The sequence below is a fragment of the Homalodisca vitripennis genome, chromosome 4 (assembly GCF_021130785.1).
Source record: "Homalodisca vitripennis isolate AUS2020 chromosome 4, UT_GWSS_2.1, whole genome shotgun sequence".
NCBI classification, from domain to species: Eukaryota; Metazoa; Arthropoda; class Insecta; order Hemiptera; family Cicadellidae; genus Homalodisca; species Homalodisca vitripennis.
Genome location: NC_060210.1, coordinates 109,481,328 through 110,634,760, shown reverse-complemented (window position 1 = coordinate 110,634,760; position 1,153,433 = coordinate 109,481,328). Strand labels below are relative to the sequence as shown.

The 1,153,433-nt window shown below is 33.0% G+C and overlaps 3 protein-coding genes across 5 annotated transcripts in view; 2 read left to right on the top strand and 1 right to left on the bottom strand.

Annotated features, from left to right (window-relative positions):
• Positions 1-573,018: 573,018 nt before the first annotated feature.
• LOC124359950 (coiled-coil domain-containing protein AGAP005037) lies at positions 573,019-1,133,588 on the bottom strand. Its single transcript, XM_046813142.1, is given in 26 exon segments — positions 573,019-575,986; positions 575,988-576,614; positions 609,862-609,952; positions 612,766-612,849; positions 614,625-614,723; positions 615,759-615,866; positions 616,026-616,148; positions 618,372-618,525; positions 619,269-619,352; positions 623,534-623,596; positions 625,879-625,968; positions 628,054-628,101; positions 630,202-630,252; positions 639,041-639,177; positions 640,857-640,961; positions 641,560-641,719; positions 643,169-643,304; positions 751,311-751,491; positions 760,497-760,695; positions 770,648-770,725; positions 772,708-772,879; positions 779,847-779,873; positions 782,369-782,496; positions 847,645-847,710; positions 1,048,598-1,051,032; positions 1,133,323-1,133,588. Coding segments are annotated over 25 exon segments (5,571 nt in total). The 5' UTR covers positions 1,051,008-1,051,032; positions 1,133,323-1,133,588; the 3' UTR covers positions 573,019-575,836.
• LOC124359951 lies at positions 710,538-742,286 on the top strand. Of its 3 annotated transcripts, none has more exons than XM_046813144.1 (5): positions 710,538-710,693; positions 733,072-733,297; positions 737,483-737,588; positions 738,893-739,107; positions 740,349-742,286. In XM_046813144.1, exons 1-5 carry the CDS (start codon positions 710,689-710,691, stop codon positions 741,387-741,389), a joined length of 1,593 nt encoding a protein of 530 aa, XP_046669100.1. In that variant the 5' UTR covers positions 710,538-710,688; the 3' UTR covers positions 741,390-742,286. The 3 variants fall into 3 exon arrangements, with proteins under 3 accessions (XP_046669100.1, XP_046669101.1, XP_046669099.1); XM_046813145.1 differs by lacking the exon at positions 710,538-710,693 and adding an exon at positions 729,363-729,550; XM_046813143.1 differs by lacking the exon at positions 710,538-710,693 and having other exon boundaries at positions 732,900-733,297.
• A 12,725-nt stretch (positions 1,133,589-1,146,313) lies between the features above and the next one.
• The window catches only part of LOC124359949 (prostamide/prostaglandin F synthase-like), a 16,712-nt gene continuing 9,592 nt past the window's right edge, over positions 1,146,314-1,153,433 (top strand). Inside the window, exons 1-2 of the mRNA XM_046813141.1 lie at positions 1,146,314-1,146,552; positions 1,151,723-1,151,927. Coding sequence (XP_046669097.1) covers positions 1,146,493-1,146,552; positions 1,151,723-1,151,927 — 265 coding nt within the window. The 5' untranslated portion in view covers positions 1,146,314-1,146,492. The remainder of the gene's footprint in view (positions 1,146,553-1,151,722; positions 1,151,928-1,153,433) is intronic.

Here is a 1,153,433-nt window from a genome sequence, read left to right as displayed (position 1 = left end):
TGTTTATTTCAGTTACAAATTTAAAACTTTTGTGTTATAACTACTGCTAGACATACGGATGTTTAACCAAATTGTCCGCTCTCTGGACCACCCAGCGAAGCATGAGTATCGTTTTATGGAATAAAAACTAATCCACTAAAATGTAAATATTATTCAAGCATAGTTCGAGAGCTTCTGCCTCCCGAAATGTATTATGTATAACTGTTATGCATGAACGCTAAAATAAGACTCATCTGTTCTAATACTATCATAGGGCTCCATTTTCTAGTGATTGCGTAAGTTCTTTTACTAAGAAAGGAAAAAACGGACGAATTCTTCCACATGCATAACAAAGTTCAAATGTTACTGAACTCAATCGAATATCATGGAATATTGTTCAGAAATTTGAGCGTTATACAGAATATGACGCCCATTCAATAAAAATATTTCAATGTATTATATATCTACAAATATTATATTCTTGCTTCTTTCTGAAAACAAAAGAAATCCCCACGTCAGGAAACGTTTAATACTATGTGACGTCAACAAAAGAATACCTGGACCGTAAAGGATTAGAATGTCAATTTTTTAAACCTGATACATGTCTTAAATAGGTCTATAGAACTCAATACATCAAGTTTTTGGTGAATCCCGGAGCTAATTCATGATATTCTTCTTACATGTAACTACTTTCTAGGCTTCGTACTAAAGGAAGAAGGAAGTCTACAACAGTTTTTAAAATACTGAACCCTACTAATTCACTACACATAATTTATGTGACATTCAGATTGTTTTATTTTTATCATGTAAATGTTAGAGTATAGTATCACAGGAATTTACTTACAAGAATAGGGATTCTTCATCAAACCGGAAATTTAATTTTTAACAGTAGTAGTATATAATGATGTGTTTACAAGATAGATAGTCCTTTCATTCCGTCTTCTATTTAATAATGTATAGCCCAAATAGTGTCAAAATTAGTCCTATTGTTTAAGGTAAACCCTGATTGAAGAACAAGCGAAAGATCAGTTAGGTCACCATTCTTATCTATAAAAACAGTAATAGCATTACGTGAAAATTAGTAAGGAATGAAGGAAAACTAATCAAGGTATTAGATTAGGTTAGAAAATATCACTTCAGTCAAAGTATTTCAAGGATGATTTTTCGTACCGTATTTAATCAGTGACGGTATCTTTCGTAATCAAATTTTCATCACAATTCACACAGTTTAACAGAATATTTTCGAAATTACAAACATAATCTATTTCTCAATTGTTTTGGCTATTACAATGCAGAAATACTTTTTTCAAATGTTAAAAATTTCATATTTCCTAAAAATTAACTGCTAAATCAAACAATGCATACGATACATACTCTCTACGTCACAAATAATAGCTATATTACTTTAACAGTAAACAATTCTTGATAATTACATTTTAGACCGTTGAGATATTTAGACACAAACAGGCATACCAACCACGACCATGCATATTAACTCCCCCATCAACTGTTCACGTGGTCGCCCTATATCTTTGTAAATGGCGCTCATTAACATTTTACTGGAGTACTAAATTATTTTATGTAAACATCGTGTATAGGTTATCCATTTCAGCAAATGTATGTAACATTACCACGTATTTTTAACTTAGATTTAATTTATAATTTAATAATTAAAATTAGTATATTTTATAACACAAGCCTTGTCATGCATTGTCTAGCCTTATAGTTTACAGTTTCCTTAATCGGGGATGGTAGGATTTTACCTTCATATACTTTCTTTCAAATTACTTATTACGCCTTATGATACAATATTCTGAAGAATTCAATCGTATAAGACATTTAATGCCTACATTTTCTTTATAAAATTTGGTTGTATATATTACGTTAGTATATATTTTCTGGATCGTGGCACAAAGTAAACTCTAAAATGGTACCAGATATAGTGTACGTATAAAGCGAATTTAAACAGTCGGAAATTTATTCGTTATAACCAAATTACTTGATGCAGACATCTATATAAAGAATTGTCCTAAGATACTTATCAATGTCTAGCAAAAACCAAGTACCTTCATATTGCTTCCTAGAGGCACACGAATAATTTACTTAGAGATTCGAGCAAAGACTAAAACCTGAGAATATTGCAACTGAGATCCAATGCATGAGAAAAACGTGCACAGTTTCTGATGCGCTGAAAGGTGTGTTTGTTTCAACTGCAGTTGCCCAAAACTTTGAGCTTCGAGCTGCCCTCGAAATACATGACATTAATTGTTTAACTGAATCCGAGGATGTTTAAGCAGTAATTGAGAAGGAGGTAGGCGCAACCGCGGGGAAGTCAGGGTAAGCTTATCTAGACCAAATTCTTGAACAGCTTGGTGACTGCGCTCCCTGCCGTCTTGTAGGTACTGGTTGTATCAGGATTGGTCGGGAGTTCTGCCGAGTGTTATCCCGTGTTCTTAGATGTTTTCAGGGTTTTTGAGTCGGTTACTATCAAGTTACTTAAAAAGACCCTGACCGAATACATGATGGTATGTGTCTGCAGTGTGGAAGTATAGATCACTTATAAAGAAGGAATGAAAATCCGATTCACATTGTTTTATCTGCAAGGAGTATAATGTGAGGTCTGCTGATATCAAGCATATTCCCGGGGCATATTCAAAAACTGAAAAAGATACGATGATGCACATTCTACAAGTAAATCTTCACAGAAGTCAAGTAGCTGATGGTGTTTTAGATCAAACGAATTTGGTAAAAATCATAGACCCTCTTATCATCAGCGAGCAGTATCGAAACAAGAATGATCCAGCTTGGTTTCCGCATGAACTCGGAACGGCAGCCATCTAGGCTCCAGATATAAGAGGTGAGTTACTTGTCGATAGGCATGGTACTAGCAGGAGATCTGTTTGGGTAAGGTGTGTGGATTTTACTTTGGTCACCTGCTACTGCACTCCCAACGAGAGTATACTAGAATTCCTAGACTTCTTGACATGGTTCCTAGGTTGGTCCACTGGAAGTACAGGACTTGCTGTGATCAACGAGTGAAGGGTATCTGAGGGGGTGTTTTTAGTGGGTATACTTTCAGGAAATCACTTGTCGCACAATAAGTGTAATGCCATTTTCATTTTTCAAGAATGCACGTTACCTCACTACATTTAAGACTTAATTGGAAATATATCTGTAGCATATATAAAAACATTAAAGACATTAAAAATCAACATGAACTATTTTACAAAACAATAAGTGTCCAATTCGTTTTATTTAATAATCCAGACGTCATATAATTTAGAAAATCACGTGAAAAAGGAAGTACCTCTGTATCTCCAACGTGGTGTAGAGTTTTATCTTATTTAATTTCTCTTAGAGCCCGACTTCGCAATTACGAAGATAGCTGGTTCCATAGATTGTTTCATAACTTCTTTGTTCACCACTTTCTTTCTTTTCTGACTTGTACAGTATTATTATCATAATAATAGTGTTCTTATGTTATCTTATTTATTACATCTATTAAGCGCACTTTAGTTGGAAAAAATGTCGTATTTATTACAAGATCAAATTTATGCATTTCATCTGAATAAAAATATACCAAAATGCGTTCATTCATCTGACGAGTAATTTGTTTGGTTTATTATAGACTTAATATATATACTGATTTCGTGTATTATTTCGAGAGTAATATTAAGAAAATGGTCTCATTTTAGGCTCCTTTCTTGGACTGAAAATCTTCTTGGCAGACACTTTTAGTATACATTAATGTTAAAAGTAGCATACTTTCATCCCTTGTAAAACGAGATTTATTTGTATGAAGTATTTAAGCCAAAAATAATGAAAAAATAATTTTATCCGAATTAAATAGTTATTAAATACTGGGCCATTTTGATCAGACCTCAATCAACGTTATTGCAATTTAGCCATAAATAAAGTGAATTAAATGGGTAATCCAATAGTACCAAGTATTGAAAAGCTTAAAAATTTATATTCAAGAATATTTTATCTTGGATAATAAAGGATTGCATTTTTGTACATAGGCAATGATTTTTTCTATTGTCAAAGTCGTCCCATAAACGTTTTATTTGAAAGACTAATGTAAAGTTTTAACGGCCAACCTAGATATGTTTTTTTTTTTTTTTAATTTCATTGTTTCACTAGTCTCCACAGTGCATAAAGTGCAGTGTTGTCTTCATATTGTAATTTATACATATTTGTATTTTTTACGTAATATCCAGACAAAGAAAAGCGTGAAGAACTATAAATAGAATAGGGAAATGTCTTTGCAAGAATACATTTTCAGTCTAGGTAATTACATGTGCGCTCATCAACGTAACTGCAACATCCAACACAATTATAACCAATCATAACTATTTCTGAAGAGATTAACCAGGATTTATAGAGGTTAAACTACCTTTAAATCTACAAATAATAATGTGCAGTTCATAACACTACAAATAACTATATTTTAGATGCTGAATCATCAGCTTAGTCAAAATTAGTTAAACTAGATTTAAAATGTTTTTTATTGGGTTTTCACCATATCAGACAAGTCCTATATATTTTATACTAATTGTAATCTCTCTACATCAGAGTCAAACTTTGTATTCGTTGTCATTTGTCATAACAATTTTAACAATGTAGCAATAAATCGAAATATTGTAACATGATATATATCCTCCTTTGGGAGAATTGTGTCTGTTCTGAACCAACAAAGAACAAATTTCCGAATGTAATGTGGTCATCTCGAGCCATTTTGAGGAGTTTTATTTCAGTTCAGGAACTTCCTTTGACTGGATACTCTTAGATGATGGAATCTCTGAGAAGCCAAAATCTTCCATAATAGGTAACTAACCCAACAACTCATAAAAGCCTTTTAGAATACGATGGGTGTCCGAGGAACGTGAAAACTGGAAGCTATAATTCTTGGAGCTCTTAAAAGCCTGAATCACAAGTCAGTAATTCTCAGAGATATTCCACGGTATTAGGTATCCGGAGATTAGCATGCCGCAAACTGTACAACTGTACAATCTCTACAATGCCTTTAAAAATGTTTACGATTTCTAGTTCTCAAACTTAATACTATTTTTTAGGCTCTATTGGTGTGGTAAGTGGTGTATAATCATCTCCAATATATTAATAAATTACAATAATATCCATAACGGTATTGGAGAGCTGTAAGTACATATATGGCAATAGATAACATACCCTTTTATACTGAAGTTCATTACGTGGATTTATTAGTTGCATAAATCTTCATGTTTTCACATTCATACCGCGCAGTACTTGGAGTGCAGTCGTTTTCACAGATATCTCTGACCTATTACATCCACCTGAGAGCTGCTCAATTTCCGGTTACTAGATTTATTGCAGTTGCCTTTGCTTGTTTCCTTAGTACTTCTACAACACCCTGTCTACGTTAAAGTTATATTATACGGTTTGGTAATTAAAAACAATTTCTTTGTTGCTTTAAACAATGTACACATTGTATGGCAAAATTCAAGTTTGATATGTTTAATTTAACTAAAATCCAGCTGAAAGCATTGAATACCTCTGAAAATCCAAATATATAATAAAATTACATATAACAATACCAATAATTATTACCTATATTCTAAAACAATTTTTATTTAAAACAAAATAAACTTTATTCTTCTTCAGGGGAACAAAATACTGCAGTTACATGTAAAAGTATTACCCTTAAATTAACCTGAATTTCTTTAAACTTTAACGTTTTGTAAGGAGTTGAAGAATAAGTTATCTTTTAACTAAGTCATATATACAGAAATAAACATATACCTGTTTATCATAAAATAAGCTTACAACACAAATTAATACATGGTTTTAGGGAATGGTGACCAAAAACTAGGTTCCATAGTAATTGAACGCTATACGTCAATTTCATGTTATACTGTATTTGTGTACCGTGCTTCTTGTTATCTACTATTTTCAGCGCTATATGCTCCCGATAGTTTATGAGTGTTCTGTGGGCGAAAGAGATTACTACAGCACCAAAAAACTTCCTGTGCCATAGCCTTCACTGCCTCATGGATAACCATTGCGTCCATTACGAGACCGTGGCATGTTAACTCTATTAACGACAATTAATTTTGAAAGTAATTACGTTATTACTTGTTTGATAGTAGCCTAGATTACGTGAGCAGTTGAAATATAATTCATTTTTAATTGGTCATCGTATTTTTTTCTATTAAGATTATGTTTTATTTTTACTCAAGAAATACTATTTTTAAGTGATCGGAAGTTACCACATAGTATGGAAGTATATAGTACGTACATACGTAAATATTAAGATATGGTTAGGTTGAATTTAACTTTTAAACTTATGTTTGATTTTTTACACTATTAATTCATTATGTACACATTTGTTTTAATCCACACCGGTAACGAGATTTTGTCCTTCTGAAAAAAGCAATAGAAGGTTTTAGGAGATGAAAATGCCGAATAATAAACTTTAAAATTTGCAAGGTGGTATCAAGTAATGTTTAGAAGAATATTGTGTCGGGTTCTTATCCTAGCTAGTAGTAATAACCGGAGGCGTTCGTGATCAAACAATCTATAATTTAATTTTTTAGTGACAGGTACTACCTCAACTACCTCAAGGGATGGTTTTCGTACGTCACCAACAAACAGTACTGATGGCCGGAGGCTCTTGTGTAGACTGATATGAACTTTTATTCTTAGAATTTCTAAATTAACAAATTTCCGTGATTTCGGCATTATTGTTATTTTCCATATGCAAATATGGAGGAACGTCTGACGTCAGCAGCAACCAATACGAGGTTGACTCATGACTATAACAAGACCAAGTGACGCCTGTAGAACAATGAAATATTACTCCGCGCGAGAAGTCATTCCAATTGTAATGTTTTATAACTTCGTCATTTGTCATTTACATCCTTTGTTTGGTCCTTGAGGTTGATAGTATTAGGGTAATAAAGTGAAACTCGTATTCGCCTATCCGGCCGTTAACTTCACAATTACCTAAATTTATATTTTTTTATTATTTTTTAATATCTCTACTTCGTAACTAAATTTATAGGTCGGGAGTATTACTTAATAAATAAAAAAATTCACTCAATCCAAAATTGACCTTTTAAATAACTCCTATAATGTACTGTTTTTATTTTTTCCTGAAATTTATTGTTATTTTTACTGTTTTATATATTTAACAGTTCATAACTGTTTAAACGAAAAGAAACTAAATTAACGATACATAACATTTACAAACCGCTAAAATATCTACAGCTTTCATTCAATCTAGGATATATATACTAGAACTTTCGACAAGTAATCGTTGTCCACACAGTATATTAATGATTTACAAGGCGTGATATTCATAATTTAACATACCTAGTCCCTAACGTAGCTCATACGCAGAAATGCTCGTTTCCCAACACACCTAACTGAGGGTGTCTGGCTACAAAGTTCATCACTACTCTTGTGATTTCCTCTGGGATCGTCTTAGCCGCCAAACCAAAACACATCAAACCGTGATTACAAGTGTATTTAAGCGATGTTATGTTCTTAAGGTAAATCAATTCTAGTCGGTGGTGTCTAAATCCATACATTTCTAACACACACTAATTACAATAACCATTTGTTGGCATTAACTAATAATTAAAACTTATTATGAAAATAATAACTATTGTCTCATTGCAAAATTTCGAATAAAATTATTCCTCATCAGTTCTCATTTCACAAAGAGCAGCAGATATCCTTAAACTCGTTTTCATGGTAACACAATGTAAAAGTTAAGTTTAGCTCCAATTCACCTTCTGTTTAGTGCACCGTCTAAATTCTGACACAACCTCAATCTGAGTCCACATACATGTGAAGAAATCCAGCATGAGAGACGCAATAGAGTACCTTTACAATACTACTTAGTACTTGTCATTATTTCGGTATTCTTGAACGCACCACTCGTATATGTAGAAAACCTATCATACGAGTATCACACTGACAGTTGGTGGCTGTATTCCTTGAGCAGCAGCCCTAGTGGTCTCTTCTTAAATGGCTTTACGCATCATTACAAATTACTGTGCAAACGGGTCACTTTAGTCACTTGATGTGGCTTTCAATCAAGGCAGAAGATCTTCCTTAATTTCTAGAGTTTGCATCAATTCTTTCAGCGACAGATTGGTCATAGTCAGGGCTAAATATATAGCCGTTGTGCGGTCTCTCAAAATTTCTTGTGGTGGCTGAACTGTGATGTTCAAACGGTGGGAGATTTAACTTCCTTATATATATATATATATATATATATATATATATATATATATATATATATATATATATTTCTTGTGTGCGTGTGAATGGGGCTGAACTCCTCCTAAACGGGTGGACCGATTTTAATGAAACTTTTTGTGTGTCTTCAGGTGGATCCAAGAATGGTTTAGATTCACAATTCGGTCCAATTTAAATAGTTTATTTAATTAATTTTTTAATAATAAATTGTTGATGTTGGAGTATTTTACATTGGATTCCGCCAGACTGCGCTACGACACGTAATACAAAGCGAACTGTTACTTAACAGCTGTTAATACTTTCAGCTGAAGTTCATCAAAGAGGCATAAACATTAATTGTTTACATTTAAAATTTAGAAAAATGTTTTGTGTTAAGTGCTTGATCAATAGTGTAATGTAGATTGCAAAGATGAAGTTTCACCAATTGTTCTATGTAAACATTATAATATTACAACACAGCCATAATGTTTTTCTATTTTAATTCCAGGTTGTCCCGACAGTTTGTGCTGCTATCAAATTTGTGTGTTGTTTTGTAACATCGTGTAATTTTTGTGCTAAGTGCTAATTGTAATAGTACATTAATAGAGATTGAAGATATTTGAAGTGCATAAAAAACTATAGTTATTTATTGAAGTTATTGAACTCATTTTGCAAATTTAATGAAGTGAGTATATTGGTCTCATAACCTCAAATAACCTAAGTAGCATACAAATCAAAAGGTTGTGTTTCTATATGTGAATAACTACTGTTAACAGATTAGATAATCAAGTTTTAAACTAATTGGATTTAAAATAATTTGTTGTAATTTAAATTTTTAATCTGCAGTCAAAATTGGTCACATAAGTTCAAATTGAGTAGCATACAAATCACATGTCTGAATAACTATTGTTAATAGTGTAGGAACTGGTTTTAAATTAAATTCTGTTGGCCAGTTCCGATACTAGGCTATACTGTAATTTTAAATAACTAATTTTATAACGTATATTTTTTCAATTTAATACTTAATTTATCATAATGCCATTGAATGTACAATATTTTTTGTTAATCCTTCAGGAGTATACACAAACAAATTAGATGGTTTTCCGAATTATTGATATTTTTGAATAGCCTATCTACACTACTATCTGAATTAGATTATAGTTATGTAAAGGCTGAAGTATAATAAGCGGCCACCATCACAGTCGAATTATTTATATTTTTGATTACCCTATCTAAAGTACCGACATTTTTATCAAAACAGCCCAGATTGTTACAGATTAATCTAAGTTATATATATTTCTTGTGTTCGTGTGTATGTGACTGAACTCCTCCTAAACGATTGGACTGATTTTGACGAAATTGTTTGTGTGAGATGAAGGGGATTCGAGAATGGTTTAGATTCACAATTTGGTCAAATTTAAATAGTTTATTTATTTAAATTTTTAATTATCAATTATTGTTGATGTTGTAGTTTTTTATATTGGATCCGGCAGATTGCGCTACGACACATAATACAAATTGAACCGATACCTAACAGCTGTTAAAACTTTTAGCTGAACTCCATCAAAAAGGCAGACACGTTTGTTTACATTTATTTTATTAAATATTATTGTAAAGTGCTTGATCAGTAGCGTAATGCAGATTGCAAAGACGAAGATATTATCTAATTTTAAATTTATATTGCGCCAATGATAAATAAACCATTTAATGAAATGGAAATACAATTTATACGCAATTATAAAAACTACCTTATTGTGCAAAGCTATGAATGTTTGCACATTCGGTAATCGAATCTGGTTAGCTCCTTTGACAATAATGTAGTTAAAGGCAAATGGGGATAACAAGCTCTTGCCCTTATACTAGAAGCATACATCTTATACATATTTCTTGATCGGTAGAAATATCAAAATCACTTTAGCACTAAACATTAATATAAGTTGGATTCTGAAACCAACATATGAGACCATTTCTTTGGTCAGTGCAAGGTCATAATTCAATTGTAGAACCGTAAATAGATTAGACCGGGAGTGAATTTAAACGACCGGAACCTTAGAATTTTTGTATCTTTATTTCCAGATTTGGCCCTGCTGTTACCAATTGGGATGACTTAATATAAGTGCTCACCAGGCTACCTGCTACAGCCTTTAAGAGGAAGCATAAGTTAATAGAAACTGTTTTAAAGGCTGTATAACTAGAGTCTTGTTATGTTTGTGTTATGTTGTAAGGTGTCATGCAACCTTAACGACTCCTTTTACTTTCAAGGACTAATATAAAAACATATTACTAAATGTGTGTAATTTTAAAAATGAGTCGTACTTCTATTGATAGTTTTATGAAATCGTATAATTCTTATGTTGAGTATTTTAAACTTTTATAAGAGTAAAATATTTTTAATGCAAATTATTTCTTAGAAAACAAAATGTTACTACAAAATCTATGTGTGCGTGTATGTGTGTGTGAATAATTAAAAGATAAAAACTACTCGCCCAACAGAGTCTCAAACCAGGATCTCTCACTTGACGGGTGAGAATAATATAGTTACAATAAAGAGCCCTCTCATTTCATAATTTCATAATTTATTTTTATTTGAGTGTTCTGCTCAAAAAGAGTTTAAATTAAGTAATGTTATGTAATAAACTATTACTGATTAGTGCCCTTATTATTATTTCAAAGTAAAATATTATTCGAATGTATTAAAGTATGCGTATAAAGAAATCCTCTGGATATTCTCTGGAATAAATTATTACGGAACTGTTTTGCTGAATGATATTAATACAGCTTTATCGGCCAAATGGCAGTGACTACAATTTTAATTAAATATTGACTGAACCTTCCTCCATAATATTCAGCTTAATTAACGCCCCTATATTTGCTCATTTATCGAGTTATCTTGATATGTTTACATATAAGGATATATTCAATAACATAATTGAAACGACAGTGACATTTTAGATGATAGTTTTAAATGTTCGAGTGATTCAATAATAGAGATGATAATTGTATTTAAAGAAATACCTTTGTAGGAATATACAAATATAGTTTGTAGTATTGTACGCTGATTCGTGTGTGCTATTTGAAAATGTAACTGACCTGCCAAATTAACCTTCATACATTTGAAAATACTATATTTATATTTCATACTGAATATTACTGGCTGAGAGTTACCGAAGCCTTCACAGGAGGAGCTTGAAAAGTTTCATTTATGTCTGAGTACCCGTTTGTCTCTCCACACGATAAAAATATATTTATAGACATGCAAATTTGCATGAAACCTCATTCGCATCACGTTCAAACATGATATAATAAAGTTGTGTATATAGGAATTGTATTTATTACAAATTATTACATTGAACTTATGCATAACCACGATGCAGACAATAAAAGCTCTAAATAAATAATTTTGGGAACATATTGAGTACAGTTATAACGTTACATAATAACTTATGTACTATAGGTTTGAGCGATAGATGTGCGATTTCAGCAAAACATTATTACACGATCTGTCGAATGGCGTACTTCTTCCTAGTGTATTCTGAACAATTATTACAGTGATTACAATTTTTACAATACACCTTTGAAATTTTAGAGTGGATAATTTCCGAGATTAATCTTAATCACAAAACGTTTTACAAGTACTTTGGACTTCTTACATAATATGATCCCATTCGTAGAATTCTTTTTTACAATGTAGATAAAACAATATATATATATATATATATATTTATTTATTTATATATATATATATATTATATTTATTTATATATATATATATATATATCATATTTATTTATTTATGTATTTATATATTAAATAATTAATGTATCTTACAAAGAACGTATATTTGTGCAAGCATACGTAAAATAATTTGTACCATTTTCTGAGTGATTATCACATTCTGAGTGATTAGTACATGATGGTCCCTGAAGAAGCTGAATTATGTGTTGTATTTAAATGTATAAGGCGATTCAGTCCTTATAAGAATTGTTCTTAGACGATAAGGCCTCATAACTACATATGTGACACATATGATAACAAACGTAGTAAGAAATTTATATAAGAAAAGTACTAAAAATAGTATTCACTGATAAATCGAGGAAAGCTAAGGTTAAATGAATTACTTTTATTATAGATTATGATTGATGACTTATGTATTTGCATGAGTAGGAACACTTACGAGAATGTTCGGAAGGATTCGGAACAGTACCCGTAAATGTTAATACCCGTACGTAAGTACCCGTATTAATAATACACAAATTAATGACTCTCAAATTTATGGATGGACACATAATATATTCAAACATTTACAACTAAAGTTTTAGTGTGAAATTACATGTTTTTACATATAAATACAATACTTTTTAATTGTTTACAAACCATTATTAAGTTTCTTTCTCTGGAATCGTAAAATACTGACACTTTTTTATGATTTTGTCAAATATTGCTTCTGAAACAAAACTCTCCTTCCCTTCTTGTGTGTACCCTCGTTTTTTAAAATAAGAATTTGTAGATGTAATATAGATAATGCATATTATATGAAAGTGGTGTTACTTGGAAGCATATCACCAACATGCTGTATCTGCCATAAAATATACCACAGTATCTCCTGCTTGTCGTAAAAGGTGACACAATAAGGAGTGAGAGATCATTCTCTTAATACTCTCACCTTTATCAAGGTCAAGTTTCCTTGTGGTGTTTGGCTTGATCCTCGCCTCTGTATCTCTGAAAAATTAATTTGATTTGACTCTTAGAACGGGATCTGCCTATAGCCGGGAGTCCGAGCAACTCGAGGCCAGGTGCTGCGAGATTCTGTGTCCTATCAGTAAACAATATTTTGCTAAAGCACTATAACTGTCTCTTTGTCCAAGATCCGTAGAGTTGATAAGCTTTTAGATTCTGCGAACTATAAGGAATCGGGAACTTCCAGTATACGGAAGCTAGCTGCCTATGGCGATAGAAGCCGATCTTGCAAATAACAGGCGCTCACTGCAACTGAAAGCTCCCTGAGAACCTGGCAGACGCCGGGAACTCCCAGAGGCCAAGCTAGCACAAAAACATAACCAAACTAAAGGCGAGTAATCCAAGTTGTCGGAAGTTCCAAGAGACCTGGACATGCTACAGGCATGGAGCTCCCGAAGAGCTAGACATGCCAGAGGACAGCAGCTCCCTGAGGCCTAAAGAAGAAAAGACCATAAACTACGAAATCAAAGAGATAATTAAGGGTAGGATTTGCCGTAGACAGATATCTTCCTGCTAAAAGTACCCTGGAATGAGGCTACCGATAACGTAACCTACCAGATATCAAGCACTGCCAGAGCTACCGGAAGTCATAGGCTACTCAAAGTTCAAAGCAACAAAAAGCTGGGAGCTAACAGAGGTTACGAGATCCTTAAGATCAGAAGCACCCATAAGCTGGCAATCCATGGAGGGGTATGCCAAAACGGAACATGCAAGTACCAAGAACACAAAGAGGTCTGATACCTTATTACCCTTTTAAGTTTACATAACACTTTTAAATTATTCCAAATTATTTACTTACAATTAGGGGAGCTGATGGAAATACTCCGTAGACTTTTAAATAATATAGTCTTATCTAAAAATATTTAGAATTTTTATTCAATCGGAGTGATTTTAGTCTGAATAAATCCAAATAACAGTTAGTGGCAAAGACACTCTAAACAACTTCTTTGTATTATTTTCAGAGAAAACTATATTACAAAACATAGTTTAATCTAGGTGATGAGGTATCCAGATTCTCATATGTGCACAATTTGTCTCCACTAAGCGAGTTTTTTTACACATAATGTAGCTGTAGTGGGAAGGGTTGATTCAATGTGAATGTTAAGTTTAGCTACAGTTCATCTTTTTAATGCAGAGTCTAGAACCTGACATTGTCAGAGACTTGGATCATGACTAGAATTGTGTGACGAGAGTACACCTCAATACAATCTATTTTGTATTCTAGACGTCTCTGATGTTGAAACGATGCCAATTGTTCGTTTTGAGCTTCTTCTTAATCTATATCTATTCAAACTAACATGACTCCCTATTCCACAAGTCAAGTCTGAGAATGCATCATATTTCAGACGCTGCACTGAGAGGAAGTTGAACTGGAGCTAAACTCAAAATTTATAAGGTAGACTCAGTTATTACGTTGGAAATATAATTAATTTTAACCACAAATAATCGTACACGTTTAAAAATGATTTAAGAGTCGCTATACTATGTGGTTTATTTTGTAACGTTTTAGTAATACTGCATGGTTTTTAAAGGTAGGCTAGTAAAACTAACCACAATCTGAGCCAGTCTATTCATATTCCCAACTGGGCAAGGACACATCAAACCCATTTTGTTTGTCATAGGGGAAATTATTTAAACTATAAGAACATATCCTTGCCGAAAACATGATGTTTTTGCATAGAACGACATTGTTAAGTTACTTAATTTTTAGTGAGTTAAACTTCATTTACGCTTAATTTTAAATAACATAGTAGAGCATTATTATTCATAATCTAATATAATATGCATGGAAGTATCATATATTATAATGATGAGTTTAAAAGTTATATTTTTGCTCCAACTCATATTTACATCCTATGAAATCAAAATTTATATACAACAATGCAGTGTACTTCTTTACTTTTAAGAAACAATTTTATAAGAAATAATTTACCTTTGAGGGTTGGCTCTGTTACATAAATGTTTTTCAGTTTTATTTTTTTATGAAAATTAATGTACACAAACACTTTATTTGCCACGTAAAAAATATGCTACGGTATATTTTTTTAATTAAATTGATTTCGATTGGAATTTCAGAACTGGGTGCTGAAATTCAATACATTGTAACAAGTAAAACAATAAGCAATTTGAATATAATTAGGTTAGTTATAATTAGGTTATGTCTAGCAATAACCAAAAACTTAATATGTTTAATTAAATTAAATAATAAAAGAACTACTTCATTATTTTTCCCTATCTACTGAAATTAAATCTTCGTAACATTTCATTTTTCTGAGATAAAATAAATATAATTATACTAAATACTTTAAGTACTCGTATAATTTCTATAGCTAGCCATTTTAAATTTTATTAGGTGTATTCAATGACTGTGTTGTCGTAGATTATTCGTATTGTATTTTATTTACATGTAAAAGAACAACACACTTGTACCATCTGTACTGAGTGAAGAAATATTAGAGATAGAGAACCATCAGTGAGTCCCAGTTAGTTTGATATTTTGGCCTAATTAGAGAGGTGATAACCATTAAACGTTGTGTGACCCAATCACAGTAATTGCCTGTAACAAATGTAATTACTTCTCTGAGAATAGACTGACACTGCCAAAGTGTTGGCTAGCAATTATTGGCCAATCACTGACTACGTAGCTGCTACAGTGAGCCAACAATTGGATACTAGTATCTCCAGTTTATTTAAACACAAAACATTTGTTCTTTTCATAGAAACTAGTACCACACAGTAATATGTTATTGTATTACAAGGTGTCACAACTAGATGTTTTTAATCATTAAAAAATTGATTTAAATATTTATCTCGTATACTGATCTAAAAAGAACTCAAAATTGTTATAGAAGTTGCTTTCTGAATCAAAGGAACGTTTTTGTAACTTTTATGTTTTATCCCATTATGCTCATGTGACTATTAATAAATTATTACGCTAAGTTAAAACCCGTTACATGCAAACTTTATACTATTAATAATTTGAATTTATGTATCCATATAAAAATGTATTGTTTAGTAAACTATCTAATGAACATACAAGGAGCTAGATCACAAAATTTGTACATTACGCTATACTAGATTAAAATTTGTTATATTTTATTCAAATTATTTGTTTTTATGCTTATGTGTTTCATTTGATAAGCGAGAGTAAAGCCTATCCCCACAAGACCTGGAAAATTCGTCTATATCTGTCTGTTTGTTTATTTCCGTCATGTCTCTTGAAAAAAGTCTATACAATCAAAGCTTTAGACTTTCTTTTAGAAAAAAAGCATATGCATGTGACATAGTAAAAGGGTCGTTTACTAAGTACTTAGAAAATCCTAGAGATGGTGATGTTGTACAAAAAATAAATAATTTCCTTTAAGCAGTACTTGTAACTTGTCAGCTGTGAAATTGTCAACTGTACCCATCAAATAGTATATTGAAGAAAGCAACTTTAAGTTCACAAATTTATACAAATGAGTTTAGAGCAGTGATTTAACACTTGTATTTGAAAGGATTGACGTCGAAAGAAATCAAACCTGAGTTGGATAAAGTTCATGGCACATCTGCTGATGTGTTTTCAACAATTTACAATTCATTTAATGAGTTTAAACATGGCCGTACGTCCACAAAAGATGAATGCAGACCCAAACGCCCTGTAGACGTGTCTACCCCCGAAAAGATTGACAAAATCCACGATATTATTTCTTATTATCAACGTATAAATGAACACGAAATAGTTGAGGTTCTGACTTCAATTTTGCAAAGAAAGGCTGTAAAAAAATTGCCGTGTTTACCCACAGTGGAGAATAAACGCAATCGTGTAGTCGACTCTGAGGCTGTTTTGGCCTTTTAAGTCGCAATCATGATGAGATTGTACCTAATGAGCGAAACACATGGGTTTGGAATATCTCAGGTCGTAGTAATAAATGGTCGATTTTCAAATTTTACTTATAAGTTTAATTGGCGCAAATATAACTCACAAGCACCACTTCTAGATGTTAAAATTGAATGATGTCTTTCCAGAAATATTTCAAGAAATAAATTAGCGGATACCCAAAAAATGCCTAGTTTTGGAGCTTCCAAAATTGTACTGTTTAGATACCTTAAAAATTGGAAAAACCCCTTTGCAAAATGTATACACTTGAAATGGGTGTTTTTATACAAAAAATACGTAAGCTGTTTGCTGAGTTTTTAAATATAAATTTCCAATTTTAAATTTTAATCATGAACTCCTAATAACATAATTATGGAAAAATTGTGAAGTTCCTGATGATGGAATTATTGATTTCGAAAAGCCTTGCAATAATAAAATAAATATTGGAAATTTTGTATTTATTTACCAGTGATAGTAAATTAAAACTTTTTCCAATGATCCGTTATTCTCCATTCACACAATGGTTTAAGCAATTATGATTTTTTATGTTTGTATCATTGGTAAGAAGATATTTTGCTTGATGATTAGTGGTCTTAGTTGTTGCATTCAAACTTTGAGGAAGATAATTAAAGAAAAGTACAAATAAGAGGGCCCCAAGGCACTCCATGTTTTATAATTAAGATATCCGAATAAAAATTACGTCCATTTTGCTCTTTTTCAACTTAATACATGTGAACTTGCAAGTATTAATTCAGAAAGTAAAAAATTATACCTCGAAAACCATAATTTTCTACCTTATTAAGGAGAAATTTAGGATAAAATAAATCAAATACTTTGCTAAGGTTTACAAAACAAGTATGTAGAGTGATCAATAGAGTTAAGGGCAGATATAATATGCTTATACATCAAAGCTAATGCAGACGCTGTATTTAGATTAGCCCTAAATCCAAACTGACGAGAGGACAGAAGCTTATATTTTTCCAATTATATATGCTTACTAAACAGCATTATTTTCTTAAAAATTATTAAAATTGTTGGTGTGATGGATTTTGGTTTGAATTAATTTGTATTAGAATAATGTTTATCTTCGTCAACGAGAATTGCTTTTGTTACTTTTAATTCAATCAGTTGTTGAATTAAAAAACAACTGTTCGGATTTGACATATTTCTGATATGAATTATTTATAATTAGGGAGAACTTAGCATGAAATATGTATTTTTTATTACTGATTTTTCATGAAATTTGGCGATTCTGCATTTTCAGGAATATTTATGTATTGGTTGGAAAAGTACTATCCAAATTTATGTTCTGTGACTTTAATTCTAAAATGAATGTGAACTGGAGCTAAACTCTACATTCAAATTGAATCAACCCTTTCTAGCTATGCTATGTGTTGAAAACTAGATTGCTCCACCATGCTTATAGATCGTGTCAGAAACATCGTAGTCCACTTAATTTTGGACCTAATGAGACAATGACACTTGTCCACACACTGCACCTATTTATAGTGTCTCCGATGTTGAAACGATGTAATGTTTCATTTTTAGCTTCTTCATCTTCGACATTGTTTAGATCTCTTTAGACGAACAAGAATACGGATTCCAGGTGTAATGTCTGAGACAACGTCTGACAACAGACCCTGCAATAAAATTAAGATGAACTGTAGCTAAACTTAACATTGAGGGGCAATATACTATTATTTTGATTATCTTTTGGTGTCTGCATTGTTGTACGGTAAGCGGTTACGTGATCTGAGCTTGAATATTTATGTACTAACTCGCATTATGTTGTACTCTATTAGCCAGAATTATTAGTCAGACACGATAGTAATCTACTGTGAAATAATCTTCACAATGCTTTAAATATGACTAAAATATGATATTTTAAGATCTATGCTATTCAATATAGAATTGTAAACACAGGGAAGCGTAGGATAGTTTGAACAATGTTATCAACTAATAAATTCATACTTTATGTCTCATCGCTTCACCTGCATGGTATATAGGGTGAATCTACCTCCAACACTATAATAACTAAGGAATATGACGTTAATATGTTGACACTATTAAAGCTAAAGAACATGGTGTTAACAATTTAACTACATACATTGTATATAGAAGCAATGTATGTACCTCACACGAACCTGTTGACTTTAATGTACACAACATAGCTATAGTGTGTGATGATGACACATTATCTCCCGAGCAGAGTAGCGTAAATCCTGTACCTTACATGAACATTTTATGTCCTCTTGTGGCGAACGTTAAACATTTATTATTAATAAACTATTACTATTAGATTACAGAACGATACACTTTAACAACTAAGCGGAGATAGCAAAAGTAACTTTTTGAGAACATGTTATAAGTCGACACTGAAAAGAGGCGCAATGTTCAATGTTGTAACGGACGGCTCTAGTAACCTCTTAAGTTAAGAGCAACGTGTTATATGTCGAAACTGCAGAGAGGTGTAGTGTCTAACACAGTAAGTTACGACGGACCGCAGTAGTAACCTCTTAAGTTAAGAACAACGTGTTATATGTCGAAACTGCAGAGAGGTGTAGAGTCTAAAGTTACGACGGACCGCACTAGTAACCTCTTAAGTTAAGAGTAACGTGTTATATGTCGAAACTGCAGAGAGGTTTAGTGTCTAAAGTTACTACGGACCGCACTAGTAACCTCTTAAGTTAAGAACAACGTGTTATATGTCGAAACTGCAGAGAGGTGTAGTGTCTAACACAGTAAGTTACGACGGACCGCAGTAGTAACCTCTTAAGTTAAGAACAACGTGTTATATGTCGGAACTGCAGAGAGGTGTAGTGTCCTAAGTTACTACGGACCGCACTAGTAACCTCTTAAGTTAAGAACAACGTGTTATATGTCGAAACTGCAGAGAGGTGTAGAGTCTAAAGTTACGACGGACCGCACTAGTAACCTCTTAAGTTAAGAGTAACGTGTTATATGTCGAAACTGCAGAGAGGTGTAGTGTCTAACACAGTAAGTTACGACGGACCGCAGTAGTAACCTCTTAAGTTAAGAACAACTTGTTATATGTCGAAACTGCAGAGAGGTGTAGTGTCTAACACAGTAAGTTACGACGGACCGCAGTAGTAACCTCTTAAGTTAAGAGCAACGTGTTATATGTCGAAACTGCAGAGAGGTGTAGTGTCTAACACAGTAAGTTACGACGGACCGCACTAGTAACCTCTTAAGTTAAGAGTAACGTGTTATATGTCGAAACTGCAGAGAGGTGTAGTGTCTAACACAGTAAGTTACGACGGACCGCAGTAGTAACCTCTTAAGTTAAGAACAACGTGTTATATGTCGTCACTGCAGAGAGGTGTAGTTTCTAAAGTTACGACGAACCGCACTAGTAACCTCTTAAGAGCAACGTGGTATATGTATCTAAATATGATTTTACACCACGTATTATAATTTCATTTGCACTCCTACTTATCACTATACATTTTTCCATCACATTTTTAAAGTCAAAAGGCACATTAACAGTTTATTTAAACTTTAAAGGGGAACAGTAGGTAAGTAGCGAGAGTGGATATAAAATAACGCTTCGTTAGACTGGAGCCAGAGGGCCATGTTTGTTTTCCATTAAAAGCAACTAACTTGATTTTAGTCTTGCATTGACTAGCTTTGACTGGAATAATTAATGCTTTTCAACTCAGGGTAAATGTTGGGCTGCTGTGCCCTGACACGTAAATGAGCGTTGCTTATATGTCTCCAGGACAGTATTTCATTTATTTTCCTCTCGATTCTGATACCGAAATACATAAACATATGTTTTATAATTATAGTATTTAAGTATAAATCTCATCTTATGTGGTGTATATGCATAATGTACTACCTAAACATATGTACAGGTTGAGACCTTTTGACGAAGAAGTCGCTTATGGAAATAGGAGATATTAATGTGGTGTCCTTAACTTAAGGTAACGTGTCTTTTACTATTTCAACAATAGATAATAAGTTGTGTGTATTACAATTTGTCACAATTTGAAAGGGAAACTTTTTAATTCTAACTATATAAGTTTTAGACTTCCTGAAATGTTTGAAATGTCTGTCCTGAAATTAGTACTTGAGAAAGTAATATTTACCAGCGCTATACATATTACATTGAGAATTATTTGAATACACTTGGTTTTCTAAATCATATTTATTATTTAAACTTGTTCATATCATGAATTATTATAGCCCTTTACAAATAGAAACCATAACAACTGGAGAAACGATGTAGGTTATGGAAAGTCTGCATAATCTTATACTGCACAAGCACAATGCCTTTGATGTCATGCTAGTGAATCGTAATTATTCGTTATTAAATTTCGTTGATGCTTTAAAAACATTTACTAAAAGAAAATGTTTATTATCAATTTTCATAAGAAAATATATGTAGAAAACAATATGATGTCTAAAATAAAGTGTTTGAAAACAGGGAATTTTAAGGGAAGTGGTATTTAAAATTCCTTATTACTAAAATTATAACGGAACATGTAAATGTAAAGAGTTATTTAAACGATGCGGACTTCTCTCCTTGAAAGACTTTCCAGCTATCTAGAATATTATAAACTCGTTATGTACGTCATGTTGTAGAATTATGCTTCTTGCATCCTTCCTCTAGCGGCATAAAAAGAATTAATCAATACATTTAATGCATGTCCTAATAACCTCAGAACTGTCTTAAAACAACTGTTTATAATCCATAAGAGAATTTGTATCCTGAGTGTTTAGGATATATATACACACATACATACATATATATAAACACCGTCAATGTTTTCTATTGCTTTCAAGAGGTTAATATAAACATAACCATCGCGGTAAATTTTGTTATTCAATTGATTTTTGTGTAGCAATGTCATTTTTTCCGTTTAATTTATCAGTACCAAGATAGCAAAAGTTTAATATTAGGCTGGTAATATTTTTTTTACTGTTATGTATTACCGTTTAGTGGTAGCTGAATTGCATAGTAAGTTACGTAAATCTTCCGAGCATTGTTCATTTATCAGAGAGACCATTATATGTAGGAATCAAGATTTTTATCTGTCTTCCAAGCTCTATAAAATGGGAATGCGTTTTTAATATTTTAGGAATAAATTGAGAGAGTATGTTTCAATGAATCCAGTATACTCATTTGATGATTTTTTCAATAAAAAAGGCCCACTGTCACATTGACTGTCTTCTTATAATATCCTTCTATTAATTTCATCACTTATATACAACACTTATGCAAATTGTGTATAATTATAATTTATACATGTATATTTTATATTTTGTATCTGTCGCAATTCATACTGTACATCTTATCTTTAATGAATAAATTTATTGATTAAATGATTGGTTGATGACGGTCCGAGTAGCGAATAATATCGTCACTGCCCTTCCCCCCTCAACTAACGTTACAACAATGGTTTAGTTCCCGGAAGAGCTGTAACAACTATTTGTAATGACACGAAAAGGACAGGCTATTAGTACAGTTCCATAGCTTCTTGGTACAGAGCGGGGTGAGATATCTTACGTAATCACAGATCTAGCAAGAACGGTCATTGTGGACAGACAGCTGTTACCAGTTCTCGTCATTAGTCTAACTGTAACCACCAGCAATATTATTTGTTTACATGCACTCCATTATTTTCAATGCTGTTATACAAATAAACTAATTAGAGTCTTAATTACATTCAGTGGTAATTTCAATGTATCGGTTTGAGAATATTTTACTTAAAACCAAAAATAAATAATGCATTTAGGATATTAATATTATAAATGTTCAATAAAGAGTTAAAATAAAATGAACAATTTTACAAATTCAAGTAAAATTGCGTTTTTATAATAATTAATCATGTTATTAGAAATTTCTAAGAAGATTATTTTAAGTTACAATAATCGAGAATATATTTTGATATTCCCTTCCGGCTGACAAAGGAGAATACAGTCAGCCAACTGGGAGAGCCAGATTCCATGGTTGGACATGTACCTTTATAGAGCTCATTCTTGTATATGTAGAAATGAAGTACACAGTTTTACGGCTAAGATTAATTGTTTCACGAAATATCACGCATGCTACATGATTCATTTACGTGTTTCTTCAATAAGTTGGGTTTTTACGCCCGTGTTAAAATAATAAATGTCTACATACAAAGTCCCCAAAATATGATGTTTTATACGTTTGAGTACTTGGGCTATATGTGGGCAATATTTCACACGATAAAATGTCATATAGCTGTACTCAGTACTCAGGCAAACGGATTGACAAATAGAAATTAGTTGCTCATCCCTACAAGTAAAAGACTTCGATAACGCTCAGTCAATAAACATAGACTAGTAAAATGTAGAAAAAGAATTTAAATAAAGCATATGAAAGAAATCATATCTCACTTCTGAATTTGCTGCTTGATAGAAAGAAAATCCCAAAAATCTAAATAAGATTCGTGGGACGATATAATAAGGATTAGGAACATCCGGTATTAAAGTAGTGCGGTTATTAACTATATTAATTTAAAAAAAAACACAATTTTTCTTTATTAAGAGATTACATTCTTCAATAAGATTTTGCGGATTATAGTGTCAGATTATATAACAGATAATTATTTAAAGTTTTTACAGGAGTAACAGTTTTTCAAAATGGTAACAAATTTATGCAAAATTATTTCTACTGTTAAAATTTTATGATATTTGTATTTTTATTAAGAAATTAAATTGGGCTATTGCTAAGAAGATGCGAACAGTCTAGTAATAATATGCGATAGTAATAGTTCTTGTAACAAAAATGTCAGTGGATTTCAATATTTGACATAAAAAATATATTTTCCTCTGTGTTTAGATAAGTACAATAATGTATTTTCTGTATATACAGTGTATATTTACAGTATATACTACTTAGATATGGAAATTAAACATGTTCCTTCAAAACATTTGCTGCTTTAAAAACTTGTATTGTTATAGTTATGAAAGCTAACAGTGAGGTGAAGGAAATCGCTCCTAATTTTAAATAATCAATGTCTGATTTATACCACTTATTGAAATAGGTATGAGTTTCCACAGATGAATGCAATAAGACTCTGATATTAAGGAAATTTAAATTGTTGATCAAGACAACGGTTCATTAGAACCTTCAAGGATGACTCAAATTTGGCAAATATTACACTCACGAGTGAGGGTGCAGTTTTTTAGAAACGTTCTATAGGCTAAGGCGTAGGTGCGACACCAGTGGCCTTTTTGGCTTTGCTGAGGGTCAGCTGTTGTGAGTGCGAAACACTTCATACAGGGTAAATAAGTGCATGTTTTATTTAATATCGCGACACGTTGCCTTATAAAATAAAACAGACGATACAAATCAAGTTGGTGAGAGAATTTTGTTAGATAGTGAGAAACCTTACGCAATGATTTATGCACAACCATATTCTGTGTATGCAGAACTGCTTTCAATTATTCTCATGCTAACACTAATTATTCTCATAATAAATGTATACATAACGTAATCAATAATTACCTCAGGAGTTCAAAATCACTCCACTTCCATTTATGGTTAGATAGGAGTTACAAGTATATATTGTTCGCTATTCACCTCGTATTAAAGTGCTTTACGATGAGATGTCGCAACCTAATGATTGAGTATCCATTCATGTATTACCCCACGTTTTCAACATGCAGTTCACTAAGCACAAGAAGTCTACTTAACACCTGAATTGTTATATAGCTATCATTCCACACTTACGAAGGTCATCTGTTTAACAGACCATATCAAGGTTCATGGGTATCCTGTATTAAACCTTTATCTACTTGACTAGCATCATATGTGTGCTTGTATCCCTGAACATTATTTGATTTTATTGATGTAAAAACTTCTACAGTGAGGTTGTAGCTACTTTTAATACAAAGAGTGTCAGTATCTTCATGTCGTGTATAGAGCTGTCACAAAATGGAAACGCAAATAAAAAAAATAAAAAACGAGACTGTTCTTAGATGAATTTATTATTTCCAGAACAATTTTAACAAAAGAAAATAAACTGCTCTCAAAACGCAACATATGAAATATTTATTTAAGTGATATATGTAATGTTCTATACCAGTGATAGACAAACATATAAAAAGGATTTTGAAGAAATGATAATTTTATTTATTTCAGTGTATTATTTAAAAATGTATAAATATGAATATATTTATGTTAATAACGAATATTTTGAATAAACACTATTCGATAAATAGTATTTAATTAAGCTTTAGATTAGATATATATCATATATTTTTAAATTGATTGCATTATTAAATATAATATTTTTTATAACAAAATTACGTTTAATGTACAAATAGTAATACTAATCTTACTCTTAAAATTGTCTCTAAGGTACTTTTATAAGCGACTGATATCCAGGGTATCTCTTATTTTATGAATAATTCATTATAAAATGTTAGAGCTTTATAAATTAGAATTCGGTTTATATGAAGAACAAAATTCGGTAAAATGAGAACAATCTTATCATAGTGTCGCCATTATTTTCATTATGATTTAATTAACTCCTTGTGTTGTTTCTTTTTTAATTTACAAAAATAATATCATAAAATATTAATTATATATATATATATATATATATATATATATATATATATGTATATGAAATCTTTTGTAGAGGTTAATTAAATAATCAACATCGGAAAATATGTTCTATCTTCCATATGTACTTCTGAACCTTCGGATAATCTAATTTGAGCCAAGATCAAACAATGGCGATGTAAATATCAGCTATGCATAAAGTTATTGCTGATGTTTCACGAACCAATAGTCTATTACAACTGCAACCCAAAGTTTGTCTTAAATCGCTTTTGAGTCAGATGCATACCATTATTAACTTTTGATATTCAGAAAGAAGCAGGGTCTTGTTCCAAGACAAGCTCAAAATTGTACGAAAGTTAGACGCAGCAGAGTCGGAAATACCAAACTTCATATTCTCTCTTTAGTTATGCAATATTTTGTAATGCAGTTGAACTTTATTACGATTTTCGTCTTAATTTTACTTCACGAACTTGTAAGCAGTATTCTCGACAGCGAACTAAACTCTATTATTTAGTCCGCTATACATGTCGACCAAAATGTGGCACATTATACCATTTTGTATCAGGGGCTCTTTTGCAATACAGAGATTTACAGAAACACATTCCAGCCAACGCCAAACTAATAAGTAAGCAGAATCAAAAGTACTGACTTTAACTAAATCTACTTTGTTGACGTAGATATTGTAACACATGCTAAAGATATATGTAAAGAGGACTTTAGTTGTCGTGTATTTATTACTTAGTAGCATTAATGAGCCGTATACTCCATTTAAAAATTATGAAATATTCTCAAGAGGCATAAAGATAAGTTTTTAGATATCATGAGTTATAAGAGGATTTTGACCTTTTAAATTTTAATATTAATGTAAAACGTATTACAATTTATTATACAACATAATGATACCTATAGTTTTTTTTCGCTCAAAGAATAAAGCTGACCATTCACTATAACAGTTTTTAAAGTAATTGGAGAATGTATCATCTGTCTATGTATCCTAATATATATATATACTTTCATTAAATTGTATAAGTGGCAATAGCCTAATTTAATTTCAATAAACATTGAATCACAAAAAGTATATTTGATAATTTAGCATGCCTGAAGTCCTGACTAATGGATTGTTGGAAACTCACAGCAAAATGTATAGCTTTTGAGGATGAAAAAATAACAAATATTATGTTTATTAAAATTATGTTTGCAGTAGTTTATTATATATCGCAACAACAGTTACTTTGCCCGCAACTCAATTGTAACAAACATTTTTCATTCGGTTATTGTGTTATAATAATCATCTGTTTCGTCATATATTCTCTTCTAAATTATTGAAGAGATACACAAAACATTTTTACACTTTCACTTGCTGTTTCTTGTTTAGAGTAATGATGATGCTTGTTTATTCATGTCGCTGTTGTCTAGTAACAAGAAAGAGTTGTATATTCAGTTGCTGTAGTTTATATTTTACAAGGATAAACCGTTCTTAGGTGCTTTTTTTAAACTTCCTGCGTAGTTTTACCTATGAGGTTCATTTTGTGTAATCTGATGTACATATAAAATATAATTGAACAGGGCTGGTAGATTAACAATTCAATTGCATCAGAAGCAAGTTTTCGCATTTTCATGTCTGTTAAAAGAACGTTCTGTCCAGAAACTAATTCCATACATTATGGTTTTTGTCCAACGTATATTTTTATGCATCTAATATTACTCTAATTTATTTTAATGTGTTTTATAAAACTTTATATTCGCAATGTGTCACTGACATTTATTCGTCAAATTTACTTTAAGGGTTGATTTATTTCAAGTCGTAATAAAAACACCATTATACGCTCCAATTTGAGTTAGAATTATTCGGAAATCTATACACACAGCTTTACACTTGGAACAGTGTACTAAGTAGACTAAGGATCATAAGACTAGGATTAAAGGAATTGGACCACAATTTTAGTTAAAGCAATAGTTTACAAATCATGACTGCCTTCTTTGCAAAACAAAAAATTCATGTAATTTTAAAGCAAAATGCATGAATAGAATTTTTTTATTATTTAATTGTAATATATTTGCATTTAGCCTCTTCGCCTTCTTTCCTAAACAATATATAGACAGGCCCTTCACTAGAACCCTGATTTTATACAATCACCTATACAATTATATTTTTGAGAGACATTTTCTGTCCATATCGATGAACTAGTTCATTCTCTTAAAACTATTTACACATCCTATCTAGGAAGAAATTAATTTTATTTTTAATGCCTTAGTTTTACTTTAAGTTTCTCCATTGTACCCTTCTTCCAATGAAGGTACCGATAAACTGCCACCATTCAATGCAAAAAATGATAAAACCAAGAAAGAATATTGTTAATACAAGCTCTACTAAAAAAATATTGTTAAGAATATCTGCCAAACTATTGTATATGCATGTATTTATTGGCTAATATATATTAAATAAATTAAGAGATTGTATGGACAAGGATTTGTTATCTAATACCAGTTAAACATATCGCTATCATTTAATGAACTAGTTTTCAAATTTTAAAGAACATTTTCATTTTTTACAAAACTTTTAAACGATAGTATAGTAGTGAAATATTTAGCCTTTCATCTATAGCTTTTTACTATTTACTCATGTTTACTATAGAATGTATAGTGAGTGAATTTCGTCCTTTTTAAAATAGAGAGAAATTTAAATATACAAAAATAATTTTCAACCTAATAACAGTTTATACTTAAACACTATTAATATCTAATAAAACACTATATATATTAATAACACTAAAACATAATTATTTTCTACAATTATTTTTCATACTATTCTGCATCGCAGATATCGTAAATATTTTTGGAACTTTAGATCATTTGTTTTCATCTAAACAAGATATATTTTATAAAACGTTCTACTATATATAATACCAGAAATTTATAACCTAATAAACCATTGGACTCCAGGTAAAAGTTTACAGTGCGATAAATTGTGTCCAACTCCACATTAGATGTTGCCCAGAGATCAGGATGCTAAAACTTATAGTGGTTTTCATTTAATAGTATAACTTAATACACCATTCTCGTTTTGTTTATATTTAGGATATTTTATCATAATATAAGTTTAGATTGTCTAATAAGACTCATATAAATAAGAGAATGTTAAAGGTTTATATATATTTTAAATATATATATCATGAAATTAGCAATGTTTCTTGTATTTTTTTTAATAGTCTTTTTTTATCTTAAAGATTGCTTTATTCCAAAAATGGACTTACTTGTGCTGTGTCATATTTGATCTTTTTTCTAGTAATAGTCCAATTATTAATACTTTAAATTATATTTTTCTACCAACGTCTATTGAGACTAAAACACTTACAGTATTTTTCATAGCAAAATAGTGGTGGTACATTCACTCGAGTTTTATTGGACTCTCGTTCCATAAAACTAAATTTTTAATTACTTTTCAGCTTTCTTTTTTTAACACATCGCATTTATTAGAGCTTATATATAAATCAGTTAGTAATTTATCAGTTACTAATAATATTTGTCGATGTTAGTTGAACGGGCACGTTATCACTAACGTTCGAAGAATAAAATAACCACATTATTGAACCCCTCGAATGTCGGCCTTGTTAAAAATAGTAATAAAAGCAAAACAAAATATTGGCCTGTAAAATGTTGCATTAGGTTAGTTAATTTCATTAGCGTTTATTACTAATGAAATAAGATTCAATTAATAATTATACCTTTTCGTGTAAATATACATGTAAACTAATAGGTTGAATTTACTCGAACACGTACTGTGTGCGTGAAAACTAGAAATATAAGTCTCACAGCTAGTGAAGTACTTGTGGTCTACCCGCAATGTTGCTGACTTATTGTTGTTCTTCATCATTACCTGTAACAAATAACCGTTACTAGATATTTTTATATGCCTCTGATATGTTTGCTAAATATAAAACCAAGCAAACAGTTTTACAAATCTTGGTATACTAAAAATATAAAAGGGAAATTTACTAACCTAAGTATAACCAAATAATGAAATCATTTCTTACGTCATTTATATATATATATCATAAATTGTGTGTGTGGGGGGGGGGCTAAAAAGTACTAATGTTGAATAACTTTTAATATGAAATAATTTATCAATAACAATTATACAATGTATTTTTATTTCTGATTCCGTTAAATATTATAGCGTATTATTTTGTCAGTTAGGCAACTAAACAAAAAAATGAGGTGTTTGGGGATGATTTTCCATAGGCTGTTTCGTATTCTATTCCTAGAGAAGACGCACCGTAGTCTTATTAAATTGCGGAGCATTAGAAAAGTCTATTACTATGGTAACTGTCAGTTTGTAAGTTTCTCTACTGTCAGGCTTTTTACAGGTTTTTCATAAAGTACTAATTACAAATATTGCATAGCTTGTAAAATACAATTTGTTACATAGTAATTGTTTACACATATTTACGACTTTGATTTTTCGATAAAACCAACCAATTTTATCAACCTAAATTCGAGTAGCCTACTTCTACCTCCCAGTTCAGCACAAATCTGCAATAAGAGTAGTTGGCTAGAAGTCTACCTGTTTTAACAAATAAATAAGTAGTTGATACAGTTTTAAAAAGAAACGTTAAGTAACGGAGCGACGTTTAAAATAGCTCTTAATTTGACAGGTGAAGCGAAGCTCGTCATTTGTTGCTATAAAACTATTTATCCTAAACAGTATTTATAAATATAAACGTACTAATCCCAAAAAGCTAACTTAAAATTTTATACCAGTTTAATATATAGAAATGAAAAAATTATATATATACCTGATAAATTAACACTTTTAAATTAAAAGTTATTTTATGGTTTACACTGATGAAACATTACACTTCCTTAGTTTATATAAAACACCAGTAAATACTCCCAATACAATAATAACTAATATAACATAATAACGGTTATACAAATAAAAGTTCAGAAAAAATCAAAGTAAGAGAGTAATAGAAAATAGAATCCTGTATTAACCTTTAATCGTTCTTTCGTATTAATCAACAAAAGATAAAAGGTTTTATTTTATCTATATTTTTCTTTTCGGATATAACTAATCCATGTTTTTTTTAACTTGAATGTTATAAATGAAATATATTATTTAATAACATGCGGTGGCATCATGATTAGTTAAATTAACTAAACTTTTGCTCTATTTCACCCGAATATACTGAATGCTCGTGTCAATATCATTACAACAAATATTTAATAAGCTGTTTGACAGTCCTTATGCTAATAGTCGTGAATACAACCAATCAATATCTAGATGCGGTTCACTGCACCTTGTTTGGTTCATTGGTCCTGTACGGTACCGGCATTACAATATTATAATTTCCGTTATAATAATTTACGTTACTAGCCGCCTTTTTATGGTGTTTTTCGTTACCTTTATAGTATGTAACAACTTTTTCTATAATATTATTTGTAAAACTCATATTTAATATATGGCATTCTGAAAAAGGATAGTAATATTCCTTTAGTAATAAATATTTAATTCTAGGCTACAAATTGTGTGTAGTGTAATATTTTAAATATATAAATATAGTTCATTACATATAACGATGGTCAAGTACCGGCTCCTGTAAAAACATCCTGATTTTTTCCCCCCAAATCGACAATATGAATCTTCATCAACTTCTAACCCATTTTTTTAGTGTAGCGTAAAGGAAAATGTCCATTCTTAAATATCTAAAAGGCAATATTATTATAATATTAAAGGAAGCATTTAGTTTAGTACTTCTTTGAATATGTTACCCTGTAATGTAACTAATACTTAGGAATTTGTATCCTGGTTTGAGTTTGGATGCGTATTATTTGAGAAGAGACATATCCCATAACTCTATGAGAAAACATAAGGTCATGATAAAGCAATACGTTTAACACTGCTAGGGATATAAGACTACCAATGGTACACCTACTTGAGTTTCTTAAAAAAATAAAGCAGCAAAATATTGTTTTCGTAATACTGATATGTTTATTGACTAAGCCTATGATTGTTGTAATAGAAAATGATCTCAACATATGACAAGAATTGGTTTAAACAACCAAATAAATTACGCACACATATTTAATGTTTAGGTAATTTATTTTTGGTTGGTTGGGTAATAATGTTACCACAAACTTTCTCAAAGGAATGCATCTGACACCAATAATTTGTTTCAATATTACTACAACGTCATTTCTTGAAAAAAAAAAAATACTTGTACGTGGCGTCAGAAGTACAATAGTTCCAATCTGAACATAAATCGTTAAAATGATTTTAGAACAATCCCTAGCAATCCTAGAACTGAATTTAAGAAGGACATTTTCTGTGCTTTTCTTGCTTATAAAAGAAGTATTATTATCACGGCATTGTAAAAGAGTCGTGAAATAAGTCCAGTGAAATTTAAATCTTTTTTTTGTATTACTTTAAGGAATACTGTTGTTTTGAATAAAATTACAATTGATATTTTAATGTAATAGAGAAGGTTTAGTTCATGATAATGTATTAAGCGTTATACTTAGAAGTTATTTTAAGAGTGATTCAGGTATAAACACTTTCATATAAGAAATTTATGTAAATGTTTGAAATTTCGACTGATATAAAACTATGGGCAGTGGCTCGAGTAAGTTTGATTGGAAACTAAGTGATTAGGAATTGTTTACCTAAGATTCAGGTGGGAAAATATTCTTGAATTTGAGCTAAAATTAACATGATTGTTCAGGTTAGGTGAAAAGTTTGAGGATTCCGTGCTTCCAATCTTGAGTCTAATATTTGTTTGTATTTGTAAAAACAGAGTCTGAACATAATAATGCAGTTAATCATCATACAGCGATATAAACATGCTCATAATAAAACAATAGTGTATGTTGCTCAATAGGCTTTACTGAGGTTGCATGCAAATTTTCATGTCTGTTGCTAATTATATTAGAATAATGTGTTACTAAGTCATATGTTAAAGTTAAATTTGCATAAACTCTGTTTGCACACTCAATTTATTTATTCAGTGATTATACCGTTGTTATTATGTTTACCCAATACACCAATGTAAAACGTTTTGGTAAGGATCAACCTAATCCCATAGAGGGACGTTTGAACCATCAAACTCGATGCTGTCTACATAGAAATGAACCTTTATCCACGATTTCAAGCCCATAGGTTGGTTCGTGTAGCTATTATGATAAAATATTATGAAAAATATTTCAACGATTCTTAGCCAGTAAAATTACATACATACTTATAAACTAAGAATTTAATATTAACTACATATTTGACCATGATAAATCATTATCCAAGTATATGTATTAAATAAAGGATCAACACGTGTTTTCTCTCCTAATAAACCAGAATTCATTGAAAAGAGTGAATATGTGTGGAAGTGTAAGAAACCGTCCTATGAGAAAAGTTTTATTTTTAATGCCTATTTTCTCAGGTAAATTAAATATATAAATACAAATGATTTAGGTGACAGCACATTTTATTTCTTTTCATCAAATTCTTTTAGGTCGGTGTTATAGATCTGATCATTTATTTAAATCTGAAGAAAATCATATCTATTCTTGTATACGTTAGAAATAAATTTAGATAGTATCCCCTTTAATTATGATAAAAAAATAAATACTTTGTTATAATTTAATTACTTGTATTATTTCTAAAGTTACTCGTATAATATTTTAATAAATATATTTTATAACAGTGTTGCTATAGTAGATTATTCATATAGTATTTTACTACCAATATTGAAAGGCAAAACTACTACGATTTGTACTAATAGGGCAACTAACTCGGTTTTAGTCTTGCATTGATTAGATTTGATTGAAATAATTAATCCTTTTCAACTAAGGATTAATTTTTGCTGCAGTCTTTTGACGGGTAAATAGTAGGTAACTAGCGAGAGTGGATATAAAATAACGCTTCGTTAGAGATGAGCCGGAGGGCCATGTTTGTTTTCCATTAGGAGCAACTAACTCTATTTTAGTCTTACATTAATTAGCTTTGACTGGAATAATTAACCCTTTCAGCTCAGAGTAAGTGATGGCTGCTGTTTCTTTACATATAAATTAACGTAGCTGATACGTCAAAAGTACAATATTTCCTTAATTTTATTTCATATTCATGTCAATAACACATTGTATGTTTACGTAAGAGGCCTTTTGAAGAAAACGCCGGGAATGTAGTGCTGTATGTTTGGAGTGGTTTCACAGATTTACAGTAATTCGTAATTTACAAAATTAGTCTGTTGAGTAGAACATTTTTACATATAAAAGGTGAGATCATAAAATTCCAACTTACGAAATTTTACGATAATTGGCAGGTTAGCAGCGAGTAATATTTTGGCTGCTTCTTTGTTTACATTACTTTATATCTTATTCTCTTTAATAAAAACAGAGTGTCCTTAGATCACAATTTATTCTGCAAACAAAATCTAATAAGACCTAATATTACAAATTTATAGAGTCACAATTACGCTTCGGATCCATATTCCCTGTATATGAGTTTTATTGATTTCAGAAACTTATTGCAACTCAGACTATTTCTTTGTCATGGAAAAATAAAAAGTTGATTACAGCCTATAGCAAATTTTAAGTTCTTAAATAAATTGTGTATGAATAACTGTAGCGAAAGGCTAGGTCATAATAGCAGTCACTGATATTGATGCTAGTTAATCTCGTGGATTGCTGACAGATACTCAACAACATTTACAGTTGGTTAACAATAAATACTTTCCACTACCTGTGTTCGTGAAATATATATCTTACGAAAAATATGGCAAAGTAGTATTTAAACGTGGAGAAATCTAAGGAAAGTAACATTTTGAAGTTCTCTTTGTTAAGCTAATAAAGAAAGAAGTTAATGTAAAGGGCAGCACTTAAGTTATTAAAATGATGCGGACTTCTCTCCTTCAAAGGATGTCAAGCTATCAAGAATTTTATACAACCTGTTAAAGAATTGAGCTTTTTACACGTTCCTCTTAGTGGTGTCATAAAAATTAAAATATTACACTTAATAAACGTTTTTTAAAGCTCCGTAATTTCTTCTAATTACTGTTAATAATTACTCAGAGTTGCTGCATCCTGAGTTTTTAGTCTAATCTGTATTTAACCACTAATTATATTTAAATAAAATAAAAAACATTCCAAAACTATCGAATAACGACTTAGTTATTCTCTAAACACGATTAGTAATAAAATGTCACATAGGTGTCACATTTAAGTTGATTTCATAAACACTCGAATCTTAGATTAACACTTCTTAAAACCATATTTGGCATGTACTTACTGTGTTTTTGATAATTTTCCTAGGTTACGTTGTTGCTTTATATTTCAAAGTGCTTTTTTTACATCTGTCCTAATTTTTACTTCGTCTTTTGCGCAACGTACACTAAAAAAGTTACTACCGTTAAGTACTTGTATGTGTATGCACATAAAAATGGTTTTGTTTTACCACATGATTTTATTATTTCAATACAATGATTATCCGAATTATAAACATTTTTGAGGTTTTAAATTTCAAAGCATTTGATCACAATTGAACTATATTTGGAATTCTAGAGTAGTATAAAACAAATATTTGATATCTAAGTTTTCCTATACCAAATATTCTGGCTGCCATATATAATTAATATTAGTATTCTGTATATAAACATTTTAGCCTCTAAATTCCCTAAGTATAATGTTATTGAGCATACAAATATAGTGCCCCGGCTCATGTTAAACTTGGTAGGATTATTTAACTCTTATAAGCATTGAACATGTTTTTCTACAACCATATTGTATTTTATTGTTTCGATGTATTACATATTTCTTCAACTGCATTGCTTTCCCAATTACTTATTTCCTCCTATAGCAGTACATATATATGCTCAGCGAAGCATAAAAAACTTGGCGATGCATTAATCATATTCAAAGGGTATCACGATGTGGCTTTTAAACAAAAAATTACCTCAGGGTATTCGTTCTTACAAGATTGTTTTCCTACAAATTATTGTTTTCTCCATCCTATGTACTTTATATTTGTAATGTAAAGATTTATAATTGAAAAATAACAGCTCATTTTTATATAAGATGCCAATGTAATTTAATATTAATAATTAATTATCGTACACTGCAATTTTCTTGATATATAAATAACTGATGTGTTTGATTATAACTTTCAACGGGGAAAAAGACTTGATTTATTCTATAATTTAGGCTAATTATATTTCTCTATAGTGCATTATGTTTTATTAAATTGGCTACCTGACCAATTCAAATTTGAGAGTTTTGTTTTGAACACTCAGCGACAGTTCATTTACCGCCAGTTAACTAATAATAGTACTTATGTGATTAAATAAAAAATAATGGCTACTGATAAAATTAGCAAGATGCGGGATTATAAAAATATTGAAATATATTCTAACTGGCAAATTAAATAAACAATTGCGACTGTGTCTGAATTTGAAAGAATAGAAACAAATCTACCTCGGTTTGGCTTAGTATAAAGAGAAGTTAAATTGTCTTAACTTTACTGCGAGTTGTCGCATTGCACCCTTAAGTAATGTTTTCGTTTCCTCTATCCAGTTACTTGAAAAGAAACTTTACTGAAGATCAATATTAAAAAGTTCAGTAAATTTAGGGAGCGAGTAAAGCTAATGTGACTATATTTTATTAATAATTAGTTTAATCCACTTAAAAAAGAAAAATATCCCCATATTTTAGTAACCAATAATTCAATTCAACCAATTTGATTTTATTATATTTCATAAGCAAATATTTTTTAAGGAGCCCAAAAGATAAATCCAATTCTGCATTCAAATTTCAAACCTCGATTTAAAATGTTCGAAATTAATTTTAAATGTTCAAAAGCCTATTTAAGGTGCATCTTTAAGTACATTTTCACACAGCAAATAGTCTATAATTCAATCACAAGTAAATTCAATGATGTAACTATTCACTATTAAAATATACTTTTTACACCTTTTAAGAAACTCTAAAATATGAGGAAACGTTTGAAGTACTTTTATTAATTTAAAAATAATTCCAAAGTAGGCATCATACTAATAAGGACAGAGGTAATTTGTTTTTCCATAGTTAATCTAAATTAATCCGCTCCCTAAGGCTAATATCTACATCTAAAATAACATAATGACAATTTGAATGAACCACGATCTCTTGACCAAACTATTTTAAACTTAAAGATTGCTACCTCATACCAGATTTCTAGAATAATAAAGACTGATTTTAGTTCCATTTATTTTCTACGTTTTATTTTCTACGATTTTTATTGTACAATTCCATTAATGCAACACCATGTTAGAAACGTCAAAAACCCCTATAAGTGAACAAAATATTCTCTTCCTTTTCTAGCGTGATTAATGTTCTCTCCAGTCAGTTAAATTCAGTCACATACATTTTGGTATGAGATCCAGAATTAAAAAAATACACAGAGTTGCTCAAAAAAGAAATAAGTTTTTTAATAACTATAGATACATTGCTACCGGTCTATCTCGCTTATATATAGTAACAATCAGGATCGTATTTACCACAAACATATTATCTAAAGATTCACATATTCGTTAATGAAGCAAATGAAAATAACAATGGTAATCAAGAGAAAATAAACTACGAAAACTCAGAATGACCCTAATATATGAACACAACATAACATAGCTTTAATATATTATTGCTTTAATATACAGGGGTGCTGAAAAGTCCCGGGACGGTCTAATAACTTTTGAACTAATCAGCAGGTAAGGTTATTACCTTCCTTATCTGGTAGGTAATCAGCTGGAGCAAACTAGACCAAAAAGACAACAATGAAATTGCAGCTGACAGATACAGTTGTTTTATCAACTCAGTCACTTAGAAGTCTTCAAGCCCTAATTTTGCAAGTAGTTTCAGTAGTGCTAGTTTATTTTGCTATGGCGCTTTCCGAGAGAGAAAGAATAACTTTATTAATGATGCGCGGGTTTGGTGACCGTATTAGATCATGTGATGAGGTAAGGCATCTGTTTAATGATACTTTTCCCAGATAAGGAAGGTAATAACCTTACCTGCTGATAAGGAATTACCAGATAAACAATGCGATATCAGCGTTCTACAATCGATTGGGATATTGTCAGCAAACTGAAGGCAAACACTTTGAACATTTGTTATAACTGTTTTGGTAAGTGATTTGAAGTAAAAGAAGTAAAATAAAAGATTAAGTGTCTCAGTTTTCTCTAACAACCAGAATGTTTGCATTTGAAAAATTCTGTATTTTATAATCTTTGAGTGTCCGCCATTTTGTAATGCGTCAACTTTTTTACGTCAGATTTTCGCCAAAATGTTTCAATTAAAAAGAGCTTTAATTTTATGTACGACTCGACCTATGCTTCTATTTAAGAATTTTCACCAACCCCTAGCGGGACGTCCCCCATAATCAGGATATCATGGTGAAATACATAAAATAATAGTTTTATATGAGCAAAAGCTTAATGTAAATTTTGATTCTTATATTGTAATTAGTTCAAAAGTTATTAGACCGTCCCGGGACTTTTCAGTACCCCTGTATATTTAAGTTATATATCGCTAATATCCACCCTTGCGTACGTAGTTACATCACAAACTATGTCTCAATCACATTCAGGTCTTTCTGCAGTCGTGAATGGTCAGTATCACCATGTTGATCGTGGTCAATGATATTACTCAACTTATTTATTTTCTGTACAGTTTAACTTTACTCCGTTTGGTTCACAAGCACTGAGATGTCACATATTTAATATTAGGCTAATATCTTTGGTCAGATGATTTTTGGTGTTGACTGTGATGTTTAATGGGTTTAATTGTGTGATGTTACTGTGGGAAGATCACACGATGTATACATCGATTATTATTCTATTTAAAATAGCCAGGTAGCTGATGAACGGCTCTGGCACAAACAATATAACCTACTCTCCCCACAAATAGTATAGTTCCCGTAAGTGTAACTATCAGTAACACAACGTATCAGTAACACTTCTTGTTCAAGTAACACAAAACGGAGAGGCTTGTGGTACCGGTTCTTAGTAGAGGAGTGGCGTGACTTATCTTACGTAATCACACATCTAGCAAGAACGGTCATTGTGGACATTGTGGACTTAAGCATAACTGTTTGCAGGATATAGCGAGAATAAAATAGAGCCACGCACTAGAAATGTTGCATGAAGTTTCACTTCAGCATCGGCAAGCTTGATAATGTAATATACCAATTAGGTATATAGATATGTAAATAGAATATACATTATGCAAAACACACACGCACATATTTTATATTATTGTAATAATTTTGAATTATTCCATGCTTTATACATAAAACAAATCAGAAAACTCATCAGTTTGTGTCAGTAATGTATGATATTGCCAAAGGAATATCGAGATCTTGGCGGATGTGAATTCCTATTTTACAAATCGGTTACATCTCTAAAGAGAATCTAGAGATTTCCATATATCAAGTCCTGTGGGAATATATAGACTGATTCGGGATACCTATGTATTGCTTTGAGTACGAGCTCTCTCTTAGGCTTTCAGGTTTTGTAAAAATCTCTTGGACTACAGCAGTTTTCAAAATAATGTACTACAACTCTTCCCTATTTCATTTAATATTTCATTGTATATTTTCTTATTTTAAGTAAATGATATTATGTAATTACATGAGCCTTCAGATTGTTTTGATTTTATACAGTCATCATGGAATTGGCTAACATTAAATCCAGTGTTATAATGTATACCATATATAATATGTAAAATGTGGATAATATTTAATGGATCTCACTGATTCTTTAAGAAGGTGACGTTAAAATAAAGCTGGAGCTATTTGCACCAACATCACCATTTTAAACTCATAACGAACATTTTAAGATTACTTATTACCGTAGATTTGTTAAAACCCCACGAAAAGATAAACGTTTTTCTGTACTGAAGTGTTCTCTCATTACATCCAAATATAGAAAATGGTGAAGTGTAGGAACCAATTAAGTATAAGTGTAGTAGTCTTATACATATAGCCCAACGTGAATTCATTTCATTTTCAATAAACATTTAGTCTAGTTCAGAGAACCCCAAAAATCCGTAATGTCTCCCTTTCTTATTTACAGTATAAAAACAGTAAGTAATGCCATTACGTGAAATAAATAGAGAAGGAAACCTATATTGTATAGGATCACGAAACGTCCATTGAGTCTCATTTTCCAGGGTCGTGTTTTGTATCATACTTTATCACTGAAGGTTCTCATCGTGTTTTGTCTTTTGTAAGAAATTTACAAAATTTAGGCATATTACTGTTACTATTTTTAAAGATAACTTGAGCTTTCAAAAACTTTTAAAGTTATTTGACTTTTAATCATATAACAACGCACTTTAAAACAGCATTATTAATTTCAGTTATATACACTGGATATATACATTTATTAAACGATGGAACAGTATATGTTAAAACAGATGCTTTTGAATTAAATTTAATTCTGTATTGTTTTGAGGATCAGGCAATAATTATGTGATATAACAAACATTTTCTTTTCCCCTAACTGCTTACAAATGCACTTTGTTGCTATTAATGATTTATGAGAATCATAGATGCGTATAGGGTTATATTCTGTAGGTATTAACAAACATACCAGTCTCGACCCTACATATCAACTTCTCTCGCCAGCTGTTTCACAGCATATTTCAATAACACGTGGTCGTCCTATATCTTAGTTAATGGCGCCCATTACCATTTGTCTGCGGTACTCAATGAAAATAAACCGTACATTAAATACAAATGTATGTAACATAAACATGTATTTTTAATTTAAAAGTATTTACTTGTGCTAAAGGATGTTATAAGAGAAGAAATTAAAAGTTTCACAATTTTACTATACATAAAACTAAATAAAGAGGATATAAATAAATAAAGTTTGATAAATACACAGATATACATATATTTAGCGTAGATAACAAATATTTATACTCGACCTAAACATGTATTTTAATAACTTTTTCTTTATTTTTAGTTCCTTTTTTACTAACTAATATAATGTGATTCCTTTTTAAATCAATCATTTCATATTCTTTAACATTTTGTTATCATTTAATATTATCATTATATTATTGTGTTTTCGTCAATAAAAAACTATCCAGAATAATACGATAACCCTATATTTTATTATATTTATTTACTGCTTATTTATTGAGCATAATGACTCTATTACTCAATGGGAAAACGTAATTCCTGTCTCTCTGTTAGTCTGTTTACATAATATCTTGAAAGTTCAGGCCATTAACCTGTAATCTTTAAAATAATTTTGAATCTTTAATTTTCATATAGGAAACACACAATTTAGATGATAGTCCATTTTACTAAGATTTCAAATGAGCATTAGCAAACCGTTTGACATTGGTCTTATGAATAAGCATGATGGCAACGAAAACATTGAAGGATAAAACAATTAATAAACAAACTATGTACAAACGCGATATTATATGGTATGTTATGGTATATTATAATGGCATTATATAATACTATATAGAGTTTAAAGATATGACATACGAAGATGTGTATCCTAATCATCCCAACACATCCACGTGTTGGAGATATTGTGTAGACTTTTATTAATTAATCGATGCTTTTAAACCAAACTTATGTGCTTAATTTAAACTTTTCATTTGCAAGATATCTAAAAAAATTATGTATATATACTTAATTTTTACAAAAAACTGGCTTTTACTACGCTGTATGTACACGCATTGGATTTGGTGCAGCATCCAAGACCATACCTATTAATTTAAATCAATATCAAACAAGATGAGACACCTAAATAATAAAATAGAGAACAATGGTGAGTACTCGTCTTTTAAAAGATATGAATGAAAAGATTTTAATATTTAATAGTATTTTTTACTGTTCACGGTTCACTTTCATTCATTATGCTCAATAAAAATAGGCGCAACGCAACGGAGATCCAGACTAAAAGTATTTAAGTTATCTCCGAAATGTAGGTTTCTAGGATCAATGTTAAACGTAGTTACCACCCGAAATTTTTTTATCTTTAAACAGTCACTGTTGGTACCAGTGGATCAACAAAATTCTTGTTGTCACCCAGCAATGCTCGGAAGAGAAAATGTGTCACGTGAACTTTTACTGCGTAGAATGTATGAGTATACGGCGTATCACGTAACATGTTAAAATGTAATTTGGTAGCAGTCAGTTTTTACAAAGACAGAGTTATTTACACAGACAGATAGATATACAAACAGAAATAAAATTTGTCTAGTCTCTCGAGCAACAGGTTTTGCTAACGGTTAGCCGATAAAGTATAAGGCTGATAAAAACTTGTGAAATCGGTTGCACTATTTTTGAACCGTACTGGCATGATCTTATCTTAGAAATATAACTTTTTCTACAATCTTTATTTATTTGTTTCCTTATAACGTCTGTATATAACCAAGTAATAAAGTGTAACAGTATGATGCATTAAATTTATTGTATTATTGTATATTATTATATTATTTAATCAATAGAAAATTAAATTGTGCTTAGTAAATCAATTAAACGACTGAAATACAATTATAACTAACCAATACAGAATTTAGATACGAACATCTGAACCAGTTAAAAGCTTAAATGAGTTGCTTCACTGCCATTTAAAATCGCCTAACAAGTTTTTGATTGTTATTAGGACTGGTCGTTCGTTATAAGGTTCCACTGCTGCATTAATCTAACCAATGTTGCCAGATCGTGCATGTTAATATTACGTCCAGTCGCTTGGATAGCGCAGCGCTCTTAGGTACAGTCTGTTCACATCTAATCCGCGCTACACTTAACCGGACAATTTATGAAACACACTGACTCTGTTTAATATATTCGTTTAGTGCAATTATGATAGTTTCTTTGCACGTTGTTTAACTTGTGCATAATGTAACATATAATGGTGATTTGCATACAATAATAGTACTTTAATACATGACATTCCCAATAGTTGAACACCTTAAAGATGACAATGGGAAGAGCCTCTCACTAAAACTTCAACACAATCAAATAACATTTTATTATTTAGAACTATCAATATATTGCTTCAAAACGATAAGAGATGTCTTTTCAGTTGAACTATTATTTATTAAGAAATATCATATAAGTTATATAATAAACTTTTTAATGATTTTACATTTGTAGGAAATTGCATATTCCTTTAGAGAGCGGGAAGGCTTGTTAATAACAAAGTTATTACGATGATTTTTATGTTTGCTTTATTTGGTTTTCTCATGCTCACAAACCTCATTTAAGATTTATTTCTCTTCAGTGCTCTTATTTCTTTTAAAAGAAACTTATTCTAATGCTGAGGCATCTCATATGTTGATTGTATTTTCAAAACGCTGCACAAAAGAGAATATAATTCACGCATAATTCACCGAAGATTAGAATCGGTATAGAGAAAGTAAATCTTGATTTTAGAGCATCCTGCAAATACGAATCTTGTGTTTTGTTTTTAACGATTCTTCGCGTTGTTGTATGACCACTGCTAAAAGCAGCACCTAATTTTCTAGGTTTGGCTTAATAGTAGCTAAATGATAGGCAGCTCACTAGTTCACAGCAGGCCTGCGTTGGGGGAAGTTACTACGATTAAGAGGTGAAAACTATACACAATCCAAAACATTTACCTTTAACCTTAAGTATATATTTCAATTTTTTAATGACTCGGGAAATTTAAAACTTTAAAATTAATTATAAATTCTGAATTATATCGTGAATTTGGACTCTATCTAGTAATTAAAGATATAAATACAATTTTTAAAAACATCCCTGTTTTTAAAAACTGATGATAAATTTGATATACAAAATTTTTGTATTTACGTAAGAGAGAAGATGAAATACAAACAAAGTTAGGAATAGAATGACGTAGTGAAAACTCGCTTCTGCTTGCATTTCAAATTGGCTACATTCCGATGATCTCTGCGTAGTCCACACAGTTAGTTGCGATGTATTGTTTAGCAAAGTAACCTCTTTGAGAAAATGAAATTCATATACTCAAAAGGTCAGTATTATCCAAAAGTTATTTACGAGCAACATTTTATTGCAATTAGTTTCCTTTGATTAGTAAGAATAGAGAACAGCAAATGTCTTTTCATTTATAAAAGCTATAGCCATACCATGTAATTTATGGAATATAAAAATATAACAGTAATAATACATAGATTAATGGAACTTCATGGAAGAATAAAGTTTTAGAATACATTGTGATTACAGCGCGTAAAGAAAAAATGAGATAAAGCTGATTCAATACCCAACTTATTAATTATTGTACCTTCTGTAACTTACAGTAAACTGCATGGTGTATTATAACCATGCCCTAGGCTTTTCATTTCAACGTTATACGTGAAATAACGAATTTAACATAGGATCTATGTCCTAAATCGTACAATTACAGTCATATTAAGATATCGTATTATATACTGTCAATGAAATTATCAAAATACATGTATTTCTTAATTAACCTGCTTAAAAACTCACTCAAAGGACAAAATAAACTTAAATAAAACAAAGAAAACGTTAAAATATAAAGTAAGGATGCCCATAATTTGATTTATTAAAATGGTTAAAAATAATAAGATAAAGAGTTATGTATCTTTTTAGAAATTCTTCTTTAAGCAGATTAAAATATGAAAGCAAAGGGTACAAGTCATATAGTTATACACAACGGTACCATTTACGTATTGGTCACAGAAAAGCTGCACAAAAGACGTTCCTTGGGGAAAACGGCGCAGGTGCAACTTTTATATTGTAAGATTTGATTAAGCTCCATATAGAGCCCGAAGGGACCGAAACAGGATGGAATAATGTGGTTTGGGCGAGTTTTATAACATCTGCTGTATGTCATCTTGAATATACTTGCTTGAAATATTTTGCTTAGACATAATTAAATAAATCATTTTGAGAATATATACATAATTTGTATTATAAGTATTATGCGTTACATATTATATATATTATATTTATATTAAAAATCCGAATTTTTGTGAAGATGTTTGATACTCACTCACTCAAACCGGAGTAGAGAGATTTGGATGAATTAGAAACTATCGGTTAATAGTGTTAGTAAATTGGGAAATTTTGGGAAGTTAATGTCTCTCTGATAATTTATCACAACGAATGTATAACCAAGGATATTTCTAAAACTTTTTGACCTACAATAAGGGGATTTAGCACTAAAGTAGGTCTTTTGAAATGTAAGGCACAGCCGGAAATTAGTTTTTCCCTCTACCTATTATACTTGAAATGGAATACAAGTGCTGAAGGAAAATGGAATAGGCTTCTCAGTCCAACGTATGTATGTATATTTTGTTCTTAAGACTATATTGCAAAAAAATCGCTCATTTAAGAGTAAAATAAACTAATTATTTGCTTTGAAGTGTTCTTCAAAATTAGGAGAGACGTGAGATTCTACATAGGCAAAATAATATTGAAAATTTCCTTCAGTCTAAAGGGTCTTTATCATTTTGCAACAAATATTGCATTTAATTAGAACTATATTTATAGAAGGAATGCCATTCCTGATTTATAAATTACAAATATTTGTCGAAACTTACAATATTATTGATATAAATGCCGATGGCAAATTGCTGTTCTTGAGTCTTGAATACTCGAAATATAAACACTTGTTATGATATGTCTGTTTTGTATTAAATTTACACAGCCAAAGTATGTATATATTGCTTGTTGGGGAAAAAAGAAAATTTAAATTTTGTGTTATAACCGAATATTAATAATGCAAACAAGAAGTGTTAATACAAGTACAAAACTCGAAATCTAGCTTAACCTCGGATCCTCTTATCCATAATTGAATAATAAATGTGTACCTTGATTTATTCCTATTTAAAAAAAATAAGGCTCCTTCGTATTGCATCATAAGTGATTTAACTTCTACCTCAGAGTTAGTAGAGGGAAAATCCATAAGTAGAGGGAAACTCATGAATTTACATAACTCATATTCTTGTGTAAAGTCCTATATGAATGCAAGTTATACTTCAATCTGATGTACAACTTTACCAAGGCAATTTTATATCAATTATTTTTATAGACTTGGAGAACGTTGGAGCAAACTAAAAATACGATCCCAATTGCCAAAAAAAATAGTCAAAAATATTTCTAGTAACAAATCCGTTATAAATTTGTATAAACATTAACATTTTCCTACTAGTAAAAAAATGTTTTTTTATGTTCACGTTTCTAAGCTGTTAAACATATTATGATTTTTACGAATATCTGTATATACCAATTAACTTAATTTCTTCAGATAGTATAAATATTTTGACTTTAATGAATAAATACAACATATTGGTAAGCACGTTAAGTTATTCTGATTAAAGGTTAAACCACACACCATGAAATCATGCTCCTTTTAGTTGATGAATAAAGCAGTGTAGTGAGATTCAGCATCAGAAAACAGTCGCGCTTGTGCCTATCCCTATTTCTCTCGCACCCAGTCTTGCTATCTTCACTTCCTCACATGTCCACGGTCCGCGCCAGTATACCTCTACCATCAGAGTTAGTACCATCAACTTCTGCAGAGAGTGCGCTACTATCTTCTCATCTTCAACTTATAATTAATAATAGTTCATCTTTGTAGAAGCGTTGTATTTCTTTTTGGCTCCGTTTTCAAATAGTCTGTAAAATAACGAAGTGATATATTCTTATTTTGAAGAAATAAACAAATGAGAAAACTTTTGATATAAAAAAGAGAAGCGGTTTTGATGTTATTGAAGATGTTTTCTCGGTATGTGATGAAAGGATGGCTACCGTTTCTGTTATCTAATGTAATTATTATAATTACATAATGTTATATGAAAAATGAAACGGGGAGACTAACTAGAATCGTTTGGGTATTAAGTACATAAAATTCCAAAAATACACTTGTAATCACGGCTTGATGTGTTGTGGAGTGGTGGGTAAGACCCCCAGAGGAAATCACAAGAGTGGTGGTGAACTGGCAGTGCTTGTATCTTTGTAGAGAAACACCCGCTGTTAGGTGAGTTGGGAAATGAGGATTTCTGTAGAAATTCTCTATTGAGGTTTTAACTGAGTGATACTACGTTATAAAAGTAACATATCTTAATTGTGGATCAGGAATTATTTCCTGTCTAATGCTCTGGTAAGTTGTTAAGGCTCAGTAAATACATGTGTCCGTCATGTATTTTAACACAGCTGAATATAGTTTTGTTATATTATATAAGTAAAGTATATGTACGTAGTTTTGTCAGGCAGTAGAATATTTAAATGAAAAAAATTATTAAAACATTTCAGTAACGGTATTACACAACTTTTATAACAAGGAAATGTGTAATGAAATTAATTCAATCATTTACGTTGTGTTATTTGCCCTATTCACAGCGTTTATGTTCATTTTATTAATAGCATAAACACAATATACACTCATTAATCAAGTATTTATAAAGAAGATAACTAATTCTTTACGTACAAAAGCTTGCAGCGATGCAGTGAACATTTTAAATGGTGTAATTTACAAATTACACAAGTTTAGTTTAAGGTTGCTTGTAGCTTTATGTAAAGTTTCTTTGTGTGGTAAATCTTTTGGCTCTCCGTATTTTGTTACTTTCCCCATAGACTACAGATCTCAACGCGTAAAACAAATCCAGCTGATTAGGATAGATTAACTTGAAAGGGACAAACACTAATAATAATACAAGAATACAATAACACAAGATTACAGAAAGGATGTACATTAACACTGACTAGAAACTTAATGTTAGTAATTTTAGTCAGCTACTTTTAATACTTTTCAAAGAATTTTCGGATGTTAGTAACTTGTAGTTTGTATTTTGTGCTAGTATTTTGTACTTAGTTTAAATAGCTCAACCAATGTTGAGGTTCGGGTAAGGTGCAACCCATAATCGTGCAAGGGTAGGAACGAGATGGATTCTTTTTATACACAATGTAAACCAAAACAAAAGTACATACATAAAAAATCTATCTTGGCTGAGAATTTTACGAAAAACGGGAGTTTTTTAACAATGGGTCAGTTGATCAGTATAAACTTAATTTTTTTCATTTAGGCATGATAAAGTTGCAAAAAATAATAAAGCTGGTCTTGATTAGTTTTTAACCAACGCTTTACTATTGAGAAGTCAAAAACATCATTATCATCATTGCTTACTATCTATTGTGTGTATCTATTTGTTTCTTATGCTATATGTGAAACCAGTAGTTCTGTAGAACTAAATTCATTTGTAAATTAATCAATAAATCCATTTCTTTACCTTCAAATCGAGTAGTATTGACGGTGAGACAAGCTTTACTGTTACCATTGTTATTTAAATGTCTTAGGTTTCAAAACCATCGGCATTATGATTCCATGAACACACAACACATTTTTCTGTTTGTGCATTGCCATTGTTTGTGTTCTGCTCGTTTTCACAAGTCACTGCGTATTACGTCACTAATAACAGTATTACATACATAGTCCTCAACTTCAGCAAAAACATCATCATGAGATTGCAATATCTTCTCATTATTTTCAGCAATAATACCCACTGATACCATACAAAGGTTCACATATTTTATCAGAATGTACATTATTCTGTTTACTGAAGCTCATAGTCAAGCAGTAAAAATGCGGAAAAAAGTGAGATAGCAATAAAAACTTTCCATATTGCTGAACAGAACCACACAACAAACAGACTGGTAGTTACTGCACATGACAGTGTGCGCACTTCCCGCCAATATTGCTACGGATGTTTGGTGCCAACAACAAACAGACGGGTAGCTACTGCACATGACAGTGTGCGCACTTCCCGCCAATATTGCTACGGATGTTTGGTGCCAACAACAAACAGACGGGTAGCTACTGCACATGACAGTCAGAAGTCAGAAATCCTTCATTCGGTAATGTATAATATAATGACATGCAAAGATAATCCAGACACCAGAAATGGCGTGTGTGGGCATTATAACTACTCAGTAATTAAACTAATTTTCATTCTATGTGCTTACTTCCATATTAGTATTCCAGTACTCTATTTTACATCTATCACTAAAATATATAGAGAAATAGTTTATAAATAAATACTTTATAAACAGCAATAACAATAAATTGAATATTACACCTAAATAACAATAAATAGAATCTTACATCTAAAAAACAATAACAATAAAGAAAACATAACAGTGACAAAGCCTGACGAATTCATTATGCAAAAATAATGTTATAATTAATAAATAAATAGAAAACAAGAATATTACCACTAGAGCACACAACAGCTCTTATGCCTATCACACAGTCAAGACCATGTACCGATTTTTCCCCAGCGTTACTTTCTGTTTGGAAGCAGAAATACTTTTGGCTAAACTTTACTAAACTTAGAATTCCATAATTAATTAAGCAACAAAAATACACAATAAATTATATATAACAACTATGAATAAACTATAAAAACGTAAAACAAATATAAACTCTGAATAACATAACAACAATTTAAACTCTGACAGAACATAACAACAATATAAACTCTGACAGAACATAACAACAATATAAACTCTGACAGAACATAACAACAATATAAACTCTGACAGAACATAACAACAATATAAACTCTGAAAGAACATAACAACAATATAAACTATGCCATTAATGAACAATAAAATGCAATAGCAACTTAATTCATTACTCTAAAAAATATTTCAGCAATAAAAAACAATTCATAATCTCTTTATTGCGTGTTTGACAATATGTAACATTGTATTGCAATAGTCAAATGCATCATAAAATATATCCTAACTACACATTCACTCACAGTCATACTTACATCTCAGCATTCTCACGACACAATCACACAGACTTCGGATCCATGATTTTCAATCATCCCAACGGCTCGTCATGAATTCATCAATCGAGTAAAACGCTTTAGACACCAACAGGCGTCTGAGACGAGTTTTAAATTGATTGAGGTTGTTGGAGTTTTTGATATCCTCAGGGAGCTTGTTGATTAGTCTGACACCCACCTGCTGAGGGAGGTGTTGCGATAATGCCAGTCTGCATTGATGAGTTCGCAAGTGGTCCCTGCCTCTAGTTTCATATTGGTGAACGTTCCTGCCACTTATCAAGGCACATCTCGATCTGCAGTACACGATCACCTCAAAAGCGTAAAGGCAGGGCAATGTCATCAATCCCAGCTCCCCGAAAGATGCCCTGCACGACTCTCTATAATTCAGTTTTAAAATTATCCTAACTGCTTTTTTTGGAGCCTGAAAACCCGCTCCATTTTGTTTTTGGCACATCCACCCCAGAGTCTTAATCCATACACAAGATGTGGATGGATTAGGCCGTAATAGGCCGTTTTTAGAACCTCTAGGGTACAGATCTTTGCTAGGTGCCGTAGGGCAAATATGCCTTTGGTAACTCAGATGCTATCAACATGATCATTCCAGGTCAGTCCTCTGTCAAGGAACATCCCCAGAAACTTTGTGGAATCTGTATCCTCTAAAAGGGCATCATCCGCAAAGACAGAAGGTCGCATCGCATGATCATGCTGACGAAGACAAAAATTTATGACACTTGATTTTGACTGGTTTGTTGTCAAGTTCAATTCTGTGAAATAGTGAATGCATGCGTTCAATCCCACAAAAGATTTGATTTCCAGGTCTTGTTTTGAATTGCTTTTGAAACAGAGAGTCGTGTCGTCAGCATATTGAACCAGTGCCCCAAGTTGGATTACTGAGTTCAATCTACAGACATAAATCAGGAAAAGGAGAGGTCCAAGGATAGATCCCTGAGGGACACCATGAGCCATTTTTATTTTGCTGGAAACGACGCTCGAGATCATCACACGCTGATCTCGATCTTTTAGATAAGACGTGAGCCATAAGTGTGGGAGACCCCGGACGCCACATTTTTCTAACTGTTGCAGCAGTGTCCCGTGATGCACACAGTCAAAGGCTTTGGAAAGATCGAGGAATATGCTTAGCACATGTTCACGACTTTCCAGTCCATCGACAACATTGTCCAGAAGGCTGTTCACCGCGTCAATTGTGGATTTGTTTTTTTGGAACCAAATCGTTCTGGATTCAGAATTTTGTTTTTTTCTAGAAAGCTTTCCAGTCTTTCATAGAATAATTTTTCAAAAATTTTACTGAACACAGGAAGAATTGAGATTGGACGATAGTTGCTTGCGAGGCAAGGATCGTCTTTTTTTAAATCGGAATGACTTTGGCAGTCTTTAAAGAAGATGGAAAATTTCCAGTTTCAAATGATAAATTGATCAATTTTGTGAGCGGTCTCAAAATGTGCTTATAGCAACGTTTGAGTAGCCATACTGACATCCCATTGGCGTCACTGGTTTTTTTGTGTTCAGCCTCTGTATGACATATTTGCTACCTCCCCCTCCCACACAGGGGCCAAGGCCATGGATGCAACCGGATCACTGACTTCTCTTCCGTGTGACTGAGATTCTTTAAATGACGAGTTCATTGTAGCCATGGTAGAGAAGTATTTATTGAATTGGTTAGCCACTTGAAATTGATCTTCGTAAATTTTGTTCTCAATTTTGATTGCAATCGGTTGGGAAGACTTTTTTGAGTTTATATCTCGAGAAAGGTTGTTAATAATTTTCCAAGCAGTTTTTGAGAAATTTTCACAATTACCTAAGGCTCTATTGATGTCATACGCTTTGGCGGCTCGTATGACTTTTCTATAGATCCTGCGGTATGTTCTAAAGAAAGTTTTGAAATCTTCGTTTTGGGTTCGAATAAAAATGTTGTGGTAGAATTTAAGCTTGTCTCGAGATATAAGAATTCCTTTAGTCAACCAGCCATTTTTCAGTGGGTTTTGATTTTGTTTAGTTTTTTTAAACGGACAAGCAACATCCAAATAGTAATTGAAACTATTACTGAAAGCTTGAAACTTGTCCTCAACATTCTCAAACTCATTTAAAAATGCCCAAGACTCGCGCTCCAGCAATTTATTCAGTCGGCAAATGTTTTGAAAATTGACAGATCTTGCAATTTTATATTTTGGGTTTTGATTTTCCAGCTTGCATCCATGAACCAGGACCTCCTGCGCAAAGTGGGCAGGGATAGCAGTGTTTAAAACAGAGACCGTGGTGCCATGAATGTTGGTGATCACATTGTCTATGGCTGTGCTCGTCGTAGCGGTCACCCGTGTTTTTGAATTCACAGACCAATTTAGGTTGAAGGAGTTCAGAATATCGCGCAGCCGCTGGGTGGGGGGGTCGGTGAGGTCCATTACATTAATGTTGAGGTCGCCGATTATGAGAAACTTCATTGAGTTTGAAAAAATAAAATTCATGAGCTGTTCTAGTTTTTCGAAAAAGGAGTTAATACAGCCATTGGGGGATCTGTACATCCCAATGACTGTTATTTTACCGAAATAATTGGAATTGATTTTGATGCCATCGGCTTCAAAATCCATGTCAGCACTGCAGTTAATTTTGAAAGGTTCAAATTTGGAAAATTCTTTCAAAAAGATTTCCACACCACCCCCTTTGAAGCTTGTTCGACAGAAATATGTTGCCAAAAAATAATTTGGAATTTTGAAAAGGTGGATTGTTTCAGGGGGAAATCCGTGCTCAGAGACTATAAACACATCTGGTGTTTGCTCTTCGCACATTAAAGCCAATTCATCAATTTTGTTTGTTGCAATCTGAGCGTTTTGGTGAACCAATTTAATCTTTTGGGTTGAATTTAAATTTTGAGTTTTTTGAGGTTTTTGAAAATTTTGATTTTGGTAATTTTTTTGCTGCAAGACTGGATCCGAAGTCATGCCTAGGTCTGCTTCGTACAGTGTGACATTGTCAAGTTTTTTGAAGCCGGAGAGCGTCCCTTTTGCACATCACTGCCTAACGTGGGCGATCCCCTAGCTGCTTCCGCGTAGGTGATGTGCTGATGGTTCAGTCTCTGTTGAGGGGCGAGTGGTTTTAGCACTATTTGGTTTTAACAAGATATTAGACTGTAATATTAACAAATAAATTACGTAGCAACAATAGTACACAATCAAGAATTATATTACATAAATAAATAAACAGTGTGCGCACTTCCCGCCAATATTGCTGCGGATGTTTGGTGCCAACAACAAACAGACGGGTAGCTACTGCACATGACAGTGTGCGCACTTCCCGCCAATATTGCTGCGGATATTTCGTGCCAACAACAAACAGACTGGTAGTTACTGCACATGACAGTGTGCGCACTTCCCGCCAATATTGCTGCGGATGTTTGGTGCCAACAACAAACAGACGGGTAGCTACTGCACATGACAGTGTGCGCACTTCCCGCCAATATTGCTGCGGATATTTCGTGCCAACAACAAACAGACTGGTAGTTACTGCACATGACAGTGTGCGCACTTCCCGCCAATATTGCTGCGGATGTTTGGTGCCAACAACAAACAGACGGGTAGCTACTGCACATAACAGTGTGCGCACTTCCCGCCAATATTGCTGCGGATATTTCGTGCCAACAACAAACAGACGGGCAGCTACTGCACATGACAGTGTGCGCACTTCCCGCCAATATTTCTGCGGATGTTTGGTGCCAGCAACATACAGACAGGTAACTACTGCATATGACAGTCAAATCGAATCAAATCAAATCGTTTAATTGCAGTTGACAATATACATTGCACAGCAAACGTCAATTTTCATGTCTAAATTTTTTCCATTCATCCCACATCAGGGCCACATTTAACCTCACAACATTCAAACATTCACTCCCCATTCATTCCATGCCAATTACGCCCACTTTCGGCGCTGGAGTCAGTTTCCTCATCGCGTGGTCTCCCAGTTGAATGCCAGAAACTCATCAACACTGTAGAAAGCGTTTGACGCCAGGCAGAGTTTGATACGAGTTTTTAACACCTTGGGCGTTGAGGCATTTTTAATTTTGTTTGGCAATCTGTTTCTAAAATGAACACCTGCCTGCGAAGGCAAATGTTCATAAACCACCGTTGTGTGCATTCCCGAACGGTAGTTATCTCTGCCTCTTGTCTTATATTCATGTATGTCTCGTCCTCTGGTTAAGGCACATTTAGACAAACAATATAAGGTTGTTTCTAAGATGTAGAGACATGGCAAAGTTAATAGTTTTTAAACGGTGTCCTGTACGACTCTCTGAAGTTTAAATTAGCGATAATGCGAATAGCTTTTTTTTGTAATTTGAAAACTCTCATAAAATGGTTGTTTGCACAGGCTCCCCACAAAACGATTCCATACGAAAGGTGGGGATAAATTAGCCCGTAGTACGCCGTAATCAGTACCTGACTTGGACAGTATTTTGCCAAAGATCTTAAGATATAAACTCCTGAGGATAATTTGGCACAAACATAATCAATGTGATTTTTCCATGTCGACCCTCGATCAAGGTGTATTCCAAGGAACTTTGAAGAATAGACTTCTTCCAATAATGTATCTGCAACCATAACAGCAGGACCTCTTTCAATATCTATAAAGCGCATTGAAAAGTTTAGGAAATTTTATTTTGATGAGTTTATTTGAAAATTGAGGCTACTGAAATGTTGGACACAATTGTTAAGGTCAACAATGGTCTGTATTTCTAAATTTGGTTTTGTACCTCCTCTAAAACAGAGAGTCGTGTCATCTGCGTACTGCACAAGCTTTCCATGCAGTAGTGAAGATTCAATGGCATTAACATATATCAGGAAAAGAATTGGACTGAGTATTGATCCCTGGGGAACTCCATATCTCAGTGTAGTAGGTTTTGAAATTTGATTCGAAATTTGGACGACCTGTGTTCTATGGTTTAGGAATGAACTAATCCAAAAAAGTGGCACGCCTCGAATGCCGTGGAATTCTAATTTTTCAAGCAGTGTTTTGTGGTCAATACAGTCAAATGCTTTTGAAAGGTCAATAAATACACTTAATGTGTGATTATGATCTTCAATTCCCTCTAGAACCATATCGACAAGATTCACTATAGCGTCAATTGTCGACTTTCCCTTTCTGAAACCAAATTGGTCGTCTGAAAGTTGGTTGTGTTTGTTTAAAAAATTTAGCATTCTTGACAAAAAAGTTTTTCGAATATTTTGCTCAATACAGGCAAAATAGAGACAGGCCGATAGTTATTTACTGAATTGGGGTTAACTTTCTTATGAATTGGATGCACTTTTGCCAATTTTAGGACAGAGGGAAAGACTCCTGTTAGAAACGATAGATTAACTAATTTGGTCAGTGGCTTCACTATATGCTTTGAGCATGTTTTTATGAACCACATTGACATAAAATTAATGTCATTAGACTTTTTGTTTAGAAGTTGTTGAATTATTTTATTAATCTCTTCCTCAAACACAGGAGCCAGCACCAATGAGGTTGCACTTCCAGCAACAGTGTGCGCACTTCCCGCCAATATGTTTCGTGCCAACAACAAACAGACGGGTAGCTACTCCACATGACAGTGTGCGCACTTCCCGCCAATATTGCTGCGGATGTTTCGTGCCAACAACAAACAGACTGGTAGTTACTGTACATGACAGTGTGCGCACTTCCTGCCAATATTGCTGCGGTTGTTTCGCGCCAACAACAAACAGACGTATGATACTCTACTAGCAGTAGAAAACAGCCGCGTAAGAAAGCACGGCGCGGCGCCCGGACCAAAGCTGGGCTGTGAGCACCAATCGTTGTACTGAATCAGTTGTAACGGTTCGTGAGTCGTGCTGCACCAAAACTTTTCAAATAACAATCTTTCGTTCCCTCGCACTAATCGTCCTCATGAAAAAGAATTGTTCATTTAAAAAATTATGGTTGCCTGTAAAGTCGGTTTTACGGGCGAAGATTTTACGTGACAACGTCTTTTTCTCGGTAGAATATTTATTGATATGAATATTATTAAATTGCACAATAGGAACAAGGAATTGAATGAAAATAAGAATTGCACAAATTTTAACTATAGAAATATATTTTGTTTACTAAAACATTGTACATAATTTGAAATTAATTAAAATTTGTTATTGTAAATGGTAAAGTTGAATAAAAAATTTACTAAAATTGGAATTTGAAATTCTTGCTAAACACAGTTAAATTCTAACTCCGCGCGTGGTGATTGGTCGGTTTAGCTCGTTTGTTTGGTCGCACTGTTATGACAGGTTAGAGGTTATAATTTGTTATTTTAAATGTTTGACTACCAATACGCGCTGTTTCTTCTCAATCGACTGAATTACGATTGATTGCAGAGTGATTTAAACTAATAATTTACTTAACACTATCAACATTTGTCAATAGTATGACATAACCTATAAACTCAGTTTCTCAACTTTTGTTTCAATCTAACAATTAATCAATCAATCATAGTTTACGATAATGAAATATCAGTGTACAATTATTTACCTTTATTGTTGTAGTTGTTGTAAATGACGAATCTAAGCACTCCACATTTTCACGAATAAACATAGTTATCTGCTTTATCCCGTGCGGCGGACCCACAGTTATCTGCTTTATCCCGTGCGGATCCCGTGCGGCGGACCCACTGAACGGGCATCGTAACGTTACCGGGCGTTACACTTTTTCATGAGTGACTCCGAGCCGCAACCTAATGACGTTGTCACGTCAAAAAACTAAACCTTATTCAATCTAAACATGAAAGACATACCGGTACGTTTTTACTCATTCGCACATAGTATGTAAATGACTTATCGCTAGGTGGTAACTATTTTCTCGATAAAATTCGTAATTTTCAAAACTGATTTTTTAAAGATGAATAACACCCAACCATATTGTTATCAGCAAAGCTGGACTAGGATTTATGGATTTAGACTAACTAAGTATGGATCAAGATAGAGCAAGTATAATCTATCAATTAAAGAAATAAGCAACGACACATATCAGTTCCCATATCAGGTCAAAATCACACCACAGTTTGTCAATTTTTAGATTAAAAGTTAAAAAATTTAGAAAATTGACAATTAAAGATAGGCTTCAATTTATCAGATTTTATTAAACCAAATTATATAACAAAGGAGCCAAAATTCCTCCAGTTTTATTGTCAATGTTGAAGTTTTTATGTATGGATCATGTTAGTATTACGAAAATCAAGTACTATTAACTGAAATTCGGTAACTGCATTATTATAAAAAAGTTGTATCTGAATTCAGAAGATTTATAGAATAATATTCTTTGCAAAAAATAATTCTTTATGTATGTATTGTTATCCGCTGACTTTCTTGTTATCATTAATAGTGGCATAGACTGGTTATAACGCCCTGCATGACTGAATAGTTTGAATAAACAGGCTACTTTTATAAACTTGTTCGATAAACCTATTATGTGCTATCAATCATACATATCGATATGCTTAAATAAAAATTATTACTACAGTATAACTTAATTTAAACAACATCTTATAGATTTATATAAACCACTATTTCTTATATATTGTTTTCTAAAAGGCTCGTTTGCTGTGATGAGTACACAGATATATATATATATATATATATATATATATATATATATATATATATATTTATATTTATATATATATATATTTATATATATATTTATATATATATATATTTATATATATATATATATATATATATATATATATTCATAGGATCAACTTAAAAATAATCACGTAACCTCTATTTTCTGGAATCGTAAGGAACCAGCAATTTGTTATGCTTGTGTTACATGCTGCTTCCGACACAACCCTCTTCCTTCCTTTCCTGTTTATTACTTCCTTATTTTGTAATAGTACTTCATATTTATTACGTATATGGATACGTTATAGCAGGCCTAAGTTATATTCCAGGTTAAAAAGTAACGTTTATTATGATATTTATTAATTTATATATATAAAATAATACATTTGGAACATTACAAATATGATAGCTTTTCTGTACTACTTGTGTTTGGATTATATTGTTCTGAAATGTATTTGTTTAAGTACGTCTGTACATATAAAGTAAATATGTATTAATATATTCCCTTGTGATTTTAAATTGTATTTAATTACAGTTCACAAGCAATAAACATTAACTAGTTGCCTAAATAAATGTCATCAAGAAGAACTCGCGAAGCTGCAAATATTTTATTTCTGCCTTTCTGCCTGTCTATATGTCCGCACAAGATCTCAAAAATAAACTGACCTATAGTCTTGAAATTTTGCATAAAACTTTTATAAGTATACATTTATATAAAGGGTACATTGAATTTGATAATGGTGCATTTCAGTACACGGAATTTGGCTGAGCTTTACAATGTATTTTTTCGTAGGTCTTATGGGTAACCATGATGGCAAACGAAAGAATACCAGAATATTTTTTTTTTTACTGAGTACAATAATAAATAGATATTGTGTCATAGTATATATTTCAAATTGGACCAAATCTTTGAATTATATTACCACTTACCACTATTTCATCTCACCTCCTACCTCCTGTTTATTGAAGAAATAGTTACTCGCCAATAAAGAATCAGCAGAAAGTCTTTGCTAATTACAAAGTTTTCATTTGATAAAAGGTAAACTTTACAAACGCATTCTATGCACTTTGTTTTGTTTTATTTCATTTCATATATACCAAGCTTTCGCCTCTTTGTTCATTTAACTTGTCCTTGACCTAACATTTAAACTCTATTATCTTACAATAATTATTGGTAAAATGTGAGTTTGTTAGAGTAACATGTAGTCATGCAAACAATCACTTTAAGACGCATGTTATAGAGACACTAAACTTCCAGTAAAGAACACAGCTTATAAGTAAATAACCCTGTGCAATGTGGACCAGAACACGGAAGAGCCTCGCAGTTAAGAGATACAACTACCACTATTTGTAATACATACTGTTATTTAAAATATAAATTAATATATTTAAATACAATTTTATATGTGCAACGGAATGATAAATAACTGTTTTTATATTTTTTATTGCAAGTGTCTTTGAGTATTAATACAAGCAAATGCATTTATCTTTTTTATACAACGTTTCATGTTTCGTAAAACTTGTCATAACTAACTATAAACAATGCGGCATCATTGAGTAAAGGGTCTATTAATGATACTGAACAGCCTAGGGTTTTAATTAGTCAAGGAACTATTAATTCATTTACAACAAAGTAACTAATAACAATGTCCCGCAAGTGAGTTGTTAGGATAGTACTGATTGATTAATTAGAAATGTTTTTGTTTTCAGAAAACCGATGAAAATGCAAATGAAGAGAAAATGAATGATGAATAATGATACTCAATACTTAAATAAAACTTAGACATAACAGTTAATGAACTGTAAATACATTCAAAGCGAACATACTTCTTCTGGCACATAGCTGTGTACTTGCCTAACCTAGTTTCTCTCACTAATTTTGGGATAAGTTTGTTTACTTTTATAATACTTTAATGTTTGGTCACATCATATACATATTTATACGATATATATATATATATATATATATATATATATATATATATATATATATAATGCATTTGATAACCAAGTTGATGCTTTTTGGTTGTGGAAAGTTTCAGATGTATCCATTAAAGGAACACACGGTTCTGAGGATGAATGGCAGTGGTATTTCCATGATTAGACTAAATTAAATTGTATATGTTTTGGATAAATTGACAAAAATTAATAACTTTATGGTTGCGTATGTCCAATCATATTTATCATACCGTCTTTAAAGCCTATCTATCACTCAGTAAGCTAACATAATTTTGTTTACCGGGGTTTAAGTTTGAATATTAATAACTGTAACCTTAACATTATAAATGTATTAATTTTCTCGTGTTGTAAAACTTATCAAAATAAAATATAAGATGATTCATATGAAGAACAAAGTTAATTGTCATATTTGTAAATAGCAGCAGTTAAAATTTTGAAAGTCATATCAAATGATTTCAATGAGGTTTATAGTTTAAAGATAACAATGGTAATCTCTTTAAAACATGTACACACGGTGTTCTGAAAAGGGTGTCAAAAACTTCTGTAGCTGATATTACTCATCATTACTAATACAAATTTCACATAGACGTAAGTCGAGAAAGGTGTCGTTATGTGCACTTTTTACATTTTTAATTAAAAAACTAATATCTCTAGAACTGTTGAAGCCATAGATACACAACTTTGCACATAGGTAACAGCAAAGAGGAAAATTACAAATGGTATGATTTTCTTCAATATTAACAAAATGGCGCTTGTTGAAATGTTTTCAGTCAAATAACAAAAGAAAAACCAGTATGTATTTCACGAAAATTACTAGATACCAAATATGTTTAAATTTTTATAACAATTCCAACGTTACCTTACACAACGAATCTGTCACCGCATACATGACACAAGCGACAATGATTACTTTAAAGGTACGCTTGCACAAGCTCGAATTAAATGTTAGAAAGTTTCTTATCCTACATAAACTGATGAATCGACATCCATTACCTTTAAACATTTCAATTAGTCTTTTGGTTTACACAAATAATCCTACCAGTCTATATCTTATTAAATCAATATTGATCTTTATGAAAGAGATACAGGTAATTGGCGTGTTCATGTGTGTACGTAAATATCTTAAAATCCTACATGAATAATAGATGATGATAATAATACAAAAGTAGTTATAATTTACATTTTCATTTCACCAATTCTGTTTTTAAATACAATACTTCATTTATACATATATTTACCTTGCTATGGACAGGTTTGGGACGAAGTGTTATTTTAAACAAAATAAGTAATATTTTTACACAAACAATTATTTTACTTCATGAAACTGAGCCCATAATATAATGTCCTAAAATACTCACATTTTCTGTAATTAATGTCTTTCTACGTTTTCAAATATTTACTAAACACTAAAACAATAAATAAGGAACAATAATAATGTATACATTCCATTTTAAAATGTGTATTTCGGAAGGTAAATAAACACATCAACACAGTTCTACCTCCAAGTTTTCGCACTGGGGCCACAAAAAGAAGAGAAATGGCCGGGCTAGCAACTGCAATTCATTAGTCACATAAAGTACGAATGTACAGTTGGCTAACGTGTGGAAAATACAGTGAGAGTTTTTTTTTTTTTTTTTTTTTGACGTGACAACGTCTTAAATTAGGTTGCGGCTCGGAGTCACTCATGAAAAAGTGTAACGCCCGGTAACGTTACGATGCCCGTCCAGTGGGTCCGCCGCACGGGATCCGCACGGGATAAAGCAGATAACTGTGGGTCCGCCGCACGGGATAAAGCAGATAACTATGTTTATTCGTGAAAATGTGGAGTGCTTAGATTCGTCATTTACAACAACTACAACAATAAAGGTAAATAATTGTACACTGATATTTCATTATCGTAAACTATGATTGATTGATTAATTGTTAGATTGACACAAAAGTTGAGAAACTGAGTTTATAGGTTATGTCATACTATTGACAAATGTTGATAGTGTTAAGTAAATTATTAGTTTAAATCACTCTGCAATCAATCGTAATTCAGTCGATTGAGAAGAAACAGCGCGTATTGGTAGTCAAACATTTAAAATAACAAATTATAACCTCTAACCTGTCATAACAGTGCGACCAAACAAACGAGCTAAACCGACCAATCACCACGCGCGGAGTTAGAATTTAACTGTGTTTAGCAAGAATTTCAAATTCCAATTTTAGTAAATGTTTTATTCAACTTTACCATTTACAATAACAAATTTTAATTAATTTCAAATTATGTACAATGTTTTAGTAAACAAAATATATTTCTATAGTTAAAATTTGTGCAATTCTTATTTTCATTCAATTCCTTGTTCCTATTGTGCAATTTAATAATATTCATATCAATAAATATTCTACCGAGAAAAAGACGTTGTCACGTAAAATCTTCGCCCGTAAAACCGACTTTACAGTCAACCATATTTTTTTTCATTTCATTTCAATATGAGACATATCATTGCAGGCATGGGTTATGAGAAATAAACTTTTGATTAATTCAATTAGGCCTGATATTGATTACTTAAATTACAGTGAGCATGAGTATAGAAGATTAGTTTCTTAAGAAACATTATTGTTACACTTATTGGTGGAAAATTATCATTATTTATTAATAAAAAAAACTAATTGGCCAGACTTTTACGTTTATTATACGTTTCATACTTTGAAACCAGTGGGTAGTAACGAAGGCCTATACCGAGTGTGAGGATGTGTATCTACTGAGGTTACTGAATGTCTAGGTTATATATTTCAAATTAATTTCTGTAACCCGTCTATTTGTCTCTCTATCCGCACGAAAGTAAATATGTACATATAAAGTAAATATGTATTAATATATTCCCTTGTGATTTTAAATTGTATTTAATTACAGTTCACAAGCAATAAACATTAACTAGTTGCCTAAATATATGTCATCAAGACGAACTCGCGAAGCTGCAAATATTTTATTTCTGCCTTTCTGCCTGTCTATATGTCCGCACAAGATCTCAAAAATAAACTGACCTATAGTCTTGAAATTGTATATGGTTCTTCATTTCTATATTAAGAACACTGAGTCGATGGCAATGCATGTCACTCCATGGAATTGGGTGAGCGTTAACGAATATCTTTACATTACACTTATGGGTAACCATGACGGCAACGAGAAAATAGTTAGGTAAGTTAGGTAAATAAATTTGTAAATGAACTCAATAAACTAATAAGAGTTTCTAACATGTTATATATTAATACAGGAAGCCTAATTATCCCCACTACAAAATAATTTTATAATGACTTGTAGTGCAGACTTTCATTATCTATACATTTACATGAAAACCGATTTAATGAACAGAATGTCAATGTATAATTTAGCAAGATACTAGTTTAAGGAGAAATAGTTCATATGTATACTTTATATTTGGACACAAACTTTATTTCTACAAGGTATTTTGGTGCATAGGTATTTTTTACCCTATATTAAGTTGTAAGATGCGTTATTTTCGTGCCATCTTCTTTGTTATGATTGTCTCTCATCAGACTACAGAACTTCTCAAGAATTAAATGAGATCTCTAGAATTAAATTAGGGATAGTCTTAAAAATCTTTTTATAGCGAGGTCTGTTACCGCACCTTTTGTGTGAAAGTTAAGGTATTGTAAGTTATAAAAACGTCTTAACAGGAAGATGAGCTTCAACTGTAAATACCGTTGGTGATAATAATTCTATATTATTTCAAAAAATATATTTTATATTACAAGTGTTGTACTGATTAAAAAGGACTAATACTATTCAAATGGCTACTCAAATAGAACATCTATAATCTATTATATAAAAGGAAATGTTCTGACTGACTAACCGATTCATAAACGGCACCTAGAAGTTATAAATGAGATAAGCATGAAATTTGGTGCATAGGTATTTTTTACCCTATATTAAGAAAATATACTTGTCTACTCTAAGGGCTCCGCGACTCATAATACTCCATGGATGATGAAAACTATTTAAGGAGTTCCGATGTTTTATTGTAATAATAAAAGTTATGTTCCTGTAATCAGCTGATTGATCATAAAGTTATGAGAAATGAGTCTATTTCAGTACTCGATACACAAATATCGGATACATAGTGATATAAAGATATCGACGGTTCTCAATTTTTAGATGTTGTGGCTCTTTTTTCCCATACCGTTATAAATATTTTGAAATCATTTTATTATGGGATAAGTAAAAAGTCACAAGAAAGCTTTAAAATAGATTTAAATGTGACTACTTTTTTATTCTGTAATCAATGAAGTCTTTACAATACCAGAAATATCTTTAAGAACGAAGAACAAAAGAAGCCCGTATTCCAATTAAATACCATATTACCGACTTTTTATGACTTTATTATTTACAGTTCCAGTCTATTACATAAAAAAGTCTACATTTATTTGATTAACGTATCCTGAAGTTGAAATTGGTTTTTGGTTAAATAATTGTTAAATACACGACGTAAATATAATATCTACACCAAAAATTTAAACGTACATTCGTAAAAGTCCATATGAGCTGTGAATCTTATAACCTAATAAATTTTCCACTTACATTTGGCAAGGGGCAGCCGAAAATTACAAAATACTGACTAGAAAAATAGAAAATTATCCATCTGTCTGTTAAAGATATCCAATTAAAAATTGCGTGGGCTGTTTAAATATACAGAGTTGGTATTAAATTTTTAATATATAATATAGTTTGCAAAGCTATTTGCGTTAGCACTGCTGTATAAAGTACTGTTGTGTAAACCTAGCGTATAAAATGAAGTAGATACTCTCAGTATCGAAATAATATATATTGGCTTGATGTTGTTAACTCTCATAGTCTGATTAGCATAACCACTTCACCGGGGCTTTGATCTTCCATTACGGATTGATAACACTAGCACCAGACAAACAGATTTAGCTTCGCCAGCGTCTAGCCAGTACTGTAACGGATAATTCAATCTCTTATTTTATTTCCTATGTTTTTATCAATGAACATATTGAATAAACTATATAAATTTGAATCCATTACGTCTTGTTAGACTGTCTAATTCTCAAGGAGTATTATTATTAAACCTACATGTTATTAAAGTTTTACCCTGGATTTTGACTATAAGTGGCAATAAAATCATAATATTTGAATTGTGTCATAAGATGTGTTACGATAAAATATATAAATCTTGGGTGTTACATGTCACCGGAAGTCCAGTGTTTCAAAAGAAAGTTTCCTTTCTTTGTTAACATATTTTTCTTATTAGAAGCATACAAACATAATATCTTATTAGAAGCAATGTATCAGAAAGTACCGCTATAATGTATCATGATGTTCATTTCATATGATTAATGTGTATTGTAAGTCGCAACGAAATAGTTGCTTAATAATCGAATAATAAGATACAATTATTAAAGTAATGTGTCTTAATATGAGTTATACTGATATAAGTGATACATCGGGGCTTTCATGCGGGATATATGATTAGTAAATATCATTGTAAAAGGTCAATTGTAAATGATAAATCATGAGCTGCAAGTTGTATAGAATACATAACATGATGATTATTGAATTGAGTAAGTGCAAAAAGCGCAAATAAATTTCACTCATCAAGATTCCTTGTTAAGTAGGCTCAAACTATATCCTTTCCTTCACACAGCTAATAGATTTAATACAATCCTCTGTAGGCTATGTTAAACACTAGAGTAAGAGAGAGAGAGAGAGAGTTAGAGAAGTGTGTGATAGCCAAGTCAGAGTCAAGATCAAGTCAAGTGCTCCTCGTCTGACAAGTTGTGCACTCCAACATTATTTTTCAAAGGGATTTTACTGAGAACAATTTTTGGGCACAGATCATTTAGAGGCACGAGTGGTCAAATATATCAAGTTTCAAAGATAACCTGTAAATTGTATGAATTAGGAAATATGTAATACATACATCCCCTTCTATTATAATGAATAGGAACGTGATATAGGAATAATAATATTTTACTTAATGGCAAATAAGATTTTTATTTTATACACATATTAATTTGGTATATATATATATATATATATATATATATATATATATATATATATACACCAAATGAGCATGAGGAATAAAGACATAATTTAATATCCATAAAGATAATTGAAAACATTCAATGTACATTTTAAAATTAAAACTCTACATTGTTGACTTTAATTGAACTTCATTAATAAACAATGTTCCTCTAACAATATTAGTACCAAAATTAATTAATCCTCACATAATTTTATTTCGATCATATAATTTATTACTTCAACCTCATCAAATATCATACAACTTATAATTATAAAACAAGAGGCGTTTTCTACGTAAACTTCCAAAGAGGAAACGTTTTCATTTATTTAAATTACACAAGAAAGATGGAAACATACGAACAAAATAAATTAGAGACAGGTGACAAATCTGACCAAGATGTACTTATCAAAAGTTTATCGCGATGGAGAGCTTAAGCCAAAGTATCAGATTCCTGGAAATCAATGTTCAAGGTGTGTCATTTAATCTGCATGCTGCAAAGAAGTTTGCGGACTTTCATTTAATCTTAGTAACAGCCAAACTTTAAAAATAATACAAAATAATACCTGTATGTTCTGTCTGTCTGGCAATCAATGCCCTGGTAGTATAGTACCGCTTTATTATTCATCAGGTTTGAAGTCAACAATGTTTGCAACTCTAGTAACATTAGAGGATAGCGTTAAATTGTCACATGTAACCAATAAACATAAACAAAAAAGGGCTATAATATTTATTTATATTTCACGTATAGGTCCGGTTGGACAGTGCGAAATACATTTCACGATTAGCAATATTTCCATAATTCGCCTTCCTTAGTGCACACAATTGTTCTATCTTTTTTACGAATTGTATTGTATGTATAAGTAATGGCCATATGTTTTTGTGTGTGTGTGTGTGTGTGTGTGTGTGTGTGTGTGTGTGTGTGTTTGTGTGTGTATGTGTTCAATTCAAGTTCAAAATCACTTTATTCATGGAAATATGTTTGTGCGGGTGTGTGTAAATCGTTAATATGTACAACTATTTAGAATTCAAAAATTGAACTGTTTAAATTTAAAATTACGTTTTGCCGCCTCTTTACTGAGTGAAAACAAATACCGTGAGTAGGTCTGCGCTGTATGGCTTCTGTCACAGTCTACGTGTTAAAATAAACTTATATTTGAATTCTGAGTAAACTATCTGATAAAGTAGTACTAAATGATTACACTATTCTACTATATCATTACTACGAGCATTAAAGTACGCCAATGATCATTACTAGAACTCATACTCAGCTGCCGCCATTACTAGTATTATCTTTTGGGATTGTATCCGCTAGTCATCTTACTATCCTATGTTGTATTATTTTTCACTATTACTTGTAATGTTATGATGTGTGTTTGCATAAATTATTCTACTATCCCATTACTATGACCAGTAAATTAAGCGAACTCTTCTCATCAGGATTCGTGCTCATCTACTGTCATTGCAAGCGAACTCTTCTCATCAGGACTCGTGCTCATCTACTGTCATTGCAAGCGAACTCTTCTCATCAGGACTCGTGCTCATCTACTGTCATTGCAAGCGAACTCTCCTCATCAGGACTCGTGCTCATCTACTGTCATTGCAAGCGAACTCTCCTCATAAGGACTCGTGCGCATCTACTGTCGTTGCAAGCGAACTCTTCTCATCAGGACTCGTGCTCATCTACTGTCATTGCAAGCGAACTCTCCTTATCAGGACTCGTGCTCATCTACTGTCATTGCAAGCGAACTCTTCTCATCAGGACTCGTGCTCATCTACTGTCATTACTAGTATCATCTTATGTTATTGTCGCCACTACTCCGCTTGCCCATTCACTCTATGTTTTATTATTTGTCACCAGGACTTACAATGTTATAATGTCTGGTAATGATACATTTTATCTTTTATTACACATATAACCCAAATATTTATAATAAGAATATAATAAATAAAGTAATTAATATTTCGTCAATAATTCAATCAGAGAAGTACCCAAATGAGTACAACTAACAATCTGGTTAATCGGCTTAGTTCTAAAAACATATCAGAACCGTTTATGTATAATTTTTTAGTATCAACATATAATAACAAATACGAACAAAACTATTTTTTTATTCAATGAATGTAATAAATAATGATTGAATTTTGCTGAGATCTCAAAGCAGATAGAGATAATTGTATTATGACATGATCTAAAAAAGTCCTATCATTCATTTATTATTATGTAAAACTACTACAGGAATTTAGAATTTCAATTATAAAAAGTCTATTTGGTCATGTCTGAGAGTTTGAATATTGCATGTTTTATTTTTTTCTTTAAATAGATCAAAAGCTGTCAACAATTTATATTTAAGTTTGACTATTAAAGGTTAATTTTAAACTTGATTTTTATTTATATTACTTGTAAACCTTTGTGTTTCAAATATCTTTTGCTCTTTATAACTAGTACAGATTAATTAGTCAAGGTGCTTTCATCGTAGAGTTGCAAATTTGAAAAAGTCGTTCATTGTCGTTTGTAAGTTAAATTGTGTTTTTCACATATTTCAATGAGAGTGAGTTAAGTATTAAAATATTTTTCTCCAGAAATCTTGTACAGACAATCACCTACCAAGTTTTTTACGCTTTCTCCATAAGGGTAAGTAAACTGAACCTCTTTTGAGTTAATAAACAACAACAACAAAACTGATATTTGTGCTTATTGGCTGGAATGCGAAATTGCCGATTTTAATTCGACTGTTTTTCGTGACTTTTATGTGTGTGGAACAATTGAGAGTGACTATTGGATTACCTAGCTGTATCCAAAAATGGTGGGTATTTCTGTTGCTCTTCCTAGTCCTGTTGAGATCCTAGTCCTACTGTTCATGTAGGCTCTAAATCCATCGTATGTAAAAGCCAAATTAGAATTCAAGCACTAAACATTTTTTTAATTTTTATATGACGTGTAAATTGACGCTGATATTTTAAATACATTAGACTACGATTTTCCTGGAAAGCTATGTATAAAAGTATTACTTTATAAATAAGTGTAGCATTGTAAATTTTTCAAATATTGTAACAAAGTCGATAAGCGAGGTTTCATTCTCTGAGCTGGCATACGAATATTTCACACAGAATCACAAAGGAAGGCGATAGGTGTAGTCATCATTTCGCTTATCGAATGACAGTTATACTCAATAAAGGTTCCGCAGTGTGGTTTGTGACAACCTTTAGTATCAAATTATAACTACTGTAAGTCATAAGTTTACCGATTCTAATCAGACTCAACCAAAAGTTCTGTTTGCACAATGTCGCTATTGAAATTTATCACGTGTTTTCTCCTCTTATATTCTGTTAGAAAAGATATAGTAGGTCACGTTATTTTTATTGAACATCCGATCGCGTTTCAGTTCTATGCACTGTATAAAGAGAATTTCTCTAAAAAGTAGAAAATATTAAATATTTAAATATCATCGTCACACAGTATTTTCAATTTCAAGTGATCGCGAAGATGTTTATTTCGCTAAATACCAAATTAGTCAAATTGTTAAATAGTTAAGGTTGATATTACGATATAAATGTTGGACACATTACTTCCAAATGTGATTTTTATGTTACTATGAATATACGGTAGCATCAAAAAAGTACAAATAACATGAAATATAAAAGGAATCTATTAGCACGATGTGCACCGGTACCCACTTTAAAGATGCCTGGTTAATACACACGGACATGACAATGTATATGAGTATATGTAAGTGCTGACTAACTACGAGCAGCCCCTGCAGCTTAGTAGTCTTATTATTCAGCCTACTGCAGTTCGTCGGCTGGATAAAAAACCTCTAATGCGTCCAATATATCAGGTCCAAACGCGCCAATAACTTGACGTTCTCAGATGACCGAATTTCATACCAAGCGATCACGCACTAAAGGGAGGCATCTAGTTTAATAACAGTATTGTGCTTTCCACTTAGAGTATCAGATGTCACACACCACTCACAAAACTTCATTTGCCATCAGAGAACCAATAAAACATAGATATCTTTTACTGGTCATGTTAGGATTATGATATATATTTCATCAAACTCAACAACTACTCCTGTACAATGAGCAAATGATCATCTGGATAAAGCCTCAATCAGCTCGTCACAAGTATGATTAAATGCTGTTTGACCAACCAAGGCTATATCACGTGAGTAATTCTTCGAAACAAATGAAACATGCTCGGTTCTATTCAATCAAAATATCACTTTTATATTGCCATGCATTTTGCCTTCGGAAGGCAGGAAAATTTAAACATGAATGAGCCATAAACTTCAGTTCTACTCATAATCAATGTCTATGACTTTATAGATAACTATGACTTCGCAGCATAACTCATATTAATGCTAAGTAATTTCCCACTCTTACTTTACGGTATTGTATAAATACATCTCAAACCTGCCACTTTTGAGTTGATTTAACTTTTTCTAACAATTTTTGACATTATTTATGAGAACACTGATACGTTAGTAATAGAAAGTGCTTAAAAGTTCAAAAATACGTTTTATTAATCAGTGTGCAGCTAAAAAAAACTCTATTACATTCTCACAATATTACTTTGTAAGATTATAGTTCAAAATTAATGGTAGAGCCATAAAAACTTCAATGCTGGAATATATTAAATTAATTCTTCATACGTGTTAAACAAACGTATTATAAGACACCTGATAATAAAAAAGAGCAAGACTGAATGAAATAGCAACAATATATGTTTGAACCACATATTTGTCTGTAATAATTCTTATGGAATCGCGCAGCAAGGACAACTCAAACTTATGTAACAGAATGGGATTGTTCGTCTAGAAACAAATCATCTTCTACCTCAGTTACATGCCGTTTCGCTTCATTTTTTTAGACATTATTTTAACAAAACAGTATCTTAATAAATAATAATTTATTACTGATCACTGTTTCATTTTATAATTGAAAAAATATTTTACAATGAGAGAATTTATAATCTACTTATGAAGATTTTAATTTATGAAAGTAATATTGTATTAATGAATCGGAGGAGATCTTTTTGACCTCAATGAATAATATCAAGAAAACTTTCAATTGTGTGAATTCTTGTTAAAAATATTTCAAATTTAAGATTAATGAAATTCTAACTTCACCGCCAAAAGTAATTATAATGTTTTCTAGAATTATCCTCACATTTATTCTTATTTACAAGTATTCTGCTACTATCATTATAGTGTATAGTTTTACTCTACTTCATGAATAATTTGATTTTACTTAATTTATAAGCAAAATATTTCAAAATATAATAATTATTATTTCTATAACTAAATAACGTATTATTTAATAATTTGTTATTAATACAATTTTACTATTTTTAGGACTTAGGATGGGTGTCTTTTATTAATAAGTAGATTATATCTTGTCATCAGCTTTTGAGATGTTGCAAAAAGAACCGGTACAGCAAAGGCTTGATTTAGAATAAAACTCCTATCATCAAGTAATAAGAGCAGACTTGCCAAAGGACAACATTTCAATATTATTGCCTACCGTCTGACAATCTACTCAATATTAAAAACGCCTTTTTATTTTTCTTATTACATTAAATCCATATAATTTAAAAATTAAAACCAATGTAGAAAATTTGTTGAACACTCGTTTAAAATAAATTTACCTGAAGTTGAAATTAGAAGTTATTGTGAAATTCAGCCAAAAGAGGTAATATTCTTTCATTCATACAACCGCTTCAATTCCAGTCATATAAAGCTGTTCTTCTTATTCTATGTCTTCCATCTTCTTAGTTCTTTGCTGCTACTCTGGCCAAATCCTCCGTTTTTTATCGTCTTATATTGCGCTTTTATTTGATCTAGCGCCTTTAGCTCAAGTACACAGTTTGCACCAGCGTCCGTAAAGAGTTCTACAAAAACCTTTACCCTACCTAAGGAACCAGATTTTTAAGTTACGAGTATGGAATCCCAAAATCCTATTTTGATTATTGTAAGTGTACCTATTTGTTAGTTGTATGGCATTGGACAATATGAGGGATTGATTTACTTATAATTAAATTGTAAAAAATAGCAATAGTACAATATTATATGATTGTTTCTATATTAGTAAAATTATGTATAAGGTAAACTTTCAACAATAGGCAACGTGTGATTCACGCTATTACAATAAGATTTATTGATGTATTTTGCTATCACTGGTATAAATGAATAAATATGTTCAAATATAACTATCGTTTTTGTGTAAGGTCGTCTTTCGGAATCAATGATTCCATCACCAAGCACTTCACTAAGTATAAAATGTTTACATTTTTCTAAATAATATATATTATAATAACATATGGTAACAGATTTAGATATATGATTCGCCAGTATAAAATATTTAAACAGAGTTACATTTTAATTTTCTTATAAATTGATATGAGAGTAGAATTAAATTTTGAATTAGTCCGTCTTCATTATTGATAAGTTTTACTTGATTTGTGTTAGTGTAAAATGTTTCCCAAGCATTTAAGTGTATTGTGTTAGTAACTTCTTTCAATAATCGTAATTTTGTATTGGAGATGGTGTATCCAGATTGAATAAAGTGATTCAAAATAGCAGAGTTTTCATTTCTTCCATATTTCATATGGGCAAAGTGTTCTTTGAATCCTGTCTGAGTGTTCCTTTTTGTATGGCCAGTCGTTGCATTTAATTTCATAAATTCCTGATTTGTTTTCGAATGTGGTTTTGTCCTTGGGACTTCCTAATATTTGTGATAATTTTTTGTTAGTTTTATAAGTGACATTTGTTTTTACGTTTTTTAAAACATTTCTGTAGTAGATTTGAAATGTTACTGTATGTTGTTCAGATGAATTCTTGTTTATTATCTAGAAGGCGTAGTAATGTTGTTCTAGATTTTCTTACTTTTCATTTGATTGAAATTCATTGGCTTAAATTTAAATTAGATAAAGTTAATTACGTACTTTACATTTGAGACAATTTAAAGAAAATCAGTTTATGTCATTTATCTAAATTGTATAGAATTAAAAAAAGAAGTACTATCAAATTATATAAATCTTTAATATTACTTAATATACGTAATTAAAAAATTTAATTATAAATCTGGTGTGAAATTTTTAAATGAACGACAAAAATTATTACTGTATTTGCACTTTTATCTGCAGTTTTTAATCAGTAAAGGTACGCCTTAGCTTCTTTTCTTCTTTTATGTTTTGACTTTTTCGTCTCTTTCTCGGCAAAACGCCTAATTTCATTTGCTACCAGAGTGTTCGCCAATGTAAGCATCGACACTAATAAACACATAACATGTGGGCTATTTACATTAATTGTTTCTGCAGTTAATCAAACGTAGAGGACAATGATACATACAACGGGTTGAGAGTTAGCGCCTCGTTCACCAACGATCGGTTATGATTAATGGATCTCAACTCGCTGCAGATTGTTGAAGTGAAGCGACAAATTGATGGAACAGTGAATAGGAACACTGAAACTAGTGTCGGTCATAGTTTGAATAGTTTACATCCGGTGCATTGATCAGTCTGTATAGCGTAGCCGATTATTCATTACCAGAACTGTATCAGTATGTTGCATTCGTTCTTTATTGAAAAAGTGTACAATACTACTATAAATATAATTAGAATAAATTATCTTTTATTCTTACTTGACTGCTTAGTAAATACAAATGCAAAGGGAAGTATGTCGTCCAGTTAAAAATAATGTTAAATTTGTTATATTTCGTACCCTATATTTAAAAACCAGTGTAGCCAAAAAAACCAAACTTCTTTACATATTTAATATTACAGGTAAATCAATACACATTTTCCAATTTAAATTTGATTTACTTTTGAAGTTACCTGATGATGGAATCATTGATTCTGAAAGGCCTCGCAAGGATAAAATTAATATTGGAAAATGTTTATTCATTTACAAGTGATATTAAATTAATTATTTTCCAATGCTCCAAGATTATTCATTCCTGACACGTTGTCATATCTCTATAACGATTTGGGTTATCGGTCCCAAAAAACTTGCATACACTTGAAGGATTAAATTGTAATCAACTCTCTGTGTCGGTATAAAGGTATTTTTATGGTTAAAATAATTCTCAAAGTTTTATTGTGCACCTCTTGCTAAACTCAAACTGTGGTATTTTTTCCAGTTCCCATTATGTTTATTTTATTGTATAAAATTCAAATGGAACTTGCTACAAAGTGAGTTTTTATTAATGTCTAAAATTACTCACATTAGTTACAAAGAGTTCAAATCTGCACTATTACAAAGGTAAAAATAATCCTTTGTTCAAACAGAAAAACCGGTTTGCAGTCTTACTAAAATCTAAGTTGCTACAAACGATTTCAGCGATGGGTTAGTTGGGGATAGGTCTTGGAGGACGGATGCCTGTGTACTAAATTCTTAAAGAGACCTTTATTATATAATTTTGTTTTATTTTAAATGTAATAGTTTATTTGACATAAGTACTGTACAATTATATTAGGGTTAATTGCAATACAGGACCTTATAGCCTTAAATTAGCCCTTTTGTATATATGATACAATTAAAGTAATTTGAATTTGAATTTTGAATTTGAAAAAACAAGTATTGTACTTAGAAATTGTCTTTCTTCTAACAGTCTGATGTTTCTTTGCAAGACGGTTGAGAAACGTCCTAGCAGTGACTTATTATTTGTAAAAACAAATGTTTAAAATACGTGTTTTCAATCTTGCACTTTTATAAGCTTGTACATATTCTTTCGGACAACACAACACATAGCTGTTACTATTAGTTGGGAAAAGTAATCAATCCTAATCGAAATGTGGCTTGTTTGTTCGTTTCTTGTATTAATATATTAAGTCACCTTAATGTCTTTAATACAACGTTAATTGCTTTAGTTATCCATTGGAACTAAAATTAATACTAATGTAAGAATTATTTTGATTTTTAAATGTATGTTTAAATCATTAACCCTGCATGTACAATCGGTTGTATGGTATTTCTATCACACTAGCTTTAATATTTACAACTGATTTACAAAGAAAAAGTTTCTGTATGCATCCCTGCTGAATTACTAATTATAACGGCTTCTCAGTCAGTGAATTTCCCTTTCATAAACATTCTTAGTTTATTAGGATCAGAAAGTTAGAATAAATGTCTTATTATCAATTGTTACTTTCAATTGTCCATTGCCTTAGGTTGTTGATATGTTACTTTTATCAGAAAACTATAAATGGATAACATGAACAAAAAAAGAAATATATAAATGAACAACAATGTTAATAAAATAGTTTTAAATAAGTGACAATGCAAAAAAAACTAAGAATGAATACCAAGTAACAAAGATCCATAAACACCAACAAAGTAAAAAAAATAAAAATAAAACATTTCACAATACAAACTACCATCCTTAACAATAACGAGTGAAAAACACATACAAAACAAATGCCAAATATAATAATAAATAAATAAATAACAACTGCACAACGCATATAAATAAATAAATACGAACAACTACAATTATGGCAAAAGTAACAACTACATAGCGCTATGAATGAAATAATTATTTCCTAAAAAAAAAAGAAAAACATATTTATGCCATGCCCACATCACTCTACAACTCATCAACACACATACAACACTCATTATAAAAGTTTTCCTGAAACCATGTTTATTCACCCGTCATACGTTGGCCCATACAAGAAAACACACCTCGTATGTATCCTAGAATCTCAGGCCACTACAGGAGCAAATACAGCTACTTTGAAGAGTACGAGAACAAGATATTTATAGAAAAACTGTTTTCAACAATACATAATATTTATTTGTCTTGAAGTACCAAAATCTTGCAGCACATTTTATATCAGTTGAAGGTGTAAACAGCATAAATAATGTTTTTTTTTAAAGTACGTGTGTAGTTGTTTATCACATACAGCAACATTACAAAGCCCACCTCTGAGTTGCAACAAACATTTGTCATTCTGATGTTTTGTTGTTATACTCATCTGTTTCCTCACTCTACTCCCTTCTGAATTATTGAAGAGATAAATCAAACATTTTGTAAATTTCCACTCGACAATTGAATTTAGCTGTTGTCTTCCGTGACTGAGGACACTTCATTTGCTCTTTCTTGTTTTGAGTGATGTCGGTGATTGTTTATTCATGTCACTGTTGTCGAGAAACATGGAACGAGCTGTTATTTAGTTACCGTTGTTTATTTTGTTTCCATGGATGAAATTACAAGTTTACAATTGTATCGCTTGTTGAAATATATTTTGCTTGTTAAAATTCCTAAATATATAGTTACATTTATAAAATAAAGTTAAAAATGGGTACGGTATGAGATTTAATAATCAAACAGTATTGAAGAGGACAGAATACGTTCACCGTATATTTCTACAAGGTATAGAAAATTAAGTTGCCTAACTTTTAAATATAATTGTATACCTCAGTATAGCTTCAGATAATTTAAACGTACGGACTTTAAATTTCAACATGACAAAGGCTAAAAACAGCTCATGTTAAGTAGCAGCAATTGATCTCTAAAATAGTCCTTTACTGGAATCCCTCTTTGATGTTTATGACCTCTTAAACGCACGTTTTCAAATGTTCCATCTTGGGGAAATCTTTCTTTAGACCGCTGAATTACACTTATTAACCATTATGACCATCATCTAACGTTGCGTCGTCCATACTAATAAAGGCAATTGATAATAATTATTTTGTCATAGTTAATTTTATCATTTCCATATAAAAAGTTTATTTCGTTCTGTTCTTGTAAACTATGTACAAGTTTAACTGTTATAAAAGTATTTGGAAATCACAAACCACATTTTCAATTACCTTTCATCTTTTGCTACCGAGATTTTATAAACGAACAGTTTGGTTGCAATCGATTAGAATTCATGTTTACTACAATTTAAAATACGTTTTATAATGTAAATTGGCTGATAATGATCCAACGTTTGCATACTCCTCATGGTTTAATATTACCGATTTTTCTAAACATTATGTAAATACAAACTTGATAATTACCTCAACATTATAAAAAAATACTTCGTGTAGCTCTACGAAGCCCATTTCCAAACTTTGAATGTTCACTAACTCGAAACATTAAGAAATATAACAAAATAACTTTGTATTGTGTCTACGAGAGAAAATAATCTTGTTGCAATTTTACAAGGCCCTATTTGAACGGCCATCATTTTGAAATTCGTATTAGTCGAAAACTAAGAACACATCCAAGACATGTATAATAAAAATCTCCGTATCAATATTCTTTATCTATTGAAATAATTATGGTAATTGCCATGTTCGCCATTATCTCCACAATATGTATTTTAGTTTACATTTTGTATAGCTGCTATATTAAAACACATAAGACTAAACATTAATGTATCTTTCTTTAAAATTATTGTAACACGTTTTTTTTTGCTTTGCTCCTCAACAGCTGTAATAAAATTCCAATAATTATTGTTACCTACTGGGATATAAACATTCTTTAAAAATTTTGAACTGCTGCCATCTTGAAACTTAGCTAATAAAGTATTAAGTATTAATGTTTCTTAACTTGTTTTTTTTATGTATCATAGTTGTGTTAATTCTCCGCAAACACAAACGGCAGGAAACGTATCCAGGCTAATGTATCACTCTGTGCTAAGTTTAAACTAAATCAATTTAAGTTTTGTTGCTTATGTAGTACGCACAAGCTCACAATAATGTACTGTACATGTAACCTCAAACTTTCGGATTATGTTAGTTTTGGGTTCCATGACCCATGATCTCAGAAAATGGAACAAATATTCAGCATTTACAGTACTGAGGGTAGATCCAATGAGAGAGATGATTATGAAATCTACCTAAAAATGTACAAATGTTTGTAAAAGGAATCAGTATTAATTTATTGAAACTAAAGTACATTTCATAAACAGTTACATGAAAAATTACTCTTGCCAAAGAGTTTTGGAGTAAATAAAAATTGTGATTAATCGGCAAATTATATTTTAGATTCAGAAATATTGTATTAGAATATGAAATGCGCTTTAGTTACATTTCTGATAAAGTAATCAAACACTTTTCTATGATTGCGTAACTGTTCTTAAAATAATTTTAGATATACAAAGTGTTCAATTTTATCTAGAGTAGTGAGTACATAAACTAAGTGTAAACCTAATAAAGGAAATTTGAGTTCCAGTGGGAACGCGTCAGCTGCTTGTTTGTGCTCCTAATTGCCACAAACAATAACTTTGACTGCTTGCTACAGTTTTCCAATTCTCACCATCTTATTGTTTTGGTCAAACAACCCAACAATGGTCATGATTAAGTCAGTATCTAAGAGCTTAACGTTTAACGTTGTTCATTTTGTTTGACATAAGAACAAGTAGTTCAGTTAGCATTGTAAAATTGCGTTTTTGTATTTGTTAAGTATTGTTCCTATCATAATCCATGATTTCACTTGTAGTTTTTTTTTTATTTATGACACTAAAGAGAACAAGATGTAGACAAGAAGTAATTAAAAACTTTGATTTCAATTGAAAAAGATTCATAAACGTTGTACCAACTTCTTACTATTTCTCAATAGTGTTATTACAATTAATTCACATTTTAATGTTAAGAAGTTTAACTTTAAAAGAAAATTAATAATGTATATTAAACAAGCTCTTTCATTCATATTATAGTAAGTTCGTTTAAAGCTTATTTTTGACGATGAAAGTAGTGTGAGGGAAGCAGGATGTTCTGGACTTTTTCCGTCTTTCAGTAATGCATGAAATTAAAATGACAAATTAATTTTAGTAACGTTTTGCTCATTAGTAAAAGATTTTTATTGATACGTGCATTACTATTATAATCATTATGTCACGAAACGATGACAAATTTCTGAAAATAATACTGCTTCCTTCATCATAGTAAAGTTTTAAGTGTTAGTAAGTGTTAGTTTTTAATATTGGTATTTAATCGTAATATAATACTATGAATTGTTATAAACACTTGTTGTATCATCTTAAATAATTCTAAAATAGTTTTTAATTAGGAACATGTATTTTTAACTTTCTATTAACACGAAATAAAATCCACACAAGTAAATAAGGATTATTGAATCAAAATATATGTACAGTACCCTCATTTCGTACAGAATCTTGGAGGGATTTCCTATGTATATATATCTGGTAAATATAAACAAACGGCAGTGAGACAAAAAAAAACGAGTGCTCAATGTATCTCCACAAAATAGCCCATAGAAACAAATTTCCAAGGTCAATTTAAGTAGTGAAATTATCGGTAAACCAATAGAAAATATAGGAAAAGGAAGATTTAGTCATGAGGAAAAAAAGAAAGAGATTTTTCACATATTTTAATTATTATTTGTAGATTGTTTGTAAATTTACATTAATTACGTTTTATAAACAGGTTTTAAATATATCTTACGAAACCAGTTGTAGTGTTTGGGATTTTTTAGTAGTTACATTATTTTTTCAATATCCAGAAAATAAATGACAACCAACTATCTCTATTATGTGCAATCAGTAGAGCCCTTTTCAAATCAGAATACAATGATACGTTAATATAAATGAACACGATTCTCCGCAAGTGAATACGGGTTTTCAATGATTATTTTACACTGTTATCAATGACATAGAGGTACGAATAATATTATGCCTACAAAGTGCCCGTTAGAACACATTTATACGAAACAATGTTATAATGTAATAAGCACCATAATATACTGCATTATACATAGTTGCAGATGTTATAAATAAAATTGCCGTTTGAAGGTAGATATTTTATGTGGCCATAGAGACTGGTGTAAAGCATAAATACGCAACATGAATTAGAAACGTTATTTACTTACATATAAACGTTATTAAATATTTGTTTACTACATCACAAATATAGTTGATTACAGAAATGCTGTAACTTCTAACCTAATCATTAAGGAAAGATACTTGGGTAATGCGATTAAGTTGTGAAGAGAGTTTTTTTAGTTCCATAATATCTGCAACAGGGTTTCTAGGAAGTCTATCAGAGACTACATAAACACAAAATATATCACTTGTATGAGTAAATGTCCGTTTAAAACGTCCTATAAAATGAAATAGATTACTGGATATATATATATATATATATATATATATATATATATATATATATATATATATAAGTTTCACAAGCCTGCATTTAAAAAAATGAATAATTGATGCAATTAGAAACACTTATTAAATTTATGAAATATTTTACCAATAATACAAGTTTTTAGGTAAATTTCATATCTAAGAGCTCCTAAAGGCCGAAAACTACCAAATTCTACGAATCACCTAAAGCTGGGAAATCCCAGAGTAAGAGACCTAGGAGAGCCAAGGAACACCTAGATCGCAGCACCTACCAGAGTTCGACCACACCAGAGGGTTGAAGATACTACAAGGACGGAGCCTGGCCTAAGGCTGGGAGTTGAAGATGCCGGGAGCTTCTACTACTTCATTACTATAAATTATTATGTATTGGCTCATTTCTGTCACATCTGTATTTTAAACACAACAAAACTATTGATATAGTTAATAAAAGTACTGAACTAGTTTTTTAATAACGATCCAAAAGTGTTACGAGAATATGACTTTATAGTCACTTTGAACTTTGGTTACATAACTATATATTTGAAGCATTTATGTCCGTAACTAAAAACCATTCCACTAACAACTAATAATTTAACATGTTATTTAATATTTCGTCCATTAAACTGTTTAATTTTCCGGCCGCGCAGTTTCAAACTTTCAACCGTTTCCTTCCGGCCTTCCGGATTTCAGAGGGGTATATCCCACCAAAACTATTTTATTCTAACTTTTATGTAACTTCATATTAAAGGTGATGCCACTTTTTCAAAACTTTGTGGTAGCTCTGAGAGTTGCAATTAATGTTATTTATCAAAACTAAAGTAAAATCCCTACTTTACTATTGTATATTTGTCTCAATAAAGTTATATTCTTAGTAATGAATATACCAATTATAATTTCCTTCTACAAATTTACACTTATTTTAAATCATTCCAAATTATTTACTGGCATTTGCGGAGAATGTATAGAAACGCAACTGCGTTATGGATCAATATGTTTTAGTTTTTTTTATTCGAACGGTGGTTTTAGCGCACTTCAGATTTGTCAAAATGTATTTAGTATTATTATAGATTCGATTAGCAGTAATAATTGATTAATGCACGAGTAAAGTAAATAAAAATACATTTTATTTCTCATCGTTTCGAACTTCACAGTCTAAGGTCAATAAATACGTATAGATAAAATGTAAAATAAAAACTTAAAACTAGACAAAAATAAACTTAAAATTACAAGAAACTAAATTAACAAGTGTATTTATACGACAAGATAATCAGCAACATATACATCTCGTCACTTTGCATTCCTGAAAAATTATGCTTCATCCTGTAACATGATTCTTTTAATTAAGTGTGACATCAGAAATATTGTTCAATTTTACTTGAACAATTTACTTAAATCTAAAAAGATCTGAAATTGACGTCGTACTATAAATAATTTCTTTCAAAAGCATTTTCAAGAATATTGCTATGAATAATATATTACCTTAATATAACGAGTACCATTTACACACAAAATGCAAAATGTATTTAGTTTCTTAGCAACTATGACATAGCCAATTATTGTGAACGGTGCTATTTGCAATGGATACAGGATATTTTGTTATTGTTATATGGCACAGATTTATACGTTTCTAAGGTTAAAATCCATCCTCTATGTCAGATTACAAAAATCTTTATGAAATTAAGCAAGCACATATAAAAGAAAGACAAATTCGGCACCAAAATATATTGTATGTAACACAACTAAAGCACATACCGGATAGTCCAGAGTTGTAAAAGAAACACATATCATAAGACAGCACTACACATGCGCACTGCAGAAAACACGCAGTACGCAATACAGAAAGTTAGAGACTGCAAATATTTAGAACGCCAAAAATGAAAGAATTTCTTACGTATTTGCATGTAACTAAAAGCTCAATAAAAATATCTAAAATCGGAATTACTTGTGTGTTATTAGACGAGTACTAGACTTACAGTGAAAGTTTTGAATGACCGTTTACGTAGATACATACTTACGGGCAATTGGGACATCTAACTGTTACGTAGACGACTTAACTAAATGGTTACTTTGTTGTAAAAGTCCCAATTTCTCAGCAATGTTCAGAATAATAAAGACATTTTTATACACAAAGCTGGAAATATAGGTGACACGATCACGTGACGTAATATCACAATTTCTCATTTCCTTTCTTGCGGCATTACTCTTCGACCAAGTTCTGTTGTATCATATTTTAAATTTACCAATCTTAAAGAGAATTTAAGATTTATAATTCAGCTATGAGAAAATATAGATGCAAGTTCATACCAGGTATAATACATGAAATTTTAAAGATTTTTAGTATTAATAAAACGAATTCGTAAATAATAGATTTGAATAATGCTTAAGGATTATTTAAATATTTTATCAACTAACTATAACTTATAAATAATTAAATACATCAAGTTGAACTAAATGGTGATATTCATAAGGCAAGCTGTAATTGTTAATATCAATATTTTTGCCAGTTTTTTTTTATAATCATATTCAAGTAGTACAAGTTTAGATTAATGAGTTAATAATCAAGCTCAATTTAGTTTTAAGTCAAATAATGTTTTTTTTTATTTTTTTACACTTGAAATGTTTGTTAAAATCTGTAATACAAAATTATATGAAAGATAAGGTATTTACCATGTTTGTATATAATTAGTACTTGAAGAGTCGTAAAGAACGCATAACCGCAATGATTAAATTATTTGGTTGGCTATGGTAGGCCGCCAAATGCGGCGCTTTCCGTGGCAGATTGCCAAGTCAGGCTGGCCAACCTCACGAACATGTCAGCCATGATGTTTGTATAACTGATCTAACATCTATCAATAAATCCTCAAAGATTACATTATGTTTCTCCATTGAACACTTTTTCAATTGAAAACTACTATTAAACTGGCACCACTAAATGCAAGCAGGTGGTAAAAACGAGAAAGGATTTTATATTGGTCATTGGCTATATTTTCCAAACAAATCGCTGCAATAAATATTGAATAAAGTACAGAATGTGCCTGAATTTAACTGCTGAAAATAATTTTTAAAAACTGAATGGGATTACATATATTAAAATTGTTTAGCTTTTATACGTATCACTATAATTTAAAAAACTATTTTTAAAAAACGATTTATTTATCACAAAAATAACTAATCGTATAATAGTAAACTTTATATGATATACTCATGCTCAAGTATTCTCGATACATGCCAACAAATGATTCAATACGTGATTACTTATTCCAAATAAGTAAGAACCATAAAAAACACCACGTTATTGCATTTTTATAAAACTATTTAATATAATCAAATTTTTCTATAGGAGAATATAACCATACATTTCCTTAAACAAATAAATTTTCTCTATACAAATATTAATACCTATGCATAATTCCGCGCCAAAAGTTAATCCCAATATTCTGTATCTTAATGGTATTATTAAAAGTTTGAGAACATCTATTAATGTAATTTCGTCTGAGCAAAATAGAGATTATATCCAACGTTATATTAGAAGTGCAGACATCTATAATCTAATAAATCTCTGGACCCCAGGTAACGATTTTAAGATACGTTACATTGTTTTCTGCACCGCTCTAAATTTTTCCCGGAGAGCAGAAGGCTAAAACTTATGGTGGATTTGATTTAACAGTGAAAAGTAATGTGATGTAATACAAAAATCTCTTTTTAAAATGTATGAGATATTTTACAATTGAATAGTTTACATTTTGGTAGCACTACGTATAGCTATGTGAGGAAGGAGATTTATTAAATGTATATATAACAGTCAAAAGGAAATAATCTACGTATGTCCTTTTTCTTAGAAATAGTATATTTAACAATTTTAAAATTGGTTTGTACCAAACACCGGCCCTGTCTTCTCGAGTAAAATGTGTTGTAAATATTTTAAATACCTATCCTTTTTCTAGTTACAGACCAATTCTTTAAATTAGGTTTACAACATAACGTAAACTAGTGTACGGTTTTTTTTCTAGCCCATTCAAAGTGTTTTGGAGCCTTCGTGTTACAGCCTACATTTTCATTATTTTACTCCTTTCTATTCCTTAACATGCCATACTTATTATAAAGTTCACAGTTTATAAATAAGCCGGATTATATTTAAATCAGTTACTAAATACATTTCACAGCTTAAACAGGCGTAGTATGCTTTTCGGTGTTTGCTGAATAAACCCAGTTGCCATGAACATTCATAATGTTGCCATGTATTTTCTATGAATAAAACACTCTCTTTACTCAAATACAAGAAAATTGGTTCTGTTTATAATGGTAAGTATATGTAAAACCAAAATCAAGTTGGACTAAGTGAAATTATTTCATTACGTATTATCACTTATTACATTATTTGTTTGAAGTTTGTTTTTGCCGATGGAAGGACTCTGAAGGAATCACGAATTTCTGGACATTTGTCATCGTTTAGTCCCGCGCGCGCGCGTGTCTGTGTGTTTGTTTGTTTAAATAACAAAAATATTTTTTTAAGTAATGATAGTATATAAAAATAGATCCATATGCAATTTTTTTCCATACATTTGTTGACGGTATAAAATATTCCAATTGGAATTCTCATTCACTAGAAGATAAAATAAATGATTTAAATAGACTGATATTGCAGGAATTTTATATTAGGTGCATATAAAAAATTCTATTTTTAACTAAACTGCAATATTCCTTTGATATTGACTGGCTGAGCATTAATGAAGCCTATCAGTTTGCAACCTGTCAAAGTCCTTTATATATCAGTCTTTTCACAGGATAACTTGAGATAAATTTTTACTATAGACTTAATTTTTTTTTAAAGACGAGATCGAGTTAGATAGTAGTATGAGATGTCCCTTTATGGGATGTCCTTAGTTCTATTTGTATCAAAGCATGTTAAGCGGTACATGACACCGTACACAGAACATCACAGACACATGTATTTAAGGTTGTTTCTAGATAAAATAATGAACTATCGTTATTAAAATAATTAGTTTATTTTAACTTTTTTCTTCGACTTACTAGTTCAGAACAAATCTGAAATAAAAAATTTTCACTACAATTCTGGTTATTTTATACTGCTATAAATAAATTTGATCCGTTTAAGCAAAATATGGGAATTGCTCATGTGAATTATCATTACAGTAGATATTGGGTAAGCTATTTGGCGGTCGCTATGCTGACGGTCGTGGATACAACCAATCACTATCTCTATGTTGTTCACCGCACTTAGTATGGTTCGTAGGTTCTGTACGGGACTGACATGTCAACAATAACTGTCGATACAATTTTCTTGTTTTTATTACGAAATATTTAACATTCAGGTTTGCAGGTGCGTTGCTATTATGTGTGAATTTAAAAAAGTCAATTTTATAGCTTAAAGAATGGTGATAATTAATGAGACCACACTTGGCAGGTTTCATCACGTCACGTGAATACATGGTAGCATAAGAGAAAGCTTCTCTCTTACAAAGTGGAATACTTTGGTATCCATTTTGGAGAGGGATTAAAATTACGTTAAGTTGACGTTGAATTGTTGAAATTATTTATGTTCGAATTTATCAGCAGATTAGTAAATAGACGTTGATTAACCGGAAAAGCTCTTCATATAATCATGTCGTAGTCTGTACATCTGTCCGTCCGTGTAATAGCTCTTGTTAGAAAGGTCATGAGACCTGGTACGTGGAAAAAAACCCATTTATTTTGAAATTATAAGGCAGTCCGTCTTTCTGTATGTCCGATAACTCTTGATAAAAAAGTCCTAGTTTAACTTTAAGCTTGGTACATTGGTTTGTCTTTGTCTCTTGCTACATTAACAAGTCAAAGGGTAACCTGTGCGTCGGTCTGCTAATCTGTCCGTCTTTTCAAAAATGTTTCATTACGTTATGTCAGTTACTTAGGTGTAGGAAACTAGGCTGCTCCACCGTGCTTAGAGATCGTGTCTATCACATCGTAATGCAGTCAATGTTGCACCTGATTAGACAATGAGAATACCTTTGTACTTATATTACATGTATCTTCTGTTAAAGGTGTGTTTGATGTCGAAACGATGTAACCTGTTCATTTTAAGATTCTTCGTCGCCACCATCCTTGGAGCTCTTAGACAAACATGACTCCAGATTTCAGGAGTCAATTCTGTTGCAGCGTTAGATCCCAGACGCTGCAGTAAGAGGAAGTAGAATTGGAGCTTAACTCAACTTTAATATTGAATCAACGTTTCCCACAATAGCTAATTTATATTATAGTTACTATCAAAAATGTGTTAGGTATAATTAGGTTAGGTTAAGTTTAGCTATAACAATGAATTAATTTGTTTGAAATTAAGTAAGATATACTCCTTATTTTTCGACGCTTTAATGAAGTTGAATTGTTTGTAATTCTAAATTGTTCTAAAGTAAATTAAATCTTCTCAATTGATTTTAATATTATTATTCGTATTTATTTGACAGTTATTCATGTAACACACACATAAATACAAACACACAAAGTTATTTATAACTTTTTATTAGATTCCTTAATCTAAATATTTATGATTATATTTGAATAAAAGTTAGTAAAATAGAATAAAACACTATTTTTTTAAACAATTTGAAATTTTTATTAAACATAAAAATGAAAGAAAATTAAACAACTTGATGATAAGTTATCTCACTTGGGCTGTGATATGTATACAAGAGACATATTATATAACTATTATTTCACTATGTTTTGCTACCTATCGTTGAGCTGCAATCTGGGTACGGTACCTCACATGAACCTCATGTAACCTCTTGTTTCGTAATAAATCACTTAGTTAAATTTTGTTTTACAAAATTATAGCATACATGAAATTTATATTTTGAATTGAAATTACCAAATATTTGTTTCAGTCTAACCATGTTGAGGATGTATATATGAAACATACAAAATTGTAACGTTAAACTGAGATTTTGGTGCTCAGTGTTCTTTAGATTTAGCCGAATTATCACATCACGTTAATTTCAGTTTTCAGTCGTACGTGCGATAACAATAGGGATGAAATGTTTCTCTACACAATTTACAGTAAAATAGTGCAAACACAACTTATTTATATTGAATGGACACATTAGGTATATTAGTGAGAGTGGATATAAAACAACGCTTCGTTAGACTGGAGCCGGAGGGCCATGTTTGTTTTCCATTAGGAGCAACTAACTCGATTAGTCTTGCACTGACTAGATTTGAGTGGAATAATGAATGCTTCTCAACTCAGGATAGTTGTTGGGCTGCTGTTTCTTGGCATGTATATGAACGTTGCTGATACATCAAGTACAATATTTCTTTCGTTTTTCTTTGAATACTGTTGCAGACAATATTTGAATTTCATTTTATTTTGACTATATGTGTAATTTTTAACTTAACATGTGTATACGTAAGTGGGTTTTTCACGAAGACGTTACAAATACAGTGCTAGTGGTATACCAAAATGGTGAAAGTTCCCAACTTCATTGAAATAGACAGGTTAGTACTTTAATGAATTATATATCACTAGTAAATATAATTAACTATATATATATATATCGTTTATTTCTTCTTTGATTACATTTTATTTCTTATATAATTTTCATGAATACAACCTTATTTAGATCATAATTTATTCTGCGAAAAGAAACAATATACCGCAAACATTACAAATCTAGAAGTCCCAGAATTAAGTTTCAGATATAGAATTCTATTGTATCTGACCACTAAGGCTATATCATTGTCATGAACAGCAACTTGTAATCGACAGTCCCTTAGAACAAAAAAACCAAATAATCTAGGTTATATGTAGTTTTTTTAAGTATGGCTAGGTAATTTGAGCCTGGATAATCCTACACCAATGCAATTTAAATCGATTTGATGCTAGTCATACTATTAGATTGCAAATTTAAACTTGTAAATAAATTTCATTAATATTTCAAAATTGAGTAAATACATAAAATATTCAATACCACCGTTTACGAAACATTTATCTAGAAAGCATGGTTTCTATTGAAAGCATTTAACTACGGAGAAATGTTAGAAAAGTAGTGCTTTAAAATCCTCTTTGATGAATTGATAACGGAAGATGTAAGTATAAATGGTAACTTTTCGTGTTTACAACGATGAGGACTTTATCCCTTCAAAGGAATCCTTGTAAAAAACCTTACACAAAGTGTTAGCCGTCTACGTCATGTTGTAAACAATTTTCGCCTTTCCTGTTGGTGGTGTACATTTTCATTGAATACATTTAATTAAAATCCCAAGACGATTCTGAAAAAAATTACTATTAGGTCCAGTATATATAAACCTATTTAATTACTACTTATCTCATAGTTAAAAACTAAAAACCACGAATAAAAAGTTGTGTTTTTGTAAGGCACCTTTATGTAGGAGTTTTTGTAATTGTAGATCAGTGAGGCGTAGCCAGGAGGAATTTTCGAAATAAGTCTATACAGCAACCAGGGGCCCTGATATGTCCAGGTAAAATTTCGGTACATATCACGCCAACGCCAAGAAGATTTTACGTTATTGAGTCCACATAGACAAAGATAATAAGATTTTTATGTAACAAGTTGAAGTTAGAGAAAACTAGAAGAATCACTGTAGATTTTTCTAATGGTTGGACTACTTCCAGAACCCTCGTTCAGAAAACTACTGACCAATAAAACAATCAAATATAACTCAAACCAATAAATAATATAACAAAGATAGATAGGGATATCTTCTAGTAATTAACATTTATCACAGGAGTGTTCAGTATGTAGTTTAAAAGGGATCATGACTTTGATTTTCCCAGTTCTCCAGTGGAAAATTAATGGGAAGTCGTCGATAACAGCTGGTACAGACATAAGACTTAGTTATATATGTATTACATTTTAAGAAAACACTGCAGTTGTAATAAACAAAACATAAACAAAAACGTTTCTAATATTTCCCTATCTGTATTTAATAATAAAGTGTACATAACTGTAATACTCACGTAAATCTTAATAGGTTTTATAAAAATAAATGAAAAAATCAACGTTACTATTTTGGGGCCAATTGGACTGAAGAGGCGGAGACACTAAACATTTTATCGAACAACTTTCCTAAAAATAACAGATTTAAGTACCTTTGAAAGTCAGGGACTAATAATATTTTTATCCCATAATACTGAACTTCATTAAATAAAGTGAAAATTGCTCATGCACATGTAAAAATGTCGTATGATTTTGCAAAGAAATTTAATTATTCTTTGATTTTCTTTTTGCCAACATCAAACTCGATGTTGACTGTATAGAAACGAAGATTTATGTAAATTATTGACTATGTACGCCTGTTCTTTCTCGAGATATCGTGAGAATAAACAAACATACGTAAATGAAATATTTCCAGCTTTTCAAATGATGGGCTTCACTTAGGCTCAGCCAATTAAACACAGTCTCGACGTATTGACACAAATCAATCAAACTTAACTGCGATTAATTTCATTATATTTTAAGGTAGTTTATATATTTTGCGTTCTTGCCTTTTTGTATTGATGTATAGATTCAATTTAAGTCTGGTGTAAAAGTTACGTGTAATGGATTTATTAAATCGTAACACTTTACTAATAGGTTTAACAAGCATCATCGTTTTGCAGGGGGAAATTATTATAAAACTGCTCTGAAATTTTAATCGATTAATATTAAAATATTCTATTAAATTACTAAGATATTTATTTGAAATATGTCTAAAAGTACATATATGAAGTTTTAGAGGTCATGAGTCTTCATAAGTGGGAACTTTACAAAGGTCAAAAAATATAGGAGTGCCTGGTAGAACAAGATATAATGATTGGGTAATACTTTCCATTTTAAGAACAACATTTGATGACATTTGTTGAATAATAATTTTTTTTGGATAGTTGAGTAGCAATCTATTATTGTGCATACACTGGTAATGTGGTGTCCAATTTGATTCACCAGAGTAGTTACATAGTGCATGGTTGCGCAATAATTGCTGGCTCACACTTCGGCAGCGTCCGTCTGTTCTCAGAGAAGCAATTAAATCTGTTACAGGCAATTATCGTGAAGGCACCACACAACATTGAATGCGTATATCTTTTCTAACTAGGTTAAAATATAACAAAACCTAGGATTACTGATGGTTATATAAATATTCCTTGGCTCAATACAGGTGGTAGAAGTGTGTTGCTCTTTCACTTGCTAATAAAATATAAAACGCATAACCAAGTACAAATACACGCTATAAACGACATTTATTGATATAAATGACATAAATAGTTATTGATACTATTGATATCTATTATTAAGAGAATATATGGTTATTACTAAATTACTCAAATATGTATCACGTTGCCTGATGCCGAAGCTGGAATAAACGTAAATTACGTTTCTTATGTTACAAGAAACAAAAAAAACATCATTATATATCGATATTACGTTATTGTACCGCAAATTAAAAACTTTCTAACACTCGGCTTTAAAATCCATACATTTATAAATATTTTACAAGCTGTAATTACATGCATGAGGGGATCTTACGAGACTCAGTAATGAGCGTGTGACACTCTGGAGGCACGTACTGGAGAGATGAGATGAATAGTGATGAGACTGATACAAACCTTACAGTTTGGGGATCCCTCACTCGTCAAATTACTCCCTATGATTTGGTTGTCCAATAATATAACAGTTCACCAGACACGTATCGAATAACCATACACGAAGAATAGCAATGTTTGTGTATACATTGTACGCATATCTTATTAATATTAAAAATTAAAAAAATTCCAAAGAATTATGTTGGTTGGTAGAATATTTTTATGTCAGGAGAGTATTGGCATCAATTTTGCCTATTGAAGAAGATAATTTTCTACCCAAACATCGACATATATTAGCGGTGGAAGTTGATGCTTTTTACCGAAGTCAGGTTTTTTAGTCAACTTATTTATTTTATAATATGTGTATACATATATATAGAACAAATGATTAATAGCATTAACAATAAAAAAGTAGACTTAAAAGGCGTACTTTGGCTTATCTTAACACTAACCTGAAAAACATTCTTCTAGTATAGCATAAATTGGAAACTAATGAAACTTAAAATTTTGGAAATAAAAATAAGTAAGTTTATGCTCTATAAAGACAAACGGTATAATACTAGAAACATTATTAACTCACCTAATTCTTTCACTTGAATTATAACGATGAAATTTCTATAGTTAGAGGAGAAATTAACAATAAAACTAAGTATGCCTTCTGGCTCATCCGGAAAAATGATTTTAAATGTAGTCATCAAACTAAAGATGCATTGTTAGTTTATATGTTTAACTTGTACAACGCTGATGGAAAATAGTTCTTAATATGCTCATATTATCCTCGTTATAGTTAAAGTTAAATAATGCCTTCGTTTATAAAGCAGAGTTTGAGCTCAGAATCCCTGTTACTTGATCTGGGGACCAACGGTTATAGGTGACTTGAAAACCTCCACCAATGTCCGGGCAGGTACAGGCAGGCAGCTTTTAAGAACATTATCGCTCAGTGATCACCCATCCAAACAGCAGCCACGTTCGAAATCGATCGATTCGGTTATCTTGTGAAAACCACCATGTGTTAGGTTATTCTTCAAACTAAATCAAATGATCAAAAGGTTCACCTTCCTTTTTAATTCAAAGATTGCAGTTCGTAAGAAGTAATGGCAAACTCGGGGATTTATCAATACGTTCACGTGAACTTCATGGGTTGTGTTTGTGATCCTTTCCATTAATATTTCAAGAGGGCTATTCCACTGGTTGATGAATGATTACATGCTCTAAAATTGCCCCTAGTCATTATATTATTCTAAAACCATACATATTATTTGCATTTTATATTAATTTGAAATGTAATCCATTATTTCCATACTATGTTAACCACTTATTGTCCTAACTGACAGACTGTACTAAATGTATTTATTTATAGAAGAAGAATACACCATAAAGATACTCAAAGTGTTCAACAGGCCTGGAGGGACACTAAAAAAATGTTCTTTTGATAACCGAAATGTAATACTCCTGTTATCAATAATTTCACGAAACTCAATATTTTCAATCCAAAAGCAATATATTATCTGATGAAGAGGTTTCTAAAACGCCTCATATGTTATCCCACACAAAATATTCATATTTTGAAAGTTAACTATTGATTTTAATTCAAATAACATGACGTAATGAATGAAGCTTACAAAGTTTTGATTGTGGCGTTAGGTTCTAATAATAAAGACCTTTATTATTATGTCCATAATCACGTAGGCTTACATTTATCATTTCCATGACACCCACCATGGCCCGTTCCTTTTAGGTAGGTGTGAGATTTTTATGGCAATAAAAGAGTAGTTAAGAAAGCGGTATAACGTTTTAAATAGATTTTAGGTGTTGAATGTTATGGCTTAAAAATTATAAAGGTATTTTGACATTTTACTCATCCCGTAGAGGCAGAGTTACAGACACAACACATACGACCCACCATTATAACTTTCCACCCAACTGTTTCACAGCATATTTCAACAGCACGTGGTCGCCCTATATCTTAGTTAATGGTGCCCATTAACATTTGGCCGCTGCACTCCGTTATTGTATTAAAACATGGCGTATTGAATATACATTTTCATCAAAATTTATGATACCTAAACATATATTATTGAATTGACTACTTGTTTGGCGGCCAGGGATGTAGGCTTATGTTTTGCGCTGGTAAAAACTTGTTTCGTGGTACGGAACGTTACTCATCACGCATGTTCGCTCTGTAGCCGCTAGGGTCGGGACTATCGTGGCTTATTTTGATGTCAGTTCGTTTAACTGTTTAGTGGCTAAGAAGGCGTGCCAGTGAGAAGTTACTGTCACTCCTTATTAAAGTAACTATTCCACATGCTTTGAAAGTAAAATGGCAGCTTATCGAAACATAAAAAGCCATTAGATAAACATCTGATCTGAACTAACAAAGTGAATGTAAATATAAAACCTGTTTATATAAATAAGGGAAATATAAACCATAATAACGTACGGAATTTTATATATGATAAGTAAAAGAAAAAAACACTTCTATAATCTAATAGTGTTTTACAATGATTTGTTTTTTTTTACTGTTCTATCAGTTTACTTATATTATTATTGAGGGAAATATTTTTTCCAAAACAATGGATTGTCTTGATCTAATCGAACTTTTTTACCGTAGTACTTAAGGTAACTTTTACCGTTCGTAAGAAAGTAACTCATTTTTCATTTCTCCAGTATAAAATATTACTACGTTGCAGCAAACATTTTACAGTTCAATTAAAAAAAAACTGATAGTTTTTATGTGATTAATCTAATAATTGTCCGTAACTAAATAGCTAAGATTAATTTTTAAGGGTGTACCTACATTAATTTCAGTGGCTCATCCCGGATGATACATTGTAAACTAAAGTTCCATAATGATGCAAGAACATGAAGAGGTGACTGCTTCTATATGTATAAGTAGTGAAGACTAAAGTATACGATTTTTATATAAAAATATCCTATGTTTGTTGTTTAATGTTTATTATTGACGATGGATACTTTGAAAGATACTATGAGTATAGACATTTGCCATCGTATATGTTACAAAACGTATGACACTAAGTTTTGAGGAGTAAAATATACTTTTTTCGTCAGGTGTAAGGCACTTAACACATAACTTGTGTCCACGTATTATGTTGACTCGAAAGGAGTGTTTGTATGATTAATCTTATGACGAAATAGAAAAAAATTATGGTTGCCTGTAAAGTCGGTTTTACGGGCGAAGATTTTACGTGACAACGTCTTTTTCTCGGTAGAATATTTATTGATATGAATATTATTAAATTGCACAATAGGAACAAGGAATTGAATGAAAATAAGAATTGCACAAATTTTAACTATAGAAATATATTTTGTTCACTAAAACATTGTACATAATTTGAAATTAATTAAAATTTGTTATTGTAAATGGTAAAGTTGAATAAAACATTTACTAAAATTGTAATTTGAAATTCTTGCTAAACACAGTTAAATTCTAACTCCGCGCGTGGTGATTGGTCGGTTTAGTTCGTTTGTTTGGTCGCACTGTTATGACAGGTTAGAGGTTATAATTTGTTATTTTAAATGTTTGACTAGCAATACGCGCTGTTTCTTCTCAATCGACTGAATTACGATTGATTGCAGAGTGATTTAAACTAATAATTTATTTAACACTATCAACATTTTGTCAATAGTATGACATAACCTATAAACTCAGTTTCTCAACTTTTGTGTCAATCTAACAATTAATCAATCAATCATAGTTTACGATAATGAAATATCAGTGTACAATTATTTACCTTTATTGTTGTAGTTGTTGTAAATGACGAATCTAAGCACTCCACATTTTCACGAATAAACATAGTTATCTGCTTTATCCCGTGCGGCGGACCCACAGTTATCTGCTTTATCCCATGCGGATCCCGTGCGGCGGACCCACTGGACGGGCATCGTAACGTTACCGGGCGTTACACTTTTTTATGAGTGACTCCGAGCCGCAACCTAATTTAAGACGTTGTCACGTCAAAAGCAATAATTCGTCTTTATTTATAAAGGTCCTTTCTTATTTGCAAATGCATCGCCAATTTTATACATAATAGTGAGTAATGCCTGCATTATAGGCTCTATACGTTAGTGTTAGGATAGGAAATGCCGATCTTTTCAAGTATATACACATAATAATAATAATAATATTAATAATAATACACTAATAGAGTGATAAAGTAACAACATGTAATAAGAAAACCTCTGTTATACATTGTTAACATATACAATAAATGTACATAAATAAATGTACATTTGCGTATCTTGGTAACATGAATTAGATAATAATATGCGTATCGTGTGATAATTGAATATCAGATATTGAACTTTAATAAGTGCTTATTCAAATCTTCCACCTAAGATTCTGAATATTTTAAGTCATCTTTGAAATTAATTAATGCAACGTTTATTACAGCTTTTCCAGCCAACTGGCTGCAATTAAAAGTTTAATTAATACCGATTGACTTTCTCACCACAATATTAATCTTATTATCTCTCATTTATTTAGTAACCAAAATGTATTTTAATAAAACAACAAATAATCCGGTTTGTATAGTATTATTTGAAAAAGAAGTACAATATTTATTAATAATTCGTAAAGGCGAATAACACCTGCGCATTGTCTCAATGGGAAAACTTGAATGTAAATTATAGCTTTCATATTTATAAAATTGTTGGTTATCATTATAGTTTTGGAGACGCTGAACTGTGCTTTTGAACTAATGTATCAATTACAGCGCCAAATAACCCAAAATATTAACAATATTTTTCAGTTCATGAATTCTCAATTTATTGCCTTAAGTAAATTATTGTAGTAATGTAAAGTAGAGTTCAAAGAAAATAATATATTTGGGTATAACAACCATGGAATAATGATTTTAAATGCTCAAAAATTAAGATGGGAAATAACATTTTTAAACTGGTTAAGAATCACTTACTTAATGAAAGATTGAAGCAGTATTGCTTAAAATTTAGAAACATTGCAGAAACAAATAAAGAAACAAAAGAAGAATTTTCATAGAAAAAATGTAATATCTGCAACGGTATTATAAAGCCACATGAAAAGTGCTAAACGAAATAACTGGTCAAACTAGACATTGTAAACAAGAAGTAATTCTAGGAAATAATGACATACCAATTGTTGATTTCTTATGTGTAGCAAACTGTTTTAAAGATTTTTTTAAAATATAGTCAATAATTTAGATTTACATAATATTTAACCTCAACACTTAGATATCTTGAAAAAACTAAATATACTTTGCAACTTTCCTCAGTTCAACTAGTGCATTCATTAATGCACTAGTTGAATCAGTTTTAGAAAAATATAAATATAAGTTTCTGGTGAATTTATTTTATATTAATCCAGTTCCACCTGAGGAACTGGCAAGTGTAATTAAATCGTTAACAAATAACACAGGACGTGAATTAGATGGTATCAGTTCATTCTTGTTAAAAGATATCTCTCCTAAAACTATTGATTTCCTGTTATAAAAAATACATATACTTTTTCCAGTTTTGCAATAAAATTTTAAAAATGTATTTGTAATACCAGTAATACAAATATTGTGTCTAGAATGAAAAGCAGTACTTATCATCCGATTTCTAATTGGATGTCTTTCTATGTCGAAGTACACATTTTAAAATTTTTTAAAGAGGCAACGTCCAACATGAGTGCACATTCCAGATCTAAAAATTGCCACCTCAGAGTATTTATAACAAAATTTCCAAAAAGACGATTGATATAAAAACCCCTTAAACTCCATTCCTAGCGTTACAATAGTTCAGTCTGTGGTTTACGCAACTGTATTAACATTTTTTAAGAGTAGCAAGTGATTAATTTTAAAATAAATAACATGAGGCAGAGACTTAAGGGTGAATGTTTTTTTTTTCTAGAATACAATAGGAAACTGTTTATCACACAAGAAAAGATATTGAACTTGTTGTAGATATCTTCAGAAAATTAAATATACTATATAACAACTTTCCTCAGCCTCAATCAATTTATTGACATATATTGATAAACGTTATTGGCTTACGTATGTTCCATTCATTGTTTAATATTAAACAAAAAGCAACTTTATACATTTATTAGAATCGCAAAAATAAGAAATACATCCAGCGCCAAATATTTCCACTAGAAAGTATAGGAGGACATCAAATTTGTTTATTACTTGAAGGTAGTGAAACATATTTGTGCATGTCTGCCAAAAACTTAAAATAATGTAAGAAAAAATTGCTGCAACGTATCTTTTGACTTATTTATATATGACGTAAATATATATATATATATATATATATATATATATATATACACGAATTTAAATACAAATAAACAAATATTATTAGTTAACAAACTAATATTAGAAATACACAGCAGGTCATTTTATCTAGCCTATATTACATGCGTACATTGTCGGTAAAGCATGCCGATATCGGCCAGACATGCATATAACTAATATAACTTATCCTAATGTTGTTATAAATCGTTACAATACATAGATAAATATAAGATGAAATAAATAAATATAATGATAAATAGATAGAGCAATAATAAAGCAACAATTAAAACATTTAGCAAGTCTAACATACAATAAATAAAAACAATATGCGCAATAGATACTTCTTTCTTGCATTGGTATCCTAAGCGCCCAGGGATCTCACCACAAATACAAACGTTCACCTATGTTCTATAAACACCAGCCAAGAGCAGCCGCGCGAAGGTTTGTATTTCTCTATCTTCTTCTCTTTAGCCACCGTAACCGACTGCCAGCCGTCCTCGTACGGATTTTTGACGTAAACGATACATACGATCTACATATCTGGCAGCTGGCAACATACTCTGAACATCCGCGTCGAGTAGCAGTTCCTGGAACAGCACCCTTTTGTCCAGCCACATCTCCATCGGGTGTCCATGATTTTCCGACACCAGCATGTCCAGAATTCACAAAGTGCCTTCGTGTATTGGTGGACATCAATGAAAAACAGAGACAAAACACATGGCCAGTTGTCTCGTCATAGTCTAGTGGCAACGCGTTCGTCATCGCCCGCAGAGAAATCTCCAGTCGGTTAAGCTGGTGAAGCCACCTGCTCGGAACGTGTAATTGTAGCTGGGGCACGTCTTCACGAGCTACCCTGAAAACAACAAAGTTAAGAGGCTGACTGGCAGTGGTGGTTGTATGTCTAAAATAACCTAACATCCGACTAAACTGATTGACTTTCTTTTACAACTTTTCTGCAAAAAACTGCAACCCTTTTCTTTTATTTCTTTTTTTTTACTCCCAAGCAAATATAGTTCTTCCTTGGATGAAGCAACACCTCATGAATCACGTTTATAATTTCTGGAAACTTTCTAGTAGGAGATTTTGGCAAACAAACACGATTTTAAGCACGTGTCGACTGCTTAATAATAAAGCTACAATCTAATGAACGATAGCTTGACTTCCTGCAATTAAGTTGTAGGTGAATTAATCCCCAAGTGTGCTGTGTACTACTTTATGGAAAGAGAATAACGCGAAGAAAAAGCAAAACTTAGGCTAGTATTTATAAAAGACTTGGTATTACAGGCCAATTAGATCCTTTAGCAGCATATCTATATTTACGAGTGATTAATGTTTATTGCTAAAATTTGATACGCTATTGAATTTTAGAGGACAAATAGCTGGAATGATAAACAGGAACACTAAACCCCACGTAAAACACAGTTTAGATAGTTACATCCGGTCCCTTGATAAGTCTCTAGAGAGTGACCGTGTCCAATACGTCATCCCTGGCACTATTTTAGAGAGTGTATGCCCCTATAGGAATGAATGAGTGTGTTTTACATTGTGTTTCAACATTCTCGCCAAGTGTATTATCAAAGGTAATTCCAGCTTAGTTAAGTTCTATTGGAATTCAACATTGGCTTCAAATTCTAAAGCTGCCCGTATGGAAATTGGAAATCGGAAGTTCCAATTGGAAATTGCTTAGTACAATAGCATTCAATATTTTATATAAATTGATGTGCTTAGAGTAACTATCAGGTTACACGAAATAGTAAAGAAAACTGCATCTTCCTGTACTTGATAGTTTTAGATATTTATAACTTGAGGGAGCGGTTTGTAGAGATGTAGACTGTCCAAATATTTAGAATGTACGTTAATTTCAGTACAAACTTTTTGTACGAAGAAGGATAGATTTATACAGTTGCAATATTTTATTGTGGTGGCATGTGTCAGATAGAGCAGACCTGACGTGAAACTAGCCCTCGGGGAGTAATACTTTTCAGAATTGCAGTGCTGTTCTATATCAATCAGTTCTTCCCCTTGACTGAAGTGTTAGTGTATAAAACATATGTTCTAGTGATTATTTTCATGTACATCGCAAAATACCAATGTACTACGTCATTTTCTGTTAACCTACTTGAAGTAGAATGCAAACAATGTAAAGCTACGCCGCGCAGAACCCTTGGTTTATAAATTCTTGTTGATTTTCCACGAACCATTCGTACGTAACAAATATATGCATATTATATTATAATGCTCTCCTTAAATATGCTTATTAATAATATCTGATAGTCAAAACAAGACTACGTCTGTTCCTAGACAGGTTTAGGAGGGTATAAAACATTAAAAAGTATGCATTTCACAATTCTCCCTCTTTATATATGTAGAAATATATTATATTATTCATACAATAAGCCTGTGTAACTCTACATTTCAATTTTTTTGTAATATTTGCATATTTTAGCCGAAATGAATTTTTTTATTAAATGTACTAAAACTAAAACTGAATATTTTCACCAATTCCTATATTTGAATTCTATTTTAAGATTAAGGTCTATCAGTTTTGTAATCCACTCAAAAATCGAGACTACGTTTCATCACTCATGTCCGACGTGCAAGGAGAAAAAACGTAGGTTTATAACACATTGTTATATGAACTAAATACTCCTGTCATTAGAATTATGAACGTTATTCTCAGACAACAATATTTCAATTTCGTCAGCAATTAACAGATTTAACAAATATGTTTACTTCCATCTGTTTATAAAAATTTCAAATTGTTCAAACCCACATATGGCTTATAAGTTATTTTTGATGAAATTACTAATGATTTTGTTTTGTATTAAATGCATTCTACCGAAATATTTCCTTGTAACGTGTTCTGCGTTAGTATTCTTAATTTATAAAAGCAATAAAACCTCTATACCGAATATCACAGAGTAAACGTAACAAACTATTTAATGTTTAATTTAAACAAGTCATTCTCATAACGTAAACTTCCAATCAGTGAGGAAGAAGTCAAGTTTTTGCCGTTATTTCAAACAATACCGTAGCCAACTACCGGACATCATGTGGTTCCTCAGCAATCGACCTGGTTGTAAAGTAACTATCTATGTTAATCACTAAACCATTATTATTATTTTTTTTTGTAACAGAGGGCCAGGTTTCCTAGGCCTGGTAGATGCCTCTCAGCCATCCGGCTTATTGTGCACCCTCTCCCAGGTTTAAGCTGTATCAAATCTCAGGCCTTTACAAAACCATGAGATCTTCTGAACAATGCTTTCCTGTTCCAACCCCTTTTCCGTATGCACAAGAACACCTAGGGATCGTGAGCGTTTGCTCTGTAATGCCGGACATTCAAATATGACGTACTTGGCTGTTTCGTCAGCCTCGCCACACTTCCTGCACAGTGTTTTCTGAACTGGAATACCTATTCTGTTCAGGTGACTTCGGAATATCCAATGACCTGTAATAAAACCAGTCACTTTTCGAATCTCCGTTCTACTCATTCTAAGGGCATCTGCTGCAATGTTCCTTGATGGTCCCTTGAGCATCCGCTTTGCTTGTACATTCCCCTCAGTATTTCTCCACTGTTGTAGGTGTTTGTTAACCATCCACTTGGTAACTGATCTACGTGCTAAGTTATATGAGACCCCACACGTTGGTTCAGGACCAGTAAGAGGACTGTTGGTTCCCAAGTTAGCGCAATTGTCTGCCCCTTCATTACCTGAATAAACCATTATGGTGGAGCATATACATAACTGCCATTACCCATGACGCAATGCAATAAATTTGATGCTTTAAATGATTAATCGAATTTCAATCTCTCATATATGATGCAATGGCATGTTTATAACTCATTTTATATTATGGATAGCGTAGACTATTGTAAACTACATAAATATGTTGATATTTCATTGGGTTTTACAAATTCTATATTTTATGCTATAACAGACTTAAAAACGACAGGGTGTGTTTATGGTGGGAGGCATCTCAATCTACACGTTCCATACTGTTCTACCACTCCAGGATAAGATTTATTACCATCCGGACTCCTGGATAGTCCAGGACGCGAGAGCCAATCTATATTGTATAAGCACAAATCCTAGTGACTCTTGAAATCAATAGACACATTTCCGCCAAGAAAGAAGTCCATCTCAGCCACACTAGTATAGGTGAAGGTTTAAATGGGCCGGTATTAAAAGGGTTAATAATAAGAAACATTAACTTATTCATCAAAGTTTCTTAGATTTATATAAATAAAAGTGACCGTCGTCGTCAGACAAATACATTATAATTACACCCACGTTAGTCAACTAGAACAAGTTCTTGAAGTATAATTAGCTGGCGTTGGTTTGATATATTGTACTCATTACATATACTAAATTCAGTACGTATTTAACAATATCAACGATTTTTAAAACGTCCTCTACTCTAAATACAGATCTCTCTTTACATATCAGAACCAGGGACAGAGTATGCAAGGCAACTGAGGCGTCCGAAAGAAAAAGAAAATTGTATAATTTATTTTTTATATGTGCTGGAATAATGATGAAAAATACCATTTTTAGGCTTAGTTATCAAATATGTACCAAACAAAGTATCAAAGGTTTAGATATTTAAATGTATATAATAACTATAAATAAAAACCGAAATTATAAAAATAAAAGATACATCCTTTTTTAGCAAATAATAATCCATTTCATTGGGCACGTGACAAGCAAATAATACTAAACTCATTAGTAATAATTTTAAAGTTGCCTAAGCTATTTAATTAGTACTAACGTAATTAAATAACATTCGTGGAAATTGAAGTTCTTTGCTTGAAAATTGCTGAATGACATGTAGATATTTTGACAGCAATGCGAGTTGTAATATAATAACACGTCTGTTTTCCAGTTTTTTAAACATTGAGTCAAAATACAAAATGACAGATCTGCATAAAGTTATTCAATAAGCGGCTCGCAGGAATGAGACAGCAATATTTGCTTAATGTTGACTTTTGTAGGGAAAACTATGATGGTAAAAACAGAAAATTGTCAAAAACATTTTGTTCTTAATACCCTCCTAGATTTTGATTTCATCTTCTCTCGCAATCTCCAACACGAGGGCATATACATGGCGCAGTTTTCATTTGGATTTGGGAATTCCTTTTTACAGAGATTTTTCTACCATAGGTTTTTAATTGTACACCTACTAGGTTTTCGCTCGTATAAGAAATGAGGCTTAAAAATCTCCATTGCTTACCAAAAAATATTTGAAATAGAAATTGTGTCAAAAGATATATTTCAGATTGGAACCAGTCTCTGAATTATATTAGCACACTTTTATTTCACCTCCTGTTGAGATAAGAGTTACTCAGCAATAGAAGGAAATTGCAGAGTGAGCAGAAAGTGTTTGGTAATTACAAAGTTGTCAACCGACAGAAGATAAATAAGTTGCAACTTTTCAAGCTGTGTCGCGCTTGATGTACTTTGTTTTATTTTACTTCCTTTGATATAGATCAAGCTTTTGGCCCTTTATTCATTTAACCTGCCCTTGACCTAACGTTGAAAATCCATTTTCTTTAAATATTTACCGTATAAACGTGAGACTGTTAAGGCTGCATTTGGTCATTCAAATAGTCTCTTTATGACACATTTTATAGTCAATAAACTTGCAATTAAGTATGCAGTTTGTACCAACATATCCTTGTGCACCTATGGACCAGAATACTAAATAGCCTCGCATTGTCGTGATAAAGTTAAGTAATACTAACATCACTCCTTGAGGTATTATTATTGAAATTGTATTATTACGTCTATTTATATATATATATATATATATATATATATAGACGTAACAATACATATATATATATACGTGTGTGTGTGTGTGTGTGTGTGTGTGTGTGTGTGTGTGTGTTGTGTGTGTGTGTGTGTGTGTGTGTGTGTGTGTGTGTATTTCATCGTTCAGTGATAAAAAAAAACAGTAATGTAGTTTCGAGATCTTCATTTTTATCTCTTCCTCGGGTGAATATAGAATTTTACACATAACTACAGTATAGGTACTAGTGTGCCAAATCCATGCCCACAAACTCTAAAATATGCACTAAATAAAAACAAATCACATAACTAATTCTCAAAAGTGAACTATAAAATACAGGTGATAATAAATGTGCACTCACTGACGAACCACAGAGAACTGACCATAGGCAATAGGAAATGAGGATTTTCATGGCATAAATAAGATAACGGCCGCAAAAATTAACTTCAGAAACAAACTTCAATCAAGGAAGTATCTGATTGCTAAAAATTGTATAACTAACTATAAATAATTTACACTATCCTTTAAAGGGTTGATAGTTAACACTAAATAACTTATGGTTTCGTGAACCAATTTACTAATTCACACAAAAATCTTCATGTTCTGCAGATCAGAAGTTACGATATTACTGTTGTAATATACACTATTCTTAAGCCACATAAAGTGTGTCATTCATTATAACTCATACAAATGTAGATAAAGTATGGTCCTTTCAATAACATAAATAGATCATCAGTAAAAAGTATCTGCCTCCTGGTAACCCGTGCAAATTTAGATGAAGAGAAGTTTAATGATGGATAATAAAGATAAAGAATAGATCAGTAAAGTTTAAACCTTTAAGTTTAAGAACTATAAATCAAATCAAAACGAACATACTTCCTCTGGCACTGAGCCATATTTCTGCCGAGCTATACAAGTTTTACCAGTTGCGGCAGTGTCGGTTTCCTAATAATTCAATCACTGTAGCGTGTATTTGCAGGATGCCTCACTGTTTCAGGCTCAGCTTTTGTTCTTGCTGTGCAGTATTTCATTGCTGGCTGTTTAAAACACAAAGCTTCATTAAGTGAGATTTAAGTTACGATTAATTTCGTTTCAAACACATCCAAAAGTTACTGTACCGTTACTTAGTTGATTTTATACTAAACATATGTTCGCAAACTTCTTCCTCGTTACTGGTTGATAAAAGTTACATCCGATGTTCTTGGATCTAAATTCTTGGCTGATTAGTAACCTAATTGGGACGCGTATTACATTTTTCTCTCGTGAACTTTGTACTCCCGTTTCTGCTACCGAGCAGCACCTCATGAGCTTTGTCCGTAAGCAAATGTATAGTTTCGTATTATAAATTTGCCCTTTCATTGAATTTCAGCCCCTAAAACATCTAAATTTGAATGTAAAGTAAAGTTGTAAATAATAAAGTAACTTACCTTGGTTGATATTTTATTTGAAAGATTAATATAGATAATATCACGGTGATGTCCTTCTGACGACAGCACGGTGTGATGAATCTTAAGTTGTCTCGATAAATGGTTAATACCGTCGTGAGTTTAACTTCGAGTATCTTTGATTTTAACTATGAGTACAACTCCGAGTGCTTCAAGCACTCATGTTTTATACTTTTAGACTACTAATCTTCACTTTTTCCGATTACAGCAGCAATGTCGAGTCAAGATGCTGACACCCTCGCTTTTGAGTCGACATCAACGTGAAAGAAAGTAAGTTTTTAAGTTTTTTCTAATTGTAAAGTTCGTATGCCAAATTCCTATTAGAACATAGGCCAACCCCCATATCATTTAGTTCAGTATAAATCCATTTGGTAGAAACGTGTCATTGCATTTTTGTTATGTTTAACATCTAGAAATAATGGTTTTATGTTTATTTGCCATAGTTAAACATATACGTAAACTTTTCAAATCAAGTATTCATTACTACGACCTCAGCGGTATCCAACCCCATTTGCTTCTTCCATTCCGGTATATTATAATTGTATTTTAGATAATATGTTTTTATAATCGCTTTAGAAACAATGTAATAACTAACAAAAGATTAAAGATCTTTATTACCAACATGAACAATAGTGAAAAATAAGCTTTCTGTCAATACATCTGTTCTCACTATGACAAATTCAACCATTTAATGCAGAATTTTAATTGGGAAGTTAGTGCATTGTTAAAGCTAAGTTTTATGGATTTATGATTATAAGCTGTACAATAAAACAACGAATAATAGTATGGTAAAAAGTTTACATTTTTTAAATTGCAGATAAAAATGTATTGTTTGATTGCACTTTCGAAAATAACATGGAGACAATTACACTACTGTTATAACTGTATTACAAGCTGTTAAGCAGGTAATCAAATATCAGTAAATTCATAACATGCATATTTATTTATAAGAATATTTAAACACAAGAACAGAGACAGAAAAGTGTTTTCATGCGTATATTACACTGAATTATCTTTTTGTCAAAATGGCCTAAATAAAAATATTAAATATTTGTTTTGTAAACTTAAACGTTGTTAAGCCGTTAATTAAAATATCAGGGTAGCCTGTCATACTAATACATAACAGTGACATAATGCCAATAACAATTATTTATAGTCTGACTACTGGCACAAAGTTCATAGTTCGTTACTCCACCAGTTTTATGCTCTAAGAGTCCATAGCGGATCAATGTCCGATAACCATAACCGATTAATTTCAAGGTATGAGGAGTACGCTACACAACTTGTACCGTGGCGGGCGGGTTCCCTGAGGTTTCCAGCAAAATTTCAATTATATAACTCATTTTATTCTTGAATTGTCTTGTGAACGTAAAACCTTACAGAAAAGAAAGTTTTACACTTTCCTGTAAACAAACGAAAAATTGTGTCAGCTTGCTGAGTGATAGGCTTTATGACGACCAGCCAAATTCATAAATTCATTGTTTGACACCAAAATAGAAATCTTTCTTGACAATTTAATAATAAAGTTTCAAACGAAATTTATAGTGTACAGAATCGTTCTCGTAACACTTGCCACATTATACATTCACATTTATATACATTAAGTTAGCTGTTATAGCGGATTTCAAATAATAAAAGTTCTGACGAGCTATAGATGTTACTACAAGTGTGCTAAAATAATCTTCACCAACTTTAAATATTGATTTTCCATTTTTTACGGTGTACAATTTCCACATGTCATTAACTCGTATGATGGTACTAAATTTTAAGTTAATTACAAATATTGGAATTTAGATATTAATTCTAACAGTTAATGTATAACGTAGCTGTGGTTGGAAGCGTTGATTCAATTTGAATTTAGAGTTTGAATCCAGGTCACCTTCCTTTCATTGCAGCGTCTGGTAAAGACCTTATGTATAGAAAACTCGATTGCTCCACGAGATTGTGTCAGAAATATCGTAGTGCACTATTGTGCACCTGATGAGACAATGAGAGTCCACCTCACCTATTTATAGATTTCTCTGATATCGAACCGATGTAAAGGTTCGTTTTGAGCTTCTCTTTTAGTCTCATCAGACGAAAATGACTCTTGATTCCAGGAGTGAAGTCTGGGATACGATCACAAACCAGACTCTGTCATAAAATAAGGTGAACTGGACCCAACGTCAATATTGAGTTGTTTCAAACTACTTCATGACTTCATAAATATAATTTATTTTATAACAATTTTCTTATATATTTATTACGGAGAGTTACTGGTGAGTCCATGAGAGGACACAAATTTAAAAGGCTGACTGTTAGTATTGGTTCTATGTGTAGACTAACCTAACCTGTGGCTAAACTGATTGACTTCTATTCTTGTAACAATTCTCCCCTTTGATTTTTCGACATTTTTGATTAGTGCTTCCTTGACCGAAGGAAAACTTGTGAATTATTCTAGTTTCATAAAGAGATTTTGGCAAAAGAACACGATTTTAAGGAGGAATTGTTGAGTCCTTAATAGTAAAGGTACAGTCCAATGAAAGATAGCTTGACCACCTTCAATTAAGTTGTAGGTGAATTTGTCCCAAAGTATGCTGTGTAATACTTTATTGAAAGAGAAAGACTCAAATAAAGAGCAAATTTATTAAAGTTCAGCTATTAAAAGCCATACGATCCTTCGGCTGCATTTCTGTATCAAATAAGTATTAACTTTTATTGCAGGGATTTTATCCACTTTGACCGTTAGAGTACAAATAGCTGAATTACTAAACAGAAACACTAAAACACGCGTCAGTCACAGTTTGGTTAGTTGTATCTGATCCATTTATCGGTCAATGGAGAGTGGCTTATGTCCAATACATCACCCCTGGAACTACTTTATAGTTTATAATCCCTATAGGAATGATTGTGTTTATTTTACTGTAAAATACATTTAAACAGACGACAAATGTTTGATCTAAAGTATTTCCATTGAGATAATAATATATTGAAATTTTATAAGATTGAAGTTAAGGTTAGTGTCTTCTAATGAGAATTCCCAATAATAAGAAGAGGTTTCGTTAAAAAGGTTTTACAGATTTAGAGCATGTCCGTAGTAAGATGAAAAATATTTAAAACTCATTTTTCATTGACTTCTTGGTTGAAAGGTAAAATAATATTGGCCCTATATTCTAAAAATTGGAAATATATTCCTTTTATAACGTTTGATATTTTCCGTGGATTATAAAGTAGAGTAAATATATAAAGTACTAAGAGAGAGTTGTAAAGAGTAAGTTGTAAGATGTTGTTAGAGTAACTATGAGGTTACACGAACCAGTACAGAAAACTTCCTTTATTTTATATTTGATTAATCGCTTTAGGAAGCGGTTTCTAGAGATGTGGTATATGTCAAAGTTTAGATATTATGGTAAACTACAGTCCTAAGTTGTTGTATGAAGAGGTATATATACAGAGAGTTATAATATTTTATTGTGGTGGCATGTGTCAGATAAAGCCAGTGGATGTAACACCTAACGTGTATCTGGTCCTTGGGGATTAATACTATTCATTTTTACAATGCTATTCTAAATCAATCAGTTCATCGCCTTAGATGTATTGTTAGCGTATAAAACAAAGTTACATATTTTGTATATTATTTTTTAAATCAACGCCAAACATTCCCACTCTTCAACTTCATTTTCTGTTAACCTTCATTAAATTTCTACACAGTCCCAATCACTCGTTAATAACTTCTTGTTGATGTTCCACGAACCAAACGTCCGATACAAACACATCCATATATTATATTGCTCTCCTCGCATATGTTTTGTATATACATATATATTATAAACCTATTCAGCTCTACCTTTCAGGTTTTTGTCTAATAAATTCATATCACATCCAAAACAAAACTCGCTCTTAAAAATGTATTAAAATTAAAACTAGATATTTCGAACAATTCATATATTTTAATTCTATTTCAAGATTGAAGTGTATCATCAGTCTTGTATTCCGCTTCAAAAATCTTTTTGTGTAATAGAAAATGTTAGTTGATAAAGAACCGTGAGTACTTTTTCATCACTCTTGTCTGAAGGAGAAACAACATAGATTTATAAAACTATTTTATATGCACAATATCCTCCTGGCACTGGATTGTGACTGTTATCCTATCATTTATTCTAAGCCAAAAATATCACAATTTTGTCAGCACTTCTCCAATTCAAACAAGTATGTGTACTTACATTGTTTTAGTGTAAAAATTTCAAAATTGTCAAATTTTAAAATCACTTATAAGTTTGTGATGACAAAATAGCTAATTATATTGTTTTGTATAAAATGAAATCTAACGAAATATTGTAGGCACTAACTCCGCCTCCTACAAAAATATTTTCCATTTAATATTTATTTGTAACTAGTTCACAGTTAATGTCCTTAAGAAATAATCCATATAAACTTCAAATCACATAAAAAACAAGTACGCTAAAGATTTGTTCTTCAATTTGAACACATCATTTCCATTAGGTAAACTACCATAAAGTAGAAAAGAAGGTACCACAATGGCATCGTGATATTGTAATGTTTCCTTGTTTCACAGAGAACTTTATGATTCCAGAAGTTAAGCTTAGTCTCTCTACCTCATTCTGTTGAACTGCACGTTAACAAATTATGTTGAGTCTAACAGTGGTGTTATCCAGAACTCGAGTATTTACTGTTAAAAGTTTCCTAACATCACTGAAGGCGATGGGCGATTAGAGGAAATTTATATCTCAACAAGTTATTTGTGCCGTTGCTACAGGGCAGGTAATTGTTATCACAAAAAGCTTCGTACAAGTGGGCCTTTATAACGTCTTTTGTATTAAATTAAAGTTACATGTCTCCTGGAATTATTAATTATACTTAAAACAACTGTCTAACAATAGCAGCATTACATAAGTGCTTTTAAACTAGTGGTACTATTATATATACTAGTATATTATTTTACATGCTTCTTTTATCAATTTGGAACTATTATATTAGTATCATTAAATTAGTAGTATTACATTAGTAGCTTTAAATTAGTACTATTATATTAGTAGCATTAAATTGTTACCATTATATTAGTAGCATTGATTTAGTAGTGTTACATTTGGAGTATTAAACTAGTAATATTATCAAATCTTAGTACCATTAATAATTATTGAAATAAAATTATATATTTGTATAAATATACAACTATACACACAATTTTACATGAAAAATCTCAAAGGTAACACAACTTATTTCCTATCTTTAATACTATAAAAAGATACTATTAAGATATTTGTAAGGAGGACGTTCAGTTATCGACATCAATCAAAAACAATTAGCGTCCGTTGGCTTGTAATACTGTGTGATTACAACACTCACTTGTTTCCTCGTGTTACACTCTTACAAATTATTGATATAATAGCAAATATTTTGTACTTTACGTTCCGTGATTGAATTTGTGTTCGTTTACTTAGCGGTATAAATTACTGTTATCGCGCGTTAATAAGATTAAAATTTAAGACGGTTAAAGGTGTTTACTTTGTTTTTGTTATTAGCTATTATAAAAATTTACTTTATGAATAAAACTGTTACATATTACCTAAACTTATATTTGTTACATATTACCAAAACCTACAACCACATATTCTACTGTAGTTATGAATACATATGAAGACGTTTAGGGACTTCAACTAATCATTTGGTGAATCCATTTAGTATCGATGTTAATTTTTAGGAGAATGTGCGGATTTTTAATTAGATATTCGTCAGGCAAGACTAAAAACTTAGTTGTACTGGTGAACTGAAATATTTCTTAGCAAACAGGAGGTAAATGATAGTAGTATGTAAAACTCCATGTAGGTGCTCTTTCCTATGTTTCAAACGCTTCTTGGATGAATCCTGCTACAAAGTTGAAATATTTCCTAAGTTACCGTTCTGTATTCCTATTCGTTACCTTCTGAACTGCCTATTATCTTACTTATTATCTTACTCCCTATTATAATTCTGTATTAACTTAAGAAGCTCACTACAGCAACTCTGTATCGAATGGTGATTTGAAAAGTTACAATTTAGTACTCAACTCTCTTTCATTGCTCCAGAAGGATTCGTAATTGGCTTTAACAGGGATGAAACCCGAACTGATACTCTGATCAAGTATAGGTTCCCTAGCATTTGTGAAGTAGATTATATTCATCGGAAGAAAACTACATCTCAGCAACTCTTTCATTGTTGCTCCATATCATGTTGCAAAGAGTTTTATCATTATCTGGAATACTAATGTAGACTATGACTTTCCATAACAATTCTAAGGTAATTTATAATAAGTTGAAAAATCTCCAACTCCGCAGTAAATCCGGTTACGTTACTCCAGCGTGGATGTTTTATTAGAGACACCACTCAAACCAATCTTACTTTGTTACTTCAGGAGGGTTCTCAAATATTACCTCTAATAGGGACGTTATTCCAAAGGCAAAAGTTGTACTTCCTAGAAATTTTGAAGCAAAATTGATTTTTTAAGAAAACCTCTTGTCTAAATATTGCTTTATCTTTTCCATATAGGGTTTTTAGGTAAAACTTCCAGTCATTTTCTGGCTACGTACTTGTCAATCCAAAAAAAGGACTTACATAATAAGATTTGAATGTACACTATTTATTAAGAAATATCTACACTTAATAATGTCTTCGTCTAGAATACCAGATACATCACAATTTTTTGTGGCAATATTTCACTGGGAACACGTTGTTATACATTTCTCATATTAGCCCATGTGCCTTAATCTGTAAAATTGGTGAAAACGGAGGGAGAATTCGCATCTAATTTGAAGATACGAATTATGTGACACGTAAGACCCGGAATGGAATGAGTTGTCATTCAATATATCATGAGTCACTGCGAGAAACATGAGGTGCTGGTATTTTATTGAAGAGAATATTGTTACAATAAATGGAAGTAAATGTCTTCTTCTTAGCCTCAAAAAAGGCGGAAACGTAAGACTGGTATAGTTGAACACAGTAAAATTAAATGATTGCTTTCATCAACTCATTTCTTTTCCCCTCTTTTTCCATTTACTGATCATTAAAAATAGTGCTGTGAAATAGCACTTGAAGTCCACCTGTGACATTACAATAACTAAATACTATAAAGGTAATCTTTCAATTTTTATTGAGTCAAAGACAAATTAGTAAATTAAGTTTGGGCTTTGCTTTATTAATATTGGTAATTTTGCATAATATGTTTCCTTCTTTCAAATGTTATTACATGTTTACGCTGAAGAATACTACCTTTGGATATAAGGAAATTAAATTTAATCAATTATTATGGCTTAAATTGATCTGTACCAGCGTTACAGTAAACATTAAATTCTTAAATTGTAATATTGATTGAGTCCTTTCAGTACAACCCAAAAACGAATAATAAAAAATCGGACGTTCTACAAATATTTTCTTTCAAAACAATATCTTCAAACATATTGTAAGAATAACCAGGTATTGTTGCAAAATGTACTTCAGATAATCGTTAACAGGGTGATATAAGTTTTACCCCTGATCTCACCTGGTAAAATAAGGCATCCTTTCCTTAGCACTTTTCTTTCATCCCTTGAGTTATTATACTATAAACACCATATACTATATATGCATGCATTCTAGGGGATAGGGGAGTTTTAAAATCTTTAAATCTTGAACAAACTGAAAGGACCTAAAACTTAAATTGTTCCTTTAAATAAGTCACTAATGGTGTTTTAGTACATATGTTCATTTCAATAAAATATTTTGCCTTTTAAGAATAAAGCGTTATTTTAAAAACGCTACATTCAGTAGTACTTATTACCTAAATCTAAAACAAAACAAAATAGCTTTTTATGTTACAATTTATACTTGAAGATAAATAATCAAACCACCAAAGTTCAACATCCGCGCTTTCGCACGGAAGGCCATAAAAGCATAGAAATGGACGGAATACAACTAAAACTCATAGCCACATACAGTACGACTGTGCAGTTTGCTAACGTGGGAAAAAATACAATGAGAATTTTTTATCGGTTAATACCAGTGAGGATACTGAATAAGTTACTTACCTATCAAAATTATGTATAATAAGATATAAGTAATTTATAAACGTGTAATAACGTAAAACGCTTTCTTTTAACATTTACATATTTAAACATTTAATATTCATGATTTGCTTTTTAATGTAAATCTTTTAGTAGCAGTCATATTATTTGTATAGAAACAATATTTCTCTTTGACAAGCAAAAGTCTACATTTATTTTATAAACTTATACTAATGTAGAGCAGGTTACTTAAAACAACGCTACGTAACTGTACAATACGCAGTAAACAGAAATATAACAAAATAGAAAATTATCTGCAATTCAACAGATGGACGTCCAAAAGTTATAGTTCACCGCGAAACTGCGAATGGAATCCTATTCATCTATATCAGAGTACATTTCGTAAAGTGAAAGGATATTTGCTGTAGGAGCGTTGTATACACCTTGTGTAAAACCAGAGCTACAAAATGAAGCAGGTTTTCTCAGTGTGTTAATCTATATATTGGCACAATATTGTTAGTCTCATAGCTTGCTTAGCATAACCGGAGCATAACAGGTTGATAACACCAACACCGGACAAACATATTTAGTTTCTCTAGAGTGTACCTAATAATGTTACAAATAATTTTATCTATATTTTATTTCATAATGTATTAATACATTACATATATAATGTATATATATATATATAAAACATATAAATATATATGTGTGTGTGTGTGTGTGTGTGTGCGTGCGCGCGCGCGTGTGTCTTCTTCAAGACAAGATGTCGTGTAAGCATTTAAGAATTTAATCTACATACTCACAAATATATAAAAAGTCTGTTATTTACTGGCAATTTCAATGTATTAAAGAAAACTTTGTTTATTCAACTTTTTAAAGACATTTGAGAAAGTAATCTCCTGTTTACTTTTCCTAAGAGATGTAATTAATTAGTATTGAAATGAAAATAAACTAATCAAACATTTATGTTAAGAGATTTTGTAAATTATGCGAGAGAGAAGAGTCAAGTGCTCCGCGTTTGACAAATTGCACACTCCAAATTGCCTTTCAAAGGCGTTTACTGAGAAGACTTTTAGGCCGAACACTATTTTTAAAACGTAAGTTGAACAAGTTTAAGGAAATTTTTATGACATTTGTCGTAGATGAGAGACCTCTGAGGGTAAGTAAAGATTCAAATTAAACGTACATTTTATTTATGCATTTGTTTATACGCACTTACGCGCGCGCGCACGCGCACGCACACACACATACACGCACACGCACAAAGGTACTCTTGCACAAGCCAGAAGCGCCATATTATCACAGCTGAAAGGTATCAGTTGTTTTTTTGCTCCTGCCTAATGCAAGCGTGCTCGCTTATGCAATGACGGATTTCATTAGACAATAAATTTTAAATCACCGTCCATTTAAAACCAGAAGTCATTTGCGCAGATTTTGAAGTAGTGGATTATCAGGATGGGTAGAGGGGCTTGAGGCTACCTTGTGTTGTATTTTATGGAACAGGTATCAATAGGAAGGTTGGGTTATGTCGGTCTAAAACATTGTAACTTTTGAGGAACAAAGACTTGCATCGGACCATTCTTCAAATGAGCATGCGGAGAATGGATTTCTCAGGATTTGGCTTGCCAACACTCTTGGACACTGAAGTTGATTACTCACTCTAACTATTAGTGTGACATACGACAATTCAATATGAAATAAAGTACGATAAATTAAATAAAACCCATTAATCGATTTCGCCACCTTTCTAGACTGTTAACAGCTAGAGATGTGCCTCTCTTTGATGAATATTATATTACCCAGCTGTATGTTAATACCTAAGTTGCTGTACCCAGTTAAGGTCCTACTGGACAGATATAAACCAGCAAGAAGTGAACCCCCCTGGAGTTAGTACTTGCAAATTTCGTATTACAAAATTGGCATTATTTGGATACTATGAATAATCTCAATGATGGAATACCGGACATTAAGCCACTCTCTACGGGATGATAAATGCACTGAAAATAACTATCAAAACTGTGGCCGGCTTTTATTGATCCTATTTACTGTTATAAACAATTTGTCAATGTACTCTAACAAAGCGTAAAAAACCATACAGAGTGAGTACTTTATTTATATGTGATTTATGAACTACATAATTCATCGATTCATCACAATTGTTTGGTAAATGTGAAGACATTTTGTAACTTATTTAAATTACTTTTTAATTTCCTGCGTATTTTAATTTAACCTGGATAAAATTCATTGCTATGCTTTTGAATTTATATTGACGATGAAATTTATATCACGTATAGGCTTTAAAAATACGATAAAAAAATATAATATTCTATAGTTTACTGTTAACTGTTCTTGTAATATGTTCCTATTTGGATACACAGCATGTACTAAATATAATACCTTAACATGAGATATTGCAGCATCTTCCAATTTCACGTGTAATATGTAGAAATGGTTCTCTGTGTTGCCTTTATTTTACTACAAGACAATGTATTCGAAGATAAGAATAAGTATTATTGACATATTTTTTTTAATAATTCCCTCTAATCAAGTCTCTCTTGACCCCTGAGTTCATTATTTTCCTTAAAGCAAGTTTTTTTACAAAAGTGAGCATTAGACAAAACTGTAAAATAATATAAAAAATCTTAAACAGATATATAAAATATAAAACACCACTAAAATTTTAATTGTTTTATAAAAGTGTTTTAGTAAAAAATATTGCTTTATAAAAGATTATAGCATTGATAATTTTCAATTGTTGCAGCAAAGCCGATAAGCGAGGTTTCCTACTACGAGCTGAAATACGAATATTTTACAAAATGAAATCACAAAGGAAGGTGAAAGGTCTTGTCATATCGCTTATCGAATGACATTTATACTCAATAACGGTTCCACAGTGTGGTTTGTGACAACTTTTAGTGTCAAATCATCGCAAGCCGTAACTACTATAACTCATAACTTTACCGATTCTAATCAAACTCAACGTAAAGTCATGTTTACAGCTCGTGGCTATTGAAATTTATCAGGTAATTTCCCCTCTTACATTATATTACAGAAGATATAGTAGGCCACTTTCTCTTTCAGCAATGTGTGAATTATTTCTATAACCCCCTTATCCCCCTTTAGATAATGTAAAACTCGTTATATTCGTAGTGTATTTGTTTTGGAAAAAACGACACCCTTTGTACCAAGTATCCTTCCAAGACGTCAGTGACTTTTTTTAAATGATTGCAGTATCCCATTCATGGATACCGAGTAAACCCTTATGGGAGCCTCCACAGAATACTAACGTTATCGTGCTGTAACGTTTGAAAATCTCATGTGTGAAACGAGGAGAAACCCCATGTCTGTGAATTGGCATCAATCATATCATGCTTCTATCCTTTTCAAATGTTTCTCTTTTTTAATATTTAAATTTTTAACTGAGCCGGGATTCATTGTACAATTTCTCCATTTCCATAATTGTTCTCCAAATCCGGATGTAACTTTATTATTTCGTTTTATGTTTTTTTTTTTTTAATTTTGCTTATTTATTATCAACTTTAAAGATATAAAAATTCAGTAAAAATAAAAACAACATTTTCTTTTCACTGCAATGTAAAAAACTTTTAAAATATGAAACACTGGCTAAATTAGAGCACTGTCAAATTTCTATTATAAATAAAAATCCTTTACATCTAACGTAGAATATGATGCCAAAGAACAATAATATTACAAACGTTGCAACAATATTTATATAGTAAGGCATTACAATACTTGGAACCCTTAAAACTAGACTAATTTGTTTTTCTTAACTTTTTAAGGGTACAATCTACCTAAAAACATTTGTGTCTTTAATTAATATGTACATTATATAAAATACATATCATACTTTAACGATTGATATTTTTTAATTGCATTTGTAATTTCACACATTTAAGAAGGTATATCGTTATAGTTTAAATAATATTAAACCTAAGTGTGATAGCCCACTTTTGAACAATAGACACCTTGGTTTAATGTACCGAAATTAGGTTCCTGAGTGCAAAACCATATTAAGCTGAAACGTCAGATAATATGGTCATTTGTGCATTTGTATTATTATAACTAGCTGTTGCCCGTGGCCTCGCACGCAATCTTTAGATCCGAAGTTCTCATATTACTTAGTAAAAGCAATTATGATGTAATATGATGGGAGTCCTATAAGAATTTTAAAACGTAAGTAGGCATACATAAGGTAGATATTATTTAAGTTCATGGTAAATAGTATCAGAGTTTACCTAATTATTATATCATATTTGGTACATGTAGGAGCATTTCTGGTTCTAATTAATTATATTCATAACGTCACAGCTGAATCTGCCTTGTCATCCCGATCAAGAAAACACAAATCTCGGATCACACAGGTCTCGGAAACTTACTTCGGTCAAAAAGCGTATATTTCCAGTCCTTTTCATATATTTCAGGTCTAAGATATTTCCAGTACGATAGTTTGTAGAGTTTAAATTATTACATGACCTGAAATTTTATTGAAATTGTTCTAAACCTTTAATTAAAATATATTACTGTATTACCAGATAGATAAACCTATGCCTATTTTATCATCTAGTATAGGAAATACCATAGAGAGGGCTGCGGAGAGCGAGTATCATGTATTATTATGTATGCATTTAATGCAATTTCAATGTTTTAAATAAATTATTTAATATTTCATTCAATTTTTGTATTATTCATAGTTTATTTAATTTAACTGCGCGTGCTGCAATACGAGCATATGAATCTTTTGATGCATTTTGGAAAAAATCTATCAACAAACGACCAGAAGCAGAGTGCAAAAAATTAGAAACTTTTATTTAGGAATAAAATTTAAGATCAGGAAATTAAACTTAGGGATAATCACAGTGTGCCCTTGAAATGGGTTATTATATAATAAAAATCCTTTTAACTCTATTTAACCGTATATAGTAAGAGTGTCACGCCACTGAGTTTATTTACGATCAAGACGGATTATTTAAATGTGGATACATGATATGTGTGTAAAGATTAACCTTTATTATGTTATCTAGTTTAACTCTTTACTTGGCATTATGTAATAGGGAATCACGTCACCGAGTTTAGTCACAGTCACGATTAAGTAAGCAAATGGATACATTATATGTGTATAAGTGTTAACCAGTTATTGTGATATGTACTTTACTTTTATTATTAAACACATAACTTGTGGGGTATTTACGTGGACGTTACTTTATTTCATCAAACATAGAGGACAGTGATACAACGCGTTGAGAGTTAGCGCCTCGTTCACCAACGATCGGTTATGATTAACGGATTTCAACTCGCTGCAGATTGTTGAAGTGAAACGACAAATTGATGGAACAGTGAATAGGAACACTGAAACTAGTGTCGGTCATAGTTTGAATAGTTTACATCCGTTGCATTGATCAGTCTCTCTCTAGTGGATGGTGTCCGATAATTTATTATCAGACCTGTATTACTTTGTTACATGTATTCTCCATTAGTAAAATTTAATGATACTACCATAAGTATACATTGAATAGGATTAATTTTATTTTTAATAATCATCTTCAAAATAAAAATGAATCGCAAAATGTGTTGGTATGCGCATAACTCAACAACGCCTGGCCCAATTCGGTTTTTTTTTTTTTTTGTAAAAATGTTCATTGAAATCCGAGGAAGGTTTTTATGAAGTCAAAGTTAAGAGAAGTTGCCTGAAATATTTTGGAATTCAGTAAAAATTATTTTTTACGTTTCGTAATTCAAATTAAACTGGCAATAAACAGCTGTTAATAGCTATAGTTCGACAAACTTCCTGAAACATCTGTTTATATTTAAATTTTATCAATAATAACTAAACAGTGCTTGATAGGTAGTGTAATGCAGATAGTAAATAAAATATTAATATGTAAATTTTAATCCAGATTGCGCCAGTGACGAATTAAAATCATCTAATGCTAATGCATTAAATACTGTTATAAAACTAATCTTAATGAACAAAGTTATGAATGTTTTCACATAATTTACTTTAAACTGGTGGGTGTCTTTGACATTATATTAAATTTTAAAAATGGCTTATGGAAAATCGTAGAAATGAATACTAACATACCTCAACGATTCATTCTTTCCAAAAAACAAGTGTAACGCAAAACTTTATTGGCGATTATTTTGGAATGTTGCATAACCTTAATGAGGATTTCCCCCTTATACCGAAAGTACATAAGAAGTAGGTAGGACCTCCCTCTAGGTCATAATAGGCTTTTCAGTTCTACTTATGTGTGTATTTTCTTCATCAGGACAAGGCAAACTCAAGTATGTTAACACAACTTTGACCAAAATAGATTTCCGAGAATTAGATAATCAAACGTATATAGTATTTTGATCGAGGCAATATAGCAAGCTAAACTATGTCATAGTAGGTAAATGAATTTTAACGGTCTTAAGTAGGCACTTTTTAACCGTAGTAGGCATCTCGATTCTACGTAAGTATATATATATTTTTTTTCTTCGTCAGAAAAACAAGGCAAACTCTACAAACTATGGTACTGGAAATATCTTAGACCTGAAATATATGAAAAGGACTGGAAATATACGCTTTTTGACCGAAGTAAGTTTCCGAGACCTGTGTGATCCGAGATTTGTGTTTTCTTGATCGGGATGACAAGGCAGATTCAGCTGTGACGTTATGAATATAATTAATTAGAACCAGAAATGCTCCTACATGTACCAAATATGATATAATAATTAGGTAAACTCTGATACTATTTACCATGAACTTAAATAATATCTACCTTATGTATGCCTACTTACGTTTTAAAATTCTTATAGGACTCCCATCATATTACATCATAATTGCTTTTACTAAGTAATATGAGAACTTCGGATCTAAAGATTGCGTGCGAGGCCACGGGCAACAGCTAGTTATAATAATACAAATGCACAAATGACCATATTATCTGACGTTTCAGCTTAATATGGTTTTGTACTCAGGAACCTAATTTCGGTACATTAAACCAAGGTGTCTATTGTTCAAAAGTGGGCTATCACACTTAGGTTTAATATTATTTAAACTATAACGATATACCTTCTTAAATGTGTGAAATTACAAATGCAATTAAAAAATATCAATCGTTAAAGTATGATATGTATTTTATATAATGTACATATTAATTAAAGACACAAATTTTTTTAGGTAGATTGTACTCTTAAAAAGTTAAGAAAAACAAATTAGTCTAGTTTTAAGGGTTCCAAGTATTGTAATGCCTTACTATATAAATATTGTTGCAACGTTTGTAATATTATTGTTCTTTGGCATCATATTCTACGTTAGATGTAAAGGATTTTTATTTATAATACAAATTTGACAGTGCTCTAATTTAGCCAGTGTTTCATATTTTAAAATTTTTTTACATTGCAGTGAAAAGAAAATGTTGTTTTTATTTTTACTGAATTTTTATATCTTTAAAGTTGATAATAAATAAGCAAAATTAAAAAAAAAAAACATAAAACGAAATAATAAAGTTACATCCGGATTTGGAGAACAATTATGGAAATGGAGAAATTGTACAATGAATCCCGGCTCAGTTAAAAATTTAAATATTAAAAAAGAGAAACATTTGAAAAGGATAGAAGCATGATATGATTGATGCCAATTCACAGACATGGGGTTTCTCCTCGTTTCACACATGAGCTTTTCAAACGTTACAGCACGATAACGTTAGTATTCTGTGGAGGCTCCCATAAGGGTTTACTCGGTATCCATGAATGGGATACTGCAATCATTTAAAAAAAGTCACTGGCGTCTTGGAAGGATACTTGGTACAAAGGGTGTCGTTTTTCCAAAACAAATACACTACGAATATAACGAGTTTTACATTATCTAAAGGGGGATAAGGGGGTTATAGAAATAATTCACACATTGCTGAAAGAGAAAGTGGCCTACTATATCTTCTGTAATATAATGTAAGAGGGGAAATTACCTGATAAATTTTAATAGCCACGAGCTGTAAACATGACTTTACGTTGAGTTTGATTAGAATCGGTAAAGTTATGAGTTATAGTAGTTACGGCTTGCGATGATTTGACACTAAAAGTTGTCACAAACCACACTGTGGAACCGTTATTGAGTATAAATGTCATTCGATAAGCGATATAACAAGACCTTTCACCTTCCTTTGTGATTTTATTTTGTAAAATATTCGTATGTCAGCTCGTAGTAGGAAACCTCGCTTATCGGCTTTGCTGCAACAATTGAAAATTATCAATGCTATAATCTTTTATAAAGCAATATTTTTTACTAAAACACTTTTATAAAACAATTAAAATTTTAGTGGTGTTTTATATTTTATATATCTGTTTAAGATTTTTTATATTATTTTACAGTTTTGTCTAATGCTCACTTTTGTAAAAAAACTTGCTTTAAGGAAAATAATGAACTCAGGGGTCAAGAGAGACTTGATTAGAGGGAATTATTAAAAAAAATATGTCAATAATACTTATTCTTATCTTCGAATACATTGTCTTGTAGTAAAATAAAGGCAACACAGAGAACCATTTCTACATATTACACGTGAAATTGGAAGATGCTGCAATATCTCATGTTAAGGTATTATATTTAGTACATGCTGTGTATCCAATAGGAACATATTACAAGAACAGTTAACAGTAAACTATAGAATATTATATTTTTTTATCGTATTGTTAAAGCCTATACGTGATATAAATTTCATCGTCAATATAAATTCAAAAGCATAGCAATGAATTTTATCCAGGTTAAATTAAAATACGCAGGAAATTAAAAAGTAATTTAAATAAGTTACAAAATGTCTTCACATTTACCAAACAATTGTGATGAATCGATGAATTATGTAGTTCATAAATCACATATAAATAAAGTACTCACTCTGTATGGTTTTTTACGCTTTGTTAGAGTACATTGACAAATTGTTATAACAGTAAATAGGATCAATAAAAGCCGGCCACAGTTTTGATAGTTATTTTCAGTGCATTTATCATCCCGTAGAGAGTGGCTTAATGTCCGGTATTCCATCATTGAGATTATTCATAGTAACCAAATAATGCCAATTTTGTAATACGAAATTTGCAAGTACTAACTCCAGGGGGGTTCACTTCTTGCTGGTTTATATCTGTCTAGTAGGACCTTAACTGGGTACAGCAACTTAGGTATTAACATACAGCTGGGTAATATAATATTCATCAAAGAGAGGCACATCTCTAGCTGTTAACAGTCTAGAAAGGTGGCGAAATCGATTAATGGGTTTTATTTAATTTATCGTACTTTATTTCATATTGAATTGTCGTATGTCACACTAATAGTTAGAGTGAGTAATCAACTTCAGTGTCCAAGAGTGTTGGCAAGCCAAATCCTGAGAAATCCATTCTCCGCATGCTCATTTGAAGAATGGTCCGATGCAAGTCTTCGTTCCTCAAAAGTTACAATGTTTTAGACCGACATAACCCAACCTTCCTATTGATACCTGTTCCATAAAATACAACACAAGGTAGCCTCAAGCCCCTCTACCCATCCTGATAATCCACTACTTCAAAATCTGCGCAAATGACTTCTGGTTTTAAATGGACGGTGATTTAAAATTTATTGTCTAATGAAATCCGTCATTGCATAAGCGAGCACGCTTGCATTAGGCAGGAGCAAAAAACAACTGATACCTTTCAGCTGTGATAATATGGCGCTTCTGGCTTGTGCAAGAGTACCTTTGTGCGTGTGCGTGTATGTGTGTGTGCGTGCGCGTGCGCGCGCGCGTAAGTGCGTATAAACAAATGCATAAATAAAATGTACGTTTAATTTGAATCTTTACTTACCCTCAGAGGTCTCTCATCTACGACAAATGTCATAAAAATTTCCTTAAACTTGTTCAACTTACGTTTTAAAAATAGTGTTCGGCCTAAAAGTCTTCTCAGTAGATTAAATTCTTAAATGCTTACACGACATCTTGTCTTGAAGAAGACACAAGCGCGCGCGCACGCACACGCACACACGCACACACACACACACACACACACACACACACACACACACACACACACACACACACACACACACACACATCTAGATGACATCTCTAGTGGAGGTTGAACAATATCAGGAGTTCTTGAATAGTATGTTGGAGGAAGGTAGAGGAATTGCTACCTTCTAGTTCGGGTACCGTCAAGGTTCAAAAACTATTCAATAAATACTGTGGGAAGATTCTCACGTACAACAATCCCTGAGATATGCCGGATATTCTCCCGTCCAAAAAATTATTACCAATAACACCCTTTATTAAGTATGTTATAAAAATATAACAGTAGGGAATTTTCCATTTCCTCATATTTATTTGATTGCAATAAAACTTTAGAACACAAATTAAGTAGATATATTCCCTATTTACAACATTATTATTCACTATCACCATACGTTGTTTATTCCAGAAAACACACCTCGTGTGTATGCCAGAATATAAGAACTTTACAGGATCAAGTTAGCTTATCGTTCTACTCTTGAGAGGACCAGAACAGGATAAATACCAAACAAAAAGTGCTTATACAGGTGAAACGCCTACAAGATTTCGTACAAATACGGCGGTAACTGCTAGTACATAATATTTATTGGATTACAAGTAGGTATTCATATTGGAGAAAATGCCATCACAATTGAAGATGCATAAAGCATAAATAGTGTTTTTATTAGGAGTGCGTGCAAAGTTGTTTATCACATACCGCAACAACAACAATTACAGAGCTCGTAACTCAGTTGCAACAATTTGTCATTCAGTTGTTTTGTTGTTATGCTCATGTGTTTCCTCACTCTACTCTCTTCTGAATTATTGAACAGATAAATCAAACATTTTGAACAGATCCATTCGACAATTGAGGTTAGTTGTTGTCTTCCGTAAATGAGGACACTTTATTTACTTCATGTGCTCTTTCTCGTTTTTAGTAATGTCGGTGGTTGTTATTTATGTCACTGTTATTCAGCTGTTAGTAGTTTAGTAGTTAGTAGTGTATATTTCACTTAGCTATACGGGTTTTTAGCTATTATCTAAAAGTTTGTGGTCTTGAACCTACGATACTTATGTTTTGTATTAATATCCACGTACAAAATAGTATTGAATAGTATCTGACACAATTAATAGAATATACATCACAATAAATACATCTATAGGAAATTTTTCATTTCATTTCTTCTAGATTTATAACAAATTGATAACCCTACAAACCCCCGTATCGTTTGTATAAATATTTGTTCTTTCATACAATGCCTAAAGATATAATTAAATTTATACAATTAAGTTCAAAGTGGGCACGGTATTGTGGAGAATATGATGCAATCACCGTATATATTGGTGAATGCACCCTTTTTCTCCCTATACTGTTAAGTTATTAAAACCCATTCCGTAGCCATTTTGCATCCACGTAATTATAACCTTAGAAATGTTATCAAAACCAAAAATATTTCAACATCTACTGTTTGTACGCAAGACAATATTATGCTCAAGAGGCTTTGCGGAAATTACTACTTTTGTTATACATCGATTCATTCTTCAGATACTGCCATGACTAATCACATAGAGTGACATGGAAATGGTAAAATTTCGAAATAAATAAAAACAGATAAATTTATATAACAGGCTAAAGGCCCCAAGAGTATGTAACTAAGTTGTCCCAAACAATCAACCATGTCACATGTTGAATTTTTATTACTGCCTCATATAGGATTGTACTTATTTTGCTTACAATACTGTTTGTTCTAAGAGTGCTCTTTGCAATCACGTCTACACACACACGCGCACATATACGAGTATATTTGTATAAATTATATATATATATATATATATACATATAATATAAGGCTTCATATATATATATACATATAATATATATATATAGACATATAATTGTAAATTCTTACGTTTGAAGTACAAGTTAATTTACGTTCCTTAAGTTTAAGAATTATAATATCTGTAATTCTTAGTACCGGTACTTTAAACATAAGGATTTTACATTTTGACGTCAGAAAGCCTAGAAACAGCTCGCGATAAACAGCACCAAATGGTCTCTCAAATAGTCCTTTCCTGGAAACCCTCTTTGATGTTTATAGCCCCTTAAGTACACGTGTTGACATGTTCCCTCTGAGGGGGAAATTTGACCTTACACCGCAGAATTAGACTTTCTAACAACTTATGACCATCGTCTAATGTCGCGTCGTCCATACTAATAAAGGCATTCGAAGATAATAATAATTTGGTAAAATTACTATTATCATTTACATATAAAAGAACAATGAGTATATTTGGTCCTGTTCTTGTTATCTTCTTTCAAGTTTTACTATTAAACAAATATTGGGCTATCATAAGCCTCAACTTGATTAACTTATAATGCTTATTAGGCTACCTAGTTGGACTTTAGTTGGTAACAACCAGAAATTATGTTTGTAACAATTTGGATTTGTTATAACACACACACACACATACACACACACACACACACACACACACACACACACACACACACACACACACACACATACATACACACACACATATATATATATATATATATATATATATATATATATATTATTAGGTTGAACTATATTCTGTCGATGTTGACTATGTGCAAAGGTTCAAATGTGGAGTACTGAAATCCAACACAACGATATTCCTGGACGAGGTATTTATATACGATTAAATATAGTCCACGTATATATATATATATATATATATATATATATATATATATATATATATATATATCACTACAATACACCTTAGAGCCAACTCATTCTTTGCGTATCATTGAGCAGCGGTTTTCTCCGGATGTTCAACAATGCTGCTTAAAATTATTATAATTTTAACGGAAGGTCAGATTAACACTAAGGCATTCGTCCTTCTATAAAATATCACGTCTTAAGACACAACCTTAATTACTGACCATCTCATGAATTCAAACCATACATGTAAAATCCTGAAATCAATACGAATTTGAAAAAATTATGGCATTTTTTAAAGTTTATGAGAGATACTGAGGGGTTGCTTACCATTCCTTATGCATATTGCCGCTATTATTATTAAAAAGGGTAGCCTTTCAGATTTATTCACATGTCTTTTTCTAAAAAGTAGGTAAGAATATTATTATACTATGGATTACTATAGTTCCAGAATTTATATGATATATCTTAGAGAAGCCGTTTGGTTTGAAGAAAACCCCTTATCAACTCTACATGTCACAGTTTTCTTAAACGCTATTCTTTTAAGTGGCAGATTTTAACACCATTTTCGGTATAAGTGGAGTGATATCCGTTAGAAGTATTGGTCTGTCTAAACCACGATACCAAATTCCCTCAAACTGTCTCCGCACTATCTTCGTTATCAAGGATTTTATCGTGGTCAACATTTAGGGCAGTATTAATTTCGTGAATTCATTCAACCTCAGAAGGTTAAAATTAATTTACAGGTGCACATCCCGTGTACTTAGGTACAATCTCACATGGCTGAATCTTCCTTTTACGTTCATAAAAACCAAAGCAAAATGATTTGTTTTACTGCAATACCCTATATGTATAAACATAATTAACTGATCGTTAATAAAGCATATCACTCGAGAGGTGTATACATTTTTTACGGCTTTTTTCAAGATATCCCTAAAATAAACTGATCAATATAATTGAAATTAATGATAAGTGCTAGAAGATTTATTTCTATATAATATATTTTCTATATATAAGTTTCTTTAAGGTCGATGATGGTTTGTATGCCAATCAATGAGATGTGGCTAAGCGTTAACGTTTTTCATTTCGTGTTTGGATAACCATTTGAGACAATTGCAGAATAAATACATTTGTAATCAAAGGGATACTGTCATGCCATTTTATCATATGTCATAGTAACATATACAGCCTAATTAAATGAAAATAGACTTGAAATTTTAGATTTACCTTGTTAATGGACACGTGGTAAGGCGGAATCCTATATTGTTTCATTATAAGACCGTGTCTATTAAGTTAAGGTTTTCTATTTACAAATACAGATAAAAAATCAAATTTTTTGGCTATGAACGGTTAAAGATGTAGACATAGAATCATCATCAGTAGGAATCACCACGGTAAATAATAGAATAAAGAGTAAATCACGTATATATGCTGATTCCGATATTAAATATTTTTTTTAAATAAACATTATGTTATAACAATATTTATTCTTGTTGTTTGACTAAAATATCTTCTTTAATAATCAGAGGAGTTATTAGTAGTGCTATGCTGTCGAGTAAAGCCTAGTACTAAATTATATATCAATTTTGAATTAGAAAATTCTAAATTTATTTGTTTAAAACTTTCAGAACTGCGATTATATTAAAACAGTACAAATGGAATAAAAAAGTTGTGAACAACATATACACAACTTTTGACTTGTTTAAAGATTTAATGATATATACATATACATACATTAATATACAACTTTATGAATATAAGTACGCCGTAAAAATGTAACGTAATTTAAAAAAAGTTCCTTATTCTATATTTATCAGACGCAAAGTAAAAACAATTTGCACTCCAAACTAAAGTTCAGAATGTAATAGATACATTTGATCTGATCAGAAATAGACAATATTGCCACAAAATTACCAACACTGGTATATCTACTTACGATAACGAGCAATATTAGTCGTAATAATGTATATTGCCATGCAATGTCGAAGTATAAATTGTTCATTTCAATACAAATTAGCTCAATTTACTAATTTGAAGTACATGAAGTAGTACGTACTTAGTGTATTGTACGTTGGTGTGTATTGGTTCAAATTATATCATTATTGGAGATAGTTTATAGTACTTTTATTTACGCAGAGGATACACTTAGAATACAATTATGTTCATTGCATACGGTAGTGAATAACCTACTTCAAAGAACATATTGTTATCTAATTCCACTCTTACAAAAATGTATAACCTAATACCTCGTACAGTATATAATGTTTAGCCATCATAATTTCATCAAGGTTCAATAGAATGAGCCAACTAAAAAGACTGTAAAGCTAATAAATAAACGGTATTTCCCTCATTTCCTTTGCAGATTTTTAAAGTGGCTAAAATAAATAAACCAATGCAACAGAATACCGAAAGACCTAACAGAACGTTACGAATGCGTGATTGTGGAATAGGCGGACAACAAGAATAGCCAAAGGACCGGACAGGTCCGGTTGTTGTTGTTTGGTAACAGACAGACGGACGGGTAAGCTACCATTTGATCTTTTTTGGTTGCAATAAAGTTCTTCCTTGGATGAAGAGAACGCTATGTACCTAGTTTCAAGTCTCACGGCTGTTTCTTTAAAGAGCTATCGTACATGTATAGATAAACAGACTATAGGAGGCACTGCCTTTGGCTCAAAAATAAATAGGGACTTTTCTCAAACCAAGAAGAAAGAATATATAATACCAAATTTCAAATTTAATACCTTTCTATCCAGAACTATTAGACAAACGGACAGATGTACGGACAACGGCACGGTTTTAATAACGCCGTTATTCAACGTTTATTTGCTAATCTGCTGATAAAGTACAATATTAATGAATGATTTTCCAAAAGCGCAAGTGGGAAAAAACTTACCAAAATGGCCTCGTAAGGACACGAAAAGTTAACAAAAACTGTATTGGTGATGATAAAGCTATAAAGCATGTGCCTAGTAACGTAAAATATATAGGCAATATAATATTGTAATGACGGCACCATACAGGACCAGTGAACTAGACTCAGTGCGGTGACCCGAATCGAGATGGTGATATTCACGACTATCAACATATGGTCCGTCCAACAGCCTACCCATTAACTGCTGTGATGATATTTTACAAGAGAAATTTATGTTTGTTTGGTTGAGATAGAGCAAACTTATAAGGAAAACTATTAAACAGCCGAACTTCTAGCAAATCATTTTTATTTCAGGATTTCGTGAACATAGTACATCAAGGTCTTAAAATTTTAGTTTAGGTAATTGCTTTAATATTAGAGAGTTCATAATTTTACCCAAACCCAAATTTTAAAAAAACGTGCTTTGAAACCCGATCTTGTCTATGTAGATGAGAAGGTTCACTTGTAGGCCTATAGTTCAAATTGATTTCAGGTTATCCTCCTGTAGAAAGACTGACAGTTGGAAAACTGATGACTTTTAAACTATATGAAATTATATTAGTCTATTTTAATTGTCGTGCAAGCTAAAATCGTTCTTAAAAATTAGAAAACTAGCGTTAACAATTATGAAAGTACATAAAAACCTGTACCTTAGATAACAAATATTAATCTCTTTATACCCTCTTGTTTATATAAACTATGTTTCAGCTATAAATCCATGCACGTACTGTACTTGATTAAACATGTATTGCTATAATTTGTTTAGTAAATACAAATTGTATTGTCAATATCTGTCTTATATTTTAAAATTCATTCATTCACTGGTGCCAGTTTATCAATAGTTTTCAGTGAAGGAAGAGTTCAACGGAGAAACATAAATTGAACCTTGAGGTTTTATTGAGTGAAGTTAGAGCAGTTATACTAACATCATGGCTGACATGTTTGTGAGGTTGGCCAGACCGACTCGGCAATCTGCCACGGAAAGCGACACTTTTGGCTGCCTGCCACACATGGTTGACGTAAGCGGAATTATGTGCTTTAGAACTCGTCAATTACAAATTTTGCAAATGTGTGGTAAATATCCTATTAAACGTGTGTGTTACTGATTTTATCCAAAATTTGAAATAATATAAATAGTATTATAAATTATAATAAAACTCTATTTGATTTAAAATTCCCTAACCTACAACTACATTACTTATGGTAAAATATTATTTTAATAATCGTGGCTGACGAAAAGTCATGGTTATTTAGCACTTTTAACTTGTGTTATGTATAATGCTATCTCGTTCAACTATTATATCTTTTATATAAGTGTAAAAAAATAACTTCTACTCATCAGAATAATTCTAAATATCTTAAAAACAGAAAAGACTTTACTTGTTATGGACTTGCACTTAAATTTAGTTCATAACTTAGTACTAAAACTAAATTCTCTTTAATCTTTCTAAAAAAATATGATACAAATATCTAGGGCGAGGAGTAATGTCGCAAGAGAGTAAATGAGAAATTGTGATATTACGTCACACTATAGTCTTTTACTTCATACGAATTGTTCATTATAACTCTTTAACTATTTCACAAAAGTGTATTTTAAATACTCCCTATTTATGTTCTATTAATGCCTGAAACAGTGTTACTTATTACTTTGTAAAATTCCTGCGGGCTAAAGAAGAAGGTGCATTAAATCTTCTAAAAAACCCACTTATCTAATATATTATTGATCAGTTTTACAAGGAAACATTTATGTAAGTAAGCTTCATTATAATTCTGAAAATTGCTGAGTTATTGGAACCAACACTATAATCTTTATAATAAAGGTTTCATAAACGCACCTATTAAACTTCCCAAATGTACGTAATTATTATAGTTTAAACTCAGTGTTTTACTCACACAGTAAGTCTCTTAATAGTTTGATAATACACAACTAATTTTAGTTTTAGACACCTTTAATTTACATCAGACCCCTTTCGTTATTAATAAGTTGTGGAAATTTTAATTTTTGGCATCCTAAACATTTACAGTATCTCACTGTCTCTGTTTTGTGCTGTGTATGTAATATATGTAATCTTATGATACGCGTTTATTTTATAACGGTGGTCCCTGAGGTATTTGCTTTAACTTTTCTACATAAAATGTTTTTTATAAAATGTGGCTTGTGTTATATGTGCGGTTTATTTTATGCAGAAAGTACATGTAGGACAAAATATATTATTTCTAGCTTACGTATATTATTATATTAGTTACGTATATTAAATTGCCAAATACTATTTGAAGGCGCTAAATATTTATGTATATTTTTCTTTAAAATATATTTCTAGTTGAACTCAAAGCTTGAGTGGTAGACAACGTTATATGAAAGTACATGTACTTCTACAGTGGCTAAAACATAAACTGTTAGATATTTTCTTGATCGTTGCAACAAGGTAAACTCTACATCGGCGTTGGAAATATAGTTTACTTGAACCAGGTCATACACGAGCATAGCTTAGAAATGAGTGTGGAACGCGGGAAACAGCTAGTTTGTTATAAAACTGAGCAATATGTTCTTATTTTACATTTATTATACAAACGACATCTTGTGGTATCACACGCACAGAATGACATACATTTTTAAGAATTCAAAGTTTGACTAAATGTATGTGTCGTCGATTATCCAATCATATAATGACATTTATTGATATAGTTTGTTATAATCTTCAGTTTATTTTGTGTAGTTTAAAGTTCTATTTTACATGTTATTTCTTCGTATTATTGACCTAATTTATACTGAAAATCAGCCTATAAACTGAGAAACGATCGTAAAAGGCATTTTTATTTATTATATTGTAATATAAAAATAGTTACAATATTTTGAAATTAAAATTTTGAACATTAAAATTGTTATTCTACTATTGTTACTGACCGACTAACAATTTTTAAATACATTTTCACAAATTTTATGAGCGCTGAAACCATAGCACTGGTTGAGTAAATAAGACTAAAATATTTTGATCCATAAGTTCCCGGCAATAGTTAGTAAATAACTTGTATTGATTTCAAATAATTGAGCATTTTTTTAAGGAAACTAAAACTACGAAAGAAATAAATATTACCAAAAGGATTAATTACGAAACTTACAAATTTATGGAGAATAATATTCATTTATTTTTTCATAAAAGTAGGACATTTATTTTAGTTTTGATAAATAAGTTCAATGGCAACTCTCTTAGCTATCTCAAACTTGTGAAAAAATCACCTTTATTGTGAGTTTACATAAAAGCTTGAATGAAATAATTTTGGTGTGGTATGCTCCTCTTATATCCGGCGGAACGGAAGGAAACGGTTGAAAGTTTGAAACTGCGTGGCAGGAAAATTAAACAGTTTAATGGTAATGTTAGCGTATGTACCTTTTTTAATAACTGTTTTCGCTTTGGTCTTTGCATTAATTTTAAATATGCAAACGTTCAAACATCAAATAACATGTTAACAGCTGTTTTATAAAAATTAAATATTTTAACATAAACAGCCCTTTATATCAGAGAATAATCAATATATCCAAATGAAATATTGTGTGTTTATGCAAGCAGAATGGATAAAAATTGTAGGAACATGTAGTAAAACATTATAATAGACAAATATACAAGCAAGCTTAAAGTGCTCCAACTATCTGTGTCATAGAGTCATCAAAGTAAATTGTTAAAATTTTAAATGATCCACATAATATTTTAGGAGAAAATGGGTCATTCACGTACTCAAAGTAACAGGGACAAGAAATGACCTACTCAATACAAATCTTACATTGTTGTCAAGATAACTAATCAATCCTTGTAATAGGACAATTTAAAGAGCTAATTACTGATACTAGTTTATATCCGTTTTATATCGTTAGTTAATTTTTATAATGTCCACAGAGTCTTGTAACTCTTAACGTTTATTGGTGGAGGAGTACACCATTATGATTATACAGTAAATGAAATTTAAAAGCTGGTCTGTGAAATTACTCCATCGTATTATTGAATGTAGATTAGTCACAAGGTATAAAAACTTGTTTTGAAAATTATGAAAATGATATATTTCGTGTTAATTTTGCTTCTTTTAAAGTTCATAGGTAAGCTTATTGGAGATAACAATAAAATAAAAAGCCCTTTGCACAAGTTAATTACTTTTTAAAATATCGCTATATTTGGTTAAAGATTGTCTCTAATGTTTGTATTAAAGGTTTTGTGACGTATTACTTTAATCAGATTTGTATATAAATAAATATATTTGTGTAATTCATATTACAATGTATATGCTTTGCCCTAGTCTCTAAGGCCACACAAAATGCCTTCCTATAAATGGTCATTATATTTTGTAACATCTAAATTTAGGTATAATTGTATCATGGTGTTCAAAACATGGGAACTTTTCATCTGATAAATGTTTTTTAAAAGGGACTAGTAACGTCTCTCTCTCTCTTCCTTTCTTTGTTATGGCAACACAATTGCACCACTGAGATTGAAATGGCCTATTGTTCCTATCCATGGGCGATTGCGTATAGACACGTTGACCACTCTGTGGTCATATACCAGTTTATAGTCCCATTGTTGTTCATTTATATTTACCTGTTATATCTACAAATGAAAGTTGTACAAGGTTTTCTACGTCATCATTATGGTACTTTATATATTTTTGGATTTAGTGATCCCTATTTACTTGTATGTAATTTTCTTAACTTTTTTAAGATGATGGAAAAAGTGTGTATGCCAATACATAATAATACAATATGTTTGAATACAATACTGTTTAAATGTCAAATATATGAAAACCAAGAATAAAAACATATAAAAAATAATGTCTAAATAATACTTTGAATTATTCTACAAAAGAAACAGATTTTGTCCTGAAATTTTCCTCGTTCAGTGATACGACAAATACTAATGCATGTATCGATAAAAGTGTGTTTTAACTATCTATAACATTATTAGTAAAATTATATTGAACTTTTGAATGTCTTGTATTGCTGAACGATGGCAAAGTCCAGAAAAAATACTGTTTCCCTCACAATCCTTTTATCATCGAAAACCAAGTATACAATAATTTAAAAATAACTTATTTTTATACTCAATATTGATTTTGGTGCAAAATAAAACCTTGAAGGTCAATTAATTTTAGTTATGTTATTCGAAATCAGTAAAAAGAAGTTGATCCAACGTTAATAATTTAATGAATCAATTTCAGTGGTACTTCAAAGTTTTAATTTCTTTATTATTATTATTTTCAATAATTAAAAAACTGGTTAGTCATGGATTATATAATGGAGAAAATCCTCACCAAATACAAACACACAATTTCATAAAACTAACTAAACAAGTCGTTTTTCTGTCAAACAAAATAAATAACGTTATTAATTAAGGTCTTAGATACCGACTTAAAAACCTAATTTGAGAAAAACAATAGGCTGATATATATAAGGAAACTGTAGGAACAGTCAAAGTTATTGTTTGTGGCAATTAGGAACACAAACAATCAGATGGCGCGTTCCCATTGAAACTCGAATTTCCTTTATTAATTTTACACTTAGTTTATATACTCATCACCAATCTAGATTAAATTTAAGAACACGATCTAAACTCAAGATTATTTTGGGAAGTTTTACAGCTTCATCTAAAAGCTGTTGATTAGTTTTATCAGAAAATATGTAGTCGAAGTGCTTTGAGTAGCCTAATACAAACTCAGAATTAGAGATTTATTTTACGATTAATCAAAGCTTTAATTTACACCAATCCTCTTTAGTAAACAATTGTTCGTGCAATTTTTTATGAAATGTACTTGACTCCCGATAAATTACTAATCACTGCTTTTACAAAGACTTTTTTAGGTAGATTTCGTAATCATCTCTGTCATTGGTACTGCCCTTTTGACGGTATGTACTGAATATTTGTTCCCATTTTGTGAGATCATGGATTAAAGAAACTAAAACTAGCATAATCCAAAAGTTAGATTTTAGATACATGTAAGATATGTACGGTCTTGTGCCTCTAATGTGGGGATACTAGATAGCTAACGTAAATTTAACAGATTCGGTTTAAAGTTAGCAATGGCTAATACGTACATCTGGATAAATTCAATTGCCTGTTTGTTAAAATTGTTTAACATAACTGTGACTCAATTTTAGATATGTAAAATAGTTTAAGAGTATTTTATACTTACAAATTTATTGATAAGGTATCAGGATAGCATCCATTATAAGCTTTTAAAGAATGGTTATATCTCAGTAGATCCATAAGAATTTTACATGAAAATACTATTATATTGTGTAAATAATGGTGAAAATACAAATTACTGCAATAGTTACTGTAATAACGGATTTTAAATAAACACCCATGTATATATATATATATATATATATATATATATATATATATATATATATTCGAAGCGTTTGAATAATGTGACAATTTGCATTGGTGCCCGATTTCTCACTCCAACATAGACCCAAATGACTGTATTTGCTAAGACTTCGATATGTTGATCGCTCAATGTTTGAATTAGGACATCCATCAAAGGACGACGAAAACAAGTGTTTTGGAATTTTCAGACAATTAACAAAGTTTGTATATACATCGACTTTAGTACCTCATAATTTTTGTAAATAATTGTTGTAGAAGCGTTGGAAATGTATACAACATTAAATTATTATGAGTCATTATATATATATATATATATACTTTTGCAAGTACTTTTTGCGATTAAATAATTATTGAATCTTATATATATATATAAGATTCAATAATATAATATAAGATTCAATATATATATATATATATATATATATATATATATATATATATATATATACTTTTGTGTTTAAGATTGGTTTCGACTAACATATTTTTTAGATTTGACGGTCTTCTAAAGATGACCCTAGGTGGTTTTATATATATATATATATATATATATATATATATATATATATATATTTCAAGACCACCTAGGGTCATCTTTAGAAGACCGTCAAATCTTAAAAATATGTTAGTCGAAACCAATCTTAAACACAAAAGTCGAGAGAAAATTTTTTACGCTCGTAAACCCTGTCAAAAACCACACTGTGGGACGTGCAAAATTATGTCCTCTAGTCCAAATGTTAGCAGTAACATAACCAATAAAACGTATCCAATTAAAGGATCTATTGATTGTAATTCAAGTAATATAATATATCAGCTAAATTTTAATTTTTGTAATAAACAATATATTGGCCAAACCTCTAACCCTCTTCGTATCAGAATGACAGGTCACCGTTACAGTATTGTTCATGGGATGACTAGTTCCCTCGCTGTACATTCCAGGGAACATAATCAGGACAAAATTGAAAACTGTTATAAATTGAAAGGCATCGATAATGTTCCATTGCATACCAATGAAAATATAAATAGGTTTAATTTGAAAAGGAGTGAAACTGCTCATCAACTTGTTTTAAAATCCAAATTTCCTTTAGGTTTGAACATTCGTTAATTTCTAAAATTAACTCTTTGGTATTTCTGATGAAACATCAGCTGTGAGGTATTTTGCCATGTTTATTATTCTATTTCAGTTCTTTTTCTTGTTTATATTTAGTTAGATAAATATTATTTATTTTGTAAATATTTATACACTATTTATTGTTATCTGAATAAGTATGCTAAAGACATACGAAAATTCATAAGTAGTTTACCAATATTTAGTTTTTTATTTTTATTTTGCATGAAGAGAATACATATTGATATATATATATATATATATATATATATATATATATATATATATATATATATATATATGTATATATAAATGATATAGCTCAGTGTTCTTAAAATTTAACAGAATGTGTCTAAATTTAATGTTTACATTACTTTTGTTTAACACGAGTTTCAGTCATACTTGTTCTCTCTATATATATACTCTTTTTAGAGTTAAAAGTATAAACAAACTTTATTTTAATTAAATTGAAACAGTGGGTGAATTAGTGACAGTGGGTATAAAACAACACTCTGTTCGACTGGAGTCGGAGAGCGATGTTTGTTTAGAATTACTAACAACTAACTCGATTTTAGTCTTGCATTGACTAGCTTTGACTGGAATAATTAATCCTTTTTAACTTAGAGTAAATGTTGGTCTTTTGTTTCCTGACATGTAAATAAACGTCACTGATATATTTATACGACAGTTTCTTCTTTATTTTTTAAAGTATTGTTACAGTTAGTATATAAGAGTATAGTGTTATCAATAAGTAGTATATTTTAAATCTATTAATATGTATATCAATCACATTTAGTCAACATGTGTAATTTTTAACTTAAAGTATGTGTACTTCCAGAAAAATAACACTATTTCTATTATGGTTCTAAGCTTTTTTTATCATTATGCAGGAAAAGATTATAAACAAAACTTTTCTGAAAGTTTAGAAAGTTAAACCAATTCATATTTGTTAATTATCTATCAAAAGATTAAGACATTTCAATCAAAATTTGCCGAAAATATCCAGAAAGATCCTAAATTATGAACTCTTTAGAAGTGGGGACTTTAAAATAAAAGTAAAAAGCATTTAGTGGTAAATAAATGAATGAGAGTAAAATATAGAATAAGATACTATGGTCTTGTATCACTTTGGTTATGAGTAAACTGGAAATATAGATATCCAATTTAACTCATTACAGCAATTGCATAGTCAATGACTGACCAACAACAGCTGGCCCTCTTAGGCAGCCTCCGTCTATTCTCAGAGAAGCATTTAAATTTGTGGTGATTGAGAGGCAATTAAAGTTATTGCGTCATACCACGTTCAATGGTTATCACCTTTCTAATCACGATAAAATTATAAACTGGCTAGGACACACTGAAAGTCCTCTAAATAGTTATTCATCCAGTGCTTATGGTAAATGTGTGTATTTCTTTCACTCCATAATAAAATTTTTTAACCGAATAATCTATCACAAAAGCGCAATTACAGAATATATTTATTACCCTGTTATATCACTAACTGTAGAATCTATACTAGTAATATTGATAATTATTCTCACACTATATATAATTAAATAATTAAAAATAATAATACACCTTATATAATATTTTTTAGAACTTAGAAGTGCATGTAAATCCAATAAAAATATCGATATCCCATTGTTGATTGTCAATGCTAATTTAAAATACCGTCGTCACGCATACAAGGAGTGTTCAAATGTTCGTTATAATATATTTGTATTGCAAAAACTCTCTTCTATTGTTCACATTGATATACTATTTAGACGCATATTTCCCCCATATCCCACAAAGTCCCCACTTATGAAGAGTTATTTATTCTAGAACCTTCTGGATTGATAGAACAAATTCGATTTTAATATCTTATTCTTCTGATGAATCATTTAGATCTCAATGGAATCCACATATGATTTATCATATAAATGGAAAGTTGAAGTATTATAGAATAAAATTAAAGTAATATGTATGAAATTATATTATTTTTCATTACAAATCTTTTGCTGCATATTATATAAACATTCTTGATATATATTTAACAGATATTCATAGCTTATAACATTGGAGTTAACAAATAATGACTATAAAAACATTATTTTATGCATTTTACAATAATTGCTTTCCGCGATAACGGAATAGTAATAAATGTAGTCTTGAATAAAGCTAAAGTACTCGCCAATCGTTCTGAATGGATAACTTAGCAAAGAGAAACTCAGCAGAAATGAGCTGTGTTATTTCAGTCAGAAACAATAAGACTCTTTGCCTTTTATTGTACCTTCAGTTTAATTAACGGACATTTATGATTTCAAAAAGATACACAGACTTTCAATGTCGAATTTAAAATGTGTACCATTTATTAGTGTGTAAATTAACTTATGATTATAATAATAAAAGTTGTTTTAGTTTATATTATTTTTATATTTAATTGAATTTCAATTTTTTTAGAATAAATGTTGTTATAAATAAGCTGCCTTGAAATAAAATATAATTTAATCGGATATTATTAGATTATGATAAATATTTATTTTTTTCAAATTAAATATTTTTTATCTATGACTATATTAGAACATAGTAGTCATAGTAAAACGACTAAAAGTTTTATTAATGGCCGTTGGCTGACAAATAATTGTCATTTACGTTGTGATGTTTTAGGAAGCAATATTTTCCACACAAATAAAACACATCTTGTAAAACACAAACAAGTTGTAAATTGTCAATTAATTATATTTCGATATCATGCAACGAATTATAACCCGTATATTTTGTTATAGTATGTTTATAAAAATTCATACCAATTTTAATGATTTACCACATTTAAAATCTATATATTTATTAGTATTATGAAGTTGCAGTTACATTAGATCGGGATCTGACAAGGCTCTGATTGATGAACGTGTAACATTCCTGAGGGACGTACTGGAGAGATGAGATGAATAGTAATGAGACTGATACAATCCTTACAGTTTGGGGATCCCTCACTCGTCAACACACTCGCTGCGATTCGGTTGTTCAATTGTTTGAAACCACGAGTAACCATTGATTTTATAAAACTTTTATAAAATTTAGCTCTCTTAAACGGTGGCGTCATTTTACAAACCAAGGCGACAGAATTCTTGACTCAATGTTGTATCTGCAGTTTGAAAAAGGATGAATGAATAAAAAACTCGTAAAGAATGAATCAATACAATGTTAACTACTCTAACTTGAAGAAGAAACGAGGTAAGACTAACACGCGCCTAAAAAATAATTTTAATTATTATAAAATATATTTTTAAACACAACAAAAATGTATGTCTTTATTAAAGGGCTAATTTTTAATACATAAATATTAATTTTACTTATGGAAAAGACGCGCGAGCTGCTCCGTGATAATGTCTCACATATCAAAATAATATGTTTTAGTCTTTCTTATATTATACATAATTATTACAGGAGGTGAAAAGAGAATATTTTACTATACGTGTGTGTGGGGGGGGGGAGAAGTTAAACGAGATCCTTTATATATTTTAAATATACACATTTTTATTTAGTTTTTTAATAACACCAACCCTCGTATTCCTAAGTGTATAACATCTGCTCGACAGTGAACTGACCGTCCCAGCACTCAACTGGACTCTTGCATTGTGCACTGTGAATAATATTTCAGTAGAATCCCAACTGAACTCAAATCATGGAAAATTTTCTATTCTTTTTTAGTGCAACTAGGAACAACACATGCGGTTTGATGTAAAGTATATGTGGTGTTATTATTTATCGACCACTAGCGTATTGTTCGCTGACGATTAATGGTAAATCGTTATATACAGTACAACCGATTTAGTTACTTTTCTATTACATTTTATAAAGGATAACTCTAGTATAAAGTTACAAACAAATACACGATAAAAGATAGTTATAAAACATTGAGTATTTCAATAATATATAGTTTAAAGCATGTTGATAAATCATTTAACTTTTCCTAATCACATAAATACTTATAGGTGTCCTTGATTTTGTAACGAGGTAAATGTTTCCTTTTCAGCTTCATCGTCATCGACTGCCATTTGAACTCCGCAGACTAACATGACTCCAGATTCCAGGAGTCGAGACTGAGATAGCGTCAGACACCAGACGCTGTAATAAAGGAAGGAGAACTGGATACCTTTATACATACATACTGAATAAAATTACATACGTAACGTTTATTTATAATACGTGTTATAAAAAAATGTGTCACTAACAATTAAAAATTCCACCATTTTGTACGGCAAGAGTTCAAAGAAAATTATTTTCAAGAATACTAAACTTGGCACGTAACGATAAGAGGCCTTTATATCACATCTACCCGTGCTTAAGTGTTGTTTCAAGGGGAAATGCAGTTTATTACTCATTTTGCTTGTATAAGTATGCCAATGAGCTGATTTTTAATTTTCTTTAAATATTACACAGCGGATTGTATGTTATAGTGATTTAACAGCTTACTCTAGATAGATAATATTTTTCCTCTCACTTAAATCTTTTCAGCCACGGAGGTATTATCCTAGTCTAGATTAACGTACAGTTGTGTCAGTTTCTAACCCTTACTCCTTGGACTATTCATATAAAGAACTGAATGGATCTTGACCTAATTATGCCCTTTAAATTTCTTAGAAAAATATTCTGTTGTATTTCATTTACACTGGAAAAATGTTTCTTTGTTTATATTTTGAATCCTCAAAACATTCCGTAAAGTGATCACATGGTTTGAAAGATTAGAAACTCTGAAAACATAGCGTAACAACCACACATTCATTTATGTATTTACTTAAATAGATCAAGTATATTCTTAGAACGGTTCATAGAGGTTAAAGCCGAGGTACGATATTTTTTGAACAAAACTATGGAAAACCGACAACAATATACTCTTTTCTCCGATCGTTTTATTCGTTAGTATTTCCTTTTACCATTGCTCCAAAAAACATAATTCTTCCACAATGTACAAAATGATTACAAGTCCATTGGAATTTGTGTTGATTTGAATGTGCAAGAGTTTTTTTATTAATGGTTTATCATGATTACTCAGGTGTAGCAAATCGTATAAAAACTTATTATAGCACTAAAAGTAATACATTTTATAATTGGTTGAGAGTTACCGTTCCATCAAGGCCTAGCAAATTATATATAACAATACCATCACATACCTACTTTGGGAGGAAGGAGTATGTGGAATGTCATGGAAATCTTTAATGCAGGTCTAGGTAAAATATGCATACCATTTTAAAGGCCTTTATTATCAAATTTAATTACACGAAAAACTTCATAAGTTTGATTCATAAAAATTGCGAAATTCTAAACAAGATCAATATTGTACTTTTAAACAGTCACCATTCAATTCTAGGATAAATGTTTATAAGTAAATCAGAAAATATAATGTTAAATAGAATGTTCAAATCTTTCCAGATGTTTAGCCACTCCGATAGGCAATATCGAATTCGATGTTAGTGCACGTCCCTCTGTGAGATATGGCTACACATCATTACAGCCTAACTGTTTACAGTATAATTCCTAGGAGAAATAAAACCGCATGCTTGTAATCGTGCATAGACCTCTCTCTCTATATAAGTGATATTAAAATCGATAGTGATACATATCCATCCATGGGATTAAACTGAGCGTTATAGAGGCGACAAGTGGTCTGGGGTACGCACATATTTTATTTTGTAGTAGGATATTATTTATTAATATGTGTGTATATAATTATACATACAATATAATTAAACAAATAAATATATATTTGAAATTGTTATACCATTTCCAAAGGTACTTTTCCAATGAAATACGTCAACGCGTAAGCTACTACGGTAAACCCAGGATCAACAAACAACTGATCTCTCAACTGTGACATGTTCAACGCTCCCGACTTGTGCAAGCGTATCTTTACAGTGCTCTTGATCGTTCCTTATGCGGTGACGCATTTCTTTGAAAACAGTATTGGTGGAATTTTAATAAAAGTATTCCAATATTTAATGTCAGTAAATGTTTTTATAACGATACTAGTTTTTTGTTAGTTGACATTTAAACTATTCTACAGACACCATTTTGGTAATATTAAAGAAAAAGTTCAATGTATTTTAATGTCCTTCTTATTAATTACAATCTATTTGCCAACTTTGGTTTCTTTAAGTTAAAAAGTTTTAAGGATGATAAGTCTTTAATTAAAAATGGCGGCTAGCGGTTGAACGAGACATTTCTCAACTTATGTTTATATGAAATATTTTGTTTCAAATGATGAGTACTATAAGCCACAGAAGTTTGTGACACCCTTTTGTGAACACCCTGTATAAATAATTTTAAATAACATTGAATAGCATAAAGTACTTGCTCCGCCGGGGTTAGAACCCAAGTCTCTCACTTACTGGGTGAGCATGTTACCACTACACTACAGAACACATTTTAAGAATCAATTTCTGATGTGACCATTTATGTTACATATGTAATTAAAGAAGCAAACTAACATATGATCAGAATACAAATAACTATCAAACGACTTTCAACTTTTATAAAATTTGTATAAGGGCACTAGCATGATTTAATTTTCAGTAACACTGAATCGCAGGCTCACAACAAATTCAATATACTATTGAAAATTAAATTAGGTTATTGCCACTTATACGAATGTTATAAATAAATAAATATATATATATATATATATATATATATATATATATATATATATATATATATATATACATGCGGTGTGTGCGTGCGTGCGTGCGTGTGTGTGTGTGTGTGTGTGTGTGTGTGTGTGTGTGTGTGTGTGTGTGTGTGTGTGTGTGTGTGTGTGTGTGTGTGTGTGTGTGTGTGTGTGTGTGTGTGTGTGTGTGTGTGTGTGTGTGTGTAATTTGTAATGTGTATCATGGAAGTTGTGTCATCACACGCTAAAATCTGTTGCCAGCTGATTCAGATATACAGTTTGTGCGCTATCTAGACTGAATAGAGTGTCTGGATGAGAGTGATAACTTAAAATCTCGCTATTTGATATTGATAGAATTAATAATTATGTGTATACCGGTGAGTTTTAAGTGTGTTAAGTTAAGAAATATTTCGTAAAAATGAAATCACAAAAGTAGCTCAAATGAAATGGATAATTAATGGATCATTTGTAATGCACCCTACGTTGTTAGTTTGGAATTTTACAACTATTTTCATATCTATTAAACTCACTATTAATTATTATAATTGCATTATTATTACTATTTTATTATTATTATGGTATTATTATTATTATTATTAATTAATGCTAATATTAATTGATAATTAATAATAGCATTATTATTAATTATTATTATTATTATTACATTAAAAATTAAATACATATACAGCAGTACCATAATTTGATTTCAATATAATAGATTGTATCACAAAAAGTACCCTTTCCTACCTATGCTACCACTACACCACAGAGCCCTTACTTTATGACATACATATACATATATTTCAATTGAAAACACATTTTTTTCTATACAAACATACCAAGATTATGCTTTTAGTTTTCATTTATATGATGCTCTGAACCAAATCCATAAGAATATTCACGCGTTATTAGACTCAATAATGTATGACATCAAACTAGGCATATCAACGCTGTAGAAAATTTGAATGCCAATGAGAAAAATCGGCTATATCTCTGAAGGCATTCTAGAGATTTTCATGTATAAAGTCCTCTGGAAACCTTAGGACTGATTCGGGATAATACTTTGCTTTACAAGCCCTTCTTAGATTGTATAGATTTTAAAATCTCTTGTATTACAACAGTTTTTTAAATAAAGCACAGTCTCTTCATTATTTCTTTACGTCATCATTTCGGTGATTTCTTACTTCATGAGGCTAACCTTTTTGTAATTAACTTTTTTAGGTTTCAGATGGTTTTACTTTACCCAGTTATTGCGGTAGTCGCTAACATTAAATCCAGTATTATCATGTGTGTGTGTGTGTGTGTGTGTGTGTGTGTGTGTGTGTGTGTGTGTGTGTGTGTGTGTGTGTGTGTGTGTGTGTGTGTGTGTGTGTGTGTCAGCTATTCATTCAGGTAATCAAAACAAGGAAACAACTAGACGAAACATATATGTTTTTTTTACTTTGCTTTCTATCTGTCAGAACATTTTTGCAAAATATGTTTTTATCTTTTAATGGTTTAAGGAAGAGTACATTTGTTTACAATTTCGTACACGTGTTAGTAATTAGTTACAATATACGTACAAAACAATAAAGTTTTCCATTTTACACTAAAAAAATGCGGAGGTTCTAAATGTGTGATGTAACATTTTGTGAAAACTTTTTTCTAAATACAATTACATTAGTTACACAGACAACTTTTACTTGAAAAGAAACAATCATATGAAGTCTTAATTCAATTGACATCATTGTGTAACGAATAAAGCTCAGAAAGTTCCGTTTGTGAAATTAGGTTTAATAACAGACCTCTAATATGATATGCATGTTAACGTAGGCTCCCATTTATAATTTCCACACCATCCGCCACGGACCACTCCATTGAAGTAGGCGTGAGATTGTTATGCCCATAAACATTAGTTAAGATAGCCATATAACATTTTGCAAAGTTTTTAGATGTCGTATGCTATGATTTAAAAATATGAAGGGGTTGGCGATATTTTATTCACCCTCCATAAGCAGAACAACAGTCATAACACTTTCTACCCACCATATTAACTTCCCTCCTAACTGTTTCACAGCATATTTCAACAACACGTGGTTGCACTATATCTTAGTTAATGGCGCCCATTAGCATGTGCCCGATACACTCCATTATTGAAGGAAAACATCACGTATTGAATATACATTGTAGTACAATACAGTATGTATTAGATAAATATCTTTCCAAGTACACCTACATAACTTATTTTAAATACTGAATTTTCTTGTTTCAAATTCCTTTTGAAGTAACTAATGTTTTTTCTCATACAATACGACTTTTGTGCCTTTCTAAATTTCTTATAATATTAAACGATCATACTATTTTTATGAAGGTCTTAGTTTAAGATTTACGATTTGGAGAATTTCCGTCCTGTGCCTATGGAACTGATCAGAACCTTCTGATAATCCTATGTCATACCCTACACATGTTTTGCTTATTAACTGTGCAGTGGTTGATTTTGTTACTCAGGATGAAAGATTTTATTTCTGGCCATCTGTTTTTCTACACGATATCTTAAGAAGTTGGTACTTGTGATAGCCCAACGGAGACGTTCTGAAATTCGGTTCTGATCAAATTTCACCTTTCATTAAGAATGTTGAAGTTTAATATTTGGTAAGGTGTGACTATGTGAAATTATAATTTTCAATTGAACAATTGCAAACATTCAGTTGTAGAGTGAGTAAAGGATTTTGTCTAATATTCCGTTTTAAAACTGATAGCAACCTAGATGTATAGGTATAATAAAACTAATACATCAACCTATCAAACTATAAATGCTATCGAAATGTCATCAGTGAGCCGCGTGTTTGACGAGGACAGCAAAATACATCGCTACGCTATCTGTCAGTATTTCGATAAAGCATCGGTTCGCATCACCTCGTCATCAACTACCGGCTACCAACTTGCTTATCACTGAAGCCTGTCACCTCAGCTGCTATCTGAACGACGCCACCCAACTCCTCCCCAGTGAGGATAACATCTCTTATTTTGAATAGTAAATTGTATTGTCGTGATGAAAAGCTCCTGTTACTTAATTATATAGTAAAGCTGCAGAGATACATAAAGGTCTGTATTTCGTATAACTTAGTTAAAGTACAAATATATATTGATATCGTTTCAGCCTCCATTCGTAGCGTTTATATTCATTTGTTGCTATCGTACACGTAATATATTTGTTTATTAATCGAAATGATATTATTTATCATAGTACTTTGGAAGGAGATAACCAATTCTTCATTACTCAAGGATGAATTTTACTACTTAGCAGTAAACATGTTAAAAATTAATTTGGTAAATCTTAAGCTCAGCGACTAACGCTCCAATCGCCGTAATTTTTTGCATACTAATACAGGTTAACGTAATTTCACTGAAAACAATAGTCCCGATTATCGCTAACATATAAAAACCAGTTTTTTCGGCAGTAAAATGTTGGCAATACAAAACACATAAATAACGAGATTTTCGACTATCAAACTAAAAACAATGGCCGACCATGGTCGTTTTGATGAGTTGACAGTAGTCACGTGACAAACAGGAAAGTTTCCGATTGGCCGGGCGGGTCACGTGATCTATAGGACGGCTTCGATTGACCGCCAGACGTAAACAAACAAACCCACATGGACAAGGAATAATTATTGAAGTTATTGACATGGCGTGTGATGGTTCTTGTCACACGCTAAAAAGACCCTAGCTTGCGTATTCAAAACTCAGATAACGCGATGCTTGCCCGCTGCGCAGCGCTTTGCGCTGCTTGCTCTTTTAGAAAAAAAAATTAACTCGAGCTTGCAAAGTCCAAGCCCAGATCACGCCATGACTGCTTACACACACAAAACTCAGACAGAACTAACGCAGGTTTCATTACAAGCAAAAGGTAACCGGCGCGCGTTTTATCACTGATAAGATAAGACGAGTTTATACTAGAAGTAGTACCTGGACTACTGCCCTACGAACTAATAAGACCAAAAAAACGAATAAATGCAACGTCAGTCAGGTTTTTTCTAATTTTATTTTTTCCGACATTTTTTTTTGGGGGGGGAGTAAACGGCTACCGCGATAATCGGGATTATTTTTTTCGGTGAAATTACGTTAACCTGTGTTAGTATGCAAAAAATTACGGCGATTAGAGCGGTAGTCGCTGAGCTTAAGATTTACCATTAATTTTAATAATCAACCCGATTTTATTTAAGGTTGCTGGTAGATGTATCTAAAATTAGTTTTCTGCTCAATCTTGTGGTTGTCCGTTTTTTATTCTATTCCCACAGACCATGGTCTGAATGCGGAATATAATCCAGAGAATTGAAGTGGATCAACACGAAATGAACAGTAGCCTATTGATGAAAAGTGCATAGGTCAAAGAGAAGATGTACATAGATGTAATTGAAACTTAATCAAGTCAAGATTACCACATAAACAGATTATTTTCTAAGGATTGAAGTTTGGGTAAGGTGCTGGCCCATAATATTAAATTACAGGAAAAGGTAGATACCATGTTTATGTAAAATACCAAAAACCAAAGTATATGGTTTTGTATAATAGGATCCAAAAATTGTCATTTTAAGTTTGTTATTTACGATGGATAGTTTTAAAGAACGATAGTAGTTTGGACATTTGATATTGCTATATGTTACAAAATTTATAAAATACGTTTCGAGGATTGATATATATCGTCTTACTCAGGTGTACAATATTTAACTTGTATTAAACTTGATTACTTTCACTCAAAAAGGAAGTTCATATGATTAAACTTATGACGAAGTATAAAATCCAGTAATTGTAAATATATTCATAAATTTCTTTTCAAATTTGCAAATACATCGCTTGCTGTATTCAGCATAGTGAACAATGCATGTATTGTATATAAGTTAGTTTATGAATGGATAAATGCAACATTCAATACTATACCTCAATATAAAACCTGCGCTATCAGATAGAAGGAAACAAATGTCTATCTTTTCAAATCAATACTAATAATAACAGTACTAATAAAGTGGTAGTGAACAAATAAAACATTACAGAATGTAATAAAAAACTCTGTTACAATGTTAAACTTTAATTTTAGTAAAATATTTACACTAAAACACTAAAACTTTTCATAACAGTTTTTATAAAGAATTTTCAAAGGCTGTCTAATAAATGTAGTTTAATATCTTAGGACCATTGATTAGAAATTATTATGGTTATCGTGTGATATTTGAGTATCAAATATTGAACTTAATAAAAAATGTGAATATTTTAATTACTTTTTTCTAATGTTTGAAATCCATCATAATTAACTGTTTACTAAGAGCTTATTAAAGCTTTTGCAGCAGAGTGGTTGTAATTAATTGTTTAATTGATACGTATTTTGTTTCTTTCCTCAATATTCAGCTTAATTAAATCTTATCACTCTTTCATTTATTTAAGAACCAAAATATGTTATAGTATAACTAGAAATATTTCTTTACAAGTACTATTATTTTTAAAAGAATTAAATCCTATTTATGTATATTTTGCGAAGGCAAATAACACCTAACCATTGTGTAGTTTGAAAATCTACGTAAGAATTATCGCCTTTCTACGTACAAAATTTAGTTTATCTTTATATTTTCGTGAACAGTACAAAATTAAATATTTCATTTATTTATTACTAGCACGTTTGAAAATCTCTCCGGGCTACGCCCCACTGGTCTATAAATTAATGAAACATCCCGTCTCGGCCCCTAGAGTTGTGAAATAATATTAAATAAAATAGCATTTTTAATATAATTAAAACTGAGCATTTTCTAATAATGATAGGAATAAACATTTTAAAGCCGTTATAGGTTTCAGCAATTAGATAAGTACTCATCTACCTTAAAAAAGTTTTCTAAAATATAAGATAGATAATATTTGATTCCGAAGACTCCCTTTGAAGCAGTCGGCAAGAAACTACACTAGATGTAAGTTCGCTGGACTGTGCCTTTCAAGTAATGTACCAATTCCATCTCTAAACGTATTAAAAGATCTTTTTAGTTTTCAAAGAAGCAAACGCATAGTTTCATTGGTAATGTAGTTTAAACTGTACATTTTTATCAAATACTTAGTATTTGATCTAAAAGGCAATGTTACTATCCGACATTTATTATAAATTTAAAGACTGATATAAAACTCATCTTAATTCACTTTTAATAGAAGTCGGCTTCTCTGATCTGTGTTATATATTTGCTTGATCAGGTAACAAGGCAAAATCAGCTACGGAATAAAAATACTAAAATCTAAGTAAATTGCAATGGCCATAACTAAAAAAATTACGTATCTGCTTGATCCTGACAACAAGACAAACTTAACATTGGAGTCGAATATACAACTCACTCGAATCAGCAGTGGTGCCACACGTGCATTATCTACTAAATTGAGTGCAAAGTTACGGGTAACTACTTGCAGAGCAGATATAAGAGACGATGTAGTCTAACTTATACTTTACATTTAAAGCCTGTTAAGAAACATAAATTAGTTGTCTTTTAATATAATTTAGCTTCTTAGAGCTCTGTATTATATATTTATTAGTTGGAGAAGAGGCAAACTCAGCTACGGAACAAAAGTACTAATATCAATGTAAATTACAATCACCGTAAATATAATCTTGTTAACATACTTTTCTTGATAGTGGGAAGAAGCCAAAACTACACTTTTGCTTCAGAAATAAAATTCACTCAAAGGGAGGATTGATTCGCTCATAAAGGTGCAAAGCCTGCGAACTTGCGTTCGAAGCCGCGGATAACTTCTAGTTAACTATAAGGTAAACGTATAATTAACCAAGTAATTTTTTATAAAAATGTGAAGAATTGTAAATAAAAATATTAATGTTAACGACCTAAATTTAGTAGATACTACGAGTAAACATTTCCTACATATTTATTTTTAAAGGGTTCTATTACTGTGCAAAATATATAATAATAGCGTTAACTTGCAAGCAATTACGTAATCTCTATATTTTTGGTATCGGAAGATAGCGGCAGTTTGTTATGCTTCCGCCACATGCTGCTTCCGACAGAACCCTCTTCCTTCCCTTCCTGTTTTTTACTTCCTTATTCACAAATAGTAATTCTCATTTATTACATATAAATTATAGTAGCCAAAATAATACTTTAATATAAATTTATGTTTACAAAGATATGAATATTTTTATGTTTAGCCAATTTGATTAAATACAGCACAAATATACATATTACGTATGTTTGCACTATATTGTTATATAAATTTATTTACATATATACAAATATGTTGTATATTTTCGTATTGTTGTTCTGTAATGATGAGTAATATTTGTATTGGTTTTTTTGGAAATTTTAGTGATATGGATACAATATCTAACCTTTATTGCGAATGCTTATTTCAAACTAGCTTTCGATCATGATTATTGCCTTCCCAAAATAGTAAAAAACTATACATAACTGAACGAAAAATAACATTTAATTATTCAAGTCAAATTTATAAACTTCAAGAATTAGTCCGAAACTAGATTATGGCCATCTATTTTAAAAAGGAAATAACAGATTGTGTTCAATTAAATATTATCATTGGACCAGTTAACATCATCAAACTAAGCCTATAACAAATTTTGTTAAACAGATTATTTCCTAGAACTACTTATAACATCAACAACAAAATAGGGAGATGTGTTTCTTTAGAAGGCACCTCAATCTGTATACTCCATAATGTCTTGATGGTCCAGGATAACACAATCAACATACCAATGGTACGCACCAATCAACATACTAGCTTACCATCCGTACTCCTGGATATTCCAAGACGCGAGAGCTAATCTGTATTGTATAAACAAATACACACAACATATACAATTTCTCTTAAAATCGATAGAGAAAATTTCCTCCATGATAGAACTCGATCTTAGCCACACTGATTTTGGCGGAGGTTGAAATTTGGGAGTATTAAAAGGGTTAAAAAATACAAAACGTTACCTTTTTCTCAAACTATATTTTTCTTAGCTTGTTACAAATAAACCCGACCGTCATCGTCAGACCAATAAATTATAGTTATATCATGGTCAGACAGTTATGTAGTGTACGGATAATATAGATACCTAGCGATAGTTAGCTTAATTACTCATTACGTTTACTAAGTACGTATTTACCTACATGGACACTTTCAATGAACTTTTACAGAACGTTTTCGACTACATAAAAAGATCTCCCTTAATTTATCAGAAACAGGGAGCCCAAGTGAGCAAGACAACTGAAACAATCGAAAGAAAGAGATAACTTTTTATTATTTAATTCAAAATGTGCTGGAATAGCGATGAAAAATACATTTTCAGGCATTTTATGAAAGGTATGTTAATTAGGGTTTGGTTACCCTTTAGTTATACAATATGTACCAAACCCTAAGTCTATTTTCTTTTAATTAATATGTATTAATAATTATAAACATAAACACCAATATTAATAAGTAAAATAAAATATATATCTTTTCTTTCGGTAAATTATATATGTCAGTGGACGCGTAGCTTGCAAATAAAGCTAAATTTTCCATTACTAATAATTAAAATCTGCCTAATCTACTTAATTAGTTCTTAGGTAATTAAATTTGTGTTATTCAACTTTCTCGCCTATATCAACGTCTTGCTTAAACAATTCTGAACCACATGTTACGTACCTTGACAACAATATACGTTATAATATAGAATAGCCTATTTTCCAGTTTGTAAAACATGGTGTCAAATTATAAAAATTGCCATACTTCAACAGCAACATTTCCTTAGTGTTGCCACCTGTAGAATATTGATGGCGCACTTTAGATTTGGATTTGGCAAGATCCATTTTACGGAAATTTGTTCCCTATAGGTTTTATACTTGCACCTCACAGATTTTTCGTGAACTTTGTTTGCTAGGGACACAAGTGAGGCCAGAGAAAAGCTTCGTCGTATATATAAAGCATATATTTAAAGCATAAATTGTATCATAAGAGATATTTTAGATTGGCACCAAGCCCTGAAATATAATGACAGAGTTTCATTTAACCTACTGTTGAGAGAAAAAAAGAGTTACTCGGTAATAAAAGGAAATTGCAGAGTCGGCAGAAAGTGTTTGATAATTACAAAGTTGTCGACCGATAGAAGATGAATAAGTTGAAACTCTTCAAGCTGTGTCGCACTTGATGTACTTTGTTTTATTTTACTTCCTTTAATATAGCTTGATTTTTCAGCCCTTTCTTCATATAACCTGCCCTTGATCTAACATTGAAACTCCATCTTCAGGCATTAAGTCAATAAACTTTCAATAAGGAATATATATGAAATGAAATAAAATATGCCTTTATTCAAGATGCGGAGTTAGGGCTATTTAGCCCTCTCTACCACTCAACCTCACATAATATATATATATATTATATATATATATATATATATATATATATATATATATATATATATATATGTGTGTGTGTGTGTGTGTGTGTGTGTGTGTGTGTGTGTGTGTGTGTGTGTGTGTGTGTGTGTGTGTGTGTGTTTGTGTGTATATATATATGTATATATATATATATATATATATACATATTTACATTAAATATCCTTAAAACTATGAGAAATTCCAATTTAAATTTAACCAAAATATATACTACTATGTAATAATTAAAAATCAAATTTATCAGCTTAATATATAGAAAAATTTCAAAAAAAGATAAATTAAAACTTAAATTAACAATTTACTTTTTGTTATTGCTACATTCATTCTCTCAAACACACACAGCCTGACCACAAGCACGCCACGAATACCGCCACCCGTCACCCCCACAGACCGCCCAGCAACAGGTCCCTGACCCCCGCCCCAAAACGAGCTCGACCTTCTATAATACGGATATCATCAGGAAGAGAGTTCCAGAGGCGACATGCCTGAACAGTGAACGACCTACTACAGGCGCGACGTCGGATTACCCCTCACTTGGCTGTCGTGTGGCCCAGTTGAAACTTACAAGGAACTTGTCTGAGGGGAGTACTACGATGTCCAGGTAGTCTGGTGGGATTTATCCAGCCATTTATTTCCAGGATGGAGTCCAGGGTTAATAAAAATATAGCAAATGAAACAGGCATTGAATTATTCGGTAAAGTACTAGGAAGATACTAGTGAAGCAAAACCTGACTATCCGTTTTTGGTGTTTGCAACGCATAATGGATGATCAAAGCTCCGGTGCAATGGTTACATTAGGGCAGCCCAATAACCCCTGATGGTCGTGAATTTAGCCCTATATATCCAATATTAAGTTAAAACGTTCATCCTGACTTTTTTAATCGGTTTCGTTCGATATTTATATAATTTAACTTATTAAAACACCGTCTAGGGTATATAGTGATTAATTTCCCAAATAGCAAAATTTTATGGAATCACTTTTATCGTACATAAGACTAACAATACTTTTGGTTTGTTCAAATTATGTCGTTTACGTTCGTCTGAAGAACAGCTTAAACATTAACTGATTATCACAGATCAAAGCAGTGCCTGGTAGCCTAGGGTTAAACTACTTGGGAAACGCAAAACATTATTTTTTGGGCTAAATTTCAAGTGTCATGATATTACATATCGTTTAAAGTACATTGCATCAAGTATTTTTCACAATATATAATATATATATATATATATATATATATATATATATATATATATATATATATATATATATATATATATTTCGGTATTAATCATAAATAAGTCAATAGGAATTTAAAAGTATAAAATTACATTATAATTATAATGATAATAAAGTTAAACAAACCACGAAGTAAAGGGCTTGACAAAAAGTTATCGACTAAAAGAGATTGGAGTGTGGTACTCTGCACTCAGCTGCATTATACAACCGAGAAGCACGGAAGGTAAGCACACATCCGGGGTTGATAACCACGTAGCACGGAGCGACGGCGGGCAGGGTTCTCGCAAAATCACATCATGATTACCACTTCACCACTATGTAGCCAAGCTTGAATGATTTATTCTGACCTCTATATGATGGTTTAGCACAGGTGTTTCCGTGCTATCAGGTCAATCCTAGAGTCGTGTTCAAGGACGAACGACCGCCAGTAGTGTTATTTTACAATCACAACGTGGAGAGTGTCTCATGTGTTGTTTAGTCTACCTGTAACTATCTAGTCTTAGTATGTACATTATATTACAAAAACACATTTACACTCAATATGTAAGTTACTACTGATATTGATCAGAGTCTAACAAAAAACTTAAATGTAATTTAAATAAAAATTGCAGTGGACATGAGATAAATCATACTTTAATTAAGAAATATGATTATGAAACTGGAATGTTACGTGCAGAACTGTATAGATGATACCTATGACATACACGATACATAAAATACTGATCCATGAGCCAACTTTTAATGATAATGTTCTATTGCCCATTGAACGATTGTCAAAAGAAACAGCCGATGAGGATTATAGATATAACACTACAGATTGAAGTTATTTTATATAATATAAAACTTACTTTGTTAATATTTTGTACATTAAAATGACCGTTTTTTCATATTATTAAGTAACTTGAAACTTTAAACAAATCTAAATTATTAATTTGATGTAAGTTTTTACATTACGTATTTTTCCTTTTAAATAGAAATATTTTTCTCTGACTTGCTTATTTAATTTTTAAATAACAAAGGATAACACTTTTTCAAGATTAAAACATGTATTATTGCACTTGAAATATTTTAGACATAAAGTAAAGTAAAAGAGCCGAAAGTACACGCTTTTTGATCGAAGTTGGTTTTTGTTGTTACATATTTATTTAGGAGGGCACAATGCAAACTCAACTATGGTACTAAACATAAATGAGACGAAAATTGAACAGGCGGAATTTGACAATTTTGGATCAAATTATGTTTTTGATAGTTATATGTATATATTCTTACATACAATAAAACGATAAAAAAGAACCAGTTAAAATTGCATTTAACAATTTCAATTACTTAACCGTGGATATTGAAATATTATGTACCTGATATATCTATTGCTGTTTGAAAAATAACATAGGGCTCCATCACACTACATTATAAATGTTTCACTAAGAACGTTACGCCCTTCGATTTTGAAAATTACATGTAAGACAGCGAGGAAAGGAAGAAAAGAGCTAAAACTCTATTCGGAATCTCTTATAATTTCAAATTTTAATGATAAAACGTATGTATCTCAACACAATTAAACTCATTAGACAGCTGTTGACACTAATAAACCTTTTATGTGTTTCAGCTGAACTTCATAAAAGAGTTTAAAACGTTTCTTAACATTTAAATCTTATAAGATATTAAGTACACAGTGCATGATCGTTAGTGGAATGCAGATAAGTGAGCAAAATTGGACTATAATCTTTATTCCAGATTGCTATCAGAGACATTATTTGTGTTTAACTTTATGTTTGTTTAAAGGTTCCTTTTCCCGTTTCATGTTTACGTAACCAAACCTTAAGTTGATGTACTCAGTTTTAATTCTTATAGAAAGAGTATTATTAGTTAAGTTGAGATAATCTTCTTAAAAGTGAGTAAATAAACACGTTTAATCGATACTATAAAATAAAAATAATAAGAAAACCTGGAAAATAAGGAATTTTATGACTAAAATTAAAGATTATCACAGTCTTTTTCAAAAACCGTAAGTTACATACAAAATAAGGTATATATTTTAGAAAATATATAAAATGAAAAGAACTTTTTATAAAAGAAAGCTTAAGATTTTATTAATTTCATTTTAACATTTTATTTTCAAAGTACATGATTTTTTTTCTTCAATGCATGGAAAACGCTTTGATCTTATTATAAATTGAAAAAAAATATAAAAAGAAATAAATACACACAACTTACTAATACTTGTGCTTTTTTGTATAATACTACTTTAAAAAACTAATGTGTGTGTGTGTGTGTGTGTGTGTGTGGGGGGGTTCCTTTATCTCAGAAAGTATATAAGGAAGCGCTCTCAAATACCACATAATTAGGATACGTTACCATAAGGTTTCAAAAAGAACTATGTTCATTGCCATTACAGAAATAAAACTATTTTTGTTCCATCTTTCTAAATTTGTATTTTTATTAATAAAGTTTATCGCTACATCTTTCTAAAACTGGTAGTGAATATATATGTATCTAATGTATATATGTGTATATATATATATACATGCATACATATAGCTATTTCTAGAACAAGTGGTCAAGATTTAATTTTCCTATCTTCAGTAGTCCCTAAGGAAAATGTTACATGAAATGTATAAATTTAAAATGTAGCTCTTACGGGCAGTTTTTTCAACCGTTGAATAATCTCACTCAAATTCAATTACTAAGCGAAGTTGTAACAAACTTATTGTTATGTAAATAATTCATAAGGATTAAAAGTGAGGTGTATGTAATTGATTTTATTAATAATGATGAAATTAATGATAACAATTAGTTTTAGGCACATGCCAGGATTGCATGTCATATGGGACTTATATTTTATACGAGTATAAAAGACAAATTATGAAGGTTTATTGAACCTAAAAACAACGATAGTTACATAATTTATTGATTCAGAATGACGAGACTTGCTTTTCCTGAAGCAGTGGTAAAGGATAACTAAGATAGAAATTTCCTCTGCATTGCATGAGCGGTATCAGTAGGAGTGTTTTTGCTTAGTAAATTCGGAGTTCTGGAAGACGCAGCGACTGTTGCAGCCATGTCCTATAGGCGTGTTGATTTGTCGTAGTAAAGGTCAATGTGACAGAGCAGAGAGATAGAGCTTTATTTTAATGGTCATGAATGTTCTCCTTGAAATAAATTGTTACTTTGCAGTTTCCTGTTGGCATTGTGGAATCGTCTGCAAGATATTTAACCTAATTATTATTTTTAGCTTTAGTTTTACTTTTTGTGGAGTAGTGGATTAGGATACAGAGCAATAATTGTGCAGAGATTTGTCCTAATTATTATTATTGACTTCAGTGGTAAGTGTTCTGGAGTAGCAAAGTAGGATGCGATGCAACGAACTAGAAGAGTTTTTTAGTGGTTATTATTGACTCCTGCGATACAACTGAGTCTAATTTCAAAGAAGCATGTTTACAAGTAAGGTTCAATATGCGAATACTCTTTGGTTTGTTTGCAGTAAGGTTATCATTGTATAAAGTTATTAAGTTATGCCACAACATCTAAACAATAACAGAATCGGCTTTTCAAACCTGTTTCTATGTATTTTTTTATGTAATGTTGAGCAGTGTATTTAAGTATCAAGCTATTTTTGGCCAGATTTTTAACTTAAATGAAATATAGAATTTGCTAAACCTACTCTCGAAATACAAATTTATTTAGTTTATAATACTTTATCCATAGCATAAAATGAGTTTTCATAAAAATTATAAACATTCCATATGTATGGTAGGTTGATATACGTTGAACCATTAACAGGATCAAATTTATGGCATTGCATTATGGGTGGTAGCAATCATGAAAATGCTATAGCATAATGGTTTAGTGATTAAAATGAATAGTTACTTTATCACCAGGATCATTGCTGAGCCGTTGATTAGCTTAGATATCGTATGAAATATTAGAAAAACATTAGTTTATTTATACTTATTGGAGATTTATCTAATGTAAATGACTTCTTCAAATTAAACATTAAATAATGTCTTTGTTTTAGTATGTGTTCAATGGTGTACAAAATGGCCGTAATTGATGAAAACAATTATATTGTTTTCATCAATTATGGCCATTACCTCTAAACATATTACAAACAAATATTTTGGTAGAATGCATTTTATGACAATTCAATACCATTTATTTGGCCATTCGTGAAACTTATGAGCGATTTGTAGATTCAAATAATTTGAAAGTTTTACAGTAAACCAGTGAGGGAACACATATTTGTTTAAATCAAATAATTGCGATATTTTTGATTGAGAATAAATTATAGGATAACGGTCATAATCAGAAACAGCGGGAGTAGTAAATATAACACTGCGTTATAAATTTGTCTTTTCTCCTTTTATGTCGTCATTATTCTTCATCAACAACAAATGATTCGGATAGAAATTACTAAATATATAATACTAAATAATCTTTGGAGCAAAATACAAGACTGATACAGCTCAATCTTGAAACGAATTTTAAACAGAGAAATGGTTCGAAATACCCAGTTTTAATTGTTACATAACTTTTTTAATAACGTTTCAGTTGGCTGCGATAACAAAATATAAGGCTAAAATCTGAAAGGTTTTAATATAATAAAAACATAACAATTTCAACCCTAATCGGGGTTATTAATATGTAATATACGTTTACATATATTATTAACGCATATGTAATGCTTCATAAACGCTTGAACTTCTCTCGAAGCTCCTTTGCTTACTTTTTACTATAAAATATTAATCATGATAAGCATATGGGAAGAGATCATTATAATATATGGATGTGTTTTTAACAGATGTTTTGTTCGTGGAACATCAACAAGAAGTTAATAACGAGGGATTGTTCAAAGTGAAGCTTTACATTGTTGGTATTCTATTTCAAGTAGGATAACAAAATATTGATTAATAAATTATTTTCTGCTATAGAACTGATTGATTTAGAATACTCGTAGTACTGCAATATTGAAGAGTATTACTCCCCGAGGACCAGTTCCATGGTAGGTTTACGACACAATCACTGAGTCTATCTGAGAGATGCCACCACAATAAAATATTGTAACTGTTTAAATCTACCCTTTTCCTACAAAAACTTAAGACGACTGCAATTTAACATTCATTCTAAATCGTTGTGTAATGTATATGGAAACTACTCTCTCACGTTATAAAGCTCTACAACTATAAAATAAAGAAAGATGCAGTTTTGTATACTCTTTCGTCTAACCTAATAGTTACTCAAACCACATAAATCCATATAAAATAGTGGATTTTATTAAACGAAACTATTTCAAATTTGACGCTAATGCTGAAATTCGAGAACCTTGAGCCAAGCAGTCATCGTAGACCGGGGTTCAAATAGTTTTAACTTGTACTACGGGCACCTGCAAAAGCCAAAATCCTTTTAGTAAAAAAACTTTCCTAATTTTTGGAATTTGAAGGCTATAACCCTTACCACGATCGTGTAAACTTCAATTTAGCTCAATGAAAATAATTTAGATCAAACACTTGTGGAAAATAATTTGCCATAGTGTTGTGTTTTATACTACAGTAAAACACACCCATTCATTCATATAGTGGTTTTAAACTCTAAATAACTGCCAACCAAGATGTATTGGACACTCAATAGGGATTGATCAAAGGACCGGACATAACAGTCCAAACTGTGACTGACGTAGGGTTTAGTGTTCCTGTTTATTATTCCAGCATTAAAAATCTGTAGTGGATCAAATCCATGCAATAGACTTTAATTGCTATATATATGCAGCTGAAGAATGTTATGGCCAGTATTAGCAGGACTTTTACGAGTATAAATTCTAAATTCCCTTTTTCTTCGTGGCCTTTTCTTTCTGTAAAGTAGTACACATCACATTTAGGGTTAAATGCACCTACAATGTAGTTGAAGGCAGTCAATCTATCTTTTATAGACTATAGCTTTTTTATTAGGACACGTCATTTAAATTGTGTACGGTTGTCGAAAACTCTTACTAGAAACTATAAGCGTGATTCTTAAGGACTGGCTTCGTCCTAGGAAGAGCTTTTTGACTTTGGAGTAAACAGGTCAAAGGGCAGAAAAGTTACAATAAAATAAGTCAACCAGATTTGTCACAAGTTAGGTTACTTTAGACATACAACCACTACCACCATTCAGCCTCTTAACTGTATGTCCTTCTCATAAATACCGGGACAGAAACGTTCATGAATTAAAATGACCTTTGTCGTAAAGTAAATCATATTTAAATACCTAATATGTAGTTGGGAAGTCGGTTGAAATAATCCAAATATGAAGTAAACGGTAGAATTAATTTGTAAATACTAGGTTTTGTAATTAACTTAATAATCAAGTGAATTTATGCCTAGAGAGAAGTAAGATATATATTTTGAGAATAAAAGCGAACTCGAGAAAATTTTAAACTTTTAATTGAAGCTCTGAATTCACAGCAAACAAACATGGGCGATTATTTGTGGCACCATATTAATTGAATCAGCTTACGTCGACAAATCGAGCAACTGGTAATATTTTAGTTGTCCATTTGCCTGACTGATTATCTGTATTTTTGTCTCTTTCCACGATCCCTCGAGATAAACTGACCTATAACATTCAAATCTTCCATAATTTTTAATTTTTATACAATCACGCCTGAGTTTGATGACTGAACTTGTCAATTTCTGAGATTTGTCTAAGTATAAGTGAATATCTTTACACGTCTTACGGGTACCCACAATGGCAACGGTAAAGGAATAGGATAAATAAATTTGCAAAGAAACTGAGAATTATCATATGAGATTTTAACATGTGGAATATGTAAACACAGCGTAAAAAAATTAGCAGAAAGCCAATGTTAAAAGTTTGTGATAAGATTTTACTTCAGCATACTATTGTGTTGTATCCATAAATAACCAGAACTGTTATTATTTAACAGCTACCTTAAAGTAAAAAAATGTGAATTTGGGAAAGATATTTCGAGAAATTTATCATCTGTATACATTAAATTTTGCATGAAACTTCATTTCTACGTTAATTTCAAGAGTTCTATGATGATGCATGTCCAACAATGAATTGGTGTCAGCATCATTGAAGCCTATAATAACTCAGTATACTGACTCAGTTTCTCTTTTGTCAGCCTGGTGATATAACACTTTCCTTTCTGTAAGATTACTTGTCCACAGGCTATCTCTAGAATTAAAAGAGCTATAGATTTGAAATTTAGCAAGTAACATCAGTGAACCCAGTAACTTACCCTTCATAATCTGAAAGTAACCGGTTGTGATTATCTGGGGTTGATACTCTATATACTACTAAAGCACATTAACTAACTGCTGTAGTAACGAACAGAAACAATAAACATTGCGTTCTCTGGATTGCATTTTGAACAGTTACTTCTGGACAGTAGTCAGTCTGCACATCATCTTTAGTGGCATTGTGTCACTGGTCGTGTATTTTATTTTAATCTTATATCATCTATAAGACAATGATACTCTGATATAATTTATTATTATATTAACTTATATCAGATAAGATATCAACTAGAAAGTTTTGAGAAGGAACTGACCCAAGGTATTTTGAATTACTATATTATAATTAGGTACAATATTACCAAACATCCATTATGTTAAATCAGTCCAGTAGATATATTTTTACGTATTTAACTAATTTCAAAGTGTTACGTAACGGGCAAAAATATTTCAGCAATTAATTTATGCCATTCAGACTTAAAGATCATATGTGTCTGAAAGTGAATGATCCGTAATGGAATTCCCGATTAGTGAAGCTTTGTTTCATGAATAGCCAGCCATTGAAATATAGGGCAGCAAGAACAAAAGCTAAGCCCAAAACAGTGAGGCATCCTGCAAATACACACTACAGTGATTGAATTATTAGGAAACCGACACTGCTCCAACTGGTAAATCTTGTATAGCTCGGCAGATACGTTGCTGAGTGCCAGAGGAAGTGTGTTCGCTTGTGGTAGATTTATAGTTTTTTTTTTTTAATTTAAAGGTTTAAACTTCACTGATCTATTCAGTTACATTATCCGTTATTAAATCTTATCTTCATCTACATTTGCTCCGGTTATCAGGGGGCTTTATCAGGACTTTTAACTAATGACCTATTCATATTATAACAGACTATACATAATCTAAATTAGTATAATTTATCAGGAAGTAGACACTTTTAAATGATGATCTGTTCATATTATAACAGGACTATACATAATCTAAATGTGTATGAGTTATCAGGAAGCAGTCACTTTTAACTAATTACCTATTCATACTATAACAGGACTATACATAATCTAAATTTATCAGGAAGTAGACACTTTATACTGATGAACCGTGTATATTATAACAGGAATATAGCAACTCCTTATCTGCAGAGCATGCAACACATATGTTTTGTAAAGAATTAATACATTAGTTGACGAAAACCACAGGTAATTCAATATGAATAAAAGAACCTTTACTATTAAATTGGTTATAGATCGTAAGTTTTTAGGAAACAGATAAATATTTGTATGATTAAAGTTTATTTTTAAGTTCTTTTTTGCCGCCACCACGTTTCTCCCGTGACGATAGCTATTTACTATTGGCATCTGGTCAGTTTTGTGTGGTTCTTTTGTGATTGTAAACTTATTGTGACCTTTATTCTGTAGTTAAGTTCTAATAAATAGTGTTTTCTTTTATTTTTGTTACGTGCTTATTTTAGTTTTATAGTTACAAGCCGCGTTCTTTATTCCAAGTTTATTGAATATAACATGCGTCTTAAAATGACTACAAAGAACTTTAAAAAACTCAAGTTTGACCAATAAATGTTTGAAGAAATGGAGTTTCAATGTTATGTCAAGGGCAGGTTATATGAACAAAGGGATAAAAGCTTGAGCTTCAAATCAAGTAAAATAAAAGAAAGTACATAATGTGCGTCACAGCTTAAAAGTTACAAATGTTATCTTCTGTTGGATGACAATGTTGTAATTATCAAACACTTTCTGTCGACTTGAAAATTTCCTTTATGGCTGAGTAACTCTTTCTTCTCCCAACAGTAGTTGAAATTAAACCGTACTGATTATTAAAAGCTATATTTCCAACTGAAATATCTTATGACACGATTTCTATTTTAAATGTATTACTTTTTGGTATACGACGGAGCTTTGTTCTGGTATTAATTGTTTCATTAGCAAATGCATTTCTAGAAAAAAGTAGTAAGGTGCACATCTGAAACCTGTGGAAGACTGTGTAAACAGTGAAGACTCTGTAAAAGTGATCTTGTCGAATCCAAATATAAACCGTGCCATCGATATGCATTCATATAGGAGTCAATGGGAGTAGTTGAACCCAAAATTGACAAGGATATTAAAATAAAACACTTTTACGATTTTCAGTTTTTTTCCCCATTATAGCTTTCACTACTTGTGGCAACACAATGCAAATGTTCTGTTGAACTTCGGCGTACCGTTTGTTTTAAGACTACAGGCAAATTTGTAATTTTGTTATTTTGCGCCATGTAATAAATATTTTTATTTGAACCTACCTTTTTTCAAGGTACTTAAAAAGTGATTTAAATATGTTTAAGCAAATAATTAAATAGGCACAAAAGTTTGAGTTTGGAAAACGGAATTATTCATAATTTAATAAAGATGACCAATGCTTTATTAACAAATTACCGGCCTGCCTCAATTATGCCTCAAAGTGTTATAGAACAAATCTAATAAAGTAAGTATTAATTCAAACATATTAGGCAGCAATAAAATGTTTACTAACGAAAATTTATCATTTTTGGAGGCGACGCACCCACTGACATGGATCAACATTTGTAAACAGATGTACCAATGAAATAATGTTCGTATTGGTAAATACCTAATAAATAGTACAGTACTGAGTAAGTATGTTAAATCACGATCAGCTAACTATAATCTCAGCACATTATTTATTTGTCAACAAATTTACCAATGAAATAATATTCGTATTGGTAAATATCTAATAAATAGTACAGTACTGAATAAGTATGTTAAATTACGATCAGCTAACTATAATTTCAGCACATTATTTATTTGTCTGAAGATGACGCTCGATTGCATTAATATCAACTAAAAAAATATAGCTCGAGAAAAAAATTTTACTATTTTTAACCATTTTAATACCGTCCCATTTCAAGCTTCACCAAGAACAGTGTGGCTGAGATTTATTTCTATCTGAGCCAAAATGTCTCTATCGATTTCAACAGACACTAGGTTGTGTGCTTATACAATTCAGATTGGCTCTCGGGTTCTGGACTATGCCGGAGTAGGGATGGTAGTATGTTGATTGTGCGTAAATCTTATTCTGAACCATTAGAACAGTATGGAGAGTGTACATTGAGATGCCTCCCACAATCCCTCTTTTTATGGATGCTATAAGTGATTTCAGGGAATATTCTGTTTAACAAAACTTGTTATAGTCCTAGTTTAATTATGTTCACCGCTTGAGTGAGAGTATTTAAATCATCAGGACGTGTTGTTTTTCAAATTCCTGTTGTCCTAGAAAGATAAATTTGCAGACACACTTTTTGTGTCATGTAAATAGGAAAAGAAGCATCATAAATATAATACCACCCATATTGGTTTCCACGAGGTTACAACACCAAGAATCTATTTCTAACCAACCATTGAAGCTAAAATACGTTTGTTTACTCTTAGAAGCACTAGGAATGATTTTCTAGTATTTTGATTTTAAAATTCCTATTGCCCTAGGAAGGTGAAATTCAACACGTCGAAAATAATAGCTTTCTGATTAAAGTTCACTTTTCAAACTAACATGTATATAGTTGCATGTATATAGTTTGTTAATAGGACAATAATGCGAACACTACAATAGCACCGGGAAGAAGATTACGATAATCGAACAGACACTTTTTGACTAAATTAGGCTTCAGAGACTGAGTATTTTTTTACTGTAACAAAAAAGGCAAACTCTATGGCGTGTAAAATATAAATAATTTTTAAATTGCTTATTTTGGAGCATAAAGTGTAAAATAAGAGCCAATGTTAATTTTCATTGGGTTTTGGACAATTTATCAATGAACACTGAAATAATACGTACCTTAAACATGCCTACTTCTCATTAAAAATTATCATGTAGCTCCATCGTATTAGATTATAAGGACTGCGATTACTACGATGGACTTCGTATATCCTGATTTTCGTCCGAACGTTTTAAATTATAACATTGTCGGAAGTTTCAAATATTATGGGAATTTGCCAAGATATTTGGTTGTTTTGAATATAATATAAAAAATGTTTACTTCTCTCATTTTAAGACGCTAAAACATTGTCCTTAAAATAAAACCTAATGTTCAATTATTGGGGAGAATATTATAGGGAGACTGCAATATATTCCAGTGCCCATCACTTATTTCCAGGCATGTTTACTTAATAATTTTAGGAATGACATTTCTTTGATACACCAGTTATTCAATATAACATCGCGTGCAACGTTTCCAGTAACTGCCATTTGTTTATAGAGCCAGTTTTTACGAAAGTATGCAAACAAAAATCATCTTTATTTGTACACCGTTTTTAAACTGTATTAAACAATATTTTATCTGGATATCAAGGTAAAAAATATTGCTTTTAGCAGAGCGTAGTATTGTTAATTTCTAAATATTACAGCAAATTCAAAAAGCGAGGTTTCATTCTCTGAGCTGACACACGAATATTTCACAGAGAAATCACAAAGGAAGGCGATAGGTGTAGTCATCATTTCGCTTATCGAATGACAGTTATATAAACTCAATAACGGTTCCACAGTGTGGTTTGTGACAACCTTTAGTGTCAAATCATCTCAAATCATAACTACTGTAACTCATAACTTTAGCGATTCTAATCAAACTTTCTGTTTGCACAATATGGCTATTGAAATTTATCACGTGCTTTATGCTCTAACATTCTGTTGCAGATAATATAGTAGGTCACGTTGTTTTAATTGAACACTACTCTTGCTTCAGTTCTATGAACTTTATAAAGAGGATTCTTCCAACAAACAGCCAATATTAAATATCTCAAAATATTGTGGTTCCAGCTCAATCGGAAGAAGTAAGTAGTTTTTTTAACAGCTAAAATACTGCCAGTTTGTTTTTAACGAATTTGTATGTACTACAATTCTCACAAACTGTTCAATATAAAAATATCTTTATGCAAACAGTTTAAGAGTATTATAGAATAATTTTAGTTTTTCTCACCCTCGCATATCTCTGTAGCTTCATAAACAAAGGCGTTGAGATGTTGTTTTCTTTGAATCCTAAACATTTAGTCGATTTATTGCATTATACGTTTTATATAATCCTAATAGTTAGCTGTAATAGCGGCTATCTTGATGTTAACATCAAAATATCAGTGGTAAAATCAAAACACTTTTAATCGTTGGATTGGCAAATATTTTTATTTTAAAAATATTATTAAAACGTATCAATGCCGTTTAACTTTTGGGTATTTGTATTTCTTATTCAGAAAAGACAGATGAATATTTATTTTAGATGCTTATATATAATACCCTTAAAATGAGACATTTTCCATGAGACTAAGTCCATTAATAACGTTTGAGGTTTAACATTGTTCTTATGTAGTAAAACAGAAGGTCATTTTACTAGAGCCTACTCTAAGTGCAGGAACGTTATACTGTCTTGGTGAATATTTGTCTCAACGCCATAAATATTTAGGAGAGTTAATAGATCATCGTCACAGAGTATTTTACCAATCGTCACCAACACACATAATACTAGAGCCTTTAATAAAGCAATACGGAACAAATTAATTACATAAACATTTTTTCATAAATATTCCTTCTGGCTCAGTTGGAAGAAAATTAGATTTATCATAAGGCTATCTACTTCAATATGCATTATTGGTTTATAAACTTAACCATGTGGTCAGAAGGTGATGGATGGGATATTGGCAGCTAAAGGTGGAGCATATTATTCCGCACTAGTTTCTTCTTAACTTGCTTGTATCCAAAAAATTAGTCGACTTCTGGAATGATTTTACTTTCATCAGGTTTATTCCCATAGTAAAAGATTATATCCCCGGTTAAGATAAAAATCCGGTAAACTTAACATTTTATGATCCATTCCGCCTGGTATTCTTATTACCGTAATTGACTCAACTCCCTCAAGAAAAGAAACGCCTGTTATTTTAACCCCGGGTAACCTTGCCCTTTCTCGGAATATATCACACATGAAATAAAACTCCCTGACTATCTTATTCGACCGATAAGGATTATGTAATTCAGGTATTCCAGACACCTTTAATTGTAAACCCTCTGTGGTACTGACTTACTTAGTGTATACAATGTGAAATCCACTACTTGATATACTAGAAACTTTAAATTTGCAAAATTCAAGCTTAGTATGTGTACACACGAGAGAACACCTGAAAGCTGTTAATTTCTTCTGATTTATTAAGAAATGAGGTAAATTTGTTTCCCTACATAAAAAAAACATGGGAATAAGTTAAGTTTCAACGTAGGTACCACAGCGAGGAATACAATTTATCCTTTACACATTTCTTTCAAGTCAGTTGGAATGTTGGTGATAACTTCTTAAATCATGTTTTCGAATTCCTTCAATATGCGAGGTTTGGATTTGTATATAACCTACATGACGTATGCCCAAAAAACAAAAATTACATGGCGTAAGAGCTAGACCTCGCAGAAACCGTTCGTGCGGTTCACGCAGTCCCAGCAAACGCCCAGGAAATGTTTAAGCCAAGCACTTGCGAACAATTATTGCGCACCATCTTGTATAAAAATAAGGTAATCAATGTTTTCCCATTATGATATCGTAGGCCACTCATAGTCTCGAAGCGTCTGAAGAAAGCGATCGGCATTCATGGTATCACGCAGAAAATATGGACCAATGAGCTTTGTTACAGTCATTCCACACCACACGGTCACCTTGGTGTGAGATTGCAACTTTTCAACCATTTTTTCGGGAATGGTATCATGTGATGTACGGTAAAGGCAGAATGTACTGTATGTACTGTAAAAACCACCATAACATAAACATGGCTGTGGAATATCTACTCCAAAAATATTTATCCAACAGATGTGACCAATATTTGTACCAACGATTAATTCCCTGTATTCCATTCTTCGCTCACAGTCTTAAAATTTCAAGTCTAGTATATAATGAGGATTACATGAATGAAAAATTGATTCCTTATGCATCACCATACATACTGTATGCCTTATTAGTCCACTTTCACGAGCTTCCTGAATGCACGATGAAATGAACACTATTAAGTGATGGAGTAAGTTAATCAATTTTACGTTTGATTCATTATAAAATAAATTAGCAGTTGATCGATTTATTCAAATCAGTATTTTACAATATATCTTAGTCTTGCAAAGATTGTTTGGTATTGGAGTTTTTAAGTGTGTTGAAGTCCACATAGCTACTAATAGCAGATTATGAATTTGTTTTGTAAATTTATACAGCTTTTAAATTAGAGCTTAAGTAAACTAACCAGAAATATTCCATAACTAAGGAAAGTCTGCAGAAGCGGAGTAGATCCAGACGATAACATATTTCGGACATTTACGTCAATAATAATATAAATAATCCGATCGAACAGTTACAAAACTAATCATTACAAAACACCACTAGATTAGGGCAGCGTTTTGTAATTCACATTATCATACATTATTTTGTATGTTATTGTGGTTTATAGTTCCCTTTTAAGAGCCCCTAAAAACTTTTCATTAATGTCAACTTTTGTTAGTTCAGATCAGATGTTAATATAACGGTTTGTTTACGTCTCAGTAAAATTTTCATTCTACTTTGAAAGCATGTGAAAAAAATAAACATACGTGACACAAAATGACAATTTTTTTTCCATGTGTACAAACATACATCCATAGGCCGCCAAAATAATTAGTCACTTCAATAAGGAGTCACAGTAACCTCTCACTAGCACGCCTGGATAGCTACTATGGAGAAAAGCCATTCCTGACATGAATATGGCGGTATTTCCACCTCTAGTGGCTACAGAGCCAAACAGCGTGACGTTATATTCTGTGACGTGAAACGAAAAAATTTACCCCGTGCAAAACATACATCCATAGCCCACTAAAAGAAGTAATCGCTTCAAAAACGATCAACACCTACCATTTTCTTGTCACAGGAATTAATTCTACCTAACTAGGATAATATAATGTTAAATTAAAACATTGTCAAATTAGAGTTGGTGTTATTAATAAAAACATGTATAGGCTACATCTAATATAAAAAATTATTCCATAAAACGCTAATAATACTTTAGTAAAGTTGCAGTAACATTTATATCGCATTACTCAAATACCCATAAAACTAGTATTACTGTTTTGATTAACTACTATACAATCGTTAAGATATAAAAAAACTTTAATTATTGATATATTAAATACCTATTTCTGGATGCGTTTTTGTATTTGTTAAAAATATTACTTATAAAATAAATAAAATTTGACATATTTATTAAAATGTATCTTACTAATTTAAATAATACAAACCTTAATATTACAGACGACGATAGTAATTTAAATGTATTAAGTTGGAAAGCTCATATCCGCTCTGCACAAACTTATTGGTGTTGTTGCACGAGCTGTTGTTAATACAACCCAAAGTTTATCCTGAACCGCCTTTGAGTCAGATGCATACTATTATTAAGTTTTGTATATTAAGAAATAATCTTTGTACAAACTAAAGTTCTAAATTTTTAAAAGGGAAGGAAAATCTGTCACAGCAGAGACAGAAATATCGAATTAGACCATTGTTCGTGTTTTAGTTCAGGTATATTTTGTAATTCTATTCAATTTAATTACGATTTTTGTCTTATTATACTTCAGTAACGTGAAATACCTCGATAGATATTTGATATTTGCTTGACAGTTGGTAACCTATATTATGTAATGATCGATGTTATTTCATTTAGTTTGGTATACATGATAGCAAATTATATATTTGTTTGCAGGAGAATTTGTTTTGTGAGATTGCAGCAGATTTCAATACAATAAAACTAACAGGTAAACAAAATCAACATTAAAATGTCATTTGAGTATTGAGTACGAAGCCTACTTTGTTCACGTAGATATTGTACCAAGTCTACATGCCACAGAAATATGTGAGGAGGATTACACATTTTTATTTTATATTAAGTAACATTTATGGCTCATTTCAACACAATGGAATATTATAAAAAGGTATATAAATATAAGTTTTTAAGATTTCTGAAGGTATAAGACGATTTAAGCGAATATGTCTTTGATATTTTTCACGTAAATAGACAGACACATTTATTTTGGGTTTATTTATCTCCGTTTATTTACTGATGATAACCGGTTCTAGGTCAGAATTACTTTTTAATGTGTTTTTTACATACATTCTTAGTATATTATGACCATAATCTAAGAAAAAATCTATTGATATAAATTATTACTTTCAATTGTCCATCCATTTATGTTGTTGAAATGTTGATTCTCGTTGTACAGACAGTTAACATCAGTTTCAGTTTTTGTACTATAGCGAAAAATATTTAAAATCTTGTTCATCCTCCGATAACATCAATCATCAGTAATGCAAATGAATTCAGATCAATTTCTTTAAGCATAAACGTAAGAATTAAATTTTGAACATATGTTTCATAACTTATTATTTTTCAGCGGACATTGAAAACTGATTGATATACTGTCAAATATATACTGTATATAGAAAGCAAAAAATTTTAGTTTTGCAATCAGTTTTGAACTCTTTATAGTATTATATAAGAATACCAAAAGCATAGTCTTTAGGAAAAGTCAACTAACAAACTTTATAAGATTAATAAATACAAGTTAATTATTTGAATTTTTTAATAGGCAGTTTAAAGTATGCGATTATATGATATGGATAATTCTGTAAACCGTTTGCTTATTTTTATATTTATTTTTTGAAAGAACCTATAAAATAATCAAAAGCCATTGGTGTGTTTTTGTTCGGCGTAACCATTTTATAAAATTTTGACCACCAAATTTGAGTTTAATACACCTAATACATTCTAAATTTCTACAAAAAGGTCTCGAGCCAAAATTTTTTTTAAATTATTTATTATTATTAGAAGCTAAAATACTCCTGGCGTGGAACCGTATAAGTCGGCAGAGTGCAAGTTTTCAACTATTTTTATCATACTTTTCCTGAGACCAAACTGTCGTGATCGCTATACATTGTTCTATCCTGAAACAACGCAATTCATAGGTATGCCTGAATCTCAGAATCTTGCAGGATTGGAGAGCACAAGAAATATATACTTATTGTAAAAATTGTATTCAACAATATGTAATATTTATTAGCTTTAAATTACTAATCTTGCAGCAAAGGTGCATTTGAAGTTGTAAAATTCATAAGTAGTGTTTTTATTAAAGGCTCGTTTGTAGTTGTTTGTCACGTATAGCAACAACAATTACAGAGCCCGCAACTGAGTTACAACAAACATTCGTCATTCTATTGTTTTGTTGTTATATTCATCTGTTTCCTCACGTTGCTCTCTTTTGAATCATTGAAGAGATAAATCAAACATATTATACAGTTGTTGTCTTCAATACTGAGGACACTTCATTTGCTTACATTCATGTCACTGTTGTTGATTAACTCAAATTAATGTAGTTAATATTTTACATGCCCATTTGGAATGCATTGACAACAATCCAAATTTACAATCAAATCGGGTGTTAAAATATTGGTTGTTTGATAAAATTTCTAAATATATAAGTTATATTGATACTATTAAGTTCAAAATGGTTACAGCATGAGCTTCAACAACATAACAGTATTGAATAAGAAAAAGATGTATTCATCATATTTGCTTACAGGGTATTAACACGCCAGGTAATAATTTGCTAAACAGGCTTCGGTAATTTAATGCAAAAGTTGGGAGGGAATTGCATGGAGGGTAATGCAAAATCATAAAATTGTATTTTGTATAAAAACGATAAACGGAGTATCACAGAAGCCAAAAAAATTTTAACGGCAGTCGTACCAATCAACTTTCAAACGTTAAAATGTTAAAACAGTGTCAAATAGGGTTGTATTAATTTTTAATTCGAAACTTTTTGTTCGTTGTCATCGTAGTTATGCATATTAATAAACATTTTTCATGACGTACTACTAAACTCGACGGATTAAAATGCATAGTCATGGAAATGTTTGTTATATATGTATGTAACTTAACCTTCATATAACATTTTCAATCTATAGGTTGGTTCGTTCATGAGATGTCGTAAGGATAAACAAACAAAAATAAATAACTTTTCTAGCTCCTCGGGTAATAGGCTTTGCTAACGTTCGATCATTATCAGTTACGTTAAATCCTCCGGAAACTTCAGAAACTTTAAATGTATGAACTTCTACAACTCAAAGCATAGAAACACAGCTTCTGTTAAATTAGTGGAAATGATCTCTCAAATAGTCCTTTCCTAGAAACCCCCTTTAATGTTATCGTCTCATTACTACACGTGTCCTGACGTTCGCTTTTGAAGCAATGGTCCCCTTACCACTCAATGAGTCTTTGTTAGCATGTCCATTATCCACCTTCGTTACCCGTACTAATAGTGGGATTTATCAAAAATATGTTTGGAAAAATTAATTTTATAATTTTCATGTAAAAGATCAATGAGTTTATTCAGTATTATTCTTGTTAAAGGTGTAAAAGTTTAAGTGTTACAAAAGTATTTGGAAATCACAAGAAATATTTTCAATTATAATCTTGATGTCACCCAGTTTCTATAAACCTATAAACGAGGACTTGGTTTAGTTGCAATTAGCTAGAGTTTATGTTTGTTACAATTTGAATTTAGTTATATAGCGTATATACACCCATAATGTTTATATACTTCTCAAAATCTTTTAAAAGCTCTATATACAATATTTTATACAACCGTAAACACAAACTTGTAGTAGTTTTATTAAAATTCCAAAGTTAAAAAGTTTTATTTCTTTAAGATTGGCTAACGATCACATCTAAAATATATTTCTCTTGCAAATTTATTTTGATTCACCTAAAATTAGGATAGTTGCTATTGTCCACAATGTTAGTCTATTCTAATCTAAATTTTTTATGATTGGTATATTAAAACAGGCGAGACCAAACATTGTTATAAACTGCACCTATAAAAACTTATCATAGTCGAGTGTAACATTCCTAACAAGACAGCCTGAGGAATCTTGACACTTCTTATTCAATGAGACTGAATAATGAACTTATCCATCTTTATGTATTACTACTCTGTGCTAATTTTAGACTGAAAAAAGAATTCGTTAGTAGTATAGTATTTACTATCCCACATCAATTCCTTAAGCCCATGTAAACTGTACATATATACTAACACATATACGGATTACGGTAGTGTTTGGTTCTATCAAACACAATCTGGGGAAACGAGAAGAATCTTCAGCACATACCTTCATGAAGGTGTTTTAATAGCAAAATTGTTTATGAAATCTTACTGAAAATGTATCAGTGTTTAATTCTTGTATTAGAAGTCAAGTACATTTCAAAAACAGTTACATGAAAAAGTAACCTTCCCAAGGAGTCTTAGGATAAATAAAATTATTAATAAATACTCAAATTAAATCTCTAATCCTGAGTTGGTATATAACAATTGAATGCACATGGATTACATTTCACGTAAACAAATCAACAGTTCAAAATAATCTTGGGTATAGAAAGTGGGTATGAATTGTATCTAGATTGGGGATGAGTACATAAACTAAGTGTAAAAGCAATGAAGGAAATTCGACTTTCAGTGAGAATGCGACAGCTGCTTGTTTGTGCTCTTTATTGCCACAAACAATAACTTAGACTGTTTGCTACAGTTTTACAATTCTCATCATCCTATTGATTTGCTTAAACAACGCAACATTGGTCATATCAGTGTCAAATAGCTTAAATCTTAACGATGCTCACTTTGTTTTACAGAATAACAAGAATAAGTTGTTCAGATAGTTTTAGAAAATTGCGTTGTAATATTTGGTACGGTTTGTTCCTGCTACAATCCAATACTACCCAGCTTTACAACTTTTCTACATAGAAGAGACCTAGATGAGACCAAGAAGAAATCCAAATTTTAAGTACAATTGAAATAGATCCATAAGCTACAAAATAAAAAGAATACCGTGTTATTTAAAATAAAACTAAATCACTTTAAATTAATACAAAATAAAACCAAATATATCCTTCGAAATTATTGCAAACCTTGTTTAAACTGTTTTAAACAATGAAAGAAATGTGAAGGAAACAGTTTCCATCGTTCCAACAACAAAAAAACTACAAGAAATTAAAAAGTTCTAATTATTTTTAGTATTGTTTTATTTCATTACTAAACAATTTGTATTGATTCATGCAATACTATTTTAGTTCTCATATCACTGAACGATGCCAAATTTTCTTTCCGAAACATCACATTTCCTTCCTTCACTCAGTTCAAAGTGCCCACTAGACATAAATTTTAAATATTAATTTACTCTTGGTGATTTGAGATAGTTGGTCATATTTAACCAGCATTGTGTGTTAAAACACAATGTAATCATATTTATTGCCATAAACACTTCAAAAAATTGATAATAGATTTTAATTAGGAAAATATATTTCAAGTTATGTTTATACTTTAGGGAAACTCGACACAAGTAAATAAGGATGACCAAACCCAAACTATGTACAGTACCGTAGCTATGTTTAAAACACATGAATTCTTTACGTAAATATGACTAATAAATAGAAATAAACAGCAATGAGACTAAAAGCTTGTGAATTACTACAGATTTCTCAACGCGTTTCCATTCAACAACCATAAGAATAACATTACTTTTTTTTTTCAGGAAGTGCAATCCACAGTATAGCTAAAAATACAGAAAAAGGCAGATTTTTTCATAACAAAAAAAGAAACTGGATGGAGTTTCACATACTTTAAGTAGTGTCTTTAGATTGTTTGATAATTTACACAAGTTATTTTATACAAACATCTTTAAGGTGTAGCTTAGAAAAAGCGCTTATAGTGTTTTTAGATTTATCATAATTTACAACTATTTTTATTTCCAGGAAATAAATCTCTTATTTATACGTATAGTATAGGTTTCTGCAAATTACAATTAAATAATATATTAACATATATGGACGTGGTACTCCGCATTAATATTTGGTTTGGTCAATGATTATTTGACACCGGTCGACAGATTTCCAATGACAGATGTCACTGACAATAACATATAGCCAGGAATAATATCATATCCACAAAGTTTTACTATACATGAATACAAGCGAGGTTTCTATGTATAACTGTACACCATAATATAATACATTTTTAAGTTGTTTACATTGCCATAGAGACTGGTGCAAATTATACAATTTTAGTAGATTAAATAGATTCTTTATATACAGTCATTAACTTGATCAAGTAACTTTTTAGTTTAATGTTATTTACAATGCTCTTTCCTAGTAAGTCCAGATTAAACTAACTAAACAAAAAAGTACCTATTTCCTAATTTTTTAAAGTAATGTTTAAACCTTATGACGAATCTACCTTGACACGACCAAATGGTTTTAATATTATGGTTTTTACAGAAAAGCTTGCATCGCGGTATAATATGATGGAATAATCTCACAAACGTGATTTTAAATTTTATATACTTTATAACCTTAATGGTGTGTTCCTTTACTGGCAAAAGAATACGATGCAGAAATTAAGGATATTTTAAAATGTATACAAAACTATGGTTAAAAACTAGTATCAGTAATTAACAGTATAAAACGTCTATAAAACAAAATACAGTATTGCAGATATATCAATGTGACCAGCCTTAATTAAATGAAATACATAATAGGCACAATCGTTTCCAATATCACATTTCTTAAATTCCCTGAAGTCGGGAACTGAGAGAGCCTGGGACACACGAGAGCCAAGTAACACCTAGAAGGCAGGACCTCCCAGAGAGTTAGAGCTGCAAGGACTGGATCTGCCTGAGCTGCAAGAGGCCATAATGTTAAAGAGGCTGAAAACCCCTTGCTTTCAGGAAGGACCTAAGGACAGGATCTTCGAGATGCCGGTTCTTACTAAGGACCTGCCAAAGCCCTAATCTGTCAGACTGCTAGACGTAGAGAATTGCCAGTAGCTAGGAACTCCCAATGGACAGGAGTTTCGAGAGTCTGAGAGCAACCAATGTTCGAGAGCAAGTGGCCAGAATATACTACTATTCACTCCCTGAGGCCAGGACTTGTCAAATGCTTCGAGCTCTCAAAGGTCCTGATACAAAAATCCAGAGATAGTTAGAGGCAGAGGCAGGGGCTTGACAGAGGCAATACGCTGTTACAAACCGGAAAAACCAGAAACTCTCTGAGGCTAGGGGCTGTCAGAGTCAGAGCCCCCAAAGCTCAAGGGCAAGGAATATCCAGAAGCCGGGAACTTATAGAGACTCGTAGCTACTAAAGGCCTGATACTCTCTGCGTCTGGATTCTGTAGAATTCATGAGTTGTTAGACGCTGCGAGCTATTAGGGGTCGAGATCTGTCAGTAGCCGGAAGCTTTATAAGTCGAAACCTTGCATACACCTGGTGCTTACTGCGATTCAAAGCTCTTAGAGGCCCTGGCAAAGGCCACGAACTGGCAGAGGCCAGAAGCTAACATAAAAACAGGACTATACTATATGCTAAGATATACAAATTAAATTATATACCAGTGAAACAAATAATCTTAAATATATTTTCTTAAATATTATATTATAATTTTAAAACTATAGGATACATGTCGATGTTTCATGTCCGGATGCAGGCACAATTGAGATTGGTATCGGGTTGTAACAATAGAGCTATTAAGTTCAGTTAATACACCTCTAGTAACAAATAAATATGAATGCATGTTGTATTTGACAATACAAATCCCGATGCGACCAAACTGCGCGCTGATTGTGTAAGTAGAAATGTATCGTGGAAATACGTTAAAAGCTGTGAGAGAGTATAGAGGTCGGTGTCCTGTGGCTAAATCCTTTCAGAAATCATTGAGAGCGATCTTTCATAGGTTAATGCCACAATTTACTAGTACGGAATTCTGACTTATTTTAAAGACATCAATTTGTTAAACAATTAGGTTTATAACATGACATATTCTTATGGCAATTATTAAAACATTGTGGAACAAAATTTAACTACTTTATTTTAATTTACTAAAGATCGAATTGAAATCATTCTTCAAAGACAAATTCATATAAAACATCACAATATATTTTAAAGATTCATAATATTTAAATCGAATTCAAAGAATTGTATCAATTTAAATCAAGTTAGAGGAACATTGTATCAACTGGGGTTGCACTTGTTCCTAAAAGAAGGAACAGGAATGTTCAAAAGTGAACAGTTTCATAAAACTTTGGATATAATCTTATAGGAAATATCTTTTGATGTAATTAAAATTTATAAAATTTCAAAGGAAATCATTAGTTTATATTTCTTTTGCACCTCTTAAATATACGCATTATTTTGATTTATTGAGCAGAAGGAATATTTTATGTGACTTGAAAGTTTTGTTTTGTTATTAAGTGGAATTTGAGACATTTAAAGAATTTAATTTATTTAAATTAGGCTTAAACTATGTAACAGTTATTTAGTTTATTTTAAAAATAAACCTTAAAGTTATTTTATAAATGGATTGGTGTATTTTCCGGTAGCCAAGAATAAATTAAGTAAAATTAAGTGAAAAAATGGAAAGTAAACTTAAATGTAAAAAATATCATTTAGCTTGTAATGCATCAATGAAACTAATTAAACAGTACTTGTTCAAATATCGAAGGGACCCAACTAAGACAGGGGAACTAAATTCCATGTGTTGCCAGAGGGCGGAACAGGTCAGAGGTTAGGAGCTCCTGAAGTCCGGGGCATGCCTTGGGGCAGGTGCTGCAAGAGGCCTAAAGCTTAAAGAGACCTAGAAACATAAATTCAGATATTAGAGAGCAGAATTCGACCTAGGTAGAGACCTCAATGCTGTTTCCTGCTCTCGGAAGCACCCTGAGTCCAGGAACTGCGAGAGCTCTATCCTGCCAGACGATGGAAGCTTCCAGGCATTGGGAACTTCGATAAGAAGCTACCAGAGACCAGGACATGCCGAATTTCAGGAGCTCTAAAAAGTTGGACTTGAAGAAAAATCATGAGCACACGATGTCACGTGCTGCCAAAGGCGGGGAGCACCTACAGGCCAGGAGCTGCCACAGTCCGTAAACCGCTGGAGGTGGGGAGTACCACAGGCTAGTAAGTTCCTAATGCTAGGAGCCGACTGGAGATGGGGACTGCCATATTTCAGGAAATCCCTGTAAGATGCCGGTTCCTTTCAGATATTTTTACCCCACTGCTTCCAGAGATTTAAAATTGCTAGAGCCATTAGGTTCTCACTCATTTACAGCTGTCCATCCTTACAAAATTCATCATCCATCAGATATCCTGAATTTAATTGTATAGCAGACGGAATATATGTCGCGTAGTTACAACTAAACCGACAAGCTACTAAAGATGGGATATAAAAATTTAAGTTTCTAACATTTAAACAGTTGAAAAAAGTGTATAAGAACGAGTAACTCTTATAATAACTATACTACTACTATTATGCTACTACTTCTTGTTTATAAAGTAATTATGTATATTTCTATCAAACCTGCATATGAAAAACCAATAAACTTGTAATCGAAACTCCAAGTTCACTTTAAACTATTTCTAAATGTAATGACCGTTTAATTTGTATACACGATATTATCCTAACTCCGGTACTCATAGCCGATACTCTTACTTGGCGAGACAATATTGTGTAACTATTTCACCACAGACCTCAGTCGCCTCGCTACTGACTAGCAATTACCGTTTTATTAACTATGTCAAATATCCTATGAGTATTTGATCTTTCGATGTATTTTGGTTACATAACTATATAAATATTACGTTCTTATATTTGTAATAACCGACCGTTTCAATAACAACAACAACTTATAATTTAACATGTTATTGAATGTTTAGACATATTTATATTTCAAATTAATAATAATACCAAGCAACACCTTCAAAACAAGATATATAATGCTAACATTACCATGTAACTGTTTAATTTCGCGGCCACGCAGTTTCAAACTTTAAACCATTTCCGTCCGTCCTTCCGGATTTAAGAGAGGATAAAACCCACAAAAATTATTTCACCTGAACTTTTGTGTAATCTCACAATAACGGTGATGAATGCTAATTTCCTCACAGGCTTCAGATATCCCTGAGAGTTTAAATTGGAGTATTTTTTTAACAGTACAATAAATTACCTACTCCTTTAAAAATAAATACATATTTTCCTTTATAGCAATATATCTTTCGTAAAACAATTTGCTTATTATAGTTTGATTCAACAAGTTTACTTTTATTTTCAGTTATTCCAAACTATTTACTGACAATCGCGGCGAACTAATGGAATGGATGGGATCTAGGCGGCTGCCAAGATTAATTATTACAATCCTGAATTTACACATGCGCGCTCGTACAAACATAACTATATTTCACTCACGCTAAGCCAATAAATTATGTTAGTTCATAAAGAGTTCATGAAACACCTACTGTTGTATACATTGTTAGGAAAATAAAGGGATTGCTCAGCTATGAGGAGTTAGATTAACCAAAATACAGAGGATGTTCATGAGTAAATAAATCTTAGCATTCTGAGGTTGCATGAATTCACGATATTAATACTGCCTCTATTAATATCCTAGTTAAAAGTTGCGGTGCCATACTAAACTTGAGTTGCTTCTTATAGAAAAAAACATGCCCTCTGACTTTAATATAACGAAGCATTATTTTGTATCCACTGTCGCTATGACACCTATTTTTTTCTTAACGTAGGGGGAATGCATTTGCGCACGGAGTGTGGGACTCCCTTGCGGACTACCCACTAAACCCCCTACGGGCCACGGAGGGCCCAGGCCGGAACCCTTTCGGAGCCAGGCATCCGTCTTCACGCTTCTGATGAAGGATCGCATGTACATGAGTGGTGACTGCATTCCAGGCGTCCTTACTCTGCAGCATTATCTCCACAATGGTCTCTGCCGAAACATCGCCAACTGTGGTGGCGAGCGTTCGCCTGGCCTCGGTGAAGCACCCGCAAGCGAAGAAGGTGTGATGAACATCATCGTCTTCCTCCGGGCAGTAAGCACACCGAGGTGACCTGACTTTTCCCATCCTGTAGAGGTACTTCCTAAAGTAACCATGCCCCGTCAGGAACTGACACAGGTAGAAATCTATCTCCCCGGGGCCACGATCTACCCAGGATTGAAGCTCTTGAATGAGACGGAAGGTCCAGCGACCGTCTGATCCTTCCGTCCACCTCCGCTGCCAAACCTGCAGAGTCTCCACCCTGGCAGCAGCAAAGCATCCTCTCTACCCCGCTCGGCAGCCTCCCGGAAGACGGTCTGTCTCTCAATGGCCAGCAGATCTATAGGAATCACCCCAGCCACGACCGCCACGGCTGAACCGGAAACGGTGCGATAGGCGCAGGCGACCTTAAGTGCCGCTCTTCTCTGTACCGATAACAGTTTTTGACTGTATCGCCTTATCCTCATGACACCCGCCCAAACCTCTGCGCCATACAGAATGGTTGAGTTTACAGTAGAGGCATCTCGTACTTGACCTAGGGTTTCCTACGTTAGCCATCAGCCTGCCGAGAGACATAACCACCTTAGAGGCTTTGTCACACACCGCCTGAATGTGCTCCCAATACCGAAGACGGCAGTGCAGGTACTTCACCGCAGTCCTTGTACGAACCTCGACACCCCCCACATTCATAGAGATCAGAGTGGTGATTCTCCGTCGAGTGAGCATAACGATTTCGGTCTTGGCGACCGCCAGCTCAAGTCCATGGCTCGTCATCCAGGCATTAACCCGAATCATGACCTGATTAAGGAGTAACCGTGCCAAGTCCGGAGTCCTCGCCGTGATGACTGCAGCCACGTGATCAGCATAAACCACGAGGAAGACGTCGTGGGGCATCTTGAGGCGAAGCAAACCATCGTATGAAACATTCCATAGCTCTGGGCCGAGAATAGACCCTTGAGCCGCACCGGCAGTGACCTCTTTCGTTTTCCTTCCGTATTTGGTTTCATACAACAGACGACGGTTTTTCAGGTAGTCCTGCACAACGACCAGGAGATAGTCGGGCACGCTGAAGTCCCGCTGCAACGCCTCTAGCATGTCCTCCCACCGAGCAGAGTTAAACGCGTTCTTTACGTCAAGGGTGACCAACAGCACAATCGGCCGAGCCTGGTGACAAGCTGTTTCGGCTTTCTGGACGGCACTGATCACCTCTGTAATGGCGTTCAGAGTTGAGTGTCACTTTCGAAAGCCGTGCTGCCGGGGAGAGAGATCTCCGGCGGCTTCGATGGACGACTGCAATCTCGGTTTCAGCAACCTTTCATAGAGCTTCCCCGCGGTGTCAAGCATACAAAGTGGCCTGTATGCCGACGGGGAGTTCGGGTCCCCTTTGCCTTTGCTGATTAGCGCCAACCTATCAACCTTCCAGCTCGACGGGAACACACCCGCTACCAAACATGCATTAAACATATTCAGTAGCAAGAGCAGATAACTCGCCAACACAACCTTCAAAACATCAGCTGGAATGCCATTAGGTCCTGGAGCCTTCTTGTTGTACATGGTAGACACCGCCGCTACAAGCTCCTGCTCCGTAAAAATGGGAACGTCTGGAACCGGTATCGCTACTCTCTCCTCCCGCCTAACAGGGTGACTTAGGAAGAGAGCTTCCACGATCGCCTAAATCACTCCGGCAGGCATTTCTGTGCTGTTCCCTACTCCTCCGAGCTTTTTTCTCACAAAGTTTTGTATCCTCTTCCCCAAGCGTCCGAGTCCACCTCCTGGCAGAGCTCACGCCAGCATCGCGCCTTGCTCAGACGAATTGCTGCACTTAGAGCTTTCTTAGCAGCCTTATGCTCTGCCGACCTAATTATAGCTTCAGGCCGGTTTAGAGCTCGCTGCGCTCTACGTATACACATTAGTGCAGTTCTCCTGAGCTCGCCGATTTCTTCCGTCCACCAGAAGGCATGGTGACGGCCCCGGTAGGGTCGTTTCCGAGGCATTGATAAATTGCAAGCGTGTTCTATCAGTTTCATGGAAGAGTCGATATAACCTTAACCTCAGCTGTTACAGTGGACTCGGGAAACCCCGGAACACCAGCCTCGATACTACGATCTAGGTGCTCGACGAGTTTTCCTCTGTCCAGCTTAGCCAGATTCCAGCCAAGAATGTTTCTGGTATTCGCTCGCCGCGGCAGCCGATTATCGATAAGACGGAAAGCGATGAACTCGTGGTCACTAGCAGTGTAGACGTCCATCACTCGCCATTCCGCTACTAAAGGGAACAAATCGGCCGATACCATCGTAATATCTGGTATTGACTCATCGAGAATGCTTCGGAAGGTCGGCCTTGTTCCTCTATTCACGACTTCCAAATCGAGTCTCGAGACCATCTCCAAAATATGTCTTCCCCTCACGTTAGTCACGGGCATACCCCATTCGACCGCACGGGCGTTGAAGGCACCCGCCACTATAACACGCCCAGGGACGTTTCGGAGACTGTCTTCCAGCGCTTTCAACGTTTCCATATACTCTCACGCGGAGTAATTGGGGGAGAGGTACACACTGTAAATGGTAACGCTGTTCAACTTAACCCAGGCATAACCGTCACCGGAACCATGACTCAGTACACGGACCCTACGACTGTCTGAGATCCAAACAGCCACAGTGCCGAGTCCATCGTAAAACCAAGATGAGCTGGTTTTGGTTCGGACGGACTGACGATCACTATCTGGGCTTTGGTCTCACAGGCCAGCTGTTCAAGGATTGCGTCCGCAGCGTGACATCTCTGCAGATTGGCCTGGATAAACCGGATCATTCTCGTGGCTTAGCACGGGCCTTCCTGTCGTCCAAGAAGGAGCCCCATTCCAGACGTAATAAGGAGCCCCCGTGCAAACCGCCGCCTTGTGTTCGGCGCTGCCGCATTTCCAGCAGTTACTGCTCCTATCGGGTCCGGAACAGTTCCTCTGGTGTGACCGTAGCCGAGACAGCGGAAACATCTGTCCACCTCCACACGGCCCCCAATCCGGCAGACGACCCACCCGACCTTGATCTTCCCCTTTCGGAGTACTGTCAAGGAGTCACTCTCGAACAGCCCAACCACCGCCTTCCTCTGTTCTTGCCGGCTAGGCTTGAAGAGGGAAACCCTAATTTCGCCACCAAGAACAGGAAACTCCCTGCTTAGGGCGTCCGAGATGTCGGCTTCGGTGGCCAAGGCGTCCAGATCTAGGATCTCTAGCCTTGCCTTAGGAACAATGGAGCGAACATCGCCCCTGTCACCCACCGCCTTCTGTATCGCCTCCAGGAGTTTCCTTCTGTTGTCGCATTTTGCGAGTTCCAGTAATACTCCTCCAGTGACAGTCTTCCTTATGTGGCGTACCACGGTGCTCGACTCTTCGGGGGTAACTCCAGCCCTCATTACACCAAGAATCTCGGCGTATGACTTGCCAGCTTTAGGCTTGACAATCACCACCTGCCTCCCAGGCCTGGAACGCGGGAGTTTCTCCGGCTTCTTTACTTGTGGGGGAGTAGGTGGAGGTAGGTCTTCCCTCTTCCCGCTCTTATCTACGGCCTTCGCTTTTCTTTTTTGAGACTGCCGGGCGAAACTCGATCTCTTCTGTCGCGTCGACAGAAGCAGGCTCTCCGGAGTCTCTTTGACGCTTTTCCTACCTTGGATGTTCAGGGGGACTTCCGGCCGTTCGTTTCCCAGCCGTGGTAGAGGCTGCTGCCACCATAGATGGTGATGGGGCCTGGGTCTCTTTTTCGCGGCTTTCTCTCTGCAGTCTCTCCATCGATATCTTACAGACCTGCCAAAATGTATCGATCAGATCTAGAAACGACTCCAGAGAGATCATGCTGTTCCTGAATGTCGTGTTTAGGCTCGTCTGTCTCGACGTAGCTGCTCGCATATCGAGAAGAACGTCTGTCATCCTCTTTACCTCCGTGAAGATGGTGTCCGCAGCATACCCCATGTTCTTCCCATCGGGGGAAACCAAGGGAAAAGACATTGCCTGACTTCTGACTGGTGTCGCCTCATACTGAAACTTATCAGAGACAACCGGTGTACCCGTCTCTTGTGAGGTACAGGAAGCCATGGCCTGCAGAGATGCCGAAGGCGGAGTCTCGCTATGAGGTCGCGAAGGACGGGACCTCAACACACGACTGCTCTTAGCTAAAGGGTCTGCATTAGACGAAGGAAGAGGGGGGAATTCCTTCCTCAACATGTCTGTATCGTTGTCGATGGGTTTTTGCGATTCCATACTTTAAGTTTACCAGCGCATCGTGCGACAAGGGCGGCCCGGAAAAAATCGGGAACGGGTGTACCCTCGAGGACTGAGCCTCTACCCCAGTTCCCTGAGGCCCGACCTCCGTACTCCCAGCACCGGGGGCCGACCGCAGCAATGCAGAATCCGACCTCTGCATCCATGGCGCACTTCCTGACTAAGGCCCGAAGGGGCTGGCTCCTGGCGTCACACCAGAGAATACACCATCGGCAGTGCAAAGCACACATCAGTCCCGTCCCTGCGTCAATTCAGGGACACTCCCCGGGTTCTCCGGTATGCGCCTGTCGAAAAGAAGGAGGAAGTGACACCAACGTGGGGTCAAAGAACAGAAGAGGTGGGCGAGATTTGCCCAGAAAAGATAAAAGATGTCGAGCTAAGATCCGAAAGACAGAAGAAAGACCTTAGCTCTAGAAGGACTGTGAGGAGAGTCTCCCAGCTAGGCTCAGGTAGCCCCGGGGTCGCCAGCCTCCCAGAAGTAAGGAGAGGCCTCCCGTGTAGTGGAAAGCCGACTACCCCTGAGGATCGCTATGACATCTACTGTCATACAGTACGCTATGACACCCTACTGTTTATGCAATTCAAATGAATAGTGCATGTATTTTTTTTTACTTAAGTGTATAGAAACTTACTAGAGAATAAGTATAACTGAAATTGTGTCTAGTTAATGTGATGCAAACGTGACGTAAAGATGCATTCAGTTAAATTCAAAGCCCACACAAATGACTCATTATTATGTTACAAGTGTATGTTCCATTTATACACCTCCACTCTATATCAAAGATGTAATATTCGAAATTAAAATCTGCAAATTCCATCCATGAATGCAACAGTTTTAAACAATGACATTTAATTGTGTTATATAACGTTTTATTTTATTTCCGAATAATTAGGTACTACAAAATCTTGCTCATAAATGTTCTTTATTTATTATGATACGAGAGGTTACCTGTGGTTCATGTGATGTTCATGTGTCGAGCCTCCCCGCTATGTAGTTAAATACATTCATCATATAAATATCTGCTGACAATAAAATGAAGACCTTTTTAATTTGAAGCTTATCACTAAAGAAGTTGCAAAATTTCATTTCTGGCTGTCTGCCCGCCTGTCTTTCTGTATAATATTTGCCTGTCTATCAGTCCATACGATATCTCGAAAACTAAATGATCTAGAAACTTGAAATTTTGCATGAATCATTATTTATGTACACGCAACACAGAGTTCGATGATGGTGTTTGTTACTTCTTGGAGTTTTGCTGAGCGTTAGCGAATATTTTTACATCGATATAATGGCTATCCATGATGGGGATGAAACAATGGCAGAGTAAATAAATTTGTAATCAAACTGAGTACAATCATATGGAGATTTTATCATTGAAATTTATATTTTGGAAAGATATCATAAGAAATATTTCATTTACAGTCTTACAATTTTACCGGAAACTTCTTTTCCACGTAGGCAAAAAGCAATTCTGTGATGGTGCATGTCCAACTATGGTATTTTTCTGAGCGTAATTTATCATTATCACTTGTCAAGCTATCATAACTTCCATGCACTTTTACACAATCTGCCATAGCATGTAAACATTTTTTCTATATGACGGTCTTTCCTGTATATCTTGCCATAGGACATCTCGAGAATGAAATGAGCTAAAGACTAAAAATTGTCTATCCATCATCAGCGAAGCCGTTCTGGTACTTTTTTATTACATTAATTAGACTTTGAGGCAATGTTTCTCTTTTTTAGAATGTTAAATCTAAAAGATTAAATTACTCTTTTAGTTCCTCTTAGTTTAAAATATTTACAAGTTAACCTGCCTTTCCATCAATGTTGACTTTTTATCCTGCTTCGCTTTCACTATACAAAGGATCAAATTGGAAGTAATAAAATCAAACACAAAAATATTCTTTGACTAGGATTTCTTGAAGTCGCGTGATTAAATAAAGTCTACGTACTCTCTTACAATATACCTCAGTCAACTCATTCTTCGCATAACTCCAAGCAGTGACTTCCTGTTGTTCGCCCAAGCTGTTTCGAATTCTTAGACATCAACAGAAGCTCAGTACAAAACTAAAGCTACTTTGAGTGTCATTTATTGCATTCGCTCTTAAAATAAATCCAATTTCTTGTCAAAAATATCATAAATCTAAATATAGCACCTTATTTACTGGCCATATCAGGAACTCAACTCGTACTCGCTAGGATTTGGGTTCCGAAATCAGGAAAAACTTAAGAAATTGTGGCATTTTCTCAAGCTTTATGACAGGTATTGCGAAGCAGCTTACCCCTCCTTAGGCTCATATTTCCACCACTACTACTTCAGTAGCCTTTCGGATGCCCCCGTTTTCCATCGTGCCTTTTGTTAAGAAGTTGGGAGGATTATTTCACAGTGGAATACTATCGTTCAAGCATGTTTTCTTAAAGAAGTCGTTGGGTTTTAGGAAAAATCTTATCTCATGTTGCGTTTGACTTTATTACAAAAGTTGTTTAAGCCTTTCAAAATAGGTAATAGCAACTGTTTGAAGTGCTATAGATATCCTTTAGAAGTCCTTTAATGTGGTTAAATATGGCATTCTATTATAAAATATTAAAATACTTGGAATAGGTGTAGCTTTTGGTTGGCTAAATTACTTTCTCCTAGATTTTTTCTAGCCAATTTATCGAAATAATAAGAAGTACTACCTTTTGTGAAAAATAGTTTTTTCGTAATTAGACTTAAATTGCTATAACGGTGAAGACGGGTGTGCTACAGGGATTGGCCCTTGGTACACCCATTTTCTTATTATTTATCATTTATATATCCACCAGTGTAAGTAATGGTAACGTATATTTGTTTACAAATGTTAATTTATTTTCATTATTGATGCATATTGCATATGCAAGTGGGACAAAATTGCAAGTAAATCTAAAAAAAAATATAGATTTCCTATGGTTGATTGTAAATGCTAATTTAAAATACCATCGCCAAGTACAAAATCATGTTTCAAATCATTGTTGTGCTGTACTTTTATTGCATACTCTTCTTTTTTAACGGAGATATACTATTTTGACGCATATTAACAATTTATATACCTACATATAATCTACAATATGCTATGTGGGAAGTTGAAGTTTTAAGAATAATATTAAAGTATTTCGTATGAAACTTGATTATTCTTCAAAACTAATCTTTATCTGCATTTTAGATACAAAGTTTTAGAAAAATATATTTAACAGATAGTAAGCCTTAACACATTGGAGTTCATAAACAATGATTTTATAAAAATTGTTTATGTGTACAGTAATTGTATTGAAAAATACAGGACGGAAATAAATTTAGTCTTGAATAAAGCTAAAGCATTCACCAATCGTTCTGGATGAATAACTGGCAAAGAGAAACTCGGCAGAAATGATCTGTGTTATTTCAGTCAGAAACAATAAGACTGTTTGTCTTTTTCATACCTTCACTTTAATTAACGAACATTAAAGATTTCACAAAGATACAGAGTGGGCATTTAAAACAATGTTCAATACTTATTGGTGTCTAATCATCTAATCTTAAAAGATTATTTTATTTTTATATTTTATAAAAATTTCAAATTTTATACAAAAAAATACTTTTATACTAAAAAAATTCAGCCTTCTATTCATATATAGTCTAATAAGATATTACTAAGCTATGGTAATAATTATTATTAGCAGATTAAAGGGTTCTTATTGAAGACAATTAAAAGATTAAACGTTAGCTGAGGCCGAGGGAATAACTTCACCCTCATCTACGTAACATCATTGACATGTATGATATTTTAGGAAGCAAAGAAACGTTTGATAAATTTATTGTGTAGTATATTTAAAACTTTCGCACACTTAGCTTAAAATAGTGTCATAATGGTGGAATTTTAGTAATTTATAAGCAAGATTTTTTAAATCCAGAATAAATGAAAATATCTTGAAAATGTTTTCAAGATACATGACACGTAGCTTGTAAAAAGACACATTTTACAGAAGTTTAAAATTTTCAATCAATACTATTTTGATTTTATGCAACGAATTATAAAACATAGACTTTGTTATCGTATGTTTCCAAATTCATTCGAGTTTGACTGATTGACCACATTTAAAATCAATATATTTATTAGTGTCTTACAATCTGCAATTACACGAGAGCGGAATCTGACAAGACTCTATACGATGAGCTTGTGACACTCCTAAGGGACGTACTGGAGAGATGATATGAATAGTGAAGAGCCTGATACAAACCTTACAGTTTGGGGATCCCTCACTCATCAAAACACTCGCTGCGAGTTGGTTGTCCAATAATGTAGCAGTTCACCAAAAAACACACTTCTCTAAAGGACAGTAATTTTGTATATGAGTTGCATGGATGCAATCCGTATCTCCTACAAATGTTATAATACGAACATTTCAGAAGAATGATGTTTTTAAGTGTTTAGGAGATATTTAGCTCCATTGTTGTTCTCTAAACAAAATGTTTTAAATCTATCCTTTATATTGGAGTAGATTTGCTCCGGAAGCAGACGCCCTTTTTAAATATATATATTTTATATTTACAAAGCTATTTGAAAATTTTATAAATTTGAAATTTTGACAATGAACCAATGTTAGTATACATATTTGCTTAAATCATATAATTTTCTGAAGAAGTTGTAATATTTATGGTTGAATATAAATGATAGGATAACGTTCATAATCAAGTGACAGGAGGATGTAGTGATTATATCACTGTGTTATAAAGCTGCCTTATTCATTTTACACGTCGGACAAGAGTGATGAAAAGGTACTTGCGATTCTTTATAAACTACAGATGGTAAGGCTAGAAATATTAGAATTGCACTGAACAATCTTTGGAGCGGAATAAAAGACTGATATACAGTCTATCAGTCTTTGTAATGATATTTTAAGGGAATGGTTACGATAAACCCCAGGAAATATATTAGAAGACGGCAAAGATTTAACATGAGGTTGATTACAAAAGAAACACAAAATATATGAACTGGGAACATAACAAAGATATGATAAGGGAGGATTAGAAAGAAAATAACTACGAAAAAAATATACAAAAAAGATGGCAAATATGCGTTATAGTAATAATTACGAAGAAAATACTAAGGTTCTACCTACCTAATATATAGGTAGAAAGTGACAAAGATATGTCATGGGAGTGACAAGTAAGAAACAATTGAAAAATTATATAAAGAGGAGGTAGCAAATGCATGTTATGAGGAGGGTCACGACGAAATAACTATAAGTTATATCAGGAGGTGGCAAGGGTTTTTTGGGAATGCTTACGAAGGAAACACTAAAAATATAAACGGTGAAGATGACAACGAAATGTTACGGGACGGGTTACATAGATATCCGGCAGAGGTATGTTATGGGAGTAATTACAAAGATAAAACAGATATATGTAAAGAAGAGATAGTGATGGTATTTTATGGGGGCGGTTACGAAGAAACAAAAAGAAGTATATATGTGGAAGAATGCAAATATATGTTATAGGAGGGGTTATGAACTATAAAGTATATACAAAGAAGAGGACCAAGATATATTATTGCAGTGTTTACGAAGATAAAACAAGGAAATATATACGAAGGAGATGGTAATAATATTAAATGGGAATGGTTACGAAGAAAAAGTTATGAAACATATATGGAGAATATAAAAACGATATATTATGGGAATGATTAAGAAGAATAAATACTAGTATGATAATATATTTACATATAAGATATACAAATAATGTTTTAAGAGGGGTTACAAACAAAAAAGTCAGAAATATTTTAAATGGTGGCAGAGATACGTTATGGGTTTGCTTATAAAAAACAAAAATATATACGGATAATATGGCAAAGATATGTTACGAGATAGGTTATAAAGAGAGAGAAAAATAAATACGTATATATAAGATAGCAACAACATTGTATGAGAGTGGTTACGAAAATAACACTAAGAGGTATATAAGAAGAAGAAGACAATAACATGTCATGGGGTAGGTAAAAAAGATGTCATAGGTAAATAGAAGATGGCAACTATTTTTAATAGGAGAGGTACTAAGCAAACACTAAGAGATATATACGGAGAATAATATCAAATATATATAATGGGAATAATTAAGAAAACTGGAATAATTACATAGAAGATGGGAATGATATTTTATGGGAGTGGATTTGAAGAAATCACTTAAAGGTATACGGAGAAGAAGCCATGCATACATTATGCAGTAGGTTATAAAGAAGAAAAACTAGAAATAAATATAGAGAAGATAACAATGATAATTTATAGGAGCGGTTATAAAGAAAGAACTAAGAGGAATATACAGAGAAGAAGGCGAAGACATGTTATTGGAGTGTTTAAGAAGAACGAACCACGAAATATTTACGAAGGGGATAGCAATGACATTAAATTGGAGTAATTATAAAGAAATATCTATGAATTATATACAGAGAATATGATACGTTATGGGAGGATTCAGAAGAAGAAATACTAGATAATATGTACATATAAGACATAAACTTTTAAATATTTTATGTGATGGTAAATGTATGTTATTTGGTTGGTTACAAAGAATAAAAACAGAAATAAGTACAGAGAAAATGTAAATGGTATTTTATGGTTGTGGATACAACAAATCACTAAGAGGTATATACAGGGAAGGAAGTAAAGATACGTTAAGTGTTTGGTTACAAAGAAACAAACCTAAATACGAGGCCTGTATATAAAGTAATGAGACTGGTTCAATAATAACATTTATTTACAATATATTTATATATGAACAGTATTTCCTTCATATTAGTTCCCTTGGGAAACCTCACATCACTTCATTCGGTCTTCTCCTACTTCTGATAGCAATGCTTGATGCATGAAACCGGAACGCCCCTCAGCATTTCGGTTACATGTTTTTTGTTGTTCCAGAATGATGTCCTTTATAGTGGATTTTTAGTTCAGGGAACAACAAAAGGTCTTAAGGACGTAAGTGAGGAGAACAGGTTGGTTTAAGAACTATCGAATTGTTTTCTGGTTAAAACTCAGTAATTGATATTGCAGTATAACAAGGCGCATTACCATGATGCTACATCCAGTTGTTCTTGATTGCTAGTATCACACGCATGGCAGCCTTTCATGGATTTTACGACAAACGTAATGATTTACAGTTTGTCCTGCAGGCAAAAACTCTTTATGGACAGTGCCATTGGAAACAAAGAAAAATATCAACGTGGTGTCGACTTTGAATCTGCTCATTCTTGCACTTTTCGGACTTGGTGAATTAGAAGTGTGCCATTCATTACTCTGAAGTGTTGTTTCTGGATCAAGAATCCAGAATCAAATCTGGATCAAATTCAAGATGTGTCACCGTTGATAACGTGTTTCATAAAATCAGCATCTCTCAATTTGTCCCAAAAGATCTTTACTATATTCCAATCCGTTGTATTTTTGTTGAACAGTGTGATATTTTGGAACCAGTTTGTGTAAAAACCTCTTCTCACTTTTAATTCAAAATGTCGTATTCTTCAAATCAAGCTGTTCTGAAATCATTCTTGTAGTCAATCGTCCATTATTTTGCACCAAATATCTGACTTCTCTAACGCTCTAGTGATAAAGGTCTTCTTTAGGAAAGGTCACCCTAAACCCATTCTTGTCCAACTCAAAATTATTTATACCTTCTTAAACTAAGTCCAACTGTTGTCAAATATTTAAACCCATACTTCGTTTTGAGATTGTTTTGCCTTTTAATACCTAACAAATGAGAGATCAACTGAGTGGTGCTTAAAAGTGACAGTTTTTAGTTGTCCCAAAAGTTACTTATTCCTATGTTGTAAGTAGTTTATTCTGGCTTATAAAATTTTCAATTGGCAGTCATTTTTTACTGGGTTAAGGTAGAGAGACCTCTAGTTTGCATTGTTTGTTTTTTTATCACGGGCTTGAAAATGGCAGGTTACTTGATGGGGCTTTACATTTAAAATTTTTGAGCTGCCCCCAAAATCCCCCATTTTGGGTTTGTGAATGAAGCAGTAAAAGTACCTCATAATACGAGGTATAACATAAACGTGTGGCGAGTTTATTTTTTCTCGTGTGAGCCGTTACAATATTAGTCGGGGGTCTCCAACCTTTTTATTAACCCTGTATAAGTATGAGATATATAAGGAGAAGATAACAAAGATATTTTATTGAAATTTTTACGAGGAAACAACCACGAAATATATACGAAGAATATGGCAACGATTTTGAATAGGAGTAGATACGAAGAAATATCTGAGAAACATATACGGGGAATATGACAATGATATGTTATGGGAGTGACTGAAAAGAATAAATACTAGGTAATACTTACATGAAAGAAACGTAAACGTTTGTTTTAAGAGGAGATACGAACAAAAATCTAATACATATTTCAGACTATTACAAAGATATGTAATGGGTTTGCTTACTAAACAAAAACAAAAATATATACAGAGAAGATTGTTAAGATATGTTATGTAGTTGGTTACAAAGAATAAAAACACAAATAAGTACAGATATAACGGCAATCATATTTTATGGGAGTAGTTACGAAGAAAACACAAAGAGGTTCATACGGAGAAAGAGGCAAAGATACATTATGGGAATAGTTACAAAGAAAACCCACAAAATATATACGAAGGAGATAGCAATGATATTGAATGGGAGTGGTTATGATAAAAAAGTATGAATTATATAAGGAGAAGACGACGAAGATATGTTACGGGAGTGATTAGAAAGACAAAAGTAGGGAATATATGTTATCAAGAGAATTACGTATAAAAACCCAGGAAAAATATCAGAAGACGACAAGGATATAGTGTGGGTATGCTTACGAGGAAAAAAAAACAAAGATTTATACGGAGTAGGTGGCAAACATATATTATTGGGTTGGTCGCATAAAAAATAATAGACATAAGTACAGATAAGATGGAAAAGACATTTTATGAGAGACATTTTAGGATACGAATAAAATACTGAGCAGTATATAAGAAGAAGATTACAAAAATATTTTATGGGAGTTGTTACGAAGAAAATACTAAGAGGTATATACGGAGAAGGCAAAGATATATTATGGGAGTAGTTACGAAAAAACCACAACATGTAGACAATATATACATAGAAGGTAGCAAATATATGCTATGAAGGGAGTTATGAAGAAAAGGCTAGGAAATATATAAGACGGTGGCAAGGATTTTCATGGAAATATTTAAGAATAAATACTAAAAATATACACCGGGAAGGTGACAACGAAATGTTATCGTACGGGTTACAAATAAATAACTAGGGAATATATACCGAGAAAATGTCAAAGGTATGTTATGGAAGTAACTACAATAAAATATGTGTAATGAAGAGATGGAAATGATAATTTATGTGGGTGGTTACGAAGAAGTACTAAGAATTATATATGGAAAAGAAGGCAAATATACCTGTATGCTATGGGAGGGGATTCTAAGAACTAACTAGGACATATTTTGGAAGATAGCAAAGATTTATTATGGCAGTGTAGTTGGTAAAGATGTGTAATAAGTGGGTTACAAAGATAAATAAAATACACATATACGAAGAAAATGTGTTATGCGAGTGGTTACGTAGAAAAAAAACTATTAAATCTATACGGAGCAGATAGCAAATATATGTTATGGAAATAATTAAGAAACGAAATTAAGAAATTAATTCGGAGAATATGGAAAATTATTTGACAAATAGAGAGAAAATATGACTAGAGTTTGCCTCAAATAATTTAAAAGAAAACTGCAATATAAAATAGGCTATTGAAAATAAGATTTTAAATCGTGGCTTCTAAAAAGTTAGAGGTAGAGAAAAAACAGGCTGAACTATAAGAACCTTTTAATAAATATAATATTAGATTGAAGTTCAGATGGATAGAGTACGATAAACCTTTATATAATTTCAATGTATTAGTAAATTATTTACTTCATTGAATTGATGGACTAGAAAGTTGAATGTTATGGTAGTGAGGTATCTTATGACGGTGTAAGAATGATAAGGAATAAAACAATGAAATAGGGAATTTTTTTATTTATTTTAAAATCTATATATATAAAAATGAATGTTTGTATGTTTGTCCTTTATGGAATCGTGAACTATTGGACCGATCATGATGAAAATTTGTACGTATATGTATTTTTCCACGGAGAAGGTTTATAAGCTATGCCCATCCCTTTCCCGATTCAGGATTCCGCCCCACTGGTTACAGAAATACCCATAAGAAATGCATTGCAGCAAACATATGTTAACGTCTTTTCAAATTTTTTATCAGCTGTTCTTTGTAAACATATATTACACTTATAGTTTTAAAGCATAGAGTAAGCTTAAGAGAAACGACAAATTTTGTTTAAACTGTTTTTGCAATCACTGTTAAACATAGACTTTACTATCCAGATAATACAATTCAAATTTGACGTAAAAATTCACCTTTAACTGCAATATTTATTTAATATAAACCATGCTCATGCTTGATCAGAAGAGTAATGCAGATATCATAATTACTATCTTACGTTGGCTACAAATATAAAGAATGTTATAAAATCAACCTTAGTTGTTTTTTTTGACAGAAGTATGGTTCTCAAAACTCCGTGTGTACATATTCTCTCGATCGAGACAACAAAGCAAGCTCAATCGTGGCATCGGAGATATAACTAATTTAATCTAAAATTTATTATAGTAAAAAAAAAAATTTACTAAGTAATATAAGGACTTCGGTTCTTAAGATTTGCGTGCGAAGCCGTGGGTAACAGCTAGATAGAGGCAGGAATATGGTACATACCTTCATAATACGCCCAAGAGGCTCACGATGGAACGACTATCAATTATCTCAGCAATGTTTAGAATGTGATAGAAAAAGAATAAGTGAATATAGTGTACTGTTTTCAACGGGAAATTGCGTGCGAAGCCGCGGGCAACTTTTGCAAAAAATTATTGAAATGCGCAGCAAAGCGCGCCGGGCCCGCTAGTGTTATATATGAGCGAAAATAACTTGAAGAAATCACTATATGTAAAGACGACAGTAATTATTAAGTTATATGAGGCGGAAACAGGAGGTATCCTAGGATATGGACATATTGTTTATAAACACTATAATGAGAAGTAGAGAAAGGGAGAGGTCTAAAACAGGCCTAATACGAAAATTAATATATAAGTTGGAAAGGGACTTTGTATACGGTGCGGTAAAAAGAATATTTCCGGCCACACAGAGGTAATAGATTGTCAACACAGCATTTAGACGGATGGAATAGTTATAGGACTTGTTGAAACAAAACAGAAATGGTATTTAAGGAAGATGTTGTTAAAATAATCAGGTGTAGTAGATGTTCCGAAATTATTTTTTTACGTAGTAACGTAAAAGGTTATAAAAATATAAAATGAACATATGAGTGGTTTAATACAAAACGTTTAATTTGATGTACAATTGAAAGGAAGTTTTATAAAATAATCTTAGGGTTGTTGCAGGAAGTTTTTTTAGATCGTTGAACATAGAGAATAACCCGAAATATACTAGTAAAAACCTATGAGAAGACTGATTGGCGGTTAAAGATAAATGTTATCTGGAAGTAGGAACACATTATACATGGATTTATTTTGGAGATTAAATACGATGACATTGAATAAGATGTAGAGAGGATTTTTAATTGGTGTGGTAAAGATTAGACAAGAAAAATCCTGAAATGTATTTATAGGATTTTGGAAAATTATTTAAATGATGCAATCAAAAAAATTATATAAGGTGAATAAAAAATGTTCAATACATGCACGCGGACCTATAAAAACTAAAAATGAATGTTTAAATTAAATACCGATGGCTATAATTGAAACTGATGGCTTAAAAAATACAGAAAAAATTTCAGTATAAGAATAACAATACTACCTGGAGTGAAGAAAACAAACTCGTTTTGAAGATTTTTGTAGAATAGAATTTGAATTTGAAATGGGGTTTGCAGTTTAGTGAGGATCTTCTGTCAGATACTAGACGTAGGTTCTTGGCGCCATCCAATCTGAAATACAAAAACCGTGTAGCATAAAATCTTAAACTGTAACTCCTCTTCTCAAGAAAAGGTTTGTTCCAATCTATATGTCATATTCTATATAATGCGGAAACGATTACCGTCCCAAAAAGAGATAGGGGAGATACATGTAAATCATATAATTTATCGCTAAGAACGGTTGATAGAAACGCTGAAACAAGTTCAAACTTGTTACGCAAGTTTAAATATCGTTGGCCATCTTGGTACGCCATTTTGATTGAATTTGGAGGCCGTTTAAAAGTTATCAACCTATAAAAGGTATTCTTAAATATACTCGTATGCCAGCTTTACTAAACATTATATAATAAATATTTTTTAATACTTTGAAAGGTTTTCAAGATATTTAAAATATGTAAATACCATAAAAATTAATTAATAATAATAATTTGTCACAAAAAACTAAAAATTTTCCCATGCTCAACCGGAAATACTATTTACAGTTACTGTCTATAACCCATGGCCTATTCAGTTTACTACGATTACTCAGGTGCTGTTAAACAAACATACTTATTCACCATTCAGTGATTACATAGTAAACGCAATGTATTACTGATATCAGCTTCTGAGAAGGTATAGAGAAAGTATTTTTATAAGTTAGCAACTAATTCCTAATTTTTTTTTTAAAAACTTCTAAAAGAAAACTTATTTTAATTAATGACTGAAATTAGATTTTACGTTATATGCCAACGATCTAAAAAGACCAAACATATAACAAAAATATATTAATGCTCATTCTTAAGATATTGAACGTTTGTCTCCTATCTGAAACTGAAGAAACTACCGGCTACAAAAATCATAAATTTAAAAATAATTAGGTTTCTGGTAAAACTGAATTTCTTTCTGGACACGGTTTTATTTTAAGCCAGTTAAAATAGATTTTTAGGAGAGACTAATCCTCATTAAAGCCTCTTTCTTCCCATCCTCATGTGCCAGTGGCTTCTGCTAGGATCTTTATCAAACAAAATATGTGGGAGAGTCGATACAGTACAAGGTCAATGATACTAACAAAACTTTACCAAATCACTCGAGAAAATGTAGGAGTATACGGACTATTTGCAAGCTTAAACTTTTGATTACACTGATCAAATAACGTAAATAACGGTTTTCTAATTCACCTTACTTCTCCCAGAAAATAATAAACAAGGAAGTGAATCCTATTATAAAACCAGGTTTTCTTAGTTCTTAGATTTAAGCAGTCTTTATCTTAACTACAATCTAACATTTTCGGTTCGTTAACTAAAATATTACTTAAGATTGTTTTTAGAACGGGCGAATGGATCATGTTCTAATAAGTGTGGCTAAATGACATAACTAGTGTGAAAGAGCTGTTCGTAAATATTGCTATTTCTGTGAGCGAAATTGAATAAATGGATTGAGATCATCTGCACTATTGAAGATCCCAGACCTCAGGGTGTGCAGTACCTCTGAACAACACCGAACGACCCTAAATTATTATGAGAGCAATGGTAGAGGAAACGTTAATTGCCTGTTGGTATGTGGTATTGGAATAACTATGGAATCGTACAGATGTGATGATATCACGAATGAGTTCAAAGTGCCTGCCCGTATGCTGGGTAAGTACCTGTAAGCATTACCCAGTTATGCAAAGGATCCCAGATCTAAGATCAATGATCTCTGACGATGATACGAATATTATGATTATTTATGTGAACGCCACTCTAGAGGTCTTGAAGAACCTCAACGACGAGCTGGGCTGCATGGATGTTAGAGAATATCCCCTAGAATATACCCGCTCTCCTTCACTTGCGGTCCTACCATAACTATAGACGCAGGGTACACAAATTTTCACTAATAGCAGTGATAGAAAACTGCCTAGTTTTGAGCATGACTCTAATGTGTGTGTTTATGTAAACGTTGGACAAGAATTGCCGTTTAGTAGCAAAGCTCCAGACGTCGTTGCAATAAGGTGACGAATATAACTTAAGTAATTGGGGACCACGGAAGATACAATCGCTGGTAAACCATAGACTCGTACACCAGGAGCATAGTGTCGTGAGTAGGCTAGCCTAACAAGAAATAGGCTGGAGAAAAGGGAGTGTAAATTAACACCTAGGAATCAATTACAATAAATTGGGCAATATTTGGAAGATCGTGTCGCACATTAGAAGATGAGTGATGGAGGACGCCCTGCATAGGTCATTAAGATGACAGGACTGTCACAAAAAAGAACAAAATTGTGAAATTTGGGTAGTGTACGTGTGAGAGCGTACTGAATGGAACTGTGGGCGAATTAAGTTTGACATATTGGTTTAAATTAGTTGTAATGTTAAACATTTTGATTTAGAATTGCGATATTCTCATGTGTATATTACAAGTAAAGGCTGGTGATGGAAGATGTTCTCTTTATTCCATATTAATTTGAAAAGTATAGATTTTTTGATGGAAAAATTGAAACAATAATAATTTTTATTTCAATAGTGTTGTTGCATTTGATATCAACAGGGAGGTATGGCAAATTTTCACCCTAAATATTCTATCCTGTCGGCTCCTCAAGACTGGAGTGTTGTCTAATAAGCGAACCCAATAAAAATAATTTGCTTAAGAAACTAATTTCACGAATGGTAACGAGAAAGTCGATGTTCAATCTTAATAAGAATCAGTGATTTACAATTTGCGACAATCAGGGGGCTAGTGTCAGTAGATCCAACAAATCGTACAGTAAAAGCAACTACAGAAAACAAAATGTGATTGCAATACAATGAAGATGTGTGATGTGTATTACCATCAAAACATGCACTCCTTATAGTGGTTGGTTGTTTTGTGGCAACCTATTTTACCTAACTTATGCGTGTCTCAATGTTTTGGTATTATTTATATTTTAAGTAGGTTTTAGTTTATTATTATGTGTAGGTGTACATATATATTAGTATTAGTATTTATACACTTTGTAACGGAGTACAAGTCCTATTTTTCACAGATTTACGCGCACACACTCAATACTTCTTATCAGCAATGCACAGACGGCATCCGTTGTAAGGTCTATATTATTTACTACACTTAAATGAATCGTACTTATGTATTGTTTTTACTTATCGTTTTGAAGAAGGCTCCAGCCAAACCGACACAACCTATGACGCGGGTCCAATGTCCAGCTTACACCTTGTGGTACCATAGAGGGGCATCTTCTCTTGTATTTATGATTAGCATCTTCTTTTTAGTATATTACGCTTCAGAGACCCACTACAATATGGAACATATTTTACTAATATCAAATCGCTGTTTTCAAGGAAACGAGTTAATTCTATTGTTAATAAAAATGTTATTTTTACAAATTAAATATTCATAAAGTCATAATAATTGTAATTCTAAGTGTTGTGTGCTTTCTTAATGTTTTAATGCGATCGGTATGAATGTAATCCTTAAAAAGTTGCCTGTATGTCAAGAAATAAATACTCCTTTAACATATTTTTTTCAAAATTGGTAAACTTGTGATTCTTGGTAAACACCTACGAGTTTACCTGTAGGCACGGATCAGTATAGAACTGTACTTGAATCTGCTTAACAGTGCAATACATCTTGTGGTTTCCTGTATTCAAATTATGTGTATAAGTATAAACAATTTCTGTAACCATTATTAAACGCAACAGGAAAGAATAACTCGTGGTTGAGAGAATTCAAAGAGCTAGATTCGAGAGTAAAGGAATCCTTAGGCAGCTGTTGAAAACACTATTTAAAAAACCTAAATAATGAAGATTTTCTTTTATTCCAGATTAATTTGAAAAGTATAGATGTTTTCATGGAAAAAAAGAAACAATGATAATTTTTACTTTACTAGTGTTGTTGCATTTGATATCCCCAGGAAGGTATGGCAAATCTTCACCCTAAATTTTATAGAAAGACGGTTTTCAGACTATAACATTCTACAATAAAAAAGGCCTTTACAAATTTGTTTTGCATTTAAAAATGCAAAGACAGAAACTGACCGAAACGAGCAACGTTTGTGTTTACGAGTGACGTTCTTAATATAAAAAAAATATTTTGGTTACTTGGACTCAACGTTCACGTATGTTGAAAACCATATTGTGTCCATGTGCCCATTATACAATTTGAGAGGCAGATTCTCTTTTTAGCCCTATCTGCCGTCCTCATGTCGTTCAAGATTTTGAAACCGCCCGGTTAAGAATGAAAGTTAAAATGATAATTTGATTACTATAATTACAATATACTAAAATTCTATACCAAAAACGGTACACTTGAACCTACCGTGTATAAAAACAGTCTAAATAGGACCGCAAGTTTTCCAGTTAAGAATATACTAATTACATTTTGGTTTTAAAAGCGCCATACACTGATAGCTTTCTTCGTTTCTCGCCAAAAATTTACTGATTGCAGTTATTTTGTTTTATGTATCTAAACAAGTAAACATAATTATAACTTTCGTAATTTCATCTCTAATTGTCAGGTTATAGTTAACGTTCAACTCGGGTGTCTATAGGTAAACGTTCTGATCCGTTAGCAGCCTCATGTATCCTATACTCAGTGTTATTTGACGTCACTGTGGCGTAAAAACGTGTGAAAACTTCTAGTTTATTTATAAGCAATTTTATATTGTAAACTTATTTTTAATGTATCCAACGCTAACTTTGATTGGGCTGTTTTATAGATACTTCAATAATGGTACTGATAAAATCTGAATAGCATTATACGTTAATATACTTATCTGTTAATATGCATGTACAATGTATGTATACGATAAAATATCTATTTTGTTAAACGTATAAACTTGTGCATCGAACTTTTGCGTTTCCAACAAGCACAAATTAATAACCCAATAATTTAATATTTTTGAATATTATTGTCATACTGGGGTAACAAAAAAGTCAATTTACCTTCCTAAACTAGTATAGAACTCCATTCCAAATATTAAATAGTCATATTTGGGCGAAAAACACTCGATTTATCAATAGACTTTGGAATAGTACAATTTAAATGCATGATGATGAATAAAATGGCGAGGTAGGCAGTTTTTTTATATATAAAAGGCTATTTAATTATACTCTTTATTTCAACCCAATCCGTAATTTTATTATTGTACACAACTTTAAACTTCATAGTAAAAATTAAACATTAGGTTAAATATATCATAATATATTAAGCTTTTAACAATATCATACACTTATCATATGTTTCTTGACTTATGGCTTTTTTAAGTTGAAGCATCACAGATAACGTGCAGTGGTCGGGATAAAAATCACTAACACGCTCAACGACATACGTGTGATATAAATAAAACTAGTAAAAGCTAGGTTAGATCGATCTAATTTCAGCAAAATTATAAACATTTGAATACAAATTTTCTGTGGACTCTATTGGTGTTAATATATGAAATCACTGATAATACCAAGATCCATGTTACTGCTGCGGATGAACAAGGCAGTGTATTAAAAAGTAATGTATATATAAAATATATCATTTAGTAATTCATGAAAATATTTTAGTTTATTGACTTTCATTACACTAAAAGCTATTACAGGATAATAAAAACTACAAATTAAGATTACGCGCAGCTGCTACTTAGTTGTTTAATACTAAACAGACGTATCTTACGACACACAAGACCTCGTCTACGTACAGTTCTGTACTGAAATACGGCTTAATTTCAATGTTGATAGTAAATTAACTTATAAATTAATTGTTCACACATCTCCACTGATAAATTCTTCTAATATCCAGTTATTTTGGGTAATCTTTTAACTTTTGTATGTTTTACTATTGAAATTATTAACATTTTTTTTATTACATATTTATCTGTCCATCTGTAAGATGTGTCAGTAGAAAAGTCTTAGAGACTTAAAACTACATATTATATTCTCGTATGAACCTGTTGGTCCAAGGAATAACGCTATTGATTTTGCAGCTAAAAAATCAAAAGGCAGTCTGTCTATCCTTCTATCAGTGTATGCAATGACTCTTAAAAGAAAGAACCTTGAAAATTTTAAACTTGGTGCATAGATTCTTTTTGATAAAAGGAAAATTCCTAATGGTTTGGTCTGTCAGTTAGATAACTCCGTTGGTATGGGTCCTTCGACACTGTGTTATATCAGTTTTTTCCCTCATTTAATAAATAAGGTATTAATACGCTACACCAAGCGTTTCGTAACTCGCTTCACCGAGGTTCATTGTTACACCTTTAGTCTATACCTCATTTATTAATGACATACCATCATAAGGATAGAAATATATCTCAATCTCCAGGCAAATAAGAGATATAATGTGGGCCTATTGAGGGATAGGCTTTAACGCTCATCAAAATTCCACGGTAGGGTATGTATTATTATATAACACATTTTTTTGTCTATGTAGAAATGAAGTATCATGCCAAGTTTAAAAGATGTAAATAATATCTTCCAATAAATATATTGCCACATGATATATTCACATTTTATGGAATAAACTGATTCATGTCAATGATTAAATAACAAAAGTCTACTAACCAACTCACAGTAAAATTATTTTGGACGTATTTTGATGATTATGCTAAATCTGTTAATATGATACACTTTTAAATCTCTAATTAATACCCAGAATTCATTATAACCCTAATTATTTTGTTATCTTCTGATTACCTCTAGGATCAATGTAAATAATGTAGGATAATTATGAGACAAATCACATTCACGATAACTAGACTCAGTGTCTCTCAAAGAGTTTTCGATATATCGTGCGGACGGACAGACAGAAATAACATTTTTACCTGCTCTACAAATGGCAAACGCACAGCCAAGAAATATATTATTAGACTAAAAGTTAAATATAGTGGCTGACATTCTAAAATAAGCTTGCCATACTTTACAAGGATATCAAGTAGAAAATTATATTAAAACTAATGTAGTGTAGTGGAACAATGATAATTATAAATATTATACGTGATTATTATTTTCAGACTATTTAATATAAGGTTCTGTTGTAAAACGTGTTTCAGTGAATAAAGCAGCGTAGTAGCTAAAGTAGTATTCACCACATTATAACAGATGAGGCTCACCTCAAGAAATGAACTTCAGCATGATGACGTCAGCAATAGTAGTAATGGAGTGTGACGTATCTGATCGTACCTGTCCTTACAGGAGGCCATGCAACTTCAATCCAGCTGAGATCCATTAATAGCTCGGGCAACTAGCTGTATCGTTGATTATAAAAGGGGATTTATACTTTGACTAGTAAAATCAGTCTTGCGATTGATTGGTGTAGTTCTCTGTATTGTGTTAGATTATGTATTCATAGTAACATTGAATTTATTTGATTGTTGTACTTACCTACAAGTAAAAGATGTATTGTAATATAAATATCAAGAAGTTGAAAATGGTTAACATTTGTTACCCAAAAGCGTACCTGGATGCTCCGAAATAAACAAATTATGTGCATTACTTGAAAACGTATAAAACAAATATTATTGTTTATTGTATAAAGTCAACCTAATAATTAGAAAAAACTTCATAGTTTACTGAGCCATCATCTGTTACAGCGCTCTATGTTGGTAAAAACGCACCAAAAAAGAAAGTATTTAGGGAAGTATTTCCTCTAATGTGCTTTAGTTTAAGCTAATTAATAACTACACCTTGTTATTTTAGTAATTCGTTGTTTTATAAATTATTAATTCCAAATCAGTATAAATACAATAACTATGTAATATTTAATCGATAACCTAGTTAAAGTTCTCAGAACATTTTAATAAACAACCTTTCTCGTGGACAATCATCGCATTTCTTTTCATCATGTTGTATTAACTATTTATGTGCTATTATTAAGTAAAATTTAAATTTAATATTTCCAAACTCGAAATCTATTTTCCCTCTCCACCGATTTATAGTGCAGTGAAACGCAACAAAGAAAAAATGTGATTCACACCGTGTCATTTCCTGTCCTCTTTGTTAAAAAAATTAACTACTTTACCATTTCCTGAATTATCACTCCCCTTCTAGCTACCACCTAGGACGGTTGAAGGAGATAGAGTTAGCTGATTTTGGTTACAGTTTTTAATATTTCATTTCCATTTTCTTAAACTTAAATAACATTTTTTCTCAGCCTAACCCACAGTTGTTTATTAAGCATCAAGCTTCTCCTGTGGTACAGATGACACTAGTTTTGTACTTGACGACATCCTTCATTTTGACCTCTAAATAGAAAATACATTGATTTTTTGTCAATGCCTTTAATATCAGGAACTTTAAAATGTTAATGAACTGTAAGTACTTCATTTAGATCAATTTTAAATATTCTAACAATTGGGTTTATAATTTAATTGACTTTTAATGGTTATTAATAAATAAATCTCTTATTCAATATTTTATTGAGCTAGTACGATCAACCTCTCTCGGGAACTCCTGCTTTACCGAAATATAATCAAATACATTTCACAACTACATGGATTTTCACCCTGGTATTGCTTAATCTCAATTGTTTTATTAAACACCTTTAATTATTTTAATGTTTGTTATTCATGTCTCAATTTTCCCCTTTATTAAATCCTCTATCTTGTTTGTTAACTACACTCATTGTTATATTATTAGGGACCTAATTGGACGTAAAACTTCAAAAGTACGTTAATTAAACAAAAGTATGTATATCCCATAAATCAACACGTATTTATTAATCACTGTTTAACTTATTTAGAATGCAAAAACTTGAAATACAAATGGGATCAAATTTTCATTACACTGTCATCTTGCCCTTTGTATTGTGCATTTTGGTGTAATAAATTAACCTAGCAGTTAGTTATTCGCGGCTTCGCATGCAATTTAGTTGGTATGCACGTTTATGAGCGCTTCTGGTTCCACTAAATTATATTTCCGGTGCCAATGTTCAGTTTGCCAGTTTGTTAACTACGACCGACTCCAACTCACTGTATCACTGTCCTTTACGTATATACCCTACATGTCATGTGTTTAACTTACATTGGCTAAGTGGCAGCAAGGCGTGGTTGCAGAGAAAGAGTGAGGAAAGTATGAAAAATAAAAGCAAAACTGGAACTATAATTTACTGTTTCAAACTGTGATAAAGGGATGAAGCCAAGGGCATTTTTGTCGGACATATAAGGATTTCGTACCACGGTTATAGTTTACTGTTATTAATATGCAAGTTTTAACTTATTCTAAATTACTTCTTATTTGTAATTTGTTTTAAAATTGGATAAATTACATGAAGGGGAGTCTAAATTGAAAAAAAAATATTTTTTTTTTTAATGTTGGGTTTTTTATTGAATATTAAACTTTGAAATTTCCTCTTTCCAATGATATATAACACTTTGTAATACATAAATCATAAAGCCAAGAAAAAAATCAATAAAATAAGGCCTGCAACTCAGTTTTAGTAAAAAAGCTCCTTGGTAATGCAACTGTATCAATCTGAATCCCTACCTTATGGATCTGATGTAGTAATTAGAAAACTAGAGTGCGTAGGTCATGTACAGAAGCGTATGGGAACTCGCCTACGCACTCTAAAAGATAAATGTAAAAAAGAAAAATTGTCAGATGGGAAACCTTTGTCTGGGAAAAACCGACTAGCGACTGCTGTGGTTCAAAAGCTTCAGACGTTTTATGGATTATTATCAATTAGGAGGAACACCCATAGTGTAGTTGAGATGAAGAAAGCTGTTTGGGCAACATATTTTCATGTCCAATCTACAAATGAAACGCCAACACATCAATTGTGTCTGAATGATGAATTGACGTGGTGTAAATATAAAAAAGCAGAACTCGAAAATAAATCCTATGACCATGGCAAACATTTCCATCTCCCTGAAGCCATTATGTTGAAATTAAAACCAATTTTCAAGAGCCTGTTTGATCCAGAGTTATTAGCAAAGTGCCTCAAAGGGAAGTCCCAGAACCCAAATGAGTCACTAAACAACCTCATATGGTCTCGTATTCCTAAAAGGACTTTTGTACGATTGCACACCTTTACATTTGGCGCACATGATGCTGTGCTATCATTTAATGAAGGGTTTTCAAGCAAGTGTAAAATATTAGAGGGGTTAGGGCTGGAAGTAGGATCTAACATGCTTGCCGCTATGAAGAAGATGACTTGGACCGACTCCGAAAAGCAGAAAGGGCCATGACTGACCTTGAAAAAAAATCCGACAAAGCAGGACATTAGGCAAAAGAAGACTGGAAGACATTTACCAGGAGTCAGAAGACCCAGACAACCCATCTTATGGTGCAGGATTACACTAAAGATAATATAACTTATATTTTGGTGTTAATTTTTACATTTTTGTAGTTTTCCGCAAAATAGCATTTTTGTACATTTGATGTGATATATCTCAAGAACGGTTATAGGTAGGATAGCCAAATTTTTACTGTAGCTGCATTACTATAACTACTAGTTCCTCCTAAAGTTTCAAAATATTCCAATTATAAATAAAAATTTAGCAAATAGAAAAATATAAAAAATAATTTACAAAAATCATATTTTTTTAAAAAAATCACCAATTTTTTAATTTTTTGCCAATAATAACAATAATTTACGCGGAACTAACTAAAGAGCTGTTCTTTCAAACAAACAAAAATGTAGGTTTCTAGGTTACTTACTTCTAGATATATGTAACATAAAGTTAACATTATCGTTAAATGGAATTTAGACTCCCCTTCTCTTATCATAAAAGCCACAAATGTAATATGTCAATATTACTCGTATTAGCTTAATTTTTTAAGATTTAAAGAAAACTCACACATGTAATATACAAACGTTTATGTAAAGCGTTTGGTGAGTTGTATCAATTTTGCGCATGGATTAATAGAATATTAATGGGCTTTCATTTCATATTATTATTCATGAGTTAAGAACATCTCTTTATCTACTTTTTAAAATTCTATAGGATAAGGGGCCACTAAAAGGGTTCGATGATTAAACCAATTTATTTACTCCCAGAATGACCATCTTTTAGAGTACAAAAAAGTATACAAAAAAGTTTTAATTTCCTAGTACTTAAATTGTATTCTAAAGTGTGTAATGTGCATTTGTCTTATTATAAAATTGCAAGTTTTAAAAATATTATTCCGACCTTTCAAATGAGGATTTACTTAATGGGTCTTTACATTTACAAATATTTAGGATACCCAAAATTTTATTTTTTGGGAAATGGATTAAGTTGTAACAGTTACTAAACATTTCACTTCTATTTCCTAGAGAGATGTCCCAAGTTCCATTAATCCCTCTTTATCCATCAAAGACTAAACATACTGTATCCATTACTTTAATCCAGACTACATTATACTAAAGTAATATTAAAGTTAAACTAATATCTAAAACTATTATTTTAGTTTACTTATTATAATATACTATTGTAAATTCTAAAGGATTTCGTTAAACAGCGTATACCACACGTGAATAATTATTGCGTTATTCGCTGGTATAGTGTTTTACCCATATAATTATAATAGTAACATACCGTCGCTGTTTATGTTGATTGTATTACAATTCAATCATTTTCTCTTATTGTTTTATTAATAACTCTACATCTTATATGAGTATTAGTATAAATATAAATGTAATACACTTGTAAATGTAATTATCTTATGTTTTAAAACTAATTTATATTAGGCAAACAAGAACCGAATATACGAATCATCTCTGAACTTTCTCATAATCTAATTTGAGTCACGCGCAAGCAATTGTAATGTAAATGTCTTAACTTTTGCAGTACACAGCCGCTCTGCACAAACTTATTGCTGATGTTCTACGGACCAATAGTGTTTTATAACTACATCCTAAAGTTTATCCTGAATCTCTTCTGAACCAGATGCATACCATTATTAACTTCTGATATTCAGAAATAAACAAAGTTTTGTTCCAAGACAAGCTCAAAATTGTTTAAAAGGGAAGAAAAGTTAGTAGCAGCAGAGTCGGAAATAGCCAACGTGATCATGTTTCTTGGTCTGATTCTGGAATATTATAATTCAATTTAACTTTATTTCAATTCTCGTCTTTATTTTACTACAAAACCGTCCAATTTCCTCGATCGGTCTCAATTTTTATTGATAACTATATCATTTAATAAATTAATTTCATTATTTTTTCTTTATAAATTTGAACTAAAATAAATATTGAGTGTTACAGAAATCCGATAAAGATTTTAAAATCAATGCCAATGAAATAAAACTAATAAGCAGGCGGAGTAGAAATCACAATTCCATAAATTAAAGTTTGAATATATTATTTATGTCATTTAAATATATACAAATATAGTGCCAACAGATTACACGAGAAGGTGACCTCTGGGCAAAAGCCTTACGATTAATGCAAAAAAAACCTATGTACAACGTATTAACTAAAATTAGAGCCTCCATAAGACAATTGTTTTGTGCTAGGACTGAAGAACTTCAACACAACTAATCATTTTATCAAAGAACCTCTACTTGTAGGACGAACGTGACCTCTGTAGGACCAGTATTTTACTCTCTAGACCTCAATAGTACGTAGTTTTCAAAACAAACAGTGACTCAAACTCGTGTCTTGACATGAATTCGCAGTGGATGCACCCCTCTCATCCCTTTTTCTTCATCAGTCTTGTTTGGCACGTGCTGCGCAGTGTCCAGTACTGTTCCGCTTGCGTTTGTACGGCGATGGCTGGGAAAAATACAAAAACAGTGGAGTGGGTAAAGTTTTGAAACATGTGGAAAAAACCTCCTAGTTTAAGATCCCTCCAACCACCTTAACAACCATTATAAAATTAGAAAGATACGATGAAGCAAGTGGGCTTACTAGTTACACAAACGCGCTAACTAGTGACTTTCAGGATGAAGACAAAACCACTTCAAAGTAGTTAAAACAGTGCCGTAACAAAAATTGTCAATTAGAGGCCCCTTTCTGCCGTTTGCTGTGGAATTGGGTCACGCCGATTCTCGTACCGATTCTCGTGCTAATAGTGGCTAAATGGAAAACTTTAATGAGTAAATTATATTGTTATTAAAATGTGTGGTAAAAAAACATCTTTTCATAGTACGGAACGCGCGATAATTGGAATGGAAATCTTACATTACGTGGAAATCTTAAGTGTGTTTTCATGGAGAGTTAAAAAAAAAATACAAGTCTAGTTTTAAGTTCGAGTTGGATTCCACTTTGTATATGGTAACCATTCATGCAGGTAAACAAAATATGTATTAATAAGACTTGACTAAAATGTTTATTTTTTTATTTGAAATATTGGTCAACTATATACAAGTTTCTAATACGATATATACAAGTGATTTAAAACATTAAAAAAACTATTTAAAAAGAGCATTGCAGACTTTTCTTACCCTAGGCATACATTGAAATATAGCTACGTTAACAATGGTTCGTATTATAGAGGTTGGTCACAAAAATCTTAGTTTTATAGAGGTTATCTCAGCGTGAGGAGAGACATCAATAAGATGAATAACAGCAGCATTTACTTCGATAAAACGAACCTCTTTATTAAAAATACTTCGATAAGACGAATTTGTTTAAGTAGCCCTTGAAATTCTTCTTATCGAGGTTCGACTGTATCTGAGATTCTCAGGATCTTGCTGCCCGCATAACAATTAAATCCGTGTACATTACTTAAATACAAATTTTAAATGAATTCATCTTAAAGACTGGGTATGAAAAATTTATTTAATTATAGTATCATTACAATACTTTTCCTAAATAAATTTTTGGATAGTTATACATTGTCCGAGAATAACGGACATTGCATTTAAGCAGGAATCTCAAAACGTTATATGATCAAGGTAGCCTATCGTCCTATTTGGGAGAGTAACAGAATAAGAAATTGATTAAGTAAAAACGCAGTAAAATTTAATATTGGACAGATATTTATTCTGTAATATTTATTATATATTTATATTTTTAATTATTCATTATGCAGGAAAGGTTTTTACTCTTAAATCTGTAAAAAGTATAAATAGACTCTTTATTAGACGTATGTGTGAAATTGTTGATACGCCCCACAACATTAATTACAGAGCCCGCAACTCAACTCTAAAAACTATTATTTGTCATTCTGTTGTTATACTGATCTGCTTCCTCGTTTTGTTCTCTCCTATAGCAAAACGAATTATGAAAGAGATAAATCAAACATTTTGTACAGTTCCACTCGACAATTGAATTTAGTTGTAGTCTTCCATGACGGAGGACACTTCATTTGCTCTTTCTTCTTTTGAGTGATGTCGTTGCTTGTTTATTCATATCAATACTGTCGAGCAAACCGGAACGAGCTATTTATTGAGTTGTTATAGTTTATATTTTACTAAGAAAAAACGTTTGTATGCTATGTAATAGTACTTTTTTAATAGTATTGAACAGTGGGGTACACAATTAAACTGTATAATTTGAAAATATAACGATTATATAATAATGATACTTATACAATACAGTTAATGATAACCATATTTTATTCTAAAAGTCAAATGCAAGAATATAACAAAATTTACAATCATGTCTTTTTGGTTGCTAAAACGTTTAAAGGGTATGGTTTTATTGATACGATTGTGCTCACAATGGGTGATTTATGAATGTTAATAACATAACAGTATTAAAGAAAGTAATGTATATCTACAAAATTTGTTTATGTACAAGATAAAGCAATTCCACATCACAAATCGCGAAACGGGCTTCAATGAAGTTGAAAGTACATTTTCAAGTTTGTAGCTAAATTCGTTATTGAGATACTACAGTAAATTTAAAGTTTTTGATAACTCTCAGCCAAATCCCATGGAGGACATGCACCAATGTCGAACTCAGCTTTGTCTATAAAGAAATAAATCGATAAAGCGGACTATCGATAGACCCGATAACAAAAATGTTACCAAGCAAATCCATCAGATGACACATGTTAAAATGCCGTGATTGTACTTGGTTTTTTACAAATCTGTTTGTTTTGTGATTTCTCGTTCCAATCATAGTTGCACATAAGACCAATGTAAAATTGTTCACCAACAATAAGCTAATACCAGTGGAGTGACGCACGATCCTATAATTCGATTATATCCATATAAAAACAAAAATTTGAACTAATTAGTCGGCTTCTTCTCAAGATATCGTGCAGGTAGAGAAGCCACAAAAGAAATTTTTCCAGCTCTCCTGGGTGACAGAATTCGCCAGTCAGCCAACCAAACGTTTTACGTTTTAAATCAAATAATTTGTTTTTTGTAACTTAAAAACACCAAGTGATATACATAAAATCACACTGAAATTAAATGATGACATCCTCTCGGCAGAAAATAAGTCTGGCAGCCAACTAAATAAATAGACGAACATGATCTAAATTTTAAAGCCCTCAAGCTTTTCCTAACGCTCAGCCAGTACTACTGAGTATATCTTCTAATACTTCACACTGTCGCCCTATTCGAATTTTGGCATCAAAAAGCCTAGACATATAATATACAATAATACACCTTTTAACACGTTGGATAGATTATGTACATTTTGAATTCAACGAATTCATCATCTGGTACTTCAAATCAAATACACTGTCAGCCTAGAAATAGTTCATGTTAAATAGCAGCAAATGGTCTCTCAAATAGTCCTTTCCTGGAAACCCACTTTGGTGTTTATAGCCACCAAATTACACGTGCCCACATGTTCCCTCTTGCAGTAATCCGACCACAGACCGCTCCATTAGACTTTGTTTCCACTATGTCTATCATCCGCCGTCGTCGTCCGTACTACTAGTAGCATTTGGTACTAATTAGTTTGACAACTGTAGTGTTAAAATTTCACAAAAAGAAACAATAGTATTTGTAGTGTTTTTGTTAACGATGTGTTACGATAGTTTCAGTGCTACTTAAATATTTTGAAACCATTAACCACAGTTTTAATAAGTTTATATTATTATTAATCTGCGTAGTTGCTTTAAATATAGGCCTGGTTTAGTTTAAATTAATTATACGTTGTGTTTGCAACAATTAGGATTATGTTATGTAGCGTATATTCACTTATAATAATTCAACTTTCGTATACTGCTAAAAATGTTCTACAAACTCCATTTCGAGATATTACATGGTAGCAAGTACCACTTGAATCAAACTTGTTGTATATTTCCTGATTATTCTAACACACCTGTTCGTTTTATTCTACGATAATAACGCAGACACAAACAGATTCGGCTTTGAGACCAATAAAACCATTCCTTCCCCAAGCGTTGAACCGGTCGGCATCTTAAAACATTTAGAAATATCGATAAACATCGGATCATGTGGGTTTATGCAACATATTAATAGTGTTAAAGATATTGCCCGAATACGACTAGTCGCCTTCTTGAACATTTTTATTCATTGAGCCTGGAGAACGAACTTATCCAAGCTATGGGTAAGAACTGCTCTGTAATAAGTTTTGCCAGAATCAACAAAACTTTGCTGCTATTACAGTACATAAAAATCCGGTATTATACATCAAGATATTGTAAATTGACTGTGACAATTTTGGGTTTTAAGAACCATGACCAGATAAAATATTAAAGATTTCAGACATAGGTCTGACCAATCACTTTTTGGTTTTTGGATTATAAATCTTGATACATTGATAGTAGTGGTTAAATTAATTAAACATGTGGTTGTGCTATCATAAAAAATCTTTTTTCTCCTGAGCAATTACAAATTACAATATACAGGCTCTTAAAAAATATACTAATTTATAACAATATATTTTTTTACATATTTATTCGTGAGCGTTTACGATATTTCAATACTTATTCTGCTATTTTGGGCTGAGACGATTCCAATAAAGGAGAGCTCATTATAATAAGTGAAGCCATTCTTCTGTTATAAATAGTGTAATCAACACGACTTTGTTTTATTTATTTAGATTACACGAAATGTAACCTCACTAAAGTGTCTTAGATTAAATTAAAAGTTTGATTTATCCTCAAATTAAATCCCTAAACCTACGACACTATTTCACTAGTAAATGAACGTCAATCACACTTCTAAATACAAATCAACAGGATGTATTACTCAAACTACGATGAGGCAGCACTACATCCCAAAATAATCTCGGGGACACAAAGTGCTCATGAATTTTATCTAGATTGGTGGTGAGTACATAAACGAAATGTAAAAGTAATGAAGAAAGTTCGAGTTCCAGTGGGAACGCGCCAGATGCTTGTTTGTGTTCCTAATTGCCACAAACAATAACTTTGATTGTTTGTTACAGTTTTGAAATTCCCATCATTCTATTGTTTTCTTCAAACAACGTAACAATTGTGTTGTTCAACCTAGCATCTAAGAGCTTCAGTCAAAGTTGTTTATTTTGTTTGACAAAAATCAAGCCGTTCATTTATTTTTAGGAAATACAGATTTTTTCATTCTGCAGGAATTGGTTTAGTTGTAATTAGTATTCAAATTTTATGAAAATTTACATGTATTTCTAGATAAAACTATACAAGATAAACAAATAAAATGTACTCCACATTTTAATTACAAAAAAGTACTTCTATAGCATTCGTAAAGTAAAGTGTTCAGACAAATATTAATAGTTCGTATTATTGTTTAAAACGTGTATAACACATAAAATTGTTACAAGGACATGTGTCAAATTCTTATTCGTTAAGTTCCAATAGCCAATTTATTTTAATATTTGTATTTTCTGACTTTTATTTTATTAATGTAGTTTTGCTAAGGTTGCACAATTTATTCATTACTTTATTACGTTTTAACCGCAATATTCTTTAAATAAAATTATCTTTTACAGTATGGTAGACGTCCACGACCATTTCACCATAAATATATTAAATGACCGATTTTTGACTATAGTATTTTTTTAATATCACAATAAAGTTAATTTTTTACTGATTTCAGCAATACCACAAATTTTATATTTTCGTCGTGGTTTTCATTAAATAATTCATAAAAACCCGTTTCTGTGTGGTTGTGTGAAGGAAATATTTATTGTACTATAAGGATAGTTTGTTAACCTAAATGATATTTCACTGTACACAGTGTTAGAATCAGCAGTTTGGTAAACATAAATTGTATGAAAAGGTCAGTATAAAAATTACTGTTTTTGAAACTTTTGTAACTGATTAGCAAAATAAGGGTTAGTTTCGAGTTGTATAATAATTTATCATTTTATAAAAAAATTAAAATACTTATATAAAAATGATTAAACAACCAAATTAAAATTGAAAGCCACTAAAATTATTTCAAATGAAAAATAATTCAATAAATAAGTCAATTACTTTACGTAAAAGGAATATAAACGTTTTTTGAGCGCAATGGGTGAACTACGTAACCAATAACCAACTTGACCACGTTGAATGGAAAACGAGAAGTTATTTCCATTTCCCCTCGAAATAACACTCAAATAGTTCTCTATCCTTGAATATAATTAATTACATATAACCTATTGGCATCCAACATGGGCATATTCATGCTTCTGTTTGTGATATTATTATATAAATTCGTATATTTTCCTTCTAATACTTTGCACACGATAATTACTGTTCAATATGAATACATAAATTCAATTTTATGTAGATTGTCACCTAACCTTTCATATATAAAGGCTTATCCAGTTTTGGTTTACTAGGATACAAGCCAAGGTTCAAACAGTTTTCTATAAAGTACTTATGGACATATTATTATCTATAATATTTTACACAAATTGGTAAGGACACTTTATAAATTTATTTAATAAACGAGATGGCAAGCTCTCACTAACTGAAGACTCCCAACGGCCGGGGTCTAAAGAAAGCAATTGGTTCTACATGCTGAAAACTTTCCTAAGTAGAAGTTTTTATAAATTATGTTATACTAAAATTGGTGAATATTAAGAAACCAGAAAATTTTATAAGTTTTGATATTTTCAAAGCCGGCAAATTCGAAAATAGGTCAATAATAAGTCCTTAGATACAAGGTTTTATGAATAAGACCTTGCACATACAGTAAATCAAAAGGGCACTGAATTGGAGATAACGATGAAAAGGATAAATCAAGATAAAAGTTAGATTATAATTTCACAGTTTGAGTGAATATAGTGATTATAGTTTCATAATTACACAGTGTGTGTGACACTCATAATCTAAGACACGTCTTTGGGATATAACGTATATCAGTAATAAAACTACAAACTGGCAAACCATTTATTTAATGTAAAATAACTTTTTTTAGTGTAAATAACTCGAATTCAGAATACTTTGGTTTAAAATTAATTAGCTATGGATCCTTATACATTATAATCACTAAATAACCGTCTAGTAACAAGAACTGAACCCATAGGCTAATATAAAGAAACAAGACGCAGTGTAGTAAATTGTCCATCATGCAATAGCTTTTATCCAATATACTCATTCCTACGCCTTAACGTTTAGCTGTCCTGCCAATTGTCTTTGTTGCTGTCAACGTAAATAAGTTTTTATTTCAGAACTTGGTGATCAGATCAGAGAAGGTGCACTCAATTATGTACCTAGTGGGACAATGAGACTACCAATTCAGCTATTTCTCTGATGTTGAAACGATGTAAATTTTTCGTTTTGAGCTTCTTCGTCGTCGACTTTTTTTTATCTCTTCAGACGAACTTGTCTCTAGATTCCAGGAGTCAAGTCTGAGACAGTGTCTGATACCAAATGCTGCAATAAAAGGAAAGTGAACTGGAGCTAAACTCAAAATGTAATTGAATTAACCCTTCCTACAGTAGGTACGTTATGTAAAATAAGGCTACTTACTTAATTTATAAACAAACACACCAATAATTAAGTAATTTTATTTTTGTTTTTGTGAGGCCTTTCGGTTCAAGGAACATATCAGAAGACATTCATTTCAGTTATGTGGGTCTGATAATGTGTTCCTTGAACACGAAAGGCTTCACAAAGATAAAATGTCATAATTATTGGATTGTTTGTTTATAAATTAGGTATTTTATTCCAATAAAAAAGTTGGTAGAATGTATAAGGCTACTTCTTAAATATGCCAACACAGTAAATAAGATACATAACACAATATAACGACAACATTAATACATATAATGCAATAGATGACCGGTAACATGTATTAATGAATAAGCAGACAATTCACATATATTATAATAACTATAATTATTGGTAATAAGTAAGACGAAAGATGTTAGACGTCGTTCGTGGATCTTAATTTAAGGCATCACCATTTCCAAAACCTGCCCTACAGCTCAGGGCATGTCAGCATTCTGGAGAATGGAATGAACCTGCCTCTTGAAACTGGCGTGGTTGAGGCCCTGAAAGAAGTCCAATTGGGGTGTAACCTCACTACCCAGCCGCATTAGTTTAGGGAAAGGTGTGTGGTACGATGATAGTTCGTCGGATAGGAACGATTGGAAAATAATGCTTAGGACCGCGTCCTAGAAGGTATTCCTATCTCCAGCGACGAAAGAAATGTGGGGCAGTCGATATCTCCAGACATTAGGCATAGGGCTACAATCTCAGTAAGCGGTCTCATTAGAGAAAATCCAACTTGAGACTCACGACAACAAGGCGCGTCCAAGTATTGGTAGTCCATCCTCAACCAAATCAGCCGTATGCATTTCACAGATCCGAGTTTTTCATTATATGATAGATTTAAGGGTGACAGTACTCGTGCTCATGGCGAAAGAAATAACAGTCAAATCAAATCAAATCACATTTTATTACATTTTTACAATTTTACATTGCATTGCAAATGTCAGTAAATCATTGTAAATCATTTTGTAAATAGTTTCACACATGCCAAAGTTAAAGCATTCACACATGCATCCAAACCTACACTTCCACACATTCACCCAAGCACACTCTCACTGACTCTAGATCCTATGCCTCTCATAAATCCCAGCGGCTCATCATGAATTCATCGACAGAGTAGAACGCTCTAGACACCAATAGGCGTTTTATACGAGTTTTGAATTGGTTTTTATTGTTGGAGTTCTTCATACTTTCCGGGAGCTTATTGATTAATCCGACACCAACTTGTTGCGGCAGATGCTGCGTAAGCGTCAGCCTGTGCTGTTGGGCTCGATAGTTGTCCCTGCCTCTGGTTTCATATTGGTGAATGTCCACACCGCGGACCATAGTGCATTTTGATTTGCAATACATGATCACGTCGTATATATAGAGGCAGGTCAATGTCAGAAATTCAAGGTCCCTAAAAGATTCCCTGCATGACTCTCTGTAATTTAACTTTCCAATTATTCTGACAGCCTTTTTATGGAGTCTAAAGACTCGCTCAAATTTGTTTTTGGCACAGCCTCCTCAGCGTCTCACTCCATACGCAAAGTGTGGGTGAATTAGGCCATAGTAGGCCATTTTTAGAACTTTAGGGGAACATAGCTTTGCTAGGTGGCGCAAGGCGTATATGCCTGCTGAAATTTTAGCACACATATTGTCGACGTGGTCATCCCAGGTCAATCCTCTGTCAAGGAACAATCCTAGAAACTTTGTGGAGTATGTTTCCTCTAAAAGGACATCATCCACAAATACAGCTGGCCGCTCTGAAAGCTCATTCTGCCTAAGGCAGAAATGTACAACATTCGATTTGGATTGGTTTGTTTCCAAGTTCATTTTAGCAAAGTATTGACTGCAGGAATTGAGTTCTATGAACGTTGTGATTTCCAGTTCCTGCAATGTTTTGCTTTTAAAACAGAGAGTCGTGTCGTCAGCATACTGAACAAGTTTTCCATGCTGGATCACAGAATTCAGTCTACTGACTGAAGACAGTAGAACTGCATTTGGTTTTGGTAGAAAAGGGGCCTCTAGATAGTATATATAAGAGGTCAAGGACTTGCTGACACTAGAGCAGATATAGTTATGTGTTGGTCGGCTGATAGAGTGGCAGACAGGGTAACTCCGAGGTCTAAAATGGTAGTGTCGCGCTCGATCACAGTTGGATCATTTTTTAGAAGGAAATCGATAAGACATTTGTTGTGGTAGAATGTGATGACCTTGCACTTCTCAGGATTGAGTAGCATGAGATTGCGTTCGTTGTATTCAATTACAGCGTCCAGGTCAAACTGAAGTTACTCGTAGTCGTTATCAGACGCAACCTCCGCAAGAATCTTGACGTCGCGTCGTCAGCAAACAGGAGACTTCGACTACCAATATACTTTGGTAGATAATGAATAAAAAGATTGAAGAGGAATGGACCTAAGAACGAGCCTTGTGAGAAACCCAAGGTCACACTGGACCTGGACTTACACTATGCGAACTTCACAATGAGTCTTCTGTCGGACAAAGTACGACTAGAACCAGTTCAGCAGAGAACCCAGTATGCTATAACTCTTTAGCTTTTTGATAAGTGTTGGATGAATAAGCCTATCAAAGGCCTTCGCATAATCCAGGTACAAATTATCCACCTATTGAAGCTTGAAAGGATTACATTCTGTAGCACTCTATAGGTCAAGTTGTTTGAAAATGTACAAAAGCAGTTCAAGAGCTATATATATATATATATATATATATATTATATATATATATATATATATATATATATTAAAATTGTATAAATGGCAATAGCCTTATTTAATTTCATTAAACATTGAATCGCAAAAATTTTTGCGATTCAATGTTTAATGAAATTATATATATATATATATATATTTATTTATATATGTATATATATATAGTTACGTTCTGCCTCAAAATTAAACCTTGTTTCAAAACACCACCTATGTTATTAAAAGGCGAAATATATTATTTTATTTTGTGCTATTGTGTACAATCTAATCTCACATGAGTAAAAAACCCCTTTGCTTTCCTAAATTAAGTAATTTTTTAAATTCCAAACTCTATTTATAAACATAATTGATACATTATTTCTCAAAAACGAACTGATTTATAGTTTTAAAAATTTTGGTGAATAGCCGTTTATAAATAGGCAATATCCCGTTCGATGATGGTTCGAACGTTCCTCCATAGGATTTGGCTGAGCAATAGCAAACTTTTTGGTTAACAATATTTGAGTGTTGTGATCTCAACTAAGCCTTTAAATACTCATACCTTGTTTTATTATGAGCATGTTTTTATCACTGTATCTTGATAATGATTACATTCAGGCTATGCATTTTGCAAATTAAGAAAATATATAATTGTTTTTATATTAATACATTGTGACGTGTCTTTGCTCAACACAACCATTTACTGTTAAGAATGACACGTATCGCATACCCTACCCTAGATGAACCCAATCAAGCGGGGTTTCGACCCAGGGGTCTAAATTTTATTCTTATGAATTATGTATGTCAGTTGGGTTCAGATATATTGCTATCACCTAAGGTGGTGGTAAAGTTGAAGAATTTAGTAAATCATCATTACCCAACTGACTTTGAAAAAATGTAGAATTTAAAATAAAATGGTGACAATGTGTAAGATATTTACTATCATCAATTAACGAAAAGGATTTGACACAAAAGCGTAACTACCTAGAACTCTATCTAAATCAAAGCTATCTCAAACCGCAACACACTGTATGCTATGTACAATAGTAAGAACAAAAGTAATACCAACACTAAGAACAATATATAATGTTTGGTCAGTATCGTATAAACAAAGATTAAGGAAGAAAAGTGTAAGAGAAGTAATAATTGACTCAGAGCAATAATCTATTTGTTAGGTCCGTATTGCACGAATATAGGTTAAGTAAGATAGTAAGTAAAGTAAGGAACCAATAATAGCAATAACCAATTTAAAGGTTAGGTCCGTATTGCACGAACATAAATTTAAGTAAGAAAGTAAGAAAAGTAAAAGAATACCAAGAATAATACGTTATAAGTAAATTTCGTGTGGCACAACATATAAAAACGATACAGAATATGAACGAAAGGTTAATTATGATAAGTATAGTAATTGAAGTAATAAATTACCAATAGCAAGAAGTATTCGATATGTCCGTATCTCACGAACAATTCGGAAGGAGTGAGGTTAAGATCTCAGCGCTCCGTGGGCCTTATCGTGGTGATCGGCATATGTAGACTGACCTCTCGCTCCTCTGCTGGCCGGTCCGTCTGGGTCCGTCTGACGAGTTTGCGTTGGAGAGCATGCGCGAGTTATCGTTCATGCCGCAACCCGTCAAGCGTCGAACATGTCGTGGCACGGTAGCTGAGGTGAACTTGTTTTATCTGGATGCCGTTACTCATTGTTGACAGGAAAACTAATCAACTAATCCCACAATAAAGCTTGAATGGACGACCCAAGATAATAAAAAAATTACACTGTACTTTTTAGTACCTCACAACATCCTTGGTAATGATGTAGATGTGGAATTATTAACCAGAAAGAATAATTACAGTTAATATAACTTATAATGAAATAAATTGTAATCACATACGTAGACTGATTTAAATATTAAATATTGTTTTGCCAGTATTTTTTTAAATTTGTTAATGGAAGGCTATTACTTTATTATAAGTGATATAGGATTCCTGTGGCTAAATAATTATAGGACATTAGTACAAAATATGATAAGATATACGGATATATAAAAGGTCAATTTACAACTTAGCATATGTGAAGTTAGTACGTACGTAGTACGTATACCTGCGTACTGTTTTTAAACTATAGCATTATCGCAGAGCAACAACTTTGTATAAAACTACGCTCACGGCATACGAAAGAGCACAAACTACTTCAAAGAACACAATATCGAATTCCACTTTTACCATTTACCCAACAAAAACCTCTTTTGTTGTAGACAATGTGTAGTTACCAATATTTCATCGATCTTAGGGTTCAGAATGGGATGGAACTACTGTAAAGGAGGTTTTGTAAATGTAATGAGTAACCGTTGCTAGTGGAATAAACTTCTAGTTTTTAATTTTTTAATATTAATTTAATGTGTTTCTACCACCTGAATCTTCGTTTGGAGAACTGCCAATCACGTGAGTTCATCAGTTCTCCATCATATTTACTCAAGCTACTGCCCATCCTTTTAATATCCGTTGAACTTTCAAACGTATTAATTAAATTTCGTATAACACCAATCATTCTTAAAATAACATGATTCCTTTCGATTTCATCATAACGCTAATGGTATGTAACATTAACATGTGTTACACAGCTTTCCGTTTGCCATGAAATATCAATGAATTTTATCCAAAACAACAACATAATTTGCAATAATCCAATAAGAATTGTAACTGGGCAATTAAGAAAAACGGCAATGATATTTTTCTATAATTTTGCTCTACGATCAAGCTTCATGTTAAATCAAATTATTTAATTCTTTTCTGTCCAGGTGGTACTTCCAACACCACGTACAAGTCATTTTAAGAAATAACGAAGCAGTAACGATAAAGCAAATGTTAGTCACACCCCTTTTAGAAACTATGTAGTATTATTACTACCGTACCAACTAAACCGCACATGTAAATTTTATATATGAATTTAGTTTTTTGAATAACATTTGTTGTTACACTTTGAGATTATTTTGTACTGTAATGATAGGATTAGTACTGAAACATATCAGTATTACAAAGAAAAATTAATAATACATTGTTCTTTTAGAAACTTCTACAATAAGATAACACAGTGACTAATGTGTTACAAACTGTAGAGGTAATGAGAAACACCACAAAAATGCGCTTAGAAAGCAAATTATATCGACTTTATATTATTAAAATGACGGTACCGTACAGGACTTGTGAACCAGACTAAGTGTGATGAACCGCATCGAGATAGTGATTGGTTGTATTTACGACAGCATAACGACCGTCAAACAGCTTACCCAATATATGCTGTCTATGATACTGCCACATGATCAATTGGCGTATTTGGACAAAACAGAGCAAACGTGTTGGTATTTTAAATAATCATGAAGCCACGACGTGTTGTTAAATAACATTTATGATTTATATAATTCATGCTTGAAAATAAACATCAATGGATAAGTAATGTTTTTAGAAAATTAAAATATAAATACAATAAAAGCTGTTTTCCTTTCTAAAATTCATTGTGAATGAACGCATGGGTGTAATTGTATGGTTATAGCTATTCTTATTTTCTCTCTTACTTTTAATTTTCCTAATGTTAATTTGTACTACTGTTATTAAATTATGAAAAAAAAAAATGAAATGAAAAATTCTTTATTTTTACAGGCAAAGTTAGGGCCGCATTGCAAAACCTGTTGCAATGTAAAATTTAAAACATTAAATAAATATTATCTCAGAATAAAACAAAAATAATAAAGATAATAAAATAAAGAAATAATTACATTTACACAAACTGGTGAAATTAATGTAATATTTTAACGTGTTATAATTAAAATTTAACACATTAATAAATTAACCATCTCTACTATTCTTAAAACATATAATATAAAATTATATTTTTAATATACAAATAAATTAAAGTATTTATTGCTAATGAATCCTAACTTTTATCATACACAATCTCACATTCATCCCTCTGCCAGTGTCACGCCCACAGCATCTCAGACCGGAACTGCCCCGGCTAACCGCTCAAGATACATATCTTTCAGTTTTGCCACAAACCGGGAACGGCTATCGATCGGCAAGTAATTGTTTGGGGAAGGGCATTCCACAACCTACAAGCCATTACATGGAATGACTTATCAAACACTGCAGTCCCGTGGTGAGGCACTCTCAAAATGTATGAGCCAGAGCGAGTGCTTCCTACACCTACATGAGACACAGATTTAAAATATTCAGAAACATATCTTGGAAAACCACATTGCAATATTGAATGAACTAGTTTTAGAATTTTGATGGATCTTTGATCTTTAAATTTTTAGAATATTTGACTGAATATAGTACGGTGTGTTAAATTATGCCTGTTATTTACCTGTTTATTTGCCTTTTATTATTTTATTGGAGGTAATTATCGTCACCTTATGTCAAGTAAGGAAGTGTAAGAATTTACGAGTGTTAATTTATATTGGAAGTTTTAAAAATCGTGTATGCATTATTTCCGCATATTTATCTATTAAACAGGTTTATACTTTTAGATTCAATTTTTGGTTTTGGTAAGATTATATTTATAAATACTTTTTAGGATTAGTAGTTTTTTCCAGTAACAAATGAAGCAATTACTGATTATCTGTCTTTTAATTAGTGCCTGCAGCCAGCTCATTTAGTTTACTATGAGATGGTCGAATCAGAAAATATAAAACCAAATTAAATTAAGACATTTTTTTTTATAATTAAATTTTATACTAACTAAACAGAGTTTATAAAATTTATATATATACATATATTACATTTTTCACTATGTGAAACCCCATGTAACATCAAAAAGTCCTTTAAAAATCCGCGTAAAAATTATCAGAAAACCCATAAGAAATTCCCAATCTAAGGCTTATGGAATAAATTGCTTTGCCTGTGTGTCCGTCTCTGTATGTGTCATGTGTGTTCGGTCGCTATCATATCTGCCACTATTACTATTTTTAAAGAATGGTAGTTTTTCAGATGTCCTCAAAATGAATCTTTTTTACTTATAGTGTTACGTTTTGTAGGGTATTGGGGAAGGATTATTTCTCAATAGATTACTATCTGTTTCTAATATTCTAGACCGAGAATGGAGAACAACTTACTCCTCCATCCCTCGGAGTTAGGTACCTACAGTTCTAGCAATCAGATCACGTATTGTAATATCCGGTATTTGCAATGCAGACAACCCAACAATAATCAAAATTAATAGTATACTTTTCATTGCCCACCCGGTTAAAAAACCACGCGTCCTTATATTAATGAAATTGATATTTCGGAGACATTATAATTAACGAGAACACATCTTGTGTCACTGAGCTTGCCTGCAAATTTTTAAATCTATAGCTCATTTCATGCTTGAGATGTCAGACGGACAGATAGTCAGACAAATCCATCGTACAAAAAAGGAATTTGGCACGAAAATTACGCATAATATAACTCATTCTTTCATATAATAAGGTCGATACTAAATTTGCATCTCGACATATCTTGCCATATGATACGTTACGATTTGAAAGTCAGGGGTTCCGTACCAGTGTTTACACAATACAATTCTACAAAATCTTTTTATATAATGGTTTTAATCTATCTTAATACTAATAGGTTTTGTAACCCAATGGTATAAACCGTCCAACGTATAAGGCAGTTTAATTAAATTTAAAAAAATAACTTCTATGAAACTGTTTTGAGTTATTTCTTGTATCGAAATGCTAGAGAAAAATTTTATTGAAATACTGTTTTGAAACTGTTTTAATAAGTGTAAGCAAAATATTTCTAACGAGCTAAAAATGTCCAGCAATCGCAAGTTTTCAAAAGTTGGGAACCTATAATTTAGGGTCAAAAGCATCTGTGGTGTAATCTAGTAATGAGGTTAGATTTTTAACAAGATATTATGGGCTGTAAGTATTTTCTTTAGAAGAATAAAATGTGTAATGGTTTGAGTAGAAAATTAAACTGGAGATATTGGTATACAATTGGACTCACCCGAACAGTTACATAGTCATTGATCGGCCAATAATTGCTGGTCCTCGCTTTGGCAGCGTCCGTCTATTCTCAGAGAGGCAGTTACATTTGTTACCGACAATTACCATGATTGGGTCACACAACTTTCAATGGTATCATGTCACTAATCGGGGCAAAATATCAAAGTGGCTAGGACAAACTGAAGGTTTTTTTAAAAATTCTTTCACCCAGCACTGATGGTAGAATTGTGAACATTATTTTCACTTGCTAATAAAATATAAAATGAATAATCTACTACAGTAATACATTTTATACATTACATTATGTCAACATACTGTATGGCTAACAGCAAACTTGATAGAGTAGTTAACAAGTATATTTAATTTACTTTAGAATAATCAAAGACTACAAAGAACTAAATTTCTTTAAATAAGTAGAAAATAAGGAGTCTTTTTTATTTTAAGAAAATCAAATACTTTTCTACAGCTAAACACAACACAACATGATGATATCCAACCTATTTATTCGTTTACCACATCAAGTTAGTGAATTCCAGCGTCCAGATCTGGAATACCAATCATGATCAATTTATTTTAAAGAAAATATATGCCTTCATTTAACAGACTTTTTATATGACAAATACATTTTTTTATATAAATTTTACTTCAAAAAATTTAATAAAAGAACACACTGCACTGATTTTAATAAATTATGATTTGTACAGAGCATAACCTTAAGTATAGCTTTTAAACCCCTAATCTTATATTATTCTCCCCCAAGCATTCTTATATTATGTGTAATCGTGGTAAAAAAATTCAATCTCTAAAAATCATGAACTTCTAATTTTAGTTTAATCTTTGGTTGTAATAGGTACCTCAATAATACAATCCAATGTTTTAATTGTTGGAAAATCACGAAATTTATTTATAGCAGTAACTTGAAATAGTTTAGAAATGAAGTGTAATAGTTTCAGTTTATAAAACTCTAATAACGTATATTATATTATGAAGTATTATAGTTAAATTAGTAACTATACCTATATCTTTGTAATGTAAAATGGATAACTCCATACTCAGAAAAACATATAAAATGTTATTTCAAACCGTCTATACAACTTGTTATATTGAAATAAACAAAAACAGTTTATGAACAAATATGTTTACTGTCCTCCCTCAAAAGAACTTCTTGTTAAGAACAACTGTTATTATTAAAAATTATTTGATTTCTTATGAATTAACTAGCAGTTACTTGCAGTTTTGCACGCAATTTCATAAGTTTTATACTATATGAGGACTTTTGGCTCCAATGAATTATAATTTCTGACATCAATGTTGCATTTGCATTCTTGACAGGATAAAGAAAATATGTTATAAGGAGTACATTTATGGGCATTGTAATTTACTCTGATCTTAGTATTGTTCCTTCTATAGTCGATTTTTGTCTTCATTAACGATCAAGACGACATATTTTAATTTATGAAATATATATATATATATATATATATATATATATATATATTATATATATACATATCATGCAAATTAGAAAGCCTGCTGCTGCCAAATTAAAATTTAGATAGGTTTTAAAATAATCTTTACATTTAAAGTAAAATTTATAGTTATTTTTATATCTAATACTTGATTTTTGTTAAACATTTACAGTTAAAAGTACATTAACAAAGTAAACTAAACAATATTGATTTTTTTGCCATTTAAACCATAAAAATATTTTTAATATTTTTAGAAAATTTTGAGATGGAATTGGTATTTTAGTTTCAAAGCCACAGTCCAGCAAATTATCATCTAGGATAGTTCTTGCCGAGTACTACAAAGGGAGTCTTCGGAGTGTCAAATTTTGGACGATTTCATGTTTTAGGATATTTTCTAAATGTAAATAGATACGAGTCCTACCTAATCGATACCTAATCGCTGACATAAACGTCAGCAAAAACTATTGTTAACTCTTTAGAGATTATATAAAGTATAAATTTAATCAAATTGATAATATCGGTTAAATTAACTAAACATAAGATGGCTGTGTCATAAAAAAAGTTTTTACCCAATTGTTTGCATATTGACAGGCTCTTAACAAACAATTAATATTTAACAACTTTAGAGAAACAAGGTGGGATGTTATACTACTTTAAAGGACCAGTGGGGCGTAGATAAGAGAGATTTATAAAAATAATATGAGGGAGAAATTATATACATGCCAGGGACCGTAAGAATGTCCTTAAAATTTCATTACAGCCAGTTGAATAGTTTACGCGTTAAAACAAAAAACAAACAAACAAAGACACTTTTGCATTTATAGTATTTTAGGATGCATATAATCCAACCACACACTGCTATGAACAATCCCTTTACTTTCCTAACACTGTAAGTGACAGCACTCATTTCAAGAATTCCAAAATTCGTATCTGTAGAATTACCCAATTTGGTCTAGCCTTTCTCAAGATTATCGCTTAATAACAGTTTTTTATTAATGTTTATTTATATTGTATATTATACAGTATATTGTATGGAAGCTATATAAAACACTAAATATATTAAGATTACACCATTAGCTATTTTTTGAAAACTAAAATGCTTCTGTAAAAGTTTAAAACTAGGGCAATTAAATATAGCAGGTTAGAGTGTAAACCTCCAAATATTAATCTATTTAATCTCTTCAATTTATTTAACTATTTTTCTGCCATTTTTATGAATGAATAAACTAATATACGGGGTTAGCTTAGTAAACAATAATTACAACAATTTGTTTGGAAAATTATAGAATGCGTCAACAATACCCTTCCTTGTTTTTACCTTGTGTTTGCATTCAGAGGAGCAATTTATCAGTAGCTTTCAACGAAAGAAGGAAATTATAAAGTGAATTTTGAGGATTTACTAAGTGATAAGTAAAGAGCTATACTTAGATCGTAGCTACTTTTTTTGAGGTTGGTCAGCCTGACTCGGCAATCTGCCACGGAAAGCGCCACATTTGGCGGCCTGCCACATCCAACCACATAAGTTAACCATCCACGGTAATACGTTCGTTATTATAACTCGTCAAATACCTATTTTGCATAGTAAATATTTGTATACTATAAACATATGAATAATTGCGTGTTTTGAAGTCCAAAAAATAGTACTTAAATAATAAAAAATGTGCATAAATAAATATTGCTAACCTATTACAGAGTGAGGGTGTAAACGATAATTAATTTTACAAAAAGTGAGTGGGAAAAGAATATATATTAAAATATTTAGCCTTTATTATGGTTATAGCACCATATAGTTTTATTATTTACTTATTGTATTTAATTGTCAAAATATTTAATTTGTATTTAGGCATTATATTAATACTAAAATATTGAAAAACATATATTCTATCTGGTATGGATTTACATCTACATCTTGCTCATAAATCAATAATAAGCCTTCAATTCTATTGCTATAGTTAAATATTTAAACTAGCTAGGAGGCAAAGTCACAAGAAAGGAAATGAGAAATTTGTGATATTTTGTCACACGATCGTATCACGAGCCTACGTTACTGTTACTTTAAAACACGCATTGTTCATCAAAACTTTTTGCCTCTTTCAGGGTATTTAATTACCACTTTTGAACCTTATTCATTGTATATTTAATATCTGGATCTTAGTTACTTAACAGTTTGCAAAGTTTATTACACGTGTTTAAATCTTGCAAGTTAACCTCTTTAGCAGTGTTCCACAAAGAGGCAGAATATAAGGTGGATAGGAATAATAATAAGTTAGGAACTGGATGAGCTTTGAATTCTAAAATTCTTATTTTACTTCACTGTGCGTATACGGATTACATTTTTTCCCAGAATAGGACGCGGAAACAGTTTTAAATTCTATTTAAACTAACTAACCGGTTGATACAATTATTGTAGTGAATAACATGAAAGTACTTTTAAAAATATATTTTCATAGGTAATTTCATTAAAACTGGGTTTTTATATAGCGTTGGTCCTATCAATGTTTTGTTTGGAAAATAAATTCCAATCATCGTACGTTCAAAACATACGCAAGTACTGATTTTTCATAAATAAATGTTAAAGAATTCAGGAAATCTTTTTCATTTTTCAAAGTAGGACAGGCGTAATTTGGAACTAATTGCTTTAACGTTGCTCTACAGTTTTAATAATAAGAAAAATTCGTTCGCTCTGTGTACTGATTTTCTTAAAGGAGGGTTTTTTTAAGGAGTTTTTAAGGAGTTTTGACGATTTTTTTAAACTAATTAAAACAAAATAAGAAATTGTATTCAACATTCCAAATACCACTTGCCTACATATAACGTACAGAAATGGAGGGGGAAGGGTTAATTCAATAAAAAAATTAAGTTCAGCTCCAGTTCCCCATCTACTTAGTGCAGCGTTTGATGTCTAACGCTGTGACAGAATTTGACTCCTGGAATCTGGAATAAACATCCATCTGAATTGTGGACCTGACGAGAAACACTTCATCTTGATTACATATGTTTGTAGTCCAGGTGTCTCTGATGTTGAAAACGATGTAGAGAGCTCGTTTTGAGCTTCTTCACCACCGGACTGTTTTGGATCTCTTCAGGTGGATGTTTGATCTCAGATTACAGGAGTCAAATCTGTCACAGCGTTAGACTTCAGGCGCTGCACTAAGTGGAAGGTGAAACTGGTGCTGAACTTATCTTTTCTTACCAATTGCCTAACTTAATACTGTTCAGTTTCACCAGCATCGATTTCCATAAGAAAGTTCCCTTTATTTTTATGAATATTATTGCAGAGGAAAAACTAAAAACCAAGCGCTTTTTTACAACAAAATAACAGAAATTAAACGTCCAAACGTATGTAATCCTGAACCGTTTTAAAAATCGGTCTGATACACTACGTTGTAAGTCTTATATTGATCTGATAACATAGAAATAAAATCCGGCTTTAGACAATTTTTTATGAACCTCAGATCTACTTCGTTACTTGCAAAAAGTCCAAAAATTCATTTTGCGCATCATAAATTATTATAGTTTTTTTGTTCTTGAAAAATTTTTTACATTTTATTTATTTGTTTTTATTTACCAAAGCTATTCTGAAAGCAGTCTCTTCAACTAATAAATGCTATGATATAAAAGGCATATTTATTTATAAAACAATGTTTTCTCGAATCTAAAGAAAAAAAAATTGTCGCACATTCAAAACTATTAAATAATTATTAGGTCTGGGCCGACATTATCATTTTCAAACGTTTTGACCAATTTAAAGTTTGGAAAGGGTGTTGCGCTGAAAACTCACCAACGAACGAAATGAACAAAAAATATAAACATTTTGATCCGTAAGGCAGTTTATGGCGTATGTCCATAAATGTTGCGTAATTGGCAAAGCTGCTATTAATATTCATACTTATCATTAAATATTATAGAGAAAAGTATGAAAGAACCTTTTTCAAACACCATATTTAGTTTAATAGTACATTTGATAAGCAACCTGAATTGTAATTCCCGCCGCTATTTCAAGTCTGTGTGGGAAAGAAATGGCACCACTTATTATGAGGCAAAAATAAAATGTAGGATGAAATACATTTAAATAGAATATACTCCGCTTAAATCTGGAAGGACGGAAGGAAAGGGTTTAAAAGCTTGAAAGAGTGCGGCCGGGAAATTTAAGCAGTTCCATTGGTAATGTTAGCGTCTTATAACTTTATGATAAATGCTGGTTCTTGTTCATTCATTATTATGCATTCGCCCGAACATTAAATAAACTGTTACAATACTAGTTGGATGTTGTTGTTATTGGAGATTTTGTTGATTACAAATGTCATTGGGGATGTAGCCTAACTATAATGTGATCGGAACGTCAAATGCCCGTAATTCATTATATACATCTCTTCTCATCATGTGAGGATTTAAGGTTCAAGTACTGGCAGAACTAGGCTAATACACATATCCACCTTTAAATACAATCCCATATTCAACTTAATGAGCGTCTAGATATCATTTTACGGGTATTATCAGTTCAGATCTCAATTTTCTTTCGTTTGTAAAAATAAGCCAATACAAAGTAATTTTTAGACTCGTACCTCTATGTTTAATGTAGTATTAATTTAACATTTAAACTAAAATTTGTACACCTTATGCTTAGTAGCATGTGGGGGTTTTAAGTTTTAATTTTGAAGAGACACGCATGTGGTATACAACTTGAATCTCAGATAAACTGAGGACTGGAGACTTGCAAAAAATAGAGCTGTAAATATGTGAAATATTTAACGTCTGTAACTGCTCTAGACCAATGGAAGCAGGGAACTCATGATATATGTAAGTAACCGGCATCTTAATGTGCTTCCGATTACAAGCAGCTCCTGGCATTACGAAGTTTCCAGTCTGTAGTAGCTTCCTCCACGGGTATGTGGAACTCTGGCCAGTTCTGACCCTTTGGGTGCTCCTCTCCTGCAGAAACTCCAGACGGTAAATTCTTGGAAGCATTGGTCTGTGGAACCATTCCGAGAGCTCCTGGCCCGGGCTTTGATAACTTCCGACCTCTGGATATTCCCTGCCTTTTATTCACATACAGAATGTTAATAAATCCCATAATCTCACAAATTCTTTTTATTTGGAAGGTACATTCTCCCATGGGTTTCCAGCTTTTGGATGCTTCTCATCTCAGGGAGCTTTTAACGTGTGGTAGCGTGTCGCTTTTCAACTTTGAGTAGCATCTGGCTTCTGTTAACACCTGAATTCTGTGAGCTCCGGCAGTTCCCGATGTCTAGCAGGTCCTGGTATCTGGTAGCGTCTGGCCTTTGGTGCTTCTAGATGCAGGGAGACCTCTATTATGGCACATTCTTCTTTCAATTATCTCATTTAATTTTAGTTCTCAGTTTCTCCAATCTTTAGGTCTCTTGCAAACTCCTGCCCTCAGGCATGTTCTACACGTCGGGTGCTCCAAACCTCTGGCATGTCCAAGCCTCTTGAAAACTCCCGACATCTTGAATTACTTGGCCTTATAGTTAGCTCCCGTTGTTGTGCTAACTCAACCTAGCGGAGTTTGAAGCCCCTAAAAACTTTTAAACTTACAGATTGTGGACCTATATATAGAATCAGGGTCTTAGGAGTTGTTGGTCTTTGATATACTGGCTTAAGGGTGCGTCTGGAAGTAAAAAGACGATCGGACTCTAATCCTTTGGCCTCTTATAGCTCATTCCTTCAGTCTTCCCTCCTATAAGTGTCAGGTGTCTAGCATATCTTGTACTCTAGGGGGTATTGACAGATCCTGATACCTGGCAGATTCCGGCCTTTATTAGTTCTCGGTCTCTAGCGGCTCGCATTTTCTGGCGGCTCCTTGGGTCTGGTAAGTCTTGGTCTCTACTTCAAGCGGATCACGGGATTGTAAAAATACCCAGGTAATTCCTGGAAAGAGGCAGCTTCTTGCCTGCGTTGAACTTTTGGATTTTTGGATAAAGAAATTTTACTTCATTTCATTTCAGTTAGATCAAAGAGTTTTAATACGTTCATAAAAAATATGTGAGGATACTACAACACAAGAGTGCGCCAAAATAAAATACTGACACTGATTTTTATTTTGTTTATTAAAAAAAAGGTAGAAGCCGATCTCCTTTTATGCCTTTATTCTGCCCGTCCTCAATGGGCCACTGGCCTGTGCGAGGATCCAGCCTACAGTTTTAATTCATAATATGTTCAAATCACAAATTTATATAATATATAATGAGTATAATACCCAGTTTTATTTAATTTATTTATTTACCAATTTTCTCGTTCCCATTCATGGTTACCAGAAGACAAGTATAAATATATTTATTTTACGCCCTACCAAATCCCATTAGTGACATGCACTGTCATTGAATTTGTAAAAATGCTGCTGTTTGGCTATATAAAAATGAAGTTCGTGTAAAAGTTCAAGTGAATAAGTTAAATTCTTTGTTTAAAGTTTATTATAGACGATGGAAGGTTCGACAGGGATAACAGGATTTTGGACATTTGCCATCGTTACGGTTACAAAACGTATAATACTACCATAACTGTGTCCAAAAATTCTGTTGTCCTTTCAAATAAGGTCTACAGTGATATCGTCCACTAAGGCATTGTCAATAAAATCTAAAACTGAGTTTCTAAGAGTACGTACTCAAGCTATCATAGATCTAAATAAGATTTAAAGCTCTGAAACTCATAATAATAATAAATATCCTTCAGTCATGCAAGTAGAACAGCCATTAAGTTTTGAATATTAGTTTCAAAAGCTATGAAAATGATAACTTTTGTCTTAATATTGCCTTGTTGGGCATCATAGGAAAATGTATTTCACATGTAACTATAGACCTCGTTGCACAAATTAATTTCTTTTAACAAGTATCAACATATTTGGTTTAAATCTATTCTTAATGTTCAGGTTAGATGATTAAGAAATTATTCAATCTATAAGTTTTGATTGCCGTATGTCAGTAGAATTGGATATGAATTAAAATATATTTATATAATGTATATTCCGATTTATATACTTTGTACCAGCTTCTTAGGACACATGAAGCTGTAAACAACTTTCTTTCGTAAACATAAATTATATTTCGTAACATCTGAATGTATGTATTAATGTAGTATATTAAAGTTTTTAATACATTAGAAACCTATCCTTTTTTTGAACGTACAGTAACAGGGACTTTGTTGACATCATATTATTCTTGGCTGAATTGTTACTGTCAGTGACAGTCTCTCATTGACAATCTGTCGAGCCGTGTCAAATAGTCATTGACGGAACCAAATAACAATGAGGAAAATCACGTCTATTCAGGTTAACATCTGATTGTATTGGTTACTTCAAAGACCTATTATTTGTGTGTAATGGAGATAATTGGACGTCGTTAGGCTATATGTCGTAGTGCTTTTCGTAAGATTGTTTGAAAACTAACTGATGTAAATTGTCATACAATCTAAAGGCAATAGTTAAAATAAGTGAAACGTCTCCCCCTGTCTTCCTTCTTTATGACAAAAATATCTTTCCGTGTTTTTTATATCTTTATTTTGGATAGCATTTCCGGATATTAAACAGATATTTTCAATGTATATTAGATAAACTTTGTGTGCCCTAAATAAATAATAAATCAATTTAAATTTATTTTTAAATTAAATATTATATTTTATTTATTTTTGGCTTTTAAATATCGTTTAATTGCGAAAGAATCTGTTTATGGCTTTCGTTTAATATAGTCTTAAACTTATGGTATGAATAAAATATACTTTTTAAGTATTAAAATAATAAGAAACATAATTATAACCAATCACATTTATGTTATTGTGAAACAAACTTGTTTTCTATTTAAGGAATTCCTGTGAATAAATTATTTTAGTCTATAGATCACTATTTTAGTCTATAGTTGTTAATAATTAATGAATTGTGCTTTCAAGACCTCAAATTTTCCAATTGCATTACCCGAATTTGACCTTGCAACATAACATATTTTCCAAAAGTAAACGATAACTCTGCCATAAATACCAAGTGAACGAGGCCATTGTTCCACAAGTGAATAGATCCGAGTCAAGTTTACTGCACTATAACTAACCGATGGAAACTGCAAGTGTCACAAACTATACTGCGGGAAAAACTTTACAGACACTCTACAAAAGTTTTCTTTAAGTCTCTTTCAAACGTCTAAAAGTAAAAACTTCTTTTTTCTCTTATAATTCTATAAGATTTCATTACTATCTAACTTACAAGTATTATTTCCAAGAAAAAGTAAGTATGTTCACGTTACTGAGATATATAAAACTGTAATTATTTATCTTAACAACGACATAAACTGAAATGATCGTCAACAATTTGTTATGAGCATGGAATGTCTGATTTCACTTTTATATAAAAATAAATAAGAAAACTTGAATATAAAACATTTACACAAAACATTATTCTCATCGTTAAAAAGAACACGCCTATAATAATGACAGAGTATGAGGAGGGAAGCTTATGGAGTTATGAATTCAGCTAAGGTCAATTGTATCTCCAAAAGTAACATTTGTTCAAAAATTGTTAATTTGTTCAAGGCAAATTTGGAAGGCCTTCAAATCACGGAAAATATTCAAATTTTTTTCCTATAACATATACTTAAGACTAGAGTATTTTTTACTCTGTGTAAAACAATAAAGTACTTTAATTATATTGAATTAGAAAATAAATAAACAAACTTTTTTAAATTTTATTAAAAGGTTGCTCATAAAGTTATTTAATTTAAGCTATAACTAAGCGATGCTACTGATATAAAATAATATAATAATTAGTTAAGGAAAATCGTTTATAAAATTCTATCTGTTTCCTACGCTTTTCGTAGACTTACCTGTGTAAGAGCACTTTTTGATCAAGTGAATTATATTTCCAATGCCGATGTAACAGTTTGCCTTGTCGCCACGATCAAGAAAATCTGTCAAATGGTGTATGTTTACAGCCATTGTACACGCACATGTGCTTTAATATAAATTGGTGTAAACCTGAAGCTTTTAAGTTCAACCGGAAATTAATTTTAAAAACAAATATAAATCATAACTTTGCGCCTTTAAATAGTGCTTAGTTATTTAATATACGTAACTCTCTCGTTATTGCAGTTTTATAATGTGAGTAGTAATGCGCGTATATATTAATGGGTATAGCATATAAACCTTATATACATATATATACTAATTTTCATAACGTTCTTGTCAAGCAGTGTACATTTCTAATAAGGGACATACAGACAAACATTCACACACATATATATATATATATGGATGTAGAGATAACTTTGTATATTCTCTACGTTTTAAATATACTTCTAATCACGATGTGTTTATATATCATTAATCTCTATATCCCTTCAAAAATTCTAAATTTCATTTTAAACATGTACATTAATCCAATATTAGTATCGTTGATGTTTTTAAACTTTATAGCATACAAACATTAATGAACAAAATAGTGTTCGTACATCATATTATTCAACCGCAGTGTGCGTTTAACACTACGGTGTAATGCCAATACGGGATAATAATAAAACTGTTATTATCCTATGATGACTTATAAAAGAATGTTAATAAAAACTGTTATTAGTCTTATGACGACTTATAAAAGAATGTAAAATGGTATTCACTATTCCATTATAAACACTCTTCATCTGCTCGACTGTGGATAAAAACCGTCTTTCGTTGGCTTCCAGAGGGTTACGCGAGTTCAGCACTTGGCATGTTACAACAGTAGTTGCTGCAGCACTTGGCATGTTAAAACAGTTGTTTGCCTGCAGCACCTGATGGCCATGATTCGTTCATCAGTTATTCTATTCTTTGAAACGTTAACATTTTATGTAATAAACATAGGAAGATTCTATTTATATACTTCTTTGATTTGTACTGAAATCTCTAGTATAATTGTTAATGTCAGATAAACTATCAAGCAGTCTTAACAAATCATATTTTACTGTCATCCCAATATCAGACAAGTAAAAACTTACTTCTACTTTACGTCTTAAATACCATAAATATTTGTAATATGTAAAGATTATATATGTTTTCAATTATATATAAGCATTATCGTATTCAAAACCAGACACACAAATTTAAAAGTTAAATGCAAATATTTCTATACTACTAGGGGAGACACGGGCAAAGCGGCCAGCACGGGCAAAGTGGTCAGTAGGGGTTATTTTGTCTGTAAGGTGCTGCTACCTAGGCGGCAGTCAGGTCACTTACGTTGCAGCCCGTTACACGTGTTCTGAGAAAGTGTGGAAGCCGATTGTTTGTGTTTGCAGATTTTATGAAGAAAACAGTGATTTTTCCTACTGGTGATCTAAGGTATGTACTTAATACTATATTTTTTGTATTTATATTTTTGATTTCCCCGAGGTTTATTCAAGCACATTGCTTAAGAAACGTATACATTTACCCTTAGTTTTTATGTTTCAGTTGAGTTTATAAGGTTCAGTTGATTTTGTTGTAGAGCGATCCAAAATTAATGCCGTCGCTTAGGGCAAAAATGGCCCATTCAGGGCAAGTGGGCAAAGTGGCCAAGATGTCCACTTTGCCCCGTGATTGTTTCTATTGGGATATTCATACAATCCATTATTATTATTCTCTTAATGTTATGCTACTCTGAAGTATAGTATGTAAATTCTAATTTTTGTAATTAAATAAATGTTATCGGATTTGATTTCGTGCAAAACCGTTAAAGTGTATTAAAGAATGGCTGTGTTATAAAACCTTTTATATTTAACAATATTATATTACATAGTGTTATTGAATATCGTAGTTAGCAATGTACATTGCTTAATAATAATATGTTATAGATTAAACAAGAGTTTACTATTATTTTACCCACATTATAGGCTGTTTTACGTCTATATATCTGATTTAAATATTAAATAGGCATGACAGTAACAGGCAACATATTATTATTATATACCTAACTTAGTATAATATATTTAAATTTTAATTATATGCCTAGTAACCTATGTAACACTTTTATAATGCCTACTAAACATTGTAAGAGAGCAACAAAAAAAAGCAAAATTAATACTTATATTGATATAATTTCATATACTAGGAAGCCAACTTAGATTTTTTGTTTTAGATTTGGAAATGGTTTACAAATACGTGAGGAAAAACCCAGCAGCAATCATGGGATGCAGCTGCGATGCAGAGAGCTATTGAAGCTGTTAAAAATGATGGAATGGCGTATTCAACTGCTGCAAAAATTTTCTCTGTTCCTAGAAACACTCTAAAGAGGAGGGTCCTTGATAAGAATGTCGATGCAAAAAGCAACAAAAAGGTACTAGGAAAATACCGACCTGTGTTTCACAGAAGAACAAGAAGCAGAATTGGTGCGACACGTATTAGATCTAGAGGTCCGATTCTTTGGAGTCACCATTTTAGATTTGCGGTCATTAGCGTACAACCTAGCTGTACAAAATGGCATTCCAAACAATTTTAACCGTGAAAAAAAATTGGCTGGCTTAGACTGGGTTGCTGGATTCAGAGATCGGCACCCCGAAATTAGTTTAAGGAAACCAGAGCAGACTTCTGCAGCAAGGGCTCAGGCATTTAATAAACATAATGTGACAAGGTTTTTTAATATCCTTAAGGATGTTCAAGAGAAGCAATTCCACCCTGCGCACAGGGTTTTCAATGTTGACGAAACAGGTCTCATGACTGTTCAGTCTAAGAGCTCCAAGATTCTTGCTCTTAAGGGTAGGCGTCAAGTTGGTACATTGACATCGGCTGAAAGAGGTCAGCTATCAACCTTTGTTTGTGTGTATGTCAGCTTGGAGGGTACTTTATTCCGCCATTCGTGATTTTTCCAAGACTTAGGATGAAAGCAGAACTTCAAGATGGTGCTCCACCAGGAACTATGGTTGTCTGTCACCCATCTGGATGGATGCAAAGCGAGATTTTTCTTCAGTGGTTTGAGCATTTTCTGACTCATGCCAAACCGTCAGCTTCCGACCCAGTCTTGTTAATCTTAGACGGTCATTCAACCCATGCAAAGAACCTGGCATTTATTGAAAAGGCAAGGGAGGAGCCATACAACCGTTGTTTGTTTACCGCCACATTGTACGCACAAAAATGCAGCCTTTAGATGTCTCGTTTATGGGTCCGTTCAATACATTCTATGTTCAAGCTATTGAAAAATTTCTAAAAAACAATCCTGGAAGGGTTGTGACCCAGTTTCAAGTGGGCCGACTTCTTGGAGAAGCTTTTTTAAAGGCAGCAACTCCAGCCACAGCTATAAACGGATTTCGCAAGTGTGGCATTGTGCCACTAAACCAAGATGTTTTCACAGAAGCTGATTACGTTGCTGCCGAATGCACCGATGTGCTTCCTCAACAGTTCAGACCTGTTCAACAAGAGCGTGAAACATGTCAAACTGAAGACCCCGTACTTGAATCACCTCAAGAAGGACACGGTATATGCCTACCGTTTGAAGATCAAGAAGTTCAATCTGAACCTGGAGAAGAAATCCTACTGCAACCAAGACCAACTTCCAAGCCACAACAAGGTCCTCCTTCCAGTTCAAAACCTGGGCCTTCTTCCAGTCCACAACCTGAGCCTTCTTCCAGTCCACAAACCTGGGCCTTCTTCCAGTTCACAACCTGGGCCTTCTTCCAGCTCACTAATAGGACCTTCCTTTGCTGTAAGTCCAAAGGATATAATTCCTTTACCTAAAACAAAAGCTGTTAAGAAGACAAACAGGAAAAAAGGAACCGCTGCTGTATTGACCTCAAGCCCATATAAATTGGAGTTAGAACAAGCAAAAAAGGAAAAAGAAGAAAAAGAAAGGGAAAAGGAGATGAGAAGGACTTTGAAGGCACAAAAGAAAAGGGAGAAAGAAGAAAAAGGAAAGGTTTTCGTCCAAAAGAAAATCCACAGTCGCAGTATCAAGCAAATCAGAACAGGGAAATAAAAAAAGGAAGTGTGGAGTAAAAGTGAAACGTCAACTACAATTTGAAGAAAACTCTGACAGTGATGTAAGTGACGCTGATTGTCTCTACTGCAGTGAACTGTATTCCTGTTCAAAGGATTGTGAAGGATGGGTAAGATGCTCTGAATGCCACCGCTGGGCCCACGAAGCTTGTGCAGGTTGTGAGGAGGAGGACGACGGCTTCTTGTGCGAACATTGCCATTAAGAAGAAAACCTAAACTGAATTATTTAGGCCAATTTAATTTTTTGCCAATTTCTTATATTCTTTACTCCAGTTTTATATTAGGTAGTCCAATAATACTTTGTAATAAATTTATGATCTTGATATAATTATGTTTGCTCTTTATCACAACAACGGGCAAAGTTGCCACATATGGCCACTTTGCCCTACCCCTGTGGGTAAAGTGGCCATTTTTGCAGTAAATTGAAAAAAAATTTTTTAATACAAAGGTGATACTTATAGTGTTTCTCAGTTATACCAATAGATAGGTAACTAAATATGTAATATACTCACATAATATTTATTTTAACAAATTTAATTTTGAATAAATAATAAATAAAAAACCCTTAGAGTGGCCACTTTGCCCGGGTCTCCCCACTTCTATATTATTTTTTATTCTTTACTAGTAAGAATGCTTTAAACAACAAATATGAGAGTTGGTGATATTTTGATACTTTACTAAACGCTTATCTAAGATCGTATAAACATTAATGAACGTTCCTCAATTTCGTCTTCATTTATCATTTCGTTTGATACAGTCACACAATGTATTTATCTCCCAACTGACACACGTAATAAATGACACCCTCATATCTAGTCGAGCTGCATCACAGAAGAAGTGGTTTTATCTATAATGTGTATCGAATTAACTTCTGTTAAGCAATCAGTTCAGTTTATTTAATGTTTAAACAATGTATTTATTGCATTTTAATGTTGCTAAAATCCTGTAAATTTACTCCTTATGTATAAATATTTTCGAATGGTATAAAATAATACAGAATGTAAAAAGATTTGTTTTTCTTAGAAAAAAACCCATAGTTATAAATATATACGTCGTTTAAATATATTCACTTCACTTGATGGTGCTTCAATTAACATAAATATAATATCTCTTTATCAAGTCTACTAATTATTATTTTAAAAATAGTAGATACATAGAAAGGGAAGGAGTTAGTTGTATCAGAAGTAACATATGACTGATTCATAATAATATTTCAGTATTTTTCGATTACCGGGAAGAAGCTAAGTAATTGTTTGCAAATTAATTCAATTATAATACATTTTTACGCAACAAATTATCAATTTGGAACATGCTAATATAATTTTGGAGTTTTGTCTAGTGATCTGCACTCGATACTGAAATTTGTGAAAAACTTTAGTTTTATTTGTATTAATAAAATTATTAATATAGTATTTGTCCATCCATACATTTTAGAGTCGGTAACTTGTGTATTAATTACATTTCGAGTACTATTCCAAATCCTCATCTATCTTCAGGGGCTTTCTTAATGAGTTAATTTATTTCACTGTTATTTTTTCAATAATGGTGTTTCTTTAAAAGTACATGCAACACGTCTAAAAAATGCAAGACACAGAATTTCTGCTACGTGGTTTTTCTTGATATCGCAAACACGTATTCTCTAGATCTATTACTATGCCACCTCAATAATGCAAAGGAAGTAGAACCTTTGACCTAGCCCCAAGTAGGGCAGAGAGTCAAAAACTGCATGTAACTCAAATATCATTCATTAACTATCACTTCCAGCCATAAACTTTAATATCAATGAGGCTACAAAAAACTGTAATAACTGGGTATTTTTGCTGTGATCACTGCTTAAAAATATTCTACAACCTGTTAATAAATGCCTATATATTAACAAAACAACAATTATGAAATAACACTTTTGAATGTCTTTGATATTTATCATAGCTATTATAAGTTTCTAAACTGGCTGTGAAAGGTGTTGAGATGGACGCTGAATAATTTGATTTGTCCATTGAAGTGAACAAGGAAAATCTTTTCTTATTTCATTTTATGAAGAGTATATTTATTCTGCTGTAAATGGTAGGAACTGGTTTTTTATTGCCGTATGAATTGATTAATGTCATATAACTCGCTAGTTATGGACGTATTTATTCTAAGCCATGAAGTTTAATCGAGCGCTTTTTTATGCATCAAAAAGAAATAATACAGTCGTTTCTGTCTGCCAATATATTATTATAGTATATAATATTTTCGCAAACCTATTTACTCATTACTGATTAGTATTATTTTTCTCAGATGTTCTTGGAACTAAACTCTTGGCGGAATAATAACCTAATTGGCACGCACAGCAAACTTACAACTTATTTAGTACTACAACCTCAGAGATAGTGTTTCGTTCATTCGGTATAATGTAATAAGTTTCAAAATTAAATGTAAAATTCTTAACAGATACGTAGGGTTTTTCATTTTGGCCGGGTAGGTGTTGGCAGCCTACAAAGAGCTACAAAGAGGGGTTAAATTAGGAGTGGACCTGAACGTAATGGCATTTGCGGATGATGTAGTGATCTTGTCAGAAAGTTTGGATGACCTCTCCACACTAACAAAAAGTTTTATTAAAGAATGTCAAACAGTAGGCTTAGAGCTAAATGAAGATAAAACTAAAATTATTCATTTTGGAAGACATGCTGGAAATGTGAGAACAAACTTAAGCATTGACAACTACTCGATTGGCTGTGTAGAAAGTTTTAAATATTTGGGTGTAACAATAAACAGCAAAAAACGTGGAGGATATAGAGATACAAAGCAAATTAGCTAATGCAAATAGGTGTCTTGGGGCGTGTGTACAAAACTCTTTACGTCAAGATTGTTGTCACAATGCTCCAAAATAAGAATTTATAAAACAATCATTCAACCAGTCCTAATGTATGGAAGTGAAACATGGACATTAACGAAGAAAAATGAGGGGCGGTTGCTTGTTTTTGAGAATAAAGTTCTCCGAAAAATATTTGGACCAATATGTGATGAAGGGGTGTGGCGAATAAGAAAAAATAGAGAATTACGCAATGTATACCAAGATCCTGATATTGTGGCTTTGGTGAAGGCAAAGAGAATTAGCTGGCTAGGACATGTACATCGGAGACAGGAGGGCACAAGGTTAAAAGAGGTCTACCAGGCGGTACCGGCAGGAAGGCGCCCTTTGGGTAGGCCAAAGATAAGATGGTGCGATCAAGTGGTCGAAGATGTGACCCGGTGTGGAGGGTCTGTGGATCTGGCGGAGGACAGGGTGGCGTGGAAGAGGCTCATAGACGAGGCAAAGAATCGACTGAGATTTGTTACGCCCCGGCAGTAAGTAAGTAAGGTGTTGGCAGCCTGTAGCGGCCATGTTGTTTTGTTGTCAGCTGTTTGATTAGTGTATTGCTGTTAAGTGAGTACTGCCACGTCATGACAAGTTATTTAATCATAACAAGTTACACGATTGAGCTGCACGTTTAGATAGATGATTAAACTTTATTATCAAAATGAGTGTTCACTAGTTAAAAACGCGGAGGCCATTCAATGTCAACTCTTTAAACGTTTGTTAGCTAAATTTGAGAAGGCCGGTTCGGTAAACAACCAGCCTACATCCAGACGTCGCCGCTGTCCTTAAAAGTGTGCAGTGGAACCCGAGGCAGTTAATTCCACGCCAAGCACAAGAACTCGTCCTTTCGCAAACTTGAACTTGGCCAATTTTGCATCTAGATTTAGGCCTGCATCCGTACAAAATCCAACTGACCCATTAGCTCAAAGCTTATGACCATAGACAACGCCGTTTTTTCGCTGAGTGGGCTTTGGAGCGTTTGGAAGAGGACCCTAATTTCGGCCAAAAATTATCTTCAGAGACGAAGCACATTTCTGGATGAACGGCTATGTTAACAAGTATAATTTCCGTATATGCGACAATGCCAACCCACACGAGGTTCACTTGATAGCGATGCATCCACAAAAAGTCACTGTTTGGTGCGTATTTAGGATTTGTGCGGTGTGATTGGTCATTTTTTGTAACGACGTTGGTGAAGCGATCACTATCAATGGCGAACGCTACAGAACGATGATAACAGATTTTTTTGGCGCCTAGACTTTTTTATGAGGTTTTCTGAAGTCGCAGGTCTATGCCAATAGGCCTCAATCAACCAATGAACTTAAGATCAACATAACCCAGGCCATTGCTCAAATTCAACCGGATTTATGCAGCAGAGTAATTGAAAATTGGACCACTCGAATCCGTTCCATTGCGAGAAACCGCGGTAAACATTTGAGCGATGTCATATTCCATACATAATGGCGTACATGGGACTTTAATATAAAAAATAAATTTGGTTAATATATCATACATAGGTTGTTTAATTTCATCTCACCGTCTACGCCGCCCTATATGAAAAAACCCTTTACATTACTGTTTCTTCGCAGAACAACACCATATTGTGTTTCACGATGTTTCTAATTAAACTTGATGAACTGAACTCTAAAATATCGACGCATTTAAATATGGAGTGGCGGAACTCCTTTTACACGAAGAAGAAGCATTGGGCAAACCGTTTATAAAAGTGGCATCTACGCGATATCCTATCCATAAATCTTAAATTATTATTAACACTTTGTATCTTTAGAATTTGTATTTTTTCAATTTGTTAGACTTGTAGTAACTTATTTTTTATATTCACAATATTATATTTATAAATCATTAGATAGTTACTAAAGTCCATTCGTTCCCCAACCAATAAATAAAAAGCCTGAAATTTGACACAACATTACACTAAAAACTGCTCGTAATCCAACTTCTTCAGTGATCAGGCCTTTATAATGGCGAGCAGTAAGAAAATGGTACACCTGGTTTTTGCATATCCTTGCAAACATTTACGTTCTTTGTCATATACTAATAGATTTGAATATTTAAAGAGACGAAATTATTCTCTCATTAAAAAACTTTTTATGTACGTGTTATTATGCGACGTGTTAAAATGTTATATGATTGTATTTAATCTGTTTACATGATTATTTATTTTGCGATTTTATTTTTTGCACCATCCATAAGTCCAAAGTAAAATCTTTTGGTAAAAAATCTGCCAAATCGCGTACATATATTATACTCAAACTTGATGTTGGTTATATAGAAATGAAGTTTAATGCAAAATTTCAGGTCTGTAAATTTTAGTTTTAGATAGACAGATATACATTAAAATTTCCACCTCATCTAGTGGAGGCTCTGGTAACTCTCAGCCTTTATAGCCTGTCATAAAGCCTCTTTATAGATTTAGTATAAATTATAAATATAGAATATTAAAATGTATGTTGACTGATTAAGCAGGTCAACTACACGTCGAATTAACTCAGACGAAGCTCGAAAAATTAGCATAGAGTAATACAAAAATAGTTTTATATTTCTACATAGGTATTTCTTTAAATAAAATTATCAACTTTATTATTTAATGAATATCGTATGTTTCAAACGATCATTATGCACATGTAAATACATCGTAACTCGAGTGAGCATAGATATGGGCGTTTATTCAGCTACATATTATCGAGGAAGGCTCCGTCACTACTAATTAAAACTTTAATCCCTGTCTTGTGGCAGGAAAAGCTGTAATAAAATCATTTAGCAACACAGTTTCGTAATAATTGATTCCAGAGAATATCCCAGAATATTTCATTATACGCAGGCTGTAACAGATTTGAATACATTTGTATTCTGAATAATGTTAAGGGCACTAAACTAATAACAATGTATTGGAAAATTATTTTATTTAAACATATTTATCACAAACACCAAAATACAAAATAAATTATTGATAAAATTAAGGACTCTTTTTTGTAACAAAATCATTCTCACCTGGCAAGTGAGAGTTCCTGGTTCGAGCCCTTTCTGAAAGAGTAGTTTTTTATTTTTCAATCATTGATAATAATAATAAAAGTGCTAATAATATTAAAAGTACGGAAGTCAGTTTTTTTCTCTTATTTATTTTGACTATTCGACCAATTGTACTGGAAATGTTACATGGCCATTCTTAGATTCCCTGGGATGAATATGGTCATACTCTTATTTAAAAATACCTCCGGGCAATGCCCTACTACTGGTCTCTAAAGCAATGAAAGACTCCATATCAGTCTATAAAGATATGAAATGTTAATTTTAAAAAGCCCGTTAAACATAATAAATTAACTTTTCTGTGTAAAAATAATTATATGACAGAACTACTTCGTGTTAATTTAATGACTATTTTCAATTTTTTTTACGTTTATAGAGTGAAAATGCTCTAAGAAGTAACCTATAGCTTTTACACCGTTTTTAGATTTTAACGATTAGGTAAGTGTCTCATCTACCTTAGAGAACGATGTAAACACTAATATGGTGAGAATTTGACTCGGAAGACTTCCTTTGAAACGTTACTGGACTTTAGAAACTTTAGAACTAATATTTTTAAAGTATTTTTTCATTTTATAAGGAAACAGACACATAAATAGTACCTATATATATATATATATATATATATATATATATATATATATATATATATATATATATATATATTAAACTCTGCACTAAACAAAAATTAAAATAGAATTCAACTTAACATTCACATTGTGCTACGTTAGATTCGCTTCTCATTTCGAAATGAGACCCCTGAGGAATATTTGTTATAGAAAGAAAATATTAGAAGGGGCTTTTATCTAACTGACGAATACTAGTCTCACAATGAAACAATAACTGATGCAGAAACATAATCAAGTAGTTATTATTTAAAACCAATTAAAGGTTATTGTAATTAGTATGTTAAAAATTAATTAAATTAAAACGTTGGCTGGATACGATTTATCTTAAGAAACATATTATCGCTTAAATGCACTTGTAATCACGATTTGATGTGTTGTGGTTTGGTGGCTAAGACAATCCCGGAGGAAATCACGAGAGTGGAGGTGAACTGGCAGCGCTCTTATCTTTGTAGAGAAACACCCCCACTTGTGTTGTGTTGGGGAATAACAATTTCTGCGTATGAGCTAGGTTTGGAATTAAGTATGTTAAATTATGAATATGACATCTAGTAAATCAGGAATGTACCACGTTTATTACAACTCCCAGTCAAAAAGAAATGGTAAGTTTGTTTTTAGACCTCCATTCGTAGTGTTTACTCATTTTATGTTAATTTGTTATATATGTTTATTTCTGTATATATTGAATATATCGTTGTAGACGTACTTATGGAAAAGATAACTAATTGTTAATCAACCCACTACAAAATGTTACACTGTTGCATATAAGGTGTTTTTAAATAATTGTATTTAAATGTTGTATTCAAAGATCATACATTTACTTGTAGCTTCAGTTCATTTTTCTAGGTGAATACTTTTTCTAAATAATTTATTCTGCCCCAAAATATAAATCTAAATCAATCATAGATATGCGTGGTGTCCATATAGTTTGAGAACCGTAATCATAAAACAGCGTGCGTAACAGACGGTATGTAAATCCGCTTCAAAATTTGTCATTTTCTCTCAGCTTTTTGAAGCTGTCAAATACTTTTTATTAGTTTAGTGGCTTTTCTGTGATTTGGGTTTTGGAACTATCCCTCTTAATTAAGTTGTTTTTAAATTATTAACACACGTTAACAATGTTTACTTCAAATAATCTTAAATATGTGGATTTTTAGACATACCTCCAAATTGGGGTACTAATGGAATTAAGCGAAGCTTTGTAACTGTTTTGGATTATTATTAGCTACTTTGTAAAATTATTTAAATATACTGTGTAGTGCTATATAAATTTAATATTATAAGGATATCTTAAATTAAATGAAATACATAAATGAAGTAGCCTCAATCCTCCATAATATAAAATGTACAAGGCCAATAATAACTTGTCTAGCCTTTCTGTTTAATGTGTGAACATTATTTATATTACCGTATTAAAGATGCTAAAAGATTATTCCTAAACGTCTAAAGTGGTATTCTTTTTGTATTTTTTCTGTAATTATATATGTTTCTACTTCATGCTATTAAGTTTATGTGGTTAAGTACATGCTATTTTCTTTTACTATTAATTGTTTTACATAATATGTATAGAATATATACTGAATTACATACTTTTTATGATAGTGGTAAGTCTTACGGAACTCTTCAACTCAACTCATACAGCAATATGAATTCTTGCATATTAAATTGTAAAACAAATAATTTTAATAACAACCTTCCAGATAACAATTACAGCCACCTTGTCTTAAAAACAACACTGAAATTTTCTCCCTATAAACATGCTCAATCATGCTATTCTTAAAGAGGCTGACTGCAAGCATTGAAAATATTCCATGACAGAGTTGTAACAAATAATACCTAGCATATTAGTTATTCGCAAGATTAAACATTTTTTTTACGTAACAGGAACTTTCGTAACCTTCGGAAGTATAGGGTTGATTACACTTTCACATGCTTGTTTGCTTACATCCTGCATTTAAGTACTTGAAACGGCTTTTAAACCGGTAGACGTATATCTGAACACCAGAACGAGACGAGAACTCTGGGACAAATAAACTCCACCAGTACTCAGCACCAGACTTTAGCATTTGAACGCTTCCTCTCACAGCCTTGAGGAATAACTCTAGTTGATCATCGTGTACCTGACAGCCCCAAAGAACTGAACCCGTTAAAATTTAAGGAAGGCTGAAAAGCTACCTTTTTTCTCTATTTTCCTCCGTGGGTGAGTTCAATTATTTACAGTTATATATTTGTATTTTCAGAGGTATTCAATGGTTATTGCTTAATTTAAGTTAAATATAGCAAAACAAACTTGGATTTTGCTATACAATGTTTAAAGCAATATATAAAATTAATGTAATTATTAATGAATCGTAAAAATAGAATAACTTTAATGTAGACAGGGTGTTGTCGAAGTACCAAGGAAACAAGCGAAGGCAACTGCAATAAATCTAGTAACCGGAAATTGAGCATCTCTCAGGTGGATGTAATAAGTCACAGATATCTGTGAAATCGACTGCACTTCATGTGCTTCGTGGTACGAATGTGAAAAACACGAACATTTATTCAACTAATAAATCCACATAATGAACTTTAGTGTTAAAGGTTATAAAACGCTATATCTTTATTCATTGTAATTTGAGTGGGTATTCCATCCTTACTTTTCTAAAATAGAGGTAATGTACATTGCTGTAATTTATAAATTTACTGGAGCTGATTATGCACAACTTACCACACCAATCAATCCAGAAACGAAATAGTAGTATGTAGGGCAATGAGAAGTCGTGAACACTACTGAAAGGCGTTATATACGTTTTTGTTATTTAATTTCTTGATCTATCTAATTGTACAGTTTGGAACACACTATTCTCTGAGTTTCTACGTTATACATTACTACTAAATACTGTGGAATATCTCAGAGAATCACTGACTTGTGATTCAGGCTTCTAAGTGCTCTCAGCACTGTAGCTCCCAGTTTTCATCACGCTTCTCGGACACCCTGGGTATCTCAATGGGCTTTTGTGAGTTATTGGCCTATATAAATCTTCAAAGATTTTACTATATAGGAGCATTCAGTCACACGGAGTTCCCGACATTTAAAACTACCTGAACCCGAACTCCATAAAATGGCTCAAGAGCATCTCATCCCATTTAGAGACAGCCTCTAAGACTTTGGAAAGTAATAATTTGTTTGTACATATCAGATACAATCTTCCAAAAAGACGAATAGCATCTTACGGTAAAAACTCCCTTTTTAAAAGCTGCACTGTACTAAACATTTTTCCTATAATATTCTTCATTCCTGGATATTTGTACAAATATTTCGAAACTTTGGATATATCCACACTCCATCAATTTACTGTTTCAAAAACATTTTAATACAACGTAGCTATTCTTTTTATGGTCGGTAGCATTAGGTTTATAATAAAAAAACTGCAAACTATCTCATGCCCTAGGATATTGAACTACAATTTTCTGCAACAATCCAATGTTTTTAATTTCAGTAGATAAGGTTCAGATGACGTTCTTAGCCATGAGAAATACTATTTTTGTTCTGACAAAGAGTTGGCAGAGAACTTCTGCCAACTCTCAGGTTAGTGGCCATAACACTGATTGGACTGTGACGCCATACTTCTATCTACCAGCTATCCAGTTCCTGTCTACTATTATTTTTCAATTGTGATCCAGAATCCCTGTCAAATTCAATAGGAAACAACACTTTTTTCTACGATATCAAGCGCCTTATGCCGATTATGATTATATCCGGAATTCACTTAACTCTAAAATAGTTAGAACTACTTATACTGCATAAAAGGCAACTTTTCATTAAAATTTAATAAAAAAACGTAAATCACCGTATTGTGATACATTCGTTAAAAAGATAATATTACCACATTATGAATTTAGTATTTTATTTTTTTGTGCCGTTTCATAAAATATTATTGTAATAGGTTAGTCTATTAAAGCATATTTTGTATCCCATGGCTTCCCTTCAGTGGCACTATTTTGTCGTTTGCACATACCTCGTTAACTAAGCAACTAAGCAAAGTTATAGGTCTTAAGTTGCATATGATGATTTTCTGTTTGTCGCTGTAACTACAACTATAAACCAAGCATTCTGACAATGTTTTTAATAAATAAAGAAAACATCAGCTCAAGTCTATCAATGTTTGATTATAGTTAACACCTGGGTTAATAACCAGCCAAGTTTAGACCAATTTCAATCAACCATGTAAAATGCAGAACATACCTCCTAATGATTAGGCATAAAGGATATTTTTGCCTTTTGAAACAAAACTAAAATGTATGCATGATAAACTGAAACAGTATTAGCTGTTTTAAGAATAACTCACTAGTAAGACATTTTTGTGATGTTGACAATAGTATAGGTCTTAAGTGGTTAAACCTACCAATAGTTTTCTAAAAGAAGCAATAAATTAGAGCCCCGTAAAAGTGTCTTCCTTTGGTTTCTCCTTTTTATGTAAAATTAATTTAAATGTACGTTAATTTTTACTAAAAATGATTCATTTACACGTTGATTTATGTGTGTGTTTAAACATTCCGTATTTTTCACAACGATTAATCAGAATTATTCCTACAGAATTATTAAACATATTGTGTTTAAGGTAGCACAGGTGCTTTTATTATTCTAGTATTTGATTAACACTGATTTCAATTTGGATAACTCAAAGTCACAATCGAAAAACTCATCAAGGTCTAATGACTCAGCAAAAATTTAATACTTGGAGACTGAAGAGTGGGTTTAATAAATGCTTTAAATGACGGAGCCACGGTTTAATATTGCCCATCAACTTGAAGGCATTTATAGATACCCAGCACTGTTTTGTATCTTATCTTTAATCTAAATCCATATTTAATTGAATAAGCTTGGATGAATATTTTCTGATCAGTACGGAATTTCAGTTACGGTAATAAATTTTAATTTTAACCGGTATTTATGGATTTTTTATAGCAATTATTTTATCTAACAACAAAACATTCACACAACAATTAATTTAGTCCCAATGATTCTGTACTGAGAAGCTCAATGAATTTGTTTGGAATTAGCTTTTGACGATGGAAGGATCAGTAACAAGCTGAACAATGGTAAATGTCCAGTAGAAATCATTTTTCATTATCTGGTGCAGGAGCGTATTTGGTTTTCTAAAGAAGAACTGCTGAAATACTCCTTTACTTCACTTCCCCGTGTCTACGTTTTATTCACAGTCCAACACCAGAATCCCTCATCACTTCGCCACTCACAGCGTTATATTCATTACTTAAAAGATGTTTTTTGAAAAATTTTGCAAACTTTTCCGCTAAAAACGAAGAGATACCAAACAGCTCTTTTTTGTAGTATATAGTCGAATTTAATTAACATGAAGACTTGGACTTGGAATTAGCATATAACAATACTATGTAACATCTTTTCATAAACACCTTATTATAAAGGCACATTGTTTTTACAATTGATAAGTATTACTATTCTCGTGAGGCTCCTACCACTTCAATAGTTGAATTTTGAATAATAAACATTATATTTGTGTGTGTGTGTGTGTGTGTGTGTGTGTGTGTGTGTGTGTGTGTGTGTGTGTGTGTGTGTGTGTTGAAGACATTTGTGTACAAAAATTTACAAGCAATGGACAGAAAATCCTTCTTCTTTAGTTTATGCACACAGACAAACTGAAACTTCCTGTGGAGAGATTTAAAAAAATCTTACAATATAATGGTAATAAATATCAACACCAAGGTATTTATTTTTTTTTTTTTTTTCTTGGCCAATATTACCCTTGTTTAACAACGAATTCGTATAAATGTTTTACTTTCAACATTAAGTTGATTTAAAGAAGAGCTTAAAGAATAACTAATAAAACTTGAAACACCGTATATTTAGTACTATGTTTAAACCATTATTAATTTAACAGTGATTTTATTCTTTTAGTTCTTTGGCTTTTTTTATTCTTTTTAATACATATGCTAAAATTATTTATTACAATAATCTTAATGTTCAAAAATCAATAATCATACTAACTTATTACATGAATTTGGTATTCAAAATAGTTGCTATGTTCTAGATTTGTTAGATTTCTCTTTACTAGATTACACAAAACCAAATAAGAAATGTATTATTTCTCTATTCAAGCAATAGGGAAAGTTTTTTCGCAAAATTTGTAATGTTTTCACAAATAAATTTATACATTTCCATCAATTACAATTACAGTGGACCTTTTTATCGTGTGAATACTTTTGTAGTTTTTTCAATTAAGTCAACATCTTAGATTTTGTTATGTTTCCAAGAACTATATCGTTCAATACAACTTTTGCTGCCAAATTTGACTTACAAATAATCATGTATATGTTCTGAATGTTTCATAGAAGTTGGAATAACAAACAGATGCTACTGTATCTAATGTAGCGTGAAGTATAATACCGTTGCGTTGGTTACCGAAGTTACTATTACTTAGACTAAAACTACCACAACTTTTGGAAGTATTAACATTGACGAGTGCTTTATTTCCTCCTATGTTTACCTGTGAATATGGAAATATTTTGGCTACAACTTTCCTTATAATGCCCCTTGTATTTCATATTTACAGATCTTTTACATACAAATAGTAAATATTTTACAAAATGTTATTAATCAGTCTCTATAACCTTTATATATATACTCGTATTTAGTGATATGTAGGGCAGTAGGTCTCGCGGAAAATTCAGTACAATATCCTCTGTAATGAAAGCGTTGTCTTGGTAGTACTTTGTGCATTAAAATGTTGCAATTACACCGTATAGACTGTTCATCGGAATGTTTGCTTATTTTTAAATGCAGACAGAGGCGAGTTTCTAGCAGCATAATTCATTCTCGCAATTTCATTCTAGTCGTAACTGCGTATTTTTACTAATTGTGTATTGTAAATACTACCATTTTGTCCAGCAAACTTATATCTCATATTAAATGACATTTCATTTTTTTACTTTTTAATTTTTGTATGTTTATATTTACGTGTGCTCTTCTTATATATATATATATATATATATATATATATATATATATATATATATATATATATATATAAGTAGATATGAATATGGGGTTCCTAGCGCACTTTCGGAGCCGACCGAAATCAATAGAAATTCCTGTTTAAAGGACAATAAACGAATCTGTAACTCACGAATGAAAAATTAACCGAATCTATAGCTGTTTGCTTCTACTTTCTCAAATCAATCTATTTGAAATGTCTGCTACGAATAAACTATAAATTAAAACTTATAAACGGAAATGATGGAATTTGCTAACAATCACTCGAGAAGTCGGGGAGAATGTGAGTAAAACCACATTCTTTTGGACGAGGTTCTTCATTTAATTTCTCCAAATGTACTATAAAATCATCAAAGATTTCAGGCTTAAAATCGTAATCAAATTCAATATCCAAATAGTGAAAGATTATAGGTAAAATCTTCTCATAATAAACATGTGTATCGATACCTACAAACCTAATGTATTCTTTGAAAAGGAAAATAATTTTTTCAACGGTTATAAGAGATAAGTAAAAATGTTTATTCTGTTTTCTAAATTCTGTAACAAATTTTGTTTGTTTTTTTACCTCCATATTGCAATTTTGTAAGCAGATTATTCAAATGTGTTAGTTTATTTCGAAATTTCTTAGGTTTAGGTCTTTCGTACAAAATTAAATTACAATCTCTACAAACTAAATATCTTTTATCAATAATTTCTCCTCTATTATAACACTTGTAACAGTTGGCATTATACTCTTCCATTAAACAAAAAGATTTTTTGATATAAATGGAGATTATGGAACTAACTCTGCCGAGATATAAATTTTTCAGCGCAAATGTTAGTGTTTACATTTCTACAACAGAGATAAATATAAATAATTTCATTCTATTGTACAACTATTTAGGATATTTTTGTCTATGATTACAAAGATTATTCCGGAAGAAATCGAGATTTTTCATCAGCGAAAGAGTATATTTTTGAAGTTTTAGAAGGAATGAAAGAGAATAATATGAATTTAGCAAATTATTTTTCTTAAATAAAAAATCTATTCTACTAAATAGTCATCAAACAACATGAACTCTCCAAAATCACTTCAGTTTCTAGCATTTAAAGAACTTACCACAGGAAATAGTTATAAAGACTTCTTTGAATTACCTAAATATGTTAAACAAATGTTGATATTTTCCTTAAGTGAAAACGAATCCTTAAATGAAAACGAATTCAGAGAACTTTTAAGTACTAAAAAGTGTTCAATGCAATTTATTACAGACAACTTAGATAGTATAAATATGTTAAATGTAATAGGAGATTTTAAATTAAATAATAGAAAAATAAGAAAAATATTCCGATTTTTACAAAATAAACTAAAACACCAACAAATCTGACATTTTTTCATCGCTTTTTATGCTAAATTTCATTGCTTATTTGTTGAAATGTTGAGAAGACAATATCCATACTGGACAAGAAATATGCATACAGCTAGTTTTTTAACAAGTCTTTGTAAACAACAAGATTTATCAAAGGAAATTTATAAGAGATCACGCTTTTGTTGTAGATTGGGATAAATTATATGGAAAAAACATTTACGAAACAGATATATTGTGTGTGTGTGGTTCTGACGAAGAAAAGAGAAACGTTTGCCATTCAGCAATTCATTACGATATAATGAAAGACATACAAAATGAGTGTTGTTAGTGTGCGTGTTTTTGCGATATCTACTTAACTTCTAAGAAATTGGGAATGGGAGAAGAAGAAAGGTATCATATATTTTATTTCAATCAACTCTAGAATTGTGACGTCGGCGTTCCACGATGACCTTGGTTTGCTCACGCCGTGAACAATGACCTTGCTTTGCTCACACCAAATGACCTTGCTTTGCTCACGCTGTGTGCGACAATGAAATCACTGTAAAAACACTTAATTCTGTATTACAAATGAACACTATTTTCACACAATGTTTTTATCACAGTTTAGAATGTCTACACAAATTCACAATCTTCTTGCAATTTTTCCTTTCTTCGAGTCGCAAATATAAAAGTAACTTATAAAATATAATAACACTATGAATGGCAACGCCCAGTGGAACACTTCACTTCACTTTTAACAAGAAACACAGATCTTCACAGCAATCTTCTTACATTATAAAGTCCATATCTTCTTTCTCCAACTCACAAATACATTAGAATCTTCCAAATAATGATATATCTTGTTAAATTTCGTTAAAATAGAGGAGGATCATACATGGCTAGCTATACGTGGCCAACGCCCATGATGAAAATTTTTTCCGTGCGATAAACGACTATGAATATCGAAGTTTTATCGATAATAAAAATCGATGGTTGCAATCGATATTAGAACTGTTATAGTTTCCAATGTATATTAAATAAGTGAATATCAATATTTATTTCAAACCTTGTTGTTCAAAAACTATTTAAACCGATTTTAATGAAATTTGGTACACATCTATTAAATACTTAACTCATTCGACTTAACTTATCCATAAGGGTGAAATCATCCCCTATTTCTTAATATTCATAAAAAAATATAAAAAATTATCAGAAAAATCTGAAACTTCAAAAACAAGCGAGTTCAACTTAAAATTTCATGAAAAATAACAAAATGTTCAAAATCTACCACCATCATCCCTTATCTTTAAAACTCATATCTAGAGAACTATTGGAGCTTTTTTGATGAAATTTGGTATATAGGATCAGTAAATATTAAAGTATTTTTTTAAATCACCACTTCCGGTCCATGACCTTGAAATAGTTTTTTTTCCTAATATCATCTCTATTTTTCAAAATTGTTTAATGCAATTTAAAATGTATACTTTTATCAATGTCTTTAACAATTCTGTAAAGTTTTAAAATTATCCGATGAATAATAGTGAAAATAACGTGATTTTTACTGAATTTCTCTAATATCGTTTCTTAATCACATCATAGGCTAAAAATTTCTCAGAAACCACAACCACATAACAAATCGCGTTTGTAACAGCTTTTTGAAAATCCATATTGATAATTATATCGTTCTTTGAACCAGAAATATTTGTCATACTCTTTGTTGTATCAATGACATAAATAGGTCTATTCGCTAAAAATTCTTTAGGATTGTAATACATTTCCTTATTATTACAGTAAACTTTCTTAAAATCTTGATACATCTGATACATGATTCTGAAAAGACCTCCTGAAATGTTTAAATTTTGTAATTCATCTGGATAATAAGAACCGTTCAATTTTACTCTGATATTTTTTACATCCAAACTATCAAACTTTGAAGGATTTTTTTCTTGATTATTCTGTCTATCTGTTTGAAAACCTATGATAACGAACTTGGGATTGAAGATATTTCTATAAATATTTGTAATATCGAACGAATAAGTTGTTCCGGAAATACCTTTTTGTTCAATACATTGCCAATCTAGAAAAATTAAACATAATGTTTTGACTTTTTGTAATTTCATCAATCAACCTAATTTTACTCGTGGTTTTATAATCAATCATTGGAACTCTAATAAAAAAATCTGTAATTGTTTATTTTTCCATCAACAGGCATAACATTTCCAGTTGCAGTCTTCAGAATCACATCATTGTCTTCTGCTCTTATAAAACTTAGATAAAATCCTCCTTTATAGATCGGAATAGTAACATTTTCAAAAAATCCTAATCCAAAATGAGATAAATTTCCAGCTGCTTCAAAAACACCAAATTTAAAATCTGATTCAAAGCCATTAGAAGTTTGAGAAATAACAGCACTTTTTGAATACGAAATAGTTCCTTTAATTGTGCTTAATTGGCCACAGTTTTCGACTTCTTCTATCAATTTATTGTGTTTTCTTACTTCAATCTTAGAAAATAAAAACGGTATAAAAATTATCGATTAATCTAACATTATCAGTTCCAAGATATGCTTGACCATCTTGTTTTGTTAAAGTTCCAGAAATATAAAACTGGAAGTTAGACGAGCAAAAAATTATCTCCAAAATCAATATTAAACTCAGTTCTTTTATTCGGTTCATTCAAATGTTTGTTTACTAATTGGATAGAAATTTTTAAACTCCGCCCTTTCAATATCACTAGCATATTTTCTGTAGTCCGCCATTTAATAAGAGAAAATTTAGAAATTTTAAACATCATGTATAAGAAAGATATCATTTTTTCATCGATCTAATGTACGTTTTTATAAGAAAAGATATAAATTTTAGTAAAAATAATTAAAAAGATTAGAGTCATTTTTAATGATCTACTTCGTCATATTCGGGATTCTCTTCCTTAAATTTTGCGATCTCGGTCACATATTTCAATAAAATTTGCACAGGATAGTAACCGCTATCTATAATATTGTTTCCAATCAACTGTATCTTTATTTTCATCCAAAAATTTTATACTCAAGTGTTGATAGAGACAAAGAACAGACATATGATCTTTTAATTGATAATGTATATTTTCTTGAATGAACTCTGGGGACAGATTTTGATATTTAGCAATGTTATACCAATTCAATTTGTTTACGTATAATCTCATCATATCTTCGGATAATTCATATTTTTGAGAAATATCATCCCAATGTTCTTTTTTCAAATCTCTTTCGTGTTGCATTATAAAAAGATCGAAAGCACTGTAATGTCCCGCCATCTCTATTTTATTAAGAAAAAATTTCAAGTTTTTATAAATTGGCTCTTTTTTGCGTTACATTCAGCACATTTTCCAGAAATTCTTTTAACTCCATTGATATTTTGCGTAATATTTTATATCATTTGTTGCAGTTTTTTCTTTACATCTCACACAGTATATGAGCGCCATTTATATAAGGAAATTTTATCATGCATAAAACCCTGCGAGAATACCTATTTCAGTAAGATCTTCCTCGAACTTATTAATTTTTTTCTTCTAATTTTTGAAATTTGACAGCATAAGAATCATTGTATTCAACAAATTTATGACCAATATTCTCAAAAGTTTTCGTAGCATCTAAACTAAACTTATCAAAATACTCTTTAAAATTTAGTAAGTTTTTCATTAATTTCACCAACATCGTCTACTGATCTTTTACTTCTTTCATCAAGTTTTTCATAGACTTCTGTTGTAAAATCTTTAACATGCTGTTTATGATTCTCATAATTTTGTTTTAGTTCATTAAACATTTTAATAGGATCTTCTAATTGAATCATTACAACAACATCAAATGGATTAATTCCTTTACTAACACTGCTAATTCTTTTTCCTTTAAAATCTAAGGCATTTTTAACATTCGGATCATGTAAATCAACAATATCGATGTTTTCTGATAATTTTAGAGGTTTTAAAATTTGTTCTTTAACAACAACATCATGTTTGTCAATACCAGGTCGAACACCGACAATTCTTTTTTTATTAGCCAAACTAACATAATTCCTTTTCAACTTTGATCGCTTCAGTAATTTTATCAGCTTTTTCGATATGAGACATTAAATTGGTAAATATTTTTTTTGCACCATCTTCAAATTCTTTTTTTCAATGTTTTTATTTTATCAGCAACTTCATTTGAACTCATGAAATTTGCAAGTTTGTTATCATATTCTGCTTTAAAATCTTCAATCTCGACAGCAAACATATCTGAATCTGGAAGGTTTTGTAATAAATTTTCTAACTTGTTATCAAACTCATTTCTCAAACTATTATCTACATTTTGAATACTTTCTGTTTTAATTTGTGTTCCAAATACGTCAAAAATATTTTGTGAATCCATATTTATTAAGTAATAATTTGTTAACAACTTCTTTAAAATCTTTACCATCACTCAGTTCATTCAACACAAAAACACATAAATGACCACAAATTGGGGGATCTTTATAATCTTGAATCTGAGAATCATTGTAGTAGACGCTTGATTTTTTAAAATATTGGATCAATTCTATAGGTGGTTTGTCCTCAATTCTTCCATACGAATCAAAATAACATGCATTCTTATCATTTTTTATAATAACAAATCCAATGCGTTCCACTTCCCATTATCGAGTCTAAATTCACAATTCCACACTCAAATTTCTTAACTTTTTCAGGTAATGTATCTCTCATGAAGATTCCTCTAAAATGTTTAATATTTTTGCAGATTTCTTCTTCAATTCCCCGAATGTTAAAGGTTTTAAATTTTTTTTCAATGTTTTGATTTCACGTAATTCAAAGTTTTTTCATCTAATCCAGATCCTGTAACATCTTCCAACTCTTTATCTAACCAATTTAAAATGTTTCGAACAATAGGAATCACATCTTTTTTAACGATTGGAGCAGCTTTACGAACATAAGGAACAACATTTTTAACAACTGGAATATTTTCTCCAAAATCTAATAAATCTTTCAAAAGTCCACCATTTTTAAGTTCTTTTCAACTGATTATAAGAAAATTCTATTCTGGTTCCTTTATTGTTTTTCTTATGTTTTTCGAGTTTATTGTATTGTCTATTTGTTAAAAATATCTTATCTTCGCCATTTTTTAGTTGATCTATTTTAAATTGAATACTAACGGGTATTTTCTTCTTAAAAGCAGATTTTATTTTTTCTTTCTGATTTTTGCTGAAGTTTACGTTCACCTCCATTTATATAGTTTAAAATTTCAAGTTCTCTTCGATTCCCATTCCTAGTTTTCTCTTCAAAAACATTGCTCCAGCTGTTGGAAGCGCAACAAATCTTTCACCTAAACTAGCATCTTTTGATAAAAATCTATCCATTGCCTTATCTTGCAAAACTTTATCTGCTATATGTCTGGAATTTGTGTCTCTATGTTTTGCATAAAAAATATCGTGTTCCATAGCAGCTTGATCTAATTTATTTTATACCAGGATCTCCTCTTTTTAGTCTTTTTTCGAGTTTTGTGCCAGGCCCCAGATACTGATAAGTTGGTACGTGTAATTCAAAAGGTAAATTGTTGATAAAAATCATTCAAAAGTCCACTACCCTCAATCATAGATGAACTTATTGTCGGCAAAATTCGTTTTAAATATTTAATTCCATCAGGTTTTTCAATCATTTCGTCAAGTTTGTTCGAAATAAAATCTTTAATTGCTTTCTTTTCATTCAAAAAATTGTTATTTTCCAGCCTTCTCTTGAGCATAAATATAATTAATAATTCCATCGAGTTTTGTCAAATCGTCGATATATCTGTATTCAATCTTATTATCACTGTATTTTCTCACACCTGATCCTTCGATTCTTTTTTCCCAAATTGGTTTAATTAAGTTAATATATTTTTTACCTCTACTTGACTTAGGCTTCTTAGTAGATGGATCATTATTTTTGTAAATTGAGTCAGATTCCATAAAATTTCTGTATACTTTTTCAAATCTTCTTCAGAATATAAATTAATCTTTTGGAGCGTCATAGTCTGTTAATAATCTCCATAAACCTTGAGTTCCTTCATATGTTTTTTCATTAATAATGATATCATTATGTTCAAAATTAACGGGTAAATTTCCAATCATAAAACTTCTCTTTTTTCTGTCCCAATACAAACCAAATTTATCATCCTTTGCTCTAGGAAGAAATTTTTTACCAATTTCACCAATTATTATATCCGTTGTTCCAGGACTTATTGGTTCAACTATGGTAGAGTCTTTAATGATTCGAGGTCTAAATGGTGTTGAAGATGGTAATTTTGGCAATTCAAACTCTTCAGATTCTGGAATTGAAATATCGGCAAATTGTCGTACAACTGGAACCAAATTCATCAAATTTTTGATTATCACTTAAAACATTTTCAATTTTGCCCCCAACGTTTTTTATTGCAGAAGTTACAGGTTGATTGATTTTTTGAATAAATTCTTGTTCTTTTTCATCAATTCGAATCTGTTCTTTAAATTCTTTGATTAATTTCTTTTCGATTTGATCAAGTTTTTTCGCTTCTTCAGAAGTTGCGTTCACCATTCAATTAGAAAAATTTTGAAACGTGAACGTGGAACGTAAAAACGTGAACACGAAACGTAAAAAACATGAACGTGAAACACGAACGTGAAACACGAACGTGAAACACGAACGTGAAACGTAAACACGAACGTAAAACATGAACTTGAAACATGAACGTGAAACACGAAACGTAAAACATGAACGTGAAACACGAACGTGAAACACGAACGTGAAACGTAAAAACGTAAAACATGAACGTGAAACATGAACGTGAAACACGAACGTGAAACACGAACGTGAAACGTAAACACGAACGTAAAACATGAACGTGAAACATGAACGTGAACTTGGAACGTGAACAGATTTACCGTTTTTCTGTTATTTTCATAATGTAAATAAAAAGTAAAGATAATGTAAAAATAATTGTAACAAATATTTTATCAAGTAGATTTGTCATACCATTGAGCAGCATTTATATTAGAAAATTTATTCAAATATTTACCATTTTTAGGCTTCAAAGTTAGATTAATAGTTAAAAAATCCATAGTCTTCTTTTCCAAATTTTATCACACAATTCATTAAAGTGGTTTAAAACTCATATCAGATCCCACATAATTGTTGTAAATCTTTCTCGAATAGTGATCATCTTGTTTAAAAACACACAACATATTCAAATTATTTCTTATAACTTGTTTATCAACCTTTGAAAAGCATTGAGAAAGATAGATACAAGATATGTTTTTGTGACGAGACATTACGAAATATTCCTTAATAACGTCCTGATTTTCCAAAATACAATCATCAAAAAACGATTAACGAATTGGGTTTACATTCGCTTAACGGAACTATGTCCTCAGAAGCATTATAAAAATGTGATATTTCTTTGCTTAAGTTCTTCTCAATATTTTTGAATCTTTGTTGTAATTTTTTGTATGCGTCTTGTTCTAAAGATTTACTAAAAACATACAAATTGGAATAAGGAATCAACCTATTGTAGATAAAATTCAATAATAAAGTTGTTTTTCCACATCCACTTGAACCAACAATTAAACAATCTGATTGGTTGATCTTTCTTATTTTCTTCAAACGTTTGAAGTTTTATCTGATCTTTTTGCTTTAAAAATTTCTCCATTTAAATAGCGAAAATGAAGCTGTTCAAGTTGACTTCAGAAAGATCTAAATTATTTTTAAACTTGGAACGTCCTATACACTTAGAGGAAGAATCAAATTATTTTATCGGTTTAAGCGGTTTTTATTCTGACAATTTTGTAATAAATATTAGTGAAAGTTCTCCTTATTGTATAGGATTTAGTGAGAAGAACATAACAAAATACTATGGTTTAAACAAAGGATATTATACCTTCGATCAAATAAAAAATCCCCTTAAAAATTATCTGAAAACATTCAAACAATCAGATAAATCTTTAAACTTTGACGAAAACAAGTTTGAAATGCAAAGCAAAAAAATTATCTCTCTAATAAAATTCAAATAAAATCACCAGTAACAATAATGTTTTCAGCAATTATTGTAGATTTATTAGGGTTTGTTCAAGAAACTATTGAGCCAAATCAGGTATATTTAGGAAATAAAACGCCAAAATTTAGACCGTTCGATGTAATTGAAGTACATTGTAATCTCGTTGAACCTAGTTTTGAAAATCATACACCGAACATTTACACAAATAATCTGAAATTTTGTACACATTTTTCCCAAATGTTGCTTATGGATCAAAAATCAGTGAAAAACCGAATGAAATCGATTATATTCCTATTAGAAAAAATTTTACAAGAATTCAAAAAATCGTTCTAACTATACGAGACTCTGAGGGAAATTTATTAAATAATGAGAGTAAAACAACAATATATTTAAGATTGAAAAAGGATTAAAATGGACATGAATCAAGGGGGAACGAATCGTTCTTACCTTCAAACTTTCAAAACAATACTATTTTCATTAATGAATTTGGCCTTTTATTCTCTAAATAAAAAATTACTAGTTAAATTTCTTTTCTATCTAAATGGAGTCAGTTGTAGACCTACTCAATAATCAACTTAGATTTGAAAACAAACATATTTTTACGATTGTGGATAAAAATAACGAATTTTGGTTTAAAGCTAAAGATGTTGCAGAAATTCTAGAATATGAAAATACGAAATACGCAGTTAGAGAGCATGTTGATAATGATGATAAATTATCATATTCTGAAATAAATAAGGTGGATCATTCGATTGCCCTACCTTCTAACTTTCAAAAAAATACTATTTTCATCAATGAATCAGGACTTTATTCTTTAATTTTGAGATCACATAAAAAAGAGGCAAAAAATCTTCAAAACTTGGGTTACAAAAGAAGTTTTGCCCTCTATTAGAAAACTTGGTGAGTACAAACTTGAAAACAAGATTAAATATTTAGAGGACGAAGTAAAACACTTGCAAATTAAAGATGAAATCAAAACGGAAATAATCGCAAAACAAAGTGTAAAAATTGACTTAATGAAACCAGACCTTGTTTGTAAAGATTTTGCTAAGAAAAAACACCATGTTTTTGTATTAATTAAGAAGAATCACATGTGGGAATATCCTTATTACGTTATCAGAGCTCAAAAGAGAGAAATACCGAAAAGATTGAAAGAACTTGAAATTGATTACCCAGAAATGGAAATTTTATTAAGACATGGAGATCCAAATAGTATAAATCTCTACAACCAAATGAAAGAATCTTTGAATATTTTATACAACGGAAATCATTTTACTACAAATATGGCAGAATCTCGACTGATTTATAGAATATCTAAATTACACGATGAAAATGTTTCTAAATTTTACTAAAAAAACTCTCGATTTATTATATTTTGTTTGTAAATGTTTAGCATAACTAGGTAACCATTGTAGAATTCTTTTTTCATATTCACAAGGCATTTCATTTTTATAACTTTCGCTGAAAATTTTTTTAGCACAATCTTTGCAAAAAGCATCTTTTCTATCTTTACTATACTGCCAGTTATTAAATTCAGAAATATTTTTAATTTCTTTACAAAAGTAACACTTTTTTCTCTTCTAAAGTTAATTTGTCCATTTTATCATATAATTCCTTACAATAACAGTCTTTTCTATTCTTTTTCCTTATAAAATTCTTGACACTTTGTACATTTCTTTTGAGACTCCATTTATATAGAAAAAATTATTACACAATGAAAATGTTTAAACTCTCGAATTATGATATTTTGTTTGTAAATGTTTAGCATAACTAGGTAACCATTGAATAATTCGTCCACATTCGCAATGAGTTGGTTTTATTTAGACTTTCTCGGGAAATTCTTCTAGCACATTCCTTACAAAAAGTCTGTTTTTTATCTTTACTATAATGCCACTTGTTAAATTCAGAAACACTCTTAACTTCTTTACAAAAGTAACATTCTTTCTCCTCTAGAGTTAATTTTTCTATTTTATCGTATAATTCTTTTTGATATTTATTGTGACAATCTTTACAATAATGTCCAAATCCGTCTTTTTTAGTTCTATTTTTATAAAATTCTTCAAAACCTTTTATTTCCTTGCACATTGAACATTTCTTTTGAGCCTCCATTTATATAGAAAAAAATTATAGCTTTGACTTTCTCAATTCATATTCGTAAAAACTTTCCGGTTATTTCTTCGTTGTTTAAATCTTTTATACTATAAGTTACAGGATCTGTGTTATTAATTTGATAAATCACAAAGATTTCTCTTGACCAATTGTTTCTTATATTTGTTCGAAAATGTTTGTTTTTTACTAACAATTCTTACATGATCATTAATTTTAAATTTAGTTTTCGTGTGAATTTCTGGTGGAACACACTTGAAAACGGTCTCTAATAACTCCTTTTCTGCATCCTTATCTACGTCTTTGGGCTTCATTTTAATCGTACTGTGAACCGTATCGTTATAATTGTTTCCGATTTTTTGAAGAATATCGATCCATTTAAAGTTTTTATTAATCTCAAAAATTACTTTCATTCTCTCTCATTTTGAGTTCTGTTATATATCTCTAAAATACTTGATTTCTCTTCGTTTTCAGTATGATAAATCTTGATGTCGTATTTTCTCAAACATCATTAAATTCTTTATTTTTAAACTCTAAACCCTTATCTGTATGAAGTAGGTTTGGAGGTTTGTGATTGATCCTTATGGCATCTTTTACTATATCTTCGGAAGCTTTTGAAACATCCTTGCCATTTTTTCTTTTGATAGCTCTTGACCAAGCATATTTTGAGAAAGTATCAATAACATTTAACATATACTTAAATCCATCATTTTGATCTGAATAATTAGACATTATAACTAAATCTGCTGCCCATAAATCGTCAATTCCTAAAGTTATAATTTTTCTCTTTTTAAACTTTTTTCGTACTGGTGCATGAATTTCTCTAGCTTCAATCTCGATTTCTTCCTTATTCTTAGATTCTTTCTTTACTTGTTTTTCATAAGGATTCTTTATAAATTTTACTCTTATTTGTCTTACATTTTGAACATTTTGCTGCAATTCTATACAATCCGTTTTGAGTTTGAACAATCTTAGAATCTATATTTTTCGTTTTCTTCTTTTTACACTTGTGACAGTGAATTAAATCATATTCCATTTATATATCAAAGTTTTCCAACTTTGTTTAACTCTTCTAAAATATCTGTTTTAATTTCGCCTTTATATCCATACGGTACTGTATCGATCTTATTTTCTAGGACAAATTCTCTTATCATCTTTAGCGTTCAGTGCCAGCTTGTTTTATGGTAACTGTGTACAACTCATGTTTGTAGCTTTTGATTACTGTCATCTCTCTAAATTCTTCTTTATCTTCGAACAAACATTTCTTCAAGTTTTCGATATTTATTGTTTTATTTACAACGCTTCTCCTTAATCCCTTTGCATCTTACTGGATTTTTGTCTAGATATTTGTACGAGTACATTTTCGATCTCAATCCACAAAAATTCTTCTAAAACTTCGCTATTTAACTCATCTTTAAATTTCCCTATTACCTTCTTATTTTTAAACATTCGTGATCTTTTGGATAATCGCTCGTATCAAAGTCATCTATATTTTCTTTAATAATTTTAAAAGGATCTCGTTTCAATTCTAGAAAATAACTGTTCTGTATCCATGTAACACAGATTCAAATCTGGGTCAAACTTCTTTAATTTATCGTAATAAAACTCATACATTAACAATTTTGATAGGTCAAGAAACTGAAAATCCTATGTAGATCGGTTTGTTAAATTTAACCTTTTGTTTGTACATGTGACTCGCTATACAGTTGTCGTCAAAGATATTAAAGCATTTGAAATTTGTTTTCTTAGCTTGTTTCATTGAAAATTCTTCATTTCCTAGTTTGATATCACATCTATTTCGCACATTTTCCATACTTTTTTCCAAAAACTGAGTTGTTCATCAGCTTGTAAAAATCTTTCTCAAAGTCACTTGTAGCTTTGGTTCTCATGTTTGTGTTAAAATCAATGTACTTTTTCATAAAAGGCTTCTGATCAAATGCAATAACTCTATTCACATGTTTCAAAATCATACCTTGTTCCAGATAGAATTTCAAATTTCTTGAATGAACAACGTATTCAGTTTTATCCAGTAAAGTTGTGCAAAGTTTGTTTTTTATAATGTTCGGGAGCAAGAGGTAAATCCTTGTGATGTTCATGTAAATTTGTTGGATATCCTAGATCAACTTCGAGAATATAGCCATAATCTTCGTCGCCAGTGAGTTCCAAAATTGTTTCTTGCCACTCTTCTTTTGTATATGTTTTTAGGATTCATCCACTTGATATCACCATATGGTAAATTTTGCATAAGACCGTAAGTAACCATAAAGGTTGTTTGCATCGACGTACAACAGATAGTTTTCAGATTTTGTCTTATCGAAATCTTTCAAATATTTGTTATTTGCTTTAAACATATCGCTTAATACATTGAGAAATACCTCCACGAATGCCCTTTTTTCAATCATCAAATACATATTATAATCACTAATCAATTGTAATTCTATTTTCGTTAATTTTAACATAGCATCCCATGCGAGGCTTGGAGCTGTTAGATAATGTGCTGGATCAAGTTTATAGCAATTTAAGCAAATATTTCTGAAATTTTCAAATATATCAGCAAGCAATAAAACATCTTGGATATTGTACAAATCAGAGTAATTTCCAAGATTTTTCTCTTTTAATTTGTTCCAAACGCTCAAGTAGTATTGATAATCTTTCTCAGATATGCTCTCGTCTGTCAATAGTGAATAGAAATCTTGAATTTTCAGCTCTTCTATGTAAATCAAGTTTTTTTTCCAATACTATCGATAAATTCGTAAGGAAATATACCTTTTCCAGATCGAATTTTAAAGATTTCTTCTTCGTCATTTGGTTGTCTTTCTAGAATTGCGTTCAATATTCGTCCCATCTTGGTATAAAATGATTTGTATGTTTGAAGTCGTCTTTCTTTAGATTTTTCGCTAATTTTTCAATAGATGATGCCATAAATCTGAAACGTATCTACGAATGAAAACTTGATGAACTTTCTTGGTTTATCATCTTCAAACTCATACCCATATCCTGAATTTACTGAATAAATTTATATATTTTTCATCTGTGTTTGCGATCAAATCAACATTTCCATATTGTTTTAGCCAATTCTTTTATGTACAAATGAGTATCGTAGTTGTTACTCATATTGTGACAGAAAACTGGAATATTTTGAGGAAATTTGATATTCAAGTTACAAGATAAATGAGCTGAAACCTCTAAATTTACCTGTTAAAATGACAATGATCTCGTACTTTTTTTCTTGTTTGATTATCAAAAACCCTCACATTCACAAATATGACAATGAACTGGAATTTTGGTACGCTAATTCTTCTTCTTTGGTCAATTTCATAGGTTTTTTTGTTCTTAGAATTATATTTTGTAGCTATGTATTTTGATATTTTATTGAGCTCTTCAAACAATTTTGTAGGAACATTAGGCAAATCGTCTTCATTTTTTGCTCTATAACATATAGGTTTGTACATGCGATTGGTCACATTCGACACTAAATATAGAGTAAAACCATAAGGAATATGCTTCTGAATCTTGGTTGTAGTCGATTTTTGCGGATTGTTTTTGCATGTTGAAATCTTCTCTAATATGCTTTCAAAATCCATATAAATAACGTAAGGATGAGAAAATTTCTTTTGATAATTAGTAAATGTTGTCGTTTGACCTGGAAACGGCATAATTGGCTTACAAACTTCATGTTGTTTGCAAATTTCTAAATGATCTGTTAAATCTCCAGATTTGTAGAAATGGCTTAAACATCTTCTACAAAGAAATTTTCTTTCCTTATGCTTGGATAACTGAGAACTCACGAGTTTATTTAAATCGGTTATCAAAACATAATGAGATTTGTCCTCATTGTTTAACATACAATAAATCGATTTCTAACTCGGCATCATATTTTTCAGAAATTCGTAACGGAACAATGTTGAGTTTTTCGTCATAAGTATAGACATTGATAGACATTTTAGGATACTTATACTTGGAATTGTAACTTCGTTTTCCAAATGATTGTATATCTTTTAAGGACATTTGGAACTCGAAACCTGAAAATATCTCGTCATTTACAAATTTTTCATATTGTTTTGATCTTTCGCAGTCTCTTTCAGGTTTTTCAATAGCGCATCGGATAGAATAAATAAAGCAATAGTCATCTTTATTTTTGATATTTATACAAGCTTTTTTATCTTTGATTTTCTTTGGTAAATCGATATATGATCCTGCGTTCATCATTTCGCGTGTTTATTAATGCTCAAAACTAGTTGTTTGCATCTTTTAAATGTCCATCCTGAACCCCTATTTGGATGGGATGATTTGTCTGTTCTCGATGTGATAATTTATTAAATTGTTTAGAAATAAAGTCGTTTACGTCAAATATTTCGTCTGCTTTTTATAGTAAAAATACATTTGGGCAAGTTTGTGGTTCACCGTTTACTAAAGTTCGTTCATATTCACATTCCAAAGAGAGATATCCTTTCATATTTTTAACATTCTCTTGAAATTTTTCTATTAAACTTTTAATTTTCTGGCCTCATAATTGATAGATATTTGTAAATTGACATGGAATTGTCCGTTCAAGTTTGTTAAAATGTATTGCTTGAAAAGACCGTGTATTGAGGATAAAACTTCTACATCTATGATATTTTCAGGTTTTTCGTTAAGAGTTTTTAATCAATTTCTTCGATCATTTCAGACTTAGTTTTATCGTTTGTTTCTATGGACAATTTTTCAGCGATTGATTGAATTTTTTCATCATTAAATAGATTGAGATCTTTTTTATCTTCCTTAAAGTTTCTCTTTAATTCCCTTAATTTCTCTATATTATACATGTTTTGATAGTTATCGATTTGGTTTTCTTTAGCCCATTGTCTTAAATAATTTAGTTCGTTTTCGTAAAGTTGTTTGTTTTTTGGCATGAAAAATTAGAATTATAATGGCGATCATAGTTCTTTCTTAAAATTTCTTTTTTACAAAACGGACATGATATTTTTTCTACACTCCATTTAATTAGAAAAAATTTGAATGTTTCAAATATCGGGTTGTAGGATGAAATTTAAATTGTTTATACTTTTTTTTCAATATTTTTAGTATATTTTTTACTAACTAAATGCTGAAATAATTAGCAATAATTTGAGATAATTCGGTAGATTTTCAGGATTTTTTCAAAAAACTCTAGTACCAGTTTGTATGTACCTTAAAAAATCTTGATTTTTGGTCCTAAAACTGTGATTTTGGGAGTCAAAATCACAGTTTAGGATCAAAATCAAGGTTTTTGTGTGGTGGTATAATGTCGATTTCCTCCCATTTTTTTCTATCTAAATGGAGCTACTAAAGGAATTAAATGAGATTTGTGAACTAAAATTCAAAGAGTATAAGAAATTAATGGAATTAGAAGAAAATAAGAAATACAAAATTTTGAATCTGGAGAAAATGAAAGATAAATTCGGGTTTACAATAATTGCCGAGTTTGGAAGATTATAAAGTACACTTACCGAACAGATTTTTGACTGTTTTGGATGAAAAAAAAGATTAAAGAATTGAATAAACATGATAAATTACACTTGGTTGTTACTGGAAAGAAGACTATTAAAGATAAAGACTGTGTTACTATCAATTTTTGTAGAGTAGAAGATTTTTCGTTTATTCGTAGCAGACATTTCAAATAGATTGATTTGAGAAAGTAGAAGCAAAACAGCTATAGATTTCAGTAATTTTTCATTCGTGAGGTACAGATTCGTTTATTGTCCTTTAAACAGGAATTTCTATTGATTTTCGGTCGGCTCCGAAAGTGCGCTAGGAAACCCCATATTCATATCTACTTATATATATATAATGCAAACATAAATATTTTATATACGTGTTTTAAGGTAATATAATATATAAGTCAGATTGGATAATTTCAATAAAAACGTTACCACAATATGTACAATAGTAGTTAGTAAGTTATGTATATTATTAGTTAGCGAAATTTGATCAGAACATAAACATTTTAAGAATATTTATTTCTAAATTCTCAGAAAATCCACAGATAAACATAATTCTAAATCTATCATTAATTGACGACCCCATCTTTGGATAATTAAATAACAAATAATAAGTTAGAATTCACCTTTTTTAATTTTTGAAGTTTTTAATTAAATATAAGTTGAGCTGTATCAACTTTAAACAATATTACATTAGGAAATTTATGTCGAGGGAGTGCCGAGAAAGGATTGTAGCAACGGTATAAGTTTTTATTGTAATACTTTGTAACACATGTGTATATGCAGTAAACCTCTTACACTATTACGTATATCTGTGTAAGACGTACTGAAGTAAAACTATAAACATTATATACTCTAATATTATTGAATATCGCAGAGTATTTTATATTTCTATATTAGATAATTTAAGTCTTGTAGTAAAACATATTCTATAACTATATTTTGATTAAACTTAAAATGTATGAACTTTACCTTTTCAAAATACATGGTATATACAATGAAATGAAGTGGAACATTGATCCAGAGTTTTAGTTGGAAGTATTCACTTCAATACATCCCAAGTTAGGTCTTGTAAAACATCATCAGTACGGATATATGTCTAACAGCCCTTTCGAGGTTATCTGTTGGTACTAAGTGGAAATGATCGGGTTTCTTGTGGATCATTCTTTATTTTTCATTGGAATCTTCACTTCAGATTTTATTTTTATCCTAAAATTCGTGACAAATGAAATATGTATTTATATAAGTAATCACCATTTATAATTAAATGGCATTACTTTAAACTATACCAAATGCCAGTTTACACCCTTTAATATAAACCTAGAGAGTAACCATTCTTAAGGGCATGGACATAAGGAAGAATCGGGAATAACATTGAAATTAATGTTATATCATGATTTTTGTATGCCTCAATAAACTATGCCTTTTTTATTTAAACAATTTCGGTTTTTAGATAAAAGTAACACTGCCAGTAAACTCAAGAAAACTTACCGGAAAGCTAAAATTTAATATTGCTTTCAAAATTACATTTGTAAATTATCATTATCTAGTTATCTGAGATTTTTTTATGATCTTATTGTAAATAATAAAATAAATTGTGTTTTTTTTTGTATTATGAAACATAGCATACTCATCTGTCTAACCTGTTAAAAAGGGAGAAATGCCTAAACTAAGAAACAATTACTTAACTTTGTAGTTTTAATCCCACCATTCCCTTTAATATTCCACTAAGGACTGCTTGAGTTACAAAAACTATGACTCAAATTTTGAAATAAGTCATCAACATAAAAGTAAATATTTGATGAAAAGATGACTTTTCTCTCAAATATTACTTTATGTTTGATGGACTTTTTCAAAATTTGAGTCATAGTTTTGTAACTCAAGCAGTCCTTAGTGAAATTAAAGGAATGGTGGTGGGATTAAAACTACAAAGTTAAGTATGTTGTATTTCCTTAGTTTAGGCATTTTCTCCCTTTTAACAGGTTAGACAGATGTGTATGTTTTCATAATACACAAAAAAAACACATTTATTTTATTATTTACAATAAGATCATAAAAAATCTCAGATAACTGATAATGATAATTTTACAAATGTAATTTTGAAGCAATTTAAATTTAGCTTGTTCCCCGGTAAGTTTTCTTGAGTTTACTGGCAGTGTTACCTTTTATCTAAAAACCGAACAATTTGTTAAATAAAAGGCATAGTTTATGAGCATACAAAAATCGAATGATATAACACTTAATTTCAATGTATTCCCGATAATAGTTAAATATTTGATGAAAAGATGACTTTTCTTCAAATATTACTTTATCAATTCAGAACCTAAAATTGATTTCTTCTTCCAAGATTTAAAGAAATTTGTTAGTATACATGAAAAAAAATTTAAAAATTAAATAAAAAATTATAAGAGTGTATGAAAATGAAGTTTCATAAAATACAGTATAAGGTTATAACAGTTTTTTGTTATCGTCCTCATAAAAATTAATTAGAACTTAACGTATAATTTATGTAGTTATTTCTTTAGAATTCAGATAGTTTCTATGGATATTATTAAAAACCTATATAGACCACCGTTTGAGAGCCCAAATTTATTATTTGTAAGAGTCTTAAATGGTGAAGTTCGGATTAAAGAAGGTTATGACGACAAGTGGTAAATGTAAAAGGATTAAGCTGTGACGAATTCATTGGCCTTAATTTCTCTTCTAACGTGAGTTTCAATGTTTCAATAATTTATTATTATACTTTTTTATTTAAAGTATTTTATTCTTGAAGAGAAAAGCAATATTGAAACATTTACAAGTGCTTTAGGTACCTATACTTGTGCAATAAAATTATTGTTGATTTATAGTCAGGTGAGCAAGTTAAAGCGCCGCACATTTAGATGTTAAATTTAAATTCAAATTATTTTGATGTCTCTTATGATCTCTTGAATTTCCAAAAGTCACATTATTGTTCCATAATTATTGCATTAATAAACTGCATTCCGAAAAACCGAAACTTTTATTTTAAATAGAAGGGAATTTCCAAGTCATAAGTTGAAAGACGTTGGCAAATTTATACAGTTATGCAAACCCTCTAGTTATCATATCTGCTGCAAGCTATGGGGGGGGGGGGGGTGGGGGGGGGGGGGGGTGGGGGGGGGGGGGGGTGGGGGGGGGGGGGGGTGGGGGGGGGGGGGGGTGGGGGGGGGGGGGGGTGGGGGTAAATGCCACTGAAATGATATTGATTTTATCTGAGTTATTGACTGCTTGGTTAATTTTTAGTATACATGTATAAAAAAAACTATAGATATAAATGAACTAGAACTATAGGACAACACTATATTTTACACTCAAATATTTGAGACGTTACACTTATAATTAAAAGTTATATTCTACTTGAAATGTAATGTCTGTAACTAGGAAACTGTAGGTTTAAATATTCTATAACTTCTCCAAATTTCTAAATATATTGTGAAGCACTACCCGGATTTTTAACAACCAAATGCTGGAACTATATTTTCCTGAAACATGTAGTTAATTTCTGCAGAATTTGTAACGTTTTTGATAACGTACACTACTATAAATAAGATAATATAATAATAACAATAATAATATATAACTAGATATTTCATTAAAAAAAACTATGGTTTCTATTTGTAAAAAAATGTAATTATTTCTTATTTACTGAAGTATTTTAACATTGAAGAGAGTATTGGTACTGTAATAGCAGAACCTTGGGTAATTACCACAAACTTTTTGGAAGGTTTTCCTCATGCACTCAAATTACAGCGATGGCTTGAAAAATATTCCATGAATTTTAACTTTTCATATATAAAAAAAGTTCAAAGGGCATAGACAGATTTTACTTAGTGATGTATACAGGGTGTCAAAAAAGTCCCGGATCGGTTAAATATTTTCAAAATGACTCGGCTTTTTGACTCGGCTCTCCGTTTGAGGTCGGGTTTGCGGCTCTGTACTCTACTAATAAAGACCTTTTATTTGATATGCATATCAACCTATGCTTACATTTAAGATTTTCTTTCTGCCTCCTAGCGGGTCGACCCCCTCAGGGAGTAGCGGATCACTGAATATGTGATAAAATAGACTTTTATGTTCAGTAACTTTGTGTAAGGTTTTGTAGGTCTATTTTAAATATTTAGAAAAATATTTAACCGACCCGGGACTTTTCTGGACACTGTATAATAATCTAATATTAGTCTTATTATTAGTAGTAGTAGTATATATGATTAGTCATATTGTACACTACTACTGTGAAGTAGTGTACAATACAAGGTATCTCGTAATATTGGTCTTCATTCCTAGTTTATGTGTTTTAAGTTGTTATCATATTATGAGGGAATAAAACATGTCTCAGATTAGAATGTAATACAATCACAAAGTGAAAATTAAATTTCACTGCCGAGCCAAAGCAACGGAACTGAAGCTTAAAATGTAATGTGATGCGTGAAACGGGATATGAAGTAAAAGCCGCCCACAACAGAAACCAAACTTACTAGCCTTAAGCTGAGATATTTTATATATTTATTGTGAAATATCTTGGTACTATTTGTGACGAAATTGCTCCTACATTATCTCAATCTGTGTGGTTTGTGACATAGGAAGGGGATATTAGACACTGAGAAAAGACGACGTATACCTGTTAAAATCAGTAAAGCCGGGACGACTTGTTGTTTGTAAATAAAGTTCAGGTGTAAAACATGTATGTGTTTAAATTGAACGCACATCGTTCTTATCATCCGTACGTTTATCATTTCTAGGTTATTGTCGTCTAATACTAGAGTGTCGGACTTAACATCTCGACTTCTTGGAGGAATCATCTTAATTGTTCTATGATGTAGCTGGAAAATGTTCAATTTCGTAAGCTGGAGTAAATAACATCAGGTTATATAGCTGTTAAGACTAGGTGGTTCGTCCATCTAGTTCCAATGTGCAGGAATCGGTTTCATAAAAATATTGCAATAAGTTATTGGTTTGGAAAGTTTGTTGATTTTACAAACATTCACCGTGAAGATCTCTGACGATAGATACATTGGATAATAAGTATTGTAGCTCAACGAACAATTACAAACTTGTAAAGAAAGACTCTTAAGCAGCTCTGTAATGAGGCTATCGGCGAGGCGCGCATCGCAGATGGCAGTGTTTGATAACGAAATTGAGAGGTGGGGTGAGGTAGAAGTGCCGTACCTCCGTCTCAGTTCATCGGAAGTGATTTTAACGAGTAGAGTAAATAGTGCTTAGAGTAAATCTTTTTTGCTAATCGTCATCGAACCTGCGGGTAAGTGAACTTTTTAACTGGAGTCCAGTCAATATACATTCTTAGTTATTTTTGAATACTTTTGGGAAAGAAATATTGTAAAAATTAAATTTAATGGGAATTTAGGAACTTGTCCTTTTGATCTGTGCAATATAAAACTTGTTGGTGCAGTGAGCACATGTACATAAAATTTTATGTAAAAATACTAAAAGAGTTTTGTGGTTGTTACAAATGCTTTCAGCAATTATTTGATTTATAAAATCGCTAACACTGAAGAATGTTTAAGTATCTAACACTAAAGAGTAATTTTTTTTAAGTAAAGTAAAGAAAATTAGTAACAAAATAAAAAATTGAATTTTTGAAGATAAATTAAAAGTGAAGAATTGCCAGATCAGATTAGAGTGTAAATATTTTAAATTTTGAAAAAATTGAATAAAAAGCTGTAAGAACTTAGTACATTTTTTGGTAGTGAAGAATATATTACAAGTTTGAATTTAAAAGTTATCAAGAAGTTTTTTATTTTAATTTTAATTCCAGTAATTATTTTTAAGAAGAAGTTTTATTTTAGTGTGAACTTTATTTATTTCCGAAGATATTATTTTATTTTTAAACCTTCTCAAAAGTTTATTTTAAATTTCAAAGCTAACCCCTCATGTGCCAGTTAAACGGTACATATTGACAGCTATTGTGTCAAATACTAAAGCATACACATTTTTTTCTCAGATTCAAATCATCCAGAGCGTTTAGACAAGCTGTAGCTTGTTCCTGTCCATGCCCACGATTAATCCTCGGAACCCTATTAGTTTTTAGATCCCGTATCCAGAAACAATAATCGCCACTCTTTCAACCTTTTCAGTTGCCCCCCTCGCAATGTGTGTGAGTAAATTACTATCCCAGTATAAGAATAATGTATTTTCACAAGTGAAAGTCGATGAACATAAAATAGGTTTAAATTGGTGCAACAAATTAAACCTATCAAAAGCAAGTTTGTTGTAATTGTTACCTAAATTGCTTCAAAGTAACTTTTAAACGATTAATTAATACAAATGTAGATTAAAAACTAGAACTTTCAAATCATAGGGACCCTTAACCGTTCTCTGATTTGGCCCAATTTTTTTTCTGGTGATTTAGTATGCATAGTGGAACAAAGCCAGCAATTTGGAGATACATATTTCAAACTTTGTATTTTTCGTATTTAATTGCGGACTAATATAATATATAATATATATTAGTCCGCAATTAAATATTAGTCCGAAATTTGGTCAAAATAGACACATTTCTAAGGGATGTAATTATAGTGAACTCGGTTGTTATACGAATGTTACGTATCATCGGGTTTAATAAGCTGTGTTATTTTTGCTAACAAGCTGATATTTTTACAAAAAAATCTCGTTAGTCTTCAGGCGTAAAGTTATTATTTTCCTAGAGACACCACGTCATTACTCCAAACCTTGTCAGGATCTAGGTGAGACAGAGAAGAAATGTGTCATCCATATACAACAATATGATATCTCTCATTATTGAAAATGAATTTATAATCAAAAATTTTACCTCAGTGATATGCTATAATGCAAAGGCATAACCCTAAACATATGAAACTCACGGTTTTATACCTAAGGTTTCACCTTAACCTTTATTATATATCTTAATATATAGAGTTGAATCCTGAATTTTATTCTTATCAGAAACCATGCTAGAATTAGTTTATACTTTTAACTATTATTTACATATTTATAATATGAACCAGTAGCTATATTGTCTTACAGGAAGTTTAACACACTTTATTATATATTCCACAGGAAATCCATCATTCAAACGTTCCAATAGTATGATTGTCAGCAGTGTAAGATGTGAAACATGTTTCTGTTATTCTAAAAATATGCTCCAAGTATCTAATAGAGGATGAAAACTTTCTCTAGACGAACAATACATCATCATAAAGTCAGCTTTATCCAAGTTCAGATGGAGTTGTTTGACATTATTAGGATGTTTGGCGTCTTCCAAAGTTTACCACTTCCACTAAGTTATGTTCCATGTTCACTGTTCAGTCATGGTAAGGTTGGTCTCTCTGTACCGGCTCGCTTTCCTTTACATGTGTTCTAAAGACTAATATGTATCTGTTGTAGTACCTAGCAGTATACCTTATAAATCTATGTTTCTTTTAGGATATGGATGTTGTAGGAAGTCTAGATATATTTAACCATTTAATATGAAATACAAGAATTCAATGGTATTTTGTTAAAGTATCAATTATTGTTAACAAATCTCGTATTTTTCCTGTTAAAATAACATTGAGTACCCTTTCCGGTTTATTTTAAGTGAGTTTACTATCAAAAATTATTAGAATATAAAGTTTTGTACTCATACGTTTTACGTGCAAGACGCGTTTATATTTACACATGACTCATTCATTAAACATACTCTGTAAATTAGTTACATCGATTCAGTTTGCTCAAAGGTATTACTTATGAAGTAAAACATCAACTGAAATGCTAAAATATAGTATCATGAATGAGTACATGATAAATATAAATTTAACTAAATACCTCAATACAATAATAAGAATGTTTCACAGTAGTTCAATGTTCCATTTGAGTGGCAAAGGACATTTTATACCTGATAGTAGTTAATGGCAGTCCAAGGAAAATATAAATCTCAAGTAGTTTTATCAGGTTAGTTTAATCAAGTTTCCAGACCCCTTGCAGTTTGATGAGAGGTTTTTATTCATATAGTCTGAAAACTACGCTCATATATATATATATATATATATATATATATATATATATATATATATATATATAGATATATATATAGATATCGTATGGGGGACAAAGGCAGCTATCCATAAATAAATAAATTAAAAAATTTATTTATTTATTTAATAAATAAATAAATTTATTAAATAACTACACGTGCTCCCTGGGTAACGCTAAACGAACAGCAATTTTTGGTAGCTGGACCGTCACTCTTGTGATCTCCCAGTTATGGCAGCTATCGAAGACTACGCTCATGCACATACAGATTGAAGTTATTAATTTAATATAATGTATTTATTTTCATTTAAAGTCAAACCTATTTCTATACAACTCAACACTGTAAGTTGAAGGTGACATCTATGTGACACATTACGGAAACCATTACCGGAAGTCTTGAGTTACCACTCATGTACTTCAAAATTATAATTGAACTGAACACTTTTGTATTAAACTAAAATAATTCAATTTGACATTGAAATACACGTGATGGTCACATTGGATTTATCTGGTGCTGGTTAGATATGTTATCAGATGGTTATCTCCGACATTGGTAACATTGGTACAAAGTAAATAATTGAGGCTTGTAATGTTGGAGAACATTGTTTTAGAATAAATCGACACGGTGAATTAACTGCTAGAGGGGATGAGGTAGTCTAATAGGGATTTACTCATGTGCACGATAGGGCTCTGTGAAGGCTCAAATGCCTATCATCTTATTATGTTTAAACTAATGTGGAGTGGAAAACTGACATGGAGTTTATATAAGGAGAAATCTAGGAACTCTTTTTATATAATTAGAGGATAATTTGTAAAATCAATATATCTTGGGAGAAAGATATAATATAGGCAACCTGAAGAATATGTGGAAATACATTAGTTTACGTAAAATGCTTTTTGTGTGTAATACGTATAATTCTTTTCATCTTGTATGTTCAGATGTTAAATCGGGGCCAAATATTCCTGAGAAGACTTATGAGAGTGGCAGTGCTTTAAAAATTCTAAAAGGAGTTATGAGTTAGCCAGAGGGATATCAATGGAGCGGGCCTGCTATAAAGTTAAAACCGGAAAAGGAGGTTACGTTGGTGTAGGCTTTGTTTAGGATTTAGCCTATTATTTTTAAATATCCTCTTTAACTATATATTAGTAACTCTAGAACTATATAATTTTTCAAGATATTAGCTACTTTATGGGGTTCCATGCTACCCTAATAATGATGTAATGTATGGACAGCAGAGTATATTATGACTGTATTAAAGTAATGAATTGTTATGATTAGAGGGGAGTGGCAGGACTTGTTTCAACAAAATAGAACCTGAAATAATGAGAATAGTACTGAAGTAATAGAAGGAAAGCGGCTTTCTGAAGAAATGGCATAATATAATTAGAAAATATTAGAGAAAATACGAGAAATTTTTAATTGTTTACTGTGAGAAAGGTGGGAGATAACTACATCAGACTGCAAACTGTTCAACTTCAGAGGAGTCCTTACTTAGTATTAATTAGTAGTATTAATGCAATTTGCATAAAACTATTCACTTTTGTAAATATCTAGAACAACATACTTTTAGATTATTCTGTGGTCGCCTATTCTTTACTGTTTAAGGTATTACTATGTGGTGGAGTCAATCTCGCCATATTGTATGACATTGTTACATTTGAGGGCGCATTTTAGGATGAATAATATAATATTCTCATATTTAATTTGTTAGTTTACAGAGTATTGCCATATATAATAGCATAAATGTCTATCATTTGAATTTTAAAATCCTTCATAAATCCAGAGATATTGCCTCCACTGTGTTTGTAATATTTTGTACAGGATCTTCATATAAAAAATAATAAAATAATACCATGGGTTATTTGAAAACACAATAATAGAGCTTTAAGTTTATCAATCTTATTGTTTAGGTAACAAAACCCTTGAGGGATTGTAACGTGTCTATAGTAGGGTTATCTTCTATAAACCAATTACACCTATTTTTGTTTTAGTATAAGAGCGATCAATTGTGTTCTGAACTAATAACTCTTTATTTTAAGAATGCACAAGTTCCAATGGAATTCAATAATTAAACTCAATATAAAATAATAGTAATTTTAATAAAATTTAAAATAAATAATACAGCAACGCCAAGCTTTTTTTTACTTTGAATTTAATTCTCAATTATTTCTTATTTTTAACCCATCAAAAGTTCACATGTCCAGTCTTAAAATTAACAATCAATCAATCATTCAATAATTGTGTCCTTCAAGTTCTCAGTGCCAATGTTTTCAACACAAACTCAAAATAAAAATCTTCATTAAACTTCAAAATAAAATAATCTTCTTCTAATATAAAATGAAACAAATAATAAAATAAAAGACTTCTTCTCAAAATAAAATCAAACAAATTAAGGTAATATTAATATTTAATATATGAACAAAGACAATGTCCTAACCAGTTAAACTCAAAATTGTATAAATTTCAAACTACTTATTTTCTGTAAATTTCCAATTTACAAATTATTGAATTATCCAGAATTGCCCGCTTGGCTTTGAATGTTAAATTTAGGAACTTGTTAAAATGTATATAGAATCTAAAAACATTAAATAAATTTTCTTTTTTAGTAGGCTATTCCTGATTAAACCAAATTGAACAGGAAAATATCATCAAGTAATTTTCTATTTCAATATTAAATTCTAACTTTCACAGTACCTCACACATCTGCTGAAGACTTCACCAAGTAACCAAAATGACTATTATAGATTAATCAATTAAAAAAAAAAAACCTTAAATTTTGAAAAGAATTTTATTCTTAATACTCAACCTTCCTGCCGAAAAATCGATACAGCAAGAGTAGGCTATCACTTTACACGACTTCTCCCTCTGAGCACACAGCAAAGAATCCCCCGAAAACGTGGTTGAATCCACCGGAAGGATCTAGAAATCCCTCCCACCATCTAATCAACCTATAACATTGACCAATCAAAATTGAGCAAACACAATGTCTGAACTGGATGGTACCCATCCAACCCAGACCTGTATCCTATGCTCAATACCTAGAGACAAAAGGAAGCTTCTAGGCATTCCTCGAATCCGAATCGACAATGAAATTCAGCACTGCTGGAAGGATCACAATCTTACAATTCACTTATTATATTAATTCACAATTCTCTTAATTAAAATTAATTATAAAGATTCCCATACATAATTAAATAATATAGGAAGCATCCTATAGGGATACTGTTAAGTATAGTAAATAATTGTGAATTAATTAATAAGTGTGTATTACCTTAGCTAAGTCATTGTCATCAGCTCAAAATTTATTGGTAAAATATATCTTATTCAAAATGTGGACGTTATGAATGTATTCAATTAGTTAATTCCACGTGTATAATATTAATGTAAGAGAAAAAACGTATTTTAAATTCGTAGGTTATTTTCTGGCAATATTTAGAGATTTGTTAATGGTGTCATTAATATCTCACAAAAGGTTAATAAGGCGATTGATATAGAATCGACGGTACTGTATGTTTAATGATAGATATATATTTGTAATCCACAATTGTTCACAGCTATAAGTAAATAAATGTTATTTACACATAAATGTAGGCCTAGTAACTAGTGACCTATTTTATACTCTGAGTTACCTTACATTATCATGATAAATCACTCACAGTTTAATAGCTGACTATTCAGTTGGATGTTAGAGCTTGTTATTTGGTCGTATATTACAAAATATAGTAAAATATTAGGCGTGCACAATAATTTTATAATATTCTTAGTATGAACATTAAAGCGCAATGGTTAGAATATTTCCTTGCAGTTTACATTGCATTTATCACTCATGAACGGTTTAAGGGGTTTTTAAAGGGCTTTTGAATACATTTTCGTTATTACCGTTACTTTAAGTTCTGTAAAGCATTATTTTACGTAATTATTAAATTCACAATGTTATAGTGGAAATATAAATCAGTCATTGTTACAAGTTACAATGAGTGTTCTGAAAGTTGTGACAACGGACTCTAGCAGAGAATGATCCTGGTCAGACTTCAATTTGCGGTTGCCAAGCTGACAGAGCAAACATAACTCTAGTTAATTACTTTACTGCCACTTCCAAAATTGGATTGATACCGATGTGTTGAAGTGGGGTGAAAGGATGGATTAACTTTACGCAAAATACTAATTCATATTAATTATACTACTTATAATGTTGATGTTGAAACATTCTCATTCAATTAAAATAATGTGCGAGTATACACTTTATTATAATATAATTGAAATTGATTTATCGCTTGCAAGAATACGTTTTGACAACGATTATGTTGTTTCAAATTACATATTTCACAACAATACATACAATAGCTCTCTTTTTGGATGTCATCGGAAAAGACTGAATTATTTAACTTTCATTGTAAATACAGCAATTTCGCAATTTAAATGTATGACATGCGACCACTATAACTTATATTGAAATTAACAAGGTAGGATTACAATACACAATGTGTCGTGTAATGTAGGATGATTTGCCAAGTTTTAATGCAACATTTTAAGTTTATAGCACATTTTAATTTTGATATTTAGGATACATGTGTTACTATCTCACATGTTTGAATAAATATCATATGTCATATGGTTGTATTCAGTTTGCATTATTATTTATTTACTCGCCGATGTTTTCGTTGCTATCATTGTAAAAAGATTTAAAAATATACGCTAAACCCTCAGCTAAACCCTATGGAGTAACATGAGCCATCATCAAACTCAGTCTATTTAGAAGTGAATAATTATTAAAACTTTCAAGTTGACAAAGATCATTACGGTCATATGGACAATAGTGTTGTTCCAAAACCTCGTGTGATATGCTTAGCTGATGCCCACCAAATAAATATTAAGCCACATTTAGTGCAGCGAACTATGCGACTGAACCTTGTAAGTACTTCTGAACTGTGAAATCCCGTAGTACATATGAGGGTCAACGCATCTCCAAACTACATTGCAACTCTATATAGCTCGACTCAGCTATTATTCCATGTTTATGTTGGTAGTTACAGTTCATTGTAATGTTGTACTATAACACTACAACGCTAAAGTTAAATTATTTGTTATCTTTAGTGAAGTGCATTACTAACTTTGTTTTACGTGGTATTTTTCTTTTTTATTCTCACACAGTGAAGACTGTTAAAGGCGCCGACTATTATTGATTAGCTTACTTGTAGGTTGCACATTTAGCATACTTGTATTATCAATATATTAAAAAATGATAAGAAAATAGGTGCATTTGTATAATGAATTTGGAAAAAACATAATATACACTATATGCAATCACTTCTGATCCATTTTTCATACTTCAATACACGCTTATAATATGCATGATACGTAATAAACAGCATGTATTTTCTTAACAGTAGGTCATAATTATTTGTCTATATATCGTGGTATACTTTCATAAATAAAGTATTGCTGTAACTAATACTTTAAATACATGATACTAAAATATAAAAATGGAAAATGTCATTTATAAGGTTGTAAAGAAAACTTTCAACCATTGATTTTATTGTATTGGGTCAATATAATATTATAATTTTCTAATCATTGATCAACGAAGTAAATGAATAGAATGAACAATGTATAAACATTCTAAAGAACATATTTTACTGAAGTTAATGTACATTTTATACAGTGGAAAATGTACAAGTATGGATGGAATCATGTGTATGAAAAATGATATTCTACATCAATAAGCAATAGAAACGGCCATGTGTCTCAATATTTACTTAATTATGGCTAGAAGTAAAATAGGATCTCTAGCATTATATATATTGTGTTTTTAAAGGCCTAAATCTGTCGATGTTTGCTGTTTATATAATATTAGGGAGGTGAAGGTATGCTACAGGGGATAACGAATGAAAGAGGGGGAGGAGTAGGTGTTGGTCACTAATTGCGTTTTCGTAATTACACCATTAGAACCTTCATATGCTGTAATTTTACTTTTTGCTAAATGTATATTCTAATGCATTTTGGACAGAGTTTAAAGTCAAAATATACAAGAGCATTTTTATTTCTGCATTTATTAATAAATTATATGTTTGACCACAATAAATTAATTGCTTAAATATTCTAATAAATTTATTATTTACAACAAATAATTGTTTTTGATGTCAGGGTGAAAATATATTTTAAAATGTAAAACAATATGTTAGTATGTAATAATTAACAGCTTAGACGAATATTTTTAATCTTCAGCAACCAGTAACAAATGTGAACAGAAATTTTTATTTCTTAACTTATTATAAACTCTTTTGCTCAATAACTATTTTTATATTTTGTGAGGTTTTATGATTACAAACGTATAATAGGCGGGATAAAATAACATTACTGAACGTTCATTCATTTACTGCGAGTATTTTGATCTGATTGTAATAAATATATACTGAACGAATTGTTAAAACATATCTTTTCCATGTTTTAGTATCAAATTAGTTTGAAACAATTTATTATGACGTAAATTAACTAGTGTAATACAAACTCACTTTCTGAATACCTGTGTAGGAAGAGATAGGTATTTCCTTAAGACAACAGTTTATAGTAAGAAAAATGTAATCGAGCCAACACATACATTCAATTGAACTATCAACACCCTGTAACTCTTTGTCAAGGGTCAGTAACTCTTTGTTTGAAAGAGCAAAGAGCTTGTCCTCAGGGAAATATGGATTATAATGCAAAATTCAAAATCGTTGAATCGGTTCATATAAAAAACTAATACCCTTAGTATGTTGTAGTTAAGGGAAAAACAAAATAATGAAAAACTTTGAGTTTGTGTTTTTGAGTTTTATGGAAACAAATAGAAATTTACATAGATGTAAATTACGGGAGAAAGTTAAAAGAGTAGGAAGAAAATACAATATTGCAATTCCTCTTACAACAAAAAATGCTTTAAGACAAAGTCACGTAAAAAGCAAATAATTGTCTAGATGACTCAATAATTATGTTTTCGGTATAGATCGTTCTTGTAATAATGAATAAACAGGTGTTTTTAGTAAATGGGTTAAAACATCAAGTTCTTTATAACTTTTCCACCAAAAGAGTTAGCTTGCAATTTTTATTATTAATATTGACAATATTAGTGAATGCGTTTGTGTACTAATCAGTATTCGTGACAGAATTTTTGTTAAGTTATGAAATTCATCTCTACTAGTAGTAATGCATGAAAATAAAGGCGTACCTCTCAAGAAACATATATTTAATTTGAGAGTAGCTCTTCTTTCATAAAGAAATCCTCATAATTGTGTTAGGGAAACAAGTAACCTTGGTCTGCATTAATAAATTCAAATACACAATACTTAAGTATCAAATTAAGTGTTTTCAGATTAAGTAATGCATTCAGGACAGAATAATTTTACCGTAATCCTTAATCAAGATTTAATCATTCATAGTTTCTAATATTAATAATTAAAAATAATGAGTACACAGAGCAATGATGTCTACATAACGGCAATGAGAGAAACGACCAATAAATAACATAATAAGCAGCAGATAATACTAAGAAACATGTTACAATAATATATTTCAGTAATAAACTATGAATGAATAACGTTTGTTACAGCAGTTTATATATAAATATATACAATCTTTATTAGATGAAAATAGCTATTATTATATATACAGCAGCTTATATATAAAAGAAAATGTAAGAAAATTGTAACAAATAGCACAATAAAAATAAACAATACTGGAAAGCCTACATGGGCAATCTGCCTAGTTGCATCTAGCCGCCAACATAAAATTGAAATAATACGCTGGAAATGTTAGGAATAGAGTAAGAATAAGGTAAATAGATAAATGGATATATGCCTATTGCTTCTTGAATGTTACTGATTGACTGATTCTTGTTATTCAAGCCGTGGAAAAAATTTATAAAATCCATTAAAAGTAAAGAATAGGCGACCACATTGTAGTCTAAAAGTATGTTGTTTTATATAAAACAAAATTGAATAGTTTTATTCAAAATTCCCTAAATAATAAAATTGTATGTATTGCCATGTCCTATAATATATGATGTACACAATTTCTTACAGAAAAACTGTGATACTGTGGATACTAAACAACTACAAAAACTAAAAATTACTAAGCCCGTGATACTCATTGTAAAATATCCAACTCTTCTGCAAAACTTTATACTGAATGTGTGTTTGGACACACTGACGTCGGAGAATGAAACAAATTTTGACACGTATAGTTTTTTGAACAATACAATTATTACAATAATGTTTTTTTTACATATAAGACCTAAATATAAGAATATTTTTTATAACATTTCGAGTTATGGTTTGCCATAAACCACCAAGCAGTACGATGTGTTAGAGAATAGAATCTGTGAAAGGGAGAGGTCACACTAAGCAATAAAATGTGAGCTTCGGGCATTTCCAATCGAGGGTGACCAGCCGAGCCTATTGTGGTCCTGAACAAACTGAACTAGCTCTCATACTTTGATATCTCAACATTACAATTCAATACACTTTATCCTACATTCCATCTACATTTATATATTGTTACCTGTAAACTGTTGAGTTCGACCCTTACTTGGGATGATAATATATACTCAGTACTAGAAATATTTGCGAAATTAACAAATGCAGTGATATGTTTGCACATGCTCTCTCTCTCTCTCTCTCTATATATATATATATATATATATATATATATATATATATATATATATATATCAATACATAAATCTATTAATGGAATACCCGAGTGTTTAGACGCTCATTTTGTAATTAGAAAATTGTATCCGTTTGGAACAAAAATTACTTTGTTTTAATGAACATAACACATTAATTTAGCATATTCTTTTTGTCCATTTCCATTATACTGTATATATTGAATTGAATTGAATTGCATTTATTCAAGAAATTATACATTTGTACAATACTTGTCAGTGGGAACCTATACAGGGTGAATTTAAGTTAGTGTTGAACAATTTTTTGGGTGATACTACTCAGTATTATAGACCTAAATATGAAAATAAAAAATCCCTATCCCATCTATCTTTTAACTACGACCAATTTCGCTATTTTGTAAAAAAAAATCATGTTTTTTTTTCAAGAAAATTCAATTTCCTCCATTATTTTTAATGTTTTTTTATTTCTGAAACCATTTTTGAAATCTACACAAAATTTTACATGGGAATAATGGACAAAATATGTCTTGAAATAAGTTTGATACAAACAAATTGCTAATAAATCAAATTCTTAAGTTTTCGGCAAAAACATTAAAAAGATATTAGACCAGTGGAATTAAATGAAGTTAATTCTGAAGAGAAGCCAATACCACAAAAAACTTTCCCATTTTGTGGGCTTTAAAATGACATAATGCAACGTTACTTTTATTTTCATCTTCTACTGGTTATTAAAGAATCAGTATTGGAAAACAAGGTCTACTTAAAATATCACGGTGCCAAATAACCAGTCAAAATTGTGTTTAATTCAATGATAAATCAAACATAGGATAAACACATAAAGAACATTTACAAAAAAGAATAATCATAAAAGTAAGTAATCTACAAATTGTTTTCAAATTGCCTGCCTCCGTTTCTAATGCAGGCTCTCGCACGCTTCCTCATGGCCCTAACCGTAACGTTCAAAGATAACTTGTTACGCACTATTTGGGCAGCTAACTCAATCCGGTTTCTTAAGTCTTCCTCAGAGTTTACAGTAGTCGAGTAAACTTCCTATTTCATAGTCCCGCAAACAAAGAAGTCCATAGGAGATAGTCAGGAGATCTGGCCGGCCAAGCTACAGTTCCAGCGCGACCTATCCATGTCGGGTAATTGTCCGTTAACCACTGACGCACTTCATTGCTGAAATGAGGAGCAGCACCGTCCTGTTGGTAAACTATGTTGTTCCTCTGATTGTGGTCCATATCAAGTACATCCAGAAGTGTGCGCAAGGTATGCTGTAAAAAGTCCAAGTAAACTCCACTATTTCAGGTTCCTTGAAAAATGTGGAGACCCACAAGTTGGTTTCCGATGACTCCTGCCCATACGATGAGATGAAAACGTCTTTGAAAGGAACTTTCTCTTGAAGCCCTGGGATTTTGTTCGGCCCAATGGTGCATGTTATGCGTGTTAAAACACCAGCCCTAGTGAAGGTAGACTCATCGGTGTACAAAATGTTTCTCAAAAAATGATATTGTTCAATATAACTATTGAGCAGCCAGCGACAGAACTCTACTCATGGACCAAAGTCATTTGGTTCTAATGATTGAACCTTTGTAAAGTGATAGGGGTGGAAGTTATTTTCGTGTAAGATTCCTAACACTTTACTCTGAGAAACACCAACTTCTCTGGCAAGTTGTCGGCTGCTGACCTCAGGATTTTCTTGAACTAAATCTAGAACTCGTTCATGTAAGCCATCATCTCGAAGAACAGGACCTACCTCATTACGCTGCCTGTGAACTGTTCCTCTCTCCAACAAACGCTGATGTAGCCTCGTGAAAACTTTATCACTAGAAAACTCTAAGATCTGGGTACCGAGCGTGGGTATTCTCTCTGAGCAGCCAGAGCATTCCCGACACAAAAACAATGTACAAAATGTATCTCTGCAAACTCTCTCGATGTGAAATCCATGATAGCTACGACTCAAATAACTATTTTTAAGTGGATAGAGGTAAAGTCAGCTGAAATCAAAATAAAACCTAAACAATGGGGTATTCCTTCATACTTGTGATTGTAGAGATATGATAGTCAGGAGTAAAAACTGATAAGATATGACAATAAATTGTTTTTATTATGTATTATTTTTTCTAAATTATTTTTCTAAATTCTTTCTCTGTTCACGATATTATTTATTTATCTTATTATTATTTATTTAATCACATGCTCAAAAATTCCTGTTTATTTATTTACGTCAATTTTTATTGATTTACTTTTGTAAATTTTGTTGCTGTGTTGTTATTTTTAATTTTTGATTATACCTTTTTGAAAACGGCAAAGCCGAAATATTGAAGGAACTTTATATCAAGAAGTCTAATAATTGATATAATAGAGCAATTCTGCTTTTATACACCCGAAGTGTTTTATATATATATATATATATATATATATATATATATATGTATATAGAAAGAAAGAAATTTATTTCTCAAACAACACTTAACATACATACATACATTTAATAAGTATATCGTGAAAAATATTTAATCCTCCAAGGCTTAGCCTGATTGGAGGCTTTATTGCAATCCTAAATATCACCATTCATATGGCAACTAATTATATAAACAGAAATAAAGTAATTATACTTAAATCTATAATACACAATCAAATATATAATAAATACTACTCTTCCAAACTACTACTATTTATAATACGAACACTTACAAAATCATTAGACAAAACAACTTAAATACTTATTGAGAGAATTTATTATTTAATAACTATAATACTTATCATAACTATAATAATTATAATACACGGCAATATACAGTAAGTAAAGCAAAGTACAGTGGAGTAAAGTAGGATGGAAAACTAAAACAACTAATTACAAATATAAAACAATAAATCTTCAATATTCTGAATTTTAAACAACCATAGTCTTAATTTTTTAAGAAAAACATTTATATTACTTAAATCTTTTATGTTGTTTGGCAATTTGTTAAATAATGTAGGTGCTAAAAAATTAAACGATTTTGTAAAATACGTGTTTGTTGGCTTCGGTACGAACACATTTTTATTACTACGCAGTCTGTTAATATACTCATAATTTTCCCTACAGTTTCTACTTCTTAAGAAAAAGATTTTGAGTACCTTATATACATAAATATATCTTAAAGGAAGAACTTTTAAGGAACAAAAAATTGGGAAAGAATGTTAAAATCGATTACTTTTAGTTATTATTCTCATAAACTTTTTCTGTGCTGTAATTATAGGTTTTAAGTTTGAGACATATGTACCTACCCAACACACTATTCCGTATTCTAACCTACTATGAACTAAGGAAAGATGTAATGTTCTTAATAAACTATCACTACACATACTTCGAATATAATAGAAGAGTCTTGTTGTATTATTTATTTTTTGTTTGAGGTGTGTTATGTGATCTTTCCAATTTAAATTTTCATCTAATATTATAATTCCTAAATATTTTACGCTACGTGGTTCACAGCAACCATCGTTGCAAAAACCACCACTTATTATACAAATAATGCATTTCAAAACAATTTTATTTTCCTGTTTATTATTCTTTTTAATAGAGAAATTGATAAATTGAGTTTTTCAGGGCTCAATGCCATATTGTTTTTACAAAACCACCATTGAATCGAAAGCAAATCCCTGTTCATCTTAATAGCTACTTCGTTCCAAGACTCTTCGGAATAAGACAAAGCAGTATCATCAGCGAAAGAAGTGATACTAGCATTTAATTTAGCATTGCACAAGTCATTAATGTATATTAAAAATAACGTAGCCCCTAAAACCGATCCCTGCGGCACACCGTGTTTGATTTCCCCCATTCCACTTACTACTCCGTTAACTTTAACACATTGCATCCTCCTCTGTAAATAACTTCTAAACCAGTTGTGTACTATTCCTCTAACCCCACAATTATGTAACTTTTCTAGCAAAACTCTATGATTCACAGTGTCGAAAGCTTTTGTTATGTCTAAAAATAGGCCACTAACTTTTCTCCCATCGTTTACACCTTTAGACAACCTGGCCATAAATTCTATTAGTGCCGCTTCTGTATTTATACCACTTCTAAACCCAAATTGGTTCCGACTAAGTATGTTATTTTTTTCTAAAAAATCAACTAATTTCTGTTTCATAATCCTTTCAACAATTTTAGCAAAGGAAGATAGTAAAGATATTGGTCTATAATTATTGCAAGCATCCCTTGAACCCTTCTTAAAAATCGGAATTACCATAGCGTTTTTTAAGCCTTTCAGGAAAAACCCCTGTCTCAAAGCTTAGATTTATAATGTACAGGAGTACATTCTTAATTTCCTTAAAATGAATCTTAATCACTGTCGAATTTACTCCATCAAGACCTGGTGTAGTTCCATTTTTCAAATAGTTTACTGCTCTTTCTAGATCCTTATCTAATACAGGAGATAGAAACATCGATTTTGATAACGTTTGGGTAGTAAAGCTGTCTTTACAATCTATCAGCTCAAGATCAACCGTTTTATAAGTTTTTTGTTTATTTATTAATTTTTCAGAAATGTACAAGAAATATGTATTAAATGCTTCAGCTACAGCTAAAGGTTCAACTATGCTTATATTGTCTTCTTTTAAATAAATCAAACCATTTACTTTGGTTTGTTTACCACTTACCTCTTTTAAAACTTCCAAGTTTTCTTAGAATTTCCCTTATATTTTTCAAATAAATTACTGTAATAACTATCTTTTTGATTCCTTATGTTATCTTTAACTTGTTTCTAAATGTTTTAAAATACGTTAATAATTCCATATTGTCGGGATTTTTTTTAATTGCTTTTAATAAACTGTTACGCTTTTTAATTAGTTTACACGTTTCATCTGTAATCCATGGCTTAAGTTTAGGAAATTTAAATTTTTTATGCACAACCTTCTCGCTTTTTCTTAATAAGTTACAAAATTTATCGTGGAACAAATCAAAAGCGTGAGATGCATTCTTTTCCTTAAAAACGAAATCCCAATTTACATTATTTAGCTTATCACTGAAATATTCGTGATTGATACTGATAGAGGGCACTGGCTCCGTAACCTTGATATTGCTAAGTGTGTCTTCCCCCTCCCGCACCAACAGTACAACTGATAAATAATGGTCAGTCAGCCCGCTATCAATTTTTATATATATATATATATATATATATATATATATATATATATGTATCTGTAACATTTATTAAACAATAAAAAAACACACACACCATATAACAATCTAGGAACCTCTTAACAATACGTAGACACATTTAGAAACATTTTCATTAGAAGGATAAATTTTCAGGAATGATGAAGATTTTAGTGAAAGTGAATCATTTACAATGTACTAATCAAAGGAATGAAATTATGAATGAAAAAAGATTTAATATTCATTGAAAGAATAATTTTTTAATACACTCTTTGGGTTGTAAAACTTCCTAAATTTCAAGTTGAATATACATTTTGCTATAAGTCTGGTAATTTTGTTTTACAGTGTTGCGGCATTTTGTAATACGTTTTACCCTACTACCCGTTATACCCAAGTGCAGGAGTGGTTTGCCTACGTGTAACCATGTTAGGTAATATTATTGAGGGATGATTTACGCACAGGTGCGTCCATGTACATAGACCTCACTTGAGGTAATGTTAGGGGGTGTAACGATGTTACAGCCTGAGCCTGCTCTGCAAACCACAATATAATTAACTCTGAACACGGCCCTCTGGTTCGTATAGTGCTTGACCCAAACTTCTTCTCATATAATTTCAGTTTGTAATTAGACAAAGTGAGTCCTCCAAATGACAAATATAGTTACATACAAATACTTACATCTCCCCAATTTAAACATTTAGGAAAAATCTTTATTTTAATTTTAATTCAAGGGCTTTTTATTTATATGCTTTACTCCATGTCCTTGAATGGATATATAACAAATATTTCTTTCAATATTTTCCTTGGAATTAGGTTATTTAAATATTATTTAATTAATCATTTAATTAGAATACAATTTTTAATTTTCATCCAAAAAGAGAATTAGTTACTTTCAGATTTGTATGTATTGAGACGTATACAACACTATAATACACTCTACATTCTGAAAGGCAATGACCAGAGTATCATTGATTGAACATAGCAAACACTGACATTTTCTGATTCAAAGCGTAGGGTCAGGTTAGGTCGTGATATTTAAAATTATACTGACAAGGAGTATTACGTATACTGAAATTTTTAGGTCCTCAAGACTGATTTCTATAGTGTTACATTTAAAAAATTGTTAATCTAATTTTGATATTATGTACGTAATGTTTGTGTGTGTTCACAGATTTTTAAAAAAACTTTATTTGAAGAATTACATAATTTTACAGATTCAGGTGCTTAGAAACAGGTTTGCCTTATTACTAAAATATAACATGTACAAATTACAAAAAGTATACATGCAGTTGTGTGTGTGTGTATGTGTGTGTGTGTGTGTGTGTGTGTGTATGTGTGTGTGTGCGCGCGCACGCGCTCATGTGTGTAGTATTAAATTATTAAAAAAATTATATCTATGCTATGAGTAAAGATTGGTCCAGATAATTTAACTTTCAACCGTTGATTGATCTTTCCGGCTCAATCGGAAGTAGGTAAATTGTTTTATAATTTAAATATTATTTCTTTATTCTAGAAGGATCTAAAACAGTTTATAAAATCTTTTAAGCATATCAGAAAACTTTTTAACTATATTCCCTGGGTATACAAATAATAAATCAATAAATTATAATTTTTTTATATTTTTTCAACGTCCAAAAACATAATTGGGCCCACGAACATGGTCGAAATATTTATAATAATATTATTTTATGAAGTTTCTACTTTCTGCAGTGCCTCTTACCAGTTCTTGGTATTAAAAATATGTGGGTTTAAATGTAATAAATATCTCGAAAACTGACTCAGATACAAAATCATTGTACAATATAAAATGTTTTGGAATAACAAGCATATCAGACAGGAATAATGGTAGATAAGTAACAGAGTTGTTTATTTTTTTACAGTTTTAATGCCAGCCATATTGAAAGTGTATCCATTTGGCTATTGTGAAAACGAATTAAAGTTTTAACCAAACTGAAATATTTTAATTTCAGTTAAAACAAAGCAATATTTAGGCAAATTAATTTACTAAAAATAAAGAGTAAACATAAATATTGGTAATTAATAGACAACTGTTTAAGACTGATAATATATAATATAATACTACATTCACACCTCATTAATTGAAACATAATCTCTGAGATACACGTAGGAGCTCTTCTTAGACGCATAGTCGAACTTAGTCAAAATATTTACAATACAATTATTGCACAAAGTTTAAACTTTTTCAGCGTTTTTGTTACCAGTTCTTGGTGGTAATCAACAAATGTTATGGTTTTCAAATGTAACAAACATCTTGAAAACAGTTTTAGTATTTTTTTTTTAATTTTAATAATACGAGTCTCATAACAAATTTAGAAAAATCAACTGTTGTTAATTATTTAATTTCCCTCCCTCTTCTAGCTCGCAAAGTTACAACACCGTGATATTATAAGACACCTTATTGGAAGATGTCTATACTACAAAATTCCTAGGAATATACCTGGATAAGGGGTTGACAAGGAATGATCACATTGATTCCGTATGTGCCTATTATCCTCAGGCATCTACCTGTATGAGTTGGGCTGTCCGTCTCAGTTTCTGGTGATGGCATTGTTTGGCTTGACTAACTCAAATCGTCTCTCTTATGGAATAGTGCTTTCGGTAGTATGTGCAAACAGAGACTAGGAGAGCTTTAAGAATCCAGAAAATGGCTGTTAGGATCATTGCAAAACTCGCAAACCCAATATCAATGTTAGTATCAGTGTAGGTAAATATCAATAAAAATATTGACTTAAATATTCCTCTTATATATGATTTATACTGTATTTATATCAGACATAAAACAAATATTATGTTATATTTCTATATCAAACTGTTCCGTGACGAAAAGATCTATAAATTGAATTGAGTCTCATATTAATTTACGAGAATCGGTTACAAGTTTTACTGAACCCTTTACAATGAGTTCACTAAATCGTAACACAAAGGTAAAGTTTGGCAGGTACAAACATATTTTATAGGCCTGTTTTGCTTAGTAAGCTAATCTCATTATAATGCCTCTCTCGCAAGCAAAACTTTCTTCAGATTGTACCTTTATTGTCGTTTTGTTTGATACAAAAATCAAAATTAAGTACTATAAAATATTGATTAAAACACAAATATTCTTAACGATTGAACTGTATGATATCCAAAAATAAAGCCAATGTATAAATCTTGATAATAAATAGATTTTAAATACGGGAATGTAACTGTCATCTACTAGGTATAGTACATATCTTCAATAAGTTACAATGCATTATTTAATGGTTATATCTTACTTATTAATATAATTTATCGACTTCTCTGGCCTTTATCTATTCACAAAACTATTGCTGTTTTTCATATGATAGAGGCTACACGTGTTACTTTGTAGGCTCTGTACGTGTATGAGCATTTCTAATTCGAGTGACTTGTATTTCCTACGCCAGTGTTGCATCTACTTACTGTGGTAAAGTAAATATGTCAAAAAGAATATATTTTTGGTTATTGTAATTTTACTTGAGAGTCAAACAGCTTATTTTAAAGTGTGTAAGGGGCAAAATTTAAAACCCGAAGGAGATCATTGAAAATGTTATAAGTTTATACTAATAACGTACTTTGTAATATAACCCACTATGAAATATGAAGTTTTTCTTGCACTTTGTGGTTTTAATGATAGCTACGTATGCAGAGCAAAGCTCATTGAATATTTATACTTCATTGCCTAATGACAGCTTGTGAAAGCAATCGAAAATTAGGAAAGAATTCGGATATGAAAAAAGTTAGAACAGCTGGTGAAAACCTCAAAAAGGAAAAGAGCCAGCTTAAAACACTACAATAAAGGAAGTTGAAAGACCTATTTTTCATAATGTTATATTTGTTGTCTTTTACGATTATTGAAACTTGAGTTTTAAAAGTTTCCATTCCATTGTTTTCAACTTAAGAAGATGCTGCTATAGTGAAATTTTACTCAGGTCTGTCGCCAATTTCTATAATTTTTTACGTATTACAATAATTTTGTTTTAAAAGGTTTATGATTAATATTTTGATTTTGGATGTGTGTATTAGTAAAGCAAACGCAAATATTAGATCATTAAGTGACACAGATAAATAGTTCTAAGTCAATAATATATGTCATTAACATGTTCTACAAATATTGTAGTAGAAGATCTTATTTTACAAGAGAATCATGCGTAAATGTGATATTGCCGGTTAAACTTGATTGGACTTGGAATGTAAATAGTTTACAGCCTTATGCGATTTAGGATTGTACAAACAACTTTTTCTGGCTTAGAAGTAATCGCTCTGTACCGAATACGAATACCTATACGGAGTAATCAAACTCCTACGTATATTAACTTTATATGTGTGGTTAATTTTTTATGGGTCTTTACTACAAAAATAAAATATAGTACAGTATGGGTGGAAAGTATTGCAATATATATATATATATATTGCATATTGAAAACTATTTTCCCCACATAAAACCCTTTAGTACCTCAAAATATCCCATCAATAAAATGTCTGTGAAACTTAACCCAGGTATATTATTTTTTATCATAACCCATTTTGCAGTATAAAACTTCCAAAGCTGTTCATATACTAAAGTCTATTTGATTATAAACTTAATAGAAGAAATATTATATATATATATATATATATATATATATATATATATATATATATATATGGATATATATATATCCATTATAAATATAATATGTGTTCTTCTGAAAATATAAAGTTAATAGGACGGAACCGACTTTTATTATGAAATGCTACGTTACACAATACATAAAACTATCGGATTTACTTGTTTATAAAAATTGTACTAAAACATAACTGCGTTATGTATTGCAGTTTCTTGTTCCTGCAACGCCTAAACATGTCAGTCAGCAGGTGAAGCTATAAGAGCTACATAAACGTTGTGCAAGTTACATATATAGATCCAAGCTGGTAGCGTGGATCTTTACCTACCTTATGCATTTTACTTATGATTTATCACCGAATATTAAGATAATGGTTTGTCATGTCTTTCATTATTGGCGTAATGATAATATCGATGTATTTTATGATATAAATCTGTCTAGTTGTAGATTTGTAGTGTTACAGCTGACGAAATTTCAATAAAAACAGCTAGGAGGTGTTCGATTTGAATGTTGAGCCAATCCTCATTTAAATCATATGCGGAGAAACATAAAATCAGAGACGATAAAGACTAAAGTTAACATGTTATATAGTTTCGATATCAGAGACTCGTAGACCAAAAGATGTGGTGTAATCTATGTGAAGATGTATTCTTATTGTCTGATCAGATGCACAATATCTACGTTATGTGTAGAAAACTCGGTTGCTCCGCCGTGTTTAGGGACGGTATAAATCATATCGTAGTGCACTCTACTGTGTACCTGATGAGAAAATGATAATACCTCTTCACATAGACTACTCTATATTTTGTGGTCTAGATGTATGTGGTAAGAAAACAATGTAAAGTGTTTTTTTTGGCCTTCTTAGTCTCCGACTTTTTTATATCTCTAGTAGTTCCCCCTTTCTAAATTTCGTAATTCATGTTACCAGTGCTTTACCTAGACCAGATCTTTTATGTAATGACTTTCCATTGACAAGCCATATTGTAAATAAAAATAAACAAAATTCTATAGAATAATATGTTTTATATTATTGTTCATTTTAGACAGTTTACTTATAATTAAGTAGATGATATTTTTCAATTTAAATAGATCGTAGCACAGATTAGGAAGCCATATAAATTATCTTGTTTATATAAAAGCCAGGTGCTAGCTCGAGTGAAAGACGAGTGATCAGTTACTCTGCTCTTTATAAGAAACTAGTTGACATGGTTAAATTTGTATTGTTGTATTGAAGTGACTAAAGTGTTCCTCAATCTAAACAAATAGTATCACTTAGACTACATAAACCCATTCACTACAAGAGCCTTCAAAATCAGGTATATTGTCATCATATTAAAAGATGTCATCCCAAAATCGATCTTAAAACCTCCTGACTCAAACTTAGTATCGCTAATCGAAACTTATAACTAGTTTTGTGTAATGGATTTTGACCCATTATACATACTTGTAGTGTATATAGGAATGAACGTCATGTTTTGTTTCATTTATTAAATTTATAACGAAATTAAACTGCTTTTTGTGATAGGTTATCAGTAATAAATGGGTTTTTATATTGATTAACTAACGGAATTGTCTCAATTAGATGACATGTATTTTTTACGAATTTGAAGAACATGATCTTCGGACAGTTAAGCCTTATTAGGCAGATTAATGATAGCTATACCTGGGTTAACACAGGCTTACTATGTTTGGATATAATTTAGAAAAGTCTTTATGTGGTAACTAGTTTTTAGGGTAAAAAACTATATTTAAAAGATATTCTACCTAAAGATTCTTACAAATTTCCAAAATGTACCAAAGGTCGATAAAAATTACTTCCGAGTTGGACAAAACCCACTGAAGGAAACTACTAATAAATAAATACAAGTTTGAATATTCACCCCATCGCGAAATCAAGTTAGGCTAATCGATGAGTGGGACTTTTGTGGAGTGCTGTACACATATATAACAGTCATGACAGTGAGCTTCAGCATGGAACAAAATCTTATTAAAATGTGTGTGAATATATGAATAAATATATTAATATACTTCATACACGCACCAATATACGTACGTGCACTATACTGACTATAGTAAATAGAGGTCGACTTAATAAGCTATAACTACATTATTATCATTATTATTACTATAGTATTAAATACTTTAAATGTATGTAAATTTAGTCCCTTTGTTATCGTGTGTAAAATCCATTAAAATATAATTTAATTTAAATGAAAAATTTAATGACATCTTATTTTTGTACGTTTTAATAAATGTGTGATGGAATGTTTACATTATTACAACATAACACGTTTCACTTTTCCTCTTTTACGCTATACAAGTTAAATAATCGATTAGGGATGTTTAGACGAAGTTCTGTCGTAATGCACAGTCGTGCTCTGTTCAATAATAACGGAGGTGCAGAGACAGTTTTACCGCACCAACAACCTCAATATCAGCCTGACACACGAATATTCAAGCTCTTGCTGAATTAAAAAGTTTTCAATTACTATTTAAGCTAAATCCTATGTATACAAAACGTTTAAGCACGATCTTGCTACACCAAGTTAATTTTTACCTATAAATTTACAATATAATTAGACTTATACCTGTATAGGTATTAAGCTTAATAAAAATTATATGTCACGTTATTTATGTCAAAAGACTGTTGTTAGAAACATTAGTTTCTTAGGTTGAGTGTTTTCAGGAATATTGAAATGCATCCTCTACCAGGAGGAAATATTTATGTTTTTATTTAAAGTTTTAAATTCTACCTACTTCTTTGTTAAGCAAGGCAGGTGATTTAGTAGAAGCTCTTCAAAGATAGAGAGGGTTGGATTTTTGGGACAAGAATGATGGCGTATAGACTTATGAGGAACCCTCTTGATTATTTCCCACATTCAACGAAACTTCTTCTGGTATAAGAAATAGTCATAACTATGCATGAATTTAATAATTAACATTATGAAACAAAGTTGACATAACATACAAAATTCTAGTGCAATTTATTTATATTGTATCACGTAATCCAAACACCTTCATTGTTACACTAGTCCTATACCGACTTAAGAATAGCTCGGATAGCAGAAAGCAGCGTATATCCCAGACTAAGAGTTAGACAGTGATATATATGTAGCTACAGGATACGTTTTTGAAAGTTACTTGACATGTTTAGTGTGTATTTTTAATTTAAAATGTATAATATAATAATATTGTATTATAATATACAAAAGGCTATGAAATAAACATTCATTTTGTGGTCAGATGCTCGAATTTGAGGTCAATAATACAACATAAATAACTTTCTGGTTTATTACATAGGCCTCTGTACAGTTATAAGACCTAGTGTAATATTATGATGAAAACAGCATCAAAAATTAAAGAAGAATTTTTTCGTAATGCACTAAATGGCATAAGTAATAGCCATCGTATTCTCTTTGTATTTGTGTTTTCATTATGTTTTGTACCAAAAGTCAAGGTTTGGTTTTCTGTCGTAATTCGTAAAATAAAATAGGCAATAATATATAACCAATTACGTAGACAAGTGGCTATATTAGAACCCAATGTTTATTTGAATCTCTCAAAATATACTCCGTTAAGAATTATTACCTAAAAAGTATTATGGATCTCAGGATACAGATGTGTTATAAATGGAAGCCCTGTCTCCTCTTTTAATCGACTTGTTTGAAGAGGGCCAACTCTTAAAATTCAGAAGGGCACAGCCTTAGTCTTTCTGGCTTTGACATATGTGACGGTCGTGGCAATGTCCGGTTCCTTTCCAATGTCTTCTACAAAAGCCTACTAATTCGTTTATCAATCTTCTCGTACACTTACTCTATAATTAAACTTCCCCTAGGGTACAAGTAATTCAAATTTAATTTTGAGAAAACCGACTTAAAAGTATAATTGTTATAATTTGATCCAGGCATGCTATATGATTAGTAACTTTAGCGTGGTTTGATAGACTGGTTTTTCAGAATGCACAAAAAAAAACACTGTTTCATATTGGTTTAAATTTAAATTTTAAAGTTATTATCTATAATCTGAGAAGTTTAATTTGCACCGCTTGGCTTCCAATTACAATAGGAAATAAATTAAGAACATAGGTTATTAAGTAATATAAAAAACAAACTTTTATGACACTAAATAAATTTCCATCTTAAATAATCAGTCTGTATCACTATCATACACGTTTTTTCAACGTTGTCTTCCTTATGATGAGGCTGCTTCTAATAAGTTTTATCTCTTAATTACCGGTGGTCAATTTCTGGCTAAAGAAGATTTTTTTGTAACGCCAAAATAATAAGCCTTTATGTTATCTTATTTGAGGGAACATTGCTGCAATACTTTTATATCATTTACTAATAGATTATGCGTGGGTACTGTTTTTACGATGCTTCATTGCCATGTGTCAACTCGTAAGACAATACAAACCTTGAATTTTCCTTAGGAAAGAATTATAGTTGTTTAAATTTTGCACTTTCACATCTGTTTCATAATACTTCTGGTGTTAATTGGTTAATTAGTTTAAGTGCCAGTCTTTTGCATTGCATTGCGTCCGGAATCTTGTAGTTTCCAACATGAAAATAATCGACATTCTTTTCTCAGTAATTACTTTTGAAAATCAGGGTAATATATCTTCTCCAAACAAAAACGCATACGTTGATATCATTATATAATATATCAAACTGACTGCTCTTTACTTGTGTAAAACTACAAAGTATGTAATACCGTTTTCCAAGATATCTATTTCAATTTTATAAATTAATAACATTTCTGTGTACAATCCCGCTCGTTTTTACCAGATTCACTTGGTTATATTTCCACGAACGTAAACTGTTTCCAGGTATTCCTATACCTTTAGGTTGTTTAATAAGTATTTTCTCCATTAGTTTAAAAAACCATAAATTTGTAAAGTTAGGTCAAATGCATTTTTATAGCAGTTTGGCATAACCTTTGCAAGCTTTAGATTATAGTTATGCAGTTTAGTTGTAATTTAATACAATTAGCAAATCTAAGACTATGTAGATACTTCCAATATATTATCTATTTAAATACCTTTCATCCTGTTTTCCCGTTTGTGAATATAGTTTGAATAAATTGTATTAAACCAATTCTTAACATCTACGTAGTCAAAGTTTTTTATAAACTGTTACTGATATTAAACTATAAATTAAATAACCTCCAATAAAGCTATATCACAATACTTATAGAACATACTACCTTTTGCAATCGTGACACCAATTTGACTATTAGAGGATTAAGGATACCCAATTTTATTGCACATAATTTTTAATAAACATAACAAAATAAAACCGTAAACAAGACTTCTCCTTGGTTTGCAATCATGCTTTTTGTATACTCCTTTTATTTATTGATTTCATGATTACGTTTCATTAAGTTCTTTCCGTTCTCACTAAAAACTCTCTCTATGAAGCTTTGTATCAAAACTATATACAGTATCTTTAAGCTTGTGATTATGTACACCTTTATAATAGTGTTATAATCTTTCCCAGTTATTTTCCCAATGGAAGACAAAATATTTACATTATTGTCTGAACATTCTTTTCCAACTTTTTTCTATTTTTCTACATTATTATGTTATAGCTTCCTACTTTGGAGAACAGACGGTAAATCGATAATTAAAATGAATATATACGAGTATACGTATCTGACAATAGTTGAAGTTATATATATATATATATATATATATATATATATATCCTACTAGAAGATGGATCTATAATCAGTGAATGTTACACTACTATAGTGAAGTATTTATTGCTATAATGAAATTCATTAGCGGTGACACAAGCCTAATTTGTACTCAGATCTTGTCTTGTGTAGTAGGCCTGAGTAGGATCAAACGCACTAATCTTATCCATAGCGTCATATTACGTTATTGCCACTCCACATACCGGTAAAAGTTAGTAATTCTCCTTGTTTTGATGTATTAACCAAATTAAATATATAAACGGGTTTCTTAAAATGTAAAAAAACAGTAGTATAAAAGTAATAATCTTTTTTGCACTTAGTAAGAACCCCGTTCTATCTTGTAAAAACTATAATTTTTCTGAAACTCAAACTTCTGGTTCTCACACATGAAAATATAAAAATTAATTTTTTGTTTTTATTTTAAAAATTAATTTAATTTAACCTTTGAAACAAATGCATCATATCTTACTACAGTAAGCTGACACACTTGTCTAGTCTACTAAACCGAAAGAACAAAAATTCGAAGAATCACTATAAACTATCAAAAGCGTTATAAAACATATGGATATTTGCAGACGGTTGAAAAATTGTTTTATCTTTAGGCCACAAACACAATAATGGTTTATCCCCTGTAGGTTTTTGTTTTGATTTAAGTTTCTAGAACCTTTCTATAAAATATAGATCCAAGAAGAACAGATGGATTGACAACCATTTTAGACGGTCCAGTTGGGTGGTAATTTAAGAATAAAATATTTCTGTCTTTTTATGAGATTTTTATATTCCTTATCACTGTCCGAATTATATCAATGGAAATGTTTTAAATCCACCAATTATTGTAAGTGATTACATTTATACCTATAGTAGAGTAAAGGGTTATCTATTATTAACTAACAAGGGTTAGATATCTCCGTGTTTATTATGTTAATAGTTGTTGTATGTTTTAACTATATTATGTGGCCTCTAATAATTTAGATCCTTGCGTTTTTTAACAACCTTCATACGAGTTGAAATATATATCCTGTGGGTTTTATGGGATAAAACGCAAATAGGAGTGGATGTTCAAATGGTAGATTCACATTCAGACCAATGCAATATCGGAAAACCCAAATAGGAGACAAAGTTACATGTAATCCTGTTCAATCTCAGGAGATGTAAATTGAACTGTGATTGATTGATCTGAACTAACTGATTCTGTTGACGGAGACAGAGAATGATTGGGGCAGATTGAGATCGTGGAGACTAAATGTATTAGATTAGAAATATTGATCTTGCAAGGTTATATAGAAAAAATGACAGACAAAATAAAAAGTTAGTAGGCTTATACATTTTTATCAAAAAGTTAATTAAAGAAATCTGACGAGTATCCCTAAAATAATACAATAAATTTCAACACAGTACTCTGGTTTCTGTTTTCTGAATGGTCTACCTAATTGTTGATTTTATAAATAATCTAAAAAGCTATCTTTAAGGAGTTCAAAATAAATCTCACTCGCCGAAACGTCCAAACATTGCAATAAAATCATGCACTGGTGAAATCACCATGAGAATAAGAGTCATGATAGAATAAGAACGTATATGTATACTTTAATTATTGCTTAGTAAAAGCAAACTTATGTTTATTACAGAGGGCTCTTCCCAATTTTAGACTTCAAGTTTTTATTACTGTACTCTTCTATGGGTGTCAGTGTAATTAACACGTGCAGAGCACTTTTGACTTAACGTTGTCTTTAGTATTATAAGTCGATGTGTATTAATAAGTGACATGAAGATGACTACCTCAAATTCCGATGAGTTTTTTGAAGTTTTGAAGATTTTGAGGATTTCCAATGAAATTTATTTAAAACAGAGGATCATATTATGATGGATAAGTAAAAATGTGTTCTATTAGTTTTTATGCCTAAATCTATAGGAATTGCTTTGAACATTGCGCCGTTAAAACACAATAATTAGTGACAAATATTTACAAACATAATTCACATTTGCCATTTAATATTCGCTTGGTAAACATTATTAATACTAAAATATATAGTAGAACCTCGGTTAACCGAGCCTCGCTTAACCGAGACTCCGGGTTAACCGAGGCCGTCCTCGGACGATTTTTTTTTATTTAAAAAGCAAAAGAAACACGCACAAACTACGTACAGTAATGAGCGTTTGGGTGCTCCTTTTATCGCAATACGCACGCTAGCCTGAAATGCGTTAAAACTACTGTACAGTAAATTGTTGGCAACTGTTGTGTTTCCTCGGCCAAATATTGCGTAGCTTAGCGCTTATCTTTGCCGAATGCATACGGCACTGTCACCCGACACCGCTCGCCAGAGCAGCTGCAGGTGTTGTAACCCGACACCGCTCGCCGCCGGACCAATGCGAACTGTTTCAATGCCGAGACGCGACTGAGCCACTCGCTCTCCCCACCACCCCGATTCGACTCCGTAGCTTATTGCGCATCTAGTGGGCTGTCCTGGTGTACAGCTTCAGCTCGGATGTGTTCGTGTGCATCATCGGTCTGCCCGAAGACGCCATTTCGTCTCAGTGGCAGTCCTTTGTTTACTTTTTACAAGTCAAGTGTCTATCACTGTTTTTTTATTGTGTGTTTAAGTGCAGTTACAGTAGGTGTAAATGAGTGCTAAACGCAAACGTGTCGTTGTGTCCTTAGAGACTAAACTAAATGCGATTCGTCGTCTGGACAATGGTGAGTCAATAAGAACAGTCGCTAAAGACTTGGGTGTTGGTGAGGTTACCGTCGGAGATTGGAGGAGGAAGAGGGCTGAGTTAGAAAAATGGGGTGCTCAGAGCTTAAATTTCCAATTGCAATTCAGAGAGAAAAACGTTTAAAAAGTGTGAGTATGAAAAAACTTCCGAGGCTTTATTCTTATGGTTTTTCGGAAAATGAGAGCAAGGGGAAGTCCAATAAGTGGGCCTATTTTGCAGGCAAAAGCGCTAGATTTCCATAAATCTTTTGGCGATGGCGATGAACCTTTTACCGCTAGTTCCGGGTGGTTAATGCGATGGAAGAAACCGTTTTATGGAGTGCGGCAACTTAATATATCTGGGGAAAAACTTTCAGGTAATGAAACTGATGTGACAGTTTTTGAAGAAAAAATAAGAAAATTGATTTTGAGTGAGGGTCTTACATCCGATCAAATATTCAAACTGTGATGAGACAGGCCTTAACTTCAGAATGTTGCCCTCAAAAACTTTAGCCAGTCAGCAGGAAACATCAGCTCCTGGGTATAAGAAATCTAAAGATCGAGTTACAGTTTTAGGATGTGGCCAATGCTGCAGGAAGTTTGAAACTCAAACCAGTTGTAATAGGCAAGTATAAAAAGCCACGTGCTTTTTAAAAATACTAATGTGGACACATTTCCCAGCACATACACAAACCAGAAAAAACGCATGGATGGACTCGCGGATTTTCAAACAATGGTTTTTTGAGGAATTCGTTCCAGTCGTTGAAAGCTTTCTTGGAGAACAAAAAACTCCCTCGCAAGGCCCTTCTTATTCTTGACAACGCTTCGTCCCATCCAGATGCTGATGAGCTAGTCAGCGATGGCATTAGAGCCTTATTTTTGCCTCCAAACGTTACTGCCCTCATCCAGCCTCTAGACCAGGGAGTTCTAGAAACTTTTAAGCGAAACTACAAAAAGAGGCTGCTTAGAAATCTACTGGAGAAGCTAGAGGACGGGCTGGGTGTCACTAATGCTCTCAAGTTAATCACAATGAAAGATGTTGTCTACTGGGTGTCAGAAGCTTGGGATAACGTTAGGGAGGACACTATAAGAAGGTCATGGCGCAAACTTTTCGGAATTGAAAAGGCAAGCCGCCAAGAGACAGCTGCTCCTGAAAACCAGCCAAGAGCATGTCCTCCTGAAAATGAAGAGCTTGTGAATCTTTGTAACCACCTTCCAGTGGCTGAGCCCATCAGTGCAGAGGACATCAGTGAATGGATCAATGGAGATGAGGATCAGGCCCTAACTGATGACGTGATTATCCAGATGCTCAACCAACCAGAAGATGATGACAAGATAAGTTTTTGATTTTTTTATTTATGCAAAATTTTAACATAAAAACATAATCCAACATCAATTTTTTAACACAACTACAGTATATTTGTTTACACTTTAGTTAAATGTTGCCCATTCATCAATCCAAAACTAATTTCATACCAATTCCAACTGCTGCCTTTTGATTGCGTTTACGGTTTACGTAAAACAAAAGTTTTTTTTACAGCGATGAACCTGATGGGGCGACTGAGAAAATATCACATACAGAAGGTCTAAGAAACGATCGAGGGGAGCACTGGCATACATTGAACAACAAGAAACCGCAACAACAAACGATTTAGTTTGGCTGCGACGCTGGCGCAACAGGGCGGCTAGCCTAAGATCCTCTAATCTAAGTCAAAAAAAAACAATAACTGATTTCTTTGGGAAAAAAGATTAGCTTACTTTGTTTATTTTTTGTACAATGTACAGTAAATTAATTTTCATTTCTTTGATTTAATTTTGTAAACAGGAATACTGTACTGTAACTAAACTTCTGTACATTGTGTAGCCTATATCATACGTATTCAGTTGTGCAATAAATTGAGTGTTATATTAAAACAGTGTTTAGTATTGTGAGTGTTACCGTTTCCTCTCACGTTTTATTGCGTACTAATAAACATTTCTTGTACAAATAAACTAAACAACAGTTCAGTTAATAACTTTTGTTCATGTTTTAGTATATCTTGAGCTATTTTTAGCCCCGGTAACGATTTTTAGGTTACGTTCCGTGTTATCCGAGGTTCGCCGTATCCGAGGTACCCTCGGTCCCAATTACCTCGGTTAACCGAGGTTCTACTGTAACTAGAATATTTTATACATGTTTGGTATTATTTTTAACATAATATTCCTGATACATTTTTAATATAAACTTTAAACATTTTCACAAGAATTAAAAAAGGTAATAACCAAAATCTGTTTAAAATAACTCAGCAAATGTGCTCATGAGCTGATGCTACCTCCTGTAACATATGTCTATGCTATACAGGGTTGGGCAGAATGGACTCCCTACTTTCAATCAGTCACCGAAGAGCGAGCAGGTTTGTTCGTGGAGTGTGAGTAGTGGCGTTTGGTCGTGGGAAAGACGCTGTGTTAGTTGTAACCATGCAGTCTTGGGTGGACGTCCTATCCGGGTCAGCAAAACTTTCTGTGCACTACTGAGCAGCTGAAAACTCACACACCCTTCACCAAAGACCTCTTCATTCACCAAAAGTGAGTTAGGTACGCTCCACCCTCCATAGGCTTTATTGGCCATTATTTTTTTGAACATGATGGTGCAACTGTTACTGTGAAGTCTGTAAGATATTGTGAGGTTTTGGACAAATTTTTATTTCCTAAAATATAAGAGTATGGCAGTGAAATTATATGTAAGTCTTTTTGTTTCAACAGAATGGTGCCACCGGTCATACCGCCCGTCGTCACTCCAAATCTAGCAAGAACAGTTTCCCGGTCGCCTGATCTCATTGCAAGGGGATGTTCCATAGGCCCCTCGTTTCCCCGATTTGAGCCTGTGTGGATTATTTTCTTTGGGGTTACCTCAAATCTGAAGTTTATAAAGTTTGACTAAGGAACTTAGAAGCCCTTCAGGAAGCAAATGCTAATTTCATCGCTGAAATAACGCCAGCTATGCGTTTGAACATTATTTTTAACGACTTAATGTGTGCATCGCTCGTCTAGGTCGTCACCTAGACGATATCATTTTCAAAATCTAATGAAAATTAAATGCATTATATTCATTTTTCATGAATATAAATCTATTTTAACTATTTTAAAAGTTTTTTTACAATTACCCCTTCAAATCAGGGAGTCCATATATCTATGATTTACAGTGTTTTACTCCTACAGGCCGCAACACAACTGAAACTATAGTAATTTGAACAAAACATTACAGGTATAATGCTCACACTTTCTATTTCCTATAACTAGGATCTACAGAAAGCACAATTTCAAAATTTACAGAAAACCGACATACACAGTGTCCCGAGTTAGCGAAACTAGACTTCACCGGAAGTCTCCTCAACCGCAACAGGAGGTCTCGGAAGCACGCCCCTCCCAAACTCGGAGCAAAGCATAAAAAAAAACAACAACATGCCACTAATGGGAAGAGAGACAAAGAGAGACAAAAATTCCAGTACATAATATAATTAATTAGGTGGCAAACATTTTTACACAAAAATACAATAAACTGCAGCACCACGGTGCACCGAGTAACTTACAAACTAAACAACAAAAATAAATAGAAATCCAATATTGACAATAACATAATAAATAGAAATTTGACATACAAATAACATAATAAATAGACATTTTAGATATAAATAACATAATTTCAGGTACGGTATGTAGTAAATATAAATTTTGAACTGTTAATTATTATGAACTGAGGGGAGGGAAAAGGTTGTAGAATTTCTAGGCCCACTATTTAAAAAAAAAATAATTTTGTTTCAAGTTTGTAGACAAAAAATAAAAAAATATTTAAAGCCGATTTTCGAAGGAGGCGGGGGCTTATTTGCCTCCACGAATCCGAATTAAAGATGAAATCCTCCCCTTCAGATCATGCCACTAAACTAAATAAATACTAGGTAATCTTAACAGGCCCTCCTCCAGATATAATATCTGGTAGCGCTCCATAAAACTCAATCCTCCCAATTCCAGTAAAAGAAGAAGAAGAAAAAAATATTGTAGCTCCAACCTTGTTCAAGACGAATTGAAGTACAGACAGTCCAGTAGGATGACGGTACAGTAGCGCTGGCAGGGCGCGGGCATTCAATTTTGGGTTTAAACAGTGCTGTTTCATTGGGCAGAATCGCCGCACCAGTCATGTTGACGGCACTCACGGGGACCCTATTGAATGCCAACATATATTGAATGTTTATGTTATATAATTATGTTTGGCACAAAGTAAATATAAAATATTTAAATTTAACAATTAAAAATAACAATCTGTAGCTAACAGTACCTTTTAAGTATTGAAAAACTGTTTCCCGAAAATAACTGAAGACACCAAGTATTATAAGATACACTAATTGGTGGCAATTTTAAATATTGCATACAAAACAAATTTTGAAATATTTAAACATTTACTTATAGGCTAGAACAGCCATACTAAATTATTCAGCTTGGTAACATTTACTTGTAAAAATAATTCACTGTATTTTATTCATTCTGTAATATTAATTGCATTGTAAATTATGTAATTTACAAATAATAACAGTACATTATTTCCCAAATAACAATAATTAAATTGTAATCCAAAACTAAGCCGTTCACGCTACTATAAAGCAAATAATTAATTAAACAATAAAATAGAAATCGTGAATGTTGCCACCCAATTTTTGCACGCAACACAAAACACGAGGTAACAAAATTTGCAAAGTCTGTACCGTCTCGCTTACACTAAATGAAGACAAAATGATTACTAAATAAATAATTTCCGTTCGCCAAACGGATCAATTAGAAAGCACTAGCGCAAAATATAATAATTTAACTGGCATAGTTAATAAATTAACAATTTAGAACGTAACGAAATGACAGGATAGAACACTTTGCGACAAGAAAAACGTACACAAGAAACACAAAATACAAAATAATAAATAAGCTACTTTTAACTAATCAACGAAAATATATGTCTGCGTGGGAGAGAAAAACCACCAACTAAGTTAAGAGAGAGAAAAAAAAATTACCTGCCGAAAGTCGGAGAACTAGCCAGCCAAGGGCATCAGGACGACCAGTAGACAGCACGAGATTCACGTCGCCTCTGCCGAACGTGTCCGACCGCACCGATCAGTAGCCGCTGCCGGTAATCAGCTGGTCGGTAATCAGTCAAGGTCAACCACCTGACCTCGACCAATCAGTCCATCCAGGCAGAAAATAATCAATACGGTGACGGAATCACTCCCCCACCGACTGACAAAAGTGGCCGAGGTGGGAAAAATAATAGACAAAAATGTCCAAACTGAGCCCCGGCTCAACAGATTTAGTTATTCCTTCCTCTTCGAATCACCCAAATCACCAAAAAATGGCTGCATTCAAATCAATGATCGACAGATTACACACAATTCCAATGAAAACTTAAGATTTTTATAAAGAATTAAATATTATTAAATACATTGCCCAAATTAATGGGTATAGACCAAGCATGATTGATGTATTATCGAAGAACTACACAAAGTAGGAAAATAAGAAGAAAGAAGAAAGACGAATCAAATAGATTCAATTAGATTACCTTGGTAAACATTGTCACAAAATTAACAAATCATTTCATAAACAAGGATATCAATTGGCTTTCAAAACCAAAATCAATTCAACAAACCAAAATCCTAATTTAACAATAGCGGAGTATACAAATTAAATTGCAACGATTGTCAATCCTACTATATTGGACAAACTGGCTGATCCTTCAAAATGAGATTTAATAAACATATAAAAGCATTGAAAATATCATCAAATTCAAAATATGCAGACGTTTAAATAACACCATACATACATCGAAAACGATCTTGAAATGTTACTATCCTATTGTCTACTTTAGAACATTTTGAAATTTACAAAAATGCCAAAATTAATCATAATATATTATTAAATGGCAAAATATTTTCTAACAACACATTTATTGTTCGATAGACTTTTAAACAATACTCATTTATCACACATAAAAATTAAATACAAAAAATTTAGCCACCAAGGTAGTTAAAACAACTGACAATTTGGTTTTAATTATTTATTTTCATAATTTAACTTAACCCTAATACCTGAAGATGAATGACCAGAATTCGAAATGTACATTGCACGAAAATAAAAACATGTAAAACGTGTTAAAAAGGTTTATTATTATATACATATTTATCAAACACTTTTGGAGGCTAAATCTCTAATATTTCTATTTCCTTCCGTGTTTTTTGTAATCTGCTTCCATATAACGGGATATTTCAATTATAACTATTTTTCATACCAGATATATAAATGAAAGAGGAGTACTTCAAGAAATTTAGTTTTGTTTAAAATTACATTTTGTACATTGTTTATTAAAAGGATATCAGACAAAAAATATCAAGAGCTGAAATATAATTAATTGTCGTATTTACTTTTTTATTTAATTTACTTTTAACAACGTACTGTTCCATTAAATGAGTTTTACTTAGTTCAATAGGCAAAAATAATTGTTTTGGAATAAGATTACAAAAAACATTTTTTATGTTAGTTTACGCTTATAAAGTAAAACAATACCCTTAAACACTCATTAAGTTAATCATACAATGAATTGTATAGTTGAATTTAATTTATAGGAAATAGACGTAATTAATGATCCTAACATCATGTTGCTACGTTATGTATAAGCTGATATAAAATTCTCGATAATTTTATATTGATAAAGAATATTGACACCTTTTTAATAGTATTTCAATAAAATTTGATAGCTTGACTTGGAAAACTTCGATGATTAATAGTTTAATACGTCAGCTGGTAAGTAATTTTCTGATCGGGCCATGACGATAAATCCTACCTGTGACACTATACTCTGATGTATGCCTTTAATATTGCCTGGCCTTCACTGTTATAACAAATTTGTATTTAAAATATCAGAAATAAGTTTGGATAGAAATATCATATAGTATTCATTAAAGTTAATGACCATATAAAACAAGCTAATAATTAATTAGTTCAATTTAACTATAAGACGGGTTTTAAACTATAAAATGTTATCTGGTTTTCATAGCTAGAACTTATATATATACATAACTTATGTATATATATATATATATATATATACACATATACATATACTACATGTATATGTGTGTATTATATGTATGTGTATGTATATATATATATATATTAAAATAAATACTTTATTTAATTAAAAAAATATTTCTTTGATAAAATATCTCTAAATTTTTACATAAACCAACGCAAATTCAAGCAAATTCTTATGAGTATAGATTTTTCTTATTTTAAGAGAAGGCGATATTGGCTACACTTCGGTATTTAAGTTAAGTTTAAGTTATTTAAAAAACCTCGTATAAAATCCTAAAATTTATACAAAAGAATGTATTCACATTTTTATTTCAAAATTATGGTTTAATAATAACTTTTAAGAAATATATTTATTGGGTGATCCTGAACGAATCTGATCTCTTGAAAGGTTGAAAACGTTTTACTTCTGTATTTTAAACCGCACGATATCTCGAGAAGGAATTGTGGCCTATTGACTTGACGTTTCCCATGACGCTACACTTTTTAGGCAACTTAAAGTTCGATAGTGGTGCATGTCATTTTATTGGATTTGGGGTGAGCGTTAGCTTACTGTTTAAAATGATCTTTTGGGTATCATCATGCAAGAGAAAATCAAGTTTTAACACCCTGAGAAGAAAACAAATGACACATTCTAACACTTGACGATAAAACATGAAGTCTATCAGAATAATGTGAGAGTTCTTCCTGAGATTTTGCATGTAACTTCAGTTATTCGCTTTTCATGACAAGGTATGTGGATACTCATACTTTGCTTGGCAGTAGACCGCTTTCAGTAGCTTTTTTCTCTTTTTAAATTAAGTAAAAATTTAAGTTACAGTACAGCTTTTTGCAAAGCTATACTAACTAGACGAAATATAATTGTTGTTAATATAGCCTACTGTATTCAAGTGCAGAACAGAGATTTTATATAGGAACTATAGAACCAAATTGTAATTATGTGAGCTGTATCATGGTATATAACAGGGTAGGAGTACGCCACACCATGTGTCACTAAACAGTTTGTGTTGAAGTTGCATGTGCGATTTCAAATATATAGCTTATTTCATTATACTAAATATGACAATTAAAAATATCATGTGACTGTACTCAGATTGTTTACGAATTCATCCAGCGATTTGCTCACTATCTCAAGGTTACTCATAAAACCATGTGTTGGCTAACTTTAGGCCATCTATTCAGATGCTTGATCGTAAGATTTGATGTTACGTGTTTATTAATAAGTGTTGATGCAAAATTTAAGTTAAAAAATTAGTTTGTTCCCAACATCGTATGTTATGCACAGACATATAGAATCAAATCTGTAACATTTTAATGTACGGTATAATAAAAACAAAACCACAATAAATACACATATTAATAATCTTGATACGAAATTCTTGTGCTTCGATAATGGAAAAATTGTGTTGGAGAATAAAATAAAATTTTACATAAAGTACGTATTTGCATAAAATACCAAGTTGTAATTAGAAAAAATTACATGAAATAATTTTATAACTTCTTAAAAAACCTACTATATTATTATGAATAGTATATTTTATACAGAAGAAAATATTTCAATATAAAAAGTAAAGTGTAGGAGTAAAGATTTATATCCCAGTATGTAATATTGTTATCCCTTTATCAATGTCACTCTCAGTTAAATAAAGTAGTTTATGTTTTATTAGTGACTTATTTTTACAGGATATTCATGTCCACTAGACATGATAACGAAAGTGTGTGTGTGTGTGTGTGTGTGTGTGTGTGTGTATATATATATATATATATATATATATATATATATATATATATATATATATATATATATTACTACGCTTTTATATTTTAAAACCTAACACTATCTCTCCTTAGTTCAATGAAAGGTGGGCGACATTAATTAGAAACTGGGACATCTCGTGTGTGGGTTACGATAACATTTGAAATCGTCAAATGAAATTCTTTTATTTACTCAGTCAGCAGCAATATCTGTGTTTTTGCCTCGAGACGAACTGAATGGATTCTTACAGACTGACTGTGTGCTTGGCGCTCCTCTGAACATTTGAAAATATTGTTGGTTCATTAATTCTCTTTTGAGAATATGTCGTACGGTTAATATTTAGAATTGATTTAGTATTTAAACTTATACATAAAACTCTATAACTACCAATAGCTTCAAAAAAACTAACAGAGTTTTACTGTAAAACAGCAGAGTAAACTGTTCCAGTTTGTAACTATAATTTTGTAGTTTTTGCATTATTTGTTTTTGGAAGTCCATTATTAAATCTTCCGATTGCGTATAGAGATCAGCAAACTCTGCAAGAGAGCGATAGGGTGGGTGAATTCCTCCTGATAATTATTTCTTAACACAAACACAAAATATTCCAATATTTTTAATTTGGTAAACAAGGACTTTTGACATCTATGACGTCATCGCCAGGTGTGAATCAAAGGTTCTACACAATTATAGCAGAATTGTGTGTTTTATTTAAAGAAAGAAATTTGTTTTCCTTCTATTAAGTTAATGTCAATGTTGCACGCGCGGAAATGAATTCCTCTGGCTGCAATCCAGCACATCTTAATAGAAATATTGTTATATTTTACAATTTTAATGTATTATTCTTGATGATATTTGCCACTTTGTTATGTAAAATACGTATTTTAATGTTACACCTTTGCCATGTTTTATTTTAGGGGAAGAAGAGTTTGAAAAGTACTGAAATAAGGGTCTCAGACGTAGAAAAGACTGCCCACGAGTTCCCTCGAGTGTCCAATAAACTGTGGATACTTGTATATTTATCACTTTAATATTACATCTCTTCCTGACATATTGGACATCCCCGCTTAACTAACTCGTAATTTACAGAAACATAAAATCACGGATTTATGAGTCTTGAATGTATATTTTGCTAACTAAGTATCGATTACAAGTAACTTACAAATGAAATTAAATACACCCAAATGATATTCCTTAACATGGCAAGTAATATTTTACAAATTAACTGAAATAGTAAATATAGTAAGATAAATAAACTATACTTCTTAATATGTAAGTTTGCGACGGAGACTGCAGATACAATAAAAGACGACCTAGTATTATAGAATTGTTACAATCCAATCATGTTTTACTACATTATTAAATCCCACTAACATAGCTCTTAAGCAGTAAATGGGTATAGTCTTGTCTGCATATCTGTGTATGCCTATATGTTTGGATAACAGAAAACAGAATTCATAAATCATAACTTGTTAGAAAGATTTTTATTATATATGTAAGCAGTATCTTTGATTAGTAAGTTTGGCAATCCGAAGATTCATGTGCATATAGGCAACACTGAAGATTGTGTATGACATTATTGCCTGAGTGCTATAAAATTTTTATCGTCGAATGGCGACGATAAAATTCATAGTAAATAATTTATTAAACAAACTCAGTATAGTAATATAAAATTTTAAACAAGGAACAATTTTCATTGAGTGAAGTTTAAAAAATAAACTAATAGAGTGGAAAATCAGAATTGACAAGATTTTGATTTTAGCTCACTCCTGCGTTTTAGTACCCTCCCTATCTCACCTGATCTTTTATTATTCGAAACACTTATAAGATACCTAAAAAAAGCGTACGTAAATGCGTATATGGCAACATATATCGAAAAAGATATAATCTTTATACTTTATATGTTAAATTATAAAATGTTTATACATAGACAAGATTGAGCTCTATGATGGTGCATGTCCAAATATGGAATTAGGGTGAGCGTTATCAAAGTCTATCATTCAGTGAGCTGACACAATTATTTTTTTGTTTGCCGTAGAATGTAATAATATCTTCTTATATGATTTTCAGTATGTCTATCTGCAATTTCAAACGTTTGCGTTTATATTCTGGACAGCCTTTTTAGGAAATACGTGGTGTGGTGTACTCATATGTTGCATAATTTATATACGAGTACATAAATATACATTATATGCACATCATATATGTATACGCTATGTACGGCTTGTACATACCCCACAAAAGTAACAATAATTGTCACAAAAAACGCAAAAAGTTTTAAACCTAATACCAGCCAGATATACATATTGGCTAAGTTCGTTGGCCATTTAGGTACACCAATAGTCGGTTGTTGAAAACTTTTTATAAAAGTGCATTACCAAATTTATGGAGCAAGAGAAAGAAAAAAGTGTACAAAATACACAGAAAATTGTAATACCTTTTTTCTAATGATCTGAATTTATGTATCTCGAACGAGTTTCGAAATATGAATTATATAATTACACTTTCCTTTGGTAAATACTTTTGCATTAGGTTGTTATGCATGACATTTCGTTTCTACATAGTCAAAAATTAGTCCATCACGTAGTACACTGTCACAATAATTTCTGCAGTGCTGTAGACTTAACATTTTGCGTGCAGCTTCAGAGAACCATGTTACGTTACTTAACTAAGAGGAACGATTTCTCCATATCTATCTGTCCCTATAACATCTCAGGAACTACCCGACTAATAATCATGCAACATTGTAAAATGTCTCATTTCTACATACGCAACACTAATCTTAGGGCTCCCACTCTTTCGTCCAGTCGCTCCTACCACCTTGATATTTGCTTGTGCATGTATTCAAATCAGATCTCAAGAAGATACGTACACAATTGTGGACGTATTAGTAACAGTTATTTACATTTTAACTTTGCGCTAGGTAGTTTAGAAATTTTACAAAACCATTAACTCATTTCAAATTTGTTACGGTACACATGAAATATCTGAAATTAGCCCAAGACGTCCTACATTCTAACCAAACTATAGTTCGTTTACATGAGGAAATGGTAGAAATATTTAAATAGAATGGATAACGAAAGGATATCTCTTAAAACATGAGCGTGAAAAGATGCAGCATAGGACACCCTGATGCAGCATATCTTATGCCTGTTGCGGTACCCCATACGTTTCCCGGTGACTTATGCTGCATCTTTCCATGCACATGTCTTAAGATATATCCTGTCGTTATCCATTCTATTTAGATGTTTCTACAATTTTACCAACATTTCACTTCTTATGACTTAAATAAAAACATATAATTTACATTGAAGTTAAGCGTCGTTTTATTCAAAGAAAATGAATACTGTTCGGGAGAATACGGATGTAATAAAAAACAGCAATTTTTAGAACTGAATGATTTAATCAAACATTTATTATTATCAAACCTTTTTTACGACAGAAACTCAGGATGTCTAGGTGGCCATGTCATTATTAACAATTAAGGTTTAAACATGTGTCTTGGTAAACGACTGAGCGAACATTTTTCCAGGAAACTGCGGGAAAACAAGAGGCATTACATTGCAACTTACAATACATCTCAACGTCTAGATAGTTTCTTGATAAGGGCACACGGTTCAAATATGTACTAGTTTCTTATACATAAATAATTTAAAATCAGAAATTCCGTTAAACTACAAATTGGAAAAAGAAGGATGTCATGCACTTATAAAAGGGTACAGAAGGAAGTGTACTCAGGAAAAGACTTCTTGGTTCCATTTTAAGAATGCGAAAGCTAGGCGCTTTGATGTAAGACGTCGAGATACAATGTGGTTTGCTGTTGGATTCCACACTAAGGAGAAATGGATCCAAGCCGATTTATACCTCAAAGATGCGATTTTGTGCAATATGAACTAAAGAGTGTGCCTTCTATACTAATCCGATATGCAATGTAACTTCATATGACAGAACTTTAATACATAAATCGACATTTAAAAATAATTAGCTAAGTGAAAAGCTGATAAGTAATTTCATTATAAACTATTTCCAACAGGATGAAATATTGTTTAACGTTAAATTATATTTTCAATTTTATACTATATGTAAAAAATAGATTCTTAAGGACTTAGAAACCAATAATGTAGGTTTGATTTTAATTGCCTAATTATTTAGCCATTTTATTAACAATTTCGGGTGAAGTATTAATTCCTTTTTAGATTTAAAACCAAATCTTTGAGAGAGAGAGAGAGAGAGAGAGAGAGAGAGAGAGAGAGAATTTGATTTGATAATTTGTTTATTTCCCCTGCCATGGTCTAGACCAATGGTCCAATCCACCACCATGACAGGCATAAAATACACATTTACAACAAATACATGACCCTTTTACATTAATATACATTTTTGTTTGTCTTATCATACTATTTACTTAATATTAACACTAATTTATATTTCGAAAAAGAAAACATCCGTTTTACACACAAACAATACTACTATCATTATATTTTATTCTACATTTTATTACTAAAAACAATTATATATATATATATATATATATATATATATATATATATATATATTATATATATATATACATATCTTTATATAAATAATATATTTAGAGTTTTAAAATTAAGAGAGTTAAAATATGAGGATATGCGGATGATTTACTGGTTATTGCATCTCATAAAAACTTAATTACAACTCAAAAACATGCTTCAGAAGGCATTTGACAAAATTAATAAATGGATGCATGATATGGAACTCATAATCAATCCAAACAAGACTGTCTTAATGAACATACATTTGAGAAATAAATGTATACAACAGGACCCAATCATAATATACCACACATGTCCATGTTTGCATAGCCATAGTAATCTCAATGCACATTGTGACTGCCCAAAAATTGAACTTGTAGAAAAATGTGTATATCTGGGAATTGTTGTAGATAATGGCCTTACATGGAAGGACCACATTGAAAAAGTTATTAGAAAAATTAATTCCTGCATTGCTGCTTTCTACAGATTAAACAATGTTATTAGTTCCCAGAGTAAATTAATAATATATAAATCTCTTATTGAATCTATTATTAGATATGGTATAATAATTTATGGAACAGCTGCAGAGTGCCACTTAAATAAACTACAAAAGGTACAAAAGACAAGCCTTGAATTACTATTTGGTAAATATGCTAATAACTGGTTATATACTACAGCTAATACCCTAATACACCTGACAACTATTTATAAAACTTAGCATATTCCTTAATTATTTTAACAATAACAAGAACAGGATTACAAATACAAAATATGCAGCTATTACATTGAGAAACACACCAAGATTCAAAGTACCCCAAATAAGAACTGTGTTTGGGGAAAGATTAGCAGATTACATTGTGCCCACATTATATAACACCCTGCCCCAGTCCTTACATAATGAGGAAAATTTTAGAAAAAATTTAAAATTATGGTATACGATTGGTTACTGCAGGGCTGTGGCTCATAAGATGCAGTTTCCTTCAGCACAATTACAAAATCCAAAGGATGAGATCAAATAGACCTATTATTGTTATTGTTATCATTTGAGTGCTGTTTATTGTTTGTCGTTTGTAGGGATGTTTACATTTCTTAGCTGTTGGTATTTTATATAAATTTAGTACATTGTTAACTAGTCTGTAAATTCTTTGTTCGTTGTTTAAAATTATTTGCTCTGTATGTGAATCAATTGTAAAAGCCATTTAGGCCTACTATTTATTTGGGAATTGGTCTTTCAACTAAGGATTGGAAGTTGCGTAATGAGTGATTGTTTTTATATCTATTTAATGAAACAACTAGTTTATTAGGCATTATTGTAGTTGTTAGTCAGTGATTATGAGATGGGTTCTTGTTTTGTTGTTACTGAATGTAGAAGTAGATGTTATTGGAATAATTTGGTTGATGTAGTTTTTAGTTTTATTTATATGTAAGTTTGATCTGTGGTGAGGTGGATGGCCGATACCATAATTGAGTTCGGGATATCAATTTATTGATTAGAAACTCTGTACCTGATGTGTCAAATGCTGTGATGGTGGCCGCTTATTATACTACAAGTGTAAGCTTTATTGATATTGTTAGTTAAGAATTCTCACTTCAACCAGATAAATGGTTAGTGTACTCTGTGTGATCTCTCAAGCGGGCAGCACCACAATTAAATCTCAGGGTATCAAATTGTCAGCTAGAATTATCTAAACTATCGAATAATGTTGTGGTGATCGCTTATTATACTGCATGCGTTGGCTGCTTTCCGATTGCTGGTTGAAGGTGTCCACCTTACCAGGTTATGATTTGGCGTAGGCAATGTTGTCTTTGTTCTATTTAGTTATCTTTAATTTATTTTGGTTTAATATTGGTTTCATATTAATTGATTTGACACAGTTTTGATGGGGGGGGTGGGGGGGGGGGGGGGTGGGGGGGGGGGGGGGTGGGGGGGGGGGGGGGTGGGGGGGGGGGGGGGTGGGGGGGGGGGGGGGTGGGGGGGGGGAACCAGGAGCATAGTGTCGTGAGTAGGCTAGCCTAACAAGAAATAGGCTGGAGAAAAGGGAGTGTAAATTAACACCTAGGAATCAATTACAATAAATTGGGCAATATTTGGAAGATCGTGTCGCACATTAGAAGATGAGTGATGGAGGACGCCCTGCATAGGTCATTAAGATGACAGGACTGTCACAAAAAAGAACAAAATTTGTGAAATTTGGGTAGTGTACGTGTGAGAGCGTACTGAATAGAACTGTGGGCGAATTAAGTTTGACATATTGGTTTAAATTAGTTGTAATGTTAAACATTTTGATTTAGAATTGCGATATTCTCATGTGTATATTACAAGTAAAGGCTGGTGATGGAAGATGTTCTCTTTATTCCATATTAATTTGAAAAGTATAGATTTTTTGATGGAAAAATTGAAACAATAATAATTTTTATTTCAATAGTGTTGTTGCATTTGATATCAACAGGGAGGTATGGCAAATTTTCACCCTAAATATTCTATCCTGTCGGCTCCTCAAGACTGGAGTGTTGTCTAATAAGCGAACCCAATAAAAATAATTTGCTTAAGAAACTAATTTCACGAATGGTAACGAGAAAGTCGATGTTCAATCTTAATAAGACTCAGTGATTTACAATTTGCGACAATCAGGGGGCTAGTGTCAGTAGATCCAACAAATCGTACAGTAAAAGCAACTACAGAAAACAAAAATGTGATTGCAATACAATGAAGATGTGTGATGTGTATTACCATCAAAACATGCACTCCTTATAGTGGTTGGTTGTTTTGTGGCAACCTATTTTACCTAACTTATGCGTGTCTCAATGTTTTGGTATTATTTATATTTTAAGTAGGTTTTAGTTTATTATTAATGTGTAGGTGTACATATATATTAGTATTAGTATTTATACACTTTGTAACGGAGTACAAGTCCCTATTTTTCACAGATTTACGCGCACACACTCAATACTTCTTATCAGCAATGCACAGACGGCATCCGTTGTAAGGTCTATATTATTTACTACACTTAAATGAATCGTACTTATGTATTGTTTTTACTTATCGTTTTGAAGAAAGCTCCCAGCCAAACCGACACAACCTATGACGCGGGTCCAATGTCCAGCTTACACCTTGTGGTACCATAGAGGGGCATCTTCTCTTGTATTTATGATTAGCATCTTCTTTTTAGTATATTACGCTTCAGAGACCCACTACAATATGGAACATATTTTACTAATATCAAATCGCTGTTTTCATGGAAACGAGTTAATTCTATTGTTAATAAAAATGTTATTTTTATAAATTAAATATTCATAAAGTCATAATAATTATTGTAATTCTAAGTGTTGTGTGCTTTCTTAATGTTTTAATGCGATCGGTATGAATGTAATCCTTAAAAAGTTGCCTGTATGTCAAGAAATAAATACTCCTTTAACATATTTTTTTCAAAATTGGTAAACTTGTGATTCTTGGTAAACACCTACGAGTTTACCTGTAGGCACGGATCAGTATAAAACTGTACTTGAATCTGCTTAACAGTGCAATACATCTTGTGGTTTCCTGTATTCAAATTAATGTGTATAAGTATAAACAATTTCTGTAAACCATTATTAAACGTAACAGGAAAGAATAACTCGTGGTTGAGAGAATTCAAAGAGCTAGATTCGAGAGTAAAGGAATCCTTAGGCAGCTGTTGAAAACACTATTTAATAAAACCTAAATAATGAAGATTTTCTTTTATTCCAGATTAATTTGAAAAGTATAGATGTTTTCATGGAAAAATAGAAACAATGATAATTTTTACTTTACTAGTGTTGTTGCATTTGATATCCCCAGGAAGGTATGGCAAATCTTCACCCTAAATGTTATAGAAAGACGGTTTTCAGACTATAACATTCTACAATAAAAAAGGCCTTTACAAATTTGTTTTGCATTTAAAAATGCAAAGACAGAAACTGACCGAAACGAGCAACGTTTGTGTTTTACGAGTGACGTTCTTAATATAAAAAAAATATTTTGGTTACTTGGACTCAACGTTCACGTATGTTGAAAACCAGATTGTGTCCATGTGCCCATTATACAATTTGAGAGGCAGATTCTCTTTTTAGCCCTATCTGCCGTCCTCATGTCGTTCAAGATTTTGAAACCGCCCGGTTAAGAATGAAAGTTAAAATGATAATTTGATTACTATAATTACAATATACTAAAATTCTAATACCAAAAACGGTACACTTGAACCTACCGTGTATAAAAACAGTCTAAATAGGAACCGCAAGTTTTCCAGTTAAGAATATACTAATTACATTTTGGTTTTAAAAGCGCCATACACTGATAGCTTTCTTCGTTTCTCTCGCCAAAAATTTACTGATTGCAGTTATTTTGTTTTATGTATCTAAACAAGTAAACATAATTATAACTTTCGTAATTTCATCTCTAATTGTCAGGTTATAGTTAACGTTCAACTCGGGTGTCTATAGGTAAACGTTCTGATCCGTTAGCAGCCTCATGTATCCTATACTCAGTGTTATTTGACGTCACTGTGGCGTAAAAACGTGTGAAAACTTCTAGTTTATTTATAAGCAATTTTATAGTTTGTAAACTTATTTTTAATGTATCCAACGCTAACTTTGATTGGGCTGTTTTATAGATACTTCAATAATGGTACTGATAAAATCTGAATAGCATTATACGTTAATATACTTATCTGTTAATATGCATGTACAATGTATGTATACGATAAAATATCTATTTTGTTAAACGTATAAACTTGTGCATCGAACTTTTGCGTTTCCAACAAGCACAAATTAATAACCCAATAATTTAATATTTTTGAATATTATTGTCATACTGGGGTAACAAAAAAGTCAATTTACCTTCCCTAAACTAGTATAGAACTCCATTCCAAATATTAAATAGTCATATTTGGGCGAAAAACACTCGATTTATCAATAGACTTTGGAATAGTACAATTTAAATGCATGATGATGAATAAAATGGCGAGGTAGGCAGTTTTTTTATATATAAAAGGCTATTTAATTATACTCTTTATTTCAACCCAATCCGTAATTTTATTATTGTACACAACTTTAAACTTCATAGTAAAATTTAAACATTAGGTTAAATATATCATAATATATTAAGCTTTTAACAATATCATACACTTATCATATGTTTCTTGACTTATGGCTTTTTGAAGTTGAAGCATCACAGATAACGTGCAGTGGTCGGGATAAAAATCACTAACACGCTCAACGACATACGTGTGATATAAATAAAACTAGTAAAAGCTAGGTTAGATCGATCTAATTTCAGCAAAATTATAAACATTTGAATACAAATTTTCTGTGGACTCTATTGGTGTTAATATATGAAATCACTGATAAATACCAAGATCCATGTTACTGCTGCGGGATGAAACAAGGCAGTGTATTAAAAAGTAATGTATATATAAAATATATCATTTAGTAATTCATGAAAATATTTTAGTTTATTGACTTTCATTACACTAAAAGCTATTACAGGATAATAAAAACTACAAATTAAGATTACGCGCAGCTGCTACTTAGTTGTTTAATACTAAACAGAACGTATCTTACGACACACAAGACCTCGTCTACGTACAGTTCTGTACTGAAATACGGCTTAATTTCAATGTTGATAGTAAATTATAAATTATAAATTAATTGTTCACACATCTCCACTGATAAATTCTTCTAATATCCAGTTATTTTGGGTAATCTTTTAACTTTTGTATGTTTTACTATTGAAATTATTAACATTTTTTTTATTTACATATTTATCTGTCCATCTGTAAGATGTGTCAGTAGAAAAGTCTTAGAGACTTAAAACTACATATTATATTCTCGTATGAACCTGTTGGTCCAAGGAATAACGCTATTGATTTTGCAGCTAAAAAATCAAAAGGCAGTCTGTCTATCCTTCTATCAGTGTATGCAATGACTCTTAAAAGAAAGAACCTTGAAAATTTTAAACTTGGTGCATAGATTCTTTTTGATAAAAGGAAAATTCCTAATGGTTTTGGTCTGTCAGTTAGATAACTCCGTTGGTATGGGTCCTTCGACACTGTGTTATATCAGTTTTTTTCCCTCATTTAATAAATAAGGTATTAATACGCTACACCAAGCGTTTCGTAACTCGCTTCACCGAGGTTCATTGTTACACCTTTAGTCTATACCTCATTTATTAATGACATACCATCATAAGGATAGAAATATATCTCAATCTCCAGGCAAATAAGAGATATAATGTGGGCCTATTGAGGGATAGGCTTTAACGCTCATCAAAATTCCACGGTAGGGTATGTATTATTATATAACACATTTTTTTGTCTATGTAGAAATGAAGTATCATGCCAAGTTTAAAAGATGTAAATAATATCTTCCAATAAATATATTGCCACATGATATATTCACATTTTATGGAATAAACTGATTCATGTCAATGATTAAATAACAAAAGTCTACTAACCAACTCACAGTAAAATTATTTTGGACGTATTTTGATGATTATGCTAAATCTGTTAATATGATACACTTTTAAATCTCTAATTAATACCCAGAATTCATTATACCCTAATTATTTTGTTATCTTCTGATTACCTCTAGGATCAATGTAAATAATGTAGGATAATTATGAGACAAATCACATTCACGATAACTAGACTCAGTGTCTCTCAAAGAGTTTTTCGATATATCGTGCGGACGGACAGACAGAAATAACATTTTTTACCTGCTCTACAAATGGCAAACGCACAGCCAAGAAATATATTATTAGACTAAAAGTTAAATATAGTGGCTGACATTCTAAAATAAGCTTGCCATACTTTACAAGGATATCAAGTAGAAAATTATATTAAAACTAATGTAGTGTAGTGGAACAATGATAATTATAAATATTATACGTGATTATTATTTTCAGACTATTTAATATAAGGTTCTGTTGTAAAACGTGTTTCAGTGAATAAAGCAGCGTAGTAGCTAAAGTAGTATTCACCACATTATAACAGATGAGGCTCACCTCAAGAAATGAACTTCAGCATGATGACGTCAGCAATAGTAGTAATGGAGTGTGACGTATCTGATCGTACCTGTCCTTACAGGAGGCCATGCAACTTCAATCCAGCTGAGATCCATTAATAGCTCGGGCAACTAGCTGTATCGTTGATTATAAAAGGGGATTTATACTTTGACTAGTAAAATCAGTCTTGCGATTGATTGGTGTAGTTCTCTGTATTGTGTTAGATTATGTATTCATAGTAACATTGAATTTATTTGATTGTTGTACTTACCTACAAGTAAAAGATGTATTGTAATATAAATATCAAGAAGTTGAAAATGGTTAACATTTGTTACCCAAAAGCGTACCTGGATGCTCCGAAATAAACAAATTATGTGCATTACTTGAAAACGTATAAAACAAATATTATTGTTTATTGTATAAAGTCAACCTAATAATTAGAAAAAACTTCATAGTTTACTGAGCCATCATCTGTTACAGCGCTCTATGTTGGTAAAAACGCACCAAAAAAGAAAGTATTTAGGGAAGTATTTCCTCTAATGTGCTTTAGTTTAAGCTAATTAATAACTACACCTTGTTATTTTAGTAATTCGTTGTTTTATAAATTATTAATTCCAAATCAGTATAAATACAATAACTATGTAATATTTAATCGATAACCTAGTTAAAGTTCTCAGAACATTTTAATAAACAACCTTTCTCGTGGACAATCATCGCATTTCTTTTCATCATGTTGTATTAACTATTTATGTGCTATTATTAAGTAAAATTTAAATTTAATATTTCCAAACTCGAAATCTATTTTCCCTCTCCACCGATTTATAGTGCAGTGAAACGCAACAAAGAAAAAATGTGATTCACACACCGTGTCATTTCCTGTCCTCTTTGTTAAAAAAATTAACTACTTTACCATTTCCTGAATTATCACTCCCCTTCTAGCTACCACCTAGGACGGTTGAAGGAGATAGAGTTAGCTGATTTTGGTTACAGTTTTTAATATTTCATTTCCATTTTCTTAAACTTAAATAACATTTTTTCTCAGCCTAACCCACAGTTGTTTATTAAGCATCAAGCTTCTCCTGTGGTACAGATGACACTAGTTTTGTACTTGACGACATCCTTCATTTTGACCTCTAAATAGAAAATACATTGATTTTTTGTCAATGCCTTTAATATCAGGAACTTTAAAATGTTAATGAACTGTAAGTACTTCATTTAGATCAATTTTAAATATTCTAACAATTGGGTTTATAATTTAATTGACTTTTAATGGTTATTAATAAATAAATCTCTTATTCAATATTTTATTGAGCTAGTACGATCAACCTCTCTCGGGAACTCCTGCTTTACCGAAATATAATCAAATACATTTCACAACTACATGGATTTTCACCCTGGTATTGCTTAATCTCAATTGTTTTATTAAACACCTTTAATTATTTTAATGTTTGTTATTCATGTCTCAATTTTCCCCTTTATTAAATCCTCTATCTTGTTTGTTAACTACACTCATTGTTATATTATTAGGGACCTAATTGGACGTAAAACTTCAAAAGTACGTTAATTAAACAAAAGTATGTATATCCCATAAATCAACACGTATTTATTAATCACTGTTTAACTTATTTAGAATGCAAAAACTTGAAATACAAATGGGATCAAATTTTCATTACACTGTCATCTTGCCCTTTGTATTGTGCATTTTGGTGTAATAAATTAACCTAGCAGTTAGTTATTCGCGGCTTCGCATGCAATTTAGTTGGTATGCACGTTTATGAGCGCTTCTGGTTCCACTAAATTATATTTCCGGTGCCAATGTTCAGTTTGCCAGTTTGTTAACTACGACCGACTCCAACTCATTGTAGGCCTATCACTGTCCTTTACGTATAATACCCTACATGTCATGTGTTTAACTTACATTGGCTAAGTGGCAGCAAGGCGTGGTTGCAGAGAAAGAGTGAGGAAAGTATGAAAAATAAAAGCAAAACTGGAACTATAATTTACTGTTTCAAACTGTGATAAAGGGATGAAGCCAAGGGCATTTTTGTCGGACATATAAGGATTTCGTACCACGGTTATAGTTTACTGTTATTAATATGCAAGTTTTAACTTATTCTAAATTACTTCTTATTTGTAATTTGTTTTAAAATTGGATAAATTACATGAAGGGGAGTCTAAATTGAAAAAAAATATTTTTTTTTTTAATGTTGGGTTTTTTATTGAATATTAAACTTTGAAATTTCCTCTTTCCAATGATATATAACACTTTGTAATACATAAATCATAAAGCCAAGAAAAAAATCAATAAAATAAGGCCTGCAACTCAGTTTTAGTAAAAAAGCTCCTTGGTAATGCAACTGTATCAATCTGAATCCCTACCTTATGGATCTGATGTAGTAATTAGAAAACTAGAGTGCGTAGGTCATGTACAGAAGCGTATGGGAACTCGCCTACGCACTCTAAAAGATAAATGTAAAAAAGAAAAATTGTCAGATGGGAAACCTTTGTCTGGGAAAAAACCGACTAGCGACTGCTGTGGTTCAAAAGCTTCAGACGTTTTATGGATTATTATCAATTAGGAGGAACACCCATAGTGTAGTTGAGATGAAGAAAGCTGTTTGGGCAACATATTTTCATGTCCAATCTACAAATGAAACGCCAACACATCAATTGTGTCTGAATGATGAATTGACGTGGTGTAAATATAAAAAAGCAGAACTCGAAAATAAATCCTATGACCATGGCAAACATTTCCATCTCCCTGAAGCCATTATGTTGAAATTAAAACCAATTTTCAAGAGCCTGTTTGATCCAGAGTTATTAGCAAAGTGCCTCAAAGGGAAGTCCCAGAACCCAAATGAGTCACTAAACAACCTCATATGGTCTCGTATTCCTAAAAGGACTTTTGTACGATTGCACACCTTTACATTTGGCGCACATGATGCTGTGCTATCATTTAATGAAGGGTTTTCAAGCAAGTGTAAAATATTAGAGGGGTTAGGGCTGGAAGTAGGATCTAACATGCTTGCCGCTATGAAGAAGATGACTTGGACCGACTCCGAAAAGCAGAAAGGGCCATGACTGACCTTGAAAAAAAATCCGACAAAGCAGGACATTAGGCAAAAGAAGACTGGAAGACATTTACCAGGAGTCAGAAGACCCAGACAACCCATCTTATGGTGCAGGATTACACTAAAGATAATATAACTTATATTTTGGTGTTAATTTTTACATTTTTGTAGTTTTCCGCAAAATAGCATTTTTGTACATTTGATGTGATATATCTCAAGAACGGTTATAGGTAGGATAGCCAAATTTTTACTGTAGCTGCATTACTATAACTACTAGTTCCTCCTAAAGTTTCAAAATATTCCAATTATAAATAAAAATTTAGCAAATAGAAAAATATAAAAAATAATTTACAAAAATCATATTTTTTTAAAAAAATCACCAATTTTTTAATTTTTTGCCAATAATAACAATAATTTACGCGGAACTAACTAAAGAGCTGTTCTTTCAAACAAACAAAAATGTAGGTTTCTAGGTTACTTACTTCTAGATATATGTAACATAAAGTTAACATTATCGTTAAATGGAATTTAGACTCCCCTTCTCTTATCATAAAAGCCACAAATGTAATATGTCAATATTACTCGTATTAGCTTAATTTTTTAAGATTTAAAGAAAACTCACACATGTAATATACAAACGTTTATGTAAAGCGTTTGGTGAGTTGTATCAATTTTGCGCATGGATTAATAGAATATTAATGGGCTTTCATTTCATATTATTATTCATGAGTTAAGAACATCTCTTTATCTACTTTTTAAAATTCTATAGGATAAGGGGCCACTAAAAGGGTTCGATGATTAAACCAATTTATTTACTCCCAGAATGACCATCTTTTAGAGTACAAAAAAGTATACAAAAAAGTTTTAATTTCCTAGTACTTAAATTGTATTCTAAAGTGTGTAATGTGCATTTGTCTTATTATAAAATTGCAAGTTTTAAAAATATTATTCCGACCTTTCAAATGAGGATTTACTTAATGGGTCTTTACATTTACAAATATTTAGGATACCCAAAATTTTATTTTTTGGGAAATGGATTAAGTTGTAACAGTTACTAAACATTTCACTTCTATTTCCTAGAGAGATGTCCCAAGTTCCATTAATCCCTCTTTATCCATCAAAGACTAAACATACTGTATCCATTACTTTAATCCAGACTACATTATACTAAAGTAATATTAAAGTTAAACTAATATCTAAAACTATTATTTTAGTTTACTTATTATAATATACTATTGTAAATTCTAAAGGATTTCGTTAAACAGCGTATACCACACGTGAATAATTATTGCGTTATTCGCTGGTATAGTGTTTTACCCATATAATTATAATAGTAACATACCGTCGCTGTTTATGTTGATTGTATTACAATTCAATCATTTTCTCTTATTGTTTTATTAATAACTCTACATCTTATATGAGTATTAGTATAAATATAAATGTAATACACTTGTAAATGTAATTATCTTATGTTTTAAAACTAATTTATATTAGGCAAACAAGAACCGAATATACGAATCATCTCTGAACTTTCTCATAATCTAATTTGAGTCACGCGCAAGCAATTGTAATGTAAATGTCTTAACTTTTGCAGTACACAGCCGCTCTGCACAAACTTATTGCTGATGTTCTACGGACCAATAGTGTTTTATAACTACATCCTAAAGTTTATCCTGAATCTCTTCTGAACCAGATGCATACCATTATTAACTTCTGATATTCAGAAATAAACAAAGTTTTGTTCCAAGACAAGCTCAAAATTGTTTAAAAGGGAAGAAAAGTTAGTAGCAGCAGAGTCGGAAATAGCCAACGTGATCATGTTTCTTGGTCTGATTCTGGAATATTATAATTCAATTTAACTTTATTTCAATTCTCGTCTTTATTTTACTACAAAACCGTCCAATTTCCTCGATCGGTCTCAATTTTTATTGATAAACTATATCATTTAATAAATTAATTTCATTATTTTTTCTTTATAAATTTGAACTAAAATAAATATTGAGTGTTACAGAAATCCGATAAAGATTTTAAAATCAATGCCAATGAAATAAAACTAATAAGCAGGCGGAGTAGAAATCACAATTCCATAAATTAAAGTTTGAATATATTATTTATGTCATTTAAATATATACAAATATAGTGCCAACAGATTACACGAGAAGGTGACCTCTGGGCAAAAGCCTTACGATTAATGCAAAAAAAACCTATGTACAACGTATTAACTAAAATTAGAGCCTCCATAAGACAATTGTTTTGTGCTAGGACTGAAGAACTTCAACACAACTAATCATTTTATCAAAGAACCTCTACTTGTAGGACGAACGTGACCTCTGTAGGACCAGTATTTTACTCTCTAGACCTCAATAGTACGTAGTTTTCAAAACAAACAGTGACTCAAACTCGTGTCTTGACATGAATTCGCAGTGGATGCACCCCTCTCATCCCTTTTTCTTCATCAGTCTTGTTTGGCACGTGCTGCGCAGTGTCCAGTACTGTTCCGCTTGCGTTTGTACGGCGATGGCTGGGAAAAATACAAAAACAGTGGAGTGGGTAAAGTTTTGAAACATGTGGAAAAAACCTCCTAGTTTAAGATCCCTCCAACCACCTTAACAACCATTATAAAATTAGAAAGATACGATGAAGCAAGTGGGCTTACTAGTTACACAAACGCGCTAACTAGTGACTTTCAGGATGAAGACAAAACCACTTCAAAGTAGTTAAAACAGTGCCGTAACAAAAATTGTCCAATTAGAGGCCCCTTTCTGCCGTTTGCTGTGGAATTGGGTCACGCCGATTCTCGTACCGATTCTCGTGCTAATAGTGGCTAAATGGAAAACTTTAATGAGTAAATTATATTGTTATTAAAATGTGTGGTAAAAAAACATCTTTTCATAGTACGGAACGCGCGATAATTGGAATGGAAATCTTACATTACGTGGAAATCTTAAGTGTGTTTTCATGGAGAGTTAAAAAAAAATACAAGTATAGTTTTAAGTTCGAGTTGGATTCCACTTTGTATATGGTAACCATTCATGCAGGTAAACAAAATATGTATTAATAAGACTTGACTAAAATGTTTATTTTTTTATTTGAAATATTGGTCAACTATATACAAGTTTCTAATACGATATATACAAGTGATTTAAAACATTAAAAAACTATTTAAAAAGAGCATTGCAGACTTTTCTTACCCTAGGCATACATTGAAATATAGCTACGTTAACAATGGTTCGTATTATAGAGGTTGGTCACAAAAATCTTAGTTTTATAGAGGTTATCTCAGCGTGAGGAGAGACATCAATAAGATGAATAACAGCAGCATTTACTTCGATAAAACGAACCTCTTTATTAAAAATACTTCGATAAGACGAATTTGTTTAAGTAGCCCTTGAAATTCTTCTTATCGAGGTTCGACTGTATCTGAGATTCTCAGGATCTTGCTGCCCGCATAACAATTAAATCCGTGTACATTACTTAAATACAAATTTTAAATGAATTCATCTTAAAGACTGGGTATGAAAAATTTATTTAATTATAGTATCATTACAATACTTTTCCTAAATAAATTTTTGGATAGTTATACATTGTCCGAGAATAACGGACATTGCATTTAAGCAGGAATCTCAAAACGTTATATGATCAAGGTAGCCTATCGTCCTATTTGGGAGAGTAACAGAATAAGAAATTGATTAAGTAAAAACGCAGTAAAATTTAATATTGGACAGATATTTATTCTGTAATATTTATTATATATTTATATTTTTAATTATTCATTATGCAGGAAAGGTTTTTACTCTTAAATCTGTAAAAAGTATAAATAGACTCTTTATTAGACGTATGTGTGAAATTGTTGATACGCCCCACAACATTAATTACAGAGCCCGCAACTCAACTCTAAAAACTATTATTTGTCATTCTGTTGTTATACTGATCTGCTTCCTCGTTTTGTTCTCTCCTATAGCAAAACGAATTATGAAAGAGATAAATCAAACATTTTGTACAGTTCCACTCGACAATTGAATTTAGTTGTAGTCTTCCATGACGGAGGACACTTCATTTGCTCTTTCTTCTTTTGAGTGATGTCGTTGCTTGTTTATTCATATCAATACTGTCGAGCAAACCGGAACGAGCTATTTATTGAGTTGTTATAGTTTATATTTTACTAAGAAAAAACGTTTGTATGCTATGTAATAGTACTTTTTTAATAGTATTGAACAGTGGGGTACACAATTAAACTGTATAATTTGAAAATATAACGATTATATAATAATGATACTTATACAATACAGTTAATGATAACCATATTTTATTCTAAAAGTCAAATGCAAGAATATAACAAAATTTACAATCATGTCTTTTTGGTTGCTAAAACGTTTAAAGGGTATGGTTTTATTGATACGATTGTGCTCACAATGGGTGATTTATGAATGTTAATAACATAACAGTAACTTGTTGTACAGAAAGTAATTTATATCTACAAAATTTGTTTATGTACAAGATAAAGCAATTCCACATCACAAATCGCGAAACGGGCTTCAATGAAGTTGAAAGTACATTTTCAAGTTTGTAGCTAAATTCGTTATTGAGATACTACAGTAAATTTAAAGTTTTTGATAACTCTCAGCCAAATCCCATGGAGGACATGCACCAACGTCGAACTCAGCTTTGTCTATAAAGAAATAAATCGATAAAGCGGACTATCGATAGACCCGATAACAAAAATGTTACCAAGCAAATCCATCAGATGACACATGTTAAAATGCCGTGATTGTACTTGGTTTTTACAAATCTGTTTGTTTTGTGATTTCTCGTTCCAATCATAGTTGCACATAAGACCAATGTAAAATTGTTCACCAACAATAAGCTAATACCAGTGGAGTGACGCACGATCCTATAATTCGATTATATCCATATAAAAACAAAAATTTGAACTAATTAGTCGGCTTCTTCTCAAGATATCGTGCAGGTAGAGAAGCCACAAAAGAAATTTTTCCAGCTCTCCAGGGTGACAGAATTCGCCAGTCAGCCAACCAAACGTTTTACGTTTTAAATCAAATAATTTGTTTTTTGTAACTTACAAACACCAAGTGATATACATAAAATCACACTGAAATTAAATGATGACATCCTCTCGGCAGAAAATAAGTCTGGCAGCCAACTAAATAAATAGACGAACATGATCTAAATTTTAAAGCCCTCAAGCTTTTCCTAACGCTCAGCCAGTACTACTGAGTATATCTTCTAATACTTCACACTGTCGCCCTATTCGAATTTTGGCATCAGAAAAGCCTAGACATATAATATACAATAATACACCTTTTAACACGTTGGATAGATTATGTACATTTTGAATTCAACGAATTCATCATCTGGTACTTCAAATCAAATACACTGTCAGCCTAGAAATAGTTCATGTTAAATAGCAGCAAATGGTCTCTCAAATAGTCCTTTCCTGGAAACCCACTTTGGTGTTTATAGCCACCAAATTACACGTGCCCACATGTTCCCTCTTGCAGTAATCCGACCACAGACCGCTCCATTAGACTTTGTTTCCACTATGTCTATCATCCGCCGTCGTCGTCCGTACTACTAGTAGCATTTGGTACTAATTAGTTTGACAACTGTAGTGTTAAAATTTCACAAAAAGAAACAATAGTATTTGTAGTGTTTTTGTTAACGATGTGTTACGATAGTTTCAGTGCTACTTAAATATTTTGAAACCATTAACCACAGTTTTAATAAGTTTATATTATTATTAATCTGCGTAGTTGCTTTAAATATAGGCCTGGTTTAGTTTAAATTAATTATACGTTGTGTTTGCAACAATTAGGATTATGTTATGTAGCGTATATTCACTTATAATAATTCAACTTTCGTATACTGCTAAAAATGTTCTACAAACTCCATTTCGAGATATTACATGGTAGCAAGTACCACTTGAATCAAACTTGTTGTATATTTCCTGATTATTCTAACACACCTGTTCGTTTTATTCTACGATAATAACGCAGACACAAACAGATTCGGCTTTGAGACCAATAAAACCATTCCTTCCCCAAGCGTTGAACCGGTCGGCATCTTAAAACATTTAGAAATATCGATAAACATCGGATCATGTGGGTTTATGCAACATATTAATAGTGTTAAAGATATTGCCCGAATACGACTAGTCGCCTTCTTGAACATTTTTATTCATTGAGCCTGGAGAACGAACTTATCCAAGCTATGGGTAAGAACTGCTCTGTAATAAGTTTTGCCAGAATCAACAAAACTTTGCTGCTATTACAGTACATAAAAATCCGGTATTATACATCAAGATATTGTAAATTGACTGTGACAATTTTGGGTTTTAAGAACCATGACCAGATAAAATATTAAAGATTTCAGACATAGGTCTGACCAATCACTTTTTGGTTTTTGGATTATAAATCTTGATACATTGATAGTAGTGGTTAAATTAATTAAACATGTGGTTGTGCTATCATAAAAAATCTTTTTTCTCCTGAGCAATTACAAATTACAATATACAGGCTCTTAAAAAATATACTAATTTATAACAATATATTTTTTTACATATTTATTCGTGAGCGTTTACGATATTTCAATACTTATTCTGCTATTTTGGGCTGAGACGATTCCAATAAAGGAGAGCTCATTATAATAAGTGAAGCCATTCTTCTGTTATAAATAGTGTAATCAACACGACTTTGTTTTATTTATTTAGATTACACGAAATGTAACCTCACTAAAGTGTCTTAGATTAAATTAAAAGTTTGATTTATTCTCAAATTAAATCCCTAAACCTAAGACACTATTTCACTAGTAAATGAACGTCAATCACACTTCTAAATACAAATCAACAGGATGTATTACTCAAACTACGATGAGGCAGCACTACATCCCAAAATAATCTCGGGGACACAAAGTGCTCATGAATTTTATCTAGATTGGTGGTGAGTACATAAACGAAATGTAAAAGTAATGAAGAAAGTTCGAGTTCCAGTGGGAACGCGCCAGATGCTTGTTTGTGTTCCTAATTGCCACAAACAATAACTTTGATTGTTTGTTACAGTTTTGAAATTCCCATCATTCTATTGTTTTCTTCAAACAACGTAACAATTGTGTTGTTCAACCTAGCATCTAAGAGCTTCAGTCAAAGTTGTTTATTTTGTTTGACAAAAATCAAGCCGTTCATTTATTTTTAGGAAATACAGATTTTTTCATTCTGCAGGAATTGGTTTAGTTGTAATTAGTATTCAAATTTTATGAAAATTTACATGTATTTCTAGATAAAACTATACAAGATAAACAAATAAAATGTACTCCACATTTTAATTACAAAAAAGTACTTCTATAGCATTCGTAAAGTAAAGTGTTCAGACAAATATTAATAGTTCGTATTATTGTTTAAAACGTGTGTAACACATAAAATTGTTACAAGGACATGTGTCAAATTCTTATTCGTTAAGTTCCAATAGCCAATTTATTTTAATATTTGTATTTTCTGACTTTTATTTTATTAATGTAGTTTTGCTAAGGTTGCACAATTTATTCATTACTTTATTACGTTTTAACCGCAATATTCTTTAAATAAAATTATCTTTTACAGTATGGTAGACGTCCACGACCATTTCACCATAAATATATTAAATGACCGATTTTTGACTATAGTACTTTTTTTAATATCACAATAAAGTTAATTTTTTACTGATTTCAGCAATACCACAAATTTTATATTTTCGTCGTGGTTTTCATTAAATAATTCATAAAAACCCGTTTCTGTGTGGTTGTGTGAAGGAAATATTTATTGTACTATAAGGATAGTTTGTTAACCTAAATGATATTTCACTGTACACAGTGTTAGAATCAGCAGTTTGGTAAACATAAATTGTATGAAAAGGTCAGTATAAAAATTACTGTTTTTGAAACTTTTGTAACTGATTAGCAAAATAAGGGTTAGTTTCGAGTTGTATAATAATTTATCATTTTATAAAAAAATTAAAATACTTATATAAAAATGATTAAACAACCAAATTAAAATTGAAAGCCACTAAAATTATTTCAAATGAAAAATAACTCAATAAATAAGTCAATTACTTTACGTAAAAGGAATATAAACGTTTTTTGAGCGCAATGGGTGAACTACGTAACCAATAACCAACTTGACCACGTTGAATGGAAAACGAGAAGTTATTTCCATTTCCCCTCGAAATAACACTCAAATAGTTCTCTATCCTTGAATATAATTAATTACATATAACCTATTGGCATCCAACATGGGCATATTCATGCTTCTGTTTGTGATATTATTATATAAATTCGTATATTTTCCTTCTAATACTTTGCACACGATAATTGCTGTTCAATATGAATACATAAATTCAATTTTATGTAGATTGTCACCTAACCTTTCATATATAAAGGCTTATCCAGTTTTGGTTTACTAGGATACAAGCCAAGGTTCAAACAGTTTTCTATAAAGTACTTATGGACATATTATTATCTATAACATTTTACACAAATTGGTAAGGACACTTTATAAATTTATTTAATAAACGAGATGGCAAGCTCTCACTAACTGAAGACTCCCAATGGCCGGGGTCTAAAGAAAGCAATTGGTTCTACATGCTGAAAACTTTCCTAAGTAGAAGTTTTTATAAATTATGTTATACTAAAATTGGTGAATATTAAGAAACCAGAAAATTTTATAAGTTTTGATATTTTCAAAGCCGGCAAATTCGAAAATAGGTCAATAATAAGTCCTTAGATACAAGGTTTTATGAATAAGACCTTGCACATACAGTAAATCAAAAGGGCACTGAATTGGAGATAACGATGAAAAGGATAAATCAAGATAAAAGTTAGATTATAATTTCACAGTTTGAGTGAATATAGTGATTATAGTTTCATAATTACACAGTGTGTGTGACACTCATAATCTAAGACACGTCTTTGGGATATAACGTATATCAGTAATAAAACTACAAACTGGCAAACCATTTATTTAATGTAAAATAACTTTTTTTAGTGTAAATAACTCGAATTCAGAATACTTTGGTTTAAAATTAATTAGCTATGGATCCTTATACATTATAATCACTAAATAACCGTCTAGTAACAAGAACTGAACCCATAGGCTAATATAAAGAAACAAGACGCAGTGTAGTAAATTGTCCATCATGCAATAGCTTTTATCCAATATACTCATTCCTACGCCTTAACGTTTAGCTGTCCTGCCAATTGTCTTTGTTGCTGTCAACGTAAATAAGTTTTTATTTCAGAACTTGGTGATCAGATCAGAGAAGGTGCACTCAATTATGTACCTAGTGGGACAATGAGACTACCAATTCAGCTATTTCTCTGATGTTGAAACGATGTAAATTTTTTCGTTTTGAGCTTCTTCGTCGTCGACTTTTTTTTATCTCTTCAGACGAACTTGTCTCTAGATTCCAGGAGTCAAGTCTGAGACAGTGTCTGATACCAAATGCTGCAATAAAAGGAAAGTGAACTGGAGCTAAACTCAAAATGTAATTGAATTAACCCTTCCTACAGTAGGTACGTTATGTAAAATAAGGCTACTTACTTAATTTATAAACAAACACACCAATAATTAAGTAATTTTATTTTTGTTTATGTGAGGCCTTTCGTGTTCAAGGAACATATCAGAAGACATTCATTTCAGTTATGTGGGTCTGATAATGTGTTCCTTGAACACGAAAGGCTTCACAAAGATAAAATGTCATAATTATTGGATTGTTTGTTTATAAATTAGGTATTTTATTCCAATAAAAAAGTTGGTAGAATGTATAAGGCTACTTCTTAAATATGCCAACACAGTAAATAAGATACATAACACAATATAACGACAACATTAATACATATAATGCAATAGACGACCGGTAACATGTATTAATGAATAAGCAGACAATTCACATATATTATAATAACTATAATTATTGGTAATAAGTAAGACGAAAGATGTTAGACGTCGTTCGTGGATCTTAATTTAAGGCATCACCATTTCCAAAACCTGCCCTACAGCTCAGGGCATGTCAGCATTCTGGAGAATGGAATGAACCTGCCTCTTGAAACTGGCGTGGTTGAGGCCCTGAAAGAAGTCCAATTGGGGTGTAACCTCACTACCCAGCCGCATTAGTTTAGGGAAAGGTGTGTGGTACGATGATAGTTCGTCGGATAGGAACGATTGGAAAATAATGCTTAGGACCGCGTCCTAGAAGGTATTCCTATCTCCAGCGACGAAAGAAATGTGGGGCAGTCGATATCTCCAGACATTAGGCATAGGGCTACAATCTCAGTAAGCGGTCTCATTAGAGAAAATCCAACTTGAGACTCACGACAACAAGGCGCGTCCAAGTATTGGTAGTCCATCCTCAACCAAATCAGCCGTATGCATTTCACAGATCCGAGTTTTTCATTATATGATAGATTTAAGGGTGACAGTACTCGTGCTCATGGCGAAAGAAATAACAGTCAAATCAAATCAAATCACATTTTATTACATTTTTACAATTTTACATTGCATTGCAAATGTCAGTAAATCATTGTAAATCATTTTGTAAATAGTTTCACACATGCCAAAGTTAAAGCATTCACACATGCATCCAAACCTACACTTCCACACATTCACCCAAGCACACTCTCACTGACTCTAGATCCTATGCCTCTCATAAATCCCAGCGGCTCATCATGAATTCATCGACAGAGTAGAACGCTCTAGACACCAATAGGCGTTTTATACGAGTTTTGAATTGGTTTTTATTGTTGGAGTTCTTCATACTTTCCGGGAGCTTATTGATTAATCCGACACCAACTTGTTGCGGCAGATGCTGCGTAAGCGTCAGCCTGTGCTGTTGGGCTCGATAGTTGTCCGTGCCTCTGGTTTCATATTGGTGAATGTCCACACCGCGGACCATAGTGCATTTTGATTTGCAATACATGATCACGCCGTATATATAGAGGCAGGTCAATGTCAGAAATTCAAGCTCCCTAAAAGATTCCCTGCATGACTCTCTGTAATTTAACTTTCCAATTATTCTGACAGCCTTTTTATGGAGTCTAAAGACTCGCTCAAATTTGTTTTTGGCACAGCCTCCTCAGCGTCTCACTCCATACGCAAAGTGTGGGTGAATTAGGCCATAGTAGGCCATTTTTAGAACTTTAGGGGAACATAGCTTTGCTAGGTGGCGCAAGGCGTATATGCCTGCTGAAATTTTAGCACACATATTGTCGACGTGGTCATCCCAGGTCAATCCTCTGTCAAGGAACAATCCTAGAAACTTTGTGGAGTATGTTTCCTCTAAAAGGACATCATCCACAAATACAGCTGGCCGCTCTGAAAGCTCATTCTGCCTAAGGCAGAAATGTACAACATTCGATTTGGATTGGTTTGTTTCCAAGTTCATTTTAGCAAAGTATTGACTGCAGGAATTGAGTTCTATGAACGTTGTGATTTCCAGTTCCTGCAATGTTTTGCTTTTAAAACAGAGAGTCGTGTCGTCAGCATACTGAACAAGTTTTCCAGGCTGGATCACAGAATTCAGTCTACTGACTGAAGACAGTAGAACTGCATTTGGTTTTGGTAGAAAAGGGGCCTCTAGATAGTATATATAAGAGGTCAAGGACTTGCTGACACTAGAGCAGATATAGTTATGTGTTGGTCGGCTGATAGAGTGGCAGACAGGGTAACTCCGAGGTCTAAAATGGTAGTGTCGCGCTCGATCACAGTTGGATCATTTTTTAGAAGGAAATCGATAAGACATTTGTTGTGGTAGAATGTGATGACCTTGCACTTCTCAGGATTGAGTAGCATGAGATTGCGTTCGTTGTATTCAATTACAGCGTCCAGGTCAAACTGAAGTTACTCGTAGTCGTTATCAGACGCAACCTCCGCAAGAATCTTGACGTCGCGTCGTCAGCAAACAGGAGACTTCGACTACCAATATACTTTGGTAGATAATGAATAAAAAGATTGAAGAGGAATGGACCTAAGAACGAGCCTTGTGAGAAACCCAAGGTCACACTGGACCTGGACTTACACTATGCGAACTTCACAATGAGTCTTCTGTCGGACAAAGTACGACTAGAACCAGTTCAGCAGAGAACCCAGTATGCTATAACTCTTTAGCTTTTTGATAAGTGTTGGATGAATAAGCCTATCAAAGGCCTTCGCATAATCCAGGTACAAATTATCCACCTATTGAAGCTTGAAAGGATTACATTCTGTAGCACTCTATAGGTCAAGTTGTTTGAAAATGTACAAAAGCAGTTCAAGAGCTATATATATATATATATATATATATATATATATATATATATATATATATATATATATAAATATATATATTTATTTATTTATTTATTTATATATGTATGTATACAGTATATATATATATATATAGTTACGTTCTGCCTCAAAATTAAACCTTGTTTCAAAACACCACCTATGTTATTAAAAGGCGAAATATATTATTTTATTTTGTGCTATTGTGTACAATCTAATCTCACATGAGTAAAAAACCCCTTTGCTTTCCTAAATTAAGTAATTTTTTAAATTCCAAACTCTATTTATAAACATAATTGATACATTATTTCTCAAAAACGAACTTTATAGTTTTAAAATTTTGGTGAATAGCCGTTTATAAATAGGCAATATCCCGTTCGATGATGGTTCGAACGTTCCTCCATAGGATTTGGCTGAGCAATAGCAAACTTTTTGGTTAACAATATTTGAGTGTTGTGATCTCAACTAAGCCTTTAAATACTCATACCTTGTTTTATTATGAGCATGTTTTTATCACTGTATCTTGATAATGATTACATTCAGGCTATGCATTTTGCAAATTAAGAAAATATATAATTGTTTTTATATTAATACATTGTGACGTGTCTTTGCTCAACACAACCATTTACTGTTAAGAATGACACGTATCGCATACCCTACCCTAGATGAGCCCAATCAAGCGGGGTTTCGACCCAGGGGTCTAAATTTTATTCTTATGAATTATGTATGTCAGTTGGGTTCAGATATATTGCTATCACCTAAGGTGGTGGTAAAGTTGAAGAATTTAGTAAATCATCATTACCCAACTGACTCTGAAAAAATGTAGAATTTAAAATAAAATGGTGACAATGTGTAAGATATTTACTATCATCAATTAACGAAAAGGATTTGACACAAAAGCGTAACTACCTAGAACTCTATCTAAATCAAAGCTATCTCAAACTGCAACACACTGTATGCTATGTACAATAGTAAGAACAAAAGTAATACCAACACTAAGAACAATATATAATGTTTGGTCAGTATCGTATAAACAAAGATTAAGGAAGAAAAGTGTAAGAGAAGTAATAATTGACTCAGAGCAATAATCTATTTGTTAGGTCCGTATTGCACGAATATAGGTTAAGTAAGATAGTAAGTAAAGTAAGGAACCAATAATAGCAATAACCAATTTAAAGGTTAGGTCCGTATTGCACGAACATAAATTAAGTAAGAAAGTAAGAAAAGTAAAAGAATACCAAGAATAATACGTTATAAGTAAATTTCGTGTGGCACAACATATAAAAACGATACAGAATATGAACGAAAGGTTAATTATGATAAGTATAGTAATTGAAGTAATAAATTACCAATAGCAAGAAGTATTCGATATGTCCGTATCTCACGAACAATTCGGAAGGAGTGAGGTTAAGATCTCAGCGCTCCGTGGGCCTTATCGTGGTGATCGGCATATGTAGACTGACCTCTCGCTCCTCTGCTGGCCGGTCCGTCTGGGTCCGTCTGACGAGTTTGTGTTGGAGAGCATGCGCGTGTTATCGTTCATGCCGCAACCCGTCAAGCGTCGAACATGTCGTGGCACGGCAGCTGAGGTGAACTTGTTTCATCTGGATGCCCTTACTCATTGTTGACAGGAAAACTAATCAACTAATCCCACAATAAAGCTTGAATGGACGACCCAAGATAATAAAAAAATTACACTGTACTTTTTAGTACCTCACAACATCCTTGGTAATGATGTAGATGTGGAATTATTAACCAGAAAGAATAATTACAGTTAATATAACTTATAATGAAATAAATTGTAATCTCATACGTAGACTGATTTAAATATTAAATATTGTTTTGCCAGTATTTTTTTAAATTTGTTAATGGAAGGCTGTTACTTTATTATAAGTAATATAGGATTCCTGTGGCTAAATAATTATAGGACATTAGTACAAAATATGATAAGATATACGGATATATAAAAGGTCAATTTACAACTTAGCATATGTGAAGTTAGTACGTACGTAGTACGTATACCTGCGTACTGTTTTTAAACTATAGCATTATCGCAGAGCAACAACTTTGTATAAAACTACGCTCACGGCATACGAAAGAGCACAAGCTACTTCAAAGAACACAATATCGAATTCCACTTTTACCATTTACACAACAAAAACCTCTTTTGTTGTAGACAATGTGTAGTTACCAATATTTCATCGATCTTAGGGTTCGGAATGGGATGGAACTACTGTAAAGGAGGTTTTGTAAATGTAATGAGTAACCGTTGCTAGTGGAATAAACTTCTAGTTTTTAATTTTTTAATATTAATTTAATGTGTTTCTACCACCTGAATCTTCGTTTGGAGAACTGTCAATCACGTGAGTTCATCAGTTCTCCATCATATTTACTCAAGCTACTGCCCATCCTTTTAATTTCCGTTGAACTTTCAAACGTATTAATTAAATTTCGTATAACACTAATAATTCTTAAAATAACATGATTCCTTTCGATTTCATCATAACGCTAATGGTATGTAACATTAACATGTGTTACACAGCTTTCTGTTTGCCATGAAATATCAATGAATTTTATCCAAAACAATAACATAATTTGCAATAATCCGATAAGAATTGTAACTGGGCAATTAAGAAAAACGGCAATGATATTTTTCTATAATTTTGCTCTACGATCAAGCTTCATGTTAAATCAAATTATTTAATTCTTTTCTGTCCAGGTGGTACTTCCAACGCCACGTACAAGTCATTTTAAGAAATAACGAAGCAGTAACGATAAAGCAAATGTTAGTCACACCCCTTTTAGAAACTATGTAGTATTATTACTACCGTACCAACTAAACCGCACATGTAAATTTTATATATGAATTTAGTTTTTTGAATAACATTTGTTGTTACACTTTGAGATTATTTTGTACTGTAATGATAGGATTAGTACTGAAACATATCAGTATTACAAAGAAAAATTAATAATACCTTGTTCTTTTAGAAACTTCTACAATAAGATAACACAGTGACTAATGTGTTACAAACTGTAGAGGTAATGAGAAACACCACAAAAATGCGCTTAGAAAGCAAATTATATCGACTTTATATTATTAAAATGACGGTACCGTACAGGACTTGTGAACCAGACTAAGTGTGATGAACCGCATCGAGATAGTGATTGGTTGTATTTACGACAGCATAACGACCGTCAAACAGCTTACCCAGTATATGCTGTCTATGATACTACCACATGATCAATTGGCGTATTTGGACAAAACAGAGCAAACGTGTTGGTATTTTAAATAATCATGAAGCCACGACGTGTTGTTAAATAACATTTATGATTTATAGAGTTCATGCTTGAAAATAAACATCAATGAATAAGTAATGTTTTCAGAAAATTAAAATATAAATACAATAAAAGCTGTTTTCCTTTCTAAATTCATTGTGAATGAACGCATGGGTGTAATTGTATGGTTATAGCTATTCTTATTTTCTCTCTTACTTTTAATTTTCCTAATGTTAATTTATACTACTGTTATTAAATTATGAAAAAAATTAATTGAAAAATTCTTTATTTTTACAGGCAAAGTTAGAGCCGTATTGCAAAACCTGTTGCAATGTAAAATTTAAAACATTAAATAAATATTATCTCAGAATAAAACAAAAAATAATAAAGATAATAAAATAAATAAATAATTACATTTACACAAAGTGGTGAAATTAATGTAATATTTTAACGTGTTATAATTAAAATTTAACACAAATTAACCATCTCTACTATTCTTAAAACATATAATATAAAATTTTATTTTTAATATACAAATAAATTAAAGTATTTATTGCTAATGAATCCTAACTTTTATCATACACAATCTCACATTCATCCCTCTGCCAGTGTCACGCCCACAGCATCTCAGACCGGAACTGCCCCGGCTAACCGCTCAAGATACATATCTTTCAGTTTTGCCACAAACCGGGAACGGCTATCGATCGGCAAGTAATTGTTTGGGGAAGGGCATTCCACAACCTACAAGCCATTACATGGAATGACTTATCAAACACTGCAGTCCCGTAGTGAGGCACTCTCAAAATGTATGAGCCAGAGCGAGTGCTTCCTACACCTACATGAGACACAGATTTAAAATATTCAGAAACATATCTTGGAAAACCACATTGCAATATTGAATGAACTAGTTTTAGAATTTTGATGGATCTTTGATCTTTAAATTTTAGAATATTTGACTGAATATAGTACGGTGTGTTAAATTATGCCTGTTATTTACCTGTTATTTGCCTTTTATTATTTTATTGGAGGTAATTATCGTCACCTTATGTCAAGTAAGGAAGTGTAAGAATTTACGAGTGTTAATTTATATTGGAAGTTTTAAAAATCGTGTATGCATTATTTCCGCATATTTATCTATTAAACAGGTTTATACTTTTAGATTCAATTTTTGGTTTTGGTAAGATTATATTTATAAATACTTTTTAGGATTAGTAGTTTTCCAGTAACAAATGATTTTGTATTTATTCTAAGAAAGAAAATAGTGATTATATCATCATCTGTCAAGTTAAAGAGCTTACATTAAATTTCATTTAGTTACTTAAAGTTTGCTTTTAAACCTGTATCAAAAAAATATTCATTTCTAAAGTTAAAAACAGTCAGGCTTCTAGCCAACTACGTTTATTGTTGTGCTCAACTGGTAGGTACAACTGGTAGACTACTCGAATTTAAGTTGCGAAAATTTATTTGATAATATAGAGTTCATTTATTCAGTAAAAAATTGTAACTTTGAAAATTGTGTTAGCAATTATTTTAAAACATATTGCCATATGGAAGATTTGCAATATTTTAAATTAGACAGGTAAGAACAATCTGTAAAAATACTGACATTAGAGAAACTTTGACAGTCATATAGGCTTTACTAATGTTCAGCTATTTAATAACAAGGCCAGTTTAAGTGTCCGCTGAAAATAAAATAAGAAATATTCCATGTAGAAACACTCACCTAAAACCACATTTTCTTGCCTTAATGACAATATAACATTCTATAACATTCTAATACATTTTAATTTTTAGCTAAATAGGAAATACAATTAAATATTTCTATAATTTCACAAAACATCAGTTATAAGGAAATTATATTTATATACGTCGATTTTTTCACCTTAATGTTTCACACAATAATGTCGCTGGTTATAAAAATGCGACATTTGCATATAAAAAAGCGAGAGGCGTATGAACCATTTCATATTCGTACTTTAGTATTTTTCATACAATAGTTTGTTTTCTTGCACACAAAATATCAATGACATTAAAAAGGTTCCTTATTCCGTTATACTTAAATTGGCAAATTTACTGTTTACATTAATAGTATACGAATTTATTATGAAGTTCACTGAATTGTATGCATGGTTGTATATTTAGCAAACCTATCAGCTGCATATGAAAATATCTACAAATGGATATTTGTTATTGGTAATGGTGAAGAACAACAAAAAGTAGTCAGCAGGATCGAGTGTACACCGCAAGTACTCCACTGGTTTCAGACATAGCTATCTAGAGTAAATACAATCGAATAATCTACATGTACTTTTACAGAAAGGAAGAATGATAAATTGAAAAAAATGACTTCACTTAATGTAAAACTTATAGACTAATATTTGGTTTTACCATTTTCAACAAGACCGATCGATATTCATAATGTTCAATAAAAAGGGTGTTTTGTTCTTCAAACATATTGTGATAGCACTTGTGTTCATTAAACTAACATCGACCATTATTATAGGGCTGTTATAGAACATTTATCAGTAACCTATTAAAATATAAGCTCTGTTTACATTTGAATTGTATATTTTACAATAAATAAAAAATGTTAAGTAAAACGAAGCAGAAAAATAATAAAAATTTGGTTTTATGGAACGAGAGCTCCAAAAAAACTCGAGGAGAGTACCGTAACTGATTTGCTGTGGAAAATGTTTTAAATGTTTTAGCGATACAATAAACTCTAGTACTCGTTGTGAGATAAACCTAATTTAAAGCATTAATAATTGGGCTATAACTAGGAAAAAGATGAAAATACTAAATATTTACAACATTGACATAAAACAACCAAGTCCATTTTTGGAATAAAACAATTTGTAATAATAAAACAAATAGGCTATTTCTAAGATATATAAGAGAAATTGTGTATTTTCATGTAAGCTTTAAAACCCATATTTCGTATTAAACAATGTAAAGTTATACTATGATAAAATATACCAAATATGTACAAAGCAGAATGGTGTGAAAATTACATTAATTCCCATCATTAAGTCAAATCCACTATAAGTTTCAGCCTCCTGCTCCCTGGGTGTCATCTAATGTAGGATATAAAACAATTTATTGTACTGTTTGATAGTAAAATTTGCTGGCATTCTATGTAGTAGGACGTTTAGTTCCTCCGCTGTCCGCGTTGGGAAAGGCCCCGCCTGGAAGCCACAAGAAAGCTCTGTGTTTTTTCGGTGGACACGGTCTGCGAAAAGATTATGGAGGATGAGGGGAACTGGGATTGTTTGTCACAGTTCGTCCGGGGCATCCTCCTGGAAAATAAACCCGGTCTGGACCGCGAAGTGGCCCAGATCCCTTGGACCGAGCGCCTGGATAAGGAGCGAGCCCCACGGGCTTAAGCCAAATTTAGGCCTAGCCTGACGTAATGTGATAAACAATTCCAAGTTAGAATCCTAAAGAGTAGATGAGGGTCTTTAGTGGGTAAACCCGTTTTTAGGGGAGTCCCACACTACAGGCTGGCCACCTGTTTGTGTAATTGCATTTTCCTGCCTCACCCTCAAAAAAATAAAATATATATATAAATAAAATTATAATTATATTATATATATTATAAATATATATTATATATACACATAATATATATATACATAATATATATATATATATATATATATATATATATATATCTAATTATATAATTTTGTGTGTGTGTGTGTGTGTGTGTGTGTGTGTGTAGTACGTTTAATCAAATATGTCTTGTTCATATGAAAATAAATTGTCTTAAGTTGCCAAAATATTTACGATAACTACGATACAAAATAATGTCAAAAATAATTTTTGAACAGAAATTTACTGTGATATTAATAGGTTTTTTAAAATAAACTATTATTTGTTTGAATAAATGTGTTATATTTTTCTTTCCCACGTTTTACGACAAAGCGAAATTCACTCACTATACCCACTATAATAAGCATTATTATATGTTAAAAAAGCTATCGTATAAACACTAGTTGAATATTGTACTATTATTTTAGTATTATTTTATTGTTATTAAAACTGAAATCGTTCTTTACAAGTAACATAATCACATATAACGGTAAGTTAAAGGTTATTTGCTAAAAAATGTTATTCTATTTGATCCTTTAACCTATTAAAAGTATTTTAGCCATTAATACATGCATATACTATAGTTTGGTAATCATTTTTAACAATTATTGTTTTGTAAAACAGCCTGTATTGACAATGTTGTTACTTGATTTTATAATATTTTGCATTCAGTGGTGCAATTTTATCAGTAGCAAGTGTTCAATGGAGAAACCTTGAAGAATTATTGATTAAAGTTAGAGCAGTTATACTAACACCATATCTAAATGTTTGTTAGGTTGGCTAACCTGACTCGGCAATATGCCACGGAAAGCGTCACATTTGGCGTGCTGCCACAACCAACCACATAAGATAACCATTGCGGCAATGCGCCCTTTACTTATCGGAAAGTACCTATTTCACACATGCGTGCTATATATTAATGAAGTAAAATAAACAGTAATTTAAAATCAATAGAGCTTGATTTAAACATCCTAATGTACAATTGTATTATTTAGGGTAAACGATTATTTTATATAAAGCTTCTGGTGATAAATTTTGAGTATCTGAACAATTTAAGCTTCCTCCGTGCATTTATTTAAACGATACATGTTGTATTTAATTGTATCGAATTTTAATTAACCTTTAGGCATTATATTAGCACAAAAAACCTTGAAAACAGAATATATTCGATCTGATATGGATTTATAAATAATCTTTTCTCTTAACTGGATAATAAACCATCAGTTCTCTTTAAGAATTCTAAATTTAAAATGAATAAAACTGAACAACGCCAAGAAGTAATGTCACATGAAACAAAACGATAAATTGTGAATATTTATCACACAATCATTCCACGGAGTTTCTTTCAGTATAACTTTCAGCCTCTTTTGGGTTATTGCATTTTCAAATCAAAATAAAATCAAATTTTACTTATTTATTCTCATATACAACTTGCACATTGTACTGAGGCACGAAACACAAAGTATGTACAGCATGTCTTGTGTAGTGTTATGATACTGGGATTTTTGGAGTACAAGTTTTGTTGACAAATTTGGCTTTGGTGAGAGCATTGTCATATATTTATTTATGCCTAGCAATTGTTAGTAAACGATTTTAATGAACTTTAAAATGTGCTAATCGGTTGAAAAGAACTTTTATAGGGTTTCGGACATTTACCATCGATATATTTTACAAAATGTACAACATGTAAGTTTCAAGTCTCTACTTTTTTCATCAGGTATAAAGAAAATACACATAGATGTACATAAAGAGCTCCCGGCTCATGGAACCCCCAGCTACAGTTGGGTCTCAGGCAGTTCTCGGTTTCTTGCAACTCCCAGTATCTGGCAACTGGTAGTGTCTGGCAAATTTAGACTCTGGCACCCCCCACTCTCTAGCAGCTCACAGTCTCTGGCAGTCCTGAGTGTCTGACAGCTCCCAGCCTCTGGCAGCTCCTAATCTTTGTCAGATCCTGAGATCTAGGTGATCCTTGGCTATGGCTTGTCCAAACTTTTGGATCTCCCAGCATCAAGGAATGTGGGAAATTTCTGGCTATGGTAGCTCTTGGTTAAGAAAAAAAAAATTGTAAATAAATATTTCAATAATGATCTATCTTGATATAAAGACTAGTAACACTGGTATATATTTAATAGAAAATTTAAAACTCTCTCTCTCTCTCTCTCCCCTCCCCCCTCTCTCTCTCTCTCTATCTAGAGTAGAAGATTCTGAATGAGTTTAATCCACAAAATTTGTTATATCGGATTTCATTGACATTTATATGAATGTTAATATACTTATGTAATTTATATTCATATTTTTACACTTTGCACCAGCTTCTAAAGCCACAATCAAAAACATTTTTGTAAACTGTCATTACATTTTATAACATCTGAAATTATATTGTTGCAATATATTATGGTGTAATGTAACACTTTGAAACGTTTCATCGTATACATGTGACAGGGACTTTGTGGATATGATATTATTCCTGCCTATATGTTATTGTCAGTTACAGTCTGTCATTGACAAGCTATCGAGCCGTGTAAAATAATAATTGACAAAACCAAATAACAATGGGGAGAATCGCGTTTATTGAGGTTACATATTATTGTGTTCTGATTCAATCATTGCATATAATGGTTATAACCGATTATGATTTATAATCTGAAAATCTAAAATATTCAACAATAACTTTAGACCTCTATAATGTATTTTTGTAAGTTTAAATTTAAGAACTGTTTATGAAAACTAAGTGTTGGAAATAGTTGTCACAATATGAAGAAATAGTAGTTTAAATATGTAAAAGGCTCTTACTTTCTTTCTTTACTCTTCGCTTTAAATCAAGCAATAAACTCAAGGAGTATCAGAGACCATTGAAATATTAAGGAGTTATTTTCCACAATTCACTCAGCTAGACTCTTTTAGTACCATGGTACCTTTTAGTACCAATTTCCCCTGTTATAGTACCATGGTTTTGGCCCTCTTTTAGATCTATTTAAATCCCATTATTAAGTCAATTTTGTATATGTTATAAAAATCCTACCACAAGAACATAAAATTATACTTGATTTTAGTTTTTGAATCCTGAACGTGGATACATATACTGGTTTTGGAGTTTTGTATTAAGCTTATTTTCTACTTAAACAATATCGAGTTCGACAACTGTGAAAGTCACTCCACAGGATTTGACTGAGGCTTAGATAACATTTTTATATTGGTGTTATGAGTAACCGGGATGGCAACACGAAAATCGTAAAATTAATAAATTTGTAAATAAACTTAGTCCAATCATATGAAATTTAACTGTAGCATAATAAAACGTGCAGCCTAGTGAAATACGCTCAATCAATCAGCTATAAACCTCAGTAAAGCTTCTTACCTGGCGCATAGTGTGTACTCCTACCTTGATATAGTATATTATTCAATTACAAATTAATAATAATAAGATATTAGTAAAATCCTTGTAGACCATTCTCCATTGGATGTCTACTACCTTAAAAACTATTTCATAGCTTAGTATTCATTTACTAACTTTACCTTTCAAAACTTGAGCTAAGATAAGAATATTAAACCATCCAGAACAGTACCTACATTGTAAAATTGTTTCAAACTTCAAACAAGCATAATATTTTAAAGATTGGACGGATTTGCGGTATTTTACTGTACTAATAAAGACCTTTAATTTGATGCACTACTCTACCTATGCTCTCATTTCAGATTTCCTTCTCATTGCAAGCCATCCCCCTGATATGACAAAACTATGGTAGTTACTTCAAAAGGTATATTTATAGGTGCAGTAAAGACGTACCAAGTTGTATCGCTTTGCCTGTAATAGTTCAGGAATTGTCAAGCCTGTGCGGGACTTTTTTAATCCCTTTATATAGATGTAATAATACTGACATGCAAAGCATTCTGTGGTCAGATAAACAATAACACCCCAGGTACTTTAAATCAAACCACGCGAGTTGTTTTCTAGTTGCATAACTTTATATAGGACATTTTCCATTATTTAAATCCGATCGGGAATCAGATAAAATATTATTGCCAATGCACAATGCAAGTGCCCAGTTATGTGCTAGGTGACCGCCCTAGTACTAGTTCACTACCGAGCAGATGTTTTATATTGAAGCATACGAGGTTTACTGTTACATATGCTGAGGTTTGTACGAGTCCTAAGGGAAATCTTCTGCCAAATGTTAAATATTACCAGGACTCAGAAGTCACTGACTAGCCACACTGCCGTGACATCTACGTGTTAGTCTTCATTTAAGATGGAAATTAAAAATGTAATACTTAATATGTATAAAGAGCATATTGTGTTATCGAGTACCTTTACATTGGTCTTATTCGCAACCATTACGGTAACAAAAAAGTATTAGAATAAATGCATTTGTGAACATACTGAGTTATTTATTCATTCATTAAATTCATATGACTTTGTAACATGTCACATATTAAAATATGTACCCTAACTACCCCAATATATATGACATCATCATTTGGCGACTTTTATTAATTAAATAGTGCTATAAAACCAACTCAATGAACAAAAATATGAATGTATCGTCTGGCATGATATCTCAAGAAATATCTCATCTGTAAATGTTACATTTTGTATTAAACTTCATTAATACATAGACAAAAATTAGCCTATGATGATGCATGTCCAACCGTGGAATTTCATGCGTTAAGTAGGCTGAGACAGATTTGTGATGTCAACCATTTGTTTCTGTACGATAGGCGTTTAAAATAATTTTTCACAAGGTATTGTATTCAACGCATTGTTACAATTATTTGTATATAATTATTAAATTACTATTGGTTTTGAAGTATAATATCCTCAAAGCAATTAACTGAAATTTCTACTGAATGTATTTATAATTCCAGTTAGTCTACTTTTATAACAAACTGAACTAATGAAATCTTTTTCAACAAATAAGATTACTGGTACTGGAGCGCAGACCAACGTTAATGACGAGAACTGGCAACAGCTGGCCCTCTGTCCACAATGACCGTTCTTGCTAGATCTGAGATTACGTAAGATAACTCACCCCGCTCTACGGAACAGAACTAGTAGCCTGCCCTTTTTGTATATTTACAAATAGTTATTTCAGCGCTTCCGAGAACTAAACCACTACTGTAGGGGTGGGGAGGGTAAGATATTGTTCGTGCCGAAGACGTTCATGAGCTTCCCGAGTGATTACACAAAGCGCGATATATAGTCCATCAGTAGTTATGCGATCCATCTGCTGCAGATACCATGATCGTGTTAAAAAAATTACAGTCCGAAAATAAAAATTTAATAAAGGTAATAAATCTAATACTAAATATCTGACATCTCCAAGTTATGAATTAAATGGATAAAATATACTTTCAACAAAACTTTCAGATGAATAATAAGATTGACCAACGATAAACATATTTATACTATCAATATGAATGTAGCCACACTTACAGTGTTGTAAGCAGACTTTTTTGTGATTTGGTACGTATAGTTTATGGCGTTATTACGTAAGCAGGAGAGGGCATTGACAGTGTAAATATATAGATTTTGATAGCTGTTTGTATTATTTTTATACTATTGGAATTTTCCTGAGTTAGTTTCATTTCATTTCTCCTAATTTCCTTAGCAATCTTCATCTACTCCATAAAAAAGATATATTGAAAATTATATCAATCTTTAGATATTGTCTTATTGTAACGCTGAAACGTTCTCACTGTATAACCCAGAGAGGACGGTGGCCCTATATGTGTAGTTGTTGAAAACTTATATGTATGTCAATATTTGAGTTTTTATTTAGTGAATCTTTTTATTTTATTACTTTTCACTGGGGCACGTTCATACAAAACGTTATTGGAACGTTGTGGAATATTTAGGTATTGGTTGTTACCGCTTTTAAAAGCTTTTAACTGCTAAACAAATTAAAAACAAATGCAAATATCCTAAATTAATATCTCTATGAGAATAATTGTGGTTAATGCATTTAGTCAAGAGCAATTACAATTATATACATACTGATATAGATGAAACATATAGTACATAATTAGACATTTTATTTTAATATGAATTTTTAAATAATATCTTAAAACTGAATAAATGATACTTATCAATGATGCTTCTAAAAATATAATAAATACTGTTTTTTTTCGTTACTTTTGGATGATATTTTTCCCGATTTTCCATGAGTGCAATTCTAAGTTAGAAATATCATCATAAGTGAACAAAACATGAATTTCCTTCCTTCTCTTGTGTTTTTTTCCAGTCAAATAATCAAATCGCATAAATTGTAATAGTAAAATTTAAAAACTTTTCCTAATATTTTTGGGAGCCTTTCTACTTCTTTCCAAAAACTACATGTCAATAAATTTAATTATCAAATTATTTGCCACAGTTTACAATGCAATCAGAGGCCATCTTTCCCTGCATGAAATATTGTACACTGATTTTTCTTATAAAAATCATAACGACCAATAAATTTATTGGCTTTATGAAAAGTTAAATACTTTCCGCATTCTGTTTCTTCAGCATGCGGAATAACTATTTATCTTCAATAGGATCCAAATTTTATTAAAATCAAGGTGAACATTCCTTAAAGTTATTCACTAATGTCAATTTGAGTGTTGGAAGTGTTTGTTTTATTGGCTTCCTTATCAAAATCAATTATGAATGTTGAGTATGGTGCAAGACAAAATTTCAAGTGCAACCTTGCTTCAATAAAAAAATATTTTTACTTGAGGCTACCATCTAAAAATCTCAAACTGAAGATGCATTATTAATTTAGATGTTTGATTCACACAACATGTATAGAAACAATAACAATCAATTTTGGTATTTTAATATAACTGTAACCCTTCAAACATTTAAAAGTCCATAATATTCAAATCGATTCTCTTCGTTCACTAGTCTGAGAACGTTATGAAATGTATTTAAACCTGTAATGTCTTCTGCACGGGTTTCAGAATGGCAGCGTATTCAATACAGGAAAAGGTAGGAAATTGGAACCACTTCCTCCTTAAATAGTGGGCACAGTCGTGACACCTTGGAGGCAAGGAATGCTTTTGTCTGTTTCAGCCTGTACCAGACGGGAAGGAGCCGGTTCTGCCTCACGGATGTGCTTGCTAATGAGGTCCCACATACTTAAACCATCATCCAAGTCAGTAAACTAGACCTATCGATGAGATCATCTTTTATCTTAATGTCCAATATTATATATATATATTTCCAGGTATCCTTTAAATTGGATATTATATAGTACTATGTCTAATGCTTAGTCGAATTTCTGCTACGCTGTTCAACATAATGCTTAAAACTAATACAACAGCAAATTGAGTTACAGAATATTTATTTATTTGATCTTCCAACGGAATTAAGTTAAAAAAGAGCACTAACGATTAATAACACTGGGCTAATAATATTTATTTATACAATAAATAATAAATAAATAACAAGCAGTGTGAAAAATAAATAATGAACAAAACAATGAATAAGTAAGAAGTATAAGTTACTCAACAAACAATCAAAAAAAATGTAAAAACGTCAAAGACAATAACAGAAAGTGTATATTTGCAAAACGTAATATAAATATTTGAATGTAGAGTCTTTGTAAAGGCTGAGATGCGTGAATGTGAAAGGCTGCTATTTGGAATCGGTCTCTGAAGCAAAGCTGACTAAGTAATGTATATGAAAATTCTACTTCCAAGATAAGATTGCCTCAGTTCAATTATACACCACAAAACTTGCAGTTCACTTGCAATGTTGTTATGTGTAGGTATAAATTTTTAATTGGGAATTGGGTTCATTTAGATAAAACTAGACACCTTTCCTTTGTTTAGTGCCAAGTCCATACTAAAAAAGATTTAAAACTACTTTAAAGAATTCTTCATATTCTAGAGTTTATTAAAAGGAAAGGAAAATATGTCTTAACAACAGAAAAATATATGGATCGATAAATGGAGTCTTTGCAAATCAATTTTTGAATATAGCTTTGATTCTGAATTACAAAATTTTACGATTTGAATTTTAATTTAAAATCCAGAACCAATACTCCTTTAACCATTTCAAAATTTAAATTAGACATAAAAATTCTTGCTGATCATATTTTTTACTGGGTTCTTTCTAAATTCTTTAGTGTGGTTAAATTAGTTAAATCAAACTAATTGTTACTAAAATATAGTAAAAGTTTTCTTTGCAACATTAATGAGACTTATTATTACTAAAATATAGTAATATTTTTCCTCGATAGCTCCTTAAATTTAAATTAAATTGACCGAAATTCTAAAAATCTTTATCTTCAGTTACGTTTTTCTAATAAACTAAATAGGGAAAGAGAAAACATTAATTAAGGGTGCGATGCGATCACTCGCAGTAAAGTTAGGACAGTTCAACATTTCTCTCTCCCAAGTCAAACAAAGGTAGATTTGTTTTTGTTCTTTCAAACTCAGGTACAGTCAGAACATTTCATTTCATTTGCAGTTTTGTCCTTTGGAACTAATGCGACGTATTTTTATTTTACTGGTCATATCTCATATTAATTTACTTTACCCATTACTGTTCTACCTTATTTATGCACTTTATTAATTAGTTAAATACAGTAGGCTAAATGCAACGTAGTTGTAAATTCAACTAAAATAATGGACTTTGAATTATTTATACTTCTCTCGTCAGTTGGTGTTTTAGTATGAAGAGTAATGTGATAAATAAAATAATGTAAAACATATAAATGTAGTTGTTATTACCATATTACATATTTCTTATTAAAATTTATGATTAATATATTGTGAAGGAAACAGGATTTTTCCGGACATTTGCCATCGTTCAGTGAAATAAGAAATCAGTAACACTACGTTTCGATATCTGCAATCTGATCTCTTCTTCAGGTGAATGAATAACCTAATACATAATTCCATACTAGGTTAAATTTGTAATTTAATAATTTAAAAAATTAGAATTTAAGAACGAATTTAAGAAAGTAGTCGAGTCTTAGAAGCAATGGATACTCTCCATTATTAATAAATAAGTGCAAACTAACCAGAAGAATCATTTCTGAGTCAGAAAAACAGAATTGTGATAAATTTGCGGTTATGTCAACCCCTTATGTGCCGGGATTATCGAAGAAAATTAGAAGAGTAGGTAGAACGTACAACATTAGAACCGCGTTTAAAACCCACAATCTCTTAGACAAAGTCTCGTAAAAATAAAACCAAAAAACGGCAAACAGGATTCCAAAAACTGTGTTTACAGTATAAAATGTAGTTGCAATAGGGAATACATAGGCGAGACAAAAAGACCACTAAACGTAAGGATAAAAGAGCACAAAGAAAACACGAGAAAAGGTCTCACAGAAAAGTCAAAAATTGCACACCATTGTTGGTCCGAAGACCATCATATGAATTGGGATGAAGCCAACATAATACATCGGGAACCACATTTCTTCAAAAGGAAATTAATTGAGGCAACATGCATTAAATTGTCAGACCAACCAGTCAGTCAACCATCAGTTGAGATTAGGCCGCTTTGGTTGCCAATTCTAAAAAGTGAACTAAAGAGAAAACCAAAAGTATCAAACGAATCAGATATTTGTAATAAACCAATGCGGAGTCACAATATGGTTTTAACAAGTTCATCTCGCATGAACCAATAATAACGAAAGGGCCCATTCCTGTCCCCCTTCCTTTTGATTTCCGCCATCTTATTTTTGTATGCCATGACGATTGCCATTGGCTAGTGCCCTGTGGTCAGTCTTAGGTGGTTAGTAGATGAATGCAGTCGTATTGTGACCTGTATTCTATAGTCCAGTTTTAATTATTAGTGTTGTGAATAGTTTTTCATTAAGTACATTTTTTTAGAGTTAGTGAAGTTGACAAACAACGTCGTGGTTGTGATTCCTAACTTAGGCGTGCCACAACGTTTTGGTATGATTTGTTTTTTGTAACCTAGTTTGTAATTATGTATTAGGTTAGTTATTTATCTGAAGAAGAGATCAGATTGCAGATCTCGAAACGTAGTGTCACTGATTTCTTGTTTCACTGAACGATGGCAAATGTCCGGAAAATCCTGTTTCCTTCACAATCCTTCCATTGCCAAAAAAAAAACCTTCAAACAAAGAATTAATATACTAATATTCTTTTTCATAAAGATCACTACAGTTTATGATAATAGTATTACAGTACAGATTTATGTTATATAATAATGAAAATTTGTTCTTAAAATGGACTTTGAATTATTTATACTTCTCTGGTCACTTAGTGTTTTAGTATGAAGAGTAATGTGATAAATAAAACAATGTAAAACATTTAAATATAGTTATTATTACCATATTACATATTTTTATTAAAATTTATGATTAATATATTAATATTCTTTTTATAAAAATCAGTACAGCTAATAATAATAGTATTATAGTACATATTTATGTTATACAGAAAATGTTTCCTTAATCAAAAATACCATAACTTATTTATTTTAAAAAAGAAATGTAGAACATAAAAACTGCAAAATATTCTGCTATAAAAGAAATTTCGTAAGAACGACTGACTTTGGGCATTTTTAAGGAGTTTCATTTGGTGACAGTCTTGAGAATGTTATTTATTAAGCTTCATCTAAGTCTTTTAGGCTTCGTTCAGCATAAATTTATAGTATTACTGGAGGAAATATTAGTGAATAACATTGAGGTTAAAAAGGATCAGTACTGAAACGTTCAATTGTATTAAGGTGGCAGACGAACATTTTCAATCCATATGAGAGTTAAAAAATCCTACTAGGTTTAATATGAGTCGGGACATTGTATTTTTATGTAATTGAACATCAAACTTAAAAATCTGATAGTTAACATGTCCTTTTGTACAATTCACATATACGATATATTAATATTAGTATGGTATATGGTTACCAAATTATGTGGTATTAGAAAAAAGAGAAGTACAAAATTTGTATATTACACAAGTTACCTCTTGTGAACAGCGTGTCTTTTGACAATGTAGAAAGGTGTTAGCACTTAACCTTCCAAGCGGAGAGGCGCAAAGGATATGTTGATCACTCTAACCTGGTGTAATGTCTTGTAGGAAGGGACCTGTGTTTAAAAATTTTGACATTGGTAAAACTATTGTATTTTTGATTCTAAAAGAGACTTCTTTCATTCCGACCATATTGGAGTGAAAATATAAATCAAATATTAAAAATGTTATTGTATATGCTATTTATAAGAGGTTTCTATCTACTATGTAAAAAGTCCGTAAAGTGTGTATTTAAACTGAATGGCAACAGTAGGCAAGTAGCGAGAGTGGATATAAAACAACGCTTCGTTAGGCTGTAGCTGGAGGGTCATGTTTGTTTTCCATTAGGAGCAACTAACTCGATTTAGTCTTGCACTGACTAGCTTTGAGTGGAATAATTAATTCTTTTCAACTCATGGAAAATGTTTGGTTGCTGTTTCTAGATATATAAATGAGCGTTGCTTATACCTATCCGGTAAAGTATTTCTTTTATTTTTCTTTAAATACTGATGTAAATTAATTATAAACATATATTTTATAGTATAAGTGTTGCAATATATAGTTTAATCTCATCTTATGTAGTCTATATGAGTAATGTTCCAACTAAACGTATGTATACGTCAAAGCTTTTTTACGAAGAGGTCACATATGGAGATATTGGTGTATATAAATTATTTTCATTTGTCTTAAATTACTTTCACACCAACAGAATTACACGTGTTATGTATAAACATTGTCACACTTTGAATGGGAATTAATTTTATACTAAATTTTGAAGTGTTATTTCTTGTAGAATTGATTGAAATGGACAGTTTAGTCTTTGAGAAAGTAATATTTACCTGTGTCTATTTTTATATTTTCTTGAGTACATTTTGCTTTCTGAAATTAAATTTCCGTTAATCCAAACTTCTTTATATAACAAATTTATTAAATAAGAATTCAATTTTGACCTCTGTTGTTTATTAATCAAGATCTAATTTATAAGTTTTTGGCAAGTGTATTGTGTCGCAAAAACGAAATTATATTGATGCATCTGTGAAAAACTATTGATGGTTGTTGAGCATACTAACTAGTTTTTTAGACTAAAGCGTACTAAGTTGTATGAGCTTTATGATGCTCGGCCTAAAACTATGTTGGCTGTGTTGGAATATTTGCATGTGTTATGCAATAGCCGTGGTAATCTTAGAGAAAATGTTTTAAATTCATTTTGAAATTGTTCGATTATAGCATGGACTAGTGAAATTAATAAAAACTCATGTAAGTCCCAATTTTAGCTTCAAAGGTGTTAAACTAATATAAATAGTACTTATGGTGTTCAAAAGGTACAATGAGTCCATGTATGCATTTAAACAAATTCACTCACTTACATGCATAAAAATTTTCCAAAATTGTGTTATTTGGTCGTTTGTAACAGCAAGATACGAGTATATTTATGAGATATGCCTATACGTCCTACCTAGGTGAGTTCTCATTATGATTAAATAATAACTCACGACTGTTTCGTTATAGTTTTATGGTTATTGTTTAAAGAGTTAAGCAGTTGCTTAAACGTGTGATTAAGCACTCAGGCTAAAACAGCTGTTATGAATTATAAATAGATGTTTTATGGAAGTCCTGAGTTTATTACGGCGAATGTTAAATGTACTAATTTAATTTTTACGATGCCACCAAAGGAACGGCGCAAAGGCACAATTCCATAACATGACGTACATAACAGGTTGTAAAAGGTTCTTGATAGCTGAAAATCCTTTGAAGAAGAGAAATCCGGTGCGTTAATTACTTAACCGTTACTCTTTGCACTAATCCAGACATCTTCTACTATTAATTTAGCAAAATAACTTTAAAATAAAACACTTTATTTCATACACCATCTTGTTTTCAAAATAAATATTTCGTGAATATCAGAAAAATTTGATAATTTTCTCTCATTTACTGATTTTAACTATCAATATAATTTATTAACAGGTTTCAATTTGCAATCCACTCACATGACTAACATCAGAAGCATTACAATGGTATTAATTTGGTAGGGTCATACAGCTTTCTCATATAACCTAGTCTTTTAGAAATTACCAATAGCACAATTGATTTTAGTATTCTATAGTTTGTTTTGAGCTAAATAGCTATAAACCATTTGTACCTTTTTACAACAACGGAATATTCTAGGTTGAAAAATATATATTTCAATCAATAAAATATCCTACTCAGATCCGAAGATTAACTATAATTCTTTTAGATTTGTAGTTTTTGCTTTTCATTGTTATTTACTAAATTTATTATATATCGAAGTTCAGATTTACGAAACTGTAACTTTAAATAGCAAACAGTACTATCGTAAAAATCAGAATAGATAATGTATAACACAGGTCAATATTACTTACTTAAATCTAACCTGTCTATTTCAACTGATTCGGCAAGAAATAACAATTAGAAATTTAGTATTCAGTATAACAAATTATATACACAAAACGTGTAGTTCAATTTAGTGGAAATAAAATACAATTAAAATAAGTCGTATACACCAATATCTCTATCACCATATGTGACTTCTTCGTGAAAAAGCTTCCATATATACATACGTTTAATAGGAACATTACACATATAGACAATGTAAGATATGATATATATTTATATAGTATAGAATGTGTGTTTATAATTTATCTGTATCAGTATTGAAAGGGAAATCAAATACATACTGTCCCGGAGACGTATAAGCCACGTTCATTTATACGTCAGGGAACAGCAGCCCAACATTTACCCTGAGTTGAAAAGGATTAATTATTCCAGTCAAAGCTAGTCAGTAGTGCAAGGCTAAAATCGAGTTAGTTGTTCCTAATGGAAAACAAACATGGCCCTCCGGCTCTTCTCTAACGAAGCGTTATTTTATATCCTCTTGCCTACTGTTGCCATTCAGTTTAAATAAACACTATGGACTTTTTGTTTTTACAGAGTGGATATACATTACGATTTTTTATATTTTATTTATATTTTCACCTAAATATGGTCGGAGCGAAACAAGTATTTAGGCTTTAGAATCAAAAATACAAAGTTTTGTCAATGCAATAATGTTTAAACACAGGTCCATTCCTACAAGACATTACACCAGGTTTGAGTGAGGAACATATCCATTGAGCCTCTCCGCTTGTAATGTTAAGTGTTAACACATCTCCACATTGTTAAAAGACACGCTGTTCGCAAGGGGTAACTTGTGCAGTCCGTCGCAACACTAAACACTGTGATTTATCTCTTAGTACTTAAAGTACAACACAGAGTTACATTTTGGAAGACTCTACAGAGAGAGGAACACACACGGGGCTCATTTTGGACGAATGCTTGCCCAGGTAGCGAGTAAGGACGCTGTGCCACCGATCAGGCCATGTCACGTGATCTCAGGTGATTGGATATATTAAACCAACTCGGGCATTGGGAAGCAATTACTGATTATCTGTCTTTATAGTGCGTGCAGCCAGCTCATTGATTACTATAGATGGTGAATAAGAATATAAACCAAATTAAATTAAACATTGAAATTAAATTTATACTAATTAAACAGAGTTATAAATATTATATACATATACAATTTTCACTATGTGAACCCCATGTAACATCAAAAGTCCTTAAAATCCGTAAAAATTTTCAGAAAAATAAGAAATTAAATCAAGGCTCTTGGAATAAATTGCTTGCCTGTGTATCCGTCAGTGTATGTGTCCTGTGTGTTCGTCTATCATATTGCCACTATTACTATTTAAGAATGGTAGTTTTTCAGATGTCCAAAATGACCATCTATTTTACTATAGTGTACGTTTTGTAGGGTATTGGGAAGGATATTTCTCAATAGATTTTTTTGCGTTGGGATATTGGGGTGGATTCAGAGATCCTCACACGTCAACCTGAGCTTATTGTGTGCCCCTTTGATTTTAGAGGGGTAAGCCTATCTTTGTGCCCTTAATTAGGCTAAGAAGCTTTTCCCCGATACTAGCATCTGGTTCGTCGCCTGGTTGTTTATCACCGAAAAGAGCCCTTCTCCTTGCTCCCAGTCTCTCATAGTCCAGTATTATGTGTTTTGCAGTCTCTTCAGACTTATTGCAGAGTCTGCACTCCAAGTCTTCATTTCGTAAACCTAGAGTGTTTAGGTGCTTCCTGAAGTGGCCGTGTCCAGTGATCAAGGCAATCACTTGCTTAACCTGATCCCTGCCCAGCCCCATCAGCCATCTGGTGAAGCCGGAGCTAGAGTCAGTAAGCAGTCTTTTGCCGAGTGCTTGTCCTTGGTGACTCTGCCACCGCAAGCGGTGTGTCTTCTTGGACCATTTGTTTATACTTTGGTAAGCAGCTGACTTGCTTATACCACAACTCGGTTCTGGACCAGTGTATGGCATGCTTGCTCCGCTTTTGGCAAGCTCGTCAGCGCATTCGTTGCCACCTATGCCTGTATGGCCCGGTACCCAACCAAGACGTACAAAGTTGCGTGATCCAAGCTTGCAGAGAGTGTCGAAGCACTCCCACACAAGCTTGGATGAAATGCTGTTGGAGTCAAGAGCTTTAAGAGCTGCCTGACTATCTGACATTATGTAGATGTTCTTTCCTTGGTACCCTCTGGAGAGGCCTAGGTTGGCACAGGCCAGGATACCATAGATTTCGGCTTGAAATATGGAGCAGTTCCGTCCCAAACTGCCGCAAAGGGCAGTTCTAGGGGATTGACTGAACACTCCATATCCGGTTCTGCCCTTAATAAGCGAGCCATCCGTGTACCAGACAAAGCTCTTTCTTATTGTAGGGATGTTATCTTGCGATTTCCACTCATCTCTGGAGTAGAAGTCAACAGAGAATGGCTTATTGAATACGAACTCCGTTCTCATTATGTCTGAGACCATTTCGAGAATAGCGTTTGGGTTTACAGCTTCGGTGATGGTGCCGTGGCCCGTTCTAGACGTGCCATTCCTCCACAAGTCAGCAACCATCAGCCGATAAGCTGACTTGCGTGCTTCAGCTTTTATGTAGACATCAAGAGGTGGAAGTCCTAAAGCCACCTCGAGGGTCGCTGAAGGACTGCTCCTAAATGCTCCGGTTGCAAAGATTGTGCCAAGCCTTTGTAAGCTTTCAAGCTTGGCTTTAGCAGTTACCTGATTCACCTTTGTCCACCAGACTAATGAACCATAAGTGATTTGGGGCCTTACAACTGCTTTGTAAAGCCATAGTGCTATATGGGGTTTTACGCCCCATGAGATTCCTGCAAGTCTCCTGGACGTCATAAGCGCCCACTTTGCTTTGTGCAGGATATTGTTAAGATGGTCATTCCACGTAAGCTTATGGTCTAGAGTCAGTCCTAAATATTTGACTGTCTTTGACCACTCAAGCTGTGTGGATGCGAGTTTCAGCCTGGAAAGAGACTCTAGGTTCTTTTTCCTAGTGAATGGTACAACTACTGTCTTAGAGGGATTTACTTTCAGTCCCTCTCTAAGACACCAGTTGTGTACATGTTGAAGGTTGATATTCATGATATCAGCAACAACATTTGTATATTTTCCCTGTACCATAAGGACTATGTCGTCTGCATATCCTTGGACATACATTCCATTGTTAGTAAGGTCCTCAAGTAGACCATCTACTACTAGATTCCACAGTAGAGGTGACAGGATGCCTCCTTGAGGGCATCCCCTTGTGGGTGCGATCACAAGCGATTCTTCATTGAGATCGGCCCTGATCCGTCTGGAGCACAGCATGGCCCTAAGCCACCGGCACAGAGCTGGTTCGAGGCCACGTCGCTGTGCTCCACTTACCATCGCAGTGAATTTAACATTTTCAAAAGCTCCTTCAATGTCCATGAAGGTGCACAATGCCAATTCCTTGGCGGACAGGCTGTCCTCAATCCTACTGACTAGTTGGTGCATTGCTGATTCACAGGATTTGCCTTGCTGGTATGCATGTTGGTTGCGATGAAGGGGAGTGTCTGAGAGAACTCCCTTTCTCAAGTGCCTCTCCACCAGTCTTTCTAATGTTTTCAGGAGAAACGAAGATAAACTGATGGGACGAAAAGATTTAGGGACAGAATAGTCCGCTCTTCATTTTTTAGGGATAAAGACCACCCTGTTGAGACGCCAGACTTGTGGTATGTACCCATAAGCTAGGGTCGCCCTAAATAGTTCACATAGAAGAGTGAGGAGATTCTCCGGCCCTTGCTGAAGCAGGGCCGGAAAGATTCCATCCCCTCCTGCAGATTTGAAAGGGGCAAATTTAGAAATTGCCCATTTGGCTTTAGAGATAGTGACAATTCTTCTGGCAATGGCCCAGCTACCACGATCAGCTCTTGGCCAAGAGCCTGCCTCATGGTTACCAGACGTTCCAGTGTCGTCATTCTCAAAGATGCAATCAGGGAAGTGAGTCTCAAGGAGAAGTTTGAGACTGTCACCAGACCCGGAAGTGTATTGACCTCCCTGGGACCTTAAAGGTACCCCAAGTGACCGGTTGGACCTGAGGCTAATAAACGTTGCAGTCTAGCTGCCGCGCTTAATTCATTTACCTCCTGTGTAAACTGCCTCCAGGAACTTTGTTTTGCCTTTTTAATTGCTAAGCTGTATTCTGTTAGAGCTCTATGATAGGGCTCCCAGATACGCCTCCTTTTGCATTGATTGTGCAGCTTCCTAACATTAGCCCTTTTGCGAGCGAGGTCCGCAGTCCACCACTTGGTATTGGTTCGACTCTTCCCCCGTCGCAATGGACAGTTGTCGTGGAAGCAGTTGATTATAGCATTCTGCAGGTCAGAAGCTATCTGATCTATGTCTGTGAAGTATCGCACCCTTCCACCTACCGATCCCAACTGTGACTGAAGGTCAGACTTATAGCCCAACCAGTCAGTCCTCCTGGGATTGCGATAGAGGACCTCTGCAGCTTCACCTTGCAAGTTAAAGCGGATATACCTGTGATCTGATAATGAGGCCTCTTCGCTTACGTGCCAATTATCAACCACTCCAAGTATACCTTGTGTGCAGATTGTTATATCAATAACTTCCTGTCTAATTCGTGTTACGAACGTAGGGCGGTTACCATTATTACATACAAATAGATCCCTACTTAGAAGAAATTGTAAAAGTGCCTCACCTCTGGGGTTAGTGTTGGTGCTGCCCCATCCAGCAGAGTGATGGGCATTGGCGTCACAACCTAAAAGTAGTTGTTGATGTCTGGCTTGTGCTTCTTCCACCAGGAGCTCTAGGTCTCTTGATGGAGGGAGTTCCCTGGCATCATATGGCAAGTATACGGAGCCTATAATTGTGCTCTGTACTATGCCTCCGTTCTTCCAGGTCAGTGTACCCACAGTGAGATCTCTGGAGCAGAATTCGTTGAGGGTTAGAAAATCCAAGCCTCTCTTCAACAGGATGCAGGTCCTGACATTCCTTAGAGAGGTACAGTAGATTAACTTACCTTTGGTTTCATTTAGACCCGCCACTCTCCCTTGGTGAAACCATGGTTCTTGAATTAGTGCCAGATCAAATCCCTCCTGGAGGAAGAACTGGCAGAAGGCTGCCGAAGCAGCCTTACTGTGCTGTAAGTTGATTTGTAGGACTCGTGGCATTGACCTTAACTGTCGAGGAGACAATTGAGACCTGCCAGAGTCCTAGGTTGGCTCTACAGTTTGAAGCCTTCACAGCCTTGTAGCAGACCTCGTCCAGGAAACAGACGAATCCGTAACCTTTCGGATCTGGCTTGGATGGAAGGATTTTCCACTCGTTAACATTTAGGTTGGGATTCTGCTTTTCAAACATTTCAAGTACCTTTTCAGGTGTCTTCTTCAGAAGCTTCGGGTGAGCTCTGAAAAACACCCTTGTGGACCTCAAAATGTCCTTACGCAGACCCACTCACTCTCAGAGAGATGTCGTCTCCCAGAGGTTTTATTCTTTGGATTACTTCTTCCAGCCAACGTTTGGTGTGCTCGTTAATGCAGGAAGCAATTAAAACACCTTTCTCTAGGTAGGTGCCCGCAAACGATGGAACGGAACCATCCTCCAGGGGTTGGATTTCCTCCATAATTGCATCCTCGATGGCTTCTCCTTGCTCTTCACTAAGCTTCGCATCAGGGTAGCCATCGAGGGCTATGGCCATTTTGATCGCTGCGACCTCTCTGTAGGTAGCCTTGGATGTGCTACCAGAGGCCTCAGGATCGTGGGCTTCCGGCTTTTGGGTTTCCCTCCTAGCCTTCTTTGCGGGCCCCTCAGCAGAGGGTGGGGTGGCCAAGGTGCCTCTGGGGCGTTTGGCCGACCTCTCCCCCGCCTTGGTACCCGCAGTTGGGCCCGGAGTTGAGACCGCCTGCCGTTCTTTGTTCTTCTTCTTCTTTTTCCCCCTCCTCCACTTGGAAGGGTCAAAAGCTTCACCCTTTTCAAGAAGTTTAGCCTTGAGTGCTTCTCTCTTTTGAGCTGTGGTGAGATAAGGCCTCTTCATTCTAAGGTTGCCAAGTTGCTCTGTGGCATCATCCAGCGTACCTGTAGACATGGGAGTGCCTGAGCTGTTGAGGAGCTGATCTTCCATGTCTTGAAAGGCTTTTGCTTCCTCAGCGCTTGTACTACCGTCCTCGGATAAAGCCTTGCCATGTATGGGAGCTTCAGTGTGCATTGGAACCTCCTGTGTTCCTGAGGCACTTTGTTGAGGAGAAGGTAGGGATGTTGGCATAACAACCTCTTGAGTTGTATTGCCAGGTGAGAGTGTTTGCGAGGTAGCTTCAGGAGCTACCTCAGCAGGAAGAGGTAGGTTAGAAACAGCTTCAGGAACCGTTTCAAGGGTTGGTTGGTTTTGGTTTTTATTGTTTTTCCTCATGTTGTTCCCATGAGTAGCTAGGGAATGGAAGGTCGACCCAGACAGAGCCCCGCATGCCAGGGTAAGCTGATTGAAACTGGAGGGTCGCCGGTATCCAGAGTCCGCATAGTCCGACTGGTTTGCCACCAGCCATTCAGCCCTGGCCTATGCTGTTCCACCGTGGCTTGGCCCCTAGTGGGAGAAATGAAAGGAAAACTAAATCGAAGGGTTGAGAAAGTTTACCTCAGATAGAAGAGAGTGAAGAAGGAAGATAGGCTGACACATAGAAAAGTGTGCCAGCCATAGGCCTCCAGAACAAGAAGAGAAGGGATCTGGAGCGTTAGCTAGGGTACCTCGGGGTCGCCACTACCCGTACAGCCTCGAAAGTAAGACCGCCCCTGAGGGGTCTCAATAGATTACTATCTTTTCTAAATTCTAGCGAAAGGAGAACAACTCTCCTCGAGATAGTACCTACATTCTAGCTCAGATCACGTATGTAATATCGTATTGCAATGCAAACACCCAACAATAATCTAAATTAATAGTATATTTTCATTGCCCCCGTTAAAAACCACGCGTCTTTATAATAAATGATATTTCGGAGACATTATAATTAACGAGAACACATCTTGTGTCACTGAGCTTGCCTGCAAATTTTCAAATCTATAGCTCATTTCATGCTTGAGATGTCAGACGGACAGATAGTCAGAAAAATCCATCGTACAAAAAAGGAATTTGGCACGAAAATTACGCATAATATAACTCATTCTTTCATATAATAAGGTCGATACTAAATTTGCATCTCGACATATCTTGCCATATGATACGTTACGATTTGAAGTCAGGGGTTCCGTACCAGTGTTTACACAATAAAATTCTACAAAATCTTTTTATATAATGGTTTTAATCTATCTTAATACTAATAGGTTTTGTAACCCAATGGTATAAACCGTCCAACTTATAAGGCAGTTTAATTAAATTTAAAAAAATAACTTCTATGAAACTGTTTTGAGTTATTCTTGTATCGAAATGCTAGAGAAAAATTTTATTGAAACTGTTTTGAAACTCGTTTTAATAAGTGTAACCAAATTATTTCTACGATTTTACGAGCTAAAAATGCCCAGCAATCGCAAGTTTTCAAAAGTTGGGAACCTATAATTTAGGGTCAAAAGCATCTAGTGGTGTAATCTAGTAATGAGGTTAGATTTTTAACAAGATATTATGGGCTGTAAGTATTTTCTTTAGAAGAATAAAATGTGTAATGGTTTGAGTAGAAAATTAAATTGTAGATATTGGTATACAATTGGACTCACCCGACCAGTTACATAGTCATTGATCGGCCAATAATTGCTGGTCCTCGCTTTGGCAGCGTCCGTCTATTCTCAGAGAGGCAATTACATTTGTTACCGACAATTACCATGATTGGGTCACACAACTTTCAATGGTATCATGTCACTAATCGGGGCAAAATATCGAAGTGGCTAGGACAAACTGAAGGTTTTTTTTAAAATTCTTTCACCCAGCACTGATGGTAGAATTGTGACATTATTTCACTTGCTAATAAAATATAAAATGAATAATCTGCTACAGTAATACATTTATACATTACATCTGTCAACATACTGTATGGCTAACAGCAAACTTGATAGAGTAGTTATACAAGTATATTTAATTTACTTTAGAATAATCAAAGACTACAAAGAACTCAATTTCTTTAAATAAGGAGAAAATAAGGAGTCTTTTTTATTTTAAGAAAATCAAATACTTTTCTATAGCTAAACACAACACAACATGATGATATTCAACCTATTTATTCGTTTACCACATCAATTTAGTGAATTTCAGCGTCAAGATCTGGAATACCAATCATGATCAATTTATTTTAAAGAAAAGATATGCCTTCATTTAACAGACTTTGTATATGACAAATACATTTTTTTATATAAATTTACTTCAAAAAATTAAATAGAAGAACACACTGCACTGATTTTAATGAATTACGATTTGTACTGAGCATAACCTTAAGTATAGCTTTTAAACCCCTAATCTTATATTATTCCCCCACGCATTCTTATATTATGTGTAATCGTGGTAACAAAATTCAATCTCTAAAAATCATGAACTTCTAATTTTAGTTTAATCTTTGGCTGTAATAGGTACCTGAATAATACAATCGAATGTTTAAGTGTTGGAAAATCACGAAATTTATTTATAGCAGTAACTTGAAATAGTTTATAAATGAAGTGTAATAGTTTCAATTTATAAACTCTAATAACGTATATTATAGTATGAAGTATTATAGTTAAATTAGTAACTATACCTATATCTTTGTAATGTAAAATGGATAGCTCCATACTCAGAAAACATATAAAACTGCATTAAATATATAAAAAATTTATTTCAACCGTCTATAAAACTTGTTATATTGAAATAAACAAAAACAGTTTATGAACAAATATGTTTATGTCCTCCCTCAAAAGAACTTCTTGTTAAGAACAATTGTTTGATTATTCAAAATTATTTGATTTCTTATGAAGCAGTTACTCGCAGTTTTGCACGCAATTTCATACGTTTTGTACTATATGAGGAATTTTTGGCTCCAATGAATTATATTTCTGACATCAATGTTGCGTTTGCATTCTTGACAGGATAAAGAAAATATGTTATAAAGAGTACATTGATGGGCATTGTAATTTACTCTGATCTTAGTATTGTTCATTCTATAGTCGATTTTGCCTTCATTACCGATCAAGACGATATATTTTAATATATGATATATATATATATATATATATATATATATATCCAAGTAAGTCTCTTGACGTTTGGCCCTTTCCGATTTTTGTTATATATATATATATATATATATATATCATGCAAATTATAAAAAGCCTGCTGCTGCCAAATTAAAATTTAGATAGGTTTAAAAATAATCTTTACATTTAAAGTAAAATTTATAGTTATGTTTTATATCTAATACTTGATTTTTGTTAAACATTAACAGTTAAAAGTACATTAACAAAGTAAACTAAACAATATTGATATTTTTTGCCCTTTAAACCATAAAATATTTTTAATATTTTAGAAAATTTAGAGATGGAATTGGTATTTTAGTTCAAAGCCACAGTTCAGCAAATTATCATCTAGGATAGTTCTTGCCGAGTACTACAAAAGGAGTCTTCGGAGTCAAATTTTGACGATCTTATGTTTTAGGATATTTTCTAATGTAATACGAGTCCTACCTAATCGATACCTATCGCTGACATTAATGTTTATTTATATTGTATATTATACAGTATATTGTAGGAAGCTATATAAAACCCTAAATATATTAAGATTACACCATTAGCTATTTTTTGAAAACTAAAATGCTTCTGTAAAAGTTTAAAACTAGGGCAATTAAATATAGCAGGTTAGAGTGTAAACCTCCAAATATTAATCTATTTAATCTCTTCAATTTATTTAACTATTTTTCTGCCATTTTATGAATGAATAAACTAATATACATGTAGCTTAGTAAACAATAGTTACAACAATTTGTTTGGAAAATTATAGAATGCGTCAACAATACCCTTCCTTGTTTTTACCTTGTGTTTGCATTCAGAGGAGCAATTTATCAGCAGCTTTCAACGAAATAAGGAAATTATAAAGTGAATCTTGAGGATTTACTAAGTGAAGTAAGAGCAGTGTTATACTTAGATCGTAGCTACTTTTTTTGAGGTTGGTCAGCCTGACTCGGCAATCTGCCATGGAAAGCGCCACATTTGGCGGCCTGCCACATCCAACCACATAAGATAACCATTGCGGTAATACGTTCGTTACAACTCGTCAAATACCTATTTTGCATAGTAAATATTTTATACTATAAACATATGAATAATTGCGTGTTTTGAAGTCAAACAAATAGTACTTAAATAATAAAAAATGTGCATAAATAAATCTTGCTAACCTATTACTGAGTGTAAACGATAATTAATTTTACAAAAAGTGAGTGGAAAAGAATATATATTAAAATATTTAGCCTTTCTTATGTATAGCGCCATATAGTTTATTATTTACTTATTGTATTTAATTGTCAAAATATTTAATTTGTATTTAGGCATTATATTGATACTAAAATATTGAAAAACATATATTCTATCTGGTATGGATTTACATCTACATCTTGCTCATAATCAATAATAAGCGTTCAATTCTATTTCTAAATTTAAATATTAATAAACTAGCTAGGAGCAATGTCACAAGAAAGGAAATGAGAAATTGTGATATTTTGTCACACGATCGTATCACCGAGCCTACGTTACTGTTACTTTCTACGCATTGTTCATCAAGACTTTTTGCCTCTTTCACGCTATTTAATGACCACTTTTGAACCTTATTCATTGTATATTTAATATCTGGATCTTAGTTACTTAATAGTTTTCAAAGTTTATTAGACGTGTTTAAATCTTGCAAGTTAACCTCTTTAGCAGTGTTCCACAAAGAGGCAGAATATAAGGTAGATAGGAATAATAATAAGTTAGGAACTGATGAGCTTTGAATTCTAAAATTATTATTTTACTTCACTGGGCGTATACGGATTAAACTTTTTCCCAGAATAGGACGCGGAAACAGTTTTAAAATCAGTATTTAAACTAACTAACCGGTTGATCCATGTAGTAATAACATGAAAGTACTTTTAAAAATATATTTTCATAGGTAATGTCATTAAAACTGGGTTTTATATAGCGTTGGTCCTATTAATGTTTTGTTTGGAAAATAAATTCCAATCATCGTACGTTCAAAACATACGCAAGTACTGATTTTCATAAATAAATGTTAAAGAATTCAGGAAATCTTTTCATTTTTCAAAGGAGACAGGCGTAATTTGGAACTAATTGCTTTAACGTTGCTCTACACAGTTTTAATAATAAGAAAATTCGTTCGCTCTGTGTACTGATTTTCTTAAAGGAGGATTTTTAAGGAGTTTGACGATTTTTTAAACTAATTAAAACAAAATAAGAAATTGTATTCAACATTCCAAATACCACTTGCCTACATATAACGTACAGAAATGGAGGGAAGGGTTAATTCAATAAAAAAATTAAGTTCAGCTCCAGTTCCCCATCTACTTAGTGCAGCGTTTGATGTCTAACGCTGTGACAGAATTGACTCCTGGAATCTGGAATAAACATCCATCTGAATTGTGGACCTGACGAGAACACTTCATCTTGATTACATATGTTTGTAGTCCAGGTGTCTCTGATGTTGAAACGATGTAGAGAGCTCGTTTTGAGCTTCTTCGCCACCGACTGTTTTGGATCTCTTCAGGTGGATGTTGATCTCAGATTACAGGAGTCAAATCTGTCACAGCGTTAGACTTCAGGCACTGCACTAAGTGGAAGGTTGAACTGGTGCTGAACTTATCTTTCTTACCAATTGCCTAACTTAATACTGTTCAGTTTCACCAGCATCGATTTCCATAAGAAAGTCCCTTTATTTTTATGAATATTGCAGAGAAACTAAAACCAAGCGCTTTTTTACAACAAAATAAACAGAAATTAAACGTCCAAACGTATGTAATCCTGAACCGTTTAAAATCGGTCTGATACACTACGTTGTAAGTCTTATATTGATCTGATAACATAGAAATAAATCCGGCTTTAGACAATTTTTATGAACCTCAGATCTACTTCGTTACTTGCAAAAAGTCCAAAAATTCATTTTGCGCATCATAAATTATTATAGTTTTTTTGTTCTTGAAACATTTTTTACATTTTATTTATTTGTTTTTATTTACCTAAGCTATTCTGAAAGCAGTCTCTCAACTGAGAAATGCTATGATATAAAAGGCATATTTATTTATAAACCAATGTTTCTCGAATCTAAAGAAAAAAAATTGTCGCACATTCAAAGTATTAAATAATTATTAGGTCTGGCCGACATTATCATTTTCAAATACGTTTTGACCAATTTAAAGTTTGGAAAGGGTGTTGCGCTGAAAACTCACCAACGAACGAATGAACAAAAAATATAACATTTTGATCCGTAAGGCAGTTTATGGCGTATTTCCATAAATGTTGCGTAATTGGCAAAGCTGCTATAATATTCATACTTATCATTAAATATTATAGAGAAAAGTATGAAAGAACCTTTTTCAACACCATATTTAGTTTATAGTACATTTGATAAGCAACCTGAATTGTAATTCCCGCCGCTATTTCAAGTCTGTGTGGGAAATGGCATCACTTATTATGAGGCAAAATAAAATGTAGGATGAAATACATTTAGTAGAATATACTCCGCTTAAATCTGGAAGGACGGAAGGAAAGGGTTTAAAAGCTTGAAAGAGTGCGGCCGGGAAATTAAGCAGTTCCATTGGTAATGTTAGCGTCGTATAACTTTACTGATAAATGCTGGTTCTTGTTCATTCATTATTATGCATACGCCCGAACATTAAATAAACTGTTACAATACTAGTTGGATGTTGTTGTTATTGGAGATTTTGTTGATTACAAATGTCATTGGGGATGTAGCCTAACTATAATGTGATCGGAACGTCAAATGCCCGTAATTCATTATATACATCTCTTCTCATCATGTGAGGATTTAAGGTTCAAGTACTGGCAGAACTAGGCTAATACACATAATATCCAACTTTAAATACAATCCCATATTCAACTTAATGAGCGTCTAGATATCATTTTACGGGTATTATCAGTTCAGATCTCAATTTTCTTTCGTTTAAAAAATATGTGTACGACATAAATAAGCCAATACAAAGTAATTTTTAGACTCGTACCTCTATGTTTAATGTAGTATTAATTTAACATTTAAACTAAAATTTGTACACCTTATGCTTAGTAGCATGTGGGTTTTAAGTTTTAATTTTGAAGAGACGCATGTGGTATACAACTTGAATCTCAGATAACTGAGGACTGGAGACTTGCAAAAAATAGAGCTGTAAATATGTGAAATATTTAACGTCTGTAACTGCTCTAGACCAATGGAAGCAGGGAACTCATGATATATGTAAGTAACCGGCATCTTAATGTGCTTCCGATTACAAGCAGCTCCTGGCATTACGAAGTTTCCAGTCTGTAGTAGCTTCCTCCACGGGTATGTGGACTCTGGCCAGTTCTGACCTTTGGGTGCTCCTCTCCTGCAGAAACTCCAGACGGTAAATTCTTGGAAGCATTGGTCTGTGGAACCATTCCGAGAGCTCCTGGCCCGGGCTTTGATAACTTCCGACCTCTGGATATTCCCTGCCTTTATTCACATACAGAACGTTAATAAATCCCATAATCTTACAAATTCTTTTTATTTGGAAGGTACATTCTCCCATGGGTTTCCAGCTTTTGGGTGCTTCTCATCTCAGGGAGCTTTTAACGTGTGGTAGCCTTTTGTCGCTTTCAACTTTGAGTAGCTTCTGGCTTCTGTTAACACCTGAATTCTGTGAGCTCCGGCAGTTCCCGATGTCTAGCAGGTCCTGGTATCTGGTAGCGTCTGGCCTTTGGTGCTTCTAGATGCAGGGAGACCTCTATTATGGCACATTCTTCTTTCAATTATCTCTTTTATTTTAGTTCTCAGTTTCTCCAATCTTTAGGTCTCTTGCAACTCCTGCCCTCAGGCATGTTCTACACGTCGGGAGCTCCAAACCTCTGGCATGTCCAAGCCTCTTGAAACTCCCGACATCTTGAATTACTTGGCCTTATAGTTAGCTCCCGTTGTTGTGCTAACTCAACCTAGCGGAGTTTGAAGCCCCTAACTTTTAACTTACAGATTCTGGACCTATATATATAGATTCAGGGTCTTAGGAGTTGTTGGTCTTTGATATACTGGCTTAAGGGTGCGTCTGGAGGTAAAAGACGATCGGACTCTAATCCTTTGGCCTCTTATAGCTCATTCCTTCAGTCTACCCTCCTATAAGTGTCAGGTGTCTAGCATATCTTGTACTCTAGGGGGTATTGACAGATCCTGATACCTGGCAGATTCCGGCCTTTATTAGTTCTCGGTCTCTAGCGGCTCGCATTTTCTGGCGGCTCCTTGGGTCTGGTAAGTCTTGGTCTCTACTTCAAGCGGATCACGGGATTGTAAAATACCCAGGGAATTCCTGGAAAGAGGCAGCTTCTTGCCTGCGTTAAACTTTTGGATTTTTGGATAAAGAAATTTACTTCATTCATTTCAGTTAGATCAAAGAGTTTTAATACGTTCATAAAAATATGTGAGGATACTACAACACAAGAGTGCGCCAAAATAAAATACTGACACTGATTTTTATTTTGTTTATTAAAAAAAAGGTAGAAGCCGATCTCCTTTTATGCCTTATTCTGCCCGTCCTCATGGGCCACTGGCCTGTGCGAGGATCCAGCCTACAGTTTTAATTCATAATATGTTCAAATCACAAATTTATATAATATATAATGAGTATAATACCCAGTTTTATTTAATTTATTTATTTACCAATTTTCTCGTTCCCATCATGGTTACCAGAAGACAAGTATAAATATATTTATTTACGCCCTACCAAATCCCATTAGTGACATGCACTGTCATTGAATTTGTAAAAATGCTGCTGTTGGCTATATAAAAATGAAGCTCGTGTAAAAGTTCAAGTGAATAAGTTAAATTCTTTGTTTAAAGTTTATTATAGACGATGGAAGGTTCGACAGGATAACAGGATTTTGGACATTTGCCATCGTTACGGTTACAAAACGTATAATACTACCATAACTGTGTCCAAAAATTCTGTTGTCCTTTCAAATAAGGTCTACAGTGATATCGTCCACTAAGGCATTGTCAATAAAATCTAAAACTGAGTTTCTAAGAGTACGTACTCAAGCTATCATAGATCTAAATAAGATTTAAAGCTCTGAAACTCATAATAATAATAATATCCTTCAGTCATGCAAGTAGAACAGCCATAAGTTTTGAATATTAGTTTCAAAATTTATGAAAATGATAACTTTTGTATTAATATTGCCTTGTTGGGCATCCTAGGAAAATGTATTTGACATGTAACTATAGACCTCGTTGCACAAATTAATTGCTTTTAACAAGTATCAACATATTTGGTTTAAATCTATTCTTAATGTTCAGGTTAGATGATTAAGAAATTATTCAATCTATAAGTTTGATTGCCGTATGTCAGTAGAATTGATATGAATTAAAATATATTTATATAATGTATATTCCGATTTATATACTTTGTACCCGCTTCTTAGGACACATGAAGCTGTAAACAACTTTCTTTTCGTAAACATAAATTATATTTCGTAACATCTGAATGTATGTATTAATGTAGTATATTAAAGTTTTTAATACATTAGAAACCTATCCTCTTTTAAACGTACAGTAACAGGGGCTTGGGTGACATGATATTATTCCTGGCTGTATGTTACTGTCAGTGACAGTCTGTCATTGACAATCTGTCGAGCCGTGTCAAATAATCATTGACGGAACCAAATAACAATGAGGAAAATCACGTCTATTCAGGTTAACATCTGATTGTATTGTTACTTCAAAGACCTGTATTATTTGTGTGTAATGGAGATAATTGGACGTCGCGTCGTTAGGCTGTATGTCGTAGTGCTTTTCGTAAGACTGTTTGAAAACTAACTGATGTAAATTGTCACACAATCTAAAGGCAATAGTTAAAATAAGTGAAACGTCTCCCTCTGTCTTCCTTCTTTATGACAAAAATATCTTTCCGTGTTTTTTATATCTTTATTTTGGATAGCATTTCCGGAAATTAAACAGATATTTTCAAATGTATATTAGAAGAACTTGTGTGCCCTAAATAAATAATAAATCAATTTAAATTTATTTTTAAATTAAATATTCTATTTTATTTATTTTTGGCTTTCATATATCGTTTAATTGCGAAGAATCTGTTATGGCTTTCGTTAATATAGTCTTAAACTTATGGTATGAATAAAATATACTTTTTAAGTATTAAAATAATAAGAAACATAATTATAACCAATCACATTTATGTTATTGTGAAACAAACTTGTTTTCTATTTAAGGAATTCCTGTGAATAAATATTTTAGTCTATAGATCACTATTTTAGTCTATAGTTGTTAATAATTAATGAATTGTGCTTTCAAGACCTCAAATTTTCCAATTGCATTACCCGAATTTGACCTTGCAACATAACATATTTTCCAAAAGTAAACGATAACTCTGCCATAAATACCAAGTGAACGAGGCCATTGTTCCACAGTGAATAGATCCGAGTCAAGTTTACTGCACTATAACTAACTGATGGAAACTGCAAGTGTCACAAACTATACTGCGGGAAAAACTTACAGGCACTACAAAAGTTTTCTTTAAGTCTCTTTCAAACGTCTAAAAGTAAAAACTTCTTTTTTCTCTTATAATTCTATAAGATTTCATTACTATCTAACTTACAAGTATTATTTCCAAGAAAAAGTAAGTATGTTCACGTTACTGAGATATAAAACTGTAATTATTTATCTTAACAACGACATAAACTGAAATGATCGTCAACAATTTGTTATGAGCATGGAATGTCTGATTTCACTTTTATATAAAATAAATAAGAAACGTGAATATAAAACATTACACAAAACATTATTCTCATCGTTAAGAACACGCCTATAATAATGACAGAGTATGAGGAGGGAAGCTTATGAGTTATGAATTCAGCTAAGGTCAATTGTATCTCCAAAAGTAACATTTGTTCAAGTTGTTAATTTGTTCAAGGCAAATTTGGAAGGCCTTTAATGACGGAAAATATTCAAATTTTTCCTATACATATACTTAAGGCTAGAGTATTTTTACTCTGTGTAAAACAATAAAGTACTTTAATTATATTGAATTAGAAATAAATAAACAAACTTTTTTAAATTGTATTAAAAGGTTGCTCATAAAGTTATTTAATTTAAGCTATAACTAAGCGATGCTACTGATATAAAATAATATAATGATTAGTTAAGGAAAATCATTTATAAAATTCTATCTGTTTCCCACGCTTTTCGTAGACTTACCTGTGTAAGAGCACTTTTTGATCAAGTGAATTATATTTCCAATGCCGATGTACAGTTTGCCTTGTCGCCACGATCAAGAAAATCTGTCAAATGTGTATGTTTACAGCCATTGTACACGCACATGTGCTTTAATATAAATTGGTGTAAACCTGAAGCTTTAAGTTCAACCGGAAATTAATTTTAGAAACAAATATAAATCATAACTTTGCGCCTTTAAATAGTGCTTAGTTATTTAATATACGTAACTGTCTCGTTATTGCAGTTTATAATGTGAGTAGTAATGCGCGTTATATTAATGGGTATAGCATATAAACCTTATATATACATATATATACTAATTTTCATAACGTTCTGTCAAGCAGTGTACGATTCTATAAGGGACATACAGACAAACATTCACATACATATATATATATATATATATATATATATATATATATATATATGGATGTAGAGATAACTTGTATATCTCTACGTTTTAAATATACTTCTAATCACGATGTGTTTATATATCATTAATATCTATAATCTCTATATCCCTTCAAAAATTCAAAATTTCATTTTAAACATGTACATAATCAATATTAGTATGTTGATGTTTTTAAACTTTATAGCATACAAACATTAATGAACAAAATAGTGTTCGTACATCATATTATTCAACCGCAGTGTGCGTTTAACACTACGGTGTAATGCAATACGGGATAATAATAAACTGTTATTATCCTATGATGACTTATAAAAGAATGTAATAAACTGTTATTAGTCTATGACGACTTATAAAAGAATGTAAAATGGTATTCACTATTCCATTATAAACACTCTTCATCTGCTCGACTGTGGATAAAACCGTCTTCGTTGGCTTCCAGAGGGTACGCGAGTTCAGCACTTGGCATGTTACAACAGTAGTTGCTGCAGCACTTGGCATGTTACAACAGTAGTTGCTGCAGCACTTGGCATGTTAAAACAGTTGTTGCTGCAGCACCTGATGGCCATGATTCGTTCATAGTTATTCTACTCGTATTCTTTGAACGTAACATTTTATGTAATAAACATAGAAGATTCTATTTATATACTTCTTTGATTTGTACTGAAATCTCTAGTATAATTGTTAATGTCAGATAAACTATCAAGCAGTCTTAACAAATCATATTTTACTGTCATCCCAATATCAGACAAGTAAAAACTTACTTCTACTTTACGTCTTAAATACCATAAATATTTGTAATATGTAAAGATTATATATGTTTTCAATTATATATAAGCATTATCGTATTCAAAACCAGACACACAAATTTAAAAGTTAAATGCAAATATTCTATACTACTACTTCTATATTATTTTTTATTCTATACTAGTAAGAATGCTTTAAACAACAAATATGAGAGTTGGTGATATTTGATACTTTACTAAACGCTTATCTAAGATCGTATAAACATAATGAACGTTCCTCAATTCGTCTTCATTTATCATTTCGTTTGATACAGTCACACAATGTATTTATCTCCCAACTGACACACGTAATAAATGACACCCTCATATCTAGTCGAGCTGCATCACAGAAGAAGTGGTTTTATCTATAATGTGTATCGAATTAACTTCTGTTAAGCAATCAGTTCAGTTTATTTAATGTTTAACAATGTATTTATTGCATTTTAATGTTGCTAAAATCCTGTAAATTACTCCTTATGTATAAATATTTTCGAATGGTATAAATAATACAGAATGTAAAAAGATTTGTTTTTCTTAGAAAAAAACCCCATAGTTATAAATATATACGTCGTTTAAATATATTCACTTCACTTGATGGTGCTTCAATTAACATAAATATAATATCTCTTTATCAAGTCTACTAATTATTATTTTAAAAATAGTAGATACGTAGAAAGGGAAGGAGTGAGTTGTATCAGAAGTAACATATGACTGATTCATAATAATATTTCAGTATTTTTCGATTACCGGGAAGAAGCTAAGTAATTGTTTGCAAATTAATTCAATTATAATACATTTTTACGCAACAAATTATCAATTTGGAACATGCTAATATAATTTTGGAGTTTTGTCTAGTGATCTTCACTCGATACTGAAATTTGTGAAAAACTTTAGTTTTATTTGTATTAATAAAATTATTAATATAGTATTTGTCCATCCATACATTTTAGAGTCGGTAACTTGTGTATTAATTACATTTCGAGTACTATTCCAAATCCTCATCTATCTTCAGGGGCTTTCTTAATGAGTTAATTTATTTCACTGTTATTTTTTCAATAATGGTGTTTCTTTGAAAGTACATGCAACACGTCTAAAAATGCAAGACACACAGAATTTCTGCTACGTGGTTTTCTTGATATCACAAACACGTATTCTCTTGATCTATTACTATGCCACCTCAATAATGCAAAGGAAGTAGAACCTTTGACCTAGCCCCAAGTAGGGCAGAGAGTCAAAAACTGCATGTAACTCGAATATCATTCATTAACTATCACTTCCAGCCATAAACTTTAATATCAATGAGGCTACACAAAAAACTGTAATAACTGGGTATTTTTGCTGTGATCACTGCTTAAAAATATTCTACAACCTGTTAATAAATGCCTATATATTAACAAAACAACAATTATGAAATAACACTTTTGAATGTCTTTGATATTTATCATAGCTATTATAAGTTTCTAAACTGGCTGTGAAAGGTGTTGAGATGGACGCTGAATAATTTGATTTGTCCATTGAAGTGAACAAGGAAAATCTTTTCTTATTTCATTTTATGAAGAGTATATTTATTCTGCTGTAAATGGTAGGAACTGGTTTTTTATTGCCGTATGAATTGATTAATGTCATATAACTCGCTAGTTATGACGTATTTATTCTAAGCCATGAAGCTTAATCGAGCGCTTTTTTATGCATCAAAAAGAAATAATACAGTCGTTTCTGTCTGCCAATATATTATTATAGTATATAATATTTTCGCAACCTATTTACTCATTACTGATTAGTATTATTTTTCTCAGATGTTCTTGGAACTAAACTCTTGGCGGAATAATAACCTAATTGGCACGCACAGCAAACTTACAACTTATTTAGTACTACAACCTCAGAGATAGTGTTTCGTTCATTCGGTATAATGTAATAAGTTTCAAAATTAAATGTAAAATTCTTAACAGATACGTAGGGTTTTTCATTTTGGCCGGGTAGGTGTTGGCAGCCTGTAGCGGCCATGTTGTTTTGTTGTCAGCTGTTTGATTAGTGTATTGCTGTTAAGTGAGTACTGCCACGTCATGACAAGTTATTTAATCATAACAAGTTACACGATTGAGCTGCACGTTTAGATGATTAAACTTTATTATCAAAATGAGTGTTCACTAGTTAAAACGCGGAGGCCATTCAATGTCAACTCTTTAACGTTTGTTAGCTAAATTTGAGAAGGCCGGTTCGGTAAACAACCAGCCTACATCCAGACGTCGCCGCTGTCCTTAAAAGTGTGCAGTGGAACCCGAGGCAGTTAATTCCACGCCAAGCACAAGAACTCGTCCTTTCGCAAACTTGAACTTGGCCAATTTTGCATCTGGATTTAGGCCTGCATCCGTACAAAATCCAACTGACCCATTAGCTCAAAGCTTATGACCATAGACAACGCCGTTTTTTCGCTGAGTGGGCTTTGGAGCGTTTGGAAGAGGACCCTAATTTCGGCCGAAAAATTATCTTCAGAGACGAAGCACATTTCTGGATGAACGGCTATGTTAACAAGTATAATTTCCGTATATGCGACAACGCCAACCCACACGAGGTTCACTTGATAGCGATGCATCCACAAAAAGTCACTGTTTGGTGCGTATTTAGGATTTGCGGTGTGATTGGTCATTTTTTGTAACGACGTTGGTGAAGCGATCACTATCAATGGCGAACGCTACAGAACGATGATAACAGATTTTTTGGCGCCTAGACTTTTTTATGAGGTTTTTCTGAAGTCGCAGGTCTATGCCAATAAGCCTCAATCAACCAATGAACTTAAGATCAACATAACCCAGGCCATTGCTCAAATTCAACCGGATTTATGCAGCAGAGTAATTGAAAATTGGACCACTCGAATCCGTTCCATTGCGAGAAACCGCGGTAAACATTTGAGCGATGTCATATTCCATACATAATGGCGTACATGGGACTTTAATATAAAAAATAAATTTGGTTAATATATCATACATAGGTTGTTTAATTTCATCTCACCGTCTACCCGTCCTATATGAAAAACCCTTTACATAACTGTTTCTTCGCAGAACAACACCATATTGTGTTTCACGATGTTTCTAATTAAACTTGATGAACTGAACTCTAAAATATCGACGCATTTAAATATGGAGTGGCGGAACTCCTTTTACACGAAGAAGAAGCATTGAGCAAACCGTTTATAAAAGTGCATCTACGCGATATCCTATCCATAAATCTTAAATTATTATTAACACTTTGTATCTTTAGAATTTGTATTTTTAATTTGTTAGACTTGTAGTAACTTATTTTTTATATTCACAATATTATATTTATAAATCATTAGATAGTTACTAAAGTCCATTCGTCTCCCAACCAATAAATAAAAAGCCTGAAATTTGACGCACATTACACTAAAAACTGCTCGTAATCCAACTTCTTCAGTGATCAGGCCCTTATAATGGCGAGCAGTAAGAAAATGGTACACCTGGTTTTGGCATATCCTTGCAAACATTTACGTTCTTTGTCATATACTAATAGATTGAATATTTAAAGAGACGAAATTATTCTCTCATTAAAAAAACTTTTTATGTACGTGTTATTATGCGACGTGTTAAAATGTTATATGATTGTATTTCGTCTGTTTACATGATTATTTATTTTGCGATTTTATTTTTTGCACCATCCATAAGTCCAAAGTAAAGTCTTTTGGTAAAAATCTGCCAATTCGCATACATATATTATACTCAAACTTGATGTTGGTTATATAGAAATGAAGTTTAATGCAAAATTTCAGGTCTGTAAATTTTAGTTTTAGATAGACAGATATACATTAAAATTTCCACCTCATCTAGTGGAGGCTCTGATAACTCTCAGCCTTTATAGCCTGTCATAAAGCCTCTTTATAGATTTAGTATAAAGTATAAATATAGAATATTAAAATGTATGTTGACTGATTTAGCAGGTCAATTACACGTCGAAATAACTCAGACGAAGCTCGAAAATTAGCATAGAGTAATACAAAAATATGTTTATATTTCTACATAGGTATTTCTTTAAAGAAAATTATCAACTTTATTATTTAATGAATATCGTATGTTTCAAACTATCATTATGCACATGTAAATACATCGTAACTCAAGTGAGCATAGATATGGGCGTTTATTCAGCTACATATTATCGAGGGAGGCTCCGTCACTACTAATTAAAACTTTAATCCCTGTCATGTGGCAGGAAAAGCTGTAATAAAATCATTTAGCAACACAGTTTCGTAATAATTGATTCCAGAGAATATCCCAGAATATTTCATTATACGCAGGCTGTAACAGATTTGAATACATTTGTATTCTGAATAATGTTAAGGGCACTAACTAATAACAATGTATTGGAAAATTATTTTATTTAAACATATTTATCACAACACCAAAATACAAAATAAATTATTTATAAAAGTAAGGACTCTTTTTTGTAACAAAATCATTCTCACCTGGCAAGTGAGAGTTCCTGGTTCGAGCCCTTTCTGAAAGAGTAGTTTTTATTTTTCGATCATTGATAATAATAATAAAAGTGCTAATAATATTAAAAGTACGGAAGTCAGTTTTTTTTCTCTTATTTATTTTGACTATTCGACCAATTGTACTGAAATGTTACATGGCCATTCTTAGAGTCCCTGGGATGAATATGGTCATACTCTTATTTAAAAATACCTCCGGGCAATGCCCTACTGGTCTCTAAAGCAATGAAAGACTCCATATCAGTCTATAAAGATGTGAAATGTTAATTTAAAAAGCCCGTTAAACATAATAAATTAACTTTTCTGTGTAAACATTATTATATGACAGAACTACTTCGTGTTAATTTAATTACTATTTTCAATTTTTTTACGTTTATAGAGTGAAAATGCTCTAAGAAGTAACCTTTAGCTTTTACACCGTTTTTAGATTTTAACGATTAGGTAAGTACTCATCTACCTTAGAGAACGATCTAAACACTAATATGGTGAGAATTTGACTCGGAAGACTTCCTTTGAAACAGTTGGCAAAAACCATGGAGGATGAAACGTTACTGGACTTAAGAAACTTTAGAACTAATATTTTTAAAGTATTTTTCATTTTATAAGGAAACAGACACATAAATAGTACCTAAATATATATATATATATATATATATATATATATATAGCCTTATATATATATATATATATATATATATATTTAAACTCTGCACTAAACAAAACTTAAAATAGAATTCAACTTAACATTCACATTGTGCTACGTTAAATACGTGTTCAAGGAGATTCGCTTCTCATTTCGATTGAGACCCCTGAGGAATATTTGTTATAGAAAGAAATCTTAGAAGGGGCTTTTATCTAACTGACGAATACTAGTCTCACAATGAAACAATAACTGATGTAGAAACATAATCCAGTAGTTATTATTTAAAACCAATTAAAGGTTATTGTAATTAGTATGTTAAAAATTAATTAAATTAAAACGTTGGCTGGATACGATTTATCTTAAGAACATATTATCGCTTAAATGCACTTGTAATCACGATTTGATGTGTTGTGGTTTGGTGGCTAAGACAATCCCGGAGGAAATCACGAGAGTGGAGGTGAACTGGCAGCGCTCTTATCTTTGTAGAGAAACACCCCCACTTGTGTTGTGTTGGGGAATAACAATTTCTGCGTATGAGCTAGGTTTGGAATTAAGTATGTTAAATTATGAATATGACATCTAGTAAATCAGGAATGTACCACGTTTATTACAACTCCCAGTCAAAAGAAATGGTAAGTTTGTTTTTAGACCTCCATTCGTAGTGTTTACTCATTTTATGTTAATTTGTTATATATGTTTTTTTCTGTATATATTGAATATATCGTTGTAGACGTACTTATAAAAAAGATAACTAATTGTTAATCAACCCACTACAAAACGTTACACTGTTGCATATAAGGTGTTTTTAAATAATTGTATTTAAATGTTTATTCAAAGATCATACATTTACTTGTAGCTTCAGTTCATTTTTCTAGGTGAATACTTTTCTAAATAATTTATTCTGCCCCAAAATATAAATCTAGTTATATAAATCAATCATAGATATGCGTGGTGTCCATATAGTTCGAGAACCGTAATCATAAAACAGCGTGCGTAACAGACGGTATATAAATCCGCTTCAAAATTTGTCATTTCTCTCAGCTTTTTGAAGCTGTCAAATACTTTTTACTAGTTTAGTGGCTTTTCTATGATTTGGGTTTTGGAACTATCCCTCTTAATTAAGTTATTTTTAAATTATTAACACACGTTAACAATGTTTACTTCAAATAATCTTAAATATGTGGATTTTTAGACATACCTCCAAATTGGGGTACTAATGGAATTAAGCGAAGCTTTGTAACTGTTTTGGATTATTATTAGCTACTTTGTAAATTATTTAAATATACTGTATAGTGCTATATAAATTTAATATTATAAGGATATCTTAAATTAAATGAAATACATAAATGAAGTAGCCTCAATCCTCCATAATATAAAATGTACAAGGCCAATAATAACTTGTCTAGCCTTTCTGTTTAATGTGTGAACATTATTTATATTACCGTATTAAAGATGCTAAAAGATTATTCCTAAACGTCTAAAGTGGTTTTCTTTTTGTATTTTTCTGTAATATATATGTTTCTACTTCATGCTATTAAGTTTATGTGGTTAAGTACATGCTATTTTCTTTTACTATTAATTGTTTTACATAATATGTATAGAATATATACTGAATTACATACTTTTTGTGTTAGTGGTAAGTCTTACGGAACTCTTCAACTCAACTCATACAGCAATATGAATTCTTGCATATTAAATTGTAAAACAAATAATTTTAATAACAACCTTCCAGATAACAATTACAGCCACCTTGTCTTAAAAAACAACACTGAAATTTTCTCCCTATAAACATGCTCAATCATGCTATTCTTAAAGAGGCTGACTGCAAGCATTGAAAATATTCCATGACAGAGTTGTAACAAATAACACCTGGCATATTAGTTATTCGCAAGATTAAACATTTTTTTACGTAACAGGAACTTTCGTAACCTTCGGAAGTATAGGGTTGATTACACTTTCACATGCTTGTTTGCTTACATCCTGCATTTAAGTACTTGAAACGGCTTTTAACCGGTAGACGTATATCTGAACACCAGAACGAGACGAGAACTCTGGGACAAATAAACTCCAGCAGTACTCAGCACCAGACTTTAGCATTTGAACGCTTCCTCTCACAGCCTTGAGGAAGAACTCTAGTTGATCATCGTGCTACCTGACAGCCCCAAAAGAACTGAACCCGTTAAAATTTAAGGAAGGCTGAAAAGCTACCTTTTTTTCTCTATTTTCCTCCGTGGGTGAGTTTAATTATTTACAGTTATCTATTTGTATTTTCAGAGGTATTCAATGGTTATTGCTTAATTTACGTTAAATATAGCATAACAAACTTGGATTTTGCTATACAATGTTTAAAGCAATATATAAAATTAATGTAATTATTAATGAATCGTAAAATAGAATAACTTTAATGTAGACAGGGTGTTGTCGAAGTACCAAGGAAACAAGCGAAGGCAACTGCAATAAATCTAGTAACCGGAAATTGAGCATCTCTCAGATGGATGTAATAAGTCACAGATATCTGTGAAATCGACTGCACTTCATGTGCTTCGTGGTACGAATGTGAAAAACACGAACATTTATTCAACTAATAAATCCACATAATGAACTTTAGTGTTAAAGGTTATAAAACGCTATATCTTATTCATTGTAATTTGAGTGGGTATTCCATCCTTACTTTTCTAAAATAGAGGTAATGTACATTGCTGTAATTTATAAATTTACTGGAGCTGATTATGCACAACTTACCACACCAATCAATCCAGAAACGAAATAGTAGTATGTAGGGCAATGAGAAGTCGTGAACACTACTGAAAGGCGTTATATATCTTTTTGTTATTTAATTTCTTGATCTATCTAATTGTACAGTTTGGAACACACTATTCTCTGAGTTCCTACGATATACATTACTACTAAATACTGTGGAATATCTCAGAGAATCACTGACTTGTGATCCAGGCTTCTAAGTGCTCTCAGCACTGTAGCTCCCAGTTTTCACGCTTCTCGGACACCCTGGGTATCTCAATGGGCTTTTGTGAGTTATTGGCCTATATAAATCTTCAAAGATTTTACTATATAGGAGCATCCAGTCACACGGAGTTTGCTGCAGCAACAACTGTTTTAACATGCCAAGTGCTGCAGCAACTACTGTTGTAACATGCCAAGTGCTGAACTCGCGTACCCTCTGGAAGCCAACGAAGACGGTTTCAAATTGTTGACGATCATTTCAGTTTATGTCGTTGTTAAGATAAATAATTACAGTTTTATATCTCAGTAACGTGAACATACTTACTTTTTCTTGGAAATAATACTTGTAAGTTAGATAGTAATGAAATCTTATAGAATTATAAGAGAAAAAAGAAGTTTTTACTTTTAGACGTTTGAAAGAGACTTAAAGAAAACTTTTGTAGTGCCTGTAAGTTTTGCCCGCAGTATTAGTTATAGTGCAGTAAACTTGACACGGATCTATTCACTGTGGAACAATGGCCTAGTTCACTTGATATTTATGGCAGAGTTATTGTTTACTTTTGGAAAATATGTTATGTTGCAAGGTCAAATTCGGGTAATGCAATTTGAAAATTTGGGATCTTGAAAGCACAATTCATTAATAATTAACAACTATGTGATCTATAGACTAAAATATTTATTCACATGAATTCCTTAAATAGAAAACAAGTTTGTTTCACAATAACATAAATGTGATTGGTTATAATTATGTTTCTTATTATTTTAATACTTAAAAAGTATATTTTATTCATACCATAAGTTTAAGACTATATTAACGAAAGCCATAACAGATTCTTCGCAATTAAACGATATTTAAAAGCCAAAAATAAATAAAATAGAATATTTAATTTAAAAATAAATTTTAAATTGATTTATTATTTATTTAGGGCACACAAGTTTCTTCTAATATACATTTGAAAATATCTGTTTAATTTCCGGAAAATGCTATCTAAAATAAAGATATAAAAAACACGGAAAGATATTTTTGTCATAAAGAAGGAAGACAGAGGGAGACGTTTCACTTATTTTAACTATTGCCTTTAGATTGTGTGACAATTTACATCAGTTAGTTTTCAAAACAATCTTACGAAAAGCACTACGACATACAGCCTAACGACGCGACGTCCAATTATCTCCATTACACACAAATAATACAGGTCTTTGAAGCAACAATACAATCAGATGTTAACCTGAATAGACGTGATTTTCCTCAGAGTTATTTGGTTCCGTCAATGATTATTTGACACGGCTCGACAGATTGTCAATGACAGACTGTCACTGACAGTAACATACAGCCAGGAATAATATCATGTCAACCAAGCCCCTGTTACTGTACGTTTAAAAGAGGATAGGTTTCTAATGTATTAAAAACTTTAATATACTACATTAATACATACATTCAGATGTTACGAAATATAATTTATGTTTACGAAAAGAAAGTTGTTTACAGCTTCATGTGTCCTAAGAAGCGGGTACAAAGTTTATAAATCGGAATATACATTATATAAATATATTTTTAATTCATATCAATTCTACTGACATACGGCAATCAAACTTATAGATTGAATAATTTCTTAATCATCTAACCTGAACATTAAGAATAGATTTAAACCAAATATGTTGATATTTGTTAAAAGCAATTAATTTGTGCAACGAGGCCTATAGTTACATGTCAAATACATTTTCCTAGGATGCCCAACAAAGGCAATATTAACACAAAAGTTATCATTTTCATAAATTTTGAAACTAATATTCAAAACTTATGGCTGTTTTACTTGCATGACTGAAGGATATTATTATTATTATGAGTTTCAGAGCTTTAAATCTTATTTAGATCTATGATAGCTTGAGTACGTACTCTTAGAAACTCAGTTTTAGATTTTATTGACAATGCCTTAGTGGAACGATATCACTGTAGACCTTATTTGAAAGAACAACAGAATTTTTGGACACAGTTATGGTAGTATTATACGTTTTGTAACCGTAACGATGGCAAATGTCCAAAATCCTGTTATCCTGTCGAACCTTCCATCGTCTATAATAAACTTTAAACAAAGAATTTAACTTATTCACTTGAACTTTTACACGAGCTTCATTTTTATATAGCCAACAGCAGCATTTTTACAAATTCAATGACAGTGCATGTCACTAATGGGATTTGGTAGGGCGTAAATAAATATATTTATACTTGTCTTCTGGTAACCATGATGGGAACGAGAAAATTGGTAAATAAATAAATTAAATTAAACTGGGTATTATACTCATTATATATTATATAAATTTGTGATTTGAACATATTATGAATTAAAACTGTAGGCTGGATCCTCGCACAGGCCAGTGGCCCATGAGGATGGGCAGAATAAGGCATAAAAGGAGATCGGCTTCTACCTTTTTTTTAATAAACAAAATAAAAATCAGTGTCAGTATTTTATTTTGGCGCACTCTTGTGTTGTAGTATCCTCACATATTTTTATGAACGTATTAAAACTCTTTGATCTAACTAAAATGAATGAAGTAAATTTCTTTATCCAAAAAATCCAAAAGCTCAACACAGGCAAGAAGCTGCCTCTTTCCAGGAATTCCCTGGATATTTTACAATCCCGTGATCCGCTTGAAGTAGAGACCAAGACTTACCAGACCCAAGGAGCCGCCAGAAAATGCGAGCCGCTAGAGACCGAGAAACTAATAAAGGCCGGAAATCTGCCAGGTATCAGGATCTGTCAATACCCCCTAGAGGACAAGATATGCTAGACACCTGACACTTATAGGAGGGTAGACTGAAGGAATGAGCTATAAGAGGCCAAAGGATTAGAGTCCGATCGTCTTTTACCTCCAGACGCACCCTTAAGCCAGTATATCAAAGACCAACAACTCCTAAGACCCTGAATCTATATATAGGTCCAGAATCTGTAAGTTAAAAGTTTTTAGGGGCTTCAAAACTCCGCTAGGTTGAGTTAGCACAACAACGGGAGCTAACTATAAGGCCAAGTAATTCAAGATGTCGGGAGTTTCTAGAGGCTTGGACATGCCAGAGGTTTGGAGCTCCCGACGTGTAGAACATGCCTGAGGGCAGGAGTTGCAAGAGACCTAAAGATTGGAGAAACTGAGAACTAAAATAAAAGAGATAATTGAAAGAAGAATGTGCCATAATAAAGGTCTCCCTGCATCTAGAAGCACCAAAGGCCAGACGCTACCAGATACCAGGACCTGCTAGACATCGGGAAACTGCCGGAGCTCACAGAATTCAGGTGTAATAATAGAAGCCAGAAGCTACTCAAAGTTGAAAGCGACAAAAGGCTACCACACGTTAAAAGCTCCCTGAGATGAGAAGCACCCAAAAGCTGGAAACCCATGGGAGAATGTACCTTCCAAATAAAAATAATTTGTAAGATTATGGGATTTATTAACGTTCTGTATGTGAATAAAGGCAGGGAATATCCAGAGGTCGGAAGTTATCAAAGCCCGGGCCAGGAGCTCTCGGAATGGTTCCACAGACCAATGCTTCCAAGAATTTACCGTCTGGAGTTTCTGCAGGATAGGAGCACCCATAGGTCAGAACTGGCCAGAGTCCACATACCCGTGGAGGAAGCTACTACAGACTGGAAACTTCGTAATGCCAGGAGCTGCTTGTAATCGGAAGCACATTAAGATGCCGGTTACTTACATATATCATGAGTTCCCTGCTTCCATTGGTCTAGAGCAGTTACAGACGTTAAATATTTCACATATTTACAGCTCTATTTTTTGCAAGTCTCCAGTCCTCAGTTATCTGAGATTCAAGTTGTCTACCACATGCGTCTCTTCAAAATTAAAACTTAAAACCCACATGCTACTAAGCATAAGGTGTACAAATTTTAGTTTAAATGTTAAATTAATACTACATTAAACATAGAGGTACTAGTCTAAAAATTACTTTGTATTGGCTTATTTATGTCGTACACATGTTTTTTTAAACGAAAGAAAATTGATATCTGAACTGATAATACCCGTAAAATGATATCTAGACGCTCATTAAGTTGAATATTGGATTGTATTTAAAGGTGGATATGTGTATTAGCCTAGTTCTGCCAGTACTTGAACCTTAAATCCTCACATGATGAGAAGAGATGTATATAATGAATTACGGGCATTTGACGTTCCGATCGCATTATAGTTAGGTTACATCCCCAATGACATTTGTAATCAACAAAATCTCCAATAACAACAACATCCAACTAGTATTGTAACAGTTTATTTAATGTTCGGGCGTATGCATAATAATGAATGAACAAGAACCAGCATTTATCAGTAAAGTTATACGACGCTAACATTACCAATGGAACTGCTTAATTTCCCGGCCGCACTCTTTCAAGCTTTTAAACCCTTTCCTTCCGTCCTTCCAGATTTAAGAGGAGTATATTCTACTAAATGTATTTCATCCTACATTTTATTTTGCCTCATAATAAGTGATGCCATTTCCCACACAGACTTGAAATAGCGGCGGGAATTACAATTCAGGTTGCTTATCAAATGTACTGTAAACTAAATATGGTGTTGAAAAAGGTTCTTTCATACTTTTCTCTATAATATTTAATGATAAGTATGAATATTATAGCAGCTTTGCCAATTACGCAACATTTATGGAAATACGCCATAAACTGCCTTACGGATCAAAATGTTATATTTTTTTGTTCATTCGTTCGTTGGTGAGTTTTCAGCGCAACACCCTTTCCAAAATTTAAATTGGTCAAAACGTATTTGAAAATGATAATGTCGGCCAGACCTAATAATTATTTAATACTTTGAATGTGCGACATTTTTTTTCTTTAGATTCGAGAAACATTGGTTTATAAATAAATATGCCTTTTATATCATAGCATTTCTCAGTTGAGAGACTGCTTTCAGAATAGCTTAGGTAAATAAAAACAAATAAAATGTAAAAAATGTTTCAAGAACAAAAAAAACTATAATAATTTATGATGCGCAAAATGAATTTTTGGACTTTTTGCACGTAACGAAGTAGATCTGAGGTTCATAAAAATTGTCTAAAACCGGATTTATTTCTATGTTATCAGATCAATATAAGACTTACAATGTAGTGTATCTTACAGTTTTGTTTAGTGATCTTCACTCGACACTGAAATTTGTGAAAAACTTTAGTTTTATTTGTATTAATAAAATTATTAATATAGTATTTGTCCATCCATACATTTAAGAGTCGGTAACTTGTGTATTCATTACATTTCGAGTACTATTCCAAATCCTCATCTATCTTCAGGGGCTTTCTTAATGAGTTAATTTATTTCACTGTTATTTTTTCAATAATGGTGTTTCTTTGAAAGTACATGCAACACGTCTAAAAATGCAAGACACACAGAATTTCTGCTACGTGGTTTTCTTGATATCACAAACACGTATTCTCTTGATCTATTACTATGCCACCTCAATAATGCAAAGGAAGTAGAACCTTTGACCTAGCCCCAAGTAGGGCAGAGAGTCAAAAACTGCATGTAACTCGAATATCATTCATTAACTATCACTTCCAGCCATAAACTTTAATATCAATGAGGCTACACAAAAACTGTAATAACTGGGTATTTTTGCTGTGATCACTGCTTAAAAATATTCTACAACCTGTTAATAAATGCCTATATATGAACAAAACAACAATTATGAAATAACACTTTTGAATGTCTTTGATATTTATCATAGCTATTATAAGTTTCTAAACTGGCTGTGAAAGGTGTTGAGATGGACGCTGAATAATTTGATTTGTCCATTGAAGTGAACAAGGAAAATCTTTTCTTATTTCATTTTATGAAGAGTATATTTATTCTGCTGTAAATGGTAGGAACTGGTTTTTTATTGCCGTATGAATTGATTAATGTCATATAACTCGCTAGTTATGACGTATTTATTCTAAGCCATGAAGCTTAATCGAGCGCTTTTTTATGCATCAAAAAGAAATAATACAGTCGTTTCTGTCTGCCAATATATTATTATAGTATGTAATATTTTCGCAACCTATTTACTCATTACTGATTAGTATTATTTTTCTCAGATGTTCTTGGAACTAAACTCTTGGCGGAATAATAACCTAATTGGCACGCACAGCAAACTTACAACTTATTTAGTACTACAACCTCAGAGATAGTGTTTCGTTCATTCGGTATAATGTAATAAGTTTCAAAATTAAATGTAAAATTCTTAACAGATACGTAGGGTTTTTCATTTTGGCCGGGTAGGTGTTGGCAGCCTGTAGCGGCCATGTTGTTTTGTTGTCAGCTGTTTGATTAGTGTATTGCTGTTAAGTGAGTACTGCCACGTCATGACAAGTTATTTAATCATAACAAGTTACACGATTGAGCTGCACGTTTAGATGATTAAACTTTATTATCAAAATGAGTGTTCACTAGTTAAAACGCGGAGGCCATTCAATGTCAACTCTTTAACGTTTGTTAGCTAAATTTGAGAAGGCCGGTTCGGTAAACAACCAGCCTACATCCAGACGTCGCCGCTGTCCTTAAAAGTGTGCAGTGGAACCCGAGGCAGTTAATTCCACGCCAAGCACAAGAACTCGTCCTTTCGCAAACTTGAACTTGGCCAATTTTGCATCTGGATTTAGGCCTGCATCCGTACAAAATCCAACTGACCCATTAGCTCAAAGCTTATGACCATAGACAACGCCGTTTTTTCGCTGAGTGGGCTTTGGAGCGTTTGGAAGAGGACCCTAATTTCGGCCGAAAAATTATCTTCAGAGACGAAGCACATTTCTGGATGAACGGCTATGTTAACAAGTATAATTCCCGTATATGCGACAACGCCAACCCACACGAGGTTCACTTGATAGCGATGCATCCACAAAAAGTCACTGTTTGGTGCGTATTTCGGATTTGCGGTGTGATTGGTCATTTTTTTGTAACGACGTTGGTGAAGCGATCACTATCAATGGCGAACGCTACAGAACGATGATAACAGATTTTTTGGCGCCTAGACTTTTTTATGAGGTTTTCTGAAGTCGCAGGTCTATGCCAATAAGCCTCAATCAACCAATGAACTTAAGATCAACACAACCCAGGCCATTGCTCAAATTCAACCGGATTTATGCAGCAGAGTAATTGAAAATTGGACCACTCGAATCCGTTCCATTGCGAGAAACCGCGGTAAACATTTGAGCGACGTCATATTCCATACATAATGGCGTACATGGGACTTTAATATAAAAAATAAATTTGGTTAATATATCATACATAGGTTGTTTAATTTCATCTCACCGTCTACTCGTCCTATATGAAAAACCCTTTACATAACTGTTTCTTCGCAGAACAACACCATATTGTGTTTCACGATGTTTCTAATTAAACTTGATGAACTGAACTCTAAAATATCGACGCATTTAAATATGGAGTGGCGGAACTCCTTTTACACGAAGAAGAATCATTGAGCAAACCGTTTATAAAAGTGCATCTACGCGATATCCTATCCATAAATCTTAAATTATTATTAACACTTTGTATCTTTAGAATTTGTATTTTTAATTTGTTAGACTTGTAGTAACTTATTTTTTATATTCACAATATTATATTTATAAATCATTAGATAGTTACTAAAGTCCATTCGTCTCCCAACCAATAAATAAAAAGCCTGAAATTTGACGCACATTACACTAAAAACTGCTCGTAATCCAACTTCTTCAGTGATCAGGCCCTTATAATGGCGAGCAGTAAGAAAATGGTACACCTGGTTTTGGCATATCCTTGCAAACATTTACGTTCTTTGTCATATAGTAATAGATTGAATATTTAAAGAGACGAAATTATTCTCTCATTAAAAAACTTTTTATGTACGTGTTATTATGCGACGTGTTAAAATGTTATATGATTGTATTTCGTCTGTTTACATGATTATTTATTTTGCGATTTTATTTTTTGCACCATCCATAAGTCCAAAGTAAAATCTTTTGGTAAAAATCTGCCAATTCGCATACATATATTATACTCAAACTTGATGTTGGTTATATAGAAATGAAGTTTAATGCAAAATTTCAGGTCTGTAAATTTTAGTTTTAGATAGACAGATATACATTAAAATTTCCACCTCATCTAGTGGAGGCTCTGATAACTCTCAGCCTTTATAGCCTGTCATAAAGCCTCTTTATAGATTTAGTATAAAGTATAAATATAGAATATTAAAATGTATGTTGACTGATTTAGCAGGTCAATTACACGTCGAAATAACTCAGACGAAGCTCGAAAATTAGCATAGAGTAATACAAAAATATGTTTTATATTTCTACATAGGTATTTCTTTAAAGAAAATTATCAACTTTATTATTTAATGAATATCGTATGTTTCAAACTATCATTATGCACATGTAAATACATCGTAACTCAAGTGAGCATAGATATGGGCGTTTATTCAGCTACATATTATCGAGGGAGGCTCCGTCACTACTAATTAAAACTTTAATCCCTGTCATGTGGCAGGAAAAGCTGTAATAAAATCATTTAGCAACACAGTTTCGTAATAATTGATTCCAGAGAATATCCCAGAATATTTCATTATACGCAGGCTGTAACAGATTTGAATACATTTGTATTCTGAATAATGTTAAGGGCACTAACTAATAACAATGTATTGGAAAATTATTGTATTTAAACATATTTATCACAACACCAAAATACAAAATAAATTATTTATAAAAGTAAGGACTCTTTTTTGTAACAAAATCATTCTCACCTGGCAAGTGAGAGTTCCTGGTTCGAGCCCTTTCTGAAAGAGTAGTTTTTATTTTTCGATCATTGATAATAATAATAAAAGTGCTAATAATATTAAAAGTACGGAAGTCAGTTTTTTTCTCTTATTTATTTTGACTATTCGACCAATTGTACTGAAATGTTACATGGCCATTCTTAGATTCCCTGGGATGAATATGGTCATACTCTTATTTAAAAATACCTCCGGGCAATGCCCTACTGGTCTCTAAAGCAATGAAAGACTCCATATCAGTCTATAAAGATGTGAAATGTTAATTTAAAAAGCCCGTTAAACATAATAAATTAACTTTTCTGTGTAAACATTATTATATGACAGAACTACTTCGTGTTAATTTAATTACTATTTTCAATTTTTTTACGTTTATAGAGTGAAAATGCTCTAAGAAGTAACCTTTAGCTTTTACACCGTTTTTAGATTTTAACGATTAGGTAAGTACTCATCTACCTTAGAGAACGATCTAAACACTAATATGGTGAGAATTTGACTCGGAAGACTTCCTTTGAAACAGTTGGCAAAAACCATGGAGGATGAAACGTTACTGGACTTAAGAAACTTTAGAACTAATATTTTTAAAGTATTTTTCATTTTATAAGGAAACAGACACATAAATAGTACCTATATATATATATTATATATATATATATATATATATATTTAAACTCTGCACTAAACAAAACTTAAAATAGAATTCAACTTAACATTCACATTGTGCTACGTTAAATACGTGTTCAAGGAGATTCGCTTCTCATTTCGAAATGAGAACCCTGAGGAATATTTGTTATAGAAAGAAATCTTAGAAGGGGCTTTTATCTAACTGACGAATACTAGTCTCACAATGAAACAATAACTGATGTAGAAACATAATCCAGTAGTTATTATTTAAAAACAATTAAAGGTTATTGTAATTAGTATGTTAAAAATTAATTAAATTAAAACGTTGGCTGGATACGATTTATCTTAAGAACATATTATCGCTTAAATGCACTTGTAATCACGATTTGATGTGTTGTGGTTTGGTGGCTAAGACAATCCCGGAGGAAATCACGAGAGTGGAGGTGAACTGGCAGCGCTCTTATCTTTGTAGAGAAACACCCCCACTTGTGTTGTGTTGGGGAATAACAATTTCTGCGTATGAGCTAGGTTTGGAATTAAGTATGTTAAATTATGAATATGACATCTAGTAAATCAGGAATGTACCACGTTTATTACAACTCCCAGTCAAAAGAAATGGTAAGTTTGTTTTTAGACCTCCATTCGTAGTGTTTACTCATTTTATGTTAATTTGTTATATATGTTTCTTTCTGTATATATTGAATATATCGTTGTAGACGTACTTATGGAAAAGATAACTAATTGTTAATCAACCCACTACAAAACGTTACACTGTTGCATATAAGGTGTTTTTAAATAATTGTATTTAAATGTTTATTCAAAGATCATACATTTACTTGTAGCTTCAGTTCATTTTTCTAGGTGAATACTTTTCTAAATAATTTATTCTGCCCCAAAATATAAATCTAGTTATATAAATCAATCATAGATATGCGTGGTGTCCATATAGTTCGAGAACCGTAATCATAAAACAGCGTGCGTAACAGACGGTATATAAATCCGCTTCAAAATTTGTCATTTCTCTCAGCTTTTTGAAGCTGTCAAATACTTTTTACTAGTTTAGTGGCTTTTCTGTGATTTGGGTTTTGGAACTATCCCTCTTAATTAAGTTATTTTTAAATTATTAACACACGTTAACAATGTTTACTTCAAATAATCTTAAATATGTGGATTTTTTGACATACCTCCAAATTGGGGTACTAATGGAATTAAGCGAAGCTTTGTAACTGTTTTGGATTATTATTAGCTACTTTGTAAATTATTTAAATATACTGTATAGTGCTATATATATTTAATATTATAAGGATATCTTAAATTAAATTAAATACATAAATGAAGTAGCCTCAATCCTCCATAATATAAAATGTACAAGGCCAATAATAACTTGTCTAGCCTTTCTGTTTAATGTGTGAACATTATTTATATTACCGTATTAAAGATGCTAAAAGATTATTCCTAAACGTCTAAAGTGGTTTTCTTTTTGTATTTTTCTGTAATATATATGTTTCTACTTCATGCTATTAAGTTTATGTGGTTAAGTACATGCTATTTTCTTTTACTATTAATTGTTTTACATAATATGTATAGAATATATACTGAATTACATACTTTTTGTGTTAGTGGTAAGTCTTACGGAACTCTTCAACTCAACTCATACAGCAATATGAATTCTTGCATATTAAATTGTAAAACAAATAATTTTAATAACAACCTTCCAGATAACAATTACAGCCACCTTGTCTTAAAAACAACACTGAAATTTTCTCCCTATAAACATGCTCAATCATGCTATTCTTAAAGAGGCTGACTGCAAGCATTGAAAATATTCCATGACAGAGTTGTAACAAATAACACCTGGCATATTAGTTATTCGCAAGATTAAACATTTTTTTACGTAACAGGAACTTTCGTAACCTTCGGAAGTATAGGGTTGATTACACTTTCACATGCTTGTTTGCTTACATCCTGCATTTAAGTACTTGAAACGGCTTTTAACCGGTAGACGTATATCTGAACACCAGAACGAGACGAGAACTCTGGGACAAATAAACTCCAGCAGTACTCAGCACCAGACTTTAGCATTTGAACGCTTCCTCTCACAGCCTTGAGGAAGAACTCTAGTTGATCATCGTGCTACCTGACAGCCCCAAAAGAACTGAACCCGTTAAAATTTAAGGAAGGCTGAAAAGCTACCTTTTTTCTCTATTTTCCTCCGTGGGTGAGTTTAATTATTTACAGTTATCTATTTGTATTTTCAGAGGTATTCAATGGTTATTGCTTAATTTACGTTAAATATAGCATAACAAACTTGGATTTTGCTATACAATGTTTAAAGCAATATATAAAATTAATGTAATTATTAATGAATCGTAAAATAGAATAACTTTAATGTAGACAGGGTGTTGTCGAAGTACCAAGGAAACAAGCGAAGGCAACTGCAATAAATCTAGTAACCGGAAATTGAGCATCTCTCAGGTGGATGTAATAAGTCACAGATATCTGTGAAATCGACTGCACTTCATGTGCTTCGTGGTACGAATGTGAAAAACACGAACATTTATTCAACTAATAAATCCACATAATGAACTTTAGTGTTAAAGGTTATAAAACGCTATATCTTATTCATTGTAATTTGAGTGGGTATTCCATCCTTACTTTTCTAAAATAGAGGTAATGTACATTGCTGTAATTTATAAATTTACTAGAGCTGATTATGCACAACTTACCACACCAATCAATCCAGAAACGAAATAGTAGTATGTAGGGCAATGAGAAGTCGTGAACACTACTGAAAGGCGTTATATACGTTTTTGTTATTTAATTTCTTGATCTATCTAATTGTACAGTTTGGAACACACTATTCTCTGAGTTCCTACGATATACATTACTACTAAATACTGTGGAATATCTCAGAGAATCACTGACTTGTGATCCAGGCTTCTAAGTGCTCTCAGCACTGTAGCTCCCAGTTTTCACGCTTCTCGGACACCCTGGGTATCTCAATGGGCTTTTGTGAGTTATTGGCCTATATAAATCTTCAAAGATTTTACTATATAGGAGCATCCAGTCACACGGAGTTCCCGACATTTAAAACTACCTGAACCCGAACTCCATAAAATGGCTCAAGAGCATCTCATCCCATATAGAGACAGCCTCTAAGACTTTGGAAAGTAATAATTTGTTTGTACATATCAGATACAATCTTCCAAAAAGACGAATAGCATCTTACGGTAAAAACTCCCTTTTTAAAATCTGCACTGTACTAAACATTTTTCCTATAATATTCTTCATTCCAGGATATTTGTACAAATATTTCGAAACTTTGGATATATCCACACTCCATCAATTTACTGTTTCAAAAACATTTTAATACAACGTAGCTATTCTTTTTATGGTCGGTAGCATTAGGTTTATAATAAAAAAACTGCAAACTATCTCATGCCCTAGGATATTGAACTACGATTTTCTGCAACAATCCAATGTTTTTAATTTCAGTAGATAAGGTTCAGATGACGTTCTTAGCCATGAGAAATACTATTTTTGTCAGAAAGAGAACTTCTGCCAACTCTCAGGTTAGTGGCCATAACACTGATTGGACTGTGACGCCATACTTCTATCTACCAGCTATCCAGTTCCTGTCTACTATTATTTTTCAATTGTGATCCAGAATCCCTGTCAAATTCAATAGGAAACAACACTTTTTTCTACGATATCAACCGCCTTATGCCGATTATGATTATGATCCGGAATTCACTTAACTCTAAAATAGTTAGAACTACTTATACTGCATAAAAGGCAACTTTTCAATAAAATTTAATAAAAAACGTAAATCACCGTATTGTGATACATTCGTTAAAAAGATAATATTACCACATTATGAATTTAGTATTTTATTTTTTTGTGCCGTTTCATAAAATATTATTGTAATAGGTTAGTCTATTAAAGCATATTTTGTATCCCATGGCTTCCCTTCAGTGGCACTATTTGTCGTTTGCACATACCTCGTTAACTAAGCAACCAAGCAAAGTTATAGGTCTTAAGTTGCATATTAACCATGTGATGATTTTCTGTTTGTCGCTGTAACTACAACTATAAACCAAGCATTCTGACAATTTTTTTAATAAATAAAGAAAACATCAGCTCAAGTCTATCAATGTTTGATTATAGTTAACACCTGGGTTAATAACCAGCCAAGTTTAGACCAATTTCAATCAACCATGTAAAATGCAGAACATACCTCCTAATGTTTAGGCATAAAGGATATTTTTGCCTTTTGAAACAAAACTAAAATGTATGCATGATAAACTGAAACAGTATATTAGCTGTTTTAAGAATAACTCACTAGTAAGACATTTTTGTGATGTTGACAATATTATAGGTCTTAAGTGGTTAAACCTACCAATAGTTTTCTAAAAGAAGCAATAAATTGGAGCCCCTTAAAAGTGTCTTCCTTTGGTTTCTCCTTATTATGTAAAATTAATTTAAATGTACGTTAATTTTTACTAAAAATAATTCATTTACACGTTGATTTATGTGTGTGTTTAAACATTCCGTATTTTTCACAACGATTAATCAGAATTATTCCTACAGAATTATTAAACATATTGTGTTTAAGGTAGCACAGGTGCTTTTATTATTCTAGTATTTGATTAACACTGATTTCAATTTGGATAACTCAAAGTCACAATCGAAAAACTCATCAAGGTCTAATGACTCAGCAAAATTTAATACTTGGAGACTGAAGAGTGGGTTTAATAAATGCTTTAAATGACGGAGCCACGGTTTAATATTGCCCATCAACTTGAAGGCATTTATAGATACCCAGCACTGTTTTGTATCTTATCTTTAATCTAAATCCATATTTAATTGAATAAGCTTGGATGAATATTTTCTGATCAGTACGGAATTTCAGTTACGGTAATAAATTTTAATTTTAACCGGTATTTATGGTTTTTTTATAGCAATTATTTTATCTAACAACAAAACATTCACACAACAATTAATTTAGTCCCAATGATTCTGTACTGAGAAGCTCAATGAATTTGTTTGGAATTAGCTTTTGACGATGGAAGGATCAGTAACAAGCTGAACAATGGTAAATTTCCAGTAGAAATCATTTTTCCTTCTTAGACTTAAAGAGTACCATTTGTAGAAGGATTATTTATATATTCTCTGGTGCAGGAGCGTATTTGGTTTTCTAAAGAAGAACTGCTGAAATACTCCTTTACTTCACTTCCCCGTGTCTACGTTTTTTCACAGTCCAACACCAGAATCCCTCATCACTTCGCCACTCACAGCGTTATATTCATTACTTAAAAGATGTTTTTTTGAACAATTTTGCAAACTTTTCCGCTAAAAACGAAGAGATACAAAACAGCTCTTTTTTGTAGTATATAGTCGAATTTAATTAACATGAAGACTTGGACTTGGAATTAGCATATAACAATACTATGTAACATCTTTTCATAAACACCTTATTATAAAGGCACATTGTTTTTACAATTGATAAGTATTACTATTCTCGTGAGGCTCCTACCACTTCAATAGTTGAATGTTGAATAATAAACATTATATTTGTGTGTGTGTGTGTGTGTGTGTGTGTGTGTGTGTGTGTGTGTGTGTGTGTGTGTGTGTGTGTGTGTGTGTGTGTGTGTGTGTGTGTGTGTGTGGGTTGAAGAAATTTGTGTACAAAAATTTACAAGCAATGGACAGAAAATCCTTCTTCTTTAGTTTATGCACACAGACAAACTGAAACTTCCTGTGGAGAGATTTTAAAAAAATCTTACAATATAATGGTAATAAATATCAACACCAAGGTATTTATGTATTTTTTTTTTCTTGGCCAATATTACCCTTGTTTAACAACGAATTCGTATAAATGTTTTACTTTCAACATTAAGTTGATTTAAAGAAGAGCTTAAAGAATAACTAATAAAACTTGAAACACCGTATATTTAGTACTATGTTTAACCATCCTCATTATTAATTTAACAGTGATTTTATTCTTTTAGTTCTTTGGCTTTTTTATTCTTTTTAATACATATACTAAAATTATTTATTACAATAATCTTAATGTTCAAAAATCAATAATCATACTAACTTATTACATGAATTTGGTATTCAAAATAATTGCTATGTTCTAGATTTGTTAGATTTCTCTTTACTAGACTACATAAAAACCAAATAAGAAATTTATTATTTCGCTATTCAAGCAATAAGGAAAGTTTTTTTTTCGCAAAATTTGTAATGTTTTCACAAATAAATTTATACATTTCCATCAATTACAATAATTACAGTGGACCTTTTTGTCGTGTGAATACTTTTGTAGTTTTTTCACTCAGTCAACATCTTAGATTTTGTTATGTTTCCAAGAACTATATCGTTCAATACAACTTTTGCTGCCAAATTTGACTTACAAATAATCATGTATATGTTCTGAATGTTTCATAGAAGTTGGAATAACAAACAGATGCTACTGTATCTAATGTAGCGTGAAGTATAATACCGTTGCGTTGGTTACCGAAGTTACTATTATCTTAGACTAAAACTACCACAACTTTTGGAAGTATTAACATTGACTATTGCGAGTGCTTTATTTCCTCCTATGTTTACCTGTGAATATGGAAATATTTTGGCTACACCTTTCCTTATAATGCCCCTTGTATTTCATATTTACAGATCTTTTACATACAAATAGTAAATATTTTACAAAATGTTATTAATCAGTCTCTATAACCTTTATATATATACTCGTATTTAGTGATATGTAGGGCAGTAGGTCTCGCGGAAAATTCAGTATAATATCCTCTCTAATGAAAGCGTTGTCTTGGTAGTACTTTGTGCATTAAAGTGTTGCAATTACACCGTATAGACTGTTCATCGGAATGTTGCTTATTTTAAATGCAGACAGAGGCGAGTTTCTAGCAGCATAATTCATTCTCGCAATTTCATTCTAGTCGTAACTAACTGCGTATTTTTACTAATTTTGTATGTAAATACTACCATTTTGTCCAGCAAACTTATATCCCATATTTAATGACATTTCATTTTTTTCACTTTTTAATTTTTGTATGTTTATATTTACGTGTGCTCTTCTTATATATATATATATATATATATATATATATATATATATATATATATAATGCAAACATAAATATTTTATATATGTATTTAAGGTAATATAATATATAAGGTAGATTGGATAATTTCAATAAAAACGTTACCCACAATATGTACAATAGTAGTTAGTAAGTTATTTATATTATTAGTTAGCGAAATTTGATCAAAACATAAGCATTTTAAGAATATTTATTTCTAAATTCTCAGAAAATCCACAAAGATAAACATAATTCTAAATCTATCATTAATTGACGTGTTTAATATCTTAAGGAAAGATGATTGAGTATTATTTAAAATAACGATAAACCAATCTTTGGATAATTAAATAACAAATAATAAGTTAGAATTCGCCTTTTTTTAATTTTGGAAGTTTTTTAATTAAATATAAGTTGAGCTGTATCAACTTTAAACAATATTACATTAGGACATTTATGTCGAGGGAGTGCCGAGAAAGGATTGTAACAACGGTATAAGTTTTTATTGTAATACTTTGTAACACATGTGTATATGCAGTAAACCTCTTACACTATTACGTATATCTGTGTAAGACGTACTGAAGTAAAACTATAACATTATATACTCTAATATTATTGAATATCACATAGTATTTTATATTTCTATATTAGATAATTTAGTCTTGTAGTAAAACATATTCTATAACTATATTTTGATTAAACTTAAATGTATGAACTTTACCTTTTCAAAATACATGGTATATACAATGAAATGAAGTGGAACATTGATCCAGAGTTTTAGTTGGAAGTATTCACTTCAATACATCCCAAGTTAGGTCTTGTAAAACATCATCAGTACGGATATATGTCTAACAGCCCTTTCAAGGTTATCTGTTGGTACTAAGTGGAAAATCCGGGTTTCTTGTGGATCATTCTTTATTTTCATTGGATCTTCACTTAAGATTTTATTTTTTATCCTAAAATTCGTGACAAATGAAATATGTATTTATATAAGTAATCACCATTTATAATTAAATGGCATACTTTAAACTATACCAAATGCAGTTTACATCTTAATATAAACCTAGAGAGTAACCATTCTTAAGGGCATGGACATAGGGAAGAATCGGGAATACATTGAAATTAATGTTATATCATGATTTTTGTATGCTCAATAAACTATGCCTTTTATTTAACATTTCGGTTTTTAGATAAAAGTAACACTGCCAGTAAACTCAAGAAAACTTACCGGAAAGCTAAATTTAAATTGCTTTCAAAATTACATTTGTAAATTATCATTATCAGTTATCTGAGATTTTTTATGATCTTATTGTAAATAATAAAATAAATGTGTTTTTTTTTTTGTATTATGAAAACATACACATCTATCTAACCTGTTAAAAGGGAGAAATGCCTAAACTAAGAAACAATACTTAACTTTGTATTTTTAATCCCACCATTCCTTTAATTTCACTAAGGACTGCTTGAGTTACAAAACTATGACTCAAGTTTTGAAAAGTCATCAACATAAAGTAATATTTGAAGAAAAGATGACTTTTCTTCAAATATTACTTTATCAATTCAGAACCTAAAATGTTTCTTCCAAGATTTAAAGAAATTTGTTAGTATACTGAAATAAAATTTAAAAATTAAATAAAAAATAAGTGTATGAAAATGAAGTACATAAAATACAGTTTGTATAAGGTTATAACAGTTTTTGTTACCGTCCTCATAAAATTAATTAGAACTTAACGTATATTTATGTAGTTATTTCTTTAGAATTCAGATAGTTTCTATGGATATTATTAAAAAACTGTATAGACCACGTTGAGAGCCAAATATATTTGTAAGATTTTAATGTGAAGTTCGGATTAAAGAAGGTTATGACGACAAGTGGAAATGTAAAAGGATTAGCTGTGACGAATTCATTGGCCTTAATTTTTCTTCTAACGTGAGTTTCAATGTTTCAATAATTATTATTATACTTTTTGATTTAAAGTATTTTATTTTGAAGAGAAAAGCAATATTGAAACATTTACAAGTGCTTTAGGTACCTATATTTGTGCAATAAAATTATTGTTGATTTATAGTCAGGTGAGCAAGTTTAAAGCGCCACAATTAGATGTTAAATTTAATCAATTATTTTTATGTCTCTTATGATCTCTTGATTTCCAAAAATCACATTATTGTTCCATAATTATTGCATTAATAAACTGCATTCCCGAAAAACCGAAACTTTATTTTAATAGAAGGAATTTCCAAGTCATAGTTGAAGACGTGCAAATTATACAGTTATGCAAACCCTCTAGTTATCATATCTGCTGCAAGCTAAATGTAGTTGGTATAGTCTAGCTTATCCTTTTCTGTGCAATATTGTTTTAATTAAAACAGTTTTCTGTAATTATCGTTAAATTCCAGTTCTGTGTTTTTATTGGTATCTTAAATCGCATGTTTTCTATTATATTATAAACTGTTTTAGAAATTTGCTCCATTAGCACAAGTTCTAAGTAATATTGTTTTGTGGTTCAATTATTTTATTTTTCACTATTATTCACTATTTATTATGTAAAAGAAAACTAAAATACATAGATATTACTTAGTAACTACTGTAATACAAACATCCAAACCAATTACACCTACGGTTTACTATGTTAAAATTTCTTTTGTATCATTAATGCGCATAAAAATAAGTGTTATTTATTTACAAAATAATAACGAGATAATGTAATACATATTTTCCAAGGAATTTTTAAAATATATTGTTTAATTTAAATAATAATTGGTTATACAAGGCGTATACGTTAAAGAGCCAAAAATTTAGTAGATATATCTATTTATGTAACAACTTTATATTCTTTACGTTCTGTTTAATTTTATACCAGAAATTCAATTATTGGATCCAAAACTACACATTGGAATAAAATAATTATTGTCTCGGATAAATGTATGTTGTGGCTGACTACAACTTGTAATATATTCAAACTGTGTCTGAAGATATATTTAGCCAACCACTGTCCTAAATGGTTCTTATAAGATTCAAAACACCGGTGGTCCTCCGACAGGAAGTAAGTACTCAACTACAAATACCTGTACCTTCACTCCTTGTTATTCTCTACCACAGTTCCGTACAAAATAATGTCGCGATGCGCTTACCTGTTACAGGATAAAATACACATATTTTAAACAGACTTATCGTTAATATTATCTTTTCATCTTAAATTAAAGACGTTAAATATCTGCACCCATATAGCAATTTATTTATTACATGTTTTCTTAAATTAAAAATAGAAATTACCTTCTGCTGGACTAAGCTCAATGACGAGTTAATCAACGAAGGCCTTTCTTGGCCTTGGTCAAATTTTATTTTTTGTTAAATTTCTTTTATTTACATAATACAAAAAACATAAATAGTCCCATTACTTGAACATTACTTTATAATTTATAGAAAAAAACGCTGTGCCCCAACAAATCTAATGTTATTTATAACTATCTGTTACCCTGGGTCTCTAAAGCAGTTTTATAAATCAAAGATAGTAATCACACATATGATATGATGTGTTTCCGCATAGCATTTTTCAAACGAATGTTCCTTGAATTTATCAAGGAAATACATTATAAGTGGTCATGGTTAATATTATCATAGTTTAGCCTGATTCTTCTACAATGTTTTGCGCGTTTAGGACTATTTCTGGTTTAAATGAATTATATTTTCAACGTCTCAGTATATACATGTATATGTATGTGTGTGTGTATATATATATATATATATATATATATATATATATATATATATATATATATATATATACTTGCCTTCGGCTCACTGGGGGCTACGCCCCCAGGCCCCCTTTTGGGTGTTGGCCAAATTAGGGGATAAGAGCGATTTGGTGATTGGTTAAATTCGGACCTGAGGTTTCCAAGTTTCATGTTCACAGTTGTATCCGTTCTCGAGAATGTGTAGGTGCTTTGCTAACGCTCAGCCAATTTATGAGTGATGTATAAAATAATCAATGGATTTCGTAGAAAATTAAGTGATGATGTTTTAGCAAAATTATGAGATATGAAGATTTTTGTGATAATTACAGTCCGTGATTAGATGTGCGAGGAAGTGGAAAATGGGAGTGTTTAATTTTAACCAAACTTTTGAGTTTGAGGGCGTTTTGTGGCTTAACCGTTAGAGATGCAAGAAAAAGTCACTAACCTTTCTTGTCGGAAATTTGATTTTATTTCGATTCTAGCCTCAGATCTGAGCTACGACGTCTGGTTTAGCCAGTACAGAGCATGGAAGGATAGTCTGCACTGGTCAGCTATGGTGATTTTTTTAGTATAAATATAATAAATAACGATCTTAAGTCAGTATTTTTAAGTTGTTTACGAGGTTTAATTTGCTCAGGAGTTAATATAGCCATGCCAGGAAATTCCCAGGAGTAGTAATGTTACCGGGGAAATGTTATGTCCGAGCTTAAAATTACTGGTTTGGGAGTGAAAAGTTGACCAATTTTATCGAATTTTTTAGATTAATTCAAACTTTTGACTTCAAAGGCATTTTGTGGCTTAACCGTTAGAGATACGACAAAAAGTGACTGGAACTTTCTTGTCGAAAATTTAATGTTGTCTTTCGATTATGCCATCAGATTTGAGCTACGACCTATAATTTAGGCAGTACAGAGCTTAGGACAAAAGACTGCACTGGGCTGTTTTTATGAATTTTCCGGGGGTTTAATTTACTCAGGGGATTACCTGGTGATACGAGGAAATTCCCGGAGAGGGGTTAGTGTTACCGGGGGTTAGGCCACACTTTGGCCTCTTTGAGGGTGTTGTGTTTGCGAGCATAAATAAAATTCACTCTGTCCCTAATTACTACTGAACTTTGCTAACTCTCTTCAAATTAACGATGTGCTCTAGTACGCGTTTAGTAGTCACTCGTTTACTTAGTAATACAAATTCAATCTGAAACTAATAACGAATTTCACAAATTTTAGTCAGAAAAATCAAAACCACCTAAAATTGCCAATTCACAAGAAATATTTTGCCTTTGAGAGCGTATAACAGGCTTACGGTAAGATATACAACAAAAGGCTACTGAACCTTTTTGTGTTGATCCAACTAAAATATATTAAAAAGTGTTTTGATATTTAAGCTAGCACAATCAGGTCAACCGCTATAGACTCCAGTAACAAGAGTTTCACGTCAAAATTACAAAGTATTGACATTTATTAGCCAAACCGATGGATATAACGCAAAAGCTCATAGGGCCTTTTTTGTAGAACGCCTAATTTTGTATTAAAATCAAATTTTATTAAGTGCTATAGTTAATTTTTTGTCCGCAATAAAGGCCATAAAACAAAATCTCACGTAAAAGTTAAAAAATCAATACTTTAAAACGCGTTTTGCGGCCAAACCATTGAGGATAGGGCAAAATGTTACATGACCTTTTTTGTAGATCACACAATTTGCTAAATCCCATTGAAAATTTTTTTTAAGCTACGACCAACCGTTTAGCCACAATTGAGCCCGTAATGTAAATTTTAATGCGAAAATTTCCAAAAGATTTCACTTAATCGCGTTTTGCGGCCAAACCAATGGAGATAGAGTAAAGAGTCACTTGACCTTTCTTGTAGAACACTTCATTCCCCACTAATAATATTTCATCAGATCCGAGCTACAACCTACGGTTTAGACACTACAGAGCCTCAAACAAAAATCTACAAGCGAAAATCGTCAAAATTTGCCAAATTTTCGAATTTGAGAACATGTTTCGGGTGGACCGGTAGAGATGCGGGGAAGTATAATGTGCCCATTCTGTAGATCATAAAATTTGCTAAAACCTCTTAAAAATTATATTTGAGCTACTACCAACGGTTTAGTCGCTAGACGGCTCGAAAGCAAAAAACTACACCAGTTTTTAACCAGTTTCAACCGGTTTTAATTTTTTTGAGGGATTTAAAATTAAAAATTCCCGGTTTTCAGACTTTTCCTGTTGGTTATACGGCAAAAGGTACCTGCGTGCCAAATTTCAAGTTTCTAGCACTTCTAGAACTATGTTAGAATTTGTATCTATATATCAGTGAGTCAGTCAGTCGGTTTCACATGCGGCTGTATAGTATATTAGATATATATATATATATATATATATATATATATATATATATATATATACACACACACACATAAGTAAAACTGAGAAGCCCACTTGCGGCCGATTAACTTCACTTCACGATGTCAGAGTTTTCATACCTTCATACATTTGACCTTATACTATCAGTTAAATCCAACAATTTTTAAAACCAAGACACAGTTACCACTAAATTATTAAACTGTAAAGGATAACCCGTAAAAAACATTTGATGCCAAGTCCTGGATTCATAAGAACAAGTTACAAGACGTAGTGGGATGAACGTGTCACCAGCCTTCCTCTATTTGCTCACCTCTTGCTACTTTCCCTTTGATCCATACACACACCTGAGTAACATATCTTTCGGTTGTCCTGAAAATTTATTTTCTTTATACTTTCTGCACAGCGTGTGTCAATGTTTATTGAAATTAAATTCGGCTATTGCCATCTATACAAATTTAGTAACTATATATATATATATATATATATATATATATATATATATATATATATAGTATTTTGTCACAGTTTTGTTATGTACTACTTTGTTTCTCAAGTTTGAATGCATTGAAGTTAACTCTATAGCATGCAACCATTTATTAATAGCATTAAAACCCTGCTGTTACATATCATTTGCAATCTGATTGTTTTGTCGAGATGTTATCATGACAATATCAACTGCGTAACCCCATATCTTAACAAAATTTACAAATTGAAATATTTGATTCAGAAAATGTTAAAAGAAAAATGGCCTCCAATTACCTCCTTGTGGTATTTCAAAATCACTCGATTTATATTCACTTACAGAGTCTGCTATTTTGACTACAAATGATACTAACGATGACTACTATTGCTTAAGAAAGATTTAAACAATGTCAGTTGATTGCCTAACACACCTATTCCTTCTAGATCTTTGAGCATTTTATCATAGTCTATAGTATCGGAAGCCTTTAAAAAATCTATAAAAATTCACATTACGTAACATCCGTTATTAGGTTGTCTGCTGACAATATCCCAAAAATGCTCAATATGCTCCTTATACCCTTCTCTTTTTGGTAAGCCAATTGATATCCACTGATTATTTCATTTTATATAGAAATTTATTCGGTTTTCCAACAGCAAATGTGTCAAGACATTTTTCTATGCTTAAAAGTAGGGCAATTGGAAGGTAATTACAAAAACTCCATTCATCCCTTCTTAAAAACTAGTCTCACATTGAGGTTTTCAAGTTCGTTGGAAATGTGCGTAATGTATATAATATACATTAAAAATTACATTAAATATATATATGTATATATATAATATATATAAAAAAGTATTTTATATATATATATTTTTTAATATCCGGGAACGGTAGTGGGAGTGACGGTTTGGGAAGGGCATTCAAGTACCTGCGTTATAAAGGACATATAAAACACTATATTCTTGCACTGAGTCATTCAAAAACTTACTAGCCAGAGCGAGTGTTTAAGGCAGAGATTGAAATATTCATAAAAATATCTTAGATATGTCATAGTTTAATTAGCAGCCTATACTTTTAACAAATCTTATAAGAATCCTATGAAAAATTGTGAATACAATTAAAAGGAATATTTAGTTTTGAATACGGATTTGAAGAAAAAAGTATTTAATTTCCATATAGTATATAACATGTATTAAAATGTAAGTTTAGCTGGTATTTTACTGGTTGCTTGGCGACAGATAAGATTACTGGAAGTTAGAGGACAGACTAATGTTAATGACGAGAACTGGTAACAGCTGGATTTGTGCTCAATGACCGTTCTTGCTAGATCTGTGATTACGTAAGATAACTTAAGCTTGCACTAAAAAGCTTATTTAGAGCTTATTTTAATAATATTAAATTGATTAAGTGGATATATACATTGTCGTTTTTACAAAATACACCTGCTATGCAAAAATGTAGATTTATTACTTGCTATCAACGTTAAATACGTCCTAAATTGTTACGAAGGTGATAATTCCCGACTATAGGATTATTACATCCCGTTACAAATTCATGTCATTGTTGGATTTTGGCAGTGATAAAACAAGGAAGTACTATTAGTTCTACTTTAAAAATGGCCTGTAGTAATAATAGATAACCAGTGTAACACAAAAACAGGAAAAGGAATGTAGATGAACGATGGAATAACCACAGAAACAGAAGAGCTTTGCATTCGGCCTATTCAAAGCCAATTTGTTGTCAAACAGAATTTCTTCACTAACTACGAAAGTAGAGCTGTCACAAAAGTAATGTATAGTGAGTACAAATGATTGCTCAAAATTGCTAAGATTTATAAAAGTTTATTCGATTAGCCAGGTGCTTAGTTTGAGTTATAGCTCTTATTTCACACAATATTATGTATTCCATATAACAATTTAAAAATATTGAATATATTATAAAGGTGTTAAGGTGTTAGGAAATTCTTGTACAAATAGTTTTAATAGCTACCATTTATGGCTTTAGTCTTCAGGCTACTTTGGTAACATTTTCATCATATTAGAACGAAGTAACATATTTTCTCATTACTTTACATGTGAGTTGCGAAAATGTAAACATTTATTTTTTAATAGAATATTTAACGTATAGAAAAATATTTTAAATTTAGCTTAATTTAGGCCTCAGCATATTTCTAAATAACATTTCAGTTGCATATTTCTTGAGACTTTATGTTCTCTAAATATTACTTTTCATGGCCAAAGATAAGTAAATATTGGTTTATAAAATCAAATAAAATTGGTTCCTTTAAGTAAATAATAATAAAATTCTTAAAATCTTATTATTATACTCACAGGTGATTGTTCTTTTTGTTTTTTTTTTTACATTTAGCTTGTAATCCTATCCACTCTAAAGTTTCTTTTGAACAAATGGAATGCTGAAAGCAGTAACATTACTTAAGGGTGCAATGCGACAACTCGCAGTAAAGTTAAGACAATTTAACTTCTCTCTCTCCCAAGCCAAACAAAGGTGGATTTGTTTGTGTTCTTTCAAATTTAGATACAGTCCCAACTTTCCATTCCATTTACAACTCTGTATTTTATAATCAACTGCAACATTATTTGTTTATTACGGTCAAACCATTGTGTTTATTAATTTTGTTACATCCTGTGTAATTTAGTCATCTTACTCAGTAAATAGTATTTGCACGCTACATTTAAAGTGTTCTAAAATCTACATGAGTTTTAAGATTCTAGTATCCCCCAGTATTTTTTAATGAACACATATAGAATACAATATTACTTATGATTGTATAATGAAGTTTTTTACCAAGTTTCATACATTTATTAGACACATGTCATTAAAATAGGCGCATATTATTGAGGCACACTAAATCGTACATAATTTACTAAAATATTAAATATGGTAGTTTCGTGTTTATTCGTACTACAGATATATATCGAATGTTAATGCTACTTCTCAGACTTATATGGCTACCAAGTACGTAAGTGATATCTCGTACATGGAATAAAAACAAAATTCAATATAAATTATCCAATAATTGCATTATTTCACTTTGTATCTACCGCGATTAATAATCAAGACTTAATTTTTATATTGGGATTAAAAATTTGAATGCTTCGTCTTCTTGATGAAAACTTCAAAGATTTATGAGCTTGTCTAAGAATGAAAGGTATTTAGGATTGCTTACATATTCATTACCTAATAATATAAAATCGGTAAGCATTGTATAGGTACTTATAGTTAATTTTCTTAATTATCAATAAATATCATGTTATTATTAATGCAACAGCAGGAACAGGATTGCAATAATTTTTTGTAAATTTCAGGTTACTTTAACGAATTTTATCACTTAATCTGTTCATTGAAATTTATACTAAGCGAAATATATAATATTATATATATATATATATATATATATATATATATATATATACGACGCGCGCGTGTGTGTGTGTGTGTGTGCGTGTGTCTTCAAAATCTAAAATATTTTCAAATTCCGTATGTTTAAATTCACTTTATCTCTATAAAAACTAATAAAAATTTAATTCGCCCATAAAACGTCTACTTTTGGCTCTTTAATGTTAATTTAAGACTTAAGCTGTTTCAAGTAACATAGTTATAATTTGTTTTCTGTCGCAATATCCAAGAAAATTTGTTGAAATTTGTATATTTATGCCCATTTAATATATTCCAGTTTTATTATCTGTGTGCCTCTGTTGATTCTACCTTCTTTCTCGATATACTCGTATGTGTACACACAACCCTTAGAAATCTACTTCTGTCAACAGACAAATAAGGTTGGTTTAATCAAAATACAATCCTGGAATGTATGGTCAATTTAGATAATAACTTTCTCCTATATCTTCATTGCAGTACTAACCAAACACTGCAAGTGTATTATTTGCTAAAACGTGCATCTAAAAGTATAGTCTTACAAAAACACTTGATTTTATCATAGACTATTAGGATTAGCATTGCGGAGAATTTTTGAAATCAGATTAGGCCTGTATCTATAAAAGGGGCCCATAAATGTCCATTTAAGATTTCAGTACATTCGGTTGAATAGTTAAATGGAAAAAACCCTTCGCATTTATAATATTATCAAACTTTTCCTGAATTAATTATTACATTTTCCTGGAATCTTTCCCTATGTTTCCCTTCGTTTTAACTTCCCTCGAACTTTAACAGATGTATTAAAAAATAACTAGTCGAATAGGATTAGATGTTCTCGAGGTTAGCTCCTTGCAAAATATTTAGTGATTTATATTTATATTATATAACATGTGATTGTATGAATCACTAAATATTTCGCTCAATAATGCACTGCTTTAAATTTTCAAATCGTTTTTTCTGTGCTAGTGTGAAAATGTTCTACAAATAGAGCCTGTGACTTATCCTTAGTGGATAAGGATAAACTATTATTATTAATAATACTATTATTATAGTACAAAATAATCGACAAAAGTTTAAAAAATTAAGAATAAACACCAACTCCAGTGTAAAGGTATCCACTCTCACTAGTTACCTACAGTAAGCATTTACATGTCATGAAACAGCAACGCAACACTCACCATGAGTTCAAAAGCATTAATTATTCCAGTCAAAGCTTGTCAGTGCAAGACTAAAATCGAGTTAGTTGCTTCTAACGGAAAACAAACCTGGCCCTCCGGCTCATCTCTAACGAAGCGTTATTTTATATCCACTCTTGCTAGTTACCTACTGTAGCCATTTGCTCGCCAGAACACAAAATTTACCATTAAATGAAAAGGGTTAATTATTTCCAGTCAATGCAAGACAAAATCGAGTTAGTTGCTTCTAACGGAAAACAAACCTGGCCCTCCGGCTCATCTCTAACAAAGCGTTATTTTATATCCACTCTTGCTAGTTACCTACTGTAGCCATTTGCTCGCCAGAACACAAAATTTACCATTAAATGAAAAGGGTTAATTATTTCCAGTCAATGCAAGACAAAATCGAGTTAGTTGCTTCTAACGGAAAACAAACCTGGCCCTCCGGCTCATCTCTAACGAAGCGTTATTTCTAACAAAGCGTTATTTTATATCCACTCTCACTAGTTATCTACTGTAGCCATTTGCTCGCTAGAACACAACATTTACCATTAGATGAAAAGGATTAATTATTTCCAGTTAATGCTAGTCAATGCAAGAAAAAATCGATTTCCCTCTGGCACCAGTCTAACAAAGCGTTATCTTATATCCACTCTCACTATTATATAGTTATAGTTATTCACAGTTCAGATAAACCACTATGTGCCTTTTTATCACTTTAGAAATCGGTTACAAACTTTTTAGTGAAGAGTTGTCAATAACAGACATTTACTTTATATTTAGACACATTTGGTCAAAAAAAAGGAACCGTATAAATTTCACTAGCGCCGAGTAGTAATGTTAATTTGCAATTTTGTTAGTTGTATTTATACATTTATTTCCAGCACGTATATAATGATAAAACTACATCCTATGATACATTTCTAATCCTTAAAAAAATTGTTATGTAAAGTGATATGATTTTATAAAAAGCCTTCATTCGCAGGCAACGCGTTTATTAAATATGTCAAAATTAAGTAGTTGGTCCACGATTAACACATGATATTTTTATTGCTATTGATTTACACTATATTTGTTAAAATTGTCAAAATTCAAATGTTTTATTTTGTGACAAACCTTCATAACAGGTTAGTTACCATAGTTTCTATGGTTTAAGTGTGCTGCAAGTCTCAACATCAGAGATTTAGCTGCTCACTAGTTAGCTAAAGTGTTAATATAGTATATTGGGTTATAGTTTAATTTGAATTTATAACAACACTCAGTATCAGTGTTGATATATACCATTTATCGCTCATAACCAAATCCAAATACCACCTTTCGCAACATTTACTCGCTAAGGCACTAGTTCGCTATAGCGGTTGACTTTATTAGCCTACTGCTAAAATTCTCTATTAATATTGTCAGATTCAAGTATTATATTTTAAATATTCTAATGATAGCAGAATGATAAATGTTCTTTTGATATAACTAGCATAACAGACTTTGAGTAATTTTATTTACAGTTCATTACAAACATTCGTCATATTAATTTATAAAACGTAGCAAGAAACAATCTATGTTTTCTTCTTGTGTTTGTTAGTAATCAGTGCCGTCAACCTATCCATATTTTTCAATGGAAAGAAAGTTCAATTGCAAAAAGAGAAGTAAATGTTGATTGATTTATAGAGTGAAGTTGGACCAGTTATAGTAACGTCAATTCTAACTTGTTTGTGGTGTTGGCCAGCCTGACTCGGCAATCTGCCACGTAAAGTGACACAGTTGGCGGCCTGCCTCAGCCACCACATGGGATAACCACAGCGGTTATGTGTCCTTACCGATTACACATATACAGGTTAAATTTCCAATCTTGGATTTAAATCGTTACAGTACTGTATTTAATAAATAAAAAATAAAGCGAATACTGCCTAAGAATGGTGAAGCATGAATATAAATCACCAAAAATGTAACAAATAGGTTCAAATATTAGTGTATAAAATTCTTTATGAGGAAGGATTGTACTAACACAAGAAGCTGTAAAGCTAAATTTATAAATATTCACTTTGAACTCAACATTTAAATTGAAAAACTATTTAAAATGCCAACAGCACTGCAAAATACAAAACAAAATGGAGTAATACTCTAGATTTATATGAAACCATTTTTTATTAACTCACACCTAAGTTTCGCTTATAGCTAAGCTAAATTCTAAACCATAAACGCAACCCCTCTTTAGGGTTGGTAAATTTAAAGAGCTTGTTGTAATACCTGAAAGGAAATGAGAAATGCTGATTATACGTCACATGATCGTGTCACGGAGCCTACATTAGTACTCCTTTCTGTGTAATGTTTATCATAACTCTTTGCCTCTTCCTCACTAATGTCTTTTCACTGTTAAAGTTTATTTAGTTTATATTTAATAAGTGGAACATTTAAATATCCCACTTAGTAAAGTTTGCTGCATAAGTTTATCTATCTAGATATGCATTTTTAAACAACTCCTACAATAAAAATAATGTTGACTCTAAAATTGTAAATTAACACACTATAACATACATAATAAATACACACACACACACACACACACACACACACACACACACACACACACACACACACACACACACACACACACACATATATATATATATATATATATATATATATATATATATATATATATATATATAGTGTATTGGGAAACATTGAGATGTAAATTCTAGATATTCTTATAGATTTTATTTATTTGTATGTATAATATGACTAGATGCACCCTACATCTTCCCGAAAAATAAAGGAGTGAATAATTTTAAGTGTCTCTTTATAAGAATAAATCCCATGGATGTATCATGAAAATCTATTTCAAAATACGTGCAAATAGAATTCCGTAGCAACTCGGTTTTAATTAACATACATTTTACTCATTTTGGTGATAAAAGAAAAGGAAGGGGATAAACATACCTAAATGTTAAGGAAAACGTTTATTAATACTACACAGTTTTAAAATCATACTATCAAGTACAAACTTTTCTAAATATAGCATTTTCGTCACATCTTGGGGTGGGGGAAGTTTTGTATCAACGCCTGGTCCTTTGACAATAATTTAAATAGTGTGAAAGTTCATTCTGTATTCATCCTCATTTCATAAGTATAAAGAGATCCTATTTGTTTTACAAAATTAGTACTTGAGATAGTGTTTTTTTTTTTTTTGAAAAATAGAAAAGGTGTGTAAGTATTTTGTTTTTATTAATTATGTGACAGTGCAGCCTTGCTACTTTCCATTGTACTTGGCTTTAGTAAATATTATTAGTCATATCAGAATGTAAACAATTAATTGTATTATTATCATATTATCTTAGTGTATGCTTACGGTTAGGCATCATTTTATTGTTAGAAATGAGAGTAGGTGCAGTGATGAACAATAAAGGTAACATCCCTAACATACAGCGTGTTCCAAATTTTTTCCACACTGAAGGGGTCTTCCAAACTATAAAATATACATCAATTATTAAATGGATTAAGTTGTCTGTAATAATAAGATTACCAACAGATTTATTTGTTCAAACTAACTTTAGTCAAACTTTTCAAACTGTCACAGCTCTTTTATTAGTACCTACATTGAAACGATTTTACCTGAATCTGCATGAAAATTGTTATAGTTTTTAAATATTGAAATGAAACATGTTGCAAGACCAGCAAACAGGAGGTGTAGTGTTCGAGTCAACATTTTAATTCAATGAATCATTTATTAAACCCGTTTTTATGGTTGTGGAAGGAACTTTTTGTTCCACTTATTCGGATACATGGTAAACCTGACTGATATTTCACTGCACACAAAGATCCCTTTAATGTGCATAAAATTTTAGACGCACTATATATGATGGTAGTGTTGTATTGGGGTGTGAAGATTTGTACCGGACACCTAGTGGAAAAAACCAATACTTTCGCCTCAACACAAGGGTCTAGAGCAACTCTTCTCGAAGGAGTCCCGTTTTTAAACTCACAACATCTCTTTACATTTCATATAGGTTAGGACAGAGAGTAGCAGATCCCTATATCGTGTTACTTTAGTATTATTTCAACGAACAATATTAAGTTTACTCATTATGGTGTCTTTTTAATCTTCAAAAGTATAGTACAAAGTGTTATTAATAATCCACTAAAGTGTTTTATTTATAGACAAATTTCATTCCACTACTCAAAGTATACTCCGCCATGCTCTAAAACCTAAGATCCCTTTATTTATAATCAATTAAATAACTCACTTGGCTCGGGAGTGCCGATAGGAGTGGTCTAAGGCGTTGAACTTTGAAACTGAGTTAGAGATAGCGGAGGTTCGAATCCTGCCTGTGACACACTTTTGTTCACATATAGTTTTGTTTTGTTGTGACGCACTTTTGATGAGTACCATCGACCTTGTAATTTATCGACTCTTCCCCTTATTCTATTTGATCCTCGCACAGGGCAGTTGCCCATAAGGACGGCCAGAATAAGGAATATAAGGGGATCGGCTCCTCCTTAGCAAAAATTAAATATATTTAATAAAATAATCGTTATTAAGTTTCGTCCAGCACGTAGCACAGCAGCGGTAGCCTGATGATTATTTAAATACTTACTATATATTATTTAAAACATTATATTATTCATGAAGAATTTTTTAACCTATTTTAAAAACCTTTCATTTATCATAGATAATATGCATAGCTAGATGTAATGATTAAAAACTTATTTTTAAAATGAAAACAAATTTTGATTGGTTTAAATAGCTTATAACTAGTTGTCTCGATGCAGGCAATAGTACGCCATATGGATTAGGTATTGATATCATTTGATATTTTCATTTTATATTAACATATTCTTATTTTATGAATATGATAAAAAAAAATTATGGTTGCCTGTAAAGTCGGTTTTACGGGCGAAGATTTTACGTGACAACGTCTTTTTCTCGATAGAATATTTATTGATATGAATATTATTAAATAGCACAATAGGAACATTGAATGAAAATAAGAATTGCACAAATTTTAACTATAGAAATATATTTTGTTTACTAAAACATTGTACATAATTTGAAATTAATTAAAATTTGTTATTGTAAATGGTAAAGTTGAATAAAACATTTACTAAAATTGGAATTTGAAATTCTTGCTAAACACAGTTAAATTCTAACTCCGCGCGTGGTGATTGGTCGGTTTAGTTCGTTTGTTTGGTCGCACTGTTATGACAGGTTAGAGGTTATAATTTGTTATTTTAAATGTTTGACTAGCAATACGCGCGTTTCTTCTCAATCGACTGAATTACGATTGATTGCAGAGTGATTTAAACTAATAATTTACTTAACACTATCAACATTTGTCAATAGTAAGACATAACCTATAAACTCAGTTTCTCAACTTTTGTGTCAATCTAACAATTAATCAATCAATCATAGTTTACGATAATGAAATATCAGTGTACAATTATTTACCTTTATTGTTGTAGTTGTTGTAAATGACGAATCTAAGCACTCCACATTTTCACGAATAAACATAGTTATCTGCTTTATACCGTGCGGCGGACCCACAGTTATCTGCTTTATCCCGTGCGGATCCCGTGCGGCGGACCCACTGGACGGGCATCGTAACGTTACCGAGCGTTACACTTTTTCATGAGTGACTCCGAGCCGCAACCTAATTTAAGACGTTGTCACGTAAAAAACATTAAATTTATCACCAAACAAGTATGATGAAATTGATACTCTCAGTAACATAAACTAAAAACCACAAAGTTTTTTTGTTGTACATTAAAACAGACTTAAGACAGGTTGTGTTGGTCAGGATTGATAGTACTGACATAATAGACCTCCTCCATTAACAATAACCTTGCCATAAATACCAAATGCCCCTGCTATTGTTCCCTAATTACTAGTTTGATTCAAGTTTACGGCACAATAAATAACTGGCTACAACCCCAAGAGTCACTAACTATACTGTGATCAAAACCTACTTCAGGGAGGCATTAAAAACCTTTCTTCTTAGTGCCTTTGATGTACCTCTGAAATGAGAAAGATGATAAGTATTTTATTATTATTTTTAACATGCAAATATTTTTATTATTTTATTTTATTTATTAGTGCTTATCAACCCAGGTAATAAAGTGAGATTTCCAGGCTTGGGAGTAAATGCTGTACTTAACTCATGTGACCACGTGGCACCATAGGTTAAGATGCATAAGCATTTAATTCGACTGCTCAAACTCTTTTAATAGTATTCATTTGAGCAGTTTAAGAACTCATTACATAAAATAATTTAAACAATGTGCGTTACGGAATTGACTTTAATCCCATAGACCTTTGTTATACCTCATACTATGTTTTGTAGAATTATTGTTTACTAATACGTATACAAACGCTTTGTTTTTCTTCTAAAGTGTATACTTTTTTTAATATTCAATAACATACAAAATATCAGATAAAACATTTTCAAAATCTAAAATAGCACTTTGATAGACTGTGATCATGTCTGAAACGAAACAGCTACCAATTTCGGTTTGACGTTTAGCTGAAATTTTATCCCATTGTTCTTATGGGGATAAAATCAAAAAGGCTGCTAATATAGTAAATAATACCGTCCGTCTTTATAATTCCAAAGATTGAGAGAGAATTAAAGGCAATTTTTGATGTTTTAATATTCTGAAACACTTTCTGTAATATTCTGTTCATGTTCCATGTGATTTCCTTTTTGAATAATAAGAGAGCATAGTGGAATAAGAGTAAAATATGTGGACTGATGTGGTAATAAAGCTTAAAGAATGTATTTAGTTATGAATATTAAGTAAGACTACATTGTTTGACTATTTAAAATTATGTGCTTGAGTAAATATTAAGATACAATGACCATATCAAAACGAGGTTTATCCTTACATGTAGATTAACTTCAAATTTAATATTTAAAAAAATATGTTCCTTAATAAATACCGTCTTCACCTGAAACGCAAATCATTGGCACAAATTGTACTTGAAACTTATCAGTAGTTTTAACTTTCCGTCGCTACTCTAGTAAAGTTAATGATGCAAGTAGTTCTGTAAAAGTTACTCTTATCCAATTTTTCACTTGGTTTCCAATTGATGAAATTTAATATAACAAATTATTAATAATGATGGTATACCAACTAATAACTATTTAAATAATCTTTAACTAACTTCATCAACTATTGATTTAAAGTTATTGTAGAACGAGTCTAAGAAAGTTGAGTATAAAAAGTTACAAAATTGATTCTTCTTGATATTAAATGCTAATGTTACACTTGCGGAAATATAAGATTTAATATGACCAGAACTTCAGGGAACAATTTTATTACTTCAATTATTCCTCGAGTTCTCTTCTAATAAACATATCTGATCGTACAATACTTGCTTAAGAACGTTAAGTTTTAGTTATAAATAGCATCTATTCCTGTATAATATTCAAAATATACCAAGTGGGCGACAGGCTGCAGGTAACTAGGATAGGGCGTGACACTTCTGGACCACGAAGATGCTGCACTAAACAATATTGTGTCTAAATCATTGCGCGCCCGAAGAGAAAATGAGGATGTCTCTTCATCTGGACTACACAGGTTAGGTGTTTGATAACCGGACTGAGATCCTTTGTAGCCTAAGTGTCTTTGACGTCGAAACAATACAAAAAGTTCCTTTTAAACTTCCATCATGTCGAATTTTTCTGGATCTCTTTAGATAGACGTATATTCCAAATTCCAAGAGTCAATCTGCATCAGTGTCAGATTTTAGGCGATGGACAAAGTTGAAGGTGAAGTGAAGATTAACTCAATATGCGCGTAAAAATCAGCTCTTCAAAACAAACTTTGTGTGTAACAAATTTAAATTTGGAACTAATATAGACTTTATTTCTAATTCGTGATTATAATGGATTTATATAGACCTCTCAGTAGAAAATGTAATTGTAATTATGTTATAATGACACGAGTCTTTACTCGTACATATATATATATATATATATATATATATATATATATATATATATATATCATGTGTGTGCGTGTGTGTGTGTGTGTGTGTGTGTGTGGGCGCTTTATACATATAAAGTACGTTTTATACACACACACACACACACACATATATATATATACCCGGTGGAGCAAGTACTTTTTGCGATATGTTTATTGAAATTAAATAAGGCTATTAACACGCATACTTATTGAAAAGTCATTTGACAGGTATTTGATCTTCCGATGATATGTTAATTTGGTTATTTAAACACATATGTGACAGATACGGCCAAATACAAAATAATTGAATCGTAAAAAGTTAGGGCTCTGTGGTGTAATGGTAGCAAATTCACCCGGCAAGTGATAGATCCGTGTTCGAGTCCCAGCAGAGCAAGTACTTTTTGCGATTTTACAATGTTTATTGAAATTAAATAAGGCTATTGAGACGTATACAAATTTAATGTGTATGTATATATACATATCTCGTACTATTACAGTCTGCTATTATTACTAAAATACTTTTAGATCATTCTCATGGTGATCGAGGTTGAACACCTATTTTTAGTTTACACAATAAATTATAAATTTCGATAAATGATTGATAAAGTACCTAACTAAAACTTGGTTGTCTATAGCAGATTTATTTTACTTCTGGCTCACATTTCACTGCTTTGTTCCAAGTGTCTAGTTGTATTGAGCTCAACAGATCCCTCCACAAAGAGCAGGTGGATCGTTGCCAAGGGAATCTGACAAACTGAAGCTCTATTTCACTCTTTCTTAAACCCGATCCATGTAGGCCTTTACCAGATTCCATTCACCTGTTATTTGTGTTTACTCCCACTATTGTAGTAGTTGTAGGATAATTCGGAATACATTTGCCACATAGTTAAAATAGTATAACGTTTTTTCCAAATATTCATTTTATTAATTACATATTACCTACATTTATTATTAAGCACTTGATAGCGCCTTATTTAAAGCGTTACGTTGTACGATAACTCTAGGTGGTAGAGCCTTGCTAACTTATAATTTAGATTCCTCTTAGTTTATTTGATTTGTTTAATTTATTTATGATATTGGGTTATTACCTAAAAATATATTAATGATTATCAGTTGAATATATCACAATAAATACATTTGAACTGGAATTACCACCACCGCAAAGGTATTTAAATAGTCATCCAAAGGTAATCTACATTTAAAACTTTTAGCAATAATATTAGATTATTAGTTGGTATATTATATCCATTAACGTCTTAGAGGCTGGTATCTCCCAATGAGAAGGAACTACTAGTTTAAGAGTTGTTAGAAGCCGAGTTTTACCAGATTCCGGGTCCGACCAGAAACTGGGACTTGCTATTAGCTTGGATTTTCTAGAGGTTGAGAACTCCCAGAGGCCGAAAAGTGTCCAACTCCGGGGCATGCTATAGTTAGAATCTCCATAGAAGTTGAGAGCTTAGGAGTCTGAGAAGTTCAAAAATAATGAATTTGAAAGAGCATACAAACTATCAGATGAGAACCCGGAGCAAAAAAACATATAATGTTTCATATACCGTCTTGTACTTTTGTGGAAAATGTGGTTCAGTAACGTAAGTTTTATTGTGTTACTGATACGCAAGTTTGAATGCGTGACTGATGAGCTAAGAGGTCACATATTGTTGTAAAAACACATATTAAGGTTACTTAATATTTTTCATAGAAAGAACTCTAGCATCAGAATGGAATAATTGGAAACAAAGTTTAATGACAAAAATCAGATATTATAATAAAGTCGTTCAAAATATAAACCAAATCAAAGGCACAAGGAACTATTGGCAGGCAACCGATCAATTTAAAAGACATTCTAATAAGGATATAGGGAATATTACACCTGAAGAGTGGATAAAGCACTGCGAAAATCTATTGAACCCTCCACTACTAGCGGCAGTGGTGTCAGCCATGCGAAGGCGGCAGTACCAGATTATTATTTGGACGCGGTATTCTCTGAAATTGAATTTAATTCTGTATTATTAAAAGCTAAGTCTGATAAAATCCCAGGCTCTGACACAGTCTTACTCAATATTCCTTACTTACCACAATATTAACAATTTATAACAAAATTTATATAGCTGGTATTCTACCAGAAAGTTTCAAAAATATAGTTTCCCCGTTACGTAAAAAATAAAGTCCAAATGTGGCAACAAATTATCATGTTCTTGCGTTTCTTGATGTATTGCTAAATTGTTTACTGGTATGCTGAATAACTGGGTATATAATTGGATTGAATAATAAAAGATTAATCAAGAATTTCAAGCAGGTTTTAGGAAGGGTTATTCCACAAATGACAACATATTTACTTTAACATGTATGAAAAGTTTAAGTTTATCGATGGATACAGGAAAAAAACTTACCTTTTTACCTCATCTATACGTTCGTTTTTTTTTTGTAGAAAATCATTAATATACAAGTTACTAAGTTTGAGAGTATCAACGCGGGTGCTAAAGACTATAAAACATCTGAACAATGTCACATCTTGTAGTGTGTGGTTTATGGAGTGGGTGACCCTTAGTTTTGCGACACAGATGGGATTCAGATACATAAACTCAGCCATGGACTGTATTTTAAGTCCGTTGTTATTTTCTCTTTTTATTACCGATTTATCGGATGCGCGAGGAGGATGCAACTTTGGACGCAAGCGAGTGAATGAGTTGATGTTTGCGGACGATATTGTACTGCTAGCGTCTACAGATTGGAAAATTATTGCAATAATTGTAATTTACAGGTAAATTAGAATAAATTGAGAGTTGTATTTTTAGGAAAGGGGGTAAACTGTGAGCTGACAAATGAGCTAAAAATTACAAATGGGTATGCAAAGGTAAAAGGGTGGAAATCGTGAATGAGTATGAATATTTAGGAATTAGTCATACATCTTTATCCTGACGATACTTTATACTTCAAAGAAAAATTAACATCAGCAAGTTTCATTCAGTTAAATTGTGTGCTTTGAAACCAAGAAGGTTGAGACAATTTTAAAATATTTTAGTACGAAATTATTTTTTCCTTGAATTAAGACGAGAAATTATGTTTTATATTTATAAACAAAATGCGAAAAGTTGCTCTTTTATACATTAAACTATAATCTTGATTACATTTCTATACTTTTTCATTACCTCAAGATCGGCTAATAATGATCTGTAATTCTCGCGAAGGAAATAATTAATAAAAGCATTTCTAGATAACAGGATTGGGTATTATTGTTGATCTATGGGTAGGGGAAGGGGAAGAAGTGCCGGATCAACATCGACCTTGGCAGCAGGTCATACCTCACTAATAACACAGATATCAGCATTATATCTCGTGCAATTAAGGCCAGAGCCAAACTTGTAGACCTGGACTACAAGCCATGGTTGCGGGAAGGAAACTTGTTTGTTCATTGCACAACATGCACGTAAATGAAAATGTGTTTAATTACGTTGCGGTCTGCCCGATGTTATCGCAATTTTGAAATTATTGTCGCTGAAAATATACATAAATAAAACATTAATATGATATTTAAACGGAATGTATTGGCAAAGTTTAGGAAAATAAAAGAAATTAGCTTTAAAGTATAGGTGAGAACTTGATTTTATTGAATCAATTATCAATGAATTTAATTTCTAGTTTCTATAGAATTTCTTTCTTTTTTTATTTATTTATTATTATGTAACATTATATTACCATAGAAGACATGTGTGTGCACAGAAATAAATCTCTAAATTTGCAAACATTCTAATTAATTGTTGTTAATTATGATATTTTTAATACCACTGTTACCATGTTTGCTACTAATAAGTTTGCATGTATGCAAGTAAATATCCGAAAGTTAATTTTACACACAGTTTATTCGTTGTGCTTTATTTTTATGTATATTGATTTTATTGAAGTGGGTAAAGTCTACATGCAATAGGAAATTATTAATATGAGCAAATATAACAATTCAATTAGTTATTAATTAATTAAGTCCAACGTCTTAGACCGTTCGGCAATCAGCACTCCCAAACTCTACATGACACTCAACAGCACAATGCATCCCGGACACAACACAAAATTTCGTAAACAAAATTTTATACAATTATCAAAATGTACACTCCCAGTAAAACAATCAATGGTTTATACAATTATGTATGTGACCACGTAGTGTAGTCCTGTTACTAAAAAGGAAATGTAATGTGAATGTTTGTAAAAGAGGGTAAGAATAGTTTGTAACATAGTGTACAATACATTGTGTATATTACACTGAGGAATTTCTGTAACTCTGATACTCAGTGAAACATTATTGAGTCAATGCAGTTTTATGGAACGTGGATAGGGAGATTTCTGCTAACATATGTTAGACAATAGCTCATCATCAACATAACGGAGTCTACAATTTTGAACCACAATACAGTAAACCTGGTACGAGGGACGAACTTACATGACGATTTCTTACCAAAACCTACAGAAAACAGACCTTAGACCTTTAGAAACACTTGCTTGAATGCATAGAGAACTTACCAAGAACACACTATCGGTACTTGATTACATATCTATTAGAAGTTAAGGTGAACCAGATTTAAAGTTGTTGTTAAAACGTATTCAATGTACCCGTATTAAAGTTATCGTAATATTGTATAACTATATGACTATTACAACCGATTTAAAAAACGTTACGTGATATGTACATGTTCAGTACTGTCATTAAGTTTATTTATATATTAACGTTGTATGAATCGACTGCGTTAAACGAGTTAAGTAGTTAATATAACATTAATTCCATTTAAATGTCAAATATAACATTCACACAAACATGGGTAAAGGATGTAAAATACATTTGATGACCAGAATATGTATTGTGCTTATGTCAAGTTTAATTACCTTTTCAAACAAAGGATTAAACGCAATTTCAATTCATTTAAAAGCATGTGTCATTCAGAAATTGTTCTTTGCCACGATGCTTTGTGATGTTTAGTAATGTGTTTATAATTATAATTTAATGTTGTTTCGTTACAAACATGACAATCGTCATGACCGTTATTGCATATTATACGTCAACACCGACAATGTAAACTCTGTAATCCCATAATATTTTAGGAATCCGTCAACTAGTCATACAACTAGTCATATACGTTATACTTTACAAGTTTGAGAATTTATTGGTTATGTTTTTATATTTTATTTTAATATATACATGTTATCATAAATTGTATGTAGATTTAATTCCTAGAGAACTGAGCTATAATTAATTTCAAATGAAAGTGTTGTGTATCGAAGTGTATTTAATTTTTTATCCCATATTAATTATAAATCATAGTTTTTATGTGTTTTATAAACTATTGATAACTCGTGTTTTTATTATTTTAAATATAAACCAGAGTAATCAATTAAATATTGCAAAGACATTTTCCTATATGATTATTACAACTATAAAACATTACGTGATAATTTGGTTTAAAACTGAGCATTAGTCTTGTGTGGACTTTACGTTCACCTACTTCTTAAAACCATAGGGACCTCTCCAAAAGTACAAATATTGACGAAAAAGTAGGTTAAACTGATAATATGTTAACTGATAATGGTCCAAAGTGTGAGTCATTCATTAAAACATAATTTATAACTGAGGAAATCGCATATACTGTGTACATTAACACTCATAACACTTAAGAATGTAACTTGAGTCGATTACGAGGCTTGCGAATACTGAGCTAATAATTAATATAAAATGTTTAAAGTTTGAAATTAAAATTAGCCTTCAACATCCCCATAGCTGCTAAAGATTTCTGTAACTCTATCAAATGTTTAGTTTTTAACAGCTCTGATATTTATCTCTTGTAGCCAACGTATTAAAATTCTTTATTACAATTATATGAGTTGTGTATGAACTTCCTATTCGCTTAAGGACTTTTACATGCGAAAGTCTTTTATGGGTATAATGCGAGCTGCCCTGGTTATTGTTTTAACCAAAATATCCGAAGAAACGAATCTTGTATAGAATAGTTGTGATGTCCCATATCCTGCGTTAAGGTCACGTTAAAATAACAAAATACCACTCGTATTATAGAACGTTAAAATTTCTACTTAAAAAGAATCTATTTGAAAATACTTAAAAACTAAGTTTATTTAATCGAGTGTTTATTAATTGGTAGAATATTACAGAGACCTTAAATTAATATAACTCATTAATAACCTCTATACACGGCAGAGTTGGTGTAGAGGGACAGAGTCAAAGGTAATGCGTCTGGCGAGAGGAAATTAGCAGCTCCCGTGTGTAATCGGTCACAAACGATGATGTCATCGTTGCTCTTTATATTTGAAATTACGTACTATTCGGGTGTTTGAGTTAGTATTTGTGAATATAACTCAACCAGTCTCGTTGACAACATAATACATTTTAAATAATACAATTTTTTCATTGCACTATCTATGAAATTTTACTTTCTATACATTGTAGTGGTGAAAACACAAATTCAATGAAATAATTATTAAAAGGCGTTGTAAAATTAAAACAATAGATTAGATTAAATTGTTATTTGGACCAATAAGAATCTAAAACTAAATAAAAGCTACAGTCTTTCTGTTATATTTTACCGTTTAATTGCCTGTACTTTGTAAGGGGTATGAAATCGTTAGTAAATCTTATCAACACTCACCTACTTCATACATAATCTACAAAGACTGCATAATTTCCAGCTCAACCGTGACGACAGCAGCACAGTAAACAACTCAAAGCTTGTCTTATTTTATTAGTCTGGACTACTAGCTTAACAATACCCCTTATAGCCCTCTACTGCGTTCACATTAACAACATCAAAATTAGATTCCTGAGACCTACGGTACCCGAACGTGATTACCCAATGGACAACATAAATTAGACGACAATCACGATTTGTGAGTAGTATCGTCATTAAGCCAGTGTATGTAAGGGATATGAAATTATTAGTAAGTCAAAATTCAAGACTAAAGAACAGATATGCGTAAGGAAGGAAATTTTGTATTACAAAGCGAGACAAACTTCCGCCGGATGTAAGGCGACACACGTCCTTCAGACACCGCTACTAAACAACACGAAATGATAACACATCGCTTTCAATAATTCATTACGTGGAGATTCGCAAAAGGCATGGTCCTAGGAACATGGTGGGGAAAACTCCTAAAGATGGGCTGCAAGGCGAGATCGCGACAGTCCTCAGCACATCAAAGACGATAACCAAAATTAAGGTGTGCGCGTGAGTGTGTTCGTGTGCGGAAAAATACTTTAGGCGTTATAGTTTCTTGTGTCAGTGTCCAGTGAAAATATGTAACATAATATGAAATTTTTTGTTTATTTATATTAACGTATCATTAAGGTAATATCAGGGTTTTATCAATCATCTTAATAGGTTTCAAATCATTTTTCAAGGTGCCTGTACCTCAAAGCAATCCAGTTATCATGCGTAGAGATCAAATTAATAGTTTGTTATTGAAAGTATGTTTATAAATTTAATATAATTTATTTAAATGTTCTTAATTTGGAAAATTCATTAATTCATTTTAATCATCTAAACATTATGTAGATTTTTAGAGAAAGACATCCTATTTGTTAGTTTTTTAATTGAAACTATCTGAAATAAAATATTTAGGAATATAATGTTTAAATATGAAACATTATGTTATATATATATATATATATATATATATATATATATATATATATATATATATATACTCTTCGAAGTACTTTATAGTGTACACAAAAACAGAATCAAAAGTTCAGTGCTCATGTTTAATTTTCGAGTTGACACAACCCTTCTTCAGAACACACTGAATTAAAACATATAAACAGAACTCAAACGAAAAACAAAAGACATAACCAAAATAAAATTTTAACAAATAAATACCATAAACAACAAGATCCCAATCAGCTGTATGTAGAATATTTGTAAATGTTTACATAGAACTAAAATTTTTTTTTGTCATAAAAAGGAAAAGAGAATCATCTTAGGTTCAACCCATCTGGTTGCCTTGATTTTAAAATTAATTGATGTGCGATTTCAACATTTCTTAAATTTATCAGATTGGTATTTTGGTTGGGGTTTGGCTCTAAATGGTAAATTCCTTTTAGGCTGAAGCAATTTTCTAATTTATTTTGATTGTGTTGAATCGCATGAGCAGATAATGGTCTCTCATAATTTTGATGAGCAACATCAAATCGATGATTGGTCATTCTCACTCTTAATGGAGTGATGGTTTTTCCAATATAGTCTTTGGGACAGAATTTACAGGTTAGTTGATAAATTATGTTTTTTGTAGTGCAATCAATGTTACCTTTAATAGGATATTCTTTTTCAGTTGTGCTACTTTATATATATATATATATATATATTTCAGATCTGTGATAATGTTTTAAATGATCACAAGCTACTTGCATTTTTAAATAAATAAAGTATGTGTTAGTCCATGTGAGTGTGTCGTATTGCCGATCGAACCTACTAATAGTTCTCTAACAATTATTGCCAAGCCTAATAAACACCCTTTAGGTGGTGAGTCACCGAATCTAACTGTATATAATAAGAATAAATTCCACAATCTTACAATGCGTTTTTATCAATTATTATGTTGTTTTAAACTAATAATCCGACTACCAGGTAACTGACAAGGTTTATTAATATAAAAACTTGAATCCGCTAATTACATTTCAAAATGGCGATAAAGTATTTTTACTCCATTTATTTATTTAGGAGTATTTTGGCTTTCCAATTACTAGAATGTTACTTTATGGTGAAGCGATTTGGGATTGGACATTAATGTTCGTACTAAACTAGCAGTAAGTCAATCATTTGTTATCTGATTTCAACACTTTAATATAAGTTTAATTGTAACTTATAAACACTACTTCTGTATGTGAAATGAAAATATCACTCTGCCACGTTGTTTCCAAAATTGAGTAATAATGAACCAAAATTATTATCTTGGAGGTAGGCCTAGTGTATTTTGAATATTGCCCTTAAAACTTAATTCTTTAATAAAACATTAACATTAACTGTCCTTAAACGTAGTATCAACTCGCATGTTGCGACGTCATCGTTATTAGCTCAACATTGTAGTTGTAGTCACAAAAAATGGGAGTAACATCAAATTAAAATGGAATAAAAATGCAATCTACTCGAAGTTAAAAGATATTACTCGCCTAAAACAAAATCGTTACGTGATTAGCCATTTATCAAGAAAAATTAACGAACGTTGAATAATTTAAACAAATTAATCACTCGAATCGTGTTATAATTAATAAGGGTACAACCACTAGTTATTTTGGAGGGTTCTTACTGTCCGCTATATCCTATATTGTGCTGTGTTAGTTAAAATGCCATGTACCTTTTTATATAATGCATTTGGAACTAGAAGTTTGATATCTGCAACTGAAGTATTATTTGGGACAATATTTACATAAAGTACTTCCCAAATTCCTACTTCATTCGTTTTAATATTTAAATAGGAAAACAGTTGTTTCGATTCATGCTGAAATTAGCAAGTCGAGCGTTGTAAATATCATAACATCTACTGAATAATGGAACAAAGAAAGCTGGATTAAAACATAGTACAAGGAGGACAACAGGCTGGGGAATCAAAAGTTGTGCAGTCTTTAACTTTCCAACTTTGCTGTTCTCAACTCGACTGACTAAGAATTTTATTTCAGACTTTATAACTTGATACAAAAATATCTTAACCACAATTTACTGTCACATTATAAATTTTATAAAGCTAAATGTCCCATCATATTTACTAAATATTAAATTGTTTTGTTATAAGTAATGCAATTCTAAACAAAAACAATCAAAGCTTACGATTTTAATTATTTACTGTAAAAACGTTGGTAAAAAACAATATGGTTTCTATAATGGTAAAATTGCATGTATTGTGCAGGTAACAATTTATATACAAAATGTGGTGGCAATGAGCTTGATAATTGAATTGAGAACACGTGTATATGCAATAGTCGCTAAAATATTGCCACTGCCAAAGAAACCCAGCAGATATTTATTGTTTCGTGCTGTAACATCTGTGTAACTGTACATAAATTGACAAGGTTTGAGAACGCCCATATTTTCATTTGCCATAAAAGTTTCTACATTTAGCTGTTACGTAACTATAAAAATATAAGCCCTTATTTAAAAGCGCTTATGATAATATATCATGGAGAGATAGTATATTTTGTAAGTAGCCAAATATTGAGTACACATTATTTCAATTGATATGATTAAGAGGATCAGAGATTAGGGGCTTTGGTCTTATATCAGGTTTTACGTGTGTATGTGAGTTTATCGTTGTAATTAGTTATATATTTACGATGCCAAAGCTGGTTGCCCTTGGTGGTTGCCACTACCAAGGACTCAGAATCAGCTTCTGGTTTAGAGTTCAGTTTGTGTTGGCACGATGTACTGTGTGCGTGTGTGTGTGTGTGTGTGTGTGTGTGTGTGTGTGTGTGTTTGTGTTTGAATTTGTGTGATAAGTGTGAACTTCGCCAAGCAATGATATATATTGCACTGCTGCGGTACGCACGTTGGCACTGTGAATAGATTTTTTTAAAGTCCGTAAATACGTTACTGGCACTCCAGTTATTCTCACTTCGGTAATCAATATTCCTTATATCTCACAGTTCAATACTTCATGTACATTACACTTCTAGTTTTTTCGAAACTGTTCTAAATAATGTTGCCTTTGATATTGGTGGTCTACCCGGAAAACTGTCATTAATCTAAATGCACAACTTGATCAAATTCTCCTAAACTGGTATCTTATCCTATCACCATAAGCAGGGAAATTCTTTCTATTTCTGACATATATTAATTGTCCTTTAATATACTTTCTTGAAGACAGATACATTTTTTATCACAGTAATAGGAACTAAAGGTACTTAAAGTAGAACATTTAGATGGCTCTGATCCAACTGCTTACGATATAAATGTGAAACCTTTACAGTATGTACAAGTACACATGTACAGTATGTGTTTGTGCACATGATGCACACACACGCTTCACAAAGCGAGCTTTATTGTATAATGTAATACCTTCATACCCTTGTCTTCAATAATTGCTTCTGTGAGCCTAATTATAAATCGTATCGAAATTCTGCCATAGTTTCCAACACTTCTTGTGAAGTTATTAGGAAAACTTTTCCATTTTTCTGCTTTCACAAATGCTTTCTTAAAGACCATAATTTGTATGCTCCTATTCATATAAAACATGTTGATGCCATTATTCTGTGTACTTTCTAATAAGCATAAATCCAAGTTTTAGTAATAAGCAATAAGTACATTAGGAAATTAAGAATTTAATAAGAAAATTATAACAAGAGGTTAAATTTATTCTTTTGCGTTTCAATCCATAGATACTCACACAACTTACCAGTATGTAGTTAAAGGAAGTAGTGAAAGGGAGTTAGTTATATATGTAGTATTTTGCAAATCAATCCTCAAGTTCCCTGAGGGCTTGATAGATGGAGGCCTCTATGCTCGGTTTGTATTTGTACATTTACTATTGTTTAATTTGATACATACTATTTATGTTTACATTAATTTCACATTGTTCAGTTTCTTGTGATTTTAATTTACTTTTTAGCTGAATTCTAGATAATAGTATTTCTTACCTAAAGACCTGATGAATTATGTTGAACTTCTTTATAATTAGACAACATATGTTAATATTTTACTCTTCAAATCTCTTATAAACATACTGGGTTTGTAGTCAACCAAGCCCTAAGGAGTGACTTGTATCATAATCAAACTCAGTGATTTATAAATGCACAATTTCAAGTGTGTAGGTCAGTCAGTTTTTGAGATATTGTTCGGACAGGCAGATAAACTTACAGATAGAAGTCAAATGTTTTTCAGTGACAAAAGTTAAGTTTTTTGTAATAAATGATTCTAGAGTCTCTGAGAAATGTGTTAAGTGCAATGGACAGATATAGCAGGTCTTTCTACATAGAATACTGATATTAAGTCCTTGACGATGAGCATAAGAATGTTTCTTAGAATTCTTAAACTCTAGCAGTCCATGTCTGCGTGAAATTGGGTTAGAATTTTGTTTGCTATATTTATCTGCTTTATATTGTATATTCTGTTTGTTATTTATAATACTTGTAAACATACCAAATTGTGAATAATAATGAAAGGAATATTCCTTTACACAGTACGTATAAGTTTTAAATTGAAGCACTACAATCTGAAGAACTTATGAACTAGAATAGTAAAGTGTAAAGCTCTGTTATCAGTGTCCAGACAGGCATTGACATTAAGGCGGAAAGGTTTTACTTGGGTTTTGACGACCTGATAACTTCCTACAGTAATAGTTGTACTCGTTTCTTGAACATGTATGGTTGTCATACCGATCTCTGACAAGAAAATTTCAACGTTCTATGGACCATTGATCACCACCACACTATTAATTAATGATTATTGGAAATTCTACATCAATGTCGCAGAGGCAGCAACCTAAACACAGTTATAGAATACAAAATGTATAAGCATTTAAAAGTAATTCATTAGGCGGACTCATATAAATGAGAAGCTACGATTTAGCTCCCAATATTCGTTGGATACATAAACCTCCGAAGCAACGCCTCGCCAACCGACCGATCAGCTGATAGCGGAGCCGATGCACAGGGAACTGGAATCACCTTGTGTCAGTTGTCCTGTGTTATGCCATATTGTATCATGTTAAATATTCGTGTATAATAGCCTATCAAGTGTTGTACCATTATTTATTTATTTATTCGTTGTTTTATGCTGTGGTCGTATATGTTACACTACGACGACTCCACATGGATAATCCTCGCATTGAATACTTATTGCCAGAAGATATCTTACTAGAAGTCGAAACTATTGTAGCGTTAATGCTAATGCTGGAACTAAAACAGTACAGTGTAAAGCTCTGACACCAGTGTCCACACAGGCTTTGACAATCTAAAAACATTCGACAGCAACAGTAATTAATTCTTGGATGTAAATAATATAGCTCATGCCTTGGAATACCATCGTAAATTAGATTTCCAAACTTTAAATAATTACATTTTAAATGTAATTTAGTTTCGTTTTCTGTACATCGTTGTAAGTTGTATCGAGTTTGTAATTGATTACGAACAAATTAGTTGAACTTGGCTTGTAAAATAAGTATAAACTTTGTACATAAATACTAATTCGGTAAAAAAGAGGAATAAGAAATACATTTGTTGTGTATTTTTTTTTAATGTGATGTACAAAAACTGGAAGTAATAGACTATTTTAGTCCGAAAATACAAAGACATAAGTATTTTGTATAAGCGTATATCACTTCCATTACCAACAATAATAATATTTAGGTAACAATACTGTAATGTAATCAGTATTTTAAAATTGCAGCCATAAACACATAATGTTTGGGGGCACTTACGTAACACATATAAATCAAATATTATCATCTCTGCTCAGAGTGTTAAATTGTTTTGTAAAGCACAGTATATTTTAAATTTGTTTAGAAATGATTTTTACATTAGACTTGAAATGGCATTCCTATACATTTTGAAGCTTTATGGAATAACCCACAAACGATTTTTATTTAAATAAATTTGATAATATACCATGGAACCTTGCGATATACTTGTATTAAATATTATATACCAAAATACAATACCTAAACTACCTAAAATATAGTGCTAAACTAGGTTTGGCACTATATTGGTATTGGTTGCACTTGAAAATATGGCCACCATTGAATGTTTTAACAGCCTCATACAAACCAAATTGTATTGGGTTGAGCTGAACAAAAACATTGCAGTCACATATGACCGAAACATAATCAATTAAAACAAGAACTACTCCTAACATTTATTTCAAATCTCTACGACAAGAATTAGACTATTATTGTTAATAAATATCAACAATTGACGTCCCCTTAACTAGGAAATGGAGCTGAATTTAAAATTCTAATTTACGGTGTTGTTGTACCATTCAAGTATCAGGTAGCTGTTTGGAAAACCTGGTTGCTGAGCGGGTTAGTGTGTCGGAATTCGAATTCTGTCTTAAATCATTCAAGTTTACACATTTCATCAGCGCTGTACAAAAATAGGCAGTTGAATTACCTCTCACTGCATTAATGTTTTTGAAATAAAATAATACGCTAAGGATTTAAGCATTTTCAAATAGTGATATAAACCTAAAATGGTACACTATAAAATTAAGTAAAATAAAACTTTACTCTTAAAACTCTTCTAAAATAATTTAAAATAATGTATTTTCTTGAAAAACTATATTTTTGAAATTTTATATTGAATTTAATACTTATAAGTATCTAGTACTTGTAGTCTGCAAGACAATTAGTGTAATGAGTTAGGTACAGATTAATTTTAATATATCAGACCTAATCTTCAATTTTCAGATTTACTACAATTTTACAATAAAATATCTTGCTGAGGAAATAGGTTTTATTCTGATATAAATATTAAAATTGATATAACATAAAATACATGTACGCAGATTTGTTGGATATCTAAGTAAGAAGGATTATGATTAATTCGAAATTACAAGGAACATGAAAGTGAACAAAACGAGAAAGTGGAGACAAATCAGGCTAAGAGGTACTTATCACAAGTTTATTGCTATGGAGACTCCAGCCAGATTGTATTAGATTCCAGGAAATCAATGCCCAAGGTGTTTTATAATGTCTGCGCGTAGTGTTTTACTGTCGAATGATAATTTTCAACACAGTTGCTTTAATAAATAAAAGATTATTACATGAAAAAAAACCAAGAGAACTTATTTTTCTTTATTGATTATTTATTTATATAATAACCAAATAACATTTATACATGTTATAATATACATATTATTTGCTGCTGAGTGTTATAAAAGGATATGACACGAAAGACTAAATAAATTTCAATATGTTTCATATATTTCTAAACGATATCTCAAAACGATCTGATGTACACGCTAGAAATTTTGCATGAGAACCTTCAGTTTTTTTATAAAGCTAATCATACTACAGGAGTTGTTCGGTGTGACCTTTTATTGTTCAAACGCTGCTTCTTCACCCAACTTTTTATTCTCAAATTTAAATTGTAATTGAAACTTCAGTTCTACATATTAGACAACAATTAGCCTAGTGGCATGATGGTAAGTGATCAACTTCAAATCCATGAAATTTGGCTGAAATATTTTCTGAGCGATTTTTTCTGTACTATTTCCTGCTTATCTATCTGTCCGCAGGACATATTAGACAATAAAATAGGCTAAAGACTAGAAATTGTGTATACAACACCAACAAAACGATTGCTAAGCGACATGTACTCCTGATTTCTATGCTGAAATAAAAACATTGTGTAATTTTCAATATTACATTTAAATATAGCTTAGACAAGTATATTAATTACTTACATCAGTAAGTACGAGCTAAAACAAGAAATGTTTAAACTTTCTATGCATTTATTAAAGAAGAAAGTCTCAAATAATCTTTATTTTGCTTATCGGATGACTGTTATGTGCAATGTGGTTGGTGAGAAACGTTAGTGCCCAATCATAAATGTATTGCAAAGTTACCGGTTCCAACAGAACACTTAGATTGTACTTTATAAAGAAAACTGTTTACGTTCAACATAAAACCCATAACACTATCAATGGACTAATTTTTCACTAATGGGTAATTTTAGCTATGTTTTTATTAGAGATTTAGTTAAAACTTTCACTATGAATGTTGAATATAGCTCCAGTTTACCTTCCTTTTACTACAGCATCTGGTATCTGGAGCTGTTTAAGACTTGACTCCTGGAATCTGGAGCCAGCGCTGAAATGTTTCAGGAAAGTGAACTGGAACTGAATTCAACATTCAAATTAAATCAACCCTTTCTACCATAGCTACTTTATGTGTAGAAAACTCGGTTGCTCTGCCATGCTTAGAGATTGTGTTAGAGATATCGTTGTACACCTGCACCTAATGATACAAAGCCACTGCCACTTCATCTAAATTACGCTATATCATTGTCTTTTGTAGTCTAGGTGCCTTTAATGTTAAAACCATGTGGATGAACTTCTTCAGACAATCATGACTCCAGATTCCAGGAGTCAAGTCTGAAACAGTGTCAGATACCAGAAGCTGCAATAAAAGGAAGGTGAACTGGAGCTAAATGCGACACTTAAATTGAATCAACCCTCCCTATCATAGCTACCTTATCTGTTCGTTTACAAATAGGTAAAATATAAAGTCTACGACACACTTATGGTACTTTCAAACAACTTCCAGAAGGCGTTAATAATCACAACTACTCAGTTACTGCTAAACTTATACTTCAGCAAAAATTTAGAATAACCAGAACGTGACTGGAACCAAGCGTCTTACCAACGAGACATTGTACATATTTCAAATTTTCAGCTGGTCGAATAAAAAAATCAGTAATATACGTTGCAGATTTGTGTTTAGGATTTCTGATAAATTGTTCCTTGAGCGAAGATGGTTGGGTTGTATAACTATAGCGTACATCTGGGAACATCTTTTAAGTTAATGTGTCCGGATGTTAAACATTTTATTCTACAACTCCTGTAAGACTCTAACTCTCACGCTAAAGTGTGTTAACTTAATTTAACTAAAGTGTGTTAATAACTTATCAGCTATTAGGTCACTATTAAAGTTTACTCTAAATTTACGCTCAGCAACATAATTATGACATAGGACAACATATAAGATAAGTTAATAAAGGATTTAATTTCATTTGGGGAAGTTTCTCGTGGTACTGAAGACAGTTTTTGTCTAACGTCAACTAGAAACAGTTATTTCCTCCACAATGGACTTTCAATTACATCTTAATGAGGCATGTCGAAAGCTTTAAAGCCTCCCTCATTGGCCTTAGTACTCTCGTTTCAGGAAATCAGCTTCATCCTAAAATAACATGGATTGAGTCGGAATGTTTTGAATTGTTACACATTGGATTGTCAGATATGTTTATGTCAAGGTTAACGTAAATATTGAGTGCGCAGTTTTCCTCAATATTATTGAACGCTTGTTATTCCAGATCATAGGCTACAGCTGACATGTTTATGATCTGTTCTTTCCTTATGAAGCTTGAGATCTACGTATAAATTCAATAAATAATAACAGTAATTTTAACAAGAAAGTAACTGTGAGAATTAATTAGTTTTCCAGGTTAAATTACACTCTTAAATTCACACCTAAAAATAAACTTCTTCTATTGAACTGCAGGAGCTTAATTATGGTCGCAACTCTTCCTCCCATAAACCTGGTGTGTTTATTGGATTATCGATGTTAATTAATTTCCACACATCTTGCAAAATATTAAAGTCATATTTATACTTATTAATATTTTAATCGGACTTTTCATTAGATTAAGAAAGGGACTTATTATTTATGAAGATTTTAAGCGAAGAATATAACATTAAACTAAAACCTAAAATATACATTCAATGAAAAGAAACATACGCAGTTTAAAGGCGACGTTCAAATTATCTGTGGTATAAAGTTACAAAGCGCAGATAATGAATTAAAAGCAACCTTTGGCCTGCAGGCAATGACTGTTACATGCACTCAATTTCGTTATTGTAAATTCTGAGAACATTTCGCTTGTGATTTGTGATTCAAAGGATACATCGCGTGTCTTCTCTGTATATGATGAACACTAATACTACACACACTAATATATGTTCTACTGTATAACTGTTAGTAGAACAAATTTTATTTTAGATTATTTATAATAATATGATTCCACAATTGTCTATTAGCGAGGCAAACTTGACATTGTATTCAATATTTGTTCTTAAGATTCTTAAAATGATATACAAGCAAAATCATGGAATAATTTAAATGTAATATATTTTGTTATGAATTATCTTAGTAAACTCCTCAAACCATAAGATTTTACTTCTCTCAATGTATTTTTTGTAGGAAAATAGTAAATATTTTAATTCCGTTTTCATTTCCTAGAAAGGATTTTGGAGTGACTTAAATTAGGTTTTGAGTTAAAAACTTTGTTCCTAATCGTTCAGAGGTAAATCTTTACAGGTTAATTATTATATGAATCTAATAATTTTAATATAAATAAAATTAAACTAATTAAATTTAAATCACCGTATATATAGTAATTTGTAAAGATTTTATCAATTATGAAATATTACGAAATATGCATTATATGACTTTTGTGTTTATGCAATTTATTTATGTAAAATACCCACTTTCATGGATTACAGTAAATTGTATAATATTTTTTGTAAGACTATTTAAGATATTTTCTATTTGTTAAGTATACTTCACAAATATACACGACTTTTCAGTACTGAGGTTTTTATTTATATGAATTACGTTATATTTAATAGCTCGTACATGGAATATTTGACATTGGTAACGAAGATAACATAGAAGATTACTTAGAAATCCTATGACATTCAACTGTTAGTAAAACACAAAATTGTGATTGTATATGAACAATATTGAACTAGCAAATTACAGCTCACACTGCAGCGCAGATTTTGTACCGTGGGCACTGTTAGTTTTAGTTCATGTATGTTATGTTAACGTAGTAGAGTTGACATATAAATTGTATAACTCCCTATTTCACGTGGCTTGTTATGTTATGATAAGTATTGTTTATTTGGTATAATTTATCATGTTAAAATGGCTATATCGTCTGCTTCAGGAAGAGTTCGTTTTGGAGAGTTTGTAACTTAATATAAATGTTTCATATAACACTGACTGATAGCAAATGTGATAAAGCGTGATGCGTATAAACAAAAAATATTGTATTATAATTTTTTAAAGAATGTTACAACTTTTTATATTGATTGTGTTTAAAAGAAACGTATTACAAATTTGGGTATCTTATGGATTTAACCCAATTAATTAAACCCAATTAAAAGCACACGTATGGCTCGCTTATTAAGGGCAGAACTGGATATGGAGTGTTTAGTCAATCCCCTAGAACTGCCCTTTGCGGCAGTTTGGGACGGAACTGCTCCATATTTCAAGCCGAAATCTATGGTATCCTGGCCTGTGCCAACCTAGGCCTCACCAGAGGGTACCAAGGAAAGAACATCTGTATAATGTCAGACAGTCAGGCAGCTCTTAAAGCTCTTGACTCCAACAGCATTACATCCAAGCTTGTGTGGGAGTGCTTTAACACTCTCTGCAAACTTGGATCACGCAACTTTGTGCGTCTTGGTTGGGTACCGGGCCACACAGGCATAGGTGGCAACGAATGCGCCGACAGGCTTGCCAAAAGCGGAGCAAGCATGCCATAAACCGGTCCAGAACCGAGTTGTGGTATAAGCAAATCAGCCGCTTACCAAAGTGTAAACAAATGGTCCAGGAAGACACACCGCTTGCGGAGTCACCAAGGACAAGCACTCGGCAAAAGACTGCTTGCTGATTCTAGCTCCGGCTTCACCAGATGGCTGATGGGGCTGGGCAGGGATCAGTTTAAGCAAGTGATTGCCTTGATCACTGGACACGGCCACTTCAGGAAACACCTAAACATTCTAGGTTTACGAAATGAAAACTCGGAGTGTAGACTCTGCAATAAGTCTGAAGAGACTGCAAAACACATAATACTGGACTGTGAGAGACTGGAAGCAAGGAGAAGGGCTCTTTTCGGTGATAAACAACCAGGCGACGAACCAGATGCTAGCATCAGGGAAAAGCTTCTTAGCCTAATTAAGGGCACAAAGATAGGCTTACCCCTCTAACATCAAAGGGGCACACAATAAGCTCAGGTTGACGTGTGAGGATCTGTGAAAAATTAATATAAAAAAAAAAAAAAAAATATGCCTACCAGCCCAACATTTCTAGCCTACCAGCCCAATTTCTAGCCTATTAGCCCAATTTCCTACAAATGTATCTAAATTCTGTGACTGATTAGTCTATTTGTTTTGTTTTATAAAACCCTTGTTAGATAATCGTTAGCCATTTATATCAACTGAGGCGATGAAAAATTTCATTTCTTTCTATCCACTCAATAACTTAAAAATCAATATCTCACCCATAGACTTTAGATTGTGCATGAACCTTCATTTATAAATGAGGAACACTGAGTTCGATGATGGTCCATGCCATTCTATAAGATTTTTCAGAGCGTTAGAAAATATGTTTCATTGCTTTTATATGAGTAATTTCTATATATGAGTAACTACAATAGGAAAATAGAAAATAGATGAATAAATAAAGTCGCAGCAGAGTCGTAAATACCCTACTTAATAATGGTTCATTGCTTTCTTTTCTGAAATATTCTACAACTCAATTCATATTTTATTTAGTACGATTACCATGTTCCTTTTATTTCTGAAATGTGGAGCAACTTACTTAGATTTCAATACTTGCGTAATGAATAAAGCGAATGAAGTTTAATTTGTCGAAAATGTTGTTAAAACGTGGGACTAAGTTTTAATTTCTGGGATAACTCTCTTGTTTTAGAAGTACATGAGAAATATATAACAGCGAATACCAATGTTATAAAACAAGTCGGGCGAAAATAACACCGACACGTCATGCATGAAAATATATTTACTCACACTTAAGCTTGCATTGTTCGTTTAGAGCCATGCCGTACAATGTGAAGAGAATCGCTCGTTTACATTTAATATTTAAGTAGTATTAACGGGTATTATATACAAAATTTCATAGAAACAAAGAAATATCAAGCTCAGGATTAGGGTGTTAGGATATTTTAGTGGTGAATTCAACATTTTACAATATGAGGTAAATATACTGAATATATATTTTAACTTAAAAGCAAATAGACAATCTGTATAAAGATGTTACTTACTTAATCTTCCTTAAAATCTATTTGGAAATGGTTTTTTATCACATTTTCGACGTCATGACTTAAATCTGACCTTGACAATGTCGTCTGTTTATCGATTCTAAACCTGTTTTTTAAACACATGATCCGTGACGTAGTATTTAATTCTACTAATTAATCAGATAGTGTTGTTTCAAAAAACTACCAGTTACGGAAGGGCATAATATGACCGTGCTTTAAAATAACGTATTTTATGACATATTTATCCTAATTTGTTTAAAAATTATTACTTAAATGTGACATTTTATTGACAAAGACTCTGTATGACGCATACTGGAGTAAGGTTCCATGTAGAAATAGTAACTGTGTTGACGGAATATTATATAAGTAACTGTTTTCTTATTAAATTACCATTACATTACATTAGGTTTACATTTACTCGACTATTTTGTGTAAACCCCATAACCTAACAATTTTTCATCAGGGGAATAGAGCATAGAACCATGTAACGTTTTTGAGTTTATTAAGGACAGATAATAATTGTGTCACAATGGTGGAACTGTCTTTTTATTCCACGCTATGAAAAATCATGAATATTCATTACAGAGTATTCATTTTCTGTATAAAACGAGCATTGCTACTAAAATGGTGAATTTTCCAACACCCTGTGATACCTTTTGTATAGTGTGTGATACAATTCCTTAAAAATGTCCTATTTAGTTTTTCTAAAACTTAGTAACTTCAAACACAAGTAACTTTACAAATTACAAATTTTCAGATTTTGATTTACGTGATGTTGATAATCATCACATTTGCTTTTAAAATCACTGGTTAAAACATGAATAACTCATTTAAAAGCATTATTGCATTTTAACATGTCATATCCTTACCATTGTTTCACGTTTAAATTTTTTTATAACCCAAAAGATTTTGTCACAACGAGAACCAATCATCCTGTACAAAGCTATGACCTAATCAAGCCTCAATGAGTTGGTAGTGTTTACTAATCTCAGCAGAACCGAGGCTTGTTTGTTCTATCCTGCTGCCTGTTTAATTACAGAGGCATCATCAGCAGCATTATCACCAATCATTTACTCAGTAATCATTTACTAAAAAAGTGTTTCCATACTTAGGGAAAGGCCATTTTACATTTTCTTTTTTTAACTTTAATTTAATTATACCAGGAATCTGTATAGATTTATCTATCCGCAGAAAAAAGAATGTATTATGTCTAGTGTGAACAAAAGTTAACTTAGATACTTTTATTCACACTCTACAATTTAGGACCAAGTTAATAACTAATAGGATATTATTAAATAACTATGTGCATGAAGAATGTAGTTCTGAAGAGAGAACTGCATTGCAGAGAGAATGATTTGCAGTGCTAGAAAATTTATTTTTCTAATATTTTATCTGGGATATTAATAAACCAATTATTTTTAAAATTAACACAAATTATTCAAATAATTGCTCAAGTAATTACGATTATACACGCAACGGTTACATCATAACTTTCAATAACAATAAAATATTTAAGATAATTTTGTATTGCTCAATATTTATTCATTAAAAGCTTATTTTTTAACATTTCAAGTACAATTTGAAGTGAGAAAAGGAAACAATTCGCTAATATTCATTCTTCCAATTCCTTTTGGTTGTTTATAGCCTACTACGTATAGGTGTTCACACATTCCCGTAACTCTCAAATACCTCGGTAAGAATTTTTCTATCAACCAAACAGTTAATTTGGTAACGTAATATTTAATCTACACATAACGTATCTAGGACGTTAAGTGTAAATTTAACGCAACTATTGAGTGCATAAGGTAAGTGTAAAAGTGATGAAACAAATTTGAGTTCCACTGGAATCGCAGCAGCTATTTGCTTGTGTTCCTAATTGTCAAAAAACAATAACTTTGACAGTTTTTTTACAGTTTTCCAATTCCAATCACCCTATTGTTTTCCTAAAATAGCGCAACAATAGCTAGCTCTGTTTTACTCAGTATCTAAGGGCTCAACTCTTGTTCATCTCATTTTGCAGATATTAACTTAAATTACTCTGTGAACACTGCATTGTTTTAGGTGTACTGTAATCCATAGAATTCAATTGCTTTCCATATTATAGTCCAAAATGAGAAATTTAAAAATATATAACTTACATAGTATAATTACAATCAGTACCTCACATGTTTGTTATATTTATAACGTATAATTTCCAATTTTTTGGTGGAAATTAGTAAGAATAGTACACGTTTATAAAAGAATTAAAAATTAAGAGAAGCGCTAAGAAATATATATATATATATATAATATATATTTCTTATAATATATATTATAATATAATATATATTATATAATATATATATATATATATTAATAACTCGATAGTGATAATATTTTTGAATTTCGTGTTTTATTTTATTTATAGCATTTATACAATTATTGTGCTCATTCTGAAGTATGACAGTTTACGTTGTAAACAAAGTTTTTGGTATATAAATAGGACTCTTTAAGGTCCAATAGGGTAATGATAGGTAACTGCATCCAAAAGTTGCTTAGCAAATCACTGTGGAGGAAAATGGCTGAAGATATAGACAATGAGAGAGCTTGGTATTCATCAACACATTGTTTGCAAATAATAGTGAAGGCACTAAAATTTGTACACAATTATTTGCAAGTACAGCAAAGGTATTTTTGATGTGAAAAGACGATTACTCGACTTTTGTTTGTAACTTAGGTTTAAGCGGAAGTACTGAATGTAACATTATTCATCGCAGTCATATATGAATCAGTTAAAGTTCTTAATATGAGTTTGTGCTTAGAGACTATATAGCTGAATCTTGATCAAAGTGAAGTGTATGGAAGCATTTTAAAACTAAACAAATTTACTTTTCATAACCTTTTTTACATAATGATATATTCAACAGAATTAAATTGGTATACTTTAGTTACTTGGTTTATTTGGTAATTGCTTTATTTACTAAAAGTTAATAAAAAGAGGGTATATTTTAACATAAACGTCTTCCATACAGCATCGTTCAAATTGTGGAAGTTTCATTGAATACAAATTCTATCCAATATTATATTTAAACTAATGGATTTCGAAGTAAATATTTAATGTAATATTAAATAAGTTCGAATTCTGATAAGAAGGAGAATTTAAAATAGAAGTGGCGTATATAAAAAAAGGTACGTCACTTTACTATATATATATAAAACTAGCGGGCCCGGCGCGCTTTGCTGCGCATTTCAATAATTTTTTGCAAAAGTTGCCCGCGGCTTCGCACGCAATTTCCCGTTGAAAACAGTACACTATATTCACTTATTCTTTTTCTATCACATTCTAAACATTGCTGAGATAATTGATAGTCGTTCCATCGTGAGCCTCTTGGGCGTATTATGAAGGTATGTACCATATTCCTGCCTCTATCTAGCTGTTACCCACGGCTTCGCACGCAAATCTTAAGAACCGAAGTCCTTATATTACTTAGTAAATTTTTTTTTTTACTATAATAAATTTTAGATTAAATTAGTTATATCTCCGATGCCACGATTGAGCTTGCTTTGTTGTCTCGATCGAGAGAATATGTACACACGGAGTTTTGAGAACCATACTTCTGTCAAAAAAAAACAACTAAGGTTGATTTTATAACATTCTTTATATTTGTAGCCAACGTAAGATAGTAATTATGATATCTGCATTACTCTTCTGATCAAGCATGAGCATGGTTTATATTAAATAAATATTGCAGTTAAAGGTGAATTTTTACGTCAAATTTGAATTGTATTATCTGGATAGTAAAGTCTATGTTTAACAGTGATTGCAAAAACAGTTTAAACAAAATTTGTCGTTTCTCTTAAGCTTACTCTATGCTTTAAAACTATAAGTGTAATATATGTTTACAAAGAACAGCTGATTAAAAATTTGAAAAGACGTTAACATATGTTTGCTGCAATGCATTTCTTATGGGTATTTCTGTAACCAGTGGGGCGGAATCCTGAATCGGGAAAGGGATGGGCATAGCTTATAAACCTTCTCCGTGGAAAAATACATATACGTACAAATTTTCATCATGATCGGTCCAATAGTTCACGATTCCATAAAGGACAAACATACAAACATTCATTTTTATATATATAGATTTATATTAATGGCTAATGTCAACTTCTTTGGACTTGTAATAGTCGCTTACATGTTGGACAACCCATTTCTAGTCTACTCTGACTAAATCTAACTAACAACTTGGAATTATGCTATTTTATTATTATGGTTTACGGTGAGCACAGGTAAACCGCGAACTGCCTGCTTCACCAAACTGGTGTGGATTTGTATGTTGGCCCCAAACATGAATCAATTAGTTATCAATGTTATTCCCTGAAAATAAATCACAGTCCGTGTTGATTTATGTAATTTGATAATTCTCTTTGAATTAGTTTACTGCACTTCTTTAAAGATTAATGAATGATAAAATTCTATAATAAAACAAACAAGATATGCACTTTTGGTTATTATAGTTAAATATTTTAATGTTCCTTTTAAAACGTGGATCCCATAAATTTTGGGTTTTTATCACTTTTATTTTTAAACGAAAAAAGTGTTGACATAAAATCAATAACAGAATAACATTTATTAAAAGAATCAATAAAATATTAAAATAAAATGAGCCGCCAGTATAAAATTGTTTTGATCAAATCATTCATTTTAAAACTTCATCCACTATTTATTGATTTGCAAAATAATATAAAACGACGGCAAACAGTTGAGATGTACTTTTAGCATTTAAAAATTCTGTTTATAAATTTTCAAACTCATACTTTTGTAGGAGCATAAATTAGCTATTGACATTTAATAAAATTCATTTTAAAAATACACTGAAATTTGTTTTTAAATAGCGAGTTTAAATTAGTTAAAATTATTAAAGTATTTGAAATATTCTAATTATAATAGGCACAATACATTGCTTTGAATGTTTCATAAATATTTTATTATAATTAAATTTAATCATCATAGCCTAAATAAAGTAGCTTATAAGTAAATGAAAATAATATCCGTAAATTCTAGCTTAGTTCACCGACTTATATGATTGACATACTATATTTGAGGAATACATACATCAGTATAAAACATCAAGATTAACTATATATATTACCGTCGGGTAAAATCAAGCTGACAGTAGACTACATTACCGTAGTCTGGCTAACCATGTAGCGGCATAGACAAACCCCACAACAATGTAACGTCCATGTCACTGTCGTGTCTGTGTTCCTTGTTGATCAATGCGATGTACATGTAAGTAAAAGAAAAACAAATGTTAAGGACATGGATTACCGCAGTGTAAAGTCAATTTGACTACAGTTCCGTAGTCTGATGAGGCTGTATTATGTATTTTGTCACTGTGACATCAAGCAAACTCAACTATGGCACTGGGAATATCTAAGACCAGAAGAAGATTACAAGATATGTAAGTAGATCCCTTTTACAGAAATATGTTTCTGAGACCTAGATGTGCATATATTTTCTTGATCGGAACAATAATGTTAAAGTAGACCGGTAGTAGTTACTGGATCTGGAAGTAATCGCTTTTGTTACCAAATTAAGATTTTTAAACAATTCATATTTTCTTTATATCAATCACTGATCGTCTGCCATGAACACTTAAATAATATGTACCTGATCGTATGCCTACTTACGTTTGAAAAAGTCATAGGGAACTATAATATTACATCCTAAGTACTTTTAACTGAGTGGGCTGTGACCTTTCATTTAAAAATTGAGTTAAACAGCTAGCAATAAATACTTGAAACACACTATTACTACCAAAATTTGTTTTAATTTCTTAATGACAGTAAATAATAAAATATTTATGCCAATAAAATACTTACTTATTTCAAAACATATTCTTGGCCATACTTCTCTACTCGATTAACACCTTTTTATTAGGCCTACGTCTGAATGTAATTATCGTTTATGCTGCTAAAAGACATGTATATTTCATTGAAAATCTATTTGTATAACTGTATCCTTGGGTCTAAATGGGCTAAGAAAATAACATGAGCATTATGTATTCTCAACGTAATTGTCTTTAAAAACAATGACGGACATTAAATGTGACATTGATTAGACTGGATATTTATTAATTTATGTAACAATGAAATTGAAATGCTGTAAATCTTCGTTAAAATTTTTCATTAAAAGATTACATATACATAAAATATTTAAAGCCTTTTAAAGTATTTATGTACTAAAGTAATTATTATTATCGTAAAAGGCAATCAAGTCATTACTGAGGTACAGGTAAGAGCGATATGCAACATCAAAGTAACCTATTGGGTGTTTACAAGTAGATCTGTACAAGGATTGATGTCACCTCATACATGACTTACAGACATGATTTTAGTGCAATATAAATATATTTAATAATAGAAATAAATTTAATGAGCTATTTCAATTAAACTTTATATTTATTAGATATAACATGACATATAACTTTTAAAATGTGTTTAATTTAGAAAAGACACGTTGAATGTTGAAAAAACGCAGAATTACTTTAAGATAATAGACGTGCTTTATACAGGCCTTTTTGCTAGCCTCTGTATTTCGTTGTATTTTTACAATTAATTTCTTTACAAGATGTAAAACTTTTCACGTACAAATACACGTAAAGGTTCAGGAATTTTTATCTTTTAAGTGTAAAAATAAATTAAAAACCTTTCGAGTTTTTAGTTACAATACACGATTAATATTTTATTAAGCAATATTTATATACAGTTCAGCGTTTTAACTCTAACTCTTTTACAGACTTAACTCCTGGAATCTGGATTTCTCGTCCATCTCAAGAGATAAAAATGTCAACGACAAAGAAGCTAAAGACGAACTGTCTGCATTATTTCGACATAGTAAGATACCTAGATTACTACATAAATTGTGTTTGAGATGAATAGGTGTTTCCATTGTCATCATCAGGTGTACAATTGAGTACACTACAATGTTTTTGTTGCAATTTAAAAGTACGACATAGCAACTGAGTTTACTAAACATAACGTATAACGTAGCTATGGTGGGAAGGGTCGATTCGGTGCGAATGGAGTTCAGCTCCATTTCACCTTCCGCACATTTCTCTCCAAATAAAAAGGGAAAAGAATAGCAGGAGCCAAATATCTTCCAAAGACAATCTATAGCATGTGACCATAAATGATTGAAAATGGAGGACATGCAGTGTCATATAAAATATGTTATGTATTATTCCTCGTTGTATAACAAATAGCATCATCCAAATTGAGCCGGGGCTCAGTTCGGACAATTTTGTCTTTTACCTATCCCACCTCGGCCACTCTTGTCAGTCGGTGGGGGAGTCACTCCGTCAGAGTATTGATTTTCTGCCTGGTTGGACTGATTGGTTGAGGTCAGCTGGTTGACCTTGACTAGACTACTGACCAGCTGTTCACCGGCACCGGCTACTATTCGGAGACACGTTCGGCAGAAAGCTTACTGCGTTTCTGGCTGTTCTCTGCTCGTTCCGTTTTCCCCCATGCTAACTCCACTACTTTCGGCAGGTAATTGTCTCTCTCGCCCTCTTAACTTTATTTTGTTGGCGGTTTTTCTCTCCCACGCAGATATATATTATCGTAGTTTAGTTTATAAGTAGTTTATTTATTATTTTGTAAACTTGTGTTCCTCGTGTACGTTTTTCGTGTCGCTAAGTGTTCTTTCCTGTCTTTCGTACGTTCTAAATTTGTTAATTAATTATCTATGCCGGTTAAGTTTATTATATTTTTTGCGCCGTGCTTTCTAATTGATCCGTTTCGGCGAAACGGAATTTATTTATTTAGTAATCACCTTGTATTTATTTAGTGTAAGCGAGACGGTACAGACTTTGCAAGTTTTGTGACCTCGTGTTTTGTGTTGCGTGCAAAATTGGGTGGCAACATTAATGATTTTCATTTTATTGCTTAATTAATTATTTGCCTTATAGTAGCGTGAACGGATTATAATTTTATTATTATTAATTGGGAAATTATGTACTGTTATTATTTGTAAATTATATAATTATTATTAGGCCTATCTTACAATTAATATTTTAATAATAGAATGTAAAATTATTATAATATTATAATGGAATGATTAAAATCCAGCTAATTATAGTTACAAGTAAATGTTATCACGCTTAATCATTTAGTATGGCTGTTCTAGCCTATAAGGAAATGTTTATATATTTGAAAATTTGTTTTGTACATAAAATTTAAATATTTTATATATACTTTGTGGCAAACATAATTAAGTTTTTTATTATTTCTCGGGTTATATACTAATATTTTTTCTGAATATCTACTGGTTATGTTGGGATTCAATAGGGTCCCCGTGAGTGCCGTCAGCGGGACTGGTGCGGCGAGTCTGCTCCGAACAACTGAAACAAAAATTGAATGCCCTCGCCCTGCCAGCGCTACCGTACCGGCATCCAACCGGGAGCGTCCGTATTCATCTTGAACAAGGTGGGATCCAAAATGTTTTTTCCTTTCTTCTTATACCACCTGAGAGGATTGGGTTGTATGGAGCGCTGCTAGATGTTAGATCTGGAGGAGGGCCAGTACCTAGCCAGTATTTATTTAGTTTAGTTACATGACCTGAAGAGGAGTATTTCATCTTTAATTCGGATTTCGTGGAGGCAACTAAGCCCCCGCCTCCTTCAAAAATTGGCTTTAAAATATTTTTTTTTTAATTTTCGGTTACAAACTTGAAACAAAATTACTTTTTAAAAATAGTGGGCCTAGAAAATTCTACAATCTTTTCCCTCCCCTCAGTTCATTAAAAAAAATTACCTGTTAAAAATGTTATATTTACTACTGCCGTACCTGATATTATGTTATTTAGAATATTATATTATTTATTTATTATGTTATTGTTTCTATTTATTATGTTATTGTCATTATTGGAATTCTATTTATTGTTGTTATTTAGTTTTTAAGTTACGCGGTGCACCGTGGTGCTGCAGTAAATTGTATTTTGTGTAAAAATGTTTGCCACCTTATTAATTATAATTCTTGTACTCGAAATCTTGTCTCTCTTTGTCTTTCTTCCCACTAGTGGCATGTGATGTTTTTTTTTTAATTTGCTCCGAGTTTGGGAGGGGGCGCGCTTCCGATACCTCCGGTCTGTTTTCGCTACTCGGGACAAAATCTATAAAACTGAACGTTTAATAATTACTTTTAAAAAACAAACAGTGTACGGATAACTCAAATTGAAGTTAGATTTTAAGCAAATAATCCCATTCGCTAAATGTTTAATGCTTAATTATTTCCAATGTATTTAATATACGAAACATTTAAAACAATTAGATTATAAAATGTCTATTTGCGAGTAATATACAGTAATATCATTAAATTATTCAGTAGTATGCGATTTAAAAACTTGATTTCCTAGATTTTTCACATCATTTGCTAAAAATATTTACGGAAGATTTAAAATGTTAAACGAATCAGCATTTTTGTGACTCGACATATTTCTTCTGTAGACAAATCAAGCTTAAAGGCTTCTCCGTGTCAAGTATTTCAGCAACAAACTATCTACTGAGTCTACTTTTCTTTGACAGTAAATAATGAAATATTTCTGCCAACAAAATACTATACTTATGCATTCTTATATTTTGTGAGGTCTAGTATCTTTGAATAGTTGTTCTGCAGATATTACTATACATTTATATGGATCAATCACTTGCCACTGTTAGACTGACTTAGACTACAGAGTAAGCCTACGAAGATACTTTTGGACAGTTTCACCAGTAGCTTTTATAAGTAAAACGTATATCAATAACAGTACAGTATTTTAATTTATATTTTTAAGTGATTATCTCTAAGATACGTTTAGAAATATCAGTTTTCTTGCAATCTATAAATATACATGATATATTATCCATACGCGTAAAGGTAGATACATCATCTAACATTAGAATAGAGAAACTACGAGGTTTAATCTGCTGACAGAATATTTTTTAAATAAAGTTTCAATTCTGTTTTCTATAAGATAACATTGCATAAAAAATATTAAACTATTTTATCAGGACTTTTCCAACCATGATTTCCAAATGGACAAACGCTTATACGAGACTTATTTGTGTTTGTACAGTGTCTTCCAAACACTTTGATAACCTGATCACTACGAACTGTGTTCAAACCCACTGCCTCTGGTCTAATGCAGAGTTAATTAATATAGAATATAAGGTAGGCATGAATTTTAAATTAAAACTTGTTAATTATTAAGATGAATGATATTTACCGCAGGTATTTCCAAAAAACGTCTTCCTTGCCTTTCATGAAGATCAGTTTTCCAAGCCCTTATTCTTGTCATTTAAAAAATTCTGATATGACAATATTCCAATGCGCTTGTATACGCACAATAAATTAGGATTCACAAATGTATGATTAAGGGATCTTAAATGTTCAAAATCCCCTTTATTTTTAAATATAAAGTTGTGGAGTAAAATTCACGTGTTTGCTGCCGTGATCAACTTCATACAAACGGGTTGTTTGCTATCCGAGGGTGTTTGTTCGTTAAACAGAGACACTACAAAGACCAGCTGACCGCTTCTAGGGTTTAGATCCAACAATGGAGTTTGCTCTGTGTGATACAACAAAATCTTCATCGGCACGTTGTATTGTATAGATTATTTGACAATTATATCCAATCCTAGAATGCAATAAGCCAGTTGATAAATAACAATGATTATGTTTAACCTATTTGTAATATTAATTCTCATTATAACAGAAATATTACATTGTATTCATTATCTGCTATTATTTCCCGTGCCCAAAATCTAATCATGTCACAAACTATATCCTGTTTCCGGTTACAATTGATCTCAATTAATAATATTATTTGACGCCGTTCCAATATTAATGCGCTTAAATATAACATTTTATTTGTGTTAGTTTCATATTAGATATAATAATTATTTATGTTTAGTGTTATATACAAAGAAAAGGTTTTAGTCACCAGCTTAAACGTTAACTACTCAGTTTTTTTATAGTCTTACTGATTTCTTTAGTTAGGATTTCTATGTACTTTTTACCAAATTTGCTTTTATATACATTAAAGTTGTGTGTGTGTGTTTGTGTGTGCGTGCGTGCGTGCGTGCGTGCGTGTGTGTGTGTGTGTGTGTGTGTGTGTGTGTGTGTGTGTGTGTGTGTGTGTGTGTGTGTGTGTGTGTGTGTGTGTGTGTGTGTGTGTGTGTGTGTGTGTGTGTGTGTGTGTGTGTGTGTGTGTGTGTGTGTGTGTGTGTGTGTGTGTGTGTGTGTGTAGATGATTAAATTGTACACTTACTGTATATAAACAATATATTGGTATTTTATATATTGAATATATTTTCTTTTTTTCGATAGGACTCATTTATTTTGAATGAGTGAGTAAATGATTGAATGAACATCCAATGTTAATTTATTGTCGCTCCTCCCCGATAATAAAAAGAGTACCAAAGTAAAGGGTGACAATGAGATCCTCCAGTGCGATACCTCTGGAGTTTTCCGCCCTATAAAAAGGATATAGTTTAAGACGGAAGAAATCTAGGTAGAATATGTGTATGAAACTACTTTTTTGTCTAAATGAAATTAATCAGTGAGCAAAACAGTTTTTTGTCTGTTTTTTTTTTAAATATGTTTTTCAGAGTACGATTAAGTTTCAGCATTTAATTAAAAATCTGTTTCCTATAATTTTATATCAAAGTAGGTTTGAACCAAATTATTAATTTAGAATCATAAAATATAAGGTTCAAGAAATTTAGTATTTTGACCACTTCATAATTAATTGAACTCGTGTTTTCATTATAGAACACATTTTGAAAATATTCTACTTTTAAGACAATGAAACGAGTGTAGTTTCATACTTCATTTAGATGTTTTAGAATTGCTGCATATACTTTTCAATTGACAAAAAACGGAACCGGCAGCATGTGCTATTAATAGATATAATATATAACCCTACCCTCGAATTAGTGGTAACTTTGGGATACCTATAAACTTTTGGTAATTTTAAATAATATTTAATTAACGAAATATGTGTCCCATTGTAGGTTATTGTGTCCTGTCCAGTATTTTGCATTGTTACATATGTTGTAACATAATATTCTAACATACGTAACACGATGTTGGTACAGAACGCAGTGTTGTAACTGTAAGCCAGTTAGCGTTGTCTGTGTCGGTGGGTTAATTTGCGCTAGACTCAATAAAACTCAGTACCGGGGATATTCAATCTAATATCGTGCTTATAATTACTTCCCTAATGAGATATCAATCTATGTGCACCGGCTGTCAATTTTCCTCCCAATTCGTGTTACCTGTAGATACCAAATTCTTCTCTTTCATGGAAGTTTAAAAGTCTGTGCTCTGTCTCTCAACAGTTTATTTACAGAGTATAAATCCATAGATACATTATATGTCTTACCTGATATTCTTCCATAAGCTATTATTATTCGTATTGATTAAATAGAATTCTTCAATTTTCTAAACTAGTCTCATCGAGTTCGGGACAAAATGTTCATTTACCTATAATGTCACATTAGTGTGAATTTGAACAAAATACCTCATTTGCTTGGTTTCAAACTAGCTTCACTAGTTTTCTAGTTAATTCAAACCAAGTAAACTTGATGTCCTCTTCCAAACAATAAAAACTGAATTAATTCTACAAATTAAATCTGAAAGAAATATTATGCTTGTTAACTTTATTTTACTAACATTATTTTTATTAATTGCATTAATGTCTATTTCTATTTCTAACAAGATCGTAATAATCATATTTCTATGGATTTTATTAAATTGGAGCACAATTGATGCCATGTTGTAATGATATGAAATTTCTATTAAATACTTAACAGCAACAAAATAGTTCTAGCAATCATTTCGAAAACAAACAGTAAAACTCCCAAAATGGAGTTATTGCATTCAGAATACATGGTATTTTATCTACATGACGGAAATAAGGGATTATATAGTTCATAAACAAATTTATTTAAACAAAATCAAAATCTTCGAGCATGGTAATCTAGTCTTAGCACAGATTTGGCAATCCGCACATCAATGTTCTAACGTAAGTGGTGCGAATGTGTCAAACTATTTTAATAGTCGATAAAAATTTGCTATTCTTTTTTATAAATGAATGAGCACATAGAGTAAAATTTTGCTAATAAATTAGGCATGAACGGAGTACGCTACGATAATTACATTGCTTATCAAAGGAAATGAAATAACATTGTAACTATGACAACCAACAGTTCGCTATGTGATTGTAACTAGTACAATAATGCAGTATATGAAGTTCATAGAGCTTTCCAGTAAGTGTTATGTACCATTAAAACTAATTATACTTAGATAAAATATACCGGTGTTCACAGTTTTACACACATATTTGTTTTCTTGTCTTTCAAACTTAATATATTTACGTATTATTATGTCATCTATCCTAATTAATATACTTTAACAATTATTAAGGAATTTACACTAAAGGTATAACGTAATAAAATTATAAATTCTTTAAGTTAGCCTTATAAAACAATAAAATGCCATCGCAAATCTTTTAATTTAGTTACACATTTAATCCATGTTATAAGTCCAGATATTTAACTTTGTGTTATTCAAACTAATTAGCACATTCACCGAAGTTATTCCTTTGTTACATACTATACACACATGAGATACTTCGTCTTAAAACCATCAAATGTTCTTTAGGAGTAAATCAAGCATTTATTAATCTTTGAGGTGTATACATAAGAGTACCACCAAAGCTGAAGACTTTATTATCATATCATGAGAATTCTAGGGATTACATATCAAAGCAGGAAGTGATCCCAGCCTCGGGTGGTTTTGTGGTTACCGGGATACGGGCACTTCAAAGTCCAGCTATCTCCACTTCCATCTTCACAGATAGCGAGAGATTGGGTCTATCTATCCTTTTGAAGTCTAACTTTAATATTTATTTCTCACTGGTTAATTAGTAATAGTCAATGTAAAATAACATTAATTAGTCCTAGCTATACATTTCCTTTCCAAAACCAACACATATATTATATTATATTAATGTTAATTACAAGAAATATCCAATGTGTGCTCCACTTTGTAAAAAATGGCATGCAGTATATAAATTGTTTATGATATTATATTGTAGATTATAATATATATATATATATATATATATATATATATATATATATATATATATATATATATATATATATATATATATATATATATATTATATATAATTATGGAATTGTAAACTATTTTAACGACCATTATGAAAATTTGTATGTATATGTATTTTTCCACAGAGAAGGTTTATATAATATGCCCATTGATGGAATTCACCACCAGGCGGCGCTGCAAAAGATACAAGTTTTCAAAGCGCCTGAACACTAAAAACTGCAATTACGAGACAGTTATGTATGTTATATAACCAAACACTATGATGAAGTTATGATTGAACTTAAAGTTTGAGTGTTAGACCACTTTATAATAAATTACATATAAGTGTATGATGGCTATAAACATACACAGATTTTCTTGATCGTGGCAACAAGGCAAACTCGACATCGGCATTGGAAATATAATTCACTTGAACCAGAAGTGCACATACACGGGCATAGCTTACGTAATGCGTGTGAAGCCGCGGGATACAGCTAGTATAATATAAATACAATAAAGTTAACAGAATTCATAATCCTAAGATGAAAGATACAGTCGGCTAAAGCTCGAGAAGGCATCTTATATTTGACACAAAAACAGAGTGTTATTTAAAAGTTTCAAAATATACTAACCTTTATGTATACTTCAGTTCAACCACATATAATTGCTTACTAAATTTATTCAGTACCTATAGCTAGGCTAATTAATACAGGCACGTACATAAAACTATCTTAAAAAGCCAATATAAACATAACAAGAACATAAAAATAATTAAGTCAAATAGTAATAAAATTCACATAGCAATATTTTAACATACGGGAGCACTACAAAAGCATATGGGCAACACAACTATTTTGTACGGCATACGATTCTTTTAATGTTCATTGACATAAAGCTGTCATAGATTTTCGCAAAAAGACCATCATTTATTTTCTTCGCAAAACCTAAGTCAATTTGTGTATACTGTTCTCTTTATTATATGCAATTTCGTTATTCTAGTCTTATTACTTTATAAATTGAAACTATGATTGATGGCATCACCTGGGGCTGCTTATATAAGTTTAAAATTATTCAAAACATTTTAAGAAATGGAAGAGATAAAACAGATAAAAAGAAATTCGCTTCTGGTTTATGCATTAATAACCCTAAATTTAGCTACCTGGTTGTAGGTTTTTTAAGCTATCCCAAATTGCAAATCGCCCGGAAATTGTCTCTGAAGCACTGGTTTAGAACATTCTCACTGCAAATGTATGCATAGCTGGTTCTGAAAACCAATGCAGAGGATGAAAGATGATGAGGCGCCCACTTTATCGATTCTGTATAACAATGGTACTGATGATATGGTGCTTAGGCTCTGTGGGTTTTAACGGATGACAGCCACTCACCTCTCTACTTTGAGCGCGGAAAATAGTGCAATATAAGAATTATAACTTTCATTAAAATTTCCCTTTTTATTTTGTAAAAATGTATAAATTGATTAAGGTTAAATAGATCACGATAACTATCTTCGACGATATTTATCTATTTCTTTTACTAACAGGGTAGTATCTATATACTTAATGAATCTTAATTTGTATATGTATATATATATATATATATATTATATATATATACATGTGTATGTGTGTGTGTTTTTGTTTTATTGACAAATTTCGTGAGTATCCATTAATTAACAGCTCTTAACCAAATTTTTTGTAATATATAGAACGAGGGTCTCGGTCCCACGGCCTTCCGAATTTCCAATATTATTCTTTTGTTGTTTTGATGTTACTTTAACACACATGTGTTTTTCACGCAGTTATTCCTAATCCACTAACCAACTAAATGTCAGCTGAATAGTTATAACAATTAAATTCCATATATTCGCTCGAGAAAATTACTGAGCGGGTCTGTTTTGAACTAACGAGATGCGATATTGGTATAAACATTATTGACACATACTGATATGAACACTGGTATTAAACATGTTGACATAGTTTTTCAATTGCACCAGCAAACAGAGATTAGAAAGCAAGGTACTGTATTCTATCAGGTTTACGTATATTTGTATATTCTAAGAATGAATACCAAAAGTACTAATAAAGACTGTGAATCGTGTAGCTCACAAAGAAAGCATATATTTTAGGGAATTGGACAAATCTTAAATAACATTTGTTTGGATTTTTTGGCTTCTGTCAAATAAGACTACTATGGAAATTGTAATGAATAAGTAATATTTTATGTCCCTAATATGCCTACTTCGCTTTCAAAAATTAGTCTCCATAATATTGCATAATAAAAGTGCTTTCACAAAGAAACCTGACACAGACTTTAGGATTGCTCCCATAGGCCTAAAAGATTATTGTTACTGAACTCGTTTGAAGTATAATGAAATGTTATATGGAATATCGAGTTATGTCATTCATACTTGCAAAAACTGTTTCACTTCCCGACTTCAAGTTCAAGAAGTAATGCTCTTTTTGATAACTCCTAGTTTAAAAAATATAGAGAGATATTATAACAAGTATGGGATGAAATAAGTACCAATCTATAACATTATTTTAATGTTAAAATTGTTAACTAAAGTAAATAAATATTATTTCATACCTAAAGTTATTAATTCGTATGGATGTTCCATATCGAAGATACACACTTACTTTGAAGATCACGGTTGCTACACATTAAAGTAATAAATTTCCCAGACACATAAATGTATTACAGTTTGGTTTTTGTTCACATAAAAAGGAATAAAAAAGGTTAAATATATTGGAGAGATCTAATTTATGAGTTGACAATTAAGATTAGTAGGAGTAACAACTGTTTGTTTCACCACTAACAAGAGTGGAGAGGGGACTTCTACATTCAAAAAATCATCTTCACTCATTCACGTCTACTAATGCATCTACCCGAATGTTAGTAGAAAAGGTAATACAACAACGCGGCTAGAGTGGGTCAACTGTGTGATTAAGGTCAACTGCATGCAAACAGAGAGTATTAAGTACATGGAGGTGCATTGCTCTAGAAGTTTTCCACTTTATTCTTCATAAAGTGATGTGTTAAAGTGAACCATTTAATTAGTATCTCTCTCTCAAACAAGTATTGACACATTTGAAAGAATACATTATTTTATTCGATAGAACATCAAAGGATTGTCTCGGCCCATTGCTATTCATTATTCCGATTATTCGTTGCAGTTTTCTTTAACTTTAATGTAATATTACATCTTTTTAATTCTATAGATATAGCATTCTTTATTCCATCAACACTCTTGTAGAACGACTAACGTAAGTTAATATTTTTTAAATATATCTTATACTAGCAGTGACCAGTGGCTTTGCACGCAAAGTAATTTTGAGAAACAAGGGCACCATGAGAATATTCTTTTTATCTTATATTGTATATAAGAATATTACCATTGAGATCTCTTTTCATATTTAAAACCTTGAAATTCGTATTTAATAATAAAAAATTTAAAAATAATGAAATTTTGTATACAATGAATACAAGAAGCACTTGTAATATTTTTGTTCCGAAACCTAATTTAGCTTGTTATACTAAAACATTTAACTTCTTAGCACCATGGCTATTTAATAAACTGAGTAATGATATTAAATTACAAACAAACTATAGATTATTTGTTAAACTAGTCAGGGTGTGGTTGCTAACTCAGGAGAATCCTGAGACTTTATTGTGTATTGTACGATGACATTACATAAATAAATTGCCAAAATAGGTTTTTGTTTTAAGGAGGCATTGTTAGGAAACAATGGTAGGCATCCATACAGGTTTCATGTGTACCTATGTATGTATGCGGTATGTATGTATAGGTACGTATCTGTATACAGGTGAGTTTTAAGTCCCTTCCCCCCCTATTTTTTTTTAAACCGTATAAGTTAGGAGGTTTAAACTCCGTACATATTCGTTAGACCTAAATATCTTGTTTTTCATGGGTTCATTGACTCTCCACCTCCAATGGGGGACGGTCCACGAGGAGTAAGCCGAGATTCTTAAATGTAAGCATAGGTTTGATATGCACATCAAATTAAAAGGTCTCTGTAAGTAGAATACAATGCCGCAAACCGGACCTCAAAAGGTTCATCGTAATGAAAATTACAGGGTGTTAAATGTACAAAATAGTAATGTGTTATTATCTGCGTTTTATCGCGCAACTTTTTAAAAGTTCATTTCAAAACAATTTTTTCTATTGCTGTTTATTCTTTTAAAGAAACTTTATTTTGTTGTGTTTAATGATTTTAAGGGATCACACTGGAAGTCCAAGATCTAGGAGTTAACTAAAGGATTTAATAAGAAGTCGGTCATGTGATGTGTCGTTTTAACATTGCCTTTTAACGCTGGAAAACGGTGCTACAATCTGAATTAAAAAAGGATAATTCGTAATTTTGTTAATAATGCCACCCCTCCTCGCGGGTTAGCAATATTGTCGGCCTCGCTCAGTGGAGAAGGGCGTGAGTATTGGTAGAGCGCCAGGACAACCAAGTTCTTGCGCAGTGACAGAGGACTACTAAGATTGACGGATACCCAGATGGTTACGGTTTGCTCGGTAATAAGGGCGCCACCTTGTTGATGGGGTGTGTGATAGTCGCAGGTCTCCAACAAGGAACAGTTTACTGCCCTCAGGTATGCTCAATCGAGACCACTACCATGCACGCAAGAACTATTAGGTTTTACGACACTAAGCCTTAGGTACTTAAATTAGCCACAGATTTCGGTTGATTATTTTCTAATAGTAAGTTGCAAGGTCTTTAATTAAATATCAGGCAATTAGAAATTAAAACCAATATTTCACGTATTTCATTCTGTATTGCCTATTTCTCTCACAGTGCTAAGGTCTTAAAACTAAATAAACAAATATTTATTTAACTTAACTTAAACTTAACTCGTTGGCCAATTGAAATTAAAATACGAAAAATTATTACGGTAGGAGCGCTCCGATTATTAATACAAAATTACAGTGGCCAAAATCATGATGACCATATTGACGTTTATATCGACAGGACTTGACAATCTTACTACGAGGCCCAAGGCTTAGTTTTACCGTAGATATTTAATTCTGTAAAGACAAAAATTATTATACTGAAATTTTACTAACTGACATACGCAAGCGACAAAATATCAATGACATGGTAATGGCTCACCTTAGCCTAACTCCTTTATTTGAACAGCTGATTGGCGTCTAATCAGTGACCGTTCTGTTATTGCAGCAACAATGAATGCGCGCTTCTTCATTTGGATGTAAAATTTCGTTATGTAGAGTGATCAGTTCTACATAACAATTGATCATGTAAAACAGAAAAGTACACGTCACAATAATAATATTGTACAGAATCTGGAGTCTGCATTTTTAAATGTAATCTTTGACATAGTCCCTGTGTCGTTTGTAAAAGTGAAAGTTGTTATGTTATCTGAGAGACATATTATGTTTGGTTTCAGTTACTTGGGCCATTAAGTATCTGACCTTGTTAGTTTGCAGTGTGGCTACTGACCTTGTTAGTTTTAGTGCTGTTAAAGTTAGAAACATGTCTCGCACTCTTCAAGAAAAAGTTGACATGGTGTTTATTTTTGGTGCTTCTGGGAATAATTACACGAAACAATGAGACGATTTAATGAAAACCATCCAGAAAGACCTGTTAGCAGAACCTATTTAAGGCAGTTAATAACAAAATTTAGAGAGACTGGTAGCGTTACTGATGCAAAACGTTCAGGCCGTCCTCCTTTGTCAGAAGAAGTTGATTTTGAGGTTCTTTGTACAGTCGTGGAAAACCCTCAAACCTCTTCGAGACAAATAGCAGACAATATCGGGGTATCACAACGCAAAGCAATAACTACCCTGAAGAAGCACAAATTTCATCCCTACAAAATTATGCTACATCACGCATTAAATGAAGATGACCCGGACAGAAGATTGCAGTTCTGTGAAACTATGGATAGACTAATCATAGCAAATCCAACAACCGTAAATAATATCTGCTTTAGTGATGAGAGTACATTTTACGTAAATGGTTTAGTGAATAGACACAACTGCCGATACTGGGATAACTCTAATCCCCATGTTCCACAGAGAACATCATACCCAGTATCCCCAGAAAGTAAATGTTTGGGCAGGTCTCTTTGGTAACCACGTGATTGGACCACTGTTTATTGACGGAAATTTAAATGGAGAAAGTTATTTTATTTTACATATGCTCCAAAATAATATTCATCCATTAATAGAAAATACAATTCGCACTAATGTTGGGGAGTTTAATCGAGAAGAAGTAAGGCTCCAGCAGGACGGTGCTTCCTCCACACTACGATGTTAATGTTCGTGGTTACCTTAATGTACATTTTCGTGAGAAGTGGATAGGACGACGACGCGGACAATAGAAATGGCCGGCACGGTCCCCTGACTTGAACCCACTGGATTTTTTTTTTGTGGGGACACTTGAAGTCTGTGATTTATTGTACACCAGTCGCATGTTGTGGAAGATCTTCGGAAACAGAATTTACTGAGGCCTGCAGGAAGGTAACACCAGAAATCCTAACCCGTGTAAGGAGTGAATTTTGTTAACAGACTATACTACTGTCAGGAAGTAACAGGCAATCAGTTTTGAGCATCTACTACAATAAAAAGGGTAAGTAACAACCTACTAGTATCGGAATCATATAATATTAGAACCTGAATCGCTGTTGAAATAAAAATAAATGGGTTCTAAAACCTTTGTAAGACAACAATTCTTTAAATAAAATACTTACAAGGCGAACACAAACACATGATCGACTTCTTATTAAATCCTTTAGTTTAACTCCTAGATCTCGGACTTCCAGTGATCCCTTAAAATCATTAAACACAACAAAATAAAGTTTCTTTTTAAAGAAATAAACAGCAATAGAAAAATTGTTTTGAAATGAACTTTTAAAAAGTTGCGCGATAAAACGCAGATATAATAACACATTACTATTTTTTGTACATTTTAACACCCTGTAATTTTCATTAGGATTAACCTTTTGAGGTCCGGTTTGCGGCATTGTATTCTACTTACAGAGACCTTTAAATTTGATTGTCATATCAACCTATGCTTACATTTAAGAATCTCGCTTACTCCTCGTGGACCGTCCCCCATTGGAGGTGGAGAGTCAATGAACCCATGAAAAACAAGATATTTAGGTCTAACGAATATGTACGGAGTTTTAAACCTCCTAACTTATACGGTAAAAAAAAAATAGGGGGGGAAGGGACTTAAAAACTCACCCTGTAGGTGTGTATGTATGTGTGTGTGCGCGCGCGCGTGCGTGCGTGTGCGTGCGTGTGCGTGCGTGCGTGTGCGTGCGTGTGCGTGCGTGCGTGCGTGCGTGCGTGCGCGCGTGTGTGTGTGTGTGTGTGTGTGTGTGTGTGTGTGTGTGTGTGTGTGTGTGTGTGTGTGTGTGTGTGTGTGTGTGTGTGTGTGTGTGTTGTGTGTGTGTGTGTGTGTGTGTGTGTGTGTGTGCGCGCGCGTATGTGCGTGTAAAATATGATTGATTTAGGCATTTTGTGAAGAACAGAAAGTATTTTGTTTTTTTATGTTGTATTTGATTATTGTAATTAGTTCTATTTTTAGTAAACACAAAAAGGTATAATATTTTGTTTTGTTTTTAAGCTATTTAATTAGTTCAGTTTGTAGATTAGTACATTGAAATGTATAAGGTTTGGCATAGAAGCACATGTTTTGTTTTTATTTTTTGTTTGTTATATCACAGTAGAGTTGTTAATTATTAAACTAATGCTCCTGAACTCATTAATTTTTAATAGTTATAATTATTATAATGGAACCCCTAGATGGGCTAATTAGTAGCCTTAGGGGCCCTATTATTTTCCTTTTGGGGTCAGCCTGGGTCTTAGAATATGTATAATTTTACTATTCCATTGTTTTGAGATTTAAAAATGTTAAATTATGTTTTGTAAAGTATGCCTTTATGAGGAGAAAAAAGATATTTATTTATTTATTTTATTCCAAACAATCCTAAGATAAGCGATAGTCATTAAAGGAAATAATCCATTTCAAATTTTTAATTCAAACAGCAGTTTTTGCAGAGTTGTGGTTTTTTCTTTAACTTTTAAAAATACCTATAAAATAACTCGAATTTCTCTTCAATAGTCTTTGACATATTATTGAATAGCTGCAACAATTTAAGTAAACATTAAACTATTTTAGGAAACCAGCGTTAAGAAATACTAAAGACGAAGTCCTTATACTATTTTGGTCAAAATTCAAATCTTTTGGTGAAAAGATAATGGATCTTTTATTATCACTCTTTGTAGTGTATTCCTGTTTAAGATTTTCTGGTGCCATAGTTGAGTACATCTAAAAGGCCTACTTTAGTAAAAAATATGAATAATATTAAATTTATTTATTATTATTTATTTATTTGTTATTATTAACTAATATACATAATATGTATTTAAATCTGTAGAAAAAGAGATATAGTAATTATGTTTGTGATATCTGCACTACACTAATGAACAAGCACTGTATACCTAATGTTTACATTTCAAAGTATATTTTTACTAAACCTATCTATTATGTTATCGAATATCTCTGTGTTCATCAGTGATAACAGAGAAGAGAAAGTTAATTATAATTACTCAATGCGTTCAATAATATAAACGTAATTAAATTTAAAATGGTACATAAACTGATTAAACAAATAATTGTCTTGTAATATTATAATGTTTATAGACATTTAATACCTGCTGATTTGGCAAAAGAATATTTTGGAAGACCAGTGTGCCATTTCCCAGAGGGACTTTTGAAATAGGAATATGGCTATATGTTAACCAGGGATCCTAGCAATGTCCATTTAAAATTCAGTAAATCGATCCAGTAGTTTTTCGTGATTGAGTCACGCACACATACTGACACCATTATATTATATTTAATAATAGCTTATAAATTCAATAATTTTAAGGTCTTTTTATAGTCGCACGATTTTTTGCTGAAAAACATTTTCATGTATTTTAAAATACAAGAGTCATTAGAGACTATATAGAAGTACCAAATTTATACTGATTTTTTATTTAATATTTATTCATAACTTGTTCAAATGTACTGAGAATTCTCTTCATAGAAATAAAAAAATCAGCAGTGAGTATGATTTTGTATATCTTATGTAAACGATAGCTCTAATAGAGGTTTTTCCAATGAAACGTTGATACAGAAACCAACTCACAATTATTTGATTACAACATCCAACACGTGCTGTAATTATTTCATAAAGCCACCACAACGCGCAAACCCTCTTCATTAACATTAATTATAATCAGAGCGCACACAAAATACAATAATCTGTATTATGGCTCAGTAAATCACTTAATTATAGACATATAACCACAGTGGTATTGAAGTGCATTATTTAATTCTTGAGTATTAAATACTATAACTTTACAGAAAATTAAATGTACCTTTCACATATAGTGCGAAACCCTGAAGCAACCTCGTGTACAAAAAGGCTGTCATTGATATTTTTCCTGTAGAAAACCAGTTTAATTGGTTAAATTTTCTTCCTAGTTAAGTCAGACCAGCTAGTTCTATCCTGTTTACTTTGAACATGAAACTGAGAAAATCTCGCATTGCACTTGGTGATAATAGACCATTAGCCTGCCGGAGTGACAAGACAAGATATTCAGAATGAATAAAGCTGGGGGTAACATCAGTCTCCTGTTTAGATCCCTTGAGGAGGGATATTGGCACAACAGGCACGCCACCGTAGCTTTCTACATCTTATCCAGCCAAAGCGGAGAGGCGACTGTATTTCCTCAATTTTAGGCTTGAAAAAACCTTTGATATTAACAGATCCCATCTTGCTCAAACAGTCGTCCTCCAAAATAAGCTGTTGATAAATCCTTTAAGCCATTATCTCGACTTCGGTTACTGATGTGCCGCTTTTGGATTTTCATGGAGTTGCTGAGATGTAAGTGACACATCGATATAGTTATGTCCAGTATATGTTTCTCTAAAAAGAATAAACCAGCCAAACTCTTCTGGGGTATTACATTTTCTTTTGATTGATTTACTCATTACGTTATTACTTATCAAAAAATAAATGAGAGACGAACATTTGATCAACTATAATCTATATGTTGAAGGGTGTCACAAAATTGATAACTTAGGACGTTTTCTCCATCTATAGGTACAATTACCGCAAAAATGCTATATCTACAACATAAAATGTAGTGTAGTACAGCTTTGATCGTATGACTTAAATATCGGACTTTCCCAGCAGATTTAATTTACAACATTATTTCCTAATTTTTACTATTGTTTGTAGAAATTTCACGAAATTAGTCGAGGCCAGGCTTAATTACATATTTGTTACTTGGAAAAATACAATGTTCGAACTGGGATTCGACCCCAGATCCTTGCATATTAAGATAGAACCCTTACTCACCTACAATGTACTACTAAGTGGTTTATGAACTCTAAATAAGCTCTCTTCGTTAATGGTTTTAAGATACTCAGAGCCATAATCGGCTGTACGACCATAATCGTATCAACATACATAACTGGAAACCAACGTCATTTTATTATTTATTCGGATGGTCATTACACTGTTGGCCTGTTAAAAACACAGGGAACATTCATGGCAAAAATAATTATAATATGTCATGTGTTTAATGTTTGTAGTAAAGTATGATGCGGATGATATGCCAATAAATGAAAGGGGCATTGGTTGTACATTAATGACTATGATCATATTTTGTGATACTACACGTTATTTTACCTTTCTGAGATAATTAATAATTTTTTCACCTCGTCAACTAATTTAATGTATTGAAAGGTCTGAACTCTTTTACAGGATTTCTTTTACATCATATGGTAAGGAATTGGCTATATTAATACCACCTTTAATTTTTCCTGCACGAATAATTGTTTGGCTACTCAGGAAACATTTTTAACATTGTAATACATCCAAATAAATTAAACATTTACGGGGCCTAACAAGTTTTTAACTTAATAGATAAAATTGCTCAAGGATGACTCTAGTGATAAAGTGACAGAGATTAATTATTTATTGGACATACAATACGCAATAACAGACCTCACCATTGTGGAATTTGTCAAGAGTAAACAATAACAATGTAAACCGTCACTAAACAATGCGACCAGAGATAAACATTTTCCTTAATTGAATATTCCTTCTAAACAATTATTTCTTTTTTTAACTGACAAGGTAATTAAAAGTAAATCTATACATATTTTAGCTATTAAATGTGTTTCATATCCTTTCTGTACACTAATAAAATGTTTTGTTTGGTTTAAAAATGGAAATAATACAATAATTGTGTAAATAGTTGGAGTACAATTATGCGATATAAACTAACTAAATATCTTTATATCCGTACTACACTAGTATAACTCGTGTAAAACGTATGTAGTTAAGAATTAAGTTTAACACACTACAATAAATGTTTCACAGTAAATTGAACATGTTCCGGTATGCACAGACAATAGCAACAATGTTAAATCTAGTTGTGGAGTGGTTTAGCTTAATGTTAGAGAGAAACGTAAACAGAGACAGTAACGTGTGTAGAGGTAATGATTTTCCAAGCAATATACGAAGGATTCTTGAATTAGTTGGGTCTGTTATAAAAAAAATCTGCAATTCAATAATTTTTCTCGTAAGACATTTAGATCACCACCGTTGTTAGCTCAAGGTATCCACAACTTAAATGTTTTTGATTCAGCTCAAATCGCAGTGGTTTATTGTTAATTCAAATGTCCAAACGTCAAATGTCGAAACGTCAAAACGTCTACAGCTAGGGCTATCATACGTGTTCACCATTATAGACAAATACAGCGTAGTAGACTCACATACACCAGAAGATACCCTCCTATCTGGAGAGTAATTGTACTATTTGGATTATTGGAATGTTAAGATTTAGAGAATGCAACTTTTACATGCGATGTTTGGTTAAAGACTAAAATTCTAAATATATACATATATTTTTTTTTTAAGGAGAAGCCGATCCCCTTTTAAGCATTACTCTGCCCGTCCTCATGGGCCACTGGCCTGTGCGAGGATCTTATGAAGCAGAATAAGAGGGAGAGTCGGTACAGTACAAGGTCGTTGGTACTGATAAAAAGTGCAACGGTCACAGACAGGATTCGAACCCGCACTAACTGTAACTCAGACTCATGTCCAACGTCTTAGACCGCTCAGCTATCGGCACTCCCAAATATATATATATATATATACAGGGTGAGTCAGAAATATGGTAAAATATTTTAAGATGTGATTGTAGAGCTAAAAATAAGAAAAAAATGTTATATAAAGGTAGGTCCGGAAACGCTCCATTACTGAGTAATGGCTGGCGAAAGATTTTGCTTTGTTTTCAGTTCACCTGGTGAAATTAAGTGATTCTGAAAGGTTTTGTTCTTACTTTTTAACTCAAATAAGATGTATATATAAGGAAAATCATCTGAAAAATCTAATAAAACCACTCTAGAGGTTGTAGTGTGATAAGTTTTTGAGAAAAAGTATGAAATTTGCCAAAAATCTAATAACAAACATACCGTCCTAAATGTTTAAAGTCGAATAACATTGTTAAATGACCAATAAACAAATTGTTTTTCCTAATACAGATTGTAGAGAATTTAATTCTGAAAACAACCGTAATAAACAAAGTTTACTAAATGTGTAAAAAAGTTATGATATCGACTCCTCACCTTTACACTACACAGCAATTTTTTGCTGTTTTATAATAAGGATTGAGTATCTGATTGGTAACAGGTGGTAATAATTAATTATTTAAACAACAACTGTTTAGAGAGAGAGAGAGAGAGAGAGGGGGGGGGGAGAGAGAGAGAGAGATTATAACTACTAGCCTGATGCAATTAAAATGGTTTAGTATAAAATTTAGTATGCATGTTCATAATTTGTTACATAATTTGAATCATTCTGTTTTGTCTTTTATACATGGGAACAAAATAAATAATTTTTATCTTTTATTAGAGATTGAATTTAATTTTGTATTTCGGACTAAATGTCTTTCAATTAAAGGAAAATGCTGTGTTACATCTTACGTGTTTTTATTGAAAAAAGCGAAATCAGTGAATGTCACAAGCCTATATGCAATAACCTATTTTGATTATAAACTACTGTGATTTATTGCATATAAAAATTATAATAGAATCTCTGGCATAAGGCTCAGACTACAATTTAAGTTTTACGGTTTGATGGGGTGGATCTTTTATGAACAAAACTAATATATTTTTATTTAAACCCCATAGTTACTACATATTGATCTTTGTAGAAATTGAAATAATATTAATACTTGATATACTTATTGGACATTCTACAAGATAATATAAATATTCGTAACTCAAACCTATATTTTAGAGAATTTTCAAAATAACGTAAAAATGTTTAAAAGAAAATTTTTGAGTAATTAACCAATTGTTATATAAATTGAAACAATGCAATAAATTCTTATGTATATTTTACTCTGCACTTCAAATATAAGTTCCCAAAGTGAAAGCTGTCGGGTTAGAGGTAAACAAACACCACGTGACGAACAACAATCTCGTGAAAAGTTGTGTAATCAGTCAAGACACAGCAAACGTGGAGATTCACGTAATTTTTAAAGTTATTCCTGCCTGTTGTGATATTGGCTTAAAGTCATTAGCAAATAAACGTTGTATCTTGTACTTTGTTGGAATGTTTATTGAAATAAATTATATTCGGCTATTACCATTTATACAAATTTAATGAATGTAAATAGAAGTCATTTGACAGGTATTTGGTCTTCCGATCATATGTTAGTTTGGTTATTTAAACACATATGTGAAAGAAACGGCCAAATACAAAAAAATTGAATCGTAAAAAGTGAGGGCTCTGTGGTGTAATGGTAGCACATTCACCCGGCAAGTGAGAGATCCGGGTTCGAGTCCCGGCGGAGCAAGTACTTTTTGCGATTCAATGTTTATTGAAATATATATATATATATATATATATATATATATATATATATATATATATGTATAGGACTAAAACGTCAACAAAGAATTTATAAGCTTAGATATGGTAAAATGTAACAAAGTAATTTCTGTATTTGTTTGAAAATTTTACAATGCTATCAGAAAAATAAAACTGTGAAACACGTGAAAAGAGAACAAGAAATTACGGAAATTATGTGAATAAACTTACACTACTGACTTATTTGAATTTATCCGAATTCCACATGTGGGTGGAGGGGATGGACTCGCTGGAATTCGCAGTTTGGATACACTTATTGGAATATTTTGACTTCTTCTATGAATCGTAAAGATGATTTTCTGTAAAAACAAAATTTGAGACAAAATGTTTAGTGTTCTTAAGCAGACACAGAAATGAATGGCGAAGAATATTGATCTTACGTTATCTATAAAGTTAATTGGTTGAATGGATGGCCGCTTTATTGGCAATCAAAGTACTTAATATAATAATACCTACCTTATCTTCGTAAGAATAACGAACACGTGGTCGCTTCTTTTTTTCACGTCAGTTAAAAAAATACCGTGTGGAACTCTACAGTATGCATTGAATTAAACAGAATTTAAAGGCTCACATCACGTCTATAATACATGTCAATTCTATATAGTTTTGATCCTGAAACAGATTCCAAACATAGTTTTATAACCAAGTTATTTGAAGTATAGATCTTACGAATCTATCGACCTTTTATCAAGTGGGTATAAAAACGAGTGAGAGAAAAAAGTCCCGTCAAAAATGTTATAACCAAGACACTCACCAATTTTGTCTAAATACAACCGACAGCCTGTTTCGGTTAAAAATCATTATCATATTTTTAATTTTGGCTCTCCAATTAGAGACAGAAAAATGTATGTTGTCAGAAAAATAGTTTGTAGGTAAAAACAAAGGATTTTATAACATTAACTTAGTGCTCCTCAGTTTTAAAGGTCACATCCCCAATTAACACAGTGTCCAAACCTAAGTTGTAATTCCAAACAAAATTATAGTGATTCAATATACTAAATTATAATATTGTTTCCTCAATAACACCACAAGTATTTTTCATGGTTTTTAAAATTATAATTATTGTATAGATCTTACGATTCTATCAGGGAGAGTTGTCCCTTGTCAAATAGATCAAGATGTTATTTAAATTGTGGGACCACCCATTTTTCAATCGATAGGATTTTTTTTGGTGCTTCCAAAATTACTCATGTATTCATTTTTATACGAAGGATTGTACCATTGTTTTTACGAGCTGATACAATAATTTTTAAGTAAAATATTTCCTACAATGTGGAAAAATTGCATAACACACATTTAAATAACTGTAAAATTGATTAAGCTTGAATATAAAATGGTTAATAACTTTTGGGATACACTCACAACAATTTGTGCTCTGTGCTTCACAATACAACGACAGGCCTGAGTTCGATTAAAAATCATTAATTTACATATTTTTAATTATTGGGCTACTCCAAATTAGAGCCAGAAGTGCTAATAAATGTAGATGTTTTCGTCAATGATAATAGTTTGTACAATTGTAGGGTAAATATAAGTAAAATAAAAGCTCATTATACAGATTCCTAGTTAACATTGTGTGTTGTCATTTTAATACATACATAAATTACATTAGTCTAACTTATATTAACACAGTGGCGGTCCAACTAAGTAAGATAATTTTAACTGAAACTGTTTTAATGATTAACAAAATCTTGACAGTAGTGTTTCAATATACTAATTTATAAATATTTGTTACAATAAAAGGGATATTAAAACTATATTACACCATTTTAAAAAGTTTCGCATGGTTTTAAAATTATAATTATTGCCCTTAAAACCATTCATATTATATTATTAAAATATAAGCGAAAACTTACCTATTATAACATTGTTATAGTTAAAATAGTTAAGCTAATTGTGGTTCTAATTTGATTTCAATTGGTGCCCATTTTTACATCACATCAGAAATAGGATTTTCTTACTGGTTGCCTTGAAAAATTACTTGATGAGTAACTTCATAAAATTAGAAGTATTTTACATAGGTGAAATGTGAAAAGAAATTAAATTGAGCGATAAGTATATTGTGTCCACAGGGTGAAACTTACTAGAAATTTAATTTAAATTAACGTATATGAATAACGTCCGAGTAAATATTGGTTAGAGTTATTTCAAATGAAGAATTTTTTTGAGTACTCAAAGTTTAAAACTTGGTGCGAAGGTACTTTTGGTGATACTCGGATTATTTTTTATCGTTAATATACGTAATGTGTTGATTCTTGGGATGAGTTTGCGTTTTTTTAAAGTGATTATGTGCGCTCAACTACAATTTTATAAATGGTGCTAACATTAGAAAATTACTAATATAACCACTAACACTAAGATAATAAAGTTTAAGTTTATAAGGATGATAACTAATACATTGTACGCATATATAAAGTATCATATTAAAGACAGAACTTATGCTACTTCACTAAGCAAGTATTTAGAACTAACCGGTATTAACATAAACAAACAATTTTATGTACAAACAATAAAGGTTTCTCAACCATTATCTATATAAATAAATGATGTGTCGGTACTAAGGTAGTAGAGGACACAGCTCAGATCTACAATGCCTCAATTTAGCAGGTATAGAACAATTTCTGGAAGAGTGTTTTTAAATATTACATTTACTTTGGGCACACATGGGTATCTTAACTCTCATAACGTCCAATGTACGACGACGTCCTTGGATCTCATAAATACATGGATATTACAGCTCTCCACCTTATTAGCAGTTTCAAAAAATGTTGGGTAAGAATAATTTGTATCAATCAATTAAAGCCATTAAAACATTCATGGGTTTTAACTACCATAAACCCACATTTAAGCGACACGACGACACTTGCTAAAATAAGTATTACAGCTCTCCATTTATGCAGTTAACAAATGTCGAGAGCTAATGAGACCTTGAAAATACAGTACACAGAGCATAAAAATTATTCTTAACTACCATTCAACTCCAATGGAACTTACGACGGTCCCCACTTGTGTTTTAATTTTCTGCAAAGATTACAGCTCTTCCACCTAATAGCAGGTATATAAAATTTAGAATGAGTATTTAACAAACAGTAACAGTGAAACACAGGGGTTCTTAACTAGACCATTTACGAGAAGATTTGAATTGTGCACAGAATATGTTAAACTTACTATAATTTAATTTAAATTACTGGGGTATGAGACTCTTGACAAACAGTAAACTAGTAATATTGAATACATTTAACTTTCAAATTAAGAATTATTCTTGTTTAGTCCATCATTTAAATTATATGGATTGATACCTTATAATAGCTAATTCATTAATAATATACTGTAATGAGAGTGCTTGACAAACGGTTACATATATTGGGATTCTACATCTACCATAAGTATATGGGACAGTACGATTCACTACAACTAAAATGTTATAATCGACGGCTACTCCACCTCACAAAAAGATTTAATTTACTAAATATAAACACTAACAATATATATGTAAGAACAGTAACAGTATAGTTAATTCAGTTTGTGATAAAATACATTCTAGTACGTCTTTATTAGGTCCTCAGAGTCAAAGACAGAACTACACAACTTCACCAGCAAGTATTAGAACTAACCCAGGGTAACATAGTCTAACAAACAGACTCTTGTTATTACAAACAAAAAAGTTTATCAACCATGGGTTCTCACTACCATAAAAAAATTGACACGTCGTCACTAAGGCTCTCAGTTTAGCTGAACACAGCTTCACAAACCTCACATAGCAGGTATTAACAACTGTCTGGGTAATGAGACTCTTGACAAAACAGTAACAGTGCAAACACATGGGTTCTTAACTACCATAGTTCCAATGGGACACGAGCTATCGTTCACTTGGCTCTCTAGATATTGCATGATACAGCTCTCCACCTCACATAGCAGGTATTAACAACTGTCACGGTGGGTAAATGAACTCTTAACAAACTCACAGTAACAGTGCCAAAACACATGGGTTCTCAACTTACCATACTTCCAATGGGACACGGACGTCACTTGGCTCTCAGATTATTGCATGATACAGCTCTCCACCTCACATAGCAGGTATTAACAACTGTCTGGGTAATGAGACTCTTGACAAACAGTAACAGTGCAAACACTTGGGTTCTCTACTACCATATTCAATGGGACAAACGACCTCGTCACTTGGCTCTCAGATATTGCATGACACAGCTCTTCCCATCCACGTCACATAGCAGGTATTAACAACTGTCTGGGTAATGAATACGCTTGACAAACAGTAACAGTGCAAACACATGGGTTCTCAACTAACCATATTCCAAATTGACACGTCGTCCCTTGGCTCTTAGAGATATTGCATGAGACAGCTCTCCACTCACATAGCAGTATTAACAACTGTCAGCGGTAATCAGACTATTGACAAACAGTAACAGCGCAAACACATGGGTTCTCACATCTACCATAAATTCCAATTGGACACGTGTCGTCACTTGTGCTCTCAGATATTGCATGATACAGCTCTCCACCTCACATAGCAGTATTAACAACTTTCCAGGGTAATTAGACTCTTGACAAACAGTAACAGTGCAAACACATGGTTTCTTAACTACCAGACTCCAATTGGACACGTCGTCACTCGGCTCTTAGATATATTGCATGAGAACAGCTCTCCACTTCACATAGCAGGTATTAACAACTGTCACGGGTAAATGAGACGCTTGACAAACAGTAACAGTGCAAACACATGGTTTCTCATCTACCATATTCCAATTGGATACGTGTCGTCACTTGGCTCTCAGATATTGCATGATACAGCTATCCACCTCACATAGCAATTATTAACAACTGTCACGGTAATCAGACTCTTGACTAACAGTAACATCGCAAACACATGGGTTCTCATCTACCATATTTCAATTGGACAAACGTCGTCAAAACTTGGCTCTCAGATATTGCATGAGACAGCTCTCCACCTCACATAGCAGGTTATTAACAACTGTCCACGGTAATCAGACTATCTGACAAAACAGTAACATGCAAACACATTGGTTCTTAACTACCATAATTCCAATTGGATACACGTGTCGTCACTTGGCTGTCAGATATTGCATGAGACAGCTATCCACCTCACATAGCAGTATTAACAAACTGTCAGGGTAATGAGCGACTTAACAACCAGACTCTTGACAAACAGTAACCAGCGCAAACACATGGGTTCTCATCTACCATAATACAATGGGACACGCACGTCACTTGGCTCTCAGATATTGCATGATACAGCTCTCCACCTCACATAGCAGGTTATTAACAACTGTCTGGGTAATGAGAACTCTTGACAAACAGTAACAGTGCAAACACACTGGGTTCTCAACTACCTATAATTCCAATTGGACACGTCGTCACTTGGCTCTTCAGATATTGCATGAGACAGCTCTCCACCTCACATAGCAATATTAACAACTGTCAACGGTAATCTGACGACTTAACAAACAACCTTGACAAACAGTAATCAGCGCAAACACATGGGTTCTCATCTACCATATTCCACTTGGATACACGTGTCGTCACTTGGCCTTCAGATATTGCATGAGACAGCTCTCCACCACACATAGCAGGTTATTAACAACTTTTCAGGTAATGAGGGCTCTTGACAAACATGTAACAGTGCAAACACATGGGTTCTCAACTACCATATTCCAATTGGACAACGTCGGTCACTTGGCTCTTAGATATTGCATGAGTGACAGCTCTCCACTTCAACATAGCAGGTATTAACAACTGTCACGGTAATCAGAACTATTGCAAACAGTAACAGCGCAAACACATGGGTTCTCAAATCTACCATATTCCAATTGGATACGTGTCGTCACTTGGCTCTCAGATATTATCATGAGACAGCTATCCACCTCACATAGCAATTATTAACATATGTCTGGGTAATGAGACTCATAACGTAAAACAGTAAACAGTGCGCAAACACTTGGGTTCTCATCTACCAATATTCAATGGACACGTCGTCACTTGGCTCTCAGATATTGCATGACACAGCTCTCCACCTCACATAGCAATTATTAACAACTGTCACTGGGTATAATGAGACGCTTGACAAACAAGTAACAGTGAAAACATAACTACCATTATTCTCATAACCAATTCAATGGACAACGACGTGTCTCACTTGGCTCTCAAGATAATGCATGATACAGCTCTCCACCTCACATAGCAGGTAATAACAACTGTCTGGGTAAATGAGACTCTTGACAAACAGTAACAGTGCAAACACATGGGTTCTCATCTACCCATATTCCCAATGGGACACAACGTGTCATCACTTGGGTCCTTACATTAATTTTTTTTTCTTGATAGTAAGCCACGTGTTTGTTGGCCTCTTAAATTATTTATTCTGTACTATAATACATATAGAGTTATTTTATTTGTTAACTTAAAATTGTTAAGAATAAATCATTTAAAGCCTAAGATTCTATCAGTCTGTAGGTCATAACAAAATATATGATGGCTGTTGAACTACGTATTTTTTAATTTGTAGCATTTTTAGATTTACATTTTTAACAAATATGTAACATAAGATAAACAATATGATTTTGATAATAATTTAATAATTTGTCAATTTTCGTAAGATGGTAAATAAACTACGTCATTTTAAATAAATTTACATACAAAAAGTTCACAGTCAGTAAAGTACACATCAGTTTAAACCACAATCACCACCTAGATATGTTATTTTTTTTTTATCAATAAAATACATTTCTTGCTTACATGGATAAATCAAACTATAGGCAATATTTTTTTATATATGTGATAATAAACATCACGCACACCTATATGGAGGTTTTGTTATTCAGAATACCGAACTTGGTGTTTGTTTATAAACATAAAAGGCAATAAATAATTGGACAAAATTTAATGACAGAAACAATATGCAGGATTTAAATTAGATTCATGTAATGTAATCATGGAATTAATTCATATTTTCTAAGTTTCAAACCATTCTAACATATGAATGAGAAATAGTAACAAATAATTTTAAACGTGAAGTAAAGTACACCAATGTCGATTCCAGGATAACTGTGATCTTGTTCGGGAATTCTTTAGGTAATTGTGGTACTCCCACACAGAAAAGGAGGGGACTTCAATATTAAAGACAGTTCCATGGGTTGGTGTTCCTGCAAATAGGTTCAATATAGTAGAGTTTGTCATATTGCACGACTAAATCATAAGCATATACTTGATTTAAAAACCCTACTTCAATACTAAATTACCTACTTTCGGCTGTAGTAATCATAGTTATTCTTGGTGCCTTAGTAGTGTTTAAAACTGACGACCCGATCCAAGAAGAGCATATACACATACGTTGATCTGTAAAGTCTACTCAATCAAACATTGAATGCTTCCGGACATTTTAATTCACTTTATCTGCCATAGTAGCGTTTTCATTGTTAGCCTCATTTAAGAAAATATATAATACGTTGGTCCCCTAAAAAAGACTACTTTAGTCAAAAAAAATGTACTACTTTCCATGGTAATTATTGCTAATTTATTCTTCCCTTCTAATTTGCCTGAATTCTTTGAAACTTAATCAGTACTATAGTGTTTTCGGAGCGTACTAACCGTTTGCATTCTTGCTCCGAAAGTAAGAAATTATAAAATCGTAACCACTTAAGTCTGAAAAGTCATCTTCATGCCCATTACATCTCCTTTCGGTATAAGGTATTTCGGGTACCAGTAGTCTGTCAAGTGAAAACAATTTAGGTGTTTTAAAATTTCACCTTTTAAGGGACAAGAGTAATTTTTTTTTAATGTCTAAGGATTTTTAAACCCATTTTAGCCCCAATCGGTGGTTTATATGTTACTTTTTTTGGGAAACAAAAAAAAACTTTCATTTGCCTGTTGCGTGAGCATGGTTGTGTCACATAAATGTCTAAACATGGGCGATGCACGCTATTGGCTATTGTTTATTATTTGCACATATTTGACCTTGTTGGTTAGTTTATAATTGCATTTCAGGATTACAAAAGTGTAAATCATATCTATTTTAGAAATATCAAGGCAAAATATAAGGTTATCATTAGTACATCAGCATCGCAAAAGAGGTCTGATTAGATACAAAAACTCTAGTTGTATTTCAAGACATAATTCAATAAATAAATTTAAATATCATCAATACTATGCGCTATCTCTATGACTAGGCAAACTACAGTTATTTTGTAACAAACTATTTAATGGTATTTTAAAAATAAATCTATATTTTTCCTAAGTTATACACTAACGCATATTAACTTCATTGCATTTCAAACACATATAAACCAACACTTAAAACTTTTATTTTTGTTCGATAGCTAGGCTATTTTCCTCAGACACATCACAAAACTTATAAAGAACCTGAATATGATGCTGAAGGCATCTAAAAATATTTTTTTTAAATTCAACTCCACCATCATTGATTCCCTTGCTGATTAACGGAGTTATTGAAATGATTGTAACTGTAAAATTTCATTTTATTTAAAAAAAAACATGAATTTATTTTAAAATGACAACATAATGATTTCTAACTTTAAGAATTATAATAAACGCAAAATGAATTGCTTGAAGTAAATAAGAAAGTTATAAACACTTGAAAATTAGTTCACAAAATTGAAAATCGTATTGCCATAGATCGTATTTATCAATATCAAATATTTTTATTTACAAGCAGTAACTGCCACTAACAAAATTTTCAATAAATCCCTAATTTTTTTTGTGGCCAAAGTAAAGCACACATTTGTTATGCCACAACATGAGATGGTAAATCATTCGAAAAAGAGAGCGTAGAAGCTAAAGCAAAAGCAATGATTTTGTTATTTTATTGCCAACAAGTCCAGCAGACACGATACAGCTCGAATCGGCACACAAAGGATGTCATTTGTATTACACATTTCAGTTAGAAGATAAATACATTGTTTCACTGTCTGTCAAACGAAATGATAAATAGAAGACGAAATGACGAATGTTGCATCGACTTTATTTATAATGGCCTTAGGCATCTACTATAAAAAGCAACGAACCTCGTACATCTGTACATTTTCAATTTGGCCGTAAGAGCTGAGCATTGACCTTTTATTTTTACCTTGTATTTTTGCAATAAAAAAAAAAAATTACATTACTTATGTAAATATAATTTTCATACACACATACATTTTTTTTGCTTTGTTTTGCTTTTTTTTTTGTTTAGTTTTTTTGTTTTTTTTTTGGTTTTTTTTTATTGTTCTTATGAACAGAACTATATGTATAAGAAACCTACTTGTACAGAACTATAGTAATTGGCAAGTTCTAACTATTGTATAGAATTTGTGGGGGTGGGGGGGGGTTGGGGGGGGTGGGGGTGAGTTGGTTCTGTTAGGTGGGGTGTGGTACAGAATATTGGTTGAGGGGGTCGTGGGGTGGTGTTCTTAGGGGGGGCTTTGTGTTCGTGGGTGTGTTACTCATTCACGTAAAACAGCACTTGAACGATTGTACTGAAATTTTACATGGGCATTATTAGAATTCCTAATAAACATATTAGGCTTATTCTTATTTAGAAAATCCTTTCGGAATAACGCACACACTTGTCTCTAAAGTTGTGAAAATTTCCGTCTTGGTCACTACAGTTGTATTACAGCAAACAAATATTAATTTATTCAAAGAATTTATTAAGTGTAATCAACCTTTACTGAGGAAGCATGTTATTTTATGACAGCACAAACATGTGTTTAATTATTAAACTACTATTTTAAATTTTTTTACTTTAAATCATAGAGTAACTTGGTTTAAAACAACACACTGGCGACGGCGGTTGCCCACGCTTATTTCGACCATTTCCTATAATAACTGTTGAGCACAGAGTGAAAAATCTTTCTATATTATTGTTAAATTTGTTTAGAACATTATAATTTAAACTGTACATTTTAACAAATACTGAAGAATGCCAGTGCTTGGTCAGCACTAAAATGCAGATATCTCAAAAACAAAGTTACAATCGAACGTTTTAATATAAATTTAAAGATTGTTTTAATATAATCTTATTAAGTGAGGAACAGACATACTAAGACTACATACAGAATTGATGAATGGCTTTCTCTCCGTAATGAACATCATTGACAACAAAGGTGCTTTTATAATTTTTTTAAGGCTCAGCTATGCTGGCTTGTCTGGATTACATTTGGCCTTTTATTCCTTTCCGATGGGTACCATCCCCGGGTTTCTTAACTGAACCCTTGATGGTTTATCAATTAGAGAGCCGTGACTATATCCACTAGCCTGTGGAGGAAGGACTATGGTGCTTTGGAGAAATATCTTTTAACCATTAGGTGTTCAATAAATCCTAGCGCGCATACTGACAAATCTATTAGATTGGATTGTGAAGATGCAAATACTGCATGATAACCTTTATTGAACATTAAATAAAAGAAGTATCTTACTCTCATCATCAAGGTACAGGAGCTAGACCACGCATCTGCTAGAGACAGCTTCAGTCTCAATTCAGGTGTCTATATTAATTTTTGAAAATTACAGACATTATGGTTACTTGGATAAATTCTATTATTGGGGTCAGAGTGCATTCTAACACAACACAACTAAAGGCTATGAAATTAGAAACTTTGTGGAGTTAGACATAAACTAATCGTTACTTAGGCAAAATATTCTGACTTTCAGTCTACAGGTAAAAAGCTTACAATTTTGGTGTAAGAAATAGAACACAGTACCGATGATAGATATTAGATTCGATAGCATTAATCAACAGGGCGGAGCGTTTGTGCTAAACGTCTATCATAAATTTAATATGACTGAGAAAAAAACAAACATTGCTATAAATTATAGTTTTTCGTTATACTAATTTATAATACTGTTTGCTCAATAAACTATACTTCTTTAAAAATGTTTGCATGATTTTCAAATCATAATTAATTGTATACAATTTTATTATAATAATGTACTATAAAACTCTTATAGTTAAAATAGTTAAACTTAAACAAATAGTTATACATTCTGTGGTAGTCAGAATTGTGACTTTTTTGTAACTTCACAACTGTTTGTCCCTAAGGCTTTGTAAGTAATGAATTCATATTTTTTAACTACTTATTAATTTATTGTTTTTTATTTAACCTTTTTGTTACTTCATATATTATCTCGTAACTTTTAAATCCTGATGATGTTGATTAGGGTGCTTTTTTGTAAAACATTAGTTCTATAAACGTGTATTCAATAACGTACAGTGGTATCATGATTAATATTTGCTCTGTTTCACCCAAATATGTCCTTATAGAATATTAAAGCAGATATTGGGTAAGCTGTTTAACGGTTCCTATGTTGATTACCGTGAATACAACCAATCACTATCTCGATGCGGTTTACCGCACTGACAATCTCAATCAATTGACGTCTACGTCATAGGGATTTCATATTTTTCCTGTCTATCTAACTTACATATCTTGTATTTTATAAGCTTTTCAGATTTAATATATTACTTAATAAATTATTAGTGTTTTGGTGTTTAACACTCAATTAATATATCATACTCGTATTAATTTAGTTCTAAATACTACATTACTAATTTATTTTCAATACGAAACTCTTTTGTGATATCGATTACAAAGTTTTTAACTTTTTGTACCGTACGAAAAAAATATAAAAATTTGTATTCTAACAATTAAACTACTAGAATAAATACGAGTGTTTTCCTTTAAATGATATTAGCCTGTATATTCCTTGGTTATAAAATCATAGAATCCTATTACATTATTTCCTGAAGAGACCGAACGTCTAACAAAGAAAGATCCAAATTGGAATATAGGCTGTTTAAACATTAAATTTTAAGGTCACTAGATACAATCTGATAAAATATGTTTTGCATGTTTCTGTTGTTTGTAGGGATCAAACATGAATATAGTTACCTTAAATTAAAAAGCAACTGCTTCTTGGTCTAGTATAGTAAATAATCCAGTTCGCAACAATGTTGTAATCCCTTCTTAGTATTCCAGTAAAATACAGGTGTACTAAGAAGGTTAGTTAAGTAACCTGACTTAATCATTTATCACTGAGATTGAGCATTGCAAACGTACTTATGAAAAATAGCCAATTTTAAATGAATAAGGATATTAACCTAGAGTTTTTTGCTTGCTGTGCTTAAGAGTTTTGTAATGAGAAACTGATAAATATCCATCAGTGGGAGTTTTATAAACGAGGTTGCGAAAGTCTCCTCTCTGAGTACTTGTCAAGATTGTGATTTTATTGTTCTTTATATCAAATTCTCCTATTTAGTTGAATGGGTTGTAACATTTTTTTTGTGAACCTTAAATTTTATAACAGAGAGTAGGAGTTAGATTTTATTAACTTTGGCAGACAGGCCTGATCAACCTGGAAAATCCATATCAGCTGGCTATTAAACAGCTGCAGCTCCAGCTGGCCAAACAACAATTGACTCCTACTTCCTGTTGGACTTTGTTACTGACTGTCAGGCTTCACGAGGCTTATCCTCTCTCTCTCTCTCATGGCGATAGTTTGAAGATTGTTCAGTTAGAAATTGAGTCTCCACGAGGTTATCTATAATGTCTTTACCTACATTGCTCCCTTCCTGGCCCATTACTGGATTGTTGCCAAGGTGAGGTATTTTAATATTCTTTTAAGTCAAATAATGTGTGCTAGCAAGAAATTATAAATACTTTTGAATACAGATACTTGAAATTAATTTTTCTTTTCTCAACCAACCAGAGTAAATATATTAGTGAAATTAAGAAGCAGAAATTACTTGAGCCTTTATTAATTTGTAAGTTGTACTCATAAATATAAATCCTTTCAGATTGTAAATATTATCATAGTGTTTTAATGGTTCATATTTTCTTAGATCCAAACATATGTTGTTGCAATGGTTAGAACTTTTATTTTAAATAATGCATTTGAAATAACAACAAAATGTACTTTAGGTAATAAATAGTGTTGTGTGGCCTATAAGTTAAAAATTATCTGTTAGTCTGTTTTATTTTTGCTGTTGTTTGTAAATTCAGGATAATAAATGTTGGTAATTTATGCTACGTGCTTTGTCAAAATGTAAGTAATAAAAGGCATTTGTAGAATAGGAAACAAATATGAAAAGATGTTTTCAGGTGAATTCTATTTAAAGCTTATTTTAGTTAATAATTTATTTTTGGAATTTAATTAACTATATCTCATTATATTGACTACTGTAGATTGAGTAATTGACTAATAGTCAATTTTTGGGGTTATTTACATTACAAACCGATTATATATCTCTCAAAATACTTCATGTTAAGATTATTTCACGGAATATTTAGGTTTCATTGTTATTATTGTTAACATAAAATTTTACGTGCTATTCTGAAGCAACTATTATACATCTTTTAGTGTCAAATATTTTTGTAGATTCTATTGTCTGAATTGTGCTCAGGGATTTGTTCGGGAGCGGTTTGTGTGCCTCCACATAGGTCTGCGTACCACTACCTACCCAGTGCCCGTGCCATACCTGCTACTGTGCCTTCCTCCCTGACCGTGAGCCCTTACGGAGGCGTATGGTTGTGATCTACGTAGTTGAATAATTACTTATAAATATCTTTCTTTATTGGATACATATTGATGTTTAATGTGCTTTGTGTAAATATGTGTCTAGTTTATGTAAGTATTGTTTGATTGATATCTATGGGTAAAATACCAGAGTACTAGTGGCCGGCCAAGGTAATGTTGTTTAGTGTATAATTACTGGTGTTTAGGGTATATTGTATTGATAAATCTAAGGGTTACCTGTACCCTCAGACTGTTGAGATCCAAATACAGAAATGGTAATCAAACCTTTTTCCATGATATGAAATGTAAAATTACATAATTTTAATAAATATTTCATTTGATAAATGTTTCTTGTGCAATAAAAAAAAAACAGGCTCTTAGAATTTTTATAAACTTAATGATTACATTGAATGAGTTTAGCTTTCTTACATGTATTTCCTTTTCTTAAATTTACCTTGTATTTAACTCACTCTTACTTTGGTTGGTTATAAGGTCATTAATTTTACAACATCATTCAGTAACGGGTCTTTTCCTTGTTCTGACTCCGTTCTCCTACCACACTACTACTGGAAACAAGGTGGCGCCCTCGGATAGTACCGTTAACAGTTAACTCTACTACGCCGTTAACTTGTGAAAACCACACCTACCCTTCCCACCCCCTAGACTGAGCAAACTGGGACCGCTACAGGGTGGTGATAACTGTGCAACGTTTAAAAATATAATAGGCTCTGTACATATGCCATTTCTAATCGTAAACTAATACAACACTACGTTTCGATGATGTCATGAAAATCTTACGGCATAAGGTTAAGCATATGCAAAACTATAAACTAATAAAATAATAATTTACTATGGTTAACCTTATACCATAATGTTTTGACTTGTAATATGTTTGTGTAATTAAATACGGCAAAAACAGTTATCTTTTCAAGTCACCAGTTACGCTACTACAATAACCATTAAACTAAGTATCAAAGTTTTGAAACAGAATACGACAACAGGTAAGAACTGAATATCATTTTGATATTGAAAACAGTAAAGAGAATTCAGCTGTTGCCAGTGCTCGTTAACATTAGTCTGCGCTGTTACCACAAGAAATCTAATTTATCGACTAAGTATTCCATTATGTTAACAGGTGTTACACACGAATTAAAATGTTATTACATTTATTACACATTACATTTAGTGTAGTATTATACATTGCACCATATTGTAGTTTTATTGATAATCTATTAGTTTAAAGCAGTATAACAAAATAGACATATATATATTATCACTATCATACTCATAATATGAAAATAAAGTTCATTTCAAACATAGTACTACCAATATATTCCTTACCACCATTAACCCTTCTTCTTACAACTATTTAGTACTGTAATTTATCATATTTTCTAAACATTGAAATAATGTACATTTCTAAACATCCACTCTCTCATTCGTCTAAACCTTATAGTTATTTGCTAAAGAAGCTTACAAAATACCATCACAGACATCTACATTAACAGCAAATCTTATAAAACGAAAAATTTCGAATACTTTGAATCCGAGGCTAAAGTTAAATAACCTTTGAGCCAAGCATTCTATAAAAAGCGCGTTTTCTAATATTTCTGTAAGACAAGAACAAAGGCCACAAAACTTTTCAACCACAATCTTCCTATATATCCGCTTTGATGAGCCAAACTTTAACTTCGATCATGTAAAGCTTGGCTCAATCAATCAGCCAGACTGCTGTGATTTATATTACAGTAAAGTGCACTCGTTCATTTCTATAGGGATATAAACTGTAATAGTACCAACCATGATGTATCGTACACCGAGTCCCCTAGCGACTTATCGATGGACCGGATGTAACTAATCAAACTCTGACCAACGTGGGGTTTAGTGTTTCTGTTTATTATTCCAGCAATTTGTGCTCTAATAGTTCGTAGTGGATCAAATCCTTTTCATCAGAATCATTCATTAAACTTGGCATGAATATTGATTGGTCTTGATAGTATAACTATTCCTGAACAGTTTAGTTGTGTACAACATTCCTTTTTAAAATATTGGCCGTTTAAAATTTTAAAGCTTAATACCTCAAGAACCTTAAATGTTAGTCAAAACCTGTAATTAACACAAATTGTATAGAATTTAGTTAAACAAATTATGGTATAAAAATATTTAAGAACGAACAACTGAACAATTGAGGTTGTTATCAAATAAAAACTTACTTGTTATTAATAAAAATGTAAAACTAAAAAAACTACTAAAACTTAAGAATATTTAAAATTAAAACTGTTTTTTGAAAAAGTGCTGATAATACGATAAATATTGACAAATCACATTCATTTGATGTGTGGGTTTGAGCCTCCAACAATGTGGCTTAAACAATACTGTACAATCAGGGAACATCAGCTGACTGTAATATTGACCGTTTATTATTGGAAACATGTATAATTTTACTGATTCACACCAAACAAAGACATTAGGTGTAAGACGTTTTCCTAGACATTGTTTTTCTAATTATGTTGCTATTATTATATTATCTTATTTATTTTCTGTATACACCAAACAGCCTATTTATTCAAATGAAGAGTTAACAGACGTTTATTTTATTTATGGATTGGCTAATGTAAACTCGACAAGAAGCAGTTCGACTCTATGCAGGAAGATTTCCTGACAGAAGAAATACTTACTGAGAAACGTTTGCACACGTTCATAGGACTGAGGGAGCGTGGAAATTTTGTGAATGTGAGCTGTCCAATTTCAGTAACAACATTAACAGCTTAAGAAAGAATATTCTATGCCGTTGAAGAAGACCGAAGTACGAATGTCAAAGGATTGTCACAGGGTGAAGGATTATCACAAACCTCTGTTAGTCGTATTTTAAAGATTCCAAAGTCTTTCTCAAACAGACTTCCAGGCTACAATAAATCAGTGTCCATGGGTCTTAAGAAAATTTTTTTGATTCCACTATTTCTGCCAATTGTGTTTACTGATGAAATAAGATTTTCGAGAGAAGATATTTTCAATTACCATGGTAATCACTTTTGGGCTGTTTTGAACCCTAATATTAAATCGCAATGCAAACACCAAGCTCATTTTTCCTCATTTTGTAGGCAGGAATTATTGGAGATCTATTAATAAACGGAGAGTGATATTTTTAATTTTTACAAAATTTCTTACCTAAGCTATCAGAAGACATGCATCTACACGAGAGAAATTCAATGTGATTTATACAGGGTTGCGTTCTTTTACATTTTATTTTAGATGTTATGATGCTACACTTAGGTCATATGTTTTGAAACAAATGGATAGCCCATTGTGGTCCTGTAGCATGGCCTGCCAGGTCTCCTAACTCAAACCCGTTGATTTTTTGTTAGGGATACCTTAAATCCTTGGTATAGCAAACACATGCTGGAAGGATATATATAAATATCCTTTACAATTTTCAATACTTTCCACACGTGTTTGGTGTGTGTGTGTATATATATAACTGAACAATAATAACGAAAAAAACATATTGAAGTTAGACGTTATATTTTTTTTCGTTATTGCTGTTCAGTTATTCTCGGTGCCCTAGTAAAGTTTGCATTGTTGCCAGCACCAAAACAATATTCTCAATAAGCCTGAAAAATAAAATTCTGTGAAAAATACATTGTTATGACAATCGCCATCTACTTCCGTTTTAGATATTTTCCGTAATCAGTAGCGATTGCAATGTCAACCCGAACAATCAAATATTCACGTATGTAGGTCTGTAAAGTCGTAGTCACAGAAAATAAGTCTATTTACGGCCATTCCTATACATTTCCGATTTGTAAATATTTCCGGTGCTATATTGACGATTTCATTGTTACTTCGTTATAGAAATATGTAAATTCATAAGTCTTTGAGGGTCTTCTTTGGAGAAAATGTGACTACTTTTGGCCGTTAAAAACTTCCGGCGCCGAAGTAGAGAGATTCATTGTCGATGTAAGAAAATGTACACAGAAAAAATAGGTCTAAAAAGGTTGTTTTCGTCAAAAAGTGTTTATTTCTAAATTCTGCAAATCTACTTCTGGCCTAAGTTATATCCCGTAACGTGTATTTCAGATCTCATAGTTCTAAAATATCGGAAATCCGAAAAACAAAAATATAGTTTTTCGAGGGTTCAGCATTATTTTAACCTCCGTGTGTAGCTCTTTAATTTCATCACAATGCTTTTGATGTTACATGGGGACTTGGACAAAAAAAAATTATTTTTAACATTTATTTTTTTATTTTTTTTTTATTGTAGTTTGACATTTTCGGAATACAATGATATTAATATTATCACTCACAAAAATTTCTAAATGCTTCAAATAAATTTTTGAAGTTGCCTCTGCAACGCCATTGACGGCTGTATCCAGTGTTGAGCTTTCTTATAGTGCTGATTTTACTGATTTATTATTTACTTACTCTTAGGTTTTGTTTCTCTATGACCTTAGCAGTTTTGACAGATGTCTGCTTTTTTTGTTATTGTAAATTGTTTGTAACCTAGCAACTTTGTTGTTCTGACAATATTTTGTTATTATTGGAAGTTGACTCAGTGTTTATAGACTTTTAATTCAAAGTGATCTTTGATAATATAATGACTAGACCTAAAGGAATCTTTAAAAAACGTACCAATAAAGGTAATAGGTTTTATAAAAGGTTACCTTCAGTTTCACCAGATGAAGACTCAACAGTTAGGCCTCGGCCTACTACTCCAAAAGTTGTAGTGCCACCCAGTTCTTCTGAGAAGAAATTAGGTAGTAGTGATGACCAAGAAAAGTCGAGTGAAGAAAAGAAGGAGAGCTCTTGGATAGGAAGAGGAGAATGATGAACATTATGTTCCTGGAGGGTTTTAGAGCTTAAGTATTGTGAAAAACATACTTTTTATCTAAATTTTTTGGTTTTTTGCGTTTTCCCGAAAATTTTGATTTATCACACAAATGACCCGTTTTCTCTGAAAGTACTAAAGATAACAAGCTGAAATTTTTACAGGATGTTTAGTACTTGTCTATGATGCTACTGATCTACAAAGAAACAATTATAACAAGTATTGACTTATTAGGCCTTATTTTACTGAAAAATAGTCTATATTTCAGGGTTATTTTGAACTCGCTAGATAAAAAAAATCATAACTTGGCCAAACAGAGTTATAAGTTTATAAAAATAGATCAGTAGCTTTGTATAGGACCACATAGTAAGTGATAAAAATATCAGGTTGGTATCTTTATTACTTTCTAAGATAATGGGACACAAAAGTACCTAATTTAACATGGGTTTATATGGAGCGTTCAAGTCCCCTTAAGTTATAACGTTTGATTTTGTGACAATGCTTTTTATGTTATGTAAATCATAAGGGTGTCTCAAATTTTATATTTCTAGGATACGGATAAGTTGGGGAAAAAATATATTTCACCTATGTGATATATCTCTATTTTAACTCCAATGGATTTATTTCAGAAAGCAGACAAATTTTTAAACTGATGAACCTTGTATAGTACAACAGGACTATTCTAACACCTTATCTACAGAATGTTGAAAGTTATATTGTTGTGAACGACCTTAACAACCAAAACTGTTTTACAATAGTGTCACATCGTTTATGGTTAATTTTGTCACGTTTTAGTAAACAATATGATATGTATAAATGTATTATCCATTTTTTATAATATTCAAGATTGGCTCTTAAATTTCAGTTCCTGCTTTAGAAAACACATTAAAATGGTAATTAGAATAATGAATTTAAAAGAGTTTATCTATTATTGTCTGCGTACCTACATAAAAAGATATCAAAACGTAATAATAAAATGTAAACAACAGTAAGTATTCCATGTACTAGGGGCTGTATTTCTCAACTGCAATGCTGTGCTCATTCTGGTCTAGAGATGTACAGTTATATGTAGTTACAAACTCAATGCTTTGTTGCAAATTTATGAACTCTATAACATGCATATTAAAGTGACAATTTGAAGGACTGTACGCAACTCACGTTTAACCGATAAATATTCGAAGACATGAAGTTTCAATGTTAGGTCAAGGGCAGATTAAATGAAGAAAGGGCTAATGGTTGAGCTATATTAAAGGAAGTAAAATAAAACAAAGTACATCAGTGCGACACAGCTTGAAAAGTTTAAACTTATTGATCCTCTGTCGGTTGACAACTTTGTAATTATCAAAGACTTTCTACTCACTGTGCAACTTCCTTTTATTACTGAATAACTACTTCTTCTTTCAACAGAAGGTGAAATGTAACTTCGTTATTATAATTTAAAAGCCTGGCTCCAATCTAAATTATCTTGTATGATAATTTGTCTGTAAAATGATTGTACTTATCTTGTTTAGAAATTTATTCATCCTGAAAATTTTTCGTTGCCATCATAGCGTGAATTTCTTCAGCAACAATTTGCTCATCCAAATACCATGAATTGCACATGCACAGTTGTTAAAACTAATGCTGCTTATATAGAAATGAAGCTTCATATAAGTTTAAATTAATTACTTTTTATTACTTACTTGGCTGCATAAGTTAAAACCATATTAAAATCACTAAGGAATGTATCTTAGTAATAGATCTGTGTTTTATAAGTACATAAATATATATTCCAGAATATTATATAGGCCAAACATAGATGATTCTAAAATTTCAAAAATATTTGTGGTATAAAATGTTTTACTTTTTATATAAAAATTATACGAATTTTAATAAACATTACTTTGTATACTAAAGCGTCGTGTAAGCCTACAATAACTTATCCGTAAAACGTAACAATCCGTACATTAATCCGCTGGATTTGTCTTCCGCGTTGAGATCTACTGGTATAGGCTGTTGGGAAAGGGAAGAAATACGGAGAGCCAGACGATTGACCACCTTAAACAAGTTTGGATAGAGCTAAGAGCATTCTTAAATTGAACCTGTTTGATTTTTACATTTAACTGTTAAAATGTTTATTGCAACTCTGTACGCTTTTTTGCTAGGCTGATGAACTAGTTATCTTGATACTAAGTACTTGATTAAAAATAATTATATTTATATAAGAATAATTTGTATCAAATAATGTATTACATTTATTCTAACAAAGCTGTATAATGTTGATGTTTATTTATATTATGTTAATAAAGACTTATATATACAGGGTGATTTCATGAAGTTCTCCCCCCCACTTCTACAGCACATTGTACTAGTAAAAATAATGAAAAAATGTTATATAAACATAGGTCCGAAAACGCTTTGTTAGCGAGTTACAGCTAGCGAAAGATTTCGCCTGAATTCCTGGGTAAAGATTAAAATAAAGCCATACTGAAACTTTTGGAAAGGTTAAATTAAGTAAGAAATTATCGTGGATTTTGATGTATTTTTATCTGATAAAGCTAAATAAAATAGGTTTCAGAACTGTACCTGTAGTAGTTTTTGAGGGATTCAGGGTTAAATGCAAAAATTGGGGGCACGAAACAATGTTTTTTTAAGTTTGATGTACAATAACATTGTTAAATTGGTAATAAATACATAAAATCAACAAAACATTAATTGTAGAGAATTTAATTCTGAGAAAATTGATATAATCAAAGTCTAAAATAAAACAGAAATAAGTACAAAAAAAATCGATTTTATTCAGTATAATACATTACTAGTTTTAAAGCAAAATTAATCAGGTTGGGCCAACCGTACGCACCTTTTTATAATAGATGTTCGAAAATGAGGCTATCATTATCAATACATTTTGCAGCACGTTTGTGTATTGCTTTTGTTGCGTTTCTTAATTTTTCAGGACTTCCCTGTATCTGCACAGCCGAATCCATAATACGGGCAATTAATTCATCACGAGAATTCACTTTTGTCTTGTATACAAATGTCTTTCATCCATCCCCAGGTGCAATAATCCAATGGAGATAGATCTGGTGATCTTGGTGGCCAAGGGTGAGGCCCTCCACGACCAATCCAGTGTCCAGGAAATTGATGATTTAAGTAAGCAGAAACAGAAAACGGCACGTGAAAAGTGGGGAGGTGCTCCGTCATGCTGGAAGTACAAATTTTGTCTGAGATGTAAAGGAACATTCTCTAACAGCTGCGGCAACTCTTCTTGAAGGAAATGCAAATAGAACTCAGCATTTAGGCGTCCAGGTAATATGAAAGGTCCAATCAGCCGATTGTGCAAAAGGCCACACCAGACATTGACGCTAAATCGGTGTTAAAAGTTCTGTTCCACTACCTCATGTGGATTTTCTTCTGCCCATGAGTGTTCATTGTGCAAGTTATTGACACCATCCCGAGTGAATTGTGCCTCATCCGTAAACAAAATACGCTTGTAGAGTTGAATATTAATATTCAAAAAGTTGCAAAACTCCAAGCGAAGCGGACCATCCCCTAGCTGTAGATGTTGAACCTTTTGTTTATGAAACGGATAAAATTTGTTTCGATTAAGTGACCTCCACACCGTTGACTGCGAAACTCCTATCCGCCTAGAAATACGTCGTGTACTTACTCCTGGACTGCGTATGAACAGCATTAATAACAATATCATCATAAAGTTGGACAGCTCGTTCATAATTGGTTCTAGTACTTGGTAGTGATCCTGTTTCCCGAAGAGTACGAAAAGTTCCTGAAATTGTTTTGGTATCTGGAATCCTCCTATTAGGGTAACATAGTTCATATTCTTCTACAGCAGCTCTAGCATTACCATTACAGTAACCCAAAAATGAAAACCATATCAGCGTATTCCTCTGATGTAAATAAGTAAGGCATTTTTTTCGCTGAATAAACAATCGAATTATAACTCACAGAAAAATTACATTTAATAACACGATTCACAGAACCCGATTCCTGCTGTAGCTTGCAAAGGACCACTAATACACAGTTCTAACACGTAACAGTACAGAATACCATTGTTGATCAGCTGTTATTCGTGCGTTACCAACTTAGAAATTAATAAAACAAAAAACTGCATTTCGATGATTAGTAAACAACAATGGGAAAATTTTTGCTTCATTTATTTTTGAACATTTGATGTAAATTTTTATTTAAAAAAAAATACAACGTAATTAAAACATGATATTTTTATTTACAAACAAATTTAATTTAACAGTTAATCTTGTTTTTCTCAATTTATCTCATCATTAAGGAACAAACCATTTTGTTTTTGTTTTATTTTAACTAAATACCGTACGGTATTTCTTTACAGCTAGTAATGTATTATACTGAAATAAAATCGGTTTTTTCGTACTTTATTTCTGTTTTAATTTTAGTCTTTGATTATATCAATTTTCTCAGAATTAAATTCTCTACAATTAATGTTTGTTGATTTTATGTATTTATTACCCAATTTAACAAAGTTATTGTACATCAAACTTAAAAAAAACATTGTTTCGTGCCCCAATTATTTGCATTTAACCCTGAATCCCTCAAAAACTACTACAGGTACAGTTCTGAAAACCTATTTTTATTAGCTTTATCAGGTTAAAAATACATAATAAGAATCCACGATTTTCTTACTTAATTAACCTTTCCAAAAGTTTCAGTATGGCTTTATTTTACTCTCTTTACCCAGGAATTCAGGCGAAAATCTTTCGCTAGCTGTAACTCGCTAACGAAGCGTTTTCGGACCTATGTTTATATAACATTTTTTCATTATTTTTACTAGTACAATGTGCTGTAGAAGTTGGGGGTGGAGAACTTCATGAATCACCCTGTATATATATATATATATATATATATATATATATATATATATATATATATATATATAAACATAGAAGAAAAGGACTTCACAAAAATCCTTTAATATTTCGACTATATTGTCGGTATCAAAAAAGTACAAAAAAGTATAAATATACTTAATATATAAAAGTCTATATACATGACTTAAATTAAGCGTTTGAATGCACTTTATTTAAAAATTCGTGTAATAAATATACAGTACAGTCTTTATTAACATAATATAAATAAACATCCAAATATATGCAGCTTTGATAGAATATATGCAATACATAATTTAATACAAATTATATATATTTTTACTTACAGAGCTTTACCAACAGATCGTTCGACAGGCCATCGTTGTACTCAACACATTACCTTCCTGATGTACAATTGAGAGATACTACTTGTACAATTTGATATCACTTAGTTCAAACTTCAATAGCAGGCTTTCTTAGATATGTTTATTTCCCAACATTCCTAACTGGGGCTGTTTCCTTACAAAGATTCGAAGGCTGCCAGTTCACCACCGCTCTTGTAATTTCCTCTGCGATCGTCTTAGCTTTCAAACCACAACACATCAGACCATGATTACAAGGGCATTTATGTAATGCTCTTAACATCAAAACGATTCTAGTTAGTCTCGCTGTTTCAATTTGCTTATTAATAGCAGATAATTGTAATAATTACATTAAATAACAAAATAACAATAAACAGCAAGCAATTAATTATACTAAAAACTACAAAAAAACACATTAGATTACTTAAAACACCCTTCTCATTTTAGAAATCAAAATATATTTCTCGCTTGTTTATCATTTTAAAACATGAAGAGATCTCTTCGTTGTTTTACAGACTTAAATAAACGCAACGCCTCTATAAAGATGAATTATTGTTAAATACAAGTTGAATACTGTTAGATCAAATAATAACACTCTTTACAGAATTTCATGATACTAACGCTTATTGTAGAAGTATTCTGGCGCAGACCTTGACCATGTGAGGAAATGATAATGGCATGAGTGGATGCGAGGTAGATAGTGATTGTCATTGGTGTGACTCTTTGTCTATTGCTGAATCTCACTGCCCTGTCTGATTAATCTACTATGAGGGGTTTGTTTTCAGCTACGATGGAAGCTACAAAATACTTCGTTTGTGGTTGAACCAATAGTTTAACGTGCTGGCAAACATAACTGTACTTATGCCCTGAAACTAAAATAGTTATTCTATCTGAAGAAATGAAGTAAATTGGTATATATTTTGTTTAAAATCATAACATCTTTAACATTTAACGCTAAATAAAACACAAAAATCCCTCTTTACCTATTTCTGACGATCAATCGAAAGGAAATAAAAATTTAAAAATAGGTTACTTATTCCTGTATCAAATAAAATTTAGAAATAGCTCCAGCTCTGCTACCACTTACCTCTACTACCAGACTTTTTCTTCCTTATCTTGGTGGAATGCCGCTAGGTTATATTGTAAAAAAATAAAGAATTAATAATAAATGAGAAATAACCAAAAATAGTACGCAATTATTTATTTTTTACTAATTACAAAATTTTAACGCTTGGAAAAATAAATAATGGATTTGTTACCAGGAATATTTTTAATTACTATTTTGGCGACAGCGTTGTTTTTTAGTTAGCTCTGTCTACAAAACTACGTATGATTGTGGTAAAAGATACATTGGTAAAGTTATAATTCATATATACCGCCACCGTAGGACTTTGTACAAGAATATGAATTATGTCAATCCATGAGTTTCCTTTTACATAGCGCAGGCTAATGTTGGTACTCTATTTTTGCAGGTATGTTGGTATATTTGCAAAGTACTGGAACATTGAGTGGCTCGTTGTGTTTGGTGACTCGACCGGCTGTACAAAGTTTTGCCTACCTTTACAGTACATAAGTTTCTTTAAACTACTTTTAAGAATATTTGTGGGTGTACCATCGTCGAAATAAAAATAAGCCTGTGTTTTATTTTGACATTAAGTATTGTAAATATGTCGTCCAAATCCTTATATTAGGTTCTGTGTGATTGAGTATTGCTCATAAAATATATATGATATAAAATACTGACATATTATCGTTTAATTAATATAAACTCACATATTTATTTAAATTATTATAAGTTTGAGCAAAATATTAGATACAAGTATATTCAAGATGAAATATTACAGATGTTATAAAACTCGTCCAAACCACATTATCCCGTCCTGTTTCGGTCCCTTCAGGCTCTATATGTAGCTTAATCAAATCTTACAATATAAAAGTTGCACCTGCGCCGTTTTCCCCAAGAAACGTCTTTTGTGCAGCTTTTCTGTGACCAATACGTCAATGGTATCGTTGTGTATAACCATTCGACTTGTATCCTTTACTTTCATATCTTAATCTGTTTAAAGAAGAGTTACTAAATAGACATAACAGTATATTTATAATTTATTATTACTTTTACTTTTTAATATTAAAATAAAACATTCAATTATTTAAATTATGTGCATTCTTACTTAATATTAATATTTAACAGTGAATAATTAGTGAGATTATCAATTACAATATGCACAATGCTTATAAGTTTTTAAATAATAAACTTTAATATGATACATATTTGATATAGTTTATTAGGAAAAAGAAACTTCATCCCGTGTGATTATCAAGACTGATAAAGCTTGTAAACATTATAAAATGAAAGTAAACATATTTTATAATTTTTTTTTTTCAGTTTTTCCTTATACATCCAAACTGCCAAACTGGCCGTTTAGCTTTTTAATTCAGTTAATCAACACATTTTCATATTGTAATTATTTCATAGATAGTATATAATACCTTATCATCATATTAATTAATACTTACATAAATTTTTAGTCACATTTGTTAATTTCACATAGAACATTGAAAAAGTCTAGAGTACTATTCTTAATGGACCTTGAAGTTTACTGCAAGTTAATTTCACAAGTTAACAATAATCAGTAAATGGTTAGTTATTAAATTTGCTCTATTTATTTCTTTCTCTGCGCAATAAGATCAAAATGTTTCCAAAATGTTATTCCTCCATGAAGTACCATTAATGTATGTATAATTACTTGAATTACTATAAATAATTTTATTGCACATTTTATGATACATAGTATAGCCATACCCCTATGAATGCAAGGACATGTTTTTGCTTTCAATTCCTACTAATCAATAATTGCATATCGCTGTTTCAAAGAGCGTACTTTGCAAAATAATACATCGCAACTCCACCGAATAGACAACGCAGAGTTTATCGGAATGTAGCCAATTTGAAATGCAATCAGACGCAAGGTTTACGTGCATAATTTAATTTGACTATGTCATTCCAGTCCTAACTTTTTTTGAATTGAATTTGCTTGGTACGAAAGCATTAACATTTTGCAGAGCAAATTTATTTCTGATCCTTTGAAAATTTTAGATTTCTATATATGTATACATAACTACATAACAATATATTTGAGTGGCATGATAAAAATACTATTTGGAGTCATATTTCGCTGATTTAGTGTAGAATTTATCGTTTCTAAGTTACAAGTATTTTTATATTTTTGTTATGTGTATAGTGTACGGATACTATAGTATTATTTTATTACCTAATATTTGTAGTTTACCACCATCTCTTACTAATAATTAACTTACCCCAAGGTAGGCCTGCTGGAAATGAGAGAGGAACAAATAGTTTAGCTTTTATTAAGCTAAACCTAGAAAACTAGCTGTTATGTCCCCGAAGAAACACTTGTCTTCAAACTGCAAATTACGTTTTACATGTATCCTGAACACCTACACTATGGGGCCAACTTAAATATTTGTAAGGGGAATCTCCGTTGAATTCCACCTACTTTTATTGACCTTCATGAAAGGAAATGAACAGTACCAATTACTATTACTGTTAATTATTTCATTGATACATTTAAAAAGAGGTGTTACTCGACGGGTTCTCTATTTTCTTAGTTAGATGTCTTATCTTGTCTACTAATGATTATAATTTTTAAATATAGTCTTATGGGGGTTGTGCCTCACACAGTCATGTAAGGTTGTATCTATCATAATACAGGATACGGATACATAACTCCACGAGTAACGTAACAGGCTTCACTAAAGGTGCATGCTAAACTTGAAATGTAAAACTCATCTGATTCCTCATATTACATGAGCAAACACAGACATACAGAAACATAAAGAACATAAATTCATACATCTACCAAACAGACAAAAGAGAAATGCGACAGTCTACTAAGTCGATAGGCTTGATATCGCTCAGACAAATCCAGAGGATTTAGATACACCATACATATATAAATGCAATTTGCCTAAGTTATCTTGACACGTGATCAATTTACATTATGCACATAAGTGTGGTTTACAAACAGTGTTTAAATAATAAAAGTCTACACAATGACACCAGACGTGGATATGTACGTGTTGGGATAGTTAGGCTACACGTTTTAGTAGGTCACAGCTTTTTTCGTTACTATCATGCGTATTCATAAAACCTATTTCAAAATGTTTGCTAGTGCTCATCTAAATCACATTTCTATACAGACAACATCAGATGTTGTCTGTATGGATATGAATTGAATTGATTCATAGTTTATTTCCAAAATATTTACATGCGTGCAGTATTTTAAATAAGATACAACTTCTTCAGTAAAATTAAAATTAAATGTGGAAACAAACCTACAATAAGTAATTATAGATTTAGTTACTGTATATTTGATTGAATTAAATTGTAATTCATTCTGGCTAGCCCAGGATCTATTTTTTGACTAAAAATATAATAGGTTATATCCTACCGTCAATTTAATCCAAATGCGGTCTTAATAGTTATGGTGTCATGTTTCAAAGGTTAACCTTCATCGTAGGACTTCAGTAGCCTTGGTGGTTGATGGCTTAGATGGTCATAGAATTAAAATTACACAACACAACACAATATACATATAAATGAATACAACTAGCACAATATACACAAACACGATCACGCAGTGTTTCCTGTAAGCTGCAGCGCGGTAACGACAGGTGGACGACTGGAATTAATTAACGACACTCTTTGGTTCTGTCCCCTGTGTGGTGTTATCACTCAGATCAGCTGTTCTGATTGTGGCTTTGTTCTTTCTACTAGTTGATAACGGTGTTGAATATGATATTGTATTTTTTTCATTCAACAGGCTAATGCCGTCGTCACTTTTACAAATTGAATACATTTCGTAAATGTATAAAAACGGAAAGAATCCAGAGAACCATCGATGCTGTTGAAGGGATATTAAGAGGGGGGAGGCAAAGGTCAAAAGTCAGGTCCTTCTGTAGTCAACTGTGATAACTGTACCGACCTCCTCCTTGTTGATAGGATATAGCCATTCATTCGAGCGTTTCTAACGTGCAGATATTGACGGGGAGTTAAATATGTAGTTGTCAGGATAGTATTTACAGATATTAGTAGATGAAAGGGATTTACTGGTGTGAATTTATGTAACTCCAATATTCTGTGAGTATGGTGTGTTAAAGGAATGTGAAGTTGTAGAGAAAGTTTTAGATTCCCTTCTTAACCCCTTAAAGGGGCTGCAAAAGAGGCTATTATTACGCTCCACCAGAGGCTATTATTACGCTCCACCCCAGGTTATTATTCCAATCGGGAACAACGATTGGGAATAGGCAAAGTAGGCAAGTTCCATTTCTTTTATATTTAAAATTTCACTTAGTTGTTGCAACTCAAATAGGTTATATATCTCCTTGCTCTCTTGCATATTCATCGTGAGCAGACCATTTTAAGCGCTTTGCAAAGTTGACACTCAAATATATATAATAAGATACATTTTCAATAGTTCAAAAGAACAAAGTTCATTATTGTAACTACCACAATTATGAACCACGTAGTCGCCCAGCGCTGTCTGGGCAGTCTGCAGTCTCCCGGAGAGAGATGGACATATACTTAGTCATTATGTATTTAGTGAAAGAATATTTTGGTCAAACCGTTTGTTTTAAGACCACCAGGCCATGTAGAGCTTTAGAACGAGCAGCATACCAATCAATTACATTTATTAAAATTAAGCTGTCATCAAATAAAACAGGACTGCCATTCTAATTCAATTTATAGATATTGTTAACATACATCAAAAACAGAATTGGGCCCAGCGTAGTGCCCTGAACCACCCCGTTGTCCACCGGAAGCGCATTTATTGGTCTGTTGACATCAAACACAGCATCAGAAATGTTCCTATCGTCTATGAACCCATACTGACATTCGCGTAAGGTTTTATTATTAGAATTTTTTATTATTAGAAATGAATTAGAAAGCTAGGCTAAAACTAATTCTTCTTTAACTATAAGCTTAATGAACTTGGAGAATACACTATAAAAGGCTGATGGGGCGGAAATTATTTTTATCTAAGAAGCCATCTCCTTTATAAAAGGGAATCGCTTTAGCGATTTTAAAAGTATATGGGAAAATTCCAGAAGAAAAAGTTAAATTTATCAATTGTAGAAGGTATTTAGAGAAGATATGTCTTTTTGTATATTGTCTTTTAACACCTCAGCCGAAATACATTATGTCCAGGGGCAGATCTCCCACACAGTACAAGCGCGTACTGTATTACATCGAGTTCAGTAACAGTGCTCAATGTAAACAAAGTATTCAACCTGTAATCCTCATGTTGATTCCCACCCTGCACTAGCCAGGTTGTGTCCAACCGCGGAAAAAAGGAATTAAAGTCTTTACATACTTCTTTACACAACCTATGAGTTATATAAGGAGTATATGATAACATTTTATTGATCGGAAAAGAATCTTTCTCCTTAAGATTACCTTAAAGCTCGTTTACGATAGAGTAGAACATTTTTGGATTGTTTAGATAATTTTCAAGAACGGTTCTGTGACATTGCTTTTTGTATTGTTTAAGAGAACTGCTTGCATTGTGTTTGAATGTACGAAAAAATTGATAGAGATCTTTATTAAAGCGTTGTTTATTACTTTTTATCTTTTTTGATTTCTAATGTGAATTAATTTGACCGAATTAGGTATATCCATGGTTTATATGAAACTTCAAGAATAATTTCAAGTTTAAAGATTACTCACCTGAGCTTTCAAGATATTATCTGAACAGACTAACAGACAGACAAAAATTAAACGTTTCGTTCTTTTCTTCGCTAACGCTCAGGCAATAAGTAATAAATGAATAGGTAATAATATAGAGTGCTCGTATGATGTTTGCCAGTTTCACAGGCACAGGACGTGAATATTAGGAATATTAAATACGAACACAATAATATTATGAAAATTTTAAATAATTATGATATGGTAAAAGTTATGATTGCTTGCAAACGGAATCACATTATACGAGTACAGTTAGTATAAGTTGGTACAAAAGGAATTAAATATAGGCAAAATTTATCATCAAAATAAATTTTTAGTTCAACTATAAATATATTTCTCTGAGAAAAATATCGTTATATCTGGATAGTATCAGAATTTATTTATTTGCATCCTCTTTATTTAGTTTTACGTGTAGTAAATGTCTTGGATGATTGTATTCAGGATATCCTTGACTAGTTATGAATTTAAATCCCAGCCAAGTAATTATAAAACTTTTAATTTCTTCTCTGCTAAAATATTTTATCACAGTAAATTACGTTTAGTTAAAAAAAAATACATGTTTATGTTACATGCATTTGTATAAAAATATGTTTTCAATATGCGAAGTTTTAATTGAGTGCCTTAATTATGATATAGGACGACCAGGTGTTGTTGAAATATGCTGTGAAACAGTTGAAAGGGAAGTTATTATGTATGGTATGCTTGTTACTCTTCCTATAGAAAACAACTATATACATTTGGACGGTGTATAGTTCTTAAAAATAATTTATAATAGTAAAGTTGGTTATTATTAACTAAGGAGTTATTATAATGATTGCCTAGGTCCTCAAAAAAATAGAGTTCAATGTAATTTATAAGTACATGTTTAAACATTATATCATTATGTCACATCGTTAATTACATTTTTACATCCCACATATTTAAGTACAATCTGTTTTGAATATTAGATAGGTATAATTATATAAATTTAAATAATACTGTGGTATTACTCCAAAAGATAAGATCTCCCTGAATTATGTAAGTTTACGACAGGTTACGATGAGCACCTTCAGTGATAAAGTATGATACAGAACACGATCCTGGTAAATGAGACTGAATGGATGTTTCGTAACCTTATCCAATATCATGATTGCGTTTTTTCCTTTATTTATTTTCATGTAACGGTATTACTCTTTTAATAATACCAAGGGTGACATTACAGATTCTTACCACCATATTTATGCTTTCTTAATTAAAAAGTTTGAACAAGACTACACTTCAATTGGATATGGAATGGATTAACATTGAGTGTAACATTGTTTGAATTCCTTACACATCTTTTTATTATAATTTTTTTGGCATTTAAACTTTTTTTGGTTGATATGCCTCACCACCTTCTACATTGTGAATTAATGAGCATTTTAAAAATGTCTGTATAGTAATGATTATACTCTTCTGTGAGTTCATTAAATATCTACAATTATTAATCGTATTAGTTCTTAAAGAACTGCATAGAAGTGTAAATAACTCAAGCTGTATTCGAACATTACTCGTCCACCAACTAAAAATGATTCCATAATCACCATTCAGAAAACCTTAATATGTATCGTATATTTCGTCAACACTAAACAGGTTACACATATATGATAATATTGGATTTAATGTTAGCCAATACATCAATGCCTGTATTAAATATAAAATTCTGATAGCTCACATAATTACATAATATTAGCCACTTATAGTAAGAAAATATAAATTAAATATGAAGAGTTGTACTTTATTACTTTTAAAACCGTTGTCATCAGAGTGATGTTTACAAAGCCTGAAGAGCCTAGATGAGAGATTGTATATCAAAACATATTAGGTATACCCCGAATCAGTCCAGAGATTCCCACAGGACTTGATATATGGAAATCTCTAGACTCTCTTCAAAGATATAACCGATTTGTATTAGAGGAATTCAAATACCCCAAGATCTCTATATTCCTTCGCTGAGTATGTATTACACGTCATACTTTACTGAGTACACGGACTGATGGTTTTGTATTATTTTTTATGAATACAGCTAATGAATATAAGTATAACTCTATTAATATAAATTTAAACTAATATCGTGTGTATATACTAATATTGTGTTGTATTTGTATTGTATATATACAATTTGTGTGTTGTGTGTCTTTCAGATATATACTTACTAATAAGTACTAGTGTTGTATAAAGCAAAATGTGCACTCAAGACAACGTGTAGAATGGATAACGCTCTGCCAATTTCCATGGATGGGTATGTTTCATTCAATCATACCTATGTAGAAATTAAAGTTCAAGCATAATTTGTATTCCGCATCTTTATTTGTTCTCGACATATCCTTCGAAAAGTTAGGCTTCTCATAGAGTAACACGCACCACCACGATTTTGCCTAAACGGGGTGTGTAAAATATCTGGTAACATTTAAATACTGTTTTAGTAACAAACTTTTAACACTTATACTTTTAATCGTTGTAAGAAAATTCAATACTCATCTAAATATACAAATTTTCATTATGAAATGCATATTGAACTAGACTTGCTTTTTAGACTTCCAGGAAACCCTCCTGTGGGCCCAATGTAGGTGTTATGTTTAGTGCGTAAAAAGTATAACATTTTGCAAAGTTTTTATATTTTTCTACTATTATGTAAAAACTATTAATGTGTTTCAGACATTAATATTTTGTAATGTATAAAAACACATTAGTATTTTATCAGACATTTTATATTCCTTTATATTTCATTCTAGAACATTTCACGTCTATAGCACAATTATCTCTCGTGTAGGGAGGCAGACACAATACGTTTAGCCAGAATGAAACTGTAATGCGCATCTCTTTCTACAAAATATGAGTTCTTTTCTTCGAGCTATAATTTGCTTTTTATTGTATGTTTATTGGTTGCAACTGAGTAATTCTTTTTATAAAAATTCTTTTACATTCAAACTATATCCAACAGATGTTTAAATGTGTTTTGCACAGCGTCGAAGAGTAATGTTGAACTGTTTAGCCACTTAATAAAAGGAATTCCCTTGCGTTATTCTCTTCAATAAATGTAGTACTACAATACACAACATAATAATAATATAATAACAATAATGGTATAATATTTCTTCATGAAAACCTTAATGCTGTTATATATTCTCTAAACCTAGATTAAATTAAGAAAAAATTATCTCAACTTCTAATATTTATATAATTATCACACTGTACCAGTGACAAATCCACCAATTTTAAAAACAAATAAGCACAATAATTTTTGTTTACGCCACAATTTTCCTTAAAAAATAATGTATTACACGTATATTTTTCTAGTAAAAATTAAAAGAAAAAGGTTAAAGAACGGATACAAAACACTCAAAAAGCCTGCCTTCTGATGAAACAATCAAAGCCAGTTCGAAGGTTTAACTCTCTCTTTCTCTTAATAACAAAGTCTGCGAATTTCAAACTGGAGTGGGTTGGGCTCTAAAGCTCATGTTCAGTGATGGGGCTATTGAATACATTTGCCGTAAATACTAACATGAGGAAGATTACAATAAGCCGTTTGTGTACATATAGAATATTATTACTTGAGCATACATCATTTCGTGTGTTTTCCTCCCAATACCTGGAAAGGTTTCTTCACCAAGTTATTCATATAATTCGTTTTTCTTTATACAAACCTATCTTTTCACAATCGTATTTAGGAGAAACGAATTTGCACTTATTTTCCATGTATAAGGTGTTTCCACACTCAAAACAGCTGACTCTCAAGAAAAGCCCAAGTGCCACTTGAAACGCTATTATGCTCTGCATAACGTACCTGGAAAACTGTACTCTCACTGTTTGGTGTAGATTTAATAACTAAGATTCAGTCTTCAAAGATCATACTTGGAGCCATTGCGTCAAGTAACTGTTTATATTTTTAATAATATTACAGTTTTAACGCATATCTCTTTCAAACCTCGTGCTTATTTTCATAGGAGGGATAAATAAGTTGTATACATAATAGGCCAATCGGTGATCATCAGTGAGTCTCTTTAGCTCCGCTTACTTTTAACTTACACTCTTATGTGTTGTATAATTTAGCTAATTAATTGGTTTTGTAGTGTCCACATACTTGTTACTTGATTCTGGAATATTCCGGAGAATTCGATTTTTATTGTTAAAATGATTTCTCAGTCTACTTTATTAGACTTGTTCTTATTTTATTTTGAATACAAGTAAACAACCGACTTGAAAGAAGTAAATATCAAACAAGCATACAAATCTTCTTCTCAGAATAATCAGAATAATTGAAAACTACCACAGGGACACTCAAATTCAGGGTGTTTTACACAGAGTTGAGTCTTTTATAGACTCCACAAACAAAACAATGCGTTTTGCTGGAATACAAGAGAATGGTCGTTGACATCAACACTTTAAAAGGCTTTTCACTGCAATGGTATTATGAATATTAAGGAGCATAACAATCCAAACGAAATAGTATATTGTTGTCCGTTTTGTTCGCAGGCAGTTCGAAAAACACTCTCTTCAGTCTTTTTTACAAGACACTATATGTATTTAGAACCTTTATAAACAACTATAAGAATATACTTAGTCTATTCAATTGATTTAAAGTAAAAATAAACAAACGTAGTGTTTTCATCCTACGTTTTTAATATTTTTAACCTATCTTACTGTGTGATAATTCTGTAGGAGGTTTTAAACCTAAGGATTCCAAATCATTTCTAAATATATTGGTAATGATTTTATACAGGCAGCTTGTTTATTTTGCTAAGTTATACTGGAGAAAAACAAGTTACGAGAGTAATATAGTAATTATGTTCCAACATAAATATCGTATTTACGACATATTGTCCAATATATATTACACGTATACAACAATAACTTTGTAAGAAATGTAAAATAACATTGGCGATAAGGTTTAGTACGGGTGCAACGTTTTACAAAAACAGTCCCAGGGGTACGGATTATAAATTGGCAGAGCTGAATGTTAATACCTCTTTGGTTGTAAAGATTTTAAACGAAAATAAACATTATCTCAGCTGAATTGAGCTGTTAAATCATAATAATGTTGTAAACCTTGTGCAATATTGACAAATAATTTTAAATTGGCTTATTGGCATATTTATGAAAGGAAAACGAGCGTATAGTTACGCTTCCCCTCAAAATATCATTCAAGTACCAGCAGATAGAGTTGTAAAGACCTATTGTTGTCTAGCATTACGTCACAAGTTCGGTTTCCTTGGATATAAATCCCTCTAAACTCTCGGCATCCGAAAGGGACATATTCGTGCTCTTACTTGTGTCACATATTTTTACATATTATAATAGATGTATTTCTAATGTTTATCGCTGGATACTACAAGTGAAAAGTGACATTATGTCAAAGAGGCTACTATGTTTTTATGGAAACCCAGACAGTATATTTAAAAATCACTCACCTTCCATAATACTCATCTTGATCAGTGCTAAAACTTAAGATTTTTCACTTATTCTTAAAGAACTAAAATTCAACATGAAGGGGAAATAAACCAGAATCATGAAGTTTATGATGGTTCAGAGTCGGGAATTTCAAAAGATCAGGTCATGAATAAGACCATGAGAATATATGAGTTAACTAAAACGGCCACTAAATTAGAGATAATAAAAGGGCAAATCGATATAAAATTTTGATGATACTTATAGTTTGGTTAAATTATATATTGTAATCTAAAACTCGTTTTTGGGATGTTACATACGAGTACATACTGAATAAAACCGCTTTCTATTAATCTGGCGAACCATTCATTTAATAAAATCCGTTTTCAAATTTAGAGCACTATGGATATTATTAAAATAAATTACCTAGGGAAAACAATAAATTATACTAAATACACATTAGTGACAAGAACCGGACACATTAAGAAACAACATGCAGTATAATAAAAGTGTCACCAGCTTTCCGCCACTTGATCAAACTCAAAGAGCACGGTATGCATTCTATTTGGTCCAGACACACATCCCTACTCCTTTTTAATTGTTTTTATTGCTGCCAACGTAATTTTTTGTTGCAGAACTGGTGAATGTATTGGTTGTATTGATGGTTTGTGTTCTTTTACATTTACGACTAGGCATTACTCGCGGCTTCGCACGCAATTTTCATAAAGGTCCTTATAGTACTTGTGGTTTAATATGATAGAGTGCTATGGAATTGTTCAAATAAAAGTAGTTATACACCAGGTACATATTATTTCATCATTAATAGTTAAGAGGGTTATAGAACCTTGAACCGACAAAAAATATACATACTTGTACATACTAAAAAGCCTATCACAGTCTAAAGGGATCGTAATATTTCCTATTCAGTTCTGGTATAGTGGGAAAATTCTTATTAAGTTCATTCAACATTTCAAAATAAGGCTTTGCATTATAGAAGTCTATTTTGAACTTCAGTCTGGGTGAAAATGTATCATTGAGGCACTTTAGTGTTAATTTCTCTGTTTTTCCTTCATGCCACTACTTTTTGGCTGTTCAATTTTGGCTGGTACACTTTCACAGCTCTGATCATTAAGGTGGGTTTTATAACAGCGTTTAAATACTGTATTCAATGCTGGTCATTGAAGCAATCTAGAGTAAAAACTAGATATTAACTCCGTCTTTGCAATGTGCATTACACTATTGATTGAACCTAGAACTGGCCAAGTCGTAATTGCCGGGTTCGATTCCCACTCCTGACGTTAAGATTTTTACGGTCAGGTGTACACTTATTAGAGGGAAAACGTACTCTAGGTACGTCAGAACTATTTCTTACCTACTTCTTAAGGCGCGGACACTGGGTCCACGGCAGTGGTCTGGGACCCACTGTCGTACGCTCGGGTTTTTTTTTCTCGAGAGGTTGACATGGGATCTTAATCACACTGCAATACAAAACTAATTTGTAGCTCTTGCATATAAATTTACATTGAAGTTTACTTAATGCTAGCGATGAAAATCTAAAACCTTTTACAGGTGGCCATAAAACGTCACTGGGACAAAAATCCTGAACGCCGTAGTGGCAAGCCTGTAGCAATTCTTTTAACTGCCATCAATCAATAACCACAAATCTCGAGATATTGGAATCCAAGGGTAGATTGTTAGGTCTAGTCTACTGTGAGAGATGGCTGTTGGTGATAGGTGTAACTCCATAAATGTGAAGGGTTGTTCCTAGCTTAACGAAAGGGTGTGCCACCACTGTCTGCTTGGAACTGAGGCTTCCCCTTCTTCCAAGTAGACATAACTGAGATTAATGCCTAAACTATTTCCTCTGAGTTCTTGATAGAAGGCGGTCAGTACCCTAACCTTTAGCCACCCAGAATATCCCGTAACTCCGGAAGAAGCAAAAAGTCCGTTTGGAACTAATTTCAATTGCTCAGCGTCTTTTCTTAAGAGAAAACCGTTTTTAAATTTTGCCTATAATGGAAGGTTCTATATCTGGGAATTTTAATATTATCATTTATACGGATATTGTATGTGTAATTAGTCTGGAGACTCTGGAACATGTGCATGTGTTATTTCTAAAAATAAGAAGAAAAAATGATCTCTTTATATACATCGAAGAAAATATATTTAAGCTATTTTCTTGGAAATATGACTTAAGCAGCGTCTAGACGGAAGATTAAAAATTGCTCCAACAGCACTCTCTTGAGGTTTAAACACCACATTAGGTTTGCGTATATTAGAATCGCTATATTTCTTCAGCTTAGCTGAGATAGGTTTAAATTGAAATCAGCCTAACATTTTGTGTGTAGATTCAAACAAAGTGTTTAAAAAAACAGAATGGAACTTAACTTTTTGCATGCCGAGTCAATGTGGTCAGTGTATTTTAAATTTTTATCAGTTTAAAATTCAAGAAATTTCGTGAAAGGTGTTGGATATATAAGTGAAAAAGGACATGATATGTTTTATTTGTATGAAATTCAACTAAATTTGTTGATATCATTGTTTACAACAAGACGAGTTTTAAAAAACCTGTAAGGAGGATATACACCTGAAAATGACACTTCTGTTAATTTTTTCTCCTTAGTAAATATACCGTTCTAGCCCAAAAATAAAAAAATTATTTTTATATGATATAAAAGAACTTAACTAAAAATATATAAATAGCCGAATCTAAAGAAATACTGAATACATACTTGAAATAATATTACAAGGGTGCTTTAATGTACATTACACTACACATTAAAATGTAAAATTACAGTTTTGTATCTTTGATAACTTTCTGAGATAATGGGTCATTATCTCAGGTGTTTATAGGCGTACATCTTCCTTTAAAGTAATATATTGATTTTATTTAGGCAGAAGAAAAGAATTAAAGAAAACCCCTAATTTTGGGTGGCGTAGATAATCTGAAACTTTTAATTGGGATGAAACATACGTAATAAATAAAACTATATTCCTTAAACTGCCAAACTTATTATTTTATCAAACCATAATTTAGAAAACTGACCCTATTATTGAAATTAATTAACTAGGGAACCTAGTAAATTGAATCAGTGAAGGGACATCTGGTGACAAGCACCAGACCCACAGGCTTATGTAAAGATACAGGATGTTGTATAATAAAAGTGTTGCCAGCTTCCCGCCATTTGCTCACCCTCTCACATCATACATTCTCTGGGATCTCAGACACACAACCCTACGCCAGAACGTCTGGCTGTCCTGTCAGTTGTTTACGTTGCTGCCAACTTGAGTAAGGTTGTATTGCGAAAGTGATGACAGAAGGCCTATTGGTTATATTGGTGGTTTGTGTTCTATTTACATTTTAAAATAGTTTAACATACCACTCCTGAGTTATACTTGTCAACAGAAATTTAGCTCCATAGTTATTGATGTAACGTTATATTTATTTAACACTGTGCTTTATTTCAGTAATAGTTTTGAAAAATTTTTATTAAAACATTAAATTATGCTATTGTTAAGAAGATACAAACAGTATAATAATAACAGGCGATATTGATGTTTCTTTAAACATAAATTGCAGTGGATTTCAATATTAGACATAAATATAATTGTTCTCTGATTTTAGAAGACGTAGAATAATTGTGTAGTTGTTTAGATACTAAGTATTCAGGGTTTTATAACCTTTTTTCGGCATATATTTAGTTTAAATTGTATAAAAGTATTATGCTTTGAAAATTTTTATTGAAAGTAACTAAATAAAATTAATTTATTAGAAAAGGTGTTTCGATTATTATCTACATGTTAATAGGTGTAGCAATAATGATTAACAAACAAGGCACTTGTGGTTGGATAAATAATAAAACCCCAGATACTCTAAATCAAACCACATGTGTTGTTGGTTCTAGTTGCACAAAAAGGGAAGTTAATACAGACCATTTTCATTATTTAATACCAGTCGAGATTTCCCTGAAATATTATTCCCCACGCACAATGCAAGTGCCCAGTTGTGTGCTGGAACGGTCAGTTCACTGTCGGGCAGATGTTCTACAATGAAGAATACGAGGTTTGGTGTTACACATGTTGAGGTTGGTACGAGTCCCAAGGGAAATCTTCTGCCAAATGTTAAACATTAACAGGACTCAGAAATCCGTCTGTCACTGACTTACCACACTGTCTCTAGTTACCTTGGATTTCATGACCGATAAGTATATTGTTTAGCAATGACATAGCTTTATTTAAATCTTCATTGAAATAGTAATGAAAATCTACACATTTAATGTGTATAAATAGTCTAGTGCATGAGTAAGAGTGACTGTATTCAAATTTTAAGCGTGTGAAAAACCTGATTTATTCAACTCAAAACATAAAAGTTTAAATTGAAAGGTTTGAAAACTATTTTTAACCACATCATGTGGGATTTACTGACCTCTTTCTCATAATTATGAAAAATTGTGTTTGTTTAAATTAACATGATTGGTAATAACACCACCTTAAAAACGGGTGTTCCTGATCCTAAGTCCTACGAGTAGCTTTATTCAGCTTTTTGGATGGTTTTTCTAATCAAGTGAATAATTCTGAAGTGTGAAGCGATTGTTTTTATATGTTATATTAGGATATATTTCGATAACTTTATCAGTATATGCGTATTGTCTGAGGGTTAGCGAACCCTATCACTCGAAGGCTGGAAAAGGTTCATTTCTGTTTGTCAGTCTGAATGTTTGTCCGCACGATATCTCGAAAATAAACTGAACCATAGATTTGAACTACTGCACGAAACTATTTTGTTTTTTTTACTATATTTTTATACACGTAACACTTATTTCGATTATGATATTTAGCGAATAGTTTTACATTGGTCTTATTGGAAACCGTGATAACAATAAGAAAATAGCATAATAAATAATTTTGTGAACGTTAATTATTGTTGATTATTCATTCATCAAACTCATTTGAGATTTTAACATGTTGCAATCAACACATGTATCCTAACTACTCGTACACATGTATCATCTTCTTTTAATGACTTGATATGTTGACTTTTATGACTACCACCGCCACCACTGATATGAAAACCAACTCAAACCAAAATGTGAATTTATCATGTGACATTATATCTCGACGAATATTTCACTAATAAGCATTAAATTTTACATTAAACTTCATGTATACAAAGACAAAAATGACCACAATGATGGTACTTGTCCGACCGTGGAATTTGGCTCTCTCAGTTGGCTGACACAAATTCCGTTTTGTCTGCGAAGGGGATGTAAAAGTGTATTTTCACTACGACTGTCACTTAAAATAATATACCTAGGTATATCTAGTAACACGATCAAGAAATCGTACTGCATTTTGATGATATGCTAGCTCTCTGTCCACGATGTCAGTTCTTGCTAGACCTGTAATTACGTAAGATAACTCAGACCTCTCCTATACTAAGAATCTTGTTTACAGCGCTTCCGGGAACTAAATTATTGGAAAGGGGTTATGTTGTTCGGCATGGAACAGTTCATGAGCTACCCAGACCGTGATAATTGAGCAATGCTCTCTAGCTTTGCTATGCGATCTAGCTGCATCAGATACCACAAACGTGGTATTCTATTTCAGCAAACCAAATTAACATTTTACCAAATAAATAAACCTTATGTAGTGTTTACCATCTCCAAGTTGGCTATCTAAACTGAGCACATTGTAACTTCTACAAAAGAAATAAGCGGAGTAATAAGATTGACCTATCAACATATTTATACTACCCATTCACAAGCACAGGAAAATCTTTTGGTTATTTAGAACGCAGAGTTTAAGGTGTGCTTACGCAAGCGAGAGAGAGAGAGAGAGAGAGAGAGAGAGAGAGAGAGAGAGAGAGAGAGAGAGATGTATATTATTAAGATTATCCTAGTCAGTTCGATTTTCTTTCTCTTAATATCTATAACCATTTTAATCTGTTCTTTAAAAAAGATATGTTAGGAATTCTGTGAATCTTTAGGTATTGTCTTAGGGTAACTATTTTAATTTTTATTTGATTTTATAGTCTTTCATTGGAGCACACCATAAAATAGTTGTTGTATCTTTGTGGTTATTAGACGTGCTTTAAATTGTTGTTAGTTGCTTTAAATTGTTACATACTTTAAAAACACATGCAAATATTTCAATTCATAAAGGTGTCTATGAGAGAATTATTATATCAGATAAAAATTTATTTCAAAGCAATTACGATGATATAGATGAAACATACTAATATAGATAAATCATGTATTAGATAGATAGGTATTTTATTTCATTTTGCATGAAGACTTTAAAATATCTTAAAACTGGAAGCATGCTACTTATTACTGCTTCTTAAAAAAATAATAAGTACCAATTTTTCTTTGTTTTTTTTATATTTTTACTGCTTTTTCATAAGTACAACCGCAACAAACCGCTTGTTAAAAGACATCAACCGCTAATACGTGAACAAAATATTCCCTTCACTGTCTTGTGTAATTAATTTCTTTTTAAAATTCAATTAAGTCTAATTGCATAAACCTTTACAGTGGCATAAACAGTTTAGTAAAATCTTAGATTTTCATATAACATGAAATTGGTTGAATCAAACTGTTACTCAAATATAGTGATAATTTTCTTTCCCTAATTAATAAAACTAGCTATCACCGAAATATGTCATATTTTTCTTTGGTAGCTCCTAAAATTTACTGAACTCCTTAATCTTTTTCTTCTGTTAAGATTTTAAGTAATAACCGGATAGTGAAAGGGAAAACATTAGTTAAGGATGCAATGAGATAACTCGCAGTACAGTTTAGACAGTTTAACTTCTCTCTATCTCTCTCAAGTCAAACAAAGATGGATTTGATTTTATTTTATTCTTTCAAACTCCGGTACTATCACAACTTTTCAATATAATTTGCAATTTTGTCCATTAGACTGCTGCAATAGTTTTATTCTTTACTGGTCATATCTCGCCTAAATGTACTGTACGTCATCAATCAAAGACATCAACTTTAAATTAATGATCTTTCTCATATTATGTGGTTTGCTAGTATGAATAATAATGTAACAAAATATAATGTAAAATAGAGAAATATAATAAACATACATTATTAGAGTAGGTATCGAATTTTTTTCTATTAAAATGTATTATGATGAACACATAAGTTATATTTTTTCGTCAAGTAATTTAGATTTATAATAATTTTATTATTATTAAAATGTATGGTTATGTACATTTCTATACAAACTTTACAGAAATTAACTGTTCTTCTTTAATCAGAAAGATAATTACACGTAATTATAGAACCAAAAATATAAAATATATAGCATGTATAAAATTGAGAAGAACGTTCAGCTATTCAAAGGAAAAAGATCTTGTAAGAACGAATGCCCTATGGGAATTTTTTATTTGAAGGCCATTTTGTGATAGCATTAATTTAGAATATGATTTATTTCTTTGCACAAGTTTTAACGCTTCGTTGAGCATAAATGTGGAGGAAATATTTAGGATAACAATGATGTTGAAATATATGTATGTTATACTGACACGTTTAATTATAATAAGGTGGCAGACGATCATCTTCAATGCATATGAGAGTTAAATAATCCTACCAGGCTTAACATGAGCTAGGTCATTATATTTTTATGTAATTTAACATAAAACTTTAAAATACGGCCGTTCATATCTCATTTTGTACAATTGACATATAACATATTATATTATATATAATATATATATATATATATATATATATATATATATATACGTTAAATAGTATAAATGGCAATAGCCTTATTTAATTTCAATAAACATTGAATCGCAAAAAGTACTTGCTCCGCCGGGAGCAAGTACTTTTTGCGATTCAATGTTTATTGAAATATATATATATATATTAAGTATACACGGCTGCCATATTTTCACGAGGTCTGTTCAAAAAATATCGAAACTTTTGTTTGATTTAGAAATTATTCATTTGTTCATCAATCTCAATTTACACCCCTTCAAAGTAATCTCTATTCGATCTCTATTATACACTTGTGGTAATGTTTCTTCCAACCCTCGAAGCCCTTAAAAAACTGTTTTTTTTTATATATATCTTGTTCAGCTCCTCCTTCCATTCTGTCTTTACCTCATCAATCGTAGCGTAGTGTCGTCCTTTCATTGACCTGTTCAGTTTCGGATACAAGAAGGGTGCCATTGGGATCATTACAGTGTTTTTTTTTTTTTTTTTTTTTTTTTTTTTTTTTTTTTTTTTGCCAAAACATCGCGCAGACGTAACGATGTGTGAGCAGGGGCGTCATCGTGGTGCAAAAGCCAATTTTTGTTCTTCCACAAATCTGGGCGTTTCTGGTGGATTGCTTCATGTAAATAGGTTATAACTTCTCTAATAACAAGCTCTATCCCTACCATAAACAAAAACACAGCATTTATATCCAGGAAACAATGCGCATCGCTTAGAGTACTGCATTTGGTTGAATAAACATCGTCGACTCTTTAAGTATATTTTATTTATAGATGAGTCACAGTTCAATCGTTATGGTATCAACAATTTACGAAACAAAACATACGGGCAGAAGTGAAACAACAATTTGAACGTAACGCGTTTTAGCATTAACGTATGGTGTGGTATTGTTCATGATCAACTGATTGGACCGTTTATTTTTCAAGAGCGCTTAACAGGTCAGACGTACTTCCAGTTTCTTCAGAAAAAAAAATACCGTCATTGCTTAACATGTTTCTTTTGCAAGGCGATGACAGCTGTACTTTTCAAATGTTGTTTATACCAACTTGAATCAACAGTTTCCAAATAAACGGATGAGTCGTGGAGGTCCTATGCACTGGCCACTTGGAGTTTTGCATGGATGGATGGTGGAGAAAGTTTACGAGGTAAAGGTAATTCCCGTGAATGTTCATTATTTAGACGTATTATTGAAGCTTTTACGCAGTTAAAGGAAAGCCCTGTTGAACTAGAAAAAGGAACAAGAGCCATGCTTAAACGAACAGAAATATACATTGAAGTCAGTGGAGACGTTATTGAAAATTTACTGTAATTTGGTGAACTAGGTTTAGATTAATGTTGACGGTTAATTTTACTTTGTACTGTTATTAATAAAAACGCCTTTAATCAAACATCTATTCGCTTTCTGTGAACTTTATTTGCACCCTTGATGGCCAAATGTGTTTTTTCACTCAATTTTTTTTAAATTTAACACTGACTTTCTCAAAAACTACTTAAATAATACTGCTTTGACCAGTTTTATTCAATTAAGCAGATCAAAATCCATAAGATACGATTGAATTCACAGCCTAATCTATCTGACCAGAGTGCGATCCAATAGCATGACTAACATCAAAAGTATTTAAATAGTATTGTTTTGGTAGCCTTAAACAGGCTTCTCACACGACCTTGAATTTCTGCAAAACTACCTATAACACAATGTATTTAAGTATATATGGATTTTTGTGAGCTAAATGGCTGTAAACTATTTGTAGTTTTTAATGACAAAGACATTCTAAGTTGTAAGATAGATCTTTAAAACAATAAAAACATCTTATACAGGGATTCTGAATCCGAAGCTTAATATTGTGGGTCTTTTAAATTTTAGGATTTTATTGATATTTTAAATTTACATAACTTAAGAATTGAATAAGTTTATATAATAAATTACAAGTTTATTCACAAAATTAATTTAAAGTCAAAGTATATTTAAAGCAGAAGCCAAAATAGACTGTGTAATTTAGGTAAATATTACCTACTCAAAACTAACCTTTCCATTTTAATTAATTCGGGAAGTTGTAACATTTAGAAAGCTGGAATCAAATGGTTTCCTCTTCGAAGTGTGACACATTTTAAATAACAAAGGTGTAATTCTATTGTTGTGATTGTAAAGTACATATATTACTCTAAGCTAGCGACATCACACAAATATCTCCATCTCTATATGTAATACTTCTGCGAATAAGATTTATTAACATATAGACCACATAATATGATATTTATATCTCAACTATTCAATTGTATGATTGCATTTTATCTGAATCAGTATTGAAAGAAAAATCAAATAAATACTCGCCTGGAGACGTATAAGCATTTACGTGTCAGGGCACAGCAGCCCAACATTTACCCTGAGTTGAAAAGCATTAATTATTTCAGTCAAAGCTTGTCAGTGCAAGACTAAAATCGAGTTAGTTGCTCCTAATGGAAAACAAACATGGCCCTCCAGCTACAGCCTAACGAAGCGGTGTTTTATATCCACTCTCGCTACTTTCCTACTGTTGCCTTTTAGTTTAAATAAATGTTTATGTACTTTTTAGATTTAAATAGTGGATGGAAGCTTCTTAGTAAAACGTATGACTGATAATGCTGGCATCATATTAATGTGGTGTAAAAATTATGTATAGACACTTCAGATTAAATTAGAAGAACAATGAACACAAATTACTCAGTTTTACGTTACAATTTTGTATGTTCTATTTATATTTTCACTCTAATATACAAATATTTAACTTTTTCAATAAAAAATATCAAGTTTTATCCAAGAAATAATATTTAAACAATTTAATTTAATTAAACGATGAAGCGTTTATAATTAATTCTGATTAATTAGATAAATAAACATCTTGATAACTAATATACTTTAATTTTATTAACACACATGTAATTAACGTTTTAGTACATTTTTACATACTCAATTAAAGGAAAAATTCGAAGGTATCTTAAGGAAAAACTGTTTCATACGTTTCATTACAGAGTTATCGAATGTCAGTGTGTGGTATAACCCAGCATTAGAAATTACGCCTCTCTGAAGGGTCGACAAATAACATGTCCGTAAGAGCTTATTTGTTTGGCCCGTCACAACATTAGACTTGTTAACATCTTATACTCTAGATTTAATAGAGAGAACATTAAACCCCATTCCTACAAGACGATAGTTACACCAGATTCGAGTGATATAGATACATTGCACCTCTCCGCTTGGTATTTGAAATGTTAATAGCACTCCACATTTTCTAAGTTTAAAAAGTTATTCACAAGAAGTTACTTGCGAAGAGTCCGTCGCAACATTAGACATTGTGATTTTTCAACTGGTATTCAAAGTCTAAATCATATAATCTAGTTGTTATAGTTTAGACATATTGAATAGTGTATTACTAGAGAGAGAGAAAGAATAAAATAAAGCTTAATTAGGCTTCGGAAGAGTAATTAATAATGTGACGTTAATTAATTGAATTATTTTCACTTAAATTTAATCCAAACAAAGACAAGCATAGGCGAAAGGTAAAGCGGGAGAAAACAGGTTAAATATAGGAATAATGCCACTCAACAAAGTCGTGTCCACACGAACATGGCTAGCCACGGCTGAGTTTTCTCGTGCCCCTGAAGTGTTCCCATAGGGTTGGCACAGTCGGTACATAGGTATACGGGTAGGTGAAATCATATACAAGCGTACAAAACAGTTCACAACATTATTCACTGGCACCCGGGAGTGGGGGACAAGTGTTTATGAGAGAATCTACATATATCCAGGGCAAAAGGCAAACTTCACAACATATAAAGGGGTACAAAGCGGTTCTCAACAATACCGTCACCATGAAACTCCCATAGCACAAATTAAAGAGCTCCACGAAATAGGCGGCCAGTATAGGAAACAAGAGAGATAGAGGCGTACCCCACGTAGATTCAAATTTTAAAATAGACCGCCTCGAGAGAAAGACCCACCATACATGGAGTTATATTTTGGGCGAATACTTGAACGGGTTAACACTTTCCCTAATACTAAATTAAATTTGAGTAAGTATGGATAGCTGTTAACGGGTCTGAATCACCAGAAATATTAATTAACTCGACTTAAACTAGAAATATCTTGTTTTTTGAAAAGATATAAAGAAAAAGACCTTCACAATTCTTAAAAAAGAACTAGAGACTATAAAATGTCATAGAAACTGCTTCAAAACCTAATCTTTCAAAAAATACGATTCACAAAATGCTTGGTCATGGCTACCCCGTATAGATACAGGATTATATAGAATGTTCACAGAAGCTTGTGAACTCGATAACTACCGTAATTCATAAATATGCAGACCTAACTGAGTAACAATTCAGTACTTCTACCCTGTTCTATTATAAGAACGTGCCCCTTAAGTTCAAGCTCTGTTATATCGTCGATTAATAATCAAGACATTAGATAACACATTAAATTATAAAACAAATGTAATCATCTACATAGCCTGAGAAAGAGATTTCAAAACTATTTTGTAAGCCGAAATTAAGGTTTTAATTTTGTTTTATATTCAATTTATCAAACTCAAAGTACAAATAATTTGTAATGCATTTGTAAAATTTCTATATTTTACGAGATACATTTTATCTGATGAACGATAGTCAAGCCGAAATGTCAAAAACCATTAATTTACTTTACTTCAAACTAAAGAACACGGTATCGATTCTACTCATACCAACTATCTAATAGATATACCTTGTGTGGTAGATAATATGTAGCCCCAATTATTTCATTGACCGTAAGTTTCTTAAGAATGAGCTTGAACAAAAAGACCTTATTTAAAACTAAAAAGTATTCGTTATTATTGAGATGAACATCTTGTAGATACTTTTTCTTATAACAGTAACTATACCTTTCCTTTGTTTAACTAGTTTCATTGTTTTACCTAGTTTTCTTTGTTTACCTTCAACGTGGCAAAAATATATATTTCCTTCACACTTACTCTAACCACCGACCATTGTTTGACGTAAATTGAACTTTCAAACTTAATCGTTAGATAAAATAAGTTTTTATTACTTAATTTAGTTTTATAACAAATTAATTCGCTCAGTTTTAAATAACATGAAAATTCTTTCTATAACTTTCTATATTCCACTGAACGATAAGTATTACTATACAGTATTATTCTACACCAAAATATGCTTTGGGCAAATATAAATGAAACTGTAATTTTACCAAACTTTTATTTATGCAAAAAACCAAAAAACAAATCCTTTTATAAGTCTAACCCAGGATCAAGCTTCATATTAAATCAAATTATTTAAAGGTATTATTTAACATTTAAAACTACTGTAATTTAGACGTCACGTACGTAGAAATAACGTAACAATGACGTTCTGTACTAAAACATTATATTTTCACCCTTTGTTAAGGGACCTTTGTTACGAGGTCGGTTTGATAAGTCTTTGCTCCTTTGGAAAGACGAGTAAACTGGGTCAAATTGAGGTTAGTATTAGTAGCATTCCTTTGATATACTATGTAGTATTATTATTATCTTCAAACTAAACCACAGAGTTTAATTTAATATGTGTACTAAATTATTTAAACTTTTAAAATAGTATTTGTTGTTATATTTTGAGATTACTTTATACTTATTCTTGAAACATATGAGTCTTACGATCTAAAATATCCGTATGCTGCAATATTTTTCAAGACAGATTTAAATAGCCGTACTGGTGGCCTTCTATTTGCAGCCCTTTAAGAACTATATTAAACCTATGTAAGTTTGTTATGCACTATTGCAAACTTACGTTTAGCCATACACCTGTTTGAGGTGTCTCATTTCAGAGGTATAATATTATTTCCTCCCCACCAGTCAGTTGTTAGGTGTTTTAAAAGTTATTCAGAAAGATATCTATAGTTTTTTTTTATTTACTGTTAAAAGAAAAATACAATTTATAATAAAAGCTAAACAGTCTTTGAAAACTTATTAATCATGTCTTCAAAATTATAAATCACCCTTAAAGCAAAAATAGAAAACGAGATCGTACAGTTCCATGAAAAGTAATATTGTCCTGTGTGGTAAAACCCAACGTCTTTCTATTACTACCAGGTTTTAAACATCTTTATTAGTAGTTTATTATTTTTATATCAATATATTTTACTACAGACAGTTCACAACCAAGATATTAAAATGTGTCAATAAGGAGATATTAGGCCTACTATTCTTTTTCGGAAAGCCATATAGTAAACACAGGTTGTGTGATTGATGTCACTGAATCGTTTCAAATAGAAACCAAGTATTGATACAGTGTGCAGTTATAAACTTCTATTATTCGTATAACATAGTAACTGAGTTGTTAAAAACTGTAACCATGATGAAAAAATATTTAAACAGCGCGCTTAGTTAATTAAATTAAATATTATTTTTTTATTATACTCGTAATATTGAAATTTCGGTACCGTACAGAACCAATGAACCAGACTAAGTGCGGTGAACCGCATCGATATAGTGATTGGTTGTATTCATGACCGTCAACATAGGGACCGTCAAACAGCTTACCCAATATCTGCTGTGGTGATATTGTACAGTGGCGTATTTGGGTGAAACAGAGCAGACACTGTTGACAGGTCGGGACGTGATTGAATAACATATTTATTTTATAAAATGTGTGTTTTAAATATAATCAATTCTGATTTAATATTTCTTCAAATAAGGAAAACAAACCTTTAACATTTTATAAACTACTCATTAATAAACTTTTTTTGAGATTTCTTATGATTGTTCTTTTCCACTTTTCTTTTTTTTCCACTTTTCTTTTTTTACACATTTGATTATTAACTGTGGTTCAATGACTTTACGTTTTAATAGTATTGGAAGTAATTATTGATATTTCAAAGCAATTATGGAATTGTAATGTTTTCCATTTGACATCTTATTTGTTAGTTTTTGTTTTAATAATAAAGTATATAATTTCCACATAACTATTTATTTAACAGTTATACACTTTAACGTTTGAATGTTAGTTATGATACATTAATATCTATGCTTTTAGGGATGAACTGTTTCTTAGTTACAAATTATGTTGTATTTATATACACTGACCCAGGTTAAATGCTAAAAAAAAAACAAAAAATAAATAAATAAATAAAATTACAAAACCTGTCTGTTAATCTTTCTCGAAGATTACTGTTATTTATTTGGAAACTAAAACATCAAGAGAGAGAGAGAGAGAGAGAGAATTTGATAATTTCTTTATTTTTCCTGCCCTGGTTTAGACCAATGGTCCACTCTTCCACCAGGACAGGCTCCAAAATTTATACAAAGTTTTAACTACAATATTCAGTTGTGCCTTAAACTATATGTTACAGAAATCATGTTTACGTTTACTCAATAACTATTAACATTTACATTTATATCTGATATTACAGTTCAATAAACTTTGAAGTTAAACATCAATATACTATAAATATTCAACATAAATAAACTATCAAAAAATTAACAACAATATGAGCAACAAACTAATACACTTTTTTGTTTTACTTAAACTAGTATTGGTAGCATTTTTTTTTTTTTTTTGTACTTCCTAACTCTCAAAAGATATACCATACAATAAGATTTAAATGTGCCTTTAGTACTTTTAAGCAAATTTATACATAATTTTATCCATTTTTTTATTTTTCTTTATATATATATACATATCTACTTTTTTTTTTTTTTTTTTTTTTTTTTTACTACAATACACTTTGAAAATTAAACATCATTAAATCTCTAACATAATATTTTCATTAAATATAACAACCACGACACAAACCATTAATAACATTACAAGCAAAAAACAACATTACTCATATCTTTTCAACAAATCAGTTTTTAACCGTTTTTTAAATAAATTTATACTTGGTGCATGTTTAATTGTGCTATGAAGGCCATGTAACAGTCTTATACTCTTCACATGAAATGATTTATTATATATAACTGTTCTATGTAGTGGAAATTGTAAGGTCACATTACCAAACCTTGTTTCCCTTGCATGTACATGGTTCATCATGATATATTGATTAAATAGGTAATCAGGTTGTCCAAACATAATAATCTTGTGCATTTGTAATAAAATATTATATTCCATTCTTTCATTAATTTTTAACCAACCTAACTCTTTATAATATCTGGTAATGTGTGCATCTATTGGTACATTAAAAATATATCTTATACATGCATTTTGTGCCCTTTGCAATTTTTGCAACAATTCATCATTAATATCACAATATACAGCATTTGCATAATCAAAAAAAGGAAAAATAAGCGTAGATACTAACAATTTCTTTATATATACATTAGGTTTAAAACACAGCCTTTTAAGTCTATATAAACTTTGGTAAACCTTTCTATGGATGTAATTGACTTGTTCTGTCCATGCCATTGTGCTACACATTCTTATACCTAAATTAACAACTGATTGCTCATAATCAAGTACCATACCATTTATTGTTACAGGTAAAATAACATTCAAATTCACATTAGATAACATCCTTGATGCTCCTAATACTATTGGTTTGCATTTAGATGCGTTCAGACTTAGCCCATGATCTTTGCACCACTTACATAACATAACTAAGTCTGCATTTATCTGGTTCACAGCGTTATCAATAGTATCTAAGGAGCAGTGAATGTACATTTGCATGTCATCGGCATAGAGCATTGTCCTACAAAAATTTACAGGTTCATCAATTCGGTTGATATACAGGGTAAACAACAAAGATGACATAGTTGACCCCTGAGGCACCCCAACAGGGTTATGTTGCCATTCAGATAGCCCTCCACTGCAAGTTTTTACTTGTTGAAGTCTATTAGTCAAATAAGAACTAAACCAACTAATTACAATGTCTCCAAAGTTGTAAGATTCGAGGACAGATAATAAGAGTTTATGGTTTACACACTCAAAAGCTCTACTAAAATCCAGGAGCATCAATATTGTTAATTTTCTCTGATCTATGGCGTGTCTAATATCATCTGTTACTCTCAACAAGGCAGTCTGAGTACTGAAATAGGGTCTGTAACCTGATTGGAATTTATACAAAATATTATTTGCACCAACATATGCACTGACCTGCTTATAAACTATCTTATCAAGTACTTTTGCTAAAACGCACAAAATATTTATGGACCTGTAGTGTTTACATTCTAAAGGATTTTGAATCTTAGGCAAAGGTAAAATCAATGATCTCTTCCAACGACTCGGATATATACCACTGGTGAGTGAGAAATTAAAAACAAAACATAGAACATGCTTTATTTCATTATAAACTAATTTTAAAAATTTTAAAGGAATTCCATCATTGCCCATTGCATTGGAGGAGATATCGTTGATTTCCTTACAGATCATATCTACATTAACATCAGTGAAAACAAATGAATTCTGAAACTCCCCTAGTCCTTTCTTACTCCTATAATAGTCAATTAAGTTATCATCTATGCCATGATTAATACCACAAAAATAATTGTTCAATTCATTTATATCTATAGTGGGATCTGATACATTCTTCTGTTCTTTACCAGCGCCTTGGTTATTCAAAACTCTCCATACATTTTTACCAGATTTGTGTTCCTCTAAGAATACAGTGAAGTGTCGATTCCTAGCATCTCTAAGCAGTCTCTTAACTCTATTTCTTAATTGTCTATACTCCTCCCAGACTACATTATTTTTTGTCCTTACATAATGCCTATACTTAGAGTCTCTTTGTATCATTAATGCCTTTAATTCATTAGTTATCCAAGGGCATGGCGTTCTTCTCTTGTGAATGATTCTTTCAGGTACAAATTTATTAAATAAATATAACAATCTCTCCTCCAACATGTTAACCATATCATCTACAGAGTTACTACTATATACATCATTCCAATTCGTGTTTAAACATTCATTTTGCAAATCTTTGTTATTTACATTTTTAAAATCCCTAACGACTATTCTATTTTTATTTACATGTCACTTAACCCTTAAATTTAATTCCAAATAAATTAAATCGTGGTATGAAATACCAGATATGGGATATTGTCCATGCCGCTTCACTCGGTTTAGATTATTTACAAGAGAGAGAGAGAGAGAGAGAGAGAGAGAGAGAGAGAGAGAGAGAGAGAGAGAGAGAGAGAGAAGAGAGAGAGAGAGAGAGGAGAGAGAGAGAGAGAGAGAGAGGAGAGAGAGAGAGAGAGAGAGAGAGAGAGAGAGAGAGAGAGAGAGAGAGAGAGAGAGAGAGAGAGAGAGAGAGAGAGAGAGAGAGAGAGAGAAGAGAGAGAGAGAGAGAGAGAGACAATTTGACAATTTGACAATTTCTTTATTTAACCTGCCCTGGCTTAGACCAAAGGTCCACTCTTCCGCCAGGACAGGCCCCAAACATTTTACAATTTTATCATTAATTATTACAGTTGTTGTGGAAAAACATGTCTTACTTATACACAAGCATTTTTACATTCCATTGTATACATGTCTGTACATTACATGCTTGTAACAAGGTTTATTCCTGCAATACACAGTGATATTATAAATTCTAAATATTAAATAATAAATATATATATATATCTATTTTTATTTTATTTTTTTTTTTAGCATTGCACACTCAACAATACATATTAGAGATAAAGTGCAAGTATTACATGCAATAAATATAACTATTCCTCTCAAACTAACCTAGACACCGCAAACACTTTAATAAATCACATGCATTTAAACATGCATAATAAAGAGTTTAATAAATATTCATTATAATGTATACAAAACAAAAATAAAAACAACACAGAACAATTATTTACATGCAGAGTTTAATAAATATTCATTATAATTTATACACAAAGAAAAGAAAACAACACAGAACAATTATTTACATGGTAATCTAAATTTAATTTAATTAATCACATATATTATGTTTACAGCAGTGATGTAGTAATTACTCATATCTAGCCAACAAATGATTATTTAGCCTTTTTTTTAAACAAAGAAATACTAGGAGCATATTTAATACTGTCATCCAAGTTGTTTAATAATCTTATACTCCTTACATGATAAGATTTATTATATGTTTACAGTTCTATGAATTTGGAGAGAGAGAGAGAGAGAGAGAGAGAGAGAGAGAGAGAGAGAGAGAGAGAGAGAGAGAGAGAGAGAGAGAGAGAGAGAGAGAGAGAGAGAGAGAGAGAGAGAGAGAGAGAGAGAGAGAGAGAGAGAGAGAGAGAGAGAGAGAGAGAGAGAGAGAGAGAGAGAGAGAGAGAGAAGAGAGAGAGAGAGAGAGAGAGAGAGAGAGAGAGAGAGAGAGAGAGAGAGAGAGAGAGAGAGAGACGACAAGCGTCAAATATTTGCACACTTTATATGTAATGGTCAGCCCATCGACCTCTAGTGCTCTACTGGTAGCAGTCGCATTGCCTGTCCTAGTTTTCTACTTTACGATCATTCACCACACGTTGGAGTCAACACAGTTGAATAGTTAACGTATGTGAATAGTTACAGTGAAGGTTCAATGATAAGTATACAATATTACGAGTATGTAATTTGTAACAAACAAACGGTAAATAAGTTAACTCAATTAATTCAACATATACTGATAAGTATTTGGTTTTACCTTTGCTTGCCACCATAAGCTTCACCTTCCTGATCCCCAGGCGACGTCTAGTGTGAAGCGTACTGTACTGTAAAATCGTTACCTGGAGTCCTGGACGTTTATTATAGTATTCAATTTTGGTCTTTTAGTAGACCTTTTAATATAAATTAATTTTGCCCACATAAAAATACACCTGATGTTTTGAAAACATTACAAACGTCAGCACAATATAAAAAAAAGATTTTTTTTAAATGTATTGTTCGTTATTTGTTAGGAATAACTGTTATTTTTTAAATACTTATCTTTATCTTTTATTTCCTCTCTTATTCCCTACGGAAAATTTTATTCTGTTAAATTTTGTTTGATTAAAACTTTTAATGTGGTTTTTGTTAGGTTATTACTCATTATGGGCTGAGTTATCACCCGCCAAAATGTGTTGCTACATTTAGAGAACGCTCTTTATACACGCATAAATACATATATCAAGAAAATATACAAATATGTAGGTCTCGGAAACACAATTCGATAAAAAGCGTCTACCGTTTCTTGCAATCTACTTCTGGTATAAGATATTTTCAGTGTCATTTTTGAGCTTTCCTTGTTGTGCCGATGAAGAAAATTTAATGAATGAAAATTCGCCTGTAGAACTTAGAAGGCTACTAATTTCAGGAAGCTTTTACTTAAAATGGAAATGGGAGGAATCCTTAGTAATGTTACGTAACATCGCAAAATATATAATAACTTTGGTCTTATAGAATCTTTGTCTGGCTATAATAGCCTGGGAAAGAATAGCTCGTTTAGGCATTTTCGTATCCATTTTCCTGTTTTTTCCTTAAGCCACAGTAAAAATGCCAAATCTAAATGTCAAGAAAGCCAACCAGTTTCGAGTACATTAGGAATATTCTTGAATTCTTCACTACCACAATCTGGATCAACTATGACTGTGCAATCTGCAAACTAGTGAGTACTTAATATTTTATGAAATTTAACCGTAAACAAATATTTCAGCCTCTTTGACGAACTATCTGAAAATAGCCAAATCGATCCAGCTATTCTAAGAATTAGCGCTTAGCACCACATATTTTCTATTCATTTTTATCTATACGATAAGCATGAGGGTATTGTAGAAGGCTATAGTACAAACCTAATTAGATATCGATCACAAAATTAATTAATGTATTGTAGAAAATTAAATCGTCCTTTAAAATTTAAAACTAGCGTATCCGGTTATAGTAATACGAAAACTTACTTTAGCTAATACATACAGTATTAGTCTATTTAATAACTTGAAATGTATGCATCGGCTACGATATAGGTAGTTTGGTAACATTAATTACAATGATTTGTTTGGAAAAGTATAACATGCATCAACAATGTCCTTCGTTGATTTTACCATTTGTTTGCACTCAGTGGTGCCAGTTTACCAGTAGTTTTCAATAGAGGAAGAGACATAAAATGAACATTGAAGATTTATTGAGTGAAGTTAAAGCAGTTATACTAACATCATGGCTGACATGATTGTGAGGTTGGCCAACCTGACTCGGCAATCTGCCACGGAAAGCGCCACATTTGGCGGCCTGCCACAGCCAACCACATAAGATAACCATTGAGGTAATGCGTCTTTTTCTTATCGTCAAGTACCAATTTTACAAGTGTATGGTAAATATCTTATCTGCATATACATATGTACTAGGACATTTTAACCAAACTATGAAGTAAAACAAACGGTTCTTAAAATTGTTTAAAAAAAATCTGATTAACGTTAGTAGTCATATACAGATTTTAATTCTTTTCGCAACAGAATAAGCATTTACTTTTAAACACAATTTTAAAAGAATGAACTAGTTCATCTACGTAGAAAGAAAAGAACATTACTATTTAAAATATCTATACATAATACAATAAAAACTGGTTTTATATATTGTAGGTTCTGTACATGTTTTTTTTTTCATTCATCGCACATACCTTTAAAGCACAAACAACTACTGACTTTCTTAAATAAACAATAACGAATTAAGAAAATCTTTTCGTTCTTCAAAGAACGGTGGTTCCAACCCACTGCTTTAATTAAAGTTGTAATAGTAAGATAATTCGTTCGCTCTTTATACATATGTTCAGAGAGGAAGGGTTTAATGGAGTTTAACGTATTTTTTTACACATTAAAACAAAAGAAGAAGATTTATGTTTAACATTTCAAACACTATGTACCTAACATTATTGTTCAGTTTTACAAGCAACGATTTATATATATAAAAAACTCTTTTATGGTCTGAATATTGCTGAGAAATTGGAACCTAAATCCTGTTTTTACAATAAAGTAAAATCAACGCACGAATATACTGTACGTAATCAAGTGCCGTTTAAGATCGGTCTGATACCTTCCAGTGTAAGTCTCGTACTCTTCTACACAACCAATTCCAGTTTTATAGGCACATTTTATTGATCTCAGATATATTTCTTTAGATACAAATAGTACAAAAATTCATTTTTGGCATCCTAAAGGTTTTGGTGATCTACTTTGTAAACAAACATTTTAAAACTACCTCACACAAACATCGGAAACCAGCATACAATACTACTAAAATATTGCTTATATTCCTACAGAGGTATTTCTTTAAATGTAATGACTCTGGTACATATCAAAGTATCATTGTGCTTACTTGTAAATCCATTGTGATAACTCGATAAATGGCCAAAGATAGGGACGTTTATTAAGCTATTATTATTAAGACTATTATGGAGGCAAGCTCAATCAATATTTATATTTATTCAATATATTATGTTGTGTGATCACAGCCATTTGGCCGGAGAAGCTGTAATACAATCATTTGGCAAAACAGTTCGGTAATAATTTATTCTAGAGAATATCCAAGATTATTTCATTTTACGCAGACTATAACAATTTTAAACTTTGAAATAATGCTAAGGACAGTATGGTATGCCAATAATATTTTTTTAAATAAATTTATACATACTAGTATAAATAACAGAACATTAAATTTAAAATAAATCATGGATAAACGAAAGGGCTCTTGGATGTTGCATTCTTGCTAGGCAGGTGAGAGATCCTTGTTCGAGCTCCTGCTGATTGGGTAATTTCTATCTATCAATCATTATTAATATCTTGTATATTATTTTATTTTATATTTAAAAAATATTGAATAAAAATATAAAAAGTGTTAAAAAGGTTTATTATTGTATATAAAATATTGAGCTTCGCATTTTGTAATTTAATTCTGTATACTAAAAATGATGTGTATTTTCACTTAAATATTTCTTTTCTCCCATAAATATAAGATTATATATTTTAATTCTCATGTTCAATACTACACAACATAATAGTTATATAAATTAAAGCTTACCTACTTCAAAAATTGCGTAATCTTAGTATTATATTTTTATGTTATTGACAACAGAGTTAGTGAAATGATACGTTAAGGATGTATGACATATGTCATGAAAAGATTAATTGCATTTAAAACCTTATAACGTTATCAATAACGCAACCTATGATTTAATTTATTACTTTGATTTTTTTAACACACGGTTTGCTGTACCACAAATAAATTTCCGGTGTTGGAAATCATGTGCAGGTGTGTGGCCTTTCAAAAATAAAACAATGTATATAAACTTCGGCTCTAATGTTTCCTCGTAAATGCGATAGCAGAAGCCTGGGAAGCCCCTTGAAATAAGATCAACCTTATCGCAGTTGGTTCCAGACCAAATCTAGAAAAAAGGTACACAAATCCTTGTGTTTGTGAAGATTAACTCAGGGACAGTGAGCCCACTCGTGTATTCCGAAATTGTAAGCAGTATTAGACTTCCTATTTTTAAATTAGAACATTTGTTCTTTGTTCAACAGTCAGCAACACTAAGTATAGGGATCTGCAATCTGACCTCTTTTTCAAGTAAATGACTAAACTAATGCATGACTACAACATAGGTTAAAGTAAAAAAAAATTACCAGAGCGTTGTGACACGCATGTCAGGAACCACACAACCATGTTGGGCGCACACTAACTCTAAAACATCCACATAATAAAAATGGCATTTTTTTTTTTCATTTGCAAACTATTCTACCGATTGTAATGAAATTTATATGGACATTCTTAGGTTCCCAGGGTAACATATAGTAAACCGCAACATACCCGTTTTTATCGTTGCACTCCTATGTCAAACATCCCTTCAGCCTACAGCCAACTGGTCACTAAATTTGCAAACTATTCTACCGATTGTAATGAAATTTATATGGACATTCTTAGGTTCCCAGGGTAACATATAGTAAACCGCAACATACCCGTTTTTATCGTTGCACTCCTATGTCAAACATCCCTTCAGCCTGCAGCCAACTGGTCACTAAATTTGCGAAATATTCTACCGATTGTAATGAAATTTATATGGACATTCTTAGGTTCCCAGGGTAACATATAGTAAACCGCAACATACCCGTTTTTATCGTTGCACTCCTATGTCAAACATCCCTTCAGCCTGCAGCCAACTGGTCACTAAATTTGCGAAATATTCTACCGATTGTAATAAAATTTATATGGACATTCTTAGGTTCCCAGGGTAACATATAGTAAACCGCAACATACCCGTTTTTATCGTTGCACTCCTATGTCAAACATCCCTTCAGCCTACAGCCAACTGGTCACTAAATTTGCGAAAGATTCTACCTTGGTCTATAAAGTTACGACACATTAATTTAAAAGTCTGTTAAATATAATCCACTGATCTGTGTAAAAATTATTTTATTATATCACAAACATATGTTCACGTATAGCCTTGAAATCATAGAGTAAACTTGATAATATCGACACTTCTTATTTCAACTTTCTCTGCAACCGCTGTTTAGCACAGAGTAAGAAAGTATACATTAAAATTAATTTTTTTTATGAAAATAGACTTCTAGCTCCACATTTTAGCAAAGTTTGAGCATTACATAAAAAGAAAAACAAAGTAACTATTTAACTTTGTCTATAGAGTTAAAGATTGTTATTTTGACTTATGTTATGTTTGTTATGTATTAAACTATATTGAAAATATGACCCCATCTTACTATATTATGATAAGCTTTTCAGATCTGGGTATTTACGAGTAAACAATGATATATTTTCTTGATCGGAAACAAGGCAAAATCAACTATGGAACAACAAATATTAATGCAAGAAATGGCCATAAACATACACTTTTTGACAAATTTCCTTGATCTTGGCAAAAAGACAAACTCACATTGATGTCGGAAGTATAATTCACTCAAATAACAGTTCACATAAACGAGCAAAGCCTTTGAAATTGCTTTCGAATACGCGGGTAACTGCTAATTGTAATAATAATTTGAACAATTGTGAATAATGGGACTTTGTTAGTGAAGAATTATTATAAACCTAAACGTATTGATTTCGTTATGAGTTTATTCCAAAGATAATATATAATTTTTGTAGACATATTATGCCTTACCTTATTGTGATTATATGTTATTTTTATTAGAATCTTCCGTATAAATAAAATAACCTAATTTCCAATTTTAAAACGTAGCTCTTAAGGGTAAAATATGACTCAAAATGTCATCAAACACTGCTTTATATTATAATTCAGGAAAGTAGGAGTAATGAATACCCTATAGTCAATCTAAAAAAGCATGAGTTAATTTTTTTATAAAGTACTCTCTTACAAAGCCTTATTAAGATGCATGAACGATCCTGAAAACTTAAAGTATGTTTAGCCAAACTTATATTCAACAAATCCTGATAAATAAAAATTACCATCATCATTTCCTCACATGGCCACGACCCGCGCCAGTATACTGCTACTATCAGCGTTAGTACCAGCAAATTCTGTATAGAGTGCACTACTATCTATGCGTCTTCAACTTTTATTTAATAATAATTCGTCTTCTAAGAGTAATATATTTTTATTATCAATGGCATCGTTTAAGATTTGTCTAAATTAAAATCAGGGTGACATTACGATGGTGATAGTTTAGTTTACAATGAGTAGTAAGGATACTGGGTTAGTGATAAAGATAATCCAAAGGGAAATATCTTGATTTAGAATATGAGAAGGGATTAAACAAAAATCGGAGATGTTTCCTTTCTTGGTACTGATAGGATAGCTGCATTTTTTTTATAATTATCTGCTATTAATAAGCAAATTGAAACACCGAGGCTAACTAGAATCGTTTTGATCTTAAGAACATAGTATTGCTTAAATACACTTGTAATCACGGTTTGATGTGTTGCGGTTTGGCGTCTAAGACGATCCCAAAGGAAATCACAAGAGTGGTGATGAACTGGCAGCGCTCGGTTCTTTGTAGAGAAACACCTCCAGTTAGGTGTGTTGGGGAATAAGCATTTCTGTGAAGACCCTCTGTTGAGGTTTGGGCTAAATGATATTAAATTGTATAGTTAACATATCTCAACTATAGATGAGTGACGAACTGTATTAACTAAAAAGTTTACTGTTGAACTTTCACGTACTTTATTAAAGCTTTCTAAATTTAAATATATTAGTAAAAATTAGTATTGATAGATGTATTGCATATATTCTATCAAAGCTGTATATATTTAAATATTGTATTTATTGGATGAACTTTAGCTAAGTCTATTACTCTAGGGGCCGGTAAAAAGTTCATTCAAGTCTGTCCGTCCGCACGATAACTGGAAAACGAACTGGCCTATAGACTTGACAGTTTTTATGCGTTCGTTTATATCAAACCACAGAGATCAATGATGGTGACTGTCACTCCATGAACACTACGTTTCAAGGTTTGATATCTACATTCTTACTTAGGTGTAAAAATTAATACATAACCTTTAATCCATATATTATGTTTACTCAAAAGGAATGTTTGTGTAAAGATATAACTTTCCTAAATTTTATTTTTGTACATAAAATTTTCTACATTATATTTCATCAATCTTATGATGAAATATAAAAACCAGTAATTATAGGTTTATGCATAAATGCCCTATCACACTTGGATCCCATAATTAAGAGGGCAATCCTGGCGGACTCCAACCTGGAAAGAAACGGATGGACTAACACCTCCAGACTCGTCGTGGTACACTCCTCGGACAAGTCCCTTTTACTAGTAGCAGAGTTGCCGCGGCTGAGTGAGGGGGGGGGGAGGATTCTGACCTGGAAGGCGCTTCATGGGCAGGAACTCCTGCAGAGTTTTGTAGGAGGAAGCGTAAACCCCTAGCTCACTGTCTAGAAGGAGAACATCAGCTTCCAGTAACCATAAAACCAATAGGGAATATCAATCATAGTTTTATTTTTACTTCGGTCCAACGGCAAAACATTACATGTACAGTACAAACAAGGAGCCAAAAAAGCCCTCTTGGTTGGAGACGGTGCAAAAATCTTGAGGTCTTGAGCGAAGAGTAGGGATTCCACTGGCAAGATGGTAGTTATGTTATTAATGAAAACAATAAATAAGAATGAGCCCAGTAAGGAATCTTGAGAAACGCCTGAGATTTGATGGACTTCATTGGATAGTGAACTTGGCAATTTCACTCTCAGGCGTCGACCTGCAGACTGGCACACCGCCAAGAGCCAGAGAGAGTAGTGGTCCTTGGATCCCATAAGCCTCCAGTTTACATACACTTTGTCAAAGGCCTTGGCAAAGTGAACAAATGCAAAATGTAGCTGCTTTTCTGCCCTGAAGGCTTTTAAAATACTTTTTTCAATTAACAGCAAGTTTTTTAATGTTGATCTGGAAACGATAAAACTATGTTGGCTTGGGTAAACTAGAGATTTAAAAAATACCTAAAATTGAGACAGTATAAGCATTTCAAATACCTTCCTCACAGGGTTTGGATAGTTATTGGACGGTACCTTAGGTGATAATCCAATAAATTTGTCTGCGTTAAGTAAATAATAAATGCAAATTAAAAATATATTAATGTCAACTGCATCATTTCAATAGATTATACGAGCAATTTTGAAGATTTCCTAAATATTACTTTTTTAAGAGTAATTTTGCTGCGAAAAACATACAATAATGCCATTAAGTAACAAACAATTACGTAACCTCTATATTTTGTGGAATCGGAAGATACCGGCAGTTTGTTGTGCTTGTCATATGCTGCTTCCGACACAAATTCTTCCTTCTTTTCCTGAGTTTTACTTCCTTATTCTTTAATAGTAATTGGTATTTATTATAGATAAATTATAGTGGACTTATATCATAGTTTGATACAAAAATTAATATTTATAAAGATATAGATATTTTTATGTTCACACAAGTTTATTAAATAAAATACAAAACTGAACATTATTTGTGTTTGCACTATACTGTTCTGAAATTCAATTAAACATAGAAAGATATATATTTTCAGTTGTTCTCTGAAAATCTGTGCCATATGGATAAATGAACTATCCTTTATTGGGAATGCTTCTACTTCAATCTAACTTTCATAATGGTTATTGCCTTCCTAAAACTAAAATAAAAATTATAAAGAAATTATAAAAAAAGAAATTATAGTTAGCTAACGCTATTTAACACAATTACTCATTACTCAACTAAATGCAGTCTTATTTAACAATATGAATACTATCAATGATTTAAAGTGTTCTCGACTCTAGAGACAGATCTCCACTTTCATATTACAACCAGGAAAAGAGTGTGCAAGGCGACCGTAGCGGTCGAAAGTACAATGACAAAAACTGAAAATTTTCAAAAAATGTTTTATCTTAATACTTTCCACCATTTTATGTTCATATTTTTCTCTCACTGTCTCCTACACGGGGGCATATTGATGGCGCAGTTAACAGTAACGTTACATGGTCAATAATATCAGTCCTGTTGAAAAAATTCATTTAAGTTATAAAAAGGTCTCTCCGACATCCAAATATGCAGTTTATTTTTCAAAGCTATGCCCCTCCCCCTGCTTTTGATTTCATCAAGAAGTCTGTTGTAAAATTTAGCCCCCATGTATGAAGGTGAGTCTCACAAAAGGTCCTGGAGTGATTTGGAAGAGTAGAGTTGTTACCATGCCTAGTGTAGTAGTGGTGCATATCTCCATTATTCTGTAAGTGTCTTCCTACAGTATTTAGGATAGGTTCTTGAATGTATAAACTTATAAATGTCAGTATCTTCCATTTTGTTTAAACTTTTTCTTCAGCTGTCCCGGAGTTTGAAACCAGCCATAACTCTTAGAGCTCTTTTTTGCAGAACTAAAACACGTTAAAGATTTTTTGCTGATCTCTTTTACAGATATTTTTCACTGATCTCTTTTACAGATATTTTTCCGTGCACCTTACAGGTATTTTATCATAATAATGTTTTGCTCGTGAAAGAAATAAGGCCATAAAAAGCTCCGTCGTTTACCAATAGAATTTATTTGAAATAGAAATCGTGTCATAAGATATATTCTAGATTGGGCCAAAGCTTTGAATTGTAGTAGCACTGTTTCATTTCACCTCCTGTTGAGAGAAAGAGTTATTCAGCAATAAAAGGAAATTGCAGAGTCGGCAGAAAGTGTTTGATAATTACAAAGTCGGCCGACAGAAGATAAACAAGTTGAAACTTTTCAAACTGTGTCGTACCTGATGAACTTTGTTTTATTTTATTTCCTTTGATATAGCTCAAGCTTTCAGTCATTTATTGATATAAACTGCCCTTGACCCAACATTGAAACTCCATTTTTCTTCAAATACGTATTAGTTAAGCGTGAGTGTATTAAAGTTGCATGTAGTTATTCAAATAGTTACTTTAAGACGCATTTTATGGATTCAATATAGTTAATATAAAGAATCCAACTTGTAACTATATATCCTTGTTTATCTTTGAACCAGAATATGAAACAGCCTAGCATTGCGTGTGATTCAGTTGAGAAATACCGATACTATATGGAATATCCTTATTTACATTTAATTATTTGCATATATATATATATATATATATATATATATATATATATATATATTGATATGGACAACGGAATAGTAAATAAGCTGTATTTAAAAATTGTTATTATAAGTGTTATGTTAGTTACTTTCCAAAATATAAGCAGCATCTATATTAGATCTTGAATATACTTAAAAATTGGCAAATATAATTATCTCCGGAATTTGCCATCGTTCAGTAATACAAAAATCACTAAGAGTATGTTTCGAGATCTGAAATCTAGAGTCTTCCTCAGGTAAATTAAACAAATCATACCAAAGTGTTGTGGCATGCATAAGTGAGGAATCACAACAACCATGTTGTATGTCAAATCCACGCGCAATAACTTAAAAGCATTCACTTAATAAAAACAAACTACAACACCAATAATTATTAGAACTGAAATACAGAATACAGGTCTCAATAAGTGTGTACTCACCGACAAACCACACAGAACTGACCAGAGGCCAACAGTAAATGGCGATAGTCACGGCAGAAAGTAGACACCGGCCAAAAAAACAAACTTCTAACAAAGAAGTACATTTATCTGTTTTCTAAAAACTGTAAAACTATAAATAATTTAACACTATCCGTTAAAGGGGTGATTAATGATACTAAATTACCTAAGGTTTTGGTTAATAAACGTATTAATTATTTTTGTTAATATGTATCCATGTCCTTCAGTTAAGGGGTTAAGATATTCCTGTTATAATATACACGGTTCATCAGTATCTGCTTCCTGATAACTCATACATATGTAGATGTGGTATAGTCTTGTTATATTATAATCAGCTCATCAGTTAAAATTCTTAACTTCCTCGTAACCAACACATATGTAGATGAAGTATATAGTCCAGTTATAATATAAATAGCTTATCAATTAAAAGTTTATGCTTCCTGATATTCCGTGCAAATTTAGATGAAGAGAAGATTAATGATGGATAATCAAAATTAATAGACCAGTAAAGTTTAAACCTTTAACTTTAAGAACCGTAAATCAATTCAAAACGAACATACTTCCTCTGGCACTCGGACATGTATCTGCCGAGCTATACAAGGTTTACCAGTTGAGGCAGTGTCGGTTTCCTAATAATTCAATCACTGTATAGTGTATTTGCAGGAGCCTGCCTGACTGTTTCAGGCTTAGCTTTTGTTCTTCCTGCCCAATATTTCAATGGCTGGCATAACACAAAGTTTTAGTAAGCAGGAATTAAGTTACGATTAATTCGGTTTTCGACGCGTATGCAAAAGTGATACCTGTGCGATTTATAATATTTGTTATAATCGCTTTAAGAATAACGTTATAACGGTAACAAAAGCTTACAGGTCTTAATTACTGATATTTCAGGATAATACAAAATCGTGCGTTCTGTTAACAGAACTGTTCTCAATTGGATATATACAACCATTTAATACAGATTTGTATATTGGGACAGTGGTACATTACTAGAGATACTAAATATGGCTTCAATTTTTTTTTATTGGTAAAGATTTTATTTTTAAGGCATGTTATTTAGTTACAGTTATTATATTTACTGGCTATTGTGCCATATTCTTTGTCAACAACATTAAAGCATTTTGAGTTGGAGTATCATCATTCGATCAATTATTGATTGATCCCTAGAGAGTGACTTCATGTCCATTACATCACGGATGAACTATTTTGAAGTTTATATTCCTATAAGAATCAATGTAAGTATTTTACTGTAATATAAACCACAACGGTTTGGCCAAGGGTTCGATCTAAAGAATGTACTATATCTAATGAGCTAATGAGCCAATGAGCTAAATGTAAGTTTTACATTAGGAAAGTTAAGGTTAGGCTCTCCAAATACAAATAATTAGGAAGATGTTTGATTAAAAATGTTTTTGGCTTTTGCATGTATCCTTGCAAAATATTCAAAGCCCACATTCATTACCTCCTTGGCTCAAAGGTTATTGAATCTCGACATTGGCTTCAGATAACAAAATTGGAAACACTTACTATTTTATGTGGTCAAAGTAACTTATGAGGTTTAGACGAAAGACTACAGAAAACCTCTTCTTCTATGTTATAGTTTTATATATTTCTAACGTAAGATTTGTAAAGATGTCGACTATGCCAATATTTAGATTGCAGTCCAAATTTGTTGTATAAAGAAGGCTAGATTCAGACAGTTACATTATTTTATTATGGTGGCATGTGTCATATAGAGCCAGTGATTGTGTCTCTGCAAACCTGATGTGGAACGGGCCCTCGAGGATACTCTTATTCAAAATCAATCAATTAATCCCCTTGATTTTATTGTTAGTCTATAAAATATAAGTGTTTACACATTTTCTGGTGACATTTTTTAATCAAAATAAGAAAATTTAACATCTACTACTTCATTTTTTTGTTATCCTACTTCAAATAGAATGTAAACAATGTAAAGCTACACCGCGCACAACCGCTCTTTAATAACTTCCTGTTATGTTCAACGAACCAAACGCCCCTTACAAAAACATCCATATATTATATAGTCTCCTCCCATATGCTTATAGTTATTAATATTTGAAATTGAAAAGTAAGGAAAGAGTGTGCCAAGACAAGTTGAAGCATGTATAAAAAGAATGGATTACATATTGTGAGTATGGATACACTCTGTTTAGTATTTAATGGATAAAGATGGAGGGATGGAACTCGGGACACCTTGAGTTGAAAGTGTATCCATACTTTCAACTCACACTGCACAATAACTCCGTTTAGCTCTACTATTCAGGGGTTTCCAATATTTTCATATCGTAGCCAAAACGAAACGCGTTCTTTTAAAAACGTATTAAAATCAAAATTATATTTCGAATGATTTATATAATATTTAAATTCCATTTAAAGATTAGATTTATCAGTCTTGTATTTCTGCCAAAGATTGTTTAGTATAATCAAAATGTATGGACGAACTATTTGTGGCTGGTGAAGATTCGTGAGTACGTTTCCATCACTCTTGTCTGACGTGCAAAGAGAAAAAACAGATTTATAACACAGTGTATTATTCATTACATCCTCCTGTCACTAGATTATGAACGTTATCCTATCATTTATCCTCAAACAAAAATATCGCAATTTCGTCAGCAGTTATCCGATTTGAACCAGTACATGTACTTACATTAGTTTATTGTAAAAATTTCAAATTTGTCAAATTTTCAAATCGCTTATAACTTTATTGGATGACAAATAATTAATATTTTGTTATAGAAATTATTTTAACGAAATGCTTTATGTACTAGTAACCCTTATAAAACAAATCAATGGATATTCGTATATTTAATCTTATTGTAAACGTTCATCTTTGACTTTAGAGACTCATTTTTACCAGTGAAGTCAATAATAACTATTAGGACAAATTTCTACAAAGTTATTTCACTGTTTATCAACTCGCTACTTCAGAAAATTTACCACTTAAGTCGATAATAATCACTCAGACAAATCTCTGCAAACTTATTGCACTGTATCCTAATTCACTACTCAAGAAAATGTACAAGTAAAGTCAATAATAACCCTTAAGCTAATTCTCTGTAAGTATCCTACTTCGCTACTCCAGAAAAAGTTCCACGATGGTATCACAAATTTGCAGTTTTCACTCATTCCACAAAGAACATTCATGATCACTTACACAGTGATCACTTAGATCAGTCTCAGTCCTTATACACTATCCTGTTGATCTGTATGTGGACACATTAGACAGCGACGCTATTCATAAATTCCGGTCTTTACTGGGGAAGGACTCGTAGTATCACTGAAGCTGTTCATGCCCCGTGGAGGGAATTATTATCCCAACAAGTTATCCCATGCCACTGCTCCAGGACAATTAAGTCTCATCATCCAAAAATGGATAATTTAAATAATTGCTGTGCATACAAATTAGCCTTTATAACTAATCTCCTATATTAGTTATTATGGAATCCTGAAATATACGTAAAACTCATTTCCAACATGTATAGGATTGTTAATGATCATTGAAAAACAATTGTATATTTGCAACCTATCTCGTATCTACATGTCAGGTATGGCTTCCGATATTTTTAGAATTTCAGTTTTAGTAATTTGCTTCCTTTATGTAAACGATAGTTTTTTTAGTAACTTTATGTTAGAATATTTCCTACTAAATAGTTCTATATAATGTTCTTAATTGTTATTGTTCAGAGCAACTCGTAAGAAATTGAACAGAAGTCGAACAAATTACCCAATGCGCATATTTATGGTGATAACACTTATTTACTCTGTTCTTAATTAAGCCCTTATGTATAAATTTGACAATCATTTTATCAAACTCCATATTACCTCGTAAAATTATTTTTTCTATTATATTTATAACCGTTCAACAGTCAGGGGAACTTTTAATCTGTTTTAAAAGAAACCAAAATAATAAGTTTAATAAAACTGAAAATTACCTGATCCAATGTTGTAATATTCTTTTTAAGATGTGTTTGAAGTATTTTATATACATACTATAAAGGTACATGAATATTTAGCTATGATTAAAGCTATAAAACGTATTTTAGGATATTTATTAGGAGAACGTGGTTTTGTTGATCACGTCCCCAACAAAACCAGCAACCGTTGGTCATGGCTCAGTTGTAACAAACACATTTGTCATTCTAATACTGTGTAATTACAACACTCACTTGTTTCCTCGTTTATATTCTTATAAGATATTGACATAATAACTTAGACATTTGTACTGTTACGTTCAGTGATTGAACTTGTGTTTGTTTATTTAGCAGCATAAATTACTGTTATTGGATAATAATAAAATTTAATTTTAAAAGTAATAAAATGTGTTGATTTTGATTTTGTTTTATTCATTGTTTAAATTTACGTTATGAACTAAATGACATAGGTAACAAAGCATGTCTCATCGCTCTTTGCATTGTAAACCCTACATGGGTTCAATGTTAAAAGTTTGTGAATGTAATGTTACAAAAAAGGGGGTTTTTAGTATTAAGTATATTTTTCAAACAGTAGGTAATAATATTGGAATATACTCCTTTAACAAGTCTGCTTATATTAATGCTGTACTTTTGTTGTGCAGTTTCTTTTGTCCAACTATTACTGGGTTTTGGTTGGTCCAGATCAGGAATGCTGAAGGCTATTGTTGGTAAGGCTGGAGGTATAACAAGCGACTTCCGCCAGATTTTTCTGTTGTAAGAGAGCGCGAATCTATGTCAGTCAGTTCCGTGTGTGTCAAAATTTCCGCGAGTGATTTTGGGTGAGTACAACATTTCTTTTCCTATTTACTTTAAATAGTTTTCCTGGCCTGTAACCTAATTTAGGAGGTTTTTGTTATAGAGAATTTCGCGAGAGTAGATTTCAGATTTATTTAAAGTAATCCAGTAAAAAGGAAAGTCTTGTTTGTATTTCTGTTAAAAAAAGAAGTAATTTAAACTGTTCAATATTTAAGATTTGAACTCTTTGTGAATAATTTGTATAATTTGGGAATTTAATAATAATTCACTTTGTAGTAAGTTTTATTTGAATTTTAAAAGTTAGTTGAAACATAACGAAAACTGGACAAAATCCAACAGTTTCGCATAAAGTACACAATAAAACTTTGAGAATTAATTTTATTTGAATTAAAATAATTATTTCATTTTAAGAAGCTTTAACCTCATTTTATTTGAATTTATTAATTTTTTAAGAGCCGATTTAATATTTATTGAGAGGAGAGCGTTTCATTTTAGTTTTATTTTAATATTAAGATTCTTGCCAAAGGAATTTTGAATTTAATAATACTTTGATAGTAATATAAAGATTGAAAATACGACAGCAAAGTATTGAAATTTCAAGTGATATTAAATTTTTTTATTGACTTTGAGGCATTTCGTAGGTGTAATATAGTTGGTGTTTACGGGTTAAGCATTTCTAATAAAAAGATCATTTTATACCGACTTTTAAAGCTAGCACAATTTAATCTTTGGATTTCACTCAGAGTTTGTGATAGATAACGCAGATCCTCATAGCCATGTATCAAACGGCTCTTGCATTAATTCTGCTACAAGTTTAAATTTCTCGAAGTGTCTGAGGGGTAAGCTGTGTTAAGTTTAAAATCGCTGTTAACTGAACTGCCTCTTCTCTTACTGTACTCGTTCTACCGTGAATGATTGAAAGGAACGTCATTTGTAATCCTGTAGTATCCTGAGAAGCTCATTACAGCAACTCTGAGGTATCAAACGGTGTGTTCAGAAATTCCAATCTCACCACTCAATTTTCTATCATTGCTCCAGGATTTTACATTGGCTCAGACAGAGATTATACTTGGACCGCTACTCTGAACATGGATAGGTTCCCTAGCATTTGTGAGGTTGGTTACTATCATCGAAAGAAAACTTCATCTCGGCCAATCATTATTCCTTGTTGCTCCATATCATGTTGCCATGGACTCCACCATTATCTGAAATACTAATGTAGACTAAAATTTCCCTCAGAAATTTTAACGTAACTTATAGTGATTTGTAAAATCTGAATCTTCGCATTCAATCCTGTTCCGTTATTCTAGTATTTACGTACTTTTGATAGTGCCTCTAGTAATGACACTACTCGGACCATTAACGTGAGAAATGGGAAGTTCCCTAGCATCTATGATGTACGATGTGGGCATTGGAAGAAAACTACATTTCGACACCTTGTTCCGTCTCGTTGTCCCACATAATGTTTCAAATTACTCCTATATAAGTTTTTTTTACTTATATAGTCCTTATATGATGTAGACTATATAAGTTCCCACAGCAACTTTGAGGTAATTTATAGTGATTTGAACAATTTTAATCTCCGCATTCAACCCTTTCCCGTCACTTCAGGACAGTTTTCATACATTCCATAGGGACGTTATTCCGAAGACAAAAACGAAAAGAGATGTTTCCTAGCAATTCTGAAGCAAATTATAGTTATAGTAGTTATAAGAAAACCTCATCTCCTAAAATTGATTTGTCGTCTCCATATAGTTTTTTTTTTTTTTTTTTTTTTTTTTTTTTTTTTTTTTTTTTTTTTTTCAGTTATTTCCTGGTCTAAAAATTGGAGGACACACATAAAAATGAACATAAAAACTGGTCAAATTATCAAACGTTTTCCTTTTTGAAGTGGGATATAAAACCACGTCAGTCAAAGATCTCAGTAACAATTTAAATAAATTTTAATTCTTTAATGAGAATAAACAACTTTCACCGTAAAAACTCTAGTGTTTATTTTATTATATGTGTATTTTATTTTATGTGTTTATTTTATTTTATGTGTAATGTTTATTCATTTGTTTTGAGAACTTTAAATGTGTATTATTAAATTGTTATACTGCATCTGTATGTCAAACAAATTTCTTTCATCCTAAGAAAATATTACTTTAATAAGGGTTCTGTCAAAACTGTAAAATAAACTAGTATATTAATGTCCTTATTTAATGAATTTTACCAGTGATTACGTGTTCAAGTAACTAATATTTCTTAGACCGTTGCACACATCATTCTGAGACTATGTCATCAATAGCATCCGATATTGTTACTGATAAATGATTGGTACAAACAATTGAAGAATAATCATTTGCTATCTTCAACTTTTTCAAAAAGTTTTTTACGTACTACGAACATTTAAAATTTTAGTCAAAATTGGAAAGGATTAACTGGCTGTTACGTAATGTGTGTGTTGTTTTTCAGCGGCTGAAAAAGTCAGAAGATGCAGAAACTGCCTGTCGGTGTCGATGTGTGTGCTAGTAATGCTACTCATCGGCTATTTAACCGTTCCCGTGTGTCAACGTAGGTAACTTTGATCAGGACCATTGGTTACTTGATTGTATCGTTGTTTCCCTTACTCGCGTTAAACGCCAAACTAAACTTTTTAACTATTTAATTTGCACTCAATATAATCTAGTTACGTTATTGTGAAATTGAATATCAATTTAAAATCTTAATTAACGTATGACATATGTATCGTCACAGAACAAAACCAAAAATTAAACATCTCTATTACTAAATTGTAAAAACCTAAATAGGAAAAGCCACTTTCTTATTTGTGTCTTTAAAGGACGGTTAATTCATAAAGAGTATTAGGTATACATTAAATGAGAAAATAAGTGCAATTTCTTCCAATAACGTGATCCTGGCTTGCGTTAATGTCTTTTTCAAGAATACCAGATACACCACGATTTGTGTGTCAATATTTCACTTGTATTACATTTCTCTTATTAGCTCAAGTGCCTTAATTTGTGAGATTTGTAAAGAGGAAACGAGAAATCAGATGTGATTCGAAGATTTGTGACATAGTTGAAATAGAAGAGGTAGCATTTTACTTCAAAGTGTTAGGAAGGCTTCGTCCTAAGAAACACGGAATGTCTGTACTTCTATTGAAGATGAGATTTTTACAAAACTTTAAGTAAAATTGGCGCTTTTCCAACCACCAAACTTCTTAGCCACCTAGGAAAGTGGAAATATTGTAAACCTAATTTATTTTAAAACTGTGACATTAAACTATTGATTGCATCAATTAATGTTTTTATCATATCTTTTCATTTTTCCATCTTGTAATAATTATTAGTAACTCTTCATGTGAAGTCCACCTACGAGATTCTCTAGTGCATATTAAAACTACTAAATACTGGAAAAGTAATAATTAAATATTGGCTATTCAATTTATCATTAAGACAGGAGAAAATTAGTAGATTAAGTTTGGGCTATGCTATTGGATTATTAGCAATTGTTCAAAAAGTTTTTCCTGATTTGAAATACTGTTACGTTTTAATTCTCACGAAGACTGCTTTGTTGATATAAATAAATGAAATGAACTACGTTTATCATGAAATTGCCTTAAAATGTTAAAAATTTTTATCAGCCCTACAGTAAAGAATTGATTCGTAATTGTGTTATTGGTCAAAGATCTTTTACTACAGAGCAAAAGCAAATTATAAAAATATGAATTTTAAAAACTATTTTCTTGTATTAGGAAATAATAAAATATAATAATAATCAAACATTGTTGCTGAAATTTACTTCAGGTGTTCGCTATTAGAGTTACATTCTTAAGAGTAACATTTTTAAGATTTTGCGTCGACTTCGATTGGTGGCTGTAAGACATTCTTTATATTTACTTACTTTATATTTGTTGAGTTACACAAAGTTATCCTGCAAATACCATAAGAAATTTATATGCATGTGTGTGAGGGAAGGAGGGATGGTGGGTGTGTCCGTGTCCGTGTGGTTAAAATATTAAAAACCATCAAACATATACTGAGAAGCAATTATAAGTTAAATTTCCCAATTAAATAAGTCACTAACGTTCTTTTTTAAGTATAAATATGCCTTTCAAACCAATATTTATCCTTTTATAGGTAAAGTGTTATTTTTAAAATAATAATTAATATACAAAGAATTATTATATTTCATTTAACTGGATCCATAATTTTAAATTAAACTTCCAAAAATATAAAATATTTCTTCAATGAGTTGTTAAATTATTTTATTTTTATATTTGTTTAGATTGTTATCAAGTAACTCTAAAACAACAAATTTTACTACAATAATAATATAAACATTATATGGAACAATTTCTATTGGAAGCTGTATAAACAAACCACCACCGTTCTACCTCCGAGTTTTCGCACTGGGGCCATAAAAAGAAGATGTATTGCCGGACTAGTGACTACAATTCATTAGTCACATAAAGTACGACTGTACAGTTGGCTAACTTGTGGAAAATACAGTGAGAATGTATTGTTTTTAATTAATTGATACCAGTGAGAATACTGCGGAATGTCTGTACGGGATATGAGGATGTGAACCGAATGTCTAAGTTTACCAACATTGTGTATTGTAAGATAGAAGAAAAGCACTAACTGAAGGAGATGTTGCCATAGTAAAGAAATCCCTAACAAGATTTTATTTTATCAGCACTCTACTAATACAAATATATTAATTATATATAGTCTATATATCTCTAATAGAAGATGTTCTAACTTACTGACTCACTAACTGATTTATTAACGGCAAGTAAACGTGATCAAAGATATGGGCATGAAATTTGGTATATAGGTTTATTTTGTGCCCTATACAAGGACGGATTTTTCTCCCCACTCTAAGGGCTCCTCCCCATAGTATTCTAAAGCTTATGAAAATTGCCATAAGATATACATTGGTGCAAACATAAAGTATTATTAATATAAAGCTTCTTTTATATACAAGTATATATCAGCTGATTGATCATTGAGCTGATTTTTATTAGAGAGAGGTTGATTCGTAGGTTGCATATCACGGATAAAATGTTATATTGAGGTATCGACGGTTCTCGATACATTGATATTGCAGCTTTTTTACTAGTTTCCCATACAAATATTTTGAAAGTATTTCACTACTGAGCCGGTTCAAAGTCTTGAGCCCAGTTATCTCCCCGGCTCATGTATGAGTGTATTTATATAGTACATGTAAGTTTTGTTCGTTGTGGATGCAGAAGTCACTGACTGTACTGTTTCAGAGCGCTCTGCACATCCTTTTCAGAGTGTCAAGGAAATTATAAAATTTTGTGTGTTAGTGGAAGAACTTGTAGTAATGTTTGCCCTTTCAAGTTTTTTATTGTATTTCCTTTTACAATTTCCCACTAACATGCTTTCGTAAGTTCTACTTTTCTCACTGACGAGTTCCAGGAGAGGACCTCTTACCTCCTGCTGTCCCTTTCATCATGTGTAGTCGCAGACATCAGATTCCAGGGTTTTCTTGCCCTGTCAAAAAAGAGAACTTGCCTCAATGATGAGAGGAATACACCACTAGTCAACATCTGTGATACCCTGCTATTTGATTAATTTATTTATTTCGTTATTGTTCCCAGTTAATATAGTTTATATTTTGTTATTTAGTTTTTAAGATTAGTTTGAATGCTATTTAGTTTTATTTCTTGGTTTTCATTAGAAGCCCGCCCTTAGCCGAAGGATACCGGGTGGAAGTGGCAGTTATAGTTTTAAATTATGGCTGTTCCTAATTTTTTTATTTATCCAAGTGCACCTGACACACATGACAGAAATATTGGGTTAACTGTAGTCGTGTGTGTGTGTGTTTTTTTTATTTGTCAGGCCAATAATGTTATCACGAGAGGAAGGTTCTTATCTTGGTTAAATATGTCTTTTTTCTACTCTGTTTAGGTGACCTAAAACAAGGAAACGATTCTGAGCATGCTATCCACGATGTTTTTCCCTCTAGGTTGAGTTCTGATCCGCCATCCCGTTCGCCACCATGGGTGCTCGATTCCTAATTGTCCACTTTGGGTGTGCGAACGGGGATGTGCGGTTGCACTACAAAGTAAATAATAAATTAACATGAATGTTTAAAACACAATTAAAAAGTGACAATATTGTTACGAGTTTGCTTACATAAACACTCGGTGAGTGTTTTAATCACTAAATATTTATTTATCTTATAAATAAGTCTAAATGTAATATGTAAAAACTTAAAATTAAACTTAACTTTTACTAATGTATACTGTCACAATAACACTATTCACTACATTGCCTATATAGTTAAATACGAGCCTATTTAACAATGATACGGTCAATAATTATGAATATAATTCCATCTGTCATGGTTTACGAGTATTATCACTATAATTCTGTCACTCCACAAGTTTAAATCTGGAGCTCAATCACTGTCACTGCGTCGTTACAGCCCCTTATAAGTCTATTGGTGCTTCCAAGATATTCAAATTCCAGAACTTACTAGACGAGTGAAGAAGGGTCACAGTTCTCACCCTTCGCGGCGGCGACGACAGGATTAAAGTAACTGACCGAACCCTCCAAGCGCTCTCTCTCTCCGACGGCGCTATTCACCTATTATGCCTTTTGTTACTGTCGAAGTCCCGAGTGTTCGACCATAATCCTTTTTTATCGGAGGCTGGTCCGTTTATCTGGAACACTCTCCCTTTTCCCGTAAAAATTTTACTTATGTATACGTTCATGCTGTCACTTAGGACACCTACAATGCCTTGCAGAAAGAAGAACAGTCAAAATAAGCACGTTTTCTAGTTAACTTCCATACTCCCGATTCGTTTACGACGTAGCTGTTTTTGTCACGGTCCTATTCATGGAGAATATATTTCTCTTATTAGATGAAACATTTATTTAATAACATTACCCTGATGTCAATACAGTGTTTTGCAGAACAGGTTCGTAATTCAAGAAGATATTACGTGAAATATATATCTATGTCAATAATCAAATACATTAGTAATTTGCACGGTATGAAGTGTAAATCATATTAAACTTTTCATTTAAATATTCCCAGGTGCAGCATAAATGTATAAAATCCTATATAGAAAAATGGAATAAAATACAAGATAATCAGAAATACAACATACATTTCCAAACTTAAAAGTGCGACGGGAACCTTAGTTATTTATAATAGAGTATACTTTGCAAAGTGCAAAGCTATTTACACTAGCAGTGTTGTTTCACCTCCTGTTGTGTAAAATCGAAGCTACAAAGTGAAGTAGATCTCTCAGTATGCAAACACACATATTGGCCTGATGGTGTTAACTTTCCTAGCCTGCTTAGCATAACCTCTTCACCGGGGCTTTGATCTTCCATTAAGGGTTGATAGCACCAGCATCGGACAAACAGATTTAGTTTCACTAGCATCTACCTAGTACTTTAACGGAATATTACATCTACTATTTTATTTGCTAATTTATTAATATATTACGCGCGCGCGTTTTCGTGTGTGTGTGTGTGTGTGTGTGTGTGTGTGTGTGTGTGTGTGTGTGTGTGTGTGTGTGCGTGCGTGTGCGTGTGTACGGCGCGCTCGTATTAATATTACACACATTAGATCAACTGTAAAAACTGGGGACACCCTTATGCTTAAAACTAATGAATTTATAAAACTGTTTGATATCTTATTACTATCAGAAATATCTTGTCTGCCAGCTGAGACTATAGCATTCCAAATTTTAACCTTCTCAAAGTAGATGCTAGTAGGCAAGGAAAAAGGAGGTGACTAGTTTTGTTTTATAATACTACAAATATGTAATTTTGTGCATTATCCTTGTAAATTAATTCATTTCTAGGAATCTATGGAGGCCTGGTTAATACAGGCCTAAGCACAAGTATTACAGTTTATAGTTTCACAGTCTGGATATATTGCTATTGGAATTTGTTGTCTAATATTAATAAATAATAATAGACAACAAACCACCAATGGTACTTACGATTATTAATATTACTTTTTTGTGTTGTGAATTTATGAGTATGTCTGTTGTTTTTGATAATTAACTTATAGATTTGATCTCACAAATATTTAACAAAGAATCTGTTGTTTCATGTTGTTAAGGGTTACAGTTTATAATCATTATGTTCTTGTTATTGAATTGAAACTGTGATTATAACTCTTGTTTGTATAAATCTATTGATATATTAGCTATAATAAAACCCTACTAAAAGTTTAACTTGACTTAGCGAGGCCTAGTCTATGTAATTTAATGAAAATAAATTAATTCAGTACAATTAAACACGAGCGCGCGCGCTTGCGTGCTTATATTAGTATTATGTAGGATCTCTATATACGTCCCGGCGGAGCAAGTACTTTTTGTGATTCAATGTTTATTGAAAAAATTATATATATATATATATATATATATATATATATATATATATATATATATCTAAAACCATAATATGTGTTATTATACGATTAATATTAATTATCACTGCTGCCATTGAAATGTATGTGGTGGAATATCATCGTCAAAAACATAACTAATTCTAAATCTAAGTCCACCATCGCTGTTAAGGAAACTCTGGATGTCACTACATAATTGTAACTCACTTCATAGATTTTAAGTTAAATCTGTCTGGTTTAGTTTCTCACCAGGAACTTTTGTTATTGCTTAAATGGAGTTACGTGCTTCATTCTTTCATTGTTATGTTCTTAAGTGTTCATATATAAGTGTAAGTAGTTTTTTCTAGGAGGCATAATCCAATTATTTATTATGTAGTTGTAATTAGCCATATAAAGTAAGTTTTTGGCAAAGGAGTCTAATTTTTAATTTATAATATATATATATATATATTATAATATATATATATAATATATATATATATATATATTTACTACACAATGTAGTCTTCGTTCTATTTATACACTTTTTTAAGTTTAAGAAACATATACAAGTAGTGTGGATTTTAAGAATATTATCATAATACATTTTTTCATCCCTCAAGTAAACATACTACAGATAACCTTAGGCATTAATTCGTCATTTTGGGCTTACATATTGTATGATAATGTTATAAGAAATTAATAATTGTTAATGTGTTACTAATTCTCTGAACTTCAAACTTTAAGTAAAAGAGCGTTTGCCTTTGAAGCGTAGTGAAAGGCCCAAAACGTTGTTTATACAATATACGTTTTATAAATAGCATCGAAGAACTTCTGACGAAATCATCTTTTTATTTAAAGCATCGGAAAGAGTTAGTTGTAAAAGAAGGCACCTCAATCTCTAAGTTCTCTGGAATGAGTAAAATGTGTGAATGACTTAAGCGTAACGTTAAATATATTCTCTTATAAACCATGTTGAATTCTGATTTGTAATTAACTGAAAAAGTTATCATAGACATCAAACCAGTGAGTTAAAAAAAGTCTGGAGAAATAGCGCTAGAGAAGTGTGTGATAGCCAAGTCAGGGTCAAGAACAAGTCAAGTGCTACTCGTTTGACAAGTTGTACACTTCAACTTTATCTTTCACAGACATTTACTGAGAAGTCTTTTAGGGCGAAGAACAGTGACCAAATAAATGAATTTCCAACGTATGTTTACTGTCGGAATGGGGAATTATAAATTGTATATATTTTATATAAATTATTATTTTATATAAATTTATTTTTGTTTATTGATGAGCACGCATTCCCTCACACACACGCGCTCGCACATTAATTAAATTCCATTATTACCTAATTTAATATCAATACAGATTTATAATCAAATGATATCCTCGCTTGAACTTATTATAATAATATTTTATTAATAATTGTTATAATCAACTTTTACTAACAAATGCGTATAACACGTATAAAATCATTTTCTAATTTAATAGATGGGATGATAGCAAAATGTTTATTTGATCTCAAAGCAGATGGAGATATTTATATCGTGAAATGAATGCAGTCCTATATTTACAAATTTTCATTTATGCTTACGTTAACTAATATAATACTTTACAATTCCAAATGTATAAATTATATTGGAACACGTCTGACAGGTAGAGCATTACATTTATTGTTTTAATTTGTTCTTTTATAACGATGGAAAGCTATAAGAAATACCTAGTAGTAAATTTTACTATCAAAGGTTTTATTTTATTAGATCAACTTGCAATATTCGTATATCGAATACTACTGTTCTTTACAGCCTGTAAAGAGCAATGATTCCTATGCTTTTATTGTAGAGTTCGCAAACTGCCTAGTGATAGGTTGTGTTCTTACCTAATTTATGTTTTTCTCTTGAGAGTGTTATATATTAAAATATTTCACTACAAAAATCTCCCGTATAAAACTGTTGCTCAAGTAATTCTGCGCCATTAAATAGGTATTTTACTCCTCCTGCATTAGGATGATTAAACTACAGTTCTTCTGAGTTAATAAAATAATTCCGAATTTTAGTTATAGAATAAGAGTAGGAAACTGATTAGAAGTCGTTCAGCAGATTGTTTTAATGACTTATTACCTTAACCGTTCATTTCCTGTAAGACAAAAAGTTTTAAATAACCGTCCATTTAAAACCAGAAGTCATTTGCGCTGATCTTGGAGTGGTGGATTATAAGGATGGGTAGAGGGAATTGGAGTATTTCAATAGAACAGAAATCAATGTGAAGGAGGGTTCATGTTGCTCTCAGATATTCTAACTTATCAAGAATGAATACTTACACTATAATCTTTCCAATTGGCATGCGGAGCATGCATTTTGTTAGGTTTAGGCTTGTTAACACTCTGGGACACTGAAGGGGACCTCTCATTCAAACCATTAACTGCATTTTGTACCAGATCTTCTGAAGGAGGTCAAACTAATGACCCTCCTTCACCTTGGTGGTACAACTAATTTTGTTTTTATGTTAAATTTGTAGGTTATTAAGAGGTATTTGTATTTAATAAATTATTGAATGAGGCTAAAATGAAAAAGTCTGAAGATAAACTTGTGATATTTTCACAACATGTACAAGAGTTATAGATTCAGGAAGTGAAATATTTCTTATTTATAGAATAATCATTTCGTTAAGAAAAAATTTTAAATGCATCTAATTTTCTTAAGTAATATTTCATTAAAAAATAATTACCTTAATTAACAAAACAAAAACTACCTAATAAAATAAGATATTACAAAATACAGTACGATGTACAAAAATACAATACAAATAAAATACGATAAATTAAATAAAAATCTAAGATCGAGTGCGCCACCTGCCAATGGCCCTTTACAGTTAAAGACGTCTCTCTCTTTACTGACTATTGGATTACCCAGCTGTATAAACCAGCAAGAAGTGAATCCTCCTGGAGTATGTAGTTCGTATTGCACAATTGGCATTATTTAGACGCTATGAATAATCTCAATGATGGAATACCGGACATTAAGCCACTCTATGGGATGATAAATGCACCGGAAATAACTATCCAAACTGTGGCCGGCTTTTATTGTTCCTGTTCACTGTTATAACAATTTGTCAATGTATCAACAACCCGTAGTAAAACAACAACGAGTACTTATTACTTATATGTGATTTATGAACTACATAACTGATAGACCCATCACAATTGTTTGTTAAATTTAAAAAATTGTATATATTATTAAAATTAATTTTTACTTTCCTACGTATTTTTAGGATTTTAATTTAACCTAGATAAAATTCATTATTATGCCTTTGAATTTATGTCGCCAATGAAACTTGTATCTCAGATAGCCTTTAATAATACGGTTCTTGTGAAGTTATTTTTCTGAGATAGACAGCATTGTTAGGCCCAATTCGTATAATACATTGTCATAAGATGTTACAGTATCTTCCAATCTCAGGTGTAATATTTAGAAAGGGTTCTCTGTGATGCCTGTATTTTACTACGACACAATGTTTACGAAGAGAAGGTAGTATTAACGTATTTATTTTAGCTTTCACTCCAGTAAAGCCACATTTGACTTTCTAAAGTGAATTTGGAATAATCATCTCTAGATGATTTTATTTTTAATTTATTATGAGAGTATGCAGTAGACAAATCTGTAAAAGAGTATAAAACATCTATTCATATTTAAAATATAAAATGACACTAAAATTTTAATTGTTTAAGACAAAGTTCTTTTTATAAAACACTATATTAAAAAATATTGTTTTATGAAAAAAATTACCTTCGTTCATTTTCAATTATTGGAGCAAAGTCGATAAGCGAGGTTTCATACTACGAGTTGACACACGAATATTTCACACAGAAATCACAAAGGAAGGCGATAGGTGTAGTCATCATTTCGCTTATCGAATGACAGTTATACTCAATAACGGTTCCACGGTGTGGTTTGTGTCATCCTTTAGTGCCAAATCGCCGCAAGTCATAACTACAGTAACTCATAACTTTGCTGATTCTAATCAAACTCAACCAAAAGTTCTGTTTGCACAGTGTGACCATTGAAATTTATCACATGGCGTTCTCGTCCATTCTGTTACATAAAATTTATTGGTTCGCGTTCTTTTTATTGTATAACAATATCACCTATCTCTAACAATGTATAGGCACTGTTTCATAATCCATAAAATTTAGTTCATTTATTCCATTATACGTCCTTCTCTAGTCTTAAGAACCAGCTATACTGGCGGCCATCTTGATTTTAACATCATAAGATCAATGTTAATCCAAAACCTTATTTGGCTGGCCTTTTTTGAATCGTAGAATTATTAAATAAGTTTTATTTCAAAGATAATTATTAATACGTGTCAAAATGTGTTTTAGTTTTTTAATGTTTTTATTAGTTATTCATAAATTGCATCTCAAACTTCTTGTGGATGTATATTTATCATATCTTTGTAATGATACGTAATCCATGTGAACATGACTAACATGAAAAAAGCACAATAGTTTTTGTGGTTTCACATTGTTCATATGGAGTAAAACTAAAGGATTTCTTCACTAAAGCTGAATCTTAAGAACAAATAAATCCCTTCCAGCTACGTCGGATAAAGATAGATTTCACATGAGGCCGTCATCTCTAAACTTCAAACTAAAGATAAAATATTTATACTGTATCTGTTCTTATGCTTAAGTAGCACAACACTGATGGGACAAAAACTCTCAATGTTCACATGTGAATATAATCATAACACTTTCAACATTTATAAAGTCCATAATCTTGAAACCTAACAAGATAGAAAGTAGTATTCCTTTGTAAAAATGAGTTGGTTTTATTTAGAAGAAATCTGAAATTATGTTTGTAGACATATTCACAAAATGCTCAATGTGTGCTTCTATAACTTTTAACGGCCATCATCTTGAAAAGTAATTATGGCAAAAATGCTGCTTGAAATAACCTGAAAATTTAAGAAAAATGTCAATTTCGATTTATGTTATAAAATACTTAATATAAACATGTTGCCTAAATGCAAATGAACGTCGACTTAAAACGTTTTTTTTTTTCTTAAGACGCACTAATGGACTCAACAAAACTATGTGTAAATATTTTTCTATACCAAGAATAGTTTGAATCTATTAAGTACTACCGCTTTATATGGTTTTATATAACCAACTAAGGATTTTTTTGACGTATACGCTTTTTTTGACTCCCCCTCCCCCATATAAAGTGGGGTACATTGGGGTAAGTCAACATTTTTAAGTGGGAACCCCTAGCAAGTGACACCTCATTTTAAAGGTATTATAAGTCCAGTTACTGTGTTGAAGTGGTCTGAATGTATCTCACATACTAACTGGTAAACAATACGAGATGACATGGAAAAACTAGCTATTGGTATTCCCAGGACTTTTGTCCTGGCATCGTTTCAACATCAGAGATACCCAGATTACAAAAAAAAAATAGTGCAAACTAGGTAAAGAGGGTATTCTCATTGTCTCATCAGGTGCACAGTTGAGCGAACTACGATGTTGGTGACACGATCCCAAAGTTCGGTGAAGCAACCGCGTCTGTTGGGGGGGGGGAGTTCGTTTTGAACTACATCGTTCTTCGTCACCAACTATTTTTTTGGATCCTTTCAGACGAACATGACTCCAGATTTCAGGAGTCAAAGATATTTCTGAAACAGCATCAGATTTCAGATGCTGCACGTAAGAGGAAGATGAACTGGAGCTAAACTCAACGTTCGCATCGAATCAGCCCTTCGCCCACCATAGCCGTGTAGAATATTAAATTACTATTTTTACAAAACAAATATCTGTTATCAACAATTTCTTCTCTGATAGAACATGTGTAACAGTTGGTGATAAGTACTTCTTTAACCTAGTATACAGTAAATTAATTTTTTACTTATTCAAAATGAAATTATAGAATTATACCAATGTATTTTATCGGAATATTTATGTCGGAATAACTGAGATAAATAGAACGGATTTTGTTTTATTTTACAACTATTTAGAATATTATCTTTATAGTTATAAAAATTATTACAAAGACAAATAGATTTTTCACTCGCTAAAGGTGTATCTTTGATTTATAGAAATTATTAAATAAAACAATATGAACTTAATCCATTATAATGTATATTAATTAAAAGTATAAGAAATAGATGTTTTTTTCTTATAAAATGGTGATATGAATTCATATATCCATAATCTACTGTAAGTGAAAATATAATGAAGTTCTTGAATATATAATTAATGCATATAATTTGTGTGTTTAATTTACTTTTCATCTGTATGTAATTTTATATTTAAAGTGTGTTATTGATGATGGAAGGTTTGATATGATAACAGGATTTCGGACATTTTCCATCGTAATATGTTACAATAGGTATACAGAACGTTTCGAGGATGGGAATTTATCCTCTTCAGACCAAAACTTAGGGCTGGAAGCGACTTGCCTTTATCCCTTCCCTCCCTCCTGACCATCGCCTTCCGTTCCCATTTTTTCAGAGGACACTGCCCTACAGTTAAATATTTCTTCCAATCGTTATTACTTATACGAGTAGTGTATGTAAAATGGTATGGTTTTAAATCTAGATGTTAAAAAAACTATTCAACCGATTTTGATCAAATGTGGTACACATATAGCATGTACTTAACTCTCTCCACTTCACTTATCCATAGGGTGATATCATATTCTGTTTCTTAATATTCATACAAATTTTTGTCTTGTTCAATATTAGAGTTTTTTTATGAAATCTGGATAGTATGATCAGTAAACAATACAGCTTTAAATGGTAATGTACATTACCATTTTGGCTATGGTAATGTACAGTATAGCTATATAAACCTAAACGTTGTTTCACTGATTGATCTATCTCAATAGTGGGCAATACATATGGAGATACATTTATATGGTGGATTCTTGTATGCTGTACACACTCGTATGCAGCAATGCGAAGAAATGGCTTGACCTATCTTTTTGTTTATATTTGTATGTATATTTTACATATTTATATTAAGATTGATAAACTAAAACACGTGCTCTGTTGCTGTTTTAAAAACTGTGATAAAAGCACGAAGGCAGCGGGCATTTTATGGGACATAGAATGATTTTGTGCCAGGTTTGCTCGTACACTTTTCCTTTATAATTGTGAAAGTTTTATCTTATTTTAAATTAATTCTTCTTTATAAATATTTAAAACTTGGATGACTTACATTAACTTAATTTTTGTATTATACGAGGCGTGTTCAGAAAGTAAGTATCGTTCCATTCTACTGCCGCCGCGCCGTAGCGCAGCATTCGGTGTTCCGCTCATACGCACTAGTCGTCTTTGTTCACTGGCTATCAACTCATGCCATTTTTGTTGTTCTACGTTGTGATTTTAGTTTTCTCTGAGTGTTTAATATGTTTAAGACAATTAGCGATCCCGCCGATTGTGAGATTCGTTCTATAATAAGACTTTTGAACGCAAGGAATGTGAAACCGGCTGAAATGTATCGTCAATTTTGAGATGTTTACGGGGAAGACGTGATGAGTGAAGGAATGGCAAGAAAGTGGGTTAGAATGTTCTATGGCGGTCGAACAAATGTGCATGATGAGAATCGGAGTGGTCGGCTTTCTCTCGTCACCGATTATATATAATAATGGTATATAATGTAAATAAGTACTTTAAATTGTCATATTAGCTTGATTTTGAAAAAGTTACAGGGAACGCATGATATATCCTCCGGCAACATACCAATATCTATGTAAAACGTTTAATGCATTATGTTAACTTTGTGCGGATATTTATTACCATATTAATCGGCTACTATTTTTTGATTGAGTACATGTTAGAAATATCTTTACTTCTCTATTAATCTATGGTTTACCCGAAGACTCAAGAGTTCCAGAGGTTTAGTCGACACTCGCGTCCCGACGTGCACAGACAGTCACACGTGCAGCCCGGCCGTGACTGAGTAGAAATATGCCTATGTTATAATATAACATAACAGCCTATACATTAAAAAGGCAGATATTGACTTTATCTTTTATGTCTGCATTACAGTCCAAGCACTGTTGAGTTTGTCTTGCCACAAATAAGAAAATAAGTCTATATTTACGGCCTTTTTTATTTACTCTTAGTATTTCATACTAAATAAGTATGACTATATAAGTAAATATATACAATATGAGTGCAAATAAGTCTGAGTAAGTATAAATAAGTATCTGGTCTAATATATTTTGTTTCAAGGTTGATTATGTTTTGTTTACCGATAAATAAAATACATATGCATACACAAGTCTAAGAAGCCTGCTTTTGTCAAAAAACAACTAAGATGGGTTTTATAACTGGCTTTAAATTTATAGTAAAAGTTAGATAACAACGTTGTCTTTGATATCTACATTACAGGACTAACCAAGCACTGCATAAGTATGAACTATATTTTTACATTTAATTTTCTTAACTTGATATTTTCTTACTCTGTGCTCAACAGTGGTTGCAGAAATTTTTGAAATAAGGCGTTTTGTTAGAGTATACTCCATGCTTTCACATTATAAATAGAAACAAATTGAGAATATTGGTTAAATTACTTTAACAACATATGCTTGTGCTGTCATAAAACAATGTTTACACAGAACAGTTGATTACATTTAATAGGCTCTTTCAATTAATATCTAGCAACTTTGGAGACAAAGATGGGATTTTAGCTACTTTAGAGACCAGTGGAGCGTAGCCCGGAGCGATTTCCGACATAAGAATAGATTTCCGACCAGGGACTCTGATTATCCATATAAATTCCATTACAATCGGTAGAATAGTTAAAATTTATTATTATGAAAACAAAACAAACAATACCATTTTCGCATTTATAATATTATTAGGATATATTGAAATGTATTTGTACAATCATAGTTTATTTTTATGATCTAACTGTTTAAAAAATGTGTATACGAATTTTCATATTAATTTTTAGGTAATATAAAGTATTACAACACGATTATTGTAGTTTACTTATTAAAATGTATTATTATAAGTATTACAGGGTTTTATCAAAACAGCGTAAACCACACGCAATTATCTATTGCATTATTACATGATATACATTTGTATCCGTAAGTTTGCAATGGTAACGTAATGTCGATATATTTCAATTCCATTATCAATAAATCATTCCCTCATGTTGTTTTATTTTTAATGTACACATATAATATAAGTATTAGTACAAATATAATGTAATACACTTATTGTATTTTGTTATGAAACTACTGTATTTTAGGTATTCAACAACCGAATATACATCCCATCTGTACTTTTGAACTTTCTGATAATCTAATTTGAGTGACGTGCAAACAATGGTAATGTAAATGACTTAAGTTGTACAGAACACAGCCGCTCTGCACAAACTTATTTCTGATGTTCCACGAACCAATAGTCTTTTATAACTACAACGCAAAGTTTATCCTGAATCGCTTTTGAGTCAGATGCATACCATTATTAACTTTTGATATTCAGAAATAAGCAAAGTTTTGTACCAAGGCATGCTCAAAATTGTATAAAAGTGAAGCAAAGTTAGTCACGAGCTGAGTCGGAAATACACAACTTGATCATGGTTCTAGGTTTAGTTCTGGAATATTACAATTCAATTTAACTTTATTTCGATTCTCGTCTTAATTTTATTTCAGAAACGTGCAGTTTCCTCGATTGGTCTCAATTTTCCTTGACAGTGAAGTAATCTGTATCATTTAATGTACTAATTAATATATTGTTTAGTTCCTTATAAAAGTCAACTAAAATGTAGCAAATTCACTTTGCAGGAAGAACTAATTTGTGTTAAAGAAATACCAAGTGTTTGTGTGTTTCAAACCAATGCAAATTTAATAAAACTAATAAGCAGGCAAAGTCGACATCAAATTTTCATAAATGAAAGTATTGACTTTAACTAAGACTACTTTGTCACATAGATATTGTCACAGAAATATGTTAAAAGGTTTACTCGTTTGTATTTCATATGAATATATTAATTAATATAAAACAGTTTTTTAAACGCGTACTTTCAATTTCACATTTTTATTTGCTCGTGCATATTCTTAGTTCAGTGAAGCTAGATTTTAGGAATATAAGGTTTTTGGTGATTTAGATTAGCTGTTTTTATTCTGCACAATTAAAAGCATGAATAGAAAGACAGTCAAATGATCTCTTAGTTTTCAATCTAAAGAATGTTAAAAAAAACTTCACAGTGTGTTTATGAACTCTCCAATTATATTTTAGGGATTTGTTCTTTGGGTTATGGCAAACTAAAAATGTATTGTAAAAAGCATCAGAAATGGTTAGTTTACAATCTGCCTGCCAGTATGTTTTTTAGAATTTATTTTTTATTTCGGATTTCAGTAGTATAGCTACACCCATTCCAGACCCAATTGGTAGGAACGTTAACTAATGTCAGCAGGGTCGTGGGCATGTTTATTTAGAGGCCAGAACGTAGGCAGGAAAACATTTTGGGATTACATTCAAGACGAATGATAGTTTTCCGTAGGGGACAGAAAGTAAGGAGAGTGCAGTAACCGCTCCTTCCCCATTTTGTTCCTTAAAAGGTCCTTGACCCGTTTCAATGTTGAGAACGATCTTTCAGCCGTACATGTTAGCAATACTGAATTATTTTAATAATACGAATCGTTTTCTGAAAATGAAAATTTGGGGGTCCGGGCCCCTTAGATTCGCTTGCTGGCTACATCCTTGCTTACAGATAGACAACAAATTGCATCAAATACCAAGATATACTAATATAAGATATATATATATATATATATATATTATATATATATATATATATATATATATATATATATATATATATATATATATATATATATATATATATATAGATGTGTCATATGTGTCAATACATAGTAAAGACACATAATGAAGACTCATTGAGTTTGGAAGGTTCACTGATCTCAACAGTAACCATGCTTGTTTGTTGGTATTTTATCAAAACAATATATAGCTGCTACATAATCCAAACTCAATGGGTTGGAAACGTTACAGGATCGCGGGATTGTTTAATTATTAAGAAACAAGAAACTAAAGCTATATCTAATGGAAAATTACATAGCTACGCTACATCCAGTTTTTCTCCCTATTTTCAAACATATAAAAAACTAAAATATTTTATCATCTTCAAATGTTAAAAACAATTTTAAGTTATTTTCACAGTTTACGAGTCCTAGGCCTAAACCTTTCGAAATTATCTATTACTGTTAGACGCCAAGAGTTTCAAGCCTGGTGCTGTGGAACAGGTTTAATTGTGAGATTGGGGACTTCGTTCAATAAAAATTTCAATGGGTGCTTTGAGATATCTCAAAAATGAGTTTCATTTAGGAGGGTGTAGTCTTTGATATCTAACCATTGAGATAGGATTTTGGGATTGGATGTACTCTCAGGGATCTTTGTAGTCCACAGAATTGCTTATAATGAAAGGACAATTTCGATGACACCTCTAATGAAGGTTACAAGATCAATAGCTCTTGGTTTGGAAGTTGAAGGGAAGTAGAGAAATGGTTAACGCTGAGTTCGGGTTCCGTTACATGTATCGCGTTGTCCGTGTTTAGATCCCATATTGTCATGTATATATATTAAATGATAGAAATATATTCAAAAATTACTTTGTAAGGATTCTTACTTCAACTATCCATGATATTCTTAGGATATCTTGTCGCCCACATAATAATTTTCAAGTATACCCTTTTATGTTGCTTAAATATAAAAGTGGATGTTTAACATTTGAACACGTTTCAATCAATTCAAATAGTATTAGAACAATAAGTATACATTTCAACTATATTTCTCTTAAATACTGGGTGTGAGAAATCGATTTAAGTATGAAATTCTCCTGAAATATTTTATTCGCGATCGTCATACGTTGTACCAGAAGAAAGGACGTTGTATGTAAGTAGGAATCTCGAAACCTTATAAAATCAAAGTAGCCTATCGTCCTACTTTGAGGAGTACCAAAACAAGAAACGCATTGTTAAAATTATTTTGAACAATTAAATTACTGCAAGAGATTTAAAAGTAAACTCAGTAAAATATAACATTTTGCAAATATTTATTCGATTTGAACTATTAAGCTTTGCAGAAAAGGTTTTTGCTCCTAGATCTCTAAAATACATAAATAGTATATTTATTATAAGTACGTGTGCAGTTGTTGATCACGCCCCACAATGACAATTACAGAGCGCGCAATTGAGTTGTAACAAAAATTTGTTATTCTGTTGTTATGCTCATCTGTTCCCTCGTTTACTCTTTTCTGAATTATTGAAGAGATAAATCAAACATTTTGTACAGATCCACTCCACAATTGAATTTAGTTATCGTAACTAAGTACACTTCATTTGCTCTTTCTTGTTTTGAGTGATGTCGGTGCTTGTTTATTCGTGTCACTGCTGCCGGCCAACACGGAATGAGCTGTTTATTCAGTTGCTATAGTTTACATTTTACTAAGATAAACCGTTTGTTAGATGCTTTCTAAACTTCGGTGTACTAGAACAGATGACATGTATGTTATTTAATAATATTTAATTAGAAAATAGTATTGGACAGAGAGTGGCCGGCACGACTAAAATACATAAATATAAATAAATATGACTATAGAAAAATATGATTACATGAATACAACCAAATTTACAATCATATTTTTTTATAAAAAGTTTAAATGATATGGTTTTTAACGGGTTTCACTAAAGTTGCATATAATTTTTGAGGTTAGTAGCTAAATCAACTATCGAGATACTAAAATAAGTTATGAAGGGCACCATCGTCAAAAACTTGATATAAGAGTTAGTTCTTCAACCTCTGATCATATAACCATGAACACTGAAATAATATGAACCCGATCGTACGTATCCTAAGATATGCTTACTTGCCTTTGAAAAATAACAGGAACATTATATACATGCTTTGAAATATTAGGCTAAGGACTCTGATTTTAAAAACCGCGTGCGAAACCGCGGGTAACAGCTAGTAAACAGATAAAACGCTACAATGGACCATCATCGAAGGGCCCGACAATAAAAGTCTTACAAAGCAATCCTCTAAATGTCACATGTAAAATGTCATGTTAGTGTACCAGTTGTTTTACAAGTCTGTTTGTATGGTGACTTCTCATTGCCATCAGTTACTCATAAAACCAAGGTAATAATGTTGTCCAACGCTCAGCCAACAGTGGCGTAAAGTACACCCCCGCAGCTCCCGCATTGCGGGGGGGGACGCTGTATGTCGATCCGGGGTGATGAAAATTGTGAATACAAGTAGTACAATTTTATATGACAAATATTATTGTTTTCATTATAATAATGTATAAAACTGTTACGTAGCCTATAACTAAACTCTCGAGAAAATCCAACACCTTGTTACAGCAATAAGGTAGTCTTCAATATTAAAACAGGCAAATTGTTTGCCGAACCACCACGGCGCCAATCAACTGTATTCGCAGACTGCAGTGTGTGTGTGCGGTATTATTTCATGCTGTGACTTAAATACTGTCCACCCCTCTCCGTCCCTATCTATCCATTGTTCCCTTCTTGGTTCCTTTTCAGTACGAAAAAAATATCACGCAAAAGGAGACTGGCGGGATAACAAAAATATGAAAGTGAGAGAAAAAAGAAAGGCTTGTGAAGAGTGGTCCAAGAAACAAAAGGAGCAGAAAGACGAGAGATGAAAAAGGGTGCACTTTGCAGAAGTAAGTTTTGTAAGTAACCACCAGTGCCTACAAGTTACAGAAGATGAAAGAAAAGTACTCTTTGAAACCTTCTGGTAAACACTAAACTGGGATCAAACAAAATTGTATGGTATATCGTTGATTCAATGCTCAACATCATGTAGCTCGACATCATGGAGAACGAGCTACATTGAAATCTTACTGAATGTGTTAAGAGATCTGATTTAAAGGTAAAGTGGGCATTGGTAACAATTTTACTGGAGTTAGGATTTCATTGGAAGAAATCTACCAACAATAGACAGGTTTTAACTGATCATTCGATATCCCTAAATTGCGTATAAAATGTTTAAACAGTTTAGCTGAATACAGAAATGTTACATGAATAGATAGTGTACATGAATGAAACATATGTTCACTCTACACACACACACCAAACAAATGCTTTGACTTATGGTAGTACTTTGGGGCTGAAGACACTTTAAAGCAAAGGACAATGCCTTATAACTGTCCATGCAGGTGGGCAAGATGGTAATGTTCTACTCACGTTCAAATCAGGAAAGAATTAAGGAAACTACCACAATGAAATGAACTACAACAATTACGAAAAATGGGTGAACACTAAATTAGTTCCAAATTTGAAAGATAATTGTTTGTTGTGATAGGTACCACCCCCTATCACAATAAACTAGACGATCCTATATCAACATCAAATAGAAAGACCGAAATGGTCTCCGAGCGTAATATTGCTCACTCAGGCACAATGTACAGACCAGAACTCTTATCAGAGCCTACAAGCCTACTTGCAAAATGTACAAAATTTAACGAAATTGTTCTAAAATTGAACAAACTTATGTCAAAACGTGTATATTTATGGCCATTGTAATTTATTCCGGTCTTAGTATTATTTGTACCATAGATTATTTTGCTTTGTTTCCTCGTTTAGGGATACATATATATTATATATATATATATATATATAACGATATATATATATATATATATATATATATATATATATGTATATATATACATATTTATTTTCAAGACTCTTTGCTTTCATGACTATTTATCAAATTAATAGAGGTTAAATTTATTAAACCTATGGTTGTGCTATCATAAACAATGTTGTGCAGAGAACATATTAAAATTAACAGGTTCGTTAAATCTATAATATTATATATAAATATTTTCTATTTATCCAATTTTCCACGGAATTTGACGATATTTTAATAATTATTCTGCTATTCGGGACGGAGACAAATCCAACAAAGCAGAGATCATTATAATTGGCACAGCCGTTCTTTAATTACAAATGGTGTAAACAACCCGACTTTGTTTTATTTACATAAATTACAGGGAAACTAACCTTCCTAAAGTGTCTTAGAAATAAAAAGTTTGATTCGTCCTGAAATTAAATCTCCTAATGTTAGCCAGTATTTGGCTAGTGAATCCACGTCGATCACACTTCTCATAAAGAAATCAACATGATGCCATAACCAAACCACGATGAGGTTGGACTATATGTGAAAATAATCTCGGGGACAGAAAGTGCTCATGAATTGTATCTATATTTATGGTGAGTACATAAATGAAGTGTAAACCTAATAAAGGAAATTCGAGTTCCAGTGGGAACGCACCATCTGCTTGTTTGTGCCCCTAATTGCCACAAACAATAACTTTGACTGTTTGTTACAGTTTCCCAATTCCCATCATCCTATTGTTTTGTTCAAACAACGTAACAATAGTCCTGTTTAATCTAGTACTTAAGAGCTTAAGTATTAGTCAAACACTTAATTTTAGGAAATTACGGTGTTGTATTTGGCAAGGACCGTTTTGGTTGTATTCCATAACTACTCAGTTTTCCAATGTTAAATTTTTAGATTAAATGCAACAATATGAACAAAAGAAGGGATTTCAACGTTTTATAAAGTAGAGACCGATTCTCTTTTTTAAGTATCCCACTCGTCTGTGGATATCTTATCAAACGTAATAATGGGGAGGGTCGTTTCAGTACAAAGGTATTTTAAGCCGCCAAATGTTTTACTATTTAATAATAAATTGTTATTATTGCTAAATTAAATGTTTATTTAGATGTCTAAGAATACTAAATCGACCATGGTTTGAGAAAATTAGTCTTCAAAGTATTGATTATTTTTTAATTGACCACTTCTTTTGGCAGGCTATTGATGTATGTTTTGCACGAGGGAAAACTTTTCGTTTCGCGTCATGCTTGTTTGCTCTGTAGCAGCTGGGGGATGAAGTATCGCAGTTCATTTTACAATTTAATCAATGACAGGCAGTTAATCTTGTTTAAATATAAATAAACCGATACAACAGAGAATCGAAAGACTCGTTAAGACGTAAAGAAGACTAATTTAACAAAGTAAGTCGCTACATACAGTGGCGTAACCAGAAACAACGAGGGGGATTAAATATCCGGGAGGTTAAAAAATAAAGGTAGTCACGGGACTGACGGAAGTGACTACTTTAAATAACGGGCTGTGAATATGTATCTTGAAAAAGTATGTTTGCTAATTATTAAATGGTTATTTTTTATAATTTATAGTAACAAGAGACACTCAATCATTTAACATAAAAAGCTTTAATCTTTATACTAATTGTATACATATTATTGTAATATTTTTTACATTCCATATATTACAATGATCACTGACTTATAAATATTAAAGTAATAAATGTTTATACATTTTCATTATTATCCTTAATTTCGGTTTCTATAATGTGGTCAGTATCATTTTCACTACAATCTTGTAATTCCGAAATAATTATTTCATTTTCATTGTCATTGTATTCTAAACATGAAATTATGGATTTATAATAACTAAAATAAGAAATACAAAACTCTGGAATAAAATGTTGCTAAATATCTTGTGAACACAGCATCTATTCTTATCTTCTTGTACTTGTGTTTTTTTTCACATTGTTTAATTTAATTTATCTTTTGAAAAGTCAAGTAATGGTTTTAAAGTTTCTTCATCAAAATTTGTATTTCAATCTGTTTTTATGTAATATATTATTTAAGTGAATGTAAGCTAAGGCCCATTGTAGTTCAGTAAAGGTTATAATTAATTATAATTAACAGAAAGACTCATTTTCTTCCAGGATTAAATTACGATATGGGTTTGTTAGCTAGAAAAGATCTAGGCCTAGTCAATTTATTTTTAATCATTTTTTTCTAGTCAGGATGAAACTAGTAGTTAACTGGAGTATAAAATAATATGAACCGTGCTGAAATTAAATTTAGAAACCGATAAGCTTTAAATACTGCTATTAAATTATGCTGTACATTAATCCATTTTAAGTTGGATTCATTAATACATAAATTAGTAATTCGTAGATTTATTCAAACCAATATTTTACCATATATAGTGTATTTATAATGATTGTTTGGCGTTGGAATTTTTTTAGTGTGTTAAAGCAGACATAGCTAATAATAGCAGAGTATGAATTGATTTTGTACATTTTTACAGCTTTCAAATTGGAACTTAAGTAACCTAACTTGAAATGTTCCATAACCAAGGAATGTCTGCAAAAGCATATATCCAGACGATGCGATATTTCGGACATATACGTCAAACAATAGGCCCTAATATGAGTAAACTTATCGAACAGTTAGAAAACAAACCACTGTAAAACACTTCTAGATTAGAGAACTGTTAAGGTTGGGACACACATAACCGCACCGTGCCCGACACGTGAGTCGGCCGATTGTCGGTGCGGCTCCGGCTCGGTTACCGTGAGGCCACACATGTCCGTATGCAGTCCGAGCGCAATAATCTCACTGTTTGTACTAGAGCATGTTTCTTTTGAATTCGAAGTGACAGATACTTAAAAAATATTCGGAAGATTAAGTATTGCTTGAGAAAATTGTTAATATCATTGTTGTTATTTTTATTAATCGCTGTGATGATTGAAACATTGTAATGCTACAGTAAAGCTTTGTACAATCAGCTAGTATGTAAAATTTGTAAATATCATTATCTTGGTTATATTTTTATCCCTATAATTCTTGTTTATTGTGTTTCATTGCAATGAATTTCGGTCAAATACACTATGAACAGTATATTTAGTGTTTTTTTTTGTATTAAACCCAAGAGCTATAGTGTGATGCCTGAAAGTTTGCCATGTCGCAAGCCCTTTTATAATAATTTGTAAAACATAGTAAATAATTTGTAAAATATATACTGGAGAACTTACAAAAAACAGATTTTACAAAACGTTTTTCTTTTATAGCTCCGAGGACAAATAATTTATTGCCAGAATTAGTCAAAAATAGTAGAAACATAAATATATTTTCTAAAAAAATAGAGTATGATTGATCGGTCAAAATGATATTGAGTATTTGTTTAAGATAATACATTAGTGTATGGTTAGTCTTGTCTGCTAAGTTATAATAATATTTAAATAGACACGTTAGAGCATTATAAAATAATTATTTATAGTATAATATTTAATGTTACATGTGTAAAGCCTAATATTTGAATTGTAAATCATGCATAAATCCTTTTTTGTTTAATACAGCACACTAGTTATACTAAATTTAAACTTTGAAACGTAAGAGTTACATTATTTACTACATAAGCTACAATAACTCATTTTTTATCATTTTCATTCTTGCTCGATTCCGCTATTTTTATTTTTTACCCTTTTTGTATATAGTATCCCCAACACAGGCACAGCCTCTTATGGGTACCTAAATTTCCCTTATTTTGTAAATATATTGGGCCTAATTATTAGTTAAAAAAAAGAAAGAAAAAATCTAAAAGGATGTAACCTACTTTTTATATTTTATTACTCTAAGTACATAAATTTGAAAAAAGTAAGTATAAAACATTTTTTTATTTGTTATTTACTGCTATTGTAAATACGTTATATCATAGTATTATTTATTATTAAGCACTGGCAATAATATTTATTTGTAATATTCAGTTTTGTTATTATGGGGAAATAAATTATTTATTATTATTTATTTTTAACATGGGTTTTTCTTGCTTGAAAATCTTATTGTAAATAAAATATTTTTATTTTTACTTTATTGAAGTGAAAAGAATAAAAAAATAAAAATGACATAGAAACATTCTAAATATGACCCTTACAAAATACCGGAATAAATTTATCAAGTAACTTCAATACATCAAAGAAAAATAGATTTTCGCGCAAATAATTACATGCTTGTTGTGTTTTAATTAATGAAAAATGTTTGTAGATTTTTCATAATTCGAATTTAGTTGTTTAAAATCACTTAAGGTACAACATGGTTTTCAAATTTGGGTGTAATAAGAAAATATGGACAATAAGAAAATATGACTAGTTTACTCTAAGGTAAGAAAATGTAATACTTTTTAATAATAAATATGATTTTATACGCGAACACAGGAAGTAGAATTAGTAGGCTATACTAAATAATTCACTAAAATAGAACGTGTAGACTACTTAAATAGTTTTTAAAAAGAAGAAGAACGCAACAGTAAAAACAACATATGATACCGCTCGTAGACCGCACCGTGCCCGTCCAAAATTCAAACTAAACATACCGGTGACGGTGCGGGCACGGTGCGGCCACGACGGTCTGGTGTCGGTGCGGACATGTGTGGACTTGCAGTTTGAAAACTGCGCTGCAATTCTTTCACCGTATGACGGCCAGCATACGGCCGACTGACGTGTCGGGCACGGTGCGGTTATGTGTGTCCCAACCTTTACCCGGTATCATATATTATGTTGTTTGTTATTGTGGTTTGTATTTCCCGTTTAATCTCTCCTACCACATGTTTCGTTAACGCGAACTTTTGTTATAATTCAGATCAGATGTTTTTTTTATAAAAAGGAGAGGCCGATCCCCTTTTAAGCCTTATTCTGTCCGTCCTCATGGGCCACTGGCCTATGCGATGATCTTATCAAACAGAATAAGGGGGAGAGTCAATACAGTACGAGGTTGGTGGTATTGATAAAAGTGCACCGGTCACAGACAGGATTTGAAACTGCGCTATCTCTAATTCAGACTCAAAGTCCAACGACTTAGACCGCTCGGCCATCGGCACTCTATAACAGTTTGTTTACGTTTCGATAAAGCTGTCATTCTACTTTGAAAGCATGTAGTGACGCATAACAAAAGCTTTATTTCCAGTGCAAAACATACATCCATATCCATAAGAAGTAGGTTACTTCAATCATTGCATCTTCATCACCATCGTTCTTGCCGGTCACTAGCCTACTCAGTACGTAAACGAAATACAAACTGATGGCAATGATTAATTACGAATATCTATAGGTCAAACATTGTATTCTATAGTATCAATATTTATAGTTAATAATCATGTTCGATTGTGTTGGTGGCCGCTTATTATACTGCAACGCCAAAGTTTAGTGAGTTTGAGGTTACGACATACTGTATATATTTTACTGTGATGTGTTTTATCATTAATGAAGTGAATCATTTTACTTTTCTGTAAACATGGACCCTACACCGTCACAACGGCCTGTACTATATGTAAAGAATACCTTGAAGATAGGATAGTGGTGGATTGTAGTTCCAATCAAAATTCTGAATTTATCAAATTATATGTGAAAAGTTCAAAGAGTAAGTAATATAAAATGTATATATCGCGGAATCTAAAGTTACTGTTTGAGAACATAATATTGTAGAATACAAGTGTTGCTTTAATAAACTCGAAACTCTGAGTAGTTTTCTGTTGTTGGATCATTGTTAATGAGTTTATTGTCGTAATTGTACTTTAAAAGAAATGTGTGTGCTAGTATAAAATACTTCTTTGGATATTAATATATTGGGAAATATAAATAAATAGTTGAAAAGAGGATAAGAAGAAACAAAACTGTTTAACAATAATTTTAAATACATCCTGTATTATAAACGATCATATATTTTTAAAGTAATATGTTCAGTATACATTAATGTATTGTATATATGTTTTGGTTTGTATATAACTGAAAGTAATGTTGAATCCAGTTGTCACTGTCTGTGATGAGGGATGTTAAAATAAGTTGAACTCTCAGTTACTCGGTCTGTCTTTTTTACAAATTTGAAGATTAAAATGATACATCATATAGGGATATAAGATTAATTAAATTGTGTTTTACTTTCTTATTGATTTAAACCAATGAAACAGGTATTCATCGTAGTTTTGGTGATAGTAGGCTAGTATATAAAATGTCTCTACGAATAAATCTGATAAGATAGTAGTACTTCAGACATTTACCATTGTTATACATTACAAAAAAGTATGACACTAAGTTTCAAGCATGAAAACCTACTCTCTTCTATGACTAAGTCTTTGAACTGCTCAGATTCACCATACTGATGATGGATGCTCAATGGTTATTATCTGATGATGGATTTTAGCCTGCCTTAGCATTCTTTTCACAAACCAAAGAACAGAATGACTGTTATGGTTGGTGAGATCGTCAATTGTCTGAAATAGCTACAGTAAGAATTAAACTCCAGACTATCTATCTACCATACAAGTGACAGTGTGGAACTGATGAAGTAAAAAAACAAGTTCACACACACAGAATGACGACAGTAGCGATGCAACAGCATTACAGGGAAATGTTACTTACTTTTTGGAAGCGCTTCGTAAAAGAATATGATAGATTATAAAAATGTATATACAGTAAATACAAAATTAGTCATTCGGTTGTGGGACAATTTACGAGAGAAATTGACAAGAGTCGATTGTCTGTTTAGTTTCCAGTTATAATGTTATATTCCTAGTGTTTTAATGTCTATTATCTGAGGGAAGAGTATAGGTCCCTGCACATAGCCCTAAAATTTCCTTTGCACCTCCCTTGTATTTATTTATCCATCAAATCTCAGCCTTCTGTAAAATTCAGTTAGATTTGTTGGCTTCTGTTCTCTAATATCCTTAGGACCAAGGGAATAAACCCCTAGACACGTTTCCACTAGGGATAGTTTTCTATTGTATTGTAAGTTGTATATTTTTTAATAATTAATAAAGGATTATATAAATCAAAATTTACTCCAAACTTGATGTAGCAAATAAAATTTTTTTATTTTTATAACAAATGTTGTACTACTACTTAATTGTTAATTGTTATTAAAACCCATAAATAACTGATTCTGAATATAAATCAACATGTACGTATAATATTAAGTAGATGGTTATCTTACAATTTTTTTTTATCCCAGTAAACCTATGAACAACAGGATAACACTTTAAGTATATGATTTACAATATGCATAAATGAACATACAATTCAATGGAAAAGAAACATAGCTTTTTTGCTATTTTCATAATGTTTTCATGAGAACATGATTTCATAGAACCAAAATTAAAGTTTGTCATTTTGTTTTAGAAGCTAAAATAGTAAAGCTTGGAGTATGAAAATGAACATACAATTCAATGGAAAAGAAACATAGCTTTTTTGCTATTTTCGTAATGTTTTCATGAGAACATGATTTCATAGAACCAAAATTAAAGTTTGTCATTTTGTTTTAGAAGCTAAAATAGTAAAGCTTGGAGTATTTTTTTTTAGGTTTAGTCAAGCAATCCAAATTGTTCTCTCTTATTTCAACAATTTGCAAAATTAATACATCAAGAGTCTTGTGGAATACTGTTGTAAACTATTCTTTAATTTGTTCAAAATTTCATTCCTTACTTAGAGGTTATTCTTTAATTTTTCTTACAAATGCATCAACTGTTTAAAAAATTCTGGAGTGGCAAAATGATCTGACAGTTTTGACTGCCATATTATGTGGTGAGTAGCTGCGTGGGGTTTAGGTGGGTTCTAGAGCCCACGCATACATTTTGGTAGCCATTGGGCAGTGATCAGCTGAGCATCGTGAGTTTATTGTCGAGGTGTTTTTTAAAAGTGGTGATTCCTGCGTCGCTGTTCAGCGGCAGTTCCTTAGATATTTTGATATGGCTCCTAAGACGCCAAGACCCTACTTGTAACAATATTGTGCTCTGGGTGAGTAACTTCCGATCTACCGGTTCAACATTAAAAAAGAAGTTGACAGGCTGTCCAAGGTTACCTCAGACACCAGAGAATATTGCACGAGTAAGAGGAATTGTGGAAGCCAGTCCTCGGTGGCCGGCTCGTAAACTAGCTGCTGCTTTGCGCATGTCTGACTGCTCGGTAAGACGAGTATTGCATTTTTACCTGCATTTCCAGCCATATAAAATGGCTACTGTCCAACACCTAAAGCCTAATGATTATGGAATGTGGTAAGCATTTGCAGAGCCAATGATTGATCTTGTAATGCCTGATGAAAACATTTTAATGATGAGTGACGAAGCACATTTTCATCTAGATGGTTAATAAACAGAACTTGATCTGCTACAAATCGTAAACTGCATAAACGTCCTCTGCATGGTCCCAAGGTTACTGTGTGGCCTAATAACAAAAAGTGATTAGGCCATATTTCTTTGAAGAGGGTGGACGAACAGTTCACATTATCCATTGATGTTACATAACTTGCTGATCCCAGAACTTCAGAGAAATAATTTAGTGCACAGGAGGATGTAGTTCGAGCAAGACGGGTCAACTGCACATACAGCCATTGAAGTTTTGAACTTTTTAATGACAAGTTTAATTGCTGAATCATCTTGCGCTTTGGGGACATCACATGACCAGCTCACTCTCCAGACCTTAGCATTTTTTATTTTTCTTGTGGAGGCTCTCTAAAGCATGGTTTAAAAAAAACCCTGCACACTGGATGAATTGAAAGTGGCCATAAGCCAAGAAGCTGCAAACATACCTCCTGCAATGCTAGAAAGGGGGTTTGATAGCTTCATTGCAAGACTGGAAGAATGGATGGTCAAAGAATGAAATAATTTACAGGATGTCATCTTCAGATCTTACACTGATCATTTTGGTTGGTTTGATGTTATTTTCATTAATTTCCATAAACACCCTTCTGTAATAAGTAACAAAACATCTTGTATCATTTTAAATTTTTGTTAGTTTTATTTTAAGCCATTAAGTCTTTTTGCAGCATCCGGTACAACTTGCATAATATATAATAATTTGAGTTTCTCATTAAATTTTGTTCAGTCATATATAACTATTTGGTAAGTGTAAAAGTCCAAAAAACAAAATATTTAATTTCCAAAGTATAGTAGAAAAAACTTTTGCATGGAAAAGAGTCCTACATTTATGAAATAATTCCAACAATACTTTATGCTTTACAAACATTCATACTCCGTATTCTTCTTCAAGATATTAAGCACTTAAAAAAATAATAATATATTATTTATTATTGTATATTATTAAAATATTTTAGCTCATCAGTGCATTTTAGTACAAGCAGTCTTTTAGTGAGTGTGTATATATATGCACACACACGCGCGTGCGCGCGCACATACACACACACACACACACACACACACACACATACACACACATAAATGCACTTTACTCAAATATGTTGCAGATATAAATTCTCACTTTACTTTTCAATAAATGTTAATGAAAAGGATTAAATAATAGACAAATTCAAAAAATGTACAGTTTGATAACCAAAATGGTTTATTTTTTACGCTTATATGGTTAGTGTTTTACAAATAAAACAAAGGCCAACTAGCTAAAACTATTTTCAAATTTAAATTATACAGATAACAGAATGTATAAAATAAATACAAGCTGTATTAACAACTGGTGTCTTCTGTCCATTCCCGTCCGAACAATTTGATACCTGCCTAGATTGTCTAGAACCGAAGTTATAACATTGTGTAATCAACAAATGACCATCACTAATAATTGGGAATATGCCATCTTTTCAGGATGACATTTGTTTGCAAAGAAATAGCGACATCACATTAAATCCCAACAGAATAGAACATGTAAATTACTAATAATTAGCAAATGACTTCTTTTATAACATCTGCTTTCCTATTTTTTTGTTCTTTGCAAGTGTATTTATTTACAAGTTTTACACTTGGTCAGTTTGGTTACTGTATGCTAACTTTACAAGAAGTGCTAAATATTTATTATATTAGACAAATTCATTTAACAGTAACACAAAATAATAAGTCATGGGCTCACACAGGAGTACATGGTTACAATGTGTTTTTGACAACTGAGTCCAATCATTTTGTTCTTTCAAATAATAGACACAATAGTTAAGTTCAAATTATCTCAATCTACAATACATAATAATATGTGTTATTAGTTTTAAAGCTGATTAAGTAGCAAACTAAATTTAAACAGCTGAAACATTTAGGTTAATAATATAGATTACAGAGTTAATATTTTCACAACGTATATGAATCAAACTCAATAATTAAAAATTTGGTAAATATATTAGGAATACAGGGTCTAGAGAAACCTTCTGCCTTATTTTGGACCAAGTTGCAAAAACACGCAATAACATAATTTGTTAATTCCTATCCTAAAAATAAATATTGAAATTGTACGCAATGCAATAAAACTATAATAATTTTATTTTTACAAACAGTAATAACCTTGTGTTGATTACTTACAGTATATATATACACGCTCATGAAAAAGTTACTATGACAATAGTGAAAAAGAACAAAACTTTGCTTCCCCTTTAATACAACAAGTTTTACACCTATTGACTCCACAATGTTATTTGTTATAAAGAAAATAATGGATCACATTACATTTAAATTGTAAACAGCATACAGTATCATTTCCTTACATTTAAAATGTCAAAACTCGATTCAAGCTATGAATTCAAATAGACTAACTGTTGAACAGTGCGTAAATATAGAACTGGTGTCGACAATAACATTGAAACAAGAACTGTGAACGACAACACTGACATGTCTATTTGAGCAAATATTTATACTGGGGCGACAGACAGGTAGTGGGAGGGGGGAGGGGAGGGTGAGAGCAAAATTTTGGCACAGTCTCAGCGGTACCCTCTCAGTTAGACTATCTCTCTTCAAACAAATAAAATATATCATTAAAACATTTAAAATATATAGCAACAAACGGTTAACACAGACTGTTTTATGGTTAACTCATGTTCATTTTATTATAAAGAAATTTATATTAATATTACAATTTAATCTTCAAAATAATTAATAGCTTAGTATATCCTAGACAACAAAAACTTTTGCCTAGGAAAATCGCTTCATCCTCTTGTATTTCAAAAATATTAACAGAATCTATTACTTTTTAAATGTTGAAATGTTTTTAAAACATTTTCACACACAATCTAAAACAAATTACTCTATTAATTTTAAGTAATCAATCAGTATTGACAACTACATTAAAATATACAGTTTACCTCTAAGTGAGATTGTTTATCAGCGCCCAATTTGGAGTTTTCTGTCATATTTACAGAAAAATAAAGTAATGTTTAAGTTTTAAAGAAACTCAAATGGTAATTAGTGAATTCAAGAAGAAATCAGTAAAACATATAAAACACAACTTGATTACAAATAACAAAACATGAAATAACAATAATAAAGAATGTAATCAAATATTCAACAGTTAAAACAGCATAATATGTAGAAAAATATATCTATGGAACAGCAACCCGACACAACAACCAGCCAGGGACCCAGTCACAGATAAAAATCAGCAAGAATGTAAAAAATATAACCTCCTATTTTTTATTTATAAATAAGGGTATTCAACATTGAGAACATAAGCTGTAAATTACTTAAATATATATTTATTGCTTATATGATTTTTGAATCAATTTGTTAGAATTCAATATTCTCATTGTTATGTTGAAATCCCTAAAAAGTTTAATTGCACCATTTCAATAAAACTGTTAAACCTTATACGGCCAGTACTGCCGCCTCACTGTCCTAGTTAGATCAGTGTTAACTACCAGAGTATTAATGTACCTTTCTAGCTACAGTGTGTCACAACGTTAATCCTTATACAACCGGCACTTCAGCTGTGTGAATCACAAACAACCGAACGTATTATATCATAAGGTATCTCCCCTAAACATTTCAGCCACAATCTTTGTGAATTTACTGATACTACATCAATGTTAAATACTAACTTTAATTTAATCAGAAAAATTATAAACTGAAATTAGCTATTTGTTTGTTTAAACTCAATATTTAGTCTTGTTATTTAGAATTGATTATCGTTCTATTTTAGACAAGAAGAGTGTGATTAATACAAAGTACACTTTGTAATATAAATTCGTATATGCTATAACAACAAAATATATCTATCATGAAAAATATGTATTAAATTTGGCACTATATCATTTAAGTATGTAGATATACTTAAGTTTTTTTCAATTATCTGACAGTTCACTAAAATATTCTTTTACTATTTTAGCTACTCTTCTAAACAAAAAATAAAATAAACAGTAAAAATATTGAATTGGGTTCAAATTATCTTAGTTTCCTTCAATAAACTTCTTTCAAACTACTTTGCCCTATATTTAATTATGCATTCAATAAAATTTTAAAAATAGTCAAATAAAGTATTCAGATGTATAAATAATAGAAGGTTTTTAATTAAGACGTGCATCATCATTACATTATTATTTGTGGTATATCATTTATTAAGATGAAATTATAAACTTTTTGGTTTAAAATATGACTTGAAATAGATTTTTTGTGTTTACTGTTCACTTTCTAGAGCATTTTTAATAGGATAAAACAATAAACATTATTCTTACACTAAGGCATTACACAACCTCCAAAATGAAGTCAAATTAATTAGTAAAATATTACAATTAGTACATCATTAGTTCAATTTTAATCTCATATTATAAATATTTCCATAAAATGTTTTAATAATTTCATTGATTTTATAGATTATAGAATACATTTTTTAATTAAATTCAAACCATACATATATACAAGTTTAGTGCTGTAGAAAGCACAAGATTTAAAGGTTAAGAATTGCAATGAAAATTGATACAATAAATGTATTTTTGGATTTTTAAAATTAATTTTAATTCCCAATTTCACTTAATGACAATGTACTTAATAAATCTTAATCACAATTGCAAGAAAATAAATCATTAATTTATATTTGTCTTATATATAATTTAAACCATTTAGACGAGAAGTTGACAACACATTTGAAGTTGTATCACTGAATGTATATCCAATCATCTTGGCTATATGATGCATGTATGTATATGTAGGATTGTACAGAGAGTCTGAAGCCTCATTAAAGAAAGTTTACTGTACTCAAATGGGTTATATTTTGAAAAAATAGGTTTGACAGTAATACGCAGGTAATATGAAGCAGCATATGATTTATAACTAACTAGACGTGTTGCATTTATAAATATGAAAACCTGGCCCTAAAACTATGACTGGGGAAAATTCTGTAATCTAACATATTTTTAATACCTGGTTCTGATTTGTATTGTTTTAGTATAAAACCATATCACACTGATCTATTTCAAAGAGCACTATTTTCAAATTTTAACTTCCAACTCTTAATTTCATCGAGTAAAAAACTGTTGTAGTGTGGAAGCTGTATTCTAATCACTATTCTATTTCATTTGTTATTATTTATCTAATAAATACATAAAGGGATGGAGCTTTCAAAACAAAACATAAACCGGCTGTTTTAAAACACAAGCCTACATAATATTTTTCAAAAAAACAAAAACTGGCAGTATCGCCTCCCAACGAGTGATGGAGGTTTAAGGGCTATATCTGACTAGACGGTCACAGTATATCTGTCTCGTAGATCTTGCTGGTAGTGGACGTGTTAGTTGAGGCTGCCGTAGTGGTAGCCGTACTAGATTCGGGTGTAGCACTGGCTGTTGTGTTGGGAGCCAAATGTGACAGTGATCCTGATATCGGAGCTGCCGCACTCAATCCTAATCCCCATTTTGGCTAAAAGATTACTCTCGCTACCGGTTTTCTTGAGTTGCAAGAGGTCAGGAGGTGGAGCTCTCTGCAGCTGCTGGAGACGAGTGTACTGCTCCTGCAATGCCCTCTGTTTCCTCAACAGCTCCTGGTGTCTTAACTCCAAGATCTCTTGCCGAGACTGTTGGTGGATACCTTCTTGAGAGTTAACGCTTTCACAACTCGAAGAATTAGAGGCTAACGGTGGATCTTTGGTGTTATCCTTAAGGCTGGATCGCCCTGGAGCATTTCTTCTGAGAGGACTTCCGGTGGGTCCACGAGGAGGGATGGAGGGTCCTGTGGGGGAGGACAGGGGCGAGCGTGAACTCGTTCTGGGAGGTGGAGGGGGAGGAACTCTTTTACTCAATAGGTCTGCGCCTCTCTCAGGCACTGGGGGCTTGCCCCCCTCACTGGAAGGGTACGAATGCAATCTCCGTAGAGTAGAGGTGTTTGCAGCGGGTGGCTTGGCGAAGGTCTGCAATTCGTCTAGCAGAGCGTCGAGCGCGTTCTCCGGACGGGCGGAGTCGCCCCTTCCACTGGAGGAGTTGCCCCCACTCCCCCCGCTCGCCCCCATGACATCCCCCGTTCCAGTGGTCTATAACAATACAAAAAAGGTGTTAGAAATTTTATTTTAGCATTTAAAAATTTAATTAGGAATTTATAAAGGCAGGTTAATAGTTAATTCTTAACCATTGTAGTTTTTTATTATATCAGGAGAACTTCCGTACTTGAATTTACATAATCCTTGTCAGGTGATGGATGGTGTTTTCTTGTTTGATTACTAATCTAATAATTAATTATAACATAACTCCATATAAACAAGAGAATGTGTAAAAAAAAAAATTATTTGGCTCTCCACTACAAATGGATTTTTACTTATTTCTAAAAGTATCACTACTAAACCTTTAGTGCTTAGAAATTTAGAAATTTGAAGGTTTGGTGATGAATAAAATTATTGTTCATTAGTATAAATAGAGTTTAATTGTATCAGTTATCATTCACAACAATTTGTTTTCAACTCTCTTTAATTTAATAATTTTTATTATAAATCACATAAAACACACTTTTTCCAGCTAAAATGATTAGCCTCATAAATTTAAGAGTAATAAATCTGAGAAAACAACCTTTTCTAGCTTGCTAACCATTTCCTAAAACCCGTGAAATGAATTAATATAAGTATGTACATGCTTCTATTATATTTTATAAAGCTTTTGAATTATAACAAAATTATCAGCACTAAATGTGAATAACAAAACAAGGAAATTAGGGTTTCAGTAAAACTTTTCATAATTATTACAAAACTATCAGCACTAAAAATAATGTGAATAACAAAACAAGGAAATTAGGGTTTCAGCAAAACTTTTCACAGTTATTACAAAACTATCAGCACTAAAAGTAATGTGAATAACCAAACATGAAAATTAGGGTTTCAGTAAAACTTTTCACAATAACTATGGATATAATGATTACTTGATTGACAAGTGATGTTTCAACTAAAGTCTAAAGCAGAAAAAAACTGTGGTTAAATTTTCTACATAGCACTATCAAACAATAATATTACCTCATGATACTGTACAATCATGCACAATATTGTAGCAATTTACCAAGTAACACATTACCCTGCCATATAAAGGGACAATAGCATTAATTTAGCAAAATTAAATATTTCATGCAAAAAAACATAGAAGCATACAAATTTGAGTTAATCCAAACCTGGTAACTGCAGCGATTTAACCAATTATAATGAAGAAAGAGTCCACTATTTGATGACATTTATTGTATAAAATATAATCATGTTCTTTTTTATATATGTACAAATAAAAAAAAACAATTTTACAATGTTCAAAGATTAAGGTCAAAGTAACAACACAATACTTAGCATAGATTAATGACTTATGTACCACAAATGAAATCAGTAAGTACTGTATGTATTAGCACAATATATACAGATGCTTTATTGGAGTTGGCTGTTTTGGTTGCCATGGTTTTGGAATCTGAGAAGAACATTTTAGACTTACTATTTCCATCTTAGGATATGACAATGCTACACAACAATTTGTACTATCTTTTAAAATTTTACTCATATATTTGAAGGATGGTCGGTAAGATAAATGTTAAAATGTTGTTTAAGGTAAATGTGTGTTTATATGTGACAAAAGTTAATATATTTTGTCACATATTGTTAAGAATTTAACAAAGATTTACATGTTCTGAAGTTAGTAAGCTATTTCTATATGTAAATCATTATTTGCATTTAAATGGTGAATAGGAGAGGCAATGAAAACAGGACTGTTGAGTGACATTAAATTTAGTCACAAAAGTATCAACAAAATCTTAGTGCCCTACTAAAAGCCATTCAATAAAAGACTTATTGCAGTCATGTAGGTCAGGTGTGTGACAAATATACAGATGTGTCACAATGCTTTTAACTCCCATTTGGATATTATATATATATATATATATATATATATATATATATATATATATATATACTTTTCCCAATACCAGTTCTATTTATGGATACATTCTTAAAATTCCTATTCAGCAATAACGTTTAGCCAGTTCAATATCTCTATAACTCATTCCGTTAAGTCAAAGTCCACTCTTTTAAGGTTTTCTTCAGTATTGAAACTAGGAAAATGTTGCAAGGACCAGGTGTAACGACTTGAGGTCTTAAAGGGGAATTGTTGAGGTAAATGAAGATAATTGGAATATTTTTTGTACAATCATTTTAAATGAGCCTCATGGAATCAATGGATGCATTGTTAAGGTGCAGCATCAATTCCTTATTTCCTCCCTAATTCCTTAAAGCTAACTAAACCAGTTTACTGTCTCACATTATAACACTGTTCAATTAAGGAAAACTATCTTAAGATTGATTTGACAAATGTTTATTAAACATTTTGTTTGCGATTGTGAAAATTAGGCTTTAGTTTCCACACTTTATCTATAGACTAACATGTGTTCCTCAGTGATAACAACTGTTTACAAATCTTTCATTTCCTTTTCATATTAATTTTAAAGAGTTACTTTTTCAAACCTGAACTTTTTGAAACTAGGTTATGATCTCAGAACAAACTTTGCTGACACTTGTGCACACTGGTTTAAAGTTAATATTTCTAGGCATGAACAAAATAAAATAAAATATTCTTTTGTTGTTTTGCAAATAGTGAACAATTTGATTACTCAAGAACTTTGGCACACAATAACTGACAATATGTTGTCACTCAATGGTAATAACCACTCTGAACTATTGTTATTCCTGCTGATTTATACCCTTTCTTCCCCTCATTTTGTATTATACAAGCACTCTAATTGATCTGGCTCCTCTTTCTCAAAAAGCCTCTTAAAATATCTGAGAAGTCTCTGCAATATGTTTACCTAATTTCACACAACACTTAATAATGAACTCTATTTTTTCTCATTCAAAAAAGTCTTCAAATCACAAATAACTTGTATCACAAAATAACTGGATATATCATAATAAGTAAGGTTACGCACATTTATTTAACAAAAATATGCTAAAAAATAGTCACAATCACGAGCCCAACAAAACAGTGCTGCCACTACCCCAATGCACCATTGTGTGAAATTCAAACCAGTACAAAATTTCAGTTTCTCTCGAATTGGAGTATGGATTAAGAAATATGCCAGCTTGGCAACCCTCCTGCTTGTAACTTGCAACAAATACGTCCCGTGAGTAAAGAATATATCTGCCCTCTATAATCACTTGCAGGACCAGATCAATCCCTGCCCCAGTGAGCAACTTTTAACCCCAAAGTCTGAGCTAGCTTATTATTGTTATTGTGCTACAAATGTTTTATTACTACCAAATGTTGTAATAAAAGTAAAAACAAAAGCTCTGCTTTCAACCAACATATCATAACTGAATTTTAGAAAATAATACAAGTATTAATTTATAATTAATTAATTTATTTATTTATTAATTTATAAGCAAATAAAGGTTAGTGGAAACTGGAACGTAAATTTGAGACACCTTGGCTACCCTCCTTTGACCTCAATCTTGGCAAATAAAGGTTATCAACTTTATCTGGAAAGTTGAGTAGCATATTGAAAAAAAAACTGATAAATTACAAAAAGCTCAAAAAAACTTCAGAGATACATTTGCTGTGCAAGCTAATATCATGTTTTCATAAATACTTCAATAAAAATTGCTTCTATGTTATAAATCCTGAATAAAACAAGAAAGGATTTCATTAGAACAATGTACTTTGTGGAGAAAATGTTCAAATTTAAATTTTGCATTAACGGAACTCAATATAAGTATTTTTATAACTCTTGAAACACATTCTAATACATCATACCAGCCCAGGTTAGCTTAATTTAAAGTTTTATTAGTAAGTTTACTTAATCACTAATGATGACTGGCAAACCATAATATTGGACCACACAGTCCAATAGAAAAAAAACATCATATACTATGCAACAAAGACGAAGAGAAATTTGATTGCTAGCTATTAACCGGTAAATAAATATCAATCTACTACAACTGTGAGAACCATTTGAGATAGCCATATGTTATGAACACATTACTACTCTAAAAGTAAGCAGGGTATCATTTCTGATTTCATAATTTTCATTTAAAAAATATATATGTCAGTACTTATATGAAGGCTGGCAAATTCTCTCTCTGGAAATCGCTCTCAATAACCACATTATAACAATTCCTGTTTCTAAAAAACCATTAAGTTGGAAAGAATTATTATTATTTTTATAGCTCACAGTATTTAAAATTATACAAACCAGATCATTCTGAAAATGAAAATGAAATTACTTTACTTAGTGCGAATTAAAAATTAATCTATTTTTATATACAGAATTTACAAGTCAACTCCAAACATATCTCCCTTATGTAATATAGTCATATTAAGTGCTCCCAAAATCATGTAAAAGCTACAAGGTGTGGGAAGTGAGCAGACCTATACCACCATGAAAACAGGGAGGTTTCAGGACGTTCCACATCAAAGCATAGGTAACATGTTCAGAAGCAAAAAAATCCATTTTAATATCAATTTAAAAATCTGTTATATGAAAGGCATTAATGTTGTTTTAAACCTAATACGTTAACAGTTTAGGTTCCATGGTTAACACCTGCCTCTAAAGCCTCCACCTTGGATTAAATTAAAATTACTATATAATTTACTGAAACGAAACATTTTATACTTTTATAAACGGTTTCCCTCATTTTAAAATATATTATTATTCACACAAAAAAGAAACAAATCTATATTCCAAGAACAGAAATAAATAGTTTATTAAGAAGCAACAAAATTCAATTTTTATTTTCACTATTGCAGAAGACTTCTTATCTACTATTGAAAGGAATGTGCTTATACCTGTCATAAGAAATATTTTTTTATGTTACACATTATCATTTTTTTATTATATAAGTGGAGAAAATTGGATACTTATTTTTTGTACTTTTATCTACAGGCACAAAATAACAGACGTAAAAGAAATATTTTTACACTGCATTTAAAATAAATATTGTATTTTAAAGTAATAAATGGTTTGTAACTCATCTTGCATATGCTAAAACCAAAGACAATTTAATTAAAACCATGTAGGAACCTTGTTTATACATTTTCACAGTTAAGCTTGCTTTTATGTAATAAATAAATGGTGATATGGTAATGACATTTTTTATAACTCTTAAAAACTTTCAAAAAGGGAAGAATATACTCTTAAAGCTCTTTTTCATACCTGCTGAAGTCTTTGGCACTAAAGTTTTCCCTGCAGGGATAAAAAGCTCTCATACAAAGAGCTATATTTGGTACCATTAAAAAAATATGCAAAATTGTAATTTTCTACACAAAAATCGTTGCTTTACAAGAGAAAATACCTAACTTTCCCTATCTAATTTAACAGGACCATACATTAATAAATTCATAATCAGTTAACTATTCTGTAATAGTAACTATAACGTTCTATTAAAAATTCACTTTACTAATAAATAAGTTTGTAATTAAGTATTACTCAATACAAATTATTTTCTCTTCGTCAATACAATGAAAGTGTTTACCTTATGCATGGAGTAGAGTGTCTTAAATACCCAGTGACTTTGTTCCAGTGACGCCAACCTTAACAAACTAATAGTGAAAAGACAATGCATTAGATACAACACCAACAGAACTCAAAGAAATTAAAGAAACTGCCAACTGCAATAAGAGGTTATTGTATCACACAGACTGGGCTATACATGTTGTTTCCCCATGACTAATTTCATCATGAATGGTTTACTGTAAGTATGCTGAGAGTTTAAGAACCAAATTTCCTAAGTCTCAGGAGTAAACATGTTGTTCATACTTTGAAACTGAGATTTGAGGGAGAACATGAAAGAAAAAACATTTATGACAAATTATTTTTGTTATTCTACAATTTTTATTTCATAACGCTTTGAATTCCACTTCGGTATTAACTTTACTACAAATTATTCATTGTTATAAAAATAAATTTAACCATTAATAAGGAGAATAATTTTATTTTAAACAGTATTTTACTAAATTGTTTAGTAAATCAAACTTTCATTAATAGCCCATATATACACACTATAAACATATAGGGAGATGTATCTGTGTGATACAAATAAACCATAAAAACATGCAATCATTTATAAAAACAATTGCCAAATTAATGCAAAACTCATGCAAGGCGTGAGGAGCACTAAAATTATTATTATTTACATCAGTATAAATACAACAATATTTAAAATATGCATGCTCGTCTGCGGAATTAAAATTTCTATAAGACAAGTTACCTTTGCTACTTCACAATGATTATGTGCTTCACAGTGGTAATGTTGTTTATGCATACTACTTCAAAAATGTGTATTACACTTCCATAATTATTCTACAAAATTGAAATAAATGAGCAACACTAGTTGAGAACAGTAATAATGTCTGAATAAATGTTGTGCTACATGATAAAAATGAAAGTAGGTTGTGTAAAATTAAATTTTTTAAGAGTGTACATGAAGATATAACTACATGAAAATCAAAATCATAATGTATCAACGTCAAGGTGCAGTACTTTTTATAAAATCACTGTTCGTAATCGAGATCATGTCACATACACATTTATTCATTATACCCATGATGTACATATTTTCAATTTTAGTTTAAATTTATAAACGTATTATGTTTTACTGTAATGCAGCTGCTGCAGTTCTAATGCCATATTTAACATAAATGTTTTAAAAGTCAGTAAAAACTCTTGTTCTAAATATAAACAGTAACAAAAACAAATACAAAATTCATATTCAAATAGTTTTCACTTCAAGTTACATTGAAGTGAGAACTAAAAGATATTGTAGTACAAAACTCATTGTATATTTTAGTGTTTTTGTACATTTCTTATAATACAGTTGCAAAAGTATGATTAGTTTGCAATATTTTTTTATCTTTATCAGGATATTAATAGCTCACTAATTACCAAAATATCATAAAGATAAACGACAAATTTCATTATGAACTTCAAAACTCTGCCAGAATGAAATTAAAATTTGACTAATAGAAACATGTTTAAATTTAAAATAAGATTAAGAATTTCTACTGCTTGGCACAGGTAATAAGAATTGGTTATTTTAGACAAAGCAGAGTTTGGAATTTAACCCAACAACACTTTGGCACCAAACTAAACTACCATATTTTTAATTATACAGTGATTTAAAAAGATGTGTATATATGTAATTTATACACACACACACACACACACACACACACACACATATATATATATATGTATATATGTATATATATATAAAATATGTATATATATATGTATATATATAAATATGTATATATATATGTATATATATATGTATATATGTATGTACATATATATGTATATATGTACATATATATATATATATATATATATATGTATATATATATATATATATGTATATATGTATGTACATATATATGTATATATGTATGTACATATATATGTATATATGTACATATATATATATATATATATATATATATATATATATATATCGGACCTGTTAGGTATTGTCATCAATATTGAAACAACAATCAAGTGTTCAAGTATGATGGTTTGTATGATGATAACTCGCTTCGGGTGTCCTACAATTTTAAATTTTTACATTAATCGAATGAACGAGGAATGAATGAGCTGATACAAGTAATGAGATACTATCTCCAGTAAGCTCACAAGAGCCAGCAAGAGATTAGTGGGGTGAGAATGATCACCTTACCTTGACCATGAGCAACAAGTAAAGAAGGCTACAGAATCAACTAAGAGGAAGAGAAACATTTGCTCATTAGCTGGGTAGAAAATGAACCTGTTTATGATACCATTTTAAATCGTTTCAAATCAACTATGAACATTAACCTATGATCCAATTTACTACTGCACCTTGAGTTTTTAAAGTATTTTACTTGGTAGTTCCAATCTTTATTGACTATGGGAGAAAGGATGACAGGAATATAAGAGACATTTTCCTAAGTGAATTGTAACAAATACCTTTGTCATATAATTCAGTAATCTCCTTCCCTCACACTATTATACAGTAAAACCTTGTTTATGTGGACCTCATTTATCCAGACCTCTGGGTTATCCAGATTAGTTTTGTAGAGAGAAGGAAGTCAAATTTTTTAAAGAAGACTACTTTTGTTGAATTCCCAGGTTAATTGGTTTTTCTGTTAAAAATGTTCGGCATTCAGAATAATATATAACATCACGCGTATATCAGACAGAACGATTCCAAGGATCGTGCAAAGGGCAGCTATGCGAGATGTCAGTGCTTAGTAAAGTCAAATTGTCTTGTGCCTTAAGCGGATGTCAGCACCCTCTAAATGGGATTCGGTCTTAGAGGAACTTAGGCATAATCCCATGGGTGGTGGCTTCGCACCAACAGCCACTTGATATGTTTATGAGTGTCATCAGTGGAATGAACTTAACCTATCTCATAATGATTTAAGCCCAGCTGGTTTAGACCGCTTCATACAACCAAACATTCCATTTTAACATCATTAATATTGTTGCAGTAACCATACGAGAGGTTTATCATTTTAAATTTAGAAGATGTCAATTATTGCCTTCAGACTGACTATAGCATTGATATGACAACCAATGTATAAATTGTATCAGCTGCTTATTCTTCAACAGTAACAGAGAACAGTGAAAACAATTCTGATTATGAAGAATTTGAAGATGTCATAACTCATTCCAATACTATGATGCATTTAGACCAGCTCTTGGTTATTTTGAGTGACAGTTGGGCACTTCAATTGTTAACATAGCTTTGAGTAATCATGATTCCCAGAAACAGTGTACCAAAGTTTAAAAAAAAGACACTGCAATTTGTACAAAACAAATAATAAAATTTCTCTTTGTTGATTAAATATTTTCTCTACAGTTAATCTCTGTAAACAGTAGAATAAGTTAAACTCTCTTTTATTGTTATCATGTAAAAAATTCATTCTTCATTATCTGTTACACACAGTGTTTTACTGTATTCCCCATTAATTCGTGATTTTCATTTATCTGGATCACTTTCGGTGCCGTGCCAATTAATCCGGATAAACAAGGTTATACTGTGTTTCCATTTGCTTTCAGATGTGCACTGTCCACTTTGGTTACCAGCTAATCCGTTGTTTCTTAGTTGCCAGTGTTTATACACCATTTATATTAATATGTTTTTAATATTGCGCAGTAATGACTTTTTTAGTAACTTATACTTTATTATACTTGTGAAATGATGACTCTTTTGTGATTTGTTCTTAGTCTTACTTGTACAGTGATGGATTTTTTTTAGTCAATCAATCAATCAATCATTTTCTTTATTTGGAATTTCGTAGAGAAATACAAAGGCGTCAATATGTTATAAATTACTAAAAGTAACAGTAAACAATATGTCAACATAAATTTTAAAGTCATATGGTTAACAGTACAGTGAAGTGTCCGTATCAGTTATTGGGTTTTAGAAACTCTGCTAGACTGTAGAAGGGGTGTCGGTCTGTAAGCCATCTGCTCAGCTCCCTCCTCAAAGTCCTGCCTTTAAGTCCTCTAATGTTGTCGGGAAGGTGATTATGAAGCTTGCAGCCAATGTAGAGTGGTTGTCTTTCATACAAGGTGAGTCTTATGTTGAGGTTGTCACGTCGAAGAAGGATGCATGCCTGGTATTGTAGTTATGTATTTTGTCATTACGTAGAGGTTCATGTTTGTCAGGCATACATAATTGCCTCTTGTATATATAGATTGACTACTGTCTTGATCTTGAGATCTTTGAAAGAGTTACGGCAGGTTTCCAATGGTTGTAGATCCGCAAGAATCCGTATGGCTCGTTTCTGTAAGATCAATACTCTTTCCATGTTGCCGTGGGAGGTTCCGCCCCAGACAATTAGTCCATACCTTATGTGTGGTTCACATAGGCCAAAATATGCTGTTCTTGCAGTATTGATGTCGGCAACTTGTTTAAGTCTTCTATAGCATAAAGGCCAGATGACAGTGTTTTGCATAAGTTATCTACATGAGGGGTCCACGTAAGTTTTCTGTCAATGGTCATACCAAGCAGTTTCACCTTATCTTCAAGAACTATGTTTTCGAGTCCCACTGTTTCAGCGTTGCTCTTCCAAAAAACAGATCTGCTTTGTTTTTGTTGTGTTTGCGACTAGGTCATTGGTCTTTACAATATTTATAGGCCTTATGAAGGCTCTGAGCAGAGCGTTCTTTTAAGTTGGCAGTTGTGTCTCCACTTATTATCAGTGTGGTATCATCTGCAAACATTAAACATGTGCTCAAGTCACAAGTTGTTGTGGCATGTCGTTGGTAAAAAGAATAAATAGGATTGGTCCTAAAACCGAGCCTTGTGGCACTCCCCGGGTTATTTCCTTTGGGACTAGATTTCACAAACTGAACCATGGTTGTTTTGCTGTGTATTTTATCTCAACCACTTGGCTACGTCCAGTTAAGTAGGATTGGAACCATGATTTAGCTGATCCTTTTAATACCAAGTGCATCAAGTTTTGAAAGAATGAGGTCGTGTCCCAAGGAGTCAAAGGCCTTGCTGAAGTCCAGTAAGAAGTCCAGTAACTATCTTTCCATCTTCAAGTAGATCAACTTACATTTTGTATAAGACTAGTTATTGCAGTTGTGGTAGATTTTTCCTTTGACAAATCCATGCTGCTTGTCGGTTAACAGATTGTTGGTCTTGTAAGTGTTTTTAATAATCTTGCAAAGGACCACTTTCTCTATTAATTTAGAGAAATTTGAAACCAATGATATTGGTCTGTAATTTGAGGGATCTGTGGGAGCACCTTTCTTGTATTTGGGGTAGACCTTTGAGCATTTTAAAGTGCCAGGGAATAGTCCTTCTTTAAATGATTTATTAATTATACTTGCTAATGGAGAAATCAATTCATAGGCGCAGACTTTGATTATTTTGGAGGGAATTTATCCAGTCCTGCTGACCATTTAGGTTTAAAAGAGGCAATTATTCTTTGTAGCTCTTCTGGGTTGGTAGGAGTTAGTTCAGAGAGGTATATGTTGCACCCAGCGATGTTGTTATGTGTAAGTGGGGGTTCTTGATTATATTGTTTTTTTCCAGCGCCTCATCAGCAGCACTAACGAAAAATATCCATTAAGTTGTTCTGCTATTTCAAGGGGCTTTCTTAGTACTTTTCCATCCACTCTTAGTTGAATTTGACCGTCTTCTTGTCCTTGCTTTTTCCGGCTCTTTATTTATAATGTTCCAGATTGCTTTTGATTTATTATGTGCTTTTGTCAATGTATTCCTTTGATATCTGCTTTCTCAGTGATTTTAATTTAAGGTCATAAATTTTCTTTGTGGCTGCACAGGTTTCTTTGTCTTCTTCAGTTCCTGTTTGTTCATATCTTGAAAAGGCTTGCAAATAGTCTTGCTTTAGCATAAGCGTGTCTTTGTTTTCGTAGATTTTTTTGTGTTTTTCTTCCTTCTTGGTCTTTTTTTTCTTTTTTGGACAGGCTGTCTCTATATTAGCAGTCAATGATGTAAGGAATTTGTTGTAGGCTTCCTCAGAGTTTTCAGCATTATGGACCTCGAGCCAGTGGTTTTCTGATAGGAGGTATTTCAAGTGTAGCAAGTTTTCTTCATGGAAAACCCGTGTGATTTGACCTGGTTGAGTTGAGCTTGACCTAGAGGACTTGAAACTACATATTTGGGCCCTGTGGTCAGAAAATTCCGGTTTGTTATCACCTCAATTTTGAAATTTGTAATATACTGATTAGTACACACACAGTCAATGGATGTTGCAGTTGTGCCAGTCACTCTGGTAGGAGGTAGGTGAAGTCTTTCAATGTCAAATGAAGCAAGCAATTTCATTCAATTTCTTGTATTGTTGTCAGATTTTAGAGTGTCCACGTTAATATCACCATGATGATCAGGGGGTTTTTATGAGCTTTAGTTTCTTCTATGATTGCGGAGAGTCGGACCAGGACCATCATCCAAATTAGCCTTCGGTTGTCTATACAGTCCGAGCAGATACAGTGCACTGTCTGCTTGGCATATTTTGATCATTGAAGCCTCTAGATTTGTGCTGGCTTGCATTCCTTTAGTACCTCAATGGGAACTATGGATTTCACTAGGCAGTCTTTCGAGTAGATTGCGACGCCACCCATTTTGTGGTCAGTTCTGCTGAAGTGAGAAAAGAAGTGTATAATTAATTAGGTTAGTGATGGTAATTTCATTTTTCGTTTAGGCCATGTTCTGTCAAGATGATGATACCAGGCTCTGTAGATTGTATTAGGTGGTTTATGCGGTCAACTTTGCTTGCTAGTCCCCTTACGTTCTGGTGTATAATTGTAAAATCAGCTAATTTGCTTTTATTTTGCTGTTTTATAAGGTTGTTGTGGCCTAAAAAAATTAGTTTGGTGATCTTCGGATGGTTGGGTTGCTTGATTTAAAATTGGTTTGAGCTTGGTTGGGGACGGTGGCTGTAAAGAGTGGTTGGGATTGGATGTCTTCAGGGCCACTTTATCTGAATCCTGTCTCTCCAGTGTTTTCAAATGGGCTGGTGAGAAGCTGATTTAGCGTATCAGAAGAAGGGAGGGTTATTGGGGTCACGTTTTTTAGTGGCTGTAGAATTTTTTTGAGTCATAATCTGACGATAATATTCAATATTCTTCGTAAAAAATTCATCTACACTTTGTTTTTTCAGGCTTCACCTTTGCATACATTGGTGGTGTTTTTGTAAGTTGCGCTTTTTGCCTTGTCTGGCTTACATAGTGATGAATTTAAAGTGTGGTGAGGTATAGCCATGGTTTCAGGTAGAGGTGATTGATCTCTCTGTTTGCCGTGGTTGACTATCTGTTATTTCACATTTCTCTCTGTACCTTTTTGCCTGCAGTGAGATGCTGAAGTAGTTCTTCCCATGTTTCACTTGTCTGTGTTTGTTTTTCAGGTGTTGAAGAGAAGGCGGTTATAGGGATTTAAGACAGATTTATTAGACTTTTTTATTTCTTGTTTGGGGGTAACAGGAGGATGAGTTTGATCCTTCATGTCTTTAATCAGGCTTTCTAATTTGCCTTGCCTAATTTTTATCTGGTCTATGTTCCAAATTACAGAGGAGTTTGGATAGCTGTATGATATTTTCTATATTGTCTTGTCCTAATTTTAGTTTGGCTAGTTCTGTCAGTAGGAATGTATTTGAGGCTAATTGCAGAGTATTTTGAGTCGAGCTGGTAGGTGACTCTGAGTTGCAGGTCTGCGTTTCTATGTTCTTGAAATTTTTTTGGCTGTCCAAATTATCCGTTACCATACACTTGTTGAGTCTTAAGTTGTGTAATTTCCCCCTGTAGATGCTTTATTTTTCCTTCATGTTTATGGATTTATTTCTCCATTTTTTTTATCATGTTCTTCAAAAGTCCTTATTAGTTCTTCTCGCAGTTTAAGCTCTTTTTCCAACTGTCGGTCCGTTTCATTCACGGTTTCTAGAAGGGCACAGGTTTCGTTGCAGTACAGTTTCCTTTTCTTCTTCCAATTTTTCAATTTGGGCTTCATAGTGCATGTTGTTTATTATTTTTTATTTTGGTTAATTTCTGTAGTTAGTTTTAGGTTTTCCATTTTCATCTGTTCCAGGTCTTGTTTAAGTTTCTCATTTTCCACCAGTAGAGCATTCCCCACTTCTGCTGCAAGAGTAAGAGAGGTTTCAAGATCCGGTTCTTGTTGATTTTTTAGATTTCTAATTTTTTCTTCAAACATGTTGCATGCTCTGGCTTTGTGGAGTGGTTGTACAAGTGGGCATTTCCATTTCTCTATTTCTTCAGTTTTCAGTTGTTTAAACATCTTGTCTGCTATATTCAGGCATTTTGAGTGGAACCATTTCTTTACAGTGACCTGTGCAGAGGAGTGCTTTGTATCTTACATTGGTAGCACAGACTCCACAGGGGTTAATTTATTAGACATAGCCCTTGGAATAATTTTGTTTTATCATTAATTAGCAGATAATAGTATAAAAAAGTTCCCCTTTATGATATTTTGCGGTAAGTAAAAATAAATATAAGTGAATATATATTGAGTAGTATATTTCCTTTGCTATAACAGTAGTTTCTATGGTCCAGGTGGTTTTATATTGGGGATTCTGATGCTAGTAGGCAGCGATTTTTTAGGTGTGGTTATCAGTCGCTGATAGCATGTCTTCGGAAAAATGCTTTTGTTTACTTAGTGCTTTATCATACTTTATCATACTTATGAAATGGCATCTTTTTTTCATTTGTTCTTTATCTTTCTGGTACAGTGATGACTTCGTTAATGACTTGTGCTTAATCATACTTGTGAAATGACAAGTTTTTAATGATATTTTCTGTATCTTATTTTTACAATAATGAATTTTGCTAGTGATTTTGTCTTTATGTTACATGTAGAGTGATGACATTCATAGTTATTTAGATTTTAATTATTTAAACCGTAATTTTGTTAGAGATTTGTGCCTTATCTTACTTGGACAGTAATGACTACTGTTGCTGATTTGTGCTTTAGGTTCAACTTACTTTGATTTTAACTTACTTGGCTGTAACTGTTCTCGATATCACGTATCTCGATTTGTTAACTATCTGCATGTGTCATTATTTACAAGTTTTGTCATTTTGTGTGAAAGAGAGTAGATTTTGCTATCCAAAATTTCAGTTTGTTACTTCTAACAACTGCAATTAACTATTATATTCCTGATATCCTTTATACCCTGTTGGTCTAATGGTAGCAATTTTTTTTTCTTGTAAACAAATAGTTCTTGTATTTAAACAATTGTTTTAAGGTGAAATTGGAACCCCTGATCAGAAAACAAATAGCTTCAGTAAATGCGGTTAATAATGATATAATAATACTAGTTTAATAAAAAAAACATTAAAAATATTATTACATATCGGTTTGAAGTTAAAAGATGTGTGAACTAAAAGATTGCATGTAACTTTATAGTATCTTGGGTAAATAATATCTAATGCAAGAGATCGTACAAGGATTAGCGTGATATGCCTGTCTAGATGATATGATGAAGCAATTATATTGTACATATTTTAAAACTTACGCCAATGAAAAGAAACTTTGTTGGATAAGCCTATAATGTACCATGTTAAATTGACAATAGAAATAGCTGTTAAAATCAATGGATGGAAACTTCTCTACCCAATTGCTACTCATTCTATGACTCTAGGGCAAACCTAAATATCTGCTCTGCACAGAGATAACTGCCAAAATATTGTACTTGACTTCAGTTATGAATACAAATCTATTCAGTTCAATCAAATATGTTGAAACGTATAAGTAAATATATTTATAGATAGTGTTTTGATATGAAAACAATTCATCCATGCAAAATAGAGATACATACTTTATTATAAAACAAAATTTATATCCATGGTAAAATAACAATAAATTGTCATAGTGAACACACATCAACAGCTTTAATTCAACACAATCACATCACCTGAACAAAAATACTAAAATGAAAATTATCAAATAGTTCAAATTACTTTTTAACTGCTGTAATTAAATTATCATATGCTAACTCTATGCATATAGCTTATTACTGTGACCTTAAAAAGTATAGAAAGTAATCTTTTTTCAGTACTAAACATAAAGAAACTGCAAATCACTTTATGATTGACTTTTATACCACCAACAAAAACCATATTTTATACACTGCATCAATAACTCTTCATCTCCTCAAGGAAAAACATAGGTCATGTTTACATAATTAAAAAAATATAATTAGATTGATTGTACATCCTTAAAGAACAAGGATTATTAAAACTGGAATTAGAAGATCTGGAAAACATGTATACACATTTGAAAACATTTATGTAAATAAAACGATAACTTGTGGTTTACAAAACACAATCAATATGAATGTTAAAATGTGATTTCCAAAATAATGTACGCCTACCCAAACAAATATGCAATACACTCTTTTTACTTTTTTGTGAAGTCAGTTGCCAGACAATGGAAACTTTGATTTCAAAGGCCTTGCAAAGACAAAAATTAACATTGGAAAATGTGTGATAATTTACTAGTAGCATCAAAATTGAAGATAGTCAGCTCAAAATATAGTTAACTACACACTGATTGTTTAAATTTTAAACTAGATAATAAATATTTTTACATGATACCACTTAAAACACTTTTCGCTCTTAATATAGTGCATTACCTTTTTGTCAAACTTTTTACAACATATGTAAAGATTCATATTGTGTATTTAATATGCAATGTTAAAAGCTTTAAATGGCTATTTTTAGAGTTACACGAACTGATATTTAAGATTTTCAGAGACCATTATCCCCTGGACATGAACTATCGGTAATTACCGATGGTAATAAAAGTGATTTAAGTAGAACAGTTTCTACATTTCCGAGTGTGTAAATATAAGAAAATATTACTAGTTTAATTTTTATATCTTAAATGAATAAGATATTAAACTTGTTCAACAACTTTCAAATATACTGTATGAGTTTTCTAATATTGTTCCCGAATTAACGATTACTTAAGTAATTTATTATTATTTATCAACAATTTACTTAATGCCAATACACTAAGAAAGACGACCTTTAAATATTTGGTTAGCATTTGCAATTCAAAATAATTTAATCCATACGCCCCCTCAGTATTCAAATGCTTAAAATTGCATTTTGTTATTTATATTATCTTTTATAGAGATAAATATACTGTTTGCTGGATAAAATGCTTAGTAAAATTTTAATGCATTATTAATCAGAATCAAAGATTTTATATTACAGATAAAAACCAAAAGTTTTTCAATATCGTAGAAAAATCCAAAATTATTAGTTTATACATTAAATTAATTGAAGGAGTTCAATTTAAATTTTTTAAAGCTGCACTACATTTGTAATAAGAAAGTTAGTCCAGATGTCTAAAATATACAGTTTATTATACAACCTGGAAATATAAACAAGGCAAGACTATGTAAATGCAATAAAGAATCTTATAAAATACCACTTAGTTTAAATAACGTAATGAAAACTGTTGAGATCAGGAAACTAAAGACTAAATCAAGATTACAACATAAATAAAGTTTAGAATGCTTATGTAACCAGAACATGTGTTCAGTTAGTTTTATCCCCTTTAGCAAAAGCATCATAATTAATTACAAACACCAAGGTATATTAGTAATTAATTATGTTTCTCTTAAAATTATTTTAGTAAAAAAAATAAACATTTAAGGTAATGCAGTAAACAAATAGAAAAATATGGAACAAGCACGAGCACTTGGTTTACAAAAAATATAATATAATTATAATCCATATAAACATGATTTCATGCAAAACTGCATTCACAGGCAAGCAAAAAAAAAGTAACCCCAACTTCCAAAAAGTAAGGCCCTTAAACAAAAAATAAAATGTTTTTCGATTTTGTCTTATTTTCATTAAATTAAAAATAAATACGTTCCTTATAATGATTAGTGATAATTATGTGATAATTTCAACAATTTTAAACTGAAAATATTAAGCTGTATAAAACCTAGTATTGCTGGTGTTTACCACACTACATAATGGATTATGAGGTGTATGCATAGTGACTATAAGAAAATCTTTTAAAATGAGTAACAGTTTTATTTTATACTTGAATATATAAGGTTATTGACTTGGATGGAGACATTATAGAATAGTTAAAATTCAACTTTGGTATTACTACTTTGTCTTTTGTGTAAATTTTATAAATAAAAAAAAGTCCATTACCCTACTATAAAATAAATGGAGGATTTAAAAATAAAATATATATATATATATCAAAAGTAAGACATTAGATCAAAGCAATCGTGATGGTAAATTACTTTTCTTCCAATCGGCAATAAGTGTTGATCAAAAAGAAACCTATACATTAGCACAACCAAAATAAGAAAAAGTTTACACTAAAAAATATCTGTTTGAATTTATATGAATGTATAAATAAATATAAAGCAAAGGATATTCTGTAACATGATTTAAATAAAATTCTAGAAATAAATTGGTCGTAATGTTAAAGTAAAATAAATCACCAATGTAAAATGGATTATTTTAAGAATAATGAAGTAGACACTTGTGTAAAAATTACAAAAGCAAAGATTTACTATTGAAAAGTTAAAACACCTAACTTTCCACTGGGATAAAAGTCTTTTTAAATCAGATTTCTTACAAAGAGAACCATTATTTTTAGCCTTTAGTTCAAAATAACATAATTGCTACTAAAGTGTCTTGTTGAGTAATTAAGTTGGAAATTAGACTAAATACTTGTCTGAATGATTGAATGATTCCTTCAACGGTTGAATAAACATTATACAAATATAAAGTTACGGTTCATAGGCTATAACTTTGAACTAGTAAAGATTAATTATAATTAGTCTCATTGCAGGCATTTATTTTTTAGATGAAAACAAAACTTGATTTTCTTTGTTTTATAGAACCTTATAGAAAAGAACAGAGTTGATTTAAAATAATTATTTGTTTATTTAGAAGATTCAAATGCCAACTTCAATCAGGGAAGCCTGATAAAGCCAAAATAGATATAAAAATGTGTAAACATAATATTATAAGGCCAGTTTTTAAATTAAGGCCACAATATAAATTAAGACATTTGATATTTATAAATGTACATTATTAAAGTGGTTCCTATAATATAAAAAAGAATGACAGACCTAACCTCATTAAAAAGAGAAAAATTATAAAACAATTGAAGAAATGTTGAACTGAATGATGATTGACAAGAATGTTAGTTTCCAGATCTCAAGCAGTTTGTTTCCAATGTGGTGCGAACAGTAAAGGACCTTACTTAGGGGAAGTTGGTTAGAAGAGAATGGGAACATATCAACACTGATCAGGCACCAACTGCGGATTGACTGAACTGGCGATTCAGTTAATTCAGTACATAGTAATATCAGAGTTGGACTTGTGAAGCAATGCACTCAACTAACTACCGACTCATACACTCCTTTACTTTCAAATATAAGTATTAACTAATCTAAAACATAACAAGATATATAAACATACACTTTATTAAAGCTTGATATATTAATTACGGGATAAGTAAAAATCTTAAAACTATTTCCTCTATATCATCAAATTTTGGAGCAAATTTGCACATGAAACAAAATGTATGTCAAAATCAATAATTAAAAGGCTAAGTTTCAATAATAATTTACTTACTATTATGATACATTTAATAGTAACTTATTAAATGTATTTTTCACAAAATTATATGCGTATTAAATATTAACAATGGTAAATATAACTTTTGTTAATATTTTGTTTTAAATCAATAATCAGTCCTAACTTACAAATTAACACCATCTTATAAATTGTTGTAAAACACAAATTTATAAGATTTGAAATAGAACATTAAAATTTTAATTTAAGAACTAGAAATATTATTTGTCACAGGTACAATAAAAATCCAAAATTGTTATATTAAAGTAATTATACCTGTATATCAAGGAACAGTATATATCAAAACTAACTCAGGTTGTTCTGGGTGTGATATAAATAGTATTTTAGAAAGTACACTTAATTATAAACAAAATTCAGAATTTTGGTTTTTAAGGAGCTGAGATACCAGATTGACACAATAGTTATAGATATTTAAAGAAAGTACGCCTGAAATCCAAAATCTTGTACACATTTCTCCAAACCCCAGGAAGTATAGAAACTCTTAAATTCTGGCGTTCAAAGAAATTAAACATAAGTGGACAATACATATTTCAAATGTGGTTATAATCAGCTATCAGAGTCATGGCAACTGAAAGTGAAGTAAAAGGGGGAATGTACAGTCACAAATAATGTAGTTTGTATTTGGCTCAGCAAAACTATATTATAAGCAATGCAAGAAAAGCGGTATATTCCACAAATAGATATACACAATGCTCTCTATGTAAGGTTTCTTACTAATAGGCATGACATTTTTAACCAAGGAAAAGACCTAGAAAATGTTTGATTGCTGAGAATTCATTGAAAAAGACCTTTAAATCCAATCATGGGCAAAATTTTGAATACTGCATAAATGTCATGAGAAAGTTTGATACAAACATTCAAAACTCAGTCCACAATTATTAACTTCTTCGGCTTGTAAGGATAAACTGTTACATTAATAGGAGGGCTGCTTCCCAAAGTGGACTACTGAATTTAATAAAATGTAGAATAACGATAGGTCAAAACTAAAAAAAGTCAAGAAAATCATGTTCTTGTAAAATTGGAAATATAGGGTAATTCGTTGGTTATTACAAAAGCAGTGACCAATTATTAAAGGTCAAATTTCGTAAAATGGCACAAAAATGTTAAACTAGTAAAAACTCTTTTCTATGAAAAATTATCACTAAAATTTATGTTAAAATATTATATTAAAAATTAAAATTTTGAGATATTATTTGTAATGAGACTTCCATTTATTCTTACACCAATCTTCCCACTGGCCAATGACACTTGTTTTATTCTAGTGAGTCACACCTAGGCTCCAGGGCAGGGTTTTTTTTTTGTATATGGGCCAGATACCAGATTGGCAATATATGGGAATATATGCCACGGCCTTTTAACCAGAAGTCAAGGTAATTGAGACAGCTCACACAGGGAGGACCTAAAGATACAGAATATCACACTATTGGTCAATTAGGCTGCTTTAAAGGCGCTCGATGACTACTCCTTTGACTTAAAGGTAATATGGGAATGGAGGAATGCATTAATTGAAATGCCAAAGAGGAAGAACAAAGTTATCTTTGGCTGGGTCATAAAGACATCGCTAGGAATGAAACAGCGGATGATCTGACCAAGATAGGCTCTGAAAGCATTTTGGTAGGCTCTGAAAACTGGGCTGTGGACGAGCCCTGGACGAGCGGGACTTTGCCTTTCCCTTCACTTTACTGCCTTCGCTGTGTCCTAACATGTTGCGCTGTACTTGTTTCGGGGAGACAGATGGATGTCTACAGTAAAACTCTAGTAAAAGACCGAGAAAACACGATCAGATCCGAGACTTGGAGAAAGGACTCAGACAATCAAAGATGTTTATCTATACATATTTCTTAGGGTGGTCTAGGCTCCTAGATATAAGCAAGGAGGATATATGATAGTACTTGGGATTCTAACATGGCCTCTTCAAAAAAATGTAATGAAAGTGGGTTTAAGCTAGACTGATGAATATAGGATGTAGGTACTGATGGAGAGACAGAAGAATCAGCAGAGCATTTATAGCTTAACCGTCTTGTATTTGTAAAGCCAAGAAAATTCCTAGGAGCTCATCTCTGGAGCCCAAAGGCATTAGAGAACAGGAGCCTACAAATCTAATTAGTTTTTGCAAAAACCTCAGGTTTTAGGGTTAAATAAGTAATGGGAAATGCAATTGTTTTTTTTTTTTTTTTTTTTTTGGGACCAAATGCAGAGTCTTAGGCTCTTTCCCTCATTTACGAAAAAAGGCTCAAGTGCGCAACACTTCATAAACAATGTTTACAGCAGGCTGAGGGTGAAAACATCACACTCTTTACTTTCAAGTACTATTTTCAGGCTCAATACATTTTTCTGTGTATTGAAAAAGTGGTTTAAAAAAAAGACAAATCGTTAAAAGTGTTTGTAATGCTAGCACATCTAACTACCGGTTTAAACACCAGAGTATGTACAAGCAAACATCTCTTAAACACAAAAATATTACTGGAACTCTTAGGTCCACATTCTCCTGATACACTATGTCATTACAAAATCTATAAAAACCGTCTACCACAGTGAAATGAGCTAAAGGAACAGGAAGCTCTTTAAATAATGTATTCCTATCAATTCTGAAAAATCCCAAACTATTTAGAATTTTCTCTTTACGTTTTGGATTGCTACATATAATTAATATCAGTCTCTTTTTCAGACAACAATGGCATACATAAGAGCAATGGCTTTGAAAAAAGAATCTGTTAAGCACCAGATAAGAGTCTGTCATTAAAAATCAGGTGATTTTCAACTAAAGTTCCTTATAGCTTTAGAAACAAAACTGCTTACATGTTAAGAGAACATCACTTGGAATATTTCTGCAAGATTCTGCACAATGTGCTTCTCTTAATCCTACTATCATTGGAAAAATACATAAATTTATTTTAAATGTTTATTACTGTCGTTTTGCTAAGATCTTGGATGATGAAATCATTTAAACCCATTTTACAGTCAATGGGTGATTGCAGGTTCAAATGTCTGTAAATACTACATCTTTGATTATGGACAGAAAATATCATCAGCCTATAGCAGGATGGGATTGTTTGTGATGTTATCACAGATAAAGAACAGGAAAACAAAGGTCCAAAACTGAAGCTTCAATATACTCCTAAATCAGCAACAAAACTCTAATAGTAGTCTTAACCAAATAGTATTCTACATGACATTCCTAAAACTGGAATTCAACAACCTGTTTGACTGCTATAAGGTAAGATACAATGACTCTTTTATAAAGATAACTGTATATAACTTTTTAAATATTTTTGGTAAGACACCAACAGAAGCAGGTCTAAAATAAAGAGTTGAGAACCACTTTTCGAACAGGCATGATAACAAATATCTTTCAAATGAAAATTCTTAATAAATTAAAAAGAAATTTCCTAATGCAATACTGTAGTAGGTAATAAATCAAGCAGGAGTAATAACTACAGACAAGTTTTTATAAAACTACTGGTGTTTTGTTTGTTGTAATATGTTTAATTGTGTTCTTATTACTGCCATCCCTCAGTAAAAGTTTGTATCTCAATTAACCAACGAACATGCAGTGACTTAGAGAAAAAAATGCTGCAACAAGAAAAACTCTAAGAAATTTTCAAAGAATATCACAAAAATGTATATCAGAAAAAAATTTATAGGGTTATGGTAACATAGATTATTTATATAATAGTGTACATTATTCTATTAAATCTCAGATTATTAACAAATGTACAATACAGAAAATCAACCTAATGTATGAATTACTGAATCATAGAAACTATGACTGAGGAAACTGAAACTTTTATTAATATATATGTAACTACAAACAGTTGAATGATTAAACTATTACTCCCTAACAGTTATTTCAACAAGTTACTTTTGGTACCAAAACTCTATAGGAAAATGCATTTATAGATTGCATTTATTATAATCGTGTGTGGGTTTGATCTGATAAACAAAATCTGCCTTTAGTTTATAATTTAAATTACAAAACATTATAATGGACAGTTTTGACATTGTCTTGATGTAAACATAATGACAGCAATTTAAAACTATCAAAGTGATCATTTATCTTGTAATTTAAAAGACACTAAGTATTAAAAGAATAATTAGACATCAAATCCAAATAGATTTTGTTGTGCAAGATCATTGGTTTTTTTTTATAACACCAAATTCAAGAAGAATAAAAACAGCAAATCTTTGGTTTACTAAATAAATAACAGCACTGTACATAACTTGCTTTAACAGACAAGTCAGAGAGTGCACGACTCACGGTAGTAAGGATTACACATCTTCCGTACTGCTACAAATTCTTTAGTCAGTGATTTCAACCCAAATCATTCCCTCCCTTTCTTTCAAAAACAGATTTAAGATAAAAACCTGTATGTATTAATCAATATCAAAAGACCCCTTAAAGTTGACTCTTTATGAAATTTAATTTGGAAGCTCACATCACTTACATTATAGTCTAGATCTATATGTCTCCTTCTCTGGACTTAATTATTTATTGCACGACTACTATCATGTAACAGTAACCTTAACAAGTTATAAAGTGAAAAATTATATAAATCCCATTTGGCGAAAGTAATTGAGTTAAAATATCTTCCTCAAATTTATCTATCACAACGTGTTCATTTCTTACTTGTATAAAGGGGTTATAAATAATATGTTCTAGTATTCCGCCAAAAAATGTGGAAAATTATTACTTTTACATACATTTTGAAAGTGAATTTGTGATTAAAACAAAACTTATTTTTCACAACTCATAGTATATTTGTAGATAATTTAATTATATACTAGAACATTTTACTTTAATTTAAATATCTTAATTATTATTTTTTAATTTTAAATACATTTTTGTAAAGTACAACTTATAAAACCCTTAATTTGAGCCACCAAACCATAAAAAGGCTTTATTGATTTTGTTTTCTATTTTTTATCTTTATCAATAAATAATATACATTTCAATAAACAATAATAAGTAAGTTAAATTAATATGTATAACTTAATATTAGTGAATAAATGCTGCATATAATTACAATTTATGCAAAGAAGGTTATCAAGAAAATGCCCTATGCAATATTTAAGATTGTATTTGCGTGAAAAGAAATTTTCTATAACTTGTGTAGCTGGTTTATTAAATTAAAAGTAACTTCTTGTAATGTTCAAGAGTACTGAAAACAAAATTAACATAAGTTTTTTTATGGTTTGGTGGCTCTAATTGAGGTTTTCTAAAATGTTGAACTTTACACAATCTATCTAAAACTGAGAAACAATTAAAATACCTCAATTAAATATTAAATTGTATAGTTTATTATTAACATTTTTACAAATAAAATACAAGTATTTTGAAATTGGATTTTAATCACAAATTTGCTTTCAAAATGATTAATTAAAAAATTAATGTTTTACTTTTAACACTGTTCCACATTTTTAGATGGAACATATTCATAACAATTGAATGTTGGCTAACTGATTACTAGATTCCAAAAATGTTGGCAATTTTTAATTGAATTGTCCAGAGACATCACTTCTATAAGTAGAGAGAGACCAATAGATAACAAAACAGCACAAACTGTATATCTCAGAAAATGTTAATTGATAAGTTCATACACTTAATTTTAATTTTGAATACCTCTTTTTTAGCACTACCGGCACAGTAGTGCTAAAAAATTACCAATATATCAGACTATGCTAAATTAGTGAAAATGGTTGAAATGCAATATAGGTATAGAATAACTCTCTTTAATTTTTTAAACCAACCATTGAAATGCGTTAAAAGCTTTTTAAACCTTTTTATATTCATAAACTGTTTAAATAGCATTATTATGAGTGATTTATGACCTATATTTCTTGTTTAAATTAACTTATCATGGAAAATTACTTAACTTGTGTTAACTTATGTGAAACTTGCATTTTCGGTAAAGTATAGCTTGGGAATTTCAGCTAAGAAACCAAATAAAAAATGTTGGGTACTTAAAGGGTTGGAGTGGTCGAACCATGGTAGAGGCTATATGCGTATTCCAATTTTGACAACATTCTAATTTATAAATAACTTTCATACAAACTATCATTTGAAATACTAACTTTTTGGAACACAATAAATAGTACTTTTTTCTATAATATCAAATTTTAGGTTAGTTTAAAGTTTCTAGGAATTGTAACTAAACACAGCATTTATAGCTCTCAAATCAGAAGTGTTACAAGAAGGGGAAAATGGAAAATCAATCTCCCCCTTGGGTAATTCTGTTTTACCTTATGAGTATTTTCAATAAGATGCAATTAAAATCATGAAAAATCCTAACAATATGTTAACACACATATGTATAAATTTATCTTATTTTTAAATTATTTAACTTTTAATACAGTAAGTAACTGTATACTGTATGTTCAATTCACCAAAATAAACCAAGTTATCTTTTATTAATATTTTTAAAATTTTGATTTAAGTTGTGAACCTATAAACTAGCTTATTCAGAATACTCTGATAGTATAGAAACAGCAAAATATAATATCTAGAATGTACCTATGAACACAAAGTCTAGAATGTAAAGATAAAACTTAGTGCCATATTTTAGCGCTATTTATATTAAATTAAATTTACAAAACAACTTTCTGGCAATTATCAAGTTACTACAGTTCAGACAACACATAAGGTTTATCAACAATAAGTTGTCAATAACTAGTTGAGTGCTTTGTCTAACATAAGTAGCCTAAACAAGTCAAAATGCTTTCACAGACCAAACTCTGATAAACACCAAACGAGTGACGGGGAACAACCAAGGCTCATGCACTGCGACTGCCACACACGGCACCGACGTCACCTCATGCCAACTGTCTTGTCGCGGCTACCACTAGAAGCTACAGCTACGGTTATGCTCTCATCTCTTCACTTCTTCATGAAGGTGAATACCACATAGACATTACTCTGTATAAGTATGCTGTGTTCTTCATTATTTCTAAATAAAAAGGATTAAGAGGAATTGAAGCTTGAAATGTTTCTTTTATCGATGCACTTGGTTCAGACAGTTTGAAACTATTTGTTGAAACAGCGGAATAAAAAAAGAAATTTGCATTTAATGTACTTGTATATATAAGTACTCATGAATAAATTATTTAGTTTTTAAATAAAGCTACTGACCACTCAATTTAATAAAGGAAGTAAAAAAAAACTACTATAATACCATATCATTTTAAACATATGTATTCCAAAAATTATTTTGAATAAGATAATAATATTATTAGTAAAATTAACAAATTATGGTATAGAAGAATGAAAACATGATAAAAATGTATTACATTTAAAACAAATCATTTAAAAAATATCTCAATAACATAAAAGTGTATAAAATAAGTGGCAAGAGTTATTTCTAGTAGAAACTGAATTTCATTCTGATAAAAAATTTGCAGAATGAACAATAAACCTACAAAAAAACTTGTATGCAATTTTAAGCTCTTATCAATCTTTCTGAAAACGAAAATGTCTATACCTTTAATGCTTATTGTATTGTACCCTAGTTATTTAGGATATCTTAAATTCAGATAGCTGTATAGTACGTATGATATAGTATATGTTTAATTAGTTTAAAACAAAATAAAAAGTATTAAAACTGTGATTTGCTGTAGAAGACATGTTAGGATTATAACGTAGTTACGTGTAATACGAGGAATAACGAAACATCGTAAACAATAGAAATCAAGGACTGTTTCGATTAAAGCATGCAGCATTAGACAAGTTATATGATTAGTATTAAACACTGTGTACAGAATGAGTCTATGAGAAAGGAGTATATTGAGAGCGAGATAGTGAAGAACAGACTGGGACATTCCAGGAGCGTGTTACCTCAACATGCCAGTGACATTATTTACAGTAAGGGTACATGCGATTCCGGCGACTATTACAGTTGCTATTATTTTATGAGTGGGCATTTATCATTTATAATCAAAGTATTACTTGGTATGTTTACAATACCATTTATTTTTTTATTTTAACAACAACAATGTAGGTTTGTGAAATTTCATGAAATTAGTGAAATCAATGATAATATATCATCCATTGCATATTAATAATAATAAAAATATTAACTCATTAATTAATTTTGTCACTTATAATAAATATTTGTAATCAGATATTTCTGTAAGGTACTAAAATTATTGAAAATATATGGTATTTTACTTACATATTTTGTGTTCAGATATTTTTTATTGTTTTTTAATTCTCAATATATCCTACATAACAAACAGAATCAGTATAAAGAACTTATAGAACCGTTAACACTTAAAAATTAAATTTATTAAAAATACTCTATTTATTTCTTTGCAGCTACAGTTTTATTCCTAAATTTAAAAATTGTTCAAGCCATAATCAAACAGTACAATTTGAAAAATTCAATGTTATCAATTTGTTATTTACAAAATTATTTTGCTTTAGTTATGTATTTTAACAAATGAACTTAAATGGCTTATTTATAATTGAGCTTTGTTTATATATTGCAATGAATGTGCTAAGTATCTTGTAGCAAAGGGGGTTTACATTTTAGAACTGCTTGATTCCTTAATAGTAGCAAGATATCAATGATTGTTGGTACATCAATTCTTTTATTGCTTTTTATGAATTGTTCCACTAGTAATATCAATAAATTTGTTTTTGAAGAGATTATGGAAATATATTAATTGTTAATTTTGGTCCATTAGTTCATCCAGAACAAAAGTATATTTCGAGAAATTCCTCAACTTTTACAGATTTGCCCATTTTAATCAAAAAAATTATAGTCAAGCACATTCTTGCATGTTCAGCATAGCTCTACCACACTGCAGTGAAAACAAATTGGTCTCCTGTACTTGTTCAATGCACCATATTATGCAGGATTTCAAAAGTGTCATTTTAGAATTATAAGTTACTAATCAGTAATCAAAATGATTTCAAGTTCAGCACAAAAAACAAAAATATGGCAGTCAGAAAATGTGCCAGGGTATTGCACTAATAGATACAGTGCAGTGCAACGCAGAAAAAAATACTTACAGCACAATTACGCAACATGACATAAGCTATTACGTTTCACTAAAGATGAATTATGTTTACATTTGATGTAATTAACACGTTTAATGTTTTACATGGGACCACCAATTGCTCTTCACAAGAACTCATACGGACCAACTAATTGTGGCATAAACTAATAGGTGAAAATCAATTACTGAATAATTAATTACTTTGTTACAATGTTTACTGGGTATGTTTTGTATTCCTTTTTGATGCCTGTCTTTGCATAAGCAAAGACACAACTTGTAAAGGAAAAATTTAGGCCAGGACCTACAAATGCATAATTTCTTAATATTAAAATATTTGTCCAAGAATCGATAGATCCATTTACAAACTTAGGAATTAACACGTTATTAATTTTAAATGTTCATTTGTATAAGATTGACTAACTATAAATGAAATAATGGTTCATGAATATTGTTTACATGATTGAATAACATGACAATAGACAATAGAAATGACGTAGGGGCTATCCCTTAGTTAAGTAAAGCTAAAGCTGGCCTTTCAGCCCTCCTCCTCCTCTCCTCCCTTGTGCAGGACTTTCACTAACCCCTCAACCTCCTCTATTTTATATTATTCTAAAAATTGTAATATAATAAAGACTATTTTAAACTCAAATGTAAACAATACTTTATTAGCATAAAATTAGTGTTGTAATACTGAGTAAAATTGTTTTTTTTTTGTCTGTTTTTTACTGTTTGCTGTTTCTTCATGGTATGTACATATTTGTAATTTAACATTAATGATTCCCACCCCCCCCTACTTTGTTAGACATTTGAATTCAAATTCAAATGCAACCATAAATGACAGTCACAACACCATCTCTCGGCACAGCACTTGCTGTACTGTTACATCAACTGTAATACACAAGTATTGACAGATGATTTGGCGTCTACACGGTTATTGCACCAGTAACTCCTAACATGATGGACTGCTGAGCCAATATTTTTTTACTGACTTGCATGTTTGAATTTATGATAGGGACAGTGTTTACCCACAATGTGTCGGAAGGTTTTATTTTCTTTCAAGGTTTCAGACTTCTTTTCATTTGCTTATTTATAAGGAGGGAAGGGAAATGTAATCCTAACTTTAAAATATTTGTAGGTCACGAAAATTTTGTGAACACATTCAAGCAATTAATTGATGAGGTTTAATAGTACGTAACACTGCTTGAAACCTATCACCCTCTCTCTGGGGCGCTACGTTAGTTGATTGACAGCCTATAATTAGAATAAATTTTATGATTTTAAGTCTAAAAATATGTTGAATTTTAAATGTTGCAATACAACAAAGAATTAAACAATTCAAATTAAAATATTAATATCAAAATTAAACATTAAACAAAATCTATAATATTCATATCAAAATCCGAATATTTTTTTTTTTAACTGATGCATCCATAGCTTGTTGCATTATACTCAAGGCTATTTCTATACATAAAATATTTGGTCTTAAATGGGTGGTGTCATAGCTATCATATCAGTTTTTCTGTTCATATTACTTTGAAACATTGCTAATAATATAATTTTTTTAGGAGTTTAGCCTCCCAAGTAGTTAATCCAAAAAAACGAAAGACTCTATGCAATGTGAGCCACAAAAAGCTTAAATAATTATCATAAATGTGTTTTTTTACAGGTTTTGCCATTGCTTACTTACTTGAATGACTAGTTTTAGTGGGCAATAGAAACCTCCTTTGAAGATGTTTTTTTACACTAAGATTTAATATTGCTATCACATTTTGGATCAGTCTTTAGACTGTTGTGTAATTTGCAACTGAATCTTTTTTACTAATAAATTTTCTATTCCTGAATTTGGAATGACTAACTTTTTTTATCTCAATATAAAGGTTTTATTTGAAACATAGTGACTGGAAGTACACAAGTATTGATACTTTTTTTTAAATTTCACATCTTCCATAAAAATTTAGTTTTAAGTCTCCAATGATAAATACTAATACAATAAAAAAAATTGAGCGAAGTTGTTTAAAATATCAATTACTAAAGTAAGAATTAGGAACACAAACAATTTCATTGCATGCTGGATGGAAATTTCGAAGAGATTGAATGAAAACAGAGAAGAACACAAAGTTAAACACAAAGATAAAATACATCAACGTGAAGTTGAACTCACATAATTTAAAAACATCTAGTGGTAACAGATTGCCCCCACATAAGATAATAGCACAGAACAGAACACGAGGTGGCGAGGGTACCGTGCGATGTGTGGCAGAGTGAGGTTGACTCGTTGGCTTCAGAGTACAATTATGATAAAATAATTCAAGAGCGATATAAGAATGCGCAGGCGTGTAACAAATAGAAAAAACAAAGAACGTGACTTTTGATGTTCTGTTTGTTTTTTTTCTAATTACTCATGGCCAGTGATCGCTTCCTTGAAGTTTGTACTCCATTTCCATCCAAACTGCAGGATTGAAACACAAACAAGAGGGTCAGAGGCAACTACAAATTATAGATGGATCAAGGGTCTCAGTACATTACATGTGGTTACTGGCTTTTTACTGAAATATTATGAGTAACATTAGTATTACAACATTTATGTAATTTACAATATATTACACTATTCAAACATAGCTTCAACTGATTTGAATCTGTCAAATTTAATAAAGATGCTGCTCATCATTTCAAAACTTGGAACAGAATTGAGTGAAAATGAAAATACACATATTGAAATGCAATCAATATGCATATCTATAATCTTTGGAAATTAATCTCTTAGGAACAAAACCACTATCAATGATTGTTTTAAAAATGTATCTATCAAATGTATTCAGTACATTTCGACTGAAAGCTCTGATCCATCTTTAATGATACATAGGGTTTGGTCACATTTTATTTACTTATAGAATGTTTCTCACTATTGCTGTTGTTGTTCCAGGATCAGTTGTAAGGTAGCACAAGAAGGCTGCAATGGTATAAAGGATGGAGGCACAAATACTGACAAGGTTGAATATGTTCCCCAGGGATTCCATGTTCCCAACACATTGGAAATTTTTTGACATAACTCTACACAGAACTACTGAAGGGTCCAAGAAAAGGTCTAGCTCAAGGATTTCAATATAATTTTGTAATGTCTTTGTATTTTTGTGCGTAACAATTGGCATTTAGAATATGAAGAGTAGACAAAATTGATGTATGCACAAAATTACTCAGACTTTGTTACTAAAAATGTAATAAAAATTTGATCAATGTTAATCATTTGTATGAAATATAAGAATCAAATTGGTAATAAAATAACTTTACAAAACTGATTTAATAAATCTGTTGATTTTCTGTGTTTGAAACAGATTTGATTATTTGATCAAATTTTTAAAGACACATAAATGCACACTTGGGATTTGAAAAAAAAACTAGTAAATAATTTATATAACTAGAATAACCAACCATGAATAATCTATGTATGTATCTCACATGGTATGGTTTCATATCCACTACTTAACATATACAAATATAGGATACATAAAAATAATTTAATCCTCGCCATACTTATAAACACTTGGCAGTTCAAGTTCTGTTATTGTCTTAACTTGTATGGATTAAGATCTTAAAAATCCATATCAGATTCTTTACAATAATATTACAATCATACTAATTTGAATCTATAAAAAGCAGGAAGCATGAAACAGGCAGCCTCAAAATGCAGATTTGGAAATAAGTTTGGATACATAATTCCAGTGTAACTATTGATCGTTCACATCCTTTTCAAATCCTTCCTTTATAATGCCATGAGAAATATTTGTTTACTGTCACCTGTTAAGTCTTAAGTCCATCCATGAGTATCTTATAATTAACAATATTTTTATGTTCTTTGACATGAAATAAAAATCATAAGCAAGATAAAACTAAAGTCCAAATTACCGTATTTAATTACGCTGAAATTTCTCTTGATGAAAACAAATAATTGTTTATTGAATTTTTAGACGTGATAAATGGTTTATGTTAATACCAGACTACCGTAAACCCTAATTATGAGATGTATTCTAAAACTATCTGACCCCCTCCTAGCCAATTATCACATTACCGACCATCCCAGTGGGGATGGAGGGATGACTCTTCTGAGATGGCCACCAGGAATTTGCTGTATTCCACTCAGTCAATGAGTCAAAGTGTTCTATTTTGAGTTTAGCTATTCTGGTTTTGATACACAAAGCTTTTGATGTCTAATCTATAGGTAGTACTCAGATAAAATAATAGTTTAGACTATTCATAATGACCATATTTGAATACCCGGTCCGGCAGGCCTACAACAGTCAAAAATTCAGAGACACGATTTACTTTCAAATCTTCATGTAAAATTATAAAAACAGTAGATTTTGAGTTTCCAAGAACTTCTTCCAACTCCTATACAGACAATCAATGGTTTCTGTTGATTACTAGAAACACATTCAATGTTTATAATTGTTTAATTTCTGGCCGTTACAGGTCCACCAGATTGTGGGTTACTCTTTACTCAAATATGGGCGATGTCTGAATTGCCTAAACTATTCTTTTCCCTGAGTATTACCCATAAACTCATCACCAAAGGTATTTTGTATCATAGATATTACAGTATCTCTAATGCAATAACTGGAGTAGTATATACATGTACGACTAATGAGCCAGTTAATAGAAAACAATTCATTTACGTACTAGCTCTGAGAGTCTGAAATTATTAGCATCTAACCAATGCAAAAAAGTTAAAAAAGGTTTTTTTTGGACTGCTAATGGTTAAAGAATTAGGTTAATCTCAAACTTCCTTTAAGAATTACAAATGAAAAGCAAACTATTCTTTATATACTTACCAAATATAATTTCATTAGAAACTGAGGTTGATGGACTTAAGACTTCATTCAATATTATGTTTATAGAAACATTTTTTGCATACATTTTGAGCAATTTTTTACTAAAATTAAAATTTGTTAAGGTTTTATGTTAAAAGTATTCAGTACTTGATTTAGTATTTGTTCTATTTTATTTCAGTATTTAAATAAAGCTCCCATCCAGCTCTGTATGATTCAGCACAATTGTTCAATTTATACCTTCCTCTATATGATGTTTATTTAGATTTGTGATGTCTGGGTTAGATTGACTATGAATGATGTGTTTGTTAGGTAGCAAGCAGAGCCAAGCCATGCAGGAGAGTTTACCTTGCCAGAAGTCGGCGTCACGGGAGGTGTTTCATCCAAAGTAGGTGATACACGTGATTCAGGCAGTCTTTGCTCTTGAACAGAAGCTAACCTAAAACCACAATATTCTGATTTAAATTTTACAAAAAATATATTACTCATCCTAGGAGGTTTTATTTTATAAGAATCCTATGCAATGTACAAGCTACTGATTCTAAAGCCAGAAAACTACTATGTTACTGTTCAAAAGTATAGTACCTCAGACAGACGACTAAATTGTATTATACTTTGTAACAAATTTATTGAAATCACTCCCTTCATAATGAGCTTATGGGTTATTATTACCACAAGTTTGCAAACTTTATTACTGCTAAAGCTATTCTTAAACTTAAATTATACATACTTTGAATAATTTGCATTCCTATCTCGGATAAATTGTGCAACATTTGTGCAACAAGGCAAATCATTCCTCAGCCCTCTAGGAAAATTGGCAAGAAACAATCTGGTTTTGGTTTCACCAGACCTCTAGGTGCATTCACCATTATTCTTTTGGTTTACTGCAAATCCTAGTCCCTAAAAGCTTTCAGCTTCTACAATATCTAAGCTTTTAGAAGCATGTAATCTCCAGGAAAAACATCCATCTTCTAGACGTTTCCAACATATCAAATTCCCAGCTTCTGAGAGTTTTCAATCTCTTTGAATTTTCACCCCCTTGGAATCCCCAGTCTCTGAAAGGTAAATGGCCCCTGAAAGTGTCTGGTCTTTGAGAGTTCTCTGCCTCTTGGATCCCCTGGGTCTAAAACCTTCTGACCTCTAAAAGCTTTGAGCTTATAGAATTTACCTCTTGGTTTCTGAGAGATTCCTAGCCCTGTGGAACCTGGTATTAAAGAAACATTTGGCATGTGGGAACTTTTAGTCTCTGGAAACCCCTGACTTCTGGAAGCTCTAAACCACAGACTCCATTCCTCTGGTATTTGTCCCATAGAATATTTTGATTAAAACATAATATGGCTTTAAGATTAGCACACATTCATAATCTTTCGGGGCAAAAATTTCTCCCACGTGCCTAATGACAATTATTTAGAATATAAAATAAGGATGTAAAGAATACACTAATGAAACTCCTAGCAGCTTTTATATTCAAACTGAAAAGTGACACTGTGACACTTGATCAATTTGTGCTGTAAAATGTATTAAAAATGTATAATTTATACAATTAAGAGAATGTGAATAGATTTGTGATCTTACTTTTGTCTCCAAAAAATAACAATATATGATACACTAAAATGAAATGAAAATGTATTTCAACTTCAATATGCAATATGTAAAAAAAAGAAATGATATTTACATTCCTTTCCTTGTAACAACGTAACTGTTATAAGAGATGGATATACGAGGGCTATCCAGAAAGTAGATTACAAAGTAAAAGAAAAAAATTTGACTGTGACACTAAAATACTATTTTTCAACATAGTCGTCATACAAATTTAGGCACTTATCATAGCAGTGAACTGGTTTTGAAATTCTAGTGTTATAAAATTCTACTACCTGAGAATTTAACCACGCTGGAAATGTTTCCATGTGTTTCCTTGGTTTTTAGGGGAGTGTGTGTGCCCCTACTCCATAGACTTTAATTTGGTTTTGCAATTCACGTTTTACCCAAGTCTTGTCTCCTGTAATGATTTGATAGAGCAGTGAGTCACCATCTTTTTATATAAGTGTCAAAAAGCAGCCATACAATGATTTTTATGGTTTCTTATATTTTCATGTTAAGATTTTCAGTACCCATCTTGCACCAAACTTATGGTAACCTAACTTCTGTGTGAATATTTTGTGTACCAAACTCCTTGAAATTTGAGGAAAGCTAAGTAAGAGGTCTGTTTGTGAATCTGCTGTCTTTTCATCCACTTTAGAGACAATTTCATAATGCTTGCCCATCCACTTTGTTGGTCATCATGCACATTAGATTGGCAATGTGTAAATTTAATGTACCACTGACACATTCCACCTTCAGTAATCACATTGTTCCCATGAACTTCACAGAGTTGGCGATAAATCTCAATTGGTTTTCCTGGAATTTTCAATTGCATCACACATTTTAAAGTGCTATTGTAAAACAACAAGGAGAGACAATAAATTCCCACTAGCACAGCTGAATAACACTGAACGGAGAAACACCCTGACATCAAAATGCGCGATAGTCCAGCCTCTAGTGGCTGCAGAGTGAAACGTAATCTACTTTCTGGATAGCCTTCGAATATTCAAGCAGGAATTGCATAAGTGCATTACCTTATATTATACGCGATCTCATGACTTTTGCCTTCTCATAAACGCTTTTCACATGTATACACGATATGGCTATATTTTATTTTATTATCTCTTCATGATTACCCGGAATGAGGTCATTTTGTGTTATTCTATGCATGGAATCTTCACAGACTGTAGAATGTAGTTCAACGCTCAGGCCAGATGTCGCTGGGCGCAGCTGTATCTATTTATAGCAGAAGACGGGGCAGCTAAAGGAGTCGTACTCCAACCACTGTCCTTTTCACATGTAAGCAATGTATTTTATTTCATACATTTATGTTCTATATATCACAATATATTTGTTATAAACTGATTAAATTCGACATTTGTTTTACTTCTTTCCACTTTTCATAGAGCAAAAGTGCAAAAGACAAACATAGCGCACACAAAAGTTTTAAGAATAAAACAAAATAGCTGTTCTGAACCAGAAATATTAAAAAAATTCTTATGCTTTTTCTAACGTTTTATACAGGTTACAAATATAAAAAATAAGGTGTTCTCAAAAATTAATTTAGGCTTTTTTCAATAAATGAGCGCTAAAAGGGATATTAGCTAATTTTAGCACAGCGCTCTAAGGGTTAAACAAATATGAGGTCTTGTCTCTACAAATATTGCTTACCTCTTGAGAGTAACTAATGTGCCAGTCAGTTTCTTGCATCGTCTCAAGGCACTCTCTAAGCGCTCCGGCTCTTCTTTTAGGAACCTAAATAGTGAAAACAAAATAAAGTATGAAAAGTGTTGAATAGTAGACCAGTAAAACCTTAATTAATATCAACGCAGGGTTTAAGATATCATGATGGCCCAATGAGAAGACTGATAATAGAAATATTGCAGCAACTTTAAAAAAATCTCAACCTATACCTATTATATTAATGACAGATTTTACTAACAATAATATAGATTATATTATATATATATATATACTGCAATAAATAGTATACTTCATTACACACTGTCAGATGAACTGTAACAATATCAACTTCACAGCCACACCTGAAAACCTTTTCAGTGATTATCCATTATAAGACCTAAGTACATATCCCTAACCCTAAGTGTATAATACACATAGGGTTAGTGTGAAGATGGTAGCAAGCCAAATGAAGATCAATGCACTTACCACCCAATAATTACTTGTATCAGCCCAAATGAATGATTTAATAAACATACTCAGAGTGCCAAGCACAAAATCTGTTGAAATTTGTTAATAAAAAAAAATAACATAGCAAAATTTTAATTTTGAATTTTACTACATGTTGATAAAGAAAAATTTGTAATTTTAAATCTGAATACATTTATATATAACTTTATTATTGTTCTGTATGTAAGTAGGAACAAGCGTACTGTAACTTACCAAGTTTCTGTAATAAAGCTAAATATTTGTAATACTGAATATAACTTTTCTTATATGTTATTGAAAATATTGAAAATCTGCACTAAAAATCTAGCAACTAATAGGCATAAAAGTTGTCTTTTATATTTGGCAAATGGCTTTTACCAGCTGTAAGAAATAAAATCAAGATAAAGAATCTATATGTTTATTTGATTTATTATGCAGAAAATAAGATTAAATACAATGCCTAATATCTAAATTGAGTAACAGAATAATAACTATTCGAAAAGCAATCTAGTTGGCCCTTAGCAATTTACGAAAATACTCGCAGACCGATCTCATCACTCAAAGGGTTAAAACATATTTTAAAAAATAGGAATTAACTTATACGTGGCAATCAAAATTAAAATTTAGGAGTAAAATTTTCCTAATGTAGATATATCCTGTATTTTTATACGAATTGATTGCAACACTGAACATTTTTCACTCATAAATAAAGCTTATAATATTTGTTTAATCCTAAACAGATATTTTGATTTAAGCACAAGAATTATTTGTTTGGTTTGAATCCTTTTCCATTGATAATTAAAAAAGGAAAATTAATATTAATAATTTTTAATAAAATTAGCATTTTTCAATATTAAAGTACGCCTAAGGGTAGGTCTAATGGACCTAATGTTTACTTTTTATATTTATTGTTGTTAAAAAAAGTAAACAAAAGAAGGGTGGATTTTTTATTTTGTATAGTAAAATAAAAGCATTAAAAGTATATCCAGTGGACATTGCTTTGGGATTGATAAAATATCAGTGTTAGGGGCTGATAGGAGAGGAAGTGTAATGAACGGAGCTATTATTTACATATAACCAAAAGACCCAGAGAAGGTCAAATCCTCAAATCAAATTTAAAATTAAAATAAAATACATTTCTACCCTATACATTTACACCCTATACATGCACCTATAACCAGATATAATTCATTGTATTAACATGTTTTTAATTGTTTTATTCGGTTTATGTCCCAAATAAAATATTATTAATAATTCTTTCATACAACAATGTTATTCTACTGTGTGGAGGATTAAAACTTTCTCAATACAAGTGGAAAGTACTTAAAAAACAAAAAAGACCCATATAACAAATAACTTACTTTTCTTCACAAACAACCTTCTCCATCTCTTGACTTAAGAAAGAACGCATTGCCTCTTGAAGACTAGGGAATCGCAGCTTCAAATCTGCTACTGTTTTACTGCAAATCATAAATAAAGTTTTATTAATTCATTTATGTTAAGATTAAACTTTTTTAATAAAAAGTCACATGGTACGAGGCATGTTTGTTTAGTAAGCACTAAGTTTGACATATATAAAAAAAGGTAAAAATGTTTTGGTGGAAAAACAATGTTCAGATTTAACCATTTTCATGATATTGTTTGGAGTAGCTGGTAAGTAATAATGTAGCTTTTTGGAGCAAGTGCTTGTTTCCAAAAACGTTTTGGCTGATGGAAAAAAGTTTGTATAAAACCATTAAGTGAAGTGGTTTGGTCACCCAATCCTTAGCACAAAACAATAATTTTCCCATAACTTTGCATGATATTCTTGATAATTCAATACATGTACATACATTATACATACATTATACATCTAAAGCACTTATATAGATAAATCATTGTTGTCAGGTTCAACGAGATTGACTATGAATGGTTGCAGCAGCACTCTCTCACAGACATGTGAGACAGAGATGTGGGAACTGCAGAATGCTAGTCCACTCCGTTGGATTCTGGAGATTGTACACAACCCTAAATCACTTTTCCATAATTCAGACTCCATAATAGACTGATTTATTAATAACAATATCTTTACATAATTCCTTAACTGCTGTAGAAATTTAACATGTAGAATAGTGCCAAGTCCACAGTGTTGTTGAATTAGATGACCATATACTGCCAGTATTTGCTTTCAACATGGTTATAAAAGTGCCATATCAGCAAGTAACACACATCAGTGTGTGCAGCAGACCTCAAAGTATAGAAGACCATTGCCAGAAAATAGTGAGTGTACATTGGAATGGCAAAGCCAATATTAATAACTAGCTGTAAATAAAAATAAGCAAACATGAATAAATGCTGAGTACACCAGAATGACCGGATTGATTATTTGACCTTTGATTATTATGTGGATTATAATCAAAGCCTAATACAGTAAGAATAAGGATTTTCATTAAATGGAATAATATATTCTAAATCTATTATTAATATTGTACACATTGTTTGTAAACACAACATACCTTGATTTACTTAATATCAGGGCCATGTTCTCCACATCAGACATGTTGACTCGTGTTTTTCTGTTGATTACATTTCCTCTCAGCTCCTCAACGGTGCCTTCCAGTTCCCTACACAAAAAATACAAATCGTTTAGATCTGATGTAACCAAATGATGATGATGTAATGCAATGTGATTTTTTTACATTGGATTGTTTCTTAAATTAAGATTTTCCTTCAACAAATTCCAGTAGTTTTAGTTGGATAAAGAGAGACAGGGAGAGACTTACGTGAGGTCTGATTCTAGTCGAATCATCTCTTGCTTGTACAAATCTTCCTCTCGGCTGATTCTAACCCTCTCAGCATCTGTTGAAGTTGACCAGAGACCTTCCCCACCAGTCATCACCATCGCTCTGTCCATGTTCAAGTTCAATATTACTTTAAACTCACAATATAAACTGTTGGACTTAAGTATGTATGTTGATAAATATTTATAAAAAGGTTACTTTAAACACGTTTTTGTGCCAAATTACCTATAATTAGCATAGTTTTTGTTTTTAGTACCCTATGTTAGATGCAATTATTTTTCTGGCAACACACATAAACTTATGACAACTTTGTTGATTCATTTCTAAATATAGAATCTCAACCATAGCCTCTTCTTAGAGTTCTATTTATATCGAGTTCCTGTCCTTGCCATAAAAAGTACATTATTACTTTAAAATACAGTTAGTTGTATTTAGAAAAAGAACTTAGTATTGTATTAAATGGTTTATTATTTAATTCTCAAGTATTTATTTAAGTTTATACTAAATAAACTATAGGACACCATTTTATTTAATCCTATTTCAACATCATGGCAACAAGGCAAACCGATTAATTAATTCTGGATTTTAATTAATGAAATAATAATTTAATAAATTCGAAATGTATACATGTAAGGTGTTGAATTTGGTTTTATTAGACATTGTGGGATGGCTTTTTATTGTAGTGAAGGACCAAAAACGGAGGGTCTGGACATTAGATTGATTCAACAAACCAACTCTGTGACTATAATTTAAGGAAACAAACGAGTGCAGTGAGTCTGTGATTATAGCAAGTGAAATCACAAAGTAATATACGGGTCACTAAATGCGATTTTTATGACAGAACATTGTCGAGGGAAAATTGCTTCCATTTCTCACTGATGAGGTTACAATACTGATTAGATATATAAATACTGATATAATTCCTACACAGTACCAAGGAAATAGTATGATATTGGGAAGCAAGAACATGTACTTTACTGTATCATGTGTCATCTTTACACATGAATGAAAGCAGTCATAGTGTAAGTATTTATATGTGAACTAATATTTATAGTTTAGTTCAATTTCAATATAGTTTTATAGTTTTTCGTATACTTTTCAATTTTTAATAACAATATCTATATCCATCCGATTTAAAAAACTGTACTGTTTTCAATTCAACTTCATTACAAAATATACATAAGTCTATTTATATTGCTTCTCAAGGCAAAATAGTAAACTCCAAACTCAATTTTGTGTTGGAAGTATAGAACTAGAACATTAATTTGAACTAGAAGTGTAAAACCTGAAATAAAAATTACTTGCAATTTTGCTTAACTTCTGATTCTCTTAATCAAGAACACTGACTGAAAAATGGGTACCTAATGCATGATGTATGACTAATTCCATTCTAAAAATAACATAGGACCCTATCGTATTACATCACAAGTGCTTTCACTAAGACAGCTATGAACTTCGACTTTGGAGTTCCCCAATATTTATATAAAATAATTTAAGTGTTACTGAGATCAAAGCTCATCAGCTTTCTGCGATATTTCCGCAAATCTCCAGATGTCTGCTACATGAAACCATCACAGAAACCCTCAGATATAGGAAAGTGACTGCAGGGTGGTTCCAACACAAGTTGAATTTGATGGAGGCCAGGCAAGAGGTTTTGAGACGCTACAAACTCCATGTAGATAAATTTCTCCGCTCCATTTTAGAATTATGCAGTTTATGTTATTATAAACCTTAACTAGAATTTTTCCCTTCCAAACAAGATAACGGATGACACTGTGTATTTCGCACTTGGTGGGAGATTGGATTGACATTTTTCACTAAATGTATTGTTGCATGAACAGTTCTCAATGTTCTGACTTCAAACCCATCTCATTGTGGAGGAAGGAATTAGGCTAAATGGCAGTGTAGAGCCAAAATATCAAAAAAGAAATCCCTTCCGCCATGAGAGCCTCAGTACACTTACTATCTGGATATGCCTGGTACATTCCATTATGCTATTATAATAAGTACACAAATCAAGTCCAATTTATTTGAATACTGGTTTGTCGGTATGTTCTCTTATAAAGTCTACAATGCTTATAAAATTAATGTGTATATATGTTTCTTCATGTGTTTTATGTTAATTATTTCATATTAGTATAAAAATAACAAAACAAACATACAGAAAATAAATTTATATAGAAAAAGATATTTTAGCGGATTTTTTTGTATACAAGTACGGTATGCAAAAAGGAAATAACGAAATTAAATGCAAGCTATATCAAAATACTTGTAAAAAATCCATGGTAAAGCATCATGTACTGGCAAGTTAGACATTTTAGGCCTGACCTGATCTTGATGAACGTGTCACGTATGGTCTCGCGAACTGCGTGAGCTTGTGCCTGCGACATCCTGCGCAGGTTCCTCACCTCTGCTCGTAAGTCTTTGGCCTTCTTCTGTAATCCCCTTAGCTGGTTATACATCTCAGGTGTCAGTTGCAGATCTGCTAACAAGCAAGTAAATGTTATACACCATGCAAGGTTGACCACTGAGTGTAAAATTAGTATAAATCACTTGCATAACAGAAATTTTTACTTATTATTTGTATAAACAATTAAGATGAAATGTATATCAAACTAAGAAGCATTTTTTTATATTTTTAAAATGTAAATAATTTCAACAGTTTGAAAACCATAAATTAATTTGAACAATAATTACAAAAAGCTTTTATAATCAAAGCACCATCCTAATTATTGAATAATTTAACCTACTCTGGTTTATTGAATATGGTAACTTTTACAAGGCTGACACAACAATACCACAAGCAAAAGTAAAATAGATTTATTTTTTTTTAACATTTGTTTGGGGACATTACAAGGAAAGGTCAGATGGTAAATATTTTTTATTTTACTAAATCTTAACTCGTGTATTTACAAATTTGAAGTTAGAGCATAAATTAGATTTTAACTTCATATTTAGATGTTTCTGACATTATTTTACTAGTGAAGATTTATTTTACTGCATTCTATAATCCTATTGTCATGGTAGAGTAGTCAGGATTTTATTTTGGGGAGGAATCAAATCAATTTTATTTATTTGTATCTGTTAGGCTCTCGGGAAAAGTTTATGGATAACGGAAGCCTGCAGACGCCGGACCTGTAGATACAGAGGGATTACTGTACATATTCTATAGTCGTAAGTATTGGTATTGACATTGCTACATTTTAACATATTTATCGTAATTACCTCTGTAGACATGCCTGCCTTCATATTGGCCAGGAGACAGAGAGACAGGTTTTGGGGGAGGGGTTGGTTTGTGCCGGTCTCGCTCTATAACACATGGAAACATAGTCATGTCAATTTAAGGTGAATTATATTAACTACTACAGTAAGTAATTAATGTTCGAAGTACTGATGCACTCCTATACCATAAAATGTATTAATATTCCAGAAGACTTTTCTACAAGACACAGTTTCTATCAATCACAAGGATAACATACAATAATATGCTTTTAATCCATCTAAATTTATTTTGCAATATTTCCACCTTATATTTTACTTCTCATATACAAAATAATGTGCTTTTAATCCATCTAATTTTATTTTGTAATATTGCTACCATTTATATTTATATCTCAAGTAAATTACTAACTTCACTATACATTTTTATAACTGTATATTCACATAGCTCTTAGCATAACATTAATGACGGACCAAAACTGAATATTCCACAAAAGAGTAATGAAGTGAAATAACACATTTGTTTAGTCTTTCTAACAAAATACACAAAACATTTCATTTCAATCTTGTGCACCAGGAAAATTTAAGGATCATCAATATTTAAACAGGCAGAGGAATATAACAAAATTCCCACCAATTGACTGTTTAACACTTTCACTGCAGCTCTATACTCACTGATCCTGAGTACACTTTACCATTTGTTGTTCACTTAGGAAAACCATCATTGCACTTAGTCCTAAAAGGAACTTTGTACTTACTTCTAGAGTGATAAGATTTTCAGAATGGGTAAGGTTGATGGTTGGAGTCACCTCCTATCAAGATCCTATGAGGGCTCTATACCTCAGTCATGTAACGTTGGAAGAATAGAGGGCTAATTCCGTTCCAGCCTATTCCAGTCAAAGCTGACAGGGGCAAGGTACTCCCTCATGTTTAGACTACTAACATCCTTCAACACTAAGGCAGCTCCACCCAGTCCACCAGCCATCCTCCACAGTAGACTAGACCTATCGATCCACCCTTTCACTACATCTCGAAATTTAGGAATAGTGATGTGCCATTTCTGGACATCAATGGTGTTACCCATATATTAGTGACACATTGGTTTTTGCTGTTCCCGGTGTAGATTCAACCTGGAAGGTGTAAGCCAGTCAGAGGTAATCCCTCTTGTTCTAAACTCTTAACCATGCAGTACTCACTAACATATTTGCTACATTCTATGACTATAAAGTAACTTCCTAGCTATAATACATGTAGTTAACACCTTCACTGAGATTCTATACTGAGTGATCTTGAGTACTCTTAACCAATTAGTGCATACTACCATGTCTACCGCAGCAAATATGTTAAGTGTTCAAGTTCACTATGCAACTTAAAATTTAAGAATGTTTTTTAACATACAGCATGCATTCACACAGGTCAAACTTAACACAGGTAATTTATTGTTGGGCACCATCTTAATATCAAACCAAACCTAAGACTCATGCTTCTCGAAGAAGTTCTCAAACTATTGATAATATATTGAATGTACATGTTACAATCTTATTTTATTTCTTATTTTAACTATATTTTTGAAAGAGTTATAAAAAAATTAAACTTGGGTACAACTTATAACAGTATTGACATTAATGACACAACTTAATGTTGCTATATCAGTGAAATGTTGTTATTGTTTTTAGATTTTAAAAGTCTTTTACATTAAAACAATTGTCTCAATTCACTTTTTATCACCAAAAATCACATATCAAGTCAAAGTCTTATTACAGATTTAATTAATAGCCAAGTCAGTTGAAAATATAAACATAAACTATTACACATAAAAAATCACAGCCAATAAGAACACATCTAGTGCATAAAATGGGTTATCTGATTGCCACAATTAATATTAATTTAAAATATATATTTGTATTGTATTTCAGCACTAGGGATAACAAGTAGTTGTATACACTCATTGCAAAAACAGAATGGCTATCAAGAAATTTACTTAATCTATTAAAATGGATAGATGAAGGTTATTCATTGTGTTGTGGGAGTGTTTAATTTGGTTAAACTTCAATAATTGTGGATTTTGATAAATACTTATCCACCTAATTTATTTGGAGTTTCTCTCTCCCCCCCCCCACCTATTTGCAAGTGACTGATGTGATGTTCTATTCCCTCATGTAACACATAAAACTGCTCCCCTCCAAGTTATACATAAGCTGTTCTTTTGTTCAATGAAGTTATTCATTATTTTGCTTTTCTACCTCCAAAGAAAAATCAATATGATGTTTTCAATAAGTAACACAATTTGATGTTTACCACCAAAGATACCAGCATAGTTTGCTCTTCACCAAGTGCTTAAATTAAGTTCTTTGCTCTAAACAGATACTTTTCTCCTCATATGGTATCATATTGTGGAATGTGTGAAAAATAGTAAAGTCTTGTTGTATGCAGATGACATGAAAATCTTCCGTGAGATTAAATCTTTAAACGATTGTAAATTACTGCAAGACGATTTGGATCGTTTGTTCTTGTGGAGCCAAACAGGCCTGCGATTTAACGCGGACAAGTGTGTTGTCATGAGGTACACTAGAAAAACTCGAAATGTTGTAAATTTTAATTACTTATTAAATGACACTATTCTATCCGTCTGTTCAAATTTCAAAGATTTGGGTGTTATTTTCGACACTACTTTTTCCTTTTCCAAGCATGTAATCGATATTTGTAAAACAGCGTACAAAATTTTTGGATTTGTATGCAGGTCGAGTCAATTTTTTAAAAAAGTATCTACATTAATACAATTGTATTTTTCCTTGGTTCGATCAAATTGGAATTCGGATTTGTAATATGGAACCCATTTCAATATTATTTAATTGAAATGATCGAACGCTTACAAATAAAGTTTCTAAGGTTGTTGTACTTCAAAATATTTGGCATTTATACATACTTAATACCTTATTCTGAATTATTGACTTTGTTTGAGTTTGATAGCCTCCGTAGGCGACGTTGTGTGGGGTCTCTAGTTTTCTTGAAGAAGCTGATAACTGGGGAGGTGAACTGCAGTGTCCTGCTTGCCCGTTTAAACTTTAATGTTCCCCGCCCCTCGTCTAGAGCTCGAGCGTTGTTCAGTCCTCACTTCTCTCATTCAAATCTAGGTGCACATTCACCTATCAATACAATGATGCGGCTGTACAATGCTCTGCCTGACCATGTTGATATAGTGTCGTCGACCTTGACCTCATTTACCGCAATAATCAGACCTTGCTTTGAATAAAATCGTGTACCGAAGCAATTTCTTTTCCTCGGGTGTCCGGATCAGTGCGGGCCGACGAAAAGCCGGATAGGCCTTGTATTTTCTTACAAGGCCATTGTCTGTGTTGGCGCTTGGCCCAGGAACGCCTGGACATCTGGGGTTTGGGGGTGTTAGGGAAGCTGAGGCGGTGTTGAAAAAAGCCAGAGCCAAATAACTCTTTTAAAATATACAAAGCTGTTATTGTATCCGAGTTTAAGGTTCATTTACACTATTTAATAAATGTGTTATTTATGATATTATTTAATTTCTATTATTGTGTTCATTGTTTTTTTTTATGTTATATATATAAATGTTTTATATTTTGAAAAAAATTTTCGGTCTAGGTAAATAATATGTAATTATACTGAGTTAATGAGGTGTTTGTTGTTATTATTATTGCTGTTGATAGGCATAATTTATTTCAATGTACAATTCTTTAATTTAGGCCATGAAGAGCATGGACTTGATTTAAGCATAAGTGTTGTAATTTTTGAGCATTTGTTAGCTAGTAAGAATAAAACTATTAGTTATATATGAATTGATATGTTACAATATAATTGGATAACTACCTATCTGTATTGTAACATGTAAAAATCTAAATAAATAAATAAATAAATATGACTTAAGTGTGGCCCCAGTCCGTTTTATTCTACAACTAATATGCACTCTACAGGAATTGAAATACACGATTCAATAGTTTTATCTTGAATAATATTGTAATGTAAACTACCTCAATAGTTACACTTTACGCAAAAACATCTGAATAGTTAATAACAGATTTTATTATATACATTGCACTTGTCCAGCACATTGCATTACAGTAGGTTTCAAACACTTATTGAGATAAACACAAATGTTGCAGTTATATAACAATTAATACATTATTAATTGTAATAACAAAAGCCTCAGTGTACAACAAAACAACACAAAACGATTACAAAACATTAAAAATGCATCAACCCATACTGGAGTTATGTTACATTAACATTGAATTTATTACCTTGAGATGATGTTCTTGGTAAAGTAGATGATTTAATAGCAGGTTTAGTTGGTTTAGAATCCACTAGAGAGCATGCACATAAAACATGATCAATTAGTACTAAACATGTTCAATAACCCTACTACACATTCTCAAGCAACAATTATACAATAATATAAAGAGACATGTTTCCTTTTCTTACATTTTCTAATATTATTACAGAAAGTTAATTTACCAATCCTATGCAAAATATAAAACAAATAACAATTCATATGTGGAAACAAAAATAATAGAAACAATGTATTTGTTTAAACAACCAATCAAAAATACATGTTGAAACTAGGTTTAATATGCACTGCTCATCATTCTGGTATCCAAGCATCATAACATACTTGCTTAGTTTTTTGGGAATCGTTTACTACAATAATATAACCATTACACACGTAAACTGTTATAAATAAATGTTGGTGAATTTTTTATTTTTAATACGTTTTTTATTTTTTTTTTTTACGTTTTTATTACAAAACGTACTGTTCAGACTATTCCTTATATAAATAAGGACGGAGATGGAGTTAATCAACACCATCTAAATTGTGAGAATAGTTTAAATAAATATGATATCTCACTTTAATAATGAGACCTTTCATTTTTATTGATAGCCCTGAACATAATGGCAATACATTTTTATTGGATGAAAAAGTAATCATACAATTTTGTATTGGTAACTTCTTATAAGCTCAGAAACTGAATTGGAATAGATAGAATTTAAAACATTAAGTATTATGAGTAATAATATGTAAGTAATTGTTGAAGTTCAGGTTCTATAGTTGTTTCAGGAAATATTTCTTACACAAAGGATTCAGATACATATAAAATAATGAAATATGTTGAGGACATTTTTAGTTACTCTATATATTAATACAACATACAAGAAGAATCAATGTTTAATAGGTACAGAAATATTAAATCAAACAGTAAAAAATTTAAATTAAATTATGCACAAAATAAACTACAGAATTGAATACAACGAATACTCAAAAGGCTCTGTAAAGTAAGGTCAGATTATATAAAAGCAATGAGTACAAAAAACCATAAAATGCATTGTGCACATGTGATGCACAAAGCAAAAATGGACTTCTTATTGAATAAAGTGTGTTATTATTATTAGTTTTAAATTAAAGATTATTAACAATTTGATTTAATACAATATATTTTGTTCCATATTTGAGTAAAGTACAATAATTTTAAGTTCTTGGTTTTTAAGATACTTAAATTCTTTTTTTTGGCAAACCACTCCATAATAATGAATAAAAATTATTAATTGACTTGTACTGGACTTAACTCGTATAACAAGACGTCCTGATTTTGCTTTGTACACTACACACACAGAATTCATGAAACCTACCTTTCAATCATCCATTTAAATCTTGTTTTTAGAGGAAATTATTTTTCTAGTAGGTGGAAAAAGTTGATTCACCGTTTGAACTCTTTAATTACTTATGGTTTTAATACTGTTTAGCAATTTCAGTTTCAGTATACTATATATGTAACTGCATGTTTTACAATTAAAATATAGTTTTATATAAATTCAAAAATCTTCATACACTCTTTATAATTGATCTGTTAGATAATTCTTTAACACCTTAGCTGAGGCAAGTGAATTTAATGATGTCCCCAATATGGAGGAAAATTTCAACTTGCAATATGTACTTAACTATTCTAGTGGTATGAAAATCATCATACTGCATGACATACTTACACACACACATAAGTAGCAAGTAACTGTCAGGAAAATCACACGCACATAAACTAGTGAAAAATTATTATGATTAGGTAAAATGAATTCAAGAATTTTCTTCAGTTGGGAACAAGATAAGATTGTCATCTACAAGGTATCAGAAACAAACAGTCAAAAATCATACTTTACTACTGCCTAGACTCCAGTTGTAACATCCTCGACTCCAAGCGCAACATCCTCAAGCTAGATTTGTGGAGTGATGATAGATACTTTATCTAAAATGGGTTTGAAGTTTCAGAAATTGACCACAAGGTTGATCAAAAGCAGTTGACAGGAATATAAAAGAGTTGATACCCTGACTGTCTATACTTTTAGCTGTAGGGAATGTGTTAATTAATACCTTATACTAATTAGCCGCATTGAACATGTAATTTATTATTTATACTAAAAATTGAAGTATAGTAAATAAATCATTTACTATGTAATTTATACTAAAAGATTCCTTATTTATTTTCTCATATTTCTATATACTCTCTTATTCCTGGCATACAGACCTCCAAATTCACCAACCTGAAACATTCAACGGACTGATCTCTTGAAAAATCCTAAAGGTCAGACAGAAACTTACCTCCATGCTGCGGTGAGTGCTGCTTAGGCGAGTTCATGTCTGGCGGCTCATCACTGAACGAAACTGACTTCTCAAACGACACAGACTTATCTGGAATAGAACCCGACACCAAGCTTAGTTCAGCCATCACCACACTCACACAAAGCCTGGTCTCACATAGAAGAGGTACACGTTACCTCACCCCATGGTACAGTCAACACAGAAGGCATAACAATTTACCAAAACACATATACAAATGTAGGGTCATAAACATATCAATTCAATATCACTTATTAAGGATCTAACAGAGCCTTATTGGAATCGTGCCATCTGCATGTACATCCGTCCATCCGTCTGTGTGATAATTCTTGATACCAAGGTTCTATTAACTTAAACTTGGTAGATAGCTTCATCTTAGTCACAAGAAGAACACTACTGAGTTTAGGGTAAAAAGATCAAAGTCACTCAAAGTCCGTCTCTGCGATACTCTTAATAGGGAAGTCATAGAAACCTGAAAATTAGTATATCGTTTCCTTTTGGTCTAAAAAGGAACTCTATTGATTTTTGGGCTAAAGTTCAACTGGATCTCCATATATCTGCAACAACTTATTTGTTATATTTTGTTGGGCCCTTCGATACTTCATTACATCGGTTATTTTATATTAAACCTTATAAACTTTATAAAATATGTATGGGGGCATAGTTAAGTCACCAAAAAGTACTTTTAATTTATTTTTCACTTACTTAGCTGTAAAGTTCATAACCTAACAGAGGAAGGGAATACAACTATGTACATCTTAAGAGGCACAAATATCTTTTGAGATACAGAAATCTTCTGTGATTGTTACCAACTTAACCTTCTACTTCGTTTATAAATTGTGGAAATTGGTTAATATCATTTAGTTTATTCTAAAATCAGAAGAAAACTTTAGGCAAAAAAGTTTAATAAAAAATATGAATCACATTGAAACTGTTCTCACCTTCCAGGTCTTTTTATTCCAATTATATTTAGTAGTGATGTTTCTACATGTTTAACATTTCCACCTTTCATTTTTTTTTAACACAAGTCTCAATAATTTTCATTTAACGTTAATAATAGCAGCTGTTTCAAATTTACATCAATTAGAAAAGATGAAAGAAGGATAAACATCTTCAAAAGGGGCTACCTGCATTAACCTATTATTTGAAAGGAAAAAGGTTATGTAGTGTTACCTTTCACTCTACATAAACATAAAGTAAATTTCCTCGTATTTAATTATAAATTTATGTTCTTGAAGATAAGGAAGTTTCAAACAAGGGCATAATTCTTAATAACATCATATTTTGAAGTTACATGTACTATTGGGTTTAAAAACTTAATTCAAATTACAAAAACAACAAACCCTATCGAGAAAATATGTAGTGTATATGTAAAATCAAAATTAAAACCTGTGAAAACAAAACCATATAAATTCATAGCATAGGACAAACAAATAACAATATATTGAGTGTAAACAAAAATTCAATCAGCATGTTTGGACATTTTACATAAATTGTTTATAGCATAACTATCTGCTTTCTAGATTGGAAGCTAGACCAATTAATACCATCCACCACAATTTGTTACTAATTCATGCACCAAAAAAGTGATCTGAGTGTTCTTGGAAATTTTAATGGAAATGCTAGCTAAACAGAGGTCATCTAAAAAATTTTGGCTGTACTTATTAGCTAAAAAAATCTCTATATCACTTTGGATACTTTTTAAATATTGTATTATTATTTTAGCATGCAAATTTTAACATAAATATAAAATTGTATACTGAAAAAGATATAGTGGAAAACAGAGTTAGTCATAGCAATATGAGCTTAATTAGTTGAGAGAAGAATCACACAAGATTTATCTATAGCCGATTCTGTGTCAATTAAGATATGAAATGTGCAAAGGAAAATATGATTAAAAAGTGAAAATTTTAGGAAATCATACTCGGCCTTCTATGTGCCTTAATTACACTAGACAATCATTCCATGCTTTTTTTATTATAAATATAAAATAACCAAGATGTATGTATTCACTTTAAAAGGGATATTGATTTTTAGTTAAGAGAAATGAAGAAACGTAACCTTAAGTAATGCTTGTTGAATATACATCCCCCATAACAAGAAATGATGAAATTGCATGCTGATAATAATTATCCGAGCTGGTCAAAACTGTCTAACCTTTGCCAAGTTTGGGAGCCTTCACGTCACTGCGTAAGTAGGTCTCATCTGGGAACACAGTTGTGTGTCATTAAATATTGTACCAAATCCTGTATTTATTGTATAACATCTTTCCAGTGTTATATTTATGACTTTAGCCTACATTTCTTGGCATTTTGCAAAACATATCTTAAATTTCACTTTATCAAAATAACTCATGCATGACAATCGGTAAAACAACACGATTGTAGTTTAAAATAAGAGAATTTATAACTAAACTAAACTGCAATTTTATATAAATATATATTATTTTATAAATTACGTTATGGTCCTATATTAAATGTATACCAAATTCTTGCCTTTTGCGATGAGAGTTTACGTCTGTAATGTAATCAGAACTAATCTCTTGATAGTTCCTTGTACTATTACAACATGAATAGCTGATTCTTAGACTTAACTCTGCTCTAAACTTAAGATAAAAATTATGAAATAAAATTACATGATTCTAATACAGACATAGTTTGTACAACTACAGACTAGTTACTTTTGTGTATGTAATGACACAGTCAATAGACTAATGTAGTCATTATATACATCTCAGTACCAAATTGTTGGTTGTCAACCTTCATATATTATCCTATTCAGTTAAGTAAAGTAACAGTGAGGACTTATAAGTTAAAAAAAAGAACACTCCACGCAGACCAATAAAATATTTAACTATTTGCTAGATATGATATTTTCAACACTACTTCCCTACCAAGAAATAAATTATGGCTATTATAGCAATAATTATAAATTTGTTTGTAGTGATAACCTATGATTCATATTTTTGGTATTGTTTTCAGTAACTGAACAACATGCCTGCAATAATGAATATAATATGATGACGATCTTTGTTTGCTTTTTTAAAAGCCGCCTATCTCATTTTAAGCCTTATTCTGCCCATCCTCACGGACCAATGGCCTGTGCAAGGATCTAACATTATATATATATATATATATATATATATATATAATTTCAATAAACACTGAATCGCAAAAAGTACTTGCTCCGCCGGGAGTCGAACCCGGATCTCTCACTTGCCGGGTGAATGTGCTACCATTACACCACAGAGCGCTCACTTTTTCCGATTCAATTATTTTGTATTTTGTCGTATCTGTCACATATGAGTTTAAATAAGCAAACTAACATATGATCGGAAGACCAAATACCTGTCAAACGACTTTTTTTATTTACATTAAATTGTATAAATGGCAATTTATATATATATATATATACTGTGTTTTATTAGTGTTTAAACTGCCAGAGCAAGTTTTGTACACATTTCATTTTGTCTTACTCATTTCTGTATCCTAAAACAGATATTGAAATAATATTGTTATATACTTGAACGCTAATGTTTTAACAGTATTACTCATAATTTGAAGTAAGTAATTAATTCATAATTAATATATTAATTTATAAAATGATAATGACGTATTATTGATGATTATTCCCTAACCCTATAACCTTATGCTCTAGTTTTACAAATTTACAGTTATAGTTTGACCAAGGTTTCCAATCTAAAAGAACACTAATTCATTTCAAGGGAAACCCTGTTTAAGTTACCAGTATAAAAACCATAAGCTATTTAGTCTCACAGTTAACTATAGTAATCAAGTGTTAATACTTACACCTTAAAACTAGTTGTTTGGAAAGAGAATTATGATTGTTTTATAGTGTTTTTCTCATCTTAAACTACCTACAAAAAGAGAAATGTATACCTACATTTAAGGAATCTTATCAATGGCTAACAAATTTCTGTTATTATGAATGTCACACTGTTATCACTGGTGAGTATGTTGAGCCATAAAAAGCTATGGTTTTGAGAAGGTACAAAGCGAAACATTAAAAACAATATCCTGGTATTAGAAAATATCTTTTGTCAACCAAAACTATTTGTTTCATATCTGCCACTATATGGTAGATAGTTGTTCATGAAAGGCTGTACTAAATTAAGAAAAAATTGTTGCATAATCCTACAGTTTTTAAAAGTATTGATAGAAACTGTCCAGGTGTTTTTATCCTAAATGGATCTCCAGAAACTATACAAAATCCAAAGCAGTGGCTTTCCACAGCTGTCCAAGCTTGTATAATGGAATGTTGAGAATGTTAGTATCAGTAGCGTACCTGGCAGTGAGGCTGAGCTGGAACTGGAATGCTTGTCATAGTCGTCGCTGGCTGTGGACAAGCATTAGTCAGTGAAGCATTAGTAAGCAAAGCCATGGGTAAAACAAGACACATGCTCCAGTGCAACTTATTTACATTAAAAACAGCAGAGGCAACTTATTTACAGCAGAGGCCCACTAGATAAAACCTTGAACTAGACAAAAATTTAACTGATATAAATGTATTGTGTAACAAAATAAATTAAAAAAAAAAATTCAATCAGGATCCAAAGAAGTAATGTTTTAATAAACATCATTCAACTTCCAGTATTTCCAGACATTCTCAGAGGAATACTAAGGGAGAATATGGACTATCAATCACTTTGCAGAAAATTTTTGAATTTTGAATTTCTAAATTGTTTATTAATGATTTTGAATAACAGAATAGGTACTAAGTACAAATTGAGTAGTAAAGCCAGAAAGATCAGGATTTGCATTGCTTGGATGTAAAATTGCACGCAATGAAGCAAAAGTAACACTGAATACACAAATATTGGACGGTAACAAAATGACATTTTCTGTGTAGTGCAGATTTCTAATATTAATGTACAATATATTTGATTACATAGTTAGTAGAGAGAACACATTAATTACCATTTAATCCACAAATGTATTAATCATAACTGGGTTCAATCTTGATCAGTTCAATCTAGCAGGACTCCACTGCACTACAGGACTATGCTAAGACACCACGTGAACTGTACTTACAACAAGAAGGAGAAATAACAGATGTAAGTAATGGTAACTAGCTATTCAAGTTTATTTACATTTATTAATTTTCAGAGAGATTAATAAAAGTTACAGATCCCAAAGCGTGTAAGTTTCAGCTCTGGATATAGTGAACATTAAAATTCTTTTACCTTTCTGTTAATTATCAAGAAGTAGTAAGATTGATGTGGTGTATTACTGGAATAAAACATATTAGATATTTTTAAATAGAACATTTATATAAGACACTGATTCTAAGGGAGAGAAACAAACAAAAACAAAATGTAGCCATCAGTATTACAATATGAAAATATTGAATAAAAAATTAATATTAGTAACATGCAACACAGTAAAGAAGTATTAACCTGAATAGTAATGAGAAAGGTTGTAAGAGCCAGCTGTGGTGAAATGAACTTCAACTTTACACCATAAGAACAATTGTATACTCTAAAGACTTTTACTTCCTTACTTTTGGTCGTAGGGTTATGGCAAATATCTCATTTAAAACATATGATTAATACACAGCCAAACTCTTTAGTTTTCCTTGTGAAATGTACATGTTTTTTATATTAAAAAATCGATATATTTCCTGAATAACCAATACAAATGAAGACGTCAGGGGAAAAACAGGCTCAGTCCATTTTTTTCAAAATACGTTTTTTTCTATTTATAATAAAATTGAACATTGTTAAACATATCTATACATCAATTTTGGGCAAAAACAAGCTCAGTCCCTAGTAATAAGAATAAGAAAAATCCACGTCCTGGGAAGAACGAGCTTAGTCCTACTTTTGTGGGGAAAAAAAGGCTCAGTCCAGCTGAGAACTGTGGGGAGTGGGATCAGCTGATCTGTTTATTTTGTCTTTCTTGGATTGGATTGGTGGTGTTGTTTTAAAAGTTAATCCTGTTAACATGTTCACTCTGTTATGATTGTAAAGTTCCTCTGCAAGTGAAGATAGTAAGCTTATGTTTTTATGTTTGTAGTTGAGCTAAAGAGGGAAATGTGATGTAGGCTAATTTTTTAGTGAATGTGTCAGAACAAGTGCAAATTCAAATAACCTCCAAACATTAGTTGTGTGAGTAGCAAGATAACTGTAGATATATTGCTTAGGCCTTGTATATTTAAGTTATTGGCATGGATAGTGGAGAGGGACGATTATTCCTCAAGTGCAATGCCTTGCTGCAACAAAGCAAACCAACGAGCAGCTTTCAAAAAAAACGGAAAAAATATGGCAGGATGTCGGCTGTGAGTAAAATGCTAAAAATTCAAAGCCATGAAATGGGCAGTGACTGTCAGTGTTTGCGTGGCCTGTTTCAGACGAGTAAATGAGACATCTCGGAATAAGATTCTCTCCGACTTTAATCTTATGAGGTCACATGATGAACAAAATAGCTATTTATGTGGGTTAATAACTGTCATACCTGTTCAGCGTAGTAGGCCTAGAGTAGAAAATGCTAGAGAAAATCAAGCATCTTATGCCTATAAAGTACGAGTATTGAAAGATAACATGTTAGTAGAAAGAAAGCATTTGTCGTAAGGCATTCATTTCTATTCACGGAATTTCCAAAGCCAAAGTTGAGTTCTTGGTTAAGAGTCTTAAATCTGCTGGCACATCACCAAAGGACAAACGTGGTAAACATTTAAATAGGCCACATAGAGTATCTAATGAAACTGTAGATCTTATACGTGATCACGTAAAATCATTTAAAGGAAGATCATCGCACTATAGCCTCCACAAAAGTAACAAAACCTACCTACCTGAAGAATTGAATGTTTCGAAAATGCATCAAAATGTTTCAGACAAAATATCCAAATGCAAAGGTATCATATGAAACATATAGACAATGTTTTTGCAGTGACTTTAACATCAGTTTTGGCTACCCCAGAACTGACACTTGCAGTAAGTGCGATGAACTAACGGCCAAAATTACAGGCTACAGAAACAATTAAAAAATAACAGAGAATCCGATGATGTTGCTAACATTAATAAGGAAATAACTTCTCTTGAAAATGAAGCAAAACTCCACAAAATCAAAGCAGATGTGTTTCTACAAAAGGAAAACACGTGCCAAACAATATGTAAGCAATCAGTGGAACATGAGGCCATAAGTATGGACTTTGGTAAGAATTTACAATTGCCGAATATTACCACATAATGACATCTACTACAAGCGGCAGTTTATCAATGTATGCTTTTAACATACATGAGTTGTCTAGTGCGAAAAGTATTTTTTACCTATATCCTGAGACTGAAGGAAAGAAAGGGAGTGATGATGTTTTCTTCTTTCCTACACAATTTTGTCTATGAACATCTGGATGAAAAAAATTAGACACCTCACATATACTGTGACTCTTGCTCGGGCCAGAACAAAAACTTCACAATGATAAGATTTTTACATTATCTTGTTTATGAAGCAAAGAAACTTGACTCCATCAAAGTAACATTCCCTGTGCGTGGCCATTCATACATGGAATGCGACAAGAATATGGGGCTTGTCAACACAAAATCTAAGGCAGAACTTCCTTCAGATTGGATTGAAGTTTTTTGAAAATGCTAGAAAGAACCCTTTTCCCTTTAAAGTTGTAAGTATTGACAATCAATTCTGTAGACAGTGGACAAAATTCTTGGACACATTATATATGAAAAAAATGCCCATTTGCTACCAGGACTATAAAGGAGCTTAAAATTTCCAAGGAAGGCAATGGTAATGAACAAAAATTGATGCTGAGGAGTTCTTACTATGCAGCGTGGGACAAATGTTCAATCCTGCCAAAGAAAAAAACCCATTCTTCAACAGTTATGTGCTGAAAATGAATTTTCTAATGCCAGAAAAATCTTATGATGGTAAGTGAACATTTTAAAGAACCTAATTTAACTGTTAAACAATTTTAACTTGCTAGGCCTTATTGCAATTTATTATTTTGTTACAGGTCCACTGCCTATCAAGAAGGCCAAATACAATGACTTGAAAGATTTAAAGATATTTTGTAGTAGTGCTGCCCAAGAATACTTCACCAATCTTCCCCATTTTGGATGAATAAAATTAGGGTCTTAAATGAAGCAATCCAAATTAAAATTATATTTCAATGTGCTAAGTTTTATATGTAAAATAAATATCTGTATTATTTTGGACTTGGGTTTGTGTTAACTATCCCTAGTCCCAATCCTCGTTTAGTACGATGGGGAAGAACAGGCTCAGTCCAGGACTGAGCCTGTTTTTTCACTGTAAAAACTGTACTTTAACCAAATATTTTAAAAACGTTGATGTTAATATTTATTTTTTTTTTAAATACACATTTAAATAGTGAAATTAAAAGAGTTAAATATTAACAATAGCATTTAAAAAATAACCTGACCTTAAAAACTAACTTAGAAACTAGACTTTTAAACTTTAAAATCTATTTCCTGAAAAGTTTGCAAAATGTGACTGAGCTTGTTTTTCCCCCTGACGTCTTCAAATATTAAAAGACAAAAAACAAAAGACATTTGGATTTGTATTAATAATATTTTTTAAATGAGACATCTTTCATAATTCTACACCTAAAAGTAAGGGAATACAAATTTTATAGACATAACAATGTTCTTATGGGTCTAAAATAAAGATGAACACCAGTACAACTGACACAATCGATGTAACTTGAACGTATTTCAATTATGTAAGTAATTTAATTCTGGCTAGAATTGCCAATACATAATAGTATACCTTTTATTAACTGGAATGTCATGTTGCATTACAGTCAAATAAAGCATTTGGTTTATAGAAAACAGAGAGATAAAAGGGATAGCAGGTAAAATGCATTAATAGAATTTGAGAAAATAACAGTATAAGAACTAGAGTCAACTAAAGTAGAGCAAGGGAGCAAGCAGAAAGCTAAAAGATAACTTTAGCTACAAAATACACCACCCAAGCAGAGAACATACTCATATTCTTTACAGCACAGAAGAATAATAATTATTTAGAAATAATGATAGTAGGAAAAACTACAAAACACATAATATGGTACTTTCAGCTGAGTTGTATCAATGCAGAGAGTGGCAGTGTACTCTCCCATGGGAAATCACCTCCTATTTATAATTTTTAATTATACAGGCTGGATACTGATGTTAAAGAAAATACACCTATTAACAGAATAACACATTCACGTTCTCCAGCACAGTCATATTGAAAGTGCATATTGTTCATTAAGGGAAACAAGACTATGTTTACTTCTATTCTTACTTTTGAATTTTTGCTTCATAGAGATCATTATTCGTTTGCCAATTTTAAAGCACTGAACGTTGTTTTGTGTTGGAAACATATTGTATTTTTCTTTATTAAAATATTAAGCTATCGCTAATTGAAATTGAGATCAGAAACAGTAACCAAATTCAGAATAAAACTAAAGTATTTCTTGACTAATACAGAGTACAACTCTGTACACAATTAAATGATGGCAAATCAAGATTAGTTAGTTCAAGTTTCATACTGTATTGACAGTACTTGTCTCTGATTTTTTTAATGATATACTGTTGACATAAAATTATATTGTTTTATTTAATTGTTAATTTACAAAGCAAAATTGACTTTAAATTGAATACCTTGTTTCTCATCATTTAAATTATTCCAATTTTTGTTTTAAGGCACATTGTTTAATTAATTGTAAATAATCACAATAATGTTATGTTATGATTGGTCTATAAATGATTATTAATCTATTATAATTAATTAATAGTATCAACATTTGTGAATGTTACTACTAAATTAAATATGAAAACATTTGAAATTCTTGAATTACTTTAATACTAATTCCTGCTACCGTTCTATATTATACAACCAAATGCTATAAGGAGGTGAAGGGACATAGGAAGATTAAGCTAGCCTGGGAACTGTCATACCACTTTCCCAGCGCTAGTCTTAGATTATACTCTCTAATAGTGTGAGTGCAATTTAATAGATGGATTAAGAAAAGAGCAAACTATCCATCTATGCGGTCCTAGGCAGTAAATAAAATTTGATGCAATAATTTGAAAACAACTACAATTAAACTGTGTAGTCTTGTTGTTAATTGTATATGTAAATTTGATTTGCCTCTTTTCATAGTCCAATTATTTATTAGTTATTAATAAATAGGTGATTTAGGGAGTAAAATTGAGAATATTTGTATTCTAAAAATTCAGCATTACTAATTTGTTTACAGTATAGTTTTGAATAAATATCCAAGATTTACTAGATTCGTTATTAAAAATGTATATAATATTTAACTATATACATCTGTTACTATTTTAATATAATTTCATATATTTCTAAGTTGACTATAATTGCAGCTAATTTAAATTTAGATATAATTGCCATATTTGATTTTGTGCATTTGAGTTACTTTTTAAATATACTGAGTTACGTATAATATATGTGTGTGTGTGTATAGTATAAATCTGGACATGTGTCGAAAATTTTAAAAATTGCAGAACTTTAACTTCTAAAAAAAGGTAGGATTACCAATTTGTTTGTATAGACTCATATAAATACCATACTAATCTCAACTTAGTCACACAATTTTTTGAAGATTTTAGATCATACAATCAATAATATTTGGAATAACTTTTTTAAAATTTTATTTACTTAATTGTTTTTGTAAAGCAATAATAGTTTTGAGTTTACATGTGAATGTAAGTTAATTTAAAGTAATAATGCCAAAAAAATAACTTGATATATCAAAACATTTTAAATTTAATTTAAATCTATTACAATCTAATTAAATTATTGAATGTTAGTAAAATCTTTATGGCAAAAAACACTTTCTCGAATGTACTTATGAAATATGACCGAAACTTAAAAGGTTAAACGGAACTTTGTGATGATCTTAAATGAGCACTTTTGAGAGTATTTAATTTAATTAACTTGTATTATTTAGATTGTCCAAAAAGTAACAGGTGCTTGGGACTAGCTTGGCAGTGGGCAGAGCTATAGACCTGCAATATTAGTGTAAATAGATTTCTACACTCAGTACGAATTGTACTGAGGTACAAGAAGTCTGTAGCTCTCTTATTTTTCTCATTGTGGCTTGTTAAAATGTGGGCTCCAATTGATAATTTCACCACTTGTGAAGTGTGTTCAAAATTACTAATCAAATTGAAATTTAACGTCAATACTATCATGATTAAAATGGCTGCTTCGATATTCACAATTGTTGGCCAGACTAGCCTGGTTACTGAAGACTTGCTAACAAAAATAATGAACAAATTTGTTATAACTGCTGTTTCATGATCACTGAACTTTTAGAACATTTCCCCCACATTTTAAGAAGTTTAGTTCAGGAAAGTGTTGGTTATGAAAAATTGTGGGTCAGGTAGGTTCCAAAACTCCTTACTGAAAGGCACAAATACAAATGCTTGCTGCGTCACTGAAATTCCTAGATGACTACGATAACATGGTAGTGAAAAATCTACATAGTATTGCAAGTATATAGAGATTTCATCTACTAACCTATCACAGACTTCAGAAATGTGAAGGAAAATATTGATGTCCAGACATAAACAACCTAGTGACACTTATTTAAGTATGAACTTAAAACAGAAAGAAATATTTGGGTAATTCTCTGAAGGTAAATCTCTAACTTCCAACATGATTATGACATTCTTACTACTCAGGTAGAAGTTGGGGGTCAAGAGCGTCTAGGCCTGTTACGTGGTGCTGAAGACATTGCATTGATTAATGCCTCGTTGGAGCCACTAGCTTAGAAAGTGGTACAAAGTCAGGAATAGATTTTAAAGTTAACGATTTTTATAATTAAAATCATTGTATAATACAATTACCTCATCCAAGAGTTTTGAAAAAAACTTGTCTCCTGATAAAACCTGTTTTGGATACCACAGCTTTCAAACCTAGCATAAGAGACAGGTCGGGATGGAGAGATTTGTATTAGCCCAATTTATATGTCTAGTCTTGGAAGCCTTAGAAGGTTTATATCCAAGCAAAGAGGTTATCACTTTGTAATATGACCTCCAATAGAATTAATATTTAAATCTATATAAGGCACTATAAGAATAGATCATGATATTACATAGAAAGAAAGGTATTTAGTGAACAGTTTGTATGATAATGGTAAGATACATTTAAAAAAACAAGAACATAACTTTATCATTTAAGTACTTTTATTTTTTTAGTTACAGATTTCAGAATTTTACAAAATTATAATTAGTTATCAAATTTTTATCATAAATTGAATAGCAGATATAATATTTACTGCGTAACAATGTATAATTGAAATCAAACATTCTCAAATACAATGTAAGGTAATTATTTTGAAAGTCAATAAATTATAATATGTTTCAGTTTAAGTATACCATATAGTCTTTACATTATGATGAGCAGTGCACAAAATACTACACTACTTCAAAGAAAACTGTACTAATTTAATTTATTATTAATATTTATTTTATTTGTTAGATAAGCTATAAAAATATTAAGTTAATAGAATTCAAGAAGAATTCAATTCTGTCTTTTTCACTACTTCCAACATTTACTCTATATAGACATAATTATAACTATAACAAAAGCATTGTTGAGAAATAAAATGTTATGGTACTGTAAAGTAAAAATATTTCTAAAAAATACTTAGCAAATTTACAAAACACCAATTAAAATTTGACTTTTACATTATTTACAACTCATTATTAAAGCACAGATTTGTATGAATAAAATTTACAAATAATTGTATTGTACGGTGAATTGTGTAAACAGATGATATTATTTTAAATCAGACTGAGTTTTTAGGTTTTTAATTTAATTAATTCATTGACTTCTTGTGTTTTTGTCTATTCTGCTTTTCAAATAATATTTTAATATGAAACCAGAATTGGTATCCAGCAAAATTGTTACAAATAACTAGCGTCTTCTTCTTCACAACAACAAATGTAGGCAAAACTCAAATAACTGATTTCAATTTAGTGTAATGTGAAATATTGTTCGATTAAAAATAGAATTTTATCAAATTGTTTAGGTTTGTGACTGAAACAGGAATAGCGATTAGGAAAACTCTCCCCGAACAGTTACAGAAGTGTGAAAGAGACAGATAACTACAGGAGGGGGTTCATGCTAGTATCGAATGTTACCATTACGGTAATTGTTGTTGGTGGCAGGAGGAACATTGAGGAACTCGCGTGGTGTGGGTGTTGGAGCTTGTGTCAACGCCTTCTGGACCAGTCCTGTCAGGTTAGCCAACTGTCGTTCCATGTTCTCCACTCGTATCCTGCAACATACATGTTTCTCAGTTTTAAATCAAATGTACTACGCATAATATGTTATTATTTTTATACTATAATAAAACATATTTAAAAATCTTATTAATAGGTTATAATGTGATTACGAGAAAAATAATTTTAATTTCATTTGATATAATGTTGTTATCTTTTACAAGAATTTAACTAAAAATACACTAGGTGGTATATACTACGTAAAAAAAAGGATTCTATTTTCCATAATACGCAGTAGATAGATACTCAGGCCAATAATGCAAAAGAAACAAACGTAAAATTTATATTGAAGAAGCTAGAGCAAAACTGCCTGACTTTATAAACACATGGCTACTAAATGACATGCATAAAAATTGTATTACACTAAAACCTTGATTTTTTTATTCTGTTTAAAAGTGTAAAGAACAGATTAAAAATTCAGCTCACTTACCAGATGTCTAACTAACAGTTTCAAAAATTTTTCTATTCCTATCGGTTCCAAATCAATGGATTATCTATGGACTTTTATCGTATATTGAAAAGACTATACAGCTTAAAAACATTTTTGTGATACATTATTAATACATTTAAAAAAACACATATTCTCTATTACAAAAGAAAGTTTGAAAAGTATTCCAGATTAAAAACAAGCATAAGCAATAATTGCCATTATATTATCAATCTCTTTCTATAATGAAAAATTGTCCTTATATGTTTGAGTCATTAATATAAACTCAAATGTTTTAGTCTTATATTTGTTCTCTGACTACCAATTTAAATTTGGATGTAATATATCATTTATTTAAGCAGATTGAAGATTTTGGAATTGAAGATTTAAGCAGATAAATAAATATTGATTATGGAAAGAATATTATCCTAAAGTTATATTGAAAATAAATTTGTAATAAATAAGAACTTTGATCAAATTCATATAAATTAATGATATAAATAAATCTAGAGTTAGTAATGAGAAATTTAATGTAGCAGGTAATAAAGATAAAATAAATTCTGTAAGTGATAAAAAATTTAAACATATTTCATGTATGATACTATAACTGTAAAACACTTGTTAAGCACAAATATGCATACATGCATTGTAATTGTTTGCAGTAAAAACATTTGCTAAACATTGTCCCTTTGTACTGACGGTCAGGTTGTTTTAATCTTTTCTTACCTGTATTCGAGAGTGAGCTCTCAGAAATATAAAGACCACTATAATTGCATGCAATATTTTTTCTTAAACTAACATTCTGCAGTAATTTCAAGAGGGTACCTATGTTTTGTAAAGTTTCAAAAAGTGTTTATGTAAACGTTTCTAAACACCATTGTAACACTACTTATTTTTAGAATTATCTGTTTCCAGCAATCTTTCTGTGTTTAATGTTCCAACTTTATGTTTTGAATCAACTACAAAGTATACCATACACTGAAACAATATAACAGTACCATAATTATATGTGCAACCAGAACAAAAGAAAATGGGAACCAAAAATACTATCTGAATTCAGCAATAAAATTAAAGTTGTGTAAATTATAATCCAATTAAATATAAAACATATCAATATTAATGATTATATTCATGCATTGAAAATAAGTGACTTGTACGACATACATAGAAATTGTAGAAAATTTATGGCATAACATTAAATTATTGATTTACATATACAGTAAATAGAGGTTCCCAAATTCAGCTGACCTGGTTGAGTCATATGGGGTTACAGCGGGGGCGGGAAACTGCCCCCGGGGCACCGGCAACTTGACCCCATACAGGCTGTACGACTCGTCTATAAGTTCTGTGTCACTGCAACACCAGTGTAAGGTTAACTGAAATTTTGTTAGATCATTCAGTTAATGTGTTTCTATTATCTAGAAAAGTCAATATGTCTCCACTAAGTTCTGAAAAGTAAAATTTACAAGTATTTCTGATTTATTTGTAGGTGTTAATGGATCAGGTACAAACTCTCTTTATTTCTGCTAAACACCAAAACAACTGACAATTCTTTTTAGAATATTTGTAATGTTTACGAAGAACTTGTTGAAGATAACAATGTCCCAAAATGTTCTACATGTTATGTATGTTCAAATTACTTTGTAGAGTCCACATTTGCCAGAATATGCTTTTATCAGCTGTTTAACAAATCCATTAGCTTTCAAAATGTTCCCTTTTCCTTATTTATATTCCAGAATTTATATTTGGTGTTCTACCCCCAGTTACAAATTACTATTTCATTTATAAAAACAAAACACATAATACTTGCAGAGTACAGTAATGTCAGGAGTCTTCTTATTATTGTGAAAATCCGTTAAAAGGTCACATCATTCAAAAAAACCTCAAAACTCTTTTCATGAATAGTTTGAAGAACACCTTACTGTTGTTTAAATATTTAACAATGAAATACCTGGCCTCCTCATCTATGACAGGGGTAATTGAACCGGTCCGGGAACCATACTGGGAGTAATATGGGTCCTCATAAGGAGTCGGGGCTGTGTAGCCGGCGGGGTATGGTCGTGGCGGAGCCCCTCCACCCCGCTCTGGGGACGACATGTACCCAGCATCTGCTGTAATAAAAAGTCACTTGCTCAAAATTTTTCTACACAGGAACAATAAAATAATTAATAACTGTTTTTAACACCTTATACAAAATCTCTTCTTACTTGATAAATATCACACAGGAATGTAATAAAAAGAAGCTAAATAAAACTAAACAAACATAATTAAAATAGATAACAGAAGTTTTATATCAATAACAGAACTTTTTCGTTTATAGAGTATCATGATCTAAACATACCACTAATAATCTTGTAATAAAAAATTAGAATTTGTATTAAATATACAATTATATACATACAGGGTGTCACAAACTTTTACCCCTCATGAGGGTGTAACTCATGATTCCAAACAAAAACTGTTGTAAAACACGGGATGAGAAATGTGTTATTTAGACGCTATCTGCCATTTTGTATTTTTAATAAAAAAATTATTATCTCCAGAACTAGTAAAGCTGCAGATACCAAACTTAGCACAAAGGTTATGACAATTAAAATGAAAACTTAAAAAAATGGTGTAATTTGCTTTAATATTAATAAACTTGAAAATTAAAAGGTAATTTATATAAAATTTCCAACAGTGCTTTGCTTAACAAAATCTGTCAACACATACAGTTTAAAGCGAGCATGACCACTTTAAAGGTAAGCTTGCACAAGCTGGGACCTATGAACATGTCACAGTTGAGAGGCATCAGTTGTTTGTTGAGAACAAGAATGAAGATATGTGTAAAAAATTTAATATGTCACATTTTAAATATTTTTAGTTGACATATAAGGATTTATATTATGGATGTTAAACGTATAACCAGTTATTTATGTTTATTAAATGACTCAAAATAGTTTTGATGCAGTAGTTGAATATCTCAAATGAAGTTTCATAAACAATGCTTATTATATTGTCTATAAGGTTAAAGAATAATTATGTAAACAATAAGAACATAATCACAAGAAAGCATTAGAAGAACTTATTTCCCAATATATTGTTATTAAAATATTTTCAGTGCTAAGTAAAAACTACAGCTGAAATTAGAATCATTTCTAAAAAAAGCTAAACAGCCACAATTCAATTATATCTAGAAATGTTATTGTTTTTCTGAATATTACAACATGGAAGTGTGAAATAGCATTGGTTATGTCATGTACAGGTATTAGATATAGGTGCTTATCTATTACTCTCATCAAATTAATTTGACCTTTGCCAGACTGCAACTCTAACCTAAGTAAGACCTTGTGGTATATAAATACTTGCCTATGTAGCGAACTAAATTTAGTTAGCATTGAAACATTTCTGACTTCTGGTTCTTTCATAAATGCACAAGAAAAGAGGGTTACAAAACCATGGTATCAACACTTGTAGGTGTACAAGCTCCGAACAATATCAGTTTCTCTCTTCCCCTCAGATCCTGAAGGGGTACAGCCCAGTTATTTCACATTACAACGTCCTAGGATGGATATACTTACCATTGGGAGGCTTAGTCCCAGGCACTGCTGGCGAGTAGGCCCGAAGCAAGGGTCCACTGCGAGGTAATGTAGCAGGGGTGCCCCCTGGTGGGAACGAATGGGTCATATAGTATGGCTGGTGCCCACTCTTGCTCCCCTGCAACACAAGGATTTGCTTGTAACATTCATAAAACACTTCTTTTGATACAAATAATGATATTTACCAGTTATTCAATCTCAACTACTTAATATATTGTATGAAAGACCATGATTTTATGGTCAACCACAATATTCTCTGCCACTTTGGTTGTTGCCCTGCTTTTTAAAATCTTTTTCCTTTCGTCATAGTTTAAGCCGTTTTGCAAATGTCTTCTCTTAAATGATGATAGAAACTAGATTAATTAAGTGTTACCTTACATCACACTTCTTTAGTATTGTTCAAAACCTGTGTCTGGCAGACAACACTTTGTTTCCTAAGTTTTACACTCTTGTTTATTTTTCTGCTATTAACAGTCAAGCCTACTAAGAACAGAACTCTTCAGTATAATGTTAGAAGCAGTTTTGAAACACACAGTAACAACTGAAAAAGCACAGATTATCTGTTCATTTCAAAATGTAGTAAATATAAAAGTTATGTTTAGGACAATAATTAAATGATTAATGTAATGATTGTAATGATTATAACTACAAAAATTGTGTTTTCAATAGTGAAGGTAAGACCAGGGATGCAGCGATCAGAAAGGATCAGAGATTACCAAACGCAATCCAATTGTTCTATCCAGCCCACCACCTCTTAAAGAACACTAAAAGCTAAAAAATATTTTTCTATAACAAAATTCTCTCCAGAATAAATGTTGACTTCTTTCCACTTCATATGATGGTTTTCAGACCAGTGTGATCGCCAGATACTGAATCTTTACTGTTTTGCATGCTTATGAGAATTTTCACATGACGAAGAGTACACATATCAGTTCTTGAAGACTCACAGCCCTGATGTTGTAACACATAATGAATGTAAAAGATCTAATTTCAAATCGTTCACTAGTTCATTATTCATAACAAAGTATAAAGAAATAAAATTTAATTGCTCTGGAATGATTGAATTATTTGAACCTAGATTATAGTTATGTATTAGGCTAAGTTAGTTATCTCCACTTGAGGATAAGATCAGATTGCAGATCTCGAAACGTAGTGTTACTGATTTCTTGCATCACTGAACAATGGCAAATGTCTGGAATAATCTTGTTTCTGTCACAGCTTCATTAGCATATAATGAGTAAAATGCCATGGAGGAACATGCATAATCATCTAACTCAATCCTGCATGATGAAAGTTCATGCAAAATTTAAAGAATATCTTAATTTGTTCTTGAGATATCCCACGTATGATAGGCTTCACTAAACCTTACCTAAATTTTAAGGACGGATACACACAATTACCAAACTTGAACTTGGCCTATGAAGAAATAAAGGGTAATGCAAAGTTTAAAGTTAATACCTATTTCAAGATATTTCACTTGACTTTTGAAATATCTTGAGTGAAGGGCTTTGCTAACGATCAACTAAATGATGATGGTTTTCTTAGATATCGTGTCCAATCCATCCAACTCAATCTTGTAGGAATGTAAAAATAAATTTTCATGCAAAATTTTAAGTCTCAATTCGTTCCTGAAATGTCCTACAGGTAGACAGAAAAGGAATTTTGCCAGCCATAATAGTGGAAGGCTTTGCTAAAGAAAACTATTCATTAATGAAAATTTGAAGAAAGAAATTGTATTGCATGGGTTGCCAACCCTGGTGGGGTGACTACAGTTAATTACCAGTATGTATATGCTTCCATCATATAACTGACCATAAATCTCCAGAGAACCAGCAAATATGAGTTTAAATTTTCTTATATGATGTTTACTACGAATAGGAAATGTTAAAATTTCCCTCTATAATAGAAGCTTTTAATTGTATAACTTTTGTGAGATAATTCTTTTGAATAATCTATTTATACTCAACTCTATATATTTGAAATTAAACTTTATCTGATAAAACTAGAGATAACATTTGAAAATAGATGCAGTTTGGATAGTTAGTTATTATCACTAGGATTGCATTAAAATATAATAGTTGAAAATGTTTGTATAGTCAAAAACAAAGATGGTCGATGATGGCAATAATAAAATTATAACGATTAAACATCTAAAATTTGAAACCAGCAATAACATTTAAACACAAAAAATAACCTGCACTAGTATGCCTGCAAAAGTAAAAATGCTAAAGCATTGGTTAGCAACCATTTTGCCTACCTAAGCTATCCCACAACATACCATGCAGTGAACTATTGAGCCATTAGTGTGTTTTGGATTAACAAATTAAAAATTAGTGTGAATATAAATTGTATATAAATTAGTATACAGGTACATACTAATAACCTTTTTAAATAAAGAGAAGTTGTTATTATAAATCAATTGAATAAAAAACCTAATTATTTTCACAAGTGAGGAATGCTAGACACAGATTTACACAGACAGACATGTCAGCCAAATACACTTTCACAATGTAAAACGTCTTTGCTTAAATGAATTTGGTAAACTGTAATAAAAGCAATGCCTGGAGTAAGGCAAGTTAACTACAACTAAAGTTAACCTCTGCGATAGCAGGTCTGACAAAGCAATATGATTAATAGGAACATTTAGGATCCTACATTGGTGCAAAAACTGAACCCTCTTTCTTAACGCTCACATACTTGATCTTTCCCTACTGGAATTAACCTGAATGTAATTTCTGAGAGTGGACATAATTCTACATTTTTATATCACTTAAAGTTATCTGGGTAAATCACTATCTGCTTATATATATATATATATATATATATATATATATATATATATATATATATATAGATTTACCAGAAACCTTTAAGTGATATAAAAACGTACAAGACAAATTTATATATATATATATATATATATATATATATATATATATATATCCATGTATTTTTTTTAAACAGAAATTAATATGCTGATGTCACCAACAAAACACAAATATGTACAAAATAAAACTTCTTGAGACTTCTGAAAATTACGCAAAATTTACAAAAATATTTGAATTTACACTAATAAATACTAACAGTGAATGTTACATGCTGAATTCCATCATAAAATATCATGTTTGTAATAATAAGACTACAGGTTTATAATTGTCTGTTTCACTTTGGATAGAGGAGAAACCGAACTCCTTTTTAGCCTTATTCTACACGCACTAACCTGTGCGAACCTCTTATCGAACATAAAAATGGGCAGAATCGGTATAGTAAAAGGTCAATAATTCTGATAAAAGACGCAACTTTCATAAAGAGGATGAGGCCACCCGCTTTATCGTTAATCTTGCACCAGCTACGATTAAACACAGTTGCACTGTGTTCGCTTACATTGCACTAATGACAACATTGCAGTGTATGGAACTCAACAACCAGCATATGTAATTACAGGATCTGTTCTGTAAATCAGTAACTACTGTCCCCAAGACTTGAACATGAATAGATAAGGTTTCCCCAAATCACTTGATCTCCTCACAATTCTCCACAAATAGAAGAATATATCACCCACTGCCTTCCCGCTCACAACTGTCCGATCATTGTTATTCTCCAAAATATAAGGAGTAGATCAAATAGGGTAAGGACCACAAGGATGTTACATTCTTGAATAAACATTACTAACAAATACGCATAAGTATTGATTCATTATTCATATTTGAAATATAAACGGTTTGATACAAAGGAGTCTACAGTAACAGCGTGAAGTTGACATACCACTTCAAATATGTGAAACTCACCTCTTACCTAAACCTTTTTACTTATAGGTTTATCACGTCTAAACGTAAATTTCACCTCAACTCATACGTATGGAAATTTATCTTTGTGCAATTCGCGGAACACTTGCAATCAATCTCTCAGTGCTACAATCATTATTTTCCAGTCTCCGTCCATTGCAATGTTGCGCCTTAATCAGCCGAAAATTATTCAAAGAACTTTATGTTAAAAATTAACTGTAGCTTGACGCTTACAAGTACAAGGATGTCAACGAGAAGCTGTAGTACATTTTAGATTGTCAAGAATCACAATGTCCAGTATAATCTGACAATCGTGTTTTCAAAATAGGACTTTGTACGTCGAACAGACTGGAAATTCAGCTCTCCAGATGGGATTCATTGGGCATTGTCATCATAAGAGGCACTTGCAGATGTTATGATAGGAAAGATGAGATTGGCCATGACCACTGAGCCAATATACTATCAGCGAGTTGGTGACCAATATATAGTAGTGTTTGCGAACACTTCCCCACCGCCAATCTAGCAGTCTAACAGTGCCTTGCACATCCTGCCGAGCTGGTTAAAGAATTGATTGGCCTGTCAGAGAAAGCGATGCCAATAGCATAATTCCTCTCTAATTATAGGCTTATCAAGATCTGTTTTTCCAACTGTAGCAAATCATCGTTAACGCCTCCAGTCCATTAGGTATCTCTCTGATTAACAAGTAAAGTTAACCACATACAATGTGCCAAACTGTTGAAAGAGATTTTCAGAACAACGAACAACGGGTGAAAATGAATGGATTTAATTGACAGCATAATTTTGTTTATTTTACTATCACTAGTATAAATGAATTAAACATTTTCCAATATAACTTTTATTTTGGCGCAAGGCCTTTCGGAATCAATGATTCCATCATCAGGCACTTCACAAATTAACAAATGTTTACATTTTTCTAAATAATAGATATTATAATAACATATGGTAAAAGATTTGGATGTATGATTAGCCAGTATAAAATATTTAAACAGAGTTACATTTTAATGTTCTTATAAATTAAGATGAGAGTAGAATTGAATTTTGAATTTGTCCGTCTTCATTACTGATAAGTTTTTCTAGATTAGTGTTAATGTTAAATGTTTCCCAAGTGTATTGTGTTAGTGAATTCTTTCAATAATCGTAAATTTTCATTAGAGATGGTGTGTCCAGATTCATGATTCGCAATAGCAGATTTTTAATTTCTTCCATATTTTATATGTGCAAAGTGTGTAACCGTGGCCAAACAAAAAGGAACATTAAGACAGGATTCAAAGAACACCTAGATATGTTTGTTTTTCCACCCTCAGTTCATTCCGTTAATCCGTCAATGCCTAATCGGTTTGCGTTAAAATGAATTTCATTTATTTATGAGACGGTAAGAACAAGATCTCGGCAGAGAGGTATACGCTCAGGAACACTCTATAGATATTGATTACTTAACCCTTGCATCACGGATTTCCTGGTCGATTACACGGTCTATCAAGAGTTAGCCTTTTAACATGATATTCGCAACGGTGAGAAATAGAAACAATCAGGTTGGTTTCGTCAGCTGACATTATAGTGTAGGGTGCACGAGTTAGTCAGATTATGACGTCACTGTAATTTAATTCATAGTGATTCGTACAAGTATTTGCTCACTCAAGCGGTAGTAGATTGCGAGAGTTAATAACACATCAACAACGATGCGTAAGACTAGACTAACTCTTCATAAATTAATGAAATGATCCTTTACCGATTTGAAGTTACACATTTTTTAGTAATGATGTAAGTTTCCTGGTGCTTACCAGAACACGCAGTCCCTTCCATCATTATTACAAAATCTGAGAAAACGTTTCAATAAAAAGGATATTTAAACGAGAATAAATTAAATAATATGTGAATGTAATTTATTGTTATTTCTTTGGTGTGATTCCAATGTCCTTTTAAGGATTATTCAGCCCACACTCGTAGGCCAAAGGTCTGTGCGAGGATCTTATCAGACAGAATAAATAGGAAAGTCGATACGGTAGGTTCATGGTACTGATAAAATGTGCAATGGTCGTAGACAATATTTGGACCTTTGTTATCTCTAACTCAGATCCAAAGTCTTAGGCCGCTCGGTCATCGGCTCTCCCAACTTAACTTGTGCAATCTCGCATGGCAACAAAAGTAGTAAAAGACAACCTATACAGAGGTGATCACTGATCAGTATTCTGGTGAGCGAGGCGTGTAAAGAGTCGATGACCTGGTATGCACGACACCCCACGACCATGTTTGCATACTTCGGCCGAACCTGCCTGTGTCAATTACAGAAAGTTGCGTTACACAATTACAGCGAGAGGCAAACCACCCGGCAAGAACAATACGAGTAGAAACATGTATTGGGAACAGGCGATGCCGCATAACACCTACTGTCTACGTTACGAGAGTGCAATTGATGGGGTACTTCTCATAACCTAGGACAAAGAATCATAAAGTGCAACGAGTTCTCAGAGATTATCTCAGAGAATAACGATATCTCTTTTACAACTACGTCACTTACTAAAACCTCTATACACGATTTTACGACAAAACTCTTAATATTAATAGACTTTCGGATATTGGCCATCATTATGTGCAACAAAAAACCTCACTTCATTTTACGGATTGCGGTCTAAGCTCTTCTTCACGTGTCTAGAAACCTTAAGGCATACACTTTAAGAAACAAAGAAATTAAAAAGTATTACAAATACATAGGGTAACCTGCACCAGATGAGTCAATATTAATTTCCTCTAATAACCTGCACCAGATGAGACAATATTAATTTCCCCTAATAACCTGCACCAGATGAGACAATATTAATTTTCCCCAATAACCTGCACCAGATGAGACAATATTAATTTTCCCCAATAACCTGCACCAGATGAGACAATATCAATTTCCCCAATAACCTGCACCAGATGAGACAATATCAATTTCCCCCAATAACCTGCACCAGATGAGACAATATTAATTTTCCCCATTCCCTCACCTTTTATGGTGAATGTTGCCCGTATTTAATGTACCGTTCTTTATTTGTTTTTAGTTATACATTGGTGAATTCATCGCTAACTTCTTAATTTTTTGTTTGGTTTTTGCAGTTGAACTGTACACACACACGCACGCACGCACGCACACGGTACTCGAACTGCAGAAGGTGAGAGGACTGAGATATAATCAATATTGGCTCTTCTGGTGCACGTCACCCCACGTATTTTTTAGTTTTTAAAAAACTAACCGTATTACTTTGCTTCTTAAACCCTATGCTTTAAGAGTTTTTGACACCCGAAGAAAAGAAAGATCCAAATCCTTGGCACGTAATGTTATATTTTTGTTACACATAACGATCGGAAATTTCCGCAATGTTGTTACCTTTTCAAATCGAACATCGTCATTAAACAATTCCAAACAAAGCGGAAGCCATTGCTTAACGACTCGTATGAATTTTAGTGAGTTTAATTCGTCATCGTAGTCATGCTGGGACAGGTTGAATCACTCAGTGGAGGTCAGAATTAACCCAGACTGATTACAGTACTAGCCAGTACTGATGGCGTGCGCTGTCCAAATGACAACTGCCATTTAGCTCGGCAATCAGCATCAGTTGTAGTTCAAGGGAACGTACAGCATCGAGCTGAGTAAATTGTCCTTTCAGTTGAACAAACCCCAGAGCGGAAAACCTTCACCTTTTTAGAGATGGGTGATTCGATCTCAATAGGACACCGGATTCAGATCACATTTTATCTAAATTGGTACATTAAAATTAATGTCTAAAAACTTCGACTAACGTCTAAAATAATACTTAGTATCGATGGAATTACGAAGGTCCCTTTTTTATCGCCCCATGCAAACCTAACTTCATTAACGTATTATAAATATATATATATATATATATATATATATAATATATATTATATATATATTCCACCTAAAACATTTCAATTATCAAGGCTGGGTCTTTAAAACTACGCACATGTTCAACACTTATTGTATTTAATTTCATGTTGTATGTATTGAAATAAACCAATACAACAAACCCAACATAACATAACGAAAGTCTTCCAACCAATCCAACATACTAACTTCTGAACATGAGTTACTGTCACATGATACATGTGTATATAATTATAGGCCTTCTCAGTTATTTATAAATTTGTTATTCTGCAATTTTCTCGTTGCCAGTGTAGTACACATAAGATCAATGAAAATTTTTTATAATTTATTGTTATCTTTAATTTAACATTTTGACTGAAAAATCAACAGAGTTCTTCCTTGTGCCAAGAAGAACCAATGTAACAATGTTCAAGTCTTCAGGACATTTATATCAAGAGTTGTTCCACGAATGGGCAGACGGGCAGACTCGCAGACAGACGGACAGTTGAAGGCCTAATCTGATTCTTAATAATTAATTTAAACTTTGTTCTATTAATTGTTGTACACCTATCATTTTATACCGACGTTGCGATCTTTGTTTAAGAAAACAAGACATAGAGAACTAAAGAAAAGTATGAAACACTTTAATGCTTATGCGTCGTTTGTAGAATAAAATTTTCTTTTTGAAAGTTGAATATATATAAACTAAACTACAACAAATAAATTATATATAAAGTATATATATATATATATATATATATATATATATATATATATATATATATAATATTTTGTAGAACAGGAGGATTACAAGGAAGGATCGCTCGTAAATATGAAGCTAAAAATAAATATGAGACTAATTTACGTTTCCACATAATCAACCCTTAATTAAATAAACTTGGTCAAACTGTTCGGAAGACTACTTATGCCTTCGTATTAAAATGTTTCCTTCTGGTCTGCAAACAACAGTTCTGTGGCAGCTTTCACGAACTCCAAGTCCTCAAATCTCCTTTCTTTAAGCTGGTTTGTATGGTTGGAAAACAGAAAATAATCACTAGGTACCAGATTTGGACTGTAGGGAGAGTGATTGAGGTGCTCGATATCACACTCACGCAGGGCAGTCTATGCAACATGACTGATGAACTGGAACGTTGTCGTGCAGCAGAAGAACACCTTTACTGAATCCCTCGTCTCTTTTCCAGAGTTCTAAACTTCCCCGGTGGTGGAGTTCCCTTACGCCGCCACTGCATGGACTGCTGCTCGGGTTCAGGGTTCCATAAGTAAAACCATATTTAGTCTACAGTCACTAGTCGGGCTATCAAGTCTTCTAGATCATTTTCATAGACGTGCAAAAGCTCCCTAGAGGATACCACACGATGATGATGATGATGATGATGATGATGATTATGATGATGATGAATGGAGAGGTTTTCACCCATCTAGCTGGGACTTTGGACATGCCAAGAACATCACGATTGATCGTGAATGCACTACCATAGGAAACTTTTAGTTCAATATCACCTTCAGAGACCCTTATCGGCCAATTTCTACCTCGAGGGTATTAGTACGGACAGCATGATCTGGGTCTTCCTGACCGTGGGTCGTCTTTCATGGTTTTGCGACCACAATAAAACTCATTAAGCCACCAAGTTATTCTAAAAAAATGCACTCCTCACTGTACATTTTCACCATTATTTCGTAAATTTTCCTACGCAGAATTTCCTTTTTTTTATATAAAGATTTTACTAAACTGCGGTATTCAGATTTAAACTTGCAGCTGCAGTACTTAGACTGAACCAAATGAGGTGATGTTAGGCGTATTCTCTTAGATGGATAAGACTAGAAATCAGGCTAATAGATAAGCCAGGGCTGCTTTCTCTATACCTTAGTTGCAAAACTTGTTGATCCGCTCTCTATGTGTATAGTTTATAGATTTTTATTTCAATTTCAATTATTTCATAAATTTAAAACTGTAAACTTGAAATTATTAAATTTTTTCCCCGACCATATAACCACAGCGGACGGGTTAGTAGATGATCCGGATATTGTATTACAACATAGATGTTGCACTCAACCGTTAGGCCAGACGTTAAATTGGTTATTATTTACCGCACTGAACTAGTTACAGACATTGAATGAAGCAAACTGTCGCGAGCAGTACATGGAGAAACCTGTCCAACAACTATACACTGTCACACTCCACAGTCCCTTCCTGGAATGTGCTTTGTTTCTGGGTCGCTGTCAATTTTCAAGTACTGCAGAAGCGAGGCGAGACCAGGATAACTAATGGATCAGCAGAAAACCAGGCAGTAGAAGCGGTATCTCCCATAGGTTTACTGTAGTCGAGCCACTCGTGGCGTAAGTTGTGGCCGGGGCAAGATGGCCGTATCTGACTAACAGACATCCGTATTCGAGTCTTGCATTAGAGATGTGACCGACTGACACAGACTATTGTACTATTGTCCCTATCTGATATCGTAATATGGCTACACTGTTTACCCTTTATTTATCACAGGCAAAAAGTATTATTTCAGAAAACTTTACTGAATCTACGACAAAATCTATCAGAAAAACAATTAATTACTCCTATAAAATACCTCAAAAATACATGCTATAAATTCCGAACAGTTGGAAAATGCTAATGCCATTTCAAAAGTACGAGCTTAAAGTTCACTGTTACCTCGGATCAGATAAACATCATATATTAAAATAAATTAATACAAGTAAATGTCAACAAACCTGACATACAACAAACATACTGACCGGATTATTGATGAGCGCTATCGCAAAATATGCCTTTTTCATGCTCATTAACTGTGCAAAGTCTCAGGTTGTGCCCATGAAAAGCAGCACACAAACACAAAAAAAATTATGAGGCTGATTGGCAGTGACCCTGACTAATCTAACTGCTGACAAAACTGACTGTAACTTTGCCGTCCTTTGACCTTTTGAACCCAAAATCAAGGTCTTATTCCTTGGACCATGGGGCAACTATGCACATTTTAAGTCTCTAGAGCCTTTCTGCCCAGAGTAATCGCCCAGGCGACAAGATTTTGAGAAGGATCTGTCGGGGCCCTTAACAAACAGCCTTAGTTGTGCGAAAGACGAAAGCCAATCTTCATTCTTAAAGGCTAGTTTTACGAGAAATCTATGGAAGAATTTTATTCCCTCCGCCCTCAGAACATTAAAACAAACAACACCCTTGCTGATTTTGGTGGATATTGAAAAGAGACTGCAAAGTGGTAAAAACATACAAAATGAAATTTGTTTCAGGAGCCACGTTTTTAGCTTTTTTATTTCGTTCAGTGACGCTTATATAACTACGTATTATATACTTATCAGCTTAAGTTTAAGTACCTAGCTAATAACAAATTACACAAGAAAAACATTTGTTGCTTGTTATGTTTCGTTGTCCTCGCATTAAACCACAGTGAAAAGATTTGCGCAACTGACAACCAATTCTTTTATCAGGGAAAGTTGCTCAATGGATTTAACTATAACTAGGTTGTTTTCTTGTAAAATGGAAGTTAGACTCCACTTTTCGGACTATAGAAGAAAGATTTTTATTTTAAAGGGCGGAGTATACTGCACTAGATTATATCAGTAATTTTAACACATGTATGCCATCCGCATTGTAGGACTAAATTTCGTTATCGATTGATTATATATGTATTTAAAAACATTTCAGCTGTGTATAACAACATTTTTTTCGTTATAAGATGCAGATAAGAATATAAAAGTAATTAATATCCGACATACAGGTACATTCCTTGAATATTTATAAGTGTAATCAATTTGTATACTGCAATGAACGAATCCAGTCAAATTATTACAATAATAGATGGAATGGCATGAACTGGACCCAACTGATGAAGGACACTCAGCCATGTTGAGAACCAGAGAAAGTACGGACAATGAACGTACCAAAAACAATAGAAATCTCAAGGACGCCCACCGACGCTTCGCGACGGTAGTACCCATTAATTATGATCAACATCAACAATGGCACAAATGTCTTGTACGTTACAAATGACTATACATACGAGTAAATATCACCTTCTTGAATTGCTACCTGTGTCGTTTACTATGTGTGAAAAAAACATATGATTTGTAATGACCTCATCTTTTCATTTGATAGTTTGAGCTATGCTTTAACATAGTTAACTAATAGTAGGATAAATTACACTTACATATAATATTCTGGGGGGAAAACTCAACCATAAAGATTTACAACAAGTAAATCAGATAAAATGGAATTAAACACTGAAAATTCTTGAAAATCACAAAAACAATTTCTACCATGGTACTAAAAATTTAAATTTCAGAAAGTGCTTTGAAACATCTAGAAAATTAAAGAACAAATAAATGGATAGCATTCTATACATTTACAAGGTACATTACAAATTTTAATCAGCCACACATATAAATGAGACGTTTAGAATTCTCAAAGTATGAAACTTTTTATAAATTATGGCCGTGAAACCCTCATATTAAGTACTAAAGTACTCAGTTATGTTGTTTTTAACATATGTGTGAGAGATCGTTCAATAATTAAATTTGGTCTAGACTAGCTTTTTTATACCGGCTGTAAAAAAACTATTTATATTGATGTTTGAACCAATTTTCTAGAAACCTTATCACATCCTCGTTGTTCTGAAATCTTTTTCCACATAATGCTTTCTTCAGTGCATCCCACATCACTAGGAAAATCACTAGGTACTAAATCAGGACTGTAAGGTAGTTGAGGCAGTATTTCCCAACCCATTTTGTTGATGGCTTCACGGCTTAGATGAGCGATATGAAGACGTGCGTCATCTTCATATCATCTGAGTTCCACGACATTTCTCTCTCATGGCTGACTATACCTTGTTTAAAAGCAAATGCGACTAGTATTGGCTGTTCAATGAACGCTGCTCTTGGACATAATGACAAAAACAGGACTATCAGCGTCCCAAAACACCGTCAACACGACGTTTCCTGTTAATGCTTGGGTTTTGAATTTTATATTGACATGTGCGTTAGTGTGATACCACTCCATGCATGCTGTGCCTTTTTGATTCAGGCTCATAATAGTTAACCCACATAAGGTTTTATCACAAGTTACAGTTTTGTTGAGGAAGTGCTCACCTTCTCTTTCACAACGTACATATAGCTCTGTGCACACTCTCAACCTTATTTCCTTGTGTAGCTGCATCAACTCATTTGGGACCCATTTCACGTGTTTTGCAGTACCTCAGCTTGTTAAGGATAATGTTATGAACTGTACCAATACTAACTTGAACTTTATTTATCAACTATAATTTCCACAGTTACACAGCAGGTGATACGAATAATGTCATCAATTCGATTTTGAAGTGAGGAAGTTGAAAACTGCAACTGGTTCATCAAGTCTGGAGTCAGGACCATTTTTGTAATAGTTTGCTCACTTGTAAAAATTTGCAAAATTTTTACATTCGTCACCATAAACTTAAGACATTCTGTAGTATATGCGTGTGTATATATTTACATATATTTATTGGTTCCTCGCCTTCAGCAATAAAAAAACCGAATAACAGAATGTTATTTAACTAATGTGGAAGTTTCATATTGACTTACCATTTTGAAACGTATTTTTGAGGTTATAAACAAAACAATGTTGCTACTGTACATCAGCTGATCAGGGCTTAACCTAGTGATGCTAACTTAACGCCATAAAAGTACCAAATGTTCCCTACCAACAGATTTTTATCCAGACCAATTTTTCTCTTTACTTACTGAATGACCTCGTTGAATAAGAACTACCAAATACACATTTACAACTATCTCATTATTAAGGATTCTACAGGTCCTCGTAGAAACCGTGACGTTCTATGTCCGATTGTACGATAACTTCTGATAGAAATCTTGATACTTACAACCTGATACACTGGTTCTTGTTGGTTTAGTAAAGAACTGTGCCAATTTTGGAGCCAAAAGATCAAAGGGCAGTAAAGTTGCAAATGACAATTGCAAGTTCCGCAATGGAAAACATTAAGAACCTCATTACAATTTGTCGGATCTTTCAATACGATCTCGTTGTATCGGTTTATTATCAAACAATTTAACTAGTTAAACAAAATTAATAACAACTTCTTTGCGTTGTACAATTGTTTAAGTTTTAAAAATACTAGACACAGTTTTTTTATTATTATTACAAGGACTCATTGTTTGTACTAATTGTTTGTACCGAAAATAACATTCCGTACCTTATAGCTCTACTTTAATACCTTAAAGTTGCAGTCTTTTGACCGGCAAAATATGTGTCCTGGTCTATAAAAATATTTGGTAGGTAAAAAAGTGAAAATTTATTACTTTACCAATTGGTACATCAGTTTATATTTGAGTAGGTTGTATCACTTAAAACTATAATTACACGTCACTTGGGTGGGACGTAATCACTGTGCCAAAGATGCCGCGGCGGCCCACAGCCCCAGAGCGCACATTCAAGGTCACCCATGTCCGGCTACAGACTTACGAGCCACCGAGCGCACGTTTGAAATATCGACCAATTATCGATACATCAGACGCTTTGTTTTATTGTAAATCGGTTTTATAACCTGGGATAAATGCCAGTTGTGCTGCCGACGCGTTTTAATGTATCATTCCATATGACGCATGACGAAACCAGCCATTGCAAGGAACATCCAGTACACACAGGACACCTCTTATCTGGCGGTAACCAGGACATTAGTGGCTGTCTGGGGCAGTGTAGAGAGGCTAACAGAGTACATCGGACGCTCGATAAACGACAGGAACATTACTGCCGGAGATAACGGCCAGACCACTGTCCACTGCAGTTGCACAAGAATACCAACCTCTGCACTGTATTGTGCACCGAGGTAAAACTGGATCAGAACTTTACTCTCTCCCGTAGCATTATACAGTATACCTGTACACCTCATATAGTACCGTGGGTGATACAGACTCGAACTGCATAATGTGGACACAAACAGAACTAAATACTGAAACGTTACCATCGGCATTTGATATTGTTACTATACACTTTGATTGCATTTGTTACAAACGAGAACCAATACTAAAAATTGAGGCACGGCATAAGTGGAATGAAAGGCTCAAGTACAGTAGAGTCAAAGTGACGTGCGTACCCCTAGCGTAGATCCTCAGAACTAACTGAAAATATTCCTCGGACTTCAGCAAACCTCATCTGTATTAATGACATATCCTATGAGTACAGTCAGAGATCCAACTCGTTATTAAAAAAAACACTATAAACCAACGATTTGTTTTTTAAAGGCTCAAGTAGAGTCAAAGTGACGTGCGTACCCCTAGCGTAGATCCTCAGAACTAACTGATAATATCCCTAGGACTTCAGCAAACCTCGTCTGTATTAATGACATATCCTATGAGTACAGTCAGAGATCCAACTCGTTATTAATAAAAACTATAAAACATCGATTTGTTTTTGAAAGGCTCAAGTAGGGTCAAAGTGAAGTGCGCATCTCAGCGTAGATCCTCAGAACTAACTGAAAATATCCCTCGGACTTCAGAAAACCTCGTGTGTATTAATGAAAAGAATCTGGAGACAAATAGCGGTTCTGACCAAACACTTTGAACATAAACAGTATTTTCAAAACCAAAACCAATTGAAGAAAAAGAATAAAAACAAACACGAACCAAAAGTGAATCAGGAAAAAATAGTGGTACCGTCAATAACCCTCGATAAATTTGCAATTAAAATACTTTAGACCATTAAGAAGCCACATAAATTACTGATGCTATGTAACTAGTAAGCTGTATTTTAATCAACTCAGTAACGTTAAAATAATTACATTACTTGTACGAATAAAGAATTCTGGCTTGCAACACTACCGCAAGAATTAAGTGGTTAGTTCGGTTTGGATATTTTAATAATTAAATCACAATTAAAATATATTAAATAAATTAACATTTAAAAATAATGTCAATCACTTAAGTTGTTTTTCAAATATTACAATTCTCTTTTAATAAAAATCAAAAGCAAATTACATACATTGAAAGTATAATTTAGGGACATCTTAAAATCAAACCCAAAGTAAACAATTGAAGGTAAAAATATGAACTTTACGGTTTGTATGTAAAATATTAAGAGATAAAAGAAATGCGTTTCAAAACAGTTTCATTAAAAAACTGTATTAAATCTTTTACATAAGTTATATGCCATTAAAACTATGTAATGAATTATTTTAAGACGTGTCACTTCTTGAACTATTACTCGTGTATATATTGTAAAAGCTGTACAAATTTGAGTTTAATTACAAAATTGCTCAATCTTCCTACTCTAGTACATGCATAGTTCCTAGTGGACTAATGAAACACAATTTTGTCTCGAGGAATTTAATCTTAAAGGGCTGTGAGTTTAAAGTGAAAAACTACTAAAATCTTATAGCAACTCACTATGGTCAACAGACCCCCGATGTTGCACAATCCGTTCTTTCATTTAAGCTCTCTCATTAAGGCATTGAAATATAAGTTTAATACATAGGAAAGGTTAAAGCGACTTTCCAGTCTGTCGAAATTGTTATAACATTTAATATATTTCATTAATGACAGGCAAGAGCCAGAGCACTTTCGCCGCGGCCGCGTGTGTGAACGGTACGAGGAAAGTAGCCTGTTGTACCGAACAATGTGACTGTGGCAGACGTAATTACCAGGTAATCTCGCCGAATATTTTCGGTCAGCCAACAAGCCGCGCCGAGAGCCTCCTATTTACTTTTATAATTGGAGGGAATTAGACTACCATGACTGGCAAAACCACGTGAAGCTACGGGATTCGTGAGCGCGTGTTTCGGTAAACGGCGGAGAAAGGCCATTTACATTTGAAAACTGGTTCGAACTGGACCGTGTATGTTTTGTTTTGTATATATTATTATCACTGCAATACCCCTGCCTGCTTTAAGTGTCTTTTCAAGGTCTTCTACTTCAGGCCGGAATACCGCTGATCTGACTTCCCACCTGCCACCCATCTCTCGGCCTGGGACGCACTGTAGATTCATGACAGTTTATACACAGCTCATAAAAAACGTATAGCGCTCTAATGTCATTACTCTTTCTTGCTCAATGGCATGACCTTTCACCGTACTTATAGCCTTTCCTCCTGTTTTTACACGCAATTCATCATTTGACATTGATTATTGTTACTAAAAAAGTTATAATCATTAATAATCGTTAAAGTGGATATTATGTTGATAGTTGCATCACCTACCAGTCAGGATCGTCATTATTCTTGTATTATTTTCTTAACCTTTACCAGAATAATGCAGAAGACCTTTAGTTCTCTTCGGTAACTCAACTCAATTACCAACGAAATACACCTCAGGGATCTAGGATGAACAGGCAAATGTACCCAAGCATATCGAGTCAGCTACTGTCTCCGTCACCGGTACTGAACTCGGTATGTGGTATTGGAAATACGAATTCAGTAACCCGCCAACATAGATGAGACTCCAGAGAACTTATTTATACTGGAGATAATGCAAAGCCAGACGTGACCGTGACCAGCCAAGCATATCGAGTCAGCTACTGTCTCCGTCACCGGTACTGAACTCGGTATGTGGTATTGGAAATACGAATTCAGTAACCCGCCAACATAGATGAGACTCCAGAGAACTTATTTATACCGGAGATAATGCAAAGCCAGACGTGACCGTGACCAGCCAAGCATATCGAGTCATCTACTGTCTCCGTCACCGGTACTGAACTCGGTATGTGGTATTGGAAATACGAATTCAGTAACCCGCCAACATAGATGAGACTCCAGAGAACTTATTTATACCGGAGATAATGCAAAGCCAGACGTGACCGTGACCAGCCAAGCATATCGAGTCAGCTACTGTCTCCGTCACCAGGTACTGAACTCGGTATGTGGTATTGGAAATACGAATTCAGTAACCCGCCAACATAGATGAGACTCCAGAGAACTTATTTATACCGGAGATAATGCAAAGCCAGACGTGACCGTGACCAGCCAAGCATATCGAGTCATCTACTGTCTCCGTCACCAGTACTGAACTCGGTATGTGGTATTGGAAATACGAATTCAGTAACCCGCCAACATAGATGAGACTCCAGAGAACTTATCTATACCGGAGACAATGTAAAGCCAGACGTGGCCGTGACCAGCCAAGCATATCAAGTCAGCTACTGTCTCCGTCACCGGTACAGTTTATGTAAGTCAGTTACTGAACTCGGTATGTGGTATTGGAAATACGAATTCAGTAACCCGCCAACATAGATGAGACTCCAGAGAACTTATTTATACCGGAGATGATGCAAAGCCAGACGTGGCCGTGACCAGCCAAGCATATCGAGTCAACTACTGTCTCCGTCACCGGTACTGAACTCGGTATGTGGTATTGGAAATACGAATTCAGTAACCCGCCAACATAGATGAGACTCCAGAGAACTTATTTCTACCGGAGATAATGCAAAGCCAGACGTGGCCGTAACCAGCCAAGCATATCGAGTCAGCTACTGTCTCCGTCACCGGTACAGTATATGTAAGTCAGTTACTGAACTCGGTATGTGGTATTGGAAATACGAATTCAGTAACCCGCCTACACAGATAGATGAGACTCCAGAGAACTTATTTATACCGGAGACAATGCAAAGCCAGACGTGGCCGTGACCAGCCAAGCATATCGAGTCAGCTACTGTCTCCGTCACCGGTACAGTTTATGTAAGTCAGTTACTGAACTCGGTATGTGGTATTGGAAATACGAATTCAGTAACCCGCCTACACAGATAGATGAGACTCCAGAGAACTTATTTATACCGGAGACAATGCAAAGCCAGACGTGGCCGTGACCAGCCAAGCATATCGAGTCAGCTACTGTCTCCGTCACCGGTACAGTTTATGTAAGTCAGTTACTGAACTCGGTATGTGGTATTGGAAATACGAATTCAGTAACCCGCCTACATATATGAGACTCCAGAGAACTTATTTATACCGGAGATGATGCAAAGCCAGACGTGACCGTGACCAGCCAAGCATATCGAGTCAGCTACTGTCTCCGTCACCGGTACAGTTTATGTTAGCCAGTTACTGAACTCAGTATGTGATATTGGAAATACGAATTCAATAACCCGCCAACACATATGAGACACTAGAGAACTTATTTATACCGGAGATGGTGCAAAGCCAGACGTGACCGTGACCAGCCAAGCATATCGAGTCAGCTACTGTCTCCGTCACCGGTACAGTTTATGTAAGTCAGTTACTGGACTCTGTGGTTTTGAATGTCGAGCAGGAAACAGGATTTCAACGCCCACCAACATAGCTAGGACCGGAATTCTTTCTCCAAACAAAAGGTAGGACCTTCAATGATAATTTGGTGTTTTTTTTTCTAATTACGTAGACACAGCCGTTGATAATTAGCTACGACTGCAGATCATTGATATTCACCTTTAAGCACATACTTGGAAGAGTATCAGTACAGCAATTCGACACAAAGGCATTCATCGAGAGTAGGTGTTTCAATTTGATCGTTGATTTTAATTATATAATGCAGTGAGAGCTTTACTAAGAAAAATTAATATTCATTAATACAAACCAGTTTTGAAATAAATTTAAATCAAATTATGTAATAGCTTCTGTGATTGATTTGAATAATAACAACAAATAATTACTTTAACTTTATAATTGGATTAATTTGAATAATAACAACAAATAATTACTTAAACTTTATAATTAGCTAGTTATAATTTAACTGTGTGCTTCTTCAATGTTACGATTGCATATACTGTATATCTTTATGTTGAAGTGACCTTTTCCAAACTTTAAAACTTGTTGTGCAAAGTGTGTATACTCAATTAAGTGGTTTTTTAAGACACGGCTTTGTCCCTTCACAGGGACGAATTACAGTATCAAGAGCTATAATATATTGAAACATACTAACATAGGCTAAAGTATATGTTTAATTGAAAAAGTGTAAATAATATTGATTGACATGACGTATGGGGTAGTCATTAGCGTAAAGAGTACTAGCGTTTATGTTAATGTAAGTTGAAAAGTGTTTTCTTAGAAAGGATAAAAGAATTAAACAGAAGATTAAGAAGGAAAACAGTAGCATTGCGTTCAGTGGGCAAAGAAGTTGCCCTCTCAAGTCTCGTAAGTACGTTAAAAATACTGCGCGTACTCGTAACGTAAGTAAGAAACGAAATTAACGCAAATATTCTAAGATTACGTGTTTTAAGATGATTCATCTTGAGACACGAGGAGCAATACGATGGGCGGTTAAGATAAACTTCGACACCCCTATACCAGGATTTTATGTGTTTTTTTACACTAAGCTTCCATCTACAATCTTAACGGTAACGGCGTATTTAGAAAAACCAATATTTTCCATCTCCCCCAACTGTCCGGGGAAAACATAAAATCTCTTGACAAGGCTATAAATGTATTGATAACGTTAATATTATTTTAAATTGTAAAATTTAAAAAAAAACTCAAATCAAAACAGACATATTGATTTAGAAGTGATATTATTAAACTGGTTACTTCTACCCGAACCCAAGGCAGGTACACTCTTGAAATAATTACATTTGTTTACGTGCAGAGTGCATGCTATTGAAGCTACGTCAGGGTAGTCGTATTTGAATCTGCTACCCTTTACATTTTAATCAGAAACAATTTTTAAACATTCTCCTTTTTTATAAAACCATTACAACACAGCGATTTAAATCTGACATCTCCTTGCCCTGCTTGGTTAATATATACTACATATGTTACGTTTTACAATTTTTATTACAGTTGGGACCCTATTCGGTAATACTCCAAGTGAGGACTGCTACTCATATATGGTCAGAGAAAGTAAGTATGATACTTAATTAGCTACGTTATCTATTGCACATAGTACTTAACGGAGAGTTTAATACTCTCACTTAAAAATGAGGGCTGGGTTAAAGATTTATTACGCATCGTAAGTAATCTTACAGAAGTATTTAGAAAACCTGTATTGGAAGAAAATCAATATAATTTAATTCTTCTCAGATTGACTAAACGCAACCTTGAGAGTCTTGAAAAACTATTAGTTAATTATACTTTTCATGACTAACAATAAACTTATAGTATTAATTACTATTATTAAGATTAGAAAATAGAACTAAAAAAGATTAGATAAACAGATAAAGTGATAAAATATTATCTGCGAAAGACTCAAAATCAAAACTTTATTTAGTAAGTATATTATAATAGATATTTTACCCAAAGAAGTACTGTTTAAAAAAAACAACAAAACAATAAACAAAACAACTCAATAGCAGCCAATAGAGAAGTAGAGTGTTTTATAATTATTCTGTTACGGTATATATTTTTATCAACTATCATTCGATTCCTTAACTGGGCGTTAACTTTTATACATTATTCAGTTTACTACTTGAAATTTAACAATTAGAATTTAATTGAGGCGCAAGGGCCAAACTGGGGTTCCAGGTAGTTTTTCACATTGAGCCACGTAATTCTCCCTATTTCGATAAATATTATTTTTAACTTAAAAAAACTATTTTTACATGAATTTTCCTAAATGTTTTTCTATAATTATACAAATGGAACATTATCAAATAAAATACACGTGTATTTCAGTTCTACAACATTACAGAAAGAGCACGAGTAGATATTTTCTGAAATTCTGGGTTTATATTTCAAACCGACGCGCTCTGTTCCAGGTTTAACAGCTTTACTGCGGCTCTATATTGAGTGAGACCAACTACGATCGCACTCTCCTGCACTGTAAGGCGTCAGCCACAATCATCCATGCAGTGGTACCAATATTGTAATTATCAGTGAAAACAGACCCGTGGTGGATGGTAAGGTCAGCCACTAGTGGCATCAGAGTTATTATTTCTCTAATACACAACATTTACCAGGTTGATGTAACCCCTCCACGGAGTAGGAGTTGATGAGTATGGGTCAATCAATCATTGATACGCCAATACGGTTCATGACTACGATCCTACAAGAGATATTGATCGAACTAAATACTGCCATCCTTACAAAATATAGATCACAGTCATTATTATTTAGTACCGAATTTTTAATGTAAAAATAATTATTATAAAGCGATAATAAGTTGATTAGTATTGTTTTAGATTATGATAGTTTCGAATCGAAAATTTATATTGGCTCGAGAATCAACCGTGTGAGCTTGGAAATAAATTTCGAATAAACTTCCTCGGGCAAGGCAACAAGTTTGATTGCGTCACGAGGTCCGCAGAGGATATAACAGATAAACATTCAGTAACAGTGATCGCGGTATAATTCTTGAATTAAGAGAGGAGAGAGTCAAGTTTTCACTTTATTGTACTTTAGAACTTTCTCGTCACCCATGTCGTTTGAACGTGTCATTCCCTGTAGTATTCGACATTATTTTATCCGCATTGAAATGTCCAGGGTTACTTAAATCAAATACCTGCGTTAAAATTGTACTTGAGCGTTTGTGTAAAGTGAAAAAAGTGTTCTGGTGATCAAGAAACAATGCAGCAGCGCAGCCCGCGTTAAGACAAGGACATGTGAACCCCGCATTTCCGTGGGTGACCGATTTCTCAATCGCTTTTAGAAACGCGATCGCATTACGTAACGTGACGACGAAAGCGGAGGAGACAAGGCGTCATCGATAAAAATTTAGGGCGCGGCTTCTCGCAAAGGCCACTTGTCAGAGACTGTGACAATGTGATAATTATGAACAACAGTGTTGTGTCTGGGAGGACAAGTTTATTGGTTGAGGATGTGCTTCTCCACATTAATAGGTACGCTTTTCAATTTCACTCGTAAGAGTGCTTTGAGACATAAACTGTAAAAAGCTACTTCAGGCAGGATAACTTACATTGTTTAAATGGTCCTTGCTAATATAATGCCTCTTCCACTTGTTTATGTCTCCCTTTTTGTTTTTATGCTATGTTGAAAGGGGCGTGGCCACTTAATGATATGGGCTGCCGCTATACATACTATAGTTATTCGCCGCAATTCTACTTCCGGACTGCTCCAAGTCATCATCTAAGTGTAACTTATATTGATATAGTTTTCTGATATGTACTATTTTCCTTAAATAAACAGAGATGGTGAGTTTACGCATAAATGTAACATCTTTAAATGGAGAAATAATTATGTTTCTATAGTCCTGTCTACGTTAGCTTTATTATTTCGTAGCGTGCATTGTATTTGGACAATTTTTTTATTTAAAAATGAAAATTGTATATGCAATAAAAATAATTTAATTAAATAAAAAATAATAAAACTGATCAATGCATATTGGGGGCTTAGTTGACGTTTCGGAGGAAAGCTCCAGCGTTACGGCTGCGATAGCGCTTCGATTTAACTCGCTGACGAATTGGCTTGAAATGGCTCACTGAATCACTTTCTTGCACCTGAACCTGGCTTGTGTTATAAGCCAGTCAACTGCTTCAGAGATAAGCACTGACATCGGTGGCAGAGTTTCTCAGTGCAACCATTTAGCAAGAATCTCATTAGAGGCACTAACATCCAATTCACGAACTGGCTGATGAAGCTAAACTTGGATCTTTTGACGCAGGTCAATACTGGGCACGGTCAGTTCAGGGAATACTTGCAAACGTTAGGACTCACTACTGAAGATTCTAGGTGTCTCACTACTGAAGATTCTAGGTATAGACTATATAATCAGCTAGAGGACCTGCTAAAACATTGTTTTGGATTTTGAGACGCTTGAGGATAGGAGAAGAACCCTATTTGAAACCTCAAAGCCAGCGATGGATTCGATATCATCATTGAGCAGAAGCTCTTGGACCTCGTTGAATGGGTAGGAAGGAACTATACGCGAAACTTAGGGTATGAAATAAACTTAAGTTGACGCATTGGGAACTAAGATTATTTTATAAACGTTCTTTTTAATTCAATCTAATGTAGAGCTTCGACTTGGCGAAAGTACGTTATAATTCACGTGCAACGGTTTTCTGAACAGACTAAAGAGGCAGCCCCCTTCTCCATTAATTTAACAATAATTATCGTTACATTTTTAGATGTTTCCAATAAGAACTGTACTTACAATCACTGATAATGTTATCTTATTCAATAAAAAAAAACATATCGTGTGTGTTGTCTGTGTCACGTTTATAACTCTTCAGAAGGTTACTGATTATTCTGGTATTATTTCCTTGGCCTAGAGCGGATTAGTACGGAAGCCCCCTGTTGATTCTCTGTAGTAACTCGATTCAATTATAAGGCGACCGCAATGAATCGCAGAGAAACCATAACTACCAGAGGCGGTTGACTGGTAGATGTGCCGGTGCCCAGCCAAGCGTGGCGAATTGGCTACCGTCTCTGTCACCGGTACAGTTTACGTGAACTAGCTTAGGACTAATTGTTTTCTTGGCTCGAAATCTTTGCCTTAAATTACTTTATTGATGTATCGATATTATAAGTTTCTAAATTTTTCTTTCTTACCGCATATACAAATATCCGACTGAAACAAACACATAAATCCAAGTTGTAAGTCATTATAAGAATGAATTTTATCAGGCCAAGGAGCTCTCTCTGGCAATAAACCTGGGGAGAACGGTTCAAAAAAATTGGATGGTCGAAGATATCTTTTGCTTCAAAATGTGTTAAAGTTCGATTATTACTTTCCAACTTTTGCACTAAACGAAAACATTGACATTTACAGAGTTTCTATAGGTTTCATTAATCAAATAAACACTGTAAGATGCTTACTTCTATAGCAGTTACGGTACAGACCTAGTTATAATTTGGTCCTTTTAGTGAAACAGCAAGATAAAATTCGTCCAAAAAAACCTGGAAAATATGTGCCAGCAGAAAATCAAAATGGCTAAAATAAGGTTAGAGCAATTTGAAGGGAGGAGGATCCTGATAATGTGCAGCATATGGTTCTGGACTCCACTAAATATAATTAGCGCCAAATTAGTATTCATTTATTGTGCTAAATTAAAGCTACGGAGTGAAGACTATAATGATGCTCAGTCAAATTCCACGGATAGACATGCTACTTCATTGAACTAACTGTTGTCTATGTAGAAATGAAGTTTCTTGCAATTAATGTAAAGCCTACAGATATCAGCCTTCGTTCTCGAGATATCATCCATAGAGTTAGTGGTTCAGCCACTTTACTATCATCAAACACGATTTTGCCTATGTTGCAAACTTTCAAGTCAATAGCTCAATTAATTCATCTTAGAAATATCTTGCGGAAAGTAAGATTGTTCTACTTTTTTCAGTCTTTCTGGAGGTTATCTTAAAGAACTTTGACTTTAAAATTAAAACATGGCTCTTACCAAAAATTGATTAAGCCACCTTAACGTACTAAATTAGAATATTTATTCAACAAGGATTTCATTTCTACCTCCTAAATCAGTATTGTTCAGCAGATCTAGTTTCTACTGTAGCAAGAGACAGAGGGATGTGACTCATAGTACGAGCTGTCAAGCCAAACAATATAAACCACTTAGCCTCGTGACGTAACCTAGCGGCACATCTGACATTTGCGTAGTCGCTCAGCAGCTGCCGAGTTATCGCGTCCAGGTTCTGACCGCTTGGCCGGAACAATCTAACATACTTGACTACGAGTTACCTCTATCATTGGCATGCGCGAGACACGAGACACATCGATATATTACATAATGTGTGAAGTATTAAACCCACAAGCGTGTCCACAATGATCAGAATGCAGTGCTGTAGCACTTCTGCTGCGTGGATCTCAAACATTTCTCTTTCGTACGTGACATTCCTTGCCTCGACATTACGCAATGAGTTAAAACATCGAAAAGAAATCATGGATTTCAAGCTGCCGCTTTTTGACTGTATAATGATTTTACTCAAAGAATTAACTATTCACCACACAATAATAATGTGTAACACTTCAATAGAGCCAGATACTGTATTAATGGGAGTAAATAGAGATTAGAATTCGAGCACCGTCACGCCCTCTACTTTATTATTATAGTGAAAATAAAATCTAAAGCTATAGGAACTGTGTGCTTGAAGTTGGTTTTTGCAAAAGCGTACAATAAAAGAACGAGTTCAAGAAATACAATAAACACTTATTGTCATTGTGATAACATTTACTTTATTAACATCATATAAATTAATAACCAATTAAAGTAATTTAAGAAAATAATAAACTGAAAAATGCAACACTAGTATCTCAAGTATATTAGTACATTTAGACTCAACGTACCTAATAAAATTCTGTAACAGAAATACACGTGGTTACTGAAAACGGATCAGATACTCCAATAGATTTATCGAATTGCACATCTATTCAATATTGTACAAATAAAACTATATAAACCTTTTATGCGATTAATCTTGTCACGTTTTCAATATTACGTAAACAGTAACATTCCATGCCGTACTTAACTTTAAACGGTTTCGCAAGAAAAGAATTATCTCAATACAATAAACGAACACGGAAGCGTGAGCGGGGGAGTACCTTGAGGGCGTGCTACAGCCCAGATATGAGCCAGGGCGCCACGGTTGACCTGCCTCGCCGCTGTCCTGTGGTACCAACACGTCCCTTGGGCCCTCGGTGGGATAAGCTCGGCCATTCCGTCTGACAAAGGATTAATTTGTGCTAAATCTAAACACAATACAGTGGACCAGTTCTAGATCTACCGGTGGGACAGTATCGGGGTGTACAGTCCACGCTCCACGCAGAGCGAGCCGAGGCCAGTTTGCGGGCCACCACGACTTCGGTTCCCACATCTAGAGCAAGGCCGAGACAGCCCGGTGGCCCGCCCCGCGCCGCTCCGCCCGGACAACACATCTGCATTTGGGGATCCGCTTTCACACTTGCCCCTTGCACAACTCTGCCCCAGCCCTGCAGATTTACAGGCGCGCCCATCAAACTAACTTAATATTGAGAAAGCGTAGCCTTATGAATAATCTTGAATATGTTTGATTTTGCACGTCAGACTTTTTTAATTTAAGGATAAAGCGATTACTGGTTCAAGTTTTGTATCTTAAGACTTCTGAGTTAACCTTTAACTCAGAAAGGTAAAAGTCCGGTCTCTTTATAGTGAGACCGGAGAACCATTGCTCCTTGAAGGGTTTCTCTTATATAATCTTTACCACTACACAAATACACTAACTCTGTTGGTCGTCACAACCATGTTAGTCCAGAAGCCGGGAACCAATTTTCTAACAAGCACACAACCTTTCACTTTTTATGTGAAATCGATACAAAGAAATTTATTCGTAAGCCGCGTTAATGTTATTGACAGTCAAAATTAATATTACTAGGGTTAAAAATATCTAAAAATGTTTTTTTTTTCATATCACATATTTCTTAGCTTGAAATACTTAAAAAACGGAAATAAAAGTTAAATCAGATTCACCTAGCGTTATAAACTCAGCAGTGGTCTGATACTGATATAAATATGTATCTTTTGGTTGGTTTTCAGTGTATATAATTTGTTTAAACTTATCAAAGAAAAAATATTGCGTGTCACCTTTTTATATACCCTTTTGATATAGCCCCATTTTGATCTCCAGACTTCACGCGGCTGACGATCGATTTATTTCTTACGGCAACTTCCTCTAATAATCTTACGATAACCAAGGTTGTGTGCTTATACAATGTAAAATGCTCTCAGATCTTAGACAATCTAACTGCATGCTCTGTGCCAAATAATCCTAAATGGTGACTGAATGTAATAAGAATTAATATGTTATCAATGCACTCTGACAACACAACCAGACCATAACAAGTATACCTATGAGTGCGTGTGTGATAATGTTTGAGTCAGCGGGGGATCAGTAAACCTTTGGGAGCCCCAGTTCGCCGGTTGAATAGAATACTACTAATTCGGTTATCTTCGTTTTACAGCTACCTCTCTCAAACCAGTAGTCAGTAATCATTTTGTTTGCAAGGTTTGATCTCGAATTCAGAATGAACGTTTAAAATAGTGACGAAGCTGTTATAGATTTGTAAGTACAGTGTACAATATTACTATCGACGGTAAAAAGTAAATGTACATTTTTTGTAACTCACAGCACGTTGAAAATTTTCTTGAATTGCCTATAGTTCCATTTTATTATACGGTTTTCCTAAATACTTTTAATATATTATATAATCATAATTATTTTAAGTTTCGTCTGTAACAAAATGTTCAACCCTTCTATTTATAATTCACTATAAACAAAGTTAGCACAAATTGGCAACTATGTATGTATTTTTTGCCCGAGGTAGGACAAATGATCGATGATTTCAAAATTTAGCAAATAGTATAAAAATAAGAATACGCGCGGACGCCGACTCCTGCTATGGTACAAGAGTCTATAGTGACCTGTATTCTGTAGTTCAGTTTAATAATTAGTATTATATTTTGATTTTTATTAAGTGCATACTTTAAACTTAGTGAATTTGACACATAAAATGGTGGTTGTGGTTTCTGACTCAGGCGTGTCACAACGCTCTGGTATGATTTGTTTATTTTAAACTAGTTCGTAATTAAGTGCTAGGATAGTTATTTACCTGAAGAAGAAATCTGATTGCAGAACTCGAAACGCAGTGTTACTAATTTTTTTTTATCACTAATCAATGGCAAATGTCCGAACAAAAATTGTGTTCCCTTCACAATCCTTCCTTCGTCAAAAACAAACTTCAAACAAAAAAGAATCTATAGTTTTGAAGGAAGCATGCTTCAAATCGGAAAATAATGCATTAGTCCCTGAGTGACCAATTTGTTGGACATTATAGTTTGGTCAGTTTTAGATTGCAAAAGCTTCGCGTCCAAAAGATTTCACTCCAGCCAGCTGACCTCCCTGTAGTTTGCCGAAGATACAATGATTGCCGGCTTGACCACCACAGGGTTTCGACACCATTTCATATCGTAACAGGGAGTGCAGTAATGTAATCCGTTCCTTAACACGGTCTGACCGAAAATTGACTCCACACGCGGTGCACTACAATAATTTGATTATCCTGCAAGGCTGGTCAAGTTGGGAAAACCATTGCGTTAAGCCTGTGAAACAACGGTTGCCACAGCAGGTATTTTTATAAACAAGAACAACGCACTTATTAATTAGATAGACTACAACTGAGCTTGGTCGAACGTAACTTGGACCTTAACGTGTTTTTATAAGACTTATAATAACGTATTGGAGACATATGATAATTTTATAAAATGTGTGAAATGGAGATACTAGTTTTCTCAAGTTAACGCAAGACAACTATCAATACATTCATACATAAATGAAACAAAATTCTTAGTCTTGCTATATGAACAACTATATGTAGAAACAACAAACTAATATAACGAAGTATCGCAGAACGTACAAGTGATGCCTAACTAACTGTGACTATTTCCCGGATTATTGCAAGTTTGATACTCTTGATTTTCGACCCCGAAAAATAGGGATTTCCTTGGCTCAAGAGGGTTAATTTTGAAGTCGCTAGGACCTTTCTATCACGAGTCATGACGTAGGTGGATGACACGATTTGAAGAAGAAGCTATCCGATCTTTAATAAATCTTTAAAGAGACAATGGTGTTTGAAAAAATTAATTTTAACACGATATGTTACCTGTTGTTAAAATACAATCATAAATATGCTGGTAAATTCAAATCTCGTCTATATTAAGGTATATACGAGTATCTAATCTGCGTAAAGTAAGATATTTTGCATTTCAGTAACTTTTTTTAAGTAAGCAACCTCATTCAGCGGAGGAGTTACACGTGAAATCAGAAAGTTGTGTCTGATAAGTAGAAAGTTTTAAACGCATGCCATAAAAAAATTACGTAAAAAAAGTAAGTAAATGGCCAACTTTTATAGACTTTCCTGTAATAACGATCGTTGTCTATAGTAAAATATATAAATTATCTGCGGAAAGTAAGATATATAAATTATCTGCGGAAAGTAAGATATATAACTAATCTGCGGAAAGTAAGATATATAACTAATATGCGGAAAGTAAGATATGTTTACGTATTATAAAGCAAACTCATTTAGCTGAGGAGTTAAATATAAAATCAGAAGGTGGTGTCTGATACTAATGCCATAAAAAAACATTAAGATTCCAAATCTTATTAAACTAATAAGTAAATGGTCAACTTTTATATCTCAAAGATTATCCTGCAACAAGGTCGTGGTACAAGAAAATATAGTCATCATAACTAGGCAAACACTGGAAATGTTGGTGAGTAATCTATGACTGGAAAGTACGAGTACATATTACTGAAACACGCACGTTGCCGCGTCGATAACTTGTTCATGCATGAGTGTCGTAGACGCCAACATAACGTAACAAGTCTACAGACTAATCCAACAAAGAAACTCACATGTGTCACAAAACAATCAAACAAAGTAACTTCATTACACGTGTCACCCACCAATCCAACCAAGTAAATTCATCACACGTGTCACCCACCAATCCAACCAAGTAACTTCATCACACGTGTCACCCACCAATCCAACCAAGTAACTTCATCACACGTGTCACCCACCAATCCAACCAAGTAACTTCATCACACGTGTCACCCACCAATCCAACCAAGTAACTTCATCACACGTGTCACCCACCAATCCAACCAAGTAACTTCATCACACGTGTCACCCTCCAATCCAACCAAGTAACTTCATCACACGTGTCACCCACCAATCCAACCAAGTAACTTCATCACACGTGTCACCCACCAATCCAACCAAGTAACTTCATCACACGTGTCACCCACTAATCCAACAAAGCAACATCATCACATGTGCAACTACAAATTTGTTTATTCTGCGATTTCACAGTACCTTCGGGACCGATGTAAAAACTTCAAAATTCTATTTTTACCTTTAATATTCACCTTTTGACCCCAATATCGATAGATTTCTATCTTCAACCAAAATAAAGTATGTAACAAGTGTTCAGTCTCTAGGTCCTTTCTGTTAATCGTTATCTCACGTACCAGTACAGATGGACAGACGACGGCACGAGTTTTAGAGAGCCCTCTCTGGTCCTTTTTATATTGGACATATTCATTTATATTTATGATATACATATAATTATTCATTGTATAGTTATAAATCAAATCTGTCTTACTAACATAACGAATTCTCTTAGTCTTCAAACTGAACCGTAATAATTTCATTTGAACTAGTATTAATGTGATTCACGTCGTGTTTTGTTTTAACTGAACAACGTCCAAATTTTATGGAATGTCTATTCACAAAAATGTTCCTACATTACAGGTACGACTTTTACAACGTTATTCTAGAAGTCTATTGTAAGTTTTATTAGGTATGGTTCTGATATTGCATGGACTACTTATGCATATGTTTATACTAACACTTTGTATTAATGTGAGAATTTTTATTAAATAGCGCTTATTTAATAACTGATCTCATTTGACCTAAAGTTTAAAACGATGAAAGATATGAATGATAGCTGCTAATACAATGAATGACTGGGCTAATTACAAACTGAATTACTAACTGAAGCGGACTAAAACCTATCTTGCCCCTGATGCGGAACAAGCTTCGACATGTAGTTCTCCCACTGTACCAAATGTGACCAACGTCACTGAGAGGTCAGTAAATCTATCAGATGCACTTCACTCATACTTAATCTGAGTGCAAGCTGCTGGCTGTGATCGAAAAAACTTAAGGGAGTTGACCCTTGAAACGGAAGTTTGGTAACAGCATCGACGGTCGAGGCCGCTGAGAGGTTGGGAGCAGTAGCGTGATGCTGATGTCGGACAATAAAAGAAACGCGGGGGAAGAAAAACGTGTGAAAAGTTTCCACAATTGTTTACGGCTTTGCCAACTGCACTCGTGGTAGCGGAAAATGGAGGCAGATTACATGCAACCTACAAGAATGTTTGAGCCCGGCTCCGTGGGCAACTGACATGTTATTATGTTATTATATTCCACTTAGTTTCTATTTCTCAATCCTCTGACATCCTTTTACCTTCTATCAAAAGCACTACACCTTTTCTTTATTAATCAACATATGAACAACAACATATGAAATAATCCAAGCACCCATAAGTAATCTGCAGCGCCGAGACATGACTTTCGTCTTTGAAGTGACGTAACATAACAAACACGATTGAAACTCGTATATCACAACATGACATGTTTGCATGAAAAATCAATGCATTCATCCAAGCCTATAATAGAGCAACACACAAAAATCACCAAGTGAATTGATGTATCAATAAATCATCAGTTGTAAATTTATCACACCTAATTCAATATTTAATCAACAAATAAATCTATTTCATTTATTTGTAGATTGGATAAATATTGTCCAGATAAACGCAATCAATTATAGTTACTGGAAACTTCATTTCAGAATACAAGCTGAATAACAAAATAAAAACAATCAGTCAGCAAATCAGGGAGCATCCTGTAAACCTTAAAAATGTTAATGTCAGGAGATTCAATGTATATCTAACTCAGTTCAAATCTAGCAATATCAGATATTTTAAAAGAAATATTATTTCGAAAACCGGACTAATAAGTTTTTACGTAGGAAGTTTGATGATAAGAGTAGATTCCTTCATTTTAAGTCAAACCTGGATATCGTTCAAGTTTACTGTCGCAAAGTTTTCGTGCAGAAGGTAGATGATAAGAGTAGATTCCTTCATTTTCAGTCAAACCTGGATATCGTTCAAGTTTACTGTCGCAAAGTTTTCGTGCAGAAGGTAGATGATAAGAGTAGATTCCTTCATTGTAAGTCAAACCTGAATATCGTTCAAGTTTACTGTCGCAAAGTTTTCGTGCAGAAGGTAGATGATAAGAGTAGATTCCTTCATTTTAAGTCAAACCTGAATATCGTTCAAGTTTACTGTCGCAAAGTTTTCGTGCAGAAGGTAGATGATAAGAGTAGATTCCTTCATTTTAAGTCAAACCTGGATATCGTTCAAGTTTACTGTCGCAAAGTTTTCGTGCAGAAGGTAGATGATAAGAGTAGATTCCTTCATTTTAAGTCAAACCTGGATATCGTTCAAGTTTACTGTCGCAAAGTTTTCGTGCAGAAGGTAGATGATAAGAGTAGATTCCTTCATTTTAAGTCAAACCTGGATATCGTTCAAGTTTACTGTCGCAAAGTTTTCGTGCAGAAGGTAGATGATAAGAGTAGATTCCTTCATTTTAAGTCAAACCTGGATATAGTTCAAATTTACTGTCGCAAACCTTTCGTGCAGAAGATAGATGAAAGAGCCACAGACAGACAGAGGGTGCTTTGGTGTGCTCTATATCCTCCACGGACTAACGGAAGACAATGAAGGTCCAGCACTACGCCCGGAGGAAGTGATGACTGATACTAGTCCATTGTGGAGGGCGAAGCATGAAGCGTGACCGGCTCAGAGGGAAGCAAATCAAAGTAACAATCAACAGAAAGTGCGGTGTATGCGGAGAAACGAATCATACCGTACTGGTACATGAACAGCATACATTTCGTCACCTTAATGTAGGAATTGACTTTGTTGTCACACTGGACCACTGTAACTATTGACTGGTGACCCATAAGTCTGGCACCGTATTTAACACGAAGTCAAAATATATATATATATATACAACCATTATATATATATATATATATATATATATATATATATATATATATATATATACAATGTATTAACCCGGTGTAAAAGTATTTTAAAGACAACACATCAGTGTAAAAAAGTACGTCTTTCTTAAGAGCCGTTTCTACTGGCGGCCATCTTGATTTTATTGCTATAAGAACAATGTTAAGCTTCATACACGTCTATTACGACCATGTATTTTAACCTTAGAAATATGGGAGGTGTCTTATTTTAAATATTAAATTAATATGCATCCAAACGCAGTTCCGAAATTTTGTATTTTTATTGGTTGGTTCAAAAAAATCTCAAAATCTCGTGCAGCTTACTTTAAATACTTACAAAATTACATAAGTTGATTAAAAATACATAATTTATAAGGAAAGTAATAAAAGTTTCAAGAAACTAAAATCCATTTAGATGCGGATTAATTATATCTTAGAAGAATAAACAACTACTACAATCATACAAAAACAAAATACGGGCGTAAATGTGTTTCAAGATTTAACATTTTCTATAAGGAAAAACTCAAGTTCCTTTCACCACATCCGGCTCTCCAGTCAAAAGAAAGTTCCCAGTAAAATTGTAGCCAAAGGCGCTGACAACCGCACGCGGCTCTTGGTGACTGTTAATTACCTATCCAGTACCCGAATTACAACCATCGAGACCGAGGACACTACTACAACAACTGTAGAACTTGTCAACGAACAGTACAGTATTTCACATGTTCGAGGATAACGGAACGGTAGGTAATAGCTGCAGAGAAACCGCTGACCAACAAGGTAAGGATGAGGTCATACTGATCTCTGACCCGACCGGTGTTCAATGGTTCACATCCAGACACTCGCTCGCGTACCGCCGTCATCTCACTTGTCTCGCGACCGCCGCAGTCGCTGGCGTAACCGACAGACAGCGAGCGCGTGCTTATTACGTCTGATCGGTTCACATTGCGTCACTTCTGTACTTCGCTGTACGTCTTTGGTTTCGTCTCATGCGATATAACTACGCTGACCAAATTGTCTGACATGAAATCCGGGACATTTTTACATAATGTTAAATTGGACAACGAAATCAACCGACTGGGGACGAGATACAAGTGTAAGTTCAGATTACGAGCCTGTATACAGACACATGTCATTGACGCTGGACTCCAGATGGTTTCAATACCATACCCTAAATATAATAGGAATTCAAGTACTCAATAAATAAAAATCAATTTCTTAATACAACAAATGTATTTCTTAATAAAATATACAATTATGTAAGAAAACGTTTATTTGTATTTCTTGGAAGAAAACAACTTGTGTACCAGTGCGTTGTACTTTATTTTCTCAAACATTTCAATGCACGACTTCGACATGTTAATTTAAATAATTAATAGAGCTTTGACACAGATATCGGTAATTGAAGCATTTACCGAAAACCTCAATTTGATAATTAGAGAAAATGCTCTTTCAACGGATGCATTCGTGCCTGGAAGAGATAAAACAAACTCGCACATTTTGTTATGTTTTGGAATTGTTATCTCTTGCTTTTTCAAATCCCTGAGCCATCGTTGCTTAGTGGATGATTTATTTTTTGGCCAACTTAGCAATATGTACGACGGTAAGATACGATTTTAATATCATTTCGTTGAACGTCTTCAGGTAACGTGTTGGCTGACTAAATATGCCAGCTTGTTTTCCAATTCTTCCCACTGCTCAAACTTGTTTTAAGTTTCGCAATAATGAACTTTAGATCGAACATCAAAGTATCAGCTGATTTGTTGATCATAACGTGAACAACGCAGCAAACAACAATCAAGGTTTTGTTACAGCTTATGGATAATTTGTAATAGATTTTTAGATCAGACCTCAGTCTATGTTGGAATAGGCTTTTATTTAATATATCCTGAAATCCGGGACATTATAGACAGTTCCAGGACGCCGAGACACAGCTCAGGAATCCGGGACTGTCCCGGAAAATTGGGGACGTATGGTCGACGTAGATATAACGCATCTGCGTGGTTTCATCATCTGCCACTCCTATCCGTATACGCTTCAGATACTGTGGTACAAAATATACATATAATATTAATTAAAAACATTAATGAAAATAAGTTAAGATTCTGCATCGTGATATTCGTGAGTTTATAACCAACGGAAATTGGAACTAAACTTGGTGATGTTGAGGTAATTACATTTTAATAATCGAGATTGTACGCCCTCCGTCTTGACTACCGTTTTAAAATAGTGTTAACCGTACTGATCAATACGATACCCAAGAGAGAAACCCGGAAATTCCAAACACTAGATGTGCCCATGAATTAGACATGGATGAAGCCATTCGACGGCTCCACACTGAGCTAATAAAAGTCCAAGTTTAACGATCGAAAGTGTGGAGGCACAAAGGAAAGAACATTTCACTTTCAGACAAGAGCCGCTATTGACTAATTGTGAGAGGAAGTGGCCGAGCTGGCCAGTCGTCAGTCAGGCAAGGCCACAGCCACACGTCAAATCATCCGTGAGAAGTACTGAAGAGTACTTATTTACATCATTAGCGTTGTACTTTTACATTTTAATGATTCATGTAAACTGATTAACTGTGTGTTTTGTTGATGGGTTTACTTATGGCTTACGAGCCTATGGCTACATTTGGGAGGAGTAACAGATAATTTCATTAATAATAAATCTTCCATAGCTACGTTATGTGTGGAAAACTCGGTTGCTCCGCCGTGCTTAGAGATCGTGTCTATCACTTCATAGTGCACTCAATTGTGTACCTAATGACACAAGGAGACTACCACTTCACCTATTTATAGGTGTCTCTGATGTCTAAACGATGTAAACACTTTTTTCAGCTTCTTTGTCGTCAACTTTCTTTGGATCCCTTCAGACGAACACGACTCCAGATTCCAGGAGTCAAGTGTGATACAGCGTTAGGTACCAGACGCTGCAATAAAAGGAAGGTGAACGAGTTATACTCAATATTCAAATAAATCTTGCTCATAATCTGTTTCAAACTTTTCAAATCATAGGTTCTTGCAGAGTAAATGATCTTCTTAGGATGCGCTTTAACTTTCATATTGTACGAGATCTAAGGTGTAAAGCGAAACGTGAAGCTAACTCCAGAGTGAAAACGCTTCGAAAGAGGAAGAAATCCGTAGTAATCTCGCGGCGGAAACCGGTCGGAGAGCTCGTCAAAGTAAAATGAAATCTGGATCACTTGTTGTGAAGCCAGTTTCGTACTGCCAACTTGGACCGGAAGTCGAAACAAACCCGGAAGAGAAGCGACATTCCTAATTTGTTTGACAAGGTGCCTCTAAACACGCGAAAGCCGACAAAAAGAGGCGCAGGCGCGTGCTGATGTGGTGGCCCTTTCACCGACGGCGCGGCAGCCTTTTATCTGAGACTAAACGACGTGACTACACCCACAACATACATTTGTTCTCTGCGGTGGCAATAGCTGAAACTCGCCACGATGATCTAGCTGACACTCATAAACCGGTTGATCAGTTAAACACTTAAAATAATACCATACCGTTCTAAGTTACAATGTTCAGGTATTCAAAGGTTCTATATAGATGCAAAAAGAAGTGGGATGCAACATAGCTCCCCAAACGTGGAATTGTTTACAAACTCGACCTGCATGGAACGATTCTTAATTGGAATGTCCCATTCGTAGTTTTAACAAAAAAGGCTGAAGTGATCTAAATATTAAACTATTTAAGGATAAATCATCACCGCATGTTGCACCATTTTTATGAAGATTAAACAATATTCATTCAATATCATTTTTTGTGTGTTCCATACCTGGTAGCTATATTACCGTGGTGCCACACCACGTGTCGCGTAACAGACTTCGCTGAATGTCAATACAAATCTGATACGAAAGATCATCGTAAGAAAAAGAAATCTTTTCATCCCCCGGTAAAAAAGGGACAATGTGTCAGGTTACTCATTGAAAGGCTTCTACGACGTTCTGCCAAACTCTACAGTAGAACATACACTATCATAGAACCCATTGGTATCTGTTTAGAAGTGAAGTGTGAAGCAAAACTTCCAGTCTACAGATGAACTATTTCTCGAGATATCAGGCCAAACGACAGATTCACATTTTTGTTACTTAAATTGGGTATCACATTAGTGTTTAAATAATAAAATTCGTACTTACCAAGCCTAACAAACGTATCTGTGGAGATAGTTAGGCTACGTGCGTTAACATGTCACGTGTTAAAATCACATTCATGTACTGAGTTTGTTAATAAAATGTATTTATTCTTATATTTTTGTTGCCATCATGGCTACTCCCATAGGGTCAATGTAAAAAAATTCGCTAACCCTCAGCCGAGTACCATAGCATTAACTATCACCGAACCCAGAGTTCTTCAGATAGACGTGAAGTTTTAAGCATAATTAAAAGTGTAAGTCAGTTATTCTTCAAGATATCCAGTGGACGCACAGACAAAGGGAAATAACATGTTTCTAGCCCTTAAGAGTGATAGGCTTCGCTTAACGCTCAGCTAATTAACAAATATTTTATAGATATTATTCCATAATATTTCAAAATAGTAGTTATTCATTAACTTGTTCTTCCATAATGAAACAAGTGGCTGGCCATTATGACCAGATGCATATGAAAGACACATATCCACATACGGTTCTATTGAATGGAATATCACCTTCAATGGTCAAAACCTAGAAATCAAACACTATTATCTATTAGTACGCTACAGACTTTCGGACATATTAGTATCTTGGCTGATGTAACATGTTCAAGTCCCAAGTACAAGTGTAGGAAATGTTCGGTAATTGGAGAATAACGAGGGCACACCTGTGGGTCAGCGCACACAGTCCACAGCTGGATTCGGATTTACTTTCTCCGACGACTGTAGACCTGACACTACCAGTTGGGGCGTGTCACTGTTGGTGCTTTATGGTACAGTGAGCTCAGTACAGCACAGTTCGGCACCACACCCTCATCTGAGCTCTCCACAGATTGTACTGCACTTTCATCGGCGACTGAAGAACTGTACATTACGTTTGGTACAAACTGGGAAGTAAATGTACCGAATGAACCGAAACTTTACACCTCCTACACACAATTACACAGTAACTATTCAGTATGACCATTTAAAATTTCTTAAAAGTTTAAAAAACCGCTCATATATTCTTCCATATAATTCACATGAGCAATACACAACACTGTACCTACTATAAATCTACAAAAACGTATTTTCTACAAAAAAAAATAATGCTGAAAAAACAGTACGTAGTTTTCGATTACATTACTATTTAAGCATTAAAGGAAAAAGTCAAAACGCAAATTTACTTATCTGTTTACAACTCCTCTGTTTCAAAAAGGAGGACTTCCTTACCTGTAACAAAAAAAAACCACTTAGATCAACTAGAATGGTTAATAACACAACGTTAGTTACACTTTACAATAATTTAATTCTGCAGAGTTAAATATAATGCAGGGAGAAATAATGTTTTAGAAGACAGACCAAATAAACAAAGTATTGTGTCGTGAGTTGAGAATCGGTATCCTTCATATTCAACTGGACGGTTCATTTTTACTCCTTGTTGTGTTACCAATGAAGATTTTGCCTCCGACGAACGACCCAGATCGGCTTGGAACGATAAAATGTAGTCCATGTAAAAACACTGGTTTTGGCAGTTAAACGGCTTGATTTGATCATTGGCCTTGAGCTACAAAATTAGTCATTGCGAAAGCCTAAGTAATCATATACTGGTTCCATCACATTTTGGAAGGGATAACACACCATATGGTGTGGACACCTCAATTCTTCGTTACTAAGGAGAATATACGTGTTTATATCTTAGATTTGGATGTCTTGTACCACACATTTTTCGTAAGTTCCTTGTCTGCTATAGAATGTTTAAACATACTTGTTACTAGTGCCGTCTTCTTGTGCCGCCAATCTAATCATGATTAGCACTTATATGTATTACAAGTAAAATTAGGTATCCCTTTTAATGTTAGTTTAAATCTTGTCGATTCACTTTATTTATATACAGTTTAAACACAAACGAATGCTCTAGACGTTCAGTACAATTTTACTTGGTGATGTAAAACGACATTATTTCTTGATATTTTTTCGAAACTAAATTATTTACATCACAGTAAACAGTGTGCTTTTGTGAAAAAATAGCTGCATCGTTTACTTTCACTTAAGATCACTGAAGATTGAAGAGTATTGCTCCAAGAAGCCTTGCGGTTAGAATTGCTGTTTTGCACAAATCTTATTGTTCTGGATATTGTTCCATTACCTCCTCTCCTCCCAGGAGTCTAGCAAATTCTATTTCTTCTTTTACAACACACGCAATTGATCTAGTTTCATTTGAATTATTAAAGACACTGAATAACTTTCAGATGTCCAACAACAGAACGAGCTGCATGAGGAACAACAGATACGGTTTGTATAAAATCCAATAGAACATTACAACTTTACCAGCATAATGAATGGAGCGGAAAGGTGATAATGGTAGTGGTTTTTTCGTTCATAAATCTAATCTCTGAATAACTGATTAATCACATTAATTATACCTACAAATATAACCATACTAGTTTAATTCAAGAATATTCAACTAGCTGAATATATTGTCCGCGGTGTGAATGTGGTAATGAAGCTCCACACACATTACTCTGATCACATCAGACTTGAATTTGGTGAAGAATATTGTCTAATATTTCAGTAATATATTACTTTGCATTATATATTTTAATAACACTCCTTTAAAATAACCTCCGTTCCAGACGACTGCCAATTCTCCAACTGGCACATGCAGTGCAATACTTGTGCTTGTGTTATGCACGAACAAAATACCATTTAAGACATAGTTCAATACATATTTCTTCAGTGAACCATATCTAGTAATCTTCAGTTATAAACACTTTGCAATCACTCCATACGTCTACACTGTCATTAGAGGCATTTAAACAAAGTAGCGAACCGAACAAGCTTTGCATCATGAAAAACCGTAGCTCGAGATATCGCTTATTGCATGCCATCACCCATCGATTGCATAGCTCACCACAGCTTCCTGGAAGTTCTAATCATGGACAGTAACAGTGCGAAGGTCGGCATATGTGAAGTAGGAATCAACGTCAGAAAAACTTAAATTTTTTAAAGAAAGTAATAACATCTTGTAACAATGTTTCATTGCTTTCAACTTTTACTAACATGTTTCTATGTTTCTTGCATATTTTGTCCTTCTCTTTCAAAAGGAGCAAAGCCACTAACTAGCTTTTTATCTTATCGGTTCAAGAGAAAGTTCCATATTGTCTTCAGAAAATGTTACACCTGCTGATTTTCAAGCCCACCTAATATTAAGATCATCTAGAACTTCGTCATTTATAAAAGTGTCAGACTCCCAAAACTCAATCAGATAGGACGAACGAAGTCCGATATGGTTCTTAGAATCGACATAAACTAGGCTATAAGGTCCATTTTGCAAGATTAGCGCCATCAGAGTAAGTGTTTTTGGCCAAATCTTCATGCTTCATCGGAGGATAAAATATTTTAATAACCTAATGGATTGCTAAAACCTGTTTTTTTAGTAAATAAATGAAAGTACCCACTTTATGTATGAACTCCAACAAATCCGTAATTATAGTTTAAAGCAAAAACTAGATTGCTCTGCAGGAATACCTGAACCACAAGATGATTAAATAAAACAGTTCAAAGTTTTATTAAACCGATTAAACGTGCATAGTATATCATTGTTTTCGTAATTTGCTGAAACATGTAAATATGATGTGATTACACACCATTCTGTTTGTTTGCGGATTTAATTATTCCGCGTTTATTCCCTAAATATTGCCCACTCGTGTTACTGAAAACATAGAATTCATCCCAATACACAATTTGATTGCCACAATGTACTGAACGCTACGTTTGTTTCTTGTTATCAACAATTGTTAGAACTTGTTTTATGTCAAATACGTTATAACTCACACTATCCTAGAGATAGCACTGGTTGGAAAGCAAAATGTAAGTGGATCTAAGCCATCCCTATCTCGGAGGGAGAACAATCTTTGACAAAGTTGTTTTATCTTTAAGATTAACAAAGTCCGACTATTGAATCCTTAGTGCACGTCCACACATACATTGATACATAGGCGATTACGGACCTGAAAGATTCTTCTTAAAAATTGTATCATTGTACGTCCTCTGTGCGGTAACTCTTGATAAAAACGGCCTAGGTACTTGAAACTTGGTACAAAGGTTCCTCTTGGTCCAAGAAAGAATTATATTCAAATTTTCCATTTATTCCAGTTACTTCAGTATTGCATCTCTTTAAGTTCTATTGGACCCTTCGATAAACCGTTACGGCAGCGGTTTATTATGACGCACAGTTAATAGGCCTACTCTTTGAAAAAGCGTTCCCAAGATTTTCATTTAACCTATTATGTATAGGGATTTTTGTGCTGGCGATTCAATATACGATATTCTATTTCCGTACTGGAAGATAAACTCGGTTGCATAAAGTTATGAAGAAAAGTGACATGTTGATGTAGGACGCGGTACTTCCTGATCCTGAGCCTGCCCGTCATGGAGCCACTGTTCGCTCGACAGGTGGTAAATCCTTACACATTGGCGTTCGGGGACAGTTAACCCGCTAACACTTTTTGTGCACCATCGGACATCCAGGAACGAATTAATCCGATTTGGTCCATTTATATCAAATGTTACGCCTTTTTGGTTGGATAACTCTGACATTCCATAAAGATTTAATTCTCTTATGTTTTGAGTTCCATAAATTATTTAATGCTATAGATCATTAGCGAAAATTTCTAAACCGGATTATTGGCTTAAAACAAGCGAGATCGGACAAATAAAAAATCTGATAAGTATAAATATCTCACACTGAAATATTCCAAACATACCACAATTTTACACAGTGCGTTAAACCTGTGTTATAATTTTAATCCGTCCAACAAGCCGCGCAAATACACTGAAATAAGCGCATGAAATTAAATGAGTTTCTCAATGATCAGATAATTAATTACTTACAAGTGTCTGTGTTCATAGATTAGATTTAAAAAATGTTTAAAATTATTCAGTAGTATAGTTGAATAGCTAAATGAGTTAATTACTATCACTCTTTACTGTAGGAAAGCATTTATTACTTTTTAATGTATTACATTTTTATTATTTTTCATGGACAAAACTCTTAATCAGGATTAAGGGATTAAGTATATTTTACCTAAGTTAATACAATAACTTTTACTTTGTCGGCTAAACTAATGTCAATTTAACTTTAATTTTTGAGTTCATTAATAAATCAAATTGAACCCATATAAATAGGGTTACTATCCTCCTATGCTTGTTTCTCCATCAAATGCAAAATGTTTACATGACGGATTTTCTTATCCTCCGTTGCCGATATGATGAAACCTTAGTTACTTAGATGTTATGGCGCGCTTTTTGTAAATTGTAAAGACAATTCTATATTGATTGCAAAGGTACTAACAAAAAAAGACTCTTTAAATAAGTTGCAGGTTAAAAAAATATTTTATATTTTTATCTGTACTGTATCAAATCGAATACTTGGGAAACATTGGAAACTTTCACAGTTTATTTTTAAACATAAACTTCAGTGTCCACATAAAACGGTACTGCAGCCAAGCCTTAAGCTCTTCGACCGGGGAAAAGTTCGTAAGTAGTTTCCATTGCATTAAATGTTTCTAGACACCGGTTTTCACTTGGTCAATCTGTTTATGTATATAAGCTTTCGAACGGAAGAGGATAGAGGTGAGGGTCGAAGGTGTATATTTACGATCGGCGAGGTATACGTAACATTTGTTGACGGTACACGCACATTTCTACTACATTTATCAAAGGGCAAAGTCAGAAAGTAAAAGTACAATGGACACGCGCTTAGAAAAAATAAAACACTTTCTTTATATAGCAATTTCCACTATTATGATTGTAAAAATTTTAAACGGTGGTTTCTCGAAATCTTGGTTCGTCTGTCGATAACTCTTGATAGAAGGGTCCTAGAGCTTTGAACTTAGTGTATGGGATTCTCTTAAACCAAACTAGAAACCTGCATTTGCAATCAAAAATTCAAAGACCAGTCCGTCCGTCTATATATATATATATCAATCTGTACAATAACTGTTGATATCTTGGTGTATAGGTTTCTCTTGTTCCAACGGTGCACTATATTTTGGAGCTCAAAGGTAAAAACCAGTCTGACCGTCTGTATGCTCATCTGTGCAATAATTATCGATATCTTGGTGTACAGGTTCTCTTGGTCCAATGAAGAACTTTATTTTGGAGCCAAAGACCAAAATCAGTCTGACCGTCTGTGTGACAGTTTTTACGATAATTATTTAATTTCGTTTAGTCAGATCCTTCAATACGCCGTTGTAGCTGTTTGTTTCTACGCGTAAAGTGAATTTATAGAGTTTTATAAATGTTAAGATCCATTTGATAATATTTTTTATTTTATTTAGAATACTTTTAACTGTGTTTTTGTATTAATATAAACTTGTTAACGTTAGTAGTATCGTTCCTAATAATTCTTCGCTCAGGTACAACTATTATAATTATAATAATTATTAATCGATCACAAACAACAGTAGACTATATCCAATGAAATGATGGATAATCTATTCTCCGTAGGATTTTGTAATAAATCAAACATAACGAAATAACGACAGCTGAGTCCACAAGCGCGAATGACACAACAGAACTGAATATTGTACAATCCGAACATAATCAGTTATGGTGGCACGTATCCAAGGTTGAAAAGCGCGTTTTGTTACACCTTTTGATATGTTGTGACAAATGACACGATGTCTATATGTTTACGCAAACTATTCACCGATTAAATCTTTGTTGCTGAGACGTTTCCGTCTCGTCGATCACAGTTAAAACAAAAAAAAGTGCCGGAAGTCTAGACAGGGCTCAATACTTCATAACAAAAATAAATATCGATTCATGATATTCTCAAATATTATAATAAACTAACCAACACAATGGAGTATCGAAGGACCCATAGACGACTAGGCTTCAAGTACGACCTGACGAGTCCTTAATAACCGGCTGTGAAGAACAATCTTAAACTTCAACGTTACCAGTTTTAAGCCAGGTGTCTCATTTAAAAAACATAAATAATGGGCACCAAAACACCATATACTCTTTTTTTACAAAGTATATACTCGGATATTCTTAATATTAAAACGATGAAGTACAAAAAATGTAACTTTAAAATATTGAAAACTAAAAAAGATGAGTATTAATTATGTCTTTAAAATTAGACCCGTAATTCTAAATTGGCTAAAATCAAGATTGCTTGTTTGCAATAACCATAATACGATAATGGAATACATGCTTACTGTGTTGAATGAGGTAAGGCCAATAAAATACCTGGGATTCTTTTGCAAATTCCAAGACCTCTCAGTATGACGTTTTCTACTGGTGAGTGGTGGCTGACTGACAGTGGCTGAAGACATCTAATGGCTACTTAAGGGAGCCACAGATTGGTGGTCAACTTGGTTGCAATTAAGAAATATAGCACTGAAAGATCCACAGTATGACTCTAATGATTCCACATTTCCTCCACAACTGTTTCACTTGTTCTTTATTTCGTCTGATTTTCAAATTGTGATTTGAAATCTATTATCGTGCCACTTAAGAGATGTGGAACCCGTGAAAGCGAGCAATACGAGTATCTCTTCCTGCCAGTTTCAACAGTTGCTGGCCACTTACCTAACGTCGAATTTCCTCTATTGGCCACATGGCCACTGAGTATTGCTGAAACTGCCAGAGCCGGATGCCATGTATCGGACCAGTTGCCGACGTCTCCCCACGAGTGAGGCCCGTTATTTACGCCAACAAGTCGGGTCTGGTGGCGGACCGGCGCGGGACCCAGTGCTCGATCCTTTCGCTCCTCAAGGACACTCCAGATGACGTCACCTTTGATTGGTTCCGGTGTCGAAAATTGCCTATTGTTTAGCACAGTCCGAGTCCGAGGAAACAACGACAACGACGTGTTGAGGTGGCACTGTGACACTCGACTGTCTCACTCGCACATAAGTGGGTCACTGTGCCCTTCCGGTGCCTCGCCGCTGTAGTTACGCAGAATATGAGATATCTGCAAATGTACGTTTACTCCAGATTTAAGGACGTACATTTAATAATAAATCAACTTACGAATTGTGGCTAATCGAAACTGTTGAAAAGGTAACATTTCTGCAGCTGTAACTCCTGGCACTTTGCATAAAATCGTACATAATACAAAACCAGTACAGTTTTAAACATAATTTCTTACTCTTATACTGGTTTAGTTTTAGAAATGCCTACTTCAGTTTAGACTACATTATTTTAATACATAGTTAAAGTATTATGTATTTGAATTTATCTTTTACTCTAGGAGAACCCCAGATAGAAATGATGGTTTAATTATATTATATTTATTTTATCTCATCGACCTTTAATACTAACAGTGAAATAACCGGGATTATACTGACCATTTCATAAACTATTAAATTTGTAGTTTTAATAAAATTAAATATATGACTGCCTTATTAGAATATCACACAAATTACGTCAAAAAATAAATAAAAAAAACTCAAATTAACATGTATTGTACTTAAATAGTCTAAGTGAATGCCTGTGTAGCACACATCAAAATTAAGTGCTTCACGAACTATGTATCAACTTGAATACCATTACAACATTCAACGATGCTTTTTTAGTTTAGTATATCAATATAAAACCTTTTTTAAATTATAAGAATCAGTAAAACTCGAAATAAATTGTGCTGGTTTTATTTTATAAAAGAATTGTAAATATTACCCAAACTGAGCTTTTAAAGAGCATTTCCAACACCATGAATGGCATTGATAAGTATTAAATATGGATGTTTCTATGTAAGGTTTAGTCAAACTAAATAGCTGTCGATCGTAGAACGATCTTATTGTTATCCCTTAGTACAACGAGGAACCTCGTATGTATTAGGAACTTTGAAACCCAATTTCTAGGCACCAAGTGTTCTAATCTTATTATTCCATGTTTTACTGAGCAGTTGTGATGGAACTTATTCAAGATTAGAGATTACAACCGGACAGCTGAAGATCACACCCAAGCGCCCACCTGTAGTAGGCCGACGGACCTCGCCACCAATTCCACCCGGGTACAGTCTCCTTGACACGCACAAAGGAATCCTTGGAGTCGATGACATGTAAGATGAGGACCTGATCGAATAAACGGAGTGAAATGGGACCAAGGAGATCACCGCCAGTCACTGCTTGCTGGTCACAGCTCCACTAGCTGCTAGCAGTCACCGAGTTCAGCTGCTGATGGTTACAGCCGGAGGTGTAGGGGCCAACAACCGGGTGGCCGTGACACCACCGCGTCACAACTAGCAGTTGATTGTCAACAAACATCCAGAACAGCGAAAGGTCAAAAGAAATACTGGACAACATTCGACGCGTTTCAAAATGATACAACAAGTTCCACGAGAGCCTATTACCGGTGTTAAGCGGTCTTGCAGATCCAACAGCATTTTAAGTTAACTATTAACAAAGAAATGTTTTAATTTATGATCTCATAATGCTTTAAAATTACAAATTCCTGAGAACAATTTTAACGAGTTTCTGGATCACTCTAATAGTATTTATCCTCACAATGGTACAATACAAGCTTCCTTATTTGGATGTGTCCTTAAGAGATAGCGGGTATCCTTAAGACTGCGGTTTCTCGAGAAAAAAAACACAAAGAGGAAAATATTTAAACTATGAAACCATAAAAAATCTATCATTTTACAGAGCAAACAGCTTATCCTCAGAGAAATTGGGATCAAAACAGGAGTTAAAAAAGGTGAATCGGATCTTACACGCAATGGATACTCACAATCATTAATAACCAAGTATAAACGAAACATACAAATAATTCCTGAGTCAAAAAATCAGAATAAAGAAGATAAACTTGTTTATTATCAACCTCTTGTGTGCCGGAATTATAGAACAACATTAAGAGGGTAGTTAGAAATTACAATAATAGAACGTTTCAAACACACAGGAGTCATGTGAAAACAAAACCAAAAGATGGCACAAAGGATTCAAAAAACTGTGTTTACAGTATAAAATGTAGTTGTAATACAGAACATTCGGGAAATATCATATGTTTTACCTTTACAATATACTCTGTTTACTAATATGTTTATTTTGTGTCATGTCGTTACCAACATGGTTACCCCAAGGCAAATCAGTGTCACTTTTTGATAGACAAAAATCGAGTCTTCCTATAGGACTACCATATTCAATAAGAGTTAGAGGTAGAATTTAGAGTTTCGCCAAATATTTCAGCCCGACAACTCGTTCTACAATTAACGTGCGTATACAGAAATCGGATTTCGTGAACCTTTTTACAGAAATATAATAAATATACTTCGTTAAACAGTGTCCAGTAGGATTCTCAATCCTATGTGGTTATAAAATATTAAAGACATTATAGGAATGGATATGGGTTATTCGCTTGAAGATGGATCATATGATTAGCGTATTTTATTATTTGTATATGGAACTTTCCTAGGTAAGAATACACAATAAGCAACGGGACGCAATGGCAAACTATGACATTACACAATAATATATTTTATATTGACATACACAATAAAATATATAGAGCGCGAAGCGGCACTATTCCACCGGACGCGCTAACCTCTAAATCAAACCAATTTGATTTATACAATATGTATCAGTAGTTGTGTTCAGTAGAAAATATGGACGATGAGTTGAGGATAAGGATGACATAGATAAATTATTCGTGAGAAAAAATACCCATGTAATAATTGAAACCGATCTAAAAAAGAGGGAGTTACTTATCAAATCTTCCACTAGACAACACAAACATCTTCCAGCAAAGTAACATTTTTAAATCCACCATGAACCATTGCATAACATTTTTGTTTTGAAAAACCTACAAATTTGGTACTAAAGTTAATCAAATAAATCAGACAACAACTTAATTTCAGAAGTACATTAACAAGCATCTATAATTATTTTACAAACAAAGTAAAATTTGTATTGATTTCCAAAATGAGTATATTATTGTTCATTTACTTCAACAGTAAACCCATTTTACAAAAACTGTACTGGGTAAATATCAATCAACAACAATGTACAACAACATATAAGTTAAGAGGCAAGTAACTGGCAACTAAATAACTAACTTCTAATAACAGTAAATAGCAATAATTAAAATAATCACACATTAACTAAGTCCATAGATCAATGAAAAAACTAAACAGCTGTGGCAAAGGCAAGAATATAACAAATATAACAAGTAGATGACAGGAAGTCGGGACAATGAAACAAAATATATACATATATAAAAAGACACAAAATAATTTTACTTCTCGCAACGACATTAACAATATAACTGACTACAAAGCATGGAAATAAATAAATAAAATAACTTTTACAGTAATATTAAAACCAAAAGACTCTAGTGTGATTAATAATCTGTGAGAGCATCATGATATTCTGTTTTAAGTCACGTGATAGCAATATAAAGATTTTTTCCAAAGCTCCTAGTTAACTCCAAAACATTCTATGGCTGCAAAGAATTTCCTCCGTCAGAAGAGTGATATAACACTATTGTAGGTGTATTAAGATAACATATATTATTTTTCAAAATATCGGTGGAACTCGGCGCTAAATCTTGGCACACGCACATTAATCAGCTGCAGTAACTGAGGGCAATCAATGGTACATATTTATGACATTATTGGAGAAAGGTCATGTCGAACATCATTATTCTACATTCAAGAGATTACAGTTCAAATTCACACTCCAAATCCTGAACAGGCACTTCCATATACTAGAAACCGCAGCGAAGGCTCATTAGCTTTATAACTCGTCTCTGAATTCCCTCCAACATTTGTATGTGTCCGATTTGATGAGGAGCCCAGGCAACAGATGCGTATTCCATAATATGTCTTACAATGGATTTGTAAAGGGTGATTAGAGTCTATGGAGTGTGAAAATCTCTAGTGACACCAATCAGGAAGCCCAGTGTTGAATTGGACTTTTTTGTAATGTGCTTGATGTGTGCTAATGGAGTTAGTGTGATAGACATGATCACGCCAAGGTTCCTGCATTTAGTGACACGACGTAATGGAGTAGTGCCCAGGGTGTAATCATATTGGATGAGATTCTACAACACGGCTATAGAAGATGACTACACATTTCTTGTTCTGAAGAACCACACCATTTTGGTGGCACCTGATATAAAGTGCAGACAAAGCCTTCTGCAACAGGTAGCAATCCATCATCGAGAGCATCTATAAATATGTGAATAACATCGGTGAATATCAGGAATCTGAAACGCGAAGAATTAAGTCACTCATAAATATTTTAAATAGCAAAGGAGTCAGATGAGAGCCCTGTGGGATCCCTAATGTGACAGGAAATACTCTGGATAATTAGCCGTTGTACTTCACTCTCATTCCTCGGTTGGATGAATAGCTCTTGAAGCAACGAAGAAACAAACTAGATATGCCGTATCCATTGCTATACTAAAAGAATATTGCGGTTGACTTTATAAAATGCCATATACATGTCCAGCAGTATGCAATCAACCTTAAGATGATCATCAAAGTCAGTTGTTCTTCAGGAGAGTAAGGTTAATAACAGTCAACCTTCTTTTACTAAGTATATCTTGTTCGTGAAATATCAGATGCTTGAACATGAACTTAAGCTTGTCTACTCCGACTAATTCAAATATTTGTGCAAAGGTGAACTGTATAGCACCAGGTCTGTGATTAGAAGTACTTACATCTGTTTTAAATCCATTCTTAAATATTGGAACGATAAAGTTTACTTTCAGATTTGATGGATACACGAGTAAACCATTTGACAGTAAGGATTTGAAATATAAGGTTAGATACGGTGCTAAAACTGAGCTACAATATCCTAATACCGTTATCGGAATGTTATCCGGTCCCGCCCCTTTGACAAGCCACACGCTATACTTTACGCATTTTAGTAATAGTTTCTTGTTACATATTTTTATTAGTATGACTAAACTAATGATAATGTTGACCTGATAGTAACAAGCCTCGCTTACGTACTTATGGGTTTTTGCCAGTTGGGAATCTTAATTCTGCAGGTAACGCTAAACTTTTGACAAAATATAATCGAAGGTCGAGTACACATCCCAGAAAATAATCTCCCGTGGTGACACTTCCCGTACACTTCGTTTCCTTCACACTGCTCATCTATCCATTTCCTAACACCACATTGCAAATTATTTTTACAAAGGATTGCCACACAGAAATAAAGTACGATCTACTTTAGACAGTACCATATTGCAATCCGACTGTGACAAATTATTAGTTGAACTTCCAAGTTGCGTCTAGTTTCAACGTATCGCGTCGCTGTGTGTACTCGTAGCCGATATAGTGTTCGCATGGCATCGTTAATTTTCTGTATATTGCACTGTACCGTGCTGGAGAGACAAGAAACGACAGCCAGACCGGTGTGAAAGGCTGCGAATGTCCCAGCAGATGTCGGCCAGTGTCACTGCACTCCTATTAGCTACTAAGGATTGGACCACAGAAAAGGCAACCTGCCCCTCTCGGGAGTTCAATAATGAGCGACATTCCTCCAGCCAAGGAGTCTAGTGGCCTAGTTGGATTGCGCAATAGGTGCTTAGATCTTAAACTGGAGAATTTACTATAAACTCGATTTTTTGACACATATTGGGCAATTAAATTTTCATTATAGATGCTGCTTTTTACGGATAATTAAATTAAGATAAATCTTAATTTTAAATGACAGTGATGTAAGCGTCGTTATCACGAATGACAACTTCTTGTCGAGTAAGGCGATGGTGAACTTCTATTTAACAGGTCGGAACCCCAGATTACAAACTTGAGCGATAAAATGTGCACCGCTAAATTAAAAATCACCATACTGAGCAACAACAGACACTGTTCTGAATTCTAATTGAAACCCTCCTAAAAATATTACTACTTTGCACCAAGTAATCTGACTTGTTTAAGTTTAGCTCGATACCATTTCTCATCAAAAGTATTACGTAACTGTAATAAAACTGTGCTATTTTCATGTTATTAGATCGTTTTTTAAAGTTAAACTTGTGTCCAGTGCAAGAATATTAGTTTTTATTCTCGGACATAAGTAAAATACGGCTAAAAGCATTCGTCACTTACACCTTCTAAAAACACACACAAAAACTCATAAAGAGTGCTCCTTGTTTCGGTAAGTTTTCAAATTAAACAGGAACAGGAAATCCAATTTTACTTTCATCACACAAAACACAAACATTTAACGTTGCTCACACACTAAACGGTCCAGACATAAATGTTACGGAACATCGAGTCGTGTCAGCAGTGAAAGTATTCACTGATTTATAAAGAGGAGTAATCAAGATATCTTAATAATACCTGGCCTCGTTATAAACATCATGTCCAAATACTTTAACGACGTCATAAATAGTCACTAAATTAAACCAGTTGTCACAGGCCAAGACCGATCCTCAGCGATTCTTTATCGTCCCCCACCCCACCCCCTCCCACACCATAGCTGGCAGTTGATACAGTCTACTACTAATTGATGACACTTTCTAAGGATGATTGCCCTTAGAAAGCGCCATTACACTCATGCCTGGCGAGCTCCGACTCCCTTGTGATAGATCAGAGGGCAGCCGCGCTCGTTTGTATGTGTCTCGCAAGGCGGCGCACGCGGCGGCAACCACAGAAGGTAACTTACACTTTACAACATACAAAATAATTTTGATCGCCAATCTGAGTGTGACACATCTACAATGGATGGATTTTTCTTTTAAAATATTCTGATTAATAGCATACAGTCACCCAGGAGGGTTCACTTCTGGCTGGTTTATACCTTCCAGTTGTACCCACACTTGGCACAGCAAAAACCGATGTATCACTTAAATCTGGGCAACCTTATGGATGTCCAGGAGCGACACATATCACTAACCGTAGCTTCTGGGCTGCAAGGGTAATTCTATAGGTCTCGTCTACTGCGGGAGATGACTGTTGGAGTTGCTGGGATTCGTTCCCTAAGAGTTAAAGATTCTTCCTAGCCGAAACTTATGGTTGTTCCACCCTCTGCCTGCTTTGACTGGAGAGGTTGGTCCAGAGCTGCCTTCTCTTTCTTCCGAGGGGACATGACTTGAGATTAGTGCCTTAAATTCTTCTTAGTTTATCTCGCCAGGAGGCGGCTCCTACCTCCAACCTTATCCATCCAGAATATTCTGTCACTCCGGAAGTAACGTAAACGTCCTTATAGGACTAGGTGCAATTTTCTGAGCTTCTTGTTCTAAAAGAACCAAAAACCGAACTATATTGTAAAAGGAGATGCAATCGATTTTCGATTTGGAAAGTATTTTTATGTTAAAATCATGGCACTTTCAGATTAATTCCTGAACACAGAAAAAGTAAACACAAAGTAGATTTTTTATAACACCATGTAACTTTACAGGTTTAAATTAGAACATTTGACATTAAGGCCAGAAACAGATTCAGGAAATGTAACGCTTATATCGTTTATGACTTTGGACAATTATAATAGTTTTATTAAATATATCTTTAAAAATTACCTATTAATATATATATATATATATATATATATATATATATATATATATTAATATATATATATATATTATAAGTGAAATTAAATTTTTATCAATTATAAACTCGTCACTACCTAAACATATGTACTTACTGTACGATTTTCAAAATTGTATCTCCAACAGTTTTTATTTGAGCCTAATTACAAAATTGCATACATTTCTTACTTCCCGTAATTTCACATGGAGAGAAAAAAAAACGTCTGTTATTCTATTTCTGTACTTAGGGAAGTTGTCTTAAAGGCTATGAATTTAACATAAACAATACTTTCAAACCTCTAAATTATATGCACCTTAAAATTTAGTATATATCATCGACGATCGACAACAAATGACGAAAGGAATTATGAATACAAGGATACTTCTTCCATCGTTGTATGTATATCCTAAATCATGTTATTTTTCAAAAGCACTACTCAGAAAAGTTACTTTTTGAATGCATACTACAAGGGAAAATCATAATGAGAGCTATCTACGCGAAATTTGTAATTGTCTAAATCTTAGTAGTAGAATAAAACCAGTTTTCGTCCTACAGATGTTACAACAGTGTTCCGTTTTTAGTTTATTGCTTACTTTTTTTTAAAGAAAAATACATCTCGAGTTATAGCGGTTATGTCGAACATTGGGACGAAAATAGAGAAGACGAGAAAACTGGGTACCACAAGGGCAATATTAATTATAGTAAAACAGTATTTAAAGCAAAGCACACTCTCATTATTAATTTAACAAGTTTGTAACTTTTTGTGATTGTTTCTCACTTGTAAATTAATCAAAATAGTTGATACCATATAAAATTTCCTATTTTTACGAAAACCTTAAATTATGTGCTACGCGCAATAAATATACAGTTTATATAATCCATGTAAAATATAAAATACTTAGCAATTGCAGAGATACCCGTATTGATAGATTAACCGATGTAATAATAGAAATTATTTTATAAAAATTTAGCTTCCATTTATCGTTACAATATCCATATCTTTTGATCAATCCAGAAGGTGGGTGTCAACCCTGCTCTAAGGGGCTTAACATTTAGAGGAAAAGGACTTTTATGTAGTAGCTACGCTTGCCAAGGAATAGTCGTCACAAAGGATTTCCGATCTTACATTTCTTGTTTATTGTTATTGAAAACGTTCGTGGCGCATTGAAGGAGTATATGGGCGTTTCTATATTAACTGATTTTGACAAGGAATACCCAGTCACACAATTCTCTTTTACATTTCTAACGAATGGCCTAACAAAATAAAAAGTTATAAATTAATATTGGTTTTTGCGCTTTTCAATGTAGTGGTTGAAATGATATTCAACATTACTAAAACATTCTTTATATTCATAGAATAAAAAAATAAATAAAATAGAATAAAAGTGCATGTTTTATCTTCCTCCAGTGAGCCTCAGATTTGTTCAGGCAAAGACACAATTAGTCTTTGAATAGTCTAATTAGACACAATCTAATTGAATAGTCCTATATCATATTTATTAAGGCGGCATCAATCACTCAAGTAACAAATCATACTCAGAGATTGGAACATGTAGCTTATATATTGCAAATTCCCAGAATGATTGACAGGAGTTTAAATGGGTAAATGTGTAAATATGCCACCAGGTGATTCAAAAATTTCGTTTAAAATTTAAACTATTTCAATATTTCATCCCGATAAAAGATTTAGAACTGTTTGCCACTGTCAACTGAATGTTTTCCGACAATTCTAATGCCATTCAGTAGTAATCGACGGTAGGCCTACGTGCTGACAGTTGAAGCGTGGCGGGAGTTACGCTCGCGCGGGGAAAAACAGGAATGAATGCATTCGAGTGAAAGTGAACGTGAACATGTAAGTGGAGTGTAATAAGAGATAAAGTGTTCAGTGAGCGAGAAGCGGACTGTTCCCGACCAAGAATTAAACAAGGTGATTGTACGGGTCCCTGAGATCTCAAACTACGGTAGTAGTTATATTATTGCTTGGGTGGCATCACAGGTCAGGTTCCGTCAACCCGCCAACTCGATGGCTGATTTAGTTTGGGAAACCGATAACAATTAGGCATTTATTTCGACAAAATAAACTAACAATAATGATCTAATAATGCATAAAGATTAAACTCAATAGACACAATGGAAAACAAAGAAAGTAAATTTACTACACAGAGAAAATGTAAAAGGATTGCGAAGCCTAACAAATGACAACAAACACCTCAAATAAAAATAAAAAAACCAATACAAGTAAACGAGAAACCGTGCAAAAACACAGTGAGTAAATTCGTTAAACATATAATTTAAATTTAAAGCTCACCTATCGACACCAAATACCCAAATAAAGGAAAACAGAAACCAAAAAAGATTAACACATCGTATATAAATAAGGTGTTAAAGGGTTTAGTAAATTGTATAACCAATCAGATGACGAATTGTTTCATATTTTTGGTGGTCTGAAATTTCAAATTATTTAAATTTAGTAATAGTAACTTCTTCGATATAATTTGAGAGGAAACATTTAAATCAATAAAATTACATAGGTTTACAGGACCACTTGGGCTGTGTCTACTTTGCACAATAAATGCGAAGAGTTGCTAAGTTTATTCATGGATACTGTCTTTTCCACTATACGCTACTGACACCAATAACACAATTTAGTATTAGTAACTTCTTCGATATAATTTGAGAGGAAACATTTAAATCAATAAAATTACATAGGTTTACAGGACCACTTGGGCTGTGTCTACTTTGCACAGTAAATGCGAAGAGTTGCTAAGTTTATTCATGGATACTGTCTTTTCCACTATACGCTACTGACACCAATAACACAATTTAGTATTAGTAACTTCTTCGATATAATTTGAGAGGAAACATTTAAATCAATAAAATTACATAGGTTTACAGGACCACTTAGGCTGTGTCTACTTTGCACAGTAAATGCGAAGAGTTGCTAAGTTTATTCATGGATACTGTCTTTTCCACTATACGCTACTGACACCAATAACACAATTTAGTAATAGTAACTTCCTCGATATAATTTGAGAGGAAACATTTAAATCAATAAAATTACATAGGTTTACAGGACCACTTGGGCTGTGTCTACTTTGCACAGTAAATGCGAAGAGTTGCTAAGTTTATTCATGGATACTGTCTTTTCCACTATACGCTACTGACACCAATAACACAATTTAGTAATAGTAACTTCCTCGATATAATTTGAGAGGAAACATTTAAATCAATAAAATTACATAGGTTTACAGGACCACTTGGGCTGTGTCTACTTTGCACAGTAAATGCGAAGAGTTGCTAAGTTTATTCATGGATACTGTCTTTTCCACTATACGCTACTGACACCAATAACACAATTTAGTAATAGTAACTTCCTCGATATAATTTGAGAGGAAACATTTAAATCAATAAAATGACATAGGTTTACAGGACCACTTGGGCTGTGTCTACTTTGCACAGTAAATGCGAAGAGTTGCTAAGTTTATTCATGGATACTGTCTTTTCCACTATACGCTACTGACACCAATAACACAATTTAGTAATAGTAACTTCTTCGATATAATTTGAGAGGAAACATTTAAATCAATAAAATGACATAGGTTTATACTTTGCACAGTAAATGCGAAGAGTTGCTAAGTTTATTCATGGATACTGTCTTTTCCACTATACGCTACTGACACCAATAACACAATTTAGTAATAGTAACTTCTTCGATATAATTTGAGAGGAAACATTTAAATCAATAAAATGACATAGGTTTACAGGACCACTTGGGCTGTGTCTACTTTGCACAGTAAATGCGAAGAGTTGCTAAGTTTATTCATGGATACTGTCTTTTCCACTATCCGCTACTGACACCAATAACACAATTTAGTAATAGTATAACATCAGAAAACATAATATAAGGAGGTAATATTTTATTCCATAAAACGTTAATAACGGTTTTATTCAATAACACACAAAATACAACAACGGTATACAGGATAACTTACGACTAGACAACTACATAAAACAAATGCTGTGGGAAAGTTTTTATTAGCTATATACTACTTAAATCACTAATAGACTAGACTATGGACTATAAATCAACATCTTAATTATTTCATTATTGTGTTCACAGTATTCGGACCACAAATAAATGTATAATGCAGAAAATCATTTATTACTTATTCGACGCGAAATTAGCTCATATTTCCTTCCTCTATACACTTCAAATATTATGAAATTAGAAATAAAATATTGTTAGGAACAGCAATATAGTCAGCTATAATGTGCAGAATAAAAATAAAAATCATAAACTGAGTTTATTTGTTGACTTGTTTAACAGAACCACATAAAAATTCATATTGGCGTTTCAATTCAATGTAAACAATCGCAAAAGCCACATAACGATCGAGATTTTCATCTAATATACATTTATTATGGATGACCCTTCCCATTACAAAATAAACTTGTATGCAGAGCAATTCTTTAGAATAAATGAGCAAATAATGACATTCACAGTCTAGTGAAACTAGAAAAATAATTTATTGAATAACAAGTTACATGAGTATCTTTGCAGTTAAACTTGGAAATAAATGCACAAAACTGTCAAAAGAACTAATAGACGGTGTTGTGTTAGCAACTGTTATAGCCTACTCATGCATACTGCATCTTACGGTGTTACGTGGACGAATTGGTATCACCAAATTAAGAAAGATTAAAATAATAATTCAGTTAAATATGCACGATTTATTGCGTAAACCGAGAGCAATAATTCCGGCAATCAATAATTAACAAGCCGGGGTTTATTGTCTGAGTGCCTGACACAATAGAGTAACATGCCCATTCTTACTCTGTAAAGAATAATAAATGTTACCTCACGATACTATAGCTAAATGTCTACACCAAACCTTAGGACGACTTCGTACATTTCTCGCTCAATAATTGTATCCCATAAACCGTAATTGCAACTACAAAACTAACATCAAACATTAATAAACCTCATAGAATATTACTAGTTTTATATGTGTCAGATTTGTATAGGCAATTTAAGACACGTTTAAGTAGACTGTACAGTGAATTTAATGTCACAAAGACGTATAACTTTATGATGTACTTAATATTATTATTATGGACACCAATGTTCTTGTTTGTACACTGTAAACTTGAATGGTTCGTAAATCATACCGGCTCCGGTCACTCGTATCGAATGTCATACCTATCGATATATTAAGTCCCTTCTATCTCGTCGGCCAATCTAAAATAACATAAAATGTCGTCTTTTATGGCCATAAACAACTCTTTATAAGCATCTGTGGTTATATTTCATTAGTATCATTAAAAACTAGATGCCATATATAAAAAAACAAAAGCAATTGATTCTAACACTCTTGATACTTGTATTCCTATATTTTTAAGTTTTTTATCTCCAAGTAATTAATTAGACTAATAGTAAGCGAATAGCACACGTTAACGTAACACTACAAGCGACCGAAGTATAAGTAATGAGTACACCTAGAAAACTACTTGATCCGAACCAATACGTTCTATTACTAAAAGTTTAACAGAAGTCTTTCATGTCAGTAAACTCAGTCCAACTTGTATACATTTTTTATGTTTTTTTACAAAAATTAAATTAACAATTTGCATTCAAGACAGTAGGCCAAACTTCTACTATGTGAAAGACTGAAAATAATGCAAGGGCAATAATTTGTTATATGCCTTTTCACTATTTATAAATTTATATTTATCTAATTTTTATTCATTTATTTAAATTTCATGATTCAACATACAAAAATTCGAATCAACATGAACAATGAAACCGTGAAAAATAAGATCACGTGTAAATTAAACAAAGACTAATATTTCTGACAAATATAAAATAAACAAAAAAAGGAACTCGCATTTGCATGGCGTAAATTAAATAAACACTGGTACCTATAATAAATTGTAAATTGAATGAAGAAGTGCTTAATGCGTACAGTGCTATGAAGAGCACGCACGATTAAAGTGCCGTCTGAGATTAAAACTATAATGTTTTAAAATTTTGCACAGCAAAATATTTTGTTTAGTAATATTTGGGCTGCATCTATGCAATTTAGTATTACAATTATTTAACTAGCTGTCCTTTCCAATATAGGTACACTTAACTATTTTTAGGAAACAGTAAACATGTCGAGGGTTGATTACTAGAGATACCGCTTAAATATTCCAGCGCTCTCACAACTCGTAAAAACCGAAAACGTTATCCACGAAATTGCAAACGTCAAACTTGGGCAAAGACGATCTCTGGAAAGTCGACGACTCGTGGCTGCAGTAAATGCAGGTTTGTCTGACTTTCTCGCATCATCTCGGGCCAGTAATGACACGCAGAGGCGAGCGGCGGGGCAGGCGTCTGGGTGACAAGATCCTGACCGCCCCCAGGTGATATAATATCAGTGCTGTGATAGTGATAGTGGAGTAGTAATAGTCACCTACGGTCGGCAGATGTGGTAACGCTCTACTTTTCACCTACATACGGAGCTGCAGGAATGCAATTATGACGGAGAGTGACATCGTGACATTTGTAGTGTTGATCAATTGTGAAACGTTTTATGAATTAAGGCAATATTCACAAATACACCTTTATCGGGGGAGGGTAATTTTGTAAAGTATGTGCATTCAGTTTACTTACTTTAATAATATACGATAAATCACCTTCTACAAATTTAAGTGTATAAACGTTAACCTTTATTAACGTTGTAATTTCTGTGTAACTGACGAGGGACACCGTACCTGACATGAAATATAAAAGATGATACGACCTGTGTGAGGTGACAATCAAGTGGTAAGTTTAGCCCCTGTGTTGAATGGTTTCCAAACCATAAAATGGCAAAACGTTGAGATAATCCGTTACAGTAAGCTGTCATGTTCAACATCATCTTCTCGTTTAGCACGATATTATATTGCGAGATGTCCAGTCGACCCAAGCGCTACGTTTTAGTTACATTTTGATCTTACTTCCATCCTATTCCGGAGAATCAGGGTCAGAGTTCTTCAAAGACAAATCGAGCACCAGAACTGTTGAGAATGGTTAAATGATCCTCCACTTTTCCTTGTGTGGGAAATGAATGATTAAATCAATATTTTTTGTGTCAGCACTTTCTTCCTGTCTCTCCTTTATATTTAAATCCCCTTTTTGCTATTTTATTTATTGTTTTATGGCAATGTAAACAATATTCTACATATCATAGTCTAAATTTGATAAAAAGTTCAACTGGATCGCCAAACATGTTCAAAAATTACCTCTAACTTTTAACTAAAAAGGTCTTGTTCGTCTTTACTAAGTGGTAGATGGTCACCTCCCTTTTCGTTATATTTGGTTGAATTCTGTCCTACTGCTAACTCAAATCCAGTAATCCAGGTAGTCCCAAATTTTCATTATACAAAATAATAACTTTTAATAATTTAACTTGAGTAATAAGAAATCTAACATTATAACTTATAAAGATCTCGCCGAATTAAGAAAATCAGTTTAATTGGAGAAAACACGTTTACAAGGCAAGTTCATACATATAAAACCAGAATTTTGACTATATAGCAAGTGTTGTTGGACCAGTTCCCGGACTATAATTGTCAACCATTAACGTGGAGGATGTTTAGGAAAGCGAGGTACCGGTTTATGAAAGCCTTGCTCAGGATGAAAGTAACGCCAAAGCAAAACCGAACTTTACTAGAAGACCTTAGGCATTGTCCTGCTGAGAGAGAACAAACACACACACACACACACACACACACACAGGTTATGCTGGTTGACTTGGACCGCGTAGAGCAACATTCACCGAGTCATAAGTAGTACTTTCCCTACACACAACTTGTCTAACAAATTTATACATACAGTAAAACATATAAACATGGTTTATACATATCACCGTATAAACACTGCATTTCTCTAAAAGCAACTTTCTTTTTTGTTGAAGTTGAAGTTCTTTAGAATTATATTCTTTACATAATGATAAGTATTGCTGTCTTAACCGACATTTCATCAACTATACAACCAATTAGGCCTCTTCATTTGGCCCAGATTTTTAATAACTTGCAACACAGCCATGTCTTTGTTGGTCTCATTATAGAATTAATCACATATTCACAAAGAGTCATTGTAGGATCTCCAACGAGGCCAGAAAGCGGCTAACGACAGGAGACAAGGGGAGGAGAGCGACCTCGGCGGAGCAGTTGGCGAGGCTCGGGTGATATCACGGCGCATTGTCCCGATTCTATATAGGAGGCAGGGTATACACGCGGCACAATGGCTGTTTAGAGACACAGAGACAATAAACAATAGACTATACAGTAACAGTGGTGTGGGTGGAGTACCTCAGGGGTCGTGGCTGGCACCTGTGCTGTTCTGCCCATTGACTCCTGCAGAACGACGCAACAGAGCGATTAATGTAATAGTGCTATTCATCCTGTAGCGTCCATGACGTATTTCATTACCAGAAACGCTATAAGGAGCTTATTAGAAATAGCGATGTAATAACAATTGAGATATACAGAAGTGGCAAACTAACCCCATTGAATTTATATGATTCACGAAATCGTCCACGATTTAGGTCGTGCTGTTTGCCTTGGAGAAGTCTGGAAACGGTTTCCAGATCAACCAACCATAAACTCCACGTTTTGAAACTATCAACCTCCATGGTTGTTATTCATACAACAAAATTAACTAACTCTGTTGTATATTTTGGGACCTGTAACATTGTCGAAGTTCCATTACCGTGACCTATTTCTGTAATAACCCATTTCTGATGTATAACCCAAAATTCACATAAGATTGAAAGAAGAAATCAAGTTGCAAAAAATGTAACAATTTCCCTTCGGAGGCTCCAAGCTGACGGTTCATGCTGAATATGTTAATTCTTTGTTTATGTGTCATTTTTAATTCAGTTAGAGAATAAAAATTGATAGGATGAGAAATTTGTTTTAAAATGACTTTAGCGTAATTGAAATGTAAAAATAAGGACTTTTATATTCGTTAATAACTGCACGATTTAATAATTTTGATACCTATATATTACAATGCAAATATTTCTACTTAAGTATATTTTGTAAAAGACCCTATTACGTTAAAGAATGTAATATTTCTAGCTCATTCTATTTATATTTAAATTTATTACGAAAAACAAGTTGGAGGTTGTAAACCTGGTATTAGTCCATCACCACAACTCTCTACAAGTGTTAATCAAAACTGAGGCAATAGGTGAGAATCAATCAACACTTGGTCAGAAGATACCGAAACGAGAAAACCACTAGGAAGTCAAGGGCCACTTTCAGCTACGTTTATCCACACGTTTAAAACGTAGTAAATTGAAACGGGCGCACAAATTGACGGGCTGCTATAATCACTACTTGGCCCAGCCGAGGCGCGCGACGGTGACGCGGGGAGCGATTCGTTCCATAGAACCGTGACCGATACTCGAGGACCGGGGAGTCCGCGCGAGCCTGGGTAACATTTATCGCTGTAATTCGGTACTTCTCCCTAGGATTAAATGTAGGCCTAATCTTGCGTAGGACAACAAGAACATATTTTTACGTAATTAAAATTTCTTAAATTCGTTAATAGACAATCAAATAAACTGTTTTAAGAAGAGTAAAATGTTTATCGGATCCTTAAACTGCCTGTTGACTTGAGAAAGAGCTCAATGTGGGGATGCGAGTATAAATAAGTTGACAAAAGTAGGAGTATACGGAGTAGTATGACAGCTAAAACCATGACTAAAAACTTTTTAATGATTTAAATGGCAAGCATTTAAATTGATTTATAAAGTTTAATTCATTTTAATACATGTATATTGACGATTGTATACAATTTGCTTAAATTGTGAACACAATAAAGATTTATTATTATTATGACAAAGTTCATTAGAACTGCCTGATTACCGCAGAGTGCTATACCATCCATCTTCACTTCGGCTGTACTGAAACGATCTCGAGCATAAGATCTATGTTTAACCTCAAACACTTTTAAACCGGTATCGGTAGTTTTGATCGCATAATCGTCTCACCACTCTTAGAATACTGAATACAAATGTGTGTACTTCCCCCTAACGTGACTAATACAATCATTTCTTGAATTTACTTGAACTTATCGTAAAACATAAAAATGTTTGAAGTCATTTCTAAACAATCATAATATTGGAACGTTTCGATGCGTATTACTATTATCTCGTTTTATACTGCGAGGAAAAGTAAGGTCATAACAGTGTTTAAGAGTTTATATTTTTCTTACAGGACTTAGATAGAGATGGTCGCCTATTACAAAACAGGCCTGTCATCATGGTGTCTATGCTGTCCGAGAGTACAAAGCATAATTATTAACAAAAAACGTAACTGCAGAAAATAACTCATTATGAATTTACATGTGTAACATATTTCATTCTTCTTTATGTTTAATAAAGTGGTCCAAGCTAGAGGCTTACGTAGAATTTATTTTACGGAAAAAAAGAGAGCTGAACCTGAATGTATTTACGGATCAAAAAAGTTTAACGCGTGAGTTTGAAAATTAACACAAAATAACCAGTAGAGGTGACAAAAACAGTAGCAGTCGTGGGACTGCCGATAGAAGTGAAAACGGAACTATTAAATTGAGAGTAATTAACAATACGTTATAGTAGCAGTACATCTGTAATTGTAAATGTGACGCGTTTTTAATTTTCCAATTTTAAAATCCACGAAAAAATATTATCAAATAACTAGAAATATATTTTACCACGCTAGTAAGATAAATCTTATACCGTAATAATACTCATTTCATGATGAAGAGGTTAAATATTAAAAACATAATTAAAATGAATAATGCTAAATTTTAAATACAAATATTCGTACAAATATTAAAAAATGTTTAAAAATATATTCGTTGTTTTCATTATTCATTTATCTGTATAAAAATATGTTGTAATTGCTCAATATTAATAGTTAGTTAAACATAGAATACAAGTGAGTAAACACCGAGTGAACAACAGTGAGTTGAACACCGTTGTAAATAATACAGTTATTGCTACGGATAAAGTATATAATTGCAATAACAATTAAACCCACAATATTTTTAAAACTAATAAATTAGTTAAATTAACTTGGTTCTTTCGTAAAGGTATTTTTATTACACAATAAACTAATTTATTGAGTTAATACGGTATCAGTGAGCCAATGCGCCAACTACAGTTCCGGCAGAAACGTTCACTCATCACTTCATACGCTACTACAGGCTAAACTAAACTTCCAATAAAAAAATGATAAATTACAAAAAAAATATTCATCTATTTTCACACAACTTTCTCGCTGACAAATTTTGTCTGACCAAAAAATAAAAAAAATCCTCGCTTACTACTTTTTTCTTGTCATTGTAAACGCTATGTAAAATGTAAACAATAATCAAAATTATTTCGAAATTTTTTTAATATTAAAAAATGTAACCAATAGATTGCCAATATTAAGAGCTTTAATTTGACGCATCTTACAGAATTGTACGACATTGGCTTCACTTTTAAATCGCGAGAGGGAGCCGTAAAGGTCACTGATTTTCGCAGTCTGTTTTCATACTCCGCCGGGACAGTTTTAACACAGCGAGACTGACTTTTTTCATGCAGGTTAGTAGTTCGCGGCCAAGTCTACGGTTAAAAAACACAGCGAGACTGACTTTTTCATGCAGGTTAGTATCATTAGCATGTCGGTGACGCGAACCGAGGATTTTACCCTCTACCAAAACGCTCAACGCGCCTAAAGAAGTTTTCACTTCAATAAAATTTAACTTATTGATTTATGTATTTAAATACATAAAGCAAATAACCGGTTTTTGGTGCTTTTCAATCAAACTGCGACTAGCTAGCACCGTTACCTCCTCCACCCTACGTACGACACTCATCATAATAACCATATGTCTCTACTTAACTTGGGCATTAACCACTGTAACACGTGAAGATGTACCATTCATAATACTCTGTGTGTCTGCATAATGCACTTCATCCAGTCCGTAAATGTTGCTAAAGGATTATTTCGGTATCCCCACAAACATAAAGTCACACAGCGCCCTACATGTCTTCACTGTTTAGAAGTACTTGATTTTAGGCGAATAGCTCAGTCAGTAACCAATTTCTAACAGGTAGCCGTGACCAATGCACGAAGTTAATGGCTTCGGTACAGCCTCATTACAGCGGCCCGCTGAACCGCGCTTCTTCTTGCACTAATATTTCACTTTCACACATGCCATACTGGCTTTCTAGAGACTAATCAAAATGCAGTGTTGCACTGATCTTCTCAAACTGCCAAAACGTGTTTGTTTGCGAGTTTGAGTTTAGCTTCATTTCACTTTCCGCTCAGTGCTGGGTAAATCACACATATGTGTCTTGTAGTCTAGACGTATCTGATGTCGAAACGATGCTAAGGGTTAGTTTTGAACTTCTTCGTCACCTACCTTTTTTGGATCTCTAAAGATACGGACTCCAGATTTCAGGATTGGAATCCATGATAGTGCCAGATTTAAGAACCTGCAATGAGCGGGAGGTGAATTGGGGCTGAACTCAATATTTGCATTGAATCAACCCTTCTCACCATTCTACGTTTTTGTTTGTTTGATTTAGTTATAATCTTATACTCATATCTTTACTTTAGTAAATGCCATTAAGAGTTACTACCTCAATTCCCAATTATATATAGTTTAAAATTAGAACTATTTCGTTTTCTTGATAGAGATTGTATTTACAGCTAAATTTCCTTTCTGTTATAGAAGCTTCCATAAATTTGAAGGATGGTGAAATCCTTTACCACGATTGTGAGATCAATTAAACAGCACCCATGTGAGCCAATGTATACTGTGTATACCTTCATACTTCTCATGGTTCGTAAGGTCCACATAAAAACACCCGTCTATAACCATCGATTGTAACAGAAATCTTTTGTTGTTCCAAACCAATATCCAAGAATCTGTTGGACATTAAATACTGTAGGTCTCCTAACTCTCGTGGTCAATGTATCATTACATAATTACTATTTCTGGTTACTCCCATATATGTTGTCTCGATGGTGTTGTATCCTGCACCAGTTTGGAACCGGTCCGTAAGAACAACAGTAGTTAGAGAGTTTGTTGCGAAAGGTGGGACTGAAAGTGTGTATCGGATATAGAACAGTATCCACTAGCATTTGAAATAGCAGTTCTGTCTCTAATGGGGCTGTTGGAGAGAAAGATCGGAGGTCCATGATAGTATAGGAAAGGAAGGCGCCAGGGCACAGCTCTTGAGAAAATGGCAAGAGAGGGGTGTCTGCAGAAAAGGGAGATTAGGCCAAAAGGGTCTTCCCGACCTAAAGTCATGGGTTAAATCTAAACATGGCCTCACGGACTACTATGCCACTTAGTTTTAAAGTGGTTTTCATAGTTTTCTAGGGTATAGGGAAAATTCAAACTGTAGAATGTGAGTACTGATACTAGCTAGAGTAATGACACAGCAGAGCACGTCTGTTTGCATATAACGAATGGCAGCCAGAGAGAGGCGACGATAGGCAGCACATGACAGCAGGAAATATAGTTAATAGAATGTTGCAGAATGAAGACGCCTGGGGAGACAACATAAAAATGATGAGGGGGATCATGAAACGCAAAACCTGAGATGAACCATGGTTGGCTCCAAGAATGAAGAATATGGGGAAGGAAGGGTTTCATTTAACTCAATTTAAAATAAGGAAGAGCCAATGAAAGCTAGAAAGCCCTGCAGGGGCTGAAGTAATACTGATTAGTGGTCCCGAATCCTTTAGCAAAGAGAATGTAGAACAAAGAGCATAGGAGTTTAGTAAGTGCCTACAGGAACCGTTAAAGACAGACGGCACCCTTTAGGTGCTGAAGCAAATAAAACCTTCTAATGATCAGTCTACTGTAATATTCACAAAATTATACAGAGCACGTAAACACACCCAATAAAAATAATCAAGATCATTACTCTTTTACATAATTTATATTAAAGCGTGATACTCATATTGTGGTGTGTTTTGCCTGTTTCATGTTCTTAATTTGACTATGATAAATTACACTATGCTACTATACCTTCTAAGAAGAGGGCAAAAACCTATTTATTTCCTTTAGATTTTTATAAATTTGTAACCTAAAATCCAAACTGTATAATGACTAGATTAGTTGTTCACTATGCATGTCTAGTACTTCAGTTTTACCATTTGTACAGGTTTATTGTTACATTTTCCTAAAGTGTATCGGATTTATTTGATTTTCAATCCCTTCATCACTTACTTATTTGGACTCCACATTAAGTTTCGTACATTAGCAGCACTAACCATTGTGTTTCTTATAGGCTAACAGAACATTGTATTCTGCGGAATTATAAAACAGCGAATATTACAAAGTTTTTGAATGATTAACTATTTATAAATTTGTTGTGCACGATATATATATATATATTTTTTATCGTTGCAGAGGAAAGTAAAACGACTTCAGTTTGACCGACTGTTTAAGTCTCCAATGCGTATACGGCATATATCCCACCATAACAGTGGCTGAGAGGACTGTAGGGGTGTGTCTAGCCAGACAGCCGAGTGGCGTAGGGCCTGCCTGACTCAGACTGACGGACGGTGAAAGTGTTCTCCGAGAGCCGACGTAGAGTCGCTCAGTCAGCTGTGGTCCGTGCTCTGGTCTACTCATCTCTCCCTCAGCTACTCTGGATACTACTCTCGACATGAGGTAAGTCCGTATCCACATTACAATAGTGAAGGACATCTACATTCCTTGGATGGAGATCTTCATCAGTTAAAAATATTTTTAGTAAACAGAAGAAAAACTGAACATTCATTTCGATGCTCAAATTACATTTGTCCCTAGATTGATGATTAAAATACAGAATTACTCTTTAAAATATTTCTCATCTAAAATAAGTATTATTACATGTAAATATTACAAAACAGTACAAGATTGTATATTAAATAACCGAATTTTTTAATTATGGTAACTAAATAAGCCATCTTAGTCGTAAATAGAAGTTTGAAGAGTATAAAACAACTGTATGGTATACGTGTTGTAAAGGTAAACATATTTTTTAAACGTAAACAACAGGCAAGTTGTTAAAACTCTCATATACCCAATAATTATTTTTGTACCCAGGAACGGAAATATTTTTGGAAGAAGTTTGACCGCACGAAGCGGAACTGAAGTGGGCAATTATTTAATGAGTGACAAGAGAATATTCATCCTTAATACACATAACACGTGGCTTCTGTTACATTGGAAAAATTGTTAATTCATTTTTCACCACTATACATTATAACTAACACTTCTATCATTAGCTCAACTGCTGAAGAATCTATGTGTTGTTTTGGAATGTTGTAGTAATTAAAAAAACTAAAACAGTTATTTATTTTAATTTACTATCTTATAAGAAGTAAATAGTTTCATTGTACAAAAGGTGGAGGAAAAATAAGAACAATAATGTTTCAATCAGATGAACATGCAAACGTAAATGAAAGAGAATAATCGGGGATTTTAAGTTGTATAGCATGAAACTTAAATTAGAAATAAAGATTTTACAGGTTAAAATTATTTTGTATGTGATCGAAGTACTTTTTATCAAAACTCTCAACATTGTGTTGTACTGACTCCCCCCACCCTTCGGATTAACGAATAATTGGTTTCAAATCATATCTCAAACTTAAAATGTACCAATAAATCACGATAGCAAGTTTTAACAGGTTTCTTCATTAACAAAGCTTCCAGAACAGTGCTGTTCATTATTGCTGTTAACAGGACCTCAATATGGACAAAAGGATTTAATTAATCCCACTTTAAGTTCGATATTACTCATTAAAGTTTCGTGAATATCAGTTTACTTCTACTTTCTTAGTTATAAATTGGACCTTTATCTTGAGGATAAGTCTATGGAATAACTATTTCAAGATTCGTTAAGATTCCTTTGATATGTAGGACCGTCTTGAAAAAAGAAATTGATATTGTAACACATCACTTTTTACCAGAGTGGGTTCAGATCGGTAGTACCATGGGGTTTGGCACGATCATTCCGCCCCTTTTCTTAAGGAGATTAATTATATTTGAACTGTATTAAAGAATTAATCATTAAATGAAAAACAAAATATTAAATCCATTCTTATCATAATACTATGATAATTTCAAAGAAAAAAATATATAAATAGAACTATTCATTACCCTTAATTTAAATTACAAGAATCGTGTATACCATCCAATCAATTACCATTGATCACTTTCAATCCGTGTTGGGCAAGAAAAATGCCAGGATGCAACCACCCAATAAGGAGGCGATAGGAGCAAGATGTTGGAGTGTAATTAGTGATGTCGGATCAGATAAGGGGATTACAAGATCTGAGCCCTGATGGACGAGCACACACTGCACACCGCACAGGCTCGCCCTGGCCCTAGGACCCCGCCCGCACGTCCATGCTAGAGCACGTTTCCCGCACTTCCTTCTGGTTGTATCCAGATATTTATACTGATCGGGCACAAACGCAACCTTCAACCTTACTTGATTGCTCGCTATTCAAATACAAATTCAAACTCACTTTTGTTACTGTGTTCGTGGTATTTCTTATTGATATACTTATATCGCGTTGCTATACCTATTTGTACGACCCTTATACATCTAACATGGAAAATTAAGATGTTTGGTTTAATTAGATGTTATGTAGAAAGCTTGAAAATCATAGTTGTTAGTCAAAGTGTGTTTTATGGAGCGCAAAAACTAAGGATCTTAATTTAATATTGTATACACATACTTTACTCCCTCTGTATACATTGTGATGCTACTATAGCAACAAGACGCTATACACCAGAGAAAAATTTAACACAGCAGTTCCACTAAAACACAGTTCAAAGTGCGATGCGATTTTAAGTCTACAGTTAGGAACTATCATTTATGGAAACTTGCACAACACTAATGAGTTATATCGATTGGCCTTAGTCACTAACCTCAGTGGGGCATCTAGGTTTGAGTTTTCTGCGCTAAACCTTGGATATGCTCGATAATTTTTAGTTTGGTGTTTGATTATAGTTACAAAAAGTATACCTAGAGCAAAATTAGTTCAGTAGGGCGGTAATGAAGTGAAAGATTAAAAATAATCAAGTTAACAAACAAACGTAAGAAACGATCATGTTGTTTATACATTTTTGAAAAAGAATTAAAGTGCATGATACACTAAAAAAAGACTTAATTTCATGATTTTTCACATTACGATGTATCAGTCTTTTAGGTTTATAGCCAAATCCCATGGAAGTAAAATTCACCAAATTTTAAGTCCATCAAAACATCCTCGAGATATGCTGAGGAAGAGATACGTACAGACAAACAAACAAAATATAACTTACCAGCTCTGAGTGATACGCTTCGTTAACGCTCAGCTAGTTAACAGACACGTATACATATAAAATTCTCTGTCGTGTTGCCTATTAAATTAATCTCACCAATTACTTGTGCTACTTAAAACCTAAATACCACAATATATTTCCCTTTCAGAAACAGATTTAGCATACATATTAGTATATTTATAATGTTTTAAAATGTTACAAATAATGTTTTGTAAACATTCACAATTCAATGCAATGGTTAAAAATTGTGGCCAAACTGTGATTTATTTTGATACGATTACAGACTACGTACAACTATTTCAACAAGAAACATTGTTACCGTAATGGAAGCTCAACCTTACCCCTAACATGATATGGGAGTACTTGCTGACCTGTGTCACATTTAGAACAATGGAATACATTAGTTGAAACCCAAAACCGACAGTTGTAATATATTATGTAACTAGCGTCGTGTGAACTGTCAGTGTGATATTTTGAGTGCACACCCTGGCTAATGCTCTATTATGAATTATTCTATTGCAAAACTCAAAGGAAGGGCAAACATAGCGTTATTTTTTTATCTTCATGTTATTTCCAACTGTTATTATTTCAATGAGAATATTACTTGTAGTATTACTAATTCATACAAGTAACGGCTCAGTTCGTGCTCATTACTACACAACAACATAGGCTAATTACGAATTTTTAGAGAAAGCTAAAAAATACCGAAACTCAATCCTACCTGTTACATACTTTAAAGCACACAGTTCGCCACACACGGGCATTAAAATCTTATTTTTACAGTCAGACTTGTCGTATTATAACTCCATTTTTGAAATCCATAAAGTAACAATTTAGTAAAAGCAGTTCGCACTACATACCATATCTAGATTACTTGAAATCTGTTCATAAAACTGTATTACGCGGAGTGGCCGTAAAAAGAGACGTTTTTCAATGTATGCTCAGGTAGATGCATTACGTACGTCTAAAACCACACAATCTCCCTAAACCTGTTTACCTAAAGCACTACCTCTGGAATCAAATACACACGAGTGTCAGATTACTACCCACTACTCAATGAATTGATTTATGCTCTACTTACTGTAATCCTTTTACTTGCCTTACAATTATTAATGCTGTCCATGTAACTATTATATATTGAAATAAGGTTTGAAGAGCACAGCATGTACTGCTAATACATAGCACGTGTAGTACTTGATAAAGAAAGGACGCATGAACTGAGGGTTCGGTACAGATATTAAGGATTGTTTTAATACTTTTCAAATACCTCATATAATCAATATTTAGTTCAGTTTTAATAATTAGTGTTGTGTTTGGCTTTTTATTAAGTGCATGTATTAGAGTTGAGTGAATTTGACACACAACATGGTGGTTGCGATTCCTGAAATAGGCGCGTCATAACGCTCTGGTATGATTTGTTTATCTTAACCTAGTTTGTAATTATGTGTTAGGTTAGTTATTTACCTGAAGAAGAGATCAGATTACAGATTTCGAAACGTGTTACTTATTGTTTGTTTCACTGAACGATGGAAAATGTCCGGAAAATCCTGTTTCCTTCACAATAGTTATGCAAAATTTATATAAATTGACATTAACACCGCATGTATTTAAAGGATTGAATAGACTAAAAAATAGTCTTCAGTAGATTTTTAGGATATGTTTTAGTTTGTAAATTACCCATTGTTCTCACAAAAAAACTGTTATTTCTCGTGTACGAAGAGTTTGCAAAATTACAGTATCGCAACCGTGAATAGGTATCTCATAAGTGAGGTGTTCTTATAAAAACATCGTACACCACGAACCACGAGCTCCAGCCTGTTAACAGATTCGATTGTCTGTAGAAGTCACCCATCAACCAATCTGTTGGCGGGCGTGGCAGTGACATACGCCTGAGTCTCGTGCCAACTTTCCCGCCCAAGGGCTCGACCTTGCCAAGGCCGAGGCCGGTCAACTATCCAGCTGTAACTACTGTAGCAAGCACTAGCTGCGAGGACGGGCATTCAACCGTGACAGCCATCCACTATCGCACCTGCTGTGCGTCTTCTGTCATAATTCAGAATATAATTAGTTCTCACGTCACGTCAAAGAGAACTCTACAACTGTGGCGCTTCTCTTGAAATTCAAGAATGGTTAGAAACACAACGGCGCGCGGCGTTTATAAACCAAAATAAGCATCAGTGTAAACTTCTCTTTGTTTAAAGTTTGTTGTTAACGAAGAAAGGTTTGACAGGATAACACGATTTCGAACAATTGCCATCATTATGGTTACAAAAGTATAACACAACGTTTCCAGGATTGGAATCTATCCTCTTCGTCAATACATTCTGTGCAGTAACAACGCCTGGACTAGACTCCAAACAGCTTTTGGATATTTTTGAACCCTTTTCTTTCTCTTCTTTTCTTCTTTCTATTCTTTATTTTTGTATGTATTAATACCTTCCCTACCTGACGAAGATGATAGATTCCAATCCCATAACGATGGCAAATGTCCGAAATCAGTGTAAACTATTTTCTTTTGGGACTTCTACTTAGGGAGGTTACTAATAGTCTGACAAACCCAGAAAGTAGCTAAGCTACAGTGTAATTTTCCATGTACCTGAACTTCTGAGTTCAGATGTTATAGTCGATGATATATAAATGTTCACTACGAGAAGTCACATATTCAAATCCCGAGGGAAATATCAAACACACTTCCTAAACCTGTTTTCATCGTACTCTGTAATAATATTATTCCTCAATCAAAACTATATTTGCATATCGAAAATATTGAGACTGTCTAGTTGATTTTTAACTCTAAAAGTATAAATATTTATTATTAGATAAAACTATTGTGAAACATATAATACAAAAGATTAGGCAACACGAAATATTATTTAAAGTTTGGATAAGAAACCGTGGATTTAGCTTGTGATAAATATTACGTTCAAAATTACCAGCGCTCAAAACAATAAGTTTTAAGTGTTTGTATTAAGTAACACGTAGCACACATATTTCAAGAAACCATTGAAATTGGTACAACATGACGTATGCTCATACAAAAATTCAAGGAACTTCTCACGCCTTTCCCCCTTCCCTTCAACCATAGTAAATGAACTGAAAAATTCATACATATACATCAATATACTTGTGAGTATATAATGAATTCGAACACTTCCTGAAGTTCAAATTGACAGACTGACTCGTGACAAAAAAAAGAAATGATTCCGTTTCGAGGAACGGTACTAATTTAGTCTACGCTTCGTCACAACTGGGTTATTTTACGTCGCCATATTTGTGAGTCACACAAAAAGTATATCCGCTTTGCGTGAGTCCCACTGCACTACGTATAAGCCGAAGAACGCGGATGTATTATAACTGTTGTATTTTAAAACTCAATGGCAACAGTAGTGTGACTAAGCGGGAACCTTGGGGTAAGCCGTGAACTTAGTGGCTATAGACAACCACAGTTGTTTTAAATGAGCAATCCATATCCACGGAGAACAATATGAGTGTCCAATAGTACAGCCCTGAGGTGATGGATCACAAGCACGGTATGAGGTGTGAGCATCCATATCCACGGAGACCAATATGAGTGTCCAATAGTACAGCCCTGAGGTGATGGATCACAAGCAGAGTATGAGGTGTGAGCATCCATATCCACGGAGAACAATATGAGTGTCCAATAGTACAGCCCTGAGGTGATGGATCACAAGCACAGTATGAGGTGTGAGCATCCATATCCACGGAGAACAATATGAGTGTCCAATAGTACAGCCCTGAGGTGATGGATCACAAGCACAGTATGAGGTGTGAGCATCCATATCCACGGAGAACAATATGAGTGTCCAATAATACAGCCCTGAGGTAATGGATCACAAGCACAGTATGAGGTGTGAGCATCCACATCGCACCTGCACGACTCTCACTAACACGGCGAAAGTGATTCAACGAGACAAAATAATCACTGCATCGTCGTTCAGTTCACTTTCCAATTAGGATGCCTACAAGCAAATCCAGTTAGAGATTTATTTGTCAGAAACCTCAACCATCACATGTCGCTATAGCTCGACATCCTTTCGTAACACACGTTATTCTGGGCTGCTCAAATACCAATCTTTTAAAAAGAGTATAACGTGTTTAAAAGTCCCAAAGATTGAAATCGGTGCTTTGCCGGTTTTATAAAGTAAAACAAGCCCACGCCAATACCATTATAATATACACTCGTGTAGACATCATTTCTATCATCCACCTTACGGTTCGAACCTCACATCATCTCCAGGAATAGAACTTTCAAACTAAATATAAATAGTTAAAAGTGTAGAAACTTCAACATTCTACAAACAATTACAGGAATGGGCTGGATCAAAGTTGGGCATCCTATTGAGGACCACAAAAAAGAGGTAATGATGCAGATATATTTTGAACATAGTATTCGCTACAATCGTGGAACGAGAGTCAAATCCAATGGATGCCGACTAGTCAGTTCTTCCAACATCTAAGAGTTACACAGAGGTATAATGTTAGCCAGTTTTAAGCGTTCAGGAGATAAATTATACTGCCACTTGTATAAGTCGCAATACAATTTCACTTTTGAGGTAAATTTAATATAATATACATCATAAACATCATAATTATTCCAAATAAACTATGAAGTTCTAAGTGATGTTAACATGTACTCGATACGTAACTGAATTGAAATGAAAAAATTACTATACCGTAACTAAAATCTGTTAGTGAATCTCTTGAAGTTATATTTCATTGAACAGTACCAAACATACTGGAATTAAATTAAAACCTACTTTTACAAGGCAGCTGAGGTGAAAGTATTTTTTTTTTTTTAATAAATATGTTCTGTATATGAAAGAGATTTTGGCGATGTTTTATGCTCGTTCCGACCTGACCCCTTGACACCAATCAGAGAGGAAAAGGCAGGCCTAGCCCTTTCCGACAATTTGGCTCGGTAATCGATGAAGAAATGTGAAAAGTCGCCGTAGGCACGTATAAGCTGGGGCTGTAAACGGCGGTGACATCATCAGCAAAGGAAAGTCTCATCAAATGCAATAACGTGGTTTTACGGCAATTTGCGGGGTTGGGAGACAGCTGCATATTCCGACCACAGCCATAGGAGAATGTACGCTGGAAGATGATATACCACAAGGTAGAAAAATGGAATGTTTTGTTGGAGACGATGTGGTCACTGTTTGCAGGCTTGGAGTAGGCACTCGTGACGTCATCCAGACACTCTGGGGCCAAGCATGTTCTCCAGACGGACGTATTAGATACGTTAAATGTAAGCATGGTCGCTGGTCCATTCCCCTTAAAAGCTGGAGAAGACTGTTTAATACTCACAAAGCATAGGTTAATACTCACAAGCTGGGCTCGGTACGGATATTCAGTATTTCTAAAATACTTTTCCTCATATAATCAATATTTATTTATTAAATTTATATAACCTGACATAAGTACCGCATGTATTTAAAGGATAGAATATGTGTTCTATATATTTGTATATGAAGTTATAATACCAAAGAGGGTTTATCATTAATTTTTTTATTTATAACTTATGAAAGTGTGTAGCCTCCAGCCTCGTCTTTACAGGCTGTAAGATAACCATCTGACACTTGAAGGGTTAACTGTTTAATTTGAATTAAAGTTAATCACAACTAAAACATAACACCCTGATTGTTGTACATTCTTAAAATTAAATACCAAATGAATTACCAAAAACATTTTCAATTTAGATGATTACACCAATTATTTACAAGTTAATCCATTCTGAAGACAAAGTTAGCAGGTTTGATAATTTCCATTATCATTATTAGTGAATGACTCCATTACAAGATCGCTTGGCGAATTTAAGTGCACGGTTTCTGTTGTTGACCGTCACAAACAAATCGTTTTCCACCCGTAATAAACGTTGCCAGGCAGTTCTGCCTCTTAGAATTTGGCGACTAGAATTTTCAACTTGTGTATAGGCCTTAATAAGTCGTCTTTATTTGGAACATCGCCGGAAACATCAATTTCGTCCACAAACTGCACGGCGTGAATCAGTGCCTCCGCGAAAGCTCACTCACAAACACCGTGACCGATCATGAGATGCCCCCTCTGACCCTCACCTGATGCTAATGTATGTTAACTCATGGATCTCCGCTGTGTGTTTTGTTCCGGCACGCCTCCCTTTATCGGTCCAAGGCTTGGACGAATTTATTACTCCGAGGACGTGTTTACTAACAGGCCTCATTTAAATTGCCAACAAACTAGAAGTAAAATCTCTTTGTTACAAACAACGTAGGCTTGTTACACTGCGTAAAATCTACCCACTTAAAAACATAATTTAACATAGTTAAATACCCTTTTATACTTAAAAGAGCGTTGGATATAAATTCGTTTAACTAAATTTTAATACGGTTTAACAATTTTACAATCAAGTATAAGAATCCAACGTATCTCTTTGCAATAAAATTGAAGAGCCGATTGTTTTACTGGTCTCACTACTTTCTGCAGTAAAAGTGCAGCTTGAAAATGTCCTGGAAGTTCCAACCATTCTCACGCGCAGTCCGTAATTAATTCACCTTGTGGGATTCAATTACTCGCGAGTAATAACGGCCATTACTCTCTGCTTTAGTAGTTTTCATCCACCGATTGTCATAGTCTCGTAATTAATTGCGTACAAAGAATATGTCTTCACTATCGCCTTGTCAGGATCGTTGTCAGCATTAAGTCAGCAGTAAATAAAATATACAAATTTGCATTGTCTGGGCGATATAGCTCAAAGCATTGCAACATTCTGATTTTAACTTGAACATTCGTATGAATATATCCAAGTTTGACAAAATATGAGTAATGTATTACATATTTACAAATATAGTTACATTACTGACAAACTTTGAGTACCGCCACAGTGAAGTACTCTGGGCTTCACCGGGATTACGTGCAAAATTCCAAGTCTATAGCTCATTGCATGCTATAGCTGTCATAAGGACAGACAAATAAACAGGAAATCATATAGAAATCATTTTTACATCTCCCGGCTGAAAAATCATAAATTGTTCCAATTTAGTAATAGGCTTAAATAACTCTTGGCAGGGCATGAACCATCATAGATCGCATTCATGTATTCGCAAAAATGAAGTTTCATAAAATATCTCAAATATAATTTAAAATTAAATTTACATTTTCATAATTAGGGTACATGTATTTTACTACGTCACACGTTAAAATGCCATACGATTGTACTCAACTAGTTTACAAATTTATTTATTCTGCTATTTTCTCGTTATCATCATGGTTATCCATAAGACCAATGAAAACCATTTTGTTGATGCTCAGCCAAATGGCATAAAGAGACACGCACCATCATCGAACTAGGTTTTTCCTATATATAGAAGTGAAGCTTCGTGAAGATATTTGCCAGCACCTCAAGCGATAGGCTTCACTAACGCTTAGCTAATAAAGTAATACTTTATAAACTTAGATTTTAATCATGAGAAAGAGAGTATTTATTTATTGTATGTTTTCCAAACCTCCAAGTCAAAACATGTCTATATACTAAAAGTTACGTTTAGTTTTGGTCAAATATTTAAAAACCATTTATAGACTGAAGACTTCGGATTCAGTATACATTCCATCTTGAACATTTTTGCATAGGTCAAGCTCTTATCTAGTAATAAGGATTTGACCTATTACAAACATGTCCATTCCTTTCCGGACTCGCATGAATATCCATTACCAGAACGTTGTCGGTGGCCCGTAAAGTATTGCGCAAATATCGCGTTACAGTGAGATAATGTATAAACGAATTAACATAATTCAGAACAAGTATGGACACGGTCTGCAAACTGGACTCGTCGGGTCTTCCGCCATAAAAAGATTCGTGCATTGATTCTTAACCGGTTTTCCGACTTTACTGCCGCCTTACCGGTCACCGGCCTCACCTGTTTATATGTCAGTATGTCACCGGTCTGGGTTACGTTACGTCGGTATGTCACCGCACACTACTGTTAGTTATGTCACACTCGCGCGGTTTACTGCAGCGCGGTGCAGCGTTCCTCAATAAACTACTGCCGTTGAGTACACGAGCATCAATAAAGTACTGCCGTTGAGTACACAAGCAAGGAGTCGACAAGTCCACGTTATGACCGCGGAAATTTCAGTGAAAGTGTATAGGAACAAGGCTCCACGGGAGGTACAGCACAGTTACGACGAGACTTGGATGCCGATTGTATTTCAAAGTTTGTGTAACTATAACAAGACCATTTGTTCAAGAGCTTACTGATAATGCATTATGCAAAGAATAACACGATTTCGGACATTTACCACCGATGTGTTATTCAATGAAGTGTCATGTTTGTTCGGTGTAATTAATGTCAACAAATGTGTTTTGGTAGATCAACGCGCATTGCCACCAACACCGAGATATCAACAATTATAAAATATTAGTTACTGGTCTGATAGTGCTGAGTGTTGACTATACAATAGATGCTGAAGTTTGATTAATTTGTCACGATAATATATCGAGATTCGAGCGCAACAAATATATCAGAGTTAAAAAAACATAAACGTTGCTTTTTCTGGCAATTCACATGATAGAATTCAAAGTGGTCGTTTTAAAAATGCAATAGTTTACTCCCATTTCATTCTATCACCAAAGTCTTTGAAAAGTCTGATCATCTCGTAAATCTATGCCAATGAATGCATTTATTTAACTTGAGCAATCACTGAATAAATCAGAATTTTTATTTAGTAATAAAGGTGGTATTTAGTAGAATGTCGGCCGAAAAGTGGTATCATTGAACTATTCCAACCACACGAGAAAGAAAATTCGACTTCAATTAATCTAACTGAAAAGCGGGATTAAACATGAAGTATTGAAAACTTAAAAGTTGAACTGCAAGGTCGAGCGAAACCAGAGCGAGTGATGAAGATCTCGTGACTGGTGTTACGTCGTTCCACCATCCATAGGCCAAATAATGTGCCCAGTTACCGTATCTAGCTGTGATTATCCTGGCCAGAACCATCTTGATTACAACGGCAAATCAGGTAAGAATGTCACGGCCACCAATCACTCAGGAGTCACTAAAAAATGTTGACGATGTATGTCAGGATCAGGTGGTGACGAAATACGTTGCTGGAACGTTTCTTATCTCTCTCAAAGAAATTGTAATTGGCAACACCAAATCAATGTTTCCGGTAAGCCAATAATCTTCTGTTTTATGATGGCTGAGCGGTCTAAGTAATTCCCTAAAAATACCCCTTACAAAAGGCAATAATCATTCTTAAAATTAGTAATACATCCGTTGGATCAATGGAGACTTGCTGTATATGTGGGAAGTGGCCTGTGATATATGCCTCTACTCATGTTGTAACACTGTGTCCGGCGACTGTGGAGGTGGCCATTGGAAGGGATTACAATGCGAGTTGGCGAGAAAAAGCCTTGAGATCTCGGGTTCCTCGTGCCTTTGAAGGCGAAGAGTGAGGGTCGAGCAAGGTCATCAGAGAACATGGACGTGTGTTAGTGCATAGTCTACAGAACAAAGCATTGAGAATGAAGATGCACGTAATGTAAAAGAGTGTGAATAATCGATGAATATCTTCTATAATATGCTAAAGCAAACGCACAATTAAAATAATTTATTAAGGACCCGACTCCTTATCCAGCCGTCGGTCTGTGCGACAGCTTTTGACAAGATGATCCTGGACTCTTGAAACTGAACACAAATGTTTCTTTCCGTCAAGGGTAGCACCCTATTGATTTTGGGGTAAAATTTTTAAAGGGTGGAATTTGAAGAACGTCTATCTGTCCGTCTATGGAATAAGTCTTCCGATACATTCTATCAATATCTCTTTCATACTCAATTGTATCGGTTTATTACATTTTATCGTTTAAACTGGTTATGTTTCAACAGAATAAAATTCTTATCCTTAGAAACAAAAAAATAAGAACTTTTGCCATCCTCACGTGCGAGTCAGAGACACACTCCACGGGAGGGAACAACATTAACAATCCTCGGACATTTCCTTGTCAGGCGTGGAAAATCTATAACTAGCTTCCAGGCACGGTGAAAGCCCTTAACAAAGCCCTACTTGGATGACCTGATAAAATTGTGGGGAAAATCACTTAGGAACTTCCTTCGATAAGGATTTTTGGTCACGTTTAAGGACGTTCCAATTCGACGTGTTGGTGGAGTACAACATCAAGGGCGAGTAATCGGGATTATTCATTTTAAGTCATAACCCTTTAAGATAAGTTCATTGAGGACAGAAAAAATAGAAACATTTTTATACAACCCACGAGGAAATGCATAAAGTAGGAAACATTTAAATTCGATTACTTTTTAAACACAAGTGGTTTAAGATGAATGTGTGATTAAAAAATTAAACAAAGTTTAATACATGGGTTATAGTTTTTTTTAAATAACTGAAGAAAATAACGATGAAACTAAATATTTCAGAAATTACCTTTTTAATGAACGAAAAACATTCTGAATCATCATGCATATAAAAATAAAATGTAATTAAATGACGTTTTATTTTACTCGGCTAAGCCAGGACTACAGAGCCTTCTCTAGAACTTTACCTGATTCTAACAATTAGCATTTATCGGTGTTTGCATGTTTTGCGCATTATACAGGTAAAGGTTTTGTAGAATGGATCATGCCAAAATAAGTTTTATAAATTAGTGTAGATTCTGTAAAATAAGTTTGGAAAATGTTTTTATTTATGTTGCTGTTAATAATCGTGAAAATTATCAAGTATCGTGGTGTATTGTAACTAAAAATGTGAGTTTATTGGGGATTTCAATAGTAAATCGTAAAGAGTTGGTTTTAACAATGAAAAAAATAGGTAAAAATGTATTTTCTAATAAAGCTTGTCAACAGATTTATATTTACATATTAATTTTAAAAATGTGTTTTATATTGACTTAAATAATACCATAAGTACTTTCTAACACACAATCAGTTCCTTATGTTGGTAAGGGGGGAGGGCAAAAGCTAGTGATCTAGCGACAGATAAGGTTTGTGTGTTCCGCAAAATATGTAATAATTTAAAATATTTATTTATTAAAATCGTGCACAACAAAACAGATTTAACAAATTATAAGAGTTTATAACATTCATTCAAACTCTATTACTATTCATCATATATAAAGATGTTAGCTATTTTACATATTATGTCACTTTTAAGCTTTTTAAGTAAGCATATACATATTTCGACCAGTATACAATATTTTATGCATTTTGTAGCTTAGCATAACTTGTTTGTTTTTTTTTTTCAGATAAATGTGTTTATCTCAAAATACAAATTTCCTCGATGAAGTAAATAAACTAAACATACAAAACTTACAAAACACAAGATAAAACAATATTAAATTGATAATAAAAATAATTAAACGACCTTTGACCTTTTCCTTCAAAGGAAGGGCTAGAGCGTCCTAATTAATGTTATGTTATCCTTTGTTATCACCTATTATATATGAGTTTTTAAACAAAATAGAAATACGATTCTAATTAATAAAATTACCGAGGTGCTTTAAAAAGACTTACACATGAAGTTTGTAGATTCATCGTTAGGACAAAAATACGTTGAAACTACAATTCTGAATAAACTGGGAAGAACGTGCGGTTAAATATTTGTGCGGTGTGTAACGCTGAAGATATCACCATCCCAGATCATAGCCCGACCACAAGAAAGGTGCAGGAAACGCAGGAGGTGTAACGGAGGCGTAAACACGTTTATTGTTTGGAACTCTGGAATGAGTACTCCAACCGAACAGATGATTTCCTGGTGTGTACGATAACCGTTACAGACCATGACAGAGCGTCGAGAGAGGCGAGGCGGCACCATGTGTAGCGGGCGATGGCGATGACACGGACCACTACGGGCAGGAAGACCGCGGGAAAGTGACGGTAATGAGTGACTACTCACAGATTGACGGCTGCCTATCACGATACTGTACCACATGTACCTCATTCTGCACTTAACCTCCTCGCACATTCGCCCTGGGGCACTTTCACCATACGTGGAAACGCGACTTTCCTCTTTCTTCATTTCGAGACAAATCGATCTGAAATGTTCATGTTTTGGGAGCAATGTATGCAAACCCTATCTAAACAATGTTCATATTATATTGTTCGAATTAAAATCAGATGAGATGTCAAAACTTTACTTAAATATATCGACAATGATTTACTTGTTAAATATTCTTCTGGTTGGAACTCTACATTCAGCACTGCCAAAAACAATGTGTTGCCATTTCAAAATTTTTCAAAATAGAAGGAACCAATAAAACAGAATATCGCAGAAACCGACAGGACGTAACGAAAATCCTACCAACCAAATCACGTGTGTTAATATGCTACACGATAAAATGCCATGCGGTTGTATTCAGTTAGTTACATTTTTATTCTGTAAAATATCTCGTTGTCATTATAGTTGAACCGATGTAAAAATTTGTTTTTTTTTTGTACATTTTTACCTTTTGACTCCAATATTAACGGAATTCTTTCTTGGGCCAAAAGTAAGCTATGTGCCATGCCTTTAATAAGTATCAAGCCTTTAGGACCTTTCTACCAAGGGTTACCGCACGGACGGAAAAACGAGACGATTTAAGTAAGGCGCTGTCAGGTCCACAATAAAACAATATTGAAGAAATACTTATGTATAGTATTGTTATTGATCAGCAGCAAAATCGATTTGGAAAAGCTTAAAAATGTTTACTCGTGCGGAAAGACATTATATTACAGTTGTTGTTAGGCCTATATTACTATTGTGGATATGAAGGCAATTACGGAACCCCAAATCTAATTGGTTCACTCTTCACAGGATATAACAATTAAGTGTTTAACCACATAATTGTTTCACCTTGAAAAATTTGACTTGTTTCATTAGAAATCTGTTTCAGCAAAATAACCTTGAGTTTTACAACATAAGAACAATATTCTCACACATCTTTGCGCCATTATTTTCGACTGTAGCGTTATGGGACTGAGAGAAGAAGTCTCATTTCAAAGATTGAATTAATACACGTCCAAACTCTTTTTAGTTTTTCCTCTAAAGTGTATACTTTTGTAGTATTTAAACGATATAGTTCCGAAAACTTGAGATTTTTTCTGTATGACTTTCAAATTTTCCACAAAAACGTAAGGATGCGTATATATTTAAAATGGCACATCTCACACAATTCTAGGACTAAAGCAAGATCGTAAACGTGCATGAGGTTTAACATTGTTCATAAGGGACTACAATCAAAATGGCCGCCATTATAACCGGCTCCGTAGTCACTGTTTAGTCAGTTGGTTGGGTTTGTTGAAGTAATAGTGGTGGGTAGGTTTTGAATTAATCGTGTTTACAAACCAGATAGAGCATGAGTGTATAACCTATTATATACTACAGTTTTACGATGCGGTGAAAGGTTACTGTAGATCGTTAATAAACGACGGGAGATGACGCGACTATGCCGGTGAAGGCTATAAAATTACATTAGCCCGATATGTAAATGAGTGATGATGTTACATACACACTTGTCTCTTCCTGCTGTTATCGTGTTGGCTGTGACTCTGCATCTACTGTACTGGTGACTCTGTTACGCTGCAATCTCGGACCAATGCCGTTTGTTCAAAATATGGATATGGTACCAAAATTTAGAATTCATCAATTCTATTTCATCAATTCGGCCAATAGATACTTTTGCCTGGGATGACTACCAAATAAGGTTCAGTTTTACTGTAATATGTACTCCTTATAATTTTGAAAAACAAAAGTATTTCACAAATGTTAGGTCTGTTAACAGTTTATATTTCGTAGCGCTTGAACAATTATCTTTTATTTAACGAATTATTGGATCGACAGAAAACTGTACTTCTTATGAGACATCTTCCTTGCGATCTGTAATCGTGATTGTAAACGAGGTAAAACAGTTTTATTTCAATATGAGGTGTGATATAAAAATATGAAAATGATTTTAATCTCACATCGTAGTTGTTTCCACAGTTTATATCAATGGTGAAAGATTTCAACCAGAATCATTTAGATGCTCATCTATGTTATTTTGTTTATCTTATAATGTGCATGGCTCTCTTTTATGAAAAATGTATTCATGCAGATCGCAGAGTGACATGTATCATTGAACGACGTAGAATCATATTGTATGCATTGCCCGATCAGAAACGATGCACCCTTTTATAGCAAGTTATTAGGCAGGCTACAAGAACTTATTTATAAAGAAAATGGTAGAAATGATCTGTGTATAATTTCCATACTATATTTGGCCTTCCAAGAATGCTTTGTCGCCGCAACGGAAAAACTTTAACGTCCACATAAACTGGCTACAAACGTCATAAGTTAAAAACGTATTTTATTCAACTTTAACATGTATTTGTCTTAATTTATAAACAAACACTCCAATAATTATGAAAATTTTGTTTTTGTGAGGCCTTTTGTATTCAAGAAACACAGCATCAGACCCACATAATTGAAATAAAATTTTGATTTCAGCTATGTTTGTCTGATGATGTGTGCATTGAACACGAAAGGCCTCACAAAAATAAAATTTCATAGTTATTGGAGCGTTTGCTTATAAATTAAGTATTTTATTCCAATAAAAAGAAACTGGTAGAATGCATATATTGTAATTTCAATATAAATTGTACTTGTACAACTGTAAAATATAAATTGTAATTGTTCCAGTACTTTAAAAGTGAAGCAAAACATAACTTCATAGTACAACGCTCCTACCACTACCATGATGGCTGTACGTTATTTTATTATTGTTACTCCGTGATAATTTATGCGTGTATTTTAATTTGACACCATTCTCAAAATATATACCTATAGAGTCTTTTAATTATTGGAGAGTCAGTTGTTGCAGGAAGCGTGTGGCGTACAACTTAGCGCCAAAATTTGTAAATTTGCAACATTTTGGATTCACTAGGTCTTCTTTATAGTCTCGAGAAGTCCTAAACATTATAGGAACTAGTTCTCTCGGTAGGCAACGAGACTGACAATGTAGACGTTTCTTTTTGACACACCAGAAAAAAGCAAAATAACGATGCTTCCAATATATATCACTTGATTTTCAAGTGAATACATTATAACACGTCGACACGAACGCCGATCTCGCTAAAGTTAAGGCTCTTGATTACGATATCCACAATAGAGGGCCAATTCGTCTCGCTTTAGAAATATATTTGTCAATTTAGTTAAACGACAACGATGTGCCGACTAAGCTCGAATTTTAAATTCCGGATTTATATTTCTTGTTACGAGGCACTCACCGATGAGGTCGGATATGGAGAGAACTGTTTATATTCATAACGGTTCATTAAATCAATGTACATTAATTTCACAATGCCAAAAACAAAACAAAACTTAAAATGATGGAAAAAAAGAACAAATATAGCTTCGTTTCCCGTATTTTTTTAAATAGAATTAAAATACTTTCTTTAAATTAATTGATCTATTAATACCACCAAATGACAATTTTGGCTTAAACACCCATTGGTATATTAATAATGGTTATATTAATGTTGTTATTAATTCAATTAATTTAAAGAAAGTGTTTTAATTTTCATTTAGATAAAAAGGGAAACGAGTTTATATTTTTGCTTTTTCCATAATTTTAAAATTTTGTTTTGTAGAACCTAATTTCTATTACAACAAAATTTACTATACCTATTCAAGAAATTGCAAAACCACACGCAATAAAATAGGTATCGCATTAAAAAAAGACCTTAGCTCACTAATGAAATTATCTTGCTTGTTATTGTAAAAGTACTCAATGTAGTTGTATTCGTTACGATTACGGGTTAAAACATCAATCTCAAAACACCAGTAACTAATTTTTATTTTATATAAGTTTATAAATGAACAGAAAACGAGATATTATGGTACACGTCCAAACGAGGAAGCCCATCACATCAGTCAGTCAGTCAGTCCACGGACAAGGCAGTCAGTCGACCTGGACCGCCGGTGTCGTCATAGCCAACCTTGCCCGTGACCTGCGCTAGTGACATAACCGTCAGTGTACCGTGGAGCGGCGCTGCGGCGTGGTGCTGCGGTGGAGGTCAGTAAAAGTAAACAATCAGCGAGCGTTCTTTCTCTTCCGCATCGTATATCCGTACCGTTCAGCGGCAACGGCTGCCCGCCGTCTAATAGTGGTTTGAGTGCCCTGTTTCCAGTTACGTGGACAACAATACCTAGGAAACAGTCGGATCACGCCACCGCCACATGTCCTGGTATAATAAATACCTCACTCTATTCTACATACATACATACATACATACAGTGTGTTCAAGTACTACTGCGTTACAATGACGATTTTTAGCTCAAACTTTACCCAAAATAAGAGTACGCTTTAATTAATTTTTACCTCCTCCGATAAAAGTATTCATATCGGCATCGAATCACTTGTAAATATGACCAAACATTATTGTTTACCCTCAAAACTCTGCATGTACTATAATATAATTTCAATGCTAACAGAATAATTAAGGCTGTATTCATGAACTCAGAGTTAGCTATTTCCTTGTGCGCCAAGGGTCTGAATATAAGAATAAATAAGTTGAGATGGACAAAATTGATGATAAATGGCTCATACCGTTTAAGCATAATGCACCTGTGTACCCATTTGTTCAGTTCGATTCCTCAAATCCAACCTTGATAATTTATAACTCTATACATAATTGATTTATGTTGAACACTCAGAAGTCTGTAGATGCTGATGATGCAGAATACAATGTAACTGAGATAAGCACAACCTTCAGCACAACTGAGGACCCTGTAAATGTTGCTCTTTTGACATATGAGTATATACAGTGATTGAGATATCGGTATATAATACTCTGGTTTGCAAGTTGGAAACAGCATTTGAATAAATCTTTAGAAAGATTTTTGACTTTAGAACTTATGTTTGAGAATTAACTTTTTTCTATTAGAAGTAAAATCCACTCTTCCACCAAAATAGATTGACAAGCATTTCCCAAATGTTTATGTAAGTAAGCCTTATACATTTTTGCACTGGTCTAATTTAAACTTTGAGCGATTGAGTAGCTCTTGACCTACAGTGAACCTAACTTGAGTTTAACCCTACAATGTTGATCTTTAAACACTTTCAAACTCTAATTTGTTCATAGAATTACGAAAGGTTTCAAATTTTAAAGATATAATTAATATGCATTCACACGCCTTTAACCTTTACTTGTTAGTTATATTCTTAATGTAAACCTGAAGAACAAAATAGTTTGCGATTTTTTCTGAATGAGTAATGAATATATATAGAAAACTAAAAGATATTTGGATGGTATTAATCATATCTCTAAAACGAGACATGCCCCATAGTCCTAAAACTAAAAATATTGTTGAATATTTAAACTTTAACATTTTTAACAAGATGGCTGTTTTTTAAACTTTTACTTTTGATTGATTAATAATTCATGGAAATTCTGTTGGAACCACAAGTCCCTTTTTTAGTTGTAGTCTGAAATAAAGAAAATTATGACTCCATTGTAATCGGGTATTATTAAAAGGGCCTACCAACTGGCAGGATTTGCCATTAAATAAAAAGATAAAGAAGTAATGTACTTAGGTCTTCTCGAGTGAACTTAATTATATTTCTTAGTATTGAAATATAGCACAAGTAGATATATGTCTCTCAGCTGGAGAGAAGATGATATCGCTAATACTCAAAGTGCAGCTTAAACAATCGATCAACTTACAGACAGCTGAACATAACAGCTAATAAAGCAATATTGAATCATGGATAAGTGCAAAGGGAACTCCATTTCTGAGCATCACATGTGTGTTCTCTTATATAGCACAATCAATTTAAACTCTCAAAACTATTTCTTCTTTGTGCTTAAATTGGAATGTGTTTTATTTAAGAGATCTTCTTTAATAGAAATGTATTCTCCAGAGTCCAAAAATACAGCTATTTAAATGGACCTATAAATAGCTAGTGTTTATCAGTGGAATAAAATTGTTCAATCCAATTTGGAAAAATATTTATACATATTTATTTTGCAAAGTATTTTGATATTTTAAAGTGATCACATTGTATCGTATGTGTAATTTTTATAACACTTTAATTACTTTTATTGAATATAAGTGACAAAAATAGTTTGGCTGAGTTTTATAAAACCGATATATTTCTAGACCACAATCAAAAGAAATCAGGTGATAATTTTCTAAAGAATATTAAAAGATAGTGGTCTTTCTTGAAAGATTGAAGTATTTAAAGAATATTACAGAGCCAAGAATGCAGTCAACTCTAACACTGGGGTGATTAGAGAGAAAGGCAACACGTGCCTCTCTAGCACTTGACTATTAGTTTGAGCGAAGCAGATTCTTATTACAGTGTATTGAGCAATAAATCTGACAAAACACAAATGAGCTACACAATTTCAAACTTCATTTTAAAACATTTCATAATAAGTTTGAGGGTTTAATTTATGAGTTGTTCCTATAATTCACATATTTTCACATATATTTCAACTATAATATAAAAGCTACTTGTAAACAATCTTTGTTTTAACATTTTTAAATTTATTATTTGTTATCTAATAATAAAAAATCGTTTATTTTGGATTTTGAGAGTTAACATTGAATACGTTGTTATATAAAAATTGCAAATAGGTCTACTGCATTTTTTCATCAAGCAGGCCTTCTTTAAAACCAATAACTTAATAGTGCTGATGCTAAGTTAGTTTGATGTAGCTGTAGAAATATAAAATAATACAATTTACTACTCTTAGATAATAATAATAAAACTAAACGAGTATTATTATAAAGTATCCTTTCCAGCAAAGTCAGAAGGAAGGTAAATGTAAATGGTGCAAAGTGGTAAGGTTAACAAGTGACTTTTTAATGGAAATATCAGTATTGTTTTATGATGCTTTATAGCTGAAATACGACTATTGTATTTCCTTTCATATCTTTGAACAGTCACCATCTTAAACCTTAAGTTATACTGAAACATGTGAAAGAATAAAAGTAGTTACTTAAATACATGAAGTTTAAAAAAAGTTTACATTTGTTCTGCATTATGTAATAGTAGAAAGTATAATTTTTGCAAAAAAAAATAATATATTATGTAGAAGGCTACAATCTTGAAAACGTTTTTTTTTTTTATACCAGCAAACAAACTCATCTGGCACTAGTGTGAATAATATTTGTATTGTAATTTTTATCTGAATAAACTATAAACTACAGAACTTTATATTTATAATCATAAGTTTTATTTCATAGCCCCTTGTAATATGTAGTAATCTTAAGATGCCACCATCAATATCTCAAAAAGAATTAAATTTACAGGAAAGCATAGATAATAATAATCTTCTCCTACTGTTCAGAGCCACTAGACAACTACACTGTGCTTCATAAGAAATTTTAAAATTCACATTCACAACGAAAAAATGTGGGTGTGATTTTAAATTCCTATGTTTAACAGTAACTATAAAGCGGGGGAACTTCCTTACTTAAACTTTCCTGGAAATTTAATTCTTTTTGAGATACCAATGGTCGTACAGTTAAGATGGACCCCTGAGATAATTTTGGGATATGTGAGACATGATCAACTAAGATATGTAAAAAGTTCTTGACATTCTATCATGAAAATATCTGTAATAAACAAATTTTGATGAAATTCAGCTAATTTAGAAATCAGAGTTACGTGTTAACTGCTTCCCTTTATTTACACACATTGAAATGTTCGCTGCCTTCATGATAAGACAAACACGATAACTAAGATGACATGTTCCAGACTAACGTGGCTGGTGCTGTGTTTGATGGTGGCTCCGATGGTACAGTCAGTACAGACTGGGTGGCGACCCATACCTGGTCCTGGCCCTAGCCTCGAACCAGGCCCTACTCTAGGTTCCTTACCTAGCCCTATCATCCCCCGCACACTCTTCCACTCTCACCTTCCCAGACCTCACCCTGCCTGTACCCTCTACAAGGCAGTGTTTGATCAAGACACGTTCCAGCAGGTAACCTCTCTAATTAATTAAATGTTTATAAATAGTTTAGCTCACTATTCAAGCCTAACTTAAAATGTATTACACCATAACAGAGGGGTTATCATAAAAAAACTATCTGCAAGAACAGGCATTACAAAGAGTTTTCTTTAAAACTTTAATGGTTTCAAAATCCATGGACAGCTAAGAGCTTATTTCTTACTGATAGCACACTGATTGTTTTTCCTCAAAAAAAATGATAGCACTAAGGACTTAACCTGACTTCAGCGGTTATCAAGATGGCAGGTAACTCTCATAATAAATAGATGATTTATATAAATTCACATGATTTTTAGATTCCTTGCTTTTTGATTATCCAGCAAAAATGATCTTATTTAAATACTAAGAACCCCAGACACTTCACAAAATCCTCGAAGCAGTTTGATAGTATGAGTTGGACTTTTTAATTAGGATAACTTGAAAAACTGTGACTAAATATGTCAGTATAAAATTATTTTAAATGTAATAGTGTTTCCACTTATCATTCAAATACAGCCTTGTAATAAAGCTAATGAAATTAATACAAGAGAATGTTTTAATAATAAAAATATAGACTTGACCTTATGAGTAACATATATACAAATTTACCTTGTGTAAAATTAATTTTATAAATAAAGTTAATATAAAAAATTAGAGATCTAAAGATGTTTGTAAATAAATGTCTTTAAGAGAAACTAGTTAGAGATACACATCTACCAGGACAAGAGTTCAAATGAGATGATGATGTCATATTTATTATATTTGGCAAATGTCTCAGTAGTACATGTCATTATAATAGAGAGTAGAATATAATAACACATCTTCTCTGCTGCGAGAAGGAAGAGCTGAACGTAATTTATTAGTTCCCATCAGCTTGAAAACTCTCTACCCCTCTCACTCTCTTCACACTCTTAGTATTGCCTGATCCCAGTCGAACTAGAACATTTGCTTTATTGCAAGCTAGAAGATTTTATATTTTTAAATTACAATTGTTTAAAGTAGAACCTAACTTAACCACTAGTGTTTCATGATGTTATTGTCTTGCCACATTTTACTTACCTATTTTATTCTCATCAACTAGTTTTTTTAGAATAATTTTTTGTTACTTATATAACTTATCATTGCATTAAACTTACAATTCTAGTAAGTTATTAATGCAATAGACCCAGAAAATTTAAATTCTCGCATACAAACACATTTTAAATCTTATCTAATTTTGAATGACATTTTATTCTTTTAATGATACATTAATAACATACTATCGAATAAAAGAATTTAATGACTGCTCAGGTTTGTTTCAATTCAGCATCAAAATAGAATTTTAGTTTAAGACAAAACTTAACACCCATCAAAGCTCTTAATATTAGTTTTATACAAATATTAAAATCAAGGCTAACAAACACTACAATAATATATTTTATTTTTCCATATACAGTCATTAGTTATATCATTACACAAGTCATATATGTTTCCTTGTTTAAAGAAATAACTTTTATATATTTGTTTGCAATCTATTGACACAAACAATATAATACCCATTCTATTATATGTCCAGTAAAACATTACTTAAAGAATTCAAACTACCATAGTTTATCACGGTGATTTTGTGTTGTGTTACACTTAGGTATATTCTTGCTACTTAAACAATCATATACAAATAGCTGAAGAACTTATAAATAAAGTTCTAGTTCAGTGTTAGAAATAACATTTTCAAATTGTATTCATGTAGGATTGTACTTTTAACAGTACAGTAATAAAGTAACCCAAAATACTTTTAAAAACCTACTTGTATTATAGAACAATAAAAGAATAATAGTGGTAATCCTTAATGTTATGAACCTATTCATTATATATTAGGTTTCTGTTCTATATGTAACAAATGCAAGTTACCGTTATATACTTGTATGTCTTATATACCTACTTGTCTTATATCAATTTGATATCTATTAAATATTCCTATGTTCTTATTTACTGTTGCTATATAATGTGGTATAACTGTTTATAAAAGGATAAAAACTTACCCCAGGTTTCAAAGTAAATGCAAAGATTAATGTATCATTCAATACCTGCAACAAAACAAATTACTATTAAGTACATCAAGCAGTGTTTTGCAGGCAGTAATTCCAATAATTACCAATTCAATTTGTACTAAAAGATAGTTCTGTACATCAAGTAGTGTTTTTCACGAAGTAATTCTAATAAATAATCAATTCATTTGATACCAAAAGAAAGTTAGGGAATCAAGCAGTGTTTTGTAACCAGTAACTCCAATAAGGAATCCATTCATGCTATATTTGATACTTCTCGGTGAATTAATAGAACAGTGTAGTATCCTACTTATTTTGCAGTTGGTACTCAGAAAAAAACATCTGAATCGTCAGGAATAGAATAAAATATAACAATGGATTATTGAAGGACCTGACAAAACGTAACGAAAGAGTTATCGCACAGATAGACTGCTCTTTTACTTTTGACTACAGAATTAATAAAGTTTTTCAATGGACCAGGAAGAACCTATGTACCAAGTATTAAGCCTCTTGGACCTTTCTATCAAGGGATACCTCACCGACAGATGGAGGGACTGCCCTGATCTTCGAGTGGAAAATGAGTACAGTTCTTCCTTGGACAAATAGAAAAACTATAAATAAGTTCTGAGTCTTCAGGACCTTTGTAATCATACACACAAACAGATAGACAGTCAGTCATTTTACCTTTAGACGTCAAAACTGAAAGGGTTCTTGGTTCGATGGACCAAGATGAAACCTATGTACAATGTTTAAAATCTTAGAGTTTTCTATTAATAGTTATCGCACAGATGGAAGGACAAGGACACAATTTTAAGAAGGCCCTGTCGAGTTCTTAAATAGATCTCAAAACTTAACCAAGTTTGTTTTCTCAATTCAATCAACTTAAAAAAGGTACTGTTAAAACACCACCATGTACTCCCAGTACAAATTTTGAATTCTGATGAGCATTAATCAAAAGAATTTGAATCTATCATCTGGCTCAAGAAACTGTAAAAATAGAAGAATAGGATTACAGTTGTTCCTGTGACTATTGTACTAAAACAAAACATAATCAGAGTCATTGTGAACCATTTACGCTAAAGCATATAAATTAAACGAAGAATTTTTACATATACACAGCCCTACATACATTCTTCAATACTTATCACATAATATTCTGTACTGTATATGATTTAAAACGAGCAGCAGAGTCAATACATAAAAACAGTATACAAATTTACTGCAGGTGCTCTGCCTGGGCTAAATCAGTACTAGCATAAATATTTAACACAATGCAATATGGGGCCAAGGTGGTTACAGAGTAGGGTTTCTAAATATAGAGTGTACTGTGTCAGATTTGTGAATGATTTGATTTGTTTTGACACAATCAGTCATTCCATGAACTAAGAGGTATATTCACAATAACCAGTTTTCTAGGGTTACTGTTATTTTTGTTCAAGGTTTTTCTTTATCTCATAAGCTATTTTCATATCCAACATTTGGATTAGTTTGCAAGTATGTGTACTACTAATTGTGTTTTATGTTATGTTCTATTAACTACACTACAATGAATTCTCTAATTTATTTAGCTTACTACAAGAGTACATAGACTATACACAATATGTTATTTCTAACATTATGTATATGTGTGCGTGCGTGTGTGCGTGCGTGCGTGTGTGTGTGTGTGTACATATTATACTTGAAAGATTTTATGTATATATTTCAAGGCATAGAAAACAATATACCGTATATATATATATATATATATATTCATAAGCTACTGTAATATGTATTTATTGCTTGAAGAATGGAGTCTAGACGATATGGTCCCTTAAAAACAAAAAGTATGAGGGAATAGCAAAAACAGTAACCCTGGAAAGGGACGCAGCAAGTAAACTAACTCCAACACCACAAGGCATATACATCCCTAAACCTAGAAAGCATTGATTTAATGAGAACAGATAAAATGCCAGAGCTGGATCTTGAAACCAACGAATCTAGATAAAAGAGGAATTCAAATGCTGGTACTTTAAATTTATGTAAATGTCAGTCATCCTATTTTCCTCAGCTCTCCTTTCCTTATTGTTATTCTACATTGTTTCTTAAAATATTTGGATGGATTTTTAAAACAGTTACTCGTAAATGTATTAATAGCTAATTAATTATGTTACAGTACGTACAATACAAGACACAGATCCCAGACTTAAAAGAGTTCACACTCTGTATGTGGCACAAGTTCTACAACCACAGTCAAGATCAACCTTTGTTCTCCTATGCTCGTAAGTATTACTTTTCACTTAAGTTATTTTAAACAGAGTATTTTGTTAATCTATAATTTAAATTTTTGAAACGTTATGACATTTATTTTGTATGAACCTTGAGATCAACACTAACAATAACTATTGTTAACCCATGACCGCCGGGGCCAGTACTAACCATAACTGTCAACACTACACTTTTACAATACTTTACATTTCGCTTTGTACTACAATTAGTTTTTATGTACATTGAATGCTTTTTTTGTTTTGTAGCTTTTTAGATTGGCTATTGATTAGTGCAAATTAAAAATACATTATGCAAACGACGTATTTAGTAATTACTTCAAAAAAAGAAATTTACATAAAATTATCACTTTGAAGCAAAAAATCTGTATAAAAAAATCTCAATCGATCGGCAATAACTTTAATTGGTAAGGTGGATGTATCTTATAATCACTGTGACATTACAGAACATTTCTTTATAAAATAGATTGACAGATATTATCATAACAAACATAAATTTTAAAAGGATGATTAAATAACTAAAAACAAATAGCTGTGTCAAGGTTTTAGAGTGATACCAACTTTAAAACTAATATAGATAGTCCTTATTTACTTTAAAACAAAACCAAACCAGGCAAAACACATTTTAAAAGTTTGTAAATTAAATTTAAAATATTATTTTCCTAAACAAGTAATCAATTGGGTGTTAGCGGTTTCAGTCTAAACCTCACTAGTCCAGGAACGTAGAATCGAGAGGATAATTTTGTGCATTATAGGTATAAGTGAGCAGACACTGCTTGCTTTCCATAATATTAGATGACTCAAAGAGGCAGTGGTTCATGTTATCTTGTCTGCCATAGCTGTATTATTCTCCCAATGACTATTCTGAACTAGTTTTCTCTCATTACGCTTAGTTTATTAAAGTGTCACAGACTGAGATAAAAAAGGAATATCTATTTATTCATGACTTCCCAATACACTCAGCCGGTTCTTATATGTTTGCTATCAATGAAAAAATGCTGTAGCATCTCAAATATCTTCCGATTACGCGAATTAAACTACACAAGGAAGATCTAAATTAGTTCTCTCTTAGTCTACTAAATTTTTCAGCTCTACAATTTGTCACATACCATGACAAGTCCACGAAATCTACTCATATCCAAGGAGTAGATAGCAAGCTCTGAGTCTGCCAGTTCCTACATATTGACCATTAATGGACATAAACTTTGCTGACTCTCTTATCCAGTCCAACTACACAATGGTTGATCTGAATTAACACACTTTTAGCATACTTAGTTTTTTAACTGTACAATGTGTCACAGACCGAGACAAATCCAGGGAAATCTACTCATGGGTGGCAAATTCTGAGTCTGCCAGTTTCTACATGTTGGCCATCAATGGGCAGACACTGTACCGACTTAACTACCCAGTCCGACTACACAAGTGGTACCACATGTGTCAATCGTGGAATGGCAAGACTGGAGAATGGCAAATATGGGTCAACTCAGAACGTATTGGAAGGGGATTCCATAACCTGGTAAGTTAATCAAGTTATTTACCCAAGTCTTTCATGACAGTTACAGAATTAATTTACACAAATATCTATTAAGCTATAGGTTAATTTCTTAGAAAAGGGAGTACATAAAAACGTTACTTATACCATCCTGCAAAAAACTCAAATTAACAAAATTGGAAAATAAAAATGAAAACCTCTTAATGTATGTGTATAACTAACAAGTAATTTTTAACTTGTCTCTAATCGGTTACCACCACAATCTATAACAAATGCCTCCTAACAGATTTACTTAATCCATTTGACCTGTGGGGAATCATGCTTTTACATGTACCCAATTAGTAGAAGTATACAGTATATCAGTTTGAACAAATTACAAAAATTTTTAATCAAATAATGTTTTGTGTGGTATAATTTTCTGGATACTCTCAAATTTACATCAATTTTACAATCCAACAAAAGCTATTCTTCTAGAGATCCCATAATTAGTTGTTACAGAGTGCAGTAAAATATAAGACATCTCCGTTGACTTAGTCCAGAATAGTAACAGTAACTACCATAAAAACAGTCATAAAAAATTTAAAAAAAAAAACATTATAAATGTCAAAATATAAGTAGATTTTTTAAAATAACAAGTAAAATAACCTTTAGTATAATTATACACGATTTAAAATTACTGAGAAAAATGTATTTTTAAAAGTCAACCAGCTGAAGATAAACAGAAGAATTCAAAATGTTTTCAACTCTTTCCGGTAACGTAACATATCAAACTAAAATTAGAAGTCTGAATTTATTGATACGATTTTGGCAGTTTAGAAAGTCATTGTTTTAACCTTGGTGTAATGCACTAAAGTTCCATACATAAACAATTGTATAATATTTATTTTACATGTATTATCATTACATTGGCTGCCATACTCACTATTTTGTTTGATATACGGCCACAAACAGGAATGTAATACTAAACCACATGACGATTCCAATAACTGATATTGTACATTTCACTGTAACTAATTCATGTCCATCGCACACAAACATGTGTAAACCTCCACATAACTATCTCTTACCACAGATACATTAATAGTCAATACAATAGTCAAGTGGTTTAGCACTTCTGATATCAGTTAAATTATACACAAACAATGCAGTGAACGCTCTTGTGGTTTTATTATTAAAATAGAAATATAACTTTATAATTATTACTACAACATGTAGATATTGTAAAATGTTATTCATTTTTGATAAGTTTTTATTTCTGTTTGCAGTTGGTTGGCAAGCCAATAAAGGGAGGCGGGATGGCTATTAGCGGGCAGGAGCAACTGAGGTACAGTGGTGGCGGAGGGGGGAAAGGTAGTGTACCAGGGCTGTTGGGAGAGGTGACTCTTGTGCAGCTGTACAAGGCAGCTCTCACAGCAGGTAAGGCATACACCAACCATAAACACCATCATGTACACCACTTCCATCATGAGGATAAGCCCGGGGAGGATGACTATGCCATCTCATCTCCATCCACCCCTGCCCCTCCACCTACTCTGCGAGGCACTGACTTCCCATTCCTCTCCAACGGTCAACTCATTCCTATGCTACCAATACCTGAGTTGTCAGCATTCAGAGGACAGTCGGACCCTACCGTCACCGGCTTATTTACTCCTTACACTGGACAAGTAGATCTACTTCTACCAGGAATGCAGCGACTGTTCAAACGTGATCAGACAAAACTTGCAAGCACTCTCGGAAAACGCATAAAGAAATCGGAGGAGAGTAGTATTGCTGAGGATCAAATGGGAGACATTTTAAAAGTGGAAACTAGAGAATCCAGAAAAGTTAAAAGGGAGACGACTAAAGTAGATGAAAGAAAAGTGAAGCCCATTAATGAAGATGATATTTTAAAAGAAACCGATGACAAAAAAGATGTGGAAGTGAAGAAACGCCAGACAATGGAAGAGGATGGATCAAATGAAGATAAACACCACAAAAAGAGAACACTCTTTGATGATCAATTTCAGTTTGGGCTTATCCCAGGTGACGATTTATCTGGACTTTTCCCTGGAGATGGTTACATCCTCGGAGGTGGTGGTATAAAGTTTGATGGAGAAGAGACTAACAGTGCTGACCCCGAGCCTACCCAAGGAGGGGTGCAGATGGAGCCAGCAGAGTGGGAAGTCAGGAGCATCATGGCAGTCTGCTCAGGATGCAGTGAAGATCCTTTCAGAAAGGCGAGTCTCATCTCGTGGAGAGAGACATCCAAGAAACTTTATGCAGGAGCAATGTATGTGCCTGCTATTCCAGAGTGCCAAAGGTTTTAAGTGTGCCAATAATTTGTGACATAGAGACAGATGAAACAGTGAGTCATTTCATTGGTAGGAAAGAGTACAACAAAAAGGAGAAATCATAGCATGAATGAATAAAAGGTACTTGTTCAGAGAACTGAACTGACTTTAAATAGAAAGATTTTTCATCAGTATTATCACTCTCATTAGTAACAATTTTATAGTTTTTATCATTTGGCAACATATACGGGTTTTTTAACTTTAAAAGAGAATTATTAAAGTGTAATCTCTCAAAGTAATATTGAAAGTTCAAAATGTTATATTAGTTTTACAGGTATCTAGAATAAAAAATATTAAGTTATATAATACTTGAGCTATACACAACTTACTGTTTGGTACTTAAATGGGTGATTTATACAAAAATGTAGCTTAAGTTTTCGGGGATGATATGCTTGAGGACCATATGAGAACTGTAATATAAAAAACTAATAAGTTATCTAAACAAAAAATCCCATTCCCAAGTCAAAACTAATCTTAAATCAAGCTATTTTGAAACAAATGTTCAATTAATTTATAGTAATTACATTTTTTATAAACAAAAACAGAAAAAACTAAATTTATTAACAATATACAGGATTTAAAACATACATTATTAGCTTCATGTACAAAATACTAATCAAAATCATATCTAAAGAATTACAAAGTGCAAGATGTTTGTATTTCAAAAAGTCTGTTAACATAAAACCAAAACCAAAGTTAGAGGACTTAACTAAAGCCAAGCTCATCAGATAACATTTTGATTGTAAGAACCATAATGAGAATCACCATTAGAACGATTGAATGTACAATTCCTACACTACTTATAGTTTTAAGTTTTAATGTATAATATAAGTTGTAATTAATTTGTAAGATATTAAATTTTTGTAAACAAAATTTGTGGTTTTACTGCATCAAACCTTCAAAAGCCTCCAGTATACGGCATTAAAATAACATTTCAAAAGTACTAGCCAATCAGTTTGCTGAAGCACCAATAACTAATTTATTTAAAAAGCTAATGTGCTATGTCATGCTACACTAAAGACAATATGTGTAGTCACTGATAGCATATTCTGGGTGATAAAAATGTATGAAACCATCTTTATCTCTTTTGAATGTGCACTGATAAAACATCACAAACTTCAAAATCAGGTCATACTGACAGATGACATTTGTAGCTTTAAAAAGAAGATGAAAAACAAAACAGATTTCTAAAAACTTAGTAGTATTTTTTTACCAAAAGATGTTTTGGGATGTTGGGTTTTCAAAGCTTCCTACTATGGAGAATGGAACCTACCAAACTCAGGACAGACCTGAAGGGAAACTGTAAAATACTTCCAAAATTATCTGATTTGATAAGTGCACTTGATTTGTTTTGGATTAATTTCAAAACATAATCTTAATATTAGGATTTAAGATTTAAGATTTAAGAGCTTATTTCAAAGGGGATAACAGCCAATAATAGCCCAGGTAAGAAAACAAAAATTAGCAGACCTAGTTCAGGAACTCTGATACCACCTTGTATAGACTGGGTAGAGTAGATTGGTCTTTACAACAAATCTGATCCAAATGAAATTTATGACACCTTAATATTGACACCTTAATTGACATATTTCAGCTCAATTTTGATCAATCCTGCTTTTTAAAAATCTTATTTCCAACCAATTTTATTATATGGAGCAGAGACGTGGACGTGGACTAAAAATGATTTAAGCAGATTGCAAGCTGCAGAAATGAGATTTTTAAGAGGGATAGAGAAGACTACAAGAAGAGATAGAATAAGGAACGAAATAACCAGAGAAAGATTGAAGGTAGTTTCACTGCAAGAGACAATGGAAGGAAGAAGAATACAGTGGATGGGGCATGTGAAGAGGATGGGAGATAATAGAATGCCTAGAATAGCACTGGAGAAGGAGGAAGGAGGAAGAAGACCAAGAGGAAGACCGAGAGGAAGATGGGAGGACCAAGTGTGGAAAGACATAGAGAGAAGGGGACTACAGAAAATACAGGTGGATGAAGAGGAGACCTGGAAGGATAGACTAAAGTGGAGGAGGCTGTGTACGACGACGACCCGTGAGAACGGAAACGTCTGACGATGATGATGATGATGAATCTTAATATAACAGAACCCTATATTTCAGGAGAATTTGGGTGACGAATTATATAAAGTTTTGGCTTAAAACAACAATAATAACAACAGCAGAGTAACCCATACCTCATCTACATGCGTTGAAAATTTTATTACCAACCTAAAAACTATAAATTGTGATGAAATAGAACAATGTTTTTTTTTGTGTATTTGAAAAAACTAGTTGAAACCAAATCAAACAAAATTTTTGTTATTTAAAGCAAGATCAGTTTATAGTTTGGTAGCTACATTTTTTTGAAAAGTAATTTAAAATCTCGCTTTTGACTTTTGTATATCTATATCGAATCATTATGCTATCTGTCTAGTTACTAAACTCACAATAAATAAAGCAAGGAATTTTAAAACTAAAAGCGCTAGATGTATAGAACAACCTAACCTAAGCTAAAGTATGAGATGATACAGGAAAGATCTTGGACTGTATGCATCATTTTTTATGGACACAACTATACAAGCCGGTGCACTTGTAGCCTCTGCCGCAATAGCCGAGTTTCGTTGTTGTGAGTGGTTAGGTTATGTCTACAAGTTGTGCTTTGTTGTTTTGAGTTATCGTTACATAGCCATTTTTGTGATAGCTGATAAATACCAGCAATAGGCTTGCATCAAGTTTTGCTTTAAACTTAAGAAATCACCAACAGAAACTTTTTCAATGGTTCAAGAAGTTTTGAAGAACATTCACTGAGGTTTTTGAGTGGTACACTCGCTTCAAGGCTGACAGAACTTAAATTGAAGATGACCATTGTTCAGGACGGCCTTCCACAAGCAACAAAGATAATATTGATGGAAAAATTCAGCACCTCATTCATGAAGACCAACGTCAGACAATAAATGACATGTAGTCAGAAACAGCAATGTGTCAATGTGTGCAGTGATCTCAAAAAGACATCTGAAAATGACCCCACATTCATATCCAGGATGATGACTGATGATGAAAGTTGGATTTATGGTTATGATCCAGAAACAAAACAGCAGTCATCAGTGTGGAAAAGTCCACAATCACCAAGACTGAAAAAAGCAAGACAAGTGAGAAGTGCAACAAAAGCAATACTCATAGTTTTTTTGTACATTAAAGGCATTGTTTGTAGTGAGTTCGTGCCACCTGGTGTTACAGTAAACTCTGATTTTTTTTAAGATGTTTGAGGGAAAATGTGTGTCGAAAAAGATTGGTGTGAAGACTAAACCAATGGCTACTGCACCCCAACAAAGCTCTATCTCACGCATCCATGAAAACAACACAGCTTTTGGCCAAAAACAACATGGCTAGTGTTCCACATTCTACCTATTTGCCAGATTCAGCACCCTGTGACTTTTTATCTTCCCAAAAATGAAAATGCATATAAAAATCACCGTTTTCACTGTGTTGAAGACGTACAAAAAAGTTCTTGACAGCTTTCCAGAAAAGCTGTTTTTTAACACTTTCCAGTCGTGGAAAAAATGCTGGGTTCTTTATATCAACTCAAATGGAGCTTATTTCAAAGGGGATAACAGCCAATAATAGCCCAGGTAAGAAAACAAAAATTAGCAGACCTAGTTCAGGAACTCTGATACCACCTTGTATAGACTGGGTAGAGTAGATTGGTCTTTACAACAAATCTGATCCAAATGCAATTTATGACACCTTAATTGACATATTTCAGCTCAATTTTGATCAATCCTGCTTTTTAAAAATGATTAAGATCTGTGAAATAATAAAGATTGAATGAACAAATGATGAAATTTTTAGAATTGAAAAACAACATGATTCTTTTGTATGAAAATTGGAAAAATAATAAAACTAATTTTCATAAAAATAATTATAAACAGAATCTCCAACTTTATAAGACCAGTATAACAAAATACAAAAGCCGTATGGTACATCAATAGAATTTCTGAAGCTGAAGATAAGCCTAAGGAAGGCTAGAGTACAGTCAAAGAACTTAGAGGTTGTAAAAATTCACCTGAGAAAACATTAAATTTACGAACAATAGCAAATTGGTTGATAATACAAAAGTCAAAAGCGAGATTTTAAATTACTTTTCAAAAAAATGTAGCTACCAAACTATAAACTGATCTTGCTTTAAATAACAAAAATTTTGTTTGATTTGGTTTCAACTAGTTTTTTCAAATACACAAAAAAAAACATTGGGCCGATTATTGAGTAATCTCACCCCAAAAACATCATCAGGCATTGAAGGAAACAGTATAAAAACCAATGAAGCCCGTCAGGACTAAATCTTGAATCCGCTGGTTTTAATAAACACCTCATTGCACAGCGGTTTCTTTCACGATAGCTGTGGGATTGCCAAGGTCAGGCCATTTTTCAAAAGAGGGGATGAGTCAGAAATGTATAATTACTATCCAGTCTCCCTTCTGCTTGTGGTTACTAAATTAATTGAAAAGGTTGTCTGTGGTCAGCTTACCGCTTATCTGGAGAGAAATAAACTCCTATGTGAGCGGCAGTATGGCTTCAGGCAATAAAAATCCACCAAACATGCTTTGATTGACTTTATAATGGTAATATCGATGTAATGGAGGCGAGAGCAGTTGTAGGTGCTTTGCTGACTATAGCAAACGTTTTCGATTGTGGTGATGCTGATATACTGGTTGGTAAACTCATTTCGTTTGGTGTTGTTGATACCGCTTTGAGTTGGATGATCTCCTATCTTAGCGGCAGATGCCAGGTGACTGAGATCAAACATGTTTCAAAATTTAAATAGAATTCATCAAATCAAACAAAAGACAAATAACAAATGGTGTCACACAGGCATCAGTTTTGGGATATCTGCTTTTTATCATTTACATAAATGAGATTGTGTAAGTCATCTCATAGAGCGACCTCTTTATGTTGATCCCCTTGAAGCCAATGAATTTACAAATTGAATTCAGAAAAACCAAAATTGTTTGTATTCAAACCAATCAAAAGTGCCTTTCAAATTAAAAAAAATGTAATCCTTTTCATCAATGATAATCAACTTGATGTTACTCACTCTGTCGACTTTCTGGAGGTGAGGTTAAACGAGTGTTTAGACTAGAGTGTGCAGTTTTGCAACATCGAGTCTAGGCTAGCAAAGGGCATTTTTGCCTTATGCAGCCTTAGAGGGCAAAACATTTGGCCCTAATGAAATCGGTCTACCACTGTTTGCTTGAGTCGCACAACTCCTACTCTATAGTATTGTGGGATGCAACCGAATCAAAACTAAATCAAATTTTTGTATGGCAGAAGAAGGCATTGAAAAGATATGTTTTTAAATATAGAAATTTTAACATTGCCAAGTCTTTACATTTTAGAAGTCTCTGTTTGCATAAAATTTCACACAACGGAATATGTAAACAACAGCCAGACTTATATATGTGCCTTTCAATGCAGACTTATACAACTTTTTATAGTTGACTACTAATAATAGTTCACCAATAACTCCTTAATTAAAGGTGCTATAATTTGGTAGTTAATTTGAATCACACTTGACAGCACTGAATGTCCTTCCTCACATCTAAAGTATACTTTAAGCTATTAGAAAGCTTAGTATATATCAAGAGATTTTATTCATTTTAGAACCAGAAAAAATCAAAGGAATTACCAAAAAAAAAGATCAAGCACCAGTTTACTGTAACAATTTCTTTACTATATGATCAAATTCATATAAGATAACTTATTGGCAGAAAGTAAACTATTGGCAGAAAGTAAACTATTACAAATCCAAACACACAGTTTCATTTTAAATTAAATGAAAATTATTTCCCCTTTACCATCAAGATCAACATCAAAATACTTGAAATTCTTTAAAAAAGTTAAGTAAAATTAATCATAATAGAATGATGTTATATTTACATAGGTAGCATGACAAATATGTGTAATCTAGTAAATGATAATATAAATTTCTAATTCAACATTCTATTGGATGATACTTAAATGCAATAAACCCAATAAATAGATAACAAAGCCAACAAGTTCAATGAAATAGCTGTGCCCTTGACTGCTTAACCATTCTACGTAATACAAATGCTCTTGTCAGTTATGTTATTTTATCTCATTACGTTAAATTTTTCAAGAAAATGTTTTTATAAATTAAGTCTGTGTGCCAAAAAAAATCGTATGCATTGTTCAAGACTACAAACAAACAATATGGAAATGCGAGACAATGTTTCCACATTAAAATTTCAATTAATGTGCTTACAAAATGTGAACTTTAGGTAAGAAGTATGCAAGTAATAACAATAGAGAGAGTGAGGAGGTCAGGTTGATGAATCAAGACGGGGGTTTTGACCACAAAGTGTGACTGTAACCCTCCCCTCACCCCTCCCCCGTGGAATCATGAATATTTCCGTGACTTGACAAGAGCGGTAGAGGGCCCTTTATTCTCTGCAGGCCAATGTGTACCTGATTCATAAATCATGAGTCTGATGGTCTTCAATAGTCGTTCACAACCTCAGTTCATTGACACAAGCTGGGTTAAACTTCTTCCTCAGTGTTTGTTTATATAAGGCTAATGAACTATTATTTTGTTAATTAATGAATGTCGTCAGTTATTTTGCCAACGTTTTAAATACTGTATCTAGGCTATTATATTTTTATAAAGCTGTATAATATGTGATGAGCCGATAAACTGTAAAATCACTGATAAGTTATTGAGGATTATTTCATACTGGAAGAACGGAAGATGATAATATAATATGGGAATATTAAACAGTAGATATCCATTGTGTACTGTCTATTGTCTAAATTACAGGATACTTATCCTTCAACTTAATGATAGGTTATGAGGATTTACTTCTGTTTCGCATTATGATAATCTAATCAAAACAAAATTTGATTTAAAATTATGTATTTGTCAGGTAATATCCTTTCATGTTTAAAAGTGACTGAATTTTAAAGTACTTATCACACCATCTTTAAGGAAATATATAAAATTATCTTACAATAGATTTTAACAGAATAAGCTTATTACAAGATGTATTTAATAATCCCATTGCTTCATTCATGCTGAAGTGAGTAGGTTTTAATTGTTTCTATACAATGTTAACTTTACTGGTGTTTTGCGTTTTATTTCATCTAAAAACAATAGAATAGAATAGAATAGAAAAATTATTTATTTTCTTAAAAATATGTACAATAGTAAAATTATATAAACATCATTTATACCTTAAGCACAAACACAAACATTGCTCCTTAGTTGTAGACACAATTGACATGAAAATAAAAATAAAACAATGTAACTTTTTGTTAAAGAAATATGAACATGTCTTTTTTTATTTTAATACAGCTAAGGTACATCAATAAACAAAATTCAAGAAAACAAAATAGGACCTCAAAAGGCAAGGAACTATCTGTGTAGAGGCTCCAACTTTCTTAGAAAAACAAAAGAAAACAACACTCAACCATGATGTTTTAACTGTAATTTTTCTGTTGTGTTGCTTAGCTTTGGCATGTTCCAAAATGTTCCTTGATTCATTCTCCTTTGGTATACTTAACTTTCCATTGCAATTCCTCGAAACAATGCATGTTCTGTCACCTTAATAAGTAAATGTCTATTACATATAAGATTATTTTTGAGCTTACTGTGACAACACAGTGTTGAAGAATGGTAGGTTGGCATTACTGTTTTTCAAGACCACTTTTGAAATGAGCAGTGTTTTAGTCTGTTTTTAATCTAATTCAGCAAAGAATACCATGGATTGTCAATCCCTATGCTAAAACATCATGGGAGTTGTAACCGAAACAAGCTCACTTAAAGGTCCCAATGCCTGGACTACTGTCCACTTCTAACAAACACTCTAATTTACCTTGTTTCATTAATACCATTAAGAATAACATTAGAACACAGAGCTGAGATAAAATCTTGGTAATTTGTACCATTGTATAATACAATATGTTTGCATTGGTGCAAAAAAGATTGGTAAATCTTATTTTATATCTTTGAAAATTTAAGTAAACCAAGAAAATTAAGTTTACATTCAAATTAAAAACATGGTAAGTGCTACTGCTTTTTTTATTTAATGGTCAGGTGAGTTTCACTTTAAGAAAGTTTTAGTTAAAGAACCACACTTAACAAAATAATTTTTAGAATCGTTTAATATAGTTAGTTCTTTAGGATTAAGGTGAGAGAAAAATGTACTTAGTATGGTAAAATTACTTGACACTGAGTCCTAAACATGTAACATGTATGGGCACAGGATTTATAGAGCTGTAACCTTACTTTTCACTTCTATGAATTGTGCCTACCAGTGTAAAGTATTGATATCCGTATGATTAATAACCAGATAACTCAAACAATAATGTTTTGAAAGAAAATTAAGTTTATTTCACGTTATTTTTCCAAGACTTAAATTTATAGACATGGTTTTTCATACACATTTACATTAAGACGGTATCATTGGTTTTTCATTGAGTTAGCAAAATATGTCATAATCCTTTTCAGGTAATTACTCTTAAAATATGAAACTCATGCACTTACAATAAAACATTCATATAATAATTATCTTCACCCAATAAAAACACATTAAAATTTAAACCACCTTGAATATTTGTAATTCTCCCTAAATTAGCTGGCCTTCAGAAGACATAAAAATTCACAGATATAAGTAGAAGCCTACAAAATAATAACACTTGAGTGAATTTGCTTGTCCTGCATGGATGTTGTGAGTTACTGAGTTAGCACTAAGCTATTAATGAAATTTCAAAAACTACTGACCAAAATGGAATGAAAATTGTTCATGTTACCCCATGGTGGCCATTATGAGATATTTTTGGTCTCTGATTTTATAGTTTTACCCTATTAGCCTTCATACGTCTTACTTAAAACTAATAGCAATACTGCATTTTTATCTGAAAACTGAATTACTATTACAAATATTGACAAAGTAAAATAAACACAAAGAAAATTGGGGTAAAGGGGTGCAAGAAATGGGGATTTCTTAGATTAAAACCTTCACTAAGACACGAGTCATGCACCATTTTAAGATAGTCGGTGCAGTCGAGAGGTGCGTCCACCGCAGTTAATGTATTAGACTATGATACATTTCTACCTGCAAAATACGTAGTTAACACCTTCACTAAGACACGAGTCATGCACCATTTTAAGACAGTCGGTGCAGTCGAGAGGTGCGTCCACCGCAGTTAATGTATTAAACTATGATACATTTCTACCTGCAAAATATGTAGTTAACACCTTCACTAAGACGTCGTGCACCTATTTTAGGACAGTCGGTGCAGTCGAGAGATGCGTCCACCGCAGTTAATATGATAATGAACACTGATTGACATGGTAGTGGTTGGATAGATATATTTCACTGTATATGTAAGGTAACATACAATGTTCTAGCTGAAGATGACTTGCTATAGATACTTCAGATACGGCTGCACAAAAGCAGAATAAATGCAGGGATTGGGATTGCACACAACAACCTCACTAATGTTTAGAAATATCTCAGTATCCAGGTGAGGGTTTCAATGCACCTATTGAAGACAAAAATCTGGTGGAGAAAAAAGATAAGTGAGACTTATTTGGTGAGATCTCTGCATTCATATAATGGTGCTTGATTACGCCCATATAGAAACTGCAGTACACAAAACCATAAAGGCACTCTATTACTTAAGTAATATGAAAGAAACACTGACTCGTCTGGTAATGTATAGTTCTCTCGTTATTGTTCTTTATGTTAATTATCACCTTGTTTTGTCTAAGCAGGGAAGAAATTATATCATTTATTTTGCACAAACTGATTTAAAAATAAAATTACTTTAAAACCCATTTATTTGATTTTGATCACGTTGAAGAACAGGAGGACTTGCTACTGACCTTTGTTTTGTGAATGTGCTGGTGCTGATATTCAGAATCAAACTCTGGCTCACTGAAGTAGGACTGGTCTTGGTCCCATGTTTGGGGTGGAACAATCCCCGGTGGCATCGCTCCTCCACCCACATCGGCTGACTCAAACAGCCGCAGCACCGAACGATCTCGAATATCCCGTAAATGGGACCTACAAAATTCCATTGCTTAGAGTTGGTTATGACTCTAGTCCTGACATAGAACTAAAATTACAGGCAGGATATCATAAAATGTCTACAAATTATAAAATTCACTTGTAAAAGTAATAGCTAGATGAGACAACTCATTAACATTACCATAAAAGTGGATACAATATGAAAATGGATATGAAATGTCGCATAATGAATGCAGATAATTCATTTTCACCCATATGATAAGAAATGAAAAATAATGTGCATTTAAAAAAGAAATTAAACCATGGATGTTTGATGGTGAATGCAGGAGTGTGAAAGATTTTTGTTATTGTATGATTATAAAAAAAGATATTAAAGGTTAAGACAGAGATCTATGCTAAACATGTAGCTAGTATTAAATAATGAAGAAATATGCAAAACTGCACAAGAAATAAAATAAAAGATAAAAAAATGTTATTATAAATATCAATTATCAATGACTTGATTTCTAAACCAAGAATAATCTCAAATGAATTTGATAATTGTATCAATTATCAAAATTTATTTGCTATTGAAGAGACTTAGCCAAACAAATAATGAAGTCTGTATTTAAGATATCTTGTCAAATACAATATTGTTTTAGTCTTGTTTCAAAACTTGAGGAGAGAATATGCTCTCTTTGATTATACAGGGTGGCAGTTTTATATAAATGGGCCAGAACATGAAAAACTCTTTATCCCAACTTCCATTGGAAAGTGGAGTTCCAGATCATTTTGGGTACTTCTATTGATTCTTTGAGAGAAAGAACCTTGTGAACCACTCAGCTTGTAAGCATCATGTACATTGTTTCCATTGGTAACATGTTAATACCTTCTTGAGAGATGATTGAATTGCCCAAGACTGAAGAAAAACCATATGACACAGTCTAGAGTTTTTGTATTCACTCAGTATCACCTCTTTAGAAAATGCAGTATAGCAGTGAAAAACACACTGCCAGTTCAGTGACTGTATGAGTAATTTAGTGGTACTGTATCTAAATGCAAATTTTCTTGAATTTTTAAAAGCTCCTCAGTCTACCCATGGCAGAATGAGTAACATAGCTGGAGGATAAGACATTGCTGACCAGCACCAAGACAAGTGTTTTGTGTGAAGAGCTGTGAGCTTACCAACATTCAGGATTAGTCTATTGATACCTGACCATCTGAATCCCTCTAGGTCTGAATTCACCTGATCTATGATCATTGACACTTGGCTTGACTCATAAGAGATATTCAGCTGAGTACTGGCAATTTTAGTAGTAGGGAATAAAATGGAAAAGTTGAATCATCTTCTTTTTTCTCTCCACCCTGACATTCTAGTAATCACAGAGCATGGGCAAAGCAATGAGAATATTCTAAACACAAGATTTCTGAACTACACAATTGTTTCTGCATTTAGCAGGATAAACACATCAAAGGGAGGAGTCGCTGTTTATAAGCATAGCAGTCTTTCCAATGAAGTAAATGCACTAGATATCGAACATTTCAGCATTCCCTTGGTATGTGAAGTCTCTGCAATTGCAATCAAAGTTAATAAGAAGGAACAACTGTACGTGCTGGGTGTTTATAGACCTCCCAGGCAGGATAAAGAGTCTTTTTATCTTGCTCTCCAGACACTTACATCCATTTTTGAATCATGGCCTGCTCAATGCCTTAAACTCATTGTTGGAGATTTCAATGTTGATTGCCTAAAAACTTCTAGTGATTCAAAGACACTAAATGAGCTCCTGATTAGTTTTGATATTGTAAGGATTTTGCTGCCACCTACAAGAATTACCTGTGACACAAGCTCTTCCATCGATATAGTTTGCATATCCGCGGCCTTCAGGGATGATATTAATGTTCAGATAATTCCTGCAGCTATTTCGGATCACACGGGACAACTTTGCAGTTTGGAGTTTGAAGCGGCCATGACTAAACCAACTTCATCCACACGTCGGCACTACAATGATAAGAGTTTGGGGATTCTGAAAATGCTTCTTGCTACTCAAGACTGGACACAGGTTTTTGAGACAGCCCTGACAGAAGAAGCTTATGATGTCTTTCTTTATATATTGACAGCATCCCTTAACAAAGCATGCCCCTTGAGAAAGTCTCGTGAAAGACCTGTCTCTTCAGTAAAACACAAGTATGATACTGAAGCAAGAAATCTGAAAGAGCAATTTCTGCAGGCCCAGGACAGGTACTTGTTTCATGGTATAGAAGAAGATAAGATGAGGGCAAATCACCTTAAAAAAACTTATGACTTGAAACTAAAGTCTTTAAGACAACAAGCAAGTACAGACTATCTTGACAGATCTGTTAATAAAAACAAAGCTCTCTGGACACTGGTAAACAGTGAAAGGAAAAGGAAAGCCTCCAATACCTCATACTTAGACCATATCATGATTTCCAATTCAAAAATTGAGGACAATACAGAAATTGCTAACAGATTTAATACATTTTTTACTTCTATGGCAGATGAAACACTAAAAATTAATCTTCTGGAAAAACCTGCAGTAAGAAAAATATTTCTTCTGAATGTAAGGATACCTCTAAATGTGTTATATCCTACCTCTGAAAGAGAATTGAAAACAATAATATCAAATATGAAATCCAAACCCTCTGCTGGTCTAGATGAGTACTCTTCTATGATGATTAAATACTGCATGGAGGAGTTACTTCCACCCTTACTTCACATAGTAAACCTCAGTTTGAGTGAGGGTTGTTTCCCAAGTAAGCTGAAAACTGCAAAGGTCATACCCTTGCACAAAAAAGGAAAAATGGATGACATGGGGAACTACAGACCGATATCGCTAATATCAACCTTTGCAAAAATAATAGAGAAGGTTGTTCTTGTAAGAATTTTCGAACATCTGAGGATAAACAACATTGATTTATCAAGTCAACATGGTTTTCTTTGAAATAGATCAACCTCAACTGCTTTGGTGGATCTTGTTGAATTGATCTTAGAGAAACTTGAAGAAGGAGATAATGTCATAAGCATCCATCTAGATATGAGTAAGGCATTTGATTGTCTTAGCCACAAGCTTATTTTAGATAAACTTGGACATCTCGGCTTTGAAGGAACGGCATGGAATTGGTTCAGAAGTTATCTGGAGGGTCGTGAACAGCTGGTGGAATTGAAGGAATCTAGGAATGGAGCAACATCTACAGTAAGATCTACCAAACTTCCCATTACCAGAGGAGTACCGCAGGGGTCTGTCCTGGGCCCGGTGATGTTCATACTTTTCCGTTTTGACCTCCCTTATTTTACAGAACAATACTGTCGAATCGTGATGTATGCTGACGACTCTGTCCTTGTGACTTCATCAAGGGTTGTGGAGGATCTTGAAGTGCAGACATACATAGCCTTCAACATGGCTCTTGACTATTGTAGCTCCAATGATCTTGCTCTAAATGAAAGCTAAAGTGTACAAATAAACTTTGGAAGCAAGAGAGATGACATTCACGCTCTTCCTAATTTACAATGTGCTAAGTCAACTAAGCATCTAGGAGTCATACTGGACAACCATATTTCCTGGGCAAATCATATTGACCAATTATGCAGCAAGCTGAGCAGCTCACTTTTTGTCTTGAGACGGATGTTGACTATAACCTCACCTCAGGCAGCCAAGACTAGCTATCATGCACTCTTTGAGGGACACTTAAGGTATGGCATCGTGCTTTGGGGAGCCTCGTCACACAGCCACCTTGAGCGAGTGCTGATAATGCAGAAGCAGGCTGTGAGGTTGCTGCATGGTCTAGAAAAAAGGGAAAGCTGCAGAGACACCTTCAAGGGTAACATATTAACTGTAGTGGGTATTTATCTATTGGAAACTATCTGCCTAGCTAATTCAAAAGGCCTTGTACGGAATGGACACTTCCATTCTTATGGTACTAGGCATGCAAATGACTTCAATCTGCTTGCTCACAGGACTGGAAGATTTGAAAAGAAGCCTACATACGCTGGTGCTAAATTTTACAATAGACTGCCTGCTGAAATCAAGACAACTGAATCAAGGAGTTTCAGAGCACATCTTCAGGATTGGCTTCTTCAAAGACCTTTTTACAGTATAGCAGAGTATATGGACTGGCCAAACAACTTTCCATGAAATATCTGTATTAAACTACCCAATTTGTATTGTATGACACCATTTTCAATTTTGATAATTGTAAAATAAAGTTTCTCTCTCTCTCTCTCTCTCTCTCTCTCTCTCCTCTACATACAAATTAACAATTAACAGTATTACTCCACAAAACAAACAAGAAAATCGGCAGTGACCTTGAGGGACACCTCTTTTCATAATAAACTGACCAGGTTTCACTTCCCAGTCTGATAAACTGTATTCAAGTAAGATTTTATCCAACAGAATAAATCATCATCAATGAATTCTTGATAGCGTATTCAAGCCAACAACATTTCATGCATTAAAACAACATCACTTTGATGCATGTAGTCAAAACCATTGGAATAATTTAATACGATTAGCAAACTATACTTTAATCCTTATGATTATGGATTAAAAATCTCACTAAATATTTTAGTAAGAGCAGTACAGGCTGTTTTTAAAAGCTAATTGTAATATTGAAAATATTTTAGTACTGTTTATGTAATTCATAATCTGATGTAACACTACTTTCCGTAAGATCTTAGGTAAGATGAGAATAGGTCTCAAATGTTCGGCAGCATTTGGAGTAGTAAATATTGGTAGTGGTCATACTGTATTAACCATGAATTAGGAACAACTTAATTCTTAGAAACTTGTTCATAAGAGATATGTGGCTTCAATTGAAAAGGAGTTAACAGATTTTGTTGTTTTTAATCGAAATACCATCACTGCCAAAAGCTTTTTATTTTATTACATTCATAGCATCTTTAACTTCATTCTCAGTAACATTCTTAACCCTAGAACTGGCAATGGTGTCACTCTGTACTGGCGGCTCTATTTTAACAGCCTCGCAGACGTTTCTTATAATGTATCACATTTCATAACTGTTAGTCCAAATATAAACTATTATATGTCAATGTATTCACAACTATTAACCCTTTGGGTGCCAAGGGCCGATATTATCGGCTCACTATATTTAACCAAAGCGTGCCGAGAGCCGATATTTTCGGCCCATTACGTTTAACCGAAGTGTGCCGCGGGCCGATATTTTCGGCTTTGCGATTATATTATTTTTTTAAATCATATAGTAAGCGAATCTTCATAATAGATACATCAAACGAAAGGGGAAGAGTTACTTAACAAATTGATATATATAACTTGTTATAGTATAAGGTCCAGGACAGTATGTGTCAAGTGCACCCGGGGTTGCCACCTTGACTGTTTCCCCCCCGCCACGAGTGTAAATAGACTGAACGTTTATGTAACAATGTATATATTTTATATAGAGACATTTCTTTGCATAGTTTTTTATAGACTTAGTAACATTTTTCAATAGGCCTATGCTGTAGACTATAGGCACTAAAAAATAGTGAGTGATTGAAGATTGGACTTTTTCTGCCTTTCAATAACTGAGGGTGAGTAAAAGCAAATAATATAAAAAAAATAGGCTATTTGTCATGCTTTTATTTTTTGTGAACATGCATTAGGGTCCTAACCAATGTTTTTCAACCATCTCAATGCTAGTTTAATAAATATAGTTTTGTTTAGAAAAGTCCTTACAATAACATGCCCTTACATTACATTGTCAATATTTTAGCATTTTAGTCCAAATGTAAAGTTTTATTAAAAATCTTATAAAACTTTTATTTCTCAATATTTCTTTCTGAAATTTTCTATATTGGTTCATAATTATACATACGAATGTAAAATGTAACATATGTTTACATAAATAGTAAAATAATATAAGTTTTCTAATTAAAAAAAAAAATAAAATAAATTTTTTTTTATTTTTTTTTTAAGTTTTCTTATTATATTTTTGGATATTATCATAAAACTTTGTTATTACATAACAGTATATTTCATAACCTACAAAACAAAACAAAAATTGTCCATTTATCAGTATTAGGATAGGAGTTATACAATTTTTAGTCTAACATAACAAAATAGCTGTTTTGTGCTTGGCACACTTGGCTGTTATAGGCCATTTACCACTGGCACTCAGGAAACACCCACAGCTCACATGCATGGCATTACTCAAAACGAATCTTGAAATTTGCTTGGCATCCAAAGGGTTAATATGGAGAGCATTATAATAACAATATCTTATTGTTTCCATGGAAACGTACTTTTATTTTTTTTACAAAATGTAAGAAAAATGTTTTTTGGAAAACTTTTTTTGTAAATATTCCGTTGTGTAACTGCTTAGCAATAAGCTTTACATCAAAACCGTAAATGTATAACTTATTCGAAATTTTGTCCTGATTCCAAAAATATATAATTATTGTAACTTTTACCTCAAAACATATGTGTTACAGGGCTTTGTATGAAAAAGCACCCATATTTATTTATTTTCAAAAATGCGTACATTTCTCAATAAATATTATTGTTTGTGGGTAAACATAATCTCTTGACTGCATTTATACTTATATAAGTATCACAGTTAAAACAAAAATAAAATAAAATAATAAATTCTTACCTTATTTACATATGTACAATATATACAAAGTTTCATTTTTCACTCAGTGTCACTAGATCCCGCCCTGCGAGCTCTCTAAGATCATTTGATCGGTCTCTAAAGTTTTCACCCATACTGAACAACTAAAACTATAACCTAAGAAAGCTAAAAAAACAATAATAAAAACACCAAATATTATTGGATTCGTAAAATCAAACACAAAACCCGGCACTTGTTTACAGTTTCACAACAATGTGGTTGACCCGTACTACGTTCACGTCAGCTGTCCAAAAAAAACTATGTTTTACGGTAAACAAAGAAGACAATAATCGAAGTAAGAATAGTAAATCGGTACTATAGTTATTGCTCTTCCAGAATATATCAAATAAAAATCATTTATATGACCTTAATTGCCTAAAATTTCAATAACTGTACATGTCTACTTTGGCGACGAATATTCGTCGTTGCCAAATCGGACGGGCCTTTGGCGACGAAAATTCGTTTCATACCAGCTCTAGGGTTAAAAATAAATTCATTCAACAATCCACTTTGCTTCTTAATTCTGTAAAATTGTAAAACATCTTTGCATCCCATTTGGGCAAAAGATAATAAACATCTTTCAGCTTTAAACTTAAACTGAAATTAAAATCTTCCTCACATTCAGAAATCATTACAAATATTTCTTCTATTGACGTTTAATAATTAAATTCATGCTAATGGCTTGTTCAATGTTGTTCACATTGTTTGGTTACAAATTTTAGGTACCATCTCCAATCATACTTACTGAGCACCAACTATCAAACTTTTAAAACCTCTACATGATGTATTTTAGATAACTATATCTTTTTCACTTTTTAATAAATTTTACGTTCTGAAATCTGCAGATTTATTTAGCCTATAATAACAGTGATATACCATCATATCAATGTTAGTATTCCCAAGATAAATAACAAACTGAGTAGATTTGGACCACCTGTTCAACAAACACAGAGTGAAATAAAGGTGATTGACAACTAACCTTAACTCACTTTTCATGGTTTATACACTGTGCAAACATACCCTCTGCCTATCCTACATACCCTACCCTCTGCACCTTTATCCTAAAAACAACATACACATGATCTATCCAATAATTAATACTTTTTGATAGAATGTATTTCAAATAGGTAATACTATTTTTAATGTGAGAGGTGAGATTACCATCTTGACTTCCTCATGAGTTTATAGCATTAAAAAAAGTCTGTACAGTATAGAGCAGATGAGCAATGTTGGGTTCCCTTTTGTCCCTCCCCACACTTAGCTAGTTTCCTAAATTCTGTCCAAGCTTTCGGTTACCAAAATAGAACACTTATTTATATTGTTGAATAAAGAATTGATTTCGAAATAACATATATATATATATATATATATATATATATATATATATATATATTAATTAAATGCCCACCTGTATATTACATTTTTATTATTAAAATAATGTATTTTCTTATATAATTAAAAATTAATATTTTTGTAATACACTAGGGATTAGTGTATGTAATCTGCTGGTGATGGATCTATATTATAAATGTTCAATCATTCATTTTTCATGTAATTATCCAAATGTAGAGAGAAACCTTCTCAATTACTCTTCTTAACTATACATTCAGATCATATATTTTAAAATAAGATATAAAAATCATCTATGACATACATGGATATATAAATATTAAATACTTCTCAGTGTATTATATCATAATTCATTCCAAAAGTATAGGAATTAGTTCCTGGAATTTTAATTAGTGAGGATTAACCGACTCAGTGGCTGGCTACACAATAATCCATCCGCCTGCCAGTTAGGTTCAGTGATCCATATAACACAAAGCAGTTGTGTTCCCTAACCAAGTGTATGGTCAATGAACAACTAACAGCTGTTATACTTAATCAACTAAACTAGCTAAAAAACTAATTCATGCATTCCTTTTAATATTATTATATACTCTTAAACACAAAATCTATTGGTATATACATTATATCTTTTCCCTATCAATAATATTACTTAGGCATAACAAACAATAATGACACTCAAGTTTTCTAGACTGCTCATCTTGATCAGGAACAACCACAAATCAACAAGAACATTACCTTTGCATGTTCCTGTTTCACCCACTATTTCAGATTTCTATCAATGTAGCTACTCACAAAAGTTCTTATCTCTTACTGTCACTATTTTTGCTGTGATATCTATTTTTGCTTTAGAATGGGCGAGGGTCATATTTCCCTCTTTAACCTGCATTCTTTAAAAAATGTACAAATCGCTGCGATTAACCGCCACAATTAGGTTTTTTCGATACTTTACAGTAAGTATAAGCTATGTGAACTTCACCCCTTTATGCTGTCAATGTCTTGTATCTGTACTGTTTTTGCTTAAACAGATCAACTTACTGCTTATAAAATAGTACCCTTGAATGTCAGCCTACCTAAGATCTTCAAGTTCATAAAACATGTCTTTGGAAGAGTCATGGATGTAAATCTTAACCAGAGGAGAGTCCAGATATTCCATCGTCAGCTGTTTTGGGAAGGATCTCACAAACAACGCCTTGACTGTGTCGATGGAAGTAATTTCATTGGGCAGCAGTGCTCGTTTAGTTTCACTACGGTATTGGAGGAACACCAGTCCTGTAAATAACAGATAAAGTCAGACATTTTTAATTTTTGTATATTTAATTGTGTTTAGGAAAAAGGTACCTAAGACATGAATTCATGGTAACGGGCGTTAAGTTAATTTGGTTTTCTTTTTAATAATCAATGATATGTGTTTTACTTAACAGGATCAAGGTAATCTGAATGAGACTAATAAGATGAACATTCTTTGTATTTATTTTACTGGAAAATTAAAAGCATTCTAATCGTTTTGTATTGGCATATATTGGATTTGTAATATTTTCCCTAATACTCTGAAATTTGTTATAGTGTATAATATAAAACAATATAATTCATGCTCCATATAATCATACTGTATAAGCTGATATTAGGTATATATGTTTATAAATATCAATAATTACATGAAACCCATAGTAGCTAAAAATTTCTTTTATGTTATTAAAAACTCATTATTTCAAACTACATCGAATAGTTTATAAAGGGTGATATTTAGTTTATCTGCAAGTTTCACTACCTTATACTTGCATATTTACCATAGTAATACAATTTATTTATTTCTTATTTATATCATTATATATTTTACTAGAAGGAAACGTGTACTATTCCTCACTTTATGTATTTTTTCATGTCATAAATAATTACATTTAAAAACTAAATACTTTATTTAATGACATTACTATTCCTATTTTTATCTTCACATTTATAGAAGTAATTGTTATTATATGTCTTGTTACTGTCACACATATATAAGACGTTCTAGGTTCATGACTTTTATGCATTAATTCACTTTGATTATTACAACAAACCAGGCTGCTTATTTAAAACCTGCACAAAATTTGGAATGAACTAGTATCCCAGATTTTTTATGAATTGTGCACTTGCTAGTCACATTCCCTTAATTTAATATATTTTTGAAGCAATTTTCATTAATTATGTACTACATTATACATATTACTTTACATTTATACTTTTTAGAATTTAAAATATACACTCTTACACTAGGTTCTAAAGTGGACCATCTCTAAAGAGTGAAATGACTACCACAGGTACGGTTCAAAACTACTTTCAACAGAGGATAACAATGGTTTTAGTTCATAACCTTAGAAAATAATGCCTAATAACTTATTTAGATTAGTGATTTAAAGAACTATGGTTAACTAAGGTATTTTGTCTAATAATTTAAAATTTTTATTAATCAAGTAGATAACGTATGATCAATGTAAACAAAGTTAAATTAATCTTGAAGGTTGGTTGTTTAAATGTAAAACCGCATTGATCAGGAATAAACTGAGAGAAATCCTGACAAATATTTTGTGCATTTAGTTTGGAGTTTTAAAAGAAAGACAATAGACTTTGAATGTACAATAAATTTTATACACCCTCTTAAGGAACTTCATAGTTTAAAAAATCTATTAATTCCTTTATATTTGAGTTTTGGTTTATATAATATTATTTTAAGTTTTCCACTTGTTCTTTTAAAATAATCTCTACAATAATCACTCAATGTACAACTTGACCAAACGAACATAGTTTATATATTGAATAATACTTATAACACAGAAGAAAGTTAAGCAATGGTATGGCATCTCCAACCTCTTAGGCCTATACCTGTATACTGTGGCTGCCTACCGCACTTGTAAATTTCATTTATATTATTCATAATGAGAGAGTGGTTTTCGGCTCAAAAACCGATTTGTCAATGGATATTTATAGTTCATTTAGCAGTTATTTTTTTCAAAATACTAAATTAATGCAGTATAACATGTAATTAAAAGTTTTAGTATAATGTAACTAAGAGACTTGCTCTAGTGTAGGATTCCCTATACAGGAAAATGTTATGATTATGCCTGTAGGATGTTTGAACAACCAAGCTTAAAATAGTGTACACATGCTTGTGTATTCACAACCTTCTAAATTTAAGATATTAAATTAAATTTTTAGATTTCTAGAATAATTAATGGATTTTTGTACCCTTATATATTTTTAAATTTTTGAATGGAAATAAAGTTATAATGATTGAAATGTAGTTGGTTTATCACACTAGTTTTTTTTTTTTTTTCATTTTCCATATTACTTTGAAATTTTTAATTTAAAATAAACACAGATGAATCAAACATAAGATATTACCATTCCTTGCAAAGTGTAAAAAGGAAATACAAGGATTAATTGTTTGTTTTCAATAACTGTTTATACAATTGATAATGAGTCATGGCTGATAAATAACACAACTATTTGAAAAATAAACGACATTACACCTTACACATAGTAGAGAATAACATTAACAGATCACTTCAAGCAAATTATGTAAACTTAAATTACTGTACATTCATTTGTACCTTTGATAAATAATGATGTTATAATTAATCCTACTAAAAAACCATACATTTATACACAGTTAACTGTTTGATTATAAACCAATTCTGACAAATCTATGTTAATAGACAATAAAAAGATGTGCTCAAACAGCTCATAAATTAAAAATAGTACAAACACTTTAAATGATACATTGATGATGATGATGAATGAGCCTACAATGATTCCCATCTAAGGTCAAGCAGGAGGATTTAAAAAGATTACTTAAGTAGGACACTGGTTTTAACAATAATTGATTAAATTTTACATCTTTATTTTAATCGCAGTACTATTTATGTTTAAGTGGCATTTACAGGCACAATCTCATTGTAGATGAGGAACATAAACAAGCATGACAAAGCGAGAGAGAGGTAGGGTGGGTTGCACTCTTCTAGCAAAATAAATAATTATGGTTGGGTACTACTCTATAAGTAAAGTAATATATAGTTCTTTAGCTTAGTTTTCATGTAATAGATAATGTTGTTTATAAATAAAAAACACTAACTATTCAAACTGTATTTATAAATTATATATATCACTTAAAACATAATGTTACGTAACTCTTTCTTCTTTCAAAATGTATAAATAATAAATAATTCAGAAACTGAAATATTTCTACAATTCTAAATAAACTGTATTAAAACCATGTACTTTAATTTATTAAAGTATTATCTTGATGATATAGATAGAAAAGAATCATTAACTTTATTTTTTATTTAAAAGCTAAAAAACAAAAAATAGAATTATTTTTGCTTAAATTTTGACTAGCAACAAAAATGTTACATGAAATGAAGCCACTTACATTCAAGGTGGTACTCTAAAGCAAGTTTACATTTTATTTATTATTATCAAAAGTTGAATTTAAAATTTTCATAATCCCTTATTAATTATTGCTTTTATAATTACTTCAATTATTTAAATAAAATTATTGGAATTTCAACAGTAATATTTACAGTATTGTTGTTTAAAAATTGTGTACTTGTTCTAAACTTTAACCTTCACTTGATGTGTCATAGAAGAGAGTCTAGAAAACAACACAATAAGCAACACAACATAATTATTGACATAGATCAAAGAAATTGAAAAGCAAGATATGATATCAGACAACAAAAACTATTTTTACTAGTGCAAGCACTTAAGTACTAAAACAACAACTATATTGGATAAACATTTGTCTTATTCTAGTAACACCTTAAACACATTTTTTGTTGGGTAATTCTTTTGTTTTAACTTGTGAGTATTCCTGAAAGCACAAACACTTTAAAACCTAGATATTTAATAATATTTGTACATAATATAATCTTGCTTGTCAATTTCAAAACATGTACTGATAACACACATTCACATCACTATAATTGAACAATGTCAAAACAAAGTTTAATCATAAAAGTTGTTAATAACATTTAAATTAAATACAGTTACTACGATTAAAATATTTGTGCCAAATAGCATTTAATAATTTCACTTCCATATCATAAGTTTATGTGTCTAGATGAATTTTATATACAGTACACTGATATGAATGAACTTAGTTATTGACGTGAGCTGTTCTTTTGACAGGGTGAAAAATTTCTATGTGAAAGTATCAGAACAATCACTCGACCAATATTTATAAATCAATTGTACATCTTCAATATGTGGATTCATATCTAAAAATGAGCTTATTAAAGATTGTGTTGAAGCTACGGAAGAAGAAAATAGATCTTACAATTGTTAGTTTAATGCGGCTCATTTAAAAATTGGGCTTGAAGGAAAAAACCTTCCATTTAAATGAATATCGACCTTTTTATTTCATTTAGTAGAATATTAGTAAAACAAAACAAATTTGTATGTGACATACAAAATTAAATTAAATTTTGTAAAATACATTAACTAAAAAAGATGTTAACATATGGCTAAAATAGATAAAAATATTACTTTCATTATGCAACTGTGAGCAAGATATAAAAGTAAGATATACAATAAATTATGATGACAAATACAATGTGATTAAGCATAACAAAAATTAGAGACAAGTTTGGATGTGAAATAATATAATATGAAGGAAACAGGATTTTATTATGTGTCAAGGAAATTATAATGAGTTAAGTCAGACTAATGATGAGATCCAATTATCACAGACAACTAACTGGTTGTATAAACTTTTGAGTGACAACCAAGGTGATGATGATTTGATACAGGTGCAGAGGCAAATATTGAGGCATCTGGTCCTTGCAAGCGCCTATTCTAGGTACTGTAGTGGGGAGGAGTTATTGTTCACAGTTAAGCCTTTCCTAGGAAATTAAAACATAGAGTCTGAAACTGGCTTTTTAATTAGTTTTTTCATCAATACTAGACTTACTATTAACTTTCACTTTACATGACATAACCAACAAACCGCTAATTCCAAAATGTTGGAATAAGACATTTTCGAATCTTTCGGTTAACTCAATATTAATACAGGGAGCAGAGTTTTACTTGATATTGGTGACTGTTTGAAGTGATGGCAAAAAAAAACCAGGGATGTGTATAAACTTTGATGTACTGGATATATAATTAACTGTAAATTAGCTTTACATAATATGACCAAAAGCATACTGGACAGTAGGTTAATATATTAGCTCAAATAGTCCTAATCCATGGAAAACTGAAATATGATGCCTCATGCAGGAAAATTTGAATTGTTTCAACAGTTGATTAAATAACAAAATTATAGTATAATTATTGCACCAAAAACTATAATCTTAAATATTTTATTTCATTATTTTAATATTACCTAATTAATGATAAAAAGTATAATTTTCCATTCAATTTACAAAAAAATATCCTGCAGGCTAGGCTCTGCAGGAAATATTGGAGTTACTATACAGTTTTAGAGAAAGAAGTTATAAAAAAACAATGTATCAGGTGAATAATTACAGCCAAAATAAAGTAAATATGTCAAAACCAAAAGTGAAATGAGAAATATGCATTAAAAAGCGTACATATGTAAGGGTTATGAATAGTTTGTACGATAAGAAATATACTTATAACTGTACAATTACTAACTGAAAGTATTAAAAAATATTTTCAATGGTTTTCATTTTGTGAAGACGATTGTTTCTAGGGAATTTATGTAGTATTTTGGAAATTTCTCATTCATCTTTATCCTTCTTGTAAAGGAATTGCAATGTATAAAATCCTGTTCCAATTTTAAACACCATGTGCTGTGTGAAGTACAATTGTGGATAACAGGTTTTCGTTATTAAGACATAATAAAATAAAATACAATGCCCAAAATACACTGACATCTTTTTGTGAAGGTTACATTAAACCATATTCTAACATAGCACCACTTAGAACATACCCACTACAACCACTACCTCTCAGAGCAATGTTGGCCTGTCTGTCAGGTGTTCATTGCTCCATGCACATTAGCATTCAATACATACATGGTCATTAACTACAATCTGGGCACTACGATTGAACTTGACATCACTTTAGAAACGAATTTCCTGCAGCACCTGAAAGGGGAACAACTCTCTTTGTGCGTTACTGAAACATTGATATAGACTGTAGGATTATTCTGACCACGCAAGTAGTACAGTAAACAAATAATGTGATACAGAGAATGAAATATGAAGAACAATAAATTTTATGTACAGATAGATAACTTGTGTAAAAATGTATATAACTGCAATGCATTGTGTAAAATCTTCTAGCTGTTAGCGGTTATGTTGACATCATATGTGTGCTGCTATATTTGGCAAAGGGCTATAATATGATATTTTGGCAATTAATTGTTCTTATATGACAAGTAAAGAATATACCGCTGGATTTATTATGGAGACACATAATTATTATTTGGTATTAAAGATATTAATTCAGTGAACTTCAAAACTGAAGAGGGTTAAATTCACTAGATTACTTATTGGGGTTTTTTTATATGCCCTAGTAACAGCTCTTTTAGATCATTGAAATTATTAAAAAAATAGAAACCAAACCATGGTAACTCCAAAGTTTAAAATGGCTGAGGATAAAATTGTAATTTTTACAAAATGTATATAATTTCCAAGAATTACATATTTTTTAAATAAACTATTACTTAAGGAAATTGTTTTTATAAATAATAAAGCGTGAATTTATAATCTCACTAGAAATGTCAATGACAATACTGTATTCTATAGTAAAGATTTCTCTTTGGTATGTTATATGTTATAATTTCTAGAAGGGTGGAAATATTATTAATCTCACGTACAGACTGCAAGGAAAAATAAATAGTTTAAGAGCATGTAAAATGCTTCACAAATAAAGTTAATTTTAAATTTAAATCTATTGGACTTTTATTGTAGATTTTTTTATTTAATAATTACAAAGGCAGACACTCGACTAAACAAGGGGAACAGACTTACACAAACTGTTAATGTTTAATTGCATAAAATCAGGCACTAGTATTATTTCAAACCATCAATAATTATTGCCCTGACTGTGAACCTGCTTGCTAACCTCACACCTCAGTACCATTAGTGACGTGGCATATATCGCTTCTATAGAGAAATTTATGGAATTAAAGTATTCTGGTTCAAACTTTCCTATAAGTTACTACTTGGTATTTTTAGTACCTTAGTGAGGTGTATAAAACAAAAAAGATCCTACTTAAGGTCAAAATTAGCTCACAAATTATTCAGACATATTTAAGTAAATGAGGAGCAAGAATCTAGATATACCAAACATTTTATCTGAAGAGTTATTTAGTTTATATGACACCTATCTTCATTAAATATATTTATTGTATAACACATTTCTAAGATTTAAAGTGCATACACTACAGTATTTAGTGTCTTCTAATCTATTTCTACACCAATAATAAACGTGTTAATTACATTGTGAATATGCATCATAAAAGCAGTGCCTTTATAATGAAATATATTTAAAAAACTATTATTATAAGCTAATCCTTACAAGCAAGACTTATACAGTTTTTATTTTGTTTTGTTTGACAACTGATATTCGGCCAACCACTAGTAAATTTAACAACTGAATAAGAATAATGTATGTTTTATGAACTAGACGAAAGAAGGATAAAAACAATTAAGGCCTATTATGCGTAATAAATTATGATTTTATCTATTGTTTATACTTGAGTAGAATTTTCAATCAACCTATTTATTAACATTTTCTAAACAGTAAGAAGCTCTCTTAAAAATGTAAAACTTTATCTGAACCCATAGAAAATAGCTGATAACTATTTTAAAATTGATATGGCATTTGGATATGGATATCTGTATAGCATTTGAGGGGAAAAAAATTTTTTAATCAATTAAAATAACAACGTGGGCAGAATTTATGAATATTGCATTTATAACATAAATATAATATTGCGTTTATTTTCCACTACATCAAATAATACATTTAATGTTATATCTCCAATTAATATATTAAATACTTTTCTACACGCATACATAGAAAATAAGAGGGTTAGATCATTGAATTGTTGTATCATTTTGAACAAATTTAAAGGGGAGAACCATCTGATTTGTTCACATTCCAGTTAAGGACTAACAAGAGGAAGGCAATTTTTAGATACCAGGGCAGTTTCCAGATAAGTAATTTTAACTGTAAAAACAGCCTTGTCTCAAAATGTAGGCTAAAAATTTGCTTATAATCAAGACTCCTTCATGTAGAATTTAATATTTCAGTTCTTGAGTCTATAGTTCTTCGTAAATTGTTTTACATCACTCTGCTGTTTAAGGGATCATGAATAGATTTCTTTGAAACAACCAACAGCCATATGTGGACTTATGGATAAAACAATATAAATTTTATACAATACCTGATAAGAAATCAACAGTGACTAATTTGTGTTTTTATGTGTCTATTGGTTTTGCTGGCTTTTTATGCTTCATTTTCAAAAGATTTTCAGGATATTCAAACTTTCCTCAAAGCTATTTATTTTTATTTTCTTTATGTACATAATTTTCTCTTATGCACTATGAAGACATATAACAACTGCATTTTTAGAAATATTTTTAAGTGCTAATCTCCAAGATTTGCAATGAGTGCACATTGAGAGGTGAAATGAATGACACAACAATCAAAATCAGTTGGGTTGTTTTCTTCATGGTTACTATTACTGAAGGATTTTGGATATTACGTAATTGCTGTGTTTATGCACTACTGTTAAATTTCAAAACTTTCATTAAAACAAAATTACAAAACTTTATTTCTAATGTAATTCGGAACAATTAGTTAACTGAAGTACAGTACTTAGAAATTCAATTTCCTTCTTTATGCTAACAATCAGTTGTCCAATATGATCTTGGTTATTTTTCACATGCCCTTGGTACTTTTAAGTCAGTGAGTGTATGTTTTTTTTATAAAATGTAAGTCTTATGTTTAAAAACAAATATTGAATGGACATTTCTAATCAATCTATGAAGTCCTAAAACTAAATATTGCTCAGTGGTTCATGCCAAACATTGCCCTTATACCGAAAGGTTAAAACCCAATATCTCTTTAGTGTCATACAATGTCTATTGTCAGGCAAATGAAAAGAGAGTATGTACATTCGAAAATTTCAGCTTGATATCATGAAACTGTCAACTTCTTTTAATTGGCATTCTGTTAAGAATGTAATTAGTAAAGGTAGTTCTAATAGATATCAATAACACACCACTACCAGGTAATATAGGTTTGGGGGCACTGGCAACTTAAAGAATTAAAATATTATAAAACCGAATAGTAGACCATTTACAGTAAAAGGACATCGAGAACACTATAAATATCTTATTAATGTTCAAAGATGTAATAAAGCATTTAAATGTTGATGTATCTGAAAAATATTGGTTAAAAGGATTCCTAATCCAAATATTCAACGTAACTTGATCACGTAGCTATCTAACATTGAGAAAATTTCTTTAGGGAGAATTAGTGATACGTAGTCATAATAATACACATATAATCATTTCTGAGTCATAATATTTAATTTTACCACTAGATAAACCATAGCATATATGCTTCAGTTTCTAGAACCTCAAATCGATGACAATAAATGTATTGGTCGATGGTCACAACACACTGCATGTTTCTTCATGAAATAAACGGAGTGTGTGAGCACAACAGCTGTTTGTTATGTGACTTCATATTTGCATAGAAGTATGTTAAGTAGGCTAGCAGCCAAAGCTGGCACTGCCAACACACAGGGTGATATACTCGTATAACAAACACTGGACAGTGTTGTTTGTTGGCCACAATAATAATTCCCACGCCTAGATTGAAAAACAGACTGATTCTAGATTTTAATCATAAGTAAATAACTGAATGTCATCACTATATCATAAATTTATTCATTAATAGTTGGAAAAGTATAAATGAAACATTATTAAATAACAGTATATTATAAACTGTGACACAGTTAAAATTAAAATGCACAGTAGTTTGTAGTAGTCTAATGTAAATATACACCATAGCTAGCACCCTACATGTTCATAGTTGTCCTCAACTTTACAACCACCACCAACAATCCCTTACACTACGGAAAGAAATCAGTGTTGGTACCATCTACGGGAAACAAGTAGGCAGCCCTGACCAGCCAAGACAAAGCGAAAAGCAAGACTACAGGCGAGAACGTGCAGGGTGAGATTGTGCCTGTGCGTACCGCAATGAACAGGGGCGGGGGCGGGGTAGAGCAGGCCGACAGCGTGGTCCGGCCGGCGTGACGGCACACCCCCAGGAGCTGCGTGCAACACAACACCTCCGCACCATTTACACATAATTTACATCTCAACATCTTATATTTGGTTCTTGCACAGTCTATTCATTTTCTACAGTTAGACCTACTATCAAAATATATTGTATATATATATATATATATATATATATATATTTATGTGTAACGCTTAAAATTTTCAAGTGAATTAGCAATATCACTGATTGATGATTACAGCTAATCAGGCACTAGATAATAATTAATTTCAAATAGAGTCAATCAATGTCTGAGACAATGTTGAAAGTCTGTACTGTACTGTCAAAGGTGAGTTTGATGGCAGCCTGCTGTTGTGCTCTAAGGATTGGTAATGTTTGCTTTGACTTAGATAGAAATGGAAGACCAAAAGTATTGTAAAATATTTTAATACTGTATTAACTATTTATATAAGTGTGGTTAGCAAAAGCTAGTAAAAATTTCGAAACCAAATTTATTTTGTTCAAATATTTTAATAATATCTTCATAATTGAGAGCATTTTCAATTAACAATATGAATGTTTCATTATTTTTACTAGTAAAAATAATGGTTTTGATTGTAGGTATTATTAGTTTGAAATCATATTGCAAAGCTGCTTAAAAATTTGACATTTAGAAAATGTTTCGATAAAAAATTACTTTGTAATGTTTATACACTATTATTGAGCAATTTATATTTATTTTGCTCTATATGAGTCTCTCTAGGTATATTTTTCCTTTGTCTGATAATACTTATAGTGACAATAAATGGTAAAACCTATTGTGATATTCAGTTACTAAAAGATGCTAAAAAATAACATTTGGCTTTTTTAAGAAGATTAATGAAACCCTTCTTTCGTGGCAGAGTTTTCTATATGTCACATTTAAAGAAAGTATTTATATCAAAATGTTTTTAGAGTTTTTGTAAAACATATATATTTTCGAAAGAGTGTATTTGCCATTGCGGTATGTTAACAAAGGCTGAAGCATTACATTACTTCGTCAGGTTAAGCACATGTTTAAACATGGTAGTAAATGACCAATAAAAACTTTGTAAAAAACCCCCAATGTCATATCTGACAACAGAAAAATTCTATGTCACCAACTCACGAAATGTAGTAATTCAGTGTTTATAACACATAACAAAAGCAAAAATGTCTGAGATCTTGTTATTCTTTTAAATTATCATTTTCAATAATGAGCTTTAACTAAAACGGTGTATAGTTTGATTCTAACCATGTGATTTGATTTTTTCTAACATTGATATATATATATATATATATATATATATATATATATATATATATATATATATATATATATATCTAGCAATACCATTCCAAAAATTATAAGGTGTTTAGATGTGCACACATGTTTAGTTATGAAATGTGGAATTTTGTAAAATCCTTTTAGTCAAAATAAAGAATTTTAATAGTTTGAGATTTGCAATTTTTCTTAAAAAATAGAAATCAAGATGGCCACTTCCAAATAGTTTCATAGATAAGTTTTAGAAAATCTTCTTATTGGATCAAAATTGATTATGTAAATACCAGTTTGAACATAGAAGTTGTTAAGAAGTGAGCTCTATGTTCTGTAAGCAGACAGGATTTTCAAGTCTCTAGTCATAACCCTGGATTTGAGAGCTTAGAATAAATGTTCTGATACTAAGTGGTTAACATGTTTAGTATAACACAGTGTTTGTTAGCAAAGTGGTAACAGTAAGACAACATGTGGTCTAACTCTGGCACCCAAGTATCAGCAGTCACACCTGTGTTATTGTTTACAAGCACAGCCTTCCCCTTAGCCAACTGGTTAGTACAGATGTTAGTGCCAAAACCAAACAAGATCCATTAATTTTTTAATGGAGTATTGCATTATATCTCAAATATTCAATTTTTAATAAAATAAATGTTGTCATGAATCATAACAAATGAAAATATATTATTGTCACTGTCAATGTGTATAGGACACGTACAGCATGGAAGAGTCTAATTTACCTAAAGGTCGCTCCAAAGTCTTGGAAGGTGTGCGGACAACAGGTAAGGAACTTCGCTGTTTACCACCGCGTCGGAAGCCCGTGGAGCTCGTCTCCACTTCTGACATGATCCCCGGGTCATCATCGAAAAGCATGGCAGTGCTCGGGGGAGGATAGCCCCTTGGCAGCGGGGTCTGTAACATAAAAGAATGTATGCTCCCTTATCAATAATGATGATGAAAAGATAAACCTATACTTTACCATACTGTGCTAACGGACAATCCAAGTGGTATTGCCAATAAAACTACCAGAGAGGCCAATGTTTATGTTGTCATATCAGTCTTTGAGATATGCTAAAAATGTATTCAGTCCTTAATATATTATTACAATGCATGCTTTATTTTTGGATTTCAAATTAAGTAAGTTGATTGTGAGATGCTGATTTTGATATGATAATGACAAAGATGTAATGGACAATAACGGCTACGTTATTTAATTTAACATTTTAACATTTATAATGCGACATTGATATTTTGCGGACCTATAGATTTGAAATTTTCCATGAAGCTTAATTTCAATATCAGCAACACTGAGTTCTATGGTTCTGATGGTATATGTCACGTAATTGGATTTGAGTGAGCGTTAACAAACTTTTGTACATTGATGGGACACCATAATGTGACAAAAAAATCAGGATAATATTTATAAAGAAACTGAGTACAAGCATACAAGATTTTAAACTTATGCTTAATAACACATGTAGCAATACTACACATACAATATAATTTTATAGAGACTTGGTGTGTAGAATTTTATAATTTTAACATTGATAACCCAATTTTATGAGCAAAATTGTAAACACATCATGTAGAAAAATTTTATCTGTAACCTTAAATTTTGCATGAAACCTCACTTGTACACAAACAAGAAGCCATTCATTAGTCTGCAAAATTTCTCTTTGTCTGCCAGGAGAGAGTCATAATCTAACAATTTACAAAAAGAATATATTTAGTAAAATAAAAAACAAATTTCCAATTTTCAATTGATTTTAAGAAAGAATTGTCTTGATTTAGTTGACTTACTAAATCAATTTTCAATCAATATTTAGAAGAGGGACAAAATACAAGTTTATAGCTAGTGTTAGTTCTTTTATTTTAAAAACCATTCATAAAATCCATTTTCAATATTTTCAAAGCTGTTGAGCTGTTGTTTTGGAAAAAGGAATAAAACACAGTTTAACACAAACTTCAAGTAGTGTAATATAAAAATGTTGTCTAATGTTTTCTTTTATTCTCATTATTTAACAAGTAAAGAGGAGAAGGGTTACACATTTCCCCACTTTTTGGTTAGTAATTTAGGACTCTAACCACTTTGATAAACAAATTACCAAATTATTTACTGACGAAATTAATAGTATACAGTTAAAATATTTTGAACAGCGAAGCATTTATAGCATTGACCGATATGTAAATGATTCTAATATTTTGACTGAATATGGGTTGCTTCAATTTTAGAACTATTGCACTGCCCATAATCCATCTATATTGTAATGTACAAGAAATAAGCTGTACTTGAGTCACTAAGCGTAAGATTATTAACAATACCACTAACACTGTCAGGACGAAGAGGGAAATTGAGGTGAAGTAGGGACTGACTGATGTGCTGTGATGAATATGATGGGGCTTAGTCTGCATGCTTACTCAGACAAGCTAGAATTAATGTCAGCCTTTCTTTCTTTGAGATTTGCAAGCTCTCTTGAATCAGAAAGCAAAGAAATTTTACAGCCCCAGAGCAGACAGAAGATGCAATCTGCCAGTTTACTGAGTGATAGACTTCAATGACTGAAATGTATATAACACAAAGAGTTTAACCAAAATTAGGTTTAAAAACACAATTGAGCTAGGCCCTATTATAAAACAAACATAATTTGAGTTACAACAATAATTTCATTAAAATATTCAAATAAACAAAATTGTTAGTTTAAAGAATAAAACACATAACAAATTAAAATATGACCAATTACATTCTCCCCAGCATTTTTTTGTAGTTAAGTTATAATCTGAGACATTAACTGGGACTCTAGAGCTCTTTTGCTCAAAAGGAAGATTGATGACTGACTGAGTTTTGGTTCCGTTGTTGGGTAGACGTGTCTATGATTTCTGATGGTGGGCCTGGATGATCTGTAGTAATCTCTTGGTTGATCTCTTGCAATAATATATTTTTCTCCATGCCCTGGAGTAGGCAAAACTTGTGAGCCCTTTGATAGATTATAGCTACTTGCAGGAGCTAAGTGTCTTGTTGATATTGTAATTTCTCGATTGTCAGGGAGATGAGCATAAGCATAATCAGCATTTCCATCTATCAACATTACGTCTTCCACTAAAAGGTCATATTTAGAGTTATGAATATGGTGCTTCACCTAAACTGGGCCGAAATTCATATGCCAAGTTGGTGTTGACACTCCGCTACAAAACATATTCTGGGCCGAAATTCATATGCCAAGTTGGTGTTGACACTCCGCTACAAAACATTCTCTCATGAAGGGTGCAATTTGTGGAAGTACATAAGAGAGATGTCACTGATTGTAGTGCTTCGTCCAAAACAAATTTCCAATTAGAAACATCTAAATTCTTACTTTTTAGAGCCATCTTTACAGCTTTCCACACAATCCCATTATAGCGCTCAACTTGCCCATTGCCTTTAGAGTTCTAAGGAGTGATGCGACTAGTGGCAATCCTGTTGCTGAATAAGTACTCCTTTCCTTCTTGTAACATAAATGAGGTTCCTTGATCAGAATGAAGAAAGACAGGTGTGCCCAATACTGTAAATAGTTACTTGATTATTGATATTACAATTTCTTATGAAAGATTTGGACAAGGAAATGCATATATAAATCTTGAATACTTGCCTACAATAGTAAGAATGTAGCGGTTTCTTGAAGTTGTTGGCAAGGGCCCTTTGAAGTCAACGTTACGTCGTTCAAATGGAGTTGTTAATTTGATGAGTTTTCTTTCATTTCTGCAAAATCTAGGTTTTACTTCTGCACAAGTTCTACAAGAAGATCTTAATTTCCTTTTTGTTTTCAGGTCTATGGTAAATTCTTACTCCTGAACCTGTGATACATTCAATTTTTACCTGGATGGCATAGTAAATGATGGAAACTCCTAAGCTAATCAAGTTTTTCACTAGAAATATTCCGATACGTGTTAAGCAGCAACATTTTCTTGGTCTGGCCTATAAATGATGTTATAGCTGTTATATGAAAGTTTAAATTACCACCCAAGATCTTCTCATTCTTTATTTTTCCAGGCAATTTTGAATGGAACATACAGGAAACAGATTTATGATCTGTAACCAACCTACTTAAAGCGCCTCTGGAGTAAATAGTGTTGCCACTTCTGGACAACCTCTATGATAGCATAGGTTTTTTTCTATAGAAATATGCTTCAATTCACTTGAACTGAGACCTCTTGAAAAGAACGCCACTGGACGTCCATCTTGAGTGAGGGTTGCAGCTATTCTATCAGAATCATCTGTCTCTACAGTAAATGGCTGATCAGGGCTTATAGGGAACATTGATGCATTTTCAATCTCTTTCTTAAGCTAATTGAAAACAGAGATAGCCTTTGGCACCAGGGGTTCCATTCTTTTTAGTAGGCTGGATCTTCTCTGAAAATTTGGGTAAGAATCTAGAGAAATGAGAAAACATGCCTTCAGTTCTCCTGAGAAAAGCAGTATCTGAAGGAAGAGAAAAATTCTTAAGAGGCAGAAGACATCCAGGTCTGGTTTGATTACCCCATTACTGGCTATGTAACCCAAAAAATTATTTGTGGTCATTGAAAACGAACTTTTAGTTTTGTTAACAGTTAGACCATATTTGGTCACAGCTTGCATGAAACCGTCCAGATTTTTCATTGTTTTCCTGAGTCATGTTACATATTCTAATGTCAACTAGATAAACAAATGTATTGTTAAAATTTTCAGGCTGTATTATTTCATCTATTATTTCAGGCTGGAATGCAGCAACACTGTTAGTGATACCAAATTCATTAGAATTGATACAGCCATATAATGTTTATCTTCTTCTCTAATTGATATCTGATGACATGTACTTTTCAGGTCAATTGTACTAGATATACAATGATTAGCTTCTTAGGATAAGCATCAAAGAGAGTAAACTTATTTATAGTAAGAGAGTAATCAACATGGAAAATTTCAAGGCAATGGCTAACTTTGTTCTTGCGATATCCATAGGAACACACAGACAGGCAGAAATGAAATTTTTCAGCCCCTAATGTGATAGGTTTTGGTAACCCTCTGACAATTCCGATGGAAGGGCATGCACCACCATCAAACATGATGCTCTTGATTTCAAAGTGAAGCTTCATGCAACATTTCAAGTCTTTAGTCAGTTCTATCTAGAGATATCATTTGGACAGATAAACAGATAGGCAGAAATATAATTTTTTCAACCCCTTGAGTGATAGGTTTTCCTAAATCTCTGCCAATAAATACCGAAATACCAAATTCAGTCGATAGAAGTCTTAAAGTTGGGAAATATGTTACAAATTTAAGGCATAAACAATGTTATAAAACGATATCAAAAATCAGAAAAAATAATAATCAGATATTTATAGTTTTTCTCTCATTAATCATCTAAACAAAATCAATGTTAGATTTAGTCAAAGAATAACCCCGTTACACTAACAACTGACTGGTAAAAAGAAAAATAATCACTAGCACCATGTCCAGAAACAATTGGCTTTTAAGTCCTACAAAAAATAGAACCAAATAAAGAGAAAAACAACATAGTGACCATCTGCTGTTGTGAAAACAGAGTATATTTTAACTGCACCACAGACGAACAGAGGCACAAGTGCATTTTTTATTGTCATGGGAAGGTATTAAACAACAAAGTTATGACTTCTGCAGAAGCACCTTTGTGCCATAAAATCTGCTTTGCATTGGAGAAACAAGATTCTACTCAGACATTGTTTTCGCTATAGTTAACATTGCGCTAAAGCTATCTTTTAAAAACAATCAATAGCTAACAAAATTATTTAAAGTGCATATTGTTCATTTTGCTGTAATATATCTTTTTTTGTTGATTAATCATCCTTTGTAATACATTTATAGTATGCTTACTTATTGACTTTGACAAATCTTCATTTATGCAATGGTAGTTAGTTTTTAATGGCTGAAAGTAGAAAAGTTCTTTTGTACTTCACAGAGATGAAATTACAGTTGATGGTTTGATGTGGAAGGCTATTGCTTTGCAAGTATAATATAATGGGTTTGGTACTAGGCAGATCGTACCATGAATAGGAGATATTTGGTTTTACACACAAATAAATGCAGAAAATTGTTCGTTGTAGACATAAGACGAAACAAGTGAAAGGTTGTTTCTAAGCAGATAGAAGTATTTGCAGTAGTAAATAGGTACTTGATACTAGACACAAGTAGTGCAGGAGATTGTTGATTGTAGAAGTATCACAAAATAAGTAGAAGGTTGTTTCTAGCCAGGTAGAAGTAAGTATAGGTGGTGTTAGCAGTAGCAAATTTAGGATATATTTTGTTTTTAGTTGATAGTACTTGGTTTATGGACTATAGCTAATCTACAATCGTCCTGAAAATACATCATCATGGTTAAAGATGAGTTATGATCGAATAGCTTTTAAATATCTCAAGAACCAAATTTTACAGATTTTTAGTTAATGTTATAAATACAAGAAATTGTAATTCGATTTTAACAAAAAAAATACAAACAATTTTATGTTTTTCTATATCTTAATAATAGTAATTACTTTTATTGAACACTCACTGAGTAAGTAATTTTGTAGGGTTATTTTTCAAAAAGAAAATACTGTAAGACTTGCCATTATCATACACTCTGATAGTATAGAAAGAGTCTAGTTCTGGAAAGTTAGGAGCAAATATACAAAGAGTCTAGTTCTGGACAATTAGGAGCAAATAAACAAAGAGTCTAGTTCTGGACAGTTAGGAGCAAATATACAAAGAGTCTAGTTCTGGACAGTTAGGAGCAAGTATAGAAAGAGTCTGGTTCTGGACAGTTAGGAGCAAATATACAAAGAGTAGTTCTGGACAATTAGGAGCAAATATACAAAGACTCTAGTTCTGGACAGTTAGGAGCAAGTATAGAAAGACTCTAGTTCTGGACAGTTAGGAGCAAGTATAGAAAAGTCTAGTTCTGGACAGTTAGGAGCAAATATACAAAGAGTCTAGTTCTGGACAATTAGGAGCAAATATACAAAGACTCTAGTTCTGGACAGTTAGGAGCAAGTATAGAAGATAGATTAGGGGTAAGCTCAATCTTCTTGTAAAATCCTGGGTATATTCTTAACACTGGTTCTGTTTTGCATGGCCAATACATTTAGTTACATAAGTTAAAGGTTCAATTAACTATGCATGGTATGATTTGATAATTATGACTCCAATAGTGAGAAAAAAAAGATTCTATATAACAGTATACCAGATTACCAAAATTCCTTAGAAAAGCCATAAGGTTTGGATTATGTACAAACTTTTAATGGTCTCTATTTAACAAAGAGAATTTTATTTATCTCACCAAATTATGTGTCCCAACAAAACTTTTAATGATTAATGCAATAAATATTTACATTAGCTTAACCTTGTTTAAAAAATTAAATAACTGCAACTTCCTTTAGAATTACCCAAACTTTTTTGTCATTTCACGATTTGGATTTTCCGAGCATTTACAAAGTTTCAAAGGCTGTATTATTCAAAACACAAGGTATTAAAATACTTGATCATATTTCCAGTAATTTTCTGTTAGCAGCAATGCGGTTTATGTCAATTTGGCTTTGTGAGTCATGCTAAATGGTTTTCTTGCCACATGGTATGCTGTATATATGACTCAGACCTAAGATTGTGTAAACAGACTAGTCTGAACTGTCAATCATTGATGAGCAACACAAACATAAATATGTCACAAGAGGTGCTTGAAAGACAGGAAGAGGCAGTCTAAGATGTGATTGGTTCTAGACAGTTATAAGCAAGTATAGGAGGTGTTCGATTCTAGACAGGTAAAAGCACAGCAATCTGGAAGGCCCTTGGTGAGAACAGTTGGTGGATTCTAGACTGAAAACAAACTAACACATCTAAAAATAGAGTATAGCTTACCTTCCGACGCTGGGATTTGGATCCCATCTGGCAGCATGCAACAACAAATGTGGTTAAACACAGTTACAGCGGATTAGAATGACATCATTATATTGCCTACAACATCCTGTCACATAGCTACTGTTCTAGTTGTCACTGTCACTTGTTACAGTCACTGTACACATTTTACAGCAATAATGTTACTAAATGCTAAAAATATAGTTCATCGTCATTATTATTTTCAATTTATTAATCTATTCCAATTAAATTAGATACTTTAACATTTAAATGTCATTTATGCATTATTGACTATATTGTTAACTCAGCAAATTTAAGTAAACTTTGAAGCATTATTCTTTGTATTTTCTGATTTTTAATATCTTGCACCAAAGGTAGAATGAAGCATTTTATGTACTCTACCCTCTAACTTTTTCACTAATGTGATCCAAAATTTCCAATGTTATGCACAATGTAGATTTGCAGGTACTTTATTTTATTTTAGTAGACATTGTTGTACCATGTGTGGCAGTAGTGCATAAATAATAAATCATTATTGGAAAAAAATCCTCTAATATTCAAGCATCACACAGTATTCTGTTCTAAATAGTATATAAGAATTTGTTGAATTTTTAGGACATATATTTGTTTAAATTTATTACATGATTAGTTTAGCTGACTAAAAATAAAAGTATATGCTAACTACTTTACTCCCTAAGTACCTCTTGTCTTAAGAGTTGTAATTTTTTTCCATGGATCAAAAGGCATTTTAGGAATTTAAGAAGACTTTTTTAAGGAGAGATTGATCTCCTTTTTAAGCCTTATTTTGTCTGATTCCATGGGCCACTGGTCTGAGGGAAGATCTTATGAAACAGAATAAAAAGGGAAGTTGATACAGTACAAGGTCGATAGAACTTATAAAATGTGCAAAGGTCACAGACAGGATTTGAACCTGCACTATCTCTAGCTCAGATCCAAAGTTTGAAATATCAGACCTTGGAACCATCAGCTCTCCAATCATGAATATCATCATAATTATGATTTATTGATTATTATCATATATTACATCCTTATGCTTGACGAATAAGCATACATTGATAAGGATGTATTACGTAAACCTTGAAACATACAATATTTAAATGTATAGTCCAGTCCCACATAATTTAAAAGATATTTATTGATCTCTCAGTACAATGTTAGTAAAACACTATTCCAATCATTAGAGCTTCTTGGATTAGTAATTTTTTGGTAAAAAAAATACTAACCCAAAAAATAAAACCCAAAACTGGCAACAGTGTTCGGCACCAGGTGTAGAGGAAGGATTAAAACGCAACTATTGGACTATTTTGGAATGGGCTGCTCTGGCAATAATAATTGATTATTTTAATTTTAGGTTTATAAGCAGGCATCTATGAAAGTGACAAATATTTGTCCCTTATAATAAAAAAAAATATTGCTGTATTATACTGAATTTATTTTATACAAAACTACCTAAAATAAATTCAATAGTATCAGAGCTATATTGCATACATTAGATTACAAATATGAATATTTAATATAGTAGCTAGGAATTAAAATTTAGAAACAAAAAAGGAAGTTACCGATTTACACTAACTATATGACAAATTCCTGACAGTGATGAAATTAATATTATATTATTTATTATTCCAATGCCATTTAAGGAAAGTTGATAATTCAATCTGCCCTTCTTGAGATCTGGAAATAAATGATTTACTCACCTTTGTCTACTGGCCAGTTCATTCCCCCTCCCCCACTCTTCCTTTCCACTCCACACTCTAATCTTACCTCAGTCCCTACCAATTAATCCCCTTCTTTTTAAACCTATTGTTCAAGAAAGACTGCCACAGTTGAGATAACATTTATATTTTTAATGAACGAATTTACATCTGAACTTTTGATTTTTAATCAATTTATGGGATGAGTTGAAAGTTCTATTATTATACAGAGAGCATCTACTAAACATTTTCATCTCTCTATTTATGATGTTATGAATAGTGTAAAACTAGGATTGGCTTTCGAATGGCTTATTAGTAACAGAAGTAGACTATTAAAACATCTATATTGACCACAGAAATAACAGGAAAATCTAAACATATCTAAAAAAAATACTTCATGGGAGAAACTAATAATTGATCACTCATACCATGAGTGAAGGTGATTGATTAATTGTTAGCTCTAACTAGCATTCTAGTTCCAAAAGTTAATTTTTAAGCCTCAGAAAAAATTAAATTTTAATTTCATTACTTCTACAATTATTTAGATATTTTTTACCTGAACTATGCCTGCTACCATAACTATGACCTTGCACTTTATTTGAACCATATTTTAAAAACATAAAAGTTAGTTGTATCCAATATTTTCACACAAAAATTCTTTCAAATGTGAACAAGAAAGTAATACACAGACTAATATATGAATGTAATATAATGATCATATGGTTCAATAAAGCTACTCTCAAAAGAGAACTTTAAATTGAAGTAAAGTAATTAATAATTAGAATATTCTTGTTATGACAATGTAACCACCTCTAAGTCCATGCTGCGGGCTAGGGTCGGATAGTTGTGATGGTGTTCACCAGAGAGAGTATGTCTGCGCGGGTCATCCCTGCGCCCCCTACCGCCCCTTCTGCCCTCCTCCTCTCTTGGTGCAGTCCCTGGAACAGAAGAAAGCAACACTATTGGTACTACTGGTACTTTCCATATACTTTCTTCCAGGCGTGCTTTTTTACATGTAGAAAAAAAATAACAGATGTTTAAAAACTGAAACACCAAAATATGAATTATGCCGCCCTGGCATACCAGAGCATACTTTCACTAATTTGTTATTCTCTGTCATTACAAATTGCTTGGGTTTCCCTTGGAGTTTGAAGTTTGAAATAAAAATGCTCATATTTCATCCAGTACAGAAAGTATACTATAAATGTTCATTTGCTATTCTATAAACTTCTTCATTATGGTGAAAAAGATGTATTCCAGGGCAGATAAGTTGTTCTAAACGTATATCAAGACAAGATTAGACTATAGTAAAGATAACATATATCTCCTATAAATTACATAACGGGAATCCATTTCATAGTTTCATAAGATTTTATGCCAAAACAGGAGGTCCTGGGTTCAATAGAAAAAGATACAAATTTCAACCTTTGACACATGTTATATGTCTTTAAATCTCTAATACAAAGATATATTAACTGGTGCAACTGTAAACATTTTTAGAAAATGGAAGGTGTTGCATAAATAAGATTGCTCCAATGAGTAGCCTCGTCTAAAGTCGGGAATTGCTAAGGTTGGGGGATAAGGGACGATAATGTAGGTCCGAAAACTACCGTAACTATGCAGCTTCTAGTAAGAGATTAGTAGTCTCATACGTAAATCTACAGTCAGGAATTGTTCAGGTGGGTGGATAAGGGACGATAATGTAGGTCCGAAAACTACCGTAACTATGCAGCTTCTAGTAAGAGATTAGTAGTCTCATACGTAAATCTACAGTCAGGAATTGTTCAGGTGGGTGGATAAGGGACGATAATGTAGGTCCGAAAACTACCGTAAACTATGCAGCTTCTAGTAAGAGATTAGTAGTCTCATACGTAAATCTACAGTCAGGAATAGTTCAGGTGGGTGGATAAGGGACGATAATGTAGGTCCGAAAACTACCGTAACTATGCAGCTTCTAGTAAGAGATTAGTAGTCTCATACGTAAATCTACAGTCAGGAATTGTTCAGGTGGGTGGATAAGGGACGATAATGTAGGTCCGAAAACTACCGTAACTATGCAGCTTCTAGTAAGAGATTAGTAGTCTCATACGTAAATCTACAGTCAGGAATTGTTCAGGTGGGTGGATAAGGGACGATAATGTAGGTCCGAAAACTACCATAACTATGCAGCTTCTAGTAAGAGATGAGTAGCCTCGTACGTAAATCTACAGTCGGGAATTGCTCAGGTTGGGGGATAAGGGACGATAATGTAGGTCCGAAAACTACCGTAACTATGCAGCTTCTAGTAAGGGATGAGGTTGTAGCCTCGTACGTAAATCTACTGGCGGGAATTGCTGAGGTTTGAGGTGTACGGGACAATAGTGTAGGTTCGTAAGCTACTTTAACTATGCAGCTCCAAGTAGGAGATTGGAAGCGTCCATCCGAGAATTACCGGTTTGAGTGCCCTGTTGAACGATATGGTCGATTGTCGTAAGCTGCCGTGACTGGGGACTTCCTACCAGGAGATAGATGTGGAACTCTAATAAAATTACATAGATTTTCTAAATTATCTATGGTTCTAAAGAAAATGTTAAAAGTTAGCTTACAGAAAATATATTGAGTGTTTTAATGAATAATAAAATATTACATGATTCATTAATTTCTCGGAGTTTCAAAAACTTGAAGAAATTGAGTAAAACCTACTAAACTACTATTACTGCTTGAATACTCAAAATAAACCCGTTTTATCATGAGCAGACACAGTTAAGTCTCAGCCCAAGCGTGACTCAGATTGTTGTTCTCAAGACAAAAGGCATTCCTAGCCCTTTCTCTCCCGGTATGGAGATTAATTTCTGAGCTTCTTTCATTTGCAAATTGGCACACGCTGCTTGGAAATTACAACAAGCCTCTGCTCACTTAAACATTTTTAGGATCCCCTCGTATGGATTATCTTAGCAGGCAAGTGAGAATGAAATAGTATTTATAATAACGTAATATAATCGACATCTAAAATTTGTTCAATGACAGAGGACTCCATAAAACACTGATCTGTTATTGTCTCATTGGAGCCGTATAGACTCAGGCTAGGCTGTGGATTGAGATTAATCAAAGTGACAGTCTCAAGTGTGTCTGTCGAAGAGAGACAGAGAGGAGGGGCTCTGTTCTCAACAACTGCGGTACAGCTAATGAATGGCTAATCACCATCACTTTGAAGCAATTCAGTAGTCTATCAATATGCATTACAACTCAATAGGTCTGTTCTACTTCTCTGCTCCTGCTAAACTTGGCACGGATACGAATTCAATAAGGTTTTATTACAGATTCCTAAACACTGGAAAATAAATGAAATAACACAAAGCAAATAATGGGAACAAAATGGAATCAATACATTTCATGGATGATATTCCAATAGATAAACTCGTAATTTTGGTATTATTATAGTAAAACTCATTCTTTGAACTGATAATGTAATTCAAGACATAGATCAACTATTTAAATCATAATTAAATATTTTATGTGTATGATATGAATAAATGAATTATAAAATAATATGCCTATTTAAAGTAGATGGTTCATTAATTCTATGAAACATAATTTTACAAAAACTTGTTAGCAATATAAATGAAATTTACTGGAGCAAATTGAATTGGGGACTTTGTTAAAACAAATCCTCAATCAGAAACTCAAAATCCAATCAATTCCTCTTTCAACAAATCTCTGTTTAAATTGTATTCACTGCTGCAGAAGCAAAACTGTCAATTCTCTCCCGTCCCAACCACACAACAACGACAAGAGATTAAATGTGTTGCCAGAACGTGCTTAGAATAAAACTATTGTAAAATAACTCTACCATTCAGGATTAGGCTATGGAAATATATTTATCAATTAACCTCGTAATTACAAGTTTTAACTTATTATTTGATTCCCAAATAAACATTACAACTAATGTTGATTGATTTTTGTGATCATGTAATTAACAATGGAAAATTAAGCATGCTTTAATTACAAACTCATTTTATTAGTTACACATGTAATAATGCCTTCCTTAAATTTTTGTCTTCTTCTACAATTGCTTTACAAGATATGAGCCGTATAGATTCATTTTGTCTTTCATAAACTACCAGATTTTAGTGGATTTAGTCAAATTATATATTTTTTAAATATTCTTTTTATAGTTCATTGGCAGCTTATGGAGTAGAAGAGAAGCTGCAAAGGTTACATATATGTTATAATATATTTCAATCTGTTCAAATAATAGAAGAGGAGGGTTCAATTATAAATGACCAGGTCAACTCCTTATTACTCTCAATAAGTTGAATACCATCTTCCCAGAACGTTTTTCTGAAGAGCTTACTGTATATTGATCGTTATTTCCATAAATTCTTCTAGAGAATCTGCCTGTATAGCAACTGCTGCTCAGAAAATGTAGAAAAACAAAGAATATACAGAGCAAACTCTCCGTAATAGTTTGGAAATCTGTTTTTCTAACCACGACAAATAAAACTTTAATTGAAACATGGGTTAGAAATGCTCAGTTTATCGTCGGACTGCCCTTGTGTGTCTTTTAGATTGTATTTTTTTATTTCATAAATCAATAAATATAAAAAATTTAAATTTCAAAATGACTGTTCTTGCAGTCTTACATGAAGAGAAAATAATAATACATTATCATACCGCGTTTCAAGGTGATAGGTACTTGAACATTTGGTTGAAGCTTAAAAACCTAAAAACTAATAAGATTATAAATGTTAAAAAGTACATAAAGTCACAAATAAAACATATATTTATAATCAAAACATTTTGACACCTAGAAAAAATATTGATCAGTAAATAATGTAGATTTGTAAGCTTTAAACTGTTATAATGCACAACAAAATTTGCATTGTTTACATGATTACAACCGTGTATTATTTCTTTACAGACTTTTATTTTTTTTAGTTTGTCAAGTGCTTGTAATTAAATGTATAAAAATTTAATCTTCTTCTCATATTTTCATAAGTTAGTTCATTCGTATGTTATTAAACTTTTAAACAGCGTGCCGTCTTGAATCGTGATATTATAATACAATATTATTTTCTCTTTATTTGAGACTATAAGAACAATACTTATGTAAAACTCTACTGGTTTCTAAAAAAAAAATCTAAAACCAGACATGTGGTAACTAAGCATTATTTATGCCCCTTGTATATCTTACATTTTTGTGCCTTAAGCTCAAGAAGAATTCCCTAAAATACCACCGTAGAGTTCATGAACACCTAACACTTCTTATCTATCTCAAAATTTCTGGAACTTACAGTGACATTCCTGTGCATATTATTACACACAAGTTAAATTTGTACCACGTTAATTGCTAACTGTGGAATATTAATGTAATTCCTTGACATCTCACACAATACATCAAAGGAATCTGCGAGTGATGACGTTTAATGTGTACTTACTGACAATAACTTAAATGGCAAACTTTTACTTTGGGTTAAATTGCATCAATTACTTTCCTAATACCACCAGGTCATTACTTATTACTAGTTTCCTGCAGTGATTAGTATATACTAATGGTTTTCATTTCATACTTATTACTAGTTTCCTGCAGTGATTAGTATATACTAACGGTTTTCATTTCATAATAAACTTATTTCCACGTTCGTTTACAAATAATTGGTATTAATAGTCTATTATTCAACTTTCATTTGCTTTTTTCCTCTCATATATTGTAAATGCCACTTTCAAAAATGATGATACCACCATATAAAATGTATAGGTATATAACTGTCAATTCAAATAACAACTTCATGTTATTACTACCATTTTAGTGACTGGCATGTTAATATCTGCTGTTCTAAATTATGAAGTCAATTATCTTTTCAAAACCTTTAATGTATCTTAATAATTCTACACACAAAGGACATTACCAAGGAATTTTTTAAACTTTTAATTTTTATTCCATAAGGAGGTTATAACTTTAAATGATATTTAGCAAAGATTATGTGTGTTTGTAAGACTTACATTCAACATTTCATTGGATAAGCAAAATGACAAATAATGTTTATGCAATTCTACAATAGTAAAAAACTAAAATTACTAAGACAACAAATGCACACATTTGAACCAACTCCAATCCAATTTGAATTCAGAACGGATTCTACTTGAATCTCTTCATGAGACAAGCAAGTGGACTTTTAAGTAATCCTACCAGGTTTATTCCTATCCGTTTGCAATTATTACAATGATTATTAGAGTTGTTTATAATGGTTGTTAGAGTGGATCGGCCTCTCTTTAAAAAAATTTCACAATTAATACTGATAGGAAAAATGTTATAATACTTAAGTTTTGCTCTACTTATGATGCTTATTAGCAGATGTATTACTTATACATACATGAAACTCTGAATCCTACCACTTCAAACCATAAGGTTTAGTAGCCGATAAAAACACACATTTATAAAAGAGTAATAAGATGTAACATTGATACATTAAATTCTTATTGATAAATATATTTAATAGAAATCTGCCTCAGCAACCACCATAATGATGTAATTCAGAGAAACAATTTGAATATATTTAAAACCGGTCGTCACTTAAACATCTATCCAAACTGACATCTCTGTGTCTGTAGTGTGGGTTATAGAGAATAACTACCATTATTTTAAATTTTCCAGAACAAACTTGGTACTGAGACATTGTTCAACATTTTGGGGATGGTTTCATTAGCCATTACTATTTTTTAACAATTTCATGTTTATCATGTCTGTTCCTCAGTATAAACAAAAAGAAAATCTTCTTTAAGGAAAAAAGAAGTTTAAAACAAGTCTTAATTGGTTAATATCCTATGCAGCCTTAATTGGAGTTCTATCCTATGCAGCCGACATAGCAGCTGTGATGAAAATGTGTCTCGTTTTTAATTTAATTTAAATTGGTTATCGTGTTTTGTTTTTTTATATGGACTTTTTTGATACGGGTTTTATTTTACGTTAATACAAACCCAACAAAGTGAGGTCGATGCTGGAATGAGAGTGAGTAATGTAAAAGATTAATTGGAATTCTAACCTCACTGGACTAAACAGACAAGCACAAAGACGACTAGTATTCGTGTCTACGCTGTTTAATTCAAGCTACACGCACCTTATACACTAGTATCAATACGACCCATATTCAAGTCATCTGTAGAAGCGGGGTATCGACTCGTACTGATAACTTCAAGATCCTCGGATCGAATCCCGATTGGAGCATTAACTTTTTGTTTTGCCAATTATAATTATTTATTATTTTAATCAACATTAATTGTTGTTGTTGCTAAATTAGACACTACTGTGAATTTTTAATTTCTTATTTTGAAAAAATGGTAATGACAAGAAGGTCAGTACCAATCCAGTGTTCTTGACGACAGCATGAAGAGTTGCTGATAAAACTGAGTTCAGCATTAAATTCTCTTGCCTCTAACAATCCTGATTTAGATTTACATGAGATAGTCGTTAATATTGAACTGCTCATGCATAAGTTTGACTGTCTCAGTGCTGATTCAATAAGCCAGCGTGATGCCCTAGAGGCCTCTGAGAGTGAAATACAATCATTAATATCGAAACTTGGGAGTGAAAAGGAGTTAAGGGTTAAAGAAATTAACAATTCATTCAAAATTCAGGACGATGTGAATGAAGAGGTAGTTACTCTTCAGTGTAAAATTAGCCACTTGGAGACAAGACTTCGGGACTGTGTAGCACAATGTCGAAATGCTGAATCTGCTACAAACCTAGCTTTAAGTAACTTAAAACTTGAAAAGGAAAAGAATATGGACCTTATTGAACGAAATAAAACCTTGAGCGGTAGTGTTACCGAAGCAAACAATACACTGAGTGTCCTAGGTTGTAAGGTTTCATCCTTGGAGAGTAAGGGTGAACAATCGTGGAGTAAGGACAAGTGGACTGATGACGACACGCTCAAACTGTTATTTTGAGACTTTGTCAACAAGTGTCAAGAATCAGGAGGAAATAGTTTTCCTGGGAACCTTCTCAAACACACATGTTAAAACTAAGTAATCCAGATATCGTTGAAGCTAATTGTAAGCAACTTACATCATCTGCCTTAAAGTACATTTTTTGTGTGTGTCAATAACTCAACTAGCCCTAATGAAGACTCTGGCTGTCATTGGACACTTTTATTCTGTGACGTAAAAGCTTCTAAAAGCTTACCATTTTGACTCGATTGGCCGGGTCAAATGCGCACTCTGCTATTAAGCTAGCGAAAAAACTATTAAATCAATGCCAATGATGTAGTGGAAGTGCCTTGTTTTCAGCAAACAAATTCATTTGAATGTGGACTAAATGTTCTGGTGAATGCTAAACAGATCTTGCAGTTTTTTTGTCTTGACAATTCAGTTACTCTGACTTTTGAAAATGGTTGGGATTACACGGGCATGCTCGTCCGATCTGCTCTGAGAAGACACAGATTAAAGTTCCTCTAAAAAAAAACGGTTTTTAAAAATCAAAAAATAGTAAAAGGCATGTTCAACAAAATTGTGAAGCTTTATCAAACATACAAAATCATGAATGGACAACTGTAAAAATCCAATCGTAAGCGCAGACACGGACGGGTGTGTTTTGGGTTTCTCCTGATATCATTTGTAGAAACAAGTTCAATGTATTGAGCGTAACTGAGAAGGATCCTGTAATCTTTACTGATATGAATGTTTGTAAACAAAACTGTTCAGACTAGGGCAATAAAAGATTTGCAATCTGATAAAGAATATGGTTCTAAACGTAAGAAACGTGTCAATACAAATAGACGTAAGGGTATTGATTTAAATTATTGTAAGCGTAAGCTTGTACACAAGAAGCCGAGTCCGGTCCTGCGGGTACATTCTCCTCAGATGTTCGTGTCAGCAGCGGAGTAGCCGCAACACCTGTTCTCCCTGTTACACGAAACCGAACTGACACTAGCGATAGCAAACCTAGTTCTAAGAATGTGTTAGTGTTAGGTGATTCAATGATTCGACACGCTATTCCAAGTACTCTTAGCGAAGAAGTGATCCTGGAATGTCGCCCAGGCGCTAGAATAACTGATTTAAAAGAAGTATTGTTGAGCTATGTGAATCACAGGTTTTCAGTTATACATATTCATGTGGGCACGAACAATCTGAGGAGAGGTTACAGGGGGGGTCCAGGATACAACGGGGGGGCCACGGCAAGCGTGAGGCTCTTCACGACATGGCTGATTTGCTGTTTACGACTAAGAAAAAATTTTCCAAATTCAAAAGTTTTCGTGAACAGCATAATTATTCGATCCGACATTAGCTATAAAGCCCTCCATGACTTTAACGTTCAAACTTGACTTGATGTGTAATAATTTTGGAGTCATGTTTGTGGAGGCCATGTGGGTGTCGAGGAGGCACCTCGCCCGGGATGGAAGACACCTTAACAGGCGAGGGGCGTCTCGCGGCTGAGTTCTCTGTTTGGAGCGGCTGTTCCTGCGAGTCTCCGTGTGATGGAGGACTCGGTGGCGAGCGTCAGCCAAGAAATCGTTAGTCTCGCCTCTGAGGGTGTGCCCGGACCCGGTCTCTCTTCCACTCCTGGAGGAGAGCTCGGGGTCGGGTTACGCGCCGGAGTCGGGAAACGAGCAGATCGAAGCTTGTGTTTTGCGCACCTACTAATATGCGCTCTTTAAAACACGGGTTTCGAGGAGATGTCATCATTTATAGATGACTTTTATTTGGATTTGTTTGGAAGTATCAGAAACTTGCTCAGTCCCAGCACCCCTTCTGACCATTACGAGATACCTGGATACACGCTTTTGAGAGCTGACCGAATAGTAGGAGCCGGAGGAGGTGTGGCTCTTTACATTAAAGAAGGTTTGACTTTCGAGAGAAAGAATATACCTAGCGTGGATCCAGGCATAGAATTTATCTCTGTAGTCCTTAAAATAAGGGGTATTAAGCTCGCCGTTGCCATAGTGTACAGGCCGCCTAGTGTTAGTAGCACCTGCCTCGACTCCTTCTTTTCAGGCACTGTTTGTGGACATCGCAGTTGAAGTGGACTCAGTCATATGCTTGGGTGATACTAACATCAATTTGTTGTCAAGTCACTGTCAAGAAGTCAAACATCTCCGTCGCCTGTTAAAAAATGACAAATAGCGTACAAACACATAACGGAACCTACTCGAGTTTACTGCCACATCATCCACACTGATAGATCATATAATAACAAATAAAGCGACTCACCCTTGAAACGTTGTGGGGTGATTGATGCTGTCGAGTATTTTAGATCACAGGGAATATGAAAATTACTGACCATAAACTCATTTACTGCAGTCTAATGTGTAGAAAAGAAAAAACCGTTGCCAAGTTTGTAACTTATAGAGATTTTTCAAAGTTTGACATTGAGGGTGCATTAGCCAGGCTGAGTAAAGTAAAATGGGAATGTACCTATGAAATGACGGAGGTGAGATGTATAAATAGTTTTATTGCTTCAAATGTGAGAAGTATTTTTGATTCTTTGGCACCCTTGGTGACAAAAAGAATAACGAAGAAGAAAGCACCATGGAGAAATAAGGAAATTATTGACTTAACAAAATTGAAGAATAAGTTACGAAAAAAAAAAATTTGCAAAGACTAAACAAGAGCGTGATTGGATAGAATATAAAAATATTAGAAATAGATTAAACGGTGTTGTACGCAAAGAAAAAAAAAGAATTTCCTTGTTGAAAAACTGACTGACTGTAAGGATTCTAAGGGGTTTTGGAAGTGCCTGAAGCAGAGTGATATAGTGAAGAAAAAGAGCAAAAACCACCTCCCAGCAGATATAAATGTGAATGAAATAAATAACTATTTCTCAAATATGGGATCATTTTATGAAGCAGACGAAGAACTGATAAACAATTACTATCGACAGACACGTGGGGGACTTGGTCAATAATTTTGTTTTTAGGAGAATATTAGAGGACGAAGTAAAGTCGGCTATAATGAGATCACCTCCAGGGCAGTTGGAGTAGATGACATAAGTATTTTAATGATAAAAGCCGTCAGTCCATATGCCATTGGTGCTATCACCCACCTAATGAACAAATCGTTGTCAACTGGTGAGTTTCCCAAAGAGTGGAAAACAAGTATAGTTCACCCTTTGTCAAAAAAACCTAACCCGAAAGATGTCAATGACCTGAGGCCAATATCTATACTACCAGCTATGTCAAAGTCCTTGAAAAATTAGTAACTAGGCAAATTGTTGAATACGTAAACGCAGAACGATTGCTCCCTAAAACTGCAGTCAGGATTCAGAAGAAACCATAGCACCTGCACTGCGTTGATGAATATGTTTGCAGACTTGTTTGAGGCGAGGATAGAGGCAGGTGTAGCTCTGTAGTTATGCTTGACTACTCTCAAGCCTTCGACTCCATAAGCCATGAATTACTGCTTGCGAAATTAAAAATATCTGGGCTTTCAGGACGATGCAAATTGCCTGGGTTAAGTCTTATTTAGAAAACAGAGAACAGGTGACTAAGATGGGTTCCGAAGTCTCACATCCCCTCGAGAAATCGAGAGGAGTGCCGCAGGGAAGTTGTCTGGGCCCTCTTTTGTTTACCCTTTATACAGCCGACCTAACCGATTGTGTGCGTCACTGCAACGTGCATGCGTATGCTGATGACTGCCAATTGCATCTGTCTTATGAGCTGAACTCAATCGACCAGGCTATTGTGGCAGTCAATTCTGATCTTTTGAGAATAGGTCAATGGTCGATAAGGCACGGTCTCAAATTGAATGTTGACAAATGCACAGTAATCCATGTTGCACACCTCCCACCATGATCCAACGTGTCGTTGAGGCAGCTGTGCAAGTCAAACTTGGGTGACGAGTTGCTAAGGGTGAGTGACGCTGTCAAGACTTTGGGCGTGGTGCTTGACAGTGGTCTCACCTTCTCTGACCATATCACTTATGTTTCTCAACAGGCTTTGGGGAGGCTTAGGGGTCTGTACAGATACCGAACCATCCTACCAGTTGCAGCTAAGCTCCAACTGGTACAATCAATAATTCTGTCAGTGCTATATTACTGTTTTTCCTGCATACGGCAATAGCATCACGCATGATGAAATGAGCCGTATTCAAAGACTGCAGAACGCAGCTGTCCGTTTTGTTTTCAGCCTCCGTGGACGGGAGCATGTGTCTGCATTTCGGGATTGCTGCACGGACTTTTGCCAACACAAGCCGTATGCAGGATGCAGACTTGCACTCTAGTCCACCGTGTGCTGGCGGCGCGGGAGCCGTGGTACCTGGTGGACAGGACTTGTGACCCCGGGGGGAGGTTGCTCTCCGCGGTACCCGACAGGACGCGCTACTGCATTTTGCAAGGGTTAGGCTTGAGGTGGGAAGGAGAGAGGTTCTCCTACTTCGGGCCTAAACTTTATAATGATCTCCCCTGTGACCTCAAGCAGCTATCGGTCTCAGCTTTCAAAAAGAGACTGAAGCAATATCAGTCTCACATGTATAGATAGTTTATTTATTTGTTTATTTCATATAAGTTTTGATATTATTTTGATTGTGTGTTAATTACTTTCTTACTCTTGTTGTCAGTTTTGAATTTGTGTTGAATATGTTTTAATTGTTATTTTTAGTGTAAGTTCTTTGACTAGGGAGTTGTGCTGTAAAGCAGTATTGAGCTGATGTGTCACTCGTCAATAAAGGCATTTTTATTTATTTATTTATAATAACCAATTTAAAACTACTGTTGTTTCTGTAAGTATATGTTATTTTAATTACTTTTAGTTAAAAAAAAAAATACTGACCACCTACGTTTCAAACACAACCCATTGGTATAATACCAGGTAGGAGTAAGGTTAAGTGTTACGTTAAAGGTTTCGCTGAGGTTGCATGCAAAATTTTAAAACTACAGTTCATTTCATTCTTGAGATATCTACGAACTGACAAACAAAAATGTACAAATTTCTACAATTCACCAGCAGACAAAATAAATTTTGCCAGCTTACTGAGGCTTAAATAATGCTCTACCAAAACACATGGATGGACATGCACCATCGTAGAAGTCATTCCTTGCTATGAAGAAATGAAGTTTATGCAAACCTAAAAAGTTTACAGGTGCAATATTTCTCGGTTTATCTCGCAGATGGTTAGGCTATTATGAGGTTGGATGCGAAGTTTTAAGTCTATAGCTTATTTAATTTTTGGTATTTGCTGCGGAGAGACAGGCAAACATACATGATTAACCATAAGACCAATGTAAAAATGTTCACATATTCTAAGCTAAATCCTTTAGACCACCTCGATATCACTTAAAATATAGGAGCTTCAAGCAAAATTTATAGCTTATAGGTAGGTGTTCATTGAGGACACACAAACAACAATTTTCCAGCCCCTCGAGTGATAGGCTTCGCTAACGCTCAGCGAATTACAATTGTGCAACAAAGATAATTCAACCTGTCTGACTCTCACGTGTCACCAGTCTAACTTTTCACGTGTCATATCGACCACTTCTGTTGTGATTAAACAAGTTTCATCTGTCACTCTGCTAATTGCGTCATGGTAAAGTTACTACTAACAAGGAGAGCTGGAAAAGTAGTTTTTAGTTTAGCGTTTAGTCTTTGCTTGAAATACACTCTGGATTAAGTTTTTATATTTCGGAAAATCTGAGGATATTTCATAAGGCACTGTATAGTATTTCATGACTGAAATTGTGACTGCGGTGGATAATTTGTTTAAATACAGTCAAAGCAACTGTTACGAGATAAGCAAAGCCAATTAAAATTTCATCATTAACTGCTATTTCATGATTATTACTGTCAAAAATTTCAACGACTAAACACGCTAAAACTCGTTTTTAAACAAAAAGAGCGGGTAATCTTCCACTCGGCGAGTTCGCAAACACTGTATAAGCGCTTTGTTACAAACAGCTCCAAAAAGCACGATGATATATTTTAAGCAGTCATTCAACTACAGCGTTTTGGTTTATTAGATTAATGATTACAAATTCACCAAATCATACAAATAAAATCATAACAACTTAAAGTGTGTTTTGGTCAGGAAAAATGTTGGTGCACAATGAGTGGAAACCAACTCCTTTATTAGATCATTATTTTATGAAATCCTATGAATACTTAAACTACTTTGTTGTCACGTTCTTTCAATAATTAAGTAATAAAGTACAGTTTTAAAAATAAAATAAATACAGCTTTTTACGGTTTTACGTACAGTATTTATAGAAAATACATTACCTCAAGAATACGAATGTATTTCAAATAACTATTGGAGCTGTTCGCTAGTATTACTCCTCATGATTAAATGTTTGCCAACCACTTAACCTTGGAAGGCAATATCTACGAAGATAGAGCACAGAAGAAAATATTATGATATTTATGATTTACAAGTAGGCTATAGTGACTCTCGAAATATGTCAGATGTGAATGTTGAGTTCGCTCCAATTCACCTTCCTCTCAGTGCAGTGTATAAAATCCGACGCTGTCACAGATTTGGAATTGGATCAAACACAGCATTCACATTGAATTAAACCTTCCCACCGTAGCCGCGTTATGTGTACGTCAGATGGTTAACAATTAAGTCATAAAGTTAGCTTTACACGGTTATTCCCATATCCTGTATGACACAGACACAGATGTAGCTGTGTTCAGTTAAGTTTTTATATCATATTATGTAAAGTACGTTTTCCGCAGATACAACATTTTGCAGTTCAGAAAGATGAAAGTTTATTTTTAATAGATAACAAAGTACAATATTTAAGTTTGATCTGAAGTAGAGAATTAACGGTTACTAGTTCTCAGTTATTAACGGTTATTAGTTATGCATTACGATACATATAATAACATAACTTAGACGTTTTTACCGTTTAAAAAATATATTTTTTATAACATACAAGAATATTTTAGTTGAGAAACCTGTATAAAAGCTTACTACCAGAGTATTAAATAAAAAAAAACGCTCAAATAAAAACATAACTGTTTTTATTTGTAGCGTAAAATTATTGTTAAAAAACGTTTAAAAAATAACTACTTTTAAAAGTATATATATAGACTTATTACCTAAAATTTCAGATACCTATTAGACGTATAAATAAAATATAATTATGTTAAAATATACAACACTTTTTTTATTGTTAAGATTTTTTTGTTAATATGCCAACTTCTCCTAAGTGTTGTATATGTGATTTTTAGGCGGCCGCGTGTATTATTACGAGGCACGTCCAGAAAGTAAGTGTACTGGTACTCTCACAGCTGCAGGGAATACATTTTTGACATGTTGGCAATACTGGCCCGTAGTCTGAATCTTCCCCTTCAAAACGAGACCAATCCGAGGTTAACGTTAGTGTGTTGAAAACTCTTAACACAGTAGCATCTCTCGCGAAAAATGTCGATCGTATCTCCCGCCAAGTGCGAAATTCGCGCCCTCATTCTCTACCTACCTCGTTGTGAAGGGAAAAACTCGGGTTAGAATTTATAATGAGGTTAAAACTGTTTACGGTAATAGAGCTATGAATCGTACGAGCGTACAAGTGGTGTCACGAGTTTAAAAATGGCCGTACTTCCGTGCATGACGATCAGAGGAGCGGAAGACCTTCTTCAACTGTGACTGACGAACTTGTGGAAAAAATGGAGAATGCGGTCCGTGACGATCGCAGATTGACGTTAGATGAACTTTCTGCGATGTTTCCGCAAATCTCCAGATCCCTGATACACGAAACAATCACAGAAACCCTCGGATATCGGAAATTGTCTGCGACCCAAACAGCTGACAGAACAGCACAAGTTGAATCGAGTGCAGAGCTCCAGAGTTTTTGGAACGCTACGAACTCGAAGGCGATCATTTTCTCTATTCTATTGTCACTAGAGACGAAACTTGGGTTGCCCACTACACGCCTGAAACTAAGAGGCAGTCTAAACTTTTTTCACCTCAAATTTCAACCGGAGCTTTTCCCCTCACAACGAGGTAGCGAATAACGGCGCGAACTTCGCACTTGGCGGGAGATACGATCGACATTTTTCGCGAGAGACGCTACTGTGTTAATAGTTTTCAACACACTAACCACGGATTGGTCTCGTTTTGAATGGGAGGATTCAGGCTTACGCGGTATTGTTGCCAACATGTCGAAAAAGTGTTTCCTACAGCTGTAAGAGTGCCAGTACACTTACTTTCTGGACGTGCCTCGTAATTACCTAACTTGTTTTGTGTATGTTTTCAATCATAATGTTAAAATTTATAATGAAATTTTAATAGAGTCTATGTATATTTCATGTAAACATATTATTTACAAGTAATTTCATATTACGAACTAATTAACAACCTGCTGTATTATCAACCAGATAAAAAAATTGAATTTATTTACACTTAAGAAACACCATTGACATGCATGTTAGCACTCATTTATTGCTAAATCATGCACCATATGAGATCGTAAAAATTCAAAAGATAGGTATTTCCAAATGTCTACAATATTGCCCACAATATGGTCATGTATATTAAAATATAAACAAACCTATAAAGTTAATAATAAGGTTTATACTCATAGAGAGTAATTTATTGCAGCTAACGTTCCTGTAAAGTACACAAAGATTCTGTTGTTTACTTAACATTATTGTGAGTTTCTATAGATAAGATACAATTAATATGAATTATTTACGTGTATTATAGTTTAAAAATAATGTACTCTGTAGTACACAAAGATTCTGTTGTTTACTTAACATTATTGTAAGTTTCTATAGAAAAGGCACAAAATTAATAGAAATTATTTACGTGTATTATAGTTTGAAAATAAAGAACTCGAAATGAATTCCAGGTACTAAAATTAACGATGAAGGTTCACATGATCAAGGGTTTAAGAGTACGTATAAGTAACGCATAAATAGTAAAAATGTATGTATTACCTACAGTTACTTAAATCATTCAGTTTTGTTTGGGTCAGTTAAATTGTATCTTTCTTTCAAGAAATGTTTATTATAAGTGAGACTCACTTCAACACATTAAAAATGAGAATAGTGATGTCAATGAGCCTCTATTTAGTGAATATTGAAAACTTGTGCATATGAATAAAATTGTCTTTTCAGTCTTATGAAAACTCTGATTTTTTAATACAGTTTAAATTTACTCTGGTCTTGCAAAATAAATATAAGAAGATTGTATAAGCCCGGGACCAGTAAAAAAATACCTGTCTGAAGACCTAAGGTAGACAAACAAGTAGAAGATTACTACAACATACGATTTCATCAATTGCCACCAAATAAACAAAGAACGAATTGATTTCAATCAAAACTATCAATACTACTCTGACGAAACTTTTCAATTTAGATTTATGTGTTGAACTAATGCAAAGGATGATGAACTACATCACAGTGGAAATACTTAACAACTCCATGTAAATGGTAATAGTGAATAGATTAATTACTAATTCACTACAACCACGAAACGCGTTGTTTTCCAGGTTGTGCAACAAGGTTCCTGCACAAACGAACTGCCCGACTCGGACTCGACGCCTTTGACTCACCATGTTATTGCTGAAGATCATCTGTTGGGATCAACGTAGCTATTTTCGAGCTCATAACATTCCGATCGGTCGGTCCACACATGGCAACTCGTCACGCACTCCACCCATCCTATCTACACGGCGCTGATCTGTGGAGCTGTATCCTTCATGTTGTATCGGCCTCTACTAGATATATTATTACATTTATTTTAATTTTACTTCAATTTCCACATTTCATATAAATTAATTTTTACATGGGAGTACCGAAGAACCCGACAGAAAGTAACGAAGAATTAACGCACCGGCGGACAGCTGACGATCATCCCTTTGACTTGTTGACCTTTAAATCAATAGGGTTCTTCCTATATACCAGTTTTAAGTTTCTATGCCCTTTCTATCAAGTCTCATTTCTATAAATAGTGAGAAAGGAATAGACAAGGGAAAGACGGAAAAAGAGTGAAAAAAGAAGAGGAAGACGATTCTCGAAACTCTACTAGGTGTAAGTGGAAGAGCTCCTAGCTGACACGATAGACATCTTCAGTTTCATGAGTTAGAACGTAGTAAATATTCTATATGATAGTAAATATATATATGGTAGTAAATATTCAATCTACCTACTACCACATAGTTGCCACATAGAATCTTACTAGCATTTTCTGAAGGGGAGCAAGATCCTCGTATCCATCCCGGAAAAGCAAAAAGGTATTGGTCTCAAAACTTGGTCTCACGAAACGACTAGGAAAGAATATTGACTAGTAAATTGTAAGTTTTACGTTATCAAATACTGCAAGACTAAGGTAAAATTATATATGAAATACTCGTAGATAATGGAACAATATGCTGGATAGTTGATCAACTTACTGTATTTACCAGCACAGTCTTCGCAAGGTTTAGTGATTCAACCGTTCAATTGATGAGACAGATCACATCCGGCAAGGTTTAAATGCATCATGTAAAATAACAGTAGCCGGAAATACTGAGCCGATTCCAGCTTTCGAAGTCTTTGGTGATAGCAATTGAACAATTGTTGAGGCAGAGAACTCATCAATCAGGATTCTCATGTATCCTGTTAAGGATCAGGATATCAGAGTAACAGTTGTAGCCGGATACAGAGTCAGTTTCAACTTACGAAGACTGGTATAAGGTATAACGATATATTGGATATCGAACGATCAATTGAATTCACCATTTTTATTCATCATCCGTAGGAATGAGTTAAAAACAGTCAAAATTGTGTTGAGTTTTGTAGACGATAAAGAATTTGATTATCATTTACGACTGCTTCCTCAACACTTCAATTTTTGGGCCTCGACATTTATTAAGGATATAAATAATTAGTAGTAGGAGTCTTGTACACGTCCACGTAACCGAAGCTATTTGTAGATGCCGGGCTCGTTATACATAGAGTACGCGGTCATCTACGGAAATAAACTGCTCCAGACTGTCGGCCTATTCCTGCACTCAGTGGCACTCTTATACATCGATGGTTGAACTTAGAAGTTGTTATTCGATCATTTAAATTCTACCTGAAATCGATTATTTTGTAATTAGATATTGGTATACATGTTTATTAAAATATTGACATGGTACCGAAATAACCATTTATCATAATGTTTTTACATAATAAATTTTACTGATACTTATCACTTAAAAACACTTTCGACACTTTCGATAAATTCGGATGCTGAATGGAATAATTGTCAAAAGCGGCATTAATGTTCTTACGGCAAGTTTGTTTGCTGTACAGGAAAATCAATATGGTATGTCAATTTCAAGTTTTTTTTTCATTTATGAGATTTCTAAATTGTATTATCTGTTTGCATACAGAAACTTCTGGACGAGAAAACTAACAAAGCAAGTTACACTAATTTGTTTTGATTTGTTGCTTTGAAAATAAAAAAGTACACGTGTAACAAATCATACCTCCACACGGAAACTATTTATACAACTAATCCATATCCCATAGAAAATGTTTGGGAAAAATAGCATCCAAATTTTAAAGTCTGAATGATATGAAAATATGTTTAGCGAGAGTCTAACAATACGATGACCTATTTTACTCACATTAATCTAAATATAAAGAAGGAACGTTTAAGACCTTGAGGGAATTGTACTAAATCTGTCCCTTGTGGACTGTGCCTCTGAACAGACATGTAACCTCCCTATTAAACCTTAGATTATTAGATATTTATAATTATGTGCACAAAGTCAATAATTTACCTAATCACAGCACAGCTTATATAAATATTTTGTACACCCCTATTTCAATTGACCTCATGGTAGCGCGTATAAAACATGTATACATAGTTTCATCAAACATGAACCCATAATCCATCCCCAGTGTCAAAGCTTACATGCTATATAACGTAGCTTGCTATATGTGATATATAACGTAGATTTCTAAAATATGATGTATAACGTAGCTTGCTATATATGCTATATAACGTAACTTGTATATATGATATATAACGTAGCGATAACCGTCCCACAAAAAGCTCAAAACAAGTTGAAACTTAAAAAAACAATTGATTTTATAAATACATAGGCTGTTGTTAATCAGCTTACTAAGCCATTTTAGCGGTCATTCAAATGTAAATAATACAAGTCCATTATTTATAGGCCCAGAAAAGGACAATTTTCTCATCATGTATAAGTTTAGGTTTCATCGTTGCAGACTGACCACTCACAACTCCCAGCACTTCACCATGCGGTGTCCATGGTTATTGTGTTGGGGCGAGCTTATTATGGAGTTACCGCTCTCCATCACAGTCAATTAGATAGCGTTGTGTTAGCATGGCATTTGTGGTTCCATCATTACATCACGAGGGAATACGATAGCTCTACTGTAGGGATAAATTAAGTCTACTGTGATTAGGTGGTTTGGTAACTCATACGGAAAATCATACAGTTCTGGTAACTCTTGACAGAGAAACAAACGTCAAGATAAAATACAGTCGCTAGATGTACCCTATTGCCATTGCGACACTGAGGAAGATGGTAAGTATCGGCGCCATCTTGGTAGTTATAGCTGTCGCAGATGATTGTAGTTATAGAGCGGATTGGCATCATCAAGATCAAGTGGGTACAGTTATTAGATTTGTTGCGATTGCGACACTTAGGAACATGGTAAGTATCGGTGCCATCTTGGTAATTATGGCTGTGGAGATGAGTGTAGTTAGAGAGCGATTGGCATCTTCAAGATACAGTCACTAGATGTGTTACGATTGCGACACTGAGGAAGACGGTAAGTATCGGCGCCATCTTGGTAGCCATAGCTGTCGCAGGTGAGTGTAGTTAGAGAGCGGATTGGAATCAACAAGATCAAGCGGGTACAGTCACTAGATGTGTTGCGATTGCGACACTGAGGAAGATGGTTAAGTATCTGCGCCATCTTGGTAGTTATGGCTGTCGGAGATGAGTGTAGTTAGAGAGCGGATTGGTATCTTCAAGATCAAGTGGGTACAGTCACTATATGTGTTTGCGACACTGTGGAAGATGGTAAGTATCGGCGCCATCTTGGTAGTTATAGCTGTCTGAGATGAGTGTAGTTAGAGAGCGGATTGGCATCTTCAAGATCAAGTGGGTACAGTCACTATATGTGTTTGCGACACTGTGGAAGATGGTAAGTATCGGCGCCATCTTGGTAGTTATGGCTGTCGGAGATGAGTGTAGTTAGAGAGCGGATTAGCATCTTCAAGATCAAGTGGGTACAGTCACTATATGTGTTTGCGACACTGTGGAAGATGGTAAGTATCGGCGCCATCTTGGTAGTTATGGCTGTCGGAGATGAGTGTAGTTAGAGAGCGGATTGGCATCTTCAAGATCAAGTGGGTACAGTCACTATATGTGTTGCGATTGCGACACTGTGGAAGATGGTAAGTATCGGCGCCATCTTGGTAGTTATGGCTGTCGGAGATGAGTGTAGTTAGAGAGCGGATTGGCATCTTCAAGATCAAGCGGGTACAGTCACTAGATGTGTTGCGATTGCGACACTGAGGAAGATGGTAAGTATCGGCGCCATCTTGGTAGTTATGGCTGTCGGAGATGAGTGTAGTTAGAGAGCGGATTGGCATCTTCAAGATCAAGCGGGTACAGTCACTAGATGTGTTGCGATTGCGACACTGAGGAAGATGGTAAGTATCTGCGCCATCTTGGTAGTTATGGCTGTCGGAGATGAGTGTAGTTAGAGAGCGGATTGGCATCGTCAAGCCTTCCGCCGACTGATTGGAAGATCTCTGCCTGGGGACGCCCTTCTCTGACGCTCCGGCGCGGCGGTAGAAGCGAGAGGACATCTTCAATCTTACGTGCTTCCTCATGGCAGTGACCTATTTAGAATACTTCTACTACGATGTAAGGATCCGATTGTGTGTAATGGCTATACTTATATATGATAATCAACCATATAATGAATATGTACCTAAGAGTATTTAATAATTTCTTAGCGTAATCATTAAAGAAATCGTTACAAGTCGTGTAAAGCTATACAAGCACTTCTATTTGCCAACTTTCTATTTTAATTTCTACAATGTTTTAAACCCGACGGCTGATGCATAAGTTTCTTCACTTGATATAATCCGTTTATAAGAAACATCCCATCAAATTTAAATTGATTGATAGAATACTTCAGTACTCACTCAGTTTTTTACAACAGTTATTTATTAGGTCTTATCGATTATGTAACTATATTTAACTACAACTTCAGTTTTCAATGTGTTGTGGACTTAAATTTCGATTAAAAACGCATGATAATTAATATTCCCGCACATGTTAGACACTAATTGGCAAATAAATGCATTTGGCAGTAACCCGAGGGTCAGGATTTATTGGGGTTTATTTGGGGCGGAAACCATCGAGCGGTGGCCTTTAAATAATTTAACAGGGCAGTTTGTGAACTCTGATAATGCTACATCTGCATCAGAGCCTGCCTCTACTTACTGGAGCTGTTACTACGTTAGTAATACACGTTTTTTACTAAAGAGAAAGTTCCTTAGTATTACATTATGTATTTCGCTTCACTTCTACGTACACGCTACATTATACAATTAAAGATGTAGGCCTATAGACTATTGCTGCAAATAGACATCTAGTTCTGCAAAAACCACATATTTAATTGGTTTATAAAATAAAACAGGATTAGCAAAATTGAGGTAGAAATCTCAAATTAAAATATTCTTAGTAAATGCAAAAAAGATATAAACTATATAAATGTGTGTGTGTGTGTGTGTGTATGTATATATATATTATATATATATATATATATATATATATATATATATATATATATATATATATATATCCGGGTTCGACTCCCGGCGGAGCAAGTACTTTTTGTGATTCAGTGTTTATTGAAATTAAATAAGGTTATTGCCATTTATACAATTAAATGTAAATAAAAGTCATTTGACAGGTATTTGGTCTTCCGATCATATGTTAGCTTGCTTATTTAAACGCATATGTGACAAATACGGCAAAATACAAAATAATTGAATCGGAAAAAGTAAGCGCTCTGTGGTGTTTGTAATGGTAGCACATTCACCCGGCAAGTGAGAGATCCGGGTTCGACTCCCGGCGGAGCAAGTACTTTTTGTGATTCAGTGTTTATTGAAATTATATATATATATATATATATATATATATATATATATATATATATATATATATATATATATACATGCATCTATATAATATACATATGTATGTATGTATGAATCAATCTTCTGAATTTATCTAGAAATACATATACTATATGTCTAATAATCTAAATGTTGTATAATGTCACGTTATTGTAATATAGATATTATAAAACAAATTATTTATATTAATATAACTTGACAAAACAATAAATTGTAAAGCATAAACTATTACTACATATTACTGAAGTTTTTATTGCATATTTTTAGAATATAGACAACTCCTTTTGAAGTTTAATTCAACTTATAATTGAATTAGACTGTACATTTTCATTGACTTAAATTATGGTTTTGAAACCTAAGGTAAATTTACTAAGCTGTACAGAATAGATACGTTTAAACATTTCTTCAGTGTTCAAAGTTCAAAATATTTTTCAACACGTCTTATTAAAATTCTTGTAGAAAATACGGAAGATAGAAAAAATATATGTTACATCTAAAAGGGTCTGATTATTGTAGGTCTGATTTATTATTCAATTAAATATGTATTATATTTATATTAGTAATATATCGAGGGGTTATATCACATTGTTGTAAAGATTTAACTAATTTCTTATTTGATACTAGCGGGCCCGGCGCGCTTTGCTGCGCATTTCAATAATTTTTTGCAAAAGTTGCCCGCGGCTTCGCACGCAATTTCCCGTTGAAAACAGTACACTATATTCACTTATTCTTTTTCTATCACATTCTAAACATTGCTGAGATAATTGATAGTCGTTCCATCGTGAGCCTCTTGGGCGTATTATGAAGGTATGTACCATATTCCTGCCTCTATCTAGCTGTTACCCACGGCTTCGCACGCAAATCTTAAGAACCGAAGTCCTTATATTACTTAGTAAATTTTTTTTTTACTATAATAAATTTTAGATTAAATTAGTTATATCTCCGATGCCACGATTGAGCTTGCTTTGTTGTCTCGATCGAGAGAATATGTACACACGGAGTTTTGAGAACCATACTTCTGTCAAAAAAAAACAACTAAGGTTGATTTTATAACATTCTTTATATTTGTAGCCAACGTAAGATAGTAATTATGATATCTGCATTACTCTTCTGATCAAGCATGAGCATGGTTTATATTAAATAAATATTGCAGTTAAAGGTGAATTTTTACGTCAAATTTGAATTGTATTATCCGGATAGTAAAGTCTATGTTTAACAGTGATTGCAAAAACAGTTTAAACAAAATTTGTCGTTTCTCTTAAGCTTACTCTATGCTTTAAAACTATAAGTGTAATATATGTTTACAAAGAACAGCTGATTAAAAATTTGAAAAGACGTTAACATATGTTTGCTGCAATGCATTTCTTATGGGTATTTCTGTAACCAGTGGGGCGGAATCCTGAATCGGGAAAGGGATGGGCATAGCTTATAAACCTTCTCCGTGGAAAAATACATATACGTACAAATTTTCATCATGATCGGTCCAATAGTTCACGATTCCATAAAGGACAAACATACAAACATTCATTTTTATATATATAGATTAACCATAGTACTATGGATTTTTATCAGCCTACTAGCGGGCCCGGCGCGCTTTGCTGCGCATTTCAATAATTTTTTGCAAAAGTTGCCCGCGGCTTCGCACGCAATTTCCCGTTGAAAACAGTACACTATATTCACTTATTCTTTTTCTATCACATTCTAAACATTGCTGAGATAATTGATAGTCGTTCCATCGTGAGCCTCTTGGGCGTATTATGAAGGTATGTACCATATTCATGCCTCTATCTAGCTGTTACCCACGGCTTCGCACGCAAATCTTAAGAACCGAAGTCCTTATATTACTTAGTAAATTTTTTTTTTTACTATAATAAATTTTAGATTAAATTAGTTATATCTCCGATGCCACGATTGAGCTTGCTTTGTTGTCTCGATCGAGAGAATATGTACACACGGAGTTTTGAGAACCATACTTCTGTCAAAAAAAACAACTAAGGTTGATTTTATAACATTCTTTATATTTGTAGCCAACGTAAGATAGTAATTATGATATCTGCATTACTCTTCTGATCAAGCATGAGCATGGTTTATATTAAATAAATATTGCAGTTAAAGGTGAATTTTTACGTCAAATTTGAATTGTATTATCTGGATAGTAAAGTCTATGTTTAACAGTGATTGCAAAAACAGTTTAAACAAAATTTGTCGTTTCTCTTAAGCTTACTCTATGCTTTAAAACTATAAGTGTAATATATGTTTACAAAGAACAGCTGATTAAAAATTTGAAAAGACGTTAACATATGTTTGCTGCAATGCATTTCTTATGGGTATTTCTGTAACCAGTGGGGCGGAATCCTGAATCGGGAAAGGGATGGGCATAGCTTATAAACCTTCTCCGTGGAAAAATACATATACGTACAAATTTTCATCATGATCGGTCCAATAGTTCACGATTCCATAAGGACAAACATACAAACATTCATTTTTATATATATAGATATAGATGATAGAAAACGAAAAGTTTTCTTCTTCCCTGTGAAGTAAATGCGCCCAAACAGCTCAGTAACACAGCAAGCGCGCTCAGCTCTGTCTGCCTAACTTCTATAACTTTGTTAAAATTATAATCAAAGTCTTTGTCAAAAACTTTACACGCATATTGCTTCTTAATAACTTTTGTCTTTCATACAATATCCAACGGAAACTTCTTTAACTTTCAGAAATTTGTTTTTCCGACTTTCAATTGTTAAATAACTATCGATTAGAAACTTTACTACTCCTTTGTTTTACTTAAAAAGCGTTTCGGTGTCAAGCTTCGGTAATATCCAAGAGTAATGTTAGTAAAAGATGAAATTACATTTATTTTGATCCAATTTTTGTAGACCAGTGGAATCTGTACACACTCGTACTTGGATTTAAAAGCAACATTTTCCAAACTGTCTTTGTTATTTTCCCTCCTTTAAAACGCCAACTTAACAACATAATTAAATAAAACCACTTTCATTCTAAGTATCATAGTTTTCAATTTAAAAATAAGTATGTTTGTAATTAACCTCATAGTTTTTAAGAAATTTGCCATCATCAATGGAAAATGCAAATATTTAATCCTTTTGAACCATTTAATTCTTTTTTACTTCCTTAATAATTACTTCTTACTTCCATGACCTTTATAAAAATAGTGCCGTAATGTTTGTAAATACTGCGCCGTATTATGCATAAACCCGTACCGCCCAAGTAATCCTCCCTACAAAATGTTTGCAAAAAGTATCATAACAAATATTTCAATATATCTACTAAACTGAATTTTGTAAGGAAGATTAGAATGGTAAGTCTCTTTTTTTTAATTTTAATATATTTTTATATCTTTTGTACGCACACTAAATTTACTACATTTTATTAGTCTAAGTGATATTGGAATTTCATCATGTTTAATGCAACAATGTTTGTCTTCTGCCATTTCAATATAATAATGTTCGTATACGTTCCTCCATCCATAGTATAACTTTACATCCATGTAAGGTGAGTTTATTTCGGGTTTAAAATTCTGATTCGCAATTCATAGTTTTCATTTATTTTGTAATACTCGTGAATTATACTGTTGTTAGTACACAGAATTTAAGTGCATGGTTGGTAATAAATATACATTCCTTGGTCAATAAGTTTATAACGAGTCGCTTAAAAATTCCATATGAGGAAATGGAGAAACAGAAATTGTCGGTTGGTTATCATTGGTAATAAATATACATTCCTTAGCCAATAAGTTTACAACGAGTCGCTTAAAGATTTCCATATGAGGAAATGGAGAAACAGAAATTGTCGGTTGGTTATCATTGATAATAAATATACATTCCTTGGCCAATAAGTTTATAACGAGTCGCTTAAAGATTTCCATATGAGGAAATGGAGAAACAGAAATTGTCGGTTGGTTATCATTGGTAATAAATATACATTCCTTGGCCAATAAGTTTATAACGAGTCGCTTAAAGATTTCCATATGAGGAAATGGAGAAACAGAAATTGTCGGTTGGTTATCATTGGTAATAAATATACATTCCTTGGCCAATAAGTTTATAACGAGTCGCTTAAAGATTTCCATATGAGGAAATGGAGAAACAGAAATTGTCGGTTGGTTATCATTGGTAATAAATATACATTCCTTGGCCAATAAGTTTATAACGAGTCGCTTAAAGATTTCCATATGAGGAAATGGAGAAACAGAAATTGTCGGTTGGTTATCATTGGTAATAAATATACATTCCTTGGCCAATAAGTTTATAACGAGTCGCTTAAAGATTTCCATATGAGGAAATGGAGAAACAGAAATTGTCGGTTGGTTTCTGGGCCAAACATGGTAGGACCTGAGCGCGGTGGTGGCGTGGAGCGCCTGACATCTACCTGCATCTGACATCCGTAATCTAAATCCTTTGAGATCAACTTATCTAATTTTCTGATAACATTTCCGCTAACTTGTTCTGCTACGATTTACGACATACTGAAAACCTCTATACGATTCTAAAATGCACTTTAATGTACGTTCAAAAACTAAATTTAAAATGTCTCTAATACTTATTTTTATTGTAAAGAAAAAACTGTCATGATTATTAGTAAAGCAACGCCTACAATTTTGATTTTGAGATGATTTGACACAATCATAAGAATACATAAAAAATACAAGTACCGTCTGTGGTAAAGCAGTATTATACTCTTAAGTTACGCAAAAAGATATGGTTACAAAATAAACACGAAGAAATACAGAAATAATACTCACGGAACCAATTTATGTAAATCCGTAAATTCTTACCTGCAAAAAAAACAAAAGTTAATTTTGCAATATATTATATTTACAATAATCTAACTATGGAAGAAGAAAAGAGCTATCACTTTTTTTACTTCATGGTAATCAAGAATATATGAGAGGCATACATAAACTACGTTCATTCGTTTTGTTTTTTTTTTTTTGGCTTGGGACTATTAATTAGTTATGATTTGTGAGTTCATATTAGGTAAAAGAATACTACGTATAGGTCTTACACTCAGTATAAGACAATTGAGGTTATGAATTGGCGGCGTAAACCTTCTGAACGGAATGCAAATATTATTACGTCATGACTCTCAGATTTTAGCTAGCTAACGTACTGTCCGTATTAAAGAGCCTGTAAAACAGTAATGCCATGGGGTTGGGCTAGTTTTAATGAAACACGTCTTACTACTTAATTAAAAAAATAAAATAATATAATTCAAACATTTCTACGAGTTCCACTCGAGGGGCTGGACAATTTTTATTTCTGTATTTTTTCCAGACGATAATCCAAACACGAACTAACGTGATGAGTTGAAATTATGAAATGTTTTAATATTTTTAAATTCATATATACTATGGGATACACTGAGTTCGATGATTTGGACTCCATGGAATATGACTTAGCATAAGCAAATATTTTAACATTAGTCTTATGGGGTAAGATGGTAACGATACAATAAAATTGCTAACTAAATACTCTTGTAAAAACAAACATAATACAATCATAGAAGATTTTAACATTTTTACACTCTAGCTGTGTAGTACCCCTCCTACAATGCCTTCCTACCCTACTTCACCAAAACGTTTTATTATCTCAATATTTCTATGAATCCAAAATCAAAGAACAGCAATATTAATGTATCATCATGTGGCTATATATCTTGACAAATAACATCTGCAGACTTTAAATGTTGCAGGAAATTTCATTTCTGTATGAATAAGAATGGGTTTTATGAAGCTGCAGGTGTACAGTATGACCAACCAAGACATTTGGCTGAGCATCATTTTTTTTAAGTAGCAGGCTGACACAATTGTTTTGTCTGCCAGATGGGTGTACACATTTCTTTTCTGTACGTATGCCCATCTAACTAACCGCAGGACATCTCGAGAATGAAATGGGGTACAGGCTTGAAATTTTGATGCAACCTTAGCAAAGCCTGTTACGCGACACTTGGTGTGGCGTACACCTACAAGAGTGATCACTTGATGTTAATCACAAAGTGAGTATTAGAAATCTCAAAATGAAAATTAATAACAGGCTTTCAATGAAACGCGATAATCTTTTATTGCAGAGAATTACTATGCGCGCGCGCTTGCGAAGACGAATTACTCCACTATAATAGAATTAATTTTAAAATCTGACATACCTTTAGGTATTATTAATTACATCATTGTATGTATTAAATGTGTCACTATTGCAATTTATTTGTAGTTTGAGTTGTATTAAATACGGATTTAGATGGTTGAAAAGTTAAAGTGCATTTTGGTTCTTTTCAATTGTACAGGTGGTGAATTGAGTCTAACTGACACTAATTTTGAGATGCACAGAAGTATCCGATGCGGATATCTAATGAACATAATTATTCGTTCCGCCACATCATGTAAAATCTTTTCGTGCTAATTCTGCATAAATCGTTCTATACGGATTTTCGTACAGTAACTCAAGCTGCAGTGCAGTGGTTACGGACCTCAATTTCAGTTGCAGTTGCAATTGTGGGTTTGAGCATTCTTCATTAAATGAACTTTTAAAGACGTAATAAATGTATTTTAGAAACCAGAGAGCTGGGAGCCTACTTCCACTAAATATCTCTCCAACACGTTCATTCCTAGTTGCTTTATTCAACTCACTGACTGAATTTAAACTATTTACATTTCCAAGTACATTATTTGAAATTATTGCTAAATGTACTAAGTAAGGATAAAACTAGTAAATACTCTTTAGTTCATTTTCGTAACAGATAAATCATATATCTATATACACACTCGGTATACTATTAGTAATAAAAATCTTAATTACTATTTAATTAATAGAGGTAGCAAAATGTTGTGGGACTCTTAAACTGGACATGTGACATCACTTGTTACTTCCTAACACAATCCGTATTAGTTAGATAGGATAATTGGATTCCGGACATTTGTCATCGCTTTGTATGTTGCAAAAATACAATACTACATTTTGAGGATTGTGGTCCTGCCTCTTCTTAAAAAAAGAAAGTATAAAAAGCATATAATACCATTTTTGAAGTATGCTGAATTATGTCAAGAATTGTTAAACCAGAGCAGAATAGATACAACCCTTAGACCGTAGTGTTATATTTGTTTGTATCGTGTGACGATAACAAATGTGAGAGGTTGTTTCTACTTTACACCTGCAGGTTTGATGGAAACTAAGGTTACAGAAGATTGGATAGACAGAACGCTCTCATTGTTCCTCTGTGCTCTCAGGCCGAGTTCCTCTGTGTTCACAGCGCAACTACATATGGGATGCTCAATTGCAATACTCGATTCCGATTAGCACCTGCAGACCAGAGGCAAAATATCTCGCCCCTACTCTGCTGTTTCTCCGTCTTTGATTGAAGTTACAAATCACATCAGATATTGACGACCCAGTTACACTCAACGCTCAATACCTTATCACTATTGCTATTGAGAGGAATTAATTGTAAACGTTTTTTCTACTTTGCGACCAATATTTTAAGCCAATTTACTACCATCCCCCCAACACTCGAGATTTAATATTCATCCAAAGAATAAATTAAGTTTTAGTTTGCACCATTTATTTTCCTGTTATTTTCTAAAACTATTTTTTAATTACTCATTGTGTCGCTTATAAGAACTTCAAGATGTTTGTTATTTACTTTAAAAAAATGGAACTGGAAGCATTTTTCTTTATTACGTACCCTGTATATAACACTTAAGAATGATACATTTAAGGAAACACATCATCACGGTGTTGTATTAATTTATTAACATAGCATTTAATTCAACGTACCTCGAAAGCAAAACATTTCCATAACATTTACTTTTTTTATAAGTTCCTTTTGTACGCAATCCGCATCGGTAGGGGTTAAAGAATAGATGCATTTAGGTAAGTCCATGTTTGAAAAACTATTTACTGGCATATATTTAAGTTGATATTAGATAGTATTTTTTCTGTAATCAATATACATGTTACTGGCTTGTATTTTTATTAGAGTCGCAAGACTGGAAAAGTGCTATCTTTTTCTATAATACATTAATGAGTTAGTCTCTAAAATAGAATTAAAATTGGGTTAACTTAGCTACGAAATAAAAAAAAATTAGGATGATATCACACATTACTTCTACATATTATGTCCTATATTATGTCATATAGTTGTCTACATGTTTGCGCCACTCTCCGTTATAATGTCTTTGACTGGATACTGGAATTTTAATGCCATTGAAAGATTTCTAAACCTAGATATGGATGTCCTAATCTGTAAAGTTTTCCATACAATGCTTCACACGCATTCACGCAAGTATTTACAGGGCCAGGTAAACCGTCACGTATACAATTTGACAAGCCCACATCTTCCCGCCCCTCACTGTCGCAGTACCGCAGAGGGAATGGTAATTTTATTTGGAAACGTAAGAGAGAGAGCGTGAGTGTCTGTTTGCTCCTGAAAATGAACCAGTCGTAGAGTAAATATGCTGGAAATGTTTAAATTATTTCACTTAAGATCTTTTGTTTTTCATTTTTCTCAGTTGTTGCACGTGCCGAGGAGAGCCATTTTGCATTGTATAAGTACACAACCTATTTTTTCTTGAAATATATAAAGAAATTCCCCCAAGAAAAAATCACTATTTTGAGAGCAGGTTGAAACAGGAGGGTATCGAAAAGGTTAAAAAACAGACAATATAATTTTATCTCAGAACATTTTAACTTGACATAGGCCTACTTGAAAATAAAAATAAACTCATTGCCAGCTAACAATACACAGACCCTTAAAATGGCAACTTTCTCTATCTAGTTGTCTGAGGGTGATATAATTATTATTTATGTACCTAACAGTATTATCAAACTAAGAAAAATATTTTAAGAATAAAATTATAGTTCGCTTTTTAACCCTATTGATAAACCTTCTTTGACATCAACAAGAAAAATTCGATTTGTATATCATATACAACATCGATTTCTAGAAAAACCAGGTCGTAAGCTTAAATAGACCTGGTTTTATACATAAATAAATACACGTGACTCGGCTCGCTGACCATTGGCCATTAATATGATTGACATTATTTCCCATTGTCACTGTACTGTATCATAGTGTATCTAAGACTGAATTTTCATTACCTGCGCCTTATTAAAAAATGGTTACGGGAGTTTAGGTACGGAGTCACCTTTAAGGATCGTGGCTTGATAAGCCGTCAGTGATTTTTTACGCCAGAATGGTTCAGATAATTCTGACACATTAATAATTGCCAGAATCGTACAGACGTAAATATCACAGTTGGAAATGTGTCTTTGTGGGATAGCCGAGTGTGCCAGTTATGTTGAATCACGCCATCGCAATGTTTTCCCTATTAACTTTATAATTCAAACCCCCATTGCCAACGCATGTGCGAGGGTATCACCGAACAGAATACAAGGTGCTAAACTGTTTCAGCACGAGATGGACAGTAGTGATTAGAGTGTTCCGGTAACATACACGATTTATCCTGCACTATTTCCGTATAGACTGCAAGTTTGACGCTGTATACGGCGCGGCCACCGATTCTACATTCAAAAAATACTTACCTCGTTGTGTAATGCATTACTTAACACTTAATATCCTAATACGATTTGTAATAATAAATTCGTAGATACATAAATATAATCTATTTGCAATACCAGATGCTTATTGATACCATTCTAGTGTGCCTGATAAACACAGCTCATATTTACTGTAAATGTGTCTATTTTCAAACTCCATACAAAAAATATAAGACAAAAGTTAATACAAGAGACGATCAAACTTCTCCATATTTAACCAATGCGTCCATTAGTATCATTTCCTACTTTATATTTGTTATTATTATAGCGTATATAGAGACGAAACAGGAGATATATTAGTATTTTGTCAATTCCGTAAATTTCTCCATGATGTGCTATATAACTTTACATACTTGTAAGCTCTGTGTAAAGTTTGTTTAGGCTCTAAATAAGCAAAAACCTAATACAACCAATAACTAATTATTGACTATAGTAAACCAATTTAACTTAGTGCTTGCATGATGCAACTTAATTAAGGTTAATTAAAACTGTGCAGGGTCGGGGCGGCCAACTTATTATAAGTCAATCTGGTGGTACAATCTCCATGTCGTACTCGCACTGGGGTTATTCATAGTATCAAACAGGTTTGCATGAATGAATAATTAAACTAGTCCACGAGAAACTAGTACACGACAATAACTTGTAAAATTGCATAGTAATTTATATGAAGATTGCATAAAAATGGCGTCTTACAATGAAAATAGAATATTCTCTATGACTTTACAGTTTTCATGTTTTTACTATTTAAGTTAGATAACTATTTTCGTTTCCTTTCGATTGGCTAGAGTAGAACATCTGAATGTCACGAAATTTTATACCGGGTAAAAATGTCATAATAGCCTACACATAACGATAAATAAAACTGGAGATTCACATAGCAATTTAATATACACTATTTTAAGGGTGGAAATGAAATCTATTCGTAGCTTATAAATATTTCAGCACTAGTATACAATGTGTAATCAATAGTATTCATGTTCATTAACAAGAAACCCGTCAACTTTGCTACATCACAGAAATTTACACCATACGTGGAAACAGCATTCAACTTTATGTTTAACCTACATTTGATAGGAACAAGAGATGGTTTTTTTTGTTCCTCGCACTCAGAGAACGAACGAACACTGAATGCTCATAATGTATTGCTCGTTACACATGTCCGATGTCAGTAAATCGAGTACAGCAATTTCTCGTAAACATCCAAACATGTTTGTCAAACATCGTCTGTATCGTTTTACTGGCATCATTGAAACCGTATTCATTGTCATTCGGTACTCGCAATGGATCATTGATGGGTTCTGTTCATTTAACTGTTCTCAGTAACTATCACAGCCTATCAAACAATGTGCGTATCATTTTACTGCTATCACTGTCACTGTTGTCATTTTCATTCGGTACTCGTAATCGATCATTGATGGGTTCTGTTCATTTAACTGTTCTCAGTAACTATCACAGCCTGTCAAGCATTGCACGTATCATTTTACTGCTATCACTGTCACTGTTGTCATTGTCATTCGGTACTCGTAATCGATCATTGATACGTTCCGTTCATTTAACTGTCCTCAGTAACTATCACAGCTTATCAAACAATGTGCGTATCATTTTACTGCAATCACTGTCACTGTTGTCATTGACAGTCGGTAGTCGTAATCGATCATTGATGCGTTCCGTTCATTTAACGGTTCTCAGTAACTATCACAGTCTATCGAACAATGTATGCATCATTTTACTAACATCACTGTCAATGTTGTCATTTTCATTCGGTACTCGTAATCGATCATTGATATGTTCCGTTCATTTAACTGTTCTCAGTAACTATCACAGTCTATCGAACATTGTATGCATCATTTTACTAACATCACTGTCAATGTTGTCATTTTCATTCGGTACTCGCAATCGATCATTGATATGTTCCGTTCATTTAACTGTTCTCAGTAACTATCACAGTCTATCGAACATTGTATGCATCATTTTACTGACATCACTGTCATTGTTGTCTTTGTCACTATGGATCATTGATCCGTTCCGTTCATTTAACTGTTCTCAGTAACTATCACAGCCTATCGAACATTGTATGCATCAATTTACTAACATCACTGTCAATGTTGTCATTTTCATTCGGTACTCGTAATAGATCATCGATCCGTTCCGTTCATTTAACTGTTCTCAGTAACTACCACAGCCTGTCAAGCATTGCCTTTATCATTTTACTGACATCACTGTCACTCTTGTCTTTGACATTTGGTACTCGCAAATGATCATTGGAAGGTTCAGATGACATATATTGTCCACAGTACTATTATTGATTTGGTCCATTGTTAACTGTGTTTAGTAAATGTAAGTATAACAGTGTGCATACTATGTTACTGGCTTAAATTGTTACTGTATTGATTTTCATTTGGTAGTACTCGCAATCAATTATTAGCAGGTTCGGTAATTTTAATGTGCTTAATAACTGTTTTAGCAACTATGAAACAGTGGGTCTATTAGGGTGATCACTGAAATTTAACTACAGTACCACAGTGTTTTGATTGTAACAAAAATCTATCATGACCATTGTAGAATTGACAAAGTTTCTGATAAATTAATTAGATAATAAAGATAATATGGAATAAAGCACATCAAATTCTTGATTTACTTCAACTGCGGTAAGTATATTTGTGGGGAAGTGCACATCACTCTTGGCTGTTTCCCAGCAATACGCGAGTCTAGTCCCTTAATGAGAGGTTGTAATTTAATTCCGCGGTGGTAGGGGAGGAAGGAAGGGTGAGGCGCAGGGCGGCGCGGAGCGGCGTCAGCACATTTGTCCACGCTCCAGGACTCGACACCAGGAGTCTGACCACTTCATGCCGCCTTGTAACCTCCCCCCCCCCGCACCTTCACCTAGTCTACATCAGCCGACTCTAATGTGTAGTAACTTTCCCAAGAACAAAATTACTGAGGTACGTTAATATTCGAAATTAGTGTTGGCGTGTTATTTTCTTAATAAATTATAAGGGAGTGACCTTTGTGAATAACAAAATTCAAATGACAAAAGATTAGTTTTAATTGTAAAGAGATCCTAAAAGTTTTCTAAACCTAGCGTTAAGAAAAAAAATGTATTTGCTTACTTACACTTGAGAGGGTTCTGAACATACAAACTGAGTACCTACAATAATGATGATATTCCTGAAACTGACGTACGGCACATTTGGGGCCGTCCTTCCCCGAGCCAGTAGGACCCGTAGTCGGAATTTCGTAGTTCGTACACATGGCGTAGTCAGAATGTTGTAGTTCGTACACATGGCGTAGTCAGAATGTTGTAGTTCGTACACATGGACAACGGGGCAATTCCAGTAAAAATACATAGTTTTGAGTTGTATGAAGTATAAATCAGATGGTTGGCACTTTAGTGTAAATTTACTTCTCCAATGGTCTTTTCTCATCAATTATCCACATGAATTCTAGTCCTACCACAGCTGAACATGGCAATATGTTTGCAGGCGATGAATGGGCTGAAGGGGTTATATACGTATCTTGTAGCCTCCACGAAAAATCTTGTGGGGCAGAACTTTTACCGTACAACAGTCCTTTTGGCTACGTTACACGTGTAAGAAGCACTTTGCTATTGATAAATAACATACACTCGTACTCCATGTTGTAGTATTGCTCAAAAATAAATATTGTTATCAGATATAATCTACATTATTACTTATATTTTCTTGTAGATAATACTGGGTGTCCCATCTGGGACACCCAGTACTATAATTTATTGGGAAGACTAAACGAGGATGTTTTATGCACAAGATTACAAATTTTATCCTGTGGATATACTCTCAAGTGTTAACGTTTTTTAAAAGTAAACCCAATCTGAAGGAAGTTAATAAAAGGTAACCAGAATAGTGTAATAATAAATAAAATTAGACGCTTCAATCTTTTAATGACATTGTATTGTCGTTATTACTGTATTACTTTACTTAGAAACATGATATCCGGATTTTTATTAAAACGTAATCATCAGAATATTTTCAGGCACAACCAGTGATTAGAGCAGACAAAAAACTCCGGAGGTTACTAAATCTGTCTAAACATAATAACTGCAAAATCATGTATAGATCATATATGAATCATGATGTCAGAGAGGCTTCTTAGCCCTAACTTCGCCTAGGAAAATAAGTAATTCTTTACTTTTTTTAATATTAGAAAAGAGGATTCATTTTGCCAAAAAATAGCGAAATACTAATATTTTGTAAACAGGTTAAATTAAAACCTCATTAAGAGTGTAACTGGTCAGCCAACAATAGCGTACATATAACGACACTTGCCTTGGCTGTTGTGCCCATAGACAATACACAACCAGCCTGAAGTACACGTCAGTGGTAACGTAAGGGTCGTACTGCTGATTACAGCAAAACACCCCCACCCCTTCTCACCATTGAAGCACAACGCTACCTCCCCTCCAAAATTAAATTACCCCCTCTCATTAGCACATACTCACACGGTTACACTGAACTTGCAGGTAACATAGTTAGTGTCAATTTGCTGCTTTTCTCTTCTGTGTTTGTTTTGCCTGTAAAACCTTTCAGCGTCAGAGTTTTTGTCACATGTAAAACGTGGATTTTAATAGATGCTCTGCCCTTTACAAAGATAAATGATTATGGAAAGGTGTGAATCCTTCAAATTAAAAAAAATTGTTATCTATTTACCTTACTTTTCACTCATTAACACATTTTTCTGAATACGTTCGGAGGTTACTAATCAGATTTTTTTATGTTACATTAGGAGCCAAAAAATTTTCATTTTATAAGGACATGGCATGGTTTACCTTAAACTGACAGAGGAATTTTTTCCAAATATAATCAGCCGCAATATTTTTGGTGGAGGTCGAAATAAAGGGAGGGGGGAGGTCGAAAGGGTTAAAAACGGGGAAAAAAATTAGTTGCTCACATAATATTTTACTTAGTTTGACACACTAAATAGACACTAAGACACATGTAAGATATATATATATATATATATATATATATATATAAAACTTTATGGGTTATGACATATATATATATAATATGATTTAACCTTTACTTACATGTCTGACGGATGGTTTTAAGCGTGTTCAACTAAAAAAAAACATGGTCTGAGAAAAAACCTATCGTTCAATACCTTCTCATTTTGGCCTCTTTCCCCCTCACAAAAAACTAACGCAGCTAAGAATCTATTTCTTTCTTAGAAAAATCGTTCTATAAATTTCTCGTTTTCAATAAAATTCTGGATGTGTTCGTGTACTTATATAATGCAAACTGGTTCATAACTCCAGGACTGTTGTGTTTTTTACTCCCATTTTATGTCATAAACATGTTTTTTTTTTATTACTGTGCAAAATTATATTTATGCATTTTATATGAAGCTTTCCAAACTCTTGTATGAACTCCAATATCGATTGATGCTTAAAACACCTTTTGGTCTTCTGTTACGAGATTACCATAAATTTTGGTAACAAACTTTTCTTTTTTTAAAGAAACTGAAGTTAGGTACATCGAAAATACTTCAAATCCCCCTTATGACAGACAATCCACACAAGGGCCTGATGGAGGGTTTAAAAATGTGAATAATCAAGTGATAAGTTTGTTTATAATTGCGATCTAGACTAAATAAACAAATTAATTAATTTGGTCACAGCCCAGCTCCAAGAAACGAACAAATGCCATGCAAACGACAAATGCAGTAATAACTGAGACAAGTATTGATTGAATTCGGCTGAACCACGCAGTGAGGGCTTTTTATACTTTTAAAGAGCAGTCAGGAATACTAATGGAGAAGTCTTTGTGAACGCTTTTAAATGAAGGGCGTTCAATGAAATTATGCCAAAACTCTCTCTTAATTAACTCAGACTGCAATATATTTTTCAAATGTCGTTAAATTTTATTTTCAGGAATCTAACAACTGCCTTCTCTATAATGTTATGACTAGGGTGTAACCTTCCTCGCGCATTTTATTAGACAACGTATAGTAGGTACACTGAAAATCAGGTTGTTCGCCAGCTGATTTTTGTTAACTGTTTTAAAGTAACTAAATACAAGTACAATCACTTCGTGGATCAACTGGAGTATCAAAACAGCTGTTATTTGTGCAGTATAATACTAATGATTAATATTATTATTCACCTGGATGCTACCTGGCGTATGTTTTTGAAATTTCCCTTTATGAATAAAATTACTTTTTTAATTATCTGTTATTAATACCCACTTTTACAAAACAATTCCAAATTACAATACACATTTTAACTTTAAAATTTGTACAAAAACAATATTATTTTACCTATAAAAACTTTGTGTAAACAAAATAGGCAATAAAAGATTTCTAAACCAATATAACACAAAAATGTCATTGAATTAAAGGAAAACCAAGTGAGCATCGAAGTGGTAATTGTAATGACGACAGACACAATGTATGTAACCGCTCTGATGGTCGGAGTCCCAACGGTCGTAACTTATCTGACCACTATATCTACCCCATCGCCCTTTGACCCGACCGCCTGCCACTCTCTTTGATTATATAGTTTCAGCCCTTTGTCTAGCATCTATCGTTTCAATAGCATCTCTTACATCAACAAATATCAATTCTTTTAAAACAGTTTTATTGTTTGTTTTGTTTCATAGTTAACTAAGTAGGCAGATTCTTTAGAGTTGTGGATAACAAGAACATCAAAATTAATAAGGTAATGTAATCGATTTTTGTTGGTATAACTTTTTTATATTTATAAGTTTTAGCCTTATATGATAACTCTATTGAATACCAAAAAAGTATAAAACATTTATTTTGATCACTCTACAACTAATTGGACACAATTAAAGGAGAAAATTCTGGCAATTCATTTCTTAGGCCAAAATAAGAAATATTGAACAAAAAAGTGTGAAAATTATTTACGGTATGTGCATGAATTAAATACTTAGTTAAATACATGTTTTAAATAATCTATAACATACTAAAAATATATTTTTCTACAGAAAGTATATTTTAAAATTGTTTATAAGATACATGTAAATTCCTCTAGCCACCATCTTTGTAGTGTAAAAACGTATATTCTACATCTTTGAGTCAAATTATATTTGATACATCTAAGTCTTGCTCCAAAATCTTACAATCTTTCATGGGATTATGAAAAAATATGTCTTCTTTTCTTGTTTAAAGACAAGATACCTAAAAGTGTTATAACAAAAATTCTGTTGAAAAAAAAATTCCAACCAATCATTAAATGCAACTCTTTATGTTGGACAGTTAATATCCTAAAATGTTGTAGGGCTCGCCGCGATGATGAGACCACAGTGACGCTCTGCAGACTAGAGTACAATGTCCTTGCTCTCTACTACTGTCTCAAGTTTCAGTGACTTACCTCTCCACTATACTACCGAGCCTTCTGTCCTGGGACTATCAAATTTCTGTAAATTGTTACACATCCTTTTCTCTCCCCGCGCTCTAAAAAGACAAAGCACGCTACACATGTTTCACACTCTGGACGGTTTTAGATGTTGGTATATTTCCTCAATGCCATGTTTATTGCTGCCCCTTAAGAACAATTCTAAAATAAAACGATTATTTTAATATAGATGGTATAAATAGATAACCATTTTAATAACCAGTTGATAAGTTTATCTCAAATTCTTCGAGCAGTATATATGTGACCTGTAAGCACCCAATGATTTGTTTTTATATTTTGGTTATTGCTTTCTGAACAAAGAAAAGAGTATGGATATAAATTTGAGTATGGATATATATTTTAACTTTCAACATGAATAAAAGATACACAAAGATCTACTAGACATATTTATACGCATATAAGTCTACCTTTAAAATGAGATATTTCTTACGTAAGAACGAAAGAATAAAATGGTTCAAGGATCAATATTTCTGTACAACCTATTCACAAGTACGGGGAAGATTTTTTAAAGCCCACTTTTTTGATAAAATTAAAGACATCAATTCATTATTCCAATGACATACATTTAAACTACTGCACGACCAACTTTAAAAAAAAACTTTACAATCGTTTGATTCTAACACAATTCCAAAAAAACAAACCCTGTAGCAGTTTTACAATATTATTAACATGATCATTCTACAACTACAGTGAAAACTGCGATTGTACTTCTCAACGGCAAACCACTGCAATGACGCGAGTGTAAAGTTACGTATTTTGCAGACTGTGTTTCAACTACTAATAATCACACTGTCAAGTCCACTGTAATAAACTGTATGGTGTTAATGAGACAAACATGAACATCTAAACTGCTCATTGGAATCAATTAACACTTCAAAAGCTTAACTCAGCTCTAAATCCTATTGATGAGTATAACAATATAATGCTCTGTTACCTCAATAATTGAAATTGTCAATTTTTGAGATGTTAATTAAATATAATAATCGTATCATTTAAACTGTAATAGCTACTCATAGCAAAACCATTGTTTGTAGGATTATGTTATAATGAAAAACTGGAATTATTTTCTTCCAGCAATAATACTTCAATATCATAAAACTCAATAAATGTATCTGATAATTTCGTTTCTCACTTATAGAATCAGACCAGATAAATATAACAATTAATTGAAGTTGTATGAATATTAATTTGTTATGTGCATATTATTATTCGCCGGAAGCTCTGTTTCTATTACAGTGAATTATCAAAAGAATATGAAAATCCCCAATGTCTAGTAAAGATCAACGAGGATAGAGACTACAGAACTGTATTTGTCTCAAAAGTAGGTCTGACTGATCGATATGGTGCGACGAGTTTCCTAAACAATCCAGTCCCAAAGTATATCACACGTGAAAAGTTAACTTTGATGTAGCATATCACAACACTGTATGTATCCTTCTACACTGGTCTATCGAATTCTATATTGTGTACGTTAAAATGAAGTTCTGCGCACAATTTAAAGTCAACAGATGAAATATTTCTCAAGATATCCTGCAGTTAAACAGTCAGACAAAAGAGAAATTTTGCCTACCATCAAGCCATAAGTGATGGAGATTATAAGTAAAATAGTTTTTCTAGATATTATAAGGATAATTAGGCTAAACTAAGACTATGCCACGTCTAAGGAAGGGGAAGCATCATCAAACTAAATTATGTTTATCTGAAAATTTCTTTACTTGTAAAATTTGAAGTCAATAGTCTAGTTTTTGACATATTCCAAGGAAATCAGATAGACGTATGAAAGATAAATGGTACTAGCGTTGTAATGAGGAAAAATATAAAACCTCAAGTCTATAACGCATTTAATTCTCAAGAAAATCCTTTGGAAAGTTATGCTTCGCCCAGTCTCGGCAAAACTTCATCGAAATCGATGACGCCTATAATAAAAACAAATCTTGCACATCGATACTATAAACACGTATAAAAGTGAATACTTTAATTTGTTTTCATGGTATCGCTGCGGAAAGACATTTTGCCAAACCCATAAGTGATTACTTCTGTAATTCTCAGCTAATCACACGTGAAAAGTTCACTTCGGTACGGGGTATTACATCAATGTGCGTGCTCTCCTACATTAGTAGTATAAGTAGCATAACTTTTACAGTTGTCTAACCAGTATTATCACATGTGAAACGTTCACTTTAATACTGAATATCACAACACTACATGTGCTCTCCTACATATAATTATATTTATACCTGGAAGCGGACTAATTTCATTAAAAAAATAGACTAAAATCGGTCCGGTAGTCTCGGAAAAAATCGTTGGAAACCATAAAAACGACTCACAGCAACAATTCGAATTGTAAAACCTTCTTTTTTAAGTGAGTTAAAAAAGGTAAATCGGTTCTTTATAAATAACTTTAAAGAAATGCATAGTTTGATAATCGGTGCGTGCTCTCCTACATTAGTAGTATAAGTAGCATAACTTTTACAGTTGTCTAACCAGTATTATCACATGTGAAACGTTCACTTTAATACTGAATATCACAACACTACGTGTGCTCTCCTACATTAGTAGTATAAGTAGCATAACTTTTACAGTTGTCTAACCAGTATTATCAAATGTGAAACGTTCACTTTAATACTGAATATCACAACACTACGTGTGCTCTCCTACATTAGTAGTATCATGAATTTTACAGTTGTCTAACCAGCAATATCACGTGAAAATTTCCCTTTGATACTGAATATTACAACACTGTGTGTGCTCTCGTACATTAATAGTATCAGTGGCATAACCAGAAATATCAAATGTTAAAAGTCCCTTTTGATACGGAATATCACAACACTACATGTGCTCTCCTAAATTAGTAGTATCAGTGGCATAACATTTATAACTGTCTTACCAGTAATCACATGTGAAAAGTTCCCTTTGATACGGAATATCACAACACTGCATGTGCTCTCCTACATTAGTAGTATCAGTGGCATAACATTTATAACTGTCTTACCAGTAATCACATGTGAAAAGTTCCCTTTGATACGGAATATCACAACACTACATGTGCTCTCCTAAATTAGTAGTATCAGTGGCATAACATTTATAACTGTCTTACCAGTAATCACATGTGAAAAGTTCCCTTCGATACGGAATATCACAACACTACATGTGCTCTCCTAAATTAGTAGTATCAGTGGCATAACATTTATAACTGTCTTACCAGTAATCACATGTTAAAAGTCCCTTTTGATACGGAATATCACAACACTGCATGTGCTCTCCTACATTAGTAGTATCAGTGGCAAAACATTTTATAACTGTCTTACCAGTAATTCACATGTGAAAAGTACACTTTAATAAATAATATCTCATCATTGTACGTACTCTCCTAATCATATATACTAGTCATATTTTTATAGTGTACTTTTACAGTTCAGTCTCACAAGTATAATCACACGTGATAAGTAAACTTTGATGTAGAATATCGCAACACTGCACATAACCACATAGCTACTGTAAGTGTCACAAGACCTATAGTAGATCAAAATCACTGTAACATCACATGCGAAAATTTAACATGCGATAGTGAATATTAGGGTCACTGAATTTGTATCTGATGGTATCTGAACAAATATATATTTGAAATTTGGAATGTTTAGTAGTTAAGACCAGTCAAAAGATACAAACAATTAACTATTATTACAGTAAATTTAACTTAACTTGTATTAACTCATTAAGTAAAAGTGTATTTACATACAGAGTTTCTTATAATATATCATATCTTTTTAACTAATTCAGTATTAAGAAACGGCATGACAGACCCTTAATACTAACGTAGCTAAACACGGTTAAATATTTGTCAATTCAGTTTCAGCCATAGCTTTAACAGATCAGTACCTCATGTCAGGATGTAACGCTAAAATATTGGAAAGCAGCTCGTAAGGCTTTTACAGTCCATAACAGAGGATTAAGAGTAAACGTAAAGTGAACTTGACAACCCAACGTCGGTCTGTCAACGCCAACGTGATCTCTGCCACAGCCACTGCCATCGAGATAGGATCAACTGATCGATATATTTCCGAATGCTGCAAATTAAAATTTCCTTGAATGTGCCTAATACTGGAAAGAACATTTAACCAGCTCTTTCAATGCAACGTGATCTCATCCACAACCACTGCCATTGAAACAGAATCAACTGATCGATTGATTGTTGAATGCTGCAACTCCCAATATCGGCGTGGAAGTATCTGAATATTTAACATAACAGTACCACCTCTGTCAACACCAACTGATTGCTACCTCTGTTACTGCCATCAAGATAAAATCAACTGATCGATTGCTTATTGAATGCTGCAACTCCCAATATCCGTGTGGAAGTGACGGAATATTGAACAGGACATGGTACCAGTTCTTCCAATGCCAACTGATTGCTTCCTTAATCGAGGCCCGATGGCAGAACTTGATAGATACAATCAACTAATCGATTTCTTGTTGAATGCTGCAACTCCCAATATCCGATGTGGAAGTGTCTGAATATTGAACAGGACATGGTACCAGTTCTTCCAAAGCCAACTGATTGCTTCCTTAATCGAGGCCCGATGGCAGAACTTGATACATACAATCAACTAATCGATTTATTGTTGAATGCTGCAACTACCACTATCGATGTGGAAGTGACGGAATATTGAACAGGACATGGTACCAGTTCTTCCAAAGCCAACTGATTGCTTCCTTAATCGAGGCCCGATGGCAGAACTTGATAGATACAATCAACTAATCGATTTCTTGTTGAATGCTGCAACTCCCAATATCCGTGTGGAAGTGACGGAATATTGTACAGGACATGGTACCAGTTCTTCCAAAGCCAACTGATTGCTTCCTTAATCGAGGCCCGATGGCAGAACTTGATAGATACAATCAACTAATCGATTTCTTGTTGAATGCTGCAACTCCCACTATCGATGTGGAAGTGTCTGAATATTGAACAGGACATGGTACCAGTTCTTCCAAAGCCAACTGATTGCTTCCTTAATCGAGGCCCGATGGCAGAACTTGATACATACAATCAACTAATCGATTTATTGTTGAATGCTGCAACTACCACTATCGATGTGGAAGTGACGGAATATTGAACAGGACATGGTACCAGTTCTTCCAAAGCCAACTGATTGCTTCCTTAATCGAGGCCCGATGGCAGAACTTGATACATACAATCAACTAATCGATTTCTTGTTGAATGCTGCAACTCCCAATATCCGTGTGGAAGTGACGGAATATTGAACAGGACATGGTACCAGTTCTTCCAAAGCCAACTGATTGCTTCCTTAATCGAGGCCCGATGGTAGAACTTGATAGATACAATCAACTAATCGATTTCTTGTTGAATGCTGCAACTCCCACTATCGATGTGGAAGTGACAGAATATTGAACAGGACATGGTACCAGCTCTGTTACCACCAACTGATTGCTGCCTCAGGTACTGCAAAACGGCAGAACTCGATAGATAGAGTCGACTTATCGATTTCTTACTGAATGGTGCATCTCCGATGTGGAGGTGTCTGAATGTTAGATCTCCTCAAAGTCTGACATCGTCAACTGATCACTCACAGCTACTATCATCGGGATAGGATCAACTAATCGATTTTTTTTCGTGTGGGAACCGAATAGTGAAAAGAGCAAAGCATCAAGACAACCAGTGTCAACCATAGAAATAGGTGTACAGATCGTTTAAGTGGAGCAGGCCCGACCAAGATAGCGGGTGTATTAAAATTGTCTGTTTCAGTCTTAAGGGGTGTCATAACCAGCACACATGGGGTACAAAGAACAATACTTAGTTTAAATAAATAAGGACTATAAAGAGGTTACGTGCAATATTAAATAAAAAATCAGTATTTGTAAACGTTATTTCTAATTTAAGTCTTTTTTCTTTGGGTCCCAGACAAACATTTACTAATTTTACTTGGAAATATACGACATAGAGAGGAAGACATTAACCGCAGGTGTATTTGGTCTACACTATTCATATTAAATTTGTGCCTCTAGCACGGTCTTCGCAAGTAACTCCCATCGAGAGAGAACCAACTGATTTATATACCATATAGTACCTGCTAGAGAACGTGGGAAAATATAAGGCCAAACCATTACCAGCACCCTTAGATTAAACATAAAATCTGTAACAGCCACAATTGTTAAGACCAAAGGTACTACATTTGTGGCGTTGGCACGGTCTACGCAGGTCACACCATCAAGACAGGAACAGCTGATTTATTGCCGAGTCTTACCATTTAATATCCCTGCTAGAGAACGTGACCGAATATAGGGTCAAAGCACAATACCAGCACTGTTATACTGAAACTAATATATGTCACGGCTACAACTGTCTTCACCAAACGTACTACATATGGTGAAAGCACCTACATCAAGATTTCAGATAAAAAGAATGATTTGTAGATAAATATAAACACTCTTTATCCCGGGTCGATGTGGGAAGCTTCACGTTGCTACGATGTTCACACCCACAAGTATCTAGCGCAGCACAATTTTCTGATTGCCGTAACAAGTCTAACAAACACCCTGACAGAGCACTAGTCCTGCATGTTAACAGTTCAGTTGGTATAACTGCGTTGAGTGTCATAGTCCAGGAGTCAAGAGCCAATTTGCAGCAATTTGTATAAGCACCCAACCTGGTGTTTCTTGGAATCGATAGAGGAAATTTTCACTAAGAAAGAAATCGATCGTCATACACGCTAGCTTTGGTGATGTGGAAATGGAGGGTATCAAAAGGTTAAATTATCGTGGTTGTTTTATCTATCGATGATGGTGCATGTTACTTCATGGGATTTGGCTAAGCGTCAGCAAATATTTTACATTGGCTTTATGGGTAACAATGATGACAATGAGAAAATCGATGAATAAATAAACTTGTAAAGAAACTGAGAACAATCATATGACAGTTACATTTTAACATGTGACACATGTAGCCTAACTATCCGCAAGATATCATGTAAAAATATTTCATCTTTAAACTGAACATAACTACACAGGGTAAGAATGGGGTTTACGATGGTGTATTTTGATCGATGGCATTTCACTGAAGATCATTGAATCCTATCGCTTAATTGACCAGCGCAATTTTACTTTGTTAAATTTAAAAATGTATTTGCTGCACGACTGTCTGTCATTCTGTATGTGAGTTCGCAGAACATCTCAAGAATTAAATGAGTTACAGACTTTTTGTACGCAACTTCAGCGTAGCCTGCTACGAGACACGTGGTGTGACGTATTACGTCTATTGTTGTACACATTTTAAAACCAATAATCTATAACATAAATAATATATTCACCGACAATTTTTTTGTGTATTATTTATTTAATGAAGGGGAGAGCCAGCCCCCTCCAGACGCACCGTAGGCCCACACCTGGTTGTGTTCAGTACTAGTGAGATTCGGGGCTAGTGATGTAAAATTCCCGGGAATTTAAAATAAAGGACATATTCTTAGGGAGTATTGCCTGCAATACTCCCAAAATTCATAATTCCCGGGAAATTATTATTTATTTCCAAGATAACTCAAAAACTGAAAATAATAGGTAAAAGCAGTAATAGTATGGTTAAATCAAACTTGAAAACTGAAATATATTTTAAAATTAAATTAAAATTAAATAAAACTGTGAATATAAAAATGGGAATATTGGCAATTATTGGCTTAGAAATTATAAATAATTGTAAAGTTGAAAACATAAATAAACAGTGAATTTATAAAAATAGGTACTTTTTAAATATTTCAGATCTAGGATATTTGAACATGAGTTCCAATATGAAATTACTTATTAAAAAAAAAATGCTTGAGTTTTTAATAATGGTTTAGGAATTGAAATCCATTTAGTTCTATAAATTCCCTGGCTATTGTTTATACAGGAAATTAATGCATTGAATTATAATTCTGGGATTAAAATGTATTAATTCTTTAAGTTAACCTGGTATTAAGGTTTTTTAACTGTTAAAACATTCAAAATTGCAACATTTCCCAACTTTTGGAAATCTGCCCGGACCAAAGAAATATTATCGGCAATATCCCCATTCCATAAGTTCCCTCCCACTGGCAATATTCCCGGCCCACATCGCTACTCAGGGAGAGTCTGTATCAACAGTGACAGAAGGTCGTTATCGATTTTTTCCTCTTCAATAAACCATTTGCCAAAGTCATAGGACCCTGTTATAGGGGGAGGTCAGTATGGTCGCACTGAACTCTGGCAGCTGTTCGCTGTCCCGATACTCCTGGTACTACACGATGCCACAGACTCGTAAACATATCGCACAATTATGTTTTTTCCAGCCATGTTGAGTAATTTAAAAATGAACAGTCTTCTGAATGTTGTGTGTTTTTTGTCAAGAAGAAGCTCACCCACCAGCTTTAATGGTAATGTTTATGTTTTATAATAACTGTGAATGTTGCAGTGCAAGAATTTCTAGATACTAAAGACTTGGCATTGTGATGTTGTATTTGTACACTAACATGTTTCAGTGAGCCATTCTTTCCCAGACTACAGTCCGGAAAACAATATTTCTACAATTCCAAATAATAAATGATTATTGAAATATTGTTTAAACTTACCCTTAAAACCGGGAGTAGATGTTTATTTGCCGTAGTGAATTCATCAGTTCTAAGTATGTATGTATATTTTTTCTTCATCGTGACACAAAGGCAAACTCAACTATGGCACTGGAATTATCTTAGTTCGAAAGAAGATAGCATGAGACGTAAGTAGACCCTTTTTGACAAAAATAGGTTTCTCAGACCTATGTGTTTACATATATTTTATTTATCAAGACAACGTGGCAAATTCTATTATGGCACCGGAAACATCTTAGACTGGAATTCAACGATTTTTGACACGAGTAAGTTTCCTAAATCTACACACACTCACACAAACACAGTGTGAAGTCACCTTTAATGCGTTGGTCCCCAGGTTAAGTGTTAGAAAGTTTTCTTATCCCTAAATTCGCCCGATAAAATAAGCCATTCTTTGACTATGACTTTGAATCTGACACCCTTATATACTTGATCGAGTTAATAAGTAAAACTCAATTGTGGCATCTTAAATACATTAGACTACAAGAGAATTTAAACGCCCGGAAATAGACACTTTTTGACCGAAGTAGGTTTCTCAGTCCTAAGTAGGTAAGAATATTTCCTTCGTCAGGTCAAGGAGGTAAATTCAACTACGGCACTAACAATATATTAGACTGGAAGTAGATCATTGCTGAAAACAAGTGGTTTTTTAACAAAAGTCTTGAGACCTATGTTGTACGAGCCTTGATCAGGGCAACAAGGCAAACTTAGCTATGGCATCGGAAATAAAGTTCATTGGACCCAGAAATGCTCATATACGCTTAATACTGCCCATGAATTATTTCCTCGACCACTGATCCTCTAACCATGAACACTGAATTAATACGTAATTTATCATATGCCTACTTACTTTTGAAAAATATCATAGGAGATATACATCATAAGTGCTTTGACTAAATAGGCTACGGAATATGATTTTAAAAATTACGTGCCAAAGACGCGAATAACAACTGGTTAACGTTTTTATTAACGTTTGAAATACATTAACTTAAGCTTTATAGTTTATTAACGTTTGAATTTATAATTATATAATTATATTTAATATAAATGTTGTACACCCTTCACAGATAACGTATACAATTTAAATCATTAACAACTAGGTAAGCACTGTAATTAATCCTTGATCTCCGTACTATCGCAAATATTATAGTCTACTATGTTTCAGCTAATTTTAGCGAGTAAAAAGTACTTTTAAGTAAATACCGATGTCTACCTACATAAACTCTCCTTAAAAAAAACGAATTTTCTAAAGATCTGGATTATGTTTTTATCGTTCAAAGGATAATTCAGAAGTTAGCAAAATAAGGTCAGAAAATACGTCATGCAACAACTTAAGTAAAGATATAAAACGGCACAACCTTTCCGGAAAGAAATTATCCTTTGCCTTCTATGCACAGTGATCGCGATTGAAGTTTCATGTCACTGCAGTTTATAAAAATGAACTTTTCATGGATTAAAAATTGAAGAAACGTAGGGATGGTAAAAAGTTAGTTGCAATGGAAAGGCAAGGTTTCGAGGGCAAAAATAATTTCACGAAGAATTGAGAAAAGGAAAAGTGGAATGACAACACACAAATCAGGCAGTTTTTCTCGGCTGGCCTGATTGTGAGGGTGTCCCTGCCCCGTAATACGCACGCCGGCGGCAGCAGGCTGGCCTCTCCGCTCTAATCAACCCCCTCCCACACCACCCCCCACCAGCTGCAATCAATTTCCATGCGTGCTTATCAAGATGTTTTCCTCTCTATGCTCATACGATACCGGAAATTTTACTTGACGAGTTTGTCTAGACGATTAGGCAATTAAACTCAATATGAATTTGTCGTTACCGTTAAATTTTGCTCCCTTTTACCGGAGAATCGGGGTAAAAGGCAAAGAATCAACGACCAAGTTTTATGTAGTGTTAGGCGGAGTATTCAGCAAACTTTTGTCGTCATATTACTAATTGCAACGTGTCATTTTTTTTCTTTGTGTGAAGTTTTATTTACATTTAATAACGTGATCGTCAATTCATGAATAAACTTTTACAATTATTTGTTTAAAATAATATTATTGTGTTTGAAATAGCTTAATGTTTTGAATTGATAATTCTTTCTTATAAAGAGATTGAGAAAATAAAAAACCTTACTTTCGTTATTCAGCACGCTTTCTGGTTTTCAATATAAAACAATGCGTACAAAACATAAAATAAGTTTATTTGAATTGTTTCTATCGAGTTAAAATTCACAAATTTCCAGAAAAGTCCTTCTTCTCTAAATCGTAAAACTTTTCGTGAAGGTATAAAGTTGAAATTTTTAACTGTGAAACTTAGACTCTCAATATATCAATTAAATCATTTGTATAAGACCTTAAAATCCATGCAGTATGAAGTTTTAACTTTTGACTTGCTAGTTAAACCAATAAACTAGTCTGGGCAGCGTGACATTTCACAGCAGTAAACTACCCGAGTGGAGTAACTTCAGGACTGACAGGTTAAAGTGTTTATACTTTGCAAAGTTTGGTATGGATCGATAATTATAATCTTGAACGTTAGTTGAGGCATTGAAGTAAATCACAATGATAAAAAAAATATACATAATGTTTACTTGTAGGTTGTAACATTTTCCGAAAAAGCGTAACAATCTAGTATAAATTGCATACCTTCCCCCGAAACTTGTTTTTCAGAACAAAACGACGAGGAATATTCATATACATATTACAAGTATATCACTGTCTCGGCTTCAGTAACGTAGTTCTTTCTCAATTTCTTTAGCTATTCAACGTTCATAGTCAGAAATGACCCCTTCGGAAACTATAAATTTTAAAATATCTTAACAATAACAAAAACAAGAGGACAATTACTGTCAAGCTGTAGAGGAGTAATATAGGATTTCAAAATCGATATCGGTTGGTAGAGTGCAGGAAGGGTCTAGGGCTCCATCGGGCGACTCCCCAGCGACAGAACGTCGTGACAACTTTATAAGTGAGTTATACGTCAACGATTTCACGTCGAGTGAACACTGCACCCAAGGATGCTGGACTCAGTAGACAGTCTGATGTCACGCGTTGTACAGTCAGTGGTACGTGCGAGATCGCGTGTTAGCTAACAAGCTGACTTAAGTGACTGAGGTATCTCACTTCACACGGTGTAAATGTCTGAGTAACTCAATTATACGAAAGAGGCTATTTCTCAGCATCTTAGCTAATATTCTATTAGAAGATTAGTCCTGGATGACGGATATATATCTGAACACCAATTTCAGATAAGTACACATATCGAAATAATTAAATAATGTACATGCCATACAGAATTTTCTAAAATAAGAAAATTTATGTACGGTACGGGGGCGCAAATTTACTTCATTCAGCTCTAACAAATAAATCTTAGTTTTGCTTTTATTTGGTTATATATTTGTGGTAAGGTATTCCCTTTTGATTCGGTTTAAGTTCCAACTCAATCGAGCCATTAACTCAAATTTACTGAGCAAAAGATTTTGAACGCTCGCCAGCAAGAGCGAAGAACTGGAGGGAGAGGCCAAGACAATAGTTCCTAACACATTCATGAAGTCACCGCACACCAAAACTGCTGCTATATTTTAAATTCATACTACTACTAACTAAGAAGCTATATGGACAAGAACACGTGTAATTTATTGAATTACGACTAATTCAAAGGTTTTGTTTTTGTCATATTTTCTGAATCATACAACAATTTAAGCACAAAAAATCGTGTTATCACATCTATTTAATCTCTCACTGTAATATAAATACGCTGTAGAAACCTGACGACATAACAGAAATTAGAATAGAATATTCATTAAATCCACGTTTATGCAAATATAAAAAATTAATTTAAAAAGTAGTCTACTAAATTGTGAGAAACAAAATATAATATAATATGTAATATTGTGTGTATTGATCAGATGGACACACAAAAGAGAATCACACTAAAGTCAAAGGAAACAGACAATTATTGAACATTCCTTACCTTTTACGCATCATTTGTCACAACTAAAACTTTGTCGTATCACTCACAAAACACGCAAAATTATTATAATTTAGGAATCACTTCTATTTCTCTGTACAATCGAGAAAACAACAGTTCCGAAGAAGATCGAACAACACAAACACTGAGCGTAAAGTCAAAATCCGTTTTTTGGAATTCTAACCTGACACGCAAGTCGCGCAACACGGCGATAAACTTTCAACAAGCTAACTAATATCACTCACTAAACGGTTTAGTTATCAGTTCCGGAAGCGAAAAGAGAACTTCTGAGAGACGCCGAATTGAAGCGCGACGTGAAGCACAGCGATCAACGATCGAGTCGGTTTTTGAATGACGCCCCCTCCTAAACGCGAGCAGACATAGTATTTAGAGCAGACGTGAGTGTAATCAATAGTAATAGTTCCGGGTGTGGACGCGAGAGTGTGACACTAGCTGGTGACTGACACCGCAGCGCGCGTAGTGGACAACGCAGGCACTACAACGACATTGCACTCTTGGGAGACCTGCTCTGTGTGCGTGTTTATTAATGTATTAATTATTTAAAATACTAAGCAGAGTGAGAAAGTATTTTTTTTTACTAAAAGTACGACATACTCAATAGTCTATACTTGAATTCAAACAATACAAACTGTTCTGCTCATTGTATGTAACAACCCAAATTACTCATATTTTGTTTTAATTTCTTACCTTCTTTTCACCTACCTACGACGGGGGGAGAGAGTTATACTACACGCATCTGTGATCTACCCTTGATATGTGTACCAATGAATTCTACTGGTTTAGGTATTTTGTTTCGATTTTAATTCAGCTAAAAATGTTATAAAACGATACACCAAAGTATCGAAGAACCTGACAGAACAAAGTCTTATCACGTACGTGCAAATAATTAAATGCCATGTGATTGTTTTAGTTTCTTTGCAAATGTTCTTATTATGCGATTTTCTCTTTGAAATTATGTTTACCCATAAGCTGAAAATTGTATAATTTATTTTTATCTTTATATTTTCGCCCTAAATCAATCAAGTGCCTCCATGAAGTCCCTATAACAAGTTTCAAATATCTAGTACCTGTATTTCAAGAATGATTACATTTAAAGATAGAAAGACGGAAGGTCAACTACACAATTACCAAAAGGACCTGTTGGGTCCTTAATAATAAATAAAGTATTAATGACATTATAATAGTGTATATTACAAGAAAACTAAATTTAGTTTGTATGGAAACAAGATGAAAATTCAAGTTGAATCATCAATATTTAGAAACCATCGCAAGATTACAGTATTTCCTTTTTTTAATAATAAAAACTCCAGCACCATAAAACACAGGTATTTTAGTACAGCCGTATTTTAATTTTAACACTGTATTTGTAAACTTGAATTCTATTAAAATAAAACTTCATTTTACCTGATTTTGACAAAATCGTGTGTAATATATAAAAACAATTAACTGTATTGTCATAATCACATACAAATATGCCTTTTTAAAGGCCACGTTGTGCAAAGTATGGGGGAGTGCGGCATACATTATGCTAAGGAAGGCCGAAAGAACTCGTTAACGACGCTGTGATTGTGCTCACGGCCGCAACTAACGAGAAAAACAGACAGGAGCTTCTCGGCTGCAATAATAATTAATAAACCACTCCGCCACGTCGAGTGCTTGGAGAAGTATTACTTGAGAAAACCGTATCAAAGTATTTCTTTAGAGATGTTCCTTGAAACCACTTTCAGACAACTATCTGATTACCGACATATTTAAAAGTAACTTTCGCTTCGTCGCATGGAATAGAAAATGTTCTTTTCAGCTGCCACACACATTAACGAACGATACAGATTCTTCACAAGAATAAAATGTCAGAGTTTTTATGTAATTTTACAACGATATATACAAATAGAAGGTTTCTCCGTGAGTTATATAGTCGTAGATTTACGCTTAATATAGGTTATAACGTTACGAATATTTTCGGTTGTGTTCATACTATCTAAGGTAATAGCTTAATATTGTGTAAACGTGTATTTATTTGGTAATTTAATATTGTGAACCATACTTACAAACCACGTTCCGTTAGTCTCATGTGCGTCTCTCCGATTAGGCTAAATAGGGAGATCAAACAGTCAAACAGTTAAATTTCCGTATTTCCACAGTTTCAAACTTCACTAACATGACGATAACTGGGAAATTTCCATTTATACCAGTCAGCGTGAACCTAATCAGCAAGGTGATCGACATGCGTCCATAACTTCACCTAATCTAGAATCTTTGCGCCACACCTGGAAGCCCTTAGAGTACAATAAGAGCACAATCGGGAACTTTTATTGAACACTGAACTGCTTTTCTTAGAGATCAGTGAAGGTAATATGGCGAATTCCTCGCCAACGAACCAAAATTGTCCATACATTGTGTGGAGATCTTGATCTACTAGACATAACAAAAGACATTGATGGCCGAAATGTCCTTAAGGATTATTTATTTTAGTCATTGATACTTTAGTGGAGAACAGGACATGTCCACTCAAATTATCATTTCGCTGTGAGTTCTCGGTTTTAACAGGGTTGTAATCTACATAAGTTGCAAGTCAGTATTGATAGCGTACCATAATCACAACCGGATAACGCCGAAAAACGTATGCGACATTGCAACTTTAAGTTATCCGTTATCTTATCATGTAAAAGATAACATACCATTGGATAAATAACAGTAACTGATAAAGAAATCTTAGATATAAATGAACCAAATACCATAAAATATAACCAACACTTTTTATCTACATTAGATTTGCTCATCAAGGAACAGTTAAGTCCACGATTTTTCAAAATACGCTCAAATATCGTGATATTTACAAAGAAACACTAAACACACAGAAATGCTAAAAGGGTCAGTACAGTACAATAAGTTTCTAATGGTTTGCCACATAAAAGAGGTTCGTTCTTCGATTTACACAATAAGTGCGGATTATTCACTACTTCAAGGAACTAGCCTATAATAAATCAACTCTACAACAGAACTCAGAATAACAAAGATGCATAATAATTTACCATCAGAGCCCTTCTTTCTTATCTCTGTAAAACATGTTTAAACATCCCAATTAAAAAAAATTGGGCTAAATGAATTACATAGCCTCTCCAGCACCAATTAAAAAACTTCCGCCAGTTTTGGTTATCTTAAGTTTAATACCTTTACCAATTTTATTACGTAACTAAACAAAAAAAAAGGAAATTACTATATTTAAAATTAGTTTAAGTACTAATCTCCAATATACCTGATCTCCCAGCATCTGAACTACAAGTGATTTTTTATGCTATGGTCGATTTTTTATAATAGTGTCCATCAAATCTTCAAAATAATTACTTATATAACTTACGTAGTGCACTTGCATAGAAGGGGTTTGTTCATTCCTCTTGGGCCCATTTCATGAAGGGATAAATATTTTTACAAGAAAAGGCTAATACGACCTATTTTGATATATAAACTTTCATTTTAAAATTGTTACCATCAAACCATATTTACTCTCTTCTGGAGAATTTCAGCAAATGTCTAGCGTTCTTTTGCACAAAATTATGTGCTACAATGTATTAAAGTCGCTTAGAAACTAGATTTGCCAGGCAACCGTAATCATCCTAACAGCTATTATTATTTGGAATGCACAATATGGTGACAAAATGGAACGCACAATATAATATTTTGTAACTATAAAGAGAAGCAAAGGTAGTTTACCACCTTACACAAACAAAGCAGCTTCTATATACGGCAGCACGCGGAAGTAATATTGACAAGACTTCCAAAGCCTGAGGCAGATACGACAGCAGGATCGGGAGACAGCTCTTCAGCCTGCCAAGTCAAACCGGCGCTCCGGCGCGGCGGAATATTGACATTCCGGGATAGAATAAAGAATATTGTGCTTCCTTTGGAATAATACCTATTTTCTGTCCAATGCAAAATAAGTTTAGAGTCTAACCAGGATTAACAGACACTTACTCATAGAACGAAAATCACCAACAAATAATTCTTTTGTTTCTCACAATAAATATAAAAACGTATATTTATTACAACAATATATTTTAAAGGAACAACAAAAATTAAATACACATTAATTAATGCACATATGCATTATTACTATTTTTATATGTAACTTAAAAGTTGCAAAACACACTTTAACAGAATAACAAATCAATATAGTTTAGCATTTATAAATAAACTTATCAAATAAAGTTATACACATATACACACTGTAAATTTAAAAAATATTAATAATTTAAATTTAATAATGTATTAATGCGCTTAAGCGCATATAACTCAGGATATAACTCAGAGAAACACATATTAACTTTATGTAAAAACCTCATTTTTTATAAAATTATACAATTCTTAAAAAAAAACTTCACATAAATAAAACTTCAAACCAATGTTTTATTTGTACATCAAGAATTAAATCAATACTGTCCAAGGTTTTTCACCAAACTTTTATTCTTTTAATAAATAAAGCCATACTCTTGGAATTTTTAATCTCATTTGGAAGAAAATTAATTATTTTTGGGCCTAAAATCAGAAGCATGTGCAAAATATTAAGTGTGGTTTTGGAACTGGTCATGATTCTTGTTTGAAAAAAATTATTCTATTATGTTTTTGCTTTCTTGCAAATAATAAAATTGTAATAAACGTATTCTTTTTTAATTCCTTAGAATTGAGATTTTCACGTAGCATTATGACCTCATTCATTGGTATTTTATAACACTATGGCTTATACCTATTTTTTCAGGTACATTTCGATGAAAATATTACCTATTGGGATCGGGTCCATGGCCAACTTCCGAACATTTTATAACATCCAGATTATAAAACTGTCTCTAATTATGTAAGTAATTTCAATCAATATTGAATCGCAAAAATTCTTGCTCCGCCAGAAATAGAACAAGAATCACTCACTTTTCGAGAAAAAAATGACTACTATTTCAGAGTTTTTACTTTTACTCTGTCATACATGTATTAAAATAAGCAATCTAACATGAGATCGAAAAACTTGTCAACCGAAATTTAACATTCATTAAATATAATTATTTTATTAATAAATATGTTTGTTATTTACTTATTTGAACAACATGGGTGACAGAATAGAGTCAAATATAAAATAACTGATGGAAAAAACGTAAGGTTCATGAAAGTTACCCAAGAAAAGAGTTATTCCTTACAAAGAGAACTAATGAGTACGTGTAATTAGGATTCCAAACGTCCAGAACTGAGACATGGATACTGAATAGACATTATATCCAGAAAATGGATTCTTACTTTTTATCACAACAAAACTGTTAACCTTAAAGAGAAGCAATTGACTCGTTTTTAAATTACAGAACTCAAAATAAATTTAATAAAATAACGCAAAATTACCCATTTCCACTCAATTTATTCAAACAAACGAGCAAAAGTCATTTTCTAAGGCGCGCAGTTTTAAAATACTTTTATAAGAAAAGTTTCAAAGAACAGCTCTAAAGAAATACTTTGATTTGACTTTCTCAAGTAACGCTTCTCTAAGCACTCGATGTGGCGGAGTGGTTTATTAATAATTATTGCAGTCGAGACCCTCCTGTCTTTTTCTTGTTAGCCGCGGCTTACGAGTGCAATCACAGCGTCGCATCGCGTCGTTAGCGACTTCCCTCGTTCGTCCCGAGAACAACCTACCCCTCCTCACCCCTCATTGTACAGGGTGAAGTCTAGGTACAATAAACATACTTCATTTGGGATATAACTCGTCTCTATAAAATTTGGATCAATTTTTGCCAGACAGAAAAAATATTATGTCACCTACAACTATTATCTTGTCACTTATAAAAATAATTCAGTCTTAAAGAAATAGAAAGTAGTAGGTTCAATTAACGGGTGTACACACCGTCAAGTCTTTGAAACAATGGATAACCACCTGATAAAAACGTTTTTTATACTGATGAGAAGTTGATCCTTTATCTTAAACTTTGATCTCCTTTGAAGTAAGTTATTCATTTAATATTATTAATTTACAATATGATGCTAGATTAAAAAATAAATTACGTTGAGAACGTTAAAAACACTAGGGGGAATTACCGCCCGCTTCACGGGCTCCACCTGCCTCCCCCCCCCCCAAAAAAAAGACCTAAACTACTTATCATTGGTTTTTGGCCTATCCCTACAGATCAAACTTGGAAAAATCAACACCATGTATCTCTTATGTGGGCTTAACCTGTACATTTGTTTGCTTATTCCTTGACATTTCCTTTGAAAAACATGTGCATATAGACAATACACCCATGAATGTTCTCATACATACATACATATATATTTAGCGATTTAAAAAATATACGTGTATTCGGATTTACAAAAATAACCAATTAAAGTAATACATCCCATACTTGCTATATAAATATACAATTTTAGTAAAAACTATATAGTGAGGAGCTAAATATTCTATGCTAATGTAAAATATTATATACGTAAGTTCAATTCATTTCTTCCATAAAAACCAGGTATGAGTACGCCACACCACGTGTCGCGTAGCATACTTCTCTGAAGTTGCATGCAATACTTTAATCTATAGCTCATTTCATTCTACAACTGGCCTGAGGACAGATAGACAAATAGACAATCAAACAGAAAAGAAATGTTTACATCACTCTGGCAGACAAAAGAGTCATTGTATTCGCATACGGAGTGATATATATGCTCAAACAATAGACCTTCATACACCTCATTCTTGTCTATGTATAAATGAAGTTTTATACAAAAGTCTAGGGATGAAATCTTTCTCGATATATCTTCCCACGTGACAAATACATATTTTGTCCATAGAGTTAGATTTCAGAGCAGTGTCAATATAATAAAGGTTCCATTGAGATAGCGAGGTCACTACAACGTAAGAGTGCGCTGGAATCTAATATTGGACTTTTAACACTGACCTTCCACTCAATTATTTCCGTTTCTGCTCAATAAATAAAATGTAGTTTTATCAGGATAATTCATTAATATGACTATGAACAACACAAAAAATATACGCATTTTTTTACTTTATCTTAATTTATCCGTTTAAAAGATGTATGCTATATCCGTTTGAAAACAGGTTTTAAGAAGTACGAGTAGTTATAACGAGCACTTTTATTATATATCATGGATATTTATTCACATTACGACATATTGACGCGCTTGTCATGGGTTTAATTTGGAAAGATGGCAGTAAAGGAGACATTTAAGTAAAACCCTACATTATTTGTACTGCAGGGTTGATTTGTGAATATATTTTTATAATAATTACAAACAGTTATTGGTGGCCTTCATATCCCTTTATTTCTTCTCTAAAAGGTTACCCTCAATGTTACATCACTCGCAGATTTTACTAATTTTTAGGGATGCAAGCTGCAGTCAAAGAAAAATTTATTTTTTATTTTCATATTCTCCCACTGTAAAAAAATTAAATTTAGTTAAATTTGAGGTTTTTGATTTGTCTATTAAAAGTACGTTTCAACAGATACAAAGGCCAAAATATGGTATTATTTCAAAACCTACATTACTTTTTATAGCAATTTAAAAACTACAATCGGATTTGGAATTTTTGGTTATGTGCTGCTTAAACTGTTCTAATATTTCAAATTTCCAGGTCATAGTACATTCGGAAAGTATACTATTTTTACGTTGATTGCGTGATTGAGTATACGATTGAATCAGAAATGGGTTATTACATGAGGTTAGTTTTAGTAGTTTCTTGTTCCCAAATTTCAAATATTGATATAGTTGGATATTTTTTTAAAATACGTAGTTTAAATTGACATGCTTAATTTTAACAGCTGCTAAGTACGATAAGCTGACAAAGTCATGAGAATATAGTGCTGTTACACATAATTTAAAATTACTTATAAGCATACAATTTTGCAGACATTTCGTACAGTTATATAATTTTTAAGATATCAAATATTTAAAAATATATTGGTCTGGAAGTTGCTTTTGAAAGGCTATTGAAAAATAAACTTTACTAGGGATTAATTTCACTAAAAGTTCAATATTACAATTTCTGTTTGTTTAAAGTTTGTTATTGACGATGGAAGGTTTCACAGATAACAGGATTTCAGATATTTGCCATCGTTATGGTTATAAAGGGTACACAACGTTTCGAGGATTGGCATCTATCTTCTTCGCCAGGTGGGGTAGGTATTAGCTATCCTTTACCCCTTCCTCCTCCTGACCATCACCTTTCTGAACCATTGTTTGAGATGACACGATGCGGTGCAAAAGAAAGACCTGAAATCGATCTTCGTGTTAGTATACCACTGTCTCCGTGCCGGTGTGATGTGTGATTGTGTTTCTTGTACTCGTGACTTGTGCCCCGGACTTGCGTTCTCTGCAGTGACAATGCCTAGAATAGACAGCAAGCAGATTTTGGGTATGTTTGAACCCTTTCTTTCCCTTCTTTTCTTCTTTCTATTCTTTACTTTTGTATGGACTAATAACTCCCCACCTGACGAAGAGGATAGAATCCAATTACAATTTTGTTATTACGAAACAATTGTATTTAAACTACTTATCCTCCAATGTTATACCATACGTAGCTCAATGTTTTACCGTGTGTTAAGTTCATTGATACGATAGTATTTTTGTTATCTTTAACAAGCTTTAACCCTCACCACGATTTTTGTGAACGTTTCCAAAGAAGTCTTATGAAAGATTCAGGTTGCTTGGGGCATAGTTACAAATTAAGTCGTATATAGTGCTGCCAAAGTGACTTGTCTGCAAAGGAACCCCTCATACACATATATTAATATTATGTTTTCTCTCGTATTTCCGTTCATGATGGCATTTACATCTTCACTGGTAAAATCCATATCAACTGTTGGGTAAAAACCGATCCTACCAAGGTGTGCTCTAAGTTGCTACACCTGTACCACTTATTTTCCTGGCTCACACATAACGCTATTATTGTGAATAAATAACAAACTGCATAATAGAATCTCCAACCCAACAATTCCCATTGATTTGTAAGTGGCAGCATTAACTTACTCTAGGACATGACATATCCTCATTAAGCGAGCCAAGATGTGCCTTCTCCAATTGCTTCCATCCAACACAAACTCGATGCTATTTAGTATAACCCTGAGCCTTAAGTGTTCTTGTTAATGAGTATAATAATGAGGCCACACACTGTCTAACTACAGTATTTTTACTATGCAAAGCGACATGAGGGGAGGGCAGTCGGTAGCGTGCCGGATGATAATCAGGCCATGTGATGAGGAGGGCGGGCTATTCATGTTATCAGGTAAGGGTGTGGCTGGTGAGAACTATAAGTATTTACGCACTTTCGCTACCTTTGCCGTATTGTAACCTCCACATCAATATTAGTGTACCGACAGTTGGTTATGTTAAAACAATGTGTGAGTTAGTCAGTGTCATGTCGGCTGATATTGAAGTCATAATATGACCAGGTCGGGTTACATAAATGATCAGGTGAAGAAGTACCTGGCGAGGACTATAAATATTTACGCGCCTTCACTAACTTAGCCGTGTTGTAAACCTCCTCTTTAATACTAGTGTACCAACACCTTGTTATGTTTAAACAATGTGGAATAAGTCGGTGTCGTGACTGCTGATAGTAATAATATAATAAGGACGTCTGGGACAATAAATGATCAGATGAGGGTATGGATGGCAGGAACTATATAAGTATATACGGCCCCCTCGCTGAACATTACAGTACTGTACTCTACTCAACGCTATTAGCGTACAGGTTTTATCTGTATTAGTAATGTACAGAGTTTCAGAAAGTGGAAATATGTTTCAGCAGTGTAATTTGAGGGTACCATATCAGGGGAGTGTATAATTTGGGAAGTAACATTATTTTTTATATGCAAAATGATATGTTTTAAAACAAAAATTTTACTGTACAATATTTAATGCGTACCTATAATGCGTCTTGGGTCGCAATTATAGTGGTGAATGATTCCTAGTTCCAAGCTCCTTACTTCCAAATATAAAATCCTTACTGTACTATAGAAGTGTATTATCGATGTGTATTTAAATATATAAGTATATGTATGTAAAACTTGTAAATGGTTTTAAAGCTTCACACAAAACATTCGATTTTTGTATAAATGAAAATCTAAAATTTAGTAACATTGAGGTTTGACAAACCAGATTTATCCACATTTTCTAAAGGTTTAAACAAACTATTTAAATTTACAATATTATATTAATTATCATGTAATTATATGGCACACATACATATTTAATAAAATTGTCAAAACGTGACAAAAATGTAAACACACACACACGCGCGCGCGCGCGCGCACGCACGCACACGCACACGCACACGCACACGCACACATAACTGTTTTGAAGTGAAACCTATAAAATTACTTTTACAACTGAAAAATAAAGAGATTATTGAACAGAATATAAACAATTTTGTGTACTATGCATATAAAACAGATTTAAGAATCATACATTTCTGAAGAAGGAAGAATGCTAGCTACATGTAAGCCGCTGAAGAGTCACGATGCCGCATGAGACTGTCAATGTGATACAAGGTTTTCTGAAGAAGGAAGAATGCTAGCTACATGTAAGCCGCTGAAGAGTCACGATACCGCATGAGACTGTCAATGTGATACAAGGTTTTCGTGACAACGGGTGCTGCATAACAAATGCGGAATACACAAAGTATTCACGGGAATTTTTCGTATGGGTATTCCTATGTTACTCAGCTGTTATAATTTAGTTTACAGTGAGGCAAACAATTATTATTAGTGTACAGCACGAGTTATTATCCAATATTTTTTAAGTATATTAGCAGTAAAAAGTAAGATTCATTATGTCAAGAAAATAGCCCAAATATAATATCTTATATACTTATTGCCATGGGCATTTCCGAATCCCTTTATCATGTCATACATAGTATAGCGTTGTTAAAACAACTAATTTTAAGAATGACAGGAAAATATAAGAAATATCTTGAGTAGTATTAGAAAACTGTCTTATATCATTCTAAAAATCTGCTTATATACGATGTATTATCACGCAATATATTCAATGTCCTTCCCTCAAACTCTTTTGTTCTGTTAATGTAATTCTAAATATTAATGGAATATGTCACTTAAAGGTGTTCTAAGATATTGAATGAAAAATTATTGAATTCATAAATAATAACTGTAATAATTTAATTTTAAATCTTAAAGAATTTGCTGGAACCGAAAGCTACAATTCACAAAATAACTATTATTTCTCTTCTAGGTTCACATTATTGCTGGTTTATACTACCGAAAATGAACTAACATTATTAATAACAATAATTAAACGGTTAAAATTATTGTTGCCTTACAGGTCTTTGAGGAAGTAAATAAATAGTCACTATCACACCTTTGAAGTACGAAATAAATTAAACATTTGTAACCAGCTGACAAAATGAAGTAGAGATGTTCTACATTGCTGAGGTAATTTCAGGGCACCAGCAAGACTTCCCGCTGTTCTCTTTGTATCTTTGTCATATTAAAGAGCACCTATTGTAGTATTTAAACTCACAATGGTCATTGGTATATTATATCTCCATCTTTCATAAATATATATTTTAATTTTAATTTTGTTTCATGTAAAAACGTATGCAACAGCTTGATATGCAACAAAAAGATTTCACGGTTATAAACATAGATATAAATCGAGATAGTAAAAAGTGAAATTAAAACTTTAATTTGAGGGAATGGTCAGTAAAAATATACAAAAAATATTAATTTCTAGAGAAAATACTAAATTCACTCCCTATGATCGGGATATTCACATTATAAAATTTATTATTTATTCATCTTTGAAGGGATTATACGCAGAACATTGTTTCATTATAAGATCACTTTGGTCGCGGTCGTCAAGAAGCAAAATCTGTTGAAGATTAGTTTAGGGAGGAGGGGTTAGTAATATAAAACATTCCCATCTCGGCTAGTTGGGCTATTATAGAAATATTTTGTATGGATAAAGCTACAACTTACAGGTGGTGGGAGGTTAAAGAAGGGACACGAAATCGAATTTTTCAGAAATATATAAGTAGGATATAACGTTGCAAATGGTTTAATGAAGTATCCCAACACTCAATTATTATTATTATTATTGGCACAAACCGTTATAGGTAGCCAATGAAACTCAAGGAGGTGGTCAGAATTAGTTAAAACTTAAAGAAATCATGACTTGTTATAACTATAATTTGGAGCAGTTTAATGAATTAAAAATATGTTTTCAACAAATCCAGTTATGATTCGGTTGGAAATGAGACGAGGGTAAAATCACTATTTTCAGAATCGAGCCAAGACTGGTTTCACTCAAAGGTCTTCGTGAGTACTTTTATCTAATCTTTTGTGATATATAGCCCAACCTGTTAGACTGGGGACAATTGAGAATTACCTGAAAAATGTATCTACAATTATAATCTCTATATAAACAACATTCTGTCAATGTGCATAGTCATAAACGTGTATTACTCGCAATATTTCAGACAAAGTTATTTATTAACTGAATTAGTATTGTCAATCTCGGCTCTCATGCAAACACGTCCTTTATAGACAGGCTTGGAAAAGGGATTCGCCTGTCTGTCGAAACAATATTTACTTTTGGGCCACAAAATTAATTATTTTATTCTGACCTACGGTTCTTTTTGCATTTGTGTGCGGGCACAAAATGGATGTACGCGTATAAGAGAGTTCACTGTTATCTACTCTTAAACCTGCAAATAACATTAAACTAACTTGTTAAACTAACACATTAAAAATAAATCACACATAACGCAGCACATAATAGTGGAAGGTGTTTATTCAATGCGAAAGTTGAGTTTAGCTCCATTTCACCTTCCACTTAGTGCAGCGTCTGCAAACTAACTGTCACAGACTTCACCAGCTTCAAGTGTTACTGTCAGACCAGACGCTGCACTAAGTGGAAAGTTAAACGGAGCTAAACTCAATATTTGATTCGAAAATAAAGTTACATTCTATAAAATAAATAACTTTTACATTCGTACATTCGTTGGTATTAGCAAGACTAAAGTAACAAGCACGCGTTTTAAAACTCGAAGAAACTTTCAGTCACTCAATATTTATCAATTATTGTCGGGAATGTTATTGGATGAAAACTTTTGTAAATTAGCAACTACGGTAGTTAAGTATCGTACACTCGATAATTGTATGCACCTAATTTTGAGTTAGCCAAGTAAAACATTCCTAAATTTCTGTGTAAGTATATTAAAGATCGATATAAAGTAAATTTTTATGGCATAATGGGTTTTAATAGATCACAGAAAGCGTTTGCTACCGATAAAATTGTTTTGTGATGTGTCTGACGAAGATAGCCTTGCTATCAAAAGGCCTCACAAAAATAAAAGTTTTAAGTATTGGTTTGTATGTTCTAAATGTAGTGATTAAGATAATTGAATTAATTGTAATTAGGGGTTTATCTACTCACCATTTCCGGTCTGTTCTGTAGTAGCATTTGGTCGCCCTGCCTTGCCATCCGCAGTCCATTCCTCTTCTGGAACAAAACATCCCAACAATTATTAAGTAATTAATAAACATATATAAGGTAAATTATGTTTCTAACATTACATTTTATAGTTCCTAACACATTATTATTCCACAAAATAGTTCTCGGAAGAAATCACAAGCTGTTTGACAATTTCTCTGTTTAACATTAATTATTGGTGACGGTTGTTTTGAAAGGATGATACTGCATTGAAATGGTTTCCTATTTTACGTGAATTATGCGGTTCAGCAGTAAAACTGTGTTGTGTTTTAAATGTGTGCTTGGCGATGGTGATGCATTCAGTTATATATGTATAATTTTATTTACAAGTGTTACGTTTTAAACTAGTACTGAAGATAAGAAGGAAGATTCCAGTTCTCTTCAGTCGTGTTGCTATTATAAAACCTAAATGCAACAAATTACATTAATGTGAACTGTTTGTTACTCTTGGTTCAATGCGTCCATGAAGCATCAAGTAACAGAAAGTGTATTTAGAACCTGCATAGACCTTGCACTCCAGTATTGTACTGTGACATTGCCTAATGAAGCGCATTTTAGTCAAGGGCTTCGCTAAGGAGATGAGGCAGGAACTCTGGTGGAAATAGCAACAGTATAAGGTAAAGTTATGGAAATAAAATGTTTTTAGATCCTGCATAGTGCTTAGACTCAAGTATTCTACTGTAAAATTACCTGATGAAGCGCATTTTAGTCAAGTGCTTCGTTAAGGAGATGGGGCAGGAACTCTGGTGGAAATAGCAACAGTATATGGTAAAGTTATGGACTATGAAATTAGGGGAGAACTCCTGCGGATTATTGGATTATAGGACACAGACACTGTCGGTTCTCTAAGTGGATTAGTGTTCGTTAGCCGTCTGGAGTTGTAGCCGGGGCTAGGCAAGGGCGTGCGTGATGTGTTCCCATGTGGACGTGGACCTGGCGGGAGTCAACTGATGCTTCAACTTTATAAATTCAAAATTCCTGAGATAATATAAGCGTAATTTGCTATAATATTTGAGATAATTGAAGCATTGGACAAGGATAATCATCACATACCGCAGCTAAGTTCGCAAATTGGTCGATTTATGGAAATTACTGCACCATCAACTGTCCTAGTGGAAATATTGTTCGGTTATTTATTATGCAAGTGGAAATTAAGATCGATTTCTAGCTCAACTTTTAAAAGTAAACGCACCGCGATCCATCTTAGCTCAAAATCGGTGATTATTAATATAAATTTTCTATTTTAAACTAAACTAATTTTAAAACATTCCGTTGAATAATTTTTGCTTTGAATCAGTTCACAAAACTCAATCCTGGAATTGTACCAACTAAGGTACTCGGTACTGGAAGCACGTAGCTCACAAATCTTACCTGCATCCCTCCCTTCCCCTTCACTCAATACTGCTCCCCACCAACGCTTTTAGTTGTAAGCTGTTCGATCCGAAACCGTGGCAATTAAAACAATTATTTTTTATACGAAGAAAATGATTATCGTTGGAACTAATTTAACGCAAACTAGAAGCAGAAATTAGTATGACTTGTGCAATTTAATATAAAAATAATTATATACATTGATACGGGGTTTGATACGGAGAACCTTGGTCGTTGGAATAAGAAATGTCATAAGGAATTATCGTCAAATGCATTAAAACGACCTGGAACTGAATACTTTTGGAAGATCTAAAATACTTAGTGTAATATTTGTATGATGATCTGGTTATATGTAGGAAATAGAAAACTAACATTGATTGGAAAGTAAAACAACCACAACTTATTGAAAACGGATTTACTGTTTTCCCGTGTTGTTTTTTGTCTCAACAAGCAAGTAAGGATGGGAGATCACAATTATTAATTTGTTTACCCAGATAGTGCTACAAATATCCATATCCGTGAAAGTAAAACAACCCCGACTTATTGAAAACGGATTCACTGTTTTCCCGTGTTGTTTTATGTCTAAACAAACACGTGAAGATGGAAAATCACAATTATCAATTTGTTTACCCAGAGAGTGTTACAGACTACCATATCCGTGAAAGTAAAACAACCCCAACTTATTGAAAACGGATTCACTGTTTTCCCGTGTTGTTTTTTGTCTTAACAAACAAGTGACGACGGAAGATCACAATTATCAATTTGTTTAACCAGATAGAGTTCCAGACTTCCATATCCGTGTGTAGTAAAATAACCTAAACTTGTTGAAAATGGATTGACTATTTTCCCGTGTTATTTAGTGTCTCCACAAACAAGGGGATACAGAAGATAAGAACTGTCACTATTTGCGCAGTTCGTGTTACTGAGTGCCGTATAAGAGAAAAGTTAAACATCCTCGACATTTAACGTGGATTGACTGGTCTTTCAGTAGTTTTGTGTCGCAACTGTCAATTTGTTACAAGAGAATTGCTATATCCGCGGAAAGTAAAACCGCTTCGACTGTGTAAATGTATCAATGTTGTTACACTCATGACAAGTGAAAAAGTATTAGAGTTTCCTGTGTTGTTTCACGTCTCAAAAGTCAAGGGCAGCCGCGAGATCATACTGTAATTTCGTTACTGCAGTTCGTATTACATGTCATATCAGGGGTTAGTAAAACAACATCGACTGTATAGAAAATTTGTCAATTAACAATTTTCTACTCTATAAATGCAGTATTATCTTGTACTGCATGGTTTCGAAGTTTTATGTGTCTCAAGAGAAAAGGGAAGACGGGAGATTAGAGCAGTCTGTGTTACAAAACAAACATGATTTATTTGTTTTTCCTCGAACTCATATCACGTTACAAGTGGTGAAAGATTAAAGTGATAGTGCAAATGTTTAATTTTCTTATTTAAAAATGGTAGAAACTGCATTAAATTTAACGGACTATGCATGTAATTAAAATTACAGTACCGTTTGTTGTTGATGGCTGACGTGAAATGTCTACAAAATTGTGAGGGAATTATTTCATAAACAATGGCACTCACTCGGCTGCGACAATGTGACGGTTATGGCACGGAAGTTGATATTATTTATGGCCTGGCTAAGCTGAACTGCTGACTCGCCTGAACTGAGAACTGTGTCGTCTACAGTTTGGCTGACACAGCGACTTCGCGGTGGAACCCGGTTTAAAACCTTATCTGACTTCTGTAGACTAGAAGGTATAGATCATTAGGATGACAACTTGTTACTGCTCCCAACCGAAATATCGAATATCATCCACAAATTACTGGAATATACGAGTATATAGAGCCCTGTTACACATACAAGTAGACATTCCGCATTTCAATACAAATAAACTGTATTAAAATTAGTATGTTCTTTAAAAACCTCTCTTTAAAATTATATTTTGATATCAACTTGAACTCAGTTTTTTTATTTGTTCATATATAAGGTCTAAGGTATGTTACATTAAAATAAATTGGAACTGTAGCTATTTTGAGGACAATAGGAACGTTTTTTAAGTGTTACGATTCTTTTTTTGTTCATAACCCAGGGGCAAAACTAAAACAAATAACAGAGTATGTATGACATTTTCAATATATTTTATGGCATTTATTTTAACAGTTGGTACTATTACATCTTGAAAACAAATTTTCAATTTTTCCAAGTTCTTCATCCTATGTAAATATTTCTATGTATATCTCAATGCGTTACAAAGCAATGTTCAAAGAATTGAACACTTTGCTTCGAATTTAAACTATGTATTTTGTGTATCTAATGATTTGATCAGCTTCGAAGTTTTCTTAAAATAAATTCAATGGTTGCATTATCTTCAAAACAAAGAAAGTTGAATAAAATATATGCATACCATAGGTAAGAACAAGTAGAACTGCGTTCTTAAGCTACTTTGATTTGTTTTTAAGTTTGTATTCAATTTATTGCGACTAACGTACATAATCGTTCCTGAAATTACCAACTTAAGAATTAGGAAGAGACATAAATTACTAATCTTACTTCTCATCTCTATTTCAATTCACACTTCACCCTTACTCCGAGACCAAAGAGTATTTGTGAGTTGTTAATAAAACGTTTCAACAAAGTGATTACTTTTTAGTTTTTACACAATAACCCGTTATATTTGCTGTTATCAGTATTTTGTTTTCAAAACTCACACATTATCATGTCATAAACCTATTTTAACTTTGCGATATTGACAGAAATGTAAAATCCCAAATATGTTTTAATTTCCGGGTAGAAAGCCTTCAAGCATAAGCCAATTAATTTTCATGACGGCCTGTGTGGCTTTGGTCCGTAATACCCTTTATTGTCTGGGCACAGTAGCTTTAGTATCTGGACGGCCATTGCAAAGCTGTGCGCGTAGGTTATTATTATCAGGCTCTGGTATATCTCTGTGTCACTGAACGTTGCTGTGAGATAACTTTCTTGGGAGATACATGTCAAAAAGATGTCAACTCGTCTATAAAACCCGATTAGGTTTACAGATATCTGTGTCGTCAACAGACGAAAATGATATAGTGCGTTTGTAAGTATGGCCAACAAAGGCAGAAAAAGTTATTTTATCTGAGTTAGTATATAAGCATTTTATCACTCAAAACAAATATTGCCCAATAATTGTGGGCGGACATTGTAATTTAACATTAGTGTTAGCTTTAGAAAGCGTTTCCTGGTAGCACTACATTATTTATCAAAACGTTCTCTACTAATTTACCAATCATACCAGTGGCTGTGTCGTCAACAGACCAAAATGAAATTATTTGTTTCGCTAAGAGACAAATATGAAGTACTCTTTACTTAAACATTCAATATTGTCATAAATGGTTTCATACAGTGCGTTTGTAATAATGGCCAACAAAGGCAACGTAATTGATTTTATCTCAGTTACGTGGAAGTATTTTATCACACAAAACAAATATTGGCCAATAAACGGGCACGGCGTTGTAATGTAATATTAATGTTAGCTATAGAAAGCGTTTCCTGGCAGCACGATATTATTCATCAGAACATTCTTTATTAATTTACCAATCATGCGATTACTGACCTTATAACTTATGTTGAATTTACAATACAAACATTGGTTTTAGTTCTTTTAGAGTACGAAACAAAACCAGTTGTAACCTATAAGTAGTGTTCAGGGATAAAACTTAATAATATAAACACTTTTACGCCCATATGTTACGCAGCAGAATATGGTTGATGTCTCTTTTAAAAGACATGTTTAATACAAATAATACAAAGCTTTTTCACTTTTCTTCTATTGTTGAGATTTTTCTGAAGAAAGAGAGAATAAACAAATCGAACACTCTAAATAAGCGCTTGGATGTATATTTAAATATATCTTTAAAATGAAACCCCTTTCATAACTACACAACAATATGAGCTCCATGGAGTTTAATCATATGGGGTATAAGTTCTTATGAGGTTCAGAAAGAAGACTACAGATACAGTCAGCTCAAGAGTTAAAACAATCGTTATTGGAATGGTTGTAATATTCGTGGCCAGTAATAAGATTTTAAGATGCCTTTAAGATTTCCAGCATAGTTCCTTGCAGACCTTTACTGTTTAGTGGATTTAATCATGTTAGCTAGAAGTCCTGAATGACAAATCGTGGAGCGCCATCTTTCTTCTTTATAAAAAAACGATAAGTATTATCACCACGTGAAATCACATTTTGAATTAAATTTATAATATTTTATATTAATGCTTAAAAATAATGGAGAAATATTCTGAACTGCTGGTAACAGATGGCTGTGGATAAATTGGGTTGTTATATAACGGATAAATTGGCGTTATAAATAAAGCGATGGTTTGGATGGGGAGAGAGCACTTACTTTCGTTTGACGCAAATAATGACTGGCCGTAGAACGTTTCAAGAGGAACCTGATTTATATTTGATGGAAAGCGATATTACACATGTTCCAACATGTTATGAACTAAATGGAGGGTTTGTAGTGTTAGAGTGCCGTGAGACCGCTGACGGACTGAAAATCGACATTACGAATGCAACACTAAATATGATGCTAATCATAAACGTGAGCAGAGACTCTACTTTAATAGTGGTGTATTATTTTACATAGAATACCCCATGTACGCAATATCTTATGAACCGTTTCAATGCTATTGTAAAGAATGCTAAAGGCATTTACTTGGAGAAATATTCATAATGACATCTCCAGTGACATAAATTGAGTTTACCTTGTTGCCCCGAAAAAGAAAAAAATATATAAAAAAAGGTCCGTAGAACTGAGAAGCCCTATATGATGGTCTTGGTATTACCATCAGGTCCAGGAATGTCTATTCCTTATGAAATGTTTTCCAGACTTACTTTTCATAAAAACCTTCCTCAGGTATCAACAAATATTTAGAAAAAGAATTAGCCAAATTTGTCCAGCCATTCTCGATTAGGGCTCAGCAACATATTTGGCGATTCTTTTTTTATAATAAGAAGAGTATTATCATAGAAGTGTAATTTAGTGTTTTACATGTTAACAAGCAAAACAAATAACAAGTAACACTAGATAAATTTTCAAAAACTAGCTAGTTACACTTACAATACACACTATTGAGCTAGTCCAAATACAAAACAAGAACAAGAAGTAAAACCAAGGAAGTATCAGATTCAGTATTATTAATAACTTACTGATTTTCTGGTAGAAAGAAATGTCACTGATAACGATTATGAAATGATTTCCGTAACACAGGCAAGGAAGTAAATAATAGATGAGTCTTTTATAGTACTGTACACTTTTTTAAAGGAACCTTTTTACAATGGCAGCAAATTATTAGAGCTACAGTAAGTCATGAATCGCGTGAAATTATGAATTACGAAAATATTTTACTCCCAGTGAAGTCCATATCGCTGCTGCAGGGAATACGTGTTTACTTATCAAAACAGCCGTGGTGACCACAAAATCACCAAGAATCCAAAGAGCTGACACACCAAAATCTTCAGTTGCGTTCAATTGCAAGCCGTGCTTCCAAATAGACAATTAGGCGTTGCTATTGTTCTCGACATTGAGGTTCTCGGAGGGAACTAGCTTCAATGATGTAGAGGTCCCAAAGCCATATAATACCGTTAGTAAACGGGTTCAACAAAAACTGTACAGTTCCAACGCGGGAACACTGATTTGCTTCAGATTACTTGCCAATTAGTATTTATTCACGACAACTACACGGTAATAATTTTAATTGACGCGATCCTCCCGAACAACTGGTATCCGAGTGGATGGATTAGCTAACTGCACCATAAATACCGGCATTAAGCAATTTAATTAGCTCTGAAGCCAGAGAACAAAAGAATTTCTTGATTTGCTCAGAAGCTGTTTAATTCATTCTGCGAGCAAACTCTAATTAGGTCAAGAATGAATAAGGGAAGCTAAAATTCAGGCTAGCATATCTTGTCAAGAGTGTTATAATTTTTGTTTCAATTAAACGTCATTAAGGAAAGCGTTCGTTTTCATTCCACATTATGAAAGCATAATATTATTATTTAACACAATAGTTCGTCAAAATCTACAATTCTGTAGATCACCAACTAATTCTTAAGTATCATAAACCCTGACGCAGTTGTTTGAAACGTTATATTTTACACTGAGTTGGACTGAACCTGAAATATAGGTGTTTTGAGTTAAAATAACAAACAATAATATGCAGCGTGTAGGGATACTTTCTTCTTATTATAAGATTTATTTCCACCGAAGAAGCAGTCTTGCTTTAGGTTATAAAAACAAAAATCAGAAAGTCCTAATATCTTTAATAATTTAAATACATTAAAATATACTTATAAAAATGTATTATTTCTGCTTAAACTAATTAAAATTTTACGTACATTTGAACTAACAAATTTTAACTTTGAAATACCTGAATTCCATATTGTAAATTAAAAGTTTGTACAATGAATCCATATACCGGTACATCGTTTTAGTGTTAAATAATTATAAGTTACGGTTACCAGACTGAAAGTAAGCTTAGACCATACAAATAAATTGTTGTCTGTATATAACAGTATATGGAACAAAATTAAACTTTTTCACTTGATTATACACATTCACCTGTTTATATGTGATTGGGCTGGAATAACTAATTTGAAATTATATATATTAACAGGTAAAAAAATGTACCAAATTTTATTATTTTTTATCCATTTTTAATGCTAATAATAGACTGCTAGTTTTTGGTGAATTTGATGAATTACCACCATTTATCCTGGGCTGAAACGCATTTTTTTCACTATCGGGATGAAAGCCACAAATTAGCAATTTATGGAGGCCAAACATTTTGAATGTTATAGGTGTGTTAAACATAGCGACAGAGGTTTACTTAAAAACTGCGCTGCGTGCACGATAAAGACGAGGGAAAATTATAATGGCTTATTTTCGGGACAGAGATTTACAGAAAACAAGCAAAGTGAGGTGGAGCTTTTATGGAGAGAGGTACTGTTATCATCTTGTCGACTACGACATTACCAACTGTTGCACAAGACTACTTAAAGAGGACATAAAATAAAAGTTTTACAAATTAATGTTATTTAAATTAAAATAAAATATAAATTAGAGTTCGGTTATCAGTCCTCTCGAATACCACAATTAGGGGCTGAGGTTTGGGATGTGATTATATAAACTAATTTCTCTTTAGCTCGTGAATATAGTTTTTCGGTTCTAATCAACAAACACCGCTACACAGAGACTGAACAACGAAAGCTTTCTATAAACAACATAAACTATTATAAATTTGTTTTGTTTTGAGCACAATTCTAAAATATGAAATTCAAGATCAGAGTTTCCTATCGAGCGAAATTTATTTATGGATCAGAATATATTATTTTGTTTTGCAACCAAATATTCCAAACGCATCATCTATTAGATAAACCATCCAACTAGTATTGTTTCCTACCTTAGTTTATTTATGAACCTGAAGGGGACAAACTACTAACGTTATAAAATAGGTTGTCTCTGTACATAATCTCAAATAATTATTATAACAAAACATTTAAAATTAGAATACTTTTAAATATCACCAAATTAAGGGAAATTTGCATATTAACAATTAAATAAAATAAAGAATGAATAATATTAAAATATATTTTTATTTTTTTGTACTTAACTTTCCTAAACCATTCATATTGACAATATATCAAGTCGGAATTAGTGGAACTGAGCTTTCTTGATAATAATTAACAACTAAGCAACCATCTTGCTCTCTAATTTGTTGTTGGCTAAATAATTGTTTAGAGATATAGATGAACGAAGACTTTCACTCGGATAAGGGGATATAACATTTATGCGATTAAATTGCCTAATCAAGATCCCTGACGGAATTTGAAGATTTAGTGAAACATTTACAGTTCGTTTAATTTAAAAATAATATAAAATGCTTTTTTATAAATAAATAATTTAATAGTCATTCTGATAGTTTGTAAACAATATATCGTGACGTGTTATACTGAAAGGAAATCGTGTTTTATTTATCTTAAGCGATTTGCCTTTATTCTTCGAATGTTTTACCATATCCTATTTCTTTAAGCCCTTTCTAATCCAAACCATCAGGCCTGTGGCCTTTGATAAATAATTAATTATCTGAAAGATTTTTTCCCAATCCATGAGCTATACGTTGTTAGGCACAAACTTTTAATCGATGATTTCTATTCATTTGCATAGTTTCACAGGTTGTGTGTTCTCATGTGCATAAGGTTGTGTTGTGATGCATAAGGAAAAGTTACAATATGTTTGTTGATTGTAACATCAATACTCGAACTCTAAAAACATATTCATACAATTATAACCTTCCATTAAGAAGTTTAATTCATTAACTTACTGAATATATTTATTTATATATTGTTCAGTTATTATAATATGTAAGCAAATTAATTAAAGGTTAATACATTTAATTTTGTGTGCTGCTTTGTTTACATTTTCAGTAAAATAGGGTTGAATATATATTATTAGTAGATACGTATAAAAACATTATATTAAAAATAATTACGTATCTCTAATAGGCAAAATATACTTAACTTCATAAATAACCTTATTAAACATTTTTAAGCGGGCTAAAAAGAGTTAATTAATTTCTCCTACATTCAAACATACTTGTAATCCTGTTCAGATTGTATTAAAATATGTATCCGGAGAGTTAAATATATATGAAAGTATCTGTAACATTTAAATACAAAACGTGTAGTTGATGATTGATTATTTATGTATCCGTTGTACATCCATTTCTTGTCCTAGATTAAAGCAAAGCACATGCTAGGATTAAACCAGAAGGTAATATAGTCGTACACTACACATGCCTATTACAACTCTCTATTAAAATTTCATTGAATTTGTTCGATTAGTATAAAGCTGTCGTTACGTTTTAGACGTTTAGTTTAGTTCTGAAACAATCTACAACGGAAAAGAGAGAATTGTATAAGATTTCCGAGTATTTTTAATCGAAAAACGCCGTTTAAATTTAGTAAGATCTAATTTAAATAACCATTCATCTTATTCAGTAATTAAATTATTACACAATTAACTATTCAACTGTTGACTCTCTTTATTAGTACGTATAACCATTTGACGTGTAATAAACTGTTCATTTTAATAACCAATTAAAGTCTAATATTGAGCTATTAACGAAATTGATATTGGAGATTTAGTAAATTCAACGTAATATTTATGTATAAAACCAATTATGGACCTTTTTAAACAAAAGCGTTGAGCTGCTCATTTATAAAATAAACATTTCCCGTCAAAAAACGTCGTTAAATGCCATGCGACAAAGATTAGAATAAACAGACGGAAGTGGCAGAGAAAGTACTTTATGAACACAAAACCATCTCGTAAATATTGTCGTCTGAAATAATTTAATCAACGGGTCGAGACGGGTTGTAGCGGGCCAGTGTTGACCGGCACAACGCCCAGTCTGCTGCTGTCCATCGCTCTCTAACTGTAGAGATGTATAGCTGTGCGCGGGTCGCTCATCCGATGAAACTCATGAATCTTCTTTCACAATTACATCTATCAGCGGGAAATGTCGTCTCGGCTCCCAAGTTTAAATATGGTGTTCGAAATGTACGTCACAATACTCGCCTAATCTTCAACTGGAAACACAAGAGTTTTATAATATTTCTTAATGTTTTCATTATTTTTCATATTTGTTTCATCGTTTGGGCACTGCATACTTATTTATTTAAAATAAGTTTTATTTCAGTTCATATTCAAGTAATTTCAATGGGATAATGCAATTAAATTAAATGCTTGCACCAGGGTATCATATTGCCCAATTCCCAGCTAACACTACAAATTTGAGAATCCAAAAACAACGTTTATTTATATTCATTTACTAAATATACAATACACAGTGTTTCATGAGAATCATAACAAACACTCCACAAATAGAATAAGTAATCTCTGAAAGAATGTCCTTGTGTGGTTTAACATATAATCTTCAATGCTTTTATGTTTTACGTTTTTCATTATTGTTCCTACACTTCAGATCTTTAATACCCATTCCCAGAGATTTATTCTGGAAAATACGTATGTTCCATATTTCTGAGGAAGCGGTTCACAATGCAGCACACCATAGAAGGGGAAATGTGTGAGTATTGAATTATATGCAAGAAGGCCATTTTAATATTAAGAGAAGACTTTTTATTCAGTAACGATGCAATTGTAAGAAGCAAGTATAAGATATTTTACATATTTGCAGATGCAATATTTTGACGTATGTTCAAAAAGTAATTTCATCACGGTTTGATGGAATTCTATAAGATTTATTGGTTTCAGATATGGAAATCAATACGTTTTCTAAACATGTATATTTTAGTGACACTATTTCGAGATTTATCCCATAGCAATCCGCCATTTCGTTAAACATTTTAAAACTCCTTTAATGTATTTTTGAAGGGGTGGGATGTATTTGAGTACGATATTAAAATAAATACTGTAAAAGAGAGCAGCTACTGCGTATACTAACTGCGGTGTTAACGATACTTCTAAGAGAGGCAAGTCAGGTATAAAAATGGTGATTGGCAACCGAGAGGGATTGGTCACTTTGATAAAAGATTGGACATATGACAGTAAACCATTTACGAAGTAGAATATATTAAATTTAAAAATAAAAGTTATATTTTAGAATAATAATTTTGTCAGAATGGTACATTTTCATTTTAAAAGAGAGAGAGCTCCATGATAAATATGTTCAAAAGCAACATTTATTGTACTGGATTTTAGATTAAACCCCAAAGTAATGGGATTGGATTAAATTTAATTTGTTTGAATACTGTACCAGATATAGTACAGAAATCGTATATAAATCGTAGAAATTAAATAATGCTGACATTACGGTAATAAGTCTGGAGGTAAAGAAGCGGGTTTACTATGCGAAGAATTTATGAACCGAACAAAGTCAGCTGTTCCGGAGCTGTTTCCTACAGAATATGACAAAACCAGGGCTAAAGAGAGATGCAATAACTGTCAAGCCCTTCCTGAAAATATTACGAAGTTTTATATTGTGTTATACCTGGGGAAAAGAAAAGAAACCCAGAAAAGAAGTATAGTTGATGATACAGTGAACTGAATGAAGAAAAGAATAGATGTCGGAAGAAAAACGAATTCCAAATGTTGGAATTAACTGTTTGAAATGAATATTTCTTAAAATTGGTGTACAAACAAATTAGTGTTCATTCACTGCTTTCTATCACTTTATTGTTGCAAAATAAGCTCTAGGTATAGGATAATTCATATAGAATACTTGTCATAGCTCTCTCTAAATGGAACTTCATTAGGATTGTGAATGGACAGGTCACTTAAATAACTATCAAATCACTTTCCTATTCACCTTACTACGAGAAGTGCATTTTCTTCGAAGATTCTATACAACACTATATACTTTCCACAGTCTCCTATGCTGGTTTTTCCGTTTAATTAACTGAGCAATCATTTCAAGAATTTATTTGTCTTTTTATTTATTAAATCTAAAAGTACAGTTCGCCCAAGCTTAAAATTGGTTTGTGGAATGCTTACAGATTGATAAGATATTATCAAGATATCAAACTCTTCCTAACTCACCATAGAATATATTTTGCTAATTTCTAAAACACACTTTACATCTAAAAGTTACTTCAATGTTCCAAACTTAAGGCTAGTGAAAGCAACTCCAACATAGAAATCATTCAGAGGTTTCGGTTAAAAGTTTTACAAACAATTGTAGATGCTCATTAAAAATGTATATAAAATGTACATAAAAAAACTTTACATGACGATTTAAAAATTCAAACAGTAAGAGAAGAAATCACTAGATACAGCAAAATATATGTAGCCAAATTAAATAATCATCCTAATCATGATTTAGCAGTGATTTTATTAGACAATATCCTGACTACGACTAGACTTCAAAAAAATTACACAGTGGATTTTAATGACCGGTTTTGATGAAAACAAGCAACATAATGTGTGCTGTTGTGCACCAAGATTATTAACCTTTTGTAATGCGATATAATAATTTACCCATAACATTCTGGTTCTGAAGTTTTAAATGAAATCCACAAATTTATTGGCAATCGCTAAAACTGTACTTGTAGAATTTTTGTAGGTATGTCCAGATTGTACGAACAAAAATCTCACCGTTAATAATTTGTAAAAATAAAACATCGAATATTCAGTACCCACCAAATTGTAAATTTTACAATGGAACTGTTGTATGGTTCATCAAATAGATTTTTAATGTATTTATTACAGAATTCGAGGCTAAAATCTTCATAAGTACTGTAAAATATTAACATCTTATATGTAACAAGACTGAGTGTAATACTCATAATAACCTCTTCTAAATTGTTTATGTACGATAAATAGACGGGTAATGAGAAATGCACATTTTAATTAAAACTGATGTTCCGTCGCCCGCGTAAAGCATTCGTATCTCATTTTGAAAACGTGCATACAAATATTCAAAATAATTATCTTATACGTATAAAATCTTATAAGTTTGAGGGCACAAACCTAAATTTTACAAGAAATTAATTTATAGTAACATTTCCATATACATCTCATATACACAAGTAGGCACACGCAGATGTTACTTCCGCCTGCAAAACGATACATATAAATAAAAACTGCACTATCCAGTAACAAACATCTATTTATTTTCAGGAGAAAGTATTCCCTCGTTTTAAGGACACTATCCTAGGACACTATAAGTATATACGAGTGTTTTATATGTAAAGCAAGGTCTTGCATATTATAAAGTCATGGGCTATCTTCCACGTTCAGGACTAAATAAATCTTCGTAATGTTATAAAGCTTAAAATTTATAAAATATTTATTGTTAAAAGGCAACAAAATGAGCAAATAGAAACTTTTGAACTACCTTGCATGACATCCATCCTCCGTTTATCTCATGTTTCATTAGTATTCATTAAAAAAATCCATTTGTTCTCTTTAGTTCAACTGGTTATAAACATGATACTTAGTATGATATTTCCAAAGTTGTATAAAAAACCAAAAAATCCTAAAATGAACTTTATTACTTGTGTTTTTGGCAAGTTACAACAATGTCATATTAACAATTAAGTTATACTGTGTTTTTCTCGTTGCCAAAATAACAGTTTTGGTACCGTTGCCCTTAATACCCATGTAACATAAGACAAACAGAAATCAAGACTCCCAATGAGCCGATGTTTACTACTTACAACAGTGATGTAGTGGTAGTAGAGGTGGAGGTTCACACCAAACTTCTAATTCATAGGTCAATTCGTTCGACACCTATCGTGAGTAGAGCCGGACGGAAATCGGATTTAGGTTATCTGCAAGTATTGGGAGGGGCATCATACGGTGGGAGTACATGTGAAACTCACTGGGAAGTTCTCATACCCCGCATGTTACCGGCAGGTTCCCCTCGGACAGTACATGTACACTTAGGAGCTTGGAGGGTATTTGCCAGTGACGGATGTAATTGTTAAGGAAGATTCATGAGTTCCATCGGACATACGACTCTCGCACACCAAACACATTTATATAGTTAACAACCAGACTGGCCATGTACAATAGTTGTCTGGCCATTACTGTCTCTCCAAGCCCCTCTGCGTTCGTTCGTTAAATAATTTCTACATACAAATATTTACGTACCACTTGGTTTTTTTCTGGTTGTTCCGCTACCACTGTATGTTCTGTCAGCTTCCATCTATGTGGCACTGTGTTTAACGACCGGTTTTATCCACCGCAGTTACATAGCACTGTCAGCTTCCATCTATGTGGCACTGTGTTTAACGACCGGTTTTATCCACCGCAGTTACATAGTAGACAACAAAGCTACTTTTCTGGTTGTTCCCCTACCACTGTATGTTCTGTCAGCTTCCATTCTATGTGGCACTGTGTTTAACGACCGGTTTTATCCACCGCAGTTACATAGTAGACAACAAAGCTATTTTCTGGTTGTTCCCCTACCACTGTATGTTCTGTCAGCTTCCATATATGTGGCACTGTGTTTAACGACCGGTTTTATCCACCGCAGTTACATAGTAGACAACAAAGCTATTTTCTGGTTGTTCTCCTACCACTGTATGTTCTGTCAGCTTCCATATATGTGGCACTGTGTTTAACGACCGGTTTTATCCACCGCAGTTACATAGTAGATAACAAAGCTATTTTCTGGTTGTTCTCCCTACCACTGTATGTTCTGTCAGCTTCCATCTATGTGGCACTGTGTTTAACGACCGGTTTTATCCACCGCAGTTACATAGTAGACAACAAAGCTATTTTCTGGTTGTTCCCCTACCACTGTATGTTCTGTCAGCTTCCATCTATGTGGCACTGTGTTTAACGACCGGTTTTATCCACCGCAGTTACATAGTAGATAACAAAGCTATTTTCTGGTTGTTCCCCTACCACTGTATGTTCTGTCAGCTTCCATCTATGTGGCACTGTGTTTAACGACCGGTTTTATCCACCGCAGTTACATAGTAGACAACAAAGCTATTTTCTGGTTGTTTCCCTACCACTGTATGTTCTGTCAGCTTCCATCTATGTGGCACTGTGTTTAACGACCGGTTTTATCCACCGCAGTTACATAGTAGATAACAAAGCTATTTTCTGGTTGTTCTCCCTACCACTGTATGTTCTGTCAGCTTCCATCTATGTGGCACTGTGTTTAACGACCGGTTTTATCCACCGCAGTTACATAGTAGACAACAAAGCTATTTTCTGGTTGTTCCCCTACCACTGTATGTTCTGTCAGCTTCCATCTATGTGGCACTGTGTTTAACGACCGGTTTTATCCACCGCAGTTACATAGTAGATAACAAAGCTATTTTCTGGTTGTTCTCCCTACCACTGTATGTTCTGTCAGCTTCCATCTATGTGGCACTGTGTTTAACGACCGGTTTTATCCACCGCAGTTACATAGTAGACAACAAAGCTATTTTCTGGTTGTTCCCCTACCACTGTATGTTCTGTCAGCTTCCATCTAAGTGGCACTGTGTTTAACGACCGGTTTTATCCACCGCAGTTACATAGTAGACAACAAAGCTATTTTCTGGTTGTTCCCCTACCACTGTATGTTCTGTCAGCTTCCATCTAAGTGGCACTGTGTTTAACGACCGGTTTTATCCACCGCAGTTACATAGTAGATAACAAAGCTATTTCTAAGATTAATACAAATGGGTGTATAAGCAAATGTTACGTGTAGTGTTACATTTATATATGTATTAACTTGAAACTAAGCTTAATTTTGGAAATCGGCACTGACAATTTTCACTACATATTTACATCATATTACAGTATGTTCAACCACAAATGAATAAACTTTTACGTTATTAAAAGATTAATTTTCTATTTAAAATAAAATATGATTTGAATAATTAAAGGATTACTTTAAATGTTTGGTTTAGGAAAACATTTATATTAAAAAAACATTAACACAATGCTATATGCAATTGTTTTTATTACTTATGACATATTTTTACATTTTTGAACTAAGTAAATGCATTTTTACTTCTTTTACATGTCTCTTTAAAAATAAAAATAAATTTTCAGTAATTTTTAATCCAATACAAATTTAAAGTACTTCGTATGAGCAGTTTTTATTATTTAAATATTAAGACCTTATTCTCCCAATTTGGTTTTATTATTTAAATATTAAGAGCTCATTCCCCCAATTTGTTTTCCAACAATGGGGAACACTGCGTAAATTTGTTTAAATAATCACTCTCCATTAATCATTAACCTAGACAACAAAAATCAGTAATGTTTCCAACTAGATAGATAATTAAGTTTAAGAATAGTATCACAGTAAATGGGAACAGGAACAGAGTATGGTAGCAATTTAACGGAAAAACAACAGAGAAATGAGACAAGATGATACATCAGTTAAAGTTGAAGGTGGGGACAGAGCCCGCCCGGGACGTAATCTAATATCAGGAACAGTTGTTGAGATCACCGCACAGCGCAGGGTCTGCTCCGTTGTTCCCTGTACACAAACATTACTGCCCTGGAACCTTGGAACATTGGACTCCGTACCTGAAATATTGTTAACATGGCTGAGCTAATAAATTATAAGGAATAATTATTTTATATATATATATATATATATATATATATATATATATATGTTTGATGGTATATATATAAAATATATCTACCATCAATAAATTAATTAAGGACAAGAACTGAAGATGCAGGTTTCCTCATCACAACTGAAATGTTACAAAATGTGAGACGCAGTTTTGAATGCAAGCTAATTAAATATAAGTTTTAAATAGAATTAACTAAATATAATATAAAAAAATGTAATAACACTAAATATAAAAGGATGGTTATGATTTTATGATTTAATAAAAGAGTAAATTCCTCAAATAAAATGTTTCTAAACTTACTAACAGAAATCTACGAGCAGTAATTCAAATTATTTAAACTACTTCCCCTCCTTAAACAAAACTTTCCTAAACGTAATGAAAGAGAATTAAAAGTATTAATTCACATATTTTAAGAATAATAAATCCTTCCTTCCCCTCCTTAAACAAAACTTTCCTAAACGTAATGAAAGAGAATTAAAAGTATTAATTCACATATTTTAAGAATAATAAATCCTTCCTTCCCCTCCTTAAACAAAACTTTCCTAAACGTAATGAAAGAGAATTAAAAGTATTAATTCACATATTTTAAGAATAATAAATCCTTCCTTCCCCTCCTTAAACAAAACTTTCCTAAACGTAATGAAAGAGAAATTAAAAGTATTAATTCACATATTTTAAGAATAATAAATCCTTCCTTCCCCTCCTTAAACAAAAACTTTCCTAAACGTAATGAAAGAGAATTAAAAGTATTAATTCACATATTTTAAGAATAATAAATCCTTCCTTCCCCTCCTTAAACAAAACTTTCCTAAACGTAATGAAAGAGAATTAAAAGTATTAATTCACATATTTTAAGAATAATAAATCCTTCCTTCCCCTCCTTAAACAAAACTTTCCTAAACGTAATGAAAGAGAATTAAAAGTATTAATTCACATATTTTAAGAATAATAAATCCTTCCTTCCCCTCCTTAAACAAAACTTTCCTAAACGTAATGAAAGAGAATTAAAAGTATTAATTCACATATTTTAAGAATAATAAATCCTTCCTTCCCCTCCTTAAACAAAACTTTCCTAAACGTAATGAAAGAGAATTAAAAGTATTAATTCACATATTTTAAGAATAATAAATCCTTCCTTCCCCTCCTTAAACAAAACTTTCCTAAACGTAATGAAAGAGAATTAAAAGTATTAATTCACATATTTTAAGAATAATAAATCCTTCCTTCCCCTCCTTAAACAAAACTTTCCTAAACGTAATGAAAGAGAATTAAAAGTATTAATTCACATATTTTAAGAATAATAAATCCTTCCTTCCCCTCCTTAAACAAAACTTTCCTAAACGTAATGAAAGAGAATTAAAAGTATTAATTCACATATTTTAAGAATAATAAATCCTTCCTTCCCCTCCTTAAACAAAACTTTCCTAAACGTAATGAAAGAGAATTAAAAGTATTAATTCACATATTTTAAGAATAAGAAATCCTTCCTTCCCCTCCTGATATATAACCGTCCTAAACTAACTGAAATGAAACTATAAATTAACTTATGTTAAGAATGAGAAGGGTTTTACATATCTCAATATGATTTTACCCAACTTAAAAAGGAACTATGAGTATTAATTCACATATTTCAAGAAGGTTAATGATTCCTCCTATGTTACGGCCTTCTTATTATTACAAATATTAATTCACATTTAAAAAGTATAATATGAAATTTTAATATCGATAAAAATGAGTACTATTTCCCTTCATATCCCCCACAATGTTCCCTAAACTTTATGAAAAGAAATTAACCATATTTTAAGAATGAGAACGATTTACGTCTGGAAAAGTGGTTTCATAACCATTTTCTCCATTTCACTAAGTTAGGAACCGACATGTATTACATAATAAATATTTCAGTTTACCTCTATAAAATTACGTCTCTGCACGCCTCTGTTAATAAACTACATTACTTGTACCATCTTGTATCAACCCATTTTATCTTGTTTTCATAGAAAACTTTCCTCAACAGTCCTAACATTCTACTGGTGGGCGGGCAATTTATATATTCAGTCCAATCCGTTGGTAGGCGTGTTACTGGGGAAAGTTAGTACTTAGAAGTACCTACAGAGTTTCCCGGCTGCAATTAACACTCTAGAAAGTAAATAAATATTAAGAGGGCAAATTACGTCATAAACTGCTCGTATTCTCGAACGGCTTGACTGGCAATAAAAACAAGACATTTGAATTTGAAATAAACCTTTTTAGTGAGGGTTCGTGACAGACATTTATTAGCTGGAAATGGCAGGCTGTAAACTCATCCAACAATAGAAGGTACTGATATTTTACTCTTATACAAAGATATTTATTCCAGTCCACGTACAAATAGTTAATATAGTGGGTAGGAATGTTTAAACTTTTTTTATCTAGCTTTTGGATGTCATCAAAATAAATAGTATAATCAATTTCCAGTGTTCAGAAAAGAAATATTAAACCTAAATCAAACACATTCTTGTACTGTTTTGAGTAGTAATAATAATTGATTATTTACTTGTAATTTTTTAACAGAGATACGCAGAAATGTAATTTTATAGCGGTTAACTGAAAAATTTATTTCGTAATACATATTGGTTCCTAACTTAGTGAAATGTAAAATTTTGTTACAAAATCACTGCTCTAAAGGAAGGAAATCGTTCTCATTTTTAAAATATAGAATTTAATACTCTCCTTTCACACAGTTTTGGAATATTATAGGATATGAAGGGCATCATCCTCATTTTTATCGATTTAAAAATCGCACATTATACTTTTTAAATGTGAGTTAATACTTATAAGATTAAGAAGACAATAATAAAGTTTTAGATCCCGAGTTTCCGTCTTAAAATAAAGAGCAGTAACCAAATTTTATTACTCAATTTCAGTATAGGCCCTACTAACATTATGTACAACAGCAAAATGTTTTATTTTATTCCATTTTTAAATGTAATTTTAGTATTTTTTTTATACTTTATTAAATTAAAATTTATATACGCTGTATAACAGTCAAGAACATACTAATCATAACAATTAACAACTAACAGAAATTTCTTTAAAAATTAGATAGCTCTTGAAAATCTGAAGTCAATGTATTTGTTCCAGTGTGGTTTTTAGATCTACAGGCGGAATATTATCAGTCGGAGATAAAGGGTGTTCGAAAAACATACCAAACGAATCCATCTTTAAAATTTGAAAACAAAATCAATAATCAACTCGACAGTAATATGTCCGAGTAATACAGAAACAGTGTACTAGTCAGTACCATTACTGACGTCGGTGTAAAGCTTGATAGTAATCCTGACATCCTGTTTGGAAGTTAAGCACTATTCCGTCAAAGTATTTATTCAGTTTCAAATACACAGTGACGGGTTCCACAGCACTAATCCAGTTTAAAATACGAGGATTTTCACCTATTTTCCCTTTTCGTTTCATTGCCGAAATGTGTAACAGACTGTTCGAAGATCTTACGGAAGATTGTGTCACACACAGGCAGATGTCACATGACTACATATGCTGGATGCTCTGCTTACAACATTATATATCACACAGCTAATCCTAATACATATTTTTAAAATTACTATAATGCAATATGTTAAGATAAATTGTTGTCTCTGAATGTTACCAAATGAATGACTACAACACTGCATATAAATTGCACTAAAAAAGGAAACAGCACTTTTAAAAAATAAAATACAGCTGGTCTTTATTTATTACACTGGTTTTAAGAACTTTAAAAAGTATCTATTACCAATCACCTCCTAGATAACAAGAACTGGTAATGGTGAACTTCTACACGGCTTAAAGGTTATTGCTTTATCTCATGCCTTAGTATACAGTCAGAAATGTTTTCAATAAACAGACGAAGATTATTAAAACCAATAAATGTCAAAAGAGTACATGGAATAAATAAATCCACTGTTATAAAAATTACGTTTTCTACCTAGGCTACAAAAACTTCTAGCTGATAATTGTACTTCGACCCTGGAATAAATATAGATAGGAGTGGATACCCATACATCTTATAAGGTTCTGACAAGATACATTATAAAATTAGATATTATATTTTTATCTTGAACATGTATCATACAACCATCTTGAACACCATCATAAAAAGTGGCCTTAATTAATTTTAATTGTTATTAATAAAATTGTTTTAACTAATTGACTCATACATATAACTTAAATCTTCTATGGTATTTTGAAACGATTGCTTTTTAATTACAAATAATAATTATAATTTTCTTTATCCAAGCAATGTCTCAACTCCCAAAATGTCAGCTACTGTTTCGTAAAAATATATCACTAAAATTACTCAAATCCTTATATGCTGCATAACATTAACAAGCTCTTATGTGGTGACGTCACAGTTTAAATAAGAATGCTTTTCCTCAATTAGGATGGTCCATTCTGGTGCATATGAGACTCGTTAGTCTCCCACTTTCGCCTGTGCCGGTGTGGTGTATGATTGTGATTCTCGTACTCGTGTCTTGTGCTCGGGACTAGTATTATGTGCAGTGACAACGTTTGGACTGGACTCCAAGCAGCTTTTGGGTATGTAACGATGACAAATTTCCAAAATCCTATTATCTTTCAAACCTTCCATCGTCAATAACAAACTTTATACAAAGGAGCACGTGAGTAATAAAATCGTATGACATATTCAAGCACTTGATATTAAATTTAGGCCTATTCGACAGTTTCATTTATAACGCCAGTCACTGGTACTAATATTTAATGAATATGTCAAAGATGTACACCTGAGTGGGCGATGATTTCATAAATTGTTTTACTATTGTACCTTAAGCATATATAAAAAGATCATACAGAAGGTGTTTGTCTTCCTATAGTTACAAAATAAACAAAAGATCCTGAATCTCTTTCTGCATATCCATAACACGCATGAATTAAGAGGCGAGAAGACAACAAACACAGGTGTGAGATGGCGATACCAACCTTATCACAGTAACACACTTGGACGTGCTGCGCTGCCATATTGAACATGCATGCAATCTACGGTTACCTAAACCGTTCTAAATTACAACGTTTCGTTTCTACCTTCAAACCATAGTGTTTACCAAACATGACATAAATTTAACAACAAAGTAACCATGTCTATATACAAGTGAGGTGTTGTAAGTTGAACCGTTGTCCGCTGCAGGTGTAGGGTTCATACATAGTGACTGAATTAATAAAAAAAGAAGATTCCAACAGTTCTTTCTCCTAACTTCTTTATAGCTAAAACATCCGCTATTATTCCACTACAGAGAAAAATGTTTTAAATAAAGAAAGTAAACAGTGAAAAACGAGTAGTTCCTTTCTGAAAGCTAAAGGAGAGCGTTCAAAACTCTCATAAAACATAGGCCATACACACAAATCGGCCTCAGATGGCCATCTCTCAAATAGGCCATAGCTGATTTTATTTTCTCATTGTAGGGTGTTTCTCTACAGCTGTAAAAATTGCCAATGAATCAAAGTGTCGTACTTTCAAATCTATAAGTTACTTGAGCTTAAAGGCTTGCACATCTATAAACAGATGGTATAACATTAAAATTATTGATTACTATCATTATCATATCAGTTTTCATTGTTTTCTATACGGCTGAGAAGAAAATGAGAAGATAGGAAAGAGTAAGATGCTACTATTTCTTCGTCGAGAATAATAGGCAGTAAAATATTCAAGGGCTAAGGTGGATTTTGCGACAGTGCCACTTAAATCCTCTCGTACCTTTAATATTAAATGTGACAAATAGGCTTTTTGTGCACATCACCAACATTAGTCGCAACCATCATGTTGATATCTTTCGACAAACTAGATGTGCTAGGTAGCAGGTATTCCGTCAAGAATAGTATGCAGTGAAAAAGCCAAGGGCTATGGTGGATTCTGCGACAATGCCACTTAAATCCTTTCGTGTCTTTACTACTGAATGTGTTATATATTCTTTCTGTACACGTTTTTCAAATTAGTCGCAACCATCTTGTACACATCTTTAAACAAACTACATGCACATGTAGTCAGTAGCGGCTTTAGATGTATTTGCCTTCCGTGGATGTTAGAAATATTCCTTTTTAAGTGATGGCTGTATCTGATATAAGATAATTCTAAGATACATAATGTGTATTGGAAAATATTACTTATTGCCTGTATAATTTAACGTCAACAGTTAAATCATCAGCGACTGGGGGGAGAAGTGTAATAGTAAAGCCGCTCCTATTTGGTGTCCTACTCTACGTAAGCTCTAATGTAAGATTCCCTTCTGACTCCTTGCGGGCCATCCCTCTGTCATAAAAAAAGAAAATGGTAATTACTTCAAAAAGTAGATTTATAGGTGCAGTAATGATGTACCAAGTTTTATTGCTTTACCTGTAATCTTTCGGGAATTATCAAGCCTGTGCGAGATTTTTTTTTACACCCTGTATAATAAGGTTAATTTCGTAGCTGATAATTAATACCAAATATTGCATACAACATATGTTGATAAGTTTCAAAATAACAGTTTTAGAGAGCTGAGTTCACTAATATTTACCACGTTTTAGGAACTGGTAATACAGTTTTATATTACACGAACATCTGGACTTTACTAGTAATGTTTCGACGTACAAGAACAAGCTGAAAGCTTTCGCCAAACATGTAAATCCCGTGATGATTGAGGTTTTCGACATGGGCTGGGGAGAGATGGGGTTAATTTGACCCACCCTCTTCTAACACCCCTCCTCCAGCTCCTTCCGGCCTCTGAGAGGAAAGCGGCAGACTGTGAAATGATTTCACTCAAAATCAATAATGAACTATTCGTTCATAGCCTATATGAAGATGGCGGTATGTGGTTAAAGTATTCCGTGTATAATTTTTTTTTTTTTTTGCTTTTTCAAAGTGGAGCTGTGGGAGGATTACAGATATTGGAATCTGCTCAAATACCAGTAAGTGTTAGTACTGTTAAAGTAGGTAACAAACTTTAACCCTAACATGTGTAAAGGTTACGCTGTACATTTGTCTCATAATGTTTAAAATTAGTAGTGGCTATAAGGGGACTGGTCACTTTATTCATGTCCATGAACATATTGGGAAAACCCATCCGGAGCAACATTATTTAAAACATTTAATTAGTGCATTTTTCACAATTCTATAAAATACTGATAAAGCATCGTTAATTATTTACATCAGAATTAGGAGAAAGAAACATGTGGTGATTTTGTTCTGTACGGGATACCGAGGTGTGAATGAATGTCGTACAATGCACGTCCACACATTGTCACGAATACCTCCACACAAATACCGAAACAAGTACTGTTCCTATTGTCCTCACATTCTATTGTTTTCCACTTATTGTTTATTCCGTTAGTAACACACAACAATTTAGCCCTCTTTTATTATAAAAGACTACAACTTAGTGATATTTCCAGCTGGGCTGCTATCGACTCGCCGTGAGTTAGTATTTTTTGTATTATTCTGTTTAATCGTCTATATGAAACCCATCTTTAGCTCCAGACTTCCAGAATTTTGTAATCAAAATTTAAAAAAAATTGAATTTGATGTTTCCAATGATGCTCCTGATGGAGCCAACCCATCAGTTTAACACACTAAACGCTTTACAGATCAACACCTAAACGCTCACTCTACAAAATCATTCAAAATAGCTCAGGCGTGTTACATTTTAGAAAAATAACCAAGCGAGAGTAAAACTACACAATAATAGCTCACGTTACATTTTCCGGTTGTTGTTAACACTACTCAGTATTTATAAAAAATGTACTCTTTTAAAGCGATTTAAATGCCATAAATATCCAATTGCCAGATGAAACACATCCTGGCAGGGATTTCAGATATAACGGACCCACATTTTCTGCCAATACATCGTGAGCGTGCATAGCACACATTCGGATCGACAGTCCAGGAAGATGCACTATATTAACGTTTCCAGCAACTTGGACGAAAGAAATTCGAGGTGATTGTGCGTATCTCAATGTGGCTTCAGGTTAGGGATCTAAAAGAGTGAAAAGAGTATCTTTTTGTTTTAAAAACTATGCAATCTAACAAGAACCACGTTCTTCTCCGTTTTCTAAGCTTACTTGACAGACAAAATCAGATTTTAATCTAGAGTAGGCCACAAAAGTCTACAAAAGATTACTTTGGCGAATAAATGTAACATGTATTTTTGTATGTAAATCCAAACTAATTTAACAAATAGAACAAATACCTAAAATGATTATTATTTCCAAAGCCCAAAAGCTCGTATATTTTCCGACTAGATTGGACTTTTAGTTTATGGTAACTAACCATTTAGTTTTGGCGTATGAGAGAAAACACTATCATTAAGTAACTTCAAAGTGTCAAGTTTGCAAATTAGACTTAACAAACTACATAATATAGTAGCTATATGACATGATTTACCTTAGGACTTATTTGAAAACAAGTAGCGCTATTTCGGCTATAAGAATGGAAATTTTAATTCGCTCACTCATATCGACAATTAATGAATTAACGATTGAATTATGACACCCAATCATTATTTCGGAATTAGTAAAAATATTTCAAAAATCATCGGGAAAGCAATCCTTAATAAATACGAAATTTTCATCGCAAGTACGGTAGTTTTTATGTGTATTTTTAGAATTTATAGCAATATTGAAGTATTCTATTTCCTCATTTTTTAAATTAGTATACTGTATGAGTATTGAATCGTAAAGCGCAACGAAAACGTTCAAACATATTAAGAATAATTAAGATTTTTGAACTTACATAAATTACTTTCACAAGTAAGTTACTTTTATACCGTATAGTGTCACTCACTGTATTCTGATAGCAACGTTCTCATAAGCATGCAACTATTATAACGGACCTTCTAATACTAATAACTTTAAGAGTATTTCTAATATATATTCCTATTGTAACTTCTTTCAGGCCATAATAAGATAGAGTTTAAAAGGAATACAAATCGACTGTTCTTTGTAAGGACTGGGAAAATGTACGGTACACCTCGTAGCTATCAAAACTAACTTCCTAGACATTATCGTGTTTAAGGGATACCGTACCATTTTGGAGAGCAGGTGGTCGAACGGTCTAAGACCTCGGACTTTAAAGCTGACTGAAATAGCGCAGGTTCACATCATGTCTGTTACCGCAGCACTTTATATAAATACCATTGGGCCTTGTACTGAATGAACACTAATTTTTTTATAAGACCCTCCCACAGGCCAGTGACCCATGAGACAGACCTCCTTAAAAACAATGGTGGCGTAGTCCAGATAACAAATTCTCAAAAATAATTAAAAAATCACTATGCTTTTATTGAAAATTTATGTAATGGTTTCAACTGGGTACCTACTTTTTCGCTTTTATCTAAGAATGATCGTTCTGATTGTTAAATAGAAGAAATATCGTTCGTAACTAAGTAAATAATGCTGACAGGTTTGCAATATTTCACAAGCATAACAAATATTAAAGTTTGTTTAGTAATCTTTTCATGCTACGGATAATATTGACTAACAACGACGTTATAATACGTCCCACGATTGCGAATTATCAAGCTCCTTTTATGTTGAAGTAATTTTCTACTCCTCAAAGGTTTTAGACAATTTACATTGCTGAAGCGAGCGAGATCTTAATTCAGGTACAGTAGCTGAGATATTCACAAGCCACAAACCACACCTCGGGCCGCCGAGGTGAGACTGCAGGGTGGAGCTCAATGGGCCGCGGGGGAGGGAGGGGGGTTGTTTGATCTTCCAGCCTTTGCTTCCGTTCAGCTTAACGAGGTTCAATTTATCTCAATGTGGTTTTTAATATTTGAGAGTGTAAATTGTCATTCTTCTCAATAACAGGGGAATTCAACACGTAAAGAAAAAATAACTTGAAAATCCTACAATTTATTGTTATTGGTGCGATGACATGGATCAGGAATATGTAAAGATATTTTAAGCGTCTTAACATTGCAAAGGTGTTCAACTTTACCAAAGAAGTGGAAAATGGTCGATTTACGATGTTTTTAATTTTTTTTTACTTTAATGTTTTTAACATTTGATAAACTAATAGATTCCCATCCGTGAAACGAAGCTATATCTTTCAAAACAAAACGATGACAAATGCCAAAAAATCATATTATCCTTTCAAATTACCCAAATTCAATAACAAATTGTTGACAAAGCAACGGAAATTACGGTTAACGCCTTGCTTGATATCTGACAAATAGGAAGAATTGCATGAATAAAGGTGTTAGGGCCTTATTTAACTCGTACAACTAATAATATTTGGTTTCGGTTTGTGTAATGGTATGAATTTACAGGAATGCACCACCATCTTATTGTTGCTAATATGGAAGTATAATTCAAAGATTTGTTTATAGACCAGTTCAAGATATCGTGCGGACAGACAGACAGGCTTCACTAAAGGTCACACAATAACATTAAATTAAATTAGGACGTTTCATAAACATCGTATTTATTTAGGAAAAGATGAGCTTATAAAATGCGTATACATTAAAACTCCTAGTCCTCAAAATGCATTACAAAAAATTTTCAGACGTGAAGGGTTGTACTTCACAAGTAAGCATTTGAGCAACGTTATCTGAGAAGCAAACAACCATGTTACGGGGTACATGATGATGCATCTCCAAGGACCGTCTGCTTCTTCTTTGACCCTCTTTATACCAATAATAGGTTCTTTAATACTTTATCAAATATTAATTGACTCCATAGAATGATATCCTGGGTTAAAGTTTCCTTACTTTAAAAATATCGTAAACATTTACATTTTTCCGTATTACCATTACTAAAAATTCGTATTTGTACACTCATTAACGTGGCTTTAAATTAAATAATGTATTTTTTCATTGGTATTTTGCTTCAACCCTCTTCCACCGCACTTCCTTTTCTTGTCCAACCACGTCGGATATCCCAGCCAAAAGTACAAAGACCGGAAACATAACCTCTCCTAATAAGGTGAAGTACTTTAAGTTACGGTAACTTCTCTCTTTTTACTATTTTTTACCTACAGCCCTTAGAAATAGATACATTTCCTCACGACATAAAAAATGTAAAACTCTTTTCGTCAGTCCACTAAGAATTGTAGGCAATGAAATGGGTATATGAGAAAACACCTTCAAATCAGGCCCACAGGAAAAATAGCTAGGAATAGGAATATGAATTTTGACAGACTGTATATAAAACATAGCTGAATTAAACGTAATGTAAGTAAAATTTAATAAAAGATGTTATTTTCTTGATGTTATTACTACATTACTTCACACAGCGATAATTCCTTGAAAAAAATCATTTGTCAAATGACATTTTCTTATACCATACTACATAAACAAACAAAACCACATTACATTTTTCAGTACGATTTTCTTGGCCTTAGTTATGGTAAATCCTAATGGATTGATCAACCAGTTTATAAAATAAACTCAACAAAAACTCGAACGCACTACATTAATTTGCTAAAGCTGTTTTGACGGACGGGCGAGGTACAAACAGAAAAATTATACAAAAGCATTAGTTCTAATCATAACGTACAAAACTATTGCAGTATTTCTCTGTACACAACAAAGGGGGTCATTAAATAACTGTAACACATTCTAAAATCATTCAATAATTTCTGGTATAATAAGTTTAAAAATCTTAAATATATTTTAAAAATCATAATTTAACAAAACAACTGTACTTTGAAAAATAAAAAAAATTATTTTTGTTTTAGTTTAAGATTTGTAAAAAATTAGATGGAATATTAATTTTGGAAAGCCTACATTTAAACCAATTTAATAATTTAAACCAATAAATATTTAAATAAATGTTAAATATATTTTCTTGATTAAATATTAGCATATAACTGTTATGTTATAAACCTGTTAAATTTAATGTATGGTAATATATCCATATGTTGCTGCAATCATAGCTATTACTAGTCTATCAAAACAGACCGTGAAACAACAGCAGAGTAGAATTCTCACTAACTCGTGTTTGTCTCTCATAACAATAGCAAAACGTATGGAAACATAATTAATTACAGTATGATGCTTCATTTGAGCTGTTTGTTCAACATTTATTGTATGCTGCATGGGCAAACCATGTTACTATAAATGAAGTAGAACATTCTAGAATGTTCCCAATTGGAATGTCTTAATATTTTCACTTTCTAAACTACGCTTAATGATTTAAATATACTGCGTGTGAACCTATGAGGGTGACTATGAGTATATTTTAAGTTATCAATTAAAATGATTAAACTAAACGTAGTTTTAAACACACAGCACACATCGTTATCAAATTTTCAGAGAATCCCGTGGATATGTTTTATTGTATATTACTGTGATTCACAAAATTATTATTCCTTTATCCTGTAAGATGAAGAATGTACAGATAACAGCTGCATCTTTTCTTATTACGGAGTCGTAACTTTAAAAATAGGAACAAAAAGAAAATCAGAAAGTAAAGGATTCCATTTGAACATTCGTAAATCCAATTCTTCCACTGATATACCCAAATACGTCTCCTGCAAGTAAAAGATGACTTCTTCTAAAGTAAAGACGGATGCAAGTTTGATGTAGACTCTACAAGTTCAAAAGCCATCCAAACCACTCAAAACTCCGAAGGCGGTTGTCTAAGTTTTGCCTCGAGGTCGAGTTAACAAGCTCGCTAGTTGCCAACAATGTAAGCCTCTTCAGACAGGATTTCCTTACAAACCATTGAATGATCATGGATAAAAGTTACTACCATTTGTTATAAAAGAAAATTCTAAATTAGTAACTAGAATTTAACACGACTTTAAATGTATTACAACTTTTCAATCCTTACTAGATCTATATCCATATAACCAACTGCATGCAGAATTTATTTATATTGTTTCTAATTATCGGCAGTAGATTATAAAAAAAACTAGCACAGATTTGCGACTTGACCTGGATTTCTATGCAACATTCCGAGTATTTGATTGAATAGTTCCCACTTCAACGCCAAAGCTCACAGCATTTTTACTGAAAGCACTTGTCGTGTAATACGATAATACGGTTCTATAATTTTTTTTAAATGGAATTAGTCATACATCGTTAGAATTAGACATCATGTACTCATTTTTCAGTGTTCATGATAAGGAGGACCAGAGGTTAAACGAAATTAAGAGTAATTCCTATTTCAGGTTTTTCACTTCCAGTTAAAATTAATTATATTTCCAACGCAAAATTCGAGTTTGCTATTTTCCCGCAAAAAATTTATATATGGACCTTTATATAGTTTTGTAATGAGGTTGGGTTCAAAACAATACAGTGTTCTAAATTGTATGGAGATACTGTTCCTGAAATAAAAACTAAAATAAACATCACTGATTCTAACATACTTCAATTCTTACATTATGATAGTTGTCATGCATATGTAAAGATACACGATACAGTAAATTTCTTGCTTCTCAATTCCATGTTCGCTATATCATACTATTTCCAGTCCATCAATTATATCAGTATTTATACACCTAGTCAGTATCGTATGCCTCATCAGTGAGAAATTGATGCGATGTTCTCTCGAGGATTTATGTCATAAAAATTGCATTTAGTGTCTCGTGTATTGCTATGGGATTCCACTTGCTATAATCATGAGCTCACTGCGCTCGCTTATTTACTCAAATTGTAATCACAGAGCGAATTGTTTGTTGAATAATGGTAACGTCCAGGCCCTCCGTTTTATTTATTTATTTATTAATACATACGGCAATCGCCATTTTACAAAAATGTTTACAACATAGTGTTCGAAATATTGATAATACACTTTTCATGCATAGCCACTTACATGCGATATTAGTACTACTGGACTAGCCATGGTTACAGAACAATTGAATATGGTATACATTTAAAGTTAATAAAATAGAACATCAAAGACAAGATACAAAAAGAGATAACAATGGTCAACAAGATGATTACATAATAATGTACATGCTAAGTATATGCAACTTGTGCATCAAAGACAAATTGAAAACAAGGTAACAAGATAATAACTACATGCTTCATGCTAAGCGTGTGCTAACTCTAGTGCATGGGTCAATATACAACAAGACAAAAATCAACAGAACAACCACGTGCTAATACTAAATACTATAAGTGTTATAAGTACATGCTATATGTGTGTGCTGACGGTATAAACTATGAACATTTAACAATGAAATGACAAAACAATATAGAACAAAAATAAACAATATAACAAAATACTAGCAGGGATGAGCAACCAAAGGTAGACTCTTGCTTAGTTCACCATGCTCAGACACCCAAGAGAAGACCCCCCTCCGAAACACCAGCATGGATAAGCCAAAGAATTCCAAGTGGTGGGCAGCATTTCCCAAACGCAGCAGACGTGGAATTACACTCTGGTAGGCGTAGACAGTCCGGTGTGAGTGCCTGGAGAAAGGCTGCAGAAGACGGGTTGCGGCAGGTACATGGAGGTCTATGTGACGCAGGAGCTCAGGGCAATCAACCAAACCATTGACAATCTTGAATAGAAATATAAGGTCAAGAGCCACTCTTCTAGATGAAAGCGAAAGGATCTGGTGCTGGCTAGTTCCCTTCACTGATAATATATCGTCATACAATGTCCAAGGCAACCAAACTCAATACCTTACATGTACATATTCACAATTTTGTTCATGCAGTAAAATCCCGAATAAACTAACCGGTTTACATTGTTGCCATGATGTTGAAATAGAAGTGTTGTTACTAGCAAACTTAATTTATGTTTTCACTCTATAAACGCAAATCAATTAAACGTAGTGGTTTAATTAACTAAACATATGGTCGAACTGTCATATTACAATGTTTACACAGAACAGATTATTATTTGATTTATCGGAATCTTTCAATTAACATTTCGCAACTCAAGAGACCAAGATATGATTTTTACCTGTTTTAGAGAACAGTGGGGCTTAGTCCGAAAGGATTTTCGAAATAAGAAGGGACTCTAAGAATGTCCATGTAAAATTTCAGTACAATCGGTTGAATAGTTCAGTAAAACAAACAAAAAGGTACCTTCGCGTTTACAATATTATTTGAATGTATGTTAATGTAATAGTTTGTAAGGAAGAAGACGTCAAAATCACCTTTAAGTATCCCTTAATCTTTACTTTAAGTATTTTTAACAGAATGGTATACATAGTGATGTGTAGTTAACTTTTATGTTTCTGAATGAAGATACAATATTATGTATGTCGTCTCAGGATCACTGACGAGAGATTAAGACCTCATGCTAAAACTAACCCTAAAAACAATGCTTAAGGCCTTAAAAGATTCCAATCTTTTTCTTTCCAGATAACTAGGAAGAAACCGTAAAATTAAGTGCAATAACAAATTTACAAAACTCACCCAAGATTAAAATCCCAAAATAATCCCTATATGGCACTCAATGTGATTCCTCTAACTCGTCTAAAATGATCAAAAACAGAATATTTAAACCAAGATCTAGAGTACATACACATTACATAAATATGTATATATATATATACACTATATGTATATAAGAACGTGGCAACGTCAACATGTTAACGTGATATGCTCGTTATAACCTTAGTGCTGCGTTAGAGTTATATCCTTTTCTTGTGTAACACTGTAGACTTCCTACTGAAGTGACTTTATGTGACTTCCGAACTGTAAAGTGCTTTATAGTACTGATTGCTTAGCCATCACAAACTCTACAAGAAATAGCCTACTTGCTGAGCGTTTACGACATCACGGACGGTGTACAACTTTAAATGTAAGTTATTTTTATATATAAACATTGTGTTTTTCTTGTATTAATATTTCTGCTATTGTAGAGCCTAAATTAAAAATTTAAGGTATATACGATTTAATGTAAATTTAAAGTAACCAAATACAGTACAAATCGACCAAAATTGAAGTCGCTTTTCGAATACTGGATTATAAAATCAATTTCAGCGGTTTCGTTTTGTTGAACATTACATTTAAAATGTTTAGCTTAGGATCAAGTTATAATGGTAAAAATTGCTAAGAACTTAAAACAGACAAACCTCCTATTGTTGCTTTTACTTTGCAAACAAAGCGCTGTGCACGATAAACTAGCCAATTTTTATGAATTATATGATACAAGTTACAGTGATTTCGCTCCCTTTTACGTCTATGGTCACAGAACTTTGTGGAAAGTGTGTGGTTTATATGAGTAAATTGAGTGTACGATTTAATGAGTTAATACATCAATCCATTATACATGCCATTGATAAATACAAAATACAAGAAAAGATCTTATGTTTCGTCCCCAAAATGACATAAACTTATTAGCAATCCTTCACCTAGTGTTGGATAGTTACTATATACAAAGCATCAAAATCTAAAGTGGCCTATCGATAATCGAATTCCTCTCCACGTACGTACGTAACTACCTGAACTCAAACACAGAATTGTTAGCAAGTAAGTTACGGCAAGTACACATCGTACAAGCAGCAGGCAGTTTGATGTTGACACAGTTTCCACTGGTATCTCGGTAAAGTTCTCTCCTCCTCCTACCACCCCACCCATCCCCCGTGTCCTATTGCGCGCCCCGGGGGACGTTTAACATCTCTTTGTAGCACAACAACCCTTCTCTTCTTATCTTGACAATGGAGCGGGACGCTTACTTCATCTAACATTTAACAGTTCGCTTCGTGACGCTAAGGACAAGTTACGGTGTCTTGTACACCGGTACTGGCTTCTTTGTTGTACAATGAGCAGGAGGAGATAGTTAAATTCGCTTTACATAGAACATTAACTAATGAGAACTGACACGCTAGGGACGAGCCGCAGTAACTTACTTATATATCAGTACTGGATTCTGTATAGTACGATAAGCATGGGATAGTTAACTCTGCTTAACATTGAACATTAACCTGTAAAAAATGAGACGCCAAGTTACGATATCTTTTATATCGGTACTGAATTCTGTATAGTACGATAAACATGAAATAGTTAACTCTGGTTAACATCGAACATTGATCAATGAGAACTGAGACGCTAGAGACGAGTTGTAGTATCTCATATATAGGTACTGGATTCTGTATAGTACGATAAGCATGGGATAGTTAACTCTGCTTAACATTGAACATAAATCTGTAAGAAATGAGTCGCCAAGTTACGGTATATTTTATATCGGCAGTGGACTTTACCGCCGTATTTACTGAGGAATGAGTTACGGTGTTTCATACACCGGTACTGGATTCTGTATAGTACGATAAACACAGGAAAGATAAATAAAAATTATATCAAACGTTAACATTTAAAAACTGAGACGCTAGGGGTAAGTCACGTTATTTTTTGTGGAACCTGACGATTATGGTTCAGTCCTGTTGAGTTCCATAATGTAGGACCTGACGATTATTATACTGAACTCCCAGAATGATATAATAAACGGGCTTTATAGTTCAGTTCCGTTCAGTGTTATTATATAGGACCTTGTACATATAGTAATGAACTTGTAGAATGGTATAATAATTGAGCGTTATGGTTCAGTTCCGTTTAGTGTCATAATCTGAGGCCTGGAGAGTGTCATACTGAACTCACAGAATAGAATAATAAGGGGACTTTACGGTTCAGTTCCGTTTAGTGTCATAATCTGAGGCCTGGAGAGTGTCATACTGAACTCACAGAATAGAATAATAAGGGGACTTTACGGTTCTGTTCAATTCGTCTGCTGTTAGTACAACTCTACCAGATTAAGTTATCTGTATTGGATTTTACCCACATTTAAATTATTCATCTTGTCACGATCATTAGCGGTTGACATTGAATTCCATGTGTCATTGCCACATAATTAAGTAAAATCGATTTACAATTTAAAATTCGTATTTAACCTCGTGGAAGTTTCTATTCTTCAATTAAAAATGTCTAATATTTACCCAATGATTTAGTTACATAAAATAAATTAAATAAGTTTATGAAATGAAAAACGTTTATTCGCTTCTTTCAAACAATAAAATTAATTCAACAATTTAACAATAATATTATATTTCTATACTTGGTTTTTATAAACAATGAAGCGTAAAATTGGAATGTATTTTCAATTATTAAAAAACTTGTATCATAGTAAAATTTATAAAATGAAAGAGAAATATAAACTGTTGCAGAACTGCTGAAAGAATAAAATAGACATGCCAGAGACTTATTCAGTTTTTGCGCGGGAGTCACAAATATTTTATAATAAAATTGACAATTTAGATTTTTACTGTTGTCTCCTGTTAATCTAGCCACAGAAATACTCATGCACCACGCGCGTCCGCGCAAACACACACACACGCCCACGTACTCTAACAGACACCCATGAAGCCTCACAACCAATATAAAAACGTATGCTATCACATGTAAAATCTCTGATCACCTAATAACCTGTCTCCCTCACACTTTCTTTTATTTAGCCATAACTATTCGGACGCGTCTCTCTTTATCTACTTTTGAATCAAGTCTTAGCAGAAGTCAAGTCAAGTAAATATGTCTTATTTTACCAGGCAAAGTTAGAGCAACATTAAATTTGCTAGTAAATAACATTGATCAAATATATAAAAAGCTATAAGCGCGTCCAAATATTGCCAGACTAATTATCGTAATGGGCTGTTCACAACCAAACAATGTCTTGTCACAAGTCAGTAATGTAATATGTGAGTGTCTGGTCTGTACCCTATTGTCTAGACAACACGCTGTCTTCTGCCAACTCGCCTCGATATGCGCACATAATTCTGAGAACAGCCATAGACGTCTGTATCATTAAATCAATACTGTTACCGTGTATATATCATTAACTCCACAAATAATAAATATGAGGAAATAAGCAGTAAATAATGCTAAAACATATACAATTTCATCATTTAAAATGCCGTACCATAAACAGAGGACAAAGATATCTGAAATTATGAGCAACTCTGGAATTTTGATATTATTCTAAATACAAGCCTGGAGTCACATTCTCTGGTGTTGTCCCAAGCGGTGTAGGCGGCCCGGCAACACACCCGGTTAAAATTTCTAATTAACATGTAATAGGGGTTGTAAAAACACGGGAGCGTGTCAATTAAGGGTTGCTGCGAACACTTGACCTGGAGGGTTTGCTATAATCACATTAACTAACCCTTGTCCCCAGTGCGTAATAAGTTGGGTTGTGAGTTGTCACAAACTTGTACCCACAGGAACATTTGAAGTTGGCGTCAGGCCCGATCAAAGACTAGGGTTGTTTATACAAAAACCATGTTCCTGTTTGTCCGAATACATTTCACAGTAAAATATTATAAAATTTAAATTACTTTATTTATACACAAACAAATGACATACATTTATAAAAATGTCATAAATAATTTCAAGATATTGAGTAGCTTTTAAATAGATGCAACACGATAGATTTGCTAATGGACACAATTAATTCTTGAGGATCATCCCGTTAATGTAATGATGATCCTCGTTATCATCATTACATGTCTTTACTGGATAGAACATTAGTACAATTACATCGCAATAGTCAACATTTTTTAAACAAGTTAAGTCTACCCCCAGTCCATTCATACAGGGTCCGCTGATGAAACGGGAAGATCTCAAATTCCGTTGTATTGTGCGGCGAAGTGGTGGGGAACAAAGTCGCCGCGCCGGCCTGTTCGAACCCGTGAGCCTTGCCATTTAGTTCAAGATTGTACGCTGGACACGTGAGCAACGCGGTTATGCATTTAAAGCCTACTATGAAAATGCGAGTTTAGTGCAAATGCATCATGACTGTTAACGCGACTCGAACATGAGTAATCAGCTCCGAACAAACTGGATCGAGTCTAAAAAAAATAGGTGGTTGTGTCAAAACAGCTCGAACCTCTGAAAATATCGGACGTGTTTGACAAGCAATATTGACAAGTCCACGCCAATAGCCCACTCGACACGCCGCACGTCTTCGATTAGGCAACACATCGGTTAGAATGATTCTCCACCACCCTTACAAAATACAGGTTGTTCAATTTCTTAATCGGGTGATTATCAACAGCGTATCCAACTTTGCAAGGTTATGCTTGTCAGGTTGGAAAAAATTAACAACCAAGTCAACAACTTGAGTGAAGAGTCACACTTCCACCTCTCCAGTTTTGTTAATAAACAACATTTCGGATACTGGGCGGAGGACAATCCTCGACTGCTTCATCAAACACCTCTTCCAGCTCAGAAAGTGAGAGAATAGTGTGCAATTTCGGGAAATAGAATCATTGACCCATATTTTCAAGGATCACGCTGACAATACCATTGAATTCTGAGCGATACGTTGAATGATCCATACCTTCTTCACACCACAACTTGACCGTTTTCCAGTGGGTGCAGAGAACTTTTCCAACCGGACGGGGCAACAAGCCACTCTGCAAGTATTTCAATAAATACTGCAAATGCTTTTTTCCAAGAGCGCATCATTTCTCGAAACGGGGATATCAATGGCCCCTCTCGGTCTCCTGACCTAACTGTCTGCTACTTCTTTTTGTGGGAATAGCTGAAAACGAAAGTGTGTGCAACTGATCAGCCCGGATTCCTGACGAGATTGCAGCGAATACCTGTCGATATGCTGCAAAGAGTTATGCAAAAGTTTCAAGCTCGACTCCAAGAATGCTTAAATGGCAATGGAGAACACTAATACTACTGCCGGATGTGCTATTAAAAATTGTGTTTGCATTATAAATAAATCAAATGGCTGATCGCTTGTTACCTTTTTCCGTATTAAACATTGTTAAATAAATGATTTCTTAATAATAAAATTTCATTGGCGGACCCTGTATACACTGACATCTATGTTCACACAAAACTACATTTGCTCGATATCAGTTCCAGTCCAATTCTGACTTTTACATTCAATTTAGCTTTAGGAATTTTTCCCACCGACACATCACGAATTTGACAACAGAAAGAGCCTAGAACACCCATAAGTGATTCAATCGAGATTTAAACTGGTTAGAATGTTTAATTTGTTTCATGCTGTCAGGGAGCTCGCTATCATATGATCCAATCGCTTGTATTACTTAAACAATTTGGATAATCCAATACGACAACATCGGTGCTCGGCATATTTAATTCTTCAACAGCGTCTCGCTAATGTAATAATCCACTTATGGTAATTTGTATAATCCCTTTTATGAAACTGTCGAAATGTATAGTCTGAACTAATTTACCTAGTGAATACAAATCATATTTGTATTATTACTAAGTATTTGTAATTACGGTAAAAAGTTATTTGATAGAAAGCACTAATTATAGGATAGAGGCTTACCAGCTGTCAACTGTGTCTTGTTGTTCTTTGTTCGAACCATAAACCATCGTCATAGTTTTATTTGCTCGATTTCTCCCTTAAACATTGTTTACAAATTTCTCATATCTAACATTTTCTTTGCTATCCCTTAAGGAATTGTATTCCTATTTAGGGTCGAAATTATATGTTGACAATATACTTTCCGAGTAAATAAGATGTTCTGGGGTGTGTGTTAAGTCAGTTTATGCTCTCTAAAACACGAAAATAATATCACGATTTATTTTAAATGTATCCTATTTGAGTAATACCTGGGGACCGATTACCCCCAATGGAATACAGCAATAAGAAAGATATATAAGAACAATAAAGCTGCGTCACGTTCTGAACTCAAATACAAACATAAAGAAGTACTGAAGTCGTGTGGTTTTGTCTTGGTTAATGTAATTTTTAAATGTTTTATTCGACCACTTATCTTGTTGAAGTAATTGTAGAATATTTGTATGCAGAACACGAACTAAACACGTATCTGTTACTGTATACGTGCACCTGCAACCATGCCACCAAGCAATTATGCTGTCAACACATCCATGGTTAGTTTATACAAATTGTAGAATATTTGTATGCAGAACACGAACTAAACACGTATCTGTTACTGTATACGTGCACCTGCAACCATGCCACCAAGCAATTATGCTGTCAACACATCCATGGTTAGTTTATACAAATTGTAGAATATTTGTATGCAGAACACGAACTAAACACGTATCTGTTACTGTATACGTGCACCTGCAACCATGCCACCAAGCAATTATGCTGTCAACACATCCATGGTTAGTTTATACAAATTGTAGAATATTTGTATACAGAACACGAATTAAACACGTATCTGTTACTGTATACATGCACCTGCAACCATGCCACCAAGCAATTATGCTGTCAACACATCCATGGTTAGTTTATACAAATTGTAGAATATTTGTATGCAGAACACGAACTAAACACGTATCTGTTACTGTATACGTGCACCTGCAACCATGCCACCAAGCAATTATGCTGTCAACACATCCATGGTTAGTTTATACAAATTGTAGAATATTTGTATGCAGAACACGAACTAAACACGTATCTGTTACTGTATACGTGCACCTGCAACCATGCCACCAAGCAATTATGCTGTCAACACATCCATGGTTAGTTTACACAAATTGTAGAATATTTGTATACAGAACACGAACTAAACACGTATCTGTTACTGTATACGTGCACCTGCAACCATGCCACCAAGCAATTATGCTGTCAACACATCCATGGTTAGTTTATACAAATTGTAGAATATTTGTATACAGAACACGAACTAAACACGTATCTGTTACTGTATACGTGCACCTGCAACCATGCCACCAAGCAATTATGATGTCAACACATCCATGGTTAGTTTATACAAATTGAAAAGGTGAGATACGAAGTGTAATGCGTATAATAACAGTATCGAGCTATCTCAGCTAAACTGTGCACGAGGGGAGGGGAGGAAGGGGTATATTGTTGCTATGTTTGCTCCACACGCTGGTGTTTGTGTGCCTGCATATGTAATGTTGTTTATTCTGCAGCCCGGTCTGCCATCTCACTATGTTACGGCCAAGCTTACAATTTCACATTTGCATTTCGGTAAGTAAAGTTTACAATTAATACTACTGCAGTTATGTGCTGTGCCTTAATAGTTCAAGAAGTAAACGAAAAGTAAGAATGTCGACATAAACAATAGTTACACTTATATCTAAAGTTACGTAAAGGATCTATTACGTCTTTAGGTGCAGATGATTCCAATAAACACCCAACTGTGGCACAACGTTTATACATAACATGTTACGTACAAATTTTAATATACAAATTTCTATGGTTTTACAAACATTTCTATCCACACAACACGAGGCATCAAACTTTATCGTTTATTCCATTAACTACTGTTCATAGTTGTTATAATGTAGAAAAATCATTTGAAGCTTTCTTTTCTTTTGGTTATGAAGTCAACATAACTAATTTAAATTGATGCTAAACCAAAATTTGTGTTTACCGAGAAGCACAATTGTAATCGGTTAGTTAGAAATATAGGTCACGTCAACAGAATAAGTACCTAGCCAGTGTTTAAATCAACAATAGAATCACCGTGTATCTCATATTACCTCGACAGAGTTGAATGGAAATTAATATGAAAGTTCTTGTTCTACGAATCTTCGCTGTGCAAAGTAAAGCATTATAAAGTATCTTATGGAAAAATTACATCACTACCGTTACACGTTCCTGGTAGCCCAGCGATTACTGTCTGAGCAAATTAGGGATCGGGGTTCGAGTTCCAGTTCGGGCATATTATTTTTACACGCTCACAAATAATTTGTTCGGTTTGAAATTAACCAGGAACAAAATAATCACTACCGAGAACTAAAGAAATACTAATTAGATTGGGTTGGCTGACGTGTAGAATTCGATCAAAATGTTCACCCAACTCATCCCATCAGTTGTATAACGATCTTCATCACCGCACTCACTCACTAGTGCTCTAATTGCTGCACTAGCAATTAGTCCATGGGCTATGATTACTTCATTCACGGATCAATGGATACATTTCAATGGCCAGAGGAAGGAATCTCGATTCGAGAAAGTTATAGCATCATTGATGTCATGAGGTTTAACTTGATTACTTTCAAACCACAGTTGGGCCATATACATTGCAACCTCTTCCGATATATATTGAAAGTGTACAAAGATATTATTTGTAATTGTATTCTGTAAATATCCTGATAGTGAATTTGCCTAACAACACTAATAGGTAAATTAAAACTTACAATTCCAGTTTAAATTTCTTTGAAACATTACTTTTTCAAAATACACGCACATTATTTAGATTTTAATACGTCTAGTACTTTAAACTAAACAATAAACATTTGTTCTTCCTAGTAGTCATAGTTAAAAGAACATATACACATAGAGTTTGGAACAGGTTATGGAAATTTCAATAAATAGCGATTATTTGTTACAGGTACAGTACCGTAATTGTCACAAACAATATATATATATATATATATATATATATATATATATATATATATATATATATATATATATATATATATATAGGAAATACAATGTATTGGTTAGAAAGCTAGAAACTTATTAACGAATTCGAGAGCGATTGAGATATTAATTATCTACGTATAGTAATCAATTTCTGTTTTAACATTAGTCAGAATGTATAAATTAAGCAAATGGATTACATTACATTTGACATAATTAGCCTACAACTCAAAACACCTTTCAGAACTAAAAAAACATCTCAAGCTTTTGAAGAAAACGAACAAATGTGTTATTACGAGAGCAGCTTTCCATTACATTTATTGTCTGTAAAATCAACATTAGACACACACATAGTACAGCTGGTACTGATGCTATAGGTTACTGAATTAGGACATATATAACCCTTGAGGTAACAATATTGTGTATTTTGTTGTCTGTATACTCGAGATTCCACAGTCACATAGTATATCTGGTACTGATGCTACATAATATCTAGCTGAAAGATTACACAGTTCATGAACTGGAACAGTTACAACCCTCGAGCTTCAATCTCGTCTCTAAATATTCCGAGAGTAAACCTGTTAACACTCAGAAACAATATTGTGTATGTTGTTGTCTGTGACATCTAGATGCTATGTCACATAGTACAGCTGGTACTAATGCTACATAATATCTAGCTGAAAGAGTACACAGTTCATGAACTGGAACAGTTACAACCCTCGAGCTTCAATCTCGTATCTAAATATTCCGAGAGTAAACCTGTTAACACTCAGAAACAATATTGTGTATGTTGTTGTCTGTGACGTCTAGATTATATATCACATAGTACAGCTGGTACTGATGCAACATAATACCAAGCAGTAGGATTACACAGTTTATGAACTGAAACAGTTACAACCCACGAACTTCAATTTCGTCTCTAAATATTCCGAGAGTAAACCTGTTAACACTCAGAAACAATATTGTGTATGTTTTTGTCTGTGACATATAGATGCTATGTCACATAGTACAGCTGGTACTGATGCTACATAATACCAAGCAGGAGGATTACACAGTTCATGAACTGAAACATTTACAATCCTCGAGCTTCAATCTCGTCTCTAAATATTCCGAGAGTAAACCTGTTAACACTCAGAAACAATATTATGTATGTTGTTGTCTGTGACATCTAGATTATATGTCACATAGTACAGCTGGTACTGATGCTATATAATACCAAGCAGGAGGACTACAGAGTTCATGAACTGAAACAGTTACAACCCTCGAGCTTCAATTTCGTCTCTAAATATTCCGAGAGTAAACCTGTTAACACTCAGAAACAATATTGTGTATGTTGTTGTCTGTGACATCTAGATTATATGTCACATAGTACAGCTGGTACTGATGCTATATAATACCAAGCAGGAGGTCTACACAGGTCATGAACTGAAACAGTTACAACCCTCGAGCTTCAATTTCGTCTCTAAATATTCCGAGAGTAAACCTGTTAACACTCAGAAACAATATTTTGTATGTTGTTGTCTGTGACATCTAGATTATATGTCACATAGTACAGCTGGTACTGATGCTATATAATACCAAGCAGGAGGATTACACAGTTCATGAACTGAAACAGTTACAACCCTCGAGCTTCAATCTCGTCTCTAAATATTCCGAGAGTAAACCTGTTAACACTCAGAAACAATATTGTGTATGTTGTTGTCTGTGACATCTAGATTATATGTCACATAGTACAGCTGGTACTGATGCTATATAATACCAAGCAGGAGGATTACACAGTTCATGAACTGAAACAGTTACAACCCTCGAGCTTCAATTTCGTCTCTAAATATTCCGAGAGTAAACCTGTTAACACTCAGAAACAATATTGTGTATGTTGTTGTCTGTGACATCTAGATTATATGTCACATAGTACAGCTGGTACTGATGCTATATAATACCAAGCAGGAGGTCTACACAGGTCATGAACTGAAACAGTTACAACCCTCGAGCTTCAATTTCGTCTCTAAATATTCCGAGAGTAAACCTGTTAACACTCAGAAACAATATTGTGTATGTTGTTGTCTATGACATCTAGATTATATGTCACATAGTACAGCTGGTACTGATGCTATATAATACCAAGCAGGAGGTCTACACAGGTCATGAACTGAAACAGTTACAACCCTCGAGCTTCAATTTCGTCTCTAAATATTCCGAGAGTAAACCTGTTAACACTCAGAAACAATATTGTGTATGTTGTTGTCTGTGACATCTAGATTATATGTCACATAGTACAGCTGGTACTGATGCTATATAATACCAAGCAGGAGGTCTACACAGGTCATGAACTGAAACAGTTACAACCCTCGAGCTTCAATCTCGTCTCTAAATATTCCGAGAGTAAACCTGTTAACACTCAGAAACAATATTGTGTATGTTGTTGTCTGTGACATCTAGATTATATGTCACATAGTACAGCTGGTACTGATGCTATATAATACCAAGCAGGAGGACTACAGAGTTCATGAACTGAAACAGTTACAACCCTCGAGCTTCAATTTCGTCTCTAAATATTCCGAGAGTAAACCTGTTAACACTCAGAAACAATATTGTGTATGTTGTTGTCTGTGACATCTAGATTATATGTCACATAGTACAGCTGGTACTGATGCTACACAATACCAAGCAGGAGGTCTACACAGGTCATGAACTGAAACAGTTACAACCCTCGAGCTTCAATTTCGTCTCTAAATATTCCGAGAGTAAACCTGTTAACACTCAGAAACAATATTGTGTATGTTGTTGTCTGTGACATCTAGATTATATGTCACATAGTACAGCTGGTACTGATGCTATATAATACCAAGCAGGAGGATTACACAGTTCATGAACTGAAACAGTTACAATCCTCGAGCTTCAATTTCGTCTCTAAATATTCCGAGAGTAAACCTGTTAACACTCAGAAACAATATTATGTATTTTGTACGGGACTCAGTTACCGCATCATTAGGGAACGCCCGCCGCTTTGTGTTACAGCGCGTCGCATATTTTTACCGGACAACATTTAATGAGGTACCACATCTTTTGAATACCTGCGTGTACTTCACAATATAAAATGAGAATTTAATGGAAGGACAAAAACCCAAGCATGTGAAACAAATTTGTGAAAATATTCAAGCAAATTATATTCTCAAAAGGCATTTAAACTCAATTCCATCGATGTTACTGAAAGAGGCAAATCCTTTTCCGTTGAGAACTCTTGCCAAAAGAGATAGGGCTAGTAATTGGTAATCAGAAGGCTCTTTTGCCAGACTAGTGGAACAAACACCAACAAACACGTTCTGTGGAGATGTTCGATAACGAGCGGTACCTTACACCGCTGCCTGATAAGCCATAATGAGACAGGACTACAATATGGCGCACGTTGTTGTTGGAACACTGCTCCTATATTCTTATCCCCTAATTGTTTGGTTGTTATCTGAGACAAAACGCTGGCTCCATATTTATTATTACTTATTTAATTCATAACATTCATATCCCCAAATAAAAAACTTATTTTTGTTTTAAGAAACTTGGACAGCTCCATTATAACTGGTTAATTTCTCTACATTTCAATTATTTCCTGGTCAAAAATTAGAATAATAAAAACCGAACATATCTTTATTGAAGTAACCATTATTTTTGTAGACTACGATAAAAGAAAAATAGATGAATCCCTTGTGTTTTATATTCTTATTTATGTTTTACATTCTTAGGGTCTTATTTTTATACTCTCTCATTGTATTATTATTTGCTATATTTGTTACAAGAAGTAACAACTATTAGATGTAACTAAGTTATTTCAAGTTAAGGTGTAATCATTTTTTATTGCAAAATATTTGTTTTATGATAAAGTCATAAACCATTACGGTAAATTACCTAAACCATTACGGTAAATTACCTAAATCATTACGGTAAATTACCTAAAGACAAAAGAGGTACACAGAAACAATGTCTATCACTCAACTAGGAATATTTACTGAATAGGATATGTTTGCAATTTTGTAATCAGGGCCAAATACGAATCGGTTGAAGATAGAAATACATAATTTCTACAGTACCGTATATATATTATATATATATATATATATTATATATATATATATATATAATTTATAATGTATATATTATAATTTTTTATATATATATAAATTATAACTTCAATTAGTGATATGTTATTTATTGATTTATGAATTCAGGAAATATTATGTTTAGTGAGTTACAATTTAAGCAAATTACAAGTGCCTTGATACATAAGCAATTTTTTTTTTCTTAAGCAATTTTTTGAATAATAAACAAGTCATTTCCCCCAGGTATCTGTCATGTATATACTGCAAAAAATGTGTATCTTTATCTTCAACCGTTTTCTTTGGCATGATTATGAGATGTGACAAAATCCTATTTCGAATTTTTACTAATCCTGGTTGAATAATCAAAATTGTTCTGTTTTCGCGTAAAGATACTTTAGAAAGATGTAAAATAATAAATTTCTTAAAAACGAAGAAACAATTCCAACCAAAAACCTATAATTCAATCTCACTGGACTGTACCAAAGGGTGCTTGAAATTTTTATGGGCATTTATATTGAAATTTCTAAAAAGTGTTATTTTTACTTTATATTAAAGTTGCTAGGTTTGGCTCTTACACACATTACACCGATTGCCACATAAATATCTCAAGTTGTGTTCAATTCCTGATAATTTTATCTGCAGTTTACAATCCAATACACATTGGATCTCAAACATGTTGGATTCCAGGGCTTAAAGACACAAAGTTTGACTGATCCAGTAACAAGATTGGCATTAGACCCGAAGTACACAACTAACACACATTCACAGGTGAAACCCGACAACTATTCGGTAACGACGATCAGGATCGAATATTGCGGTCACAGTCTCATCTGCCAGCCGAAAATACCGCGTACAAAACACACGTTTACAAATATATACAATAATGTGGGTAGAAGCGTTATAGTCTATTTGGACAAATAGATGGTTGCTCGTATGCATTTTACTACATTCCAGTGATTTTTTCTCAATAACTAGCTAAAGGGCTAAACCGCTATGTTTGGACTAAATAAGGAGAATGTTTTACAAAAAAATATGTCGCAATGTCATTTTTAAGCTGCAACCTCCATAACCACTTACGTACATAATGATCGCCACGCTATTTTAATAGGTATTATCGAATTTTTACCACGGTACCTATGTTGAAACCGCTAAGCCTGATTCGCAGTTTAAGATATTTCTGGGAGAACTTCAATTGCAACGAAAGCAATAAGATGTAAATGTAGCAGCCGCCGTGGAAAGTTTTAAGTACGGTTACAGACTTGTGATTGAGAGACGTAAAGTGATTTGGACCAGCCGCTTTGATATAAGTCCAATGATACCTCTTTTGATTAAAACAAAGACCAGTTTCATTTAATTTCACCTTATAATACAAAACAGTCAATAAAATATTTTTTTATAAAATAATTATCTAGTAGGGTTTTACTCTTGTTAAGTAATTACTACGCGATTTTTGACGTTGCATAAGCTTATACAATCAAGACAGTTTTACAGATAACAATCATGGACCGTTAAAAATTATGGATTAGCAGCTAATGTGCATTAAAGCGTATTTAGTTGTGACGCTTTAAAAACATGCTTTATAAGACGTAACAATTTGTTGGTTCGGTAAAGTTATTTTTCGTGACATAGTTTTATGTTATTATCAGTTTTACAATCTTTACCGATTCAGTAATGTCCGTCACTTAAATATGTAACTATAATTTAATGTAGCTGTAAAAGAAATTGTAGTTGAGAAGAAGCCCTGTTTTATTACGACATTTTGCAATCAAGATCACACATACAAAAACGTTTTATTTGTTTTCTCAGAAATGCCTTATAACATGCCTTAACATTTATAAGGCATATAAAATGCCTTAACATTTCCTACAACATTTAATGAGTGAGTTTTTACATACTTTTATTTAACATAATAGAATATAATTAGTCTTATTCTCATAATAGAAGTCATTCGCGGTTTAGTTAAATATACAACACAGCTATAATAACTGATTATATGACTCAGAAACCGTGACGATCATAACAGCATACCTTCTCCTGCATTTAGACACAGATGAAATGAAATGAAAATGAAATTAAAAATGAAATAAAAACACCAGGTAAGATAATATTCGACTTAATTAAAACAACCATAAAAAACACATACTTGATAAGGAGTAGGGAATAGGGATAAACAGTATACATAAATCTATGGGCCATGGGGGAGTACATTATTGACCATTCACATTGGGATTATTTGTATATGAAAATCCCAAAAATAGAAGTGAGTCCTGTTCATAGTTTGGTTAATTATAGAACAGAGCGGTAATAACAGATTACACGGTTCAGAAACCGTGACAATCATATCAGCATGCCTTTCTTCTGCATTTAGACACAAATCTGTGGACCATGTGTGAGTACTGTCTCCTGAGAAGGCGTCTCCTGCATTTAGACACACGTATGTAGGCTTTTTGAAAAAACGTGGTTCAGTATACTGAAAATTAATATAAATATGCACTAGTCTCCAATGAACTATGTTAAAAATAAAAGATAACTTGTGGAAGGTGCGCAAACGGTCTTGTTAATATCTGCTGGCACAAATCACATGAGTGAAAAGACAGAACTCTCATACCATAAGGAGTACAGTATTGTTAACTAAAAGCTACTTAGGTCGTACTTGGTTAATATTTTACAGATGATAGTTTAGGACTCATTCAATGTGATAAGATCACTTATTGCTGGTTTAATTTATTTCTAAATTCCGCAGTCATTACAGCGGTTTGATTACTTTCCTACAAATTTGAAAAACTGCAAAATGTTGTATTACAAGCAAAACATTCTCTGCAAGAACTTATAAGCATATTAATGAGTAATTTTAAGTTATTTTGTAATCAGGCCATGAAAAACTGTTGAAGATAAGAATATTATTTTTTTATCTATATGTATAAACTTTGATTTAATAGAACGGCATGTTTTTCACAAATAATTACTTACAAAAATTACGTTAAATAAATACTTCACGAAGTATGTAATTCATGTTCATTACCTGTAGACAATTTTCATAAATACGAATTTAAAAATAAATATATTTATCTCTTCATCAATGTATAAGTGTTGGATTCGTAGTCTGTGTTTAATTAATAAAAAATGGCAACTTATCAAGAGCTTATGTTAATTTCAACACAAATTTGCAGTTCCAGGAAAAGTTATTTTTATGAATACTCTGTGAACCTGATCGAACACGGTATAAAGTATCATCTATTTGAAACCAAATACCCAAACACAACGATATGTCTTTTACGGGAGGAATGTGCCTACATCTAACAAAACAGATAAATAGATAAAGGATGATAATAAAGAAAACAACAAGAATACACAGTAAATAAAAATATTTCGTTTCGCTACACATATTAATATGATTATGATTATAATCGGCTTATTTTGTGATTCCCTAGATGCTAACATAGTTATCCATAAGACTAAAGTAAATATATTTGCTAACTCTCAATCAAATCTCATGTCGCGTACAGCATTATCGAACTCGATGCTGCTTTCAGCAATGAAGCTGCATTAATAATTTCAAGTCTATATGTGACTTCGTTCTTAAGATATCGTGCTGACGATAGGCTAAATGATATTTTTCCAGCCCCTCAAGTGATAGACTTCGCTAACGATCAGCCAATCGTTAAAAGGAAAGAACAACGTATAAACACATGAAAGTTGAGCCAATGTGGTGTAACAATGTTTTCTGAGCTGTGGTTTTCATTGCGACGCATCATTAGTGAGCAGCTTAGTCCTAATGCCCTCGCCACCTATTTGTAAGACAACACACAATATCAGTCTCGTAATATGACAGAAGACACTTTCCTCGACCTAGATGGTGCCTTTAAAGGATTCTTTCCACACGTTATGAATATATAAATAAGAAATGTGTTTCATTTTATGTAGAGTATTAATATGGAAAGTATCAGCAGTGAATACCGTACGGTAATCATAAATTACATGACATCGCAACATTTACCCATTATTGTAGGATCTGTAAAACTAGTGTTTAGTTATTGAAAGGAATCAAAGGAGGTACATCAAACTCGCGGGAACCGCCTACGACGACTTGGGCGATGGGGGTTCTCTCTGTAGTAGGTAAAATCGTACTTCATCGTACTTCAAGTACAGATGTGTTTTAACTTGAGGGTGCAATTGAAAACTAGTACAAAGCTAACTTACAAATATGATTAACTTACGACTCATAAGCAAAGTTTCTAACATTTATTTATTTATTGTTAGTTTGTTAGCAAAAAACGAGGATTAAAATAACTTCAAGTTCATACAGATTTGTATTGCGTCCTCAAAAATAGATGAAAAATACACATAATTAAATGATGAAAGTTTTAGTCCTTATGCCATAGTGTCAATTGATGATAAATACGACGATTACAAATATGATTAACTTACGAATCATAAGCAAAGTTTCTAACATTTATTTATTTATTGTTAGTTTGTTAGAAAAAAACGAGGATTAAAATAACTTCAAGTTCATACAGATTTGTATTGCGTCCTCAAAAAATAGATAAAAAATACACATAATTAAATGATGAAAGTTTTAGTCCTTATGCCATAGTGTCACTTGATGATAAATACGATGAATAAACACAAAGGTTTCGATTTTATGTTTTTTATCATATGATATGTATTTTATATACATATAAGTTACAACAATAAACACGAAAATGCAATAAATACAGTGCATATTAGATCCTCAATCGCCAACTCTTTAGCTCCAAAGGATATATTTTACTATGACAAAAATTACAACCTCTTTTTACCGATCATAAAAGATAATATTTGCTCTGCCGCTACTCGTAGCTTATCATAAAACCACATAGTCTAATTACTAACCAACTATTTTATTTATATCTAGTTCTTAGCTGTGAACAAGGTTTCTGGGAGGATTACTTTACGCTAAATAATATTTATTAAGCTAAATTGTTGTGATACCGTCTAGACAAAATATTTAGATACTGAAAGTGCCTTTACATATCCGATTTTGGTTTCATTATCTTAAAAAAATTTGGGGTATAAAGATCTGAATACAAAATATTTTATGAAAAATACATTGCTGAAGATAGGTTTTGTGAATCTCTACCAATAAAGGTAGTAAATTGAGTTATTGACACGAGTATAAATTTAATACACATTGAAAGTCGATTGACAGGTAATCGTTTGGTCTCGTGATAGTTTAGTAATTTAAAACACGTACGACAGAAACTGCCAACTACGAAATAATTGAATCAGAAAAATAGAGTTCTGTGTAGTGTAGTGGTAGCATGCTCACCCTGGAAGTGAGGAATGAGTTCGAGTCCCGGCAGAGCAACTTTACTACTTTCTATAAATCAGCATTTTATTGAAATTACGTATTAAAAGACGGATATTTATACTTACTCATTGTGGAACTAAGGACTGCGACAGGAAAAGGGGGAAGGGTGGAGGGATAGGGGAGAGGGTTCTGCAATCTGCAGGTATTGAAGTGGAATTGAATGAGTTTCTCGAGTAACAGGCAACAAGATAGCGCCCTGTGAAAGGCACGGCGCGGCGGCGGGCGGAGTCGGTTGAGCATCGATTCAGGTGATATTTCGACGATGATAACAATAAATACCGCTCGCTTCCGTCCAACAATATGTCCAGGATAGCAGAGTATTTGAGATGAGTCCTGCAGGATATTCTACATACATACAACGACACATTTCACAGGTTAAGTCGGTGAAGAACATACATTATTACAATTATTATAATCTCTAATAGCAATAATTAAATAGGCAGCAGATCAGGTTTTATACACATTTCTTAATTATTTGAATTTTACATTTCCTAATTAATTAATTTATTCTGAATAGGTTTAATGTATTAGTAATATATACTTTCTACAACTCAACATTTATACTGAACAAAACAAATTCTACGAATTATTATACTCACGAATCCAAAATTGCCAGTTGCTTACCTGCAAAGAAAAAATACATTGTGTTAGTGAAACATTTGTTATTCCATGCAAAACATACCATTAAACATGGTCTCCTAATACATGAAGTACTTACAAATTGTACGCAATAAAAGTACTAAAAGCGTCATGAAAAGATTTATTCTTCCCCAAGATAGATCTTTGAAAGGACAGGAAAGATCGGACTAGATCGTTCAGACAGGAAACGTAATGTGATCCCGATACATAGTTTAGAAAAACCCTGAATCGTTTAGAAATCCGAAAAGACAAGTTCATATGTCAGGCCTCACAATATATACATCAAGCTTCCCGGCAAGTTACAATATGTCGAATACTATTTCATCCTTTTAGATCATTCATCGTATATGACAAACTTTAAACTAAGGAGTTCTATCGGATAACATGTTATATTGCAGAGCGGATGATGTCCTGTTGAGCTTAGCAACACAATATTACCGAGAAAACATTACACATCACCAAACGCAACTATATTGTTTTAATGTGGTATTAGTGACTAATTAACAATCTTTAATTGGCATTCTTAAATACATCACGCGCACGAAGAAAATAAAAAGTTTATTAACAAATACTTATTATCAAGTTATTTTCTCCCAGGAAGAGGTGAATCACATTGAAAAGGAAATATTTATTGATCCGGATTTGCTCTCGAAGGAATTTATATTCATATGCGTAAGATGGGAGAATGTAATATATAGCACTGAGCAGCACCCGTAATTCTGGAAAGCAATACAGTAAGTGTATGGATGAACTGTATCTATGGGTATCTGTTTCCATCTAACTCTCTTTCTGGTTCCAAACTCCAATGGCCAAATTCGACACGAAATGATCGTTCTCTACGAGAACTCCTTTGTGTCTTTTAACAACTTACTGCTTGTAAGTAGTAGAGTTACACTATTGTGTCATATTGTGTCAGTAATAAGTACTCTTTAGTCCCAAGCAATCAGCATGGAAGATAAAAGCATACATCACGATAATCAGGGACCAAAAGTTATCAGGAGACAAACAGTAACAGTAGCGAAGTGGTAGTTTCGGATCTTGGCGTAAAATTGTTGGTAAAGAAACGATGAAATTGCCGGTATGAGATAGAGAATACTCTAGAAAATAGTATAGGTAACTATTAACATCATTAATACACCATTAAGAGCGTAAATTTTTAAATTAAATAACATATAATTAGTCAACTTAACTAATTACCTAATTAAAGGATCACAATTTTACTGTCTTGAAGACAACTTGTTTTTAAATACTGGAATTTATATACAAGTCCTCGTTAAATTTAAATCACCAAACTTTAAAAAATTGATTTATATACAAGTCCTCGTTAAATTTAAATCACCAAAGGTCAAACTTTAAAAAATTGATTTATATACAAGTCCTCGTTAAATTTAAATCACCAAAGGTCAAACTTTAAAAAATTGATTTATATACAAGTCCTCGTTAAATTTAAATTACCAAAGGTCAAACTTTAAAAAATTGATTAATATACAAGTCCTCGTTAAATTTAAATCACCAAAGGTCAAACTTTAAAAAATTGACAAGAATTCAGCTGTAAAAATTAATTGCAATATCATGATCATACATTATCAACCGCAATGTTATAACACCACGTATCCTACGTAAATATAATAATTCGCTTATACACCACTAGAACAGATCTCTAAAAAAACGTCACTCTTTGGTCACGGCAACACTTAACTGCAGTAACTGCTCACACTGTGAAGTATGGCCACTTTTTCTGGTGTAAGTCAAACTTGCTACACTCTGGACTCACCTGAGCAGGTGTCTGCTATGGACGAGTTGTCCGAGTCCCCATTGACGGAGGTGTCGGACCTACTGTGTCCACGGCAACACTCACTGCAGTTACTGCACATTCTACCTGGCCTGAACACTTTGTCGGTGTGATGAAAACTTGCTATACACTAAACCTCTGAACACTAGTGCACACTAAACACTGGCCGAGACAGACTGAAAGGCTCTGTCACTCTAATGTTCATGCCTGAACTTACACTTAACTAACTACTCATGGTGTCTGGAACACTTAGTGGTTGGAACTCAGTTAACAACTATCATTCTTACTGATTGAATATAGGCAGTGTTTGGTTTAGTTCATTATTTTATATGCGCAGCTACTGCAACAATGCACGTAAAATCGCTAATTAACGAATGTAAAGTACGTTTTTAAACAATAATTTTTAAGAATATATTTTGTAAATAACTGTTGTTAAATATTTAATGTGTAAAGTAAATTTTAATTTAATTCGGTAAGAAAAATTTAAATTAGATCGTATTTTATCCCAAGTATTTATAAATGTACAGTGATATAATAGAGTATAGCCTATACATGATCTCTTAATGTATTGATTTAAATTTAGCATAAATGTGACGTTTCACTATCAATTATGTATGGTTCTGATCACGATAAATACATATAATAAAATTTAATTACAAGTAACTCTTTACATTGCTATTTCATAATCAAATATTTAGCTGTTTCCACGCAATTTATCGATTTTGTGGTTTGAATGAAACACAATCGTGGTCCACGGATGATAAAATATATTTCATTCGTTGCGGTGATTTTACAATTAAAATAATACACTTCATTACTGCTGACTTTAATATAAAAATGTCTGTGTACTGAACATATTTTTAACCTTTTTATATATTCAATTGGATAAATAAGCTGATATTTAGTGATTAGTTTAGATTTCAATTTTGAACGTACATATTACAATTAAAACAGGTCTTTAGACTTTAAAGTATTGTATATATTTAAAACAATAAGAACAAATTACTTTGTAGTATACAAACTTGCTAGTATTTCTTCACTGTTGAGGGTTTAAATATCTGATGACTAATACCGATAGGCATCGTTATCAAAGATTATTCAATCGTTAAACACTGAATATCATACCATTTGAATATTTACATTTGTCTTAGTCATGATATATACTAGGTAATTTCTTGGACACGTACTATTTCCAAGGGCATTACAAACCTCAGTGTTGTCATATTTAGACTACATAAAAATCGACAGAGAACCACAAAGGTAAGTACATGTTATCAACACACGCATATAAACATTACCACACAGGCAGATAAGCGTTATCAACAGAGAGCCTCTCACGCAAATAAATGTTACCACACAGGCAGATAAGTGTTATCGACAAAGGACCTAACACGCAGATAAACGTTACCACACAGGCAGATAAGTGTTATCGACAAAGGACCTAACACCCAGATAAACGTTACCACACAGGCAGATAAGCGTTATCGACAAAGGACCTAACACGCAGATAAACGTTACCACACAGACAGATAAGTGTTATCGACAAAGGACCTAACACGCAGATAAACGTTACCACACAGGCAGATAAGCGTTATCGACAAAGGACCTAACACGCAGATAAACGTTACCACACAGACAGATAAGTGTTTTCGACAAAGGACCTAACACGCAGATAAACGTTACCACACAGGCAGATAAGTGTTTTCGACAAAGGACCTAACACGCAGATAAACGTTACCACACAGGCAGATAAGCGTTATCGACAGAGAACCTAACACGCAGATAAACGTTACCACACAGGCAGATAAGTGTTTTCGACAGAGGACCTAACACGCAGATAAACGTTACCACACAGGCAGATAAGTGTTTTCGACAAAGGACCTAACACGCAGATAAACGTTACCACACAGGCAGATAAGTGTTATCGACAAAGGACCTAACACGCAGATAAACGTTACCACACAGGCAGATAAGTGTTTTCGACAAAGGACCTAACACGCAGATAAACGTTACCACACAGGCAGATAAGCGTTATCGACAAAGGACCTAACACGCAGATAAACGTTACCACACAGGCAGATAAGCGTTATCGACAAAGGACCTAACACGCAGATAAACGTTACCACACAGGCATATAAGCGTTATCAACAGAAAACCTCACACGAAAATAAACGTTACCACACAGGCAGATAAGTGTTATCGATATAAATACACATAGGGAAATAAACATGTTCAAATAAAGAAATTTGTTTTTTAAAACACAGTTTTTATTACAAATGTGGCAGCAGAAATACCTTAGTATATCCTCACACATTGTAACAACTTGTAAGTACTAGTAACGTGCGTTTCATTATAAACAAACTTTTACATATTTTTAAAAACAAACCATATGTCGAGTAAATTATATTTAATTAACGCAGTTTAGGTAAAAAAATATCGGTGACGTTACATTTTGTACTAGCGTGTGTAAATATATTTTCAAAACAAATCTCAAACTGGACCGCATCATATAATTCATTACACGACGACAATATTATTTTTTTGCTTTTCTCACATGGTATACATTTTAAATTTCATACTTTTCTCGTTAAAATGTTAAACATAATCGACATCATAAATTATTACATGTAAAATTCTTCGCTTTCGTCACATAAACCCGTCTCTGAAATTATTTCATTTATATTTTATTAGGATTCCCAATTGTAATAAATTTTAATGTGATGGAATATGTTATTATATTCACACTATGTATGCTCAATTAGTTCATACAATCGTCAGACAATACGGTTCAATGCCAAACGTTCAAAGTCAATTGTCATTGTCGAGCTGTAATGACTTTTTAACATGTTTATAGTCTGAAATGAATTTAGCTGCATAAAAAACTTACAAACTGATAAAAAGGCTACAAAGACATAATTGGTAGAAAACGAACATAAAATCGTTATGCACTGTAATGGAGGCTCCCCTCAGGTTGGGGTAGTTGAGGGCAGGGTGAGAAGGCGCTGGTGTGTGGCTTATCTGGGGCAGTCTGAAGTACAGGGGCTATGAGGGAACTGAAGGACTGAACCAAGTACAACCACCGTAATGTGTTGTAAAAGAGTTAATGCTGCTACTATAAAACATGTTTTATAGATTTGTAAAAATGGTGAATCAAAACTACTACCAGTATAATGGTGTAACACAAATATTAACCGGGCATTTGTTTTCGAACTATAGAATTGGCAAAGTGAGAACAATTTTGAAAACGTCTTATTTTTCTAAATATTCTCATTTTTTATTTAAAAATGTTTCTGACCGAATCGGAAGTTTAAAATAACGTCATCAAAGATTGAAGCTAGTCGTCAAGATGACTTCCTAATTCTTCTTTAAACTGCTCAAATATGGGAAAGTAACAAGGGTCTTAGAACGCTTGTTCAGTTGTTTCCGAATAAACTTAGTCCACGTTTTTTGAGTAATGTAGCTGTCTGTGGCCAGGAGTTGTCATTGAACAGAAATACATTTCAAATAGTCAAATCTCGCCGACAGGCCAACTTCACGGTATTACGCAGTCGACATTAGTACGCAGCATTACCTCATGTGAATAACGGGACAGTTATACATTGTCTATGGAGAAAATAAATGAGCAGTACGCCTCTGCAGTCCCAAAAAATCTAAGCAAAAGCTTTTTCTGCAGAAAGACAGGTCTCTTGCTTCCGAGATCGACGTGAATGGCTCTCGTTTTCCACTGACTCTTGGCCATTGCAATTCCGTTTGTGCAAGTCAAAAATAGGGTCCGTGAAAGCGTATTCCAGCGAACAGTACATACAATTGTTGGCAGGCCTTCTTCCTCGCGCAACAGAAATTTCACAATAATGCGATATTCAATAGACGTGAACACCTCCTGCTCAGACATGATGCTAATAACATGGTTTTGGTAGAACTCTACTCTTCCCATTCTGATTCAACAGAGATGAAGACGACGCGATACTTAATTCACCTATCTTAATTGATTCACCCTCGTAATTGCATTTTTTTCTAGTGAAATTCCCATTTATTCATTACTAAATTAAAACCACAGGTTCCAGTCTGTAAGAAGTTCTCGGAATGTAGAATCTTTCCTGCTTTATTCCAGCCGAGAAACACTTCGAATTTGAAGGTTAGGGGAAAGGAGACACTAGACGCAGAAAGAAGAGACAAAAAGGCAATTAAAGCGCGTCTCCTCCAGGCGCCAAGCCTAGGGGAGAACGGGACTGTCGGGGAATAAAAGGGGAATTAATGTCAGACAAACTGAGTCGATGGTAAGGGGAATGGCTTAGTAGCAACAACGTGCATTCGTAACATTGACGCTGAAAAAATCTGAATGTTGCAATCTGTCGGTCGTCTTCATGTCTGCTTGTATTCTTTAACGTTGCAATGCGTGTTTCCGAGTGTATTCCCTGATCAAACTAACGTGCATTCGTGTGACAACTATTTAGACAATTACTATGATCTCATAATAATTGCTTGTCGAAACTACAAACTGAAATCAAAGGTTATAATCATGAATCTGGTTTTATCTTTATAATACTTGTTTAAATCCATCATGTACAAATGTTATTTTAACCGTCGTAAAACATGCATACATGCATATACACAGATCAGAATACGAGTGTACATTATCATAAAGAAATATTACGTTAGTTTTACGGGATATTATTACTAACATCTGATATCAACTTCGTTAATTAATTATTAAAAAATCCTCTCGTAACATTAATATTAATATCCTCTCATGAAACCCAGTGCCCGGGCTGAGCCATACAAGCAGATAGATATATTAAACATCCACTATACACACCTCAGTAGTGTAAAAGCTAATTGATACAAAATATGAATGTAAATTTACAATTTTACAGGTACAAACATTCGCCTACTAATATGAAGAAATTATTCTAACAATACAGAATGATAATGCAAATTAATCATTTTACATAACATGGAATACGTTCCATGTGTTATTCTGAGGGCACTTAGAAATTTGATACGCGCATAAGGATGGTTACATTTAACTGTCACACGAGATGTCTTGATTTCTCTAACATGCCCAAGCACCACGCAGACCCATCTGTCACGAGGTTTTATTGTACCCGCTAATCTACAGACAATTATAAATGTATAAGGAAAATTGTAATACTTTTGAACTCTTATCTAGGAGTCTTTTCTATTGCTTGTTAATTGCAACGTTTTTGGTCGACACTAATTTCGATTCAAAAAAACGAAATAAACTGTAGTATATTAAACAATTTATACTGGGCAATTAATAATGATTTATGAAAAATGTATGATCAAGACTTAATCAACTACAATGAATATATTGGCTATTTTAATGTTAAAACTATATTCGATATTCTCGGAAATGACGTAACAATGAATAAAATTATAAAAGGGTGTACTTCATAAAAAGTATAGTTACTGCCTTCTGTACAAAACGAGCTACGTACAGTACAACAAAGAATGACTACACGTATACGCTATAATCGTTTATTTCTTTGATAACAGGATCTGAGACCAATCAAGCAGCAATATTCTATTATAATAAGTTCATAGAAACAGTGCTTTCGCGCTTTGAAGTAATACAATACATAGATTCAATAAAGACACTTTTATTGCTAAAACTTTATAAAAACAAGATTACAATAAGTTAGTTTTCGTCCCTTTGTTGCTGTAATAAACTATGCTACAACAAAGATAGGAAAACAAATCTTGAGTTCTTTACTGACCAACTCTAAATATCTCACTACGTTATTATCTCCGAAATAATATGTAAAGCGACAATATAATGAGAAACAAGCGTAAACTGTTTACTGGAGGACACAAATGTAATTTTTTAATTTTGTTGTTTAGAGAGCTTCACAACAAATCCTATAAGGAAAATTGAATTCGCGAATGTCATTATACCTGTTAAGCCCTTAATATCTTTCTAGCTTATATTGTCGAGGAAAGTAAAAATTCTGAACTGATAAAAATTAAAATTATAGGCCTTCAACACTCGGGCCAAATCTATATAGGGACATTAAATTTGAAATATTTTGCTTCTACAACGCCAGAGTTTACTATGCGCCAGTGACTTTGAGCTATCAATGACAGGTTATTTAGGATCTTAAAAATGACGACATTTATTGACACCTTGTAAAGAAACATCACTGAATATTTATTTCAAACAATATCATACTTAATTTTGTGTACGGAAAAATTTGATTACAATAGTTATTAGGTCTTAGTCTTCACTAATATTTTGAATACGGTTTTAATACAAACTATTTAACCGTTCACAATCAGCTATTAGGGTGATACTAATTGCCGCCAAGTGATAGCGCCAGCCACGACACTTAAGCGTCTTCACTTTATTCAGCGCGTTTCGCTACGGTTTCATTGATGGAATTGTTTAATTACGCTCAAGGCTATAGTAAATCTATATATTATCCAAATTACGTGACACGTGCCCAAAATTGATTTGTATCACTTCACAGTACGACCCTCTTGTCAATTAAAACCACTTAAATCTAAGAAACTACAAAACAATCTGAAAGTTATTAAACAAGATACGTTATCCGAATTACCACTTATCTTATGGCTCCATTTTAGTGGTAATTGAAATTATAAACCGCCGAAATATCAATTATTTTCAAATAAACATCACGAAATATTGTGAAATGTAAAATATTCATACTGCAGAAACACTGAATGTTCTGTGTCCAATTTCAGGTATCTGTCTTGCCTTCAAAAGATCTTGGAAACTAATCAAACAAATACCGTACCAAGAAATTACTCTTTCTCATTTATGTAGCATCTTAGGTGCTCACTTATAAAGCATATGCTCTTTGATTTCAAGGCTGGTCTTGGATAGTAACAGCAGTGGAATGGCATTTATAGGCCAGTTACCTATAACGTTCTTGTTAAATATTGTGATAGTAAATGAATGGAAACCATGAATAATATAAACCAGATATCATATTCAGGAATTCGCTTAAATGATATCAGTTTGTTTCTGAGGTCCAAGAGAAATATTCAAATTCGTACATCCTCATATGAAAATTCTTAACACACATAAAACAATCGCATGAAAAACAATGCTTTTTAACTCTTAAAAAGGCACAAAATATACCCTCTATCACTGATAACTGGTTATGAAGAACATTGCTGTTTGATATGCAGTGTAAAATACACTACCTACTATGAATAATAAGTTTGCAGCGTTCATCGTTATTTGTTCAGTGGTCCAAAATGAAATGTAAAGATGGCTCTATCGGTTGTTGTAAGCAAGATGCCACTCCATGGTGTTAGAGCCGCAGTATCGACTGTGCCACAGATGTGGTCGGTGTGGGAGGTGGGGGGGGCTACGTCACCTACTGTTGCGCCACTTACACGGACTAGCCCAAACTGTTTACGGAAATGTTACAAAATTCCGGACGCGGAAATAAAGAGATTTTTAACGATCGTGGCAGTATAAGTAAAAAAAACGATCATTCGATCACGGAAATTACCTTTAATTTGCATTAGTTATTCGATTATGTTCTAAACAATTATTATAAAATATTATTAACATTACATATTTCCAAGCAATTGTAATGTCCAAGACTTCCAAGACATGGATCCTGATTTTATCCTATGAATGAATTATTCTCTAAGTCATTTCAAGGTTGAAAGACTGATAACGAACCAACGTTTGCAATATTCTCTCTTTCAAGGAACCTCAATTTTACTTGAAAGAATAAAACTAAAAAACGGAATTTTTTTAAATTTCCTCATATTTTTCTAATTAGGTTTGGTTGGTTAACTAACTTATCCAATACAATAATAAAGTAAGTTTGGTAACAAATATTTAGGAACCGTATTGAAAATCGCAGTATGCCAAGTGTTCAAGCACGCAAAATTGGTTTTTCTTCACTCATTAAAACGTATTGTGCAATAGATTAGTTACCTTCTAGTCGTTTTTTAAAAAGAACATAAAGTGTTTGTAGTTACCAATACATCAAACTTCTCTTGCAGCCGCAAGTCGAGCTCGATAGACCCACAATATGGACGAATATATAAGTTTACTCGAACTAGTGCCCACATATGTTCGTTACGGAACAAAATAAAGAAATCAGAAACATTAAATATATAAAGATTGTCAAAATTCAGACTTTTGAATCTTTCATATTTACTGCAATATTTAGGATTTGACGGTACGTCGCTTTATTTAAAAATATCGCTATCAAACGATTCCAGGAGAAAATCAAATGTGTTTCTTGCTTGTCTTAATCGTAGATGAAACATTTTATTGAATTTATTATCAAGCAAATCTCAGTACAAACTATTCTACACATTCAGTTTCAGTCTACATGGAGAGACACAGTGCTCCATGAGTTACTGAAGTAAAACTGCAAACTTAAATGGCATGTTAACTCATCTTAACTCAAAGACATGATGACGTCATAAAGTAAACTGACAATAAATGTCTTTTGCTTCAATTCAGCAGATAAATGGAAAGGTAACTTGTGTTTACTAGGGAATAGATTATTTTTTAAACTTTTAAGGAAAACTCAAATGTGTACATAAAGTAAAACAATTCCACTTATAGGTATTTCACAATTTCTACAGCGGCTTGCCAAGATAGGGGCATTCATTTTCATCAACGTTAGCATTTTTTTTTAATTTTAATATATTATTGATATAATACAGCGAGAAAAGAACAGCAAGGGTAATGATGGACCGTGACTCGTTTCCACAGTGGGTCCATCGTTATTTGTGTTAGAATTTTCACAAATTTACGCAGAATCTGGTACAAAGGAGCTTTAATTCAGAGTGCCATTTATTCGTAGTAGTCCTGTTAGTATTAGTCGTCACTAATGTAAATTAATTAAAAATCAAGAAGCATACCTTATTTCCTTCACAGTTTTGAATAGCAAATATTCGTAAAATAGAGAACATCAAAATGTTTGTATACATACTCTGAGACTAGTTAAACTTTTTGGTTCAGGGAAATTGCGAACTGTAACATGGCACAAGTGAACTTAAATATTTAATTCAATACGACAAAAGTAAATAAACTTAATTAATGATTAAATCAGTATAAAGATAAATAATAAAGTTCGGTGCAATAAAGTCCCGGTTCCCGAGGGTATGACCGGATAAATTGATTCGGTTCATTAATCACAAACGAACTAATTATACTCGTGATGAAGTAGCCGGCTTGCAGATTTAACTCTATTTGTTTCTATTAGCACTTTGCCGAGTCAAGAAAGTTTTTATTGGATCAGCTTCGCAAAAAATTTAATTAAATACACGAGTTGTCGCTCGACAAATTGTCACCGAATGAAGCAACGGCTGAGTGAATACTGAACACTGAGAAGTTTGCCTTACAAACAATTCTGTTTTCATTAATGGTAAGCAAAATATATAAGTTTGCCTCATAGGTTTATTGATTAAATAAAAACTGAAGGGTTTTGATTTACGGAAATAATTTCTTTAAAACATGAAACTTTTAAGAAATTAATCTGTACTACTCAACGTTAAAGTTACAACAATAAAATCATAATTCAGACACGTAAATATTTGCATTCCATTTGATTTTCCTATTATTAACTGTTTTTTATCCTTAAAACTAATATCTCAAAGGTTATCTACAGTAATTTTTTAAAGTTACCAACTCAAGACATTCAACTCGCTTTCATGTCTTTTTTTCTGTTTTATCAGATGGAAAATCGTGCTTTTTGTCAAACCGCGTGCTGTGATTTTTAAACACAAAACGACATAAGGAACTGAAATACAAATCTTAGTTCTTGGTCATGCAAAGCTCAGCTTCAACATAATATCGTCTTGGCAGAGCTGACTTTCCACAATGATGCAAAAGTATCAAATCGACATGAGTCACTGATGACACACACACTGATGTTTGAAGCGGTGTAAACCGGTAACCTCAAGAAAAAAGTACGTTAGTAACTGACTGTATCAAATAAAGTAAATTAATACTTGAACTATCTCATGATAGTAAGAGTGTTGGCAGTGGTTTGACAATGAGTGAACCCAGTAATCGTCATAGTCATATAACAAAGTACGATGCTACATAGGTTGTATCAAGTAATCAACCCCCCACGCCAGGTATAGGCACATGCCTTCCACCTGACACGAACACATATGAGTACACGGAGCGCGTGTAAACCCCCAGACCGAGTTGTTTACTGGTCGGCCCTCTTTGTTGATTAATGGCCGCAAACAACGCCTCTTGTTTATCAGGCTTTCTTCACTTTCCATTTGCTTTTCCTCTCTTCACTTTCCAATATTAGTTACAAGTCAAGACTGTGAAGAAATTGTTATTTTTAAGAGCGCTCTTAAATAATATCTCTAAAATAAAATATCTCTAATCCATGCTGATATTTACAAATTAAAAATGTTTCTGTTACATCTCGTTTTTAATAAATTATATGTTTTGTGTTTCACAAATTCTAAAGACTTTAACTAAAAAATGAATATGACGCACAGAAAATTAATGCTTTAAAATTCACTAAACCGTAACCTTTTATTACGTTACTCTATTTTCAGATATAAAACTGAAAGGAGAGACATATAAAATGAGAGTTTTAATTTGATTACACCTTGCTTTATACGCAAAGAGTACACATTATATATAATTTATCGCCTAAGCAGATCACAATACTCGCTTATTAAAAGTATGATTTGAATTTCTTGGTATTCAAAAAGTCACTCGAATGAAGTTTAAAGGAAGTTTAAAAATTATTTATTTTTCATTTGTCCCCATAGCAGAATAAAATACAATCACGCTGGCTTTGTGTGTGGACGCTGCGAGTACATTCTTAACACTATCACTTTTAATGCGATTATCACTTTTATCTTCCGTTAGTAACAACAGGCAAATTACGTCATGCACGTTATTGATATGTTACTCTTCGTTTATACATCTGGAATGGAGATATAAAAATAACTAATTATTTAATTATTAACTGGACTATTTTTCAATTCCTGATTTTCCTTTCCGTGAGTCTGTCAAAAGATATTTGTATTGTTTCTCATTTATATATTAGGATTTCGTATATGAGAACAACTAAAACTATTTTGAATGAATACATATTTTACGTATCAGTGTAGGAGAAAATGTAACATTAAATGAGGATTTAAAATCATGTCCAAGAAAATTTAAACCTAAATCTTTGAACGAGAAAACAAACATTGAAAAGGTTATCGTAATACTTAAATGCATGTGAAAACTTTGATCCCTGATTTATGACTCATAAATAAATGAAGTAACATTCAACTATGTCATTTCTACGCCATAACGCCTTGTCAGGAGCGTAGATCGGTTATAGCCAAGATAACCGACGTCAAGCAATAGCAGGATTGATCAAATTGATGAGTAACCAAACGATCCTATGCAATTGCTATTAATAGTGATGAAGTCATCTTATCGTGGCTACTCTTTGGACAATCATTTCCATATCTATGTATTATGAACGTTATACAGAATAAACACTAGTTGATATTCATTTAAACTGCAAAATACCTGCAGTAAGATGATGCAAAGTTTAAACTCACGCGTGTTAACTGTATAATACTATTTCACATAATATAGTCCAAGTAACGTAAATGGCACGGAGAAAAGTGGAAAAACATTGCTGTTGTAAAAGAACGAAAGTAATCCTCTGAAATATATTCTCATTACTGTCACTGAATATAAGACGGGGTAAATATCAACAAAAGCTTAATTTACCAGACTGGTGTGGTGTTATAGAATCATATATTAATACTAAATATTATTTAAGGTTACCTTAAAATAAAACATATAAATTAAAATACGAGTTATCATTTGAACTGAACACTTGCCAACAACAATGTTCTATTGTATAGCGCCTATGTTACGTTTGTAAATGCAACATTTTTATAGCAATAATTTATGACACTACAACATTTTTATTTAGACTCGATATGGAATTTTTAACATAATTTTGTTATAAGCGGATATAAATTTCCTGTGTAGCATTCTGATATTTATGTCCGTTTATTAATAACCATGATATACCTAATCTGTGTTAACAACTAAGCTTATTGTCCAATTAAATTTCATTTTACGTATTACAAATTATAACTATTTTTTCAGAAACATAAATAAAATATAAGAAGGGAAGTTGATGCAGTAGCCAGGCAATGAGGTAAATAATAAAAAAGTAGGAGAGACACAAACACACACACACAGGTACCGGTGACACACAAACACAGAGACAGTGACAGACAGACAGACAGACAGACAGGACGAGAGGGCAGCGCGGTACTGGCGGCGGAACTAGGACGGGAGGTCGATGGCGACTGCGCCGTGGGTACGGGCCATCGACCGAGCAGAGCCACGCCGTCACACACACACACACACACACACACACACACCCGGGGGTCAGGTGACCACGGGTCTTCGGGAGGGTGACCGTGATCACGGTAAGGGATATCCGAGGACAAGGGTGTATATGAGAAATCACTGATTTAACTGTTTAACCAAGGCAGTAAAAATGCAATTAAACATGTTTTAACTTATTAAGAAACAGGAATACGAAACAAATTTGCAATAGTCATCATATATATATATATATATATATTTTGCATGAATTAATTTTCCTCCTTTTCTGATATCCAAAACATGCAAAATACAATATATTGTTAAGTTCACGCATTAATATGTGGAATTGACTGTGCCTATGACAACGTAAGATAAGTTTAGTTTATAGATTTATAAACAAATATTATCAAATTCGCTTATACTATAATTTTGTTAATTGTTTTACTGCAATAAAGCATTATTATTAATACACAGAACATATATCTTAATGTAAGATACATAATTTTTAATTCTTTTCACAAGTTCTACTAAGATGCTGAGTTGCTTCATTAACTTGAAAATTCGTGTAGTCTGGTAGAATGCTTCCTTTTTAGACCTTCTTTTCCTCCCTCATTTCATCCCTGAGCAAAAACTGTATGGTTCCCAGAGGCTAGATGATTACTACAGGATTCAAGAAGCTGTATGGGATCGCAACTGGTTATATCTTCGTAAAAAGGTCAATAACATAATGACTAACAACTACAAAACAAAGCTTTGACTGGCATTTTGATGATATGTTGCTGTGGCTTTGCTTTGGCAAAGCCGCAGTAACATAGTTCACTTGTAATGGATCCCATCTTGTGGCGTCTAAATGTTCCCTTCTTGCAAACGTCATTGTCTCGTAAAAATCTGTGAAAACAATGTATTGGTTTAGCATATAACAGCTGAAGGTCCCAGCTCCTGAGGCGTGGGGAACAGCCTCACTCAAGTACAGACGTATAAGATCGTCCTAACAGGTAAACATATATATTTAAAAAAATAGGGTATTTTTATTTTGCGAAATTCAATATTAAGTAACAATAAACGATGTGGGGGTAGACGAATTATGCTAACAACTTTGTACGTTAGTGATTACTATAGTGATCTCAACATGGGTATAAGCGATCCACACCCCGTATTCTCATCCTACAGGACAATTAACTAATACACGAACTGTAATTATCTATATGCGGCTGGGTCGGCTATGGTCGAGAACTACGCGTGGTCGACAGCACCGACTACAGGCAATCTACAGATTATTCTACCCCACGACGATCAACAAATGTAAATCCTCCCCCTATATGACCGTCAATTTGTAAAATATTCTATGGTATCTTCTTAGGCTAACCTAAGTCTTAATACATTTCATTTTCCATTTAGACTGGCTTTAACTAATTATAATGACCTTTCCATTGAGTACATCGTGTTAAAGTTGTTGATTCTTCGATTACGTTGTGACTGAGACCCCACATCAATAGAATAATGTATTTTGAAAGTTAGGACATACGTACTGGTTTGGTGGGTAAAGTTATACATAGTAATGTTATACAAGGTGGGGAAACGTCAGACCATGGGTTGCGTAACAGGATTCGTTAGATCTTTGAGCTTATGGGCTCAAAGATGTCTTAATGGGATACGGTTCATACCATTCCCCGAAAATCTGACTTTATCTAACTACCACCAAAACGTACGTTTAACAGTGTCCTGCAGTCATGTCAGGTGTACTTCTGTGCCCTCTGATCCGTCTCGCTGTCTGAATGCAATGAGCATAACCTTGGCAATATCCTATCCAGATACGGGGGGGGATCCACTGAAATAATATCGATCTCGCTTTTGTATAACTTAAGTCCCATTCAAACTTTAAGCCCATAGCTTCGTTCTCGATATACCCCTATTCATGAAGTACTTCTGTAACGCACAGCCAAATCCCATGGAGATGTATAAACCATTATCGAATGATATGTTGCCTGAGTACAAACTAGGTTTAATCAAAATTTCTAGTTATAACACAATTAGGTAATGTGATATTCTCAATATATTCTACCACCATTGAACGTGTGCATGCAAAATTTCAAGTATGTAGCTCACCTCGTTCTCGAGATATCTCACTGAGAAATAAACTTTGCTAAGTCAGTCCAAATCCGAAGGACGCGTATGCACAATAATTGAATTAATCTTGTCTATTCAGAAACGACGCTTCGTGAAAAATTTCAAAGACTGTAGCACATTTTGTTTTCGAGATACGTTAAGGACGACAGACAAACAGACAAGATGAATCCACCAGACCACTGAGTGGCAGCAAAATTGTCAAAATGTTAAACGTATAGCTCGTTACATTTTTGAGATATCGTACGGAAGTTAGACATTTCTAACGCTTAGTCAAATCACATGGAGTGACATTCACTATTATAGGACTTGGTGTTGCCTATATAAAAATAGCCTGTTGCAAATTTTAAAGTCTATAGGTATCTCAATTAGTTTTGTTCTGACAGACAGCTCTCCGAGTGACAGGCTTCGCTAATGCTCAAGCAATATCAGTAGACTATGATTCTCTCGCATTCAAGATCAACTGTGGTTTCGTATGAATTACACTGGCAGGAATAACTTTACAACGGGCGGGTCCTCTAGGCGGATCTTTACTCCTGACGAAACGAGTAGAAGGGTGGAGACATTTAAAGCATATGTATGGCCTCGATGCGTCACCATGTTTATTTACCAAGGCCATTTCACAAACAGTCCCCAAATTGTTTTGAGACCGGATGAGAGTAATGTCACATCCCTGAGTTGTTCTGAGCGGAACATTCACACGCAGACCGTGACTGCATCTTACATGACAACAATCTGATGTGATAGAGAATCTCTTGAAGTATACTGTACTCGTATACAGAGTGTAACAAAAAGGACTGTGCATTTTCTGACGTTTTGTGTGATTCTAAGCTAAAATTTATGAATAACCTTTTTACAATTTTCACTTTGTTTAGCCCATTGTCGCGATTTTTATAAGGTATCTTTGAAAAATTCTACAACAAATATAAAACAGTTGATACCTATTAAAACACAAAATATTTGCTGATTCTGGATTGTGCAAGCATTCTTTTAAAGTGGCAGTGCTAATTTATACCTTGACGGATTTCGTTGAAACTATTACCGTTGGAATTGCAATACATTTCTCCAAATAGTTCGTGTCTAGTACATTTTTTATAACTATAATGGTTTTTTTGTTATTTTACTTAACACATTTTCAACAGACGCAGTGGCGTCTTAATATATGTTAATATTAACAAAGTGTTGTTAATATTTTAAAAAATATGACAGTTATTTTTTCCTCTTACTATTGAAACCTATGTGGGAAATTTGGTTTCTTTAGCTTCATTAGTTTTAGAGATAAAAATTTGTTAATAAAAGTATAAAAAGGCGGCTAGCGGCTAAATGAAGTGGTAATTGGAAAAAAGTCGTTTTTTATTTTTAGATTAGAATTACATACAGAATTTGAAAATACATAGCCAGTCCAACCTTTTTCACACTCTGTATAAGCGACAAACATCTCGCCCAATTTGCATTATTCAAGTAAAGAGTACACGGATTATGAGGCAGAGAAACACTTTTTTTGATTTTTTTGGAACCCTTGTTGGCAGTGGTAACGTGAAATTTGTCCAACCGATCTAACGGTCGTGTAAAGGCAATTACAATGTTTATGTAACTTTCGGACATGTATACATTACATCACTTTGTAAACAACACGTAGATCCAGTTAGATTAGTACAAATCTACTGGTGCAACATTTTACCACCCGTCATCATAAGCCAACTCTAAAAATTAAAAAATGTTTCTGTACGTGTTCACACTATAAGGAATTTTAACGATGTCAGTTAATTACTACTAACTTGGAGATTTGGAAAGGGAGGAGGAAAACCTGAATTGTATACTAGTAAACAAATAATAATCCTCCGTATCCGTAACACTTGAAAGTCTTATCGGAACTGAATCAGAGGTAAAGTCAGGGGAAATAAATGTGGGATTTATGGTAAGTATTCATTTGGGATAAAACCACTTGACCCTGGTGCGGCGAGCAGGGGCACACTAAGCCTGGGAATGGTGGGTATAAAGAGGCTTAGGCCTCCCACCACGCCCTCTCCGATATTAGGGTGTTGTCACGATTAGGTTAATTTTACAACACTTTACAAAGGGCTTGGACATCCAAACCGGAAACAATATTACATCAATGAGTTATTGTGTGCTTTCATATATTATAAGAGGGTTCTTCTAATACTTAGGAAGACTTAAGAGTCGTCGTATATGATATCGTCTTTAACATAGACGATTTCCCAAAAGACAAATGTCACATTCGATAAAATGGTATAATACTATATATAGAATTTCGTACAGTCAAAACCGAGTCCTAAAATGTGTGCACTGCAGCTTCCGTGGAAAGTCTTAAACCAAAGATGCGAACAAAGCCAAAACAAATAATGGTGAAAATATGTCAAGAGCTAAGACTGAAAGAACGAGTTTGCTATGTACATCGAAGAAACCCATTCTTAATAAAATAAACGGAACAACGGAACCTCTTTGCTTAATTTAGCTTTCTAGTAGGGATGCCGGGCTGACGAATTAGGGAAAGAACAATCAGGATCACGCAAATAGAGTCATCAGTCTTTCCAATTTTGCTCAACGACAGTAGATCGCGAGAACGGACGAGTGCTGAAAAATCGTTTACCGTTTTGGGACCTGTTGTTTCGTGACTATAGAAATAGTTTTGATGAATTCCATTGTAAATTTATTCTTTGAACATTATCTCTTGACATAATTGTGCTATTACCTGTTTCTGCTTTGGTTCACTCTTCAACTAAAGGGTTTGTGTAGAAGAAGCATATTTTATCTGTAACGTACATAACTTAAAACAGGATTTGAATGGTACGAAAATACCCTTTCTAAAAATAACACTAACATGGTTAAGTATTTCATCAACGGTATACTGAAAAAGTCAAGTAAATAACTAAGGCTCTACCGACCAATCCCAGTTCGCCCACGCCTTCTTCAACCTTCGGTTTGACCTCTAATTTAACTTGCTACAGCTAAAACCGTGTTCCTCTTTCGTGGGTTCTACCTACCTAATATGTGTGTGTTTCTTCAACAAACAAACCTGTAAACATGTAACATCTATTTCGTACAATACTTTGGATATTCAACTTATCCTAGTTCAGAACGAGACAAGTTTAATTCGATATCCGGCGTACGTACACAATTCTACATGCAATGTATTGTTGTGTAAATTACAACACACTTAAAGTTATAATAAACTTAAACGATATTTTATTAGTAACATGTTCACAAATAACTCATAAATCCTCATATTAAATGTCATACACGATACGAGAAAAGGCGATCTGTTGGATACACAAAGTGACGCGAGGAGCTTGAAAATATTCAAAGAGAAGAAAAGCTGTCTTGAAATCTCTGAGTATATTTGCATAGCTTACAAGCGGAGGCAAGGTGCTTTCAGTAGTGTGGGAGGGGGCGGTAGGGGGAGGGCTTCAAGTCCTTGGAATATCTCTAGACGTCTAAAAGTGGCGCATCAAACAGCGGTGCAATCTGCAGCGAGCGGCTAACGTGTCTGACTCTGCCCGCAATGGATAGCTGTGTGCTGGAGTTTGTTTTATTGCTAACAACTTGAGTTCGTTGCGGATGTTACACCAGCGGTACAATCTGCAGCGAGCGGCTAACGTGTCTGACTCTACCCGCAATGGATAGCTGTGTGCTGGAGTTTGTTTTATTGCTACCAACTTGAGTTCGTTGCGGATGTTACACCAGCGGTACAATCTGCAGCGAGCGGCTAACGTGTCTGACTCTGCCCGCAATGGATAGCTGTGTGCTGGAGTTTGTTTTATTGCTACCAACTTGAGTTCGTTGCGGATGTTGCACCAGCGGTACAATCTGCAGCGAGCGGCTAACGTGTCTGACTCTGCCCGCAATGGATAGCTGTGTGCTGGAGTTTGTTTTATTGCTACCAACTTGAGTTCGTTGCGGATGTTGCACCAGCGGTACAATCTGCAGCGAGCAGCTAACGTGTCTGACTCTGCCCGCAATGGATAGCCACTAGCACACATGCTGGACTTTGTTTTATTGCTACCAACTTGAGTTCGTTGCGGATGTTACACCGGTAAAACATACAAATGCTTGATTGTAAATCTTAGTTCCCCTAAAGTAATACGCGGTTAAAATTGTCTGTAAAATTGTCATATATAATACATAAAGTGTGGTTACTTTGTTAATATAATGGGAGTTACTCTACACTACGATCTATCACTATCACGAACCACATACACATATCAAAGCATACAAGATAAATGGCGCTCTAATGTCACACAATAGTCAAATTTAATATAGTAATAATGTTGTGCCTTCTTTCTTATACTAACACTTACCATTACTTTTTTTACCAATGCTACAAGTATGACTTGAAAGAGCACATACCTGAAACAGAAACGTCCAGTGTAAACAAAAGAATTCAACCGCAAATAATTATTTATATTTTATTGCAATTCTGATCTAATTTTTAGTAATGTAATGTTATTATAGTACATGAGATATTAATTACATATCCAGTAAGTACAAGTAAGGCTAGTATGTCTCGTAATTGTGATCTTTCAAATTTTAAACGGTAAATACAAATTAACATGTAATAGTTAACATTAGATTCAATTAGAAAATCATTATCTTGATGAATAACTAATAAAATGTAACATTTGTTAATCAAAAAAATACTTGTAGCACATACGTGGTTTAAGGCTGTTTATATTTGTCGCCTTGGTGGAACATGTTTCACATGACAAGTTCTTGTTTTTCTTTTTTTTAATTTAGTTTATATTTGTTCAATACAAATATTTTATTACGATCATTTAAATATATTCTTTGTCCTAAACATACAATATGTCTAAATATACAACTTTCAATACTTGAAAAAACAAACTACTTCATTTTTTACATTTTTTGTGTCTAAATGTAGATGATAGGTTTAATTTCAATTATTCAAAAACTGTTAACATTTTCCAGAATTTTACCGGTATGTTCTAAGGGAAGACAAGTAATAATTAATTCAACTGTTGTGCAGACTCGGCTCTCATGTAGGTTCACCTCATCGTCCTATTAATCGTTTATAATATACTAGCTGTTTCGCACGCTTTTCGTAAGCATTGCCCGTGTATGAGCACTTCTGGTTCAATTGAATTATATTTTCAACGCTGGTGTAGAGTTTATCATGTTGCCACGATCAAGAAAACCTGCCAAAAGAGAATTTTGATAGCCATATAAAGTTCAACAAAAAATGTATTTTAAAGACAAATATTCATCAAGGTTTGGCACCTTCAAATAGTGTTTGGCTATTTAATATACGTAACTGTCTCATAATTGCAGTTCATAATGTGCGCCACCTGGTGGTCAGTTAGATCAATGGGCATAACATATAAACGTTCTCCGTGAAAAAATATATATACATACAAATTTTTATAATGATCGGTCAAATAGTTTCTGAGTCTATTAAGGACATACAAACATGCGTGCGAGCGTGTGTTGTGTGTGTGTGTGGTTGTGGATGTTTGGTGTGTGTGAGTGTGGTGTGTGTGTGTATGTCGTGTGAGTGTGTGTGTCTGTGTTGTGTGTGTGTGGGTGTGTTGTGTGTGTGTGTTGTGTGTGTGTGGTGTGTGTGGTGTGTGTGTGTGTGTGTGTGTGTGTGTGTGGTGTGTGTGTTGTGTGGTGTGTGTGTGTGGTGTAATGGTGTTTGTGTTGTTTGGTGTGTGTGGTTGTGTGTGTGTTGTGTTTGTGGTTGTGTGTGTGTGTGTATGTGGGGTGTGTGTTGTGGTGTGTGTGTGGATGTTGTGTGTGTGTGGGTGTGTGTGTGTTGTGTGTGTGTGTGTGTGTTGTTTGTTGGTGTTGTGTGGGTTGGTGTGTAGTTGGGTGGGTGGGTTGTTGTGTGTGGTGTGATGTGTGGGTGTGTGTGTGTTGTGTGTGTGTGGGTTGTGTGGTGTGTGTGTGTGGTGGGTGTGGTTAGTTGTGTGTGGGTGTGTGTGTGTGTGTGTGTGTGTGTGTGTGTATGTTGTGTGTGTGTTGTGTGTGGTGTTGTGTGTTGTGTGTGTGTGTGTGTGTGGGTGTATGTGTGTGTGTGTGTGTGTGTGTGTGTGTGTGTGTGTGTGTGTGTGTGTGTGTGTGTGTGTGTGTGTGTGTGTGTTGCATAAATAGTACATGTTACATGGACCAATAGAAATGGTCAAGTTATTTTCACTCAACTTCAATTTTCCATTTAATCAGACTTCGTGTTGTACACGATGTACAATGTAATTTGTCATTTTTAAAAAGGAAAACTGATTCCTAAAGTTTTAAATATCTACGTAATACTTGTTTCCTGCGACCTACCACTGCACCACTTCACTGAAATACAGAGGGGGCGTTATAGTTATATCTTTTCCAAACGGCATACAAGCAGTCTGATATAAACAATGATTCAATATTAAATACTATTTATCCCGATCCAATTTCGAGTAATTGGATAAGAGTAAAAGAACACTTTATCTTAGCCTTGACGTTGAAGAGAGAAACAAATTTCTATGAGCACCAATTAGATAGCTCGAGCTGTCCAACAAATCCCATTGTGCTTGGTTGAATAGCTCCAACGATTTCAGTGTTGCTAACGCAGGCCAGTGAGGCTAAGCGTATCTATACCTGTAGGTATGGAGTTTGTAGCATTTTTCTAGTGAGCACCTATGGTATGATTGAAACCTATAATAATTTCAAAATAAGAATATCAATCTTCAACGTAAATATCTCGATGTTTACAAAAGACTTATTAAAATTTTTATAACATTTTGAGACAAGTTTTTGCGTGATTGAAACACAATCATTAAAACTTTCACATTTGAACATTTAGGAATAAAATAATAATCCAAAAGGACATCCCTGTCCCTTTTGAGGTAACACCATGAGTCGTCCATTCCCACAGCTTTCATACCCAACCATTTCATACCATTAGCTTACACACGCACGCACGCACACACACACACACACACACACACACACGCGCGCGCGCGTATTAGCAGCCAGTAACCTTATACGATAAAGTACGTCCTTGCTTAATCATCCCTACTTGCCTACTTACTTCACCGAGATGCCGACATAATTGCTAGCTCGCTGAATTTTCTTTTGCTCTCTACAAAGTTGCATTTTGTGCCTGATGCATTAATTTGTATGTTCCTTACAGTATATAAAGGTTCGCTGTATTCTATTCTTCTTTTCTTTAACAATAATAATAACAACATACATATATTAACAGTATGTTTTTTTTTCATCCTGTCATTATAGACATAATATGCCACAATGTTTCGGTACCCAAATCTTTATCAATAATCACAGCTTTGTTAAAATTAGGTTTTATAACAATTTGTAAATAATACCTCCAACGCAATAAATGAATTTGTCACTGGTACCGTACGTAATAAAAGATAGATTACACTTCTTATTATTTTTTGCTTGCATTGCACAAACGATTAAAAGCTAAAACATACCGGTTGTGTAACCAATACATACTCTTCTCTTACTCTGCATTTATAACATGAAAACTGAGTAACTATCCTATTGTGCTTCTAAATCTTAGCACAAAGCATATCTGCAGCCAGTGCTAGTATTGCACAAATACTGCCATTATCCCAGGCTGCCGCTGCTCCGTACCAAACCCTAACATTTTTCGGTTAATTTTGAGCCTGACATTAATAATAGAACTGATTGAATTAATACGTGTTATTAATTTAATCATTTAATGTATAAATATGTGTTTCGGCTTTTTTTCCGGCATATACCGAATTTCATTGCATTTCAATGGAACATAAACTGTAGTGTGGCAAAGCTCATTAGTCATTTCAAATCATAAATACATACCGTTATTCCAGTCTTTAACCAAAACCACACAATATTTCATTGTTAGTTTTTGCACGATAGAGGAACAAGCATCCACACTTTTACAATTATAATATTAGTTGAATATATATGACAGAGTAAATTGGTGAAAACATAAAAATACTTGAGGAAGAAAATACTGATGAAGAGTGAATACAACACAAATTATGTAACACAGCTCAGATTGAGCCAGGTGATAGGTATAACAAGGTACCAACAACGGTTTTGGGCGGCCAAGACTAAAATTGCGAATTACGAGGGGCGTATCCTTCCGGCACGTCTCCAATTCGAGACTACGTCAAGGCCACTGGTTTCCGCAATGCTTGGCTTAATTAAGGTTACAGAGATGTCAGTATCATTGCATGAAAATGCTCAGAACACAACTATGTAAAGATATTCTAGACAAGTACGTCGTACCCTCTGGTAAGTCGTAAAAATGTATTACCTACATCCACTGCGTATCTTAGACAAAGTAATCGTACTTTCAGTATGAAACGCAAAGTGTTATTGGCATGGTTGAGATTACATTTACATTTTCATACGTAGACCATGCATATTGCAATAAAATATTACAACCAATGTATAAAACCCCATTTCGTCCCCTTGTAGAAACATGTGTAATACAACAAGAGCTTTATTTAATTTTTAACATTTTAATAATATAATATTATAATACGCTTAAATTAAATCATCAATTTACTTTTTCCCTACGACTTGATTAGTTGATTATGTGTAAATAATCATGTTAAATAAAGCAAAAATTTAGAACTTAAACAGAAATTCACTAATTTATTCACTAATAATGGTGAAACCCTCAGATTGAGTAGTAGGCAACGTTCTTTATAGATTTTAAGTATTGAATACAAACTTCATGGCGATGCACATTTCCAAACAAGTGAAAGGTAGCCCCAGCACTAAGAAAAATTTGGTTTATAAAATGCTGATTCAATAATACATTTTCATAGATAATAACAACACCAAAGTAACCCAACCACACACTTGACTCGTTCATTTGTCATCTGGTTGCAAAGCATACAATTGGCGAGGTTTTTAACCAATAAATGTCAAAAAAGTCCTTTCCTCATAAGTGTATACTTAGAGACATTCAACTCACGTTCTCGGTGCCGCTCAGGCTTTTTTTTGGACTTCTTAAAAATAGTTTTGAATGTTTTCGACGGTTTCATCTCCTGTTTTTAGACCACCTGTCCGCGTTTTGTCCTGATTCCTTAAATGTCTTAATTAATCAATAAATGCTGTGGCTTTCAGAGGGATTTTCATGAGACACTCGACGATACTCACGCTGCACTGAAATAAGTATAAAACTCTCTAACAAAATAAACTGAACTTTTATTTACAAAGTTGCTTGTTATGGCGTTTTGTAGAACTTTAGCCACGGATGAGAACAATGGGTAACTCAGCTAATTAAAACAAAACTTTATTAACAACTGATGCAATTTATCTGTTTTATATACCTGTGATCAATAATAGAACAGCTATAACCAATTAAAAGTGTGAGATGACTAAGTTCGACTAAGAGTTGTCCTTAGACACCTGTTTTCAAATAAAGAAACCCATATAAAAAGGCATTACGACTTAATATTAGAATTAATTTACAGTACCTACAGTACAAAATTAGGTTTTAATACAAATTACAATGTTATGGCAGATATATGGCCTCTGCCTTTTAGTGCATCACAAACACAGATGGAATTAGACAGGATTTTGTCAGTATATATAACAAGTTTACAATTATAGTGAAGTAACGACTGATTCTACGAGATTGTGTATCAATCTAAGGAGACAATAACACTGATCGACAAAAGATCCCATGCGGTGTTGTTTTATGTAATACGAGACGATTGACAAGACATTGATCAAAATTAAACATTAAAATTCAAAAGAGACTGTTATGTCAAACTGACATGAAACAACAACAATGAACATCTTAAGAAATTAACTTACACGCCACAACCACCAAAAATATCAAACACAGAAGTCATGATTAAAAAGAAATGTGAATAGTGCGATCCCATGGCTAGGTATAGTACGACCATGACGGGACTTACAGCCAATGCAGCATCAGTGAATTATGTTTATTATCCAAGCGTCTTAATGTGGGTTGGCCTTGATTACGACATTCCATTACAATAATGTTTAGTGCTCGTAATGCGACTAAACGAGGCAGCAATACTTGGTGTAATAGACTTCGCTTGGGTTGTATGTAAAATTTCAAGCCTATAGCTACATGTCTTACTATATCACATATCAACATGTCACATGATTGTACTCAGTGTGTTTACAAATGTATTTATTATGCGATGATCTCGTTGCCGTAATGGCAAGACCGACGTAAAGATGTTAATTACCCACTCAGCCAAATCTCATCTAGTGACATGCGCAATCATCGAACTCGACTTTTAGGTAAATGGACTTTCATGAAAATAAAAATTCCATGTCAGTTCGTTTTTTTTGAGGTATCATGCGGACAGACAGACAAACCGACAGCCCCTCGAATGATAGACTTCGCTAAAGCTCACACAATAAGCTGTGGCTATGCCCAGGCTTTCTCTCCACAGTAAGAAGCTTAAATCACGTTGTTAGGACTTGTTCGTAATAACAGTTCAGGAGTCTGCCGTAAACCTTTTCAAACAATCTCCCAAGGCTTTTAATTTAATGGGATCAAGCAAGATCATTAAAACTCGCTACAGCTTCTCTTTTATGTTTTTACTTAGGCTGAAAGCTTCTTTTACCTCCAGGAAAAGGTGGCTTAATCATCTGATAAAATACTTTTCCAGGGAGCACTAACATACGACCGACAGAACCTACGATGGATCAAATTTTAAAACATTGTACAATACAGACCATGGATCTTTTATTTCAAATTATTGTTATACAGAGAAAGAAACTTAAGCAAGCTATGACATTTACATGACTTGAATCAATTAAAGCTGTAAATTTGTGTTCTCTTCTGAGATTTTCAAAGTGAAACATAAAATCTTAATATCTATAATGTATGAGCAGTGAGAGTTCTAATTGAGGAAATTTAACATGTTGCGGCAAATCAATTTACTGAGCACAACCAATTAGTAAAAGTGTTGTAATAGACGTGGTGCTAATATACTGGTAATGTGTTATAGTGGTTTCTAAATTATTTTGTAAATTAAGTTCTGTTACAAATAACAAATAATCTCGTGTTTACTGACTTAGACACAGAACTATGTGCATAAATAATTTAGTTTTATAAATTATTTATATGTTATTACCTACTCCACATTGTAGTGTCATCTTTATGTTAGAATAATTAATAGTGAATTAAAACCCTTTTTTGAAAATTAATTTTAATTTTATTTCATACCCGTGTTTCGGTATAAACCATCTTCAGTGTGTACATTAACATCTAACTATAAAATAAATAAATGAACGTCTAAATATACACATGTGGACCATTTAAACAGATGTTAAATTTATATGACACAGTTGTAATTTTGATTCGTATTATGTGTTTAATATTTTCTCAAAGATAGGTAGGATTCGTCTTATTTTTTAGATAACTATTTAATATGTTGTGAGGATCTTTGTTATAATTTAGATAAATATGTAATTCTTCTTTGGTGTTTAACTTTTCTCCTTTCCTTTGATATCCAAAATTTCCATGTTATTTTCAATATTTTTGTACCTATGTCCAGTTTCTAATAAATGTTCAGCGAAATTTGACTTTATTGTAGACATGTTATTTGTTTTCAAAGCTTGTATATGTTCTTTAAACCTTTTATTAAAATTTCGGCCAGTTTGTCCAATTTAATAACTTTCACAGTCACTACAGTTAATTTTTTATACTCCACATTGTTTGTATAATTCTTGTTTGTCACCTTTTTGGTTTAATTTGTTTTCAATAAATTTGAATGTATTATTTCTTGTTTCGTAACTGATAGCAAATTTTGAATTTTAAAAGATTTTTCGAACAGCTTTGTTTGATTTAGTATTGAAAGGAACACATATATATTTCTGAATTTCATTATTATTATTAGGATTAGGTGATATTATGTTGGTTTTATTGATTTTTCTTGTTTACTTCTGAATCATTTTGTCTACAATATGGGGTTGATATCCATTCTTAGGATTAGATTGTTTATACCGAAACACTTGTATGAAATAAAATTAAAATTAATTTCGAAAAAAGGGTTTTAGTTTACCATTAATTATTCTAAATTATTTATAAGTTATTACTAATAAGGAAAAGTACTGAATACCTAATTTCGAACTTATATCGGATTTTCTGTAAGTGCATAAATTCTGGAAACCGATGTTATCCCAGTGTGGGATAATGTGGACGAGAACTCTTTCGCATCGAAACACTCGTAATTTCTGAGGTTTCGTTCAAGAAAATGCAATGAAATATGTAAAATTTATTCGCAGTTTATATTTTCCGTGTTTAGTTAATCCCTTATTCCAATGAAAATTTATTTTTTTTGTTTTAATTCTTAATGTTCGTAATAAATAATTAATCTGTCTAATCGATAGATTGAAGAATTTTATGATTTCAACTAGTCATTGCTATTTTGTTCTCTGTTGAATTTCGTAAAACTTCTTCTATTTTAATTATTCTAACATAATTCGCCCAGTGGAAATGAAAATTTATATAGCGTGTCTCAGCATCAAAATCAGCCAATATCCAGAGCTTTAAGTCAAAATATAATTTTTTCTCTTATTAACTTGGATCGGAAATTATTGTATTTACTTTAATTACCCACACTTATACAACAGTAGCACGGATGTTCGTACACGTACTTATTTACTTTTCATTCCTGTCTCTTGTAGCAGGGTATTGTCGTAATGTTGGTAAATTCAAAAATACAAATAATAAATAAATATATATATATATATATATTACTTAGAAACTATTTGTATCTCCTCAGAATGATTGTCAGATGGGATTGCCTGTAAACGGATTTTTTTAAAATTAACTTTATAACAAAAATGTTCAAAATTTGTTTGACGCCCAGCAAAAATAATGACAATTAAATTCGTTCATTCTAACATCAGCACCCCTAATATACATCCAAGCTTATCCAGTTAAGATAGCTTTCTGCGGGTATAATCCAGAAATTTAACCTTTTACAGCTGACAAAAAAATGTGTGTGTGTGTGTGTGTCCACCCTTCGCGTGTCTAACGCAAGAGGAGAAGCAGTCCGTTTTCCTTTCACACAAACATAATACTCGAAGTACAACTTGGATTGATATGCACATTGATATTTCCCCTTCGCGTGTACAACTCCATAAGAGAAGCGGTACTATCCTCACATAACAAACATTCTACTCTAGGTAAAACTCGAGTATTGATAACGTCAGCTCCATCCAATCCTTATATTTTTCAACGTTATCCTGTTAAGAAAGTTTTCTGCTCGTATAATCCCGGTGATTTAAACTTTGACAGATCCACGACGCGCAGAACCCAGCCAACTTGGATATTGATATGTTCCCTGCACGTGTCTCAACTTAAAAAGAGGAGAAGTTTTTTGTTCCTCTCATAGAACAAAACATTTTTTTACTCTTCTACGGAATTTTCATTTTTCTTCCCCTCAAGCAAAATAAATATTTCTATTATACGAATGTATATTAAATATTATATGATCAGGTCTGATAAGTTCTCCGATACAGTTCGTGGATGTATTTTGTCTTCTTACTTTTAAATAATCAATGCCGTGTATGTGTTAACAACTCTTTCACATGGCTTGTACAGCTTTTTAAATAATACGTATTTTTTTAATATTCCAATGAATTTCAAAACTTTTACTTACGTTCTTCAACCTTTTATTTGTATAAAATTTAATTTTTTAAAGACTTATTCAATTTACAGTGAAAATATATAACGTGTCTCCTAATTTCTACGTTTCTTTCAACGTTTTTATTTTTTGTCAGTTCTTAAGTTGAACATTTTTTTTTATTTCATTATAATGTGGCCTTTTCCAAAGTTTTCATAAAAGAAGAAGGGATAAAAACATTCCGTTAAAAGATTTATACTTTAGTTTTTCAATTTTTTATTTAAGGTTTGCAATTACCTAACATGATATAGATTAGTATAGTGTGGGAAGTATAATTCATACATAAAAATAGCGATAAAAAAATATGTTATAAGATATTTGAAACGCCTTTGAAAATTCAACTTTCAAATTGTAACAACAATTAAAGTATTTTTGTTTCAACAACCAGGAGACGAGTGTACCTTAAACTGCGTATTACTTTTCCATTTTTGGCTTGGTATTACAATGTTTGTATAAGACAAGCAGTCTTAGAGAAAGCGTCTAGACATTTAAAATTCTATGCCCTTTCAAATCCTTAGAAGTTTAAAAATCCCACAAAATTACTTCTATTTGACAATTCCCCTTTTTACGTCGGAGGACAAATCAGAACATACTTTTATCAACAAAGAGAAGAATATTCCAATTTTCTAAAACCTTGTTGAAGTTGAATTTTCGAAGGCGTTTCAAATATACAGTGCTCTGGTTTGTAATTATACCAAGATCTAAATATGATGTTATTTACTGAATGAAGACAGAAAAATTAGTCCGTGCACATACAATACGGCCTAAGAAGAAAGGTGAGTACATGGAAGTAAAATAGAAAAATCTGTAAATGGTGCAAAGTGATATTTAGATTCATTCAGATGAAAAGAGGCAATTAAAGCTATTGGTGAAAAAAGGAATGTTTGATGAAGAAAAAGGAAAACGTATTTAAACTGACCGCTGTATAACACAAAGGCGAATGGATTGAACAGGGTTGGTATTGAATAACCTCGGGAGGAGTGTGAGCGGGGTGTGCGGGGTGCGGGGACGGTTAGGTTCGATTAAACTGGCCGCTTTATTGTGGGTTAAAAAACGTTTTCATTGAGGGTAAATAGATATCCTACTTGACACAGAATATCTAACTTATTTGACATATATCAAATAATTAATTATTAATAAATATTATTAATTAATTATTAATAAATTATATATAATTTTACCTGTGAACATATGAGGACATGGTATTCCTTTAATAGTAGTAAAACTATGAAAACATACATCACGTGGGGGTTGCAAGAATTTACACGCCATCCAAGTGGAAAAATTAATTTTATATTTGGAAGATATTCTATAACTTAAACTAACAGCTCTTAAAAATAACTTATCTGAGCACAGAGAAAGTAAAATTAGTTTGATTACTCCACGAGAAATTATAGCCATTTATAAATGGACGTTTAGGTAAATATTTTAATCAGGCCCAAATAAAACGGCTGAAAATAAAAATTTGAAATGTTTAAAGCATGTACATATAACTATTAGAGTACATCTACTCATTTTTGACTTATAAAATATATATTTTTAATTCAATATAATGTAAAAAATTAATTTCTTTTTTTGCGAAATCGATAATTTAAAAAAATAATGAATGATTATACTCCCAGAAGCTATACATACGTACTGTTAAAAATCCATTTTTACCTTTAACCGATTTTGTTTGGCCCTAATTCCAAATTTCCTAAATGCCCAACTATAAATGCCTATAATTTTACATGGACTGATGAAAAGGATTCTGGTTTTTCTGTATTTAGGGAAATAGCCCTCATAGTGGTTATAAACAAAAAAATGTATTTATAAAACTCAAAAGCTATTGAATTGCTCCATTTTAAAGTTTTGCATTATGAGACAGAGATTTTAACTAACGATTATTATAGAAGATGTCGATGTAAGAAAAGAAGGAGTAAGTTGGCGATTGATCACCAAATCAAGTGTGTCATCAGTCATGTCTGATCCTCCCTTGTCACTTAGACCTTTCATTGTGATCTTTATTGGGGCTGAAGTCAATACTCGTTTGATATATTGTCATATGTGACTGAGCTTTTCATTCACCACAGAAAGTGGGACTCTAGTTGCTAGATATAGCACTTATGCTAACAACCTGCAGTTTGACGCATTTACTTTGACGGCCAGGAATGTTTTCTTTTAACTCGTTTCACGTTAAAATAAACAGCCGTTTTCAACTTCGAATATAGCTCAATTACTTTCCTTGAGTTAGAATTTAAGTTAGCTTATTTCGAATCATCATTATAATCATGATTATGACAATAATTTTAAGAATAAAACAAACCTATTACTTTTATATCCGTAATTATGTGGATTACAATCGGCGTACGTCCTTCAACAGGTGCTTACAAAAAGTTTGTTCTACAATTTAGTTAACATTTTAGATCCTTTGAAATATTTAAAAAGAACGAGCATGCTGCTAAACAAACTTAACAATGTTCACACATTAGATTTAGATTTTATGTAACGACACTGAAACAATCTGGATACAACATATATGTAGCAGGATTTCGGACATTTGCCATCGTTACATGTTACAAAGGTTATAACACAACGTTTCGAGGATTGGAATCTATCCTCTTCGTCAGGTGGGGAGTTATTAGTACATACAAAAAATAAAGAGCAGAAAGAAGAAAAGAAGGGAAATAAAAGGGTTCAAACATACCCAAAACCTGCTTGGAGTCTAGTCCAGGCGTTGTCACTACAGAGAATGCAAGCCTCGGGCACAAGTCACGAGTGCGAGAAACACAATCACACATCACACCAGCACAGAGACAGTGGTATACTGCAGTTTTTACGTATGTGTTTAACACTTTTCTTTCCCTTCTTTTCTTCTTTCTGTTCTTTATTTTCGTTTGTACTAATAACTCCCCACCTGACGAAGAGGATAGATTCAAATCCTCGAAACGTTGTGTTGTACCTGTTGTAACATATAACGATGGCAAATGTACGAAATCTTGTTATCCTGTAAAACCTTCCATCGTCAATAACAAGCTTTACAAAGAATGTACATATTATAGATAAAATCCTTCCATAATACTATCATGAGCACTGCTATGCCAAGATAAACACTAAAATGTTACCGAACTCGTCTACGACGAATGCCGCATGTTGAATAAATAAAGGTCACATTCGCAAACATGGAGTTGGGTGGGGCACGAGCGACGACGCGACCCGACGACAAATATTCAAAACCAAGGATTGTTTAGTCACAGGAACCGGGATATATATTGCGCGTCTACACAAAGCTAGCGGAATGTGAGCTGAGTAACTGATCTGAAATAAAGAATCCAATATTCGACTCGCTTATGTTACATTCCCGCCTCGTGTCTCATGTTACTGTTGTACGAGTTAGGTGTACGGTATTATAACGGTTTCCTTCACTTTTGTTTATTTTTAGGCACCAATTGAAACTACTAAAAATGCGGCCCACAAACATCAGTGACTTCAGTAATCACAAACACGTAGGTCGTCTATTTTGAAATTTTATCAGATTTTTATATGAATTCCATTATTGTATCGTATAGGAAAGAATGAAGTAAAAAACTACGTTTTTGGGAGAAGGATAGGATCGTGCTAATTCGGAGTATTTCAGGTACTACGCGTAAAACTATAACACAACTATATAAGTATGCCAATATTTATTTTTAGTTTTCGTAAGCCACGTGTATATTTTATTGTACTAAATTAGCAATAAACTGAACCATTTCCACGTGTTCCAGACCGCATACATCTAACAACTTCCGTGTTTCCGGGATAAACATGGACAAAATTTCAGTAACCGGCTTTAAGGTTACGAACATTCGACATTTCTTTAAATAACTATGGTTTTGCCTTTGAGTTACATTTCTTTTACACAGAAAAGTGGAACAAGTTTTGTTGATTTGATTATATATATATATATATATATATATATATATATATATATATATATATATATTACAGTAGGCCTATTCATATAAATCTATTATTACTTAAAGCAATAGCATGTTTCATTAAAATATTACTTATTGAAATCGCACAGTTTTATATAAATAAAAAATAACTCCTTAATAATATATCTTTCTCGTGTATACAGAGTATTAATGAAATACACCGACAAATTTCAAGAGGTTGTTCCTAGAATGATAAAAAAAAACAAGTCCCTATAAATGTATGTCCTAAAATGCATAGATTCCAGTCTGTTTGTGTTTTTTACATTCACATTTTTTTAAAGAACCATTAAGGGTAGAAATTTAAAATTTTCAACATATGCTAATCTAGTAAAGATCGTCAATTAAAAAAATATTGAAAATGTTTAGTCAAAAGAATTTAAAACGGTGGCTTGTTAAATCTTTGATGATGAGATTCGTGATTGAACTACTTCCTGTATTAAAACGTACTTGAATTAAAATATTTTATTATAAAACAAACGGTACCTCTTTTATTAAAATCGCTCAAAGATAAAAAAAGTGGTGGCATTGTTCGTACATCCTTTACATTTAACCGGTTTTTCGTCAGCCTTTTTAAAGACAAATTATTTATTATTTTAAAGTACAAATTATTAATCCCAGCAATGTTAAGTTTTCTTGCCACCACGGAATGTATATTTATCTGACTTAAATCGAATACACAACTTTAGGCAGTCGTGTGTTTGTATTTTATGTCTATGTACAGGAATATTTGGTCGGTAGCAGTAAATATGATGGTTGACAGAATGTGTTATTATAATAAAATGAACGAGTTAGAACGAGTGCGGGGTAGTCCACGGTACAGTTGCCTGCGACGGCCATTAGGTCCGCAGTGAGTTAATCCCATTGATATAACTCCTGACACAGTCACGCTGTCAACCATTACACCATGACGACATGGACCTGTCCATTCATTTATGGACGTTACCTGTCTGGCTTTATACAAGTTCGGAGCTCTATTAATTTTAACAGAGTTCGATGATTTATGTCCCGATGTCCCGATGCAATGTTACCACAACCCAGAACGGATTATATTACTGTAATAAACGGGCCTAAACCCAGCTGCCTGTTATAAATCTACAAATCCTTAACTGTTGGAATAAATAAAAGATGAGCACTTTCATATGAACACCAGGTTTACTTTTGATATGGCATATATAATTTTCTTAATATTTCATTGATATAGTTAGTTTAAATGTTAAAGTCGTAAAAAATGCTAAGAGGTTTGATCTACTTATTTTGTTATTGGTCACCGGGCTGTGCGAGGATCTTAACAAACAGAATACGTAAAAGAGTTGATACGGTTCGAGACGGTGTAGACAAGACCGATACAGGATTTTAAACTACGCTGTCCCTAGCTCTGATTCCTTTAACACCTTAGCCCCTGTGACCATCGGCTCTCCAACGCAATTTGCTCTGTTACGTTTCATAGTTTAGGCATGGGGTTTAAGAAACAAGATGGTGCCAGCGCACTTTTCTAGAATAATTTTATTTCTACCTTTATGCAGAACAATCTTCATTGTGAATCCGAAATCCAGCAAATCAACGACAATGGGGATTGCAAAAAAGTAAGAACATAGTTTCTAAATATACCTAACGTTGCAAATATTGCAGTTTTAACTTGCCCCACCATCACCGGAACCTAGAATCCAAAGAGATAAATATTTAGAACAAAACATTTCAACTGCTTGGTACTTAAAGGATACGCAAGACTATACAAGAGCGCGAAAAACCACACAGATTTCACGAAATCGTATTTACGAAGTTATAGAATAAAGGATAGGGGTGCCATTTCATGTGTGTAAATAATAATTGAATAATAAATAATAATGATCAGTTGGCAATGTTTTAGAATGTGTAACGAACGATGCAGCACAACCAGAGCTGACACCGAATATTTGCTATGATCAATGATGACACGAATAATCAATTGTTAGTGGTAAAAAATTGAAAGGAACTATGGTGCACAAACAAAACTGAAACAGACTATTTGCTCTAGTCAACGATGACAGGAATGTATGACGGTGGTGTGGAATGTGCACATTCAGTGCTGGAACTGACTATTTGCCATTGCCAACGATGACAGGAATGATCAGTTGTCAGTGGTAATGGTCGTAATGTGCACGAGACGATGCAGCAAACCAAACCTGAAACCAATTAATTACTATTGCTAACGATGAGAAAAATGATCAGTTGACGATGGTGTGGAATGTGCACGGAACGATGCAGAACAACCAGAGCTGGAAACGACTATTGCTAACGATGACAGGATGCACGCTCCAGCGGACTGTAGAATTGGTTTGTCACCAACACCTAATAACTTACCACACTTCCAGTTTCAATTGCAGTATACTATTTTATATAGTGTTTGCAGCAGTGTTAAATTAGAGTCAAGAATGTACAACCCTACTCTTGCATAGAAATATACATGATATCATTAAGTAATGACAACATTCTATTCGTCTATTACATGTAATTAACAGTTAATATAAATATAAAAATACATGTAGTTAAAAGCATCAATATGCAATTTATTTTCTTTCAAGTTTTAAAGTTCCGTTCAAACTATCTATTCCACATCAAATTTCACACTAATAACAGTATATTATGTTATTGCATATGAATTCTGCTGTATTTGTCTGTTACTAAAACATAATAAAGACGATACATACCTCTAAAAGTTATTGACAGTACTAATGAACAAAGAACATCATACGACCCCACGGAGCACCTCACTGAATTAGTCTATTATCCGACGTCCCAGGCTGAAGTCACGGAATAGTGCTGAGTGCTCGGTACTTTCTGGGTCAATGTTTAATTTGACTCCAACTGCGGAATGCAAGCTCTGATTCTACTTTAAATCACATTTCTAAATGAAATTAGATTAAAGAATATACTAGAACTATGCTACCTTAATAAAAGTTGATTCTGTGTATGATTATATTTGGCTATAGCTTCGATACTACATAGTTTACCAAAAGTAGCCATTTTCCGCAATTGCAACTTTAATTATTAATTTAAAAACAGTTAGTAGTATCAAGTAAACTGTTCATGATAGCTATATCACTTCTTTACAATTTTCTTAACATCTTTTCTAAACGTAAGGATAATAATACGAAAAAAATGTTATGGTTTTTATTTTCACCATGCACCGCTATCAAGTTTCGCGTCTGTGACAATTTCAAGTCTGTAGTTATGTGTACTTCTATGTTATAAATGTTAAAATGTCATATGATTATACTCAGTTTGTTTACAAATTTATTTATTTTGCGATTTCCTCGTTACCTATAAGACTAAAGTAAAAAATGTCCATTAACGACTCAGCCGAATCCCATAGAGTGACGTCCACCATCATCGAACTCAGTGTTGTCTACATCAAATAAAGCTATATGCAAAATGTAAAATGTATAACTTTTTCATCCCCTCAAAGCTACAAGCATCACTAACACTCAGACAAAAATATTTTACGAAAGCAAAACTATTATTATTAACATTTTTATACGAAAAAGTATTTCTTACGCAAATGTTAGCGTACTATGTTTGTAATAAATAATTACAAAATTAAGAGATGAAAATTGGAAAAACACTACGAAGAAACAATTAGATATTGAAAGGATAACAGGATTTCGGACATTTGCCATCATTATATGTTTAAATATGTTATCCTTTCAAACCTTCCATCGTCAATAACAAACTTTAAAAAAAAAAGAATTAATATTATAGACAAATGCTCAAAAACCTTTTTTAATCCGAGACATAGTACTTGTCAAATAGAGTGTGTCTCATTCTAAATATTATAATTATGTAGGAAAAAAATATTTTTAAAACCCATACAATTTAAAAATATTATGTAATTAATAAAAATAAATTGTTTCAAAGGATGTGAAGTAAATATTGGTTAAATCTATAAATATTACGGTTAAAGTTTTGGATAAAGAAAGGATAAAAGTAACACACTACAGAATGTAACAGTACACCAGTGATTCCACTGATACTTTACTGTTAAAAACAGATCCAAAAAGCTCTGACTAACGCATTAAAGCTCGTCCATGCATTCTGGTCAACAGTGATTCCACTGATACTTTACTGTTAAAAACAGATCCAAACAGCTCTGGCTAACGCACTTAAAGCTCGTCCATGCATTCTGGTCAACAGTGATTCCACTGATACTTTACTGTTAAAAACAGATCCAAACAGCTCTGACTAATGCACTAAAGCTCGTCCATGCAGTCTGGTCAACAATGATTCCACTGATACTTTACTGTTAAAAACAGATCCAAACAGCTCTGACTAACGCACTAAAGCTCGTCCATGCAGTCTGGTCAACAATGATTCCACTGATACTTTACTGTTAAAAACAGATCCAAACAGCTCTGACTAACGCACTAAAGCTCGTCCATGCAGTCTGGTCAACAGTGATTCCACTGATACTTTACTGTTAAAAACAGATCCAAACAGCTCTGACTAACGCATTAAAGCTCGTCCATGCAGTCTGGTCAACAATGATTCCACTGATACTTTACTGTTAAAAACAGATCCAAACAGCTCTGACTAACGCATTAAAGCTCGTCCATGCAGTCTGGTCAACAATGATTCCACTGATACTTTACTGTTAAAAACAGATCCAAACAGCTCTGACTAACGCATTAAAGCTCGTCCATGCAGTCTGTTCAACAATGATTCCACTGATACTTTACTGTTAAAAACAGATCCAAACAGCTCTGGCTAACGCACTAAAGCTCGTCCATGCATTCTGGTCAACAGTGATTCCACTGATACTTTACTGTTAAAAACAGATCTAAACAGCTCTGACTAACGCATTAAAGCTCGTCCATGCATTCTGGTCCAATCCGGATCATACCAACAAACTTTTACCACCTTTGGGTCAGACCTAAGTACAACCCAGACCTTTTACATTATAGAGTACAATATAATGTACTACAAACATGTACAAAACTAATTGGAGTAATGACCTTTGATTTCACAAAGGTGTAATCATTTATCAACTTACATTACATAGAGATTACAAACTGTGTTTTTTAATTGTGTGAAATTTAAACACACTAACTTCAGTAACAAGCTCCGAATTTACAAAGGAGTGAGGGAATATAAATCAACGTTACATAACGGTAACAAACTCTATTGTTTGATTGTAATGTGTGATAATTGTATTACTTTCGGTAGTATGTTTTCTGCAATACTGTCGTTACAATCCTAATCCGGATGTTTTAAACATTTGTTTATACTTCAACACATCTCTTTAACAAAAACTATAACAATAGTGATGCCCTAGGAGCTGAAAACTAATGTGCATTGTATAAGCATATAACATAGTTTTATCTTGAAATCTATAGATAAATTGCCCCTAGGAAAGTTACCCGCGTTAGTTTAGTAGAGGTCGAAATGGGGAGGAAGTGGAAACGTACAAACTACCAGACAATAACATGTTTTCAGATCAAATTAACATTTTTCCTTGAAATGGAAATAAGTAAGTGCTCCATAAGTGTTGCTTAAGTAATAGTTGCTTAAGCAGATACGTAAAAATTATATAAAAAAGTCTCCATTTATAAACATCCGTTCTTTATTATCATTATTTAGCTGAGTTTGTTGTAACTGTTATTTATCACTGAAGATCGGTTTTAAAGAGTAACAATCTACAAAAAATTGTATCTGAGAAAAACTTCAAAATGACTTCTTGTTCCCTTTCACTTAGACCAATACTGTCTCGGCTAACGACAGATCCCTTTGTTAGGGGAAATTAATCCAACGATTTCACGAAAACCGGATTTTGTGCTTATACAAAGCGAATTGGCTCTCCGCTCCTGAACTAACCACAACAAACGTCCGGCCGGCTTCAATGACGAAGAACATTTCTCGTAAAGAGTATTTATTAGCTGAAGGATTTTACAACTTTTAAATGATTTCAGAATAAGTCTCGTGATACGAAATTTTAGTAAAGCCCATATTTTTTCGGTTATATCGCTAAACTACGATTATTTATAAACATAACGTAAATAAAATTGTAGTAGAAATTCTAAAAATAAAAACCATAATAGAGTACCGCTGCGACATAACTTTAAAGTAGCTATCAGCCGCCTGTGCTAGATTACTCCATAATGCACTGTCAGAAGCGGATGAACCGCTCCCTAGTGCAATTATCCCAGCTCCGTTCCGAACACTATGAGCAATAAATTAGTTCCATTACTTCAAGTTCAGGAGGTCGGATTTTATGATGAAACCCTCGGAATTGGATTTTCGACGCTGAAAAGTGAGTTTAAGTATATGGATGGTTATTGTTCATACGGGACCAATAAGAGCATTTTCTTCTATATTCCGACTGTTTTAACAAAATGCCAAACAGACTTCTAAATTTACACGTTTTTATGGGTACAGTCTATGGTGTATTGCAAATTATTGGCAAAGACCAATACACGATATTTAATTTTGCCACAATGGTTGTTATTACTTATTATAACCTAAAACCGTAACTTCATAAATACGTTTTTTTAATAGGTGCAAACTATACTTGGCCCATTGGCAGCATAGTGCGACGATTTCATTGTTATAAATGTAAGTATATGGACAAAGATTATTACGTACGCACATCTATAAATTTGGTATATAATCTCTTTATACTATCTATGTTTCTTAACATTGATTGTTGATCAAATTGTTTTTATTTTTTAAACGTTAATTCATTTGCAATTTTTGCAAGTTTAGTTGGTTCATTTCACGTTAAACTAGATACGTAGTTTTTATTGATCTACACGATAATTTGGTAGTTTTTGATTAGAAATATATTTATGTATAGGAAATACTAAGAACGCTACAGATTGCAAAAGTTGTAATTTATGCACTTTTATATAATGATGGTGTATATAGTGTAATTAAAAAGTCGCTAGACAAAATATAAGAATTATAAAAAACAGTAAGCGATCGTTTTTTTCTTCTTTGGCTCATTTCCCTAATTGATCCATCATTCCCTACAAAAGTCTTATAAACAAAATTTTTATAAACCTTTTATTTGTACCCTAAAATAATCCAAAATACTTTTAATGTGCACAAAATTCTGTTTGAGTGATAAACTGTTTTATATTCATCTTTCTGCCGTCAGAGAAGTTATCTTAATAGGCCTCCAGGTATTTTGTACCGGGAGGAGTTCGGGGAGATAAAGAAGTTCTCGCTCCTCAACAATGTAAACGATAACGTCCCGATACAAACCATACTTGGTTCACACAAAGAGTCCGAAGGCAATGACTTCTCTAAGGGCCAAGGCTGCTTAAAGGAAAATACACACAGCCCTGATTATGGAATGTTTTATTAAAGCACGTTCATACTGGCATGGAATCGCGCTAGTTTTGTGTTCAACATTACATAAAAATTGTTTATTTAAATGTATTTAGCCGTACATGAGAACTAGAGAACACTTTCAGGCACTAACATTTCAATTCTAAACATTGCCGAGGTTTTCTACACATAACGTAGAGTAAAGTCTCACTGTTAATTATGTACCTGATTAGACATTGAGATTACCACTTCACCTATTTAAAGGTGTCTCTGGTCCCGAAACGATGTAAATGTTTCGTCTTGAGCTTCTTTGTCGTCGACTTTCTTTAGATCTCTTCAGATTAACATGGCTCCAGATTAAAGGAGTCAAGCCTGAGACAGTGTCAGATACCAGACGCAGCAATAAAAGGAAGGTTAACTGGAGCTAAAATCAACCCTTGAATCAACCCTTCCAACCATAGCTACGTTATGTGTAGAAAACTCGGTTACTCCATCGTGCTTAAAGATAGTGTCTATCACATCGTAGTGCACTAAATTGTGTACCTAATGAGACAATGAGACCATTACTTCACCTATTTATAGGTGTCTTTGATGTCAAAACGATGTAAATGTTTTGATCTTATTCGTCGTCGACTTTCCTTGGATCTCTTCAGACGAACATGACTCCAGATTACAGGAGTCAAGCCTGAGACAGTTTCAGATACCATACGCTGCAATAAAAGGAAGGTGAACTGGAGCTAAACTCAAAATACAATTAATTGCCGATGTATCACTGTCACGTGTAAATAGATTTTACACTTACTCCCGCAACAACCAGCGATGCATCTGTAACAAATAGTTGCGACATTTCTTGTGATTAAATTGCTTATAGTTGTTCACATTATGTGACAGCAGTTACGCAAGTTCTCGCGCAACTTTACTATCCACTGAAACGCAGCTTTAGAGTTTCAAAGCGTCTGTACTCTAGAGAGTTTACAAATCCGCCCTTTTACATTTATTATTATAGAAAATAAACTTACTTTTCGTTACCATAATGTAATGTTTTACTTCGTTTCTATTGGAAAATGTCTATATGTACAACCTTATTAATCGAGTTGCTATGAAGATCATTTAAAGTATAGCAGTAAACCTTATTATATTGATATTCAACGTTCTTATTCTTGACATAGTTAGTATATCTAACACTCAATGGGTCATTCTGTACGCCATAGCAACTATTCAAAGTGTACATTCAAAGAAAGATTCTAACTGTACACACTAATGTGTTAAAAAGATGGAAATAATACACCAGTTTTTTATTATTGGTTAAAATTATAAATTGAGATTCGGATTTTCGTTACATGCTCAAACACCAATACTCCAGGTAAAACTGGTTGGCATTATCGTATGGCTTTATTAATTAGAGGCACTTAAGGCAGAGTCAGTCTTAAATTATCATAATGTAAAGGATTTACCTAATTTTCAGCAGGTACACAATGAAAAACTAACTTTAACTCGGAAATTATTAATACAGTGACAAGTGTTACTTCGCTACTTGTATCATAATTGTGATGACATTGATTATAATTTTCATAATCACGAAGTTCTGAATTATCAAACATATCTCCGCCCAAACACTTTCTCGCCTTAGGGGTTCTACGTATCAGCAAGACGCTGCGCCACCGGCACACAAGCAAACTTCCACCAGCCTTGTTTGATATCTTCTTCAATGATCTTTGGAAACCCTTTTACTACCAGTCTTAAAAGCGAAGTCTTATCCTCGAATAGTGAATTAGTGAAAGACATTACAATTTTACAAAAAGACATTATATCACACGTTACATTTCTTCTTAAGTGTATTTTTGACACAATAATGGTGGTGTTTTAAAGACAATTTTCATGAAATTATTTCAATAACAATCAAATGTATTACGCTCAGGCTGTAATTTAAATTAGAAAATTCAGGGTTTTGATGTTCAACACGCGTTTACATGTTCAAGATTTTTTTTAGATTTATTACTGACGCCATACATGGTAACAATTGGCTGAATGATACATTGTTATACGGTAAAACAGAGACGTTATATACAAGGTATAACAGAGATATTATCGTCAATGTATACCAGGACACGTTACAGATAAGGTATAATAAAGACATTATAGAAAAGAGTTTAACACAGATGTTATAGCCTATGTATAACAGAGACTTTCCATACAAGATTTTAACATTTTATATATATAAATATATACATATAAATTGGCTATAATATCTCTGTTATACTTTGTTCATAACATATCAGTTATACATTGGTACAACTGACCTATTACACCCTGCCTATAACGTTTCTGAATAATGTTTACGCAAATCTTTAAAATTCAGATAGTTTTGATTTTATTCCAATCTAAATTTTTAGTGGCTAAAGTCCTGAAGTTCGAAAACCGTTGCTATGCTTGTACTATATTCTACAGTTAACATGTACAGTTAAGTAGTTCTTGGTTGACGTAAGTCTAAAGATACAAATAAATTTCCATATTTTTAATACTAGACACGTAAAACATCAATAGGTTACCCAAAAACCGATATATAACTACAGGGTCAGACACTGTTGCAAAACACTTCTAAATTTGTTCTATATAATATATTCATTGTGGATAGTACAGTCTAGTTTATTAGACTAGAAATGAGCCTGACTCATATAGTATGACATTCTTACAATCCAATCTACTTGTACATCTTAAGGTGAAAATTTTCAGAGGCTTATCATCTCGTCCTTCATCGTCGTGCGTAGCCGTGAATGTCAGATGGCTTTAAGATGAGTTAAACATATCTATCTACAGCCACAAAGATCAAACGAAGAAGGAATAGCAATCCCTCCAACATGTCACTTTAATACATGAAAGCACAATGGATAGTTAAACCGAAGGATATTAATAATCATTAATTTTGTTTTATTATATTTAACTATTTAATTATTTGAAAAGGTAAAATTCACCATATATGCCTTGTATTAATAATAATGTTGTTTCCTGTTAATTCGTTAGTATGATTTACAACTATAAACCGTACCAACGGTGATGAAAAGTCGTGACCGAGAGGGGGATGTATTGAACTGGGGAGAACTGAACCAATCGTTTCGCAGTTGGTCTATTGACCTGCCAACTCCGACCTCATTAGCTGAGCCAATAAAACTTGTACAACTACATTTAAGATTAGCTTTAAACATCTTTCCTAACTTAATATGACAGGAATTTTAGTTGGTTGGAAAAAATTTATGAAAAATATCTTGATAAGCATAGGTTTAATCTGATTGGATATATGTTAAGCGTATTTCAATGTACTGTCAGAGTGCTTGGCGATTTGGCCAATCGGGTATCTGAGAAATACTGAAGCCGAAATGTGCATAGCGTCTATCACTTTAATGTCAGAGTGCTTGGGGACTTGGCCAATAGGGAATCTGAGAAATACTAAAATCGAAACTTATATAGCGGTTATCCCTGTGCTGCTGTTAAGAGTGCTTGGCGACTATGTTAATTGGGAATGGAATATGAGAAATACTGAAATTGAAATGTATATAGCGGTTAACAAAGTGCAGCTGTTAAGAGTGCTTGGTAACTATACTAATTGTGAATGGAATATGATAAATACTGAAATCGATATATGTATATAGCGGTTATCCCTGTGCTGCTGTTAAGAGTGTTTGGCGACTATGCTGATTGGGAATGGAATATGAGAAATACTGAAATCGAAATACGTACACCTTCTGTAATTGCACTGTCAGAGTGCTTGGCGACTATCCTAATTGGGAATGGTATCTGAGAAATACTAAAATGGAAATTTATATAGCGGTTATCAAAGTGCAGCTGTTAAGAGTGCTTGGCGACTATGCTAATTGGGAATGGTATCTGAGAAATACTGAAATGGAAATGTATATAGCGGTTAACAAAGTGCAGCTGTTAAGAGTGCTTGGCGACTATGCTAATTGGGAATGGTATCTAAGAAATACTGAAATGGAAATTTATATAGCTGTTAACAACGTGCAGCTGTTAAGAGTGCTTGGTAACTATACTAATTGCGAATGGTATCTGAGAAATACTGAAATGGAAATACGTACACCTTCTGTAATTGCACTGTCAGAGTGCTTGGTTACTTGGCCAATCGGGAATCTGAGAAATACTGAACTTAAAATATGTATAGCGGCTCTCACTGCTCTGCTGTCAGAATGCTTGGTGACTTGGGCAATTGCGGATCTGAGAAATACTGAAATGGGAATGTGTATATAGTTTATCACTGTATTGTCAGAATGTTTTGCGACTTGGCCAATCGGGAACCTTAAAAACATGAAAAACCGAATGAAATCAGTTTAAGAGTGGTTCATTTTCACGCCTATAAAAGTTATCCAGCTGTCATTGGCTAAACATTACGATAATTCGCATGTTATATGAAGAAAGTAAATAAACAAGTTGTGTCTACGAATAAACAAATTACGATTGTCCGTAAAGCATTAAACAATGGAAATGGTAGTCAACTCCCCGAAAAACAAATCTGCATGTGAAGGCAATTTCAACATTATTAATTTAACTTTATAAGTTCTTGTATGGTTGCTAAATTGCGCGCGAGAGTGTGTGTGTGTGTGTGTGTGTGTGTGTGTGTGTGTGTGTGTGTGTGTGTGTGTGTAAAATATATACTGTATATACACAGACACGCGCGGAGTTGGACACGCCGGAATATGTTTGATCATATCTTTTACTTGTAGGGGAATGGCTTCATCATTTGATAAGAATGAATAACGAACTTGAAATTCACGTTGAAACCATTTAACACTACGTAGGGAGAATTAAAATTTTTCGATCCTATAACAATGTTTACAATTATAACATTCAATCATTCATTAAATAAGTCATTTATTTTTTGACACTATCGATATATGAAATTAATGATTATATACTACACATAAATTGTAATAATTCCATACATCTAAATCATACCCAAGCTTGAACCCTATGCAAGTTCAAACGGAAGGAGACTTCTCGCAGTAACCACCTTATTGTGTATATTTTCAATCATTGATTAAATTATTGTTAATCGATAACTGTTAGGATCACATAATAAGTAATACATTATCCTAGGTTAAATTCTCTTTGCAACATCTTTCACATACAAAACAATATGGCTTCAATATTAATATAACTCATTAAAGTGAATAGGTTTAAATTATATTCACCGTTATAAAGCAAGCCTGCAAGCATTTATTAACAACACAGTGGATAACTGGATACGAAAGTGCAATAATTCCTTATTTTCTAATCCCTATTTCCATTGGTGCTATTATAAAAGCCGTTAAAGATTTCAGTAGAACTAAACAAGTTTATAGCTAGTACAGTAGGCAACAGCGGCGCGACGTGACATGGCAGGGAGGTAACTGCATTACAGCGTGCTTTTATCCTCCATTAAAACTGTACTATTTTAGAGACGTTTATATTCTACAAATACTTAACAACGCGGCACGGAGGTAACTGCATTACAGCGTGCTTTTATCCTCCATTAAAGCTGTACTATTTTAGAGACGTTTTTATTCTACAAATACTTAACAACGCGGCACGAAGGTAACTAACTGCACTAGAGGGTGCTTTTATCCCCCATTAAAGCTGTACTATTTTAGAGAGGTTTGTATTCTACAAATACTTAACAACGCGGGACGGAGGTAACTGCATTAGAGGGTGCTTTTATCCTCCATTAAAGCTCTATTTTAGAGACGTTTATATTCTACAAATACTTAACAACGCGGCACGGAGGTAACTGCATTACAGCGTGCCTTTATCCTCCATTAAAGCTGTACTATTTTAGAGACGTTTTTATTCTACAAATACTTAACAACGCGGCACGGAGGTAACTGCACTAGAGGGTGCTTTTATCCTCCATTAAAGCTGTACTATTTTAGAGACGTTTATATTCTACAAATACTTAACAACGCGGCACGGAGGTAACTGCATTACAGCGTGCCTTTTATCCTCCATTAAAGCTGTACTATTTTAGAGACGTTTTTATTCTACAAATACTTAACAACGCGGCACGGAGGTAACTGCACTAGAGGGTGCTTTTATCCCCCATTAAAGCTGTACTATTTTAGAGATGTTTGTATTCTACAAATACTTAACAACGCGGGACGGAGGTAACTGCATTAGAGGGTGCTTTTATCCTCCATTAAAGCTGTACTATTTTAGAGACGTTTATATTCTACAAATACTTAACAACGCGGCACGGAGGTAACTGCACTAGAGAGTGCTTTTATCCCCCATTAAAGCTGTACTATTTTAGAGATGTTTGTATTCTACAAATACTTAACAACGCGGGACGGAGGTAACTGCATTAGAGGGTGCTTTTATCCTCCATTAAAGCTGTACTATTTTAGAGACGTTTTTATTCTATAAATACTTAACAACGCGGCACGGAGGTAACTGCACTAGAGGGTGCTTTTATCCCCCATTAAAGCTGTACTATTTTAGAGAGGTTTGTATTCTACAAATACTTAACAACGCGGGACGGAGGTAACTGCATTATAGCGTGCCTTTATCCTCCATTAAAGCTGTACTATTTTAGAGACGTTTTTATTCTACAAATACTTAACAACGCGGCACGGAGGTAACTGCACTAGAGGGTGCCTTTATCCTCCATTAAAGCTGTACTATTTTAGAGAGGTTTGTATTCTACAAATACTTAACAACGCGGCACGGAGGTAACTGCACTAGAGGGTGCTTTTATCCCCCATTAAAGCTGTACTATTTTAGAGATGTTTGTATTCTACAAATACTTAACAACGCGGGACGGAGGTAACTGCATTAGAGGGTGCTTTTATCCTCCATTAAAGCTGTACTATTTTAGAGACGTTTATATTCTACAAATACTTAACAACGCGGCACGGAGGTAACTGCATTACAGCGTGCTTTTATCCTCCATTAAAGCTGTACTATTTTAGAGACGTTTTTATTCTACAAATACTTAACAACGCGGGACGGAGGTAACTGCATTAGAGGGTGCTTTTATCCTCCATTAAAGCTGTACTATTTTAGAGACGTTTATATTCTACAAATACTTAACAACGCGGCACGGAGGTAACTGCATTACAGCGTGCTTTTATCCTCCATTAAAGCTGTACTATTTTAGAGACGTTTTTATTCTACAAATACTTAACAACGCGGCACGGAGGTAACTGCACTAGAGGGTGCTTTTATCCCCCATTAAAGCTGTACTATTTTAGAGACGTTTGTGTACTTAACGACGCGCACGGAGGTAACTGCATTAGAGGGTGCTTTTATCCTCGATTAAAGCTGTACTATGTTAGAGACGTTTGTCTACAAATGCTTGTCAACATTTTTAAATTTAACGTACATGATCGAACCACGTTCTTACCTTTTTGATAGTTGTTATTGGCAGTTGACAGATATAGTCGGTTTGTACATAGCTATTGAACTTGCGAGAGTTTTGGTACAAAAAATAAATAAAAATATTATTAAAGTAAAGAAGCCACTTCATAAAATGATTTGTAATCGAATAACTAATGAATTATTTAAGTGAATATTAAAAATAAGTTATAATTGAATAACAGTGTTTTTCATTGCCATGTATTATACATTAACCATTTACACCCAAACTTTCTAATAAATAACAATCTTTTTTTTAAATGGTATCAATAATTTATAATTAAATTGTTATATCAAATTAATATTATATAAATACATATTATATTAATATTAATATAACCTATCAAGGGTTCTAAAGATTGCTACCATTCATAATAACAATAAGTTAAATACAGATTATTAAAATATGTTCTCAAATGCAAAGCACTAACTTCTTATTATTCTTAACTCCTATTTCCAGTCTGTGAAAACTTACCATATCTCTGGAGCACGCAACAGTCATTCGTTGATAATGTGTCCTATTGTTTGAGAATTCGCTCCACAATCGTACGACGAATCGAGTCATGCCCCACTTATTTTCAGGTGTTGCGTCTACCCAGTTCTTTCAAGAAAGGTTCATACTACCTAATCGTGTCGAAAGATCCGTTTCTATCTTCGGACGAATTCCAGATTTTTGTCCCAAGCTGGCAGTGAGGAAAAAGTTTTTGGAAATCACCTGAGAAGTAGAACGTAAACTTATGTGGTTACAAGGGGCGAAATTGCCTTTTTCCTGTGAAAGTTGTATGTTACGGGCAAATCTAGAGTGGATACGATCTTGTCGAATCTCTTAATAGTGTTTCTCCCTTAAGAGTTGAATTTCAAGAGGATCGATGAGCCAAGGGTCAAGAAAGTGTAGTTGCAATGAGAGCGCCACTAACCTTCTCAAGGCACTTTTTAGCTGTAAATCGATCCCTTCAACAGAGGCACTATTCAGCAACACAGTAGCACAATACTCAGCAGCAAAGTAAAAATGAGATAAATGATTAGATTAATAACGATTGGCTTTATACGCAGATTGTGCGTTAGCTCTCGCAGATGAACCAGCCAAATCCCATGTAATATTTCCTCTTGTATAATATTTCCTTATATAATATTTTAGCTGCTGATTTTTGGCTAGGTGTTGGGATAAACCAGCGATTAAAGGACCACATTTAAATTGTATACAGTGTTTCCCCTCGGCTTTGTACGCATTACTCCGCAGTCCAGCGGAAGCGTCACAGGCATTGCGAATTACCCTCAGACCATTGAAGAAACATACCTCAATCTCCAGAACATTAAATATCGAATTGCTAGGTCGGTCCAGTGCAAAAGTATGCCTTAGTTTAGAAAATGTGTACTAACTTAAATCTTTACAAACTTGAGTCAACAAACCAATCTCTTAACATTTAGTTCAATTTCCACTATCCCAGTACTCCACAATGACATATTTGATGTTAGTGAAACAGAACTCTCAAGTTAGAGGCCATAGATGCTTCTTACATGCCATTTCCGGTAGCATGAACCTATATGGGACAACTACTGAAAAAGTCCATGGGGTCTGATTCAGTATATTAAGATATTATAGTAGCTCCTGATTTTAAATTGCAGAGGAGCGGGGCCCTCAAATGGGAGACGATAGCCATGAATAGTATTGAAGGAACAAATATATCATGCTTTTTTTTGCAATATTTTTGAATTTTATTGCAGGGACGCAGAAGTGCAACGCGGTTTTATTTGATCATATTTTATATTTTTTTTGAACACACAAACACACACACACACATTTATATATATTACGCAGGCACTTGAGAGACTAAGCTTTGAATTCGTAGACCAAAAAAAGCAATTAGTGAAAACTAAAAGGTTATAGAAATGCCATCCAACATTCCATGACACCACCAATGAGGCTTTGTAGAGTTGTTGAGTTGAATAAGGCGAAAGCATAATATGTGGTTTACCACGTACAGTGTTATAAGCAAATACTTTGTAAACACTTCAATAAGGACACTTCTAATATTGATGTTGACCACATTAAATCAGATTCATCATTTTACCGACACTCCAACTTAAAATTAAAGTTAATTTTTCAAGAGCACTATTTAAAATTCAATTATTCTTGAAAACTTAACATTTTTATATACATTCAAAAGATTCAGAACTTAACATACAAATAATATAATAAAATCAATTAGTACAAGATTCTCTTTTTACACCGCCAGGTATGCAGAAATAACGATTCTAGGAAGCGTTTTGATTGCGAATTATGTGAAATTGAATTATATTTAAAAACAAGTGTGAGTTATTGAGCAAATAGAACGGATGGTCAGTTTTAATCAAACGAGACCTCGCATCCACCTCAAACATTAATGTCCTTTCAAACGTTTCCGAGAAAAATCTCTCGTTTTGTGGTTTATTTATAATAGAAAGCAAAACATTTCGATGTTGATTATTTGTTTTCCATGGTTGGACATTCTTATTGTTCCTAAAATAAATCCAGTGTAATAACGAACGAATATATTTCTACATAACTCGCCTCTCATTTTACTATCACATTAACTTCGATTTCCCGTGATAAAATTTAATTACTTTCCTGGAGAAAAGAATGCTACTGAGGAATAAATGTTGAGCTCTTCAATGTTTTGTAGGATGAGTCCTCCAGCCAGTGTCTACAGCTTCTTGCATATTCCTGTGATATACAATCAAAATTCAAATCAATTTGGGTCGGAAAAAGATTGCCTGATCACAAAATTCGTTTTAATCGCAAATAAATACGGAGTATTGAAGCTACATTTGCCAAAAGAGTGCCCAAGTTACCTTCACATAATTGTTCAACGTTCACGCTGAAGTGTACCCCATCGGCTACACGCGATCTTTCACAACTGCTATCGTGTACCTGATTTGGTACACACCGGGCTTTTGTAGTGCGTCTTGCGCCCGATTAGGTATACGTTGCTATGGATTTCATTATTACGTTTTCTTGTTTGCCTTACTTGCTGGTTTGCTAAATTTGATTTCGCGCTTAAATAAATACCTCAGACTATAGTGTACCCTGTCAAGCACACAATTTCTTAATTTTTAAGGTAAATTAATTTCTTTAGGTACCTCTTGGGGTGCAAAATTGCGAAGCCTACATACCTTTCTCGTTATACGTAAAACCCCGATTACGGTGTTTGCCATTATTATCGATAAATTCTACGGCAAATAAAAAAAAGTCTGGAAAAACATTGACGTTGTGAATGTGTTGATGTTACGAAGATAAATTTACTTCGTTTATTCCATTATTGATGCGCAGAGAAGTTCTTATGCAAAACATGAAACAATTAGGGTATCTTTTAACTTAATCTTTTTATAATTATTATGTTTTCTATAATACTTGCATTTATAATAGTGAAACGCAATATGTTTGTATTAAAAGAGTTATTAAAATTAACATTCCACAGAAAACAAGAAAATATGTACTTTATACTTCCAGCCGCTATAAATGATAAAAATCATCAATACCATTAAACTAGCATCATGTTCCACTCAAAGTATATACTAATACAATTAAATTACTTTCTATATTAGAATTACATCGACTTTTTAGGTTCCAGGCTGTTCTAAATTCAAGCATTTATAATTTTGGCGAAACAGGGAATAGAACCATACACAGTTGGAATGGTATTTTCTGTTTATATTGCCAGTATATCACCCCAAATCTCATAAGGAAACCTACAAACACACAACCAATTTTACAGCAATAATTATAATTTATGCCTAACTCACGTTAAGCTCACACTTCAGTATTGAACTACCACACTTAAGCCTTTATTTTAATACATTCTGCACATCCTTTACAGAGTGGCAAGGAACTTATGAAATACTTGTATGTAAGAGGAAGAACTTGTAGTGAAATTTTTCCTTTTCAAGTTATTTTTTGTTAATTCTGGTTTATTTTCCCACTAACATGCTGGTTTGAGTTCTACGTTTCTCACTGACGAGGTCCAGGAGAGGAACTCTTACCTCCTGCTGCCTTTCCATCATGGGTGGTCGTAGACACATTCAATTTTAGGGTTTTCCTGCTCTGTCGGAAAACTGGCCTCCATAATGAATGAATATACCACTAGTCGAACAACTGTAATACCATGCTGTTTGTTTTATTTATTTATTCTTATTGTTGCCATTTATTATAGTTTATATTGTGTTATTTAGATTTAAGTGTAGTTTAATTAAATGGTATTTAGTTTTATTCCTTGGTTTTCACTAGGAAGCCCGCCTTTAGCCGAAGGCTATCGGGTGGAATTGGCAGTTCTTGTTTTAAATTATGGCTGTTCCTAATTCTTTAATTTATCCAGGTGCGCCTGAAACATATGACAGAAATTTTGGGTTAACTGCAGTCATGAGTTTTGTTTTAATTTGTCAGGCCAATTTAGTTGTTAAATTGACAGAAAGGTTCTTATCTTGGTTGAAGATGTCTTTGATTTTTTTCAACTCTGTGTTTTGGTAGTGACTTTCAAATTAGTAAATGAATCTGAGCACGCTATCCACAGTGTTCTTTTTTTCCCTTCTAGGTTTAGTTCTGATCCGTCATCTCGTTCGCCACCATGGGTGTTCGCTTCCTAATTGTCTACTTTGAGTGTGCAATCGGGGATATGCGGTTTCATTATACTTTTTAAGCTGGTCGACTCTCCTAGACCAGTGTTTGGCATTGGCTTCATTTCCCCGTCAGGAACTCGTCCCAGAACTGTATTCCCAACGACCAACTACACTTACCACAATGATTTGTCTATACTGAAAGCGATACAGTTGCAAAATGATAAAATTTGTATTGTGTTCATTCAAGATGAAAGCTGATAGCCTTTGTGGACGTAAGAGATCACGTTTAGTAATTAAAATAGTTTACAATAATTTTACTAATTTACAACGTTATTACAATTCGTTATTATTGTAAAGATTGTATTGTATTACTGTTATTTGTCCATATTTCTATGTCTGTAGCTGCTGTAATTGTTTGTTATTGTCCGTTAACCCTTCCGCGATATTTTGTTGTATAGTTAGTATCCGGCTGTTTGTTATTTGTATCTTCTTGTATTGTTAATACTTACTAATTTTACCCCAATAACCGCAATTCTTGTTACCAGTCAATTGATTTTATTGTTTATGTCCTTTGATTTATCTGTTTAAATACGGTATGGTTTTTTAATGTTCACCATTATTTGTCTACTCGTAGTGTAACATGAAATTGTTAAATATTGGTGTAGTTGATTCTAATAAATTAATTAATCTAAGAAATGTAATTTGTACTGTTGTTAATTATTATTATTGGATATTACTATGTATTGTTAGTCACTATCATTTAACTCTCTATTTTAGTACTTTACAAGTCCTCTGGTTTTTAAAGGTATACGTACAGTACTACCGATTCAATTACAAATTATACATAGTATCTTCCTCCCCAACTCTCTCGGGAGCTTGGAGCCCATTCGGAGGTTAGGCCCTTTTAACAACGTACCTTCGGGCATGAATCAACAACTCATAATACAACAATTCGATTTAAGCAACGCGTAATTACTATAGAAAGCTAAACACTTACCACCTTAAGCCTTAAGCTGTCTATTTTCGTAAGATTGTCTAGTATAAAAAGTTACAACTCTTGGACTTAGTGTTTGTCCTCAAATAACATCGCAGCAATGTTACAAGTTGCCAGGGCAACGTCGTTGCCGCCATCATGTGTGTAGCAGCGTTGCCATGGAGTGGTCGCGGTCTCGTCTGACGAAGGCAACTAACGATCACCTATAGGCTTGTTAATTGACCAATCAGACAGTGATTACCACCTTAATCATCTGAACAGCTCATCATGTCAGAAATATCTTCACTCACGACGTCGATATTCTGTACTGCGTTCCCGCACAGGCGAGTACATTGATCGATTCTGTACTGCCTATAAACTATAAACTCTAATACATAACCACACTTATCGAATAAGGGAGAATATATTTAACGAGTCAATCTTTTACAACATATCATTAACTGTGCGTACAGATTACCGTAATTTCGAGACAATGGTACCTAGAACGAAATCTTCGTACGTGGGAATAAAAATTTGGGGCTCATTACGGTTGACAACTTACAAAGCTTCGAGGAATACATTAGTTATATTCGGCTTTGGTATTTTAAATCCGATGTTTGATTGGATAAAATGCAGGAACGTATGTGTATAATACAACAGACAAGATATGTGTATCAGAGAACAATGTCATACTCTATAGTGTGTTTGGTTTAGAGATATTTACACTTCCTAAGAATGAATAGCAATATTATATACTAGGACAACCGTAAGCCGGGTTGAGTTCGAATTGTGTTCTTGTCGCTTAAAAGCTCGCTTATGTTTGATTGTGTAGAAATTTCCATTGGCACTTATACAATATTCCTCTTATATGCCTACTTCCGTTTCTAAGTTTTCATATGACTCCTTCATATTACACCGTAAGTTCTTTCACTAAGAAAGCTAACATAATCCGACTTCAGGATTTCTCCACATAATCTAACATAGGTCCATTGCTACTGAAATCGATTCAGCTATTCAATCATGGAATGTTGCACAAAATTAGAATGGGTGGATATAATTTATATAGTTCTGTTATGAGCGCCATGCCAATTAGAATAAATATGCCTATGAAGGACCTTTTATTCGGTAGAAAATTAAGTGCGAAGCTAACTCGTTATTTTGCTTACTAAACATGTTCTTGGTAAATTAGAATCATCCTAATTAAGGCAAATTTAGGAAATAGTTTTATGCAAATTTTTGGTAGGCCATATAATTTGCTACAATTACAATTTAACTTACACATTAACACTTAAGACTCATGTCCTTTTCATAACCTAATCATAAATTGCAATCATTTTAGACGCTGACGCGCTTGCGATATCAGGACACATTTCAGGCGAGATATTCAGATACATCTCATTTCGGACTTTATTTTAGCAGCGCCGTAATTACCATTTTACACTGAAACTTCATTATTTGTTTGAACTAAGTTGTTACTCCACAACGAGAAACATATAAAAACTTTTCTGTCAATATACTTACAAAGTTAGTAAACTTTTTTAGTGGTTAGTTATAGATGTGGTACTACAATACAATCCTACAAATTATTGCAATTTCAGTGCTACTAATCTAGACTGGTAATTAACTTTATTATTATATTATACTATTATTATACCAATTATATTATTATTAAAAGTCATATTTGGTCATATTTCACTACAAAGCACTAATAAATCCAGAACAAGTTAGCTTATAAAAAATGTTACATTAACTGTGAGACGCGAACCAGTGCTTTACTGTAGCCCAGTCATTAAAGCGTTAAAACGCCCAGTGTCGAAAGTAATTAGTGAAAAGTTGAAACTCTCACAGGTGCTACACGAAAATCTGAGTGGTTATTTCTCAAGCCCCCTCAAAGTTATATATGCAGACTTTTATTTTAACTTTTGAATCTCTATTAAGAATCCTCATAATTCTAAAAGTGCATCATACTTGTATTATCTGCTTCAAATTTATTGTGAGAAACCGTACTCATTTGAATAAAAATTAGTGGGTTTGACTAATGTAATAATTAAGAATCTGCAGATTATTTTTTCCACAAAGAAAGTGTTATACATCCAACTTATACAAATAATGAAAATATATGCAGAAAACAATATAATGCTTTCCAAATCGCAATTTCAAGATTGAAATAAAAACTGTGCATAAATTTAATTTTGAGGCTGCAGAAAGATTTACAATATATTTACAATTCAGTGGCAACGATTTAACCATTATAGATTCAGGTTGGAAATGAACGCAATGATACCGTAACTAAGTCAAATAATACACGCACCATAGTATAATGTTTAATAAATAACTGTACAAACAACATTTTCTCTAATATATGCACGATATATCTGTGAAACCCGTCTTCAGGTGCATAAAATGTATAAAATAAAACAGAAAATAATATAAACAAAACTAAACAAACATTGAATAAATAGTTAATACAGATAATACAAACTCAATGTTTTTTGACGTTTATCCAAGGCACCCGAGTCGATGTGGAATTTGCTCTTTAAAACCAATTGGTGTGCTTGTTGTAGTGTTCTGAGATAGATAGGGTTTGAATTTTGATGCACTTGCCGAATAGGTTTTCGTTTTGATTTACACCATGAGCGAATTTTTTTAAGTCTTGGAGTTTATATTTGAATCGGTGTCCTGTCATTCTTGTCCTCAAGGTATTTGTAGTTGAGCCAATATAATCTGCAGGAAATTGTTTACATTGAATTAGGTCAATCACATTTTTATATTCACAATACAAGTTGCCAATGATAGGATATGCATTGCTTTTTTTATAAGTAAATGTATAGTTTTGTTAAGAAACTACTTACTCCGCCGGAACTCCAACTAACTAAGAACAAGTGTTTTGCGATTAAGCATTTATTGAAAAAAAAAATCAGGCTATTGCCACTCATACACATTTTATAACTGTTAAAAAGCCGTTTAGGAGGTATTTGGCCTTCCTAAACGTTAGTTTGGTTATTTAAATAGATATGTAAAAATAAGATCAAATACAAAATACGAGTAATTGAATCGTAAAAAAGCAAGAGCTCTGTGGAGTAGAGATAACATCGTCGCACGGTAAGTGGGATAGTCGGGTTCAAGTCCGGGCGGGGCAAGTACTTTTCGCAGTTCATTGTTGATTGAAAAATTAAACCTGGCTATTATCACTTATATAAATTTAATGGATTATGAATGTATATATATATATCTTATATATATAAAAATCTTGAGTCACGATGTATGTTGCCAATAAACTCCAAAACGACTGAACCAATTTCAATCAAATTTCACATGTATCCGTAATTTAGTCTAACTTAGAAGATAGGATAGTTATTATCTGAATTATTCGCTTATGTCGTGAATATAAACGAATAAAATGAAGAAAAGTTTTCAAAGCGCCTGCACATTATAACCTGCAATTACGAGATAGATACGTATATTAAACAGTGAAACACTATTTGAAGGCGCTAAGTTATGATGTATAATTGTCTAAACTAAATTTTTGGTTGAACTTAAAGGTTGAGTGGTAGACCACTTTGTAATAAAATACATTATGCATGTACAATACATTTTTGACATATTTTCTTGATCGTGACATCAAGGTAAAATCTACATCGGGGTTGGAAATATAATTTACTTCAACCAGAAATGCTCATACGCGGGAAAAACTTACGAAAAGCGTGCGAAGCCGCGGGAAACAGCTAGTATATATATATATATATATATATATATATATATATATATATAAAATCCGATCGATAAATATGTTTAAGAGGTATATCCTTCTAGTATAAGGGCAAGAGTGTGTTATCCCCATTTGCTTTTCAATAATTACAGTAAAAATGCCAGACACAATGTTAAAGGAGCTATCCAGATTCGATTACTTTATGTACAAACATTCACAGCTTTATTTAATGAGGTAGTTTTTATAACAGCGTATTAATAGCATTTCCATGGTATTAGATGGATTATTGATTATTGGCGCAATCAAAATTTTAAATTAGATAATAACTTCGTCTCTACAATCTGCATTCACTACTGATCAAGCAGTGTACAGTAATTTAATAGTTACTAAAATTTCAATGTAAACAAATGTTTCTGCCTCTTTGATGAACTTCAGCTGAAGGTGTTAACAGCTGAAAGTATCAGTTCACTTTCTATTACGTGTCGTAGCGCAATCTGCCGAATCCAATATCAACACTCTAATATCAACAATCAATCTATATATATAAAAATGAATGTTTGTATGTTTGTCCTTTATGGAATCGTGAACTATTGGACCGATCATGATGAAAATTTGTACGTATATGTATTTTTCCACGGAGAAGGTTTATAAGCTATGCCCATCCCTTTCCCGATTCAGGATTCCGCCCCACTGGTTACAGAAATACCCATAAGAAATGCATTGCAGCAAACATATGTTAACGTCTTTTCAAATTTTTAATCAGCTGTTCTTTGTAAACATATATTACACTTATAGTTTTAAAGCATAGAGTAAGCTTAAGAGAAACGACAAATTTTGTTTAAACTGTTTTTGCAATCACTGTTAAACATAGACTTTACTATCCAGATAATACAATTCAAATTTGACGTAAAAATTCACCTTTAACTGCAATATTTATTTAATATAAACCATGCTCATGCTTGATCAGAAGAGTAATGCAGATATCATAATTACTATCTTACGTTGGCTACAAATATAAAGAATGTTATAAAATCAACCTTAGTTGTTTTTTTTGACAGAAGTATGGTTCTCAAAACTCCGTGTGTACATATTCTCTCGATCGAGACAACAAAGCAAGCTCAATCGTGGCATCGGAGATATAACTAATTTAATCTAAAATTTATTATAGTAAAAAAAAAAATTTACTAAGTAATATAAGGACTTCGGTTCTTAAGATTTGCGTGCGAAGCCGTGGGTAACAGCTAGATAGAGGCAGGAATATGGTACATACCTTCATAATACGCCCAAGAGGCTCACGATGGAACGACTATCAATTATCTCAGCAATGTTTAGAATGTGATAGAAAAAGAATAAGTGAATATAGTGTACTGTTTTCAACGGGAAATTGCGTGCGAAGCCGCGGGCAACTTTTGCAAAAAATTATTGAAATGCGCAGCAAAGCGCGCCGGGCCCGCTAGTCTAATATATACAGGGTGTATATTATGTCTGGAAACACCCAAATATATCCTTTAATAATTTAAATATAAATTTGAACCTCTTACAATCGTGATAGAGATTGGGCATCTACTTTTTGGAACAATGTTTTGTTATGTCACACCAACGGGGGACGTCCTGCCGAGGGTATCGTGAATATTCTTAATGGAAGCCTATACCTTGTGATACATAATTTAAAAGTTAATAGCTTACTGAATTGAATGCCACAAACCGCAATCTCAAAGGAATTATTCTATCAGAAAATAGAGCATTTTTAGTATTGAAAATTTACTGATGTTCAACAATGTAATTTTTAACATGGTTCTTTGCCACAAAATGTGTTACACTAATTTTTTAGCATTTTTTAAATGTTCAATTAAAATAAAATAAACAATTTATTTTTAAGCTGGTTTCATTAGTACAAATTTACCAGTTTTTATTACAATGAATAAAACTTATGAGTCACTTTCTCTGATTACTTGTGAATCTGTACTTGGTGTTTTCCAGTCAGCAGGAAGGTTTAAAGAGACAAAGGTCACTAGCCTATGAGAAACATTATTGTGTTATTAATCATCTGGTCTACAGGTTTCAGTTTGTTGAGCATGGAGCTTTCACTAGACAGGTCTAAGCTTGGGAATTACAAATGGACAAAGGTCATATCATTCCTGTCGAGTTAATCAGTGTCTCTGAAGCATTGCTGTCAACAAGTTATCTAATTACAGTAGTTCAGTTTTTATTTGGCATTTTAATGGAATTGTCTGAAAGAGAACGAATTACTCTGTTGATGATGCGAGGATATGGCGATCGTCAAAGATCTTATCGGGAAGTTTGTAATTTGTTTAATGACACTTTCCCCAGAAAGGAATCCCATAAGTGTTTCAACAATATCAAAAACTATTGAGCGTTTTGAAATGACAGGGAGTGTACGTAATCGGCCAAAGTCGGGTAGGATACAATCTGCAACAGATGAAGAACATGCACTAGATGTTTTTGCAAACATTTATTGAAGACCCACATACATCGCTCAGAAAAGCTGCACAGCAACATGATATGCACCCTATGTCTGTGAGTAAGATTTTGAAAATTAATAAATACAAACCATTTAAAGTTCATTTAGTCCAACAGTTAAGTGAGGATGATTACGACAGAAGAGTTGAGTTTTTGTGAACTTGTGATGCGCAAATGTGATGACAATAGAGATTTTTCTGACCAACACACTATTTTCTGATGAGGCAACTTTTTTCACTAAATGGCAATGTTAACAGGCACAATTGCCGTTACTGGGCTAGTGAAAACCCCACATTGGATTACTTGAGTCCCATTCACAGCAACAACCACAAAAACTGAACGTATGGTGTGGAATTTTAGGTAACAAAATTGTTTGGACCCTTTTTCATTCAATGGAAATTTTAAATGCCGAACTTTACTACAATATGCTCCAAAATGAAATAATCCCCAGCTATTCAAATTGCAATCAGGAGAATACTTTGATAATGTATGGTTTCAGCAGGATGGTGCTCCACCCCATTATGGGAGACAGGTAAGAGAGTATTTGGATTTAAGGTTTCCTCATAAATGGATTGGCCGAAGAGGAGAAATCGAATGGCCTCCAAGATCTCCGGATTTGTCACCAATCGATTATTTCCTATGGGGTCTTTTATTATCCAATGTTTATAGAAGAAAGCCTCATAATTTTGGAAGACCTAAGAAACAGGATTATAGAGGAGATTGCTTTGATAACTGAAGAAATGTTAGGCAACTCTGTCGAATCATTTTACACAAGATTGGCTCATTGTAAAACCGTAGAAGGAACACAGTTCGAACAATTGCTTTGACACCAAATGCAGGTAAAACGTTTGTTGTAAGACTTTTCTAACAGCATACATTATTTTTTATTTGTAATAAGAAAATCAATAACATAAGTATTTCCATAATTGTACTGTAATAAAAACTGGCAAATTTGTGCTAATAGAACCAGCTTAAAATGAAATTTTTGTTTTATTTAATTGAACATTTAAAAAAATGCTAAAAAATTAGTGTAACACATTTTTGTGGCAAGAACCATGTTAAAATTACATTGTTGAACATCAGTAAATTTTCAATACTAAAAAATGCTCTATTTTCTGATAGAATAATTCCTTTGAGATGCGGTTTGTGGCATTCAATTCAGTAAGCTATTACCTTTAAAATTATGTATCACAAGGTATAGGCTTCCATTAAGAATATTCACGATACCCTCGGCAGGGACGTCCCCCGTTGGTGTGACATAACAAAACATTGTTCCAAAAAGTAGATGCCCAATCTCTATCACGATTGTAAGAGGTTTCAAATTTATATTTAAATTATTAAAGGATATATTTGGGTGTTTCCAGACATAATATACACCCTGTATACAACCGCATGTGTAACTGACTGACTGACTGACTCACTCACGTATACTAATTCTAACCTACTTCCAGATGAGTTAGAGACTTGAAATTTGGTACACAGATAGCTTTCCACGTGTAACCACCAGGAAAATCCCGAAAAGTGAGAATTTTTCATTTTCAACCCCTCAAAAAAATTCCCAAAAAATCGCGCATTCTTCACCCCTGCAGGCATTTTTTGTAAGCCCGATAGCGGGCGAACCGTTGGAGCTAGCTCGGATCTGACGGAAAATTCATGGTCAGGAATGAAGTGAACTACAAAAAAGGTCTAATGACTTTTTGCTCTATCTTCCATGGTTAAGCGACAAAACGCTCGAACATTTGAAATTCCAGAGATTTTTTCGATAAAAATAATGTTTCAAGCCCGATAGCGGCCGAACCGTTGGTCGTAGCTCAAATCTGATTGACCCATCAAATTAGCAAATTGCGCGATCTACAGAAAAGGTCCAGTAATCTTTTGCCCTATCTCGATTGGTTTGGCCGAAAAACGTGATTATGTACAATTTTGTTGTAACTTTTACGCGAAACTTTTGTTTTTGGGGTCGATAGCGGCGAAACCATTGGTCGGAGGTCAAAATAAGACTAACGTTTTATTTAGGAAATAAGATGACCTACAAAAAAGGTCCAGTGACTTTTTACTATATTTCCCTTAGTTTGACCGCAAAACGCGATTAAGTGAAAATATTGGACATTTTCGCCTAAAAATTTACATTCCGGGCTTGATAGCGGCTAAACGGTTGGTCGTAACTCAAAACAAATTTTAAACGGGATTTAGGAAATCACGTGATCTACAGAAAAGGTTCAGTGACTTCGGGAGTTGGCTGAGCGTTAGCTAAGCGTCAATAGTAGATAGGGACAGAGGAATATTTATTATGTTCACAGACACAATACCCTCTAAAAAAGGCCCAAGTGTGTCATTAACCCCCGGTAATATTAACCCCCCCCGGGGATTTCCTGGTATGACCTGATAACCTCCTGTACATTCAACCCCCTGATGTGTTAACCCCCCTGGTAACATTAAACCCCCCCAGGGAATTTCCTGCCATGACCTCATGTCCGAATTTTACCAGTCACCAAATCTCTTAACCCTCCCCCCCTGGGAAGATCCTGGTATGACCAGATAACCCCCTGGAGACTTATCCCCCGGTAACGTTAACCCCCCCTGGGAATTTGTTCATATGACCAGACAATATCCTGACGAAATTAAACCCCCTCTTGTCTTAACCTCCTTAACATTAATCACCCACCCAGGGAATTTCTCGCCTTGATAGTCTCCTGGTGATATTAAACCCCCTGTTCGACTTAAAATACTGCCTTGAGGTCGGTTTTTATTATGTTTATACTAAACAATTCAAGATAGCTGACCCGTGCAGACTTTTCTCCCGAGCTCATTTCTGGCTAAACCATAGGTCGTAGATCAGATCTGAGGGCACAATCGAAAGACAAAATTAAATTTCCAACAAGAAAGGTCCAGTCACTTTTTGTCGTATCTCTAACGGTTTAACCGCAAAATGCCCTCAAAGTCAAAAGTTTTTACGAATCCGGAAAAAAATCTATGAAAAAGGTCAATTTTTAAATCCCTTGTCATTTACTTAATGTCCGGACTTAACCAGTCACCGAATTCCGCTTATCCCCGAATTTGCAAGCGTTTACTTTGGGGGCCTGGGGGCGTAGCCCCCAGCGAGCCGAAGGCGAGTATAATATATAAAAATGAATGTTTGTGTGTTTGTCCTTTATAGACTCAGAAACTATTTGACCGATCATTATGAAAATTTGTATGTATATGTATTTTTCCACGTAGAAGGTTTATATGCTATGCCCATTGATGTAACTCACCACTAGGAGGCGCTGCAAAGTATATAAGTTATGAAAGCGCCTGCACATTGTAAACTACAATTACGAGATAGTTGTGTATAATAACCACACACTATGTGAAGGCGCTAAGTTTTTATGGATGTTTGTCTTTCAAATGAATTTCTGTTTGGCCTTATAGCTTGAATGTTGTGAATGTTAGACCACTTTATTATTAAGTACATGTACGTGTACAATGGCTATAAAATACACTTCGGCAGATTTTCTTGATAGTGTCAACAAGGTAAACTCTACATCGGCGTTGACAATATAATTCACTTGAACCAGAAGTGCTCATACACGAGCAAAACTTACAAAAAGCGTGCGAAGCCGTGGGGAACAGCTATAATTTATGAATAAACAATTTATTAAATAAACAATTTAAATCGGACCAAATCATGAATCTAAAGCATTTTCGACTCCCCTTCTACACTCACACAACATTTAATCAAAATCGGTCGTCGTTTAGGAGGAGTTCAGTCACATACACACGAACACAAGAAATATATATCTAAAGATATTATACATTATCATAAATATTATATATATATATATATATATATATATATATATATATATATATAATTAAAACTGCAATACCTCTCTAGTGGGCAAATATATGACAATAGGTTTCGGGTTGCTGTGAATTGCTTGAATAATGCATGAATAAATGATATTGAGTTGGCGCGAAGGCGGTATAGTGCCAATTCGAACACAATGGCGGTCCGGGCCGAGCAGGCCCAGTCCGTGGGGAGGAGGGGTGCTTGTGTTGTCATCCATACTGAATAGTGTGGGTGATCAGTTCAACTTCATGGATAATGTCAAGTGCTTATCAGTTTGAGTTTTTGTAGGGAGACATCTTTTAGTGTAAAAGTTAAATAATTTGTTTACCGTCACAAACAAATTATTATTTAAATAAATATTTTATAAATTTAAATAGCTTGCGCTAAACAATACTTACGATGGTCCTGACAGCTCATTTTAACTCTCGTCTTTAACTCTTCGTACGTGAAATAACTCTTGATTCAAACAAACATCCAGACTTGACATTGGAACGTAGATAGGTTAATTTTAGTACAAGGAAGAACTAATTGATTATGGGAGTCAAAAGGTAAATGTTAAAGTTAAAAATAAAATTATAATTTTTATACATTGGCTTTATGATTGGTCGTCGTGACAACGAGAAAATCGCTGAATAAGCAAATTTGCAAACTGACTGAGAACAATCATATGACACTTTATCATATGAGTCAAGTAACACATGTAATGAAATTGGTCGGTTGGACTGGTTGTCAGGACCTTCATCACCTTCTGTCCGGTTCTTCGGTACTCATTTGGATCACTTTATTTTTATAGTTTTATTACTATAAATTGAATAAACATATAATTTTATTAGCATTCAACGAGAATCGAAGTAATAATACCTTTAAATAATATACACATAATTGAGATTACAATTTATTACAGTAATTCGTGTATGAAACAGAAAATAAACAAGTGTTCAATTCGTAAATCGCATGTTTAACTGTATAATTCATGTTCTTCTAGCATGCTATTTTAAGTACACTAAATTTGTATTGCATTAATGAAACATTTTATAAAGCTAGGCTATACTTGTTATTCCAACGGCTTAAAATACTATATATGTAGTGAAAGTAACTATTGTACTTACCTAACTTGACACAGTGGGTCCAGACAAACTTGCTTGTCTTGGATTTTGTCATGGCGAAACCACTCACTAACTTTCTATTTGAGAACGCACTCAATCAATGATTCAGATTTTTGTTATGCCTTTACCACTCACTTTCTATTTGAGAACGCACTCAATCAATGATTCAGGATTTTGTCATGGCTTTACCACTCACTTTCTGTTTGACAACGTACTCAATCAATGATTCCGAATTTTTTTATGCCTTTACCACTCACTTTCTATTTGAGAACGCACTCAATTAAGTTAGAATTTTAATTTACTTACATAATGAGGTTCGTTACGGGTGTCCCAATACTAATTACAAAACACTGACTGCACTAATGTAATCATGTAATGTATATATAAACTATACAATTTCATTAATTGAAATAGCTGCAACGATCTACATCGAGTTAGCGTCCACTTTAATAATCCTTCTATGAAAACAATTTTTTATTTATCTAAAACCTTACAGGAAACGGCTATTGAATGTGTTACTTAATTATTTCGCGTAGTTTATAGTAAAAATAAAATATTGTATTATAATCTCTTTTTACTGGCAATCTAAAATTAAGTTTCAGTATAATTGGCTAACAACGTTTTATTGTTAATTATGTTCAATTAAATTGGGTTTTATTAATAAATCTTCAAATTAACTTTATCATTACGAACCTAACAGAGCAGCCCTATAAGTAATTCTTCTGAAACTTTGAACGGTTGTAATTATAACTGGGAAAAATTATTATTATATTATTTTGTACTTTTGCTATAAATGTTATAGTATTGAACTTGTATGAAAATTAAACTGGAAACCTTTTTACTTGACAGTTAAATGAGATAAAATCAATTACACGTTGCTTATTAAAACATTAAAATTGTCTTCAACCCGTGGAAGAGTATAATTAGAAAAACACACAAATTATCCGGGTCAATAGATACTAAAGGACAATAAATGGTAATGAGATAAACTTCAGCAAAACATAGAGCATTAATTTAAGTTCCGAGGACAAAAAGATGAGCCTGTTGGAGTTATCTTTCTTGTGCTAATCTGCGGCGCAGGATTATTGCACTGACCCTGCCGACCCTAGAAAATATATGGAGCCATATCGCAATAATTGGAACGACTGGGGACAGTCCCGGGAGAGCGAATATTACATCAATCACTGCACTAATGGAAAGTCGGTGTAACCAAACTACATCAGGCACAGGCCTGTGTGTGTTCGTACGCGCGCTCATTTTAGAATTCTTCAAAACGAAAAAAGAAAAGTGTTTCAATTAAACGCGGGGAAAATAATGATAATTTGCTTCACTTATTTTCCTATTCAAGAGAAAAGACACAAAAATAATTGAAATCTATTTATATACAGTATTTTCCTTTTTAACCGAAGAATAAAAATCTCTAATCAAACACTATAATATATTTTTTTATTTCTTTTATATTAAAAAAAACTTATATAAAACTCATATAAAAAAACTCCTCCAAAACTGTGAATTCATAAACAAATTTCTGAACTGATAACTTAAACAAACGAACAGATTAAAGGTAAAAACAATTAAATATCATGTATACTATAACAATTTAATCCGTCTGCCCTTGTTTTTGTTTTGTCCGTCTGCGCGCGCAGGAGTGATTGTTCTAAAATTGTATATCTCCAGACTACGTCCCACTGGTCTCTACAGTTAAAAATCCCATTTTTGTCTTTAAAATTGCATTATAAGAAACAAATAAAAAATGCATTGAAAGAATGTGTTAAAATGTAATCGACTATTCTGTGTAAACATAGTTTTGTTACAGTACAACCATATGTTTAATTAATTTAACAACTCTTTTTAAGCTTTCTAGTAACAACACCTCTTATTTCAACCTTTTCTGCAACCGCTGTTGAGCACAGTGTAAGAAAATATCCAGATAGTAAAATTTAAAGTTTAGGTCTAAACATACCTCTGTAAATGTTAGCAAACATTAGGCCTACGTATGCAGTGCATGGCCAGTAACGAAATGCATATAAAAGAAAAGTCACTATCTAACATTGACTATAAATTTAAGGACTATAAAATAAATTCATTCTCAATTGTCTTTTTACAGACGTAGGTTTCTCAGAACTGCTTATGTATATCTTCTTGATTAGTTCAACAAAATAATGTGTATATTACAAACCATTGTCAAGAGATAAAGGTGTATGCATACTAACAACAAAAATAAATTAAACAAAACAAACACCATACGTTAATAAAACTAATTTTGGATTACGAAGAGTAAATAATTTAGCATTATACAAGAAATATTAATTTATAAAATTAATTTGTAGTTAATTATGTAATTTTATTAATTTTAAAATTGAATAATTGATTTTATCTACATAACTATTTCTATCTTAAATTTAGACCACCAAAACGTTTTGTTTGTGTAACCGTCTGATATGCTATTTGTAAATTATTCATTTACAGTTTATATGGATTCTAAATTTGGTTAGTACCTCTTAAAGAACTTTTGAATTTTGATCAAACATATCCTTAAACACTGTTGATTACAGGCGCTTTTGAACTTAGATCAAATATATCCTAAAATAATGTTGGCAAAGAATACATTAATTTCTTGATGGAAGAAACATGGAAAAATAATTATGGCACAAATTAAATACTAAGTCCGGGCATGTTCACGGGCCCATGTGTATGCACATGTCCCTTTTTTTCAACACGTAATTGCGAGCGAACAGCGGGTAACCGCTAGTTAATGGAGACCAGTGGGGCATACCTCGGAGGGATTTTCAGCAACACATAGAGACACAACATTGGATTTTAGATAATAATATGGATATTTAATGAAAAATGTATCCAACATTTATGTATCATTCAATTAACTACAAGAATTGTTTTTTTACAGTGCAAAGCATTATAATAGTTTACAATTTAAACCCTTACATTGTAATGAACAAATAACCATTTGTTTCAAATTTAAAAGTATTTCCCCATAACTACATGGAAGTGGTAATAGTTTGAAGTTAGATGAACAACGCCTTACAACTTCCTTGTACCGCAATTCACGATACACAATGGTGTACTCATATTGCCAAACAACGCCGTATTACTAATTCAATTCAGTTTTTTTCTACTCTAGGATACTTTACCTAAATAGTTGTGAGTTAATCTTAAACTTGCTTAAATGTATGCTTAATACTTTAATTATTTAAGACGAAACATTTTTTCGTTAATCATCTCCACCATTATGCATCTTGATTATATAAACTAAGCGTCTATACTCACAAGTATTAGGAAACCGGTCTGAGTTTGAGACACTAAGAGTTTTATAGGGAATTTTCTTTTTACTAGATCCGCTGTTTAAAATTGTTAAAAGCAGACCCACACACTACACATATACGATTTATAAAAGATAAATAAATACATTAAATAATTTGGGGTCCTCTTTGTTTAAAGAAAACAGTTAAAAACTGAGACACACTGGGAAGTGTATAGCCATCACAACGTGTATAAATAATAATATACTATGGATATCACCAGGACCGCTGCCAATGTCACGTGATCGATCTGTTACCTAGAAACACGAACTACACGGGAACACACTGAACACTAGAGCCCCTCACCTGGTGACACAGCCGAGCTCGGGTACCCGCTATACTGAAGCTAACTTCCCTCCACCCCGCCATAACTGTAGGCGCTCAAGCGTCAACCTTCCACCACATTACACACGCTTTGTTTTATGGCTCTGCAAGAAAAGGCAGCAAAAATAAATACAAGAGTGTAGCCATTGACCTTTTGACCCAGTTCAATTTCTACGCACCCTCTCTTGAGTTCAAGACGTTACAGGTATGACAAACGGAATAATAATTCAAATATTTAAAACTAGCTCATTAGGCAGGTCTTAAAAATCATTACAAAAATTCGATAACGTTAAGAAACCAGTACTTTTTTGTTATTTAGTACAAAACAATAGTTTCTCCGTATACTGATTTCGTATTCTGTTATTATCACGATACAATCTTTGGAGAGACTGACCACTTTAACAAGGAGCGTGTTCAGTGAGAGTAATTAAATTAGAAGTATCTTATCTGCGACTAGATAAAAGTTCAACTGTTCAGTATCAGCTGGGCAGGTCTGTGGCGTCCACATCAGGTACAGCTGATAAGGCCAATCCAAAACATTTATCAAGTACTTACTTATAAAAACGGAACTATTTAGTACGTAGCAACATAAAAGGTTGATTGCTTTAAAAATAAAAGCGAAATATCAATGATACATTTTGTAAAATATCTAACATGCTTCTGATATAAATTAACCATGGTAATCCAAATTAAAATATTACTTAAAAAATAAATATTTAAAAATAAAAGCGAAATATCAATGATACATTTTGTAAAATGTTTAACATGCTTCTTATATAAATTAACCATGGTAATCCAAATGAAAATATTACTTAAAATATAAATATTTAAAAATAAAAGCGAAATATCAATGATACATTTTGTAAAATGTTTAACATGCTTCTGATATAAATTAACCATGGTAATCCATATGAAAATATTACTTAATAATAAATATTTAAAAATAAAAGCGAAATATCAATGAAAAAATGTTGTAAAATGTTGAACATGCTTCTGATATAAATTAACCATGGTAATCCAAATGAAAATATTACTTAAAAAATAAATATTTAAAAATGAGACCAATATATTTGATGTTTATATAGATGAAACTAATATTAAAGGTGGAAATTACATTATTGTACTGAAGTAACTACTCAGCCACTGAAGTAGTCAATAACTGTAACATTTCAAGATTTTACATGTCACAATGAAAACGAGACTGTGGTCAGTCTCACACAACACACGTCACGTTGGTTATGTTTGTTAATTAGAGACAGCTTCTTGAGATATTGTATTAAACTTATCCTCAGGTCTTGTGGATATGTTTCTCTCATATGTCACGGTTTAGAACGATAAACTGCGCTGTACAATTTTCTTTAGACTATAAACCCATTTAACAGCAGTATATCTATTAAACAGTATCCACAAGGTATACTTACAAAATATTATGATTTAATTATTTAAACATCCTGGAGCTCAACGTAATGTACTACACAGATGTGTAAGGAGCGATAGCCGCACTGATAATAAGAAAGTGAACAGTCACAAGAAAGTGACGACCTGTGTGTTACTGATATTCAGCCTAGGCGATGTGCTTTTGTTGAGAGACTGCTCCATCCTAAGCCTAATAGATCTCCTAGATACGTATAGATTTGTGTGTGTTATTGATATCCCACCATAAGCCTCATAGATATTCTATATACGGATCAACCTGTGTGCTATTGATATTTAGCATAAGCGATATGCATGCGTTGGATGACTGTGCTCCACCATAGGCCTCATAGATATTCTATATACGGATCAACCTGTGTGCTATTGATATTCAGCATAAACTACGTGCTTGCGCTGGGTGACTGTGCTCCACCATAAGCCTCATAGATATTCTATATACGGATCAACCTGTGTGCTATTGATATTTAGCATAAGCGATATGCTTGCGTTGGATGACTGTGCTCCACCATAAGCCTCATAGATATTCTATATACGGATCAACCTGTGTGCTATTGATATTTAGCATAAGCGATATGCTTGCGTTGGATGACTGTGCTCCACCATAGGCCTCATAGATATTCTATATACGGATCAACCTGTGTGCTATTGATATTCAGCATAAACGACGTGCTTGCGCTGGGTGACTGTGCTCCACCATAAGCCTCATAGATATTCTATATATGGATCAACCTGTGTGCTATTGATATTTAGCATAAGCTATATGCTTGCGTTGGATGACTGTGCTCCACCATAAGCCTCATAGATATTCTATATACGGATCAACCTGTGTGCTATTGATATTCAGCATAAACGACGTGCTTGCGCTATGTGACTGTGCTCCACCATAAGCCTCATAGATATTCTATATACGGATCAACCTGTGTGCTATTGATATTCAGCATAAGCGATGTGCTTGCGCTATGTGACTGTGCTCCACCATAAGCCTCATAGATATTCTATATACGGATCAACCTGTGTGCTATTGATATTTAGCATAAGCGATATGCTTGCGTTGGATGACTGTGCTCCACCATAAGCCTCATAGATATTCTATATACGGATCAACCTGTGTGCTATTGATATTCAGCATAAACGACGTGCTTGCGCTGGGTGACTGTGCTCCACCATAAGCCTCATAGATATTCTATATACGGATCAACCTGTGTGCTATTGATATTTAGCATAAGCGATATGCATGCATTGGATGACTGTGCTCCACCATAAGCCTCATAGATATTCTATATACGGATCAACCTGTGTGCTATTGATATTCAGCATAAACGACGTGCTTGCGCTGGGTGACTGTGCTCCACCATAAGCCTCATAGATATTCTATATACGGATCAACCTGTGTGCTATTGATATTCAGCATAAACGACGTGCTTGCGCTGGGTGACTGTGCTCCACCATAAGCCTCATAGATATTCTATATACGGATCAACCTGTGTGCTATTGATATTTAGCATAAGTGATATGCATGCGTTGGATGACTGTGCTCCACCATAGGCCTCATAGATATTCTATATACGGATCAACCTGTGTGCGATTGATATTCAGCATAAACGACGTGCTTGCGCTGGGTGACTGTGCTCCACCATAAGCCTCATAGATATTCTATATACGGATCAACCTGTGTGCTATTGATATTCAGCATAAGCGATGTGCTTGCGCTATGTGACTGTGCTCCACCATAAGCCTCATAGATATTCTATATACGGATCAACATGTGTGCTATTGATATTTAGCATAAGTGATATGCATGCGTTGGATGACTGTGCTCCACCATAGGCCTCATAGATATTCTATATACGGATCAACCTGTGTGCTATTGATATTCAGCATAAACGACGTGCTTGCGCTGGGTGACTGTGCTCCACCATAAGCCTCATAGATATTCTATATACGGATCAACCTGTGTGCTATTGATATTTAGCATAAGCGATATGCATGCGTTGGATGACTGTGCTCCACCATAAGCCTCATAGATATTCTATATACGGATCAACCTGTGTGCTATTGATATTCAGCATAAACGACGTGCTTGCGCTGGGTGACTGTGCTCCACCATAAGCCTCATAGATATTCTATATACGGATCAACCTGTGTGCTATTGATATTCAGCATAAACGACGTGCTTGCGCTATGTGACTGTGCTCCACCATAAGCCTCATAGATATTCTATATACGGATCAACCTGTGTGCTATTGATATTCAGCATAAGCGATGTGCTTGCGCTATGTGACTGTGCTCCACCATAAGCCTCATAGATATTCTATATACGGATCAACCTGTGTGCTATTGATATTTAGCATAAGCGATATGCTTGCGTTGGATGACTGTGCTCCACCATAAGCCTCATAGATATTCTATATACGGATCAACCTGTGTGCTATTGATATTCAGCATAAACGACGTGCTTGCGCTGGGTGACTGTGCTCCACCATAAGCCTCATAGATATTCTATATACGGATCAACCTGTGTGCTATTGATATTTAGCATAAGCGATATGCATGCATTGGATGACTGTGCTCCACTATAAGCCTCATAGATATTCTATATACGGATCAACCTGTGTGCTATTGATATTCAGCATAAACGACGTGCTTGCGCTGGGTGACTGTGCTCCACCATAAGCCTCATAGATATTCTATATACGGATCAACCTGTGTGCTATTGATATTCAGCATAAACGACGTGCTTGCGCTGGGTGACTGTGCTCCACCATAAGCCTCATAGATATTCTATATACGGATCAACCTGTGTGCTATTGATATTTAGCATAAGCGATATGCTTGCGTTGGATGACTGTGCTCCACCATAAGCCTCATAGATATTCTATATACGGATCAACCTGTGTGCTATTGATATTCAGCATAAACGACGTGCTTGCGCTGGGTGACTGTGCTCCACCATAAGCCTCATAGATATTCTATATACGGATCAACCTGTGTGCTATTGATATTCAGCATAAACGACGTGCTTGCGCTGGGTGACTGTGCTCCACCATAAGCCTCATAGATATTCTATATACGGATCAACCTGTGTGCCATTGATATTCAGCATAAGCGATGTGCTTGCGCTATGTGACTTTGCCCCACCATAAGCCTCAAGGATATTCTATATACGGATCAACCTGTGTGCTATTGATATTCAGCATAAACGACGTGCTTGCGCTGGGTGACTGTGCTCCACCATAAGCCTCATAGATATTCTATATACGGATCAACCTGTGTGCTATTGATATTTAGCATAAGCGATATGCATGCGTTGGATGACTGTGCTCCACCATAGGCCTCATAGATATTCTATATACGGATCAACCTGTGTGCTATTGATATTCAGCATAAACGACGTGCTTGCGCTGGGTGACTGTGCTCCACCATAAGCCTCATAGATATTCTATATACGGATCAACCTGTGTGCTATTGATATTCAGCATAAACGACGTGCTTGCGCTGGGTGACTGTGCTCCACCATAAGCCTCATAGATATTCTATATACGGATCAACCTGTGTGCTATTGATATTTAGCATAAGCGATATGCATGCGTTGGATGACTGTGCTCCACCATAGGCCTCATAGATATTCTATATACGGATCAACCTGTGTGCTATAGATATTCAGCATAAACGACGTGCTTGCGCTGGGTGACTGTGCTCCACCATAAGCCTCATAGATATTCTATATACGGATCAACCTGTGTGCTATTGATATTCAGCATAAACGACGTGCTTGCGCTATGTGACTGTGCTCCACCATAAGCCTCATAGATATTCTATATACGGATCAACCTGTGTGCTATTGATATCCAGCATAAACGACGTGCTTGCGCTGGGTGACTGTGCTCCACCATAAGCCTCATAGATATTCTATATACGGATTAACCTGTGTGCTATTGATATTTAGCATAAGCGATATGCATGCATTGGATGACTGTGCTCCACTATAAGCCTCATAGATATTCTATATACGGATCAACCTGTGTGCTATTGATATTCAGCATAAACGACGTGCTTGCGCTGGGTGACTGTGCTCCACCATAAGCCTCATAGATATTCTATATACGGATCAACCTGTGTGCTATTAATATTTAGCATAAGCGATATGCTTGCGATGGATGACTGTGCTCCACCATAAGCCTCATAGATATTCTATATACGGATCAACCTGTGTGCTATTGATATTCAGCATAAACGACGTGCTTGCGCTGGGTGACTGTGCTCCACCATAAGCCTCATAGATATTCTATATACGGATCAACCTGTGTGCTATTGATATTTAGCATAAGCGATATGCTTGCGTTGGATGACATTGCTCCACCATAAGCCTCATAGATATTCTATATACGGATCAACCTGTGTGCTATTGATATCCAGCATAAACGACGTGCTTGCGCTGGGTGACTGTGCTCCACCATAAGCCTCATAGATATTCTATATACGGATCAACCTGTGTGCTATTGATATTCAGCATAAACGACGTGCTTGCGCTGGGTGACTGTGCTCCACCATAAGCCTCATAGATATTCTATATACGGATCAACCTGTGTGCTATTGATATTTAGCATAAGCGATATGCATGCGTTGGATGACTGTGCTCCACCATAGGCCTCATAGATATTCTATATACGGATCAACCTGTGTGCTATTGATATTCAGCATAAACGACGTGCTTGCGCTGGGTGACTGTGCTCCACCATAAGCCTCATAGATATTCTATATACGGATCAACCTGTGTGCTATTGATATTCAGCATAAACGACGTGCTTGCGCTATGTGACTGTGCTCCACCATAAGCCTCATAGATATTCTATATACGGATCAACCTGTGTGCTATTGATATTCAGCATAAACGACGTGCTTGCGCTGGGTGACTGTGCTCCACCATAAGCCTCATAGATATTCTATATACGGATCAACCTGTGTGCTATTGATATTTAGCATAAGCGATATGCTTGCGTTGGATGACTGTGCTCCACCATAAGCCTCATAGATATTCTATATACGGATCAACCTGTGTGCTATTGATATTCAGCATAAACGACGTGCTTGCGCTGGGTGACTGTGCTCCACCATAAGCCTCATAGATATTCTATATACGGATCAACCTGTGTGCTATTGATATTCAGCATAAGCGACGTGCTTGCGCTTGGGTGACTGTGCTCCACCATAAGCCTCATAGATATTCTATATACGGATCAACCTGTGTGCTATTGATATTCAGCATAAACGACGTGCTTGCGCTGGGTGACTGTGCTCCACCATAAGCCTCATAGATATTCTATATACGGATCAACCTGTGTGCTATTGATATTCAGCATAAACGACGTGCTTGCGCTGGGTGACTGTGCTCCACCATAAGCCTCATAGATATTCTATATACGGATCAACCTGTGTGCTATTGATATTCAGCATAAACGACGTGCTTGCGCTGGGTGACTGTGCTCCACCATAAGCCTCATAGATATTCTATATACGGATCAACCTGTGTGCTATTGATATTCAGCATAAACGACGTGCTTGCGCTGGGTGACTGTGCTCCACCATAAGCCTCATAGATATTCTATATACGGATCAACCTGTGTGCTATTGATATTCAGCATAAGCGACGTGCTTGCGCTTGGATGACTGTGCTCCACCATAAGCCTCATAGATATTCTATATACGGATCAACCTGTGTGCTATTGATATTCAGCATAAACGACGTGCTTGCGCTGGGTGACTGTGCTCCACCATAAGCCTCATAGATATTCTATATACGGATCAACCTGTGTGCTATTGATATTTAGCATAAGCGATATGCATGCGTTGGATGACTGTGCTCCACCATAAGCCTCATAGATATTCTATATACGGATCAACCTGTGTGCTATTGATATTCAGCATAAACGACGTGCTTGCGCTGGGTGACTGTGCTCCACCATAAGCCTCATAGATATTCTATATACGGATCAACCTGTGTGCTATTGATATTCAGCATAAACGACGTGCTTGCGCTGGTGACTGTGCTCCACCATAAGCCTCATAGATATTCTATATACGGATCAACCTGTGTGCTATTGATATTCAGCATAAACGACGTGCTTGCGCTGGGTGACTGTGCTCCACCATAAGCCTCATAGATATTCTATATACGGATCAACCTGTGTGCTATTGATATTCAGCATAAACGACGTGCTTGCGCTGGGTGACTGTGCTCCACCATAAGCCTCATAGATATTCTATATACGGATCAACCTGTGTGCTATTGATATTTAGCATAAGCGATATGCTTGCGTTGGATGACTGTGCTCCACCATAAGCCTCATAGATATTCTATATACGGATCAACCTGTGTGCTATTGATATTCAGCATAAACGACGTGCTTGCGCTGGGTGACTGTGCTCCACCATAAGCCTCATAGATATTCTATATACGGATCAACCTGTGTGCTATTGATATTTAGCATAAACGACGTGCTTGCGCTATGGATGACTGTGCTCCACCATAAGCCTCATAGATATTCTATATACGGATCAACCTGTGTGCTATTGATATTCAGCATAAACGACGTGCTTGCGCTGGGTGACTGTGCTCCACCATAAGCCTCATAGATATTCTATATACGGATCAACCTGTGTGCTATTGATATTTAGCATAAGCGATATGCTTGCGTTGGATGACTGTGCTCCACCATAAGCCTCATAGATATTCTATATACGGATCAACCTGTGTGCTATTGATATTCAGCATAAACGACGTGCTTGCGCTGGGTGACTGTGCTCCACCATAAGCCTCATAGATATTCTATATACGGATCAACCTGTGTGCTATTGATATTCAGCATAAACGACGTGCTTGCGCTGGGTGACTGTGCTCCACCATAAGCCTCATAGATATTCTATATACGGATCAACCTGTGTGCTATTGATATTCAGCATAAGCGATGTGCTTGCGCTATGTGACTTTGCTCCACCATAAGCCTCATAGGATATTCTATATACGGATCAACCTGTGTGCTATTGATATTCAGCATAAACGACGTGCTTGCGCTGGGTGACTGTGCTCCACCATAAGCCTCATAGATATTCTATATACGGATCAACCTGTGTGCTATTGATATTCAGCATAAGCGATGTGCTTGCGCTATGTGACTGTGCTCCACCATAAGCCTCATAGATATTCTATATACGGATCAACCTGTGTGCTATTGATATTTAGCATAAGCGATATGCTTGCGTTGGATGACTGTGCTCCACCATAAGCCTCATAGATATTCTATATACGGATCAACCTGTGTGCTATTGATATCCAGCATAAACGACGTGCTTGCGCTGGGTGACTGTGCTCCACCATAAGCCTCATAGATATTCTATATACGGATCAACCTGTGTGCTATTGATATTTAGCATAAGCGATATGCTTGCGTTGGATGACTGTGCTCCACCATAAGCCTCATAGATATTCTATATACGGATCAACCTGTGTGCTATTGATATTCAGCATAAACGACGTGCTTGCGCTGGGTGACTGTGCTCCACCATAAGCCTCATAGATATTCTATATACGGATCAACCTGTGTGCTATTGATATTTAGCATAAGCGATATGCTTGCGTTGGATGACTGTGCTCCACCATAAGCCTCATAGATATTCTATATACGGATCAACCTGTGTGCTATTGATATTCAGCATAAACGACGTGCTTGCGCTGGGTGACTGTGCTCCACCATAAGCCTCATAGATATTCTATATACGGATCAACCTGTGTGCTATTGATATTTAGCATAAGCGATATGCATGCGTTGGATGACTGTGCTCCACCATAAGCCTCATAGATATTCTATATACGGATCAACCTGTGTGCTATTGATATTCAGCATAAACGACGTGCTTGCGCTGGGTGACTGTGCTCCACCATAAGCCTCATAGATATTCTATATACGGATCAACCTGTGTGCTATTGATATTCAGCATAAACGACGTGCTTGCGCTGGGTGACTGTGCTCCACCATAAGCCTCATAGATATTCTATATACGGATCAACCTGTGTGCTATTGATATTTAGCATAAGCGATATGCATGCGTTGGATGACTGTGCTCCACCATAGGCCTCATAGATATTCTATATACGGATCAACCTGTGTGCTATAGATATTCAGCATAAACGACGTGCTTGCGCTGGGTGACTGTGCTCCACCATAAGCCTCATAGATATTCTATATACGGATCAACCTGTGTGCTATTGATATTCAGCATAAACGACGTGCTTGCGCTATGTGACTGTGCTCCACCATAAGCCTCATAGATATTCTATATACGGATCAACCTGTGTGCTATTGATATCCAGCATAAACGACGTGCTTGCGCTGGGTGACTGTGCTCCACCATAAGCCTCATAGATATTCTATATACGGATCAACCTGTGTGCTATTGATATTTAGCATAAGCGATATGCTTGCGTTGGATGACTGTGCTCCACCATAAGCCTCATAGATATTCTATATACGGATCAACCTGTGTGCTATTGATATTCAGCATAAACGACGTGCTTGCGCTGGGTGACTGTGCTCCACCATAAGCCTCATAGATATTCTATATACGGATCAACCTGTGTGCTATTGATATTCAGCATAAACGACGTGCTTGCGCTGGGTGACTGTGCTCCACCATAAGCCTCATAGATATTCTATATACGGATCAACCTGTGTGCTATTGATATTTAGCATAAGCGATATGCTTGCGTTGGATGACTGTGCTCCACCATAAGCCTCATAGATATTCTATATACGGATCAACCTGTGTGCTATTGATATTCAGCATAAACGACGTGCTTGCGCTGGGTGACTGTGCTCCACCATAAGCCTCATAGATATTCTATATACGGATCAACCTGTGTGCTATTGATATTCAGCATAAGCGATGTGCTTGCGCTATGTGACTGTGCTCCACCATAAGCCTCATAGATATTCTATATACGGATCAACCTGTGTGCTATTGATATTTAGCATAAGCGATATGCTTGCGTTGGATGACTGTGCTCCACCATAAGCCTCATAGATATTCTATATACGGATCAACCTGTGTGCTATTGATATTCAGCATAAACGACGTGCTTGCGCTGGGTGACTGTGCTCCACCATAAGCCTCATAGATATTCTATATACGGATCAACCTGTGTGCTATTGATATTTAGCATAAGCGATATGCTTGCGTTGGATGACTGTGCTCCACCATAAGCCTCATAGATATTCTATATACGGATCAACCTGTGTGCTATTGATATTCAGCATAAACGACGTGCTTGCGCTGGGTGACTGTGCTCCACCATAAGCCTCATAGATATTCTATATACGGATCAACCTGTGTGCTATTGATATTTAGCATAAGCGATATGCTTGCGTTGGATGACTGTGCTCCACCATAAGCCTCATAGATATTCTATATACGGATCAACCTGTGTGCTATTGATATTCAGCATAAACGACGTGCTTGCGCTGGGTGACTGTGCTCCACCATAAGCCTCATAGATATTCTATATACGGATCAACCTGTGTGCTATTGATATTTAGCATAAGCGATATGCATGCGTTGGATGACTGTGCTCCACCATAAGCCTCATAGATATTCTATATACGGATCAACCTGTGTGCTATTGATATTCAGCATAAACGACGTGCTTGCGCTGGGTGACTGTGCTCCACCATAAGCCTCATAGATATTCTATATACGGATCAACCTGTGTGCTATTGATATTCAGCATAAACGACGTGCTTGCGCTGGGTGACTGTGCTCCACCATAAGCCTCATAGATATTCTATATACGGATCAACCTGTGTGCTATTGATATTTAGCATAAGCGATATGCATGCGTTGGATGACTGTGCTCCACCATAGGCCTCATAGATATTCTATATACGGATCAACCTGTGTGCTATTGATATTCAGCATAAACGACGTGCTTGCGCTGGGTGACTGTGCTCCACCATAAGCCTCATAGATATTCTATATACGGATCAACCTGTGTGCTATTGATATTCAGCATAAACGACGTGCTTGCGCTATGTGACTGTGCTCCACCATAAGCCTCATAGATATTCTATATACGGATCAACCTGTGTGCTATTGATATTCAGCATAAACGACGTGCTTGCGCTGGGTGACTGTGCTCCACCATAAGCCTCATAGATATTCTATATACGGATCAACCTGTGTGCTATTGATATTTAGCATAAGCGATATGCATGCATTGGATGACTGTGCTCCACCATAAGCCTCATAGATATTCTATATACGGATCAACCTGTGTGCTATTGATATTCAGCATAAACGACGTGCTTGCGCTGGGTGACTGTGCTCCACCATAAGCCTCATAGATATTCTATATACGGATCAACCTGTGTGCTATTGATATTCAGCATAAACGACGTGCTTGCGCTGGGTGACTGTGCTCCACCATAAGCCTCATAGATATTCTATATACGGATCAACCTGTGTGCTATTGATATTTAGCATAAGCGATATGCTTGCGTTGGATGACTGTGCTCCACCATAAGCCTCATAGATATTCTATATACGGATCAACCTGTGTGCTATTGATATTCAGCATAAACGACGTGCTTGCGCTGGGTGACTGTGCTCCACCATAAGCCTCATAGATATTCTATATACGGATCAACCTGTGTGCTATTGATATTTAGCATAAGCGATATGCTTGCGTTGGATGACTGTGCTCCACCATAAGCCTCATAGATATTCTATATACGGATCAACCTGTGTGCTATTGATATTCAGCATAAACGACGTGCTTGCGCTGGGTGACTGTGCTCCACCATAAGCCTCATAGATATTCTATATACGGATCAACCTGTGTGCTATTGATATTTAGCATAAGCGATATGCATGCGTTGGATGACTGTGCTCCACCATAAGCCTCATAGATATTCTATATACGGATCAACCTGTGTGCTATTGATATTCAGCATAAACGACGTGCTTGCGCTGGGTGACTGTGCTCCACCATAAGCCTCATAGATATTCTATATACGGATCAACCTGTGTGCTATTGATATTCAGCATAAACGACGTGCTTGCGCTGGGTGACTGTGCTCCACCATAAGCCTCATAGATATTCTATATACGGATCAACCTGTGTGCTATTGATATTTAGCATAAGCGATATGCTTGCGTTGGATGACTGTGCTCCACCATAAGCCTCATAGATATTCTATATACGGATCAACCTGTGTGCTATTGATATTCAGCATAAACGACGTGCTTGCGCTGGGTGACTGTGCTCCACCATAAGCCTCATAGATATTCTATATACGGATCAACCTGTGTGCTATTGATATTCAGCATAAACGACGTGCTTGCGCTGGGTGACTGTGCTCCACCATAAGCCTCATAGATATTCTATATACGGATCAACCTGTGTGCTATTGATATTCAGCATAAGCGACGTGCTTGCGCTATGGGTGACTGTGCTCCACCATAAGCCTCATAGATATTCTATATACGGATCAACCTGTGTGCTATTGATATTCAGCATAAACGACGTGCTTGCGCTGGGTGACTGTGCTCCACCATAAGCCTCATAGATATTCTATATACGGATCAACCTGTGTGCTATTGATATTTAGCATAAGCGATATGCTTGCGTTGGATGACTGTGCTCCACCATAAGCCTCATAGATATTCTATATACGGATCAACCTGTGTGCTATTGATATTCAGCATAAACGACGTGCTTGCGCTGGGTGACTGTGCTCCACCATAAGCCTCATAGATATTCTATATACGGATCAACCTGTGTGCTATTGATATTCAGCATAAACGACGTGCTTGCGCTGGGTGACTGTGCTCCACCATAAGCCTCATAGATATTCTATATACGGATCAACCTGTGTGCTATTGATATTTAGCATAAGCGATATGCTTGCGTTGGATGACTGTGCTCCACCATAAGCCTCATAGATATTCTATATACGGATCAACCTGTGTGCTATTGATATTCAGCATAAACGACGTGCTTGCGCTGGGTGACTGTGCTCCACCATAAGCCTCATAGATATTCTATATACGGATCAACCTGTGTGCTATTGATATTCAGCATAAACGACGTGCTTGCGCTGGGTGACTGTGCTCCACCATAAGCCTCATAGATATTCTATATACGGATCAACCTGTGTGCTATTGATATTTAGCATAAGCGATATGCTTGCGTTGGATGACTGTGCTCCACCATAAGCCTCATAGATATTCTATATACGGATCAACCTGTGTGCTATTGATATTCAGCATAAACGACGTGCTTGCGCTGGGTGACTGTGCTCCACCATAAGCCTCATAGATATTCTATATACGGATCAACCTGTGTGCTATTGATATTCAGCATAAACGACGTGCTTGCGCTGGGTGACTGTGCTCCACCATAAGCCTCATAGATATTCTATATACGGATCAACCTGTGTGCTATTGATATTCAGCATAAACGACGTGCTTGCGCTGGGTGACTGTGCTCCACCATAAGCCTCATAGATATTCTATATACGGATCAACCTGTGTGCTATTGATATTTAGCATAAGCGATATGCTTGCGTTGGATGACTGTGCTCCACCATAAGCCTCATAGATATTCTATATACGGATCAACCTGTGTGCTATTGATATTCAGCATAAACGACGTGCTTGCGCTGGGTGACTGTGCTCCACCATAAGCCTCATAGATATTCTATATACGGATCAACCTGTGTGCTATTGATATTCAGCATAAACGACGTGCTTGCGCTATGGTGACTGTGCTCCACCATAAGCCTCATAGATATTCTATATACGGATCAACCTGTGTGCTATTGATATTCAGCATAAACGACGTGCTTGCGCTGGGTGACTGTGCTCCACCATAAGCCTCATAGATATTCTATATACGGATCAACCTGTGTGCTATTGATATTTAGCATAAGCGATATGCTTGCGTTGGATGACTGTGCTCCACCATAAGCCTCATAGATATTCTATATACGGATCAACCTGTGTGCTATTGATATTCAGCATAAACGACGTGCTTGCGCTGGGTGACTGTGCTCCACCATAAGCCTCATAGATATTCTATATACGGATCAACCTGTGTGCTATTGATATTTAGCATATAATGCGATATGCATGGATGTGATGACGATGACTCCATCCACCATAGCCTCATAGATATTCTATATACGGATCAACCTGTGTGCTATTGATATTCAGCATAAACGACGTGCTTGCGCTGGGTGACTGTGCTCCACCATAAGCCTCATAGATATTCTATATACGGATCAACCTGTGTGCTATTGATATTCAGCATAAACGACGTGCTTGCGCTGGGTGACTGTGCTCCACCATAAGCCTCATAGATATTCTATATACGGATCAACCTGTGTGCTATTGATATTTAGCATAAGCGATATGCATGCGTTGGATGACTGTGCTCCACCATAAGCCTCATAGATATTCTATATACGGATCAACCTGTGTGCTATTGATATTCAGCATAAACGACGTGCTTGCGCTGGGTGACTGTGCTCCACCATAAGCCTCATAGATATTCTATATACGGATCAACCTGTGTGCTATTGATATTTAGCATAAGCGACGTGCTTGCGCTATGTGACTGTGCTCCACCATAAGCCTCATAGATATTCTATATACGGATCAACCTGTGTGCTATTGATATCCAGCATAAACGACGTGCTTGCGCTGGGTGACTGTGCTCCACCATAAGCCTCATAGATATTCTATATACGGATCAACCTGTGTGCTATTGATATTTTCAGCATAAGCGATATGCATGCATTGGATGACTGTGCTCCACTATAAAGAGCCTCTTATAGATATTTCTATATACGGATCAACCTGTGTGCTATTGATATTTCAGCATAAAACGACGTGCTTGCGCTGGGAGTGACTGTGCTCAACCATAAGCCTCATAGATATTCTATATACGGATCAAACCTGTGTGCTATTGATATTCAGCATAAGCGATATGCTTGCGTTGGATGACTGTGCTCCACCATAAGCCTCATAGAGTATATCTATATACGGATCAACCTGTGTGCTATTGAATTCAGCAATAAAACAAAACGTGCTTGGACGTGCTTGCGCTGGGTGACTGTGCTCCCACCATAAGCCTCATGGATTTTCCTATATACGGATCAACCCTGTGTGCTACTTGATTATTCAGCATAAACGACGTTGCTTGCGCTGGGTGACTGTGCCTCCACCATAAGCCTCATAGATGTTTATTCTATATACGGATCAACCTGTGTGCTATTGATAATTTAGCATAAGCGAATTTATGCTTGCGATGGATGACTGTGCTCCACCATAAGCCTCATAGATATGTCTATATACGGATCAACCCTGTGTGCTATTGATATTCAGCATAAACGACGTGCTTGCGCTGGGTGACTGTGCTCCACCATAAGCCTCATAGATATTCCCTATAATACGGATCAACCTGTGTGCTATTGATATTTTAGCATAAGCGATATGCTTGCGTTGGATGACATTGCTCCACCATAAGCCTCATAGATATTCTATATACGGATCAACCTGTGTGCTCATTGAATTTCATCATAAACGACGTGCTTGCGCTGGGTGACTGTGCTCCACCATAAGCACTCATAGATATTCTATATACGGATCAACCTGTGTGCTATTGATATTTTTTTTTAAAAAAAATAAGGGGCATAAGCGATATGCTTTGGTCTGTTGGATGACTGTGCTCCACCATAAGCCTCATAGATATTCTATATACGGATCAACCTGTGTGCTATTGATATTCAGCATAAACGACGTGCTTGCGCTGGGTGACTGTGCTCCACCATAAGCCTCATAGATATTCTATATACGGATCAACCTGTGTGCTATTGATATTCAGCATAAACGACGTGCTTGCGCTGGGTGACTGTGCTCCACCATAAGCCTCATAGATATTCTATATTCGGATCAACCTGTGTGCCATTGATATTCAGCATAAGCGATGTGCTTGCGCTATGTGACTTTGCCCCACCATAAGCCTCATAGATATTCTATATACGGATCAACCTGTGTGCTATTGATATTCAGCATAAACGACGTGCTTGCGCTGGGTGACTGTGCTCCACCATAAGCCTCATAGATATTCTATATACGGATCAACCTGTGTGCTATTGATATTCAGCATAAGCGATGTGCTTGCGCTATGTGACTGTGCTCCACCATAAGCCTCATAGATATTCTATATTATAAGCCTCATAGATATTCTATATACGGATCAACCTGTGTGCTATTGATATCCAGCATAAACGACGTGCTTGCGCTGGGTGACTGTGCTCCACCATAAGCCTCATAGATATTCTATATACGGATTAACCTGTGTGCTATTGATATTTAGCATAAGCGTGCTTGCGCTTGGGTGACTGTGCTCCACCATAAGCCTCATAGATATTCTATATACGGATCAACCTGTGTGCTATTGATATTCAGCATAAACGACGTGCTTGCGCTGGGTGACTGTGCTCCACCATAAGCCTCATAGATATTCTATATACGGATCAACCTGTGTGCTATTGATATTCAGCATAAACGACGTGCTTGCGCTGGGTGACTGTGCTCCACCATAAGCCTCATAGATATTCTATATACGGATCAACCTGTGTGCTATTGATATTCAGCATAAGCGATATGCTTGCGTTGGATGACTGTGCTCCACCATAAGCCTCATAGATATTCTATATACGGATCAACCTGTGTGCTATTGATATTCAGCATAAACGACGTGCTTGCGCTGGGTGACTGTGCTCCACCATAAGCCTCATAGATATTCTATATACGGATCAACCTGTGTGCTATTGATATTCAGCATAAACGACGTGCTTGCGCTGGGTGACTGTGCTCCACCATAAGCCTCATAGATATTCTATATACGGATCAACCTGTGTGCTATTGATATTCAGCATAAACGACGTGCTTGCGCTATGTGACTGTGCTCCACCATAAGCCTCATAGATATTCTATATACGGATCAACCTGTGTGCTATTGATATTCAGCATAAGCGATATGCTTGCGCTATGTGACTGTGCTCCACCATAAGCCTCATAGATATTCTATATACGGATCAACCTGTGTGCTATTGATATTCAGCATAAACGACGTGCTTGCGCTGGGTGACTGTGCTCCACCATAAGCCTCATATATATTCTATATACGGATCAACCTGTGTGCTATTGATATTTAGCATAAGCGATATGCTTGCGTTGGATGACATTGCTCCACCATAAGCCTCATAGATATTCTATATACGGATCAACCTGTGTGCTATTGATATCCAGCATAAACGACGTGCTTGCGCTGGGTGACTGTGCTCCACCATAAGCCTCATAGATATTCTATATACGGATTAACCTGTGTGCTATTGATGTTTAGCATAAGCGATATGCTTGCGTTGGATGACTTTGCTTCACCCTAAGCGTCATAGATATTCTATATACGAATCACCCTGTGTGTTATTGATATTCAGCCTATGCGATGTGGTTTTGTTGGGTGACTGTGCTCCACCATAAGCCTAAAAGATTTGCTAGAACTGGCAGTCTAGTAAATATATATATCAAACAGTTTTGATTTGCATAGATAATGAGTTTGGTTTGAAGCAGTTATAATAACCTACCTAGAATAAGTTCGTTATTTAAGTTCAGTACTTTATCTACTCATGCGGAACGAGCAAAATGCTACACTGAGCAAAAGTTTACTTCGATAAATCATGACTCTAAACGAGGTTTATTTCAATTTTAAAGTTGTGCTTCCTTATTAAAATTTGGTTGTTTATAATTATTGTATATACATTATTTATACAATAGCCTAGATATTTACAATTTAAAAGTGGATAAATTGCATAGTGTGAATTGTTTTGCAAATATAGAAATGCAATTTATTTACAAACTGTATAACAAAAATTAAACGTTCAAATGTATAACTAAAATTTGCACACATATCTCACTTAACATATATGTTAAAATAATCTTGTATATGAAACACATATGTGTAATATAGTCAAAATTCACACATCCCAAAAAATTAAAAAACAAAAATATTATATTATTTGAGCCAACATAAATTACTCTATTCTGTACCACACTATAATAAAATTAAGTGGTAAGCTGTAAAATCTAAAACAACGTATGTGTAATTTAAATTATTTTTAAACACAGAACAAAAATCTTCGAGGTAAAAGTTGGTAAATGTTTAATTTTATATATTTTCTGCTTTGTTAACATCTCCAGCTCTTCAGTGAATTTGGAATAGTTTATTAAATAATATTTGAATTTTAATAATAATAGTGAACATTTTAAGAAATAAATAGTTTTTTCTTTACCCTTAGCAATTATAAAGTAATATTAAGAAAACGATTGTAACTCGTACGATTAGATTATTGTATGATTTTAGAGTGCCGTCATTATTAATATATTTCAATTAGTACCGATTTGCACTGCAGTAACTAATAAAGCAGCTCTGATACCTAATTACCGCTTGTAATCTAAGCTTTGGAAGAGCAAGTTTATTTACATTGAACTTCGTATACGTCATCAAACCAATCCTAGAGGTGGGCATTTTATGATTTGATAAGGCTCAAAGTGCGATTGTTATTAAGATTCTTACTACAAGTGAATAGGTATACTGAACTAACCAGTGCAGTTAGTTGACAATGTTATTTTGATATTAAGTTCAAAATATTTAACTTTCACTATATTAGAATTGTAGGCATGTTTTCCCGAGTGGTTCGGAAATCAGAAAAGGGACAATTCGAGGAAGAGGTACAAAACCACTCAAATTATCATACCAGAGGTACCATGGTTTGCACTATTCCTGCTTAACCAATATCGTCCATTAGGTTGATTGCTATTCCACGTAGATCGGACAATTCAGGTTTCATCTACCTGATAGCCTGCACTGTCAACATTGCTCACTGGTTGACACACGATAATATACTTAAATTCCTACCAACAGAAACGTTGGGAAATTACATTGTTCAACGAAGAGACCGTATGCGAATGTCATAACTATTATATGCAAAATTTTTAACATATCCAATTTTACACAAAGACATTTGTACTGCAATTGGAGGTGATATAAGCAAGTGACACATTTTTATAATAAACTGGATTTTTCGACTGCCATCACATATTAAAAATAGTAGTTTTTAACCTTGATAAACTGAAAAACCATTTGTCATTGTTGTGAGCTTTTAATTACTGTCAAGTTTAAATACAGTCCCAGTTAAATGTTTCATAACTATAACAATAGCTAAAGAGATGTAATACCTACTATATTGAAACTACTTACTTAAAAACACTTTATATTATTTTCAATATAAAATTTGGATTTGCCTGTATCTGAGTATGTCGAATCGGATATTCTGTAAGTAAAAATTTAACGAGTTATGGTAGTACGTATTATGTCCATTATTAATCCACTCTCACCCCTCTATCTACTATTCCCGTTGTCAGAAACAATATTTTATCATACGGGATATTAAAAAAGTCTATAGTTTTGTCCTTGGTTAAAGTCTGAGAAGATTAACGTACGTCGTATCTAAAAATGTAACATTTGTACTGAAATGTAGTTTATGTTTTAAACTGTTTCTTTCTTTGAGGAATTTCGCTTAATTGCCTTCGAGTACTTAAAATGAGCCGTTTTGAAACACATCATAATATTTAAAGCCTACGAAGTAAAGTGAAGGCCACCGAATTCGATGAAATGTAACTATAAACACGTCAGCTGACACTGTACTGTTGTCGGTGTGTTTTATGTACCGATATGTCACCTCGATATGACGGACGTCTCTGGCCTCATGGAATATTCCCGCCATTTCACACTGTCACTGTACACACTTCTGTAAAAGAACATCCATAAATCCATCACAGTGAACGCACAAAGGAATATCTTTAACAGACAGGTGTTTAAGATCAGTTAGATCCGGTCAACAATTTTAACTCGTGTTTAAGTTTAATGTGAAGTAAAAATAAATATTTCATAGCAGCAAATATACATTTATTCCCCTCTTTTGGTTTTATTGGAACAGCACAGGGCAGTCTATAATCATCATAATATTCACAATGTGTACCATCGTAACGAACTTTTTTCGATAGTACAGGATAAGTCAAGATTCACTGTAGTACAGGGTTAAGGTTGGGGCTCTAACCAAGAAGTCACAGGTTCGATTCCCGGTGAGGTCAAAAAATTTGCAAATTAATTTAGACCATTCTTCCTTAATACGTGTCATGTAATCTTTTAAATGCCACTTCATGACATAAAAAGAAATCTGGTAGGCCCAAGAAAACGAGCATGCATTGCCTACAATGCCTTGAATTGCGACTAGTTCAATATATTTTTCAAATTTGGTAAACTAATTAAAAATTATTTTTTTAAACCAACAATTTATATTGGAGAAATTTCAGTGAGTCAAAATATGTTCTACTTTGCCAAACGTGGTGTCACCCAATCTATTATTTTCTAAACATAATTAAGGATAATGAATCATATAATTTTTCAAGGTGAAAAAGTTGTGTCGTAAAAAGAATTATGTTGTAAGCGAACCAATCTCTATAATTTTAAAATGGAAACATGGTTGTTAAGACATAAAAATTAAATGTTTCTCACATAATCGTTTTTCCGTAAATATATCTCGAATTATATAAAACTTGATCTAGCTTACGTTTAAGCGCACTCGACCAGCGTTCATAACTTTTAATGGTTGATACTTATGTTGAAATCTCCTTAAAATACTTAGTTAATATATTCAAGTACCTTTTAGTTTGCAATGTTGAACGATTTTGTTACTCAAGTCTTGCTAAGTGGTGTCCTTATTAAAGTACGAACTAACTGAGAACTATGAACAAAAAACTATGAAAATAAAAATTATATTCAACTTTTAAACTAAAAGATACGACATTCTAAATAGATGTAATTATTTTTGTCTCAAATAAAATTTATTTTTAATATAAATTACATTAAGATCTTTCACAGCTTGACCTGTGCTTATACGAGTTTCACTGCATCCTGAAGGCTTTATCACTAGGTTTTCAAATTTAAATTCGTGGTGTTATAACTTCCAGCTAAAATTGTTATAACAAAAGAAAAATACATTTAAAAAACGTCTTATGACCTGAGATAGTAAGGCCTACGTACAAGTACTTATGTAAATACTTAATTTACTATACTTACGTAAGACAGCAAGGGTTATTTACCTGAAACATAAATATTTTATTTACTACATAACATATTAAAAACTCAAAAATATACAAATGCCTCTGCTGTCATGTATTTAACACTTTTCTATTTTTTATACTCATTATACTACTATGAATATGAACGGCATGACACTCGTTTTGGCATTTCTCGTAGGAACATGAATTTCGAAACATTCAAAATCTCAAGTAACTTTAAAATTCCTAAAGATTTTTAAAAACCTGTCTGTCACTTGCTTAACGTACTTAAAAAGAGTTGTTTAGTAAAAGATACTTTCTTTGGATTTTGAAGTTACGGTTACAAATGTCAAAGCTACAAAAAAACTTCCCCACATAAAAAATACATTTATGTGAGAATGAGATAAGAGATTTCTAAGAGGTTTAAAAACTTGTTAAGTTTGATAAAAAGTTTAAATGTTATGGACTATAAAAATCTAAAGCTATTTAGCTTAGAAACAAGTTTAGAACGAAATATATATCACCGCCCTTTTCATAACATTACGCCTCAATGCATAATCCTGTATTATATCTTTTATTTTTTCGTATTTGTTTTTTTGTCTATAACATTTCTCCGTACTATATACGAGAATATATATATATATTGTGCTCTGTTTATATGAGTACAGTTTATACTCTCGTATAAAATTCTATTAATAATTCGTGCTTTATTGTTGTTAACAGAAGTCTGGTGGTAACATTAAGTAGCAATCATTTTGAAACTGTATTTTTGAGACAAAATAATAGTTTCTCCTGAGTAAATAACCATGTATAGACCATATATAGATCAATTGTAAAGACTGAAACTCTCTTATAAGTTTTTAGGAAATCTTTCAGCTGGATACATTTTGCAGATATATTTATTATTTACAGTATTAAATATTAAAACGCTGTAATTCTCAGAGATATGTTCAAAAGAAATTCATTTAACCTATAAAAGTAATCACAAAAGAAATTACATTATTCAGTCCATAAATGTACAGTGATTTGGCTTTAAATTGGTAAATTGTACAAAGTACGGAGCACTGGGTACGATGCAAACTTATGAATGAAGGACGCATAAAATTTGCGATAGTAATGCCAATTCTTGTTTCCAAATATTTACCCATTAATAATATAACAGTTCATAATTGTAGTACAAATTTTCCAATAAACTTATGAACAATTATTAAGATTGCCAAGAAACAGTATTTCCAAGTTTAATGTATCCAAGTAGATAATTCAAAAATCTTGTCAAAACATTGTCATCCTGGTACGGATTTAATTACGAATTGACATTGACGAATTATAAACTGACAAGTGCATCATAATAAAAGTTTAAAATAAAACTGTGGTAAAATAAAAGTTTATGAGTGTTTAACATTGTGAGCTCTAAATAAAAAAAAATTCAACTTGCAGCTACCATTACGGGGAATTCTCATACTATATTTCTACGGCCATTTACAATTGTAATTTTATGATTAATGATATTAATTTAAGAAAATTCAGGTATGAAATTCCATTGACAAGGGACTGGACAAATGGTTGAAGATATTTGAGAAAGGTTGACATGCAGGAGATATCCCGAAACTGTTAAAGACAGCGAGGGGTATGTATTTTGGCACAAAATACTGACGTAGTAGCAGGTGGTGTTGGTAAGTAGGTTGATACTTTTTCCAGATAGGTTACATCACTAGTAACTAAAGAGCGTCTTCACCCACAGCACCCGTCTGGTTATTACTTGTCTGTTTTTCCTTCAGTTTAAGAGCTACGCAATACATTTTTAAACTTGTAAACAATACAGGTGGAACTGAAACTTATTGGAAACCCATACCGAGTCATTCCAGTTTGTAAAGATAAATGTAAGAATACGTGTAATTTTTCGAAAGTTTTTTGACTAAGCGGAAAATATTCAAAAGACTTTAACATTCTTTACCAATATTCCACTTGAGTCAAATAATTTTATTTATAATTTGTACTGGCGAACTACTATAACTCGCACAGGATTATAATTGCAATGGATGTATATATTTACAGATGTCATTCACAATTTTATTTAAATTACTTTCTAGCTTACATCTTACTTCCATTCACGTTTGCACACGTTAACCACATTTGCACATTCTTAAAATAGGAAATTGAGATTTTTTCTTGAGCCTTCCAATACAGAAATTGAAACATCGGAAAGCTGTGCTTGAATATGTGGTCACTCTTGTTGACAAGTACACAGACCTGTATAGGCCAAAAGAGTTGAGAACATCCCGTAGTCACTGGGTGAGTTGGTCGAAATGGTTAAAAGATCAAACTCGTACAGGCTTATTACCACAAATACTTTGTACAGCCTTATTAAATTAAATCTTACACGCTTATTACCTTCATTCCTACAAGTTAATTTAGCATAATTCGTACAGACTTATTACAACAAAATAATCTAGACGTACAGAGAGGTCAAAGGTTACGATTTCAAAAACAGACCATTCGTGCCAAACTGATACGAATGTTTTGACGATTCAAAACAATCGGTAAGTGACGGTGCACTTCAAACGGTTAATGTCGTTATTTAATAATATTAACAACAGACGCGATATTACAATGTAATTAGCCAATCGCAGTTAATCGGTGAGGCGTTGTTATTGTTGGCAGCCGGACGAGTTGACCCCGATCACTACAGGGCAGTGGTGGAAGGGGGGAGGGATCACACGTTGTGGGTGGTGATCGGTGAACTTGTGGGGATGGGAGACTTCCTGCACTATCAGATTCTATGTAATCAATGTTCCCTTATCTACCCAGATTCGAACCGTACCGGTCATCGAAAAGTCCGGGAACGGCATTTTATTATTTTTTCACTATTACATATAAAGCAACTGAACTATGGACACGTACCACGCATATAAATAATAAATATAAATTGTGACGGTCCACAAGGAGTCAGAAGAAAACCTTAAATGTAAGCATAGGTTAATATGATATCAAATTAAAGGTCTTTTATTAGTAGAGTAAACTGTTGCAAATATGACCTAAAACGAATAACCTAGCCGGAAATGGCAGCTGTTCTGTATGGCTTGAATTTACAATTAATACTGGTATACAAGTCTCGGGACGTTGAAATATTTTTGATGGCTTGAATTTACAATTAATACTGGTATGCAAGTCTCGGGACGTTGAAATATTTTTGATGGCTTGAATTTTTAATTATTAAGTAAATTTTCCGTTTTAGGTTGAGTATGCTGCAGTGTACTCCACTAATAAAAACCTTTAATTTGATGTGCATATCATGCATGCTTACATTTAAGATTTTCTTCTGACCCCTTGTAAATCGTTCCCAGTATGATAGAATAAATTGAAATCTACTTAAAGAAGTAGATATTTAGGTATAGAACTTATGTGTAAAGTTTCGTTTTTTTATCTGAAATAATTCAAGAAATAAAACGGGATTCTCACACTTTTTGAACACCCTGTATAATTTTTAGAAAAGACCAAAATATTGAATAACTAATTCAAAAGCTAATACTCACTCAGTACATGATACACCCTAGGTCTTTTACAAAAGGAGTTAAATTGGAAATTTTTTCCTGCATTTGTTTTAACTACGTAAAGCTTTTGAATATACATTTCAAGTAGTATTTTCTTCAATTTGAAACGTTTACTGTGATAATTCCATATTATTCGTAGTACGCTATTTTGCGTGATAACTAACGTGACATGTTTACATTTTCTTTATCTCCACTATAAGCCTAAGCCTTACACCTTCCTTTACCACAGACTATGTCTTTAGGCCTGTATATATTTTATAAAAACTCTCTTTAATGCGAAGAATATAGGTTGGTTGCCACTATTAACTTTATTTGTTTTGGAATTATAATTTTGGTGTAAAAATGATCGATTATTGCAAAGGTGTTTTAATCTCTGTTATAGACATATTTAATATTCTTATTCGCGTTTAAATAACTTTAAACTTGTTTTTTGATTATTTATTACCATTTGAAATGTTTGATAATTGCTTCAGTAAATATTAAACAATTTCAAAAGGTTTTGTCTTCTAATTATTGTTTATTCATTACTTTATAAAACGTGGTTAGTTAAATGCACATTCATGCGTTAACACGGCTTTTATAATTTTAATTTTACTTGCAATTTTTACACAGAGATATTACCAATGAAGGACGAACTGTTCTTTAAACGCATCGTATATAATTTCTAGAAGTAAATTTATTGCAATTACGTTTAACGGAAACCATGATATTGATATAAAAGAAGACTTTGCAAGCTCAGGCTGAACGGTTTCAATAATGCATAAAATAACGTCAAAAGTGAAGGGAAAAGGTGCGGTGGGTGGTTGATGCCGTGGGTGGGGGGTGGTGTTGGGGGTTGTGTGGGAAGTACAGAACTCACTCACTATCATCCTAGACCCAGGACAATCAATGTCTTCTGCGCCTTCTTCAGCCATCCTGCGTCACGTTAGTTCCTTTTAGGTCATTAATTTACTGACGTGGTGTCGCAGATTACAATATAATATACAGAACACCGCTTACCCTTACAAAGCACAAACAAAAGCGTGTACGTTATCAAAAACTAATATGAATATTATTTTCAAATTAAAATGAGAGATATATTTTATTCTAAAATGCAAACTAAACATCAACCTTTGCTCCATAACGTCGCAGTATCTCAGTTTGAATAGGTCTATGCCAATATTTGATATAATTTACTACATACATCCTTCACTATACATAGCGATGTTAACTGAAGAGCTCCGCGTTTCCAGGAAATCTCGATCCAGGAAAATAATCTGAACGAACGTGCCTGGACTTGATAAACATAGATTAACTAAGTTTTCCACATCCTCTCTTCGGTGTTTACTTTGTGCTTGGATACCATCATCCCGATACTCACTATATTTTGGTGGAGCTTAACAACCACAAAGCTGTATCTTTTTCAAATTACTTTAAAAATTAAATAAACTATAGATTTTTGCTGTGCTAACGATTTTTCAGTATAATTTAAAAGCATCAGGTAAATTTTTATATACATACACATATTTAAAACTGTATCTATATACTCCATATCAATATCAAATGTCCCATATCCATGATAAGGTAATAACAATAAAAAGTTTATATTATCATAATTACTAGGCTCGATTGAATCTATTTTTATAGATTACAAATATTGCACGACAAATCAATAAGCTAGACCAGATGCATATACTGGTTACAGTACTATTAAAAAAAATAAATAAATTATAAAATGGTCCCCAAGAATGGAAACACGGGTAAAGAAAACAGTAAATGACTATTGTTATTAAATTTGAGACCTACTTCATAACGAAATACTTATAACTAAAATTTCATACCCTATTGTATAAATTATCGGTCACTAACGTTATCAGGACAGAAAAATGTGTCTTGTAATAAAGATTGACAAGGAGTTGTTCTCTATTACAATAATTGTGAAACGACGCTCTCTTACACATAAAATCGTACACCTGATGAGACAATGAGAATACCTCTTCACCTAGATTACACTACTTTCTGTATTCTAGATGTCTGTGATGTGTCTTGTAATAAAGATTGACAAGGGGTATTCTACACCACAATCGTGAAACGACGCTCTCTTACACATAAAATCGTACATCTGATGAGACAATGAGAATACCTCTTCACCTAGATTACACTACATTTTGTATTCTAGATGTCTTTGATGTGTCCTGTAATAAAGATTGACAAGAGTTATTCTACACCACAATCGTGAAACGGCGCTCTCTTACGCATAAAATTGTACACCTGATGAGACAATGAGAATACCGCTAGATTTTGAAAATTGCGTGAAAAGCCGCCAGTAGTGGCAGACTAATGTAAGGCAATAGTTTTCTAAAATAATCCCCCAATATTAACGACATTATAAACACACTAAAAAAAAAAGAAATAATTATACATTTCGCATGTTAAAGTAAATGTTTGTCTTTTTTGACTCTGCATACATTCTTGGTATTAAAAAACCTCAGTTGATTGTAATAACTATGGATATTAAATATCTGATTGCTAGAAATCTTTGATATTAGTAAATAGTTATGGTTAATTTGTTTTAAGGTCCAGAAAAAATTAAACAGTAAAGTCTCACTTAACGTTGTTCATAGCACCATCCTACGGCTTGATCTAGGAACTACCATTTACAGAACCCAGCTGTTGGTTACAGAACGAATTCTGTTGGTTAGTTATAGTAGCTAAACTAGGTGAGACGCCTGTGTTTGGATTGTCTTTTAACAAGGCCTTATTTCCGTAACTAAAAACTTATTGGAGATATTGTTTTACACGGCTGAATTCATTTGAAACTATTTTTTCTCATCTCTACCCTTGTGGCAAAAATTACCATTGTTTTTAAACGATGGATTGAACTATTATTATGACGCGCACCACAATGTTACCGTGCAATTTCTTATGTCGAATTAAATTGAACTTTTGTTTTAAAATTTCGACCCGAAAGACAGAAAAAAACCTCCAAACAAGCCATGGTCGACAGACACACTTGAAAAATTCTCTTTTTCATTTAAATTTCCCTTGATGAAGATTAATGTTGTTAAAGGATTCCCTGGACAGTCTCTGAAATGACGTCATCAACAGGTGGCGGTGTGATGATCCAGAACACCAACACACAGTGCGGCAGCACACCACGCCACACCACACTACACCGGCCTCCCTTTAGCTAATTAATCACGAGGGTTCCTCCCGCACCCACCGGCCTCGCTCGCCACGTCAGCGCACTGACAAATAGGTCAATCCCTCTAGTTGCTTTGATGCTCATTTACCGCCCGGCGTCAGACTTCACACACACCCCATAACGAGCTCCCTTTGTTTACTTTAAACTGTGAAAATAAATCAAACCGTACAGTTAGTAAAGTGAGATTAACAGTTTTGCATGTACTAAACACACGGTGTAAAAGGGGTTTTCGACCAATCCTTTTAGCATGTAAGCGTTAAGCCAGATGGTTCTTCTAATTCCGTTCTGGAGACTTAATCGAAAGAAGGTACGGAAGACCTGATCTTTTCACCTTGGTCCAATCTTAAGTAGTTACAAAATTTAAAGCGATCCATTACCAGCTGACATACATGTATATTGCCTAACTATGGATGGAGTTATGACTTTTATAGACCTACACATTAGTAAGTAGAAATCGGTACGGAAAATTTGAGTATAATGAATCAATGAGTATACAACATGGAAACTTACAATAATATTACGCCACAAATCAAAAATCTGGTCTCTATTTTTCTTTTTTAGAATAGGACAAACAATTCGTCAATTTATTTATTTTTATATGTAGCAGACGTTCAATAACATATTGTCAAACAAGGACAATTTGGTGCAACTCAGTTAAAAGTTATAAAATCCGTTAGAAAATTCCAGATTGGTCGTCCACAGATCCCTAGACATGTTTAACCGTGGAGTAATGGTACGTTAATTTGGGAGCAATTATAAAAGCGATGTTACGGCAGATTATACTCAGGTTTGTCTGGTTACAACAGCTCCATAATGTAATATCTTTACATTACAATATAAATAGCAAAAAGAATATTACTTGGATTTATATAATAAACCGCAATTTTATTACAATAGTATAACTCAATATCAGTGAATTTTATATATTACTCGTCAGTGTGTAAACATTAAAAAACCGAAACATACTTCAGTTGGCTAAGTGACAGACCTAGTTTTATTGATTAGCACCAAGAGAGGAGAGGAACTGAATGATCGAATGGTAAGGAGTAAGGAACGTGTCTTTAGTAATAAATATCGCTGAGCGTCGGGGAAATGCCTCATACATATGGAGAATGAATAACGTTTTTATACAAGGTTGTATTCAACGTGACGTGACAATAAGTGGACATTTCCGTACTCATCCTGATTTTAGTGATCTGGGCGTAGTGCAAATATATACTCTGTTGAGTACGTGGACAATCTGGACATCCAGGAAATTATTGTACATGTGAAAATGTCATATATAAATCTCTCTCACGAGTATAGATATCACCAGCGGCAAGATAGGTCTTCACTGTCCGGTAAACAAAGTTACTCCAGATCTCCAGATCCGGTAGATTGATATCGTATATAACGGCGATTGGGTTTGCAGAGAGGAACATAAGTACTTCCTACTAATAAGACAGGGTAAAATCATTTAAAAATTTAGGAGGTTTAATTTTTATTACTTTAAAAGCAAGTTATATCCAACAATTATAATGTTTCAAAGGTAAAACACTTAATTTGAAAATTAACAACAATTTGTTTTAATCTTAGGTCTACATTTTATACCACATTTTCCCATTATTGGGAGGAGGAAACTACTGCATTAAAAAACAAACACAAACTAACCCAAGAGCTATTTGATACTATGGGATAATTCTTAGGTTTCCAGATGATACTATATTCAATAGGAGGGGGAGATTTATTCAACTGACAACCGGAGATTGATCTCCAAGTCTCTCTGTGTTAGTTAGTTATCGTTGTTGCCATCGTCGCCTCATTCACCTAGATGGCAGGGCTTTCTCAAAGAACTGAGCTACGATATGTATCTCAACTTTATGCACCTCACTCATAGTACTGAGGTTAAAGGATAAGCAAGCCTTTAATAATAAGATTCTAAACTTTGACTGTGATTTGACGCTGTTTGAAGTGTGTCATTAGACAGAAAGAGTTGTTTTACACAATCCTGTAAACCTTCTAGTCAGACATCGACACTCGGAATGCCTGATTACTTGATTTTCACGACATGAAAGTGAAATAATATTGAAATAGCCTCGCTGAGAATGAAAAGTATATTGTCTAGTCGTATCGTATTATCGCCGTGGATTATCATTAATCAGTGCAAATTTATCAGTAAGGGATATATCTCACGGCTTAAGGTATCAAAATTAGTGTTATGTTGCACGTACGCAACCTTGTGTAATTTAGTAGATGAAATTGTACGAGATGTTGGGGGGGGGGCTAATTCAACCCCCTCCCACAACTCATGAAACTTCTTTGAATGGGATGAATTAAAAAGGTTGGTCAGTATTGTACGACTCTATTGAAGGTCAAGAGCTTACAACATAAGTGCAGGGAGACACAACCCTGTAGTGGTTTAAGTACAGATCATGATCTCCCCCCCACCCCCACCCCCCTACCTTTCCAATCTCTGAAGAATAAATATTAAGCTGATTGCAACTATTACTTAACCTATATCCGAGGAAGAAACATGATTGTTTTCATGCTATTGATGCAACATAATCGTGTTCACCAAATTATATAATATTTATAATTCTGCAAGTAGTAAACTTATATTTTACTCTAAACTTCACTACAAATAATCTGTAGACCAAGAACTGGTAAAAACTCAATTTTGTCAATCTTTCTCTTTAAAATAAAACAACGCGAAGAAGCTAGGAATTGAAAATGTGTACTTTTTGCACGCCAATATACGCTATAGGTAAAACAGTTCTCCTACCCGAGTTTTGTAAGTTAACCATCGCATTATTTGACCTTCAATTAATGGACTATCCAAAACGAGAAACTAATTTGGTGATCATAATATCAAATCAATGTTTAATTAACGTCGCTTAATTGATACAGAATATGTGATTAATAAGCCCCAACCACATATCACCATACAGTGCCTACCACAATTCAAGCGAAGCCGTACCTAACAGCTTGAAATACGTGTTTTATACACGTTTTACTCCAAACGTGAATCAGATTAAGCCACACTTATTGCACACATTCCGTTAATATTCTTTAAATGAGGGCCTCCCGACGCGTCAATATAGTGATTATCTTAGGTTAATTAAACACCGCTGTGTTTGATGGTGTAGGAGGGGGAGCAGAGGAAGGGAACAAAGGGAGGGTAGATTGGGTGAGCCCTTTGATAAACGCTAATATTATGATGTATATTGCTGCTGGTGCAGTTACCTAATAAAACCGCCAAGAGAGTACTCGAAGAACACTAACGATAGGTATATTACAAAATTTCTTTCGTGGATGTAGTTGCGCAAACGTTCAAAAACATTTACATTTTTTGGATATTAATTTGCTAAGAACAAAGAACATCTTTTTAAATTTCCTACCATTAAGAAACGTTACATCAATCTGAATTTTGAATTTAGCAGTTCACCTTCTTCTCACGTGCAGCATCTGGCATCTGATCCTGTTTCAGACCTGACTCCTGAAATCTGGAATCATGTTCGCTTGAAGGAAACAAAAATATTCGGTGACGAAGTATGTTTTATAACAATATACATACACATGGCAGCGAAGACTACTTCTGTCAAAAGGCAACTATGACAAGTTTTATAACAGACTTTAAGTTTATACTCCAAGCTAGATAGTAACTTTGCCTTTTATATTTACATTACAGTACTGACTGCGCTAAATCTGGCCCAATTTAAAGTAGGTATTAATTTGGTCTTCGCCATCTGCATTACAGTATGCTATAACAATTTATTTGTTTAAATTTATTATAATTAAATTTGTTTAAACAAATGTTTCAGCGACTTTGTCGAACTTCAGTTGAAAGTGTCAACAGCTGTTTTGTGCTATTTTTTTTTTTTTTTTTTTTTTTTTTTTTTTTTTTTTTTTTTTTTTTTTTTTTTTTTTTTTTTTTTATTATGATACAAAATGATTACCTTTTTTCAGAATTCCTAAATATTCCATGTAACTTTTCCAGTCTTCATCTTTTTATAACTTTTCCTGGGACTAAATTAGCGCTTGGAAACACATTCGGCGATTCATGTTTATATAGTAGATATTCCGAATTCACATTAATTATATCTTTCAATAATATAAAACCCTTAAACAAAACCTGTAAAGGTTATATATAGTCGAGTTTGATACAGTACTCACTCAAAATTCCGTTACAGTAGACTGTAGAAAGAATATTAGATTGTAACCAGAAACAAATTAAAATTGTTAATAATCATTCCGTTTAAGCTGAAATACTATATTTTCATAAAACTACGTTTATCTATTTAAACGTCAGACAATGATTATTTTGAATTATTTGTTTATTGTATTTGATGAGTGAATTTGAATAAGAGAAAGAACACCTCTTTTTAGTACTTTCTTGCGCTATTCAGATCTAAATAGAGGACAAACTAGAATAGATCGTGTTGTTCATCGGGCTAAAACTACTGTTCTTTACCGATTAAAGATTTATCGAGAAATCGTTATTTCAATTAAATTAATTATAAATAACAAATACATATAGAGACTTAATAATTAAACTTTCACACTAGTCTAAAATGCTAGGTTATACTTAATATTTAACTTAGCATCGGCCCAAAACTACTGTTCTTTAACGATTCGATTTATCGAGAAATCATTATTTCAATTAAATGAATTATGAATAACAAATACCTATATAGACTTAATAATTAAACTTTCATATTAATCTTAAATGCTGAGTCATACTTAAGATTTATCTTTAATACATAATCCCATATAGAATGGTTTTTGCAGCTATAAACCATCAGACTATTTAAAAAGGATGTATACCAGTTAAGTATGAGCAGCGATAATGTTTAAATACTGTCATGAAATTTAAGGGTGTGACAATGTTTATGTTGCAAGTCGTGCGTTATCAGCGAGTCCCTACAGCTTCTGGAGTTGCCCGATCCTGCAGCTGAGCACACACGATACCCCGTCTCGCAATGAGAACCCAATTAATTATTCTTCATAGATACATTTTTTAAACTGTCTCTTTTCAGAAATATTTTCTAAAGCAGTATCCAGAATCCGCATAAGTCAGGATGACAAAGAATCAAAATAACTGTATTCGGAATTATATAACAATAATATTTATGGCCTATGTATACCGACCAATTTTCAAAATAATTTTTCTACATTTGTGAACACCTCAGACCTGTCGTACTTAAATATGTTATATTGCATTTATCCAATTAGCACAATCTAGATACTGCTAATTTGAGGTTAAATAAGCCAAAACTTTATTGTGTAGTTCATCCATACATTGACATAACAAATTACTATTAAAGATAGAAAATTACTGATTTAATTTTCCTATTGAATTTATCAAGAAATAAATAAAAAATACTGTTGTTTCTCAAACTGCATTTTTAAAATGTAACTTCTAATAAAAAGTAAGAATACGTATTGAAAACTTTACCAAAACAACTAATGATTGTTATCAACATTAAATAAAATATTGCTATTATGTAAATTTTATCATTACATGTTCGCATTTTTTTATAATATTCTTTTATGAAAAGTAATGGCCAAATGATACGGTCTAACCCCTATTTCCTCGTCTTGTTCTCGTTTGTTGTAACGTTTACTTGTATTGTTTACATTTCTGTCTTTTCAATCCACGGTTCTACTTCAGTTCATTTTTTTCAATTTTAAAATATATACTTTTATCAGTTCCCATTATTCGTATTACATGTACATTAATTTACTGTGTATCAGTGCGGTAACTAGAATAAAATTAGGTTTTTTCTTTTTTTTAGTTAAACACCTACATATTTCTATTATTACCAGTAATTTTATAGCCAACTTATTACATATTTTATCATGGTTATTCAAATATTAATCACTGCGTCACGAGTTTTGTTGGATTTATAACTTTCTAATTTTCTTGGAATGGAGTATGAAGTGCTGCGATGCAAATAAGGTTCTACGCCATTTTAGTGGTTCTATAATAAGATTTTATTAACTTTCCTTATCCGATGCACGCACTACGTCACATAAATGACGGTATAACGTCTATTTCTATATCTGATGACAGAAAGAGCTGGATTTTCCTTATGAAATTCTTAAGAAAGGTTGGCTCCAGCCGCCCAGACGCTTGCTCTTATCTGTTCAGAGGTAAGTAAGATAAATCCCTTTCATTGTACCAGAGAGTTGTAGGGGAAATTTATAGGCGAGCTCCGCCCAGCCTTAGAGATAAAAGGTAGTTGCAGCAGATTAATCGACATACCTATAAACTGCCGGAGAAATGCTTTTGTCAGCACGTAAAGAGTGGTGTTGTGCATTGAACTATTATTAGTGTATTTAATTGAGACATCGTAGTGCTTTATAAAATTACTATCATTTTTCCATTAACGTATTATACGATTTTTTTCAGCCTATCCATAACCAAAATCCTGAAAAAATTATTGACGAAGGCATTGCTGCTATATGCATCCGCGGTAATTTAGTTGTATTTAAATATTATCTAAACGATAACGTTGTTCCAGAAATATGAGGTAATATATAAAGTCAATGATTAAGCCAATAATAACAATACTGCAATTCCCATTTCATTATAAAATTTAAACTGAATTTGATTTAGTATTAATACTTCAAATTTTATTTTAAAGCAAACATAATTTAAGATCCTATGGGTTCAAAGCAACAGAGTGTGTAATATTGAACTAGAATTATTGTTTTTCATCAAGAAAAAACTAAATTTACAAGAATTTCTTGACAACTCTCTTTAAATTTCTGTTATTACATCATGTAATTTAGGCTAGTAATTGAGACACTTATCACACCTTTCAATATTAGTAGTGTATTCGTTAGTAACAAGGCACTTGTATATAAAGAAAGGCTATGTACTATATAACATATGGGCAGAGGTGCATCCACTCCCAAGAGGAGTCTATTAGAGATTACAACTTGTAGGGGAGATATGCATTATGAGAACTAAGTGATAAATTCAGGTTTTGCAATAATATGAATTGTCTTCAGACAACATGAAAGATATCGACACGAAATTAATTGAACTATCAATGAGGCCTTGAGAATGTATCTTATACCTTGCCAGTAAGCAAAGCCGGACATGCCTTCACATGCCATACGCGACTTTTCAGAACAATGGTGACGTCATGGGCCTGTCGGTCAAATACTTTCACCCGCAAACTAAGCTCGACTCAATTACATAATTTGATTTTTTTCATTTGGTTGTTATACAAGTAGTACTGGGTTCTATTATTTCCCTCTGTCAAATTGTTAAAAGAAAAATAATAATTTAACTTTACTAATACTAAACACAAATGTTGGTTATAACACCTCCCGGTCAGAACCGTATTACTATGCGGTATCAAATATTGGGTCAACTGGTTAACGATTCGGTTGGTCTTGTAACGTTTGCTCTGGATGATTGGGTTTTCATTTAATGTATTGAAGACTATATAAATATTATCTCTCCTGACAGATTAACACGGTTTCCGTAACTGGGGTAAGTGATGTTACGTTATATTGGCGATGACGCCATAAAGATTCTAAAAAACAGATCTACAACACAGTTAGTTCACTTAGACTGACACTTTAACTTTGCTTAAGGTCGGTGATTTGGAGCAGACCTAATCAATCAGATTGATGTGGAAGGAAATCAAATAATATATTGAGAAAGTACCCGTTTCCGAGATAATAATCTATACTCTTATATAAAAAAATCGAACGGCGTCTCTGTGTCTGTGTTACTTAAGCACGCAAATACTACTGAACCGATTGTACTGAAAACTTACATGGACATTTAAGGATAACTGGTTAACATATAGGCTTATTTCTTATTCGAATATCCCCCTCAGGCTACGCCCCAATAGTCTTGAAAACTCCCTTTTGACTTAATCGCCTGATATGTTTTATAGCACCTGTCAGTCCAGAATAAAAAGTATAGCAATTTATACATATTTTAATGCAGACATGTGATTGTGAATTTGTGTTGTTATTCGTCTGTCAAAAATAGTTTACACTTTACAATGTCATGTTATGTGCAGAAGCTTTTCTTTGGTTGGGTTTGTTTTTATTGGGATTTTAATCAATTACAGTAAAAATGTCATCATTTATTACACCATAAGTGTGTTAACTAAAAAGCTAAGTACTTCGAATTTAGTCTCTCTGTAAACCAGGATTTTCCATAATGGCCTAAAGTAGTTGAATTGTTACTGAAACCGTCGAAATATCATGAAATGTTGTAGAGAAATAAAACAAATTTTAGAAGTACTTAAAAAACAAAGTTTCACTCTCGACATCGGGGCTCCATCTCTAAAATGAGTCAAGAGATTGGAATATCAGTGATATCATATATTTCAGGAATGCTGGGAATGCTTGGAAGAACATCCCCTGTTTTTAAATTAAATTACGTTGTATTTTAATGAAAAATGCAAAGATTTAAGCTGTTTTACTTTATTGAAACGGCTTTTTTATTATCAACCTATTCACTGTGTCTCATATGGTATCAATACAGTGAAAATAATTAAATTGAGTGGTGTCCAAAAATGTATAAAGGATGATAATAATGATAATTACATGATTGTTCTCAGTGGAGTAAATACGTGTGAGGTATAAAATAATCGCTGGGACTCAGAATGATGTAACATAATTACTTTTATTAAGAACAAATCAGAATTTTTTTAAGAATTTTGATAATTTAGCTATATTTGGTGGCAATAATACTTGATTATATGTTTCACTTGACTTACTAAATATTTTTATTTGTTTATGTGGTAATAATAAATCTGATATTTGCAATTGATAAGTTGTTAAACGTACTACTGAAATGACGTGTCACGTTTGGTCGTACAAGCACGTAACGGGAGTAGTGTGATTTTGCCGAGTAATCTAATCAGCTGCCAGTGATGGTCACGTGACCCAGTGTACCAGTGCCACACCCAGTGACCCCGTCACTAGCTGCGCCCAGTTGGGTTGCCATGGCAACGAGCAGACGCTACCCACTACAGCGTGGCACGGCTCCGCAGTACTGCTGGATCTCGTCATTCTCAATTGCTACGTGTATATACAATATTAAACAATCCTAAACTTAAAGAAAACTCATTAATGGTCGAGTCTTGGATTTACTTAACTCAAGACATTCTTCGTAAATTGATAACGTGACCAAATTGTATTACACAACTGTATTGCGTTGTACTGAATATTTTTTTGTAACTATGTTATAAGCAAGAAACCCACACAATTTAATTTACTATTTTTTTACTATCACAGAAATGCTTTTGTAAATTATTTAGCTCTTAATAACAAATCATAGATAACAATTCTTAAAGTAATTAGGCTAACGTTATTTCCAAGCGTAAATGTAACACATGTGAGGTTAATCTTTAATAATATTGCCAGTTTTAGTAACGTAACGTTCAATTAATATGTGTGGTTTATTAGACATAGTAACAAATATTTATAACTATTCAGTCCCATATAGTATGGTAATAGTTTTGTCACATAGTTCAAAATTTATTAATATCAAAATATTACTGTTGGCAAAAGATTTCTAAAATGTAATTATTAATTGTTATATCAATTATTAATCTGATAGAAGTAGTATCCAATCATACTATTGGAATATTGGTAACAAGTACACAAATGAAGGAAATCGAAACAGTAAAGATAAATAATATGGTATAAATTTGCAAAAAATAGGTATAAATAAACGTTTTTCTGTGTACGCACGAAGTTTTCTACTGTCACATCTTCTCGCGCTTGTGGATCACATATGTGTGGTTATTGTTCATTACTGAAACACTGACAGAATACGCAACCATTATAAAACTATTCATGCAAGTGTTTAACTTTTACGAATACAATATTTTTATTTTTATTGAAGTTTCCACAACTTCAACTAAATTGTAAAATGAAATATTAACAGTAACTCATGAATTAATAGAACTTTAAAATAATATTAATTTGACCTGCACTACAAGTGTTACGCTCCCTTCTTGTTTCTGCCCCGATGTAAAGCTAGATTTTTTGTAAAGCTCTATTTTTGAAAGCTAGATACATACCCATTTTTAAGTTTTTAAGAAATTGGCAAATAGATGGATTATTAAGTGTTTGAGAAAAAAGTAAATCGGAATTGCGTTATGGCGATAATGTTTTCTAGTACATTATATTATCTTTAAGATCTTTCAGTCATTTGTATTATTCTACAATTTTTCTTATGATATTTTGTATTATACCAGCTGTATATGAAAGTAATGATTATTCTCCCCTTCTTTAGGTTTAAACAATCTGAATATTGTTATTGATTTTGTACTTTTCCCCAAAAGAGTGGTTAAGTAGATGTTCAAACTTTTGATATAATACATCTCCCTATATTGAGCTCTTGTTGCTAGCAAAGGCCTTTGGATATTTTTAATATTCAATTTGATGTGTCTTAAGATGATAGTTAAGTAAAATTTAGGAAATGCTGAATATTAATCTCGTGTGATCTAATCAATATTTACTACAGCTTTCTATTTTATTTTTTATATTAAATGAGACAACGTGATTAGTTTCTTGCTATTTTTACCAATCAACAAAAAAAATGTAGCAATGAATGAGAAGTTCTCATGATTGGACATTAGAGAATTGTATAAATACCAACAGCATATCAATCGCTGTTAAATTATATTATACATTTTATATCAACGTCGTTTATTACAGTCATCGAAGCAAATCACTTTAAATATAAGTTGCCAAAATTTGTTATACATTGTGAACAAAATATAGTGATAACTCGTAAGCACTTTACTTAACTTGCTCCACAAATATTTATATAGATAGTATTTTATAATTTTTAGAAAAAGGAAAAGAATATGGGAATATAGGACACACGCGATTTCATGGCTGGCGTTATATGAACGTAACGCTACCCGTGCAATTACCGTGTTTCGTTAGCTAGTGGAGCTACAGCAGAACGGGCAGTTACCGTGTTTCGTCCGCAAGTAGACCTGCAGCAGAACAGGCAGTTACCGTGTTTTGTCCGGTAGTGGAGCTACAGCAGAACGGGCAGTTAACGTGTTTCGTCCGCAATTGGACCTGCAGCACGACGGGCAGTTACGGTGTTTCGTCCGCTAGTGGAGCTACACCAGAACGGGTAGTCACCGTGTTTCGTCCGCTAGTGGAGCTACAGCAGAACGGGCAGTTACCGTGTTTCGTCACGAAAGAGTTAAATAAAGTAATTTGTTCAATACAAAATTGAGTTTAATTATAATTTCAAGTTTTGCCAGAAAGCAACAAAAACAATCTCTCCAACAGTCCATGCCATTAATTAAATCCCAATATTTATTATGAGTTTGCATTATTTAATAAGTGTGCTCTAAATGTAGTTGAACAGTGTAATGAAATTCTTCTTGTTGGACATTAGAGAATAATATGAATATCAATCATGTCAGAATTACAAACAAACGATCACCCCAACAAACAATGCCAGTAATGACATCCTACGATGTGAAATCAATTTACGTTAATTTAGTGTCTGTAACTGTCCGCTAACAATTAGGAGATCTAATTCTTAGTTCATAAAATGAGAACTGATAATTTCGACCATGTCACACACAAATATAAAATTATTCCACTAACATACTTATTCTTATACGCATCATGACGTAATGTCACTTGAAAAAATTAATTCAGTAGTTCTATGTTATTATTAATGTTTATATTAAACAGGATGATTCACGAAGATGTGCAGAAACTGTAAAAATAATGAAAAGTTTATATAAAGATGGGTTCTTCCTAAAATTCTAATAAGGCTGATTAATAAGGGGTACTCAATCGTTTCTCTTGGTTTTATACCTGATTAATTACCAGAACTGTAAGTTAAGTGGTTTATAAATGGAATGGAGATGACAATACATATATTCAATGAGGGTTTGTTAGTTCGGCCTCTGACCCGGTCGATATTGTCACTTGATATCGTATAACCGCACCGCTATCCCCTTCATTGTCACAAGACGCTCTCGCCAGGGAAAGTGTACACACTGTATAGTACACCGACATTACACTATAGTATGGAGACGTACTGATGACTATATATTGGGTTTGTTATTGAGGATTTGTTAGTTCGGGCTCTGACGTTTTCGATATTGTCACTTTATATTGTATTACCCCACCGCTAACCCCTTCATTGTCACAAGACGCTCAAGCCAGGGAAAGTGTACACACTGTATAGTACACCGACATTACACTATAGTATGGAGACGTACTGATGACTATATATTGGGTTTGTTATTGAGGATTTGTTAGTTCGGGCTCTGACGTTTTCGATATTGTCACTTTATATTGTATTACCCCACCGCTAACCCCTTCATTGTCACAAGACGCTCAAGCCAGGGAAAGTGTACATACTGTATAGTACATCGAAATTACACTACAGGATGGAGACGTGCAGATGACAATATACATATGTCGATGGAGGTTTGTTAGTTCGGCCTCTGACATGGTCGATATTGTCATTTGATATCGTATAACCCCACCGCTAACCCCTCCATTGTCACAACAGACGCTCTCGCCAGGGCAAGTTTAAAATACACACTGTATAGTACAAAGAAATTACACTTTGGGATGGACACGTACAGATGACAATATAAATATGTCGATGAAGGTTTGTTAGTTCGGCCCTTGACATGGTCGATATTGTCACTTGATATCGTATAACCCCACCGCCAGCCCCTTCATTCTCTCAACAGACACGCTCGCCAGGGCAAGTTTAACATACATATTATATTGTACTATAGAATGGAGACGTACAGATGACAATATTTGCCGATGGTATGGTTGGATGGTTATTGATATTGTCTAATATAGTAGATGTTACTAGTTGATAGCATACAGTTCCAATATCTACCATTCACTGTTACTGCGGACCAATCATAACTCTGCTGCAAGCATTGCTGCTGACAAGTTTAAAGACAGATTAAACTAAAATATCCCTGGAAAGTAATAATCTACTGTGAGTTTTAATATAAAACCCTAAATGTAGTGAAGTTTAAAAATCCTTAAGTGTTCTATTTAGTTAGTTTTTTCTTAATACTGCTTAGTAATGTATGTGTGTATGTATGTATATGTACTGTTTTTCATTATATGCCTCTGGACGTTTTAGCCATATGTAGCTTCTTGGCTGGAATATTGTTTATTACTAGGAAAGGACTCTTTTTATTTTATTTTGTAAATTGTTTTGTTTTTGTTACGCTGACCAGCTACTGGTTTTTGGTCAGTGTATTTCCTAAGAATGTAAATCGTTTTGTATTTGTCTTGTAAATGGTGGAAATAAAGTATTATTATTATTATATTATTATTATTATTATTATTATTATTATTATTATTAAGTTCCTGTCTCTTTTACTTTTCCTGTAGACAAGAAATATACAATACAAATTGTTTAATTATTCTATGAGATATTGTAGGCATATAAGTTCATTATGGGGATGACGATCCTTAGATAAACAACAAAACATAAATTTATGAAATCTTACCAGTGTGTACATGAAAGATGTCAAAAAAGAACGTGTTTTTACGTCTATTAAAGTAATTTTCTTAACTCATGATTTTAAAAACATAATTTAAAATATGCTATTCCCTTAATTTTTATATACATAATGCAAAAATTCTAATTTTCAATATTTCTCAAGATCTGATTACAAAACTGAGGAAAAGTACCATTTTAAATACCTATAAATCCTCTTAGAGTGGCTAGAATAAAAATCTTTCTGTCTCCAGCGGTTACATTATTTCGAAGAAACTCTTCCAGTGTTACTAATCCTTTTTTTTGCTAGAAGAAACAACCTGTGTTATTATTTTAACTAGTAAAGTTAAACCCATTTTATGAAATTCTAGTTGCGGAAGATTTTAGTTTAAAATTTAGCGCTATTTTTCATTCTCTGTACCAGTTATAGTTGTAGAAATATGTTTGCTTATTATAATTTGACATTGCCCTATTTTGAAGTAATGCACAGTATACCCCGTCTTTGAAAAGAGCCAGTTAAAACCAAATTATGAATTTGAAATGCACTACTTTACATGAATTAAAATTAATAGTAATAACTTTAAATATTACATAAAATTTAATCTTTTTAACTTGTAATGTTAAAAAATCAATATTTTAGTCTTCTCAATGTGTAAGTGTATAATATAAATGAAGATACAATTGCATGTTATTATTATATATGGAAATGTTAATTTATTCCGCTCTTTTATTCATACTCCTCCGACCATATTTGATTTAAAGTATGTCCACAAATAACCATTCTGACATCAAATTAATAGTTCAATTCTAATGTTCATTACTTAATTGCATTGATAGCAGTTAAGGGGACATTAATTTACAATTGCATCATTAGATTAGGTCTTTACAAAGAAAGAGCTCCTAATACAGGGTATTTAATCTAGGAAGCCAATTTGACTAGTGGAGAAGATCGTTCGTGAAAATAAATATTTGAGTTAAGACATTCACAGTTAATTAACGAGACTGAAACCGAGCTAAATCGATCTAGAGCATTTACAAAACGGAGAGGAAACAAAGACCCGAGTTCTAAATCGAAGCGTAATTTGTCCGAGTGAAGTAAATGGACTGAAATTGTGTGACCGTGGCGAGTGGAGTGCCACGCTCAGAGACGGAGACGGACACAGCCTAACGAGTCACATCCATTCTAGAGCCGCAACAAGACAGCTTAGTGTATGAACAGGCTGGAAGATTGATGGCGGCTACTTACTTGTATACTTGCGTGCATCTATTGTCTCAAATATGTCGTTAAGTATAACAGTAAGTATTAGTACGGGTAGCAATCCCATCTATACAATGTGTTACGTGGTTTACTGGCTGAGCGTTATCATTCTAGAGCCGCAACAAGACAGTTTAGTGTATGAACAGGCTGGGAGATTGATGGCAGCTACTTACTTGTATACTTGCGTGCATCTATTGTCTCAAATATGTCGTTAAGTATAACAGTAAGTATTAGTACGGGTAGCAATCCCATCTATACAATGTGTTACGTGGTTTACTGGCTGAGCGTTAACATTCTAGAGCCGCAACAAGACAGTTTAGTGTATGAACAGGCTGGAAGATTGATGGCGGCTACTTACTTGTATACTTGCGTGCATCTATTGTCTCAAATATGTCGTTAAGTATAACAGTAAGTATTAGTACGGGTAGCAATCCCATCTATACAATGTGTTACGTGGTTTACTGGCTGAGCGTTATCATTCTAGAGCCGCAACAAGACAGTTTAGTGTATGAACAGGCTGGGAGATTAATGGCGGCTACTTACTTGTATACTTGCGTGCATCTATTGTCTCAAATATGTCGTCAAGTATACCAGTAAGTATTAGTAGGACGGGTAGCAATTCCATATATACAATGTGTCACGTGATTTACTGGCTGAGCGTTATCATTCGAGAGGCTGGAGAATTTCAATTCTATCTGACCGCAGGATATCTCAAATACAAACTGAACAATGTATAAGTTTGAGATTTCTAATGATAAACAACATCTATTTAAATTGTGCGTGCCACTCCATGGGAATTGCTCTGAGCATTAGCGAAAACATTACATTGCTCTTCTTGATGATGTTAACAAGAAAATCGCCCATTAAATAAAAGTGAAAAAACTTTTGGAATGAAATGAGCCAGAGGCCTGAAACTGAGCATCAAATAAAAAATCGTTTATTTCATAGATTACAACATATGTAACATTAATAGATGCTATTTTGCATATTATTTAACTAATACGTAAACTTCTGCTATTAGGTATTTACTAAAATGTACCTCCCATTTAAACGTAGGTTGTGCGTGGGAAGAGTCGCTATTAATTAATTGCACAATAACAGTTATATTTATTTATAAGGCTACTGCAAGATTTTAAAAAAACAAGGGTGAATTAATGTAAGAGGAAAGAATGAAGAACATAATATTGAGAAAACGATAACCCGTACTACCAGCTATGAGCTATAAGTCCTGGAATCGGTGGATAATACATGAGATTTCCTATCTATTAATTAATTATTATTCTAACATGTTTCCTTGAAATGGTTTTTAAGGATAGTAGAATTAAATTGCAAATTGCTATATTAAAAGATGTAGTCATGTTCTGTTATTGCATAATTAATTATTCTTTCAAGCTTTATAGCAGATATTTCTTAAGTGCTGGCGATGTAAGTATAGATAGATAGATAAAAACCATTCTTCCCCTATCCCTACACATGCTCAGACTCTGCACTCAGGCTTTCTTAAAATGTTTACAAACAAACACACGCACAAGGTGTTTAAAAAGATTTTGTAAATATGTAATGCCACGTATCATTTTACGTAATTTATCATGGTAATCGTTATCATTCTTATAAATTGAGTTCTTATAAAAGGTTGTCCCTAATATAACAATTTATTTATTTACAAAATAACCCGTCCTGGTTGAAAATAAAATAATGCATGTTATTTTAAAATTTAAGGAGACACTCATAAATAACAGTCCGAAGACTGATGTAAATGATTCTTCGTCAGTAACGAAAAAGATTTCTTATAACTCAGATATATGTGCTGGAAAATATACAAATGAGAAATTTTTATTAACTTGTACAATCATAAGCAAGATTTTGATGTAGCAGAGAAGCCCTTTTTTGCTACTGCCTATGGAAAAGTTCCATGTGATGAAGTCGCAGGCTGAGTGAAGACTTGCTACAAGAGCAAGTACAAAAGGACGATGATATGACGACCAAAGTTTAACTCCTATCCAACTTTATGAATGTGCAGTTGAAAATTTACCAGGAATTAGTTTTACCTTCTCCACTCTAGTTGAGTACGTTGAGCTTGACCAATTTCTGAATAACCGTTTACAATTACAAGCAGTAGCTTTTAAGATAACACATCCATATCACGCTTTTATCCCTGTAATTCTAATGTATACACTTTTTTAGTAAAAATGTTTTCTGAAAATAAAACAGAGGAAACATTAAACAATAAAAAATGCCTATAAAATTTAAAAATAACAGAATTAGGTGTATATATCACCTATATATGACAAAAGTGGTGGCTAGCATATGTGTTGGAGAAGAATGGAAATGAAGATTAAATATAAGAGACAAATCTGCACCCTTGTGGTCGTTCACCCAGACATATTGTTGATACTATTTAATATGTACTTTGTAAAGTTGATCTCACTAATCCTACAGGAAGGGTTTATGTAATAATATCTGAGGAAGCCATAAAACTTAACAAATATTCAATTCTGAATATATATGTCAAATATATAATGTTAAATTTTATTTTCAAATGTATGTTTAGTGTAATGCAGTACAGAAATCTGTAGTAGGTAGGCTGACTAATAGATTTATAAAATACAATTGTTTTTATTATTTAGCTCCGAACTCTTTCACTTTAGAAATATTTGAAACATATCACCAATCATCATTTTATCCAACACGAGTTCAAAATCATATTTTCAAGTAATATCAAATGTAACACGGAAAATATTTTTGTTAGAGCAATGGCCGAGGATAGTGAATTCTGCATTAAAGATCTAACTACTCGGTTCCACACGTGGCCAGTGTTGTCATTATCTTTATTTTTGGTAGGCACCATTAGTGTGGCGTTAATGTTAAACAAGACTAAAGCAGCTGGGCGGGGGGTAAGCTTTAAGTAGCCACCTCGCCGTGGGCGGTTGTGGAGGTGGGCTGTACGAGGGTGGGTGTGGGTGGGGGATGGGGAGGGGGCAATGGATCTTGCAAAGTGTCTAATGCGGAACATTACTAATGGTATACCCACTGCATCTCTAGGCCAATCTGAAGTAATTGTAATTTTTACAAGGTATCAGAAAGAGTTTTTTACATAATACAATATTTATTGAATAAAAATTTATTTTATTTAAAACAAGAAGCTGAGAAAAGTCTCTTTGCACTTAGTCCTTAAAGGACCTTTAGGCTTGCTTCCCGAGTGACAGGATATTAAGGATAGGTAAGCTGAAGATAGAGGATGCCTCCTGTCGAGATCAACAGGGAGGGATATCGGATACTATATCCGTCATGTCAATTTGGAAGAAGGTCTTTTCCAGCCTCTCCAGTCATGGAAGAAGGTATTCCATCACGTTTAGGCTAGTAACAGCCTTTGGTACTAAAGGAGTTTCATCCACTTCCCAACAGTTATCCTCCACAGTGGAATAGGCCTATCGATCCACCATTTCACCCCAATACCTGAACAGTTGCGGTTAGTGATGCGCCACTGCTGGAGATCCAAAGTGCTATTTGATTTTTATTTACCTAGAAGTTCTGCTGACATGTTAAAACCAGCAAGAAGTACCGTTCTGAAGAATAAGAAATGATTTACTATTCAAGAATTTATATAGATAAACCAAACTTTGATGACAAATATCTTTCTAGCATAGGTTTCTTATTCATGTTTATGCAGTAAGTATGTGATACATTTCAACTTAGCATAAAAACCACTAGCAGCTACCCACGGCTTCAAACGCAATTTGCTTTTGAAAGACAGAAACACCATGGCCATATTGTTTTTAAATGACATTTTAAACACTCCTGAGATAAGTGATAGTCCCCTTATCGAATATAGATCTACGTTTAAAGAACAATGTTTTGGGACCCTGGAATCGGAGTGAAACAGTCTCTAAGTACGTAAGAAATAACTTGAATATCTTTTCACTACATTATAATATATAATGAACATTTCCAACAATTTCTGTAACAAGTGATAAACTTTAGCCCATTGTAGAGGAATTCTAAAGTTAAAGCCCTTAGCTTTTCAGTGAATTCACTTATACTGTAATATATGATAAGAGTTCATGTAATTTTTAAAAAGAAGGGGTATATTTTAAATACATATTGTGTAGTGTTTAAGGTTAAAAGTTTTGAATGTTAAACGAAATTTTGAATTGCTTCTATTATAAGATTTGCAAATTTATTAGCACTACTTGTTCAAATGAACTACATTTCCGACGTCTTGGTTAAGTTTGCTTTGTTGGCCAGATCCAGAAAGTATATACATACACAAGTCTAATAAGCAAAGGTAAAAAAAACAACTAAGGTTTTATAACAGTCTTTAAACCCGTAACAATCGTTATATTACATTGCTGATCGAGCATTGCATACTTATTTCATAAAATGTACAGTTAAAGAATATTTTTACTGAAACTTCTAATTTTATGATCTGAATAACCTCTGTTCTCAACAGTAATTACAGAAAAGGTTGAAGTAAGATGTGTTGTTACAGCTTACTTTACGCTTTCAAGATTATTAATATAAAGAAGTTTAAAATGGTACTTAAAACTAATTAAACATATAATTGCGTGTCATATCGTAACCTTTATATAGAACAATTGATACAATTTCAACAGGCGCTATCAGTTAATTATACATTCGTTGCAATGCTTTTCTTATAGGGATTTTTGCAACTTCAGATGCCACTGGGGCGTAGCCTCTAAATGGAAATGGGTCTATATGTTACCCGGGAACCCTAAGAATGCCCATGTAACATTCCAGTACAAGCGTTCCAGTAGTGATTGAGTAACGCATACACAGAGACATCGTTAGAGTTTTATATAATAGCACGGATAGATAATGAAGGAGTAAAGTAAATCGGAATCACTCTTAATCAATCCATACATTATATATATATATATAATGTATATATATATATATATATATATATATATATATATATATATATATATACATATATAAATGAATGTTTGTGTGTTTGTCCTTTATGGAATCGTAAACTATTTGACCGATCATTACGAAAATTTGTATGTATATATATATTTTTCCACAAAGAAGGTTTCTATGCTATGTCTATTGATGTAACTCGCCTCCAGGTGGCGTTGCCACAGATAATAGTTTTCAAAGCGCCTGCACATTATAAACTGCAATTACGTGACAGTTACGAATATTTAATAGCTAAACACTATTTGAAGGCGCTAAGTTATGATGTATATTTGTCTTGAATATAAATTTCTGGTTGAACTTAAAGCATGAGTGTTAGACCACTTTATAATAAAATACATGTACGTGTACAATGGCTATAAACATATACAGATTTTCTTGATCATGGCAACAAAGCAAACTCTACATCGGCGTTGGAAATATAATTTACTTGAGCCAGAAGTGCACATACACGGGTAACGCTTACGAAAAGCGTGCGAAGCCGCGGGAAACAGCTAGTGCCTGATAAAAATGGCCGATCCAACGATCATTCACTACGTAAATATCTGCCTAGTTGTAATACAAGTATTAAAGAGATTAATCTCTCTCATTTCTAATATTAGTAAGCCTTTGTAGATCCAAAGGCTGTATAGTAACGTCGCTATCGTTTCGCTGAGAGAGGGATGAATAAACTACCGTTTGACGACGACTGAACAGTTTGTTGGAGACAAAGCTATCAGGAGATTGCAGAGAGCGTCTACCGTCACAAGTCTACTGATCTGCTTTAATATCTGATTGATAGTGATGTGGGTCGGGAATATTGCGACTGGGAGGGAACTTTTGAAATGGGAATGTTGCCGGGAATTCTTTGGTCCGGGAAGGTACCCAAAAATTGGGATCTATCAAAATTTATAATTTTTGAATGTTTTATAACAATCAAAAGAATCTTAAGCTAGGTTAACTAAGTAAATTCATACACTTTAATCAAAGAATTATCATTCCATGCATTAATTCCCTGTATACACAATATCCTGAGAATTTATACAACATAATCGATTTCTATTCCTAAACATTATTAAAAACTCAAGTATTTAAAAATCATTAAAATCATTTTTACGATGTAATTTCATCTTGGAACTCATGTTCAAACATCCTAGAACTACATATTTGTATAAATTCACTGTTTTTATGTTTTTTTAGCTTTCCAATTTATTATTGTTAAGCGAATAATTGCCAATATTCCCATTTTTATATTACCAGTTTTATTTCATTACAATGTTATTTAAAATATACTTCACTTTTAGACTTTGATTTAACCATATAATTATTTCTTTTACATATTATTTCACATTTTTTAGCTACATTGCAAATTAATCATAATTTCCTGGGAATTTATGAACTTAGGAAATAATGCTGCCAATATTCCCTGGGAATGTTTCCTCCATTTTAGTTTTACATCACTACATTGATTGATATACTCTTCAGTTTTTACATTGACCGAACTAATAAAATATTGGATATTTCTCTTTGTCAAATACGACATAACATTCTATGGTGCTTCGAAAAGTAACAGGATTAATCAATATTAGGATATGCAGAATATAGCAGATGAACTTTTACTTTAATTTTGCGCGTAAGAAACTAATAACAGCTTTATATATGTATTACCACCATCGCAACCTAAACAACCAAAGTGTGAATTACACATAGATAGAAATAACCTTTATTCCTCACTACCCAATCAACTATGAAAAATACGTGGAAATTTGGAATTGAAACTGATTAGACGGATACCAACTAGAGCGCTGATTTATTTTACATATATTTTAGTGATTAGCAGAGAGTTAACTCATAATCTTTGTACGATCTCTCTTAAATTGTAATAGGTTCAATATATTATTCCGAGTATTTAATCAATATTAGTCTGACTTGATAGTGATATGCAATTTTATAAAATAAACTGCATGTGTTTTATTAAATACAATAGCTACTATATGTAATAACCCTCATGCGGTTTGATAAATTACATCACTATTTTATTCTCGATTTGATGTGATTATTTTAATACTGGGAATCGTTTTTTATTTACGCGTGAAATTATATATTCAAAAAGTGTATAGTTGCACAATACCTTCTTACAAGAAAGACAAAAATGCTTCTTAATATTCCTATAATATATCGACGAATTGTATTTGACAAATTTTGTTAATAATAATATATTCAGATGTTGTCTACACATTCAACACTTGAATGTAATGTCTCACTGTTATTAGTCTATATTTATATATCATTATCATAACACATATACACACACGTTTTAAACAAAAAATGGCACATTAACTTTAATACTCATAATGGCTTCAGAATAACCTCTAAAAAAAATCAAGAACGAAAGGAAGAATAGTATAGAGAAACCTTACCTTCTCGACCGAATTTGCGTTTTTTCTTGGTAGAACTGGAAGACTTGGTTGGAGGAGTGGATGCAGTTGTGTTACTGGAAGACGATTTGTCTTTGTTTTTCCACCGTATCAACATTTTGGCTCTAACTGTCTAGTCACTGTCACAGTCACTGTTACTAATATATTGTCACGCTAGTGTAACTGTTATGTATCGGCGAGTCACGAGTACCTACAAGGGAACGCCAAGACCACAGGTTCATTATACTGCTGTACCTTCATGTGTTACACGTTTAAAAAACTTAATTATACACTAAATAAGATTTATCTCAGTACAATAAAAATTATATACAACAATTAAGACGAAAAAGACAAAAAAGTTATTTTACAAGTTTTTTAGAGGTCCTTATACGGAAATGTCAATCCAAACTATCCTATAGACAAAGGTAAATCCTTGAAGCATCCATAACTTTCCTTCTTTATCATTAAATAATCTCAATATTTCAGATGGTAATCATTAACATAATGTAGTAATGTTTTTTAAATCAGTACTCCATGCTTAGAGTCCTATTTTGGAGAGTAATTCTGCTAAAGATAAATAGTTACGTAAATTAACGAATTAATGAGACGCTCCCTACCCCAAGGTTAAAAAAGAACGACCCCCGAATATAATCACTTTTAAGCTAGCAACTTGCAGGTTCTATAATTCAACATTATTGAAAAGTATTATTAATAGGTTTTTTTAATCATCAATATTGATTATAGTACGATACAAAAATCATTTTTCAACTCAAGTTTAAAAGAGAAAGAAATGTAAGAGATTTGTAAATTTAAAACAACATGATAAAGATAAAGAGCAAAACTACCGTTGAAAGTAGAACATAAGAATAGAGAATAGTGAAACACCAGTTTGAAGAGAAGAAACCTGTGTAAGTTGCGCCTACTTGGCGGTCGTTGTGATGAAAACACGACACAAAAGCGAGAACGTTACTTAAGACTTAGTACTTGAGAAAAGAGGTTGGTTTAACATTCTTCAAAAAGGCGTAAAGTTTTCCCTAATGATGGGGAGTGGATGCACGAGAGGCCAGGTGGGAGAGGGGGGGGTGTAATGAGGTAAGGCTGGAAAAAGTAAACGCGCCTAAACGAGAACGAGAAACCACTTCGCTCAAATTTCCAGCAAAAAAGAATGCTGAAAAGTGGAAAACACGCACTGAATCGTCGGGGTAGGCAAAGGTTATCAACAGCATCGCGCCACAACAGAGGATCAAAGAACTCTGAAGATGTGGAGCTGGGGGGGAGGAGCTGGGAACGCACTTTTTACATGCGAGTCTCGTCGCTCACAAGAATTATACCCTGCATATGTATAAAATATGATTGCTTTAGTTAAGCGTATATTCTATTTACTTTTCGAATAAACTTAACTGCAATCAACAGACGTTGATATAAATCAGAATTTCTTTTTTAACTGCTTTGTCTATACTTTGATATTTTTAGTACAGATTATTTTTACCTTATGGAATATACCTTATCGTATAAGGTTCTTATTCAAAAAAAGATATTTCAGGGCGACACTTCTATTATTGTGTGGAGGGTGCACATAACCTCTTCCGACTCGACATCTCAGCTTGTGTACTTTTTGAGAAATATAAATGAAAAATGTCAAATTTCAGCATACCTTATACAAAGAAAGATGTATTAATAATTCTCTTGAGCATACTTAATATGCAATTCTATATTACTCGAATTGAATGTTGTTTAACTGTTCAAGATTATATTCATAATGTTCCATTTGATTTAGTGACTGCAATACAGACAGAACTTTGACGGAGACCTACTGAGTAATACTCATGTGATTCAAACTAATGTATAAACCCATTATATGCAAACTATCGCTTTTATGTTGGTAGTCGAGCGTTATGTTGGGGTCCACTTAGTTGTACGGTGTAAAGAAGGTTCTTTAGAAGTAGTTGTTTAGTACCTTGGCACTAAGACAATGCAATTTTACATCTAACCTAAAAAAGTCAAATATGAAAAGCGTAACAATTTTGATACCAGCTCACTCCTGGTAGAACATGAGCTAATTAATTTTAATAGGTGTTTGTATTCATATTCCAGCTAGACGCTATTCAGAAATAGCTTTCTAGGCTTCTGTGAGTGTTCTACGGATGATCTCGTGGCAAACCGCAATTGAAAGTGTAATGTCTTGCAATAAGAAAACAATCGATTTGATTATAAAATTGATGGTACAAACACTTTATTTTAAGGAGTATTATAGGAGTGGTCTAGAGAATAATAAAACGTATAAATTATCGTAACTTGGGAGAAAATGTATAATTCAGTTACATTGAGGGCAAATTAATTCAGCTAAAGTCAAAGGGCTCCGTCTTTTTTATGTTTAATTTTGTTTTTCAGAGGCTAAAACAAAAATCACTGCCGATCGAGCGATAAAAGTTAAGCCACAAATGATTTAGGAACCTGTTAGGAAAGGTTTTTAGGCACCTACATTCTTTTTAACAATACTCCAATTTACATTACTTTTACATTATCTCTACAAAGGGAGCCCAATTTACACTCTATGCATACACAAAGTTTTCTTTAATTCTGTAGAAATATTTTCCGTCACAAACAAGTCGATGATCAACCGCTTTAGTTTTGGTAGAAGTCAAATTTAGGAGGGCGTTAAAGGGTTAAAAATACAAAATATTGATAGTTTGTCAGATCATATTTTTTAGCTTGCCAACCGTAAAACATGTAAATTTACAATCAGCATCAGGTGACTATATATAGATCCTTTAAAAGGTGAATTTACTGTTTTTGTTTACTCGTTTCGTGGTAACTATTACTTATGTATCGACGGTCAGCTGGCTATCAATTTCTTTCTCCGGAAATTTTTTGGAAAAGAAAAAACAGGTTTTTTTACAAGATGCAAATAGGATCTTGGCTCCAATACTTGGAATACGACCTTACGTGATTCCCGACAATAATTGCACATAACATTCTACTACTGTATACAGGTACACTACGCTGTAGTAATGAAAAGTGCTCAAAGCTCGTATACATTGTGGAAGGCGAATAGCACCTGATATCTCGTACGCAGCAAATCCAATATGACTTAGTAATAAACACGAGGACCTATTTAATGGGCTTGCATGGTTACCCGGGATTAGCTCATTAATAAGGAATATACTATTAATGTCTGCATTCCGTCCTGCCTATGGGTCGACCGCTCTTGTACCTCAACTAATTTTAATACAGTAGAAAGTTTAAATGACAATTTTGTTCTAAACCCAATATTTTTGCATTTCTAAATAGAAATATAGAATGTAAATAGATTCAAGCATATATTTTGTTAACACCAAGAGCATAATAATTTCGATGTTTTTATCCTCACTGAAGGTTTATTTTTATGGTAGTTGAAAATATCGTAGCTACGGTGGGAAGGATTGATTTAATATAAACATTGAGTTTAGCTCCATTCCACATTCTGCTCTGTGTAGTCTGAAATTAGACACTGTCACAGACTTGACTCCGAGAATCTGGAGTTCACGTCCGACTGAAGAGATTCAAAAAAGTTGACAACGAAGACGTTCATAGCGAACTCTTTGCTTCATTTCATCATGAAAGACACCTGTACTACAATAATTTCGTAAAATCCAGATTCCAGGAGTCGAGTCTCTGACAATGTTAGATTCCAGACGCAGCGGTGACCAGAATGTAGAATGTGGAGCTAATCAAAACATTTGCGGTTGAAAATACTTGTAACGTTTATGTAGTAAGAGAGTATAACAAAATTTCAATCGTTACATTGTGTTTCTTTTAAATCTCTAAGTACGTTAGTATAAGTTTCTATGATATAATGAAGAAAACCACGGAAAAATGAAATAAATTACATTACTCTATATTTTGTGTAACAAGTTCCTCCTTCTAAAGAAAAGGCACTGATTTTGAATTATAAAGTTAAAAGACATGCTGTACATCTAAGACAGGAGCTCAGAAGGTCTATCTAATCATAGGATCCACGAAACCCTGACACATTAAAAGGCTACGTTTTCACAAGCACTACTAATTTCATGAGTGACGTTCTGCGTTATGAAAGCAAATGTATAGAGAGACTAGCTAAATTGCACGATTTAAAGGAACAATAAAAGTGAGCTGAAGAAACAGTTTTTCCCTTCAAGAGAGTCGTACTGCTGGAACAGACCATGGAACTGTTCTTCCCTTCATGAGTGCCGCACGTTGAACTGTACTGCTGGAACAGACCATGGAACTGTTCTTCCCTTCATGAGTGCCGCACACTGAACTGTACTGCTGGAACAGACCATGGAACTGTTCTTCCCTTCATGAGTGCCGCACGTTGAACTGTACTGCTGGACAGACCATGGAACTGTCCTTCCCTTCATGAGTGCCGCACACTGAACTGTACTGCTGGAACAGACCATGGAACTGTTCTTCCCTTCATGAGTGCCGCACACTGAACTGTACTGCTGGAACAGACCATGGAACTGTTCTTCCCTTCAAGAGTGCCGCACACTGAACTGTACTGCTGGAACAGACCATGGAACTGTCCTTCCCTTCATGAGTGCCGCACACTGAACTGTACTGCTGGAACAGACCATGGAACTGTTCTTCCCTTCATGAGTGCCGCACACTGAACTGTACTGCTGGAACAGACCATGGAACTGTTCTTCCCTTCATGAGTGCCGCACACTGAACTGTACTGCTGGAACAGACCATGGAACTGTTCTTCCCTTCATGAGTGACGCACACTGAACTGTACTGCTGGAACAGGCCACGGAACAGTTCTTTCCTTCATGAGTGACGCACACTGAACTGTACTGCTGGAACAGACCATGGAACTGTTCTTCCCTTCATGAGTGCCGCACGTTGAACTGTACTGCTAGAACAGGCCACGGAACAGTTCTTCCCTTCATGAGTGACGCACACTGAACTGCACTGCTGGAACAGACCATGGAACTGTTCTTCCCTTCATGAGTGCCGCACGTTGAACTGTACTGCTGGAACAGGCCACGGAACTGTCTTCCCTTCAAGAGTGCCGCACGTAGAACTGTACTGCTGGAACAGACCATGGAACTGTTCTTTCCTTCATGACTGACGCACGTAGAACTGTACTGCTGGAACAGACCATGGAACTGTTCTTCCCTTCATGAGTGACGCATACTGAACTGTTCAGCTTGGAACCTTGAAGGACCTTGGCGGTGTTTGCAATCTGTTTTTGCCTTAACGAGTTTAAGACAAAGAACCCCTGTCGTTTCACAGGAGGACAAACACGTTGATGAACCGAGCCTCTACACAATTAGTGAAGATAAATTTGTGCTCTCGACACGGCCCGAGCTCCCGGCAAAAAGTCAGATTGAACACACAGACGTGTTTGTTCAGGGGCTTGACAAAAACCCTAATTAACAGAGTAATAGTCGGGCTCTAAACCTCTCTCGCTCGCTACTTCAACATTCTTAATTCCCGTTTATGCCTCCCATCGTTGAAACATTAATTTCGAAGAGATGAGAATTTTATAATTAAGTGTTACTAGCATTACCTGATATAAATGTCAAGTGTTCAGAGACAAGCTGTCTGCTAGTTACAACGTCTGTTTCAATCGGACAGCGACCCTTTCTCATTTGACGTCTAACAGTTTAATGCTCGTTTCTCAATAATTTCCTTAAAAGAATCGTTGAATATTGAAATGATAAAGACGTTTTCTATTCATATCTTTATTCCTTAGATCATCCAATGAAACTAAAAAGAACTAGATTTGAAAATCAATAGTTTTAAACTACTTAACTAAATTGTATAGAATTTCAGTGCAATTAAATGAGGAATACACTAGTAATTTCTGAGTTAATTTTCTGATAACAATTTAATTTTAAAATTACTTATAGTTTACTTTTTTCATTGATCTTATAACCAAATAAAAAAGAAAATTGGCCTAAACATAGTAGTTTGTTTTAGAATAAATCAAACTGATAAAATAATAATATAATTTTAAAACCTGTGAGTAGATAATAATGTAGGCATATTTTCAAAAACCATTCGAATAATAATAATAATAATAATAAATAAATAATAATAATAATATTCCGTGGTTGTGGTAATAGTATTCCATACAAAGTGTTCTGTCCAGTACATAATATATGTAAGGAGTATAAACGTGTTCTATGTATGTACTATGTAGATTCGGATACATACAATAATAATATGCAAAATTATACATGTCTTGAAAACCTAAGGCTAACATTTGACATGAACTAATGTACATTTAAATGCTTTAGCTATGCATCTCGTTACTGTTATATTGCAGTGAGTTGCGCGCGAATCTTAGACTACCATTTATCATTAGTAGAATAGTAATAATAAATAATGGTTTGGTCCAGATGCAACAAACAGTATTGCCGAAGCCGGTTATTTCCTAAGCGAAGTATATTATATTTTCAAAAATATGTAAACATTATGAGTTGGTATCAGTACTATGAGGATATAGACTAGAACAAAACAACGAGTAAATTTTGTAAAATCTTGCAGATAATGTACTTATTCTATGTCTTAGTTATATTAAAGTATGTGCATAACGTTTTAAACTAAATTTATAGCTAAATACTTAATTTAACTACTTAAATAATATCAAACTAATAATTACCACAAGATAACAAATGATTTAAAATTACCTTATTTTCGTAAGATTAAATGTTCAATGTACAATATATATTTTTAAATGTGATAATTACCTTCATTAATTTCAAATGTTACGAACCATACTCGAATACAATCAGAATGACAGATTTTACTAAATATTGTTTTCTGACGAGAATATAGAGGAAAGGTTTTCTATTCATCCAGTTCTCCAGGCTAACTAGTTCTCCAGACTGTGCAGAACAAGGGCCAGGATAAGTTTCAGTTAGAGACAGAGTTTAGGTCCATGAAAGGAAACTAATTTGACTCGATATCCGAGTGATCTGGTAGCTTCCGCCCGTTAGCAACTACAATGGAACTGTACACCACACACAAGCGAATGCACGTTTTGTGTTCTCGACTTCATTTCAATAAACTATTTACGTTTTATTTGTTCAAATTGAAATTACTAAAAATCATTATGTATTTCATTTAAGCTTGTATTTTAATTGTTTTTTAATGTACACATAATCATTTCAATTAATCTTCTAATGATTATAAAACTGTTATTATGAGTCTTAATTTATAACTAGATTTTATAAAATTCAATTTAGTAGTAATTCAATTAAAACATTAAAGGAGTACCTTAGTCATAAATATCAAAATGTTTTACAAGTCAATTAAATTTATTTAAATAATTAAATGAAATACTCGTATGTATCGTGTTATCTAATAAAATACAATTAGAAATAACCACGGTGCGGGTTATTTGTATTAAGAACAAGAAATATAAACGAAAATACCAAAGAATTTGAGCATTACTTTTTTCCTATGTAATGTTTCGAACTTACATTAGTCCAGAAACCAAGAAACGTGTGTGTGTACAACAATTACACAAATTATTCTTTGACTATTTTGAGACGAGATCTATTACAGACCCATTTTGTTATACGAGGACCGCAAGGTAACGCTTATCCATAGACAAACGGAATGAGCCTTTTACTAGTATACTAATGCATTTATCTCAAGAACTGGAATATAAAATTTGCATTCAATTCTGGGAATGAAACTCATTATAAAACTAAAAATAGTGATCACTTACATTCATGCTTGGAAATAATTCATGGTTGTTACAAAGTGTAAATACTTAACACGAAATAACATGCAATTAAATCTAATAACATGAAGAACAGATTCCATCGAAAATTTATTAAAGTCCTTTTATAAAGATTATCTGACAAGTTAAAACGTCATTTAAATAAAATAACGCAATACATTTTATTAGTCGACTTAAATATGTTTTAATTTTAAAATATGTATTTATTTAAATTTAAATATAAATATATTCATATTAATTATTATATATATATATATATATATATATATATATTTATTTATATATTTATATACATACGTGTTCTTGTTAAAGTTATAAATAGTATATGAGATGCAAAATTAAACTAATACTTAATTGTAACATTATATTTGGAAAATGTTACATTTATGGATACAAAAAACTGCATACAAATAATGCTATGTCCTACCAAATTCTACATATATGTAATTAGTCTATTTACTATTATTAATTTAAATTTAAACTCATTTCAACTTAAACTATTTTTCCGTTATTTAAAATTACTTTCATTCGTTCACGTCGTTTCATTAAATATGTGATTCCCCAAGAGAAATCAAACAAATATTATGCGGAAACATAATTTATGAACGTTTAATTGTAAAACGTTACTGATGGGACTTCACCGCTGTCACAATTTATGATACTCGCGTGTCCATTTATTGCATATATGCCTAACGCGTTTGTTATATAATGATTAAAAAAATGACGAGTTAGAACTGTTCAATCATTTTAAAAGATTACTATAACATTACAACATGAGCCATATTGTTATCTTGTGACATGTAAGTGCTCGCAGTGAAACGTAACATTAAAACATTTTAAACCTATTTTTAACATTTTTTCGCGACAAAACTATACGGTTGTCCCTCTACACATAGGGACTAAGTTGAAGGGAACGAGGGAGGGGGGGACAAGAGTTCAGTCACGATAGCACGATGCAGGAGAGCAGTGTAAGATGATCCTAACACCATGGCAAGGCTTTAATAATCCTGCAATCCTCTTATCCTGATCATGCGTCTGCCCCCCTCCACACCACAAATACCTCTTATCTCATGTTCCATCTGCATTTGTACTCCCTAAACTCGAAAAGGTTACAGAATAAATGAATAAGTTATAACATGAGCGTTACGCTAATTTGCAGTCTGATATCGTAGTTATATTTATGTTTTGTGTGAATATATTCCTAGTGAAAGGTGGTGTTATGTGGTAGCTATATTTTTATTTTTGTGACATATTTTCCTAGTGACAGGTAGTGTTATGTGGTAGCTATATTTGTATTTTGTGTGACATATTTTCCTAGTGACAGGTAGTGTTATGTGGTAGCTATATTTGTATTTTTGTGACATATTTTCCTAGTGACAGGTAGTGTTATGTGGTAGCTATATTTGTATTTTTGTGACATATTTTCCTAGTGACAGGTAGTGTTATGTGGTAGCTATATTTGTATTTTGTGTGACATATTTTCCTAGTGACAGGTAGTGTTATGGGGTAGGTATATTTGTATTTTGTGTGACATATTTTCCTAGTGACAGGTAGTGTTATGGGGTAGGTATATTTGTATTTTGTGTGACATATTTTTTGACATATTTTTCTAGTGACAGGTAGTGTTATGGGGTAGGTATATTTGTATTTTGTGTGACATATTTTCCTAGTGACAGTTGGAGTTGTGTAACAGATTGACACTCTTCTGTATCGACGTTTGACTTCCCAGTATTCTGTACCATTTCTTCATATCTAACTGTTTTCTACAATTGGTTAAACGTCGTATTAACGGTTTATAAAACATAAAATATACAACAGACACCAGAGTCGTAATGAAACACAAGAAGTTGGGGGAAACTTCTAATATGGTTGGAAGTAAAAAAAATGTTATATCGATGTATCCAAAATCACAATAACTTAAAATTATAGCGTTGTGGTAAAAGTCATGGTATAAAAATGGATTCCAATTTTCAAACGTAAAAGGAAGTGACTGGGATCAGACTTTCAAAACATTTTCCCCTATTATGTGTGTAAAGAAATTGAAGAAATGTATTCGGCTTACCTAAGCGGAACCGTCTAAATTTTGATGTACTAATGAATGAGCGAAACTCATTTGTGGACATTTGTTCATTTTAATTTTTCTGAAAGTATTCAATCGTACGTACTAAATTATCTCTTTATCAATTTGTTTTAGAAAACGGCCCAAAAAATAAATAAATCTTTAAATATAATAATGAGTTACAATGAGAGAATGCATTGCTTCTAAAAGGCAATAAAGTTCAGATTCGCATAGCTCGTTTCAAAAAAAATATATGTTCTGATTTTCATTTCTAATACCTAAAGAGTAGAGAGGTCTCTTTACCATCATGTAATGCCATTTAACTTTTAAATCTTGATACGAGCTGTTTTAGACTATTTACAATGTGCCAATACTATGCACATTCGATGATTGTTCTTTCATAAAATTCACGCTATGGGAATTCTAGAATGTCAGTTTATTGACTACGTACGCATCTCGCAGATAAGGTATTCCTAGGCAGAGCGACCACATCTAGGCTACGGAAACCCCACTGTGGAGCTTTCAGATCAGGTGTCAGACAGGAGGCCAGAGCAAGCACACCTGACCTTGTGTATGGGTTCTGCCTAAATGCTTGTTTTTTGCTTTGAATATATATATGTACTGTTATAAATTCAGTGCTTGTATGCCCCGGTCTGAAGCTACACAGGAGTTAAAAGGGACACCCCGCCCGAAACCCTCAAATAAAGGGGGATGAAGTCGATATATACAACCCGGTAGTGAGTGGTCACCTGGGTTATGTGGGTAGAATCTCCGCTGTCAGTGACTATAAACCTTTATAGTCTCTTGCTTTTTTATGTGTCATTGTACGCGGCTCTTAGATATCTCAAAAACTAACTAGCACTGTTAGTAATGGAATATAATAATGGATGTTGTACACATATTGAGCAGGTAATAGGGTACTAGCAATCATTTACCTTCCAAAAATGTGATTGTTTCAATTACAAACATAATTTTTAGGGAACACAAAGTTGTATGAATCCAAAAAAAGTAATGCGTCATTTGATTTTTACATACATTTCTGGAACAAGCAGTTGTCAAAAAACAGTGTTAGCGGGACAAGGAACTGTCTGAACATGGTTTTACGCTCAATTCCTCGTTGAGGGTTAGCTAAACAGGAATCTATCGGTTAAGCCGTTTTACACCCGATGGCACCCTGAGGGCTAACCAAGTAGAGGACTGTCGACAGAACTATTAAACATTTGCTGCACTTAGGCGGATACCGACACACGGGACTGTCGGCTATACAGTTATACATCCGATGGCACCCTGAGGGCTAGCCAGATAGAGGACTGTCAAAACAAATATTAAACATTTGCTGCACTTAGACGGATACCGACACACGGGACTGTCGGCTATACAGTTATACATCCGATGGCACCCTGAGGGCTAGCCAGATAGAGGACTGTCAAAACAAATATTAAACATTTGCTGCACTTAGACGGATACCGACACACGGGACTGTCGGCTATACAGTTATACATCCGATGGCACCCTGAGGGCTAGCCAGATAGAGGACTGTCAAAACAAATATTAAACATTTGCTGCACTTAGACGGATACCGACACACGGGACTGTCGGCTATACAGTTATACATCCGATGGCACCCTGAGGGCTAGCCAGATAGAGGACTGTCAAAACAAATATTAAACATTTGCTGCACTTAGACCGATACCGACACACGGGACTGTCGGCTATACAGTTATACATCCGATGGCACCCTGAGGGCTAGCCAGATAGAGGACTGTCAAAACAAATATTAAACATTTGCTGCACTTAGGCGGATACCTACACACGGGACTGTCGGCTATACAGTTATACATCCGATTCCACCTTCAGGCTAATGAGACGGTCTTGGTTATATACTCAATCCTACCTTGAAGACTAGCTAGCTGGAGAGTGAATTTTCGGTAAAACGGTTATATACTCGAAGCCACCTTGAGGGTTTGTGAGAACATACTGTCCGAAAATGCTTATACACACAATAACACCCTCTTGGTTAGCTAGACAGGGGGTAGACGGCAATCAGTTATATATCCGATGCCGCCTTGAGGACTAACGAAACGGTCTTTGAATGGTTATACGTTCAATCCTATCTTGAAGTCCAGCTAGCTGGACAGGGAATTGAGGGCTGGTGAGACAAGGAATTACATGGAGGGTATGGTTATACACCTAATGCCATATTAGATGATCAGTGTTATACTGAGACTGTCTGTGTAGCACAGAATACGATATAACTAAGCGTTCTCCCTTCCCCCCTCCTCCCATTTTAAGTTACGCCTATATAGGTGTTGTTTTTTTGTAATACCAAAGTAAGTTTTGTCTCGTTTGCAACATACATAACTACGTTGATTCGGGCATTGTTGTAGTATTATCAGTAGATTTATATGGATGTGGAGGTTATTGCATTAATATTTAGAAAAAAAGAACAATTTATATGAATTATATGTTGATACTTTAGATTTCTCAGTAGGTATTGTCTAAAACTCTCAACTTATAAATTAATGGTTCGACATTTGTGGCTGTTATATGTTGGTATGTATATGAAGATTACATAGTTTAGTTTATATTTCTAGAATCCACAAAATATAGCGGAGATTATAATTTCGATTGGATAGTATTAGATTAATGACAAAAAAAGGAAACGGTGATTTAATGTGACAAAGAGGACTTCTCTATTCATCACACTGGGCAGGTTCCCACTTTAGCGATGGCGTTTGAGATCAATGTGGCGCTTCGTCTGTACCGATTCGTTAACTGATTATGGGCAAAAATGGGATCAACCGTTTGGGCATTTGGCCATGTGAGCAACCGATTAAGGGGTTAACAATTGCGAATGGGTCGAGAGGAATCGATACGAGGGTGGTAACCCCAAGAGGCAAATACAGGCGAGGGATGCTGTCAAGGTGTGGTCGGCGTTCGCCGGTTCGTCTTGCAGAAATAACATTCCTGCAAAACATCTATTCTTAAAAATAGTTATGTCAAATATTTTTTTAAAAGTATACTTTAAATATTTGTTTTAAATCGGCATATTTTATTTTAATTTATAATGTTTAATTAGCAATGTTTTGTACTAATATTACAAACTATTCACTGTAGTTTAATTGCCACTTACTGCAATAAGATTAGATTAAGCTATACGCATAGTTACTTACATACTTAACACATTACAACACTTTAACCTAAGCACATACAATAAAATGAACCCATGGATTAATGCGGTATCGTTGATAAAAACATACGAGTGTTAAAAAAAACAGTGTAAAAGCACCAAATTAGACGGTAATGCTGTAGACGACCACGACACTGCACAGTAAACAAAGTGGCGGGAGCCGACAGTGAAGGCGAGGACGAGACCGACTGGGAGGCAGTGCCCGGGCACTCTGCGCCAGCGGCCTGGCCTACTCCCGACACGTCATCAGGACCTTCCGGGGGCACAACTCAGGACCGAACTGGCAATCACAGGCACAGGTACTGGCACAGTACCACATCTGAAAATTTGCAGAGATCCACCGGAGCCCCTCCCCCTCGTGGCGTCATGGGCTGTAGCCAGGGAATCGATAGAGCTCTGTGTACTAGCACGGCTGCGAACATCAGTCGCCTCGCTACTATCCCGTCAGAAACAGTCGGGACTTCCTTCTACTAGCCTTGCTGCCGACATTCATCGCTCTACTCACTTCGCTAAAATCGTCGGCTCCGCGCTACTACTCCTGCTGCAGACATACGCAAAGTACTCGCTTTGCAGAAAACATTGACTGATTAATGGCATTCCATTCACAAGTGTCACGGGTCATTTCAGCCATCTCCCATATTTCTCACCCCTTTAACGATGCCATTATTAATGGTGGTATGGATGGTGTTTTGACAGAATCAGTAATCAAGGCTCTGCTCTATAGGCCCAGTATGGTAGAATTTTAATCCAAGTAATAATATTCTGATAAATTGCAAGAAAATATTTTAATTCCTTAATTAATTTATTTATAAAATTATAAACCAGAAAATAATTGTCCTGAGATGACTGTCCTTGGAAGAATAATTACGATACAACCGGAGCGATTGCAGTTGTTTTGATATAATTAGTTTCTACAGTCAGCATAAACATTTGCAAAAGCACTGAAACTTTTAAAATTAAATAGTTTAATTTCACATAAGAAGTAGCGCACAATTTAACTAATTATAGTGCTTATCTTAAACGTCTATGCTTCGAACAAAGACACAAATAGAAAATTCAAATAACCACGTTTATGTATAAATGTAAATGGGATCTACGTAACATACTAGTTCACCACGTACTCTGTTGCCTCTTGATGTATTTTATACGGCACAATTATGGCCTCTGAATTTGTAGTTGAATACAAGAATGTAAGCGAGTGGAGTACACACCCAAATATCGAAAAGTTAAATGTAATCACTATAACTGTAAATACACTGCAATGTTGTCCACATCCAATTCGCAAAACAAGCTTTTTTACAATTAGCTAGGTGCGCTGTAGTTGCGCCTTCCTCTGGTGGTAAGACTGATTCACGCATCTCTTCCACAATTCTACCAGTACAGGCGTGATTGATCTTGCCAGATTTAGTGGAAACTGAATTGGCTGAGCGTTTCACTCGAGAGGCTAGACAAATTTCATTGTTCTCTTTCTGTCTCTTTATATGTCTGTATATCCGCAGGATGTCTCGAAAACGAACTAATCCATAGACTTGACGATAGTGCATATCACTCCATAGAATTTAGCTGAGCGTTAGTGAATATTTTTACATTGGTGTTATGGGTAACCCTGATTAACGAGAAAATATCCCAATACATAAATCTGTTAGCAAACATAGTAAAAACATATCATATTGTGATATTTTTACTTATAGAGGAAATATAAAAATAATAGAATGAAAAGTCAATATTTAAAATCGGTGATAATATTTGATTCCAGTGCGATCTTGCGTTGTAGTAACTTTCCTTGCTCAACGAAACACTTATATGATACCTAACTCAATTATCATAAATGTGAATTCATCATGTGGCTAGATATCTCGACATAGATTTTATCTGTAGAATTTAGATTTTTCAAATAACCTCATGTATAAACATACAAGAATGAATTCTATGGTAGTGACTGTCCATCCATGTGATAGTGGCTGGGCGTCAATGAAGCCTATCAGTAAGCTGACATAATTATCTTTGTCTGCAGAAGGATGTAAAATATGTCCTAAATGATTATCTATCTGTCCGCAGGACATTTCGAGTACGAAATGAAGTATGGATTTTAACTTTTGCAAGCCACATCAGCGAAGTCTGTTTGCAACATTTGTTGTGGTGTACTCCTACCTTGTATAAGCAATATCAAAATACGTAATTTGTCACACTTTCCTTATATGTCATAATATAAACCTAATTATATATTTTGAGAGGTTACATTAAAGTCTTCACCTCAGACCAAAGGGGAAACGTCTACCTGAAGACCAAGTAACTACTCGATAGCAACACGTACCCCTACCCTGACGATCCAACCCATCCATGGTCATTAGGGTATTGGATCTATATCGACATTGAAAAAAATATATAAATAATATGTGTAAATTTAGAAACATTACTGAATTGTGACATTTTTATCAAGCCACGTAATGGAGGTTAAATAAGCGTCGACTAACAATATACAGCATAACACGCATATTACATTGTCGACTTTCAGCTCTTTCATCAAGTTGTCTGACGGTGAAATAACCATTGTCCTAGGACAACTTGTGTTTGTTCTGAGAATTATCACAAGGCTCATACAATGCGGTGCAATACAATTTCCAACTTTGTAGATTTCCTAATCAACAAACTGGTTATCCATATAACATTTCGAGATTATATTTTTATTTTGAAATCTCTTGTTTCTATTTTTCCAGAAAGGTAAGGATTTGAATAACTTATATTCATATGAATATCGACACTTGAATTAGGTGAAATGACAGTAGAAACAATGCTGAATATAAATAACTGTAATAGCATATGCGTCACTGTTCCTAAATCGAACTTAATAAGAATATTTTCCATAGTTCTAATCTGCATATTCTTCTAATTCCTAACTTTTTTACAGAACATACCAGTTTTATAATTACAATGAATAAACCTATTATGAACGGATATTTGTGCTGCACTGGATATACCTGCTACGTGAGTATAGCATTACATAACGCAACTAATGTTACATTAGAATCCTACGAAGAAGTGACCAGAAAATTGAATAGATTCAATACAACCATATTAATAATCTTGAAAATTTGAAATCTTAGATTTGTTAATATCATATATCTACAGAAATATTAGAGCATGCAAGGAAGAGGAATACTAAGATTAATTTTTTAAAGGTTGAGGATCTCATAGACCTTTCATTAGTTAAAAATTAATTATTTCTTTCGCAAAGCTCCGAAAATCAGCATGCGGTGGACACATATAAGGTTGATGTTTTAAAAGAATGTGCATTAAATGCATAGTCTTAAATCATGAACTGCATCTCTTTTAAGCATTAAATATGTGTATTCAAGCAACTGATGTTAAATTAACAGTCTAATGGAACACTCAATATCTCAGGCTGTACTAACTTCTATACGGTGATAAATTCAAAGGACAATAAGATCATACATAGCTTGCTTTATACAAATTATATAAAATTACAGTTATTTCTCGTGTTCTTTAAAACAACAGATCTTAAGACTGTTACTCTGTCTATTAAGTACAACATGCGCTTAATTGCTTTGTTTAATATCATTATTAGATGAGGAACTTGAGATGTGTTGGATAACACTGCTAAACGTATTGAAATCACACCATAGCAAACCCCAAAAATGTTCAAAACCATTTAATTTAGTCACTGTTGCGTTTAAGTAATGAAGTACACGTACACACACACTAGCTCGTATGAAGTCACTATATCTGCTGTTGAAGTATGTAGTTATTAGTTCACCTACAATATATGAATATATAACCAATGAAACTTTGTCTTCAGTACGTGAATAAATAGCTAATGAAAGTGTCTTCAGTACGTGAATAAATAGATAATGAAAGTGTCTTCAGTACTTGAATAAATAGATAATGAAAGTGTCTTCAGTACGTGAATAAATAGATAATGAAAGTGTCTTCAGTACTTGAATAAATAGATAATGAAAGTGTCTTCAGTACGTGAATAAATAGCTAATGAAAGTGTCTTCAGTACGTGAATAAATAGCTAATGAAAGTGTCTTCAGTACGTGAATAAATAGCTAATGAAAGTGTCTTCAATACTTGAATACATAGCTAATGAATACGTATCTAAAGTATGTGAACGTATAACTAAAGAACGATATTAAATATATGAGAAAAGAGGCAAAGAAATTGTGTTTTTCATTTATACCATAAACTAATTACACACAATAAGAAAAAATATGATTAAAATATTCCTTTTTTAATCGTGTTGTTACATTACTAAACAGGTTACCTATTTATAACCAGCGGAATTTTAATGTTGTACATATCAAAATTGGTCTATAGCGAGATTAACTTCTTCCGAAGAAAACTGCTTAGGCCTACCCTTTAACTCCTTGCTGTATAGACCTAATTTAATAAAATTTGTGTAATGCTGTTCATCAATATCCACTGTCGACACGTGCCATCGACATGGATACTTAGTCACGTTCACCACAAATAAAGGATACTAACTTTATGGAAGTGTAAATTAAGTGTTATTAGAATTCGTACGAACTCAGAATGTACTCATTCTCCAAGAAAAAGGTGTCAACTACTATACATATCTCAACAATAATAAAATCTAGAACAATGTCGATTAACAAAAAAGATGATTAATTTTATTTGAAAATATTCCTTTAAGAGTTTATTTCCGATGAAGCGGCGGCTAGAATGTGGTGTGGTGACACCTCCACCTGCCGGTGTCACGACTGCGGGCGGGGCGCAGCTCCGGTCACGGCATTGATCTCACACAATGGAGAGACACCCGCCCTCGCCCCACTGGCTCGCTTATGACAGCCATCCGTCCACACAGCGAACAGCGTCGCTCTCTAAAACTGGACTCACTGATTAGCTATGAGGCAAGACGTCCTGCTCGAACCATGCACTTGTGGAAGGAGCAGGGTATATTACTCCGTCCACACAGCATACAGCGTCGCTCTCTAAAACTGGACACCACCTCAACAATTATTACTATCTCGCTAGTTCCTCGCCGCGTGGTGTCTTCATTCAGCTGAACACTGTTGTTACCCGTGTCATTTGAACCTCAATAATTATTATTTGTTTGTTATAATTATAAATTGGCTTATTTTATTAATTATGGAGCAGATGATAAAAGATGTGGAAATACACACAACACTGTGAGATACTCGGTTACCTGCTTTGTTTATGTATATTCTTTGTACTAATTAAAAAATCCATTTTTGCTAACGAATTCAGAAGTAATTTCATAAATTAATTAGCTCGTTATTGAATTGCCGACTCTTCCCATGCAGTAGCCTTTTTTCTTATTAGTCATAATGTTTTGAAACATTTTTCACTTTCAGTTGCATGGCGAAAAAGATAGATATCAAATACAAAAAATATATCATAATACATTTTTTTACTATAGGAAACATAAAAAATGTAATGAAGGAGGAGGAGCTCTTCTTATTGGAATCTTCAATTTTCTATTATTTTACAAAAGAAAACTCACAATTCTCCAATAATAATCCACAAATTATTGGAAAATTGTGAGTTTTCTTTTGTAAAATAATAAAAAATAAAAAATTAAGTTTTGGATTTTACTGGTTTAAAAAAGCCTACCTGAACCATACACCTAGACGTTCCTCTGCTAGTGATTGATTTCATGAGATTCGTGTCTACCTCTTATATCATCCTATAAATTTTGAAAGCTCTTTAAATTATTCTTTACTTATTCTAAAATACCATATAACTTTCTCTTAGTCCCACTTTAAATTAGTTATCAAATCACGGAATTCACCAAACACCTTTCTTGTTTTTAAATAGGTACCTATATGTTTTCTTCTTACTAACTGAATACCGAGCTGTATTTTCGTCATCAATCCTGGAACTGTCAGCAGCAATCCACGGTATACCTCTCATAAACTCACTACACCAAGGTACACTAAATAATATGTTTCATTTCATGTTTCCCTGACGGAGATGCAAGCAAATTCGTCCGCCCATCTACCGGATAGACGTTTTCGGTATCAGGTAGTAGTACCCCATGGACGTTCCAGGGCAAAAATTCCGTCCAGCGGTCTTATAGGCATCCGTGTGGTTTTTAGCTGAGCATGCGCACGGCAGTGCACCAAAAACACCGCTAATTCCTCGCAGCGTGGTGTCTTCATTAGTCGCTGAACTCTGTTAACCATGTTATTTCATTCTTAATAATTATTAGTTGTTGTGAGTTGGCGATTGTGATTAATTATGGAGCATCTGAAAGAAGTGTTGATACATAAAGCACTGTGAGATACTCGGTTACCCGTAAATCTTTTATGTAACATTTATTTTTAGTAAGGATATGAGTCATAACTTCGAGGGATTACCTATTTTTCAATGAGTTGAGTGTTAAGAAAAGTACATTTTAAATTTAAGAAACGTAATTACGTGAAATATTTTCATATCCTTATCAGTGGATTTGATTACAGTATACTTCCAAAGATTACTTTGAACGCGTAAAATTCCTCTTGGATGGAACCAACCTTTTCCATTTCCCTTGTCCCCAAGAAACGTAAGGCTGAAAAATATTTACAATTTTAACAAATAATCTAACAAAAATCTACAGAGTTTCTGACGTTCATACGCAAAGAATGTCTACACACCACACCAACGAGGTTTAAAGAATGTCCAATTTCATAAGTTAACCCTAAAAACATACCAAGATATAGTTATAAGCCTAGAAAAACATGTAAGGTTATTCATGCATCTCATTCAAGATAAAATCTTTGTAAGAGTGTTTCGGGATGTAATAAGAGACTGCACAGCATTTAGTTTGTTTTCATAATGAAGCGAAAGAAGACTACGACTCGGCTCGTATTGCTATGCGTCTGTTTTTCAACTCATTGCTCTATGAGAAATGTATAGTTATGACAAAATTGCTTATTACGCAACCTACACGTAATGTGCGAATATGAGTTTTAGGTATTAAGAAAATACATATGCCATTTTAAATTTAAAAAATTCAATTGTTGACATTTCACATCTTAAAGTACTGTTTAAAAGTATTTTAAAAAATCACCAAAAGCTATCGTATTTTCTTTACAATGGCTAAGACAAAGGTCTTTCAATGCGACACTGTATAAATCTTATATATATAAAAATCTTGAGTCACGATGTATGTTGCCAATAAACTCCAAAACGACTGAACCAATTTCAATCAAATTTCACATGTATCCGTAATTTAGTCTAACTTAGAAGATAGGATAGTTATTATCTGAATTATTCGCTTATGTCGTGAATATAAACGAATAAAATGAAGAAAAGTTTTCAAAGCGCCTGCACATTATAACCTGCAATTACGAGATAGATACGTATATTAAACAGTGAAACACTATTTGAAGGCGCTAAGTTATGATGTATAATTGTCTAAACTAAATTTTTGGTTGAACTTAAAGGTTGAGTGGTAGACCACTTTGTAATAAAATACATTATGCATGTACAATACATTTTTGACATATTTTCTTGATCGTGACATCAAGGTAAAATCTACATCGGGGTTGGAAATATAATTTACTTCAACCAGAAATGCTCATACGCGGGCAAAACTTACGAAAAGCGTGCGAAGCCGCGGGAAACAGCTATATCTTATATATATATATGCGAATGTTTGTTTGTATGTTCCGTTATAACTCTGGAACCAATGCACGAAACATCGTGAAATTTTGTACAGTGATTCTACACGTTCCTGGAAGTAACATAGTCATACTTTTAGAGAGGTGGCTGTTTAAATAGTTTATTTAATTATTGTTTTAATTAGAAATCGCTGTTGATGTTAGAGTGTTTTATATTGGATCCGACAGACTGCGCTACGACACATAATACAAAGCGAACTGATACTTAACAGCTGTTAATACTTTCAGCTGAAGTTCATCAAAGAGGCAGAAACATTTGTTTACATTTAAAATTTAGAAAACTTTTATTGTAAAGTGCTGGATCAGTAGTGTAATGCAGGTTGCATAGAAGACGTTATTGCCTAATTTTAAATTCAGATTGCACCAATGAACAATAAACTATCTAATGCAATGAAAATACTATTAAACGCTATTATGAAAACAACCTCATTGTAAAAATCCGTGAATGTTTGCACATAAGGTAATCGAATTTGGTTACATGGAAGGTAAATAAAAAGAGCCGAAAGAAGATACTTTATGATCGAAATTGGGTTTCTTTGATACATTTTCTTGAAGGCACACCTAAATAATACTGGAAATATCATAGACAGAAAATTAATTTTAACAGACCGAATTTGATTCTTTATAACCTAATTAGTTTACCGAGATTCATCCATATACATTAATTGTTCTGAACAACTTATCAACACCTAGCAAAAACCACGAAAGATAGAGGCAGGAATATGGTACATACCTTCATAATGCGCCCAAGAGGCTCATGGATGGAACGACTATCAATTATCTCAGCAATGTTTAGAATGTGATAGAAAAAGAATAAGTGAATATAGTGTACTGTTGTCAACGGGAAATTGCGTGCGAAGCCGCGGGCAACTGCTAGTTTATTTATATGATAGTGAAATTGTGTCCTAAATCGTACGCCATCTGTAGTAACCGGAAGAAGGCTCCACTATTAACATTATAAAATGCATGTGCGACATTAAAAGACATTAACAAAGGGCTTAGAATACGGAGGTCGTTAACATGAACCGATTCTACTAAAAGTTTACAGTAAAATTACTAATCGATTATGACCATATAGTATTGATTTAATAGATGTCTAACGTAATTTTGTAAATTCAAATTCATCATGCCAGTAACACACGGTCATTCATTGGCGGGACTAAAACGGAAGTCTATAGATGTAGCTCAATGGGGAATTTCAAGGTTACTACTTTCCCAGGAACTGTTCTAGCTGCTGAACTATTCGATGAGTAATGTACTGAACTAACCTGATAAGCGTCATATTTATGGTTTTAATAAGCACCATTTTAATAGACATGAATCCAATGTTTTCTACAATGCAAAGTTTTCTGCAATGATTCTTGTAAAGATTGTATACGGTTTTACTCAAGATATTCACTTTTTATTGGCTGAGCGTTACCGTAGCTCGAATGGCTGGAATAATTGCATTTCTGTTTGTCCGTGTGTCTGCCAGCACGATCCTCTAAAACAGGATTTTCCGAACATTTGCCATCGTTGAGTGACAAAAAAACAGTAACACAAGTAGTGGCATAAGTAAATGTCCGGAAAAATCCTGCTTCCTTCACAATCTTTCCATCGTCAAAAATAAACTTCAAACAAAGGAGTTCTAAAACGTATTAACCCTATTAACCCTACTACACCTTGAAATGTTGTATGGACATTTATTTCTATGTAAGCAACACTGAGTTCGGTGACGTCACTCCTTGGATTATGTGCGTTAGATAACAATTTTATGACAAATATTTATGACTATCTGCCTGTCTATATGCCTGCAACAAATCTCTGAATCTGAATGAAATGAGCTACAGACTTGAAATATTACACTTAATTTCAGCGAAGCCCGTTACGTAACACGTGATGTGGCTTACTCCTACCTTGTTTATACAATATCCGCTTTCGTTCTTTAATCCGAAATGAAGTTGTAACAATGGCATAGGTGTTTTTCCAGTGAATCTAAAAATACAGACCAATCACTATAAAATGAACTTAGATTTGAATACCCAATAATGTTCCCTTATTCGCAACTATTTCCACAAATAATTGCCCTTTTACCAACAAAAAGTCCTATATATTATTTACAAAATTATAGCTGCTAGTGAATTTTATCATAAATCGAGTTGTAACTTGTCTAGAGTTTCCATTTCACTAAACTGAGAGACACAAAATGTAATAATGCCCATAACAATATTCTTACATGATACATTCGACTACGTTCACTGTGGTAAGCTTCTGTCACATTCACAGCGGTAAACAAATTTACTTGTAGACGTTGTATGCACTACGCTACATCAGTGGAATATAAATCGAGTTGCAGCACATCTATAGTTTCCATTTCACTAAATGGAGTCATACAAAATGCAATAATGTCCATGACAATATTCTTACAAAAATATTCTACAACCGTCACTGAGGTAAGTTGTGCGCACTTCGCTACATCAGTGGAATATAAATCGGGCTGCAGCACATCTAGAGTTTCCATTTCACTAAATGGAGTCATACAAAATGCAATAATGTCCATAACAATATTCTTACATGATACATTCGACTACGTTCACTGTGGTAAGCTTCTGTCACATTCACAGCGGTAAACAAATTTACTTGTAGACGTTGTATGCACTACGCTACATCAGTGGAATATAAATCGAGCTGCAGCACATCTAGAGTTTCCATTTCACTAAATGGAGTCATACAAAATGCAATAATGTCCATGACAATATTCTTACATGATACATTCGACTACGTTCACTGTGGTAAGCTTCTGTCACATTCACAGCGGTAAACAAATTTACTTGTAGACGTTGTATGAACTACGCTACATCAGTGGAATATAAATCGAGTTGCAGCACATCTAGAGTTTCCATTTCACTAAATGGAGTCATACAAAATGCAATAATGTCCATGACAATATTCTTACAAAAATATTCTACAACCGTCACTGAGGTAAGTTGTGCGCACTTCGCTACATCAGTGGAATATAAATCGGGCTGCAGCACATCTAGAGTTTCATTTCACTAAATGGAGACATACAAAATGCAATAACGCCCATGACAATATTCTTACAAAAATATTCTACAATCGTCACTGCGGTAAGTAGTATGCACTTCGCTACATCAGTGGAATATAAATCGAGTTTCAGCACATCTAGAGTTTCATTTCACTAAATGGAGACATACAAAATGCAATAACGCCAATGACAATATTATTACAAAAATATTCTACAACCGTCACTACGGTAAGTTGTATGCACTTCGCTACAGCCGCTGTATAGATTCAACAGGATGGGGCATCACCTCATTGTGCTGTACAGCCAAGAGCACTGCTGGACGTAGGAAGGATATAGAGTAACCTAGCCCGCCCGATCTAAATGAATTCTTATGGGGATATTTAAAACAAATCAATTAAAATGAAACTAACCTCGAAGACAGCTAAGCCAGCGCTTCACGGAAATTCAACGAATAGCTCCTAGTGTGACATTGTGGCACTGTACAAATAAACAAACGACAGCACTTTGAACACCTATTGTATTATTTCACAAAGTATTCCTATAATTAGTACTGTATTTTTTAATTTTATTAATATTTATTCAAATTTGCCGCTGAATCGTAAAAGATTTTTTTCTTAGCTGTTTTCTTTTGCAAGCGACCAATTCTAATTGCTTCAACTTTTTTAGATGCGGTCTGCGGCATTGGCTCTACTAAATGAGACCGCTTGACGCATGCTTACATATACGATTTCTATCGCACTCACCGTGGTCCGTCCCAACGATATAGGCGTGTAATAGTTATTGCATAAAATAGCTCAGATAACTGTATCTATCAGTGGGAAGTTTAAATATATTGAATAGAAAAGAAGGTTAGTGGGAAGGTTAAAAATGTGATAAAGTGCTTTCTGATTTTTCAAATCCACTTTATTTTCAGTGCAATCTGCACGTAATCCATAGCGACATTTCGTGCAATACACCTTACCAAACCATAAACATCAGTTGTTAAGAGTTAATAAGCACATATAGAATAAAATTTCCATAAAAAATACAACATACTAGTACTTTTTTATACAAAATTCTTTGATTGAAGTTTGTTTATGACAATGGAAGAATTGTGGAGGAAACAGGATATTTCCGGACATTTGCAATCGTTCAGTGAAACAAAAAATCAGTAACACTACGTTTTGATATCTGCAGTCTGATACCAGAGCGTTGTGGCACGCGTAAGTCAGGAATCACAATCACCATATTGACACACAACGCTCTGGTATGGTTTCTTTATTTTAAACTAGTTTGTAATTATGTGTTAGGTTAGGCATTTACCTGAAGAAGAGATCAGATTGCCGATCTCGAAACGTAGTGTTATTGATGTTTTGTTTCACTGAACGATGGCAAGTATATGAAATGTTTGGCAATGATACCTTTCACAAAAAATAGAAAATTTACATTTGGCTACATTTTAAATTTACCATTTATACAATTGTATTAAAGTACTTTATGACCGGAATACACGAGGTGTATTATTGAGGAGATATCAACGTAATCAGATATCCCCATCTGCTTGTATGACACAGTTGAATACAGTATACTGTAGTGGTAGTACCCCCCGGCGTCTAATCTCCCGCTGATATTGGCGGAGTGGCCGTTCAACTTCTCTCACTGGCCCATTCAGTTAATATTTGATGTCGCTCACACGTCCGCTCTGTTCTCTGCTCACAATTACCGCCCTATTTCACTTTTAACTAGTAATCTAGGAAATGAAAAAACACAATAATGTGAATGTAACACCTGGCAAGAAATCTCTAGAAACATTTTGTCTGTAGACTAGTTTTGTATGAAACTTTATTTCTAGATATATAAAAAGATGTTTTATGATGGCGCATGTTCAACCATGAGATTTGGCTGGGCGTCATTGGAGCCTATCAGACACAGTTTCTCTTTTTTGTATGAAAAGCCAAGATATCTTGGCAAAGTTCAATCGATAATTTTATTTGCATATGGCCACGTATCTCATTCTCTCCTTTTCCATTCATTCACCCTAACAGGTTTAGCCACGTGTCACTATTATATATCAAAATGTTTATACGACTGTACGTACTTGGCTTGAGGTTTCAAACACTGGAAATTTTTTGAAAGTACTGACAACTTTATGATATAAGAAATTTTTTAACAAAAATGGCTGCAAGAATGTGTACTCGAAAAAGTTTAAAAAAATGTTGGGTTCATAGAAAATTTTGACAAAGTTTCGTTTAAGCTTTGATTATACATGAACTTAATTGCTTTAATATCTACCACCCAGAACCTCAAGAGACTAAAGCAAGAATAACAATGCAAACGTGGGTGGAAAATAGAGGGCGTAAACGGCATCGCTTTTACTGCGCATAAAGTAATGAAATCCCAGATGCCGAAGGTTGATGACTCTCTTAACCGGCACAAGCCTGAGATTATATATCAAGGTCATGCATGGCATTGCACGTGATAAAGCAGCGAGCCGGTGTGACCATGTTCCGAGTCCGGAAGTGGAAAGAACAACCGAGACAGTGAACCGAATAAGGCCCACAAAACGAACGGAAGCTCAATATTTTAATCAATTTAGTTATCGCTTTAAATACTACGTTCAACGAAATTTTTCTTACTTGTTAAATTTTCTTTTCTTCTTCGTTATAGTTAAACTTCAATAATTACATTTTTACTGACACGATTTATAATTTGGAGGAGAAATGGAAGAGGACGGCCGAAGTGAGAGGTGCAGAAGATTGCTAACTAAATAATCCATCGCGACATGGCACGTCAGTGAGCAACAGATCGTCCTCACTGATGCGTCACTCGTCTTCTATAAGTCACAAGTACAATTTATTAGTTTAATGTATCACAAATATTCACAGATCTTTCTCGTCAGAAGTGAAAAACAGTGCTCGCCCGTATCAAGTATATATTCGTAGTTAGAGTCTTGTTCATTCCTAATAATTAAATCTAACCCCTTAGTTGCATGATGTACAACTTGGATTGAAAAAATCCTACTCATTTTCTACGAAGAATATAAGACCTAACGTGACTGCTCATCTGCAAAGATTAGAGAGATTCATCGAAGATGTCTTCGCTCTCGGCGCTCTTCTACCATTCTTTTTTCTGGATGCACCAACAGTACTGATTTGCTTTTCGTTTTTGTTACTAATTTTTAGTATCGACAACGAGACTCCTCTTCTCGTGAATTAATTTGTAGATTTTAGAGGTTTGAAAGGATACAGTTAGTACTTTTTTAGAACTTTTCAAACAGAATAGTGATACTTACTACATTTCCAACAAGAATAACTTTCATACGTGGCAGGCAGAGCAACCCCTGTATGAAACTAACAATAATAAAACATATCGAAGTTTGTAAACAACAACTGATTTACATGCCGGAGAGTTCTTAAACCCCCTGTAAATATCGTTAGTGTTTAAATACTAGTAACTATAATGAAGATATGGTGACTATTCAAGGTAGTGTTTTTTTTTTTTTTTTTTTTTTTTTTTTTTTTTTTTTTTTTTTTTTTTTTTTTTTTTTTTTCCCCAATATTAACACAAGTATGCTCTTCTAAAGTATGATTCCATTTATTCACAATCCCCCTCCCCCATCAAACTCAGAGCACCTCTTCCCGTGTTAACTTGAATTCACATTCTTCACATTCAATGTAATTCAAAATTATGAACTAATAATTCATGGTACAATATTCAACTATGTATTAAATATTTAAGATTTTTCAAGTCCTTTAATTATTTGTTGCGTCAACACTACCAACAAGTAAAATCCCCTATTTGTGTGGCAGAAAGACACTATCTAATATAAGAGAAAAAGGAACATTGAAACTACCTCCACAGCCCACCACCCCTTAGTGAAGTGCAACGATAAATTTTGTATTTCCACCTCCTCCCCTCACACCCTCTCACTATCACCTGCCGGCCGACACTGACACGTTTTTAATTAATACGACTTTGCTATACAGAAAACGTTGCAGCGACTCCAGTTAAAATTCTTCCACGTTACAAAAACTTCTCCTGCCTGGTAATTTGTGATGCAAACACGTGGTTCCCGACTCCGAGTGTTAAGATTAGTTGTTAATTCATTTTCGAGTCAAATGGGAATCCAAAGTCAAGAATGGCGTTCGTCTGTTCAAATATTAACTTTTTGTAATATTTCTCTTTTCTGTATATACAGAAAACATTCAACTAGTGCATTAATTTTGTCCTTGTGCCACGCTTAATCTGAAATCCTTTTTTATATGGGCGGATTCTTGAGTGGTGATATGAAGACTTGAAATTTTACAAACATTATGTTTCTAATGACAGAAAATGTAACTTTTGCCAACGATTTTACTTTGACCAGGCCTTATAACGGAAACCATTTATATAAATAATCAATTGAATATCAACCTTGATTTCTATAAAGTATTAAAACAGATTCTATGAAAATGTGAAGATAATTAATATACTGTATCTGAATACGCGTTTATCGAAGACAAATCTGCAATGAATAAGTAATTATAAAGTTTATAATTTAAACCCCTTTCTCAAAGGTGATATAAAAACTTATTAATTAATTATTTAATGTCAAATCAATAACATACAAATATTATTTTTTTATAACGCCCAAATAAGCGGAGATGCAATATTACAGCACACAATCATTCAGTAAATAGCAGTTTACTTTTTGAAGGCGTCGTGTTTGTTTCCATGGCTGTTTTTGTATAATTAATTAATGTTTTAACATTTCAAAAGTTTAAGGAAGGCATTACAATATGAATTTCATTGAATGTTTCTTTATAAGTAAATATTATATTACCCCATACAGAAGGTATAGTAACCATAGATCAACCTAGACGTTATACCCAGATAGGCCATTGCAGGATCAAACAGAATGTGTATTATTATTGTTAATTTGTATCTACTTCTTAAAAGTAAAAATGGTTGAAACTGTATGTATATTGTAAACTGTATAGGTTTTAATTTTAATTTATCCGACATACACAATGTAGAAGAAAGCGTATTGTAGCTGTCCTATAAAAGACACTTGTATATCCGAGGGATGTGTATTTTAAGATTGCCTAAATGAAATGCTGGGTTCGAAAAAATTTCAGTTCTTTTCAAATATTTCTATATGCAAAACATAAGAACTTTTTTTATCGTAACAAAATGTGTAAAACACATCTCGTGCTCGTGACGCATCATGTGGAGTGACAACAGCCGGACTGGACTCCAAGCAGCTCTGGTATGATTTGTTTATTTTAACCTAGATTATAGTTATGTGTTAGATTAGTTATTCACCTGAGGAAGATATCAGATTTCAGATCTCGAAACGTAGTGTTATACATTTCGTAACATATTACGATGAGAAATGTGCGAAATCTTATTATTCTTTTTTATTTTACTAGGTACTTAGATGTTGTAATGAATATTTAGATATACAGATTGAACTTTTTTGTCTGTTAGGAAAGGTCCTCCTATGATATTAATTTTCACAATTAAAACTTCTGTTAAATGGTTCAAAGAACATTTCCAGTTTATACATAGTCAATTATATTTAAATTCCACAAACTGCAAGATTTGGAAATTTTGTTTTTATTGTTACGACAAATGTTTTTGTATTAAGTTAATTTAAAACATGTTTTAAGGATAAAACTTAAAACGTTAATTAGAAAAGATTATAATGGGGTATTAGCAAAACAATCATAATTCACGCAATTCGTGGTTTCGCCAAACTGCAACGCTTCATTTACTCTCTGGCAATACACAAGGCCATGAACGTATAAGACTTTTTACAAAATAAATACATTTTTTAGGAAAGTTAAAAATAATTATGTACTGAAATGCATTTGTGGAGTCATGTGGCATTATCATGTTGACAATTAAAATAATTTTCAAATGCATAAATATGAACTGCTACTACCAAAAACTAATGCAAGCTATTAGTTTGACTAAATAAGATTAATACACACAAGAATAACTTGTTTTACAACTCGTAATCTGATAGTTAAATTACCTGAGAAGGAGTCTGATTGTTGCAATATTCTTTGAACCTCTCCCGCCTCACTGCCGGACTCTGTATCCGACTGCTGGTGCCATCTGTTGGGGAGCGGCTGAACTTTCTGAGACATAGGGCTACTGACAGCACGGTTGTCAGCTTGTTGCTGTTGTTGGTGGTACCATCTGCTGGCTAGCGCCTGAACTCGTTGCGATGTCGGAGTATTGGCAACACCGCGATGCCGACCTACCACACCGTATTCCGGGTTAGTTTTCTGGGTGGTACGACGCGGAATAGGGGGCAGAGGTCTGTCAGGGGCCTGAGGGGTTCCTCTGAGCTCGGTCACGTTTACGTAATCGGTCTGATCGCCGCGAGTCGACTGTCTGGTCGGAGGTTCAGGTGCCATCCCTTTTCTGGTAGGCCAATATATTTCTCCAGAGCTCAAGTCTTGTTCTTGACTTGGAGAAAAGCTCACTCTTTTTCCTGCCGAAGTATTTAAATCTCCTTCACTACACGTCGACGAAAGAAGAGTACCTCTCTTAAAGATCGGTCCATAAGGAGGATTTCCCTCGCCGTCTCTCTGTTTCTGTTCCTTGCCCTCCTCAGCGATGACTTCTTCGTAGATAGTTGACTGTCTTCCGGATCGTCCGCCGCTATAGGTGTTCCTTTGATTAGATCCTCTGATAAAATATTCCGGAGGAAGATTATTGGGTCTACCGGTTGCCGGAGAAACGCTTCTGGGTCGTCTCTGAGGACTTGAATTGTAAATCGGTTGAGGCTTTACCAAATTAGGAACGTTGGGGTTGAAGTTCCTCACCTCTTTAGGAGAGTTCTGGGATCCCGGGGAGGATTCTACGCTACTCGAATGGTTGTGATTGTAATAGAAGGGATCGTTACCCCGAGGACGAAGGCCTTGGGGCGAAAGAAGACCACGAAGCTGTTGAGACACGTGAGAAGGTTTCTGTTGTACTTGTTGCTTCGTTGAACCGGGGGTTATTTTGAGCTGAGCTGCGACAGGCATCAGAAGACGGTCCTGGTTTATTTGACCGTATGGCGAGCAGCAGTCTATGTAAGGCGGTGCGGACACCCGTCCTGATTGATGGACGGGGATTTGAGAGCGATAGTGCGGCGAGGCCTGAGGCGGGTTGCGGTACCCGGGAAGGGATAAAGTTTTTGTGTACAAGTGATTAACGTTCCTGTTTACATCACGAACCCAAGGAGGTGTAACGTCCTGGGGGGAGACTAAGGTCGACGATGATGATGTCGAACTGGCAACACTGTCTCGACGACCGGTGGTATCCACCTGGAGAGGACCGTAGTTTGTAGGTTTTTGTTCTCCTGGAATGTTTCTGTTCCTATCGGTGTTGACATTTGGTGGGCCTCCGTTGTCATAGTAGTACTTAGTGCCGTTCTCCTTCGCTCTTATCGCATTGGTCTTGGGCACCCCGTATCCTGACGGGCTCTTCAGCTCGTGGGTGCGACTCGGGCTTACACTTTTCGACCTACCCGACTGCCTCCTCTCTCCCCCGACGAAAGCCGTTTCGAGGATCGTTTTAGGTTTGTTCTCCGAGTGGTCGTGGACCGGAGTGGATGTCCTGCTGGAGCCCTGGTCCAAAGATTTTCTCCTGTGTTCTCCGGAAAATAGTCCAGGCGACAAAAGCCTCCGGATCCCGCCCACCTTCTTCTTGGGCTCATTCTGGTTCTCTAGTATAGGAGCCGTTTTGGATCGGTTCGAGTCTCTTATTGAATGTCGAGCGTCAGCCTGTGAAGGCTCGTCTTTTACAATTTTTTGAGAAAACTGTGATAACTCTTTTTTCAAGTTGTCCACCAAACTCTCATCTACAGATTCCTCCGAGTCCGAAGATAACAGTTGGGAGGCTGCGGCTCGTCCTATATCTACTGAGTAGTCTATCTCATCATCGCTGTAAATGCACCTATCTAAACTTTGCCTTTTTACAAAGTCGGCGTACCCGTCTTTCTTCGCCCTCTGTTTGTATCTTCTAAAGTTATTATTATTATCGTCGTGTGTCTTCACAACTGGGGAAGACGGCGAGATATTTGTTCTATTCACAGAAGATGTGACCCTCAGTGTATCGGGCCGTTCTTGTTTACGCAAGTCTACTTTGGTGCCGTTTATTATTAACCTCGCTCCCTCTAAGTCCTCGTGATGTCTCAGTTCCAGTTTCGGCTTCTCTTCTCTGTTCCAGAACTCCAGTTTACGGCGAAAACTCGTGATAGCTCCTCTGGGATGGTCGTGTAAATCGTTTTCTGTTCCGGTCGTTCGGCTGTCAGTCGCGGCCCGTGCTGGCTGTACAGACAACGTGCCTCCCTCTACAGGACTGATAGCAGGCTTATCACACACCTGGCCGCTATCGTGGCTCTGATAAGCGGTACTCGTGTCAGGACCGGGGGATGGGCGCGGCTGCATACCGGTACACACTGGCTACTTCCACCTGAAACAATAAAATATCTATTAATATTACTTCCAAATAATCAGAACCAACAAGCAAGCAGTCAACAAAGAATCGACTTAATGAAGTTAAAGATTATTCTAAATTCAAAGAAACTTTATCACTCATTCGGTATAAGAAAACAGGTCATGACACCTTGTACACAACATCTTTCCCTAGAACAAAATTTTATTTCACGATTTAAAAAATATATAAAAAGATACAAGACAAAAAATAAAGGTAGGTTAAACGGTTTTAAATGTTAACTGTTGAAAACTATAAGGACTTTATATATTACTGAGGAGTTCATTCTACCCTGCTAGGTAAAAGTTCAATGCTAATGATACATTATGTAACTACACGAAGTTAAGTCAAAGAATCCTTCTTTATCACTTCATTTTGGCTTGACCAACAGCTGAAAGTGACATAACCAGCAATAATGAAGGTAGACTCAGAGGCAACTTGCCAGCTTGAACAGGGATTTGATTCCCGCTATTTTTACGGTTTCCGAATTCAAGGAGTGGCCAAGCTTGTACAAGATAAAATCACTTTTTTGGTTCATTAAATTGGGTTTCTTATCACTGTTTACATAATAAAAGTCTACGCGCCAAGTTAACTTTAAAAATTATGTACGGTATGAGTTGTAATAGTTAGGTTACATGTGTTAATATTCAACACGTTAAAATCTCTTATGGGTGTACAGAGTTTGTTTACAAATTGATTTATTTTGGTATTTTCTCGTTACCAGCACGATTACCCTTAAGGCCAACGAAATAATATTCGCTGGTAATCAGTAAAATCATACGATTGACATGCACCATCATCGAACTCATTGGTCCTCTATACAAATGAAGCTTAATGCACAATTCCAAGTCAAGTGAGCTCGTTTTCAAGATATCGTGGGGGCAAACAGAATTACAATTTTTTCCATAGCCTCGAGTAATAGGCTTCGCTAAGACTGAGCCAATTAAATTTTCAATTCAAGAACCTTAAAATATAAGTGTTTAAGAATGCCTAATCGTCTTTAACCTCTAACTTACCTCCAGCCTCAAATATCCAAACAATCCCAATTATAATATGTAGATGAGTGGTAGTTAAGTAAAAACGTCTGTGAAAGGACTCTTGGATGCAAACTTAAAATACGTTTCAATGAAAATTGTGAATAACCGTGATGCAATATCTCTCGTGCCAGCAATATGACACACAGTCGGTGTTATCGCGACTCGCTCAGCACAGCTGTGATAACAGACGCAGTACGACGGCAACGGACACACGCCAGTCGGAGTCGGATAATATGCGGACCCAATCAAAGCTCATTCATACAGGATATTTACGTTACTTCAATTATTCATCATTCCATGACCTCCATGCAGTTCCTTATCATACTGAATTATTAGACATTGAATTACATTTATTAAAATAACGACTCTAAAGAGTTGCATACAATTCACTTGAATCATTATAATTAGTTAAATTATGCTAAGTTTGTTGAGGTTCAGTTGTGGACTGTGTGCAAGTGTACGTTAATCCACTAAATGCCACTGTCGTAGCATCGAAGGCCGTGATTATAGATTTTGTCATACCGATAGGTTATTTTTGTCTGAGTGCCAGTCTGTGTGGCTTCACACCTAATTTCCATTTCTATACGATTATTATTATCTGCAGACCTGAACACTTGTCAGTTCGGCTTGACTTTACACTCTTATCAGCCTTAGTTTACTGTTTTCTTTGGAATCCTGGACTGAGACGATAACGTGACAGTTCGAGTAGGTATTAAAAATTATCTGCAGCCCAGAATACTTGTCAGTTCGGCTTGACTTTACACTCTTATCGATGACGTGACTGTTCGTGAGTAGGTATTTAGGATGATCTGCAGGCCAGAACACTTGCCAGTTTGCCTTGGCTTTACACTCATTATCAGCCTTAATTTACTGTTTATCTTGGAAACTTTGACTGATACGATGACGTGACTGTTCGAGTAGGTATTTAAAATTATCTGCAGCCCAGAATACTTGTCAGTTCGGCTTGACTTTACACTCTTATCAGCCTTAGTTTACTGTTTTCTTTGGAATCTTGGACTGAGACGATAAAGTGACAGTTCGAGTAGGTATTAAAAATTATCTGCAGCCCAGAATACTTGTCAGTTCGGCTTGACTTTACACTCTTATCGATGACGTGACTGTTCGTGAGTAGGTATTTAGGATGATCTGCAGGCCAGAACACTTGCCAGTTTGCCTTGGCTTTACACTCGTTATCAGCCTTAATTTACTGTTTATCTTGGAAACTTTGACTGATACGATGACGTGACTGTTCGTGAGTAGGTATTTAGGATGATCTGCAGGCCAGAACACTTGCCAGTTAGCCTTGGCTTTACACTCATTATCAGCCTTAGTTTACTGTTTCCCTGGAATTCTGGACTGACACGATAACGTGACAGTTCGAGTAGGTATTTAAAATTATCTGCAGCCCAGAATACTTGTCAGTTCGGCTTGACTTTACACTCTTATCAGCCTTAGTTTACTGTTTTCTTTGGAATCTTGGACTGAGACGATAAAGTGACTGTTCGTGAGTAGGTATTTAGGGTGATCTGCAGCCCAGAATACTTGTCAGTTCGGCTTGACTTTACACTCTTATCAGCCTTAGTTTACTGTTTTCCCTGGAATCCTGGACTGACACGATAACGTGACTGTTCGTGAGTAGGTATTTAGGATGATCTGCAGGCCAGAACACTTGCCAGTTTGCCTTGGCTTTACACTCTTATCAGCCTTAGTTTACTGTTTTCTTTGGAATCTTGGACTGAGACGACAACGTGACAGTTCGAGTAAGGTATTTAAAATTATCTGCAGCCCAGAATACTTGTCAGTTCGGCTTGACTTTACACTCTTATCAGCCTTAGTTTACTGTTTTCCCTGGAATCCTGGACTGAGACGATAAAGTGACTGTTCGTGAGTAGGTATTTAGGGTGATCTGCAGCCCAGAATACTTGTCAGTTCGGCTTGACTTTACACTCTTATCAGCCTTAGTTTACTGTTTTCCCTGGAATCCTGGACTGACACGATAACGTGACTGTTCGTGAGTAGGTATTTAGGGTGATCTGCAGCCCAGAATACTTGTCAGTTCGGCTTGACTTTACACTCTTATCAGCCTTAGTTTACTGTTTTCCCTGGAATCCTGGACTGACACGATAACGTGACTGTTCGTGAGTAGGTATTTAGGATGATCTGCAGGCCAGAACACTTGCCAGTTTGCCTTGGCTTTACACTCATTATCAGCCTTAGTTTACTGTTTTCTTTGGAATCCTGGACTGAGACGACAACGTGACAGTTCGAGTAGGTATTTAAAATTATCTGCAGCCCAGAATACTTGTCAGTTCGGCTTGACTTTACACTCTTATCAGCCTTAGTTTACTGTTTTCCCTGGAATCCTGGACTGAGACGATAACGTGACTGTTCGTGAGTAGGTATTTAGGATGATCTGCAGGCCAGAAAATTTGCCAGTTCGACTTGGTTTACTGTTGTCCACTAGAGTTCTGGACTGAGATGGCAACATGACAGTGCGTGAGGAAAATAACAGTTGAATGTTCAGTCCGGTTTAGTCACCATACAACTAACTCTCCACGGAAAGATGTGTGAATGAAATAAACGTCTTCCATAATAAAACGTTTATTCATATTTTGAGCTAACATTAGGCCTGGGTAAGGTGTTGTAGACTAATAGTTAGTCATGATTTTTTGCTGAATACACAATGACATTAACACTATGAGCTGTAATTGCCTAAAATCAGAGCAAAATTTAATTCTTTCTAGAATATGATATCGGCACTTATCTTACTTAAATTCACAATTGGTATGCAATTTTAGAAATCCACTTCTAACGGCCTTTTCATTTAGCCGAAACTTTGGAATAAATTTTAACTAAAAGTACATAAATAAAAATCAAATTTCCCACAAAAATTCATGTATTATATGTGGGAGTATCCAGTAGTAAAAAGTGTACTGTAAAATATTCTGCACCCATTGTTTCTGTTGGAAAGCCTGTATTTAGTACCTTTTTTAATAAGAATGATAAAACATAACAAAAATGTATAAATAAGTTAATTATACGATTCATAAAATTTAAACAAGGCACTGAACGAGGAGGTTCGCTAGGGCCGTTCTATGAAGATTTATCACCAGACAATACGATTGCGGACGACTTCGGTAAATTTCGGAACGGCACTTATAAGTGGACAGATGTAGGGATACAAGTGGACAAGGAACGTGTCAGTGAATAGGAACTAGATTAGAAATATGAGCAACAATACCATAAGCTGTGAATAGAATAGATGTGAGCAGCTGTTTAATATAGTGTAAGTGGCTCGGAGCAGCGAGGCGGCCCGGAAACACAATCAAAAACACATGTAGCGCGAAGAACAGGCGGGATTCATTGATGCCAGACCACGTGTGAACCTAGTCTCTAACAAGTACGGGTAGGTTCCCGACACAGTGTCGTTTTATACGCGGGCTCAACATATGCGTTAATGTTGACACAAGAGTTAGTACAATAATGATCATAAATGTTAAGAACGACAATAACCACAACTATATGACCAGCACTAATTTTACACAAGCCCTATTAATTAACACTTTTGTTTCGTTGAGTAAAATTACGCCATCACAAATTTCAACGACGTTGTTAACGTTTTTACAGTATTATGTGTATTACGACTTGAACTATGATTGTACAGCATTTAATTAATAATAAGTAAGTGATTGGCAGTAACTGGTATACCACAGCTAAACGTTTTTTAACAGCAGGTTGCAGTCAATGTGCTAATCCAAACCTGTTTGAAATGCAATGAATAGATTTGATAGCGGATACAAGTAAGTAAAAAACGGTCGTAAATCGAACGTAAGGACATTTTTCCTGTACAATGGCAATTCCAGTGACAGGTTTAAGGAAACCTGCGGTTATGAAAATCCCTTTGCCGGATGATTAATTCAGTTAGTTTTCATCATGCTACAGTTAAAAAAGCAATGGATGTTCAGAGGTTCCAAGCAGAAATAGTTTCTTCTAATTTAAATATTTTAAAAGATTTACTTAAAAATAAATAAAACCAAAAGAAATCCAATGGCAACGGCTATTTCCCATGACAGAGAAATATTTGTTTTAAATAGACTGATTTCTTTATCAGCTGGAGTTGAAAACTTAAAAATTTTGAACATATCAAGTATAAAGAATGCTCTTTGAAATAGTCAGTACATAAAATGTATTTCCACATTGCTGAAAACATAGTAAAACAACTTTGTACAACATACTACTTATACTTGGAGGTAACAAGATAATATTTTACAATCAACAGCTGCTGATGTATATTCTAAAGTTTCTGCCAGCTTGTTTATTGATCGAGTCTGGCGGGCCTTTCTTGTGCACATTCCGATCTCTCTTTGACTAGAGGTACCCAAAATAAACATCAAACATCGTCAGTATCAAAACAATTTTAAGCTCACCAAACAAACCCAAGTTGTCCACCAAAGAGCAGAATGAAGCGCTTCGTTACTTGAAAAAATCATTCTACAGACGTTCCTTGATTAAAAGTAGGATTGCAATATGTACTGCATCTTATATTATAAAATTTATACAGTTCGTGTTTCGTAAATATTTGAATTAAATACAGACAATGTTACATTTTTGTTTTTAAACCGGACAACTGAACTACGTAAAAAAATATACTTACAAAAAATTTATATTATACATAAGCAGTACCAAATAAATTAGAACAGTTCAGGTTTATACACATGACATATTCTGGGACGAGGAAAACTTTTGAAATATTTATACGCTGATTTTTACATTTGGGCATAGCTACTCGTATGTAACGTACAATCACTTTCAGAACACTTCATCTCACAATATTAGAGTTCGTTTGACTGTACAATCGCTGGACCCAAAAGGTCTGTGTACCCGAAGTATGTGAGACTTTCCTTCCAAGCGGAAGTTAGGTGATTTATAAAGAAGTTCCATTTTACCACAAACCGTGCCTCGGAGAAATTGAAAGTGGGGGGAAGCGGTAGTACAATATGGTTGTCTCGATAAAAAAGCATAGGAATTTTTGTTTAATCTAAATTTATTATCCTTAGTATATGCACTCGAATTTTTTTATAATGCACACACTACTATTTAATCAAACTAAATTTTAATATTGAGTACTTAGATCTATCGCTAATCGCCAATAATGGCTCATGTTCACAAAAGAGCACAAAACGCAACCATCACACATAACAATGTACATATTTATAATATCTTCAAGTATATATAGATATAAAGAACAATTTATAGGATTACAAAATAGCACTACTTAAATATTTAACGATAAACTGAATTGTTTACATATCCACCACTTACAAAAACTTTCAATTCAATATTCACAACACCTCATTGCTATTTCAGATCTACAGTTTCTTTTCTGTTTTGAAATGTACTTCGGGAAAGATCCAACTAAATAATTAGGATTTATAACTTAATCTATGAATGCAGAGGCCACAGCTTTTGTGGTTCTCGAACAGTGAACCACAAAAGCTTATTGCTTTTTCAGATGTGCAGTTTCTTCTCTTTTTTGAAATTTACTTCGGGAAAGATCCAACTAAATAATAAGAATGTATAAGTTACAATATGAATGCAGAGATGAGGCTTTCTCGAACAGTGAACCACAAAAGCTTATTGCTTTTTCAGATCCGCAGTTTCTTCTCTGTTTTGAAATTTACCTCGGGAAAGATCCAACTAAATAATAAGAATGTATAAGTTACAATATGAATGCAGAGATGAGGCTTTCTCGATCAGTGAACCACAAAAGCTTATTGCTTTTTCAGATGTTCAGTTTCTTCTCTTTTTTGAAATGTACTTCGGGAAAGATCCAACTAAATAATAAGAATGTATAAGTTACAATATGAATGCAGAGATGAGGCTTTCTCGAACAGTGAACCACAAAAGCTTATTGCTTTTTCAGATCCGCAGTTTCTTCTCTGTTTTGAAATTTACTTCGGGAAAGATCCAACTAAATAATAAGAATGTATAAGTTACAATATGAATGCAAATATGATACTTTCTCGAACAATGAACCACAACAGCTTATTGTTATTTGAGATCTGCAGTTTCTTCTCTTTTTTTAAATGTACTTCTGGAAAGATCCAACTAAATAATAAGAATGTATAAGTTACAATATGAATGCAGAGATGAAACTTTCTCGAACAATGAACCACAACAGCTTATTATTATTTGAGATCTGCAGTTTCTTCTCTTTTTTGAAATGTACTTCGGGAAAGATCCAACTAAATAATAAGAATGTAGGCTATAAGTTACAATATGAATGCAAAGATGAGACTTTCTCGAACAATGAACCACAACAGCTTATTGTTATTTGAGATCTACAGTTTCTTCTGTAACTTCTATTTTCTTCCGTCTAAGTCTAAATTTTGATGCACCATTTAAGATTGAACCAACATGCCACTATCAGAAACAACTTAAACTTTATCATCTGTCGCTTTCTTTGTGAGTGTAGTTACACGTTGTTACAAATTATAAATATGGAGGTGCCTTTAGCGTCGAAAACGCCTTATTCTATTAAATAATACACCTACACTCCACGAAAACATAAATTAGCCATTCCTTTAAATTATGGTAGAAAGTTTCACACTAAGTTATTTTATAAAATGCAGAGTATTGATATCAGTTATGTATGAACTATAACAAAACTCTTGTCAGATTTCTAACGAACTACTGTCATTTTCTTCAATTTTTTATTTTGTGCGAGTTTACCTTTTTCTATAATCAACTCCATATATTTAATTTTTTATATCTGCATAAAAAATAGTAACAAACTATTGTTAACAAAACAAAACATTTATAAAATTATAGCATTTTAATTTAGACATTTGTGTACAATATTTATTCTAAAATTAATTTTATGATGGAGAGGTTACTAGCAAAGTTGAACTAAGTCTAAATTAATCTATAATCATTATATATGTTTATCACACAGACAATATATACAATCAATCTAATTCAATCAGTTTACAGTATTGTCCCATATTGAAGAGATAAGAGAAATGAACAAAACAAATTGATACACAACTTTCAATTACAGTCACTGATGGTAAACTGAGATTTGTAATAATTGGAACACTTTGCAGTGCAATTCAATTTAAAATAATAATTTACCCCATTTATAGCGTTACACAATTCTGGTGTAATTTGCTTCATAATTTGGATATTTTATAGGGATAATTAATTAATGATCGGTGGAGTGGTTAAAAATTATTTTTGATTATCTTCAAAATTTTGTCTTGATTGGTGTTTACTAGCACTAACAGTTTTCTGTACAGGTGTCACAAAAGAATAAATGTCGAGTATCGAATTCTGCGTAACTTACTGTTTGTTGTAAGATCATGCGGAGTTTGTGTTTAGACATCATATTTAAAAAACCTGGATCTTAAGGGTTTTATTGCACTATAATCTGTACAGTAATTACATAACGAAGGTATGGTAGGAGGGGTTGAATCAATGTGAATGTTGAGTTTATTCCATTTCATCTTCCTCGTGGTACAGCGTCTGAAATCTGACGCTGTCATAGACTTGACTCCTGGAATCTGGAAGAAGCTCAAAATGAAGTATTCACTTTGTGCCCGACTTGGAAAGATTGGATAGTCTCTACTTCAAGTATTAACTTTGCTTTTTTTCTAAAGGAGATACGGTATTCAAACAATTAGGCGATAACAAAGTGATGAATTAATCGCCACAATGCTTTAGCTCCCTTTACTGACATGACTAATTTTCTTGGTACGAAAGATTTCAAGAAGAGTTGAATCCCTTACATACCCTGCCTGGATATTCACGTGAGTTACTGTAAATTAAAAAAACCCTTTTCCGAAAATATCGACATCGCGCAATATCAGCTAGTGAATTGTGCGGGTAATATGTCGTCTCGGAAAATTTTGAACAATTACAGCAACCTTAACGTAAATATATTGTGATGGTGAAAAACCAGTCTAAAATATTTTACTCTGTTTGGTTCCCAGTGGTCGCATGACCATCAACCGGTCATTCCCGTGATGTGTGACCATCCTTGACTTCATGCGGGTACAGGCTCTGACCGCCCGCTGGCGCGGCCCAGGTTGCTACAATCTTTAATAATTGTTCTCAGAACTAAACACTGGACAAGCCAACAGCGACACACAACTGGATACCAGTTAGTAATGTAGGCCCACTACCATCAACCGGTCTTGTCCGTGTGGTGTTCGACTACATGCGGGCATGACCGCGTGCGACCGATCTCCAGACTGCCAGATTTTCTGATTGTTTTCTGAATTGACGACTGGACAAACCAACAGCGAAAGACAGCAGTATATCAGGTAGTAATTCACTACCATCAACCGGTCCTGGCGTGCTTCCGACCTCCAGACTGCCAGATTTTCTGATTGTTCTCAAAATTAACGACTGGACAAGCCAATAGCGAATGACAGCAGGATATCAGCTAGTAATTCACTACCATCAACCGGTACTGGCGTGCGACCGACCTCCAGACTGCCAGATTTTCTGATAGTTCTCAGAATTGTGGATTGGACTAGGCAATAGCGAATGACAGCAGGATATCAGGTAGTAATTCACTACCATCAACCGGTCCTGGCGTGGGACCGACCTCCAGACTGCCAGATTTTCTGATTGTTCTCAAAATTAACGACTGGACAAGCCAATAGCGAATAACAGCACGATATCAGCTAGTAATTCACTACCATCAACCGGTACTGGCGTGCGACCGACCTCCAGACTGCCAGATTTTCTGATAGTTCTCAAAATTGACGACTGGACAAGGCAATAGCGAATGACAGCAGGATATCAGGTAGTAATTCACTACCATCAACCGGTCCTGGCGTGGGACCGACCTCCAGACTGCCAGATTTTCTGATTGTTCTCAAAATTAACGACTGGACAAGCCAATAGCGAATAACAGCACGATATCAGCTAGTAATTCACTACCATCAACCGGTACTGGCGTGCGACCGACCTCCAGACTGCCAGATTTTCTGATTGTTCTCAAAATTAACGACTGGACAAGCCAATAGCGAATGACAGCAGGATATCAGCTAGTAATTCACTACCATCAACCGGTCCTGGCGTGCGACCGACCTCCAGACTGCCAGATTTTCTGATTGTTCTCTGAATTGACGACTGGACAAGCCAACAGCGACAGACAGCGCGATATAAGCCAGTAATTCACCAACATCAACCGTTCTTGGCGTGCAACAGACCTCCAGACTTCCAAATGTCGAATTCTTCTCAGAAAGCCTGAGTTATGGAAGTGACCTAGACTTCCCACACTGTGCGAGATTGCTGTCTGGTATGTAGGGGATTGCCTCTTTAGGGAAATAATATATTACCTACACTATAATCTGGCAAGAGTATAAAAGCCTGAGCTTTGGAAGTGACTAGAATTTCCAATATTGTGTTGAGATTGCTGTCTGGTATGTAGAGGATTGCCTCCGTAGGGAAATAATATATTGCCTACGCTATAATCTGGCAGGAGGATAAAAGCTTGAGCTACGAATAATGTCGGTCACTCGGTTTCAATAGCTATTGTATGAGTCGCATAGTCGTCTAGTCTTCTAATACAGTATTTAAACTGAGTAAAGACTTCGCTTTGAACGAGAAAGTCTATTCAGTTTTCATAATTTTATGATTAAAGCTTTGTAAATCTACGCCTTTCAAAAGTAGGAAACATTTTCAAGATTGTTAATACTGTTTGTTTAAATCTCTTTGAAAACTAATTTAAAACCCCTGTAAGGAATTTATAAAATAAATCTAATTAACAGGGTATTTAGAATTCAATATCAATATTTTAAGGCATTGTTTCTGTTCGCCAAAATCAAATCTGAGTATCGTATTGAAATCATACGATAGTCTCAATTTACTCACACAGGCGCCAATTTGTGTCTTTCACTTTATTTTTAACAATAAATCTTATAATTTTGAAATTTTAACAACGTAAAATTATACAGCTTTGTAACTATACGAAACAAAAAAGAAGCCAATATATTTCGAAATCTGAAACCAAAATGGAGTCCATTTGTAGTTAGTTTATAGAAATAAATAACTTAAAAAGGACTAGTTGTATAGAACTTTTGCAAGAGTAATTATGCATTGATACATTTATTTTAAACCTAACGATACATCGTTTATGTCGATTAGCTAAAGATTAAACCATATTTGCTTTTTATGACGCGAGGCTGCGGTAACGAGTTACGTTCTGTAGAAGTACTCTGCTTGAATCCTCCAAAACAACACAATAATCACCGAAAGGGTAAAAATGAAGTTTTTTAATTATAAATAATTTGAAACATGTTCATTGACTTTTCTGCCATTGCTGTGTATACCAACAACAACAGACAGTTAACGATTTGCACCAGCTAACATTTACAGTTATTTTGGTAACATTTACATGAGCTGATAATTAATGTGTGTTCAATTTCGTAAATTGTTGTCTTTTTATAAACTATTTTAATTGCATCAGAGTTACATTTTATATGGACTATACTGTGAACAGTGAAATAAACATTACATTCGGGCAATCATACGATTACGTTATATAATTTAGATTTGCTTTGCCCCAAAAAACAAGGGCTTAGAATATAGGTATAGAACACTGAAACCAGTCAAAAACCTACTAAATTTTGCATAGAAAATATTTCACGACAACATTTTTCTTTTATTTTTACCTTTCAGACACTAATCGATGAGATAAAAATTACTTCAGTCCCAGAATCAATTACACAGCGTACTGCAATAGTCGTGCAATAATATTTGGCAACTTATAATCATATAAATGAAATGGATAGTAATGGCACGAATATCATTTGTTTTTCTACCGGTATATGCTAATGCCACGAATGTAAGGATAAGCCCACGACAAAGGCGAGCCCACGGAACAAAGAGTTTATGTAAATCACGACACAATTAGAGTGACCACCTCGGGTTCCCAGTGGGTACCCAAATATGGGGTTCCCGATCAATCTTTCTGTCAAGACATTTTCGTCAGTCAATATTTTAGAAACCGCGATTTGATGCGATCTCCCTAATTATTGAAGTCAAAGTTTGTTTTATTTATTTAAAACTGAATAAATTCAAACAAATTTCTATTTCTAAAATTAGAGCTACTTATAACCACATGATACAGAATAAAAATATTATATTCTGTCTGCTTGTAACTAAGTCATTTACTCACTGGCGGAAAAGAAGCAGTTATTGGCTTAGCGAAAAGTTCAAATTTTGAAACAGTGGTGGAACTATGTTAGAAATTCATTTTCCCAAAGAGCTGCATGTTATTGTCTTTCTACATTGCTGTCTGAGTAATACGATGTTAACTAGACAAGAATACACATTTGGCACACCCAATCCTCGACCAGTTTCCGGTACCCAAACTACATAGATATAGGTAAGATGCCCGATTACGACCCTTATGGAGGCTGTAGGCTTGGGCTGGTGCATTAAACACGGGTACTAATTCTCCCCATGTCCATAACTGATCTCAAGGACAGATGTATGTGACAGATCAGCAACAAAGAAAAACAAAATTCAAACGCGGGATGTTAGCGGCAAATATATGTTTGCGGATCCAGTCGAATCAGGCGATATGGCCCCGAGTCACCGTTAGAAGTAAGTGCCAGTAGCGTAAAAGTGAATTGAACATGTATCACATTAAATAAATTTATATTTGAACGGATTAAAATTATTTAACTATAAAGAGTGCTGAGTAAATAAGTTTTTTTTTAATGAGATATCTTGGAATTAAACCATATTGGCCTGGGTGCGAGACAAGGTAGACTGTATTGATTCTCAGGCCAACGACCCCCAAGTGCAATATTAGCAAGTTGTGTTTTTTACTAATCTAACTGTAAAACGTGATGTTTGTTGAAACGTATCGCAAATTTGTACCAGTGAGGATAAAAACAGGAAATGTAAACTGTAAACTAATTTTGAAGAGTTAATTTGGCTAGTCTCCACGAAGAACTCTCCACCCAGGGCTAACTAAGCACACGTCCACAGCATATCTGGAGAGCGCAACTTAGTTTTCTCAGAAAACTTCAAAGAGCAGAAGTTACTTGAGCCAAAACTTTAGTTTCTTGAGTGTTTCTTGTTTTTCATCCAACTTATTTTACAATTCTTTTCCATGAGAACTTTCCTATTTTAGTACTAATTATCAATAAATACAAATAGAAGACTACGTAGCTGTGTAATTTACAGTCTAATAATAATCAGTTTCATATTTTATTTAGTTTTTTTACAAAATTTGCTAAAAAATAATTGCAAATTAGGAATAATACAATTTATGAACTTTAAAAGGATTACTACTAATTTATACACAGCAAAAACAGAAATAATAATTATAATTAAGGAGAGGAATATAATTACTGCCTCGAAAGAGTATTATAACACTGGGTGCTGATACTTAAAAATTTTAAAATAATAGTAATTATTAGTAAAAAAGTACGCAAGGCTTGCGTAAACCTAATTCTGATTATAAATTACTTATAAAAGACGAGTTTGTAAATATAATTTTATCTATAAGCGAGAACTCAAATAGAGACCTATCAAATAAGTAATGATGTGAAAGAAAGTGTCAAATTAATCTAAACATTAACAGTAATCATAAGTTTGTAATACAATGAGAAGGAGGCCAGGAAGTCAAGAAACGTATTATTCTCACTTATAGTAATCTACAGACGATTCCTGAGCAGTCGAGTAATCCTGGCTGACTGCTCGAGTAACACTGGCTGTGCGGTCGAGTAACACCGGCTGAGCGGTCGAGTAACCCTGGCTGACTGCTCGAGTAACACTGGCTGACTGCTCGAGTAACACCGGCTGAGCGGTCGAGTAACCCTGGCTGACTGCTCGAGTAACACCGGCTGAGCGGTCGAGTAACCCTGGCTGACTGCTCGAATAACACTGGCTGTGCGGTCGAGTAACACCGGCTGAGCGGTCGAGTAACACTGGCTGACTGCTCGAGTAACACTGGATCTGAGTGGTCGAGTAACACTGGCTGACTACTTGCGTAACACTGGCTGTGCGGTCGAGTAACACTGGCTGACTGCTCGAGTAACACCGGCTGAGCGGTCGAGTAACCCTGGCTGACTGCTCGAGTAACACTGGCTGTGCGGTCGAGTAACACCGGCTGAGCGGTTGAGTAACACTGGTTGACTGCTCGAGTAACACTGGCTCTGAGTGGTCGAGTAACAGTGGCTGACTACTTGAGTAACACTGGCTGTGCGGTCGAGTAACACTGGCGAGGGGTCGAGTAACACTGGCTGACTGCTCGAGTAACACTGTATGAGCGGTCAAATAACACTGACCGTTACAGTACAGTCGAGTATTTGTTACGACAAAATATAATACACCTTTGCCAAAATTACTGTACTGTTGTACCAAATTGTTAAATAACCGCACTTTACCCCACCCTGATATCTGTATCCTTTGTCTGAACCACAAATTGCAGAGACATATTAGTTTAAAATTTAATGTAGATTAAATTTGTATTCAAGTTTAACACTGCACATTATCACAGTTTTTGAAAAATGAGAATAGAAATACTGAAACGTATTATTTAACCAACTTTTTACCGTAACGACATCACTAACAATTTGTCACTATGGTATACTATACTCGCCATTATGGAAACACTTGAAAAATATTGTTCATAAACAACAATTTATCAAAATTAAAAATTCTCACATATAATCGTGATTGTAGGAAATCGTACTACTCAAGCTAACTTAATCCTTTTACACTTTTATTTGTGTATAAAAACCCCATGGAATTTTAAAGTTTTTAATAAATAACTTTTAATCATGACATTTTTTGTAAGCTTTATTTGTGAATAGTCTACATATTTTATGTTAGTAATATATCATTTATGTAAAAATACTTTGAGTAATTAAACGGAAAGTACAAACAGTGTTTCTAATCCAATCGTAGATATTTTATTGAACACATTTTTATGACCATGTCCAACCTCAAAATTTAGTAAAAATTAAATTTATTTATAGTAATAAATTGTTCTTTTCTGTGCTGTAAACTGAGTAGATGTATTTTAGACATACTTTTTCAACAGGTAAATATTAATTACTTTCGTGCCAAAGTTTAGTACTGAAATTTATGTTATGATATTTTTACTGTTCTCTAATAGACGTGCAACCGCGCGGTACGTATTATGATGTAGATTGAATTGTAAATAAACGTAAATATAATTCTTCATATCTTTTGTACACGAATTTTAATAAGGATTCAATTTATTATCAATTTTCTAACTACAATCCAATGAGCTACAAGAATGTAACACATTGTACAAACTGTTTAAGCTGTTACAATTAGTATTAAAAAAATTATAAAATTTTATTATATATTTTAGTATTATAAAATTTAAAAAAAACTGAAATCTGTACAAGTTAAATCTAAACGTATAATGTTATAAGAGTCGAAATAGTCGCGTGGTGTCTGGTAGTAATAACGGACACACAACTCAGGATACTCCAAAATGTATGGTTTTGTGCACAAAAACATTAAAACCTTGTTTTTGCTATCTAAGTCTATTTTATATAGGTAGTATATGTGGGAACAAAATACTAAGACGTACACCATAATCAGGAATGAACCTTCACTTGAGAGGTGAAACGTTACATTATTATGAAACGTACGTCTACAAGTTATCGCTCATATTAAAAAGTTGTATGATGAAGAGTAGAACGATGTGAACACATTTTTATACTTCATGTTTGTTGGGCAAGTGGTAAAGACAGGATAGAGACGGAAAGAATAGAGCAGTGGCGCCGAGACAACGGTGCCGAGTCCTGTGTGGCTTGACTCCTGACAACCAGGACAACGCGAGGTGGGTGTTGGTGTCAGTCAGCATATAACGTCATGGCACAGTCCGAGTCGACGTGATCCTTCTTGTACTGTTAGTTGGGCATGTGGTGAATACAGGACGGGGACGGTGACTGAAGTGGCGCCGAGACAACGGTACCGGGTCCTGTGTGGCTTGACTCCTGACCCCCAGGACAACGCGAGGTGGGTGTTGGTGTCAGTCAGCATATAACGTCATGGCACAGTCCGAGTCGACGTGATCCTTCTTGTACTGTTAGTTGGGCATGTGGTGAATACAGGACGGGGACGGTGACTGAAGTGGCGCCGAGACAACGGTACCGGGTCCTGTGTGGCTTGACTCCTGACCCCCAGGACAACGCGAGGTGGGTGTTGGTGTCAGTCAGCATATAACGTCATGGCACAGTCTGAGTCGACGTGATCCTTCTTGTAGTGTTAGTTGGGCATGTGGTGAATACAGGATGGGGACGGCGACTGAAGTGGCGCCGAGACAACGGTACCGGGTCCTGTGTGGCTTGACTCCTGACCCCCAGGACAACGCGAGGTGGGTGTTGGTGTCAGTCAGCATATAACGTCATGGCACAGTCTGAGTCGACGTGATCCTTCTTGTACTGTTAGTTGGGCATGTGGTGAATACAGGACGGGGACGGTGACTGAAGTGGCGCCGAGACAACGGTGCCGAGTCCTGTGTGGCTTGACTCCTGACAACCAGGACAACGCGAGGTGGGTGTTGGTGTCAGTCAGCATATAACGTCATGGCACAGTCCGAGTCGACGTGATCCTTCTTGTACTGTTAGTTGGGCATGTGGTGAATACAGGACGGGGACGGTGACTGAAGTGGCGCCGAGACAACGGTACCGAGTCCTGTGTGGCTTGACTCCTGACCCCCAGGACAACGCGAGGTGGGTGTTGGTGTCAGTCAGCATATAACGTCATGGCACAGTCCGAGTCGACGTGATCCTTTCTTGTACTGTTAGTTTTGTATGAGGTGAATACAGGATGGGGACGGCGACTGAAGTGGCGCCGAGACAACGGTGCCGGGTCCTGTGTGGGTTGACTCCTGACAACCAGGACAACGCGAGGTGGGTGTTGGTGTCAGTCAGCATATAACGTCATGGCACAGTCCGAGTCGACGTGATCCTTCTTGTACTGTTAGTTGGGCATGTGGTGAATACAGGACGGGGACGGTGACTGAAGTGGCGCCGAGACAACGGTGCCGAGTCCTGTGTGGCTTGACTCCTGACAACCAGGACAACGCGAGGTGGGTGTTGGTGTCAGTCAGCATATAACGTCATGGCACAGTCTGACGCGACGTGATCCTTTCTGTACTGTTAGTTTTGTATGAGGTGAATACAGGATGGGGACGGCGACTGAAGTGGCGCCGAGACAACGGTACCGGGTCCTGTGTGGCTTGACTCCTGACAACAAGGACGACGCGAGGTGTGGGTCTCTGTCAGCATATAAATTTATCCAAATAATATTAGAACCCGTAATCATTACAAATGTAATTAGAACCCGTAATCATTACAAATGTTATCTGTTAATTATTTGCTTTTCATATATAGCAATACCTATCCAATTTTAACACAAAGTTATAATTACGCATTTAAACTGTTTGAAGTACAAAAACAAGGTTTGTGAATGTGTGTTAGGCAGTAATTTATAGTAAACGCAATCTTATCAGTTTCTGCGGGAGTTTTACCACATTATAATTCACTACCAGTTCACATGCAGATTAGCTAACTCTCTCTCGTCTGTCTGCACATCTACTATCCAGACATGGAGTGGAACGGAGAATGTATGTAACATTGCAAGACGTTGTACCACATTATAATTCACTACCAGTTCACATGCAGATTAGCTAACTCTCTCTCGTCTGTCTGCACATCTACTCTACTATCCAGACATGGAGTGGAACGGAGAATGTATGTAACATTGCAAGACGTTGTACCACATTATAATTCACTACCAGTTCACATGCAGATTAGCTAACTCTCTCTCGTCTGTCTGCACATCTACTATCCAGACATGGAGTGGAACGGAGAATGTATGTAACATTGCAAGACGTTGTACCACATTATAATTCACTACCAGTTCACATGCAGATTAGCTAACTCTCTCTCGTCTGTCTGTCTCCACATCTACTATCCAGACATGGAGTGGAACGGAGAATGTATGTAACATTGCAAGACGTTGTACCACATTATAATTCACTACCAGTTCACATGCAGATTAGCTAACTCTCTCTCGTCTGTCTGCACATCTACTATCCAGACATGGAGTGGGACGGAGAATGTATGTAACATTGCAAGACGTTGTAATAGGCCTATACTTAACTCGTTAAATGTAAATGGAGTGTACAATGCCTTATCACGTACATACATGGCATCACACGAATTAATTGTTGTATAGCGACAAATGTATTGATGAATAAATTCTAGCTTATTCCTTCTATTTTATTTGTAATTAGGACCGAGGATTATAATCTCTACTGAAATTAATGCGACAGAAGTAATATATTCTTTAGTGTAACAATACAACATGATACATGTGACTCGTGTGATATTGTTATAGTTCCATTACCGTTTATTGTTATTGTTATATATAATAACACTTAAGGTTATGTAAAAATATGGAAACACACTTATAACACTTTAACGAGTAAAACTAAACACAGGATATCTTAATACGGTATAAAAGTGTACTTTTTAATGACTTTAAACTTCGTCCATTTTTCTGAAATGGGATATTTAGGAGGTAATCCCAATATTTCAAATGAGGTGTCCCATAATGGGTCTTTACATTTAAACATTTTGAGCCAGCCCACCTTGGGGAAATGGGCAAAGTTGTAACAGAGACTAAAAAGTTACTTTTATTTCCTAGAAAGGTGTCACGATTTCCATGCCTCCATCTTTACTCATTAAAAACTATTGTATGCTTACGTACTTTAAACTCACACTGTATTTATACGAGTACGTATAATAATAAACAGATAAACACAATTTCACTTCGTAATTACAACTGGTGAACTAAAAATACTTTGTTATCATTAAGTAATACTTAAGTCAGAAATCTAAGTTTTGTAAAAATTAATATTGTTTTTATTGAATTTATACGTTTTCAGCAGTATGTGATATTTTAAAGATTAAGGTTTTCGAATGAGGTTTGGAACGCATTTAGTGGTGAACCACTTCGGTTTGTTCCCCAGGAAATACGAGAAGCAAACCGCGTCCAACCACTAACCTCTTTGTCATACCGCGGACATCTTCTCTTTGTGTTATTAGAATTACTATTGCGGCTCAGAGCTATTTACTGCAGACCTCATCATAATACAAGACCTCATCAAGTCAGAGGAGCTTAGAAGTTAGTAGGTCGAGGAACAAGTACAGTGGCCGCAACAGGAAACCATCACGGAGAAGCGTGCTCACAGTTAATTGCAGAATTGAAATGAAAGCAAATTAAACACGAAAAATATCGTGGAAGAGTGATTTCTTCCAGATGCATGTTTCCCAACACACAAAATTCTTATTAAGTTTAGCATTAGATTAGAATGATACGTTTTATTTCCTAGAAAGCACATTGGCCCCTCTGCTTCAGAAGGGCCGGAATTCTTTATGATGGACATGAGGTTCACATAGCTTTTTTTTAGAGGTGCAAAAGCACCTCTGCCACTTTCGATACCTTCTTATATAAAAATCGTAATTTATCAGTAATCACTCTTGTAACATCCATAGTTTTAAAACGGTGTTCAATCTGACCTAAACTAATTTTTAATCATTTTCGAACTTTATCGAAGATGGAGGATTCTAACATTTGTGAATTCTAACATTTATGAAGGTGTAACACTTTCATACCTTTTATAACCTATAAAGATAGCAATTGTCCGAAAACTTGTTATCCTTTTAAACCTTCCATCGTCAATAACAAACTCTACACTAAGAATCATTAAACATAAATACTTAATGTGAATGTTAATACTGATTATTTTCCCGAACAAGCTTACTCCACATACCTGCTTTAGAGAAATGACCGATAAAAACAACACGTATATTTAGAAGAACGAACCACATCAAAGAGAAGTGACACACAGACTGATATACGATACAAAGCGTCTCAGTCCGCAAGCTCCTCCTCTCTCGCGTTTCACTCGACTGACTGACCCAAGAGTTGGAACATTAGCGTATGTATACGCCCGTACACATTTACACATTTATTGTATACGGTACTTATAAAATGTAACAAAGTAAATAGATTGGTAGCGTGCCTTATAACTTGTACTTAAATTATGAAACTATCTATAATCGTGATGCATTTACAATTAAATTCAATAGAAAACAAAAATTAAAAATGTGAGTTTTAATATACTTTTAAAATGGAGCAGTGGTTAAAAATATTTAAAACTTTGATACTGTAGTCTTTAACAAGACACTTTGACTGTACTATATATAACTCCAATAGTTACTAAGCCTTAGGAAAGATGTAGTTAATATTGTTTAATATATTAAACCTTAAATGCATTGGTATAACAGTATAATTTTACTATCAACAGAGCAGTTATCTTTTTTTTTAATTTTGCACGTCGCATTAAAAAAATCTTTTTTCTTGGCCATTATGGGTCGGACCATATTCAAGCTAAAATCAATCCAATACTATTGAAGATTCTTGGAGCAATTGCAAAAAAAATTTAAACATAAATAATATAAATGTTAATAAGATAATACTTTTCAAAATAGTTTATTTTTTTTGGATAATATTGTCTTATTGTCTTACAGACTGTGTTGTCTTATTAACAGTTAGTACTATTTTAATCCAATACTAAATTAAATCAAATTTAAGAGCATCAAACCAATCATATAACTATTAATATGAGTTGAAAAATATCTATAAGTTAATACACATATTTTCTATATGAATGGAGACTCAAAAGAAATGTGCACTGTGTAAAGAATTAAAACATTTAAAGAATTTGCTAAAAATAAATGAAAAGAAAATGTATAGTTATTGCAAAGATAGTTTCATTAAATCAAATATAATCTATATGCATAAAACAAAGTCGGGATAGTTGCACCATTTATAAATCAAGAATGGCTGTAACCATTATAACTACAATCTCTGATTTGTTGAATTCATCTCCGCCCCGAATAGCAGAATAACTATTAAAATATCGTAACAATTCTCGGAAAAATGCGTTAAATAAAAAAAAACTATTATTATGTAATAGTTTATAGTGAAATAGCCTGTTCAATAACATAATAACTGTTCTGTGTAAACATTGTTTTATGACAGGACAACCATATGTTTAATTAATTTAACCACTATTGTCAATTTGTTTACATTTATAGTCTTGAAAGCATAAAGTAGGCTTGATAACAACAACACTTCTTATTTCAACCTTTCTGTAACCGCTGTTGAGCACACAGTAAGAAAATACCCAGATAAGAAATTAAGGTTTTAGTACAAAAACAGTTAGTTTTTTTTAACTGTACATTTATTCAAATATTGAGTATACAGTTCTTGATCAGTACTGTAAAGCAGGTATCAAAGCATTGTTACTATCTAACTTTTAATATCAATTTAAACACTTAGATAACCCATATTTAATTATCTTTTGATAGAAGTAGACTTCTCAGACATGTGTATGTCTACGAGTATATTGTCTTGATCGGGGAACAAAATCAACAATGCTAAAAAAATACAAAAAACAGATTAAATTACAATGGCCATAAATATACAACATATTTTCTTGATAGTGGCAAGGAGGCAAATTCAACATTGGCGTTGGAAATATAATTCACTCGATCCAGAAGTGCTCGTACACATGCAAAGCCTACGAAATTGCGTGGGAAGGTGACAACAATGAAAATGCGTGGTAACTGCTAGTCTACAATAAAAACCTAATACTATGCGAAATAATATGTAGATATCCTAAAATTAGATTCCACAAATTGTAATATAAATTAAAATACAAAATTAATTAATTAATTAGTAAAATATAAATTTATTTATAGTATTTGTTAATATTCGACGTTATACCGTACTGCAGTGAGCTTCGGCCCCAAATCTAGTGAGTGGTAAAACAAAATTTTACGAGGTTAATCTGTTTTGATAATAGCAATTAATTGTTATATATTCATATCATACATATTTAGTGAATTAACTTCATACACTCTAACCTACAGTAGTATTTAGATTTATTTCAAAAAATATTTTTCAACGTATTAATAAAAAAAAACTTAAATTACATAGGACTTCTGATAAATATTACAAGAGTTTTATATCAGAACAGAGTACCAAATAATTTTGAGTTAAAAGAACAGTTTCTGCTTCAGAAAAGGCACGGTTCGGTATCAATGGTGATTCCCGTCTTGATGGGAAAGTTTCATGATTGCACATCTTGAAACTTGTCAGTAAAGTTAGCCCAAAATATCAAAATTTGATTTTGTAATAATTTCATTTTTTTATGTAAAAACTCAAGGATTTATTAACAATGCCATGCAAATTAAGTTATTACTTGTGAAGATTATACAAATTTATATTTTCATATAGTTTTATAACCATATGATTTCCATACCATACGGTTATAATAACCATATGGTTTATGATAAAGATTTATATTTCTTTGATTATTAAAAGAAATCTATATCTTACAGTAGGTAAAGGATATCATATTCAAAATCCAACAATGTAATATCATAATCAGCTAAAGCAGCTAAAATTAGAATAGGTGATTGTTGTGGCTCACTAGCATGTAGTAACTTTTGCATATATATTTTTAAGATATTTACTCTTAAAGATTTTTAGAAGCACCGTTTAAAAAATAAAGCTTGTAAAAATTTATTATTTTTTGTGTAATAAGGCCTATAGGTTATAAAGCTATATACTACATTTCAACATATTACTACAACACATTCTCAAATTAAAAACAGTTTATTTATAAGACTTCATGGCGGCTCTTACGGAATTTTTTAATTTCTGAAATTGTAAATGCGATGTTCTGTTTTGTCTTTGGTCCAGGAATAATACATGAATATGTTAGTAGAGAGTTCTAGGACACCCTTTATATAGCAATAATAAAGTCTGATTTCATCTGTGTCGACTAGAGTTATTACGGAATTATCTGACCTAATCTGTATGATTATCTTGAAATTTAAAATCTAGGATTCTTGTTTCTTTAATTAATTCTATAAAGTTTTAATTAATTGTATTCTCTCTGGCGTATTTAATACATTACTCAACCTGATGTTGCATTTGAATTTCTTTTAATCGTACCATATTTGTTTACTTGTAGATAGTAGAGTAATACATAATTCACACGTAACTATAATGTTGTAAATTTATGTAATGATCCCACTCACTCACTTTTACTGAATTTCCAAGAAGAAGTAAGAATGCTAACTACCAATGCCGCTGCCGTGCGTTGCGGAAGATAATAAGGAAGTAACGAGTTTGGGGCGGGAAAATAATACGTTGGCCACATGACCTTGTCATTAGTGATGTATAGTCTGAATTGATACAACTAGCTACCAGAAATAGTTGGCAGGTATATAAATCTTTCTGGGTTGGACAAACTAGTCTTTTGTATTTCCCTTGAACAATGGCAACAGCACTAACATTAGGCTCAAGCATTCATTTAACATACACGGTTATTATTCACTTAATTTTTTTTGTAGTAAATACTTTGTTGATTGGAAAAACCTTTACTTTACTCACTTTAGTTAAGAAATAATTAATTAGATCTAGCTGTAAAATATTTATTTTAACGAAAAAAGGTGAAAATTGTTGCATTTTCGCGGCGATAAAACTAAATTACTTAGTTCTATTAATTAAGTTATTAATTAGATATTTATTTTTTCGCTAAAAGTGAAACTTTTTGAATGAAATTATATATAATACTTCAAATAGCCTACAAAAAGACCGATGTCAGCCGTTTTCGCGGCGATAAGAAGTAATTAATTAGATCTAGCTGTAAAATATTGATTTCTACATAAAAATTAAAACATTTGGATTACATTATACATATATAATACTTCAAATAACCTCCAAAAAGACAAATTTCTGCAGTTTTTGTGGTGATAAGAAGAACGGCACATAAATGTCCACCCAAACTTCATACAATTTCTTCGTTTTATTAAACGAATAAATATCGCACAAAACTATCATTATTATTACACACGTCTATTGCAGAGCGCCCTGTGCTAGTACAATAGGCTGCTTCCACAGCCGAGGTGAGAAGACATGCGATACTGTGTACTGTATAGGTTACTTCACCTTCTGCATTACTTACTCACACTTCATTCATCGCGTTTGCTCTACTTTTGCCGTCATTCCAAAACCGATTCTGCAGTGTTACGGTAGACACTTTATACTATGCAAATTTGAGTTTCTAAAAAATAGCTTTTAAATGCTGGATCTAAATTATTGTCCTTTTTATTGAAGTCTCGTCCCGATTGCTGGTTAACACATCACTAATTTAACTGATAACTACTCAATCCTAGCAAAGTGAATTAGTAGACCTATTTATACATCTATAAAGTTACCTACTAACAAGTAGCCTATTAATAATAACTACGTACTGGTCCAGTAATAAGGGGTTTTACTTGTGAGAAAATGTGGTTTAAATCGATTACTGTTGTTGAATTAATTATTTTATTGCATTAGAGGTTATTAAAAAAAGATAACACTACAACTACAGGTACAAAAACGTTTGCATACGTGTTAGTTATACATTTGAAAAAAAGACGATCCCTGATGTTATGCTAAAAAAAGCTTGAAATGTTTGATCTTATTAAGTAAAACTCAAGGTCACTTCACTATATCTGGCTCTTAATGCATTATGAAATGTATATGAACTAAATCTAAAAATGTAATTTATCGTTTAAGATTACTGTCTACAGTTGGGAATGTGAAACATACGTAATTCGAGGTTAAGTTGATGTTGAGTAAAGATAACAACAGAAATTGTACTGTCTTAAGGCCCGTTCACACGAGGCTGATTTGCCAGCTGCTGATATCAGCTACTATCACCAGCGTTATGTATCAGCGTGGAAATGCCATTCACACTTGGCTGGTTATTAGCGCGAGTGTGGTCATTTGAGACGGTGTCTGCAATAATTAAAACGTTATAGCAAATTTCCCAATTGCTGTGGGGCGCTTGATGGAAAAACACGTTCGTATTAAAAAGGCCACCTAATTCTACATCTACTTTTTACAACTACAAACAGTTTTATAGTATCGTACTGTTTGCTATGGTTGATGCTAATTATAACTTCAAGTTCATTGATGTTGGTCGTGATGGCGGAGCCAATGATAGCTCCATTTTCGAAATGTCGGTGTTGAATATAGCGTTAGAACAAAATCTCCTGAATTGGCCGTCCAATGGTTTATGTGTTGGTGATGATGCCTTTTCCGTTCGTCACAATCTGCTAACACCTTTTACCCACATAAATTTACAGCTGAATGAAAGGATATTCAATTACAGACTGTCAAGAACAAGAAGGGTTTCTGAAAACGCTTTTGGAATATTAGCGTCTAGATTTAGGGTTCTTACTACATCGATAGGAATATCAGTGACACATACAGACATTTTGGTAAAAGCTGCATGCGCCCTGCACAATTGGCTTAGAAGTACCGCTGGAAGGACATACTTTCCTCCGTCTGCTGTGGATGTTGAAGATTGCAACATCGGTGAGTTAATACCTGGCTCCTAGCGAGAGGAAATTACTCCATTGCTAAGTGCTCAGGTGATATCTCCGGCAAAGAATTACAGTCAAGAAGTTAAACGAGTTCGGAATAGATACGCACAAGCGTTTATGAATGAATGTGCAGTACCTTGGCAAATGCAAAGTATTCATTGGAAAGCATAGCTTGATCAAGTAACTGGTAGGCCTACCACCAAATTGTATGATTTATTGTATACTATGTTATTCAAAATAAAATATTTATAAAAATCAATGAGTCAGTCTGTTTCCACAATAAGTTCTACTTTTTTAAATGGTTAGGTGGAATATATTTTTAAAACAAATTACCATATAAATAATAAAATGTTAGCACTCACCAAATTTGATGATGAGTCTCTTCCCATCATAACGGTCCTCCAAAAACTATCGGCAAACTGAGAACCAACCAAGTTTTGGTTTGCAAATATCTTCAGCACCAGCACCACTTTTTAATAATTTTTTTACTTTATTTAACTCCACTCTGTACGAGTTTTTTAAAGACTTAATTTTAATTTTAAGCTGGTCTTTATTGATATGACCAAAACCTTCGGATTCAAGGTGGGAACCTAACTTCTTCAACGCTACGTCCCTGGCGTCTCTTTTATTGTAATTTTCATCTGATGGTCCCACAAACAAGAGTAGGTTTTAAAAATGTTCAAAAACTTAATAACAGAATCAACATTCCACTTAAGCTCGGGCATTTTGCGAGTTAATACGTACAACTGCAAGTAAAGTAAAGAAGTAGCAGTTACTTTACCGAAATATACCACGCCAGCTGAGAGCAACACTCTCACGTTTTTTTCGTTCAGACGACGACGCTGGTGATGAGCTGATTTACCAGCGCTTGTGATCACGTGACCTAATCCCCCTTCATTCGCGCTGGTAATATTAAACATGTTTAAAGCTGCCAGCGCGCGAATAAATACCAGCGTGCTGGTTGACTTTGACGCTGGTGGAGCATTCACATGGCGCTTATTTATTAGCGCTGGCAAATCAGCAGCGAATATCAGCCTGGTGTGAACGGGCCTTTATACTCGCGTCATCCGGAAAGTAAGATCCTATTTCAAAATAAATAATAACAGATTTCTTTTCCAAAAACTTTCTTTATTTTTCAACACACTTTCCATTTTTGTTTAAACGTTTGTCATAACGTTCTACGAGGTTTTGAATACCTATGTCGTAGACGTCTGCCGCCTGTGAGGATTACCAATATTTCACCTCGTCATCAGTGTTGAAGCTCTTACGGACGAGAAACTCCTTTAGGTAACGAAATAAGTGAAAGCCGTTCGGCACCAAGTGTACGGCGGGTGTTCAAAATGTTCCCAAGCAAATCATATGATGAGATTTTGGATTTGGATGGTACAGTAGGGTGTGGCGTTGTCATGCAAGGAGCAATCCAGATGTCATAAAGCCACGGCGCTTATTCTGCAATTTCACGTCGAAGTTTAGTCAGAGCATCGCAATAAGCAGCATTTACTGTTCTTCCTCGCACCATAACTTGGCTAACAATATTCCATGTCTATCCCAAAACACGGTCGCCATAACCTTGCGTGTTGAGATAGTTTGTTTGGCCTTGACTTTAACCGGTGACGTCATTTGACGCCATTCCATTGACTGGCGTTCCGTTTCTGGGGCTACGTGAGAAACCCATGCCTCGTCATCTGTGACAATGTTCTCTAAAAGTGTATCGCCTTCCTCATGATATCGGATCAAAATCACAAGAGCACAACCCATTCGTCTCATTTTGTGTTCCTCGTTAGGTAACAAGGGAACCCAGGGTGAGTGTAATTTGCGAAATTTCAAAAGGTCATACACAATTTTGTGCAATGTCGTTTTACTTATAGTCGGAATTTCCAATGCTAATGGGGAAATGATAAGTCACCCATCTTATCAACGACATTAATCAAATCTGCCATCACCGATGGCCGGCCAGATCGCGGTTCATTATTGGCATATTCCTGTCCAGCTTTGAAAGCTCTCACCCACTGCCGCACTGCTGCCACTCATCACATTAGGGCCATGAACCATGAGCATGGAATTTAACGAAACGAATCTTAACTTTAATGACACTTCACCAATACCTAAGTTTCACATTATTTCTATTTTAGATGTAATTATCAAATCCAAATGTCCTGTTTGTCAGTCCGATCATTTATCTCTGATATTACTGAAAGAAGATCAAGAAGAAGGGGAGCCACATAACTCAATTCCAATTCCTCGATCAACAATTTTTAATAGGTCCTTATAATGTTCAGGCTTGTCGCCTTTGGAACGCTCTTCCCGATCATATTAATAAGGATCGTGTGCGTTTCGAGGTTGGTTGTATATATACTACCAACATAGTATATATATACAAGGTGTTTGAAAAGTATGGGTACGGCTTAATATTTTAAAAACCATAGGAGATAACATCTATAAACTTTGCACAGTGTCATATGGCTATGTAAACTATATTTCCATGCTATTACCATGACATGCCAACCATGGGGGGACGGCCCACAGAGGAAAACATGGAAATCTTAAATGAAAGCATGGGTCGAGTGATACCTCATTTGAAAGAGCTCATTTAGTAGAGTTGAATGCCGCAAACCGCATCTCAAAAGGTTTATCCAATCAGAAATGGCGGGTTGTTTTAGGTACACATTGTGAAGTACATTATGCGCTGCCATTTCTGACTGGATCGTCGTATTCTGATGCGGTAAGCGGCGTTTCACTCTACGGCGTCGAGTGTACCTCATTTGAAAGAGGTCATTTAGTAGAGTTGAACGCCGCGTACCGCATATATATATATATATATATATATATATATATATATATGTATATATATATATATATATATATATATATATATATATATATGTATGTATGTATGTATGTATGTATGACCGAATGACCACATGACCGCAGCAAGCAGCACCACCCGTCACCCCCACAGGCCCCACAGCAGCAGGTCCTTAACCCCCGCCTCGAAGCGTACACGATCCTTATTAATATGATCGGGAAGAGCGTTCCAAAGGCGACAAGCCTGAACATTATAACGACCTATTAAAAATTGTTGATCGAGGAATTGGAATTGAGTTAAATATATTTTGCGCTTTTCTGTAGTATTTTAAGTTTTGAATTTATTTAAATATATAGACCTTCACTTTAGATTATTTTGATTTTGTAAAGGTTAAGCAATGTTTCCATTCACTATTTAAAGTATAAGTTAAAAATTTGCTCTAATTGTATCAAACTATTGTAAATTTACTGTATACGATATGATGAGGTTGATTGGTAGAGAGGGTTTAAAAGAGTTTTTTTATTTCTTTTTTTACTTTCTGGATGATGCTCTTACTTACTTTTTAAATCTCAGTTTCATTTATTAAAATGTTCCAATTACATCAAAAGGTAAGGAAGCCTTGTACACCATTATTGAATAGGTACACAAATAACAACGACATTAAATTTTTGAAAATATGGGGAAATATATATAAATGGGTGCAATAAGATGTTAAATAAGAAGAAATGTGCGCTTAGCATTTTATTGAATAATAATATTTTACAGAAACTAAAAATATATTATAACAGGGCATTGGAAAATATACATAAAACTATACCACTACGATAATGAATGGTTACTGAAAGTTTAAAGTTTCAAACTAAAAGGTTTTGAACTTAATTGAGAAAAATTATATAATTGTGTTCATACAGAGTCGCGAAGTAAACTGCGGATTTTCAGCGCGAGCCCATTAAGTTCAAGGTGGTTAAGCGTCACGCCGCTAAGTCAAATCGTTCACGGTCTATAAAACCTTACCTCACCGCCGCCTTCTTGCCTGGCCTTGCGGTAGGCTTGACTTTCAGTGTTTCTTTGACAACCTCAATAAAGTTGTGCTCATAGCGTCACCAATATATATATATATATATATATATATATATATATATATATATATATATATATATATATATATATATATAATGTGCTTCATGTCGACGTAATCTTTATCAATACAATTTTTAAAATAATTACTAAACGATTATCACGTATTGTGATAGAAAGTAGAAGTACACCACACCACGAGTATTAGCAGGCTTCGCTGAGGTTGCATAGATAATGTCAAGTATATAGCTCATTTTATTCTCGATTTGGCTTCAACGATATTCACCTAAAATTTATGGTCAGACAAGCACCGTCATAGCACTCATTCTTGTTTATGTAAAAAGAAAGTTTCGTGTAAATTTACAAATATGCAGGCGAAATCTTTGTTGACATTTCTTGCCAAAAGTTACATTCAAATTTGTGTTCATCAAATTGGATTTTATATACGTTTTTGAACAACAAAAGTCTACACAACAAATCACCATAAAATTATTTATGAGTTTGGATATGTTAATATCACATGTTTGAATCTCCTATAAGTGTGTTGATTACGTTCGCCCAATTATGTATTCCGCAATTTTCTCTTTGCCATTATGGTTACCATAAGACCATTGCAAAAATATTTACTAACACTCAACCAAATCCGATGGAGGGATATTAAGCACCATCATCGAAATTAATGTTCCTCAAAAAGAAATTATTCCAGCCCCATCAGTGATAGGTTTCGCCAAAACTCAGCCAATTAAGTTTATAGATTTTCGGAGGACCCACCAAACATAACGTCTTTGCGGCATACCTTTACGGATTTTCTTGTAACTTAGTTGCTCTTTGACCTGATGACTACAAAATCAATAACGTTCTTCCTTGAACAAATAGGAAGTAGTGTAGTATGTTTGACGTCCATGGTACCTTACTATTAGAGTTATTGCACAGGTAACAATACGATTTCAAGAAAGGATCTGTCACATCCTTGTTAAATATAGAAGCTTTATCACCTTCAGTCTACATAATTATAATTGTTATTTACGAAATTGTTAATGAATCTATTTTTAAAAGGTATTTGGGTGACACATTTATGGAGTTCTACAAACAAGCACTGTTCGGCACTTAAATTAAATCTCATATTATGTGTAATTAAATTTTTCGTCAGAGATTCGGTTTTTCAATAGCATTGAAAAATGCCAAAAAAATCAAACGTTGAACATATAACACAAATCGCTATCAGACTCGCTTATTGACTGTGTCAAGAATGTAGCCAGGAAAAATTGGTTTTTTGGGAGGAGGGAGGGTCTAGATAACTGATATTTTTCCATAATGGACAGAGAGTAAAGCCCCTTTTTGTTCCTTGCAAAGTTCTTGACCCGTTTCTTTGTTGAGAACGATCTTTCAGCAGTACATGTCAGTAATACTGAAATAATAATAATTGTTTTCTAAAAAAATCGAAAAAATTGAAAATGTTTGAGGGGTCCGGACCAGTTGGATCCCCTCGCTGGATACGTACTTGACTGTGGTAGTGTTACCGCGACTTGCGATACAGCTGTTTTATTGTTTCCAGAAATAAATTCGAAACTATCATTCGACAATTAATTGTTTTATAGGTCTTACACAAAATCTAAATAGTACACACAATTATTCAGAATGTCTAGTCTAGGCCCTTGTTTTTGCGCCTGATGACGATAAAATTGGTCCGGATGGGTAACAATACACAATATCGTGTTCTGCCATTTACACAAGAACAATGCCGCGGCCGCGTGTGTACATTCAACTTACATTCTGCTGTAACTTTATAGCGCAGAAACTGCACACACAATATAGGCTGTATGCATTGTCGTTGGTCGGATACTGCCACTAAATAGGCCATAGGCCTACCGCAACCAACACGTTATACACATATATTGCATATACATAAAAATGGTTATGTTATTACAACCATGGATGAACTAAATAAAGATATATCTCCATAGTGGAGCATAAGCACACAAGCCAACGTAGATTTTGGGAATTTAGTAGTATGTTTTGTATTTTAAATAAGAAATGTATACATTGAACTGTAATACCTAGTAATACTTTCCAGCTAATACTTACTAAATAAATTCCACATTCTTTTAAATTTAATTATATTTACTTCAATTACAAATAGAGCATAAGAAAGGGACTAGTTGGTATAGCGATAGCGGGACCACTTACTAGATACGTCGCTGCAACGTACCAATACAATTCGGGAAGCTATGTTCTTTGATTAAGCTCTTGTCGACTACGGCTGTAATAACGGTTTAGTTTTCCCGATTTACGCAATAACTGATTATTTTTACACAATTATGTGATATTTCGTGCGCCCAAGACAATATTTCTCGGAGAACAACGTAAACTTCTCGTACGTACGTTGAGTTTTATGTAGTCCGATTGTGTTGAAGACTTTCTAAAACAGGTAGAATATATGCGAATGTTAGTTCAGCTCCAGTTCACCTTCCTCTTACGTCTGAAATCTGATGTTGTCGCAGTCATGTTCGTCTGAAGGAATACAAAAAAAGTCGGCGACGAAGAACGATATTACCAGCCTCCCTTATCTTATCAGTTTTAAGTAAGTTCAATATCATGAATAGTTTCTGCTTAAAATTAACAACGTTAAGATTTTTTGTGATTTTTACGTTGATATGTGCAATACAATGGCATTGTCCCTACAGATTATGTTTTTGCGTTATTTGCCCGTAACATTTGCTAGAAACGTCGTAGAGATGTGACAGTGTGTTTCTATTGAATAGACCTTTAAAATGACATGTCACAAGATAGGGGTTGCAAATTGGAAATTTAAAGTTGTACTCCCTTTTGAAAGGGGGAGAATTTTATCATCCAAACAATCTTAAAATTTGTTGCTGAATTCAAGGTTTTTACTGAACAGATAATAACAAAATTCAAAAGTCAAAGTCAAAGTCAAAGTGTTTATTTGTCAATTAACAATTAACATTGCATGACAATGGTCAATAATTTACAATAATAATAAAAACAAAAGATAAAATAACTAAACATCTTATTTGTACATTAGATAATCTCTTACAGAGTAAAACTCTCCATCAATCAAAAAACACTTAAGTCTTTTTCTAAATTTGCTAACAACAGTTTTCTGCTTTTATTTCCAGTGGGAGACTATTAAATAATTTGATTGCTGAAAAATATAACTGGTTTTCAAAAAATGAGGTACGGTGTTTTGGTACAGGTATACAGATGGAGTTTCTTAAGTTGTCATGAGTAGGAGAATCAGAGGTAAAAATGTGCATATTTTTCTTTCGGTTTCGAGTATGTATAGGCTTGGGAATGTAAGAATTTTGTTTGATCGGAAAAGACCCCTGCATGATTGACTTCTTGCCAGCCCTAATACAATCCTTAGAGATTTCTTCTGCAAACGAAAGATGTATAGGGTCTTTGTGTTTTCAGAGCCCCATATTGGAAGTCCATAAGCAAGATGTGGGTAAATGCACCCATAATAGCCAGCCAGAAGAATTTCAGTACTAGAAAAAACTGGAGAGTCTACGTAATAAAAATATGCCGCTGCATAATTTCCCACACACCTTGTTCATGTGAAGGTGAAAGTTCAGGCTTGAGTCCAAAATCACACCCAAGAAGTTTGTAAATTGTGACGAGTTAATAACGGAATCGCCTAAAATAATGGATGAACTTCCACTATCACCATTCATGGGTGCTCTAATATTAAAATCCAGGAATGATTTATTTGGAGCAAAGTGTTTCGATGTTTTGAAATATATATATAATTATTTCAAATAAGTAAAGTGGAATGAAATAATTAAAAAAGACGATCTTTATACGATCATTATTAAGATTTTATTGGAGAGCATATGGATTTTAACTCAGTAAAAACAATTATAAACTTTACGGCCTTGTTTTTAGGTGAAAAATTATATATACAGGTATATATATATATATATATATATATATATATATATATATATATATATATATATATATATATATATATATATAGGATTTTGTACATTTACTATCGTTATATGTTACAAGATGTATTACTCTACGTTTCGAGATCTGTAATCTGATCTCTTCCTCAGTTGAATAACTATCGTTTTACTACTACAATCTAGGTTAAAGTAAAAAGTCATATGAGACCTGCTTGGAGTCCAGTCCTGGCTGGCGTTGTCACTGCACAGGATGCAAGTCTCAAGTCACGAGCACATGTTTTCCACTTTCGCTTATGTAGTGTGACGTGTGATTGTGAGCTTCTCGTGACTTGTGTTCGAGACTTGTAGTGACAGTGAGCTTGGATTGTAGTTAGGTCAGTTATTCACCAGAGGCAGAGATCATATGAGACCTGCTTGGAGTCCAGTCCTGGCTGGCGTTGTCACTGCACAGGATGCAAGTCTCAAGTCACGAGCACATGTTTTCCACTTTCGCTTATGTAGTGTGACATGTGATTGTGAGCTTCTCGTGACTTGTGTTCGAGACTTGTAGTGACAGTGAGCTTGGATTGTAGTTAGGTCAGTTATTCACCAGAGGCAGAGATCATATGAGACCTGCTTGGAGTCCAGTCCTGGCTGGCGTTGTCACTGCACAGGATGCAAGTTCAAGTCACGAGCACATGTTTTCCACTTTCGCTTATGTAGTGTGACGTGTGATTGTGAGCTTCTCGTGACTTGTGTTCGAGACTTGTAGTGACAGTGAGCTTGGATTGTAGTTAGGTCAGTTATTCACCTGAGGCAGAGATCAGATTGCAGATCTCGAAACGCAGTGTTATAAATTTTGCAATATTATAACGATGAAAAATGTCCAAAATCCTATTATCATTTCAAACTCTACTTCGCCAATAAAAAAAACGTTAAAGAAAGAATATAAATTCAAACTATTACCTCTGTGTTTCAAATTTGCAATTTGAGGATGCTTACCACATGTGTCCGCTGAAAACCGAAACGAGACCGAAACGAGTGTTATCAAACGAAAATGAAATTGATTACATAGTACATTTTAAAAATAATTAATGTTATACAGTAAACGAATTAAACAAAAAATCTTGTAATATGATACAGCAATGTAAATGCGTACCAAGTACTATGGTAACCCTCCCTGACGGATGCAAGCTACTGTACAGACTACAATAGTAACTAATGTTTTAACGCTACGTCAACCATCGCGTTAATAGCCGGAAGTGGCTTTGATTAAGTATTCTTTGAGTGTTGTTGCCGGTAATAAATCAGGGAGGGAAATATTTATAGACTAAGATACCGCATCACCGCACTAAACATAGGAACTGGCAACAAACAATCGGAACAGAAGCAATACAGCCTCAGCAGCTTATAGGAAAACAAATACAGCAGTCTAAACAGCAATAAAATCATCTGTCGGCAATTTGTTCTTGTTTTATGAAGGCAAAATACACAATTGTACAAATGATAATCGAGGTAATTGTAATTTAATAATGTTGGAGCTCCGTAGTGAGTCAGCTGAATCGGGCTGATTGCTCGATGTCCTCGTATTTGTTTATTTATACCCACTATTTACCCCGTGGAGAATGGAATCGTTATAATATAAAAAGCTTACCTGAAAAGTTTCAAGTACTTATCCAAAAAGAATTCGCACACACTGTGGGAACAATTGCGGACATAAACAAAACAAACGAACACAAACAAACGCGGTTACAAACCTCGACCGAACGCACGCACGAACACATACACCTGCGCTGTGGACGCCAGATTGCGACTGACTGTACCGTGCTCTACCGTACACTCGCGGTCGCCAACAATGGACCTCGAGATGGTTGAGCAACCTCATAATAATACGAGTAATGTTGTGCACGACCCGATCTGGTTGGCGTTTGGGATTCACATTTTATGTTTCATTTCTCTTTTAAACTTGTTTCTCAACTTGATTGACTGTCATCATTATTTGTATCGCTTAAGTTGTTTGTCTCACGCTATTATGCAGATTAAATGCATTGCGCAATGAGTGCTGCATAAATTAGTAGTGCGTTGAATACGAATGTTTCTGAAGTAGTAGGGGATATTCATCGAGAACCTAGTGTGTCCATGCGTATGAACGATTTCGTATTATATTTAAATGTTATAAATAAAATATACATACGTAGATTACATACTCGTATTTATCAGAATCTTTCGAGCATCTCGGAATATGTTCTCTTTACCTGAAACATCAAAAACAACAATTAGTAGAATTGACAACGTATTAAAAATATTTGTGAACAAATTGCATTGTAAATTACACACAGTCCTTTTCAGCACGTTAGGCCTACTGTGTTTACGTAATTTGGCGAAAACAAACTATATGCTTATATTATTAGGAAAAGTTCTCATAACGAAAACCTTATAAACTTTTGAGAAGTGTGTGGGGCAAGTAGTCTAATATTCTAGAATGTGCTTTCGTCTCACTTAGTAACATATGTGTGTACTTAGGATAACATATTACATAAAAAATATTAAAAAACTAAATATTAAAATCATGTAATCTTCTTAAATTATATTTAGTTACAAATATAACTCATGAACGTGCTGTAAAATGTTTACATTTTTATAGTCTGCATTTTTTATTTCGCACTGATTACAAAATACCTGCAATTTCACGTGTATTCAACATTTTCTGTATTCAGAGAGGTTGTTTTAAAGGGATACGAATTTAATATACAAAATAAGTTTCCACCCCAAATCAATTGGACCACCCTATTTTCTTGCTCGACAAAACAATTAAGACCTGAAACTTCAATTTTGCTTCTTCCTAACACACGATCCATCTACATTGTACGCAATAAAATTGTTAGTTGCTTTTTCCTATTTTTATCATTGAGTATATAAGAGTATTTCCACAGAGTAATTACTCTGTGGTATTTCTAAGAAGAATTTATACATTCACTAATTATTGCTTGTATAATCATGATTCCTTGTAGAACCTACGGAAAAACTGATCGCAACACGTACTAATCTTATTGATATAAATGACCATATCAATTCAAATGATGAAATGTTAATTTGGAATAAATTTTGAACATGTAAACAGTACAAAAATATTATATTCGACGTCCCGAGTACCGACGGGACAGACATTACATTATCATGTAACGTAAGGGAAGAGAAACATAATGGTTTAGTAGTGTTTGTATATTATTTCCAAGAAGAGTATTCATTTTTTGTACGAGGTTGATACGCAGATAGTTGAACACAATAGACAATAGAGGTGAATGGAAATATTACGTTTTTTGAAAGTAACATGCACTTAAAAAAGAGAACTAAGCGAAGGGCTTTTATAAAGATTTTTTTATATCCTTATATTAAATTGGAAAGTACAGCCTTCAAAATGTATACAATTTAAAGTTTTGTTTACACTGATGAAATTTTACTTATGTGTAACTTATAACAATATACACTACAGTTATAATGCAGTATCTTATAATTGTTTTAGTATTATTATCACTACATTATTGACTAAAAGTGCACACAGCAGCGCAGCCAACAACTTTTTTAAGGGGGAGAGGATTATCCGGTCAGTTGGTATACATACAGCATATAATCCAAAACTCTCCGCAAACTCTCATGATGATCTCATTTTAAGTATAAATGAGCAGGTCAGCAACCTTTGATTCACATGGAGTGGACCAATGTTTCCAGTACTTTTTATTTGTAGATTATATTTTGATCCGCCTCTTCGCCACTGCAGTATCATGTTCTAGATGGCTCCAGAGCAGAATTGGTGCCTAACAATTTGTGCTGCCTATTACATAAGATAAGATTTCTTTTAATATTATATTATAACGTTAAAGGCATCCAGTTGGATGGTATTTGGCTCCAGTTTATTGGCACAATCGAGGACGTAGCCAGCAAGGGGGTCCAAGGGATCAGGACCCCCCAAAGTTTTCAAATTAATTTTTAAGCAAACCACTATTATTATTATTTAAATAATTCAGTATTACTGACATGTACTGATGAAAGATCTTTCTCGCTCAACCAAGAACTTTTTAAGGAACAAAATGGGGATTGAGTGGTTAACTGCACTTGCCTTACTTACTGCTCACTATCTGGACCTCTCCTCCCTCCTAATTTTTTCCTGGGTACGTTCTTGAGCACTATTTTATAATGCAATTATTTTCAAAATGAAAAAAAGCAATCTAATATATTCCAGGCTTAGTAGTAAAAACATTAAATGGCCAAGATAATAAGTATTACACATTTTAAAATAGTATTATGTAGTATTTATGAGTAATTTTTTATTATTCTTAGTTCATGTACTGCATTATAATCCTAATAAACCAGCAATAATTAAAATTGAATTTGTGTTAGTAGACTGACAAGTTATTTGTGTGAATTCCAACTCTGCATTGTTTAATATTGTAAAATAAGCTAAATAACCTTATGAATGGGGAACTCCGTGTGTCGTTAATTATAGTGACCTTGCACTATCACTGCCAGTACAGTCCGCCCAGCGACTAGTAGACCTTACGGATTACGGACGTCATACCATTAGCAAATGTTCTACTGTTATCACGGAGTTGCCAGCAATTTTCAGCTGATAAGAAATTGCATTGCCGCTGACCCTTGACATTACCGGGTCGATTATTCTACTACTGTACTTATTTTCGGCTGCTTTTGACGGAACAGGACTCGATAAAGCTTGTCAGTTCAGTTGTTTATGTGGAAATGATCACCTTCTGGGAAGGACAGGGAGAGGGACAGAGACAGAGAGCCTGCGAGAGGATATAATTGTGTGGTCATTATGTGTGATTGTTCCATAGTATAATTGCAGCTTACTTGGAAAAGCCATTCTTTTCCTTGTTTTACATAACGCTTTTCCTAGTCAGTATTAAAGATGACCTGGAAATGTCTGTCCAGACTGTCAACACGTCGTGCACTACAACTCCAAACATGCCATCAGGAGCAGATGTTCCCTGTTATAATTTAGTTTAAAAATTCTTTTTTCTTAAAACCATAAAAATTATCGTGACAATTTTGACCAAGATGCCTTTAATAATCAGGCTTTATAGCCTACTATGTAATAATACAAATGGGGTTTATCCTAGAACTCTGTCTCCTAAGCATTGATATAAGTTGAATGACAACTGTGCGTTTTGTACTTATAAAAGAAAGGTTTGTACTAAATTTATCAAAATCAGGTAACAATACGTAACACACGGCATAAGTAGTGTTTATACACAGATATTAAATTTTCAGATCAATCTGCACATAGAATGTTTAGGTTCACACCATTCAGCAAATTTTAACGGTTAAATGTTACGATCTTAATTCTTAAAATTTAACTTCTCATTTATCATATGGTCGTTTTAATGCAGCAAAACGCATTGTTTTCGAGAAATGTATTAATAATAAATTTAACTACAAACTGATTATATAGTTTTTCTACTATGCTGGCGGAAATGCTTTAGTGCACTCAATTTATTGTTCTATTGTTGGACCGGAAAAGCGAGCGTCTGTATCAATTCTCTGCGACATGATTACAAGTCACGTGATGATTTAAGATATAATACAAAAATGAGTTCAGCACACGATATGTTTTGCAAATTTATGGATATTGAAGAATACTCTAGTAAAAAGATTTTCCCTTGTATGTTCGAGCCAAAAAATATCAAAATATCATATATGCATGTACGAGTAAAATTGTAACAGAAATATTATGTTTATAATATAAAACTAAATTTATTAGTTTTGATATATTGTATTCAAAGAAGCATTTTCTTTCATGATTCCCCTACATGAATAACAATTTTAAACGCATTTAAAAAAATAAACTCATTATTATGATTGACAAAATTAATAAAAAGGGAAAGTTGTTTCTACAAAGAAGATTGCATCAGAAAACAGCCATTTTATAGCAAGAGAAGGCCAGTACAAACCTAGATAGCCTCACGTGTGATTTACCTGTCACGATCCTGATCCCAGACAAAGCCTCCTCGATATCTAGCGCAGAATCCAGCACCTCCATGAGACGTTCTCTTCACGAGCTCGACAGGCATAGATAGCACACATGTGATTTACCTGTCCCGATCCTGATCCCAGACAAAGTCTGTCCCGATATCTAGCGCAGAATCCAGCACCTCTACGAGACGTTCTCTTTACGTGCTCGACAGGCATAGATAGCACACATGTGATTTACCTGTCCCGATCCTGATCCCAGACAAAGTCTGTCCCGATATCTAGCGCAGAATCCAGCACCTCTACGAGACGTTCTCTTTACGTGCTCGACAGGCATAGATAGCTTCACACGTGATTTACCTGTCAGAATCCTGATCCCAGACAAAATCTGTCCCGATATCTAGCGCAGAATCCAGCACCTCTACGAGACGTTTTCTTTACGTGCTCGACAGGCATAGATAGCACACACGTGATTTACCTGTCAGAATCCTGATCCCAGACAAAATCTGTCCCGATATCTAGCGCAGAATCCAGCACCTCTACGAGACGTTTTCTTTACGTGCTCGACGGCATAGATAGCACACACGTGATTTACCTGTCAGAATCCTGATCCCAGACAAAATCTGTCCCAATATCTAGCGCAGAATCCAGCACCTCTACGAGACGTTCTCTTTACGTGCTCGACAGGCATAGATAGCACACATGTGATTTACCTGTCCCGAATCCTGATCCCAGACAAAGTCTGTCCCGATATCTAGCGCAGAATCCAGCACCTCTACGAGACGTTCTCTTCACGAGCTCGACTGGCATAGATAGCTTCACATGTGATTTACCTGTCCCGATCCTGATCCCAGACAAAGTCTGTCCCGATATCTAGCGCAGAATCCAGCACATCTATGAGACGTTCTCTTTACGTGCTCGACCGGCATAGATAGCTTCACACGTAATTTACCTGTCAGAATCCAGATCCCAGACAAAGTCTGTCACGATATCTAGCGCAGAATCCAGCACCTCTACGAGACGTTTTCTTTACGTGCTCGACAGGCATAGATAGCACACATGTGATTTTTTCACGATTTTGTGTATAGGTAATTAAAAACTTATATTGTTGAGTACATTTACATGTCTGTGCTAGAAATTGGCCGACAGGAATCTTTTAGGTCTAGTTTAGGATAAATACAGGGTATACAGCAAAACCAAGGTTTTTATTAGTAACTATCTTCATTTATTGTTAGAGTACCGAACTTCTGTTTGTGATAGATTAGGAACCGATAACCAATTTAGATTGTATAAGCAATCGAACTGGTTTTTCGTAAAATCGATATAGTAATTTCTTCTCGAAAAGCCGCATTAGTTGTGGCGAGGGTCGAAATGGGAGGTTATCGGGTTAAAAAAATCAAACAATAATTCTTCTTTCATATCTCATTTTTATTAGTTTAAAATTAGCCGAAAATAAAAAACTTGAACTTTATAGAATTAGGTAAATTTATTTTAATTGTAATTTTCATAATTTTTAAGAGTATAACGTAAATGTGATGAGAAAATTGTATTGTTTGTTAGTTTAAACTGTTTTAATAACCTCCCATTTCGATCCCCAAGAAAACCATCGCGGGTACAGACAAATTTCTTTCTTAGAAGAAGTATTTTATCGATTTATGAAAACAAAAAGTTTACACGCTGATATAACGACTGTTGGCTCTCGGTCCTGGAAATGAGGGAGTTTACTATTCAATAGTTTCCAAAGGAAAAATTGTTCACTGCTACCTTTAGTTAAAATTCAAAACTTTGTATTCATCATCCTTTACGTTGTAATACATCTAATTGTATAAGAATGGAAAAAAATATTATACGAATTTGTGATAATTTCTTGGTAGTTTTGTAGGTTTTCAAATAAACGCTCTATAGAAATCTATTTAATCAATGATGCAACAGATCCTGTTTTTTATGCAATACTTGAATAATACACCACCGCTTAGCCTGGTTAGGGTACAGCGAGGCTATGAGTCTAAGCAAGACTGCGAGGCTATCTGGATATCAGCCAATACATTAGCGGTGGTGACGACATACCATGACTCACATCTTACTGGAGTACTACGACTCTACAGTGATACGTCTAATTGTGTCTACAACTTTAATAGTCTTTCTATGATTGTGTGTGATTGAGTAGTCATAGGAAAACAATACAGTCTCTGTTGTACACGAGACATGAAAATTGATACAAAGGTTCTTATTGAGCCAAAGAATAACCCTAGTGATTTTGAGATCAAATGGTCAAAGACTGTCAGTCTGTCTGTCTATTCGTCTGAGTGACAACTCATAAAAGAAGAATAAAAGTAATATATTTTACCTTTATATATTATCAAAAGGTAAAAGGGCAGTCCCCTTGCGATAACTTTTTCGTTACGTTCTGTTCGGCCCTCCTATACCCAATTGTACTCGCTTTAGCAAAGCCTACCACTCAATATCTTGAAACTTTCAATTTCTGTCTGTTCGGCCCTCCTATACCTAATTGTACTCGCTTTAGCAAAGCCTACCACTCAATATCTTGAAACTTTCAATTTCTGTCTGTTCGGCCCTCCTATACCCAATTGTACTCGCTTTAGCAAAGCCTACCACTCAATATCTTGAAACTTTCAATTTCTGTCTGTTCGGCCCTCCTATACCCAATTGTACTCGCTTTAGCAAAGCCTACCACTCAATATCTTGAAACTTTCAATTTCTGTCTGTTCGGCCCTCCTATACCCAATTGTACTCGCTTTAGCAAAGCCTACCACTCAATATCCTGAAACTTTCAATTTCTGTCTGTTCGGCCCTCCTATACCTAATTGTACTCGCTTTAGCAAAGCCTACCACTCAATATCTTGAAACTTTCAATTTCTGTCTGTTCGGCCCTCCTATACCCAATTGTACTCGCTTTAGCAAAGCCTACCACTCAATATCTTGAAACTTTCAATTTCGGTCTGTTCGGCCCTCCTATACCTAATTGTACTCGCTTTAGCAAAGCCTACCACTCAATATCCTGAAACTTTCAATTTCTGTCTGTTCGGCCCTCCTATACCCAATTGTACTCGCTTTAGCAAAGCCTACCACTCAATATCTTGAAACTTTCAATTTCGGTCTGTTCGGCCCTCCTATACCTAATTGTACTCGCTTTAGCAAAGCCTACCACTCAATATCTTGAAACTTTCAATTTCTGTCTGTTCGGGTAACTATCTGTCTGTCCAAACGACATCTCTGGAACGTACTGCCAAATGTACTTAAAAGTTGATTTCTATATAACCAACATTAAGTTTGACGATTGTTTCACTCCATGTGGTTGATCGTTAGTGAACATTTATCTACTGATTTTATGGGTAACCACGATGGCAACAAAAATATTGTATCATAAATAGATTTGCCAACAGACTATCAAACTTGTAAAAGTACAATAATTTGATTTAGCCTAATAAAAATGATTTGTAAATTATTATATTTGAAAACAAACATTCTTAGTTATGCATGTCTGATAATGCAAACGGAGCGTTTGTTTTAAAATTAATAATCCAATAAGAAAGGAGCTTCTACAATTTAGGAGCTATGTACTTAAAATGCAGTCAAGCGACAGGTTTTAACTTCTACCGTGCTATCAAATTGTTGGAGGCATTTTTTGGCCACCACTATTTCTGAGCTATTTTTAGATATAGCATTTACACGTACACAATATGTTGATATAGCATCTGTAGCGCTCGCTGTGTCACACCTCGGAGTCTCTGCCACAATGGTACACAGCGGCCTGCACAATGGCGCTCATATGAGTGCACAATTACACGTACACAATATGTTGATATAGCATCTGTAGCGCTCGCTGTGTCACACCTCGGAGTCTCTGCCACAATGGTACACAGCGGCCTGCACAATGGCGCTCATATGAGTGCACAATTACACGTACACAATATGTTGATATAGCATCTGTAGCGCTCGCTGTGTCACACCTCGGAGTCTCTGCCACAATGGTACACAGCGGCCTGCACAATGGCGCTCATATGAGTGCACAATTAGTTCCTGTCTACGTCATTGGAGACAATCATCATTAATGGGCTTGATTGTTCCGGAGCGACGGGTTCCTCCTGGTACACCCTTGGCCGTGATACACCACATCATCGAACTGTCTACATTGTAAGCGTTCTTCATACGCATTCTGAATCTTTATCATCTGGGCATCGGTCGTAACGAATTGTGATTCAAACAATAGTTCAAAACCATTATAAAACGACGCATTACTTATGATAAAAAGATACAGTATAACAGGTATTTTATATTTTACAGAACTCGACGCATTACTTACGTTAAACAGATACATTATAACAGGTATTTTATATACTGAACGAATCAACGAATTTCTTACGATAAACAGGTACATTATAACAGGTATTTTATATATTTCAGGACTCGACGCATTACTTACGTTAAAAAGATGCATTATAACAGGTTTTTTATATATTGCACGACTCTTGGCGATAAAAAATACAACAAAGTAACGACAATTAACAGTTAATTTTTAAATGGAATTCCCATACAGTTTTCCATACTCGTTGATGTAAAGACTTCTATAGTTTCCGACTCATCCAATAAGTCATTACATCGATTGTATAACTTACTATTACACTGTAGAAACAAATATTTATTTCAACCTAATTAACTGTATCTCATGGTATCATTTTTATCATTTTTAATATGCCTGATGATATCAAAATACGTTATATGTGATTAAAAAATCATTAAGTTTAAATAATCAATGATCTGTGAGTAATGCCATGTTTTATTATATAAAAAATAAAATGCAACATTACTTATCATCAAAAGACACACACAAAAAATACAATTATTACAATTCCGTAAAAATTACATATATACAATAAATGTATTTAACGCGCATACAGTATTAATTTTCTTCTTACAATTATAATAAAGCGTGCTACGAAAATCGATAACCACCCTTAAATATACCGTATTCAACAAGACGTTTTCAGCTAACCAAAGGTGTTATGAGAAGAGATAGACGGCAAACATCACTTTAATGGCAAACGATCGCGAAATCCGAGGCTTTATGTGAAACCCAATTGGTGTGAAACGACCTTCGCCGTTAAAAATAAATTTCATCGAAACATTTTCAATTTTCTGGTAGACCTAATGACGTAAAGAAGATGTCACCATTTCCAGCGCGACAATCCCGTAATCCCGCCTGGAGCCAGGAATCTCTCCATCTCGTGTACAATGCACCGCCGCGCCGCGCCGAGCCACAGTGCTGTGCGAGATGTCAGCTTTGTCGCAATCTATCTGCCCGCCACCGCCTCCGCCTCCCAGACACATTTTACTGTGGAAACGGAGCGTGTCTAACTCGGGGTTTGGATTTACTGCTGGAAATCCACTGTGGTGAGATGGATTACAAAGAGACTGGGGCGACCTCTACATGGTTAAATAACCTCTCCACTAATTCCACCTGAAATAAATTATTGAATAACATTTATGTATTATTTACACAATACTTCATTAATATATAAGAAGCTAGTAACAATTTACACAATAATAAGACCTACGAATGCAATGCAGTTTGACTAAAATAATATACAGAAGAGTGTCCCACAAATATTTGGAAAAGGTATACCACGTATTAGCTCAGTTCAGACAAACATATTTCATCATTTGGACATGGGTTTCTGATGCTTAGTTTCCCATCTGTCTGTCTGTATGAGTTTGTTATTAACAAACTGATACCTCAAAAACCAATAAATTAAATTATACCACATTTAGCTCTACTGTTTATGATAAAAAGGCAAGTCACGGAAAAAATGTCATACAATTTTTTTTTGTATTTTCAAAATTGCGGCCATAACAACTTTTAAACACTAAATATCTTAAAAACCAGCAGTTTTTCTCAAGTACTACAAGAATAACAGTTTATAGAGGATATTATCAAAAATCTAATGGCATCAAACCTATTTAAATCGAATAATAAATCGTTGATTTAGAGCAGATTTACTGTGACAAGACATGGCCTACATTGAGGGCTGCCGTTTTGTATTGTTGGCTATTCGCTGAGAATATGTTGTAATTGAAATAATGTTGGTGTCATTAGATTTGTGATAATATCCTCTAAAACTGTTATTCTGGTAGTTCTAGAAAAAAACACCTGGTTTTAAATATATTCAAAGTATAAAAGTTTTTATGGCCGCCATTATGAAAATAAAAAAAAAGTCATGATAATTTTTCGGTAATTAACCTTGTTACCATAAACATTTGAACCAAATTTAATAAAATTGAACTGATTACTATGTAAGATATTTTTTTTTTTTAATAAAAACACATAAAGACCGACTAAGCATCAGAGAGACTCATGTTTATATATGGTGAAATATGTTTGTCTAGAACTGAGCAATAACGTGGTATACATGCCCAGAATGTTACGAGACACCTATATAATAAGGCACCTATATAATGACTTGCCCAAGTCATTGGAATATGGTTATTTCTCAAATAATGCTAGAAATGTGAAAATTAACAATATTTCTGTAGATACGATCTACGTAAGTGTAGGCTACAAACAAATATTTTACTTGGGATCTATATAATTTTATATGACTCATTTTATTACTTAGTACGGTAAAATTAAGATACTTCAATGAAGGGCCTGGGGGACCCCTTTTTAATTAGCGACTTTTCGTCCCATTAGGGAGTACCGACGAAGAGTAGGTTAATTAATTACGTTTTTGTTAGCCCAGATTACATTGCATACCATTTTAACAATCTCTGTAAGGTGTAATGTGAAGAAAATTATACTTTGACGATTACAATTAATTATGGTCTTTTGTTGCTAGAATGGTATGCAAGATTGTATCACAATTTGCGCTTAGGTATCGGTTAAAATATTGTAATCGATTTTTTATTTATTTTGTAAGTGTACTTCATATAGAAATTGTCGTGCGAATTAATTTCAAGACTTGGCTTAGTAAACTTCCTGACAAACGCTCTGTAGAGCATATAAAAGCCACCACCATTCATGTGGTTCTAAATTGACAAAATGATTGTTAAAACACTTTACTCAATGTAATATATTAACAGCGTGCTGTGCTTTACATACTTAGAGAAAACCTGGAGTTACAAAAACTTCTTTATGAATAGTTTTGTTCAATGCGAGGGTTATAGTATCATATCCTTTACCGGTATGTGAAGTGTTATATAAAGCCAACACTCCAAGAAGAGAGTAAGAACTCACCCATCGGCCCAGGCAGCACTCCTCCCCGGGAAAGTGCATTACCACCCGCAAGTGCACCCCACTGGGGAAGCATTACTTACAGGCACTCATTTCAGCGTAAATTTAGCTGCGGCGGAACGCTAAAAAGCAAAGGGTAGGTCGTACAGGATACACCCCTACTCCATCCAGCCATCCCCACCACCGATAAAAAACCTCCGTGCCTGTTGGACCTGTTCTGAGAAACTTTGCACAACTTTTTTCATAATAAACTGTTAATAATAATCTGATTCTTTTTAAAATATATATTCTAATCTTTTTTATATATTTTACATTTTGACATTCAATCGTGTAAGATTCTTCAATCTTAATATGTTTGTTTGATCTTTTTAAAAGAGCAGTATTTTAAATAGAATATTACTTACAAGCTTTTTCTCATACGTAAAACTACATAGTATAAAATAATACTGGTTGTATGTAGTAAAATCCCTAACTTCTTCTTATGAAATGTCAAATAACGTATAACTGTATTGTACTTAAATGAGAGTTCCGGCCAGCTTAAGTTTATATAATTGTAAGATGACCGTTTCATGTAGTTTCCTTTCTACTCAGTAAACGCCCAAGCGCTAGTCAAGATCCCATGTTTTTATTACCATAATTAATATTTTATGGAATTCATTTAAATTTAAAACTTTTGAGTTCACCCTGTTCAGAACATTACTTGCCAATTCGCAAACACCTCTAACATATGTGACGTATTGAAACACCTTTTTAGCTGTTCGGCTGTTGAGCCACCATCCTGAATGTCCTACAGCAAGGAAAACAGATTTTCCTATTACGTAACACCTTACTTAACACTTTTCGTAACAGTGTATAGCAAGTGTGTGACTCCACTGAGACTAGTCACAGTCAGGATGATATATCTAAATAGGTACATGCTAAGTGAGGAGGTAAAGTATATAATTTACATAAAATGTTAATTATTTTGATTTTGTTCTCACTTAAAAGGGTTTCAATACAGGAAAATTCTTGTTGATCACGGACTTCATTAAGTCACTATTGTGAGAAACACAAACCAAACAGAAATCAGCACATTCAAATTTCTGCTCCCTTATTCCACTATGCGGGAGTAAGTAATCAGTAACTGACTTGTGCAGAGAGGGAATTGTGTGGTGCAGTACGGCACGAAGCGGACGGACAATGCACAGCCACCCACAGCTGTTCGCACAACAGCCGGCTTTTCAGTGTTGACACAGCAGAGTAAGCAGTAACTGACTTGTGCAGAGAGGGAATTGTGTGGTGCAGTACGGCACGAAGCGGACGGACAATGCACAGCCACCCACAGCTGTTTGCACAACGGCCGGCTTGTCAGTGTTGACACAGCAGAGTAAGCAGTAACTGACTTGTGCAGAGAGGGAATTGTGTGGTGCAGTACGGCACGAAGCGGACGGACAATGCACAGCCACCCACAGCTGTTTGCACAACAGCCGGCTTGTCAGTGTTGACACAGCAGAGTAAGCAGTAACTGACTTGTGCAGAGAGGGAATTGTGTGGTGCAGTACGGCACGAAGCGGACGGTCAATGCACAGCCACCCACAGCTGTTTGCACAACAGCCGGCTTGTCAGTGTTGACACAGCAGAGTAAGCAGTAACTGACTTGTGCAGAGAGGGAATTGTGTGGTGCAGTACGGCACGAAGCGGACGGTCAATGCACAGCCACCCACAGCTGTTCGCACAACAGCCGGCTTGTCAGTGTTGACACAGCAGAGTAAGCAGTAACTGACTTGTGCAGAGAGGGAATTGTGTGGTGCAGTACGGCACGAAGCGGACGGTCAATGCACAGCCACCCACAGCTGTTCGCACAACAGCCGGCTTGTCAGTGTTGACGCAGCAAAGGCAGGCTTTGTGTACTCGCAAGCTACACAATGCTGCCTCCATTACATCACCCATTGTTGTCATTATTAAACTGTGCAAATTGAAATTCTCGGAATTCTCTGCTCAAACGTGATGTCCTTGCTTGGTACGATCGGCCTGACTGTGCGGTTCCGAGCCACTCGTCCACGGGTGGCCTTGATCACTGACGTGACAGTTTTGTTATGTTAGGTTTGTTTGGACTGGGACCGGATTGTGTACAGTAGTCATTAGACATCTGATAAGACGAGGATCAGTTTCAGGAAAAATACGAACTTCACCATTGAGTAAGACGATAACAAATATAATGATGGCGTGGATTTGGTCGAAAACGTTCTTATATTTGTTTAACTTCCATATCGGAGAGTGAGTGGGCACCGTAACCCGCGTGACAACTTGTAGCGGCCTGTGTTCTCATATACAAAAATTTTCTTTTACTTTTAAATCTATTAATTTAAATAAAAACATAAATAGAATCTCTGGATACAAATTAAGGTATATACGAGTATTAAAGTTCTATTGTACGACTGCCGGAGGGTGCGACTACCTGGTTGAAGTCTCAGGCGACAGAACTTTATAACGCTGGAATTTCAAAACTAATTCACCTCTATGATAAGTATCTAAATTTGTACGGTGATTCAAATTGGTAATGTTGAAAAATAGTATTCAATGTCATTTTCAAACATATATAATGTAATTCTTTTCTTGTACTTTGTTTTTTTGTTTATATCAAAACGTTAATCTACTTTCGGGATAACCAATATTTTTTGTATTAAAAATGACATTAATATTGAAATGTCAACATTATGTTCATAAAGTATTCCATAATAATAACACATAAATACAGTTCTATAAAACCAATGCCCATGGTTAATCATATATATTGCTTTACTACCTAAATGACAGTTACATTGTGTCGTTTTTAACAAACGTTATCTTTATAACGATAAAAATCTGTTAGATGTCAATAATCGGGTTAAATGAGTATAATTCGTTTGTTTCCATACAGGCATTTAATTTGTAGAAATAAAAGAGTGAATTTGTCCCAAAATGTTATATGGATAAAACTTTAGAAGGATCAAGCAATATTCAGATGTGATGGTTTTAATCAGAAAAATAAACATATATGCTACAATTAAAATATTCGCGAACTAAACTTCTCAGCATAAACAGACGGCTGGAGAGGCGACAGTGACAGAACCAGATGAACTGATCCAATATTGTTCTACCCCATGTGAACCAATGCTATATTATAATTAACCGTTGTTGCAAGTAAAAAATGCAAGATGGGATCCTAGAGCTGAAGAATTGTTTATAATTATTAATAACACGTAAAAACGACAAGCCAAATAAAGTCAAAATCTGACCATCAGAGTGTGGTCTACCTATAGGTACTCGATCACATTTTTCCATTTTGTTAATTAAGGGTACTCCAAAAAGAATATTTTCACTAAAAGCTTATATTAGTTTTTCTGTGCCACCATAATACTTTGCCTATTTTGATAACAGATGTTATTACAGAACTGTTAACAATTGTAAGTACATATTTTAATAAAAAACAAAAATGGTGTTGGTAATGTTTATATTAATAGCCGCACAAATGGTTGTATCTCAGCATTTAGTTTATTACATATTGTCTGTCTGGCAACGTAACATAAAAGTAGTACATTCTAAATCTGCAAGTTAGTTCCTTAGAAATGAGATGATCGTGTATCAGAATTCGCCAAGCTCAATAAGTCAAAATTGCTATAATTTAAAATATCTGCACTAAAAATAAGCAAGTCTACATCACGCGGTAAATAAATTTTAAGTTCTTTAAAAAAATAAATATTTCTATATTTAAATCGTGGATTTATTTTTTGGTTACATCACTTTGTAGTGAAAGCTATCCACTTGTTTTTCAACGTCAACTCCCAGTATATACACAGTGTCAGGAGTAACGTGTACTTTGTGGATTATAGATCTTTCCTGCAGGATACATAGCCTATCATCATCTACTGATCACGGCAAACATTATTATTTTAAAATTCTTAATCTATTAAAATAACTTTCTGAAATATTTTATCTCCATGAACAAATTTAAAAAAAACAAGTCTAATTACGGTATAATTTCAAATGTTGAAGTAGTGATTAAGTGATTTTAATACAAACGTAAACACTTAAATAGCAGCTTCAATATTTAATACGCATATCGTATTTGGACATATTTTCTTTATTTTGGTAAGAATATTACATCTATATCAATACATAGCATAAAAAAATATAATGTCGCTTTTTTGTGGTGGTCTGTGTTGGATTTTGATACGGTTTTCACTGTCGGCTTAGTTCAGCTGAAGTTCACCAAAGAGGCACAAACATTTAATTACATTTAAATTTTAGGAAATATCTAAATTATTGGATGTATATATCAATAATGTAATTTATATTGCAAAGACGAAGTTACTATCTACATATTGAATTAGTGATGAAATTAAACCATCTAACGCATTGGGAATATTATTTAAATGCAATTATAAAACCCACGTCAATGAACAAAGCAGTGAATGTTTGCAATTACTGTACTTCAAACTGGTTGGCTCCTTTGACAGTGTGTATGCCATTTTTAATTGTAACTTAAGGAACACAAAGGTACGGCACACTCTTACTCTTAAACAGGAAGAACACAAGCAACGGCAGTATATACTTTTTGACCAAAGTAGTCTTTTTAATCTTATGTATGCATATGTTTTCTTTACCGGAGACATATGTCTACTTATGACTGAAAATAGCACTGGGCTCCATCATGTTACGTCATATTTTATTTCACTAAGTGGGTTACCTCTTTAAATTTGGAAATTGCGTTTTAAGCCACAACTGCTAATGGTGCTTCTCTGTGTGTTCATGTGTGTTATTTAATCACGTAAAAAACTATTGGACCGATGGTACTGAAATTGTACTTGTACATTTTTAGGGTCTGGTTAACATATTGGCTTATTCCTATTTCGCAAATCACTCTCGCCCCAATGGCCTCTAAAGACGCAGAAAATCCTATTAATAAGATAATGTTAAATGTAATCTACAGTTTTCATAAGCCGATTGCGAAATTGAACGTGCTGTTGACCACGAACATTAGTGTTTACAGAGGTCGGGTCGGCTTGGTCTATTGTGTTGGGAGGAGAGTGTACACGTATCAGCAGATATGATAAGAACAGTCACAAGCACACGTGTGTATGTATACTGTATAGGTAAGCTATCAGTCGCGCCCTCACCCCGCTGAATCCATTACCCATTCACATGAGGAAACTGCACAAAGAGGAAATTTGCATACTATTCTGATAGACATGGAAAATAACATACACTCTCACTTCAAGCGCCGGCGCACCAATTTTTGTCTGCAGGTGTTCAATTATGTTCTTTTGTGCCAGCGTATCCTATTGCTAGATAGAGAGCTTCAATAATAATCTGACAGACAGTCTGCCGACTACAGTAAGTTTATCTAAAAACACGTTTAAATTATTTATATCATTGTAACGCACTGTGATCAACATAGGTGAGAATTATTCAGATAAAGCACATCTTTGAGGATAAACACTACTACCCTGTTAGTAGTGCTATAAGAAATTACAACATGAATTATTACAGATAACGAGATTTTATTGTGTAAATCTCTGGAGACCAACCCAGGTTATAATTCTTCAGCGAAGTATGTTTGCTATCACATGAATACAGAAATAGGAATACAACAATAAAAAATATGATATTGGCTATCGTAGTTGCCGGAGTGTAATGTTCCAACGAGTATACACCATTAATGGATCAAAATCATCGACAAGGTCAACAAAGAAATGGACCTGTTCAATGCCGTGTCTTTTAAAATCATGAGGTATACTTCACATTCTTGGTAGAACTGAGTAAACCGCTTACAATATGTCGTCTACTATAAACACAGACCCTAGCATGCCGGCCAAACGACCATTATGTAGATGACTATCAAGAGGGTCATCATCATTGTCAACTAATATATGGAACGTCTCTTTCCCGTGTCTCCTGCACGCCTGAGCGGTCCAGTCTTTCTCAACTCGGAACTACAGCATTAGTGAAACGTCCTCAGTGGTTGTCCACTCACAGACCCTAGCATGACGGCCAAACGACCATTATGTAGATGACTATCAAGTGGGTCATCATCAATGTCAACTAATATATGGAACGTCTCTTTGCCATGTCTCCTGCACGTCTGAGCGGTCCAGTCTTTCTATTGGCACTACAGAATGAGTGAGGCACTCACATTAGACTTCTTGTTATTGATCCGACAATTATAGACAAATGTGCATTTGTAGATAAATCAATGTGCATTATGTGGGTGATCAAATGACGTTCCTGAAAGTCTGGACGTTCCTATGTGTATAAAAAAAACTGTTAATAATATAATAATATTTATTTATAATAACACATATATTCATAACTAAACAATTAATTTTTTCCATCTAAAAGAATTTGTATGATGATTGCTCAAGGAGGTTAGTTTCGGATCATACGGATTTTAGGTAGTTTTTGGGTTTGATTACTATTCATATTGCTTGAGTATGACCGAATTTCGGACATTTGCCATCCTTGTAGGCATATGTAACAAAATTGAATAATCAGTTTTGATGACTGAATTTATCCTCTTATTCAGATGCCAAAAGATTAACGTGTCTTTTTTGCCTGTTGTATTTTAAGGTATACACAAAAAGGTAAAAACTAATGAAACTGTGGCGATAAACTCGTTAGAACCTTAATTAACAACAGGAGAATACGCAATAGGTCTATACTCGTACGAATGGACTTAATGTCAATGCATATACGAAGAGCACCAGAGGTGAAAGATTGGTACACACAGTTCAGATTGGTCTGAATCCGTCTTCCCGAAACCCTATGTTCTTATCGTGTGTTTCGGAACAGAACGGCAATTATTTGAACATGCTTTGAAAAAAATTATAAACTTTCACCAATAAACCTATCAAAGTACAAAACTATCACAAAACCTCGTATAAATTGGTAATGGATCTGCCTTTATCAACTGGAGCATTGGAGATGGTGGATACTTTGACTGTCTAATGGGTGTAGTATCGATAATGGGTGTAGTGAGTCACTCGTCAGACGATGCTAATGGCAATGTTATCGATAACAGGGATGTCACACAATTATAACTTGTTTTGAAGGAGGAGGCTAATAATATCAAGGCTTTAGAAGCAGCAATAAGGATACCCTGTTACCCTCCTCCTCCTCTTCAAATGTTGCATCAAATATAATTGTGATTGTAAATCTGTTTATTGGCGGAGACAAGCCATTTATTTGTTATTCTGTAGTTCACACCTTAACCTTAATAGAAAAGTTAATAAAGCATTCATTTATAGTTTATAGCAAAAAAGAAAGAATAAGGAGTTCTCCGAAGAACTGTATAAATGACATGGTAGGCCCTACCTAGAAGAGTTGGGTAGGAGATGTAAAAGACTTCCAAGAGATTTATAACGGGGAGTGGCCTGAGGCAGTTACGTGCATCATAAAACCGTGGACAGCGACAACACAGGTGTGCTTCTGGTAGTGCCTCCTCCCTTCTACTGTACCCAGAATTAAAAGTATGCAAAGAAGTGGGGAAGAGAGCAAGGGAAAGTTGGGGAGGTAATAGTTCCCAATGATCAATTAATTTTAATTGACCTTAAATTGGTATTCTCACAAATAAAAACTTTTACATTGTCATATAAAAAATGTATATTTATTAAAAACAAACCGGAGGCATAATACTACAAATTTACGAACAAGGCTGTTCAATGTTCTCATCACAATTTCCCATTCCGCTTAGTCACTGGATCAATCAAAATTATTAAAACTGCACAAAATGACTAAAACTTACTAACCTATGTTTTTTATATCAGATATTCAAAGTGCCGTCCCATGACAGTTTCGCAACGTCACTTAATGGGTCTTTACATTAAACAATTTTGAGCCTCCCCATCCCCCAAATCCCATTTTGGGAAAATGGGAAAGTTGTAACGGTGGCTAAAAAGTTTACTTCTATTTCCGAGAAAGGTGTCCCGAGTTCCATCCCTCCATCTTTATCCACCACAAACTAAACAGAGTGTATCCATACTTTTAATTTACACTGTATAATGATTAATTGATTATTCCACTTTAATCCAAAACACGATCTTAAATAGTAAAGTATTACACAGGCCTACTTTCGATGAATGTTCAACACGATTTATAAGCAAGACTAAAATGTAATAATAGCACATGTATCAATGAAAAAGTGAAAAGATTGTTCGTTTTCAAGGATACCATGTCTAATTAGTAAATGACTCCTGTTTTGAGTGGACGTCTTCTTCTCACTAACGTGAGGAGTGTAAAGTTCATCCAGAGAGGCAGTCACTAGCATGATCCTCATTGATAGTATCAGTTGAAGAAACAAGAGGGTTTTCTTCTTTAGTTGAAGTAAAACGTCGAAAATAGCCTACATAGGCGTTACCTACGTCACTAAAGCCCGCGGTGATGTGAGAATGAAGCCTACAAGCCTTCGGTCCCAGTTTATGAGTGAAGCCGACTGCTGCTGGACTGCTGGAACTGGCACTGGAGTGGAGTCGAGCTATGGAGTACGGACACACTAATCCCGCCAGACCGGATCCACGCTCGGCTGGAGTGATTCAGACAAGAGGTATTCCCGCCCGGTCTCCTACCACCAGACAGCGATGAGCGCGTGCCCGTCACAATGCGAGAGTGGGGGCGACAAAAAACTTCAGATGACAAAGGTGACAATCTACACAATAAAATATGTTGTGTCATACTTGAAGAAGATGTTACGCAAGATCTCCTCGAATAATTGTATAGTTAATAACACCAACTTACACTGACTGCAGTCTCAAGGAGTCGAGAGTCTAATCCGACGACACATGTCTTTATAAAGGCAAATCTCCAAAACACTTGCAATTGTATTAACTATTCTGTTACTACAAGATTATAGTTATGAAGACTCAAGAAGTTGAAGGTATTATCGGAGGACTAAGATGTGTTTGTAAAAGCAAACCTTCAGAACACTCGCAATTGTATAAAGTATAAACTATTGTTATAGCGTCACATTGTAGTTAAGCAGTTTTAAGGAGTCGAGGGTCTGATCCGAATTCTAAGATGTGTTTATAAAGAGAATCCTTCAGAATAATCACAATTATATAAACTATTAGTTACCATAAGGTTATAGTTACAAGCAAACAATACTGTATAAACTCGTATATTTTCATAAGGTTATGGTATTTACTATCAAAGTCCTGATCGGAGGACTCAGAGAACTGTCCCTTCGCTCCCGCGTGGTTCGCGTTTGCTTACAACGATTGTGTTTATAAAAGACCACATAAACCTTATGATGAGTGGTTCAAGGGGAACCACTTATACACCGTAACTCAATTGATCCTTAGATGTGTATATGTACAAATAAACTAATGTTTTGAGAGAAAAGGTCAATTGCCTCTCTTTTATTGCTTTAATGCATAACTCTGTTATTAAATTAAGAAAATACTTTGATTTTTCATAACTCAAATTCATTATTTACTGAGGTTATGCATGTCTCGTGCCTTCTCCACAATTTGATGTAAGAACTTTGCACATTTTTTATTACAATTAGCTCTTTCTCCTCCTTTCAAGAATTTGACAATTTTAATTGCAATTATTAAATTTTATATAAAAAGACATCTCTTCACTGGATTATTAAATAAACTCTTGTGACTATGGTTACAATGAAACTCTCATACGACGCGATTGACTAAAACATTAAAATTATACGGGGTGTCCATTTTATCTCTGCTACCATTGGTATATCAAAACATGACTAAATTTACAGGAAATTTTAAATGGGAAACTTTTCTATGACAATTAATAATTAAACTTTAAATTTACTGGGCACAATTTATTGCGGCCGACTTTACAAGTTCGTATGGAACACGCTTAACATATTATGAACACAGATCTAAATTCTCATACGTTTTTATTCTTCATAGGTTATTGTGAATAAATGTATGCACTGAAATAACAAATTAGACGTGTGATGGCTTGGTTTTGTTATAGCACATAATATATCTTGTTATTTTTTTCATTGTTGCTATTATCGTTTAATGTCTATGCTACAAATCATATACTCCTGTTCATGTATTTTCGGGTTTATTTTTACATATAAATACTTATACATACTTTTATCTATTGGTGGTCTTCTTGCGTTATGTATTGTTCTTACCACTAAATATGTACTCTACCGTTTATATCCAGTCTTTGCTATACTATACTAGTTTAGTTTGTTACACGTTTTGTTGAACTGTAATAGAATTAGATTATTTTTATCTCTGTTAGTTGTACCATGCATAGTACATGTTTTCTTTGATATTTATTGGGTACATTACGATTATTAGGTTTCTTTTAATAAGTATTAAGCACATAGCAACTTGCACCTTATTGTAACTTGTTGAAAATGATTGTCCGTTGATAAATAAATAAGAATCAATAAACTTAATCATACTAAACTTAAGTATACAGTGCAGAATCGGTGTCGACTTATAATATAATTTATTACTTATCGGTGTACAATTCTATTATTGAGACACAAATACAAATTTTTATGTGGTCCGATGATGGGCAAATTTATGACTACAAAGCCCAAGGTCCAATTACAAGTAGCATCAAGAGTCAAGTAAGTAGTGAGCACTGACAGTTGAAATGTGTTCTAAAGTAATTATATCTAATTCATATCCTGTTTCGTATCCAAGCCTATGTTCATGACTTGGCTTTGAATTACTTATCACTGTTTGAATTGCAACCATAGATAATTATTTATTATCCCTGCAGCAATCTTAGTCTTCCGGCCTTATATTGCTCACAGTGGTGTCATTGTCTCTGTGAGTATTGTATCATGCAGTCACGCAGCAAAGTAGGACGAGAGAATGAGGCGAGATTGTGACAGACAGCTGTTGATATAGAGCACAGTAGGCGATCTATACGTGTGACGTCACTCGAGATCACTTCAAACATGACGTCATCAATTAATCAACCTGACAACTGATGTGGCACTGCGTCATGTTACCAAGAATTTTAAATCAGCAATAGTGAACACTTTTTACACTGAAAATTATAGAATTAGCATTCAACCATAACCTACAATTTGTCATAATATACAATTTTACAGTCTTAATTAAAGTTAATTACACCAAATATTGAGTTGTCATCACCGATAGATACCATTAACAGACTTTAGGCCATTTGCCATCGTTGATGTTATTAAAACGAAACACCACGTTTTGTTCTCTCTTCAAGTGTTAAAAAACTTAATGCAGCAAACGCAAAAAATAATCCATAGTTTAAAATCTTAATCAAAGCACAGCTATCTATTAAAACATTGGAAATATGTAAATAGTATAAATATAAATGAATCGATAATTGTGTTGCTAACCGTTATTCTTGACAACGGCTTAACCAATTCAGCTAATCCTTGTTTATGTTCATTGAAGACCAAGGAAGGTTTATACGGAGAGAAAAATATAAAAAGCATCCCGGATTACTTTTGAATTCGGAAAAATAATGATGATATTTATCTCTTATAATCCAAATTTGAGTGGCATTAAGCCGCTGTTGACACTTTAAGTTGAGCTCAGCAAAGATACTGAAACATTTGTTTACATTTAAATTTATGAAAATATTAAGTATACAGTGCATGATCAGTAGGTAATGTGATGCAAATAACAAGGACAAAGTTACTATCTAACTTTTACTCCAGATTGCGTCAGTGGTAAATTTAAACCATTTAATGTACATGAGATATTATTTAAACACTGTTTTAAACACATCTTAATGAGCAAAGCTGTGAATGTAGCACATGAAGGACTCGAAACTATTCGACTTCCATAGGATTTTAATATACAATTTTTAAAGTGGCTTCAGGAGAAGAATGAGCAATAACATGCTAAAGCGTGAAATTCTTTTAAAGACTACACTCTGAAAAATAAAGACGCAAACCTTATAATAAACAACTATTTTGAAATGTTGCACCTCCTTAAATCGAATGTAGGAATGTAGGTGCTTTTATATAATACAGGATATATATATATATATATATATATCCTGGTTTGCACAAATTCAATAGAGTTATGAAAATTGGCTATGAAATTTTAAAAAACTCGCCCTTAACTGAGAAATTATTGTCCAGGCCACCTAGAATAGTATTTAAGAGACCTAAAAATTTGAAGAATATGCTTGTAAGGCCCAAAATTCATGTTGGAAAAAATTATGAAAATTTATCTTTTGGCTGTGAACCTTGTAATAAACCACGTTGTGGTATTTGCAAAATTATGGATAAAGACCGATCAATTCCAAAGTAGTGTAACTAAAAAAACTTATCCAATAGCTGGTAAATTGGACTGTACCTCCAACAATTCAATTTACCAGCTAACCTGTAGGTTTTGTCCCAAGGACTACATTGGGCAAACCTCTAATTCTTTGCGAGTAAGAATGACCGGTCACCGTTTTTCTATCAATCACAAAGACGACAAAAAACCAGTAGCCTTACACGCTATTCACCATAACAAAAGCTTTGAGGATTGTTACAAACTCAAAGCTATAAGCAAAATTACTCCTTGTGAAAACAGCTCTCGAAATGATTTAAATTTAAGGAATACTGAATTGGCACACCAACTTATATTAAAATCAAAACAACCATATGGACTTAACATTCGCTAAATTATTGTTTTCCACTTGATTAATTAGATTGTGATACAAATTTACCTAAATTCAAAATTATATTATATTATATTATGTTATTATTGTTAAATTAAAAACAACTAATCAAACCTTGTGTACATGTCAAAATTGTATTTACATTTAGAATGTTTATTATCAGGTGTTTCTTCCTTTGTTTGTTTATTTTATTCTGTGTTATTATTGTGTACTTGAAAAAGTTGTTAATACAACGAAATATTGTACAAGATAATTGTAGTTTTCTTTTGAACTGCTTAAGAGACTATATATATATATATATATTATTCGGATATTCATCGGATTAACAAGACAAACTCAGCTATGACATTGGGAATTTCCAAGACCGGGAGTAGACCACAAGGGCTGCAAGTAAACGCTGACCGAAGTAAGTTTCTGAGATCTATATAATGTATTTTACCTTGTTAATGCCAACAATCAAACTCAACCGAGGCGAAGTTAATATAGTTAATTCGAACCAAAAATGCCTATACGTACGCAAAACCTGATACAACAGCCGGACAAACTTTCGGTTAAACTCCTATCCTTTTAACCATGAACATTGGAATAATATACGCTTGATATATGATTACTTCCGTTCGAAAATATCGTAGGACTTCATCATATTACATCGTCAGTGTTTTTACTAGGTAGGCTACGCACTTTGATTTGGAAAATAGCATTCGAAGCGCGGGTTACAGCTAGTATTAAATAAAATTACCTAAATAGAAGAATACTAGGTATAACCGAAGGAAACCCCGAAGCATATATTGACACAGACAGGTCATTTCGTGAGAAGTTTGTATAACTTCGGAAAATGAATGTAGACTCAAAAAAAGATAAATATTTCTTACAAAATGTTCAATGTCTGCAGGTTTCCTCGAAAAATCACACCTCCAAACAATAAAAATTGCAATATAACGTAAGTATTTACCTTTCAATAGCCTAATTTACTGTTATAAATTAATCATCCAAACTTCCTATTTCTTGTTCCTAAAACCTTGTTAGATTTTACGTTTACCACGCGGTCGCAGGCGGCTGCTTCACCGTGCATGGACCGTTTATGCCGTTCCCGCCATCCCGGTACAATACACGTACAGTATGCCTAAATCTAACCGACTAACCTCGTGAACCTCCTTCCACAAAAACTATTTTCTTCGTGCAACACTTCAGCTATGTAAATTAAAATCTTTTTTGAGTTCAGACCTTCTAATGGAAAAAGAAATATACACATAAATAAATACAGACAGGCTATAAACCAAGCAAAGTAGGACATGTTACTAGTAACTTTTATCCTCATATTTGAAACTCGTTCATTTCCCTGTACAAAAGGGACATTCTGTACATTTATGATAACAGTCATTTATGATGACAAACTTACATAATTGTTCCTACAAGTCTTTCCTCGCAAAAAATTGGAGTCCCATGCAAGTTTTGGTATGAAATGCAGCCGTCCAACTAAGGAGCTGTTGATTCTACTATATAAGAGAACGTCTCAGGTGTCATCCTCATACAATAAGATAATTGTCAGGGTCTTTTGTAGTTATATAAAAAGGTTATTTCTATAGAATGCAATGGAAATCTTCTACTAATTAGGTGGATTACCTGCCATCCACCACTTCAATACCGCTGAAATACCGTTACTGTGTTATCTCGAATTACGTAAAATCTCAAACAGTATGTTAAACACTTCATAGCAGAGAACACATCTCACAACAGCAGTCTGAGCACTAAGCAGCGGAGGTAACATCCTCACTATGCGCTGCCGACATCGACCGCGACCAATGTTCTTGTGGTATCCACCGCGACCTACACATCGACCGTGACCTATGTACTGGTAGCATCCACCGCGACCAATGTTCTTGTGGTATCCACCGCGACCTACACATCGACCGTGACCTATGTACTGGTAGCATCCACCGCGACCAATGTTCTTGTAGTATCCACCGCGACCTACACATTGACCGCGACCTATGTACTGGTAGCATCCACCGCGACCAATGTTCTTGTGGCATCCACCGCGACCTGTCTGCGACAACCAGTGATCAGTCAGCTGAGATGAATTGCAATTTCTTAATCACAGACTTTCAATATACGAAGTCAAAGTTTTAAGAACTAATAAACATACTTCAATGCAATCCATCTTTGTACACAAGTATGTGGAATTTAGTAAAACATGTCGCTAGTATCACAATAAAAATTGCACGTCCGCATTAAACGGACGTCGGGAGTTGACGTCATTTTTACAACATCCGTATAATAAGGAAAGGGTTCAAACGTTACAAAGCGACTGCCTCGTATCGAACACGACCAGCCGTACTCCAGTGGAGGTACTGACCATCTGGCAGCTCTGAGTCGAGTGAAGTCAATCGAGGTCGATGTCCTCAACTCCAAAGTACGCTACTGGCTGCCTGCACCCCGGCACCACGTGTTGCTATTTCTGGGCGACAAGGCAAGGGTGCGATGGACGGGAGACGCGGCGTGAGTGAGGAGCGGTAGGGCGAGGAGCGAGGAGCGGCCTATTTCCGACTGGCAAGAGGAGAGGGAGGGTAAGCTAATGAATGGGGCGAGAGAGAGGCCGACAGAGGAGAGGACACTAGAGGAAGGCCGAGGGCAGACAAAACAACAAAACAACTCGCAGAGAACATTCACCTCCCTTGGTGCTAGGTCACGGCACAGACCGCCATCTCTGCGACCGCTGGTGCACAGTATTATACCTACACTAGAGTAACATCGTTAGACACTTGCTAGGCTGCAACAATTAATTAGATTTACTTCAAAACCAGAATTGCAAAAATAGGGCCACTTATTTATATAGTATATTGTAAAATTTGTTGTACAATTTTGAAGAAACGCATCTCATTATGTACTTTTGTAAAACATGGTTACTGTAACAATAGAAATAAGACGTAGACCTGTGTGTGTGTGTGTGTGTGTGTGTGTGTGTGTGTGTGTGTCTGTGTGTAAAATTTGTAGAAATGACAATAGCATATATGGGAAAAACGGCCAAGTACAATATAATTGAATCGTTAAAAGTAAGGGGACCTGTGGTATAGTGGCAGCGCACTCACCTGGCAAGTGAGAGATCCGGGTTCGTGTCCCGGCGGAACAAGTACTTTTTGTGACTCAATGTTTGTTGAAATTATCTTTATATGTATGTATATATATATATATATATATATATATATATATATATATATATCATACATATATCATCATCAAAATCGGTCCAGTCGTTTAGGAGTTCAGTCACTTACACACGAACACAAGATATATATATTTTGTGTGTGTGTTGAAGGGGATTCGAGAATGGTTTATATTCACAATTTGGTCCTATTTAAATAGTCTATTTAATTACATTTTTATTTATAAATTGTTGTTGCTATTGGAGTGTTTTACATTGGATTCGGCAGATTGCGCTACGACACGTAATATAAATTTAACTGATACTTAACATCTGTTAAACACTTTCAGCTGAAGTTCATCAAAGAGGCAGAAACATGCGTTTACATTTAAATTTTAGTGTATGGCCTTTTTACTGTAGTTATTGAAAAGCAAATGGAGATAACTTACTCTTGCCCTAATACTTTAAGCATATACACCCCTAATACATATTTAGTGATCGGTAAAAATATCAAAATGACTTAATCATCAAAATTTAACCTAAGTTAGAATCCGAAACCAACATATGAGACAGTTGTTTTGGTTAGTGCAACAGCATAAATCAATTGTGGAACTGTAAATAGATTAGACCGGGGGTGAATTTAAACGACCAGAACAGACTCATATTGACCGCAGCAACTTTTTAGTTGGACGATACACTTTCGTCATTGGGGTAAAACGGCTAACTCTTATTGTTACTGAAATCGTAGGAGCACTTCAGTAAATTATCATGGAATGTTGGAGGGAATACGAATCTTATAAAAACTGTTTCTTTTTACGACTTCAGGACCCCAAATTCTTTAAACTTAAATCTAAAATAGATTAGGAAATTGGAATAGATTTGAATGACTATCGATTATCTCAGGAGTGTTTATTATGTCATAGATAAAGAATACATGAATATATATATTGTCCGAGTTTTCAACATGAAAATGCGTGCGAAGCCGCGGGTAACTGCTAGTGTTTATATACAATTTAAAGCGTAACCTGTGATGTTCAGATCCAAATTTGGATCAATTGCAGTTCAGTTAATATATGGAAAGAATGCCCCAGTACGATATTTAAGTATCAATAATCTCATCACACTTAGATTAGCAATAAAGTATTTATTGATCTAAAACAAATTAAAATAAACTACCAGTTCAATATCAGGAAATTCATAATGGAGAACCTTCGAATGTATTCTTCGACTTCTTCATTGGCTGAGCTTTGCTAGGAAAGTCATGCAGCCAGAAAAATCGTTGTCTGGCACAAGATATCTAGGGAGCAGTTTGTGTTAAAAAGTTCAAATATTTCATATGCAAAAAATGCGTGATTGGGGAAAATGCATTTTGCGTGACCCAAAAGTCACGCAATTGTTTCATGCTGGAAGACTTCAATGAAAGTTTTGGATCTGAAAATAGTAGAAAAGCGGCAGCAACAAAACAAACTTCATTTTGATTCAAAAAGATACAACAAACATATAATGCATTGCGTAATTATGGGGGATGTCATATATTTAAGAAATAATTAAAACGTATATGTTATTTGTTTAATATTTAGAAGATAAAGTAGAATGTTTTTAGATTTTTGTTTAATGACCTATAACAACATTATACAGTTAAAAAAGATCGACTGGATACGTACGCATCACATCCTTAAAAAAAGACAACTTCCAAATATCTACAACCAAAAATAAGAGCTTTGAAGTGTTTAGGGTTGTTGTTGTGTGCTATATTACCGATGAAACACAGTACTCTAGGCTTGAAACGCTATCCTGACCTTGCCGTCACTTCCTCCAGCTAACCAACAAATCTTCAGATTCGATATCTATGTTTTTTACGACTGGCAGTGACATGGAACACATTAGAAACAGGGGAAGGAACAGAGCAGAAATGTAGTCCATGCAAACTACTGCTCCAAAGGTTTTGTTGAGATAACAATATTAAACAGGAAAATTAAATTTATACGACACCAACAATTAACCGCGGCCATTGAAAACGTTCAAAGTGCCTTGCGGTTCTCAATTACTGCCTCTCGTACAGGGTAGCGTACAAGATTGTTATACAACTCTCACATGTTTATAGTTATAAATGTGCCCTTATAGTTATACTATAAATACTGTACTATAGTTTATATTCTTATCTTCAGCCGTTTTACTACATACAAGCACGCACGTACGCACACATATATTTTACTGTTTCAAAAGTAATTTTGAAGTGTCGGAAAGGCTTAAGACACTACAACAAAACTATGTATCAAACAAAAATTCAAATGCTATTTTAGGAGACACTGATAATTAGTAATTAGTCATTGATGATCAAAGAATTGATCTAAATCGATTCCTCAATTTGGGTATAATGCACGCATCTCACTATTTTTCTTGGATTTAAAAGTTTGTTTACATATTGAGATACACATAGTATAAATAACAATAAAAAGACAAAATAGCTATTTACAATATTCGTACACAGATATTATTTTTGAAAATTATGTAAGGACAAATACACATAGGCACAACATATGTACAATATTACCAAAAGATACAAGTTAATAAATTTTATCACAAATAACAGTCATGCTTGGTAAAGTGTCTTCGGAATCATTAGGAATACGTACTAATATAAAGCAATTACATCCATATTAGTTCACTTTCCTTATTAATTGCAATATAAGAGATTTTTGTTATTTAGTAAGTAGCATGTAATGTGTAATTTATTTAAAATTCATTACTACTGCATTTGTGTTTTGTAGATTTAAACGAAATATCACCAAGTACATATTACGATCTTCAACCAACTGTTCTAATCGTGCCTGGTTAATTTTATTTATCTAAATCCACTTATCAAAATTCCATTACTACTGCTGCATTTGTGTTTTGTACATTTTAACGAAATATCGCCAAGTACATATTACGATCTTCAACTAACTGTTCTAATCGTGCCTGGTTAATTTTATTTATCTAAATCCACTTATCAAAATTCCATTACTACTGCATTTGTGTTTTGTAGATTGAAACGAAATATCACCAAGTACATATTACGATCTTCAACCAACTGTTCTAATCGTGCCTGGTTAATTTTATTTATCTAAATCCACTTATCAAAATTCCATTACTACTGCATTTGTGTTTTGTAGATTTCAACGAAATATCACCAAGTAAATATTTACGATCTTCAACTAACTGTTCTAATCGTGCCTGGTTAATTTTATTTATCTAAATCCACTTATCAAAATTCCATTACTACTGCATTTGTGTTTTGTACATTTTAACGAAATATCCACCAAGTACATATTATGACCTTCAACTAACTGTTATAATAGTGCCTGGTTAATTTTATTTATCTAAATCCACTTATCAAAATCAGAATTCCATGAGCCGTTATCTATCAGCCACGAATAAAAATAGTAGTGTTATCAGTCAGTGGAAGTATTATATTTATAAAACGCAAGAACGAGGAAACTGCTGAAACACAGCAATTAACTATATATAACTACTACTAAATAAGAGTGCTTATGTTGGACCAGAATGGACATTATACCCACTAAACTGCGACCGGAAGTAGGGGTGAGATAAAAGGTCACGTTGTTATCTGGGTCAATTGGTAACATCAATCAATCATTTTAAAATGTTTACATTTCGTCGCTTACACACTCTGTATCGTATTTCGTTATAAATCGAGATCGTTGATGAATAGAATTGCTCTCTGCAGGTGGAACCAGCAAACTTTCGACACGGTTTTCAAATTCTAGGAACAACGGCATTGTCGATAGCTATCTGAAGGGGAACCAAACCGATGCCTTTCGACACGATGGCCGATTGTTTCTGAACAAATAAGTGGAAAGTTCCCGAGAAATCAGCCTTGGGCCGTTTTACACAGATTGCAGGAAAACCATCAGGAGAACGTGGTACTACTGTACCTGATTGTTTACAAAAGAATGTTACATACACCTCACTATAGAGGATAGTTTTGGTCAGATTCATACAACAGCAAGTACAGTAAATGTATTTTAATGATTATTAAGTTTACTACGAACCTGATTAGGCATTGTGACGGACATGAAGAGTTAAGACGTGTTCAGATTGTGGAAGATTATTCTGCAGCACCTGAGTCATCGCCTGCAGTAAGTAGAGTTGCTGGAATGTGCTGATAACGAAAGATAACGAACAAGCACTTGTTGCACGTGTTACTTGGGAAAGTAAGGTTGTCGTTTACTGTAGAGTTATAATTCATGTCTCAATTAGCAGCGTATTAGCAGATTTGGTTTGGCTGAATGAGCTGGTTAAAAACTATGCCAAATTTCGAGAAATACGAAATGTATTATGTCCTACAAACTTAGTCGGGATAAGTTGGAGGGCTTTGTGATATTACCTAAAATGTTATTCATTTATTCTTATGGAATTTACATGTATTTTAAAAATCATTCGAGATACAAAAATCAGTATATTACAAAATGTTTGGAAAATTTTACAAGCACTCCAGAACACACTTTTTTTATTTTATTCCCAGAGAGTTTGAGTGGTCGCCATAATCAACGAAATAGCGTACCAAGCCGGCTAAAAAACTAAGCCCAGATATTGATGTTTTATACAGTTTCAGCTTATTTGGGACAGTTATCGTTTCCTCAAGCCGCTTATATTGCATATATACACATTGAGGTTCTCAGCGAATAGCCAACAATACAAAAACTGAATAAACGGCAGCTCTCAATTTGAGCCGTGTCTTGTCACAGTAAATTTGCTCTAAATCAGTTATTTATTATTCGGTTTAAATAATGTTGGTATCATTAGATTTGTGATAATATCCTCTAATAAATGAAATTCATGTAATCTTTGAGAAAAAACTGTTGGTTTTTAGACATAAACAGTTTTAATGGCCGCCATTTTGAAAGTACTAAATATAATTTCATGATATTTTTTTCGGTAATTGGACTTGTTACCATAAACATTTTAAACAAATTTGGTATAAATGAACTAATTAGTTTTTAAGATATAGATTTTTATAAAAAACAAATACATAAAGATGAGAAACTAAGCATCAGAGACCCATGTTCATATTTTTGTCTTGGCCTGAGAACTAACGTGGTATAACTTTGTACAGAGAGTTACGGGACACCCTATGTAATCTTAAAAATTGAATACCTCTATTAGTTTTCTGATATATTCAGTTACTTCTGAGCAAAATTGATTATACTTCCGTACAGACGTCATTACTAAGGTCATATGATGACTGGTTTGAATTTAAAACCTTAAATTTGTTGTAAAGAGACCTATTATTACGAGATATTACGCTTAAAGGCTCTGAGATCTATCGCTCTACACTGAAGACGTTCAATTTGTTTCTTGATTGGAACTGGTCCAGTTCATAACCAATTGATAAACGTATGTATTAATGATAACATTTTCATCGAACTTAATAGTCAAATTCGCTAGTGTTGCTCTAGGTTATGTAAGTGGTAGATCCTAGGTCTAGCCGTGCAATCGCGCTGTGAACTTTGTTCCCGTTACGTGTCTGCGGCTTTATATTTTCTGTGCCGCTAGCAATAACCACCACCCATACAAAACACACCTAAATCTCACACAATTGCTTCCACAGTGCCATCTCAGACTCATAAAAACGTTGTTAGTACACTGTTTGTAACTTGCTGCGGTTTAAAGCAGCAAGAACTGTAAAAGATTTCTACATAGCTGGAAAGGGTTGATTCAATGCGAACATTAAGTTTAGCTCCATTTCACCTTCGGCTTGGTGCAGCGTATGTAACCGGACAATGTCACATGTCACACACTTGACTCATGAAGAATGGAGTCCAAGTCAAGACCGAAACAGTAGCCTAGTGTATCTTGGTCAGTACATGGCAAGATCCCGGCAACATGATGAGAGACACCTAGGTTACAGAAGAGCCTGGTTTACCCAGAAGCCATCCAGTGTAATCTAGATTTTTTACTGCCTCATTAGGTGCACAACTGGGTGTACTACAATATTTTATACACCACCCAAAAGCGTGGTGGAGCAACCGAGTTTTCTACACACACTGTCACAGATTGTCGTGGCCTCCAGATGCCAGAGAAGTTTGTGACATTGTCAGGTTATAGACGCTGCACTAAGCGGAAGGTAAAATGAAACTACAAAATCTCTACACACTAAGCAATTGTAGTGGAGAAGGGGGAGGGGTATAATGTGTAATTTACTAATAGTTATGTAATATATGTAACCTTCTGATGCTATCTTCTTCAATATAAAATTTCTCTATAAACTCTAAAGACAAGAAAATGTTTTCTAATATATGGTTTTTGGGCCTCTGTTTCCAGTATGCATACAGTTTCTCGAATGTATATTTGTATGTATACTGTTACTCAAATACTATTCAAAACGTTTTGAAATATGAAATGTGCTATACAAATTCAGTCTTTGTTCATCTATTTCTTTAAGTACATTTACAATAAAATTATATTATTCATATTACTAGTTAATCAAAACTGAACTCAGACTCTTTTGTTTAGTAATTAATCTTACGTAACAATAAAAAGATACTAAGTAAATAACTGATTACTTAACAGTATTTATTTATTTTTATGAATTACATATATATGATAATTACAACTGTTCCCACATTTATGATAATTTAAATACAAGTATAATTAAGTTATAATAAAGGTCAGCAACACCCTTTCTACACATAACGTAGTTTTTGTAGTATAGGTTGTCATTGTCAATGTTAAATGTAGTTTCAGTTGACCTTCCTCTTAGTGCAGCGTATAACATTTCTTAAGTTTGAACAACTACACATTCACATTGAATCAACAGTTCCAACCATGTCTACGTTATTTTAGAAAACTCGATTGCTCCACCGTGCTTAGTGATCGTGTCTAAAACATGGTAATGCACTCAATTGTGCACATGATGAGACAATGAGCATACCTCTTAACCTAGATTACACTATATTTTGTAGTATATTTGTCTATGATGTAAAGAGCTTCTTCCTCGCTGCCTTTTTTGGACCTCTTCAGACGAACACGACTTCAGATTCCAGGAGTCAAGTCTGTCACAGCGTCATATTCGAAAGGAAGGTAACCTGGACCTACACGCAATGTTCACATTGAGTCAACCCTTCCCACCATAGCTAACTTTGTGTAGAACACCCGGTTGCTTTGCCATGCTTAAACATCGTGTCTAAAACATCGTAGTACACTTAATTGTGAACCTCATTAGAGATTCCATGCGTTGACAGGAAGGTGAACTGGAGCTGCACTCACATTCAACACTTTTTCTAAAATACCTAATAGTTTTTTTTTTATTTGAGAAATATTTAGGTAGGTACCCCAAAAGCGTTGCATGGGATTTCCCTCACTGAAGTGAACAAAAATAAATATAGTCGAGCGTGAAAAACATTAGTTAACTAATTAATAAAATTAAGGCGTACCAATTTGAATGGAGCAAAAAGTCCACACAGAAAGTGAATTATCTTACTTGTGCCGGTCAAGAAACTGTTATATTAATTATATTCTATGTAGTTATGTAGATCGCCGTCACCCAAATACGGAAAGAACGAGCGTGTACAACACAGGCTTCTGTTGGCAGTATCAAGTAACTACTCATCATATCGCATCGTCGCGTCCAGATCATTGTCAGCTGACGGGCTGTAAACATTACAAGAGACAATTCATCCAATCAGCTGACTCAAGGTCATGGTCATGGAGAGGTTGCCAACTACACAGACTGTTGGTTGCTTGGTTGCTTTATGCGCGCTTCTATAACATTGCTGATCTGCGCATATACAGTCTTTTCAGAACAAAACAATAAACATTACGAATGAGCATGTCAAAATGTTGACACGTGTCGTTTCACTCAACATGCAGCTGTACTGAATGAGACATAAAAAGAGGAAACCATGACTATGTCAAGCACTTATTTCTATGTGCTGATTTTTAAGGACCCTTATTGAATGCGTATCGTTGTCTGTCTGTGCGATAGATTTTAATGTATTGGCCATGATAAGTTTTAACTCGTTGTAGAGTAATGCCGCTCGATGTATGCAATACTGTACAAGTAAAAGCTCATAGTGTAATCACTGCGCTGCAAAAGTCTTATCTTATCACGGAGTTGTTTTAGTCGTATCTTATTGGCAGGTATTATCAATTGAGTAAACAAAAACTTAAAGTAAATGGAATGTCTACTTGTGTCAAGACATTCTACGTTGTCTACAGAAAAATCAATTTCTATGTCGAAAGCTACTACAACTCTCACAATAGCATTCATTAACTTATGTTACACCTTTGTACATAAATTCTCTTTTTGTCTATGCTTGGACGACAAAATGTCTATTATGCTCTAATCATATGCTAGGAGAGGTTTCAGGGTTGCTACAGGAGTCCAATAATGAAATTCCCTGACTTTTCCCTGATTTCCAGACCAAATTTTTCATTTTTCCCTGACTTTTTTCGATGCAATCCCCAGGGTTTTTGGCAATTAATGGGTGGAAAAAAGCGGTGTTGAGGCTAACAGGGTGGCAAATATAAAAAAGCAAAAATAAAGTGAACACAGTTTAATACGTACAAAAAGATTGACTTAAATGATCTTTTACAACACAGAAGTAAAATACTTTAGAACACTGCACCATAAGTAATTAGTAGCACATAGAAATTACAGAGTTTATTTAGTATTTGTGTAAAGGGATTTTATATTTTTCCCTGACCAACGTCGAAATTCCCTGACTTTTCCCTGACTTGAGAGCGGATTCCCTGACTTTTCCCTGATTTCCAGTCCTGTTTTTTCCCCTGACTTTTCCCTGACTTCCCTGACCTGTAGCATCCCTGGGTTTAATTGACTGATCTATACTGCTGCGGCCATAATCACAATATTTTTAAGTAACTAAATATGTTTCTATTCTACAGTAATATGCCACTTGCACCGACAAGATATTATTGAACTATCATTAACAGTTTTTGAATCTGTTATTAATCTCGGACGATTCAGATGAACTACAGTATAGGTGCAAAATGCAGAAAACACCTTGATTAGATTAGAGTCACCTGCATTATCTATAACGTAAACTTTGAGACTGGTACTTGGATCGTTACGTGTAAAGTGGAATAGAAAGGTTCAGAATAAGATTTCTAAGAATAGATGAACCTATACTCTCAAAATTAGTTCTGAGAAATGCAAATTGGTCTATATACATACTTCCAAGCAATTAGGTTATCATTCAAAGCAATGTAAAGGAAACAGTGGTCACGTAAAACTCGAAAAATTTAGAAAATTTTCACTTATTCATTACTTCGTGACACATTCTTTCACTTGTCCTTGTCACGCGACCCAACTTTCTCAATATTCCTAGTTAATTATACCTTAGCAACTATTAAGGAACCGTCAATTAAACATTTATTTAGGTTTAACCATAAGCGTAATCATGGTCCCCAGTGTCAAACTTCTCTAAACACTAAAACTTATAAGCGAGCATGTAATGTTGTTCGTAGTTTATAGCAAGCGCCACTTTAAACGATTCTAGATCCACTTTCACTTATTCATTACTTCGTCACACATTCTTTCACTTGCACTTGCCACCCGACCCAGCTTTCTCAGTACTCCCAGTTAGCTAACCTTAGCAACTTTTAAAGAATCGTCAATCAAATATTTATTAAGTTTAAAGTAATTAAATCTAATCTACTTGTGTTACGCCTTCAGGAAGCCTACTGATCAACTTGACACCAACTATGACAGTAGAACTTTATAAGCTCTGTCGTTGACCCAGCGCCTAATTCGATACTGGTGAATATTACCGTCTTGCACTAAAACGCACTTTGGTTTAAAATACAGCTGTACCTTTAGGATACAGGTAAATGCAGTCCAATACAGTTGTTACCACGCTGTATAAAGGCAAAGACATTCCCATACGACTTCCTCAAAGTTAATGTTGAATTTATTCTAACATTTGTTCAAAGTTTGATTTTGTTCATGGAAATTTAGTAACAAAATCTCTTCGCCGGGTGAATAAATTAAAAAATTAACAAATAACTCCGATGTAGGTTAAAAAAACACATCTGTATTTAGTTGGTTATCCGCCTGAAAAAGAGAACAGATCTTGAAACGTAGAGTGATTAATTATTTTATCACTAAATGATGGCAAACGTTCGAAAAACGAAACAATCATGTACTTATACATATATATATATATATATATATATATATATATATATATATATATATAACAGATTTTTCGTAAAGTATAAAAATTTATACTACTTCTAACACGCATTGGTACATCAAACTATGATTCTACAGATTAACTGAGGGTGTCTAAGTTCATGATAGTATAAAAAAACGTTCGTTATGTTACGAATGGGATAAACGTCAGATATAACTAAACAGAAAACTTTGCCCATGTAGTCATTCCAGACCATCCCTTTTTCTACATGCATTTCAGTAATTTCGGAAAATCTATTCCCTCTAAAATAACACAATCTATCATAAAATGTGTTATATTGATACGTCAGGCAAATTTTTCCCATCAAATTACACTATAGTTGAGAACGTTTTCTGCCCAGTTTATTCAGCAAAATGAATGCATGTGAATTATATCAATGAGTATGATAGATTTCACCTCAAACTTATAGATCCATTTTCTATATAATATTTTTAACTCAAAAGTCATGTAGTTATGATATAAACTATCTTTATATTTTGTGACTATACATCCAAATTCTTTATATAAACAAGTTGCAATTAATGTCCTGAATTGTCATTTGTAGAATAACATGTCACTTTTACTTTACGGTGTTTTAATTTGCATATACAGTTTTTTCTCTGTTTGTGATATAAGACGCAAGCCATTTGTATGACTTCTAGCTGTCCACACAAGCACGCGCTCGCTAGCGCGCACGCACACAGGTTGTCTGACTGGTGCAGTGGTGTCTCATGATGGAAAAAGGCTTTAGAGAGATCGAGAAATAAGCCGAGAAAGTGATACAGTCTCTCTAATGTATCTAAATTACAAACAATTAAATTGGCTATTGGATGAAATTGTCGATTTATGATCTGAGCCCAACTGTTATAGATTCAGAACCTCAAGAATATTTATTGGTCATTGAGAGAAAATTTTATCAAATATTCAGCGGATGAAAGATTTGACATTTTTTTATATATAAGGATATTTTATAACAAGAATCTATGCTGTTTTAGAGAAGGGGAAAATAAGATTTTACAAAAGATTTATAAGGTGGTTTTAAGATTCAATGTTTAGTAATCCACGGAGACCAACCCATTGATGTCTTAGTTCGCAGGACATTTTGGACTTGTCTCTGGACAAAACGAGCCACCTCAACAGTCGTGGACATGGACTGAAAGGGGACTCTGTAATGAAGCAACTTTGCTCATGTAATGAAGTCCCACTGAGAGAGATGTAAGAAAGAGAAAAATACATATTCATTAAATTCCTCCACAACTTTGGTATGGTTCGATGCATCAAAAGTAATGGGTTTGACATTTGACTTATCCTGTTTAGCAAAGTTATTGGTGATTGACCAGGGAGTTTTCCAATGTTGTAGGCATTTAATGACATTATGCCATTTACCTTTTTAACGACATTTCGATAAAATAAAAAGTTTTGAACTCCTCATTTACAGTCTGTATGAAGATTGAAAGGTGAAATTAGGAACTTTCTCTTGATTTTAGAAATTCACTTTTAATTCAAATATATTTTTAACAGGATATTTGTTTTTTAATTTTTAAAGTCGACATTATATGACCAAGTAATACGTCGGTCGAGATGCTTATTTAGATGCCTGATACCTCAAAATCGATTTCAAAGAGTTTTAATGTTATGGATTTATCTGGCAAACGTCGTTTCTCTACCGATATTGAGACAATACGATTAAAATAATCGGCCATATATAGTTAAATGCATAACAAGAACAACTAATTGATTTAATTATTTGCACAGAACGTTTACTAATTCATTAAGAGGTTTGACAGTTTTTGTGCAAAACGTTTGGCTTGAAATCATATCAAATATTGTTTTTCTAATTTTAAGAAGTGTTTTTTTGAATTTTGGAACATTTACAATTGTTTTATGTCTAGGCCAAGTCTGATGCTCCATCCTGGACTTCCATCTTGGATGTGATGCACAACAACGCTTTTGTCGTCTGCAGAACATCCATTAATAACGAACCCGCAGATTGCGATTTCTCTGCGTACGCGTAGTTATTGACAATATCAGGGCTTCTAGGGTCTGAGCAAACCTTTGCAGACAGCCCTGATGCCGACAATAGAGTACGGTGACGGTGACACCGATGTCTGGGACGGGGGCGGAAGTCGATCAGCTGGACCACCCGCTCGCTACAGGTACAAGCTCTACCCGCAGGTGCACCGCGCACTGATGATCTACAGCTGAGCTATTAGTGATTTTTATCATCGTAACTCTTGGTGTCAGCGGTTTCCCGCTTCAAGAGATGATCCTCTGGCGAGTTGTGTAGAATTGTTGACACATCAAGTCAGTCGGGTCAAGCGAGCAGTGATTCGCCCCTCCAACTGCTCCTAGATTGTAGGCTGTTCGCCGGAAGCTTTCATTAGGCCTCACGAACAAGACAGCACACCTCCTTAATCGTCGTGGAGGCCGAAACACGACTTGTTGAAGTCCCGCTCCCGGTCTGTTGTGATCGTCTTGAGTCTTCAGAAGGCTTTTGTATCAACCGACTAAGTTCAGACGGGGTGGGTGTTAGGCCTATATGCGTCAGGTTGTTAACTTGGGAGTGGTTAGATAATTTTCATATGAGCAGAGGTATAATTTTGTTGACTTTTGAACATTTTGTCATATTTCTAACGATGAGTTAGAAGGTCTCAGCAGAAGGTAAGCCCTGGGCTGGTGGAGGAGGTAGTTTCACTCGCAGTAACTAGAACTAGTTACAATGGCGAGTTTCACTACACGACGCGTCGGAGGCACGGCTCCCGATCCTGAGTGTGAATAAATACCTGGTGGTATATATAGTATATATATATATATATATATATATATATATATATATATATATATATATATATACAAAGCCCAACAATACAAATATAACCCCATAGATAAACAGTAACGGTTACTCAAGGTGCAATGAATTCATAGATCTATCATATTTTTCGCCTTTAACTCTGATAGAAACATGGTTTTAACAACAAAGTTATAATAAATAAGTGGTTTACCTACAAGTCCATGACTACTCTGAAGAAATCTTAAGATAAACCTTATATTTACAAATTTAGTACAAATGTTCAATGAACGACGAGTATCCTCGCCATCCTCAGCAGAGGATGAACGGGCCAAGGTAATTTAGGTCCTAATGCCACTTTTTCTTAAAATCTGACATCGCGGCACGCGACATAACATCCATAAATGATTATATGTTTCAATAAATTTGACGTAGTAGCCTAATAGACTAGAAATGCGGCACTATTACTTTATCTAAATGCGGTCTTTATTTTGTCCGTCTTAAAACCCGTTTTAAGGTAATTGTTACATTTTGCCAGATATTTAGGAGTTTCCAGCGGGCAAAACAATACATTTTTGTTCTTTTCCATCTTTCTTAAAAGTAAATGTATACATTTTTGATTTGTAATCAATTTGTCTTTCTTTTCTATATTTTGGATTGTTGTTTGAGAGTTATTAAAGTGCTGAAAATATTATATTAATTTTATGTTAGTAACTTTTCAACATGGAACGTTAAGTAATTGTAACTATTGTTTTCTTATTCTGTAGTTTTTGTTGAAAAACCTTTAGTACATATTATACTATGTTACATTTTGTTAATTTAATGTACTTATTATTTACTTTCAACATATGCATGTAACCTCCTAAACACGTGTAGCACTGACCACACGTGGATATAGTCAACACTTTGAGGGTTAAGGGCTGGACAGGAATATAAAACAACATAGCACTGTATGTTTTCTAAATTATACTCCCTGAATCGTGGCCTTAAATTCTATATTGCAGTATGATTTCGTCACTATGTTGTGTAATATACACATAAATTATCGTATGTTTAAAATCGTACATTTCCAGCTACCTAGTCAGCCGCCATAGAGACGTGCTCGGTGCCGTGGCAAATGAGGAAGCATCAAGTGGATAATTAAACGAGTGTCTAACTGGTAATTGTCGTTACCCGTGCCAGTGCCAGTGCCAGGGCCAGTGCCGCGGCAGTGCCTGGCCCAGGACGGTCAGGTGGTTGAGGTATGCCGAGTCCGCCTACACATTCCAGCCCAGGTCTCCATCACCAGGGCCTGCCACACTGTAGCGCTCATTCCCACACATTCTTCCCTATGTATAAGATCCCCACACCTTCTTCTATATGTACAAGATCCCCACACCTTCATCTCTATGTATAAAATCCCCATACCTTCTTCTCAATGTATAAGATCCCACACCTTCATCTCTATGTACACGATCCCCACACCTTCTTCTCTATGCACAAGATCCCCACACCTTCTTCCCTATGTATAAGATCCCCACACCTTCATCTCTATGTACAAGATCCCCACACCTTCTTCTATATGTACAAGATCCCACACCTTCATCTCTATGTATAAAATCCCCATACCTTCTTCTCAATGTATAAGATCCCACACCTTCTTCTCTATGTATAAGATCCCACACTCCTTCTTATATATGTACAAGATTCCCACACCTTAATCTCTATGCATAAGATCCCCACACCTTCTTCTCTACGTATAAGAGCCCCACACCCTTAACTCGATGTATAAGATCCCACATCTTCATCTCTATGTATAAGATCCCCACACCTTCTTCTATATGTACAAGATCCCCACACCTTCATCTCTATGTATAAAATCCCCACACCTTCTTCTCTATGTATAAAATCCCCATACCTTCTTCTCTATGGATAAGGTCCCCACACCTTTTCTCTATTTATGAGATTCCCACACCTTTTTCTCTATGCATACTTCTTCATTATGTATAAGATCAGTAAAAGATATCACAAGATACATTTTTTGGGAATGTCATCCACTCTCCCCAGTAAAAGACAAGAGTTTGATAAACAACTCATTATTTCATGCTTATAAAGTATCAATGTATCAACAACTCTATGATACTTGACTCGTTGTTTTGGGCCGCTTGTAGCTGACCCACAGTTTACATGTACGCCACCAAGTTTCGGTATCTTCGACTCAGTTGAAAGTTGAAAAAAAGATGGCATAACTGTAATAACGCGAAGGAAGCTAGCTCTTCCATAAGGGATAAATAAATATCTGATCTCGCACTGTTTTTGCAGTTGGGGTGATTATTATTCCCCCCACTACAGTGTATATGGGTAAATAATAGGAGAACCCTATATAGTTTTATGTGATGAATCATGTAAGGCTGGGGAATGTAAATATGCTTGTTATTTCATTTTGTATTCCGCAATATAATAGAGATATTTCTTCCCTTATTTTGGGGCCAGCTGTAGTAAATGATCATGAATTTTCCCATAAGAACTACGTTGAACCTCATACAGTTATACGCTCTGTTTTAGTCGTAAAATTAAGGGGGTTGTCTCATTTTAAAGATATAATTAAAACATACCCAAACGCTTTTTGGTTTTTTTATTCGAAATCTTTATGGGTATGGGTTATTGAGAAAAAAACATATCAATCTTTTTTATTCTATTATGAAACATCTTAGTGTTTAATTAAAACAACATAAATAAAAAAACTTTAAAATGTTTATATACGTATTAATTATATCTTTAACGCCTTAACTGCGACACGACTTATGTAGGGGTAAGTAACGCTACAATCAAAACTTCGGGCGTAAAACCACATGAGACTTTACACTGTTCTTATGAAAAAAACTCATTTTACTACAACAGGCTCTTCAGAAGATGATGAGGACAAATTAAGGTAGAAGAACATTTGTAATGAAACCTATCTATGCAATGTTTATTGATGTTTTTGCTCACATTTTAAAAACTTAGTATATTTCCCCCATCAATACATACATTTAAAAAAAAAGAACAGGCTGATCTACTACCATTTCCTAAACATGAGATGGTTGTTTGGAACCCCCACATTCAAATTCTGAATATGCCATTGAATGAGCAGGAAAATAACTCTTAGATCTGTGATATTTTAAACGTTGTGAATGTATTTAAATATTAGTGATTTCTTCACTATGCTGCAGACTCTATATCCAAATACGTGCTCGTTTTGACCTACGCTGATTGAAAAGATATATATGGTGACTTTCTGTAACCCCGAAACGCTATTTAGGGAACATTAGTATAATTCAAACAGTTCCAGGTTGCATTACATTCCAGGTTATATGCTTTGGTATAAATATACTTAGCAAATACTAAGTATGCATTGCTTGTTCTCTACTGTAATGTACTGTACATGTTTTTAGATTGGAGAAACAATGCAAACTCAAAATTGGTGTCGAAAATATAATTCACTCGAACCAGAAGTTCTTGTACATGTGAAAACCCCCATGAAATTTCGTTCGAAGCCGCAGATAACTACTATTACTTATTTTGTACTTCGACAGGTGATTAAAGAGACATTTACTATCTGCTGATTAAGCCAATTCAATAAATATAATGAGCATTGGGGTGTTCAAGACCAGTGGGGCGTAGACCGGAGGAATTTCCGAAATAGGAATACGCCAATACTTTAAAGAGGTACCCTAAAAATAGCAGAGTAACATTTGCAATACAATCGGTCCAGCAGTTTTTACGTGATTGAATAACACATACAAAGACAGCCAGAAAGGCACCATTAGATTTGTATATAATAGTATAGATATGTACCTATATGTGTATACTAAGACGTGCCTGTGTTCATGCATAATATAAGTAGACTTATGTAAACATGTGAAACACAATTGTATACACAGTGATTGTAGGCGCTAGACGAATGAATAAAACGTGTCATTCACATTTTAACAATATCTAATAACTATTCATTTGTTGATTGATAGACAGGTAGCTGTGGATTAGCATTCCGGAAAGGAGAAGAAGAAGCGAGGCGGGTATGGTAGGCTAGGCACCCTCCCTTTAGGGCGTGGGAACATCCCAGCGCCCTGGGCAGGACAGAATGTAACGGTGCGACAAAGGGCGCAGACCTTCGCAATCGTTCACAATAAGGGAATGCCTTGGAAACGATTTCTACGAATCTACGTGAAGACAGTCCTGACTGCATCGAGAAAGGCGGTACACGTGGAGTCACTTACTCAACACGGACTTCGACTACAAATCGACCGGTTTATTTCAAACATAACCTTGAAAGGATGTGTCTCCATGTGATTTGGCCAAGAGAATCTTAATGACATAGCTTTACACTTTCTCCGTACTTCGTAAAAACTCAAAGAAGACTGATCGGTTCTTTTCTGAAACTTTCTCCGCGTCTCGCAATTTCGTTTTGTAAAATTATTACGATCTTTATACACGCTCCATTAAACGTAGTAAATGATTTAAATGTTTTCCTAGTGATTGTATAAACTACACAAGTATTAGGACCCATTCTTCCCGTATTAAATTGAGTGATTACATTAATAATATAAATATTACCAAATATAACATATGAAGTTTGGTTTAATATCGTAAATAAAGAACAGCTTGAGTCTTCTTGCGTGATTTAACCTGCACTTACTTCAGTTTATTCAATTAAATAGATACAATATTGAAACTATATCAATATTTAAATAAGAAACCCCACTGCATTGGCTCGGATCACAATTCGTTTTCAGTGTAATAACCACCTCGGGCTGATCTCACGGAGGTTTGTGAAACCAAGCGTTTTATTTGTATCGGTTACCACCGCTGGTGTGTGTCCCACAATCCGGGCTATTTCTAACGTGTTTGTGTATCCGTTATCACAGGATGATTGGCGTGATTGACACCGAATCGGCGCGGCGATAACAGCTCTTAGTCACGTCCTGTAACAGTTTCTCCATCAGAGTGGCCACGTCAATGCTTGAACACCGTAATTATGTACAAATAATTATGAAGTAATCGTCGATAAAACGGAACATTTTACGTGACTTTTAAGTAACTCAAATTCTTGCCAATAATCTCAAAATTCGAAGAAATTGATTTGTTTCACTGCATTTTCTAAAATATGATAAATTGAAAACTAGTTTCGTCAAGAACACAGTTTTCTACAATTACCTTAAAAATTACAAGGTGGTGCATTCGACTTATGATTGATAAAATGCTTTTAATTTTAAATTCATAGCTTTATGATGATTATCCTGAAGGCAGAAAAAGTAGTGTGTTTATTACTCAATCAGAAATTGAAAGTATGAGTAGGGATTTCGACAACTATTTAATAAGGCCCAAATATATAAACTGCCGAAGATAACAAATTTTATTTGTACAGATGTAACAAATCTTACCTTAAAGCTTCAGGAAGTTACATGTATTTATGATTTGAGGAGTTATATTTTTAATGAGATATGATGGAAATGCCTTGTTTTAATAGTTATTTTGTTGATGAGATTATTGTTTTGTAATAAATAACATGGCATTCCCTTCAGCCATATTTCAGTTAATACTGTAAGATCCTCTTTTCTTTAAGCCTGATAAAATATTGCAAATTCAGCGCTAAAGCCCTATTTATTACTCTTTGTAGAATGATTAGTCTTTAATTTTTCTTCTCTTTGGAACTTATATATTAAAGGACTGTAACCTAAATTTTCTTTCAATGAAAAAATATACTAAAAACCTTGACCACAAATCTACCACTACTGCATATATGCAACAGTGCCCAAAATAGGTCTACTTCCCAAAAGATTGTCTTAAAAGTAGAAAATTTAATTAGTGATAGCTTAGTTACAGAAAAGTAAAAGAACAAAGTACTAAATCAAAATTACTATGTAATAGTGAATGTATCCTTTAACAATCTTCGTTTTTCAATGTCACAACAGAATGTGACGTATCACAACAGAGAATACGCAACCGGAAGTGGTAAACAGCTGCTGGGAACGCATCCATCTCTGCACGCACATAATTAATTGTAATTAAAAAGTTGATAGTTTAAAAAGTCGTCGGATCGGGCCCTGGATAGAGCATGTATTACATTAAGAAGTCGAAATATTAGTTTGTTAAATATTTGACTACCAAAAATGTATATAACTGAGTACAAATGTAAATGTATATGCATATTACTTTTGTAATAGGTGTTGGAAATGCGAATTACAGCAAAATTAACTATTTTTGTTAGTGAATGCATTAAATTGTTGAAGAGTTACATATGTAAACTTGTAGTTTAGTCTTTTAAAAAGTACATACATCATTTCATAAAAACAACGATTTGATTAGTAGCTTCATTAAATACGTACTGCTCGCATATACACGGCAGCATCAAAAATTGATGTTAACATTTCTGAGTGGATATTGCTTGTCTCATTTGAATAATATTTCTCTCTATTATAAAATGATAGATTATACTTTTATCTTATGTAGATACTGAGACCTCTTTATCATATTTCATACAATTTTAACTTGTTTATATTATTTATTACTGTATGCGTAAAACAGATAACAGTAATTAATAATAAATACAAAAATAATACTAAAATTGGAAGTAAACTACTCCAAAATACAGTTTATCTAGCATAATTTGTTTTCTTCTTTCTGTAATCATCTACGCACTTGGTTGATACTTTTGTCCAGAATCCACATTTTATAATGGCATTTTATTTGATTGTTAACATAAATAAAGCTTACAGGTACTTACATAAACGTTTTAATTGTTTATGGGTTGCGTAATAAATCATATTTACGTGTTATTTACTACTTTCATGTACTGTGAAAGATTGCAATGTTTTCTTATAAGTTAAAAAGACACTTATAAGAAATTATATACGGTATGTTAATACAATTTTTAAAAACAACAAGCATTGAAACATTTCGAAAATTACCTACCTTGATCATGTTGTCATATAATAAAACCAAATCAGAAGGATTGACACTCAAATATCACAAACTTAAAACAGTAACACAAATTTCACAGTTAAAATATTTCACGAACGAAGAAAGTCACAGCTTTGATTTGTTGTAGAACCCACTGTAAACACCAATTATAAACAAACACAAAGGTAACAAGACGGCTACAGCGTGCACTCAAGTTGAAGGACCCGACCGAACTACTCGACCGGCGCGACTTGTTTCTTGTTCTTCCTCTTGCCTTCATGCCGAGTTAGTTGTTTAGTCTGCCATGGAGCGCCACTGTGCTGGACGGTCGGCTCGCGGCCGCGGCCGCGGCTTCACATCAAACATAACCTTGAGTCAACCAGAACCAGAACCAGAATCCACAACAAAACTGGACCGAACTGAAACTGCAGTCGGGTTGACAGTTCCTCCGGCAAAACGTCTGGCAAGTGGAAAGGAACTTAGTCCTAAACCATATGTGTATTGCATTTATTATATCTAGAAACAGATAAAACTAAAGGTAGCTTACGTACCATAAAAACTTATTGGTAAGTCAGTTTGTTAATGTTCTCTGTGAAATACAAGGAGTTAAATTCTAGTTATATTCAGTTGCTTGTTAAACTAATTAAAAAACTTTGTTTTAGTGCCATCTAATTCCTAATATTTATTTAAGTTTTGCAAGGTTTGTTTGTTCAATAAGGAAACTAACATAAAATTGTTTGAATTGGTTTGGTTTGCATTAGTAGGCTACACAAGCATCATTGACCTTGGGCCTCGTAGCCTGAACGTGTTGCATGTTACTTGTTGCGAACACTGACAAAAGAATGTGATAATTAGCCATTTGTAATCCCCAGTTTTACTTTGGTTGCACCGGAATGCCATGAAGTGAATACAAGCTTTGTGGAAATTGTTGAACTATTAATTAGTTTTTATTAGGCTTTGAGAATGAGTTGACCGTAAGGACGAGATCGAACAAGATGACGTTATCAAAGAACAGAAATAAAATCGAGTATGTACAGTAGGCCACGGGAGGATCTGTGCGCGCGGTCTGGTTACCTGATAGGGTAGACGCAAATTCCTAAAAGGAGGACTTTTGGGGTGAAAAAGGACATTAAAGCAAAAAGGAGAAAAGTATTAAATATTCTTACAAGCCTTGCTGAAAAATTTATTTGTACATTATTAAGAACTCGACAATTATAAATTACAGTAGTACTGTATTCCTTGTAATGCAAATAAAAAAAACTCAAATTAAATTTGTTTTGAAATATAAGTCGAAAAATAAATGGAATTAATATTATTGAAGTGTATATTGATGGATAACAGTATTACAGTATTTGAAGCTATTATTTTGTATGTGGCATAAGATTGAATTAAATATTGTTAGACATTTTCTTTTTAAAAGTTATAACTGATTTAAAACAAATTTTTAGAATTATATTAAAAAGTTTTGTAATGTAATTAGAATTAATTTATTGCATTGATTAATTACATTATTGGTGAGCTATACTAACATACATATATAAAAAAATATCACTATAACAGAAAAATATATAACGTATTATAACAAAATTAACCTATTATTCATAATAAATAAAATATAGAATCAAAGGGTAAAAGCGCCAATGCATCTGAGCGGAAAAAAGCAACAGTAAGTGAGTGACTCTATAGACAATACTCAAACATACCTCCTAGAGCCGGACGTCTGATCTCCGTGGACGAGAGAGAGGGGTGACTTTGCTATGAACATTTGGCTTCCTTTAGAGCCCACCCTTTGGTATTCTCGTAATCCAAGAGGAAAGAACCGGAATAATTACTTATTTATTCAGTTGTCTAATTGTTTATATTCAAATGAATGGTGCTCCGACAGTTCAGTTCTTTTAAATCAATCACAGAATGACAGCGCGTACGCAACATCTACTCTATGTAAATTATTTCAGACTCTAGTTCTTAATAAACTTAAATTTCCTTTTACGATCTTCTTGCAAATAAAAATTAAGACTTTCTTATTCGAGTATCCACCATTAATACCCTCATACTTCACGAAAATGTCATGAAATCTGCTTTTGCAAAAGAGAATAAAGTGAATATAATATATTGATTTTACAAAGGCAATCATGATAAAAAAAAAACAAAATAAACTGTTATAGGTTTATATTAAGCAAATTTTGTAAGTCACCAACACACAAAATACGTCTGCAACACAAGTATATGGCTTTCCAGGGTACTGATTAAAAAAAGCACTTTCTTGAGATTTTTAGTTTTTTGATTATCTTCATTGTCTAATTTTTGGTAGCACATTTCATAGTTTACATTACCCTATGTCTGTTTTTTACCTTTACCTACATATACGTCTGATCCAGGCAGGTAATGGTGGCCTAACACTTTAGCAAGCTCTGGGGATCTTGGATATTTAGTAAAGCATAGGCAAGGTTATATCGGAACGATGTGATGAAGTAAAGGTGTCTTGTGGTTCTTCCTGTGTGTTTTATAGGCTAACCAGGCGTTAATTACTGCCGTAACCAGAAGTATTTCCTCGGCTGCTATTGCGAACAGCTAAAGAGAACATTTGGTCTGTAATGCCGATACCGATTTTGACCTTATTATAATCACGTACCACTAGGCGATTGAGGGGGTCATCCTTTCCGTGTTTTGCTGATATCTTGAAATGATTACCGCTTAACAAGTTAATATTCTTTGCATGTTTACACATTAAAGCAACCCAATCATGTTCGTCAATAGCTCCAATCTTTACACTGCTGTTTTCATTATGTATTTAAACTGTTAATCACAGTTAATATTCTTTGCATGTTTACACATTAAAGCAACCCAATCATGTTCGTCAATAGCTCCAATCTTTACACTGCTGTTTTCATTATTATTTAAACTGTTAATCACAGTTTAATATTCTTTGCATGTTTACACATTAAAGCAACCCAATCATGTTCGTCAATAGCTCCAATCTTTACACTGCTGTTTTCATTATTATTTAAACTGTTAATCACAGTTAATATTCTTTGCATGTTTACACATTAAAGCAACCCAATCATGTTCGTCAATAGCTCCAATCTTCACACTGCTGTTTTTCATTATTATTTAAACTGTTAATCACAGTTAATATTCTTTGCATGTTTACACATTAAAGCAACCCAATCATGTTCGTCAATAGCTCCAATCTTTACACTGCTGTTTTTCATTATTATTTAAACTGATAATCACAGTTAATATTCTTTGCATGTTTACCACATTAAAGCAACCCAATCATGTTCGTCAATAGCTCCAATCTTTACACTGCTGTTTTCATTATTATTTAAACTGTTAATCACAGTTAATATTCTTTGCATGTTTACACATTAAAGCAACCCAATCATGTTTCGTCAATAGCTCCAATCTTTACACTGCTGTTTTCATTATTATTTAAACTGTTAATCACAGTTAATATTCTTTGCATGTTTACACATTAAAGCAACCCAATCATGTTCGTCAATAGCTCCAATCTTTACACTGCTGTTTTCATTATTATTTAAACTGTTAATCACAGTTAATATTCTTTGCATGTTTACACATTAAAGCAACCCAATCATGTTCGTCAATAGCTCCAATCTTTACACTGCTGTTTTCATTATTATTTAAACTGTTAATCACAGTTAATATTCTTTGCATGTTTACACATTAAAAGCAACCCAATCATGTTCGTCAATAGCTCCAATCTTTACACTGCTGTTTTCATTATTATTTAAACTGTTAATCACAGTTAATATTCTTTGCATGTTTACACATTAAAGCAACCCAATCATGTTCGTCAATAGCTCCAATCTTCACACTGCTGTTTTCATTATTATTTAAACTGTTAATCACAGTTAATATTCTTTGCATGTTTACACATTAAAGCAACCCAATCATGTTCGTCAATAGCTCCAATCTTTACACTGCTGTTTTCATTATTATTTAAACTGTTAATCACAGTTAATATTTCTTTGCATGTTTACACATTAAAGCAACCCAATCATGTTCGTCAATAGCTCCAATCTTCACACTGCTGTTTTCATTATTATTTAAACTGTTAATCACAGTTAATATTCTTTGCATGTTTACAACATTAAAGCAACCCAATCATGTTCGTCAATAGCTCCAATCTTCACACTGCTGTTTTCATTATTATTTAAACTGTTAATCACAGTTAATATTCTTTGCATGTTTACACATTAAAGCAACCCAATCATGTTCGTCAATAGCTCCAATCTTTACACTGCTGTTTTCATTATTATTTAAACTGTTAATCACAGTTAATATTCTTTGCATGTTTACACATTAAAGCAACCCAATCATGTTCGTCAATAGCTCCAATCTTTTACACTGCTGTTTTCATTATTATTTAAACTGTTAATCACAGTTAATATTCTTTGCATGTTTACACATTAAAGCAAACCCAATCATGTTCGTCAATAGCTCCAATCTTTACACTGCTGTTTTCATTATTATTTAAACTGTTAATCACAGTTAATATTCTTTGCATGTTTACACATTAAAGCAACCCAATCATGTTCGTCAATAGCTCCCAATCTTTACACTGCTGTTTTCATTATTATTTAAACTGTTAATCACAGTTAATATTCTTTGCATGTTTACACATTAAAGCAACCCAATCATGTTCGTCAATAGCTCCAATCTTCACACTGCTGTTTTCATTATTATTTAAACTGTTAATCACAGTTAATATTCTTTGCATGTTTACACATTAAAGCAACCCAATCATGTTCGTCAATAGCTCCAATCTTTACACTGCTGTTTTCATTATTATTTAAACTGTTAATCACAGTTAATATTCTTTGCAATGTTTACACATTAAAGCAACCCAAATCATGTTCGTCAATAGCTCCAATCTTTACACTGCTGTTTTCATTATTATTTAAACTGTTAATCACAGTTAATATTCTTTGCATGTTTACACATTAAAGCAACCCAATCATGTTCGTCAATAGCTCCAATCTTTACACTGCTGTTTTCATTATTATTTAAACTGTTAATCACAGTTAATATTCTTTGCATGTTTACACATTAAAGCAACCCAATCATGTTCGTCAATAGCTCAATCTTCACACTGCTGTTTTCATTATTATTTAAACTGTTAAATTCACAGTTAATATTCTTTGCATGTTTACACATTAAAGCAACCCAATCATGTTCGTCAATAGCTCCAATCTTTACACTGCTGTTTTCATTATTATTTAAACTGTTAATCACATTTGCCATTTATTCATCATCACAAGGTTAAGTCAGGTTCACTTGAAATAGGAAAGTCAAAGTATTTCCCTATATCTTCATCGTCTTTGAAGAAACTGTCACTCATGTTAGCAAAATAACATAAAGGTTAGTAGTTTGTGACAACAGTAGACAGAATGAACGAAAAGGCGCCGTTACTGCTAGAGAACAAAGAGAGAGGAGTGGTAGGAAGTACCGCACCTTCAAGATAATTCCCGTACGATTTGCCAACCTCAGCAGCAGTAAAAGACCGCGTAAAACGGATTACTCCCACCGTGGTTCAATCGGTTCGGCTCTTTATTTTCGAGAAAATTAGGAAAAGAGTGAGTGTCTTTATTTTACTAATTAAAACATATTGTAAAATAAACTAAATATTAATATCAGCAACAATAAATTAAGGAATAAATTTGGCAATACGGAACGTCTTGGGAACGTAGCATATTGTGGCAGTGTTAACGTGTACAGTATGTATATATATATATATATATATATATATATATATATATATATATATATATACTATTTCACTTATTGAAATGAAAAAACAAAGATTATAGGGCTTCTATATATTTCGTGGGATTTAATAACCCACATCTTCAGGAAGCATAATATAAATATGAAGAAAACAAGAAACAAGAAACACAACAAATATAACCAATATATATATATATATATATATATATATATATATATATATACAGTTTATATAAGAAGATATCCTTTGGGTAGTGATGCTGTGTGAAAAGAAAGTTTCATTTGATGATTTTGAAATTTCTTCTGTCCCCCAAAAATGCAGAATTATGGGGGCAACTCAAAAATTTCTAATTTTAACCCCTTTCAAATGATCCCTCATTTTGAAAAGCCTAAACAAACGTAAATGCTGGTGAAGACCAGATATCACTATCTCTTTCCCATCCAAAGTAATAGCCAGTGATACCAGAACAATATTTTTCATTACCAGCCAGTTGTTCAACAAACTTTCTTTCCACATTGCATCACTACCTAAAAGATATCTCTTTATCTGAACTTAAGAATAAAATAGAGGGTGTCCTGACTTTTTCACCCTGTATAACAATAAGGTAGGTAGTAGATCAAATTATAGGCTAAATTTACACTTTTAGTAAGTTGCCTCAAAAGAGAGCAGTTATACACCCTGACCTGCTTAATGTAGCATGTGTACTGCTAGCAGTCTACAGTATTATCCAATTTTAATACAGTTTTGTTTATCATGATTTTATCAAGTGCACACCAGGTGCATTCTTGACTTTCCCGACACTTTTTAAATCCAATCGGACACTGTCTTCTCTTGTAATTAAGAGCATCTAATTTAGTGTGTCAACAAAGTAGCAAGTAGAGTGTAGCAAGTATTGGGAATACATATTTCAAATAAAGATATAGTGATTTGACTACTACTAATTCTTTATTGTGTGAATAATTTTAATATGGCAGCAGAAAGATTCTGTTTCTACTTCCACAATTTTATTTTTTTAAAGCCATAAAGGGTTCGAAAATCACAAACTGCAGCAAGGCTATTCTGTAGCAGATAGATACTCCCATAGTGTGTTGGGCACCTTAATGAAGACTAAAGGTATACTCACTGTTAAGGATGTTTGACCAGATGCTGTTTTGTAAGGATCACATCATCACTATATAAACTACAAGTTAACATTGACTAATGACATATAAGCAACATTGCACTAGACAAGTTTATAGTAATAATAACAAATGAGCCAGTGTATTATTAATGAATAATTACAATAACATCGTTTAATTCTTAAAAAAATTCAATAAGCAAGTAACAGTACAGATCAAAATTATTAAAGGTTTAAAGATTTATCATTATCTTTCATTATAAATTACAACATAAGATTAAATAATCTATAATCGATCATATAATCTAGTAAAATTTAACTATACTGCTTTAATAAAATTATATATATATAATTAAAATATACTAGTGTATAAATAAATATAATATAAGCTAATAATTTAACTTTTTATGTAATTGTAAATACCTTATATAAGTAACACAGTTTATTGTTTTTAATACAGTACTGTATTTGTGAATTAATTCTGTATATTTCATTTTTATTACTTAATACCTTCAGTGCCTTCAAAAACTGTTTCACTTTTAACACCACAGAACCGATCAAATATTGCATTGCTATTTTTGAAGGAGTCAAATGACCCCTCAGACACAATTGTTTCAAGGATTACAACATAAAAATTCACATTGCTCTTAAATTGTTATGTAAAGAACATTTTCTAATAGATATCAAGCTAAGATTTGTGTTATCATAAATTTTGTAACAAGTTTTAATATTAACCCATATTATCCTACTGCTTATGTATGTAGGACCCCTCAGTATGGTGAATTAACTGTCTCTAGTCATGATATCCACGATTATGATGGGTGATGTAAATGATCAGAAAAACCGTATTCTAAATGAAACACAAATGAGACACAATCTGTCCAGACTATCCTTTACTCCCACACGAGTAACTCCCCAAACCAGTGCTTCCATTGACTGTGTATGCACAAATTTAAAAAATGATAGATTAAATACATCAGTAATTGAAGCGGTCATTTCAGATCACAAAGGTCAACTAACCACAGCACAGTTTAGAATAAATGACAGTCCTTCTATGAGTTCTATTCAATGACAGTTCAAGAAAGAAAACATTAATACATTGAAGGCACTACTTAAAAATGAAGATTGGAACGATTTATATGAATCCCAAAATGTTGATGATGCATATAATAAATACCCTCTTAGCAATACTGACAATGGCCATGGACGCTGCTTGCCCCATGGTGAGGACAAAATAAAAGCAAAAGTCAAAAGAAAAGACATTTGTAGACAAAGAGCACTTGATCTTAAGACAGAATATCTCAAATGTCTGAATAAACTTCAACTTATAGGCACTGATCAAGATAAGGCAAAAACAGTCAAAGCCAAAAAGGACTATGATTTTCAACTGAAAATGTTAAAGCAGCAAGCTTTAGCAGATTACATTAACAAATCTAATAATAAATGTAAGACCCTGTGGTAGGTAATAAATTCTGAAAGACAAAAGATAAACAGTAGAAAACTTAACTAAATCTGAAAGTGGATAACAGAGAAATAAGTAACCCTGGAACGTGTCAGAACACTTTAACCATTTTTTCATTAAATAGCAGATAAGACACTTACCAACAACACACATCACATAAAAATAGCCAACAACATACAAGTACAACCTATAAAAAGTCATGTCACACATCAGCCAGACACTGACATAGAAGAAATTCAAAGTATAATCAAGAGCTTTAAGCCCAAAATCTCAGCAGGAGTGGACAGAGTCTCATCCAAGTTATTACAACATTGCTGTGAAACTCTTACATCATCTCTAATTTTCATAACCAATATGTCTCTAAGATCAGGAAAATTTCCAATGGCCTTAAAACTGGCCAAAGTATATCCTAAGCTACTAAGTATATCCTAAAAAGTGGAAGTCCAAAACAAGCCAGTAACTACAGACCAATGTGATGCCTCATCTCAACCTTCTCCAAGGTGATTGAGTGTGTTCTTAAGAGATGGACCACTGTGAGCGGCATAAGTTACTGACAACAAGACAACATGCTTTCTTAAAAGGACAATCAACTACTACTGCAATAATTGAATTTGCTGAGTTTATAATTGACGATCTTGAGAAAAGAGAACTAGTACAGGTATTATGCTTGATTTTGTATTGCCTTGGCCATAACTTAATTTTAAACAATCTTAACAACCTGGGTATCAAAGTCCCTGCTCTAAACTCGTTTAGGAGCTAACTTGAACAACACAGCCAATTGATCAAAGTCAAACATACAAAAAGATGACTAATTCATACTATAAGATCCAAGCCACTTGCTTTAACCAGAGGTGTACCTCAAGGGCCCTGTGATGTTTATTTTATTTACAAATGATATGCCGCAATACCTGGATGGACTCTGTCATACGCTTATGTATATAGATGACACCACCCTCCTTCAGGGGATTCTGCTGACCAACTGGCAGTAAGCTCATACATATCATTGCATATGGTTTATCAATACTGCCACACAAATAACCTAATGTTTAATACATTAAAGACAAACCAGTTAGAATTCAGTTAGAAGACGAAACTAGTTCCAAAAAAGTTCCAACTCTTCCAGAAGATGAAGTGAAACCACAGGCAAAATTTCTATGTGTGACTATTGACGAAAATATGTCATGGACATATCATGTTAAAGTCCTGTGTAAAGAACTGAATACAAGCCTTTACATCTTAAAACGAGTAAGAGCCATCATCAACACTGCAACAACATAATCAACATACTTTGCCCTATTTGAAACATATATACGATATGGCATAGCTATCTGGGGAGGAACATATCAAGGAAATCTACAAAGAATTCTGTGTCTTCAGAAGCTAGTGATGAGGAGCCTGGATTTCCTGGAACTAGGAGGATCTTTTACAATTTTCAGAATTATAACCGTGACATCCCTCTACATCTAGGAAGTTATATTTCATGTTGATGGTAAAACCTTACCTCGAGCAGCTGACGTCCATGACACCAGACCAGACATTCTGCAAACTACCATCTACCGGCACACCATAACACGCTGTACCAAAAGAAACAATCATATGCAGGTCAGAAGCTGTTCAACCTATTATCGACAGAAATGAATATTCTCACAGGTAAGAAGCTAAAGAAATCGCTGAATGAATGTCTGACTTCAAGACTTCTCTGCGCACTGGGAAGATTATAAAAGAAACCTTGTATTTTAACTTTATGAACACAATTATTAATATATACTTTTGTGTAAACATTATTATTATAAATATTACAAAACAAAAACATGAAATTATTGTAAATTGACGCTATATATTTCTCAAAGATATTGTAATAAGGAATTTCTGATGTAAGCAATATTCTACAGACAGATGTAAGTTAATATTAAAGATTATCAACAATTTGAAACCAGAAGAATCTAAAAAGGTTTTAAAACTCTTATAGAATTTTTATGTGTCCACTTCTTCTAACATATTACACAAATAAAAAATATTACAAAATGCATTCACAAGAAAACTAGCGTTTAAGAGTAATAAAATATTAAGTTTGCATTTGGGTTAAATTATCAACTCATGACAAACTAAGATGAACCCAGAATGTAATTTTACAGGGGAAGAGCATCACTATATCATCATCATTATTGTATAAAAGACAATAATTCAAATGCTTATTATTAGTAAGGTAAATACAAGCAGGCAAGTGGGAAAAAACATCCCTTCTAAGGGCAGAATCTGTGAAATAATCTAGCTATAATTAGAGCTTTTGAGTGTTAAAACAGTTGGGGTATTGAAGGGTAGTGGTGCTAAATATGGTTAGTGTGGCAGTGGAATTCATCCTAGGGCGCACATGTTCAGCATAACACTAGGTCTTTGCAGAGTGTGTGGTAGGAGACCCTTCAGGGAGAGCAGTAAGGGGAGTGATCTGGTTCCCGTTGGAAGAGAGAAGATAGTCCACTGAGGCAAACTCTGCGAAAGAGAGGTGGGTAGTAGCAGTAGGGGAGTCACACAAATTTTAGTTGAAGTAGAAAAGGGACTTTATTGAAAGGTTTAACAATATGAAATAATAATTTTATTTTCAGATTATATTTTGTTCTAGCTTGAAACAACTGACTGCCAGACATATAAATAATAATCAACTATATTTATTTGGTAAATATAGTTATTATCAGACCTGTAATTGCCTTTTGTAATTGCCTGGTATTTTGTAATGCATTTACAATCACAAAATGTTAGTGGACACTCATATTTTACAGATATACAGTGCATGCATGTGTGTACACAAACACACACACATCTCATATATACAATTTTAATAAAGATTGAATCACAAAAAGCACTTGTCCTGGCGGACCAATTTCATTATTAGAAAAGTAAAAAATTGAGAAATAGAATTCGGAAGATCCTGATGTCCGGATGTTAGTATTTTTCAACAGTTACAGACACATCCATTTAACAAGATGTCAGTGTTTCTCAGCATTTCATTATTACTTACAAGTTCAAATATCCTAAAGTTCAAATATTACCTTGATATATAAAAAATATCCTAAAGGGTTAAACATAGTCAGGTCCACATAAAGCACATGTTTTCCGTCTTTATAAAATATTTTTCAACATCATGAACACTAAGGTTTTGCTAACGTGTTTTAATCTGTATAAAACTTAATCTGTTTTAAAATCACTTTGCATCAATCTTTTATTAAATGAACATAGACACTTTTGACAAATATTTCAAACTTGTCATTCCTCTTGTTAACCTCATATCAATTGATGCTGTGCAGTCTGTCTTAAAGAACCCAGAAACCTGCTCAGCTTGCGGATCTGATGATATTTCTGCATTCAAAGACATATCTCCTGATGTGCTTGTATTATTGTTCAAGTGAAGTCTCTTTATCAGAAGTTTTCTTGGAAGACTAGGATTTGAGAGGAAAAGTGACTGTGAGCATTTTTGAGTGTATGTGATGCTATAAGAATCATTCTTAATATAAACTGTAGGATATACCTATTAACAAAGACAAATAGCAAGTATCATCCCTTTTAATTTAGATTGTTTAATGCACATAAATTCATTTTCATAAATTTGCCAAAAGCCTTCATGTTTATGCACACAATATTACTGTATACATAATGAGCATCTAAGAATGTTAGTCATTTTCAATCACTCATCAATAATCCTTTTCAATTATGTAGTTACAAATGTATTTCATTTACTGTGTGATAATTTGAAAAGTTGTAACTAGGTTTAAAACTTAAATAAAATGTTCTTTTTAACTTATTAATTTTAACACTCTTTATTCAGGTAATGAATTTATTAATTACTGTAAATTTGTTGGGTAAGTTGATCGGTTTATGTGTAAATTTGGATGTACGTTGTCAATACTTCATATTTTATTAAATTGTATACTGCTTCTATGAAAAATTAAGGTATATATTAATTTTCTGTTTCAGATAATGATTCATTTATGTCAATGTTCTGTAACAATAAAATATTTGATTTGATAATTATTCCAAAATAGGCCTACAAGCTCTCTATAATTTTAGACCTATGTGTATTGTACATATCATATCAAATATAGGGCATTGGAAAAGGTTGTACCTTTGTGTTTCCAGAGATTCAATGGTCGCACAGACTTTCCTTTTAAGAGAGTTAGCCATTTTATATCTTCACACTAGCGCTGCTTTATGAGAGGTTGTTCTTAGACTGCTACAAACTTGTAATTTTTCAGCAGTGGCAGGTCTTCATGTCAGGTTGACACTATATCTTTCTTACCTTGATATATAAAAAATATTTGCCACTGTCCCTCATCGGCCTTTTTTTGTGGATAATTTCTCTTCAGGATTTGCTTCTAATCTTATTCACTACATATGTCCTATCTTTTAAGAACATTCAGATTAGTAGATATGTAGATAAAAATCGGAATAGTAAGTTCGATTGTTGAACTCATCATTCACCAAAGCTAGTACTACTTTAGAGTAGACTAAAAAACATAACGCTTCACTTGAATAGTTTCATATTTGACTTGTTTATAGATAGTAAGAGTGTGATGAAACTTTAGTGAGAGTGTAACGCAACATTTTGTAAAATACGATATTTTTCATAACTTATTATTATTGAGTTGGCCTTGAAATGTCTGATTTTTTTTATTCCAGCTGATCTCGTCTTCACCAATGTAGACCATATGATTCAACATTTTATTTTCGTTGATGCTGACGTAGATAGGAAGTGTTGTCGTTGGAGCTGTCAAAATCTCAGTTCAAAAATAAACCGCCGTAGATTACTTGAAGTGGACTTTTCATTTTCTGTATTTTTGTGGCCATAGTGTCTGCAAGATGGCAGTCGATTTAACTGAAATTGATAAATTGGAACTCAAGAATGTTTCCACTGGTAAAGTAAGTGTGTTATTATTGTTTGTGAGGTTCTTTTTTATCTACAACTATATATTTATTTGTAGTTAATGTAGGTTAGGTATATATTAAATTCAGTCCAAAATACTTTGTCGGATTATACCATTTGGTTATAGACGTATTTAAGTTTCAGTTAAATTTGGTAAAATCTTAAATGTAGGCAAGGATTTGCAGTCTTTATGCTTGTTACATTTAGACCTATATTAGAAGTTTAGATAGTTGAACCAATTGTAGGTAAACTTAGCAAGCAATAATGTTCCTCAATTCTCATTTCGGTATCAATTTACAATAACGTGACCATGGAAAGGTATGTTCATCATTTTTTTTTCCTGAAAACTACAATTTTTCCTGAAAACAATAGTGAAGAAAAAATTCGTCGGCAACGAAAATCAAAGGAGTTACGATTTTTTGAAATCCTCTGAAAACTCTGTTTTTGACAGTAGCCTACCTCTGGCTGAAATGATGCTGACTAGTACGTTAATCCTGTCAACGATGCCTGCCCGCTGCGCAGTGCTGCGCACTGCTTGCTCTTTTAGAAAAAAAAATTAACTCGAGCTTGCAAAAGTCGAATCCCAGATCACGTGATGCCCCTGCTCCTTAACCCTCCAAGTGTTGTTCGACAAAATTTTGTCGGTTATTTTCCATCCTGAACGCAATAATGCCCGAAAGGCATCAATATAATACAATAATATACTTTCCCCCCAGTTTATATGCACCTGTGATAATAATACTTGGCTATAAATGCCCAACCCCAGGAAAAAAGTCCATTTTCCATGGTCACGCTATTGTAAATAAATACCCTCATTTCTTGTCTAGTATATACAATACTGAATAATCATAGATTTATTTCTGCTATAAGTTGACTGCAGTGCTCAATTTTTGGAACTGTAGGTAGCGACTCGTTCCCGAGAAGTTATGAAATGCCTACTAGACGAAAGGAGGGTTTGAGGACCATTCCTTGGAAAATGTATAATATTTTAGGTCTCAAAACAGCGGTTTTATGCGTTTGAAATGTGTAGGAGAAAGCATTTTTTCAGAGAGAAGTACTAGAACACCGATCCGATGTTCCATCTCAAATCAAACAGTGGACTTGAGTATCAGGACAAAAATGTAGATGCATATTTCAATTACATCAACTAGATGGTTTGTTATACAGATGTTCTAAATTAGCCTGGGTAGGGTACGATAAGCGGACCCGGTTTTTTATATCGAAATTGGCAAACAATATTACTTAATCATAACCACCGATATAATCAATCGATAATGATTAATTATTTCGAACAAATAACTTAAATAATCTATATTAACAGCTGAAAACACTTTCAAATAATACACATTTATAAGGTAATATTTCAAATTTACATATAAGTAACATTTGATTATTAAAAATGGCAGTCAATTTCGAAAACTACATGACGTTGCTTTGAAAGATGATAAGACATGTTTTACGTGGCTTCAACATGTTGGACTTGTACCGAAAAATCCATTATGTGAAATTTGTGGGAAAGAAACAACTGTAACCTGTGAGAGGAGCAAATATGGTCGTCTTCAGTTTTCCTAATATTGCTTATAATAGTTATTTGTTTCATCACTGTAAATATTAAATCCATATTTTAATTTAAAACGTATGATTGTAATTGAGGACTATAGATACTTTTATATCGATTGATAGTCTAGGATTTGAGATGCGAATATTAGGTATCGATGATTACATTTTTCAGTATAAAAAACCGGGTCCGCTTATCGTACCCTACCCATTAGCCTATTTATTTTTTTCTAAGTTTGTTAGATAAACTGGGTTGAGTATAATAAGCTGACCTTATTTTATAGTATAAAAAACTGTCTGATTATCCAATATTATTGATAGAAAAAACAATATTGCTTGATCAAAACCACTAATGTAATTAACTGGCATTAACTAATTTGAAATTCAATTCATTAAGTTAAATTATTTTATTGACTGTAAACACATTTTCATACTGTAAACATAATATTTGATTTTAAAGTGACTTCATCTAAATAAAAGTGGCTATGAACTTTATAAAATTGAATGAAGTAGTATTAGACGATGATAAACTGTGTTTGATATTAACTGCCCTCGAAGAAAAATACAGTCATGCAATGTATTTGTTTGGAGTATAGTAAGTAGTCACCACTACAATCAAATCGGATACCAAATTATCAATCAGAAATAACTAAAGTAACAAATACAAATAAATTTTAATTGTAGTTACTTACAATTAATTATCGGTTTGAAATTTTTGTTACAGTAGTTTAGATAATCATGAATATGGTGGCTGCTTTTTTTTCTTATTTCCTGTCCAAATTGTTTGTTTTGTCGTTAAGGTTTTTGTAGTGTAGATTTATGAGATTATTTATAATTATGTTTCTTTATTATTCATTAAATTAAACTTATGTCATAAAATATATATTAACAAAAAATTTCAATTTCGAATAGCCTAAAAGATTTTTTATTTAGTATTTTAGATATGCTGTTATCAATTGAAAGTTATGTTATTCAGTACAATAAGTTTCGATTAATATACCAAGTGGTTAATCTGTAAATTCTTTTTGCTTTGTTGCATGTTAAGCAATTAATAATAATAAGTAGCTTCATGCTTAACTGATCTATCTACTAGATATAGATATTATATTGGTAATAGATATTTAATTAATAGACCATACACAAGATTGAGTAAGATCTTGTCTTCCTATAAGTTTGTTGGTATATCTTTTTTTAACAAACTACATTTAAATGGTCAGAATGTCAGTGTAAAACGGTTTATAAAAGACATACATTACTGCCTTTTTGAAAGCCTTTTAGAAACTCAATGAATTTTATAGTTTTGACACTAGCATTTTTAAGTTTGAGGGGTTGTAAGATGCATGTATATTTTAATTTGTACCTTCAACCTAATTATAACAGCTTATTTTTTAAATCATGTTATATTATCATTTTAAAAGTATATTGCCATGTTATGTTCACATGTTAAAATAAATAAGATTGCCTTGTACTGGGTTGCATGTTGTTTTTATATTGTAACTAGTCTACTTAACTTTTTAACTTATTTTTAACTGATTTTAACTTGTTTTTAAAACCCTTTTTAATTATTTAAACAACTATTAATTTACTATACTTTAATTCGACTGTATTGTAACCTGTTATATAACCATGCACTGCATGATTACTCATTGCCTGTGTATATTTAAATGTAGTTCTTGATCTGTTTTAAATTTCAAATTGAAATTACATCCTGTTGTGACGAGGTCCATTGCATATAAATTTTTAAAGACCAATAAAGATTCTATCTATATATGATATAAGAATTGGGTTTGTTTATCGTGACTCCTCTGCTCTATAGACTTTTATAAGCGGTGACTCAAAATATCGAATAAGCTATGAGATCATATTAAGTGGTTCCTTATAGATATCCTCAATACTCAGGTCCTAACCTAATAGACTATATAAATTATTTCATGTCCAATTAAGTTTTGGGACACCATTGATAACGATCTAAAATCTCCTTTACAATAATACTAAAGACGTAAACAGTCATTCACACTACAAATTTTAGTGCAGAAACTAATTAATGTATCAATTTATCCAAATGTGGGGAGGATGTCTGTCCAAATATAAGATTGGGGAGAACGACCATTTCAATATTTTCAAAATGACATAGGCGTATCATTGCCTTATTCATTCATAATCAGACCCTCTGGAATTTTTCATGGCCTCCTGGTACTTTTAATTAGTTTTCATCCTAAAATTTGTGTTGCTAATTAAAGTTACATTATTAGGAATATTGTAAAAGAAGGTTTGAATCTTGGTTTCCTACTGTAGTTTTGTGTGTTCCCGTTGTAGGTTAAATTCAAAATTGTTATTATTAATTTTATTGTGTTTTTGAATACTTTCCGCACTTAAATTCATGGTGCTGATGGAATATCATCATAAAGAACGTTACCAAAATTCAAAAGGTAACTTTACTGCCTTTTAGCCCCAAAATTAATAGAGTCCTTCCTTGAACCAAGAGGAACCTACGCACCAAGTTTCAGGTCTCTAGAACCTTTTATAGAACAGACACACGGATTAGAAAACAATACAATTTTAACAATAACCTATTGGATTTTTAATGAATTTTAAAACAACACACTTCATAAGGAAACTAGTTGAAGAATGATCTTCCCATTAATAATGGATTGTGTTAAATGATTGTAAAGAATCTATCATGTAATGTTGGAATGAGGTGAAATCAAACACAAATTCATGAGAAATGCCATCTAATAAAAACAAATTTAATTATTGGTCTGTGTTTGGTTTAAAAATATTTATAACAGTAATATTACTAAATGTTAATAAAAACACTACTTTTCCATTGGACAAACATAAAGAACAATAAAAACACGATTTAAAGAGTATTTATCACACACAAAATATGGAAGAGTTGACAAATCTGCTGTAGCCAAGCACTGCATTGAATGAGGACACAGAACATCAATTAAAAATCTAAAATTAATAAAAGAAATAAAAACCAATGAACTTAAATGCTTGGGAAACACTACACATAAATAGAAATAAAGAAAAATTCATGAACAATGAAGAGGGCCCTATTGAAAATTCCAATCTTCTTTCTTATAAATTTATTCAAAAATTAAACTCTAGTCAAATCTAATTTTTCATACTGGCTGAAATATTTCCGAAATTTTTGTATTTGCATTTTTATACCATATGTTATTTTAATATTAATTGTAACAAACAATATGAAAAATATTTATTTGTGGAGTTGCCTGAAGATGAAACCTTTGGTTTCGAAAGGCCTCGTCCAAAAAATAAACAATTTGGAAAAGTAGTGTTTTTATTAACATTTAGTAATATTTAAAGAATTTTCCAATTGCTTCAAGAGTCTTCAATATAACAGTAATGTTTAGTACAATTTTAACACAGCGCTAAATATATATCTTTATGATTATGAAATGAAATAAGCAAAATTTTTATTTCTTCAAGCAGAATTATTTGTACTTAGTAAATTCATTCTTACATCTTAATTAAATATTTGAATGTTCACATTAAATAAAAATTAATTTAATTAATTAAGACAAAAATAATTTAATTCTGGAGAAATAACAAGTAGCCTATTTATAATTACTAATTTTTCAGATGGAGACCCTAGAAAATCTGTGGAAGGATAAAACTTGTGTCATCATATTTTTTCGTCGATGGGGGTGCTTGTATTGCAGACTGTGGGCTAAAGAAGTAAGCCAGATATCTAATATCCTCAGCAACAACAGCATTAGACTTATTGGAGTAGGACCTGAAGACCTTGGAGCTGAAGAATTCAGAGATGGGAAGTTCTTTGATGGAGGTAAAGTTTGATCTATGATGTTTCGGTCTGTCAGTCTAGTTTGTCACATCTCAAGCTTTATGTAATGAATCCATCAAACTGTGATGGCACATGGGTCAGCCTTTAATATAACAGAACCTAGAGAAGCTTTATATAAACAAATTCTAAAGAAAAATCTACTCAGGTTACTAAGGTGCTTAGAATGATGTTTGATATAATGTGATACTAAAGGGTAGAAAGTGCAAGATAATAACCTCCTTCCCATCCCTGAGGATCTACTGTGACTCAATCCGGAAATCTAGACAAATCCAGGTAAACTTGAGGCTCTTGATAAATCTCAAGATATCCTAAGGAGCTAAAAATACCACCTCAGCGGGTTTTAGAAATCTCCTGTACAGTTATTTCCGATCAGGGCAATCTCTTTATAGTCACAAATGATGTGTAGTAGTCTCCCTGGACTCCCTGCAGAAGTAACATGTCTCTGAAACAGAGACACCCCATCTTAAATGAAGTCCAGCCATCACTGTTTGTATTCTCCACCTTTGGCTTCCAGACAAGACAGCCATAGGCAATCATTGGGCTTATTACTGAAGAAGATTTAGTATTGTTTATTTTCTTGATTATGCCTTTCTTTACTACACTGCATAACATTGTAATAATCTCATTATTACTCTATACACCTTACAAGTGAAAATTAATTTCTCAGTTGGATATTCTTTATAAGTGTTCCATTCAAACTACATGAACTTATTTAATAGTTGTACAAGGCCAGAAAATACCACTGCGTTTTTTTAAATAACTTGAAAGAGAAACCTTGAAATGCTATGTTGTGTTCTGCTACATACAAAATGTTACTATTCTAAATACTATTCACACAACAATTCTTCTGAGTGTTTATGTGATTAATAATTAATTAATAATCCTGGCTAATTGAATTAATCCCTTAGAGTAAATCTTCAGCTGTGCACTAATCAATCAGTCAATACAATCTTTATTCCAGATTCTCCACCGGGATCAAAGTTGAAGTATTAAAAACTAGTTCGTTTTGACACTTTGGACAGTAAGACCTTCTGAACTAATTTACTTTCCTTATATTTGAATTTTTTTACATATTTTGGAAATTGACACAATTCACAAACTTGATTTCATCAATGTGGAATCTATGATACACAGGGTAGTTGAATGCGAGAGGTAGGAGGGATAGGTGGGGTGGTGGGGGATCTGTGGTTAGTATCTGTACCATTAGTCAGCAAGCAATGGTCGAGTGAAATAAAAATAGATCAGTGTAAGATGGCAGCAAGTTTGTATATGCACAAGGACCCGTATTGTGAATGCAATATTGATGTGAAGATAATATTGTAAGGAAAGGGCTGGGGCCTACAAGTACTAGGTAGAGTGGAGTTCATTATTAGGCTATAATAACAATAATAAGAACAGTAATTAGTAACAAGCAAATCTAGCTGCTTAATTTTGGGAAAATATTTATTTTGTCTTAACGTAGCAGGTATTTAGTTATTGGTGTCGAAT

Coding starts and splice junctions, on each gene's coding strand:
- LOC124359951 (XM_046813143.1), top strand. CDS start 733,058: ATGACATGTTCCAGACTAACGTGGCTGGTGCTGTGTTTGATGGTGGCT. Junction 733,298..737,482: donor ATCAAGACACGTTCCAGCAG/GTAACCTCTCTA, acceptor ATTATGTTACAG/TACGTACAATACAAGACACA. Junction 737,589..738,892: donor ACCTTTGTTCTCCTATGCTC/GTAAGTATTACT, acceptor AATGTGTCACAG/ACCGAGACAAATCCAGGGAA.